This window comes from Scyliorhinus torazame, chromosome 12, assembly GCF_047496885.1.
Source record: "Scyliorhinus torazame isolate Kashiwa2021f chromosome 12, sScyTor2.1, whole genome shotgun sequence".
NCBI lineage: Eukaryota > Metazoa > Chordata > Chondrichthyes > Carcharhiniformes > Scyliorhinidae > Scyliorhinus > Scyliorhinus torazame.
This window is the reverse complement of record NC_092718.1, coordinates 57539470-58618341: the sequence shown is the minus strand read 5'-3', so window position 1 is coordinate 58618341 and position 1078872 is coordinate 57539470. Positions and strand designations below refer to the sequence as shown.

The following is a 1078872-nucleotide window of genomic DNA, read 5'->3' as shown; positions in this document are numbered from 1 at the left end:
GCTTAAGATCAAATGTGTATTCCCTAATGGTCGTGTTGGGAACACCTACCGGGTGCACACAAACCAGCACCGCATTGTATCATTGCTGCTCTTAATATTAATGCATAATAGTAGACCATATTCTTAACCCCATGTTATTATCATTTTCCCCCTGTGATTGGCTGCTGATGGGTTTATTTCCCGGAGGTGTTTTTTTTTTGACCAGCCCAAACAGGGCAAACCGAATCCAAGCAGAAACGTTTTGCACCAGCTTTGCGAAATGTGGATTGAGAACGACGAGGTGTTGTCCGGCCACTGTTTATCAGGGCGAAAGCTGGTGGTCCCAGTTTCTCCCGAAATCAGCGCAAAGGCGCTGCTCGCCCACTAGCTATTCCGCCCAGAGCAGCCTTTTCATTTCTGGGAGGCGGGCGGGCTCCTGAGGTTTGAGTCGCCGGTGTCCGCAGCTCTGAAACTGTTCAGCCTCTCAAAGAAAATGAAATCAATTCTTTTGTCCGCGGCCGGGAGAATTAGCTGTCTTATATTTGTGGGTAATTACGTCAGAACGGAGCTCTGTGAGTGAGAGAACTACAAATCAGAGCTACCTTCTCCCCGCCCCCCAACACACACACACACTAAAGATCACCCAGATCCTCTTCTATCTGAGACAATTGGGTGGCGGTTCGGAAATTGCGGTGCAAGTTCCATCGCAGTGCATTAAATTCCTGGGCAGCGTTACAACAGCTTGGTTTAGATAGACCGTATTGGACACATCACTCGAGCCTATTGTCATTCCGTTTGATACCAAGTTGCAGGGGGGGGGGGGGGGGGGGGTGAGAAAGGGCGGCGCCCTCTTCTCTCTCCGTTCGCTTCATGTGTGCGAGAAATCGCACCCAGGTGACAAAGGGTCGACTTGCTATCAAACAGCAGCCCGGTGCGGATGAGCAACCCAGGTGAACATATCCACCCCAGCGCCGTGTTTACTCAACCCTGTTAACCAGTATGTGCCATTTCCAGTGAGACCTTCTACAGCGGGTTATTCAATGACAATTGGGCATATAATAAATGTTCTTTTTTCTCTCCATTTAGTGGCTCAGAGTAAAGATTCTAACATCGCTTTGAACAGAATGAACTGGTGGAAATAATTAAGTGTCAGCATTTATTTGCACGCGATGAGATTGCAATTCAGTGTTATTAGGGGGGGGGTGGTTAGGGTTTCAGGTTTAAAATCCATTTGATGGTTAGAATTTTAACGAATTCCAAAAATGATGGAGCTTGAAATGTAATTTAGAGGATCATAAAAGGCCAATCACTGCCCCATCTTTCAGCATAACCAGAAATTAAATTAAAAAGCCACAGGTTTGCAATTCAACATTTTTCTTGTTTATTTTTTGAAAAAGGGGCATTTGCTCGGCGAATGGGAGTGAGGGGGGAGGGACACATGGGTTTGAGAATGGTAACAGCCACACACACACAAGAGAATACCATAATGCTGGGCTCTGCATTCAGATTTGAAGAAAAGGCTATTTGTGGACGTGAGCATCGGGAGGGAGATGGATCAGCTCCTCGATCACAAAAGACATTTTTTCAGCTCAGTTTGAAACCGCTGGGACGGAAAGTGACTGCCCTGCTCCCACAATGCTTATGTTAATAGACACGGCTCTAAAAAACCCTCTCAATGGGGAAGCATTTTTTTTGTCCATCGCTCTCTGCCTGTCTATTTAACATAATCACGTCGGGCTTATAACACATTAACTGTGTTTCTCTGCCCTCGGTTATTTCCTCCGAATTTCCCCTTTCAAAATTCGCAAAGAAGATCATTCCCAATCCCACACAGCCTCCCCGCCCCCCAATCTCTTACGTTTTAGCGAATTGTCCTCCTTGTTGCTATTATCTGCCGAAGTCTCTGACTGCAAAGATCACATTCCACTCAGATGTTCTGAGCTCCTCCAAATTGAGGGGTTATTGTCCGCCTCATGGTCACAGAGTCATCGAGTTTTACACAGCACAGCCTCACGTGAAAACAAGACACGACCGACAATGCGCCGCACTTCGCAAGCTTAGCTTGGACTCAAAAGTCAACAGTTGCCAAGGACATTTCTCATCGATGATATTCCCTTCCTGGAAATCAAGAGACGTTTACAAAAATAAAAGGAAATAAGTCCCTTTTTTTTGCATCTCAACATTAGAACCATAAAACCCCTACAGTGCAGAAGGAAGCCATTCGGCCCATCGGTTCTGCACCTGTCCTCAGAGAGAGCACCCTACTAAGGCCCACTCTGCCCTATCCCCCTCAACCCTGCACAGCTTTGGACTGTGGGATGAAACCAGAGCACCTGGAGGAAACCCACGCAGACATGGGGAGAACATGCAAAGTCCACACAGTCACCCAAGGCCAGAATTGAACAGGTCTCTGGCACTGCGACGCAGCAGTGCTAACCACTGTGCAGTCATCCTTTAAGCTGGATAGGGGAGGCTTCAGTGTTAACGTAGTCTGGTTTGATTTTAAAACACCGTGGGCCTTGTGTATTTTTTTCCAAAAATATAACTTTTCTAAAAGTATGTGACAAAACATTTCAAATTGAAAATCACCGTAAGTGCAATAAAATCCAACTTTGCACTGTACAGCATGTTCCACTCTGAGATGCCTCAGTACAATTGTAATGCACTTATGGACTTAATATTTCCAATACACACTACACGTCAGTCATAAGGTGCAAGAGCAAACATTCCAAATTGAATATTACACAAAGTGCAATAGAAGAATGGAAAATAAGAGCAGGAGTAGACTATTCAGCCCTTCGAGCCTGCTCCACCATTCAATATGATAATAGCTGATCCTCAAGCTCAACACCACACTCCCATGCTCTCCCCATATCCCTTGAAATCTTTCGAGTCTACAAATCTATTTATTTCCATCTTAAATACATTCAGTGTTGGCCTTCACAGCCTTTTGTGGTAGAGATTTCCACAGGCTCCCCACCCTCTGAATGAAGAAAGTTCTCATTTCAGATCTAAATGGCCTACCCCGTATCCTGAAATTCTTCGAGTGATTTATTCTGGACCAGTGATTGGCAACTTAGGCTAGTAAGTGGGGCGCCTGAGTGGGCCTCCTTCATCAAAGTGGGCTGCAAGATTGAAATTGGGCTTGTTCACAAACTACTGAATAAGATTACATTTAATACTCGCTGAATATTCCATAACGAGTTATAGAAAATGCTTAATCATTTATAGATTAATAGAACTCTCATCAACTTCAAATGGTGAAAACAAAATAAATATTTACAATTTGGATACAGGGATGGCTCTCACAGTCAATGTTGTGAGCAATCAGCATGTAACTCACTACATTTGCCATGGCTTACATGTGAATCACTTCAGTATTGAAAAAAACATGCAGTTGAGAATCGGTAGGATGTGGCAGCCTTGCGGGATGGCAACGGCAAAGAAATGTCTCGTGGGCAGCAGTCAGAACCCAGATCAGCCGCATGCAGTCCCCGGGCCGCAGGTTGCCCATAGAATCATAGAATTTACAGTGCTGAAGGAGACCATTCTGCCCATCGAATCTGCACCAGCCCTTCGAAAGAGCACACTATTTAAACCCATGCCTCCACCCCATCCACATAACCAAGTAACCTTTCAGACACAAAGGGGCAATTTAGCATGGTCAATCCATCTAACCTGCACATCTTTGGACTGTGGGAGGAAACCAGAGCACCAGGAGGAAACCCACGCAGACAGGGGTAGGAAGTGCAAACTCCACACAGACAGTCACCTGAGGTCGGAATCTGTAGCCACCTGGGTTGGCCACTTCCTGACTTAAAATGGAAATCCGCAAAGAATGCAGGGAAATTCAGTCAAGCCAGGAAAAACAAGCACGTGCAAAGTTTCCTGTGTATGAGAACTTGCAGAAACCCAGACAGCACTGAAACTAACAACCATCTGCATATTAATAGGCGATCCCCAGGAACAATTGGAAACATTTAAGGTAAACAAGGCCAAGCCAGACTCCTTGGTGCCAGCAGGAGCCAAGACAAAGGAAGGCCAACTGACACTTAGGAACCACCCAGCGATCAGGGAACAGCTCCAGTATTGGAGAAATCGATCCAAATGATCAGAATGTAGCCCAATCACTTGGAACCAGATACGGGGTCCACCCAAAAGGGCATGAAGCCCCTGGGGACTATAAAATACAGTCCCCAAGTTCAATTCGTCCTTCTTGGCAGGGTCACTCAGCAGCTCGAAACAACCCTTGACAGTGACCTGCCTAGCTGCTACATCAACCAATGTAAGTCTCCAGTCAACGCACGCAACGAGATAGGCACTCCCAGCAACCAGTCTATACCAGCTTTGAATCCTGCAGACTCAGAATCGAACAAAAGGCCATTTGTTCCCCTGACCAGGTGGGCCAGTTCCAAAGCTAAGTATAGGCCTTTTAATGTTAGAGATAGTCTAGTAAGTAGAGTTTTATGCATGAGTAGTGATTGACTGTGTATAATAAATGTGTTTTGATTTGAATCTTACTAACTGGTGTATTGAGTTATTGATCAGCACTTGAACTTGAACCTCGTGGTGGTATCAAAGATACCTGGCGACTCTGGAGCAAAGGTTACAGAAACAGAGCAAATTAAGTAAAGACACAACGAGCAACATTTAAGAGCCAACCAAAAGTTAGCAACATTTACTGGCGAACTCTGACGGGATCCGACTTAGAAGTGGCCGAACCACTCCGGGAGAACCCAAAATTTGAATTGAGAGTCCAATTGGGAACAGAAACATTCACAAGTGTTCAAGCTGTTCTGATCAATCCTCATAATTAGGAAGCGTGTTAATGCATGCGTAACTAACAGGTCTATAAGGTAAAACTGATGATTTTGTTGCGAAAAACTGTCGGGAGTTTGTGTTCCGGAAAATAGCGAATGCCGTACCAGTGTTTACAGCACCACCTTAGTACCCCTCATTCCAAATTTTAAAAGAGAGCATTCAGATCGGAAAAATGACAATGAAGGCAATGGAACGCCTCATGAACCCTCAAGAATTCGTGGTCGCAGCGACAAGCAGCAGAGTAGGTCAGTGTCCCGTTTGGGAAGTTGAGATTAGAAGGTACCTCAAAGGGAAGGGATAGCCCCTTTGGAGTGACTTTTGTTCAAATGAGGAAACAGGTCCCGGGAGTATAGGACATACTTGGTGGGAGAACCTGAGCAAAATCCATAAGAAGAGCTTAGGGAAAGCTCGCAAGCCGATGGCAATCGTGTCCTGTCTGGCACAATTGCGAGGCACAGAGGAGGTCGTTCGGATGCTCCGCAAAGAGATAGAAGAGAGACATCGAATGAACAAGGTCGATGTTAGTGAGATCGAGAGAGAGAATATAGAATTGAGAAGGAAGTTGGCAGCAAAGGACGGAGAGGTGGATGATGCCAAGTGGGGACACACCAGTCTTGTCTAACGCATCTGAGCAGGAGCCAAGACAAAGGAAGGCCAACTGACACTTAGGAACCACCCAGCGATCAGGGAACAGCTCCAAACCCAATACGATAAGGCCTATCAGGACACGCAATGTGCAGTCCTGGTAAGAGAAGAGACAGAGAAACAAGTAGAGGCATTGCAAAGGCAGTGCAGCGATCTAAAAGCAGCGTTAAGAGCACTCCATGCTGCCACCACGGAGCACAAAGCTCAGTGGATCATGCAAAATGCCGGAAGCAGATTGCGGAACTGCAGCCTTTGCTTTCAGTGCAAAATGGGTTTCAAAGCACCTTTGGATCCCAATTAGATGAAGAAGACGGCCCTGATTGGCAAGAACTAAACAAAACCGCACATAGATATGTACAGGGAACATGTGCGCAAGGAAAGCCCCAAGGAGAAAAGCACCCCAACCCCCCACAGAGCAGATAGATCAGGCACCCATGAATCCAGTAACTACCCACCGCACAGTCACATCGGATGGAGACGCAGAATTCCTTTACACCACCCCCTTAACCGTGACCCAATTACGGGACGTGTGCGAAAAGATCACACCGTTCCTCCCCACCTCAGACCCCCACCACTTCTTTGCTAGAGTGAAGCAGCAGGTGACCATGTATGGCCTGGATGAGCGTGAGCAAGTGAAGCTCACAGTTTTAAGCTTAGACCCTTCTGTTGTAGCAGCCCTTCCGACCCACAGAATGTAGGAGGAGGCACCCTTGCAGAGATGCACACGGCGATCCTAGACGCGATCGGTTATAACAGAGGTGGCCCAGTAGAAGGCCTGAATAAGTGCAGGCAGAAGAAAACAGAACACTCCACTGCGTTTGCTGGACGCCTGTGGATCCATTTTACAGCCGTTTTCGGAAACTTAGACCGTGCCCATTTGTCCCCAGACAACATAGCCAAATGGACCCGCACCCTTATCTCCCATGCCACAGAGGCAGGACAAAAAGCTTGTACTAATTATGACCCCTAGGAAGTCACGCACAACAAAAAGTGGGTTTTAAAAAGGTTGTCCCGCACCTGGGAGCAATCTGTCCACAACAAACCCGCGATTAGAAAACCCAAAGCAGGCAGAGGCAGATATTCAAGCAGTTAAAGCGCACCAGAACCCCACATGGGTGAATGAGGGCAGGAACAGCCCACCCCAGCCCAAAGACCAAGAATGTTCTAATTGCAGACAGTTAGGACATTACGCACAAGAGTGTCAAGCCCCCCTGAAACAGCAACGGAATCACCCCACAAATGCCACCCGAACCAGCAACGCCACCAACGGCCCCAACCCCCCACCCAGGAAACCATACCCAAGGGAACAATACCCCAGAGAGCCTGCTCCACCTTACGTGTCCCAGGGGTCATATTACAACTGTCGGCAGTCAGGACACTTCACCCGAGATTGCAGGAGACCCCCACCAGCTAGACTAGGCCCCAGATATGAAAGAGAGCACCACCCACAGCAGCTACAAGGTCCCAGCTGCCCCATGCAAACTGTGAGCGCTTACCCATCTCTTCTCATGGCAGCGATACCTCAGCAATGCCACTTCATTTTTGTTTCGCTCCTCCTTCCTCTTCTTCGGTCACACTACACTGCCTCCATATGCTAGTTACACCCCAGTCCAAATGTGATTTACGATGTCCTTTCTGATGGAACCTGCACCATGTTTGTTGAATGTTTGTCGTTAATGTTATCATTAAGTGTGGTGTGTAAACTCGAAAGTTTTCACGGCCCCACGTCACCACCCCCTTTGACGGCCAATGGCTGTTAGAGAGTCTAGTTTGTCCCAGACAACAGTTCAGAGGAACTAGTCTGGCGGCAGACAACAATCATAACTACTCTCCTGATTCGAAGGTAATCACGAAAGGCAGCCCCCACGACGACCACATTCTTACCCGTTCTTGCCGGTTGCTCAGGCAGTTGAGAAACGGCATTGGCCTCCGCCCTCCCTGGGGACCCCCCTCTGGTCAGCTACGCTCGGGTAGAGCACATACGGCATTGATCACCGTCCTACCTGGGGATTCCATCCAAATTTTACCCGCCGCGGCCCATGCGCACCCCATTCTGGCTCGATTACGTTCAAAATTCTTTTGTTTGGTTTTAGCAACCCTTAGGATTGCTTCCCTATGCTATTTATATCCTCAAACACTGGGATGGTAAATCACACAGGCTGCGAGATGGCTCGCAGTACGGCAGTATTTCCTTAGATGTCTAGTCCAAATATTTGGTTTTAAAAAAAATGAAAGAATCACACATGGTGACCAATTATATAGGGAAATTGACACTAAAAGACAGACATGCTAACATACAAGATATTAAACAAGATAGTAACAGAAACTATGCTTGATCCACAAAATTCCAGAAGCTCCAGGAAGAGAGAAGAGACAAAAAGGAAGAGAAAAGAAGAAAGAAGAGCACAATGAAGACATCATACGTGTTTTTCGTTATCATTATAATTTCTATTCGGTTATGCGCGAACGCGGTACTCCCTTTCATATGTCATTGAATCCCTTTTAGCATTGGTGATATTCTGCAGCATCGTGCAGACTATCCGCATTAGAAAATGACAAAGGAGAGCCTACCGCTCTCGCACCCCGGTATATAGGATAAGATCCCCTATCTTCGGTTTTCACCATGCCCCCGAACTTCTTGATCTACAATAAAGGACATTCGATCGGCGTCTTTTGTGAATAAAGACAACTGAGAGATTGTACAACTCTGAGCTTGACCGGCAAGCCAGAGGGAAATGTGAATGCTGCTATTATTTTTGTATTGTTAGGAAGTTAGTATGATTGGATGTTTAAGTGAGTGTAGTTTATGGAAGATAGTTAGAGGTACCGTTTTTTAAATATGTTGTACTGCATGTCCCTGTTGTGACATGGCGCCACTTAGAATTGTCAGTTAAAAATTTCTTACATATTTATGGTCAGTGTAGAGGCCATGGAAGAGTGCTCGCTGGGTCAGGGAGTGAAGACGACGCAGTTATGTGATCCTTCACGCTTCGCATTAGGGATCACAAGGAGGGAGTGTAGCTACCTGGGTTGGCCACTTCCCGACTTAAAATGGAGATCCGCAAAGAATGCAGGGAAATTCAGTCAAGCCAGGAAAAACAAGCACGTGCAAAGTTTGCTGTGTATCAGAACCTGCAGAAACCCAGACAGCACTGAAACTAACAACCACCTGCATATTAATAGGCGATCCCCGGGAACAATTGGAAACATTTAAGGTAAACAAGGCCAAGCCAGACTCCTCGGTGCCAGCAGGAGCCAAGACAAAGGAAGGCAAACTGACACTTAGGAACCACCCAGCGATCAGCGAACAGCTCCAGTATTGGAGAAATCGATCCAAGTGATCAGAACGTAGTCCAATCACTTGGAACCAGATACTGGGTCCGCCCAAAAGGGCGTGAAGCCCCTGGGGACTATAAAATACAGTCCCCAAGTTCAATTCACCCTTCTTGGCAGGGTCGCTCAGCAGCTCGAAACAACCCTTGACAATGACCTGCCTAGCCACTACATCAACCAAGTAAGTCTCCAGTCAACGCACGCTATGAGATAGGCGCTCCTAGCAACCAGTCTATACCAGCTTTGAATCCTGCAGACTCAGAATCGAACGAAAGGCCATATGTTCCCCTGCCCTGGTGGGCCAGTTCCAAAGCTACGTATAGGCCTTTTAGTGTTAGAGATAGTCTAGTAAGTAGAGTTTTATGCATGAGTAGTGATTGACTGTGTATAATAAATGTGTTTTGATTTGAATCTTACTAACTGGTGTATTGAGTTATTGATCAGCACTTGAACTTGAACCTCGTGGTGGTTACAGAAACAGAGCAAATTAAGTAAAGACACAACGAGCAACATTTAAGAGCCAACCAAAAGTTAGCAACAAATCAAACCCGGGACCCTGGAGCCATGAGGCAACAGTGCTATCCATGTCGCCACCACTGATCTAGACACCACCACCACCCCCCCCCCCCCCCCCCCCCCCCCGCACACCAACCGCAGCCAGAGAAAACAACATTCCTGCATCCAATCTGCCCAGTCCTGTAAGAATTTTATGTTTCAATGCGATCCCCTCTTGTTCTTTTAAGTTCCAGTGAATACAGGCCCAGTTTACCCAATCTAGCCTCATATGACCATCCTGCCACCCTAGGGATCGGCCTGGTGAACCTTCGCTGCAGTCCCTCGATGACAACAATATCCTTTCTTAAAACACAATACTCCAGGTGTGCTCTCACCAAGGGCCCTGTACAGCTGCAGTAAGACATCCTCACTCCTGTACACATATCTTCCTGCAATGAAGGCCAACATACCACTTGCCTTCCTAACTGTGTGCTGTATCTGCATGCTTGTTTTCAGTGACTAGTGTACTAGGACGCCCAGGTCCCTTTGTATGTCAACATTTCCCAATCTGTCACCATTTAAATAATACTCTGTCATTCTGTCGAATTCTACTTTTCTTCATACAGCTTTTACACCTCAAAACAAGTTTTTTTCAGCTATCATGATCATCCACATGCCTTTACCTTATTTAAGTGGTAAATCAGCATTCAAATGCATTGTCAATAAAAGTAAGAAAGACATACCACATCAATCGGATGAATAATGATACCAGTATTTGCACCATGCTTATGACGATGGTAAACTGCCTCATTCATGATTTCTAAATGTTTATGTTGAGTGGCCAATAAAATCTGATAAACACATATAATCATGCAAGTTATAGGAGAAATATAACAGGCTTTGGCCATTAGTCCAAGCCACATCTTGTTAAAAAACTTATTGTCCTTAAACCTCCCTCATGGTGTGCACCATTTTTCAAATGTATTTAGTTCCCCAGTTTTAATCTTTTTGAAAATAGACAGATTTAAGCGCCAATTTTAACAGCTTCCTGTTGGTAACTGTGCTACCATTGAAAATCATGAATCATTTACAGCACCAAAATATTTATGCATTTATTTCAAGAATGCACACTGTAAGTACAATGTCTATACAAGCACCGTGGCTGATTCTAAATGCATGTTTTGAATGGTGGATTACTCACTTTGGATTGATTTTTGTGGTGCTCAATGTAGCCAAGAGATGCATTTTTAGAAAAACAGTCTGTGGTAGCATGTATTGGGAAATTTCAACGAGCGGGTGTGCTGAAATTGTTGTAGGTGAATTTTAATACACACAGCTAGAGATCCTGGCTTGCATCATCCCCACCCCATAAAATACTGATTGTACCAGGAGTTCTTTCCTCTGTGGCCCTATAAACCAAGCTGTGATCTAATATTTCTCTGTCTGCTTGTTCCAATCAAATCTGCCAGTGCAGACATTTTAAATAAATTGATTTTTTTTTTGTTGAATTATGAATTGAGAACCTAAAGTAAAGACATACAGCAGGCTTGCAGCTGCACACAGAAGGTGTAAGCAGCTTGGATAATTGGTGTTCAGTGTGAGTACTGTTAGTTAGTAATCCACATGGGTGCAGAAAAAACATTGCGAGTTCATGAAAATAGAGGATGGAAACCATTTAAGCCTGATTAAGATTAAGAATTGTATATATCTAAGGAAGATAGAATGAATGCATATTATATATATATATTTATAATAACATATATATATTTATAATAACATATAAAACAGACATTTAGATTGTCTGTTTTTATATCATGCAGGGACATATAATCTATAATTCTGCATTGGCAAAAAACATCTGCCATATCACATGCCATTACCATGGTGCAGAAATCCCAGGAAAATATGCAATGAGTCACTCATACCATTAAATATGTTACTTAATATTTTCCAGGGCATTTTGTGCTACTCCTGTAAGGGTCCTTCCTGTTTGTTCCCTTATTTCCACTTTTATTTTGCCGTTGTCATTTTTGATCCATCGATGGTTAATGGGCATGTATCTTTAAGTCAAACAGCAGAGAGAATGAGGAATTCAGAAGTTACAGGAGAGAACACTGCTAGTTTTAACAGGAGTTTCAGACTTTTTGCCACCAGAGAGAGATGAGGTGGGACTCAGTTTGATTGATTGGCTGGTGGCCAACAAATTGGTCAAAAAGGCCGTACTCTGCCCTGTAACAGGTGGTGATTGGATCCTATCCCAGAGTCACATGGAGCTCAGTTTGACTCCTGGAATCACAGAGACAAGGACACTCTCTTCTGCGTTTTCTCCAGATACTGCAGTATTTCTGAAACTGCAGAGATGCTGGATGAATGAATCTACAGAAAAACCATTACAGGATGCAAGCAAAGACCAAAACCTTCTCTCTCTCTCCTCTCTCTCTCTCAACTTAGGAATATGATTATGGTTAACCAGTTGAATTTGGTGCATATTTCATTATGCCAATTGTTATTAATAAACAGTAATTGTGTTTACATTTACAAACCCGGTGACTGTAATTATTGGACAGCCAAGAGCCAAAGACGTTGAGTATTTTTCCTAGAACTGTTGGTTAATTCACTTATGTTGTGAGGCTGGGTCAAATGGGGCTGGAATTGATCGTGCAATAGCCCAGGATATTGTTACACTCTACAGAGATACTCACTAATTACTATAACTTTGCCACCCCATTACACATTAATGCTGGAGGGCTCAGAGACAGTAAAATATTCAATCACTGATCAAGTTGTCCTGATGGTAATATCTTCTCTGACTTACTCCAGAAACTTCAAAGCATGAACCAGATAATAGAGTAAATAAGTGGTTTGGCACGCAGGCATTTTCTCCAACTGACGTTGGTTTGGATCTTGCTCCATATTTTTTTTAAATGCGTACGATGATGCATGCCATGATTAATGTGAAAATTGACTCACAACTTCAGGGGAGAGTTACAAATTTCAGACTTTACTGGTCGATTTATGCTACTCCACCATCAGCTTTTCTCATACTTAAACATCCAATTAGTTCGAAGAGCCTGCTGGATTTCCACATTAATCACCCATTAAACTCTCCACAGAATGTAAAGTCTGGTAATTAAGAGGGTAAGGACCTTTTGGATGATAGCCGTCAACCCCTGGCCCAGGAATTTAACAATTTAGATGGTGGGTGGCATCCACTGTCCCTGTTTATCCCTTGCTACATTAATTGTTAGCAAATCTTGATGTAAATTTGCCACTGTAGATCAGGGAGCACCATATTCTAACTTTTATTGCCATTGCAGTGAATTCCAGGCCCACTATTCTACATTTGGTATGCAATGCAAATGTTCTATTGTAAACAATGATATACACCAGCTTTTATGGGGAACCTCATTACCAAAGTATACCGTTTTTGATCATCTCGAAGGTCTAATAGAGACTTCAGTGCCATATCTTGCCTATCACAAAAGACCAACTCTTTTATTGCACAAAATAATAATAATAATCTTTATTAGTGTCACAAGTAGGCTTATCTTAACACTACAAAGACGTAACAGTGAAAATCCCCTAGTCGCCACACTCTGTTGCCTGTTCGCGTACACTGAGGTAGAATTTAGAATGTCCAATTCACCTAACAAGAACGTCTTTCGGGAGTTGTGGGAGGAAACCGGAGCACCCAGAAAAAACCCACGCAGACACGGGGAGAACGTGCAGACTCTGCACAGACAGTGACCCAAGCTGGGAATCAAACCCGAGCCCCTGGCTGTGAAGCAACAGTGCTAACCGCTGTGCTACTGTGCCAATGTCATGAATACATTTTACAATAACTGCATTTAACTTGTCCACCCGTTTGCTCACGTGTCTTTTAATGTCTTTGTCAAAGAAAGAGTTTGGATTTATGCAGTGCCTTCCATGTCCTCGGGGCTTCCCAAAATGCTCCATGGATCTTTTGCCTTTGAAGTATAGTGACAGCAGTTATGTAACCGAACACAGCAGCCAATTTGTATACATCAAGTTCCCAAGAATAGCAATAACACTAATGACTGAATGATGGTGCTGTAGTTTGAGGAAGAAATATTAGTCAGGTCATTAGAGAACTCCAACAATGCTATGAATGAGGCCATGAAATCTTTTGCATTCACCATCTTGGTTCAAAATTTCACGCTGAAGAAAGTGCCTGGAAATGCACAGCACTTCAGTAATATTGTCATGAAATGTTGGATTAGATTATATGCCTCAGGACTGCATCAGGGTTGTTCATATGTCTGTAATTCTCCAGCAATTGGAGTTCTTTTTTTCCCACTGACAGCGGACACCCGCCCACGGGTTTCCTGCAGTGTGGAGTGGCTTCAACTGAAATCCCATTGGCAAGCAGTGGGAGGGGAGACTCCCACCACCAGCAGAAGGTGCGCTGCCGAGACACGCTGCTGTGGGACCATAGAAGCCATATCTTCTTTGGCGATCACTTGCTAACGAGTATGATTGTCCACCTAAGAAACTCCATGTCACTGGTCATGGGCTCTGTGGGCTCTTGCATGGCTGATGAGCCCGATCCTAGAGCCACATCTATGGGGGAGCGGGTGGGTGGGGGAGGGGGGGTCCCCTAGATAAATTCCTGGTGCGGGACACCTTTTGCGTGGATACGCTGTTGCATATCAACAGAGGATAGGTCCAGTTACAGTAGCAAGGGAACCACGACGACTGGGGATCGCTCTTCTGCTGCAGCCTTCATCCGCCATCACAGCCGGTGATACCATATGGTTGATACCATACGCGTATCTTCCGTCTGATCTGCCGTTGAGGGCTTGTTTTGGATTGAGTTTTGTCTGGTTCCTCCCCTTCAACTTTACCATCATGGGTGACCTTGCCAGGAGCTTAAGACTCCCAACGGCATTGCTCTCGGGATTAACAGAACATTCAAGTCTCTCCACCATGGCAAAGTGGCAATCCTAGGAAAGATGTGAACATATACTTTCTAGCAATAAGACTGATATTATTGAGTCAAGTTGAAACTTTTACTTAAAGGCATAGTCTTCCTGTGAACTTGGTATTTTTCCCCCAGAGCTGATATAGTCTGAGATTGTACGATGCACAACCTTTTGAAAGTTACATCCAAATCATCCGGTAGTTGCCAATGCTGGAGCATCTTTCTTTATCTTCCAACGGTTAACTCAGTTGTTTTCCAAAATTATTTACAGCAAAGTTGGAGGACACATTTCAAATGCTTTACTCAGATCTAAGTTTTGTATTGGACTGGATTCATACTCCTCTTGTTACACCCGCACTTTGCCTTTTGATGGGCTTTTGCAATGAATGTTCCTGTGGGCCAAATATCAAAACAGCCCCCTCTCCAGGGCATCTGGGAGCTTTGTGAATGAACATGGCAAGCAATTCTGTGTCTGAGAAACAAAGAGATGAAAAAATGGATTGGACTCGGACAGAGAGAGAGAGATAAATAAGACAACAGAAAGTTTAAAAAAATTTACTTTAAAAAAAAACTCCAACAATAATTGAAATCAGAAGGAATGGGATGCCACATGTGTGAAAGTTAATTTTCAATGCCAGGGAGGTCATTTGTAAGTGTACGGTGAGGAGAGATTGAGTAGAATGAGGCTGTAATCTCTGGTGTATAGGAAATGAGAGGTGAGATGAGATTAAAACGTACAAGATTCTGAGAGAATAAAAATCAGAAAATGCTGGAAAAACACAGCAGGTTTGGTAGCACCTGTGGAGAGAGAAATAGAGTTAACATTTCAAGTTCCTATGACTCTTCTTCAGAGTTAAAGAGAGAGAAATGCAATAATTTTATACTATTTAACAGGGCATGGAGCAAGTGGAGTAAAGTAGAAGGGCAGTGATTGGTGGGAGCTAGGACAGAATTGACAATGATGTTATGGATACAAGACAAAATAAATGTTAATGACAGTGTCGAAGACTGATGAAGGTACTGGTACTGGCATAAGGTAAAATAGTAGAATGTATTAATGGCACAAAAGAGGTCAGCACTTTGTGAAAGCAAAACTTATTAAAAAAGTGACAGATGGTCCTGTAGAGGAGGAAGGGAGATATTGGGACAAAAAACTTGGATTAAAAGATGGGCCAAGATGGAGGTCTTAGTTCATAGTCTGAAGTTGTTGAACTCAATGGTAAGTCCAGAAGGCTGTGAAGTGCCTAATCATAGAATCACAGAATTTACAGTGCAGAAGGAGGCCATTCGGCCCATCGAGTCTGCACCGGCTCTTGGAAAGAGCACACTACCCAAGTCCACAACTCCACCCTATCCCCATAACCCAGTAACCCCACCCAACACTAAGGGCAAATTTGGACACTAAGGGCAATTTAGCATGTCCAATCCACCTAACCTGCACATCTTTGGACTGTGGGAGGAAACCAGAGCACCCAGAGGAAACCCACGCACACACGGGGAGGATGTGCAGACTCTGCACAGACAGTGACCCAAGCCGGGAATCGAACCTGGGACCCTGGAGCTGTGACGCAATTGTGCCAACCACTATGCTACCGTGCTGCCCATGGAAGAGGAGGTGCTGTTCCTCCAGCTTGTGTTGGTTTCACTAGATCATTGCAGCAGGCCAAGGATGTTCATGTGGGCACGAGAGCAGAACTGAAATGGCAAGTAACCGGAAGGTCAAGGATATATATGTTTGCAAACTGAGCAAACTTGTTCTGCAAATAGGTTACTCAGGCTTCCTCGAGGTGGTCACTACCTTCTCTGAGGTCGTCCGTTGCTTATAGACCTCCTTTTTAATGTTGCCCTCTGTCTGGGGTCTTCTTTGAATTTCTTGTCCCTTGTACTTTGTTCCGTCTGGTGGTTGCTGTATTAATATTGTGCAATTTTAATTGTATTACCAGTTTAAGACTGTCAACACTTTCTTTTCACTCACAGTTGCTCTTTCTCTCTCTTGTGCTTTCCCGCGCTTCTGAACTTTAGGCAGGAACTTGCACCTCCTCCTTATGGACATCCTTCTAAACTGTTTCACCTCTCTTCTTTTATTTTAGGTGGGAAAACATTCTCAACGATTTCCACAGCTCTCCTCTTAGCCTCTCAGCTACCAAAAAACATCTCAGTTTTATCCAGATGTGCCGTTGTTTTTGTCCGATTCACCAATGGATCCAGCGCACTCAAAATCCACAGGGCTGTATTTAAAACACTTTGGGCGGGATTCTCCATCCATCGAGAAATGTGATTGGGCGGAGAATTGCACATGAGGCGAAAATCGTGGGCGCAGCTGGGTGCCCGACAGAATGCCATGCTCCAGTGCCTCGACAGTGGCGTGAATGCTTTCTACTCTGCACGTAGAGTAAGCGCTGTTGCCATATCATTAAAAGACCGACCCGGGATTCTCCGGGGCTCGCACGATGCTCTGCCTCCACCAGGAGGAGTTACCGACGGCGAGTTTCACTTGTGGTTTTAAAAATCAGGAAACAGGTGCCGTGGCTGCTGAGGGAGAGAGAGGGGGCATGAAATGTGTCTGACATTGCTGTAGTGTGCTGACATTTGTGCCGATGGCCGGGGGATTTTGCCAGTGCCATGGGGTGTAGCGGGGGGCAGCCAGGAGGTGGGCCGTGGGGTAGGGGTGGATGGATACAGAACACCATTGCCACAGCCTGCACGGCAGCCAAGCAGTTGCACACACCCCTGACAGCCCACTGTAAACTTAGTGCCAAAGTCATATGGATGTCCCTCAGGCCACCCCTCTAGGTACCCTTTGGTCCCAGCCGACCCATCAGCGGGATGGTTGCAGTCCAGCGCAACCAGTACCATCTTGTTGGTTGGGATGAGTGTGTGTGGGGAGTAGATTGCTAATATGCGGCTGCAGCTTGTCAGCCTCTCGAGTGCCAATCCCGACCCCGGCGAATCCAGCACCGCTTTTCAGTGGAGTCGATCATGTTGCACATGGCGTCAGTGTTAGCCCATTAACAGACCTTGAATTGCTCCAGGACCGGCACCAGTTTGGTTGTCATAGAAGTCCACCGATTCAGTCCCGGCGTCAACACTTAGTTTCTGAAACGGAGAATCCCACCCTTTGTCTTTTTGTCATGAACAGATGGAGGTCTTCTCTCCCAAGAATACTTAGACCCTTGTTGTCTGCGGTCGACCAGTGCAGGGATCCCTACTCAGCCCCCACCTGCAGGCTCTGCTCAAATCGGGCGTCTAGAGCTTCAGCCTCTTCACTTTCCCGCTCTTCTGGGACAGGTTCTGCAGTTCCCTGGAGGCATTTCCCCCATCTTTCTTTAGAAACTGTTCCCTGTGCCCTCCTTTCTTTGTGATTTTTATCATCAGTTCCCTTTTTCTGAACTCAGGACCACAGCTCTTGCTTCTGAGGGTTATTTTCTACATTTTTCCCAAACTTCTGACTGCATTAGCCAATTGAAGTTTGCTCTGCATCTGTCCCTCAGAGTCTGACACTATATATTCGCCAAGCAGGCATTCGGGTGACTCTTTCCTTCCTTAAGAGTTCAATTTAACTGAATACTCGCAGGGTGGCTGTGTCCTCATAATCCATCCCATCCTCATCGCCAAAGTGGTAGCCTAGCAATGACAAGGTCGGAGCTCTTCATGTGAACAAACAGAGTTTATTGGTAACTAAAAGCAATGGTGCAGAGGCCAGTGGCCTTGCTGCCCTGGAACAGCATGGAGCTCCCATGGAGACATGTGGTAAAGATGTAAAGACTGGTGCAGTAGCTCCTTGCTACTCCAGGACAGTGAGGCCAGTGGTCTCTGTACCATTGTTTTTATTTTAGTACAAGGCTCTGAGGGGCCTTGACAGAGCAGATGATAAAAGGTTGTTTCCCCTTTTCCCCTGGCTAGAAGTCTAAAGCTTGGGGGGGGGGAAGGAGCTAGCCATTTCGGACGGAAATGAGGAGAAATGTATTTATTTAGAGGATTAGGAATTTAAAAAATGTTCTACCCCAAAGGGATGTGGATGGTCAATTGTTGAGAACATTCAGAACTGGGATCGATAAATTTTTGGATTCTAAAGGAATCAAGGGACGTGGTGATTGGGCGGGAAAGTGGAGTTGAGGTCGAAAGTCAGTCAGGATCCAATGGAATGGAGGAGCAGGCTCAATGGGCCTGCTCGTGATCTGATTCCTCATGTTCTTATATAATTGAGGCTTATCAGACTATTAAAAGAGCACTTACACTGGAATGGAAAAACTTTCCATTTTAGCAGATTTCGTGTGCAAATCAGCTAAGAATTACTTCTCATCATTGCACAGATATTAATGGTGAATCTCTTGTTAAGATTGTCATGCAGAGGAGCGAGACACTTGTAACTGTGCATGTCCGATAACAGTCAGCACTGTTAGCCTCATCATTTCTTCTACGGCAGACTTTGGCGCATTTAAATAAAAAAAGCAGAGAGGTCAATTTTCAACTTGCCATAATCGTGAAAAATAACCATTGGAAATAAATATTTGGCCTTTTCTATTATAGTAAGAAGTATTACAACACCAGGTTAAAGTCCAACAGGTTTGTTTCAAATCACTAGTTTTCGGAGCTTCTTACTGTGCTCACCCCAGTCCAACGCCGGCATCTCCACATCATTTCCTATTGTAGGCAGTTTTACACCCAGATTGAAAAGAAGAGGCCTTGCCTCTTATTCAGAAAATTGCTTTGTCTGTGCTTTGAAATTAGTTATGTGCTTGCTGCAGCTTTTGCATTTTATAAAATGCAAAAGTCAATAAAGTAATTTAATTTCTGTAAACAGAATACTGAGACTCAGTGTCATGCCTATATTTTTTAACCACCCCACATTTCAAAAAGTGGCAAAACATAAGATTGCCATTATTTAAGGAATGCTCACTTCATAGAATCCCTATAGTGCAGAAGGAGGCCATTCGGTCCATCAAGTTTGTACCGACCCTCCGAAAGAGCACTCTGGCCAGGTCCACTCCACTGCCCTATCCCCGTAATCTAACTTGCACATCCCTGGACACGAGGGCCAAACCACCTTACCTGCATATCTTTGGACATTCGGAGGAAACTGGAGCACCCAGAGGAAACCCATGCAGACACGGGGAGTGCAAACTCCACACAGACTGTCACCCGAGGCCGAAATTGAACCCAGATCCCTGATAATGTGAGGTAGCAGTGCTATCCACTGTGTCACTGTGCCGCCCTTTTAAACTAATTGTCCCTAAGTTAACTTGCACATCTCTGTACAGTACCTGAGTCCGGAGTAAGTTTCCCTCTCGCAAACTGATTCATGTTACCTCGTGAATATGACAGAAAGAAATAAAGTCATATTGGCAAACCTCTCGCCTAGTCCTCAACGTTTTGTGTTAAGGTGGCCTACTGAGCTGGCGATCAAATTTGCCACTTTAAATGATGTGGGAAATTACAACATGCTTATACATACATTCAGCTAAACCCATTGCCAGAGACATTGTGTAAAAGACATGGGCTGGGATTCTGCAATACGGCGGTTATGTGTTGACGCCGGCGTAAACACCGGAGTGTTTCCCGCTGGCGTCAACGGGCCTCCTGGCCCAGTGATTCCGTGGCCCACAGTGGGCCAGCACTGCCGGCCATAGGTCCGCGTCCGCGCCGGGCCCGCACAACATGGTGGAGCCACACAATGGGTCGGCGCGGTAGAAGGTAGGTCCCCTCGGATCGCGCACACCCACCAATCAGTGGCCCCCAATCGCGGGCCTGGCCGTCGTGGTGGTGCCCCCCCCCCCGGAGTCTCATCCCCCTGCCCCTCAACCAGGACAGCCACCGCTGCCGCGGGTCCGAGCTCCCGCCGGATGGAACCATGTTAGAACCACGCTGGTGGGAACTCGGCCGGTCGACCGCGCAGAATCGTTGCGGGGGCTCTTTCAACAGCCCCCAACCGACTCCCCGTCGATCGCGCGCGCGCAGCTGGTCACGGGCTCGGAGAATCCCGGCCATGGGGTGGGAATTTCAACTCAACTGGCCGCATGTTTTCGGTGGCAGGAGACGACCTGCCATTGGCTGGTGGCGGGGCCTTCTGGTCCCGCTTCCCGTTGAATGCACCTCGCGTCGCCAGAAAACCCACGGGTGGTGTGCCGTCGGCAGGATCAGAAGATACCATCGGCGGAAACAGCTTGAGAATTACAGCCATTGGCTGGGATTTTACGACGGCAAAGTCAGCTTGCCATTGACTTCTTATAGGATCTTCCGGTCCGGCCGATGGGTATGGATTTTTTTGTGGCGCTCCTGTCCTGCTGTTGGGGAACCGGCCGCGGAGGGGTGGGGGTGGGAGGATTAGGGGGTGGGGAGGTGGTGAAGTGGGTGAGGGCGGCCTTTCGTGACTCTGGAAGATCCCATCGACGGAAAGGGCCTGAAAATAGCAAACTTCATTATGACAGAAGAAGAAGTAAGACTTGCATTTATATAACATCTTATATGACTACTGGATGTCCCAAAGCATTTTACAGCCAATGAAGAACATTTAAAGTGCAGTTGTCATGTTGGCAGCCAATTTGCGCACAGCAAACTCCACGAACAGCAATGTGATAATGACAAGATAATCTTTTGTTTTTGTGACATTGATTGAGGGATAAATGTTGACCAGGGCACAAGGGATAGCTGAACTGCTCTCTTCCAAATAGTGCCCTGTGATCTTTTATGCCTATTTGAGAGGGAGGATGAGTCCTTGCTTCGACATCTCATGACATAATGAACAGTTTGACAGAGATCTCTGTGAGAAAACTCATTGATGCTACCATCACTCAGACCTCCACCTAGAATTTCCGAAGTAATATTTCAAGTAGCTTTTGATGTCCAGTTAAAAAAATGTTTTATGCCAAGAAGTTATCATTTTTGTCCCGACAATATCAGAACATTAAGTAAACCAAACCCATTCCAAACCAGAGTTAAAAGTCCAGAGTCAGCCTGTGTGGGAATGAGAGAGCAGCTTAGGCCAGGTCAATGCTATAACCGTATCCTATGGAACAATGGTGGGCAATCTGCGGCCCAGGAGCCACATGATGTTCTGAGTGTTGCCCACAAGACATTTTGTTGACCATGGTCCACACGCAGCATTGCCATACTCCACTGATTTCCATCCCTGTAGTATTTTTTCCGACCGGTATGACAGAAAGGTAGAACGATGGTACAATGATTAACACCAATGTCTCACAGCGCCAGGAACCCGGGTTTGATTCCGACCTCAGGTGACTGTGTGGAATTTGCACTTTCTCCCCGTGTCTGCGTGGGTTCCCTCCTGGTGCTCTGGTTTCCTCCAACAGTGCAAAGATGTGCAGGTTAGGTGGATTAGCCATGATATATTGCTCCTTAGTGTTCAAAGGGTAGGATAGGTGGGGTTACGGGGTCGGAGGGTCGGTGCAGACTTAATGGACTGAATGGCCTTCTTCTGTAGGGATTCTAAGATTCTAAGTGATACACTTGTAAAACGATGGCAAGTGCAGTGAGGTGCGTGCTGATTGCTCACAACATTGACTGTGAGAGCCGTGCGCTCCCTCTGTGTCCAAAGTGTAAATATTTATTTTGTTTTTACTGTTTCAGGTTGATGAAAGTTCTATTAATATATAAATGATGAAGCATGTTCTATAACTCGTTATGAAATGTTCAGCGTGTATTGAATTTATTTAATCTAATTCATGGGGTCATGGTTAGTGAACAAGCCCAATTTCAATCTTGCGGCCCACTGAGATGAAGGAGGACCACTCATGCGGCCCTCGCACCAGCCTAGGTTACCCATCACTGTCACAGAATATGACAGAAAGTCAGGGTTTAAGAAGGTCATGTAAACAGAAGCTCGCCTTCAGCCTCTAACCATATAATAATACAGAAATTGACCACAAGAAGTTAACGCCTTCACAACAGCACAAGAAGCCATCACAGAACAGTTCAGCCTGTGTAATATGAAGAAGTTAAAACCAGAAATATTTGCTTGTGATCCATAGCAGCTGAGCTAATATGCAAGTATGGCCTGAGATGAGCATTGGAAAACATTACCCACTATCATGCCTGCGTTATCAAGAGATGATTATCTACATTGGTGGCTTCTACACCTGGACTACGCCATATAAACTCCTCTGTATTATATTAATATCTCCTGTATTATATTAATATATGTCCTCTCTTTTCGTTCAGAACAAGGTGGGTAATCTGAGGCAGATATAATAACCTGTTTTCAAGCTGAGAGAGGAGATAGAAAACAGAATCAGCCATGAGGGCGCATTCCTGTACCCTTAGAGCTAAAGATAGTTGTGCACACAGACAGAGCACCAGCAACTACAAGGAAATGTTAACTACCATTGACGGAAGTAGGCTGGTGCAGAGGTGGGAGATTGAAAGCTACAACTGTAGCCCGTCCAGATGTCAGATAATGCAGGCCATATTTATTCTGTTGCTTTTTTGAAGTCAGTGGATCCTGCATTGCAATATTTCAAGATAGCGTTCACTCTAACCAACCAGTAATGATGGTTGCTGAATTCTTCACAACCTGAAAGCTTCAGTAATATAAGCCACTAATGGTATGGTTATCAAAAAACGGGGCAAAGAGCACAGCAAAAATGATGCAGAGCTACAGGAGAAAAATGTTCAATTTTCAAAGAGGACGAGAACTAATGATTGGCTTGTCGCCGTTACGCCACATTAGCAAGACATAATACATGTTTTTAAATCACATCTTTTTGCTTCTCTTCATTACATGCACCTTTGACTAGACATAGTACAATAGAAATATATGACAACGGGAATGCTTATTGTTTAACAATAGGATGGACTAAGTCCAAGACAAGCCATACAACAACAGATTTCAGCTTATTGCATTTGGTAATCTTGATGTACAAGTCTCGATAATGTTTCTTAGAGCTGTCAGATTGTTATATACCTGCACCTGGATCAGCCAGATTGGTGGATGAAGCTTCTTGCTTTGTCAGTGAGGAATCCTTTGAGTGTTATGAATGTTGATCAGATTGGACTGAAACCCGTTCCCGCTGATATGGAATTTGGGATGGTCTGTGGGTGTTGCAATCTCTTTGAGTGCGCAGTCAACAATGTTCAAGGTTATGTGCAAGCTACCAGTGACAGAATTGTTGCTGTCTTTGCAACTAACCCTTGCAGATGGATGAGCCGGTTGTATCTATACACGTCTCATTGTCCTTCCTGACCCTCATGCTTGCTGACATTGTAAACGGTTCCCTCCTCTCAGGTATTATTTCATTCCCATTCAAATCTGCCATAATTGAGGCCCATTAATGATCCATACTTCTTTTTCCCCTTTTGTTTTAAAAATTTACCCAATTCTTTTTTTTCCAATTAAGGAACAATTTAGCGTGGCCAAATCACCTACCCTGCACTTTTTATGGGTTGTGGGGTGAAACCCACGCGACACAGGGAGAATGTGCAAACTCCACACTGATAGTGACCTGGGGCCGGGATCGAACCTGGGTCCTCGACGCCGTGCTGCCCCATTAAAGATCCATACTAAACCCCTCTTTTCTTTCAAACTACTGTTCACCCCCAACTATCTTTTCCTCTCTAAGTTGGTAAATTTGTTGCCACCTCTCAAATGTGTGTTCATCACTCCTGCAATCCACTGCTCAACTCTTTCCGACCTTCTGCCACAGCAGCGAAGAGGCCCTAAACAAAACTACGGACAATAGGAGCACATATCCCTATTCATAAGACCACAAGATATAGGAACAGGAGTAGGCCATTGGGCCCATCAAGTCTGCTCCACCATTCAATCATGACTGATATGTTTCTCATCCCCATTCTCCTGCCTTCTCCCCATAACCCCTGATCCCTTTAAAAAAAAAATATTGCTTTATTCTCCTCCTTTTTCACATCTTCTCCCAAATTTACATCCACTAACAATAAACAATAATCAGTAACAAATATGTCAATACCCATATCAATAATAACGATCCCATCCTCCCACCAAACCCCAAACAGTAGCCCGCATGTTCACAGAAGCAAGTAACAAAAAGGAATCAGGAATCACCCATTGTCACCATCAACACACACAGTCCCCTCCTCCCAACCCTCCCACCGCCCCCCCCAACTAATGTTCAATGTTATCCAGTTCTTGAAAGTGCATGATGAATAATGCCCACTGTAGCCACCTAAAATGGCCGATTCCCGATTAATTTGGCCAAAACCCGATGTAAAATGGCTAACCGAAAAGGCTGATGGGAAAAGCAGCCAACAGGGCACAAACGGACAGCTGCAGACAGGACAGCGTATCCGGCTCTGGGGAAGTCGGCCCAGATCGATACCTGCGACCATTAGCAACACATCAACCCAGACATCTGCAGTTTAATCGGCTATCCCCGGGAACAATTGCAACATATTAGCAATTGACTGCCGATCCAGACCTCTCGGCGCCAGCAGTGGCCGAGACAAAGAAAGGTGAACGACCACCCCCCGATCAAGGAATCGCCCCATTATTGGAGCATATCGAACCCAGTGATTGGGAACAAGTCTAATCACTTGGGACCAGAGTCAAGGTCCGCCCCGAGAGGCGGGAAGCCCCTGGGACCTATAAAAGATAGGGGCCAAGTTCAGATCGACCCTTCTCTCCCTTCTTCTCCTGCTCGCAACCTTCGCAAGAACCATCGACCAGCAACTGTAAGTCTGACTCCAGCGATCGGTACCCGATAGAGACTTCTAGCCATCGACCTGTATCAGCTTTTTGAATCCCGCAGGCCAGACCCAATTCGATAAGCCATTCGTTATCCCTGACCTGGTGGGCCATTCCCAAAAGTTAAGTATTGGCCAGTAGTGGTAGGTAGTGATATAGAAAGTAGGATTATTGTGTAAGTATTTATTGCTGTACATAATAAATGACCGTTGATTTAATCTTACTAAGCGGTGTGCTGTCTTATTAATCATAACTACAGCTTGAACCACGTGGCGGAATCAGAAAGATGCCTGGCGACTCGTGAGCAAAGGTGACATAATTAGAGCTAATAAAACTAAGGCTAATAAGAGCAACACCACGAATTGTAGAACCCCTCCATCCTTCCCCTCAGTTCAAACTTAACCTTCTCAAGAGTCAAGAATTCCAATAAGTCCCCCCGCCACGCCAGGGCACAGGGTGGAGAGGTTGCTCTCCATCCCATCAGGACCCACCTTCAGGTGATCATCGAGGCGAAGGCTACAACATCTGCCTCCCCACCCGTTTCCAACCCTGGCTGGTCCGACACCCCAAATATGGCCACCCGGGGGTCCGCTTCCAGTTTCACGTGCACTACTTTAGAAATTACCCTAAAAACCTCCTTCCAGTAATCCTCTAACTTTGGACAGGACCAAAACATATGAACGTGATTAGCCCCCCCCCTCCCCCGCGCAACGTTCACACACATCTTCTACTCCTTCAAAGAATCGGCTCATCCTCGCCCTCATGAGGTGTGCTCTGTATACCACCTTCAGCTGTATCAGCCCCATCCTCGCACGAGGTGGAGGCATTCACTCTCCGGAGCACCTCACACCAGAACCCCTCCTCCATATCCTCTCCCAACTCTTCCTCCCACTTTGCTTTGATCCCTTCCAGTGGTGCCTTCTCCTCTTCCAAAATAGATCCGTAAACCGCTGACACTGCCCCCTTCTCCAGTCCCCCTGACGTCAGCACCTCCTCCAACAATGTGGAGGCCAGCTCCTCCGGAAAGTTCTGTATCTCCTTTCTGGCAAAATCTCGAACCTGCATGTATCTAAACATTTCCCCCTGCTCCAGCCCATACTTCGCTTCCAGCTCCTTCAATCCTGCAAACCGACCCTTAAGAAACAAATCTTTCAGTGTCTTAATCCCCTTCTCCCATTTCCGAAAATTTCCATCCCACCTCCCTGGCTCAAATCTGTGGTTCCCCTGAATCGGCATTTCACTTGGCCCTGCCCCCAACTCGAAGTGTTGGCAAAACTGTCTCCAAATTCTCAATGAAGCTATTATTACCGGACTCCCTGAGTACTTCCCCGGGGCTATCGGGAGCGGCACTGTTGCTAGTGCTTTCAATCCCGACCCCCTGCATAAACTCTCCTCCGTTCTGACCCACTGGGAATCAACCCCTCTGACCCAGCTCCGCACCTTCTCCACATTTGCCGCCCAGTAGGTTCGGAACACATAAGGTTCAGAAGACCTAAACCCCCTGCCTGTCTTTCCCTCTGTAGTAGCACCTTTCTAACTCTGGTCACCTTCCTTCACCATATGAACAATGTAATCCTTCCCTCAATCTCTGTGAAAAAAGCCTTTGGCAGGAAAATCGGCAGGCATTGAACAATAAACAGAAATCGTGGCAACACATTCATTTTAACCGCCTGTACCCGACCCGCCAGTGACAGAGGAAGACTGTCCAACCTTGTCAGATCAGCTTTCACTCTCCCCACCAGACTAGAAATGTTGTACCTGCGGAGCCCCCCCCCCACTCCCGGGCAACCTGCACCCCCAGGTACCTAAAGTGAGTCCCTGCCCTACGGAATGGCGGCCGCTGACGGCATTTCCGCGCATGCGCAGTGGAGGGAGTCTCTTCCGCCTCCGCCATGGTGGAGACCGTGGCGAAGGCGGAAGGGAAAGAGTGCCCCCACGGCACAGGCCCGCCCGCGGATCGGTGGGCCCCGATCGCGGGCCAGGCCACCGTGGGGGCACCCCCCGGGGCCAGATCACCCCGCGCCCCCCCCCCATGACCCCAGAGCCCGCCCGCGCCGCCTTGTCCCGCCGGTAAGGTAGGTGGTTTAATCTACGCCGGCGGGACAGGCATTTTAGCGGCCCGACTTCGGCCCATTCGGGCCGGAGAATCGCGGGGGGGGGCCCCCGCCAACCGGCGTGGCGCAATTCCCGCCCCCGCCGAATAGCCGGTGGTGGAGAATTCGGCAACCGGTGGGGGCCGGATTCACGCCAGCCCCCGGCGATTCTCCGACCCAGCGGGGGGTCGGAGAATCTCGCCCAGAATCCTCAACCACCCATCCTTGCAAATTTTGACATGGTCAGTCACACATGCGTCACAAGTGTCTCTACTTCATTGACCAACAAGGCAAAGATATCCTTGCTTGGTTCCATTCTTGCTGATCAGAAGCATCTCCAGCAATGGATTCTTTTCCCAATTCATATCATTACCTCTGAAGATCACTTAGGCTATGTCCTTGGCTCTCTTCTCTTGCAAATATTCATTATGCAGACATCACTTGCAGATAAGGGAGCAACTACTATGTGTATGCTGATGACACACAGCCCTGTCTCGCCACCTTCACTATACTACCAGGTGCTGGTTTAGCACAGTGGGCTAAATAGCTGGCTTGCAAAGCAGACCAAGGCCAGCAGCGCAGGTTCAATTCCCGTACCAGCCTCCCTGAACAGGCACCGGAATGTGGCGACTTGGGGTTTTCACAGTAACTTCATTGAAGCCTACTTGTGACAATAAGCGATTTTCATTTCATTTCATTTTCATCTGTGTTGTGAATTTTCTTGCTTGACATCCAGTCTTGGATAGGTCCTAATTTCCAGCTAATGACTTGAAGCTTTCACCTTCAGTCTTCAGAATCCACTCCAGTGAGAGTCTCTACACCGAACCTCAGTCCACCATTAAACCACAAGTTGAGCATTTGCACAAATATACATTTTCTAACACTCTGATCTCCATTCCTACTCTCAGTTCAAACCCTTGCCCATGGCCTGATCATTCCCCAGATTCAATTAAACCAATGGCTGGCTTCCTATCCTCACCCTTCCAAAAATTTCATCTCATTAACATTCTGCTGCCTGTATCCACAGCCTCAACCAATCCCTCCTCTTTCCTTGTTAACCTACTTGGATGTCAGACACTTATGCTTCAAATTAAAAGTTCTAAATACTCACATTTAAATCTCCTTATGGCTTCCCCTCTAGGGGTGGAATGCTCCTAATTTGAAACTAACTGCAGTGGTGGGCAGCTCCGCGAGCGTATTTCCCGCTGGCCAGAATGGTGGGATCCTGCGCCAGATTCTGGATTTGGAACTTCATTAATCATTTTTTTAAAAAACGCATTTTATTCAAACTGGTATCAAAGTAGGTTACAGCAAATAAACACCCCGGGAAACATTCTTCCCAACAATCAACTATACAGTTTGCACAGATTTTTCTCCTTTTTCACCGCCCCCCCCCCCCCCCCCCCCCCCACCCCCTATCACCCACCCCACAACCCCCTGCGACGAACAGCTCCTCAAAAATATCGCCACCAAAGGGTCCGGGTCCACTCCCTCCTCCACTATCCTGGCTAAGACCGCGACCTCTCCCGCCCAGAATCTTCTCACTATTTCACAACCCCAAAACATGTGCACATGATTCGCTGGCCCCCGCCCACACCTCTCACACTCATCTGCTACCCCCTGAAAGAACCCATCTCATTCTCGTCCGAGTCATATGCACCCTGTGCACCACCTTAAACTGTATCAGGCTCACCCTTGCACAAGAGGAGGTCCCGTTTACCCTTTGCGGTGCCTCACTCCATACTCCCCAATTGATCTCCATTCCCAACTCCGCTTCCCATTTCTCCTTGATCTTCGCCATCCGCTCACCTCGCTGCTCCCCCAGCCACTTATATATATCACCAATTCTTCCCTCCCCTTCCACATCCGGAAGCAGCAGCCGCTCCAGCAGGGTGTATCCGGGCAATCTAGGGAACCCCTCCCAGATCATTCGTGCAAATTCCCTAACCAACCTGTAGATACCTGAACTCACTACCTCTCGGCAGCTCTACCCTCTTCCTTAGCTCCTCCAGACTGGAGAACCCTTCCTCCAAATACAAATCCCTCACCTTGACCAGCCCCACTTCCCTCCACCTCCTGTATACACTATCCACCCCCCCACCACCCCACCCCCTCCCCGCCGGCTCAAACCCATGATTCTCGGACAGCGGCGTTAGCACCGACATCCCTTCCACTCTAAAATGCCTCCTCAGCTGATTCCATATCTTCACCGTGGACTGCACCACTGGGCTCCCTGAATAACTACTCGGAGCCATTGGCAATGCTGCTGTCAAACCCTCAAACTAGATCCCTTACAAGATTCCTCCTCCATCCTAACGCACTCTACCCCTTCTCCTTCCCACCACCGCCGCACCTTGTCCACATTCGCTGCCCAATAATAATGAAGCAAGTTTGGCAACGCCTGCTGCCCTGCTGCCTCTGCCTCTGTAGCAGGGTCCTCCCCACTCTCGGCACCTTCCCCACCCATACAAAGTCAGAGATGATTGTGTCCACTTTCCCAAAAAAGACCTTTGGTATAAAAATCGGGAGAGCCTGAAAGATAAACAAGAACCTCGGCAGAATATTCATTTTCACCACTTGGACCCTCCCCGCCAACGTTAAGTGCAGTGTATCCCACCTCTTAAGATCCTCCCTGGCCTCCTCCACCAGCTTCACTAAGTTCCACTTATGGAGCCCTGTCCATTCCCTCGCTACCTGATTCCCCAAGTACCTAAACCTATCCCTCACTACCGTAAATGGCACCCCCCCTAAATTAGCCCGCTGTGCCAGCTCATTCACCGGGAATACCTCGCTTTTCTCTACATTCAGCTTGTATCCCGAGAACCCTCCAAATCTCCGCAACAGGCCCATAATCCTTCCCATACTCTCCAACGGATCCAAAACATACAGCAAGAAGTCATCAGCATAGAGCGACACCCGATGCTCCCTCTGTCCTCTCATTATCCCCTGCCACTCTGCCGACCCCCTGAGAGCCATCGCCAATGGCTCTACGGCCAGCTCAAACAGCAGCAGCGACAGCGGGCACCCCTGCCTCGTACCCCTGTGTAAGTCAAAGCTTCATGTGCTCATATCATTCATCCTCACCCTGGCTCTTGGCGCCACATACAGCAACCGCACCCATGCCACAAATCTCGACCCAAACCCAAACCTTCCCAAAACTTTGAACAAGTACCGCCGCTCCACCCGATCAAATGCTTTCTCCGCGTCCATGGACACCACCACCTCCGGTACCAGAACTCTCGACGGATTCATCACCACAGTCACAGCCGTCTTATATTACTCCCGAGCTGCCTGCCCTTCACGAAGCCTGTTTGATCTTCTACAACCACCCCCGGGACACAATCCTCCATCCTCCCCGCCAACAACTTAGCCAATACTTTCACATCCGTGTTACATAGTGATATGGGTGTTTACGACCCACATTCCACCGGATCCTTCCCTTTTTGGGGGATTAGTGTGATTACTGCCTGCTTCATCGTCTCCGGCAACTCCCCCTTCTCCAGTGCTTCATTAAACGCCCCCAACAGATGTGGTGCCTGGTCCGCCGCAAATTCATTATAAAATTCTGCCGGGTACCCATCCGGCCCAGGGGTCTTCCCCGACTTCATACCCCTGGTACTATCCAGCACCTCCCTCAGCTCCAGGGGCTCCTCCAACGCCTGCCTCTTTGCTTCCTCCACCTGGGGAAATTCCAGCTCGTCCAGAAACCACCCCATGTCCCCCTCCTCTCCTCCTGGGTCTGCCTCATAAAGTCCCTGGTAATACTCTCTGAATGCCTCATTTATCTTCCCTGGCTCTGACATCACATCCCCAATCCCAGTCCGGGTCTTCAATATTTCCCTGGACGCAGCCTGCCTCCGCAACTGGTGCGCCAGCATGCGGCTCACCTTCTCCCCATACTCGTATTGCACCCCTCTTGCCCTAGGCAATTGCCCTACCGCTCTCCCCGTTGACAGCCTGTCAAATTGCCCCTGCAACATTTTCCTCCTTGCCAATCCCTCCACGGTGCACACTCTCGAATATTCCCTGTCCACCTCCACTATCTCGCTCACTAGACGGTCATGTTCCACCCTCCTTTCCTTATTCGCATGAACCGTAAATGAGATAATTTCTCCCCGGACCACTGCTTTCAGTGCTTCACAAAAAATGCCCGCCGCCACCTCCGCATTCTGATTGAACTTCACATAACCTCTAATCGCCTACCGCACCTTGTCACAAAAACCTCCATCCGCCAACAACCCCGCGTCAAACCTCCAACCCGGCCTCTGCTCTCGTCCCGTACTGAACTGAATCTCCAGCCAGTGGGGTGCATGGTCCGAGATAACTATCCCCGCATACTCTGCCCCCTCCACCCCAACCAAAATCTCCCGACTCACTACAAAGTAATCAATCCTCGAATACACCTTATAGACGTGTGAAAAGAAAGAATACTCCCTTCCCCCTGGGTTCTGAAAGCGCCATGGATCCACCATACCCATCCTCTCCATAAACCCCCCCAGCTCCCTTGCCATTCGTACCCTACCCATCGACCTGGGGCTCGATCTATCCACCCTCGGCTCCAGGGCAGTTAAAATCTCCTCCCATGATCAACTGGTGAGTGGCCAAATCCGGGATTGCTGCCAGCAACCCCCTCATAAAACCCACGTCATCCCAATTTGGGGCATACACATTTACCAACACTACCGGTGCCCCTTCCAATACCCCACTCACAATCACATATCTCCCACCTGGATCCCTCACCTCCTTTGCACTCACGGATTCCATTTGTTTGCTCATTAAAATCGCCACACCCCTCGATTTCAAATCAAACCCCGAGTGAAAAACCTGCCCCACCCACCCCTTGGGGCAGCACAGTAGCATTGTGGATAGCACAATTGCTTCACATCTCCAGGGTCCCAGGTTCGATTCCAGCTTGGGTCACTGTCTGTGCGGAGTCTGCACATCCTCCCCGTGTGTGCGTGGGTTTCCTCCGGGTGCTCCGGTTTCCTCCCACAGTCCAAAGATGCGCAGGTTAGGTGGATTGGCCATGATAAATTGCCCTTAGTGTCCAAAATTGCCCTTAGTATTGGGTGGGGTTACTGGGTTATGGGGATAGGGTGGAGGTGTTGACCTTGGGTAGGGTGCTCTTTCCAAGAGCTGGTGCAGACTCGATGGGCCGAATGGCCTCCTTCTTCACTGTAAATTCTATGAAATTCTATGAAATGAAATTCCTTAACCTAACCTGGTCCTTCACACGGAGGTGTGTCTCCTGCAAAAAGACAACCCCCGCTTTCAAGCTCCTGAGGTGCACGAACACCCGCGACCTTTTAACCGACCCATTCAGTCCCCGGACGTTCCACGTTACCAGCCTTACCGGAGGCTTGCGCCTCCAATCCCCTCTACCGTCCGTCATCTTCCCCACTTAACTCCTGCCCCTTTAATTCCACTCTGTACCTAACCCATCCCAGATGACCCCTTTCTTCGCCCTTGACCATGTCATCTCTCACCCCCTTCCGTGTCGCAGAACCCCCCCCCCGCTTTTCCTCTTCCCCTTCTTGAACCTCATTAATCATTCATGCACATTAATTATGCTCCCAATCACCTGGGAGCTGATTCGTCTGCCTGCCGTCACCCAACGTGTTCAAAGATCCCAGCGCCATATTTAAATACCGGTCCAGCACACTCATATCACCCTCTCCAGCTAACCTATCTTCACCAGACAGGGCAGGATGTCAGCAACCTAGAGGAAATCTGTTCCTCGATTCAATCCCCTACCTCCCGAGCCCATCAGCTGCGAGGCGCCCATGCCCCATTTTGACCTCAACACCCCACATCTGGAATCCTCTTCCATCCCCTTCCAGTAAACGATGTGTAATCCCTTTGATCGCCTTGCTTGTGAGCAGCCTTTTCAGATTCCCCTCGGTCTTCCCTCTGGCTTCCATTGTTCACCTTCTTCATCCACTTCTTTGCCCCTCTATGTGCCAATGTGAGCCGTCCCCCTCATCTCCTGCCTCTTGCACAACCCTCCTTCCACATTGCTCCCCCCCCACCCCAGCCTCACCTCGCAGTCCACCCCTTGGCTGAACTTTGAAACTTTGCTGCAATGGCTGCTTGCAAGCAGTGTAGCACGATGGTCGGTAGGCTTTGTTGCACTCAACCTGAAATCTTTTGTGAACTGAGAACCGCCATGTGCATGCCATTCTTTAGCAATCGTGTTTTAGACTGACGTAATTTCTGGTGATGCCTGACAGGATACTGGTGGGCAGCTGTTTTGATTAGTATTCATGAGGTTAGAATGGTGTTCACGCCACAAGCTCCAGGGAAGACCGACCCACTAATGTCCCGCCATTGGGAAAATGGCTACATGATTTTACGCCAGCGGGTCTATGCATTTTTTTGGCTCTCACTACCTTACCTGCTGCGGGCAGCAGGGGAGTACTCCGCCCTAGCTATCTCTGGAAACTCCTGCAGCATTATAACCCCCAACCCTAACTCACCATTCCTTCGGCACTGGCCTTTTCCGTGTCCCCCCCCCTTTCATCTTTATTACCATGAGATCACAAAGGGATTTAAAACCCATCTGGTTGAGAGCTTTTAATTAGGGATGATGAGGGCCTGGCAGCAAATGCAAATCAACGAGGACTGAGGAGATAGTGGAATAGGTCAGAGGCGGCAGAGATTTGGATGAGCTGAAGTTTGTTGCAAGGCATTCACCCCTCGAGCAGTTCTGGTTGAACAGTGCTTTGTGCCTGTATACGAGGTGGAGTGTGGGTAAGACGTGGATACTGGAGCAGGAGATGTATGCCTGGCCATCACTCTCAGACAGCAGCAGTGAAAAGGCCCAAAGACATTTTGTCATCATGGAATCATCACAGACAGGTCAGGTCGGAGATTGAACCGTTTAGGCCTATACACTCTGAGAGATTGAACAGTTTAGGCCTATATGCTCTAGAGTTTAGAAGAATGAGGGGAGAAACAATTAAGTTAGACAAGATGCTAAAAGGTATGGATAAAGTAGACGTGGATCTGATGCTTCCTCTTGTGGAGCATTCTAAAATGAGAGATCATGGGCGGGATTCTCCACTCCCGCGCCGAAGTGCCCACGCCGTCGTGAACGCCGTCGACGTTCACGACGGCGCGAAACGGCCCCTATCCCGACCGATTCAGGGCCCGATAATGGGCTAGGAGTGGGGCCGCGTCATCTACACGCGCCACGCCTTGTCGCCGCGTAAAGGCGGTGCCGCATACATGACGCGGCCGGCGCCGCATAACTGCCGTCACCCGCGCATGCATGGTTGCCGTCCTCTCCGAGTCCGCCCCGCAAGAAGATGGCGGACGGATCTTGCGAGGCCGCGGAAGGAAGGAGGTCCTCCTTCAGAGAGGACGGCCCGACGATCGGTGGGCACCGATCACGGGCCATCCCACATTTGAGGTACCCCCCGGTGCAGGATCCCCCCTCCCCCCCGCCGCAGGCCGCCCCCCCTGCGTTCCCGCGCTGTTCCCGACAGCAGCGACCAGGTGTGGACGGCGGGGCCGGGGGGAACCCGCCGTTTTGGCCGGGCCGCTCGGCCCATCCGGGCCTGAGAACAGCGGGGGTGCCGGAGAATCGCCATTTTGGGTGTCTCTGGCGATTCTCCGGTCTGCGGCCCGCGGAACTCGACGGGGCCGTTCCCACCGCTTGGGAGAATCGCGTCGGACCGGCGTCGCGGGAAATTTTGGCGGCCCAGGCGATTCTCCCAACTGGCGCCGGAGTGGAGAATCTCGCCCAGTAATCGTAGAATAAGGGGCAGAATTCTCCGTTATCGGCGCAAAGTCCGCCGATCAAGCAAAAAACGGCGCAAATCTGACTTGCGTCACGTCGGAAAAATGGTCCAAAAGTCTCCTGCCCGAAATGGGCTAGCAGCGACGTGACGGGATCCGCACTTGCGCACGTGCTTCACGCCGTGCAGCGTCATACACGCAGCACGGCGTGACGGCACATAAGGCCGGGCTGCTCCCCCCCACCCGACCGGAACACCCGACCGGAACACCCAACTGGATGGCTGGCCGCCGCTCAGCCCCGAGGTTCCAGTCACGGGATGTGGAGGCGCTCCTGGACGCAGTGGAGCAGAGGAGGGACGCCCTGTATCCCGGGCACGACTGCAGAGTTGCCCCACGCCACAGCCGGCGTCTGTGGAGGGAGGTGGCAGAGGCCGTCACCGCTGCGGCCCTGACACCACGGACAGGCACCCAGTGCCACAAGAAGGTGAACGAGCTTGTCAGAGCAGCCAGGGTGAGCCTCCCCCCCCCCACCCGATATCCATAACCCCCATATCCCCCTTCCCCCATATCCCCCCCTCCCCCATATCCCCCCTCCCCCATATCACCTGATCACTGCCTGCGTGTCTAACCATGCATGCTTCATTGTGTATCGCAGGAGCAAACGTCGAGGCACCCATCCCCGCAGATGCAGACCGCCCGCAGGATGCTCCTCGCACACCACGGGAGACGGAGAGACCCGGACCCTCCGGCATGCGACGCACGCAGGATGCCCCTCGCACACCACGGGAAACGGAGAGACCCGGACCCTCCAGCATGCGACGCCCGCAGGATGCCCCTCGCACACCACGGGAGACGGAGAGACCCGGACCCTCCGGCATGCGACGCCCGCAGGATGCCCCTCGCACACCATGGGAGACGGAGAGACCCGGACCCTCCGGCATGCGATGCCCGCAGGATGCCCCTCGCACACCACGGGAGACGGAGAGACCTGGAGCAACAGGGAGACGACACCCCCGTCACGTGCGGGAGCGACGACGCAGGCGTGTGCCACCCAGCGACGAGGGGGGCAGCCATAGGCCCCCGTCACATCCGAGCCAGGACACCACTACCCAGGACACCACTACCCAGGACATCACTACCCAGGTCACCACTACCCAGGACACCACTACCCAGGACACCACTACCCAGGACACCCCTACCCGGGACAGCACTACCCAGGACACCCCTACCCGGGACAGCACTACCCAGGAAGACGAAATACCGGACAGTGACTCAGAGTGGATGGGTGGAGACGAACCCCCACCCCAAAGTGCCATGGACTCAGAGTTTGACGAAGAGCACGACACAACGCCACTGCTGTCACCAACACCCTCCACCATCGCAGAAACACTCACCTCGGTTGGGCACTTTAGTGATGAGGCGTCTGGTACACTCACTGGTGCGCACAACACAGCCATCCCGGTACAGCAGGTGGAGGTAGGAGCAGCAGAGGGGCCGGGCGGTCGGAGGGCAGCCCAGCCCAAGCGAACATCTGCCGCCCAGATGGATCCCGGGTTCCTGGAGTTTCCACACCCACCCATAGATCCGATGCAACCACCGACCCGGAGACGAGCGAAGAGGGCGACGGCCGGCTTGCGGCGGCTGCAGTCGCAGGTGGAGGAGTCCACCCGCGTCCAGGAGCTGGAAGTGGTGCCGATCATGCGTGCCGCCCAGGCCGACACCGCACGGGTGGCGTCCGCGGTGGAGGCAATGGGTGCGACGGTGTCAGACATGGGGAACGGTTTGCGAGGCCTGGGACTTTTCGTGCAGGCGGCGTCTGTGGCCCAGGACATGGCTGCCCTCTCACAGGAGGCCATGAGCCAGTGCCAGCGCCAGATGGCAGAGGCGCTCAATGCCATAGCCCAGTCTCTGCAGGCCATGGCCCAGTCTCAGCAGGCCATGGCCCAGTCTCTGCAGGCCATGGCCCAGTCTCAGCAGCCCATCGCTGAGGGCATCGGAGCCAGTGGCCATGTGCGAGCCGGCGTCGCACTGTCACAGACAGGGTTTGCCAACCCCCTGGGCTCCATGGCTGCAAACCTGCCGACCCCTGTCGATACCAGCACAGGCCTCCAGGACTGGCAGCACCAGATGCCGGGGGGGTGTCGGATGGCCAGTCCGTTCGCATCCCCCACCCATGTAGAGGCCTGGGGGCCATCGGACACCCCGAGGGAGGAGGAGGTGGTGTGGTCTGTCCCAGGTCCCCCTGTAGGGGAGGTCCGGGAACACCGTGACACCTCGGACGCCCCCCCCTTCCGTCCCAGGTGCATCGGGTGGGCAACGGGCAGGACAGGCTGGCAGCTCGCCATCCCAGTCGCCCGGGCCGCAGCCTGGCCCATCTAGGCCAGGACGCCCCAGGAAACGGCCGCCAAAGGGATCCAGTGTCAGAGGGCAGGAATCACAGGAGTCCACCTCCAGTTCTGCTTACCGTCTGGGGAACCACGTAGACGTAGTCAAAGGGCCCGTAAGGCCAAACAATTAGACACTGAGTAAGTTGGCACGGGTGCAGGGCACAGATGTGTTTTAGGGGCTAGGGCACGTGCATGAACTCGTTTGGTTATTAAAGTCAATGTTACACCTACAGAAGCTGCCTTTGTGCTCTGTCCAAAGCGTGCGGGGGTGTCATGTACGTTGAGCGCAAGTGTGTGTGTGAGGGGTGGTCTTACCTCAGCCCCAGGTGAGTCTGCCCCCTTCCCCCTGGGCCGCCATCAACATCCCCCCGGGCAGAGGACGGGACCGTGCGCTGCAGTGTCACAGCCGCATGCAGGGATGGTCCGGGTGGATGGTGGTACTGTGGCCATGGGTCAGACATAGTCCAACGATGTGGAGCCAGGAGCTCACCGCAGGGCGGGTTGTCATCATCCTCCATGGCCTGCAATAGACACGCGTCCACCCGCAACTGTGTGAGCCCGGCCGTTGTGCCGCAGGTGGATCGGCAATGGGGGGGGGGGTGGTGTGCATGCGGGTGGGGTGGGTGGGGTTGGGGAGGGGGGTGAGGGTGCTGGGTGGGTGGATGGGTGGGGGGTGTGGGTGGTCGGCTGTTGCCATAGTGTGCGGTCTGTGGCCATACTACCCGATTCCCACGCCCATCTAGTCAGTGAAGCGGGCGGCTATCAGTCTGTCCCGTGCCCGCTGGGCCAGCCGGTAACGGTGGACAGCCACCCGCCTGTGTCTAGCCCGTCTGCCCTGACCATTGCCCCCATCCCCCTCATCTGGAGAGGACTGCGCCTCTTCCTGCTGCTCCTCCACTCCGCCCTCCTCTGCCTGCGGCACATCGCCCCTCTGTTGGGCTATGTTGTGCAGGACGCAGCACACCACAATGATGCGGCCGACCCTATCTGACCGATACTGGAGGGCGCCCCCAGAGAGGTCCAGGCACCTGAAACGCATCTTCAGCACGCCAAAGCACCTCTCGATCACTCCCCTTGTCGCTACATGGGCATCATTGTAGCGGTTCTCCGCCTCCTTGCGTGGCCTCCGTACAGGAGTCAACAGCCACGATCGCAATGGGTAGCCCCTGTCGCCCAGCAACCAGCCCCTCAGCCGGGGATGGCGTCCCTCGTACATGCCGGTGATGGATGACCGCGACAACACATATGAGTCGTGTACACTGCCTGGGTAACGGGCGCAGACTTGCATGATCATCATGCGGTGGTCGCAGACCACCTGTATGTTCATCGAATAGGTCCCCTTCCTATTGGTGAACACGGCCCTGTTATCTGCAGGTGGCCGCACGGCGACGTGCATCCCATCGATCGCGCCCTGGACCATGGGGAACCCGGCCACGAGAGAGAAGTCCACGGCCCGGGCATCTTGGCTGGCCCGGTCCACAGGGAAGCGGATGTAGCGGTGCGCCATGGCATATAGGGCATCTGACACTGCCCGGATGCACCGATGCACCGATGTCTGCGATATGCCGGACAGGTCACCACTCGGTGCCTGGAATGACCCCGTTGCATAAAAGTTGAGGGCCACCGTAACCTTGACGGACACGGGGAGAGGGTGTCCCCCGCCAGTGCCACGCGGTGACAGGTGTGCCAGCAGGTGGCAGATGTGTGCCACGGTTTCCCGCCTCATCCGGAGTCTCCTCCTGCATTCCCGGTCCGTGAGGTCCTGGTATGACTGTCGGGGCTGGTACACACGGGGCGCCCTCGGGTGCCTCCGTTGCCGTGGGGCCGCGACGTCCTCCTCCCCTTCCTCGTCCAGTCGGTCAGGTGTCCCTCCAGCCTGGGCGGCTGCCGCCTGCCCCTCTGCGGCAGCCTGCGCCGCCTCTTTGGCACGCTCCTCCTCCTCCTCCTCATCCAGGGCAACATGGACATAAGCGGCTGCCGCCACGGCGGCCAACATCGCTGAATCATCGGAAAACATGACGGCCTGGTTGGGGGGGGGGGGGTGAACGACGACATGTCATCATTGCCCATATCCCCTCCTTCCCCCCAGCCAGGTGGCATGGACCGCATGGGTCCAACTGTTGGACGCTGGCACCTGACCAGGTGGACCAACTCACTTGCCCCCCCATCCCCCTCCCCGTCATGGACCCCCCCATCCTCCTCCCCGGCACGGAACCCAACCTCCTCCCCGGCACGGACCCCAACATCCTCCCCGGCACGGACCCCCCATCGCCACCCCGGCACAGACCCCCCATCGCCACCGCGGCTCGGACCCCCCATCCCCCTCCCCGGCACGGAACCCAACCTCCTCCCCGGCACGGACCCCAACATCCTCCCCGGCACGGACCCCCCATCGCCACCCCGGCACAGACCCCCCATCCCCCTCCCCGGCACGGACCCCCCATCCCCCTCCCTGGCACGGACCCCCCCATCCTCCTCCCCGGCACGGACCCCCCCCCCCCCCATCCCCCTCCCCGGCACGGACCCCAACCTCCTCCCCGGCACGGACCCCCCATCCTCCTCCCCGGCACGGACCCCCCTCCCGGCACTCCCCCGGAGCCCAGCCCACTCTAACCACCCCCCCCCCCCGCCGCACACACACACACACAACCCGACACACACCTCTCCCCACACATTCAGACTGCAGCCACGCCATCGCCTGCCCAGCGGCCAACCCCCCAGGCCGTCACTCACCTCCACGCTGGTCGTCGTGAACCTGGAGCACAGGTTCACGCCGATGAAAAGGAGGTTTGATTTACGTCGACGTGAACGGTCATCACGTCGACGGGACTTCGGCCCATCCGGAAGGGAGAATATCGGCAGGCCCAAACTCGGCTGCCTTGCGCAGACCCGTGCCATTCTCCGACGTCAGCGGCGCCATTAACGCCCCGCCGACTTTTCTCCCTTCGGAGACTTCGGCAACCGGCGGGGGCGGGATTCACGGCGGCCAACGGCAATTCTCCGGCCCTCTGGGGGGTCGGAGAATGACGCCCCAGAGGTAGCAAATTTAAAACAGATTTGAGGGAAAACTATTTCTCCCAAAGGGTTGTGAATCTGTGGAAATCACTAGCCCACAGTGCGGTGGATGCAGACAGTGAGTAAATTTAAGGAGGAGTTAGACAGATTTTTAATTGGTAATGGGTTGAAGGGTTATGGAGAATGGGCAGGACGGTGGAGTTGAGGCCAGGATGGGATCAACCATGATCACATTGAGGGTGTTCGGCTTGGGAGGCTATATTGCCGACTCCCACTCCTAGGTCATGTGTTCTAGGGAGGAGATGCTCTGGCTAATTTTGCAGTGCAGCTCTTGGTCTGTAACATTGTAGGTAGCAGATGAAGAACATATCAGCCATGATAGAATGGCGCAGCAGGCCTGATGGGCCGAATGGCCTAATTCTGCTCCTAGAACTTATGAATTTATGAAGGCTCATCCTGGAGCTGAGGTTTAGTTGTCTTTTCATAATTTTAAATTTGAAGGGGTCTGAGATCCACTACCAGATCTTTGGGCAATGGTCACAAGAAGAACAGTTGTGATGGAATGCCTCTTATTCTTACGTTTCCATTGTTAGACCTGGTCTATGCCCACTATAGAGTCAGGCACAGGAAATCCTCACATGATATCAAAGGTGTTAAAACCCGACATGAGTGTTTACCTCTCACCATACTGCTTCGTAAATGAATACTCCCCAGAGTTTACAGAACATAGAACACAGAACATTACAGCGCAATGTAGGCCCTTCGGCCCTCGATGTTGCGCCGACCTGTGAAACCACTCTAAAGCCCATCTACACTATTCCCTTATCGTCCATATGTCTATCCAATGACCATTTGAATGCCCTTAGTGTTGGCGAGTCCACTACTGTTGCAGGCAGGGCATTCCACACCCTAGCTACTCTCTGATTAAAGAACCTACCTCTGACATCTGTCCCATATCTATCTCCCCTCAAATTAAAGCTATGTCCCCTCATGCTAGACATCACCATCCGAGGAAAAAGGCTCTCACTGTCCACCCTATCCAATCCTCTGATCATCTTGTATGCCTCAATTAAGTCACCTCTTAACCTTCTTCTCTCTATCGAAAACAGCCTCAAGTCCCTCAGCCTTTCCTCATAAGATCTTCCCTCCATACCAGGCAACATTCTGGTAAATCTCCTCTGCACCCTTTCCAATGCTTCCACATCCTTCCTATAATGCTGCGGCCAGAATTGCACGCAATACTCCAAATGCGGCCGCACCAGAGTTTTGTACAGCTGCAACATGACCTCATGGCTCCGAAACACAATCCCTCTACCAATAAAAGCTAACACACCATACGCCTTCTTAACAACCCTCTCAACCTGGGTGGCAACTTTCAGGGATCTATGTACATGGACACCGAGATCTCTCTGCTCATCCACACTGCCAAGAATCTTATCATTAGCCCAGTACTCTGTCTTCCTGTTATTCCTTCCAAAATGAATCACCTCACACTTTTCTGCATTAAGCTCCATTTGCCACCTCTCAGCCCAGCGCTGCAGCTTATCTATGTCCCTCTGTAACTTGTAATATCCTTCCGCACTGTCCACAACTCCACCGACTTTAGTGTCATCTGCAAATTTACTCACCCATCCTTCTACGCCCTCCTCCAGGTCATTTATAAAAATGACAAACAGCAGTGGCCCCAAAACAGATCCTTGTGGTACACCACTAGTAACTGGACTCCAGTCTGAACATTTCCCATCAACCACCACCCTTTGTCTTTTTCCAGCTAGCCAATTTCTGATCCAAACTGCTAAATCACCCTGAATCCCATGCCTCCGTATTTTCTGCAGTAGCCTTCCGTGGGGAACCTTATCAAACGCTTTACTGAAATCCATATACACCACATCAACTGCTTTACCCTCATCCACCTGTTTGGTCACCTTCTCAAAGAACTCAATAAGGTTTGTGAGGCACGACCTACCCTTCACAAAACCGTGTTGACTATCTCTAATCAAATTATTCCTTTCCAGATGATTATATATCCTATCTCCTATAAACCTTTCCAAGATTTTGCCCACAACAGAAGTAAGGCTCACTGGTCTATCGTTACCGGGGTTATCTCTACTCCCCTTCTTGAACAAGGGGACAACATTTGCTATCCTCCAGTCTTCTGGCACTATTCCTGTAGACAAAGATGACTTAAAGATCAAAGCCAAAGGCTCAGCAATCTCCTCCTTGGCTTCCCAGAGAATCCTAGGATAAATCCCATCCGGCCCAGGGGACTTATCTATTTTCACACTTTCCAGAATTGCTAACACCTCCTCATTATGAACCTCAAGCCCTTCTAGTCTAGTAGCCTGAATCTCAGTATTCTCCTCGACAACATTGTCTTTTTCCTGTGTGAATACTGACAAAAAATATTCATTTAGCACCTCTCCTATCTCCTCGGACACCACACACAACTTCCCACTACTGTCGTTGACTGGCCCTACTCTTACCCTAGTCATTCTTTTATTCCTGACATATCTATAGAAAGCTTTAGGGTTATCCTTGATCCTACCTGCCAAAGACTTCTCATGTCCCCTCCTGGCTCTTCTTAGCTCTCTCTTTAGGTCCTTCCTAGCTAACTATAACTCTCGAGCGCCCTAACTGAACCTTCATGTCTCATCTTTACATAAGCCTCCTTCTTCCTCTTGACAAGTGTTTTGACTGCTTTAGTAAACCACGGTTCCCTTGCTCGACCACTTCCTCCCTGCCTGACAGGTACATACTTATCAAGGACACACAGTAGCTGTTCCTTGAACAAGCTCCACATTTCCATTGTGCCCATTCCTTGCAGTCTTTCCTCTCCATCCGATGCATCCTAAGTCTTGCCTCATCGCATCATAATTGCCTTTCCCCCAGATATAACTCTTGCCCTGCGGTATATACCTATCTCTTTCCATCACTAAAGTAAACGTAATCGAATTGTGGTCACTATCACCAAAGTGCTCACCTACCTCCAAATCTAACACCAGTCCTGGTTCATTACCCAGTACCAAATCCAATATGGCCTCGCTTCTCATTGGCCTATCTACATACTGTGATAGGAAACCCTCCTGCACACATTGGACAAAAACGGACCCATCTAAAGTACTCGAACTATAGTGTTTCCAGTCAATATTTGGAAAGTTAAAGCTCCTATCCAGAATCATCTTTGCAATCTTATCCTCTACATCTCTGGAACTTTTCGGAGGCCTATAGAAAACCCCTAACAGGGTGACCTCTTCTTTCCTGTTTCTAACCTCAGCCCATACTACCTCAGTAGACGGGTCCTCATCAAACGTCCTTTCTGCCACCGTAATACTGTCCTTGACTAACAATGCCACCCCTCCCCCTCTTTTACCACCTTCCCTGAGCTTACTGAAATATCTAAACCCCGGCACCTGCAACAACCATTCCTGTCCCTGCTCTATCCATGTCTCCGAAATGGCCACAACATCGAAGTCCCAGGTACCAACCCATGCCGCAAGTTCACCCACCTTATTCCGGATGCTCCTTGCATTGAAAAAGACACACTTTAAACCACCTTCCTGCCTGCCGGTACACTCCTGCAACTTTGAAACCTTACTCATGACCTCACTACTCTCAACCTCCTGTATACTGGAGCTACAATTCAGGTTCCCAAGCCCCTGATGAACTAGTTTAAACCCTCTTATGGAAGGGAATATTGTAATCCCAGTCCCGTTAAGAGCTTCACCGCTTCCACTTCCTATTTGTTCTGTTCCATCTGTGGCTCGATGCCAGCAGCCATGAAATATTCATGTTGTTGCCCTCTTTTGGAGTCTCACAGAGCGTCCATCCTGTCAGCACCAGCAGTGTGTTGGATGTCTGAATGACAAGTCCACAGGGCTCTGATGTTTGTGAGAGCTGCAGCATAATCTGCATTCATAAACGTTAATTTACATTTCACAATACCTTTGCCATCCCTTTCCCAATACCACTAATTGATACTGAAACTCAGTAGTCTTCACACTGCCTCTCCATCCCACCGACATGGAAATAGATTTACATGAGATATACAACACAGAAACAGGCCATGCAGCCCAACTGGTGTGGACCAGCATTTATGCTCCACACTCATCTTCTCTCACGCCTCAACATTTAACCCTATAAACAGGACCTCATCTTTTTTACCTCTTGCTTTTTTCTCTAGTTCTCTATTTAAATGCATCATTGCTCCATGGACTGCTACTTTTCAGACTGTTATGACCAGCCCCAGATTCTCCAATAGTTGTTGATCCTGGACGAGCCCCCAATTTGTTACGACCAGCCTCAGGTGAGGTTCTTAGCAGTTGTTGATCCGAGCGAGACCCCTTGATTTGTCAACATCCTGCTGGGATACCCCTCCCCCCAAAAGAATTGTGGTGAACCCAGATGAGGAGGGATGACTGACTCTGTGTCTTTATTCAACCCACCCTCTGCTGGTAGCAACAAAGTTTTAATCTAACAAGGTTCCTTTTCCCTTGTATATCTTTTCCAGACCCAATAGCTATGTTTACAAAGGTGCCAATTTAACCAGACATTCTTGAGTTAAGAGACAGGAGGTTTATCAACTACAAAAAAGGTAAGGAAAAATGGTGAAGTGCATGTATCTACAGTTATACAGATTAGGAATGAGAACTGAGTCCAATAGTAAATAAATAGAAATAAAAGGTTATTCTAAACAGTCTTTCAGTTGCAAGAAGGAAAGGATGATGCATTGTGGCCGATACAGATTGATTCTTTGGTTCATGTGTTCTTCTTTCCAGCTGCAATCTTTTTGATGGTTGATAAATTTTCACAGCCAGAGAGAGAATTTTAGATGTTCCTGCAAAATATGGCAGTGTGGCAAACTTCCAGCTGCTATTATCAGAGCACACAGATGTAGACTGACACACAGACACTGGGCAGCTCTCTCAGCTAGTTTCTAACCCCCAACTCTGTACATTTAAACTGGAGTCCACAAGTCGGTCTAGGCAATTATACCCAGGATCTTCGAATGAGACCGCCATTATGTCCCTTTGTCTTCACAAGAGATGGTAATCAGTCTTTGGATTTTTTTAAAATTACCCTGTCTGGAATCACAGGGAAGGATTCCATTGTTCCTTAGAGAAAACCCCTGCAGCCTTTCCTGCCAGTGACTAGCAGTACATTCTCAGCTATCTTCCAGGTGTGTGCCCTTTTAAAAAACATGGGGCTGGGTTCTCCGACCCGCCGCGCTACCTTTCTGTCCTGATCCGCCGACGGGATTCTCCGTTACGCCGGCCGATCAATGGGGTTTTCCATTGTGGGGCAGCCCCACGCCGTCGGGAAACCCCCGGGCGCCGGCAAAACGGGGAATCCTGCCGGTGGAGAATCCCACCCATGAAACTTGGGTCTTTTTAAAATCCAATATTTTAGTCTTTAATTCCAGGGGGTTTTCTCCATCATCATAACAGATCCAGCCCCAAACTTCAAATGATATGATGATTGGCTGAATTCTAATCCGAACACCTCTGGAGAAATAGTAACTGCTGCGCTAATGAACAAAAATCTATGCTCCAATCGGATCACTGAAAGAATGTTGTGTTTCGGAACCATTTCTGGAGAACCAATGAAGTTACTGATGATCAGAATGCTGGTCAGGAATAGAAAGGGGCCATGATTGGAACCTCGAGGAACCACGATTGGAACCTTATATTCTGTACCTGAGCTGCTGGGGGAAACACCTAGCTTATTAAATTGATGCACGATCAATGACCACTAAAGCGAGGTTGTAGTCCAACTGAAGACTTTAATAAGCTAGATGTTTCCCCAGCAGCTCAGGTACAGAATGAAGGCTGCTGGGGCGGCATGGGTTCTTATACCCCGCCTAGCAGGGCGGAGCTATCATACATTCTAACCAATAGAAAGCATACAGTTTCCACCAATGGTTCTTTAGCCTATCAGGTACCGTAATACCTATAATACCACAGTGATCAAATAGGATGAGGGGGTGGTGGTGGTGGGGGAGAGGTGGTGGCAATGATGGGAGCTGGGGGCAGGGGGGGGGGAAGAGAAATTATTGCTGGAGATGCTCACGTTGCAATTGGATAGTTGGAAGTAGAAATAAGAGAGGGCACCCTCATAAAGATTGTCAATAAGAGCAGAGACATTATAGAAGGATGATGTGGTCAATTGTGTTGAGAACTGCAGAGAGATCAAGGATGTTCGGGAGAGATGGTACACCATATTCAGAGACATAGAGGAAGTCACGGGCAACTTTGTTTCAGGGCTGCTTCAATGCGGTGGAAGATACAGGAAACTGACCAGAGAAGTTCAAATAAAGAGTAGCAGGAGAGCTGGCTATGGACCTGGCGGGGAGCGAGACAAAGTACTCAAATAGAGGAAAGACAGGTTGGAGGAGGTGGTAGTTTGCCAGAACAAAGGATTACAATGTCAGCTGACATGGAAACAGGAGAAGGGTATTTGATTGGCTTAGCAGATAGTTTATGAAACTACACTGGAAATTTCTGTTATGTCCAACATTCATCAAATTGTTCACCTCTGCTCCCTGGGTGTTGTTTAAAATCAACACTGTTAACTTCACACCATTCCAATTACATACAAAAACAGACTCAGTATTGCATCTTTACCAGTTGAGATATAAATTGTATGACCTCCAGCACCAGGCCAATATATCCTCATGCTCTGACAGCACATCTTTAAACTAGAACTTACAGCACAGGTTAGAAGATCAATTATGTTGAGAATGTAAGTCATGGTTATTCATAGCAGAGTGCCACACAACACTCCCTTTTTGTTGGACTATTAAAAGGTGTGAAATTTCTTAGTGTGCACGCATGACGTTAAATGGGATTGAAAAATCTTTTGCTTTTTCTGAAACACACTTGTACAGCGTTGCTCTGTATTTCCTGGAGTCTCTGGTGCATTAAAAAATACTTATGACTGAGGGTCTGCTGAATTAGCTGTTTAAGCAACTGAATCAGTGAGACGGGCATGCCATGGATCAATCTAGCTTCAGAGTCTACGGTTTCTCCAAGAAATGAAAAGAGAGAATGGGAGAGGGCCCGTGGCCAAGTGTTGTCTGCCGACGAAGGGGAAAGCAGGCAAAGAGGAAGCTGGTCTTTGTGCAACGGACTGGATCTTCCTCTATTCTGCCCACATTTAAACAGGAAATGGTGGAACTGGGGAAATTTGTGCATTTTGGCCTAGGCATCACCTCAGCATCCCGGAATAAAGTTCGCTCTCCCCTTGCCCTGCATTACCAAGGAAACGAGGCCCCTGATGGATTCTCCTGGAGTGCGGCTGTGTTAACGCTGCTTTCCATAGCCGTAAGCGGAAGGTTGAAGTAGGTCATACGTGTGATAATCGTAGTTCAGAGGCTTTCAGTGGAGGGAGACAGCTTCATAGCAGCCTTCTCTCCTTCGAGTCTGCACCCCCCACACCAGTAACATGCTCATCCAAGGCTATAAGGCTCCTGAGTCCCCGTCCCATATGTGGCAGGCCTTCTCTTCTAGACACGCAATCAATTGCACAAAGATGCAGATTGGGTACAATTGTGGCTTTATTGCAGTCAGATGCGTGGCCTCCTGCTGCAACTGGTGAAATGGCAGAGCAATGGATGTCACGCATATTTATACAGATCTTAGTGGGCAGAGCCAGCCTGTAGGGGCTACCGGCGAACCTGTAGTGCAGGTCCTACCTTACAAACCATAATACAGTGGTTCACCACATTCACCTCCTGTTAAAAATGAGTGCGGCGTGGGTGATGTGAAACTATATACACATAGTGCAATTATGTACACTGTTAAGAATGGGGAAAACAAGGAAGAAAAAAAAGAAAAGTCCATGTTGACGGTCCGTCAAAGGTTCAGCCGATCCGGTGCTTTGGTGCTTTGTTGGGAGCGGCATATCAGTGGCAGCGAAGTCGGTGCTGGCGGTGGTGGAGGTGGCACCGATGGCGGTGGTGGCAGTGCTGATGCTGGCCAGTCATTGGGGAACTCTGGGAGCGTGCTAAAATCCTCTTTGTCCTCTTGTGCGGGGAGGGGGGGTTGGTCTGGTGGGGTCAATGTTGGCGGCGCGGTGGGAGGGGGGGCACGCATGGGTGGGGGAGTGTGTTGGGGTGGAACCTGACGGTGCCAGGTCCCTGAGTGAGACAGTATCTTGGCGGCCGTCGGGGAATTCCACATAGGCATATTGAGGGTCGGCATGGAGCAGGTGAACCCTGTCCACCAAGGTGTCCGCCTTGTGGAGTCGGACGTGCCTACGGAGAAGGACCGGTCCTGGAGCTGCGAGCCAAGTCGGGAGCGACACCCCAGATGTGGACTTCCTGGGGAAGGTAAAAACACGTTCATGGGGTGTGGTATTAGTGGCGGTGCACAATAGTGACCGGATGTAGTGTAGAGCGTCAGGGAGGACCTCCTGCCAGCGAGAGGCTGGGAGGTTCCTAGACCGTAGGGCCAACTGGACGGCCTTCCAAACTGTCCCATTCTCCCGTTCTACTTGCCCGTTTCCTCGGGGGTTGTAGCTGGTCGTCCTGCTGGAGGCGTTACCCCTGCTGAGCAGGAACTGACACAGCTCATCGCTCATGAATGAGGATCCCCTGTCACTGTGGATGTAGGCGGGGAAACCGAACAGAGCGAAGGTGGTGCTGAGGGCCTTGATGACGGTGGCAGACGTCATATCGGGGCATGGGATGGCGAAGGGGAATCTGGAGTACTCATCGATCGCACTGAGAATGTACGTGTTACGGTCGGTGGAGGGGAGGGGCCCTTTGAAATGCACGCTGAGGCATTCAAAGGGGCGGGAAACCTTCACCAGGCGCGCACGGTCCGGCCGGTAGAAGTGCGGCTTGCACTCCACACAGACCTGGCAGTCCCTGGTGACTGTCCTTACTTCCTCGACGGAGTAGGGCAGATTGCGAGCTTTGACCAGATGGTACAATTGAGTGACCCCCGGGTGACAAAGGCTGTCGTGTAGGGCCCGGAGTTGGTCTCCTTGTGCGCTGACACATGTACCTCGGGAGAGGGCATCTGGGGGCTCGTTGAGTTTACCGGGGCGATACAAAATCTCGTAATTATAGGTGGAGAGCTCGATTGTCCACCGCAAGATTTTATCATTTTTGATCTTGCCCCGCTGTGTGTTATTGAACATGAAGGCTACCGACTGTTGGTCAGTGAGGAGAGTGAATCTCTTACCGGCCAGGTAATGCCTCCAATGCCTCACAGCTTCAACGATAGCTTGGGTCTCCTTTTCGACGGATGAGTGTCGAATTTCAGAGGCATGAAGGGTGCGGGAAAAGAATGCCACGGGTCTGCCTGCCTGGTTTAGAGTGTCGGCAAGGGCGACGTCTGAAGCGTCGCTTTTTACTTGGAAAGGCAGTGAGTCGTCCACTGCACGCATCCCGGCCTTGGCGATGTCTGTTCTGATGCGTGTTGTGCCTCGGCCGCGTGAGGGAATTGGGTGGATTGAATGAGTGGGCGGGCCTTGTCCGCATAGTTTGGGACCCACTGGGCGTAGTAGGAAAAGAACCCAAGGTAGCTTTTGAGGGCCTTGGGGCAGTGGGGGAGGGGGTGCTCCATGAGGGGGCGCATGCGGTCGGGGTCGGGCCCGAGTAGTCCGTTTTGGACTACATAGCCGAGAATGGCTAACCGGGTCGTGCTGAACACACACTTCTCTTTGTTATAGGTCAGGTTGAAAAGAGTGTCAGTGCGGAGGAATTTATCGAGGTTGGCATCGTGGTCCTGCTGGTCATGGCTGCAGGTGGTGACATTATCTAAGTACGGAAAGGTGGCCCGCAAACCGTACTGGTCGACCATTCGGTCCACCTCTCTTTGGAAGACCGAGACCCCATTTGTGACGCCGAAAGGGAACATAAGGAAGTGGTAGAGGCGACCGTCCGCCTCGAAGGCAGTGTATGGACGGTCTGACTTCCGGATGGGGAGCTGGTGGTAGGCGGATTTCAGGTCAATTGTTGAGAAGACCCGGTACTGCATAATCTGATTGACCATATCAGATATGTGTGAGAGGGGGTACGCGTCGAGCTGCGTGTACCGATCGATGGTCTGGCTGTAGTCCACGACCATCCTGTGTTTCTCCCCAGTTTTAACCACTACCACTTGGGCTCTCCAGGGGCTGTTGCTGGCCTCGATAATACCCTCCTTAAGCAGCCGCTGGACTTCGGACCTGATGAATGTCTTGTCCTGGGTGCTGTACCGTCTGCTCCTGGTGGTGACGGGCTTGCAATCCACAGTTAGATTGGCAAAGTGGGAGGGGGGGGTCGACCTTGAGGGTCGCGAGGCCGCAAATGGTAAGGGGGGGTCAGGGCCCGCCGAATTTGAGGGTGGGGCTCTGGAGATTGCACTGGAAGTCCAGACCCAACAGGAGTGCAGCGCAGAGATTAGGAAGGACATAAAGGCGGAAGTTACTAAATTCTACACCCTGGACCGTGAGGGTGACTGTACAGAAGCCTCGGATCAGGACGGAGTGGGATCCGGAGGCTAGGAGATCCTTTGATTGGCAGGATGGAGCACGAGGGAGCAGCGCCTTACCATATCTGGGTGTACAAAACTTTTGGTGCTCCCGGAGTCCAGCAGGCACGAGGTCACGTGGCCGTTGATTTTCACCATCGTCGACGCGGTGGCCAGGTTGTGCAAGCGAGATTGGTCCAGCGTCATCGAAGAGAGCTGTGGGTAGTCGTCGGATGCTTTGGATGGCGAGCGTGTGCGATTCCGATCTCGGGATGTCCGGAGACCCTGTGGGGAACAAAATGGCGGCGCCCATGGTGCGCACATTGCGGGGTCGGGACAAGATGACGGCGCCCATGGGGCGCACGTGGCCGAAGGGGGACAAGATGACGGCGCCCATTGAATCATAGAATTTACAGAATCGTAGAATTTACAGTACAGAAGGAGGCCATTCGGCCCATCGAGTGCACCGGCCCTTGGAAAGAGTACCCCACCTATGCCCACACCTCCACCCTATCCTAACCTTTTTATTTGGACACTAAGGGCAATTTAGCACAGCCAATCTACCTACCCTGCACATCTTTGGACTGTGGGAGGAAACCGGAGCACCTGGAGGAAACCCACACAGACACAGGGAGAATGTGCAGACTCCGCACAGACAGTTACCCAAGCCGGGAAACGAACATGGGACCCTGGAGCTGTGAAGCAACAGTGCTAACCACTGTGCTACTGTGCTGCCCATTGGTCGCACATGGCCCCAGGAGGAGAAGATGGCGGCTCCCATTGTGCGTTTGGCAGTGCGGGCCGGGCAGTGTTGGCTGTTGCTAACTTTTGGTTGGTTCAATTGGCTCTGTTTTATAACCTTTGCTCTAGAGTCGCCAGGTATCTTTATGATACCGCCACGAGGTTCAAGTTCAAGTAATGATCAATAATTCAACACACCAATTAGTAAGATTCAAATCAATACACATTTAGTATACACAGTAAATCGCTACTCATGCATAAACTCTACTTTCGAGGCTATTTCTATAACTGGCCCACCAGATCAGGGGAACAAATGGCCTTTCGTTCAGATCCTGAGTCTGCAGGATTCAAAAGCTGATATGGACTGGTAGCTAGGAGCGCCTATCTCGTAGCGAGCGTTGACTTGAGACTTACTTGTTTGGAGGCCGCTGGACAGTTCACTCTCAGGGGTTGCTTCGCGTTGCTGAGTGACCCTGTCAAGAAGGATGATTTGAACTTTGGGTGCATTGCTTTATACTCCCCAGGGGCTTTCCGCCCTTTGGGGTGGACCCCGTACCTGGTTTCAGGTGATTGGACTTTGTGGCAATCACTTGGTTCGATTTCTCCAATGCTGGAGTGGTTCCCTGATCGTTGGCCGTTCTTTAAGTGTCCATTAACCTCTTTTGTGTTGGCTCCTGCTGGCGCCGAGGAGTCTGGCTTGGCCTTGTTTACCTTAAAATGTTTCGATTGTTCCCGGGGATCGGTCATTAATATGTAGATGGCTGCTACATTACTATGCAGATGGATGCTGGTTTCGGTGCTGTCTGGTTGTTTTGCAGGTTCCAATATACATAGAACATAGAAAATACAGCACAGAACAGGCCCTTCAGCCCACGATGTTGTGCCGAACCTTTGTCCTAGATTAATCATAGATTATCATTGAATCTACAGTGCAGAAGGAGGCCATTCGGCCCTTTGAGTCTGCACCGGCTCTTGGAAAGAGCACCCTACCCAAACTCAACACCTCCACCCAACACCAAGGGCAATTTTGGACATTAAGGGCAATTTATCATTGGCCAATACATGATTTTTGTATTTGCTAGTCTTTGCCTGTGTTGGCTGAATTTCCCTTCAGCCTTTGCGGTTCTCCATTTTAAGTCGGGAAGTGGCCAACTCAGGTGGCTACACTCCCTCCTTGTGATCCTAACGCGAAGCGTGAAGGATCACATAACTGCGTTGTCTTTATTCCCTGACCTGGCGAGCACTCTTCTATGGCCTCTACACTGACCATACCTATGCAAGAAAAATTTTAACTAACGTTCTAAGTGGCGCTATGTCAAAACAGGGACATGAATTACAAAATAAGAAAAATGGTTCCTCTAACTGTCCTCAATAAACTACACTCACTCAAACATTCAATCATACTAATTTTGTTAATGATACAAACAAAATCGTAGCAGCATTATTCACATTTTTTCTGGCTTGGCAGTCAAGCTCAGGATTGTACAATCACTCATGAAACACATTTCTTTATTCACAAAAAGAACGCAAACGAATGTCCTTTATTATAGATCGCGGGGGTCGGGGGTCTGGTCATAACCAAAAATAGGGGATCTTATCCTATTTCCCGGGGTGCGAGCGCGGTAGGCTCTCCTTCGCCATTTCCACAGGTGAATAGTCTGCACGATGCAGCAGAGTATCGCCAATACTAGTAGGGATTCTATTAAGTAGGACAGGGAGTACCAGGTTATAAACCTGTCACACCAAGATGGTGTGGTGTCGCTTGTGACTGGGCTCTGGGTGCTATGGGGAAGTGAATCATTGACAGCTGAGGGTGGGGGGGTGGGGGGGGGGGGGGTTGGGGTCAGGGGGTTCGCGTTCACGCGCAACCAAATGTTCATTAGGGTGATGAGCAACACAGAGGATGTCCTCATGGTTCTTCTTTCTCTTCTCGTCTCTTCGTCTCTTTTCCTGGAGCTTCTGGAGTTCTGTGGGATCAAGCATAGTGTCTGTTACTATCTTGGTTTAATATCTCGTGCGTTAGTATGTCTGTCCTTCAGTGCCAATTCTCCCTTTACAATTTGTCACCATGTGTGACTCCCTCATTTTATTTTTAAACCAAATGTTCAGGACAAGACACACTTAAAAATACTGAAACAGTGCGAGCCGTCTCGCAGGCTGTGCGATTTACCATCCAAATATTTGAGGATGTAAATAGCATAGGGTTGGCGACTGAAAACGAAACAAAACTTTATTTAAAAAAAAAAAAAATTTTTTTGAACCAAAAGTGCCGAAATGAGGTGCATATGGGCCGCGATGGGTAAGATTTGGTTGGAGTCGCCGGGTAGGACGGCGACCAATGCCGTGTGTGCCCTACTCGAGCGTAGCTGACCAGAGGGGGGTTCCCAGGCAGGGCGGATCCCAATGCCGTTTCTCCACTGCCTGAGCAACCGACAAGAACGGGCAAAAATGTAGTCATCGTGGGGGGGCTGCCGTATTGGTTCTACCTTTAAACCAGAAGAGCAGTTACGATCGGGGGTCTGGCAAGCTCTCAGCGGTTTCTGCTGATGAGTGTGCGGGCAAGTTCTCAGAGGTTGCGGCTGATGAGTGTGCTGGCACGTTCTCAAAGGTTTCTGCAGACAAATAAGGTGTGGGGCGGTGGAAAAAATTTCCGACCTTACAAACAACATTTAACAATACCACTACAAACAACATTAAACAACATGCTGCAGGTTCCATCAGAAAGGACACCGTTTTCTCCCAAGCGGGTCCTTTTTAAAACATCATCTGGACACCTCAGTTATCAGTTGCGAACAGGGTCGCAAAGGGGTTCTCGCTTTGGGAGCCAGACTCAAAGTCGTCATCTTCTCCCGGATGCCAAACTTTCGAGTGTATAAGGGCGGATAGGGTTGCATTGTGCGACTTGGGATCCATCTCGTCGTTCCGGACGAGCCTGAATGAGTTGTCGCGGTGCCAAAAGGTGGTGCCTAGGTCTGTGGGGACGGAATCGGGGTCGTGATCATAGGGTGGTGGTCTTTGGTGGGGTTTATTGAGGAACGTGATGAGGAAGGGATCACGCGAATCGTGGTCAGATTCGCTGGATGTGGGTCTTGATGTATGGGGATAGTAGGGTGGTGTGCTGTGGCTATTGTCAGTGTCACGGTCGCTTTCGCTACTGCTGCAGCCTGTAGGCGTTCCGGGGTGGAGTGTATCGCTCGGCTGTGGAGTCGGAGTTGAGTCCATTGTCATGATATCCACATCAGCATATCATGGTGCAATCACACACACACACTGATGGACAGGTAGTTGGACCAACCAACACACACACAACATCGCAGCCAATCACCAGTGAGAGCACACGCACTATAAAACAAGGAACACCACAGTTCCCGTTCATTCTACCAGGAGATACTCAGAGCACAGAGCTCACAGCGTGCCACCCAGACATAGACCATGTGCTGAGTGCCTCACCAAGATAGTGATAGGGCTGGGTCCACAGGTTAGCTGGTGAAGCACGAACCTCAGCTAGCAGTTAGTACTTGTTATTGTTGAAGACAATATAACAGAGTTGTACCATCTACAGCCTTGTTGGATCATTTGTGCATCGGAACACCCAACATGACATGATACCAGTAGTGGAAGCTAACCAGCGACTGTGAGACCTACCTGCACCCTTTCAGAAATCCGCCATCCTGCTCCATGGACAACATCAGCCCGCCCCAGCCGCTCCGAATCGCTGGAAATCTTGGCGTCAACTGGAAGCTGTTTAAACAGCGCTTCCAGCTCTTCCCAGAAACCACAGTCAGGGAGAATGCATCAGACACCAGGAAGGTCGCCCTCCTCCTCTCCACGGCGGGGCAACACGCCATCCACATCTACAACTCCCTGGCATTCGCGGAAGGCGAGGACAAGACAAAATACAAGACGGTGCTTCTAAAATTCAAGGAACACTTCAGCGTGGAAGTCAATGAGAGCTTCGAGAGGTACCTCTTCCAGCAGCGCCTGCAGGGTAAGGATGAGCCTTTTCAATCTTACTTGACGCACCTCCGTATCCTCGCGCAGTCCTGAGTCTATGAGGCCACCTCCGACTCCATGATACGGGATCAGATAGTTTTTGGGGTTATCTCAGACACCCTGCGCCAGCAGCTCCTCAAAATTAAGCGCCTCACCCTAGCGACTGCCATCGAGACCTGCGTCCTCCACGAGAATGCGACCAGCCGGTACTCCCAAATCCAGGCGGCCGAAACGGCACGGCCGGGGTCCTACGAGGCGGAGCGGGTCCAGGCGATTGAGTTCGTCCCGGCCCGTCGCCCGGACGAGGGCGGCCATTTTGCGCGCTTTCCGAGGCCTCCCGCGCTTGTACACACCAAAAGAGGGGACGTTGACGCAGAGGGACGCAATGCGCAGGTGCGCTCTATGCAGGACTGAACTGCGCATGCGCGGTGGCGCAACGAACGCCATGACGTCACGACGTGCGGCAACTGTGACTCCGCCCACTTAAAGCGGCAATGTCTGGCCAAAACGCGACAATGCCTCCGCTGTGGCAGGATGGGCCACTACGCTGCCTGCTGTCGAGCAGCTCAACCTGCCAAGTCTCAACAATTCCGCCAGCCTCGCAGGGACGTGAGGGCTATTCAGCCCCCATACATTGAGTCATATCCTGACAACATGCAGACCAGTGATACCGAAGACAGGGAACCCTTCCGCGTTGCGGTAATCCACAAGAACCAGATGTCCCCAAGTCAGAACCACCAGCCGCTGCCAGTGCACAGCATTGATCCGGGCGATGAGTGGTGTGCCACCTTAACGGTCAACCCGAATTCGTCGCCCACCTGATAGACTTGACTTATGAGCCTGATAGCACATTGGACTCACTGAATTGTTACAGTACTGTTAACGTGTTTCTTTCTTGTCGTTCCAGAAGTTCTCTCTCGTCGTTTGCTGATTGCAATTGTTTTGTTATTGGTACAACCTCGTTGCTCTGTTGCACCTGACACCTTCCTCTGTATATAGTTTAGCTTTATGTACATGTTGTAAATATTGCACACACATACTCAGATGCACTCAGTACACACTTCTATTTATTAGCATGTCGGCACATATCCTTGTGAAAAGGGGGGATGTCATGATATCCATATCAGCATATCATGGTGCAATCACACACACACTGATGGACAGGTAGTTGGACCAACCAACACTCACACAACATCGCAGCCAATCACCAGTGAGAACACACGCACTATAAAACAGGGAACACCACAGTTCCCGCTCATTCTACAAGGAGATAGCTCAGAGCACAGAGCTCACAGCGTGCAACTCAGACATCGACCTTGTGCTGAGTGCCTCACCAAGATAGTGATAGGGCTGGGTCCACAGGTTAGCTGGTGAAGCACGAACTCAGCCAGCAGTTAGCACTTGTTATTGTTTAAGACAATAAAACAGAGTTGTACCATCTTCAGCCGTGTTGGATCATTTGTGCATCGGAACACCCAACACAACATCCGTGGCTGGGCTGGACGTGTTGGGGGAGGGTAGGGTTACGTTGGCTGTGGGTGGGGCGTGGTCTGCTGCGTCGAGCATGACGTGGTGTGTGTGGTTTGACTGTGGTCCATATGCCTTAAGCTGGTTAATATGAAACCACGCAGTCTTTCCGTTGGGGTACTTAATTTTGTAGACAGAGGGGCTTACTTTGTCCGCAATGGAGTACGGACCCGAATATTTAGGTGACGGGAATGTGCTGGGGTTGTATACGGAGAGCATGACTTGCTGTCCTACACTGAACTCAGTCGCATGGACTGTCTTATCGAAACAGGCCTTGCACTGTTTCTTTTGTGTGCCTAATCGTACCGTGGCTGCTAGCTGAGCCGTTTTAACATTCTCTACCAGTTGCTCTACTGCTTTCTCATGTGTGAGGGCCGTCACTTCGGGGCTGGTCAAATCTAATCCCAATAAAAATTCTGTGCCTTTCATGGGGCGTCCGGTCATGAGGGTGTGTGGGGTATAACCTGTAGATGTTGAAACGGTATTTCACAAAAACATCAGCGCAAAAGGGAGGACTGAATCCCAAGTGGTGTTGTTTTGCTGGACCATTTTTCGGAGGGTAGCTTTTAGGGTCCGATTCATGCGCTCCACGATACCACTTGACTGGGGGTGGTATGCGATGTGGAATTTTTGGGTAATGCCAAATATCGTGAGGACGTTTTTCTGACACGTCCCATAAAATGGGAACCTTGGTCGGATTCAATGCTGCGGGGGAGTCCCCATCTCGTAAAGATGTGGTGGGTTAAGATCTTGGTTGTGGTCTTTGCCGTGTACGTTCTGGATGGGAATGCCTCTACCCATTTTGTGAACGTGTCTATCACAATGAGTACATACTTATAACCATTCCTGCAAGGGGGCAATGGTCCTATAAAATCAATCTGGAGGTTATTCCAGGGGCCATTAACGGGGCGGGTGTGACTAAGTTGAGCTTTCTTTGCGTATCTGTCCGGATTGTTCTGGGCACAGATAAGGCAATTCTGGGGAAGGGGCAATTTGGCAATCGAGTCAATCCTTTTATGCCCGATCTCGCGTTTACCATGTGTGATAATTGTACCCAAATATATCACCTTGTTTTCCAAAATCTGGGCCTTTTTGGGGTTTACTTTACAACCAATTTTGTGTAGGAGTTCCAGGAGTTCGGCCAGTAGCTCGATGTGCCTTGGTGTCTGTCTGCAGTAATAGGTCGTCCACATACTGGACCAGACATTCGGGGCGAGAAAATTTTGACAAACCATTTGCCAGCTGTCGGTGAAAAATGGAGGGGGAGTTGTGGAATCCTGTGGAAGGCATGTCCACGTGTACTGCTGACGACCTTTAAAAGTGAAGGCAAATTTGTATTGGCATGCTTTTGCCAATGGAATGGACCAGAATCCATTACTGACGTCCAAAACCGTAAAGTATCGTGAGTTGAGTCCCTGTTTGAGCATGGTCTCGGGACTTGTGGCAACCGTGGGGGCTGCTGCGGGGGTGACTTTGTTGAGTTCCCGATAAAGCTCACAGTTTTGAGTTTAGACCCTTCGGTCATAGCTGCCCTTCCCGATCCACAGAATGTAGGAGGACGCACCCTTGCAGAAATGCATACCGCGGTCCTAGATGCGATCGGGTATGACATTTCTGCAAGGGTGCCTCCTCCTACATTCTGTGGGTTGGGAAAGGCTGCTACGACCGAAGGGTCTAAACTCAAACTGTGAGCTTCACGTGCTCTCGCTCATCAGACCGTACATGGTAGCCTGCTGTTTTACACTGGCAAAGAAGTGGTGGGGGTCTGAGGTGGGGAGGAACGGTTTGATTTTATCGCACGCGTCCCGTAATTGGGTCACTGTTAAGGGGGTGATGTACAGAAATTCTGTGTCGTCCGATGTGGCTGTGCGGTGGGTGGTGACTGGGTTCATTGGAACCTGAACTATCTGCTCTGTGGGGGGGTTGGGGTGCTGTTCTCTTCTGGGCCTTTCCCTGCGCACATGTTCCCTGAACATATCGCTGCGCTGTCTCACTCAATTCTTCCCAATCAGGGCCTCATCTAACTGTGATCCAAAGGTTTCCTGGAATCCTTTCTGAACTGAAAGCAGAGATTGCAGTTCTGCAATCTGCTTCCAGCACTTTGCGTGATCTAGTGAGCTTTGTCTGTGCTCCGTGGTGGTAGTATGGAGTGCTCTTAATGCTGCCTTCAGGTCACTACACTGCCTCTGCAATGCCACTACCTGCTTCTCTGTTTCCTCTCGTACCAGGACTGCATGTTACGTGTCCTGATAGGCCTTTTCATACTGGGATTGGAAGCTGCTTAAGTGCGCCAGACAAGACTGGTGTGCCCGCTTGGCATCATCCACCTCTCCGTCCTTTGCTGCTAACGTCCTTCTTAATTCTAGGTTCTCTTTCTCTATCTGAGTGCTGAATTTGGTGCATTTGGGTGCGATGGTGAGTGTTTGGTGACTGAGGGAGTATAAGGCTTCATTTTTATCTGAAGTCTACTCTTTCTTTTATTCAGTTAATTAACTTAAAAGTTGCTGTTGGGTTTAGAAGAAGGTGAATTTTCAATCAGCTTTAAACAACGGTTCTACTTGTAGGTACTTGCAGCTGGAGCTTGTTAATTAGTTAATTGGATTAGGCTGGTTTTCAGAGGCTAGATTCACAGTATAAAAGTGATCCCCCACAGTGCAGACTTTGTTTGCACTGAGTGCTGAATTTGGTGCATTTGAGTGCTATAGTGAGAGTTTGGTGACTGAGGGAGTGCTGAATTTGGTGCATTTGAGTGCAAAAGTGAGAGTTTGGTGACTGAGGGAGTTAGCTGAGGAGTGAGTAAGGTACTCCTTTAATTTTGTTTTCTACATTTCCGCAAAGAGTGAGAAGAGAGCCAGGAGTTTACAGAGAGTGCAGCTGACTGGGAGCAGAGTCGGAGGGCAGAGGTCCAGTTGGTCCACAGGGCAGCTATATTCTGTAAGGTAAGAGGGGATGGAGGCTAGGCCAGTTGCATGCTCCTCCTGTAGGATGTGGGTGGTGAGGGATACCACCGGTGTCCCCGCTGACTATACCTGCGGGAAGTGCACCTAAATCCAGCTCCTCAAAGACCGTGTTAGGGAACTGGAGCTGAAGCTGGATGAACTTCGGATCATCCGGGAGGCAGAGGGGGTGATAGAGAAGAGTTACAGGGAGGTAACCACACCCAAGGTACAGGACAAGAATAGCTGGGTTACAGTCAGGGGAAAGAAAACAAACAGGCCGACAGTGCAGGAATCCCTCGTGGCCATTCCCCTTCAAAACAAGTATACCGTTTTGGATGCTGTTGGGGGTGATGACCTACCGGGAGAAGGCCCTAGCGGCCAGGTCTCTGGCACTGAGTCTGGCTCTGGGGCTCAGAAGGGAAGGGAGGAGAATAGAAAAGCAATAGTAGTAGGAGATTCAATGGTTAGGGGAATAGATAGGAGATTTTGTGGTTGCGAGCGAGACTCCCGGAAGGTATGTTGCACCCCGGGTGCCAGGGCCAGGGATGTCTCGGATCGTGTCTTCAGGATCCTTAAGGGGGAGGGGGAGCAGCCAGAAGTTGTGGTGCACATTGGTACCAACGACGTAGGTAGGAAAAGGGGTGTGGAGGTAATGAACCAATTTAGGGATTTGGCTGGAAGTTAAAAGCCAGGACAGACAGAGTTGTCATCTCTGGTTTGTTGCCAGTGCCGCGTGATAGCGAGGCTAGGAATAGGGAGAGAGTGCAGCTAAACACATGGCTGCAGGAATGGTGTAGGAGGGAGGGCTTCAGGTATTTGGATAATTGGAGCGCATTCTGGGGAAGGTGGGACCTGTACAAGCAGGACGGGTTGCATCTGAACCAGAGGGGCACCAATATCCTGGGAGGGAGGTTTTCTAGTACTCTTCGGGAGGGTTTAAACTAATTTGGCTGGGGAATGGGAACCGGATTTGTAGTCCAGCAACTAAGGTACCCGATATTCAGGACGCCAAAGCATGTAGTGAGGCAGTGGGGAAGGGAACACTGACAAAGGAGAGTACCTGTAGGCACAGAGATGGGTTGAAGTGTGTATACTTCAACGCAAGAAGCATCAGGAATAAGGTAGGTGAACGTAAGGCATGGATCGGTACTTGGGACTACGATGTGGTGGCCATCACGGAAACTTGCATAGAAGAGGGGCAGAAATGGTTGTTGGAGGTCCCTGGTTATAGATGTTTTAATAAGATTAGGGAGGGTGGTAAAAGAGGTGGGGGGTGGCATTGTTAATTAGAGATAGTATAACAGCTGTAGAAAGGCAGTTCGAGGAGTATCTGCCGACTGAGGTAGAATGGGTTGAAGTCAGAAATAGGAAAGGAGCAGTCACCTTGTTAGGAGTTTTCTATAGGCCCCCCCAATAGTAGCAGAGATGTGGAGGAACAGATTGGGAAACAGATTTTGGAAAGGTGCAGGAGTCACAGGATAGTAGTAATGGGTGACTTTAACTTCCCAAATATTGAGTGGAAACTCTTTAGATCAAATAGTTTGGATGGGGTGGTGTTTGTGCTATGTGTCCAGGAAGCTTTTCTAACACAGTATGTAGATTGGCCGACCAGAGGAGTGGCAATATTGGATTTGGTACTTGGTAATGAACCAGGGCTAGTGATAGATTTGTTAGTGGGGGAGCATTTTGGAGATAGTGACCACAATTCTGTGACTTTCACTTTAGTAATGGAGAGGGATAGGTGCGTGCAACAGGGCAAGGTTTACAATTGGGGGAAGGGTAAATACGATGTTGTCAGACAAGAATTGAAGTGCATAAGTTGGGAACATAGGCTGTCAGGGAAGGACACAAGTGAAATGTGGAACTTGTTCAAGGAACAGGTACTACGTGTCCTTGATATGTATGTCCCTGTCAGGCAGGGAAGAGATGGTTGAGTGAGGGAACCATGGTTGACAAGAGAGGTTGAATGTCTTGTTAAGAGGAAAAAGGAGACTTATGTAAGGCTGAGGTAACAAGGTTCAGACAGGGCGTTGGAGGGATACAGGATAGCCAGGAGGGAACTGAAGAAAGGGATTAGGAGAGCTAAGAGAGGGCATGAACAATCTTTGGCGGGTAGGATCAAGGAAAATCCCAAGGCCTTTTACACATATGTGAGAAATATGAGAATGACCAGAGTGAGGGTAGGTCCGATCAAGGACAGTAGCGGGAGATTGTGTATTGAGTCTGAAGAGATAGGAGAGGTCTTGAACGAGTACTTTTCTTCTGTATTTACAAATGAGAGGGGCCATATTGTTGGAGAGGACAGTGTGAAACAGACTGGTAAGCTTGAGGAAATACTTGTTAGGAAGGAAGATGTGTTGGGCATTTTGAAAAACTTGAGGATAGACAAGTCCCACGGGCCTGACGGGATATATCCAAGGATTCTATGGGAAGCAAAAGATGAAATTGCAGAGCCATCGGCAATGATCTTTTTGTCCTGACTGTCAACAGGGGTGGTACCAGGGGATTGGAGAGTGACGAATGTTATGCCCCTGTTCAAAAAAGGGACTAGGGATAACCCTGGGAATTACAGGCCAGTTAGTCTTACTTCGGTGGTAGGCAAAGTAATGGAAAGTGTACTGAAGGATAGGATTTCTGAGCATCTGGAAAGACACTGCTTGATTAGGGATAGTCAGCATGGATTTGTGAGGGGTTTGTCTTGCCTTATAAGTCTTATTGAATTCTTTGAGGAGGTGACCAAGCATGTGGATGAAGGTAAAGCAGTGGATGTAGTGTACATGGATTTTAGTAAGGCATTTGATAAGGTTCCCCATGGTAGGCTTCTGCAGAAAGTAAGGAGGCATGGGATAGTGGGAAATTTGGCCAGTTGGATAACGAACTGGCTAACCGATAGAAGTCAGAGAGTGGTGGTGGATGGCAAATATTCAGCCTGGATCCCGGTTACAAGTGGCGTACCGCAGGGATCAGTTCTGGGTCCTCTGCTGTTTATGATTTTCATTAATGACTTGGATGAGGGAGTTGAAGGGTGGGTCAGTAAATTTGCCGACGATACGAAGATTGGTGGAGTTGTGGTTAGTAGATGCAGAGCTGGGCTGAGAAGTAACAGATGGAGTTTAATCCTGAACAGTGTGAGGTTGTCCATTTTGGAAGGACAAATATGAATGCGGAATACAGGGTTAACGGTAGAGTTCTTGGAAATGTGGAGGAGCAGAGAGATCTTGGGGCCTATGTTCATACATCTTTGAAATTGCCACTCAAGTGGATAGAGCTGTGAAAAAGGCCTATGGTGTGCTCGCGTTCATTAACAGAGGGATTGAATTTAAGAGCTGTGAGGTGATGATGCAACTGTACAAAACTTTGGTAAGGCCACATTTGGAGTACTGTGTACAGTTCTGGTCGCCTCATTTTAGGAAGGATGTGGAAGCTTTGGAAAAGGTGCAAAGGAGATTTACCAGGATGTTGCCTGGAATGGAGAGTAGGTCTTACGAGGAAAGGTGGAGGGTGCTAGGCCTTTTCTCATTAGAACGGAGAAGGATGAGGGGTGACTTGATAGAGGTTCATAAGATGATCAGGGGAATAGATAGAGTAGACAGTCAGAGACTTTTTCCCGGGGTGGAACAAACCATTACAAGGGGACATAAATTTAAGGTGAATGGTGGAAGATATCGGGGGATGTCAGAGGTAGGTTCTTTACCCAGAGAGTAGTGGGGGCATGGAATGCACTGCCTGTGGAAGTAGTTGAGTCGGAAACATTCGAGAGCTTCAAGCAACTTTATGATAGGTACATGGATTACGGTAAAATGATATAGTGTAGATTTATTTGTTCTTAAGAGCAGCACGGTAGCATTGTGGATAGCACAATTGCTTCACAGCTCCAGGGTCCTAGGTTCGATTCCGGCTTGGGTCATTGTCTGTGCGGAGTCTGCACATCCTCCCCGTGTGTGCGTGGGTTTCCTCCGGGTGCTCCGGTTTCCTCCCACAGTCCAAAGATGTGCAGGTTAGGTGGATTGGCCATGATAAATTGCCCTTAGTGTCCAAAATTGCCCTAAGTGTTGGGTGGAGGTGTTGACCTTGGGTAGGGTGCTCTTTCCAAGAGCCAGTGCAGATTCAGTGGGCCGAATGGCCTCCTTCTACAATGTAAATTCAATGATAATCTATGATTAATCTAGAACAAAGGTTCGGCAAAACATCGTGGGCTGAAGTGCCTGTACTGTGCTGTATTTTTCTATGTTCTATGTTCTATCTCGCCCACATCGACCTTACTCATTCAATGTGCCTCCTCTATCTCTCTACGGAGTGTCCGAGCGCTGTCCTCTGTGCCTCGCAATTGTGCCAAACAGGACACGATTGCCATCGGCTTGCGAGCTTTTCCCAAGCTTTTCTTATGGATTTCGCTCAGGTTCTCCCACCAAGTATGTCCTATACTCCCGGGACCTGTTTCCTCATTTTCACAGAATTCACTCCAAAGGGGCCATCCTTTCCCTTTGAGATACTTTCTGATTTCCTCTTCCCAAATGGGACACTGTCCTACTCTACTGCTGGTCGCTGCGACCACAAATTCTTCGGGGTTCATGAGGCGTTGCATTGCCTGCATTGCCATCGTTCCTCTCTAAATGCTTCTCTTGAAATTTGGAACAAGGGGTATTAAGGCGGTGCTGTAATTACAGGTACGGCTTTCGCTATTTTCCGGAATACAAACTCTCGACAGTTTTGTCGCAACAAAAATCTATCAGTTTACCTTATCGCTCTGTTAGTTACACATGCATTAACACACTTCCGAATTACGAGGATTGATCAAAACTGCTTGAACACTTGTGGTTTTTCTGTTCCCAATTGGATTTCTAATTCAAATTTTGGGTTCTCCCGGAGTGGTTAAGCCACTTTTAGATCGGGTCCCACCAGAGTCGCCAGTAATATATTGCTAACTTTTGTTTGGTTCACTTGGCTCTGTTTTATAACCTTTGCTCTAGAGTCGCCAGGTATCTTTATGATACCGCCACGAGGTTCAAGTTCAAGTAATGATCAATAACTCAACACACCAATTAGTAAAATTCAAATCAATACACATTTATTATACACAGTAAATCGCTACTCGTGCATAAACTCTACTTTCTAGGCTATTTCTATAACTAACAGGCCTATACTTAGCTTCGTACTGGCCCACCAGGTCAGGGGAACAAATGGCCTTTCGTTCAGGTCCTGAGTGTGCAGGATTCAAAAGCTGATATGCACTGGTAGCTAAGAGCGCCTATCTCGTAGCGAGCATTGATTTGAGACTTACTTGTTTGGAGGCCGCTGGACAGTTCACTCTCAGGGGTTGATTCGCGTTGCTGAGTGACCCTGTCAAGAAGGACGATTTGATTTTGGGGCCATTGCTTTTTCGTCCCCAGGGGCTTCCCGCCCTTCAGGGCGGACCCCGTACCTGGTTTCAGGTGATTGGACTTCGTTCTAATCACTTGGTTCGATTTCTCCAATGCTGGAGCGGTTCCCTGATCATTGGGCGGTCTTTAAGTGTCCGTTAACCTCTTTTGTGTTGGCTCCTGCTGGCGCCGAGGAGTCTGGCTTGGCCTTGTTTACCTTAAAATGTTTTGATTGTTCCCGGGGATCGCTCATTAATATGTAGATGGCTGCTACATTACTATGCAGCTGGCTGCTGGTTTCGGTGCTGTCTGGTTGTTTTGCAGGTTCCAATATACATGATTTTTGTATTTGCTAGTCTTTGCCTGTGTTGGCTGAATTTCCCTTCAGCCTTTGCGGTTCTCCATTTTAAGTTGGGAAGTGGCCAACTCAGGTGGCTACATGGCGGGAGTTCTTCTGCTGACTGCAGAAGTAGCAGCGGGGACCCCCGGGGTGCACGGATCGGCGTACGGCGCAGGCGTTTAGGGAAGGCAGGGCCGCAGCTGAGGAGGCCGTCGGCGGGGTTCAGGAGGGGTAGGAAGGGGTAGAAAGGTGGGCAGCGCGGCGGGAGGGGTAAGACTGTACATTACGGGATGCGACCATCATGGAGAGCGCCAAGGTTTTCGTCTCCGCTATTTCGAGCGTAGCCCCTTCCAGTAATCGTTCTGGGATGCGATCCGACGCAATCCTCATCAGGAAAGCATCGTGCATGCGGATATTAGCGTGTTCAGCGGTCGTAACGGCCTGACAGTCACAGTCCCGGACGAGTGGAATTAGGGCACGCCAGAAGTCTTTGATGGACTCACCAGGTAGTTGCGAGCGGGTGGCGAGTACATGCCTGGCGAAGAGATTGTTCGTCTTTTGAGCATAGTGTTCTTTAAGGAGTGCCATTGCTTTCGCGTAATTCGAGGCATCTTGGATCAACGGGAACACGCCGGAGCTCAATCTGGATTACAGGAAGTTTATCTCCTGAGCCTCCGTTGGCGCGGGCTCCGCATAGTTGATGTCGGCCTCAAAACATGCTAGCCAGTGAGTAAAGTATTTTCTGACGTCGGGGGAGTACGGATCCAGCTGCAGGCGATCTGGTTTGATTCTGATATCCATTCTGTGGAAAAATCTGACTGCAATAAATTGATGCGCAATCAATTGCACAAAGTCGCAGATTGGGTACAACTGTGGCTTTATTGCAGTCAGGTGCATGGCCTCCTACTGCAGCTGGCGAAATGGCAGGGCAATGGAGGTCACGCATATTTATACAGATCTTAGTGGGCAGAGTCAGCCGGCAGGGGCTACCGGCGAACCTGTAGTGCATGTCCTACCTTACTTCCCATAATACAGCGGTTCACCAACAGTGGTATCATTTTACAGCAAGGCCCGGTGTTTTCTGTCTTTGTGGAAGGGAACTTACCAGGAACCACATTGCTCCCCCCCCCCCCCCCCCCCCCCCCACCCCCCAAATATGAGACTAAGTTGACAGTGGCACAGTGATAAACATTCAGGAGCAAGTGGCCCTGGGCCCCTCAGTATTGAATCTGGACAGCATGAAATCTCATGGCAACATGTCAATCATTGACAAGGAAACCTCCAGCTCATTATCACCTACTGCGTTCCCTCATTGCTGTATCAATGCTCCTCCGTGTCGAACACCACATGGAGGAAACACTGAGGGAAGGAAGGGTAGAGTGTACTCTTGATGGGAGTCTCCAATATCCATCATCAAGAGCAGGTCGGTAGTACTGGATGGAGCTAGTTGAGTCCTGAAGGACATAGTTACCATACTGATCCTGCGCCGGTGGTAAAAGAACCAACATGAGGGAAACACCCACTTGGAAGAACTTACTTGATATTTTCACCAGTTTACCTGTCATAAATACATATGTCTATGACAGTGTTAGTAGCCGTGACTACTGCACTGTCCTTAATGAGATCAAATCCTTTGTTCATACTAAGGACAACCTCAATCGTATGGTATGGCATTACCAAGGTGGGACAGATTCAGAACAGATCTAGCAGCTTAAATCTATGGGGACTGTGGGCCATCAGCAGTAGCAGAATTGTATTCCACTATAATTTGTAACCTCAAAGCCCAGCATATTCCTCACACCATCATTATTATCAAAACAGGTGATCAACCTGGTTCAATGAAGATTGCAGAAAGCACGCCAGGGGCAATAGCGGGTATTAAGTAACATACTCTAGACAGAGTTAAGTGATCCCATAATCAATGGGACAGGTCAATGCTCTGCAGTCCTGCCTCAGGATGGTGAATGGTGGTGAACAAGTAAATAACTAACAGGAGGAGGAGGTTTCACAAACACCCCCAATCCTCAATAAAGGTGAAGCCCAGCACTTGAAATCAAAGGTCAAGATTTAAGTTTCTGTAACCAGCTGAAGTCATATGTGCCAAGTGGATGATCCATCTCAGTCTCTTCCTAAGTCCACACCATTACCGATGCCAGTCCTCAGCAAATTCAATTCACACCACTTGATGTCCAGAAACACCACATTGGGCACAGCAAGGGCTTTGGACTCTGGCATGGTTGTAATGTTGAGGACTTACTGTACTCAGCAGCTAGCTGCAGTACAAGCCATGCTTTTCCACCACAGCTGCAACAATGGCATCCACCCAGCAGAGTGAAAAACTACCCAGGTGGCCCCTGTCCACGAAGCAGGATGTATTGTCAGCAAACTGATGGAAGGGGTCATCAACAGCGCTAACCAGTGGCACATACACTGCAATAACCTGCTCGCCGACTCTCAGTTTGGGTTCCACCAGGGTCACTCAGCTCCTGATCTCATTGCAGCCTTGGTCCAAACATGGACTAAATAGCTGAATTCTAGAGCTGAGTTGAGAATTACTGTCCCTGATATCACGGCAGCATTTGACCCAGTGTGGCATCAAGGAAATTGAAGTCCATGGAAATCAGGGGGGAACTCTCCACTGGTGGGAACTATACTTAGCACAAAGGAAGATGATCGTCATCAGTGGAGGCCAATTATCTCAGTTCCAAAACATTGCTGCAGGAATTCCTCAGGGTAGTGTCCTTGGTCCAACCATCTTCAGCTGCTTCAGTGACCTTCCGTCCATCATCAGGTCAGATGTGGGAGGTTTGCTGATGATTACATAAGGTTCAGCACCATTTGTGACTCCTCAGGTAATGAAACAGTCCGTGTCCAAATGCAGCAAGAGCTTTTTAAAAACATGTTTAATTCACTTATACAATGTGGGCGTTGCTGGTTAGGCCAGCATTTATTGCCCATCCCTAGTTGCCCTTCAGAGGACGGTGGTGAGTTGCCTTCTTGAACCGTTGCAGTCTTTGAGGTGTAGGTACAACATTCAGACTTGGGCTGCTAAGTGGCAAATAACATTCACTCCACACAAGTGCAAGGCAAAGACAATCTCCAGCAAAAAGAACTTCCAACCACCTTCCCTTGTCATGCTGTGACATTACCGTCATCAAATTTCCCACAGTCAACATCTTTGAGATCACTATTGACTAGAAACATAACTGGACCAGCTGCAAAAATATTCTGGCTACCAATGCAGGCCACAGAGGTTAAGAATTTTGTCATAAGTGGATCACCTCTTACCTCGCTAAAGCCTTTCACTTATTTCCAAGGCACAAGTCAGGGGTGTGATGGAACAGACTCCACTTAATAATAATAATAATAATAATCTTTATTAGTGTCACAAGTACGCTTACATTAACACTGCAATGAAGTTACTGTGAAAAGCCCCTAGTCGCCGCACTCTGGCGCCTGTTCGGGTACACAGAGGGAGAATTCAGAATGTCCAATTCACCTAACAGCACGTCTTTCGGGACTTGTGGGAGGAAACTGGAGTACCCGGAGGAATCCCATGCAGACATGGGGAGAACGTGCAGACTCCGCACAGACAGTGACCCAAGCCGGGAATCGAACCTGGGTCCCTGGTGCTGTGAAGCAACGGTGCTAACCACTGTGCTACCATGTCGCCTTAATTTTCATTACTGACCATCTTCTTGTTAGAAATGCATCAAGTGTCACGTTGTTAAACTCAGCTCAGGGGAGAGTGGAGCTGGGCAGAGGCTGAGGCTGTGGACGTGCTGACTACTGTAGAGCATGAGCTCTGTGATCCCAATCACAAGTAGCCAGTTATGAAATGGAGAATACTTCAGGAGGTTTGCACCTTCTTGCAGGCTCAGTTTGGGTTTGCTACAACTGAGGGTGCTGCTACCCAGTTGGATTGTGGAACAAATTACCTGCTCTGCGAGCTGGCATTGACCATAGTGGGGTATCATCAATGGAGGGCCTCAGGGGCACGTGCAATGAGCACAGCTGGATGTCCCAACTGATGATATGGAACTTTCCGGCACAGGTTGAGTGATGATGCAAAAAGTGGCCCATTTCAATGTATTTGGAGGCAGAAAGCAGATAACCATGAATGAGGGACTAAACCATCTGGTGCTAAATGCAGCTGTAAAGCTCAGTTAGTAATGCAAAGAATGAATCTCAAACAGGGAGAGTGCACCCTGAAGATTCCTGGGATGAAGGGATTGGCTTATGAGGAGAGATTGAGCAGGTAGGGCCGATGTCCATTGGAGTTTAGTAGAATTTGAGGTAAACTTACTGAAACCGCTGTCGAAGATTCTGAGGAGGCTTGACGGGGTAGAAACTGAGAGGTATTTTCCCTCATGGGGAAAATCTAGAACTAGGGGGTACAATTTGAAATCAGGCGTCTCCCATTTAAGATGGAGATTTGGAAGAATTTCTTCCCTCACAGACTCATTGGCGTTTGCAATTCTCTCCCGCAGAGAGCATTGGAGTCTGATCGTAGACTATATTAGAGGCTAAGTTAAACAGGGCCAGAATTCTCGGGCTGTTGGGATTCTCTGTTCCCGCCAGCAGCGCACCCCCATGTGCGGCTTTCCCAGTTCCATAGGGTGTCTTCAATGGGAAATCCCATTGACAAGCGGCGGGAGTAGCGAACGATGCGCTGCCAAGAAACATGCGGCTCCCAGATTTTTGATTGACAAGGGAACCAACTGTAATAGGGAACAGGCGGAAAAGTAAAGTTAAGGCCACAGTAAATGAGCCATGATCTTATTGCCGGACAGAGCAGGCCCGAGGACCTGTAAGGCCTATGCCTGCCCCTATTTCTTCTGTTCTTATGTAAGTGGCGGATCAAGCAGATGAAGCCTGCCTGCAGCTGTTTCTGGACATGTGGCAGGCTCAGACTCCAAATAAAAGCCAAGCTCCACAGCTGGAATGGGACAGACTATTCCTGGGACAGAGGAAAGACTGTCTAGATCTACCACCTGTCAAGGCAAGTGGCTGGATAAATCAGAAGCAAGTCTACAGCATACCCCCCAGGAAGCTTGCACAACTATTCCTTCCAGTCGCACATCATAGGCAAGTAATACAGTGGATGGTTCACTAGTGAACACAGTTCTTATTTTCATTGCAAAGATGCAATGTATACCTTAATTGTTACAATTATATTCAAGTAGATGCTTCGTACAAAAGCAGCATTCCTAAGGAATACATTTGTTTAAAAGAAAGATGGTTCATGTAAACATGAAAGTTCAGCCAGAACTATGGCCACCCTAATACTTTCTGGAAAGGCTGCTGGTCTTGTACTAACCCTTCATCTTCATTAACTACATCCCCCACTTTTAGGTCTTGGCTTGTTCTTGTTCATCTTATACTTGATACAACATAATGATATGTTCCTGCCAATGGTTTCTGGGGCACCCCGGCAAGGTTCAATTACTGAAACCACAGTTTCACACCAGTGCCTGGGGCTTGCTCAGGGGCACTTGACGATCAACCCTCCACAACTTTGGTGGAAGGTCACTCAACCCACATTTATGCATGATCTGAGGTTACGGCCAAAAGTACAGCAGCCAATCAGGAAAAAGCTGCAAGAAAATATCTGGTGGAAGTTCCGAGATTTGAACAACCATGGCTGATACGTCCCACTATAGTACTGCGGGAGTGCTGTTCTGTTGGAGTTTCAATCTTTCAAATCAAACATTAAATCGTCAGGGTGGCACAGTGGTTAGCACTGCTGCTGCACAGTGAGTGACTGTCTGTGCGGAGTCTGCACTTTCTCCTCATTTCTGCGGGGGTTTCCTCCGGGTGCTCCGGTTTCCTCCCTCAGTCCAAAGATGTGCAGGTTAGGCGGATTGGTCATGCTAGATTGCCCCTTAGTGTGCCGGTTTTGTGGGTTATGGGGGTAGGGCAGGGAATGGGTCTAGTTAGGGTGCTCTTTCAGAGGGTCGGTGCAGACTCGATGGGCCATATGGCCTTCTTCTGCACTGTAGGAATTCTGTGATTCTATTCTCTGTCTCAAGTGAGTGTAATAATTCCATATCACTATTCATGGAAGAGCATGGGAGTTCTCCCCATTGACTGGGTCAACATTTGTTCCTCAACTATTTTCATAAAAACAGATGATCTGATCATTTGTTTCATTACTGTTTGTGGCACTTTGCTATGCACAGATTTTTCCGACACTGCACCAATAACCAACCTTCATACCTTCTTCATTCGTTGTGAGCCAATAATTCACATGGATAAGTCTTTGGGTTGTAGTCATGCTCAGTCAGCATGTCCACTGACTGGTATCCCCTTCAATTGACAAATGCCAAGGAATGCCGCCCAAGGATTCGAATAGATATACTCAACAGGAATGGCACATCTTTTAAAAAGACGCGGTCAAAATCTCCAGGCACTTTTCCTGCAGGACGGTATGCATCTGAACAGATTTACCAGTGCGTCTGTGCAGAGGGTACAATCAATTACAAAAAACGGAAGGGGGTAGGGGAGGGAAATGAGGGCCAATTCAACATTGTTGCCTTACACCTCTTCCATTTTCCACACCTGTGATCAGGGTGATGGACCTTCACACTGGTTTAACCGCCAAGTCTGCTGTTTTGATAATAGCGGTGCACCAGATTATTTGTACATTAATGCACAAATTGAGGAAGGATGGCAGGAGAGCCAAGTGGAGCATAAATGCTGGCAATGGTTGGTTGGGCTGAAAGGGCAAGTCCAGTGCTTTATGTTCTGTATAATTCTGTACAAATCGCTTGTTCACTTTCCCTCCTGCACAGCAAATGTCAGCATCGAACATATTAAACATCCTGGAGTTGATGTTAGCTGAATTTAAGGGGGAGACGTTGGTGCAGTGGTAATGTGACAGGGCTAGTGATCTCAGTGCCCAGGTTAATGCTCTGAGGCTGTGAGTTCAAATTCCACTGGGGCAGCCCGTGGGATTTGAATTCAATAAATAAATAGGGGTTGGTTTAGCACAGTGGGCTAAACAGCTGGCTTGTAATGCAGAACATGGCCAGCAGCGCAGGTTCAATTCCCGTACTGGCCTCCCCGAACAGGCGCCGGAATGTGGTGACTAGGGGCTTTTCACAGTAACTTCATTGAAGCCTATTGGTGACAATAAGTGATTATTATTCAATTTGAACCATGAAATTGCTGGTGACCATGACAACTAACATTGATTGTCATAAAAACCCATCTGGTTCACTTTAAGGAAGGAAATCTGCCGTTCTTACCCGGACTGGCATACAAGTAACTCCAGACCCACAGCAATGTGGTTGGCTCTTAAATGCCCTCTGAAATCGCCGAGCAAGTCAAGGACGATTAGGGGTGGGCAACAAATGCTGGTGTTGCCATTGACACCCACATCACCTTCAGGAATAAAGGAAGCCCAGTTTCTCTCTGCTGGGCCACATACTCAGGGTCACAGAGTTCACAGTCTCACTCATTTCTTTCAGGGAAGGGTCAAGCAGAGGTTGTTCTCTGCACAGCAGGAGTCAAAATGGTATTTTTCTTTTCCCTTGGTGACAGGGAGTTACCTTGAAACCCCTTCCCATAAATTCCAGGCAAGGAGTACGGAAGTGTTAAACTCAGCTCATGTTGGTACACAATGCATTCATTGCCTGCCTGTTAGGTAGAACTCAACGTTCCTTAAAACATTCAAAAATTCTTGGACCTAGTCTGGGGAGGCTTTTGATTGAGCAACTATGTGGCCAAATGATTTCCAGATGCGCCAAATAGACCCCAATGCAAACAGTAACAGCTTCAGAAAGCAAAGAGTTTAACCTTTAAATCAAAAGCAAAAACTGTGGATGCTGGAAACCATGGCCAGGACTTTTAGGATGACGCTGTTTCCTGTCCCACCATTCAAAGAGGGGGGGGGGGGGGCGGGGGAGGATAACACATCCCCGCCGGCACTGCCTGCCCAGCAGTTATTTTGTGGTCCAATGAGGGTCAGTTGGCCTGCTGGCAGCTCTCTAGTGCCAGCCATGGATAGGGCTAGCACTGCATGCAGTCCCCCGAGCCAAAGTCGTGTTCCAGGAAGAAGCGAGCTGAGCCTCAGCTCACAAAAACAGGTTGTGTCGAAGATCACACAACTGCAGAACACCTGGAACCTGACCAAACCACCCCCTCCCCGCCCTCCTCAAACCTGCCCATTTCTGATTTGAATGGAGGGTAGATCTGCGGATGGCCATCCAGCTTGTTGTTAATTTAAGTAATTTATTGAGGTTCCCTGTCTTCACTTTAAGATTCCTGAGGTGACTGAGTTTTCCAGGCTTCAGGAAACCAGGCTGATGAAAGCGGATGAGAAAGGCTGAATCTATAAGGTGGGCCAGGAAGAGCCCAACAAGGTACCCAATAAAGCCCACCCCGGTGGTCTGACTCCTCCCCTTCCCATCATCTACTCTTTTTCCCTGATTGGACACCCCCGACCGTGATCCGAACCCCCCACAACAATAAGGGCCTACTCATGATGTCTCTCTTACTCCCCCAATGCAGCGACCTACTCTTCTAAGCCTTAGCCGAGTGAAGAGGTTACTCTCCTGAAAGGCCTCCTCTCTGTCCATCAGGCTACACATGGGTGGATGGAGGAGCCAGGCAGTTCAATTCTGCAAGGGCATTTGGGAAACTGTTCTTCCAGGTTTCTCGACAGGGCCCCAACCCACCCTCACCGCCACACCCCCACCTTCAACTGCAGGACAAAACTCAGCTGCAGGCTAAAATTCTGACCACTGACTCAATTAATGTTTCATAATGAGAGCCGTCTCCAGGATGCCACCTTTGAACTCACCATTGCAGGGAAGCAAAGTCGCATGCCGGTGTGGAAAGAGAATTGGGAAGTTGCATGCTGCTTGGATCGATGAGGAGCAATCTTGGGCTAGATTCTCCGGTCCACCAGCCATGTGTTTCCGGACGGTGTGCCGTTCCCTGGTGACGGGATTCTCTACTCCCTCCGCTTGTCAATGGGATTTCCCATAAAGCCTCCCCACGCCACCGAAAAACCCGTGGGCAGGAGAGCACTGCCTGCGAGAACAAAGAATCCCAATGGCCGGAGATTTCCGGCCCTTATCTTCAATCATACGGTTCTGGCTGCAGGTCTCACCACAAACTGGAGCTTTTAATTTGACTGATACTTTAATGCATTCTTGAAGGAGTACCACATTGTCAAACATGTTGTCTTACAGTTAAGACATTAATCAAGGACCTAAAAGATCTCATGGCACCGTTCAAAGAATATAAATGAAATTCTCACAGCGCCCTGGCCAACATTCTTCCCTCAATTATCACTGATAAAAATAGATTCACTGACTTCAGAACTTAATTCTTTGGTTGTGAATTCCTCGATGGCACCTTGGGGACTTGACAAGATACTTTATGAAAGTGTTTTTCCACTTCCTTTAAAGGATTATGGAATCTTAAAGCGGAAAACAACGCCAGAAATGGAAAGTTGCTGCAGCTCTGAAAACTCATGATCAACCAATGGTGGATTGATTGGTAATACGGCAGTGACTCCTGGGACTCTGAAGATTCACTCTGTAAGCTTGTCGCTCTCAGACATACTGTTGTCAGTCCAGGACTGGAATAAACTAGCTTATTTTAGAAAACAATGTACCTTGTTCTGTGCATCTTTACAACTGGTTGATCAATGTAATTGAGGTCCCCTGTGACAGTCTCGAATGACACCACAATAGAAATGTTGCCTTGTCCTTTGGAGCAATTAGTGTTGCAGTAAATGTGGTCGTGCTTATGTGGGTTGCAATGGAGACAGAAGTCATTAATGGCTTCCGTCTTGAAGCAGTGAGCTGGATTCTCCGTCTGGGAGATAGGGGGCGGGATTCACCATTCCCTAACGCCAATTTTGTAATCGGCGATCGGGCGGAGAATCCCTTCTGACTCCGAAATTGGGGACAGTGCCTGTTTCGCGCAGGTTTTGTATCCTCCGCCCTCTCCGAAATGGCGTCATCGCATCGCGAGCCGCACGCCGTTGGAACGGCATTAACGCGTCACATGTCACTTCCTGTCATGTGGGGAGGTTGCCAGCTTAATGGAGGCTCAATGGCCCAAAGAAGGGACTGCATGCATGGAAAACAGCCCCCGTGGCCCCAACAATCTCCCCGAAGAGATTTCTCCTCGGACCCTTGCCCCCCCGAATTATATTTCTTTGGCCTTACCTGTTGGTTCGAGATTTCTTTTTTAAATTTAGAGTACTCAATTCATTTTTCCAATTAAGGGGCAATTTAGCATGCCCAAGCCACCTACCCTGCACATCTTTGAATTGTGGGGGTAAAACCCATGCAGACATCGGGAGAATGTACAAACTCCACACAGCCAGTGACCCGGGGTCGGGATCGAACCTGGGACCTCAACGCCGTAGGCAACAGTGCTAACCACTGCGTCACTGTGCTGCCCTGATTCGAGATTTCCTTCTTGTCTCCACCTCTACCCATGTGGCGCCTGCTGATGCTTCAGAGCTGCTGACCACCTGACTTGGCCGACTGATGTACCATCAATTACCACGAGACGAGAAATATGAAACAATCGAGGCTTTATTGCACAAGATATTGTGCCTCCTGCAGCTGGAACCAGAATGGGAGCAGCGCAGGAGAGCATACACTTTTATACGCCACCTGCTGGGAGGAGCCAGCAGGCAGGGATTTACCGTAGTACCTTTAATACACTTGCAGTGCCGTAATACATACAATATATCGCTCGTGGTGTTTACCACATTCACCCCCTGTTTAAAAAAGAGTCCGGCGGGGGTGAAGAACAACATTACAGATTAAGTCTGTTGGGGGCTTTGACACTCCACTGCGATCGCCTCAGTCCTGGTGGTGATGTGGGCGCCAACGTGATCACCTGCGACTCCGGGAGCGTGTTGTCCTCTCCTTCGTCACCCCTGAGTGGATCCAGTGGGAGGACGGATCCTGCTGGGGTGGGGGCTGCGGTGAGTTGCGCTGGAGGGAGGGTGGGTGGTGCAGGGGTGAATGAGGTAACCGGGGGGAGGGAGGAGCGGTGTCAGGTCGGGGGTCGTGGATGGGGACCTAGCGGGTGCCAGGGCCCGGAGGGAGACTGTGTCCTTGCGCCCATCAGCATGTGCCATATAGGCGTACTATGGGTTGGCATAGAGGAGGTGGACATTCTCGACCAAGGGGTCCGATTTCTGGCTCCGCACATGCTTCCGGAGGACGGGTCCAGGAACTGTCAGCCATGTTGGGAGCGAGACCCCGGAGGTGGACTTCCTGGGGAAGGCAAACACACGTTCGTGAGGGGTCTCATTAGTGGCGGTGCAGAGGAGCTACCAGATGGAGTGGTGCTCGTCGGGGAGGACCTCCTGCCAGCGGGAAAGCGGGAGATTTTTAGACAGCAGGGCCAGCAGGACGGCCTTCCAGATCGTCCCGTTCTCCCTCTCCACCTGCCCGTTTCCCCGGGGGTTGTAGCTGGTCGTCCTGCTCAAGGCGATGCCCATGCTGAGCAGGAACTGACACAGCTCATCGCTCATGAAAAAGGATCCCCGGTCACTGTGGATGTAAGTGGGGAAACCAAACAGAGTGAAGATGCTGTGGAGGGCTTTAATGACCGTGGCAGAAGTCATATCTTTGGGGCAGCACGGTAGCATTGTGGATAGCACAATTGCTTCACAGCTCCAGGGTCCCAGGTTCGATTCCGGCTTGGGTCACTGTCTGTGCGGAGTCTGCACATCCTCCCCGTGTCTGCGTGGGTTTCCTCCGGGTGCTCCGGTTTCCTCCCACAGTCCAAAGATGTGCAGGTTAGGTGGATTGGCCATGATAAATTGCCCTTAGTGTCCAAAATTGCCCTTGGTGTTGGGTGGGGTTACTGGGTTATGGGGATAGGGTGGAGATGTTGACCTTGGGTAGGGTGCTCTTTCCAAGAGCCGGTGCAGACTCGATGGGCCGAATGGCCTCCTTCTGCACTGTAAATTCTCTCTCTGAAAATATCGGGGCATGGAATGGCGAAGGGGAACCGGGAGTACTTATCAGTAACGTTGAGGAAGTATACGTTGCGGTCGGTGGAGGGAAGGGGCCCTTTGAAGTCCATGCTGAGGCGCTGAAAGGGGCGGGAGGCCTTCACCAGGTGCACTCTATCTGGCCGGTAGAAGTGCGGCCTGCACTCTGCGCAGACTTGGCAGTCTCTGGTTACGGTCCTGACCTCCTCAATGGAGTAGGCAGCGAACGGCCAGACGAGCAGGGGTCCTGAAGCGCAGTCCAAAGTGGCTCCGAAGATGACGGCGCCCACGGGGCGCACATGGCGGGTGGCATCAAAGATGGCTGCGCCCACGGGCCGCACGTGGCTTGCGGTGGAGAAGATGGTGGCGCCCCTGGATCGCACGTTGCAGGTCGCGCTCCGCGTCGGGCAGCGCTGCCTGGGGTGTTAACTCTGTCCACAAAAATAACACTTGGGCCGCCCGGAGTTGGCTCGCTGCCGCGCAGGTTTGCGGTGAGCTGGTGTTGGCAGCTGGTGGGGCCCACGATGCCCACGAGGGTGCCGCACGGTCGGGGGTGTAGGCCTCCAGATTATGGGAGGCCACTTCTTGTGAATTGGCAAGCTGCCTAGTGTGGTAGTCACCACTAGCTGTATTATATATATTACGGTAAGACACATATACTAGAGGTACACGGGTAAATCCCTGCCTGCTGGCTCCGCCCAGTAGGCAGCGTATAAATGTATGTGCTCGCCGGTGCTGCAGCCATACTGGTAGCAGCTACAGGAGGCACAACATCTTTGCTCTAAAAAGCCTCGATTATTCCACTACTCTCGTCTTTGTGGTAATTGGTAGTGCATCAATTTATTGAGCAAAGATTTTAAAATGATGGATCTTCGCATCAAGACTGATCGCCTGCAGCTGAGCCCTCAAGCAGCCAATGCTACGTCTGCTTTTGACCACTGGCTAACCTGCTTCGAAAGCTACCTCCGAACAGCCGCTGAGGAACCCTCGAGCGCACAGAAGGTCCAAGTCCTTTATTCACGGGTGAGCCCTGACATTTTTCCTCTCATCCGGGATGCGCCCACTTACTCTGAAGCAATGGTGCTCCTGAAGGGACATTGCGTTTGGCCAGTCAATCAAGTATACGCCAAGCACCTCCTGTCCACGAGATAGCAACTCTATAGTGAGTCCCTAAACGATTTCTGCCGTGCCCGGCACATCCTGGGAAGGAACTGTGACTGCCAGGCAGTTTCGGCAGTCGAGCATACAGAACTTTTAATCTGAGACGCCTTCTTTACGGGAATGAGGTCTGCGTACATCCGCCAGCGCCTATTGGAAGGGGGTACGCTTGATCTTGCTGGAGCCAGGCAGCTCGCGAACCCGTTAACAGTGGCCTCCCGTAACGTCCAGTTGTATGCCCCCGAGCGCACGGCACCCTCATGGGCATCGTGGGCCCCAACAGCTACCGACTCCAGCTCACCGCAAGCCTACGTCGCGCAGCAGCCAGCCAATCCCGGTGTGTCCAAATGCTATTTTTGCGGGCAGAACAAACACCCCCGGCAGCGCTGCCCAGGGAGTGCAACCTACAACGGATGCGGAAAGAAGGGACACTTTGTTTCTGTGTGCCAGGCCCGGTCGGTCGCCGCTGTTTCTAGGCCCAGCGTTCCTACACCCCCCACGTGCGACCCAGGGGCGCAGCCATTTTTGTCCTCACAAGCCAAGTACGGCCCGTGGGTGCCGCCTCTTCTTCTCCGCAGGCCACATGCGGCCCATGAGCGCCGCCATCTTTAATGCCGCCCGCCATGTGCGCCCACGTGGGCGCCACCATCTTCGGCACCATTTTGGACGGCGCCTCAGGACCCCTGCTCGCCTGGAAGCTCGTCTGGCCATTCATCGCCTGCCGCTACACCCACCACCGCTGACCAGCCCGGGGCCTCCCAGCATTTGCCACAGATCGCCTCGATCATCCTGGACCAGTTCTGGCCCCGCAACCTCGCGACCGCAACGAAAACGGTGAAAATCGATGGGCACAAGATGTCCCGCCTTTTTGACTCCAGGAGCACAGAGAGCTTCATCCACCCCACGACGGTAAGGCGCTGCTCCCTCGCGGTACAACCCGTTACCCAGAAAATCTCCCTGGCTTCCGGATCCCATTCTGTGGAAATCTGGGGGTACTGCATCACGACCCTCACCATCCAAGGCATATAGTTTAGCAACTTCAGGATCTACGTCCTCCCCCACCTCTGCACTGCCCTGTTACTCGGCCTGGACTTCCAGTGCCACCTCCAAAAGCTTAACCTTAAAATTTGACGGTCCCTACCCCCCCTCACCATATGTGGCCTCACGACCCTTAAGGTCAATCCACGTTCCTTGTTTGCGAACCTCATCCCGGATTGCAAACCCATCGCCACCAGGAGCAGACGGTACAGTGTCCAGGACAGGACCTTCATCAGGTCGGAGGTCCAACGGCTCATTGAGGCCAGCAACAGCCCCTGGAGAGCCCAAGTAAAGACTGGGGAGAAGCACAGGATGGTCATTGACTACAGTCAGACCATTAATCGGTACATGCAGCTCGACGCGTTATCCCTCCCACGCATATCTGACATGGTCAATCAGATTGCACAGTATCGGGTCTTTTCCACAGTGGACCTGAAGTCCACCTACCACCAGCTCCCCAACCACCCGGAGGACCGCGAATACACTGCGTTCGTAGCAGATGGCCGCCCCTATCACTTCCTTAGGGTTCCCTTCGGCGTCACTAATGGGGTCTCAGTCTTCCAATGTGAGATGGACCGAATGGTTGACCGGTACGGACTGCAGGCCACCTTCCCGTACCGAGACAAGGTCACCAGCTGTGGCCACGATCAGCAGGACCACGACGCTAACCTCCTAAAATTTCTCCAAACCGCCAAGCTCCTTAATCTCACGTACAATAAGGAGAAATGCTGTTCCGCACCAACCGTTTAGCCATCCTTGGCTATGTCGTGGAAAATGGGGTTCGAGGGCCCGACCCCGACCGTATGCACCACCTCATGGAACTCCCCCTCCCCCACTGCCCCAAGGCCCTGAAACGATGCCTATTCAGTCCACAGTTTTTCCCCTGACGGCTGAGGCCCGCCAGGCCTTCAGCCGCATCAAGGCAGACATCGCCAAGGCCAAGATGCACGTGGTCAATGAGTCCCTTCCCTTCCAGGTCGAGAGTGATGCATCGGACGTAGCTCTGGCCGCCACCCTCAACCAGGCGGGCAGGCCCGTGGCCTTCTTTTTCCGCACCCTCCATGCCTCCGAAATTCGGCACTCCACTGTCGAAAAGGAGGCCCAAGCCATTGTGGAAGCTGTGCGGTATTGGAGGCATTACCTGGCCGGCAGGAGATTCACTCTCCTCACTGACAAATGGTCGGTTGCCTTCATGTTCAATAATACACAGCGGGGCAAGATCAAAAACGATAAGATCTTGAGGTGGAGGATCGAGCTCTCCACCTACAATTACGAGATTTTGTATCGCCCCGGGATGCTCAACGAGCCCTCTGACGCCCTATCCCGCGGTACATGTGCCAGCGCACAAGTGGACCAACTCCGGGCTCTCCACGATGGCCTCTCCCACCCGGGGTCACCTGGTTCTTCCATTTCATCAAGGCCCGCAACCTGCCCTACTCCATTGAAGACTGTCACCAGGGACTGCCAGGTCTGCGCAGAGTGCAAGCCGCACTTCTACCGGCCAGATCGAGCGCACCTGGTGAAGGCCTCCCGCCCCTTTGAATGCCTCAGCATGGACATCAAAGGGCCCCTCCGCTCCACCGACCGCAACACGCACTTTCTGAAGAGAGAATTTATGCGTGGAGCCAGAGGAAATGGATGAGATTCTTAATAAGTACTTTGCATCGATATTCACCAAGGAGAGGGACATTGTTGCTAATTTTGCCTTAGTTCAATTGCTCTGTTTTATTACCTTTGCTCTTGAGTCGCCAGGTATCTTTATGATACCGCCACGTGGTTCAAGTCCGAGGAATGATCAATAATCCAATACACCGATTAGTAAGGTTTAAATCAAAGCACATTTATTATACACAGTAATCGCTACTCATGCACAAATTCTACGTCTAAGCTACTTCTACAACTAACAGGCCTATACTTAACTTGTAACTGGCCCACCAGGTCAGGGAAACAAATGGCCTTTCGTTCGGGTTCTGAGCCTGCGGGATTCGAAGTTGGTACAGAGTGGTAGCTAGGAGCGCCTATCTCGTAGCGAGCGTTGAATTAAACTTATGATTCGATCTTCACTGCTCCAGTCACGGTCAATCTTGGTTCGTTGTTGCTGAGTGACCCGGGCAGGGCGAAGAGCTTGAAGAGATGAAATGAAATGAAATGAAAATCGCTTATTGTCACAAGTAGGCTTCAAATGAAGTTACTGTGAAAAGCCCCTAGTCGCCACATTCCGGCGCCTGTTCGGGGAGGCTGGTATGGGAATTGAACCATGTTGCTGGCCTGCCTTGGTCTGCTTTCAAAGCCACCAATTTAGCCTTGTGCTAAACAGCCCCATGGAGAGGAAGAGAAGAGTGAAGAGAGCGATTTGAACTTGGGGCTCAATTCTTATAGTCCCCAGGGGCTTCCCGCCTTTTGGGGCGGCCCCTGTACCTGGTCCCAAGTGATTGGACTTTGTCCCAATCACTTGGTTCGATTTTCTCCAATGCTGTAGCGGTTCCCTGATCGATGGGCGGTCCTGAGGTGGTCGTTCACCTCCCATTGTGTCGGCTTCTGCTGGTGCCGAAGAGTCTGGTTTTGCTTTGTGTGTCTAAATGTTGCTCATTGTTCCCGGGGATTGCTCATTAGTATGCAGATGGCTGTTGTTTTGTTATGCTGATGGTTGCTGGTATCGATAGTGTCTGGCCTTTCCAGAGGTAAATACACAGCCAACCTGCAGCTGCTCATTTGTGTCTTGTTGGCTGACTTTCACATCAGCCTTTGCCATTCGCCATTTTGAATCGGGAGTTGGCCATTTTAAGTGGCTACAACATGACAGATGTTGAGGCTAAGGATGGATGTTTAAATACTCTAGGTCAAGTCTGCATAAGGAAGGGGGATGTTTTGGGTATTCTAAAAGGCATTAAGGTGGACAGGTCCCCGAGATGGGATCTATCCCAGGTTACTGAGGGAAGCGAGGGAAGAAATAGCTGGGGCCTTAACAGATATCTTTGCAGCATCCTTGAGCATGGGTGAGGTCCCGGAGGACTGGAGAATTGCTAATGTTGTCCCTTTGTTTAAGAAGAGTAGCAGGGATAATCCAAGGAATTATAGACCTGTGAGCTTGACGTCAGTGGTAGGCAAACTGTTGGAGAAGATACTGAGGGATAGGATCTATTCACATTTGGAAGAAAATAGATTTATCAGTGATAGGCAGCATGGTTTTGTGCAGGGAAGGTCATGTCTTACAAACCTAATAGAATTATTTGAGGAAGTGACAACGTTAATTGATGAGGGAAGGGCTGTTGATGTCATATACATGGACTTCAGTAAGGCATTTGATAAAGTTTCCCATGGCAGGTTGATGGAAAAAGTGAAGTCGTATGGGGTTCAGGGTGTACTAGCTAGATGGATAAAGAACTGGCTGGGCAACAGGAGACAGAGAGTAGTGGTGGAAGGGAGTGTCTCAAAATGGAGAAAGGTGACTAGTGGTGTTCCACAAGGATCTGTGCTCGGACCACTGTTGTTTGTGATATACATAAATGATCTGGACGAAGGTATAGGTGGCCTGATTACCAAGTTTGCAGATGATACTAAGATTGGTGGAGTTGCAGATAGCGAGGAGGACTGTCAGAGAATACAGCAAAATATAAATAGATTGGAGAGTTGGGCAGAGAAATGGCAGATGGAGTTCAATCCAGGCAAATGCGAGGTGATGCATTTTGGAAGATCTTCAAGAGCGGACTATACGGGCCATGGAAGAGTCCTGGGGAAAATTGATGTACAGAGAGATCTGGGAGTTCAGGTCCATTGTACCCTGGTCGATAGAGTGGTCAAGAAGGCATACAGTATGCTTGCCTTCATTGGACGGGGTATTGAGTACAAGAGTCGGCAGGTCATGTTACAGTTGTATAGGACTTTGGTTAAGCCACATTTGGAATACTGCGTGCAGTTCTGGTCGCCACATTACCAGAAGGATGTGGATGCTTTAGAGAGGGTGCAAAGGAGGTTCGCCAGGATGTTGCCTGGTATGGAGGGTGCTAGCTATGAAGAAAGGTTGAGTTGATTAGGATTGTTTTCATTGGAAAGACGGAGGTTGAGGGGGGACCTGATTGAGGTCTACAAAATTATGAGAGGTATGGACAGAGTGGATCGCAACAAGCTTTTTCCAAGAGTGGGGGTGTCAATTACAAGGGGTCACGATTTCAAGGTGAGAGGGGGAAATTTTAAGGGAGATGTGCGTGGAAAGTTTTTTACGCAGAGGGTGGTGGGTGCCTGGAACGCTTTGCCAGCGGAGGTGGTAGAGGCGGGCACAATAGCATTATTTAAGATGCATCTGGACAGATATATGAACGGGCGGGGAACAGAGGGAAGCAGATCCTTGGAAAATAGGTGACAGGTTTAGATAAAGGATCTGGATCTGCGCAGGCTGGGAGGGCCGAAAGGCCTGTTCCTGTGCTATAATTTTCTTTGTTCTTTGTTCTTTGTTCTGAACGTGGTCGATGAGTACTCCCGGTTCTCTTTCACTATCCCATGCCCCGATATGACTTCTGCCACGGTCATTAAAGCCCTCGACAGTATCTTCACTCTGTTCGGTTTCCCCACCTATGTCCACAGCGATCGGGGATCCTCCTTTATGAGTGATGAGCTGCGTCAGTTCCTGCTCAGCAAGGGCATTGCCTCGAGCAGGACGACGGGCTACAACCTCCGGGGAAATGGGCAGGTGGAGATGGAGAATGGGACGGCCTGGAAAGCCGACCTGCTGGCCCTGCGGTCTAAAAATCTCCCGGTCTCCCGCTGGCAGGAGGTCCTCCCCGACGCGCTCAACTCCATCCGATCACTCCTCTGCACCGCGACTAACGAAACCCCCCATGAACATCTCTTTGCCTTCCCCAGGAAGTCCACCTCCGAGGTCTTGCTCCCAACATGGCTGACAGTTCCTGGACCCACCCTCCTTCGCAATCATGTGTGGACCCATAAGTCGGACCCTTTGGTCGAAAGGTTCCACCTCCTACACACAAACCCGTAGTACGCTTACGTGGCGTACCCCGACGGGTGCCAGGGCACTGTCACCCTCCGGGACCTGCCACCCGCTGGATCCCCACCCACGGCCCCCGACCCGACACCCCCCCACCCCACCCCCTCCGGTTGCCTCATTCACCCCTGCGCCACTCCCCCTCCCCCCAGCGATACCTCATCACAGCCCGCGCCCCAGGAGGATCCGTCCTCCCACTGGTTCCACTCAGGGGTGACGAAGACGAGGACAACACGCTCCCGGAGTCACAGGTGACCAAGCCGGCACCCACATCACCACCAGGACTGAGGAGATCACAGAGGAGGATCAAGGCCCCTGACAGACTGAACTTGTAAAAAAAAATTTCCACCATCCCAGCCGGACTCTTTTTCAACAGGGGGTGAATGTGGTAGTCACCACTAGCTATATTATATGTATTACGGTAAGACACATATACTAGAGGTACATGGGTAAATCCCTGCCTGCTGGCTCCGCCCAGTAGGCGGCGTATAAATGTGTGTGCTCGCCGGTGCTGCAGCCATACTGGTTCCAGCTACAGGAGGCACAACACCTTTGCTCAATAAAGCCTCGATTATTCCATTACTCTTGTCTTTGTGGTAATTGATAGTGCATCACCTAATCTCCGCAAGATCGAGCTTACCCCCTTCCAATAGTCGCTTGGGGAACGTCCGTAGACTTCATGCCCGTGACATAAGCATCTCTGATTAAAAGTTCGGTGTGTTGGACTGCCGAAACTGCCTGGCAGTCACAGTTCCTACCGAGAACCTGTAGGGCCCGCAAGAAATCGGGAGTTGCCGTCTCGTGGCCAGGATGTGCCTGGCGTACACTTGATTCACTGACTTAACGTAATGTCCTTACAGGAGCGTCATCGCTTCTGCGTAGGTAGGCGCATCCCGGATGAGGGGGAAAATTTCAGGGCTCATCCGTGAATAGAGGACTTGGTGCTTCTGTGGGTCTGAGAGTTCTTCAGTGGCTGCTCTGAGGTAGCCTTCGAAGCAGGCTAGCCAGTGCTCGAAGGCGGACGTGGCGTTGGCTGCGTGAGGGCTCAGCTGCCGGCGATCAGGCTTGATTAGGAAGTCCATCTTTTAAAATCTTGTGCAATAAATTGATGTGCCATCAATTACCATGAGACGAGAATGGTGAAGCAATTGAGACTTTATTGCACAAGATGTTGTGCCTCCTGCAGCTGGAACCAGAAAGGGAGCAGCGCAGGAGAGCTTGCACTTTTATATGCCGTCTACTGGAAGGAGCCAGCGGGCAAGGATTTACCGTAGTACCTTTAATACACAGGCAGTGCCGTAATACATACAATATATCACTGGTGGTGTTTACCACACCGACAACATCAGAAGCCTGCCCACCTACCCTAATTGGACAGCTGGCCCTCAGGTGGCCAACTAGGAAGCCCCCTATGGTAAAATTACTGAAGTGGTCCCGCTAATGGCAAGTGCAGGCTGGTGATCTGCTTTTTGCCTCGGCATCGGGGTGCCAACCCCAGCAGTAAAATCCAGGCCAATGTTTCAGTGAGACAGTGACCAATCTATGCACCAGACTCCCGCTGGAAACAGTTAGTATTGATTCAAATGAAAATTAAGTAGACTTCTTTCAGAATTAACATTTTGGGTTACTGTATGCGATAAGATTTTGGATACCTGTTTGTTCAGGTAGGATTTACTGTGATCAGAGACACAAAGTGCCCACATCATTACCGCCTCACTTGAATATGCCCGTCCACCGCACAGTGGGTGCTTGCAATGTTGGGCATTGAATAATCAGCCAAATGGTAAATCCTGCCTCTTGTGTTTGCACATATGAGTGAGACATAACATATAGACTCGGCAGATGAAAAGTGGGGAACCAATTTTCACCTTAGTTGCAACCAAGTTTTTTGAATGCATAATGTGGCACCAAGAGTTTAGAAATGCCCATTTATAAAGCATCTGAAAATCGCTTATTGTCACAAGTAGGCTTCAATGAAGTTGCTGTGAAAAGCCCCTAGTCGCCACATTCCGGCGCCTGTTCGGGGAGGCTGGTACGGGAATTGAACCGTGCTGCTGGCCTGCCTTGGTCTGCTTTAAAAGCCAGATGTTGGCCGAGAGGGTATCGCCGGGACAGCTCAATCCCTTTCCTTGTACCAGAACAGTCAGCTCACCGAAACAGCAAGGCCTGAGGAGACCGCAGAAAGAGAGAGGGGGGGGAAAATGACAGTTTATTTTTCTTTGTCAACCTGACTGAAAAAATATCAACTGCCAATAATGATCCTTTAACAACCTCTCGAGCAGCTAACGAGCCACTTCGACATTGTAAATGTCAGGAAGCTCGCTAATCCAGCTGTAGGAAGATCATTTTGATGTGGGATTATAAGTATAAGCAACTCCCTATTTATCCAGGAGGCTCTGAATTTCCAGTCACACATCTGCTGTCTCGTAAAGAGAATCAGCAGTGAGCGCTGGAAGCTTCCTTTTTGAAAACAATGCACATTTGCTATTTCCCCAGCGACCCCCCCCCCCCCCCCCCCAACCCCCTCCACTTTCACAGATTTTCTGTAACTGTGATTTGCAGAGCCTCCAATTTACTTGTGGAGTCGCTTCATTTCAACTAGAGAATCGTTAAAACTTCTCTTTTCGTCTCTGAGTTGGAAGCAGTTCAAAAAGTGGAAATTAAATGAAAAGTTGCCACAGTCCTATAGGCTGCTCTCCACCCTGGGTGGCTACCTCCCGTTCCTCTGGGGCACGCTCCGCTGCTGCACGCTCCACTGCTGCTCGCTCCGCTGCTGCAGCTTCCTCCTCTTCGAGCAGCGTCAGCTCGTGCAGCCGCAGGGCATCCCCCAGGGCTGCAGCGATTAGCAGGAGGGCCACCATGGCTGGTTGAATTCCAATATCCATTATCTTCAGGGGGTGAAAGGCTGACATGTTAGCATGGTGCGCATCCCTGTGCCCAACCAGGTCCACCAGGCTGCACGGTGGCCCCAGTTGGCACTGCGGGCTCTGCCACCGCATGTTCCCCCCCCATCTCCGCGCCCCTGGTCTTATCAGTGCCTGGCAACGTGGGGGCCTCTGGCCCTGGCGCCCGTCCCTCATGACAGGGGTACCATCGGCTGATGCGGCCCTTGCCAATGGTATGCTCCACCCGGCTCCCCCGTCTGGACTACAGTGGCCGTTTCCTTTGAGTGGGCTGTGTAATGCCCTGCCGGCAGGTGCTGGCCGGCTGGGTGGGAGGTGTGGTTGGTGGAGGTTAGGTGCGGAGATGGGAGCTGTGGTGTGGGGGTGGACGCACCCATCCGACCGGTGTCACTCTACATAACCAGGGTCCAAGGTGGATGGTCAATGGGGTGCGCAGCAATATGGCTGCCTTGCAGGCTACGGCAATGGCGGTCCATGCCTGGACACCGACCCACTCCCGTGGAAGGGGGAGTCACCCCGGCCACTCGGGCCATACCCCATTACCCTGGCCCTGTCAGGGCCCCCCCCCCTCACCCCAGCAATCTCGGCCAGTGTCCACAGTTGCGCCTCTCTGTGTCCAACCTCCACAATCTCCCTCATCGTGATTAATAAGGGTGATGCACTATCAAATACGACGAGACGAGAGTAGAGAGTAATCAAGGCTTTATTACGCAGAGATGTGTGGCCTCCTACAGCTGCTGCCGAAATGGCCGCAGATCGGTGAGCACACACATTTATACTCCGCCTACTGGGCGGAGCCAGCAGGCAGGGAACTACCCCCATACCTGTAGTACAGGAGCCTTGCTGTATTACATTTTATACGTGCACTATATACAACAGTGGTGACTACCACATTCACCCCCTGATAAAAAGGAGTCCGGCGGGGGTGGTGGAAAACTATTTACATGTAATCGAGCATTTTAAAAAAACATTTTTTAAGAGTACAGTTCTTGAAAAGTTCACAAATTCAGCCGGTCGGGCGCCTTGATCCTCCGTTGTGAGCGCCGCAGTCCCGGTGGCGATGCAGGCGCCGGCATGGTCGCCGGTGACTCCGGGAGCATGTAGTCCTCATCTTCATTCCCGGGTGGAACCAATGGGAGGATGGACCGTCCTGGAGCGGGGGCTGTGGTGAGGTGCGCTGGGGGAAGGATGGGTGGCGCCGGGGCAGTTGGGGTTGGGGTGGGGACCCAGCTGGTGCCAGGTCCCTGAGGGAGACTGTGTCTTGGCGGCCATCGGGGTACGCCAGGCGTACTGCGGGTTTGCATGACGTAGCTGTACCCTCTCGACCAACGGGTCCGCCTTGTGGAACCGCACGTGCTTGCGGAGGAGGCCGGGTCCTGGAGCTGCCAGCCACGTTGGGAGCGAAACCCCGGAGGTGGACTTCCTGGGGAAGGCAAGGAGACGTTCATTGGGGGTTGCATTAGTCGCAGTGCAAAGTAGCGACCTGATGGAGTGAAGGGCGTCGGGGAGGACCTCCTGCCAGTGGGAGACCGGGAGATTTTTAGACCGTAGGGCCAGCAGGGCGGCCTTCCAAACCGTCCCGTTCTCCCTCTCCACCTGCCCGTTTCCCTGGGGGTTGTAGCCCATCGCCCTGCTCGAGGCAATGCCCTTGCTGAGCAGGAATTGACGCAGCTCGTCACTCATAAAGGAGGATCCCCAGTTGCTGTGAACGTAAGCGGGGAAGCCAAACAGAGTGAAGATGCTATTGAGGGCCTTGATGACTGTGGCAGACATCATATCGGGGTATGGAATGGCGAAGGGGAATCTGGAGTATTCGTCGACCACGTTAAGGAAGTATGTGTTTCGGTCGGAGGTTTTATCATTTTTGATTTTATCATTTTTGATCTTGCCCCGCTGTGTGTTGTTGAACATGAAGGCAACCGACTATTGGTCAGTGAGGAGAGTGAATTTCCTGCCGGCCAGGTAATGCCTCCAATGCCGCACAGCTTGAACAATGGCTTGGGCCTCCTTTTCGACGGAGGAGTGCCAAATTTCGGAGGCATGGAGGGTGCGGGAAAAGAATGCCACGGGTCTGCCTGCTTGGTTGAGAGTGAAGGCCAGAGCGACGTCTGATGCATCGCTCTCAACTTGAAAGGGGAGGGTCTCGTCGACCGCGTGCATCGCGGCCTTGGCGATGGCGGCCTTGATACGGTTGAAGGACTGGTGAGCCTCGCCCATCAGCGGGAAAACTATGGAGTGAATGAGTGGGCGGGCCTTGTCTGTATAGTTAGGGACCCACTGGGCATAGTATGAGAAGAACCCCGGGCACCGTTTCAGGGCCTTGGGGAAGTAGGGGAGGGCGAATGCAATCAGGGTCGGGCCCTAGGACTCCATTTTGCACCACATAGCCAAGGATGGCTAAGTGGTTGGTGCTGAACACGCACTTCTCCTTATTATACGTTAGGTTCAGGAGTTTGGCGGTGTGGAGAAATTTGAAAAGGTTAGCGTTGTGGTCCTGCTGGTCGTGGCCGCAGATGGTGACATTATCCAGGTATGGGAAGGTGGCCCGCAGTCCGTACCGGTCAACCATTCGGTCCATCTCCCGTTGGAAGACCGATACCCATTAGTGACGCCGAAGGGAACCCTAAGGAAGTGGTAAAGGCGGCCGTCAGCTTCGAACACCGTATATTGGCGGTCCGCCTTGCAGATGGGGAGCTGGTGATAGGCAGATTTTAGGTCCACTGTAGAGAAGACCCAGTACTGTGCAATCTGATTGACCATATCAGATACGCGTGGGAGGGGGTACGGGTCGAGCTGCGTGTACCGATTGATGGAGGTCCTTTCCTGGGCACTGGACCATCTGCTCCTGGTGGCGACGGGTTTGCAATCCGGGGTGAGGTTCGCAAACAGGGAAGGTGGGTCGACCTAAAGGGTCGTGAGGCCGCATACAGTAAGGGGTGGTAGGGGCCCGCCGAATTCCAGGGTCAGAATTTGGAGGTTGCACTGGAGGTCCAGGCCGAGTGACAAGGCAGCGCAGAGGTTGGGGAGGATGTAGAACCGGAAGTTGCTGAACTCTACGCCCTGGACAGTGAGGGTGGCGGCGCAATACCCCCGGATCTCCACGGAGTGTAATCCAGAAGCCAGGGAGATGCGTTGGGTAATGGGGTGTACCGCGAGGGAGCAGCACCTTACCGTATCGGGGTGGATGAAGCTCTCCGTGCTCCCGGAGTCGAGAAGGCAAGGTGTCTTGGGGCCATCGACTTTCACCGTCGTTGTCGCGGTTGCGAGGTTGCGTGTCCGGGTCTGGTCGAGAGTGATGGAGGCGAGCTGCGGCTGGTGTTGGTGGGCCTCGGGCTGGTCGGCAGCGGTTGCGGGCAATGAGTGGCCCGATGAGGTGCCCGATGAGCAGGGGTCCTGAGGCGCCATCCAAAATGGCGCCGAAGATGGTGGCGTTAAAGATGGCGGCGCCCACGGGCCGCACGAGGTCTGATGGGGGGAAGATGGCGGCGCCCACGGGCCGCACGTGGGTTGCGGGGGAGAAAATGGCGGTGCCCACGGGTCGCACGTGCAGGAACAATGGGGCTGGTGACAGTGGCGATCAACCGGGACTGGCACACCGCAGCGAAATGTCCTTTATTCCCGCAGGCCTTGCAGAGTGCGCTCCGCGCTGGCCAGCGCTGGCGGGGGTGTTTTGTCTGCCCTCAGAAGTAGCACTTGGGCCCCCCGGGGTTGGCTGACAGCTGCGCAGCGCAGGCTTGGGGTTGGCTGGGGGCGGTCGCTGGTGGGGTCCACGATGTCCAGGAGGGGGTCGCCGTGCGGTCGGGGGCATACGCTTGCACATTACGGGAGGCGACCGTTAGCGTGGTCGCGAGTTTCTTGATCGCCGCGAGGTCGAGCGTACCCCCTTCTAAGAGTACGCCGACCCTATGCCCGTAAAGCGCCCCTGATTAAGAGTTCGGAATGCTGAACGGCCGAAACTGCCTGGCAATGGCAATTCCTCGCCAGGGCGTGCAGGGCACGCCAGAAATCTTCCAATGACTCACCGGGGAGTTGGTGTCACGTGGACAGGAGGTGCCTGGCGTAGAGGTTGTTGATTAGCCGTGTGTAGTTCTCTTTCAGAAGTGCCATGGCCTCAGTGTAGTTGGGCGCGTCCCGGATAAGAGGAAAAATATCCGAGCTCAACCGTGTGTACAGGATCTGTAGTTTCTGTGCCTCTGAGGGTGGTTCTATGGCTGATCCCATGTAGGCTTCAAAGCAAGCTAGCCAGTGGTCGAAGGCCGACGTGGCATTGTCTGCTTGAGGGTGCAGCTGCAGGCGATCTGGCTTGATGTGAAGGTCCATCGCTGTAAAATTTCTGCGTAATAAATTGATGCACTATCAATTACGACGGGACGAGAGTAGAGAGTAATCGAGGCTTTATTACTCAGAGATGTGTGGCCTCCTACAGCTGCTGCCGAAATGGCCGCAGCTCAGTGAGCACGCACATTTATACTCCACCTACTGGGCAGAGCCAGCAGGCAGGGAACTACCCCCGTACCTGTAGTATAGGGGCCTTACCGTATTACATCTCATACGTGCACGAAATACAACAGTGGTGACTACCACAAAGGGGATCAGAGGTTATGGGGAGAAGGCAGGAGAATGCGGATGAGAAAATATCAGCCATGATTGAATGGCGGAGCAGACTCGATGGGCCGAGTGGCCTAATTCTGCTCCTACGTCTTATGGTCTTTTCAGCCACGATGCCGGTTTCACAATTTTTGAAAGCACAAGTGAACCACGCCGTCGGGAACGCGACCCATCGGAGGCAGAGAATTGCTAAGGCCTCGGAGAATACCGGGTTGGGTCACTAATGATATGCAAACGGTGTCTACTGTACTTGCGGAGTGAAACACATTGACGCCTGTGCGATTTTGCCGTCGGAAGCTGTTCTCCACCCAATTGCATTTCCCGATTTCGCCGTCGGCCAAATCCCACCCTATATGCTAATTAGTTATCCTGTGACTCTGCTCATCCACGTTTTGTAAAAAAAGTAGAAGTTACTGAGCCAGCGTTCCATTCTGGGATCTTCCCGTCCAGTTATAACATCAATTGGGATCATAACAATAGGGCTTGCCAGCTGGAGGTGCAACCACCAATGGTGAAGTGAAAGAAATCGAGGATGCACAAGTGGTCAGAATTGGAGATCTGAAAGGGTTATCATGCTACGGAGGTGACAGTGATAGAGAGGGGCAAGGCTATTTGGGGCAGCACAATGGCACTGTGGTTAGCACCGCTGCTTCACAGCGTCAGGGACCCGGGTTCAATTCCGGGCTTGAGTGACTGTGTGGAGTTTGCGTGGGTTTCGTCTGGGTGCTCCGGTTTCATCCCACAGTCCAAAGAGGAAGGAGCAGTGCTCCGAAAGCTAGTGTTTGAAACAAACCTGTTGGGCTTTAACCTGGTGTTGTAAGACTTCTTACTGTGCTCACCCCAGTCCAACGCTGGCATCCCCACATCAGTCCAAAGGTGTGCAGGTTAGGTGGATGCGCCATGCTAATTTGCCCCTTAGTGTCCAAAGGTTAAGTTGGGTTACGGGGATAGGGCAGGGGAGTGGGCCTGGGGAAGGAGTTCTTTTGGAGGGTCAGTGCAGACTCGTTGGGCCAAATGGCTTCCTTCTGAACTGTAGAGATTCTATGAGACTCTATGAAATGCCTTTGTGCACTGTTGCCTGTTGTGTGCTGTGTCTTACCATAGTCATGTGATCGCTCATGTCATTCATTTGTGAGTAAAGGATTCAGGCAGAATTTTTCCCACCTCATGAAACAATGGCCACAGAAGAAACTGAACACAGAGATGAGAATTCCTAATTTTGTGGCATTACCGGAGCCAGTGTAGGTCAAAGAGCACAGAGGTGATGGGCAAGCTGGACTTTCGATGAGCTCCTGGAAATAATTTGTTGAACATGCAGGTCTGTATTTTCCTGCCCCCGCATGGGGGTCCTGCCGTAGGGAGATGGCCAAAGTCCCATTGTCTTTAGCGGGACCAGAAGGTTCCGCTGGTGGGAGAAACCGGAAAATCCCACCCTCAGTCTCACTCCAAACCCAGAGTGGAACTGATACCTCGAGCTGAATTTTTTGTAGCCTGCCGTTTTGGTCAACGCGGGTTTGGGGCCTAGGAAGGCTGCCCAAACCTATGGGGGCCGGACTTTCCAGTCAGCCAACAGTTATCTCAGTGAACCTCAATATTAGAAATATTCTCCACACTTTTCTCTTGATTCTTTCAGTGACGATTTTAAATTGGTGCCCTTTGTTTTCAGAGCAATTTATTTCCCCAACGTCTCTCATTATTTTGAATATCTTCAACATATCTTCTCTTAACCTCAAATGAAAAGGGCTTTAGGTTTTTCCATGGCTTCACATAACCGGAACCTCTCAAATAGTTATATACATGTATTTGGCTGATTTCAACAATGGAGGGGGTAGGTTTATAGCAGCTAAAGGCACAGCTATAGACAAACCTCACCCCTTTTTGAACATTCTACTAACTATGTACAGTACAAAATTGATGAGGCTTTACATAGAACTATCTCTCACCATATGCTATCTTGGTGGCATGGTGATACAGCGGTTAGCACTGCTGCCTCACAGCACCAGGTACCCGGGTGTGATTCTGGCCTGGGGTCACTGTCTGTGTGGAGTTTGCACATTCTCCCCGTGTCTCTGTGGGTTTCCTCCTAGTTCTCCCGTTTACCCCCACAGTCCAAAGATGTGCAAGCTAGCTGTATTTGGCACGTTAAATTGCCCCTCAATGCCGAAAAGGCTCGGTGGGGTTACCGGGTTGGAGGGATAGGGTGGATGCATGGGCCGAGGTAAGGTGCTCTTTTGGAGGGTTGGTGCAGACTCAATGGACAAAGGGCCACCTTCTGCACTGTAGGGATTCTTTGTGGGCTTACATCATTGATAATGTATGTAGACTGTCCATTTACAGATGTAACTCCAGCACTTTACACTAAAAATAATTCTTGTACTTTTAAGTTAGGCTTTTACAAAGTAGCTGAAAGGGCTCCTTCATGGTGAATTGCTCCCCCCAGTTGTTAACATACTTTTTACTGCAGCCAGGTCCTCCCTGCCGATGGGAGGTCTCTGATTGACTCTCCCGCTTCGAGAGCCCACCCTCTGCTCTTACCTGGATAGGGAACCTGTCCCCATGCCAACTAAAGGGGTGGCCTGGTCTTTCATCCATAACACAACGAGGGGAGGAGAATTGTATCAAACCCCCTCGGCCTGTATGACTCATAGCGAATGTAGACAGTGAATATTACATGTATCACAATTGTATGGGAGCACCTCAGAGTGCAATTTGACCAATGTGGACAACTTAAATCCCATTGCACCATTTATAATAATCATTTTGAAATGTCTGCAACTTTTTTTTTACTGCATTGAAGCTGCTCTAGGTAGAAAACCTAAATGTTATTGCACTTTGTGTGATGGACCTTTTGAAATGTTCTTTCAGGTATTTTACAAAGAAAGCATATTTTGCAAAGAATATTCAGGGGGTGGCCCGGTTGAAATCCTACCAGAAATCCTACTCCCAGAGGTGGTTTCAGGAACTGGAAACAATCCTGTCTCTCCTTTCCTGCCCTGAGGTTAAATTTCAGTCCCTAACATCACAGAAATCGACTCTCTGGACGCATTAATAGCACTTAAGACAGGAATGCAGGTAACCCTCCTCACTGCTGCCTCAATGTAACTGGAAAGAGGAGGAAAAGATCTATCACGCACATTCTCATTTAAAACTGGAAACATGGCTCATCTGATTCCAGCGCCATTTTCTGACCACAACAACCTTGCTACAGGGAGTATCTGGAACAGCGCTGGGAGCAATAGCAAACTACAGGATCTTTTCAAAAGGTAGTACACCAATGACCGATCCTGAAATTTCAAACATTTTTGCATTTTTACTACTTTTTGTCAAGGTTCAATTTCCTTTCCTCTTCTTTTTGTTTCTCTTTCTTCATGGAAGCGATAGTTACAGGGGACTCTATAGTAAGGGGCACAGATAGGCGCTTCTGTGGACGTGAAAGAGATTCCAGGATGGTATGTTGCCTCCCTGGTGCCAGGGTCAAGGATGTCTCTGAACGAACACAGGACATCCTGAAGGGGGAGGGTGAACAGCCAGAGGTCGTAGTTCACATAGGTACTAACGACATAGGCAGGAAGAGTGATGAGGTCCTGCAGAAGGAGTCAGGACCTCTGGGGTTGTAATCTCAAGATTACTCCCTGTGCTACGTGCCTGTGAGGCTAGAAATAGGAGGATAGTGCAGCTAAACAGGTGGCTAAGATGGTGGTGTAGGAGGGAGGGTTTCAGATTTCTGGACCATTGGGATCTTTTCCAGGGCAGATGGGACCTGTACAAGAAGGACAGGTTGAATCTAAACTGGAGGGCCACCATTATCCTGGATGGGAGGTTTGAGAGAGTCACCCAGAAGGATTTAAACTAGCATGGCAGGGGGGTGGGAAACAGAATGTGAGCATAGAAGGTGTAATAACTGAAGGGGAAATAGAGAACCAAAATAAAAGAACAACATCACCCTCAGGCAGAGCAAAAAAGGTGTCAAGTGTGAGAAGGGAGATGATCAATGCAGGATTGAGGGTGGTGTACCTAAATGCGCGCAGTATACGGAACAAGGTAAATGAGCTTGTTGCCCACATTGAAATTTGCCGGTACGATGTTGTGGGCATCACAGAGACGTGGTTGTAAGGGGATCAGGGCTGGGATCTAAATATCCAAGGATATGTGTCCTATCGAAAGGACGGGCAGATGGGCAAAGGTGGCGGGTTACATTGTGAGTAAGGAATGATGTTAAATCGATAGCAAGGAGCGATATAAGATCAGAAGGCACAGAATCTTTGTGGGTAGAGTTGAGGAATCACAAAGGTAAAAAGGTCTTGATGGGAGTTATATCCAGACCTCCAGGCAATAGTCAGGATTTGGGGCAGAAAATAAATCAGGAGATAGAAAAGGCATGTAAAAAAGGCAATATTACAATAACCATGGGGGATTCAATATGCAGGTGGACTGGGAAGATCAGGTTGGTAGTGGATCCCAAGGAAAGGAATTTGTGGAATGTCTAAGAGATGTTTTTTTGGAGCTGCTTGTGACAGAGCCTACCAGGGACAGGCAATTCTGGATTTGATGATGTGTAATGAGGCAGACTTGATTGGGGAACTTAACATAGAACATACAGTGCAGAAGGAGGCCATTCAGCCCATCGAGTCTGCACCGACCCACTTAAGCCCTCACTTCCACCCTATTCCCGTAACCTAATAACCCCTCCTAACCTTTTTTGGTCACTCAGGGCAATTTATCATGGCCAGTCCACTTAACCTGCACGTCTTTTGACTGTGGGAGGAAACCGGAGCATGCGGAGGAAACCCCATGCAGACACGGGGAGAACGTGCAGACTCCGCACAGACAGTGACCCAGCGGGGAATCGAATCTGGGACCCTGGCGCTGTGAAGCAACAGTGCTATCCACTTGTGCTACTGTGCTGCCCATAAGGTGACTAAACGGACGATCCTTTAAAGTGAAGGAACCCTTAGGAGCAGTGACCACAATATGATAGAATTTACACTGCAGTTTGAGAGGGAGAAGCTGCAATCAGATGTAACAGTATTACAATTAAATAAGGGTAACTACAAAGACATGAGGGAGCTGCTGGCCAGAGTTGATTGGAAAAGGAGCCGAGCAGGGAAGACTGTGGAACATCAATGGCAGGCATTTTGGGAGGTTATTCGGGAGGCACAACAGAAATTCATCCCAAAGAGGAGGAAACATGCTAAGGGGAGGACAAGACATCCATGGCTAATGAGGGAAGTCAAGGACAACATAAAAGCAAAAGAAAAAGCATCCAAAGTGGTGAGGATTAGTGGGAAGCCAGAGGATTGAAAAGCCCTTAAAAACGAGCATAGGACAACTAAAAATGCAATAAGTGGGGGAGGAGATGAAATATGAGTGCAAGCTAGCTAGTAATATAAACAAAGATAGGAAGAGATTTTATCAATACATAAAAAGTAAGAGAGAGACAAAAATAGACATTGAACCACTGGAAAACATGGCTAGAGAAGTAATAATAGGAAACAAAGAAATGGCAGAGGACTTTACATCAATCTTCACAGTGGAAGACATCAGTGGGATGCCAGAGCTCCAGGAGAATCAGGGGGCAGAGGGGAGTTCAGTGGCCATCACTGAGGAGAAGGTTCTGGGGAAACTGAAAGGTCTGAAGGTGGATAAATCACCTGGACAGGATGGACTACACCCCAGGGTTCTAAAAGAGATAGCGGAGGGGATTGTGGGGGCATTGGTGGTGATCTTTCAGGAATCACTGGAGGCAGGAAGGGTCCCAGAGGACTGGAAGGTGGCGAATGTAACCCCACTGTTTAAGAAGGGAGGGAGGCAGAAGACGGGAAATTATAAGCCGGTTAGCCTGACATCGGTCATTGGTAAGATTTTAGAGTCCATTATTAAAGATGAGATCACGGAGTACTTGGAAGTCCCTGATTAAATGGAACTGAGTCAACACCGCTTCATCAAGGGGAGGTCATGTCTGACAAATATTTTAGAGTTCTTTGAGGAAGTAACAAGGAAGTTAGACAAAGGAAAACCAGTGGACGTGATTTATTTAGATTTCCAGAAGGCCTTTGACAAGGTGCCGCATAGGAGACTGTAAAATAAGTTAAGAGCCCATGGTGTTCAGGGAAAGATCCTGGCATGAATAGAGGATTGGCTGACTGGCAGAAGGCAGAGAGTGGGGATAAAGGGGTCTTTTTCAGGATGGCAGTTGGTGACTAGTGATGTGCCTCAGGGGTCTGTGCTGGCACCACAACTTTTCAAAATATACATTAATGATCTGGAAGAAGGAACTGAAGGTACTGTTGCTAAATTTGCAAATCATAGACAGATCTGTAGAGGGGCAGGTAGTATTGAGGAAGCAAGCGGGCTGCAGAAGGACTTAGGAGAGTGGGCAAAGAAGTGACAGATGGAATACAATGTGGAAAAGTGTGAGGTTACACTTTGGAAGGAGAAATGGAGGCATAGACGATTTTCTAAATGGGAAGATGCTTAGGAAATCAGAAGCACAAAGGGACTTGGGATTCCTTGTTCACGATTCTCTTCAGGTTAACGTGCAGGTTCAGTCGGAGGTTAGGAAGATAAATGCAGTGTTAGCATTCATGCCGAGAGGGATAGAAAGCTATATAAGGCTCTGGACATACCCCATTTGGAGTATTGTGAGCAGTTTTGGGCCCCGTATCTAAGGAAGGATGTGCTGGCCTTGGAAAGGGTCCAGAGGAGGTTCACAAGAATGATCCCTGAAAAGAGAAGCTTGTCGTATGAGAAACGGTTGAGGACTCTGGGTCTGTACTCGTTGGAATTTAGAAGGATGAGGGGGGATCTCATTGAAATTTATAGGGTACTGCGAGGCCTGGATAGAGTGGACATGGAGAGGATGTTTCCACTTGTAGGAAAACTAGAAGCGTAGGTCACAATTTCAGACTAAAGGCTCGATCTTTTAAAACAGAGATGAGGAGGAATTTCTTCAGCCAGAGGGTGGTGAATCTGTGGAACTCTGCCGCAGAAGGCTGTGGAGATGAAATCTGAGTGTCACCTGAGGAAGGAGCAGCGCTCCGAAAGCTAGTGACATCGAAACAAACCTGTTGGACTTTAACCTGGTGTTGTAAGACTTCTTACTGCCTTTTGAGGAAGACAGTTCCAAAGGTTATCAATCCTCTGAGAGAAAACATTTCTCCTCGCCTCTCTTAAATGAGGAATTCCTTTTATTTTTAAACAGTGACCAACCCCACCCCCCACTCCCACCACTCGTTCTAAATTCTCCCACAAGAGGAAACATCCCTCAGGATCCTCTGTGTTTCAATCAAGTTGCCTCTTACTCTTCTAAACTCCAGTGGATAAAGCCTAGTCTGTTCATCCTTTCCTCATAAGACAACCCGCCCATTCCTGGTAATAGTCTAATAAATCTTCTCTGAACTGCTGCTAATACATTTACATCCTTCCTTAAATAAGGAGACCAATACTATACACAGTACTCCAGATGTGGCCTCACCAATATTCAGTAGAACTGAAGAATAACCTCCTTACTTTTATATTCAGTTCTCCTCATGGTAACCAATAACATTCTATTTGCTTTCCTAATTACTGGTTGTATCTGTGTGCTAGCTTTTTGTGATTCATGCACAAGTACACCCAGATCCCTCTGCAGCTCTCTGCTCTGCAATCTCTCACCATTTAGAAAATGTGCTTCTTTTTTATTCTTTCAGCGAATGGACAATTTTACATTTACCCACATTTTACTCCATTTGCCACTCAACTGCACAGTGGAGGGCAGCACGGTAGCACAGTGGTTAGCATGGTTGCTTCACAGCGCCAGGGTCCCAGGTTCGATTCCCAGCTTGGGTCACTGTCTGTGCGGAGTCTGCACGTTCTCCCTGTGTCTGCGTGGGTTTAGCAACAGTGCTAACCACTGTACTACCACGCTGCCCAATGCACGTCAATATGTTACCCCTACACCATGAGCTTATTTTCCACAATAACCTTTGATACGGCACTTTATCAAATACCTTCTGGAAATCTAAATACATTATATCTACTTGTTCTCCTTTATCCACAGCACACGTGACTCCCTCAAAGAATTCCAATAAATTGGTTAAGCATGATTTCTCTTTCACAAAACCTGAAAGCCTTGATTTTTTTCTAAATATGCCTTTAATAATGTATTCCCACATTTTCCCGATAACAGATGTTGAGCTAATTGACCTGTAGTTTCCTGCTTTCTGCCTCCCTTTGGTTCTGAATGAAGGAGTTACATTTTGCTATTTTACAATCTAATGGCTCCTTTTCCGAGTCTAGACAATTCACTAGCCACTTATTTTAAGACCCGAGGATGAAGTCAATCGGGATCTGGGAATCTTACAGCCTGCAGCTCCAACAATTTTCTCAGTACCACTCTCCTGGTGATTGCAATTTTCCTGAGCTCCTCCCTCCCTTCCAATTCCTGATTTACAGCTGTTTCTGGGATATTACTTGTATCCTCCATAGTGAAGGCTGATGCAAAATACCTGCTCAATTCATCTGCCATTTATTTATCCATTTGTTCCCTCTCTATATGCCTCCCATGATATCATCCTCCTCAAAGAATCTGACAGCTAATAGGGAGGAAGGAAAAGCCAGCCCACAATTCTTTCACTAAAATTAGAACCTTGCCATCACCCTCATAGCTCCGGACTACAGCGTTCACGTAAAAGTGCACATTGCCATTAATAGCTTAAACTGCTTGGAAGCTGGTTGGCTCAGCTGGTTGGTCGGCTGGTGTGGATCAGATTGATGCCATTGCCATGCCCTGTTCCAGTTGGGGTGGAATTGAGACTTGCCCCCTTGCTCTCCCCATGTTGGGGTTTTAGGTCTGACCCGTCTTTCGGAGAGAGCTGAAAACATTTCTTCACTGTGGTTTCACTTTAACCGAGGTTTGATATTTCAAGTATCAAGATTCTTTTATACTTAACTGAGCTTAAAAATTCCAGCTTCTTGACACTTAACCATTGGGCGGCACGGCGACAGAGTGGTTAGCACAGCTGCATCACAGCCCCAGGGGCCAGGGTTTGATTCCAGCCTTGGGTGACTTTGTGGAGTTTGTACCTTCCCCGTGCCTGTGTGGGTTTCCTCGGGGTGTTCCAGTCTCCTCCTACAGTCCAAAGATGTGCAGGTTGGCCACGCTAAATTGCTCCTTCGTGTCCAAAGGTTAGGTAGGGTTGCAAGGATAAGGTGGGGGTGAGGTCCTAGGTAGGGTGCTCTTTCAGAGGGTGGGTGCAGACTCGATGGGTCGAATGGCCTCTTTCTGCACTGTAGTGATTCTATGGGATTATCCCTGAAAATGTAAGGTGAACGTGAGTGTTTGAAGGACAGAAGGCGAAGTGAGGAAACACAATACAGCGCTGGACACATAAACAAGAAAATCTTAATAGGTTTCACACCCTTGAGCCATCCTATGGGACTTTACAGCCAATTAAGTACTTTAGAGGTTGTGGTGAATGTATAATTACTGATAATTCACCAGTGCACTGTGTTATGTTATTAACCCTGTGGGCTCCACCTATGGGCCATTGTGTGGCTTCACCCACAGGGGGATATGTTGGGGCATGTACGGGCTCTGCCCATGGCTCCACCCCTTTAGAGGAAGTATAAGAGCAGCTGACCTGCGGGGCCGTCTTCAGTATTGTACCGGTCGCAGGCAGGCACAGTTCTAAGCTGATTAAAACCACGGTTTAATTCTCCACGTGTCTTCGAGTGAATTGATGGTCGCATCAATTTAATCAGCTTAAAATACTACTATGGAATCAGCCCTCAAACCTGACAGACTGGAACTCAATCCACAGGCCGCGGAGGCGAAAGAAATGGTTTCACATTGGCTTCGATGCTTCAAGGCCTATCTCGCCGTGTCATCTACGCCATCCGTCACTGACGAACAGAAGCTGAGCCTCCTCCACGCACGGGTGAGCCATCGCATTTCTGTCCAGCTCGACGAAGCCGCTTCCTATAAATAGGCCCTCGCACTACTCGAACGGGTACGAGACACCTTGCCTCTTCGACTCCGGGAGCACAGAGAGCACATAAGACGCTGCTCGCTCCCAATATTCCCAACGCAACAAACCATCTCCCTCGCCTCTGGGTCGCACTCGGTGCAAATCCAAGGGTGCACTACTGCAAGCCTAGCGATACAGGGCACTGAGTACGCTAATTTTCAACTATATGTGCTCCCAGACCTCTGCGCTCTGCTCCTTTTGGGACTCGACTTCCAGTGCAACCTCAGGAGCCTAACTCTTAAGTTCGGGGGCCCCTGCCCCTGCTCACCATATGCAGCCTCGTGACCCTAAAAATCGACACCCCCCCTTCGCAAACCTCACCACGGATTGCAAGCCTGTAGCCACCAGAAGCAGGCGGTATAGCATGCAGGACAGGACATTCATTAGGTCCGAGGTCCACCGTCTCTTGTGGGAGGGGGTCATAGAGGCCAGCAATAGCCCCTGGAGGGCTCAGGTGGTGGTCGTCAAGACCGGGGAGAAGCTCCGGATGGTGGTTGATTACAGCCAGATCATTAACCGGTTTACGCAACTCGATGCGTACCCCCTTCCCCGGATTGCAGACATGGTAAATCAGATCGCGCACTACTGCCTGTTCTCCACGGTGGATCTGAAGTCTGCATACCACCCGCTCTCAATCTGCCTGGAGGACTGCCACTACATGGCGTTTGAGGCAGACGGCCGCCTTTTTCATTTCCTCTGGGTCCCCTTTGGCGTCACGAACGGGGTTTCGGTGTTCCAACGAGCGATGGACCGAATGGTGGACCAGTACGGCCTGCGGGCCACGTTTCCGTACTTGGACAATGTCACCATCTGTGGCCATGATCAGCAGGACGACAACGCCAACCTCCACCGATTTCTCCAAACCGCCCAAAAACTCAACCTCACCTACAACAAGGAGAAATGCGTTTTCCGCACAACCAGGCTAGCCATCCTCGGCTACGTCGTGGAAAACGGGGTCCTAGGGCCTGATCCTGACCGTATGCGCCCCCTTCTACAACTCCCTCTCCCTCACTGTCCAAAGGCCCTGAAGAGGTCCCTTGGATTTTTCTCCTATTACGCCCAGTGGGTCCCCCAGTATGCGGACAAAGCCCGCCCACTATTTAAGGCCACCCTCTTTCCACTGGCAGCCGAGGCCCGCCAGGCCTTCAACTGCATCAAGGCAGACATCTCCAAAGCTGCAATGCGCGCGGTGGACCAGTCCGCCCCCTTCCAGGTGGAGAGCGACGCCTCAGAGGTCGCTCTCGCCGCCACCCTCAACCAAGCAGGCAGAACGGTAGCTTTTTTTTCACACATCCTCACCACCCCTGAAATTCAACACTCCTCGGTCGAAAATGAAGCCCAAGCTATCGTGGAAACCGTGCGGCACTGGAGGCACTACCTCGCTGGTAGGAGGTTTACCCTCGTCACCGACCAACGATCGGTTGCCTTCATGTTTGACAATACGCAGCGGGGCAAGATCAAGAATGAAATGATCTTGAGGTGGAGGATCGAACTCGCCACCTATAATTACGATATAGTATATCGTCCTGGGAAGCTCAACGAGCCCCCAGATGCCCTGTCCTGCAGCACATGCGCCAGCGCGCAAGATGACCGTCTACGGGCTATCCACGATGATCTCTGCCACCCGGGGGTCACCCGGCTCGCCCATTACATCAAGGCCCGCAACCTGCCCTACTCCACTGAGGAGGTCAGAGCAATAACCAGAGACTGCCAAATCTGGCGGAGTGTAAACCGCACTTCTATCGACCGGATAAGGCCCACCTGGTAAAGGCATCCCGGCCCTTTGAACGCCTCAGTATCGATTTCAAAGGGCCCGTCCCCTCAAATAACCGCAACACGTACTTCCTTAACATCGTAGATGAGTTCTCCCGCTTACCGTTTGTAGTAGTATGTATTGGGGGTCATGTGGGACTGGAAGCCCTAATGTCATTGGCTGACAGATCCCGGGTCCTGGTTGGCCGTTGACCTCAAGCTCCGCCCTGAAGGCGGAGTATAAGAAGCCGGAGTCTTCCCCCGCAGGCCAGTTTACTATCGAGCTGCGGGGGAACAGACACGCTTAATAAAGCCTCATCGACTTCACTCTATTCGTCCCATGGAGTCTTTGTGCGCTACAATTTATTAAGCGTGCCTAAAAAGGACTATGGAGCTCAGGATCATTCCAGAATGCCTGAGGATCAGCCCCCACGCAGTGAACGCGGCAGCAGCCTTCAAACACTGGCAGACTTGCTTCGAGGCCTACCTCAGAATGACCACCGGCCGAGTCTCAGACGAACAGAAACTGCAGGTCCTGCACTCGAGGGTGAGCACGGAGATTTTCACCCTCATTGAAGACACCGACGATTTCCAGACGGTGTTCGCAGCACTCAGAAGTCTCTACGTTCGCCCAGTTAACGAAATCTACGCTCGCTACCAGCTCGCGACGAGACGGCAAGCTCCCGGAGAATCGATGGATGAGTTCTACGCCACGCTGCTGATTTTGGGACGAGCCTGCAGCTGCCCGTCGGTGAACGCAAACGAACACACGGACATGTTAATGCGCGATGCTTTTGTGGCAGGTATGCAATCCTCCCAAATCCGCCAAAGACTTCTAGAAAAAGAGACGCTCGGACGCTCAGAGGCACGGGCCCTAGCAGCCTCCCTAGACGTGGCCGCGCGTAATACCCGCGCCTACGGCCCCGACCGCGCGGCAGGCCATTGGGCCCCGTACGTACCCATCGCGGCAAACCCCCTACCCCCCCCCCGGACACCCCACAGGCTTGCGCGGTCCAAACACCGAGTCGCACCGGGGGCGCCCGCTGTTATTTCTGCGGCCAGGCGAAACACCCCCGACAGCGCTGCCCGGCCCGCGCAGCTATCTGCAAAAGCTGCGGGAAAAAGGGCCATTATGCGGTTGTGTGCCGGTCCCGCGAGGTCGCCGCCGTCCCGGGAGCACAGGGAGCCCTGCAAGCAGTTTACGCGCCCCAACCCCCCTCCCCGCAGCCCATGTATGACCCGCCGCCGGCGCTACCGCTTTGGGTCCCGGCCAACACTCTCCACGGAGAGGAGGGAGTTTTTCGCGTCCCTAACGCTACCCTAACCCCCATCCCGCGCCCCACGCCTGACCCGCCGGCGCCACCTACTTGGACCCCGACCACCGCTGTCCCCGGTGAGGGAGCTCCGCGCGGTCCTTGCGCTCGCGGCCCCACGCCTGACCCGCCGGCGCCGCCGACTTGGGCCCCGACCACCGCTGTCCCCGGTGAGGGAGCTCCGCGCAGTCCTAGCGCTCGCGGTCCTAGCGCTCGCGACGAGGGAGCTCCGCGCGGTCCTAGCGCTCCCCAGCCCCCCCAGCACACCATGTGCGACCCGCAGACGCCGCCATTTTGGGTCCCGACCACCACGAGGGGAGGAAGGGCGCCGATGTGCGACCCGCAGATGCCGCCATTTTGGGTCCCGATCACCACGAGGGGAGGAGGGGCGCCGCCATCTTGGACCGCCCCAGACCTGTGCGACGCATGGGGGCGGCCATTTTGTCCACCCCCGCCGCCATCTTGTGACCCCCCAGCCACGTGCGATGTATGGGGGCGGCCATTTTGCTCATCCCCGACGCCATCTGGGACGGCAACAACGGACCCCACTCCACTACTACAACCACGGCTCGCTTCGATTACGCTCGATCAGGCTCGGCCCCGGACACTCCAGGCGACGACGACAACGGTCCTAATAAACGGCCACGAGACGCCATGCCTAGTCGACTCCGGGAGCACGGAAAGCTTTATACACCCCCACACGGTAAGACGCTGTTCCTTGACCACCTATCCCAGCGCACAAAAGATTTGCCTAGCTGCAGGATCCCACTCCGTACAGATCCAGGGATTCTGCATAGTTACCCTTACGGTGCAGGGGAGGGAGTTCAAAAACTACAAACTTAACGTCCTTCCCCAACTCTGTGCCCCCACCTTGCTGGGATTAGATTTCCAATGTAATCTACAGAGCCTTACGTTCAAATTCGGCGGCCCCATGCCCCCACTCACTATCTGCGGCCTCGCAACCCTCAAAGTGCAACCCCCGTCCTTGTTTGCGAACCTCACCCCGGATTGCAAACCCATCGCCACTAGGAGCAGACGGTACAGCGCCCAGGACCGGACCTTCATTAGGTCCGAAGTCCAGCGGCTACTAAAGGAGGGCATAATCCAGGCCAGCAATAGTCCCTGGAGAGCGCAGGTGGTAGTAGTGAAGACAGGGGAGAAACAAAGGATGGTCATTGACTATAGCCAGACCATCAACAGGTACACACAACTAGACGCGTCCCCTCTCCCCCGCATATCCGACATGGTCAATCGGATTGCCCAATATAAAGTCTTCTCCACCGTGGACCTCAAGTCCGCCTACCATCAGCTCCCCATCCGCCCAAGTGACCGCAAGTACACAGCCTTCGAGGCAGACGGGCGATTATACCATTTCCTACGGGTCCCTTTTGGCGTCACAAACGGGGTCTCGGTCTTCCAACGGGAGATGGACCGAATGGTTGATCAACATGGGTTGCGGGCCACGTTCCCGTGCCTCGACAATGTAACCATCTGCGGCCACGATCAGCAGGACCACGACGCCAACCTCCAGAAATTCCTCCAGACCGCCAAAGCCTTGAACCTCACGTACAACGAGGACAAGTGCGTTTTTAGCACCGACCGGCTAGCCATTCTGGGCTACATAGTACGCAATGGGATAATAGGCCCCGACCCCGAACGTATGCGCGCACTCATGGAATTTTCCCTCCCGCACTGCCCAAAAGCCCTGAAACGCTGCTTGGGGTTCTTTTCGTACTACGCCCAGTGGGTCCCCCAGTACGCAGACAAGGCCCGCCCCCTAATACAGACCACGACCTTCCCTCTGTCGACAGAGGCTTGCCAGGCCTTCAGCCGCATCAAAGCGGATATCGCAAAGGCCACGATGCGCGCCATCGACGAGTCCCTCCCCTTCCAGGTCGAGAGCGACGCCTCCGACGTAGCGCTAGCGGCCACCCTTAACCAAGCGGGCAGACCCGTGGCCTTTTTCTCCCGGACCCTCCACGCCTCAGAAATCCGCCACTCTTCAGTAGAAAAGGAAGCCCAAGCCATAGTGGAAGCTGTGCGACATTGGAGGCATTACCTGGCCGGCAGGAGATTCACTCTCCTCACGGACCAACGGTCGGTAGCCTTCATGTTTGATAATGCACAGCGGGGCAAAATCAAAAACGACAAGATCTTAAGGTGGAGGATCGAGCTCTCCACCTTCAACTTCGAGATCTTGTATCGTCCCGGAAAGCTGAACGAGCCGTCCGATTCCCTATCCCGCGGCACATGTGCCAACGCACAAATTAACCGCCTCCAAACCCTCGACGAGGACCTCTGCCACCCGGGGGTCACTCGGTTTTACCACTTCATCAAGTCCCGCAATCTCCCATACTCCTTAGAGGAGGTCCGTACAGTCACAAGGGACTGCCACATCTGCGCGGAATGCAAGCCGCATTTTTTCAGGCCAGATGGAGCGCACCTGATTAAGGCTTCCCGCCCCTTCGAGCGCCTCAGTCTCGATTTCAAAGGGCCCCTCCCCTCCACCGACCGCAACGCATATTTTCTTAATGTGGTGGACGAATACTCCCGCTTCCCTTTTGCCATTCCCTGCTCTGACATGACCGCGGCCACAGTCATTAAAGCCCTGAACGGCATCTTCACACTGTTCGGTTACCCCGCATACGTCCACAGCGACAGGGGGTCCTCTTTCATGAGTGACGAGCTGCGCCAGTTCCTGCTCAGCAAGGGCATAGCCTCAAGCAGGACGACCAGCTACAACCCCCGGGGGAACGGGCAAGTAGAAAGGGAGAACGGCACGGTCTGGAAGGCCGTCCTACTGGCCCTACGGTCCAGGGATCTCCCAGTTTCACGGTGGCAGGAGGTCCTCCCGGACGCTCTCCATTCCATCCGGTCGTTATTATGTACGAGCACTAATCAAACGCCTCACGAGCGTCTCCTTGTCTTCCCTAGGAGGTCCTCCTCTGGAACGTCGCTGCCGACCTGGCTGGCGGCCCCAGGACCCATCCTGCTCCGAAAGCATGTGCGGGCACATAAGGCGGACCCGTTGGTCGAAAGGGTTCACCTCGTCCACGCAAACCCCCAGTACGCCTACGTGGAGTACCCCGACGGCCGGCAGGATACGGTCTCCCTGCGGGATCTGGCGCCCGCCGGCAACACGCACACCCCCCCGACACCATCAACCCAACCCCCTCTCTTCCTGCCACCGCCGCACCCCGCGACCGCCCCCTTCCCAGGAGGATCGGTCCCCCTCCCCTTTGCACCGACAGCTGAAACCGTACGGCTCCTGGAGGCGACAACACTGGTACAAGCACCACCACCACCGCCGGGGCCGAGGCGATCGACACGGACGACCAGACCGCCCGACCGACTCGTGGCGTCGATGTAAAACAAATATGGACTGTTCACAAGAACATTTTGCTTTTCTTCCTATACCCTCTGTAAATAGTTGCAACAGGACGAAATTGTCCAATACTGTGTTGCCATGTGAATGTTTTATCCTCCCAGGACCAGCCCTGTAAATCCTTACCACCATACGAAGCATCACCCCGCCGGGTTCATTTTGACAAGGGGTGAATGTGGTAGTATGTATTGGGGGTCATGTGGGACTGGAAGCCCTAATGTCATTGGCTGACAGATCCCGGGTCCTGGTTGGCCGTTGATCTCAAGCTCCGCCCTGAAGGCGGAGTATAAGAAGCCGGAGTCTTCCCCCGCAGGCCAGTTTACTATCGAGCTGCGGGGGAACAGACACGCTTAATAAAGCCTCATCGACTTCACTCTATTCGTCTCATGGAGTCTTTGTGCGCTACACCGTTTGCCATCCCCTGTCCCGATATGACCACCCCCACTGTCATTAAAGCCCTGCATAGTGTCTTCACCCTGTTTGGTTTCTCCAGTTGTGTCCACAGCGACAGGGGCTCGTCGTACTGACGAACTGCGTCAGTACCTGCTCAGTAAAGGCATCGCCTCGAGTAGGTTTACCAGTTATAACCCCAGGGGGAACGGGCAGGTGGAGAGGGAGAACGCGATGGTCTGGAAGACCGTCCTACTGACCCTACAGCCCAGGAATCTCCTAGTTTCTCACTGGCAGGAGGTCCTCCCCGATGCGCTCCACTCTATCAGGTCCCTCCTTTGCAAGGCCACAAACCAGACTCCTCATGACCGCTTGTTTGTTTTCCCTAGGGGAGCTACCTCAGGGGCTTCGCTTCCGCCCTGGCTGATGACACCGGGTCCAGTCCTCCTCCGAAAACACGTTCGGAGCCATAAGACCGACCCCCTGGTAGAGTGGGTCCAGCTCCTGCACTCCAACCCACACTATGCGTACATCGAACACCCCGATGGCCGGCAAGATACCGTCTCCCTCCGGGACCTGGCGCCCGCAGGCTCCACCACCACTACCACTACTGCATCCCCCACACTATTTCCCGTCCAACCTCCCATGTTCAGCGCCCCCACCCCTATATGGTTCCCGCGCTCCCTCCCACCCGCCGCACCGGTCCACAGGAATGAAACTCCAGAAGAGCCACTCCCGGAGTCCACGCCTGTGCCTGCTCCGGACCCACTTCACAGCCACCTGAAGCGGCTGCAACACCAGTGCTTCGACGGCCACAATGTACGATCCGGGCACCGGACCGACTGAATCCATGAGCCCGTCACCCCCGCCGGACTTCATTTTTTTATACAGGGGGTGAATGTGGTGAATGTATAATTACTGATAATTCACCAGTGCACTGTATTATGTTATGTTATGTTATTAACCCTGTGGGCTCCACCTAAGGGCCATTGTGTGGCTTCACCCACAGGGGGATATGTTGGGGCATGTATGGGCTCCGCCCATGGCTCCACCCCTTTAGAGGAAGTATAAGAGCAGCTGACCTGCGGGGCCATCTTCAGTATTGCACCGGTCGCAGGCAGGCACAGTTCTAAGCTGATTAAAACCACGGTTTAATTCTCCACGTGTCTTCGAGTGAATTGATGGTCGCATCAGAGGTTCAGGAAAATGCAGCCACCAATTTGAGAACAGCAAGATCCCACAGACAACAGCAATATAAGTGACCAAATACTCTTGTTTTAGATTTTGGTCGAAAGGGTAAATGTTAGCCTGGACACTGGGGAGAAGGCCCTGCTCTGCGTTGAATCATTTCATGGGATCTTTTACATCCACCTGAGAGAGTTGGGGCATTTGCTTACTGTTATAACCTGCCTACTGACGATTGGCTGGGGACTAGTGACTATCCCACAATCCTATGGGAGTATGAACTTCCCCAATGAGGGGGGCGGAGAAACTCCTACTATAAATAAGCTGGCCAGTCCAGGGACCAGGAGGAAGGAGAAGGTAGCAAGGGAAGTTACTGCTATGTATATATTGTTATAGTAAATAAACGTTATTATTTTGTATCCTTAAAACTCGTGCTGGATTCTTCGGGCCCTTACAAAACTGGCGACGAAGGTAAAAGTGAATAGCTGTCTACACTGCTGAAGCCACCTCCCTGGATTTTTGTTGGATACAGGTTGGAAGTTGTTTTCTATTATACCATGCCTCTGTACGGACGTTTGGATGTTTTTGATGCTGCGCTGGAAAGCTGGAACCAGTACACACAACGGATGCGTTACTATTTCCGGGCAAACAATATCACTGAAAACGAGAGCCAGGTGGTCATATTGCTCACCGCCTGCGGGCCGCATACGTTTGGGGTGATTAGGAGCCTTACGTACCCAGCTGCGCCGGACACCAAAACGTTTGACGAACTTGTGAATATAGTGGGGCAACACTTTAACCCAACCCCGTCCACGATAGTCCAGCGTTACCGGTTTAATACCGCTGAGAGGACCCCTGGAGAATCCCTTGCCGATTTTTTTATCCAGGCTACGCGGGATTGCGGAATACTGTGACTATGGTGAGACCTTGTCAGAAATGTTACGCGACCGTTTGGTTTGCGGTATTAACAATGCGGCTACCCAGAGAAAGTTGTTAGCGGAGCCAACATTTACTTTTCAACAGGCAATACAAATAGTCTTGTCCCAAGAGAGCGCAGAGCGAGGAGTACAGGAGCTACAGGGAATGGAAGTGCATGCCTTGGGGCGAAACCCTTTCCGCCCAAAAACGTCCCCCCGCACTCCTGCGGTACCTTGGGCGAGGCAACGACCAGACCGACGCCAGTGGCCATCGGACATTCCTCCCCGAAGGGAGCCTTCTCCAGAGCCAATGGATGAGGAGCCATGTCCGTGTCAGACTTGTAGGCGCCGACCCCGTCGTGGACGGCGGTCCTGGGGACGCCAGAGGCGCCGTCGTTCCGACCGAAACTGGGACCAGCCCAGGGGCCGTAACTGGGACCAGCCCAGAGGCCGTACCTTCCATGTGGATGAACCTGCGGCGACCACTCCTGAGGACGTGGAGACGGAGGACGACTGCCTGCAGCTGCATTGTGTGGCAGCTCCCCGTGTGGCCCCCATTAAGGTGCCAGTACGGGTCAATGGCCACCCACTGGAGATGGAGTTGGATACTGGCGCAGCGGTCTCTGTGATCGCCCAGAGGACATTCGACCGCATCAAGCAGGGTATACAGACCCTAACATTAACTGACTCACAGGCCAGGTTGGCCACCTACACGGGGGAACCACTGGACATTGCAGGAACTACAATGACCCCTGTTGTCTATGGACGCCAGGAGGGGCGTTTCCCACTTATCGTAGTGCGTGGCCATGGGCCCAGCCTGTTGGGTCGGGACTGGTTGCGCCATTTGCGGTTGCAATGGCAGCACATCCTCCAAACAGTTTCTGGAGGGTTGACTGAGGTGCTAGGACGATACCCAGAGGTATTCCAGCCTGGTTTGGGGAAAATAAAAGGGGCCGTGGCCCGTATCCAAGTTGAACCAGGAGCCACGCCGCGCTATTTCCGGGCGCGCCCAGTGCCTTGCACTTTGCGCGAGAAGGTAGAAGGGGAGCTCACTCGTTTGGAGAGTTTGGGTATTATCAGGCCCGTCCGTTTTGCTGACTGGGCAGCACCAATTGTACCAGTAATGAAGCCAGATGCCACAGTTCGCTTGTGTGGCGACTATAAACTTACAGTGAATACAGTTTCCCGACTCGACCAATACCCAATGCCTCGCATAGAGGATCTCTACGCGAAACTTGCAGGCGGACTCTCATTCACAAAATTAGATATGAGTCACGCCTACCTGCAGTTGGAGCTGGACCCTGCCTCCCGACCATATGTAACAATTAACACACACCGGGGCCTGTATGAATATACACGGTTGCCCTTTGGACTATCCTCTGCCTGCGCAATTTTTCAACAAGTTATGGAGGGCATTTTGAGAGGTTTACCACGTGTGGCTGTCTACCTAGATGACGTGTTGATTACAGGGACATCGGAGCAAGAGCATTTGGAAAATCTGGAGGCTGTCCTTGAACGCCTTTCGGAGGCTGGAGTCCGTTTACGTCACACAAAGTGCGTATTTCAGGCAAAAGAAGTAGTCTACCTAGGTTATCGGGTGGACCGCGAGGGTCTGCACCCCGTCGCAGAGAAGGTGCGTGCAATTCAACATGCCCCCACCCCGACTGACACTTCGCATCTTCGTTCTATTCTCGGTCTCGTAAACTATAACGGGAAGTTCCTCCCCAATCTGGCAACTACGCTGGCCCCTTTGCACCTGCTGCTAAAGAAAAATCACACCTGGGTTTGGGGTCAGCCGCAAGAAACCGCTTTCCGGCGGGTAAAGCAACAATTGTCGTCGTCTGGGTTACTAACCCACTATGATCCGGGAAAGCCTTTGCTCGTCACATGTGATGCATCCCCGTATGGTATTGAGGCTGTCCTGTCCCACAAGATGGAGAACGGGGCCGAGCGACCGATAGCTTTCGCCTCCCGCACATTGACTGCAGCGGAGAAAAAGTACGCGCAGATCGAGAAGGAGGGCCTGGCAGTGGTTTTCGCGGTGAAACGCTTCCACCAGTATGTGTACGGCCGCCATTTCACTATCGTGACTGATCATAAGCCCCTGCTGGGACTCTTCAGAGAGGATAAGCCAATACCGCCCATTGCTTCTGCACGGATCCAGCGCTGGGCTTTGTTGCTTGCTGCATATGAGTATTCTCTGGAGCACAAACCAGGTATGCAGATAGCAAATGCCGACGCACTGAGCCGATTGCCTTTATCGACCGGCCCCATGTCGACCCCCACGACCGGTGAGGTGGTCGCAACCCTAAATTTTATGGACTCCTTGCCTGTCACGGCATCACAGATCCGTGAGTGGACCCAGATGAAGCCAGTCCTGTCAAAGGTTCGGCACATAGTCCTGTATGGTGGACAGCATAGACAGCTCCCAGGCGAGTTGCGGGTATTTTCCTCCAAGCTGTCAGAGTTCAGCGTGGAAGACGGCATCCTCTTGTGGGGGACGCGTGTGATTGTCCCAGAAAAAGGCCAGGAGCTGATATTATCAGACTTGCACAATGGGCATCCGGGCATGACCAAGATGAAAATGTTGGCCCGGAGTTATGTCTGGTGGCCAGGCCTCGACACCGACATTGAGAAGATGGCCCAAAACTGCTCCATTTGCCAGGAGCATCAGAAGTTTCCGCCGGCCGCGCCCCTACATCACTGGGAATGGCCAGGGCGGCCTTGGGAACGCTTACATGCAGATTTCGCAGGCCCTTTTCAGGGATCCATGTTCCTGCTACTAATTGACGCCCAGTCCAAATGGCTGGAGGTGCATAAGATGCAGGGGACAACGTCCTGCGCAACAATTGAAAAAATGCGTTTATCATTTAGCACGCATGGCCTCCCCGAGGTGCTGGTCACGGATAATGGCACTCCATTCACGAGTGAGGAGTTTGCTAGGTTTACAAAGATGAACGGCATCCGCCATATCCGCACTGCCCCTTACCACCCGGCTTCAAATGGGTTGGCAGATCGTGCAGTGCAAACATTCAAAAGAGGCCTAAAGAAGCAGTCTTCCGGATCAATGGACACGAGACTGGCTCGGTTTTTGTTTACGTATAGGACCACCCCCCATACAGTGACTGGGGTAGCTCCCGCAGAACACCTAATGGGCCGGAGACTTCGCACCCGCCTAAGTATGGTCTTCCCGCACATTGGCGCAAAAGTACGCCGCACACCAGAACGGCAGGGACCGGGATCGTCTTGGCATCGTCCGATTCGGCAGTTTGCGCCCGGTGACCCAGTATTCGTGCGGAATTTTGCTGGTGATGCCCAATGGGTTCCTGGTGTAATCTTTCGCCAAACGGGCCCTATATCGTACCAAGTGCAAGCCCAGGGTCGTCTCCAGCGAAAACATGTAGACCACGTCCGGTCCAGAAGATCATCCCCGCAAAAGATTCCCCGCCCCCGGAGCTCAGTTCAACAGCGGCAAAGACCAGAAACAAGGCAAGGTAGTCCTCCAAATCTTCCACTGGTGCCTCACTCGAAGCCTGCGCAGGTCGTGACGGGACCGAATGGGGATAGAGACGCTGACATGACGGAGGCAGCAGACTCTGACTCCGAGATGGAGACACAGGATGAATCAGAGGGGGAATCCTCGGGTCCACAGGCCGTGGATGTACAACCGCGCCGTTCATCACGGAAGCGCCGGTCTCCGTCTCGTTATATGCCGCCTGATCCAGCGCCGCGTGCAAATGGCGTCCGGCCTGCGGCCAAACGAGTTCGGCGCCTTCCTTCGCCAGGGCCTACGGTGGATTCCTTGGACTTTGGGGGGGGAGGGATGTTATAACCTGCCTACTGACGATTGGCTGGGGACTAATGACTATCCCACAATACTTATGGGAGTATGAACTTCCCCAATGAGGGGGGCGGAGAAACTCCTACTATAAATAAGCTGGCCAGTCCAGGGACCAGGAGGAAGGAGAAGGTAGCAAGGGAAGTTACTGCTACTGTTATGTATATATTGTTATAGTAAATAAATGTTATTATTTTGTATCCTTAAAACTCGTGCTGGATTCTTCGGGGCCCTTACAAAACTTACCTTTTTCTCCAAATGGCAACAACTCTGACAGCACAGCACTCCCTCAGTACTGCACTGAAATGTCCAAGATTCTGTGCTCAGGCATCTGTGGAATGGGAATTGGATTCATAACCACTAAAATAAGAGGAGACAGTTCTACTTCATGGCTAACAAAATAATTGAAGCAAAGTGACTCAGCCAGTAGAGAAGGGGAATGACATGTTATGATATATACATGAAAGTAAGGGATAACCACTAATCAATTTAAATGGTGTCATATAGGATATATGGCACAGAAACACACTTTTAAGTTCCACCTATAATGCCGGTGTTAATGATCCACCCAATCCTCGTCCCACCTTTCTTCATCCGACTTTATCAGCATAACCTGCGATTCTCCTCTCTCTCTCATCTCCTGATCTAGTTTTCCCTCAGATACATCTATGTTATTCGCTTGTAACAGCAACAGTCTCCAACAGTCACTTTGGTGAAACCAGCAACTCATATTGAACAAGTTCACAATGTCCTTGAACAACCTTGCACTGAAGTGGTTGCATTTTGCACTGTGGCTACACTTTTAACTGGCAGTGCCTGATGTGAATGGGGAGGTAATGGTCCCGGAAAAGCCTCACCACCACATAAACACCAACAATTTGGCCAGCACCATTTTAGAAGGGCACTAACGACCATTGGATGGCCAAAGTGCTTCCTGTCTCATGTGATGGTCACTCTCTGTTATAACCCCCATGGGCCCCACAGGGACGACCCAATTGATTTCTCCGTGGGGCTCATGGAGTATGAGCTCCCCCGCTGAGGTGGAGCCCACAGCAGGCTCTTTAATTCCCCGAGATAAAAGCCCGCCCAGAAAGCAGCAGGCATCTCAGGATCGTCCCGGCTCGGACTTGGACTGTTGCTTAGTTTCTGTATTTCCTAATCATGAGTAGGAAATAAACTGCTTTTGACTCACCTTTTCGGGACTGCTCATTGACTATAATACTCTCCAATATACAAATTGGACTTCTAGAACCCCACTGTCATTTTAGATTGGAAATGTTCAGAGTGCAACATCTAGTCTCTACTAATTTACATGATGGAATGATTGCCCTCTTTCTGTGCTGCAATGTTCCTATGGTCCTACAGAGGCTCTACCCAGAAAAATGTAATCTTACATCGCTGGGCTCGGAGGCGTGGGAACACTTTCTTTGATGCTATCCACAGCTATCCAATCTTGGCCTGCCTATGTTTAGGAAGCTGCAATCAATGCATTCAATGTGAATGAATGGTTAAGTCTGATCTTCCCTACCCCCTTTACCCACCCAAAATTCAAAACTGACACCATGCTGTCTGCCTCTGATGTCAATGATCCAAAACATACAGTGCAGAAGGAGGCCATTCGGCCCATCAAGTCTGCACCGAGCCACTTAAGCCCTCACTTCCACCCTATCCCCGCAACCCAACAACCCTTCCTAACTGTTTTGGTTTAGCATGTCCAATCCACCTAACCCACACATCTTTGGACTGTGGGAGGAAACCAGACCACCCGGAGGGAACCCACGCAGACACAGGAGAATGTGCAGACTCCGCACAGACAGTGACCCAGCAGGGAATCGAACCTGGGACCCTGGCACTGTGAAGCCACAGTGCTATCCACTTGTGCTACCATGCTGCCCTGAAACTGGAACAAAGTGACACTGGAACAAAGTGGAGTGAGTCCCCACAGAGCAACGATGCTCATCCCTCTTTACTTCACAATCAGCTGTGTTGATTAAAGCTTGGATTTGTGCAATAGTGTCAATCAGTTGCCAATGGGAACTTCAATGAAAATGTAATGTCAGGTGCAAGATGTCAGACAGGTTGCTGATTAGCTTTCATCTGTTTCCAACAAGGTCAAAATTAACCTCCAAGTTTCAGGTGGATGCAAACTCAAACCACTTTTTGTCCATGCTTACGCCAGAGATGCAATTACCCTCTGAGAGGTATCATCCGGAAAGGAAGTACGACCGAAAAGCAAACAGGGCGTAATATGAAGAATATGATAACATATTTAAATATAGTCCCTAAGCTACTCGCTCAAGGCCAAATTCAATTAGTGCATGGTATCACCTTGACAACACCGAAACAGACCACTTAGCCAACTGGTGGAGATTGATGTTTATGCTCCACTGAAGCCTTCCCCCACCTCACTTCAACTCAATATATCAGTTTACCCTGTTTCTCTCTCATGAAATTATCTAGCTTCCCCTGAATGCATCTATGTTATTTGTCTATTCTTCTCTGACACTATTAAACTCCTTCATAGTTTCAAAGATGGTTCCCCTTCAATACAATGGTGCAATGGCATATTCCCTAACACCATTAAATGAGTTGGGAAGCAGTCAGGCTGTCACTGGAAATGTTCTGTCTGATGTCCTGGCAAGATTTAAGATTTATTAATGATCCAAGGTTCGGAGCACTGGAGTATCAGTTTGTCCTGCCAGACAACTGGGGGAGATTCAGTCCCATCAGATTCCTGATGCTCCTGGCCACGTCACTGAAGGTCATCGTTTGAAAGTAATTATAAAAGCTCAGAAGGAAGAAACACAAACTTCCAGCAGATAGGTGAATCAACAGGCAAGTTTGGGGCTTCTGTAAATCCTCATCACCAATATAAAAGCTCATAAGGAAGGTGTCAATAACAAAGATGAATTTATTTACAATTACATGCTCAGCACAGCATCTCGCTCCCAGTGCAACCTTGCTGGGAGGATCGGTCTGATCAGGCTTTGATTGGGCCTGCTTTTCTCCCCTGCCTTAACGAGCCCCACGTGGGTGGTCTCCGCCCTTTACCTGGGCAGCCCGTACTCCACGGTTCCCATGGGGAGATCAATGGTTGTTTCCCCGTGGGGGTTATAACAGTAATGAACGGCAGCTTAGGAGCAATGCCTCGGGAATGACTGCAATACAGACCCAGGAAATGCAAAGGCACACAATGTGACACATCAATTGGAGTGGAGGGAGGTGTAATTACTCTGAGATGATGGGGTATTATTGTAGGGGTCTGTGGGACAGCCATCCCCGGAAACTGTCTGAAGTGGCAACATCTATGGAGGGAGAAACAGAGAGTGGAATTTTCCTGAATATCAACAAGGGCCGATCGCAGGTGAGAAAAGAAGAGTTGAAGTTGCGAGCACCGGCAGCAGCTTTCTCCATCGTATCATCCTGGGCTTAATGAAAATAAAGGCAGGCGGTGGGTCTCATGTCATTATGCCGGCGGTGTGGCTCTGATTGAGCCTGCAGTGTTAGAAATTTCGCTTTTCGGAGATTGGCGCCATTTTCAAAGGTCGCCCCCAGTGCACAAAAGTTAACCAGAACTCCCTCTCCAGGGGTCAGTGCCCTGGCAGTGCCACCATGGCAGTGGTGCATTGTCAGGGTGCCAGGCTGGCAATCCCAAGGTGCCCGGTTGGCAGGTTGCCCACTGCAGGCACCGAGAACCACCCTGTTATACGTGCCCAAAACAGCACCCTGGTCTTCTTCAAAACGGAGCCAGGGGATATTTTATACCCATCTGAGAGGGTAGACCTCCGATAGCGAAGTGTTCGGTCAGCATTCCACCCGAGTGTCAGCTTAGATGATGTGATCTGTGCGGGACTTGAACCCATTACCTTTTGATTCAGAGACTTCCAATAAAGATATTGGATGGTGAATTTCACTAAGGATTCCATTCAGCATTATTTAAATTGTGCTTCCACTGTATTTACACTGACGTGTTGGTGATCGTCCTTGGCAAAAGAACATTTAAAAATTATGAGGTTTTTCTTTTAATAAGGCTCATCTCCTATTGGAATCACAACACTAAGCCACAGCAAGGTTCATACCACAAAGAAGCTGCCCAGCAGGAAAAACACTGGCTAGCTAGTGCCTGGGCATGACCCTCTCCCTGCTGAGCAATGCACTCACCTGAGCTCCTCTGGGATGCCTGGCCGCCAGGCGCATGCCTTGGGAAACTAATAATAAGAATAATCTTTATTGGTGTCACAAGTAAGCTTACATGAACACCGCAATGAAGTTACTGTGAAAAGCCCCTAGTCGCCACATTCCGGCACCTGTTCGGGTACACGGAGGAAGAATTCAGAATGTCCAATTCGCCTAACAAGCACGTCTTTCGGGACTTGTGGGAGGAAACCGGAGCACCCAAAGGAAACCCACGCCGACACGGGAAGAACGTGCACAGACAACAACCCAAGCCGGGAATTGAACTCAGGTCCATGGCGCTGTGAAGCAACAGTGCTAACCACTGTGCTACTGTGCCGCCCTCTTGTGATTCATGCCATTCTCTCCTCACGCAAATGTGATGACTTTTTTATGGGGGGGGGGGGGGGGGGAATGGGAGGACGATTCGGTGGAGAGTGCTGATAATGAAATATTAATGTATGGAAATGATGATTCCAATGAACGGGAGTCGCGTGACATCACTGGTGGGGGTGGGGGGGACAATCGTGTTATATTTTTACAGCAGCGTGAAACGCGATTTGGTTCCCCGTGAGATTTTCCATTCCCGTCGTTGTATGCGCCCGACCGAAACAGGAGCAGGAACTTCCCCCCCCAGAGTTAACGTTTTGAGTCCAATATGACGCTTTAGAAGAAGAACAGCTGAGATTTTCCTGCTGGAACAAAGTGGAGTAACACCCATGAAGCAACAATTCTCATTCCTCTTTGTCTCAGAGGCAGTTCAAGCTTTCACACCCAGTTCACACTCTGACGTGATACGATAGGCCTGCTGAGCTTTTCCAGAACTTTCTGTTTTTATTTCAGATTTGTGGCATCTGCAGTATGTCATTTTTAGATGTCCAGCGTGGTTAGAACTGAGCAGCCAGCTTTGCGGGTCATATTTCACCTGGAGCAAAGAAGATTATTGTTAAGCCTGTATGACAAAGCCCAGACTCATTGATTTGACTGACACTAGAATGCCTGACTCCATCTTGGGATCCAATTCTCGTCGTAGAATCTGGGAATTAATGGCCTCATTAGGAAAATGTACAGATTGTGCATAGTCTTGTGCAGGTACCCAGGAAATGCACTGATTGATGTTCAGGATTTTCTTTCGTTACATAATATTTGGTTTGATTCGGGTAAAAATGTGCATTAAAGGCAACATTTTATTTCTGATGACTTTTGGGATTTTTAAATTTATTTCCTGAATTTTTAGTTAGTCTTTCTCAACTCAGAGCATCCTGGCTACATGCACAACATTATATATAATCAGTACATTGTCCTAATGTGACCATTGAATTCACAAATTCTGCAGCAAGAATTGGAGCCCAAGATTGTGTCAGGCATTCTGGTGTCAGTGTAACAAGACACTTTCAGCCAGTGAGCAACAAGGTATTTGTCAACAAGTCATGTAGAGCAGCGGCATGTTTGCAGCTATTTCGAAATTACCTCTGCCGAGGAGAACTCCTCCCACTAGGGTGTTTGCCCACTCTGAGCCCCGATTGGTCACCAGTCAAAATCATTTTCAAACATGGACCAGGCATAACGGCAGCTTTTTGTTTATTGGTTCACGGGTCATGGGCATCGCAGGCTGTGCCAGCAATTATTGCCCATCCCTAATTGCCCTTTAGTGGCAGTTAAGAGTCATATACATAGACGTAGAAATAGAGAGCTGGATTCTCCGCTCCCCGATGCCGAAATCGCGGCCGGCGACAGGCGTAGAATCCCCGATGACGCCGAAATCGCGGGTGGCGCCGCTTTCACGGTGCTCCGCCCCCTGAAAAGCGGATTACTCAGAGAGTACGCCGCGCCGCATATCGCCTACCTGCAGCCATTGCTGGAGGCCTGCCCCGCCATTCTCCGCCCCCGACCGGCCGAAGTCCCAACGGCGTGGATCTAATTTAGTCTGCCGGTCGGGATACCGAGTCCGCAGCCGCCATGGTCGGGGGCAGTCCGATCGACGGACGGACAGGGCCTTATACGGCATCAGGCTTATTTTGGACGGGCGGTCCAATTTGGGCACGCTGCCGATTGGGGGCACTATTTGGAGGGTCGAGCTCCGCGGTCTGAGACCACCATGGAGCATGGCGCCGCCGCTGGAGACCTCTGACCCGGACCCCATGGGGTCTTTTATACCCATCTGAGAGGGTAGATCTCCGATAGTGAAGTGTTCGGTCAGCATTCCACCGGAGTGTCAGCTTAGATGATGTGATCTGGTGCGGGACTTGAACCCACAGCCTTTTGATTCAGCGACTTCCAATAAAGATATTGGAGTGTGAATTTCACTGGGGCCTCTTCCATTCAGCATTATTTAAATTGTGCTTCCACTGGATTTACGCTAACGTGTTGGTGATCGTCCTTGGCAAAGGAATATTGAAAAGTGATGAGTTTTTTTCTTTTAATAATAAGGCTCATCTATTGGAATCATATCGCTAAGCCACAGCAAGGTTCATACTACAAAGAAGCTGCCCAGCAGGAAAAACGCGCAGCTGACTGCACAAATAAATATTTTCAGAAAATGGTGACAGGGCACCCAAAAGAGGAAGGAACAATTGCAAAAAAAAAGCCATTTTAAATCTGCATTGGTGGAAATTCGATTGAACAGCACTTGCAAATTCTCAGGCAATCAATCATTCATTACTCTCCAAAAGAGGAAAGCCCCAAACGAACAGAGGAATTTTACCAGGTCCTATTCTGGGCCACAGCCAACTCAATAGACCCTTTCTCTTCCCTTCTCTATAGAGGTAACCCCTGCAGTTAGCCAATGCTCTGTAACTACTTGCAAAAAAGCCTTTGATTTCCATTTACAACTTGACTTGCCTATGTTTTGAACTGACTCCCAAATTCCCATTTGCTCATTTTACTTGCTGGCTGTTGCAGGAACCCACTGACAACTAACTGCTTTTATGACTCAAAAACCTAACTGCAAATGATCAAAAGGTTTATTTTTCATCCATGTGAATCATCTGTTCCAATGTGGAGTTCATGGAGAGCCCATAACAAGGCTTTCAACCCTTCATTGGCCAATCACAGCATTGGCCTCCACCTCACTGTGAGCTGATGAATATTTCAACTGCGTTGGTATGCTCAAATTAATGGACAATAACTGATGCTTTCTCTCCAATTTCCATTAATATTTTACACTTCTATTCTTGGCCTTATTTACTGTGAGATTCATACTAAGGGATTTGTCATATTTTTATGCATTGCTGCCTGTAACAAGTCTTTTAATAAAAAATGATGGATGTGTGATTCTCACTATCTATTTAGTATATATAAATATACATTATGCACTTTAAATTTCAGACTATACTGATAGATTGCTTTTGTCTCGTACTTGCCTCAAATCTACTTACAACGATTATTTCATGGGGCTTTAACGTGAAGTGATTATAGGTTGAACTAGCAAGCTGGACGTCAGGGGGCTGTAATGTCACTATCACCAATTTCTAACTAAAATTCAGATACAGCAAGATGATTCATCTGTTCCCCCCCTCGCAACCCCCCCCCCCCCCCCCCACACACCACAGTACAGTGATTTAGGCAACCAAACCTCACTCAGGGAACACATTCTCCCATTCTTAATTCTCCCTCTGTGTACCTGAACAGGTGCTGGAATGTGGTGATCAGAGGCTTTTCACAGTAACTTCATTGCAGTGTTAATGTAAGCCTACTTGTGACAATAAAGATTATTATTATTACATGGAGAACTTTTATCTTTTATTGTCAGCTCCCTTCCTTCTTTCAGAAAGCAAATGAAATTTTGGCCTTTATAGCTAAAGGAATAGAGTATAAGAGCAGGGAAGTGTTGCTGCAGCTGTACAAGGCACTGGTGAGAGCGCACCTGGAGTATTGTGTACAGTTTTGATTGCCTTATTTGAGAAGGGTTGTTGATGCATTCGAGGCATTTCAGAGGAGGTTCACTAAATTTGATTCCAGAGAGAGGGGTTTGTCTTATGAAGCGAGATTGAGCAGTTTAGGCCTATGTTCTTTCAAGTTTAGAAGCATAAGAGGAGATCTAATTGAGGTTTATAAGGTGATAAAAGGTATTGACAAAATAGACAAGGAACGGATGCTTCCTCTTGTGGGGCAATCTGTGATGAGAGATCATAGTTTTAGGGGCAGTAGATTTAAAACAGAGATGAGGAGAAATTACTTCTCTCAAAGGGTTGTGAATCTGTGGAATTCACTGCCCCAGAGTGCGGTGAATTCCGGGATATTGAGTAAATTTAAGGCGGAGATAGATTTTTAATTAGTGATGGGCTGTTGGGTTATGGAGAACTGGGCAGGAAAGTGGAGTTGAGACCGAGACGAGATCAGCCATGATCGTATTGAACGGCGGACCGGGCTCAAGGGGCTGAATTGCCTACACCTATTCCGCGTTCTTATGTTCTTAGCTTGTGGGCAGCACGGTGGCGCAGTGGTTAGCACTACTGCCTCATGGCGCCGAGGACCCAGGTTCGATCCTGACCCCAGGGGCGTCATTCTCCGACCCCCAGCTAGTCGGAGAATGGCCGTTGGCCGCCGTGAATCCCGCCCCCGCCGGTTGCCGAAGTCTCCGAAGGGAGAAAAGTCGGCGGGGCGTTAATGGCGCCGCTGACGTCGGAGAATGGCACGGGTCTGCACAAGGCAGCCGATTTTCGGCCTGCCGATATTCTCCCTTCCGGATGGGCCGAAGCCCACGTCGACGTAAATCAAACCTCCTTTTCATCGGCGTGACCCTGTGCTCCAGGTTCACGCCGACCAGCGTGGAGGTGAGTGACGGCCTGGGGGGTTGGCCGCTGGGCAGGCGATGGCGTGGCCGCAGTCTGAATGTGTGGGGAAAGGTGTGTCTCAGGTTGTGTGTGTGTGTGTGCGGCGGTGGGGGTGGTTAGAGTGGGCTGGGCTCCGGGGGAGTGCCGGGAGGGGGGTCCGTGCCGGGGAGGAGGATGGGGGGTCCGTGCCGGGGAGGAGGTTGGGGTCCGTGCCGGGGAGGAGGATGGGGGGGGTCCGTGCCGGGGAGGGGGATGGGGGGGTCCATGCTGGGGAGGGGGATGGGGGGTTCGTGCCGGGGAGGAGGTTGGGGTCCGTGCCGGGGAGGAGGATGGGTGGGGTCCGTGCCGGGGAGGGGGATGGGGGGGGGCCGTGCTGGGGAGGGGGATGGGGGGTCCGTGCTGGGGAGGAGGTTGGGGTCCGTGCCGGGAAGGAGGATGGGTGGGGTCCGTGCCGGGGAGGGGGATAGGGGGTCCGTGCCGGGGAGGGGGATGGGGGATGGGTGGGGGATGGGGGGTCTGTGCCGGGGTGGGGGATGGAGGGGGATGGAGGGGGATGGGGGGTCTGTGCCGGGGAGGGGGATGGAGGGGGATGGAGGGGGATGGAGGGGGATGGGGGGTCCGTGCCGGGGAGGAGGTTGGGGTCCGTGCCGGGGAGGGGGATGGGGGGTCCGTGCTGGGGAGGGGGATGGGGGGTCCGTGCTGGGGAGGGGGATGGGGGGGGGGTCCGTGCCGGGGAGGAGGTTGGGGTCCGTGCCGGGGAGGAGGATGGGGGGGTCCGTGCCGGGGAGGGGGATGGGGTCCGTGCCGGGGAGGAGGATGGGGTGGTCCGTGCCGGGGAGGGGGATGGGGGATGGGGGGTCCGTGCCGGGGAGGGGGATGGGGGGTCCGTGCCGGGGAGGAGGTTGGGGTCCGTGCCGGGGAGGAGGATGGGGGGTCCGTGCCGGGGAGGGGGATGGGGGGTCCGTGCCGGGGAGGAGGTTGGGGTCCGTGCCGGGGAGGAGGATGGGGGGTCCGTGCCGGGGAGGGGGATGGGGTCCGTGCCGGGGGGGGGGGGTCCGTGCCGGGGAGGAGGTTGGGGTCCGTGCCGGGGAGGAGGATGGGGGGGTCCGTGCCGGGGAGGAGGATGGGAGGTCGGGGTCCGTGCCGGGGAGGAGGATGGGGGGGTCCGTGCCGGGGAGGAGGATGGGAGGTTGGGGTCCGTGCCGGAGAGGGAGATGGGGGGGGGGGATCCGTGCCGGGGAGGGGGATGGGGGGTCTGTGCCGGGGAGGAGGTTGGGGTCCGTGCCAGGGAGGGGGAGGGGGGGTCCGTGCCGGGGAGGAGGTTGGGGTCCGTGCCGGGGAGGAGGATGGGGGGGACAAGTGACTTGGTCCACCTGGCCAGGTGCCAGCCTCCAACAGTAGGACCCATGCGGTCCATGCCACCTGGCTGGAAGGAAGGAGGGGATATGGGCAATGATGACATGTCGTTGTTCCCCGCCCCCCCCCACCACCACCACCACCACCACCACCACCACCACCACCAGGCCGTCATGTTTTCCGATCATCCAGCGATGTTGGCCGCCGTGGCGGCAGCCGCTAATGTCCATGTTGCCCTGGATGAGGAAGAGGAGGAGGAGCGTGCCAGAGAGGCGGCGCAGCCTGCCGCAGAGGGGCAGGCGGCAGCCGCCCAGGCTGGAGGGACACCTGACCGACAGGACGAAGAGGGGGAGGAGGACGTCGCGGCCCCACGGCAACGGAGGCACCCGAGGGCGCCCCGTGTGTACCGGCCCCGGCAGTCATACCAGGACCTCACGGACCGGGAATGCAGGAGGAGACTCCAGATGAGGCGGGAACACACATCTGCCACCTGCTGGCACACCTGTCACCGCTTGGCACTGGCGGGGGACACCCCCTCCCCGTGTCCGTCAAGGTTACGGTTGCCCTCAACTTTTATGCAACGGGGTCATTCCAGGCACCGAGTGGGGACCTGTCCGGCATATCGCAGACATCGGTGCACCGGTGCATCCGGGCAGTGACAGATGCCCTATATGCCATGGCGCACCGCTACATCCGCTTCCCTGTCGACCGGGCCAGCCAAGATGCCCGGGCCGTGGGCTTTTCTGCAGTGGCCGGGTTCCCCATGGTCCATGGCGCGATCGTTGGGATACACGTCGCCGTGCGGCCACCTGCAGATAACAGGGCCGTGTTCACCAATAGGAAGGGGACCTATTCGATGAACATACAGGTGGTCTGCGACCACCGCATGATGATCCTGCACGTCTGCGCCCGTTACCCAGGCAGTGTACAGGACTCATACGTGTTGTCGCGATCATCCATCCCCGGCATGTACGAGGGACGCCATCCCCGGCTGAGGGGCTGGTTGCTGGGCGACAGGGACTACCCATTGCGATCGTGGCTGATGACGCCTGTACGGAGGCCACGCAATGAGGCGGAGAACCGCTACAATGATGCCCATGTAGCGACAAGGGGAGTGATAGAGAGGTGCTTTGGCATGCTGAAGATGCGTTTCAGTTGCCTGGACCTCTCTGGGGGCGCCCTCCAGTATCGGTCAGATAGGGTCGGCCGCATCATTGTGGTGTGCTGCGTCCTGCACAACATAGCCCAACAGAGGGGTGATGTGCCGCAGGCAGAGGAGGGCGGAGTGGAGGAGCAGCAGGAAGAGGCGCAGTCCTCCCCAGATGAGGGGGATGGGGGCAATGGTCAGGGCAGACGGGCTAGACACAGGCGGGTGGCTGTCCACCGTTACCGGCTGGCCCAGCGGATACGTGACAGACTGATAGCCGCCCGCTTCACTGACTAGATGGGCGTGGGAATCGGGTAGTATGGCCACAGACCGCACACCATGGCAACAGCCGACCACCCACACCCCCCACCCACCCACCCACCCAGCACCCTCACCCCTCTCCCCAACCCCACCCACCCCACCCGCATGCACACCACCGCCCCCCCCCATTGCCGATCCACCTGCGGCACAACGGCCGGGCTCACACAGTTGCGGGTGGACGCGTGTCTATTGCAGGCCATGGAGGATGATGACAACCCGCCCCGCGGTGAGCCCCTGGCCCCACATCGTTGGACTATGTCTGACCCATGGCCACAGTACCACCATCCACCCGGACCATCCCTGCATGCGGCTGTGACACTGCAGCGCATGGTCCCGTCCTCTGCCCGGGGGGATGTTGATGGCGGCCCAGGGGGAAGGGGACAGACTCACCTGGGGCTGAGGTAAGATCACCCCTCACACACACACTTGCGCTCAACGTACATGACACCCCCGCACGCTTTGGACAGAGCACAAAGGCAGCTTCTGTAAGTGTAACATTGACTTTAATAACCAAACGAGTTCATGCACGTGCCCTAGCCCCTAAAACTCATCTGTGCCCTGCACCCGTGCCAACTTACTCAGTGTCTAATTGTTTGGCCTTACGGGCCCTTTGACCACGTCTACGTGGTTCCCCAGACGGTACAGCAGAACTGGAGGTGGACTCCTGTGATTCCTGCCCTCTGACACTGGATCCCTTTGGCGGCCGTTTCCTGGGGCGTCCTGGCCTAGATGGGCCAGGCTGCGGCCCGGGCAACTGGGATGGCGAGCTGCCAGCCTGTCCTGCCCGTTGCCCACCCGATGCACCTGGGACGGAAGTGGGGAGTCCGAGGTGTCGCGGTGTTCCGGGACCTCCCCTACAGGGGGAGCCGGGACGGACCACACCACCTCCTCCTCCCTCGGGGTGCCCGATGGCCCCCAGGCCTCTACATGGGTGGGGGATGCGAACGGACTGGCCATGCGACGCCCCCCCCGACCTCTGGCGCTGCCAGTCCTGGAGGCCCGTGCTGGTATCGACAGGGGTCTGCAGGTTTGCAGCCATGGAGCCCAGGGGGTTGACAAACCCTGTCTGTGACAGTGCGACGCCGGCTCGCACATGGCCACTGGCGCCGATGCCCTCAACGATGGCCTGCAGAGACTGGGCCATGGCCTGCTGAGACTGGGCCATGGCCTGCAGAGACTGGGCTATGGACTGCTGAGACTGGGCCATGGCGTTGAGCACCTCTGCCATCTGGCACTGGCACTGGCTCATGGCTTCCTGTGAGAGGGCAGCCATGTCCTGGGCCACAGACGCCGCCTGCACGGAAAGCCCCAGGCCTCGCAAACCGTTCCCCATGTCTGACACCGTCGCACCCATTGCCTCCACCGTGGACGCCACCCGTGCGGTGTCGGTCTGGGTGGCACGCATGACCGGCACCACTTCCAGCTCCTGGACGCGGGTGGACTCCTCCACCTGCGACTGCAGCCGCCGCAAGCCGGCCGTCACCCTCTTCGCTTGTCTCCGGGTCGGTGGTTGCATCGGATCTATGGGTGGGTGTGGTAACTCCAGGAACCCGGGATCCATCTGGGCGGCAGATTTTCGCTTGGGCTGGGTTGCCCTCCGACCGCCCGGCCCCTCTGCTGCTCCTACCTCCACCTGCTGTACCGGGACGGCTGTGTTGTGCGCACCAGTGAGTGTACCAGACGCCTCATCACTAAAGTGCCCAACCGAGGTGAGTGTTTCTGCGATGGTGGAGGGTGTTGGTGACAGCAGTGGCGTTGTGTCGTGCTCTTCGTCCCACTCTGAGTCCATGGCACTTTGGGGCGGGGGTTCGTCTCCACCCATCCACTCTGAGTCACTGTCCAGTATTTCGTCTTCCTGGGTAGTGCTGTCCCGGGTAGGGGTGTCCTGGGCAGTGCTGTCCCGGGTAGGGGTGTCCTGGGTAGTGGTGTCCTGGGTAGTGGTGTCCTGGGTAGTGGTGTCCTGGCTCGGATGTGACGGGGGCCTGTGGCTGCCCCCCTCGTCGCTGGGTGGCACACGCCTGCCTCGTCGCTCCCGCACGTGATGGGGGTGTCGTCTCCCTGTTGCTCCAGGTCTCTCCGTCTCCCGTGGTGTGCGAGGGGCATCCAGCGGGCATCGCATGCCGGAGGGTCCGGGTCTCTCCATCTCCCGTGGCCTCCGAGGGGCATCCTGCGGGCGTCGCATGCTGGAGGGTGCGGGTCTCTCCGTCTCCCGTGGTCTCCGAGGGGCATCCTGCGGGCGGTCTGCATCTGCGGGGATGGGTGCCTCGACGTTTGCTCCTGCGATACACAATGAAGCATGCATGGTTAGACACGCAGGCAGTGATCAGGTGATATGGGGGAGGGGGGATATGGGGGAGGGGGGGTATGGGGACGAGCTGTCGGTGGCTCACTTGCTAGTACGCCCCCGACGTCTGCATCAGCAACCTCCCGGTCCTCAGGTCCGCCAGCCAGTTCCAGGGCCCTTTCCTCGTGTTCTGTCAGTGGCCTCTCATCAGCGGGGCCTCCTCCAGTCCTCAAATGCTCCCTATTGTTGTGTGCGCGCTTCTCCTGTGGCGGGGGGGGGTGGGTGGGGGTGGTGGCAGGGGTAAAAGGCAACGGTGTTAGGCAGGTATATGCATGCACGCCATCGGTTGCGCGTGTATTGCAGAGGTTAAGGTTAGGGCTGGATTCATTTGGGGATATGGGGGATATGGGGGAGGGGTGATATGGGGAGGGGGATATGGGGGAGGGGGGATATGGGGGAGGGGGGATATGGGAGATATGGGGGAGGGGGGATATGGGGAGGGGGATATGGGGGAGGGGGGATATGGGGGATATGGGGAGGGGGATATGGGGGAGGGGGGATATGGGGGAGGGGGGATATGGGGGAAGGGGGATATGGGGGAAGGGGGATATGGGGGAGGGGGATATGGGGGAGGGGGGATATGGGGGAGGAGGGATATGGGGGGTATGGGGGAGGGGGGTATGGGGGAGGGGGTGTATGGGGGAGGGGGGGTATGGGGGAGGGGGTGTATGGGGGAGGGGGGATATGGGGGAGGGGGGATATGGGGATATGGGGAGGGGGGATATGGGGGATATGGGGGATATGGGGGAGGGGGTATGGGGGAGGGGGTGTATGGGGGAGGGGGTATATGGGGGAGGGGGGATATGGGGGAGGGGGGATATGGGGAGGGGGGATATGGGGGAGGGGGATATGGGGATATGGGGAGGGGGGATATGGGGGAGGGGGGGTATGGGGGAGGGGGGATATGGGGGAGGGGGGATATGGGGAGGGGGATATGGGGGAGGGGGATATGGGGGAGGGGGGATATGGGGGAGGGGGGATATGGGGGGATATGGGGGGATATGGGGAGGGGGGTTGTGGGGGAGGGGGGATGTGGGGGAGGGGGGATATGGGGGAGGGGGGATCTGGGGGATATGGGGGAGGGGGGATATGGGGGAGGGGGGATATGGGGAGGGGGGATATGGGGGAGGGGGATATGGGGGAGGGGGATATGGGGGAGGGGGGATATGGGGGATATGGGGGATATGGGGGAGGGGGCATATGGGGGATATGGGGGAGGGGGCATATGGGGGAGGGGGGATATGGGGGATATGGGGGAGGGGGCATATGGGGGATATGGGGGGGGGCATATGGGGGAGGGGGGATATGGGGGAGGCTCACCCTGCCTGCTCTGACGAGGTCGCTCACCTACTTGTGGCACTGGGTGCCTGTCCGTGGTGTCAGGGCCGCAGCGGTGACGACCTCTGCCACCTCCCTCCACAGACGCCGGCTGTGGCGTGGGGCAACTCTGCGGCCGTGCCCGGGATACAGGGCGTCCCTCCTCTCCTCCACTGCATCCAGGAGCGCCTCCACATCACGTGACTTGAACCTCGGGGCTGAGCGGCGGCCAGCCATCCAGTCGGGTGTTCCGGTCAGGTGTTCCAGTCGGGTGGGGGGGAGCAGCGCGGCCTTATGAGCCGTCACGCCGTGCGGCGTGTATGACGCTGCATGGCGTGAACCACGTGCGCAAGCGCGGATCCCGTCACGTCGCTGCTAGCCCATTTCGGGCCGGAGACTTTTGACCCATTTTTCCGACGTGACGCAAGTCGGATTTGCGCCGTTTTTTGTGCCGATCGGCGGACTTTGCGCCGATAACGGAGAATTTCGCCCCAGGTCACTGTCCGTGTTGAGTTTGCAAATTCTCCCCGTGTCTCCAAGATGTGCAGGGTAGGTGAATTGGCCACGCTAAATTGCCCCTTCGATTGGCACAAAATAATTGGGGACTCTCAATTGTACAAACAAAAATGTTCTTCGCTTGCATTTATCCATGTAGTATGGATCCCCTAATTAAAATAATTTGGGTTCATTTTTCCATTTTAGAAAGATATGATGGGGACATGATGATGCAGGGCAGGTATCAGAAATATTTGTCTGAATTTCTCTGACATGTCAGGACCATTTCTCAATCCCGACCTTACACGGGTCTGAGGTCTTTGACAAATGGAATGTTCTGGAAGGTGGCCAATTAAGAGATCACCTCAGTTATTGGCCGCCCAATAAAGAACAATGGATGGGTTCACTAGGCAGGAGGCCCAGAATGAGACCAGCAGGAATGGATAAAAGGCAGCCCCGCTGGTCGAGTTGGGTACTTCTCATGTCGGTAGGAAAGCATGAGGCGACCTCAAAGTAGAGGTCATTGTTGGAAACCTTATTAAAATTTTAAAATGTGGAGGGTCACAACTCATAGGGCCATCAATGGAGACGGAAAACTCCTCACAGGAAGGATTATAGCTAAGCTTGTGGCCCACACTTTTGTCGCCTCGTGTTGGGCACAATGAAATATGGCCCTATCCCTCGACACATTACTACTGGAAGATGAACAGCAAGGAATTAAGGGTTATGGTGAGCAAGCGGGTAAGTGGAGCTGAGTACACAGAAAGATCAGTCATCATCTTATTGAATGGCAAAGCAGGCTCAAGGGGCCAGATGGCCTTCTCCTGTTCCTAGTTCTTATGTTTTTATGTTCTCCCGATTCACATGGGGTTGGCCTGACGCTGGGAAAGTCCTAACAGTTTCCCTAAAGTGTCCTATTAATTGAGCTAATTGCCCAGTCACCCTTACCACACTGGTGACTGCCCATCCACAGAAGCCAACTCCCCACTGATCACAGGGACGCAGTTCGTACATATCTAGGACTGCAGTGGTTCAGGAAGGTGGCTCACAACCATCTTCTCAAGGGCAATTAAGGATGGGCAATAAATATCAGCTGAACCAGCGAAGCTCACATCGTGTAATTGAATAAAGAAAACAAACGCATGGGATAAGAATCGTGCCGCACTGCAGTCGTTGACTTCTAACCCACCTCTGTCTCTGTGACAAAATCTCGCTCATTGTAAACCAGTCTCTGATCTAAGCCCCTTTTGGTAGGAGCTTCCTTGTGTGAGCATTGGATCCTTGAACAACCTGTTACATGTCCATCGTGTTATATACCTTCATCCACACACACATTTCAAGCTCCACTGGCTAATTTACGGTGCCAATTAGCCATCACCATTCAACGGCACAGTCACACTGTCACACGCCAACCACTAGATGGGGCTTCAGAAGTTTAAGATGCATTGATCCCCCTGACCACACACTCTTTGCTTCACCTTTACGTTTAGAGTCTGTTTAGAGTCATAGGCCGCGATTTAGCGGCTGTGTTAGCAAATCCCGTAATGGCCGTTAAGTCTCACGAGGCCAAAATAGGGATTTGCGCTGGAGAGATTTGTGAATGCAATTCTCCCAGGCCCTCCCCAATGATGCAATCAGGTTCATGCCCAGGAAAGACACAAGTATATAATCATATATTATAATATATTTTAATATCATTGAAATCACCTTTTTATCATCATATGCACAATTCCACTGTATGATACCTTGACAGCAGTAGATAACAATAATTTATTATTCTCTATTGCAAGTCCGTCCCGCTACCATTGCCAGCGAAGACGGAGAATTTGGCGCTCAGTCGAATCTCCTATTCACTGCAGTGGGATTGCAGAATCCTGCTGACGTGAACGGATCGAGAATCCTACCCAACTTTGTTAATGTTAAAATTCAACATCATTCATAAAAGATAGAATAAGTGCCTCAGTGCCAACTATCTCCTATGGCTATTGGGTGTCCAGGAGCCCCTTGCTCATAAAACATCTCAGTCACTGCTATAGTGCTCGGAACAGACGAGATAAAAACTACAGCTGCCTCTGCTCACTGCTGGAGCCATCAATCTGTCACAATTGGGTGCTTTGTAATATCCCTGTCCATTGAACATCAACATTAGTTTGAGTTGCCAATAACCAATTTGTTTTTGTATTTTAACGTGTTCATTTTTGAATATGATTACAAAGCAGCAGCACTCACCCTCTCCCAACTGAAGTGGACAATGTCTGGGGCAAACGGAGTGAACAGCCACATTTGTCATGGAGCAAGAAGAAATGGTCATTAAGACATTATTCATGCTTAAACATTGGAAATATATGAGCCATTAACATACACCAAAAGCAGCAAGTTATATTTTCAAGGTACTCTCACTGTACTAAAATATCTCCAGATGCTCGACATGAGTGGCTATCAAATAATATTTAACACTGAGCTACAAAAGGAGATATTTGGATGGATAACCAAAAACCTGGACAAGGAGATAAGTCTAAAGGAGGATCTGGGAAGGAGGAACGATAATAGGTTCAGAGAGGTTCAGGGAGGGAATTCCTGAGCTTACAGTCTGGAAGTTGAAGGAACGCTGTAAAAGATGGACTGACTGAAATGGGTGATGCACAAGAAGCCAAAATTGCAGGAGCACAGGCATGACAAAGGCTTGTAGAGTGAGAGGAGTTTACAGACAGAGTGCGGAAATCTCCCATCCCACCACAGCGGGTTTGGGGGTGAACAGGAGTGGAAAATCCAACGGGAGCCGAAAGGTCATAAACCTGCCAACAGAAAAGTAGTTTGAAATTCTCCCAGTGGCACCCGGTGGCCTGAGGGGCATTTGTGATCATTTGCATCGCATGAATGCTCATTAAAACAGCTCATTGCCGAAATCTCGTCAGGCCTTCCAATCCCGCTTCCCGCCAATGGGAAATCACGTCAGCGTCGAACCTGTTTGGAGAAGAGCGACGTGCACAAGGCAGACCTCAGCTCACTCGAGACATCGAGGTGAGTGCAACACAGCCTACCTGCCACAGCGCTGCACCACACACCTGTTGTGCTGAACGCCACTCTGCTGGGGCAGACTGGTTCTCTGTCTTCTAGCTCCATGCTGAACTGGTCTTTATGGACATCACTGTGCTACTGGGTTCACAGACCCTCCACTCCAACCATCTGAAGCTCGACCGGGGGTTGGGGTATGAGGCGAGGTGGGTGGAAGGCAGCGGGGTGGGGTGTGGGCTGATGAAGACAAGGAGGGGGGCTATATGGATGGTGGGCTGCGCAAGGGTGGGGGGTGGAAGGGCGTGAGGATAAAATGGCAGGCAGAAGTGCAAGGAGATGGACGAAGAAGGTGAACAATGGAAGGCGGAGGGAAGACGAAGTGGGGGAAGCTGGACCCTGACGAGGCTGCATCAAAAGCTCACAAACAAGGGGTCAAAGTGCTACTATATGGTTTACTGGAAAGACTACAGAGACTCCAGATGCAGTGGATAGAGGTCCATGTACGGCATGGATACCTCGAAATGATGTGCTCAGTGGGAGTGTGGTTGAATCGAGGAACAGGCTTCGTCTTGAGGCTGCTAGACATTTTCCCCCAGATTGATGACATGCTGCACGCCCTGGAGAAGGCAGGGGGGCTGGAGAGAGTGATATGTGTGTGCTGGCCTGGCATTTATGGATGGCGCTGGGACATTCAAAACCACTAGCTGATGGTGGGCAGGTGAGTCGGTTGCCGACCCACCAGGTGACTCAGAGGGGAACTCGCCTGTGCATCATTAATGAGGTTCCAAGTGCAGGATCTGGCAGGGGATCCCACCAGCGGGAACGGTGCTGCCACAACCGCCCATCACCGTACTTAGTCTCAAAAATTAAGAATTCCTCCATGAGAACATGGAGGGATTTGAAAACAAGGATGAGAATTTTAAGTTCAAGGTGTTTGTAGATAAGTGACTAGGAGCCAAGGTAGTTCCGTGAGCACAGGCAGGGCTGATGGGTGATTGGAACTTGGTACGAGTTAAAATACAGGCAGCAAATTTGTAATGATGTTCAGCCTTTCTACCGATCCTTACCATCATCAACTGCATCCTCTGCATAATTCTCTGCCCCTTCAAACTGTGATGATTCTGAGGAAAAGGAGCAAGAGGTAACTCCATATTCTTCAACTCCAACAGCTTGAGTCATCTGCCTCCTGAATTGGCTCAGAAACGTGCACGCAGAGGAAGCAGACGGTGTAAGTGAGGATTTGGCGCTGGATGTTATACAGGCCACAAGATGGCTGGGGTGGGTGTGGGGTGGGGGTGAGGTTCTGTGTGGAGAGAATGTGTCACCTCAGCAACAGAATCTGCAGAGAAAACTGCCCCAGCTTCAGAGTCAGGGGACCTCATCTCATGGGGACCCACTTGAAGAGAATGAAGCTTGAAGAACATATGTGGAGGCAGTGAGGTTAGCCTCTGTTGATAGGCAATGGGTAAAAATCCCGGCTGCCACACCAAAAACGGCTGGATAATGGCCGAGTGTGTGGCTGCGCGTGTGCACGGCAGAAGCCGCACCGTGCAACATGACACCGGCTGTGCGTGGACCCGGCCTGCCAAGTAGTGAGCCCCAGTCCCCCCTCGCCACCCCTGGACCACCCCCCACCAGTCACCAATCACCCCAGCCACCGCTGAAGCCCCACCCCCCGGCCAGCGGCACGGCACCCCACTCCCCTCCGACTGTGGCGGTACTGGACACATTCCACAGCCGCCACGCGGGGTCCACGAAAAGAAATGCCATAAGTGTTCCGTGCCGTCGGAAGCTCGGGACATCGCTGGTGGAGTATCAGGGAAGGGCCTCAGGTGACGTCCTGAGGCCACCCCGATGGCATGCAGCGTTTTTGAGGGGGCGGAGCAGCGCAAATGCAGCGCCGCCCCTGACTTTGGCGCAAACGGGGATTCTCTGGCCGATCGGCGAACGCGATTTCGGCTTCGCATTTCAGATAATCCCGCCCAAAGTCTCTCCTTGTTCTCCCACCAAATAACCTGATCCAGCTGCTTTTTCTCGACAATTTCTTTTGCCTTGGGTGGTTTTAGCAAATCAAACGCTGTGAGTAGCTGACGTTTAACCATTAGCAACGCTGGAGGAACTTGGATTGTTGAGTGTGCAGTATTCCTGTACGTGAGCAGTAATTGACTCAATCGTTTAGACAATGAACCTTGTTCTCTGGTTACCTTTAACGAATGTTTCATCGTCTGGACAAAAAGTTCTGCCAGCCCACTTGTGGTAGGGTTATAAGGAGCGGACGGAATGTGTTACATTCCATTCTCCTTCAAGCAGTTTATGAACTCTTGAGGTATGAACTACGGTTCATTCTCACCCACCAGTTGTTCAGGATAACCAAATCTGCTGAAGATTTCACCTAATTTCTCAATTGTTTCCTCCGACAACATTGACTTCATGAAGGAGATAGCTGAAGAAATAGTGGAGGCGTTAGTTATGATCTTTCAAAAGTCACTGGAGTCAGGGAAAGTCCCAGAGGATTGGAAAATCGCTGTTGTAACCCCCCTGTTCAAGAAGGGAACAAGGAAAAAGATGGAAAATTATAGGCCAATTAGCCTAACCTCGGTTGTTGGCAAGATTCTAGAATCCATTGTTAAGGATGAGATTTCTAAATTCTTGGAAGTGCAGGGTCGGATTAGGACAAGTCAGCATGGATTTAGTAAGGGGAGGTCGTGCTTGACAAACCTGTTAGAGTTCTTTGAAGAGACATCAAATAGGTTAGACCAAGGAGAGCCAATGGATGTTATCTATCTTGACTTCCAAAAGGCCTTTGATAAGGTGCCTCACGGGAGACTGCTGAGTAAAATAAGGGCCCATGGTATTCGAGGCAAGGTACTAACATGGATTGACGATTGGCTGTCAGGCAGAAGGCAGAGAGTTGGGATAAAAGGTTCTTTTTCGGAATGGCAACCGGTGACGAGTGGTGTCCTGCAGGGTTCAGTGTTAGGGCCACAGCTGTTCTCTTTATATATTAACGATCTAGATGACGGGACTGGGGGCATTCTGGCTAAGTTTGCCGATGATACAAAGATAGGTGGAGGGGCAGGTAGTATGGAGGAGGTGGGGAGGCTGCAGAAAGATTTAGACAGTTTAGGAGAGTAGTCCAAGAAATGGCTGATGAAATTCAACGTGGGCAAGTGCGAGGTCTTGCACTTTGGAAAAAAGAATAGCGGCATGGACTATTTTCTAAACGGTGACAAAATTCATAATGCTGAAGTGCAAAGGGACTTGGGAGTCCTAGTCCAGGATTCTCTAAAGGTAAACTTGCAGGTTGAGTCCGTAATTAAGAAAGCAAATGCAATGTTGTCATTTATCTCAAGAGGCTTGGAATATAAAAGCAGGGATGTACTTCTGAAGCTTTATAAAGCATTAGTTAGGCCCCATTTAGAATACTGTGAGCAATTTTGGGCCCCACACCTCAGGAAGGACATACTGGCACTGGAGCGGGTCCAGCGGAGATTCACACGGATGATCCCAGGAATGGTAGGCCTAACATACGATGAACGTCTGAGGATCCTGTGATGATATTCATTGGAGTTTAGGAGGTTGAGGGGAGATCTAATAGAAACTTACAAGATAATGAATGGCTTAGACAGGGTGGACATAGGGAAGTTGTTTCCATTAGCAGGGGAGACTAGGACCCGGGTGCACAGCCTTAGAATAAAAGGGAGTCACTTTAGAACAGAGATGAGGAGAAATTTCTTCAGCCAGAGAGTGGTGGGTCTGTGGAATTCATTGCCACAGAGGGCGGTGGAGGCCGGGACGTTGAGTGTCTTTAAGACAGAAGTTGATAAATTCTTGAATTCTCGAGGAATTAAGGACTATGGAGAGAGAGCGGGTAAATGGAGTTGAAATCAGCCATGATTGAATGGTGGAGTGGACTCGATGGGCCGAATGGCCTTACTTCCGCTCCTATGTCTTATGGTTTTATGGTCTTATGGAAACTTCAGGCTATTTCGAGTGACAATCGACTAGAACGAGAAACATGCGCCCTTCAAACAATCCGGCAGAATCAACTTTGTTGCCAGGCCTCATCTGGCCATTCCCACGGGTGCAGCAGAGCTAATGGTGACAGGTTCTGCACTTTTGCACAAAACAAGCACATTCTCCTCAATTTTGGCATCTACCCAGGCCACCATAGCATTGTGGATAGCACAATTGCTTCACAGTTCCAGGGTCCCAGGTTCGATTCCGGCTTGGGTCTCTGTCTGTGTGGAGTCTGTACATCCTCCCCGTGTGTGCGTGGGTTTCCTCCGGGTGCTCCGGTTTCCTCCCACAGTCCAAAGATGTGCAGGTTAGGTGGATTGGTCATGATAAATTGCCCTTAGTGTCCAAAATTGCCCTTAGTGTTGGGTGGGGTGACTGGGTTGTGGGGATAGGGTGGAGGTGTTGACCTTGGGTAGGGTGCTCTGTCCAAGAGCCGGTGCAGACTCGATGGGCCGAATGGCCTCCTTCTGCACTGTAAATTCTATGATGATGATAATCTAATAGCTCCTGGCTACCTCCTTCACCCTTACAATACCACAATTGCCCTTGTGTAATTGGTTTAACACATGTTTTCTTTCTAATGGTGGAATGATGACTCTCATTCCGCAGAGGAGACAACCTGCCTGTACAGATAACTCAAGTCTTTGGGTGGATTATGGCTTTAACTCAGGGTTTGCTCCTGAAGTCTTGCCTCGAAGCACGATGCCCATAACTCTTCCAACTTCTTCCATGGGGCAGGAGATACAAAAGTCTGAGAACACGCACATACAGACTCAAAAACAGCTTCTTCCCCGCTGTTACCATACTATTAAACAACCCTCTTATGGACAGACCTCATTAACATTACACCCCTGTATGCTTCACCCGATGCCGGTGTTTATGTAGTTACATTGTGTACCTTGTGTTGCCCTATTATGTATTTCTTTTATTTTAATTTCATGTACTTAATGAACTGTTGAGGGGCTCGCAGAAAAATACTTTTCACTATACCTCGGTACATGCGACAATAAACAAAATCCAAAATCCAAATCCAGTACTCGATCATTTCTGGTATGCTTCTTTACCTGCCTTGCGGTTACAGAAGTGTTATCTACTTGCTCGAAGTAGAAAATGTTTCCACATTTCGACAAACTATTTGGTAAGGCTAGACGGGAAAGTCTACCTGCATTCCCATGAAGGTTTGACTGACGATACTTGATCATGTATGTAATGAATGTGCTGACTAGAGCAATGCCCACCTCTGCATACTGCTCGCTGCCATTGACAGAATCCCAGAATGAGGTCCAAGAATCGTTGTTAGTGGGCGATGGTCCGGCAAGAAAGTGAATTTCCCCACATACAGGAATTGGCAGAAGCGTTTCATTCCAAAAATGATTCCGAGGGCTTCTTTCTGTATCTGTGTATAATGGTGCTAGTGATTCGAAACAAACCTGTTGGATTTTAATCTGGTGTAAGACTTCTTACTGTGCATAATTGGTTTCTGATTTATTCAAGGTTTTCGACGCAAAAGCTATTGTCCTCTCTTCACCTCTGGGCATTATGTGGGAAACCACCGTCCCAACCACATAAGGTGATGCATCACACGCCAGTTGTTAATTTGAATCAAAATATGTCAGGACTGCTAACTTGAGTAACGCCTCTTTGGCTTGCATGAATGCTCTCTCACATTGATACACCCATTTCCACTTTTTAATTTGACACAGTAGGTTGTGCAACTTGATGCGACCATCAATTCACTCAAGGACTCGTGTCGGAGTAAAACAGTGGTTTTAATTAACTACCAACTTTGCCTGCCTGCGATTGGTACATACTGAGGACAGTCCCACAGGCCAGCTACTCTTATACTCCTTCAAAGGGGCGGAGCCATGGGCGGAGCCCATACATGCTCCAACATCCTCCAATATCTCCCCCTATGGGTGAAGCCATACAATGGCCCACAGATAAAACCCACAGGGTTAATAACATAGAACATAACTGGTGAATTAACTGTATTTACATTCACCACACAACTAGAATAGTTGCCATATTTGGGACAAATCTTCCATAGTAATTTAGTATGCCTAAGAAAGATCGAAATTGGTTCACATTCTGAAGTGGGTGATTCGGTAATGGCTTTGACTTTCGAAGGCGACATATGCAGTCTCTTGGCGCAAATGACATGACCCAGATGTTCAATTGAAGATTGGAAAAATTCACATATGTCTTTTTGGGCTCTTAATCCATAATCCTCTAATCTCTGGAGTGTGGCATCTATGTTGTGGAGATGTTCTTCCTTATTCTTCCCAGTAACCAAGATGCCATCCAGGTGACACTGGACGCCATATAATCCGCTCTTGGTTTGGGTCCGTAGCTCATTGGAACAATGCGGGTACTGAAGTGATGCCAAATGTAAATTCTTTGTGTCAGAATAACACTGTGTAACACAATTGCTAGTAAGTGTTGTGAATCCTGATCCATATTCATTTGAAGTTATGCTTGGCTGAGGTTGATTTTACTGAAGTGTTGGCCTCCAGTGAACCCAGCAAATAGGTCATCAACCTCGGGTAGTGAGTACTGCTCTGCACACAGTCCAAGATTAATAGAGACTTTAAAACACCACAAATGTGTGCAGATCTGACTTTTTTCATCACAAGTATGATTGGTGTAGCCCAATCATTCATGTTAACAGATTCAAGGACTCCCATTCTAACCAGCCATTCTATTCTGCCTCAACCTTAGATCTGATTACGTACGGCATCTCGCCTGACTTTCTTCCTTAACCTTCAGCTTTCCTGAGATATCCTTCATGTTTCCCAGCTCACCATCAAAGACAATATGGGCAACACAGTGGCACACTAGTCAGCACTGCTGCCTCCCAGCGCCAGGGAAACGGGGTCAAATCCAATCTTGGGTGACTGTCTGTGTGGAGTTTGCATGTTCCCCCCCCCTGTCTGTGTGGGTATCCTCTGGGTGCTCTGGTTTTCTGCCACAGTCCAAAGGGCAAATTAAGTTGCCCTTTAGTGTCCAAAGGTTAGATGGGGTTGCAGGGATAGGGCGGGGGAGTGGTCCCATATAGGGTTACCTCTCGGAGGGTCGGTGCAGACTTGATGGGCCAACTGGTCTCCTCTCACACTGTCAGAATTCTATGATCATTCTATGAATAGCATGTTTCTTCAAGATTTTGGGTAGTCCTGATGCAGAACCTGTTATGAGATTTACCTCGGTTCAATTTAATCTAATCGTTTCCAGCCAAGTTCTTCCCATTAGTGCCGGATAATTTCCTTTGAATTTGTGCAAGGAGAAATCTGTTGTCTGCCCATTTAATTGCACTGTTACATCAATACGGCATCTCAACGGAACCACTTCTCCAGTATAGGTTTTTAACATGATCTTCAAGCATTGCAGAGCAATATGTTGGAACTTTACTTGATAAACATTCTCTGGCACCAACGAGATGGCTGCCCCAGTGTCCACCTCTATAATAATAATAGTTCTTATTGTCACAAGTAGGCTTACACTGCAATAAAGTTACTGTGAAAATTCCCTAGTCGCCACACTCCGGCGCCTGTTTGGGTACACTGAGGGAGAATTCAGAATGTCAAATTCACCGAACAAGCATGTCTTTGGGGACTTGTGGGAGGATACCGGAGCACCTGGAGGAAACCCACGCAGACACGGGGAGAACGTGCAGACTCCGCACAGACAGTGACCCAAGCCAGAAATCAAACGTGCATCCCTGGCACTGCGAAGCAACAGTGCCACCCAATGTACTGCCGGGCTGCCCCATCTTCACTGGCTGACCCTTCCAGTCATGGAGTGATTTAATATCAGTTTGTTGCTTCAGCAGTAGCTAGTGTATTTAATTACAGTTTGTCTTCGAATAGACTGTGAATAGAATTCCTTCTCACGTCTTTTTGAACCACGCAAACACCTCTTCCTTAATTCAGCTTGCCATTTGATTTATTTTGCTCTTGTTTCTTTTTCCAGCAAGTGTGTGCAATGTGGCCCTTTCTGCCAAAATTTCTGCACATGGTATCTTTGCACCAACAATGTGCTGCTAAGTGCCAGTTTTGCACATCAAGAGCAAGTGCAAGTCTGTGTTTGTGTTCGAGTTTCAGCTGACAAGATGTGAATTCTTGCTGTTGAACTCAATTGTTGAGCTTCTTTGGCTGCTTATTCCATGAATGATGCAACTTCCAAAGCTTTATTCAAGGTCAGGTTGCTTTTGGTTAACAGCCGCATTTGAACAGCATCACCCCTTAAAAACGCAGACCAGTCTATCTCTGATGGTATCATTTAACACATCCCGAATTCGCAGTGTTCTGACAGTTTTTTCAGGGTAGCTACAAACTGCGATGACTAAAGCTTTTGGTGAATAGTAGTCCTGCAAAATTTCCACATTTTATTTGTACATTTTTGTGCCTGTTTTCGCTGGCTGCACCACACCCCTCAGGAGGTTGAATGTCCCTCCTCCCCACCTTCCCCCGTGCTCAGGAATATTGCGACTTTTATATCTGCTGTTGTAATGTTATTTTGAACAAAATAGTTGAATCATTCTACATATGAGTTCCATCACTCTGCATTCTCATCAAACAGTTCCATGGCGCCAACAACGACTGCCATTTTCCTTTATGGAAGGACTTGTGTGTGCACAATGTGCCACGAGCTTTTAGTACTACCTTGCTTCCATTCTCCCCAAAACAAGGCACAACCTGAGTTCAACCTGTTTCCCTTCGTGTTTTGCATCACCCCCAGCTCTAAATTTGTTTTTGCAGGCTATTTGCTACTCACGACTACCAAATTTGTTTTGGGCGGAGCACACGGCAGGCTTCTCTCCAAGATTTTATCCTTCGGATTTTTGACTGCGTTTTCAGTTCTTCCGGTGCTGCAACTGTTGTTTGGCTCCCCAGTTGCCAGCTTTCACGTAGTAACGATTTAAACTATTATTATTTCTTCGGGTGCCGACAAACGCTGTCCGCCACCACATCGCCAGTTTTCATACAGTGGATTCAAGATTGAGTCTGCAGGCTTTGAAGTTCAACCAAAATGTTGAGCCTTATTTAGCAGATGTTAGCACGACAGGCGAGCATTTAAAATTCATCGAGTGGCTGTCCAGGAGTCTTAAGGGGTCAAGGCAATGATGGGGCTAGTTCATGCGAGGGAACACCAGTTGCCAGATAAGGTATAGGAATGGCTGCTTCCAGGACCGGGAGGACAAAGGATGAGTGCATGGTCTGCAGGTTAATGGCTGGGACACCGACCTGACTGTGTTTCTCTCTCTCTCTCTCTTTGACATCCTTCGCAGATTTATGAGAGAACTTGGGATGGAGTCAGTGGAGCTGGCACTTCAGCTTATAAAAGTGCTGGAAGGGCACAGACTCCAACAGCATCGAGCAGGCCACTCTCAGGGAGAACTCAGAGCTAAGGAGCCAGGTCAGGCTCAAGGGCCGGTCGGCAGCACAAGCCAAACAGGGGCTCGAAGGCAAAGAAGGAGACCTAGAGTTTACAGAATCTAGGCGTCCTTCATGGAGCTGATGGGAAACATGTGCCTTAGGACATTCCATACCAACAGGGAGATAGTGTGGTATCTGTGTGAGGTTCTTGCCAACTTGACGCAATGAGGAGGAGGAGGGCACCCACTCCCTGTGGCCATGAAGGTCATGGAAGTCTTAAACATCTATGCCATAGGATCGTTCCAGGGCTCAGTGGGTGACCTCTGTGGCATCTCGCAGTCATCCACTCACAAATGAATCCATGAGGTCATGGATGCACTCTATGCCACCGCATACTCGGACTACATCAATTCAAACTGGACCAGGCCATCAGGACGATATGGTTGTGGGATTTGGGACCGTAGTGGAAATACCACAGGCGAAGGGGCCATCGATGGCACTTCTGTAGCTCTACGTGCCCTGTGACATCACAGAGTCCTGTTTATTAACAGGAATGAGTTCCACTCCCCTAATGTCCAGATGGCCTGTGACAACCAGATGAGGGTCATACACATGTTTCCAGACAGCGCACATGCTAGCTTCATCCTTGGGCAATCTCAAATCCCTGGGCTATTCGGGGGTCACTCCAAACTGTAGGGATGGCTTGTTAAGGACAAGGGAACGAAACCCCCTGAGGTCTTGGCTGATGACGCCAATGAGGAGACCTGATATCGAAGCAGAGGCCCATATAAAAGGAGACTCACAGTGCCACTACATCTGTGATTGAACGGTGCAACAGGCTAGGCTGCTTAAGATGTGCTTCTGCTGCCTCGAAAGATGCAGTACAGTCATCAGAGGGTTTCTTGCGTCATCGGGGTCTGCTGTTCCCTACATATCTTGGCGCAGCAGCGGGCCGATGTCCTTGATGTTGATGATCAGGAGGAATGGAGTGACACCTCTGCTGAGGAGCAAGTCCGCGAGGAAGTGGGGGAAAAAGTCGAACAAGAGCAAGAGGATGGATGCCAGGCCGGGGCGAGGATTCGCATGGGCAGAAGGACCAGGGATGCCCTCAACATTGTTTACTGCACACAATAGCATGACCATGTTGTCCGACTGCTCTACAACCCCCTCCAAAGAGCCTTGTGATGCTTCCACGACCAAGGGAGGAGGTCTGCAAGAAAAACAATTCTTTAGGGTGCCGGGCCTAGAGAGTCCTTATGGAATCATAGAATCATAGAATTTACAGTGCAGAAGGAGGCCATTCGGCCCATCGAATCTGCACCGGCTCTTGGAAAGAGCCCCCTACTCAAGCCCACACCTCCACCCTATCCCCGTAACCCAGTAACCCCCTACTTGTGCCTGCTTAACCAGTCAATGCAGGATGGTGATGACGACTCGCAGTGAGGAAAGCTCTAATGTTCCTCAGCTTTTGGTTCTTGTCTGTCTGCTGCCCCCGCAGATTCCCCGGTTCATGTGTGAATGAGGTTTGGGCCTACATACTTTTACCCCGTAGTGCGAGAGGGGGATTAGGAGTGAGGGTGTAAGGTTCACTGATTAATGCCAGAGGCCTTCCAGGATGTATGTTGCAGTCGTTTTGAGTGGGCTGAACCGTTTCCCTTACATTGAGAGCCAGTGAGAAAAGCTGTGTCCAGATGGGGTGAAGACCTATCCCAGTGGGAGGAAGGTCAGAGTGCAGCCTGAAGGTTGTGACAACAAGAGGTTTTAATAAGGTGACAAGCGCAATGATGACATTGCATTATAACCCCAACTATCTGTGCTAACTTACCCACGTCCACTCTGTGTCCCTACAATTCCTTAGACTTGCAAACCTTCCCATTTCATCTCGGTATGTCCCCAGGATGCACATCGGAGATGGAGGCGGCTGATTGCCTTCCACACCCTGTTGCCTAAGATGACCTTGGCGAGCGTCCTCTGGAGCACTGTGCCCTAGAGGACCCGGCCTACTTTCAGTGGCATTGATGTTGCCATGCCACCTGTTCTGACCACTGTGCCTGAGATGTGCCGGTATCAGGAAGGGGGGATTCAGAAGGGCTGGTCACTCCCAGACTCTCCTGGTTGGAAGGTCCCGGGAGGAAATCCAGCCGTTCCTTCTCCTTCCAGGTGTTTATGGGCCTATGAGTAACTCCATAGGACAGAGGAGTAGCTGGAGTGAATTCCAGAAGCCTACATGTCATCTGACGCTGCCAGTCCTGGAGATCCAGCACTGTCTGCACCATGATATTGAATCCCTCAGCCACGGTCCTCAGGGCATTAACCGTGCTTCGGAGTTCTTCTGTCAAGGATCTGTCCACTTGCCCCAGGCTTTTCACGGCAGATACCACCATTGCAGTGTTGGCCCGGTGCCATGCAATGCCAGAGACATCCCATGCGACTGAAGGCATTGGGAGTCCTCCATTCGGCCTTGCAGTCACAGGAGTGCCGCCGACAATCTACCCTGGTATTCCTGGCTCTGCCTTTGCACCTCAAGAAGCTGAGGGGGGAACATGTCCGGACACACAGCACCTGGCTGGGGCACAGCTGCGTCCTGCGATCCAGCAGACCTCCGACTGCCCGATCCCTGGAGTGCCCCTACCTCCATCTCATGGGCATCAGAAGCAGTGTGGTGTTCACCAGATAGTGACTCAGAAGCCTGTCTGCTAAGTTTGCTCACTGAGGTCTGTGTCTCTGCGACAGTGGATGGTGCGGGTGATAGCTCTAACGTCATCAGTGTCCTCTTTGAAGATCTTTTCCGATTTTTAAAATGCATTTTATTCAAACTTGTATCAAAGTAGGTTACAGCAAATAAACACCCCGGAAAACATTCTTCCCAACAATCAACAGTTTGTACAGATTTTTCTCCTTTTTCACCCCCCCCCCCCCTCCCCCCCCCCCCCCCCCCCCCCCCCCCCCCACCCCCGGCCACCCCCCGCTCCCCTGCGACGAACAGCTCCTCAAACACAATCACAAACATCCCCCACCTTTTCTCAAACTCCCCTGCTGAGCCCCTTAACTCGTACTTTATCTTCTCTAACCGCAGGAAGTCATACAGGTCACCCAACCATGCTGCTACCCCCGGTGGCGATGCCGACTGCCACTCCAGCAAAATTTGTCACCGTGCAATCAGAGAGGAGAAGGCCAAGACATCGGCCTTCTTCCTCTCCATGAGCTCTGGCTTCTCTGAAACCCCAAATATCGCCACCAAAGGGTCCGGGTCCACTCCCTCCTCCACTATCCTGGCTAAGACCGCGAACACCCCCGCCCAGAATCTTCCCAATTTTTCACAACCCCAAAACATGTGCGCATGATTCGCTGGCCCCTGCCCACACCTCTCACACTCATCTGCTACCCCCTGAAAGAACCCACTCATTCTCGCCCGAGTCATATGCACCCTGTGCACCACCTTAAACTGTATCAGGCTCATCCTTGCACAAGAGGAGGTCCCGTTTACCCTTCGCAGTGCCTCACTCCATACTCCCCAATTCATCTCCATTTCCAACTCCGCTTCCCATTTCTCCTTGATCTTCACCACCCGCTCGCTTCCCTGCTCCCCCAGCCACTTATATATATCCCCAGGATGAAAGCAAATTACTGCGGATCCTGGAATCTGAAACGAAAGAGAAAATGCTGGAAAATCTCAGCAAGTCTGGCAGCATCTGTAGGGAGAGAAAAGAGCTAACGTTTCGAGTCCGATGACTCTTAGTCAAAGAGTTATACACATCCCCAATTCTTCCCTCCCCTTCCACATCCAGAAGCAGCAGTCGCTCCAGCAGGGTGTACCCCGGCAATCTAGGGAACCCCCTCCAGACCTTTTGTGCGAAGTCCCTAACCTGTAGATACCTGAACTCACTACCCCTCGGCAGCTCTACCCTCTCCCTTAGATCCTCCAGACTGGTGAACCCTTCCTCCAAATACAAATCCCTCACCTTGACCAGCCCCACTTCCCTCCACCTCCTGTACACACTATTCATCCCCCCGGCTCAAACCCATGATTCTCGCACAGCGGTGTTAGCACCGACATCCTTTCCACCCTAAAATGCCTCCTCAGCTGATTCCATATCTTCACCATGGGCTGCACCACTGGGCTCCCTGAATAGCTACTCTGAACCATTGGCAATGCTGCCGTCACCATAGCCCTCAATCTAGACCCCTTACAAGATTCCTCCTCTATCCTAACCCAGTCTACTCCTTCTCCTTCCCTCCACCGCCGCTCCTTGTCCATATTCGCCGCCCAATAATAATGAAGAAAGTTTGGCAACGTCAACCCCCCCTGCTGCCTTTGCCTCCATAGCAGGGTCCTCCCCACCCTCAGCACCTTCCCCGCCCATACAAAGTCAGGGATGATTGTGTCCACTTTCCGAAAAAAGGCCTTTGGTATAAAGATCAAGGGCGGGATTCTCCGCAATCGGCGCGATGTCTGCCGTCCAGCGCCAAAAACGGCGCGTATCAGTCCGGCATCGTGCCGCCCCAAAGGTGCAGAATTCTCCGCAATTTGAGGGGCCGAGCCCTCACCTTGAGGGGCTAGGCCCGCGCCGGACTGATTTCCACCCCGCCAGCTGGCGGGAAAGGCCTTTGGTGCCCCGCCAGCTGGCGCGGAAATGACCTTGCCGTGCGGCGCATGAGTGGGAGCGTCAGCGGCCGCTCATGGCATCCCCGCGTATGCGCAGTGGAGGGGGCCTCTTCCGCCTCCGCCATAGCGGGGACCATGGCGAAGGCGGAAGGAAAAGAGTGCCCCCACGGCACAGGCCCGCCTGTGGATCGGTGGGCCCCGATCGCAGGCCAGGCCACCGTGGGGGCACCCAGATCGCCCCGCACCCGCCCCCCCCCCCCGGGACCCCGGAGCCTGCCCGCGCCGCCTTGTCCCGCCAATAAGAAAGGTGGTTTGATTCTCGCCGGCGGGACGGGCATTCCAGCAGCGGGACTTCGACCCATCACGGGCCGGAGAATCGCCGGGGGGGGGGGGGGGGGGGGGGGCGCCAACCGGCGCGCCGTGATTCCCGCCCCCGCCGAATATCCAGTGCCAGAAAATTCGGCAACTGGCAGGGCCGGGATTCACGCCAGCCCCCGGCGATTCTCCGACTCGGCGGGGGGTCGGAGAATCCCGTCCCAGGAGAGCCAGAAAAATATACAAGAAACTCGGCAGAATATTTATTTTCACCACTTGGACCCTCCCCACCAACGTTAAGTGCAGTGTGTCCCACCTCTTAAGATCCTTCCTGGCCTCCTCCACCAGCTTCGTTAAGTTCCACTTATGGAGCCCCGTCCATTCCCTCGCTACCTGAATCCCCAAGTACCTAAACATTTCCCTCGCTACCGTAAATGGCATCTCCCCTAAATTAGCCCGCTGTGCCAGCTCATTCGCTGGGAATACCTTGCTTTTCCCTACATTCAGCTTGTATCCCGAGAACCCTCTAAACCTCCCCAACAGACCCATAATCCTTCCCATACTCTCCAACGGATCCGAAACATACAGCAAGAGGTCATCGGCATAGAGCGACACCCGATGCTCCCTCTGTCCCCTCATTATCGCCTGCCACTCTGCCGACCCCCTGAGAGCCATTGCCAATGGCTCTACGGCCAGCGCAAACAGCAGCGGCCACAGCGGGCACCCCTGCCTCGTACCCCTGTGTAAGTCAAAGCTTCGTGAGCTCATATCATTCGTCCTCACCCTCGCTCTTGGCGCCACATACAGCAACTGCACCCATGCCACAAATCTCGGCCCAAAATTTCAAACAAGTACCGCCACTCCAACCGATCAAATGCTTTCTCCACGTCCATGGACACCACCACCTCCGGTACCAGTGCTCGCGACAGATTCATCACCACATTCAACAGCCGTCTTATATTACTCGCAAGCTGCCTGCCCTTCACGAAGCTTGTTTGACCTTCTACAAACATCCCCGGAACACAATTCTCCATCCTCCCCGCCAACAACTCAGCCAATACTTTCACATCCGTGTTCAATAGTGATATGGGTCTATACGACCCACATTCCATCGGATCCTTCCCTTTTTTAGGGATTAGTGTGATTACTGCCGGCTTCATCGTCTCCGGCAACTCCCCCTTCTCCAGTGTTTCATTAAACGCCCGCAACAAATGTGGTGCCTGGTCCGCCGCAAATTCCTTATAAAATTCTGCCGGGTACCCATTCGGCCCAGGGGCCTTCCCCGACTTCATACCCCTGATACTATCCAGCACCTCCCTCAGCCCCAGGGGCTCCTCCAACGCCTGCCTCTTTGCTTCCTACACCTGGGGAAATTCCAGCTCGTCCAGAAACCACCCCATGTCCCCCTCCTCTCCTCCTGGGTATGCCTCATAAAGTCCCTGGTAATACTCTCTGAATGCCTCATTTATCTTCCCTGGTTCTGACACCACATCCCCAGCCCCAGTCCGGATCTTCACTATTTCCCTGGACGCAACCTGCCTCCGCAGCTGGTGCGCCAGCATGCGGCTCGCCTTCTCCCCATACTCGTATTGCACCCCTCTTGCCCTACGCAGTTGCCCTACCGTCCTCCCCGTTGTCAGCCTGTCAAATTGCCCCTGCAACTTTTTCCTCCTCGCCAATCCCTCCACGGTGCACACTCTTGAATATTCCCTGTCCACCTCCACTATCTCGCTCATTAGATGGTCATGTTCCACCCTCCTTTCCTTATTCGCATGAACCGTAAATGAGATAATTTCTCCCGCGACCACTGCTTTCAGTGCTTCCCAAAAAATGCCCGCCGCCACCTCCACTTTCTGATTGAACTCCACATAATCCCTAATCACCAACCGCACCTTATCACAAAAACCTCCATCCGCCAACAACCCCGAGTTAAACCTCCACCCCGGCCTCTGCTCTCGTCCCGTACTGAACTGAATATCCAGCCAGTTGGGTGCATGGTCCGAGATAACTATCCCCGCATACTCTGCCCCCTCCACCCCAACCAAAATCTCCCGACTCACTACAAAGTAATCAATCCTCGAATACACCTTGTAGACGTGTGAAAAGAAGGAATACTCCCTTCTCCCTGGGTTCTGAAAGCGCCATGGATCCACCATACCCATCCTCTCCATAAACCCCCCCAGCTCCCTTGCCATTCGTACCCTACCCAACGACCTGGGACTCGATCTATCCACCCTCGGCTCCAGGACACTGTTAAAATCTCCTCCCATGATCAACGGGTACGTGGCCAAATCCAGGTTGCTACCAACAACCCCCTCATAAAACCCACAAGATCCCAATTTGGGGCATACACATTTACCAGCACTACCGGTGCCCCTTCAACTACCCCACTCTCAATTACATATCTCCCACCTGGATCCCTCACCTCCTTCGCACTCACGAATCCCATTTTTTTGCTCATTAAAATCGCCACACACCTCGTTTTCAAATCACACCCCGAGTGACAAACCTGCCCGACCCACCCCTTCCTTAATCTAACCTGGTCCTTCACACGGAGGTGTGTCTCCTGCAGAAAGACCACCCCTGCATTCAAGCTCCTAAGGTGCGTGAACACCCGCAACCTTTCAACCAGCCCTTTCAGTCCCCGGACGTTCCACGTTACCAACCTTACCGGAGGCTTGCGCCTCCAATCCCCTCTTCCCCACTTAACTCCTGCCCCTTTAATTTCACTCTGTACCTAGCCCATCCCAGATGGCCCCTTTCTTCGCCCTTGGCCATGTCATCTCTCACCCCCTGCCGCGTCGCAGAAATCCCTCCCCCCGCTTTTCCCCTCCCCCTTCTTCCCCCCCCTACTTTCACTTTCCCCCGGCCACCCATCTTGGCCTTCTCCCCCACCACCTCACTTCCGTTCACCAGCATAACCTGCTAGCGCGGATGCCTCTGCCCAAAGGCACATCCTAATGGCCTCCCCCTCCCTCTCCCCCCCACTCCTCAGCTCAAAGAAGAAGGCCTCCGCTGGCCTTACCCTCCCCCATCCAAACAAGGACTTCTCCTGAACTCCAGGTAGCCTTCTCCAAAAGCAAACAAACAGATGTTAAACACAAACTGTCCCATAAAACAGGAGGGGGGGATGGGAACATCCATCCCCACATAAACTTTTCACCCCTACAACTCCTTACAATCTCAACATTGAACAGAACCCCCCCCTCCCCCCACCTCCCACAAAAAAAGGCGAAAGTCCCCCAATCTCTACACCCACTTCAAACATGCTCCCGACCATTACATAGTGCCAGCACCCCGGTTCCCAAACATTGTCCACTCAGTTCTCCCCCAGTTCATGCTCCTTAATGAAGTCTTCGGCCGCTTCTGGGGTCTCGAAATAATACTCCCGGCCTCTGAACGTCACCCATAATTTCGCCGGGTAGACCACCCCAAACCTGATCTGCCGCTGTTACAGCACCGCCTTGGCCTTGTTGAAACCTGCCCGCTGTTTTGCCAATTCGGCTCCGATGTCCTGATAAATCCAGACGTTATTTCCCTCCCAGTCGCAGCTAAGCTTCTCCCTGGCCCACTGTAGAATTTTCTCTTTCTCCACAAATTTATGGAGTCTCACGATCACCGCCCGCGGAGGCTCCCCAGCTCTAGGCTTTTGCCTCAGAGACCTATGCGCTCGGTCCACTTCAGGTGCCTTATCCAGCACCCCTTCTGCCACCAGCCCCGCCAGCATCTTCAAGACGTTCCTTGTGGCGCTCACACCTGCCACTCCTTCAGGCAGGCCCACTATTCGCAGGTTCTGTCTTCTCGAGGTATTCTCCTGCTCTTCAACCTTTGCCCTCAGCGTTTTACAAAGGTCTCCTGGGAGCCCCACCTCCGCCTCCAGAGCCACCACACGATCGCTGTGGTCCGAGATCACTCCTTCAATCTCCCGAATCTGTGACCCCTACACCTCCAAACACCTCTCCATCTGCTCCAAAGTACTCTTCAGGGGTGCCACAGCTTCTGCAATGGCCTTTGCATGAACCTCATGCATTTCATTCCTCTGTTTATGGAATTCCTCCTTGATAAAAGTCATCAGTTCCTGTATCTGTGGCCTTACAGCTGTGAAGCACAAGACTGTATCAACTTTCCAGCCAGAATAATGCAGAATCTCTGGCTATATATCTTCAGAAACCTTCTCAGCTCCCCTTCCAGCCAAAAACTAATTGAACTATTTGGAAAGAAACTGCTAGTCTGCCTACAGATAGATCTTTAACTGAACTGTATTGAGAGCACCTCAGCATCTGATTGCTTCAGCCCCTGGCTCCGCCTATTAACCACATCATCTTAATAAACTGAACACAATTTCTCTAATTACTCCGCAGGGAACCTTCTCAATATAAAATAACTGTTAACTCACTCAAACTTTTACGATGCTTTAATTGCACCTCTGGCTCCAAACAGCCTAACTGTCTTGTAAACCAGGACTTTTATAAACACTGTTACAGCAGTCATACACACACTAACCCAGGTTTTTAATGTTTACTGCACCAAATACTTATAATACTATCTGAGGTTCCTACATTCATCACAAGGGTGGCCAGGGGGCACTGTTGGTTGATGACCGAGGCTCATTGGCTGATGTTCCTGCAAGGCATGTGACATGGTTTTAGTAAATGGCCTTGTCAAGGGTTTGGACAACAAAAATCTCACTTGAAACTGGTCACCTGGATGAAAGTGCAGTGGCTCCTCTCTTTTCTGTTGCAGGCCAACCTCAATATCTGTGCAGACCTGCTCCTGGCCCTCTCCTACAATCTCCACGGGCCTCTTCTCGAAAGGAGTCAAGATCCTTAGTTTGGGCACTTCACCACCCATCTCTCTCTCTGCAGCTGTGGGAAATGCCCAGGAAGTACCAGGGGTCAGTGCCTGGGCAGTGTCAGGTATAGGTATTAGGGCAGTGCCAGAAGGGTGCTAAGAGGCAGAGGCAGTGTTGGGGGACAGTGAGGGTGTTTCAGGGTAGTAACATTATTAAATCCTAAGTACTCAGTGATGCACGATCAATGACTGCTAAAGCGAGGTTGTAGTCCAACTGAAGGCTTTAATAAGCTAGATGTTTCCCCCAGCAGCTCAGGTACAGAAAGAAGGCTGCTGGGGTGGCATGGGCTCTTATACCCTGCCTTGCAGGGCGGAGCTACCATACAGCTTGACCAATGGGAAACATACAATATCTACCAATCGTGTTCCAGCATTACTAGGTACCGCAATACCTCTACACAGACTACCACATTCACCCCCTGTTAAAAAAAGAGTCCGGCGGGGGTGGTGGCTTGGTATTACAACATGGTAACGTGGTAGAAGTTATAGTTATGGAAGTACCGTAATACCTCCGTACAGTGTTTTGTCTTATTGTCGTAACTATTTACAATTTCACAGTTAACTATATACACTTTAAAATTAAGTAATCAGTCGATCGGGGGCCCTGGTCGTCCTCTGTGATCGTTAAAGCTTTAGTGGTGATGCCGGTGGAGGCTCGGGCATCTGTGACTCTGGGAGCATGGCCTCGATCTCTGTGGCAGCTTCAACACCCCTATACGGCGCTGGTGGGGAAGCCTGGGAAGGGAGCATCTGCGGGGTGCATCGGTGGGCGGGGGGGCCTAGACGGGGCCTGTGGAAGAACCGATCCTCCTGGGAAGGGGGCGGCTGTAAGGTGCACCGGTGGGAGGGAGGGTGGGACTGGTGGCTGGGGTGTGCATGGGGATCCGGCGGGCGCCAGGTCTCGTAGGGAAACCGTATCTTGTCGGCCACCGGGGTACGCCATGTAGGCATACTGGGGGTTAGCGTGGAAAAGATGGACCCTCTCGACCAACGGGTCCGACTTGTGCGCCCGCACGTGTTTTCGGAGCAGGATGGGTCCGGGAGCAGCCAGCCAGATCGGGAGCGAGGTCCCAGAGGAGAACTTCCTGGGGAAGACAAGGGGACGTTCGTGACGTGTTTGGTTGGTGGTGGTACAAAGCAGTGACCGGATGGAGTGGAGGGCATCCAGGAGGACTTCCTGCCAGCGGGAGACTGGGAGATTCCTGGACCGTAGGGCCAGTAGGACGGTCTTCCAGACCGTTCCGTTCTCCCTCTCCACCTGTCCGTTACCCCGGGGGTTGTAACTGGTCGTCCTGCTCGAGGCAATGTCCTTGCTGAGCAGGAATTGACGCAGTTCGTCGCTCATAAAGGCAGACCCCCTATTACCATGTATGTAAGCGGGGAACCCGAACAGTGCAAAGATGCTATGGGGGCCTTGATGACGGTGGTTGCAGTCATGTCGGGGCAGGGGAGGGCGAATGGGAACTAGGAGTACTCGTCAATCATGTTCAGGAAGTACGTGTTGCGGTCGCTGGAGGGGAGAGGGCCTTTGAAGTCCAGACTGAGGCGTTCAAAGGGACGGAAAGCCTTTATCAGGTGCGCTTTCTCTGGCCTGTAGAAGTGCGGTTTGCACTCCGCGCAGATTTGGCAATTCCTGGTGGCTGTCCTGACCTCCTCGGTGGAGTAGGGCAGGTTGCGGGTCTTGATAAAGTGGAAAAGGCAAGTGACCCCCGGGTAGCAGAGATCCTCGTGGAGGGCTCGGAGGCGGTCCTCTTGTGCATTGGCACTTGTGCCGCGGGACAGGGCATCAGGGGGCTCATTTAGCTTCCCGGGACGATACAAGATCTCATAGTTGTAGGTGGAGAGTTCGATCCTCCACCGTAAGATCTTATCGTTTTTATCTTGCCCCGCTGTGCATTATTGAACATGAAGGCGACCGACCATTGGTCAGTGAGGAGAGTGAATCGCCTGCCGGCCAGGTAATGCCTCCAATGTCGCACAGCTTCTACTATGGCCTGGGCCTCCTTTTCGACTGAGGAGTGGCGGATTTCGGAAGCATGAAGGGTACGTGAAAAGAAGGCCACGGGCCTGCCCGCTTGGTTGAGGGTGGCCACCAGAGCTACGTCGGACGCGTCGCTCTCGACCTGGAAGGGGAGGGACTCGTCAATGGCGTGCATCGTGGCCTTTGCAATGTCTCCTTTGATGCGGCTGCAGGCCTAACGGGCCTCTATCGACAGGGGAAAAACTGTGGATTGGATCAGGGGACGGCCTTGTTCGCATAGTTGGGGACCCACTGGGCATAGTAGCTAAAAAATCCGCGGCAGCGTTTTAGGGCCTTAGAGCAGTGAGGGAGGGGGAACTCCATAAGGGGGCGCATGCGTTCAGGGTCAGGGCCTATAACTCCATTTCGCACTACGTAGCCGAGGATGGCTAGGCGGTCAGTGCTAAACACGCATTTATCCTTGTTATACGTAAGGTTAAGGATCTTTCAGGTCTGGAGGAATTTTCGGAGGTTGGTGTCGTGGTCCTGCTGGTCGTGGCCGCAGATGGTGACATTATCAAGATACGGGAATGTTGCCCGTAAACCGTACCGGTCAACCATTCGGCCCATCTCGCGCTGGAAGACCGAGACCCCGTTAGTGACACTGAAGGGAACCCTTAAGAAGTGGTAGAGCCGCCCATCTGCCTCGAAGGCAGTGTATTTGCGGTCACTAGTGCGGATGGGGAGCTGGTGGTAGGCGGACTTAAGATCCACCGTGGAGAAGATCTTGTAATGCGTGACCCTGTTTACCAGGTCGGATATGCGGGGGAGAGGGTACGCGTCCAGCTGCGTAAACCTGTTGATGGTCTGACTGTAGTCGATGACCATCCTATGATTCTCCCCGGTCTTTACCACCACTACCTGAGCTCCCCAGAGACTGTTGCTAGCTTCAATGACTCCTTCCCTCAGTAGCCGTTCGACCTCTGACCTAATAAAGATCCGATCCTGGGCACTGTACCATCTGCTCCTGCTGGCGACGGGTTTGCAATCCGGGGTGAGGTTCGCAAACAGGGAAGGCGGATCGACCTTGAGGGTCGCGAGGCTGCAGACAATGAGAGGGGGTATAGGGTCGCCGAATTTGAAAGTTAGACTTTGGAGGTTGCACTGGAAGTCTAACTGGAGTGTGGCCGCGCAGAGGTGGTGAAGGACGTAGAGCCGCTGCCGGGGGTGCTTGGCCTGCCAGCAAAAATAGCAGCGGGGCCCCTCGGGGTTGCCAGGCCGTCTTGCAGCACAAGCTTGTGGGGGGATGGGAGGTGTCTCGGGGTCGGCCGCGGGGGGGCGGGGGGGGGGGGGGGGGGGCGGTCGGGGACGTAAGTGTGGGCATTTCGGGAGGCCACATCCAGGGAGCCGGCAAGAGCCCATGCCTCCTTGAGGCCTAGGGTGTCTTTCTCCAGCAATCACTGGCGGATTTGGGAGCACAGCATACCTGCAACGAAAGCATACCTGCAACGAAAGCACCCTGGATCAAAAGTTCTGTGTGGTCGCTCGCTGATTCTTGCGGGCAGCTGCAGTTTCTCCCCAACACCAGGAGCACACGGTAGAATTCTTCCAGCGATTCCCCAGGGATTTGTCGCCTTGTCGCTAGCAGATGTCGGGCGTAGACGTGGTTTACCGGGCGAATATAATGTCCTTTTAGCAGCTCCATTGCTGCTTTGAAGTCGTCCGCGTCCTCGATGAGGGTGTAAATTTCTGGGCTCTCCCTCGAGTGCAGGACTTGCAATTTCTGTTCTCCCGTGGGTGTGTTTTCGGCCGTTCCGAGATATCCGTTAAAACACGCCAGCCAGTGCTTGAAGGTTGCCGCTGAGTTTGCCGCGTGGGGACTGAGTTGCAGACACTCCGGCTTGATTCGGAGCTCCATCCTTTTAAATCTAGCTTATTAAATTGATGCACGATCAATGACTACTAAAGCGAGGTTGTAGTCCAACTGAAGGCTTTAAGAAGCTAGATGTTTCCCCCAAGCTAGATGTTTTTCCCAAAGTGCAGAACTATACTTCGGAAAAAGCTGTCATTCCGTTTTCAGAGGGAAGTTAAGAGTCAACCACATTGCTGCGGGTCTGGAGTCACACGTAGGCCAGACCGGGTAAGGACAGCAGATTTCCTTCCCCAAAGGACATTAGTGAACCCGATGAGTTTTGACAGCAAATTGATGATTGTTTCATGGTCACTGTTATTGAGACTAATTTTACCATTCAGATTTATTAATTGAATTAGAATCCACTGGCTGCTGCGGTGGGATTTGAACCCATGCCCCCAGAACATTAGTCTGAGCCTCTGCATTACGAGTCCAGTGACATTTCGTCTCACAGTGCAGGGAGAGTTCTTCTGTTTTCACTCGTTCTCAGTTCTGTTGCACAGTGTGGGTGGCGTCCATTTGAACAGCTTGTCAGACTGTCGGGGTCATTCCCCAAGCCAATAAGCAGGTACATACTGCAAAGCTCGATCTGTGAGCCCAGCACTTCCCAAAATCCACTGCTCCTCGGACCGGGAGTGTCAGACCACTCCTTACAAAGCCAGTTTATCTGGTATTTTAAAGAGTCCAAGTTTTCCTGTCAAGTACAGAGTGTATGCAAATACACATTAAGCACCACCACCCCGATTTAATCTTAATGAAGGAAAAGCTCCATTAATGTGCATGAATTCAAGAATAATGCTGCAAGGCCTGTACCTATTTCAAATGAGCCTTGCAAGAAAATGAATTTCGTGATCTTTATTCCAGGCTTCATAAAGTGGGATTTTTAAAGTCAAAGCCATTTTATTCATGTTATTTTTCATCATCTTATATTGGTTCTTTGCTGCAGAACAGAACAGTTGTGTTTATTGCAGCACTTAAAATCAAAGGGGTAGCTAAAATCCATCTTGGACAGTAGCAAAATGAACAATAGCTTTTTCTTTGAAATTGTACCATGTGAACCCTGGGCATACAATTTACTGCTGCCCATTTCACGCTGCCATCCAGATAGGTTTTACTACCAAGATTCTTGAATCTCGACAGCCATCCTTTTGAAGTTATATTGCACTGGTTTGGCTAAATGGCCTGTTTCTGTGCGACACTTGTGAAACTTGACCACCAAATCTCGGCTGACACTCAGTACAGTGCTGAAGGAGTGCTGCACAGTCAGGGCTGGTATCTTTAGCTTGGAATGTTAAACTGAGACCCTAGCTGTCATCTCAGATTGGCATAAAATGTACACATGATTTTGGAAAAAGCCGTCAAGGGATTACCACATGACATCATGAAAAAGGAAGTGTGCCATGCGATCCTGTTTTGGTTTAATTTTTGCTGATGTCTCTCTTGCTGATGTCTTCAAGACGGATACCCACTCTCCCATGTGTACCTGTTCCCAGGTGCCTAGTCTGAATGAATAAGCACGCAACCTGCTTACCCAATCCCTCATGAGTGATTAGTTCGTTTATATCGGTTTCCTCCCATAAGTCCCAAAAGACGTGCTTGTTCGGCAATCTGGACATTTTGAATTCTCCCTCAGTGTACCCGAACAGGCGCCGTAGTGTGGTGACTAGGGGAATTTCACAGTAACTTCATTGCCGAGTTAACGTAAACCTAGTTGTGACACTAGTAAAGATTATTATTATATTATCAAAACAATGACACTTGCGACTAAAGTAGAGCAGAAAGTTCTCTCTGCAGTTGGATGAGATTTATCACTGGAATAGATTAGCTGGTCATTGGTTGCACTGCTGCCTCACAGCGCCAGGGGCCTGGGTTCAATTCCGGCCTTGGGTGATTGTCTGTGTGGGGTTTGCACATTCTTACCGTGTCTGCGTGGGTTTCCTCCGGGTGTCCCGGTTTCCTCCCACAGTCCAAAGATGTGCAGGTTAGGTGGGGTTCCGGGGACAAGGCGGGGGAAGTGGACCTCGGTAGGGTGCTCCTTCAGAGGGTTGGTGCAGACTCGATGGGCCAACTGGCCTCTTTCTGCTCTGTAGGGATTCTGTGGGTGATCAAATTGCCATTTGCGTGAACACTGATAATATGCTTTCTATATTAAACTGTGCCTAACTTTAAAAGCCCATCATTAGCTGTAAAGGTCAAGACATTTCAAAATCTACAAAGGTGTTATTTAAGTGCATTTTTTACTTTTTAGTGTCCACAGCTTTACACCTGCGGCAGGATTTCCCAGACAACCCGACGCAGGGTTTCCCATTGAATGTACGCCTCACCACTGGGAAACCTGTGGTAGGGGTGTGCCATCGTCAGGACCGGAAGATCCCGCTGGTGTAAACGGCCAGAAAATTCCAGCCCAAGAGTATGCCACAGATTATTGGCCCTAATTGAGCACTAGGGGGTAGATTGGAGACATATATGGGTGTTTGGGGGAGCAGGGGGCTGCGTAAGTGGTGAGGATTAAGAGCAAGTTGGAGGAGGAGTTGGGGGCTGAAATAGACTGGGGTCTGTGGTGTGAGACGATGCGCAGGCTGAATTCAACCTCTTCTTGCACGAGGATGAGCTTGATTCAGTTCAAGGTGTTACATAGGGTACTTTTGACTCTGGCGAGGGTGAGTGGGTCCTTTCAAGGGATGGCCGATGAGTGCAAGAAGTGTGGGCGAGGGCCGGCGAATCATTCACACAATGTTCTGGGGATGCGTGAAGCTGGAGAGGTACTGGGAAGCGGTGTTTGGGACTAAAATTGTGGGGGTGGAGGTCCGGCCGGACACAATGGTGGCGATCTTTGGAGTTTCGGAAATGCCGGAGCTGATGGAAAGGGGCCAATGTTGTGGCCTTCGACTCTCTAATTGCCCGCCAAAGTGTCTTGCTGATTTGGAGGTCGGATACACCGCAGGGGATGGCGGCCGAGCTGGGGACTTGTATGACTTTCTCCGGTTGGAAAAGATCACATTTGAGGGTCGAAGGAGGACTTTGAAACATTGTGGGGGCTATTCATGACAACGTTTGAGGACGTGTTTGTCCGGGGAGACAGGGAGGAGAGGAGGGAAAGGGGTGAACAAGGGGAAAAAATGTACAAACTGCGGATTGTGAGGTTGTGGAGTGTGTTGTTGTATATGTCACTATTTTTACACATGTTTGTAAATACCTTTTTAAAACATCGCACGGTGTGGATCTGTTCAGTTTAACCCTCTCACTCTCCCTTTGTGAGAGTGTTTCTCCGGTGAGGTGAGGCAGAGCACTGGGTAATGGCCTCTGTCAGCACATGTTCAGAGTCAATGGCCTAGAACCAACAAAGCTACTGGGTGGCAACCAGAGAATAATAGGAACAGCAGGAGGCCATTCGGCCCTTCAGGCCTGCTCCACCATTCATTATGATCTTTAGCTGATCATCCAACTCAGCAACCTTTTCCCGCTTTCCCCCTATATCCTTTGATCCCTTGAGCCCCAAGAGCTAAATCTAACTCCTTCTTGAAAACATACAATGTTTTGGCCTCAACTGCTTTCTGTAGTAGCACATTCCACAGGCTGACCACTCTCTGGGTGAAGAAATGTCTCCTCATCTCAGTCCTAAATGGTTGACCTTAGACTGTGACCTCTGGTTCTGGACTCCCCCCAGTGGGAACATCCTTCCTCTATCTGCCCTGTCTAATCCTGTTACATCTATTTGCATGAATAATTCATTCACTTTATTGCAAAAGCTCCGTGCATTAAAGCACACGGTTTGTCTTTTTAACTTATCCTCTTCCCATTATTATTCACTACGGCCCTGTTTGATCCTGGCCCTTGATTTCCCTGCCTTTCACTTTTCTTAGTCCTCTTTCTGCCTTTTTGTTCTTGTCCATGTTTCCCTCTCCTTTGATTCCTTGCATAGGTTCCACACCCCTGCCATTTTAGTTTAAACCATCCCCAACGACTCGAGCAAATGCTCCTCCTTAAGACATCAGTCCCAGTACCAGCCAGGTGTAACCGGTCCAGTTTATACTGGTCCCACCAAGCTCACAACTGATTCCAAAGTCCCAGGAATCTGAAGCCCTCCCCCTCAGACCATCTCTTCAGCCAGGTATTCACCTGATATATCCTACTATTTCTACTCAGACTAGCATATGGCACAGGTATTAATCCTGAGATCACTACCTTTGAGGTCCTACTTTTCAAGTTACGTCTTAACTCCCTATATCATCAATTTTTTTAACCTGTGTCGTTTGTACCAATGTGTACAAGAACAAAGAACAAAGAACAACCACAACCATTGGCTGTTCCCCCTTCCCCTCCAGAATGTCATGTCGGTGCTTTGAAACATCTTTGAGCCTAGCACACGGGAGGCAACATACAATCCTGGTATCTCCTTTGCAGCCACGGAAATGCCTATCTATTCCCCTGACAATTGACTCCCCGAGAACTGTTGTATTCCCACGCTTTTTGCTCCACCATCCGCAGCAGAGACAACCGTGATGCAACAAATTTGGCTGCTGCTGCTTTCCCCACAGAGGTCATACCATCACCAGTATCCAAAACGGTGTATCTGTTTTGCAGGAGTTTGGCCACAAGAGATTCCTGCACTGCATGCCTAGTCCTCTTGCTCTGCCTGGCGGTCACCTATTTCCTTCCTGCCTGTGGAATCTGAGCCTGCTGTGTGACCACCTCTCTATACATGGTATCCACGATTCTCTTCACCTCGTGGATGCTCCACAGGGCTCCCAGCAGCTGCTCCATCTCTGAAACATGAGCTCCCAGGAGTTTCTGGAACTTCCTGCACACATGCTGACCTTGGGCACTGGAGATATTCCTGGCTTCCCACATAGAGCAGGAGGAGCACAGCATGGCATTGAGCTTCCCTGCCATGATTTACCCCTTAAAAATAAACCTTTTGGAAGATACTTAAAATCAAATAATATCAATTACTCTAGGACTGTTCTTCTCTGTTCCTCATTGCTCCGGAATATAGCCCTTGCAAACTATAGACCACAAAATATATACCTTACATAATATAAGCGATAAATAGTAAATACTAACCCAACCATACTCACCCAAACAGCTACTTCCATTTGCTGCATGTCACTTTTGAATCCTGATGTCCCCTCAGGAGCTCCAAACTACAAAGTCGCACTCTGCTCTCAGTCTTGCCCTTTCCCACTAACTTTAATCCTCCCTGCTCCGCTCTCAGTCTCGCTCTTTCTCACGCTCCTTTATCCTCCCTGCTCCTCTCTCAGTCTCGCTCTTTCTCATACTCCTTTATCCACCCAGCACCACTCTCATAGAATCATTGAATCTCTGATGTGTAGAAGGAAGTTATTCGGCCCATCAAGTCTGCACCAACTCTCTGAAAGAGCACCCTACTTAGTCCCAATCCCTTGCTCTATCCCCACAACCCCTCCAAACCTACACATCTTTGGACACTAAGGGCCAATTTAGCATAGCCAATCCACCTAACCTGCGCATAATTGGACTGTGGGAGGAAACTGGAGCACCCGGAGGAAAGCCATGCAGACACAGTGAGAACGGGCAATCTCCACACAGACAGTCACCCAAGGCCGGAATTGAACCCGATCTTTGGTGCTGTGAGGCAGCAGTGCTAACCACTGTGCTACAGTGCCATCTCAGTCTCACTCTTTCCACCACTTTTATTCTCCCGGCTCCACTCTCCGTCGCGCATTTTCTCGTGCTCTTTTTTATCCAGACCTCTGTTCTCTAACCTTATCTGACTTTGTTTACTAAATTGCCTTATTTTATTTTGACTTGAGTTAACTTTACTTCCCTATTGTTAGTGTTTCTTACTGAAATTCAAAGAGCTACTTCTTTATAAATTATCCATTTTTCTAGTTAGTTATTTAAACAAAATTAATAATAGCAGCTTCTCACCAACCAATGAATTTACCATTTTCCTGAGATGTCACTCCTGGATTGTTTTTCAAACTTCCCCAGTCCCCAGTCGAGATGTCGCTCACAAGTCCGACTTTCTCCACCCCCAGAATGTGAGTGAAGGCCCCGGAGCCTCGCTCTGTATTTATCAGCTGCCCTAGAAGAGGCGTCGCTCACACGTCCGGCTCTCCATGCTCCTGGATGGTGAGTGAAGGCCCCAAGCCTCCCTCTGTATTTATCAGCTGCCCTGATGAGGGTGTCCTTCGCAGGTCCAGCTATCTTCACTCCCGGAATGTGAGTGAAGGCCCCGAGCCTTGCTCTGTATTTATCAGCTGTCCCAGTAGAGGTATCCCTCGCTGATCTGGCTGTCTCTGCTCCCAGACTGTAGGTAAAGCTATAAATGATTTATTAACATTAACCGTGGGTTAACTATATACAGAACAACAGATGAATAACAGTAGGATCAAGCACACGCAACCTCTCTCCAGCTTCCTCCAGCCAGTGAGAGGTCACCTGACTCTAACATTCACATATATATACTAATAAGACTCCTAGTGGTCAGTCGGTGAATTACAACACAACCATGATATCACAACATCCCCTTTCCTTTGAAGGAATGCATTAATACATTAGCATCAGTGTATTTACAGGTGATATCATGAGTCTAACAGTATTAATTTTTAAAATTTTTTTAAACTGCTTGAACAAATATATATATTTTACATATATACAAGAAAAGCAAGTATAGTATGTACAAATAGTCCTAATCTAAAATTTAGTCGATTAGGTTTTCTTCTGACTCTGGTTGGTCTTCTCAAAGCTTGACCTTGCTGCTCAGAACTTGAAGATTTAATGTCCTCCATGACTTTCTCATGCTCAGGAACTGCTGAACTATCGGACACTGCAGCTTGATGCACAATCAATTGCACAAAGACTAAAGTTGGGTACAACTGTGGCTTTATTACAGTCAGATGCGAGGCCTCCTGCTGCAGCTGGCGAAATGGCAGGGCACGGGAGGTCATGCATATTTACACAGTTCTCCGTGGGGGGAGCCAGCCGGCAGGAGCTACCGGCGAACCTGTAGTGCTGGTCCTACCTTACATCTCCTATTACAGTGGTTCACCACACAGCTGACATTGATTCTGTCGTAGATTTGTCATTCATCACGAAATCTTCTCTGGTTTTCAAGAGTGCGCGATGATCTCTTCTTAAAACCACCCCATCCTCTGTCTGTGCATTGTAGGAACGAGGTGCTACTTCTTCAAGTACAATGGCTTTTCTCGACCAATTGCCTGAATCTTCTATTCTCACAATGTCATCACTACTCAGATGGTAAAGTTCTGGACACTCTATCATAGAACTGCTTTTCTTTTGCTTTAATGTTTTGCATTTCCTGCAGTACCACTGCATTCTCCTCCTTCTTTGCCAAGTATGGAAGTGTGGTACGCAACCTTCTATTCATGAGTAACTCTGCTGCCGATCTATCATGAGACAATGGTGATGCTGTGTAACTCAATATTGTGAGATATGGATCAGATTGGCTGTCCATCTTCAACAATGACTTAACAATATGTACACCTTTTTCGGCTTTTCCATTGGCTTGAGGGTACAACAGACTTGGCGTGACATGATTGAAATCATGCGTGACTGTGAAGTGGCTGTTTAGCACAGGGCTAAATCGCTGGCTCTGAAAGCAGACCAATGCAGGCCAGCAGCACGGTTCAATTCCCATAACAGCCGCCCCGAACAGGCGCTGGAATGTGGCGACTAGGGGCTTTTCGCAGTAACTTCATTTGAAGTCTACTTGTGACAATAAGCAATTTTCATTTTTTTCATTTCCAGTGTTGCCTGCCACTCTTTCCAGCTAAAATAAGGACCGTTGTTACTTACGACGACTTGCGGAATTCCGGGTCTAGTAAAAATTGACTTGGTAGGCAGTATTACACTGCTTGCCATTATGCTTGACAGTAGAGCCATTTCGGCATAGCTTAAAAAATAGTGTATGATCATTAAATAATCTTTCCCTCGTAGGTGAAAGAGATCAATAGCTACTTTCTGCTATGGTGCTATAGGTAAATCAGATATTTGCATAGGTTCTCTTGTTTGCTTGCAACAATGTGTCTGGCATGTGTCACAACAACTGACCATCCTGTCAATATCCTGTGCCTGGCCTGTAAATGAGTCATGAGCTCTCCATTTACATTTTTGAATCGCTCGATGTCCTTTGTGTGTATTTAGTACATCCTTACTGAGAGATTGAGGTATGACAATAGCGTTCAAACAAAGTACCACTCCATTAATGATACTGAGTTCAGATCTTATTTTGTAGAGCTCCATACATTGACCTCTGGGTCAGTGTGAGTCGATGTTCCTCATCACTTTTTGAAGAGTTTGATCCTTCCTGGTCTCTTCTTGGACCTCACGTAGTTTTGTATCTGATATTGGTAGCAGTGTGGAAATAAGATTGACATGCAGATCGACATCTTCAGCAATTTCAGTACTGATACTTTGGGCTGGATTCTCCGTTTGGGAGACTAGGTCCCCACGCCGACTTGAAAACGGTGATGTTTTACACCAGGAAAACTGGCGCAAAATGGCCACCGATTCCCTGCTCCGATGGGAGCTAGCAACCAGGCAGCGTAGAGCTCCCAGCTCTAGCTGTCGATATGGCCCGGAGCATTGCCAGGTCCGTGGGCACGCAAGCGCACGGCGGCAGCCTGCAGCAGCCGTGCCATGCTTCATGGCGGACGCAGTCCACGGACCTGGATTGCAATAATAGTCCTCGCTCGCACACCCCAAACCGCCCCCACCACAGTGCCCCCAGCCCTGAATGAAGCCCCCTGCCCGTGGATCAGCCCTCTCCCGACTGTTGCGGCGCTGAACTGAGTCCGCAACCTCCATGCTCAGTTCACGACAGGTGAGACCACACGCGTCCCACGCTGTCGGGAACCCAACTGGCTGCGTTCCCTACCGCGTGGGACATGTACTTCTAGAGTACGTGCTTTTTCATATGGCGGAGCATCGCGAAAGCGGCGCTGCCCACGATTCTGGCACCATCGGGGATTCTCAGCCCCCTCACCGCCGCGATTTGCCGTCGGGATCTGAGAATCCAGCCCTTTGTATCAGCATTCTCAATAATGCATCTGCAAAGAACAAATATTTGTGTAGATGAGAGTGAAGTCAGCGTTGTAACTTCATCATCAACCTCTGAACGCGGGGAGTCACAGCGTTGTAACTTCATCATCAACCTCTGAACGCGCGGAGACATCTTGTTGAGATTTTTATTTATGATGTTAACCAAAGGACGGTGATCTGTCTCTGAAAGTTGTAAGCCCCTAGACATAGTCGTGGAATTTCTCCAAGCCTACAACTAAACCTAAGCATTCTTTTTCGATTTGAGCGTACCTCTGCTCTGTTGTCGTCATGGATCGTGATGCATATTCGACTGGTTTCCAATCGTCATGCTCAAAAGAACTGCTCCGAGACCATCTTTGGACACGTCTGTTGACAGTTTAATCTGCTTAGACGGGTCAAAAAATGTGAGAACTGGCACGCTGTTTCGTGAAGTCTTGAGCTTCTTCTACTCTCACTCATGTTGTTCAGTCCAAGTGAAATCCGTTGTCTTGTGCAGGTGATCATGCAGATGTGTCGTTTTTGCTGACAGGTTTTGAATGAATTTCCCTATAAAATTGATCATACCCATCATTCTTAAGATGACTTTCTTGCTGTGTGGTTTTGGCATGTTGAGAATTTCTTGGATTTTTTCCTTGTCAGGTTCAATGCCATGCGATGAGAGCTTGTCACCTGGGAATGTGACCTCAGTTACGCCAAATTGACACTTATGCTCGTTGAGCTTCAGCCCATTTCTCCAGACACCCATTAGAACTTTAAGCAACCTCATATTGTGCTACTCTATGGTTGAGCCCCAAACAATGATATCATCCACGTACACATGGACACATTTGATGCCTTCGTTTATGTGCTCCATGGCACGGGGAAAAATTTCTGATGCAAAAATTATGCAAATGGCATTATCAGAAATCAGTACCGTCCAAATGCCAAATTAAAAGTGCCGTATTTTGTACTTTGTTCCTCTAGCTTTAGTTGTCAGAAACCCTGAGACTTGTAAAGAATTATGCACTAGCCATCTCAGATGTGATTTCCTCACGCTTTGGTATTTGGTAATGTTCTCTTTTGATATTCTCGTTAAGATCTTTAGGATCCATGCATGTGCGAATATCGCCACTCTTTTTCTTTCCACAAATCATGGAGTTTACCCAGGTGGTAGGTTCTTCTATCTTTCTGATTACTTTTAAATTTGTCATTCTGTCTAGCTCCTTTTTGAGGCGATCCCGAAGAGGTGCAGGTACTCTTCTTGGTGCCTGTATCACAGGTTTTCCATCCTCTTTGAGGTGCATCTTGTAGGTGAATCGCTGAATTTGCTGATAATGTTCTCAGAATCGTTGGAGTGTTGATCCAATCCATTGCGGATGCTACATAGCACCTGCACTAGACCTAATCCTAATCCTGCACTAGACCTATACCTAAAAGTGACTTGCCCTTGGATACAATATAGCATGGGACGGAATAAACTGTGTTCTTCACCACCACACTCCGGTTACAAGCACCATAAAATGTAATGCTTGAACCATTGTAATCTCTCAGGGATATTTTGTGATCTCTTCAAATCGGTTGAATTTTTAGATTTTTCAAATCACTCATGCTAATTAAATTGGCTTTGGCGCCAGTGTCTAACGTCAATTGGACAACTGTACTGTTCACTTCAAGTGGTAGCAGCCAATTGTCCTCATCAACCACATTTATTTTAAATGTTTACTTAAGTGCTGGAGAATTTTTTGATGTCTCCAAAAAATGTTCTTCTCTGTTATTACTCCAACAAACAATGGTGTTTCATCACTGAAGACTGCGTCTTCCACTGTGCTGACTGATCTGGGGTTGAGTTCAGAGCAACAATTCTGAGCAAAGTGATATTTTCCTTTGCATCGGGAACAAAACTTTCCAAACGCTGGACACTGCCTGAATTTGTGCCTTTGACCACATCTTTTACACAGAAATACTTTGTCCTGATCTTTAACCTGTTTGTTGGTGTGCGAGGAGCTGCAGGAGCACACCCGCCTTTTCTTTTAGGTTTCCCGCCTTTTTGGAAAAAGGACAGCAACCGGAGTGTTGTCCTCCAAGAAGACACCGCCATTACTGAGAAACATTTCAGAATGCTGTGCTGCTAGCTCGTGAGCCTGAAAATTCTTAACTGTTTGTTCCAAAGATAGCTCTGATTCCCTCAGCAACCGTTCCCTCCGCTTATTTTCATTCACACCAAACACAATCTGGTCCCGAATCATGGAAGATTCTACCGCAGAAAACTTACAGGTTTTAGCTTTTAACTTTCAATGAGTGATGAAATGATCTATGGACTCTCCAGTCTTCTGTAAATGTAATCTGAACACATAGCGTTCATAAATTTAATTCTTTTTGGGGCTGCAATGTGCATCAAATCTTTGAATTATTTTATTAAACATTTTGCTATCTTCATCGTTTGCAAATTTAAATGTATTAAACAGAGCGATTGCTTTGGGCCCTGGTGCTGTTATGAATATCTCTATTTTATGCAAATCTGGTTGATCTTCAAAATTTACTGCACTAAGAAACAGATTAAATTGTTGTTTAATCACACGGCAGTTGCTGACCACATTACCATGAAATCTGAGACTCATTGGTGGCTTCAAGGACTCCATGTAGTTAATTCCTGCAGTCTGCAAAATCTTCAAATCTCTGTGGACCTCGTGACATGCTCAGTGTTTAGTACCATCCACCCTGGTACCATGTAATGTTCTTGTCGGATGGTCTGATTTATATTACAAGGACAGTTATAGCTAGAGCTATAAATGATTTATAGAACATAGAACATAGAAAATACAGCACAGAACAGGCCCTTCGGCCCATGATGTTGTGCTGAACCTTTGTCCTAGATTAATCATAGATTATCATTGAATTTACAGTGCAGAAGGAGGCCATTCGGCCCCCTGAGTCTGCACCGGCTCTTGGAAAGAGCACCCCACCCAAACGCAACACCTCCACCCAACACCAAGGGCAATTTTGGACACTAAGGGCAATTTATCATGGCCAATCCACCTACCCTGCACATCTTTGGACTGTGGGAGGAAACCGGAGCACCCGGAGGAAACCCACGCAGACACGGGGAGGACGTGCAGACTCCGCAAAGACAGTGACCCAAGCCGGAATCGAACCTGGGACCCTGGAGCTGTGAAGCAATTGTGCTATCCACAATGCTACCGTGCTGCCCTTAAGAACAAATAAATCTACACTATATCATTTTACCGTAATCCATGTACCTATCCAATAGCTGCTTGAAGGTCCCTAATGTTTCCGACTCAACTATTTCCACAGGCAGTGCATTCCATGCCCCCACTACTCTCTGGGTAAAGAACCTACCTCTGATATCCCTCCTATATCTTCCACCTTTCACCTTAAATTTATGTCCCCTTGTAATGGTTTGTTCCACCCGGGGAAAAAGTCTCTGACTGTCTACTCTATCTATTCCCCTGATCATCTTATAAACCTCTATCAAGTCGCCCCTCATCCTTCTCCGTTCTAATGAGAAAAGGCCTAGCACCCTCAACCTTTCCTCGTAAGACCTACTCTCCATTCCAGGTAACATCCTGGTAAATCTTCTTTGCACCTTTTCCAAAGCTTCCACATCCTTCCTAAAATTAGGTGACCAGAACTGTACACAGTACTCCAAATGTGGCCTTACCAAAGTTTTGTACAGCTGCATCATCACCTCACGGCTCTTAAATTCAATCCCTCTGTTAATGAACGCGAGCACACCATAGGCCTTCTTCACAGCTCTATCCACTTGAGTGGCAACTTTCAAAGATGTATGAACATAGACCCCAAGATCTCTCTGCTCCTCCACATTGCCAAGAAATCTACCGTTAACCCTGTATTCCGCATTCATATTTGTCCTTCCAAAATGGACAACCTCATACTTTTCAGGGTTAAACTCCATCTGCCACTTCTCAGCCCAGCTCTGCATCCTATCTATGTCTCTTTACAGCCGACAACAGCCCTCCTTACTATCCACAACTCCACCAATCTTCGTATCGTCTGCAAATTTACTGACCCACCCTTCAACTCCCTCATCCAAGTCATTAATGAAAATCACAAACAGCAGAGGACCCAGAACTGATCCCTGCGGTACACCACTGGTAACTGGGATCCAGGCTGAATATTTGCCATCCACCACCACTCTCTGACTTCTATCGGTTAGCCAGTTTGTTATCCAACTGGCCAAATTTCCCACTATCCCATGCCTCCTTACTTTCTGCAGAAGCCTACCATGGGGAACCTTATCAAATGCCTTACTAAAATCCATGTACACTACATCCACTGCTTTACCTTCATCCACATGCTTGGTCACCTCCTCAAAGAATTCAATAAGATTTGTAAGGCAAGACCTCCCCCTCACAAATCCGTGCTGACTATCCCTAATCAAGCAGTGTCTTTCCAGATGCTCAGAAATCCTATCCTTCAGTACCCTTTCCATTACTTTGCCTACCACCGAAGTAAGACTAACTGGCCTGTAATTCCCAGGGTTATCCCTAGTCCCTTTTTTGAACAGGGGCACGACATTCGCCACTCTCCAATCCCCTGGTACCACCCCTGTTGACAGTGAGGACGAAAAGATCATTGCCAACGGCTCTGCAATTTCATCTCTTGCTTCCCATAGAATCCTTGGATATATCCCGTCAGGCCCGGGGGACTTGCCTATCCTCAAGTTTTTCAAAATGCCCAACACATCTTCCTTCCTAACAAGTATTTCCTCGAGCTTACCAGTCTGTTTCAGACTGTCCTCTCCAACAATATGGCCCCTCTCATTTGTAAATACAGAAGAAAAGTACTCGTTCAAGACCTCTCCTATCTCTTCAGATTCAATACACAATCTCCCGCTACTGTCCTTGATTGGACCTACCCTCGCTCTAGTCATTCTTATATTTCTCACATATGTGTAAAAGGGCTTGGGGTTTTCCTTGATCCTACCCGCCAAAGATTGTTCATGCCCTCTCTTAGCTCTCCTAATCCCTTTCTTCAGTTCCCTCCTGGCTATCTTGTATCCCTCCAATGCCCTGTCTGAACCTTGTTTCCTCAGCCTTACATAAGTCTCCTTTTTCCTCTTAACAAGACATTCAACCTCTCTTGTCAACCATGGTTCACTCACTCGACCATCTCTTCCCTGCCTGACAGGGACATACATATCAAGGACACGTAGTACCTGTTCCTTGAATAAGTTCCACATTTCACTTATGTCCTTCCCTGACAGCCTATGTTCCCAACTTATGCACTTCAATTCTTGTCTGACAACATCGTATTTACCCTTCCCCCAATTGTAAACCTTGCCCTGTTGCACGCACCTATCCCTCTCCATTACTAAAGTGAAAGTCACAGAATTGTGGTCACTATCTCCAAAATGCTCCCCCACTAACAAATCTATCACTTGCCCTGGTTCATTACCAAGTACTAAATCCAATATTGCCCCTCCTCTGGTCGGACAATCTACATACTGTGTTAGAAAAGCTTCCTGGACACACTGCACAAACACCACCCCATCCAAACTATTTGATCTAATGAGTTTCCACTCAATATTTGGGAAGTTAAAGTCACCCATGACCTGTGACTTCTGCACCTTTCCAAAATCTGTTTCCCAATCTGTTCCTCCACATCTCTGCTACTATTGGGGGGCCTATAGAAAACTCCTAACAAGGTGACTGCTCCTTTCCTATTTCTGACTTCAACCCATACTACCTCATTAGGGTGATACTCCTCGAACTGCCTTTCTGCAGCTGTTATACTATCTCTAATTAACAATGCCACGCCCCCACCTCTTTTACCACCCTCCCTAATCTTATTGAAACATCTATAACCAGGGACCTCCAACAACCATTTCTGCCCCTCTTCTATCCAAGTTTCCGTGATGGCCACCGCATCGTAGTCCCAAGTACCGATCCATGCCTTAAGTTCACCCACCTTATTCTTGATGCTTCTTGCGTTGAAGTATACACACTTCAACTCATCTCCGTGCCTGCAAGTACTCTCCTTTGTCAGTGTTCCCTTCCCCACTGCCTCATTACACACTTTGGCGTCCTGAATATCGGCTACCTTAGAACAAAGAACAAAGAAAAGTACAGCACAGGAACAGGCCCTTCGGCCCTCCAAGCCCGTGCCGACCATACTGCCCGACTAAACTACAATCTTCTACACTTCCTGGGTCCGTATCCTTCTATTCCCATCCTATTCATATATTTGTCAAGATGCCCCTTAAATGTCCCTATCGTCCCTGCCTCCACTACCTCCTCCGGTAGTGAGTTCCAGGCACCCACTACCCTCTGCGTAAAAAACTTGCCTCGTACATCTACTCTAAACTTTGCCCCTCTCACCTTAAACCTATGCCCCCTAGTAATTGACCCCTCTACCCTGGGGAAAAGCCTCTGACTATCCACTCTGTCTATGCCCCTCATAATTTTGTATACCTCTATCAGGTCGCCCCTCAACCTCCTTCGTTCCAGTGAGAACAAACCGAGTTTATTCAATCGCTCCTCATAGCTTATGCCCTCCATACCAGGCAACATTCTGGTAAATCTCTTCTGCACCCTCTCTAAAGCCTCCACATCCTTCTGGTAGTGTGGCGACCAGAATTGAACACTATACTCCAAGTGTGGCCTAACTAAGGTTCTATACAGCTGCAACATGACTTGCCAATTCTTATACTCAATGCCCCGGCCAATGAAGGCAAGCATGCCGTATGCCTTCTTGACTACCTTCTCCACCTGTGTAGCCCCTTTCAGTTGCTGGACTACAAATCTGGTTCCCATTCCCCTGCCAAATTAGTTTAAACCCTCCCGAAGAGTACTAGAAAACCTCCCTCCCAGGATATTGGTGCCCCTCTGGTTCAGATGCAACCCGTCCTGCTTGTACAGGTCCCACCTTCCCCAGAATGCGCTCCAATTATCCAAATACCTGAAGCCCTCCCTCCTACACCATTCCTGCAGCCACGTGTTCAACTGCACTCTCTCCCTATTCCTAGCCTCGCTATCACGTGGCACCGGCAACAAACCAGAGATGACAACTCTGTCTGTCCTGGCTTTTAACTTCCAGCCTAACTCCCTAACTTGTTTATTACCTCCACACCCCTTTTCCTACCTATGTCGCTGGTACCAATGTGCACCACGACTTCTGGCTGCTCGCCCTCCCCCTTAAGGATCCTGAAGACACGATCCGAGACATCCCTGACCCTGGCACCCGGCAGGCAACATACCTTGCGGAGTCTCGCTCGCGACCACAGAATCTCCTATCTATTCCCCTAACCATTGAATCTCCTACAACTATTGCTTTTCTATTCTCCCCCCTTCCCTTCTGAGCCCCAGAGCCAGACTCAGTGCCAGAGACCTGGCCGCTAGGGCCTTCCCCCGGTAGGTCAACCCCCCCAACAGCATCCAAAACGGCACACTTGTTTTGAAGGGGAATGGCCACGAGGGATCCCTGCACTGTCTGCCTGTTTGGTTTTTTTCCCCCTGACGGTCACCCAGCTATTCTTGTCCTGTACCTTGGGTGTGGTTACCTCCCTGTAACTCTTCTCAATCACCCCCTCTGCCTCCCGGATGATCCGAAGTTCATCCATCTTCAGCTCCAGTTCCCTAACACGGTCTTTGAGGAGCTGAGGTTGGGTGCACTTCCCGCAGGTATAGTCAGCGGGGACATATAGCTGGGGAATATAGCTGATTTATTAACATTAACTGTGGGTAAATTATATACAACACAACATATGAAAAGCAGTAAAAGCAGTAAAACAAGAAACCTCTCTCCAGCTTCCTCCAGCCAGTCTGAGGGGTTACCTGAATCTAACATTCACTTATATACTAATGAATCTCCTAGTGGTCAGTTGGTGAATTACAACACAGCCATGATATCACTACAATATCACTGATGAGAATCTTTGAAACTTGAGATCTAGTGTGCAATGGCATGGGTCCAATTAATTTATCTGGTTTTACTTTCGATTTTAGCCAGGGATGTAAGAGACATAAGCTTAATTCAGAAATCAGCAGGCACTACCTTAGAATTACTGTATATTTGTAACTACAGATAATTGCAATTCAAGAATCATGCTTCACTAACAAAAGCTTAAAGCGATTACATGTTGCCTTCACTATTATTCAGCCCAAATGCATCCTTCGAACTTCAAAATGTGACCAATAACCCACTCAGAACCGAAAGATAAAAACGATGCGGTGCCAGGAGTCAGAGGATACACATCAGAGATGCCAAGTTTAGATCGCAACAATGGCTCCAACAGACTTACAGATGACTCAGTCTCATCATTTATTCAGCATGTAGGAGCTATTTATTGTTTCCAGAGCTCAGCAATACCGGCATGTTTTGTTCATGCAATGTTCACCCTGTAATTCTGCAGCTCCCTCCCTAACAGCACTGTGAGTGCACCTACACGACACGACTTCACGGAGGCAGCACACCACCCTCATTTCTCAAGGGCAATTAAAGATGGGTAATAAATGTTGTCCTAGGCCACATCCTCCGAATAAAAAAAATACACTTTGTTAAGCAGGTTCATCTGCATGTTATGTGAGTTTATTGTAGTGAATTGGTTGTTTGATTCGGACAACAAATTGTACAAAGGAATCTATCTAGTCTTGAGGTTTATCTCATTGTTTGAAGATTTGGAAACTATGCATTGAGTAAATTCAAACCACCAAAGTGGTGTAAAATAATTAAAATGTGACGACCAATTCTTTATTAAAAATTGTGATGGAGGTGAAAAGATCAGCTTGATTCGAAGGCAAGGACATAAATCTTAGCAATGGTTTTGCTTTGTAACTTCATATTCTTCCCTTTGAGCAGTGTGAAGTATGGCATGATTCAGGGCGGGGTTTACCGAGTAACCTGCCACATGTCTCGCGGGGGCAGGCGGCAGCCCGCCATTGGCCAGCGGCCGGATTTTCGGGTCCTGCCGTTGCCAATCAAGCTTCCTGTTGAATGCACCACCTGGCGCAGGGAAATGGGGGGGTGCTGCTGGCGGGGCATGAATGGTGCAGACGGCATGAATGGTCGGAAAATCTCTTCAGAACCTGAAGAACAGTCCGACAGGCTGCAATGGGAATGGTTCTTCCAGGTGATAACAACCTTTATGCCAGTTGATAGGATCGGTCATGTTATTCCTATAAAATGGGTACATTTTCTGTGCTCTCACAGCCCATTGAATGATGGAAAGCCACCCAGACCCAATGGACATGTTGGGGGCCGGAACCCCGTCTGATCTGACTCAATGGTGTGGCAATTTTGAGCCAAGGGCACACTCCATTGTATAAAAAGTATAACCAAATCATATAGAGCGAGGATTTACGCTCCACCCCAATGAAAACTCAGGAAAATACAATTAAACCAGAATGACATTGTATTGCGGTCAGAATTTACTCAGCTAGATTGACTGGTGCTGATTTAAACCTCTTACTTGAATATAAGTAGAGATTTCCAATTCTCTTGCACGAAGGGAGCTTTTTGTCCATTTCTGTAGCCAGTTATTCCTGTGACAGGTCACTAGTCTGTCGCCAGGGACTTATAGCTTGAGCGGAATCACTCCACATCATGTGTGGCTGATCAGGAGTCTCTCCTGCTCTTACCACCAGCCATTGGTGTGTTTGGAAGGATTTTGCAGGTTGACACTCAACCTGTTTGGCCGCATTACGAACACACCTTCCTTGGCCTAGGGTGGGACAGAACCCGGAGCTTCTGGCTCAGAGGCAGGGATGTTACCCACTGCACCACCAGAAGCAACGATGGCTTATATGATATTGTGATGTACATGCATCTTTAAGGAGCATATCTTAAACTGCTGTCAATCACTGTCCACTACAAGCTATGGTGTCTAATCCCAGAACTCTGCAGACAGAACACGGTGGACTTGACGGGTCAGATGGGTACGTAGCCTACCATTGTCTGTATATCTTCAAAATAATGAAGCCACATTATGTTTTACCAATCATTGGTGTATGATCGGTATGCTTGTGATAAACAGAAGAATGCAACATAAAAGAGCCGTAGCAGGAACAGGCTAGATGGGTCAAAGGCTACCCTTGCTCCTATTGATTTGAAGCAATGCTGTTATGTGCAAACACAGCTTACCACCGAAACATTGAGTGGTGATGTCAGATACGGTATCTAAACATAGATTTGTCCACAATAAAGATTTGGTTTAAAATCATCACGACTGCAGTGCATCCACATTGTATCACTTACCTGTCGCCGTATCCAGCCAGACCAATTGATATAGGAGCACGATGAAGAGCCCAATCTGTTATGTGTGAGAGGATTCTTAGGAAAGTTTCTGAGGGGAAAATAGGTTTCACAGAATCAGAGCCTGGAGGGACCCAACGTAGGGGACTTTCGGCAGGACTGGAAGATCCTGGGCAGTTTTACGAATCAGAGGCAAAATGGAGAATTGACAATGACTTACATGTAGTGGTCTACTGTTCTAGAGGCTGCAGAGTCAATCAAACCAGGATAGGTGTGCCCTGCGTTAACAGATTGGTACCTGAGGATCAGTTTCCTGGGATGCCTGTGCGGAGCTCCCAGCCCTAATCACTGTCCAGTGGTTTGCGTATGTGTGTGTATGTACACATGTTAGATTCAACAACTTGCAATACCTTTGTGTCATAACTCCCACGAGGCCCACAGGGAGATCGATAATGGTGGAGTGCGAGCTTCCCAGGTAGGAGGCCCACCCAGCTAGGGCTTGTTGGAAACAACCATCAAAGCCGGCCTGAGTGGGGACTGGCATGTTTGTTGTCCCAATGGGGGCTGTGATTGTAGATATTTACTACCCTGGGCAGATTATCGTTAAAAGTAAATAAATATTTTCTTTCCTACCACTGGCTTCCTTGATCATTAAATCTAGCTTCACAATGGTTAATCCAACAAAAATAGATCCAGGGACAAAAAATTGAGCTGTCAGGAAAATTAACAAAGATCCTAAAGAGTCGAAATGAATTAGATTTTGGAGTGATGTTGCAAACTTGATTGTAATCCTCTGGAAAGCATTTGTTTGGATGATATATTAAACCAAGGTCTCATCAATCAGATGCAAAAGATTCCTTAAGTACTATTCAAAGAAGAGAAGAGGATTTCCCCCCAGAACCCTGGCCAATAGTTAACCCTCAGCCAGATTATCTGACCATTATCTCAGTAATGTAAGTGGGACCTCACCATGTGCAAATTAAATGTTGAATTTCCAATAGCAGTGCCTCTCAAATTGGGTTCCGCGGAACCCTAAAGTTCTGTGGGACTCAACCATGGTGGGTCCTTCCAGCTTGTCCAATTTTTTTAAAATTTAGAGTACCAAACTCATTTTTTCCAATTAACGGGCAATTTAGTGTGTTCAATCCACCTACCCTGCACATCTTTGGTTTGTGGGGGCAAAACTCACGCAAACACGGGGAGAATGTGCAAAATCTACATAGACAGTGACCCAGAGCCAGGATCGAACCTAGGACCTCGGCGCCGTGAGACTGCAGTGCTAACCAGTGAGCCACCGTGCTGCCCCTTAGATTGTCCAATTGAAGGTGTTTTTGTCCCCACTCTATTGGCCTCTGATAGTCAGCCTATCAGCAGCCAATGCACTGAGAAGCAAGACATAGAGTTCCTTTAATAGGTAATAGGCTCAAACAGGTTGATATTAAGAAGGAGGATGTGCTGGAAATTTTGAAAAGCGTCAGGATAGATAAGTCCCCTGGGCCAGATGGGATATACCCAAGGTTTCTATGGGAAGCAAGGGAGGAGATTGCTGCACGGTTGGCAATGATCTTTGCGTCCTCACTCTCCACTGGAGTAGTATCGGATGATTGGAGGGAGGCGAATGTTGTTCGCCTGTTCAAGAAAGGAATAGGGAAATCCCTGGGAATTACAGACCAGTCAGTCTTACATCTGTGGTGAGCAAAATACTGGAAAGGATTCTGAGAGATAGGATTTATGATTATTTTGAGAAACATTGTTTGATTAAAGGTAGTCAGCATGGCTTTGTGAGGGGCAGGTCATGCCTCACAAGCCTTGTTGAATTCTTTGCGGATGTGACGAGACACATTAAAGGAGGTATAGGGTAGATATCAGAGGTCGGTTTGTTACACAGAGAGTGGTGGATGCATGGAATGCACTGCCCGCGGAGGTGGTGGAGTCAGAGTCATTAGGGAAATTTAAACAACTCTTGGACAGGCACATGGACAGCAGTAAATTGAAAGGGTGTAGGTTAGGTTGATTAGGATAACTACGGAGCGGCATGTGGTGCAGTGGTTAGCACTGGGACTACGGCGCTGAGGACCCGGTTCGAATCCCGGCCCTGGGTCACTGTCCGTGTGGAGTTTGCACATTCTCCCCATGTCTGTGTGGGTTGCACCCCCACAACCCAAAGATGTACATGTTAGGTGGATTGGCCATTCTAAATTGCCCCTTAATTGGAAAACAAAATTGGATACTCTAAATTTATTTTTAAAAGGATTAGGATAACTGGTCGACACAACATCGTGGGCTGAAGGGCCTGTACTGTGCTGTACTGTTCTATATTCTATGTTTAATGGCTGCCCAAATTTCACCCCACTTAACTGTAGTTCTACACCTCATCTCCCGACACCCCCCCCCCCCCACCCCCCACCCCCCCCACCCCCCCCCCCCCCCGCCCTCCCCCCCCTCCAGAAAAGTCACTATTGACTGTTCATTTACAAATATTAAGTTGCACCCAAATGAGTGGTCCTGGCTCTCTGTATCCCTGGCCATGCAACTGCGCATGCCGCTAACAGCCCACTCTGAACTTAGGGCCACTGGTCATATAGGTGTCCCCCCAGGCCACCCCCTAATTGTCTTCTGGCCCCAGCCAACCCATGAGCTGTATGGGCACGCCTCAGCACACCCAGTGCCATCTTGTTGGCTGGGATGAGTGTGTGTGGGGATTGTAATGTGTATATACGGTGCAACTTGTCAACCTCCCCATTGTCAATCACAGACCCGGCGAATCCCACACCTTTTTTCATTGGAATCGATTGTGTTCCATGTGGCGTAGCTGAATCGACCCAGGTTCGGCACCAGTTTTGCTGTTGTGGAAGTTTAAGATTTTAGTTTAGACGAGCAGCATGGTCGGCACAGGCTTGGAGGGCTGAAGGGCCTGTTCCTGTGCTATACTTTTCTTTGCTCTTTGTTCTTTGAATCCTGCCCCAGCGTCAACACTTAGTCTCAGGAATGGAGAATCGAGCCCTGTAGGTTTTCAAGAAAGAGTTAGATATAACACTTGGGGCTAAAGGGGTCAAAGCATATGGGGGAAAAGCAGGAACAGGTTACTGAGTTAGCTGATCAGCCATGATCATAATGAATGGCAGAGCAGGCTCAAAGGATTAAATGGCCTCCTCCTGCTCTTCTTTCCTATGTTTCTATATAACAGCATTGGTTGGTGAACATTTTAATCCACTACCTTATATTGGAAAAGATAAGACCTTCATTGCAAGACCACAAATACAACCTTTAAATATTTAAGAAATTATCCTTTGAGCTAATTAATGGTGAATCTGTGTCTTTTTTTGGAATATTTTCAAACAAGAGAAGCAAAATACATTTGTCACTGAAGATCTGTAAATATGCACTTTCACAGACTTCATTAATGAATACCAAAGGTATTTGTTAATAAGATTTGTACAGCAGCCTCATGGCTGTAGCTAGCTCCCAAAATGTCTCTGTCCAAAGAGTCTCTCTCACCATGGGGTGATTCCACACTCTGAGTCCTGATTGGTCAGACAGGCTACGTGACTCTTCCTCTGCTGTGTTGCCTTTAAAGGAACAATCACCATATTCCTCCCCCTTTAACTTCTTTGTACAATCTTCAATGACCATATTTACTCAGTCTTAAATACTAACTAAGCATTATGTACATGAGCTGGACAATTATAAGTCGGGTCTTTGAGGGGGATTTCCGTTTCTCGTAAAGTGGTGTAATTCTGTTGTCTGAGACTCTTCTGCGGGATCTACATTAACAGGAACTGCAATGATATCTTCTGGCACAGGCTATTTAGTTCCACAGAAACATCAGTTATGTTGCTAACAGGTTGATCAGTTACTTCAATACTTACGGGTTAGAAAAGCTTTCTTGATGGCAACACTGACTGCTGGAGCGTCCCACTACTCCTCAAGTGGTCCACATGTTTATGAATGATCCGTCCTCCCATGTCCATTTGAGTCATAATTCCAGGATCCGACTTGACCGAAGTTTCTCATGTATACAGCTTCATTTACCAGGAATGATCGTGCTGTACTGTGTGAATCATGGCTTGCTTTCTGATTACTTTGGCTGGCTTCTACCCTCCTTGGCAAATTTGGAAACACAAGTATCAGTCTCGTTCTGAGACGACGTTTTATTCACAGTTCTGCTGGTGGAAGTCCCGTTGTTGCATGGGGAGTAGTGCGAAAGCTGAGGAGGATTCGTGAGATTTTGTTCTCCAAGGTTCTTCCTGACAGTTTCTTTTTGCCAGACTTAACAGTTTGGATGGCTCTCTCGGCTAGCCCACCATTATGTCAAGGAATGGACCTACATAATCGTAATGGATTTATACCTGTGTCCTGCCAGGCCATCCCGAAGGGTGCAGTGGGGCTGCAGCAGGCAACCTTTGTTGCATTTGGCAGTGTTGACAGTGCTTGACTAGCTTCTCAATATTAACATCAACATCAGGCCGCCACACATAACTCAGGCAAGTATCTTTAGCTTAGAGATACCAGGATGAGTGCTGTGTAATTCAGTTAGGAGCAGCTCTCTGGTACAGGAATGATCCCCAGAGTATGATGCCATCCTAACAACTCAATTCATTCTTATGGGTAAAGAATGGTTTCATTTCCTCGGAAACTGGCTCATTTACTCATCCTATAAGTATTTTGTCTCTCACGTTGGACAGAAGCCGGTCACGATTGGTCCAGTTGCGGATCTGCTTCGCCGAGACGGCAATGTGTCTCAAAAAATTTAACGCTGTGATGATTTCTTGTGGTACTGGAGTACATGTGATACTTTCCTGCAGGGGGTAGGTGACTAAGAGCATCCATTATGTGTGTTCCAGGTCGTTACCTGAAAGTATATACATAGGGGGCAGAATTAATGCTGATCGTTGAATACTTGCCGAGGTGATCGGTAGGATAGTCTTGTCCTCTTTGAAGGAACCCAAGCGTAGTTTGTGTAACAATATGTATATTGTAAGGAATACAAAGGGTTAACAATTTGATGTTCTTACTTCTCACCAGCAGATGGAGACAAATATCATGTGATTCCTGGGATTCTGGGAGAAGGTGTTTATGCGTGAGAGAGATTAGTTGCATAGTTGAGAGATCTGTTGTTAGAACATAGAGCATACAGTGCAGAAGAAGGCCATTCAGCCCATCAAGTCTGCACTGACCCACTTAAGCCCTCTCTTCCACCCTATCCCCATAAGCCAAAAACCCCTCCTAACCTTTTTGGACACTAAGAGCAATTTAGCATGGCCAATCCACCTAACCTGCACGTCTTTGGACTGTGGAAGGAAACCGGAGCACCCGGAGGAAACCCACGCAGACACGGGGCGAATGTGCAGACTCTGCACAGACAGTGACCCAGCGGGGAATCGAACCTGGGACCTTGGCGCTGTGAAGCCACAGTGCTAGCCACGTGTGCTACCGTGCTACTTGTGTTAGAGATATTGTATAGTTTTATTTAATAACTTTTACCTTGGTAACTTATTCAAATCTTATTTAAGTAGTGTAAATAAATCAGATTTGTTCATTTATTTATCTTGATGTTCTTTAGCCTTGTGCTAAACAGGGGCTAAATCGCTGGCTTTGAAAGCAGACCAAGGCAGGCCAGCAGCACGGTTCAATTCCCGTAACAGCCTCCCTGAACAGGCGCCGGAATGTGGCGACTAGGGGCTTTTCACAGTAACTTCATTTGAAGCCTACTTGTGACAATAAGCCATTTCATTTCATTTTTTTTTCTACACTACGCTCTCAAGACATCCTGATTTACAAAACAGAGAACATCACAGTTGGTGGTCAGAAACAATGGTATAGTGTCTTCCATGTAAGTGCTGGTGAAATTTCTTGGCATCAAGGACTATTGATAGTCCTTCCTTCTCGATTTGGGAGTAGCCTTTTTCGCCTTGAGAAGGTTGTTGACACATACCCTATCGGCCTTTCAGAACCATTGTCCATCTCATGGGACAACACCGGCACCAACACCATATGGAGAGGCATCACAGGTCAATATCAGTTTTTTAGATGGATCAAAGTGCACTAACAGGTTTGAGAAATGCAACAATTGCTTTATTCTGTTGAAGGCCTTTGTCCTGGAGAACCTACCAAGACCAACAATGGGCTTCTTTTGCAGAATATGCAAAAGGGAGAATACCATCAATAAGTTGAGTAAAAAACATCCATTGTAGTTAATCATCCCCAACATGATTTGAGTACAGTTGAGTTTGTGGAGACAGGCGTCTCCTTTTTTGCCTTGACCTTGTCTCCCATGGATGTAATCCTTGCGCAACTACTTTGAAATGAAATGAAAATCACTTATTGTCACAAGTAGGCTTCAAATGAAGTTACTGTGAAAAGCCCCTAGTAGCCACATTCTGGCACCTGTTCGGGGAGCCTGGTACGGGAATTGAACCGTGCTGCTGGCCTGCCTTGGTCTGCTTTCAAAGCCAGCAATTTAGCCCTGTGCTAAACAGCCCCAGATAACCACCTGAAAGGTAAAGTCTTTGATCTTTGGTGTCAAGAAAGATGCAATTCTCTTTCTTGAGGTGAACTCCAATCTCCTGAAATCTATTTAGTACCTGCTCTACGTTTTCTAAATGCTTGGCCTTTATTGATCCAGTTATAAGGACATCATCAAGTGATACTTCAACCTGCGGTAGCCCCTGTGGCGGATTCTCCATTTTCCTTTGAAATACTGCACACGCTGAAGACACGCCAAAAGGCAGGTGCGTGTGCTGAAATAGTCCTTTCTGTGTGTTTATCGTGACATACCCGCAGGAAGCATCATCTAATTCAAGTTGCTGGTGCATGTGACTCAGATCCAGCTTTGTGAAAAGATTGTCCTCCTGCCAGCTTTGCATACAGATCTTCAATTCTCGGGATTGAATATTTATCCAGCTTGGCAGCCTGCTGAACTGTTAATTTATAATCGCCACAAATACAGATGGTCTTGTCAAGTTTTAACTCAGGGTCTATAGGTGCTGCCCATTCCGAGAACTGAACTGACTGGATAATGCCATCTGTTTAACTCAGTATCCACTTTCTTTCATTAGGCATATGGTAGGAGTCTTGCCCTAAAGAATTGGGTTGGCACCTTTAGATCCACATAAAACATAGCTTGTTGCCCTTTGATCTTGTCTAATTCATCACAGAAGATGCTCTCATATTTTTTATCAGTTCAGGCAGTCCCCCTTCCCTCACTTGAAAAATATTGGCTCAATTCAACTTGATTTCATTCAATCAATCGCGGCAGAGAAGAGTTACTCCTTCACCCTTCATTATTATCACCAGGAGCTGGGTAGACTGTTGTCCATAGCTTATAGGCACCATTGTGGTGTCTTTTAGTTTTATTACTTCTCCCAATTAAGTCTTCAACTTGGCAGAAGTACTCTTCAAGTTCAATGGTTGGAATCCCTCTCTTAGGTACTGAAATGTATACTCACCCATCACAGTGGCTGATGGTCCTGTATCCACTTCCATCTTAAGAGGCTTCCCATTTACCCGGATCATTACAGTAATAGGGTCTATCTTGCCTGTTTTTAAATTAAACAGACGGTGAATACCAGATTCACTGGTGCTAAGCTCTTCCACATTGTATACTTGTAACATCTTGATTTATTGATTAGCCAGTGATCGTTACTTAGCTCTGCACTGGTTTATCAAATGGCTCCTATTGTGATAATAAAAACACTCAGCCTCCTTAAACAGACATGACTCATCCACATCAGCAACATTCCACTTTAAGCATTACTGATTGATTGCCTATTCTGTATCTTTTTGTTTTGTTGGTGGCTGAATTGTTCCCTGCTTCACAAAATGCTTTGACTATTTTGGTGCCATGGCTGGCTGCAGGTTCCTGCCCTAAATGATGAACAGCACCATTTTGTGAGCTCTACAGCTCTTGTGTACCTTTTCTTTCAGCACTTTCCATGGCCAGTGCTATCTTCATTGCTTGTTTAAAATTTGTGTCGACCTCCGCAAGCAATCTGCGTTCAATAACATTGTTCTTCACGCCACAGACTAACCTATTCCATAACATGTCATTTAGGGTGGCTCCATAATCACAATGTCTGATAATTGCTTCAGTTTATCAATGTAAGTTGTGATTGATTCGCCTGGTGCTCTCACACTTGAGTTAAATTTGAATCACAGGAATATGACTGATGGTTGAGTTTGCAATTGAGCCTTCACTAAATCCACAAACTCACTAAATGATTTGGAGTCGGTTACCCTTGAGGCTGTAAGGCTGTGAATAAAGCCAAAGGTCTGAGTTTCAAAAACAATTAGGAGAATTGCTTTGCGTTGCGCCTCCTCCCCTATTTTGTTTGCTAGGAAATAATACTCAAGGCACTCTATGTATTGTCTCCAGTCCTCTGTGGAGGAGTCAAATGTGTCTATTTGCCCAAAGAGAAACATTCTGTGAGGACTTATTTTTCAGACTTCCTTTAAAACAGGATACTCACAGGTATCGGGGCAGAGACAGTGTCAGGATAATTTATCCTCATCGCCAGATGTAAAGATGTGCTTCCACAGCCTTCATTCATGAACACAAAAGGTATTTATGAATAAGAATTGTACAGCAGCCTCATGGTTGTAGCTTGCTCCCAAAATGTCTCAGCCTAGGAGTCTTTTTCACCATGGAATGATTCCACACTCGGAGTCCTGATTGGTCACACAGACCATGTGACCCTTACTCTGCTATGTTGCCCTTAATCACCACAGGATCACAGGAGGAATAAGGTTTTTCTTTAGCTTCCATTTACAGATGTTGTGAGGCAAGTTTGGTTTTACACTAATACCAAACTTCAAAATCAAAAATGCGTGATGAGGCCCAATTGGGGATTGGTGTCGGTGGGGTTAGATCCTCTCTTCCAGGGAATATCATCCTGTTTCGTGTCAGGTCTCCACCTAATCCAGATTCAGACTGCATTTTCATTGTTTACAATGCCACATACACCCAGCTCCTCTGAGTTCTAAGTGTGGCCTGCGAGACCTTTTGTTGACCATTGCCCACCCGCAGGGCCACTATTGTGTAGTTGTTTTCCCTCGCGGTATGACTAAAGTACCGTGCAGGTAAAGCAAGGGCAAGTGAAGTGAGGTGCGTGCTGACTGCTCACAACACCGACTATGAGAGCCGTGCGCTCCCTCGGAATTCTAAGCGTAAATATTTGTTTAGTTTTTCGCATTTGACGTTGATGAGAGTTCTATACTCAGTTGGCTGGACAGCTAGTTCATGATGCAGAGCAAAGGCCGACAGCACGGGTTCAATCCCCGTACCGGCTGAAGTTATTCATGAAGGCCCTCCGCCTTCTCAATCTTGCATTTCGCCTGAGGTGTGGTGATCCTCCTGTTAAATCACCACCAGTAAGCTGTCCCCCTCAGAGGGGGAAGCAGTCCATCGTCATCTGGGACACTGACCACTTTATTAATATATAAATGATTGCACATTTTCTACGACTCGTTATGAAATATTCGCCGTGTATTAAATGTATTTAATCTTATTCACGGGGTCACGGTTAGTGAACAAGCCGAATTTCAATCTCACGGCCCACTGAGATGAAGGGGGCCACTCATGCGGCCCACTCACTAGCCTAGGTTGCCCGTCACTGGTTATGCTGTGCCAGTCGAACGTGAATCCTATTCGTTCTGACGTTACAGAATGAGTTCTTGATTATGTTTGCATATTAAAAATAAAAATCTGAAATCATAGTCATTTTTATTTTCCTGTGTTGTTAACATTTTACGAACTTGAATCTGACTGAAAACTGCTCCAGATGGGTCGGAATTTAAAACATTCAGCGCAGATGCCACAATTTGTTTTGATTATACCTGAGGCAGCCATTAAATTCTGTCATGTGGAAAGTCTCTGTTGACTTATACTGGTCATAATTATGGATTTATGAGTGATCACCTCTAAACCATTAAACATCATTGCTGCTAATTTACACACTTTCAGTGAAACTCTTTCCAACATAATTACGTTTGATTTGTTTACCTTAGAATGAAATCTAACAGGACTGACTATTGGGGATAGATTACGAGGACGAAATGCTGGTGCACGAGAGGGTCTCTGGTTCAGAGTCTCGCATGGAGCTCTGTGCAAGATTAATTGACAGAAAACTGTAAGTTTGCCGACCGTCACGTTATTTGAAAAGTGATCTGTTCGATAGCCTGAGAGGAAGTTTCCCCAATCACTTTCCTCCACCAGCTTCTTTCTCAAAGTTGAGAAGTTACAGAAGGATGTCGGCAGCTCACTGAGGTTCAGCCTATTTAGCTTGTCATTGGCTTTGGGTGGTGCTGCGGTAAACTGGGAAACTGTCACCTCCAGACTGAACTATTTCCAGTGTTTTCCTGGCCGGCCCACCTTTTCCATTAATGTCAGATCATGCAACACCAGAATCCTAACATTGTTCAAATTCAGCTCTTCTATTTCTCTTGTCCTCACTGATCTACATTGGCTCCCAGTCCCCCAGTACCTCCAACTTAAAATTCCCATCCTTGGGTCCAAATCCTTTCATGGCCTCATCCTCCTCCCCCCCCCCACACCCCCATCACCACCTCCTCCAATGGATTTTTCTGCTCCTGCTCATGCACGATGCACAGAACCCATGCTCTGACCCGGGGTCCTCTCCTGCAGAGTTCTGCACCTGGAGCCTCTATGTAATTTTATAGAAGCGAATTACTGCAGATGCTGGAATCTGAAATAGAAAATGCTGCACAATCTCAGCAGGTCTGACAGCATCTGTAGAGAGAGAACAGAGCTAACGTTTCGAGTCTGGATGACTCTTTGTCACAAAGAGTCATCCAGACTCGAGACGTTATCTCCGTTCTCTCTGCACCAATGTAATTTTGTTGCGGTGTGCACAATTCTCCTGACTCTGCTGTGTTTTGACAGACATCTAGATTCCATTGATTACCTCTCTCAACACTTCCAGTTCATCTCCTCTCACAGCTCCTTCAAGATAAAAACCTACCTCTTTGGTCAAGAAAGCCAAGGATATTCTCTCTCACAAACTACCGCCCTGTAGCCTTTTGAGTGCATTGGTGGACTGAAATCTGGCTAGCTTGGCAAATGTCACTAATGGGGCCTCAAAAAGATTCAGCGGGATTAAGATTCAATGCTGCTGTGATTTTCACTGGACGTGGTTGGCAGCCCGGATGAGAGGGAGGTCGCTGACACAGAGGTCGGCGGCGCGCGACAAAGTGAGACCCCCTGCCTGGCTGCAGGTCCTCACGGCAAATGTGTGCCCACCAAATGTGTACCCAAGCCCCCACACCCCAACCCCCCTCACCCCAACGCTCTGTCATAATATACACCAATATATCATGGTGCAGACACACACTGATGGACACACAGTGGGACCAATCAACATACATAACACCGCAGCCAATCACCAGTGAGAGCACATGCACTATAAAGACAGGGGACATCAGAGTTCCCGCTCATTCGAGTAGCAGCTAGCTCGGAGCACAGAGAGCTCACAACCTGCAACACAGACATTCACCATGTGCTGAGTGCATCAACTGGTTCGGTCAAGGCAAAGGTCTTTAGTTAAAGCTGGTATCATATTTACCCACAGTTTAAGTATGTTTAAATAGTTAACCTTTTAATAAAATAGTGTTGCACTACTTCAAGTGTTGGTGACCTGTATGTGATCCAGAACACCCAACACATCATGATACCAGGAGTGGTTGCATACTAGCACTTCTTAGACCAACTGCAAGTGATCTGTCTTCCGCCAGCATTCCGTCATTCTGCAACATGGACAACATCAGCCCGCCGACACTGCTCCGCATCGCCGGCAACCTCAGGACCAACTGGAAGATTTTCAAACAGCGCTTCCAGCTCTACCTCGAAACCACGGACAGGTGCCTTGGACACCAGCAAGATTGCTCTTCTCCTCTCCACGGCCGGGGACCACGCCATCTATATTTTCAACTCTCTCACCTTTGCAGATGACGAAGACAAGACGAAGTTCAAGACGGTTCTCATCAAATTTGACACTCACTGCAGCGTAGAGGTGAATGAAAGTTTTGAACGCTACGTGTTCCAGCAGCATTTGCAGGGTAAGGACGAACCTTTCCAATCCTTTTTAATGCACCTCTGCATCCTTGCGCAATCTTGCAACCACGGGCCCACCTCCGACTCCATGATACGCGACCAGATCGTTTTTGGTGTTCAGTCGGACCCCCTACGTCAACAGCTCCTCAAAGTAAAGCAACTCACCCTAGAGACCGCCATCGAGACCTGTGTCCTACTTGAAAATGCCACCAGTCGGTACTCCCATATACAAGCGGCTGAAACGGCGCAGCAAGGTCCCCACGAGGCGGAACGGGTCCAAGTGATTGAACACCTCCAGGGCCTCAGCCTGGACGAGGGCGGCCATTTCGCACGCTTTTCGCGGACTCTCGCGCTTGTACGCACCAAACGAGGGGATGGCGTCATGGAGGAACGTAATGTGCAGGCGCGCACCACGCAGGACCGCACCGCGCATGCGCGGTGGCACAGCGAACGTGCTGACGTCACGACGTGCGGCAACTGTGGCTCTGCCCATTTAAAACGGCAATGCCCCGCAAAATCTCGACAATGCCTACGATGTGGCAGACTTGGCCACTATGCTGCCTGCTGTCGAGCAGCTCTGCCTGCCAACTCATATCGCTTCAGCCAGCCTCGCAGGAATGATCGGGCAATTCAACCCACGGTCACCGAGTCCGATTCCGACCTCCCACACAGCAGTGACACCGAGAACCCGAAGGCGTCTTTTCGATTCGGTGTTGTAACGAAAAACAGGCTGTCCCCGAAGCAAACACACCAGCCGCTGTCGGTATACAGCAGTGATCCAGACGATGAGTGGTGTGCCACCCTGACGGTCAACCGGTCCCAAATACGATTCGGCCTGGACACTGGTGCCTCCGCCAATCTCATGGCGTGGTCTGCTTTCCAAAGCCTTTGTGTCAAACCAACCATTCTCCCATCGGCCTGCCAGCTATTGGACTACAATGGCAACATCATTCCTGCTACCGGCTCATGCCAACTTGAAGTGACGCACAAGTCACGAAAAGCCATCCTTCCTTTCGAGATCGTGGGCTCCTCAAAGGACTCTCTGCTTGGCGCACAGGCGTACAAATTGCTAAACCTCGTTCAAAGAGTTCACTCTCTCTCTCCTGATGACATGTCTGCCTTCCAGGATGCTGACTTCAGGGCGCAACTCAACGCCATCATCGACCAGCACCGCAAAGTCTTGGAAGGCATGGGCACGCTCCCATATACGTACAAGATCATACTCAAACAGAACGCCACGCCTGTGGTGCATGCACCTCGCAGAGTCCCAGCACCCCTCAAGGACCGCCTCAAACAGCAGCTGCAGGACCTCCAAGACCAAGGAGTGATCTCCAGAGTTACGGAACCAACCGACTGGGTCAGTTCCATGGTGTGCGTAAAGAAACCTACCGGCGAGCTCAGAATCTGCATTGATCCAAAGGATCTGAATCGCAACATAATGAGGGAGCATCACCCAATCCCCAAGTGCGAAGAGATCACATGCGAGATGGCTAAGGCCAAGCTCTTCACCAAACTTGACGCCTCGAAAAGATTCTGGCAAATTCAACTAGACAGATCCAGCAGGAAACTGTGTACCTTTAACACCCCTTTTGGCAGATATTGTTACAACAGGATGCCGTTTGGGGTCATATCAGCGTCAGAAGTATCCCACAGGATCATGGAACAAATGATGGAAGGCATTGAAGGTGTTCGCGTCTATGTTGACGACATAATCATTTGGTCCACCACCCCGCAGGAGCATATCAGTCGCCTCCAGCGCGTGTTCAAATGCATACGGGAGCAGGGCCTACGCCTCAACAGAGCCAAATGCTCCTTCGGCCAGAAGGAACTCAAGTTCCTAGGGGACCACATCTCCCAGTTGGGTGTGCGGCCAGATGCAGACAAGGTGGCTGCCATCACAGCCATGAAAAAGCCAGAGGACAAGAAGGTGGTCCTCCGATTTCTGGACATGGTCAACTTCCTAGGGAAGTTCATCCCTAACCTCGCCTCTCATACCACAGCTCTCAGGAACCTGGTCAGGAAGACGACAGACTTCCAATGTTTTGCTGCCCATGAGCGCGAATGGAGAGAACTGAAAACCAAACTTACCACGGCCCCGGTATTGGCCTTTTTTGATCCAGCGTAAGAGACAAAAATTTTGACCGATGCCAGACAATCTGGCATTGGGGCAGTGCTCCTGCAATGCGATGAGGCCTCATCATGGGCCCCCGTTGCATATGCGTCACGCACCATGACCCCCACGTAACAGCGCTACGTGCAGATAGAAAAGGAGTGCCTGGGCCTGTTGACCAGTGTGTCAAATTTCATGATTATGTGTACGGCCTTCCCCAATTCACCGTCAAGACCGACCATCGCCCGCTGGTCAATATAATACAAAAAGTCTTGAACGACATGATGCCTCGCCTCCAGCGCATTCTGCTCAAACTCCGGCGATACGACTTTCAGCTCGTGTACACCCCGGGCAAAGACCTGATCATAGCCGACGCTCTGTCCAGGGCAGTCAACACCCCGTGTGACCCAGCGGGATTCGTCTGCCAGGTTGACGCCCATGTGGCCTTCGTGGCCTCCAATCTACCGGCCACGGATGAACGCTTCGTCCAAATTCGGTGCGAGACTGCGGCTGACCCCCTGCTACAGCGTGTCATGCGCCACCTAACAGACGGGTGGCTCAAGGGCCAATGCCCGCAGTTCTACAACATCAGAGATGATCTGGCGGCAGTCGATGGTGTCCTCCAGAAGCTGGACCACATTGTTATCCTGCACAGCATGCACCAGCTCGTCTTGGAACAGCTATACGAGGGCCACCTTGGCGTGGAGAAGTACCGCCGATAGGCCCAAGAGGCAGTGTATTGGCCCGGCATCAATGACAACATCGCCAACACAGTGCTCAACGGCCCATCGAGTCTGCTCCGCCATTCAATCATGGCTGATATTTTCTCATCCATATTCTCCTGTCTTCTCCCAAAATCCCTGATCCCCTTATCAATCAAGAACCTATCTATCTCTGTCTTAAAGATACTCAGTGAATTGGCCTCCACAGCCTTCTGCGGCAAAGAGTTCCACAGATTCACCACCCTCTGTCTGAAGAAATTCCTCCTCATCTCTGTTTGAAAGGATCGTCCCTTTAGTCTGAGATGGTGTCCTCTGGTTCTAGTTTTTCCTACAAGTGGAAACATCCTCTCCACGTCCACTCTATCCACGCCTCACAGTATCTTGTAAGTTTCAATAAGATCCCCCCTCATCCTTCTAAACTCCAATGAGTACCGACCCAGAGTCCTCAAAACGTTCCTCATACGACAAGTTGTTCATTCCAGGGATGATTCTTGTGAACCTCCTCTGGACCCTTTCCAAGGCCAGCACATCCTTCCTTAGGTATGGGACTCAAAACTGCTCAAATACTCCAAATGGGGTCTGACCAGAGCCTCATATAGCCTCAGACGTACATCCCTGGTCTTGTATTCTAGCTCCCTTGACATGAATGCTAACATTGCATTTGCCTTCTTAACTGTCGACTGAACCTGTAGGTTAACCTTCAGAGAATTGTGAACAAGGACACCCAAGTCCCTTTGTGCTTCTGATTTCCTGAGCATTTCCCCATTTAGAAAATAGTCTATGCCTAAATTCCTCCTTCCAAAATGCATAACCTCGGCACGGACCCCCCCCCCCCCCCCATCCCCCTCCCCGGCACGGACCCCCCCCCATCCTCCTCCCTGGTGTTTTCCACATTGTATTTCATTTGCCACCTCATTGCCCACTCTCCTAGCTTGTCCAAATCCTTCTGCAGCCCCCTTGCTTCCTCAATAGAATCTGTCCCTCTTCAGGGGCGCCATTCTCCGACCCCCCAGAGGGTCGGAGAATGGCCGTTGGCCGCCGTGAATCCCGCCCCCGCCGGTTGCCGAAGTCTTCGAAGGGAGAAAAGTCGGCGGGGCGTTAATGGCGCCGCTGACGTCGGAGAATGGCACGGGTCTGCGCAAGGCAGCCGATTTTGGGCCTGCCGATATTCTCCCTTCCGGATGGGCCAAAGTCCCGTCGACGTGATGACCGTTCACGTCGACGTAAATCAAACCTCCTTTTCATCGGCGTGAACCTGTGCTCCAGGTTCACGCCGACCAGCGTGAAGGTGAGTGACAACCTCCCGGTCCTCAGGTCCGCCAGCCAGTTCCAGGGCCCTTTCCTCGTGTTTGGTCAGTGGCCTCTCATCAGCGGGGCCTCCTCCAGTCCTCACATGCTCCCTATTGTTGTGTGCGCGCTTCTCCTGTGGTGGGGGGGGGCGTGGGTGGGGGTGGTGGCAGGGGTAAAAGGCAACAGTGTTAGGCAGGTATATGAATGCACGCCATCGGTTGCGCGTGCATTGCAGAGGTTAAGGTTAGGGCTGGATTCACTTGGGGATATGGTGGATATGGGGGAGGGGGGATATGGGGGAGTGGGGGTATGGGGAGGGGGGATATGGAGGAGGGGGGATATAGGGGAGGGGGGTTATGGGGAGGGGGGATATGGGGGATATGGGGAGGGGGGATATGGGGGATATGGGGAGGGGGGATATGGGGAGGGGGGATATGGGGGAGGGGGTGATATGGGGAGGGGGGATATGGGGGAGGGGGGATATGGGGGAGGGGGATATGGGGGAGGGGGATATGGGGGAGGGGGGATATGGGGGAGGGGGGATGTGGGGGATACGGGGAGGGGGATATGGGGAGGGGGGTATGGGGAGGGGGGATATGGGGGAGGGGGGATATGGGGGAGGGGGGATATGGGGGAGTGGGGATATGTGGAGGGGGGATATGGAGGAGGGGGGATATAGGGGAGGGGGGATATGGGGTGGGGGGATATGGGGGATATGGGGAGCGGGGATATGGGAAGGGGGATATGGGGAGGGGGATATGGGGGAGGGGGGATATGGGGGAGGGGGGATATGGGGAGGGGGGATATGGGGGATATGGGGGAGGGGGGATATGGGGGATACGAGGGAGGGGGATATGGGGAGGGGGGTATGGGGGAGGGGGGATATGGGGGAGGGGGGATATGGGGGATATGGGGGAGGGGGGATATGGGGGATATGTATATCGGGCAGGGGGGGAGGCTCACCCTGGCTGCTCTGGCGAGGTCGTTCACCTTCTTGTGGCACTGGGTGCCTGTCCGTGGTGTCAGGGCCGCAGCGGTGACAGCCTCTGCCACCTCCCTCCACAGACGCCGGCTGTGGCGTGGGGCAACTCTGCGGCCGTGCCCGGGATACAGGGCGTCCCTCCTCTCCTCCACTGCATCCAGGAGCGCCTCCACATCCCGTGACTGGAACCTCGGGGCTGAGCGGCGGCCAGCCATCCAGTCGGGTGTTCCGGTCGGGTGTTCCGGTCGGGTGGGGGGGAGCAGCGCGGCCTCATGAGCCGTCATGCCGTGCGGCGTGTATGACGCTGCACGGCGTGAACCACGTGCGCAGGCACGGATCCCGTCACGTCGCTGCTAGCCCATTTCGGGCCGGAGACTTTTCAACCTTTTTCCGACGTGACGCAAGTCAGAGTTGCGCTGTTTTTTGCGCCGATCGGCGGACTTTGCGCCGATAACGGAGAATTTCGCCCCAGATCTCTGTATCATCTGCAAACTTAGCAACAGAGCCTTCAGCTCCTTCTTACAGATCATTAATGTATATTGTGAAAAGTTGTGGTCCCAGCACAGACCCCTGAGGCACACCACTAGTTACCGACTGCCATCCCGAAAATGACCCCTTTATCCCCACTCTCTGCCTTCCGCCAGTCAGCCAATCCTCTATCCATGCCAGGATCTTACCCTTAACACCATGGGCTCTTAACTTATTTAACAGTCTCCTGTGCGGCACCTTGTCAAAGGCCTTCTGGAAATCTAAATAAATCACACCCACTGGTTTTTCTTTGTCTAACTTCCATGTTACCTCCTTAAAGAACTCTAACAGATTTGTCAGACATAACCTCCCTTTGACAAAGTCGTGCTGACTCAATCCTATTTAACCATGCACTTCCAAGTACTTTGCGAGCTCATCTTTAATAACAGACTCTAAAATCTTACCAATGACCGAAGTCAGGCTAACCGGCCTATAATTTCCCGTCTTCTGCCTTCCTCCCTGCTTAAACAGTGGTGTTACATTAGCCACTTTCCAGTCCTCTGGGACCCTTCCTGCCTCCAGTGATTCCTGAAAGGTCACCACCAATACTTCCACAATTTCCTCAGCTATCTCTTTTAGGACCCTGGGGTGTAGTCCATCTGGTCCAGGTGACTTATCCACCTTCAGACCTTTCAGTTTCCCTAGAACCTTCTCCTTAGTGATGGCCGCTGCACTCCCATCTGCCCCTCGTTCTCCTGGAGCTCTGGCATCCCACTGGTGTCTTCCACCGTGAAGACTGATGCAAAGTAACTATTCAGTTTGTCTGCCATTTAATAGAATTTTATAAGCCTCTATGAGATCCCTCCTCATTTGTCTGCACTCCAGTGAAAACAATCCTAACCTAGTCAATCTCTCCTCATACGTCAGTCCCGCCATCCCCGGAATCAGCCTGGTGAACCTTCGCTGCACACCCTCAAGAGCAAGAATATCCTTCCTCAGAAAACAAGACCAAAATTGCAAACAATATTCTAGGTGTGGCCTCACCAAGGCCCTGTATAATTTCAACAACACATCCCTGCTCCTGTACCACTAGTTACTTCCTGCCAATTTGAAAAGGACATATCAGTTCCTACTCTTTGTTTCCTTTCTGCCAACCAGTTTTCTATCCATCTCCATACACTTCCCTCAATCCCATGCGACTTAATTTTGCACAATAATCTCTCATGCGGCACTTTGTCAAACGCTTTCTGAAAGTTGAAATATACCACATTGACTGGCTCTCCCATGTCTACTCTACTAGTTATATCTTAAAAGAATTACAATAGATTTGTCAAGTATGATTTCCCCTTCATAAATCCATGCTGTATCTGTTTGATCCTGCCAGTTTTCTAAATGCTCCTCTATAAGGTCCTTGATGATGGATTCGAGAATTTTCCCCAATACCGACGTTAGGTTTACTGGTCTATAATTCCCTGTTTTCTCGTTACCTCCCTTTTTGAATATTGGAGTGACATTAACTACCCTCCAATCTGCGGAGATTGTTCCAGAGTCTATAGAATCCTGGAAGGTGACCACCATTGCATCCACTGTTTCTAGAGACACTTCCTTAAGTACTCTGGGATGTAGATTACCTGGCCCTGGGGATTTATCAGCCTTTGATCCCATCAATTTCCCCAGCACCATTTCTCTTCTAATATTGATCTCCCTCAATTCTTCCCTCTCACTACATCTTGCATTCTCCAACATTTTTGATTTGTATCCTCTTTTGTGAAGACTGAACCAAAGAATGTATTCAGTTGTTCAGCCATTCCTTTGTCCCCTATTATACATTCCTCCTTTTCTGTCTGTAGGGGACCTACATTCATCTTCACCAATCTCTTTCTCTTCACGTACTTAGAAACCCTTAGTATCAGTCTTTATGCTCCCTGCAAGATTACTTTCATACTGTTAATCAATCTGTTGGTCCTTTTTTTGCTGAATTCTACTACTACCGACCCCCAGACCTATTATTTTTCTTGGCCAATCTGTTTGCTTCTTCCTTGGATCAGACACTATTTCTAATTTCCTTTGTAAGCCATGAATTGGCCCTCTTACCCATTTTGCTTTTGTGTCAGACAGAAATAAACAGTTGCTGCAGTTCCCCCATGCGTTCCTTGAATGTTTGCCTTTAAGTAACTCTCCCCAATCAATCAAGGTCAACTCACGCCTCATAACTTCATAGTTTCCTGCATTAAGATTCAGCACTCTAGTCTCTGAATCAACTACTTCACTCTCCACCTTGCTAAAAAATTCCATCATGTTATGGTCGCTCATCCCCAAAAGGGTCTCGCACAGCTAGATTGGTAATAATTCCGTTCTCATTAACAGTACCCAGTCTAAGAGGCCTGCTCTCGAGTTGGTTCCTCCACATATTGGTCAAGAAAATCATCCCATATACATTCCAGAAATTCCTCCTCTGCGTTACAGTGGCTAATTTGATTTGCCCAAATAATGTGCAGATTAAAATCACCCATGATCACCCTTATCACATGCATCTCTAATTTCCTGTTTAATGCCATTCCCAACATCACCACTGCAGTTTGGGAGTCTATATATGACACCCACTAGTGATTTTTGCCCTTTGGTATTTCTCAACTCTACCCATACAGACTCCACATTGTCAGAGCTAATATCCTTTCTCACTATTGTGTTAATTTCCTCTTTATCCAGCAGTACCACTCCACCACCTTTTCCTTTTTGGCTGTCCTTCCTAAATATTGAATACCCTGGGACATTCAGTCACCATCCCTGGTCACACTGCAGCCATGTCTCCGTAATCCCAATTATATCGTACCTGTTTACATCTATCTGTGCGATTAGTTCATCCATTTTATTGCAAATGCTCCACGCATTAAGGCACAGAGCCTTTAAGCTTATCTTTTTAACATTGTTTGTCTTTCTCCCAATATATTTTGCTACAGCCCTGTTTGAATTTTGTCCTTGGTTTCGCTGCCGATCACTTTTCATATTCCCGTTTCTACCTTTCATTTATGTCCTTGCTCCTGCCTTCTCTGACTCCTTACATAGGTTCCCATCCCCTTGGCACATTAGTTTAAACCCTCCCCAACCACTCGAGCAAACATTCCTCCGAGGACATCTGTCCGAGTCCTGCCCACGTGTAACCCATCCACTTTGTACAGGTCCCCCCCCCCCCCCCAGAACTGGTCCCAATGCACCAGGAATCCGAAACCCTCCCCCTGACACCATCTCTTCAGCCACGTATTCATCTGATAGATCTTGTAATTTCTACTCTGACTAGCATGTGGCACCAGTAGTAATCCTGTAGTAATTTGCTTTTTGCTCTTATCTTTATTAATGTGTAAATCATCCATGTGTTTGTAGTGATTTCAAATTCACAGATATCTCTTCCTCACCACAAGTTGCAGAATGACTTACTCTGTTCCAACAATTGTCTCACAGATACAGCAGCACACCCTAAACCTCCCTGGGATTTTGTTAATTTGCCGCTTTTGCACATTAACAGCTAATTAAACCCACCACGGAAAGTTAGGGCTGACATTTCTAAACCTGACTATTCCAAAGCTCACTTCGCCGACATACCACATTCCACCCTTCAGACACTGAAGATAATCCAAAACTCTTGTTATGGGCCAGGGCGTATCATGGAGTTCACCTGACCCACAACTTTTACTAGATTGTGGAATGGGGCGCACACGGCCCACTCTACAGGTTTGGTACAGCAGAAATCGAAAAGTATTTTTTCAAGGAAAACAATGTTTATTCTATGAACTCAAGTTAACCTTTTTAAAAACATACAGTGAACATCTTAGCAACCATCAATTCAAATACAACCCCCAAAGAATACAACACTGCGTAATCCTTAAACTTTCCTTTTAACATCCATTAGACATTAAAAAAAACTTTTAACAGAAACACTTCAGATTTAAATTCACTACTGAGAACAATTATCACTCTGAATTCACCAAATGATCAAGAGATCGACTTTACATGTCAGAGAGAACAACATTACACATTCTCTGACTGGCTGAAGCTCCAACACTAACACGAAACCAGAAAAATACAGACTCACCCAAGCTTTTCTCCAAGTGAAACTGAAAAACAGAGCCAGGGCTCAGCCCCACCCACACTCTGACATCACTGCAGTAACTTGAGCAGACAAACATTTCTTAAAGTGACATTCTCATAACACTCTGTTACCTGTCACTCACACGAAGGCTGGGAATTTCCTCTCCCCTCCCACTGGCGGGATCTTCTGGTTCCGCTGAAGTGAAGGGCATTTGGATGACTTGCTGTGGGGCCAGAAGATTCACTCTGTTGTCTCCTGGTTAAGCAATCCATTGATTTTAAAATCCTCATCCTTGTTTTCAGATCCCAAGGGCTCTCTGGTCCACCATCGCGTGTTTTTCAGCAGTGTGCCATTCGCTGACTGCGAGATTCTACCTTCCTGCCTATTGTCAATGGGATTTCCCATTATAACCACTCCACACCACCGTAAAACCCACTGGCAGGGCTGCGCTGCCCGTGACAAAATTGAATTGTGAAGATAGAAGAATTCCATCCAAGATATAAATATTGCCTCCTTCCACTGGTTGGTACATCAGTGATTAGGGGCCACAATTTCAAGATGGTCAGCAAGAGAGCTTTGAGTGAGATGATGTGAAACTCCTTTACTCAGATAATTGTTGGGGTTTGGAATGCACTGCCTGAGAGACTGGTGGAGGTGGATCCATAGGAGGTTTCAAAAGAGTGCTGAATGTACATTTGAAAACGCTTAATTTAGAGGGCTACGGAGATAGGGCTGGGGAATGGGACCAGCTAGGGTGTTCTTTTGGAGCCAGTGCAGATTGATAAGTAATGGGCGAGGTCACTAAGTATTTACCACTGTAGTCTGTAAGGTCTTTGGTGGGTTATCATTTCATAGGGCTATTCTCTATTGTAGCAAGGACCAAGGAAGAAGGGTTTTTTAAGGGTTAATTTAAAAGTGTAAGTCATGGCAGGAGGGCTCCAAGTCACGGTGTGCTCCTCCTGCTCCATGTGGGAAGCCAGGAACATTTTCAGTGCGCAGGGCCAGTATATGTGCAGGAAGTGTCCTCAGCTGCAGCTCCTGGAAGGCCGGGCTTTTGGAGCTGGAGTCGCGGATGTGGACACTATGGAGCATCCGCAAGGTGGAGAGTATTGTGGATAGCATATATAGAGAGGTGGTCACACCACAGGATAAGACTCCACAGGCATGAAGGGAATGGGTGACCACCAAGCAGCGGAAGAAGACTAGGCAAGCAGTGCAAGAATGGCAGGTGCATGGGAACCTAAGCAGGGTGACAAGGGAATGAGAACCTAGGGTAGTAAAAGACAAACAGTAAAATGCAAAAACGATAGGCAGGGTAATCAAGGCCACAGAGCAAAGAAAAGTTATGATGATTAAAAATGGCAAAAAGGCAAGTCTAAAGGATTTGTATCTTAATGCATGAAACATTCGGGATAAGATAGCCGACCTGACTGATAAATAGATATGATCTCATATTACAGAGGCATGGTTACAACAAGATCAAAATGGGGAACTTAACATTCAAGGATATTTGACCTTTTGGAAGGACAGGAGGGAAGGAAAAGGTGGGGGGTAGCCTCTTAATAAGATATGAAATGAGCTCAGTTCGGAGAGATGATCTAATCTCAGATGACTTAGTGTCCATTGAATGAAGGTAAAAAGCAAGGGATTGGATTGGATTGGATTTGTTTATTGTCACGTGTGCAGAGGTACAGTGAAAAGTATTTTTCTGCGAGCAGCTCAACAGATCATTAAGCACATGAAAAGAAAAGGAAATAAAAGAAAATACATAAAGAAAATACATAATAGGGCAACACAAGGTACACAATGTAACTACGTAAGCATCGGATGAAGCATACAGGGGTGTAGTGTTAATGAGGTCAGTCCATAAGAGGGTCATTTAGGAGTCTGGTGACAGTGGGGAAGAAGCTGTTTTTGAGTCTGTTCGTGCGAGTTCTCAGACTTCTGTATCTCCTACCCGATGGAAGAAGTTGGGAGAGTGAGTAAGCCGGGTGGGAGGAGTCTTTGATTATGCTGCCCGCTTTCCCCAGGCAGCGGGAGGTGTAGATGGAGTCAATGGATGGGAGGCAGGTTTGTGTGATGGACTGGGCTGTGTTTACGACTCTCTGAAGTTTCTTGCGGGAAAGGGAAAGAACGTATTTATTGGAGTAGTGTATAGACCCCCAAACAATAGCCACACTGCAGTGTTTCAACACCCTAGGCTTGTGTATGTTGATTTCCCACCCTACTTGGGTGGCACGGTGGAGCAGTGGTTCGCACTGCTGCCTCACAACGCCGAGGGATCGGGTTCGATCCTTGCCCAGGGTCACTGTCCGTGTGGAGTATGCACATTCTCCTCGTGCCTGCGTGGGTCTCACTCGCACAACCCAAAGAAGAGCAGGGAGGTGGATTGGCCACGCTACATTGTCCCTTAATTGGAAAAAAAAGAATTGGGTACTCTCGATATAAAAAAAGAAAATTCCCACCCATTTGACCCAGGGTCACAACACAAGTGAATTATTCAATAATTCTTAGAAGAATACCCAAAGTCGTTTGCTCTTGGCTGTCCAATAATTACAGTCACCAGGGGCGGGATTCTCCGACCCCCCCGCTGGGTCGGAGAATCGCCGGGGGTCGGCGTGAATCCCGCCCTCCAAATTCTCCGGCCCCCAGAAAATCGGCCTGGCGTGAATCGCGCCGCCCGCCTCGGAGAATGGCGGGGACCGGCACGACTCAATGGGCCCCAGGGCTGCCCGAATTCTCCGGCCCGCGATGGCCCAAAGTCCCGCCTGTTTTTTGCCAGTCCCACCAGAGTAAATTGGAGTAGGTCTTTATCGGCGGGACCTGACGGCGCGCGTGGCCTCTGGGGGTCTTGGGTGGGAGCGGAGAGATCTGGCCCCGGGAGGTGCCCCCATGGTGGCCTGGCCCGCGATCGGGGCCCAATGATCCGCGGGCGGGCCTGTGCCGTGGGGGCACTCTATTGTTCCGCACCGGCGGCTGTAGCAGTCTGCCATTGCCGGTGCAGAAACGAAGCCCTCTGCGTATGCGCGGGGATGACGCCAGCACACCCTGGCACTCCCACGAATGCGCCAACTCGTGCCGGCTGGTGGAGGCCCTTCAGTGCCGGTTGGCATGGTGCCAAGCCCCTTTCCCGCCTGCCGGCGGGGCGCAAACCACTCTGGGGCGGGCCTAGCCCCTGAAAGTGCGGAGGATTCCGCACCTTTGGGGCGCCCGATGCCGGAGTGGTTCACGCCACTCATCCCGCCAGAGTTGCCCGCCCACCGATTATGGTAGAATCCCACCCCAGGTTTCTATTTATAACAAGAACGATAATGAAATCTACAGCAAATATAACTGGTTACCTATCTAATTCCTAATCCCTCATTTTAACTTGCATCCCCCCCCCCCCCCCCCCGCCAACCCCCCCCCCCCCCCCGACCTCTACACACACATACACAAGACAGACAAACACAGAGGTGAGGGGTATAAAAAAATAAGTAAAAGGAAAAAGAGTCTTTGTATCAGATGGTGTTTTTTTAGTACCTTACTCCTGTTTTAAACTTTGTTTTCAGTTTGAGATTTTACTGTAGATTACTCCAGGCCTCTGAATTTTCAAGAATATAGCACTCACAGCCTTTCTGGAGAGAGAGAGAGAGTCCTGGTCTTTGTTTGCAGCCTGTGACGATTTCCCTGTAGATTCATTAATTCAGGTTCTCTGCAGTTTCAGGAACACAGCACTCACAGCCTTTATGGAGTGGATTCGAAAGTAGGCCCTTGTCTTTCTGTGTCCAGGGGTCCAACTCAAACTCCTTGGGACTCTGAAACTCCACTGGAACATGATCCAATCACTACCTGTTACCGGGCAGAATATGGCCCTTTGGGCCAATTCATGGCTCCGCAGCTAATCAATCAAATTGAGTCCCACCCCATCTCTCTCTTGTGCTGGAAAATCTGAAACTCCTGTTGAAACTAGCAGAAACTAGAAGAATGTTTTCTCCTGGGGTGTGGCATGGTAGCTCAGTGGTTAGCACTGTTGCTTCACAGCACCTGGGACCCGGATTCGATTCCCAGCTTGGGTCATTGGCTGTGCACAGTCTGCACATACCCCCCTATGTGGGTGTCCTCCAGGTGCTCTGGTTTCTTCCAATATACCTGCTTGTTAGGTGAATTAGACATTCTGAATTCTTCTTCAGTGTACCCAAACTGCCGTGGTGACAAGGGGATTTTCACAGTAACTTATTTGCAGTGTTAATTTAAGCCTACTTGTATATAACTTCTGGCTTCTTCATTCTCTCTGCTGCTTGACAGAAAGATACATGTCCATTAATAACCATGGATCAAAAATAATAACGGCAAAATAAAAGGAGGAAATAAAGGAATAAACGGGAAGGATCTGACAGTAGGAAAGGGTATAAATCAACAAATAATAGGAGCATTTAAAAAGAATAGAGCAATAATTATATTAATAATCTGTATTAGTGTCACAAGTAGGCTTACATTAGCACTGCAATGAAGTTATTGTGAAAATTCCCTAGTTGCCACACTCCGGCGCCTGTTCAGGTACACTGGGTGACTTTAATTTTAATTTTGATTGAGTTAATCAAGTTGGAAAGGATAGCTACAACAACAAATTCATGGAGTGAATTACGGATAGTTTCCTAGAGAAATATGTCATGGAGCCAACCAGGGAACAGTTTATCTTGGATTTGGTAATGGGTAATGAGGCAGGTTTAATAAATGACCTCAGAGTTAAAGATCCCCTAGGAAGTAATATCATAACATGATAGAACTTAGTATTCAATTTGAGAGTGAGAAACTCTAGTCATAAACAACTGTGTTTAACTTAAAAGGAATTACAATAAAATGAGGATAGAGTAGATGCTAAATGAATTGGGCAAACAGATTAGCAGGAAAGACAGTAAACAAACAGTGGCAGACATTTAAGGAGGTAATTCATGACTCTCAGCAAAAGTATATCCCAGTAAGGAGGAAAAATTTGAAGAGAGGAATAAACCAACCCTGGCTAACCAAGGAAGCTAAGGAGAGTATTAAGTTGAATGAAAAAACATATAAGGAGGGAAAAGTCAATGATAGCCTGAATATTGGGGTAAATTCAGAATCCAATGAAGGAGGACTAAAGAAAGAGAGAAATTTGTACTTTGCTTCTGCCTTCACAAATGAAGATATGAGTAAAGTACTGGAAGTTCTGAGAAACACAAGTTTTAGTGAGGAGCTGAAGCAAATTAGTATTACTAAAGAAATGGTTTTGGGGAAATTAATAGGATTGAAGGTGGACAAACCTCCAGGGCCTGATAATCTTCATCCCAGAATACTTAAGGATGTGGCCCTAGAAATAGTAGATACATTGGTGGTCTTTCTCGAAAGTTTTTGGACTCTGGAATGATTCCTACAAGTTGGAGGGTAGCAAATGTAACCCACTATTCAAAAAGGGAGGTCGAGAGAAAACAGGGAGCTATAGACCAGTGACCCAAATATCGATAGAAGGGAATTTGTTGGATTCCGTTATCAAAGATTTCATAGCACAGCATTTGGAAAGCAATGGTGTAATCAGACAAAGTCGGCATGGATTTAAGAAAGGAAAATCATGCTTGACAAATCTATTTGAATTCTTTGAAGATGTAACTAGTAGAGTTGACTAGGCAGAACCGGTGGAAGTGGTTTATTTAGGCTTTCAGAAGGCTTTTGGCAAGGTTTCACATAACAGATTACTTTGTAAAGTTAAACTGCATGGGATTACGGGTAGTGACTCGAGATGGATAGAAAGATGGTCAACAGACAGGAAGCAAAAAGGTGGAATAAATGGGTCGTTTTCCGATTGGCAGGCAGTGATGAGTGGGGTATCGCAGTGATCTGTGCTAGGACCCCAACTGTTAATGTATACTGTTAATGATTTGGACGAGGGAACTAAATGCATTAACTCCAAATTTGCAGGTGACAAAGTTGGGTGGGAGGGTGAACAGTGAGAAGAATGCAGAGATGCTTCAGCAGGATTTGCACAGGCTGAGTGAGTGGGCACAAGCATGGCAGATGCAGTATAATGTGGATAAATGTGGGGTTATCCGCTTCGGTTGCCAAAATAGGAAGGCAGATTATTATTTGAATGGGTGTAAATTGAGAGAGATGTATACTCAGTGAGACCTTATTGTCCTCATGCACCAGTTGCTGAAAGGAAGCGTGCAGACACAGCAGACAATAAAGAAGTCAAATGGTATGTTTGCCTTCATAGTGAGAGGATTTGAGTATGGGAATAGAGATGTTTTAGTGCAATTATATAGGGCATTGGTTAGGCCACACCTGGAGTATTGTGTGCAGTTTTGCTGTCCTTATCTGAGGGAGGATGTTCTTGCTATGGAGGGATTGCAGCGAAGGTTTACCAGGCTGATTCCTGGGACTGTCATCTGAGGAGACACCAAGTCGGATTATATTCATTGGAGTTTAGAAGAGCGAGAGGGGATCTCATAAAAACTTACAAAATTCTAACTGGATTAGACTGGGTAATTTCAGAAAGAATGTTCCCAATGGTGGGGAGTCCAGAACTAGGGTCATAGTTTGAAAATAAGGGGTAAACCTTTTCGGAACGAGGTGAGAAGAAATTTCTTCACCCAGAGAGTGGTGAATCTGTGGAATTCGCTACAACAGAAAGTACTTGAGGTCAAAACATAGTGTTATTTCAAGAAGGAATTGATTTAACTCTTGGGGTTAAAGGGATCGTAGAGTCATAAAGGGTTAGAGCATGGAAACAGGCCCTTCGGCCCAACTTGTCCATTCTGCCCAGTAATTATCACTAAGGTATTCCCAATTGCCTGCATTTGGCCCATATCCGTCTATACCTATCTTTCCCATATAACTGTCTAAATGCTTTTTAAAAGACACAATTGTACCACCTCTCCTACTGCCTCTGGCAGCTCCTTCCAGACACTCACCACCCTCTGTGTGAAGAAAATGCCCCTCTGGACCCTTTTGTATCTCTCCCCTCTCACCTTAAACCTATGCCCTCTAGTTTTAGATTCCTCTACCTTTGGGATTTGATGTTGATTATCTACCTTATCTATGCCCCTCATTACTTTACAGCCCTCTATAAATTCACCCCTAAGCCTCCTAGGTTCCAGTAAAAAAGTCCCAGTCTATCCAGCCTCTCCTTATAACTCAAACCATCAAGTCCTGGTAGCTTCCTAGTTAATCCTTTCTGCGCTTGTTGTAGTTAATAATATCCTTTCTATAATAGGGTGATCAGAACTGTACACATTATTCCAAGTGTGGCCTTACTTATGTCTTGTACAACTTCAGCAAGATGTCCCAACTCCTGTATTCAATGTTCTGACCAATGAAACCAAGTATGCCGAATGCTGTCCACTTATGACTCCACTTTAAAGAAGCTATGAACCTGCACTCCTAGATATGTTTGTTCTATAATTCTCCCCAACACCCTACCATTAACTGAGTAGGTGCTGCCCCGATTCGATCTACCAAATGCATCACCTCACATTTATCTAAATTAATCTGCATCTGCCACTCATTGGCCCACTGGCCTAATTGATCAAAATCCCGATCCTAGATAACCTTCTTCACTGTCCACTATGCCACCAATCGTAGTGTCATCTGCAAACTAATTAACCATACCTCCTAAATTCTAATCCAAATCATTAATATAAATAACAAATAACAGTGGACCCAGCATTGATCCCTGAGGCACACCGCTGGTCACAGGCCTCCAGTTTGAAAAACAACCCTCAAGGGATAGGGGGGGGAAGGTAGGATCAGGTTATTAAACTTAGTGATCAGCCATGATCATAATGAATAGTGGAGCAGGCTCAAAGGGCCAAATGGCCTCCTCCTGCTTCTATTTTCTATGTATCTATGTAAGAAGTCTTACAACACCAGGTTAAAGTCCAACAGGTTTGTTTCGATGTCACTAGACATAAGCAGAAACTTATAGCCAAGTTCCGCACACATGAGTGCGGCCTCAACCGGGACCTGGGATTCATGTCACATTACATTCATCCCCCACCATCTGGCCTGCGAAATCCTACCAACTGTCCTGGCTTGATGTAATTCACACCTCTTTAACCTGGGGTTACCCCATCTCTGGATCTGTAAAGATTTAATCACCTGCTAATGGTCGCATTCCAAGCATTGTTTGGCATCTTTGAATTTGTCTATATATGTGTTTCTGGAACATACCTCTTCATTCACCTGAGGAAGGAGCAGTGCTCCGAAAGCTAGTGACATCGAAACAAACCTGTTGGACTTTAACCTGGTGTTGTAAGACTTCTTACTGTGCTCACCCCAGTCCAACGCCGGCATCTCCACACTATGTATCTATGTTACACGAGTGCAAACAAGTGAGGAATGAATTTAGAAACCGATGATTGCCGCTTCTTTAAATATAGAAAAAGGAAGAGAGAAATCAAAGTGGATACAGGCCCCTTCGAAAATTTATCTGGGGGTATAGTTATGGGGAACAAGGAAATGGTGGAGGACTTAAACAGATATTTTGCATCAGCCTTTACAATGGAATATACTTCGAACACCCCATAAATACTAAAGAATATGGGGCGGAATTAAAGACCATCACCATCACTAGAGAAGTGGTATGAGACAAACTAATGGGGCTAACGACAGATAAGTCCCCTGGCCCTGATATCTTGCAGCCTAGGATCATAAAAGACACAATTATAGAGATAATGGATGCATTAGTGGTCATTTTCCAAAAATCCTTGCATCCTGGAGAAGAAGGATTGGAAAACTGCCAAAGTGACATCCCTTTCAAAAAGGGAGGAAGACAAAAAACGGGTAACTATAGGCCGATCAGCCGAACATCTATTGTTGGAAAAATATTGGAATCAATTGTTAAGGAACTAACAGCAGCACATGAGGAACATCATAATCTAATCAAGCAGTCAGCACAGCTTCGTGAAAGGGAATCCGTGTCTGTAAAATTTATTAGAGGTGTTTTAATAGAGGGCAGTGGGGACAGAGCCCTTGCTCGGGATTCTCCACCGGCAGGATGCTCTGTTTTGCCGGCAGTCCGGGGGGTTTCCCGATGACGTGGAGCAGCCCCACAATGGGAAACCCCACTGACCGGCCAGCGTAATGGAGAATCCCGCCAGCGTGTTGAGGCAGAAATGTGGTGCAGCAGGGTGGAGCATCCCGCTGCTTGAGTATATTTAAGGCTGAGATAAATGGATTCTTGATCAGTAGGGGAATCAGCGGTTACAGGGAAAGGGCGGGAAAGTGGACGCAAGGAATGACGTCAGATCAAGCACAATCCTATTGAATGGCAGTGTAGGCCCAAGAAGCCAAACGGCCTACTCCAATGCCTATCTCTGATAGCCTTACGGTATAATTGGTTGGATTCAGCCCCTCGCTCAGGAAAGTGTCCTGCCTTGATCTGATTGGTCAGCAGCTCTCTTGACCCTGCAGCCCTAGAATCTGTAGTGGACAGCAGTCCCTGGGGTCAAAGTCTTGGGATTCCAGGACTAGGTACGTTTCGGGATCTTAGCGTGAGGAGAGTAGTTGATAATGGCAGACGAAGGGGGGGGGGGGTGATCGGGCCTTATGGGGCAGCACCCTACATTGAGAGGGGGGTGCTGTTGGAGGCAATCCCCCCTCCCTACCCCCCTTTCTGCCCAAACCCCAAACCAGCTTATTTTTGGGCTCTCCCAATACTCCGGGATTCCTCCTGCCAGCCTGAATATTAAGGCTGGGTGGGAAGCAGTCCTTAATTGGTCAATAATTGTCCACTTAACGGCCTGGATTGAGACAAGGCGTGCCAGAATGCTAGCCCTCAACTGCCCCAGTGTGAAATTGTGAAGGGGTCAGGGGTGGCGGGACCCAGTGGAAAGCCCATCCAAGATATTTGGAAAATCCCACCCCATGTATCATTGGTTGCAATTGTATTTTGGGACAATGTGAAAAATGCTCCATAAATTCTTTATTCAAAATTCTATAAGTGCTGATGAGTGTCCCCTCCAACTTCTTCCTTTAATTTCCCATATGCGTTTCCAATTAAAATATCTGGTTCTTGCGAATCAAGCACTAGTCTGTGTGTGAAAGGGATCGAGGAAAATTTATACTTTGCTGTGTATTTGGGCGATATGGGTGGGACATGCAATAAAACCTAGCAGAGCTTCCCATCATCACGTTTTGCAATTTATTATTGACAGTAAAGGAGCTGGAGGACAACATAAAACAACAAGAATTGAAAAGGACCAGGTTATTTATGACATCAGTATTCAAGGAGCATTTCCGCGTGACAAATACAAAATGACAAGATAATTTAACACTACATAAACGTGCAGTAAAATTTAATGCAGCTAAATGTAGGTGACAATATTTTTGAAGTATGCATCTGAGTGCTCATCAGTAATTCGATTTCATAAGTGAAAACTATCATGGCCCTTGGCAATCTGCACGATGTAGATTGGCTACAAGGCGATGAAGCAGAATTACATCCCTCTGTCAGCTCTCCTTGAAATATAACAAAATATGGACCAGCAAAGCAGAACAAGAATGGAACAACTATTACAGCAGCAAATAAAAGGGAATTAAAATACTGAGTGATTATGCAAAGCGTCTATTTATTGACAACATGCTTGATGCATTTAAGGGGGAGCTTTTGATAAACACACAAGGGAGAAAGAAAGTGAAAATGATGTTGCTGGGCTTAAATGGAAAGAGTTATTTAATATATCTGTCACAGTCTTTTAGTACATCCCAAAGCACCTCACAGCCAATAGAATACCTTTTGGAGTGCAGTCACTGTTGTGATCATAGAGTGCTGACGGTGCAGAAGAAAACGTAGCAGCCAATTTGCACACAGCAAGATCCTACAGACAGCGATGTAACAATGCCCTGATAATCTGTATTTTCTGCAGGATTCTCCATCAGGGGGATCCTCTGATCCGCCGGCAGTGCACCCCCGCCTGCAGGTTTCCCGATGCCATGTTGCTTGAGGGATATACATATTTCAGGACACCAAGGATAACACCTCTGATATTTTTTGAACTAGTGCATGGGATCTTTGGCACTCACCTGAGAGGGCAGAAGTTTACATGAAGAGGTGTAGGAGGAGACTCAAGCAGAGATTAAACAGACACACAGATCACCTTGCTTGCCACATAGAACCATAGAGTTATACAGTACAGAAGAGGCCCTTCGGCCCATCGACCCTGCGGCGACAGAACTACACTAAATCTACATTATCCCACTTTCCAGCACTTGGCCCATAGCCTTGAATGTTATGACATTTCAAGTGCTCATCCATGTACTTTTTGAAGGTTGTGAGGTTTCCCGCCTCTACTACCTTCCCAGGGCGTGCATTCCAGACTCCCACCATCCTCTGGGTGAAAAAAGAATTCCTCAAAGCCCTTATAAACCTCCTGCCCTTCACCTTAAAATTATGAACGGCACTCTGACAGCTTAATAGCATGCTATGTTTGAGATAATTCTTCAACAAAGCAATTGATGCTGTATTGCAGAAGGTTTTCTTGCAATCACTCAAAATTACTTTTCACCGGAGCATCAGAAATGATAGCTCAAAGGATGAAACATCTTTAGATTCTGAATGCCACTCAGCACAGTGCTGAGATCAGCGCACTTTGGGAAGTGAGGAATTTGTTTCAATATGACCTCAGAGCTCAGGTGACATTCACAAATCCCTTGGGCGTTTATCCTGCCGTTCCTTCCGAACTCCTTGATTAGCTTTTAGTCCCGTAGCTCCAATCCGTTAGCTCACTCCCAAGCCCACAGCTCACTCCCGGGTATTCATTCTCCTGTTTTAACATGTGCTTAAAATTAAATTACAGTGCTTGAATGCCCTTTCAAGATGACCTCATATCACTGTAAACATTAAGCCCAAGCTGGGCTGTTTTAAAATCCTCCCGCCACTTCTTTCCTATCTCATCTACTACATGAAGTTAAAAGTCAAAGAATTAAGCGTCGTGGGATGAAATTTTCCAGCCCATCTTGCCAACAGAATCTTCCAGGGTGGGATCAACGGCGGGTCCGGAGGATCCCACCACAGATTTTCTGCTTAATGTCAGGTCTATTATTGCAACAACCTCTTTAACATATTAATATTGTCATATCACATACGGGACTTACGGGGTGGGAATGATCACCTTACCCGTGGTTCTCACGGAGCACGAGCTCCCCATGCCGAGGGGTAGGGCATCTCCATTAAGCTATGCATAAAAGATCAGCCAGTAAGGCACCAACTGAGGAAAGACCCGATAGGGGTCTATCAGAGTTGTATATAACTTGAATTTGACCTCGGGCCATTGAAGGATATGTGGGGCAAATGATACCTGCACTACAGGGGTTAAGTTACGAGGAGAGATTACACAATTTAGGCCTGATTTCGCTGGAATTTAGAAAGCTAAGGGGCGATCTGATCGAAGTATTCAAGATAATAACAGGGAAAGCCAGGGTAGATGAAGATGAACTGTTTCCACTGGTTGGAGATTCTAAAACTATGGGGTACAGTCTAAGAGTTAGGGCGAGACCGTTCAGGAGAAATGTTAGGAAGCACTTCTTCACTCAAAGGGTGGTCGAGGTTTGGAACTCTCTCCCACAAACAGCAGTTGAAGCTAGAACATTTGATACTTTGAAATCTGAGACAGATAGATTTTTGTTACGCAAAAATATGAAGCGATACGGGCCCAAGGCAGGTATATGGAGCCAGGCCAGGGCAGTACCCTTTCAGTGCCCAGGCCAAAGAGTCACCCAGACTGAAAACATTCACTCCCTTCCCTCTCCACAGATGCTGTCAGACCTACTGAGATTGTCAAGTATTTTCTGTTTTTCTTTCGGTTTGTGCATCCGCAGTAATTTGCTTTTATTTAACTGCAGCCTGGGGGCTCCCCGCAGTGCGAACGTGTCACCCCTCCAGAACGGCAGCCAGATTGATGCTCGTGCCCTGCAGGGAATGAATCCCTGACTGGGTACCCTTTAGAGGTGGTGCCTGGACCTTTTGACTCCTTGAGAAAACGATGGGGTTGCCGACTTCCTTCCCACCCCCACCTTATGATTCACCGCACGCTTTGCACATGTATGGCTAATTGACTGGCCCCCGCGTAATCTGACGTGACCAGCCACCCAGACACAAAGCAAAAGTGTTTCTCATTTCCAACCCCACCACTAAGCCTCTCCTCCAGAACGGAAGATACGGCCCATAGTCTCTGACCCAATGGTAGGCGGCCTGCGGTCCGGGAACAACGTGCGACCTATCTGGGTTTTGAGTGCAGCTCACAAGACATTTTGTTTACCGTTGCCCATGCACAGGGTTGCCACATTCCATAAGACCATAAGACATAGGAGCAGAATTGGGCCATTCGGCCCATCGGGTCTGCTCCGCAGATTTCCATTCACAAGGTTTTTTTCCTACCGGTATGACTGAAGTGATTCGCACTTAAAGTAAGGGCAAGTGAAGTGAGGTGTATGCTGATTGCTCACAACATTGACTGTGGGAGCCGTGCTCTCCCTCTGTGTCCAACGTGTAAATATTTATTTTGTTTTTACAATTTGAAGTTGATGAGAGCTCTAGTATTATACCGTGAGCGGCACTGTGGCAGAGCTCCAGAGTCCCGGGTTCAATCGCGGCCTCGGATGACTGTCTATGTGACGTTTGCATTTTCTCCCCATATCTGTGTGGATTTCCTCCGGACTCTCTGATTTCCTCCCACAGTCCAAAGATATACAGGTTAGGTGGATTGACCATGCTAAAAAAATTGCCCCTTCGTGTCCAAAAAGGTTAGGTGGGGTTACTGGGCAATGGGGATAGGGCTTAAGTGGGTTGCTCGTTCCAAGGGCCGACGCAGGCTCGACGGGCTGAATGGCCTCCTTCTGCACTGTAAATTCTATGATTCTATGAAACGATTAAGCATTTTCTATAACTCGTTATGAACTATGCAACGTGCATCAAAAGTATTTAATCTTATTCAGGGGGTCATGGATAGTAAACAAGCCTGACTTCAATCTTGCAGCCCACTGAGATGAAACAGAGCCACTCATGCAGCTCACTCGCTCGCCTAGGTTCTCCATCACTGACAACTGATGCTATCTCGACATGTGTACCATTCAATAGGAAGAGAATCGTACATTGTTTTTGGACTCCATTCACTAGTTAGAGACTGAAGAAGCATTCTCTTGGAGAACAGGAACATTGGTTCTCCTGTTAAGAGGTCATTGAGTGTTTGGTTAACAAAATTCAAGCACCATGCAAGAAGAGCAAGGGGTGTCCTGGCTGAAATGTATTGCCCAGCTAACATCACTAAAACCAATTATCCGCTCATTTAATTCACTGCTGTTTGTGGTACCTTGCTATGCATGAATTGATTGCAGCGTTTTCTGTATTACAGCATGACTACACTGCAGGAGTACATCATTGGCTGCAATATGCTTTGGAATGTCCTGAGATTAAGATGGGGGAATGATACAAATGCAAGTTCTTTCCTTGGTTTACCATTGCTCTGTTTGGCATTGCGTGTCGAACATGCCTAATTAAATCAAAACATATACTCCTTAAAGCACAGAATATGCTGCACATGGAGACACGTAAGAGAGGACAGAAAATGAGCTCCTCATACATATAATTCCAAAACGCACCATAATTTTGAATTATTTCAACATATCGATCCACTGAATAGGGACAATCATTTGCACGCACTGTAGTCGTTTCCAACCACAAACAACAGAAGTAGGTTTGAAAATAAAACTGCTTTGGGCTCCTCCTGAATTGTTTATCTGGTGTGTAACAAACAGAAATGTTTTTGCTACCAAATGCAATTGTCAAACTGGGGAGTCGCTTCAGCGTTTTTAGGAAGGATCAATAGCATTACGATGCCGAGCAGAGAGTATTAACGGAGACGTCACTACGGAATCAATTACCATGGTTACGGCCTGCCTGAAACGCCGAGTGGCAATTAATCAATTCTAAATCCCCTCATCAGCTGCTGGTGGTAAATATTTCCAATGTTCCGTCTGGAATTTTTAATGCCGAGTCAGTAAATATTCTAGACCTGACTGTATTTAATACAGCTGAAGCACATACGAAATACGATCAAGAGGAACCCTTGTGGCCCATCGAGCCTGCTTCACCATTTGATCACAGTTGACCTTCTACTTCAACTCTCCTTTCATGTCTGTTCTCCACATGGGGTGGTTCGGTAGCACAGTGGTTAGCACTGTCGCTTCGCAGCGCCAGGGTCCTGTGTTTGATTCCAGGCTTGGGTCACTGCGGGTGCGGAGTCTGCACGCTCTCCCCGTGTCTGCGTGGGTTTCCTCCGGGCGCTCCGGTTTCCTCCCACAGTCCCGAAAGGCATGCTGTTAGGTGAATTGGACATTCTGAATTCTCCCTCAGTGTACCCGAACAAGCGCCCGGAATGTGGCGACTGGGGGATTTTCACAGTAACTTCATTGCATTGTTAATGTAAGCCTACTAATGGCACTAATGTGGTAGTCACCACTGTTGTATTATATTGTATATATGGGTATTACGGTAAGGCCCCTGTAATACAGGTACGGGGGTAGATCCCTGCCTGCTGGCTCCCCCCAGGAGGCGGAGTATAAATGTGTGTGCTCCCCGAACAGCAGCCATTTCGCAAGCTGCTGTAGGAGGCCACACATCTCTGTGTAATAAAGCCTTGATTACATTCTACTCTCGTCTCGTCATAATTGATAGTGCATCAACTAATGAAGATTATTATTATTATTATCCCTCGATTCCCTGAGCGATTACAAAAAGAACCATAGAATAGAACCAGAGAAGTGCTACAGTGCAGAAGGATGCCATTCAGCCCATTGAGTCTGTACTGACCCTCTGAAAGAGTACCCTATCAAGGCCAACTCCCCTGCCCTATCCCCGTAACCCCACCTAACCTGTACACACATCCCTGGACATGAAGGGGAAATTTAGGATGGCCAACCCACATAACCTGCACATCTTTGGACCATGGGAAGAAATCAGAGCACCCGGAAGAAACCCACACAGACACTGAGAAAGTGCAAATTCCACACAGACAGTTACTCAAGTCTGGAATTGAACCGGGTCCATGGCGTTGTGAGGCAGCAGTGCTCCGTGCCATCCCACTGCTACCATGCTGCTCCACGTTGTCTGTCCATGCCTTAAATATATTAATCGATGGAGTATCTACAACCCTCTGGGGTAGAGAATTCCAAAGATTCACAACCCTTTGAGTGAAGTAATTTCTCTTTATCTCAGCCTTAAATGATAAGACTCTTAACCTGAAATTGTGCCCCTTTTTCTTGATTCCCCAGCTGGGGAAAACAATCTCTCAATGTCTACTCTGTAAAGCTCCTTCTCAGAATATAGATCCAGTTTATCATTTAGCATAGGGCATCAGTCTCGTCCCATGGACCAATTTCGTAAACCTTTGCTTCACCGTCCTCAATGCAAGCGCATCCATCCTTAAATATGGAGAGCAAAATTGCACACATTATTCCAGATGTGTTCTCACCAATGTCCCATACCATTGTAACAAGAATGATTTTTTTTTTGCACTCCAAGCTCCTTGCAACATGCCATTTGCTTTCTTAGCTGTAAGCTGCACCTGCATGTTAACTTATTGTCTTCCTTGCATGAGTACACCCATGTCTCTCTGAACATTAACATTCATAAAGTTTAATGACTTTAAAAAATATTTTGCTGTACTATTCTTACAACCAAATTGACTATCGTCACACTTTTCTCCCATTAAACTCTACCTGCCACCCTGTTGCCTCCTCAATTAACCTGACTAGATCCCTTTGCAGCTTATCTGTGTCCTCCTCACAGCTTGCATTCCTACCTGGCTTTGTATAATCAGCAAAACATAGAAACATTACTGTTATAACCTGCCTGCTTACCATTGGCTGGGGACTAATGACAATCCCACAATCCTGTGGGAGTATGAGCTTCCCCAACGAGGGGGGTGGAGAAATCATTAGCAGACTCCCTGTATAAATAAAGCTGGCCAGTTTGGAACCAGCAGGAAGGAGTAAGCAGCAAGCGAGGTTGTTGCTGTTGTGTATATATATGTTATTGTAAATAAATGTTATTTCTTTGTATCCTTGAAACTCGTGCTGGATTCTTCGTGGCCCTCACAAAACTGGCGGCGAGGGTAAAAGTGAATAGCTGTCTACACTGCTGAAGCCACCTCCCTGGATTTTTGTTGGATACAGGTTGGAAGTTGTTTTCTATTACACCATGCCTCTGTACGGACGTTTGGATGTTTTTGATGCTGCGCTGGAAAGCTGGAACCAGTATGCACAACGGATGCGTTACTATTTCCGGGCAAACAATATCACCGAAAACGAGCGCCAGGTGTTCATATTGCTCACCGCCTGCGGCCCGCATACATTTGGGGTGATTAGGAGCCTTACGTACCCAGCTGCACCGGACACCAAAACGTTTGATGAACTTGTGAATTTAGTGGGGCAGCATTTTAACCCAACCCCGTCCACGATAGTCCAACGTTACTGGTTTAACACTGCTGAGAGGACACCAGGAGAATCCCTTGCCAACTTTCGATCCAGGCTACGCAGGATTGCGGAGTACTGTGACTATGGTGAGACCTTGTCAGAAATGTTACGCAACCGTTTGGTTTGCGGTATTAACAATACAGCCACCCAGAGAAAGTTGTTAGCTCAGCCAACATTGACATTTCAACAGGCCATTCAAATAGTATTGTCTCGAGAGAGCGCAGAACGAGGAGTGCAGGAGCTACAGGGAATGGAGGTGCTTGCCTTGGGGCGCAACCCCTTCCGTCCGAAAACATCCCCCCGCACTCCTGCGGTACCTTGGGCGAGACAACGTCCGGATTGACGCCAGTGGCCGTCGGACATTCCTCCACGAAGGGAGCCTTCTCCAGAACCAATGGATGAGGAGCCATGTCCGTGTCAGACTTGTAGGCGCCGACCCCGTCGCGGACGCCGGTCCTGTGGGCGCCAGAGGCACCGTCGTTCCGACCGAAACTGGGACCAGCCCAGGGGCCGTACCTTCCATGTGGGTGAACCTGCGGCAACTACTCCTGAGGACGTGGAGACAGAGGATGACTGCCTGCAGCTGCATTGTGTGGCAGCTCCCCGTGTGGCCCCCATTAAGGTGACAGTAAGGGTCAATGGTCACCCGCTTGAGATGGAGCTGGACACTGGCGCAGCGGTCTCCGTGATCGCCCAGAGGACATTCGACCGCATCAAGCAGGGTATACAGACCCTTACATTAACCGACACACAGGCCAGGTTGGCCACCTACACGGGGGAATCATTGGACATTGCAGGAACTACGATGACCCCTATTGTTTATGGACGCCAGGAGGGGCGTTTCCCACTTATCGAGGTGCGCGGCCATGGGCCCAGCCTGTTGGGTCGGGACTGGTTGCGCCATTTGCACTTGCAGTGGCAGCACATCCTCCAAACAGTTTCTGGAGGGTTGACTGAGGTGCTAGGACGATACCCAGATGTATTCCAACCCGGTTTGGGGAAAATAAAAGGGGCCGTAGCCCGGATCCAAGTTGAACCAGGAGCCATGCCGTGCTATTTCCGGGCCCGGTGCCTTACGCCTTGCTCGAGAAGGTAGAAGGGGAGCTCACTCATTTGGAGAGTTTGGGTATTATCAGGCCCGTCCGTTTCGCTGACTGGGCAGCACCAATTGTACCTGTAATGAAGCCAGATGCCACAGTTCGCTTGTGCGGCGACTGTAAACTTACAGTGAATGCGGCTTCCCGACTCGACCGATATCCAATGCCTCACATAGAGGATCTCTACGCAAAGCTTGCAGGTGGACTCTCGTTCACAAAATTAGATATGAGTCACTCCAACCTACAGTTGGAACTGGACCCTGCCTCCCGACCATATGTAACGATTAATACATACCGGGGCCTGTATGAATATACACGTTTGCCCTTTGGAGTATCTTCTGCCTGCACTATTTTTCAACGCGTTATGGAGGGCATTTTGAGAGGTTTACTGCGTGTCGCTGTCTACTTAGATGACATTTTGATCACAGGGATGTCGGAGCAGGAACATTTGGAAAATTTGGAGGCTGTCCTTAGACGCTTTTCAGAGGCTGGAGTCCGTTTACGTTGCACAAAGTGCGTCTTTCAGGCGAAGGAAGTAGTCTACCTGGGTTATCGGGTGGACCGCGAAGGTATGCACCCCGTCGCAGAGAAGATGCGCGCGATTCAACAGGCCCCCACCCCGACTGACACTTCGCATCTTCGTTCTTTTCTCGGCCTCGTAAACTATTAGGGAAGTTCCTCCGCAATCTGGCAACTACGCTGGTCCCGTTGCATCTTCTGCTAAAGAAAAATCACACCTGGGTTTGGGGTCAGCTGCAAGAAACCGCTTTCTGGTGGGTAGAACAACAATTGTCGTCGTCTGGGTTACTAACCCACTATGATCCTGGAAAGCCTTTGCTCGTCACATGTGAAGCATCCCCGTATGGTATTGGGGCCGTCCTGTCCCACAAGATGGAGAACGGGGCCAAGCGGCCGATAGCTTTCGCCTCCCGCACATTGACTGCGGCGGAAACAAAATACGCGCAGATCGAGAAGGAGGGCCTGGCAGTGGTCTTTGCGGTGAAACGTTTCCACCAGTACGTGTATGGCCGCCACTTCAGTATCGTGACTGATCATAAGCCTCTGCTGGGCCTTTTCAGAGAGGATAAGCCAATGCCGCCCATTGCTTCTGCACGGATCCAGCGCTGGGCTTTGTTGCTCGCTGCATACGAGTATTCTCTGGCGCACAAACCAGGAACGCAGATAGCGAATGCCGACGCACTGAGCCGATTGCCTTTATCGACCGGCCCCATGTCGACCCCCACGACTGGTGAGGGGTTGCAACCCTAAATTTTATGGACACCTTGCCTGTCACGGCATCAGAGATCCGTGAGTGGACCCAGACGGAGCCAGTCCTGTCAAAGGTTTCGACACATAGTCCTGTATGGTGGGCAGCATAGACAGCTCCCAGGCGAGTTGTGGGCATTTTCCTACAAGCTGTCAGAATTCAGCGTGGAAGACGGCATCCTCTTGTGGGGGACGTGTGTGTTTGTCACGGAAAAAGCCCAGGAGCTGATACTAAGAGACTTTCACAATGGGCATCCAGGCGTGATCAAAATGAAAATGTTGGCCCGGAGTTATGTTTGGTGGCCAGGCCTCGACGCCGACATTGAGAAGGTGGCCCAAAACTGCTCCATTTGTCAGGAGCATCAGAAGCTTCCGTCGGCCGCGCACTTCCATCACTGGGAATTGCCAGGGCAGCCTTGGGCGCGCTTGCATGCGGATTCCGCCGGCCTTTTTCAAGGATCCATGTTCCTTTTATTAATCAACGCCCAGTCTAAATGGCTAGAGGTGCATAAGATGCTAGGCACAACATCCTGCGCAACAATTGAGAAGATGCATTTGTCTTTTAGTACACATGGCCTCCCCGAGGTGCTGATCACGGATAACGGCACTCCATTCACCAGTGAGGAGTTTGCGAGGTTCATGAAGATGAACCCATACGCCATATCCGCACTGCCCCTTGCCACCCGGCTTCAAATGGGTGGGCGGAGCGCGCATTGCAGACATTCAAACGAGGCCTAAAGAAGCAGTCTTCCGGGTCAATGGACACGAGACTGGCTCGCGTTTTGTTTTTGTAGCGGACCACCCCCCATGCGGTGACTGGGGTAGCTCCCGCAGAACTCCTAATGGGCCGGAGACTTCGCACCCGCCTTAGTATGGTTTTCCCGGACATTGGCGCAAAAATACGCCGCACACAAGAACGGCAGGGACAGGGTTTTTCTCGGCATCGGCCGATTCGGCAGTTTGCGCCCGGTGACCCAGTGTTCGTTCGCAATTTTGCTGGTGGTGCCCAGTGGGTCCCTGGTGTAATCTTTCGCCAAGTGGGCCCTATATCTTACCAGGTGCAAGCCCAGGGTTGTCTCCAGCACAAACATGTAGACCATGTTCGGTCCAGAAGACTATCCCTTCCAAAGATTCCCCGCCCCCGGAGCTCATTTCGACAGCCGCAGAGACCAGAGACAATGGAAAGTAGTCCTCACAATCTTCCTCTGGTGCCTCACTCAAAGCCTGCGCAGGTCATTACAGAACCGAGTGGAGATAGAGACGCCGAGATGACAGAGGCAGCAGACTCTGACTCCGAGATGGAGACACAGGACGCATCAGAGTGATCTGATGAATGGTTAATGCCTTATCATCATGTCAGGTGATGTCCCCTTTAAGACCGGGCTTGGAACCCTGGGGACTCCGCCTCTGGCTCCGCCCATCTGTGAGCCATATATAAAGGGCTGCCTTGTGGGCTGTACAGCAGTTAGCACATGTCTCAGCTATCGCATAGTTCTTAGTCTAATAAAGCCTTCTTCACCGTTTACACTCTAAGCGTCGTTATTGAGGGTACCTCAAGGGGGAATCCTCGGGCCCACGGACCGTGGATGTACCACCATTACGCCGTTCATCACGGAAGTGCCGGTCTCCGTCTCGTTACACACCGCCCGATCCAGCGCCTCGTGAAAATGGTGTCCGGCCTGCGGCAAAACGAGTCCGACGCCCTCCTTCGCCAGGATCTTCGGTGGATTCCTTGGACTTTGGGGGGGGAGTGATGTTATAACCTGCCTGCTTACCATTGGCTGGGGACTAATGACAATCCCACAATCCTGTGGGAGTATGAACTTCCCCAATGAGGGGGGCGGAGAAATCATTAGCAGACTCCCTATATAAATAAACCTGGCCAGTTTGGAACCAGCAGGAAGGAGTAAGCAGCAAGCGAGGTTGCTGCTGTTGTGTATATGTATGTTATTGTAAATAAATGTCATTTCTTTGTATCCTTGAAACTCGTGCTGGATTCTTCGTGGCCCTCACAAAAATTACTCTCTGCCTCTTCATTTAAGTTGTCAATATAGGTTGTAAATAAGCTGAGGCCCTAACACTGACCCACGCCTGCCAACTTGAAAATGTCTCATTTATTTCCTATTCTCTGCTTATCCGTTAACCAATCTCAATCCATGTTACTCCCAGCTCCATGTGCCCTTATCCTGTGTGTTAACCTTTTGTGAGGCACCTCATCAAATGACTTTTGGAAATCCAAGTGTGCAACTTATACTGGGTCCCCGTTATCAACACTGATGGTTATATCCTGGAAAAACTTTAAGGTGCTTACCAAACAAAATTTTCCTTTCTTAAAATCACATTAACTTGTTCTTATCATACAATGCTCTTTTTAGTGTATTGTCAAGACTTCCTTAATAATAGATTCCAGCACTTTCCTAACTAAGTGAAGTCACCCAAGTATTCAAAATATCCAAGTCCAGTAAATAAAACAACAGTTAATAAGCAAAAAAGTGAAATGGAAATTGCTTATTGTCGCAAGTAGGCTTCAAATGAAGTTACTGTGAAAAGCCCCTAGTCGCCACATTCAGGCGCCTGTTTGGGGAGGCTGGTACAGGAATTGAACCGTGCTGCTGGCCTGCCTTGGTCTGCTTTAAAAGCCAGCTATTTAGCCCTGTGCTAAACCAGCCCCTGTATAATAAATATATTGCATTTGTAAAGCATCTTTCATGACTATAGGCTAACCTAATGTGCTTTACCATCAATTATGTATCTTTGAAGTACAGTCACTGTTGTAATGTAGGAAACAAGGCTGCTGATTTGCAGATAGTAAGATCCCATGGACAAGGATGTGAAAATGAGCAGATAATCTGCATTTATGGTATTAGAATCATAGAATCATAGAATTTACAGTGCAGAAAAAGGCCATTCAGCCCATCAAGTCTGCACCGGCACTTGCAAAGACCACCCCACTTAAGTCCCACACCTCCACCTGTAACTCCCCTTTACCCCTGTAACCCATTAACCCCACCTAACCTTTTTGGACACTAAGGGCAATTTAGCATGGCCAATCCACCTAACCCACACATCTTTGGACTGTGGGAGAAAACTGGAGCACCCGGAGAAAACCCACGCAGACACGGGGAAACGTGCAGACTCCACACAGTGACCCAAGCCAGGAATCGAACCTGGGACCCTGGAACTGTGAAGCAACTGTGCTAATCATTCTGCTACTGTGCTGCCCACACTATGCTACCGTGCTGCCCGTTCCATTCCAATTCTCTTTCCGTATCTAGTGGTGCATGAAGACAGAATTTTGGTTGTTCCCATCGTTAATAATTCCCAGAACAGGTCGCTACTCTGCCGCCAGGGGCTTATAGTGTCTCTGCTGCTATTACCGTCAGCCATTGGAGTGTTAGAAGGATTTTGCAGGTTGACACTCAACCTGTTTTACTGCGTTACGAACGCACCTGCCTTGGCCATCAAATCCCGGGGTGTGAATCGAACGCAGAGCTTCTAGCTCAGAGGCAGGGACACTACCCACTGCGCCACAAAACCTCCTATGATGTTAGTTGGGTGATAAATATTGGCCAGAATACCAGAGAGAACACCTGTACACTTCTTTGAAATAGTGCTGTGGGATCCTTCGCATCTTTCTGAGAGGTTAGAAAGGACGTCTGTTTAATGTCTCATCCGAAACATGGGACCTCTGATAGTATCACCCTGCCATTTTCCATGGACACCAGAGACCCCTTACCTGAAATTGTGATCCTAATAAAACTATGGCCTGAATTTTATTGGGTAAGCCTGAACATGATCGGTCTTGGGGGGAAGGTTGCTCGTTTTAGCATTTGTTTACTTTATTCTTATTCTGTCACCTTTGCTCATGAGTCGCCAGGTATGTTTCTGATACCGCCACGTGGTTCAAGTCCAAGTAATGATTAATAATGCAGCACACCGCTTAGTAAGAGTTAAATCAACGATCATTTATTATATACAGCAATAAATACTTATACAATAATCCTACTTCTGGACTACTACCTACCACTAAAGGCCAATACTTAACTTTGAAGATGGCCCACCAGGTCAGGGAAACAAATGGTCTATCGAATTGGGCCTGGGCCTGCGGGATTCAAAGCTGGTACAAGTCGATAGTCAGGAGCGCCTATCTGGTAGCGATCGCTGGAGTAAGATTTACTGTTTTCTTTGTCAAAGGGTCTCGAAGGTTGTGAGCAGGAAAAGAAGGGTCGATCTGAACTTGGCCCCTATTCTTATAGTTCCCAGGGGCTTCCCGCCTCTCGGGACGGACCTCGTACCTGGTTCCAAGTGATTGGACTTGGTCCCAATCACTTGGTTCGATATGCTCCAATAATCGGGCGATTCCTTGATCGGGGGTGGTCGTCTACCTTCATTTGTGTCAGCCCCTGCTGGTGCCGAAAGGTCTGGATCGGCTTTATGTTGCTAATGTGTAGCAATTGTTCCCGGGGATGGCTGCTTAATATGCAGATGGCTGGGTTGTTGTGATGTTGATGGCTGCAGGTATCGGTCTGGGCTGACTTCCCCAGAGGCGAATACACTGTTTTGCCTGCAGCTGTCCGTTTGAGTCCTGTTGGCTGATTTTCCCATCAGCCTCTTTCGTTCGCCATTTTATGGATGGTGGGAAGGGAACCCTGCCATCCGAAATATCCTGACTGCCATCCGAAATATCCTGACCTATATATTTTTTAGTTCATTCCATTGATGTGGGCTCCTTTGGCTAGGCCAGCATTTATTACCCTTGCGGAGTTGGTGGTGAGCCCCCTTCTTGAACCGCTGCAGTCCATGTCGTGTAGCCTATACCCACAGTGTTCTTGGAAAGAGAGTTCCAGGATTTTGATCTCATATTGATGAAAGAATGATGATATATTTCCAACTCAGGATGGTGCGAGACTTGGTGGGGACTTTCATTTTGTGGTATTCACATGCTCTTGCTGCCCTTGTCCTTGTGGATTTGGGAGCTGCAGTCAAATAATCTTTGGTGAGTTGCTGCGGCGCACCTTGTAGATGGTAAAACCTGTCATCATGGTGGAGGAAGTGAAAATTAAACGTGCTGAATGGGGTGTCAATCAAGTGAATTGCTTTGTCCAGTATGGTTTTGAGCTTCTTCAGTATTATTGCAGCTGATGTTATCCAGGTAAGTAAAGAATATTTCATTACACTCCTGAATTGTCTGTAGATGCTGCAGACTTTGGAGAATCATAAAGTGGGTTTCTCTCTGCAGAACATCCAGCCTATGACCTGGTCTTGTAACCAGAATATTTATCTGGCCATTAGTTAAGCTCCTGGTTAATGGTGATCCCCAGGGTATTAATGGTACAGTTTTCAATGATGGCAATGCCATTGAATGCCAATCAGAGGTTGGTAGAATTTCCCTTTACTGGAGATGGTTATTGCATTCGTGCCCTGTGAATTTTATTTGCCAGTTACCAGTCCAATCCCGGGTGTTATCTTAATCTTAGTGCCTGCAGGCATGGACTGCTTCATTATTTGAGGAACTACAAATGGAAGTAAACACTGCAATCATCCATGAACATCTCCATTTCTGATCAGATAATGAAGAGAAGGTCATTGATGAAGCAACAACAACAACTTGTATTTACATGGTGCCGTTAATAGAATAAAAGGCAATGTTAGGGAAAATGACCAAATGCTTCGTCAAAGAGGTAGGTTTTAAGGAGTGCCATAAAGGAGATGAGGGAGACAGAGAGGCAAAGAGGCTTAGGGAGGGCATTCCAGAGTTTTGGGCCTTGCCAGCTGAAGGCACATCCATTAATGGTAAAGCAAGTAAAAATGGGGATGCTCAAGAGGACAGAATTCGATGAGCAAATATATCATGGAAGGCTACAGGGCTGAAGGAGAGTACAGAGATAGGGAGATACATAGTCATGGCAGGATTTGAAAACAGTGCTGAAGATGGCTGGGCCTAGGATAATGCCCAAAGGAATTCCTGGTGCTCAGGCGATTGGCTTCCAACAACCACAACCATTTTCCCCCTGACTACCTTTGACTTCAGTTTTCCTCGGGCACCTCAATGCCACACTCTGTCAAATGCTGCCAAGATGTCAAGAACACTCATTCTTGTCTCATCTCTAGAATTCTGCTCTTCTGGCCACGTTTAAGCCAAGGCAGGCACAATCCAAACTGAGTATTAGTGAGCAGATTATTAATGAATAAGTTCCACTTGATAGCACCAACAAGGGTACCTTATGTCAATTTTTGATGATTGAGAGTGGACTGATAAGAGGCGGTAATTGTTAGGATTGGTTTTGTCCTGCTCTTTGTAGGCAGATCATATCTGGGCAGTATGTCAATGCATTTAGTATTAAAATCAAATTTTAATATATAATATACTCCATCTGTTTTTATCTATTTAACACATGATAAATCCTACACTTAAGTGCACCTCTCGCCCATTTACTCAATTCTGAATCCTTGTGTGTACATTTATAATGGAAATTCCCCATGTAAACATGTCACACAGTAATCACAAAAATCCTGCCTGAATATAATAAAGTTACTCAAAGAATTTGATGGTTTACGAGCACCACTTTCTTCACTGATGGTGATCTGACAGAGGAAGTCAGTTGAGGAGTTCCACGGGGAATAATATTTGGGAGCAATTACATATCACAGGGGGCAGCAGTTGGGGTGCTGAGTGAATAGAAAATAGATTGTGAGTGAGCTGTAAAACTTGAGCGACACGAAGAGCTGCCACATTTGAGAAGGAACGTTAGGGGTTCAAGAGAGACTGAAATTGTGGCAAGTGGAGAAGAGGCAGATGGGATAATTTACGAACGCACACGATGATTTTGATGAAGAGCGTAGGGAGGAAAGCTTAAATGACTAATATGATAATGAAGGGAATCTTAGGAGGATTTATGGTGGGTGGACTTTTAATAAAGGAATAAACGGAAGCCTTAATTTCAACCGCAGGTGAGGTTTGCGTGGAGGGCAAGTGAAGTGACTGGGTATCTTGGAGAAATGAAGTCCAGGCTGCTTTACCTGCCTGTGACCTCAGCTGAATTTTGATAGCGGACTCCCCGCCCAGATTGGGAACTGTTAGAAAATTGACTATTAAACCAAGGTAGGTGGCAGTAACAGGTCAAATTTGATGAATGAGGGGCCTGGAGGTTGGGGAGTGGGGGATGGGGGGGGGGTTGCAGTTCTTGGCAGGCAAGGCCTCATCGTTCTTGGTTGGACCTGGAGGAGAAATCCTCCCCCCGCCCCCCCCCCCCACCTAAGGAAATAAATAACCAAACCTTTTCTGGGTTCTTATGCTTTCCTGACAAATGCTGAGCAGCCTTCACGTCGTCCCATAGCGCAGTGGGCTAAACAGCTGGCTTGTAATACGGAACAAGACCAGCAGCACGGGTTCAATTCCCGTGCCGGTCTCCCCGAACAGGCGCCGGATTGTGGCGACTAGGGGTTTTCACAGTAACTTCATTGAAGCCTGCTTGTGACAATAAGCTATTATTATTACCTGGTAGGGGAGCTGCTGTGCCTTTTCCAATTAGATCTCCTCTAAAACTGCACTCGGGCTCCAATGACATCATTGAGACCTGACATGTATATCTAAAGAATGCCCCCTGGTCAGATTACTGTTGCGCTATTTTGCGGTAACTGGTTACTCTGAAAATATGTAAGAGGGTATAGAATGGCAACTGGCCTCAAAAGCTGACAGTTCTGAAAGTATAAAGAAGCTAGACAATCGGGAAGAAAACAGTTGAATCGTTTTGTAAAGGAAGTCACGTTTACCTTGATCTGGCTTCTGACCTGTTAAGTGGAAAAAGCACAGAGAACCTGACCATGGGAAAAACAAAATCATTGTTCAAACCCCAGTGGAGAAACAGAGTTGACTCAAAATTATTACTTGAATCTCATGTTTAAAGAAAATGACAAAGGACTGCCTGGCATGCGTTCTGACGCTGAATGTTACAATAATAAACCTCAAAATCACTGTAGTCATAACAAGACAATCTCCCATCCATGAAGAACTCCATTAAATATTAAAAATCTACTTTTAAGAGTCAAGCACCCATTTACTGTGAACAGTTCCCTGCGCCTGTTTGGAAGCATTGATTTGCAATGACCACTTAAATCTGCTGCAGTTTGGACAAAAATGTGACAACGATTCTCCAAGGCTTGAAGACTGTGACTGGGATTTGCTCCGAAAGGGGGAAAACTCCTGTGGTCATGGCCATATGCGGGTTGCAAGCCCGCGTGTTTGAGCAGTGGGACTGTGGTGACAACCTTCCCGATACTGAGCTGCCTCTTAATTGGATGCCAATGGACCCCTCATCCAATTAACAATGGAAGACTCTCACCATGCAACCAGCCCAACCAGAGGGCCAGCAGCTCTGCAGTCTCAGGAAGCCCCACCCTGAGAGTTGGCCACTTCAGACACTGCAGGGAGAACAAGGGGGTATCTCAATTTTGAGGCATTTTCGCAGAGTACTTATAAAAGATTTTTCAACTGTCAGGGCCAGGGTGGCAGACTTCAAAGGTCGGAGGGATAACCCCTGCAGTGCTGAAATATACCTTTAGGGGATGGTATCATGGCATCACTGGAAGGGAAATGTGTCATGTGATTCAGTCTTAGTTTCACTTTTGCTTTGAGCAGAGCGCACACACACAGCTCTGATATCTTCAAGCTTGCTACTCATGTATAACTGCACTCGTGTGCCTGGTCTTAATAAATGAACCCACAACATGTTTACCCCATCTCTTATGAGAGATCAGTTTATGTCTTGTACTGTGAATGAGCCCAAGGTATTATATCAATATAATAACACAACATGCAGCAGCAGTAGTGGGATCAGAGAATGGCCTTTGTCGGTGGTGACCCACTCTTGGTACCAAAGAGCCTCCATCTCTTTTCAACTGGCAACCTTGCCACTTAGTGGGCAGGAAGGGAAATGTTCTTCTGACAAAAAAATACTAAGATGGCACTCAATTAGATCGCTGATTGGTTAAATTTCTCAGCTGCCTCGGGCCGGTGGGGGGAAAGAGTCACTGCCGTTCCCCTCGATGGTAAAATGGCCCACCAGGGAGGCTGTGTTGAGGACCCTTCCCATCACAGCTCCCTGGTTATTTACCAGTCCCTGCACGTCCTAGCCTGCTACCCAGGTGCTGGTAAAATTTCATCCTTTGTCTTTCTATTCTATCACATGATGTGGAGATGCCGGTGTTGGACTGGGGTGAGCACAGTACGAAGTCTTACAACACCAGGTTAAAGTCCAACAGGTTTGTTTCGATGTCACTAGCTTTCGGAGCGCTGCTCCTTCCTCAGGTGAATGAAGAGGTCTGTTCCAGAAACACATATATAGACAAATTCAAAGATGCCAATGCTAGGAATGCGAGCATTAGCAGGTGATTAAATCTTTACAGATCCAGAGATGGGGTAACCCCAGGTTAAAGAGGTGTGAATTGTATCAAGCCAGGACAGTTGGTAGGATTTTGCAGGCCAGATGGTGGGGGATGAATGTAATGCGACATGAATCCCAGGTCCCGGTTGAGGCCGCACTCATGTGTGCGGAACTTGGCTATAAGTTTCTGCTCGGCGAATCTACGTTGTCGCGGGTCCTGAAGGCCGCCTTGGAGAACGCTTACCCGGAGATCAGAGGCTGAATGCCCTTGACTGCTGAAGTGTTCCCTAACTGGAAGGGAACATTCCTGCCTGGTGATTGTTGCGCGATGTCCGTTCATTCGTTGTCGCAGCGTCTGCATGGTCTCGCCAATGTACCACACATCGGGACATCCTTTCCTGCAGCGCATGAGGTAGACAACATTGGCCGAGTCGCACGAGTATGTACTGCATACCTGGTGGGTGGTGTTCTCACGTGTAATAGTGGTATCCATGTCGATGATCTGGCACGTCTTGCAGAGATTGCCATGACAGGGTTGTGTGGTGTCGTGGTCACTGTTCTGAAGACTGGGTAGTTTGCTGCAAACAATGGCTCGTTTGAGGTTGCGCGGTTGTTTGAAGGCAAGTAGTGGGGGTGTGGGGATGACCTTGGCAAGATGTTCATCGTCATCAATGACATGTTGAAGGCTGTGAAGAAGATGACGTAGTTTCTCCACTCCGGGGAAGTACTGGACGACGAAGGGTATTCTGTCGGTTGTGTCCCATGTTTGTCTTCTGAGGAGGTCGGTCCGGTTTTTCGCTGTGGCGCGTTGGAACTGTCGATCGATGAGTCGAGTGCCATATCCCGTTCGTACGAGGGCATCTTTCAACGTCTGTAGATGTCTGTTACGCTCCTCCTCGTCTGAGCAGATCCTGTGCATACGGAGCGCTTGTCCAGAGGGGATGGCTTCTTTAATGTGTTTAGGGTGGAAGCTGGAGAAGTGGAGCATCATGAGGTTATCCGTGGGTTTGCGGTAAAGCGAAGTGCTGAGGTGACCGTCCTTGATGGAGATGAGTGTGTCCAAGAATGCAACTGATTTTGGAGAGTAGTCCATGGTGAGTCTGATGGTTGGATGGAACTTATTAATGTCATTGTGTAGTCGTTTCAGTGATTCTTCGCCGTGGGTCCAAAGGAAAAAAATGTCATCGATGTATCTGGTGTATAACGTCGGTTGAAGGTCCTGTGCGGTGAGTAGGTCCTGTTCAAACTTGTGCATGACGATGTTGGCGTATTGGGGTGCGAATTTGGTCCCCATGGCTGTTCCGTGCGTCTGGATGAAGAACTTGTTGTCGATGGTGAAGACGTTGTGATCCAGAATGAAGCGGATGAGTTGCAGAATTGCGTCTGGAGATTGGCAGTTGTCGGTGTTGAATACTGAGGCTGTTGCAGCAATGCCATCGTCATGGGGGATGCTGGTGTAGAGTGCCGAGACGTCCATTGTGACGAGGAATGTTCCTGGTTCAACTTGTCCATGGGTGCTGAGTTTCTGTAGGAAGTCCGTCGTGTCGCGACAGAAACTGGGTGTACCTTGTACGATGAGTTTCAAGATGCCCTCGATGTAGCCAGAGAGGTTCTCACACAGGGTCCCATTGCCTGAAACAATAGGGCGGCCTGGTGTGTTGGCCTTTTGTATTTTTGGGAGGCAGTAGAGATCTCCAATGCGGGGAGTACGTGGGATGAGAGCATGTAGGGTGCTCTGAAGATCTGGATCCAAGGTCTTGATCAGTCTGTTAAATTGGCGGATGTGTTCCTTGGTCGGATCTGCGGGTAACTGTCTGTAGAGTTCTTGGTTGTTCAGTTGTTGGTATACTTCTTTGCAGTAGTCCGTTCTGTTCAGTACGACAGTAGCCCCCCCTTTGTCTGCTGGTTTGATGACGATGCTGCGGTTGGTCTTGAGAGCACGGATGGCATTGCGTTGTCCTTGGGTGACGTTCGGGGCTGTCTTGTGAATGCGACTGATGAATCTGGCATCTGTTCCCTTCCAGTCGGGTTACACTTCAGCAGTCAAGGGCATTCAGCCTCTGATCTCCGGGTAAGCGTTCTCCAAGGCGGCCTTCAGGACCCGCGACAACGCAGAATCGCCGAGCAGAAACGTATAGCCAAGTTCCGCACACATGAGTGCGGCCTTAACCGGGACCTGGGATTCATGTTGCATTACATTTATCCCCCACCATCTGGCCTGCAAAATCCTACCAACTGTCCTGGCTTGATACAATTCACACCTCTTTAACCTGGGGTTACCCCATCTCTGGATCTGTAAGGATTTTATCACCTGCTAATGGTCGCATTCCTAGCATTGTTTGGCATCTTTGAATTTGTCTATACATGTGTTTCTGGAACAGACCTCTTCATTCACCTGAGGAAGGAGCAGCGCTCCGAAAGCTAGTGACATCGAAACAAACCTGTTGGACTTTAACCTGGTGTTGTAAGACTTCGTACTGTATTCTATCACAATCATTGTGTCTTTTATCAATGTTGCAACTCCCCCCCTTTCCCACTTTCCCTGCTTTTTGCGATGTTCCTGGAGCTTTACTTTGTCGTGATACACAGGGCGGAATTCTCCAACGTCGGGATTCTCTGTTCCCGCCAGCAATCCCCACTCCCCCCCCCCCCCCCCCCCCCCCCCCAGCCCACAGGTTTCCCGGCTGCGTGGGGCGGCTTCAATGGGAAATCCCATCGACAAGGGGCGGGTAGAGAGAATTCCAGTGGATGGCTCCCCGCCGTGAAACACGCAGCAGGGGTATCGGAGAATCCCGCCCACAACATGATTCCCTAAACTGTTAGGTCAGTGTCCTTCTAACAGACTTAAAAGCATCCAACTTGCTTTTCAAACCTGAACTCAACGACTTGACTAAAGGAAAGGGTTACGTCCCTATGTGCTTCTGCTGTTTCCGCTGGCCTGACTTTGAGATGAAAACACTTTGCAAAAGTTCTCCTTGTCAGAACACCTACTGGCCTCAGTATTTTGGTCGCTAGCCAATAATAACAGTTTAAAAATAGCGAGAAGCCATTTTGATGATGACATAATGTAAAGCAGCCTTACTTATATCCTTCTTGAGTGTAAGGGGATAGTCCATTACATTGTTCGAGTAATGCATCCCCAGAAATTTCAAATGATGTTATCAACATTATTTATCATATATTAACCTTTTTCATTTCTAATACTGCAAAGGGGTCAAAGACTAAGTACACAATAAACCTGTTGCATGCAGTCTTTTCATATCCTCGTTTCTACATTAAATGTCATAAACAGGAACAAACCTAGGTATCAATTTCAGTTGGTGCTTTAACCCACTTTGTCCGAAGGGTTCAGTTTATTATTTAAGCTTTCCTACCCTGTTGCTTACTGGCCTCAGCCATTACAGGGGATGACGAGGGCCAATGAAGGTGGAGAGGCAATCCTAAGCTGAACTCTGAACCACTTTCGTGGAGTCTGGTTACAGAGTACACCTGGCATTAGCTTATGAGCAGGCTGCTAAATCTTGCCTGGGGGTAGCCGAGAATGGGTAATCGGAGAAGAGAAAATAATAAGGATATCGCGCCAGAAAAAAAAAACAAGATTTAACTCTGGCTTCACCATTTCTTCAAACATCACGTGGGAGGAACAGCAGCAAAAGTATTTATTCAGACAAGCTGGAGTTAGAGGTCTAGTGTGTTACAGTAATGTGAGAGGCTGGACAGCTGAACACCAAGGCATGAAGAGTGCCAGACTCCGTCTCAAAGACTGTTTACTCTAAGAAACTGTAAATCCCTAGAAAAACATTGCCTACTGTGCACAAGTCTACGTAGCTGCAATATTTTTAGACATGCTAAGCTTGTAAGACAAGTTTGCAGATGGCAAATTGAAACTGAGCCGAAGAGAGGAGCTATCTCATAGAAGGAGTCAAGATCCTAGAGAGGCTAAATAAATCTCAATCGATTTAACTTAGCGATAATACACATGGCCCATTCCGATTCTCTTCCCGCTCCCAGTGGTGTGGCACAACAGACTTTTGGCTGTTGCCATAGAATCCATAGAGTGGAAGGAGGCCTTGGCCCATCGAGTCTGCACCGAGCCCCTAAAAGAGTATCCTACCTAATCCCACACCCCATCCCATCCCTGTAACCCCACCTAACCAGCACATCTTTGGGCTGCGGGAGGAAACCGGAGCAGCTGGAGAAAACCCACGCAGACACTGGAATAATGTGCATACTCCACATAGATAGTCACACAAGGCCGGAGTTGAACTCTGTCCCTGGCGCTGTGAGACAGCAGTGCTAACCACTGTCCACCATGTCACCCACAGCTAATAATTCCTGGAACAGGTCACTAGTCTGTCGCCCGAGGCTTATAGCTTGAGGGGCGCCACTCCACATCAGACGTGGTTGGCCAGGTGTCTCTCCCGCTCTTACCGCCAGCCATTGGCATAGTTGGAAGGATTTATTTGCTAACACTCAACGCACCTTCCATTGAGGTCCAGACAAGATATCTTCTAACTGAATGGTGGAACAGGCTCAAAGGACTGAACGGCCTCTTCCAGTTCCTATGCTCAGCCCTCGAAATGAAAATGTTTTTTAAAATTCTGTTAAATCTATTTTCCATAACATTCTTTCACAATTATTGGAAACTGTGGTTGTAGCCATGCCTCAAGCCATCTGGCTTTCACTCCCAATTAGCTAGCGTTATAGATGGTGGCTCTATTGTGTCTGTCATCTGGGGATCAAGTAAAGGGAATACTGACCATCTTATAAACCCGAAAGGGACGATTTTGAGAAAGCAGTGTGATAAAGTTCAAGCACAAGCTCAAAATCTAAAGACCGATTTAATGAATTGCATTACTAATTGGGTTCACATATTATGTCATCGCGGATGGGCTGTTTTGCAATTTGTGTCTATAAATGGTGACAATGATGTGGAGATGCCAGCGTTGATTGGGGTGGGCACAGTAAGAAGTCTTACAATGCCAGGTTAAACTCCAACAGGTTTGTTTGGAATCACTAGCTTTGGGAGCGCAGCTCCTTCCTCATTCACCTGAGGAAGGAGCTGCGCTCCGAAAGCTAGTGATTCCAAACAAACCTGTTGGACTTTAAACTGGTGTTGTAATACTTCTTACTGTATAAATGGTAAAGTGGAGAGGAGAACCAAGTGCTTCAGTTTAAAGCAGCGAGAGGAGAGAGAAGGGAGCATGTACGAGAAGGGGTGAATTAATAATCTTGTTCTGCATGGTCCTTTCGGGAGCAGTGACCATAACATGATAGAATTCTTCATTAGGATGAAAAATGAAGTAGTCAAATCCGAAACTAGGGTCCCATGTCTGAAGAAAGGAAAGCACAAAAGTATGAAGAGTGAATTTGTTGAAATAGATTGGACAACTTCATTCAAAAACATGACCATAGATAAGCAATGGCTAATATTTAAGGAACAAATGTATGCATTGCAACAATTATACATTCCTTGGATTATGTATTTTCTTTTCTTTTCTTTTCATGTACTTAATGATCTGTTGAGCTCCTCGCAGAATTTTTTTTTTTTAATTTAGAGTACCCAATTCATTTTTCCCAATTAAGGGGCAATTTAACGTGGCCAATCCACCTAGCCTGCACATCTTTTGGATTGTGGAGGCAAAACCCACGTAGACCCGGGGAGAATGTGCAAACTCCACACGGACAGTGACCCAAAGCCGGGATCAAACCTGGGACCTCAGCGCCGTGAGGCAGCAGGGATAACCCACTGCGCCACCGTGCTGCCTGCTCCTCACAGAAAAATACTTTTCTGTACGTTGTGGTACGTGTCACATGGTACGTTGGTTTTGACTGTAAGGGAACTTGAGTCTAAGAACTTTAGTAACCTGACAGGGCCTAGTTTTGAGCCCAATTGGGGCTGGTTTAGCACAGTGGGCTAAATAGCCGGCTTGTAATGCAGAACAATGCCAGCAGTGCGGGTTCATTTCCCGTACCGGCCTCCCCGAACAGGCTCTGGAATGTGGCGACTGGGGGCTTTTACTGCAGCCTACTCGTGACAATAAGCGATTACTATTATTATTAAATTGGAGATATTAAATTAAAGAATTGGGCACTTTAAATCAAACTCAGGCAGGCTGTTGGGAATTCAGACTTGACCAAAGCCAAATACAAAACCGATAGACAACTGCCCGAAACATGGCTGGAACACCCGTCAGTCACCCATCAAGAGATAATCGCACTCTATTTTGGATTTGGATTTTGTTTATTGTCACGTATACCGAGGTACAGTGAAAAGTATTTTTCTGCGAGCAGCTCAACAGATCATTAAGTACATGAAAAAAAAAGAAAAGAAAATTCATAATAGGGTAACACAGGGTACACCTACATAAACACCAGCATTGGGTGAAGCATACAGGAGTGTAGTGTTAATGAGGTCGGTCCATAAGAGGGTCGTTTAGGAGTCTGATAACAGCGGGGAAGAAGCTGTTTTTGAGACTGTTCATGCATGTTCTCAGACTTCTGTATCTTGTTGCTAACGTTTGGTTGCTTCAATTGGCTCTGTTTAATAACCTTTGCTCTCGAGTCGCCAGGTATCTTAATGATACCGCCACAAGGTTCAAGTTCAAGTAATGATCAATGACTCAATACACCAATTAGTAAGATTCAAATCAAAGCACATTTATTATACACAGTAATCGCTACTCATGCATAAATTCTACTTCTAAGCTACTTCTACAACTAACAGGCCTATACTTAGCTTCGGACTGGCCCACCAGGTCAGGGGAACAAATGGCCTTTCGTTCGGGTTCTGAATCTGTGGGATTCGAAGTTGGTACGGACTGGTAGCTAGGAGCGCCTATCTTGTAGCGAGCATTGACTTAAGACATACTGGATCTCGGCGGCAGCTGCACCGGTCACTGTCAAGGGTTGGTTCGCGTTGATGAGTGACCCGGTCAAGAAGAACAATTTGAACTTGGGGGCTTAACTTTATAGTCCCCAGGGGCTTACCGCCTTTCGGGGCGGACCATGTACCTGGTTCCAAGTGATTGGACTTCGTTCCAATCGCTTGCTTCGATTTCTCCAATACTGGAGCGGTTCTCTGATCGATGGGCGGCCTTGAGGTGTCCGTTAACCTCTTTTGTGTTGGCTCCTGCTGGCGCCGAGGAGTCTGACTTGGCTTTGTTTATCTCAAATGTTGCGATTGTTCCAGGGGATCGCTCATTAGTATGTAGATGGCTGCTATATTATTATGCCGATGGTCGCTGGTATCGATGCTGTCTGGGCTTTTGCAGAGTTTAATACACAGTAACTTGCACCTGCTAGTTTCTGCCTGTGTTGGCTGAATTTCCCTTCAGCCTTTGCTGTTCTCCATTTTAAATCGGGACTTGGCCAACCCAGGTGGCTGCACTCCCTCCTTGTGATCCTAACGCGAAGCGTGAAGGATCACATAACTGTGTTGTCTTCATTCCCTGACCCAGCGAGCACTCTTCTATGGCCTCTACACTGACCATAACTATGCAAAAAATGTTTAACTGACAATTCTGAGGGGCGCTATGTCAAACAGGGACATGCATTGCAAAACAAGAAAATCGGTACCTCTAACTACCCTTAATAAACTACACTCACTCAAACATCTCATCACACTAACTTCCTAAACCATACAAACAAAATCATAGCAGTATTATACACATTTTTCTGGCTTGGCAGTCAAGCTCAGGATTGTACAATTGCTCATGAACATTTCTTTATTTACAACAAATCGCAAACGAATGTTCTTTATTATAGATCGCGGGGGTCGGGGGTCTGGTCATATCCGAAAATAGGGGATCTTATCCTATATATCGGAGTGCGAGTGCAGTAGGCTCTCCTTCTCCATTTTCTCAGATGAATAGTCTGCACAATGCAGCAGAGTATCGCCAATATCAATAGGGATTCTATCAAGTTGGACAGGGAGTACCAGGTTATAAACCTGTCATACCAAGATGGTGTGGTGTCGCTTGTGACTGGGCTCTGGGTACTGTGGGGAAGTGAATCATTAACGGCTGGGGGGGGGGTGGTTGAGGTCAGGGGGTTCACGTTCACGCGCAACCAAATGTTCATTAGGGTGATGAGCAACACGGAGGATGTTCTCATGGTTCTTCTTCTCTCTTTTCTCTCCTCTTCTCTTCTTTGGTCCTGGAGCTTCTGGGGTCCTGTGGAATCAAGCATAGTGTCTGTTACTATCTTGGTTTAATATCTCGTATGATAGCCTGTCTGTCCTTTTGTGCCAATTACTCCCTTTATAATTGGTCACTATGTGTGACTCCCTCATTTTTTTTCAAAAACCGAATTCCAGGACAAGACACACTTACAAATGCTGAACCAGTGCGAGCCGTCTCGCAGACTGGGCGATTTACCGACAAAATGTTTGAGGATATAAATAGCATAAGGTCGGCAACCTAAGGGTCACCTGAAAACAAAACAAAATTTTTTGAACAAATCTTGCCGAAATGAAGTGTGGGCCGTGACGGGTAAGAGTTGGATGGAGTCCCCGGGTAGGACGGCAACCAATGCCGTGTGTTCCCTACCCGAGTGTAGCTGAACAGAGGGGGGATTCCCAGGCAGAGTGGGTCCCAAGCCGTTTCTCCACTGCCTGAGCAACCGACAAGAACGGGCAAGAAATGTAGTCATTGTGGGGGGGGGGCTGCCGTAGTGGTTCTACCTTCGAACCAGAAGGGCAGTTACGAACGGGCGTCTGGCAAGCTCTCAGCGGTTTCTGCCGATGAGCGTGTGGACAAGTTCTCAGAGGTTTCTGCCGAAAAATAATGCGTGGGGCGGTGGAAAAAAAATTCCGATCTTACGTACAACATTTAACAATACTAGGCCAAACAACATTAAACATGCTGCAGGTTCCATCAGAAAGGACACCATTTTCTCCCAAGCGGTTCCTTTTAAAACATCATCTGGACACCTCAGTTACCGGTTGCGAACAGGGCCGCAAAGGGGTTCTTGGTTTGGGAGTCAGACTCAAAGTCGTCATCTTCTCCCGGATGCCAAACTCTCGAGTGTATCAGGGCTGATAGGGCTGCATGGTGTGATTTGGGATCGCTCTCGTCATTCCGGACGAGTCTGTACGAATTATCTCGGTGCCAAAAGGTGGTGTCTAGTTCTATGGGGATGGAATCGGGGTTGTCATTGTAGGTCGGTGGTCCGTGGTGGTGTTTGTTTAGGAAAGTGATCATGAAGGGATCACTCGAATCGTGGTCAGATTCGCTGGGTATGGGTCCTGTTGCATGGGGATATTAGGGAGGCGTATTGTGGCTATTGTCCGAGTCATAGTCGCTGTCTCTGCTGCTGCAGTCTGTGGGCGTTCCGGGGCGGAGTCTATAGTTCGGGGGTGGAGTCGGGGTTGAGTCCGTGGCTGGGCTGGATGTGTTGGGGGGGGGTAGGGTTACATTGGCTGTGGGCGGGGCATGGTCTGCTACGTCGAGCATGACGTGGTGTGCGTGGTTAGACTGTGTTCCATATGCCTTAAGCTGGTTGATATGGAACCACGCAGTCTTTCCATTGGGGTACTTTATTTTGTAGACGGAAGGGCTTACTTTGTCCGCAATGGAGTACGGACCCGAATACTTAGGTGACAGGAATGTACTGGGGTTGTATACGGAGAGCATGACTTGCTGTCCTACACTGAACTCAGTCGCATGCACTGTCTTATCGAAACAGGCCTTGATCTGTTTCTTTCTTGTGCCCAATCTCACTGCGGCTTCCAGCTGAGCCGTTTTTATGTTTTCCACTAATTGCTCTACTGTTTTCTCGTGTGTGAGGGCCGTCATTTTGGGGCTGGTCAAATCTAATCCTAATAAAAATTCTGTGCCTTTCATGGGGCGTCCGGTCATGAGAGTGTGTGGGGTGTAACCTGTGGAAGTTGAAACTGTATTTCGCAAAAACATCAGCGCAAAAGGGAGGACTGAATCCCAAGTGGTGTTGTTTTGCTGGACCATTTTTCTGAGGGTTGATTTTAGGGTCCGATTCATGCGCTCCACAATACCACTCGACTGGGGGTGGTATGCAACGTGGAATTTTTGGGTAATGCCAAATATCGTGAGGACGTTCTTCATGACACGTCCCGTAAAATGGGAACCTTGGTCGGATTCAATGCTACGGGGGAGTCGCCATCTTGTAAAGATGTGGTGGGTTAAAATCTTGGCTGTGGTCTTTGCCGTGTTAGTTCTGGATGGGAATGCTTCCACTCATTTGGTGAACATGTCCAGGGGTCATTAACGGGTCGGGTGTGACTGAGTTGAGCTTTCTTGGCATATCTGTCCGGGTTGTTCTGGGCACAGATACGACAATTCTCAACGTAGTGAGTAACATCTTCTTTTAAAATCGGCCACCAACAGAGCTGCCTGAGGTGGGCTGTAGTGGGATCGATTCTCTGATGTCCATGACTGTCATGGAACAAACAAATCAGTGATTCCTGTCCTGTTCAGGAACCACATAAAGGGTGTTTTTTAACACCACACCGTCATATGTGGTCAGTGTATTCTTAAACCTATCATAAGGTACCATAAAGTTTCCTTTTAAAATCTCCCTGAGATTGCTATCCTGCTTCTGGGCCTGCACTAAATCCTCAATATTAGTCTGCGAGACCTGAACTGCATTCACTGGGGCGCTTTCGGGGGGTGTCCAAAAATATCCATGCCTGGAACCTGCTTTAGCCAGTGCGTTGGCTTTTACATTTCCAGGGGGGGGAGGAACGATGGTGACTACAAACGTTGATGATTCCAAAGGTCCTGTTCTGTGCTTGCTCTAAAATGTGATGGAGCAATGGGGCTGAGGGGAGGGGTTTTCCGTCTGCAGAAACAAATCCTCTTGCTTTCCACAGGGGTAGGAATTCCATAAGACTGTTGCAGACATAGAGACTGTCCGAATATATGTCTGCTAGGCTGGGGAAGGAATCTGGGTGTTCCACTATGTATGCGATGGCCGCAAGTTCTGCCGCCTGCGCCCCTAAGTGTCCTGGAAGTTTTATTGCTATTTCTTCTAGGGCGCGTCCCTGCGCGTCCTCGGCGTAAATGCCGCATCCTGTTACGCGCTTCCCTTCTAATATTGTGGAAGATCCATCCACATATATCCTAATGGGTTCGCACATGTCTGTGTGCTTGGGGCTCTGGGTTGAACTATCTATCTTTCTGGGGGTGTTTTCACAATAAAGAGGCCTGTGTTGTGGTGTGGAGAGATAATTTCACATTCATGGGGGGTTCCGGGGTACTGAAGGTTATCGGCTAAAAAGGTGTGGGTCTTTGTCCTTTTAACAGTGATGTCCCGTCCCTGCAAAAGAAGGATCCATCTAGCTGCTCTAATCTGACTAACTGTACCGTCCTAGAGTCGTCCGTCCAGTAAAAGTTGGGTGGGGGGTGTTCTGTGAGGATTGTGATGGGGTTTAGTCCGGTTACGTAAGAGAAATGCTGTACTGCCCCAAAAACTGTGAGCAGCTGCCTCTCACAGGCTGAAAATCCCTGCTCCACAGCACGTAAAACTCTGGAGGCATAAGCCACGGCCCTTAACTGGTCGTGCCATTCCAGGAGGAGCACGGCCGAAAGGGTGCGGTCTGTGCTTGCTACCTCTATGGCGTAAGGGGGAAGCGGGTCTGGAACTTGTAGTGCGGGGGCTGCTATGAGTGCTCTTTTCAACGAGTCCACAGCATCCGTATGCTGCGGAAGCCATTCCCAGGGGGCTCCTTTCTTTAGGAGGTCTGAGAGGGGCGCTGCCTTGCTGGCGAAACCGTCAATGTGGTTTCGGCAGTAGCCAACCAGTCCTAAAAACAACCGGAGGGCTGAAACGTTCTGGGGAAGGGGCAATTTAGCAATCGAGTTAATCCTTTTATGCTCGATCTCGCGTTTACCGTGTGTGATAATTGTACCCAAATATGTCACCTTGTTTTCCAGATTCTGGGCCATTTTGGGGTTTACTTTACATCCAATTGTTTGTAGGAGTTCCAGGAGTTCAGACAGAAGCTCGATGTGCTCTTCCTTCGTGTCTGTCTGCAGTAGTAGGTCATCTACGTACTGGACCAGACATTCGAGGCGAGAGAATTTGGCTAAACCATTTGCCAGCTGTCGGTGGAAAATGGAGGGGGAGTTGTGGAATCCTTGTGGAAGGCATGTCCAAGTGTATTGTTGGTTTTTAAAGGTGAATGCAAATTAGTACTTGCACGCCTTTGCCAATGGAATGGACCAGAATCCATTACTGACATCCAAAACCGTAAAGTATTGGGAATTGAGTCCCTGCTTGAGCATGGTCTCGGGATTTGTTGCCACTGTGGGGGCTGCTGCTGGGGTGATTTTGTTGAGTTCCCGGTAATCGATAGTCAGTTGCCATGATCCATCGGGCTTTCTCACTGGCCAAATCGGGGCATTATTAGTGGAGGCTACTGATCTAAGTACGCCCTGCTCTAATAAGCTGTCAATTACCTTTGAGATTTCTCCCTCTGCCTCTTGGGGAAATCCATATTGTTTTTGGGGACTAGGGTCAGGTCCTGTGATTTGTACTGAACCAGTCATGTTTGAGGGTCGCGAATGCTGTCCTGTTCTTTTGCAGAACTGCCCTAACCTGCTTGTCCGTGCTAAGCGTGGTCGGGTTCAACCAAAATTCGCCTACTGCGCTAATTTTGTTGGCGTATTCTCCTATTGTAAGCGTTGCGGGGGCTCTTGCAGATTTTGCCATTTTCCAGACTGGATCGAAGGATAGGTTGTGGGAATTCATAAAATCTATGCCCAAAATGTGTTCTGCTGTGTGAGGGAGGTCGACTAAGACTACGGGGTGCTTGGTGGTGATGTTGCCGATTTGAATGGGTACAGGGGCTGTGATGTGTCCCTGCTGTGAGTGGTCTGTAAAGCCGCTGAGGGTGATGGTGGCTGTAGTGGGCCACGTGTCCTTTTGAAACATGGTGGAGGAATTCATTGTGGTGCGGGTCCCTCCTGTGTCCCAGAGAAATTCGATGGGCTGTCCCCGAATTTTTGCTGCAACTACCGGTCGACCGGACCTATCCCAAAGGGTGTCGCAGACCCAACTGAGGGAGTCCGAACACCGTCAGTCCGTTCTGTTCAGGTCCGTCTGATCTGAACGGGTGCTCACACTATGTATGGGTTCTGTCTTATTCTTATTCAAGGTGCCTGCCTGCTGTGCTCTCTGTGGCTTTCGTGGGGCATTGCATTCTCTTGCAAAGTGTCCTAAATGGCCACAGTTGGAACACTCTGTGACTTTTGTGGGGGGCTGTTCTTGCCTTTATTTACCCATGCGGGGTTCTGGTGTGTTTTAAAGGCTTGTATGTCTGCTTCTGCCTGCTTCTCTTCGGGATTTTTAACTGCGGGTTTGTTTTGTACAGACTGCTCCCAGGTGCGGGACAATCTTTTTACGACCCATTTCTCATTATGAGCCTCCTCTGAGGGATCATAATTGGCGCAAGCTTTTTGTCCTGTTTTGGTGGCATGGGAGATAAGGGTGCGGGTCCATTTGGCCATGTTGTCTGGGGACAAATGGGCGCGGTCTAAGTCTCCAAAAACGGCTGCAAAATGGATCCACAGGCGTCCAGCAAACGCTGTGGGGTGCTCGGTTTACTTTTGCCTGCATTTATTGAGGCCATCTACAGGGTCACCCCTGTTATACCCGATCGCGTCCAGGATCGCGGTATGCATTTCTGCAAGGGTGCCTCCTCCTACATTCTGTGGGTTGGGAAGGGCTGCTACGACTCAAAACTGTGAGCTTCACGTGCTCTCGCTCATCAGGCCGTACATGGTCGCCTGCTGCTTTACTCTGGCAAAGAAGTGGTGGGGGTCTGAGGTGGGGAGGAACGGTTTGATTTTCTCGCACGCATCCCATAATTGGGTCACTGTTAAGGGGGCGGTGTACAGAAATTCCGTGTCGTCCGATGTGGCTCATCGGTGGGTGGTGACTGGGTTAATTGGAGCCTGAACTATCTGCCCTGTGGGGGGTTGGGGCGCTTTTCTCTTCTGGGGATTTCCCTGCGCACATGTTCCCTGAACATATCTCTGCGCTGTCTCATTTATCTCTTCCCAATCAGGGTCGTCTTCCTCATCTAGCTGTGATCCAAAGGTTTCCTGGAATCCTTTTTGAACTGAAAGCAGAGATTGCAGTTCTGCAATCTGCTCCCGGCACTTTGCGTGATCTAGTGAGCTTTGTCTTTGCTCTGTGGTGGCAACATGGAGTGCTCTTAACGCTGCCTTCAGGTCACTACACTGCCTCTGCAATGCCTCTACCTGCTTCTCAGTTTCTTCTCGTACCAGGACTGCACGTTGCATGTCCTGATAGGCCTTTTCATACTGGGACTGGAAGCTGCTTAAGTGTGCCAGGCAAGACTGGTGTGCCCGCTTGGCATCATCCACCTCCCCGTCTTTTGCTGCCAACTTCCTTCTTAACTCTATGTTCTCTCTTTCTACCTCACTGACCTCGACCTTGCTCATTCGATGTATGCTTTCTATCTGTTTCCGGAGCATCCTAATGACCTCCTCTGTGCCTCGCAATTGTGCCAAGCAGGACAGGATTGCCATTGGCTTGCGAGCTTTTCCTAAGCTCTTCTTGTGAATCTCGCTCAGGTTTTCCCACCAAGTATGTCCTATACTCCCGGGACCTGTTTCCTCGTTGTTACAGAATTCGCTCCAAAGGGACAATCCTTTTCCTTTGAGGTACTTCCTGATTTCTTCTTCCCATAGGGGACATTGTCCTACTCTACTGCTGCTGGTCGCTGCGACCACAAATTCTTCTGGGATCATGAGGCGTTGCATTGCCTGCATTGCCACCTTTCCTCTCTGAATGCTTCTTAATTTGGAACAAGGGGTATTAAGGCGGTGCTGTAATTACGGGTACGGCTTTCGCTAATTTCTGAAATAAAAACTCCCGACAGTTTTGTCGCAACAAAAAATCTATCAGTATTACCTTATCGCCCTGTTAGTTATGCATGCATACACACACTTCCGAATTATGAGGATTGATCAGAACTGCTTGAACACTTGTGGTTTTCTGTTCCCAATTGAATCTCTAATTCAAATTTTGGGGTTCTCCCGGAGTGGTTAAGCCACTTCTAGTTTGGGTCCCATCAGATGTCGCCAGTAATATGTTGCTAACTTTTGGTTGCTTCAATTGGCTCTGTTTTATAATCTTTGCTCTCGAGTCGCCAGGTATCTTTATGATACCGCCACAAGGTTCAAGTTCAAGTAATGATCAATGACTCAATACACCAATTAGTAAGATTCAAATCAAAGCACATTTATTATACACAGTAATCGCTACTCATGCATAAATTCTACTTCTAAGCTACTCCTACAACTAACAGGCCTATACCTAGCTTCGGACTGGCCCACCAGGTCAGGGGAACAAATGGCCTTTTGTTCGGGTTCTGAGTCTGCGGGATTCGAAGTTGGTACGGACTGGTAGCTAGGAGCGCCTATCTCATAGCGAGCATTGACTTAAGACTTACTGGATCTCGGAGGCAGCTGCACTGGTCACTGTCAAGGGTTGGTTCGCGTTGATGAGTGACCCGGTCAAGAAGAACGATTTGAACTCGGGGGCTTAACGTTATAGTCCACAGGGGCTTCCCGCCTTTCGGGGCAGACTCTGTACCTGGTTCCAAGTGATTGGACATTGTTCCAATCGCTTGCTTCGATTTCTCCAATACTGGAGCGGTTCTCTGATCGATGGGCGGCCTTGAGGTGTCCGTTAACCTCTTTTGTGTTAGCTCCTGCTGGTGCCGAGGAGTCTGACTTGGCTTTGTTTATCTCAAATGTTGCGATTGTTCCCGGGGATCGCTCATTGGTATGTAAATGGCTGCTACATTATTATTCCGATGGTCGCTGGTATCGATGCTGTCTGGGCTTTTACAGAGTTTAATACACAGTAACTTGCACCTGCTAGTTTCTGCCTGTGTTGGCTGAATTTCCCTTCAGCCTTTGCTGTTCTCCATTTTAAATCGGGACTGGCCAACCCAGGTGGCTACAATCTCCTGCCCAATGGAAGAAATTGGAAGAATGAGGAAGACGGGTGGGATGGGTCTTTGATTATGCTGCCCACTTTCCCCTGGCAGTGGGAGGTGCAGATGGAGTCAATGGATGGGAGACTAGTTTGTGTGATGGACTGGACTGTGTTCACGGCTCTCTGAAGTTTCTTGCGGTCTTGGGCTGAGCTGTTGCCATACCATTGATGTGCACCGGTCTATTGTCAGTAGCCCAGATCGAGCAAGACTCTCAGGCACCCAGAGTTTCTGTTGTTACCCTATATCATAACAGGTTATGTGCAGACCACACCACCAGAGATGGACACGTGCGATGGGCTCAGGTGTCCTGTCAAATTGGCATCGACCGTACCATTGGGTGCTGAGAACCTTTCCCGAGGTCTGATTGGCAGAAAGCCAGAGGAAAAGGCAAAAGGGCGTGAAGGGAGGGAGGATAAAAATAGGCACCGAGGCACTTCAGGAGCGAAGATTACAGGCAGAGGAAATCAAGACATCTAACCAGAGGCAGAAGGAAGCAGTGTGTGAGATGCACCTTGGCAACGACGGACCTAAAAAACTCAGAGAATCGGACCCACAACTCAACCAAAGTCACCTTTATGGGTAATATAACGAATCTTGGGAATCTTTAGTTGGAGAACCACCTCAACTACTTTAATTAAGTTGAAGGGTTAATTTAAGGGTAAATATTGTTTTGAAATCAAGTTGGTTTGATTTTATATTTGCGTTGTCCTTTGTTCTCCTCATTATTAAATACAGCTGGGCAAAAACTTTGATTAAAATACTGGTCCAAGTATCTGAGATTTTACAGATACAACAGAACAGGGATGTCTTACAACTGCAATACAGGGCCTTGGTGAGACCACACCAGGAGTATTGTGTGCAATTGTGGTCTTCTTAATTGAGAAATTATATACTTGACGTTGAGGGAATGCAGTAAAGGTTTACCAGAATGATTCCTGGGATGGCGGAATTGTCGTATGAGGAGAGATTGGGTCGACTAAGTCTGCATTCACTAAAAGAATGAGAGGAGCTCTCATTGAAATGTATAAAATTCTAACAGGGCTGGACAGGATAGATGTTTTCTTTGGCTTGGGGGAGTCTGGAAAAAAGTGTCACAGTCTCAGGATATGGGTCTGATGTGGAGACGCCGGCGTTGGACTGGGGTGGGCACAGTAAGAGGTCTTACAACACCAGGTTAAAGTCCAACAGGTTTGTTTGGAAATCACTAGCTTTCGGAGCACAGCTCCTTCATCACTCACCTGAGGGAGGAGCTGCACTCCGAAAGCTAGTGATTCCAAACAAACCTGTTGGACTTTAACCTGGTGTTGTAAGACTTCTTACTCAGGATGTGGGATAACCCATTTGGGATTGAGATGAGGAGACAGTTCTTCACTCAGAGGGTGGTGAACCTGTGGAATTCTCTCTGTGGAGGCCAAGTCACTGAATATATTTAAGGACAGACTCTTAAGGCTTTCAGGGATATCAGGAGAGGAGGAGCATATAGCATTAAGATTAAGGTTCAGGTCTAATCACATTGCATAGTGGAGCAAGCTCGAAGGGCCGAATGACCTCTCCTGGAAGAGGAGAGGGAGCCTTACCAAACAGATTTAGCTGAAGGTAGCAGACAAGGTGAACAGCTAGAGTGAGATGCAGAGGATCTGAATTCAGTGCAGGAAACATTTCAATGACTTCATGATATCCAGGAAGGTGAGTGGAATACAAGCGTTAGATGTTAGCCATCACACTCTCACCTCCTTTTCCACCTCCAGTACACATATCATTTGAAGCTCTCTCTTTACAGCCACACCGGAGAATGTCAGACAAGGTTACAGATTGACTGCCGCATATCTCCAGAGACAGCAATGACACTCTCTTTCAGTTTGTTCACCTTGCTTTCCGACATATGTTGTGCTGATGTCCTAAGCAAAGACTGATTTAATAATTGTCCTCACTCTCTGTCTTTTCTCACTGCAGGAGGAGAAAACATACAATTCCTTGCAATCATGCTGTGTGGCACTACCACCATGTTAACTGGAACAGATTTTGAACAGATGTAGCAACTCAAAACTGGGCACCCATGAGACGCTGTGGGCCATCAGCAGCAGCAGAATTGTACTCACCCGCAATCTGCAACCCCATGGCCCGGCATATTGCCCATTCCATCAATCCCATCGAGTCGGGAAATCAATCCTGGTTCATGAAGAATGCAGGAGGATATGCCAGGGGCAGGCAGCACCAGGCATAAGTAAATGAGTTTCAATCTGGTGAGGTTACAGCACAGGCCCACTTGAATGGCAAACAGCAGAGGCACCGTGCAATAGACAAAGCTAAACAATCCAACGGCCAATGGATCAGACTGAAGCTCTGCAGTCCTGTGAATTGTGGTGACAATTAAACAACTAACAGGCAGAGGAGCCTCCACAAATTTCCCCATCCTCAATGATGGGGGCACCCATCATATCAGTGCAAAAAATAAGGTTGAAGCATTCGCAACAATCTTCAGCCAGAAGTGCTGAATGGATGATCCATCTCGACCTGCTCCAGAAGACCGAATATTCATAAATACCAGTTTTCAGCCAATTTGATTTATTCTACATGATATCAAGAAATGGCTGAAGGTGGCAGAGACAGCAGGGGGGGTTGGCGTTGCCAAACATGCTTCATTATTATTGGGCAGCGAATATGGACAAGGTGCGGCGGTGGTGGGAAGGAGAAGGGGTAGAGTGGGTTAGGATGGAGGAGGAATCTTGAAAGGGGTCTAGTTTGAGGGCTATGGTGACAGCAGCATTGCCAATGGCTCCTAGTAGGTGTTCAGGGAGCCCAGTAGTGCAGTCCACGGTGAAAATATGGGGCGGAATTCTCCTCCTCCCCATGCCGTGTGGGAGAATCGCCCGGGCGCCGCGCGATTCCCGCCACGCCGTCCCGACGCCCGCACGCGATACTCCCACCCCCCCAAACCGGCGCGGCGCAAATCATGGCTGGCCGCTGGGAGAATCGCCGCTTGCCGTTGGTAATGGGCGAGCGGCGATTCTCCGGCCCAGATGGGCAGAGCAGCCTGCCCAACACGACAGGTTCTTGCCGGCGCCATCCACACCTGGTCGCTGCCGGCGGGAACAGCGCGGGAACACTGGGGGGGAGCTTGTGGGGGGGGCGAGGGGGGTTCCTGCACCGGGTGGAGGGGGGGGCTCAAAAGGGGTCTGGCCCGCGATCGGTGCCCACCGATCAGCGGGCCAGCCTCTCTGAAGGAGGACCTCCTTTCCTCCGCTGCCCCGCAAGATCGATCCACCATCTTCTTGCGGGGTGGCCGTGGGGAGGACGTGGGTGACGTCATTTACGCAGCGCCTGTCGCGTCATTTATGCGGCGGCGCTTTTACGCGGCACCAAGGCCCGGCGCGCATAAATGATGCGACGCCGCTCCTAGCCCCCCGGGGGCGGGGGAATAGGGGGCTGGGAACGGCCTCCGACGCCGGAGTGAAACACTCTGGTTTTCACTCCGGAGTCGGGATTTGGTCTCCCGATGGGAGAATTGCGGGCATGGAATCAGCTGAGGAGGCATTTTAGGGTGGAAGGGATGTCTGTGCTAACGCCGCTGTGCGAGAATCATGGGTTTGAGCCGGGGAGGATGGATAGTGTATACAGGAGGTGGAGGGATGTGGGGCTGGTCAAGGTGAGGGATTTGTATTTGGAGGAAGGGTTCGCCAGTCTGGAGGAGCTGAGGGAGAGGGTAGAGCAGCCGAGGGGTAGTGAGTTCAGGTATATACAGGTTAGGGACTTTGCACGGAAGGTCTGGAAGGGGTTCCCTAGATTGCTAGGTTATACCCTGCTGGAGCGACTGCTGTGTCCAGATGTGGAAGGGGACGGAAGAATTAGCGATATATATAAGTGGCTGGGAGGGCGGGGAGGCGAGCTGGTGGTGAAGATCAAGGAGAAATGGGAAGCGGAGTTGGGAATGGAGATGAATTGGGGGGTATGGAGTGAGGCACTGCAAAGGATAAACGGGATGTCCTCTTGTGCAAGGATGAGCCTGATACAGTTAAGGTGGTGCACAGGGTGCATATGACTTGGGCAAGAATGAGATGGGTTCTTTCAGGCGGTAGAAGATGAGTGTGAGAGGTGTGGGTGGGGGGTCAGTGAATCATTCGCACATGTTTTGGGGTTGTAAAAAATTGGGAAGATTCTGGGCAGGAGTGTTTGTGGTCTTAGCCAGGATAGTGGAGGAGGGAGTGGACCCGGACCCTTTGGTGGCGATATTTGGGGTTTCAGAGAAGCCAGAGGTCATGGAGAGGAGGAAGGCACGGTGACGAATATTGCTGGAGTGGCAGTCGGCATCGCCACCGGGGGTAGCAGCATGGTTGGTGACCTGTATGACTTCCTGTGGTTGGAGAAGATAAAGTATGAGTTAAGGGGATCAGCAAGGGAGTTTGAGAAAAGGTGGGGGATGTTTGTGACCGTGTTTGAGGAGCTGTTCGTCGCAGGATGGTTAGGGGGGGGAGGGGGGGAATGATGGAGAGGGGGGTGAAAAAGGAGAAAAATCTGTACAAACTGTTGATTGTTGGGAAGAATGTTTTCCGGGGTGTTTATTTGCTGTCACCTACTTTGATACAAGTTTGAATAAAATGCGTTTTAAAAAAAGAAATGGCTCAAGACACTGGATACTGCAAAGGCTATGGGACCTGATAACATTCCAGCAATAGTACTGAAGACTTATGCTCCAGAACTTGCTGCATCCCTAGCCAAGCTGTTCCAGTACAGCTACAATGCCGTCATCTACCCGGCAATGGGAAAAATTGACCAGGTGTGGCTGTGTAAAAAAAACAGAACAATTCCAACCCGGCCAATTACCACCCCATCAGTCTACTCTCACAATAGTTGGAGTTTTAAAAGGACAAATGAGCTCTTGTCTATCCCTACTGGTGACTGTTATTCCAATAATAAAACACAAAAGCTGATATAGCCCAACCTCCAATAGCTCACCATCCACTTCCTAAGGAAAATTTGGGATGGGCAGTAAATTCAGTTCCAACCAGCAACACCCACAAGCCATGCATGAATTAAAGTAAAATAAAGACATTTGGGTTTCTTGTTGAGCTAGCCACTAATCAAGTCTCATAGTCTCTCTTTGTCCACTTCAATCCCCTTTTCCCATTTTCTTCAGTAAATTTCTGTATTCATCTTGGCTCTCAACTATATTCCAATTGTCATATGCTTCCTTTTTCTGCACAGCTTAATCTTTATTCTTTCGCTCTTCCCGGAGATTGAGCATCGGATGCCCTTCTTTCCCTTTCATGGGAATGTGTCCACTTTGCAGCCAAAGCATTTGTTTTTGATGGCCTCTCATTGTTGAATTGCTGTTTTTTCTCTCAGTGTTTGATTCCAATTCAGCTGGAAAAAATCCCGGGCTGGATTCTCGTTTCCGCAGTTAAGTGACGACGCCGGCGTAGGAACTGTGATGTTTTACAACACCAAAACCGGCGCCGAATCCTCACTGATTGCAGGACCAGTGAGGGGCTAGCAGCGGCGCCGGGTAAAACTCCCGGCTCCAGCACCAAAAATGGCCAGAGAATGGCCGAGTCCGTAGCTGCTCCTGCGCACGGCAACGATTTGCAGCGGTCACGCCATACAAATTTGCGCCGCCCACACGCGGACTTGACCTTCCAAATACGGCACCACAGGACAAACCCTGGCCAACCGCTGGCCAACCCCTGGCCACTCCCCACCAGTACCCCCAGCCCTCGTGGAAGAATCCCCGGCCAGCACATGGCTCCCAGCCGACTGTGCTGGACACAGTCCGCAGCCGCCATGCCGGGTTCCCGACTGCTCAGACCACATGTCAACCACGTGGTCAGGAACTCGACCCATTGGGGGCGGAGCATCAGGAAGGGCCTTCCAATGATGTGCCAATGCTGTTCCAAAGGCGTGCGGCACGCGGCACGATGCTGCCATTTTGGAGGAGGCGGAGACTTGAAAACCGGCATTGATATCAGCGTCAGGCAATGGAGAATCCCGCCCCCCTTTTCAACGGGCTGATGCTAGAGACCCTTTCCATTTATGCTCGATTGCATTTTTTTCACAACTACTCGAAACTTAATGATATTCTGATCGCCATTCCCCAGATTCTCCCCCAGTGAAACATACTCCATTTGTTCCATTTCATTTCCCTGAACTAGATCCAGGATTACTTCCTTCCTCATTGAGATTCAAGTCCTTTCCATTCTCAGAGTGGATTCTGAAAATGTTCAATGTTGGCCTGGGAGATGACTTTCCAGTAATAGGCTTGTACGAAGAAAAGTTCCAACTCTTTAAATTCCCAACCCACTTTACGAATTGGGGAAGCATTACTTCTATAATCATTAAGACCTAATTATACCAACAATTAAAAACCAGAACAGTGGAGAAACTGCCCAGCCATATTTCTTAGATAATTGTGCCAAGGTTAAAGATTGGTAAACCTCCAGGTCAAGATAAAAATGCACTCTGACACACCCACTGGCCTGGTTACAATACAGCACTGGCTCTTGACGTGGCATTAGATTGGGATAAGCACTTGGAATATTAATTCATCTGAATCAACAGCTGCTTCACGCAGCACAGGACCAGAATGGCAAGAAATGTCACAGAATTTACTGATGAACAACTAATTACCTGCATCATTTTTGAAAGGCTGTGCCTGAGGAGAGTGAGGTTCAGTAGACAATTGCCAAGTGATTGTGTAAACCGGTCTGTAATTTCTGACATTATTAATCTGTAGTGCCACCTGCATTAGTTGGAGTTGTAAAAGGACCAATGAGCTCTTGTAGGTCTCCAAAGTTGACCCTGTTCTCCGAATAACAAAGAACAAACAAAGAACAAAGAAATGTACAGCACAGGAACAGGCCCTTCGGCCATCCAAGCCCGTGCCGACCATGCTGCCCGACTAAACTACAATCTTCTACACTTCCTGGGTCCGTATCCCTCTATTCCCATCCTATTCATGTATTTGTCAAGATGCCCCTTAAATGTCACTATCGTCCCTGCTTCCACCACCTCCTCCGGTAGCGAGTTCCAGGCACACACTACCCTCTACGTAAAAAACTTGCTTCGTACATCTATTCTAAACCTTGCCCCTCTCACCTTAAACCTATGCCCCCTAGTAATTGACCCCTCTACCCTGGGGAAAAGCCTCTGACTATCCATTCTGTCTATGCCCCTCATAATTTTGTAGACCTCTATCAGGTCGCCCCTCAACCTCCTTCGTTCCAGTGAGAACAAAAAAGGAGAATGTCAGGAGTGGGATAAGAAAATATAAAAAAGCAAATATTCCCAGTCTCCAAATAGCAGGCATTCTTGGAAGGTTTTGACGTTGATGGCAACCGGTACAGATATAGGTGCCGAAAGAAAATAACTTGCATTTATATATCACCTTTCACCACCTTAGCACATCCCAAAGCATCTTACGATCAGTAAAGCATTCTTCGAGTGCAGTCATTGTTCCAATGCAGGATGCATGGTAGCCACTTTGTGCACAGAAGTCTGTTCTTCAGAGATGTTAGTTGAGGGGGAGGTAATGTCCAGGACAGAAGGAAAAACTCCTCTATTTTTTAACCTCCACCGTGGGATCTTTTGCACCTCCTGAGAGGGAAACAAGGGCCTGAGCATCTCACCTAAGAGCATTAGCTTGGATTCTGTACTGACCTGGAGGGGAGATTGAACCTGCAATCTTCAGCATCAGAGGTAAGAATGTCACTGCTGAGCCAGTGGTATTGAGTGATGATTGAGTGAGCGAGAAAGCTGTACATTTATTATTGAGACCATGGAGATTGCATGTGCCGATCTCATTATTTATGATAATGACTTTTTAAAAGTTCCCAAAATAAATTCCCCGCGGCCTCCAGAACAACAGGTATGCTGCATGGATGTTTAAAATGGGCCTTTAAAGGTTTAGGTAATTGTGCCAAGGTTAAAGATTGGTAAACCTCCAGATCAAGATAAAAATGCACTCTGACACACCCATTGGCCTGGTTACAATACAACACTGGCTCTTGAGGTGGCATTAGATTGTGAGAATGTCTGTTTTTAACGTTGGAACTGACGATCATTTGGAACGAGATTGTTTTGCTGCTTGTGCTTGACTTCTCAAGCTAGCAGCCGTAATTTTGTTGGTAGCACTCTTGGTGTTTAGAGGGTTTATGGGTTCAGGTCTTATGTACTCCATTAACAAGAGTACAAAAAAAATCTAGGCGAAGAGTGCAGAAGAGCAGCGATGGTTTGATGAGACATTTAACTGAGGTCCCGCCTGCCCTCCCAATTGAAGGTAAATGAACTGAGACACAACTGGAACGAGAGAAGGGGTATTTTCCCTGGTGTCTTGTGTAATGTGTGATTTAAGCACAGGGACTACACAAAGATTATAAAACAAGGTTTATTTATTCCACTGGCATCAAAGCAATGTCAAGCCTGAAGGGGGGAAAAATAGCAAAATACCGCGGATGCTGGAAATCCGAAATAAAAACAGAAAATGCTGGATAAGCTCAGCATGTTTGGCAACACATGTGGAAAGGGAAAGAACGTTAACATTTTGAGTCCCTTGACCCTTCTGGAGAACTGAAAATCGATAGAAATGTGATGAATTATATACTTGGGGAGGAGGATGGGATGGAATGCAAGGTCATTGATACATCGGAGCTGAGAAGAGATTGCCAAAGATGTCATGAACATGAGACACAGTGGCTATTAATAATGCAGTTAGGTACTGAACAGTGTTTTGTTCGGTTTTTAAAATAAATTTAGATTACCCTTAATTTACCAATTAAGGGGCAATTTAGTGTGGACAATTCACCTACCCTGCACATCTTTTGGGTTGTGGGGGTGAAACCCACGCAAACACTGGTAGAATATGCAAACTGCACACGGACAGTGACCCAGAGCCGGGATCGAACCTAGGACCTCGGCGCCGTGAGACAGCAGTGCTAACCACTATGCCTCCTTGCTGCCCTCTGAAGTGTTAATAGTGACAAAGGTGACAGCAGGGTACGTTAATAGGAGGTCAGAGGTCAGTGTTCAGTGGGGGAAAAAAACTAAGCAACAAAGGACAGTAACCATGTAGGGGAGAGGTGGGAAATGTTGGGGCAAGCCAGGGGACAAAGTGGGGGAGTCAAGATGGAGGGGCAATTTCAAAGTCTGAAGTTGTTGAAATCAATGTCGAGTCCCGAGGGCTGTGACATGCCTAATGGGAAGATGAGGTGCTGCTTCTTCAGCTTGTGTTGGGCTTTACTAGAGCATTGTAGAAGGTTGAGGGAAGACATGTGGGCATGAGAGCAAAATGCTGAGTTGAAATGTCAACCAACCAGAAGGTTTGGGCCATGCTTTCAGATGGAGCGACGATGTTCTGCCAAGCGGTGACCCAGTCTGCCTTTAGTCCCCTTTAGGGGGTGGCACAGTGGCACAGGAGGTGGCACAGTGGTTAATTCTGCTTTCTCACAGCGCCAGAGACCCGGGTTCAATTCCAGCCTTGGCTGTCTGTGCGGAGTTTGCACTTTCTCCCCGTGTCTGTGGCGATTCCCTCCGATGCTCCGGTTTCCTCCCATAGTCCAAAGACGTGCAGGTTAGGTGGATTGGTCATGATAAAATTGACCCGTAGGTTAGATGGGAGTATGGGGATAAGGTGGGGGAGTGGGCATAGGTAGGGTGCTCTTTTGAAGGGTTGGTGCTGACTCGATGGGCCGAGTGGCATCCTTTTGCACTGTACGAATTCTATTCTATTCATTCTATTCTATTCTCCCCAATGTAGAGGAGGCCACATTGGGAGCAACGAATACAGTAGACCAGATTGAAGGAGGTGCAAGTGAAACATTGCTTCACCTGAAAAGGGGTGTTTGGGGCCTTGGACAGTGAGAAGGTAAAGAGATGGGAGTTGCACCTTCTGCGATTGCGAGTGAAGATACCGTGGGAAGGGGATGAGGGATTGGGACGATGAAGAAGAAAACCAAGGTGTCGCGGAGGGAGCGTCCCCTGCAGAATGCTGACAGTGCAGCTGAGGGGAAGATGTGTTTAGTGCTGGCATCATGATGGAGTTGGTGGAAATAGGGAGGATGATTCTTTGAATGTGGAGGCTGGTGGAGTGAAAAGTGAGAACAAGAGGGATCCTGTCCTGGCTCTGGGAGGGAGAGGAAGGGGTGAGGGCAGAGGTGCGGGTGATAGGTTGGACATGGCTGAGTGCCCAGTCAACCACAGCGGGGGGATTGAGGAAAAAGGCAGGCATGTCTGTAGCGCAGTTTTCAAAGCCTTAAAGGAAAGCGTAACTCCAAGAAATACACCATTTTGAGAGAATATTCACTGCCAATGCTAGAGATCCGTGTTCTGTACAGGGCTTCAGCTCCTCAATGCCACCACTCATCAGGCTTTTACACTGCTGCTCAGCTGCTGGCTGCGGTCCTGTTCTCTCACTGTCTCTCTCTCATGAGACTCTCAGATTCAGGGGTGCTGCAGGTAGTTTGACTTCCTGGTTCTCTAGCCACCCTCCAGGGTATTAAACAGCCCTGGGCTCCTGCCAAATTGCCACTCACAAGCCCTGGATTCGCATTTGCTGCTTTCGGCTGGCATCTAGGCCCACCCCTCAGCTTGTTAAAGATGCTGCTCCCCTGATGCGACCATCAATTCACACGAGACAGAGAGTTGAAGCGAACAGTGGCTTTAATCAACTAGAACAGTGCCTGCCTGCGACTGCTCTGCAATGAGAGCCGCCTATAGGGCAGCTGCTCTTCATACCTCCCCTCAAGGGGGCAGGCCAGGGGCAGAGCCCACAAGGGCACCAACATGATACAATCAGTGTAGTACAGTACAATGGTCCATAGGTGGAGCCCACATGGGCAACAGCGTGGTACAATGTAGCACAGTGGTGAATGGTTACTATAATACGTTCACCACATTCACCCACTGTTAAAAAATTGAAGTCCGGCGGGGGTGAAGGGCTCACAGGTTCAGTCTGTCTGGCGCCCTGATCGTGCGCTGCGATCGCTGGAGCTCTGGTTTCGCAGCGGGCAAGGGTGTCGAACTCGTCGATGCAGGCATGGGTGGTGAACACGTCGATGCGGGCACAGGTGTGGACTCCGGGAGGGTGTCTTCAGGAGCTTCATTCCTGTAGGTCGGCGAAGGGGGGAGGGGTATAGGAGGGGTGTGGAGGCCATGTAGGGACAGAGCGGTGTTTGGTGTAGGTTGGGGGGGGGGGGCAGGTTGGGGTGATGATAGGGAATCCTGCTGGTGCCAGGACCCGGAGGGAGACCGTATCCTGTCGGCCGTCGGGGTGCTCAACATATGGGTACTGGGGGTTGGTGTGAAAGAGCTGGACCCTCTCGACCAGTGGGTCAGACTTATGGCTCCTTACATGTTTGCGGAGTAGGACGGGCCCTGGTGGTTTCAGCCAGGCTGGAAGCGAGACCCCGGAGGTGGATTTCCTAGGGAAAGCAAACAGGCGGTCATTAGGGGCCTCGTTCGTGGCTGTGCAAAGGAGTGACCTAATAGAGTGGAGCGGGTCGAGGAGGGCCTCCTGCCAGTGGGAAACTGGGAAATTCCTAGACCGTAGGGTCAGAAGGATGGCCTTCCATACCGTCGCGTTCTCCCTCTCCACCTGTCCGTTTCCCCGGGGGGTGTAACTGGTAGTCCTGCTCGAGGCGATGCCCTTACCGAGCAGGTACTGATGCAGTTCGTCACTCATAAACGAGGAGCCCCGGTCACTGTGGACGTAAGTGGGGAAACCGAACAAGCTGAAGATACTATGCAGGGCCTTAATGACGGTGGCCGCGGTCATGTCGGTGTCATGATATTCAAACACATACATCATGATAGACACACCAACAGACAAATCAGAACACACAACACCACAACCAATGACAGAAAGATATAAAAGCACAGACACGACCCCCGGTGGTCAGTATTAGCTGCAGAGGAGGACCAGGACACATCTGCTACCAAACACACTCAGGGAGACAGCACGTGCAGAGTATCCAGAACGAACTGTATTATAAGAGTTAAAATAAAATAGAGTTGTACCACATACAACTGTGTTGGCTCATCTGTGCACCAGAGCACCCAACACCACATGGTACAGGAGTGGATCGATACCTGCCGGCATACCTCAGTGTACAGAGACAACCAGCAGTGCCCAGGCAAAATGATAGAGCTCCCGGTTCCGCAGCCGCTCCAGTGCCACGGCGACCTCCGCGAAAACTGGCGGCGATTCCGGCAATGGTTCGAATTGTTCCTGGTGGCAGCTGAACTCCAAGACCTGGATGATAGCGAAAAAATTGAATTTCTCCTCACCATCGCCGGTGCAAGGGCAAGAGAAATATTCACAAGGTTCAGGTTCTTCAGGAGGCAGCAAAGGTACGATTACCAGGCAGTCCTGGACAAATTCTCCAAGTACTGTGAAGAAAACGCAATCCAATCGGCAAGTAAAGGTAAGAAAAGCTGCAGTACTCACCTCGTGGCTGGGATCCCGGAGCCCGAATTCCCAGAGGCCGAAATCCCGGGCCTGAGAGAGGGCTGGGTCGAGGTCGGCGGCCATCTTGCTAAAGGTATCACGCTAGCACAGTTGCGCGAGCAGTGCGCAGAACCGGAAGTATCGTTTGCGCATGCGCGAGATGCTGCGCATGCGCAGTCAAGAAAACGGCCATCGGTAAAGGAACAGCGATTTGAGCATGCGCAGTCGCTTCCTACGTGCTACATACCGAGCGTCAGGATGTCAGAGGCCCCAGACTGCACCAATTTAAAGGGGAAGCGTCCCAAATCCAATTTAAAAGGGAAACGTCCCAAATCAAAAAAACAAAAATCTGTTAAAGCTGTAAAACAACCTTCCCTCACCTGGAATGACAGCACAGTGCTGCAAATTGATCCAGGAGATGAATTTGACCTCCGAAGAACCCTCCGACAAGCAGTTACCTACGCACAAGCCGATGATTCCGACCTCGAATACTTCGATGACGATCTTTACAGTGTTTCCGGACCTCGCGAGCCCAATGATAGCTCCGTGGTCCTATACGACTATGACTCGGACGAACCTTTCGTGTTGCACATTGGCGGCCCCCACATTGAATCCGACGCAGATGCGGATTCATTTTTCGGATTTGAGGATCTTCAATCCAGCAGATATGACGTTCCAACTTATCAGTACCGGATGATGCTGCAGCCTGACATTAACAGACAGGGAGCGGTGCAAGCACACGGAGAGCGCCCTGCTGCCACACAGAGCGTGGTCCACGTCCCGCTCAACGTTCCCGACTCTATGAAAGAAGACATGCAAGACTCCAGAGCGCAGTCCTCGCATGAACCAGAAGTGATTCCAGTGTCACAAGCTTCCACAGCAAGCTCGTGGACAGAATCCACAATTGCAGAAATGCAAGACTCCAGAGCGCAGTCCTTGCACGGACAAGAAGTGACTCCAGTATCACAAGCCTCCACAGAGAGCTCGTGGACAGCCTCCACGATAGAAGCAACGCAAGACTCCAGAGCGCAGTCCTTGCACGAACAAGAAGTGACTCCAGTGTCACAAGCCTCCACAGAGAGCTCGTGGACAGCCTCCACGATAGAAGCAACGCAAGACTCCAGAACGCAGTCCTTGCACGAACAAGAAGTGACTCCAGTGTCACACGCCTCCACAGAGAGCTCGTGGACAGCCTCCACGATAGAAGCAACGCAAGACTCCAATGTGCAGTCCTTGCAGGAACAAGACCATGAGGGTCTAGCAACCTCTCCTGACCAACCAGCGGCAGACGATGCAAGTCTGCCATGCTCACGTGAACAGCAAGAAGGCTATAACAGCCTACCATGCTCCACTACACAGCAGCATGACCATGACGGTCTCTCATGCTACAATGAAGGGCACAGCGCTGAAGACTGTTCAAGCCCAACTGAAGACAAGCCACAGGAATCGCCTCGTCCAAGCCCGAAGAAAAAAGGTTTATGCGCTGACCTTCAGGATCATTATAGCCGAACAGAGATTAATAATGCTGCATGGCCACAGAAGGATGCTGAGGATTTGCTAACAAAATTAATTGAATGTTTAACTTGCAAGAAGCAGACTGAGAATTGCCAGTGTTTTAGTACGGATCGAAAAAATGGACAAGACATTGATCCTCAGGTAATGGAAATAACACAACCTGAATCATATCTACAGCAGGGACAAATGTCTCCCTTCAACACAACGCCGCAAAATCCCAACTTCGGAGACCAGCAGTTAGTCAGTAATGACTCTTCAAACCTTGAGGGGAACATTAATTGCATTGAACCTATACACACTCCACTGATAAATGAGCAGAACATTGGAGCAAGAATCCTGAGGACACCGACATCGAGTAGCCAGATAACGAATTTAAAACCCGCAGCAGTTTCAAGTGAACCAAGTGTGCTTTCCACTAATGGTGAAGATGCAGATAAGGTCGATCCGATTATCCATTGTACCACACTAACCCCAGTGATTAAGCAGTTATGTATGGGGAGTATAATGTGGGCAATTGAGCACAGTAAAAGAGAGACTGTGACCATGCCAGTCCCAGCAAAATCAGACCCAGAGACCATGAAGGCATGTACATTAGACAAAGATACATATGAGGTACCTGAGAAGAAAAGTGAAACGGAATGTTCTTTGGAAAATAGTACAATGTCGATAGAAACATTGGATCCTATATTCGAGACCATACATATGGGAGAATTTGGGGGTAATAAACAAGGTTCTGCAATGTCTGGGGGAAGATTTAAAATTCCAAAGAAGAAAAGCCCAAATGAAGGACAACGGCAAGACAATGACAGTCCACCGACATGGTGTGCACCACCAGATGAAAACTCTGACAATTTACCCAACCCTAGTGAACAGCAAGCTGCTAATGAGGATCTATCCACGGGATGTGAGACGAGTGACGACAGCATCCCACTTCCCATGCAAAAGGTGCAAGGTGACAGACCTCGCCTAGTGCGTACCGAGGCACTCGACGATCACGGTGGGACCACTGACGACTGCGGTGGTGGCGCACCGCTTCCTCCCTCGATGGCTCGACCCTCTCCACTGGTTGGTGCATTCCTGCATGTTGCGACTCCAGAAGTGCAGCTTCAGGGAATCTCGGCTGCCTCCAGTGAACCTGTTGGGACTCCGGACGGGGGGCATCGACGGAAGGCAGACCGGACTCCAGATGGGGAGCAGCCAAGCGCCGACTCTGATTTGCGCACGCCAGACCTTGCTCCGGACGGGCGGTGTCGCGGCCTCGGTGATGGCACGCTCAGGGTGACGGCGGATGCCACGGCGACAGGGAATGGATCGCGTGGCAGTCCCACTGGGTCGGCAGTGGCAACCAGCACCGGCGGTCCAAGATGGACACACCAATTCGCGCCATCGCCAGACGTTGATGCGAGCAACAATTCTCTCTCCAAGGCGACATGCTTCGATGTTTCTCTGTGGAGTCGCCCTTCCGGCACAGCAGGTGGCCGGAACCAGCGTGCACGGTCTCGGCCAACTTCCACATCTGGCACAGTCATCGCCTTGCATGATATTTGTGATGGTGCTACTTCGATAGCAACGACCCATCAGTTACAAGATGCCGTCCACCACAAACATAAAAAGAAAAAAGACTCCACCTTGTTCCTGGCATGCAGGGCGGATGGATTGGTGCGTAGGCGCAATCAGCGAGCTTTGCGCCGCCTTCCACGCTCGCAACTGAACCGTGCGCACATGCCGGATCCTCCACTGGTTCCCAAGGATGACTTTGTGGAGATGCCACGGATCATGCCCCTTCCATCGCCACCAGAACCAAACCACAGCCAAGGCACCACTAACAAAGATGTTGAATGTTATATTTGCACGAATGAAAAAACCAAGCACTGCACGAAGTACAACAAATGGTAAAATAGAGACTTCGGCAACAGCATCACCTCCAACAGTCCAAGGTGAACCAGTGTGACCCCAAATCTCCACAGCTGAACCGGCTTGAGGACCAGCCCATTCTTGAGGCGGTCACCCATTAGACTGGACTTATAACGCTGTTCATACGTTCAAAAAGTCAAACACTTCTGTATTATAACCTGTTGTTGTTTATTGTTCCAGATATCGTCTGACCGGACCAATGTTCAAGTTTTTTTTTTCTCTCGCATCCAAGTTTTGTTATGGTACAACCTTGTTAGTGTGACGCACCCGACATCGCCCCATGTAAATAGTTACGTCATATACACACGCTGTACACAACACACACACACACTCTTAGATGCACTCACGACACAATTATATTTATCACCACGTAGGCACATATCTTTGTAAAAAGGGGGGATGTCATGATATTCAAACACATACATCATGATAGACACACCAACAGACAAATCAGAACACACAACACCACAACCAATGACAGAAAGATATAAAAGCACAGACACGACCCCCGGTGGTCAGTATTAGCTGCAGAGGAGGACCAGGACACATCTGCTACCAAACACACTCAGGGAGACAGCACGTGCAGAGTATCCAGAACGAACTGTATTATAAGAGTTAAAATAAAATAGAGTTGTACCACATACAACTGTGTTGGCTCATCTGTGCACCAGAGCACCCAACACCACAGTCGGGGCAAGGGATTGCAAAGGGGAAGTGGGAGAACTCGTCAACGACATTGAGGAAATATGTGTTGTGGTTGGCAGAGGGGAGGGGCCCTTTGAAGTCGATATTGAGGCTCTCAAAGGACCGGGTTGCCTTCACCAGGTGGGCCTTATCCGGTCGATAGAAGTGCGGTTTACACTCCACATAGATTTGGCAGTCCCTGGTCATGGCCCTGACCTCCTCGGTGGAGTAGGGCAGGTTGTAGGCCTTGATGTAGTGGAGAAGCCGGGTGACCCCCGGGTGGCAGAGGTCATCGTGGATGACCCGGAGTCGGTCATCTTGCGCACTGGCGCATGTGCCGCGGGACAGGATATCTGGGGCTCCTTGAGCTTCCCAGGATGATACACTATATCGTAATTATAGGTGGAGAGTTCGATCCTCCACCTCAAGATCTTATCGTTCTTGATCTTGCCCCGCTGTGTATTGTCGAACATGAAGGCTACCGACTGTTGGTCGGTGACGAGGGTAAACCTCCGACCAGTGAAGTAGTGCCTCCAGTGCCGTACGGCTTCCACGATGGCTTGAGCTTCTTTTTTAACTGAGGAGTGTCGAATTTCGGAGACGTTGAGGGTACGGGAGAAAAATGCTACTGGCCTGCCCGCCTGGTTAAGGGTGGTGGCGAGGGCGACCTCTGACATGTCGCTCTCCACCTGGAAGCGGATGGACTCGTCCACCACGCGCATCGTGGCTTTGGCAATATCTGCCTTGATGCGGCTGAAGGCCTGGCGGGCCACAACCGCCAGTGGGAAGATTGTAGCTTTGATCAGTGGGCGGGCTTTGTCCGCATAGTTGGGGACCCGCTGGGCATAATAGGAAAAGAGCCTGAGGCACCTTTTCAGGGCCTTGGGGCAGTGGGGAAGGGGGAGTTGCAGGAGGGCGCGCATACGGTCGGGGTTGGGCCCTAGAACTCCGTTTTCCACGACATAGCTGAGGATGGCTAGTCTGGGTGTGCCGAAAATACATTTCTCTTTGTTATTAGGGAGGTTGAGGGCTTGGGCGGTTTGGAGGAACTTCTGGAGGTTGGCGTCGTGGTGCTGCTGGTCATGGCCGCAGATGGTGATGTTGTCCAGATACGGAAATGTGGTCCGCAGCCCGTACTGGTCCACCATTCGGTCCATCGTTCTTTGAACGACCGAGACCCCTTTGGTGACGCCGAAGGAGACCCAGAGGAAGTGGAAGAGGCGGCCGTCTGCCTCAAAGGCCGTGTAGTGGCGGTCCTCCGGGCGGATTGGGAGTTGGTGGTATGCGGACTTCAGATCCACCGTGTGCGATCTGATTAACCATGTCCGCTATCCGGGGAAGGGGGTACGCATCGAGGTTCGTGTACCGGTTTATGGTTTGGCTGTAGTCTACAACCATCCGGTTCTTTTCCCTGGTCCTGACGACCACCACCTGAGCTCTCCAGGGACTATTGCTGGCCTCGAGGATTCCCTCTCGCAAGAGTCGCTGGACCTCGGACCTGATAAAAGCCCTGTCCTGGATACTGTACCGCCTGCTCCTGGTGGCGACGGGTTTACAGTCGGCGGTGAGATTTGCGAAGAGCGAGGGAGGGTTGACCTTCAGGGTCGCGAGGCTACATACGGTGAGAGGGGGTAGGGGCCCGCCGAACTTCAGGGTCAGGCTCCTGAGGCTGCACTGGAAGTCCAGTCCCAACAGAAGAGGAGCGCAGAGGTCGGGGAGTACATATAGCTTAAAATTTGCATATTCGACGCCTTGTATCGCAAGGTTCGCAACAGTGTACCCTCGGATCTGCACTGAGTGTGATCCAAAAGCGAGGGAGATTGTTTGAAGTGCAGGGGAGATTTGGAGCGAACAGCGCCTTACCGTGTCTGGGTGAACGAAACTCTCTGTGCTCCCAGAGTCAAACAGGGAAGGTGTTTCATGTCCATTGACCCGGACGGTCATCATGGAGTTCCGGAGGTGCTTTGGGCATGACTGGTCGAGTGTGACCGCGCTGAGTTGCGGGTAGCCGGCGTGGTCAGAGGTGGTGGTGTGGTCCCAAGATGGCGGCCCCCGTCAGTCGCAAGTGTCGGGCGGCATTGTAGATGGCGGCCAAGATGGCGGCCCCCGTCGGTCACACGTGTCGGGCGGCGAGGACGATGGCGTTCAAGATGGCGTCCCCCATGAGTCGCACATGGCGGGCCCCGTGGGAGACGGTGGCCAAGATGGCGGCCCCTGTGAGTCGCACGTGTTGTGCGGAGTCGAAGATGGCTGCTCCCACAAACAGCACGAGGCAGATGACGCGTCCGAGGGGGGCAGAGCCGGCAGACACGCAGCCACGCTGCGGGGTCTGCGGGCCTGTGAATCTGAGAGTTGGGCCTGTGGTTTGGAGGACTTGGACGTGGCCAGGTAAACTTTGGCATAGTGTCCTTTCTTGCCGCAGTCGCTACAGTTCGCGTTTCGAGCCAGGCAACGCTGCCTGGGGTGCTGGTGTTGGCCGCAGAAATAGCAGGGTGGCCCCCCGGGTTAGGCGGGCAACCGCGCAGCATAGGCCTGGGGTACCCTCTGGTTGGGAGTCCACGAGGGGGTCGCGTGATCGGAAGGGAAAGCGTTGAGACTTTGAAACGCTACTTCTAGGGAGGTGGCTAGTTTTACCGTCTCTTCCTGGTCGAGGGCGCCCTTCTCGAGCAGGCGCTGTCTGACGTAGTTTGACCTGACTCCAGCCACGTAGGCGGCACGGACGGCGAGTTCCAAGTGTTGGGAGGCCGTGATGGCCAAGTAGTTGCAGCTTCGCGCGAGGACTTTGAGGTCGCGTAGGTACTCCTCCGGCAATTCCCCGGGGCATTGGCGGCGAGTAGTGAGGAGATGCTGCGCGTACACTTTGTTCACCGGCCTCACGTATAGGCGCTTCAGCATCGCAAGGGCATCTGCGTATGTGGTCGCTTCCTCAAATTGCACGGAGATTCGATGGCTCACCCGGGCATGGAGGAAGCTCAGCTTCTGTTCGCCGGTGATGGAGGGCGAGGAGGAAGCAACGAGGTAGGCCTCGAGACTTCGGAGCCAGTGTGAAAATAATCCCTTTGGCCTGTGGGTCGAGTTCCATTCGGTCAGCTTTGAGGGCTGCTTCCATCGCAATGTTCTGGTTGATTAATTTGATGCGACCATCAATTCACACGAGACAGAGAGTTGAAGTGAACAGTGGCTTTTAAAAAAAAAAAATTTAGAGTACACAATTTGTTTTTTCCAATTAAGGGGCAATTTAGTGTGGCCAATCCACCTAGCCTGCACATCTTTTGGGTTGTGGGGACGAAACCCTCGCAAACACGGAAAGAATGTGCAAACTCCACACAGACAGTGACGCAGAGCCGGGATCAAACCTGGGACCTCGGCGCCGTGAGGCAGCAGGGCTAACCCACTGCACAACCGTGCTGCCCGTGAACAGTGGCTTTAATCAACTAGAGCAGTGCCTGCCTGTGACTGCTCTGTAATGAGAGCCGCCTACAGGGCAGCTGCTCTTTATACCTCCCCTCAAGGGGGCGGAGCCAGGGGCGGAGCCCACAAGGCTATCAACATGATACAATCAGTGTAGTACAGTACAATGGTCCATAGGTGAAGCCCAAATGGCAACAGCATGGTACAATGTAGTACAGTTGTGAATGGTTACTATACTACGTTCACCACATCCCCTCAGGGGCTGCTCACTTCCCTCTCCCAACATCGCCACCTGCCGCTGGAGGACCTGTTCTCTACACCTGCATGTTTATCCCTCAACCGGAATTGTTCAAAACAACCTGGACATTATCGCATTGCTGTTCCTGGGAGCTTGCTGTGCACAAATTGGTTGTGGTGTTTCCCACATTACCACTGTGGATACATTTCAAAAGTACTGCGCTGGTTGTGATGTGCTTTGCGACACCATGAGGCTGTGAAAGTCATGGCATGTGTCAGTCTTTATTTCTAATTTTTGGCTCTTGTTGCATTAATATCTGTCTGCAGTTTGCTGCTGATTTTTGCAGTTCAGAATGCCTTTCAACTGTTGCTGCCTCCAGCTCCTGAACTCAGCTCAAATGTGCTGATGGATGGCCTGGATTTGGAAGCGGAACAGCAGTTTCTGCAGGAGCATTGGTGCATTTCTTGCTGACGCATATGTGACCTGTTCAGAATCGGCCCAGAAGTCTTGATTTCAGACCCTTGGCCAGCACACAAAACTTGACCATGTTTGAGGAAATCTGCCTTTGTCGCCTCTGTCGGCCGTTGGAGGATGTGACAGAGTTCGGCCATCTGCTGGATCTGGGAGTACACAAGAGATTGAACTCAGGGACAGCTCTGCCCATTGTTGTGAAAGTCATTACGGCACTACAACCTTTACACACAGTCATATCCTTCGAAGGAATCCCCTGGTGACATTTGCCACATTAGTCAGGCTTCATTCCCCTGATGAATCCAGAAGGAGACAGGAAGTTTGTCTGTCACTTTTCCATTTTCCCCATGGAGAGGAGGCAACAGCATGAAAGTGTGAACACGTTTCCCAGCTGCTGGCAGGCTTTTCCAAAGTGCAGGCCTCATTAGCAACAAATGTGCCGCCAGTAATATCTTGGCTCACAAAAACAAGGACGTTATGCTAAATGTTGGGCTTCAGCTGGAGGAGCATGATCAAGTCTGAGCATCCACACTCTAAGATGGATGACAAATCCTTGGAGAGGGTGCAGGGCAGATTTACCTGAATGATACAAGGAATGAAGGACCTCAGTTACATAAGGAGATGGGAGAAGCTGGGATTATACTCCATAGGGCCGAGAAGATCAAGCAGATTTTAATTAAAGTTCAGAGAGATTTTGTTGAAGTCCTTGATCATCTTGATTGTCAATTGAAAACAACCCGCTGAGCACTTCAATGTCAGATGATGTTGCCTCCGCTTTATTCCATAGCAGTTAGTCACCAATGATGTCAGTTGAAAGGTTCTAACCACTTTTAAGGAAAATAAATATTTGCAATTGATATAGTTTGAGCACTGTGTGATCTCAACTTGATCGCTTTTAGTTGTCAAGTGATGACTGAATGATTGCTTCAGGACATAGACCATCCCAAATTGCTGCAAATGAACACTGTTGATTGCAGAATGATATAATAATCTTCATTATTGTCACAAGTAGGCTTACATTAACACTGCAATGAAGTTACTGTGAAGTTCCCCTGGTCACTACATTCCGGCGCCTGTTCGGGTTACACTGAGGGAGAATTCAGAATGTCCAATTCACCTAACAAGCACGTCTTTCGGGACTTGTGGGAGGAAACCGGTGCATCCGGAGGAAACCCACGCAGACACGGGGAGAACGTGCAGACTCCGCACAGACAGTGACCCAAGCCGGGAATCGAACCTGGGACCCTGGGGCTGTGAAGCATCAGTGCTAACCACTGTGCTACTGTATCAACATTTCCTGGTAGATATGTAAAGATAAATTGGGCAGAACCTTGTGGTAATGACAGGATCTCAGTAACCTGCTGGTCAGCCACTGACCCCACTCGTGGAATTGACCCTCGAAGGTGTGTAAGCAAATTCTTACAATTCAAATATATAGAATTTGATCGATGCTTTGGAAATGCACAAGGGGTAAGTGGTTCAGGGTCATTCCATCGAACTGCATTCCTTTTGGGATCAATATTAGCAAGAGCTGGGCTGAGAGGGAATCCTGCAACAATGCCATCTATTTGGGCATACATGGTCTCAATAAAAAAAGATTGAAGCATTTGCTTCAACAATATCCAGCCAGAAGTGGCAAGTAGATGATCCAACCTTGCCTCCTCTAGAGAGTGCCAACATGACAGATGCCAGTGTTCAGCCAATCCAATTCACTCCATGTGACATCAAGCAACGGCTAAAGACACTGGCTATTGCAAAGGCAATGGCTGTGAGAATATTCTGGTAATTGTACCAAAGACTTGTGCTCTAGAACTTGCCGCGTACCAAGCCAAGGTGTTCCAGTATACCTTGTGTGAACTGGCATCTACCCGGCAATATGGAAAGTTGCCCAGGTATGCCCTGTACACAAAAAGCAGGACAAAACCAACCTGGCCAATTACTGCCCCATCAGTCTACTATTGATCACCAGTAAAGTGATGGAATGGGTCACCAACATGTTCTATCAGGCATCATTTGCTCAGCAATAACATGCTCACGGACATTGAGTTTGGGTTCTGCTAAGGTCATGCAGCTCCTGACCTCATTTTGGCCTTGGTTCAAACATGGCAAAAAGAGCCGAACTCCAGAGGTGAGATGAGAGTGACTACCCTTGGCATCAAGACAGTATTTGGCCGAGTATGGCATTACGGAACTGAGCAAAATTAGTCAATGGGCAAAGAGGGGAAACCCACAACTGGTTGGAGTCACACAAAGGAAAATGGTTGTGTTGGTTGGAGGTCAATCATCTCAGTCCCAGGACTTCACTGCAGGATTTCTTCAGCATCTTGTCCTCGGCTCAACCATCTTCAACTTCATCAATGGCCTTCCTTCCATCATAAGATCAGAATAGGGGATGATTGCATGTGTTTAGCACCATTTGTGGCTCCTCAGACACTGAAGCAGTCTATGTCTAAATGCAGCTAGACCTGCACAATATCCAGGCTTGGGCTGACAAGTTCCAAGTAACATTCGGGCCACACCAGTTCCAGGCAATAATCATTTCCAACATGAGGGATCTAACCATCACCCTGTGCCATTCAATGGCATTACCATTGTTGAATCCCCCACTTTTAATATATTGGGTGTTACCATTGACCAGAAACCGAACTGGACTAGCCATATAAATATTGTGGTTACAAGAGTAGGTCAGAGGGAAGAATCCTGCAGCAAATAACTCACCTCCCGACTCCTCAAAAACCTGCCCACCATTACAAGACACAAGTCAGGCGTATCTTGGAATACTCTCCACTGGTTTGGATGAGTGCAGCTCCAACAACACTCAAAGAAACTCAGCACTATCCAGGATACGTTTTCGGATGATACGACTATGGTGGGTCGTATCTCAAACAACAACGAATCAGACTACAGAAGGGAGATAAATCACTTAGGTGCATGGTGTACCGAAAGCATCCTCTCTCTAAATGTCAGCAAGACCAAGGAACTGATCATTGACTTCAAGAAACATAGTTCAAGATCCACCGCTCCATCTACATCAATGACTCCAAAATGGAGATGGTCGATAGCTTTAGTTTCCTGGGGGCCACCATAACCAACAGTCTGTCCTGGTCCACTCACGTTGATGCAACAGTCAATGTCTCTACTTCCTACGGAAGCTAAAGAAATTCGGCATGTCTGCATCGACACTCACAAACTTCTACAGTTGTGCCATAGAGAGCATCCTCTCCAGCAGCAGAACAGCTTGGTATAGGAACTGCTTGACCCAAGATTGCAAGAAAATGTGTGGTGAACTCAGCCCAACGTATCACACAAGCTTGCCACCCTCACATTGATTCTATATACACCCCCCGCTGCCTCAGGAAGGCGGACAGCATTATCAGAGACCCCTCCCACCCAGGCTTTGCCTTCTTCCAGACCCTTTAGTGTCTGAAATTAAAGTTATTAAAATTATTTAATTTAATTAACTAGTCGAATATGGCTGGACAGGTGATGTGCTGTTGCTGTATGATGATGGAACTGGTGGATCCCATTGAGACCGTCAGTGACCACATCTGCAGCAAGTGTTGGCTGCTCGAGGAACTTCGGCTCAGAATTGATGAGCTGGAGACCGAGCTGCACACACAGCGGCACATCAGGGCGGGGGAAAATTACCTGGACACTTTGCTTCAGGAGGCAGTCACACCCGGTAGAATAAGTACTGTTAATTCGGACAGTGGTCAGGGACAGAGTGGTGTGACTGCAAGGGAGGCAGGTAGGGGGATCCTGAGTTTAGGAGTTGAGGAGCCTCAGCCCTTGACCTTGTCCAACAGGTATGAGGTACTTGCTCCCTGTGTGGACGAGGAAGAGGGCTGTAGGGAGGATGCGTTGACTGAACACTGCACCGTGGTACAGGAAGCCATTCAAGAGGGGGGAGCAAAAAGACAAGTGGTAGTTGTAGGGGATTCTATAATTAGGGGTATTGATGGCATCCTTTGTAAGCCAGATCGAGAGTCCCGCATGGTATGTTGCCTGCCCGGTGCCAGGGTGAGGGACATCTCTGATCGGCTTGAAAGGATTTTGGAGAGGGAGGGGGAGGATCCAGTTGTTGTGGTCCACGTTGGGACTAACAACATAGGTAAGACTAGGAAAGAGGACCTGTTTGGGGATTATCAAACACTAGGGACTAAATTAAAGAACAGGTCCCCCAGGGTTATAATCTCTGGATTACTACCCGAGCCACGTGCCAATTGGCATAGGGTTGAGAAAATTAGGGAAGTTAACACGTGGCTAAAGGAGTGGTGCGGGAAAGAGGGATTCCATTTCATGGGTCATTCGCATCAGTACTGGGGCAGGAGGGACCTGTACCATTGGGACGGTCTTCACCTGAACCATTCTCGGACCAGTGTTCTAGCGAATAGGATAAATAGGTTGGTCACAAGGACTTTAAACTAGCAAGTTGGGGGGAAGGGAAGTGTAAAGCTATGGACAGTATAATGGTTAATGGAGATCAAGGCAGCAGGTTACGTGACAGGTTATTATGTAGAGATATGGGTTCAAAGACAAGGAAAATTAGGAGAAAGGGTAAGAGGAAAAATAAATTGCGAAAAGTTACTGATCAAGGTGTTAGGATTTATAACAAAGACATAAAAAACAGCATAAATGTACTTTACCTGAATGCTCGTAGTATACGAAATAAGGTAAATGAGTTGATGGCGCAAATCATCGTGAATGACTATGATTTAGTGGCCATTACTGAAACATGGTTAAAAGATGGTCACGACTGGGAGTTAAATATCCAAGGGTATCAGACTATACGAAAGGATAGAATGGACGGTCAGGGCGGTGGTGTAGATTTGTTGTTTAAGGATGGCATCCGGGCAATAGTAAGGGATGATATTGGTGCCATGGAGGACAAGGTTGAATCAATTTGGGTGGAAATCAGGAATAGTAAGGCGAAAAGGTCACTGATAGGAGTAGTCTATAGGCTACTAAATAGTAACAGGATGGTAGGGCAGGCAATAAGCAAAGAAACAACGGATGCATGTAGAAATGGTTATCATGGGAGATTTTAATCTGCATATCGATTGGTTTAACCAGGTTGGTAAAGGCAGCCTTGAGGTGGAGTTTATAGAATGTGCCCGGGATAATTTTGTGGAACAGTATGTAATGGAACCTACAAGGGAACAAGCGGTCCTAGATCTGGTCCTGTGTAATAAGGCAGGATTGATTAATGATCTCATAGTTCGGGATCCTCTTGGAAGGAGCGACCACAATATGGTGGAATTTAAAATACAGTTGGAGGATGACAAGGTAAAATCAAACACTAGTGTTTTGTGCTTAAACAAAGGTGATTACAATGGGATGAGAGAAGAACTAGCTAAGGTAGACTGGGAGCAAAGACTTCACGGTGAAGCAGTTGAGGAACAGTGGAGAACCTTCCGAGCGATCTTTCACAGTGTTCAGAAAAGGTTCATACCGACAAAAAAGAAAGATGGTAGAAAGGGGAAAAATCGACCGTGGATATCTAAGGAGGTGAGGGAGAGTATCAAATTGAAGGAAAAAACATACAAAGTGGCAAAAATTAGTGGGAGACTAGAGGACTGGGAAGTCTTTAGGGGACAACAGAAAGCTACTAAAAAAGCCATAAAGAAGAGTAAGGTAGACTATGAAAGTAAACAGGCTCAGAACATAAAAGCAGATAGTAAAAGCTTCTACAAATATATAAGACAAAAAAGAGTGGCGAAGGTAAATATTGGTCCTTTGGAAGATGAGAAGGGAGATTTAATAATAGGAGACGGGGAAATGGCTGAGGAGCTGAACAGGTTTTTTGGGTTAGTCTTCACAGTGGAGGACACAAATAACATGCCAGTGACTGATGGAAATAAAGATAGGTGAGGACCTTGAGATGATTGTAATCACTAAGGAGGCAGTATTGGGCAAGCTAATGGGGCTAAAGGTAGACAAGTCTCCTGGCCCTGATGGGATGCATCCCAGAGTGTTAAAAGAGATGGCTAGGGAAATTGTAAGCGCACTAGTGATAATTTATCAAAATTCACTAGACTCTGGGGTGGTCCCAGAGGATTGGAAAGTAGCAAACGTGACACCACTGTTTAAAAAAGGAGGTCGGCAGAAAGCGGGTAATTATAGGCCGGTAAGCTTAACTTCGGTTGTCGGGAAAATGCTGGAACCTATCATTAAGGAGGAAATAGCGGGGCACCTGAAGGGAAATTGTCCCATTGGGCAGACACAGCATGGATTCACAAAGGGTAGGTCATGTCTGACTAATTTGGTAGAATTTTTTGAGGACGTTACCAGTGCAGTAGATAACGGGGAGCCAATGGATGTGGTATATCTGGATTTCCAGAAAGCTTTTGACAAGGTGCCACACAAAAGGTTGCTGCATAAACTAAAGATGCATGGCATTGAGGGTAAAGTGGTAGCATGGGTAGAGGATTGGTTAACTAACAGAAAGCAGAGAGTGGGGATAAATGGGCGTTTCTCTGGTTGGCAACCTGTAACTAGTGGGATCCCTCAAGGATCAGTGTTGGGACCGCAGTTGTTCACAATTTACATAGACTATTTGGAGTTGGGGACCAAGTGCAATGTGTCAAAGTTTGCAGACGACACTAAGGTGAGTGGTAAAGCAAAAAGTACAGAGGATACCAGAAGTCTGCGGAAGGATTTGGATAGGTTAGGTGAATGGGCTAGGGTCTGGCAGATGGAATTCAATGTTGCCAAGTGTGAGGCTATCCATTTTGGGAGGAATAACAGCAGAATGGATTATTATTTAAACGGTAAGATGTTAAAACATGCTGCTGTGCAGAGGGACCTGGGTGTGCTGGTGCACGAGTCGCAAAAAGTTGGTGTGCAGGTGCAACAGGTGATTAAGAAGGCTAATCGAGTTTTGTCTTTCATTGCTAGAGGGATGGAGTTCAAGACTAGGGAGGTTATGCTGCAATTGTATAGGGTGTTGGTGAGGCCGCATCTGGAGTATTGTGTTCAGTTTTGGTCTCCTTACCTGAGAATGGACATATTGGCACTGGAGGGAGTGCAGAGGAGATTCACTAGGTTGATCCCAGAGTTGAGGGGATTAGATTATGACGAGAGGTTGAGTAGACTGGGACAGTACTCATTGGAGTTTAGAAGGATGCGGGGGGATCTTATTGAAACATATAAAATTATGAAGGGAATAGATAGGATAGATGCGGGCAGGTTGTTTCCACTGGTCGGGGAAAGCAGAACTAGGGGGCATAGCCTCAAAATAAGGGGAAGTAGATTTAGGATGGAGTGTGGGAGGAACTTCTTCACCCAAAGGCTTGTGAATCTCTGGAATTCCTTGCCCAGTGAAGCAGTTGAGGCTCCTTCTTTAAACATTTTTAAGAAAAAGATAGATACCTTTCTAAAGAATAAAGGGATTCGGGGATATGGTGTACGGGCCGGAGAGTGGAGCTGAGTCCACAAAGATCAGCCATGATCTCATTAAATGGCGGAGCAGGCTCAAGGGGCCAGATGAAGACCCGCACATCCAGCCATAGGAACAGCTTCTTCCCCACAGCTGCTAGACTCCTCAACGACTCTCCCTCGGACTGATCTGTTCCCTGTAAGAACACTATTCACGACGCCCTATGCTGCTCTTGCACATGTATTTGCTTTATTTAGACCATGTTCCACACTGTAACCAATCACTATTTGTCGATGTACTATTTGTCAATGTACTCACTCGATTATTCTTTTTGTCTACTATGTACATACAGTGTACGTTCCCTTGGCCGCAGAAAAATACTTTTCACTGTACTTCAGTACATGTTACAATAAATCAATCAATCAATTGAGACAAAGCAGCCCGCTTGATTGGTACCCACCCATAAACATTCACTCCCTCCATCACTAATGGACAGTGGCAGCCCTGTGTGCCATCTACAAGATGCTCTGTGGGAACTCAGCAAGCCTCCTAGTCAGCACCATCCAAATCCATGGGGCTGGATTCCCCGCAGCCCCGCACCAAAATCGTGTTCGGCGCGGGAGCGGAGAATCCACTTTCACGCCGAAATTGGGCCCAGCGATTCTCCGGGAACCGAAAATCGGCGTGATCGCTGAGTACGCCGCGCGGCTGGTGGCCCATTGACAGAGGCCCACCCAGTGATCCTCAGCTCCCGACTGGCCGGGTTCCCGGCGGTGTGGAACTAACCACCTGTTGCCGGTCGGGATGCTGGCGTGCCGGCTGCGGACTCAGTCCGCGGCCGCCCTGGTGGGGGGGGGGGGGGGCGGGGAGATCAGACACCGGGTGGGGGGGGGCCTTATAGGCGGCCGGGGGTTAGATCCGCGCGGTTAGATGATCGGGCGAACAGCCTTTCCAGAAGGGATCTAATTTTTGCGTCTGCCTCCACAGTTTGAGTCCGCCATGGAGCTCGGCCCGGCCGCTGGAGGTTGCCACCGTACGTGGACTCCCAACCGGAAGTGTGGTGGCCCATATCTGCAACTAAAGCGGCGAGAATCACTCCCGGTCCTTGCTACCCCTCTTCAGAACATTGAATTAGTTCATCTTTTTTACAGGAATCTCTGGACTAAAACTTCAGAGTTTTTACGCCAGCGTGGGGACATAGGTCCCATTTTGGGAGAATCCAGCCCATGATCACTACCATCTAGAGGGACAAGGGCAGCAGATCCCTGAGAACACCACCACCTGAAAGTTCCCCTCCAAAACATTGGTGTTACAAATGCCTATGGCATCCTTGAATGCCACATTAATGAACAGGCTAGCAATATCGAACGAGCACATGGACACTGCATTTCTATTAATAGGCATGTCTTTTATAGTCTTCGCAAAAGTGAAGGAGTCCTTCACCATGTATGTAGAAAATTTAAAGTTCCTAGTCTACCTGTTTTATGCTTCTACCATGCAATGGAGCATGTCCATGCATTGCACCTTTTTCTGATTAAACGAAAGCATTGTTGACAGTTCGCCAAGGCAACACCTGATCCACTTAGAGTTGATTTGCTAACCAATCAGCACCCTACAATGAAAATTCAACAGCAGCATGTCTCTTTTTGCAGAGATAATCAGATTTTAGAATTTACAATTGAGTTAGCATCAATTGTCATGTGTAGATGAAAGTTCCAAAGAGATAGGGAACTCCAGAGCAAAGGGTCAGGACAGCTGAAGGCACGGTCAGCAAAGGGAGTGGAAGATGTGTAAAAGACCAGGATTGGAGGGGCACAGAGCTCTCGGAGGATTTGAGGGTTGGAAGAGGTTACATAAAAAGGTAACAGTGAGATGGTTGACCAAAGGAATGAGCACTCTTCACTGGAGGCATTTGGACTTGGAGCCAACTCATCAGTTTATGTGGATGATGGTAAATGTAGCATAAGAATCTGCCACACAGGTTAATGTGGGACTGAGTACAGTACTGCCCACACAGTGTTATAAGAGAGCACATGACCCACAATCAGTTGGACAGGGCAGTTTGTACCAGCAAGCACGGAGACAGCTGCTAGCTTTTACCATTTACTGTGTATTTTTAAATAGCTCTAAGAGTCCATAGAGACTTAGAGTTAACCTACGTACATTTACGAAGACTTCTTCAGACCTACCAAACTGTAACCAACATTCTACAACATGGTGGTAGCTTGTGGAAAAATCCCAAGCCTCGCAGGAAATGGAGAGAAAAACTAAAATGCTAGAAGACTAAATAAATTCCAGCAAAGCAGCCTGACCTGAAAAGAAGCTCCAGAAGCAGAGATGAATAAGAAACATTGCCAGGAGAAAGCTCAAAAAAAGGCTTGGAAGCTGGAGGCAGAAACAAAAACTCTTAATGCAGCAGAAGAATACATTGAATCTGCTTTGAAAGTCTAGCTTCTTATCCCAGACTGCAGAGACAGAAAACCTAGCAATGGTAAGGTAAATATTTTAAATTCCGGGCTACAGCAGACCCAGAGAAATCTTTAAGTAATTCAGTGTCAGAAATGCAGTTTGAAAAAGCCCGTTGCTCGAAGCCAATCCCTGAGTCGGTGAAATGGAAAAGATAATTAATCAAATAATCTGGGAGAATCGTGGCTTCTTAACTCAGCTGAGGGAAAGCAAAAGCCAGTATTCAACAAATTTGCTTCCTAAAGTAAAATGCTGAGCAAGAGAACTCCGCAGGCAGTCTATCCAAGCAGCCATTGGTGAAAATGTTTTTGCAAGCTGAGCACGATCACCATTGTAGGGGAGCCCACCAAAACCAGCAAGCGCAGGAAATCTCTCAATCACCAAGCGAACAGCAACTTTGTCTTGAAATTCAAAAGGTCTGAAAACAGAATCTACACTTTTAAACATTTAAACATGGATCAGAATTCTACCTTTCCAGATCAATTTGGACTAATCCCAGATCAACTGCAAAACTGGAGACTTTGGAGGAAAAGATTCTGAAGATATAGCATCGCTTCAGGTTTAGACAAAAAAAAATACAAAGTAGAATAGGTTAACGCACTGCTTTTCTCAGTCGGCCCAATTGAGGACCACATTATTGTAAGACGGGGAATCAGTGAATCATCTGCTAAATTAGAACAAGTACCAAAATCTTTCAATATTTATTTTAATTTAAGAAGTAATAAGAAACTCAAAAGAGCTGAATTTAAGAAGCGGGTCCAGCAGCATTCATCAACGATTGGTACAGAATGGGAAAAGGCAGAGAATATGGAGACTTAAAATCTGAACTCATTAGAGACAGAACAGTGGGGGGAGAAGTGGATGATGCACTCTATAACCCCATGTAAGCAAAGGAGATCTAACCCTTTAAAAGGCAACCAGTTAGTTAGGCAGTCAGACCTCAGTGAGCTTTTTACAGGGGGAGAAAATGTGGTGCACAGGCCAATCCACAGTTCAGGTAGTTAAACGACAAAGACACAGGTGCACTCCAAACCAGGGAAAACAATGTCCAAAGTAGCCAATCAAGCAACTATACCAATGCTGTGGGGTGATATGTGCCCAATTGTCAGATCAGTGTCCTGCAATTTCAGCCCAGCGATTCCAGTGCATCGGAATTGGACAGTACAGCAAACTGTACAGGGCGAAAACACTAAAATGCACTGAAGGCCGAAAGATCATCCACTAGGTTGAGACTGCAAGCCGGGAAGACACACAGCCAGGCTTAGAAAAGCAAAATACACCGGATGCTGGAAATCTGAAAGAAAAACAGAAAATGCTGGAAAACCCCCCAACAGGTCCAACAGCATCCGTTGAAAGACAAATAGAGTTAATTTTTCGAGTGCGTGTGATTCTTCTACAGAGCTCTAAAGAAGAATTATACAGACTCAAAACGTCAACTATTTCTCTTTCCACAGATTTTGCCAGACCTGCTGGGCTTATCCAGCGTCTTCTGCTATTATTACGCAGCCTTGCTTCTTGGGTGAGGTCAGAATCCTGGATTCTCGTTCCAGAATCATAGAATTTACAGTGCAGGAGGAGGCCATTCGGCCCATAGAGTCTGCACCGGCCCTTGCAAAGAGCATCCTACTCAAGCCCACACTTCCACCTTATCCCCGTAACCCTGTAACCCCACCTAACCTTTTTGGACACTAAGGAGCAATTTATCATGGCCAATCCACCTAACCTGCACATCTTTGGACTGCAGCCAGCTCGGTGAACGGCTATCTCACTGGGAAGCCAGTGTTATGGTCCAATTGGACAAAGAATGGTGGTTGAAGGACCTTTGGCCTCCCACAACAGACACTGCTCTATGGACCCAGAAGACTCCAACTTCCTGTCACAGGCTTGATACTGGCGCCACTAAGGCAGAGCAGGAAACATACCTTGGAGTTGAAGTTTGTCATTCATAATCAGTTTTCTTTCTCTTTTCAGCAGAAATGCCTGTGTAACCCTGTGTTGCGGAGGAAAGTACAGCTATTTGACTTTAGTATGCTTCATGCTCCCACTCAGGAGAACCCAGATGAACACTCTTGGAGTTATAAACTAGGCATTTATTACAATGCTGTAGCACGGGCTAATGGTATTCCACATTGGGGTGCCAGAGAGCTCAGATTTAAGACTTTTACAGACAGTTATAATTGAGATTCGGTTGCAAGAAATTAGCATATACTGATCATTTGTTACTAGTTATATATGCCCAATCATGACTATTGATTAAGGTTACATAACTCTTAGTATATAAGGACTACTGACCAATTATCACCGGTGCATGCCTATTTAATTATAATATCTAATCAGTCCAAAGACACGTACCCGCTGTCTCCTAATATTTATAACCAGCTCTCATTTTCAAGAATGTGGTTATCAGTCACCTATCCTAACTAAGCATAATGTTATTTCCAAGGTAAATGGCCTGCTGCAGTAACAATTCTGGATAATTATGTCATCTCCTCAGACAACAGGACACCATTGAAAAGATCCTATATTGTTCCTTGTTATTTTTCATAAAGACCATCTGAGACTTTGCTTCTTCCTGGGCCCATCACCAGCAAGAAGTGTCCTTGGGCATGTTTCCAGCAGCGAACAACTTCAGCTAAACAGCTTGTGTGCTTAATACAGAGCAATACAGAAGAGGTTTAACCCTTTCAGCACTTACTGGTTAACTAAAGTTTTTTAAAAAGTAATTTCAATAAAAGGTCTAAAAACTTTACTCTTTCACCTGAATCTCCTCAAAATGGCAGAAGATGTCAAGAAAACCACAGTCGTTCACTTGAGTTCCCAAGTACTCGAATACTATTATTATTAGTATTTACTTCAGCTATGAACTGTCTTCTCTCTTTGTGGAGCAGATTTGAATTTGGATTGGTTTATTGTCACGTGTGCTGCAGTACAGTGAAAAGTATTGTTCTGCGAGCAGCTCAAACAGATCATTCGTACATGAAAAGAAAATACATATTAGGGCAAACAAAATACACAATGTAAATACATAGACACAGGCATCGGGTGAAGCATACAGGAGTGTAGTACTACTCAGGAGAGATCATCAGTCCATCAGTCCATAAGAGGTCCGTTTAGGAGTCTGGTAACAGCGGGGAAGAAGCTGTTTTTGAGTCTGTTCGTGCGTGTTCTCAGACATTTGTATCACCTGCTCGATGGAAGAAGTTGGAAGAGTGAGTAAGCCGGGTGGAAGGGGTCTTTGATTATGCTACCCTCTTTCCCAAGGAAGCGGGCGGTGTAGACAGAGCTAATGGATAGGAGGAGTGTTTGTGTGATGGACTGGGCGGTGTTCATGACTCTCTGTACTTTCTTACGGTCTTGGGCCGAGCAGTTGCCATACCAGGCTGTGATGCAGCCCGATAGGATGCTTTCTATGGTGCACGTGTAAAAGTTGGTAGGAGTTAGCATGGATATGCCGAATTTCCTTAGTTCCCTGAGGAAGTATAGGCACTGTTGTGCTTTCTTGGTCGTAGCATCGACGTAGGTGGACCAGGACAGGCTGTTGGTGAGGTGCACATCTGATGTGCCTCGTTGATGCTGACAGGGGTGTGCACAATGCTTTGCTTCCTGAAATCAATGACCAGCTCTTTAGTTTTGCTGACATTGAAGGATAGATTGTTGTCACACCACTCCACTAGGTTCTCCTATCTTCCTCCTGTATTCTGACTCATTGTTGTTCGAGATCCAACCCACAACAGTCGTGTCATCAGCAAACTTGTGGATGGAGTTGGAACCAAATGTTGCCACGCAGTCGTGTGCGTACAGGGAGTATAGTAGGGGGCAAAGTACACAGCCTTGCGGGGCCCCGGCATTGAGGACTATTGTGGAAGAAGTCTTGTTGTTTATCCTTACTGATTGTGGTCTGTGGGTCAGAAAGCGAAGGACCCAGTTGCAGAGGGAGGAGCCAAGTCCTAGGTTTTGGAGCTTTGATATGAGCTTGGCTGGGATTATGGTGTTGAAGGCGGAGAGGTAGTCAATGTAGTTTGTCCATTTTCTTTACAGATGCTGGGAAGCCTTCAGTGTCAGACCAGCCAGCAACCCAGGAGTTAACAATGTTTCCTAGAGAGCGAGGAGTCTGATGAGCCTCAACCTCCAGCTCCAATGACAGTGCAGCAGGTCAACATTGCAACCTCGCTGCAGCTCCCAGCCACGAGGTGAAAGCCACAAAACCTGACAGCAGCCATCCATCACCGACAGTGAAAGACCATGGTGAGCATACCATTAAATCTCACTCCAGTCACGGGACTTGCCCAGATAGGACATCGCCATGACCCACACGAAGTTGGAGGAAGCACAGGGGATTAGGTTGGGGGAGGGGGGGGGGGGGGGTGGCCACGAGGTGGGCTGTGGGGTTGGGGTGGACAGGCATGGAACACCATTGCCTATTGTGGCTATGCAGCTGCACACACCGCCAACAGCCCTTTGAACTTGGTGCCATGGGTCATATAGGTCCCCCCCCCAAGGCACACCCCTCGGTGCCCTCTATCCCCAGTCGACCCATCAGCTGTTTGGGCACGCTCCAGCACAACCAGTGCCATCTGGTTGGCTGGGATGAACGTGTGTGGGGATTGTAACGTGCATGTGCAGCTTGTCAGCCTCCCGAGTCAATCACGGACCCGGCGTATCCGCCACCATTTCCATCAGAATTGACTGTTAATTTACTACAATAACCCTCATGAGACCCATGGGGACACATCGATCAATCTCCCCATGGGTAGAATACAAGCTCCCCCGCGAGTGGGCAGAGTCCCTCCCAGCTGGGGCTCATAAATTTACCATTTAAAAGCCAGCCTGGACTGGGAACGACACTGCTACTGGTCCCGACTGGGACTGGCACTTCTGCTGTTCCCGACTGGGACTGGCACTTCTGCTGTTCCCGACTGGGACTGGAACTTCTGCTGTTCCCGACTGGGACTGGCACTTCTGCTGTTCCTGACTGGGACTGGCACTTCTGCTGTTCCCGACTGGGACTGGCACTTCTGCTGTTCCCGACTGGGACTGGCACTTCTGCTGCTGTTCCCGACTGGGACTGGAACTTCTGCTGTTCCTGACTGGGACTGGCACTTCTGCTGTTCCCGACTGGGACTGGCACTTCTGCTGTTCCCGACTGGGACTGGCACTTCTGCTGCTGTTCCCGACTGGGACTGGAACTTCTGCTGTTCCTGACTGGGACTGGGACTTCTGCAGTTCCTGACTGGGATTGGCACTTCTGGTGGTCCAGACTGGGACTGGGACTTCTGCTGTTCCCGACTGGGACTGGCACTTCTGCTGCTGTTCCCGACTGGGACTGGAACTTCTGCTGTTCCTGACTGGGACTGGGACTTCTGCTGATCCTGACTGGGATTGGCACTTCTGGTGGTCCAGACTGGGACTGGGACTTCTGCTGTTCCCGACTGGGACTGGCACTTCTGGTGGTCCCGACTGGGACTGGCACTTCTGCTGTTCCCGACTGGGACTGGAACTTCTGCTGTTCCTGACTGGGACTGGCACTTCTGGTGGTCCCGACTGGGACTGGGACTTCTGCTGTTCCCGACTGGGACTGGGACTTCTGGTGGTCCCGTCTGGGACTGGAACTTCTGCTGTTCCTGACTGGGACTGGCACTTCTGCTGTTCCCGACTGGGACTGGCACTTCTGCTGTTCCTGACTGGGACTGGCACTTCTGCTGCTGTTCCCGACTGGGACTGGCACTTCTGCTGTTCCTGACTAGGACTGGGACTTCTGGTGGTCCCGACTGGGACTGGCATTTCTGGTGGTCCCGACTGGGACTGGAACTTCTGCTGTTCCTGACTGGGACTGGCACTTCTGCTGTTCCCGACTGGGACTGGAACTTCTGCTGTTCCTGACTGGGCCTGGCACTTCTGCTGTTCCCGACTGGGATTGGCACTTCTGCTGTTCCCGACTGGGACTGGAACTTCTGCTGTTCCCGACTGGGACTGGCACTTCTGCTGTTCCCGACTGGGACTGGCACTTCTGCTGTTCCCGACTGGGACTGGCACTTCTGCTGTTCCTGACTGGGACTGGCACTTCTGCTGTTCCCGACTGGGATTGGCACTTCTGCTGTTCCCGACTGGGACTGGAACTTCTGCTGTTCCCGACTGGGACTGGCACTTCTGCTGTTCCCGACTGGGACTGGCACTTCTGCTGTTCCCGACTGGGACTGGGACTTCTGCTGTTCCCGACTGGGACTGGGACTTCTGCTGTTCCTGACTGGGACTGGCACTTCTGCTGTTCCCGACTGAGACTGGCACTTCTGCTGTTCCCGACTGGGACTGGCACTTCTGCTGTTCCCGACTGGGACTGGGACTTCTGCTGTTCCCGACTGGGACTGGAACTTCTGCTGTTCCCGACTGGGACTGGCACTTCTGCTGATGTTCCCGACTGGGACTGGCATTTCTGGTGGTCCCGACTGGGACTGGGACTTCTGCTTTTCCCGACTGGGACTGGGACTTCTGGTGGTCCCGACTGGGACTGGCACTTCTGCTGTTCACGACTGGGACTGGCACTTCTGCTGTTCCCGACTGGGACTGGAACTTCTGCTGTTCCTGACTGGGACTGGGACTTCTGGTGGGCCCGACTGGGACTGGGACTTCTGCTGTTCCCGACTGGGACTGGGACTTCTGCTGTTCCCGACTGGGACTGGGACTTCTGGTGTTCCTGACTGGGACTGGGACTTCTGGTGGTCCCGACTGGGACTGGGACTTCTGCTGTTCCCGACTGGGACTGGGACTTCTGCTGTTCCTGACTGGGACTGGCACCTCTGCTGTTCCTGACTGGGACTGGCACTTCTGCTGTTCCCGACTGGGACTGGAACTTCTGCTGTTCCCGACTGGGACTGGGACTTCTGGTGGTCCCGACTGGGACTGGGACTTCTGCTGTTCCCGACTGGGACTGGCACTTCTGCTGTTCCCGACTGGGACTGGCACTTCTGCTGTTCCCGACTGGGACTGGCACTTCTGCTGTTCCCGACTGGGACTGGAACTTCTGCTGTTCCCGACTGGGACTGGAACTTCTGCTGTTCCGGACTGGGACTGGCACTTCTGGAGGTCCCGACTGGGACTGGAACTTCTGCTGTTCCTGACTGGGACTGGAACTTCTGCTGTTCCCGACTGGGACTGGCACTTCTGGTAGTCCAGACTGGGACTGGAACTTCTGCTGTTCCTGACTGGGACTGGCACTTCTGCTGTTCCCGACTGGGACTGGCACTTCTGCTGTTCCTGACTGGGACTGGCACTTCTGGTGGTCCCGACTGGGACTGGAACTTCTGGTGTTCCCGACTGGGACTGGGACTTCTGGTGGTCCCGACTGGGACTGGCACTTCTGCTGTTCCCGACTGGGACTGGCACTTCTGCTGTTCCTGACTGGGACTGGGACTTCTGCTGTTCCCGGCTGGGACTGGCACTTCTGATGTTCCTGACTGGGACTGGGACTTCTGCTGTTCCCGACTGGGACTGGCACTTCTGGTGGTCCCGACTGGGACTGGCACTTCTGCTGTTCCTGACTGGGACTGGCACTTCTGCTGTTCCTGACTGGGACTGGCACTTCTGGTGGTCCCGACTGGGACTGGGACTTCTGCTGTTCCCGACTGGGACTGGCACTTCTGCTGTTCCTGACTGGGACTCGCACTTCTAGTGGTCCAGACTGGGACTGGCACTTCTGCTGTTCCCGACTGGGACTGGCATTTCTGGTGGTCCCGACTGGGACTGGCATTTCTGGTGGTCCCGACTGGGACTGGCACTTCTGCTGTTCCCGACTGGGACTGGCACTTCTGCTGTTCCCGACTGGGACTGGAACTTCTGCTGTTCCTGACTGGGACTGGGACTTCTGCTGTTCCCGACTGGGACTGGCACTTCTGGTGGTCCCGACTGGGACTGGCACTTCTGCTGTTCCCGACTGGGACTGGAACTTCTGCTGTTCCTGACTGGGACTGGCACTTCTGCTGTTCCCGACTGGGACTGGCACTTCTGGTGGTCCCGACTGGGACTGGCACTTCTGCTGTTCCTGACTGGGACTGGCACTTCTGGTGGTCCCGACTGGGACTGGCACTTCTGCTGTTCCTGACTGGGACTGGCACTTCTGCTGTTCCCGACTGGGACTGGAACTTCTGCTGTTCCCGACTGGGACTGGAACTTCTGCTGTTCCTGACTGGGACTGGCACTTCTGGTGGTCCCGACTGGGACTGGAACTTCTGCTGTTCCCGACTGTGACTGGAACTTCTGCTGTTCCTGACTGGGACTGGAACTTCTGCTGTTCCTGACTGGGACTGGGACTTCTGCTGTTCCCGACTGGGACTGGCACTTCTGCTGTTCCCGACTGGGACTGGCACTTCTGCTGTTCCCGACTGGGACTGGCACTTCTGCTGTTCCTGACTGGGACTGGGACTTCTGGTGGTCCCGACTGGGACTGGCACTTCTGCTGTTCCTGACTGGGACTGGCACTTCTGCTGTTCCCGACTGGGACTGGAACTTCTGCTGTTCCTGACTGGGACTGGGACTTCTGGTGGTCCCGACTGGGACTGGGACTTCTGCTGTTCCCGACTGGGACTGGCACTTCTGCTGTTCCCGACTGGGACTGGCATTTCTGGTGGTCCCGACTGGGACTGGCACTTCTGGTGGTCCCGACTGGGACTGGCACTTCTGCTGTTCCCGACTGGGACTGGCATTTCTGGTGGTCCCGACTGGGACTGGCACTTCTGGTGGTCCCGACTGGGACTGGCACTTCTGGTGGTCCCGACTGGGACTGGCACTTCTGCTGTTCCCGACTGGGACTGGCATTTCTGGTGGTCCCGACTGGGACTGGAACTTCTGGTGGTCCCGACTGGAACTGGCACTTCTGGTGGTCCCGACTGGGACTGGAACTTCTGCTGTTCCCGACTGGGACTGGCACTTCTGCTGTTCCCGACTGGGACTGGCATTTCTGGTGGTCCCGACTGGGACTGGCACTTCTGCTGTTCCCGACTGGGACTGGGACTTCTGCTGTTCCCGACTGTAACTGGCACTTCTGGTGGTCCCGACTGGGACTGGAACTTCTGCTGTTCCCGACTGGGACTGGCACTTCTGCTGTTCCCGACTGGGACTGGCACTTCTGGTGGTCCCGACTGGGACTGGCACTTCTGCTGTTCCCGACTGGGACTGGCACTTCTGCTGTTCCCGACTGGGACTGGAACTTCTGCTGTTCCCGACTGGGACTGGCACTTCTGCTGTTCCCGACTGGGACTGGCACTTCTGCTGTTCCTGACTGGGACTGGGACTTCTGGTGGTCCCGACTGGGACTGGCACTTCTGCTGTTCCTGACTGGGACTGGGACTTCTGGTGGTCCCGACTGGGACTGGGACTTCTGCTGTTCCCGACTGGGACTGGCACTTCTGCTGTTCCCGACTGGGACTGGCATTTCTGGTGGTCCCGACTGGGACTGGCACTTCTGGTGGTCCCGACTGGGACTGGCACTTCTGCTGTTCCCGACTGGGACTGGCATTTCTGGTGGTCCCGACTGGGACTGGCACTTCTGGTGGTCCCGACTGGGACTGGCACTTCTGGTGGTCCCGACTGGGACTGGCACTTCTGCTGTTCCTGACTGGGACTGGCATTTCTGGTGGTCCCGACTGGGACTGGGACTTCTGGTGGTCCCGACTGGAACTGGCACTTCTGGTGGTCCCGACTGGGACTGGAACTTCTGCTGTTCCCGACTGGGACTGGCACTTCTGCTGTTCCCGACTGGGACTGGCATTTCTGGTGGTCCCGACTGGGACTGGCACTTCTGCTGTTCCCGACTGGGACTGGGACTTCTGCTGTTCCCGACTGTAACTGGCACTTCTGGTGGTCCCGACTGGGACTGGAACTTCTGCTGTTCCCGACTGGGACTGGCACTTCTGCTGTTCCCGACTGGGACTGGCACTTCTGGTGGTCCCGACTGGGACTGGCACTTCTGCTGTTCCCGACTGGGACTGGCATTTCTGGTGGTCCCGACTGGGACTGGGACTTCTGGTGGTCCCGACTGGAACTGGCACTTCTGGTGGTCCCGACTGGGACTGGAACTTCTGCTGTTCCCGACTGGGACTGGCACTTCTGCTGTTCCCGACTGGGACTGGCATTTCTGGTGGTCCCGACTGGGACTGGCACTTCTGCTGTTCCCGACTGGGACTGGGACTTCTGCTGTTCCCGACTGTAACTGGCACTTCTGCTGTTCCCGACTGGGACTGGCACTTCTGCTGTTCCTGACTGGGACTGGCACTTCTGGTGGTCCCGACTGGGACTGGAACTTCTGGAACGCAGGGCAAGAGTTATAGCTGGGGGAAGGGCAATTATGATGCCATTAGACGTGACTTGGGGGGGATAAGGTGGAGAAGTAGGCTGCAAGTGTTGGGCACACTGGATAAGTGGGGCTTGTTCAAGGATCAGCTACTGCGTGTTCTTGATAAGTATGTACCGGTCAGACAGGGAGGAAGGCGTCTAGTGAGGGAACCGTGGTTTACCAGGGAAGTGGAATCTCTTGTTAAGAGGAAGAAGGAGGCCTATGTGAAGATGAAGTGTGAAGTTTCGGTTGGGGCGATGGATAGTTACAAGGTAGCGAGGAAGGATCTAAAGAGAGAGCTAAGACGAGCAAGGAGGGGACATGAGAAGTATTTGGCAGGAAGGATCAAGGAAAACCCAAAAGCTTTCTATAGGTATGTCAGGAATAAGCGAATGACTAGGGAAAGAGTAGGACCAGTCAAGGACAGGGATGGGAAATTGTGTGTGGAGTCTGAAGAGATAGGCGAGATACTAAATGAATATTTTTCGTCAGTATTCACTCAGGAAAAAGATAATGTTGTGGAGGAGAATGCTGAGCCCCAGGCTAATAGAATAGATGGCATTGAGGTACGTAGGGAAGAGGTGTTGGCAATTCTGGACAGGCTGAAAATAGATAAGTCGCCGGGACCTGATGGGATTTATCCTAGGATTCTATGGGAGGCCAGGGAAGAGATTGCTGGACCTTTGGCTTTGATTTTTATGTCATCATTGGCTACAGGAATAGTGCCAGAGGACTGGAGGACAGCAAATGTGGTCCCTTTGTTCAAAAAGGGGAGCAGAGACAACCCCGGCAACTATAGACCGGTGAGCCTCACGTCTGTAGTGGGTAAAGTCTTGGAGGGGATTATAAGGGACAAGATTTATAATCATCTAGATAGGAATGATATGATCAGGGATAGTCAGCATGGCTTTGTGAAGGGTAGGTCATGCCTCACAAACCTTATTGAGTTCTTTGAGAAGGTGACTGAACAGGTAGACGAGGGTAGAGCAGTTGATGTGGTGTATATGGATTTCAGCAAAGCGTTTGATAAGGTTCCCCACGGTAGGCTATTGCAAAAAATACGGAGGCTGGGGATTAAGTGTGATTTAGAGATGTGGATCAGAAATTGGCTAGCTGAAAGAAGACAGAGGGTGGTGGTTGATGGGAAATGTTCAGAATGGAGTACAGTCACAAGTGGAGTACCACAAGGATCTGTTCTGGGGCCGTTGCTGTTTGTCATTTTTATCAATGACCTAGAGGAAGGCACAGAAGGGTGGGTGAGTAAATTTGCAGATGATACTAAAGTCGGTGGTGTTGTCGATAGTGTGGAAGGGTGTAGCAGGTTACAGAGGGATATAGATAAGCTGCAGAGCTGGGCTGAGAGGTGGCAAATGGAGTTTAATGTAGAGAAGTGTGAGGTGATTCACTTTGGAAGGAATAACAGGAATGCGGAATATTTGGCTAATGGTAAAGTTCTTGAAAGTGTGGCTGAGCAGAGGGATCTAGGTGTCCATGTACATAGATCCCTGAAAGTTGCCACCCAGGTTGATAGGGTTGTGAAGAAGGCCTATGGAGTGTTGGCCTTTATTGATAGAGGGATTGAGTTCCGGAGTCGGGAGGTCATGTTGCAGCTGTACAGAACTCTGGTCCGGCCGCATTTGGAGTATTGCGTACAGTTCTGGTCACCGCATTATAGGAAGGACGTGGAGGCTTTGGAGCGGGTGCAGAGGAGATTTACCAGGATGTTGCCTGGTATGGAGGGAAAATCTTATGAGGAAAGGCTGACGGACTTGAGGTTGTTTTCGTTGGAAAGAAGAAGGTTAAGAGGAGACTTAATAGAGGCATACAAAATGATCAGGGGGTTGGATAGGGTGGACAGTGAGAGCCTTCTCCCGCGGATGGATATGGCTGGCACGAGGGGACATAACTTTAAACTGAGGGGTAATAGATATAGGACAGAGGTCAGAGGTAGGTTCTTTACGCAAAGAGTAGTGAGGCCGTGGAATGCCCTACCTGCTACAGTAGTGAACTCGCCAACATTGAGGGCATTTAAAAGTTTATTGGATAAACATATGGATGATAATGGCATAGTGTAGGTTAGATGGCTTTTGTTTCGGTGCAACATCGTGGGCCGAAGGGCCTGTACTGCGCTGTATTGTTCTATGTTCTATGTTCTATGTTCTGCTGTTCCCGACTGGGACTGGCACTTCTGCTGTTCCCGACTGGGACTGGCATTTCTGGTGGTCCCGACTGGGACTGGCACTTCTGGTGGTCCCGACTGGGACTGGCACTTCTGCTGTTCCCGACTGGGACTGGCACTTCTGCTGTTCCCGACTGGGACTGGCATTTCTGGTGGTCCCGACTGGGACTGGCATTTCTGGTGGTCTTGACTGGGACTAGCATTTCTGGTGGTCCGGATTGGGACTGGCACTTCTACTGGCTCCGACTGGGAGTGGCTCTTCTACTGGTCCCGATTGGGGCCTGTGAGTTGTAAACTGCATTGTGGCCTTTACTTTATGTTAACAAATTAAATGTTGTTTAATTTACCTTCTTGGGAATCCTGAGCTTTTATACAAGCGCCGAGAAAAAAACCACAGTTCTGATTCTGGACATCCTGACCACACCGGAATACCCCAGCGCGGGAACGAGTTCAGCAGGAGATTAGAGGCCATTGTGTGGGAGATTAGAGGCCATTGGTGCAGACGTAGAAGATTGTGTTCTGTACACCAAACAAATGTGGTGTTTCTTCCAGACAAATGGTATTGTTGGAGATGACCAACAGAAGGCAATACTCCTGACCGCCTGCGGGGACCTGACATTCAGAGTAATCAAGAGTCTGACCAACCTGGCGGCCCCGGACCAGAAATTGTTCAACGAGCTTGTGGAACTTGTCGCGTATGATTACCACCCCAAGTCGACGATAATAACGCGCAGGTACCAGTTCCAAACAGCTGGATGAACCCCTGGAGAATCGGCGACTGATTTTCTTACGTGCCTTCGGATCATTGTGACTTTGGTCCAACCCTCCGCGAGACGTTAAGAGATCGTTTGTTATGCGGAATCAACAACCCGCCGAGCAGGACTTGGACCTGAAAAGGGCCATAGAAACTGTCCCTCTCCCGCGAGAATGCAGGTAAGGGGGTCCAGGAGCTCCAGCATCGCAGTCAGACCCGATGGACAAGGGCCACAACTGTCCGATGGGGCGTCTCCACAGAGGACAATAAGGAGTACCGACAACAGTGCTGTACTCAGCAGGATACCTGGCGGTCGAGACTACCAGAATTGACAGAGAACGTGTCGCCCTGGCTAGGTGACACAAATACCGCGAAACTGTGCCTTGCATAATGCCCCCCCCCCCTCCCCCCCCCCGAGAAGGAAGATAGCAGCTGAATTACATCACGGCCCCAAAAAAAGCCCCAATTAAGGTACAGCTTCAGGTCAACGCTGATCCCCTGGTCGTGGAAATTGACACAGGGGCTGTTGTCTTTTATAGATAACAGAATTCCCGTAAGCTCCGTATGGGCCGTCTTCTAGGCCGCAACTGGTTACAAAGGCTCCGCATGGACTGGGTAATCATCCGGATGGGTAATGGTGGCCTGTGCGCAGTCCTCAAAAAAGTCCGGACGTTTCCTAGGTGTACAGGTCCACAGGTCACTGAAAGGGGCAACACAGGTGGAGAAGGTAGTCAAGAAGGCATACGGCATGCTTGCCTTCATTGGCCGGGGCATTGAGTATAAGAATTGGCAAGTCATGTTGCAGCTGTATAGAACCTTAGTTAGGCCACACTTAGAGTATAGTGTTCAATTCTGGTCGCCACACTACCAGAAGGATGTGGAGGCTTTAGAGAGGGTGCAGAAGAGATTTACCAGGATGTGACCTGGTATGGAGGGCATTAGCTATGAGGAGCGGTTGAATAAACTCAGTTTGTTCTCACTGGAACGACGGAGGTTGAGGGGCGACCTGATAGAGGTCTACAAAATTATGAGGGGCATAGACAGAGTGGATAGTCAGAGGCTTTTTCCCAGGGTGGAGGGGTCAATTACTAGGGGGCATAGGTTTAAGGTGAGAGGGGCAAGGTTTAGAGTAGATGTACGAGGCACGTTTTTTACACAGAGTGTAGTGGGTGCCTGGAACTACCGGAGGAGGTGGTGGAAGCAGGGACGATAGTGACATTTAAGGTGCATCTTGACAAATACATGAATAGGATGGGAATAGAGGGATACGGACCCAGGAAGTGTAGAAGATTGTAGTTTAGTCGGGCAGCATGGTCGGCACAGGCTTGGAGGGCCAAAGGGCCTTTTCCTGTGCTGTACATTTCTTTGTTCTTTGTTTTGTTTGTTTGTTTTCCAGGAGGGCAAATAAAGGGAAAAATAAAGGGAGCAAAAATTTATGTTGACCTAGAGGCCCAGCCTAAATACTTCAGGCCCGACCAGTCCAATACGCCCTGTTTACAAAAATAGACAACAAATTGAGACGGCTAGAGAGCTTGGGCATCATTCGCCCAGTCCAGTTTGCAGAGTGGGCAGTGCCAGTGGTCCCGGAGCTGAAACCAGATAAGTCCGTCCCCCTGTGTGGCGATTATAAAATGACAGTAAACAAAGGCTCCCACTTGGTCAGGTACCCATGCGTACCACCAGTTGGAGTTAGAGGCGGCATCTCGGCAGTATGCCATAATCAACACCACAGAAGGTTGTACGAATACATCCGGCTTCCCTTCGAGGTATCATCCTCCACAGGCTTCCCAGGGTGGCTGTCTCCCTGGACAATGTGCTCATTACAGGGGCCACCGAGAAGTGTCACCTTGAGCAACTTGGAAGATATCCTCCAACGGTTCTCCGATACGGGTGTTTTGCCCGAATCCAACGCTGGGCTCTGCTGTTGGCGACTTAGAGTATATCTTTGATCATCGTCGAGAGGCACACATCACGCATATAGATGTCCTAAGCCGACTCCTAATGCCTGTACTCTCCCGTTCCCACCAGTGGCAGACAAAGTTGTATTGACATTCATAGAATCATAGAATTTACAGTGGTCATATGGGCAGCACGGTCGCATAGTGGTTAGCACAGTTGCTCCACAGCTCCCGGGTCCCAAGTTCGATTCCTGACTGGGTCACTGTCTCTGCAGAATCTGCACATTCTCCCCGTGTCTGCATGGGTTTTCTCCGGGTGATGTGTGGGTTAAGATGTGTGGGTTAGGTGGATTGGCCATGTTAAATTGCCCTTAGTATCCAAAAAGGTTAAGTGGGGGTTACTGGGTTACGGGGATAGGGTAAGTACGTGGGCTTGAGTCGGGTGTTCTTTGTAAGGGCTGGTGCAGACTCGATGGGCCGAATGGTCTCCTTCTGCACTGTAAATTCTATGATCTATGATCTACAGTGCAGAAGGAGGCCACCTGGCCCATCGGGTCTGCACTGGCCCCTGGAAAGAGCACCCCACTTAAGCCCACACTTCCAACCTATCCCCGTTACCCAGCAACCCCCCCTAACCTTTTTGGACACGAAGGGAAACTTAGCATGGCCAATCCACCTAATATGCACATCTTTGGACTGGGGGAGGAAACTGGAGCACCCGGAGGAAACCCACGCAAACACGGGGAGAATGTGCAAACTCCACACGGACAGTGACCCAGAGCCGGGATCGAACCTGGGACCTCGGCGCCGTGAGGCAGCAGGGCTAACTCACTGCGCCACCATGCTGCCGCCGTGCTGCCCACATTGAACTTCATGGATACCCCAAGTCTTGTCGGGAAGGTACAAATGAAGCAGGATCTCCAGAAGAGGTACCCCAATCATGACAGAAGTTTTAAACCAGGGGAGGTTGTTGATGTTCGGAATTTTGAAGACGGTGCCCAGTGGGTCGCAGGGACTGTAGTGGAAAAACTGGAGACAGTTTCATAGAATGGTCAGGATTAGAGAGCAGACCATGCAGAAACAGGTAGACTATCTGTAGGCCCTGGTGGAAGCCATGCTGGATGAATCCATGCCTCAACCACCCTGTTTGCCGTCCTTCAGTCAGGAAGCACTTCTTACCAGGGATCTATGCCCGGACCATCAGCACATGGAGGATCAGCCTGGGATACGGGCACGAAACCCTCAGTACTCTGGGAGGCCGTTGCAATCGGAGACAGGGCCCAAACATTGCCCAATCATCGTTCTGCATGAAAAAGGTGCTCCCCAACATGATATACGCTCCCTGACCTGGTCCACAGCTGATGGAAACACAGCTCTGGGTGAAACGGAGCCGGGGACCCCATAAACAACCTATTGCAGGGAAATCTTCAGACTTGGTGGCGGAAAGTTAGAGGGCATGATCCACCGGCCTCTTTGCATTCTTGCTCAAACATGGTGGGACCTGTGGATCGCGCAAAGGCTGCCAGGTGAGACCTACCGCTAGTTTCCCGGCAGCTTCCACGCCTCGCGGAGTTAGAAGCACACCCAAAAGGGGAGTGACCAAATGGCTCAAGCCAAAGTCGATTTTAAACTGATTTCGGCGAACTTACCTGGTATCCACCAGGCTCCCGGGATCTACAGGCCTTTCCAGCGAGGCTGCAGCCAGGCGGCATTCAGCACTGGTCCAGGTGGAACGGCATCCAGGGGTGGATCTTCCAGGCTATCGGAGACCTGTGGGTGGTCTCCCCTACAACCCTGGCACCTTGGCACTGCCCAGATGACACCTTGGCACGGCCACGCTGGCACTGCCTATGTGCCCAAGTGGCACTGCCAAGCTGGCAGGAGCACTGCCCAGGTGCCAGAGTGACACTACCAAGGTTCAGAGGCCGAGGGGGCTAAGCCCATGAAAGGAGGGTGGAGTGGGGGTAAGACGGGTGGGGGTTCTGCATGGAAAGTAAGTAGGGGCCTCTGGGAGGTTGGGGGGGGCGAGGGGGGGGGGTTCCTGGAAGTGGGCCCTATAAGGATGGTGACCCACAAGCTTACTTAGAGATCAGGGCATCTTTTCAAAATGGCAGTCCGATCTCTGAGTTCAACTCCCACTGCTGAACAAAATTCTAAGGGCACGGTCCTCCAGCCACGCTGTGCTGGAAAAGCATCTCGCCGCGACGCAGCATGGCTGTTGAAAGCCAGGAGACCCCACTCTCGGGCTCTACCAGGCTCGCACCACCTCGCGAGATTCAACACAATCTCATGATGTTGCAAGGTCAATCCGATCCACAATGGGCGGGATCACTTTTAAGCAAATCTGTATATTAGAACGAAGCAGTAAGCCTTACTCTAATATTCAGGTTCTCGAGGTACCTGATGTCATAATATACACATCAGTATATGATGGTGCAGAGACACACACTGACTGACACACTGCAAGACCAATCAACACACACAACACAGCAGCCAATCACCAGTTAGGGCACGGTCACTATAAAGACAGAGGGCACCAGTTTTCCCGTTCATTCGGGATGCAGCCTCTGAGATAGACAGAGCCCGCAGTCAGTAGCACAAACATCCACCATGTGCTAGCAGTATAGGCTGGTCAGGTTAGGCATAGGTCTTCAGTCAATCTAACATAGTGTCGACCCACAGTGCAAGTATGTTTAACAGCTCTTAGTTAAATAAAATAGAGTTGAATGATTACAAATGTTGGTAGCCTGTCTATGTTACTGCGAAGGTAAATGCAGTCTCCACAGATCCAGAGTACCCAAGACATCACCTGAGGCTTTGGGATTCAATCCCTTCACTTCAGGGTCCTCGGGTGAGTGCCTTTAACACTGGTTTAAACGGGGTCCAGACAGAATGACACTCATGTGGCTCTCCAAGGGGATCGAAGGTCCCCAACTGCATGCCCTTTGGGCCGGGTGGTGCCCTGGCACTGATGGTGACACTTGGGCACCCTGGCAGTGCCAGCATGGCAATCTCACAGTGCCATCTGTGCTGGCACTGCCAAAGTACCCAGGTGGCACTGCCAAGTTGGCACTGCCAAAATGGCTTTTTTTTGCACGAATGCGATCGGGCTGAGGTTGCGGCGGGGACCCTCCCATATTGCGTTCGGGCCATGTAGTGATATGCATCACTGTATATACACAAGGGGTTAATGTAAATACACTACAACTAAATAACCACTAGAGGGATGACCAGAGATGGCATGACATGCAGACACGCAACCAATGGGTCATTAGAACAGGACACAACCAATGGGCAATCAGGACACCCAGAAGTGGTATTACCACAAGGGGGCACTACACGACCCATATAAAAAGGACAAGGCACACAGGCTCTCGCTCTTCCACCGGCAGAAGGCAAGAGAGCAGGACAGGGTTGATTATCAGCAACATCACACCCTAGCACATGGTCGAGAGCAAGCTTGTATCGTTAGCAGAATAGACTGAGTTACTAGAGGCAGATTAGTAGAGTGTCGAACTCATTTAAGAGCATTGTTGATCGTTCAATAAATACGTTAAACTTATCTCCGAGTCTGGAGCATCTTTCAGCAGAGCCTACATCAAGTGGCAGTTACTCGCAATAACAGAACACAACATGGTACAGGAGTGACTGCTCAATCTCCCTAGTTGAACTCAGCAAGGTTAGAGACAACCAGCAACCGAATCCAGGCACGATGAACAAAATTCAGATTCCTCATCAACTCAGGACCACCGGTAATCTTAGTGTTGGCTGGCACTCGTTCAAACAAAAATTCCAACTATACATGGAAGCATCCGATCTAAATGACGCGACCGATGCTCGGAAGATAGTTCTTCTACTCACCATTGCGGGTGAACATGCGATAGAGATCCTCAACTCGTTTCAATTCACAGAAGGGCAGGACAAAACAAAATACCAGACCATCCTGGAGAAATTCGACAGCCACTGCGAGGTGGACACGAACTAAATCAGTAAAAATGGCACGAATACTCACCACGAGGCAGAGGTCGGGTTGAAACAGAAGAAGATGGCAGTTTTGAATGGCAGCCATCTTGCGCGTGTGCAGTCTGACCAGTCCGCACATGCGCACTTTGCGCATGCGCGAGAAGCCGCGCATGCGCAGTTGCGGAAAGAGCGCACAGTAAAGGAACCTTGGGGTGCGCATGCGCAATTGAGTCCTACGCATGACGTCACGAGCGTCATGACATCAGAGGCCCCGGACCGCGCCCACTTAAAGGGGAAATGTCCGAAAATTAAAAAGAAGAGTTTTAAAGCCACAAAACACAATTCTTTCACCTCGAAAGACAGAATGCCTGAACTTCTACCAGACGTTGAAAATAACCTCCGCAGCACCCTGGAACAGGCAGCTTGCACCACCCGAAGTGAAGAGCACAATGACAAATCCGAAACCAAAGAAGATGATTTGTTCATTGAACAAGAAGAAAACGATGCCACGCAGCGAGTACTGAACGACTCCGTTGGCATCAGGAGTGTGTGACACCAAACGCATGACTCTGATCAAGGCAGTGCTACAGATCCAGACGATGACTACCTGGATAACGCATACCGAGTAGGCATCATCACGAAGTGCGAATACTCACACCGGGCACATTGCAAGTCCCGTCAATCCTTGCCGTGGATTTCGAGGATGAATGGAATGCAGTGATGGATGTCAGTCAATGCCCCACCCAGTTCAAACTGCACACAGGTGCCTCCGCTAACCTGATCTCGCAGTCGGACTTCACGAGAATCAAGAAGGCTCCCAAGCTCCTTCCAGCTGCCTGCAAACTCCAGGACTACACTGGCAATGCAATTAAGGCACTGGGGTCCTGCTACCTGACAGTGTCCACCCGATACATACAGACAAGCCTACGCTTTGAGATTGTTCAGCCAAAAAGGGCGTCCCTGCTAGGTGCGCACGCCTGCAAGCAACTGAACCTCATCCGACAGGTCTACACCATGACGCCGTCTCATCCGGATCCTCAGGCCAGCATCGACGACATCCTGACCCAGTACCCAGATGTCTTCAGCGGGATGGGCACACATCCATACGCGTACAGGATTCTACTGCGGCCTGACGCCAAACCAGTGGTCCACGCACCACGAAGAGTCCCCGACTCCACACAGACAGCAAGACCACTGCACGACTCCACACAGAGAGCGATGAAAGACTCTGGTGAGAGAGCGATACAAGCCTCCACAGAGAGCTCATTGACAAAATCCACAATGGAAGCAGCTCAAGACTCCATAGCGAAGTCCATGCATGAACAAGACCATGAAGGTCTATCAACCTTACCTGAGCAACCAGCAGCAGGCTATGAAAGTCTACCAAGCTCATTTAACCAACAAGAAGACACTGAATGTCTACCCACTGTATGTGAGACAAGTGACGAACAAATCACAATTCCCATACAAGATGTGCAAGATCACAGCGAGACTGACAGATCTCAGCTCGTATGTACAGAGGCACTCAACAATCAAAGTGAAACTATTCTTGAGTCCAGTGAGGCCACGTCAATTAAAACCTCATCTACTCTAATCTATCCACAAGAAATGACTCCGGAAGAGGAGCACCAAGGAATCAAAGAGGACTCACATCAACCACAAAGGATTGATGTCACCAAGATCAATGCAACATCCAGTCATTCTCACAATCCTCAAGAAGAAACGCTCAATGAAGCATCAGATACCACAAGGACACTGACACAAGTAACTTTGAGAATGACTCGAATTATCCACACGGAACAGTCATTGAGCGCGACAAGCACGACAAAAATAACAATAAAACAACAACTTGTACGACATGGTACAACTCTGCACATGAAGGACAATGTAACAATACAGCTCAAAACAATGTCAAGCGTACAAACATACCACGGCATGACAACGAATCTCACAAATTCACGTTTACTCCACTACAAACAAGCAAACCAGCTTTCAAGAAAGATGACATACAGAATCGCTACCACAAGCATAGAAAAAAAAAAGTCTACAAAGTGACTCGACCATTCAAACACCTCATGATGACTTCTTGGTTACTTAACCACAAGAACATTGACGACGTTCACAAAGAAATGACAACATCAATATCACCACTTCAACAACAGAAGAAGAAAGCAACTCAACTGTACAAATTCATAAGATTGGACTCACAAATATTAATTGGTATTGTATAATCATCAATATCATCACAACTTGTACATGTCATCATTCATCTACCTGTTTTCTACAATTTTCTTCAACAAAGTACAGAAAATATGTAACACGAAAAAAGGGGGATGTAGTGATATGCATCACTGTATATACACAAGGGGTTAATGTAAATACACTACAACTAAGTAACCACTAGAGGGAGCACCAGAGATGTCACGACATGCAGGCACACAACCAATGGGTTATTAGAACAGGACACAACCAATGAGCAATCTGGACACCCAGAGGTGGCATTACCACAAGGGGGCACTATACGACCCATATAAAAAGGACAAGGCACACAGGCTCTAGCTCTTCCACTGGCAGAAACCAAGAGAGAAGGACAGGATTGATTATCAGCAACATCACACCCTAGCACATGGTCGAGAGCAAGCTTGTATAGTTAGCAGAATAGACTGAGTTACTAGAGGCAGATTAGTAGAATGTTGAACTCATTTAAGAGCATTGTTAATTGTTCAATAAATACGTTAAACTTATCTCCGAGTCTGGAGCATCTTTCAGCAGAGCCTACACCAAGTGGCAGCTTACGTTACTAGCAATAACATAACACAACAGGCCAGGGGGACATTGTTTTTTTTTTCCGGGCCTCGGAGATTGGGATACTGGGGCTCGGCGGCAGCACAGTGGCGCAGTAGATAGCGCCGAGGTCCCAGGTTCGATCCTGGCTCTGGGTCACTATCCGTCTGGAGTTTGCACATTCTCCCCGTGTTTGCGTGGGTTTCGCCCCCACAACCCAAAAGATGTGCAGGGTAGGTGGATTGGCCAAGATAAATTGCTCCTTAATTGGAGAAAATGAATTTGGTACTCTAAATTGATTAAAAAAAAAAAAAAACGGGGCTATGTGCTGCCTCGGCCACGCGTTCCCTCTTCAGGTCCCTTCCAGGCGCGGTGAATAGCCATGTGTTTCTCGGCACTGCAAATGTCGGGACAGACGTGGCGAAATGGGCTCACTCGGGGACTTTGATCCCTTGTGTGGGCGAAACCAGTGAGAAATTCTCCAGGGCCCCAAAAAGTGACGAAGTGCGTGACTCATTGGCTGGGTTGCGCGACCTCTCGCGCGGGCTTCCCGGTTGTTTTCGCGCCTTGCAGGATTCTCCCAGGTCCCGCGAGGCACTGGAATCAGAATCCCGCCCACATGCGGCAGGTTAAACAGCGCACGCCAAAACCGGTTTTAAACCAGCTTCCGCGAATTTACCCGGTATCCACCGGCATTGCGGGATCCACCGGCCTCCCCAGGGAGGCTGCAGCTGAGCACCGTTCAGCACCCCAGGAAGGGCGGCTGGCTCTTAGCGGATAAGGGGCTCCGCTGAGGACCTGGCTAATGATGCCAGTACGGGCACCGGTGACCGAAGAGGAGACCCGGTACAACGAGGCCCAAGTGGCCACCTGGGCTGTGACTGAGCCGTGCATCGGACTCCTCAAGATGCGGTTCTGACACCTCGACCACTCTGGTGGTGCCCTGCAGTTCACCACCCGGAGGGTCGCCGGCTTTGTGGTGGTCTGCTGTGCCCTCCACAACCTCGCACAGCAGCGGGGCGAGGTGCTGGAGGTTGATGATGAGGAACATGTAGCAACCTCGAGGAGGAGGAGGAGGAGAAGAACGAGTATGATGAGGTTCCGCCGGACCAGGCCAGGGAGGAACCTGAGGACCAGCCGGAGGCTGCAGGACAGGCAGTAGCAACATGAGTCGGGCAGGGCTAGAGAGGCCCTCATACTCGCCCGATTCACTTAGGACGTGGCCTGGCCCATCACCGCCCCACTCCCATTTCCCACCCTCCCAAAATATGTGTCACATTACTCCAGGGTGCTGGGACTGTGCCGGCACTGTCAGCTGGTCACTGTCATGGGCAGAAGGGTGATAATAACCCACAGTTATCATATTCCTCAATCTATACCATAGCCTGTCTGCTGAGAGCTTGATTATACCCATCATCTACACACAGTTTGCCCAGATGTCAGCCAACAAAGTGACAGAGTCATCATACTGGTTGTGCACAAGTGTGTTTAATTCCCCACTCTCCTGATGGTGCTACCCCCTGTTGCTCGTTTTAGCCTTAGTTTAATTGCTCTTGTTCTTTCACCTTTGCTCTTGAGTCGCCAGGTATCTTTCTGATACCACCACGTGGTTCAAGTCCGAGTAATGATCAATAATCCAACACACCGCTTAGTAAGAGTTAAATCAACGCATATTTATTACATACAGTAATCAATACTTATACATTAATTTTACTTCTAAGCTACTTCCTACAACTAACAGGTCAATACTTAACTTTGGAAATGGCTCAACAGGTCAGGGAAACGAATGGCCTTTCGTATGGGTTCTGAGCCTGCGGGATTCAAAGCGGGTACAGGTCGATAGTCAGGAGTGCCTATCTCGTAGCGAGCGTTGGAGTAAGACTTACAGTTCTTGCGGCTGTTGTAGGTCAGCAGAAGGTTCTCGAAGGGTGCGGAGAGGAGAAGAGAGAACGATTTGAACTTGGCCCCTATTCTTATAGTCCTCAGGGGCTTCCCGCCTTTCGGGGCGGACCCTGTACCTGGTTCCAAGTGATTGGACTTCGTCCCAATCACTTGGTTCGATATGCTCCAATAATCGGGCGATTCCTTGATCGATAGGGGGTTTTGGGGTGGTCGTTCACCTCTCTTTTGTGTAGGCTCCTGCTGGCGCCGAAAGGTCTGGGTTGGCTTTGTGTGTCTAATTTGTAGCGTATTGTTCCCGGGGATTCCTAATTAGTATTCAGATGGCTGGTGTGTTGTTATGTTGATGGCTGCAGGTATTGATTCTGTCTGGCCTCCCCAGAGGCAAATACACAGTTTTGCCTGCAGCTGCCTGTTTGAGTCCTGTTGGCTGATTTTCCCATCAGCCTCTTCCGTTTGCCATTTTAAATCAGGGTTTGGCCATTCTAATCGGGAGTTAGCTATTTTAACTGGCTACACCCCCCCCCCGCCTACTCCCACCCCACCCCCCTCCACACCCCCCTCACCTCCTTCAGACCTGGCATTTCCCCATGGTCCACACCATGGTGTTGACACCCTCTGCTATGCTCCTCAGTGACCGGGACATGCTCTGCAGCACCTCAGCATTGCCCACCTGTGTCTGGGGCAAGCTCCGCGGTGTCTTGGCCATCCCCATCTGGGAGCGGGCCATGTCCCACAGAACCCCATCAAGGTCAGCCTGGTACTGGGTGACATCCCCCAGCGAGTGGGACATTCTGCCGAGGCCCTGAGCCATGGCTGTCACCGACTGCGCGACGCCTTCGACACCTTCACTAATGGTGCCGACGTGTGCACCAGGCTCTCCACTGCGGTTGCCACCCGAGCAGTGTTGACTTCAGTGCCACGCATTGTCGGCAAATTCCCCTGCGCCTATTGCCTCTGGGACTCCTCCAAGCAGCTATCGATCTGCTGGTGTGACACTGACATCTCCCTCTGAATGTCCGGCCGTTCCCTAACATCTCCATCAGCTCCTGGTAACCCTCTTCCACAGGTTCAGCATCAGGCTGGGACCCAGCTGGGTCCTGGGATCCAGCAGATCTCCGACTGCTGTCTTGCCTGGGGATTCCTGCCTCCACCTGATGTGACCTCCAAGGTAGTCTCCTGGGATGTGCCGGTGCCATCGGCTGCAGGACCTGTGGGAGAATGGACATGTGGTCAGTGGGAGGGATGGGTCAGTCAGTCAGTAAGGCAATAAGAACTCATGTTTGCCAGGTCCCCCAGGTGGAGCCCGATGATTCCTCACCTCTGCGGTGTCCGCCAGCCTCCGCATGGGTGACTGCCCTGTCCTCGGCCACACTGGCCACCTCCAGGGCATGCTCCTCGAAGGTGGTGAGGATTCTGATATCTGGCACCCCTCTGCCAGTCAGGGCCCTCTCCCGGCGATTATGGGGGAGCTTTTCCTGAGGAGACACAGAGAGGGCATCGTTAGCCACACACTTGGTTCACAGTGGTGGGAGGGGAGGTGTGAAGGGAGGGTTAGAGGTGAATTGAAGGGTGAGGGGATGGAGGGAGGTTTGGGGGTCACATGGAGAGTTGGGGAGGTGGATGCTCCCGTGGAGGCAGACAGGTATCGGGAGGTGGGGGCGTGCTGTTGGTGTTTACTCACTCATGCTGCCTGATGTAGGGCATTGGCCTTCTTCCTGCACTGGAGGCCAGTCCTCATGTCCTCCCACCGTTCATAGTCACCACCACCTCATCCCAGGCAGCACCGACTGTCCTATGGCTGGCCCTCCTGGACCCTCGGGTGAACAGGACATCCCTCCGGCCTGCACGGCATCCAGCAGCTTCCCCAGGTCAGCGTCCCCGAATCTTGGGGCTCTTGGCGCCATTGTTGTGAGTTGGCTGGGGATGGCCGAGCAGGTGCAGCATAAGTGCTGCTCAACCTTGTTTGCAGGGGGCTGGCAAGCGTGGTGCCGGTGAATCAGCTAGCGAGCCTTCATTTGCAGTGAGAAGCCTCATTAAGTGGACCAATAAACATTGAATAGCGTTGCTAGCCTCGCTGGGCTGAGTACCAGGAAGCTCACGGCAATTCCCGCTCGCTACAACACTTAGAAATTTTTCTGGAGATTTGCGCCCCAAGTGTGGACGAAACCAGTGAGAAACACCCCAGGGCCCCAAAAAATGACTAAGTGTCATTGAATAGCGGTGGGGAACTCACCGGCTGAGCTGGCGAAAACTCCCCGAAATACCCACCACAAATGAACTTAGAAATTTGTCCGGAGAATCGCGCCCTAAGTGTCCGCCACAAATGACCATTAGAAATGTTTCCGTTGAATAGCTCCTATAATACCCCTCACGGGGCCCACAGGGACACATCGATCGATCCCCCCATGTGTCTCATGGAATACAAACTCCCCTGCTAGAGGGCAGTGTCCCTCCCAGCTGGGGCTCATCAATTTTCCCTTTAACAGCTGGCCCGGGGGCAGCAGGGTTATGCAGGGGTTAGCACTGCTGCCTCACGGCGTCGAAGACCCCGGTTCGATCCCAGCCCTGGGTCACTGTCCGTGTGGAGTTTGCACATTCTCCCCGTGTCTGCGTGGGTCTCACCCCCACAACCCAAAGATGTGCAGGGTAGGTGGATTGGCCACGCTAAATTGCTCCTTAATTGGAAAAAATTAATTGGGTGCTCTAAATTGCTTTTAAAAAGCCGGCGTGGATGGGACTGGCACGTCCAGTGGTCCCAGTTGCAGCCTGTGAGCTGTAAGCTGCATTGTGGACTTTACTGTATGTTTACAAATTAAGTAGTTAATTTACCTTCTTGGGCCTCCTGACCTTTAAAACCTACGTATAACAATGCAGGCTTCTACAGACTGACCAAACAGTAACCAACACCCTCCAACAGTAATTGGTGTAGGTCGGATTGAGCACAGAGATTGACAGAGTGGAAATGAAGGAATGGGCAATTCAGAGGGTTTTATGTTTTGGGACCGGCCAGATGTGCTAAAGAGAATTTGATGGTCTTGTCTGCTCCTATTTGATGTCAAATTCTATGGTTGATCGGATACAATAGTGCAGCCTTGACGTAACTCTCCAGTTTGTTGGATTCTGCAGCAATCATAATCCTTGTTCTACTGACCTTCAACATGACTTGGAAAGCTGTCACGTTTCTGGTGCCTGCTGCTGCGAGATCTCTATCCTGATCACTGCAGGGTCTATGTTGTCCTGTGGAAGCTCCTGGGCCCGCTCACCCACCTGCTGTGTGAGCATAACATCTGGTGGGAAGGATGTTGCATCTGGCAACCATTTCCCTGCTTGATGGTGCTTTCTGTATTAATTATCATCGTCTGTCTGACTACAAATGGTCTGGCAACGTTGTATAGAAGAGAGGGGAAAGATATTTCCTGCATCATGTATGGTGGTCTACTGGCTGTTGAACAGGACTAGCATCACATGAGGTGGTCAGTTTGAATCTCTTCCACAGCAAGTTATGAAATTCAGTCCAATAAATACCCTAATTTCTAGGTTGCCTGCTAACCAGTCTGGGCCTCTGGACAGTAGGTTGGCAATTTAAATATTTTACTGAGACCCCCAGCCTCTATTTTACAGAGATCCCCATCATCAACGAACAACCGGAAAATTCCGGTCACTGCTTCTTGGTGGTGTATTTTTGTTTGGAATAATGTGAGGAACCAGACGAGTCGCTCTGTGAACAATTAATAAAGAATATTTTTTCAAGTATAAAATCACAATGCAAAAGACTATTATACACTGAAGTATAGGAATAACTAAACACTGTTTTATCCAAAGTTACTTAATGTTCCAAAAATATACCCATGTTCCCTATACTCACTGAGACGCCCTTTTCCCAAGTAACACCCAATTTTAGTAACTCTATAGGTCAAATCCAGTTGATAGTTACCACACAATAAAGCTTAGATGACCAAGCCTGGGACAGCATCTCTTTCTGGTTCAGCGAAGGCACATAACTGTGTTTTTTAGGGGAGAATATCTGCAATCTGCTCTAAATGTTAAATGGAACAGGCCTCCATGGTTCAGATAATAGATGGAACTGGCCTGTCTGACTGTTGGATGGAGAACTAGCCTCCTTCCCCAGTGACGGTGCTGACAGTTATACTGTTCAGTCTCTTTTATATCCTGCCCTGTGGATCCGACTGTCCACATCTCTCAAATTCCTTGCCGTTAGAAGTTACAATTTGTGTAGCCCCACTGATCTCTGGTAAATAATGTTTCTGATATGGCTATTCACACCCCTATGTCTCCAGACACCTGCTAATCTTCTCACTTGGCAAATCACATCTCATTATTCCTCTAGATGCCTGCTAATCTTGTTACTTGTCTGTTATTTACTTTTTATCACAAGTTCAGTTATCCTTGATAATTTCCCAAATTCCTAACTGTAGCATAAATGAACTATGTTTCAAATAGCCACCCTGATGTACCTGAGGCTTTTCCTTGCAAGCACCCTGAGCTAGGACATTCTACTTGAGCCAGGAGGAGCAGGAGCAATTCCACCACAGGCTTCACAAGATCCCCCCCCACCTCCCCCCCACCCTCCCCCATGCCCCCAACAAACCAGGATTGGGCCCACCCCCAATATAGAGGAATGGGCCGCCCCCAGTCGTTGTGGGTCAGACCTATCTACTCCTGCGGCCTGAGCTGGAAGCTGAGCCTGTCAATCAGGCGGCTTTCCAGGGGAATGGAACCTGTCAAGGAGAAACTCCAGACCACTGCCCCCAGTTAACTCACCCCTATCAATACCATGGTATAAGTCTATGGGACTTGAATCCTATCCAGTTTACCGTTTTAAAACTGGATGTGAAACCCCAGAACAACCTTTTATTCTCAAGGAATTATGGGGTTTGGTCTGGTCCCAAACATCATTTCAGGATCTCATCTGTTTATGGGTTCAAATCCATCTCATGGAATCTGGGCTCCTGTGTTGTTTAGCAGGCTGCCTGCTCCAGTTACCGGTCACCACTCAAGCCATCCATAATGGGAAAGAGTTTTACTTCCAGCTCATTAATCTAACTAATTTTCAGTGTGATTTAATGGAAAGGTTTCTAAGTGTGGTAGCGAACGGGAACTGTGTGAGCTTCCCGACGCTTGACCCGGCGAAGTCGTCATCGGTATCAAATGTTAATTGGGCCACATAACAAGGCCCTATGGGCTTCACGCCGCAAATGATGGTCCCGCCAGCTGATTCACTGGGACCACACCCACAAGCTCCCCAACAACAAATTGGAGCGGCACTTAAACCGATCCTGCAGAGCAAACGCCACACAGCTCGCAAACATGCCACCAAGGCGATCAGCCCCACAATTCAGAGATGCCTGGCCAGAGTGTTGGACGCGGTCAAGTGCAGACGGGTTGCCCTGTTCCCCCAAGCGGCTCACAGGCTCAGCCGCAAGGCAGCCAGTGTCGCCTGGGAAGAGGTGGTAGTGGGGCGTCAGCTTGGGGAACGTCGCCAGGAGGACCGGCATCCAGTGCTGTAAGAAGATCAACGACCTCCAACGGCCTCATGGCGGGTTGGCACCTTTTCCCCATTGCTTCTCTTCTCCCCCCACCCTCCCCTCCACCACATACCCTGCCATTCAGCACGCCCTGCCTAGGCACCCTTGGCCGTAACGGGAGGCCCTGGTCACCAGACCCTCTACTCTGGACACCCAAAGGTTACGTTACCTGCACCAGGCGCTGGTCCTCTTCCCGGTGCACACACCCGTCCTCTGGTCATGGAAATGTGCCCGGTGCTGAAGCCCTTCTCCTGGGTGTTCGGATGTTGGCTGCTGTGTCCATGGTGTTGCTTCCTGCAGTGTTCAGGCACAGTGTCCAGGCATGACGGTCTGATTGGGATGCGAGGCAATAGCTCCCACATGCTAGATAGCCCACCCACACACTGGAATCCACTTAGGAACAGTGAAGTGCTCACTTAACTACGATTGCCAATTGCCGATGAGCAATAGCCTTCAACCGCGTGACCAGAGGCCTCTACAGTCAGTGGGAGTTATGGGTGGTCGGTGGGGCACACAGGCAGGGGCTGGGGGTGCCTATGACCAAGGGGTGGCATGACGGACCTGCAGGCACTGAAACACCCGCCCCTCCCCCCAGCTCAGGATAGACCCCCCCACTGATGGCCCCACCCTGACCGTGGTTGTTCCCCACAGGAGCTTCCCCACCACCCGCTGAGTAGAGACAACCCTGGTAACTATAGACCAGTGAGCCTGACTTCTGTTGTGGGCAAAATCGTGGAAAGGTTTATAAGAGATAGGATGTATAATCATCTGGAAAGGAATAATTTGATTAGACATAGTCAACACGGTTTCGTGAAGGGTAGGTCGTGCCTCACAAACCTTATTGAGTTCTTTGAGAAGGTGACCAAACAGGTGGATGAGGGTAAAGCAGTTGATGTGGTGTATCTGGATTTCAGTAAAGCGTTTGATAAGGTTCCCCATGGTAGGCTACTGCAGAAAATACGGAAGCATGGGATTCAGGGAGATTTAGCAGTTTGGATCAGAAATTGGCTAGCTGGAAGAAGACAAAGGGTGGTGGTTGATGGGAAGTGTTCAGACTGGAGTCCAGTTCCTAGTGGTGTACCACAAGGATCTGTTTTGGGGCCATTGCTGTTTGTCATTTTTATAAATGACCTGGAGGAGGGCGTAGAAGGATGGATGAGTAAATTTGCAGATGACACTAAAGTCGGTGGAGTTGTGGACAGTGCGGAAGGATGTTACAAGTTACAGAGGGTCATAGATAGGCTGCAGCGCTGGGCTGACAGGTGGCAAATGGAGTTTAATGCAGAAAAGTGTGAGGTGATTCATTTTGGAAGGAATAACAGGAAGACAGAGTACTGGGCTAATGGTAAGGTTCTTGGCAGTGTGGATGAGCAGAGAGATCTCGGTGTCCATGTACATAGATCCCTGAATGTTGCCACTCAGGTTGAGAGGGTTGTTAAGAAGGCGTACGGTGTGTTAGCTTTTATTGGTAGAGGGATTGAGTTTCGGAGCCATGAGGTCGTGTTGCACCTGTACAAAACTATGGTGCGGCCGCATTTAGAGTATTGCGTGCAATTCTGGTCACCGCATTATAGGAAGGTTAAGAGGTGACTTAATTGAGGCATACAAGATGATCAGAGGATTGGATAGGGTGGACATTGAGAGCCTTTTTCCTCGGATGGTGATGTCTAGCATGAGGGGACATAGCTTTAAATTGAGGGGGGATAGATATAAGACAGAAGTCAGAGGTAGGTTCTTTACTCAGAGAGTAGTAAGGGTGTGGAATGCCCTGCCTGCAACAGTAGTGGACTCGCCAACACTAAGGGTGTTCAAATGGTCATTGGATAGACATATGGATGATAAGGGAATAGTGTAAATGGGCTTTAGAGTGATTTCACAGGTTGGCGCAACATCGAGGGCTGAAGGGCCTGTACTGCGCTGTAATGTTCTATGTTCTATATTGGGGCAGTAACCAGGGAATTTAAAACACGAGGACACAATCTCAGTCTGATTTAATGGAAAGGTTTCTAAGTGCGGTAGCGAACGGGAACTGCGTGAGCTTCCCGACCCTCGACCCGGCAAAGCTATCACTGATCATTTTGGACGGAGATGAGGAGAAATTTCTTCAGTCAAAGGGTTGTGAATCTTTGGAATTCTCTACCCCAGACACTCCAGCATTGTGTACACTTAAGGCTGGGATGGACAGATTGTTGGTCTCTCAGGGAATTATGGGGTATGGAGAACAGGCACGAGAGCGGAGCTGAAGTCCAAGGTCAGCCATGATCGTATTTAATGGCAGAGCACACTCGACAGGCCATCTGGTCTACACCTGCTCCTACAGTGTGTGAGTATGATTCCATCATTCCCACTCGCGAATCCTGCGTCTTCTGAGATCAGTTGACGAAGCATAAATCAACATTGAAACCTTGGACCTCTGGTCTGCACTGAATCCCACAGATTCTGCACCAGGTCATATTTTCCCCATTCCCTTGACCTTGTGATGGTAATTCAGCACACTGACTGCCAAACTGCTTTCGATGCCCGCTCAGAACAGTTACAAAACCAATGGTGGAATTGCCAATCTCCGTTAAGCCATGAAGATAACAGCAATACTTTTGTGTGATGCCCATATTTAAAGTGGATTCCGTTTTAAGGAGCTGACTGTCCGTAGAGGCCTTTGCATATTTCTTTTCCTGAGTAACCGTTTGCCCTAAAGCTATTTTAGAGACCCCTTGTGCTGTGTTCCCTATCACACATGCTGAAAGTGGCTCATTTACACTGTGAACAATTTGACTGCAACTGGGAGTCTACAATTTTTTGATTTCCCAGTCTAGCAAGTGGGTTTATGGGGGTCAGAAGGTTAGACATAACGTCAACTTTCCATAAAATAAATCCAATTCAAAAGCACATTTGGAAAATTACTTACGCCCAGGACTGTAACTTTATTCATGCTGAAATTCTCACTTGATTTCATCCTTTTAAAAAAAAAAGAGCAGAATGATATTGGAATGGGTTTTTAAGGAAAGCGTGTGACACTGTCTTTAAACACGCCATTACTGCGCCATGTCGGTGCTGCTCTTTAAATGCCAAAGTAGATTTCCAGTCCGAGCTGAAAAACAAAATAATTCTGGAGTTAAGCAGTGGCAACAAAACATGCGTGTGTTTGAAAGATTATCTGATTACACTGCTGCCAAAGCCCAGGATTTGTTTTAAGAAATGTCAAAAATGTTTTGCCAGTAATTTGCGAGAATGCGGTGCCGGTATTGATCATCACGCTCATCTTTTATTGCTCATGGATTTATGTTTATGGAAGCAGCACTCAGTCACTTTCCAGTGTCAGCAGAAAGGAGGATTATTGAATGGGGGGAGGGGGGGGGGGGGGCGGGGTAGTGATGCTAATGGACAGGCTAATTGTTTATACAATCCCCAATCTTGGGCATTAAGTTAAAACTCCGTTCTGATCACAAGGAACAATTCTTTTTCTGGTCTTTTTGATTCATTAGAGCTTGCTTTCAGAAGGGAATTGGATAGATACTGGAGAGGACTATAGGGAAAATACAAGTAAGTGAGACTAATTCACGAGCCCTTACAAAGGGCCAAATAGCCTCCTTCGGCGGTGAAAGATTTCATGAGCAATGCCACCAACAGCATTGCTTCTGTGGCACAGTGGTTAGCACTGTTGCCTCACATCGCCAGGGGACCCGGGTTCAGTTCCTGCCTTGGGTGATTGTCTGTGTGGAGTTTTCACGTTCTCCCCATGTCTGTGTGGATGATCCGGTTTCCTCCCACAGTCCAAAGATGTGCAGGTTAGGTGGATTAGCCATGATAAATTGCCCCTTAGTGTCCAAAGCTGTGCAGGTTAGGTGGGGTTATGCTGTTACAGGGATAGGGTGGAGGAGTGGGCCTAGGTAGGGTGCGCTTTCAATGGGTCGGTGCAAACTCAATGGGCCGATGGCCTCCTTCTGCACTGTAGGAATTCTATGAAAGTCAGAATCATGTTCAATCCTTGGACATGTGTACGGCACAGAATCTTGATGTTCTTGCGATCTCAGTCATTAACCAGTCATCATGTTCGAGTGAATGTGTTTGCAGTTTATGAACACGGTGTTAAGAGGGAAATCAGATTGAAACACTCGATAATGCAATTAGCACATGGCTTCATTGCATTGAAAACAGCAGCGAGATTGGCTCAGTAAAGTTACTGAACCAGCTGGGGGAAGACTCAAAATATTCACCCCCAAGTTTCCCTCTAAACCACACAGCTGGTGGAGAGCTGTCACAGTAACCAGATGAAAGGAAATGAGGATCAGATAGTTCCTACAATATTTTATTGCTCTAAAAATATTGAATTGTCCTATCGTTTGAGTGCAGCATTGTTAACACCGGAATTTAGAGATAAAGTAAAGTTGCATGATTGCATATTTTGAATAAGGCAGCTTTTCAAATAGAAAGCAGGAAATGAAGCACCTAGGGATATATTCCCCAAAATGCATTTTATTCAAGGATGTGTAATTTCTGCAAAATTCAGGGTCTAATTTTACATTCCAGGGCTAAGTCCCGTGGTGGGGGTAGAAACCGGGGGGTGTTTCTGCCGCAGAGGCCAATGGGAATTTTCATCCAATCTCGCAATGCTGGCCTAATTAAATATGCAGTTGAGGGTTTCCCAACATTTCGCGCAGCAGCGCAGGCTGGATGGCGCAAACGCCACCTTCATATCTGGATGCCACATTTAAAAGGCACCCAGACATTTATTTACTCATCGTTTAAGGAGGAGATGGCCCACCGATCAAAGTGACCTTCGGCCCCCAGATTGGGGGTTGTGGAAGCAGATTCATTAACGGCGTTCAAAAGGCATCTTGACAAGCACATGGATAGGATGGGTATAGAGGGATTATGGCACAAGGAAGCGCTGAGGGTTTTGGCAAAGGTTGGTACCATGACCGGTACAGGCTTGGAGGGTCGAAGGGCCTGTTCCTGTGCTGTATTGTTATTTGTTCTTTGTTCTTATTCACTGATGCCTCCCTGGAAGTCCTCCTCAAAGGAGTGGGGGCCTCGATCCAGAGGATGGAAGGAGGAGACCGGGCGGTCAGACCAACCCAGCTTGGGAGGAAGTCTCCCGGTTGGTCAGTGCCCAGGACCTCCAGCAGAGGACTGCCCTGCAATGCCGGAAATGGACGAATGACCTCATCCACTCCGCCAGGATAAGTAAACCCTCAACTGCTCACACACACCTCACCGAATGGTACACGTGAATTGGGCACCAGTGGAAAGGGCACCATCCATGGGGTCAATCATAAAAGAGCTACTGCCTCATAGTCCCATCCAGTCTGCAGGTGGGGGGACCACTATGGATCCCTGACCTTTCCACACACAGAGCTCAGATCTATCTGGAAGGAAGGGTGGGTGGGGGGGTTAAAGGGGGTAGGCATTGAGAACACCAGCAAGCACCACTAAAGACATGCCTCTGCGAGCCTTATCCCTCTACCTGTATGGGCTCACCGCTCTGGAGGGTGCTGCGCCAGAGCCTTCGTGGACAACCTGTGATGAACCAATCACATGGGCCAGAATGCAATACATTATTTGTAAGACTAGAATAATGAGAAAGATACAGGAAAACCAATTACTCTAAACCTCATCTTCTCTCTTTGTGCAGGAAAAGATGAGGAACAATAGGGGGGCTGAGAGGAAATTGGGGTGGGCACAGAATGACCTCAAGAATCTCACTGACTTTGAGCAGCGGCAGCCCAGTTGGCAGGGGAGGAGTCAGACTGAGCCTCTGGTGATGGAGACGTCGACGGGCGGCCTTCATCCAGTCAGGATCCTGCATAATGTAGTCACATCGGAACCCAAGGGGCATGAGTTCCTCGATGTTGGAGGCAGCTCATGCAGTCACTCACTCTCTCCTCTCTCATTTACAGGTGCCAGAAGGAAGAGGGTAAGGCAACCAGAGGAGACACTGGCCAGCAGTTCACCAGCCCACAGAGGACCGAGAACATTGGAGCAGGGGAATAAAGTGAACCTGTAGAGGCATCACAACAGTCATCAGCATCCTCCAGCAGTGCAGACACAGACACCTTGGTGGTATTGGATATAGCTCCGGTCAGGTCTCATAGTCTGATCGTCATCGCACGGACACATGTCCGCAGCAGGATGGACCAGGGTGAGCCATGCTCACTGGCATTCGAAGGACTGCTGGGGAAGAGGCATTTTGGACATTGAGCCACTGGGATGGGCCCTGCACAAGATGCTAGGGAAGATACAAGAGGTGGGGAAATATCAGGCAAAGAGGTGTTGGAAGCCCTCAACAGAGTAGCATCTGTGGCCACTGAGTCCATCCGCCTGCTCTCTGATGAATTGGTGCTGACATGTGCGTGTACCAAGATCTCCATGGAGATGATGGTGGACCCCATGGAGATCCTGATCCAGAGAAACACCCAGCTTGTGCTGGAGATAAGCATGGGCCTGGGCTTAATTTTTGTAGGGGCCTACAAGAGGGCCTCAGGGTGCCTTGACCTCCTTTGACATGCCCCTTCCCCTCAAAGAGTCTAATCTCCACCCTAGTATCGACCTTCACCGTCCAACAGTATATCCTGCAGCTGTCCACCTGCAGCCAGAAGATTCGCCTCCTGAAAATAGCTCCAGCTTGTAGAGGATTCACATGGTTGATGATCCACCCACTACCTCACACGGTGTTCCATGGCCCACCATTGCTGCCTCCATCTTCCCACCTCCGCAGACAATCCCAGGCCTCCTTCAGGTAAGTGCTGACGTTTTCACGCCACGTTAGTCCAGATGCATTCTGGACCAACGTGAAAACCTGCTGGCGACGTCCTATTTTTCAGCTCACACTGCTTTGTTTCCCCAAGCCCTGAGCCCACCATTAAACCTGGTTTTGGGGGGGGGGGGATCTGGAAAATTCCACCTTCCGCGACTCTGCCACCTTCAGCAAGGTTGGACTGGTTTGGAGAAATATTAAATCATCCACCTCAGCCATAGTGGTTATCTGTTGGTTACTGGAGGTGCAGGCAAATGGGCCGTGGCGACAAATTTAATGTTTGAACACCCTAGTCACCTTTTATGTCACATTAAGGTCATTCAATCATCAACGATGAGAACTTGGACAATCATAATAGAGCTCAGGCTGGCACTCACTGTCGGGTGCCATCCAAAATCTCCCAACTGGGGAATAAAGACATTTTCTCAGGACAAATAATTGTCTAAATTGGTAGTTGTAAATGGCAAACAGAAAAAAGCTAAGTGCAGGTAACAGCAGCCTTTTCCTCAAAAAGCAATCGACGTGTTCTTAAAGTGCATTCAAATATCAAAGATCAAAAATCTGTTCAAGCACCAAAGTGTGGCTGAAGCGGAAAGGAAAAATCTGCAAGACCGTTGTGGTACCGGCTTTGTTACTGAGTACCGGGAACTTGTGCAGGATTAAGAAGTGAGGAATGACGGCTGGGTACTGATCAGATGCAGATGCTGAGGTGGCACAGTTATTAGCAGTGCTGCCTCACAACGCCAGGGACTCGCGTCCGATCCTGGACTTGAGTGCCTGACTTTTTGGAGTTTGCACCTTTTACCCGTGTCTGCGTGGGTTTCCTCCGGGTGCTCCGGTTTCCTCCCACAGTCCAAAGATATGCAGGTCAGGCAGGCGGATTGGCCATGCCAAATTGCCCTTAGTGTCCAAAAGTTAGATGGAGTTACAGGGATGGGGGCGGGGAATTGGGTGGGTTGCTCTTTTGGAGGGTCAGTGCAGGCTCAATGGGCCGAATGGCCTCTTTCTGCACTGTCGGGATTCTATGATATGTTGCAGAGAGAGAGAGAAAGAGAAACCATGGTGAAAGTGATGGAGGTGGGAATTCCGGACAGATGGAAAAGAGGATGCCCTAAGACCAGATGGAAAGTTGGTGGTGGCGAGAGACTTGAAGACAGTGGGATTGGAATAGGAATGGGTGGCTGACAGGAGGAGATAGAGAAGGGAGATTAACCAGCAAAGAGGTGACCCCATGTCAAATGGAGGAAGCTGAAAGGGGAAGATATTTAAAAAGACCCTAACTCATTCCCCTCCCCCTGCCCTGCCCAAGTATTGAACATAGAATTTACAGTGCAGAAGGAGGCCATTCGGCCCATCGAGTCTGCACCGACTCATGGAAAGAGCACCCTACCCAAGGTCCACACCTCCACCCTATCCCCATAACCCAACCCAACACTAAGGGCAATTTTGGACACTGAGGGTAATTTAGCATGGCCAATCCACCTAACCCGCACATCTTTGGACTGTGGGAGGAAACCGGAGCACCCGGAGGAAACCCACGCACACACGGGGAGAACGTGCAGACTCCACACAGACAGTGACCCAAGCCGGGAATCGAACCTGGGACCCTGGAGCTGTGAAGCAATTGTGCTAACCACTGTGCTATCGTGCTGCCTAAGTATGCTCGATTTCAGTTTCAAGCTGGGAAAATGCTTTCACCTTGCCTTTTTTATTATTAAGGACTGTTTCAGGACTGGGATTGGGACAGTCCCGCAAGGTTTTGGTGTCCTGAAATGCTTTTGCTGACAGTGTGCAATGGTGAGCACTGCTGTCTCACAGTTCCAGAGACCCGGGTTCGATTCCTGCTTTGGATGATTGTCGGTGTCGAGTTTGTACATTCTTCCCGTGTCGATGTGGATTTCCTTCAGGTGCTACGGTTTTCTCCCACTGTCCAAATACGTGCAGGTCAGGTGGATTGGCCATGCTAAATTGCCCTTAGTGTCCTGAGATGTGCAGGTTAGGTGAGTTTGTGGGGATAGTGTAGCCACCTAAATTGGCCAACTCCCGATTTAAAATGGTGAACGGCAAAGGCTGATGGGAAAGTCAGCCAACATAGACAGAAACCAGCAGCTGCAGGTTTGCTGTGTATTTACCTCTGCAAAGGCCAGACAACATCAATACCAGCGACCATCAGCATAACAAAGTAACAGTCATCTGCATACTGATAAGCAATCCCCGGGAACAATAAGTAACATTTTGGACACACAAAGCAAAGCCAGACTCCTCGGCGCCAGCAGGAGCCAACACAAAGGAGGTGAACGAGCACCTCAAGACCGTCCATCGATCAGGGAACCGCTCCAGTATTGGAGAAAATCGAACCAAGCGATTGGGACAAAGTCCAATCACTTGGGATCAGGTACAGGGTCCGCCCCGAAAGGTGGGAAGCCCCTGGGGACTATAAGAGTTAAGCCCCAAGTTCAAATCGCTCTCTTCACCTCTGCGTCCTGCCTGGGTCACCCAGCAACACGAACCAACATTGACCGTGACCGGTGCAGTGACTCCCGACAGACGTAAGTCTTAATTTAACGCTCGCTACGAGATAGACGCTCCTAGCTACCAATCCGTACCAACTTCGTACCCCGCAGACTCAGAACCCGAACGAAAGGCCATTTGTTCCCCTGACCTGGTGGGCCAGTCCGAAGTTAAGTATAGGCCTGTTAGTTGTAGAAGTAGCTTAGACGTAGAATTTGTGCATGAGTAGCGATTACTGTGTATAATAAATGTGCTTTGATTTGAATCTTACTAATTGGTGTACTGGGTTATTGATCATTACTCGGATTTGAACCTCGTGGCGGTATCATAAGGATACCTGGCGACTCGAGAGCAAAGGTAATAAAACAGAGCAATTGAACCACGGAGAAAGTTAGCAACAATAGGAAGGAACAATGGGTAGGAAGCACTTTCGGAGGGTTGGTGCAGACTCGATGGGTTGAATGGCCTCCATCCGCACTGTAGGGATTCTATGTATTCTATGTGCTCAACTTAGTGACCGCAACCTAAGGGCGAAAATTAAGTTCAAAAGATCATCTGAAGCAGAGATTGAAGATCAGGACTTAGTACATAGAACATACAGTGCAGAAGGAGGCCATTCGGCCCATCGTGTCTGCACCAACCCACTTAAGTCCTTACTTCCACCCTATCCCCGTAACCCAATAACCCCTCCTAACCTTTTTTGGTCACTAAGGGCACTTTTATCATGGCCAATCCACCCAACCTGCACGTCTTTGGACTGTGGGAGGAAACTGGAGCACCCGGAGTAAACCCACGCAGACACGGGGAGAAGGTGCAGACTCCGCACAGACAGTGACCCAGCAGGGAATCGAACCTGGGACCCTGGCGCTGTGAAGCCGCAATGCTAATCACTTGTGCCACCGTGCTGCCCAACTTCTGGGTTTTATGTTGAATCTGCCTGGTGTTGATCACTGCTGGCACTTTAACTGAGACTAGGGTAACTTTGACACCTGAACTCCTTGCAATAAATAGGCTGGAAATAGCACTTTTTTTTAAAAAAGGTTTCGCATTGCCAATGTAACACAGAACCTTCCCTACTTTGTGATTTCAGGCCGTCAATTTGGGGGAAACTATAACATCTTGTACTAAATTTTCAATGCCTTCAGTGTTCAGTGGAAGCTGATTGGTCTGAGAGGGATCTTGCAGTTCATTTCTGTGCATCATGGAGTCAGGTCAATTGCTAAAATTAACCACTCACAATTTCTCTCGGATTTTTTTTTTTAAGTTTAGTCAGTGCTGCTAACTAGGATAGGAGCACCAGAATGGAATCATTTATGTGCAGCCTCATTCGTGATTATTTTTGTGGGTGTGTGCCTTAAAGCAACAGCACGACACTGCACAGGTCGTATCATTTGGAAGGAGTGCTGATCATCTGCCTTCGACAGTGAGGCCTGACACTCTAACCCAGACAGAAATAAAGGGATCAGATTTTCAGTTCCTTTGACTCTGGTCTGCATTGATTGGCTGCTTGGCAGACAGCCAAAAGCCTACTCTGACTCCAGTCTCTGCCAGTAATAAACTGCTTCAGCCCAACCTGCAAACCCTGAATGCAAGTCCTGTCTTCTTTGTACTGAGGTCAGCTCGCCTGCACATTAATATGTGATAATCTGGACACAATGCCATTCTGGTGCCACACAACAAATCGACAGGAGAGGGGAAGAAGGGGGTTTTAAACTAACTTGGCAGGGGGATGGGAAACTGATTTGTAGTCCAGGAAATATCGTTGCTGGAGTTCAGGAAGTTGAGGGTAGTGCAGTACTGAGGAAGGTACCAAGGTCACAAGAGTGGACCTGCAGGTACCTGGGACTACGAGTTCAGGAAGTTGAGGGTAGTGCAGTACTGAGGAAGGTACCAAGGTCACAAGAGTGGACCTGCAGGTACCTGGGACTACGATGTGGCCATTACGGAGACGTGGATAGAACAGGGGCAGGAATGGTTGTTGGAGGTTCCAGGGTTTAGATGTTTCAGTAAGATTAGGGAAGGTGGTAAAAGAGGTGGAGGAGTAGCATTGTTAATCAAGGATCGTATAATGGCTGCAGAAAGGCAGTTTGAGGAGGATCTGTCTACTGAGATAGTGTGGGTTGAAGTTAGAAATAGGTAAGGAGCGGTCACTTGGTTAGGAGTTTTCTATAGGCCCCCAAACAGTAACAGAGATGTGGAGGAAAAGATTGCAATACAGATTTTGGATAGGTGCGGTAGTCACAGGGTAGTTGTCATGGGTGACTTTAACTTTCCAAATATTGATTGAAATCACGAAAAATTCAAATAGTTTGGATGGGGCTGTTTTTATCCAGTGTGTGCAGGAGGGTTTCCTCACACAATATGTGGATAGACCGACAAGAGGCGGGGCCACGTTGGATTTGGTACTGGGTAATGAACCGGGCCAAGTGTTAGATTTGGTTGTGGGAGAGCACTTTGGAGATAGTGACCACAATTTGGTGATTTTCACTGTAGCAATGGAGGGGGATAGGAACATATGACAGGGCAAGGTTTATAACTGGGGGAAGGGTAATTACGATGCGATTAGGCAAGAATTGGGGAGCATAAGATGGAAACAGGAACTGTCAGGGATAGGCACAATTGAGATGTGGAGCTTGTTCAAGGAGCAAATACTGTCTGTCCTTGATATTAATGTCCCTGTCAGGCAGGGAGGAAATGGTCGAGTGAGGGAACCATGGTTTACCAAAGAGGTTGAATGTCTTGTCAAGAGGAAGAAGGGGGCTTATGTAAGGATGAGAAAACAAGGTTCAGTTAGGGCACTTGAGAGATACAAGATAGCTAGGAAGGAGCTCAAGAAAGGGCTTAGGAGAGCTAGGAGGGGACATGAGAAGTCCTTGGTGGGTAGGATCAAGGAAAACCCCATGGCTTTTTACACTTATGTGAGGAATAAAAAAATGACCAAGGTGAAGTTAGGGCCGGTCAAGGACAGTAGTGGGAACTTGTGCATGGAGTCTGAAGATATAGGAGAGGCCCTAAATGAATATTTTTCTTCAGTGTTCACAAAGGAGAGGGGCCATGGTGTTGAGGAGGATAGTGCAAAACAGGCTGGTAGGCTGGAGAAGGTAGATATTCGGAAGGAAGATGTGTTAGAAATTTTGAGAAGCCTGAGGATAGATAAGTCCCCTGGGCCTGATGGGATATATCCTAGGATTCTTTGGGAGGCGAGGGATGAGATTGCAGAGCCTTTGGCTTTGATCTGTATGTCCTCACTGTCTACAGGAATAGTGCCAGAAGATAGGAGAGAGGCCAATGTTGTCCCCTTGTTCAAGAAAGGGAATAGGTATAACCCAGGGAATTATAGGCCGGTTAGTCTCACTTCGGTCATAGGTAAATTATTGGAAAGGGTCCTGAGGGATAGGATTTATGATAATTTGGAATGATACAGCTTAATCCAGGATAGTCAGCACGGATTTGTGAGGAGTAAGTCTTGCTTCACAAGTTTGATTGTATTCTTTGAGGAGGTAACTAAGTACATAGATGAAGGTAGAGCAGTTGATGTCGTTTACATGGATTTTGGAAAGGCGTTTGATAAAGGTGCCCCATGATCGGCTCATGCAGAAAGCAAGGAGGCATGGCATAGAGGGAAATTTGGCCGATTGGATCAGTAACTGGCTATCACATAGAAGACAGAGGGTGGTGGTAGATGGTAAATTTTCATCCTGGAGCCCAGTCACCAGCGGTGTACCACAGGGATCAGTGCTGGGTCCTCTGCTACTTGTGATTTTGATCAATGACTTAGATGATGGAGTTGAAGGTTGGGTTAGTAAATTTGCTGATGACACCAAGATTGGTGGAGTAGTGGATAATGTGGAGGGCTGTTGTAGGCTGCAAAGAGACATTGATAGGATGCAGAGCTGGGCTGAAAAGTGGCAGATTGAGTTTAACCCTGATAAGTGTGAGGTGATTCATTTTGGTAGGAAAAATTTGAATGTGGATTACAGGGTTAACGGCAGGGTTCTGAAGAATGTGGAGGAGGAGAGAGATCTCTGAGTCCATGTCCATAGATCCCTGAAAGTTGCCACCCAAGTGGATGGAGCTGTGAAGAAGGCCGATAATGTGTTAGCATTTATTAACAGGGGGATTGAGTTTAAGAGCCGTCAGGTTATGCTGCAAATGTACAAGACCTTGGTTAGACCATATTTGGAGTATTGTGTGCAGTTCTGGTCACCTTCTTATAGGAAGAATGTGGAAGCATTGGTAAGGGTGCAACGAAGATTTACCAGGATGCTGCCTGGATTGGAGGGTAGGTCTTATGAGGAAAGGTTCAGGGAGCTAAGGCTTTTCTCATTGGAGCGAATGAGGATGAGAGGTGACTTAATTGAGGTGTATAAGATGATGAGAGGGATAAATAGAGTGGGCGTTCAGCGACTTTTTCCTAGGGTGGATGTAGCTGTTACAAGGAGGCATAACTATAAGGTTCATGATGGAAGATATAGGAGGGATGTCCGAGGTAGGTTCTTTACTCAGAGAGTGGTTGGGGCATGGAACGCACTCCCAGCTGTGGTAGTGGAGTCGGACACTTTAGGAACTTTCAAGCGGTTATTGGATAGGCACATGGAGTGCACTAGAATGATTGGGATTAGGTTGATTTGATTTTAGTTTCAGACTAGCTCGGCACAACATCGTGGGCCGAAGGGCCTGTACTGTGCTGTACAGTTCTATGTTCTATGTTTTATGTTCCTGCATTTTCAATCGAGCTTATTTCCTGGCGATTTAAGGTGCCAAAGTAATTCTGCAAAAGGGAACAGTGTAACTATTTCATTTGAGAGCAATTCAGGGCGTTATTATTGTTGTGTTATTCACCCTGGGGTAACACGGACTGCAACAGGATGCAGATGAACGGTAAAGCATACACCAAACGTAGGCGTTGGTTCAATACGATTTATTGAACTTCTGTAACAATGCACACAGCTGACTGTGGGTTGACACTCTACTACTCTAAGTGTACTAACTCTAGCTTACTAGACCAAGCTAGCTCTGATCCACGTGTAGAAGCTGTGACTGATATATACACCCTGACTGTCACTACAGTTGTCACCAGTGGAAAGAGGCGGAGTGCTGATGCCTCGTGTGTTTTATAGTTGGAAGCCCCCTTCTGGTGTTCTGTCTGATGATTGGTTGTGTTCTTTCCTGTATGTTGATTGGCTAACCTGGGTGTCTGTCACTGCCTGTTTCTACCTCCTGATGTGCATGGGTGCATATTATGACATCCCCCTTTTTAAAAAAAATTTTTGTCGGTTGCTTAGAGCATATACGACATATTTACAGATATAACTATTTACAGCAAATGGTGAGTGAATGCATATGTACATGTAAGGTGTCTAGCGTGCAGATACAGAACAATATGTACAAAGGAAATATTTATAAGACCAATCTCTGGGGCTGGCGTCGGATCCTTGTTGACCGCCTGAGAGGTGGAGGTGGGGACGATGGCGCCTTGACAGGCGGGATTGCAGTCAGATTGGTGGCCTCGTGGAGCGAGGTGTCCGGAAAAGGCATAACGACAGCTGGGGACATGAGATCCGGTGGTGGGCAGGAAAGTTTGCGTAGTGCCCTTCTGTTGCACCTGACAATGGATCCATCAGCCATGCAAACCATGAATGACCTGGGAGCAGCCTGTCGAACAACATTGCGCAGGTCAAGGACACACAGCCTGAGTGAGAGAGATACAGATCGAGTGAGAATTTGGTAATTTGGTGCAGTGAGGTAACCAGGAAAGGTAAGTGGTTCATCTAATTTTGCTGTTTTTCAGTTAATAGTGCAGTGTAGATTAGTGTCTGATTGGCTGAAGCTGCCCCCACCCTAATTGCTGAGAGGCAGTTATCTGGCAGTCACCTGAGGCCTGTTTAGGGGCACAAAGGTACACATTGTTTTCTTCTCTTTGAAGTTTTAGTGTAAGTCATCCTAAAGTCTGTATAAAAGACAGACAGAAAGCACACATTAGTAAGCATTGCGCAGGTCTAGGACACACAGCCTGAGTGAGAGAGATACAGACCGAGTGAGAATTTGGTAATTTGGTGCAGTGAGGTAATTCGGTGAAGAGTGGGAGAAGGTGCTTTTTCCCTACTGTTTTGTTCTCTCTCTTTCTTCGGGCCTAATTTTGGGAGCCGTTTGGAGGAGGAGGAGCAGTCTCTGTGAGTATAAAAACCTAACGGTAACTTCCTGTTTTCCAGTTTTTTCCCCAAAAGTGACGTCAGAGGGAAGCTGTGATCTGAGTGGTTGATAGCAAATCTGCCCCAAATTTAAAAAAAAAACACAGCTAAACTCATAAACTTAAATTAAACTAATTAATTAATTAGTGATGGCTGGTCAGGTGATGTGCTTGAGCTGCTTGATGTGGGAGCTGGCAGATCCCATTGCGAGCTGCACCGACCACATCTGCAGTAAGTGTTGGCTGCTCGAAGAGCTCCAGCTCAGAGTTGATGAGCTGGAGTCTGAGCTTCAAACACTGAGGCACATCCTGGAGGGGGAGACTTACCTGGACACTGTGTTTCAGGAGGCAGTCACACCTGTCAGAGTAAGTAGTTTAAATCCTGCCAGTGGCCAGGGACAGCAGGGTGTGACTGCAAGTCAGGCAGGTAAAGGGAACCAGCAGTCAGGAACTCAGGAGCCTCAGCCCTTGACTCTGTCCAACAGGTATGAGGCACTTGCTCCCTGTGTGGATGGCGAACAGGGCTGCAGGAAGGATGAGTCAGCTGACCAAGGCACCATGGTTCAGCAGGCCATTCAAGGGGAGGGAGTAAATAGGCAAATTGTAGTTGTAGGGGATTCTATTATCAGGGGGATAGATAGTATCCTTTGTGAGCAGGATAAAGAGTCCTGCATGGTATGTTGCCTGCCCGGTGCTAGGGTGCGGGACATCTCTGATCGGCTTGAAAGGATACTGGAGAGGGAGGGGGAGGATCCAGTTGTTGTGGTCCATGTCGGTACCAACAACATAGGCAAGTCTAGGAAAGAGGACCTGTTTAGAGATTATAAAGAGCTAGGATTCAAATTAAAAAACAGGTCCTCAAGGGTCATAATCTCCGGATTACTGCCCGAGCCACGTGCAAATTGGCATCGGGAGGCAAGAATAAGGGAAGTTAACACGTGGCTGAAAGAGTGGTGTGGGAAAGAGGGGTTCCTTTTCATGGGACACTGGCATCAGTTTTGGGACAGGGGGGACCGATACCGTTGGGATGGTCTCCACCTGAACCGAGCTGGGACCAGTGTTCTGGCGAAAAGAATAAATAGGGTGGTCAATAGGACTTTAAACTAAAGATTGGGGGGGGAAGGGAAAGTCAGGGAACCAAGAGGTGAAGTAATCAGTGGGAAGCGTAGCTGCTTAGGAATACAAAAAAGCACGAAAAGACAGAACTCAGGAGAGGTTACGATAGTCCCCATCCCACAAAATATGACACAGTGTATGGAAAGGCTCAGTAAACCAAGGTCCACCACACTAAGAAAACAAAAAGGGACGGTCAATAGAGAATTAAAGGTGCTATATTTAAATGCGCACAGTGTACGGAACAAGGTAGATGAGCTTGTGGCCCAGATTGTGACTGGCAGGTATGATGTGGTAGGCATCACAGAGACATGGTTGCAGGGGGTTCAGGACTGGCATTTAAACATCCAGGGATTCACAACCTATCGAAAAGACAGGGAGGTGGGCAGAGGGGGCGGGGTTGCCTTGTTAATTAGGAATGAAATTAAATCAATAGCACTAAATGACATAGGGTCAGATGATGTGGAGTCTGTGTGGGTAGAGTTGAGGAACCACAAAGGCAAAAACACCATAATGGGAGTTATGTACAGGCCTCCTAACAGTGGTCAGGACCGGGGGCACAAAATGCACCACGAAATAGAAAGTGCATGTCAGAAAGGCAAGGTCACAGTGATCATGGGGGACTTCAATATGCAGGTGGACTGGGTAAATAATGCTGCCAGTGGACCCAAGGAAAGGGAATTCATTGAATGTTTACAGGAGGGCTTTTTGGAATAGCTTGTGATGGAGCCCACGAGGGAACAGGCCATTCTGGACTTAGTGTTATGTAATGAGCCAGACTTGATTAAAAATCTTAAAGTAAGGTAGCACTTAGGAGGCAGTGATCATAATATGGTAGAATTCAATCTCCAATTTGAAAGAAAGAAGGCAGAATCAGATGTAAAGGTGTAACAGTTAAATAAAGGTAACTACAGGGGCATGAGGGAGGAACTGACGAAAATCGACTGGGAGCAGAGCCTAGTGGGAAAGACAGTAGAACAGCAATGGCAGGAGTTTCTGGGAGTAATTGAGGACACAGTGCAGAGGTTCATCCCAAAGAAAAGAAAGGTTATCAGAGGGGGGGATTCGGCAGCCATGGCTGACAAAGGAAGTTAGGGAATGCATCAAAGCAAAAGAGAAAGCCTATAATGTGGCAAAGAGTAGTGGGAAGTCAGAAGATTGGGAAGGCTACAAAAACAAACAGAGGATAACAAAGAGAGAAATAAGGAAAGAGAGGATCAAATATGAAGGTAGGCTAGCCAGTAACATTAGGAATGATAGTAAAAGTTTCTTTAAATACATTAAAAACAAACGGGAGGCAAAAGTTGACATTGGGCCGCTCCAAAATGACGCTGATAATTTTGTGATGGGAGTCAAGGAAATAGCTGAGGAACTAAATAAGTACTTTGCGTCAGTCTTCACAGTAGCAGACATGAGTAATATCCCACCAATTCCGGAGAGTCAGGGGGCAGAGTTGAATATGGTAGCCATCACAAAGGAGAAAGTGCTAGAGAAACTAAGAGGTCTAAAAATTGATAAATCTCCGGGCCCAGATGGACTACATCCTAGAGTTCTAAAGGAGATAGCTGAAGAAATAGTGGAGGCGTTAGTTATGATCTTTCAAAAGTCACTGGAGTCCGGGAAAGTCCCAGAGGATTGGAAAATCGCTGTTGTAACCGCCCTGTTCAAGAAGAGAACAAGGAAAAAGATGGAAAATTATAGGCCAATTAGCCTAACCTCGGTTGTTGGCAAGATTCTAGAATCCATTGTTAAGGATGAGATTTCTAAATTCTTGGAAGTGCAGGGTCAGATTAGGACAAGTCAGCATGGATTTAGTAAGGGAAGGTCATGCCTGACAAACCTGTTAGAGTTCTTTGAAGAGATAACAAATAGGTTAGACCAAGGAGAGCCAATGGATGTTATCTATCTTGACTTCCAAAAGGCCTTTGATAAGGTGCCTCACGGGAGACTGCTGAGTAAAATAAGGGCCCATGGTATTCGAGGCAAGGTACTAACATGGATTGATGATTGGCTGTCAGGCAGAAGGCAGAGAGTTGGGATAAAAGGTTCTTTTTCGGAATGGCAACCGGTGACGAGTGGTGTCCCGCAGGGTTCAGTGTTGGGGCCACAGCTGTTCTCTTTATATATTAACGATCTAGATGACGGGACTGGGGGCATTCTGGCTAAGTTTGCCGATGATACAAAGATAGGTGGAGGGGCAGGTAGTATGGAGGAGGTGGGGAGGCTGCAGAAAGATTTAGACAGTTTAGGAGAGTGGTCCAAGAAATGGCTGATGAAATTCAACGTGGGCAAGTGCGAGGTCTTGCACTTTGGAAAAAAGAATAGAGGCATGGACTATTTTCTAAACGGTGACAAAATTCATAATGCTGAAGTGCAAAGGGACTTGGGAGTCCTAGTCCAGGTTTCTCTTAAGGTAAACTTGCAGGTTGAGTCCGTAATTAAGAAAGCAAATGCAATGTTGTCATTCATCTCAAGAGGCTTGGAATATAAAAGCAGGGATGTACTTCTGAAGCTTTATAAAGCATTAGTTAGGCCCCATTTAGAATACTGTGAGCAATTTTGGGCCCCACACCTCCGGAAGGACATACTGGCACTGGAGCGGGTCCAGCGGAGATTCACATGGATGATCCCAGGAATGGTAGGCCTAACATACGATGAACGTCTGAGGATCCTGGGATTATATTCATTGGAGTTTAGGAGGTTGAGGGGAGATCTAATAGAAACTTACAAGATAATGAATGGCTTAGATAGGGTGGATGTTGGGAAGTTGTTTCCATTAGCAGGGGAGACTAGGACCCGGGGGCACAGCCTTAGAATAAAAGGGAGTCACTTTAGAACAGAGATGAGGAGCAATTTCTTCAGCCAGAGAGTGTTGGGTCTGTGGAATTCATTGCCACAGAGGGCGGTGGAGGCCGGGACGTTGAGTGTCTTTAAGACAGAAGTTGATAAATTCTTGATTTCTCGAGGAATTAAGGGCTATGGAGAGAGAGCGGCTAAATGGAGTTGAAATCAGCCATGATTGAATGGCGGAGTGGACTCGATGGGCCGAATGGCCTTACTTCCGCTCCTATGTCTTATGGTCTTATGGTCTTAACAACAGCTTGAGCTGACCAGCCTCCACCAGGCAACTTGATGCGAACAACATCTTCCGGAGAGAGCACAGGCAAATCAGTAGCATGAGCATCGTATGTCAGCTTTTGCCAGTTTCTGAGTTGCTGCACCTTTTGCAGTACTGGGAGGTGATCCAGGTCAGGTAAATGAATGGCCGGAACGACTCGCTCGTCTGAGGCCGGGAGGTTGCCGGCACACAGTTGCACCTGTTTGGCGGATGAAGTCGACCTGTTCACAGGGCAAGGTGATGGCGCGAGACAGGGCATCCGCAATGATTAGCTCCTTGCCCGGTGTGTAAACCTATTCGAAATCATACCTGCGGAATCGAAGGAGAATGCGCTGAAGCCTGGGCGTCATGTCATTCAAGTCCTTGTGAATGATATGGACTAGGGGTCTGTGGTCAGTCTCTACTGTGAAGGTTGGCAGACCATAGACATAATTGATGCACGATCAATGACCACTAAAGCGAGGTTGTAGTCCAACTGAAGGCTTTAATAAGCTAGATGTTTCCCCCAGCAGCTCAGGTACAGAATGAAGGCTGCTGGGGCAACACGGGCTCTTATACTCCGCCTAGCAGGGCGGAGCTACCATACATCCTAACCAATAGAAAGCATACAATTTCCACCAATGGTGCTCCAGCCTATCAGGTACTGTAATACCTCGAAAACCACATTCACCCCCTGTGAGTCCGGCGGGGGTGGTGGTCTTATCCTACAAACATGGCAACGTGGTAGAATTAGTTATGGAGGTACCGTAATACCTCCGTACAGTGTTTTGTAACTATTTACAATTCTGATAGCTATTTACAATTGATGATTTAAATTTACAGTTTACAGTTGACCGTTTACAATTTAAAATGGAGCAATCAGTTTACAGTTTACAGTTTACAATTTAAAATGAAGCAATCAGTCGATCGGGGGCCCTGGTCGTCCTCTGTGATCGTCGGAGCTTTGGCGGTGACTCCGATGGAGGCTCGGGCGTCTGTGACTCCGGGAGCGTGGCTTCGATTTCCATGGCAGCTTCGGCACCCGAGATGGCGCTGGTGGGGAAAACGGTTGACCTGGGAAGGGAGCGCCTGCGGGGAGCGTCGGTGGGTGGGGGGGCCGAGACAGGGCCAGCGGAAGGACCGATCCTCCTGTAAGATACCCCGGTGGAGGGGAGGGTGGGACTGGTGGCTGGGGTGTGTGTGGGGCTCCGGCGGGCGCTAGGTCTCGTAGGGAGACCATATCTTGTCGGCCACCGGGGTATGCCACATAGGCGTACTGGGGGTTAGCATGGAGCAGATGGACCCTCTCGACCAAAGGGTCCGACTTGTGCGCCCGCACGTGTTTTCGGAGCAGGATGGGTCCGGGTGCTGCCAGCCAGGTCGGGAGCGAGGTCCCAGAGGAGGACTTCCTGGGGAAGACAAGGAGACGTTCGTGAGGTGTCTGGTTGGTTGTGGTACAAAGCAGTGACCGGATGGAGTGGAGGGCATCCGGGAAGACTTCCTGCCAGCGGGAGACTGGGAGGTTCCTGGACCGTAGGGCCAGTAGGACGGTCTTCCAGACCGTTCCGTTCTCCCTCTCTACCTGTCCGTTACACCGGGGGTTGTAACTGGTCGTCCTGCTCGAGGCAATGCTCTTGCTGAGCAGGAATTGACGCAGTTCGTCGCTCATAAAGGAGGACCCCCTATCACTATGTATGTACGCGGGGAAACCGAACAGTGCAAAGATGCTATGGGGGCCTTGATTACGGTGGTTGCGGTCATGTCTGGGCAGGGGATGGCAAATGGGAACCGGGAGTACTCATCAATCATGTTCAGGAAGTACGTGTTGCGGTCGATGGAGGGGAGGGGGCCTTTGCAGTCAATGCTGAGGCATTCAAAGGGACGGGAAGCCTTTTTCAGGTGCGCTTTCTCTGGCCGGTAGAAGTGCGGTTTGCACTCCGCGCAGATTTGGCAGTCCCTGGTGGCTGTCCTGACCTCCTCGATGGAGTAGGGCAGGTTGCGGGTCTTGACAAAATGGAAAAAGTGAGTGACCCTCGGGTGGCAGAGGTCCTCGTGGAGGGGTCGGAGGCGGTCCACTTGTGCGGTGGCACATGTGCCGCTTGACAGGGCATCAGGAGGCTCGTTTAGCTTCCCGGGACGATACAAGATCTCGTAGCTGTAGGTGGAGAGTTTGATCCTCCACCGCATGATCTTGTCGTTTTTTATCTTGCCCCGCTGTGCATTATCAAACATGAAAGCAACCGACCGTTGGTCAGTGAGGAGAGTGAATCTCCTGCTGGCCAGGTAATGCCTCCAATGTCGCACAGCTTCTACTATGGCCTGGGCCTCCTTTTCGACCGAGGAGTGGCGGATTTCGGAAGCATGGAGGGGACATGAGAAGAAGGCCACTGGTGTGCCCACTTGGTTGAGGGTGGCCGCCAGAGCTACGTCGGGCGCATCGCTCTCGACCTGGAAGGGGAGGGACTCGTCGATGGCGTGCATCGTGGCCTTTGCAATGTCTGCTTTGATGCGGCTGAAGGCCTGGCTGGCCTCTATCGACAGGGGAAAAGCTGTGGATTGGATCAGGGGACGTGCCTTGTCCGCATAGCTGGGGACCCACTGGGCATAGTAACTGAAAAACCCTAGGCAGCGCTCCAGCACCTTGGAGCAGTGAGGGAGGGGGAAATCCATAAGGGAGTGTTCAGGGTCGGGGCCTATAACTCCATTTCGCACTACATAGCCGAGGATGGCTAGGCGGTCGGTGCTAAACACGTATTTATCCTTGTTGTTTGTAAGGTTAAGGATTTTTGCGGTCTGGAGGAATTTTCGGAGGTTGGTGTCGTGGTCCTGCTGGTCGTGGCCGCAGATGGTGACATTATCGAGATACGGGAATGTTGCCTGTAAACCGTACCGGTCAACCATTCGGTCCATCTCGCGCTGGAAGACCGAGACCCCGTTGGTGACACCGAAGGGAACCCTTAAGAAGTGGTAGAGCCGCCCATCTGCCTCGAAGGCAGTGTATTTGCGGTCACTAGGGCGGGTGGGGAGCTGGTGGTAGGCGGACTTGAGATCCACCATGGAGAAGACCTTGTAATGCGCGATCCTGTTTACCAGGTCGGATATGCGGGGTGTCATGATATTCAAACACACACATCATGATGGACACACTAACAGGCAAATCAGAGTACACAACACCACAACCAATCACAGACAAGAACACCAACCACATAAAAAGCACGAGCACGACACCTGGTGGTCAGTAGGTCTGGGGAGAAGGGAACAAGAAAGAGCTGTTGAAACACCACAAGCAGGGAGCCCCCCACGTGCAGAGTGCAAAGACCAAACTGTAAATAGTGAGTTTAAATAAAGAAGCGTTGTACCATATGCAACTGTGTTGGCTCATCTGTGTGTCAGAACACCCAACACCACATGGTACAGGAGTGGATCGATACCTGCCTACTAACCTGCCATTCTGGACATGGACCACACCGGCAAACCGCAGCCGATGCAAGTCACGGGGAACCTAGGCACCAACTGGAAGCTCTACAGGCAGCGATTTGACCTGTACATCCGTGCCACCGAAAAACAGAATGTCTCGGATGACTCGAAGATTGCAATGCTCCTCTTCTACGCAGGCCCGCACGCAACCGATGTCTTTAACTCACTGGTGTTCGAAGAAGGCGAAAACCAGGCCAAATATGACACGGTCATCCTCAAACTGGACCAGCACTTTCAAGTTGAAGTAAATGAAAGTTTTGAAAGATACATCTTTCAGCAACGCCTGCAAGGTAAGGAGGAGCTTTTTCAACCCTTTTTGACGCACCTCCGGATTCTAGCGCAGTCCTGCGGTTACGGCACCACTACAGAGTCCATGATCAGGGACCAGATTGTTTTTGGCGTTGCCTCTAGTGGCCTACGCCAGCAGCTTCTTAAAATGAAAAGCCTCACCTTAGCGTCTGCTGTGGAAGCCTGTGTCCTCCATGAAAATGCTACCTGCCGTTTTGCCCGATTTCAGGCGTCCGAGTTGGCACGGAGGGGGTCCCCAGCCGTCGAATCGGCAAGCCAGGCCGCCCACGACGTCGAACGCATCCAGGCCGTCGATTACTTCCCGACCCACGGCCCGGACGACAGCGGCCGCTTCCCGCGCTTTTCGCGGTCTCCCGCGCAGGTGCGCGCCAAAAATAACGGCCACAACGAGGGACGCACTGCGCAGGCGCGCCCACCGCAAGATCGCACTGCGCATGCGCAGTGGCGCAACGAACGCCGTGACGTCATGACGTGCAGCAATTGTGGAGGTCTACACTTAAAAGGGCAATGTCCTGCAAAAAACCGACAGTGCCACAGATGTGCCATGATGGGCCACTACGCAGCCCGCTGTCGTGCGGCTCAACCCATGGATCCGGCGCATCCTCGACAACCTCGCACACGAGTCAGGACCGTCCAGCCCACGCATCAAGACTTCCAGTTAAGTGATGCAGATGACCAGGATGCCTTCCGAGTTTCCGTCATTGATGTCAACAAGGTCAATGCCATCAATCCAGCCGATGAGTGGTGTGCCACCCTGACGGTCAACCGATCGCGCGTCGCCTTCCGTCTGGACACCGGCGCATCCGCCAACCTGATTGCTTACTCTGCAGTCCAGGCCATGAAGGTCAAACCACCCATCACACCATCCCGGCTTAAGATGGTTGACTATAACGGGAACGTTATCCCGTCCATAGGATCTTGCCAGCTACAGGTGACTCACAAGAGGTACACGGCCACACTCCCCTTCGAAGTTGTTGGCTCATCAAAGGACTCGTTACTGGGCGCACAAGCGTGTAAGGTCCTTCACCTGGTACAGCGCATTATGTCTCTCTCTCCAGATGAGATATCCGACTTCCCGGATGCTGAGTTCCACGCGAATCTCCATTCCCTCCTCGCTCACAACCAGGAGGTTTTTGAAGGCATGGGGACATTGCCACACACGTACAAGATTCGACTCAGACCGGACGCCATCCCTGTCGTTCACGCACCTCGCAGGGTTCCTGCGCCTCTCAAAGACCGCCTCAAGGCACAACTGCAGATTCTTCAGGACCAAGGGGTCCTATCCAAGGTCACGGAGCCCACGCCATGGGTCAGCTCCATGGTCTGTGTAAAGAAGCCCTCTGGCGAGCTCCGTATATGTATAGATCCAAAAGATCTGAACAACAACATCATGCGGGAACACTATCCCATCCCGAAACGAGAAGACCTCACCAGCGAGATGGCGCGAGCCAAGATATTCACTAAATTGGATGCGTCCAAAGGATTCTGGCAGATCCAACTGGACCCGGCCAGCCGAAGACTATGCACATTCAACACCCCTTTTGGCAGATTCTGCTACAACCGGATGCCATTCGGCATCATTTCGGCATCTGAAGTATTCCACCGCATTATGGAGCAGATGATGGAAGGCATCGAAGGGGTACGTGTATATGTGGACGATATCATCATTTGGTCCACCACTCCGCAGGAACACATGCATCGTCTACGACGTGTCTTTACCCGCATACGACAAAATGGCCTGCGTCTCAACCGTGCGAAGTGTGCTTTCGGCCAGACGGAGCTGAAATTCCTCGGGGACCACATCTCAAGGTCCGGGGTCCGTCCCGATGCAGACAAGGTTAGCGCCATCACAGCCATGCCACGACCGGCTGACAAGAAGGCTGTCTTAAGATTCCTGGGCATGGTCAACTTCCTTGGGAAGTTCATTCCCAACCTGGCTTCTCATACAACAAATATGCGCCATCTCGTAAAAAAATCGACGGAATTCAACTGGCACCAATCGCATCAGCGGGAATGGGAGGAGCTCAAGCACAAACTGGTCACGACACCAGTGCTGGCCTTCTTTGACACGACTCGCCCTACAAAGATCTCAACAGACGCCAGCCAATCTGGTATTGGAGCGGTACTCCTGCAAAAAGACAGCACGTCATCATGGGCCCCGGTTGCGTATGCCTCACGAGCCATGACCCCTACCGAACAGCGCTACGCGCAAATCGAAAAAGAATGCCTGGGCTTGTTAACTGGACTGGACAAGTTCCACGACTATGTGTATGGCCTGCCACGATTCACGGTCGAAACTGACCACCGCCCCCTGGTCAACATCATTAACAAAGACCTGAACGACATGACTCCTCGCCTCCAGCGCATCTTACTTAAACTCAGGAGGTACGATTTTGAACTGATCTACACTCCGGGGAAGGAACTCATCGTGGTGGACACTCTTTCCCGAGCAGTGAGCACACCACCAGATGCAGAGGGGTTCGTGCGTCAAATTGAGGCACACGTGACTCTGACAGCAGCAAATCTGCCAGCTGATGATCCTAGTCTGGCCCACATACGCGCAGAGACGGCGACTGACCCCCTTCTGCAGCGAGTGATGCGCCACATGACGGAAGGGTGGCTAAAAGGGCAGTGCCCCCAGTTTTATAATGTGCGAGATGATCTCACCAATATAGACGGGGTCCTTATGAAATCGCACAGGATCGTTATTCCACACAGCGTGCGCCAGATGATTCTTCATCAACTACACGAAGGCCACTTGGGCGTCGAAAAATGCAGACGAAGGGCCCGGGAGGCGGTATATTGGCCGGGTATTAATGAAGACATAGCCAACATGGTGCTCAACTGCACAACCTGTCAGAGGTTTCAGCCGGCGCAACCTCCGGAAACACTCCTACCACACGAGATGGTGACGTCCCCCTGGGCGAAGGTGGGTGTTGACCTATTTCACGCGCTCGGCAGAGATTACATTGTTATTATAGACTACTTCTCAAACTACCCGGAAGTCATGCCTCTCCATGATCTGACGTCGTCCGCAGTCATTGGGGCCTGCAAGGAAACGTTTGCTCGCCATGGCATTCCAAGGACTGTCATGTCAGACAATGGACCTTGTTTTGCCAGCCGTGAATGGTCGTCCTTTGCCGCAGCATATGGTTTCACTCATGTGACATCCAGCCCTCTGCATCCACAATCGAACGGGAAGGCTGAAAAGGGTGTCCACATCGCAAAGCGGCTCCTGTGCAAGGCGGCTGATGCCGGATCGGACTTTAACCTTGCCTTGCTGGCCTATCGATCGGCCCCGTTATCCACGGGCCTCTCGCCAGCGCAGCTACTAATGGGTCGCTCCCTCAGGACGACGGTACCTTCCGTCCTGGCACCGACAACAGACCATGAGGCGGTTCTTCGGAACATGCAACTGCAGCGTGATCGCCAGAAAGGTCGGTACGACACACGAGCGACGGACCTGCCCCCCCTGTCCTCCGGAGACAAAGTACGCGTCCATCAACCGTATGGTGGCTGGTCAGCACCGGCCGAAGTCCTCCGACAAGTGGCTCCCCGCTCGTTCCTGGTTCGCATGCCGGATGGTTCCGTGCGTCGCCGCAATCGGCGCGCCCTTCGCCGACTTCCACGCTCACAGCCACACAGCACGCCAGATCCTCAACAGGCTTCCGAGGATGACTTTGTGGAGCTGCCGCACATCACGCCCTTTCCATCGCCACCTATGGCCATGCCTGCACAGCAGCCGGTGGTTCTTGATCCACCCTTGAGGCGGTCAACCCGAATTCGTCGCAAACCCATTAGACTGGACTTATAATACAGTTCATATGTTTAACAAGTTGCACAATTTTACATGATAACCTGTTGTTGTTTATCGTTCCAGATGTCGTCTGACTGGACAACTGTTCAAGTTTTTTTTTTCTTCTTCTCTCGTTCGCATTTCTGTTATGTTATGGTACAACTGGATTCATGTGACGCACTCGACATCGCCCCATGTACATAGTTCCGTCATAGACACATGCTGCACACGACACACACACACTCTTAGATGCACTCACGTCACGATCATATTTATTACCACGTAGGCACATATCTTTGTAAAAAGGGGGGGTGTCATGATATTCAAACACACACATCATGATGGACACACTAACAGGCAAATCAGAGTACACAACACCACAACCAATCACAGACAAGAACACCAACCACATAAAAAGCACGAGCACGACACCTGGTGGTCAGTAGGTCTGGGGAGAAGGGAACAAGAAAGAGCTGTTGAAACACCACAAGCAGGGAGCCCCCCACGTGCAGAGTGCAAAGACCAAACTGTAAATAGTGAGTTTAAATAAAGAAGCGTTGTACCATATGCAACTGTGTTGGCTCATCTGTGTGTCAGAACACCCAACACCACACGGGGGAGATGGTACGCTTCCAGCTGTGTAAACCTGTTGATGGTCTGACTGTAGTCGATGACCATCCTATGCTTCTCCCCGGTCTTTACCACCACTACTTGAGCTCACCAGGGGCTGTTACTGGCTTCAGTGACCACTTCCGTCAGTAGCCTTTGGACCTCTGACCTAATAAAGATCCGGTCCTGGGCACTGTACCGTCTGCTCCTGGTGGCGACGTGTTTGCAATCCGGGGTGAGGTTCGCAAACAGGGAAGGCGGATCGACCTTGAGGATTGCGAGGCCGCAAACAGTAAGGGGGGGTATAGGGCCGCCGAATTTGAAGGTTAGACTTTGGAGGTTACACTGGAAGTCTAAACCCAGGAATGTAGCCGCGCAGAGGTGGGGAAGGACGTAGAGTCGGAAATTTGTGAACTCCCTTCCCTGGACTGTGAGGTTTGCTACACAAAACCCCTTTACCTCCACTGAATGTGAACCGGTGTCCAGGGAGATTTTTTGATTAACGGGGTGGGTGAGGAGAGAACAGTGCCTTACCGTGTCGGGGTGTATGAAGCTCTCCGTGCTCCCAGAGTCGATTAGGCAGGACGTCCCGTGCCCGTTGATGAATACAGTCGTTGTAGCAGCTGAGAGTGTTCGAGGCCGGAACTGATCCAGGGTCACCGAGGCTAATCACAGCAGTTAAGAGTTCTCTTCAGGCAGTGCGTGGTCAGCCGAGCTGGGGTCCTGGGGGTTCATCCGAGATGGCAGCTCCCATTGATCGCATATGGCTGGGGGTGCACAAAATGGCGGCGCCCATCCCTCTAACGTGGCGTCCGTGGGACAAGATGGCGGCGCCCGGGGTCCGCATGTGGCCCTGGAATAGGAAGATGGCGGCGACCGCTGGCTGCACGGGGACCGTGGAGAGGTTTGTGGTGGCGGTCCGCATTCGCCGCCGGAGACCGCGGCAACCGCACGGGCCTGACATACCACCACAAAGTGGCCCTTTTTGCCGCATCCCTTGCAGGTGGATGCACGGGCCGGGCAGCATTGGCGGGGGTGCTTGGCCTGCCCGCAAAAGTAGCAGCGGGGCCCCCCGGGGTTGCCAGGCCGCCTTGCAAGCTTGTGGGGGGATGGGGGATGTCTCGGGGTCGGCTGCAGAGGGGTTCCACGTTGCCCACAGGGCTGCCGCACGGTCGGGAACATAAGCGCGGGCGGTCCTGGAGACCACGTCCAGGGAGCCGGCAAGGGCCCGTGCCTCCTTGAGACCCAGAGTGTCTTTTTCTAGCAGTCGCTGGCGAATTTGTGAGGATAGCATACCTGCCACGAAAGCATCCCAGACCAAGAGTTCAGTGTGTTCGCTCGCCGAAACTTGCGGGCAGCTGCAGTTTCTCCCCAACACCAGGAGTGCACGGTAGAATTCTTCCAGCTATTCCCCAGGGGTTTGTCGCCTTGTTGCAAGCAGGTGCCGGGCATAGACTTGGTTTACCGGGCGAATATAATGTCCTTTTGGCAGCTCTATTGCTGCATCGAAGTCTTCCGCTTCCTCGATGAGGGTGTAAATCTCCGGGCTCACCCTTGAGTGCAGGACTTGCATTTTCTGCTCTCCGGTGGGTGTGTTTTCGGCCGTCCCGAGATACCCTTTAAAGCACGCCAGCCAGTGCTTGAAGATGGCCGCTGAGTTCGCCGTGTGGGGGCTGAGTTGCAGACACTCCGGCTTGATTCGGAGCTTTTTAAAAAAAAACTAGCTTATTAAATTGATGCATGATCAATGACCACTAAGGCGAGGTTGTAGTCCAACTGAAGGCTTTAATAAGCTAGATGTTTCCCCCAGCAGCTCAGGTACAGAATTAAGTCTGCTGGGGCGGCACGGGCTCTTATACCCCGCCTAGCAGGGCGGAGCTACCATACATCCTAACCAATAGAAAGCATACAGTTTCCACCAATGGTGCTCCAGCCTATCAGGTACCGTAATACCTCTAATACCACAGTAATCATGGAACTTTACAATACCGGTGAGGAGGCCCAGGTACTCTTTTTCTATCTGAGCATACCTCTGCTCAGTGGGAGTCATGGCCCTGGACGCATAGCCCACTGGAGCCCAGGACGGGGAGTCATCCTTCTGGAGGAGCACTGTACCAATGCCATTCTGGCTGGTGTCCGTGGAGATTTTTCTCTCCCGCTCTGGGTCAAAAAACGCTAGTACCGGAGCAGTGGTGAGCTTTGCATTTAACTCGAGCCACTCTGCTTGATGTGTGGGTAGCCACTGAAAGGCAGTGGACTTCTTCACCAGATGCCTGAGAGCCGTGGTGTGTGATGCGAGGTTGGGAATGAACTTTCCCAAGAAGTTAACCATACTCAGGAAGCGGAGTACCGCCTGTTTGTCTTCCGGGGTCTTCATGGTGTTGATGGCCTTGACTTTGTCCGAGTCCGGTTGCACACCCTGCTGGGATATTTGATCACCGAAAAACTTGATTGATGACATGCCAAAGGAGCATTTGGCCTTGTTTAATTTGAGGCCATTGGCATGTAGGCGTCTAAAGACTTGTTGGAGACGAGATATGTGTTCCTCTTGGGTCGTGGACCATATAATGACGTCATCAACCTAATCCCGCACACTCTCAATGCCTTCCAGCATCTGTTCCATGATCCTGTGAAAGATTTCAGAGGCTGAAACAATACCAAACGGCATGTGGTTGTAACAGTACCTTCCGGAGAGAGGACGGAGAGGGAGTGGTTAGTGGGGGAGATATTAAGGGTGGATAGGAGGTGTGCGGATTCCCCTGAAGAGGGGCTGCTGAAGGAGCGACGGAGTCTCCAAACGGAATTTGATTTGTTGACCACAGGGAAAGCTGAGACCCAGTGGAGGAAGGTGCAGGGGGCAGTATACGAATATGGGGAGAAGATGAGCCGGATGCTGACGCATCAGCTACGCAAGAGGGAGGCGGCGAGGGAAATTGGAGGAATCAGGGACAGAGGGGGGAACACGGTGCAGAGTTCGGCTAAAATAAATGAGGTATTCAGGGATTTCTATGGGAACCTGTATAAGTCAGAACCCCCAGAGGGGAGGGGGAGGGGATGCGGTGGTTCCTGGACCAATTGAGGTTCCCGAGAGTGGAGGAGGGGCAAGTGGAAGGCCTGGTGGCCCTGATTGGGATAGAGGAGCTGGTTACGGGGTTGGGGAGCATGTAGGCGGGCAAGGCCCCGGGGCCTGATGGGTCCCCGGTCGAATTTTACAGGAAGTTTGTGGATCTGTTGGGTCCGCTGCTGGTGAGAACCTTCAACAAGGTGAGGGAGGAAGGGATTCTCCCCCCGACAATGTCTTGGGCACTGATCTCGCTGATCCTTAAGCGGGACAAGGACCCACTGCAGTGTGGCTCGTATAGGCCGATCTCGCTCTGGCAAAGGTCCTAGCCACAAGGATTAAGGATTGTGTCCCGGGAGTGATACACGAGGACCAGACGGGGTTCGTGAAGGGCAGGCAGTTAAATGCAAACGTGCGGAGGCTCCTGAATGTGACTATGATGCCCTCGGAGGGGGTGGAGGTGGAAGTGGTGGTGGCAATGGACGCGGAGAAGGCCTTTGACCGGGTGGAGTGGGAGTACCTGTGGGAAGTGCTTGCAGGTTTGGTTCGGGGAGGGGTTCATAGGATGGGTCAAATTGTTATACCAGGCCCCGGTGGCGAGCGTATCTACGAACCGGTGGAGATCAGAATATTTTAGGTTGTACCGGGGGACGAGACGGGGGTGCCCCCTGTCCCCTCTGCTGTTTGCTTTGGCAATTGAGCCGTGGCCATGGCGTTGAGGGAATCTAGAAACTGGAGGGGGTTGGTCCGGGGAGGGGAGGAACATCGGGTCTCGCTGTATGCTGATGACCTGCTTTTGTACATCGCAGGTCCAGTGGAGGGGATGGTGGTGGTCATGCGGATCCTTAGGGAGTTTGGGGACTTCTCAGGCTACAAGCTTAACGTGGGGAAGAGTGGGCTCTTTGGGTACATGCGAGGGGCCAGGAAAGGGGGCTGGAAGAGCTGCCACTTAAGAGGATGGAGAGGAGTTTCCGATATTTGGGTATCCAGGTGGCCAGGAGTTGGGGGGCCCTGCATAAGCTTAATTTGGCGCGGTTGGTAGACCAGATGGAGGAAGACTTTAGGAGATGGGACGTGTTGCCACTCTCCCTGGCGGGCAGGGTGCAGTCCGTTAAGATGACAGTCCTCCCTAGGTTCCTGTTTGTGTTCCAGTGCCTGCCCATCCTTGTCCCCAAGGCATTTTTTAAGCGAGTAAGCAGGAGCACAGTGGGGTTTGTATGGGCAAGTAAGACCCCAAGGGTCAAGAGGCTGTTTCTGGAGCGTAGTTGGGACAGGGGTGGGCTGGCGCTACCGAACCTGTGTAGTTATTACTGGGCAGCCAATGTGGCAATGATTCGGAAATGGGTAATGGAGGGAGAGGGGGTGGTGTGGAAAAGATTAGAGGCGGCGTCATGCATGGGCACTAGGTTGGGAGCGCTGGTGATGGCACCTTTGCCACTACCGCCGACGCGGTACACCACGAGCCCGGTGGTGGCGGCGACACTGAGGATCTGGGGGCAGTGGAAACGGCACAGGGGTGAGTTGGGGGCCTCAATTTGGTCCCCAATACGGAATAATCATAGGTTTGCACCAGGCAGGATAGATGGCGGATTCCTAAGCTGGCATCGGGCGGGAATTAAAAGGATGGGGGAGCTATTTATCGACGGGGCTTTTGCTAGCCTGGGGGCACTGGAGGAGAAATTTGGGTTACCCCCCGGAAACGCTTTTAGGCACATGCAGGTGAGGGCGTTTGTGAGAAGGCAAGTGAGGGAATTTCCGCTGCTTCCCGCACTGAGGATTCAGGATAGGGTGATTTCGGGCATGTGGTCGGAGAGGGCAAGGTCTCGGCGATCTATCAGGAGTTGCAGGAGGCGGAGGAACCCTCAGTGGAGGCGCTGAAGGGCAGGTGGGAGGAGGAGCTGGGTGAGGAACTGGATGAGGGCTTGTGGGCGGAGGCCCTGGGCAAGGTTAACTCCTCCTCGTCTTGCGCCAGACACCACCCACACCCCTGCTGTACCTTCTAAACCAGTGTGTCTTTACCCCAAATACGGTGGACAAATGACCACACAAGTTGTTTATTACAATAATAGTTTATTACACACACAAAGTTAACACACACATACAAGTTGCACTCTGAAATAACACACAAGAACGACCCTAACGTCACATCCAGGTGACTGGCAAGTGCGGAGCACATATGGCCTCATCTGGAATCCGTCATCTAGCAGTGCTGGATGTCTATTGCTGGTTGTCTGTGTCCCCGGCTCTGGTCCCTCCGTGGATGGCGTGAATGGTCCCCTCCTTGGCTGGTGAAGGTATCACCATTGCTGTCGACGGTGGTCGAGAGAGTGAATGGCAGATCCGACTCGAAGGGCCGAAGGGCCAAAGGGCCGAAGGGCCGAATGGCCTCCTCGTGCATCTGAATGGTGGTGGACTGCGCAGCACCTTTTATGCCTTACAGGTTTTGCGCACTTTTGGGCGGTCCCAGGTAGATGTCCAATAGCTCGATCAGGGCTCAATCACTCAGATCAATCTAAACCAATTGGTGGTTTTCACCATGATGGCGGGGCGGGTTCCAGTCGCTCTGGCCGTCAGTGTCCGAGGCACGTAGGCCTTCTCGATGCCACCAAGTCTGCCACATATTCTTACTTTGTACCTGGAGCCCATTGACCCGGGATGGCCTTTCAACTGCCTTTTCCCTGTGTCAGTTTCTGCAAGGTCCGGGCTGCAGCCCTTGTACATTTGCAAGCTGCAGCCTGTCTGCGTCTCTGTGTTGACCAATTTCCCATCGACCTTTGCAGGTGGCCATTCACACCCCTCACTCCTCACCCCCTTTACCCTCCTCACTCTTACCCCTCTCACCCCTGGTCTGTTAGCCGCTGGTGCCCGCAGGGCGACATGCATCCAGTCTATTGGCCCCCGGACCCGGGCATCCAGGCGATGGCAGTGAACCCCGCTGCCCGGGTATCCTGGTGGGCTCGGTCCACATGGCACTGGATGTACTGGTCCGCATGGGCATATAGGGCATCCGTGATGGTGCGGATGCACCTCTGCACCGAGGTCTGTGAGATCGCGGACAGGTCCCAACTCGCCGACTGGAAGGACCCAGTCGCGTAAACATTCATTCCTCCCTTATACCCCTGCAGTGCCAGGTGTGCCATCATCTGGCAGATGTCTCACACTGTCTCTCTGCTCATCCGCAGTCTCCGACAGCATGCCCGGTCCGGCAGGTCCTCGACTGACATGCGCCGCCAGTACACGCGAGATCTCATGTGGCGCCTCTATGGCACCTCCTCCTCCTCGACCTGTTGGGCGACCGGCCCTCCAGCCTGCATGGCCTCTACCTGCCCCTCTTCAGCCCATTCCTCTGTTGCAGCTTCCCCCTCCTCTCCAAGCAGCCCCCGCTCATGCGGCTACAGGGTATCTTGCAGGGCTGCGGCCATCGCCATAGCAGCCAGCATCGCAGGTTGATGTCCAAATGCCATTGTCTGCAGGGGGTGGAATGGCAACATGTTATCGTGGCGCATACACCCGTGCCCTGACACTTTCCATGCATTACACGGTGGCCCCGGTTGGCATTGCGGGCCCGCCCACACAAGTCCCCCTGCCCCAAACCCACACCCCAGCCCCATTGGTATCCGGCCCCGGAGGTGCCCCAGGTTAATAAGAACTAGAAGCAGGAGTAGGCCATCTGGCCCTTCGATCCTGCTCCGCCATTCAATGAGATCATGGCCGAATATCTTTCTTGACATGTGATTCTAGAACAGCTCATTGTATTCCAGGTGTGGTCCAAACAGGGTTCCGTCTTGATGTACCAGAATTTCTACCTCTTGCATTCCAACCCTCTCGAAATTAAAGGCAGCATTCCGTTCGCCTTTCTGATGATTTTCTGTACTTGTTCATGACATTTTAGTTCTCAATGTACCTGGACCTCCAAGCTTCTTTGTGTCTCCACTGTTTCTAGTTTTTCACCAGATCTGTCCTTTTCCAAAGTGGCCTCACACTTACTTGCATTGAAATCTCTTTGCCATGGTTTTGCTCATTAATTTAATTGATTAATATCCATTTGTAATTTTATGCTTCCATCTACTCTGCCCACAATACCTTTGTGTCATCAGCAAACCTGGGGATGTTGCTTTCGTTCCCATTATCCAAGTTGTTAGTAAATACAGTGAATAGTTAAAGAACAACCAAGGGTCACCTGGACTCGAAACGTGAGCTCTTTTCTCTCCTTACAGATGCTGCCAGACCTGCAGAGATTTTACAGCATTTTCTCTTTTGGTTAAAGAACAACACAATTCTTTGGAGGGTTCCACTAGTCCCATCTGGCTAATTTGAATACCATTATCCCTCTTCTCTGTCTCCTGCTGAGGCAACAGCTGTTCACAATCTATATAAATGATTTGGAATGTGGGGTCCAAATATAATGGGTGGGATTCTTTTTTTCCCAATAAAGGGACAATTTAGTGTGGTCAATCCATCTACCCTGCACATCTTTGGGTTGTGGGGGTGAGGCCCACACAGACACGGGGGAATGTGCAAACTCCACACAGACAGTGACCCGGGGCTGTACCATTGATCCACAAAGTGACCTACGGGATCGAACCATTACGCCACATAGCCACTCTGTGAGTGGGATTCTCTGCTCTTGCTGCTGTCAATGGGGTTTCTCTTTGAAGTCACCCCACGCTGCTGGGAAACCGGGGGGCAGGGATGCACTGCTGGCAGTACCACAGATTCCCAACGCCAGTAAACGGGCAGAGAATGCTGGCCAGTGTTGCCACGTTTGCTGTTGACACAAGATTAGGTGAGGATGGGTGTTGTGAGGATGCAAGGAAGCTTCAAAGGGATTTTGGCAGGCCAAGTGATTGGGAAGGAACATGGTGGATAGAATACAATGCAAATAAGTGTGAAATTATCCACTTTGATAAAGAAAATAGCAAAGGATGTTATGACATTTCAAGTGCTCATCCAAGTACTTTATAAAGATTGTGAGGTTTCCCGCCTCAACTACCCTCCCAGGCCATGCATTCCAGACCCCCACCACCTTCAAGGTGAAATTTATTTTCCTCAAAACCCCTCTAAACCTCCTACGTTTCACCTTAAAATTATGCCCCCCTTGTTATTGACCCTCCGACTAAGAGGAACTGCTGCTTTATATCCACCCTGTCCGTGCCTTTCATAGTCGTATACTCAGGTCCCCTCTCAGACTTCTCTGCTCCAAGGAAAACAACCCAAGCTTATCCAGCCTCTCCTCATAGCTAAAATGCTCCATCCCATCTCACTGCAATTGTATAGAACCTTGCTGAGGCCTAGAATATTGTGTACAGTTTTGGTCTAGTTATTTAAAGAAGGATGAAGTTGCCATGGAAGGAGTGTAATGGAGGGTCACCAGACTAATCTTTCGGATTGTATTATTGAGGAGAGATTGAAGAAACTGGGCAAGTATTCTCTGGGACTTCGAAGAATGAGAGCTGACCTAATTGAAACTGACTAAATTCTTACAGGGCGTGATAGTGTAGCTGTAGACAGGATTTTTCCTGTGGCTCGTGAGCCTACATCAAGGGGACACGGTCTCAGAATAAGGGGCAGGCTGTTTAGGACTGAGGTGAGGACAGATGCCTTCACTCAGATTATGCTGAATCTTTGGCCTTCGCTACCCCAGAGGGCTGTGGAGGCTCAATCTTCGAGTGTGTTCAAGAAATCGATACATTTCTGAACACTAATGACATCAAGCGATATTAGGGACAGTAATGAAAAATGGCTTTGAGGTAAATGATCAGCCATGATCTATTTGAATGGTGATAGAAGCTTGGTGGGCTCAATGGCATACTCCTGCTCCTATTTCTAATGCTCCTATTAAGCTTAGCCAATTGGTATACCAGATTATGAGGGGCATGGACAAGGTGGATAGGGAGCAGCTGTTCCACTTAGTTGAAAGATCAGTTATGAGGGGACACAAGTTTAAGGTGAGAGGAAGGAGGTTTAGGGGGGATTTGAGGAAAAACGCTTTTACTCAGAGGGTGGTGACGGTCTGGAATGAACTGCTTGGTAAGGTGGTAGAGGCAGGTTGCCTCACATCCTTTAAAATGGACCTGGGAGAGCACTTGGCACGTCATAACACTCAAGGCTATGGGCCAAGTGCTGGCAAATTGGATTAGGTAGGCAGGTCAGATGTCTTTTATGCATCGGTGCAGATTCAATGGGTCAAAGGGCCTCTTCTGCACTGTAGTATACTGTGATTCTGTGAATTTCCTAACCAGGTCAATAATTTCATGAGCATCAAATTTCGCGAACAGTCCCCGATGAGGAACTTTATTAAAGCCTCTTGAAAATCCATATAAATATTATCCATAGACCTCCCCACTACTTGAATCACCTCTTCAAAGATTTCAGTCAGCTCCATCAATGCTGGCTCTCTGGTTAGTTGAAAACTTTCAAGCTGTTCAGCCCCTCTATCATTACTGATAAACCTTAGTAGTTCCCCAACAACAGCTGGAAGGCTAATTGTTCTATAATTTCCTGGTTTACCTCTCCCACTTTTCTTAAATATGGTCCAATCTTTCAGAACTGAGATGAGGAGAAATTTCTTCACTCAAACGATTGCGTTTCTTTGGATTTCTCTACGGGTGCCGCACTGTCTCCCTGTTCAGATGCAGAGTTCTGCAGAACGTGGTGTCCGTCAGCTCATTCAATGACCAACGGCACCTGTACACTTGGCCCATCATTGCCCCCCGCCCCTTCTAGGTACCTCCTTAACCTGATGGGCAACCAGGTGTTCAGGATGTGCGACCGCCCCCTGAAAATGGGGTCCTGCCTCTGATCTGTGACATCGCTGCTGCCTTCTCCAGCGTATGCCCGCCTCGGCTGCTACAAGCACAGCGGCAGCAGCCTTCGCAGTATCAACTCCAGCAAGCATTGTTTTATCTGGAAAGAATTGGAGAAGGGGAGAGACCAACAATAAGTTAGGGCTTCCATTTCGGGACCCTCAACTCCCTCAAACTTCCCCTAACCTTACCATGACTGTCCTGCCTTCTCTCAGAGCACCATCTAGTGAGCCAGTTGTGCTGACAAACCTTGTTCTGCACACTCACCCCCGGCCACATCAGGAACCCCTAGACCCCAGACCTCTACCGGGAATATTAGGGAGACAGTGCTCAACTGCCCTCCCCTAATCTACAAACTTACCCTTTGGTCACAAGGGAATCCTCAGTGCTAAAGCCCTGCTCTTTAGTGTTTGATTGTTGGCAGCTGCCTCTTTGATGCTGGCGTTCCTCGCATTCAGGCACACTATTCATGCAATAAAAGTGTGGGTCACGCCCCACAGGTGGTTGCAGGCAGGTGTCGGTAAGGTTGCGGAGCAATCGGTCACAGTGTTCCCGAAGTGGTCCCAATCATGGGAGAAGCACCCAAGAGCCGTTCCAGGTTTTTACATGGAGAATGGCAGCCACTACCACCTTTAAATTAAAATAAATGAGGCTGTGTGCGGCCTTCTGGCCGGAAGTGGCAGCGGAGAGCCATGCACGTACACTTGACGTCAAGCGTCCTCCATGTACGTGCCTTCGGCGCCAAATCACGGAGTTTTCAGATTCTAGCTGCTGGCAAGAGGATTATGAAGATGGATCATTTTATCAAATGTAAGTGATGGGCAGAGACTCAAATAGGCAGTGTACTTACTGGACAGGATGTCACAACAGAATCTGCTGGAGAGAGCTGCGCAGGAGAGGCCAGGGCAGGACAGAGCAGTGCTAGTGTTAGCTCTGCACAGAGCTCCAAGGCCTCCAATTAACAGCCTACAAAGAAGAAACGTAATTGTCAATAGTGCCAATGCAAGTAAGGATGCAAAGCCCACGTGTGTTACGTGCAGAGAAGTACTGGCAAATGAAAGAAGTTTCAGATTTTGAAAGAGAAGCGATGGGTGGAATATTCCTTTTGAGGTTGAGACCCCAGAATCACTTATTAAATTACAGCTGACTCCAAATGAAAAGACAATGCTGGTGTAACTGACCTGTGATCCCACATTAAAAAAACACGACAATAGTCCTCATGAGGCTGTCAGCATTCTGGAGTAGCATTATCCAGGCGTATCCAGTGTTAAGTAAAACATGCATTTTGTTGCGATTGCCCTTCACGACCACCTTCGTGTGCGAGGTTGGATTTTCCGTTTTTTTCAGATGAAGATGGCACAGAGGAACTGGCTGAGTCTGCACTTGATATGCGCATTGCCTTCTCCTCCTGTGAACCTGATTCAAGTGAGGACCGAGCAGGATCCCCTTTCACATTAAAGGTAAGCACGTGATGTGAAGGTCGGCCGGTGTGGGTCGCGAAGGTCGGCCAATGTGGTTCGCAAAGCTCGACCAGTTCACAAAAGATTGTCCCAGGAAAAAAAGTTTGAAAAACACTGCTCTGAGTAATGGCATCTGTGCTCTCGAGGAGGCACTGGAGAGTTGAGGAGCATGAGTTATTCTCACAACTAACAAGGCTAATTTCTCAATTGAAATAGCCTTCATCTGAGAAGCTAGAGGCTGCTCACAGTCAAATGGAGTGAAATTGAATTTCAGGATCGAAGTCATTAGCAGGGCCCTGCTCTGGAAATCTTTGGTCGGACAAACAGGCTGCAGCTGGAGTTGCCACCTGTTATGGGTCTCCACAATATTTAAAGATGGCTGAAAAGCCTCACAGACACAAAGCTCCCCCCCCCCCCCCCCGAGCACTGGGGCAGCAGCTCCGCTGCCCTTCAGCTGCATGCCGGAAAATTCAAATGGGTACTCACCTCCTCACATCCCCTCAGTAAGCATTGCCGCAACTTCATGTTTTTGAAAAGGAGTACTAAACATCTCCCATGTGGTTTCTCGCAGGGGATTCAGGTAATCCCGGGAGGCTGCTGCATTCGACTTGAAATGAATGCAAATAAGGGTTACTGATATTTGTGCCATTTTTGGGCATCATTGGAACTCGCCATCGGGAGCGGGACGGGTGAATCGCAAAATGGTTTGTGCCTGCTGCGAATCTCGATTAATAATAATCATTATTGTCACAGGTAGGCTTACATTAACACTGCAATGAAGTTACTGTGAAAAGCCCCAAGTCGCCTGTTAGGGTACACCGAGGGAGAATTCAGAATGTCCAAATTACCTAACAGCACGTCTTTCGGGACTTGTGGGAGGAAACCGGAGCACCCGGAAATCAGACATGGGGAGAACGTGCAGACTCTACACAAACAGTGACCCAAGCCGGGAATCGAACCGGGGACCCGGGCACTGTGAAGCAACAGTGCTAACCACTATGCTACCGTGCTGCCCCGCTGTCCTCTCCCCCTATTCACCCAATGTATCTGTATCCAGGCCAGGCGCATCACGGTCGCTGAATCGCACCAATAATGTTTTTTAAAATTGACTTGCGTACACACAAACCCACCAAATAGGATTCCAATATCCTTCCTGTTGGGAACACTGAACCATTCTGCAAGCAGATTCTCAACTAGATTAAGCCATAATAAAGTTAATGAAATACTGTTTTTTATAAAAAATAAAATATGAAAACGAACCTGTATAAAACCACAATTCAACCACAGTTGGAACACTATGCAGAGTTTTGAGCTCCGGAATATAGGAAGAATGTTGAGGCTAGCATGCTGCAAATCCAAAGAAAGACTATAAAGATTTGAGCCATTGATGTTGGAACAAAGGGGATTGTTTAATGAGTCTGTTTAAAATTATGACGAGATTGGACAGAGTAAAGAGAAACAGACAGTGTCCTCTGATCAAAGACCTACGGGGAGGGACTGATAAGGCTCGTGGAATATGAGCTCCCTCGCCGAGGGGTGGGGGCCCATCAGCGGGGCACTTGATTCCGGACATAAAAGCCAGCCCATTTAGGAGCCTGGGCAGAGAAGTCCCAGCTGGGACCTGGATTGTGACCTGTAAATAGTTTTCTTTAACAATAAATCATTTTCGTTATACCCTCGTACCTGACTCCTCTGTGACCACTAAATAAGACATCCAGCGCAGAGAGTAGGTGAAACATTTCTGTGCAGAGAGTTGTCTGGCTGTGAAATGAACCACCAGAGTTAGTGATCGACACAGAGAGCATGTCAATGTTTGAGGTTAGGTTAGGTTTGTAGATGAAGAAAAGGGGGATAAAGGGAGATGGCAACAGGGGTGGGCATGTACAAGGTTTGTTGTGGAGCAGAAACACCAACATGGAGCCAATGGGCCAGAAACATGTTGCTGGAATGTAATTTCACCATAACATACTAACCACATATGAACATGACCTGTGTCGTCATGGAGCCATAGAGGTCCGCAGCACAGAAAAGGCCCTTCAACCCATCGCGTCCGGGCCAGTTGTGTGTGTCACATTTTGTCCTTGATTAGTTTAGTGAAGGTTTGATGTATTGATCTGATTTACCCAGAAAGCCCTGCAGGAAGGACAGGCCCACAATGTCATTCATTTGTTTTGTTTCCTCATAAAACAGAGTAATTTGAACCAATGTTGGGCGGGATGGGCAAACATGACCCATGCAAAAAAGCGTGTGACTGCCAGAGCTTTGGATAAACTCTAGTTTATATAGGTTCGAGGATGGACGTCGCGCCAACGTAAACAGGGGAGTAAGTGAATATGGAGATGCCGTTGGCAAGCCATGAGGTTTGAACCAAAAATGGACTGATGACAAAAGCAGGTGATGGTAAAGGGGTGCAATTAAGCATTATGTAGAATTATGTGATGGGTGTGAAGTTGGAAGCTCAGGCCAAGGTCCGATAAAATGGCAAAGAGGTTCAGTTTCAAACAGAAGCCTGGGAGTGGGACACTTTCCCATGGCTGCGAATTGCTACGATCAGATGAGGAAGGGTCAAATGGCTCCCCTCTTTTCCTTCTCCTTGTTTGACTGCAATAGGTTTTTATAAAGAAAAACAGATATACTTACAATTCTGTGAGTGCCAAACTGTTTATTTGCTGTTATGTGCTTTAACACACAAAGGATTTGCTTATCACGTGACATTCTCTCTTTCTCTCTCCTACTGGTCATTGACCTAAATATGGTTGTGGCCAGTGTATTCCAGTTACATTGATCAGATCATGACTGGGAATTCCTTTCTCAACCAGGATCCCATTATCCAAGTGATTATGTCCAATGGCTTGCCTCCACCCAGTTGTGCACCGAGGCACATATCTGGACACTTTGCTAATGGGTGAGGAGATAACCCTCATGTAGCTTCGCAGGCAGGGTGCCTCCATTTTAATAGTTTTGGAATAGAGAAAGTACTGTGATACAAATAAGAACAGAGGACTTTGGAGCAGGAGTTGGTCATTAAGCCCATTAAGCCTGCTCTGCCGTTCAATAAAACCATGCCTAATCTGGTTGTGGTCTCGACTCCATTTTGCCTTCTGCCGCCTCATAGCCCTCAACTCCATTGTTCATCGAAAATCTGTCTAACCCAGCTTGAATAAATTCAATGACCCAGCCTGCACTGCTCTCTGGGGAAGTGAATTCCACAGACTAACGACCCTCTGAGGCAAAAGATTTCTCTTCATCTCTGCCTTAAATAGTAGACCTCTTATTCTTAAACTATGCCTCATGGTCCGATTCTCTCCCACAAGTGCAGCCATCTTTGACAATGACCCCAAATGACTGGAATGTGACTTTTGTCTTTTTTTTAAATCAATGAAGGATTTCCAGTCAATAAATTCAAGAATCAGTTCCTGATATAAACGTAGTTTCACAACAGGATGATGATGTGAAGAGACATATATCAGGATGAGAAGTCCAACGATGGATATGTATTGACAGAACAGAGCACAGTTTTACTTGGAGCTGATGGACTTGGTCATCGCTCTTGTCCCCTCTGATATGGTGTGCTTGGCCAGTTCCGTGATCAGCAGTAGGTGCACGCGGTTTGGATCTACCAGGAGGTGATGGTGTATCGCAAGTTGTAATGGGCCAGGTGGGAAGTGTCACCTGAGCTCGAAGAAGTCGTTGACGACTGTGCTCATGCTGTCCATGGCCTTGGAGGAGATGTATTTTAAAAAAAAAAAATTTAGAGTACCCAATTCATTTTTCCCAATTAAGGGGCAATTTAGCTTGGTCAATCCACATACCCTGCACATCATTTTGGGTTGTGGGGGTGAAACCCATTCAAACACAGGGAGAATGTGCAAACTCCACACAATGACCCAGAGCCGGGATCGAAACTGGGACCTCAGCGCCGTGAGGAAGCAGTGCTAACCACTGTGTGACCATGCTGCCCTTCATCACTTTGTAGATGTAGATGGAGTAACTCTCCTTCCTGGATCACCTCCTAATCTTGCTGCCCTTAGCTGCTGCTCCCTTCAGAGCTTTCTTCCTGCTTTTCTTGTGAACTGTTGGCTTTGTTTTATCACCCATCCTCAGAGATGGTCTGACTATAATTGAATAGGCAAGAGTAGAGAAGACAATCCCAAGGTGGAGGAGGATCAAGTGATCAAGTATGTCAAAGGCTGCAGAGAGGTCAGGGAGGTAAAGCAGAGATAATCTAGCAGAGTCACAGAGGAACACTTGCGACCTTGGTTAGTTCTGCTTCAGTTATGTGGAGGCTGTGGAAAACATTTTGGAGGAATTTGCTCAGGAATTGCAGGGAGAGGTGGGAACGGCTCCAAGAGGCAACATGACCTACAAGAGCTGGAAAGGAGCTGGATGTTTAATTTGGGACAGGGTGATGGGGAAAGATACCATGAGTATGTGTTTTGAGGAGGAGATAACAATAGCAGTGTTGAAATCTTATCAGCAGCTAAAAGAATGACAGCCACAAATCTTGCAACAGTCAGTAAGCTTTCAGGACTATGAGGATAAGAGCAAGTAACAAACCAGTTGGGTGTCAAAGGAGTAAAACTTTGCTGGATCTTTCATGGATATCAGTGAGGTGCCGTGTATCATCTCGAGGACATTTTGTGGATGTGGGTGCATAATTGTGACATTTGTGAATTTATTATTTCACATTTTAAGTAGCAATGATGAATGCTGCAGATATCACAAACTATTCTGGATCAGGAAGAGGAATCAAATTCACATCACAAACAATGAATAAATCCGTGCTCATGGATTGAATATTAATAGGGAGAGTCATTTGTTACGAGTTGTGTAAATAAATGTGCTTAACCTGTGAATACAGTCATTCACAGCACATCTTGAATCTGTTTAGGAAATTGTGCAGTTCTACTCTTCAATATTCAGGAATAAAGAAACCTAACTTGACATTGTCGTTGGTGCTTTCCCATGGGCACCTCTGGGACTTACATTTAGGTCAAGTGGCCCAATATCCATCAATGGAAATGGGGTGAGTTTCCTGTAGAGACCCCGATGATCCCAACTTAAACAAATGAGGCTAATTATCGGCAGCCTTGGGCCTCCTGGCTGGGTGTCGACCATCATTAGTTGTGGACTCAAAATCGTCAATAATCCATTTCTGCCTCTATGACTCCCCATTGGAACTAAGATACAAATGACACACAATAGGGGTGAAATTCCTCTTCAGTAGAAAGGTAAAATGGTTAAAACATTGTTGGAAAGTAAATCAGATGGACTATAAAATGGCTGCCACTCATCATCATCGGCTTTGCGTCATGTCTCTCAAAGATATATATTTCTTAATTCATTCATGGGAGGTGGTCATCATTAGCCGGGCCAGCATTAATTGCCCATTCCCAATTGCCCCTGAACCAAGTGGCTTGCTGGGCCAGTTTAGATGGTATTTCAGGGTTAACACTCCTATGGACCTGGAATCACATGTATGCCAGATTGGGTAAGGACGACAGATTTCCTTTCCTCAGGGATATTAGTGAACCAGATGGGGTTTTTTTTATGACAAAGGGGTGGTCATCAATAGCCCTTTAATTCCAGATTTTCTACGGAATTCAAATTCCAGATTTTTTAATGGATGTCAAATTTCACCATCTGCCATGATGCGATTCAAACCCAGGTCCCCAGAACATTACTCTGTCTCTGGATTACTAGTCCAGTGCCAATCCCACTACGCCACCACCTTTATGTGCACAAAGTGTCTGCAGCCTTAATACAGAATCATTTTACCCCCCTCGCCTCTTAATTTAAATTTGAAAAGTGTTTGTGTTGGATACAGTTAAAAGAGGACTATATGGTTTGAGTTAGAGGCGTGTCCATGGCTGGACAGAGTCGATAAGGAGATACTATTCCCATTGACAGAAGGATTGAGAATCAAATGACACTCATTTAAGATGATTGTCAAAAGAAAGAAAAGCAAAATGTGAATTTTTGTTTATGCAGCAAGTATTTAGAGTCTGGAATGTGCTGCCTGAGAATGTGGCAGAGGCAGGGTCAGCCAAGGCATTCAAAAGAGAATGGGATAACTATCTGAAAAATGTGCAGAACTGTAGGGAAAAGGCAAGGTTGTGGGACCAGGTGAGTTGTTGGATACTATGGGCTGAATGGCCTCCTTCTGTGCTGTAACCAATCTATGACTTTGTTAGTGTTACTCCAGGGTCGCTTAGCACAACTTGATTGATACTTTGGCCAATGCTTTCTCCACACTCTCGGTGAACATATTCCAAATTATTTTGGTGGAATTCCACTCAGTGGGTTGGTGAGGAATGCATAACGTTCACCTAACGAACCCCAAAAGCCCATGCCGAAGGCAATCATGGACCTTAAAATCTGGTATTCAGATTGGCTGCTAGACGCTCATTCCTTCAGATTGGTTTATCTTTCAGAACAGGAAGGAGGGGCAGCAATTTCTGATAGCTGGTAATATATTAGGGGTGGCACGGTGGCACAGGGGTTTGCATTGCTGCCTCACAGCGCTAGGGACCCATGTCGATTCCGACCTCGGATGACTGTGTGTGTGTGGAGTTTGCACATTCTCCCTGTGTCTGCGTGTGTTTCCTTCGGGTACTCTGGTTTCCTCCCACAGTCCAAAGACGTGCCGGTTAGGTGGATTGGCCATGATAAATTGCCCCTTTGTGTCCAAAGACTAACTGGGGATACAGGGGGCGAGATTCTCCGACCCCCCGCCGTGTCGGAGAATCGCCGGGGGCTGGCGTGAATCCCGCCCCCGCCGGTTGCCGAATTCTCCACCACCGGATATTCGGCGGAGATGTGAGCCGCGCCGATTGGCGGGCCCCCCCCGCGATGCTCCGGCCCATCCCGCTAAAATGCCTGTCCCACCGGCGTAGATTAAACCACCTACCTTACCGGCGGGACAAGGCGGCGCGGGCGGGCTCCGGGGTCCTGGGGGGGGGGGCGCGGGGCGATCTGGCCCCGGGGGGTGCCCCCACGGTGGCCTGGCCCGCGATCGGGGCCCACCGATCCGCGGGCGGGCCTGTGCCGTGGGGGCACTCTTTTCCTTCCGCCTTCGCCACGGTCTCCACCATGGCGGAGGCGGAAGAGACTCCCTTCACTGCGCATGCGCGGGAATGCCGTCAGCGGCCACTGACGCTCCCGCGCATGCGCCGCCCGGAGATGTCATTTCCGCGCCAGCTGGCGGGGCACCAAAGGCCTTTTCCTCCTGCTGGCGGGGTGGAAATTCGTCCGGCGCGGGCCTAGCCCCTTAAGGTTGGGGCTCGGCCCCCCAAGATGTGGAGCATTCCGCACCTTTGGGGCGGCGCGATGCCCGACTGATTTGCGCCATTTTTGGCGCCAGTCGGCGGACATCGCGCCGATACCCGAGAATTTCGCCCAGGGTTGCAGAGGAGCAGGCCTGGGTAGGGTCCTCTTTAAGAGGATCGGTGCAGAATCAATGGGCCGAATGGCCTCCTTCTGCACTGTAGGGATTCTTTGATTCTATGTTTCCGACATGATCAAGGAAGATTGTTTTGGATGACATAACGTTTGTAATCATTGAGCAGAAAAATGAAGAGAAAAATGACATAATAGAAAAGGTACGTGGAGTTTGCCTCACAGGAAAGGCGAAGGCTCCTTAGTAACTTAAATATTTACAGTGTTGACAATTTATCTCTTCATTTATCAGTTGATGGAAGAAAGGTTAACGCTGTTCGGTTAGCTTTTGCACTAACAATAGTTGCATTGAGATTCTCAGAGAGGGTGAATGTGGCTACTTGGTGCAGGTGCACTTGTGGTGTGACCACAGGAAAAAGTCAGCAACTGACATCCTCTGCTTCCCAATTGAAGTCATAAAAGGCTTGTTGGTGATTGAGTAGCTGATTGGCTGTGTCTCAGCCCGCATGGTGGTTCTATGTGGCAGCCTGGGAAAGCAATCATCGTCCTTTGAATGTCAATAAGCAAAGCCCATTGTGAGCATGAACTCATACAGCACTGACAAGTTAAAGATGCTCACCTCACAGAACCCCTATTATTAATATCCCCTTTTAAAAAATTGAACATTAATGTGCAGCTGACATTCCTTCCTAATGCTGCTTTAATTAGCTTGTGCATTGCGGTGCAATTAGTTGTAAAGATTAAAAGGAGAGCTGAACCAGGATCAAATACATATCTTGAAGCAGATTGACTTTATCTGATGGTATGCATAGAATCAGTGACCAATATTGTTACATGAGTGTATGTGTGTGGGCAAACGCCCACCAAAAGGACTTGTGGTCATAAATAGGTAACATAAGTTCTTCCTTTCCTTAACTGCTTGAAGATGCAACTATTTTAATATTAGTGCAGCACTTATCAATCAGCAAATGCTGCACTTTATGGCGAAATAAATATCTTCAGCATTTTGGACAGTCTTTTGAAGTGGATATTGCTCCCTGTGAGTTGGTCTCAATTTTCCAGCTTTACCTTCAGTCCCACATTTGAGCAAAAGAGAGTCTTAAACCTGAAAGTTATCATTAGGTACCAATTGACATCTGGAACACTCTTCCCCCAAAGAACTGTTGAGGCTGGGGGTCAATTGAAACTTTTAAAACAGAGAACATTCAATTTTTTTTGCGGTAGATATTAAGAGGCGTGAGGTGTGATTCTCCGATCCCTCAGTCATGTATTTCTCGGGCGCATTCACTGGTGCCGTGATTCTCTCTCCCAGCCACTTGTCAATGAGATTTCCCATTGAAGCCACCCCATGCTGCTGGGAAATCGGGGGCGTGGTGCGCTGCCAGCGGGAAAAGCAAATCCCAAAAGCCGGAGAAGGCTGGTAAATGGACATCGGATACAGGTCAGCCGTGATCTAATTAAGGGAAAGCTGGAGGAACAGGTGGGAAGGAAAGGAATAGGCGATTTCGCCGATGCGGTTAGATCAATCAAAACACAGACAAATAACAATAATCCTCCAATGCTCCACGCAGCTAAAAGTGAGATTGTTATTCAACACATGTCCTCACAATCCACCATCATGACACAAGAGCAAATGGACAGGATATCCGAGAACATCCACATGGGCGAATGAAAAGCAAAACCTCTCCAATGTTGCACTTGCAACAGAGGATTGGGGAGGTACGAGAAGTTATATTTCTCAAATGATGTCCCTTCAGAGCCCTCAGACATTCTGAAGCAGCAGAGGAAATTAAAGCTTAGAGGGCACTAGCCAAGAAAGAGGCTAAGGCTACTATTCAGACCAGCTTGAGCTCCTGCTAATTATGCACCAGTCTGAAGAATACAACTGGAGACATGTGACTCAGGAATCTAGTCCATAGATTAAATCACTAATGAAATTTCCTGGGCGCGATTCTCCGCTCCCACAACTAAGTGCCCATACCGTCGTGAACACTGTCGAGTTTCACGATGGCGCGAACCGGCCCCGATCGCGATCGATTCAGGGCCCGAAAATGGGCCAGGAGCGGGGCCACGAGGAACTCGGGGGGCGTGGTGCGAAAGCAGCGTCGTAAGCGCGCGACACCCGAATGACGCGGCGCTGCGCCATAAATTGCGCGATCCGCGCACAGAAGGACCCAGGAGGAGGAGGAGAGATGGCTGAGGCCCGATGAGCCGCACCGAGGTTCCGGGACACGGACCTGGACACCCTCCTCGATGAGGTTGAAAACCGAAGGGCCACCCTCTGCCCAAGACGTGGGCATCGCCAACCGTCCAGCACGTGAGGCGCGGTTGGCGTGAAGTTGGCACCGCTGGAGTGCTATGGGGCACACTCCCCGGTCCGGGGAGCAGTGTCGGAAGAAGCTGCACGACCTCACTCGGGCTGCCAGGGTAAGTGCCATGAGAGTGCCCCCGGATCACAACCCACCCCCCCCCCCCGGGCACGAGGGGGGGAAGTGGTGTGGGGGGGTGGGGGGGGTTCAGTGTGCATAACGTTGTACTCGACCCACATGAGCACCGGGACCTCCCCTGGATAGATGCCATGGCGTGGCTCCAACTGTCTCCTCACCCAGCATTAATATAGCCTATATCTGCACGCCCTGCTGATACCCGCCTAATTGTGATGCTTTATCCAACCCCCCCCCCCCAGGACAAGTCAGCTCACAACCAACGTGAGTGTATGAGAACCGGAAGGGGTTCCCCTGTGCTGCACCCCCTAAATGTTCACGAGCAGAGGGCCCTGGACCTCGCTGGAGGATCCGCCACCCGGGAGGTCGCAACATGCCAGGTCGGAGGCGCAGAAGCAAGTGAGACAACACTGCATGTCCTCACCCCCCCCCCGACCCGTCATCGCCCCCTCACACTCTGGCCACTGCACCCGCGATCCCCTCCCCCCTCACACTCTGGCCACTGCACCCGCGATCCCCTCCCCCCTCACACTCTGGCCACTGCACCTCCGATGCTCTCCCCCCCTCACACACTGCCCCCACCACCACCATACACCCGGCCCAGCGTGTCTAACGAACCCCGTATCGTTGTGTTCCCCAGGGCCAGCCGCCGAACGCCCAGGGTCGTCTCGGCCAAGACACAGCCGACCATCTCCAACCTCAAGCGCACCCGGGGACACACGCCAGAGGGAGGCAGTCAGTCGGACAGGAGGGCCATCCTCTCAGTGTGGGACGCTGGACGGGGACACACAAACGACGGACAGAGACAATACTGAGGGGCACAGGACGGACAGTGACGATGACGCACAGAGAACGGCCACACAGTCCACGGAATCACCTGGAGGGCAACATGATATGGGCCGCATGCACCTAGCGTCGGGCCATGAGGGGGACCAGATTTCCTAACGGACGATGACCTCGAGCTAGCGGCACTGCTGTCTCCCACACCATCCATTATCGCAAAGACACTCACCTCGGTTGGGCAGATAAGTGATGAGGCTCCCGGGTCACGGTCTGGTGCGCACCACACAGCCGAGCCGGTACAGCAGGTGGAGTTTGGAGCAGCCGAGGGGCTGGATAGTCGGAGGGCAGCCCAGGCCCAGCAAACAGCTGCCGCCCAGACGGTTCCCGAGTTCCTGGATGTACTTGACCCACCCGGACAACCGATGCATGTGGACACCGAGGGACTGAATAACGGGATGAGGGTCATCTTCCAGGACCTGCACACGCAGTTGGAGGAGTCCATTCACATCCAGGAGCAGGGAGTGGTGCCGATCATCGCAGCCACCCAGGCCGACACCGCACGGGTGGCGTACGCGGTGGAGGCAATGGGTGAAACGGTTTCACCCATTGGTCAGGTTCTGCAAGGCGTTGGGCTTCACCTGCACGCGTCAGCCATGGCCCAGGAGAGGGCTGCCCTCTCACAGGTAGCCATGCACCAGAGCCAACACGACATTGCCGCCGCTCTCTGGGCCCTGGCCGAGTCTCACCATGCCATGGCCCGGTCCCAGCAGGCAATGGCACAGTCCCAGCAGTCAGTCGCGGAGAGCATAGACCACCTGGCGCACGTGATGGATGGCGTAGCGCACTCACAGGTTGAGATAGCACAGTCCCTGGCAGGAATGTCGCACTCCCTGGGCTCCGTCTCTGCGAACATTCAGACCGTGGTCGATACCGCTGCAGGCCTCCAGGACTGGCAGTGCCAGGTGTCGGTGGTGTGACGGGGCATGTCTCCGATCGCACCTCCGCCCCACAGTTTGGCCCGGGGGGCACCGGACTCCCCGAGGGAGGAGGAGGTTCTGGGGCCTTCCCGGTACCTCCAGCAAGGGACGTCCCGGTACACTCGGCCTCCCCCGTTCCGTCCCTGGCGCATCTGGTGGGCAGCGGGCAGGACAGGGTGACACCACACCATCCAGAACGCCCGCCGAGCAGCCTGGCCCATCGAAGGCGGGCCACCACAGGAAACGCGTGCCGACGGGGAGCCATGTCGCAGGGCGTGATTCTCAGCAGTCCGCGTCCACTCCTGCTGCACCATCTGGGGAGACACCTAGACGTAGTGGTAGGGCTCGTAAGGCAAAGAAGTTAGGCACATAATAAGTTGGCAGGGGTGCAGGGCACAGTTTAGTTGTAGGGGGTAGGGCTTCTGTATGTGAATGTCACAATTAAACTCACTGTTGCATTTAACTTGTAAGACTCTGCTATGTCCGGTGCCAGGGGGTGCGTGAGGGTGACCGAGTGGCGCTGTGGTTAACGAGCGGTTCAACGTCGGTGCCAGATGTGCTGTCCCTTTCCCCCCTGCCTCCCAAAATCGGACAGCGTAGTCCTCGGCACTCCGACGCCAGCCACCCCACACGGGCACATGATGAAATGTCCGTTATGAAGGCTGTGACCACCGGAGTGCATGGTTCAGCTATAGCCATGAGTCAGACCTCGGCTGGCGAATCTGAGCTCACAGCTCATCGCAGAGCGGGCTGTCATCATTCAACATGGCACTGATCACAACTGCTTACACAATCATCAATGTTGTGCCATCCCGTAGTGCCGCACTGGTAAGGTGATGTGGAATTGGTGCCGTGAACGTGGTGTGTGGGTGCGGGGGGGGGTGCTGTGAGGTGCCCGTGTGCAGGAATGACGGTGCAAGTGGCAGTGTTCAGTGAATCCCTCCCCCACGGTGCGTGAACCGTACAGCCACCAACGCGTCGCGTGCCCGTTGTCCTCGACGGTGCCGTCGCGCAGCCTCCTGGACGTAACCAGCACCCGGGCAGTGTACCAATGGCGTACAAGGCGTCGATCACGGCCTGATGCACCTGTGGACCGATGCCTGTGAGATCCCGGATAGGTCCCCACTCGGCGCCTGGAAGGAACCGGTTGCATACAAGTTTAGGGTCACCGTCACCTTGACGGAGACTGGTATAGCGTGTCCTCCACCCATTCCACGTGGTGTGAGGTGCGCCACGAGGTGGTATATATGAGCGACCGTCTCCCTGCAGGACCGTAGTCTCCTCCTGCATGTGATGTCCGGTAGGGCCTCGAACGACATTCTGTCACGGAACACCTTAGGCCTTGCTGGACGCCTGTGGCGCCCTGGCACCACCATCAGTAGCTCCTCCTCCTCCTCCTCCTCCCCCCCCATGCACTTCGATATCAGTGCCCGCCTCCTGTGCATTCCTCGCCGTCGGGGGGTCAATGTTCGCCTCGGCATCCCCCTGGACATTCCGGGCCTGAGCGCCTGCGGCCTGCGCGGTGACGATGGGCCACTCCGGCGGCCATCCCCTCTGCTGCAGCAGCAGCCGCTGCATCTGCAGCCACTGTGGGCCGTCGCAGTCCACGCTGCCGGATGGCCACCTGCAGTGCTGCAGCTCCAACCATGGCAGTGAACATCGCTGTCTGGTTGGCATGCATGGTGACCTGCAGGAGGGTGGTGGGGGGCAGAGAAACGACATGTTACACAGAGGTTCTTCCACACCTTGCCAGCCGGGTTGCATGGGATACCTGTGTGCCCCGGTGGCCTGGTCGCGCTGCAGACACGCAGCCAGCCTAACACCTGGTCACTGTCTGCGTCCAATGGTCAGTTCATACCGTCCGCCTCACTAGTGTGCCAGTCGCCTGTGCCCATCAGCCACACGACAACCTGCGGCCATGTCCTCGTCACAGTCCTGCCATATCAGGACGCTGACATGTGGCATCCGTGGATGGACGACACCCTCCACACACTCCCTCATCCCCCTCCCACCTCCACCCCCTCCCTCATCCCCCTCCGACCTCCACTCCCTCCCTCACCCCCCCTCCCACCTCCACTCCCTCCCTCACCCCCCCTCCCACCTCCACATTCTCCCTCACCCCCCTCCCACCTCCACACTCTCCCTCATCCCCCTCCCACCTCCACCCCCTCCCTCATCCCCCTCCCACCTCCACTCCCTCCCTCACCCCCCCTCCCACCTCCACTCCCTCCCTCACCCCCCCTCCCACCTCCACATTCTCCCTCACCCCCCTCCCACCTCCACTCCCTCCCTCAGCCCCCTCCCACCTCCACATTCTCCCTCACCCCCTCCCACCTCCACTCTCTCCCTCATCCCCCTCCCACCTCCAATCTCTCCCTCATCCCCCTCCCACCTCCACATTCTCCCTCACCCCCCTCCCACCTCCACTCTCTCCCTCATCCCCCTCCCACCTCCACATTCTCCCTCACCCCCCCTCCCACCTCCACTCCCTCCCTCATCCCCCTCCCACCTCCACTCCCTCCCTCATCCCCCTCCAACCTCCACACTCTCTCTCACCCCCCTCCCACCTCCACACTCTCCCTCATCCCCCTCCCACCTCCACACTCTCTCTCACCCCCCTCCCACCTCCACATTCTCCCTCACCCCCCTCCCACCTCCACATTCTACCTCACCCCCTCCCACCTCCACTCCCTCCCTCATCCCCCTCCCACCTCCACATTCTCCCTCACCCCCTCCCACCTCCACTCTCTCCCTCATCCCCCTCCCACCTCCACATTCTCCCTCACCCCCCTCCCACCTCCACTCCCTCCCTCATCCCCCTCCCACCTCCACTCCCTCCCTCATCCCCCTCCCACCTCCACACTCTCTCTCACCCCCTCCCACCTCCACACTCTCCCTCACCCCCCTCCCACCTCCACACTCTCTCTCACCCCCTCCCACCTCCACATTCTCCCTCACCCCCCTCCCACCTCCACATTCTCCCTCACCCCCCTCCCACCTCCACTCCCTCCCTCATCCCCCTCCCACCTCCACACTCTCTCTCACCCCCCTCCCACCTCCACACTCTCTCTCACCCCCCTCCCACCTCCACACTCTCTCTCACCCCCCTCCCACCTCCACATTCTCCCTCACCCCCCTCCCACCTCCACTCCCTCCCTCCTCCACACTCTCTCTCACCCCCCTCCCACCTCCACCCCCTCCCTCACCCCCCTCCCACCTCCACATTCTCTCTCATCCCCCTCCCACCTCCACACTCTCTCTCACCCCCCTCCCACCTCCACTCCCTCCCTCACCCCCCTCCCACCTCCACATTCTCCCTCACCCCCCTCCCACCTCCACTCCCTCCCTCACCCCCCTCCCACCTCCACTCCCTCTCTCACCCCCCTCCCACCTCCACACTCTCTCTCACCCCCTCCCACCTCCACTCCCTCCCTCACCCCCCTCCCACCTCCACTCCCTCCCTCACCCCCCTCCCACCTCCACTCCCTCCCTCACCCCCTCCCACCTCCACCCCCTCCCTCACCCCCCTCCCACCTCCACACTCTCCCTCATCCCCCTCCCACCTCCACACTCTCCCTCATCCCCCCTCCCACCTCCACTCCCTCCCTCACCCCCTCCCACCTCCACCCCCTCTCTCACCCCCCTCCCACCTCCACACTCTCTCTCACCCCCTCCCACCTCCACTCCCTCCCTCACCCCCCTCCCACCTCCACTCCCTCCCTCACCCCCTCCCACCTCCACTCCCTCCCTCACCCCCCTCCCACCTCCACCCCCTCCCTCACCCCCCTCCCACCTCCACACTCTCCCTCATCCCCCTCCCACCTCCACACTCTCCCTCATCCCCCCTCCCACCTCCACTCCCTCCCTCACCCCCCTCCCACCTCCACTCCCTCCCTCACCCCCCTCCCACCTCCACTCCCTCCCTCACCCCCCTCCCACCTCCACCCCCTCCCTCACCCCCCTCCCACCTCCACATTCTCTCTCATCCCCCTCCCACCTCCACTCCCTCCCTCACCCCCCCTCCCACCTCCACATTCTCCCTCACCCCCCTCCCACCTCCACTCCCTCCCTCATCCCCCTCCCACCTCCACACTCTCTCTCACCCCCCTCCCACCTCCACCCCCTCCCTCACCCCACTCCCACCTGCACATTCTCTCTCATCCCCCTCCCACCTCCACACTCTCTCTCACCCCCCTCCCACCTCCACTCCCTCCCTCACCCCCCCTCCCACCTCCACATTCTCCCTCACCCCCCTCCCACCTCCACTCCCTCCCTCACCCCCCTCCCACCTCCACTCCCTCCCTCACCCCCCTCCCACCTCCATTCCCTCCCTCACCCCCCTCCCACCTCCACTCCCTCCCTCACCCCCCTCCCACCTCCACACTCTCCCTCATCCCCCTCCCACCTCCACACTCTCTCTCACCCCCCTCCCACCTCCACTCCCTCCCTCATCCCCCTCCCACCTCCACTCCCTCCCTCACCCCCCTCCCACCTCCACACTCTCTCTCACCCCCCTCCCACCTCCGACTTAAGTTGCTCTCAAGTATTGTTTCTGAGTCAACTGAAGGTCGAAAGACTTGAGTCAGCGTATTCTGCTTTGGGGTAATGTGGTTGGATGTACAATATCTCCATTGCCAACTGAATAACCTGGCCAATGACTCTCTTGATTTTATCTCTTCCTCCACAGGATGAAGATATAGGGGAACACCCATTAGAAAATAAACTGTGCGCTTCTACGAATTAGGAGGGGGCATGTCTGTGTGTGAGTGTGGAGAGTGGGAGGAGACATAGAACTTAGAAGCACAGAAAGAGGCCCTTTAGCCTGTTGTATTTGCACCAGCCATCAAACACCTGGTCAGCACGGTGGCACAGTGGTTAGCACTGCTGTCTCACAGCTCCAGGGACCCGGGTTCAATTCCGGCCTCGGGGGACTGTCTGTGCGGAGTCTGCACTTTCTCCCCGTATCTGCGTGGGATTCCTCCGGGTGCTCCGGTTTCCTCCCACAGTCCAAAGATGTGCAGGTTAGGTGGATTGGCCGTGCTAAATTGCCCCTTAGTGTCCAAATGGTTAGGTCAGGTTATGAGGATAGGATGGAAATGCGGCCTTAAGTAGGTTGCTCTTTCCAAGGGCCAGTGCAGACACGATGGGCCAAATAGCCTCCTTCCGCACTGTAAATTCTACGATTCTATTCTAATCCCATTTTCCAGCGCCTGGTCCGTAGCCGTGTAAGTTACGGCATTTCAAGTGCTCACTTAAATGCTTCTTAAATGTTGTGAGGATTTCCCCCTCTATCAGCCTTTCAAACAGTGAGTTCCAGATTGCAACCACCCTCTGGGTGAAAAGGCTTTTCCTCAAATCCCCTCTAAACTTCGTGCCCCTGGCCTTAAATCGATGGCCCCTAGTTATTGACCTCTCTACTAAGGGGAAAAGTTTCTTCCTATTTACTTGTCTGTACACCTCATCGTGACAGAAGATAAAGCAGCTGTTGCCAGCACTATTCCTGCAAAAATAATGAACTATTTGCGAGTTCATGGAGTGTCTGTAAATTCATCCCCACCTTTTTCTGTTATGCTGAATGTCAACGAGGCAGGAATGACGTAACACACGACGTTGCCACGTCATTACCATCTCATTTGCATGCACCTGCACCTTTTAAGTCGGCTTCCACTCTCCACTGGAAAACAGAAAGACATTGGGAGGAGGCCTGAAGCAGCAAGAGACCGACAGCAGAGATCCCAACTCACAGCGAGAAAGAGCCACATTCAGGGGAAAGATCGGTTGCAAAACAGCAGCCAAGAGAGCAACAAAATAAAATAATAGATCAGAGTAACTTTGAAGAATAATTCCAAAAATAAACACCTGTATTTATAATTATTGCACATAATTCAATGTTAACTTTCACGTTTAACAAAATGTTCTTTTTGTAGTATGTTCATACCTATAAATGGGGCAGCACGGTAGCCTTGTGGATAGCACAATTGCCTCACAGCTCCAGGGTCCCAGGTTCGATTCCGGCTTGGGTCACTGTCTGTGCGGAGTCTGCACATCCTCCCCGTGTGTGCGTGGGTTTCCTCCGGGTGCTCCTGTTTCCTCCCACAGTCCAAAGATGTGCAGGTTAGGTGGATTGGCCATGATAAATTGCCCTTTGTGTCCAAAATTGCCCTTAGTGTTGGGTGGGGTTACTGGGTTATGGGGATAGGGTGGAGGTGTTGACCTTGGGTAGGGTGCTCTTTCCAAGAGCCGGGGCAGACTCGATGGGCTGAATGGCCTCCTTCTGCACTGTAAATTCTATGAGAAATGAACGAAGGGAACCACAGGAAGAGGAAAGATCTGTCCCACCCAGATGATTCTGATAATTCCTCCCTTCCCATCAACTGTTAAAGCTGGAATTTCAACAAGCTGAAATACTGAAATTTCTATCTGATCCGGAATTCAATAAAGCCTCTGAGATGGGCAACTGATGTTATATCTGAAACTCTTTGGGCCTGAACCAATCGCAGATCCTTACCCACTCCCTAATAATAATAGAATTACATTAATAGCTTAATGATAATTCCTTTGTTTCCACAGGTTATTCACATAAGCTGCTCATGGAAACAAGAATGACACCATATTGCAAACAACAACCCCACGATGTGTTATTCTAAAGAAGTATCAATGAAAGTTTGTCCTTTCTTAATTAGCATTTTGTCCTGATTCAGGCTGGAACTGAGATTGTCTTCAGCCAGAGTAGACCGAGGGGTTGGAACATTTTTAGAACTCATCGAGCCACATGCCTGATGCATGGAGTGCCCATTATAAATATCAAGAGTACAGGTTGACTATCCTTTATTCGTAAATCCAAAAGCAAACACACCCAAAACCATACTCTGTTGAACCTCATCAGTTTAGCACGGTTGGCTGAATGGCTGGTTTGTGATGTGGAGCGACGCCAACACGGCAGGTTCAATTCCTGTACAGCCTGAGGTTATTCATGAAGGCCTTGTTATATTACCTTTTGTGGTAACGTCGTTATTCTTTGCCTTTTGATCCAGAATGATCCGGTGATTTGATGATAAAGAAACCACCAATCTTTGTATTAAAGCAAAACTAATTTATTGAATAACGATTAATTAAATAGAGTTCAAACACTCTACTGAGCTATATCTATTAAGAAAGTAAGGTTGTATCTGATTAACAAGAATACATATATATAATGTAATATTTACTAATGATGTCCTTGTGCTAACTCTCTCTCTAATATAAACTACTCCTCGTGCTGGTTGCTACTAATCTTCCTCTACCCAGCAGTCCCTGAGTTCTGATATTTATATTGGGAATTAGTGGTGCCCTCTAGTGTTTAAATTACACCGAGATGTAATAATTAACCCTTCACTGGCGTACCTATACACATATCATTACAGGCCTCACCTTCTCAACCTTGCCCCTCACCTGAAGTGTGGCGATCCTCAGGTTAAATCGCTACCCGTCAGCTCTCTCGCAAAGTGGTGAGCAGACTGTAATGACATTTTTAAAATTGACTTTAGATTCCAGCCTCGGCTTCGGCTATTGTAATGTAAGTAGCCTGGTCCCAATGCAGTATCCCTAACCCAAAATGATCTGAAATCCGGAACACAATTGGCCCCAAGGATTTTTGATAACGGATACTCAACCGTAACTGTATAGAGGCACCTGAGGGTTGAACAGACTGTATGGAGACAAGAATTTTATTGCGTTTTCTGTAATATTTAGTAATGTATTTTTACAAATGTTATGAGTAAAATATACTTTTGGAAAAAAAGACAATCCATATTAACCAGATCAGACAAGAGAGAGGAACCCTTTTGTCCACTGTACCTACTTGCATGAACTCTGATTTTATGTACAGGTGAATAAACTTACATTTACATAGAACACCTCGTAGCCTCAGGCCATCGCAAAGGCTTCGCAACCAATTATTTATTCAACCATTTTTAGCTGCTTCATCAATGACCTTCCTGGTGATGTCTGCTGTTGATTGCATAATTTTCAGCACCATTCGCGACTCCTCAGATACTGAAACATCCCTTGTGCAAATGCACGAAGACTGGGACAACAATCAGGATTGGGCTGAGAAGTAATATTACACCACACAAATGCCAGGCAATGAACATCTCCAACAAGAGATAATCTAACCATCGCCCCTTGACATTCAATGGCATTATCATCGCTGAGACCCCCTCTATCAAGGGGAGGACGTGGCATAGTGGTATTGTCGCTGGACTAGTATTCCAGAGGCCAAGAATAATGATCTGGGGACCTGGGTTCGAATCTCACAAATTAAAAGTCTAATAATGACCATGAAATGATTGTCGTAAAAACCATCTGGTTTAGTTAAGGAAAATCGCCCATCCTTGCCTGGCCTGGCCTACATGTGACCCCAGACCTGCAGCAATGTGGTTGACTCTTTATTGCCCTCTGAATACACTCAGTTGTATTCAACCCCTACAAAATCACAAAAAAGGAACAAAACTGGACGAACCACTCAGCATCGAACCAGGGACCGGAAACGACAACAGCAAACCCAACCCTGTCAACCCTCCAAAATCCTCCTTACTGACATCTGGGGCTTGTGCCAAAGGTGGGTGAGCTGTCTCACAGACTAGTTAAGCAACAGCCTGACATAGTCATACACACGGAATCATACCTTACAGACAATGTCCCAGACAGCATTATCGCCATTCCTGTCTCACCGGCAGGACAGACCCAGCAGAAGTGACGGCACATTGGTATTTAGTTGAAAGGGAGTTGCCCTGGGAGTCCTCAACATCACTCTGGGTCCCATGAAGTCTCTTAGCTTCAGGTTAAACATGGGCAAAGAAACCATGTACCGGCCACCATCAGTTGATGAATCAGTACTCCTCCATATTGAACAACACTTAGAAGAAGCACTGAGGTGGCAAGGACGCAGAATATGCTCTGGGTGGGGGACTTGAATGTCCATCATTGGTAGTACCACCACAGACTGAGCTGGCCGTGTCCTAAAGGACATAGCTGCTAGACTGGGATTGCAGAGGGTTGTGAGGGAACCAACAAGAGGGAAATACATACTTGACCTCATCCTCACAAATCTGTCCATGACAGTATCAGTAGAAGTGACCACTGCACAGTCTGTGTGGAGACAAAGTCCCGCCTTCACATTGAGGATACCCTCCATCGTGTTGTGTGACAATACCACCGTGCTAAATGGAATAGATTTCGAACGGATCTCGCAACTCAAGACTGGGCATCCATGAGGTGCTGTGGGCCATCAGCAGCAGCAGAACTGTACTCAACCACAATCTGTAACCTCATGGCCTGGCATATCCCGCACTTCACCATCAGCACCAATCCAGGGGATCAACAGTGATTCAGTGAAGAGCATGCCCTCTGCAACATCAGGCATAATGAAAAATGAGGTGTCAACCTCATGAAGCTGCAACACAGGACTACTTGTGTGCCAAACAGCATAAGCAGCAAGTAATAGAGCTAAGCGATTCCACAATGAACGCATCAGATCTCAGCTCTGCAGTCCTGCCACATCCAGCTGTGAATGGTGGTGGACAATTAAACAACTCACTGGAGGAGAAGGCTCCACAAATATCCCCATCCTCAATGATGGAGGAGCACAGCACATATGTGGAAAAGACATGGCTGAGGCATTCACAACAATCTTCAGCCAGAAGTGCCGAGTGGATGATCCATCTCCGTCTCCTCTGGAGGTCCCCAACATCACAGATGTCGGTCTTCAGCCATGGCTGAAGGCACTGGATACTGCAAAGGCTATTGGCCCTGACAATATCCCGGCAATAGTACTGAAGACTTGTGCCCCAGAACCTGCCGCACCCCTAGCCAAGCTGTTCCAGTACAGCTACAACACTGGCATCTACCCGGCAATGTGGAAAATTGCCCAGGTGTGTCCTGCACACAAGAAACAGGAGAAATGCAACCCAATCAATTGCCAACCTATTAGTCTACTCTCCATCATCAGCAAAGTGATGGAAGGATTCATCAACAGTGTTATCAAGTACTTACTCAGCAATAACCAGCTCATGGACACTCCATTTGGGTTCCGTCCAATGGTCAATGACAAAGCTCCTTCACAGGGACAAAGTTATATTACTACATGTTTTCTCCTCAGGGGAATAAGATGAACCAACCGATTCTGTCCAACAAGCCAGCTGCATCTTCTTTGGAGGAAACTGCGCACTTTGAGGTTGGACAATATTGTTGATACCTCCTCCAGTAGTTGGTTTCACAGTTGGAGCTACTCCTCCTATCCACAACAGGTCTGGCTCAAAGGAACGGGAACTATTTTAATGATGGCCGATTATGCAGACATGCACAGGTATAATTGTCTGCCCAAGAGGCAGTATAAAGATGGATTGTAAATGATCCTCTAATGTACTAAAGTATGTGACTGGAATTCCTCCTGTGATTCTCCACAACCTGCAAGGGATGCCCTGAGGAATATCAATAGCTGTTTTATAGAAAGCAGACAATGCAATGTGCCTGGGGCATGGTGAACAAAGAGCGTCTGAATTTAAAAAGCTCTTGTAATTTTAATATTTGAAAAATAGGTGAGAATCTAAACACTGGAGAAACACAGAAACAAGAAGGTATCACCAAACAGAGTAGCTGTTGGAAGGAAGCAAATGCTTTTTGCAATAAAGAACCCAACACATGGGAAATGGCCCTCTGATGATAACCCATCTTCAGATGAGCATGTGCCATCTGGAGCACTGATTAGTCAACCAAAAATCACAATGATACCATCCTTTCATCTAATCAGTAGCCAAACCTGTCATGAGAATAGTGTTAGGTTGGTACACAGGCTTCCTGCCCCACAGGCCACTCATCATCACTCACCATGGCCAGACCTCAGGAGCCATGCTGAGCTGAATTAAAATTAAGTTCGAAGTATTTGTTACAGTTTTTACCGTAATAAAGTAAACTCTCATTCATGAAAGCCTATTCAATGCACTTAAATCCCCTCACATATTTAATCCATTCTAAAAACAAACATTTGTGTTCAAACCTCCAAATCGAAGACAGCCAATCATTTAATAACATCTCGGAGTTGGCAATCAAAGTGTGAACTCACCTGTGCCTGCCCTCCCCCTCCCGCACCTCCCACTATGATAATGAAAGGATTTGGAAGCAGTCAGGCAGCATGTTGCTCTCATGGTAGCCCTGCGGAAAACATCAATTAGGAAAACAACATGATGTGTTAACAAACATCAATTAAAACTTTTCGAAACAATAACTTCTTAATTTCAGCGGCACGGACAGGCAGTTTTTTTCTCCCAAATTTAAAGGACAGGGGATTTAAATAACTTGACAGCTTGACAGTTCTATATATCTTACCTGCTCCATGAACATTTTGTCTCCACCTTTAGGTCATGGGACACACACTGCGGGTTGAACCCTTACCAGGAACAAAAATCAGTTCTGCTTTAAATGGCCTAGCCAATTCATAATTTGTGCCTGTGTGCTTTATGTCCTGCTCCACCCTTTCTCCTCCCAGTGAAAATGGGATTTGCTGGAAATGGGACAGGACCTTTGAATCCAGGTGCTGTCCACCATTATCAAAGTTCTGTGGAGTCTCCATGACTATGTGGAAATCCAGACCCAAGTGTGTGCATATATCAATGGGAAACTATGGAAGGCTACAGTTAGCTGCACAGGCACACTGCAGTACATCTCTGCTTTTCATGAGTCTGATTTTGACATTAACTTTTGTCATAAATACCCATTAAAAATACAACTCACTAGAATCATGCTCTGCCTCCCAATTGCATACCTTACCAGTGGGAAATTAGGCCAGCCGGAATCACAATGTGATTTGGCGGTGAGCGCTACATTCACTGAGGTAGGGTTGCAATCTATAGAAGAGACCAGGGCAACTCGGGGGCATGGAGGGGGTGTGGGTGTGTGGGTGTGGGGGGGGGGAGGGGGGGGGATGGTGGGGGGGGCGGCGGTTGGCAAACGAGACATGAGAGTGAAGCAGGCTTGGTAGGGTTGGTGGTGGCAGAGGCGGGGGGGGGGGGGGTGGTTGGTGACAATAGGAGGCACATAAGGGTGAAGGAGATTTGGGAGGATTGAAGAGAGGGATGATGGCAGGCAGAGGGTGTTTGGGTGTGGGGAAGCTGAAGCCTGACATAGAGCAGTAGAATGCAGACACAAAGGGGATGGGTGGAATTTGATTTGTATGAAGGGGAGGTTTTCCTCACAGACTCTCGAGCCTGAAAAGGGAGGGGGTTACTGAGACACAAGCAGGAAGGCTTGTACGGAGACTCATGGAGCATGAGGGGTAAAGGAAACAGTTTTGTGGTCTTCATTAAGGAACTGAGTGAAAGTCATAGCCCCGGTACTGATGCCATGAGGTCAGGATGAGAGATTAAAGGCAGTCCTGGTGCAGCTGGAGGTGATGGGGATCACAGGGAGAGGGGTTTAGGATTGGCTGAACAGTCATGGAGTCATCTGAATGGATGGTTCCAGGGTGTTCAGCTGTGGGTCTTCCTCCTCGATGTGGGTGCCTGAGCGCCCCTTCCTGATGTGGGCAAGAGAAGGGACACCTGGAGGGGTCGTGGTGTCAGGTAGGCCCTCTGCCTCGCCTAACCAATGACGGATCCCACCAATACCTACAATGCGGGTCCGCGCATGCCCAGCAGAACCAAGGCAGCCGTCACCCTTCCCATGGAGACCTCGGGCCCTCACACGTTGAAGCCATGAAATTAGACAGAACGTGGATGGACTCCTCCATCTTTCAATGTAGTCTGTTGACTGCCTCTCTCAACCCTGCCTGGTGTTCCACCGCCTGTCTTTGCATCTCCGGCATGTTTATGATGGCCACGTCCAGAGGCTCATCATCAGACTCGGAGTCAGCAGGTGCCTGTTCTCCAGCAGTTCGCCGAGTGTCATAGACCCGGACTCCGACTTCTGAGGAGACATGTCGGTGAGGTGTCCACAGAAAGTGATGCCGAACCTAACCTAGATCTGTGATCCACCGGGGTGTGTGTCTTCATGCTGGTGGAGGGCGCAAGAGTACATTGCGACGTCTCTTCAGTGAATGGATCCTCAGTCTCCTCTGCTGAGATAAGCTGGGGCTCTGGTGCTCAGTCTGGACTGGCTGCTGCCTGTAAGAGCAGGCTGAATACAACATTGCATGTTCCCTACTGTGAATATCAAGATGTGATCAACTCATGGAGGGCCCAACAATACTGGCTTGCTGAGAGAAACGGCTCTCACCTTCCCTACAGGAATGAACTCTGTCCTCTCTTGTCAACCCAGCGACATACTCCTTGGATTTCATTAGCTCCAGGATTTCAGTGTGCCTCCTCCGGTCTGGAATCTTTCCCTCTTGTTGTGGGCAAGCTCGGACTTCAAAGGGACATAGACAAGTTGGTGGAGTGGGCAGGTAGATGGCAGATGAAGTTCAATATGGAGAAATCTGAAATGATTCATTCTGGTAGAAAAAACATGGAGACACAATAAAAAATAAAGGGTACAACTCCAAAGGGAGGGGGGGGGCGGAGGGAATGAGCAAAGGGGCCTGGGGGTAAATGTGCATAAGTCATTGAAGGTGGCAGGACAGGTTGAGAGAACAGTTAATAAAGCAAAGAGTATCCTGGGTTTTATTAATAGGGGCATAGAATACAAGAGCAAGGAGGTTGTGTTGACTTGTATAAGGCACTAGTTTGATCTCAGCTGGGGGAGTATTATAGGAAAGGTGTGGAGGCATTAGAGAGGGTGCAGGAAAGATTCATGAGAATGGTTCCAGGGATGAAGAACATCTTTTATGAAGACAGATTGGAGAAGTTGGGACTGTTTCCCTTGGAGAAGATTGAGTAGAGACTTGATAGAGATGTTCGAATTCAGGAAGGGCCTGGAGAGATTAGATAGGGGGCACCTCGAGAAAGGATCCAGGGCACAGATCGAATGTGATTTGCAAATGAAGCAAAAGCAACACAAGGAAGAAAACGTTTTCACACAGCGAGCAGTTAATGTCTGGCGTGCACTGCCTGACAATGTGGTGGAGCCAGGTTCAATCGAAAGGAAATGAGACTGCTAACTGAAAAGGATGAATGTGCGGGGTTACAGGGAGACGGCGGGAGAATGGCACCCGGCGAGTTGCTCGTTTGGAGAGCTGGTGCAGACACGATGGGCCGAATGGCCTCCATCTGCATGGCACAAATCCATGTGACAAGACCCTTTTCCAAGTGGAGGAAAGTCAGTTATTTGAAGCCACTGTTATACACCCCACTGATTCACTATAGAGTGACTTTTATGCAGGGTATGAACAAGCCAGCGGCTCCCTCTCAGCTAACAACTGAGACAAAAAAGAACAGCAGAGAAATATAATAGGAAATCCAAACCACATGCATGTCCTTAACTGGGATTTGAACCCACTATCTTCAAACTCAGATACAAGATCACAACCAACTGAGGCATTCTCCCACTTTGTAACTTTCACTTACTTAACTAAATAGTGTGGGAGGTGGAAGCCAGGCCTGTGGTGAAGGGTTGTATCAAATCCAATTGCATAACGGGAAATGTCTGAAGTCTCTTGATTTTAATCAACAGAATAACCAAAAGCAATTTTGAACTGGTCAAATATTCTCCTGCTAAGGGAATCAAGCTGTGTGTTAGCATCATCGCCTGTTTCTTTTGTACATCAATGATGAATCAGCACAAGTTGTAGCAAGATGTCCAGCAAAGGCTTTTCAATGCATTTATCAGGCCACACATACTTTCTCTCGGCACATTAGAAAAGAACATGAATTATATTAAGAGTACAAAAAGGAACCACAAGATCGCTCTCCAGAGGATGTAATGGGGATAAGCCATGAGGGAGGATTGGAGATGTTTAATCTGTGCAGGGTAAAAAAGCGATGATTAAGGTGAGACCACATCAAAGCATGCAAATACTAACTGATACCGGTAAATTTCCTGTGGTCAGTAAATGACTTTATCGGATGCATGAGGGCCTACAGAGTTTGGAGAGAGAAACTTTTAAATTAAAAACAGACAGTGCCAGCAAATACTCAGCAGGTCTGGCAGCATCTGTGGAGAGAGAAAGACAAGTTAACGTTTCGGGTTGAAGGCTTTTCAGAGACTCACTTAGCAGGTCCGCCTGCTGGTTAGAGTGTGCAACTGCATTATGTCAGGCAACTGTTTACATGCAAGATTCTCACTCACATAGACGGTGTCAATATAAATATGGACACAAAAGCCTAAAAAACGAGGCAGCAGGAAGTGTCGGACAATGTGTTTTTAAAAAATATATAAAGATAAAGTTTGACTGTAATGTAAACCAGAAAAATGAAAATATTAAATGAAAATTAGTGACCAAGTATATTTAGGCCAGAAATCACTCAGGCTAATGAACAGCTGGAATAATCTATTGAGTAATCAAGATTTAAATACCACAGGCACGCAAATTATAATACGAGTTAGACTAACATTGGGTAAAATTATAACTAGCATTGGATGAAGAGAAAAAGGAAGGCTTAAGGCAGATAATGAGGCTCAAAACAGCAGAATCCCTAGACAATTCTAGAATGTGTAAGAGGGAACTTAAAAAGGAAATTAGGAGAACAAAAAGGGGACATGAAAGGATACTGGCAGGTAAAACACAAGAAAATCCTAAATTGTTTTACAAGTACATTAAGGATAAATGGATAACTAGGGAAAGTATAGGGCCCTTTAAGGACCACAGTGGCAATTTGTGTGTGGAAGCAATTTGTGTGGGGAACTGGAGTACGTAGGTAGGGTTCTAAATGAATACTTTGTGTCTGTTTTCATTCGTGAGGGGGATGGTGTGAGTATAGAAATCGGTGAGATGGACTGTGATAAAAATTAAAGCGATTAACATCGACAGAGAGGAGGTTCTGAGTGGTGTGTCAGGCTTTAAAGTTGATAAATCTCTGGGGCCAGATGAAATGTATCCCAGGCTGTTGAGTGAGGTAAGGGAGGAAATAGCAGGGGCACTGGCAATAATTTTCAATTCCTCTCTGGCCACAGGAGAGGTGCCGGAGGACTGGAGGATAGACAATGTTAAGAAGCCATTAGTCAAGAAAGGAGGAAAGGATAAACCAGAAAACTACAGGCTAGTCAGTCTAACCTTAGTGGTGGGGAAACTATTGGAAGCAATTCTGAGAGACAGATTTAATCTGCATTTGGAGAGGTAGGGATTATTCAAGAACAGTCAACATGGTTTTGTGAAGGGGAGATCATGTCTGACCAACTTGATTGAATTTTATGAAGAGGTGACCAGGTGCGTAGATGAGGGATATACATTTACGTAGTCTACTTGGACTTCAGCAAGACTTTTGATAAGGTCCCACATGGGAGACTGATAGCGAAGGTAAGAGCCCATGGGGTCCAATGAAATTTGGCAAATTGGTCCAGAATTGACTGAGTGGCAGCAAGTGGGGCGGCATGTTCGCATAGTGGTTAGCACTGTTGCTTCACAGCACCAGTGTCCCGGGTTCCATTCCCGCTTGGGTCACTGTCTGTGCGGAGTCTGCACGTTCTCCCCGTGTCTGTGTGGGTTTCTTCCAGGCGCTCCAGTTTCCTCCCACAAGTCCCGAAAGACATGTTTGTTAGTTGATTTGGACATTCTGAATTCTCCCTCAGTGTATCCGAACAAGCGTCAGAGTGTGGCGACTGGGGGATTTTCACAGTAACTTCAGTGCAGTGTTAATATAAGCCTACTTGTGACAATAATAATATAATTATATATTATAGGTGATAGGGGAAGACCAGACGGGATTTGTAAAGGGCAGGCCACTCAAGGCCAATGTTCAAAGGCTTTTGAATGTTATTATGATGCCCTCAGAAGGAGAGGAGGTGGAGGTGGTGGTAGCGATGGATGCGGAGAAGGCTTTTGATTGGGTGGAGTGGAATTACCTGTGGGAGGCGCTGGGAAGGTTTGGATTTGGCGAGGGCTTTATTGACTGGGTGCGGTTGCTCTATCAGGCACCAGTAGCAAGTGTGCGTACGAACCGGCTGAAGTCGGGGTATTCAAAACTGCACCGAGGAACGAGGCAAGGGTGCATCCTCTCCCCGTTACTGTTTGCTCTGGCCATAGAGCCATTGGCCATGGCGTTAAGAGCCTCTAGAAACTGGAAAGGGATGGTTCAGGGGAGGGGGGCAGCTGGAACACCAGGTCTCACTTTACGCAGGTGACCTGCTCTTGTATATTTCAGACCCATTGGAGGGGTTGGGGGAGGTAATGCGAATCCTGGGGGAATTTGGTAATTTTTCAGGGTATAAATTGAACATGATGTTCGCGATCCAGGCAAGAGGACAGGAGAAGAGGCTGGGAGAGCTGCCGCTTAGAATGGTAGGAAAGAGCTTTGGGTATTTGGGAATCCAGGTGGCCGGGAATGGGAGGCACTGCACAAGTTAAACCTATCCCGGCTGGTAGAGCAAATGAAAGGGGACTTTAAGAGATAGGACATGCTCCCGCTATCACTGGCGGGGAGGGTACAGGCTGTGAAAATGATGGACCTCCCCAGATTTCTGTTTGTCTTTCAGTGCCTCCCCATCTTCATCCCAAAGGCCTTTTTCAAACGGGTGAATAAGATTATTGCGGGCTTTGTGTGGGCGAGTAAAATCTCGTGAGTGAAGAATGTGTTGCTGGAGCGCAGTCAGGGGTTGGATGAGTTGGTGCTGCCGAACTTCTGCAATTACTACTGGGCGGCTAATATAGCCATAATTAGGAAGTGGATAGTGGGGGAGGGGACGGTGTGGGAGTGGATGGAGGCGGCGTCATGTAGAGACACATGTTTGGGAGCGCTGGTTACGGCGCCTCTTCCTTTCTCGCCGGCCCGATACTCCACAAGCCCGGCGGTGGTGGCGGTTCTGAGAATCTGGGGGCAGTGGAAGAGATATAAGAGAGTGGAGGAAGCATCGGTATGGACCCCGATTTATAATAATCATCGGTTTGTACTGAGTAGGCTGGATGGTGGGTTCCGGAGTTGGCAAAGGTCAGGAATTAGAAGGATGGGGGATCTATTTATAGATGGGAGCTTTCCAAGTTTGAAAGCCTTAGAGGATAAATTTGAATTGCCAGCAGGGAACGGGTGTAGGTATCAGATATTTACCAGGAGCTTTTGGAGGCGGAGGAAACTCCGGTGGAGGAGCTTAAGGGCAAGTGGGAGGATGAGCTAGGAGTAGATATAGAGGCGGGTCTATGGACGGATGCCCTAAGCAGGGTTAATACCTCCTCATCATGTGCCACGCTTAGCCTGATACAATTTAAGGTAGTCCACCGGGCACACATGACAGTGGATAGGATGAGCAAGTTTTTCAGGGTAGAGGACAGGTGTGCGAGGTGCGCGGGAAACCCAGAAAATCATGTCCACATGTTTTGGGCATGCCCGAAGTTGAGGGTTTTGGCAGGGTTTTGCTAAGGCAATGTCCACGGTGCTAAAAACACGGGTGGTGCCGAGTCCGGAGGTAGCGATCTTTGGAGGGTCGGAAGAGCCGGGACTTCAGGGGGCGAAAGAGGCTGACGTCCTGGCCTTTTCCTCTCTGGTAGCCCGGAGACGGGTCTTATTAATGTGGAGGGACTTGAAGCCTCCGAATGTAGAGACCTGGGTTAGTGACATGGCTGGGTCGCTCAGTCTCGAGAAGATAAAGTTTGCCTTAAGATGGTCAATGTTAGGGTTCACCCGGAGGTGGCAGCCGTTCGTCAACTTTCTCGGGGAAAATTAAAATTTCAGCAAGTGCAGTATCCCAAGGGGGATGGGAAGAGGGCCGGATTGTTGTTTTATGGTTGGGGTGTCTGAAGATTGGGATGGGGGTGGAAATGTTTATTATACCATGTTGATGTCATTGTTATTGTTATAAAAATTGGGTGACTGTGCGCAGTTTGCACATTCTCCCCGTGTATGTGTGTTTCCTCCGGGTGCTTTGGTTTCCTCCCACAGTCCAAAGTTGTTCAACTTAGGCGGATTGGACATTAGATGTCCACAGGCGATATCGAAGGCATATAATGGTCTGGGCCAAGTTTAGGAAAATGGGATTACAATAGTTAGCGGTTAAGTTTTTGACCAGTGCAGCCACAATGGGCCGAAATGCCTTTTCTGGGCTGTAGACTTCTACGACTCTCTGGCTCTAACATTGCGAAGTTGGCTCAAGAGCCTATATCGTTCTCTGACTCTTCAGATGTTCTTACATGTTTAATATTAACTTCCAAAAGATAATTATATGTATACTTGAAAAGGGGAAAAAAAACTTGCAGGGCTTTGGGGATGGAGCAGAGGAGTGAGACAAATTGCAAAGTTCTTTCAAAGAGCCAGCACAGTAACTAGAGAGCTGAATTGCCTCCTGTTGTAGGCGTCCCGTGCTGGTGCCAATTTAATGGAATACTATAATAATGTTGCTCTTTAGAGTCGCCAATATGATACTGAGGCTCTTTTTATGATATGATGTTATGTCCCAACAGTGTCGCCAATACTGTGGGTGTTTCTATTTCTCTTACTGAATCACAAGGCTTTCCCGTATATGACCACACAACCAGTTAGTCAGTTCATGTTCAAAGATGGTTTATTTACACACAAGGGTTACTTCGACATGCAAGCACAATATACTACAAGTTAAACTACACCAATCAACTACAATAACCTATACTTAACTTCAGGCAACCGGCACTGTGCAAGTGGATAAGGTCTTTATCTGGATCACGTGGCTGGTTTGAAGAAGTGGCTCTGTCTCTGCTGGGCTCAACCGTCAGGTAGCGATTGGTGGTCTTGAACTTGGCTGTCTGGTCGTTATGCTGCAGTTGGGCTGGCACAGGCCGGATTCAAAAGAGGCTGGCACAGGCCGGGTCCAAAAGTAACTGAACACATGGCTGCGCCTCTTTTTATCCTTCTGAGTTTTGCGCTCTTTGGGGCGGTCCTTAATCTTGGACCCAATAGTTCGACAGGGCTTTAATCACTGCCTTCGATTTTGGCCAATAAAGGGGCGGGTGCCTTGGTGGCTGGGCTGGTCCTTAGCAGTCCTTGACCTTGGCAGTTGGGCTCTCTGAGTAAAGGGAGTGGCGCCGATCAGTCTGTGGCTGTATCAGTTTCTTGAGTGGAGTCCTATTGTTCTGGGGAAATGGGCCATTAGAATGCAAACGAGCGGGGGATACGATCAGGTTTGGCTACCTGCATTTCAAATACACAGAAGCTCTGTATCTGTCTGAGTCCTGGGTTGGCCATAAATCCCATGGTCCTTTGCACGTGGCCATCTCAGATGGCTACAGTGCATTATTCAAAGCTATTATGATCTCATGTGAGCAGAATGCGGGATGCTTTTCCTGCAGAGGGCGATCCGGAGGTTCTAACCCCAAGAGCATAGCTGTACATCAGCCACTGACCATGTTAAATTTGTTTGACACCAGCTGTTTGATTTGTTGACTCTGACACTCTTCCTAGGAAGTGTCCAATATATCATCAAGACTGTTATCAAGAATATTCGACGGTGCCCACCGTGGAGGGATTGGTGAGGAGGAAAAAGTTGCAGGGGCAATTTGACAGGCTGACAACGGGGAGGGCGGTAGGGCAACTGCGTAGTTAAGAGGGGTGCAGTACGAGTATGGGGAGAAGGCGAGCCGCATGCTGGCGCACCAGCTGCAGAGGCAGGTTGTGTCCAGGGAAATATTGAAGATCCGGACTGGGGCTGGGGATGTGATGTCAGAGCCAGGGAAGATAAATGAGGCATTTAGAGAGTATTACCAGGGACTCTATGAGGCAGACCCAGGAGGAGAGGAGGGGAACATGGGCTGGGTTCTGGACGAGCTGGAATTTCCCTAGGTGGAGGAAGCAAAGAGGCAGGCGTTGGAGGAGCCCCTGGGGCTGAGGGAGGTGCTGGATAATATCAGGGGTATGACGTCGGGGAAGGCCCCTGGGCCGGATGGGTACCCGGCAGAATTGTATAAGGAATTTGCGGCGGATCTGGGGGCGTTTAATGAAGTACTGGAGAAGGGGGAGTTGCCAGAGACAATGAAGCAGGCAGTAATCACACTAATCCCCAAAAAAGGGAAGGATCCGATGGAATGTGGGTCGTATAGACCCATATCACTATTGAACACGGATGTGAAAGTATTGGCTAAGTTGTTGGCGGGGAGGATGGAGGATCAAACAGGCTTCGTGAAGGGCAGGCAGCTCGGGAGTAATATAAGACGGCTGTTGGATGTGGTGATGAATCTGTCGAGAGCTCTGGTACCGGAGGTGGTGATGTCCATGGACGTGGAGAAAGCATTTGATCGGGTGGAGTGGCGGTACTTGTTCGAAGTTTTGGGAAGGTTTGGGTTTAGGCCGAGATTTGTGGCATGGGTGCAGTTACTGTATGTGGTGTCAAGAGCGAGGGTGAGGACGAATGGTATGAGGTCACAAAGCTTTGACTTACACAGGGGTACGAGGCAGGGGTGCCCGCTGTCGCCGCTGCTGTTTGCGCTGGCCATAGAGCCATTGGCGATGGCTCTCAGGGGGTCGGCAGAGTAACGGGGATAATGAGGCGACAGAGGGAGCATCGGGTGTCGCTCTATACCGATGACCTCTTGCTGTAAGTTTCGGATCCAGTGGAGAGTATCGGAAGGATTATGGGCCAGTTGGGGAGGTTTGGAGGGTTCTCGGGATACAAGCTGAATGTAGGGAAAAGCGAGGTATTCCCGGTGAATGAGCTGGCACAGCGGGCTAATTTAGGGGGGATGCCATTTACGGCAGCGAGGGATAGGTTTAGGTACTTGGGGATTCACGTAGTGAGGGAATGGACGGGGCTCCATAAGTGGAACTTAACAAAGCTGGTGGAGAAGGCTAGGGAGGATCTTAAGAGGTGGGATACACTGCACTGAACATTGGTGGGGAGGGTCCAAGTGGTGAAAATGAATATTCGGCTGAGGTTCTTGTTTATCTTTCTGGCTCTCCCGATCTTTATACCGAAGGCCTTTTTTCGGAAAGTGGACACAATCATCTCTGACTTTGTATGGGCGGGGAAGGCGCTGAGGGTGGGGAGGACCCTGCTACAGAGTCAGAATATCTGAGAGTGTGCATGGATGGCAAAGCTTGAAAGCACGTGGTGAACCAGGGGAGAGGAACATTGAAAGGAGAGATTAAAACCCTGGAGGTGGATCCTTGTTGAAGACATCTGAGAGAATGTGTTGTTCGGGAGGAGATTCCAAAGCAAGGTCTATGAGTTTGGAGTTTAGGAACATAAATTAATGGGCAGACATTCTGTGAGACCAGTTGGTTCACAGTGTGACAAACATCTGGGGGATTTGATGAGAAATCCGTAGAAGTTGTTTTAGGCGGTTTCGGCCACTTGGTTTCTAAGTGTGATGTGCCCAACCACAGATTGCTTATGGGTTTATATGGACTATACTTCTGCTAACATTCGAGTATAAGCTGGATTTTGCAACTTGTGAATCTGAATATATATGCAAATATTTAGTTATGGGTAAAGGGGTAGTGCAATATATTTATTTTTTCTTCTTTAATAAATGTGCATTCTCTTGTTAAAAGTTCATCAGCAAACTCTGTGCCACCCTCCACATATCTAACAGAAAAAGTAAAGGTTAGGATCTATCAAGACACGTTCCATCCTGGAATCTGGCTTGTCCAGTAGGAACATTAGCTGGGATCAAAAAACCTGACAAAGAATTGAGATCAGAATTCACAGAATGCTGAGGACATGTGACAATAGCAACCAACAGCACACAACATGCACCATGCACATCGACAAAGGCATTTGTGGGTGAAGCTGGCTGGGCCATCAATTATTGCCCATCTCTAATTGCCCTGAGAAGGTGATGGTGAGCTGCCTTCTTGAACCACCTCAGTCCATGTGGTGTAGGCACACCCACAGTGCTGTTAGGGAGGGAGTCCCAGGACCTTTGCCCAGTGATGGTGGAGGAACGTGGATATTTTTCCAAGTCAGGATGGTAAGTGCTTTGAAGACGAGCTTCCAGATGATGATGCTCCCATGTGTCCGCTGCCCATGTCCTTCCAGATGGTAGAGGTTGTGGCTTTGTAAGGTGCTGTCAAAAGACTCTTGGTGAGCTGTGGCCGCTTCCTTACGGTGCAAAAATTGTGTTTCTTACAACAGCGGCTGGAAATCAAGAAATCATTGGCTGCACAACACTTCAGGCGGGACTGTCCAGTGCCACCCACCGCAGGAATCATCTCAGGGGGACGCAAAATGTAACAGACCCGCAGGCAGGAATTTCCATTCCTCCGGCGAGTGAACAGGAACATTCCGCTCTTTGTATTTCCCTGAGGTTGGGAAAGCTGCAGTTTAAGCACAAGTGTTTTTTTAAATAAAATAAGCCAAGACAGATTTTAAGTTCGATTTATGAAATTACACACCAAAGATGGAATATCTCAGTACAACTTGTTTTCTTTTACCTGCTGGGTTCCTCTTTCTTTAACGCACGGATTCATTGGTCGAGGAAATTCTCCACGGTTCTGCATGTGAGCGGGGAAATGCAAGACTGAGGTGCCACAGCGCTACCACTGGCAAGGGAGTGTAAGTACAGAAGAACAGCTTTATTTGGACAATTTTCATCATAAATATGGACGCAGGAGTTTATGATGAAAAAGAATTGTCAGAGAACTATGACAAAAATGTCACAGGTGCAGTTAAGGGAAATCTCGATGAGCCCATGAGGAAGAAAGGAATAAGCGGATATGCTGATAGGGTTAGATGAAGCCGGGTGGGAGGCGGTTTGGTTACAGTATACACGCCAGCACGGATCTGTTGGGCTGAATGGTCTGTTTCTGCACCACACGTTCAATGCAATTATCTGTGTAAAATATTAAATCATAAAGTAAGCCTCAACAGGGCTACAATTGCATAATCACACCACATCAGGGCCGGGATTCTTCCTTCTAGGGACTACGTCCCCATGCCGGCGGGAGAACCGGCGCCAAGCACTCCGGCATCAACAGCCCCTGAAAGTGCGTAATTCTCCGCACTTTCGGGGGCAAGGTGGACGGCGACGGGACGGCACGAGTTCGCGCATGCGCCGAAGGGCCGGCGTGATATCGCGCATACGTGGAACCGCCGGCTTGATTCCACGCATGCGCAGACCGGCTGCCGTATTTTGCCGCATGCGTGGGGCGTTCTCTTCTCCGCACCGGCCATGGCAGAACCCTACAGGGGCCGGCATGGAAGAAAGGAGTGTCCCCATGGAACAAGCCCGCCCGCAGATCGGTGGGCCCCGATCGCGGGCCAGGCCATCGTGGGCCCCCCCCCCCCCCCCCCCGGGGTCAGATGCCCCCCCCCCCCCGAGGACTGCCCCCGCCGACCTACCTGCCAGGTCCCGCCAGTACAGCTGCTCGGCCCATTGGGGCCCGGAGAATAGCCGGGGGGCCGCTACCAATGGCCCCCGACCAGCATACCGGGAATCCCGCCCCAGCCCGAAAAATGGCGCTGGAGAATACGGCAGCCGGCGTATTCAGATCTCTGAAATTGCATGTTCTCACAGAGTTGAGGATTGTATAAGATTAAAAGAAAAGGCTTCTAAAGTTGTCAGAAGTTCATAAGATATAGGAGCAGAATTAGACCATTCATCCAATTGAGTCTGCTCCACCATTCTCTCATGGCTAACATGTTTTCATCTGCTGCCAACAATGTTATAGAACAACAGCGGAATTGCGGAATCAGTCAGAGCATCTCCTCCCTAGAACACATGACCGAGGAGCGGGAGTCGGCAATTTAGCCTCCCAAGCCTAACACCCTCAATGTGATCATGGCTGATCCCATCCTGGCCTGAACGCCACCGTCCTGCCCATTCTCCATAACCCTTCAACCCATTATGAATTAAAAATCTGTCTAACGCCTCCTTAAATTTACTCACTGTCTGCATCCACCGCACTCTGGGGCAGCAAATTCCACAGATTCACAACCCTTTGGGAGAAGTAGTTTCTCCTCAAATCTGTTTTAAATTTGCTACCTCTTAGTCTAAGATTATAACCTCTCATTTTTAGACTGCCCCACAAGAGGAAGCATCATCACCATGTCTACTTTATCCAGACCGTTTAGCAACCTGAGGATTGGAAGGTTTTTAGAATGCAGCAAAGGCCAAGAAACTGATAAATGGAGAATACAATATGAATGCAATCTAGCAAAAAACACAAAAACAGACTATACAAATTCTATGGGAAACGTTTGGCTAAATGTGGATCTATTACTGGCAGAATCAGGAGAATTTATAAATGGGGAATAAAGAAATGGCAGAGAAACTAAATGATTCTTTTGTGTCTGTTCTCACCAAGGAAGGTGCAGGAAATCTCCCAGATGTAGAGATCCAGGTGACTTGGGAAAATGCAGTGTTGAAAGAAATTAGTACAAGTAAGAAGGTTATATTGGAGAAATTAATGGGACTGAAAATTACTAAGTCCCAGGACCTGATATTATGTATGCATCCCAGAGTGTTGAACGTGGTTATAGTGATAGTGGATGTATTGGTGATCATCTTCCAAAATTCTATAGATTCTGGAATGGTTCCTGATGATTGGAATGTCACAAATGTCATCCCACTGTTTAAGAAGGTAGGAAGAGAGAAAAGGGAGAACTACAGACCTGTTAGCCTTACATCATTGGTAAGGAAAATGCTGGAATCTATTATAAAGGATGTGATAAATAGACACTCAACTGGATAATCATGATATTATTGGACATAGTTAGCATGGATTTACAAATGGTAAATCATGTTTAAGAAACTTGTTAGGATTTTTTGAGGATATTACTGACAAAATTGGGGCAGCATGGTAGCACAGTGGTTCGCACAGTTGCTTCAGAGCTCCAGGGTCACAGGTTCGATTCCTGGCTTGGGTCAGTGTCTGTGTGGAATCTACATGTTCCCCTGTGTCTGAGTGGGCTTCCTCCGGGTGCTCCCGTTTCCCCCCACAGTCCAAAGATATTCAGGTTAGGTGGATTGGTCATGCTAAATTGCCCTGCGTGTCCAAAAAGGTTAGGTGGGTTTACTAGGGTATGGGGATAGGGGGGTGGGTGCTGTATCCAAGGGCTGGTGCAGACTCGATGGGCTGAATGGCCTCCTTCTGCACTGTAAATTCTATGGTTAAAATTGATAAATAATAATAATCGCTTCTTGTCACAAGTAGGCTTCAATGAAGTTACTGTGAAAAGCCCCTAGTTGTTACATTACAAAGAAGAGTTGATGGACATAGTGTATTTGGAGGTTTTTGCTAAAGTCCCCAAAGCAGGTTAATTAACAAAAATGAAAGCACATGGGATAGGAGGTAATATACTGGCATGGATTAAGGATTGGTCAACAGGAAGAAAACAGAGAGTAGGAATAAATGGTTCATTCTCAGGTTGGCAGGCTGTAAGGATTGCAAGGATGCCACAAGGATCAGTTCTTGGGCCCCAGCTGTTCACAATATATATCAATGATTTGGACATGGGGATCAGGTGTAATGTTTCCAAGTTCACGGATGGCACAAAGCTGGGGGGGGAATGTGTGTTGTGAGGAAGATGCAAAGCGGCTCATGGGGATTTGGACAGACTTGGGGAGTGGGCAAGAACATGGCAGATGGAATATATTGTGGAAAAATGTGAGGTTATCCATTTTGATAGAAGGAATAGATGTGCAGAGTTTTTCTTAAATGGTAACAAATTAGAAAATGTAGAAGTATAAAAGGACCTGGGTATCCTTGTCTAAAAGTCACTAACATGCAGGAACAGCAAGGTATAAGGAAAGCTAATGGAATGTTAGCCTTTGTCACAAGAGGATTTCAGTATAGGTGTAGTGAACTCCTGCTTCAATTGTATAGAAGCTTGGTTAGACCACACTTGAAGTCTGTGTGCAGTTTTGATCCCCTTCCTCAGAAAGGATATTATTGCCATAGAGGGAGTGTAACAAAGATTCATTAGACTTGTTCAGGGGATGGTGGGGCTGTCCTATGAAGAGAAATTGGGCAAACTGGGCCTGTACTCTCCAGAGTTTTAAAGAATAAGAGGTGATCTTATTGCAACTTACAAAATAATTAATGGAATAGTTAGGGTAGATGCAGGTAAGATGTTTCCCTTGGTTGGCGAGTCTAAGACCAGGATGTACAATTTCAAAATAAGGGCGGAAGCCACTTAGGGCGAAGATGAGGAGAAATTTATTTACACAGAGGGTTGTGAATCTTTGGAATTCTCTACCCCTAGGGTTTTGGAAGCCCTGTCATTGAGTATGTTTAAAGCATAGATTGATGGATTTCTGATTAACAATAACATAAAGGGTTATGGCAATAGTGGGTGTAAAAGACATTGAAGTGTTCAATCAGCCATGATTGTATTAAATGACAGAGCAAGCTCTATGGGCTGAAAGGCCTCCTTCTATTACTATTCCTCGTATGAGCTAGCTTGCCCCTTGACCTTGCCACAACAATACTGCTATAAATAGGGAGAGATGGTAGCAACGTGGTTATAGCACTGAACTAGTAATCTAGAGGCCCACGTTAACGTTCTGGGGTCATGGGTTCAAACCCTGCCATGGTAGCTGGTGGAATATCAAATGTGGGGTCAAAAGCCTTCCCAGTAACAGTGAATGTGACTCCAGACCCACAGCAATGTGGTTGACTCGTAACTGTCCTCTGAAATGGCCGAGCAGGCCCCTCATTTCAAGGGCAATTAAGGAGGGGCAGTCATTTCTGGCCTCACCAGCGATAATGGGTAGGAAACTATTTGACGACTTCCAAAGTGTTCAGCAACCAGGTTATTTAACCTGTTTTAAATTAATATAGAAAAAGCAACTAATGCACTGCACTGGAAGTTTAATAGCAAATGATCGCCTTCTGAAACCTACTGGCCTCTGTCTAATTGAATAGAATTGCAATCCAAGGTGTGTCCTCGAATGCAATCGAGCACATTGCAGTTGATACTGACACTGATACTTCTGCTCAATAAAATGCTATAGCTGCATGAAATTAACATGGAAACATAGAAATAGAAAGAGGTCATTTAGCCCCTCCAGCCAGATCTGTCATTTAATGAGATCATAGCTGGTCTCTGACCTGACTCCATATACCCGCTTTTGTCCCAGAAAACCGAACACCGTTGGTCCATAAAACCTATTAGTCTCAGATTTAACAATAACACTTGACCGAGCCTCAACTTCCATTTGCACAATGAAGTTTCAAACTACACTCTTTGTGTAGAAGTGTTTCCCAACTTCATTCCTCATCCGCCTCGAGTTTTCGAGTATGTTCGCTAGTCTTAAATTCCCCAACCAACAGAAAGTTTCTTTCTATCTACCCTATCGGGTCCCCTTTAGATCTGAAAAATATATGTTTTTAACTCTTAACCTTCCAGGGACTACAACACCAGTTTGTGTAATCTCTCCTTGGAATTTCACATTTGGCAGTTCTGATATTATTCGGGTAAATTGATGTTGCACTTCCTCCAAAACAATCCTTCCTAAAGTGTAGTGATCAGATCTGAACGCTGTATCAAGGTGTAGTCTAACTAGGGTTTTGCATAGTTGTAGCATAACGTCCCCTTATAGTCGTTTGGTCATACAGAATTTGGATATGGCTGAAAAAAGCCGTTTTGTTGAAGCTTTTCATCTTTAACTCATCAGGCCAATCGCAAAAAATACCAACGTCAGGGGAAGCAACAACATTATATTCTATAAGAAGAGATTGTTGATTGGTTGGAAAGTGGACTCTGATTGGTAGAGGAATGGCCTTGGGGAATGCACCAGTTGATGATGACTGACAGTCAGTTAACTGACAAACATTGTTTGAAAATTTAAACCAGGCAGCTTGACACTGACTGGTCAAAGCGTTGCCATGAGGAATGAGCCAGTGAATGGCTGTCACATATTTTGTTTAACTGAAACAGGTGCATTGTGTGTGCATGTTCTTTCTGTCTGCAAAGAGCAGGGCCCTGTGTATTAATATATGTAGCTTCCAGTACATGCACTTGTGCCACACTGCCAGCTCGACTGACGATCCTAAATTGGTTGTCAGTGTAATTCCTAGCACACTGAAAATTATTGAGCAAATATTATCCAATCATGGGATCACATCTAATGTTGTACACTGTGTTTTGAATTGCAAGCATCGGCTGGTTGAGTATGGGCTGTGCCTTGCCCAATGCAAACAGTAGCTGCGAAATGCTATTTGATATCATCTGCCAGTTTTTGGCCAAATGGCCTACATACTTAGCATCACACTGGCACTGAAATTCATATACCACAATACTCATTTATGTGAAAAGGACATCTTTAAGGCTTATCGGTAGCATCCTGTTAGTGGCTAGATTCCCCTGCCAGTGGTAACCTTACGATTGTCCTGAGGAAGCTGGAGGTCCCCAGCATCACAGATATCAGTCTTCAGCCAATACGATTCACTCCACGTGATATCAAGAAACGGCTGAAGGCATTGGATACTGCAAAGGCTATGGGCCCTGACAATATTCCGGCAATTGTACTGAAGACCTGTGCTCCAGAACTTGCCGCACCCCTAGCCAAGCTGTTCCTGTACAGCTACAATACTGGCATCTACCCGGCAATGTGGAAAATTGGTACAAATCCAACCCAGTCAACCATCGCCCTGCCAGTCTACTCTCAATCATCAGCAAAATGATGGAAGGAGTCATCAACAGTGCTATCAAGTGGTACTTACTCAGCAATAAGGGGCAGCACGGTAGCACAGTGGTTAGCACTGTTGCTTCACAGCTCCAGGGTCCCAGGTTTGATTCCCGGCTTGGGACACTGCCTGTGCGGAGTCTGCACGTTCTCCCCGTGCAGATGTGCAGGTTAGGTGGATTGGCCATGATAAATTGCCCTCAGTGTCTAAAAAGGTTAGGTGGGGTTACTGGGTTACGGGAATAGAGTGGAGGCATGGGCTTAAGTGGGGTGCTCTTTCCAAGGGCTGGTGCAGACTCGAAGGGCCGAATGGCCTCCTTCTGCACTGTAAATTCTATGAATGACCTGCTGACAGACACTCAGTTTGGTTCTGCCAGGGCCATTCAGCTCCTGACCTCATTATTGCCTTGTTTCAAACATGGACAGAGAGCTGAATGCCAGAGGTAAGGTGAGAGTTACTGCCCTTGACATCAAGGCAGCATTTGACTGAGTATGACATCAAGGAACCCTAGCTACACTGGAGTCAATGGGAATCAGGGGGGAAACTCTCTGCTGGTTGGACGTCAATGATCTCAGCTCCAGGACATCACTGCAGGAGTTCTTCAGGCTAGTGTTCTAGGCCCAACCATCTTCAACTGCTTCATCAATTACCTCCCTTCCATCATAAGGTCAGAAATGGGGATGTTAGCGGATGACTGCACAATGTTCAGCACCATTCGCAATGAAAAGTTTTGACAAAATGTTTTTTGCAATACCCAAGTTCTAACTCCTTATTTATACTTGTAACCTGTCAATTATTCACTGTATTTTTGGAGTTTATCGCATTTGTCTTTTAACTCCTTCCCAGACAAAATAACTGGGATGATTTATAGTCCGTGCCCTGCCCACTTGTCAGCAATGCCTGCGTTAAAGAACGGTATGAATACTCATACACACCAAACTTTCCCTACTTTCTACAGTGCAGATTTGTTAAAGGGTTTGAAGGAAACCAAAACAGAACTCTGAGTCAGATGGCAATTATCAGTAAGTCCCTTTGTTGAACATTCTTGCGAGACTGCAGCATAGGCTGGTGAGTTTTAATCTCTAATTCCTCCTGTAGAAACTATGGTGAAAAAGGTCAAAGGCAGTCCCTTGCTATGGAATGCACTCGAGCTCTAAACAGAGTAACTGGAAAAACACAATCAAACTCATTAACGTTGACAACTTGTAGGTTAGCACAACCCAATGCAGAGCGTTAGTGAAAACAGGTTAGAACACATTGGGTGGTTTTGTGTAGGAACTGAAAGAGAAATTCTCGGTTAGTCTGCCACATGATGAATCCTGGACAAAACCAGCAATTATTTATAATCAGGAAGTGAAAGTAATTCCGTGGCTGCACCACGGTGACCTTTCCGCCCATATCTCCCAATATTGAAAAATGCAGCGACGGAGGAGTCTCATTTATTTTAGTGAGAAAAAATTAAATGGCATCTTGTTTGGGTGGGGAACATTGCAACTACCTTCTAGCGTTGACAGAAATGAAAGTAAATTAAATCCGATTTCAATATTGCATCACTGATAGGAAAAGCAAGATAACCGGCCAGACGTGTGCAGTGTTCTGATTTGTCAGTGTACAATAAATCCGGCAATTTAAAATAAATTGTCTAAAATGTATTATATATGGGAATAGCGAGTCGTGTAAGGTCATGAACTATGTCTGGAATACAGGAGGGTGCTTTGAATTTTATGATTATTCGCCCTTACACAGAATGACAATTTCCATACGATTTAATGAGGTTTGCCTGATAGCATTAATACAGCATTTGTTCATTACCACACATTTAAGAGTTACAAAGGCTAGTTGTGTAGAAAGATCTGCCTCTACACAGCACAGAGATCGCTGAGTATGTTGACTCTGACTTCCAAGATAAATGACCTCTGTAATATAACCAATGAACTAGAACAATAAGAGTCAAGACACCATTATACCCTGTTATCTTTTACAAGCCTAACCAAAATATTACTTATCTGTATTCAAGTGTTAAAGTTAGCTGCCTATGCAACAATAATTTATTCACTACTGTACAGCACCCAAATAACAGCAGCAGACTGGATAATTATTTACACAAGATGTGAGCCAATTTGCAGCCAAGTTATTGTGCTTGCAGTTAAAGTAAAATTTACTTCGTAATTTGCATTAATATTTTCAAAATGTAAGTGATGTGTGAAAACATGACACACTATTTTGTTTTGTTCATTAAATAGGGCTGGCATTTATTGTCCCTCCCTTGTTGTCTTTGAGCGGTGAGCTGCCTTCTTGAGCCGCTGCAGTCCATTTGATGTAGGTGCACCCACGGTGCAGTTAGGGAGGGAGTTCAGGGGTTTCGACCCAGCGACAGTGAAGGAACGGCTGACATATGTCTGCATCACGGGGCGGGACATGGAGGGAAGCTTACTCGGACTTTTACTCAAACTGCAAAGCGATGATAAATTATCAACAGAAAATAATAATTTTTATTGTCACAAGTAGGCTTACATTAACACTGGAATGAAGTTACTGGGAAAAGCCCCTAGTCGCCACATTCTGCCGCCTGTTCAGGCACACAGAGGGAGAATTCAGAATGTCCAATTCAGCTAACAGCACTTCTTTTGAAACTGTGGGAGGAAACAGGAGCACCCAGAGGGAACCCACGCAGATACGGGGAGAACGTGCAGACTCCACACAGTAACCTAAGCCGGAATCGAACCTGAAACCCTGGAGCTGTGAAGCAACAGTGCTAACCACTCTGCTACTATGCCGCCCACGCAGATATTAACCAATATGGTCTTTGAATAAAAACCTTTTTTTAAAAAACCTATGGGGCTGGATTCTCTGTCGGCGGGATCCTCCATTTTGCCGGCAGAGCACTCACACCCACGGATTTCCCGATGACTTGGGGCTGCCCACAATGGGAAACCCCATTGGACGGAGAATCCCACCCACGAATTTTGTAACTTCTGAAAGAATCTTTCCTTTCGGGTTTTGTTCTTGCTAATTTACCCCACGGTTACACACTTAAATCAGGGCCGAGAGAGTAATACAGTTCTGTCATTTCCACATCACTCACTAGGGGAAACCATAGCACTGCTTTATAAACCTGCCCCCTTATATTATATATACTTTCCCTTTGTGTTGGTGCTGATGAACGTAGACACTAATGATTCCAAATTTATCTTCCTTAGCAGTTCATATCTTCCAATTTATAGTATCCTATAGGAAAATTTATATCTTCCTTTTTCTTGTCATCTTACTTTCATCTTTTCCTACAGTTGCTGTGGCTTTTCCACCATTCCCTGTTCGCCAGATTTCTGACATTGTCACCTTGGATGGAATTGTTTGCTGTTCTCATACCCACATCGAAGGGGCTGTTTAGCACAGGGCTAAATCGATGGCTTTGAAAGCAGACCAAGGCAGGCTTCAATTCCCATAACAGCCTCCCCGAACAGGCGCCGGAATGTGGCGACTAGGGGCTTTTCACAGTAACTACATTTGAAGCCTACTTGTGACAATAAGCGATTTTCATATTTCATTGCTGCTAACGCTTCTTTTTCAATTGTGGTATGTCGTTGTTCTGTTTCCGTTGGTGACCTGGAAGTAAAGTCGACTGGTTTACACTTGCCGTCTCTCTCCATTTGAAATAAAACAGCCCCCAGACTCGTTGATGATGTACCTGCTGCTACCGGTGGCACGGTAGCACAGTGGTTAGCACTGTCGCTTCACAGTGCCTGGGACCCGGATTCGATTCCCGGTTTGGGTCACTGTCTGTGCAGAGTCTGCATGTTCTCCCCGTGTCTGCATGGGTTTCCTCTGGGTGCTCCGGTTTCCTCCCACAAAGTCCCAAAAGACATGCTTGTTAGGTGAATTGGACATTCTGAATTCTTCCTCAGTGTACCCGAACAAGCGCCGGAGTTTGGCGACTAGGGGCTTTTCACAGTAACTTCATTGCAGTGTTAATGTAAGCGTACTTGTGACACTAATAAAGATTATCATTATTACTGCAGTCATTAATTTTGAGTCATAATGTGCCAAGATTTCAGAAGAGATTATAAGTTATTTAAACCATTTAAAAACATTTTGTGGTCCACATTCCAACACCACTGTTAACCCTGGGCTAAAGTCTCCGCCCTTCGATGCCGGTAGCAGGGTTCCCGATGCAGCGGAGAATTGGGAGTTGTGAAGAAAATGGGATCGTGCCGGGCGCCGGTCCGTTTCCAATGCTCCAGCCTTCCGCTGGAGACGAGATCAAGGTTTGTGCCCACGTGCGAGCAGGAGAATGCAAATGGGTCATTAAGACACTTAGTAGGCTGGGCGCCGTATTTTCCAAGCCCTCGTGATTTTCCGGCCCTCTGGGCAAGAATCACTACAAGTATTTCCCAGCGTGGCCCTCTTATGGTGGACTTTCAGTGGGCTAAGGTGGTAACTCCTTCAGGGAGTTGTCCCTAAAGTCTATCCAAGGGCCAGCCTACCCCCGCAACAATACAAAATCTGCCCACCCCACTCCGACGCAACCCCCCCTCATCATCCCCCTCAGCGACCCCTTAAATGTTCAGAAACATCAACCACTTCAAAGGGAGTTAAGTGCTTTCACTTTCCAGCTGAGCACTTCAAAATCACTCAAGCGTGAAGGGGCTGATTGGAATGCAGTTAACTCTCTTTGATGTGGTTGATATTTGTAAACATTATGGTTTGAGCACTTAAGAGGTACTGAAAAATGAAGGAAGATGAATGAAGCAAGACTGATAACTGTGTGTGTGGAATTTGTCAATCACAGCTCAGTAAAGGAAATGAACGAATGGCTTGCAGCTCGAGGATCTGAGAGTTTTAAACACAGGTCACTGGTTTCTCTTTCCAGGAATTGACAGGTGCTGCTTCCTCTGTCTGAGCCAGCAGGTGTATTGCCCAGGTGAGAGTTACAACAGTAATTTTTTTCACTGCCTCTGTCTGGACTGTGTGTAGCTTCCAGACAAGGCTCTCTTTTCTGAGGGGCTTCTCACCAGGTTTCTCTTTTCTGGGGGGGCTTCCTGACAGGTTTCTCTTTTCTGGGGGGGCTTCCTGACAGGTTTCTCTTTTCTGGGGGGGGCTTCCTGACAGATTTCTCTTTTCTGGGGGGTGGGGGGGGGGCTTCCTAACACGGATCTCTTTTCCGGGGGATTTGTGGGGTGGGGGTTCCCCCTATTTAGGGGGTCTCTGTGGGGGCTCCCCTATTTAGGGGTATTGGGGTGGTGGGGCAGGTCACCCACGTAAGTGGAAGGAGGAAGGATTCTGAAAATCCAGGGGTGGGGGTCTGATTTGAGATGCGGGATGACCAACCATGGGACCTCACTATCGGGCTGCCCATTCAAAATGGCAGCCCGATAGCAGGATTCCCTCGGCAATCCCTCATCATCCTCACCATGCATAAATTTGCATGCTGAAGGATAGTGAATTGCTTCCTGATCTGTGCTCCCAGCAGGAGCACGAATCGGATGCAATTCACCTCCGGTAGAAGAACGTAGTCTCCCAAACAGAGAATTTTGCCCCCTGTCTCAACAGCTGCCTCATGGGCTCATTAACCTCTGCTAAATCCGTAGGAACTTACCCACTTGGTTGACCATCCCACGGAACCTTTGAACCTCAGTTATGTTCCTGGGTTGTGGAGATTGTTAGTGATTCCAGTGATTCCAGGTTCTTGCACTATGTAACCTAGAAACTTGATCATAGGTTTGGCAAACTCACATTTTTCATTCAATGTTAGGCCTGCACCCTGTAAGACAATCGGAGATGCCCCGACCCTCTGGTCATGCTCGTCTCATGGAACCGTGTATAAGTATATAGTCCACATGGCATATTACTCTTCCCATACCTTCTACAGTGAGAGACACCGTTCTGTGAAATATTTCTGCAGCAGTCACTATTCCAAAGGACAATCTATTGAAGCAATGAGAACTAAATGAGGCTACAAATGTGGTCAGCAAGCTGGATTCTTTGCCCAGGTGCAACTGCCAAACTCCACTGTTCACATCCAATTTGGTAAATAAAGTTCTCTTGACTAGTGCCTCTCTTGAGGGCAGCACGGTAGCATTGTGGATAGCACAATTGCTTCACAGCTCCAGGGTCCCAGGTTCGATTCCGGCTTGGGTCACTGTCTGTGCGGAGTCTGCACATCCTCCCCCTGTGTGCGTGGGTTTCCTCCGGGTGCTCCGGTTTCCTCCCACAGGCCAAAGATGTGCAGGTTAGGTGGATTGGCCATGATAAATTGCCCTTAGTGTCCAAAATTGCCCTTAGTGTTGGGTGGGGTTACTGGGATATGGGGATAGGGTGAGGGTGTTGACCTTGGGTAGGGTGCTCTTTCCAAGAGCCGGTGCAGACTCGACGGGCCGAATGGCCTCCTTCTGCACTGTAAATTTTATGATCTAGTCTCATCCACTGAACATATATCCCACATTCCACTATTTGTTTAGTTTTTTAAAATAAATTTCGAGTACCCAATTCATTTTTTCCAATTAAGGGGCAATTTAGAGTGGCCAATCCACCTAGCTTGCACATCTTTGGGTTGTAGGGCGAAACCCACTCAAACACGGGAAGAATGTGCAAACTCCACACGGACAGTGACCCAGAGCTGGAATCGAACCTGGGACCTCGGCGTCGTGAGGCTGCAGCGCTATTCACTGCGCGACCGTGCTGCCCTCTTATTTGTTTAGTTGAGTTAAGCCCACGCAGATTCTTATAGAGCAATTTGGTTTTGAGGCCATAACCATTCCTGTTGGTATGGTGACCGGTGAGATAACCCTTTGCTGTCACATCTTTTCAGTTTCACCCTTGACTTTGTCGAAGAATGGATGAGGGAATGGTAACCTACGGCCAGGGGGCCGATGGCATTGTGGTATTGTCACTGGATTAGTAATCGAGAATAATCTGGGGTCCCCGGTTCAAATCCCGCCATGACAGATGGTGAAATTTGAATTCAATAAAAATCTGGAATTAAAAGTCTAATGATGACCATGAAACCGTTGTCGCTTGTCATAAAGACCCATCTGGTTCACTAATGCGTGGAAATCTGTCATCCTTACCTGGACTGGCTTACATTTGACTCCAGGCCCACAGCAATGCGGTTGACTCTGTTCCCTCAAGAGCAACTAGGGATGGGGAATTAATGCTGGCACAGACGGCGATGCCCACGTCCCATGAACGAACAAAAAAAACCTCCAAGTCTTCTATCCCTGTCATATTTACATCGTCTAAAGTTTTCAGAATTCCACATTATTTGTAGAGGCATTTTGTTCCAACTTCACATTAGTTTTTATTTTTCCATTGCTTGTCAGTGTTTGACATCTCATTGCCGTTTTAAAAATGTATTATTTTACAGGTTGTGCGGGTGGCTCGGCCAGTACTTATTACCCATCCTTAATTGTCTTTGAGACCACAATGCACGGTAGCACAGTGGTGAGCAATGTTGCTTCACAGCACCAGCGTCCCAGGTTCGATTTCTGCTTGGGCACTGTCTGTGCGGAGTTTGCACGTTCACCCTGTGTCTGCGTGGCCTTGCCTCCTACAAGTCAGAAAAGCCATCAAACCTTCATCCCTCATCTTCAGGCATACAACTCATGCTCCATCCATGCTACATCATGCACCCATGCAACCCCACAACACATCATGCCCCCATGTCAAGATAAGGGCAGTAACCCACTGCCTATGGCCCCTCAAGCCTTCATGCTATGTTAATATAAGCCTACTTGTGACACTAATAATGATTATTATTATGTCCCCATGCTAAGGTAAGCCCTCTCCCCAAAAACAGCTCCTCTGACCCCCATATCAAACTATGGCACTTTCTTACCCATTCATCCACCATACATCTGATAGAACTAATTGACCCAATTAAAACAGTAGGATTATAAAAAAAGAATTGAAAGGTCACTGTTAATGTTTGCCTTGCTTAAAAACATATTTTTTAATACAGGGAAATAAAAGGGTCAATATTCATTGGCATCAGAGACCAGAGAGCCAGAACATACAATCAAGCAATGTTTTCTCTGGGGCTCAGCTGTTTCAACAGGCTAATGGATTTCTGGGGTTGCAGCCAACCTCTTTCCTGGTTGAGAGCCCAGACATCCAATAGAGTATTGAAGTATTAATTTGAGTCCCAGGGAAAACATTGCTTAATTGACGTCACCGGCTCTCCAATCTTTGCTGCCAATGTCACAATGTTTATTTGCACAGGATTAAGAGATTTCAAGTGCTTTCCATTTCAGCAACTGACATTTAAGGGATCTTGGATATCGATGATTTTTTGCCCTATAATAAAAATGAAGACTTTTTTTTATAGAACATGGAAACATTATCAATGAACTACTGTTTTTTTAAAACGGTTTTTACAAGCACATCCTACTGTTACAATAGGGCTTCTATTTAGCATATAGTAGGTGAATGGACATATAAGTGCCATAACCTGGTATGGGAATAAGAGGGGCCATAGAAGTTGTTTTGGGGGCATACCTTGGCATGGAAGGCACCTTTTTAACTTACGTTTTAAAAGGACCCCCTCATGTAGACTATAGTTCATGATACCTTTGAGAGGTCGTGAACCACGACTCTTTACAATTTGTGGGTGATTAGGATAAGCCTATCTACAGAATTTAGCTGCCAGTTCAGGAGTGCAAGGTATGGGCTTTTGACCTGAACTAGCCCATACCATTTACAAGCCCTGTTAAAAATAGGGAATGGGGTTGGGAACTCCTGGAAGCAAGTCCGAGCACTATTGTTAAAGGGCTCCCGAGTCGTCCCGACAAAGTGAAAACCCAGGTCTTAGGAAGGGAATCCCAAGTCTTGAGACCCAAGCGGCTGAGGTAGAGCCATAAATGATGGTTAACATCGGGGATGCTCAAGAGACCACAACAGAAAGATCTGGAGGACGTTACGGAGATAGGAGGGGGTGGGGGGGTGGGGGGGTGGGGGGGGGGGGGGGGGGGGGGCATGGCTGTGGAAGAATTGAAAACGAGGAAAGGTTTTTAAAAAATCAAGGTGTTGTCAGATTACGGCCCAATTTATGTTATCTTGCAGATGGGTGAACAGGAATTTATGCGAGACAGTTATGGTATATGCTGCAGAATTTTGTTTGAGCTCAAGTTTATGGACGGTGACAAGGTAGGAGGCTGGTTCAGAAAGCGCTGGAACAGTCAGGTCTAGAGGTAACAAATGCACGGCTGAGGTGATCAGCCGCAGATTCAATGAGGCAGGGTGGAGATGGAAGGAGGCAGTCTTGGTGATGGAGAGAATATGGTAGTGGAAGCTTACCTCAGGGGCAATTAGAATGCCAAAACCGTGCACTGCCTGGTTTAGCTTCAAATAGTTACCGTGGAGAGGGATGAAGTCAGGGCTAGAGAATGGCATTGGTGGTGGCAGTTAAAGATAATGACTTCATCTATCTGATATTTGCAGAAAATTCCTGCCCATCCTGTATTTGAAGTCAGACAAACATATGACATATCAGAGTGGAGGTTGAAGGGAAGTATTGGTGAGGTAGAGTTGGCTATTGCCAATGTACATGTGGAAACCGATTTCTTACTTTGACCTGATGTCAGAGAGAGACAACATGTGGTTGGGGCAGAAGAGAGGGTAAAGATACACATCGATTCCAGAGTTAATGGATTAAAATCAGGGAGAGAAGCCTTGGCAGGTGAATTTCTGGCAAGGAAAATAGAATGGAATCAGGCGGGGTCAGTCCCACCCAGCTAGGCAATAGAGGAGAGGCATTAAGTACGGTGGCGTTGTCAGTTGTGTCAAAGTCTGCAGTTTGAAAATGATGAGAAGTGACAGTTTCCCATGGTCACCACCACTCAGGATTTATCGCTTTGATGAGGAACGTTTCAGTGCTTTGGTCGGGATGAAATCCTTAATGGACAATTTCAAACATGGCGTTGGGGGAAAGATGGACTCAGATTTCGCCGGTGACAATAGGTCACTGTGAAATCTTCCCAATTCCAGTGAAAAAGATTTTAATCTTTAGTTCCCTCATTCTTGATGACAACTTGGTCAATCCATTCAGCACCGTCCCCATTGTTTTGTGTCTTGCCTCTAAAAGATGCCCAAACCTGCACACAAAACTTAATTCTCTACCACTCTGTGTTACATAATGTATCATGCACCGCTTTGCTCTTCTACAGCTGGTCAAACTTTACACTTTTGTATTCTGGTCAATATTGATCCCTGAACCAATATCACAAAATGAAATTCCTCCGCCTTCAAGTACCACTAAGGTCAATTGTTCAATGATTGTGTTAGGCAATGTACTGCAGTGGTTTACCATTGCTTCCTACAGTATGGCTGACCAGAGGAGGCGGTGTGTAGTGTTATTGTCACTAGACTAGTAATCCAGAGAATCGGCTAGAGTTCCTAAAGGTAGATGAGGAGCAGGTGGAGGTCTTGGGGTCCCAATTGGGCTCGGTGAAGTGATAGACGGATTGGGGGCAATGCAGTCAGGTAAGGACCCGGGACCTGACGGATTCCCAATGGAATTTTATAAAACGTTTTCGGGGCTAGTGGGACCGGTGTTAGTTAAGGCTTTCAATGAATCCAAGGCGTTGGGAGTGCTTCCCCCAACGCTATAACAGGCATCAATCGCTCTCATCCTGAAGCGAGACAAGGACCCGGTATTGCTAACTTTCTCCTTGGTTCAATTGCTCTGTTTTATTACCTTTGCTCTCGAGTCGCCAGGTATCTTTAGGATACCGCCACGAGGTTCAAGTCCGAGTAATGATCAATAACCCAATACACCGATTAGTAAGATCCAAATCAAAGCACATTTATTATACACAGTAATCGCTACTCATGCACAAATTCTACATCTAAGCTACTTCTACAACTAACAGGCCTATACTTAACTTCGGACTGGCCCACCAGGTCAGGGGAACAAATGGCCTTTCGGTCGGGTTCTGAGTCTGCGGGATTCGAAGTTGGTACGGATTGGTAGCTAGGAGCGCCTATCTCGTAGCGAGCGTTGAATTAAGACTTACTTTGTTCGGGGGTCACTGCACCGGTCACGGTCAATGTTGGTTTGTGTTGCTGGGTGACCCGGGCAGGACGCAGAGGTGAAGAGAGAGCGATTTAAACTTGGGGCTTAACTCTTATAGTCCCCAGGGGCTTCCCGCCTTTCGGGGCAGACTCTGTACCTGGTCCCAAGTGACTGGACTTTGTCCCAATCGCTTGGTTCGATTTCTCCAATGCTGGAGCGGTTCCCTGATCGATGGGCGGTCTTGAGGTGCTCGTTCACCTCCTTTGTGTTGGCTCCGGCTGGCGCCGAGGAGTCTGGCTTTGCTTTGTGTGTCAAAATGTTACTTATTGTTCCTGGGGATTGCTCATCAGTATGCAGATGGCTGCTACTTTGTTATGCTGATGGTTGCTGGTATCGATGTTGTCTGGCCTTTGCAGAGGTAAATACACAACAAACCTGCAGCTGCTGGTTTCTGTCTATGTTGGCTGACTTTCCCATCAGCCTTTGCCGTTCGCCATTTTAAATCGGGAGTTGGCCAATTTAGGTGGCTACACCGGAGAGCTGTGGACCGTACAGACCAATTTCTCTTTTAAATGTAGATGCTAAATTACTAGTAAAGATCTTGGCCACCAGAATAGAGGACTGTGACCCGGAGGTAATAGGTGAGGATCAGACGGGATTTGTGAAGGGCAGGCTTCTTAATGTTATAATGATGCCAGCTGAGGGGCGTGATGCTGAGGTGTAGTAGCCATGGGCGCGGAGAAGGCTTTCGACCGGGTGGAGTGGACATACTTAGGGATATTTTAGGCAGGTTTGGGTTTGGGCAGGGATTTGTGGACTGGGTCCGGCTGTTGTATCAGGCCCCGGTGGCAAATGTGAGAACCAACCGAACCCGGTCGGAATATTTTAATCTTGGGAGAGGGACAAGGCAGCGATGCCCGCTCTCCCCATTACTGTTTGACCTGTCCATAAAGCCTTTAGCAATGGCCCTTAGAGCATCGAGTGCGTGGCAGGGATAGTGAGGGGGGGGGGGGGGGGGGTGGTGGAGCACAGGTTTTCTTTCTGTGGATGACTTGCTGCTTTATGTTACAGACCCGGTGGGGGGGGGATGATCGAAATCATGGAGGTACTAGGAGAATTTGGGCGATTTTCAGGCTACAAGTTTTATATGGGAAAGAGTGAGATATTTGTGATCCAGGCAAGGGGGCAGGAAAGGCGACTGAGGGAATTACCTTTTAAAGTGGTGGTGGGGAGTTTTAGATATTTAGGGATTCAAGTGGCAAAAGTGTGGGGGCAGCTCCACAAGTTAAATCTGGGGCAAGCGGTCGACCAAATGAAAAGGGATTTTCATAGGTGGGACATGCCCCCGCTGACGCAGGCGGGAAGGGTCAGATGGAGAAGATGACCAAAACTGCTTTCCTTTTTTCAATGCCTTCCGATTTTTGTCCCAAAGGCTTTTTTTTACAAAAATAAACGTGGCGATTACAGGTTTTGTGCGGGCGGGGAAAACTCCGAGAGTTAAGAGGGCACTCCTGGAGCAGGGCTGCGGAGAGGGGAGCCTGGCCCTCCCGAGCTTTATTAATTATTACTGGGGTGCCAACATATAGGAAGTGGGTGGTGGGGGAGGGGTCGGCCTGGGAGCGAGTGGAATCCGGCAAGGGTACGAATTTGGAGGCTTTACTAACGGCGCCCCTGCCGTTCTCGCCGGCTCGGTACTCTACAAGCCCTGTGGTGGTGGCAGCCCTAAGGGTGTGGGGGCAATGGAGGCAGCACATGGGATTGGAGTGTGGTCTCCGATTTGTAGCAATCACCGGTTTGGCCCAGGGAGGCTGGATGGGGACTTCAGGAGGTGGCAGCAGGCAGGGATCGAGATTTGGGGATTTATTTATCCAGGAGAGTTTTCCGGAAGGCACTAGAGCAGGAGTTTGAGCTACCGGGCAGGAATGGGTTTCGATATCTTCAGGTCCGGGACTTTGTACGAAGGCAGGTTCCTAGCTTTCCTCGCCTCCTGCTGAGGGGACTACAGGATAAGTTGATGTCAAAAACTTGGGTTGGAGAGGGGAGGATTTCGGAGTTATACAAGGAGTTGATGGATTGGGAGGGGGCCCCGATGAGGGAGGTGAAGTGGAAGTGGGAAGAGAGCTGGAAATGGAAAGGCCTTGAAGAGAGTCAATTCGTCCTGTGCCAGACTTAGCCTGATCCAGTTCAAAGTGGTCCACAGAGCCCACATAACGGTAGCCCGGTTCTTTGACGAGGTGGCGGACAGATGTGGACAGTGTTGGGGTAGCCCGGCTTACCATGTAAATAAGTTCTGGGCATGTCCGAAGTTGAGGGGATTCTGGCAGGGATTTGCGGACGTTATGTCAGAAGTCCTGGAGGGGTGGGTAACTCCGAGTCCAGAACTGGCAATATTTGGGGTATCGGATGATCCGAGGGCCAAGGAGGGGAAGGGAGGTTGATGTCCTGGCCTTCTCCTCCCTGGTGGCCCGGAGACAGATTTTGCTGGGATGGAGGGACTCAGAGCCCCCAAATTCAGGTGTGTGGGTCAGCGATATGGCAGGGTTTCTCAGGGAGGCATGGCAGTGTTAGATAAGGACAGGGAACTCAGTATCTGGGTAGTTAGGGAATAGGGCGTGGGCAGTAGGGGACTTTTTTTTTAGGTATTTTGCATGTGTCGTCCCACGCGGTTGTTTAAGAAATGTTAATGTGTTAAACTGTGAAAATTACAAATGCTTCAAAAAAATATTTTCTAAAAAAATGTAATCCAGAGAACCAGGGTAATGCTCTAGGGCAGGGCTTTGCAAAGTGCAGGTCTCGGGCAGCTGTTGAGAGGGTCACGGAGTGATCAGTCGTGGTGTTCCCATTGTTGAAATGAAATGAAATGAAAATTGCTTATTGTCACAAGTAGGCTTCAAGGAAGTTACTGTGAAAAGCCCCTAGTCGCCACATTCAGGCGCCTGTTCGGGGAGGCTGGTACGGGAATTGAACCGTGCTGCTGGCCTGCCTTGGTCTGCTTTAAAAGCCAGTGATTTAGCCCAGTGTGCTAAGCCAGCCCCTTGTCCCGATCGCGGGAGAAGCGTCCAAAGGCTGCTATCGGCATTTAAATTGAGAATGGTGGCCGCTGCCAGCTTTTAAATGAGAACAAAATGAGGCTGTGTTCAGTCTTCTGCCAATAAGCGGCTGCCTAGTGGACAGGTCACGTGCCCTTCACATACACTTACTGTCAAGTGCCCTTCACGGTGGCACAATGGTTAGCACTACTGCCTCTCAGCTCCAGGGATTGGGATTCAATTCCAGCCTTGGGTGTCTGTGTGGAGTTTATATGTTTTCTCCGTGTGCTCTGGTTTCCTCCCACAGTCCAAAGATGTGCAGGTTAGATGGATTGGCCATGATAAATTGCCCCCTAGTTGTTCAAAGATGTGCAGGTTAGGTGGGGTTATTGGTTTAGGGCAGAGGAGGTGGGCCTAGGTAAGCTGCTCATTTGGAGGGCAAGTGCAGACTCGATGGGCCTCCTTCTGCACTGTAGGGCTTCTATGTAAGTATTTGCTTTTGGGCCAAATCATGGAGGACAGATTACTCCATTTTCTAGCTGCTACTGAGCAAAGCAAGAAGACTATTTAGATATATTGTTTTGTTAAAACGAAGAGACAGCCAGAGAATAAATAGACAGTGTACCTACTGGCAAGGTTCTCACATTTTAATCTGCTGGAGAAAGATGCTCAGGCCAATCCACAGCAGGATAGAGCAGTGCTAGTGTTAGCTCTTTACAGAGCTCCAGGGCCTCTGGTGAACAGCCTCCAAAGAAGAAAGTTAATTCAGGAACAAATATGATGTCTTCAGGTATGTTTTTTTTCCAATTGTGCCAATGTAAATACGGATGCAAAGCCCATGTGTGTTATGTGCAGGGAAGTACTCGCAAATGAGAGAAGTTTCAGATTTTGAAAGAGACGTGGTGGGTGAATTCCTTTTAAGGTTGAGACCCCAGAGTCAGCTATTAACTTACAGGTGACTCCAAATAAAAAGACTATGCTGCAGTAACTGACCTGTGACATTAAAAACACACTAAAAGCCCATGAGGCTGTCAGCATTCTGGAGTAGCATCTCCCAGAAGTACCCAGTGTTGATTAGAACAACATTTTGTTGCTATTTCCTTTCACAATGACCTACATGTGCGAGGTTGGATTTTCCATTCTCACAAAACTGAAGACGGCACGAAGGAACTGGTTGAAGTCTACACCTGATATGCGCATTGATCTCTCCTCCTGCAAACCTGATTGGAGTGAGATCACGAGGACTGAGTCGACTCCCTTTTTGCATTAAAGATAAGCAAAACGTGGCGTGGGTCGCGATGGCCGTCCATCATCGGTCGCAAAGGTCAGCCGGTTGGCAAAAAAGGGTCCTGGGACAAAAAGTTTGAAAAACACTGCTCTAGTGACCCAGGTTCAAATCCCACCATGGCAGACGATGAAATTTGAATTCAATAAAAGTCTGGAGTTAAAAGTCTAACGATGAGCATGGGTCCATCTGGCACACTAGTGCCCTTTAGAGAAGGAAATCTGCCACTCTTGCCTTGATTCTTAAACGTGTCCTTAAGTGGCCAAGCAAGCCACTCAGTTCAAAGGCAATTAGGGATGAGAAAGAAATGCTTGCGCAGCCCAGCGATGCCCACATTCTTTAATGACTTTCAAAAAAATCTCCTGCTCTTGCCATCAGACGTATTGGAAGGATTTACAGGCTGACAATCAACCACATTATGAAAGCACCTTCTGTGGCCATCGAGTCCTGAAGTGGGACTTGAAGTAGGAACTTCTAGCCTAGCATTGGGCACGACCCCACTACCCTAAGGCATTACCTTGAAAGAGACCATCTGGTCATTATTAGATTGCCTATTGTGGAACCTTTCTCTGTGAACATTGTCTGCTTGTTGCTCCCTGTAATACACAAAAAAATACCTTAATTGGCTGTAGAGCATTTTGGAACATCTTGAAGTCGGATGGCAGTTTCCTTTCTGACCATTCGAGGAGTCAACGGCAAACACATTGCTGCTGATATTGTTGCCCTGCAGCTATTTCACACAACAAAGACTATTAATTGGCTGCATTTGGGACGTCCGTCCCTCAGTCGGGAGGATGTTCTGCCTGAGCGAGCTGCCAGCCAATCTGATTGACAAGTGGCTCTTCAGTCCCAGGAGCTGCAGAGGACAGGATTGGGACATCAAATAGACCCCAGAGTGTAAAACCCCAGAGACCTGGACCGGGTATGTTTTGGGGGTCTAAGGGCAGGAAGGGTGGGGCATTGGTGGGGGCCATCTTCAGGCATCAGGCCTCGTGGGTTCGTGGAGGGGAGGGGGTGGAGGGGTGCTGATGTTAAAAAGAGGTTGCTGATGAGGGTGCCCTTCTCATCCCCGCCCCTGAACTCCTCCCTTTGGCCTGAAAATTGATGCTGGGTGGGAAACGGCCCTAAAATGGTCATTAATGGGCTGTACCGTGGCACAATGGTTAGCACTTCTGCATCACAGCACCAGGGACCCGGGTTCCATTCCAGCCTTGGGTGACATTCTGTGTGGTCTGTACATTCTCCCCGTGTCTGCGTGGGTTTCCTCCGGGTGCTCCGGTTTACTCACACAGTCCAAAGATGTGCAGGTTAGGTGGGTGGCCATGCTAGATTGTGCTTTAGTGTCCAAAGGTTTAGGTGAGGTTATCAGATTAGATTGGGTGCATGGGCCTAGTTACAGTGCTCTTTCAGAAGGTTGGTGCAGACTTGATGGGTCGAATGGCCTCCTTCTGCACTGTAGGGGTTCAATGATTTTAAGGGCCTCAATAGACCAAGACTAGAGTGGGGGTGGGGGGTGGCCTAGGCTGGTGGGAAGGCCATCCAAATCATTTTAGTCACTCCACTCCTGGCCTATAAACCTGCCAGCAGAGGAATATAAAATTCCGCCCTATATAAATGCAAGTTCTTAGTTTGAGAAAAGGTGGGGGATGTTTGTGACCGTGTTGGAGGAGCTGTTCGTCGCGCGGGGGTGGGGGTGGTGGTGGTGGGGTGGAGGGGGGGGGGGAGGGGGAAAATCTGTACAAACTGTATAGTTGATTGTTGGGAAGAATGTTTCCCGGGGTGTTTATTTGCTGTAACCTACTTTGATACAAGTTTGAATAAAATGTGTTTAAAAAAATAAAGTAAAGGCAAGTTCTTTCTTTATACTTGCAAACCAGAGTCAGATCAACATCAGTCCTAATTGTGCGTTATCCCCATGATTTATTGCACACCTGACTGAAACCATATATTTTCAGCATATTTTAGAGGCACTGCACGGTTAATAACAATAGCAATATAATTTTAACAGCAATTTGAAATTGTATTTTTATCGCTTAAACAAGACAATACATATTTAACAAACTACAGCAGGCTGAGGTTAAGGAAGGGAAAACAATTTAGAAAGAACAACTGAAGCCACATGCACAAAGTTTAAGCAAATACCGCCCCGGTAACAACCAATCAGGTCTAACCATCCGATGCAAACAATTTCCGAAATTCATGAATTATCATCTTCATTTAATAACTTACAAAACTAATAACACGGTAACAGAGATTAATAGCACTCCCCAAAATTAAGCCAGAAGGCAGGCAAGCTAAGACCGGGGTCAAAGGTCTGTTCCTCAGAGGGAAGAAAGCAACAGACAAAACAGGCAGCCTTTGTCTGAAAGCAGCATCTGCTTGCAGCAGTGATCCTTCTGCCAACAGCCCAGCGCGGTGTTTCACGGTGCCCATTATTGCATTCGTCCAAAAGATACTAGACTTCAGTCACTGAAGAATCAGATATTCCTCTTTCAGTATCGAAATTGAACCCAGTAAGGTCTGAAATACATATTTAACTAAAGAGCTGCAACCAAAACTCATTCATTGTTGGGGCTTTGAGCTGTTGACATCCTTTGCTTCACCTGACCAGGGTTTTAGAAGGTCCGCAATCTGATCATTTCCTATGAAGCTCAGTTGAAGGCTGCACTCAGCAGTTTCATAAATAACGTCAAGCTATCTGAGCAAGGCTAAGGTTTCAGCTCCCTGAATCACAGCCTTTCTGTCTCAGTCTCTGAGAGCTCAACTTCAGTTACAGCAGGCCTCGGGACACAATGCGAAAATGTCAATCATCCTTACTCAGCAGGTGGATTGAAGAGAGCAAGATATTCCTTCAAATTATAAGAAACACCTTCTCTGGCTATTTTCTCTTATTTAACACCTGCTGCAGGAATTAATGCCAAGTAGCATTTTGACAATCCACTGGTTAATTGGGGCAGCACGGTAGCATTGTGGATAGCACAATTGCTTCACAGCTCCAGGGTCCCAGGTTCGATTCCGGATTGGGTCACTGACTGTGCAGAGTCTGCTCATCCTCCCCGTGTGTGCGTGGGTTTCCTCCGGGTGCTCCGGTTTCCTCCCACAGCCCAAAGATGTGCAGGTTAGGTGGATTGGCCATGATAAATTGTCCTTAGTGTCCAAAATTGCCCTTAGTGTTGGGTATGGTTATTGGGTTATGGGGATAAGGTGGAGGTGTTGACCTAGGGTGGGGTGCTCTTTCCAAGAGCCGGTGCAGACTCGATGGGCCGAATGGCCTCCTTCTGCATTGTAAAATCTATGAATTGGCCACCTAACTCACGAGTGTAAACTATGATCATGCAAACTCAAATTCAAATCAAAACTGGGCTACAACATTTTAGAAAAGTTTCATATGCACAAGGATTATCTGTTTAATGAAAGAATTAGTGGATGAACCTATTCTGACCCACCATGCCAAAAGCAGATGTCTGTAACACAGCTGATGAGGAAACTCAAATGAGGCTTAGCATTATAGCTGCTGGGAGGTGTTCGATGGAGATTGGGCTTGAAACTGCTGACTCATATATCCATTGTTTGGAAGTGAAAGATTCGCCAATGCCATCTGCATCTATAACTGGAGGATGGTACCACTGAAGTCACACATATTCTGGTGAGTTATGGTACTGACTATACTTTCAGGAGTTGCTGGTACCTGCGATCTACTTGACTTGTCACATGGCTAATAACCAGCTGTAAACAGAAAATTCTGAAAATATTCAGGTCAGGCAGCATCTGTGGAGAGAGTAACAGAGTTAATGTTAACCACAATTGAACCTAGGTGATCTGCCTGTTAATTATTGAGCGGGTCCGGAGGGGAGGATCCAACAAACAGCTCAGCTCCTGGTAACCACTGGAGCTGATAGTATCGGCTGACCTTTCAAAGCAGTACTGAGGGAATGTTACATTGTCAGATATGTGCTCTTTTGGATGAGATGCTAAACAGAGACACTGCCTGTCTGTTCAGGTGGTTGTAAAATGCCCCTTTGCACTATAAAAAGTAAACAGGAGTTCTGCCAATGTCCCGGATCACCTTTAATCCTCAGTCATCGCTGGGATCTTGCATCGGTATGCATTCCAACAAAGAAGGCAATTCAAAAGTGATACACTTTGGAGCATCTGAAGGCATTATATGAAGTTTCCTTTCTAATTTAAGTGATTTTTAAAAAATCCCTTAAAGTTAAAGTACATATTCTTTTATTCATTTTTATGGGATGGTGGAGTTGCTGGCTAGGCTATCATTTATCACCCATCCTTAGTTGCACTTGACAAGGTGGTGGTGAGCCACTTTCTCAAGTCACTGAGGTGTAGGCACACTCTCAGTGTTGTTAGTCCAGCTTCCCTTTCAACCTCCAATTTGGCATGAACAATTGCCCTTTGTGACATTTGAACAGAAACAAATTGGTCCCTCTGTATGCAGAAACTGCACTACCATATTAAAAAAATACATGGCCTTTGAATACATAAAGGTAGACTCCAGCCTCCTAACCACCAATGGCCTCCAGAACAAGTCTGCTTAAATTTGACTCAGAGAATTTGTCTTTTCTGGGCATACTTAGAACATAGAACATAGAACATGGAACGATACAGCGCAGTACAGGCCCTTCGGCCCACGATGTTGCACCGAAACAAAAGCCATCTAACCTACACTATGCCATCATCATCCATATGTTTATCCAATAAACTTTTAAATGCCCTCAATGTTGGCGAGTTCACTACTGTTGCAGGTAGGGCATTCCACTTGTGCCAGAGATCTAATCTCGTCATTAAACTGATCTGTCTGGCTGCCTCTCTTTCGAGACTTATGGGCCAATATAGGACTGCTTTTGAGGCCCGAGTAACCGCCCCCACTACTTGAAATATAATCACTCTCAAGTACCATTTAATATCAGTGCATATTTAAATTGTCAACTAAATTCCAGGACGGAAGGTTGGCTCACCTTTGAAAACGGGTACGATCTTAATCTGGTTGCAATTGCTGCCCCAAAGGATACTGGGTGCAAGATCACTATTGCAACCAGCCAAGAATAATTTTCATGGCCTGTGAAATGAGTATGTAATGACGTGCTGAAGAATGCGTGTAAAAATGCACTTTAGCAGTAATTTTAGATGTTCCTTATAGATACAAATGGAACAAGTACATTAATAAAAAGGAAATGCTGGTGCTGAAATTAGCATTCATCTCTGCATATTAAATCAGTATTACAGATAAGTACACCATCCAATCTAAGATACCCTATGATAGAATCAAGTATCGGTTAACATCTAAATTTCAACCTGTATATTTTCACAAGAGTACACCAATTACTAAGCTATACACAATGTACAAAATCCTGTTGAATGGATTAAGGATTTTGCGAGAGATAAAGGGCGGGATTCTCCGCTCCCACGACTAAGTGCCTGCGCCGTCGTGAACACCGTCGAGTTTCACGACAGCACGAAACGGCCCCGATCGCGATCGATTCAGGGCCCAAAAATGGGCTAGGAGCGGGGCTGCGAGGAATGATGCGGCGCAGCGCCATAAGTGGCGCGATCCGCGCACGGAAGGACCCAGGAGGAGGAGAAGGAGGAGAGATGGCTGAGCCCCAACGAGCCGCACTGAGGTTCCGGGACATGGACCTGGACACCCTCCTCGATGAGGTTGAATAACGAAGGGCCACCCTCTGACCAAGACGTGGGCATCGCCAGCCGTCCAGCACGGTGAGGCGCGGTTGGCACCGCTGTGAGTGCTGTGGGGTACACCCCCCCCCCCCCCGGTCCGGGGAGCAGTGTCGGAAGAAGCTGCACGACCTCACTCGGGCTGCCATGAGGGTGCCCCCGGGTCACAACCAAACCCCCCCCCCCCCGGGCACGAGAGGGGGAAGTGGGGTGGGGGTCAGGGTGCACAACATTGTACTCGACCCACATGAGCACCGGGATCCCCCCTGGAGAGATGCCATGGCGTGGCTCCAACTGTCTCCCCACCCAGCATTAATATAGCCTATATCAGCACGCCCTGATGATACCCGCCTAATTGTGATGCTTTATCCAACCCCCCCCCCCCCCCCCCCCCCCCACAGGACAAGACAGCTCACAACCAACGTGAGTGTATGAGAACCGGAAGGGGTTCCCCTGTGCTGCACCCCCTAAATGTTCACGAGCAGAGGGCCCTGGACCTCGCTGGGGGATCTGCCACCCGGGAGGTCGCAACATGCCAGGTCGGAGGCGCAGAAGCAAGTGAGACAACCCTGCATGTCCTCAGCCCCCACCCCCCGACCCGTCATCGCCCCCTCACACTCTGGCCACTGCACCCTTGATCCCCTCCCCCCTCACGCCACTGCACCCGCGATCCCCTCCCCCCTCACACTCTAGTCACTGCACCCTTGATCCCCTCCCCCTCACACTCTGGCCACTGCACCCCCGCTCCCCTCCCCCCTCACACTCTGGCAACTGCACCCTCGATCCCCTCCCCCCTCACACTCTGGCCACTGCACCCTCCATCCTCTCCCCCCTCACACCCTGGCCACTGCACCCTCGATCCCCTCCCCCCTCACTCTGGCCACTGCACTCTCGATCCCCCTCCCCCTCACACTCTGGCCACTGCACCCCCGCTCCCCTCCCCCCTCACACTCTGGCAACTGCACCCTCGATCCCCTCCCCCCTCACACTCTGGCCACTGCACCCTCCATCCTCTCCCCCCTCACACCCTGGCCACTGCACCCTCGATCCCCTCCCCCCTCACTCTGGCCACTGCACTCTCGATCCCCTTCCCCCTCATACTCTGGCCACTACACCCTCGATCCTCTCCCCCCTCACACTCTGGCCACTGCACCCTCGATCCCCTCCCCCTCACACTCTGGCCACTGCACCCCCGATCCCCTCACACACTGCCCCCACCACCACCATACACCTGGCCCAGCGTGTCTAACGAACCCCGTATCGTTGTGTTCCCCAGGGCCATCTGCCGAACGCCCAGGGTCGTCTCGGCCAAGACACAGCCGACCATCTGCAACCTCAACTGCGCCCAGGGACGAACCCCAGAGTGTGGCAGTCGGTCGGACAGGAGGGCCATCCTCTCAATCTGGGACGCTGGAGGGGGACGCACAGAGGACGGCCAAAGACAATACTGAGGGGCACAGGACGGACAGTGACGAGAGTGATGGCCATGCATTGCCCGAAGGTAGGGCCATGATCCATGACAGTGACGGGGACAGTGGACGATGACGCACAGAAAACGGCCACACAGTCCACGGAATCACCTGGAGCGCAACATGACATGGGCCGCGTGCATCCTGCACCGGGACATGAGGGGGACCAGGACACACCAGACTTCTTAACGGACGATGACCTAGAGCTAGCGGTACTGTTGTCACCCACACCATCCACCATCGCAGAGACACACACCTCGGTTGGGCAGATAAGTGATGAGGCTCCCGGGTCACGGTCTGGTGTGCACCACACAGCTGAGCTGGTACAGCAGGTGGGGTTTGGAGCAGCCGAGGGGCTGAACAGTCGGAGGGCAGCCCAGGCCCAGCAACCAGCTGCCGCCCAGACAGTTCCCGGGTTCGTGGATGTACTTGACCCACCCGGACACCCGATGCATGTGGACACCCAGGGACTGAATAACAGGATGAGGGCCATCTTCTAGGACCATCACACACAGTTGGAGGAGTCCATTCACGTCCAGGAGCAGGGAGTGGTGCCAATCATCGCAGCCACCCAGGCCGACACCGCACAGGTGGTGTCCGAAGTGGAGGCAATGGGTGGAAAGGTTTCGGCCATTGGTCAGGTTCTGCAAGGCGTTGGGCTTCACGTGCACATGTCAGCCATGGCCCAGGAGAGGGCTGCCCTCTCACAGGTAGCCATGCGCCAGAGCCAACACGACATTGCCGCCGCGCTCCAGGCCCTGGCCGAGTCTCACCATGCCATGGCCCGGTCCCAGCAGGCTATGGCACAGTCCCACCAGTCAGCCGCGGAGAGCATAGACCGCCTGCTGCACGTGATGGATAGTGTAGCGCACTCACAGGTTGAGGTAGCACAGTCCCTGGCAGGAATGTCGCACTCCCTGGGCTCCGTCTCTGCGAACATTTGGACCATAGTCGATACTGCTGCAGGCCTCCAGGACTGGCAGCGCCAGGTGTCGGTGGTGCGACGGGGCGTGACTCCGATCGCATCTCCGTCCCACAGTGAGGCCCGGGGGCACCGGGCTCCCGGAGAGAGGAGGAGGTTCTGGGGCCCGTCCCGGTATCTCCAGCAAGGGGACATTCCATAACACTCGGCCTCACCCCGTTCCGTCCCTGGCGCATCTGGTGGGCAGGACAGGGTGGCACCATGCCATCCGGCATGCCCGCCGAGCAGCCACAGGAAACGCGTGCCGACGGGGAGCCATGTCGCAGGGCGTGATTCTCAGCAGTCCGCCTCCACTCGCTGACGACTTTATTTACCAGGTGTGAACGGCGACGGCGTGAACTGGGGTCACGCCGTCGGGACTTCGGCATATTCGGCCCGGGGAACAGCGGAGAATCGCCATTTTGGGTGTCGTGGGCGATTCTCCGGCCTGCCCCGCACAGAACTCGACGGGGCCGATCTCGCCGCTTGGGTGAATCGCGGGAGGGGTCGGACCGGTGTCGCATGGAAAACTGGCGCGGCATCGGAGAATCGCGCCCAAAGTTTTCAATAACATATTTACTTACTAATTGCTTTACTTAGGGAGCAGTTTGAGTGTGGAACTTGCTGCCACATGGGGTAGTTGGGGCGAATAGCATGAGCGCATATAGGAGCTGCTGGGTAGGCTTTGCTCAGTTGGCTGGAAGGCTAGGTTATGATGCGGCTTGAGGTCAACAACGCGGGGTCAATTCCCGCCCTGGCTGAGGCTATTCACAAAGGCCCCGCCTTCTCAACTTTGCCCCTTGCCTGAGGTGTGGTGAAACTCAGGTTAAATCACCACCAGCCAACTCTTCCCCTCAAAAGGGGAAAGCAGCCTATGGTCATCTGGGACTATGGCCACTTTACCATGCAGTTCATGCATGTTCCAAGGTCACCTTCATGCTTTCTGCCAAAGCACATTCGATAAACTTAACTCTTACTTTCTAGCTTTTTTGTGTAATTGCACCATGTCGTTCTCCTAGGAGCTCTTTATTGAGTTAAACATACCATTTTTCAGTAAATTTAAATGAAGTCAATCTTTGGCTGTGAACTTTGCTAAGGGTAGCATTTATCACCCATCCCCAATTGCCCTCGGGGTGATGGACGGTCTTCTGCCACAGTAGTCCATATGAGAAAGGCATTTCCAGTGTTGCTAGCTACTTATTTCTAGGATTTTGACTCAGCAACGATGCAGGAACAGCGATACAAGTCCAAGTCAGGGTGGTGTGTGACTTGAAGATGTATGTGCTTTCATGTGCCTCCCCTGCCGGCGGTTCGGAGTGGTGGAGGTCACTGATATGGTGCCACGGTGAAGCTTTGGCGAGTTTCTGCAGCGCATCCTGTGGAGAAGACATGCTGCAGCTATAGTGCATCAATGATGCAGAAAATGGATTTTTATGTCAATGGTTGGGATGCTGATAAAGAGTGCTGCTCTGCCCTGGATAGTGTCAAGCTCTTTGAATGTTGTTGCAGCTGTTTAGATATAATCAGCATAGTAACTGAAATCTCCATCCAGAATACACTGTTATAACTGCAAACTGATGACTGAAAAGATGAAACTAGCGCGGTTTTGAATGATAAGAAATACCAGAAACCCAATGAAAAATTCACAGGTTTTTTTTGCGACAAAAATCTCCAATAAAAAGTATATCTTTTTTTTTGCGACAAAAATCGCCAATAAAAAGTACATCTATTTTCTTTAATGTGGAGTTCACACAATTTCCATTATAATGTAGAGGAATTTTTAATGCAAAAAAGTGAGATAAAAATGTGGTAACAGGAAGTAACGTTTTGTAGACAGGAAATATATACGGATGTAAGATTTTTAGAAGATATTTTGATGCATTGTGATTGATGTAAAAAATAACTTTATCAATGTAGCATTTCACAAAAGATAAGCCAAGTCACTCTGTTTAACCCCTCATTCACAGCCAATTTTTTGTTTTGATTTGCAAGTATTTGGATTTCAAAAAATGCATCAGTACTATTTTTCTTCGGTTTTCACCTCCTTCTCCTCCTCCTTTTCCCCATGTTGGAGACCCATTCATTGCCAAGAGGGCAAGAAACCGGAATCAAGCTGGCTGACATTGGGTGCATGTAACTGTTAAGCTGGTTGTCTCTTGCCCAATTATTGATTGAGGGACATGCAAAAGCCCCTTTACACAAAACGATGGCCGTAAAAATGTGACCTTAAGCAGCATTTCACTTTAGAGAATCAATGTTTAATCAGATTTCACAATACAGGGAGAACTGAAACAGCTTTCTGCATCACAAATTATTGATCAGAGCTAATGTTACATGTCTGTTAATGGATACCAGGCCTGAGATCATTACAGAAAATGCTGGAAATGTTCAGAAGACCTGGCAGCATCTGTGGAGGGAAAAGGCGCCAATGTTTCAGGTAAATTCCGATTTTAAAAAGTCATCAACCTGTTTCTTTTTCTATAGATGCTGCCAGCTGGACCAGCTGAGTGTTTCTAGCATTTATGTTTTAATTTGATTTCCAGAATGTGCAGTAATTTGCTTTTGCGTTGAGGCAACCACAGTCTGCATTTAATTCAAATAATTGACAACTCAATTTTTTAGCACTGCATTCCTAATTTGCTGTTATCTGCCTTGCTCAATTTGGATAATTCTACCAGTTTTTGTGCAAAATCGCTCACTATCAGCAGTAGATTATACAACTGTCATGTGATGTTAAACAAAGGAAGTGGGGCAGCACGGTGGCGCAGTGGGTTAGCCCTGCTGCCTCACAGCGCCGAGGTTCAAGGTTCGATCCTGGCTCTGGGTCACTGTCTGTGTGGAGTTTGCACATTTTCCCTGTGTTTGCGTGGGTTTCGCCCCCACAACCGATAAGATGTGCAGGGTAGGTGGATTGGCCACGCTAAATTGCCCCTTAATTGGAAAAACTGAATTGGGTACTCTAAATTCATTTAAAAAAAATAAATAAATAAAGGAAGTGAAATCTTAAACCAATCAGGGCGCTCGTAAAAGGTTATAATTTTCATCATGTGCTTTGGGCTAAGGCAGAAAAATGTGACCAAAGAATCTTAGATTTGAACCTAATACATACAAAGCTGGAGTAAGTATGTATAATAATTCATTCCTTTCAAGGCTACTTTTCATATTCCCCTCCACTCACTATAAGCAAAATCAGTGATGGCACTAATAAGAATTAAAAATAAACACAATTAGATTACGATATTTACAGCAGGTAGACCCACCCATAAGGCCTTAAGGGGGTTAAAATTTTCTTGGAAATAACTAAATCTGTTGCAGCAATCAGAGTGATGCACTGCTATGCTCAAGAGCACATCAGCATCATCACAGTTTAACCTTTACTGACACCTCTAATATAGACCAATAGTGGTAGTGTGGCTAAACCACCTGTTCCATTTCTTCCTATCATATCGTTTTGAAATGCGCATTCATTAGTATTAATTTTAACTTGGTAAGACTGGACCACAGGAGGACTTTAGTAAGTGAAACATTCTTAAAATTTCAACCTTGATTGTCCGATTCAGAATTAGGGGTGCCTTTTTCCGCTTGCAACTCTTAGGCTCGTTGGAAGGAATTCAAAACAGGCCAGATCAATCTATAAACTGCAGAGGGTGCCACACAAATGCCTGAGTTCAGTTGCCGCAGCAGTTTCAGTTTCAAGTAACTGTGGCGTGTTTTCATTCATTAAGAAGTCTTATCACATAAATATCATATTTTAGTCTGTCTTTAACTTTGGCTGATGGCATTTTGTACTCAACCTGTACAGGGAATTAGAATACATAAGTTTTGATTTGAGTTTGAAGGTAATCATATTAAAGTAACATACTAATATTTCCTGCAAACTCAATTATGCAAGTTTTCAATGTCATCTTCAATTTTTGACTATTCTCCACACATGAACAAACATAGTTGAATAGTTTGTATTCTGAAGCAATTATTTATTTTTGCTGAGTGTTCTCTGCTTTTCAGCATGCTCGACAATCTTCTCTTCCACATACAGCCCTTTCCGTCTGCGCACAATATTCATGTACTTGTGTGCCTGGTTTACTGTATCAGCCTTCTCTCCAAAATGCAAGTACTCTTCTTCTGTTGTGGGAACCCAGTAGGGATCACTGGGCATTACCTGCATCACAAAAGGAACAGCAACCGTTACAATGCAGTTGAACCTAACCACTAAAAAGAATTCTGGGCTGGGGTACGGGGAAAAATACAGCTACGCACAGAAGAACAAAATTTTGTTTATTTAATCAAAATATTTCAGATCAGCATGTCCTTCTCCAATAATTCACTGTATAATCATCAGATGACCAGAATGGTAAGTATATAAAAGTAGAGCGATTTTTGAGCCATTAAGAGCCAAATACGAGTGTTGCAGAATGAAATACCTTCCACCCATGGGACACAGGCAGGGAAAAGATGGGCAGGGAAAATGGGCGGCATGGTAGCAGTGGTTAGTACTGCTGCTTCACAGCGCCAGGTCCCAGGTTTGATTCCCACTTGGTCACCGTCTGTGCAGAGTCTGCACGTTTTCCCTGTGTCTACGTGGGTTTCCTCTGGGTGCTCTGGTTTCCTCCCACAAGTCCCGAAAGACATACTTGTTAGGTGAATTGGATATTCTGAATTCGCCCTGTGTGTACCCGAACAGATGCCGGAGTGCGGCGACGGGGGGATTTTCACAGTAACTTCATTGCAGTGTTAAAATAAGCCTACTTGTGACAATAATAAAGATTATTATTAAAAGATGCAAAACTCCTCGTCTTCAACTACAAACTTTAATTCCAAATTCAGAGCAGTACACAGTACTGTGGATTAGTCTTGCTAAAATTGACCCTTGTGTCCAAAGATGTGCAGGTTAGGGTGGGATTGTGGGTTATGGGGATGGGGTGGGGGAGTGGACCTAGATAAGGTGCTCTTTCAGACGGCAGGTGCAGACTTGATGGGCCAAATGGCCTCCTTCTGCACTCCAGGGATTCTATGGATATCTGAAATTCTTAATTTCTCACACAAACTATCTTTGTGTCACCTCTGGGTAAACTGTCAATTTAATGATAAATCCTACTGGTCAAAGGAGTGGGGCTATGATGTTGAAGACATGTCCCTGACCTGCAGCTCCCTTCAAACGGGTTTCCTTGCTGGCTAAACTCACTTTAACCAGCTCAGAGGGGGGAGACTTTTATCCCAGCAGATCGCTGGATTCAGACTCTAGGCTTACAATTGCTGTCATTTGCAATACTTCAGCTGCTGGTGTCATATTCTAATCAGGTTCCATTCCCCTATCAACCCTATACTAGTTGAACTACATTGCGTCCTGGTCAAGCAATGTCTTGAGGGAAATAGATCTTTGGAAAGTAGAAGACAGGTTTAGATAAAGGATCTGGATCGGCGCAGGCTGGGAGGGCCGAAGGGCCTGTTCCTGTGCTGTAATTTCCTTTGTTTACCTGTTTGACCAAGCTTTTGTTCACCTGAACTAATATCTGCTAATGGGGCTTGGAGTCGTACTCTTGGACATTCCATTGAATTATAGGTTCCATTAGTTGTTGCTGTGTTGAGCTTCCTCCTAACTTCAGAACATAAACTTATAAGTTAGAGAAACTTACAGGTGATTAGCTCATCCGCTTATTTCATGATCATAGGAGGTAACTTAACAACACAGATTATTTTCTTGCAAGCTTCCTATGCATATAAGTGTCAGATAATATTTTGGGATATCAGTAAGATGAGATGGCAAAGTTTTCATAATGAATCTCGCAAAGCTTTTACTTGTGTATCTCACATTATTAGTGCTACAACTTTTGGTAAACTGTATTCATGTTTTACCCATCATTTGTATTGCAAATAATGAAACTGAATAATATAAATAATTCAAATGCAGGGACTGTCTCTTGATAACCTTGTCATTCAGCTATCAGCTACCTGCTAAGTGGGAAGAGGCAATTTTTGTTACACAGTTCATTAGGCTGTGCTGCGAAGAGCAGGAATTTGGGTCAAGGCCAGCCAGTCTCTCAACTGAGCTGGGTAATTGGAGAACGACTGAATGACAAAGTGCTTCCCCTCAATACAGTAGGGAGAGAAGAGTCAGTGTGGAGATGTTACAGGCTATCCCCATGCACTTCCTCGCTCCAGACAGAATTGGCAAACGCCTGGGAGCAGGTCTGCCAGCTAATCAATAGACCGGGGGTCAAGTATTGAAGCTCTGGACCTCACAAATAATTGGAATGTACCAAGCTCAAGAAATATAAAATATTCTAGGGCACATTTTCCAAGGGCCAATCCTTTTTTACGAAACAAGCAACAAGAATTGGGAAAACAGCAAGTGAAGACCTCTTGCAAGTTCCCCCAGTCTGTGCAGAATTCAGTCCTTTGGTTGTTGCATGTAAAGTTGTGCCAAAGCGAAGCTGCAATACTCAAATTAATTTAAACAAAGCATATGTAATTTTCTATTGGTTCTGGATGGGATTGCACCATGTGCTCTGATTGCCTGTCTGCAGTGGTTAATTAGGAAGCGTGGAAAAAGCTCTTAAAAGGCCAGGCATATTTTTTCTGCAACTTCAGTTCAATATTCTAATTTTCTAGCACCCTTTTTATTGGTGGCTTTTGTTCTTCTTATAATCACGGTCCTTTTTTGTCATTTTGTTTCAATAGGTTCTGTTTCGAAAGATATTCATTGAACATCCAGCAGGGATTCTGAACAGGGGGTTCACCCCCATCTAAGGTATGCAAGTCTTGAAACTATGCTGTGGAATAACCGATTAATGCATTTTGTCTGAAATTTGTCTTTTTTTTAAAGCGGAGTATTAACTCATTTAAAATAAATGCAGTCCCATCAAAATGTCCATCGAATATGATACTCTTTAGTACTTATCATTCTCCAGTGTGATTTACAGCCGCTGGGCGGATAGAGGTTACATTCCTAAACACCATTTCTATTCAGTCAATAGCTTGAAATTTTTCAAACAATGGGCGAGATTCTCTGGCCACCTTGTGGGAGACGGCCCGTCGTTGGATATTCTGGTCCCACCGCTGTCAATGGGATTTCCCATTGAATCCACTCTACGCTGTTGGGAAACCTGTGACGGGGGGTAGACCAGAAGATGTCGCCCAATATTATTTAAGCACAAAACTTAACGCCAACAACAACATTTGGAGGACTAATTGATTAAATGTGAGAGACTGATTTAATAACAGATATTGACCGTGACCCTATATCCTTCAGCACGAGTTTTGCAGAAGATAATTCAGTCGATTTATGCAATCAGGGATCATCAACTCCATCACACCATTCTCCTTATATCATCAGTGCTCATTGTTTGGAAGAAAAGACATGGGAAAGCATTTGTTATGATTAATTCTAATCCTTTTAAAACTGATTATTTTTTTAAAAAGGGGTACCAACAGTGAAACTCTCTTTCCAGAACCCAATAATAAAGATGATTGATAGATTTATAACCTGGGTTTCAACCAGCTAGTGGTAAATACTATGATCATATTAGTATGTAGGTCGCCGGCACAGAAACTAAGCAGTGCGGACTAATTGGAAAGTAGAACCACAGCTTGCTTTAAAATTTCTTGAAATACAAGCCATTCAGGCCATCAGGTCCACAATACTGCTTTTTTCCACATAAGCCATCCTACTCGATCTCACACTTTGGCTTCCTCACGGAACACCAAGGCAAAATTTTCAGCAACTGTCCAATTGTCTTTCAAAGAAAATCATGGACTCTGCTTCAATGACAGCTTACAACAGGGAATGACACATTCCAATCACCTTGGTGCAAATAGTTTTTTTCTAACTTCAACATAATTTTTAAATTTGAATGTCTTGTTATTGGCTGACTGATCAATGGAACCACACCATCCCTTTAAAGCCTTCATTAATAAGAAGGTAGGGAAGGAGTTCCCACTTGTGGACAAATGCAAAACGCATAATGCATAAATATAAGATAGTTACTAATATATTGGGATTCAGCAGAAATGATTTTGCAGCGTAGAGCGGTTGAGGTGAATAGGATCACAGAATCAAGATGTATTGAAGGGGGAGTTAAATGAGGAAGAAAGGAATAGCAGGATATTCCAGACGGTTAGATGAAGTAAGATGAGAAGAACACAGGGAAGAGCATAAATTCCAGCTTAAAGCCGTTGGGCCAAATGGCCTGTTTTAGTGCAGTGAACTTCTATGTAACAATCAGACCATTCTTTGACTAGCTCAGTCCCTGTGAAAATAAAACTCATAAATCCTCCTTTTCTCTTCACAACTGTAGCCCATCAGTGCTGGGAACATTCAGTGTTTATTACAGAACGGTCCCTAATTGCACTGCCAAGGATGAGAAATATACTCCAGAATTTACTGGGAATATCGACATTTCTCAGATATAAAATAAATATTTTAACTGTTTGGGAGTAAAAAGCACTACTTTAGCTGAGCTTTACAAAGTTAGACATTAGCTGCTTTGTTCACTAAACCCTTTGATAGAAGTATCCGTTCAACAACTAAGAAACCACACTGACAGGAAATCTTGATGACTTCTGTAGAACATAAAGGCAGCTTTTGCAGGAGTCAATTATGACAAGATTACTTTTTTTTATTAACTTTAGCCTTCAAGCCACTGGACTGGAATGCCACTTAGGATTTATGATGCTAATAGCATGACCCAACACTCATGCAACAGTCAAAAATCATAATTACTGCACCAGCACAGGCAAGCCCTTACACCTGGTTGGGAATCTAAGCTAGTGAGATGTCTAATTTAAAGAACACAGATGGCAGTGAAACCAACGGCAAGATTCACTGTAAAACAAAACCCTTTTCTGCCTCTGAGAACTCAGGGCAGTGCCGGAGGGGCATATGTCACCGTACATCTGCTTCTGTTTAGCAGTACAGAATTTGTGAAAGCATAGCAAGACTGAAAAAAAAATGCATTTATCCTGCCAGTCAAGGGCCCTGCTCTCCAAGATGAATTAGTTCCATGCGATGGTTCAGCTGTTGTTTTTGCCTCTCTTAATTTCTCCTTTCCTGAAGGTACTGGTGCCGACAATCCCCAGTATCACGTTTGTGTGGCCCATTCTTTACGAGAGAGAGGGGTTTAAGGGTTGGGCAACAATTCAGCTATGGGAGTCATCAAGACCCAACAAACCTTGCTTTTAGTCATGGTCCATAAAAGCACAATTTCTAGCAGAGAGTTCAATAGGCAGTGGCCAATATTAGGAAACTAGTTGATAGCCCCATATGCCTGCCTTGTTATTGATGGTCAATCGTATTCCTTCTGCTGCTTTGGTTGAGGTTATCTAACAGATCATAAACTAGAAATCAAAACTTTAGGCCTTCGCGTTCATGTGGCTCAGTCCTGCACTGCGTGATGGATTTAACTAGGTTTATTGTTTAAATAAGATTTGGTCCTCAGTCCTCACATAGATTTATTTCAAGAATGCAAACAAAATTCATTTATGATGAAATTATCCAGCCTTATTACTTTTCCACAATTGAGTTACATTCACAATGAAGTTTATTTCATTCACTCTGTGACGAGGAATCACTCATCATTCTCAGCATGCTTTCATTTTGTGATGACCAATATTATTTTGAAAAACGTTTATCCAGTTTTGGGCAGCACGGTAGCATGGTGGTTAGCACAATTGCTTCACAGCTCCAGGGTCCCAGGTTCAATTCCGGCTTGGGTCACTGTCTGTGTGGAGTCTGCACATCCTCCCTGTGTGTGCGTGGGTTTCCTCCGGGTGCTCCGGTTTCCTCCCACAGCCCAAAGATGTGCAGGTTAGGTGGATTGGCCATGATAAATTGCCCTTAGTGTCCAAAATTGCCCTTAGTGTTGGGTGGGGTTACTGGATTATGGGGATAGGGTGGAGGTGTTGATCTTGGGTCGGGTGCTCTTTCCAAGAGCCGGTGCAGACTCGATGGGCCAAATGGCCTCCTTCTGCACTGTAAATTCTATGATAATCTATTTCAGCACTTTTGGTCCCTGTGTTTTAAGCCATTCTTGTAGAGGAGTCCTCACTCATGTGTATGGACAGTATTTTCAATTGCCTTGATATTGAGATAAATTATCACATCATGCCTCAGATAATGAACATATTACTAAACCTACAAACTTGTTCTTTTCTTTGATAGAATAATTCCCTGCTCGGCTTTGTTTTAGAGTAAATAAAAATCTTACACCTGTACGTATTTCCTATCTACAAAGTTCCTGTCATTATATTGTCACAGTTTTGTGTCAACTTCTTTGATTATATATTTCTGCTTCTACACTGCATGTCTGCAAAAACTTGTCACACTAGGTCAGCCAGTGGTGCACTGGTTAGCACTGCCACCTCACGGCGCCAAAGACCCGGGTTCAATCTCGGCCTCGGGTCACTGTCAGTGTGGAGTTTGCACATTCTCCCCATGTGTACGTTGGTCTCACCTCCACAACCCAAAGATGTGCAAGGTAGGTAGATTGGCCACGCTAGATTGCCTCTTAATTGGAAAAAATATAATTGGGTACTCTAAATTTAAAAAAATTAATAAATAAACTTGTCACACTGCAATTGTAGCTTCCTGCCAATGGGGGCAGAGCAGCTCCTCAGTTTTGCATCTCCAACTCCTTAATCTGTAGTGCAGAACCAGCTTTACTTCCCATACTGAGATTGATTTGATAACCATAAATTATTATACAAAATAAGGACACAATCGATGATTTTAAACCCAGGCCCTAAAACTCTTTACACCTGATGGTTACATTTTCAATTCCAAAAACAACTAGTCAAACTTGGCTTTGTCTTTGGATAGTATATCTAATGCAATTAAAACAAACCTGCTTATTTCAAATCAGCCGATAATTCAATATTTTAAGGACCAAATTCCTACTTTGCTTTGCGATTATGTTGCTGAATTCAAATGATTGGATATTCCATATTTTTATTATACAATATTTTCTAAATTATTGTAGATTGTAGTAAAAAGTAACAATTTACAGCTGCTGTGCTAAACCATAATCAGTTTTATCTTCCCTGAAAAAAGCAAATTAACCTCAACTTAATCACTTTGGATGTCCCCGTCTTCAAAAGCTCAAGATTACAAAGGTTCGGCACAACATCGTGGGCCGAAGGGCCTGTTCTGTGCTGTATTTTCTATGTTCTATATGTTCTATTTATTACTGTATGCAACATACCTTAAGGCCCAAATTTTAGGAAAGCTACAGTTGCATCTTATCAGTTAAAATTTGAGTAAGCAGTCCCTCAACAATTAAATTCTACCTCTGTTATAGCCACCGACTGCCGAATCACATTTATTTCTACTGCAGATTAAATATTCATCATCAGGTTGTGGTTTTGCTGCCAAGGTTGGCATTTATTGTCCTTCCCCAACAGTTAAATGCAACTGAATGTCTTACTAGGCCACTTTAGAGAAGTTATATCGTTAGTGTGAACAAGAGCCATATATAGACCAGATTGGATAAGGATGAGAGATTATTTCCCAAAAAAATTAATGAACCATTTGGATCTTTACAACAATCTGACAACTGCATCAGCACTTTTAGCAACTCTCTATTTCCGTATTAATTTTTAAATCAAAATCCTAAATTACTATGGCGAGATTTGAACATATGCACACTGAAATATTTAGTCCAAGCATCTGGATGAAATGAAAAATGAAAATCGCTTATTGTCACAAGTAGGCTTCAAATGAAGTTACTATGAAAAGCCCCTAGTTGCCACATTCCGGCGCCTGTTCTGGGAGGCTGGTACGGGAATTGAACCCTGCTGCTGGCCTGCCTTGGTCTGCTTTAAAAGCCAGCTCTTTAGCCCTGTGCTTAACCAGCCCCTGGGACGAGTAAGCTGCAACATAACCACTTCACTACCATAAAATAATAAAAGTGTTTAATAGCATGGATAGTGAAGGAACCTCTCCTCTGTTTGAGAAGTCACTAACAGGAGGTCTATCACTAAAAGATTGGGCAGTGAGGTTAGGACTACCACTATTATTTCTAACTGCAAAAGAAGTGATCATTCAAATTCAAATAATGAAATCCAGAATGGCAAGTCAAGCTTTGCAAGTGGGTTCACGTGCATCTGAGGCACAGCTGACTCACTGATTTACAATGTGCTGTGCCACGCGACATTCTGAAACGTGCACCATTGCTTCCAGGACAGGTTGAAGTTTGAAAGTTCTCTTCTGACGATGGTGATCAGATGTTTGTCTGGGACATTATATCAGAAGTCATTCCAGTGTTGAATGAGGATTGAATGTGACCACTTGTGACAGTATTAGCGGCATCCTATTTTGTTTGGGGGGTATATAGGTGCCATAGTGGGCACTATTGAATGGGTGTTCATTTTAATGTTCCAGTTAGAATACTAATTGCAGAGTGAAGCTAACAATCTGGAGATGTACGTTGTAACACCCCACCCACCCCAGATTAGGGATGTACAATATTCAACAGCTGAGTATATCAGGCCGTGGGTGGAGTGGCGTAGTCCTGTTGGGCCGAATGACCCGTGTGCATGCAGTAAAATTCAATCTTGACTGGGTGCTTGAAGTTGAACTCATCAAGACCTTGTTACGCTCATCAGTTTTCAGATGAGGAAAATTCTTGGTTTTACCTTTTCTAGGTGACGTTTAAAATTCAAATTTCTGACCAAAATTATACTCACGCACTTGGGATAGGGCTCCATTGTACTTCATTAACAGCTAAAGACGACATTATGTGGTCTCTTGATGGCTTTGTTATGATATAGAGTTTTAGAGATGTTGGGTTGGAGTTTTCAGTTTCGATTCATGCCTTTGTTACAAATTTAATTCATAGAATTTACAGTGCAGAAGGAGGCCATTCGGCCCATCGAGTCTGCACCGGCTCTTGGAAAGAGCACCCCTACCCAAGGTCAACACCTCCACCCTATCCCCATAACCCAGCAACCCCACCCGACACTAAGGGCAATTTTGGATACTAAGGGCAATTTATCATGGCCAATCCACCTAACCTGCACATCTTTGGACTGTGGGAGGAAACCGGAGCACCCGGAGGAAACCCACGCACACACGGGGAGGATGTGCAGACTCCGCACAGACAGTGACCCAAGCCGGAATCGAACCTGGGACCCTGGAGCTGTGAAGCAATTGCGTTATCCATAATGCTACCGTGTTACCTCCAGACTTAACTACTCCCATCCAGTCCTGGCTGGTCTCCCACATTCTACCCTCTGTAACTGGAGGTCATCCAAACTCCACTGCTCATGTCTTAGCTCACTCCAAATCCCAGTCACTTATCACCTCTGTGCTCAGTGACCTACATTGGGTCCCAGACAAGTAACAATTAATTTTAAAATTTGTATCCGTGTGACAAAACTCCTCCATGACCTCACCCCTCTCTATCAATGCAATCTCCTCCAGCCCACAACCCTCCGAGATATTGTTAATCCTCTTAATTCCGGTTTCTTGAGCATCCGAATTTTAAACGCTCCACCATTGGTGGCCCTACCTTCAGCTGCCATGGCACTAAACTCTGGATTTCACTCACTGCACCTCTCTTTCTTCTAAGACGCTTCTTGAAACGCACCTCTTTTACCAAACTTTTAGCCATCCTTATACCAATATATGTAGTTCAGCACTATATTTTGTTTTATAATGTTCCTGTGAAGTACCTTGGAATATTTTATGACATTAAAGGTGCAATATAAAAAGAATTTGTTGTTTAATGTGTTTGCCATTATCTTTAGGAGAGTAGAAATGACAAATATTACTACACAAAGCTTTTGCAGCACACAAACCTTGTCACAGGGATTGGAAAGATTGGGGAGCATGACATCTTAAAGTGAAATCTGGATAAATATTTGAAACAGATATTGGGCTATAGCGAAGAGTGTAGGACAGTGGGATTAGTTTTGGATTGCCAGCACAGAGCCGCTGGACAATATGGGCGAATAGCCTCCTTCGGTGCTTTCAAATCCAATGCTTCAAATACAACTGCACTCCAAACACTTATTTCTTTTAACATCATGATATTGCTTTTTGCAAGTATGATATTTCTGCACTAAGTTTAACAAAGTTCATTAATGTTGATGTACCATTTCCACAGTGTTTCATTTATTTATCAGCTAATTTGCAGTCATTTCTTAATCATTTAGAATGCAAAATATATTTTGTATATAAGTTTGCAAAATAGCATGGATTCCTCTATTTTCCATTTCAAGGACAGTGCAATTACTGCAAGATTTGAGTGAACTACATTTATAAGAGCTCTTATTCATTCCCACATTAGAAATAAAAATAAAGTCAGGAGATAACAGCAGCTCCAGCAATGTCTGAAAAGAAACAGACAAGATAACATTTCAGATTTTCCCCTTGTTAGATATGCCGTGCATTTTCAGCATTTTGCTGTTAGTTTCAGTAGTTCCAGCTCCATCTGCCTCAAGGACGTATTTAGTTCACAAAAAATGAGACAGGCTATACTGCTGAGTCTGAACATGAAGCTGAGCAAGGTTAGTAATTTAGTAAAACCCGAGCTGCCCTCAAATTCATTGTTTTTAACGCTGACCTCAGTGAAAATTGCAGAACTCACTTTACACTGTAATAAGAAGCCAGCCAGTGATGTCCATATGTTCGAAAAACTATTTTGTGCGATCGAGTTTTTCAAGGAAAAGCCATTATTCAAGAGATTGAGTTACATGAAATACAATGTCACATCTTTTCTTAGCATTCATTACCGGCAGAGAATTTATGGTTGCTTTAATTCAAGATTGTGAGAAAACACCAAATCTGACAAGAAAATAATGCAAAATACTGTGTGCCCTGTTGATTTTTTTAAGAAAACAAACATTTGACTCTGAAGTTACATGGTAGGTAGGACACAGCACAGGAACACTGAAACATCTTTCAAAATTCTGTTCTTCGCTATTTTAGCAGAGATATTTCTGAAGCAGCATGAATAAGGGATTTCTAACAAAAGTGTCAAAGTGTTTATGTGTTACTGTCCTAGGGTGCTGGCTTCCACTTCTACAAGGTGTTATTGTGTGGAACTGGGAAGCAAATGCGTCATCAGCGATGTCTGCACAAGACATGCAAGCTGCTGGAGGGGAAAATGTGGCTTCCAGGTCACGTTAACTGTCTTGAGCTAATCTGCTGATCTGTGTGTTGTCAGAATAAATCTGTTACTTCTAAAAATAATGCAGTGACTTTTCTGGGACAAATTATGTCATCTTAGTAATATTCTTAAGAAAATATAAACTCAAACCCCGAATGGTTCAGTGGGTAAATTACATTGTTTGACACTGAACCACACTGATCAGAAAGACCCAAGGTTTGATCTAGGCTGAGTTAGTTGGCCTCAGCTGACAGTAGAAGCAGCGACCAATTTCAATCGTCCCTGACCTAGAGAGATGAAACAGCCACTAGACAGGCTTCCCCTTCTGCTTGTACAGAAAGCTGCTTTAATTGCCAGTATGGTGAATGCTGAGTGTGCATTAAAGCCTAGAAAATATTCATTGATACTCTCTCTTTCAACCCAGCACTGTGCTCCTTCACCTCACCATTAATCCTGACATCTCCTTCACCTCCCCATAGACTAAGTCCTTGTGCCCTCCTTCCTCTCCTTTAATTCTCATTTTATTTTCCCCATGCCTCAGACGATTTTGACATCCTCCTCCCTCCCATCAGTCTTTTTTGAACTCTCCTTCCACCCACCACGTTAATTCTACCACTCTGCTGAGGTGAGAGGAGAATCTGGAGTAGCACACAGGGAAAACAGAGAAGTTGGAAGCCGTTTTTTGGAGCTAGAGGGGAGAAACCAGATGCAGCACCGTGGGGCGGGGGAATAAAGTGTGAGCAATAACTGGGTGAGGGAGGGAGGACCTGTAGTCATTAACAAAAGAACTGGGGAGACACCGAGTATCAGGTTTTTCTGTGGCTGGATTTAGAATGCTAGTTAGAACTGGGGAGGAGAGTGCTAGTATTGGCTGGGAAGATGGGCAGGGAATGGGCAGGGAATGTGCAGGGGAAGGAAAATATAGAATTCAATGTTTGCTGCTTATGGACCACCTGTCCAATCCAGAGTCAATAGGGTCAGGTTCAAATGGTCCATATTGGATGAAACAATTAAAAAGACAATAATTAATAGCTTTTTCTACCATTTACGGGTTATTTGATACTATTGGGAAAAAGATTAAATTATTGAAAAAAGTAATTCATTCCCAAATGGCGTAAAATTAAAACCAAACCAATTCCCTGTATAAATTTAAAACTGTGATCCTCATTTTCATTTTAGATTCTATAATGCAACATATTGCATCAAATAAAATACCAGCATTTTCTATGTGCCCATGGCATCAACACCCATATCCCTCTTCTTGGACTGGCTATGTGCTTTTTCCAATATCAATTAAAATTTCTAAAAATAATTTTATTATCTTTTTCAAAATGTTTTACAAAATTTACATTACACATTTAACTAACATTCAAACAATCCCTCCCTCAACCCGAAAACAATTAATCAACTAACTAACTACTCCCCCTTTAGCTGCTAACCGACGATAATTCCTTGAGTGAGATATGTAGGGGTGACATCTCATGAAACCCCTCCTCATTACCTCTTAAACTAAATTTAACTTTCTCTCGGCTTAGAAACTCCATCAAGTCTCTCAGCCATGCTGATGCAGAGGGTGGAGAAACTGACTTCCAACCCAATAGGATCCGTCTCCTTGCCACTAGCGAGGCAAAGGCTAGAACATCTGCCCCTGTGCCTGTTTGGAGCTCTGTAAAATTTCACACCACAGCCCTTCATCCAAAGTCTCCCTCAATTCTTCCTCCCATTTGGCCTTCGCCCTATCCAGGGATTCTGATCCTGCTGCCATTATTTTCCTATTATAGCCGAAGTAACCCCCCCCCCCCCTTCTATCCTCAACACCATCAATGCCTGTTCTAGCAAAGAAAGTGGCAAATTAAAGTTTTCCATCAATTAAAATTTGACATGCCTAACCTAAACTGTAACCTTGTGCCCTACAGTAATTTTAATACTGGTAAGACTTGGCTCAGTGATAAACATTCTTACCACTAAATCAGGTTGAGGGCCCACTCCAGAGATTTAAGCATATAATCTAGGATGACATGCCACTGCAGTACTAAGGGAGAGCTGCACTGTTTTTCAGATGAGGCATTACACTGGAGGGCTTGTCAAACCACTCAGATGGACGCAATAGACTCCACACCATTTCAAGAATGACAGAGGCTCTTGGTGTTTGATCAATATCCATTCCTCAACTAGCATCGCTAAATCAGGTTATCTGGTCAATATCACGTTGCTGTTTCCAATGGAAATTGCGTGCATCATTGTTTTCTTTTGTTACTACAGAGGCTGCATTTGAAAAAGTAATTCATTGGCAGTGAAGCACTTTGGGATGTCCTGAGGTTTATAGAAACAGCACTGTATAAATGCATGCTCATTCTTTCTCATTCCTTATTAAAATTATAGGTTTATATTTAGGTTTGTCTCTTGTATTTAGTTGCCATGGCCCTTCAGTATCCTTTGAGCTGTACCCCAGTATAAATCACAGGGTGGGGGTGGAGAAGATACAGGGATGGGGTACGGGGGTGATACAGGGGATGTGAGTAAGTGGAGAACAAAAGGGGATTAAAGGGAGGCAGCAAGTGCAGCAGATTCTCAGTTATCATTAAAGGCAAAGATAAAAATATTTAAAAGCTGTATCTGCTTGAGTTTGAATGAACATAAATCAGGGTAAGTTCAGTGCTCCCATAGTGGGCCACACTTGAAGCTGGAATGGGTTGATGTATGGGCTGCAACATTTCAGTTCCAATTCTGCGACCATGCTCCATTTTGAGTGTGGGATCGCTGAATTTATCCAAGTGAAAATAGATGGGCTTTACAACAAAACAGATGCTCAAATATGCTGATCCATCCACTTAATGAAAACCATATGTTAAAGTTTTACAGCAGATCAAAGTTGAAGTTGCCCTCTTTGTAGGTCTACAGAGTTCCACTTTTGAGAATTTAAAAAATGTATATATGAACCCCTTTCTGAACATTATCCCAAGTTTTAAACTTCCTTGCAGTTTTTACATTTTCAACACCAATGAGAAGAGCTGCATTAAAAATGCTCCATGTTTCATTACAAACATCCGTGACACAAGAATAACATGTATGTAACAGAATCTCATGAGAATTACTCTATGATACTGTATCTAATTTTAGGGAGTAATGATTGTTTGCAGATCTGAAACTATGAATAAGTACGTAACTAGCCAGGAATTAACAGGAATATTGATTCATTACATACATTCACAAAAATGCACCCATAAAAGTATAAATACAAATGTACATGCCTAAGCATGCACACGTGTAAATATACTAAAAATATGCTGGAGCTGAAATATAAATGGTGGAATTCAGGTTGGTAAACAGCATTAAAGAGAAAAGAGAGGTTATAACTTGTCAGGCATGCGTCAAGAATGTAAAATGTATACCAGAATAAGGAAGTTGCACAGCTAGCTCAAAAAATAAACTTGCAGGGTTACAGGGACATTGTGGGGGAAAGGCACTGACTGGATTGTTTCGCAAAGACTCAATGGGCTGAATGGCCTACCCTCCCCGCTGTGGGTTCCCCAGCAGTGGTGCGGGTGCGCTAATGAAAACGCTGTAGACTTTGGTGGGACCAAAACATCCTGCCGGCAGCCAATGGCAAACCGCCTCCACCACCGGAAAAAATGTTGCGGGGGGAAAGAGAGGGAATTTTAGCCTCAATGACTTCTCTTTATAGTCAGGTGCTGCAAGACCTGACTGCTTTAATTCCAATTGGGACAAAGTTCCAGAAGACTGAGGCGGGCCTTTTAAACAATCCAACCCAGTCTTTGGTAGCTCATGGCCTGTCTTCACTCTGTTTCTGGCAGCAGTGGCCTGACCCAGCATGCACCCTTCCCCTTAGAATGAAAATCTGGCCATTCAGGTCTTATTATTTGAGGCGCGTAAGCCGAGCTCAGAATTTTCTTGATTCTGCCAACTCTGGAATCGAAAATCTGGGTCATTGTCCGGAATTCTGTGCCTGTGTTTGCCGGTGAGATCTCGCGGCCCAATTGTCCCTGCCCCACCATTGACGTAACAAAGTTCCAGAGCTTATTTAAGTAGATAACATTTAATTATAGGGCTTCCCCGGCGTATTGTTCCCTCGCTTTGGGATCTCCTCGCCGACTTGAGATTTAGAACAATTTTTAAAAACAGGAACCTGGCAAAGGAAACCCACTGGAGGCACGCAGTTACGTTCAGCCCGAGGGGGAGGGGGGGGGGGGGGCGGAGAGAGTGCTGTACCCTGGTATGGCCAGGGGACCCCTTCTGGGGTGCTCCATGGAAGGGGGGGGGGGCGGGAAGAGGCCGTTCCGCATGTGAATGGAGGGGGGGGTTTGCCCATCTGTGTGTAATGGGGGCAGGGCTTCCTCTTAAACAAAGGGCGTCCAGGTCTGGCTAGGCAGCTGGTTCGTGTTGCAGAGCAAGGACAGCAGCGTGGGTTTAATTCCCATATCAGCTGAGGTTATTCATGAAGGTCCTGCCTTCTCAACCTTGCCCCTCACCTAAGGTGTGGTGATCCTCAGGTTAAATCACCACCAGTCAGCTCTGCACCTCAAAGGGGAAATCAGCCCAAAGTCATACTGGACTATGACCACTTTACCTTATATTAATCCAAACTGATCTCAGAAGTCTTTCTGATATTGGTGATCATTTTCTTTTGTACTGCCAGGCCTCTTCATCATTAAAAAAAAGTGGCGGGAGGCCGGCAAATCCCGTCCAATATCTTAATTAGTTTAGCGAAAGAATATAATAGTATCAATTGTAGAAGTACTTTGCTGGTTTGGAAATATGGATCCACAACCCAAAGGCAGCAACAGAAGCAACCGACAACTGCTCAACTTGTCAAAAAGAATAAACATAAATAAAAACCTGAAATAAAACAAAAACATGCTGGAAACGCATAGCAAGTCGGTCAGCATCTGGGAAGTAAAAAGACAGGCAAATAGAAAATACTGGGAATATTCAGGTCAGCTAGCAACTGTGAAATGAACATTTAATGTGCATATTATTCTGATAAAGAGTCCACAGCAACCTGTTTCTTTATATCCTCCAGATGCTACCCAACCTTTTGAGTATTTCCATTGTTTCCTTTTTTACTTCTGAATTCTAGATTTTCCTTTTTATTTTAAAACTTGATTACCCATGTAAATAACTCAATGAAATATGCTTTCTTCTAGTTGAAGGGTGAGATCTTGCGGTCCCATTAGCTGCGTGCAAATCCTGTTATGGCTGCTAAATCACGCGAGAGGGCCAAAACAGGATTTGTGCCGCCCCACACCGGTGTTGTGATCAGGTTCATGGCCAGAATAAATTTTAATATAATTAAACGGCTTTATGTCGTGGAGTCTGCCCATGAAGTATCACCCACCCCCCCGGCAGCATGAAGCCACGCCTGCACGATGACTACTGATTTTCAAGATCGAAAACCAGCCGTGATGGCCATGCCAAGGATGGAGAGGAGCCTGGAAGCCCTACGGGTTGAGGGTCAAATGGATACTTGAAGGGGGAAGTGCCAAGGGGGTTCTGGCATGGTGGCAGCGTTCCCCTTCTGTGTCGTGTGGGAGGAGAGGTGAGAGTCCTGATGACAGTGCAGGGGAAGATTGCCCCCCTGATACCTCCGAGGTGGGGGGATCGCTCTAATGCTTGTGGGGGTGATCCTATGTGTCCATGGGGAGGGGGTGCTTTAAAGATGGCGCCTTGATCTCCGTGGAGCCGGATCTATCAGGCCCCGCTCCACCGTAAACTACGCTCCCAGATTCTGTGCACTAAGCGCCAGAAAATATGGTCTAAGAATTCAGCTGTGTTTCTGGTGAGAAATACGCCATTTTCAGTCAGAGCCTGACACTGATAAATTTTGGGAATATTCTGACGAGGAATGAATTGCTGCAGTCTAATTTTTATCAGCAACTTATGCACAATCTTTCGCAGGAGGCAACACCCACACCAATTAGAAATAAATAGTTTATTTTATTAAAAGTTTCTTAAAGGGCCAGATTTTAACTAATTCAAAATGCATTCACTTCAGAGAAGTAAAATTGGGACCTTACTTTCCAAGGGGCATGTGATGAATTCATTCTTTCTCTCAAAATTCACACTTATCTATGTGAAGTTCATGTTCCAAATACGCATTCATTCCGCATGTTTATTAATTTCTTCCTTTACTTTGTCGCCATCCTTAACCTACATCAACCACAAAACGTGAAATTGAACTTCCAGCCCCAAGTACAAATAGTTGATGTAAATGCTGAGTAGTGGTCTGAGTACTGATCCCTGTGCAACACTTCTTCTCACATTCTGCCAGTCTGAATAAGTACCCTTAAGTCCTGATCGCTGCTTTTATTTTGTTGCCTGTTTGCTATCCATTGTGCTCCTTGCTCCTCCATTCCACATGTTCTGACCTTTGTCATGAGTCTACTCTGCAGTACTTTATTGAACACCTTTTGGAAATACAAATTTATTAAGTCCTGCATTACCCACAGCTATTTCTTCTGCTACTTCTTTAAAGATTACAATATGATCGATCAAGCATGGTCTTCCCTATTGAAATCTGCGCTGACAACCTTATAATTTAGTTTCAGCTTCTATGTGCTTTTTTATTACATCTTTAAGTAAGAATTCCATTATCTTTCCTACAGTTGATGTTAAGCTAATTGGTCTACAGTTCCCTGGACTTGCTGCATATCCATCTTGAATACAGCAATCAAATTGCTGTCTGCTGGACATCTGGCACTATTCATCTTTCTAATGCATATGAAATGGCGCCTCTGCCACCTCTCCTCGAACTTTTTTTATGATGCATGGATGCAATCCATTCAGGCCAGGCGTTTTATCCTTTAGACGTTTAATTAGTTTATCAATCCCTCTTTCCATCAAACTAGTTTCCTGGGTAAATAACCAGACAAAGTAATTATTCACTATTTCTAGCAAACAGATAAAATCTGTACATGCAGAATGTTATATCTGCCCAATGTAGACCGTATACTCCCTCCCCATAGGGACACGTACCCATTTTTCTAAATATAAAAAGTATAAGCACAGGTTAGCAGAGCTGATATTTAAGGATCTCCAAGTGTCCTGAGGGGATGCTCAAGTTTAACCATTGTCCTGATAATCGCCCTGGTGTTTGACAAGCTTGGATCATCCTTCCCATTGGGAAACACTTTTGTGAATATTTTGGAGCTCATATAGGAAAAAAGCCCACAGTAAATCCACAGAACTGATTTGCAATCAACCTAAACTTAAGAGGCTGCAGAAAAATTGCTTTCTTTGGGTCACACAGTCAGAACTGCCAACACGATATTTAGCTACAGACAGTAGAAATAGCCAGGGGGTTATGAAAGGTGCAGTAGGGCTGGTTGGGAGTTTTAAATGTCATTGCTGCACAGTGAATACGGCTATGACTTCAAGGAGGCGCTTGCTTAGGCAGTGATGCCTGCAATAGGTAATGAGTAATCAGAAAGCTTTACAAGGCAATGCAACAAAATGGGACAAGCAGTGATATCATTCAGATTAAATATTAAAAACATTATCCCTCAAATATGCTGAGCTCAGGAATGTGTCATCACCACCATCTTCAAGAAAGGAGACAAAGGGGACTGTAGGAAATACCGAAGAATCTCCCTACTCTCCATCGCCGGGAAGATCATCGCCCGAATCCTTGCGAGCTGCCTTATCCCAGTCTTTGAAGAAATCCTTCCAAAAAGCCAGTGTGGCTTCCGACCAAACCCTGGAACAGTGGAAATAATTTTCTCTGCTCGGCAACTTCAAGAGAAATGCTAGGAGCAACATCAAACACTCTACACTGCATGGCCTTCATCAATCTGACCAAGGCTCATGACTCAGTCAATTGGGGAGTGCTATGGAAGATCCTGTCAAAGACCGGCTGTCCAGAGAAATTCATCAACATCCCCCGACTCCACCACAACAACATGTCGGTGACAGTCCTCACTGATGGAAAATAAGACAGAAACCTTTGAGGTCAGGATTGGGAGTCAAGCAGGAATATGTCATCACCCCTACCCTTTTCTCCATCTTCACTGCCACCATACTTCACCTTGTCACTACCAGTGGAATGGACATAGTCGGCAGGATGGACGGAGAACATTTCAACCTCAACCAGTTAAAATCCAAGAAGAAAACAACACTGCCATCACTGGTGGAACATAAGTATGCAGATGACATCGCCATTCTCCACTCTCTCAGAATAGAAGCTCCAAGTCATGCTCGACACCTTCGCGGAAGCTTCGGTCTCAGCCTCAACCTCAAGAAGACTCAAATCCTTTACCAACCCGCCCCAGGGCAAGATCCGGTCTCTACCTCCATCAAGATCAACAGAGAAACCCATTTCCCATACCTGGGAACCAACTCTCCCCTAAGGCTGACATCCATATGGAGATCCAACATCATATCTAATCCGCAAGCGCCTCCTTCAGACGCCCAAGGAAGAGAGTCTGTGATGACCGTGACATTCGTGCTGACACCAAGATCCTCGTGTACAAGGCAGTTGTCCTCGCATACGGCTGAGAAACTTGGACTACGTAAAGACACCACCCCAAGGTACTGGAGAGGTATCATCAAAGCTGATCAAGATGGATTTGCTGCATCAGCTAGGACGACAGGCATACTAACATCAGTGTCCTTGAAGGAGCCAAGAGCACAGCATCCGAGGCCATGATCATCAGAAACCAACTCCACTGGCTGGCAGCCATGTGCTTAGGATGTCAGAGTCCTGTCTGCCAAGCAAATCTTCTTTGCCCAGTTCAAGGAAGTCTCCCAAACAAGAGGTGGACAACGAACAAAAGAAACGCTTCAAAGACGCCCTGAAGGCTTACCTCAAGAAATGCAACACCAATGTCAATGCTTAGGACACCTTCACTCAGCAGACACCTACATGGAGGAACCTCCTGATTGAAGGAACACAATTCTTCGAGGACACCCAAAGCAAGGAGGAGGTCCGGATAAGGAGCCTGGAGAAAGGAATATCAGCAATCTAGAGGCCAAGGACTGATCCCACCTCCCGGAAATACATGGCAAGTGTGCGATCAGAGATGCGGCTCCAGGATCATGCAGGAACCCACAGAACCCATGATCAGTAATGCAGACTTTCTTAGGTGGACAATCATACTCATTAGCGAATGATCTCGGAAGAAGAAGGAAAAATCGTCCTGCTGCTTGACAAGCTTGGATCATCCTTCCCATTAGGAAACTCTTATGTGAATATTTTGGTGTTCATATAGGAAAAAAGCCCACAGTAAATCAACAGAACTGGTTTCTAATAAACCTAATCTTAAGAGGATGCAGTGAATTTGCTTTTTTTAAGATCACACAATCTGAAATGCCAATACAGTATTTAGCTACAGACACTGTAGAAATAGCCAGGGGGTTATGAAAGGTGCAGTAGGGCTGGTTGGGAGTTTTAAACGCCATTGCTACACAGTGAATACGGCTATGATTTCAGCACTTGCTTAGATAATGAGTAATCAGAAAGTTTTACAAGGCAATGCAACAAAATAGGACAAGCAGTGAAATTATTCAGATTAAATATTAAAAATGTTATCCCTCAGAAATGCTGTCTTTCTCTGCTCTTTACTAAATTGTGTGGATTTTCTTTGATTTTCAATAAGTGGTTCACCAACTTATGTATGAAAGCAATTTGGTTTCAAAGCACAGAAATGGCAGAAAGATAAATTCTCTTATAGAGTTATTAAGTAGTATGATGCCACAATGAAATAATGTAACAGAATAGGAAATGGTTTAAGCTATTGGATACCACAATCAAAGCATGTAACCGGATCTGAAATGGTTTTGAAACTGTGCCTCTTCCGAATTTTCACATCAATAAAACCGAACATCTGGAAAAAATCCCATTCTTGTACAGCATGGGTAATGTAGTCAATGCAAAGCACATTGCCATTTCAAAGTTTGAATCTAATACAGTCCTACATTACAGCCCAATGCTTATCATTGGTCTGCTGCGTTTAGGATAGTTTATTACTTTTAAAAAGGAGCATGTAACAGATATCAAATAGCAGAACAGCTGACAGGTTGAATGGGGTTTATATTGCACATTAAGCTAAGTCCATTAAACGGTCGCCACTAATTATAGTTCCTTCCATATGGCAAGTGGAAAGGTCAAAACCAAAGTGGCACGCTTTACAGTCACAAATGGAAATACAAATTTCTATTAAACTGTGAATTACATCTTATTTTTAAATATCTCTGATTTTTGTGGCCTTTTGATAGTTTCTATAAACAACATAACTATTTAAAAGTACATACATCTATTTAAGCACCGAGACCCTGGATTCAAGTTCAGCACATTAAATAAGTTTCCTCTTTCGCCTGACAGTGAAGTGAGTTTAGATGGTCTCTAAGCAATTTGAAGGAAAGCAGCAGAGAAGTGCCCTGGGCCTGATACTAAGTTGGTTATCAGATTCAGACAAGTAACATTTGAAGGATTCCTACAGAGCATCCTTCTGGTTTTGAAACAAAGGCATGCATTGAGTTGTGCTACCATGATCTGACAACATTTGATGCTGACACTGAGAGGGACAGTTCTGCCATCCCTCAGCACAGCCATCCTTCACTTGATCTGTGCCTGGCCTGCCCTGCTCTCAACACAAACTTTGGAGGTGTACATGCTGTCAAGCCTCTAATGAAGAAAATAAATGGAAAGTAAATTACTACACTGTGGGGCTAATAATATGCTGAGATACCCACTTTGAGCTGATGTGATCAGATGCGGTGGTCTGAGACCTATCCCATACTCTGTGTGTTATACACAAACTAATGTGAGCAAGCAGCACCTAATGTAGTAGAAACTTTTCAATCAACTGTGCGCAGGACTTGTAAAGATTGCATTTATGTAAATTAGGGATTCTTCCCATCATGCAGTGGGAGTGCCAGAAAAATGCTCCAAAGGTGAAGCAACCATTTCAATGGGCACTTCAGGCAAAGCTGCTAAAAATTAAAATGTCACTCCCTTTCATTCTAATAAATCACTTCTTCACCTCTGGTAGGGCTGAGGGCAGAATTGGACAACATACATTTGCTGGGGCCTAACCAGTGATTTTCAAGGGCTTAATGCAACTACCTTGTTTTTGAACTCTCAGCCTCCATTTATAAAATCAAGAGCCATGTACTATTTTAGTCATGTGTACTGGCTTGACTCAAGCAAATACCTCACTAAAATATGAATCTCACATCCTTTTGTTAAGGATAAACTGTAAGCAAAAAGGACTACCAGACAATTTGTCTTCTTGCCTCACTATAAACAATAGCGATGTTGAAACTCAATGGGTGTTGGGATAAATGTGAAATTGTATTGTGATGGTCCCTCACCTCAAACACGAAGACCCTTGCTGCCTCAAAACACTCAAAAGCGTGAAAGGCTACATCACAGGATGCATGTCGGTCAAAGCCACTCATATATTTCAGAATGATCTTTGGGCATGTATAAGTCACATGGTTAAGGCAGCCATGCTTATAAAAGGTACAGCAGGAGCTGTTCAGACCAGAGAAACATCATGAGATTCCATTTGAAAAACCATTAGACCAGCAGCAAGACAATGCAGCTAAGATAAAACAGATATACCTTGAAAGTGGGAGAAGGAATCTTCCCCAAACCTGTTCCAACCTCAAGTTCACCCGAGAATCGACCTCCTGGCAATTCAATTACAAGAAATCTTGCAGCTTATTGAAAATCCTCTGCTTTTACGTGACATCCACTCCAGCTAGAGAATCAATTCAGCTAAGCAAATATAGGCCTGCTAAGAGAGACTGAAATTATTTGAGCATTTAATTGTATTGTTTTCTCTCTCATTTGTACCAATTCTCTGCATGTGGGAAAGGATGTACAAGATATTGTGTTACCAACTCTGGGGAAAGAGCATAATAAATAATCTGCTTTATTTTTAAATTCACAAAAGCTTACTGCTGGAAATAATGTAAATTGGGACAAACACACACTAACCCCACACAATAAAAAACTCTGATCACAGAAAATAAGAAAGTACAATTAACACTGTCCGTGATACTGGTTTTAAATTATGAGATCAGCCAAATGGTTGGAATGGTCCTTGTTGGCCCCGAGTATTCCTACCCAACGTTATATCAAATGCATTTGTAGAGGGCAAGGGGATAGGTGGATATGATAAGATGATGGGTTGGTGGAATTACATCATGGGTATAAACTTAATTGAGTCGAGTAGTCTTTTTCTATATAAGAACATAAGAACTAGGAACAGGAGTAGGCCATCTGGCCCCTCGAGCCTGCTCCGCCATTTAATGAGATCATGGCTGACCTTTGTGGACTCAGCTCCACTCTCCGGCCCGTACACCATATCCCCGAATCCCTTTATTCTTTAGAAAGGCATCTATCTTTTTCTTAAAAACGTTTAAAGAAGGAGCCTCAACTGCTTCACTGGGCAAGGAATTCCAGAGATTCACAACCCTTTGGGTGAAGAAGTTCCTCCTACACTCCGTCCTAAATCTACCTCCCCTTATTTTGAGGCTATGCCCCTTAGATCTGCTTTCCCCAACCAGTGGAAACAACCTGCCCGCATCTATCCTATCTATTCCCTTCATGATTTTATATGTCTCAATAAGATCCCCCCGCATCCTTCTAAACTCCAGTGAGTACAGTCCCAGTCTACTCAACCTCTCGTCATAATCTAATCCCCTCAACTCTGGGATCAACCTAGTGAATCTCCTCTGCACTCCCTCCAGTGCCAATATGTCCTTTCTCAGGTAAGGAGACCAAAACTGAACATAATACTCCAGATGCGGCCTCACCAACACCCTATACAATTGCAGCATAACCTCACTAGTCTTGAACTCCATCCCTCTAGCAATGAAAGCCAAAACTCGATTAGCCTTCTTAATCACCTGTTGCACCTGCACACCAACTTTTTGCGACTCGTGCACCAGCACACCCAGGTCCCTCTGCACAGCAGCATGTTTTAACATCTTACCGTTTAAATAATAATCCATTCTGCTGTTATTCCTCCCAAAATGGATAGCCTCACACTTGGCAACATTGAATTCCATCTGCCAGACCCTAGCCCATTCACCTAACCTATCCAAATCCTTCTGCAGACTTCCGGTATCCTCTGCCCTTTTTGCTTTACCACTCATCTTAGTGTCGTCTGCAAACTTTGACACATTGCACTTGGTCCCCAACTCCAAATCGTCTATGTAAATTGTGAACAACTGCGGGCCCAACACTGATCCTTGAGGGACCCCACTCGTTACAGGTTGTCAACCAGAGAAACACCCATTTATCCCCACTCTCTGCTTTCTGTTAGTTAACCAATCCTCTACCCATGCTACCACTTTACCCTCAATGCCATGCATCTTTAGTTTATGCAGCAACCTTTTGTGTGGCACCTTGTCAAAAGCTTTCTGGAAATCCAGATATACCACATCCATTGGCTCCCCGTTATCTACTGCACTGGTAACGTCCTCAAAAAATGCTACCGAATTAGTCAGACACGACATACCCTTTGTGAACCCATGCTGCGTCAGCCCAATGGGACAATTTCCCTCCAGGTGCCCCGCTATTTCCTCCTTAATGATAGATTCCAGCATTTTCCCTACAACTGAAGTTAAGCTTACCGGCCTATAATTGCCCGCTTTCTGCCGACCTCCTTTTTTAAACAATGGTGTTTCTATTGCCTTGTGGCATTGTTGAGTGAATGTATAATTGCTTCAACTGTTTCTGGAACCCAAACCACCCTCGATAGCTGCATTGACAGATTACCGATATCTGCTGTCAATAAATATGTAACTAAGAATATATAAACACATTCTGGATTTCTATCCCATATTTTCATAATTATTACAGGAGATCACCTGGTTTAAGGTGGTTGAGAGTCAATATATTTTGATGTACAAGATATCACATTTACATGGATAAACTAGACATTTTTTCCTCTCAATGATTGTTTGCATATTTTCATCTTCACGAACAAGTTGTAATATATATAGGAAAAATAAACTGTTATACTGTTGGATAGTCAATATGTTATTTCTTCTATAAAAGCAAATTACTGCGGATGCTGGAATCTGAAACTAAAACTGAAAATACTGGACAATCTCAGCAGGTTTGACAGCACCTGTGGAGAGAAAAGAGAGCTGGCGGCAAGGTAGCACACAGTGGTTAGCACTGTCGCTTCACAGCGCCAGGGTTCCAGGTCCGATTCCTGGCTTGGGTCACTGTCTGTGCAGAGTCTGCACATTCTCCCTGTGTCTGCGTGGGTTTCCTCCCACAAGTCCCGAAAGACGTGCTGTTAGGTAATTTGGACATTCTGATTTCTGTCTCTGTGTACCCGAACAGGCGCCGGAATGTGGCGACTGGGGGATTTTCACAGTAACATCATTGCTGCGTTAATGTAAAAATAAAGATGATTATTATTATAACGTTTCGCGTCTAGATGACTTTGTCAAAGCTGTGACAAAAAGTCATCCAGACTTGAAACATTAGCTCCCTTTTCTCTCCACAGATGCTGTCAGACCTGCTGAGATTGTCCACTATTGTCTGTTTTTGTTATTCCTTCTCCCCCTTTGTAAAATGTTTTTTTATGTTAAAGATGAGTTTCAGCTGAACAAGGTTGGAATCAATGTCCTCACAAGGAGATTAACTGGTAATCGAGGAGAGGTTTTAAATTCATTCGGTTGGTAGTAGGGAACCAGAATGCAGCACCAAAAGGGAGAGAAACGTTGCATAGAAAACCAAGAGCAAAAATCAGTAATGGAAGAAGGAATACTATAGAAGGATCAGGAACTAGATAGAGGAAAAAAAGCAAAGCAGAATAGCAGAGTGTTAATGCACATGTTAATGTGAGATGAATTATAACTAAGGAACTACAGGTACCTGATGTTATAATTAGCGTGCCTGTAATGAAGACTCGGCTTAAAAATGGACAGGAATGGGAACAAAACAGGCCTGCTAAATGTATACATGGAGAATGTAAGGAAAAGAAAAAGACAGTGGTGGAGCAGGGACAATATTGATTAAGGGTAATTTTCCAAATCTACAGAGGGACAGAGGGTTTCACTGCAGACTAAATTTATTTGGTTCGAGTTCAGGAACAGAAGACATGCTAAATAGTTTACTGCAGGGCACAAAATAATGAGGTGATAGAGGAGCAAATATGCAGGCAAATGTAAAAATAAGACCAGTATTGGTAGACAATTTCAATTACTCCACATGGATCAGGAGAAGACAGAATAGAAAACAAGGACAGTGAAGAATTTCAAAAATGCGTGTAGGAGAACTTTCCTTCGCTCAATGAGGAATTAATCAGTGCTGCATTGAGTTTTGGGATTCAAGTGGAGCAGGCGGTGTGTATTTCAGTGAAAAATCATCTGGGCAAAAATGGATTATTACATCATTAAGCTTAAATTAACTAGGGAAAGGGACAAAGAAAGATGTAAAGTGAAAATACCCAACTTCAGAGGGAGCCAATTTCAATGATGTTCAAAGTAATCTGACACAGATCAACTGGAATCAAAGATTGGCCAGGAAAATAGTAAATGAGTAGTTCAGGTACAAACCAAGTATTTTCACATAAGGAAGAAAGATAGGGCACTCAAAGCTAGTGCTCGCTGGATGATAAAGGAAATATGAGATGAAAGGTTATGACCAACGGCAGGTACAGAGGGCAATAGAAAACTAGCAGAGCAGAGAGTTCACGGAGGAATTGAAAAAGAACATAAGAAAAGTAAAGAGAAAATATGAGAAAAGATAAGCGGATAATACAAAAGAAAGCACAAAATATTTTAGAAAAAATATAGGGTGTGATTGAACGGCCACACTGCCCCCGAAGCGCATCAGGGTTGATAAATCTCGCAAGACGGTGTGCTGTATACCCCGCACACATTTTAGCAAATCTGCATATTAAAGTGAGACAGCTAGTCTCATTTTAATGTGTCGATTCCTGAATCCCGTGGGATCAATCTCCTTCTCTCAGAGACCTCGGGCAAGCGCCGTTCAGTATTGGTCTCTAGAAACGGGGACCAGATGAAACAGCACTTGTGGAAGTCTCCCAAGGCTTCGGAGGCCCCCGGGTGCAGGCATTCTGGGCAGGGTGGTACCCTAGCACTGCTGGTGCCACCGGGGCACCCTGGATGTGCCACATTGGTGCCAGCCCGGCACTACCGAGGGTGCCAATCTGGCATTTTCTGTATACTGGCGATTGGGCCGTGGTGTTCTGCGTGGGTGTTGGGATGGGGGAGGGGGTGCTAGAAACCCTCCCCTAGTATTTAGGGGGTTGTGGGTTGTGTCGGGTCTCAGAGATCGGGACGGCATTTTCTCTCGCTATACTGAAGAGGTCCGGTGAGCGGAACACCAAGTGCATAAAACGGGGCTGTGTGTGGCCTTGGCTGCGTGTTCCCCAATGAGGCCTCTTGTCTAATATGAGTGGAGTTTTATAGCCATATTTCTCGTTACTGCGAGCGCCGAGAAACATGCAATTAAATGTGCTCGTTATGGGACTTTGTTCTCTTTTAGTAAAATCGCACCCAAAATCAGTAAAGGGATGATTTGGGCCAAAAAAGGAAATCTTCTTTTGAAGACTCAAGGTGCGATTGAGAAACAGAATGAAAACTTTAAATCAGAATTTCACAAAAGAAATGAGTGAAATTAATGTTAGAGTAGAGAGGTCGGAGGTCGGATGGAGAGATTCTAGAATCATAGATTTTACAGTGAAGGAGGCCATTCGGCCCATCGAGCCTGTACCGGCCCTTGGACAGAACACCCTTCCCAAGCCCACACCTCCCCCTCATCCCCGTAACGCAATAACCCCACCCAACTTTTCTGGACACAAAGGGCAATTTAGCATGGCCAACCCACCTAACCTGCACATCTTTGGACTGTGGGAGGAAACTGGAGCACCCAGAGGGAACTCACGCAGACATGGTGAGAACGTGCAGACTGCACAGTGACCCAAGCCGGGAATCAAACCTGGGGCCCTGGAGCTGTGAAACAACTGTGCTAACCACTGTGCTACGTGCCACCCGATTAGTCATGTTAGTCCCCGAACAGGCGGCGGAATGTGGCGACTAGGGGCTTTTCACAGTAACTTCATTGAAGCCTACTTGTGACAATAAGTGATTTTCATTCCATTTCATTTTCATGTTACATCAGATAAAAACAGAAGGCGGTGCTAATAAGCTGGCTCTACTCAAAGTTAACAAGTTATTTGGTTCGGGGGATGCAACCTAGGTCTCTGAAGGAATAAAGAGTGGAGGCAGTAGAGGCTCTCAATACAATCTTTCAATTCTGCTTGATTTGGGAATGGTGCCAGAGAATTGGAAGATTGCAAATGTTACAGCCCTGTTAAAAAAAAAGGGACAAGGATAGACATGGGAGTGGATTCTCCATTTCCCAATGCCGATCACAAGATTCCCGATTGGGCGGCGAATGGCAGGTCGCCCAAAAAACAGGTTTGGTGCCCTTGCTATATGCTCTGATCCCTCGCTAAGCAGGGCAGCTTGCTCCCACCCACGCCAGCGGAATATGTAAATCAACATTAAGCATGCATATGCGTGCAATTAACAGGCTTGAAGCCCAAATCTCCCCCCTGCCCCCAACCTCATCGGGAACACCAAGGGGTATGGTTTCTGCTATGAAAAAGAAGTGAAACCACTTTGCTACTTTTGATGTAGTCAGAAGCTATCAATCACAGCAAGAGTGTTTATAAACATTGTGGCTAGCATGAAAGTAGGATAATGGAGATGCATTCAAGCATGAAGGGAAAGATAAATAAACAGTCCACCAAACACCTGTGTCTGGAACAGTACAACTGTCAAACACTGGTTGGTGATATGCATTACTGTGTGAATTGAATGGGAATTTTGCATTTCAAAAGCTATCAGGGGTTTTGAAGTCATTTCAAGAGAACCGGGCTTTCCAGGAAGCTTCTGATACTTGTAACAGCTGCTTTAAAGACTTTTGTCTGGGACCGCAGATGTCAGGAAAGGAGAAGTGAAAATGCAGTGATTTTTCCACTCTACTGCCTGGACTGCTCTTCAGCTTTCAGGCAGGGGTGGTTGATGGGGGGGGGGGGGGGGGGTTGAATCAACCTCATGGGTGTGTGATGTGCGGAGGTGAACCATTAAACCCATGGTGGGGGGAGGGAGTCCTTCCATGTCAGCGGAGAGAAGGGGCAGGATTAGCATTAGCATTGTGGGAGGGGCTAAGACCTGACCTCGAGATTGGGCTGCCCACTCAAAATGGCAGCATGATACCAGAATTCCGACGGAATCCAGCACTCCACCATGCATATACATGCATGGTTAAGGGGTGAGACTCGCACCTGGGCCCCCCTCCCAGCATCAGCGGAGATTCTCCGTTGGTGGAAGCACTTACGCTCCAGAACGGAGAATCCCGGTCCTGATAACCAAAGGGCCATCATTCTAAAGTTAGAGGTGGGAAAAGTACTAGAGGCTGCTGTTAAAAATAAAATTAATTTTAACTTATTGAAGGATGGATTAATCAGGGACAGACAGGTTATTAATCTGTCTGTCTAACTTGGCTGAGTTCTTTGATGAAGTAAGAGGGGCATTTGCTAAAGTGACACAAAGAAATTAGAAGCACAATGGAATTAAACACAGTGATAACTTGAGTAGGTAATTGGCTAAGAGATAAGATACAGAGCACAATAGCAAATGGATATTTTACCTCCTGGAGGGAGGTACACTGTTGGGTCCTTTGGGAAAACATTTTGACCATTTAAAAAATATATATAAATGACCTGGACTTAGTAGAAAGGAACAGAATTTTGAAGTTTATCAATGTTGTAAAATTTGGAAACATAGTAAACATTGTGCAGGTTAGATGTAGAGTTCTAAAGACATCTGACGTGGGTGGATACATAGAAGTGCAATTCAATGTAAGTATGAACTATTGACAGACAGGATGAGTATTGGCTGAAATGTATTTTTTTGAGGGGGGGAGCAGTTCAACAACAGAGGGACCTATTACTCTTCATACACTGTCAGAATTAAAGCAGTATGTTAAAACCAAAATCTGTAATTATCCACCTTTCTTTTGAAACTTGATGCAAGTTAACCATCAATATAGTATTCTAATGGGCGGCACGGTGGCACAGTCATTAGCACTGCTGCCTACGGCGCTGAGGACCCAGATTCGAATCCCGGCCCCAAGTCACTGTCTGTGTGGAGTTTGCACATTCTCCCCGTGTCTGCGTGGGCTTCACCCCCACAACCCAAAGATGTGCAGGTTAGGTGGATTGGCCACACTAAATTTCCCCTTAATTGGAGAAAATAATAATTGGGTACTCTAAATTTAAGAAAAATATATAGTATTCTAACCCTATAAATCTTTGCACGGAGTGTCGTTAGAGTTTTTTGACCGAATTAATATTAGTTTCTGGTTTCTCATTGGTTACTTTTTAATTAATCCAATTTAAAAAAAAACATTTAGTGGATTTTACGTAGATAGTGCCTTGTTTGGCAGCTTGGTTTTAATGAATGACAGGTAATGGTATGTGTTAGTAAACCTTCAAGCTCAGAGCTTACATGTATCGTGTGGCGTAATGCTGAATCATACATACTAGGAAGACGTTTGAGTTATCAGATGCCAGCTGGGAATCCCACATCATGACAAATACTATTTATGGCAGGATCGTAGGAACAGCCAAATAAATTATGACATATCAATATTCTTCATTGAACGAGCGGATTTTCTTGTTCCTATAACCTTTTCTCTCAAGCTTTGCTAAAGATGGGCTGCAATAAACCCCTCCATACATTCTAAATCTTAAACTGATTTGCGTATTCTGAGTCCCTGGTGCAGAGACCGCTTCAAAACTATTCACATATAAAGAGTGGAGCAGGAAGATGGCTGTGACAATGCCTGTTTGTTTGTTTTCCTGACCGTGGCTTGAACAGTCTCTTTGATGCTGAATCGGATTTTTTCATTGATTTAATTAGCAACTAATTCTTTGATCTAAGGAAATTGTTTGTTCTTTTGTAAAATACAGGTTCAACTGAGGTGAGCAACTGCTCATATCTCATTTAACCTTAAAATGTATTTTGTGAAGCCTTCTCAGTTTACTTTTACTTATTGATCAATTAATTTTTTGCCTCTGCGCTTCTATGAAGTACCTTGAGATATTTTTCTGTGTTTATGGGTTTATATAATTTGCAGGCTGTTGTTTCGCTTTATGAAGTCTAGAAAACTCCTTTATGAATCAGAAAAGTTAATGTTGCTTAACTGGAGAAAAGGAAATATGTGGGGCGGGATTCTCCGCCGGCGGAATTCTCCGGTTTGCCATCGCCCGGGGCTTTCCCGACGGCATGGGGCTGCCCCACAATGGGAAACCCCATTGACTAGCTGGCGTAACGGAGAATCCCGCCGGCGGGTCAAGGTTGAAAAGTGGCGTGGCGGAGAATCCAGCCCGTGGAATCTGACATACATTGTCTCCTGGTCAAGCAATGCCTCGATTTTAAAAGTTTCACCATAGTTTTCAAGTCTCTTCATGGCCTCCTGCTCCTTCCATCTGTAATCTCCTCCACAATACTGCAGGGTATCTATGCTCATCTAATTCTGGTACCTTGAGCATACCCAATTTTAATTACTCCACCATTGGTGGCCATGTCTTTAGCTACCTGGGATCTAAGCTCTGATACTATCTACTCTTTCAGGAAGATAGTAGAATTATGTTGAACTCAGTAAGCAGGTTACTGCAAGGAAGTAACTGCTAGCATAAAAAAAAAGAGTTGTGCTTTCCCAAGACTGCCCATATGCTACTGAATAAGTTACTTTGCTATCAATACATTTTAGTACTGTGTGCTACTCTTAATTAACCACTTCAAATTACTCTCACATCATTGGCAAACCATCATCACATCAACTGTGTTCTTTACATCAAGGACATGAATCCAAACAAAACCTAGATGTTGAAAGAAAAACCATATCATCATAATGCTAGATATTTCTTGTTAGTCACAGCATTAAAAGTTGACACATCCATTATTACATGTCATTCAAATCCAAGAGGTAACACTGGGATACCCTCTCTTCTGCCTGCATGTGGCTAATGCCATGAGCTATGGATTATTTGACTGAGAACATGAAGTCTGACCATGAAATTGGCTGAATGGCTAAAATATCTTTGGAAAGGTAGGTAACATTAACATAATCAGGCTGTCCCAATGAATAGAACTACCACTGCTCATTGCATTCTCATAGGAATTGAGCTGTGTAGGGATATATCTTGAGTAATTTTTTAAAGCCAACTCCAAAGCCTGCTGTCTCATCCTTATGCTATGACAGATCTCACATTTATGACAATATTGCAGGATGAATTTTCTTTATACACTTGCAAATGAGAAGAATGCACAAGCATCCAATGTACTGATGAGTTTAATAACTGGTTTATTTTACTTTATACCTAAGGCCAAGACAGACCAGCTAAAGGATTTCATCCTCAAAATGCTTAAGCTTTGTTAAGTGTACTTGAAAAGCACCATCTAAGGCATGCACTAACAGCAAAGAATAATTGGTCCAACATGCTTAACTCAAAACAGGCTTCCTAGACATTTCTTGGTCAACTTCTCCATGTGGGAGACTGAATGCTGAAGGGAAGAGGAAATTGTGTATGCCAGAAGCGTAAAAACGTATTTATTAGACAACATTAATGGGACAATCTTCCGAAGAGATGGTAATGAGCCATTGTCCACAAAGGACCATAGGCATCGCTTTCCATTAGAGAAAGACAATCGGTTATATATAGCCTGAGGGGCACCACTCCGCAAGCTATGGGAAAAGCAAGGCGGCAGACTTCCATGAACTACGTCAATTGATACAGAGATTGAAACTACGCCATTGGCATCATTCTGCACTACACTCTAGCCAAAGCGATGAGTGAACTTATTTATTTATTCACTTGTAATAATTAGAGAATTCATACACCATCTTCCAATAAAAGGACAGACTTCATCTGTGACTGCCATTTTTGGAAAAGACTCGTGGAACAACTACTGTTACTGGTTTTAAGTTGAAAATATGGTTGATTAAATATTGAGATCAAACATGAAGCTAAAAAGTGGTTAACTAACACCCACTGGGCTGAGGAATTGAGGATGTAGCAATACATCAAAGAATGTTTGTTTAAAGTACAGTACAGCACATTGATAAGTGAGCAACTAAAATGAGTGAGAAAAAAAAGATTTGAGACAAATCAGGAGAAGCCATGTTGAAAAACTACAAGTGTTTATATTAGGACAGGTATCTCTGAGGTCACTTAAAAAATCATGAGGATACATAGTTGAAAAAAAAAGAAGCTAGATCTTTTGTGTCATTTGTACTGAGAATCCTAACAGAATTCATGCTGAGCATCTGGATACATTAAATTCTGTTGGTGAAACTAATCTATTTGAGGTCACAATGCCAATGAGAGGAAAATAAATCTTCAATGGACATGTCTTGTTGAGCTTGCTTTGGCGGCCTAAAAACATTTTTCTTTCCTTTTTTGACTTCTGCTTGACTATTCCGAGAAGAATTTGAACCAGCAATAGTAAAGGAGTATTGGTAACAGTCACATTGACCACTACTACATGTTTAACCATGGAGGCCATTAACATCTATGTTAATAGGAGGTCTGAATTGTAAAGACTCAAAAGGAATCACCAAAAAGAATTTATTGGGCCATAACCTCCTGGGGTTCCCCAGCACAGGGGTTGAGGGGGTGGGGATACCCGAAAGAAATGCTGGGCATTCCCTCTTGGAGGTTCCCACATAATGGTTTACCCGACAATTGTCCTGAAGGGCTAATTTCCCTTGGAAATTGCGATTAAAATCCAATAAAGCGATTTAAATCACTATCTTCAGATGGTTCTGCCAGTTTTACACTCATAGTTACTCTTGAAGAGTTAGTAGGAAAAAAGCATTTTTAAATTCAGAGTAACTATTTTAAACACCCAGACTGAGCACCGCATGTGACAACCCCCACAACCCTGAGTCCCCAGGGGACCCCCACACCCACCCCATCTCTGAAGATGCCCTCTAACCAAGCACCCCACCCCAAATGGGATCCCATCCCCCACCCCCACCCGACCAGGCTTGACCTCAGACTGGCCAGGCCACCCCTCCCAACCCGACTCCCTCCACCAACGCCTGGATTGGACCCGACCTGACACTACCACCTCCCCATCCCATTCATTTACCTTAGAAACTCTTACCTTTCCCTTTCAATAGTCCCTATAGCCTCACTTGCTTTACGGCAGCTAGTGCTGTAAAAATAGGGCATGTCCTTCTTCGCTCTGCTCCTTTTGTACTTCACAGCTGGAGCGACTGACCTGCTTCGCTTCTTAAGTCTAACCCAACCTGAGTCAGCAAGGTCGGGTGAGACAGGCGCTTTGGAATTAGAGTGCAGCTGTCGCTATGGAGTGGCAATCCACCATTGATAGGCCAATGTTACAAACAGGAGCTTTATTAACAGATTGCTTTGGTGATTCTATTTCCAATTCTCTCCATAAATAATATTTCTAATCACAGTCTTGAGGTCTTATGCTTTAAAGATGGGCAATACAGTATGCTAATTGTACTGATGCTAAAGTTATGAATATTTCAGAATTTTAATTATAGACCAATTCATTTTCTCTATCATGTTCCACTCTTCCCTGTCCAAGATTTAAATAAAAGTTAAAACACATTCCTATGCAACTGCCCCCACCTAGCAATTTAAAATATCAATTCTGAAATTCATTTTGTGCACTATAAATTAAACCCTATGGTATTCCGTTGGTTATTCATTTTGCTTCAGGTCTTACTCATTATTTTGACAGTAGATTTTCACACGGAATCAAAGTTAATTACTTGTTTAGTTTGAGAATTTAAAAGAGTTACCAATTATCTGAAAGGATAAAAAGTATTTTAATTCAGTGTGCATGGATCATAATGATAATAGAATATTCTGCATGGAGACTAACCAATGCTTGAATTTCCTTTTACTGAGTTATGATGCTCCGTCTCCGATGGCCTGAGTTCCCGACGGCCATGTGTGGTCCAAACAGTCGGGAACCTGGCGTGCTGGCTGTGGACAGTGTCCAGCGCCGCCACACTCGGCCGAGACCCGTACCGCTGGCCGGGTTGCTTCTGATAGGGCTGGGGGGAGTGTTGGGGGGGTGGCCAGGAGGTGAGCTGTGGGGTCGGGGTAGGCGGGTATGTGGTCTAGCATGGCCGCCACCATGTTTTCTGGCATGACCGATGCGGGTGCAGGTATGCGCGGCTGCAGCTTTTCAGCCCTGCGAATGAACGGCCCGGGAACCGACAATTCTCTGGCTGTTGCCAGCACGTTCCGTGGGTGTTCCACGCGGTGCCGTACTAGTCCCTCACCGGTACCGGAATTGGGAGGGTTGCGCACCGATTTTCCCATTGTGGAACACCACGCATTCTCCGTTGGCGTCGGCACTTAGCCTCAGAAACGAAGAATCCAGCCCATGGAATTTGATTTTGCTAACTCAATTGTTTTTGCAATTACATATTGAAAATAAATAATGTTTAAAATCTAGCAGTGCGTAGAGGTACGAGTAGTACTGGCTGGTTCTTCAGTTTTCTAACAGTGGAAATAGTGTGATCAGTGCTCGACAAAAATGTATATTTCAATCTGTTGGACCACATTTAGTTTTACTCAAACAATACCTTACTCCACAATCCCAGGTTTTCTCCTGAAAGCAGGATGGTACCAGTTACGAAGAGCAATTTGAGATACAGGGACTATTTGCACTGGATTAGAGAACACTCGGGTTCATTTCCAGAGGGATAGAATTAAAAATCAGAGAAATTATGTTGAGACAGCACAGAATTTAGTCTACTGTGACCAGCTCTGTTTTCCATATCCTAAGAAAAGGATTCAAAGGCAATAGAGAAGGTGGTAAAAACAAATCAAAAGACTGATACCAGAATTGAGAGATTATAGTCAGAATTCTCTGGTCGTTGGGATTCTCTGTTCCCGCCGGCAATGCATCCCTGCCCGCAGGTTTCCCGGCGCACGCACGGGTGTCTTCCATGGTAAATCCCATGGACAAGCGGCGACAACAGAGAATCCTGACGCTAGCGAACGGCATGCCGCCGAGAAACGCGTGGCTGGGGTTCTGGAGAATCCAGTCTTAGATCTGTTGAAAAAGATTGAAAAGACTGAGGGCCCCTTTCTCTCGACAAAAGAAGACCGAGTGGTGACTTTGTAGAGATCTTTCAGGTTATGAAAGGATTTGTTAAGACAGACATAGAGAAGATGTTTCCACTTGTGGAACTTGCTCATAGGAGGGACCACAAACAAAGATAACCACTAATAAATCCAATGGGGAATTCACAATATTCTCTCCTGCTCCAGGGACAGTGCTGACAGCAAAGAGCTCTGCTGCACACTGCCCTTATAAAGATGGTGATTGCTAACCTGGGTCAACCATCAGCATGCAACGGTACGTAAGGGGAAGCTGGATAGGTAAATGGGGGAGAAAGATATGAAACGATCGGTGCGATTGAATGACCTCATCGAGCCTGACTCTGTGACGGGACAAGGCCCTTAAATCTCACGAGGGGCCATTGGAGGCCCTGGGTGGTTGGGCTCTGGGCAGGGGGTACCAGGTTGGGCTCTGGGCGCCAGGTTGCCCTTGCCAGGGATCGGGCCCAAAGATGTCCTACCCTTATGAGGTGGTTTTGGGGGGGGGGGGTGTCAAGGAAACCCTAACAGGTAAATTGGGGTGTTGGAGGGATCCGGAGGCCGCGTGGGGTAGGGGGGAGAGATTGCGGCAGCATTTTAAAATGACGAGGTTTCACCATTTACCTCAACAAGTGAGGTAAGTGCAACCTCAGTGGGGTGTTCTCACCGAGGTAAAAAAAAAAAAGAGTCCCATTTGAGAGCAGGGTCATTCTTGGCGCTGCAGGCATCAAGAAACACCCCGCTATCCGTGCCCAAAATGGGATTCTATTTTTTGGGTGGTAAATTGTGCCCAATATGTTGATTTGTTAGGTGACGAGAGGTGAGAGGAGATATATATGGCGCCTAAAAGCTGACATGGGCTGTTTTTGTGTTGTTAATACATTGTAATAAAGGCTATAAAATTATGAATTTATTGAGCAAATTCCTCTGCTCTCAACATCTACGACTTCCACCACTGGTGTATCACAACCGAGAATGTATGATTTATAACATGCAGGGTTACTTCAACACCACTTTCCTTTCCTAGAACCGGTCCGCCAACAAAAACAGTAGTAATGTTGTAGGACTACTACCCCTTCCAAATTGTGCTCCAAGTCACACATCATCATGACCTGGTCAAAAATGAGGGCTGCTGGGTCAAAATCCATCTTGATTTAATGAATTTCACCTGACAAGGGAAACTAATTTCTTTCTTTAATTCTGCTGTACTTTCAATTAATTTTGTGACCACCCAGCACCTCTAAACTGCTGGGGGATGTCCAATCTGACTCATGCTAATTTTGACAAGTACTGAAAGGTGATCTGTTTGGTAACCTTCAGAAAGACTGGTCCAATTAATTGTAATTAATACAACTGATCTATTTAATAGGTCCTGCAGCCTTGCAGTGTTTCCAGACATGGAGCTGACACTTTCAGTACAGATCCATGATCTTGGGAATCTACGAGACCCACTTTCAGTGTGCAAAGACAACTGGGTCAGAGGTTGGTTTTTGAGGAGTGGGGTGATAATGGCAGATTTAAATGAAAGAGGGATAATACCCGAAGAGAGAAAACGGTTAACAATATCAGCTAACGACCACCAGGAAGGTGGAGGCGCAGTGGAGGAAGGCGCAGGGGGCGGTGTATGAATACGGAGAAAAGGCGAGCCGGATGCTGGCGCATCAGCTTCGGAAGCGAGAGGCAGCTAGGGAGGTTGGGGGAGTTAGGGATGGAGGAGGGAGTACGGTGCGAAGTGCGGTGGGCATCAATGGGGTCTTCAGGGACTTGTACCGATCTGAGCCCCCACTGGAAGAGGGAGGGATGGGTCGCTTCCTGGACCGGCTGAGGTTTCCGAGGGTGGAGGAGGGGCAGGTGGCGGGGTTGGGGGCGTCGGTTGGGTTTGAGGATTTGGTCAAAGGGAGAGGGAACATGCAGGAGGGGAAGGCACCCGTGCCGGATGAGTTCCCGGTTGGATTTTACAAGAAGTATGCGGATCTGCTGGGCCCGCTGTTGGTAAGGACCTTCAACGAGGCAAGGGAAGGGGGGGCTCTGCCCCCGACGATGTGTAGAGCGCTGATTTCCCTGATCCCAAAGCGGGACAAGGATCCCCTGCAGTGTGGGTCATATAGGCCAATCTCACTCTTAAATGTAGATACAAAGTTGCTGGCAAAGATTTTGGCCATGAGGATAGAGGACTGTGTGCCACAGGTCTTACACGAGGATCAGACGGGGTTCGTGAAAGGGAGGCAGTTGAATACTAATGTACGGAGGCTCTTGAATGTTATAATGATGCCGGCGATGGAAGGGGAGGAGGAGATAGTGGCGGCAATGGATGCGGAGAAGGCCTTTGATAGGGTGGAGTGGGGGTACCTGTGGGGGGTGTTGAAAAGGTTTGGGTTTGGGGCGGGGTTCGTCAGGTGGGTGAGGCTGCTGTATGAGGCCCCGGTGGTGAGAGTGGTCACGAACAGGAGGTCAGAGTATTTCCGGCTACACCGGGCGACGAGGCAGGGGTGTCCCCTGTCCCTCCTGCTCTTTGCACTGGCGATTGAACCCCTGACCATGGCGTTGAGGGAGTCAAGGAACTGGAGGGGGCTGGTGCGGGGTGGGGAGGAGCATCGGGTGTTGCTCTATGCGGATGATTTGCTGCTATATGTGGCAGACCCAGTGGGGGGAATGCCGAAGGTGATGAAGATCCTTAGGGAGTTTGGAGATTTCCCCGGGTACAAGCTTAACATGTGTAAGAGCGAGTAGTGCACCTGGAGGACCAGGAGAGGAGGATTGGTGAGCTCCCGCTAAAAAGGGCGGAGAGGAGTTTCAGGTACCTGGGGGTCCAGGTGGCTAGGAGCTGGGGGGCCCTACATAAGCTTAACTTCACGAGGCTGGTGGAGCAGATGGAGGAGGAGTTTAAGAGGTGGGACATGCTGCCACTCTCCCTGGCGGGTAGGGTGCAGTCAGTTAAAATGACGGTGCTCCCGAGGTTTTTGTTCCTGTTCCAATGCTGATCCCTAGGGCCAAATTCCCCATCCCGATCCCTAGGGCCTTCTTCAGGCGGGTTAGCAGGAGCGTTATGTGATTTGTGTGGGCGCAGAAGACCTCGAGGGTGAGAAGGGTGTTCCTGGAGCAGTACAGGGATGGGGGGGTTGGCGCTGCCCAACCTCTGTGGGTGTTATTGGGCCGCCAACGTGGCGATGGTGCGTAAGTGGGTGATGGAGGGGGATGAGGCGGCATGGAAGAGGCTGGAGATGGCATCCTGTGTGCGCACGAGCCTGGAGGCGCTGGTGACGGCGCCGCTGCCGCTTCCTCCAACGAGCCCGGTGGTGGCGGCTACCCTCGAAGGTTGGGGGCATGGAGACGTCACAGGGGCGGGGTCTCGGTGTGGTCCCCGATTCGGGGGAACCACCGGTTTGTCCCGGGGAGGATGGACGGAGGGTTTCTGAGCTGGCACAGGGTAGGTATTAGAAGGATGGGGGACCTGTTTGTGGACGGGAAGTTCGCAAGCCTGGGTGAGCTGGAGGAGAGGTTTGGGCTCCCCCCGGGGAACACCTTCAGATATATGCAGGTAAGGGCGTTTGTTCGGTGGCAGGTGGTGGAGTTCCCACTGTTGCCGCCACGCGGGGTCCAGGACAGGGTGCTGTCGGGGGGGTGGGTTGGAGAGGGGAGGACTCGGCAACGTATCAGGTGATGCAGGAGGAGGAGGAGGCCTTGGTGGAGTAGCTAAAGGTACTGCACAGGGCACACATGACCGGGACAAGGATAAGCCGTTTTTTTTGGGGTGAGGACAGGTGTGTTAGGTGCTCAGGGAGCCCAGCAAACCACACCCATATGTTCTGGACATGCCCAGCGCTGGAGGAATTTTGGAAGGGCGTAGCGAGGACGGTGTCGAGGGTACTAGGATCCAGGGTCATACCGGGCTGGGGGCTCGCAATATTTGGGGTTGCAGAGGAGCCGGGAGTGCAGGAGGCGAAAGAGGCCGGTATTCTGGCCTTTGCGTCCCTGGTAGCCCGGCGAAGGATTCTTTTTCAGTGGAAGGATGCGAGGCCCCCAAGCGTGGAATCCTGGATCAGCGATATGGCGGGGTTTATTAAATTGGAGAGGGTAAAATTTGCCTTAAGGGGATCGGTACAAGAGTTCTTCAGGCGGTGGTGACCGTTCCTAGACTTCCTGGCAGAACGTTAGAGGATGGTCAGCAGCAGCAGCAACCCGGGGGGGGGGGGGGGGGGGGGGGAAGTCCTCGGGTGGTGGTTGGTTCATTTTTCTTCAGCGGGCGTGTATTTTTGCCGTTGTGTTGGTGAAGGCTGTTAATTTATTATTTATGTATATGGGGGGGGGGGGGTGGGGGTTGTTCTTTTCTTTCTGTATTTTGTTGTTGATATGTTGTGAACATTTGAATAAAAATTATTTTTTAAAAACAAAACAATATCAGCTAACAAAGAGATGAGGAAAAGCTGGATGGCCAAGAAGTTCTCTGGGGATAGGGAGTGTTGAGGAATTAGGAGGTGGGTCTTGTGGACAAGATGAATTGGAGAAGGCATGAGATGAGATGGGGAAGAAACTAAAGAAAGATGCGAAAGAAACTAAAGAAAGATGCAAGTTCACAGATAGAGTTGGGAGTGGGGGGTAACATTAGAGGAAGTTTGGCTGATTGGATTAGGGGACTGGCTAGGGGCAACTGATCAGATCACAGAATAATAAAGCACAGACAAGGCCCTTTGGTTCATTGAGTCTGCATTGACGCATGAAAAACACCTGACCTGCCTACTTAATCCCTTTTGCCAGCACTTGGACCATAGCCTTGAATGTTATGACGTGCTCCCTGTCCACCCTGTCCATGTCCCTCATAATCATGTACACCTCGATCAGGTCGCCCCTCAATCTTCTCTGCTCCAGCGAAAGCAACCCAAGCCGATCCAAGCTCTCTTCATAACTTAAATGTTCCATCCCAGGCAGCACCCTGGTGAATCGCCTCTGCAACCCCTCCAGTGCAATTACATCCTTCCTATAATGTGGTGACCAGAATTGCACACAGTACTCCAGCTGTGGCCTCACCAAACTTTTATACAACTCCAACATGACCTTCACGCTTTTGTCATCCATGCCTCTCATGATAAAGGCAAGTGCCCCATATGCCTTTCTCACCACCCTATTAACCTGCCCTTCTACCTTCCTAGGTCATGTGCAAACACGCTAAGGTCCCTTTGTTCCTCGGAACTTCCCAGTATCATGCCATTCATTGAATACTTCCTTGTCACATTTTAAAGTGTATCACCTCACACTTTTCAAGGTTAAATTCCATCAGCCACCTTTCTGCCCATTTAACCATCCTGTCTATATCTTCCTGTAACCCAAGACACTATTGACCTCTATATTAATGACAAAGAGGTCCATGAGCTCCTCACATTTCTTGTTGGAAATGAGTTTGAAGGAAACAGGGCAGAGTGATTTAACAAGGTGGCTTGCACAGAGAGAAGAAGCAGGGATATCTTTGTAGTCCAGAGTGATCTTGCAGTCCAGGGTGATCCTAAACTAGTTAGCAGCTTTAACAAACAAGAGCAGGACCCAATCGTGATTGTATACGGTTGAATCAGATTTGATGGCAGGTGGCTAAACCAATTGTCTGTCATATCGTTTCAAGTCTGCATCTCTTGGAGTTAAGGGAATGGATACGAGAACCATACCTGGCGAATAGCTTGTGCGAGAGAGAATAGTTTGTTGCTCGGTGCAGGAAGAGGAAATGGTGGAAGATGTAATCATAATCTTTATTATAATCTTTATTATTGTCACAAGTAGGCTTACATTAACACTGCAATGAAATTACTGTGAAAATCCACTAGTCGCCACACTCTGGCGCCTGTTCGGGTACACAGAGGGAGAATTCAGAATGTCCAATTCACCGAACAAGTACATATTTCGAGACTTGTGGGAAGAAACTGGAGCACTCGGCGGAAACTCACGCAGACATGGGGAGAACGTGCAGAGTCCGCACAGACAGTGGCCCAAGTGGAAATCGAACCAGGGACCCTGGAGCTGTGAAGCAACAGTGCCACCGAGGTGTCATTGAGGGAAAAGATGTCATCATGAAGTTAATGCAGTCATCCACAATACGTTCATTGATGGCAAAGGCTTTGTTCACAAATGAACTAGAGGGAGATGTGCAAAAGGGCAATAAGACATGATCTGCTTGCAGAGTCTGCAAGGTTAGCAGCAGAAGGGGTAATTTGGACAGAAAAGAGATTGGCAAAATGAGCCCCAAGTGGGCGTACTGGGCAAGAACATTGATGAGAAAGTAAGATGGAGCAATTGGAATTACTGCTCGTAATGATCTAGTGCCTGGTATCACAATTAGAATGAAAGAAAATTCTGTTTAATCAATTTCTGTTTAACTCAGTTGTTATTCACTTGGAAGAATCTCTTTATTTGCTCCTGTTAAAAATAATGCATTAATAAACAAGCTGAATTTGAATATACGCTTTCTCTACTAATTCAAAAGTGGGAAACATATTTGTCTGCCTCTTGCTGGTTATGTCAGAATTTGCGGGGGTGTAAACGCCTTATATTAGACACTGTCATGTGCACAGTCTGCTAACATTGATTTTGCCCTGTGTTGCATAAGGCAATTTCAGAGCTCAAAGAATATTCATAGACTGATCCTTAATCAGACATGGAGACTCGGTGCTTGATTTCTGTTGTAAGATTTTTAAATATGGAAAATCAGGTGTTGTGGATGGGCCTGTAATCATCCAACTTTTACTTTTATTTATTTCTGCCTGTCTAGCTGCCGCCTAAGGAGGTGAGGAGTGGGTAAAAATCGAGAAGTAGCTCATTAGGCCACTTTGGAGAATACTGAAACACAAGTAAGAGCCCGGAGTCACAAAGTAGTGGCAGGCTTCTTTTCCTCAGGAAAACAGTGAACCAGTTAAGTTTTTACAACAGCCCAGAACTTGCCATGGTGGAATCCTAAATTGTCAATGTCTGGATTTCTAGCCCAGTACCATAGGACCAGGTTTCAGTTTCCCAAACAATGTACTCTGCGTGTTCTTATTTTCAAAGCCTGGGTATTGTTGTTGTATTAAACAACCAAGAGCAAAAATTGGGACTTCCGGATTGTCTCAAATTTTCATTATTTTCCATGACTGCGACAGCTTTTGTGAGAAAAGCATACTCTGACAGATCCCCTTAAACTGAGCGTTGGTGCTCTCAAGAGAAGTGGTTTTCAACAGTGTCTATACATAGCAAAATAAAATCATTAATTCCAAGGTGCTCTAACAACTTCAATTAACAATTCCAAATTTTGATTGCACATAAAAAGTCAGCTCCTTACATGGTTTGAATCTTTAACTCCTCAAAACTAGTTTCCCAAATTATGCCATTGACATTCACAGTTAAAGGAAAAGTACAAGTTGTCAAGATATCAGCCTAGACCCAGCGGTGGATGGCACAATCACCTCAGAGTCAGAAGGTCCTGGGGTCAAGTCCCACACCCAAAATAACAGATAGACTGAGTGAGTGCTGGACTGATGAAAGTGCTGTCTTTCAGATGAGGCTGTAAACCAACATCTGTGCTCTTGGGTATACATAAAAGATCCCACGGAACCACGTATGGAAGAGCAGTAGAGTTCTTCTTGGTGTTCTGGACAATACATATCCCCCATCTAAAAAACAGATTATATGCTCATAATCACACTGTTGCATATGGGACCTTTGCTGTGCGAAAATTGTTGCTGCAGGTCCTATATTGTAACGTGACAATAAAATATATATAATTGGCTGGAGAGTGCTTTGGGACATCTAGAGGACATGAAGGTGCTAATAAGTGAAAGTCTATTCCCCCCCCCCCCCCAAAACAAAGTCCTTGGTTTTAAAAGAGCATGTTAATGATGATCCATTCTTCAATTCTAGGAATTCTGTAAGACGTACTGCGCATCACCTCTGTCGGATATACATCTCTAAAACTCTCCAATCTCTGCAGAATATTCAGAGTCCACACCACATAGAATTTTACTTTACCTCCCAATGACTGAACACCAGCTGCGGGCTAGCTAGGCCACTTGTCCGTTTCCTGATTTCATCAGCAAAGCCAAAGCTCTCTGCGACTGGCAAAATGGCCTTTATAATGAACATTTCTGTCCCTTCCTTCATCTCTTCCTGTAACACTCGGCCTGCACGCTTCGAAAGGACTGCGTAGACCCGACCTATGAAAGCAAAAGAGGCTAATTAAAACACACATTTGTAAAATATGAAAGCAAAATACTACGGATGCTGGAAATTGGAAATAAAAATAGAAAGTGCCGGAAATACTCAGGTCAGGTAGCATCTGTAGAGTGAGGAACAGAGTTAACATTTCAGGTCGACAACCTTTCATCCCTACAGAAAGTTCAATATGACTTCACTTACAGTAAATAACAGCCACTATATAGGTTTGTGTGACATTATAAAGCAATGTCCATCAAAATAAACATACAAGTCTTGGGTATATCTGTTGTGTTTTTCAAGCTGGTCATTGCTATTTAGTCAGGAAATGCACTCTTGTGAGGTAGAGATGGTTCTGCCAATCATAGACTCCCTACAGTGCAGAAGGAGGCCATTCAGCCCATCGAGTCTGCACCGACTTTCCGAAATTACACCTTGCCTAACTTTGCAAACTTAGTGGCAATTTAGCATGGCCAATCCATCTAACCTGCACAACCTTGGACTGTGGGTGGAAACTGGAGCACCCAGAGGAAACCCATGCAAACAAGAGGAGAATGTGCAAACTCCACACAGTCACCAGAGGTTGGAACCTGACATTGTGAGGCAGCAGTGCTAAATACTGTGCCACCTTGCCACCCTATCTTTACTCTCTCTGAAATGGACAATCTACCTTGGATTAGCCTGGCTGAGAACTTCAATACTTGTTCAGCAAAGTTGAGAAAATTTACTTGACTGAAGTTGGTCTGCGGTTCCAACTTTAGAGCTGATTGTCATATTTAAATCATTGCGTGGCTTTCCCCCTCTCCAACTCTGTAACCTCCTCTAGACCACCTGCAACTCTAGACTTCTGTGCAATCCCCACTCTCTTTGCTCCACCATTGGCATTCACTCTTCTAGGCCCAAGCTCTGAATTGTCTTCCTAACCTTCTCCCCCTCTTTACTTCTCCCTAAAACCTGCGTCTTTAGCCAACCTTAGGTCACCTGTCCTTGGTGACAAAGTGACCATTTTTGCCTGATTACTACTAGGATGGTTGTCTGGTGTTAAAGGCACTATATAAAACCAGATTTCCCTATGACGCCATGGTGTTGTTAAAGCTGGTTGTTCATTTCTCCACCCTTAGATCATTTAGGGTGGCACAGTGATTATCACTGTTGCCTTACAGCACCAGGGGCATAGGTTCTATTCCGACCTTGGGTGACTGTGTGGAGGTTGCACATTCTCCCTGTGTTTGTGTGGGTTTCCTTCGGATGCTCCGGTTTCTTCTCTCAGTCCAAAGGTGTGCATGTTAGTTGGATTGGCTACGCTAAATTATCCCGAAGTGGGGTTAGGGGGGTAGGGCAGGGGATAGGGGTGTTCTTTTAGAGGGTCGATGGGCTGACTGGCCTCCTTCAGCACTGTAGGGATTCTATGATTTGACCAAGCTACTAAGCAGCTGTCCAGTAGTACACTCCCAAAGCTGTTGTTGCTTTGTTTGCAGAAGACGCAAGGGATATTTATCTTGCTGTTAACCAGACTCATTTGACAGTGTAAATGCAGTCTTAACTTGTAACAACATCAAAGTCCAGAGATTAGTCCATATTTTAACCCTACCCTTTTTGTCCCACTCCCCCAAACCCTCTCCGATGTCACCCTAACTGCTGACTGGAGAATTGAAACAAGTTATTCAAAATTATGGAAGTGTTTTCCAGAGGGTAATTCATTTAGAAAGTCAAAACACAATCCATCAGAGTCAGCATGAAGCGTAAGTCGTGTTTGACTAATTTGCCAGAGTTCTTCGAAGAATTAAGAAGATAAATGGATAGTGGTCATCCTGTAGATGTAATATATCTGGACTTAAGAAGGCATTTGATAAGGTGCCGCCCAAAGGTTAATACATAAGGTAAAATCACATGGAATTAGGGGTAATTTATTAGCTTGGATAGAAAACTGGCTAACCGACAGAAGGCAGAGAGTCAGGATAAATGGGTCTTTTTGTGGTTGGCAAGATGTAACTAGTGGGGTGCCACATGGTTCGGTCCTCGGGCCCCAACTATTTACAATATCAAGTTCCTACCAGGTTTAGCAGAGGTCAATAAATCCTCACTCTCCACTGGAGTAGTACCGGATGATTGGAGGGAGGCGAATGTTGTTCCCCTGTTCAAGAAAGGGAATAGGGAAATCTCTGGGAATTACAGCCCATTAGTCTTACATCTGTGATGAGAAAAATATTGGAACGGATTCTGAGAGATAGGATTTATGATTATTTAGAAAAGCAGAATTTGATTAAAGATAGTCAGCATGGCTTTGTGAGGGGCAAGTCATGCATCACAAGTCTCATTGAATTCTTTGAGGATGTGATGAGGCACATTGATGAAGGTCGGGCAGTGGATGTGGTGTATATGGATTTCAGTAAGGCATTTGATAAGGTTCCCCATGGTAGGCTCATTCAGAAAGTTAGGGGGCATGGGATACAGGAAATTTGGCTGTCTGGATACAGAATTGGCTGGCCAAAAGAAGACAGCGAGTAGTAGTGGATGGAAAGTATTCCGCCTGGAGGTCAGTGACCAGTGGTGTCCCGCAAGGATCTGTTCTGGGACCTCTGCTCTTTGTGGTTTTTATAAATGACTTGGATGAGGAAGTGGAAGGGTGGTTTGTAAGTTTGCCGATGACACGAAGGTTGGGGGAGTTGTAGCGAGTGTTGAGGGTTGTTTCAGGTTACAACAGGACACTGACAGGATGTAGAGCTGGGCTGAGAAGTGGCAGATGGAGTTCAACCTTGATAAATGTGAAGTGATTCATTTTGGAAGGTCAAATTTGAATGCTGAATACAGGGTTAAAGGCAGGATTCTTTGAAGTGTGGAGGAACAGAGGGATCTTGGGGTCCACGTACATAGATCCCTCAAAGTTGCCACCCAGGTTGAAAGGGTTGTTAAGAAGGCGTATGATGTGTTGGCTTTCATTAACAGGGGGATTGAGTTAAGAGCCGCGAGGTTTTGCTGCAGCTTTATAAAACTCTAGTTAGACCACACTTGGAATATTGTGTCCAGTTCTGGTCACCTCATTATAGGAAGGATAGGCTTTGGAGAGGGTGCAGAGGAAATTTACTAGAATGTTGCCTGGACTGGAGGGCATGTCTTACGAAGAAAGGTTGAGGGAGCTAGGGCTTTTCTCACTGGAGCGAAGTAGGCACAGAGGTGACTTGATAGAGTGTACAAGGTGATGAGAGGCATGGATACAGTGGATAGCCGGAGACGTTTCCCCTGGGTGGAAATGGCTGTCACGAGGGGACATAATTTTAAGGTGATTGGAGGAAGGTATTGGGGAGATGTCAGAGGTAGGTTCTTTACACAGAGAGTGGTGGGTGTGTGGAATGCACTGCGAGCAAAGGTGGTGGAGTCAGAGTCATTAGGGACATTTAAGCGACTCTTAGACAGGCACATGGACAGCAGTAAATTGAAGGGGTGGAGGTTAGGTTGATCTTAGATTAGGATAAAATGGTTGGCACAACATTGTGGGCTGAAGGGCCTGTACTGTGCTATACTGTTCTATGTTTTTGTCTTATCACATGGTTTCAGTGATGTCATTGTGTGGGTGGAGCTGGCCTGTGGCTCTGTGAGTTTTTACCAGTTTTGGACTGGTTTGAACTGCACAGATTGAACCAAGTGTCTCTCTATCTTCATTTTAAAAATTGTTTCCAGACTGCTTGATAACTTAAAAGAGATAATTGCTTTCTGGAAGGAATTCATATCTGCTGTTTGAAAAGGGGAGTACAAACCGGACGGTCTGCACCTGGGCAGGACTGGAACCGATGTCCTGGGGGGGGGGGGGGGGGGGGGGGCGTGTTTGCAAGAGTTGTTGGGGAGGGTTTAAACTAATGTGGCAGGGGGATGGGAACCGATGCAGGAAGTTGGAAGGTAGTAAAACAGGGACAGAAACAAAAGGCAGTAAGGGGGAACGTGTAAGGCAGAGAAGCCATAGTCAAAAATCAAAAAGGGCGACAGTACAAGGTACAGTGACTGAGGGGAGCTCAGTGAATAGGCCCAGTAATACTGAAAAGAATAAAACGGGAAGTAAAAACATTAATGGTAAGCGACGCGGCAGGTTGTTACATGAAGATATGGGTTCAACGACAGGGAAAATTAGGAGAAAAGTTAAGAGGAAATATAATTTAGCAGAGGTTACTGATCGAGGTGTTAAGATTCAAAACAAAGGTAAAAAAGCCAACATAAGTGTATTTTACCTAAATGCTCGTAGTATTCGGAATACGGTAAATGAGTTGATGGCGCAAATCTGAAACATGGCTAAAGGATGGTCACGACTGGGAGTTAAATATCCGAGGGTATCAAACTATTCGGAAGGACAGAGTGGATGGTAAGGGAGATGGTGTAGCTCTGTTATTTAAGGATGACATCCGGGCAATAGTAAGGGATGACATCCGGGCAACAGTAAGGGATGACATCGGTGCTATGGAGGATAAGGTTGAATCCATTTGGGTGGAAATCAGGAATAGTAAGGCGAAAAAGTCACTGATAGTAGTAGTCTATCGGCCACCAAATATAACATTATGGTGGGGCAGGCAATAAAAAGAAATAACGGATGTAGAAATGGTACAGCAGTTATCATGGGGGATTTTAATCTACATGTCGATTGGTTGAACCAGGTCAGTCAAGGCAGCCTTGAGGGGGAGTTTATAGAATGTATCCGCGATAGTTTCCTAGAACAGTATGTAATGGAACCTACGAGGGAACAAGCGGTCCTCGATATGGTCCTGTGTAATGAGACAGGATTGATTCATGATCTCATAGTTACGGATCCTCTCGGAAGGAGCGATCACGATATGGTGGAATTTAAAATACAGATGGAGGGTGAGAAGGTGAAATCAAACACTAGTGTTTTGTGCTTAAACAAAGGAGATTACAATGGGATGAGAGAAGAACTAGCTAAGGTAGACTGGGAGCAAAGATTTTATGGTGAAACAGTTGAGGAACAGTGGAGAAACTTCCAAGCGATTTTTCACAGTGCTCAGCAAAGGTTTATACCAACAAAAGTAAGGACGGTAGAAAGAGGGAAAATCGACCGTGGGTATCTAAGGAAATAAGGGAGAGTATCAAATTGAAGGAAAAAGCACACCAAGTGGCAAAGGTTAGTGGGAGACTAGAGGACTGGGAAATCTTTAGAGGGCAACAGAAAGCTACAAAAAAAGCTATAAAGAAGAGTAAAATAGATTATGAGCGTAAACTTGCTCAGAATATAAAAACAGATACTAAAAGTTTCCACAAATATATAAAACAAAAAAGAGTGGCTAAGGTAAATATTGGTCCTTTAGAGGATGAGAAGGGAGATTTAATAATGGGAGATGAGGAAATGGCTGAGGAACTGAACAGGTTTTTAGGGTCGGTCTTCACAGTGGAAGACACAAATAACATGCCAGTGACTGATAGAAATGAGGCTATGACAGGTGAGGACCTTGAGAGGATTGTTATCACTAAGGAGGTAGTGATGGGCAGGCTAATGGGGCTAAAGGTAGGCAAGTCTCCTGGCCCTGATGGAATGCATTCCAGAGTGCTAAAAGAGATGGCTAGGGAAATTGAAAATGCACTCGTGATAATTGACCAAAATTCACTAGACTCTGGGGTTGTCCCGGCGGATTGGAAATGAGCAAACGTGACACCACTGTTTAAAAAAGGAGGTAGGCAGAAAGCAGGTAATTATAGGCCAGTGAGCTTAACTTCGGTAGTAGGAAAGATGCTGGAATCTATCATCAAGGAAGAAATAGCGAGGCATCTGGATGGAAATTGTCCCATTGGGCAGACACAGCATGGGTTCATAAAGGGCAGGTCGTGCCTAACTAATTTAGTGGAATCTTTTGAGGACATTACCAGTGCGGTAGATAACGGGGAGCCAATGGATGTGATATATCTGGATTTCCAGAGAGCCTTTGACAAGGTGCCACACAAAAGGTTGCTGCATAAGATAAAGATGCATGGCATTAAGGGTAAAGTAGTAGCATGGATAGAGGATTGGTTAATTAATAGAAAGCAAAGAGTGGGGATTAATGGGTGTTTCTCTGGTTGGCAATCAGTAGCTAGTGGTGTCCCTCAGGGATCAGTGTTGGGCCCACAATTTACATAGATGATTTGGAGTTGGGGACCAAGGGCAATGTGTCCAAGTTTGCAGATGACACTAAGATGAGTGGTAAAGCAAAACGTGCAGAGGATACTGGAAGTCTGCAAAGGGGTTTGGATAGGCTAAGTGAATGGGCTAGGGTCTGACAGATGGAATACAATGTTGACACATGAGAGGTTATCCATTTTGGTAGGAATAACAGCAAAAGGGATTATTATTTAAATAATAAAATATTAAAACATGCTGCTGTGCAGAGAGACCTGGGTGTGCTCATGCATGAGTCGCAAAAAGTTGGTTTACAGGTGCAACAGGTGATTAAGAAGGTGAATGGAATTTTGTCCTTCATTGCTAGAGGGGTGGAGTTTAAGACTAGGGAGGTTATGCTGCAATTGTATACGGTGTTAGTGAGGCCACACCTAGAGTATTGGGTTCAGTTTTGGTCTCCTTACTTGAGAAAGGACGTACTGGCACTGGAGGTTGTGCAGAGGAGATTCACTAGGTTAATCCCAGAGCTGAAGGGGTTGGATTATGAGGAGAGGTTGAGCAGACTGGGACTGTACTCGTTGGAATTTAGAAGGACGAGGGGGGATCTTATAGAAACATATAAAATTATGAAGGGAACAGATAGAATAGATGCGGGCAGGTTGTTTCCACTGGTGGGTGAAAGCAGAACTAGGGGGCATAGCCTCAAAATAAGGGGAAGTAGATTTAGGGCTGAGTTTAGTGAATCTATGGAATTCCTTGCCCAGTGAAGCAGCAGAGGCTCCTTCATTAAATGTTTTAAAGATAAAGATAGATAGTTTTTTGCAGAATAAAGGGATTAAGGGTTATGGTGTTCGGGCCGGAAAGTGGAGCTGAGTCCACAAAAGATCAGCCATGATCTCATTGAATGGCGGAGCAGGCTCAAGGGGCCAGATGGCCTACTCCTGCTCCTAGTTCTTATGTATCAATAACAAGTCTTATCCCAGTAAGAATGCCGTGTGCTGGGCACACCTTTGAAAAGTTTTTTTAAAAAACTTGGATTTTGTTATTGAATTGGAATAGTTAAGGGGGAATTCATTAAGGGTTATACACAGATTACTGTAGCTTTGTGGGGTCTTTATGTTTGTACTTAATAAAAATTCTTGCTGTGTGTGTTTAGACAAATGTTGACTAAATTCTTTGAATAAAGCTTATTTTTTTTCCATTAAAAGCACCCAAGAAGTCCATTGAATAACACCTGAAAGGCAGGCTCTTGTGCTCACCTTAGCCAAATTCAACACAGTTATAGGTTAGGTGAACTCCATAACACACTTTGGAGTTTTCTAAACCCTGGCCCATAACAATATCCTCAATCACTCAGCACTTATCAGTTACTGTAAGGAAATGTTGTTGGAAATAAAACAAGCCCAGTAATGAGGTGAAGAAAGTCTCCAAATCTGAGAATAATGTATGGAAGGATGGCCAGACCATATCCGCACCAATCCAATACTAAGGCAGTACTTTGAACAGCAAAAGCACCTCACTGTCGCTGACGAATTTACGTCTGTAAAGGATTAAAAAAATAATAGTACGAGTGATTGGGCTGAATTTCATGTGGAGGGGGCAGGGCCCTCAGTCTCTGGCATGACAATCGGAAAAGCCACCTACGCTTGACCGGTTCACCCCATAGCCAGTTAACAGCCATCATGGCTTGAATAGTCCTACCAAGAACACCTCAGTTTGAAATTCTTGAAAAACTTCACCAAGGTCATATAAGTAGTAGCAAAATGTTGTGAGAGAGAGCACAGCAATTGGTTTGGTGGCCAAGCATTGATCGTTCTATAGAATATATTTTGTTTATTCATTAGATGTGACAACTGGCCCTAATTGTCCTTGAACTGAGTGGTTTGTGAGGCCATTTCAGAGGACATGTAAGAGTCAACCACATTGCTGTGGGTTTGGAGTCACATGTAGGCTAGACTCGGTAAGGAAGGCAGATTTCCTTCTCTTAAGGAGCATTAGTGAACCAGATGGGTTTTTGTAATAATCAACAAAGCTTTCAAGTTCCTCCAGACTTTTACTGAATTCTAATTTTACCATCTATCGTGGTAAGATTTGAACCCAGGATCCCAAAGCATTACCCCGGGTCTCTGGATTACTAGTCCAGCGATGATACCACTGCACTACCACCTCCCTCCCCTGCTGCTAATTGCCTTGTGCCCTCAAACAGCCAAGCACAGAAAGAACGACTATTACTCCTACTTTTCTATCAAGGCTGTGGGAGCGCCTGGGAATGAACTTACTTGAATTGAATTACAGTGGACTGAAGTAAATCGATTGCAAGGCATCACAGAAGTAAAGTAACTCAATCCCTCAAGAGAATTTATGAAACCTATGGCATCCTGGACATCGTAGTGTCCTACAATGGGCTGCAATTTGTGAATGAGATATTTCATAGTTTTGTGAATGAAAATGGCTTCATTCATGTAACCAGTTCACCTTGATGGAGAAGTTGAGAGTGATATGAACCATTAAAGATTTTTGACCTTAATCTAGCTCTTCTGAGTTATCAAACCTCACCATTACAAAACGGAGAGTTACAAATGAGTAGGAGATTGAAAATGCAGCTTTCATTTCAAACACAAAAACTCAAACCCAATATCACCATGAATGACCAGGAGAAGATAAAGAGCATAAGGAAGAACAGAGAAGCAATCAGACTCGGAACTTTAATCACAGCATGGAGGACGTGAATTATCAGTGCTGAAGCATGGGAGAGAGTATTAATTCAAGACCAACAGAAGGAAATTGCAATCCTTGAAAAGAAAACCTCCAACTAAGATTGTAAGGGATTGGAACAGACCAGGGGCATCAGAATGAGAAACAACAGAGCCTTGATATCCTTGAAGAGAAAGCCAATAGAAACTTGGGCTTACTACTCAGATCCTGAAGAAGAAGAAAAAAGACTTGCCACCTCGACAGCCACCCAGGAGATCATTCACACTGACAGAAGAGAGTACGGAATATCCTTGACAAGATCAGGGAAATTGGTCAAGTCACCTGAGAGACTAACTCTGGGAAATCTGAGACTTTGGAGGGTGGCATAGGAAGATGTAAATATGATAGGATGAGGGGGGGGGGCGGGGGGAGAAAGAGTAAAGGGTTAACATCAGAAGCATACATGATGCTGATGTAATAATGCTGTTAGATCACATGATTGAGATGAGAGCAGAGGAGAACCTCATGTAGAGTCAAAATATGTACATACTTTCTGTAAATAAAGAGAATAGACAATCCCCCAAAAGCCTGTCTAGATTCCTACCACACAACAAAACATTAAGTGGCCAATTAATGGCCTCCCCCCTCTGTCCGTGGGATTTACCCACGGCAGAGGAGGCCGCCGCCAAGTGTCTAGGCCACCTAGTAAAAGTTGGAGAGCCTTTTGACTATGTAAGAAAGGGATGTTTCCAGTTTGTGTCACCTTCCAAGGCGCTTCTCCAAGGTATTACACCCTACGTCAGGCATTGTCAAACTCGGGTGCGCGACCCGCGGGTGGGTCGCGGGCGGGTGTGGGGAGGGTCGCAGAGCCATCGGTCGCGGTGCTCCCGATCGCGCAAATCTGCGCGCAACAACCGGCTGTTAATAACGCCAGCTGCTTGCGGCCTTCAAAATGTCCACGAACATGCAAAAAAAATGCGGCCGCACTGCGCATGCGTGCCAGATCATCGTTGCGCATGCGTGCCAGATCATTGTCACGCATGCACGCCGTAATTGTCTGGCACGCATGCGCATTGCGGCCGCATTTTAAAAAAACGGTCCCAGCTTTTTGTTTTACAAGTTCGAAGGTTTTTTATTCATTTATTTTATTCATTTTATTTTTATTTTGTTCATTTATTTTATTCATTTTATTTTTATTTTGTTCATTTATTTTATTCATTTTATTTTTATTTTCATTTACAAGTTCGGGGGGGTTTTATTTGAGAAAAGTTTACAGGAAAAAAATGCAGAACTTTGGACAGATGGAGACTCCATACTTTCTGACACTGGTAGGCTTCACCTTCAACCAACAGGTTCCATTGGATGAGCGTGTACGAGGGCCAAAGGGACCCGAAACCATTTCCTCCATTTTTGTCAGCAGCAAGCAAGGTAAGAGAAAATGATGGGTCGTGCAGGTCAGCCGGCGTAGGCCGCGAAGGTCGGCTGGCGTGGGTTGCAAAGAATGGCCGGCATTGGCTGCGAAGGCCAGCCGGCGTGGGTCGCGAAGGTTGGCTGGCACGGGTCTCGAAGGTCGGCTGGGTTGGGTCCCGAAGTTTGGCCTGTTAGTAAAAATGGGTCCCCGGAAAAAGTTTGAAAAACACTGCCCTGTTTCCCCCCTTCCCTGGCCTGTCAATCCTGACCTCTAACTCCCCTTAAAAGGGACTATCTTCATCTCCATTCCATGACTTCTCTTCTTCAGCAGACTTCCTACCTTCCCACCAGTGAACACTGCTCCCATTTGATTGGCCGGCAGCTCTTTCGAGATGGGATTTCCTCTTGGGATGGGGCTGTAAGTTCTGCGTCAACCCATGATTGCTGTTAAATGACTGAGGTAAGCAGGTCAAGCTTAAGTGGGGTTTACTGATTTTTATGCTGGAGCTTGGAGACCCTGCCCCGTTCCTCCCCTCCGCATAAAGTTCAGCCCCACAGGCTCAATCACTCATGCTATTGTATTAACAATTCCTTTACAGGATGTTGACATCATTGGCAAGACATCCCTATTTTACTTGAAAAGGTGGTGGCGGGCTTTTGCTTGAACTGCTGCATTGTTTGCTCAGACACTTTAAAGGGCAGTTAAGGGTCAGTCATATTGGGGTGAGACTAGAGTCACATGTAGGCCATAACTCGTAAGGGCGATAGGTTTCCTTAACTAAAATTCATTACTGAACTGGTTGGGGTTGTACAATAACCCAACAACTTCATGGTCATTTTTACTTGTACCAGATTTTTATTTCCAAATTTCTGTCCTGCAAATATTTTGTTTTTGTACCCATGAGTTTGAACCACCCTGATCTAACTTTACACTGCCCATAGCCTCTGCAAACCAACTTTTAGAGTTGCAAAAAACGTATTGATTCACAAAAACAAGCACTCTCTTATTTCTCCAGAGGTTGTTCCTTGTCAAAGCTGTCTTGTTAATTCTGAGTGACTCTTATCCACCTCCTTTCTATCCTTTTGCAGCTCCTAGCTTGCCTGAAGAAACAAATTTAGTGTTCTTCACCAATGATCAGTTTCATGAATTTGGCAATGAATATTTCACTCATTGTTCCGTTTTATTCAATTAACATGACCAACATGTTGGCGGCAGGGTAGCCCAGTGGTTAGCACTGATGCTTCACAGCGCCAGGGTCCCAGGTTCGATTCCCGGCTTGGGTCACTGTCTGTGCGGAGTCTGCACACTCTCCCCGTGTCTGCGTGGGTTTCCTCCGGGTATTCCGGTTTCCTCCCACAGTCCAAAAATGTGTAGGTTAGGTGGATTGATCATTCTAAATTGTCCAAAATGGACAGTAGGCCAGTGGGGTAACTTGGTTACAGGGATAGAGTGAAGGTGTGGGATTAGATAGTGTGCTCTTTTAAGGGACGGTGCAGATTTGATAGGCTGAATGAAAATGAAATGAAATGAAAATCGCTTATTGTCACAAGTAGGCTTCAAATGAAGTTACTGTGAAAAGCCCCTAGTCGCCACATTCCGGCGCCGTTCGGGGAGGCTGGTACGGGAATTGAACCGTGCTGCTGGCCTGCCTTGGTCTGCTTTAAAAGCCAGCTATTTAGCCGTGCTCCTTCTGCACTGTAAATTTGATGCAAACATCAGATCTGCCTGAGTTTGTTGTTTTCTGGAAAGAAGGAAACCATCTGGGTTTGAGGTGTATGACCCCTGTCCTTAGTCTCTCAATCTCGTGTTCATCCTATCCCCCATAAACTACTGTCTTATTGCACATACATTTTTATTTTCTGAAGTTACTGTAACTGTTATCAACTCTCAAATTATCAATTACCTTGAAAGATCTGGATTAATCCAGGTGTGGACTACATGTTTATGGCATGACCATTCCACTAAAGATCTTACTGCTGTATATTTACATTATTATTTTTGAATCCATATCCAAGATCATAATCCAGACTAATATAATAGATTTCAGCACAATTACAAATTTAGATGAAGTGATCAAGTGAAGTTAAAATTTCAAATCAAAAACTCGCATTTTAACAAATTCGGACAAAAGGGCAGCACGGTGGCCTAGTGGTTAGCACAGCTGCCTCACGGCACTGAGGTCCCAGGTTCGATCCCGGCTCTGGGTCACTGTCCATGCGCAGTTTGCACATTCTCCCCGTGTCTGCGTGGGTTTCGCCCCCACAACTCAAAAATGTGCAGAGTAGGTGGATTGGTCACACTAAATTGCCCCTTAATTGGAAAAAATAATTGGGTAATCTAAATTTAAAAAAGAAAAAAAAAATCATATTCGGACAAATATTTACATTGAGCAAAAGAAAGAGACATTAAGATAGATGACCAAACACTTGGTCAGAGGCGGGTTTAAGCTGGTCTTAAGAAAGGTAAGAGAAGTTAAGGACCAAAGAAGTTCAGGGAGGGAATTGTAAGGCTTAGACGGCTGGAGACACAGTCGCCAATGATGGAAGTTGTAGAAGTTAGAATTGGAGAAACCCAGAGATTTGGGAGGGTTGTTATGCATTGTTATGAGGATATAAAGATGAAGATATTGGAGGGTTTTGAACACAAGGATAGGAATTTGAAATACGAGGCTTTGGTGCATGATCAATGGAAGGCCAGCTGACCAGTCGAATCTAGAAGCAGCAGAAGCACGGAGTGTGGGTTTCATCAGCGGATGGGCTGAGGCAGGGATGGAAGAAAAATAATTCTATAAATTGAACCTCTCAGTTGTTTGACATAATGGGTGAAAATTTAGATGAGAAATAATTCTGTTCCCTCATCATTGCGATAGAGAGCAGCTTCTACTTTTGCTTCCAATTAAATCAGTAAAGGACTATTTTGACAGGCATTCCTTATCCACTGTGCTCTTTCCAACTCAAAGGTCAGTTCAGTCTCACAAGTGGAGTTAAATCCATATAAATGGTGTAAATCTTGCTATTCAATCAGATAATTTCAGTAGGATGCCCAGGTACAATTAAAAGTAAGAAGCAGAAGAAAGTCATACACATCACACAACAAAAAGGTAACTCAAGCTTGGTACATGAGTGCCTCCAGTATAACTAGACATAACCGTAGGTGCTTTAAGTCATCAATACTTCGGATTGCTATTGATGGGGTTTAAAGCAAAAAGCGATATCAGCTATGATGCAAAAGCATCAAACTCTTGGTAAGGATTCACACATGCTATTTTCATCAGTGGACAAGTTTTCTTCAGAAAGAGTTACATTTAACAGAGAGATTACGGTTCACCACAATTCTTACCTAATACTTCCGCAGTTGCCATAATCTCACATGTATACATTGCTGCCATTAGCCGCTGAGGCCGTGCCTGGAATGCAAAACGACAAGTTTCCTTCATCGTGGCAATGAGCTGGCCTGAGAAAGGACCATAGCAATCTGTAAGTACCAACTCAGAGTTACAGTCGCCATCTGCCATGCTCTCAGCTGGAGTCAGATTGCCCTGAACCTGGCCACGTCGTCCTGCTGGGCTTTCGAATATAGGCTCCAATTCAGAAAGACTATTTTCATTTGAGGTTACCTGCTGCTGCAAATCCTGAGTCTTTGTTGTTTGTTCCTCAGTGGAAGATTGATTGTGTGTTTGAACAAGTTGCTGTACTTTATTCATGTCCCATTTTTCTAAAATGAAGCAAACACCCATAAGAGGTTCTTCACACACAGGACCTGAAAGGGTGGCCAACTGAAATCCACTAACTATACTGTTGTCAAAGTCTTTGTATGTGCTCAAGTCCTTACCGGTTTTGTCAAGACACTGCCACATGGATGGCCGAAGATAACTTTCTAATCTATTTAGTAAAATATTCGGACCACAACGGCGTGGTCCAAATGATGAAATTTGGTTCACTGCATTTCTCCATTTCCGGCCTACAAAATTCTCCTCCAACTTTTGCTTAAACTTTTGGACAGCCTCAAGAGTTGTCAGAGTGATCTTCAGAGCTTCCCGGCCCTCTTTTACAGATAGATTGAACTGTTCTATTGTACGGATCAGATCACTGTTTTCTTCAAGTAGCTGTGTCACTGCTTCAGGAAGTGGCATGGCTCTCACACTGAGAGTGGACAACTTATTGGGTGTATTCAAGGTCACAAGTCCATCTGAATCCACAATTACACTGTCAGGATATTTATTCTGGTCCTCCTTCTTTTGGTGAATGACAGCAATCTTTTGCTGTGTGCCTATGTCTTCATTTACCATGTCCACCTTTGGTGGTCGAATGATTGTTTCCCTGAATGGAACAATTGGTTCTGATGAACTGATTTCAACCTTCGCAAACCTGCAACAAGAAAGAAAATGCTCATATTATGTAATGTTGAACAAACTGACCATTGCTTTTGACAAGGTACTATGCAAGAGGTTTCTTTATGAGAAAAAACCTTCAGTTGTAACAATTGAGCTAGATTGAGAGCTGGCTGGAAGGGTGTGAAGGGAAAGCAGTTATAGAGGATTTTAGATTTGTATGGAAACGGGCCACCAGGGATTGGTGTTGACTCCGTTGCTTTTTACTACTTTTATTAATGACCTGGATGTAAGTATTGGGGCAAATTTGCAGATGATGTTAATATCCATGCACGTTTTAAGACTGTAGTTGATGAGATGGTGCTTGAATGCTTCAAATGGATTTAATGTATTGGAGGATTGAGCTTGTGATTGGCAAATTATGTTGATTTGAAAAAGTGCAGTTATGCATGTGGACAGGGTCAATACTCAACATACATCACCATTGAGGGACAAGAAAATTAAGAAGGTGCAGAGAGAGAAAATGATATGGGTATTCTAGTACATGGATCTTTAATGGTTCTTGACCATTGCTGTAAAGTGATATCCAGTGTGGATGGGGTGTTGGAGTACATTTATAGTACTGTGTAAGATTAAACAATTTAGTCTTTGTACAAGATCTTGGTCAGGCCATAGTCGGAATACGTTCAGTTTTGGTTTTCCCACATTGAGGGCTTGGAAAGGGTGCAGAGGAGGTCTATTAGCTTAATTTCCAGTTAAAGCATTTTAAAAGATAGTCCAAGAGAGCTGGAACTTCACTCTTTAGAGAAGTGTAAACTTAGAGGTATTTTTATTTGAAGTTTAAGATGATAAAGCCTCCCCTGTGTTGTGTGGCACTACCACTGTGCTAAATGTGATAGACTTCGAACAGATCTAGCAACTCAAAACTGGGCATCCATCAGGCGCTGTGGGCCTCAGCAGTAGCAGAACTGTACTCTGCAACCTCATGGCCCAGCATATACCCCACTCTACTATTACCACCAAGCCAGGGGATCAACCCTGGTTCAATGAAGAGTGCAGGAGGGCATGCCAGGAGCAACATCAGGCATACTGAAAAATGAGATGTCAACCCGGTGAAGCTACAACACAGGACTACTTGTGTGCCAAACAGCATAAGCAGCAAGTAATAGTCAGAGCTAAGCGATTTCACAACAAATGCAACAGTTCTAAGCTCTTGCCACATCCAGCCGTGAATGGTGGTGGACAATTGAACAACTCACTGGAGGAGTAGGCTCCACAAATATCCCCATCCTCAATGATGGAGGAGCTCAGCACATATGTACAAAAGACAAGGCTGAGGCATTTGCAACAATCTTCAACCAGAAGTGCAAAGTGGATGATCCATTTTGGTCTCCTCTAGAGGTCCCCAGCATCACAGATGCCAGTCGAGACTTCCAGTGGCGGCATGAAGGAGGAGGTCACATGTTGGATGGCTCCTGCTCGAGGCTTGATTTTTTAGAATTTAATGCCCGGTCCCAGGGGCAATTTTTTGTTAAATAAGTGCAGGAAGAAAGATGTCCAAAACTCAAAGGAAATCTGCCGTGAAGAAGGCGGCGAATGAAGGTTCGCCGTCGAGTGGAAGGGTCGGCTCGGCAACTGGAAGGATGGCGGAGGCAGGGTCGCTGGGTGGGGCCGCACTGTTCACGGCAGAAAAGATGACTGAGGTGATGGTTGTGGAACTTGAAAAACAGTTCGCAAAGCACATGGAAGTGGAGGTAGGAGATGATGGCAGCATTGAAGGTGCTGGTGGAGGAGGCGATTGCGACGTGGAAGGCGGTGGTGTCGAGGACATCGGTCGAGGTATGGGTCAGGGTGAGAAACTGAAGGGAGTGGAAGAGGCCTTGTCGCAACACAGTGATCAACTCCCCTCGATAGGTGAGGAGCCATCAAGAGGGCGGTGGAGGCCAACAAGGGTCTGCGAGCCAAAGTGGAGGACCTGGAAAAAAATCTGAGAATCGTGGGTCTGCCTGAAGGGTGGAGGCCCCGAGGCTGACGGAGTATTTTGCCAAGATGTTGGCGGTGCTGTTGGGGGAGGGGTAAGATCCTTCTCGGTATGAACTGGATCAGGCTCATTGGGCATGGAGGCCTAAACCAAAGATGAGTGAGCTGCCAAGAGCAGTGATTATTTGTTTCCGTAGGTACCACGTGAAGGAGAAGCTCCTGGAGTTGGGCGAAGCAGAAGCGGGAGGTGCAGTGGGTTGGAGCTGATATACATATATACCAGGACTTTACTGTGGAGTTGGTGAGGAGGAGGGCAGCCTTCGGCCGAGTGTAGACGGCACAGTGTGCGGTTTGGCATAGTGTACCCTGCTAAGTTGAGGGTAACCTACAACTCCAAGACTTTTATTTTGAGATAGTGGAAGCGGCGGAGGCGTTTATGAAGGCAGAAGGACTGGGGCAGAAGTGAGAAATGGGACTGAGGATTGGTCTTGGACTGAGGGGGGGGGGGGGTGTAGGAGTGTATGTAGCTCTATTTTTCACTGCATGTTATTATATGTGCTAAATGAGTTGAACTTGCCTATTTGAACAAGATGTGGAGATGCCGGCGTTGGACTGGGGTGAGCACAGTAAGAAGTCTTACAACACCAGGTTTGTTTCGATGACACTAGCTTTCGGCGCGCTGCTTCTTCCTCAGGTGAATGAAGAGGTATGTTCCAGACACATATATATATAGACAGATTCAAAGATGCCAGACATTAGCAGGTGATTAAATCTGTACAGATCCAGAGATGGGGTAACCCCAGGTTAAAGAGGTGTGAATTGTGTCAAGCCAGGACTGTTGGTAGGATTTTGCAGGCCAGATGGTGGGGGATGAATGTAATGCGACATGAATCCCAGGTCCCGGTTGAGGCTGCACTCACGTGTGCGGAACTTGGCTATAAGCTTCTGCTCGGCGATTCTGCGTTGTCGCGCGTCCTGTAGGCCGCCTTGGAGAACGCTTACCCGGAGATCAGAGGCTGAATGCCCTTGACTGCTGAAGTGTTCCCCGACTGGAAGGGAACATTCCTGCCTGGTGATTGTCACGCGATGTCCGTTCATTCGTTGTCGCAGCGTCTGCATGGTCTCGCCAATGTACCACACTTCGGGACATCCTTTCCTGCAGCGTATGAGGTAGACAACATTGGCTGAGTCGCACGAGTATGTACCGCGTACCTGGTGGGTGGTGTTCTCACCTGTAATGGTGGTATCCATGTTGATGATCTGGCATGTCTTGCAGAGATTGCCATGGCAGGGTCGCGGCAGACACGGAGGAATTCATCAGGCGAATGAGGCTCCGGGAATTCTTCCACAGACCCCAAGAGGCCGACAGCAAACCCAAGCAGACTATCAATGAACCGGAACAGCAGACCGAGAGATCTGCGGTGCGGCAACCGAGGAGGAAAGAGTCGAAATGGACCCCTCCGGAAGGCCGCTGCCCTAGACTCGACATGTATGCTCATGGCGCCAGGAGTCGCGTCAATGCCAGATTCATCAGTCGCATTCACAAGACAGCCCCGAACGTCACCCAAGCACAGCACAATGCCATCCGCGCTCTCAAGACCAACCGCAGCATGGTCATCAAACCAGCAGACAAAGGAGGGGCCACTGTCATACTGAACAGAACGGACTACTGCAAAGAAGTATACCGACAACTGAACAACCAAGAACACTACAGACAGTTACCCGCAGATCCGACCAAGGAACACATCCGCGAACTTAACAGACTGCTCAAGACCTTGGATCCAGATCTTCAGAGCACCCTATGTGCTCTCATCCCACGTACTCCCCGCATTGGAGATCTCTACTGTCTCCCGAAAATACACAAGGCCAACACACCAGGCCGTCCTATCGTTTCAGGCAATGGGACCCTGTGTGAGAACCTCTCTGGCTACATCGAGAGCATCTTGAAACCCATCGTACAAGGTACGCCCAGCTTCTGTCGCGACACGACGGACTTCCTACAGAAACTCAGCACCCATGGACCAGTTGAACCAGGAACATTCCTCGTCACAATGGACGTCTCGGCACTCTATACCAGCATCCCCCATGACGACGGCATTGCTGCAACAGCCTCAGTACTCAACACCGACAACTGCCAATCTCCAGACGCAATTCTGCAACTCATTCGCTTCATTCTGGATCACAACGTCTTCACCTTCGACAACAAGTTCTTCATCCAGACGCACGGAACAGCGATGGGGACCAAATTCGCACCCCAATACGCCAACATCTTCATGCACAAGTTTGAACAAAACCTACTCACCGCACAGGACCTTCAACCGACGTTATACACCAGATACATCAATGGCTTTTTTTTCCTTTGGACCCACGGCGAAGAATCACAAACGACTACACGATGACATCAATAAGTTCCATCCAACCATCAGACTCACCATGGACTGCTCTCCAAAATCAGTTGCATTCTTGGACACACTCGTCTCCATCAAGGACGGTCACCTCAGCACTTCGCTTTACCGCAAACCCACGGATAACCTCACGATGCTCCACTTCTCCAGCTTCCACCCTAAACACATTAAAGAAGCCATCCCCTATGGACAAGCTCTCCGTATACACAGGATCTGCTCAGACGAGGAGGAGCGTAACAGACGTTGAAAGATGCCCTCGTACGAACGGGATATGGCGCTCGACTCATCGATCGACAGTTCCAACGCGCCACAGCAAAAAACCGCACCGACCTCCTCAGAAGACAAACATGGGACACAACTGACAGAATACCCTTCATCGTCCAGTACTTTCCCGGCGCGGAGAAACTACGACATCTTCTTCACAGCCTTCAACACGTCATCGATGAAGATGAACATCTTGCCAAGGTCATCCCCACACCCCCACTACTTGCATTCAAACAACCGCGCAACCTCAAACAAACCATTGTTTGCAGCAAACTACCCAGCCTTCAGAACAGTGACCACGACACCACACACCTCTGCCATGGCAATCTCTGCAAGACGTGCCAGATCATCGACATGGATACCACCATTACGCGTGAGAACACCACCCACCGGGTACGCGGTACATACTCGTGCGACTTGGCCAACGTTGTCTACCTCATACGCTGCAGGAAAGGATGTCCCGAAGCGTGGTACATTGGCGAGACCATGCAGACGCTGCGACAATGAATGAACGGACATCGCGCGACAATCACCAGGCAGGAATGTTCCCTTCCAGGTGGGGGACACTTCAGCAGTCAAGGGCATTCAGCCTCTGATCTCCGGGTAAGCGTTCTCCAAGGCGGCCTACAGGACGCGCGACAACGCAGAATCGCCGACCAGAAGCTTATAGCCAAGTTCTGCACACATGAGTGCGGCCTCAACCGGGACCTGGGATTCATGTCGCATTACATTCATCCCCCACCATCTGGCCTGCGAAATCCTACCAACAGTCCTGGCTTGACACAATTCACACCTCTTTAACCTGGGGTTACCCCATCTCTGGATCTGTAAAGATTTAATCACCTGCTAATGGTCGCATTCCAAGCATTGTCTGGCATCTTTGAATTTGTCTATATATGTGTTTCTGGAACATACCTCTTCATTCTCCTGAGGAAGGAGCAGCGCTCCGAAAGCTAGTGACATCAAAACAAACCTGTTGGACTTTAACCTGGTGTTGTAAGACTTCTTACTATTTGAACAAGGTAAGAGTTGGGATTTTCCTTAGCAATGATGGTTCTTTGGGGTTTCTGTGTTTACACTGGGGTTGTGTGTTGAAGGGGGTTTCTTTGATTTCCTGGGACCAGGCTGGCTGAGGAAGGGGGGAGGGGGAAAGAGGGGATTGGAGGGGAGTGAGGCCTGGGCAGGGGCCTCCACACTGCTAGATCAATCAAGCTGGCTAGTGAACGGGGGTGTGGTGGAGAGAGGGGCTGCGGACAGCAGCGTCTGGTAGAACAGGTTTCGATGGTCCTAGGAGTTGTGAAAAACTGGGGGAGGGGACTGATACTGGGTGAGGTGTTTTCGAGAGGAAGTGGATGGGAGGATTCTGGGGAGGTGGGGGGGGGGTCTCGATGGTAACAATGGGACGGGGCGGACCAAGCCCAGTGGGCAGGGCCTGGAGTTATGCGGGTGGTGGAATGGGGGGGGGGGGGGTAAAAGACGCCCGGTAGGATAGTTACGTGGAATGTGAGGGATTTGAAGGGTTTCACAATTCATGGGGGCTGGTTATTATGCACTTCCGAGAATTGCTTCCCATTGATCATCGGAGGGTCGGCAACATTGTTGTCTTTGGTTACACGGTTTATGGATAGTTGTTAATGTGTGTTCTTTTTAACCTGGAATGTACAGGTGGATGTTTTGATCTGTATATTGAGCGGGGGCGGGGTGGGAGATTGTTCTTGTATTTGTTTTGGTTTGATTTTTCTTTGGTTGTTTATTGATGAAAATGTTGAAAATAAGGAGAATGAAATTTTTAAAACAAAATCACTGACGTCAGTCTTCAGTGAATACGATTCACTCCACGTGATACCAAGAAACGGCTGAAGGCACTGGATATTACAAAGTCTATGGGCACTGGTGATATTCTGGCAATAGTACTGAAGACTTGTGCTCCAGAACTTGCCGCACCCCAGCCAAGCTATTCTAGTACAGCTGTCACACTGGCATCTACCCGGCAATGTGGAAAATTGTCCAGGTGTGTCCTGTACACAAGAAACAGGACAAATCCAACCCAGCCAATTACCGCCCTATCAGTCTACTCTCCATCATCAGCAAAGTGATGGAAGGAGTCATCCTCAGTGCTATCAAACAGCACTTACTCAGCAATAACCTGCTCATGGACACTCAGTTTGGGTTTCGTCAGGGTCACTCAACTCCTGACCACATTACAGCCTTGGTTCAAACATGGACAAAAGAGCTGAATGCCAGAGGTGAGTGAGAGTGACTGCCCTTGATATCAGGGCATCATTTGACCAAGTATGGCATCAAGGAGCCCTAGCTAAACTAGAGTCAAACTGGTCAATGGAAATCATACCTGGCACAAAGGAAGATGATTGTGGTGATTGGAGGCCAATCAACTCAGCTCCAGGACCTCACTGCAAGAGTTCCTCAGGATAGTGTCCTTGGCCCAACCACCTTCAGCTGCTTCATCAATCACCTCCCTTCCAACATAAGATCAGAAGTGGGGATGTTTGCAGACGACTACACAATGTCCAACACCATTCAGGACTCCTCAGATAATGAAGCAGTCCATGTCCAAATGCAGCAAGACCTGGACAATATCCAGGCTTGGGCTGACAAGAGGCAAGTTACATTTGCACCATACAAGTGCCAGGCAATGACCATCTTCTGCAAGAGAGGTTCTAACCATCGCTGAATCCACCACAATCAACATCCTGGGGATTATTAATGATCAGAAACTGCACTGGACTAGCCATATTAATACTGTGGCTACCAGGGCAGGTCAAAGACTAGGAATTCTATGGTGAATAACTTACCTCCTGACCCCCCCAAAGCCTGTCCATCTACAAGGCACAAGTCAGGAGTGTAATGGAATACTTGCCACTTGCCTGGATGAGTGCAGCTCCAACAACACTCTAGACACTTGACACCATCCAGGACAAACCAGCCTGCTTGATTGCTTCCCCTTCCACAAACATTCAAACCCTCCACCACTGACGAACAGTGGCAGCCGTGTGTGCCAAGATTCACTGCAGTCCTTCACCGAAGTTCTTTACACACCACCTTCCAAACCCATGACCACTACCATCTAGAAGGACAAGAGCAGCAGATACCTGGGAACCCACCACCTGGAGGTACCCGTCCAAGTCACTCACCACACTTTAAAAAAAATGTTTTATTTAGGGTTTTTCATATTATACAGAGCAAAGTTGAGTGTGAACATATACCAAAAAAATATAGTTGGATCCCTGCTTACTCTCTTCCCCATTTTTCCAGACCCCCTTCCCCTTTTAGTTATCTGATGCACCCTCTGCCCTCGTCGGGTCTTTTACCCTGTTCCTGTTGGGTTGGCTGTGACGCCATGCATCTTGTTATGTGTTGGGCATAGTTGGATTCCATGTCTCTTTTATTCCACCCCCGCCCCCCTCCCACCCTTCTTTTGTTTGTGTCAGTTGTTGTACTGTGGCTTCCCCATCCCTCCCTCTGGCTTATTGTCTATAAACAGGTCTGGAACAACTGGGTGAATGGCTCCCACGTTTTGTGGATGCCCTCTTCCGACCCTCGGACAACAAATTTAATTTTCTCCATCTGGAGAAATTCCGACAGGGTGGACAGCCGGTCTGTAGCTTTGGATGGGCTGCTGATCACCAGCCGAGCAGGATTCTCTGACTGGATTAGGGAGGCAAAGGCAAGGGCGTTGGCCCTCCTCCCCATAAAGAGATCTGGCTGTTCTTATACCCCGAAGACCGCCACTCTCGGGCATGGCTCCAACCTCATCCCCACCACCTTGGACATTGCCTCAAAGAAGACTGTCCAGTGCCCGACTAGTCTGGGGCAAGACCAGAATATGTGGCCGTGGTTGGCTGGGCCTCCATGGCACTGTTCGCATTTGTCCTCCACCTCCGGAAGAAACTGCTCATTTGGGTTCTGGTTAAGTGAGCTCTGTGTATCACTTTCAGCTGCATTAGGCTAGCCTTGCACGTGTGGAGTGGAGTTGACCCTGTGCACTGCTTTGTTCCAGAGTCCCCACCCTATTTAAAACCCTAGGTCTTCCTCCCACTTTTTCCTAGTCTCGTCCAGTGGTATGTGTGCCCTTCCCAGTAGTCGCCCATATAGTTTGCCGCTGTTCCCCCTCCCTAAGAAGTCCACGTCCAGTAGGTCCTCGAACAGCGATTGTTACGGTGGTCATGGGTATGTTTTTGACTGGCATATATCTTAGCTCATATCCCCCTGTTAGCTGGAACTCTCTGTTACTTCCTCTAGTGTTGTCAGTCTGTTGTCTGTGTAGAAGTCCCTAACTGTCAACGTTCCCCCATCCTGTCTCCACCTTTGGAAGGTGGCATCCATTTTGGCTGGTGCGAACCTGTGGTTGTTACAGATGGGGGTCTTAATGGACATTTTGGTTAGTCCAAAGTGCTGTTGCAGTTGGTTCCATGACCGGATTGTGGTTATCACCACTGTTCTCGTTGTGTGTTTGGTCGGTGGGGATAGGAGCATTGCGTGATCAGTGCCCAGATGGAGGACCCCGTGCAGGAGCCCTCCTCCATTCAGCTTCCGACTCCATTCCATCCCTTTACCCTTTCCGCTGCTGTTGCCCTGTGTTTTGGGATGGCTAGGCCACCATGCTTCTTGTTCGCTGCAGGACTTTTTGGGAGATCCGAGGCTTCTAAACCCCCCCCCCCCCCCCCCCCCCTCCCGCCGCCAAACACCATGATCGCGTTTTGCACAGAGTTGAAGAAGGCCTTGGAATGCCGATTGGTGTGGATCTGAACGGAAAAGGAACCTGGGCAGTACGTGCATCTTGGATCGTCTGCACTCTCTCTGGCAGGGAGAGTGGGAGTGTGTCCCACCTCTGTAGGTCCTATATTACTTCCTCCACCAAGCTGGTCAGGTTCCACTTCTGGATGCTTGTCCAGTCATGGGAGATTTGGTCCCCAGGTAGTGTAAATTGTGTCCGGCCTGTTCGAATGGCAGCCCCTCCAGCTCTGCCCCTCCTTCTCGCTGGTTCACCGGGAAGATCTCACTTTTGCTCAAGTTGAGCTTGTAGCCCGAGAAGGTTTCAAACTCTTTCAAGTGCGCCATGATTCCCTCCATTTTGCTTTGCTGGTTCAAGATGTAGGGGTCACCGCATAGAGCGAGGTTCTGGGCTCTCTGTCTCTTCTCTGGATCCCGTTCCAATTCTTTGCCACCCTGAGCATGATTGCTAGTGGTTCGATCGCTAGGGCGAACAGCAGTGGGGACAGCGGGCATCCCTGCCTAATGCTTCTGGAAGAACTTAGAGCAAGGTGTTCGTCCCTACACTCGCTGAGGTAGCGTTGTACAGGTGTTTTACCCAGGCACTGACAGCTATTCCAAGCCCGAACCGCTCCAGTACCTCTATGAGGTACTTCCATTCGACTCTGTCGAAGGCCTTTTCTGCATCCAGGGTGATGATCACCTCTGGTGGTCTCTCCCTTGATGGGGTCATTGTCACGTTCAGCAGACGCCTGATGTTCGCCGTTAGCTGCCCACCTTTGACAAAGCCTGTTTGGCCCTCTGCTGCCACCTCTGGTACGCAGTCCTCCAGTCTCCTGGCTAGGATTTTGGCCAGTATTTTTGCATCGACGTTTAGCAGCGAAATGGGTCTGTGGTTCCCGCATTCTGTTGGGTCTTAGTCTTTCTTGGGTATCAGAGAGATTGAGGCTTGTGCTAGCATAGGTGGCAGGATGCCCCTCGCCAGCGTGTTTGTGAACATCTCCCGCAAGTGCGGGGCCAATGCTGTCACAAATATTTTGTAGAAGTTCGCCGGGAATCCATCTGGTCCTGGCGCCTTCCCCGCCTGCATGGAGTTGATGCTCTCCATGACTTCTCCCAGTTCCAATGGTGGTTCCAGCTCCCGTTTCCTATCTTCCCCCATGATCGGCATGTCCAGTCGATTGAGGAACTGTTTCATCCCCAAATCCCCTGCGGAGGGCTCGTAAGTGTACAGCCCCAGGTAGAAGGCCTCGAATGCCCCGTTGACCTTCTCTGGCTCCGCTACTAGTTTGCCTCTGCTGTTTCTAATCTGGGCTATTTCCCTCGTGGCTGCCTGCTTTCTCAGCTGGCGAGCCAGAAGGCAGCTGGCTTTGTCTCCGTGTTCGTACAGGGTCCCCCATGCCTGGCGGAGCTGGTGCACTGCTTTCCTTGTGGGGAGCAGGTCAAAGTCCATTTGTAGTTTTTCCTCTCTGCTAGGAGCTCTGCGGTCGGGGCCTTGGAGTATTGCCGGTCTACCTCCAATATGGGTTGACTAGCTGTTACCTAGCCACACTCTCTTCCCTATCTCTATATGCTTTGTAGGCAATAACTTCACCCCTGATCACAGCCTTCAGCACATCCCAGAATGTGGAGGGTGAGACCTCCCCATTCTTGTTATTCATAATATACTCGCCTGTGGCCTGTGATATTTTCTCACAGAGGGCCTTATCGGCCAAGAGGGCCGGTGTCCAACCTCCATGGGGGGCGTTGGGCAACGCCTATCTCCAACCTCATATCCACGTAATGTGGAGCATGGTCGGAGATTACTATCGCGGAGTATTGCGCTCTTACTATCCCTGGAAGCACCGATTTCCCCACTACTAAGAAGTCGATCTGTGCATATACATTGTGTAATTGGGAGAAGGAGGAGAACTCGTCCCCTGGGCAGATGAGCTGCCATGGGTCCACTGCCCCACCTGCGCCATGAATATGCCGAATTTTTTCGCCACGTTATAGGTCTCCCCCGTTTTGGGATTTGACCTATCTGTCCGTGGATCCTGCGCGTGGCGAAGTCGGGGATTTCCGGCATGGTCTTATTTATAAACTCCGTGTCATCCCAGTTGGGAGCATGTACGTTGACCAGGACCACCGATGCGTCTAAGACACTGCTGACCAGGGCGTAACGTCCCCGTGGGTCTGTAACCATCCTCGTTGCAGTAAACATCGTCCTCTTATTTAACAGTATGACTGCTCCCCTGGCCGTCATCCCGTGGCAGGAATGGTAGGTCTGCACCACCCAGCCCTTCCTTACCTGCAGTTGGTCTTTTTCCCTCTGGTCTCTTGGAGGACGACCATATCGGCTTTCATACTTTTCAGGTGGGCGAAGGCTCTGCATATTTTCACTTGAATTTTTATGTTCCAGATGACTATTCTGATGGGGGAGGGGTTTATTCGCCCCCCCGCCCCAAGCTGGATCGACCATACTTACCTTGTGGATGCGACCCTGCACCCCGGGGTTTCCCTTTGTTAGGGGGCCGTCCAAAATGGCCACACTCACTGAACTCCCAATGAGTCCGCAGCCCTGCGCTCCATGGTTTCTCTTTGTCCAGGGGCTACCCAACATGGCTACCAACTATGTGTACGCCACGTGGGTGAGCCCCTGCACTCCAGGGTTTCCCTTTGTTCAGGGACCCTCCAAAGTGGTTGCTTACATGCCTTTCTGTTCCAATTCACCACATATGGCCTGTTGTACCCAGTCTAATGCCCTGACTACCCTTATTCCTATGTTTCCCTTATGGTTCTTTCTCCCCTCCCTCTTCCTGTTGCTGTCCCACTCCAGTGTTCCCTTCCCCCCATTTGTTCCCCTAGTTGTTAATGATGCATACCACCCCGTTGCTAGGCGCTCTCTTTCCCTTGTGAGAGATGCGCTGCGGCCCCTTTCTTGCTCGTGCTTCCTGATGCTAGCTTTCCCACTAGTTTGGTGCCCCCCCCCCCCAATCAAGGGCAGCACGGCAGCATTGTGGTTAGCATAATTGCTTCACAGCTCCAGAGGCCCAGGTTCGATTCACAGCTTGGGTCACTGTCTGTGCTGAGTCTGCACGTTCTCCCCGTGCCTACGTGGGTTTCCTCAGGGTGCCCCGGTTTCCTTCCACAGTCCAAAGACATGCAGGTTAGGTGGATAGGCCATGCTAAATTGCCCTTAGTGTCCAAAATCTCCCTTAGTGTTGGGTGGGGTTACTGGATTATGGGGATAAGGTAGAGCTGTGGACCTTGGGTAGGGTGCTCTTTCAAAGAACCGGTGCTGACTCAATGGGCCGAATGACCTCCTTCTACACTGTAAATTCTATGATCCCAGGTCGGCTATATACTTACTCTTCGTCCGCTATCGGTTCTCCCATCCTGCCGTTCTCCTCACCCTTTCCTGCACTCTGCTGCCCTCGCCCTTTCCTTCCTACGCTGTAACTCCCGTCTTCAAAACATGGCAATGCAGTCCTGCGCAAAGTGTCTTTGAGTTGGTTAAGTAAATAAAGTGCTCTTTTCACCGCTGTCCCTGCTACTGTTTTTCAAGCCCGTTCTCCAGGACAAATTTGTCTGCGCCCGCAGTGGGCATGAAGAAGTGCTCCCTGCTCTGGACTGTGACCCAGAGTTTGGCCGGGAACAGGATCCCAAATTTGTACAGAGCTGTCTTTGCCCTGTTGAACTCTGTATGGCGTTTGGCCAGGTCAGCCCCAATGTCCTGGTAGATCCTAATCTGGTGACCTTCCCAGTTACAGTTTCTTGTCTGTCTTGCCCAGCGCAGGATTTTTTCCCGGTCCTGGTATCAGTGCATTTTGGCGATTATTGCCCTTGGCTGCTCTCCCACAACCTGGATACCTGTCTTTGTCTCCTCTCCATGTTCTCTTCGTTCCCTGGAGAGGAACATCCTTCATCCACCCTCTGGTTGCGGGGACCCCGTGTGTGGTAAGCCGGTCCTTCTCGTTCTGGCACGGCCAGTGCTTCATCACCTCATGCGTTCGCCAGCTCGGCCACTTGCTTCTCTTGGCTTTTCGCATTTCTGGTCTCTTTGCGGCCTCTGGAGTTGCTGGTGTTCGGTATCTTCATTCACATTGTTGTAAGTTAGGGTGCGCTGAAACTTTTACCCTGTATTCGTGGGCTATTTTGAGTAAAAGAGCCTATTTTCAGGTTCTTAGGGGGAGAGCCACCTGATGTGCGACTACTCAGCACATCCCCATCACCACGCGGACTTGAAATATATTGCTGTTCCTTCACTGTCACTGGGGCAAATTCACAGCACTAGGGTGCCGGGTTCGACTCCCGCTTGAGTCAATTTCTGTGCGGAGTCTGTACATTCTCCCTGTGTCTGCGTGGGTTTCCTCCGGATGTTCCGATTTCCTTTCACAAGTCTCGAAAGATGTGCTGTTAGGTGAATTGGACATTGTGAATTCTCCCTCAGTGCACCCGAACAGGTGCCAGAGTGTGGTGACCTGGGGATTTTTCGCAGCAACTTCATCGCAGTGTTAATGTAAGCCTACTTGTGACACGAATATAGATTATATATAAAATCCCGAAACTCCCTCCCTGACAGCACACTGGGTGTACCTACACCTCCGAGACTTCAGCGGTTCAAGAAGGTAACTCACCATCACCTTCTGAAGGGCAATTAGGGATGGACAATAAATGCTAGCCTAACCAGCGACAGCCACATCCCGTAAATTAATTAAAAACTAGATTTTCCCTGAATTGAGTTTGCTCCAATTAGGTTAGGGAGAATCAGGGATCACAATTTTAAGTTCTGCAAAGCCAAACACAGGTTAGATGGAAGGTGCTTTGTTTCCCAGAGAATAGCAAATCTTTGGAACTGGCTGATGGCTTGTGCACTGGATGGTAATTCACAGAATTCCCTCAAGCAGGAGCTGGACTTCCGTTTCTAGCTCAGTAGATCACCTCATTAAAAAAGGTTAGGCACTCCAAGGAATCCCAGGCCAAGGTGACCAGCTGGGCTAGTTTTCATTGTCTGGGGGAGAGAGGAAGAACAACTTCCTTCATTATTTCCCCAAAATTGGGCTGGATTTTTAATTCGCATTTTTACTGTGAAATCTGAAGGAATCGTGTGGAGTCTGTATGTCGTGATGCACAAAGCATCACAATTGCATGGAATGGGCTGGTTGGACCAGGGCATCTTTCCCAGTTCATCACTGTCTGCATGTTCATAAATGTAGTAGAATGGCCAAATTACTACAAAATTACCAAGGCTGTGTTAAAGAAATGAAAAGTATAACGACGTTGACAGTGAAAATAAGCAGAAATTGTTTCCTGCAACACAAAATCTGTAACTGGGAGACAAAGATTTAAGGTGATTGTTAAAAGAACCAGAGACCACAGGAGAAACCTTTTGTTTTAAAAACACAGCCATTTTTTGAGATTTAGAATGATGCCTGAAAGGTAAGGTAGGGTAAAGTCACCATAGTCCCAGATGACAATAGGCTGCTTTCCCCCTTGATCTGATGATTACCACATCTCAGGCGAGGGGCAAGGTTGAGAAGGCGGGGCCTTCATGAATAACCTCAGCTGGTACAGTAATTGAACCCACGCTGCTGGCCTCACTCTGCATCACGAACCAGCCATCCAGCCAACTGAGTTAAACCCAGATGGTAGAAGCAGATTTACCAGTAACTTAAAAAAATAGGATAGCTTAAAGGAACAACACATTATTGGACTATGGGAAAATAATAATCTTTATTGTCACAAGTAGGCTTACATTAACACTGCAATGAAGTTACTGTGAAAAGCCCCTAGTCACCACATTCCACGTCTGTTCGGGTACACAGAGGGAGAATTCAGAGTGTCCAATTTACCTAACAGTACACCTTTTGAGGCTTGTGGGGGGGAAGCTGGAGCACCCGGAGGAAACCCACGCAGACACTGGAGAACGTGCAGATTCCGCATAGACAGTGTGCCAAGATGGGAATCAAACCTGGGACCCTGGCGCTGTGAAACAACAGTGCTAACCACTGTGATATCATGCTGCCCACAAGTGGGTAAGTGAGATTAGCTGAAACAGCTCTATCAAACAGCCTACACACATATAATGGGCTAAATGGCCTGCTTCTGTGCTGTATCATTCTATAATCCTATGAAGAGCGGTGGCCCAATGGTACAACATGTGACTGCATTGAGGAATATTATTTTGGACTCGGGTCTTTGTCTTGATTTCAAACATGGGGTCTGGATTTCAGGACAGTCTGTGGACATGAACAGGAAAGGATCATTCCCTGCAGGAGTGAAACAAATATGCGTGTGGCAAACCCACAGACTTCTAAATTGTTCTTATACAACGGCAGTGCTAAAACACCACAATCATCAGTGAAGCAGTACTTAAACCACCACACCCCATGTGTTGCACTTGAAATGCTTTGAGCTCCAGCCAAAACTCAGTGCCACTAATCGTAGGTTTCTGCAGTGATGCTCCACGTTTCAAGCTGCAAATATGTTGGGCTCTATTATTTGGCCTCAGATGCATATCACCTGATTATTGCCTCAAATCAATGGGATCCAGTTGGTGTGGGGAGGAGTGGGAAAGCAATCTGCTCTTCAGCACTTGAGCAGCCATACAAAGCATTTTTTAAAAATCTCACCCCATAAAGAAGTGCTCGCGTATGCAACTTCCATCCGGATAGCTTTAGATTCTGGCAGCTTTGCTGCAGACAGTGCCAGCTGAGGCTCAGCTCCCAAATCCTTCAGTTCCACAGCTGAAAGAAAGTTGGGCGAGGGCTGCATCTCCAGCATTAACAGCAATCACAGCTGAGACAAACTTTACACTATCCAGCTAATCCATCTCTTTTAGTTCAAGGCACCAGACAATGACAAATGGGTCACATAGGCAAACATGGGAATATTTAAATCAAAAACATTGTAAAAGGCTGCATATTGGACGAACTCTATAGTTCATCAGCCTCTCCAGAATATATATGAATTGTGAGAGGAGAAAAAGACAGTTGCAGCTAACTTGTTCTCGAACTGCATACGATAATGGAGTTGTTGATTAATCATAGCAGTCAATCTCCATTGATTAATCTATAAAGAGGCAATAAAAGTGTCGTGGAAAGCTTTGGAAACTATAGATCCAAAATCACCTGCTGCTCGTTAGTATGCCACACTTGCCATATCCCAAAATATTTTCTGAAGGAAATAAAATGTTCATTTGAATGATCAACACAATCTGCTCCCTCGAGAGTCTGTTCCATAGATTTACTGGCTCATTTAAATTAAGGTTCTGCAGATTGACTTGAAAGTATGTGCCATTTCCTCTAGTTTTGTACCTCTGGTCAAAATTAAACAGCTCATCATGATTTATGTTATTTAGTCCCTTTAGGATTGTGAAAATGTCAGTCATGTCACCTCTCAATCTTCCGATTTCTGGTAAGAGAAGCCTAATTTCCATAATCCAATACTTGATTTTGTACCCTTTCAATTGCCACAATATCCTTTTTGTGGTAACTAGAACTGTATACAATATTCCAAGTGTGTGTAGGAAAAGCCATGTTTAATAATTAGCCCATAGTTCAGTTGTGTGTTATGATCAAGTAATCAAAGTATATCAATTAACCCAATATGATAATTTGCTTAAATGTAGTCAATGTAAGACACTAATATTGCACCATGTGAGCCTTTGTATGTAGCTGCATCCTTACTTGACAAGTGAAATACACCACATGGCCCTAATCCTGTGCAAAGTGCTGTGAAGTCAGTCATGGTTGAGTGTATCCATGTATGGAATCATTATACCCCTTAGCCATTAACATATCAGTTATACTGGAGTTAGCAGGTCCTATTGTGTCAAGTAAAACAGTTTTAGATCTCAAGGTATAGTTCTACATCTTGAATTGTTTTAGCCTTTTAACTTAAAGTGCCTTAAAGAGAAACAGTCACTTTCTTTTAAAGTATGTAGTAGACCTTAACATTACTTTGTTCATTTGGAATTGGGGATATGATCAGTTTTTATCATCCTGTAGTTCTTGTGACTCTCATCTCTTATGAACATGTATAATTCTGTATCTTATACATGTACCTCGTTACCTCAGTTTTACCACACGGATTGTCTCTATGGGCTGATTTTTATAAACATTTTGTATAGATTTCATGCTGAAGCAACTTTGTAATTGAGGCTGCATGCTTTTTGGTACTCTTTTGTTATTTTTTACATAACTTGTTCTAGGCATCAGCAGTCACTAGGGAGTCACATAATTAGTCCATAGTTCAGTTATAAGGTATATGAACTCTCCAGAACAGCCAAAATTTATCAGTTACGTATTTTGGGATGTGGAGGCCAAAGTATTAATCATTTGGAAGTGAAAACACAAATCCCCTTATCTTAAATAAGCAGAAACACAAATTATCTTTTGGTGCCTCACTATCTCAGTGGGAAGCTATAAATTTAATAAAATGACAGGGAAAAGCTGTATTGAGAAGGATGATCCCATAAGTGACTGACATCTCAGGGAACTGGTCAGGAGTCAACAGGAACTGACATCAATAAGATGACCATCACCCTTAAGACACCAATTGGACAATAATCATTCACCACCTAACCAATCAGGGACTGACCATGCATTGCCTGGATCAATCATAACTCAGGGATACTACTGACCATACAGAGAGGTGGCTAGCAAGGATTAATAGGCAGCAACTAGCAGCAAGGTGCACAGCATGTGGAGGCAAGAAAAAATATTTCAGTCAACAGAACAAGAACGAGAACCACAGTCAACAGGATGTTGGGGGACCAGTGTTCACATTTTAGTACTGACAACATACTCATACCCAGACTTGTCTGTAGCTAGTTGGAACTGCAATTTCGCTTTAGCTCTCCCAACTCAGTCGTATAATTGTAATCGACTTAAGTCCTTAAAATTAGAGTGAACCCCAGGTCTTGCATGTGGTTGCCAATAATTTATAAAATAGTAGGATTGCATCACCGTTTCATTTCAATATGACCATTTAAATACATCCCCAAAGCTTATTTTTTTGCCTATGCCCAATGAGTATTGTTGCTATAGCTTCCATCTATTGTCAATCAGGTCCCCTGGATCTCTTATTTTCCATTCGCATTATTTTTTTCTATTTAATTGATACCTGGCTTCCTAATGGGCAATTAGCTAATCCGTTGGAGCTAAAATTTTTTGAAAGAGTTTAATTATTACTCGTGATCATGAGTAGAGTTACGTTCCTGTGTATGCTTAGTCCAATTTGTAGTTGCGTTCATTGCTCTGATAGTGCCAGATTAAGCAGAGTTTTGTAAATTTGATCTTCTTTGTAAACAGGTGCGATAGGTAGGGTTAAATATCTGGAAATAATCGAGCAGCAATTCATTGTGCTACCTTGTGGAATTAAGGTACCTTTATGCCTTATTATGCTGCTTGGATGGCAGTGCCTTTTTGTTGGTTTAATTTAATGCAAATTAAGTACTTCTGCTGCTTCTTCAGCAGGGCAGGCACACCACACCCGATGCTCCTCCACAAGTAACATGTAAATAACCATAGTTGATAAAGGAACATAGGCATCTCTCTCCATTAGAGAGAGACAATTGATTTTTCATAGACAAATCCGGGAGTGAACTGAAACCTCTGTACATTTTCCCTTTCCATCCATAACCAGTGTGTGTGTGTGTATGTGTGTGTGTTTCTTAGCCCCTGGGGTGTGTGATCAATTTTAGTAACAGCAGCAAGCTTTTGTGGGCTAAAATAGAATTATTATTCCTGCATTCACTCTGAAAGTCTAAATGCTACATCAATCACTCAGCAATCTCACATATGCAAGAAAAATTACAGTTGGAAAAAATAATGTATTTTTCAAGTTGTAAACAAAAGAATAGTTCATGTGTCTGGCTCATTATAGACCAACCATTGTAGGCTGGGTAAAGAAATGAGTCGTTTCCACTCTTGAATTGAAGTTTACATGAGTTCAAATAGTTGAAGTTGGATATCAGGCTTATTGTAGGATTCCTTCAGAGTTAAATGTTCAGTAGGACAGACACTTGTTTGTGCCAGGATGTTAAATTTCAATCAGGAGGTGGACTTGGATTTAGGAATCAGGCTGGGAGGTTTTTTATTAAAAAGACGCAGCAGCCCTTAGGCTGAAGAAGGCTTCGGTGTTACTGCCTTGGTCTGCAGCTGATATTCTGCAGTAGCGTTGTTAGCAGATTGCCCAAGTCTCTCTGCATCTTCAGATAATAAAACTCTTATCTCAAGCTGGTTGAGGTCACACAAGACCAAGGCTGGAATTGCCCAACCAGAATTGTTTGGAAGTTGAAACTAATCCTACAAGAGATGGATGGAGGTCTTTCACATTTACTTGAGGATGACTGGTATTTTCAGCTCTTTTTGTCAAACATTGATCTTGGAGTTGTGAAGACTGTAGGTCGATTTGAAGTCTGTAGGCCGACTGAATTAAAGTTTTGCACAAATCACAGACAGCAGCAAATGTAAATTCCACAGATAGGTTCGGACTAGGTATGTCCATGCACGGTGGGATGGCACCTGGGTTTGTCCTTTCACGGTGGGGTGGCGGGGAGAGGGTTTGGGGGCGAAGAGAAGATGGCCTTACCCAGGTTGATTCAATTAGGAACTTGCCAGAAACTTGAGGTAATTGGTGGTGGTATTTGCAAAGGTCACCTGATCCTTGGGAGCTATCTTAGCCACCCTGTCAATGCCCATTTAAAAAGAAAATGACAGTTCCAGAAGCTTCTATAAGAAACACTTCATGTTTGAAGTTATGAATAGGACATGCCTTCACTGGGCATAACAAGTTCTAAATGGCTTGAGGCATTCCGCAAGAGTGGGGCAAGATGTGGAGGCAGACCTCCATGAATTACTGGAGGTACTGGGATTGAACTCAGTATTGACAATGTTAGCCAATCGGGCTAACTGACGCACAAAGGCAAAAAAATCCAAACCAAAGACTGTCACGAGCAGTCTTGGCTGCCCGTATTCTGCTGTGAGTGAACAGACTATCCTTAAGTGTGACGGTCAAAATTTTCACAGCAGTGAATGCAAAATAGCAAAACAGAAAATACTAGAAAAACTCAGCAGGTCTGGCAGCAACTGTGGAGAGAGAGTTTTCGTCCAATAAGACATTGGATTTGAAAATCCTGGAACTTCCTCCCTGACAGCACTGTGGGTGTACCTACACCACATGGAGTGCAGCGGTTCAAGACAATGGTTCACCATCACATTCCCAAGGGCAATTAGGGATGGACAATAAATGCTGAATAAATGCTTGGAGTCAGCGGACAGGTCTATATTCAAGAACTCAGTGGCCAACCTGGACGAGTATGCCACTACCGTTACAGACTTCATCAGTAAGTGCTTCGAAAACTGCGTGCCAAAGAAAGTATAGCACGTGTATTCCCCATCCGGAAAACATGGTTGAACATCCAGGGGATCTATTCCCTGCTGAAATCCAGGTCTGAGGCGTTCAAGACAGGTGACCCTGACCTATACAAGAAATCTAGGTATGACTTCCGCAAAGCCATCAAGGACGCCAAGAGACAATACCAGGCTAAGCTAGAGTCCCAGACTAACAATACGAATTCTGGCCGGTTGTGGCAAGGCTTAAACAATATAACAGGGTACAAAGCAAAGCCGAGTAGAATCTCTGATATCTCCCTGATAAACTCAATGCATTCTACTCTTATTTCGAGCAGGAAGCCAACAAACCGTTGTCAACTGCCCAACAGCCTGAGACACACCCATACCTACCGTCACAGCCTCCAAAGTCAGGTCGGCTTTCTTAAAGTGAACCCTCGGAAAGCAACGGGTCCTGACTGAGTCCCTAGTCATGTACTAAGGTCCTTCATCCTCTCCCTACTCTGTTCCGAGGTTCCCACCTGCTTCAAGAAGACCGCTTTGGGCAGCACGATAGCACAGTGATTAATACAGTTGCTTCACAGTTCCAGGGATCCAGGTTCGATTCCTGGCTAGGTCACTGTCTGATTGGAGTCTGCTCCCTGTGTCTGCATGGGTTTCCTCCGGGTGTTGCGGTTTCCTCCCAAAGTCCAAAGATGTGCAGGTTAGGTGGATTAGCCATGCTAAATTGCCCTTAGTGTCCAAAAAAAAAAGGTTAGGTGGAGTTATGGGGATAGGGTGGAGCCGTGGGCTTAAGTGGGGTGCTCTTTCCAAGGGCCAGTGCAGACTTGATGGGCCGAATGGCCTCCTTCTGTACTGTAAATTCTATGATTCTATCATACCGGTGCCAAAGAATAACCAGGCTACGTGCCTTAACGACTACCATCCGGTGGCCCTGACATCTATCATTATGAAGTGGTTAGTCACCCTTCCAGATTGCCTTGGTCCACTGCAATTTGCCTTTCGACTCAACTGGTCCACAGCAGATGCTATCTCCCTGGCCCTACACTCAGCCCTGGAGCATCTCGACAACAAGAACTGCTACGTCAGATTCCTGTTCATCGACTACAGCTCTGCCTTCAACACCATAATCCCAGCCAAGCTCATATCCAAACTCCAAAACCTAGGACTCGGCTCCTCCCTCTGCAACTGGATCCTCGACTTCCTGACCCACAGACCACAATCAGTAAGGATAAACAATGACACCTCCTCCATGAGTCCTCAATACTGGGGCCCTGCAAGGCTGCGTACTTAGCCCCCTACTATACTCCTTATACACATGCGGTCGTGCGGTAAATTTGGGCTACAGCTCCACCTACAAGTGTGCAGATGACATGACCATAGTGGGTCGGATCTCAAACAATGATGAGCCAGGGTACAGGAGGTAGATAGAGAACCTACTGGCATGGTGTAATGACAACAATCTCTCCCTCAATGTCAGCAAAACTAAGGATATGGTCATTGACCTCAGGAAGCAAAGTGTCGTACACGCCCCTGTCTGCATCGATGATGCCATGGTTGGGATGGTTGACAACTTCAAAATCACCAAGAATGTATCCTTCCACCCACATCGACGCTACAACCAAGAAAGCACAACATATAACTTCTCAGGAAATTCGGCATATTTGCAATAACTCTTACCAATTTTTATATATGCACCATAGAAAGCATTGTATCTGGTTGCATCACAGTTTGGTATGGCAACTGTTCAGCCAAAGACCGCAAGAAACTACAGAGAGTTGTGAACACAGCCCAGTCCATCACACAAACCGTCATCCAATCCATTGACTCTGTCTACACTTCCCTCTGCCTTGGGAAAGCTAGCAGCATAATCAAAGACCCCTCTGCCACGTGAGTCATTCTCTCTTCCAACCTCTTCCGTCAGGCAGAAGATATAAAAGTTTGAGAACACGCATGAACAGATTAAAAAACAGCTTCTTCCCCGCTGTTACCAGATTTCCGAATAGCCCTCTTATGGACTGAACTGATCTTTCTAAGCATCCTCTCTACACTTATAGCACTATATTCCATATGCTTCACCCGATGTCTATGTCTAATCACTTATTTCGTTTATCTATCATATGTCCTATGTTTCTCATCTATGAAGCGATCTGCCTGGACTGTACGTAGAACAATATTTTTCACTGTATCTCAGTTCATGTGACTATAAATCTAAATCTAAACCTAGACCTAGCCAGCGATTTTCATATCCCATGACTGAGTAAAATATGCGTGGGGAGAAAGCAAGTCCAAATGACTTTTAGGATCATAATGCTTATGAAATAATGTTTAGTGTTGCCGCGGCATAAGTTAAGGCAACAAGGGAGGACTATATGAATATGGAGGCAGTAATAAATAATGCCTAGCATTAGACAGTAAACTAAAAAGACATTCTAGCTAAAGAGCTTTAATTAATGACAAATTATTGCACAGATATAAAACAGGCAGATTAGCATTCCTTCTTTGCTCAAGTCTTGAAAGATAAAGGAACTATCAATGAAAATCAAGGAGAGTAACAAGTTAAGAGTAGCAGATCTGTGCATTGCTGGATGGGACAATCAAACCAGTGTTGAATGATAGCTGTTTGTTATGTAATGTTCTTGTACATGCAACTTGCCATTTACAGGTGCTGGAAAAGGATATAAAGAGTGGGTGTTGAAACGGACACTTTGAACTTTGAAGGTCTGACTCACCAAGTACAGAAGACTTCAGAACTCTCAGGTGCTTTGAGTCTCCCAGCTAAAACTGTATATTAAAGTATACTAAACATATACTTAGCAACGTTTAGTCAGACAATACTTATGTAAAACCTTATATGTTTAATTATTGTCAATAAAAATGATTGTGTGCTTAATAATTCTGTGCAGTTTTGACAATCAGAATTCCCCTCATTGAGGCAGAGTGTTGAGTGGGCAGGAAATGCAGCTTCGGCCCAAATGGTGGCGTTCTCTGCCTTATTGCTAGGAACGTAGAAAAAAAATTCAAAGGGCAGGCCCCATGACATCATGGTGGCTGATTGAGTGTGTCCTGCCAGCAACTTAAATTGGGGCACTGTTTTAAAGGCCGCCCCCCCAGTATACAAAAGTAAAAATAGAACCCCAGGCATTGCCTGGTCATGGCCCTCTCCCCTGAGTGATGCAATCACCTGAGCTCCTCTGGCGAGTCTGCCCACTAGGTGCCTGCCACGGTAGACTAGTCATAATTCACCTTGACGTGCTATGTAACGTGGAGGGATTATCAACCATGGAGGTCTAATCATTCAATTTAAATTGACTCCAATGGGGTTTCCAAAGTTGAACATCGTGAATCCCGTTATGTCACTGGCAAGGGGAGGATAATCACAATGGGACTTGCTGCCGATGTATAACATGGTTTGGGCTTCTCGTGAGATTTTGCGCTCTCGACGCCATTCATGCCTAATGCGAAAATTAAAATCCCGGCTAATGTTGTGAGCTGTATTATTTTGAGGAGTAACTTGCAGTGAGTATATCAATACTCAAATAACTTAAAAACAAATAAAAAAATTTAGAGTACCGAATTCATTTTTTCCAATTAAGGGGCAATTTAGCGTGGCCAATTCACCTACCTTGCACATCTTTGGGTTGTGGGGGCAAAACCCACACAAACACAGGGAGAAAGTATATCCTCAAATAATTTGATGGGTGTTGTAAGTGCAGATGCATGATCTGTTGGGGCACTCTTTTTCTGTCACATTTGACTGCCAATTTCTGACTTCCCTATAGAGTTACCTATTTGAAGTTTTCATGAATTATTTGGCAAAGCAAGAAATGGTGGAAATACTTTGCAACAGGCACAGGATGGGTTATCCGACAGAACCCAGTTGATGATGGCACAGATGTTGTCATCAGTCTGAGAGAATGTTAACAATACCATCTTGCAGCGGTGTGTGTTGGGAAACAATTTCTTTAAGTTATAAATTATATGCGGCTAGGACAAGAACAATAATTAATGACAGATGCAAAGCTAATGAAGATGGCATCCCTCAAAGTTGAACAAGTTACCGAATGACTTAAATATACTTGGGTTTGGGCAGACAAGTGATAAATGAAGTTCAATGTAGATAAATACAAAGTACTTCACATGGAAACAAAACCTGGGAAGGAACTATTGCTTAAAATGAAAACAAAATGATGTGCATGGAAATTGGAAGGAAACTGCTGGTTCTGATTGACAATAAATAGAAGCTAGCACAACAATACTCAGTGGGAGTGTATAAAGCAAATCAGATGTTGGAATGTATTGAAAAGGTCAAATATTGAGCCAAAACAGTGAGATAATCCTGACATGTTATAAATCATTGGTGTGACCACATTTAGAATCCTACATACAGTTCTGTTTTTTTTTAATGGAACAGGCACCTAAGGTGGAAATAGTGAGTACAGATAGATTTATATAGATTTTGTTCAGAAAATATTTTGGTACATGCACAATTTGAGACATGATATATGACAAATGTAGCATGTTTAAAAGGAACAGGTTAGTTTAGACCTATAATTCCCAACATTTTTAACCACTCATCTCATATCTAGATCTGTGGTAGATTAATTCATTGAGATGATTGTCTTGATTAGTCAGCAACTCCATTATTGTTGCATCATACAACTACTTGGATGGTAGAAGGTGAACTATTAGTGAAAGTTGCAAACCCCCCAGTGGTTCAAACAAGAGAAAGTTGACTCATCTTTTATACATTGTTCGTAATATAAAAACGATGAAATGAAATTGTGTAAATTAGCTGTTTGCGAGGTCTTCTTTGAATTAATTTGATTCCCAACATTTTTCCTTTGGTTAAAATTAGTTGCTGTCCTAATTTACACGCATCTTTTAAGAAGTCCATTAATGGTTGTGATCAGCAGCACATGGGTGGGACTAAAAGGGATTAAAAATGTAATTAAGCTGCAAACTATTTTAGCACAGAGCTACATCATGCTGTGCGATGTCTGTAATACATTCATTTTTCCAGATTAAATTCTTCTTTCTTCTATTTTAATGGAGGTGATGACCCTGAATTTTCCACAGTACAATTTTCACCCCACACAAATAAAATTAAACTTGGTGCATTCTCCGACAGGCACTCCTCATTAGTGGCTTACTAGAATTCCTCCGCCAGAGAGCTGTGGTGGCACATGCACACTGTGGCCCAGGGAACACTGATGAATAAACGTAACATTTTCTTACTGGGAAAAGGGGAGGGTGTTCCTGGAGTTAAGGATATTCAGAGCTCTGGCTACATGTATCATAGCTGCTAATACAAGCAGGGAGAACCTTTCTGGAGCAAAGATTATGTGCTCCTGTGTTCTTTCCTGTGTATTTGAAATGTGATTATTTTTAGCCATTTATAATGGGGTGGCAGAGGGACTGTCAGGGTGACAGTTTCTTTTGGTTGAATGTGAGGCAAAATCTTTTTCTCTTTGGTGGTTTGTTTTGGGAGAGAAGTGAATTGGGGAAAAATATGATTGGTGAATAACAACAATAAAGATTTACTGGTCTCAATATAGGCAGTAATTAAAAGACAAGAAATTCTAAGATCTAAATAATAAAAGCAATATTGAAACTGTACATATTCATCTTCTAATGCAACGATAATCAATACACCCCCATCCTGATTGTAAGGGTGCATTGACATATTGTGAAGTGATTTTGGTTTCATATCAACACTAATCTTATGCAGGTTCAATAAAGCGCAAATATCTGAAACTCCAGTGAATTTGGATCTTTGTACGCAAACTTTTAAGCATATAGTTATTTATATTCTGCTTTGATCCAGGTTCCGCCTCACAGGGGTATTTGAGCCAGTCTCTTTCCTACCAATGAGCCTGATGAAGGACCTTGGTTGAGAAGTTGTTTGGCCTGAACCTCTGAAAAGCAAGGTAAACCACACTTCTTCCATTGTTGGCAATGGAAAGAATTCAAAAAGAAAATTACCCAACAAATTTCTGCCATTACACATTTGTTCTACAATAAATCTGTGTTTTAGGTTACCCCGTTTTAAGTCAACCTCTGCCTGACTTTCCCTCTCTCCGACCATCCTGGGCACCGCTGACTTTCTCGCTCACCAACCCTCCTGCTGACCTTCCTGCTTGCCGCCCTTCTTCCTGCCAACCCTTGTGGTCACCACCAGCCTGCGACTTGTCTCTAAAAACCAAAACTGCTCCCTGCTGCCTCTCACCACTCATCTTGCTCACAGTGAGGTGTCGGCGAGGGGGAGAGTCAGGGAGTGGGAGAGGCAGCCAGTCCAAGGGTAGGGGAGTGGGAGAAGGGACAAACTAGGGAGTGGAAGAAGCAGAGAGCCGGACAGTTGGAAAGCAAGAGAGGCGGCAATCCAAAGAGTCAGGGAGTGGGAGAGACAGAAAACCAGTGTTGGGAACAAGAGAGGTGGGGAACTGGAGAAGCAGAGTGCCAGAGGGTTGTGGAGAGGGGCAAACCAGGGAGTGGAAGAGGCAGAGAGCCGGAGGGTTGGAAAGCGAGAAAGTCAGCAAGCCGGAGGCAAGTAGAAGGGGTCAGCATATTTCTTTTATACTTCTAAATGTTTTTTTAAAGTAATTTAATGTATGAACATAGAAATTTAGCAAGAAAGTTAACAAAAAAATTCTGATGAGAAAGATCCTACAGAATGTAACTAGAGCTTTCACATGAGTTATAATGGGAAAATGTAACTTGTTTAATGTTGCACTTTACAAAATGTAACCAAAACATTAAACGCGGACTTGCAGTATTCCTGCTTTGTTTGTAATAATCAAAGCTTAAAATACTTCTCCCTCCATGCATTGATCTTCTAACTGGCTTCTCTCTTCCTCTTACTACCATTTATTATTGTCGATAAAAGACTTTTGAATTCCCTTTAATGTAGATGTCATTCTCATCTCATAACCTCTTTCCGCTTTTAATTTCCCCTTGGAATTTTCTATATTCAGCCTGGTTCTGACTTGTATTATCAATCTGTCACAAATAGCCCTTTACATCTTACTCTTTATCGCTTTCTTTAGCCAGAGAGCTCTCGCTTTGCCTGACATACCTTTGCCCCCTCATGGAAATATACCTTGATTGGACGCGAACCATCTCTTTAAAGGCAGCCCATTGCTCCACTGCAGTTTTTCCTTCTAAACCTTAAATCCAATTTACAAGGGACACACCCATCCTTAACCTCATTTTGAGAAAATATCGAATTCAAACATTGACAAATATTTACATCTGGGTGTATTTTATGAATAAATACTCAGGGATAATTTAGAGACACAGCCTTAAGATATTGGTCATTCTGGTGCTCTGTGCTCATCATTAAAGGAACTGCACTGATGCTGTGATACTCTGATCACTCTCTAACCTTTCACGGAGGTCATCCAAGCAACGCTGCAGGTGGACCTCTCCAACAGTTATTAATACGTGCTCTCCTGTCTCCTGGACGAGCACCTCCACACATGGATCAGCCTGATTAAGCAGCTTCATTCCTCTCACCAGCTGTGGCATTTCACCTGTATGAGCAAATAAAACAAATCCAAAAATGAAGAAGGCAAAAGGTATAAACTATATTCTGAATCAACAGATCACTAACTTACACCATTTGTTCATATACCAGATATGTGACTTATGGCTCAACTTATGATCCTCACTAGTCTCTGTGGAGACTATCAGCAGGAACTGATTCCATCCAAAAATCTACTAATTCCCCTCAGTGGAAATCCCCATTTTATGCAACTATCATTCTTTATCGGCACTAAGTTATTAATTCGAAAGTAAAATGTAAATGTTGCCACTGTTCATGAGGACCATAGGCTGCTCTTCCCTTTGAGAGAAAGCTGACTGATGGTGATTTAACCTGAGGATCATCACACCTTGGGCGGTCCTCTTACCTCATGACCAAAAATTAGTTCAAAAGGACTGAATTTGGTTGACTCATTAGGTGCATCCCTAATTGCAAACAGTATGAATGGAATTCCTTTGTCCCAATCCTCAGGATAATCTTGACAATAAGCGCTCAACATTGTCTTTAATGTCTAATTCCACCTTTCTAATGCTCCCTGCAATTCTGGATGATACGCAGTTGATTTAAATTGTTTTATTCCTAAGCTATCCAGAACTTCTTTGAATAACCTTGATGTAAAATTTGATCCTTGATCCGATTGTATTTCTGTGGGTAGTCCATATCTAGTAAAGAATGAAGTAACTCCTCCACAATACTTTTAGCTGAAATATTGCGTACTGGAATGATCTCTGGAAACCTAGTAGACACATCCATTATAGTAAAAAGATATTGGCTCCCACTTTTCGTTTTAGGAAGCGGTCCTATGCAATCAATTAAGACCCTTGTAAAAGGTTCCTCAAATGCTGTAATGGGTATTAAGGGCGCTGGTTTTATCACCGCATGAGGTTTCCCTATCACTTCACAGGTGTGACATGATCAACAAATTTAATGACATCTTTATGTAGTCCAGGCCAATAAAAATGTTTTTTTATTTTAGCTTGACTTTTCCTTATTCCCAAATGACCTCACACTGGTACCTCATGTGCTACTCGAAACACCTCCTTTCTATACCCTACTGGCAATACCACTTGATAAACTTCTGCCATCTAAACTTTTCATCCGCCTGCATATGTAAATATCTCCATTTTCTCATCATTTTTACAGTAATAACGTTCTGGTATACACTCAGATACCTCTTCCGTGTATGCTTTCTGATATAGCCATTTTATTTCTATATCTTTCTGTTGTAACTCCGCCAATTTTCCTGAACTAAAAATATCCGCCTCATCCCCAACCTGTTCTTGTACTTTTCCAACCATCTGATCAAAAATCCTTTCTGATAATTGAACTTCAATTTTATCTTCACTCTTTGATTTCTCCTCTTGTCTTAACCTGTGACTTTGTGACCCGAGGCGTCATTCTCCGACCCCCCGCCGGGTTGGAGAATCTCCGGGGGCTGCTGTGAATCCCGCCCCCGCCGGTTGCCGAAGTCTCTGGCACCAGATATTCGGCAGGAGGCAGGACTCGGGCCTCGCCGGTTGGCGGGCCCCCCTGCTCGATTCTCCGGCCCGGATGGGCCGAAGTCCCGCCGATAAATTGCCTGTCCCGTCGGCGTGGATTAAACCACCTTTTGAATGGCGGGACAAGGCGGCGTGGGCGGGCTCCGGGGTCCTGGGGGGGCGCGGGGTGATCTGGCCCCGGAGGGTGCCCCCACGGTGGCCTGGCCCGCGATCGGGGCCCACCGATCCGCGGGCGGGCCTGTGCTGTGGGGGCACTCTTTCCCTTCCGCCTCCGCCACCGTCTCCACCACGGCGGAGCGGAAGAGACTCCCTCCACTGCGCATGCATGGGAAACTGTCAGCGGCCGCTGACGCTCCCGCGCATGCGCCGCCCGGGGATGTCATTTCCGTGCCAGCTCGCGGGGCAACAAAGGCCGTTTCCGCCAGCTGGCGGGGCGGAAATTCCTCCGGCGTCGGCCTAGCCCCTCAATGTTGGGGCTCGGCCCCCCAAAGATACGGAGCATTCCGCACCTTTGGGGCGGCGCGATGCCTGTCTGATTGGCGCCGTTTTGGGCGCCAGTCGGCGGACATCGCGCCGTTTCGGGAGAATTTCGCCCCTTGTTACTACACAATCCGGAAAAATCCCAGGATATTCGACTTCAACACTTCAGTTGTCTGATTTTCCCCTGGCTTATCAACCACATTAAGCATCACTCCCACCTGCGATCCAGCTATGTCATTACCCAAGATAAACTGTATTCCTGGACAAGATAGTTTCTCTATTACTCCTACTACCACTTCACCACTCTTCACTGGACTTTCCAAACTCACCTTATATAATGGAACACTACTCTTCTCACCCTTACTTCCACATATTACTACCTTTTCTGGCAATATTCCTCTCAAACTGCATAACTCCTCATCTCTTACCATCAAAGATTGACTAGTTCCCGTATCTCTTAAAATTGTGACTTCTTTATCTATTCCTCCTGAGTAAATGTTACCCACACAAGTAAATTCTTTAAAGAGATCTGGCACCTTCTTATCAATCACCTCTTGATCAAGCTGTACAATCTTTTGCACCTCCTTCGCTTCACTTGGGCTTTCCTTTACCACTTTAACAAATCCCACTGGCTTATCCTGTTTTATTACATCAGCCTTCCCAGTGCTTTTCTTCAACCACCAACACTGTGACTTTACATGGCCTAGTTTATTACAGTGAAAACATTTTAAACTTTTCATTTCTCTTCCACCCTCCTGGATTTCTTTTTTAATCTGAGGTACACTCTCCTTATTATCTCCTATCAGATCCCCTTTACCTTTACCACTTGAGTATTTCACTTTTCCACAATTTCTATCCCTCACAGGCTGAAACTGATGTCGGAAACCAAACTTTGAATTATGAACTAATTCATAATCACCTGCCATTTCTGCTGCTAATCTCGCAGTTTTAATCCTCTGCTCTTCCACATGAGTTCTCACTACATCAGGAATTGAATTTTTAAACTCCTCCAAAGGTATAATTTCTCCGAGAGCGTCATACGTTTGGTCTATTTTCAAAGCCCTTATCCACCTATCAAAATTACTCTGTTTGATCCTTTCAAACTCCATGTCTGTTTGACCAGGTTCTTTCCTTATATTTCTAAACCTTTGTCTGTAGGCTTCAGGCACTAGTTCATATGCACGTAAGATGGATTTTTTCACCTCCTCATGCGACCCAGATACCTCCTCTGATAGTCATGCAAACACTTCACTCGCCCTACCTACCAGTTTTGTTTGAATCAGTAATACCCACATGTCCTGTGGCCATTTAATTTGTTTAGCTACCTTCTCAAATGAAATGAAAAACGCTTCTACCTCCTTCTCATGAAACCTTGGCAATATTTGGACATATTTAAATAAACCCCCACCAAACCTTCAACTATGACGCTCATGATCATTACCCTCATCACTCTCCTCAGGCCGTACGTTTTTCTTTACATCCGCCAATTTCAACTGACTGTCATGCTTCATGGCCATTTTCTGATGTTCAAACTCTCTCTCTTTTTCCCTTTCCTCCCTTTCTTTTTCCTCTATATCCCTTTCTCTCTCTTTTTCTTCTCTATCTCTCTCTCTTTTTCTCTGATCGGTACCTCCCTTTCTCTTTTGTTTTGTTCTGCTAGGGCTATTCCTTCTTTTTTTCTTCCTTCTCTCTCCTTTTCTTTTTCCCTGATCTTTATCTCCCTTTTTCACTCATTTTGTATTCAAGCTGCTTGAATTATTTTTCATTTTCAAGTTGCTTGATCTGTAACTGAATTTTTGCCATTTCCAATGAGTCTGACTGTATCTGAGGCAATTTTAAATGCTCAGCTACCGCCGTAAGTACCTCTTCTTTTCATATTCTGTCAGGTAATGTTAATTGCAATCTTTTTGCCATATCTAAAAGCCTGTTTTTAGTCTCTGTTCGTAAGATATTGCGTGTGACCTTCTCCACCCCCAAAAACTTCTGAGCCTCTGAAAGAGCCATTGTCCACAACACACTCCCTACTTAAACTGGAATACCAAACCTGAAAAGCAAACACAAATATGCTCACCCCTCACTGTCTTTAAGTTCACTAAGCCAACCCAATCACGAAAGATTGACTTTTATCCCATAAATCCCCAATGTGTTATGGGCCAGGGTTTAGAGAACCCCAAAGTGTATCATGAAGTTTACCTGACCTACAACTTTTAATAGATTTTGGTTATGAGGAGCACAAGGGCCTACTTTCCAGGTGTCATGCAACAGAGACCGTAAGTATTTTAAAACAAAACAATGCTTATTCTATGAAATCAGTTAACATTTTATAAACACACAGTGAACATTTTATCAACCACCAACACAACTACCCCCCACAGATACTCTATATGTAACCCTTAATAACTTTCCTAAAAACATCCATAAGCCAAACACCCTTTTTAACAAAGCAGTAGGTATAAATTCTTTACACAAGACAGTTATCAAGTGATCTGGACATCTTTTAACATACAGAGAGAGACAAAATGAACCTTCCTTGTCTGAATTGAGCTTTCAATTGCCTAAAACGAAAGTAAAACACAAAGGCACAAACAGCTTCCAGCTCAAAACGAAAGTAGAAGCCAGAGACACAACCCAGCTCCACCCACACAATGGCATAATTGCAGCTATTTGATAAACACCCATTTCTTAAAGGTACACTCCCATGACAGTGCGTAACTCACTTCCTGACTCCCCAAAGTCTGTCCACCATCTACAAGGCACAAGTCAGGAGTGTGATGGAATACTCACCACTTGCCTGGATGCGTGCAGCATCAAGAGGCTTGACACCACCATCCAAGAAAAAGCAGCTGGATTGGCTTTCCCTGCTAAAACTTACTCTTTGCTATTCAGTCCTTCTGTAACTCTTTGCTATTCAGTCTTCCTGTCTTGGTTGGCTGGCTGGGGACATGTGTAAATAAGTGATTTCTTACAATTGCTAAATGGCCAATTCTGCTTTTGTAGTCTTCTATTTTTTCTGTTTTTTATCCAATTTTTAAAAACTTATTTAAATGATTTGTTCTCTTTGCACTTGATTCTCTTCTTTTCTTCCTAAATTTTACTTTCCATCATCCTTCATCCTATGTTCCTTCAGGTTTCCATTGTGGAATCAATAATTAACAATGCACCTACACCAGCCTTAAAAGAGGCCCCTAATAAGTGAAATTATGTCATTCAGTAAGTTACAATAGTTCCAATTTAGCTAGCCTGCTCTGAATTTGTGTACATGCTGGACAATTCACCAATCTGTTATCAACCGAAGTACACAATGATTCTCTCTTGCATTCTAAAACATACAACAACTTTCACCAATAAAGTTCCGTAAACAGCTTACGACATTGTTCATTGTGCAGACCACAAAAACGGATTAGGCATGTTTCCCAAGTTTTTGTATGCAATAAAAAGTGACCAAAATTCCTTGGTTCGGCCTCAGTTAGAATAATGGATCTAGTTTTGGTCTCCTCACATGGTGGGAGATATGGCTTTAGAACGAGTGCACTGGAATGTCACTCAGCTAATTTCTAGTTTGAAGCGTCTTAGGTTTCAAGATCGGCGAAAAGATCAGAGTTTCAACTTTAAAGAAGCACAGACTTAGCAGCGATCTCACTGAGGTTTAGAAGATGATGAAGGGAATAGATTGTGCTGAAATTGACAGTTTGATCCAATTAAATAGTTTGGGGAATACCAGGATCACAATTTTAAATTGCATACAGCCAAATTGAATTAGGTATCAGGAGGAGGTTCTTTTCCCAGAGAATAGCTAATCTCTGGATTCAGCCGCCGGCTTGTGCAGTGGATGCCACTTTTGCTGCATTTCTGCAAGTGAGAGGTGGACTTGTTTCTGGCACAAGCAGAAATCACCTCCTCCAAAAAGAATGGCATTATCCCGACAATACGATCTTCTATCTTTGGTTGTTGGGGTTGGAAGGGAAGGGTTGGGGGTCGAAAGACGAATTTCCCAGGATCCCCCCTCAAATTGGCTCGGGTTTTTAATTTGTTTTTTTGCCTTCCCAAGAAGATCACTTGACTTTAGGATGGGGTGGTGAATATGTGACATAAAGTATCACAATTCTGAAAGACAGGCTGGGTGGAACAGTGGACCTTTTCTCGTTTGTCACTGTTCTTATGCAATAATTAGGTCAAGGATTCTGATCCCCATATTGGTATTGGATTTGGGTGGATAAAGAAGAACACACAAAAGTTTAAACAGAAAAGGTTTAAAGATGAGGTAATGATCCAGGTGAACCAATTCCTTTTCATGGGTGCTATAGCTGGAGATGGAGTGTTGAACAGATTCTGTAATCAAGCAGGCACTGGGCACTTTTGTTGTGACTTGTCCCACTGGGGTTTTATAGAGACACTCCACATGCTGATCAGGGAAACATCTTGAACACTGGGTTATTCTGAAGTCGTGCCTTGATATATAGAACTTCTAAAATAAAGTGCAAAACAAACTTCCACTTTGAAGGAAACCTGCTAAACTGATTAGAAGCTAAAAATAGATACTTGGGAATGACTTCCAAATGATAATTCACACGAGGGACCCAGTTTATGTCATTAACCACAACAACAAAGCTCAGGCAGTTTGTAAAATTCACCAGGAACCCTTGATAGTTTCAGAACTCTTCCAGGTTTGATTAAAAATGTGAATGGCTAATTTCTTTACCATTTTCAAAAACCTCCCACCCTGCCAGCTTGCTATGTTACAGCATAAAACTAAGGGCATTTGCTGTTAGTGACAGCTGAACAAAAGAATGGACACACTGAAATGCAGGCATGGCACCCGTACGTGTTGCAAATTTCTGATCAAATAAGTCCACGCTTGTACAATTTTGCTCAGGTGATATAACTACAAGGACCTAATTATTTATTTAAAAGGGACTATTTCATTACAGATTAAAATAAAAACACATTAAGTGCTAAAATATGCACTTTCACAATGGCTTATCCAGTGAATAACAGACCACAACTGTCCCAAATTTGATTTCTGACCAGCGTTTTGGGGTGAAAATAGGGTCTATTGCAATTAGCCACATTCCTTTTTGGTTAGGGAGGGAAAAACCAACCAGTCTGATGGCTAATCATAGATTTCAGATAGACTCTGGAAAATGATAGTATTGAACACTGCTGTGATGGCCCTTTGGGATTGAATATTATGTCTGTGCTCACAACCAAATATTTCCATGCATAATACCCACTCTGGCAAGATAATCTCCTATGAATGATGCCTATTTGGCAACCAGTAACTGTGGAACTGAACCAGCAATTCCTGCAGGAGGAATGGGCAGTTGAAAATAAAATAAGGAATATATTATGTTTTATAGTAAAGGACAGAATTATAAAGAAAAAGACAGAAATACAACTCAGCTCAGCTGGGTGACTAAATTGCTCCGGCTTTCTTTCCCGTTCATAGTAAAACCTAAATTGCTTTGTGTGCTGTCACTTGATAGCCCTTTTTTAGCTTTCCCTCACTTTTTGTGGCGAATAAATGCTTTATATGCTTTATACACTGTTCAGCACATTTCATCAGCCAAATTCAAATGGTTATCTGCTGCACTTCATCGTCGGTTAATGAAAGATGCTATCTTCTGTCTATGGGCTCTACATTGCATTACATTATCATAGAGAAAGTAGCTCTATAGTATTCCTGAATGCCCATTCCCAAGATACCCAAGCAAGCATGTTCTGGGACACACAGTTAATGCAAGGGTAACCAAGTATCCTTGGAATGTTTATGCAAATATTGTGTTATAGAGCCGCAGAGACAGAACTGCACAGGAGACCATTCAGCCCATTAAGCCTATATTGTTTCTCTGTAGGGCAATCCAATGAGTCCCTTCCCTTTGCTCTATCCCCCTTGTCCTGCAAGTATATTTCCTTCAAGTGACTATCCAATTTCCTTTTGAAGTAATTGATTCTCTCCCCTCTACTACCCTGGTGGACAGCAGGTTCCATGATACTGTCACTTGCTGCTAAAAATCTTCCTTCATATCTCCCCGTATCTCTTGCCCAAAGCCTTAAACCTGTGTCCCATAGTTCTTGTACAATCAGCTAACAGGAACAGCTTTGATTCCTTGGTCTTATCTAAACCTATCATTTAGCACCATAACAACAACTTGCACTTATATAGCATTTTTAATGTAGCAAACCTCCCGAGGTGCTTCATAGGAGTTCCAAAACAAAATGTGACAGTCACGGGAAAGATATTGGGGCAGGTTACCAAAAGCTTGGTCACAGAGTGAGGCTTTAAGGAGAGTCTTGAAGGAAGAAAGAGAGGTTGTGAGGCGGGCAGGTTTAGGGAGGGAATTCAGAGCTTAGGGCCCAGGCAGCTGAAAGCATGTCTGCAAATAGTGAAGCGAAGAAAATTTGGGTTGCTCAAGAGACCAGAGTTGGAGGAGTGCAGAAGTCTTGGGAGGGTTGTAAGACAAGAGGAGATTACAGGAATACGTGGGTAGCACAGTGGGTAGCACTGTTGCTTCACTGCTCCAGGATCCCAGGTTCAATTCCTGGCTAACATCACTGTCTGTGTGGAGTCGGCACGTTCTCCCCATGTCTGCGTGGGTTTCCTTCGGGTGCTCCGCGGAGTTTCCTCCCACAAGTCCTGAAAGACGTGCTGTTAGGTGAATTGGACATTCTGAATTCTCCCTCCGTGTACCCTAATAGGCGCCGGAATGTGGCGACGAGGGGCTTTTCACAGTAACTTCATTGCAGTGGTAATGTATGCCTACTTGTGACAATAAAGATTATTATTATTATTATTAGGAATAGCAAGAGGTGAGACCATGGAGGGATTTGGAAACAATTACCAGAATTTTATAAATTGAGCCGTTGCTGGTCCAGGAGTCAATGTGAGTCAGCGCGACTCTTGGAGCAGGATCTGGTGAGTGTTACAGTAAGACCAGTAACTCCAGCAGTATTTTATTAAACAATATATTTAAACTAGTAGTACTAGCAAATGTCATTACTATCTGCATTTGTTATAATACATAATGTCACTGACATACTTGGATGTTTGGGCTCCACGGCCACCCGTACTATAGGCGTTGCCTCGAAGTTCAAAGGTGTAAAAGGTGGACATACAGGGGAAGTCGACAATGTAGCAGATTTTAGGACGTAGTCTTCTAAGCCTCCAATACCTAGTTGGAAAATAAAATCAGAAACAATGTCAAACAGGAAAAGTTATACAAACCAATTAAAATCAAATATTCCGATTACTGTGATACAACTTTATTTGCACTGCATTGATTGAAATCACCTCAGTACAGATTACAGAGGTATACTGGTTGGGCAGGGAACCTGAATAAGTGGTTTCACCCCAGCAGATAAGAAGAGTGAGAAATGCTAACGAGTTGAAAGTAGATGATTACAATTTTATGATTTTGAAGCTTTATGATGAATGATTCATCACACGCCATCGAGTTTAAAAAAAAGTTGCAAATGGATCTTTTAAAAACAGTTTAAAAACTTTAAATAGCACTAAGTGAGAGTGCCTTCATTCTTCAAATGTAACTAAACATTACGTCTTAAGACTACTCTGTAATAAAGCATCAGCCAATATTTTTACAGGCACGAAGTACATCCTTTTCTCTGCAGGATTTAAAGCAGAACATCCGCAGTCATGCAGAAAATTGACATTTTCAATCTAAAAGCAGCAGCATCGTGCCAATTTCAGAACTCAACTTTGGGCTTCAATAAACTTATTTTTTAAAATGTGTACAGATTGCACATTCCTTCTCAGCAGCATATGAATCTTCACACAATGTTACTCCTCCCTAAACTGATGGATTACATCTCTTCCCAAGTGTTTACTTCGATGTAACCTGTGCATGAAGAGGATGTCTAACTACAAAGTCAAAAGAGGTTATACATATCTGGATAAAGATCATTTGAAAATAAATGTGTGGGGGTAGCAGGGGAGTAAAGTAAAATGATGACAGCCTTTTCATTATTGGATCGGTAATGGTGATTTGGAAAGCCAGAGTAGAAGTGTTGCATGCCAGGTCGAGAGTGGAGACTCCCAACTTGCAGACATATTGGACCCTGCCAGGAAAGATGGTTGTAATTGTTCAGGGTGGTGTTGGTGGTGGGATGGGGAGACATTCGATGGATCACATTGATGGAAGAACCAGGCCTGGTGCAGCATGCTTCAATAACTGGAAGTGACTGTACTCCATGAGTGTTCCCAGCAATTTTGTTGTTACATATTTGCCAGAAAGAGGCTTGCTGAGAGATAAAGCATGGACTGTGTATAGGGCAAAGACAAAAGCAGGCAGTCTAAGGCACAGACTAAAGGGAGGCAGCAATCCAACACTCGGAGAACTTGAAAATGAAATGAGTAAGGAAGAGTATGCACGTTCCTGCCACAACCCGGAAAACAGGCAGAAAAAGCCTAAGATGCAGGAAGGCAGAAGTGTGCAGCAGAGATCCCTGAATGCCAGAAAGCTTTAAGTGCCGGTATAAGCAGCCCGACTGCACCCGGACAGGGTAAGTTCAGAGCATAGTTGAGGGTGGCAGAGAGCCCTGACTGGATACTGGGAAGGACCAAACTCCTAAGGGCAACACCGAAAGGGCAAGGAGCTAAAGAGAGGGGGAAGAGACTGCGACTGAGACAGCCATGACTTGTTTGTATTATGAAGTACTGGCAACAAAAGCAGTTACCATGTTGAATGGGATCAGGCTGGGTACTTGGATATAAAAAGTGAGTTAGAAAAAGGTTGATACTGAGAGGCCAGATGGTAAAGTGCAAAGATAGATAATATACTGTGAAATAAATTGACTGGACAAAGAGGTCAAACTGTAACTTTGAATAAAATGACTTGAATGTTCTTTTGGGTTACCTGTACACACAGTAATCGGTCAACATTATCTCACTTTGACAAGTAGTTACTTAAGGATAATAAGACAGGTTAGACAGGTGACTGCATCACCGTGACAACCCAACCAACAGGTTATCAAGGTGGAATAAAAGTAGGTATGCAGCTTTGGAATAAAACACAAAAACCCGCAGTTTGTAAAGAACCAAACTGACTGCAAATCCTCTGGACCTTGCAGCCTCACTCGGGGATTCAAGCTATTTTTCAATTATAATCTTAATTTAATGATAAGAAAGAGGACTGTACAAAATTATTCAGAGCAGTGTGTCTCTACATTTATATTATTAACCTTTAGATCACTGAAATACTGGGAGAAATTCCCTACCCACAAGGCCAATTAATATTTTTCTGGTTTCTGACCCGCGCTGTGATATTTAAAATACCAACATTCTAGCTACTCAAATATCACAAGTAATATTATTGTGCAATACTGGCCATTCTCAAACCAAAATGTACTATTAAAGCAACATTTTAACTGTACAAGTTAAACAACATACACATTAGAATTACATTGGTCTCTATTTCTCCTGATCCATTCTTTATGATACTGTAATATTTTAAATCTACTTTTTCAAACATTTTCCCTTTAAAAAAAGACCAAAAACCAGTTAACAAGATCTTAAATTGAAGGTCTTTGACAAAGAGTTATCCAGACTTGAAACATTAGCTCCCTTTTCTCTCCATAAATGCTGTCAGAACGGAGATTGCCCAGTATTTTCTGTTGCCTAAAATTGAAGTATTACCCTAGTTACGTCACAGATGGCATCAGATCAACATTTAATGTTTTTTCACACATCACAATCAGAAAGGGGTACAATTAAATGTGAATGGGCCAAATGTTGCGTTTCTGTGCCATAAATCCCAACAGGGAGTGACTGGATTGCTAATCTCAACGGCACTCTGGAAGAGTTTGGGCCCAGAGCTATCCAAATAGGTAGGTGTTTTCGAGCAACATACTGCCCCCCATAGAACTGATGCAAGACGGTCCTCCAAATACTGCTCAATGCGTTTGTAATGTCACATATATTTACTCCTGAAAATAGAAACAATCCTCTTTTAAAGGTCATTCAAATAAGAAATTATTTGTTGTAAACAACATAGGTAACAACAGTCAATTGCAAACAGAATTGGAAACACACTACTATGAATGCGTAAACATCATAGCCTGTTGTCTCCAGGAAATGGTCTGCTGTGATGTTCACTTTAGCAAAGTTGTAAAATTATGTTCACTATCCAGTTAGATACGGAAATATATTATCAAATCAGAGAACGCAATCCAACCACAACACTGCGCCAGAAAAGCAGTTCGCTGTGGTGCAGCATGGCTGATTAAAGCCGAGAGACCCACTCCCGGGATCTACCTGGCTTGCCACGCGTTGCGATGTAAATCCCACCCACAATGGGCAGGATCACTTTTTGGCAAATCTGCATAATAGAGCAAGGCACTCAAATGTGCAGATTCCCGAGGTACCTGAGGCTTTGGGATTCAACCCCTTTGCCTCAAAGACTTCAGGCGAGCGCCGTTCAGCACTGGTCCCCACAATCGTGGACCAGACGAAAGGGGCATGGGGGTCTCCAGGGGATCGGAGGCCCCTTGCTGCATGTCCATAGATGGTGCGCTGGCATTGCCAAGGTGCCAAGCTGGCATTTTTTGCACGAGCACGATCGGGTTGGGGTTGCAAGATGTGGGTGTGGGTGGGGCAGGGATCCTACCATAGTGTGTACGGGGAGGTGGGGTGAGGGGAGTCGTAGATTGTTTTGGGGGCCTCGGAGATCGGGACACCCTTTAAAAATAGTGCCCTGATCTCTCACTACAATGTGGAGTTCCGGCGAGTGGAGCTCCCCACTGTACAAAACGGGGCTATGTGCGGCTTCAGCCGCACGTTCCCCATTCAGGCCCCTTATTCAATGCAAGTCATGTTGAATAGCCAGGTGTTTCTCGGCACTGCAAGCGCCGGGAAACACATGGCTAAACTCGCTCGCTAGGGGACTTTGTTCCCTTTTGGGAGAATCGTGTCCATTGTGTATGGGGTGATAAAAGGCCATCCACTCTACAAAATCGGCACAAAGTCTATGGAATGAAATGCAGTAATGGGAATCTACATTTCTCCATCCTCAGTCCATTTAACCTGACCAAAAACTGGGAACAAAAATTGACATTTGTCTATATAACACTCACTGCACTTCCAAGTAGTCCACTGTCTCTGAAGCACTTTGCGATATTGGAGTGCCAGGAAAAAGGTACTGTATGAATGTCTTTTCGTCACAAATGCAAACAAAAAAATATCCAGAATACCTGGCAACAACCACAACTCCACTTTTCTGTTTGTCCAGTTGCTGTGCAGGGGCTGGTTTAGCTCAGTGTGCTAGACAGCTGGTTTGTGATGCAGAACAAGGCCAGCAGCGTGGGTTCAATTCCCGTACCAACTTAACCGAACAGGCGCCGGAATGTGGCGACTAGGAGCTTTTCACAGTAACTTCATACTTGTGACAATAAAAAGTTATTATTATATTAGGAAGGGATGCTTCATTTGTACAAAGTTTTGTCAAGACCCTGTCTGCAATACTTTGTTCAGTTATGGACCCTGAACATCAGGAAAGATATATTGACCATGAAGGGAGTAAAGAGCAGGTTCAGCAGAAGGATACCGTGGCTTCAAATTGTGAGGGTGGGTTGCTCAAACTGTTTCCTCAGGTGAGCAATATAAATTCAGACTTCATCTTAAAATTAGAGGTAGGCCATTTAGGAGTGAAATCAGGAAGTTTTTTCATATAAAGGGTAGTGGGAATTTGGATTTCCCTGCCACATAGTGATTGCTGGGCCAATGAAAAATTTTCAAGACCAATGGCAGGATTCTCCAGCCTCCCAGCGGTGGGATTCTCTGCGGTGGGATTCTCTACACATAATACTACAGTGCAGAAGAGGTCCTTCGGCCCATCGAGTTTGCACTGGCAAGGGCAGCACGGTGGCGCAGTGGATAGCACTGCTGCCTCATGGCGCCGAGGTGCCAGGTTCAATCCCGGCTCTGGGTCACTGTCTGTGTGCAGTTTGCACATTTTCCCCGTGTTTGCGTGGGTTTCGCCCCCACAACCCAAAGATGTGCAGGGTAGGTGGATTGGCCTCGCTAAATTGCCCCCTAATTGGAAAAAATGAATTGGACACTCTAAATTAAAAACAAAGAGTTTGCACCGGCATATGAAATTCCCTGACCTGCCCACCTAATCCTACTTGCCAGCACTTGGCCCATAGCCTTGTACGTTATGATGTGCCAAGTATGCATCCAGATACTTTTTAAAGGATATGAAGCACCTCGCCTCTACCACCCTCCCAGGCAGTGCCCTTCAACTAAGTGGACCCCGATAATCTCGCACACTTCAATCAAGTCACCCCCTCAGTCTTCTCTGCTCCAGAGAAAACAACCGAAGCCTATCCAACCTCTCTTTATAACTTATATGTTCCATCCCAGGCAACATTCTGGTGAATCTTCTCTGCACCCTCTCCGGTACAGTAACATCCTTCCTATAATGTGGCGACCAGAATTGCACACAGCACTTCCACTGTAGCCTCACCAAAGTTCTATACAGCTCCATCATGACCTCCCTGCATTTGTAATCTATGCCCCGATTGATAAAACCGAGTGTCCCATATGTCTTTTTCACCACCCTATTAACCTGCGCTTCAGACTTCAGAGATCAATGGACAAACACACCACGGTCGCTTTGTTCTTCGGAACTTCCCAGTGTCAGACCTTTCATAGTATACCTCCTTGTTAAATTACTCCTTCCAAAGTGCATCACCTCACACTTTTCAGGGTTAAATTCCATCTGCCATTTGACCATTCCGTCTATATCTTCCTGTAACCCAAGGCACTCAACCTCACTGTTAACCACCCAATCAAACTTTGTGTCACCTGTGGGTACTGTTCCCCCCCGCCACCCACATAGTCATCTATATAAATGACAAAACAATAGGGAGCCCAGCACTGATCCCTGTGGTATGCCACTGGTTACTGGCTTCCAGACACTAAAGCAGCTGTCTATCATCACCCTCTGTCTCGTACCGCTAAGTCAATTATGAATCCACCTCATCGAACCATCCTACATCCCATGTGCTTTTGCCTTCTTAATAAGTCTCCCATGTCGGACCATGTCAAAGGCTTTGCTGAAAGCCATGTAAACTACATCAACTGCACTACCCTCATCTGTATACTTGGTTACAGGCTCAGAAAATTAAATCAAATTTGTTAGGCATGACCGCCCTCTGACAAAGCCATGCTGATTATTCCTGATCAAAGTTTGCCTCACCAAGTGGAAATAGATTCTCTCCTTCAAAACTTCTCCAGTAGTTTCCGAACCACTGACGTGAGACTCATTGGTCTGTAGTTCTCTGGTTTGTGTCTACAACCTTTCTTAAATAGTGGGACCACATTAGCTGTTCTCCGGTCCCCTGGCACCTCCCCTGTGGTCAGAGCAGAATTAAAAATCTCCTTCCTTGCCTCCCACAGCAGCCTGGGACACAATTGGATTGGAGTTTGTTTATTGTCACATGTACCGAGATACAGTGAAAAGTATTTTTCTGCAAGCAGCTCAACAGATCATTAAGTACATGAAAATAAAATAAAATAAAATACATAATAGGGCAACACAAGGTACAAAATGTAACTACATAACACCGACATCGGGTGAAGCATACAGGGGTGTAGTGTTAATCAGGTTAGTCCATAAGAGGGTCTTTTAGGAGTCTGGTAACAGCGGGGAACAAGCTGTTTTTGAGTCTGTTTGTGCGTGTTCTCAGACTTTTGTATCTCCTGCCTGATGGAAGAAGTTGGAAGAGAGAGTAAGCCTGGGGGGAGGAGTCTTTGATTATGCTGCCCGCTTTCCCCAGGCAGCGGGAGGTGTAGATGGAGTCAATGGATGGGAGGCAGGTTTGTGTGATGGACTGGGCGGTGCTCACGACTCTGAAGTTTCTTGCGGTCTTGGGTCGAGTAGTTACCATACCAGGCTGTGATGCAGCCAGATAGGATGCTTTCTATGGTGCATCTGTAAAAGTTAATGTTGACATGCCGAATTTCCTTAGTTTCTTGAGGAAGTATAGGCACTGTTGTGTTTTCTTGGTGGTAGCGTCGACGTGGGTGGACCAGGACAGATTTTTGGAGATGTGCACCCCTCGGAATTTGAAGCTGCTAACAATCTCCACCTCGGCCCCGTTGATGCTGACGGGGTGTGCACAGTATTTTGCTTCCTGAAGTCAATGACCAGCTCTTTAGTTTTGATAGCATTGAGGGATAGATTTTTGTCGCTGCACCACTCCACTAGGTTCTCAATCTTTCTCCTGCATTCTGACTGTTGTTATTCGAAATCCGGCCCATTATGGTCGTATTGTCAGCAAACTCGTAGATGGAGTTGGAACCAAATTTTGCCACGCAGTCGTACGTGTACAGGGAGTATAAGGGGGTTCTAAGTACATAGTCTTGCGGAACCCCGGTATTGAGGACTATTGTGGAGGAGGTGTTGTTGTTTATTCTTACTGATTGTAGTCTGTGGGTCAGAAAGTCGAGGATCCAGTTGCAGAGTGAGGAGCCACGTCCTAGGTTTTGGAGCTTTGATATGAACTTGGCTGGGATTATGGTGTTGAAGCTGGAGTTATAGTCAATAAATAGGAGTCTGATGTAGGAGTCTTTGTTGTCGAGATGCTCTAGGGATGAGTGCAGGGTCAGGGAGATGGCATTTGCTATGGACCGGTTGCGGCGGTATGTGAATTGCAGTGGGTCAAGGCGTTCTGGGAGTATGGAGGTGAAGCGCTTCATGACCAACCTCCCAAAGCACTTCATTACGAATGAAGTCAGGGCCACCGGACGGTAGTGATTGAGGTACATTGCCTGGTTCTTCTTTGGCACCGGTATTATAGTGGTCTTCTTGAAGCAAGTGGGGGCCTCGGAGCGGGGTAGGGATAGATTAAAGATGTCCGCGAACATATCTGCCAGCTGGTCCGCGCAGGCTCTAAATGTATGACCAGGGATCTCGTTGTAGCGCACAAAGACTCCATGAGACGAATAGAGTGAAGTCGATGAGGCTTTATTAAGCGTGTCTGTTCCCCAGCAACCCGATAGTAAACTGGCCTGCGGGGGAAGGCACCGGCTTCTTATACTTCGCCTTCAGGGCGGAGTATGAGGTCAACGGCCAACCAGGACCCGGGATCTGTCAGCCAATGACATTAGGGCTTCCAGTCCCACATGACCCCCAATACATACTACCACATTCACCCGTTGTCAAAAATAAACCCGGCGGGGTGATGCTTCGTATGGTGGTAAGGGTTTACAGGGCTGGTCCTGGGAGGATAGAACAGTTACATGGTAGTACAGTATTGGACAGTATCGTCCTGTTACAACTATTTACAGAGGGTATAGGAAAAACAAAATGTTCATTGGACAGTCCATCTTTGTTTTACATCGACGCCACGAGTCGGTCGGGCGGTCTGGTCGTCCGTGTCGATCGCCTCGGCTCCGGCGGTGGTGGTGGTGCTTGTACCAGCGTTGTCGCCTCCGGGAGCCGCACGGCACAGCTGTCGGTGCAAAGGGGAGGGGGACTGATCCTCCTGGGAAGGGGGCAGTCGCGGGGTGCGGCGGTGGCAGGAAGGGGGGCGGTTGGGTTGATGGTGTCGGGGGGGTGTGCGTGGTGCCGGCGGGCGCCAGATCCCGCAGGGAGACCGTGTCCTGTCGGCCGTTGGGGTACTCCACGTAGGCGTACTGGGGGTTTGCGTGGAGGAGGTGAACCCTTTCGACCAACGGGTCCGCCTTATGTGCCCGCACATGCTTTCGGAGCAGGATGGGTCCTGGGGCCGCCAGCCAGGTCGGCAGCGACGTTCCAGAGGAGGACCTCCGAGGGAAGACAAGGAGACGCTCGTGCGGCGTTTGATTAGTGCTTGTACATAATAACGACCGGATGGAATGGAGAGCGTCGGGGAGGACCTCCTGTCACCGTGAAACTGGGAGATCCCTGGACCGTAGGGCCAGTAGGACGGCCTTCCAGACCGTGCCGTTCTCCCTTTCTACTTGCCCGTTCCCCCGGGGGTTGTAGCTGGTCGTCCTGCTTGAGGCTATGCCCTTGCTGAGCAGGAACTGGCGCAGCTCGTCACTCATGAAAGAGGACCCCCTGTCGCTGTGGACGTATGCGGGGTAACCGAACAGCGTGAAGATGCTGTTCAGGGCTTTAATGACTGTGGCCGCGGTCATGTCGGAGCAGGGAATGGCAAAAGGGAAGCGGGAGTATTCGTCCACTACATTAAGGAAATATGCGTTGCGGTCGGTGGAGGGGAGGGGCCCTTTGAAATCGAGACTGAGGCGTTCAAAGGGGCGGGAAGCCTTAATCAGGTGCGCTCCATCTGGCCTGAAAAAATGCGGCTTGCATTCCGCGCAGATGTGGCAGTCCCTTGTGACTGTACGGACCTCTTCTAAAGAGTATGGGAGATTGCGGGACTTGATGAAGTGGTAAAACCGAGTGACCCCCGGGTGGCAGAGGTCCTCGTGGAGGGTTTGGAGGCGGTTAATTTGTGCGTTGGCACATGTGCCGCGGGATAGGGCATCGGACGGCTCGTTCAGCTTTCCGGGCCGGTACAAGATCTCATAGTTAAAGGTGGAGAGCTCGATCCTCCACCTTAAGATCTTGTCATTTTTAGTTTTGCCCCGCTGTGCATTATCGAACATGAAGGCTACCGACCGTTGGTCAGTGAGGAGAGTGAATCTCCTGCCGGCCAGGTAATGCCTCCAATGTCGCACAGCTTCCACTATGGCTTGGGCTTCCTTTTCCACTGAGGAGTGGCGGATTTCTGAGGCGTGGAGGGTTCGGGAGAAAAAGGCCACGGGTCTGCCCGCTTGGTTCAGGGTAGCCGCTAGAGCTACGTCGGAGGCGTCGCTCTCGACCTGGAAGGGGAGGGACTCGTCGATGGCGCGCATCGTGGCCTTTGCGATGTCCGCTTTGATGCGGCTGAAGGCCTGGCAAGCCTCTGTCGACAGAGGGAAGGTCGTGGTCTGTATTAGGGGGCGGGCCTTGTCTGCGTACTGGGGGACCCACTGGGCGTAGTACGAAAAGAACCCCAGGCAGCGTTTCAGGGCTTTTGGGCAGTGCGGGAGGGGAAATTCCATGAGTGCGCGCATACGTTCGGGATCGGGGCCTATTATCCCATTGCGCACTATGTAGCCCAGAATGGCTAGCCGATCGGTGCTAAAAACGCACTTGTCCTCGTTGTACGTGAGGTTCAAGGCTTTGGCGGTCTGGAGGAATTTTTGGAGGTTGGCGTCGTGGTCCTGCTGATCGTGGCCGCAGATGGTTACATTGTCAAGGTACGGGAACGTGGCCCGTAACCCATGTTGATCAACCATTCGGTCCATCTCCCGTTGGAAGACCGAGACCCCGTTTGTGACGCCAAAAGGGACCCGTAGGAAATGGTATAATCGCCCGTCTGCCTCGAAGGCTGTGTACTTGCGGTCACTTGGGCGGATGGGGAGCTGATGGTAGGCGGACTTGAGGTCCACGGTGGAGAAGACTTTATACTGGGCAATCCGATTGACCATGTCGGATATGCGGGGGAGAGGGTACGCGTCTAGTTGTGTGTACCTGTTGATGGTCTGGCTATAGTCAATGACCATCCTTTGTTTCTCCCCTGTCTTCACTACTACCACCTGCGCTCTCCAGGGACTATTGCTGGCCTGGATTATGCCCTCCTTTAGTAGACGCTGGACTTCGGACCGAATGAAGGTCCGGTCCTGGGCGCTGTACCGTCTGCTCCTAGTGGCGACGGGTTTGCAATCCGGGGTGAGGTTCGCAAACAAGGACGGGGGTTGCACCTTGAGGGTAGCGAGGCCGCAGATAGTGAGTGGGGGTATGGGGCCGCCGAATTTAAACGTAAGGCTCTGTAGGTTACATTGGAAGTCTAAGCCCAGCAAGGTGGGGGCACAGAGTTGGGGAAGGACGTTAAGTTTGTAGTTTTTGAATTCCCTCCCCTGTACCGTTAGGGTAACTATGCAGAATCCCTGGATCTGTACGGAGTGGGATCCTGCAGCTAGGCAAATCTTTTGTGCGCTGGGGTAGGTAGTTAAGGAACAGCGTCTTACCGTGTCGGGGTGTATAAAACTTTCCGTGCTCCCGGAGTCGACTAGGCATGGCGTCTCGTGGCCGTTAATTAGGACCGTTGTCGTCGTCGTCTGGAGAGTCCGGGGCCGAGCCTGATCGAGCGTAACCGAAGCGAGCCGTGGTTGTAGTAGTGGGGTGTGGTCGGTTGTTGCCGTCCAAGATGACGTCGGGGATGGACAAAATGGCTGCCCCCATACATCGTACGTGGCTGAGGGGTCACAAGATGGCGTCGGGGGTGGACAAAATGGCCGCCCCATGCGTCGTACAGGTCGGGGGCGGTCCAAGATGGCGGCGCCCCATCTCCCCTCGTGGTGGTCGGGACCCAAAATGGCGGCGCCTGCGGGTCGCACATGGTGTGCTGGGGGGTCTGGGGAGCGCTAGGACCGCGCGGAGTTCCTTCACTGTGAGCGCCAGGGCCGCGGGCGCTAGGACCGCGCGGAGCTCCCTCTCTGCGAGCGCCAGGGCCGCGGGCGCTAGGACCGCGCGGAGCTCCCTCGCCGGGGACAGCGGTGGTCGGGGCCCAGGTAAGTTGCGCTGGCGGGTCAGGCGTGGGGCGCGGGACGGGGGTGAGGGCCCAGGTCGGCGGCGCCGGTGGGACAGGCGTGGGGCTGCGAGCGCAAGGAGCGCGAGGAGCCCCCTCACCGGGGACAGCGGCGGTCGGGGCCCAGGTCGGCGGCGCCGGCGGGTCAGGCATGGGGCGCGGGAGGGGGGTGAGGGTGGCGTTCGGGGCGCGAAAGACCCATTCCTCTCCGTGGAGAGTGTTGGCCGGCACCCAAATCGGGAGCGCCGGCGGCGGGTCGTACATGGACTGCGGGGAGGGGGGTTGGGGAGCGTAGGCGGCAAGCAGGGCTCCCAGTTCTCCCGGGACCGCGGTGGTCGGGACCCAAAATGGCGGCGCCTGCGGGTCGCACGTGGCGTGCTGGGGGGGTTGGGAGGCATAGACTGCCTGTAGGGCTCCCTGTGGCCCCGGGACGGCGGCGACCACACGGGATCGGCACACCACCGCATAGTGGCCCTTTTTCCCGCAGCTTTTGCAGATGGCTGCGCGGGCCGGACAGCCTTGTCGGGGGTGCTTCGCCTGGCCGCAGAAATAACAGCGGGCGCCCCCGGTGCGACTCGGCGTTTGGAGTGCGCAAGCCTGTGGGGTGTCCGGGGGGGGGTTGCCGCGAAGGGTACGTACGGGGCCCAATGGCCTGCCGCGCGGTCGGGGCCGTAGGCGCGGGTAGCGCGGCGTAGAACTCGTCCATCGATTCTTCGGGAGCTTGCCGTCTCGTCGCGAGCTGGTAGCGAGCGTAGATTTGGTTAACTGGGCGAACATAGAGACTTTTCAGTGCTGCGAACGCCGTCTAGAAATCGTCGGTGTCTTCAATGAGGGTGAAAATCTCCGTGCTCACCCTCGAGTGCAGGACCTGCAGTTTTTGTTCGTCTGAGACCCGGCCGGTGGTCGGTCTGAGGTAGGCCTCGAAGCAAGTCTGCCAGTGTGTTTGAAGGCTGCTGCCGCATTCACTGCGTGGGGGCTGATCCTCAGGCATTCTGGAATGATCCTGAGCTCCATAGTCCTTTTTAGGCACGCTTAATAAATTGTAGCGCACAAAGACTCCATGAGACGAATAGAGTGAAGTCGATGAGGCTTTATTAAGCGTGTCTGTTCCCCAGCAGCCCGATAGTAAACTGGCCTGCGGGGGAAGGCACCGGCTTCTTATACTTCGCCTTCAGGGCGGAGTATGAGGTCAACGGCCAACCAGGACCCGGGATCTGTCAGCCAATGACATTAGGGCTTCCAGTCCCACATGACCCCCAATACATACTACCACACTCGTCCGGGCCCGTCGCCTTCCGAGGGTTCACTTGCAGGAAGGCCGATCTGACTCCGGAAGCTGTGATGATGGGTATGGGTGTGTTATGGGCTGTTGGGACACTCGACAGCGGATTGTTGGTTTTGTGCTCGAACCGAGCATAGAATGCATTGAGTTCATCGGGGAGGGGTGCGCTGCTACTGGAGATGCTGCTCGGCTTCGCTTTGTAGTCTATGATGTTGTTTAGGCCTTGCCACAACCGCCGAGAGTCTGTAACGCTAGTCTGTGACTCTAGCTAGGTCTGGTATCCTCTCTTGGCATCTCGGATGGCTTTTCGGAGGTCGTACCTGGATTTCTTGTATAGGCCAGGGTTGCCTGACTTTAACGCCTCAGACCTGTCTTTCAGTAGGGAGTCAATCTAGCGATTGAGTCATGGTTTCCGGTTGGGGAATGTACGTACTGCTTTCTTTAGCACGCAGTCGTCCATACATTTGCTAATGAAGTCTGTGACGGTGGTGGCATACTCATTTAAGGTGGTCACTGAGATCTTGAATATGGACAAGTCCACTGTCTCTCAGCAGTCTTGTAGGAGCTCTTATGTTTCCTCGGACCACCACTGCACAACCTTCTCAGCTGGATTCTCCCGCTTGAGTTTCTGCTTGTTTTCCGGGAGACGGAGCACCATCTTATGGTTTGATATTCCAAAGTGCAGTCGGGGGGTGGAACGGTAGGCGCCTTGATTTTTGAGTAGCAGTGGTCAAGTGTTGTCGCCCCTGGGGGACAGCAGATGTATTGGTGGAATTTTGGCAGTACACTCTTGAGATTGGCCTTGCTGAAGGTCCCAATTCATCCGGACCTGCAGATTTGTCCACTTTTAAGCCCACCAATACCTCCAATCCCTTGTCACTCCCTATGACAATTTGCTCAAGAACCTCACAATCTCTCTACCAGAGTTCCATAACTACCTCCTCATTCTCTTGGGTGAAGTACAGATGTGAAATATTCGTTCAACACCCTGTCGATGTCCTCTGGCTTCACCCACAGATTTCCCCTTTGGTCCTTAGTGGGCCCTACTCTTTACCTGGTTATTGTCTTTCCATTGATATACTTGTAGAATATCTTGGGATTTTCCCTACTTTTACCAGCCAGAGCTTTCTCATATTCCCTCTTTGCCCTCCTAATTGATTTCTTAAGCTCCATCCTGCACTATCTGTACTCGACTAATGCCTCTGCAGACTTGCTCCCCTTATGCTTGTTAAAAGCCTCTCTTTTCCTTCTCATTGTATCCTGAATGTCTCTGGTCATCCATGGTTCTCTGGGTTTGTTACACCTTCCTATTACCCGAGAGTGAACATATTGGGCCTGTACTCTCCCCATTTCATTTTTGAATGCCTCCCCCACTGCTTTTCTATAGGTTTCCCCACAAGTAATTCTTTCCAGTCTACCTTGGCCAGATCCTGCTTTATTTTCTTAAAATCTACTCCTACCCCAATCCTAAACCTTTTTTTGCAACTTTCTTTGCAACTATTTCTTTGTCCATAACAAATTTAAATTGAACCATTATGTGGTTGCTACCACTAAAATGCTCCCCTACCAACACATCAACCCCCTGTCTGGTTTCATTCCCCAGAATTAGGTCCAGCACTGCATCACCCCTTGTTGGATCCTCTACATATTAAGCTAAAGCGTTCTCCTGTATAATAAGCCTTATTAGTGTCACAAGTAGGCTTACATTAACACTGCAATGAAGTTACTGTGAAAATCGCCTAGTCGTCACACTCCGGCGCCAGTTCGGGTACACTGAGGGAGAATTCAGAATGTCCAATTTACCCAACAAGCACATCTTTCGCGACTTGTGGGAGGAAACCGGAGCATCTGGAGGAAACCCAAGCAGACACAGGGATAACGTGCAGACTCCGCACAGACAGTGAATCAAGCCGGGAATCGAACCCGGGTCACTGCCGCTGTGAAGCAACAGTGCAAACCACTGTGCTACCTTGCCACCCTGCATTTTAAGAAGTCTACTCCATCTAAGCCTTTAACATTTTGGGTATCCCAATTAATTTTGGGAAAGTTGAAATCACCGAATATAATTACCCTCATTGTCTGTGTGGGTAGAGCTGAGGAACCACAAAGGCAAAAAAAACCATAATGGGAGTTATGTACAGGCCTCCTAACAGTGGTCAGGACCAGGGGCACAAAATGCACCGCGAAATAGAAAGTGCATGTCAGAAAGGCAAGGTCACAGTGATCATGGGGGACTTCAATATGCAGGTGGACTGGGTAAATAATGCTGCCAGTGGACCCAAGGAAAGGAAATTCATTGAATGTTTACAGGAGGGCTTTTTGGAACAGCTTGTGATGGAGCCCACGAGGGAACAGGCCATTCTGGACTTAGTGTTATGTAATGAGCCAGACTTGATTAAAGATCTTAAAGTAAGGGAGCACTTAGGACGCAGTGATCATAATATGGTAGAATTCAATCTCCAATTTGAAAGAAAGAAGGTAGAATCAGATGTAAAGGTGTTACAGTTAAATAAAGGTAACTACAGGGGCATGAGGGAGGAACTGACGAAAATCGACTGGGAGCAGAGCCTAGTGGGAAAGACAGTAGAACAGCAATGGCAGGAGTTTCTGGGAGTAATTGAGGACACAGTGCAGAGGTTCATCCCAAAGAAAAGAAAGGTTATCAGAGGGGGGATTAGGCAGCCATGGCTGACAAAGGAAGTTAGGGAATGCATCCAAGCAAAAGAGAAAGCCTATAATGTGGCAAAGAGTAGTGGGAAGTCAGAAGATTGGGAAGGCTACAAAAACAAACAGAGGATAACAAAGAGAGAAATAAGGAAAGAGAGGATCAAATATGAAGGTAGGCTAGCCAGTAACATTAGGAATGATAGTAAAAGTTTCTTTAAATACATTAAAAACAAACGGGAGGCAAAAGTTGACATTGGGCCGCTCCAAAATGACGCTGGTAATTTTGTGATGGGAGACAAGGAAATAGCTGAGGAACTAAATAAGTACTTTGCGTCAGTCTTCACAGTAGAAGACATGAGTAATATCCCACCAATTCCGGAGAGTCAGGGGGCAGAGTTGAATATGGTAGCCATCACAAAGGAGAAAGTGCTAGAGAAACTAAGAGGTCTAAAAATTGATAAATCTCCGGGCCCAGATTGACTACATCCTAGAGTTCTAAAGGAGATAGCTGAAGAAATAGTGGAGGTGTTAGTTATGATCTTTCAAAAGTCACTGGAGTCCGGGAAAGTCCCAGAGGATTGGAAAATCGCTGTTGTAACCCCCCTGTTCAAGAAGGGAACAAGGAAAAAGATGGAAAATTATAGGCCAATTAGCCTAACCTCGGTTGTTGGCAAGATTCTAGAATCCATTGTTAAGGATGAGATTTCTAAATTCTTGGAAGTGCAGGGTCAGATTAGGACAAGTCAGCATGGATTTAGTAAGGGGAGGTCGTGCCTGACAAACCTGTTAGAGTTCTTTGAAGAGATAACAAATAGGTTAGACCAAGGAGAGCCAATGGATGTTATCTATCTTGACTTCCAAAAGGCCTTTGATAAGGTGCCTCACGGGAGACTGCTGAGTAAAATAAGGGCCCATGGTATTCGAGGCAAGGTACTAACATGGATTGACGATTGGCTGTCAGGCAGAAGGCAGAGAGTTGGGATAAAAGGTTCTTTTTCGGAATGGCAACCGGTGACGAGTGGTGTCCCGCAGGGTTCAGTGTTGGGGCCACAGCTGTTCTCTTTATATATTAACGATCTAGATGACGGGACTGGGGGCATTCTGGCTAAGTTTGCCGATGATACAAAGATAGGTGGAGGGGCAGGTAGTATGGAGGAGGTGGGGAGGCTGCAGAAAGATTTAGACAGTTTAGGAGAGTGGTCCAAGAAATGGCTGATGAAATTCAACGTGGGCAAGTGCGAGGTCTTGCACTTTGGAAAAAAGAATAGAGGCATGGACTATTTTCTAAACGGTGACAAAATTCATAATGCTGAAGTGCAAAGGGACTTGGGAGTCCTAGTCCAGGTTTCTCTAAAGGTAAACTTGCAGGTTGAGTCCGTAATTAAGAAAGCAAATGCAATGTTGTCATTCATCTCAAGAGGCTTGGAATATAAAAGCAGGGATGTACTTCTGAAGCTTTATAAAGCATTAGTTAGGCCCCATTTAGAATACTGTGAGCAATTTTGGGCCCCACACCTCAGGAAGGACATACTGGCACTGGAGCGGGTCCAGCGGAGATTCACACGTATGATCCCAGGAATGGTAGGCCTAACATACGATGAACGTCTGAGGATCCTGGGATTATATTCATTGGAGTTTAGGAGGTTGAGGGGAGATCTAATAGAAACTTACAAGATAATGAATGGCTTAGATAGAGTGGATGTAGGGAAGTTGTTTCCATTAGCAGGGGAGACTAGGACCCGGGGGCACAGCCTTAGAATAAAAGGGAGTCACTTTAGAACAGAGATGAGGAGAAATTTCTTCAGCCAGAGAGTGGTGGGTCTGTGGAATTCATTGCCACAGAGGGCGGTGGAGGCCGGGACGTTGAGTGTCTTTAAGACAGAAGTTGATAAATTCTTGATTTCTCGAGGAATTAAGGGCTACGGAGAGCGGGTAAATGGAGTTGAAATCAGCCATGATTGAATGGCGGAGTGGACTCGATGGGCCGAATGGCCTTACTTCCGCTCCTATGTCTTATGGTCCCTTTTTTCCCCCGAAGCTCTACCCACAAAGCTTCATTTGATGCCTCCTCTAAGATAGCATCTCTCCTTACTGCAGTAATTGCCTCCTTAACTAATAATGCAATGACTCCTCCTCTTTTACCCCCTCTCTATCTTGCCTGAAGATTCTATATCCCAGGATGTTGAGCTGCCAATCCTGCCCTCACTCAACCATGTCCCTGTGATAGCTATTATATCATAATTACATGTGCCAAACATCGGCCTTAACTCAGCAGCGGGGGGTAAATTGGAGGATCTGTGCTCCCGCCGCTGTTGATGGGATTTCCCATTGAAGACACCCCACGCTGCCAAGCAAACCACGGGCAGGGGTGCACTGGAGGCAAGACCAGAGAATCCCGCCGCCAGCGAACGGCTGGAGAAATCTGGCCCAAGTTCAATAGATATTTAGAAAACATAGATATTTAGTGATGGAAATTTAAAGGTGTATGGTATAAAAGGGTAAATGGATGGGGTTTATGCACAGACCAGCCATGAAATAAATGACTGGAGGAACACACTTAAATGGCTGAACGGCCTATTCCTGTTCCTATGTTCTCTTTCACCAGTCGCCCTGTAGCAGAGATCATTATTTCGCACATGGATCACTTGATGAATAAAGTATATACTTACCTCCTACAGATTTAATTCAGTTCTCGATCAAATATTCATGCAGCTCTTTAGCAAAGATCAGCTGCTTTCGTCAAAAGTTTATTAGTTATTAGGCTATAATCAGTGGGGCAAAAGAAATGCTAGTCTTGCTCGAGAAACTTTGATGCCTACTTTTTTAAATTTTATGTACAGCCCAACTCAACACAGTTATTTTGATTCTATGCTTTAGTTTTCTAACTTGAAAACAATTCTGAAATTCCCTTATCATACCCAAGATCTAAAGCATCATCGATTGTTCCTCCCTGTATCAGTTTCTGTGTATCTTGATTCTTTCATGTTTGGGTGTTCTCCCCCAGGTTCTTCTTCAGTTCAGTGAGCTTAAACCATGAGTACTGAAGTGGGTGATTACTGAAGTTTCCTGATTTGACCATCGGTATCTGGGGGGTTAACTGATCTCAGCAGTGGTAAAGTTGCAACAACTAGTCTCAGCTACCCTCGCATGAAAATAAAGGACAAAAGAAATAATCCCCAATGCTGATCATTATCTAGCAATCACTGATGGAAGTGTGTAAAAAAAAAATGATTGGTACAGCTATCATTTTCCCATTGCAAAGTAACCTGACAACATTCAGTTAATGCCTATTCAGGCCAGGTACCCGAGTGTGCTTGGTATTTGTGGAACGATCTCAGCAAATAATCAATACCTTCAGGAAAAATGAGGAGGGACTTGATGGGAAAATAATTGGTTAAGCACAAGTCCACCATTTTAACTCACCAATTACGAGGTCACAATAACCTCACTTAATTTAGCCAAAATGCATCATATTGTTTGATTAGCATTTGTAATGATTTAGGCCAGGCCTTTGAGATTGGCCAATTGGAATACGGGTTCCCTGATTCGTGGCCCAATCAGGGAACTTTTTGGCTATGTTGAGCGCGAGGTCAGGTGCAATGCCTGGATCTGGCATATCTCTCTTGTGGGGATCATGAATTGGATTCAATTTGAATTGCTTTTTGGAGCAGGCAAGGAGCTGGATTAGGAGTTTGCCCCTGCCCACACTCCGAGCTCTGGCTTTGTAACTCTGATAAAGTAATATAATAGGGAGTGTTAGATCATCTGCACTCCCCAGTGTAGACAGCAAGCTGAATGCACATGGTTGTACTGCTGTTGGTTTTGTAAATAAACGGGATTCTGGTAGAAGGGGCTTCTAACTCCGTGGACTTATTACAGTGGCAACAAGGAAAAGGGAACGACCCGAAGAAACCTGCTCATTATCAGCCGCCAAATATTGAGGGTAAGCCACTGACAGGCAAAATGTCTTTATTTGGGAAGTTGCATTCTTTTGACCCTGCAGTGGAAGACTGGGCCCAATATGTAGAGTGGATGAAGTCCTGTTTCAGAGCGAACGATATAGTTCTGGATGAAAAGCACCGGGTCATTCTGCTGACCCCGTGTAGGCCGATGCCTTTGCCATTATGCGCAGTCTCACTTTTCCAGAGGCACCGGGCACAAAAACCTTCCAGGAATTGAAGGACTTAGTAAAAGAGTACGATGACCCGAAGCCACCTCTGATCCTGCAAAGGTACCGGTTTTACTCAGCATTCCAAGACACAGGGGAGTCAGTCACTAATTTTTTAACAAGACTAAGGCGATTAGCAGCGGCTTGCGAATTTGGCCCAACACTAAATGAGATGCTCCGAGACCGGTTGTTGTGCGGAATAAATAATTTAGCAATACAAAAACATCTGAGTGTCGGCAGAGGTCGAGCTGGATTGCAAACAAGCATTGCAGCTGGCTTTGTCCTTGGAAAAAGCGGCGAGCGGAGCACATGAATTACAGGGTACTCCAATGGAGGTAGACGCCCACACCAGTGCAACTGAGTTAAGGGACTACCACTAGGGGATAGGCAACTGCATAGCCACCCTCAGGAACGACTCGGATACAAAGAAAAACAGGCCCACTCGCAGAACCGCTCCCACGCAACTGAAAATTAGGACCAGACAGGCAGTAGCCCCTGCAGCCTTCGGCCCACCAAGATATTGTAGTTGTTGCCAGAGCTCGGAGCCAGAGAGGAGAAATAGAAGTCCAAAATCAACATTTCGGAGAAGGACACGCAGGCCAGGGTACATGAAAATTGAAGCCCCTCCTATCTCCGCCAAGGAACAATTAAATTGTGTAACGATAGTTAAATCAAAACCCATTAAATTAACCATATGGCTGAACGGATGTCCAGCATTACTGGAGGTTGACACGGTAGCAGCCATATCAGTGATAGGAGAAAGAGTATTTAATAAAATTCGCACTGGACTCGAACCTTTATCCCGAACCAGGACCTTGGCAAAACTGACGACGGACACAGGGGAACCACAGAGAGTGTTGGGCATAACACATGTACCTGTGGCTTATGGAGAGCAACTGGTCAGGCTGCCTTTAATGGTAGTGGAAGGTTTGGGACCAAACTTATTGGGACAAAACTGGCTAAAAGAGATCCCTAGCTGGATTGGGTAAATATTTCCCAGTTGCAAAATGGTCGTCTGAGTGAAGTCCTGTGCAGATATCCAGAATTTTTCCGAGAAGGGCTCGGATCAATAAAGGGAGCAACGTCGACATTACACGCAGATCCAGAGGCAGTCCAAAATTCTACAAGGCCCGGCCAGCACCCTTCACGTTAAGGGAAAAATCGATACAGAAATCAAGGGATTAGAGTGTGAAGGAATAATAAAATCGGTCCAGTTTGCAGAATGGGCAGCACCCATGGTGCCGATTCTTAAGCTGGCTGCCTCCGCTTTTGTGGAGACTTCAAACAAACGCTACTCACAGCTGGACAAACAGGGGCTGGTTTAGCACAGTGGGCTAAACAAAGAACAAAGAAAAGTACAGCACAGGAACAGGCCCTTCGGACCTCCAAGCCTGTGCAGACCATGCTGCTTGTCTAAACTACACTTCCGGGGTCCGTATCCCTCTATTCCCATCCTATTCATGTATTTGTCAAGATGCCCCTTAAATGCCACGATCGTCCGTGCTTCCACTACCTCCTCCGGCAGCATGTTTCAGGCACCCACTACCCTCTGTGTAAAAAAACTTGCCTCGTACAGCTCCTCTAAACCTTGCCCCTCGCACCTTAAACCTATGCCCCCTAGTAATTCACCCCTCTACCCTGGGAAAAAGTCTCTGACTATCCACCCTACCTATGCCCCTCATAATTATGTAGACCTCTATCAGGTCGCCCTTCAACCTCAACAGCTGGCTTGTAATAATAATGCCAGCAGCGCGGGTTCAATTCCCGGACCAGCCTCCCCGAACAGGCGCCGGAATGTGGCAACGAGGGGCTATTCACAGTAACTTCATTGAAGCCTACATGTGACAATAAGCTATTATTATTGTCAAATACCCAATTCCTCGGATTGAGGATTTGTATGCAAAGCTGGCAGGAAGACTCTTATTTTCAAAGCTGGACATGAGTCACGCATATCTGCAGCTGAAGCTGGACGAAGAGTCACAAAAATTCTCAACGATCAACACCCTGAAGGGCCTTTTTCAGTACACAAGATTACCCTTCTGGGTATCATCAGCCTGTGCGATATTCCAGAGGACAATGTGTCATGTGAGGGTACCTTTAAGAAATGGGTGTTTATAAATGGGTGTGTATATAAGTATCTGTAGTGAGTGTACCTTTAACAAATGGGTGTTTATTACTGCAGTGATGTCAGAGAGTGAGTGGAGCTGGGCTGTCTGTCAGCTTTTTACTTTCGTTTTATGCTGTTTGCTGCAGGGCGTGTTTTAGTTTAGTTTTCAGTGTTGGAGCTTGAGCCAGACAGAGCAGGTGTACTATTGATCTCTCTGCCATAAAAAGATTATCTCTTGGTCAGTTGGTGAATTCAGAATTCTAAATGTTTTCAGTTGTGAATGCAAACCTAATGTGCTTCTGGTGAAAGGTGTTTTAAGTCTTATGGATGTGAAAAGGAAAGCTTAAAGGATTACTTAGTGATGTATTCTTTGGGGGTTGTATTTGAATTAATGGTTGCTAAGATGTTCCCTGTATGTTTTAAAAAGGTTAACTTGAGTTCATAGAATAAATAGTGTTTTGCTTTAAAAAATACTTTCCCATTTCTGCTGTGCCACACCTGTAGAGTGGGCCGTGTGCTCCCCATACCACAATCTATTAAAAGTTGAGGGTCAGGTGAACTCCATGATACACTTTGGGGTTCTCTGAACACTGGCCCATAACAAATTGGGGGCTCGTCCGGGATTAAAGTCTATCTATTGGATTGGCTTTGTGAGCTTAAAGACAGTGAGGGGTGAGTATATTGTGGGTGCTTTTCAGGTTGGTATTTTAGTTTAAGTAGGGAGTGTGTTGTAGACAATGGCACTTTCAGAGGCTCTGAAGTTTTTGGGGGTGAAGACGGTCACACGCAGTACCTTACGGACAGAGACTAAAAGCAGACTGTTAAATTTGGCAAAAACATTGCAGTTAACATTACCTGGCAAAATGCGAAAAGGTGAGGTCATTATGGCGGTGGCTAAGCATTTAAAGTTGCCTGAGATACAGTTTGACTATTTGGAAATGGCAAAAATTCAGTTACAAATTAAACAAATGGAATATGAGATAGAACTAAAGCAGCTTGAATACGAAAGAGAGAGAGAGGAAAAAGAAAAAGAGAGAGAGGAAAAAGAGAGAGAAGAAAGGAAAACAGAAAGAATAGCCCTAGCAGAACAAAAAGAAAGAGAAAGGGAGATACAGATCAGGGAAAAAGATAAAGAGAGAGAGTTTGAACTTCAGAAAATGGCCATGAAACATGACAGTCATTTAAAATTGGTAGGCGTAAAGGGAAACATACAGTTGGATGATAGTGATGAGGATAGTGAGAAAGAGCGTCAAAGTCGAAGGCTTGGTGGGAATCTATTTAAATATGACCAAACATTGCCAAGGTTTGATGAGAAGGAGGTGGAAGCCTTTTTCGTTTCTTTTAAGAAGGTGGCGAAACAAATGGAATGGCCACAGGACATGTGGGTATTACTGATTCAAACAAAGCTGGTAGGTAGGGCTAGTGAAGTGTTTGCATCACTATCGGAAGAGGTATCTGCATGAGGAGGTGAAAAAATCCATCTTACGTGCATATGAACTCGTGCCTGAAGCCTACAGACAAAGGTTTAGAAATTTAAGGAAAGAACCTGGTCAAACATACATGGAGTTTGAAAGGATCAAACAGAGTAATTTTGATAGGTGGATAAGGGCTTTGAAAATAGACCAAACATATAAAACTCTCAGAGAAATTATACTTTTGGAGGAGTTTAAAAATTCAATTCCTGATGTATTGCGAACTCATGTGGAAGAGCAGGTTAAAACTGTGAGATTAGCAGCAGGAATGGCAGATGATTATGAATTAGTTCAGAAATCAAAGCTTGGTTTCCGACATCAGTTTCAGCCTGTGAGGGATAGAAACTGGGGACATGAGAAATACTCAAGTGGTAAAGGTAAAGGTGATCTGATGGGAGATAATAAGGAGAGTGTACCTCAGATTAAGAAAGAAATCCAGGAGGGTGGAAAAGAAATGAAAAGTTACAATTTTTTTTCACTGTAATAAACTAGGCCATGTAAAGTCAGTGTTGGTGGTTGAAGAAAAGCACTGGGAAGGCCGACGTGGTAAAACCGGGTAAGACAGTGGGGTTTGTTAAAGTGGTAAAGGAAAGCCGAAGCGAAGCGAAGGAGGTGCAAAAGATTGTACAGCCTGATCAAGAGGTGATTGATAAGAAGGTGCCAGATCTCTTTAAAGAATTTACTTGTGTGGGTAAAGTTTACTCATGTGTATCAGGAGGAGCAGGTAAAGAAGTCACAATTTTGAGAGATATGGGAGCTAGTCAATCTTTAATGGTGTTTTTGAAAATATGGAAAGATGTGTCATTTGAAACATGGAAGTCTGGCAATATCTGGTCTGAGAGAAACATGAGAGGATACAGGGAAAGATCCCACAAAGGGTTAACAGCAGCTGCAATGAGCAGGATTGTAAAATGCAGATATCCTTGGTCAAGCAGGCTTAGCAAACAAGACAAACAGGATTTTGAATGAAGCCAAAAACAATGGCTCACACCTTCATTGAAAGTAACTATCTTAGTAAGCAGCTGGAAAAGAAAGGACGAGGTTCCGTTGAATTTGGTGATAATTCTAGGTGTGAAATTTTGCTAATACCAGGTAAATTAAAGAAAACTGGAGACTATCAGTCTACGAGAAACATAAATCAAAGTCAAAATTATGAGCTGAGGACACAATTGGAAAATAAAACTATAGAAATGACGGGAACCAAACCAAAATTCACAGCTCTTGAAACCAAAGCATTTTTGAATATCACAAAGGAACTTTGAACATCACAAAGGAAACAATGTAATCAGAGACCTGAGAGGTGAGGTTATGTCAAAATGAATACTTATTTGGATTAGAATGTTTAGATCAAAGATACTTTTTACAATCAAAGAAAATAAGAATTACTTTACAATAAAGTCATAAAAACTAGATAACTGTTAGAAAAATATATAAACCCGAAGAAAGGGGACAGCCAGCAGAGCCAGCTCTCACAGCTCGGTACATGGGAAAGATAGGACACAACAACCGAGCTCATCAGCGAATATATCTAAAGAATACCAGATTTTAAAAAGAAGATTGACTGTCAAGTTGGGCCTGTAGGTCCCTTCAACCAACCAGAAGGATCCAGAAGCAAGATCTTTTTACTTTTCTGTAAAGACAGTGATTGCATCTTTTAAAAAGAAAAAATAAATAAATGAAATAACTTAAAAGTATTAACCTGAAACAGTGGTTATTAGCCTACTTTACTTACTTAGCAACGCAGGACCCAGGATATCAATGCTACTGAGGGGTAAGTAGGTAAAATTCTTTGGTGAAGGTATGGGTTATACCGGGGGATAACTTGAAAATATAGTTTGACCTGAATAGCACCCACTGAAGCCTGCATCGGAGTCGGGGAGTGAGAATCCCTGTTCACCATTTAGAATATCGACCCTTTTTAGTATAGGGGGAATTCTAAGAATAGTGGTGAGTTTTTAACTTCATGGTGAGAGATGAGGAGTTATGTAGTTTGGGAAGAATGTTGCCAGAAAAGGTGGTAATATGTGGAATTCAGGGTGAGAGGAGTAGTGTTCCATTATTGGATTGGATTTGTTTATTGTCACGTGTACCGAGGTACAGTGAAAAGTATTTTTCTGCGAGCAGCTCAACAGATCATTAAGTACATGAAAATAAAATAAAATAAAATACATAATAGGGCAACACAAGGTACAAAATGTAACTATATAACACCGGCATTGGGTGAAGCATACAGGGGTGTAGTGTTAATCAGGTTAGTCCATAAGAGGGTCTTTTAGGAATCTGGTGACAGTGGGGAAGAAGCTATTTTTGAGTCTGTTCGTGCGTGTTCTCAGACTTCTGTATCACCTGCCCGATGGAAGAAGTTGGAAGAGTGAGTAAGCCGGGTGGGAGGGATCTTTGATTATGCTGCCCGCATTCCCCAGGCAGCGGGAGGTGTAGATGGAGTCAATGGATGGAAGGCAGGTTCGTGTGATGGACTGGGCGGTGTTCACGACTCTCTGAAGTTTCTTGCGGTCTTGGGCCAAGCAGTTGCCATTCCAGGCTGTGATGCAGCCCGATAGGATGCTTTCTATGGTGCACCTGTAAATGTTGGTAAGTGTTAATGTGGACATGCCGAATTTCCTTAGTTTCCTGAGGAAGGAAAGGCGCTGTTGTGCTTTCTTGGTGGTAGCGTCGACGTGGGTGGACCAGGACAGATTTTTGGAGATGTGCACCCCATGGAATTTGAAACTGCTAACCATCTCCACCTCGGCCCCGTTGATGCTGACAGGGGTGTGTACAGTACTTTGCTTCCTGAAGTCAATGACCAGCTCTTTAGTTTTGCTGGCATTGAGGGAGAGATTGTTGTCGCTACACCACTCCACTAGGTTCTCGATCTCCCTCCTGTATTCTGACTCGTCGTTATTCGAGATCCGGCCCACTATGGTCGTATTGTCAGCAAACTTGCAGATGGGGTTGGAAGCAAGTTTTGCCACACAGTCGTGTGTGCACAGGGAGTAGAGTAGGGGGCTAAGTACGCAGCCTTGCGGGGCTCTCGTGTTGAGGACTATTATGGAGGAGGTGTTGTTGTTCATTCTTACTGATTGTGGTCTGTTGGTCAGGAAATCAAGGATCCAGTTGCAGAGTGGGGAGCCAAGTCCTAGATTTTGGAGCTTTGATATGAGCTTGGCTGGGATTATGGTGTTGAAGGCGGAGCTGTAGTCAATAAATAGGAGTCTGATGTAGGAGTCCTTGTTTTCGAGATGCTCTCGGGATGTGTAGGGCCAGGGAAATGGCGCCTGATGTGGACCGGTTGCGACGGTATGCGAATTGCAGTGGATCAAGGCGTTCTGGGAGTATGGAGGTGATGCGCTTCATGATCAACCTCTCGAATCACTTCATTACGACTGAAGTCAGGGCCACTGGACGGTAGTCATTGAGGCACGTTGCCTGGTTCTTCCTTGGTATTGGTATGATGGTGGTCTTCTTGAAGCAGGTGGGGACCTTGGAGTGGAGTAGGGACAGGTTAAAGACGCCAGCGTAACCTCTGCCAGCTGGTCCGCCCAGGCTCTGAGTGCACGACCAGGGATCCCGGCTGGGCCCGTCGCCTTCCGAGGGTTCACTTTCAAGAAGGCCGATCTGACTACGGAAGCTGTGATGGTGGGTATGGGTGAATTATGGGCTGCTGGAGCATTCGATAGCTGATTGTTGGTTACCTGCTCGAACCGAGCATAAAATGTATGGAGTTCATCTGGGAGGGGTGCGCTGCTGCCAGCGATACTGTTCGGCTTAGCTTTGTAGCCCGTTATGTTGTTTAGTCCTTGCCACAACCTTATATAAGGTAAGGTTGGAAAGTCCAGTGAAGAATGGTGAAGTGGGTGTAGGAGTAATAGAGAAACTATCTTGTCCAGGAATACAGTTTATCTTGGATAATGATATAGCTGGATCACAGGTGGGAGTGATGCCTACTGTGGTTGATAAGCCAGTGGAAAATCAGACAACTGAAGGGTTGAAGGACAAATATCCTGGGATTATTCCGGATTGTGTAGTAACAAGGTCGTAAAGTCACAGGTTAAGATAAGAGAAGAAATCAAAGAGCGAAGATGACGTTGAAGTGCAATTATCAGAAATGATTTTTGATCAGATAGTTGAAAAAAACAAGAACAGGTGAAGGATGAGGCGGATATTTTTAGTTCTGGAAAATTGGCAGAGTTACAACAAAAAGATATAGAAATAAAATGGATGTATCAGAAAGCATACACGGAAGAGGAATCTGAGTGTATACCAGAGTGTTATTACCGTAAAAGTGATGTCTTGATGAGAAAATGGAGACCTTTACAAATGCAGGCGGATGAAAAGTGGGCAGAAGTTCATCAAGTAGTATTGCCGGTAGGGTATAGAAAGGAGGTGTTGCGAGTTGCACATGAGGTACCAGTGGGAGGTCATTTGGGAATAAGGAAAACTCAAGCTAAAATCCCAAAACATTTTTATTGTCCTGGACTGCATGAAGATGTAGTTAAATGTTGTCAATCATGTCACACATGTCAAGTGATCGGAAAACCTCAAGCAGTGATAATACCAGCGCCCTTAATACCCATTCCAGCATTTGAGGAACCTTTTACAAGGGTCCTAATTGATTGCGTTGGGCCGCTTTCTGAAACGAAAAGTGGGAATCAATATCTTTTGACGATATTGGATGTGTCTACTAGGTTTCCAGAGGCCATTCCAGTATGTAATATTACAGCTAAAAAGATTGTGCAGGAGTTACTTAAATTCTTTATTAGATATGGACTACCCACAGAAATACAATCGAATCAAAGATGAAATTTTACCTCAAGGTAATTCAAAGAAGTTATGGATAGCTTAGGAATAAAACAATTTTAATCAACTGCATACCATCCAGAATCGCAGGGAGCGTTAGAAAGGTGGCATCAGCCATTGAAGACAATGTTGAGGGCTTATTGTCAAGATTATCCAGAGGATTGGGATAAAGGAATTCCATTCGTACTGTTTGCAATTAGGGATGCACCTAATGAGTCAACCAAATTTAGTCCTTTTGAACTAATTTTTGGTCATGAGGTAAGAGGACCACTTAAATTGATTAAGGAAAAATTGGTCAGTGAGAAATCAGAAATTACATTATTGGATTACGTGTTAAATTTTAGGGAACGATTAAATAGAGCAGGTGAATTGGCTAGACAACATTTAAAGGTTGCGAAAATGTGATGAAACGGGTAGCGGACAAGAAATCCAAAGTTCGTAGTTTTGCCAGTGGAGATAAAGTTTTAGTGTTGTTACCAGTTGTAGGTGAACCTTTAAAAGCAAGGTTTTGTGGACCTTATCAGATTGAAAGGAAATTAAGTGAGGTGAATTATGTGGTAAAAACGCCGGATAGAAGGAAAACTCACCGAGTGTGTCATGTGAATATGCTTAAAAGGTACTTTGGAAGGGAAGCAGAGAAAAAGGAGGAGGTTTTAATGATTCTAACTCAAAGTGACAAACCAAATCCAGATGACTGTGAATTTGGCACACATCAAATTAAATTGGAAAATGAGGATGTTCTTAAAAATTGGAATAAATTGTTGAGTTACCTTCCAGAGGAAAAACAGACTGACCTGAAAGAGTTATTGATATTACGTGGGCAAGTTTGTAGAGATAAATTGGAAAGTACTAAAATGGCTATACATGACATAGATGTGGGAAATGCTGTTCCAATCAAACTACATCCATACAGACTTAATCCTTTAAAATTGGCACAGGTTAACAAAGAGATTGAGAATATGCTTAAAAATGGCATAATTGAAGTGGGTTGCAGCCAATGGAGCTCACCCATAGTGATGGTACCTAAACCAGACGGTACCCAACGGTTGTGTGTGGGCTACAGAAAGGTTAATGCAGTTACAAGAACGGACTCTTATCCTATCCCACGTTTGGAGGATTGCATTGAGAAAGTGGGACAATCAGTTTGTATTTCCAAATTGGATTTACTTAAAGGTTACTGCCAGGTACCTTTATCCGAAAGGGCAAAGGAGATTTCAGCTTTTGTGACTCCAGATGGTATATACCAATTCAAAGGGGCTGGCTTAGCACACTGAGCTAAAGAGCTGGCTTTTAAAGCAGACCAAGGCAGGCCAGCAGCACGGTTCAATTGCCGTACCAGCCTCCCCGGACAGGCGCTGGAATGTGGCGACTAGGGGCTTTTCACAGTAACTTCATTGAAGCCTACTCATGACAATAAGCATATTTCATTTCATTTCAAAGTTATGCCATTTGGCATGAAAATTGTCGCAGCCACATTTCACCGGTTAACTAACAAAGCCGTTTCGGAATTTCTCAATTGTGCGGCATACATCGACTATCTGGTAATTTTCAGCCAGGCATGGACAGAACATTTGAAATATCTGATGGAGTTATTCTATCGACTTAAGGAGGTGGGTTTGGTGATAAACCTAGCCAAAAGTGAATTTGGAAAAGCCCAAGTCATTTTCCTTGGCCATACAATCGGACAGGGTCGAATGGTCACACGGGATGTCAAACCAACAGTTATTGAGGAGTTTCCGATACCCTCACGATGAAGGGAAGTAATGTGATTTCTTGTCATGAGTGGATTTGATCGAACATTTGTGAAAACGTTGTAGCGTGGTTGCTCCACTGATGGAGAACATTTCAGTCGACAGCGGATTTTCAACAGGCATTTGACTGCCTGAAAGCTGTGATAACCAATGCTCCTGTATTGGAGAATTACAAGGGACTCTGTGATCAGATTGAACTAAAGTATCTGACTTTAAAGAGAAATGCTGAGGAGGAGTAGAGAAATGGACCGATCGTGCAAGGACCTTCTTGTTCAAAGAAACTGTCAATCGAGAAGGATTTCAGTTGGAGGAAGAACAAAAAAAAATGGACATTATTATACCTGTTTGCGTGTTGCTTTTTTAAAACAATAAAGTATATTTACTGTGTGCATTTCTTAAAGGATGGTGAAAAGGTGAAAATGAAACCATCTTGAAGTTGATGGTTTATTTTTATTTTCTTGGGGGGAGGTGTCATGTGAGAGTACCTTTAAGAAATGGGTGTTTATAAATGGGTGTGTATATAAGTATCTGTAGCGAGTGTACCTTTGAGAAATGGGTGTTTATTACTGCAGTGATGTCAGAGAGTGAGTGGAGCTGGGCTGTCTGTCAGCTTTTTACTTTCATTTTAGGCTGTTTGCTGCAGGGTGTGTTTTAGTTTTGGTTTCAATGTTGGAGCTGAAGCCAGGCAGAGGTGTACTGTTGATCTCTCTGCCATGAAAAGACTATCTCTTGATCATTTGGTGAATTCAGAATTCTAAATGTTCTCGTAGTGAATGTTTCATAGAATTTATTCATAGAATTTACAGTGCAGAAGGAGGCCATTCGGCCCATCGAGTCTGCACCGGCTCTTGGAAAGAGCGCCCTTCCCAAGGTCAACACCTCCACCCTATCCCCATAACCCAGTAAACCCCACCCAACACTAGGGGCAATTTTGGACACTAAGGGCAATTTACCATGGCCAATCCACCTAACCTGCACATCTTTGGATTGTGGGAGGAAACCGGAGCACCCGGAGGAAACCCACGAACACATGGCTGATCTTTGTGGACTCAGCTCCACTCTCCGGCCCGTACACCATATCCCCGAATCCCTTTATTCTTTAGAAAGGTATCTATCTTTTTCTTAAAAATGTTTAAAGAAGGAGCCTCAACTGCTTCACTGGGCAAGGAATTCCAGAGATTCACAACCCTTTGGGTGAAGAAGTTCCTCCTACACTCCGTCCTAAATCTACTTCCCCTTATTTTGAGGCTATGCCCCCCAGTTCTGCTTTCCCCGACCAGTGGAAACAACCTGCCCGCATCTATCCTATCTATTCCCTTCATAATTTTATACGTTTCAATAAGATCCCCCCGCATCCTTCTAAACTCCAATGAGTACAGTCCCAGTCTACTCAACCTCTCGTCATAATCTAATCCCCTCAACTCTGGGATCAACCTAGTGAATCTCCTCTGCACTCCCTCCAGTGCCAATATGTCCTTTCTCAGGTAAGGAGACCAAAATGTTATCTGAAGATACATTACAGGATGGCTCAGGCAGATCACCAACCGTTACTCACAGGGACAGCACAGTTGCAATTCCTACAAAACCGATTAGCCCCTGGTCACACGCTGCTTTCGATTCTGATTTTCTCATTTGCATATTCCCTTAAAGGGAAATCACAACACAAATAATATTGTCTGGTCCAGTGTTTTACATGGCAATTTCTCAATTCATTAAATAGAGGGTGAAAAATATCAATCATCATGCCGACCAATATCAAAATAATATAGAAATGGTAGCTCCTAAGAGGAGGAATTTGTGATTAAATATGCCACCGATACAGTTCTGAACGTATGACTAGAGAAGTCCTAGATTCAAGTGTTATTTAGTCTCACACTGATGGTTGAGAAGAACATTCTTTGTGTTTTTTAGCGAGAATGGGGGATAGGGGTGGGGGGACAAAACTAACCAAGATTTCCACATCTATTCAGTCACCCAGACTGGAAACGTTATGTGGACAAGGGGTAGGGCTAGAGCACGATCAGAAATAACTGTGATGCTTCCCCATCATCATACCGACTTCCCTTAATTAAAAATGGCTACTTAACCAACATATTGTCCACTTCCATAAACTTGAGCTCACCCAAACTTCTGTTATCTTCATTGTACATCGTACCAAGTCCCGTTCATCAATCACTCCTGTGCTTGCTGACTTGCAGTGGACTTCAGTTCAACACCTCAATTTTAAAATTCTCCTCCAAGATCTCTGCTTTATACTATATTAGGTTAAGTGTGCCCACTGAAACATACACAAGTACAAGTCATTGCTTCATTGATTAGTTTCTTCTGCACAATAAGCTAATGGCCTCACTCACACTGTGCTCAGGAGTATCAACTAATTTCTCTCTTCCAGCACAATTTATACTTCCTTGAAAACCACTTTTGACATTGCTAATCATTCCATATTCAACAATATCCATTTTTGGTATCCACTGCTAGGGCACTGTTCTCTTCTAACTCCACTCTTAACTAATACATTGCTCCCAACTGTTTCTTTGCTTGCACTCCTTCACAATCTCTTTTTCACCACCTACAACTCTGGATAATCTTATTCAGAGAATCTGGGGAAATTGAGGGGGGGCCTGCAATCTGGGGAAAAGGGGTTCTACAGTGTGGAAGCACTTGGTAATGTTGGAGGGAGAGAATGTTGTTTTATTATCTGTGTCAGAGAGTATTAAGGGGAATGGATGAGTGTTTTTTCTCAATACTGCCCCACATTAAATAGGTGACTGACGAACAGGTGTGACACTGTAGCACAACAGAAAGCTGTTGTAAGAGTATCATTAAAGGAAGTGTGCACTACACCCAGGATTTTGTAATATAATTTATATATATTATCCTGATGGATCTGTTGTGGCATTGCACAGCTGAATTAAGATTTCTGCTGGGGTTCTAAGAGGAGGAATTTAAAAGAGTCAGGTGTTTGGTAGCTTGAGTTACATGTGAAAAAATTTAACCCAACTCTGTGGCTCTATTTACATGAGGTAAATACAGTACTAAAATCAATGTCAGAGATGTCTCAAAATCTCCCTGGGAAGTTCCACGGAAGGTAGAAATTGGGTGAGGATGCTGATGGAAGCTTGTCCCTCAAGCTGCTCGATAATTGCGGGCAGAAAACTGGCTGCAGGTCATGGCTGCAGAAAGATCCAGATGACATGAAATTAAAGATGGGCCAGGCGGAGACAGCCCAGACTGCTAAGAGTGGGTGGCAACAAAATATTACTTACTCTCTATTGCTCCCTCTTTTTTCCTCTCTTGATCAGTCTTAATGTCTGTATTTCCTTTTGGCTTACAATCTTTCACACATCAAATATTATAATCAGACACATTCTCTCATCCTCTTTCTCATTTGCTTTCCTGCTTTTGGTTTTCACTTTATGAGTGCGCTCTCCCTCTCGGCTTTTGTGCTTCCCATCTCCTCTCCAACTGGTTTGGCGAGTGGGGAAGAGAGTTGCAGAAACTGGTGCACACAACACCCTGGTGAAAGTACCACCGCCAGGTTTGTTTGGACTCTCATCCACCGTGGTAGCCAACGGGAAAAACTATGAGGATATTGAGGTTATGAAAAGAAAGAATTTGCACTCGTATGGCACCGTTCACATACTAAGGGTGTCCTAAAGTGCTTCACAGCCAATGAGTTACTTCCGAGGTACATTCACTGTTGTAAGATAGAGAAAATTCGCTGCCAGTTTACGCAGGCAAACTCTCACAAAAGCACCAAAATTAATGACAAAATCGTTTTAGAGGTGTTGGTTGAGTCATAAAATCTATCCAGGATATTGGGAGAACCCGCCTGCTAATCTGTGCTTAGGATATTTTCTGTTCATGTGAGGGAATCTTAGTTAATGCAAAGGACAACATTGCCAAGAGCAGAGCACATCCCTCAGCACTGTGTTAAATGGATACAAGCCAGATAGTGAAGTTTGAAACGAGGCATAGACCTTGTCTTTTTTGTAGCGCTATTTACAGAACACAGCCTTACATATCTCTGCCTCCTACTTAATACCAACCCGGTGTCCCAGCAATCTCTTTTTATATGTGTGCAAGATATCTCACCAACCAATACACTCCACCGGTTAACCTTTAATGTTAACAATACAATTAACATAAAGTTTACATGCTGATCTGGGTGTTAGACGAGATTGTGTATTGAAGTCCAGGAGTGGATCTTGAACCCATGATCCTCTGACTCAGGTGCAAAAGCTATCACTGAGTCAAGGTTGAGGTTATGTCCTCGAGAACCATTGCCTGTCTACTTGGGATAAGTATGCTGGACACATGCCCGCCGCAGATGCAAGTCCACTCTCACACACTTCAGGAAACCTCAGAATTCATGGGACAGCACTGTTAGGGCAAAGGCCTGATACAATGGATCCCTCCATCCAATTTTTTCTCCTCTGCCTATCTGGAACTGAGTGCTCCCTGAGCGCAACAAAAATTAATTTGTTTTATTTAATTTATTTATCTTTTTGGTGCTGCTGCTATTCCCTAATAGATGGGAGGTGCTTTATGGAAAGGTTTCAGCAGAGAGAAACATTTAATTCCACTGTAATTAAGAAAATTCTTCAAGCATTTAATGGATAGAATTATTTTCAGCAACATTTTACATTATCATATTCAGATGAAATTCCTCTGTGGAATTTCATGATGTATTCATTAACTCAGTTAAATAAATGTATTAAATAGTGCATGGAACGATCTTGTATGAAAGCATTTCACAGTTATCGCGAGATTAATTTAGTTCCCTTCTTTTCTTGACAAAGCTGAGGAACAACTACACAAGACAATTATTATTTTTCTCATCTTCTCATTAAACGCCTGATACCGGCTGAATGGCTACTTTTGTTATCACATGATTGTTACATGTTTTTAACCTGATTACTCAGTCTCAATATGAATTTTTTTGTTGCAAGCTGCACTGCATTTCAGCTTTTGGGCTGTGCTTGTGTTTCTTGAATAAAATACGATCATTTTTATTCTCAGTGGGTAACACTAGGAAAAATCAACTCGTACAAGAAAAAAACTGAAATACAGTTGTGTCTTGAGGAAGAAAAGCTTCTCAAAAACCACCTGCGAAGAGAACAGGCTCCGTTCATTATCAGAAATGAAAGACGAACGAGAACTGCAATTAAATCAGAACAAAGGGGTGGGGGAGGGAGAACAAAGGGGAAGGGAAGTAACGGTGCAGTGATCTGTATCCAGATTAAAAGAAACACCTATTTTATTAGGTGATCAACAAGTTCTTAATATGGGACAAGGGAAAGAAACGGGAAAAGAAAATTCTAGAAATAAAGAAAATGTAAAAAGCTATGGTAGGAGGAGATGAAAAGACTGGAGACATTGAGAATAAATAAGCTCAGCAGGTCAGGTCTGAAATTAAAAAACATTGGCAAAATACAAGTGAGACACAAAAGCTCCAAAGGTGACATAAGAAGTAGGTCAACTCCAAGGATGTGATACTAAGTTGAATCAAACCAAGTAGTAGCTAGGACTAAGATGTCATATCTAAAATACTCAGTGGATTAAATCAAAATTGCCCTTCTTTCACTTGCATGGTAATTCAATAAGCTTTACATATTATTGCTGAACTGTGCATCCTGAGGTGGATAGTTTTTAAGCTCTAACAATCAGCTTACAGAATGGAAACAGAAGCAAAAGTCACAGGCCTGAAACATCAGGCCATATCTCAGTGGAGGAATAATCGGGATGCGAAACACAAAACTTGGTTTACTTCGGCTAAAAATACAATTTTCCTCCACCTTCACAACCCCACGCCATCTTGTGAAATCTTCTCATGGGTCGGGAAGGTCTTCTGTGCAAAACAAATTGTGAGGACCACAGGAAAATTGTATTTCCTTCCACACACTATTTTTGTGTTGGTGCGGATTGGAGAGTTTGTGATATTAGGGGAAGCATTCCGAGACGTCAGGAACATTCTGAAAGCGAAGTACAAAGGGCTGTATTCTCCGTCGGCGGGATACTCCGTTTCTTCGGCAGCGGATTTCCCCACGGCGTGGGGGTGCCCACCAAGGGAAATCCCATTGGCCAGCTGCCGGGATGGAGAATCCCGTTGTTGGCGGGGGGGGGGGGGGGCGCCGCATGGCAGGACGGAGGATCGTGACCAAAATATTTCCACATCTTAAAAAGTCACCATTAGATGCAGTTCTGCAATATAGATACGTTTTTAATGCAGTGATTCATTATCAGGATCTGACTTGCAAAGGTAAGGTAACCCACTACATTGACCATCATTGTGTAAGTGTTGACATGTTATAATGTTTTTTTCCAAGTACCATGATGCTTTCAAAAATGTAGACAAATGTATTAATAAACCAAACTTGTCACTTTTGGCTCTGGGATTTTAATGTACAGATAACTGACAATGGAAAAACATCCACTGCTTTGGAAAGGTTGAAAGAAAATCTGATCACCTGCTGCCCTCCATTATTTGACAGGGAATCAAATTTGAAAGACACCATCTGTTCTTTCAATTTCAGGCTCTGGGAGTTGCAATAGTTGTGATAATTGTGGCTATTATGAATGTTGGCGAGGGCTGCACGGTGGTGCAGTGGGTAGCACTGCGGCCTCACGGCGCCGAGGTCCCAGGTTCGATCCCGGCTCTGGGTCACTGTCCGTGTGGAGTTTGCACATTCTCCTCGTGTTTGCGTGGGTTTCGCCCCCACAACCCAAAGATGTTCAGGGTAGGGGGATTTGCCATGCTAAATTGCCCCTTAATTGGAAAAAAGGAATTGGGTACTCTAAATTTATTTTTTTTTATTTTGAAAATGAATGTTTGGTTGAATTCCAAAAGTTACAGGACTGTTGACTTGATTGTTCAAGGGAATGACAAGACAGTTTTACAGAAGTTCTAATAACATACTCAGCATTTGATATGGTTTCAGAATACATGGTTGTTTGCTAACATAACTCAATGGTCACTTAAAAACTAAACTTTTTTTCAAATAAGAAATTTTTTTTGCACTTATCATTGAAAAGTCCTTGAATAAGTGTTTTATTACATTGTCATAGGTTTAATTCATTTACACCTACATTAAAATAATTCCCATTGTTATTTCATGGCTATAGATGATACAAGGGGGTGTGATGAAACACAAAATACTTAACATAATCTGCAGTCATAGGTCAGGAACCCCAATTCCCAGCAGGCCTCTGCATTCTTCACATGTTCTGGCGGGGAAATGGCTTTGTGGCTGCGCTGAAGCTCCATTTCAGAGCAGGACATAGGGAGAGGGACAGGGAGAGGTCAGAGAAGAAAGTCCCAGGCAGAGACAAAGACAGGGATCAGCAAGAGGTCACAGAAGAAAGTCCCAGGCAGGGATAAAAAAAAGGGATCAGAAAGAATAAAGTTAACGGTAAGGGGCAGAGAGATTGGTTCCAAATTCAAGACAGAGAAGGCTTGAAACAAAGGGAGCTCGAGAGAAGCCCAGAGGGCAGCCTAAGTGTGGTGACTCTGTGCTGCGGGCGACAGGGACAAAACTCTTTGGATCAGTGTTCCGTTCTGTTGGCATGGCTGAAAATCTGAAAGTGTGCTTGGAAAGAGGAGCGTCAGTGTACTCGGAGAACCAGGAAATAGGAGTCTCAGAAGATGAGACTGAAACCTTGGAGATGGATTCTTATTAAATCCATCCGCGTGGGAGCGTGATTTGGAGAGAATTCCAAGGCAAGTTTTTCGAAGGTAGAGATAGGAAGCCCTTGTAAGAAAGACAAGAGTTACAGTGAAACAGATTGCCTGATGGTGTGACAAGAATTTGCGTGGGTCGTTGAGAGACCCATGGAATCAACTGTGGTCGCATCTGTCATTTACTTTAGTGTGTTGTGTGTCTGACCATAGTTCACCTGTTAATTCACATGCACTGCATACTTACCCTGAATATTAGAGCATAAGATAGAGGAGGTAAATTGTTTTAGCTTTTCTAAATTGTATGTGTCAGTACAGATATAGCTGGGGTGAAAGAATAGTGAATATTTGAATCATATTCTTGTATTTGTATTGAGATCTTTCCAACCTTTTTGGCTGATGTAACATAGTTAATTTTTCATGTATAATACATGTTTTATTCTTTGTGTCAGAAGTTCATCAGTAGACTCCGGTGATATTTTTCATGAACTTTCCTGCAGTTTCTAAAACAAAACAAAGGTTAATTAAAGAGGCTCCTTAATTAAATGTTTTCAAGATAAAGATTGATAGTGTTTTGAAGAATAAAGGAATAAAGGGTTATGGTGTTCAGGCGGGAAAGTGGAGCCGGGTCCACAAAAGATCAGCCATGGTCTCACTGAATGGCGGAGCAGGCTCGAAGTGCCAGATGGCCTACTCCTGCTCCTAATTCTTATGTTATGATCTATCAAGCCAGGTTTCACTCTGGGTTCTGACTCATCCAGTATTAACATCAGGTGGGATCACAACAGAGGGAACGAAGGACGCACAGGGTTGTCTGAGGGAGCCTATTGGGAACGAGAGGTGCATGAGAGGTGCAGGGTGAAGTTTAGGGGATCTTTGATGTACTCTTTAGGATGATGAAAGCTGTGTTAGTGAACAGAGGGGGCCTTCTAACCCGCCAGCCTCTGGCACTTGCACTCTTCCTGCATTCTAATGTGGCTCGAAAACTGCAATGCGAACCCAAATTCTGTGCGGAAAAGCAAAACTCTAAGGCAATGTCACGCATCGGTTGGGTGTGCAGTTCAGCAGTCACAAAAATGCACAAGTTAAGTTTTCCTGAACCTACATGAAGATCTGGGCAGCTAACTCAGTTTATCTCTCCCTAGATACTGCTCAGCATTTCCAGCCTTTAAAAAAAAATTCAGATTAAGGAATGATTTTGCTGTTTTCTGTACATGGCTCCATTGAATTAAGGAATTGTTCCACTTCATCAAAGGCTAATTTTGCATTCCACCACCAGTGGGATAGTAGAAATGATTTTGGCAGCAGAGAACCACCAAATTGTTTGTTAAACTTGAGAATTACTAATGTGAGAATTACTTGCAAACTGCACAGAACAGCTCAAAACATTAGAATTAAGGAAAGACATGGACAAATCAGCTCCCTTGATCCTCATATATCATTAGTATAATGGACATAAAATCCTATGATTGGAACAAAAGAGTTTTTGTCTCCTGCCACTATACATATTCCTAGACAGCAAACAAAATTGAAAATGGACCTGACAAGTTAATACTCAGCAATGAACACATTTTACATAAATCTTTCAGGCATGGGAATTCATAATTGATTAAAAAGACAAAATGGATGTTTGAAAAAGGAGGATTTTATGCAAAAGCTTTAACACGGTTTTCCTCATTCTAAATACTATGCACAAAATAGCTTTGTTTTAAAGAAAAAAACATGCTATGAATGAACATGGAGTACATGAGCTTCTAAGCTGATGACTTAATGTATTGAGCATATTTGACTCAAGATGACCACTCTGTTAGTTGCAGTACCTCCTAACTTACTGGGTATTTTTAAGATGAACTACATGAAAGTCTGTTGCAAATTGGCCCCCTCCGGTATCACTACAACCAACCATTTTAACACAGACTTTATTGTGATGCAATATTTACATCTAATGCTGCAAGGATGTGAGTTCTCATTGAATACCGGCATCTAATATTTGAGAGACCACATGCCACATGGCTTTAAAAGAATATAACGTTAAGATAGACCCTGCACTGATTGTAACTTGGACTTCGTCAGGTTAACTATCCACAGAACCCCTACAGTACTGAAGGAGCCCATTTACTGGGCAGCATGGAAGCACAGTGGTTAGCACAGTTGCTTCAGAGCTCCAGGGTCCCAGGTTTGATTCTTGGCTTGGGTCACTGTCTGTGCGGCTTCTGCACGTTCTCTCCGTGTCTGCATGGGTTTCCTCCGGGTGGTCTGGTTTCCTCCCACAGTCCAAAGATGAGCAGGTTAGGTGGATTGGCCGTGCTAAATTGCCCTTAGTGTCCAAAAAGGTTAGGGTGGGTTACAGGGATAGGGTGGAGGCATGGGCTTAAGTGGGGGCTTTTTCCAAGGGCTGGTGCAGACTCGATGGGCCAAATGGCCTCCTTCTGCCCTGTAAATTCTATTTTGGCACATCGAGTCTGCACTGACCTCCGAATGAGCACTCTTCTTAGGCCCACTCCCTCGCCCTATCCTCCTCACTCCACGCATTGATCATGATCATGGCTAACCCACCTAACCTGCACATCCTTGGACACTAAGGGGCTATTTAGCATGGCCAATCCACCTAAATCTTAGGGTCTATTATGTTAAAGGTCTTTGAAAGTGCACCTTATGGGTGTTTATTTGCCAGTCCACTAGAAGTAATATAAAGATGGTGACTGTGATGAAATCCTGGGGTTGCAGTGGTTGAACAATCTATGGGTATATCAATATGCTGGGAATGGTGCTATGTTACAATATGGGATCACTGCTTTAAGACTCCATAAGTTGTATGGAGGGAATGGAATTATTCACAAGGGATTCACTGGAGAGGTAGAAGTCACTGGTAGGGCTTTGCAGGTCAAGGTTACCAACCTGTGTCTCATTTATGGAAGTCCTGAAAACACCAGTGAGCCACCTACTTGCATTTATATACCCCCATGAAATAAAACTTCAAAAGGCGCTTCACAGTGTCAAATCCCAAATTTCTTTACCCGTCAGTCTGGCCTCAATAAAAGTCGAGATGGATTTGCAGGTACAGCATTAGTTATTTTATTTAGCTTGCAAGCTTTACTCAGTTCACAGCGGCACAAAGCACATCTTGCTTCGTACACCTCTGGAATCAAGTGAGTCTGTAGAACAAAGAAGTCTCTACTGATACATTCAAATGGCATCAAGTTTCACATACACGATTCCCATAGGTCATCCTATACCCCTCCTGACCTGGTAATACATTCTGATTGGCTCACTTCCAATCCCTTCCTCTGGCCCCTATTACCCAGCATCCTTTTCTCCTCCTTTGGTGGACACACCTCTTCCTTTGCTTTGCCATGCGGTCTGAAATCCTTTGTCTGTGAACTCACCAGAATGAGACTGGCCTATCTCTACATTACAGTAACTAATATCTCTAAAGTAACTATTTTATATCAAATTCCCCTCAATATTGTGCTATGTTAATGCATTGCCTACCACCTTCTGTGGCTACTGCTGTGAAATGTAATAACATCAATTGGACAGAGAACGACCCTTCCCAGATGGCAAGGGCAGTCAGATTTTATTGGAAGGAGGGTGTAGGCCAGGAAGGAGGCTCAGTTACAAAGGTTAAGACTGAGTATGTAATGAAAAAGGATGATCTGCGACCCCAACAAGCGGCAGAAATGGTAGTTTACCAGCAGGAGCCCCAATATTGTGACTTTGGGTGGGTGGATCAGCGAGGGGGAGGATATCAAACCCACCCAAAGGGACCCTCAGCTCCTTTTTATGGCCCACCGTATGCATCAACAGCTTTACAACCGCCGCCCCCTCTGAGGGACCATTGGTCTACTGGGAGACGAGGACGGGGCAGATATAGAGGGAGCAATGCATGTTTTAATTGCGGCCGTGCAGATCACTGGCAACAGGAATGCCCCTTTAAAAGACAGGCAGCAGAAGGAGATTATCCGACCCAAAGGAGGGGGTACCCACCAAGGGGAGGACAGACGAGATACACTGACTTCTCCCAGGCAAACCCTTTCCCAACACAGGATTGACTAGCTAATTTAGTCATAAGGACTCTCCAATCGGACAGGGAACCTATTATCTCTCTGCAGATAGATTAACATCACTCATTTGTAATCGACACTGGAGCAGCCATGTCTTCTGTGCAATCAGAACTACCATTATCCGACCACATGCAGCAATTGTCGGGGTTCCATGGACAGGTGTGTGAGTATCCTATGTCTGAACCTGTGACAGTCGCTTACGAGAATAAGTCTGCAGATCATCAGTTTGTAGTGACTACTGGATTGGACTGTAACTTGTTGGCCCGAGATTTACTGTGTATCTTCCAGCTACAGCTAGAGTACGGAGACAAAGGGGTAACGGTCCAATCATGGAGGATTGGACGGGCCTATCTCTACATTACAGTAACTAATATCTCTAAAGTAACTATTTTATATCACATTCGTCAACAGGAGTGTTAGCAAACTAGATCTGACAAAGAAAAGTACAGCACAGGAACAGGCCCTTCGGACCTCCAAGCCTGCGCCGACCATGCTGCCCGTGTAAACTAAAATCTTCTACACTTCCTGGGTCCATATCCCTCTATTCCCATCCTATTCATGTATTTGTCAAGATGCGTCTTAAACGTCACTATCGTCCCTGCTTCCGCCACCTCCTCCGGTAGCGAGTTCCAGGCATCCACTACCCACTGTGTAAAAAACTTGCTTCATACATCTTCTTTAAACTTTGCCCCTTGCACCTTAAACCTATGCCCCCTAGTAATTGACCCCTATAGCCTGGGAAAAAGTCTCTGACCATCCACTCTTGTCTATGCCCCTCATAATTTTGTAGTCCTCTTTTAGGTCACCCCTCAATCTTTTTCGTTCCAGTGAGAACAAACCGAGTTTATTCAACCTCTCCTCATAGCTTATGCCCTCCATACCAGGCAATATCCTGATGAATCTCTTCTGTACCCTCTCTAAAGCCTCCACACATCCTTCTGGTAGTGTGGCGACCAGAATTAAACACGATACTCCAAGTGTGGCCTAACTAAGGTTCTATACAGTTGCAACATGACTTGCCAATTATTATACTCAATGCCCTGGCCAATGAAGGCAAGCATGTGTATGCCTTCTTGACTACCTTCTCCACCTGTGTTGCCCCTTTCAGTGACCAGCGGACTTGTGCACCTAGATCTCTCTGACTGTCAATACTCTTGAGGGTTCTACCATTCACTGTATATTCCCTACCTGAATTAGACCTTCCAAAATGCATTACTTCGCATTTGTCTGGATTAAACTCCATCTGCCATCTTGCCGCCCAAGTCTCCAAACAATCTAAATCCTGCTGTATCCTCTGACAGTCCTCAGCGTTATCCGCAATTCCACCAACCTTTGTGTCGTCCGCAAACTTACTAATCAAACCAGTTACATTTTTCTCCAAATCGTTTATATATACTACCAACAGCAAAGGTCCCAGCACTGATCCCTGCGGAACTAGTCACAGCCCTCCAATCAGAAAAGTACCCTTCCATTGCTACTCTCTGCCTTCTATGACCTAGCCAGTTCTGTATCCATCTTGCCAGCTCACCTCTGATCCCGTGTGACTTCACCTTTTGTACCAGTCTGCCATGAGGGACCTTGTCAAAGGCCTGACTGAAGTCCATATAGACAACATGCACAGCCCTACCTGCATCAATCATCTTTGTGACCTCCTCGAAAAACTCTATCAAGTTAGTGAGACACGACCTCCCATTCACAAAACCGTGCTGCCTCACGCTAATATGACCACTTGTTTCCAAATGGGAGTAGATCCTGTCTCGAGGAATTCTCTCCAGTAATTTCCCTACCACTGAGGTAAGGCTCAGCGGCCTGTAGTTCCCTGGATTATCCTTGCTACCCTTCTTAAACAAAGGAACAACTGGCTATTCTCCAGTCCTCCGGGACATCACCTGAAGACAGTGAGGATCCAAAGATTTCTGTCAAGGCCTCAGCAATTTCCTCTCTTGCCTCCTTCAGTATTCTGGGGTAGATCCCATCAGGCCCTGGGGACTTATCCACCGTAATATTTTTCAAGATGCCAAACACCTCGTCTTTTTGGATCTCAATGTGACCCAGGCTATCTACACACCCTTCTCCAGACTCAACATCCACCAATTCCTTCTCTTTGGTGAATACTGATGCAAAGTATTCATTTAGTACCTCACCCATTTCCTCTGTCTCCACACACAGATTCCCTCCCCTGTCCTTCAGTGGGCCAACCCTTTCCCTGTCTACCCTCTTGCTTTTTATGTACGTGTAAAAAGCCGTGGGAATTTCCTTAACCCTATTTGCCAATGACTTTTCGTGACCCCTTTTAGCCCTCCTGACTCCTTGCTTAAGTTCCTTCCTACTTTCCTTATATTCCACACAGGCTTTATCTGTTCCCAGCCTTCTAGCCCTGACAAATGCCTCCTTTTTCTTTTTGACGAGGCCTATAATATCTCTCGTTATCCAAGGATCGCGAAATTTGCCATATTTATCCTTCTTCCTCACAGGAACATTCCGGTCCTGAATTCCTTTCAACTGACATTTGAAAGCGTCCCTCATGTCAGATGTTGATTTACCCTCAAACATCCGCTGTATCTATGTTCTTCAGTTCCCGCCTAATATTGTTATAATTAGCCTTCCCCCAATTTAGCACATTCACCCTCGGTCCACTCTTATCCTTGTCCACCAGCACTTTAAAACTTACTGAATTGTGGTCACTGTTCCTGAAATGCTCCCGTACTGAAACTTCTACCACCTGGCCGGGCTCATTCCCCAATACCAGGTCCAGTACAGCCCCTTCCCTAGTTGGACTATCTACATATTGTTTTAAAAAGCCCTCCTGAATGCTCCTTACAAACTCTGCCCTGTCCAAATCCCTAGCACTAAGTGTGTCCCAGTCAATATTGGGGAAGTTAAGGTCTCCCATCACAACAACCCTTTTGCTTTTGCTCCTTTCCAAAATCTGTCTACCTATCTGCTCCTCTATCTCCCGCTGGCTGTTGGGAGGCCTGTAGTAAACCCCCAACATTGTGACTGCACCCTTCTTATTCCTGATCTCTACCCGTATAGCCTCGCTGCCCTCTGAGGTGTCCAATCGCAGTACAGCTGTGATATTCTCCCTAATCAGTAGCGCAACTCCTCCCTCCTCCACTGAGCCATGAGAAACTTTTGGGCAGGCAACTAAAAAAGTTTGGTCAAAGTGGTAAGCCTTAAAGAGCTTCTTAAAGGAGGAAAAGGATGAGAGTAGTGAGAGATTGAGAAGCCTGAAGACATGTCCGTCAATGTAGGAATGAAAATCGGTATTATTGCGACACCTTGGGCTAGTGCACGGTTAAATCCAGCCGCATTTGACCTGAACTCACAACACAAGTGAATCAACCAATCATTCTTAGAAAAAAATACCCAAAGTTTTTGGCACTTGGCTGCCCAATAATTACAGTCACAAGGTTTCTAAAAATAAACACAATTATCTTTTATTAATAACAAGAAGTATAATGAAATATGCAGCAAATACAACTGGTTAACCATTATTTAATTCATAACTCCCCACTTTGACTTGCCTCCCTCTCTCTACATACACACAAGACAGAAACTCAGAGGGGAGGAGAGGGGTGAAAATCATAAGGAAAAGGGAAAAATAGATTTTAGGTCTCTACTTTCAGAAATACAGCTTGCACAGCCTTTCTGGGGGCTGGAGGGGAAGAAGAGAGAGCGAGTGCGAGAGAGAGAGAGTTGCCAAAAAGGTCTGAGGTCTCCTGTCCAAAGTAGCAGAGTGTTCTCTTCTGGAACATCTGAATTCCTCATTCCTCTCCGCTACTTGACTTAAAGATACATGTCCATTAATTATCCATGGATCAAAAATGATAACGCCAAAATAAAAGGGGAAATAAGGGAATAAACAGGAAGGATCCTTACAGAATGCAAAAAAGCCAGAATTGGGAGAACACAGGACTCTTGGAATGTTGTAAGGCAGGAGAAGGTTAAGGAGGTGACGTTATTGTGGTGTTTGTTGTGTTGCTTATTTCAGGATGGTTGTCGTAGTGTTCACAAAGACCACAAAATAGCTTTAACTTAAACAAAGCTATAAATTTATTTACACTACTAACTTGGATTCGACACATACTCCTCAAGAACATACAGTTGATTAATAACATCTAAACTACACTCATCTACAGCTAATCTCACTACTGGTTTAAACTATGATCTGCACTCACTTACACAATCTGCTCTTCTGACCTTCACTAGCTAACTCCTGCCTACACGCATCCCTAAGGTCTAGCATCACTGCCTTATATAATTGTAACTGTAGCTCCCTCTAGTGTCTACTCTCGACACTACATTAACCCTTGCAATGCTGATAGTTATGGTAATACCACAGTTATGGAGGAATCTGAAAATAGGGATGAGTGAGTGCTTTAAAACGGAGACCTTAGTGGAGTAGGAGCCAATATAGTTCAACAGGTTGATGGGGTGAAAGGTATTTGGTGTAAGATGAGAGGTGAGCTCAAATTTATGGAGGGTGAAAGATGGGAGGTGAGCCAGAAAAGCATTGGAATGTGTTATTTTTTGGTTTTGGATACCTTTCAAGAACAATCAGTACACAAATAGACACAGGAGGTGATTAACACTAACTTCTCTATATTGATGTTGCAGTCCAACTAATAAGTAAACATGGATCCTGCGATCTCACAATGCACTGGCTTGCAAAGTGTAGTAAGATAGTCAAAACATACAATGCATAAGAGAATGATTAAGTTTAGAGGTAACAAAGACATGAATGAGTGTTTCAGCAGACGACCTTAGGCAGGGCAGAGTCAGATAATGTTACAGAGGTGAAGGTAGGCAGTATTGATGAGGAAAGGATATGCTATTGGGAGCTTAGCTCAAGGAGACAGGATGCTAAATGATGTGTAACAGTCTGATTCAGCCTCAGAGTGGTCAGGGAGAGGGTGGAGTACATGCCCTGGGAATGGCTTTGTGTGTGGGAACAAACGACAACTGTTTCCGTTCTGAGAAAAAGATTCTAAGGTTTAAGGCACTCCTTACCCTAATATGAAAACACCAGGCTGTGGCATAGTTTCCTCTAATATTCCTTCAGAACAAAACGTTGGATGAAGCACCATCTCTCAGTGATGTCCTCCCAGAATGGGAGCATTAATTTCACCACAAATACATAACGACAGACTGTGCAGTTATACCATGACAAATAAATGTATAAAATAAGCCTATTCGTGTCACACAAAGGACAATCATTAAAAGTAAATCTTCATCCCCTCAATTAAGTTTACGTCATGGGAATCATTCTTGGTGTGATATTAAGGTTCAGCTTTTATTAATGATTTACCACATTTGCAATAATTTATATTGGTATCAGCTTGTGGCAAAGGATTGAAGCATGTAATCTGTTATAGAGTAAGATCCCTGTGTGGCATTCATCATTTGAAATGAAAAAATGAAAACCGCTTACTGTCGCAAGTAGGCTTCAAATGAAGTTATTGTGAAAAGCCTCTAGTCGCCACATTCCGGTGCCTGTTCAGGGAGGCTGGTACAGGAATTGAACCCGCGCTGCTGGCCTGCCTTGGTCTGCTTTAAAAGCCAGCTATTTAGCCATGTGCTAAACCAACCCCTGTGACTCCAGAGGTTCTTCATTGCCAATCCTTGGTAAACGGATAACCCGATAAACACCTGTTTATCCCATTCACGGTGTCATGTCCAAAGACATGAGCGATCATAAACTGAGTAAATCAAACAAAAATCTGACAAGGAGAGTGCCATCAAAGTGTGTTATACCTGCGAAGGTGCTAATAGCCACCATTTATCTCAAGGTGAACAATGGATTTTGACCAGGGACATAGAAGCTGATTGTTAACCTGAAACTGACTCATCAATAGGCAGCACAACATGACCTAAGCTCCTTTCACCTTTCGAAAGTTTATCTGGTCATTTAAAAATGGTCTTTGCTGGACCAAAAACATGGCTGCCACAGGTCACATGATTTTTAAGTTGGCTACAGTTCTGGAAACCTCCAAAACTAACTACAGGTTCAATCCTCATCTTTGTGAAATCTCACACCTACTAGGGTCTGTCTCTCCAATCTGGAATTATAACAAGGAGAAAGCCAACAAAGCTTGCTATACCTGCACTGGTGCTAATAGCCACCATTTATTTCTTCAAGTGAACAATGGATTTTGATCAGAGATATATAAACTGATTGTTAACCTGAAACTGAGTCAGCAATGGACAACACAACATGATCTAGCTCCTTTTGTATTTGGAAAGTTTTAATGCTACATTCTTGGACTTCCAAGGCAGTCTTGTTGTTAACATCCAGGCTGACAATAAAGCCTGCCTCAAGTCTAAACATCCTCTAAATCTGGTTCTCTGGAATATTCCTGCCATTGCCTGTCGAGTGATCTCAGTCTCCGGATACAATCCACATTTTGCTGCTTCTTCACCAACTTTGAAGGAATTCGGCAACTCCTGCTTTCAGCTAGCTGAGCTTGCCTGAACGTCTTTAACTCCTAAATGAAGGAACTGTCTCTGGACTCTGACATTCTGATCTCTGACATTCGGGTGATTAATATTCATATATTTTTTTGTTTGTTTTCAGTTATTTCTACTTGTAAAGCTATTTTCTTTGCTATCTTCTTCTCATGTGTGTGTCTATGTGGTTGCTATGACCATCCTCTGGGTTTCAATGTATGAATAAACAATACTTCTGATTTAACCCTATAGAGAGTTTACTGTACGCCACTTTGAAGTTCTCTTCACTAACAGAAGATTTGGGGAAACCCACCACGTCCTATTAAAAAAATTAAAACATCTATACTTGTGGATAGTTGGTGGGAAAATTAAGGAATTCAATTTGCCTCTCTCCCCTATCTGTTACACACAGAAAGAAAAACATTCTAAAGTGCTTTACTGCCAATTAAGAGCTTTTCAAGTGTAGTCATTATTTTAATGTAAGGAAACCCAGCATACAATTTGCACACAGTAAGGTCCTGCATATAAATTACTTAAACAAATAGCCATACAAGTTGCTTTAGTGATGTTATGATGTGAAGATGCCAGCGTTGGACTGGGGTGGGCACAGTAAGACAACACCAGGTTAAAGCCCAACAGGTTTGTTTGGAAACACTAGCTTTCGGAGCGTCAGGTCATCACTCACCCGATGGAAGAGCTGCACTCTGAAAGTTTGTGATTCCAAACAAACCTGTTGGACTTTAACCTGGTGTTGTAAGACTCTTTAGTGATGTTGGTTGAGGGATAAATGCTGGTTGAGGGATAAATGTTGGTTGAGGGATAAATATTGACCTCCTCTGCTCTTCATATAACATTGCACTGGAATCTTTTAAATCACCCGAGAGAGTTTCAGTTCAACATTTCTTTTGAAAAACAGCACCTGACAGTGTAGCACTTTCTCAGTACTGCACTGAAGTGTCAACCCGGATTGAATACTCAAGTCTCTTGAACGTACAATCTCTGACCAAAAGAGGAGAATGTTATCACGAGCCAGCACTGACACACATCATTCAAATGAATGAAATCTGAAGTTATCACCTTGATGGGTTTGGCTCATTATACCTGAGCTTGACTCCGATGACACATTTGTGGGCCCTTTCACTGATCGAAAACTATAAAGTGATCATGTTAATTTAATCCCTCTCTCATTAATGAGCTTAATTGGTGCTTTTGCAGCAGGTTTGTAATCCCATTTTCAACATAATAAAGCTGTAATGACCATCCACTATGGATAACTGATTCAATGTGCACTGCACAGCTGTTTCCAGGTAGTATCATTAGACCATCAGGAAGATCGACCCTGTGTTCCTTGCTGACTATTTCCTCCACCGGATGACAGTAATTCACAACCATATGTTGAGGCAAAATAAAATGAGGAAAAATTCTTCTAATTTTATTGACCTAAATTGTCATAAATTAGATCAATCTCTTCCTTCCACTTTCAATATGGTCTAAAATACTTCCTTAAACACAAAAAAATGGCTAACAGGTAGCACACTACAAAGATAGCTCACTTTTAACTCATACATCAAACACATATGTTGAGGTTGTAGGAGTGAAACTTAACTAATGTATTAACCAAAGCAGCTCTGGAACAAATAGACCCCTCCAGACTACAAGACGATCATTAAGAGCACAGCAGCATAGTTTTTAAGGTAGTGGACCATCAGTGTTGTGAATGAGTTTAAATCCGAGCAAAACAAGCTGTGAATGTGGTTATTGGCTGGCAGCAGAAAAAAATGGTCAAATGTCTGATTGTTGCAAATTCCAACTAACTAACTAACCTTTCATTGAAGGGAACTGGTCATTCCTATCCCATGTGTTCATCCTACCCAGTTTCATATTAAGCCAATTCAGAGTACAAAATAAAATATTCAAAGGTTAATGAATTTTATGCACTATAATTTAAGATTTTGTGATTTCCATCAGTTTGGGTGTATTCTAAATAAAGTAAATTGCTGAACATCAGCTTGAACTGATTCAAAAGGTAGCTAGAGATTTGAATTGTGTTAAATTAAAAAAGCAAAAATATCAATTTTTGATTTCAAGCAGAAACAAAATAAGGACATCTGGTGGAACTTAACAGTCCAAGTTGTCATGCAGCTAGTTGTGGCCTAGGAGATGCTTAATTACTGTTGTAATGGGCATTTTGGAGACCATATGTCTCAGGATCTGGTACTAGAGCTCTTCTAACTGCAAAGAATGAAATTTGTTTGAACCCACAAGTAATGTAAGGGCATGTAATCCATTTTTCATACTCGGCACTATTCTGTACTAGTGGTGATACAAGCTCAGAACTATTCCTTCAAACCACCAACAAATTTGGCTTTTATACAAATTGTATCAACTACATTTTTTCCTCTATGTGTTTGACAGCTGTTTCTCCCTCTCCACTGTGGTTTTTGGTAATTTCTCTTTTGGCATCTAAAACTTAGGACAATCAATAAACCATATCTACTGTTCTTCTTGCCATAAACAATTTATATTTATTTTTGTAGCATTATTAACCCCCAAAATTAAACATATTACAATGAAGGACAAATGTTTTAATTGCTTAAATACAACTGTGTGTACACCATATAACAGTAGATTTTGTTGGGACACATTTCTTGGTTGATTAGAACTGTCCTGTTGTTCAGTGGTAATACTCTCATCACTGAGAAGATTTGGTGTTCTGTCCAGTAACTTGAGCATATAATCTAATATGACAAAGATTGAGGAAGTGCCACACTTTCAGAGTGCTATCTTTCAGATGAGATGTTAGACCAGCATTTGCCCCCTCAAAAGGAGGTAAAATATCCCATAAAAGAACAAAGGGTCTCCTCACTGATTTAGTAAATATCTATCCTTCAGTCAAAGTGGCTACAACAGATTATTTGGTCATTTGCCTCAGTCATGTTTGCAGAACATGGCTTTGCTCAATTAGTTGCTCCTTTTCCGACATGAAAAACAGTAACTACACTTCAAAAATTCTGTCAACTTTAAGGCGCTTTGAAACACCAGCGGATGTGAACGCTGCATCAATGCAAGTATTTTTCTAAACCTACCGCATAAATAAATGCCCAGGGCGATGTTGCTGCAACAAATGCTACTGAAAACAAAAAACACTGAGACACAGGCAGGCCATACAGCATCAGACAGGAATAAATTGTTTCCTATTAGCCGCAGCATGTGCTCTACAAGTATAGGATTGGACCACGAGGGCATACATGGTGGCACAGCACTTCGGAGTAAATGTTCTAATCTACAGGATCTGTTGCTATTTAAATGTAAGTTTAGCTCCGAGTTATTTAAGCCAAGATCTATTTGGGAAGGTTTAAAAAGTAATGTTAACTGTGTCAAGGTGTTCTTGTGTTTAAGTGTACTTTTAAAAATTTCTTCATTTTAGACTGTGACGTTACTGTGGTATTATCATAACTGTAAGAACTGCAAGGGTTAATGAAGTGTCTAGTGTAGCCACTAGAGGGAGCTACAGTTACAAGTATAGAAGGCAGTGATGCTAAGCCTTGTGGGAGTGTGTGTGCAGGAGTTAGCTGGAGAGAGTCAGAAGTACAAAATGTGTGAGTGAGAGCAGATCATAGTTTATATCAGTTTTAAGATTAGCTGTAGATGACTGTAGTTCAAATGTTAATAATCAACTGTGTATTCTTTAGGAGTATGTGTCGAATCCAAATTAGCGTTAATAAATTTATAGCTTTGTTCAAGTTCAAGCTTTTTTGTGGTCTTTGTGAACACTACGCCAACCATCCTGTATTAAGCAAAACAAAAAACATCACATGGTAGCAGGAGTCTATTTCTATTAGTAAGCAACAGTTAGATTAGCATCAGGAGATTGAAGAAACAATTCAGAAGCTCCAAAACTTAGAAAATCTACGACGAAGTCTAGTCGGAAGATGAAGGACCTCAAGAAGCCTGATCACTTTAGGACAAACGGTAAACTATGCCAAAACTCGGCATTCTTTAAACAGCAGTTTGAGGTTTTCCTTTCTGCCTCCGCGCTTGAAAGTGCCTCCCACCAAAGTAAAATAGCACTCCCATTAAATTTGGCTGGACCACAAGCATTAGGACTTTATAACTTGTTTGAATTCTGTGATGAGGATAAAACTTAATACAACATGGTGCTACAAAAGTTTGATACACACTGTAAGAAGGCGAATGAGACCTATGAGCGCTACATGTTCAGAAAAAGGCTGCAGTTAAGAGGGGAGTTGGTAGATTCTTTCCGAACAGCTTTAAAGTTGATAGCGCAGTCCTGTAACCTTTCCTCAGCATCTGATTCAATGCTGCGTGATCAAGTTGTTTTGGGGATAAATGACGAACATTTGCGCGAGTAAATGCTAAGAGGAACGGTTTTACCACATGAAGACGGATGCGGAGGAAAGGTTTGTTAGAGGTGAAAATATTCACATGAAGGTCTGAGTATAAGTAAAAAGGCACTTTATTGTATCAGAATTCTGGGAGAAAAGGCCTGAGGCTCCGCAGCCTATTGAGAGCGCCCTTTCTCACTTGAGCTAAGGTTCACACGGGTTAATATACAGATTCAAGGGGCGGAATTAGTTCTATTCTCATTTACATACAATCAATCAACTTTATTCGCGTCACACTTCATTACATGCAGTCAATCAACTTTCCTAGCATCCCAGTTATCACATATATTGTTAAAGTGGGTGTTGTCTTACCCACCCCTAACTTCATACAGAAGTCATTCAAAACTAACATAATGATGTCCTGTCTACAGCTGGATCTTTGGGCTTATCAAGAACACATAGCATTTCCTGTTCTCTGAAGCTGTTATCAGTGGCTGTTAAAATACTCCCTCGGTTCTCATGAGGTAGTTTACACAGTTTGTAACTTATTGTTCAGGAATGTGGCTAGTTCAGCCATTTTGTGTCCTTTCTGATATTACCAAGCATTGTGTATACATGATCTATTTCTACAAATTGCTTCTTCCAAACAGGCATCTAAGCCAATGAGTACCTTTTGTCTCATCAGAACTATTCAAAAGTAATATAGGAGCACAAATCTAGTTACAGGGCCACCTATAATTTATATCATAATCCAGTATCAGAAAATGCCCTCCAACAATTCCCCCTTTTGGTTATGGAAGATGTTTACAGAACTCCAACTGACCACAATGAAATGATATGAGGGCTGCAGGGTGTGAAGAAAATATATACGGCCTTTGGTGTATGTAACCTCCCACATGTTCCGTATGTACACCGTGCATGTGATTCAAAGCTCACCCCTCAAACAAACCCATGTATGTCACATTTAATGTCTTGATATCAATCATTCCTACCTCCCTGACTAACTCTGCTGTCCGTCATTAAATGATGTTATTCATAACAGTTTTCAAGTAAGCTCATCTAACAGTCTCACACTCTCTGCCACCAACGTTCACTCTGAAGTAGTTCCTCTGTGTTTTTTTTCCAAAGCATGAATTTTTTTCGTTAACTGGTGGTAAAGCTTAACTGATTGACCGATCTTGAGTCTTCGTTCCCTCAGAGTTTCTGCAAGATGTGGGACCATCTCTGGCTCTTTATAATCCCAACTCAAATGATCCTTGCTAGGCCTATAGTGGTGGGCCTAGTGTGTCCAAAAGTTATAGCGATAGGAGGTTACGGTGGCGGAGACGCAATATTTCCTTTTCCTCCATAAACTTCAAATGCATGAGGGCAGATGTAATCTCTGACACAACCATGAGTTCTAATTAACCCACATTCGTCCAACTCTCCCTGTCCCACCGGGTGGGAGCAATGTGAGGGAGATCCCATATATTATCCCTGCGTATAGCAGAGGTCTCGATGAGATACACCACCTGAGGGAGGTGTTAGCCCGTACGATTCCAATGTCCTCCAGTTGGTTGTGTGGGTATGGCCCTGAGTCCGGTGTGATGATGGGGATCATCAGGACCACCTCTACCCCCGTTATCTCGTCCATTTTGCAGTCGGGGATCGCTGAGTATACTCTGGTTACTCCCTTCAGAATACAGTTGTCCAGCGTCCCTTGTCATTTGGCTAGCTTAGCCAGTTGCGCGCTGTCTATTCAATCAGGTTCCCCCTTTAGATCAGATCAAGGTTGTGGCTTAGCTGCCCCTGTCAGAGCCTTCCGGCTGTCTTCCTTTCTCGGTCGATGAGTTTGTTAATTAATGTTGAATGTCTTAGTGTGTTTACCTAACACTGTTGTCCTATTCAATTATATATCCAAGCCCTCTTCCCCCAAGCTGGCTAGGCCTTTCTCTGCTTTCTCTAATATTCTCTTCCTTATTCCTGTAAGTTGTTCCACCTTCGCATTTAACCTTCGTATGTCTAGTGACTTTACTATAGAAGTTTCTGTGTTAAGTCATGTCACTGCATCATTGATTATGCCTCTTCTAACCCTGTGTGGGTGTCATGCCCTCAAAATCTAGTGGCACCCGAGTCATTGGCAGCCTGCTTCATAACAACCTTACTTAAAACACTATACATATTTATTTCATATTTTAAATAATACCGGAACGCGCGAGAAGTACAGACACAATTTGTATACGCATCTGCTGTCTTTCCCCGAATGTAGCTGCAGCCATGCATTAAAATAAGTTATATAATTGTTCCAGTATCAGCAAATGCCCTCCAACAAGGTTACAGGACTGCTTTATCAACTTTAAAGCTGTTATGAAAGAATCTACCGACTCCCCTCTTAACTGCAGCCTTTTTCTGAACATGTAGCGATTAATATGTGCAAGGCCAGTGAACAGGCATCGACTGAACATGCAGAGTTTGTGGCAAAAGAAAAGAGTGCGAAATGGGGAAACGTGGCTGACGCCATTAATGCTGTGTCGCAGCAAAGAAAACTGCGTACAATGGCTGGCAGCCATTTTGAATGTGACATCGTGAGCGATGACGTACACATGCTGTGGCCACGCCCACAGTAAAAAAAATTATCCGGCAAAAGGCAAACAATGTTCCAATTGTTGCAAGTTGAACCACCTTTCAGCACAGTGTCATTTCTCAGCAACTTCTCCATAACCAAATTAAAAAAGTCCTACAGTGATTTCAGACGGATCCAAAGTGTCAAGAGTGAAGGTAAAAAAATCCAATAACTTAACTGACAGAGGATTGCTCACCACACACATTTAGGGATAATTTCATGATTGAAGCAGTGACTCGGATTAATTTGCTGGATCACAATGATAGACCAGTACAAGAGCTCTCAAAGCATGTCTAACTGTGGATAGAGGGTTCCTACCAGGGATTGCAACTGGAGCGCTGGCCCTGGATTCTAGGTAAACATCCAACAAGCTATTCAGCTTTAGGAGCATTCCCTTTCTCACCGGCTGTTGAAACCCAAAGCAATCCTCTCACGATACAGTAGCAGCCATTATTAACATTTAAAATAATTGGCAAAAAATCTAGAAGGGAGACGAGAAGCTATTTTGTTTCTCAGTGTTGCAAGGCTCTGGGACGTTCTACCTTAAAACAAGGTAGATTTGTAATGTTCTTTGATTATGCTGATGTTGAATCTTGATGTGGTTGTGTTAACAAAGAACATTAGATGTTGTTTTACAACAAATCTATTTATTACTAACACTACTCGAAAGGATTATTATAATGTTTAAGATTAATATAGTTGGAAATAATGGTCTAACACTAACTTACACTAAGCTACTCTCATATGCGACTGCTATCAACTCCTTCCTTACACCTTGTGCCGGAACACACGGTGCCTGCATACTCACACCATCTGCTGGTCAGATGGTAGAACTACAACAGTAAAACATATAACTTGTAATACACATACAGATGATGATGATCTACTCATATTATATGCAGATGATAGTCTATCTATTATCACATCTTCCTTTCTTTCGAAATGATTTTGAATCATAATCATATACATTCAAACTATCCATCTATACATTGATTTTAATCTTGCAAAACTGCATGCATGGAAATGAGACTGTTCATCAGTTCAATCGATCAGGCTTCCGACTGATTCTGCTGCTGAATCGCCTTTGTTGCCTGAAGTCTTTTTCCTGTGTTTGTTGTATTGCAATATGTGTTGACGTCAGTTTTCTTTGCTCCATGTTTGAATAACTATTGACTTCTTGAAAGATTTGTTGCGAAGGTATCAAGAACTCTTTTCTGTTTTCTCTCTCAAGGCAGGCTTGGTATATATACGCACCTTGATCTATATTTTTCTTGAGCGTGAACTGGTCTAGTTGCGTGATCTGACTTGCTCAGGTTTCACGGAGTTTGGTTAGGTTTGCCTGCAACCTCTGTACATCCTCAACTAATTGTATTATCTCACCGTTGTTGTGTTATTCACCCTGGGGTAACACGGACTGCAACTGGATGCAGTTGTACTTGAAAGTAGACACCAAACTTTGATGTTAGTTCAATGTGCTTTATTGAACTTCTTGAGCTGTGCACACAGTTTTCCTGTGGGTTGACACTCTACTAATCTAAGCGTGCGAACTATAACTAACTAGACCAGACTAGCTCTGAGCCATGTGTAGAAGGTGCTGACTGATATATACACCGTGACTGGCACTACAGTTGTCACCAGTGGAAAGAGGCAGAGTGCTGATGCCTCGTGTATTCTGCCTGGTGATTGGTTGTATGTTGTGCCCTGTGTGTTGATTGGCTGTACTGGGTGTCTGTCACTGCCTGTCTGTATCTCATTATGTGCATGAGTGCATATCATGACAACCGTCTTTTGCTGCCAGTTCAACTTCCTGACTTGATCGTGTTAACACTTCGGTAGCTTGTTCCACACCAGGAGCTTTCTGTTGCCAGCTGCAGGGATTTGTTAGCTGAGGAAAGTTTCTCACGTAAGGTCTCCGTCTCTCTTTGAACCACCTCTGCCCTCTGATTGGCTCTTTCCAGATCTGTCCTGATAACTTCAACTTCATCCACTTTGGCAGTTGATTATGCATCATACTTTGCTTTCAAATCACATAGCTCAGTCTGAGTTGACTCTAGGGCTGTCTGTAACACTTGAATCTTGTGACCAGCCTCCTCAAATTTGGAGGCCAAACATGTTTTGAGTCTCCTACAACTTCCTTTCCTGTTCCGTGAAGTCATTCTGTAATTTCTGATCTTTCCCAAGAGCAAGGCTTTCTGCTTTGCTGCTTCAAGGTCTGCTCATCCTTGTTGATTTTTTTCTTTAAGTGCTTTTATTGTTACTTCCTGATTCTTGACTTCTGCAAACTCCTTGTTGTATTCCTCAAGTGTGCTCCGCAGTTTCTGATTCTCGGTTTCTATACCTTGCATACGCTGGACTTTGAGCTGGAGCTGTTGTCCTAGATCTAATGCTGGAACAGGATCACTGCAGTCACTGTTGGTGATACACAAAGTTGCATTTACAGATTGCAATTGGTTCTTCTTCTCCAGCAGAAGTAACTCTAGGTTTTTGGATGTGTCCTGTGATCCAGATCCATCTGACGCTACACCTCCCATCGACCAGGATACTCAGCTCTTTTTTAACGTCTTCATAGTCAGACTGCCCTTTCAGCTTTTCTCTAGTTGCTTGAGTGTGCTGTTCATTGCATTCAACTGCTGTTCTGTGGTATCTCTGAGATTATCCGCCACCACTTGCAGCTCTGCCTTTTTCTCTTGCAGGCAGGTTTCCATATCTCCTGCCTTTCGAGTTAGCTCTTTCTTCTGGATGTTCAGTTGCTTGATTTCCTGATGCAATTCACCTATCTCAGTTTGGAGCTTCTGCAGTTTAAACACAGCAATTCTGTTGTTCTGTTCACTTGCTTCAAGTGCTCTTTTTGACTGAGTAAGTTTGTTTTCCAATTCAAGGCAATTTCCTCTCTCTCTCTCTCTCTCTCTCTCTCGAGAGAGACTCAATACTGGGCTGAAAGGAATTCATCTTTGTGTTCAGCTGGTTTATGACTTGCTGATCCTTCTCAATAGGCTGTTTCTGGTGCACTATTTCTGCTTGTTGAAGCTGAGAGGCAAGTTGCAGGGTTTTTAGTTCCCTCTTCTCCTCCCGCAGCACAGCTTGTGTCCTCTCCTGTTCCTTCATTTCTAGCTCATGGTGCTGTTTCAATTCCAAAAGGTCACCATTTTATTTTGTGAGGCAATGATATGCTACACTGTGCCAGTTGTTTTTGGGTTGTCGCTCAAGATCAGTGCTTTTTGGCTTATTTGATTTCTTTCTGTGCTTTTCAAACTCTTGTTTGTCCAGCTCTTCAGACCGTTCGTTCGTGTTTTCTATTGTTCTGCCACAACATTTTTATTCGCTGTTTGACGAGCAGCCATTGATATCACCTCGTGTTTGTTTTCAAGAGACATTTGCCCCCAGAACCCAGAGAGTCATCTTCTGAAGCAGCCTTGGCTTCGCTTTGAAGACTTTGTCTCTGTCGACTTCCAACTTGGTATTTATGCATTGTTTCACACTCTCGAGGGCACCCGCATCTTCTCTTTCAGTAGAACCCTTTCAGTAGAACCTTTTTTGTAATTCGCTTTGTGTGGAGCTGTGGCCTGAGTCTTGGATTGTTCCTCTGGAGTCTGTACTGACTTTGTATCGATGGTTGCTGTGTGCGCCATTGGTATATAGTCAGTGTCTGTATCTTCGGTGTCAGTATAGTTGGTGTCTGTATCGTCGGTGTCTGTATCGTATAATCCCTGCACTAGATGCAGTGACTCGCGTGCTGCTGCGCCTAGCAGTGATCGCTTGTCTGCTTCAACCATTGCAAATCAAACTGTAAATAATTGTGCATACACTTCGACTTGCAGATTACACGTTCCCAACGTCGATGAGATTGCAATCATTATCCTCTGTTCGTGGTTGAATCCACATCATCAGCAGGTCTGCTTCGTTGAATAAATTCGCTCTGGCACCTCTGTGTCCAGTTTGATGGTTGTGCTGGCTTGATTAATTATGAGCGAAATCGTCCAATTATCCAAGTGGTTTGCTATTTCTTCTTCTATTTTTGTGTTTCATTGACCAGCGCCTTCATTGATCATGTCCATGAAAAAAGAACCTTCCAGGCCATCGGTTGCAGCATTAAACTCAGCTTGCCTGTTCAGGGCTGCACTTTGAATAATTGACGAATCACTCATTTTTTCAGCCTCGGTTATTACATTAACACTCTTAGATTGCTGTGTTCTTGCAATCGACAGGTATTGCTGGGCAAAATGGTTTCTCTTGGTGGATCTGGCGCACATTTTGCCATATGCAGGGCATTTTCTCGGACCGTGCGTTCTGCTGCACCTCCGACATAAAATGGTGTTCTCTGAACATTTCTCAAAATGCCCACCGGCTGGACCACATTTCTGATCCCACTGCGACACAGCTAAGATGGCGTCGGTCACGCCCTCTTTTTCCCCACTACTTTCTTGTGTCTGGATCTCAGTGATTTGCTTTTGGGGAATCTCACTGTCCTTGCATATTTTTATGGCATCTGCTAGTTTTAAATCATTTCCCCTCAGCAATCGCTGGCGTAATTTATCACATTGCAGATTGTATACAATTTGGTCTTTTATCAATGAATCATGGAGGTCTGCAAAATTGCAGAATTGCGCTTTGAGACATAGATCTGTGACAAAACAGTCAAAGATTTTGTCCGATTTTTGCAGTCTCATCCTGAATACATAGCGCTCGAAAGTTTAGTTTCTTTGCGGATGGCAATAGTTATCGAATTGCTTGAATATTTTTGAGTAGCTCTTCTTGCCTTCCTCCGAAGCGAATTGAAAAGTATTAATGAAAAATGAAATGAAAATCGCTTATTGTCACAAGTAGGCTTCAAGTGAAGTTACTGTGAAAACCTCCTAGTCGTCACATTCCGGTGCCTGTTTGCCGCCTATACAGATCAATTGCTTGAGGACCGGCTACTGTCATGAAGGATGCAATTTTTCTCACGTCTGAAGCTTCTTGGAGACCAAGAGCTTGCACGTAAAAAGTGAACAATTGCTCGAAAGCACGCCAGTTCGCATCTGCATTACCAGTCATGAGCAGTTGGCTGGGAATCTTCAATACTTCCATCTTGCTTCGGTAGTTCCTGGTAGTATGTTGTTTTGCAGCCGATTTTCTCCGAGTCTCCGATTGTTTTCTTGTGTCTTCTCACCGCACCTAACTTTCCCTAACTGTTCCCTTTCGACATCCACTCCCAGGTACCATATAATGTTATTTGATTATGCTGATGTTGAATCTTGATGTGGTAGTGTTAACAAAGAACATTAGACTTTGTATTACAACAAAACTATATTACTAACACTACTCTACAGTATTGCTATAATTTCTAAGATTAATACCCATGATGTGGATCCCATACCATGGATTCAGATCACATTACATTCACCCCCCACCATCTGGCCTGGGCTTGCGAAATCCTACCAACTGTCCTGCCTTGAGACAATTCACACCTCTTTAACCTGGGATTACCCCTCTCTCTGGATCTGTAAAGACTTAATTACCTGCAAATGCTCGCATTCAAAGCATTGTCTTGCATCTTTGACTTTGTCTAATATATATGTTTCTGGAGTCTACCTCTTCATTCACCTGAGGAAGGAGCAGTGCTCCGAAAGCTAGTGATTTGAAACAAACCTGTTGGACTTTAACCTGGTGTTGTAAGACTTCTTACTCAGATTAATACAGTTGGAATTAATAGTCTAACATTAACTTACACTAAGATACTACAGAGCTACTCTAATATGCGACTTCTATCAACTCCTTATTAACACCTTCTTCTGGAACACATGGTGTGTTCGGGTCATGTGCCGGCATATTCGCACCACCTACTGGTCGGATGCTAGAACTACAACAGTAAAACATATAACTTATAATACACATACAAATGATGATGATCTGCTCATATTATACACAGATGACAATCTACCTATCATCACAGTAGATTATCCCATACCATAAATAATTTTAAATGGGACAAAATGCAGGGAGTGTGGATACAAAAAGAACCAGCACCTGCATATAGGTGAGGTGAGAGCGATTGTCCTTGACATCAAGGCAGAATTTGACCAAGAGTGGCAACAAAACACCGAGCAAACATGAAGTCAAAGGGAATGGGAGGAAACTCTCCACTGGTTGGAGTCATGGCTAGCACAAAGGAAGATGGCTGTGGTTCTTGGAGACCATACATCTCAGCCCCAGGACATCACTGCAGACGTTCCTCAGGGTAGTGACCTAGGCTCAACGGCAGCACGCTAGCATAGTGGTTAGCACAGTTTATTCACAGCTTCAGGGTCCCAGGTTCGATTCCCGGCTTGGGTCACTGTCTGTGCGGAGTCTGCACGCTCTCCCCGTGTCTGCTTGGGTTTCCTCCGGGTGCTCTGATTTCCTCCCATAGTCCAAAGATGTGCAGGTTAGGTGGATTGGCCACGCTAAATTGCCCTTAGCTAAGGTGGGGTTTCTGGTTTACAGGGATAGGGAGGTGTGGGCTTAAGTGGGGTGTTCTTTCCAAGAGCCGGTGCAGACTCGATAGGCTGAATGGCCTCCTTCTGCACTGTAAATTCTACAATGTCAGATATTTCAGCCTTTCTTCATCATAAGGAGATGCGGGGGGATAATCACTGATGATTGGACAGTGTTCACTACCATTTGCGATGCCTTGCATACTGAAGCAATGTGTCCACACGCAGCAAGACCTGAACAACATTATGGCTTGGGGTGATCATTGGTAAGTGACATTCGTGCAAAACAAGGGCCAGGCAATGACCATCTCCAACAAGACAGAACTTACCCATCTCTCCTGAATCCCCAACCATCAACATTCGGAGTTGCCATTGACAAGAACTTTAATTGGACCAGCCATACGAACCCTGGCTTTGAGCACAGGTCAAAGTTTATGAATTCTTCAGCAAATAGTTCAAGTCCTAACTCCCCAAAGCCTGCCCACCCATCTGTAAGGTATAAGTCAGGAGTGTGATGTAATACTCTTCATTTGCCTATATGCAGGTGCAACAACACTCAGGAGGCTCAACTCCATCCAGTTCAAAGCAGTCCACTTAACTTAACTGGTATCCCATCCACCATCCTAACCATTCACTCCCTCTGCCACTGGCACACAGTGGCAACAAAGTGCACCATATACAAGATGGACTGCAGCAGCTCGCCAAATCTCCTCCTCCAGCACCTTCCAAACCCATAGTATCTTCTATCTAAAAGGACAAGGGCAGCAGATGCATGGAAACACCACCACCTGCAAGTTCCTCTCTAAGCCACACACCATCCTGACTTGGAACTTTATCTTCATCTGTCGGAGGTCAAAATTCCTGGAACTCCCTTCCTCACAGAACTGTATGCACCCAATACAAGATGGATTCTAGCACTTTAAGAAGGTAACTCGCCACCACCTTCTCAGGGACAAATACTGATGGATAACAAATGCTGGCCTTGTCAGTGACCCTCATATCCCATGATTTGTTTTTTAAAAGCCTCTTCTGTGCTGGAAGTTTGATTTTTTGCATTGTCACCCATTTGCATTGTTCCCTCAACCTCCCTACTGTTGAAGTCCTCATCCATTCCATTATTATTTCGAAACACAACTATTCCAATGCTATTTTGGATGGCCTCCCACCGCCCACCCTCCATAAACTCCAACCCATTCAAAACTCTCTTCCTTGTACCCTAATCCTCACCATATCCTGTTTACCCATTAGAATCCCTGAGCTTATTGACCAAGATCGGTTTCTGGTTAATGAAGGCTTACATTGAAAATTTTCATACTCATGTTAAAATCCTTTCATGGTCTCACATCACCCTATATCTATAACCTCTTCCAGCTCCACAACCCCTTTGAGAGCTTGGTGTTAATCCAACTGTAGCTTCCTAACTAAGTTCCCACACCCTTTTGACAAGGCCCCCTGCCTCATCCACTGCTAGTCATGTCTTCAGCAGCCGGGTCCCTCAGCACTGGAATTTCCTCCTGAAATAAACCTCCCCCCTCATTGTTCAAGCTTTTAGTCACCCTTTTAATATCTCTGTCTTTGGTTCAGTGTAAGATTTTGTCTGGTTACGCTGCTGTGAAGTGCCTTGGAGAGTTTCCCTAAAGTTAAAGACAGTATATAAATGAAAGTTGTTCTTAAAATGCTCACAACATAATACCTGTAAGAAAGGCATAGTACTCACATGCACTACTTTATCTAAATTGAAAGAAATGTCAGTAAATTCAGCATCAGTTCATACATGGCACAGCATACACAATCTCCTCTCTCATATTATCTATAATTATTTGAAACCTTAAATAAATAAAGAGCATGAATTAAATTATATCTTCTATCTCCGCCAACAGATTCTGTGCAAAAACTGTTTCTGCTGTTGTCTTATCAAAATAAAAACCAGCCAGTAGAAAATGGACTAGCTGACAGAAATTGTTTTTTGATTTTTCTTCACTACTCAACCATTGCCCTTTAATCAAATGTAGTCTTTCTGGGCAGTAATTATGCAACGGAAACACAAAAACATCACAATATCAGTATCAAAATCCAGTCAATTTGAGCTTTTAAATAGCCAGCTCCTTTCCAAAGCAATGCAATATTTATCACAACATGTCATTCTTAGTGGGTATTGCCGCTATTGGGAAGTAGATGGATAGGTTTGAAACCGACTAGAACTATCTTTTAGGTTTATATTTCTTTCTTTAAAAATACATTTAGAGTATCCAATTCATTTTTTCCAATTTAGGAGCAATTTAGCGTGGCCAATCCACCTACCCTGCATATCTTTGGGTTGTGGGGGCGAAACCCACGCAAACACGGGGAAAATGTGCAAACTCCACACGGACAGTGACCCAGAGCCGGGATCGAACCTGGGACCTCGGCGCCGTGAGGCAGCAATGCTAACCACTGCGCCACCGTGCTGCCCTTTTAGTTTATATTTCATCAACAATAACTTCCATTCATATGGCATAATTAACAGGGAGTGATAAAACAAAATTTGACACTAAGTCACTTATTAAGGTAGATTGCAATAAACCTGGTCAGAGGTAGTTTTTTGAGCGACTTTGTCTTTCTTTAAATATTTTAAACATTTGTTTTTCTTTTGTCTATACTCTCTCCATCTCACTACAGATTTTTATTCCTGTAAAGAACTGGCCAGAAAGAAAGAAAAAGTAAAGCAAGTAAAAAGCAAAAGCAGTAACAATAAAGTACCATGATTTAAATTGCTTGTATCATGTAACTGGATTCTGCCCCAAAATAAAAGCTGAAAACCTTGGACACATAAATCAGGTCCATCAGGATCTGAAAAGAAAGGTTAACATTGCTGCTGATGACCCTGCTGTGTGGATTGCCAACATTCCTTTGAAATTTCCAGCATTTGTAGCTTCTTTTTTGTCCTTCTAGTCAGACTTACTCCATAAAGGACTTGCTGGTCATTGTTTGGGAGGGGGGGGGGGGATAATTTTCTCCAAGCAGAAAATATCACCACAAAATGAATCTATGAGATCAAAAACTGTACAGAGTTTCTGCTCCCGCAGGTCGAAAGTTCCCTTAGGTCAGGAAAACACCAGATTTTATGTGCCAATTAGCTCACAGTTGCATTGACATGTCTTTGGCTCAGGACCACTAGAATGTGACACTCCTGTCCCACAAGGGAAGCATCACATTGTTGTACCTCCTGCTCTTCTACTGCAGGTACAGATTTGACAATGAGCTCCGATGAAAGACGCTATATGAAACACAAAGCTTTTGTTTTCATACTGTGCATTGACCGCATTTTCTGTCTTTATTTCTACTTCAACTGTCGTCCTGTGAAAGAGTTCATTGCTAGCCAATTAGCATATATTCCAGTGTCCAGTCGATAATTATATACGGAAAGTGCAAGTAATTAATGTTAACTGGAAGCAGATGTTTGCTAGTTAAAGATATGATGCATGATGATGAAAGGACTATTTGTCAGGCAGCAGATATTTTCTAGTCTTCATCTTCGACATGAACACTCCCTTTCCATCACCTTAGTCAAAATCTATTTCAAATATATTTACAAAGTTGTTTTCATGCTGCTTTTCTTGTCTTGTCTGCTCAACTCAATTAAAATTATTTGATTTCTGAATTTTTTTCAGCATTAAATTCCCACATATCTGCATTATTGTATTGCTTAATTCAAATTATTCGGCAAGACACTTTAAAAAAAAGTATAGAACCCAATTGAACCATCACTAGGACTAGACTCTATTCCAGTCATAAGGAGAAAAAAATACATAAACCTGTTTTCATGGACTCAGTGGATGCAATAAACAGTATGGCACGTTAGAGTGCTTAAGCTTGCAAATGACCCTCCTTTAGAACAAAAGTCGGCCATAGATGATCAAACAGTCATAGCCATAACAATGCTGTCAATACAGTTGGTTAAATTAGTCCACTAAATGTATGCACAGAGGCGGGGTGGTGGTGGGGGGAGGGGGTGTTAAGCCTCCACAGGGAGGAGATATTGTCACTATTTGGTGGTGATGTTGGGGAACTATTCTGGTCAGCCTTTAAATAGCCCAAGCACTCAGCTACTTTTTTTTGCACAGTGCATCAACTCCTGAACAAAAGTTCCAAACCATTACAAAGATATTTAGGGCAAAGAACTTCTTTAATATCTTCCAATAATTTTAGCCTTAATATTGCATATAAATGAAAATGGTTCGTCAGTCCAAGTACAACCCAACTTCAAGATAATACTTCTCCAAGTAGGCAACTGTAATATTGGTTCTCTGATATCTTGCCAAAATTAAATGGGCATTCAACGAAGAACAAAAAAAGTACAGCACAGGAACAGGCCCTTTGGCACTCCAAGCCTGGTCCGATCATGATGCCCTAACTAAAAACAAAATCTTCTGCCCTTACTCTGTCCATATTCCTCTATTCCCTCCCTATTCATGTATCCATCCAGATGCCTCTTAAATGTTGCTAAAGAACAAAGAAAAGTACAGCACATGAACATTCATTAAGACAAAGATGACAATCAGGTGGGGAATAATGTTCTGGGTACCTTGCTTTTATATTGAGCTAATACCTATGTTAATAGTGCCAGTTGGGTCTCGCATGGAACCAAATTCACTAAGGCCTCTAACTAGGGGTACCTGTTTGTACGATAACCATGGAAAACTATGATGCTTCAGTTACGTGATCGGTTCATTAGTTGGACAGGGGGCATAACTATCAAACGGTCCGTCTTCCATTATTTGTTTAAACATGTTATTTAATAAAAATATGTACAATGTTTTAATCTTTTGGGAATTGCTGGGCTTTTCAGCATCTTCCAGTGAATATTGTTGCTCTCCGCGCTTTATTAATACATCGAATAGATACTTAACCTAAATCTAACTCTCACCTGGCAATAAACCTTAATTTAAGGCTTGAATTAAATATCTGGTACAGTTAAAAAAGCATACAAAGTGGGGAGAATTATTGGGAAGCCTTTAAAAGCGAGCAGAGGGCAATTAAAAAAGTAATAAGGGGGAGAAGATGAAATATGAGTGCAAGCTAGTTAGTAATATAAAGGAAGATAGGAAGAGTTTTTTTTCAGTATATTAAAGGTAAGAGAGAGGCAAAAATAGACATTGGACACTGGAACATGTGGCTGGAGAAGTAATACTAGGAAACAAAGAAATGGCAGACAAACTGGAATAGTTACTTTGCATCAGACTTCACGGTGGAAGACACCAGTGGGATGCCGGAGAACCAGGGGCCAGAGATGAGTGCAGTGGCCATCACGAAGGAGAAGGTTTTGGGGAAACTGAAAGGTCTGAAGGTGGATAGGTCACCTGGACCAGATGGACTACATCCCAGGGTTCTAAAAGAGATAGCAGAAGAGATTGTGGAGGCATTGGTGACAATCTTTCAGGAATTACTGGAGGCAGGAAGGGTCCCAAAGGACTGGAAATGGCTAATGTAACACCACTGTTTAAGAAGGGAGGGAGGCAGAAGACGGGAAATTATAGACCGGTCAGCCTGGCATTGGTCATTGGTAAGATTTGAGAGTTCATTATTAAAGATGAAATCGCAGAGTACTTCTAAGTGCATGATAAAATAGGACTGATTCAGCACGGCTTCGTCAAGGGGAGGTCATGTCTGATAAATCTGTTAGAGTTCTTTGAGGAACTAACAAGGAAATTAGACAAAGGAGAACCAGTGGATGTGATTTATTTAGATTTCCAGAAGGCCTTTGACAAGGTGCCGCATAGCAGACTGTTAAATAAGTTAAGAGCCCATGGTGTTAAGGGTCAGACCCTGGCATGGATAGAGGATTGGCCGACTGGCAGAAAGCAGAGAGTGGAGATAAAGGGGTCTTTTTCAGAATGGAGCTGGTGACTAGTGGTACACCTCAGGGGTCTGTGCTGGGACCACAACGTTTCACAATATACATTAATAATCTGGAGGCCATTCTGTGGCCATTAGCACCCGGTTTCCCTGGGTTTCTGTGGCTATGACTCATCTTTCATTCTCACGCCGCAGTATAAATATTTCCCACTTTCTCTGTCTGTTAGCTTTGACAAAGAATCATCTGACTCAAAACCTTAGCTCTTTTCTCTCCCTACAGATGCTGCCAGACCTGCTGAGATTTTCCAGCATTTTCTCTTTCGTTTCAGATTCCAGCATCCGCAGTAATTTGCTTTTATCCAGTGTTTAACTCACTGCCATCTCTCTTCCAGAAATGCCTACCCTGAAGAAGTACTGCTCTTCTCTCCGACAGGATTTCCCTATGTCCCTCCCCCACTATCCACCTTCACTGCTTTCCATTTGTCTCTTAATGTTGGACAAGGTATTTACCAAGACTCGCTTCCACAGCCATATTTCCTTCCTCAGTCTTCATCTCCGAATTACCCCATGGGATTTCAACTTAAATTCCACCCTGCATGTAACCTCCAGGATTACAGGTACCTCCAGGATATACAACATTCTTCCAACTGCTGCTGTCGCAACATCCTGAAAGACACACTCAGTGCCATGCGCTGTCACATGAAGACATTCACCATCTCTCTCCAGCAGCACCTTCTTACTCTCTCTCAAAGCTGTCCCTGTCCCCAGTTTCATTTCATCCTTCGCATCATTCAACGCCTTATCAAGTATCTTTTCCTGTTTCTTACAGATGTTAAGGAACGCAAAAAGGACTGTCCCGGCAGGCCCATTGCTCCTGCCCCACCGAACCTATTTCCTCTATCTTGACTCCATCCTTACTCCTCTGGTCCATTCCCTCCCCACCTACATCCAGGATTCCTCTGATGCCCTGGTCTCATATTGACAGTTTCCAGTTCGCGGGCCCTAACCGCATTCTATTCACCATGGATGTGCAATCTCTCTACACCTCCACCCCACACCAGGATGGCCCGAGAGCTCTTCGCTTCTTTCTCGAAGAGAGTCCCGGACAATTCTCATTCACCACCACTCTCCTCCGCCTGGCTGAACTAGTTCTATCTCTCAACAACTTCTCCCACTTTCTCCAAATCAAAGGTGTAGCAATGGATACCCGCATGGTCCTAGCTACGCTTGCCTTTTTATGGGGTATGTGGAACATTCCTTGTTCCAGGCCTACCCGGGTCCCCTCCCACAACTCCTTTACCGATACATTGATGACTATTTTGGTGCCGCGTCATGCTCTCATCCAGACCTGAAAAAATTTGTCAACTTCCCTTCCAGTTTCCACTCCTCCATCACTTTCACCTGGTCCATCTCAGACACTTCCCTTCTCTTCCTTGATCTTTCTGTCTCCATTTCCGGCAATAGACTATCCACTACAAGCCCACTGATTCCCACAGATATCTGGACTACAGCTCTTCGCACCCTACACCCTGTAAGAACTCCATCTCTTCCTCTCAATTCCTTTGCCTCAGTCGCATTTGTTCCGATGATGCCACTTTCCAAAATGGTGCTTCGAAAATGTGTTCCTTCTTCCTCAACCGTGATTTCCCACCTACAGTTGTTGACAGGGTCCTCAACAGTGTGCGGTCCATCCCCCGCGCCACTACCCTCGCCCCCTCCCAGAACAAGGATAGAGTCTTCCGCTTTCTCACATTTCACACCACCAGCCTCCGTATGCAAAGCGTAATCGTCCACCATTTTCGCCAACTCCAGCGTAATGCCACCACCAAACATATCTTCCCTTCACTCCCTCTGTCAGCATTCCGAAGAGACCGTTCCCTCCGAGATAATCTAGTCTACTCCTCCACCATACCCAGTACTTCTCCCATCACCCATGGCACCATTCCATGCAATCGCAGGTATAACACCCGCCCCTTTACCTCTTCCATGCTTAACATCCCAGGCCCAAAACACTCATTCCAGGTTAAGCAGCGTTACACTTGCACCTCTTTCAATTTGGTCTATTGCATTCGCTGCTCCCAATGTAGTCTCCTCTATATCTGAGAGATCAAATGCAGACTGGGTGATTGCTTTGCTGAGCATCTTCGGTCTGTGCGCATTCAGGATCCTGACCTTCCCGTTGCTTGCCATTTTAACAATAGACCCTGCTCCCATGCCCACATGTCTGTCCTTGGCCTGCTGCAATGTTCCAGTGAAGCTCATCGCAAACTGGAGGAACAACATCTCATCTTCCGGTTAGGCACACTACAGCCTTCCGGTCTCAACATCAAATTCAACAACTTCAGATGATTAGCTCTACCCCACCTCGATCCATTTGTTTTCATCCCATTTCATTTTAACTGTCTTTTACCATTTCTTTCTTTCTTGTCTTTCTTAATATATGTTTAACCCCCCCCCCCCCACCTTATCCAACTTTCCTTACCCTTTCTCCTCTTTGCTTTCTCCTTCCCCTCCCCCCACATCTACAGTTCACTCTCTGATGTTAGTTTCTCTGCTGTTTGGCCTTTCACATCTTTTGTTCCCTCTGGGGACTGCCATTAGCACTCTTTCCCCTTGCTTTCTGTGGCCATTAGCACCCAGTTTCCCTGGATTTCTGTGGCTATGACTCATCTTTCATTCTCACTCCACCGTATAAGTATTTCCCACTTTCTCTGTCTGTTAGCTTTGACAAAGAGTCAGTGGACTCGAAACATTACCTCTTTTGTCTAGTACAGATGCTGCCAGACATGCTGAGATTTTCCAGCATTTTCTCTTTCATTAATGATCTGGTGGAAGGAAGTGAAGATACTGTTGCTAAGTTTGCAGATGATGCAAAGATCTGTAGAGGGGCAGGTAGTATTGAGGAAGCAGGCGGGCTGCAGAAGGACTTGGCCAGGCTAGGAGAGTGGGCAAAGAAGTGTCAGATGGACTACAATGTGGAAAAGTGTGAGGTGATGCACTTTGAAAGGAGAAATGGAGGCATAGACTATTTTCTAAATGGGAAGATGCTTAGGAAATCAGAAGCACAAAGGGACTTGGCAGTCCTTGTTCACGATTCTCTTAAGGTTAACGTGCAGGTTCAGTCGGCAGTTAGGAAGGCAAGTGCAATGTTAGCATTCATGTTGAGAGGGCTAGAATACAAGACCAGGGATGTACTTCTGAGGCTATATAAGCCTCTGGTCAGACCCTATTTGGAATATTGTGAGCAGTTTTGGACTCTGGGTCTGTACCCGTTGGAGTTTAGAAGGATGAGGGGGGGGGATCTTATTGAAACTTACAGGATACTGCGTGGCCTGGATAGCGTGGACATGGAGAAGATGTTTCCACTTGTTGGAAAAACTAGAGGACACAATCTCAGACTAAAGGGATGATCCTTTAAAACAGAGATGAGGAGGAATTTCTTCAGCCAGAGGGTGGTGAATCTGTGGAACTCTTTGCCGCAGAAGGCTGTGGAGGCCAAATCACTGAATGTCTTGAAGACAGAGATAGATAGGTTTTTGATCAATAAGGGGATCAGGGGTGATGGGGAGAAGGCAGGAGAATGGGGATGAAAAAGATATCAACCATGATTGAATGGCGGAGCAGACGCGATGGGCCGAGTGGCCTAATTCTGCTCCTATGTCCTATGGTCTTAATGTGGCTGATGATTAATCATGGCATTGTCACACCTAACCACAGCCGCACAACAGTCAAAGCCATATTTGACTATAAATAATGCTTACTCTCTTTCTGTAATAAGACTTATTAATAGGGATATCATTAGAGATTTATGCTGACAAGAGTTAAAATATTACTTTCAAATAAAAACAAAGTGCTGGAAATATTCAGCAGGTCAGGCAGCATCTATGGAGACCAGCTAATGTTTTGGGTTGATTACCTTTTCTCAGTATATACAAATGTATGTTTTATTTCAGTATTCCAACTTCTGCTGTCTTATGCTTTTGTAAAATATGATTCTATTTGGGGCTGGTTTAGCTCAGTGGGCTAGCAGCTGGTTTGTGATGCAAAACAAGGCCAGCAGCGCGGGTTCAATTCCCGTACCCGCTTAGCCGAACAGGTGCCGGAGATGTGGCGACTTGGGGTTTTTCACAGTAACTTCATACTTGTGACAATAAAAGGTTACTATTATTATTATTTCTTTCAATGTTAGAACAAGTCTAAGTTTAAGAAATGTGTCTTCACTATCTGCTTGCAAGAGTAAATATATTTACAATGAAATTATAAATCAGCACAAAATTAAAAACTTAAAAGGCTCCAAGGTAAGGTCTCAGAGTGGGTTTAACTTGAGTTCATCATGCTGATTATATTTAAAAGCTTGCACAGGGTGGCTGGATTTCTCAGTCAGATTATCATCATGGTCTTGTTTCTTAGGCTGAGTGTATAACGTGATGGGACATGACTTGCCTTGCCAAACTACAACTCTTCCCAGCTGCAGGCATGCTAGAACATTTGAAAGTGTGGCATTTGTCACATTGCCACATTTTGGCTCGGAAACGTGGACAAAATTGTTGCCTCCGAACTTATCTCACAAGAAATGTCCACCCAGGATACCAAGAAAGGAGTGCTGTTAGAGGTTGTTTTTTTACTTCATTGCTCATGTAGGTCCAAAAAACATCTAGAGATAGATTTGAGTAAAGGATTGGAAATCTGGGAAGTCCAACAAGATTCCAACAATAGTTACTCAACATTTGCAATGAAGCCATTTGAAAGCAATGCCTGAGAGGATAACAGTGCTGAGAGCAGTAGGGGCTGTTTAGCACAGGGCTAAGTCGCTGGCTTTGAAAGCAGACCAAGGCAGGCCAGCAGCACGGTTCAAATCCTGTACCAGCCTCCCCGAACAGGTGCCGGAATGTGGCGACTAGGGGCTTTTCACAGTAACTTCATTTGAAGCCTACTTGTGACAATAAGCAATTTTCATTTCATTTTCAAATAGAATATGTTGCAGGGGTGTTCCACGATTATTTTTCACAAACTTGACTTTTTTTGTAATACATTTGAGCTTTTAGGTGTTCTACTGGGAAAGATGGAGAAGCTGTGATCTGGCAAAAAGCCTCAATTAAAGAATTTAATTAAACTGCTCGATTTCCCAGATGTGGTCAGCTCCATTTCATGGAATTAAACAAAAAGTCAGACAGTGAAGTGCATGGTATGCTTACTTCCCCCCAAAATAAGAACCATGAGTTGCATTTTAAAAGTTGTGTAAATCATATGATAATTTATGAATCAGACCACAGGAGGTTTTCTGCAATACAGGTAGAGGAAGCGGAAGGCGTAAAGTTGGAGGGGAATGGCGCCACCATTTTGGTAGTAAATTGCTTGTAAATTTCTGGCCTTGTGATCTCGGCAGGTGCTTGGTATTCCACTGAGGAAAATGAACAGCATCCCAGGTCTAGTAATCGATTTCAGCCTCACCCTGATGCCAAGGTAAAGGACATAAGCTGTGCAGATCCTTTCTCAGAGTAAAGGAAAAAGCCAGAAGTTGTGAAATATGTTGGGGCCAATAAGTAAAGAAAACAATTGCGGTACTACAGATAAAGTTTCAGGAGTGAAGCTCCAGAACAGAATCTTTAAGTATTAATCCCTGGATTATTCCCAATGCCAGTGAGTATTACAGCAGTAAAATAGATTGACATTTAGCTGGAGGGGGGGGGGGGCATGAAGATGATCAGGATAGGCATATGTATAAATTCCCAGAACCTAGTAAAGAAGGTTAACGAACTTCAGACACAGGTAGCCATACGGGATCACGATATTGTGGCAATAACAAAGAGCTGACTCAAACAAGGGATGAATTAGACACTTGAAGTTTTTCTGGAGAATCGCGTTTTAAGTGTGGTAGCGAGCAGGAACTGCCGCGAGCCTCCTGGCGCTTGGCCCGGTGAGGCTGGCAATGCAACACAACGTGAATTGGTCCACCTAACTAGGCCCCACTGGCTTTTTGACGCAAATGAAGGCTCGTCAGCCGATTTGCCAGGACCATGCTCGCCAGCCTCCCGCTGACAATGTCAAGAAGCACTTGCACAGCCAATCCCACTCAGCTCGCGGCCATGGCGCCGAGACGACCGGCCCCAAGGTTTGGAAACACTGACCTGGGAAGACTCCTAGATGCGGTTGAGGCCAGGAGGGTGTCCTGTTCTCCAGGGGGTCCCGGAGGGTGAGCCACAGGGCAGTCACTGCCGCCTGTGATGAGATGGCAGGGGCCATCGGCTCGGGAAGCATGCCTAGGAGGTCTAGCCTGCAGTGCCGCAAGAAGGTCAACGACTTACACCGGGGCACACGCGAGTTGACACCCCCTCTCCCGAAATCTTCCCACCCCCACACGACCAGCCTCCAACCATCCATTTGCCCACCAACCCACCCTCCCTCTCCTGCCTTCACCCCCCTTAAACCTTCTGTAGTGATTTGCATATCTGCATGTACACAAGGGGTTAATGTAAAGACACTACAACAAAGCAATCACTAGAGGGCAGCACTAGAGATGTATAAATAGACAGACGGAAGCAAGGATCACCATCTTCACAGGAACAGTAGCTAATGACCAGACACAGACCGACAGCTCAGCACAGGTGCAGATAATCATAAGTACTTCTTAATCAATCATGTTCATGTAACATCTAGTTTAAGCATTGGAGAGAGAACGAACTCACAGTTAAGTCATCAACGTTACTCAATAAAGCATTTGCTCCAATTGGAAGACTACGAGTATTATTCAACATTGTGAGTAAGGAATGAAGTTGTCCTGAAGGGATCTAGCAGGGAAGACAGTAGAACAGCAATGACAGGGGTTTTTGGGGGTTATTCAGGAGGCACAGCAGAAATTCATCCCAAGGATATGTGTCCCATCGAAAGGACAGGCAGATGGGCAACGGGGGCAGGGTTGCATTGTGAGTAAGGAATGAAGTTGTCCTGAAGAAATTCATCACTTTGCCCTGCTAAGGGCAAGACAAAGCATCTTTGGTTGACGAGGGAAGTCAAGCACAGCCTAAAAGCAAAAGAAAAAGCATACAAAGTGGCAAGGATTAGTGGGAAGCCAGAGGCTTGGGAATCCTTTAAGAGCGAGCAGAGGACAACTAAAAAAGCAATAAGGGGGAGAGGAGATGAAATATGGGTGCAAGCTAGCTAGTAATATAAAAGAAGATAGGAAGAGTTTCTTTCAATATATAAAAGGTAAGAGAGAGGCAAAAATAGACATTGGATCACTGGAAAACTTGGCTAGAGAAGTAATAATAAGAAACAAAGAAATGGCAGACGAACTGAATAGTTACTTTGCATCAGTCTTCACAGTGGAAGACACCAGTGGGATGCCAAAGCTCCAGGAGAATCAAGGGGCAGAGGGGAGTTCAGTGGCCATCACTAAGGAGAAGGTTCTGGGGAAACTGAAAGGTCTGAAGGTGGATAAGTCACCTGGACTGGATGGACTACACCCCAGGGTCCTAAAAGAGATAGCAGAGGCGATTGTGGAAGCATTAGTGATGATCTTTCAGGAATCACTGGAGGCAGGAAGGGTTCCAGATGGCTGGAAGGTGGCGAATGTAACACCACTGTTTAAGAAGGGAGGGAGGCAGAAGATGGGAAATTATAGGCCGGTTAGCCTGACTTCGGTCATTGGTAAGATTTTAGAGTCTGTTATTAAAGATGAGATCGCGAAGCACTTGGAAGTGCCTGGTAAAATAGGACTGAGTCAGCAGGGCTTTGTCAAAGGGAGGTCTTGTCTGACAAATCTGTTAGAGTTCTTTGGGGAGGTAACAAGCAAGTTAGACAAAGGAGAACCAGTGGACGTGATTTATTTAGATTTACAGAAGGCCTTTGACAAAGTGCCGCATAGGAGACTGTTAAATAAGTTAAGAGCCCATGGTGTTCAGCGTAAGATCCTGACATGAATAGAGGATTGGCTGACTGGCAGAAGGCAAAGAGTGGGGATAAAGGGGTCTTTTTCAGGATGGCAGCCGGTGACTAGTGGTGTGCCTCAGGGGTCTGTGCTGGGACCACAACTTTTCACAATATACATTAATGATCTGGAAGAAGGAACTGAAGGCACAGTTGCTAAGTTTGCAGATGATACAAAGATCTGTAGAGGGACAGGCAGTATTGAGGAAGCAAGGGGGCTGCAGAAGGATTTGGACAGGCTAGGAGAGTGGGCAATGAAGTGGCAAATGAAATACAATGTGGAAAGGTATGAGGTATGCACTTTGGAAGGAGGAATCTAGGCATAGACTATTTTCTAAATGGGGAAATGCTTTGGAAATCAGAAGCACAAAGGGACTTGGGAGTCCTTGTTCACAATTCTCTTAAGGTTAATGTGGAAGTTCAGTCAGCATTTAAAAAGGCAAATGCAATGTTAGCATTCATGTCAAGAGGGCTAGAATACAAGACCAAGGATGTAATTCGGAGGCTGTATAAGCCTCTGGTCAGACCCCATTTGGAGTACTGTGAGCAGTTTTGGCCCCGTATCTAAGGATGTGCTGGCCTTGGAAAGGGTCCAGAGGAGATTCACAAGAACAATCCCTGGAATGAATTGCTTGTCATATGAGGAACGGTTGAGGACTCTGGGTCTGGACTCGTTGGAGTTTAGAAGGACGAGGGGGATCTTATTGAACCTTATAGGATACTGCGATGCCTTGGACAGAGTGGACATGGAGAGGATGTTTCCACCTGTAAGAAAAACTAGAACCAGAGGACACCATCTCAGACTAAAGGGACGATCCTTCAAAACAGAGATGAGGAGGAATTTCTTCAGCCAGATGGTGGTGAATCTGTGGAACACTTTGCCGCAGAAGGCTGTGGAGGCCAAATCACCGAGTGTCTTTAAGACAGTGATTATCATAGAATTTACAGAGCAGAAGGAGGTCATTCAGCCCATCGAGTCTGCACCGGCTCTTGGAAAGAGCACCCTACCCAAGGTCAACGCCGCCACCCTATCCCCATAACTCAGTAACCCCACCCAACACTAAGGGCAATTTTGGACGCTAAGGGCAATTTTGGACACTAAGGGCAATTTATCATGGCCAATCCACCTAACCCGCACATCTTTGGACTGTGGGAGGAAACCGGAGCACCCGGAGGAAACCCACGCACACACGGGGAGGATGTGCAGACTCCGCACAGACAGTGACCCAAGTCAGAATCGAACCTGGGACCCTGGAGCTGTGAAGCAATTGTGCTATCCACAAGGCTACCGTGCTGCCCATGGTCCTTGATTGATAAGGGGATCAGGGGTTATGGGGAGAAGGCAGGAAAATGGGGATGAGAAAATTATTAGCCATGATTAAATGGCAGAGCAGGCTCGATGGGCAGAGTGGCCTAATTCTGCTCCTATGTCTTATGGTTACTGTGAAAATCACAGTCGCCATATTCCGGCACTTGTTCCGGTACACTGAAGAAAAATTCAGAATGTCCAATTCACGTAACAGCATGGCTTTCGGGACTTGAAGGCCAAGCACGTCGAGGATTATGGAGAGGGCACCCAGAGGGCACTGGGCAGGGGGGGGGGGGGGAAGATAGGGGTAAGGAGGAGAGTGTGCATGAGGGGGGGGGTTGGGGAAATGAGTGGGGGGGTTGGGGAAATGAGTGGGGAGGGTGGGGTTCGTGAGCTGGTAACATTGGGATAGTTGGACAGTGATGTACACTTGGACAAGGAACATTAAAATACCCTCAACACAACCAGTATGATGCCTCTGGCTCTTTGTTCTGGGATGCGGGCCGACCACCAATCCCATGCCCCATCCTGCCAGACATTCCCCAGCGCTCCCCAAACGTCTCTCCCTGCCCACACACACCCGACCACAGACACATGCCTGGGCCTGGAGCCCCACCCCTGACTGATTGAAGGTTGGCCGCTGCGTCTGTGGTGTTGCTTCCCGCAGTGTTCAAGCACAGTGTCGATGCATCAAGGTGTGAGTGGTATGCCCGCCTGCACACATGGATCCACTTAGGATGTGTGAAGTGCTTATTTAACCACGATTAGCAATTCCCTACGAGCAATAGCCTTCAGCCCACGGCCAGAGGCCTCCGTGGTCAGTGCGAGTTATGGATGATCGTTGGGCAAACAGGCAGGGACTAGCGTTGCCCCCGGAATGGGAACACACAGTCCAGGAGTTGGCATGGAGGACCCGCGCATTGTCGACCCCCTCCCCAGCCCCAATACACCCAGCCACACATGGCGGCTCATCCCCAACCGGAGCAGCTCATCCCCAACTGGGGCTGCACCTCCCCAACTGGGGCTGCACCTCCCCAACTGGGGCTGCACCTCCCCAACTGGGGCTGCACCTCCCCGTTACCCCCACCCCTCAAGCACAGGGGAAGCATGCCCAGTGCCCCAGGCTCACCGTCTGTGAGCGAAGGTGGCTGCTCATCTCCTCGGCTCCCTGCAGCAGCCCATTCGCCAGCTTCATGTTTTTTTAAAGGGGTACTAATCGCCGCCAGCGTGACCACTTGCTGGGGGGCGCTGGATCGCGGGAGGCCGTTGGATATGGGGTGGCTCCTGTTAATTGTATGGAAGTAGGGCTTAAATGGTGATAATTGGTTTCTTGCCACGCTACGGCAGCATCCCGATTTTGCCTCTGGGTGAGTGGGCCAGTTGCATCGCAAACGGTTTGGCGCCAGGCGCGTTTCTGGCCTCTCCCTCTATTGACCGACCTCGTTGCGCTCTCAGTCGAGCGAAACAATGCCAGAGAATCGCCCCCTTAATACTCCTGAGTGCAGCATATTTGTAAAGAAAGTGAAGGAAAAAAGGGAGGGGTAGAGGGTGGCAATATTGAACAAATATACTGTTACAGTACTAGGAAGAGATGGTGTACTTGAGAGTTCAAAGACAGAGTGCTATCTACTGCCCGCGTTGCACCTGAACGTTGGCACAGCGGGTCCGATAGATGCCGGGAGATACCTCTTCTTCGATCTACCCGGCTCTCCATGCCTCATGCGATTAATGCAATCTTGCGAGACATCGTGATCTGAATCCCGCTAATTGTGGGCGGGATCACTATTTCGCAAATCTGCATATTAGAGTGAGACAGCTGCCCTGATCTACCCGAGGCGTTGGGATCTAACCCCTTCATCTCAGGGATCTCGTTCAGTGCTGGTCCCCACAAATGGGGACCAGAAAGAACAGTATTTGTGGGGGATTCCCAGGGGACCGGAGGTCCCCAGGTACTTGCCCTCTGGGCATGGTGACACCCTGGTATTGCTGATGCCACTCAGACACCTTGGCACTGTCAGCCTGGCACTCTGGCAGTGCCACCTCTGTGCCCATCAGGGTGCCCCGTGCAAGTGAGGTGGGGTTCAGGGAGCCTGAGGACCGCCTTATTGGTGAGTTGGGGCTTTGGGGGTCGAGAGATCGTGATACCATCTCTTCCTGCACTGAGGATTTCCGGCGAGTGGAGGTCCTCGGTGCAGGAAACGGGACTAAGTGCAGCCTTGGCGGGGTGTTCCCCACTGAGGCCCCAAATTGAAACAGAGTCCCGATAGATAATGTGGTGTTTCACCTCGCTGCGAGTGCCAGAAAACACCCGGCGAAACGCGCTCGTCATGGGACTCTGTTCCAATTTGATTAGTTAACAACAAAGGAATATGATGCATCTGTAACCATAGACCATCATAAACCAGCAATTTGCAGGAAAATTTCAGAAAGATAATTTGTGTGGTGAGAGTGAGGGACTTCAGGTATCCTAATAGATGTATGAGTGATAGATTTAGTTCTCGGGGTGAATTGGGCCAAGTAAACATGTTTCAGTGGGACAGCTTTTGAGAAACAATTATAATGTAATTTGTTATGGAAAATATTAAGATTGCCGTAGGGATTGATAAAGATATTTGGATTCCAATGACCGACTGAAAAGATCACACAAGATTTCAAGTTTTAAGACTGTTACCGCAATAAACAAACCAAAAGCAATGTTGACTAAACAGGTTTTGAAAGCAGTTTTTAATTGAAACGACAGAAATATTTCCCCATTAACTTTTTAAATGACCAAAAAAGTTCCACCCAGTTATACTTTACTCGGTCACCTTAAATGGATACTTCATTCTCTTAGAACCATTTCAAAACAATCCTCTCCTCCTTTGGCCTGCTTCCGTTTTCCTTTCCAGCTGGATAACTTCCCAGGACTGGCATTCACAGTTCAGATTACAGGAGAGATCTCATTCCACCTAGCCCAAGCTAGGTGAATCTTTCAGCCTTCTTTAAATTCTTGCAAACCTGGTGTTTGAGTATGAGCTCCCACCCTTGTTATGCGTGATGAACAACAAATGGAAATTTTCTCTGCTTCAGGTGCAGGATATCCTAGAAACTATGTAATCTGATACTGGAATGTCTTGGACGCTGTCTTCGTAAAGCTCATCTCCATAACGTGTATCATATGGGCCTCGTATTCAGGTAGAAATGCTAATTAGCTATCTATGAGACCACAACCCCAACTCCATTCTATCTTGGAATTAAACAGACTATATAAAATATAACCATTTGAAATGAAAATCGCTTATTGTCACAAGTAGGCTTCAATGAAGTTACTGTGAAAAGCCCCTAATCGCCACATTCCGGCGCCTGTTCGGGGAGGCTGTTACGGGAATTGAACCGTGCTGCTGGCCTGCCTTGGTCTGCTTTCAAAGCCAGCGATTTAGCCCGGTGCTAAACAGCCCCTGGCCAGAGACTTGGCATTCCAAACACTATCCTCTGAGACTTGGGAGACGAACAGCCTATCCACAATAGGTATGACTGCTTTTAACATTGTCTACAGATGTCTGCAGATGTGAACATCTTCCACCTTCTTCCCAGTAAATCAATCTGGCACCCCCATCCCACCCTTTAACCACCAAGTCATTTAGGCTTGTTGTCCGCCAGAGGAGATTACATGACTTCCCCCTTCTTTCCTCCATTTTACCTCAAATTAAAGAGAGGGCTCCAAAATATAGCAATCTTAAAATCTTTATATTTGTAGCAAGAAGGACAACGAAATAGCAAACGTGAAAATATTCAACTCGAGAAGGATTAATTTCAGTGACTTGAAAAGGGCTCTAAAGTAAGTGGATTTGAATCAAAGATTGGCAGGAAAAACAGTAAATGGGCAACAGGAAGCCTTCAAGGAGACAATTCAGGTAATTACTAGACACGGTACACAAAGGATATTGAGGGCACCCAAAAGATGTGAAGGCTAACGGTACAGAATTAAAATGTAAAAGAAAGAGAAACATCTTGACTAATGTCGGGTTCATAATTAGTGGAGAACAAAAAGTACAGGGAAGAAGTGAAAAAGGAACAAAGACAGATTGAAAATAGAACAGTTCGAAATACAAAAGGGAGCCTAAAAGTTTTTCGTAGATAGCAAAAAGGTAGTCAAAGGAAGGGTGAAAAGTAAAAATTGTCTAATGCAGAGTAAAAAATAGATTTTATGGAGACAGAGGACATGGACAAGATACTAAATGAGTACTAACTGGGCGGGATTTTCAGGTCGCGCCCGCCTGGGACCGGAAATTCCCACCAGAGGTCAATGGATCTTTCAGTAATCTGTGAACTTGCCTGTGATGATTCCCGCGGCGGGTAGGACCGCAAGATTTACCCCACCATCTACATACGCGAAAGAAGATGCTGCCAATGTCACAGTAAAGGAGCAGGACAAGGTCGACAGTCCTTAAATGTCATAAAATTCATCCAGTTTCGATGGGATTCACCCTAGGTTGTAAAGCCAAGTTAAGGATGGAAATTGGGTAGGCTCTGAGCATCATTTTCCAATCCGCTTAAGACACTGGGAGTGGAGATAGAGGACTGCAGGATGTAAATATTACCGCCTCTGACCAAAATAGGGGAAATGAATAAGCCCTGCAATTATCAATCAATAATCAGGGAGGGGGGAACATTTAGGGACATGAAGTGGAGATAAAATTCTTGAAAATTGGAAAAGCATTAGTTAATAAATGAAAGCCGGCTTCTTTGATGAAGTAACAGAGAGGGTGATAAGAATAGTATGGTTGATGTATATAGTCTTGCAAAATAAACTTGATCGCAAAATTGAAATCCTGGGATTAAAGAGGCAATGTCTGTGTGGGTACAAGTTGGTAAGGGACAGAAACAGATAGTATTGGTGAACAGCTGTTTTTCCCCAATTCGAAAGAAGTGCGCAGTGATGTTCCCCAAAGGTCAATGTTTGAACAACTTCCCTTTTTCATACATCTTAATGATGTGAACTTGAATTTACAGGGCGTACTTTTAAAGGTTGCAGATGACACAAAACTTAAAAAAGAGATCTACGGGGCGGCACGAGGCGCAGTGGTTAGCACTGGGACTGCGGCACTGAGGTTAGCACTGGGACTGCGGCGCTGAGGACCCGGGTTCGAATCCCGGCCCTGGGTCACTGTCCGTGTGGAGTTTGCAGTCTTCCCATGTCTGCATGGGTTTCACCCCCACAAACCAAAGATGTGCTGGTTAGGTGGATTGGCCTCGCTAAATTGCCCCTTAACTGTAAAAGAAAAAATAAATAATTGGCTACTCTAAAATTTAAGAAAAAAGAGATCTAGTGAGGAGGATAGTAACAGACTTCAGATAGATTGTTAAAACGGGCAGACACATGGTGCGTGAAATTTAGTGCAGAGTAGCACAAAATGATTGATTCTGGAAAGCAGAATGAGGAGAGGTAACACAAACTAAATGGTAAATTTTAAAGAGCATGCAGCAACTGAGTGACCTGGGGTTTACCTACACAGATTGTTGTTATAAAGACATACAGAATCCTTGGTGCTTTCTAAATAGAGGCATTGAGCACAAATGTTTAACCTGAAAAAATATTGGCTACAGACCAGAGGTGCATTATTGTGATCAACTGCACCACACTCTGGAAAGATGTCAGACCCTCAGAGAGGGCGCAGAGGAGTTTCACGAGATCTGTACCAGTTACATGAACGGACTCATGAGGTTGTTTTCCTTAGAGCGGGGATGATAAAGTGGGAATCTGATAGATATTTTCAAAGCCTTGTAGAGTTTTAGTGGAGTAAATAGATGAAACTATTTCTAGTGGTAGAATGGTTGGTAACCGAAGGACACAAATTTAAAGTAATTGGCAAAGAAACCAGTGTGAAATGCAGAAATACCTTTGTTTACATGCAGCGAGTTTGATAATCTGGGATGCATTGCCTGATAGGGTGCGAAGGCAGATTCAATATCAAATTTCAAAAGGATATTGGATAAATACCCAAGAAGGAAATATGCTGTGCAATGGGGAAGTAGCAAGAACTTGGGATTGACTGCATAGCTCTTTCAAAGAGCCAGCGCAGGCAAGATGGGCTGAATTGTCTCCTTTTGAGCTATATCATTCTATGATTGGATTTATACTTTTCTTCCAGAACGTTTCACTTCAAGTGTCGAAGTATCAAACGTTTACAATGCCACACGGATGTATTTTACAAATGACAACTGACCCACAATGGCTGAATATACTTATTAACAGCAAACATCCATCCATTTTCTCAAATGAGTAAATAAAAATATAAATTCTAAGAACTGCATTATACTCAAAACTTGAAGCAATCAAACAGCACAGTTTCAACTTGACTTTGTTCTTCACGCCAAGCTGAAACCAACAAAATCTTGCAACACCTAACCCTGGACCTTGCGCTCAGTGGTAGTGACTATGGTCGCTGCCAACGATAAGAAAGCTGTCCACAAGGATCTGTGGCAGGGATTTCATCAAGGTTGTTGTTAATTTTATTCAGGTTTCAGCTAAAGATCTCTGGCACCCAGAAATGCTGCAATTAAACAGAATAAACGGCTAATCACATTGACGAATTCTCACAGACAGCAAACCAAGAGGAACACCGATTGTCCCTTCAATTTCTAACTGCACAGAGCACAAAACAAAGATGGAATATAAATATAGGATTCGGGTTGAAACTGGAGTATTAGCTTTATTTTTAAAAAATTATATGGAATATAATGGAGAAATCTGACATTTCACGGTTTCCAGGGTCAGAGTGTTATAGAGCACTAATATGCCTGAGCACCCAGTTAAACTTCAATCAACAAAGCAGAACATTTTCAAGGGTTTTACAATAAGATAAATAGCTTAGAAAGTGGAAGCATGCATCAAACCTAGTGATCGCTAAGATTTCCCTATGGAGGAGCAGCAAGCTGTTGGCAGCAACCCCTTGATTGCTGCATTTAATTGTTGGTAGAAGTTGCTGTCAGTCTCACAGTTGTAATGACGGAGAACACTGACAGTTATGTCGTCACTACAACCGCAAAATTTGGAGTTTAGCATACTGTCCTTAGTTCTGATCACTTTGTGTTTAAAAACTTATAGAGGGCCCCCCCCCCCCCCCCTCCTGATATGAGTGCAGGAACGGTTATACTTACACGAGCTCTGGCTCTACTTGTCTTTTAATCCTAGGTGGGGTTACTGGGTTACAGGGATAGGGTGGAGGTTTGGGCTTTGGTGGGGTGCTCTTTCCAAGGGCCGGTGCAGACTCGATGGGCCGAATGGCCTACTGTACTGTAAATTCTATGACTCTTTATTTTATATTAATGCACATCCCACAATGATTTATTTTTGGATTGCAAGCAGATGCATGTCTTGACTATGTTCTTGGGTGATCCTGCCTGGATTTCGGTGATAAGGAGCCAAGTTAAATCAGAGATAATCCTCATTTGAATGAGGCAGATGGAGGTGGCTAGGGTGGGGCCCAGCTTGCAGTGGACTTTGGTGAGTGGGCCTATGCCTCAGTGGTGCTGTCGGCATCGAAATGATGGCTGCCATTGCAAAAGGGGTTTTGGATGATGATCTTGGCTCTGTGGTGCAGGTTTTTGATGCACCCTTTGATGAACTGAGAAATATCCTTGAGAAAATAGGGGAGCTCAGAGAATCCTGGTATTTGACAGAGAAATTTCTCTGATGGGGTCTTGCCTTGGGTCCTTGGGAGATCCAGCTGCATGGTTTGTTGTTATTCCTGACCAACCTGGGGAGAACAGGCTAGACAAGTAGTGTCCTTGAGCTGGGTCTCCTGCAAGGTGCGGCTGATGAATTCTTCTTTTTAAAACAAATTTAGGGTACACAATTATTGTTTCCAATTAAGGGGCAATTTAGCGTAGCCAATTCACCTACCCTGCACATCTTTGAGTTGTGGGGGTGAAACTCACGCAGACACGGGGAGAATGTGCAAACTCCACACGGACAGTGACCCAGGGCCGAGATTCGAACCCGGGTCCTCAGCGCCGTAGGCAGCAATGCTAACCACTGTGCCACCGTGCTGCCCCGGCTGACGAATTCTTGACTGTTTCGGAGAATCCGCTGTCATGCTTTCGTAATATCTATTTAAAGACTGGCCATTTTGGGTTTAACGGAGAACCTAGGCCCGGTCCTCGAGATCTGGGGGTTGGTTGGAGGCCTTGACCAATGGCCCTGTGCTGTCCTCTCCTCAATGCTCGTCATGAGGGTTTGGAGGAGGCTTGTCATGTCTAGTCATTCCCCCCCCGGCTGGGTCCTAGGTTCCTTGTTGCGACAACATGGCGGATGTGGAGGCAGTTCGTTTGATGGAACTTTTTGAAAGATCCTGAGGGTTGTTGGACAATCCTATCATGGCTTTGGCCTTTAGAAGCGACATGGATGGTGTTATTATTGTGCAGTTTGTAAGTCATCCTGGACTTTATTCCCTTGTGATTATGCTGCTGATTTCATGTTATTGTATTTTCTCCTGACAAGACTGTGCGATATTTGAGCATGAGGGTTGCTTATTGTCCTGTTTTTGGCAAAAACCATATTGCGTCGGTAAAGTGATATCTGGTTGGGCATAGTTTTGCCCTTTTAAAAAAAAAGTGCTGTAATCCTTGCAATTATGGGGACAGAGTGCATTTTGGACACCCTTTGCCTGGTTTATAGTGAAGACTAGTAAAGCCACGGCAGGATGATGGGTGGATGGTTGGTGTGGTGGTGAGTGATAGAGTTAGATAAGTCTTCACTTGGGCGGAGAAAAGCCTCCATTGAGAGCTAATTGTATCGGGTTCTAATTTTACGTTTTTTATTGCTTTCATAGATTTCGTAGACTTTACAGTGCAGAAGGACGCCATTCGGCCCATCGAGTCTGCACCGGCTCTTGGAAAGAGCACCCTACCCAAGTCCACACCTCCACCCTATCCTTATAACCCAGTAACCCCACCCAACACTAAGGGCAATTTTGGACACTAAGGGCAATTTAGCATGGCCAATCCACCTAACCTGCACATCTTTGGTCTGTGGGAGGAAACCGGAGGAAACCCACGCACACACGGGGAGAACATGCAGCATCCGCACAGACAGTGGCCCAAGCTGGGAATCGAACCTGGGACCTGGACACGTGAAGCAATTGTGCTAACCACTATGCTACTGTGCTGCCCATACTTTGAATCCTGAGAATCCGTGCTTATCTCCTATGAAGGCCTGGAGAGATCATGCATCCAGGTGAGGACTGGGTTCCTTATGATTCTTCCTTGTATTTGGCATTTTGGGAGGTGTTGGGAATCGGGGGAAATTAATGATGATGTGCACCTGGGTGTGTCAGTTAATCCTTTTTGAGTTGCTGAAGTGAGAGTCTGTATGTCATGCTTCTGCTTGTTTGAAGTCCTTTTTCAGGTTCCTCCTCCAAGTGGTTTTCTGAGTGCCCTCCGCTTTGTCGTTGGGTCTGGCAGTGTCCTTGTCTCTGTTAAGGCAGCGTTATTCTGTCCCCTAGTATCCTCCTTGCAATGATGTTGTGTTCAATGCTCTTTGCTTAATTAGGGCATTCCTCCCTGGGGGGGCTTATTTTCTTTATCTGGGTGAGCAGCGTGCCATTACGGGTCCTGTTTCAGTTTGCTGGGTTAAGGGGAGGGTTACCTTATTTAATGGGGGGGGAAGAGATAGAGAGAGAGAGAGAGGAGGAGGAGGGAAAATCGGGTCCCCCCCTCTCCCAAGACGCCCAAATAATGGGTGTCTTGATGGTGGGTCTTCTCATTGGTGGTTGGCCCACCTTGGTTGAGGTCAGCGTGATTTTTCTGGTGTCGTTGGGGCTGGTGCAATGCACCAGGTGTGATTAGTGAGGAGTGGGACCAGCTGAGTGATAAGTTTTGGGGGTATTGACTCTTATATGAAAGGAATGTGCTGGGCTAGGCCTGGACCGGTACTGTGACTGATATCCGTTGCCACCTTATGCTTGGGATGTCCTTTCTCTACTTACTGGGGACGTCTTGAGAGAATGAGTCTTGATGCATTTTGAGTACAAGCTGAATCTATTGTGTGAATATTTGCTGGTCCTCTGTATAAATATGTGGATTGATGGTCGTTCTGTACTGTGTCGGAGATTGGGTTTTTGTTGCATCTTGTGGTATATGCAAATAGTAATGCTTTTGTATTTTTCTATTTTAGTCGTGGCATCGTTAAAGAATCTGTGATTGGCTCATGCAAGGATATAGATGGGTCTGATGTCCGAGGAGCGGATGTTACAGTGTGTTATTGGTGCCTTTGGTGTTGCTGGAGTTGGGGATATGTTCTGGTGTGCCCGAACACCTTATTCTGAATTCTCGTGGTCTATGCGAGCAAACACCACGTGGGAAGGTGCACACCATTTTATCATGTTTTTATGGCCTTATCCTTCTCTCTCTGGTTCCCTGGTAGTGTGTACAAGAGCACCAAGTTGAGTCTAATGATTGTGCTGAGCCAGCCATACTGTTGCCCTCCTGTCCCCTTCTGTGTCTATGTATTTATCTATGGAATCGGAATAAGTGAAATGAAGAGAACAACCAAGAAATGATAATTAACGAGAGTGCCACTTTTATGTCACATTTACCATCATAAAATTTGATCGCCTCAGATGCAAGTGTGACACAGAAATGTACATGTGCTCCCTCCCCTTATGGGGGCTGAAACAGGCATGAGGCACAAGATTTCTACAGGTATGAATTACATGTCACACAAGATGATCGGAGTAGCCTTCTAACCTTAGTTGTGCCCCTTCCTGGAAATTACAAAGCATACTGTTCACGCAATACCACTTGCCCTGCTCATGAAACCTTGGCCTTGAATGTCAGAGTTGTGTAAATTAATAGAACAGCCTCAACTACCACCTACATTAAACCAATATTGAGGCTGTGCGCACATTTATTTATTTCTTCCATTCACATCTAGCTTCAAAAAGTCAACGCTAAGGGACATCACACTCACATACAAACCAAGATAATGTCCCTCACCTCATCTTTATGCTCTGCTTCAAGTTACAATCTCATTCAACACTTAGGTTAGGAGGAGTTACTGGGTTACGGGGATAAGGTGGAAGTGAGGGCTTAAGTGGGTCGGTGCAGACTTGATGGGCCGAATGGCCTCCTTCTGCACTGCATGTTCTATGTTCACCTTAATTTTAGGAAATAGTTGATCCTGAATTCAACCATTTGATGATGTGGTGGTTATTTATCTTAGACAAGCAAGTTTCTAGTCGCCTCCAAAGACAGCGCATTTCAATCGTCATGAAGACGTGTTTCATGTAAAATATAGATTTTTAATCCACTGGAAACCTTAATTGAACTTTTACAAACAGACCTTTTAAGAACACAGGGACTAATGTGATTTGAACTCTCAGCCTAAGATGGCTAACCTCAATTTGCATTACAATACATTCCACATTCCAATTAATTGGAGTAGTCAATCTGTCTGCAAAACCTATCAAAGACATTCACTTCAGGGAGTTGGAAGGACTTGCATCTCCTGTCTTATTAGCAGGGCATCTATGGCAATCATCTGAGGTGTTCAACTGTTTGAGCCGGGCCATTAAGACTATCACTTGGACAATGGGACCCTTGCTCTTAGCTGCCAGACATGGGCTAATCAAGTCACCTTACCTTGGCAGTTGGAGACGGAATGTCACATGGCAAGCCAACCATTTGTATGCTTTAAGCATATAGAACATACAGTGCAGAAGGAGGCCATTCGGCCCATCGAGTCTGCACCGACCCACTCAAGCCCTCACTTCCACCGCATCCCCGTAACCCAATAACCCCTCCTATATTTTTTGGTCACTAAGGGCAATTTATCATGGCCAATCCACCTAACCTGCACGTCTTTGGACTGTGGGAGGAAACCAGAGCACCCAGAGGAAACCTACGCAGACACGGGGAGAACGTGCAGACTCCACACAGACAGTGACCCAGCGGGGAATCAACCCTGGCGCTGTGAAGCCACAGTGCTATCCACTTGTGCTACCGTGCTGCCCCATATGATTTCTCAAGAGAATGGAGGGCTAGCATCTCAGAGAAAAAGTTGCCTCCTTTTTTCTCCAATCTACCTGTTAAGGTTCGAGCCCTGTTTGTTGCCTGTGATCATCCAGGGACACCCTGTTGTAGGCAGAAATTTCTTAAAAGAATCCAAACCAGTATTGCCGTCTCCTGAAGAACAACTGACTCCGTCACCTACATCATTAATTGGAAGCATCCGGACTGAATTCAGCCCGAAGCCAGCCAATTCACCAAACTGCAGACTATTCTGACTTTTTTTCCTATTCCTAACCCTCACCCTTTCTGTGATTTGTATTTGTGTGTGAACTTCGAGTGTGAGAGTCTGTGTGTGTTGTGTGCATGCTAAAGGCAGTGCATGTTGTATTATTTTTCTTAGATTAAGTATAATAAAGCTAACCACTATCTGTTAAACACAAGTGAACCTGTTCTATTGGTTCTTTTGTGATCTCACCATGCAAATGGTTAAGTATTCACTGAATTGGCATGCATCTCCTTTTCAAACAAAATAAACCTGTTGCAATCAAACGAGGGGGCAAAGTGGGCCATTCATCGACTCCTCATGTGGTCATAACAGTCCAAGGATATTCATGCCATGATCTACAACTTTAAGAACTTTTCATTTAATCATCAAGAATATTTGTACAATGTACTGCTGGATGAAGTTATGATTTACATCATTTAATTGGTAATTAAAGTGCTGAAATTATAGGTAAACTCTGTTGTCAATTTGCACTGATTAATACAAATAAATTAACATTGTATGGAAGCAAAATGGTGATCTTCACTCATTATGTTCTACAGAATAAGGGTCATTAGTATTCTATAATTGTAAAAAAACAAATATACTCTTATGTCCTTACATACTTTATTTTATTATTCATAAATTTAGAGTACTCAATTTTTTTTTTAACCAATTAAGGGGCAACTTAGCATGGCCAATCCACCTATCCTGCGCATCTTTAGGTGTGGGGGTGAGACCCACACAGATACATACTGTATTTCTATTAGACCTGTAATCTCAGAGGCCAAAGGCAACATTTCACATTCCGTTTAATCCCCAAGGTTTAAATATCAATGATGGCTCAGTGCAAGGCTGAAGGAACGTTGCAGCGGCAGAGGTGAGATGCTGAACTCACCTGATGATCGCCTGGCTGCAGCACCCCCCCAGCCCCCCTCCCCCCAACCCCAAACACAATCCATCCTCTCGGGTAGATGTAAAAGATCCCATGGAGTAATTACTCAAATAGCAAAGCAGTTCTTGCCATGTTTTTGCCAGTGTTTATCCCTTAATCAAGAGAACACTACAGCAGACTTAGTGGTCATTATTGTGGCACCTTGCTGCTTCACAAATTTGCTGCATATTTCTGTACATTACAACAGTGGCTACACATGTAAATTATTTAACTTCCTTACGAAGCACTTTGGGACATTAAGTAAATGATGAAACACAAATCAATGTTTTTCTTCCTTTGTGATATTGACATTACTGTTTTGCCTTGGAATCATAAGTGATCCATCTACTACAAATCCTCGGTGGCTACCTCAAGGAACATTTACTTGGAAGCAGGCAAGACACTTATAACTGCTATCCATCATCCACGGTTTATTCAAAAATGCATTTGTTCACAACATTGTTATCACTGGCTCGACCAGCATTTATTGTCCATCCCTAATTACCCTTGAGCCATCTATTGGACTGCTGTTGACGATACAGTGTATTAACAGTTAGGGAGTTTCAGGATTGTGACCCAGCAACAGTAAAGGAATAGTTTCAAGTCAGGATGTAGTGTGGCTTGGAGGGGAGCTTTGGCATGGTGGTGCTCCCATGCATCTACTGCCCTGGTACTTCTAGATGAAAGTAGTTATAGGTTTGGAAGGTTCTGTTCAGTGTTGTTGGAGCTGTACTCATCTAAGCAAGTGGAGAATACCCCATCACACTCTTGATTAATGCCTTGTATTTAATAGGCAGGCTTTGGAGAGTCAGGAGCGGAGTTATTTGCTGCAGATTTCCCAGTATTTGACCTGCTCTTGTAGCCACAGTACTTAAATGGCTGGTCCGGCTCCATTTCTGATCACTGGTAACCCCAGAATACTGATAGTGGGGGATTCAGCAACGGTAATGCCACTCAATGTCATGGGGCGATGGCACTTGTGTGGTGCAAATATTACTTGGCATTTATCATTGGACTGCTGCACTAATTGAAGAAGCCACCCATAATGCTGGGTATTCTGTAATCAGCAGCAAACATCCCAGTTCTGGATTTATGATGGAGGGATGGTAACGGATGAAGCAGCTGAAGATGGTTGGGCCTGAGGAACCCCTGCAGCGATGTCCCAGGTTTGAGATGATTGACCTCCAACAACTACAATAATCTTATTTTGTGCTAGGCATACCTCCAGACACTGGCGACTTTTCTCCCTTATTCCCATTGACTCCAGTGATGCTACACTTGGTCAAATGCTGCTCTGATGTCAAGGATGGTCACACTCACCTCATCGCTTTAGTTCAGCTCTTTTATCCATGTTTGGACCAAGGCCAAAATGAGGTCAGGAGCTGAGTGGAACCCAAACTAAACATCGGTCAGGAGATTATTGCTGATTAAGCGTGGCTTGATAGCACTGTTGACTATCCACTTTGCTGATGATTGAGAGTAGACTGATTGGCTGATAATTGGTTGGGGAGGATTTGTCCTGCTTTTTGAGGACAGGGCACATCTGGGCAACTTTCCACATTGCTGGATAAAAGATGCCCGTGTATTAGCCATACTGGAACAGCTTGGCTAGGGGCATGGCTAGTTCTGGAGCACAAGACTTCAGTACTATTGTCGGAATGTTGTCAGAGCCTTTAGCATTTGCAGTTCCAATGACTTCAACCGTTTCTTGATATCACTTGGAGTGAATGGAATTGGTTGGAGGCTGGCATCTGTTATGCTCAAGAGGAGGCCAAGATAGATCATCCACTTGGCACTTCTGACTGAAGATAGCAGCAAATGCAATGAACTTTTGGGTTCCCTCATAATTGAAGATGGGGATATTGGTGTAGCATCCTCCTGTTGGTTGTTTAATGTCTACCACCATTCAGGACTAGATGTGGCAGGTCTGCATTGCTTAGATGTAATCTGTTAGTTGTAGGATCACTTAGCTCTGTCTATTGCATGCTGCTTATGCTGTTTGGCATACAAGTAGCCTTGTGTTGTAGTTTCATTTTTAGCTATGCCTGGTGCTGCTTCCGGCATTCCCTACTGCACTCTTCATTGAACCAAGGTTGACCCCCTGGCTTGTTGGTAATGATGGAGAGTGGGGGCACATGCCAGGCCAAGAGGTTATAGATTATAGTTGAGTACATTTCTGTTGCTGCTGAGGGCCACAGCATTTTGAGTTGCTGAATCTGTTCTAAATCAATCCCATTTAGCATGGTGGTATTGCCATACAATACGATGGAGAGTATCCCCAGTGTGAAGATAGGACTTCGTCTCTACAAAGACTGTGCAGTGGTCACTGCTACCATTACTGTCGTGGACAGATGCAACAACAGGTAGATGTTTAAGTAGCAACCAGCAATTATTCAGTAACGAACAGAATAACAAACCCTTAACTCAAGATTAATTGTAATAACTTAAATAGGGACTAGAAGGAAGGATATTAACTTCTTGAGCTCAACCCTCGCGGATCAACGAAAGATTAATGTTCATGCTTTCCTTAATATTTGTACTTGAGCATATGGCCTGCCATAATCTGTTAGCTGTATATTTGGTTTGACTGCTTGTATGCAGGCCGTCTTGAAAGGAATTGACCAAGACTTAAATCATGGTTTACCAAATTCAGGGCCAGTAACTGGCTAATATGTGGAGCAGCTGCAGCTGGTTTACGCTGTCTGTGTGTATCGTAAGAAAAAAAAATGAATGCAAGGAAAGTCTTAAGAATTTCTTTTTTAACATGGTGACAAAACTTTCACAAAGAACCATCGTAATCACAAACATTACCATATGAATAGAGGCTGCAAGTCAAACTCAGGCCTCTCTTCACACAGTAAGATGAATGCACTCCAACAACAGGTCTCCCAGGTAACCTGTTTTCACTGAAAATGGTCGAGCATTTTCATGAATGGTGCCATGGGCTAGGAGAATCACATTTGAGTCCGTCTTCGCTGATATATGTACTTAGATTCCTCCCTGGGTTTGAAATTATAGTTGGTTGGGTTATCAGATGTTGGGACTAAAAGGAGGAAAGTGCAATTTCTATGGATGACATTACAGCACCTCCTAGTGACCAAACTTGGCGAATGTCCCACAAAACCAAAGCAAATTTGTTCAATTCTCCGAATGAAAAAGCAAAACATAATGACAAAAAACCCCAGGAATATGAACATAGTATGTTCTATTGTGAAAGAGCAAGATGATAAATTAACTTGCTTCTTCAGACAAGATCAAACTGAGCCAATCTTCACTAGCCTATGATGCGAATGTCACAGGAAATTGAGACGAGACAAAATGGTTTAATTGAAGAGCTGGCACTGGCATGATTGGCTGAGTTGCTTTCTTTTCTGCTGCAATTTCCACGATTCAATTACATATTTAAGTAGAAGATCTATAAATTGTGATTTAAATATTAATATAGATGACCATATTTTAAAATTCTGTTAATTTAAAATAAATTATTTAAAAGGTAATAGATATATTTTATTCTATGAAATTTTGGTATGCAGCTTGCTTACACATGAGAAAACTGCTTGCAGGAACATTAAAAAGTCAACAGTTAAGCTGAATTTGAAAGCCAAAGTCATTGAATACGGTCATTTGAAAGATTGCTTTCAATGTGAATATGTACTTAGGAATTTTATTACTTTCAATTCAGCAAAGAAAAAAAGATAGCACTTCGAATGGCCACTATCTCAAAGTGCTTTATAGCGAACAAAGTACTTTTGGGAATACAGTCAGTGTTGTAATGCAGAAAATCAGGCAGCCACTTTGTGCACAGCAAGCTCCCACAAACAGCATCCTGATAATGGCCAGAGAAGTTTTCTTTGTGATGTCGACTGAGGCATAAATATTGTCCAAGACACTGGGGATAACTCCCCTCTTGGGCGACACGGTAACACAGTGGTTAGCACTGTTGCTTCACAGCGCCAGGGTCCCAGGTTCGATTCCCAGCTTGGGTCATTGTCTGTGCGAAGAATGCACGTCCTCCCCACGTCTGCGTGGGTTTTCTCCGGGTGCTCCGGTTTCCTCCCACAAGTCTCAAAAGACGTGCTTGTTAGGTGAATTGGACATTCTGAATTCTCCCTCTGTGTACCCGAACAGGCACTGGAGTGTGGCGACTAGGGGATTTTCACAGTAACTTCATTGCAGTGTTAATGTAAGCCTACTTGGGACAATAAAGATGTTCTTCTTCCTCGAAATAGTGCTATTTGATCTTTTATAGCCTGCTGAGACGTCAAACAGGGTCTCAGTTTCATGTCTCATCTGAAATATAGCACCTACCCTGTACTGAAAAGGAGTGTCAGCCTTGATTTTTGGGCTCAGGTCCTGAAGTGGGGCTTGAACCCCGAACTTGACGACTCACAGGCGAGAGTGCTTCCAATGAGTTGTTGCGACACAAAAACACAAAAGGAGCAACTGGATGATATGCAATAGCAAAACACCACCGCTGTCAAGAAAAATTGACAAAAAGAAAATGAGCCGACTTCCAGTGGTGGCCATGAAATGAGCGGTTGCACATAAGGTGGCTCCAAGCTAGGGATTTGTTTTTTGCACTTTTGCCCATTTAACAGGTGCTGTGCCAGTTGATATAGATCAAGAGTGTGGAGTCTTCCTCCGGTCCGAGATGTCTGCAGGCTACCACATGAGGAATGTGTCGAATAAAGGGCCCTCATCGGACTGCGTGGCACATATATGGAAAAAATGGCGGATGGTATTGAGTTGGCGTCGTCTGCTCAGTGGACGACTGGGAGGTTGGTGGAGTTTTTATTAAAATTTAGAGTCCCCAATTCATTTTTTCCAATTAAGGGGAAATTTAGTGTGTTCAATTCACCTACCCTGCACATCTTTATGTTGTGGGGGCGAAACCCACGCAAACACAGGGAGAATGAGCAAACTCCACATGGATAGTGACCCAGAGCCGGGATCGAACCTGGGACCTCGGCGCCGTGAGACTGCGTTGGTGGAGTTTTTGGCGGATGAGTTTAGAAGGCAGAGACAGGCGGTTACAGACGCCCTGGAAAAAGTGACTGAGTCAATACGGGCAGCTCTAGACAGCAGTTGAAGGCGCAGAAGTCGATGATCCAGAGGATGGAGGAGACAATCTCGATCGCGATGATCAGATCGCCTCCTTGGAGGCAGAGGTGACGCTGTTGGCAGAGGGGCAAAAAACAATAAAGGCCAACATTGGTGGCCTTGAGAATTCCTCGAGATGCTAAAATTTGAGGATCGTCGTGTTGTCGCAGGGCAAAGAAGGTGCGAAAGCCACAAACTATGTGGCAAAGATGTTCGGGCAGCTGGTGGGGAGGGGGTCTTTGCAAGCCCTCCCGAAGTGGACCGTTGTAAAAATATCCCTGATCTGGGATGGGTGATCACAGTTTGATTCCACAGGTACTTAGACAAAGAAAGGATTCTGAGGTGGGCGAATGAAACACGAGAGTGCAGATGTGAAGGCCATATCATCTTACTTTACCAGGACTTGGGAGTGGAACTGGTGAAAAGGCGAGTGGGGTTTAATAAGGCCAAGGGGGCACTTCACAAGAGCAAAGTGAGATTTGGAGTGGTGTACCTGGCTCACCTGTGGGCCATGTTTGGGGACAAAGATCATTATTTTGACACGCCTGAGGAGGCAAATAACTTTGTTACGGAGCATAAACTGGAGGACATTTGAATGTAATGGTTGGTTTCATCTGTGTGGAGTTTCGGGGTTTTTTTTTCTTGTTTTACCCATTATATTTTTCATGTCTCTGTTATATCTGTAATCCTACATTTTGGATATGGGCTTTATGGCGTCTTGAAGCATCGTTGGGAATGGTCGGAAATATGTGTGTGTGTGTGGGGGGGGGGGGGGGGGGGGTGATGAGGTGGAGAAGTGGTGTATGATGTTCAATATCAAACTTGGGTTCGGGTAGGGGGGCTGTGTATGGAATTATTGAATTTATAATTTGCATTTTTCCCCAGGTGGGGGTCGCCTTGCTAGCAGAGATGCTAGTTAAGGGGAGCAAAGTGGGGGAAGAGAGCCATGGCTGGTTATATTGGGGCCCAATATGTTGTTTTCTTTGTCTGTTGGGGTCACAAGCCCGTATAAATTCTATGATATGTGGGAGCAGTGGGAGCATTGGTCTAGTCCCCAATCTGCGATAATCACCGGTTTGCCCTGGGGAGGATGGACGGGGGGGTTCCGAATGTGATGGAGAGCGGGGATTGAGAGGATGGGAGACTTGTTTATAGAGGGGGGCTTTCCGAATACAAGGGCACTGGAGGAGAAGTTTGCATTGGCGGGGGGAAACAAATGTTGATAACTACAGGTGCGGGACTTTCTGCGTAGACAGGTACCAACCTTCCCACTCCTGCCGCTAAGGGGGATTCAGGACAGGGTAGTTTCTAGAGGATGGATAGGAGAGGGGAGCGTTTCTGACATTTACAAGAAACTTATGGGATCAGAGGAGATGCAGACTGTGGAGCTGAAGCACAAGTGGGAGGAAGAGCTGGGGGAGAGATAGAGGAGGGCCTTTAGGCGGACGCGTTGAGTAGAGTCAACACGACCGCAACTTGTGCCAGACTCAGCCTTATTCAATTCAAGGTCATTCACCAGGCTCACATGACAGCGGCCCAGATGAGCAGATTCTTTTGGGTGGAAGATAGGTACGCAAAATGTGCGGGAGGACCAGCGAACCATGTCCACATGTTCTGGGCATGTCCAAAGCTGAGGGGATTTTAGCAGGGGTTTGCTGACGTCATGTCCAAGGTATTAAAAACAAGGGTGGCATTGAGTCCAGAGGTGGCGATTTTCGGGGTGTCGCAGGATCCGGGAATCCAGGAGGAGAAAGAGCCAGACGTTCTGGCCTTTGCTTCCCTGGTAGCCCGGAGGCGGATATTTCTCGCATGGAGGGACTCAAAGCCCCCGAAGTCGGAGACCTGGCTATCGGACATGGCGAGCTTTCTCGGTCTGGAGAAAATTAAGTTTGCTTTGAGAGGGTCACTGTTAGGGTTCGCCCGGAGGTGGCAACCGTTCATCGAATTCTTCGCGGAGAATTAATCGTCAGCAGAGGGGGGGGGGGGGGGGGGGGGGGGGGGTGGTTTAGGTTAGCGTAGATTAGGGGGTTAATTAATGGTGGGACCTGTTGGGGAGGGAGGTGGTATTTGCACCATGTTTATATTTTCATGTACATTGTTTATATTGTGCTGTTACAATGCCAGAAAATACCTCAATAAAATGTTTATTAAAAAAAAAGAAGGCATACGGCATGCTGGCCTTCATCAGTCAGGGCATTGAATATAAAAATTGGCTAGTCATGTTGCCGTTGTACAGGACCTTAGTTAGGTCTTATTTGGAATATTGTGTACAATTCTGGCCGCCACACTACCAGAACGATGTGGATGCTTTGGAGATGGTACAGAAGCGGGTTACTAGGATGTTGCCTGGTATGGTGGGCATTAGCTATGAGGAGAGGTTAGATAAACTCGGTCTGTTCTCACTGGAACAACGGAGGTTGAGGGGCGACCTGATAGAGATCTACAGGATTAAGAGTGGTATGGACAGAGTGCATCATCAGATGCTCTTTCCTGGGATGGGAGAATCAATTACTAGGACACATAGGTTTAAAGTCTGTGGGGAAAAGTTAAGAACAGATGTGCGAGGCAAGTCTTTTTTACTCAGAGGGTGGTAAATATATGGAATGTGCTGCCGGGAGAGATGGTGGGAGCAGTGACGATAGCGGAATTTAAGGGGCATCTAGCCAAATCTATGAATAGGATGGGAATAGAAGGATCCAAACTCCTAAGTGCATTCGGTTTTAGTTTAGGCAGGTATCATGGTCAGCGCAGGCTTGGAGGGCTGAAGGGCCTGTTCCTGTGCTGCATTATTCTTTGTACTTGGGAATACAGATGGCCCATGATTGGGCCTTGTTGCACAAGTTGAATCTGGCCAGTCTGGTAGGAGGGGTGAAGGCGGATTTGAAAAGATGGGATGCTCTCCTGTTATCGTTGGTGGGGAGGGCCCAGGTGGTGAAAATGGATGTCCTTTCAAGCGTCTTGTTTGTATTTCAGACTGTTACAATCTTTCTGGTGAAGTCTTTTTTTGGTAGCATTAACAAGCTGGTCTCAACCTTTGTTTGGGCGGGTTAGACACCTCGGGTTCGGAGGGTGTTTTTACAGAAAGTTCGGGGGCGGGAGGGGGTTGGAATACACAGATTTATTCCAGCGGGAATGGACTTGTCTTACAGGGTCTGGGAATGGGTGGCGGTAGAGGGGTGAAGGGATCTGTTAGTGGAGGGTTGGTTTGCGGGGCTAAATGCACAGGTGGAAAAGTTTCTGCTTCCGGGGGGGGGGGGGGGGGGATGGGGTGGATGGATTCAGATATCTACAGGTTCAGAACTTTGTTTGGAAGGAACGTTCTACGTTTCCTTGGTTGCTGCCCCCTTACAGTAGTGAACTCGCCAACATTGAGGGCATTTAAAAGTTTATTGGATAAACATATGGATGATAATGGCATAGTGTAGGTTAGATGGCTTTTGTTTCGGTGCAACATCGTGGGCCGAAGGGCCTGTACTGCGCTGTATTGTTCTATGTTCTATGTTCTCTGGTGGATAACGTAGAGTCTTTAGATAAGATAGGGGACGGGAGGATTTCTGATATCTATGGGCAGTTGATGAAGATGGAGAGGGCTTCGCTGGAGGAGATAAAGAGAAAATGGGAGAATGAGTTGGGTTGCGCATTTGAGGAAGGGGGATGTGGAGTGAGGCTTTGCATAGGGTAAATTCTACCTCCTTGTGTGTAAGATTGAGTTTAATTTAGTTTAAAGTGGTGCACAGAGCACACATGACTAGGGTATGAGTGGGTTCTTTCCGGGGATGGAGGGTTAATGCAAACGTTGTTCAAGGGGGCCAGCAAACCACTTGCATATGTTTTCGTCCTGCCCTCAGTTGGAGGGGTTTTGGGCTTCCTTTTTCAAAATTATTTCAGAGATTTTGGGAGTAACGGGGGTGTCGTGCCCTTGGATGACGGCGATCTGTGGGGTATTTGATGAGTCGGGGCTGCAGGAGGGGAAGAAAGTTGATGTCTTGGCCTCTCTGATAGTCGGAGGAAGGTTCTGCTTGTGTTGGATAGCAGAGCCGCCTAAATTGACGACTTGGTTGGGGGAACCTTTCTGAGTTTTTGCACCTGGGAAAAAAAATCAAGTATGCCGTTAGGGGGTCACAGGAGGAATTCTATTAGAGGAGGAGGCTGTTTATTTCATTCTTTAAGAATTGATAATCGTCAGCAAGTTGGGGGATGTGGAATGGGATGGGGGGGTTTTGATTAAAAGAGGGAAATATGGGACTGGTTGGTGGGGATATTTTGATAAAAATTGTATAAAGTTGATTGTTTTTTTTGTGTATGTTGTAAAATTTCTTGAATAAAAGTATTGAAAAAAAAGAAAACTTAGTTAATAGGGATCTGCATAATGACAGATTACTAATTAATTGTATATTTTGCCGATTAACACTTTAGAAGATGCAAACATACAGAATGACTTGCAGGAAAAGACCAGCTGCTTTGCCCCATCCACGATGGCTAGCGCATCATGCCTAAACACATCCTCTGACCCTGATAACTCCCCTGTCCCCACCCAACTCCTCTCCTGGTAGGTAAGGCCTTGCATTTATTCAATCAGCTATGAGTCCCCGTTTGTCTGTTTTTAACCTTCAAAACATTCTGACAATTCTATGATCTACCTTACAACAGATTTTTAAGACCAACTGTTTTCAAAATGAACATATGAAGACAAGAGCCATCAGGTTTGGTCCGACTAGTCATCCCTAACCAATCTGACACTTGGGCAAAGCATTCAAAACCTGCAGCCAATTCGGGAAAAACTCTGAGAAAATTCTATGGTTGAGTAAAAGACTAGGGTGACACCAATATCAGTGCATCTTGTCCTTTGAAAGATAATGTTAATTATATCATAAATTAAACAAAGATTTAGTATAGATTTTCAGAAAATGATCAACTAATGGTGACACAGTGGTTAGCACCGCTGCATCACAGCACCAGGCACCCAGGTTCAGTTCCGGCCTTGGGCAGCTGTGTGGAGTTTGCACGTTCTCCCCAGGTCTCTGTGGGTTTCCTCTAGGTGCTCTGCTATCCTACAGAGTCCAGATCTGTGCAGTTTAGGTGGATTGGCCATGCTAAATTGCCCCTTGGTTTCCAAAGATGTGTAGGTTAGGTGGGGTTATGGGGATATGGCAGGAGAGTGGGCCTGAGTGGGGTGCCTTCTCGGAGGGTCAGTGCAGACCTGATGGGCTGAATGGCCTCCTCCTGCACTGTAGGGATTCTATGGAAATTAATGATGTAGTATGTAATGGTTATGTAACTGGATATATAACCCAGAAGCCTAGGCTAATAATCCAGAGAATGGGGGTCATATTGCACCATGGTAATTAAAAATTGGAACATAAAAGTTGGTATCAGCTAAAGTGATAACAAAACTGTTGGATTGTTCTAAAAACCCAACTGTTCGTCCATTTCCATTAGGAAAGGAAACTGTCCACCTCATTCTGTCTGGCTTATATTCGACTCCAGTTTAATGCCAGCCACTCAATTGTATCAAGTAGCTACAAAATGGATGACAGCAGTTCAAAAGGCCGACGTTCCCACATTCTCAGAAGTTATAGCTATGAGCCCACCTTGCAAGTGATGGCCATATTCCAAGGATAAATAAAAACAGATAAGTTGGTGCGAACTACAACGCAAGTGTAAATGGCAATACAATGAAGCAACAGTACAGTGAAACCAGCATCATTTATGAACATAATCCCAAAGTGAAATGGGATTATGGCTTTCCAATTTCTTGCACCGTCTTATAAAACACATGAATTGATTTTCCTTTTTGTTTCTCATACCAACATATAAAACAGGAGCAGAAGTAGGTATCCCGAACCATTCAATAAGATCATGGCTGATCTGTTTGTATTTCAAGTTCACATTGCTATCTGCCCCCGATAACCTTTGATTCCCTTGCCTACCAAATGTTTATCTACCTGTGCCTTAAAAATATCAATAACTCTGATTCCACCGCCTTTGAGGTCGAGTTCCAAGGTCACACAATCCTCGGAAAAAAAAAATCTCCTCATCTCTGTCTTATAATGGTGACCCCTAATTCTAAAACAGTGGCCCCTAGTTCTGGACTCACTTGAGGAAATAGCCTTTCCACATCCACCTTGTCAGGACCATTCAGGATCTTATATTCTTCAATCAAGTCACCCCTCACTCTTTGAAACTCCAGTGAAAACAAGCCGAGCCTGTCCAACCTTTCCTCATAAAGCCACCTGCTCATTCCAGTATCAAGTAAACTTTCTCTGAACCGCTTTCAACTTATTTACATCCTTCCTTAAAAAAGAAGTTTAAAAACTGCACACGACATTCGACATGTGGTCTTAATAGCGCCATGTCTAACTGAAGCATAACATCCTTACTTTTATGTTCAATTCCTCTTGTAATAAAGGATAGCATTCCATTAACCTTCTTGATTACATGATGCATACTAACATGTTGTGACTCATGCACTAGGACACCTGGATCACTCTACACTTTGGAATTCTGCAGTCATTCTTTGTTTAAATAATACTCTGCTTTTTTATTCTTCCTGCCAAAGTGAACAACTTCACATTTTCCCACATTAGACTCCATCTGCCAGATTTTTGCCCACTTACTCAACCATTTGCAAACTCCTCATGCACTCTTCACAATATATGTTGCTACCTATCCTTGTGTCATTTGCAAATTTAGCTACCATGCCTTCGCTCGCCTCAACTAAGTCATTGATGTAAATTATAAAAAGTTGAGGCCTCAGCACAGACCCCTGCGGGACTCCACTCGTCACATCCTGCCAATTAGACAAAGAGCTATTCATGTGTACTTCTGCCAGTCGGACAATCTTCCATCCAGGTTTATATGTTACCCCCTACAGCATGAGCTTTTATTTCCTGCAATAATATGGCACCTTATCATATGTCTTCTGGAAATCCAAGTACAGTACATCTACAGGCTTCCCTTTATTCACAGCACATGTTACTTCTTCAAAAGAACTCTAATAAATTGGTTAAACATGATTTCCCTTTCACAAAACCATTCAGACTCTTCCTTGAGGTTTTCTAACTGCCCAGTTATAATCTCTTTAATGATCGATTCTAATACCTTCCCATGAAGGAAGTCAAGCCAACTGGCCTGTAGTTTCCGATTTTCGTACTCACTCCCTTCTTGATTACTGAGGTTATATTCACTACTTCCCAGTCTGATGGGACGTTTCCAGAATCTAAAGAATTTCCAGTTTGAAAAGGAGAAGAGTGGGCCTAAGACTAGCATTTTAGATTTCTATAAGGACAGGTATGTGAGCATGAAAGCTGAGCTAGTTGAAGTGCACTGGGATACTCGGCATGGGGATAGATCAGTAGAGAAGCAGTGGCAGACATTGAAAGGAATATTGAAAGACATATTGTGGTCAGTGTTACCTCGGGCTGCCTTCGCTCTGAGGTCACTAATTAATCCTGTCGCATTACACACACTAAGTCTAATATAATCTGCTCTCTGGTTGGTTCCAGAATGTGCTGCTCTCAGGAACCATATGAAAAGCATTCTATGAACTCCTTGTCCAGGCTAATCCTGCCAATCTAATTTTTCCAGTTTATATGTGGATTAAAGTCATGTGTGATTATTACTGTCCCTTTATCATAAGCACCCAATATTTATTCTTGAATACCTTTCAAGACCTTAGGATGAAGACCACCTGGACCCAGAGACTTTCCAGCACACAGCTCCAAATGTGCTCAGTATTGCTTTCTTAGTGATTGTAATTTCACTAAGTTCCTCTGTCCCTTCCACCTCCTGATTTACAGCTATTACTGGAGTGTTTTCTGTACCCTCTAAACTGAAGACAGAAGCAAAATATTTGTTCATTTCACCTGCCATTTCCATACTATCTACTATTACTTCCTCATTCTCACTCTATAAAGGAACCAACACTCACTTCACTCTCTCTTTTCATAGTAACTTAATTTGAAGCCTACTTGTGACAATAAGCGATTTTCATTTTCATTTTCTTTTTAAATACCTGCTATCTGCTTTTACATTTATAGCTAGCTTCCTCTCATACTCTAATTTCTTTCTCCTGATTAATCTTTTAGTCATTCTTTATAATTCGACCAATCATCTGACCTGCCACTCACTCTTGCATAGTTAAATGCATTTTCCTTTAGTCTGATGCTTTCCCTAATTTCTTTGGTTAACCATAAATAATGGGTCGCTCCCTTAGAATTTTTATTTATTGTAGGAATATATTTCGAGTATTCTGAAATATTCCTTTCAATGTCTGCCACTGCTTCTCTACTGATCTATCCCCATGCCGAGTATCCCAGTGCACTTCAACTAGCTCAGCTTTCATGCTCACATACCTGTCCTTATAGAAATCTAAAATGCTAGTCTTAGGCCCACTCTTCTCCTTTTCAAACTGGAAAAAAATTCAGTCATATTGTGGTCAGTGTTACCTCGGGCTGCCTTCGCTCTGAGGTCACTAATTAATCCTGTCGCATTACACACACTAAGTCTAATATAATCTGCTCTCTGGTTGGTTCCAGAATGTGCTGCTCTCAGAAACCATATGAAAAGCATTCTATGAACTCCTCGTCCAGGCTAATCCTGCCAATCTAATTTTTCCAGTTTATATGTGGATTAAAGTCATGTGTGATTATTACTGTCCCTTTATCATAAGCACCCAATATTTATTCTTGAATACTTTGACCTACATTGTGGTTACTGTTAGGGATCCTGTCAACCACTCCCACTAGTGTGACTTCTTTCCCCGATGATTCTTCATCTCCACCCAGACTGATTTTACATCCTTATGTCCTGAACCAATACATTTGGAGTGGGATATTCATAATTGGAAAATTATTTGTAAAGACTGATTAAAATCTAATGAAATGTGACATTAACTATGACCAACTATCCACATGTGAAAGATGAAGGACATGTCTATAATCTCATATATTATATGGCAAGTATCAAAAGATAGATTAGAAGAGTTACACTAGGAACACACAGAATCATAGAATCCCTACAGTGCCGAAGTAGGCCATTCGGCCCATCACATTTGCACCGATCCTTGAAAGAGCACCCTACCTAACCTTTGGACATTAAGAGGCAATTTAGCATGGTCCATCCACCTAACCTGAACATCGTTGGTCTGTGGGAGGAATTCGGAGCACTGAAGAAACCCACGCAGATGTCGGGAGAATGTACAAACTCCACAGACAATCACTCAAGGTCGGAATTTAACCCGGATCCCTGGCTCTGTGAGGCAGCAGTGCTAACCACTGTGCCTCCGTATTCAGTTAAAATATTCCAAATAAAAAAATCTTGCAGTATGATTGCCTCTGCACATGGCAGGGTGCCTTTTGCCAATGATAATATGTCCCTAGATTTCCACATTCTTAAAAGGATAAATGTAAATCTGTATAAAATCATTGTTTTCCATGACATAAATTATTTTACATTAAATACCAGATTAAGTAACACAAATTCAGTAAGATACATTTTCAACAGTATTTCCACCTAAAAGTCCTGTTAATTTATCTAGTCAGCACCAAAACACAGCTTGCAGTTAACTTTCCCAGCAACGAAAAGTCATGAGCATGACACTTTTCTACAGCACATTGATAGGCAGTATATAATGAGACAGCCAAACTTAAAACTGTGCCAATTCATCTGCACATGAATTGATTCCTGGCCAACAGCAGTGTGATAACATTATTCCTGTCTGCTAACTCATGCTGGTTAAGTTGAATTATCCCAAAATGTAAATATTTTAAACAAGAAAATTGGCATTTTAACCCATGCATCCATCTAAATTTGCAAGGTTTGAAAAGAGTTCCATGGCAGTGTCTTAGTAAACGTCCACTGCAATGATTCAATGTTTAATGGATGCATCAATGACATGCAGACACAACAGAACAGCTGAGCTTTGATTCTAGACAGAACAACATAGACTGCAAGTGTGAGAATTTAGAATCAAACACAAGGAGCATTAAGAGAAAGAGCATTATTAAATTAGATCCATTTAAATTCTAAATTAACGATACTTCTTGACATAATAAGGAAAATTAACATCGGTGAGAGTGCAAATAAGTTACGGGAGCCAATAACATCCATCTATTCAGATTTTTAAAAGTAAATTGTTCCTGTGAAGTTTATTTACACAAGAAATTACCTCAGAATGGCAGCTACATATACACTTCTAATTGCACTTTTATAAAGTTAGTCACGGTTAAATTTGAAATAGTTCAGTTTTCACAATGGTAATAGCTGTAGATATATTTTAGTAGATTGAATATAATTATGATTACTTCATTTATTAGACAATTGTGCAGTGCCAATCAAATCATCTAACGTGTGGCAATTTGTATTTACTTTGTCAACAATGGCTCACTTATTATGGCATCTTGCTATTTCAATTAACAATTGGTTATCAAATCCCTATCTCACCAACTAGGTGTTTCCTCATTCACACATCTGAAAAAACTGTATATGATATCCTAATTGAATAGAGAGTTAGGAAATGAAAAACACATTTATCATGGCTGCATTATTCATTGTACAGAAACTGCTGGTAAATGGTTCAGCATGGAGAATTACATTCTACTACCACACAATAATTTGTGTTAACTATACATTTAGTTACCATGATAAGTCATCTGTCCAAATCATATAATATATGCATCTTAACAGCAAAACATTGAGAGCAGATAGAAACAGCAGTGGCAGAAATTTAGGAGTACATAATATACCATCTCCCATATCCAGAGTCCAGGTGGATAACCCAATAGAATAGGCATCAATAATGTGCATAAACATTTTATTTTGCCAGCAATTCAGTGGATGAAATCGTACTGATCCATACCAAAGTCATAAAACCCAGGTTTAACCTCTGAGGTGCCCTAAGTTACTTCATCTCAAGAGGACAATAAAATGTGAAGGTGGGGAGAGGAGAATGGAATCAATTAGCACTCTGCTTCCAATTTCCATCCTGTGCTCATCAACGGACACCAGTTGAAGTCAAGATCAAATCTGGCTGTGATATCTATGATCCCCGCCACACCCCACGGGGTATGAACAGTCTGACACTAATTATCCAAACTTAATAAAGAACGACCTTGTAGGTGGATAAACTTGAAAGTTGCTGCATTTAAGAATCGATGTTCCATTGTGATTTCAAGAGGAGTGAAAAAAGTTTGAAGCCAATTTATCACACCTCAGTCATCTATAATAAAGTGAAATTAGGACAACAGATGACATGGATTTTGTACAGTGCAGACTATGCTCAATTAATTGAAGAATTTGAGGAAATCGCAAAACATTAATAAAGCTAATGCAATGAGTATCATTGATGTAAATTTTTAAACTTTGCTTCTTTTTCTGTGCTATGAAACTTGGATGTTGGCACATCTGCTGTAGATCTTCAATTCGGGGCATTACATTTAAACAAAACTGAGGTACTAAGGTTCAAGGAGAGAACTGGCTGAGGTAGATTGGGAAATTTGATTAAAAGAAATGACTGTGGGTAAGCAATGGCAAACAGTTAAATAAATAATTCTTAATTTTCAATTATTATACATTCTCTAGAGGATTACACGCCCTACTGGAAACATCGCATCGCCAACTACTGAAGTTAAAGGGAGTACTAAATTAAAAGAGGTTTACAATGTCGCCAAAAAAGTAATAAAACTAAGGATTGGGAGAGTTTTAAAAACCAGCAAAAGATGACCAAATCACTGATATACACAGGGAGAAAACAGAATGAGAGTAAACTAGCACAAAGTAGAAAAACAGGTTGTAGAACTTTAGCAAGTATGTAAAAATGAAGAGATTAGCAAAAGTAAATGTGGGTCACTTAGAGACAGGGTCAGGAGAAGCTATAATGAAGAATAAGAAAGTGTCAGAAATGTTTATCAAGTACTTGTCAAATTTGAAAAATGAGGCATTGCTTGATCAGGAGCCAACATAGAATAGCAAGCACAGGGATGATAGGGGAATGGTGAAGTAAGGGGCATAGACAGCAGAGCTTTGGATGAGACAAAGTTCATTCAGGGTTGAATTTGAAATATATATATTTCTTGGGATGGGAGCATAGTTGGCAGACAAGTGTTTGTTGCTCATCCCAAATTATCCACAAGAAGGTGCTGCTCAACCATCTTCTTGAACCACTCTAGTCAAAAGGGAATTAGACTGTTATTCAAAAAGGGAGTGGAGAGTATTTCATCACACCCCTGACTTGTGCCTAATAGGTAGAGGATAGGGTTTGGGTAATCAGGAGGTGAGTTACCTACTGCAGAATTCCACACCTCTGGCCTGCTCTTGCATAGAAACATAGGAATTAGGAGCAGAAGCAATTCTGTCCCTCGAGCGTGCTCCACCATTTAATCAGATCATGGCTGATCTCTTCCTAGTCTCAAATCCAACTCCCTACCTGTTCCCCATATCCCTTTAACCTGTTTCTTTAAAATCAGAAATATATCTATCGCTTTCTTGAAACCATTTAATGATTCAGATTCCACCGCGCTATGGGGCAGCAAGTTCCACAAATTCACCATGCTCTGTGAAAAGTAGTTCCTCATCGCAGTTCAAAAATCTACCGCCTCGCAACCTATATCTGTAACCTCTCGTTGTAGATTGCCCTACAAGTGTGAATATTTGGTCTATGTTTACGTTATCAATCCCTTTTAGTATTTTAATACCTCGATCAGATCCCCTTCTCATCCTTCTAAACTCCCAACGAATATAAGCCCAAGCGGTTTAATCTCCCCTCATAGGTCAACCCTTTCATCGCCAGAAACAATCTGGTAAACCTCCTCTGAACTGTCTCCAAATGCCAACACATCCTTCCTCAAATAAGGAGACCAAAACTGGACACAATACTCAAGATGTGGTCCCACCAACACCCTATACAATTGCAACAACACTGCTCTACTTTTTTTTGAATTTTAGAGTATCCAATTATTTTTTTTCCCAATTAAGGGTCAATTTAGCACGGCCAATCCACCTACTCTGCACATCTTTGGGTTGTGGGGTGGGATCCACGCAGACACTGGGAGAATGTGCAAACTCCACACGGACAGTGACCCAGGGCCGGGATCGAACATGGGACCTGGGCGCTGTGAGGCAGCAGTGCTAACCACTGCGCCACCGTGCCGCCACTCACACTGCTCTACTTTTCGACTCCAGCCCTTTTGCAATAAACGCGAACATTCCATTTGTCTTTTTAATTACATTCTGTACCTGCATACCCACTTTCTGTGATTCACGAACAAAGACACCAACATCCCTCTGCCCAGCCGCATTTTGAGTCTGCTTTCCATTTAGATAATAATTTGCCTTTCTATTTTTTCGGCCAAAATGGATAACCTCACACTTATCTACATTAAACTTCATCTGCCAAATTTTGGCCCATTCTCCCAGCCTACCTATATCCGTCTGTAATACCTTTATCGCCCCTCCACTGCCTTCTTTCCCTCCTATTTCAGTATCATCAACAGATCATTTATATAGAATGTAAACAGCTAATGTCTGAGGACTGACCCCTGAGGCACCCCACGAGTCACAGTTAGTCAGCCAGAGAAGTGCCCATTTATCCCAAACCTCTGCTTTCTCTGTCAGTTAGCCAATCCTCAATCCAATCTAGTACTCTACCCCCAATCCCCTGCGGTCTCACCTTCTGGATCAGCCTTTGATGCGACACCTTGTCAAACCTTGTCTGGTAGCCACAGTATTTATATGGCTAAGTTACTGGTCAATGGTTGCTCCCAGGTGGGAGATTCAGCAATTGGAATTTTGTTGAATGTCATGGGGGAATGGTTGGATACTTGCTTTTTAAGAGATGGTCATTGCCTGACATTTCTATGACATAAATATTACTTGCCATTTATCAGCCCAAGCCTGTGGGTTATCCAGGTCTTGTCACACATGGACATGGATTGCTTCAGTATCTCAGTCATTGCAAATGATACTATGCAACCATCAGAGAATATCCCTATTCAGAATTTATGATTGAAAGAGTTAGTTGAAGATGGTTGGGCCTAGTACACTACCCTGAGGAACTACTGCAGCTATTTCCTGGGACTGAGATGTTTAGCCTTCAACAACAACAATTATTTTCCTTTGTGCTAGGTATGAATCCAGCCAGTGGAAATTTCCCCATGATCCCTATTACTTATATTTCGCTGAAGTTCCTTGACGCTACACTTGGTCAAGGGCAGCCACTTTCATTTCACTTCTTGAGTCCAGCTCTTTTGTCCATGTTTGGACCAAAGCTGTAATGAGGTTCAGAACCATGTGGCCCTGGAGGAGCCAAACTGAGCATTGCTGAGCAAGGTTATTATTGTGCCACTTGATAGTATTGGTAATGGTAACTTCTACCACCTTGCTGATGACCCAAGATAGACTGATGGGTTGTTAATTGACTGGATTGGTTTGTCCTGCCTTTTGTGGATAGGGAATAACTGAGCAATTCTTCACAATATGGGAGGCTGCAACAGGAATGCATTGGAATACTCAAGTCTTCAGATAACAAAGTCATGTTTATGGATGAGCTGAGACAAGGGCATAACCTGCAATGTTATAGAGGTGAAAATAGGTGGGTTTAGTGTTGGAATAGATGAGGGCAGAAGCTTATCTGAAGTGGAAAGACCTTACTCAGAATATTCAAAAAAACATGCTGCACCATTGTCTTACAGTGCTTTGAGGTGAAGCCATAATAGCCCAATCATTTAGGTAAAGCGCTGTGAAACTTAACAGAACTGTTGTCGAGACAAGACGGCCATCACTGATTAATATTTTCAAGGAAACATTTTTACACAGTAACGCATAAAATGAACAGCTCAGAAATAGGCCATTGGTCCAACAGTCCATACCAGCATTCATGCTCCACACGAACCTCCTCCTAATCTTCTTTATTCAACCCCATTGACATATTATTCTATTCCTTCTTCACTCATCTAATTTCTCCTAATCTAGACACCTCGACCACTCACTGTGGTAGCACATTCCACATTTTAACCACTCTCTGGGTGAAGGTGTTTCTTCTGAATTCCCTATTGGATTTATTTTTGACTGTCTTATATTTATAGTCCTTAGTTCCGGTTTCTTCCAGAAGTGGAACCATCGTCTCCCCGTCTCCTCAATCAAACCCTTTCACGATCCAAGCCTTCTTCTCCTTTCTAGAGAAAAGAGCTGCAATCTCTTTAATGTGTCCTAACAGGTATAAAAGCTCTGTTTTACTAGTCTTGTAAATCTTTGTTACAGCTTCTCCAGTGACACTGTATCCTTTCTATGATATAGAGACCAGAACTGCGCTCAGTTCTATCCCTCTAGAAATTAACCCCGATTCATTTTTGCTTTATCAATGGCTTTATTAACCTCCATCACCACTTTTAGTGACCTGTTTATCAGCAGACTGAGATCCCCTTGCTCCTATCCTATTTGGATACATTTCCAAGAAGTATGAAGCCTCCTTCTTCTTCCTACCAAAATGTTTCACCTTACACTTACCTATATTGAAGCTCATTCACTAATTACATCCTCATTCTGCAAGTTTATTAATATCTTCCTTGGCACCTATTCCACTCACTTACTCAGCCAGTGTTTCAGGTGGAACTAGACCACATGCAACCTTGGTTCTCCAGTCAATTCTGGTCCCATGATTCTTTCATAAATAGCACTTCATTCTACTTCTACATTGTTAGCCACTTGCATCTCTATCTCAACCCTTCTGTTCCTGATGACTTCAAACATGTCTTTGTTACCTCTGGGCCCAACCATTCCAATATTCTTCTTGCAGTTCTGCATTCTACTGGTCTTAAAACAATAATAATGTGGCCAGCACCCAATATTGCATGCATCTTGTTCCGGTTCCCCCATTACACAGATCTTCACTGTCAAATTGGCTACCTGCTCTCCTCCTCCAGCATAACATTGTAAATTCTGGTCCTAGTCTTGAGATGTCCTAACTTTCTCTGAAACCTTATCAGGTCCTACATTCCAATGACTCTGCCTATTTTGGTACATTTTTTCTCTCATTAGCCACTAATCGGCAGTTATGTCTTCGAGTGCCTAAGTCTCACTGTCAGGGATTCCCTTCCTAAACCTCATCGAAGAAGGAAAAAAATAAATACGAGAGGTGACCTGCTCCTGCAATTATTAATTTGTCTTATTGTTACCAATTATTACATGTTTTCATGGTATATAACTGTTAGGAAGAGTTCGAAGATCCTTTTAACCAGTTCTTACCTGAGCCTCACAAAAATAATGTTATGCCAACTAATCTGCCATGTACTTAGTTGTGACTACTGAAATAACTTAACATATGATCTCTAGAGTTCAAAGGAAGAGGAGACTTTTATCAAACAGTCCAAACTGGATTCAAATCCAGACAATGAAGATTAGTGCTATATCCACCGCAAAGCCTATTTATTTTCCCTCCCCTTGTCCCATATTCTAACTTTGCCTGGATGTATAACCTGTCGGAATGTTGCTTTAAAAAAAAAAAAAGAGGCATGATGAAGCTTTTTGTCTTGTACTCATCAGGACACTTTGCAAGAATGCCAGTATAAGGCAAAACAACAATTTATACTGTATGAGAAGAGAGTACTGATTGGTTCGCAAGTGGACTCTGATTGGTAGAGCATCACAATGGAGAATGCACCAGTTGATGGTGACTGACAGTTAACTACCAAGCACTGTTTTAAATTTAAACAAGGCAACTTGACCCTGATTGGTCAAGGCATTGCCATGTGGAATGAATCAGGGAACGGCTGTCACTTTTTGTGTCCAGCTGAAACAGGCACCAGATGTGTAAATGTTCATTTTGTCTGCAAGGAACAGGGCCCTGTATAATAATATATGTAGCTTTCAGTAAATGTAAATGCGCCACATTGCAAATCTTAAAATTGGTTGTCAGCGTAATTCTTGGCATGGTGGGGACCAATTAGCAAATGTTGTCCAATTGCAGAATCAAATCTAATGTTGGACACTGTATTTTGAGTTTTGCAGGTACAGGCTGGTTGGGAATGGCCTAATACACGTCGCCTGCCTTTGGGGTGTACAACCTATGCACCGAGCATCACCATGCCACTTAACCTCAGACCCACATTAAGATATTTATCAAACACCATGTCTCAATTGCTGTTTGCAATGGGCAAAGTACAGACCGCATCTAACCAGCCTGTGCTTGCAAAACTCAAAATACGGCGTATAATATTTGACGTGATTCCATGATGGGCAACATTTGCTAAATAATCCTCAGTGTGCTAAAAATTATGTTGATAACTAATTTGAGATTGGTGGTAGGGTTCGCAGTGTGGTGTATTTGTATGTACTGTACACTACTTACATGTGTACACAGGGCCCTGTTCTTTGCAGACAGAAAGAACATGTGCACACATTGTGCCTGTTTCAGCTAAAGAAAGGAAGTAACAGCCATTGGTTGATTTATTCCCTCGGACAATGCCTTGCCTAATCAGGGTCATGCTGCCTGGTTTAAATTTCAAACAATGTTTGAAACTGTGAGTCACCATCAACTGCGTGCATTCTACATGGCAATCAGAGTCCACTTGCCAACCAATCACCATTCTCTTCTCAAACAATATAAACTGCTGTTTTTCCCTTACATTCTTGCAAAATGTCCTGATGAATGTAAGATTCTAACATGTCTCTTTTATCAGCAATATTCAAGTTATGTTCTCCCAAACCACTGGTTTCTCCGAGTCTCCACGCCAAAATCGCGATCGGCGCGGGGGTGGAGAATGGGCGTCAACGACGAAATCCGGTCCGAAGCTGCTCCCGCGATTCTCTGGGGACCAGAAAATCGTGGGTGCGTGGTCAATGTGGCACGGGTAGGGAGCCATTGAGAGGTCCCCACGGCGATTCTCCCAGGAAAACTGGCCGAGTTCCCGACGGCGTGGTTCTAACCACGTTTTGCCTGTCGGGAACGGTCAGTGGCGGCTGCGGACTCAGTCGGGGCGGGGGGATCCTTTATCGGGGTGGCTCATAGATGGCCAGGTAAGCGGTCGGGCGGCACCGATCCGCGGGCGCCTGCGATCTCTGAGGGACGTACTTCGTTCATCATGGTCAGTGGTGTGAGTCCGCCATGTCACATGGGGCGGCGGCCGCCGTGCGTATACTCCCGACCGAAAGTGCAGGGCCCCGTATCCGCAGCCAGAGCTGCCAGGAGCACTCCTGGGCCCTGCTCGCCCCCTGCAGGTAGGAGAATCTCTCTTAAGGAAAGTCCAGAGTGAAACGCCCGCATTTTGACGCTGGCGTGGGGACATAGCCTCATTATTGGAGAATCTCGCCCCATGTCGGAATATGTACCATCTACTCCTTGAATTATTTCCCTTAATTTGAATTATCCATTAATTTAAGGCTACTATGTCCTATGTTTTTCATGTATGGAACGATCTGCCTGGACTGTACACGGAACAATACTTTTCACTGCATCTCGGTACACGTGACAATAAATCTAAATCATCTCCATTATCCAAAATAATAGAATATGCAACAATGTTCCAAGTAAATATTCACTCAATTTCCAGTTTAGTTGCATCGACCTTGCTGCTTTCTCAGTTTGAACAGAGAGCAGTGCGTAGTCAGCTCTCTGTACAATATAGTTCATGACAAAACTAAATATTGTAAATGCAACAGCCATTCACCCAACACTGGATACAGGAAATTTACTATAGCCATATATCAGGCTACTGATGTGGTAAAGCTATTACATGCCTTGCAGATTCTGAAAAATGCAGAGCCTCACAGATATATTACCATCTCTCCTGCCTCACAGATATATTATCATCTCTCCCGTCATCCATGTCTTAGTCACCTTCAGACTCGAATATTCCGGCGATTTTCTGGTCAGACACCCTTCCTCTATCAACTTTAATTTACCCAAAATTCTACTGCTTGTATTTCACCCCAGATGAAGTCCCTGTTCTCACTGATCTGTGGTAGCTCTCAATCTTAACATCTCCAATTTAATATTTTCATTCGTAAGTTTTAATCTCTTTATATCCATACACCTCCCTTTCTCTATGACCTCCTTCTGGCCTTCAACAGTTCCCCCAAGTTCTGTGCTTCTGGTCTCTTGTGCATTAAACTCTCTGAACAACCTACCCCCACCCACAGTGTTCGGCTAGGATGTATGTGGGCTGTCCAATAATCTATGCTCACTAGAATATGGGAAAGGGGAGGAATGAAATAATAGCTTTCATAATTTTATAGTGTACTTCCAAGTTAAATATCTATCAGGTTTTTTTTTGTAAGATAGAGGTGGTGTTTTACACTGAAAAGGATGCCATCACCCATTCCATCTGTACATTTTCTAAGAAGACCTACAAAGTTATGACCAAAAACTCTTACCTAGCACATTGCCAACAGGTACCTCTTGTACACTCTCTAATTCTTTTCCCATTAACAGGAACAAGTCCTCCACTGTGCAATGAGCCAGGTGTGGGATCGACAGGTCATCACCAGGTGAACAGCTTTCCGACAACTGAATAAATAAATATGAATTAGTACAAGTGCCAAAATCTGGGTTTTTAAAAAATATATATTTTATTACAAACATGTATCAAAACAGGTTAGAGCGAATAAACAGCCTGGGAAACATACTTCTCAACAATCAACTATACAGTCTGTACAGATCTGTCACTTTTTTCACCTCCCCTCCCCCGTGACGAACAGCCCGTCAAACACAGTCACAAGCACCCCCCCCACCTTTCTGCAAAGCCTCCAGAAGAGCCCCTTAACTCATACTTTATCTTCTCCAGCAAAATTCGCGGCCGTGCAATCAGAGAGGCGAAGGCCAAGACATCGGCCTTCCTCCTCTCCATGAGCTCCGGCTTCTCTGAAACACCAAATATCGCACCAAAGGGTCCGGGTCCACCTCCTCCTCCACTATCCTGGCTAAGACCATAAACACTCCAGCCCAGAATCTTCCCAATTTTTCACAACCCCAAAACATATGTGCGTGATTTGCTGGCCCCAGCCCACACCTCTCACACTCATCTGCTACCCCTTGAAAGAACCCACTCATTCTCGCCCGAGTCAGATGCACCCTGTGCACCACCTTAAACTGTATCAGGCTCAACCTTGCACAAGAGGATGTCCCGTTTACCCTTCGCAGTGCCTCACTCCATACTCCCCAATTGATCTCCGCTTCCCATTTCTCCTTGATCTTCACCACCCGCTCGCCTCCCTGCTCCCCCAGCCACTTGTATATATCCCCAATTCTTCCCTCCCCTTCCACACCCAGAAGCAGAGTCACTCCAGCAGGGTGTATCCCAGCAACCTAGGGAACTCCCTCCAGACCTTTCGCACAAAGTCCCTAACCTGCAGATACCCGAACTCACTCCCCCTCGGCAGTTCTACCCTCTTCCTTAGCTCCTCGAGACTGATGAACCCTTCCTCCAAATACAGATTACTCATCTTGACCAGCCCCACTTCCCTCCAACTCCTGTACACACTATCCATCACCCCCGGCTCAAACCCATGATTCTCTCACAGCGGCGTTAGAACCAACATCACTTTCACCCTAAAAAGCCTCTTCAACTGATTCCATATCTTCACCGTGGACTGCACCACCGGGCTCCCTGAATACCTACTCGGAGCCATTGGCAATGCTGCTGTCACCTTAACCCTCAAACTAGACCCCTTACAAGATTCCTCCTCCAATCTAACCCACTTTACCCCTTCTCCTTCCCACCACGGCGCAAAATCTGTTTCTGGTAAGCTCACTGTATATATTCTTATCTTGATCAATAACCGAAGGATAACAGAAATCTACAAAGATGTGTCAAATCGATAGAAGTTACATTTCTCTGCATCAGCCAACAAGATAAATTCTTAAGTCATCAGAAATCATGTCATACTGTATTGCTGCTGATCAAATAATGAATTTTAAATCAGGAGTCTGAGTATCCATTACTGTCTATTTGAGCACCTTTACTATCCTTCTGAGCATTACCCAAACTTCTAGAAGCTGGAACATGTTCAAACAAAACAGCATATCAAGAGACTGAGGTCACATTAACAGGCCATTCAAACTTGGCTGCTGAAGTTTACGGCACAATCTCAATGTCTTCAGCATGCTGTCATACATTTAGCAATCAATGATGACATCAGATAAACGTGGGAGACAAAACCTGCTACAATGTCTAATATTATGAAACGGTTTGCATTCATTTTAGAATTGTTCCCCCAAGCACTTTTATAAATAGTAGAACTTAATGTAGATCGCCATTTCCTTTGTGGCACAGAGGTGTGGACTGGTAAAATTACATACATGCTATCGTCAACAAGTATGATGCTGCACCACACTAGGTGCGCTATAAATACGTCAGATTCCTTTCAGTAATTTAAAGTCAAATGCTCAGAATTTTGCTAAAACTTAAATGAGCATGCATTTTGAAGTTATCAACTTTAGTGTTTCTATAAGTATCTTGCTGTAATTGATTTTCCATTGCTTTAGGGGATATTTTTGATTTCACTGCAGCGACGTTGACATGAATCTCTAACGATTTGGATTTGTGTAGTGCCTCTCATGTAGAAAAACCTTTCCTGAGGATATGGGTTTCGAAAAAAGTACTGTTTTTAGAGGGCTGAGGTTTGGAAGCATTGCAATAGTTGAGTATCAAGCATCAAAGGTATTGATTTGAGCAACAGATGAGCTGAGGCAGGTGATGTTACAGAAGTGGAAGCAGCTAGTCTTTGTAATGGAGAGGAAACTCAGCTCAGATTTGAATAGATCACCAAGCTGTATGCGTTCTGAGCAGCCTGCGACAGTGACTGTGAAGGCGATCAAATTCAAGGCAAAGGTATGCGGTTGGAGATGACAATACCAAAGGGCAGTGTTGCTCTTATTAGCCTTAGTTTTATTAGCTCTGATTATGTCACCTTTGCTCAGGAGTCGCCAGGTATCTTTCTGATACCGCCACGTGGTTCAAGCTCGAGTTATGATTAATAAGTCAACACACCGCTTAGTAAGATTGAAATCAACGGTCATTTATTATGTACAACAATAAATGCTTACACAATAATCCTACTGTCTATATCGAAACCTACCACTACTGGCCAATACTTAACTTTAGGAGATGGCCCACCAGGTCAGGGAAACGAATGGTTTATCGAATTGGATCTGGCCTGCGGGATTCAAAAGGCTGATACGGGTCGATGGCTAGGAATCTCTATCGGGTAGCGATCGCTGGAGTCAGACTTACTGTTTCTGGTCGATGTTCTTGCGAAGGTTGCGAGCAGGTGAAGAAGGGAGAGAGAGAGAGAGATCTGAACTTGGCCCCTCACTTTATAGGGCCCAGGGGCTTCCTGCCTCTCGGGGCGGCCCTTGACACTGAGTCCAAAATGATTGGACTTGTTCACACTGACTGGGTTCGATATGCTCCAATAATGGGGCGATTCCTCGATCGGGGGGGGGGGTGGTCGTTCACCTGTCTTTGTTTCGGCCACTGCAGGCGCCGACAGGTCTGGCCCGGCATTCAATTGCTAATATGTTGCAATTGTTCCCGGGGATAGCCGATTAAACTGCAGATGTCTGGGTTGATGTGCTGCTAATAGTCTTGAGTATCGATCTGGGCCGACTTCCCCAGAGCCAAATACACTATTCTGTCTGCAGCTGTCCGTTTGTGTCCTGTTGGCTGCTTTTCCCATCAGCCTTTTCGGTTAGCCGTTTTAACATCGGGTTTTGGCCAAATTAATAGGAAATCAGCCATTTTAGGTGGCTACAGTCCCTCCTTGTGATCCTAACGCGAAGCGTGAAAGATCACATAAATTTTGTCCTTTCCGTTCCCTGACTGGACTGGGGGGGTGGGGGGGGGGGGGCACCACCTACATGGCCACTATTCTGACCCTAGCTATGCACAAAAATTTACCTAAACAATTCTTGAGGGCGCTATATCTAAAAAAATAAAAACTTGGAACCTCTAATTTTACCTAAATACACTCATCAAGCATTGCATCATCCTATCTCTCTAAAACATACAACAATCATGACATTCAACATATTCTTTCCTGGCTTGGCAGTCAAGCTCAGGATCATACATTTTTCTTTTCTTGTTACAGGTAGTTTTGTACATCTTTTATTTACAGGAAAAAGTGCTTGTTCTTCATTTTTGTATTATAGGTCGCGGGGGGGTCTGGGGTCTGGTCATAGCCGAACATAGGGGATTGGATCCGATATACCGGGGTTCGAGCGCGGTACGCTCTCCTTCTCCACTTGCGGAGGCACATAGTCTGCACTGCACAGCAGAGTATTGCCAACGCTAATAGTGCTTCAATAACGTACGACAGGGAGTACCAAGTTATGAACTTGGCACACCAGGATAGTGCAGCGTGGCTGGTGACTGGGCCCTCGGTACTGTGGGGCAGTGAAACATTAACGGTAGGGGGGTTTGGAGTAATGGGGTCCGCGTTCCCGCGCAACCAAATGTCCAAATAAAAGATGTTGAGCACGATGAAATAAGTCCTCATGGCTGTCCTCCTTTTTCTTTCTTTGTGTTCTCTGTTTTCACCGGTCCTGGAGCTTCTGGAGTTCTGTAAAAGAAGCATAGTATCTGTAACTACCTTGGTATAATATCCGGTATGTTGGTGTGTCTGTCCTTCAAGGCCAATTATTCCCTTATAATTGGTCACTCTATGTGACTCCCTCATTTTTTTTTTTTCCAAAACAAATGTTAGGACACGGCACACTTCCCAATGGTGGACCAGTGCTAAGTTTATGATCGAAATGTTCCTGGATGTAAATAGCATTTGGCAGCAACCCAAAGGTTGCCTAAATAAATAAAACTGTTTTTGAAAGGAAAAGGTCGAATGAGGTGCGTATGGGCTGCGACAGGTAAGATTTGGATGGAGTCCCCGGGTGGGTCGGCTAGCAATACCGTATCTCCCCTACCCGAGCGTTTTTGACCAACGGGGGGGTCCCCAGGCAGGGCAGGTCTCACGTCGTTTCTCCACTGCCAGAGCAACCGACAAGAACGGGCAAAAATGTAGTCATCATGGTGGGGTTGCTGCTGTGATTCTCCCGTCAAATCAGATCGGGCATCTGGCACTTGAACCAGTACCAGCTGAAAAGCTAGTGCTGTGCTTCTACCATCGAATCAGAACGGGCGTCCGGTCTGCTGACCAGGTATCTGCAGATAAGCTAGTTCCGCTGAACAAGCGTCTGGTCTGTTGACCAGGTATCTGTGGACAAGTTAGTACAATTGTGGTATCTGTGGACAAGTTGTACCGCTGAAGAAGCGTCTGGCTGCGGTGGGGGTGTTGGAAAGAGCTAAAAAGTTTCAGGTGAATGGGTGTGTGACGGTGAGAAAAAATTCTCCTGTCGGACGAACAACACTTAAACAAACATACAAACAACGTAAAACATCCTGCGGGTTCCATCAGGAAGGACAACACTTTTCCCCAAGTGTCTCCTTTAAATCATCATGTGGACACCTCAGTTTTCTGTTGCAAACAGGGTCGCAAAGGGGTTGGCGGATTGGGGGTCTGACTCGAGGTCGTCCCCTTCTCCCGGGTGCCAGACTCTGGAGTGAAGTAGGGTGGAAGGGGCGGCTTGGTGTGAGTTGGGGTCGCTCTCGTCGTTGCGGACGAGTCCATAGGTGTTGTCGCGGTGCCAATGCGTATTGTCGAGTTGGGTGGGGACAAAGTCGGGGTCGTCCATGTGGTTCGGTGGTCGGTGGTGTGGTTTATTTAAGAAAGTGATGAGGAAGGGATCACTGGAGTCGAACTCTGAGTCGCTGGGTGTGGGACCAGGGTAGTAGGGAGGCATGCTGTGGCTGTCGTCAAGAGTCACAGTCGCTGTCTGTGCTGCTGCAGTCTGTGGGCGTTCCGGGGCGGAGTGTAGAATTTGGGGGTGGAGTCGAGGGCGAGTCCGTGTCTGGGCTGGACGTGGTGGGGGTTGGTCTGGCTACGTGGGCTGTGGGCGGGGTGTGGTCTGCTGCGTCAAGCATGACGTGGTGGGCGTGGTTTGACTGAGCCCCATAAACCTTCAACTGGTTAATATGAAACCAGGCAGTCTTACCATTTGGGTATTTGATTTTATATACCGATGGGCTTACTTTATCCGTAATGGAGTACGGACCCGAGTATTTCGGAGACAGAAATGTGCTGGGGTTATACACAGACAACATTACTTGTTGTCCTATATTATACTCCGTTGCATATACTGCCTTATCAAAACAGGCCTTGCTCGGTTTCCTTTTAGTGCCCAATTTAACAGCGGCTGCTAACTGAGCCGTTTTTACATTCGCAAGTAATTGCTCGATGGCTTTCTCATGGGTGAGGGCCGTAACTTCAGGGCTGGTCAGGTCTAAACCCAACAAGTACTCTGTCCCTTTCATGGGGCGTCCGGTCATGAGGGTGTGTGGGGTGTAACCTGTGGAGGTGCAAACAGTGTTACGCAAAAACATCAGCGCAAAGGGTAGGACAGAATCCCAAGTGGTGTTGTTCTGCTGGACCATTTTTCTAAGGATGGTTTTTAGGGTCCGATTCATGCACTCCACTATACCACTCGATTGTGGGTGGTACGCAATGTGAAATTTTTGGGTTATGCCAAATATCGTGAGGACGTTCTGCATGACCCGTCCCGTAAAGTGAGAACCTTGGTCCGACTCAATACTGCGGGGGAGTCCCCATCTTGTAAAGATGTGGTGGGTTAGGATTTTGGCTGTGGTTTTTGCGGTGTTGGTGCGGGCTGGAAATGCTTCCACCCACTTTGTAAAAGTGTCTATGACCACCAGAACATATTTATAGCCATTCCTGCAAGGGGGCAATGGACCTATAAAATCGATCTGGAGGTTAGTCCAGGGGCCGTTAACGGGTCGGGTGTGGCTGAGGTGTGCCTTTTTGGCATACCTATCTGGGTTGTTCTGAGCGCAGATGAGGCAATTCTCAATGTAATGGGATACATACTCTTTGAGATTTGGCCACCAACAAAGCTGTTTGCGGTGGGCTGCGGTGGGTTCGATCCCCTGGTGTCCATGGCCATCATGGAATAAACAGATTATTTGGTTCCTATCCTGCTCAGGGACTACATAAAGGGTGTCCTTTAGCACCACACTGTCATGTGGTTATTGCATTTCTGTACCTCTTGTATGAGGCTGGAAACGTCCCTTTCACGATTTCAGTGAGAGCGCTATCCTGCTTCTGGGCCTCTACTAGATCTTCGATCCTAGTCTGCGCGACCTGAACTGCACTCACTGGCGCACTCACTGGGGCGCTTTCGGGGGGCTTCCAAAAGTACCCATGCCTGGATCCTGCCTTAGCCAGTGCGTCGGCGTTTACATTTCCAGGGGGGGAGGAACGATGGTGGCTGCGGACTTTTATAATGCCAAAGGTCCGGTTCTTGGCTTTTTGCAAAATATGGCGGAGTAATGGGGCTGAGGGGAGGGGTTTCCCATCCGCGGAAACAAATCCTCTTGTTTCCCAGACGGGCAGAAATTCAGTGAGGCTGTTGCACACGTATAGACTGTCTGAATATATGTCTGCTGGGCTGGGGAAGGAATCTGGGTGCTCTACAATGTAAGCGATGGCCGCAAGCTCTGCTGCCTGCGCGCCTAAGTGCCCGGGTAATTTTAATGCGATTTCCTCGAGGGAGCGTCCTTGCACGTCCTCCACATAAATCCCACAATCTGTTATGCGTTGCCCATCCAGGACTGTGGAAGATCCATCCACATAGATCCTAATGGGATCACACGTGTCCGGGTGAGGGGGGCTTTGAGATGGAGTGGCTAGTTTCCTGGGGGGTGTTTTCGCGATAAAGGGGCCTGTATTATGGTGGGGCGAGATGATTTCACACTCATGGGGGGTTCCGGGGTACTGTAGATTGTCCGCAAAGTATGTGTGTGTCTTGGTCCGTTTGACTGTGATGTCCCGTCCTTGTAAGAGAAGAGTCCATTTAGCAGTGCGGATTTGGCTGACGGTACCGTCTTTAAGTCGTCCGTCTAGTAAAGGTTGCGTGGGGGTGTGCTCGGTCAAAATGGAGATGGGGTTCAGTCCGGTAATGTATGAGAAGTACTGGACTGCCCAGAAAACTGCGAGCAGGTGCCTCTCACAGGCTGAGAATCCCTGCTCCACAGCATCTAAAATTCGGGAGGCATAAGCCGCGGGTCTTAGCTGGTCGTGCCGTTCCTGCAGGACACGGCTGAAAGGGTGCGGTCGGTGGTCGCTACCTCTATTGCGTAAGGGGAAAGCGGGTCGGGAACTTGTAGTGCGGGGGCGGCTATGAGTGCCTGTTTTAATGATTCCACAGCATCCGTATGCTGCAGACGCCATTCCCAGGGGGCTCCTTTCTTTAGGAGGTCTGAGAGGGGCGCTGCCTTGCTGGCGAAACCGTCAATGTGGTTTCGGCAGTAGCCAACCAGTCCTAAAAACGACCGAAGGGCTGAAACGTGTTGGGGCAGGGGCAATTTAGCAATCAAGGCAATTCTTTTGTGCTCGATCTCGCGTTTGCAGTGTGTGATAACAGTACCCAAAAATACCACTTTCTCTTCCAATATCTGGGCCTTTTTGGGGTTTACTTTACAGCCAATGGAATGTAGTAATTCCAGGAGTTCGGACAGAAGCTCAATGTGCTCTTCCTTTGTGTCTGTCTGCAGTAGTAGATCGTCTACATACTGTACCAGACATTCGGGGCGAGAAAATTTCGCTAGTCCATTTGCCAGCTGTCGGTGGAAAATGGAGGGGGAGTTGTGGAAGCCTTGTGGCAGGCATGTCCACGTGTATTGCTGCGCTCGGAAAGTGAAGGCAAATTGTATACTGGCACGCCTTTGCCAATGGAATGGACCAGAACCCATTACTGACGTCCAAAACCGTGAAATATCGGGCATGGAGTCCCTGTTTGAGCATGGTCTCGGGACTTGTTGCAACGCTGGGGGCTGCTACGGGGGTGACTTTATTGAGTTCCCGATAATCTATGGTCAAGTGCCATGATCCGTCGGGCTTCCTTACTGGCCAAATCGGGGCATTATTAGTTGAGGCTACCGATCTTAGGACGCCCTGCTCTAATAAACTTTCTATAACCTTTAGGATTTCTCCCTCTGCTTCTAGGGGGAATCCGTACTGCTTTTGGGGTCTAGGGTCCGGTCCTGTTATTTGTACGGAGCCAGTCATCCGTCCACAGTCGTGTTTGTGGGTCGCGAATGCTGCCCTGTTTTTTTGCAGGACTGCCCTAACCTGTCGGTCCGTGCTGAGTGTGCTGGGGTTGAACAAAAACTCGACCACTGCACTAGTTTTGTTCATATAGTCCCCTATGGTGAGCGTTGCGGGGGCTCTAGCGGACTTCGCCATCTTCCAGACACACTGGTTGACTGGGTCGGAAGATAGGTGGTGGGAATTCATGAAGTCGATCCCTAAAATGTGCTCTGCTGTTGGGGGCAGGTTGACTAAAACAACGGGGTGTTTTGTGTTAATGGTTCCGAGTTGGATGGGTACAGGGGTTGTGATGTGTCCCTGCTGTGAGTGGCCTGTAAAGCCGCTGAGGGTGATAGTGGCTGTGGTGGGCCACGTGTCCTTACCAAGGGTGGAGGAATTTAAGGTGATGCGGGACCCTCCTGTGTCCCAGAGAAGCTCGATCGGCTGTCCCCTAACTTTTGCTGCGACTACGGGTCGTCCTGACCTATCCCAAAGGGTATCTCAGACCCAACTGGGGGAGCCTGTACACCGTCAGTCCGTTCCGGTCAAGTCTGTCTGATCCGACTGGGCGCTAACACTATGTATGGGTTCTGCCTTTTTCTTATTGATAGTGACTGTCTGTTGAGCTCTCTGTGGTTTTTTAGGGGCCTTGCATTCTTTGGCAGAAACCTATCCCAAAGGGTATCTCAGACCCAACTGGGGGAGCCTGTACACCGTCAGTCCGTTCCGGTCAAGTCTGTCTGATCCGACTGGGCGCTAACACTATGTATGGGTTCTGCCTTTTTCTTATTGATAGTGACTGTCTGTTGAGCTCTCTGTGGTTTTTTAGGGGCCTTGCATTCTTTGGCAAAATATCCCAACTGTCCGCAATTGTAGCATTCTTGCGGTTTTGCTGGGGGGGCTGCTCTTTCCCTCGTTTACCCAGTCAGGGTTGTGAAGGGTGGTTCTCACTGCCTGCACGTCTGCGGCGGCTTGTTTTTCCTCGGGGGTTCTAGCGGCGGGTTTATTGTGAGCCGACTGTTCCCAAACGCGGGACAATCTTTTGACCACCCACTTCTCATTTTGAGCCTCCTCCGAGGGGTCATAATTACTACAGGCATTCTGTCCTGCTTCCGTGGCATGGGAGATAAGGGCGCGGGTCCATTTGGCCATATTGTCTGCGGACAAATGGGCACGGTCTAAGTTTCCGAAAACGGCTTCAAAGTGAATCCACAAGCGTCCTGCGAACGCTGTGGGGTGTTCAGACATTTTCTGTCTGCACTTATTTAGGCCATCTACGCCCCGGTTATACCCGATCGCATCCAGGATTGCGGTATGCATTTCTGCAAGGGTGCCTCCTCCTACATTCTGTGGGTCGGGAAGGGCTGCTGCGACCGATGGGTCTAAGCTGAGGACTGTGAGCTTAACCTGCTCTTCCTCATCCAGGCCGTACAAGGTCGCCTGGTGTTTGACGGTGGCAAAGAAATGGTGGGGGTCTGAGGCGGGAAGGAACGGTGTGATTTTAGTACACGCGTCCTGTAATTGGGTCACTGTGAGGGGGGTGGAATATAGGACTTCCCCCTCGTCTGCTGTGGCTGTGCAGTGGGTTGTTACAGAGTTCATGGGAGCCTGTACTACCTGCTGTGTGGGGGGTTGGGGTGCTTTCCTCCTTTGGGGCTTTCCTTGCGCACATGTCCCCTGAACATATCTCTGCGCTGTCTCCTGCAATTCTTCCCAATCAGGGCCGTCTTCCTGTTCTAAACTTTCCCCAAAGGTTTCTTGGAATCCCTTTTGGACAGAAAGCATTGATTGCAGGTGTGCAATTTGCTTTCGGCACTTCACGTGGTCTAAGGTGCTCTGCCTTTGTTCCGTGGTTGCAGCGTGGAGCGCTCTCAAGGCTGCCTTGAGATCACTACATTGCTTCTGTAGCGTCTCCACCTGCTTCTCTGTCTCTTTCTTAACCAGGACTGCACGCTGCGTGTCCTGATAAGCCTTCTCATACTGGGATTGAAAACTGCTTAAATGCGCCAGACAAGGCTGGTGACCCCGTTTGGCGTCAGCCACCTCTTCGTCCTTGGCTTCTAACAGCCTTTTCAGTTCCAGGTTCTCTTTTTCCATCTCGCATACATCGATTTTACTCATACGATGTATGCCTTCTATTTCTTTTCGGAGCGTCCTGACGACCTCCTCTGTGCCTCGCAATTGTGCCATACAGGACACGATTGCCACCGGCTTGCGCGCTTTTGCTAAGCTTTTCTTATGAATTTCACTCATGTTCTCCCACCAAGTATGCCCTATACTTCCGGGACCTGAGTCGTCATTATTACAGAAACCGCTCCACACGGGCCATCCTTTGCCCTGTAGAAATTTCCGAATTTCCACTTCCCAAATGGGACACTGTCCCACTTTAATCTTGCTAATCGGTGCGACAGCAAATTCTTCGGGGTTCATGAGGCGTTGCATTGCCTGCATGGCCAGCTCTCTTATCTGCTCACTACGTTCAAATTTGGAACAGGGGGCTAAGGTGGTGTCGTAGATGCGGGTACGGCTTGCGCTAATTTCCGAAAATACAGACTTCCGACAGTTTTGACGCAACACAATCTATCAGTTTTACCTTATAACACTGTTAGTTACGCATGCATACACACACTTCCGAATTGTGAATTATTAACCAGAACCGTTTGAACACTTGTGGTTTTTTTTTTTTGCTTCCAATTGGATTCTATTCAAATTTCTGGGGTTTTCCCGGAGTGGTTTTCCACTTCTATGTCGGGTCCCGGCGGAGTCGCCAATTATGTTGCTCTTATTAGCCTTCGTTTTATTAGCTCTGATTATGTCACCTTTGCTCACGAGTCGCCAGGTATCTTTCTGATACCGCCATGTGGTTCAAGCTCGAGTTATGATTAATAAGTCAACACACCTCTTAGTAAGATTGAAATCAACGGTCATTTATTATGTACAACAATAAATGCTTTCACAATAATCCTACTGTCTATATCGAAACCTACCACTACTGGCCAATACTTAACTTGAGGAGATGGCCCACCAGGTCAGGTAAACAAATGGTTTATCGAATTGGATCTGGCCTGCGGGATTCAAAAGGCTGATACGAGTCGATGGCTAGGAATCTCTATCGGGTAGCGATTGCTGGAGTCAGACTTACTGTTTCTGGTTGATGTTCTTGCGAAGGTTGCTAGCAGGTGAAGAAGGGAGAGAGAGAGAGAGAGATCTGAACTTGGCCCCTCACTTTATAGGGCCCAGGGGCTTCCCACCTCTCGGGGCGGCCCTTGACCCTGAGTCCCAAATGATTGGACTTGTTCCCACTCACTGGGTTCGATATGCTCCAATAATGGGGCGATTCCTCGATCGGGGGGTGGCCGTTCACCTGTCTTTGTTTCGGCCACTGCAGGCGCCGACAGGTCTGGCCCGGCATTCAATTGCTAATATGTTGCAATTGTTCCTGGGGATAGCCGATTAAACTGCAGACGTCTGGGTTGATGTGCTGCTAATAGTCTTGAGTATCGATCTGGGCCGACTTCCCCAGAGCCGAATACGCTATTCTGTCTGCAGCTGTCCGTTTGTGTCCTGTTGGCTGCTTTTCCCATCAGCCTTTTCGGTTAGCCGTTTTAAATCGGGTTTTGGCCAAATTAATAGGGAATCAGCCATTTTAGGTGGCTACAGCAGTGTACAGATAACGTAGAGGAGGGGACCAAGACTAGATCCTTTGTAACGCTGGAAGCATGGAGCAGCATGGCAGCACAGTGGATAGCCCTGTTGCTTCACAGCTTCAGGGTCCCAGGTTTGATTCCCGGCTTGGGTCACGGTCTGTGCAGAGTCTGCACGTTCTCCCTGTGTCTGTGTAGGTTTCCTCTGGGTGCTCCGGTTTCCTCCCACAAGTCATGGAAGACGTGCTGTTCGGTCATTTGGACATTCTGAATTCTCCCTCTGTGTACCCGAACAGGCGCCGGAATGTGGCGACTAGTGGCTTTTCACAGTAACTTCATTGCAGTGTAAATGTAAGCCTACTTGTGATACTAATAAAGATTATTATTATAAGTAACAACAGAAGAGCAACATGAAATTTCAATGCTTTGGCTAAAATCAGATAGATAAGTGGGGCTTGTTCAAGGATCAGCTACTGCGTGTTCTTGATAAGTATGTACCGGTCAGGCAGGGAGGAAGGCATCGAGCGAGGGAACCGTGGTTTATCAAGGAAGTGGAATCTCTTGTTAAGAGGAAGAAGGAGGCCTATGTGAAGATGAGGTGTGAAGTTTCAGTTGGGGCGATGGATAGTTACAAGGTAGCGAGGAAGGATCTAAAGAGAGAGCTAAGACGAGCAAGGAGGGGACATGAGAAGTATTTGGCAGGAAGGATCAAGGAAAACCCAAAAGCTTTCTATAGGTATGTCAGGAATAAGCGAATGACTAGGGAAGGAGTAGGACCAGTCAAGGACAGGGATGGGAAATTGTGTGTGGAGTCTGAAGAGATAGGCAAGATACTAAATGAATATTTTTCGTCAGTATTCACTCAGGAAAAAGATAATGTTGTGGAGGAGAATGCTGAGCCCCAGGCTAATAGAATAGATGGCATTGAGGTACGTAGGGAAGAGGTGTTGGCAATTCTGGACAGGCTGAAAATAGATAAGTCCCCGGGACCTGATGGGATTTATCCTAGGATTCTCTGGGAGGCCAGGGAAGAGATTGCTGGACCTTTGGCTTTGATTTTTATGTCATCATTGGCTACAGGAATAGTGCCAGAGGACTGGAGGACAGCAAATGTGGTCCCTTTGTTCAAAAAGGGGAGCAGAGACAACCCCGGCAACTATAGACCGGTGAGCCTCACGTCTGTAGTGGGTAAAGTCTTGGAGGGGATTATAAGAGACAAGATTTATAATCATCTAGATAGGAATAATATGATCAGGGATAGTCAGCATGGCTTTGTGAAGGGTAGGTCATGCCTCACAAACCTTATTGAGTTCTTTGAGAAGGTGACTGAACAGGTAGATGAGGGTAGAGCAGTTGATGTGGTGTATATGGATTTCAGCAAAGCGTTTGATAAGGTTCCCCACGGTAGGCTATTGCAGAAAATACGGAGGCTGGGGATTGAGGGTGATTTAGAGATGTGGATCAGAAATTGGCTAGCTGAAAGAAGACAGAGGGTGGTGGTTGATGGGAAATGTTCAGAATGGAGTACAGTCACAAGTGGAGTACCACAAGGATCTGTTCTGGGGCCGTTGCTGTTTGTCATTTTTATCAATGACCTAGAGGAAGGCGCAGAAGGGTGGGTGAGTAAATTTGCAGACGATACTAAAGTCGGTGGTGTTGTCGATAGTGTGGAAGGATGTAGCAGGTTACAGAGGGATATAGATAAGCTGCAGAGCTGGGCTGAGAGGTGGCAAATGGAGTTTAATGTAGAGAAGTGTGAGGTGATTCACTTTGGAAGGAATAACAGGAATGCGGAATATTTGGCTAATGGTAAAGTTCTTGAAAGTGTGGATGAGCAGAGGGATCTAGGTGTCCATGTACATAGATCCCTGAAAGTTGCCACCCAGGTTGATAGGGTTGTGAAGAAGGCCTATGGAGTGTTGGCCTTTATTGGTAGAGGGATTGAGTTCCGGAGTCGGGAGGTCATGTTGCAGCTGTACAGAACTCTGGTACGGCCGCATTTGGAGTATTGCGTACAGTTCTGGTCACCGCATTATAGGAAGGACGTGGAGGCTTTGGAGCGGGTGCAGAGGATATTTACCAGGATGTTGCCTGGTATGGAGGGAAAATCTTATGAGGAAAGGCTGATGGACTTGAGGTTGTTTTCGTTGGAGAGAAGAAGGTTAAGAGGAGACTTAATAGAGGCATACAAAATGATCAGGGGGTTGGATAGGGTGGACAGTGAGAGCCTTCTCCCGCGGATGGAAATGGCTGGCACGAGGGGACATAACTTTAAACTGAGGGGTAATAGATATAGGACAGAGGTCAGAGGTCGGTTCTTTACGCAAAGAGTAGTGAGGCCGTGGAATGCCCTACCTGCTACAGTAGTGAACTCGCCAACATTGAGGGCATTTAAAAGTTTATTGGATAAACATATGGATGATAATGGCATAGTGTAGGTTAGATGGCTTTTGTTTCGGTGCAACATCGTGGGCCGAAGGGCCTGTACTGCGCTGTATTGTTCTATGTTCTATGTTCTAAGAGTAAATGAATATAAGAAGGATCACTGATTTAGACAATGCAGAAGAGGGATTGAAGCAGAATGGTGTGATCAACCATGTCAGAGATCTAGGAGGACATTGAAAGATAATTCACCACATTCACAGAGGATGGCACTTATGGTTTTGGTACTGATGCTAAGCTAACCTGATTGGAGAAATTCAACATATTCAACAAGTTTGAAGATAAGGTGGTCGTTTGTAAGGACAGAGGGATTAAGGGTGGGTGTTCTGAGTTGTGGGGGTTGGATAAGTGCTTTGAAAGAACATAAGAACTAGAAGCAGGAGTACGCCATCTGGCCCCTCGAGCCTGCTCCACTATTCAATGAGATCATGGCTGATCTTTTGTGGACTCAGCTCCACTTTCCGGCTCGAACACCATAACCCTGAATCCCTTTATTCTTCAAAAATCTATCTATCTTTATCTTAAAAACATTCAATGAAGGAGCCTCTCCTGCTTCACTGGGCAAGGAATTCCATAGATTCACAACCCTTTGGGTGAAGAAGTTCCTCCTAAACTCAGTCCTAAATCTACTTCCCCTTATTTTGAGGCTATGCCCCCTCGTTCTGCTTTCACCCGCCAGTGGAAACAAACTGCCCGCATCTATCCCATCTATTCCCTTCATAATTTTATATGTTTCTATAAGATTCCCCCTGCATCCTTCTAAATTCCAACGAGTACAGTCCCAGTCTACTCAACCCCTCCTCGTAATCCAACCCCTTCAGCTCTGGGATTAACCTAGTGAATCTCCTCTGCACACCCTCCAGTGCCTGTACGTCCTTTCTCAAGTAAGGAGACGAAAACTGAACACAATACTCCAGGTGTGGCCTCACTAACACCGTATACAATTGCAGCATAATCTCCCTAGTCTTAAACTCCACCCCTCTAGCAATGAAGGACAAAATTCCATTTGCCTTCTTAATCACCTGTTGCACCTGTAAACCAACTTTTTGCGACTCATGCACTAGCACATCCAGGTCTCTCTGCACAGCAGCAAGTTTTAATATTTTATCATTTAAATAATAATCCCTTTTGGTGTTATTCCTACCATTTCCTACCATAACCTCACATTTGTCAACATTGTATTCCATCTGCCAGACCCTAGCCCATTCACTTAGCCTATCCAAATCCCTCTGCAGACTTCCAGTATCCTCTGCACTTCTTGCTTTACCACTCATCTTAGTGTCGTCTGCAAACTGGACACATTGCCCTTGGTCCCCAGCTCCAAATCATCTATGTAAATTGTGAACAATTGTGGGCCCAATACTGATCCCTGAGGGACACCACTAGCTACTGATTGCCAACCAGAGAAACACTCATTAATCCCCACTCTTTGCTTTCTATTAATTAACCAATCCTCTATCCATGCTACTACTTTCCCCTTAATGCCATGCATCTTTATCTTATGCAGCAACCTTTTGTGTGGCACCATGTCAAAGGCTTTCTGGAAATCCAGATATGCCACATCCATTGGCTCCCCGTTATCTACCGCACTGGTAATGTCCTCAAAAAATTCCACTAAATTAGTTAGGCACAACCTGCCCTTTATGAACCCATGCTGCGTCTGCCCAATGGGACAATTTCCATCCAGATGCCTCGCTATTTCTTCCTTGATGATAGATTCCAGCATCTTCCCTACTACCGAAGTTAAGCTCACTGGCCTATAATTACCTGCTTTCTGCCTATCTCTTTTTTTAAACAGTGGTGTCACGTTTGCTAATTTCCAATCTGCCGGGACTACCCCAGAGTTTAGTGAATTTTGGTAAATTATCACTAGTGCATTTGCAATTTCCCTAGCCATCTCTTTTAGCACTCTGGGATGCATTCCATCAGGGCTAGGAGACTTGTTTACCTTTAGCCCCATTAGCTTGCCCATCATTACCTCCTTGGTGATAACAATCCTCTCAAGGTCCTCACCTGTCGTTGCCTCATTTCCATCAGTCACTGGCATGTTATTTGTGTCTTCCACTGTGAAGACCGACCCACAAAACCTGTTCAGTTCCTCAGCCATTTCCTCATCCCCCATTATTAAATCTCCCTTCTCATCCTCTAAAGGACCAATATTTACCTTAGCCGCTCTTTTTTGTTTTATATATTTGTAAAAACTTTTACTATCTTTTTATATTCTGAGCAAGTTTACTCTCATAATCTATCTTACTCTTCTTTATAGCTTTTTAGTAGCTTCTTGTTGCCCCCTAAAGATTTCCCAGTCCTCTAGTCTCCCACTAATCTTTGCTACTTTGTTGCTTTTTCCTTCAATTTGATACTCTCCCTTATTTCCTTAGTTATCCACGGTCGATTTTCCCTCTTTCTACCGTCCTTCCTTTTTGTTGGTATAAACCTTTGCTGAGCAATGTGAAAAATCGCTTGGAAGGTTCTCCACTGTTCCTCAACTGTTTCACCATAAAGTCTTTTTTGCTCCCAGTCTACCTTAGCTAGTTCTTCTCTCATCCCATTGTAATCTCCTTTGTTTAAGCACAAAACACTAGTGCTTGATTCTACCTTCTCACCCTCTATCTGTATTTTAAATACCACCATATTGTGATCGCTCCTTCCGAGGGGATCCCTAACTATGAGATCCTGAATCAATCCCGTCTCATTACACAGGACCAGATCTAGGACCGCCTGTTCCCTCGTATGTTCCATTACATACTGTTCTAGTAAACTATCGCGGATACATTCTATCAACTCCTCTTCAAGGCTGCCTTGACCGACCTGGTTAAACCAATCGACATGTAGATTAAAATCCCCCATGATAACTGCTGTACCATTTGTACATGCATCAGTTATTTCTTTGTTTATTGCCTGCCCCACCATAATGTTACTATTTGGTGACCTATAGGCTACTCCTATCAGTGACTTTTTCGCCTTACTATTCCTGATTTCCACCCAAATGGATTCAACCTTATCCTCCATAGCACCGATGTCATCCCTTAGTGTTGCCCGGATGTCATCCTTAAATAACAGAGCTACACCACCTCCCTTACCATCCACTCTGTCCTTCCGAATAGTTTGATACCCTCGGATATTTAACTCCCAGTCGTGACCATCCTTTAACCATGTTTCAGTAATGGCCACTAAATCATAGTCATTCACGATGATTTGCGCCATCAACTCATTTACCTTATTCCGAATACTACGAGCATTCAGGTAAAGTACACTTATGTTGGCTTTTTTACATCTGTTCTGAATCTTAACACCTCGATCAGTAACCTCTCCTAAGTTATATTTCCTCTTAACCTTTCTCCTAATTTTCCTTGTCGTTGAACCCATATCTTCATGTAGCAACCTGCTGCGTCGCTTACCATTAATGTTTTCACTTCCCGTTTTATTCTTTTCAGTATTACTGGGCCTATTCACTGAGCTCCCTTCAGTCACTGTACCTTGTACTGTCGCCCTTTTTGATTTTTGACTGTGGCTTCTCTGCCTTACACTTTTCCCCTTACTACCTTTTGTTTCTGTCCCTGTTTTACTACCTTCCAACTTCCTGCATCGGTTCCCATCCCCCTGCCACATTAGTTTAAACTCTCCCCAACAGCTCTAGCACCCCTCCCCCCCCCAGGACATTGGTTCCAGTCCTGCCGAGGTGCAGACCGTACGGTTTGTACTGGTCCCACCTCCCCCAGAACCGGTTCCAATGGCCCAGGAATTTGAATCCCTCCCTCTTGCGCCATCTCTCGAGCCACGCATTCATCCTATCTATTCTGACATTCCTACTCTGACTGGCTTGTGGCACTGGTAGCAATCCTGAGATACTACCTTTGAGGTCCTACTTTTTAGTTTAACTCCTAACTCCCTGAATTCAGCTTGTAGGACCTCTTATAGGGAGGGCATACTAAAGGTAGTAACACTTATAGGGAGTGCACCATTTACAATAGCAGCTTGCAAGGGGGGCAGGAAGGAAGCGTGGTCAGCAGTTTAGTGAGCATTGGGTCAAGGGAGCAGGACTTGAGACTCATCGAGATGATAAGATCAATAGAGGCAAAGAAGGAAAGCTTGAGAAAGACAGGTCCAGGACTAGTGGCGCAGAGGAGCACGGACAGTGACAGTGGGGTGGTGCCTGGGGAGGGGAGGAAGAAGCAAAAAAAGGCAGCAATATCAATTGCAGAGTATATGGAAACAGTTGGCTTTAGAGAAAATAAGTCAGATATGGTTTTCTCTCTCCAAAATGATCCAGGGTAGTTTGGGCAGAGCAGACTGAGGCCCTATCGGATTAGAAGAGGCCCGGATCTGGAAAATAATGGTAAAACTATTGTGCATAAAATATGCTCATGGATTTGTTCCTTGAGTGTAATGGAGCAAATGAAGGACCATTATGAGGGGAAATAGCTAGGTTTTGCTGCGAACAAGGCTCTCAAAGGCAGAAGTGAGGCAGCGATTAAGCAAATCAACACTTTTGTGATGACTGGACAGCCAAAAGTTAGGCAGTTAGGAGATTCGAAGTGCAGATGTAAATAACCAAGGGAGGAAAGAGACAGTAGTGAGATTGGATGTTGGTCAGGAAGGATGCGAGTGACGAGGGACAAAAGCAAGCGGTCAGTGATGGCCCTGTCAGCAATCAAAAGGACAAGAGCAGAGAGGCAATAGAAAATGGTGTTTTTGTATTTGACGTGGGAGTGTTCATATGAAGGAGGTATTGAGGTTAAGGTTAGGCCATTGGGCACTTCAAGCCTGTTCTGTCATTCAACAAAAATCATGGCTGATCGTGATCTCAGGTGGGATTTTCCGCTCCCATTTTTTGGGGCGGGTTTGGTGTCAGGAGTGAAAAGTCACACGAGAGAGGCACAAATCCTGTTTCACGCAGACGTAAAGGCGTGACACAATTGTCCCGTTTGCAACCCCCCCCTCCACCCATCCCCAACCAGTAATTTAACAGGATTCTTGACATTCAACAATGAGAACATAATTTTCATGCGTTAACATCTCTATGCCTGAAATCATTCTCCTCCTCTGAGCCTACAAGCAAGTCCATTCACGTCATGCCGAATGGTCTCCTGAGGAGTGCACCCAACAAGCAAATCTCCCTGAGGAGTTCAGGTGAGTGCATCACTCAGAGGGGAGAGGGTCATGCCCAGGTGCTGCACGGTCACTGCATTGCTTGGCAGTGGTGGGGTTCCTTGTTATGCATAGCTGATGGGCTCAGGGGGAGGGTCATTGAATCAAAGAACAGACTTCCTCTTGTTCGCCTTTTTCCTCTGGCTTGCTGACATCCTGCACAGCTTGGTGAAGACAAGTGTGCTGGCAAGAGTGATGCGCTGGACTGGTATTTAAATGTGGCGAAGGGACCTTCAAACCAGTCAGTGGAGGGTAGGCGGACGAATCAGCTGCCGGCCTGCCAGGAGAGTTGGACAGGAACTTGCCCATGCATAATTAAAGAGATTTCAAGCACTGAATCTGGCGCAGTGGGCCCAGTTAAATGATCCTGGATGTTCGTGCACTTGAAGAGTTTGAGAGCAGAGGTGATTTTCTTGCAGGAGATGCTTTTCCGAGTGAAAGATCAGATGAGGTTGAGTAAGGGGTGGGTGGGGCAAGTCTTCCACTTGGGGCTTGAAGTCGAGGGGGTGTTCCAATATTGTTGAGCAAGATAACAGGGTTTACGGGGGTGAGGCAAGTACAGGGCCTGGGGGGAGGGTGGGGGGGGGGGGTTGTGATAGTGAGTGGGGTGCTGGTCGGGACTTGGACTCTCACCAGCTGATTATGGGGGGTGGGGGAATTTCAATTGTTTATTGGAGCCAATGGTGCATAGGTCGAGCCCTAAGTCGATGGGGAGTCGAGAATGGCGCGAGAGCTGGAGAGTATATGGAGAGGGTGGGGATGGTGAATCCATGGAAGTTTGGGCACCTGGGAGAGAGGGAGTATTCCTTCTTCTCACATGTGTATAGGGTTTATTCCAGGATTTACTTTTTTGTGGTGAGCCGGGTGGTGTCGATGGGGGTGGAAGCCGCAGACTTTGGGGGAAATAATGATTTCGGATTATGCTCCGCACTTTCTAGACGTGAGACTTCAGTCGGGTCAGGCAGAGGCCAGGGTGGAGTTTGAATTCAGGGCTTTTGGCCGTAAAGGCACTCTGTGCAAAGGTGACGGTGGCAATTAAAAATTATGCTGAGCTCAATCAGAATGGGAAGGTAACGGCAGCCACATTTTGGGAGGCCCTGGTGGTTTTGGGAGGGGGAAATTATTTTGTTCAAGGCCCATAAAGATAGGATGAGGAGGGGGGGCGTATCGGCGACTGTTGGACGAGATAGTGAAAGCAGATATTCTGTGGCCCGCACGAAGGAGTTGTTGGCAGAAAGAAAGAAGTTGCAGGAGCAGTTTGACCGGTTGACGATGGGTTGGGTGGTGGGTCAGCTAAGGCAGAGGAGGGGGGTGCAGTAGGAGTATGGGGAGAAGGCTGTTGCACGCTGGTCCAGGAGGTGATGGAGTGTATTGGTATGATGCAGTCAGGGAAGGTGCCAGTGCCTGATAACTTTCTGGCGGAATTTTATAAGCAGTTCGCAGTGGATTTGGCCCCCCACATTTATCATTATTATTATTTTGGGTATGTTCAGTGAAGTGGTGGAAAAGGGGGAGTTACTGGCTACATTGGCGCAGGCGCCGATTTCGCGGATCCCAAAAAAGGGTTAGGATCCAATGGAGTGCGGTCCTTTAGGCCTATCTCGCTGCTAAACACGGACATGAAAGTCCAGGCAAAGGTACGAGCAGAAGGTTGGAGGGATGTGTACCGGAGGTGGGTTTGGAGGACCAAATGGGATTTGTGAAGGAGAGGCAGCTCTCTAGTAATATTAGGAGGTCGCTGAATGTAATTCTGACCCCGACAGGGGAACAGGTGCGGAGGTGATAGTGTCCATGGGCATGGAGAAGGCCACTGATTTAGAAGAGTGGAGGTTTCTGTTTGAGATTTTGGGGAGGTTTGCGTTTGGGCCGAGGTTTGTGGCGTGGGTCCGGTTGTTGTATGTGCACCCCATGGCAAGTGTGTGAACGAATGAGATGAACTCGGGGGATTTCTGGTTGCGTGGGGGGGGGGGGGGGGCGATGCAGGTGAGCCTGCTGTCGCCGCTGTTGCGTTGGCGATTGAGCACTTGGTGATAGTACTTCGGGCCTCGGTTGAGTAGCAGTGTATTGTGAAGGGGGGCAGGGAGTACAGGGTGTCGTTCGCCGATGACTCGTTATTGTGTGTTGGACCTTTTGGAAAGTTAGGGCAGAATAATGGGCTTACTGGAGTGGTATGGGGTTTTCAGACTATAAAATGAATGTAGGGAAAAGTGAGGTGTTTCCGGTGAATGCTGCGCGCGGGGGGGCGAACCTGGGGGCTCTGCCATTTAAGGTGGCAAGGGAGAGGTTTCTGTACCTGGGTATTCAGGTAACGCATGAGTGGGCCACAATGCATAGGTGGAACCTGATGGGGTTGGAGGAAGAGATCAAGGGGTACCTTAAACGGTGTAATACGCTGCACCTGACACTGACGGGAAGGGTGCAAGTGGCAAAGATGAATGTGCCGCCAAGATTTTTGTTTCTGTTCGAGTCCCTCTCGATTTTCTCCAAGGCCTTTATTCGGAGGGTGGATGTGCCAATTTTTGAATTTGTGTGGGCGGGGAAGCTGCCCAGGGTGAAGAGGGTTTTGTTGCAAAGGCAGAGGCGGGAAATGGGTTGGCACCCCTGAATTTGTTGCACTACTGTCGGGCGGTGAATGTGGAGGTGAGATAGTGGGAGGGGGTGGACTGCATCAGGTTGGAGGAGGAGTCTTGTAAGGGTATGAGCCCAAGGGTTCTGGTGACGGCCCTGTTGCCGCTCGCTCCAAGGAAGTATACGAGGAGCACGGGGTTGGAGTCGTCTATAAAATTCTGGAACCAGATGAAGAGGCTGCACAGTGGCAAGCATTGCTGCCTAAACAGCTCCTGGAACTTGAGTTCAATTCCAGCCTCGGGTGACTGTCTGTGTGGAGTTTGCACTTTCTCCCCGTGTCTGCGTGGGTTTCCTCCGGATGCTCCGGTTTCCTACTGCAGTCCAAAGATGTGAAGTTTAGGGGGATTAGCTACGTTAAAATTGCCCCTTAGTGTCCAAAGGTTAGGTGGGGTTACTGGGTTACAGGTTTACAGTGGAGGCGTGGGCTTAAGTCGGATGCGTTTTCAAGGACTGGTGTAGACTTGATGGGCCTCCTACTACACTGTGAATTCTATGAGGCATTTTCAACTGGGTCACACGTCGGTGTTGATTCCAATTGTCTGGTTCGGGGGGGGGGGAAGAATGGGTGGTGGAGGGAGAAGGAGTTGAGGGGGGGGGGGGGGGGGGGTCAAGAACATGTTTTCGGAGGGGAGGTTCGCTGGGTTAGAGGAACTGCGGATGAGGTTTTAGCTACCATGGGGTAGTGAGCTTAGGTACTGGCAGATGCGAGATTTCACACGCAAGGAGCCGCCTTCGTTTCCTCAGGTACCGGAGTATACGCTTCTGGAGAAATTACTGCTCCTGGGGGGTTGGCAGGATTGGGGATATACATGGGTGGTTAGGAGAGCAGGGCAAGACAGTAGTGAAAAGGATCAAGCGGAGGTTGAAGGAGGAGTTGGAGAGCCAGATAGGATGGGGGCTTTGGTGTGATGTAATGCGGCGAGTGAACTCAAGCTCCTCTTGCACAAGAATGAGTTTGATACACTTTAATGTGGTGCACCAGGTCTACAGGACTTGGGCTCGGATGAGTTGGTCTTTTTCGGGGTAGCAGACGGGCGTGAGAAGTATGGGAGGGGGCCGGCGAATCATGCTCATAGGTTCTGGGGGTGTGATTTGGAGAATTTTTGGGAGGCGGTATTTGGGATCCTATCAAGGATTGTAGGGGTTGAGATGAAGCCGGACCCTATGGTGGCGATCGTTGGGGTGTCAGAGGTGCCAGAGCTGCTGGAGAGGGAGGGCCGATGTCATCGCCTTCGCCTCTGATTGCCCGATGATGGATACTTTTGAATTGGAGGTTAGCTATTGCACTGGGGGTCTTGGCATGGCTGGGTGGGGTGGGGGGGTGGGGGGGGGATCTGTACGAATTTCTCAGGTTGGAGAAAACAAATTTGCCTTAAGGGGGTCACAGGAGGGTGTCAACGTATGGCGGAGGCCGTTCACGGCTATATTTGAGGAGCTGTTTGTCATTAAAAGGGGGAAAATGGGGGTTTAAAAGGGAGAAAATGTACAAATTGTATACTTTGATTAGATGCTAAGCTGGTGTTATTTTGTTATATGTGTTTGGAATAAAATATCGTTTTTTTAAAATCTGGCAAGGCATCCCACCATTCTGGTCAGTGGGCGAAGTGCCACCGGAGGCAACCGTCATCGCACTTAGTCTAAAAATGGGAGAATTCCACCCCACATCTATAATAAGGAATTTGCGACTCAATTATCAAGGTTATAGCAGAATACTCAGAAAATCATAATGTGATCAGGCAGAGTCAATATTGCTGTGCGCAAGGAAAATTATGTTTAACTAATTTGTTACAGATTTTTGAGGGAGTCACAAGCAAGGCGGTTAAAGGCGAACATATAGATGTGGTAAATTTGCATTTCAAAGAGACATTTGATAAGGTGCCACATCAAATGTTACTACATAAGAGCACATGGTGCCTGGATAACCTATTAGTATGGATAAAGGATTGGTCAGCTAACAGGAAGTAGACAAACTATAATAAGTGGAGTGTCACAGGGATCAGTGTTGGGGCCTCAACTATTTACAATGAGTTTAATGAAGGGGCAAAGATACGGATGCTAAATTTGCATATGACACCAAGATAGGTCGGAAAGTATGTCATGAGGAGGTAGAGAGTGTAAAGGGATATAGATAGGATATATAGGATATAAATAGGATAAGATAGATAGGATATAGATAGGATTGGCAGTACGGTGGCACAGTGGTTAGTACTGCTGCCACAGAGAGCCAGGGACCCAGGTTCGATTCTGACCTTTGTAGCCACCTGGGTTGGCCACTTCCCGACTTAAAATGGAGAACCGCAAAGACTACAGGGAAATTCAGCCAACACAGGCAAAAACTAGCAAGTGCAGAAATCCTGTGTATTAGAACTTGCAAAAGCCCAGACAGCACTGAAACCAGCAGCCATCTGCATATTAATGAGCGATCCCCGGGCACAATTGAAACACTTAAGGTGAATAAGGCCAAGCCAGACTCCTCGGCGCCAGCAGGAGCCAAGACAAAGGAAGGCCAACGGACACTTAGGGACCGCCCAACGATCAGGGAACCACTCCAGTATTGGAGAAATCGATCCCAGTGATCGGAACGCAGTCCAATCACTTGGAACCAGGTACGGGGTCCGCCCCGAAGGACGGGAAGCCCCAGGGGACTATAAAGTAGAGTCCCCAAGTTCAAATCGTTCTTGGCAGGGTCACTCAGCAACGCGAATCAACCCTTGAGAGTGAACTGTCTAAGCTGCCGCATCAACCAAGTAAGTCTCCAGTCAACGCACGCTATGAGATAGGCGCTCCTAGCTACCAGTCCATACCAGCTTTTGAATCCTGCAGACTCAGATCGAACGAAAGGCCATTTGTTCCCCTGACCTGGTGGGCCAATTCCGAAGCTAAGTATAGGCCTTTTAGTGATAGAGAATAGTCTAGAAAGTAGAGTTTATGCATGAGCAGTGATTTACTGTGTATAATAAATGTGTTTTGATTTGATTCTTACTAATTGGTGTGTTGAGTTATTGATCAGTACTTGAACTTGAATCTCGTGGCGGTATCATAAAGATGCCTGGCGACTCTAGAGCAAAGGTTATAGAAATAGAGCAAATTCAGTAAAGACCCAACGGGCAACGAATTAAGAGCCAACCAAAGGTAGCAACACCTTGGGTGTATTTCTGTGTGCAGTATGCATATTCTCCCTGTATCTGCGAGGGTTTCCTCCGGGTGCTACGGTTTCCTCCCACAATCCAAAGATGTGCAGGTTAGGTGGATTGACCATGCTAAATTTGCCCCTTAGGGTGGGTTGCAGGAGTAGGGTGGGGGATTTTGAAAGGTCGGTGCAGATCGATGGGCCGAATGGCCTCTTTCTGCACTGTAGACATTCTATGCTAAGTAAGTGGGCAAAATGTAAGCAGAATAACCGTAATGTGGGAAAATATGAACTTGCCCAAGATTGGCAGGAACAAAGAACAAAGAAAAGTACAGCACAGGAACAGGCTCTTTGTCCCTCCAAGCCTGCACTGACCATGCTGCCCGTCTAAACTAAAATCTTCTCCACTTCCAGGGTCCGTATCCCTCTATTCCCATGCTATTCATGGATTTGTCAAGTTGCTCCTTAAACGTCACTATCGTCCCTGCTTCCAGCACCTCCTCCGGTAGCGAGTTCCAGGCACCCACTACCCTCTGTGTAAAAAAACTTGCCTCGTACATCTTCTCTAAACCTTGCCCCTCGCACCTTAAACCTATGCCCCCTAGTAATTGACCCCTCCACCCTGGGAAAAAGTATTTGACCATCCACTCTATCTATGCCCCTAATAATATTGTAGACCTCTATCAGGGCGCCCCTCAACCTCCGTTGTTCCAGTGAGAACAAACTGAGTTTATTCAACCTCTCCTCATAGCTTATGCCCTCCATACCAGGCAACATCCTGGTAAATCTCTTCAGCACCCTCTCTAAAGCCTCCACATCCTTCTAGTAGTGTGGCAACCAGAATTGAACACTATACCCAAAGTGTGGCCGAACTAAGGTTCTATACAGCTGCAACATGACGTGCCAATTTCTATACTCAATGCCCCGGCCAATGAAGGCAATCATGCCATATGCCTTCTTGACTACCTTCTCCACCTGTGTTGCCCTTTCAGTGAACTGTGGACCTGTACACCTAGATCTCTCTGACTGTCAATACTCTTGAGGGTTCTACCATTCACTGTATATTCCCTACCTGTATTAGACCTTCCAAAATGCATTACCTCACATTTGTCCGGATTAAACTCCATCTGCCTTGTCTCTGCCCAAGTCTCCAAACAATCTAAATCCTGCTGTATCCTCTGACAGTCCTCATCGCTATCCGCAATTCCACCAACCTTTGTGTCGTCCGCAAACTTATTAATCAGACCAGTTACATTTTCCTCCAAATCATTTTATATACTACCAACAGCAAAGGTCCCAGCACTGATCCCTGCGGAACAACACTAGTCACAGCCCTCCAATCAGAAAAGCACCCTTCCATTGCTACTCTCTGCCTTCTATGGCCTAGCCAGTTCTGTATCCATCTTGCCAGCTCACCTCTGATCCCGTGTGACTTCATCTTTTGTACCAGTCTGCCACGAGGGACCTTGTCAAAGGCCTTACTAAAGTCCATATAGACAACATCCACTGCCCTACCTGCATCAACCATCTTTATGACCTCCACGAAAAACTCTGACAAGTTAGTGAGGCACGACCTGCCCTTCACAAAACCATGCTGCCTCTTGCTAATACGTCCACTTGCTTCCAAATGGGAGTAGATCCTGTCTCGACAAATTCTCTCCAGTAATTTCCCTACCACTGACGTATGGCTCACCGGCCTGTAGTTCCCTGGATTATCCTTGCTACCCTTTTTAAACAAAGGAACAACATTGGCTATTCTCCAGTCCTCCGGGACATCACCTGAAGACAGTGAGGCTCCAAAAATTTCTGTTAAGGCCTCAGCAATTTCCTCTCTTGCCCCCTTCAGTATTCTGGGGTAGATCCCATCAGGTCCTGGGGACTTATCCACCTTAATATTTTTCAAGACGCCCAACATCTCGTCTTTTTGGATCTCAATGTGACCCAGGCTATCTACACACCCTTCTCCAGACTCAACATCCACCAATTCCCTCTCTTTGGTGAATATTGATGCAAAGTATTCATTTAGTACCTCGCCCATTTCCTCTGGTTCCACACATAGATTCCCTTGCCTATCCTTCAGTGGGCCAACCCTTTCCCTGGCTACCCTCTTGCTTTTCATGTACGTGTAAAAAGCCTTGGGATTTTCCTTAACCCTATTTGCCAATGACTTTTCGTGGCCCCTTTTAGCCCTCCTGACTCCTTGCTTAAGTACCTTCCTACTTTCCTTATATTCCACACAGGCTTCGTCAATTCCTAGCCTTCTAGCCCTGAAAAATGCCTCCTTTTTCTTTTTGACGAGACCTACAATTTCTTCCATTATCCAAGGATCCTGAAATTTGCCATATTTATCCTTCTTCTGCACAGGAACATGCCGGTCCTGAATTCCTTTCAACTGACATTTGAAAGCCTCCCACATGCCAGTTGTTGATTTACCCTCAAACATCCGCCCCCAATCTATGTTCTTCAGTTTCCGCCTAATATTACTGAATTGTGGTCACTGTTCCCGAAATGCTCCCCTACTGAAACCTCTACCATCCGTCCAGGCTCATTTGCCAATATCAGGTCCAGTGTAGCCCCGTCCCTAGTTGAACTATCTACTGTTATCTGTCTGTTAACTATTTCTCTATCTATGCCAGTATATTTCTACCAATTCCATCTGCTCTACTTTTGTTTGGCAACCTCCTTTGTGGAACCTATTCTTTCTAAAAGGTGCACATCCATTGGTTCCCCTTTATTTATGTTATAAGTAGCATCCTCAAAAACACTCCCAACAGGTTTGTCAAACATGATTTTCCCTTTTCATTAGGTGTCCAGTTATCACGTCCTTTACAAAAGACTCTAGTATTTCCCTGACAACTGACATCAAACTAACAGGCCTGTCCAGAGTACCATAGAATTCCTACAGTGGAGAAGGAGGCCATTCAGCCCATCGAGTCTGCACTGACCCTCTGAAAGAGCACCTTACCCAGGCCCACTGCCCCACCCTATTCCCGTAACCCTATAACCCCACCTAACCTGCGCATCCCTGGACACTAAGGGGCAATTTAGCATGGCCAATCCACCTAACCTGCACATCTTTGGACTGTGGAAGGAAACTCACAGAGACATGTGAAGAAAATGAAAACGCCACTCATATAGTCACTCAAGGCTGGAACTGAACCTGGGTCTTTGATGCTGTGAGACAGAAGTGCTAACCACTGTGCCATCTGCTGCCCCTCATTCTCAAGTTTTCATCCTCCCACCTTTCTTAAGTAGTGGGATTACAGTTATTACTTTTCCAGCCTGCAAGACTCTTTCCAGAATCTATCGAATTTACCATTGCCCCTCATACCTTCATAGTTTCCATTGTTCAGATTTAAGACCCTAGTTTTGGAATGAACTATGTCACTTTCACTATGGTCACTAAAGGCTCCTTCACAATGAAATTATTAATTAGCTCGTTTCATTATGCAGTACAAAATCAAAATCCGATCCTTAGTTGGGCATTCAGCATGCTGCTTCAGAAACCCATCTCATACACACTGCAGACATTCATCCTCCACAGCGTTAGTGCTGTTTACCCAGTCTATATGTAGATTGAAGTCACCGATGATTACCTATGTTACGTGCACCTATAATTTCTTGATTTATATCCTGTCCAACATTGCCACTACAGTACAGTGGCCTATAAAAAACTCCCCCCCCCCCCGCCCCCCAATGTTTGCTGCCCCTTGCTGGTTCTTGGCTACAGCCAAATTGATTCTACAACTCGATCATTCAATCTAAAATCCCCTCATCTAATGTATTGATTTTATCCTTTATTAACAATGCTACCCCACCTCCTTTTCCTTTTCGCCTATCCTCCTTAAATATTGAATACCCTTGAATATTCAGTCCCCAGCCTTGGTCACCCTGTAGCCACATCTCTGTAATGGCAATTAAACCATACTTGGATTGGATTGGATTTGTTTATTGAGGATTGTGTTTATTTCTATTTGTGCCTTAAAATGATCTACCTTGTTGTGAATGTAGCGTGCATTCAGATAGAGTGCCCTTAACTTTGTCTTTTTAACATTATTTTGTTTTTTGATCCAACTGATGCTCGTCTTTGCTTTGTCTGCCTTCCAATTTCACACTTCTATAACCTGTTATCAGTTTTGCTTCCCTCCAAACTGTGCTCCTCTCAGGTTCCCATCCCCTGCCAATTCAGTTCAAACTCTCTTCAACAGCCCGAGGAACCCTCCCAGACCTTCTAAGATACAACTCTCCATCTTGTACAGGTTCACATATTCCAAAACTGGTCCCAATGCCCTGGAAACCTTATGACCTCTCCCCTACTCCAATTCTCCAGTCCCATGTTCATTCATTCAATACTCCTATTCAGATGTTCACTTACGCAAGGCACTGGAAATAATCCTGAGATTACTGTCTTGCTCTTTCCTTGTACAGCACAGGAACAGGCCCTTCAACCCTCCAAGCCTACACCGATCATGAAGTCTGACTAAAGGAAAAACTTCTGCAATTCTGGGGTCCGTATCCCTCTATTCCCATCCTATTCATGTATTTGTCAAGATGCCTTTTTAAAAAAACGTTTTTCTTTTTAAATTGTTCTGATTAAGGGGCAATTTAATAATAATAATAAGCGCTTATTGTCACAAGTAGGCTTCAATGAAGTTACTGTGAAAAGTCCCTAATCGCCACATTCCGGCACCTGTTCAGGGAGGCTGGTACGTGAATTGAACCCGCACTGATGGCCTTGTTCTGCATTACAAGCCAGCTGTATAGCTCACTGTGCTAAACCAGCCCCTTGGTGTGGCCAATCCACGTACTCTGCACATCTTTGGGTTGTGGGGGTGAAACCCAGGCAGACACGTGCAGTGTGCAAACTCCACATGGACAGTGACCCAGGGTCGGGAACGAACCTATGACATCAGCGTTGTGATGCAGCAGTGCTAACCACTGTGCCGCCCCAAGATGCCTATTAAACGCTGCTATTGTATCTGCTTCCACCACCTCCCTTGGCAGCGCGTTCCAGGAACTCACACCCTTTGTGTATAAATATTGTCAACACATCACCTCTAAACTTTCCCCCTTGCACCTTAAAGCTATGTCCCCTAGTAGCTGACTTTTCCACCTTGGAAAATATCATCTATCAACTCTGTCCATGCCACTCATAATTTTGCAAACCTCTATCAGATCTCCCCTCAACCTCCGTCGTTCCAGTGAAAACAATCCAAGTTTATCCCGCCTCTCCTCATAGCTAATACCCTCCAGACCAGGCAGCATCCTCGTAAACCTCTTTTATACCCTCTCCAAAGCATGCACATCCTTCTGGTAGTGTGGCGACCAGAATTGTAAGCAATATTCCAAATGTGGCCTAACCAAGGTTCTGTACAGCTGCCGCATGGCTTGCCAATTTTTATACTCAATGTCCCGACTGATGAAGGCAAGGATGCCGTATATGCCTTCTGGACTGCCTTATCCGCCTGCGTTGCCACTTTCAGTGATCTGTGGACCTGCCTGTCAATACTGCTATGGGTTTTGCCATCTGTCAAATAAAACATCCACAGGGAAGAAAAAAAAAACTATCAAAATGTCAAGAGATAAAAGTGCGCAATTATGTAAATATCGTAAAAGGGTATAATTTTCAGAACCTAACTATATGTTGTAAAATAGGATTGTCCTTTTATGGTGGTTGACTGCTATTTTAGGTTAATCTGCACTAGTTGAGAACGCTTGGTCGTTCTTAGCATCTTGCTGAACTCAAAATTTTCAAAACATGCAAGTTTATTTAAAAAAAAATCTAGTTTATAATGAAACACCAAAATGTACGAGCATAAGCCAACTTTCAAAACATTAATAATATCCGCAAAACTAAAGTAGAAAATTCCACTTTTATGGAAAGATGGGATTTTAGGCTTTATTTGTAATTACTGCAATAAAAAATGGCTTCTCAAAAACAGCACATTTAAAAGTAATTTAGTTGGTAGATTGCAAATTACAATCGAGCAGATATTACGATTTTTGTTACAAGAAGAGGTTTGGTCTGATAAGAGATTTTCTTCTTTGCATATGCATTTAAATAATTTGCCAAAGCTTTGTTTCCACCTGCCAGCCTTTGGTAAGCAACCCCTTAATGACGCCTACCGACCTAAATTATTTTCAATCATTACACCACAATCTTATGGAGCAATGCTTTTGCAACTCAAAATTACTCGCTGGCGTTAATTAACAAAGAACATTCTCACTTAGTAAGTTGGAAAGGAACTGTAATGTGTCACACAATCTATAGCTCAAAGAACAAAAAGAAACAAAATGATTAAGTTGGCTTGACTCTTGTTAAGTCTACCCAAGCACCTCGGTACAGCAGATAATACATTAATTTACAAAATGACAGAATCCAATAAAATGCAGTGAACCCATTAAATTACAGATACCTCAAGGACTGGTATCAGCTGTTTCTTTTTTGCAGAAGTTCTTATTTTCAAAATGGTCATTGTACATACTGACAGCCTCTAGAGGGAGATTCATCCCCGATAGTTAATGGAGACAGAGATAGCAAAAAGTGCAGAGGATACTGGAAGTCTGCAGTGGGATTTGGATAGTTAATGTGAATGGGCTGGGGTCTGGCAGATGGAATACAATGTTGACAAATGTAAGGTTATCCATTTTGATAGGAATAACAACAAAAGGGATTATCTAAATAATAAAATATTAAAACATGCTGTTGTGCAGAAGGACCTGGGTGTCCTAGTGCAAGAGTCGCAAAAAGTTGGTTTACAGGCGCAACAGGTGATTAAGAAGGCAAAAGGAGTTTTGTACTTCATTGCTAGAGGGATGGAATTTAAGACTAGGGAGGTTATGCTGCAACTGTATAAGGTGTTAGTGAGGCCATACCTGGAGCAGTGTGTTCAGTTTTGGTCTCCTTACCTGAGAAAGGATGGCGCTGGAGGGTGTTCAGAGGAGATTCACTAGGTTAAACCCAGAGTTGAGGGGGTTGGATTACGAGGAGAGGTTGAGTAGACTGGAACCTTACTCATTGGAATTTAGAAGGATGCAGGGGGATCTTATAGAAACATAAAAAATTATGAAGGGAATAGATAGGATAGATGCGGGGAGGTTGTTTCCATTGGCGGGTGAAAGCAGAACTAGGGGGCATAACCTCAAAATAAGGAGAAGTAGATTTAGGACTGAGCTCAAGAGGAACTTCTTCACCCAAAGGGATGTGAATCTATGGAATTCCCCACCCAGTGAAGCAGTTGAGGCTCCTTCATTGAATGTTTTCAAGATAAAGATAGATAAACAGATAGTTTTTTGAAGAATAAAGGAATAAAAGGTTATGGTGTTCGGGCGGGAAAGTGGAGCACAAAAGATCAGCCATGATCTCATTGAATGGCGGAGCAGGCTCAAAGGGCCAGATGGCCTCCTCCTGCTCCTAGTTCTTATGTTATGTTCTTATGTGACTACTGGGGAGGTGGACAACGAGATATTTCAAACCCTGATACAAGCAGAGACAGCACCTGCAGTGGGGAGATTCAGACCCCAATTCAGGCAGAGATAGTAACTGAAAGGGGGAGGAGGTGTGTGTGGAATTCAAATGTCATTACTGACAGAGATAGCCACAGCTCGGAGGATGAGATTTCCAACCTCGAGTTTCTCAGGGCCTCAGTTTGCAAGTGTCAATCCTTTCAAAGTGCCTCTTGTATATTTTTAAAGTTATTTGGGACTGTTAACAAGTGTTTGTTTTTTTGCAGGTGTCTTTTTTTTTTGCAAAGGAGTGCACATTTATTCAGGGCTCTTGCAGTGAGAGTATCACGTATTGTGGGTTACTGGACCACTAATCTTCCTTCATCCATCAGTAATTTCACTATTAAGCAGCTTCCAGCCGAAGTTAGACAAGAGATTTATTTAAATTTCCAGAAGGCCTTTGACAAGGTGCCGCATAGGAGATTGTGAAATAAATTAAGAGCCCATGGTGTTAAGGGTAAGATCATGGCATGGATAGAGGATGGGCTGACTGGAAGAAGGCAGAGAGTGGGGATAAAGGGGTCATTTTCAGGATGGCAGCCGGTGACTAGTGGTGTGCCTCAGGAGTCTGTGCTGGCACCACAACCTTTTACAATATACATTAATAATCTAGAAGAAGGTACTGAAGGCACTGTTGCTAAGTTTGCAGATGATACAAAGATCTGTAGAGGGACAGGGAGAGTGGGCAATGAAGTGGCAAATGAAATACAATGTGGAAATGTGGAAGGAGGAATTTAGGCACAGACTATTTTATAAATGGGGAAATGCTTAGAAAATCAAAAGCACAAAGGGACTTGGGAGTCCTTGTTCATGATTCTCTTAAGGTTAACGTGCTGGTTCAGTCGGCAGTTAAGAAGGCAAATGCAATGTTAGCATTCATGTCAAGAGGGCTAGAATACAAGGGCAGGGATGCACTTCTGAGGCTGTATAAGGTTCTGGTCAGACCCCATTTGGAGTACTGTGAGCAGTTTAGGGCCCCGTATCTAAGGAAGGATGTGCTGACCTTGGAAAGGGTCCAGAGGAGGTTCACAAGAATGATCCCTTGAATGAACAGCTTGCCGCATTAGGAACGGTTGTGGACTCTGGGTCTGAACTCACTGGAGTTTAGAAGGATGACGGGGGATCTTATTGAAACTTACAGGATTCTGTGAGGCCTGGATAGAGTGGACATGGAGCGGATGTTTCCACTTGTAGAAAAAACTAGAACCAGAGGACACCATCTCAGATTACATGGACGATCCTTTAAAACAGAGATGAGGAGGAATTTCTTCAGATGATGAATCTGTGGAACTCCTGACCGCAGAAGGCTGTGGAGGCCAATTCAGAGTGTCTTTAAGACAGAGATAGGTAGGTTCTTGATTAATAAGGGGATCTGGGGTTATGGGGAGAAGGCAGGAGAATGGGGATGAGAAAAATATCAGCCATGATTGAATGGTGGAGCAGACTCGATGACCAAGTGGCCTAATTCTGCTCCTATGTCTTATGGTCTAAGTGCCATCTGTGGCAGCAGCTTCTCCCAGAACACTACTTTTTATGCTGGGGAAAGAAAGAAATTTATTTGTCTTTCACAAGCTCAGGAATTCCCAAAATGTTTTACAACCAACAAAGTACTTTCGAAGAGTAATCACCTTTGCAAGATAGAGAACCATCAATCACGACTCCACAGAAAATTCTTCATTGGCTGTAAATGTTTTAGGATATTCTGAAGTAGTGAGAAGCCCTACAGAATTGTTTCTTTATAACAGCTATTTTGCGCAGCAGGCTGCCACAATCCGCAATGAAATAACTGTTCAATGGAACATGGAATGAACTCTTCTTCAAACAACGCTATGGGATTTTTTTTAAACTTGAGAAGGTTGTTATAGCCATGATTTAATGTCTCATCTGGCACCTCTGACAATGCAGCATGCCCTGAGTACTGCACTGAAATGTAATAAAAGTGTTTAAATCTCTGGAGTGAAACTTGAAGCACCACTCTGACTCAGAGATGTGAATGCTGCCTAGCACTGAGTAAGTTTCTCAGCATTAGCTCTGGCACTTCAGAATTTGTTTACTTTATTTCAAGTTACAAAATACGAGTTTGATACAAAATCAAATTCAAGATTATAAGATTTGTTTGCCTTCGGTATTACAAACGAATCAAAAGTGTTGGAATTATTTGAACAACAGGTTACCAAACTCCCTTGTCTACTCTTAAATAGAAACCATTAACCTTACCGTTTTGGATGCTGTTGGGGGGGATGACCTACCGGGGGAAGGCCCTAGCGGCCAGGTCTCTGGCACTGAGTCTGGCTCCGGGGCTCAGAAGGGAAGGAGGGAGAATAGAAAAGCAATAGTTGTAGGAGATTCAATGGTTAGGGGAATAGATAGGGAGATTCTGTGGTCGCGAACGAGACTCCCGGAAGGTATGTTGCCTCCCGGGTGCCAGGGCCAGGGATGTCTCGGATCGTGTCTTCAGGATCCTTAAGGGGGAGGGCGAGCAGCCAGAAGTCGTGGTGCACATTGGTACCAACGACATAGGTAGGAAAAGGGGTGTGGAGGTAATAAACAAGTTTAGGGAGTTAGGCTGGAAGTTAAAAGCCAGGACAGACAGAGTTGTCATCTCTGGTTTGTTGCCGGTGCCACGTGATAGCGAGGCTAGGAATAGGGAGAGAGTGCAGTTGAACACGTGGCTGCAGGAATGGTGTAGGAGGGAGGGCTTCAGGTATTTGGATAATTGGAGCGCATTCTGGGGAAGGTGGGACCTGTACAAGCAGGACGGGTTGCATCTGAACCAGAGGGGCACCAATATCCTGGGAGGGAGGTTTTCTAGTACTCTTCGGGAGGGTTTAAACTAATTTGGCAGGGGAATGGGAACCGGATTTGTAGTCCAGCAACTAAGGTAGCCGATATTCAGGACGCCAAAGCGTGTAATGAGGCAGTGGGGAAAGGAACACTGACAAAGGACAGTACTTGCAGGCACGGAGATGGGTTGAAGTGTGTATACTTCAACGCAAGAAGCATCAGGAATAAGGTGGGTGAACTTAAGGCATGGATCGGTACTTGGGACTACGATGTGGTGGCCATCACGGAAACTTGGATAGAAGAGGGGCAGAAATGGTTGTTGGAGGTCCCTGGTTATAGATGTTTCAATAAGATTAGGGAGGGTGGTAAAAGAGGTGGGGGGGGGGTGGCATTATTAATTAGAGATAGTATAACAGCTGCAGAAAGGCAGTTCGAGGAGTATCAGCCTACTGAGGTAGTATGGGTTGAAGTCAGAAATAGGAAAGGAGCAGTCACCTTGTTAGGAGTTTTCTATAGGCCCCCCAATAGTAGCAGAGATGTGGAGGAACAGATTGGGAAACAGATTTTGGAAAGGTGCAGAAGTCATAGGGTAGTAGTCATGGGCGACTTTAACTTCCCAAATATTGAGTGGAAACTCTTTAGATCAAATAGTTTGGATGGGGTGGTGTTTGTGCAGTGTGTCCAGGAAGCTTTTCTAACACAGTATGTAGATTGTCCGACCAGAGGAGGGGCAATATTGGATTTAGTACTGGGTAATGAGCCAGGGCAAGTGATAGATTTGTTAGTGGGGGAGCATTTTGGAGATAGTGACCACAATTCTGTGACTTTCACTTTAGTAATGTAGAGGGATAGGTACGTGCAACAGGGCAAGGTTTACAATTGGGGGAAGGGTAAATACGATGTTGTCAGACAAGAATTGAAGTGCATAAGTTGGGAACATAGGCTGGCAGGGAAGGACACAAGTGAAATGTGGAACTTGTTCAAGGAACAGGTGCTACGTGTCCTTGATATGTATGTCAGTCAGGCAGGGAAGAGATGGTCGAGTGAGGGAACCATGGTTGACAAGAGAGGTTGAATGTCTTGTTAAGAGGAAAAAGGTGACTTATGTAAGGCTGAGGAAACAAGGTTCAGACAGGGCACTGGAGGGATACAAGATAGCCAGGAGGGAACTGAAGAAAGGGATTAGGAGAGCTAAGAGAGGGCATGAACATTCTTTGGCGGGTAGGATCAAGGAAAACCCCAAGGCCTTTTACACATGTGAGAAATATGAGAATGACTAGAGCGAGGGTAGGTCCGATCAAGGACAGTAGCAGGAGATTGTGTATTGAGTCTGAAGAGATAGGAGAGGTCTTGAACGAGTACTTTTCTTCTGTATTTACAAATGAGAGGGGCGATATTGTTGGAGAGGACAGTGTGAAACAGATTGGTAAGCTCGAGGAAATACTTGTTAGGAAGGAAGATGTGTTGGGCATTTTGAAAAACTTGAGGATAGACAAGTCCCCCGGGCCTGACGGGATATATCCAAGGATTCTATGGGAAGCAAGAGATGAAATTGCAGAGCCGTTGGCAATGATCTTTTCGTCCTCACTGTCAACAGGGGTGGTACCAGGGGATTGGAGAGTGGCGAATGTCGTGCCCCTGTTCAAAAAAGGGACTAGGGATAACCCTGGGAATTACAGGCCAGTTAGTCTTACTTCGGTGGTAGGCAAAGTAATGGAAAGGGTACTGAAGGATAGGATTTCTGAGCATCTGGAAAGACACTGCTTGATTAGGGATAGTCAGCACGGATTTGTGAGGGGTAGGTCTTGCCTTACAAATCTTATTGAATTCTTTGAGGTGACCAAGCATGTGGATGAAGGTAAAGCAGTGGATGTAGTGTACATGGATTTTAGCAAGGCATTTGATAAAGTTCCCCATGGTAGGCTTATGCAGAAAGTAAGGAGGCATGGGATAGTGGGAAATTTGGCCAGTTGGATAACGAACTGGCTAACCGATAGAAGTCAGAGAGTGGTGGTGGATGGCAAATATTCAGCCTGGATCCCAGTTACCAGTGGCGTACCGCAGGGATGAGTTCTGGGTCCTCTGCTGTTTGTGATTTTCATTAATGACTTGGATGAGGGAGTTGAAGGGTGGGTCAGTAAATTTGCAGACGATACGAAGATTGGTGGAGTTGTGGATAGTAAGGAGGGCTGTTGTCGGCTGCAAAGAGACATAGATAGGATGCAGAGCTGGGCTGAGAAGTGGCAGATGGAGTTTAACCCTGAAAAGTGTGAGGTTGTCCATTTTGGAAGGACAAATATGAATGCGGAATACAGGGTTAACGGTACAGTTCTTGGCAATGTGGAGGAGCAGCGAGATCTTGGGGTCTATGTTCATACATCTTTGAAAGTTGCCACTCAAGTGGATAGAGCTGTGAAGAAGGCCTATGGTGTACTCGCGTTAATTAACAGAGGGATTGAATTTAAGAGCCGTGAGGTGATGATGCAGCTGTACAAAACTTTGGTAAGGCCACATTTGGAGTACTGTGTACAGTTCTGGTTGCCTCATTTTAGGAAGGATGTGGAAGCTTTGGAAAAGGTGCAAAGAAGATTTACCAGGATGTTGCCTGGAATGGAGAGGAGGTCTTACGAGGAAAGGTTGAGGGTGCTAGGCCTTTTCTCATTAGAACGGAGAAGGATGAGGGGCGACTTGATAGAGGTTTATAAGATGATCAGGGGAATAGATAGAGTAGACAGTCAGAGACTTTTTCCCCGGGTGGAAAAAACCATTACAAGGGGACATAAATTTAAGGTGAAAGGTGGAAGATATAGGAGGGATATCAGACGTAGGTTCTTTACCCAGAGAGTAGTGGGGGCATGGAATGCACTGCCTGTTGAAGTAGTTGAGTCGGAAACATTAGGGACCTTCAAGCAGCTATTGGATAGGTACATGGATTACGGTAAAATGATATGGTGTAGATTTATTTGTTCTCAAGGGCAGCACGGTAGCATTGTGGATAGCACAATTGCTTCACAGGTCCAGGGTCCCAGGTTCGATTCCGGCTTGGGTCACTGTCTGTGCGGAGTCTGCACGTCCTCCCCGTGTCTGCGTGGGTTTCCTCCGGGTGCTCCGGTTTCCTCCCACAGTCCAAAGATGTGTGGGTTAGGTGAATTGGCCAATGATAAATTGCCCTTAATGTCCAAATTGCCCTTGGTGTTGGGTGGAGGTGTTGAGTTTGGGTAGGGTGCTCTTTCCAAGAGCCGGTGCAGACTCAAAGGGCCGAATGGCCTCCTTCTACACTGTAAATTCAATGATAATCTATGATTAATCTAGGACAAAGGTTCGGCACAACATCGTGGGCCGAAGGGCCTGTTCTGTGCTGTATTTTCTATGTTCTATGTTCTTACCAAATCAAGGCAAATAAATAACATTCATGCATAATAGGCTGCATTTGACAAAGCGTGTTGGTACCCCAACGTCAGGATACATGGCGTATCCCGAGACCGCACTTGCCGGCTGCGGGACCTGCTCGGCAATTTCAGCACAGGTGGCTTCATAATTGATCACCTTTGGGGCCCAATATCCAATGAGATGGATGACAGCTCTGAAGCCTCAGCAGCATCCATCCCCGGCACTGTTGAGGTCTGCAGGTGATCTCAGCAGCTGGGAAACATCACAGAATTGTTACAGTGCAAAGGAGGCCATTCAGCCCATCGGGTCTGCTCCAGCTCTGAATCAGCAATTCACTTAGAGCTATATCCCGCCTTCTCTCCATAACAATGCACATTATTCCTTTTCAGATAACAGTCTAACTCCCTTTCAATGCTTCAATTCAACCTGCCTCCACTATACTCTGACGCAATGTTTTCTGGACTTTAACCACTCGCTGCATGAAGGAAAGGTTTTCTCTTATCTCTTTTACCGATTACTTTAAATCTGTACCCCATCCTTCTCGATTCTTTCAATAGTGGGAACAGTTTCTATTGCTCTGCTCTGTCCAGATACCTCAAGATTTTGAATACCTCCATCACATCTCTGTGTAGCTTTCTTTTTTCCAAAGAATAGTCTTGTGAACTTATAAGTACAGGTGAGGATGTATTTTTACCAAAACCTCAACCATAAAACAGTCCTTCAAATTAAACATTTCTCACATTATATTTTACTGCAATGTTGCCCCATTATTCTCTTTAGAGCTCATGTAGATCTAACATTTGTTTTCCGACAGACTTATGCTTTAAGTTTTGGCCTTAGCTGATGGTGCAATGTACAAGAAAGCATATTTACATAGTGCTTTTAATGTAATGCAACATCCCAAGGCATTTCACAGAAGCATTATAAAACAAAATATGACACCAAGTCACAGGTTAAGGAGACATGAAGGCAGATGATCAAATGTTTAGTGAAAGAGGCAAGTTTTAAAAAATGTCTTAAAGGAGAAAAGTGAGTAACCTAAGAAAGGTTGAGGGAGGGAAGTCCAGAGCGCAAGGCCGAGGCAGCTGAAGGCATGGCCATCAAAGGTGGAGCAATTAAAATCAGGAATGCTCAAGAAATCCAAATTAGTGCGCAGATATTTTGCCAGGTCACAGAGGGATTTGAAAACAAATTTAGAATCAAAGTGTTGTCTAACGGGGAGCCAAGGGAGGTCAGCAAGTACAGGAGTGATGGGTGAACCGAATTTAGTGCGCAAGTCAGGACCTGGGAGTCAGCGTTTTAGATGACCTATGGTTTATGGAGAGTAGAATGTGAGAGGATGGCCTGGAGAACGTTAGAATAGGCAAGTCTGGAGGTAACATGGACATGATTGAGGGCTTCAACCATGTTGGAAAAAAATATATGAAAATTGCTTATTGTCACAAGTAGGCTTCAAATGAAGTTACTGTGAAAAGCCCCTAGTCGCCACATTCCGGCGCCTGTTCGGGGAGGCTGGTACGGGAATTGAACCATGCTGCTGGCCTGCCTTGGTCTGCTTTCAAAGCCAGCGATTGAGCCCTGTGCTAGACCAGTGCCTAGTCAGACAATTTTATGGAGATGAGAATAACTTAGTCACGGCATATGTGATTGAAAGCTCATCTCAGGGTCAAATGTAATACTAAGGTTGCAAACAATTTGGTTCAGACTCAACACAATAGCCACGGGGACATGGAGTCAGTAGCTGGAGAACAATATTTGCGGGGGTTGAAAATAATGGTTTCACTCTTCCCAATATATAGTTGAAAGGAAATTTCCAGTCTGGCGATTGAGAGAGTGTTGAGAGATTTGGTTTCCTCATCACATCCTTCAGGACTCTGCCAGTTGGGTCAGTCGTGGTGCTTCCCAAAGGTGTGGGAATGCAGAGAAGCCATTGCAACTGAAACTGTGCTTATAATTAGATATATAAAATAGAACCAGGTGAGTGCTGGCCACCCCAACTGGAGTGCAGAGGCACTCTGGGTGTGTATGTGTGGACGGCGGGGGGTGATCGACTGCATCAAATGCTGCAGGAAGGTTGAGGTTTTTTTAAAATCCATTCCCGGGATGTGGGCATTACTGGCTAGGCCACCATTTATTGTCCATCCCTAATTGCCCTGAGGTTTTGCCATGGTTTCCTGGTGCCACTCTCAGTCAAATGCTGCCTTTAGGCTAAGGGCACTCACTCTCACCTCACCTCTGGAGTTCAGCTCTTCTGGCCCATGTTTTAACCAGGTTGTTATGAGGTCAGGAGCTGACTGGTCCTGCCAGAACCCAAGCTGAGCATCCATGAGCAGGTTATTACTGAGTAAGTGTTGCTTCCAAAAGGCTGAAGAAAAGACACATTGACAGAAGCATGTAATTCTGGAAAGGAGAAGATGGCAATTGCAGTACTGATAGAAAATAATAATGAGCAGTGAAATACTCCAGGTAGATAGAGAGCTACATAGGAAAGCAGGAGTGATTCTAATCACCACAGCTTTCACAATCCCAGTGGTGTTAAATGAGCACTCAACAGCTAACTAGAAGGGCGATGTGAAAGTACAAGTGGTTTCAGTGGTAATTGCTGACTGTTTTTAACACAAAATGTGACAGAGTCGATTAGTAGATGATCCATTAAATCTAATCTCGCAGGACTGAAAATAACCACTACCTGAGCATTGGGATTCCACTATATTTCTCAAAGGCACAAATGATATCCTGTGTGATGGTGAGAAAGGCAAATTATTCCCCATCTCCATTTCCACATGTGGAGGCAGTGGTATAATGGTATTGTCACTGGACTAATAATCCAGAGATCCAGGCTTGAGCTGGTGAAATTTGAATTCAATAAATAAATTGTTGATTGTCATAAAAGCCCTTCTGGTTCATTGATGTCCTTTCAGCTGTCTTTACCTGTGACTCCAGATTTACAGCAATCCGGTTGTTTCTTAAATGTCCTTTGAAATGGTCTCGCAAGCCACTCAATTGTTTCAAAAAACGTTAAAATGTCAAAAAGGAATTAAACCAGATAGACCATCTGCCATCAATCTGGGCACCAGAAATAATGATGGCACCCAGACAATGGCACACCCAGCCCTGTCGACCCTGCTTAGTCCTGTGTACCAAATCTGGGGATTAGCCCCCAAATTGGGAGACCGTCTCTCATCAAGAAACAGCCTGACATAGTCATCCTCATGAAATCATACCTTACAGGTAATTTCCCGACACCACCATCCCTGTCCCTGGATATGTCCTGTCTCACTGGCAGGACAGGCCCAGCAGAGGTGGTGGCACAGTGGTATATAGTCGAGAGGGAGTTCCCGGCAGTCCACAATATTGATTCTGGACGCCATGAAGTTCAAACATGGGCAAGGAAACCTCGTGCACCTTCCCTCCTTAGCTGATAAATCAGTAGACCTCCATGTTGAACATGGTGGCATGGGTGCAGAATGTTCTCTGGGTGGGGGTCTTCAATGCCCATCATCAAGAGTGGCTCAGTAGCACCACGACTGACCCAACTGGCAGAGTCCTGAAGGATGTGATGAGGAAACCAAAAATCTGCCAGTTGTGGATGCGTCGTCCATGACAGCATCAGTAGGAGTGACCATGTCTTTTTGCAGATGATACTTTCCATTGTGTTAAATGGGATAAATTTCGAACAAACCTAACAACCCAAGAATGGCAACCTATGGGCCATCAACTGCAGAACAGTACTCAAGTCACAATCTGTACCCTCATGGCCTGGTATGTCTACCACATTCTCACATTACCACCAAGCCAGGGGATCAACCCTGGTTCAAAGAAGAGTGCAGAAGGGCATGCCAGGAGCAACAAATGTTGGCCCAGTCAGAGATGCCCACATCCCATAAAAACAAATGTAAAAAAAGTCAACAGCACCTACTAAAAATCCAAACAAGCAGACTCCCCTTGCCCGACATTTTGTAGACTTCTTGTGTAGACACTGGGTATCAGCTATGTATCCCAAACATTGACTGCAATCATTCCTTACCAATGATCTCTATGCTTCACCAAGCTTAAAATGTATATTTTTGCTAAAGGTCCTCTGCCCTTCATCCAACTTATTCTTGAAAAAGTATTCAAACTTGCAATGTGAGCATTGCTGGCTAGACCAACATTTATTTTGCATCCCTAATTGCCCTTGAGAAGATGGTGGTGAGCAGTCTTCTTGAACTGCAGTAGTCCATATGGTGTTGGTACATCCACAGTGCTGTGGGCACTTAAAATAATTTTAGCTGCATATATCTATAATACAGAAGTTGGAAGCAAATTCTGTTTGAATTAGTACAAATAAAAAGTAAGCTTAGCCTCCAATACCTGTTCCATTTGAATTTCTTTTAACGTGTGATAAAGGAACATCTGTGATTCCGGGTGACATTATTCTGCATATAGATTGGGTGACTCAAATTAGTCACAGTACAATAGAGAAGGAATTTCTGGAGTGTATATGGGATGGTTTTCTGGAACAGTATGTGGACGAACCAACACGGGAACAGGCCATCTTGGGCTGGGTGTTGTGCAGTGCGAAAGAATTAGTTGGCAATCTAGTTGTGATAGAACCCTTGGGATGAGTGACCATAATATGGTAGAATTCTTTATCAAGGTACATGGGCGGCACGGTAGCTCCAGGGTCCAGGTTCGATTCCCGGCTTGGGTCACTGTCTGTGCGGAGTCTGCACATTCTCCTAGTGTCTGCGTTTGTTTCCTCCGGGTGCTCCAATTTCCTCCCACAGTCCAAAGATGTGCAGGTTAGATGGATTGGCCATGCTAAATTGCCCTTAGTGTCCAAAAGGTGAGGTGGGGTTACTGGGTTACGGGGATAGGGTGGAGGTGTGGGCTTGGGTAGGGTGCTCTTTTCAGGGGCCGGTGCAGACTTGATGGGCCGAATGGCCTCCTTCTGCACTGTAAATTCTATGATTCTACGAATAATAAGGTAGTTGATTCTGAGATCAGGGTCCTGAACCTCAATAAAGGTAACTATGATGCTATGAGGCATGAGCAGGCTATGACAGACCGGGAAATATTAACATAGAGGGATCTGGGCGTGCAGGTCCACAGTTTCCTAAAAATGACAACACAGGTGGCCAAGGTGATTAAGAGGGCATATGGCATGCTTGCCTTCATCAGCTGGGGCATTGTATGTAGGAGTTTGGAAATCATGTTGCAGCTGCATAAAACCTTGGTTAGGCCGCATTTAGAATAATGCATGCTGTTCTAGCCACCACATTATCAGAAGGACTTGGAAGCTTTGGAGAGAGTGCAAAGAAGGCTCATCAGAATGTTGCCTGGTCCCGAGGGTGTTGGCTATGAGGAGAGATTGAGTAGACTAGGATCATTTTCACTGGAAAGATGGAGGTGGAGGGGAGAGCTGATAGAGATCTACAAAATTATGTGAGGCATAGACAGGATGGATAGTTAGAGGCTTTTTCCAAGGATGGAAGTGTCAATTATAAGGGGGCACAGGTTCAAGGTGAGAAGGGGAAAGTTTAAGGGAGATGTGCGAGGCAGGCTTTTCACACAGAGTGGTGGATGCCTGGAACGAGCTGATGGAAGCAGGCACATTAGCAACATTTAAGAGGAATCTGGATGGATACATGAATAGGGAGGAAATAAAGGGATATGGACCGAGGAAGGGCAGTTTTTTTTAGTAAAGGCACATGATCGGCACAGGCTTGGAGGGCCGAAGGGTCTGTTCCAGTGCTGTACTTTTCTTTGTTCCTTATTACTGAAAGGAAGGACAGCGAACAGACAACGGGAGGCAGTAAAGGAATGAATAGGTGAACTCCAAAAGTTGTTTATTCCTATTTGGTGCAAGAGTAGAAAGGTAACTGTGGCCAAACCATGGCTTAGAAGGGAAATTAGAGATAGTATTAGTTTCAAAGAAGAGGCATACATATTAGCTAGAAAAAGTAATAGACCGGAGGATTGGGAACAGTTCAAAATTCAGCAAAGGCAGACCTAGGAATTGATTAAGAAAGGGCAAATACAATATGAAAGTCAGCTAGTGGGGAGCATAAAAACTGACTGTAAAAGTTTCCAAAGGTATGTAAAGAGACAAAGATGGATAAAAACGAATTTAGGCCCTTTACAGAGTGAAACCGGGAAATTCATAAAAGGGAACAAAGAAATGGCTGAGGAATTAAATTCATACTTTGCTTCTGTCTTCACAAAAGGAGACATGAGTAATGTACCGGAAGTTCTGAGAAATACAAGTTTTAGTGAGGAGCTAAAGGAAATTAGTATTAGTAAAGAAATCCTTTTGGGGGAATTATGGGATTGAAGGCAGACAAATTTCCAGGGCCTGATAATCTTCATCCCAGAGTACTTAAGGAAGTGGCCCTAGAAATAGTAGATCCATTGGTGGTCATTTTCCAAAATGTTTTGGTCTCTGGAATGGTTCCTACAGGTTGGAGGGTAGCGAATGTAACCCCGCTATTCAAAAGGGAGGTAGAGAGAAAACAAGGAACTATAGACCAGTGAGCCTAATATCGGTAGTAGGGAAGTTGCTGGAGTCCATTATCAAGGATTTCATAGCACAGCATTTGGAAAGCAGTGGTGTAATCAGACAAAGTCAACTTGGAGTTACGAAAGGAAAATCATGCTCGACAAATCAAATTCTTTGAAGGTGTAACTAGTAGAGTTGACCAGGGAGAACCGGTGGATGTGGTTTATTTAGACTTTCAGAAGGCTTTCGACAAGGTCTCATATAGCAGATTAATATGTAAAGTTAAAATGCATGGGATTACGGGTAGTGTCTTGAGATGGATAGAAAGCTGATTAGCAGTCAGGAAGCAGAAAGTTGGAATAAATGGGTCTTTTTCTGATTGGCAGGCAGTGACTAGTGGGGTAGCACAGGGACCTGTGCTAGGGCCTCAACTGTACAGGGCATTGGTGAGGCCACACGTGGAGTATTGTGTTCAGTTTTGGTGGCCTTATCTGAAGAAGGACGTTCTTGCTATGGAGGGAGTGCAGTGAATGTTTACCAGGCTGATTCCTGGGATGGCGGGGCTGTCATATGAGGAGAGACTAAGTCAGTTAAGATTATATTCATTGGAGTTTAGAAGAGAGAGAGGGGATGTTATAGAAATTAACAAAATTCTAACAGGATTAGATAGGGTAGATTCAAAAAGAATGTTCCCGAAGTTGGCGGTGTCCAGAACTAGGGGTCATAGTTTGAGGATAATGGATAAACCTTTTATGACTGAAGTGAGGAGAATTTCACTCAGAGAGTGGTGAATCTGTGGAATTCTCTACCACAGAAAGTAGTTGAGGCCAAAACATTATGTAATTTCAAGAAGAAATTAGATATAGATCTTCGTACTAAAGGGATCAAGGGATTTGGGGGGGGGGGGGGGGGGGGCGGAAGGCGGAATCAGGGTATTGAACTTGATAATCAGCCATGATCATAATGAATGGCGGAGCAGGCTCGAAGGGCCGAATGGCCTCCTCCTGCTTCTATTTTTCTATGTTTCTATTCACATTTTTTTACATTGTAATCCCTTACAAATATTTGTTTCTCCGTCTGTCAGACCCCCTTTCTAAATCTAGATTAAGGATTCCCCAATTCTGTGAATGCCAAGCACAAAAAGCATTGCTATCATCTTATTAAGGCAGATCATCCTTCCTGTATGCATGCTTTCCACCCAAAAAACTCCCGCAGCTTCTGACAGTCAATTCTCTTCTATATGCACAATTATTTACCCACTTATTGGAATAGGTTATCAGCTCTTCCTTTCCGTCTTCCCAAATAACAACCCTAGGCACTGCTGTATCCTTTGCCAGATGTTTACAGAGATGCTATTGGTGCATAACATAAACAGTACTTGTGAATCTTTTGATCTAGATTCAGAGAGGAGGCATGAAAATGATAGCCACAGAATTGCATCATGTGTTATATTTTTGTATTCTCTTGGCAGACCCTCAGAGCTACCCATAATGTTATGTATTTTTATTTCTGCGACTTTCTGTTTTATGTTAACTTTCTGTTTTCTGGTTCTGTTAAATTGGTTTTCCTCTCCTTACATCTCTCTTTTAGAAAACAATATGAATAGTTTCAACATCACCTGCTCTGAACATGATTTTAATGGTTTGTTCAGGTCAGTCCAGTCGTTCCATTCTCTGAACCACATCACCTCTCCCCAAAATCATCTATTTTGCTTCATTTACATATGTTGCGTGTTCATGAGGGAACATTATTGAAGTTGCCATCAAAAAATATTCTATATTTCTATTAATTATTTAGCTCTCGACGGTGAGTATTCCAAGTTCAATTCTCTGCTCAAATAGTTCACTCTGAAGAAATACCTTTGTATCACCAAAAAAACCACTACTTCTAAGACACTAGTCATACAGAATATTTGGAAGAAAAGCCCCATAATATCCAAACACTGAAATGCATATGTGCGCACCTTGGTTAAAGCTTCTGAAGGATCGTACTTTGGTCCAAGCACAAACAATTTCTGCCCTTTGCGGATTGTTCCACTGTACACTCTGGCAAATGCAATGAAGCGTTCTTTGTGTTGACTGGCCTGTCTGCAAGTGCTGAGATCCATCTGCTCCAATACCTGAATGTCTTCAGTGGAATGAAAAATAAAGACATGTAAATCTGTTTTCTGACATACTAAATGCAAATGTTATGAAATATAAGCTGGAGTATTGGCAGGGCCGTTGCAAGAGTAACAGATGTCTACACAACCTTCAGCTTTGCACCCTACCACCATTAACTTTTGAAATTGAATATTGTGCATTACTATGAATAGAAATTCTGCATTTATGCTGCAGACAGGAGTCAATACATTCAAGGTTCAGTTTGTACAGCACTGTAGGAATGAGGGTTGCCATATTCCAACAGTATATTATCCCTCATTTACAAATTTAAATATCACAAGGCCAATTATGACCCTGTGTTCTAAAGACTGTGCCCGGGATCCTCTTAAACAGAGAGGAGGGTTCCGGATGTTGCCGTGTCAATCTTGGGTTCCTCCTCTCGAACACAGAGCCCTGCGGATCCAGAGTAATGGTGAGCCTGGTACAGACCCCCCACCCCGCTCTGGTTTGGTCCGCCTCTTGTATTGTTTTTCTTATTCAAGCCTTTTGTCTTTGGCATTATGAAGAATGTTGAAGGGGTTAGATTGGTTGTCGAGCATCTGGTCAAATTGATAGATGACAGTGCAGTCAAAAGTCTCCTGCAACAGTAGGAACAGCTCGAATAACTGCTCATTAACCTCCATTAAGAGGTCCCCTTCCCCCCCCCAACTTGTTGTTCCTTCAATCATAGAGTCTACCTCTGGAGGTGCAATAAAACCTGTGATTGGAGAACCTGGAGCAGCCAGCGTGTGAGAGAGAGAATCTGTGATTGGAAACAGCTCTGCCTTTCCCATGCTCACTGCTCCTCCAATCACTGTACGACATTCAATTCCCATTCTCAGTACTTGTCAGTTTAACAGATTTTTTTAACAAAGCTGACAGTTGCTGAGTGCAGCGTAGACCTGACAATCCCAATTGTTTTTAAAGTTCATCAAAAGAACTTTAAAGTGAAGCTGTCCCAAAGATCAGATGAGCAGTTCCTACTGAGCAACCATCAGAAAAACTGGTCTTTTCAGGTCTGAAGGTCAGAAAGGAAGATATCAATAGTGGATTTCGAAACACCAATGTTGGAAATGTGCCATTTGGCAGAAATTCCAGATCCCCGAGATGCATGAACAGTTCATTCAGTTTTCTGATGTCCCTCCAATGGCCTCTACCTCACCACCAGCCCCAGCCTTTCCATAGAATCCCTACAGTGCAGAAGCAGGCTATTTGACCTATCGAGTTTGCACCGACCCTACGAAAGGGCGCACTCCCTAGGCCCACGCCCCCGCCCTATCCCTGTAACCTCGTGAATTGGTCATGGCCAATCCACCTAACCTGCACATTTTTGGACTATGGAGGAAACTGGAGCACCCGGAGAAAACCGACACAGGCACGGAGAGAACATGCAGACTCCATGCAGATCGTCACCCAATGCTGGAAACGAAACCTGGTCCCGTGAGGTAGCAATGCTAACCACTGCGTCACCATGCCGCTAAACGGAAAGTTTCACTGGACTGACAAAAATGACTAATAATGTAAAATGTTTTGTTCAAAAAGTTCTGCAAACGTTTTTTAATAATGAGTGCAGACACATGAAAATGTGGCATTAGTTAATGCTACAGTGGCTCTGTAAATATGTTTTGATAATCATTTACCATTAAATTTTATGTCAACAATTATGTTGCAGTGGCCACCCCCACCATGGGTGGAGCTGTTATGTTCTCATTGGCCAACCACCACCAGTGCTACTGTAATGCTTTCACATCAAATCCCAACCAGAGCGAAGCTGGTAATCAGATAAGATACATGATAGTTATATGTACTGTCATGAACATGTAATTATATTATAGATGTTAAGGACAACTGGTTTAAAGGTACACTTTTGCTATCTAAGCTTTTAAATCGAGTTCAAAAGCCTTTTTCAAAATGGTGGTATGGACAGACATTTTAGCACCTTTCTGTGTTTGTTCACACCTTGTCAGACTCTATTTCCAGAGCTGATCACTGTAATGAAATGTACATAAGCACGCCAGTGAAGGGTTAATTGTTACATCACAGTGTAATTCAAATACTAGAGGGCACCACCGGTTTCTAGTATAAATATCATACCTCAGGGAATGCTGGGTAGTTAGTAAGAGTTTGCAAAGGAGATAGACTGATCACAGCATGAGGAGTAGTTTAGATTAGAGAGAGTTAACACGAGGAAATCATTAGTGACTACTAGATTATAGATTACTGCTAGACAGATTCAATATTGCTAGTTATAGTTCAGTAGCGTGTGCGAACTTCATTTAATTTAATCGTTATCCAATAAATTAGTTTTGATTCAATCTAATGATTGGTGGTTTCTTTGTTATCAACTCAACAGACCATTCTGGAACAAAAGGCAAAGAACAACAACATATTACCACCAAAGGTAATATAACAATCACAGAGTCATTAAAATGCAAGCGCTGTCAACTGAATCTTTTAAAGATATGAAGACTCCCTAGCTTCTCAGAGAACAGAAAACAGGAAGGGTCTTCAAAGGACCGCAACATAATTCTTTGCCTGGTGGAACAATAGCTCATTTGAAACTGACATTAGCACTATTTCCCTTTTGCTGTGATAAAGATAGGCTGCAAAAACCATCTGTACAGAACCCCCAAAAGAACTAAGAGGCATCAGAGAAGGTTCTCAGCCTAGGGAGAACAAAGAGGAAGGTACCCTGAAATCAACTGTTGCTCTGTTGAAAAGAATCTAAGCAATCAACACGTGCTGCAAGTGCAGAATTATTGAGGAACAAGACACCTCCCACCCTCCCTCTCTCCCAGAACCTGCTGCATCTACCTGAAAAGGCAAAAACTTGAGTAATCGACTACGGAGGCTTTGCAGCTGCTGAACACAAATCTTCAACTTAACCCTTCACTCCAGATAACCAACAATTCTACTGCAAGCTGCAGAGCTGCAATGTCGTCTTGAAGGACTGAACTGAATTCCACCTTTATAAGTATCTTTTAGCCTTATCTGCATTTAATCTTTGCATGTATTCAGTTAGTAACTTCACTACTTTTACTTAAGTAACAAACAGCAGTGTTTTTTTGCAATAAACTAACCTTTTCTGGTTCAAGACTAAAGTGTTGCTGCTGGTTAACTTTAAGCTGAATCACTTGCAAATTAAAAGGGGGCTACATACACATACACTCACACAAATTGTTAGCATATGGACCACTTTGAGAAAACACCTTTTACCTGGTCGTGACAGGACATAATTAAATATGTATGTTAAAAAATAGTAACTGACTCAAATTATAGACAAACGTGTCAGATACAATCACATTTTGCAGACATGTAAACTGACAGCTAAATTAAACGTAATCCCCAAGTCTATTTTTATATTGCTCGACAATGAGAGCTGCTAGACTATGGATGGAATTCACGGTCAACGGTCACTCATAAGTTATTACAGTGTAAAATCTGGTGAGTTCAGTTGTTCTATTCTTGAAGACAGACTGTCAATGCATAATCAGTCCAGCACCAACCTATGAGCTTTGGAGCCAGCTCGCCACTACAAATGGAACTGAATCAATAAATCTGCTGCCAACAACTGTGCTAAATGCATAAATTGGGTTTCAGCAGCACCCAGCCTGCCAGGAACGAATAAACTGGCCCGTAAAACATTTCATGGCGAACTTGGTGCTGCTCAATAAATAATCAAATAATTGAACATGGAATGCTTCCTTATAAAACACTACTTCCTCTGACGTCGTCAGCAACATGACAGATCTACTAAATAATTATTAAAACATTGCAACTGGTATCATTATTGCTTCTGACATCCTGATACATACATAGATACATAGAACATACAGTGCAGAAGGAGGCCATTCGGCCCATCGAGTCTGCACCGACCCACTTAAGCCCTCACTTCCAGCCTATCCCCATAACCCAATAACCCCATCTAACCTTTTTGGACACGAAGGGCAATTTAGCATGGCCAATCCACCTAACCTGCACGCCTTTGAACTGTGGGAGGAAACCGGAGTACCTGGAGGAAACCCACGCAGACACGGGGAGAATGTACAGACTCTGAACAGACAGTGACCCAGCGGGGAATCGAACCTGGGACCCTGGCGCTGTGAAGCCACAGTGCTAGCCACGTGTGTTACCATGCTGATCAATAGATTAAAAACCTTGAGGGATTGCTTTCACTTTACTAAATTATTTGATGCTATTATACAATATTAGAGAAAAGATGCTAAACAACTTCATCTAAAGAACCTCTACTCAAATTAAAAAGAATATACTTTGAGAAAATATACTTCGCTCCAGAATTAATACCAATTACAACAATAAGAATTTTCACCTCTTGTACTTGTGTTAGCCGAGGAGATCTCAAGGGTCTGCTCAGGTGGGCTTTGTTCCAACTTCTGCATCTGATTTGCAAGTTTTTCTGCATGTCTTTTCCTGGCCTGCTCCCGTCGCTGAGCTATCTCTTCTTGACTCAAGGGTCTCCAAGAAAAAGTAGAGAAAGCAAACACATTGACAAATCGTCATCATAGACCTTTTACTAAATAAGAATTACTCAACATCTGGTGTTAGTAAAATCAAGACAGGAGAACAAAGACTTTCAGATGCAGAACAGCTTCTAGATCCTTGGGATGTTCCAAAGCACTTCACAGCTAAAGAAGTGCAGTTGTTATGAAGGTAAATGTGACAGCCAATTTTTGTAAAGCAAGGTTCCACAGATGTCCATGAGATAAATTATCTGTTGATCTGTTTTTGCTCAAGTTGGCTAAGGAATAAATACTGGAGAGGACTCAGGGAGAAACCCCCTGTATCTTTCAAATAGTGCCACGGGAGAGCTTGTATCTGCCTGAAATGGACAGGGCCTTAATTTAGCAGACTGAAAGACAGCACCTGTAACAATGCAGCATTCTCAGTTATAACACTTGAGCATCACCAAGTGTTCTGGTCTGAGTGTGGGGTTTGACCACAACCTTCTAAATCAAAGAGGCAGTGTATACCTGCCTAGGGTTGACACCTTGGGTGATGTGAAAGCTGGACTGTACACTTTAAACAAACATATGTCTATAATCAAATGCAATTTTTCTGAAATTATATTGAGACAGGATTAGAAATAAGGTAACTATCATTGTACAATGTTTCCTATTTTACCAAGAGCTTTATTCAAATGTTTGCCGAATGAATACATGCTGAAAGATAATTCCTTCAAAAACAGTTTCATACATGATTAAATTAGGATATATTCATGTCCACCAAGTACCTCGGCACTTTACAGAAATGCAGATTAAATAAACAGTCACGGAGCTCAACTGGGCAAAATAGATTAAGCACTCGGTTGAAAGCCTGACCTTTTAAGCAATCTCTGAGTGCTGATTCAATGTAGCTGGAGTTCAGGCCCTCAGAGGTTCCAGTTATGACCAGTTTAAAAAGAAGCTTCAGTTGGAATAAACATCTAGATTTATAATATGAAAATTCTGATCATACAATGGCATTCAGCACACTGAATAATACTAACCTGGAACTGGGCATTTGGGAACATTCGGGACTTGAGCTCCAAGACTGGTGTGATGTGAACCAGAGTTTTCCTAAATGGCTATTCATCCCCTACAAGTTTAATAACTAGAACGTCCTAAAGTGGAGTTGAGTTTTTTTAATCCCCCACAGGGGAGTTGTGAATGCAAGGTAACGCTTATGGGCTTATTTTTCCTTCCAATTTTCTCAGCTTTCCTTTTGTGCATGTATTCATTTGGCAAACATTTGAATAAAGTTCTTTGCAAAATAGGAAACATCGTACAATGATAGTATTAAACTACTTGCTGACATGTAGTTCCACATACATCAAGTACAATGTGTCAGACTAGTTTTCCAACCAAAAGGAAAATACTTAACTTCAATCCCATCCCCAAACTATTTCTACATGTACACATTTCCAGCAAAAGTGGCTGCATAGCAATCAGGAATGATTACCTCTCTTCCTAATTTGTGAGCACTAAGATTAACGGTACAGTTACAACCACTGTCCTGTAACAGCCACACATTTTTCTTATCTGCATAACTTAGCTGCTCACTTAACAAATTCACTGAGAGGCATGGTGGTGAAGTTGATGGGGAGAGTTACAGTACATGCTGACACATTTACTCATAATTCACCACAAGATAGGAATATCCAGTTGAAATATATATCTATAAATATGCATTCTTAGTGTACTAAATTTGAAGAATTGGTGAAGCAAAACCTCAATGACTGTAAGTAAAACTGAGCAATTTTAAAGATTTCAAACTTAGCTAATTTGTTGGTGTAAACACTACCAGGAAGATGTCAAATGGCACTGAAACACAGATCACACTATCACATGATCATACCATCATAATGGTAGCCCCTTCACAAGATCGCTCTGGTTACTATTACGACCCAAGACCAGACCCCAACAGTGGCTCAGATACTAGACAGAAACCCTAATATTTTATTTTAATTTTGTAAGACTGAGGGAAGGATATCTTGTTCCAGGAGTGATTGCACGAAGAAATAGGGATAATGGTATATTAAAACAAACTTTATTATTAACACAGTATTAAAATATCTTTAACATCACACAAGAAAATAGCTTATATTACCCCCTGAAACATTGCTACTCAATACAGTGTATACAATACCCGTAACTGCTACCTTTATTCCAACATAAATAACAAGAAAAACATCTCAGCTCTCAATGTACTGTTAAAATATCATTAGAACTCAGGAACACTTGCTTTACAGAGGTGTTCTTTAAGAAAGAGAGATCTTGTGCCACTCCTTTAGAGAAAAGCCCTGAATCCTGTCAGAACCATGCAGAAACTCTGGCTGTATTTCTTTAGAAGATGCTTCTCAGTTTGTTCCAGCTCCCCTTGTTCTCAGACAAGTTTGCATTGCTTGGGAAGACTGTTAAATCTTCTTTAACTGAAGTGCAATGAGAACAAACTGTTGGACTTCTGTTCACAGCTTCATCCAGAACTCCACTGACCTGCTTTTCTGGCAAAATGCCTGCTCCATGAGCTCCACCCAGTAACGACATCATCTTACGGCCATGCAGTAGCAGTGAAGCTGTTGCTTCACTGCACCAGGGATCAGGGTTCCATTCCCAGCTTGGGTTGCTGTCTGTGCGAAGTCTGCACGTTCTCTCCATGTCTGCGTGAGTTTTCTCTGGGTGCTCCGGTCTCTTCCCACAAGTCCCGAAAGATGTGCTTGTTAGGTGAATTGGACATTCTGAATTCTCCCTCAGTGTACCAGAATAGGCGCCGGAGTGTGGCGACTAGGCGATTTTCACAGTAACTTCATTGCAGTAATAAAGCAAGCCTACTTGTGACACTAATAAAGATTATTATATGATTACCAAGCTGAAATCTAATTAACTCCACTTGCTTAATCCAAATAAAACTGCATTGTCCAAGTTTTTAACGATGGCTGAATTGCACACATGGCTCCCAAACCCTTGTTGTCTTTCAAACTAGGATTTATTTTAAAACATGACTGCAGTAGTCAAAGACTAACACAGGCTTTTAACCCTTACTACACCAAATACCTATAATGCAATACATCTGAAATTCCTACATTCATCTCATAACCATAATTTATGCACCCACTTTCAGGCAATAATGCCAAACTTTTTTACCGATATTTCAGGATGCATTTCGCCCTTTTCGGCATTGCCTCTTCAATTGCCAGCCTGTGCTGAGTTAGTTGTTTGCATCCTTTCATACAACATTGGCTCTATTCCTCAGATAGATCTTAGTTAAACTTCATAGCAGATATAAAATTACAGCTTATTACCTGTTGCTTTAAAGCAGCAAGTCAAGTAATTAAATGCTTGCCAATTACAAATTAATGGATTATAGAAAATTGCTATTTAACAGAACATAAATAACATTATTATGGGAACTTTTTAAAGTGAAGAGTTACTCTGATTGGTTCATTTTAGAATCACTTATGTAATCAGCTGCCACAAATGTCCAGTAAGGATTGATTCCTATGTGCTTTGATGTACAAACAGGACTGAGTTCCTCAGTAAATGTCATCTCACAATTTACCAATATAGGTCAAACAGTTTTCAGAGTGAAAAATAAATGCTGTTTTTCATTTCATTTACAGCTGACAAGGTCCAAATGGTTTCTGAACAATAAATGCCTCAAATTCATTCTGGTTTCTGTCTATCATTTGTCTTATTTCCCATCAATAGGAGCTGTAAAAATTCCAATAAAGGACTGGCTATGCATTAAATCTAATGTCTGTTCTGCTATCTGCACCTTGTAAAAAGTGACTTTACAATGTGAAATTCATTGGTAGAGACTTAATTCATAATCATCCAAAGTAACTTATTTCCATAAATTATTAACTTGGATCTATTATTTGCCTAGAAAAACATAAATCAGCCTTGTATATTGCCAATTTCCGTGGCAAATCTTCATTCAAAAGGGCAGAAATCAAACAATAAGAAGCCGAGGACCATAGATGTTTATAGCATAAGAGGCCATTAAACCTATCATATCTGTGTCAGTCCTTCATCAAAGCAATCCAAAACAAATCACAATATGTAATGGCCTCTCTTTCAACTGCTTTCTGCTGTAAAAGCATTCCATGTTTCAACAGTACTCCGAACATGTTTGCCCGATCTCTTTCCACACTCTCATTAAAATGAATGATCTCTTGACCTTGTCATTGGCTCCAGCACCACAGCGTTTTAAAATCCTCTTACTAAATATTCTCTTGGTCTTCTTTGCTCTGGTGGAAATAGTCCGAGTTTTTTTCATATCTGGTTTTTCCATTTCTCACATCATCCAAATGGATCTGCACCACCCCTACAATTTCAGCATTACTTTCTATAATGGTGGTGGAGGAGCGGGGGGGGGGGGGGGCGAAAAGTGACACACACTTGTTGTATTCTCTATTCGGCTCGGATGCATAGTGTTGAATAAAGAACACAAAGCTTTGTTAATGAACAAAACTATAAATTTATTACACTACTAAGATTCGTTCACATTCCTAAAGTAGAAGGTTATTGTATAAGACTATGCTATCTCTAACTTACAGAACTCTCAAGTATACAAATGCTCTCTATGCCTGACACTCTTCCAGCTCTCTCCTAACTCTCAACTCGTAATCATCTTCTAATCCCAGAATCACCAGGTCACATGATATTTATACGACTGATCTGTGGTTCCCTCTAGTGGTAAAAAGCGTGATCAATAACTTGTTAACTCTTTACATCCCAGTAAATATACATATCATTACAACACTGTCCTCAACTGTGGGCATGATTCTCCCAAAACATTTCTAAGTTAACTTGTGGTGCATTGTTCAGGGACTTTCCTGCTGGTCTGCCGGTGAGTTCCCCACTGCTATTCAATGATATTTAGTCATTTTTTAGGGCCCTGGGGAGTTTCTCACCGGTTTAGTCCACACTTAAAAAATTTTTTAGCACTGGGGTGCTGAACTCAGAGATCGGGCCGCCATTTTGAAAAGATGGCCCGATCTTTAAGTGAGCTTGCGGGCCCTCCACATCCGCCACCCATGGGCAATGTCACCCCTCCACGCACACATGGATACTGCCCCACACCCCCTAAGTGAGGGACACCCTGCTATGGGTCCCTGGGCGTCCCCCCAAGCACTCTTCCAGCATCCTCTTCCTTCTAGGACCTCCACCCATCACCCAACCAACCAACCTCCCAGCGGCCCCTACTTACCTGCTCTGCACTCCCTCAACCTTTAAAGCCCCCCCCCCATCACCCTCATTCTATGGGCATGGCCCCCCTCGCCCCCGACCTTTGGCAGTACCACCCTGGCATGGGCACCTTTGGCAGGGTGGCAGTGCTCCTGCTGGCTTGGCAGTGCCATCCAGGCACCTTGGCAATGCCAGAGTGACAGTGACAAGGTGCCAGCTGGGCAGTGCCAAGGTGCCCATGTTGCAAGGGGAGGGCTAGGGAGCCAACCTGGCACTTATCCTGACCACCCAGGGGTCTCCGGTCGCCCTGGAGACTGCCCAGGTACCGTTCCGCGTGGTCCCCGTTAGTGTGGACCATCACTGATTGGCGCCAGGCTGCAGCCTCCCTGGGGAGGTTGGTGAATCGAAGGAGGCCGGTGGATGCCGTGTAGGTAAGTCGTAATTAGGTTTACAACCTACTTCTGTGAGCATCATTCAGTCCCACCCATTTGAGGTGGGGTTCAGACGTCGAGACTTTGCAGGTCTTCGGAAAATCTCGGGAGGCTCGCTGCAAGCCTCTCCTGGCATTCACTGGCCGCGTTGCGCTCAAGCGAGAGCACAATGGGGCCCGAGAATCGCGTACTACATCTTAATTATTACCGTACACAAATTTATCATCTCTGATTTTCATAATGCCCCATTTTAAAACTCAAATTATTTATTGCCCTTGTTATGCTTTATCTACCTCTCACTTTCAAGGAATTAATTATTTGTAGCCCCCAGGTTACTGCACACTGCCATTGTTTCATTAGCTTCATATTCCTCTCGTTTGTGCTTGCTCCCAAAATGCATTACTCACCCCCTGCAATCCATTCAACCTAACCTGTTTATGCTCTCTTGAAGTTATCTTGCTTCCTGTTTTCGTACCATCAGCAAATTTTGATTTTGTGATCCTTACATGCATTGCAAATAATCAATCTTTCCCTTATACATGCTGATCCATTTGGTACACTATCTTCAACCATTCTTCAATCCACTAATTCAAACACTTGGGGCCTGAATCTTCCAAAATATTTCCGAGTTAATTTGTGGCCGGTTTTTCAGGGAGTTTCCCGCCGGCTCTGCCGCCGAGTTACCCACCGCTATTCAATGACACTCAAGTCACTTTTTTGGGCCCTGGGGAGTTTCTCAACGGTTTAGTCCACATTTAGAATTTTTTTAGCACTGGGGAGCTGAACAAGATCGGGCTGCCATTTTGAAAGGGCGCCCCGATCTCTAAGTGAGCTTGTGGGTCCCCCACACCTCCCACCCATGGGTAATGTCACTTCCCCACACATATGGACACTACTCCACACTCCCAAGTGAGGACACCCCACTATGGGGTTTCCCCCCTCTTCAGGCTCTCCCCAAGCCACCTTACAGCAGCCCCTCCCTTCCAGGACCCACAAGTGAGGGCACCCGACTATGAGGTCCTCCCACTTCAGGCCCACCCAAGCCCCCTTACAGAACCCCCTCCATCCAGTACTCTCACCCATCACCCCCCCCCCCAAACCTCCTGGAGGTCTTTACTTACCTGCCCTGCACTCTCCCACCCTTCAAACCCCCTTCCACTCATTTTATGAGCATGGCCCCCCTCGCCCACTGGCAGTGCCACCTTGGCATCCAGGCACCCTTGCACTGCCACTGTGGTACCCAGACAGTGCTCCTGCTGGCTTGGCAGTGCCATTCGGGCACTTTGGCATGCCAGGATGGCAATGTCAAGGTGCCAGCTGGGCAGTGTCAAGGTGTCCATGTTCCAGAGGGAGGGCCAAGGGGCCACCCTGCACTTACCCTGACCACCCTGCAGTCTCTGATGGCCCGGGAGACCTCTCCAGGTGCCGTTCCGCCTGGTCCACGTTTGTGTGGACCAGCACTGATCAGCGCCCAGCTGCAGCCTCCGCGAGGGAGGCTGGTGAATCCCGCGCATGTAGGTCATGAGTAGGCATACAACCTACTTCCGTGAGGTTATTCGGTCACGCCCATTTGGGCGGGGATCCGACTCCGACGTCTCACGACACTCCGGAGAATCTAGCAAGGCACGGAGCCTGTCGGGAGGCTCGCTGGAGGGCTTTCCCAGCATTCTTCGGCCGTGTTTCGCTCAAGCGAGAGCCCAATGCGGCCGGAGATTCATGCCCATAATTTCTCGTCTTCAACCAGCCTTTTGTGTCGGCTCTGATATCATAAGCTTTGAATTTTCGGAACAAGCCTCTCTGTAAGACATCGTACCAAGTGCCATAAACACAGTCACAACACTTCCTTTACCAATCGAATCAATCACTTCTTTAAAATAATAGAAACAAACAGTCGTCAGGGGCTGGTTTAGCACAGGGCTAAATCGCTGGCTTTGAAATCAGACCAAGGCAGGCCAGCAGCACGGTTCAATTCCCGTACCGGCCTCCCCGAACAGGCACCGGAATGTGGCGACTAGGGGCTTTTCACAGTAACTTCATTTGAAGCCTACTTGTGACAATAAGCAATTTTCATTTCTTCATTTAAATAGCACCGTTAATGTCTCGCACTGTTTCACAGGTGCTAATAAGACAAAAAAAACAACCTCCGAATAAATAATTTTGAATGAAACATAGTGCTTCTGCCTTATCTATCCTCCTATGTATATACCAGAGAAAATCAATGTTTTAAAAAAAAAAAGTAGAATCTATACTCGCCTCCAAAGATAAACAGTCCCGTGTACTTTAACATTAAATAAAAATGTTTTTTTTTTTTAATTAGTTCAGGGGATTGTGGGCATCCCCAGCTGGACCAGCATTTATTGCCCATCCCTTGGGCATGTCCTTGAACTGAGTGGTCTGCCATTTCAGGGGCACTCAATAGTCAACCACATATCTGTGCATTTGGAGTCACATGTAGGCCAGACCAGGTCAGGACAGCAGATTTCCTTCCCTAAAAGGACATTAGTGAACCAGTTTGTTTTTACAACAATCGACAATGGTTTTCATTCAATTCAAATTTCACCATCTGCCATGGTGGGATTCGAACCCAGGTCTCCAAAGCATTACCCTGGGCCTCTGGATTACTAATCCAATGACAATACCATTGCACCATCGCCTCCCCAGAAAATAAAGCGGCACAGTAGCACAGTGGTTAGCACTGTTGCTTCACAGCACCAGGGACCCTGGTTCAATTCCCGGCTTGCGACACTGACTGTGCGGAGTTTGTACGTTCTCCGTGTCTGCATGGGCTTCCTCCGGGTGCTCCAGTTTCCTCCCATAAGTCCCAAAAGTCGTGCTTGTTAGGTGAACTGGACACTCTGAATTTTCCCTCAGTGTACCCAAACAGGTGCCAGAGTGTGGTGACTGGGGGATTGTCACAGTAAGCTCATTGCAGTGTTAATGTAAACCACTTGTGACACTAATAAAGATTATTATAAGGCCACTTTCAAGAGAAAATCACCAATCATTTTTAATTTCACTACCAATTGGATCAATAATTAGACTGACACAATAAAATCATCAGATCATAGAATCCCGACAGTGCAGAAAGAGGCCATTCAGTCCTTCGAGTCCGTACCCATCCCCTGAAAGAGCACCCTAACCAATCCCTCATCTTGCAACCCCTTATAGGGACAATTTAGCATATCCAATCCACCTAACCGGCATATCTTTGAACTGTGGGAGGAAACTGGAGCGCCTGGAGTAAACCCAGGCAGACACGGGGAGAATGTGCAAACTCCACACTGTCGCCCGACGTCGGAATCGAAACCGGGTCCCTGGTCCAGTGATGCAGCAGTGCTAACCATTGTGCCACCGTGTCGCCCAAGATAGCTAATGCACTTATGGAAGAATGACAAAGATAACTTTTGAAGTGTAATCACTCGCAACAGTAGAATAACTGGTGCCATGGCTAAATAAAAATGATGAAAAACTGTCTCTTTCCTGATATTTCAATTTACTAATTCAAAGTTTATACTCTACCCTGCAAAAACTGGAATTTGAAATTTCAATCCCTCTCAATAGATTCATAGAATTTACAGTGCAGAAGGAGGCCATTCAGCCCATCGAGTCTGCATCGGCCCTTGGAAAGAGCACCCCATTTAAGTCCACACTTCCAACCTATCCCCGTGTTCCAGTAACCAAACCTTTTTGGACACTAAGGGCAATTTAGCATGGCCAATCCACTAACCTGCACATCTTTGGACTGTGGGAGGAAACCGGAGCACCCGGAGGAAACCCACGCAGATACGAGGAGAACGTGCAGACTCCGCACAGACAGTGACCCAAGACGGGAATCAAACCTGGGACCCTGGAGCTGTGAAGCAACTGTGCTAACCACTGTGCTACCGTGCTGCCCTTATGCAACATCAGAACATTTGTCAACCATTTCCCTCATAAAATAATAATCAACAATGCCGCTTCCTTCAACAACGGTTCAGTTTATGGGAAAGCAAATGCATTCAGATTTTCATGTGGATTTTGGTGGTTAATTTTCCCAATCAAAGATAAGAGTTAAGATCACAATGTAATCTTAACAAGGTTTATACAAACAAAAGTAGTATTTTAAATCCATATCATGTTAACTTGTATTAATAGCTGCCATAAGCTCAATGATAAAAAATATTGGTAGTGAGATTAGTTTGAAAGATTTTCTTTGTCAAACTAAGTTAAAGAGCTAGGATCTTATTTTTGTCCCCTATTTTAGTGAGGTTTTGTGTCTTCAGAATCAAATTTAGAGCAACTTACAACAATCTATTTGTTCAACATCTGAGCTATATATACTGCTAATAGACTTGATAATGCTCTATTAAGAATAATTGTACAATTGTATTTAAGACAGAATTCTGCCCATCATTCAAGGTACATTTGTAACATTTCTACCCTTCAATGAAGGTCCATGAACTATTTTTGTTCACTACACATATTAACAAATGATCAGAACATATGCTCTACTTTCTTTTCCAGTTAGTTGTATGGACATAATTTTTGCTACAATCTGGTTAGCGACTGTTAACATTTAAAGAAGAAATTGAATACCCAGCAATTAACCGACAGAACTGTGCTTCAAGATTTCACATTTATAAACAAAAACAAACTTTATTGCATAACAGAAATAATTAAACAAAGTAAACTCCATTAACTTAACACTATGGCTTATGCTGTAAACTCTGTTCTACTTTCTATTTCCCTGCAAGAGTTTCCTAATCTCCTACATGGGGATCATTCTATTAGCTTTTGGCAAAGCAACTCTCCCAAGAAAACGCTAATCCTTTACTGAAATTACTGCAGATGTTATGGCTCCAGTTCTTTAGCTAAGATTAGGTAAGATCACTTTTATGACTCTCAGTCTTTTTCTCTGACTTTACCCAGTAAACACAAATTACCTGTTGAATTGTTATTATTTTAAGTATGTGTGGTTTGCCAGCCTCCAGATGTCGACCATGGATTTTCCCACTGAATTTACATTTAAATATACAATTTATAAAACTAAAAGTCTATACCCTTAAAACATATGAACTATGACATTAGGCACGGTTAGTTTCATAGTTTATAACAGAGGTGGATGTGGGCATTAACATTTTAAAATTATGAGCCACTAAAGTAATAGCTGCATTCTTCCACAAATCTGACAGATGTCGCTATGTGCCATTGGCATCAAATCCATTAAAAAATCATTAGTGGAACGTGGAAATTGCATTATTTAAATACTGATGCCATACTCTCACAGCAAGCAATTTCTGCTTTGCATCAATTATGCGACTATTATGCCTCGTCATAACATTCTATATTGAATCATGGATTTTCTTTTCCATTGGTGAATAGAAATGAAGGAACAGATCACATTATGTTGGATCTAATTTATTGCTAATCTAGTACTCCAGGAAGAATCACTGAGCCATAGTTCCCTCTGGCTTCTCCCATTTTACTTGGGGTCGTCACAATGTTGGTTGGTTGCCCTTCGCCACCTCCTCACACAGATAGAACTATGCTATGAAATAATACACAATTTTTTGCTTTCAATGTATTCCAAGATATTATACATCAGAAAGTTCCTGAGGACTGCCAATACATTAGCCCTCGCTACATAGAAAATCATGTTCACATATCTTTCTCCCTGGCATTAGTTAAATGTTCTAGCTGAAATTCAATCCAGTTCACAAAGTATATATTCAAAAGACAATGTTACTGAATTTGACAAGTATAAATTGATTTAAAAAAAAATCAAAATAGAGTACACAGTCCATTAAACACTATCCGGAGTAAGTGTGTGGTGTGTGTAGGGTTGGGGGGGGGGGAGGGAGCGGGTGTTGTAGATTTCTATTATATTATCTGAGCAGACTTAAGCTGAAAGGTGAACTCCTCAGTTGTGTTGAATTCTTATGTATTTCCCAGCTAGGAATCAGACTCGTGCCACCAAGAGAACACTCTACGCGCACAAGCTAATGTGTGGGCAGATTCCCAAATGGTATTTTTAATATTTTCACAGCAGGAGTGGGAACGCTTACTTTCTCAGAACAATTTTGAAAAGCTTGGTTAGGGCTTGCAATACAGTTTGCTCGATCCTTTGCCAACAAAACTTGACCGGCACTGTGCTTGCACTCCACATGGCATTATGCTCAAGCAGTCTGAGAGTCTCCCAAGAGTATCTCATATTGCTGCATTCCAGTCAGTTGGAACTGGTCTACAGAGCAATGCTGCCATATTCACATCAAAACAGAAAAGGTTGCACTTGTGACATGAGGCTGGCAATATAGCTGCACCCCTAAAAATGTGTATTCTAGTTAATTTATCCTGTAGCTTGTTTCCTGGAATAATTGGTGATATTCTACTTTAGTCTAAATCTAAGGATAAGTGGAAGCACATTTTTAGCTCAAAATGCTAGATATTAAATTACAGCAATAATGGACAAGGAAAGAAAAACATACAAAAAAGGAACATTTGCAATTACACATTGGAACAAGGCTTTTCTTTATGCATTTAACCACGTTTTAACAAACTTTTATGGTGAATTGCAGTTTCATTGAGTAGACTTCGAAAAACAGACAAAATAGAAGATGTCAATAGCAGCTGACATGTTTTCTACAAGAGATTTGGCTGATGTCATAGAATTGCTAATAATTTACATTCAACAAAAAAAAAATCACTGCAACACAAAACGTTCATGGCAAATGTTTGTGCATAAAATGCAGCCTATTTTGCTACGTTGTGACAGGAATTGAATAATCAAATTTCAAGACTCCTTCAAGGGGGAAAAAATGTCAAAGCTAATGCTAAACTTTGCTGAACAACTGTTTTAAAGTCAGTTGCTTGCTTGGCTTTATGAACAAAAGGTATCCACATTAGGATGAAAAAAGTTAGAATAGGTTACTGCTGAATGTTTAATAAGTACAATGTGACACTTGGCACTGGATCAAGTCCTACAGACTTGCTGCTGTGCACTGCCAAGTATGCTGTTCACCACCATTTGTTTTGACTGTGGTTTCCATTGTCTAACTTTCACGATGATGGATACAATCTGAAACAACAATGTCCTATATTTAGGCAACTCACCATGTTCCAAAACAAGCTTCTCTTTATCTGGGAAAGCACAGTAACATTATGCAGAAATTAATGAGAATGTAAATGTGAGTTGGGGGAAAGGTTTAAAGTCTAATTTCTGAAAACCATTTTGTGGACTGCACATTGCTTGCAGTTTTTTCCTCCAAAACAAATCAATAAAAACACCAGATTTCTTTGTCTTCATGGGTTTCTAATTTTGTTTTCAAGGATTTCTAACTAAAAGTAGAAATGATTAAAAAGATCTTTCCTTGATTGATTTTACTACCTGGCAGATTTTATTCTGGAAAATTAACACAAGGCTGTGTATGACCTAAATGACGGGTTATTTGTTGTCGTCAGGGTTGACATGGTTTTAAAATATTATTTGGGTCAAAACACAGATTGTCTGGAACCTTTTCCAAATAATGCACAGTCCAGCAATAAAGTTTAGCACTGGGTGAGGCGAGAACTAATTTGCAGTTTCATCAAGTATACTGATAAAGGTCAGCATACAAGGTCCAAATTAATGCAGCAAAAAGACTCCGATCCAAACGCAGTTGGTAAATGACTAGCGTACACGGTTACATCGTCAAGACTCCCTGCACCTAATAAGCTCCTTTTGTCACAATAACCCATGGTTGGTGCCTTAATAAGACACCACCCCCCATGATTATCGGCCTGTGGTCAAAACGATGATCCCTTGCAGAACAACTCTCCTTTGACAGAGTATAACCCCCTTCAGAAGCATAATGAGTCACATCCCTGCCACAACTCCACCCCCTATCCTCCCCACATCACGAAAACCTCCTCCTTCACAACAGGGTCACACCCCTTAAAAAACTTCAACTTGTCGTCGCCGTCCCCCCCAACCCCTCCTCGTCAATAATTCCTGGGGACCACCACCAGTCCAGGGCTATAACAGCCATAGCCTCAGTATTAGAGGAGGCTAATATTAATTCCTATGTTAGCACTGTGTCAGTTTGGCTCAGTGGTAGAGGTGAGAGGCTACCATTTGCAAGTTCAAGTCCTCTTCTCTATTTCACCACATACTGTTGGCTGACATAACAGTGAAACACTGAGCACTGAAGTAGTGCTACTTTATCAAAGATGTGGAGATGCCGGCGTTGGACTGGGGTGAGCACAATAAGAAGTCTTACAACACCAGGTTAAAGTCCAACAGGTTTGTTTCAAATCACTAGCTTTTGGAGCGCTGCTCCTTCCTCAGGTGAATTCACCTGAGGAAGGAGCAGCGCTCCGAAAGCTAGTGATTCAAAACAAACCTGTTGGACTTTAACCTGGTGTTGTAAGACTTCTTACTGTACTTTATCAAAGGTTTCACCTTTTGGTTGAAACATTATATGGCTGTATGTTCAGGTGGATGCAAACAATCCCAGGACAATATTTTCAGAGGGATGGGAGTACTCTCCCAGCACTTCAGTCGATATTCATCTCTCAACCCAAACCAGAAAAATGGATGAATTAATAATTTATTTCCCTTTGGGAGAAAGTAATATATGAGTAGTGAAGCACTTTAGGGAATCCAAGGAGAAGCAAACTTCTTTGTTTAACTGGTCTATCTCTTCAAGAGAATGCTCAGATACTCATGTGGAGGAAGTAATCAAAATAAGCAATACTGGAGATTAACTGCAAGCTGAGGGCTGCAGATTTGCAGTGACTTGCAGATACCCAGCTCCTACTGTTGGGGAGTGGCCAGTTTACCAAGGTCACAAAAAAACTACACAGAACAATTGGCTTTTCATTCTATTTTCCAACATTTTTCACCTCCTGCAATGTATGACACTGGGAACTCCTAAAATGATCTCTGAAAGGCAGACTGGTACTGTGCGCACAATGTCTACTGGTATATTAGACACAATACAGGAGAAGAATCAAGTTATGATTTTGCAACATAAAGAGAAAAATTCCATCCAATCCTTGTAGCGTCAGTGCATTTATGCCCGCAACTACCCACCAAGACTGGCAATTACACATGTCAGAATTAAAATCTTAGGACACATCTGAATTTGGAAAGAAAAGAAAAGCAAAAGTCTAAAAAGTCACAGCATTTTATTAATTAATTTAATTCAACCCAACTAACACACTGTCAGTAAATTACAAAGTAAATTAGTGTGTTTCAATCTCAACAAAATAGGATTAAATAAATCCCTAGAAACAAAACCATCACCTCCATACACAGAGGGCGCGATTTTATGACCACGTCACGCTTAAGTGAGAGCACGACGAGGCTGTTAAATAGTGGGAAAGGACACAAACGAGAACCGTGCTGGCGCCGATCTGTTTGCGATCTAACCAGCCCGCTCCTGTTGGCGAAATCCGAATCTCGCCCTAGCGTGGCAAGAAATCAATAATCACCACTAAAGACCAATCTCCATGCAATTAACGGGAGCCACCCCAGATCTAACAGCTCCCCTGCAAGTGGTCACTCGGGCACCGATTAATATGGGGGGGGGGGGGGTGGAGGCAGTGGTGGGAGATCAATGGGGAGACTGGAGTGTCCCGGGGTGGAAGATATTGTGAACCCAATGGAATTTGCCCTGGTAGCAGGGCAGACATCGGAGAAGGCGGCGGCAGCAGCAGGGTTGACAGGAGTTCGAAGCAGTGGCCCATGCGCTGAGCTCCACCCCACACCCTGCAGACCCAGCCGTCCAACAGGCCAGGGAGTGACGCAGAGGGGGAGGCCCGCGGTGTACAAGCGCCACTAGTCCTTCAAGCAGATGACAGACAGCACATGCCGCAGGAGGCTCCGCCTCAACAAGGAGACAGTGCGGCACTTGTGCCAAGTCCTCGCAGACTTGGCACAACGTGGAGGAGGAGGAGGAGGATACCCGCTCCCAGCGGCTGTGAAGGTCACCGCAGCCCTGAACGTCTATGCCTCAGGGTCATTCCAGGACTTGAGCGGGAACTTGTGTGACATCTCACAAGCTGCAGCCCACAAGAGTAACCGTGAGGTCACAGATGCCCTTTTTTCCCGGATAGCAAACTGTATAAACTTTGACATGGACCAGGCCCAACAAGATGCCTGGGCAGCTGAATTCTCCGCCATCGAGGGGATGCTCAGGTCCAGGGACTAATAGATGGCATGTCGCCATCCGCTCACCGGGCCGTCTGGGAGTGCCCTTCATTCACAGAAAGGGGTTCCACTCTTTGACCATCCAGCTCGTGTGCGACCACCAGATCATGCAGTTGTGTGCACACTTCCCAGCCTCTTCGAGGACAACCCCAGGATAGCCGGTTGGCTGTTGGGAGATAAGGGTTAGCCGCTGAGGACATGGCTAATGACGCCATTATGGAGGCTGGTGACCAATGCGGACACCCAAAACAAGGAGGCCCATGCAGCCACACGGGCTGTCATTGAGCGGTGCATCAGACTCTTCAAAATGCGGCTCCGATGTCTCGACCATTCTGGTGGTGTTCTCCAGTACACCTCCCAGAGGGTCGCTAGCTTTGTGGTGATCTGCTGTGCCCTCCACAACTTGGGACAGTATCGGGGCGACTTCCTGGAGATGGAGGGGGAGGAGGAGTATGTGGCCACCTCCGAGGAGGAGTATATGGCCACCTCCAAGGAGGAGGAGGACATGGAGGCGCTGGATCAGGAGGGGCTGGAGAACGAGCTCGGGAAGGAACCCACAAGACAAGCTTGAGGCTGGAGGACAGGTGGTATCGCCGAAGGTCCGGCAAGCCCGATGGCCAGGGAAGCCCTCATCCACATCACCTAGGATGTGGTCTCGTCCGTCATTCCCCCTCTCAGATGCGGTCCCAGGTGAATCTATCGGCATGAGTCCCGTGGGACCTTGTTAAATGGGCCAATTGATGTTTTATTGCGGTAACAGCCTCACCAGGCTGAGCATCAGGGAGCTCGCGGCATTTCCCGCTCGCTACCACACTTAGAAACATTTGAATTAAAACGCGCCCAGAATATTTGTTCTTCCTTTACTGCAGATCAATATATGGAATCAATTAGCTATAGGCACAAAAGCAGTTTGCAAACAAATACTAGCTGCAAAAGATTATGCTATTTCTTCACAAAAATATGAACACAAAACCTCATTCAGGAGAAACACTGTAATCTTCTGTATTGCAAGTTTCAAATTTAGTGTTTCTTAAGTTTCTCCAAACCGCTGTTTCAGCATTTGTGGGATTGTGCTCTACACAAATTGGCTGCTATGTTTGCTCGCACAATACTGTCTGAACTTCAAAAGCAATGTAGTGAAGCAATTTGGGCCATCTTACGGACAAGCAAAGTTCTTCCTTTGACCTGGTCTATCTCTTTAAGAGAATGCTCACGTACTCCACGTGGAGGGAGTAATCAAATTAGGTAGTACTGGAGATTAAGTGCAAAATTCCTGCTGAGAGCTGTAGATCTGCAGCAAACTTGCAGATATCCAGTTTCATTAAATGCTATTTTTCCAGGCATACTGCATTCACGCTTAACATGTTTCACTCAATATAATTTAGAGGTAAACATTTTACTGGGAAAATAAATTTATTATTCATTAGCTTTTTTAATAATGTAAAATTTACCGTTAAAAGCACTTGTGTCTGGAATACAAATGATAGATTATAGTTCTTGGCAGGATCGTCTTCATTCTTTGTAAAAGCATGCTCCAAAATAAGAGACTATCTCTCGTCTGTTTGGTCCCTAAAGAACACTGTAGGGACATGTAAATCTGTCATATTTTCACCTGTTGAGATGCTCCTTATATCAGACATCATACAAGCTAGTTCATTTTGACCTGGATGGCAGCAACTTAGCTTCATGATACTGCCCTAAGGCTGGATAATTTAATACTCAGTGAAGATTATGTGGTAGAAAGGCCAGAACATGGTGTACGAAGAATATTTTCATTCAAGAAATGAAGGCGACCGTACCAAGATAGACAATCTGTCTTTCTTTGTACAGTATGTGCACACTAAAGCAATGCATTTTCGGAAAAGGGAGGTTTTCTGAATTTACCATCAGTGCTAGGGCACCTTTGTCAACATGTTGTACAGATGCAAGATCCAAACATCATGATTTATGAATGTTAGCAAAAAGAGTTCACTGAGAATTTTCCAGGAACGGGTGAGATGATTATTAATTTATCCACTAGGCTGTTAGTTGCAAGACAGCGGGAATCAAAAATGTACTGAGCCACCTATTCAATGTTGAGCGCTGTCACTGACCTCAACTTCCCTGGAGAGGGTAGATGCAGGGAAGATGTTACCAATGATGGGTGTGTCCAGAACCAGGGGTCACAGTCTGAGGATTCAGGGTAAACCATTTCGGAGAGAGATAAGGAGACATTTCTTCACACAAAGAGTGGTGAGCCTGTGGAATTCATTACCACAGGAAGTAGTTGATGCTAAAACTTTGAGTATATTCAAGAGGCGGCTGGATATAGCACTTGGGGAGAATGGGATCAAAGGCTATGGGGAGAAAGCAGGATGAGGCTATTGAGTTGGATGATCAGCCATGATCGTGATGAATGGTGGAGAAGGCTCGAAGGGCCAAAAGGCCTCCTCCTGCTGATATCTTCTATGTATCTATGTATTTTCGCTCCACAGCTTCCAACCTCAATCTCCCAATCCCAGACAGCCCGCTTCTGCCTCCTCCCCAAAATCCAAACAGGACTGTCCCGGTAGGCCCATCGTGTCAGCCTGTTCCTGCCCCACCTAACTAATTTCTTCCTATTTTGACACCATACACTCTCCTCTTGTGTTGTCCCTTTCCACCTACATTCGCGATTCCTCCGATGCTCTACATCATGTCAACAACTTCCAGTCTCCCGGCCCTAATCGCCTCCACTTTACCATGGATGTCCAATCCCTTTATACCTCCATTCCCCACCAGGATGGCCTTTGTTCTCTCCGCTTCTTCCTCGAACAGAGGCCTGAACAATCCCCATCCACCGCCACTCTCCTCTGTCTGGCTGAACTTGTCCTCTCACTGAACAATTTCTCCTTTAACATGTCTCATTTCCTCCAAACCAAAGGTGTGGCTATTGTTATGGACCAGGGTTTAGATAACTCCAAAGTATATCATGGAGTTCACCTGACCTACAACTGTTCATCGATTTTCGTTACTATGAGCACAAGGGCCTGCCTTTCAAGTGTTATTCAACAGAGGCTTAAGCACTTTTAATCAAAAACCAGCTTTATTCTACGAATTTAGCTAACATTTTTATAAACACACACAGTAAGCATTTTTATCAACTACAAACATAAATACCCCACAAAGCTACAGTAATCTATGTATCACCCTCCATAAATTCTCCCCTTTAACTGTTCCAATTTAATAACAAGATCCCATAAACCAGAAACCCCTTTTCAAAGGTGTGGCCCCAACACACGGCACTCTTACTGTCTTTAAGACTTGGTAAGGATACACCTGTTCCCTTTCCAAAACAACAGGTTTGGATTCCTTCCAGAAAACAGTTATCACTTTTAAGTTATCAAGTAATCTGGAAACAGCTTTTAAACTGAAGATATAGAGACACTTCTTTCCAACCTGTGCAATACAAAACCAGATCAAACTCAAAGCAAAAGTTAAATCAGAGCCACAGCCCAGCTCCACCCACACAATGACATAATTGAAGCCATGTGATAAGACAAAAAGTGTCACTCCCATGACACAATGGATACCCTTATGCGTCTCAGTTTTGCCTATCTCTTTATGGAGTATGTGGAACATTCCTTGTCCCAGTCCTACTCCAGCCCCATTCCACAACTCTTTTGGGTGCCACTTCATGTTCCTGTCTGGACCTGAAAAAATGTATTAATTTTGATTCCAATTTCCACCACTCTATCCCCCTCACTTGGCCCATCTTCAACACTTCCCTTCCCTTCCTTGACCTTTCTATTTCAATTTCTGAGGATAGGCCATCCATTAGTATCCAATACAAACCCGCCGATTCCCACAGCAACCTCGATTACAGCTCTTCACACCCCACATCCTGTAAAGACTCCATCCCATTCTCGCAGTTCCTTCGCCTCCGTCGCATCTGTTCCGATAATGCCACTTTCCAAAACGATGCTGCTGACATGTCGTCATTCTTCTTTAATCGTGGTTTCCCACGTCTCTGCTCTCATCCCTTCCCCTCCCTCCTAGAACCAGGATAGGGTATCCTTTGTCCTCACTTTTCACCTCACCAGCTTCCGCATTCAAAGAATAATCATCCGTCAGTTCTGCTAACTCTAGCATGATGCCACCACCAAACACATATTGCTCCCCCTGTCAGCTTGTCGCAGGGACCATTCCCTTCGGGATACCCTGGTCCACTCCTCTCCTCACCCTAACACCTCTCCCTCTTCCCATGCAATGGCAGGAGATGCAACACCCAACCCTTTATCTTCTCCCAGCTCACCATCCAAGGCTCTAAACACTCTTTTCAAGAGAGACAGCACTTCATGTGCACCACCTTCAATCTGGTCTATTGCATTTGCTGCTCCCAATACTCTACATTGGGGAGACTAAGCACAGACTAGTTGACCGCTTTGCAGAACACCTTCGGTCCATCCACAAGCAGGACCTAGACCTTCCTGTTGCTTTCCATTACAACTCACCATCCTGCTCTCATGTCCACATGTCCTTCCTTGGCCTGCTGCAATGTTCCAGTGAAGCCGAGCGCAAAACAGTATCTCATCTTCCGATCAGGTACATTACAGCCTTCTGGACTTAATATTGAATTCAACAGCTTCAGACTGTGAACTCTCTCCTCCACCTTCAACCCATTTTTATTTCTATCAATTTATTTAAATTTCTTCCATCAATCTGTTTTTTCCTTACCATTGCCCCCCTCCCCCCACCCCACCCGACTTGGGCCATCTGTTCCTTTTTCCTTGTTGTCCTTTGGTTCACTGCTTATATTTGTTCTCTGATTAACACATTCTAATATCTTTATGTGCCACGAACTGCATCCTTCTTAGCTTTGATCAACTGCCTGACCAGCTATTGACCTATTACAGATTCTGATGGCCTCTTTGACTGTCAATGGGAGGTTAGTTGCATATCAATAGCGTGGCTGTTTTCTTTGTCTAAACGGGAAATCAAACAGCCAAGATAACGCTGATGGGTTCAAGTCTGGGCACCCCAGGAGAGAGAGACTTTGTTTTAGAGGCAGTGCGGAGCTCAGAGAGAGAGAGAGAGAAGGAATTCTGGTATGAATAAGTACTGAAAAATGATCTGGGCAGCCACTGAGAGAGGTCATGAAAGTTATAGAGGAGAAGGCTTTGGAAATCAACCGAGAGAGGTTATGAAAGTTGCCACTGAGGCAGGCTTTGAAAAAGGGATCTGAACGAATATCCCTAACAGAACAAAATTGCTTCGTAAATGCAGGTGTTACTTTTCTCTGCCGGTGTAAGTGGCATGAGAGCTGCATGTTCTGCAAAGTATTGTTTCATGGGAACAACTGTGTTAGGGTTAAGAAACTACATATAATCTGTTAGTATTAGAGTTGAAGTTTAAATATTGTTTTCTTTTCTTTCGTTTTGATAACATTTGTTTATAAAATAACCAAGCCCTATTTCTTGCATTATCATTTCTGGAATGAATCGGTCTTTCCGCGCCATCTAAAAACTTAAAAAAATTATGAATGTAGAATCACTACAGTGCAGGAGGTCATTCAGCCTATTGAGTCTGCTCTGGCCCTCTGAAAGAGCACCCAACATAGGCCCATTCCTTCACCTAAACCCTGCAAACCCACCCAACCTGCATATCCCTGGACTCAAAGGGACAATAGCATGGCGAATTGACTTAACCTGCACATCTTTGGGCTGTAGGAGGAAACCAGAGCACCCGGAGGACACACACACTCCACACACACAATCACCCAAGGCCGGAATTGAACCCGGAACCCTGGCACTGTGAGGCAGCAGTGCTAACCACTGTGCCACCATACCGCCCTGTATCTGTTCCAGTCTCGTAGCCACTGTTGAGAGCTGACTGGGTGTCCGTAACATTGTACATAATAAAAATGAGAAATTGGAAATAATATTGAAAACAAGCTAATGAAACAACTTATTTTAACTTGTGAAAGGTGTTTTACAATTTTTAAAAATTCAAGCAGCATTTAATCTAAATCCGAAGTCATTGGACGAAATTTTTTGACTATTCCCCTTGGCGGTATTTTCTGGTCTCACCGATGGCGATCCCAACCATGGGTTCCCCAGCAGTGGAGACTGTACAACGGGAAACCCTGTTGACTGCAGAATGACTAGAAAAACTCAGCCACTGTGTTGTTCAGGTAAACCGAAGTTTGGCAAACTATCATTACAATTAGCCATGAAATCACTGGGTATTAGGACCGGGAATAAAATATAGATTTAATATTTACCAGTTGGTTTAGTGGCTGTCACATCCGACTTCAAACTGTGAACTCTCTCCTCCACATTCACCCCATTTTTATTTCTATCAATTCATTTTAATTTCTTTCATCGATTTGTTTTTCCTTCACCAACGTCCCCCCTTCCCCCACCCCGTCCACTTGGGCCATCTGTTCCCTGTTCCTAGTTGCCCTTTGACACACTGTTCTGCCATTATCACATTCTAATCTCTTTATGTGCCACTATCAGCACCCTTCTTAGCCTTAATCACCCCTATTTACATTCCCTTTGTCTTTCTGTTCACAACAGGTTTGTCAATCTCCACCTATCGCTGACCCTCTATCCAGCCTCAGGGCTCCCCCCGCATCCTCCAAACAATAGTGTAAATCTGATCCTATTTCCAGTTCTCTCCAGCTTTGGCAAAGAGTCACCGAGACTCGAAACGCTAGCTCCCTTTTCACTCCACAGACGGTGTCAGACCTGCTGAGATTGTCCAGGATTTTCTGTTTTTGTTTCAGATCCTGCAGTAATTTGCTTTTTATCAATGTTGGCCACAACCTGATAGGAAGCAAATAATGAACCTGTTCTGCAGGTTTAACATAAAACACAATAAATCAACACACCAATTCAAACAGTGAAGAACGGGACAATAATCTTTTATTCTAACTGCCATCATACAAAAACTTTAGGTATATATTCTTGATTAATTATAAGGACAAAGGAATTAGAATGCCAAAAATAGAACTGTTGCTCTATACTGACCTGGTTGGCTAGTACAGTATTAAAGGAATAAAAGTTTGACTGAAGTAATTTTCAGGAAAACATTTGCTATGGTACCTTCACATCAGCTCAGAGATACCATTATTCTTGTAACACTAAAATAAAATTCTAGTTTGGGGCAATAAAGAACATAGCATCCTGGTTATTGCAGAACATCTGGAAATTAAGTTAGAGGGATTCTATGCTTCGCTCAGCATGGGTTCCTAAATGAGATGTCATCTATAAGGGGCTGGTTTAGCACAGGGCTAAATAGCTGGCTTTTAAAGCAGACCAAGGTAGGCCAGCAGCACGGATTCAATTCCCGTACCAGCCTCGGAATGTGGCGACTAGGGGCTTTTCACAGTAACTTCATTTGAAGCCTACTTGTGACAATAAGCGATTTTCATTTCATTAAAAAAAATGTCATACTCAACTAACCAGCCAGCCTTTTTCCAAAGAATAGCTTGAACAGGAATAAAACTGGTCTTGCATTTTGAGAGGAAGAATAAGGAGACGAAATATGAACTAAACTGTACAATTTTAAAGCGGGTGTATCACAGGGAGAACTTAGGGTTTACATTCACTATTCTTTAAAGTGGCAGCACATAGAATCCTAGGTGTTATAAATAGAGGCACAGATACAAAAGTAAGGAAGTCACTTGTGGTATTAGCCCTCAGCTGAACTATTGTGTTCAATTCTGGGCACCACAGACTAACAGAGGGCAGATCATTCAAGGTCAGCCGGATGTGCGTTGGAATATTCAGGTATAGAGTAACAAAGGCATGGATGAAGCTTTCAGTAAGATGAACTGAGGTAGGAAAAGATTTGGGCAATGTAACAGAGGTGAAAATGGGCATGTAGATTTGTGGTTAGAAACACATCTAGGAGTCAATATGGCACCAAGTTTGCAAACAATTTGGTTCAGCCCTGAGATAGTTCTCAGGGAGGGGGATGGAGTCTGTAACTACGGAGCAGAGTTTGGGTAAAGAGTGGGACCCTGACTTCAGTATTCCCTGCTCACCCAGTACTGGATAGCAGCTGGGCAGAGGAGTCGAGAGAGGTGGCGGTGAGGTAGAGCTGGGTGCCATCATGTGGAACCTGATGCTGTGTTTCAGATGATGTCACTGAGGAGCAGCATTTTTTAAAAATGGATTTAAGGGATGTGGGTGTCGCTGGGTAGGCCAGCATTTATTGCCCATCCTAGTTGCCCAGGGCAGCATGGAAGCATAGCAGTTAGCACTATGACTTTACAGCGCCAGGGTCGCAGGTTCGATTCCCAGCTTGGGTCACTGTCTGTGCGGAGTCTGCACATTCTCCCCGTGTCTGCGTGGGTTTCCTCCGGGTACTCCGGTTTCCTTCCACAAAGACATGCTGTAAGTGAATTGGACACTCTGAATTCTCCCTCCGTGTACCCGAACAGGCACTGGAATGTGGTGCTTAGGGGCTTTTCACAGTAACTTCATTGCGGTGTTAATGTAAGCCTACTTTTGATAATAAAGATTATTATTATAGAAGGTGGTAGTGAGCTGCCTTCTTGAACCACTGCAGTCCGAGGTGTGGGTAGACCCACAGTGCTGTTAGGGAGGAAATTTCAGGATTTTGACACAGCGACAGTGTGTCATATATTCCCGAGCCAGAATGATGAGTGACTTGGAGAGGAACCTCCAAGTGGTGGTGTTCCCATGTATCTGCTGCCCTTGCCTTTTACATGGTAGTTGAAGTGGTTTGGAAGTGGTCTATGGAACCTTGGTGAGTTCCTGCAGTGCATCTTGTAGAAGGTCCACACTATTGCTATTTTTTGGCGGTAGTGGACGAAGTGAATGTTTGTGGAAGGGGTAGCAATAACGCGGACTGCTTTGTCCTGGATGGTGTTGAGCCTCATGAGTTGTTGGAGCTGCACTCATCCAGGCAAGTGGTGAGTATTCCAATCACACTCCTGACTCCCTTGTAGATGGTGGACGGGCTTTGCGGAGTCAGGAGGTGAGCAAGGGCTTTGACCTGCTCTGGTAGCCACAGTATTAATGCGGCTAGTTCAGTTCAGTTTCTGGTCAGTGGTAACCCCCCTGGATGTTGATAGTGATGGATTTAGCACTGGTGATGCCTTCTTCAGTGTTTCCCTCCCTACCTCCTCCTCTAACCAAAAGAAAACAATCACTGTAAGGATCCCAGCCGAGTAAAGATCAAGAGGGAGACTCGAGGGCAGGTAGAAGTAGAAAGAAGTTGAACCGTGATGTCACAGCCTGCAGGTAAATGATTGGCTGGTGACTGGTAAGTAGTCTTTCTTTTCCCGGAGGTGTTCTCGTGCAGTGGTTGCTGAGTGAGTGCTTGCTGAGAAGGGGAGTACATTTAAAAAAAAACTTACTGTTGAGAGTTTCCAGCTGAATCCGGTTGGAGTGAGGACAGAGTGACTGCTGGGTAAGTAGTAAAGATTTAAAATTGTTTGCACGGGCCCATAACAGCTGATTGCTGTTCTCGTGCGGGGCGCAGTGGTTGCTGAGTGAGTGCTTGCTGAGAAGGGAATACATTTTTAAAAAACTTACTGTTGGGAGTTTCCAGCTAAATCCGGTCGGAGTGAGGACAGAGTGACTGCTAGTTAAGTAGTAAAGATTTAAATTGTTTGCGTGGGCCCATAACAGCTGATTGTTGTCCTCATGCGGGGCACAGTGGTTGCTGGTTAAGTGTTTTATTTTTACCTGTATTTAAGTTGGGCGGTTCCTAAACCCAAGACACTACACTTGTCATGTCCCCCACCCTTCCACCTCCTCTAACCTAAGGGGTAGAGTGAATAACAGGTAAGCTCTTTCTTTCTTTTTCTTGTTTTATCTAGAGGGGATGGTAGGGAAGGCAGTGCAATGTTCCTCCTGCAGAACGTTTGAGGTGAGGGACGCCGTCAGTGCCCCTTGCTGATTTCACCTGTGGGAAGTGCACCCATCTTCAGCTCCTCAGAAACCGCGTTAGGGAACTGGAGCTGGAGCTGGATGAACATCGGATCATTCGGGAGGCAGAGGTGGTCATAGATAGTAGCTTCAGGGTTGTAGTTACTCCGAAGAATCAAGATAGATGGGCGACGGTGAGAGGGGCTGGGAGGAAGCAGTCAGTGCAGGGATCCTCTGTGGTCGTTCCCCATAGTAACAAGTATACCGCTTTGGATACTGTTGAGGGGGACGACCTACCAGGGGTAAGCCACGGTGAACGGATCTCCAGCACGGAGCCCATCCCTGTGGCTCAGAAGGGAAGGAGGGAGAGCAGGAGAGCAATAGTTATTGGGGACTCGATAGTTAGAGGGACAGATAGACGGTTCTGCGGCAACGAACGAGACTCACGGATGGTATGTTGCCTCCCGGGTGCCAGGGTCAGTGACGTCTCGGACCATGTTTTCAGAATCCTTAAGGGGGAGGGGGAACAGTCAAGTCGTGGTACACATCGGTACCAACGACATAGGTAAGAGAAGGGACGAGGATTTAAAGCAGGAATTTAGGGAGCTCGGGTAGAAACTGAGAGCCAGGACAAACCATGTTGTCACCTCTGGTTTGTTGCCAGTGCCACGTGCTAGTGAGGTGAAGAACAGGGAGAGAGTGCAGATAAACACGTGGCTGCAGGGATGGTGTAAGGGGGGAGGGTTTCAGTTACGTGGATAATTGGAGCACATTCTGGGGAAGGTGGGACCTGTACAGCCAGGACGGTTTGCACCTGAACCAGAGGGGCACCAATATCTTGGGAGGGAAATTTGCTGCGTCTCTTCGGGGGGAGTTTAAACTAATTTGTCAGGGTAGTCCAGAAGCCAGTGTTGAGAGTAGTGAGGTACTGAGGAGGGTATCAAGGTCGCAGGAGTGTACCGGCATACAGAAAGGTGGGTTGAAGTGTGTCTACTTCAATGCAAGGAGCATCCGGAATAAGGTAGGTGAACTTGGAGCGTGGATTGGTACTGGGACTACGATGTTGTGGCCATTACGGAGACATGGTTAGAACAGGGACAAGAATGTTCGAAGTTCCGGGGTATAGGTGTTTCAGTAAGAGTAGGGAAGGTGGTAAAAGAGGTGGAGGAGTAGCATTGTTAATCAAGGATAGTTTAACGGCTGCAGAAAGGCAGCTCGAAGGGGATCTGCCTACTGAGGTAATATGGGCTGAAGTTAGAAATAGGAAAAGAGCAGTCACGTTGTTAGGAGCTTTTTATAGGCCCCCAAATCGTAATAGAGATGTGGAGGAAGAAATTGCAAAACAGATTATGGATAGGTGTGGAGGTCTCAGGGTAGTTGTCATGGGCGACTTTAACGTTCCAAATATTGATTGGACCTCTATAGGTCGAACAGTTCGGATGGGGGCAGTTTTTGTACAGTTTGTGCAGAAGAATATGTGGATAGGCCGACAAGAGGGGGGGCCACATTGGATTTGGTACTGGGTAATGAACCGGGCCAAGTGTTAGATTTGTTTGTGGGAGAGCACTTTGGAGATAGTGACAATTCGGTGTCTTTCACTATTGCAATGGAGAGGGATAGGGCCATACAGCAGGGCAAGGTTTATAATTGGGGGAGGGGTAATTATGATGCAATTAGGCAAGAATTAGGGAGCATAAGATGGGGACAGAAACTGGCAGGGAAAGGCACAAATGAAAAGTGGAGCTTGTTCAAGGAACAAATACCGCGTGTCCTTGATAGGTATGTCCCCGTCAGGCAGGGAGGAAATGGCCGTGTGAGGGAACCATGGTTCACAAAAGAGGTTGAATGTCTTGTCAAGAGGAAAAAGGAAGCGTACGTAAGGATGAGAAAACAAGGTTCTGTTGGGTCGCTTGTGGGTTACACGGTAGCAAGGAATGAGCTTAAAAAAAGGGCTTAGGAGAGCTTGGAGGGGGCATGAGAAGTCCTTGGCGGGTCGGATCAAGGAAAACCCCAAGGCTTTTTACTCTTATGTGAGAAATAAAAGAATGACCAGGGTGAGGTTAGGGCCGGTCAAGGACAGTAGTGGGAACTTGTGCATGGAGTCAGAAAAAATAGGAGAGGCGTTGAATGAATACTTTTCTTCAGTGTTCACCAAGGAGAGGGGCCATGTTTTTGAGGATGAGAGTGTGATACAGGCGGGAAGGCTGGAGGAGGTAGATGTTCTGAGTAAGGATGTATTAGCAATTTTGAAAAACCTTAGGGTCGACAAGTCCCCTGGGCCAGATGGGATATATCTAAGGATTCTTTGGTAGGCAAGGGATGAGATTGCAGAGCCTTTGGCTTTGATCTTTGGGTCCTCACTGTCCACGGGGATAGTGCCAGACGACGGGAGAGTGGCGAATGTTGTTCCTCTGTTCAAGAAAGGGAATAGGAATGACCCTGGTAATTATAGGCCGGTTAGTCTTACTTCGGTGGTCGTTAAGTTAATGGAAAAGGTCCTGAAGGATAGGATTTATGACCATTTGGAAAGATGCAGCTCAATCGGGATAGTCAACACGGATTCGTGAAGGGTAAGTCTTGCCTCACAAGTTTGATTGAATTCTTTGAGGAGGTAACTAAGTGTGTAGATGAAGGTAGAGCAGTGGATGTCATATACATGGATTTTAGTAAGGCGTTTGATAAGGTTCCCCATGGTCGGCTTATGAAGAAAGTAAGGAGGTGTGGGATAGAGGGAAATTTGGCCAATTGGATAAGTAACTGGCTATCGCATATTAGACAGAGGGTGGGGGTGGATGGAAAATTTTCAGACTGGAGACCAGTTACCAGCGGTGTACCACAGGGATCAGTGCTGGGTCCTCTGCTATTTGTGATTTTTATCAATGACTTGGAGGAGGGGGCTGAAGGGTGGGTCAGTAAATTTGCTGGTGACACCAAGATTGGTGGAGTAGTGGATGAGGTGGAGGGCTGCAGTAGGCTGCAAAGAGATATTGATAGGATGCAGAGCTGGGCCGAAAAATGGCAGATGGAGTTTAACCCTGATAAGCGCGATTCATTTTGGTAGAGAAAATTTGAATGCGGATTTCGGGGTCAACGGCAGGGTTCTGAGGAATGTGGAGGAACAGAGAGATCTTGGGGTTCATGTCCACAGATCTCTGAAGATTGCCACTCAAGTGGATAGAGCCGTGAAGAAGGCCTATAGTATGTTAGCGTTTATTAACAGGGGGCTTGATTTTAAGAGCCGCGGGGTTATGATGCAACTGTACATGACCCTGGTGAGACCACATTTTGACCCTGGTGAGACCACATTTGGAGAATTGTGTGCAGTTCTGGTGACCTCACTATAGGAAGGATGTGGAAGCATTGGAAAGGGTGCAAAGGAGATTGACCAGGATGCTGCCTAGTTTGCAGGATAGGTCTTATGAGGAAAGGTTGAGGGAGCTAGGGCTTTTCTCTTTGGAGCGGAGGAGGATGACAGGTGACTTAATAGAGGTTTATAAGATGATGAGGGGGATAGATAAGAGTAGACATTCAGATACTATTTTCTCGGGTGGATGTAGCTGTTACAAGGGGGCATAACTATAAGGTTCAGGGTGGGAGATATAAGAGCGATGTCCGAGGTAGGTTCTTTACTCAGAGTGGTTAGCGTGTGGAATGGACTGCCTGCTGTGATCGTGGAGTCGGACACTTTAGGAACTTTCAAGCGTTTATTGGATAGGCACATGGAGCACACTAGAATGACAGAGGGTGGGATAGCTTGATCTTGGTTTCGGACAATGCTCGGCGCATCATTGAGGGCAGAAGGGCCTGTTCTGTGCTGAACTGTTCTATGTTCTATGTAATGCCATTGCGTGTCAAAACATGATGGTGACATCCTCTCTTGTTGGAGATGGTCATTGCCTGGCACTTGTGTGGCACAAATGTATATTGCGACTCGTCAGCCTTGGGTATTGTCCAGGCCCTGCTGCATTTGGACATGGCCTGCTTCAGTATCTAAGGAATCGCAAATGGTGAACATTGTGCAGTCATCGGGGAACATCCCCACTTCTCACCTTATGATGGAAGGAAGGTCATTGATGAAGCAGCTGAAGATGGTTGGACTTTGGACCCTCAGCTGAGGAACTCTTGCAGTGGTGTCCTGGAGCTGCTATGATTGACCTCCAACCACCACAGCGATCTTCCATTGTGCTAGGTATGACTCCAACCAGAGTGTCTAATTGACTCCAGTTTGCTAGGGCTCCTTGATGCCATACTTGGTCAAATGCTGCCCTGATGTCAAGGGCAGATACTCCCACCTCACCTCTGGAGTTCATCTCTTTTGTCCATGTTTGAGCCAAGGATGTAATGTCAGGGGCTGAGTGACCCTGGAATCCAAATTAAGCATGTTATTGCTGAGTAGGTGCATTGTTGATGACCATCACTCTACTAATGATTGAGAGGATTCTGATGGGGCAGTAACTGGTCAGGTTGGATTTATCCTGTTTCTTGTCACAGGACATAGCTGGGCAATTTTCCACATTGCAGGCATGATGCCACTGTTGTAGTTGTGCTGGAACAGCTTGGCCATATACATGGCAAGTTCTGGAGCACAAGTTTCAGTACTGTTGTTGGAATATTGTCAGGGCCTATGGCCTTTACAGTATCCAGTGCCTTCACCCATTTTTTGATCTCACGTGGAATGAATCAAATTGGGTGAAGACTGCTATTTTGTGATGCTGGGGACCTCCGGAGAATGCCAACATGGATCATCCACTCCAGTTCAAGTGTACAGGGCTCATCTGACCAAGGCGACGAGTGGTTATTTTTCAAGAGTGGACGACAGATTTGTGCGGTTTCCCCAGGAGTCGGCTAATCATACCCATATGTCCTGGTCGTGTTCCAAGTTGATAATCTTTTGGGTCTCTTTCTTAACACCATGTCAGAGATTCTGAATGTCGAGCTGGCGCTTGTCTGCTGGTGGCCATTTTCGGGGTCTCGGATTCACTGGTGTTGCAGACGGGGGTGAAGGCAGCTGTCCGTGCCTTTGCCTCTTTGATAGCCTGGAGGCAAGTTCGGCTTGGGTTGAGGTCTCCTACTCCACCCAGAGCCTAGGCCTGATTGGGCGATCTCATGGAGTTTTTACATTAATGATAGTCAAGTGCATCGTTAGAAGGCCGGTAGAAGGGTTCTATCGAAGATGGCAGCCATTCATTCCCTTTTTGAGGAGTTAGTCACCATCAATTGATAAGGGTTTTTTTGTTTAATGTGAGGGGGGTAAGATTAGGTGTGTTCTTGATTGCGTGCTGTGTCCTTTTTACATCGTAGCTTGAGGCATCTGTTTTGCATTATATTGTTATACAACTTGTTCTGAAAAAAAAAAGTTTTTGAAAAAAATTTTTTTTGAAAACAAGGAACTTTATCTGTGTCCTTGATTTTGGTACGGTAGTAAAATGGAAATCTGATTGGAAGGATTCAGACATGGGAGTCTCGTGAATCCAAACGGAACTAGCCTTCTGGAAACAATGATGATGTACCAGCACAAACCCCAATTATGTTTCTGCATTTATCTCCCCCACCTGCCAAAGAAATGAGAAGGGAGGAGGTGGAATGTTTAAGCCCACAAAGGTTTTGCAACGTGCTTCATTGTTATTCATTGTCAGAGTAAAAACACAATTCATTCAATCTTCATATATTTCTTTTAAACTTCACATGAAAACTTACCAAATCATTCACTGGTGTAGTAAACAAGCAGATAGATAAGGAAACGGAATATATCAACTGCAGAAATCATACAAGGCTATTAACATCTCTCACCTCAACTTATTCTGGGGCAAAAGCTTGGAATCAACAGCAAACATCTTGCAAATAAACACGATGACTGGGGCAGTCTCATCACTCTTGCATTCAAGGAATGCTGAATATATGAAAGAGAAAAAAAAAGTTGTTACTGTTTCAATAAATTAATGGGGTAACAAAATCAAAGGCTGAGGAAGAATATGCAAGTAAAACAGCTTTTCATCCCTATGACACAAGATTGCAATTTGAAGAATGGGATGTGATTTTCGTCCCTGTAATTGTAAATCGCAGTTTCTGACAAGTTGCTATCAGAAAATTGCTTTATCCAATCATTGTGTTACATTTTTTGCTGATTTTCTCTTTTAAATGACATGTACTAAGAAAAAATCTGCAGTTTTAAAATAGATTTTAATATCTTGCAAATCAGTTCTCACTGGAAGTATAAGAACAATCTAATTACTGTCTTAATCCACAATCCACAAGAGCACAGTTGTCCAAATAAATGAAATAGAGATAAAACAGAACGTCTGTGTTACATCAAGAACTGTAGCCTATTTTAAAATCAAGCATGAAACAGCCGGTCAATTGCTGAACTCAGCAAGACTGGCTCACTCATTAAAAACAGGCCAGCTCCCCTGTGCAATATTGGTCATCCTCCAGTGCACAATCAGACCAAGGAAGAAATGCACACAGGGCCTTTCTAAGAAATAATACAGTTCAGAGGTGGTTACTCAGTAATGCAAAAGCTACCAATCATTTGTATGTTACTTAGATGAAAATTTAGGAGTTCACATAAACATTTTGGCTTGGCCTTTGCAGCCGCCTTGACCTCATATACATTCCTCTTTCTAACTTTTTAAAGTCTTGGGAAATAAAAACTTGCGGGGGGGGGGGGGGGGGGGGGGGGAGGAGGAACATTGGGGGATGAGATAAATCAGCTCGAAGAATAATTTTCACCTAAGTACTAAGCTTGGACAAAAAGGAGGAACAAAGACGACAATTTCTTTTTTTTGCAATGCATTAAGTTGTAGAAAAAAAATGGAAGTATCAAAGATTTCCCGTTTTGGTTCATCTTATCTCATCTTAAGGTTTTGAAATTTGGAATGATTTTAATCGGAGAGGACAAAGTAATAGTAAGGGTCTATTCAAAACCTTTGTCATTTGTTTCTTTTAAAAATAGTTTTATTGTTATTTTCAATTTATACACAGTAGCACTTTACATTTAATATTTACAGCACATGTGGTTCGTATATACATATTGATATTGCCTGTCTTGGTGTGTCTTCCTTCCCCCCTCTCCCCCACACCCGCCCACCCCCTCCTTGGTATCACCCTTTTTTGTTCAGGATGTACTGTCCCCTGGCTCCTATTCTCCCTTTTTTGTTCAGGGTGTACTGTCCTCTGGCTCCTATTCCCCCTTTCCCCTCCCCTTCCCTTCTTGTTTTCTTCTGCCTGCCTTGCAGGTTTGGGCGGGGGGGGGCTTCTGCTTCCACCCCCTCCCTCCATGCTTCTCTCTACAGCTCCCTTGAGTTCCCTCCTCTCTTCATTTGTTTTTTTAACCTGATGTATAATAAAATTAATGAGGGGCCCGCCTTATCTGGAGCCCTAACGAACAAGACCACTTTCCATAAACTACGCAACACACACCTGCAGATCAAGCGATGCCTTGATGCCAATGAGTACACAAGTCACCACTGATCTCCTGTTGAATAGAAATCCAAGCCAGTTAATCCCACAGCACCGATGCGACCCCACCTCCCACTGGGAACCTGGAGTGTGTTAAAAGTGCACCACTATGGCAGTGATATACCCACAACACTGACAATAATCTGTATTAATATGATGCTTTACGACAGAAAAATTTATTTCTTTACTTCACAAAAAAGCTAAAAGCAGCAAAACAATAGAGAGAAGATCCAACTGTCAATAGTGAAGTACCAGATAGGGGAATGCACAAGGGGTCAGAATGAAAGGAATGGAGTGTTTGGAGAAATGGGGAATTCAAAGTTTGAGATGGTTATGTCAGGGGTTCAGAGAAGCTGGCGGCCGCCAAGTCGCTGGCAAATGCTGGTTCGATCGTGCACATTTAAAAAAGAATTAGAAAAATCAAATAGGCCAATCAGAGCAAGGCCTATTGGAGAGCTAGATGCTGAAAGGCTGACTAAGTAAAATGTTCAAATTAACTTTCAAACCATAACTACTTTTGTTTCAATAAATTTATTTTCCAACTGGGATTCCAGTGGGCAGTGACAGTTTGGGAACCCTGACTTGATTTCCAGCCCGAGCCAAACTGGGCAATCAGCTAACAGTACAAAGACCAAGGGACTAAACTAGAGAACGTCTCCGGTTGCATGCTTTACTGATCAATGAGGTTTAAGAAACAATTTTTTAAAAATTACATTAGTGGAATGTGGGCATCGCCAGCTAGGCCATGATTTATTGCCCATCTCTAGTTGCCCCTCAGATGGTGGTGAGCTTCCTCCTTGTTCTGTTGCCGCCAATGTGGCATAGACACACCCACAATGCTGCTTGGGACCTCTTAAAGACTGAGACAGGTGACACTGTAATCGTAAATCAGGAAATTGCAGACTGGTTAAAAAAACTTACTTCGTACCAGTCTTCACAACAAAAGGTAGGACAAAGTATCAGACAGGAGAAAAGGTAAAAATAAATCAAGGAGAGGGATTTAAGAAGCAAAAGGATGGTAATGGACGCAGACACATCTCAGGACCTGGGCTGCCACCCAAGGGTATTAAAGAAAACTGGGTGAGGAAATTGTCGATGTTTTAGTCATGATTTTCCACAGTTCACTTAATCCAGGAAATGTTCCCTTAGGTTAGAAAACTGTCAAACTCACTCCACTATTTAAGAAGGGTAAGAGAGATAAACTAGGAAATTATCAGCCTATTAGTCTGTTGTGCAGAAGTTCTACAATCTACTATTAGGGATAGAGTGACTGAGCACTTCAAAAAATAAACTGATCAGAGTAAGCCAGCGTGAATTTGTAAAGGGTAAATTATAGAGCCTTGTTAATTCTTTGAGGTAACTAACATGGCAGTTAAGGGAATGTTTCTCGCATTATTTATATGTAGTTCCAGAAGGCATTTGATTAGAGGCCCTGAACAAAAATTAATCCTGCAAAGAATTGGAGGAAACCTTTTAACATGGGTAGAAAACTAGCTGGGAAGTAGGAGACAGAGTTGGAATAATGGATACATATTCCTACTGGATGATTGGTGGTGTCCCCAGGGATCTGTACTGGTGCCTCAGCTTTTCACCATATTATAAATGACTTATATGAAAGAATACAGAGACATAGATCCAAATTAACAAATGGCACCAACTTAGGCGGCGCACAAAATAGTGAGAGCAGATAATTGCAAAGGGGCATTGACATACTATGTGAGTGGGAAAAATTGTGGCAGATGGAGTTCATCAACTTTGGACCTACTCTTTCAAAGTGGTGAAAATATAGGAACTGTGGCACAGCAAAGATATTTACTGATCCAAGTACAGAATCACTAAAACCAAGTGGACAGGTAGAGAAAGATAATAATTAAAGAGGTTATTGGAATGTTGGCCTTTATCTGATGGGGCCAGAATATAAAGGGATGGAAGTTATGTTATAGTTGCATAACAGTCTTGTTGAACCTAATTTAGCACACTGTGCTAAGTTCTGAACACCTTTACCATTGCTGCCTCACGCCGCTGAGGTTCCAGGTTCGATCCCGGCCCTGGGTTATTGTCCCTGTGGAGTTTGCACATTCTCCTCGTGTTTGCGTGGGTTTCACCCCCACAACCTAAAGATGTGCAGGGTAGATGGATTGGCCATGCTAAATTGCCCCTTAATTGGAAAAAATGAATTGGGTACTCTAAATTTATTTTTTAAAAGTTCTGGACACCAGAGTCGGAATAATTTGGCCTGGGGTGGGGTGATAGGGCTTGGAGAATATTGAACATTAGAGATTGATTTAATTGACGTGATTAAGGTTATTAAACTCTTGGTACAGTAGATGGATATATACAAATATTGAAATACAATTACATTTGGTGAGGTCCAGAACAAGGTGACCATAAAACTATAGAATTCCTACAGTGCAGAAAGAACCCATTCAGCCATTGTGTCTGCAAGACCATCTGAATGAGCACCCAATCTAAGCCCAATCCCTCCCCTATCCTCACAACCTTACCTAACCTAAACATCTTTGGATACGAAGGGGCAATTTTAGCATGGCCAATCCACCTAACCTACACACCTTTGCACTGTGGGAGGAAAGCGGAGCACCCGGAGGAAACTCACGCAGACATGGGGAGAAAGTGCAAACTTCACGCAGTCACCCAAGGATGGAAGTGAGCCTGGGTCCCTCGTGCTGTGAGACAGCAGTGCTAACCACTGTTCCACCTTGCCAACGTAACCTAAAAAAACAGAAATAAGACTTTCAGGAGTGCTATCCTCACATAACTGGCAGTAGAAATCTGAAACTCTCTCCCACAGAAAGCTGGTGTGGCTCGAAGAACTGAAAATTTCAAAATGGAGATCAGTAGGCAATGTGGTTAAGGGTTATGGAAGCAAAAAAGGTAAATGGAGTTAAGATACAGATACGATTTATCCGTGTGACAAAATAGGCTTGACATACTGAATGGCCTACTCTTGTGACTATGTCCTCAAGAGGTGGACAGGACCAGGTCTACCAGATTGCTGATTCCAACTTACAGGCATGGGTGTACAGATATGCAATAATAAGGGCAAGGTACATTTGTCTCATCTGCATTTAGCATTTTGATTATTCAATAAAGTCACAACCAGGATTGCACCATTCATGAGCAGGATAAGACACAGGAGCGAGGATTCTAAGTTTCAGAGACTAAGTGTTGACACTGGGGACAGAATCGCGCGAGTTCGACGGCTCCGAAAGCGGCACCAGTCCCGGAGCGAATCAGGGCACCCTATTGGGCTAGCACAGGCGCCATGTGGAACTAGCGCAATTCCAACAAATGCTGGCCTGTGATTCACCAGGGTCAGGTTTGGCACTCGAGAGCCTGGCAAGCAGGAGCTGCAGTTAAGGCACTCCACTCACCATATATCCTCATCCCAGTCAGGAAGATGGCACTGGTTGCGCAGGAGCACACCCATCCCACTGATGGGTCGGCTGACGCCAGAGGGTACCTAGAGGGGCGGCTCCATGGCGCAAAGTTCACAGTGGGCAGTCGTATGGCTGCATTGCTGGCTGCGACAATTGTGGTCCGTGCCGTCCACCCCAACCCCAAGGCCCACTCCTGGCTACTCCCCGCTACTTCCTCCAGCCATGGCCGAAGCCCCCCAGCCAGCAGTACAACTGTCAGCACACTATAGTGACGTTTGACACTTTTAGTAGCCCCTCTCTCTCCCTCAGCCGCCATGACACACATGTCCCGATTTTAAATACCACAAGTGAACCTCGCTGTTGGTAATTCCTCCAGAAATTTCCAGGTCGGGCCCATTAGTGACGTGCCAATGCCGTTTATTGTACAATTTGTATGCCCACGCCGGCATGCAGCATGGAAAGCACAGATCACTGAAAACGGCAATGCAAGTAGATAAAGTGGTCAAGAAGACATACGGCATGCTGGCCTTCATCGGTCGGGGCATTGAATATAAAAATTGGCAAGTCATGTTGCAGCTGTACTGGACCTTAGTTAGGCCTCATTTGGAATATTGTGTACATTTCTGGTTGCCACACTACCAGAAGGATGTGGATGCTTTGGGGAGGGTACAGAAGCGGTTTACTAGGATGTTGCCTGGTATGGAGGCCAATAGCTATGAGGAGAGGTTAGATAAACTCCGGTCTGCTCTCACTGGAACGGCAGAGGTAGAGAGGTGTCCTGATGGAGGTCTACAAGATTACGAGTGGCATGGACAGAGTGAATAGTCAGATGCTCTTTCCTAGGGTTGGAGAGTCAAGCACTATAGGTTTAAAGTGCACGGGGAAAAGTTTAAAACAGATGTGTGAGGTAATGTTTTTACACAGAGGGTGGTAAATATATGGAACACGCTGCCTGGGGAGGTGGTGGGAGCAGGTATGAGAGGCATTTAAGGGGCGTCTAGACAAATATATGAATAGGCTGGGAATGGAAGGATACGGACTCCGTAAGTGCATACGGTTTTAGTTTAGACAGGAACAATGGTCAGCGCAGGCTTGGAGGGCTGAAGGGCCTGTTCCTCTGCTGTACTGTTCTTTGTTCATTCATGCCACTGTCGAGGCACCAGAGCATGGCTATCCATCGGGTGCCCAGCAGCAGCCTTGATTTTCGGCTGACAGGCGATTCTCCGCCTGATTGCGTGACCCAATTCCGGCATCGTTGGACGGAGAATCCCGCCCAGGCTTTTCGGAGTTCCCACTGTTGAAGATATGCCAGCACGGTAACACAGTGGTTAGCATAGTTGCTTCACAGCTCCAGAGTCCCAGGTTCGATTCCCAGCTAGGGTCACAGTCTGTGTGGAGTCTGCACATTCTCCCCGTGTCTGCATGGGTTTACTCCTGGTGCTCTGGTTTCCTACCACAGTCCAAAGATGTGGTTAGGTAGATTGGTCATGCTAAATTGCCCTTAGTGTCTAAAAAGGTTGGGTGGGGTTACTGGGATAGGGTGGAGGTGTGGGCTTAGGTAGGGTGCTCTTTCCGAGGACCGGCGCCCTTGGTCTCTTTCTGCACTGTAAATTCTATGATGAAATTTATAAGTTGTTCATTGCATGCAGTTTGATATTTCACCAACAGATGGCAGCAGTTAAGCATATTTCTCAGCTCTGGTGGAAATACCCCATTAAAGGAGTGAACTCCATTGCGTCCTGCTTTATCTTCTGGACATTGTTCTTTGGCATGAGTGTGAAAACCAGCTATTGCTGGGTTACAACTGGACTTAAACGGAAGCGAAAGCATCTAATTTTCTTTGGTCAGCTCATCAGCATTAATTCCAGGTACAGAATGCAAAGAATCTAAGAAACATGTTAAGAGTGAGAAATTACAAATAAAGCACAAGAATAAACAGAATTAATAAGACTGTTTTACAATGGGGGGGGGGGGGGGGGAATATCCGAAAGCATTGCTATTAGTAGCCTTTGAAGCCTAAAGGTGTCAGCCATGTCTCTGGGTAACACATGCACTTTTGAATCCGAAGACTGTGGATTCAAGAGACACAAGGTCATATCTAGGCTGATACACCAACACCAGTGCAATACTGAGGAAGTGCTGTAGAGTTTGAAGTAATGTCTTTCAGATAAGAACTAAACAAGGCTGGCATAGAAGATCCCAAGGTTCTGGGAATTTGCCCAGTGGCCTGGCTAATATTTAGCCCTCAATCAGCAACTCAACCAAATCAGATGATCTCTTGGTATCTTGCTGCGCTTAAACTGGCTGCTGCATTATCCTATAATAACTGTGCTGCAAAAGGACTTCACTAGTGGAGTGCTTTGGAAAGTCCCGAGGCTTTGCAAGGCACACGACCAGGTAAGATTTTCTGTCCTAAACAGAATGGATTTAGAAAGGTAAAAATGAAGGAAAAGATGCAGGGAAATAGAGCAGACTTGAATCGATAGGCAAGTTACAAAGCAGCTCAGTAACTGGTTTCACTTTTAGACATCTGCGAAAGTGGAGGCAGTGCCGCTCAGTTGCAGGAAGGGCTCCCTTTATGCCAGTCATTTTAAACGTCAGGGTCATGACCTGTGGGTGGGTCGCGGGCGGGTGTCAGGAGGCCATTGGCTATGGTGTTCCCGATCACGGGAAGTGGTTCCCAACACGCTACCAGCTTTAAAAAATGCCGGGCGCGAGCAGAGTTCACAATGCTAGCCGTCTGCCGCAGGTGTGCCCCCTCAGCAATGCGCAGGCCTGGTGACGTCAGTGCGCTGACTCAGGAGCAGATTTTCTTTCAAATCGATTGAGCAGGTCACGCTGACGTTACATGTTCTAGGTGTGAGAGAGATTGCTCAATTTTGTAGCTGCCAGCAGTGCTTTTAAAAAATATATATATTTATTCAAATCTTTCAACAAATTTTCAACAAAACGAAAGAGACAAGAACACAATAATCAGAAATTATACATTGGATTTCCCCCATATACAATAACTCCCCATACAACATTTAAAAACGCAAATAGGGAAAACCCCCTCACCTTCACCCAAACGCCACCCCAAAAGAACCCTCCCCTCCCTTGGGCTGCTGCTGACCTCCTCCTAACGCTCCGCGAGATAGTCTAGGAACGGTTGCCACCGCCTGAGGAACCCTTGCAGACCCTCGCAAGGCAAACTTTATCCTCTCCAGCTTGTCATTGATCCAAGCTTCCATACTAGGGGGCTTCGCATCTTTCCATAGTAGCAAAATCCTCCGCCGGGCTACCAGGGACGCAAAGGCCAGAACACTGGCCTCTTTCGCCTCCTGCGCTCGTCCGATACCCCAAATAATGCCAATCCCCAGCTCGGCTTGACCCGGGCGTTCACCACCTTGGACATAGCCTGGTACAAGAGGAGGAAGAATTAACCCGACTCAGGGCATCAGCCCACAGACCCACATCTATCTCCTCCCCAAGCTCCTCCTCCCACTTGCCCTTTAACTCCTCCACCGAGGCCTCTTCCTCTTCCTTCAGCTCCTGGGAAATCGCCGAAACCTTGCCTTCTCCAACCCATACACCCGAAATCACCCTGCCCTGAATCCCACGTGCCGGAAGCAGCGGGAATTCCCTCACCTGCCTCCTCACAAACGCCCTCACTTGCATGTACCTGTAAGTGTTTCCCGGGGGTAGCCCAAACTTCTCCTCCAGCACCCCTAGGCTCGCAAACGTCCCATCGATGAACAGGTCCCCCATTCTTCTAATCCCTGCCCGATGCCAGCTCCGAAACCCCCATCCATCCATCCTTCCCGGGACGAACCGATGATTCTCCCGAATCGGGGACCAAACCGAGGCTCCCACCTCACCTGTGTCGCCTCCACTGTCCCCAGATCTTCAGCGTCGCCGCCACCACCGGACACGTGGTGTACCTTGTCGGCGAGAGCGGCAGCGGTGCAGTCACCAGCGCCCTCAGGCTCGTGCCCACACAGGATGCCATCTCTAGCCTCTTCCACGCCACCGCCTCTCCCTCCATTACCCATTTACAGATCATCGCCACATTAGCTGCCCAATAATAGCCACACAAATTCGGCAGCGCCAGCCCCCCCCGTCCCTGCTACACTCCAGAAACACTCTCTTCACCCTCGGGGTCTTATTCGCCTACACAAATCCCATGATGCTCCTGCTTACCCGTTTGAAAAAGGCCTTGGGGATCATAATGGGAACGCAAAGAGAAACCTTGGGAGGGCCGTCATTTTGACCGACTGCACCCGACCCGCTAGTGAGAGTGGCAGCATATCCCATCTTTTAAAATCCTCCTCCATCTGCTCCACCAACCGCATCAAATTGAGCTTGTGCAGGACCCCCCAACTCCTAGCTACTTGGATCCCTAGGTACCGAAAGCTCCTTTCCGCCCTCTTCAGCGGTAGCTCGTCTATCCCCCCTTCCCTTGTCCCCTGAATGCACCACAAAGAGCTCACTCTTCCCTACGTTGAGTTGCTACCCCGAAAAGTCCCCAAACTCCCTAAGGATCCGCATGTCCTCCACCATCCCCTCCACTGAATCCGCCACATACAACAACAGGTTGTCTGCATACAACGACACCCGGTGTTCCTCTCCCCCCCATTTCCTGGAGTCCCTCAGTGCTATGGCCAGCGGTTTAATTGCCAGTGGAAACAACAAGGGGGATAAGGGGCACCCCTGCCTTGTCCCCCGGTACAGCCGAAAATACTCCGACCTCCACCGGTTCGTAGCCACACTCGCCACTGGGGCTCTCAGCAGCCTGACCCAACTGATGAACCCCTCCCCGAACCCAAACCTCCGCAACACTTCCCAAAGATACTCCCACTCCACCCGATCAAAGGCCTTCTTCGTGTTCATAGCTGCCACTACTACCTCCGCTTCCCCCTCCACCGAGGGCATCATAATCACATTGAGGAGCCTCCGCACATTTGTGTTTAGCTGCCTAACCTTCACAAATCCCATCTGGTCCTCATGAATCACCCCCAGGACACAGTCCTCAATTCTCATAGCCAGCACCTTCGTGCTGCCAGCAGTGCTGATGGGAGCTCCAGGGTCTCTGGTGAGCAACCCATGAAGAAGGAACTGAAAACAGGAACAAAGCAGTCCCAAATAGATTTCTTGAGGTATGGGTTTATTAATTGTGGCACAGGAAATCAGGATGCAAAGCTCATGGGTACATTATATGCAGGGAGTTCTGACAAATTAAGGGTTAAAACCCTCAAATGTTCAAACGGATTTCAAGACTAAGCATGGCAAGTTTGAGGGCAAATTGCTTGCTTTTTGTCAACGGATGCAGTGAGATTTTAAATTATCAGCTGAAGTCCTTTTCAGAAATGTAACATTGAACAGCAAAGCAAGTGAGGCCATGAGGACGAAGCAGGCTCATCTGTCACATTAAAGGTAAGCGGAACTGGTGCGTCGTGATGTTCAGGTGGCGAAGGTCAGCCGGCATGGGTCCCAGAGGATGGCTGCTTGGTAAAAATGGGTCCCAGGAAAAAATGTTTGAAGAACACTGCTTTATGCCACTCCCACTGCATCATCCTCACAATTCAGCAGCGCATCAGGCCTACAAGGAGGGGAAGCTGAGTGCAATGAACACTACAAATGTGAGCTGTAATTGATAGTGTAGTGAAGCATCTCAGAGGCCCACAAACTGTACTGAAAAAACGGATTGTTTGCTCTTTATGTAGTCATCTTTGAAATGTGTAATGTAAAGTACATATAAATGTTATGAATGAAGTGCATTTTAAAAAAATTTGAAAGTGCTGTTGACAACCAAAAGTTGCAGACTGGCATATTCCAAGTTCCAAGGACTACGTGCTAGGCAACCACTAAAGCTTGGGGCAACAGCCACAAAGGCTCAATGGAGAAAGAGCACTGTCTAAGGCTCACCTGCCATAGTACACTGAGGGGATGGAAACCGTTTAAAATCCCTGGGACTGTACACACCAGAGAACATTTGTAAGGGAATGCAAATGTACACTATAAATATAACCTGTAAGCGCAAATGTAATGAGGCACCTCATGCACTGTAGTGAAAGAAACAGATCTGTACTGCACTTTATGTAATATCAAGTTTGAACTACAGTGTACTTTTACAAATTTTATGAAGGGTAAATTCTTGGGGGGGGGGGGGGGGGGGGGGGGGCGGAAGCAAAACAATGAGACATTCTGTACATGAGTGATGTGGGTCACGTGGAATTGGGACGAATATTTCTGCGAGTCAGGATTTAAAACATAGTCCATTTCCATTTTCTGCATCTGACCACTCAGAGACCAAGAAGGAAAATCTAGGGTCAAGTGCACAGAGATTTCCCATGACTGTTTTGTCTCATTCCTTCCGGGTCTACAGTTGGTCCCATAATCGGAAAAGGGGCCACCTGTAAAGAGTTGGAGAGGAACTGAAGATACCTGAAGGGTTTGAAGCAAAGTAGGATTGGGGTGTTTGGGGGTGGGCCTTAATCCATTCCAAATCTCTTTGTGGTTTGTGAGTGGGGAAAACATCACATATCCAACATAATGTTCTCCCCCACCCTACAAATTGGAACTGTATCAGTAATCTCACATCGTTGCATACTATATTCACCGTTAACAATGTGGTCCCTCTGCACTGGGGAGACCAAATGGTGATTAGGTGACCTCTTTATAGAACACCTCCATTCAGTTCGCAAGCATGACCCCAAGCTTCTGGTGGTGTGTCATTTCATTTTACCACCTTGTCCTTATGCTGACCTCTCTGTCCTTGGCCTGCTGCACTGTTCCAATTAACTCAACATAAGCTTGAAGAGGAGCATCTTATCTTTCAGTTCGATACTTTACAGCCTTCCGGACACGACGCGGAGCTCAACAATTTCAGACTGTAAGCAGCGCCTCTATTTTATTTCCTTTTCTTTGCTTGTTTCAGTTTTTACCTTTATTTTGCTTTCATACAGTAGCACTACTTCTAAGTACATGCTTTGTTTCTTTTCTTGACCCATCATTATTCCTTTTGATCATGTTGCAAGAGTAACTCTTCTATCATTCAGAGCAGTGGTCAGCACTGTTGCTTCACGGGCAGCACGGTAGCACAAGTGGATAGCACTGTGGCTTCACAGCGCCAGGGTCCCAGGTTCGATTCCCCGCTGGGTCACTGTCTGTGCGGAGTCTGCACGTTCTCCCCGTGTCTGCGTGGGTTTCCTCCGGGTGCTCCGGTTTCCTCCCACAGTCCAAAGACGTGCAGGTTAGGTGGATTGGCCATGCTAAAAATTGCCCGTAGTGTCCATAAGGGTTGGGAGGGGTTATTGGGTTGCGGGGATAGGGTGGAAGTGAGGGATTAATGTGGGTCGGTGCAGACTCGATGGGCCGAATGGCCTCCTTCTGCACTGTATGTTCTATGTAATCTATGTTCACAATGCCAGGGCTCCATGTTCGATTCGTGGCTGGGTCACTGTCTGTGCGGATGGAGTCTGCAGGTTCTCCCTGTGTCTGCGTGGGTTTCCTCTGGGTGCTCCGGTTTCCTCCCACAAGTCTCGAAAGATGTGCTGTTAGGTAATTTGGATATTCTGAATTCTCCCTGTGTACCCGAATTAGGGGCTTTCCACAGTAACTTCATTGCAGTGTTAATGTAAGCCTACTTGCGACAATAAAGATAATTATAATCTTTGTTCCACCCTATCTCAGACCTTCCTTTGTGCCTAATCCACCTACCTCTTACTCAAATCCTATCACATTGCTACTTTTTCCCAGTTCTGGGGCAAGTCCTTGATCTGAAGTGTTAACTCAGGTTTCTCCCTCCACAGATGCTGCCTGACTTGCTGAATGCTCTTCCTGCTTTTATTTCAGACTTCCAGTGTCTGCAATAGTTTGCTTTTTGAACACCTAGCATTTTGCCCAACATTTCCTCTTGAATGAAATGAAAATTTGAAAATCGCTTATTGTCACAAGTAGCCTTCAAATGAAGTTACTGTGAAAAGCCCCTAGTTGCCACATTCTGGCGCCTGTTCGGGGAGGCTGTTACGGGAATCGAACCGTGCTGCTGGCCTGCCTGGGTCTGCTTTCAAAGCCAGCAATTTAGCCAAGCTAAATGTAGTAGCACTGGATACAGTTGTGATGCTGTCAAATCTGAAGCATTAAGCTGATTACACAGTAATTACCACCATTACTTGGATTAAAGTGAAAAGCCACATCTTCTTTCAGGCTCTTGACATACAAGCAGCAGCGTTCACAATGCTGTCTGACTTGCTGAGAGTTCCCAGCATGTTCTACTGATATTTTCCAATTTCCAGCATCTTTGTATTTTCTTCCATTTTCGCATTCATGCAGTGTTTTACAACAACTCGACAATTGTGCCTGTGATTCAGGCGTGAAAATTCAAGCAAAAAAGCATTATAGCTGCTCAACAGGAATTGGATATAGTGTAATAAATAAAAGCACACCCCGTGATGATAAAATAGTGCACCCTTTGTGGAACAGGAAGGAAGCTAAAATTGTACTAGTCCTTTCACACATCCTTTAAGTGAAAAACAGTTACAGATGGCGAGAGGTCTGATCTAATAGTTAATGCAAAACAGTCCAGGAAACGAGCTTGATTTTACTGTCTCCTCATATGTTGCATCTTTCAGCAATGAGAATGGGATTGAGGTAGAAGTTAAGATTCCTGAATTAGGCTTGCATTTCGATAGCCCCTTTCGCGACCTCACAATGTTCCAAAGTGTTCTACAGCCAGTTAAGTGTTTTTTTGAACTTTTGTCACTGCTGTAATGTCAGGAAACAAGATAACTAATTAAATATTCGGAAAACTAATCTTAGTTTCAGAAACAAACAAGGATGTGGAGATTAGGCCCGATCTAACCGAATAGGAACAGAATCTCAGAGTGGGCGAGTTTAGCTGCGTGTTTCCCGGCGCACGCAGCGCCGAGAAAAACAAACGCTACCTAACGTAACTCCGCTGCCAAGGCCGCACATGTCGTTTCGTGCACTGAGGAGCCCCGCCTGCCAGAACTCCGTAGTGCAGGGAGAGAAAATGGCTGCTGATGGCCCCCCCCACCCCCCCCCCCCCCCCCCCTCTCCCCCACCCCGACTCCCCCCAAAGCTCCAACTCAACTGTAAGGGGGTCCTCCCGGCCTTCCCTCATCCCACGTCATGTAAACATGGCACCCCCGGGCCTGATCCCAGTCAGTAAAAAAAGAAATACCAGCTCGGCACCTTGGCAGTGCCTTTGCCAGCTGCCAGTGCCACTTGAGCACCTTAGCAGAGCCAGGCTGGCACCCAGGTGGCACTTCCAGAGTGTCAGGCTGGCAGTGCCAGAGTGCCATCTTGCCCAGAGGGCAAGCACCTGTGGGCCTCCGATCCCCTGGGAGACCCCCACGAATGCCATTCCGTCTGGTCCCCCGCCGCTCACTCAAGATCTCCGAGGCGAATGGGGTAGATTCCACCTATCTGTCTCACTCTAATATGCAGATTTGCCAAAAGGTGATTGCGATGTCTTGCAAGAGCGCGATAGATCTCACAAGGCGCAGTGAGCCAGGTGTCTCCTGGCATTTACTGGCTATGTTGCGCCGCGGCCATGACTTTCAGGCACAACGTGGACGGTAGATCACTTCCGTAGTTTTTCCCACCATGTGGTCAGTGCTTAGTAAGGCAAGAAAGATAGAAGAGAAATTTCAATTTCACATAGATAAGGTTAAAGCATTTGCAACAACCTTCACCCAGAAGTGCCGAGTGGATTACCCATCCTAGCCTTCTCCGGAGGTCCTCAGTTTCACAAATGCCAGTCTTCAGCAAATTTGATTCATTCCACGTGATGTCAAGAAACTGCATAAGGCATTGGGATATTGCAAGGCTATGGGCCCTGACAATATTCTGGCAATAGTACTGAGGTCTTGTGCTCAAGAACGTACCATGCCCCTCGCCAAGCTGTTCCAGTACAGCTACAGCAGTGGCATCTACCCAACAATGGGGAAAATTGTTAAGGTGTTTTGTACACACAAAGTAGGACAAATCCAAACTGGCCAATTACCGCCCTATCAGTCTATGCTCAGTCATCAGTAATGGAAGGGATCATCAACAGTACTATCTATCAAGTTGCAATTGCTTCGCAATAACCTGTTCACTTAGTTTGGGTTACACCACAATCATTCAACTCCTGACCTCATTGCAGCTTAGGTCAAGCATGGACAAAAGAGCTGAGCTCCAGGGATGAGGTGAGTCAAGGGCAATGGTTAGATTTTCTCTTGCTGGAGATGGTCATTGCCTGGCACTTGTGTGGTGAGAATGCTATTTGCAACCTGTCAGCCAAAGTCACTGTCCTTGATATCAAGGCAGCATTTGACCGAATGTGGCATTAAGGAACCAGAGTAAAACTGGAGTAAATGGGAATCAGGGAAAACTCTCCACTGGTTGGAGCCATACCGAGCACAAAGAAAGATGGCTGTTGTGGTTGGAGGCCAATCATCTCAGTTCCAGGACATACTGCAGGTGTTCCTCAGGGTAGTGTCCTAGTCCCAATCATCTTCACTGCTTTATCAATGACCTTCTTTCCATCATAAGATCAGAAGTGGGGATGTTTGCTGATTATTGCACAATGTTCAGTGACATTTGCTTCTCCTCAGATACTGAAGCGGTTGTTCAATTCAGCAAGACCTGAATATCCAGGCTTGAGATCACGTGGCAAGTAACATTCGCACCACATAAGAGCATAAGATATAAGAGCAGAATTAGGCCATACGGCCCAATTCGATCATGGCTGAAATGTTCCTCAACCCCATTCTCCTGCCTTTTCCCTAGAACCCCTGTTCCCCTTGTTAATCAAGAATTCCCATTATTAATAAGAATACTAGATTTGTGTTCAAGGCGCTGTTACCTACAGTGCTACAGACCATGAGCTGGAAGGTGGAATTAGACAGAATAGTTCTTTCTTGGAACACAAGAACTAGGAGCAGGAGTAGGCAATTTAGCCCCTCGAGCCTGCTCCATCATTCAATACAACCATGGCTGATCTCATTATGGCCTGTTCTCTGTAATCCTTCAATCCATTATTAACTAAATATCTATCTAATTCCTCCTTAAATTGACTCACTGTCACAGCATCCACCGCACTCTGGGATAGCAAATTCCACAGATTAACGACCCTTTGGGAGAAGTAGTTTCTCCTCATCGGTTTTAATTTTGCTACCCCTTATCCTGAGACTATGACCTCCCGTTCTAGAATGCCCCACAAGAGGAAGCATCCACTCCACATCTACTTTATCCATACTTTTTATCATCTTGTATACCTCAATTTGATCTTCCCTCATTCTTCTAAACTCTAGAGAGCAGAGGCCTAAGTTGCTCAATCTCTCTTCATAAGCCAAACTTCTCATCGCTGGAATCAATCTAGTGAACCTCCTCTGAACTGCCTCCAATGCCACTACATCTATCCTCAAATAAGCGGGCCAGAACCATTTTGCTCTCCATGTACGGTCTCACCAATGCCTTCTACAGTTCCACAACACTTGGGCAGCACGGTAGCATTGTGGATAGCACAATTGCTTCACAGCTCCAGGGTCCCAGGTTCGATTCCGGCTTGGGTCACTGTCTGTGTGGAGTCTGCACATCCTCCCCGTGTGTGCGTGGGTTTCCTCCCACAGTCCAAAGATGTGCAGGTTAGGTGGATTGGCCATGATAAATTGCCCTTAGTGTCCAAAATTGCCCTTAGTGTTGGGTGGGGTTATGGGGATAGGGTGGAGGTGTTGACCTTGGGTAGGGTGCTCTTTCTAAGAGCCGGTGCAGACTCGATGGGCCGAATGGCCTCCTTCTGCACTGTAAATTCTATGATAATCTATGACTTCCTTACCGTTATACTCTATTCCTTTAGCTATAAATGCCACCATTCCATTTGTCAATGCGCATAAGTGCGAGGCAGTGACCATCTCCAACAAGGGAAAGTCTAACCATCATCATTTGACATTCAATGGCATTATCATTGTTGAATCTCCTACTATTAACTTCCTGAGGGCTCATCATTGGCCAGAAACTGAACTGGACTAACCATATAAATACTGTGGTTAAAGAGAAGATCAGAGGCTAGGAATCCTGTGGCGATTAACTCATCTCCTGACTCCCCAAAGCCTGTCCACCATCTACAACGTACAAGTCAGGAGAGTGATGGAATACTCTCTCCTAGCCTGGATGACTACGGCTCCGTCCGCACTACAGAGGCTTCACACCATCCAGGATAAAGCTGCCTGCTTGATTCGCACCCCACCCACAAACATTCACTCACCACCACCAATGCATAGTGTAATATCTACAAGATGCACTGCAGGAACTCACCAAGGGTCCTTAGGCAGCACCTTCCAACCCCAGAATCTCTACCGGCTAGAAAGACAAAGGCACCAGACACACGGGAAAACCAGCTGGAAATTCCCCTCTATGCCGTTCACCATCCTGACTTGGAAATATGTCGCCATTCCTTCACTGTAGTTGGGTCAAAATCCTGGAATTCCCTCCCGACACAGCACTTTGGTGTACCTACATCGCATAGACTGCAGAGGTTCAAGAAGGCAGCTCACCACCATCTTCTCAAGGGCAATTAGGGATGGGCAATAAATGCTGACCTCGTCAGCGGCATCCACATCCCATGAATAAAAACAAAATACATCAAATGTTTGTTTCTATATTAAAGGTTCAATGACAGTCATTGGAAGCTGTGATTCAGTGACATATGTATAGCATGTCAAACTTTGAAAAAGTCAATACAGGGAATAATCACTGTGAATACACAATAATTCCAACTTGCTAAATTTTCCTCCACTAGTTGCTTCCGTTTTCCTTACCATTTGCGCCAGCCGTCTCTATCCCTTACACATTAACAGCTTCCCAAAGGAAGGTGAAGTGTGTGCAGTTGCTGACACCTGACTATGACCGCAGCGTATTTATTTCCTCTTTGTAGTAAAACATCCTGCTTTAATTCCCTACATACTATACATTCTTTCATACCAGTAAAACATTGACTAACCTTTGTGTGTCAGCTAGTCTATCTCAGCGCAAAAGGATAAAAAGCCTTTCTTACATGTTCACATGAGAAAATCTTCATACCTTCACCTCATTTTTATATATTTCTTTAGGTACAACATCATCTTCCTTACATCCTTTGCGGTTCTGTCACTTTGGAAAATGTTTGCTCTTCGTGTTACTATCTCCCACACTGGTAGCACCAGCGGTTTGCTGGAGGTCAGAGGATTGGCCCACCTCCCCATCACTGCCTCAAGAAGTGTTGTCTCCTCCGCAATTCTACCTTTCCAGTGCCTTGAAGCTACACTGTACAGGAAAACTGTCAATTTCGCAGTTCTGTTGCAATGCTGCAGGGGATTAAATAGGTTCCTGGCAAGTGCCAACATCACCGATTGACCCTCCCATTCCACTAGATGGTCCACTGCAAGTGGGAAGCAGCAAATAATACATCACCATTCCTGGAATCCTACATGCTTAAAAATGATGGGAACGTTTAACCAAGTTACATTAACCTTTTAAATGATGCATTAATACGAATTTCTAAGCTAATACAGCTTGAGAATGAGCGCGAGAAATTTGTATTTATAAGGCATGACCTGGGGACATCCAAATGCACTTCACAGCCAATGAATTACATAAATTAGTGTAGGATTTGTTTGATTGCTTTTACAAATATGGAATGCTTTATTTGTAATTGTAATGAGACTATCAGAACAGCCCATTGTGCAATGAACGGTACCATTGGGAAAATTAGCTTGTTTGTGTTCAGTAGTATTTGCTCCATCAAACAATGATGACTGAATTTTGCATGTATAAACTGGAGGCAGCATTAACTGACAAGCTGGAGATTGGAAAGAACATATCACCTTGGTGCTACTGGTAGGAAGCCTCACCTCCTGGATGCAGACATTACAAATCTGTGAGCATTCTCTACAGGATTCTCAGGAAACTAATTTAAAATGGATGCAAAATTGTGCACACTACTAGACAAAACCTCATCCTGACCTTCCAGTCGACAAGTTTCCCCCACTGGAATATAATCCCTTATGTCTGCGTCAAAGAGCGTGGGGTAAATCAGGAGAGTACATTCTTCCAGCAAACAGCATAATATAAAAATAATTTGCATTTATGTGGCATCTTTTACAACCCCAGGATGTCTAACATGTTTTATAGCCAATTATGCAGTTTTGAGGTATATTCACATTTGTAACGTAGGAAATGTGCCAACTACCTTGCACAACAAAGTCTTACAAATAGCAATTTGATCATGGCCAGATAATCTATTTTAGTGAAGATGGTTGAGAAAATGGTCAAGACACCAGGGAAAATTACCTTGCTTCGAATAGCATTGTGGCATCTTAAACAAGCTACCTGAAGGTCCAGACAGAATCTCCATTTAACATCTCATCTGAAAGACGGAACCTCCAACAGCAGAGAACTTCCTTACAGTTGCACTTAAGTGACAGCCTAGAGAATATACTCAGAATTCTGGAATGGGATGAACTCATTTACGGACTCAGAGACAAGAGTGCTACCACTGAGCCATAGCTGACCATCATGGATGCACAGATCAGGAGTTCAGGTGAGTGCCTCAGTACGATTTTCCATCCATTTTATTTAATGGGCAAACATGAGAGAGAGACATAATTTGCATTATTTTGTTCTGTATTGAGAACACATAGTCATAAAAGCATGCCCCTGCGATCACAGGAGAAGGATCCATGCTGGGAGGTCAAAGTAGCCATTGTTCTGATCTTGATTAAGAAGTACAGACTGAATGTCTGACGAAAATAATGTGGCCATAAGAGTAGTGTTTTAAATACATCACCACCGTCATGTAATGTTCCTTTGTGTTTTTTAAAAAAAACCTTGATACGCGCTATTCAGATAAATATACATTGAATACTCAAACAAGACATGCAACTAAAATTCTGAGCTTATTTATCTTCAAATTAATGAAGTTGGAAGATTGAAGAAAATCGCGAAGTGATGCATCAGCAAGGTGAATGCTGAAAGGATTTTTGAGGAATTGCACATAACTATTGTGTATGTTTAATTAAACTCTATTCCCAAATTCTACAGTGGACTTTAAATCATAAAAAGAAACACACACAATTTCTAAAGTCTACTCTTCAGGTAAATGGTAAAGATGCCATGTTTGAAGGAGAGCAGAAATTCTCAGGCATCCTGGTCAACGTTCATGACTCCATGAAATCAGTGAAAATTGCTGTTTCTGGGGAAGTTGCAGGGAGAGTTGCTACTGGTCTTTGCCTGCTTATCAAAAGCGACTGCACTTCAAAGCTATTTTCTGTGAAGTATCTTGTGACCTTTCCCAGAGACGTGATAAGGCGTGACACAAAGTGCAAATCTTCCTTTCTTTCAGTACCATGATCAAAGGTCAACCAGACAACTAATATTTGTTCCAACAGTAACATAAATAGCTAATGGAAACTAAGCCGTTACTTGGGAGGAATGAAAAAAACAGAAGAATTTTTATCCCTCGCAGTCCAATTAACAATTTTGTGTCACAAGATGGGAATGTTGACTTTTGAACAGAATAATATTCCACATTTTATTACATCCCAGAATTTGCACCAGCTCTCACTGATAGATTGCTTAGCAAAACAAAGAGCTTATTTTATCAAACATTTATTCATATTTTCATCAATTTACTCTTGTCAGATTGTGATACAATTTCTGCACCACAACAAATTTAAAATTAGGGAACTTCATTACTCAAGACTCTACTGAAATTATAGGCACGTATTTCAATTACTTGTCTGTGGAAGTAATCCATTCAACTGCATATTTTCATTTCAGCTTTTTCTTTATGTTAAAGTGACTTCATAGATACAATTCTTTTAAGCCTGTTTGTGGCCAACGAAACTGATCAGCATGCACACAAAATGCTTCATCACACTCTAGGTTCATTTTTAAAATAACATTTCTCTGGAAAATTATATGTAGCCGCAATAGAGAAGTGTATTAAAAGGGGTACAAAGTGACAAAAGTAGTGGCCATTTCTAACATTACTGATGTCAAAATCTTTCCACCCACTATAACTAATGTACCTGTCATTCACAAGATTAGAGTACTTGCTTATTAGGGTCTTACTGATAACTTCCATTAAAAAAGTTGCAGATTTCAGCAGATAAACAAAGTTATGTGCTTGCATGCAGCACTAATTCATACAACTGAATGACTACTAGCTTTGAAATGTCAGCAGAATACGTCACAGGTGGATTATTTGGGCCTCCAAAGAATAAGCAATGGATCTTAGCAGCTATTTCATGGTATACTAGCCATCTCAGCAGATGGCGGACTGAGAATACAAGCTTGACATAAGACTTCCCGCTGCCTGAACAGACCACTCCAGGGGACAGCTGTGCATGAACAGAAATTATTTAGACTTCATGGAACTGCAATGCTTAAGCTGAGTTAGTTGTGGTTCACGATGCAAGATGCTCAGGGACAACAACCATCTGTGCTGAACTACCAGATGTAGGGAAGCTCATCTTACCCTTCACTACATACAGTATTAGGTATCCAAAGGAGTCACTGCAATGGTTAGTCATCATGTCAACCAGCAGTTTATTACTGCAAAATTAAGCCTCATGTTTTTCTACCTGTTTCAGTAACCATCAGGAACAATGGAGACAGCCATTAATTTAATCTTTATTATTGTCACAAGTAGGTTTACATTAACACTGCAATGAAGTTAGTGTGAAAATCCCCTAGTCGCCACACTCTGGCGCCTGTTCAGGTACACAGTGGGAGAATTCAGGACGTCAATTCACCTAACAAGCACGTCTTTCGGGACTTGTGGGAAGAAACCAGAGCACCCGGAGGAAACCCATGCAGACACGAGGAGAACGTGCAGACTCCATACAGTGACCAAGCAGGAATCAAACCCAGGACCCTGCCGCTGTGTTACCGTGCCACCCATTACCATATTCCTTGCTTTTTTAAGACATAGGCATCATTGATTTCATGCATAGCCATTTATATCCCTACTATCTAACTAACTAATCCAGGAAAGGTCTCGCGTCCATCACTGCACTTAGAGGTTAAACACGGAAACAGGACATTCAGCGCAACTTGTCCATGTCAGTGTTTATCCTTCACACAAGTAAATTCCTAAGATTCAGTTTTTTGCACCTTACACTCAAAAATTGACTTAATCTGAGAAAATTATTTTGCTGCTGCATTGGCATGAATAATTTATTGCTGCAAAGTTAAAAACTCAATATATCAACATTACTGAGTAAGATAGAGCCTGAATAAAACTCTCAACACATGTAGGTTTGCTTAAGTTTTGGCATGCAAGTTCTTGAAATTTCTGAAATGCAGCCACTGAAATTCCAAACTGTTTTCCTATAATTTTCTTTTTCTGTTGTCAGATGAATGCAGTTTGTTATAAACCACAAAACCAGTACTTTCTGGCATGCAATTGTTGTAGAACTACATGCCAATGTAAGAAGTGCATCATATTACTTTAAAATATAAATGTTACTAGTCAAACCTTCCTTGTTCACATGTATCAAAATCTTTGCTATGTGAGTGTATAATAATTGCTGAACATACGGCAATTCCTTCATTGGGACCACAATATTCTTCAAACCTCAACATCCAATGGCAGTTGCTATGATGTGGCATATACGCAGCTCACAGATATAATTTGTACAGGAGTTGCTACTCTAGAATCATTAAAGCCAGGTTTTGAAGGTACAATCCCATTAACAGTAACAAGGGAGTGTTGCACTATTGCAAGTGCCAACTTTTGGATGAAGTGTTAAACTGAAGCCCCTGTCTGCCCTCTCGGATAATAAAAACTCCCATGGCACTATTTCAATGAACACGGGAGTTATCCCGTGGCCTGGCCAATATTTATCCCTCAACTGGCACGCAAAAAGAACACACAGCCCAAATACAGTTTAGCTAGTCATTGTCACACTGCTGTTTGAGGGTGCATACTGTGCACAAATTGGCTGCTATGTTTTCTACATTAAACGGTAACTATACTTCTAAAATATTGCATTGACTGTAAAACGTTTTTGGACGTCCTATGGTCATGAAGGTTGCTACATAAATGTCTTGTCTTTTCTTTAAAATTTGCCCAATAGTAATTTATTCCACTGTTATGGGCCAGGGTTTAGAGAACCCCAAAGTGTATCATGGAGTTCACCTGACCCACAACTTTGAATAGATTGTGGTATGGGGAGCACACGGCCCACTCTAGAGGTGTGGTACAGCAGAAATGGAAAAGTATTTTATAAAACAAAACAGTGTTTATTCTATGAACTCAAGTTAACCTTTTTAAACCAAACAGTGAATATCTTAGCAGCCATTAATTCAAAGATAACCCCCAAAGAATACAACACTAAGTAATCCTTTAAGCTGTCCTTTTAACATCCAAAAGACTTAACAACCTTTAAACAGAAGCACATCAGGGTTTACATTCAATACTGAAAACATTTACATTTCTGAATTCACCAAATGATCAAGAGATAGTCCTTCATGCCAGAGAGATCAACAGTACAGCTGCTTTGGCTGACTTCAGCTGCAACACACTGCAAAACGAAACCAATAAGACACCCAAGCTTTTCTCAGTGAAACTAAAAAGTAGAACCAGAGCTCAGCTCCACCCACACTCTGACATCACTGCAGTAACATGAGCAGCTAACCATTTCTTAAAGTGACATTCTCATGACACCACTTAGATGCCATTGGAGCCATGTTCAAGCAAGTCTAAAACTCCAGCTCCTGTTCAACAATTATGTTCTGAAAGTACTTCTCCAGATTTTCCTGCTCCTTTAATTGTCAAAGCACATTAAAATATTGTGCACATGCACATTTCCTGTCCATAAACTTCACTTCCTGTGGTAACACTCTAATCAACATTTAAAATGCCTACATATTCAGTCATAATGGAAATTCCCAATGTAAACATGTCCCAATGATGCTGCAGCCAGTGTGGCGTGACGACTATTGTATCCAGGAACATTAAATCCTCTGACACACCATGAGTAACGTCACACAGATACTAGTGTAACAGAATATTTTTTTAGATCAAGTATGTCCAACACGTGGTCCGTTGGCACTATCGGCCCGCGACGCCTATCTATTCAGCCCATGGACCTGGTGGTCAAAATGCTGGTAAGCGAAGTCAAAGATTCTGTGAGGTGCTACTCATTCAATCACAGGCCGTTTCCCTCCAGTGTTTACTGTTGATAGGCTCATTGTCTATCAGCAGCAAATGAGGGACAGAAACAGTTTCTGACTGGAGTAGACTACTTCAGCCTGAGACCGGACACCAGTGCCACAGCAGTAGAGAGTCTGCTGGAGAGACCAGGATGTTTGCAGGAATCAGCAAAGATAAAAAGTGGCCCCTAAGCCGGGGCAGGGCAGGGAGAGAGAGTGACAGCCGAGCAGGGGGAAGAGTGACTGGCGAGAGAGTGGTTGCTGGTGGGGGATGTGTGCGTGAGAGACAGAGTGAGATTGCGTGAGAGAGACGGAATGAGTGTGTAAGACAGAACTGGTGTTTGTGCATGTGTGTGTATGAGGGAGAAAAAGTGTGTGTCTGCTAGATTGCGCATGAGATTGAGAGAGACTGTATGAGAGGAAGAGTCAGAGTATACGTGTGTGAGAGATAGAGAGAGAAATAGAATGTATGCATCTGGCTCACTCCCAGTCTCAAGGTTCACCCTCACACATCAACGCATTCACACCCACTCACAGTGGATGGAGGTGAAGATGAATGGGTGAGAAACCGGAGACTGGGAGTGAGCCGGAAACATAATCTGACTCTCTCACACGCTAAATATCATCTTTATTAATTGCTCCTTTATAAAATTGTCAATTTATTGCTCTGGCATTGCTTTTTTGCTCAACAAGTAGTTTCTTTTCTTCATTCCTCAACATTTTATTGAAATTTTTGTTTAATGTTGTGCCAAACCTCATCTTTCCTTAAATGCTTTTCTGTCCAAGTGAGAAAATATGGCCCCTCGCCCGAAAAGATTGGACAAGCCTGTTTTAGATGATTCTGAACCAAATGGATTTCAAAGAAATCAAACCTAAATTTCAACAGGTGATGCCATATAATATCCCAAAATCCATTAAAATCAGCAACATGATCATGCAGATTACTCACTCACACAAGTCGACTGGAGTAGTATACATGGTTCTGGTTCCTTTACCTAAGAAACTGTATACTGGCCTTAGAGGGAATCCAGGATGATGTAACTGCCCTACGGGGAGATACTGAGGAAACAAATCCTATATTTCTGATAGTTCAGAAGACTGAGAAGTGATCTCACTGAAACATATAAAAGTCTCAAGACGTTTGTCAGGGCAGGTGCTGAGAGGATGATTTCCCCTGCTGGAAAGTCGAGAATGAGAGGTTGCAATTTCAGATTAAGAGGTTGGCCATTTAGGACTGAGTGAGGAGAAATTTCTTCAAAGGCTTGCAAACCTATGGATTTCTCCACCAGCGTTTTGGGTGCTCTATCATTAAGTAAGTTCAAGTTAGAGAATGAAAGATTCTTAGATGCTAAGGGTATCAAGGGACATGGGATAGTGTGATAAGGTATAACTAAGGCAGAAGATCAACTATGAACTTGTTGAATGGTGGAACTGGCTCCTATTTCTTATATTCTTATGTTCTTTCTGACTCTCAGGTTGAGAGACAATCCTCTGGTAGCTAAATCAACATAATATCAGTCAAATTAAACAGGCCACAAACCTCTTTCATGCATTCTTGTAAGTTCCTGCACAGAAGCAGTATGGTTTTGGATCATGTTGAACATTGGAACACCAACTGTGATAATATATCCTAGACAAACTGAAATACATCTCACAACAGCGCCAACACTTTGCCAGGGAAGTGTATCACCAGCAGGAGAAACATTTGCACTTTATGTAAATTAATTTAAAACATGAACCTGACCAAACAAGTGTACAAAAATAGAGAGAAAACCATGTAAACAGAGCAGTTGTTCCTTCACAAACTTTTACTTAAATTCTCAAAATACACAGAACCATTTACCTTGTTTGAGGGCTTGGGTTTGGGCAGGTAGTGAATCAAATCTTCTGCTTCGAACACACATGAGCCTTTCAACTCGCTCCGCAGCAATATCCAAAGGGCTGGGCAGCTTGTTACATATCATTGCTGTTGTGGTCTGTCAAGGAATTCTAAGGTGTACAAATGGATTCATTTGGATGGTTCCCCATCATTTTACATTCGATCATAATCCAGAGCAACTGATTTAGGTTGGCAGGACAGATGATCATCATACAGTTCCACTTTATTTTCAATGGCACTTCATTTGTTACAAGCAATTCAGTATCTGGGGTTATGTACAAAGATGAAAATTGTCTGCGATGGTTACCTACACATTTGTTTATGTAACTATTATAAAACACTTTATTAGCATAAATACAAAACTTCCTGTGGTTTAATGGATCCTTTAAATTAAGTCATCACTGTCTCCTGCTGTTTCTTGCCCACGCACATTTCCCTGTATCAGAGGGGAGGCATACTTCATGTTGTTGGAACAAAATCTTGTAGATCTTGAAGTAAAATAATGCTTTTTGTATTTTTTAAGTTGCTTGTTTTAGCCCACATTTCAAAGCATAAATTATACAGTAAAACTACTCTCACAAAATTCAATGTGCCCATTTATTTATGGTAGTCTCTATAGCTTAGCGTCACATCATACCATTCATTTTACTCTTTTCTTGTCTTTTGACAGCCTAACTGGCAGTTTAATCGGATAATGCTCAAGCATTTGACTTATACAATGTGAAAGATGCAACTTGTGAACAACTCCCATTCTGCTGGAAAGGTGTGACAACTTGGTGGCATGGTGGTGAGCACTGCTGTCTCAACACCGGAGACCCAAGTTCAATACCGGCCGTGGGTGACTGTCTGTGTGGGGTTTGCACGTTCTCCTTGGGTCTGCGTGGGTTTCATCTGGTTTCCTCCCACAGTCCAAAAATGTGTAGGTTAGGTGGATTGGCCATGATAAAATTGCCCCTTAATAAGCAGGGATGTACAGGTTAGGTGGGGTTATGGGGACAGAGCAGGGGAGTGGGCCTCGGCAGGGTGCTCTTTCAGAGGGTCAGTGCTTGATGGGTCAAATGGCCTCCTCCCACACTATAGGGATTCTATGGTTCTAACTGTCCAGAGTTTTCTCATGTTCACACAGTACAATGAGGTATCTGATTGCAGTCTTTGCACATTCCTATTTTAACAGACCCTATATGATACCAAATTACTTTTTTCCATGTGCTTCTCCCATCCTTCAACCTGATTGTTTTGAATCAGGTTGGGCACTCGGAGCTATGATGTAACAAAATCCGGAAACTCGGAGGCAATATCATGTTTTCAATGATGCCGTGCCTAGCTCAGCACTCAGACTCAAAATAATCCAATTTATTGCTTCCGCCTTTTAAAAGCAGTTATGGATTCTGCTTCCGCCACTGTTCTCATTGTGTTGTTAGAATATTAAATGCCCTATGATAATTCTCCCAACCAACCGCCTCAACTTTCATTCCTCTGGCTATTATAACCATCAGTTACAGAATCACCGGTCAATGGAAAATGTTTATTCTAGATTTATTTTATTGAAATCTTTCATAGCTTTGAGGAATTCCATGATACCGATTTAGCACTACTTCAATGAAAAGAGTCCTACCAGCCGGTCCTTGGAACTAAAAGCCCTTAACCCTGGTATCAGGTTTGAATCTCCCTTAGTGAATCTCCTCTGCACTCTTCCTTGCCATTATCTTGTAAGGACTGGCTATAGGCTAACTGTTGCCAAATAAACAAATTGTACAAGGTTTAACACTACCTCTTTATTTTTGTATGCTTCTAAAACCGAAGATCAATTTTTTTATCCCCAGCTTTATCAACAAGACCCATTTTAAATTGTAAATGAATAACAAAGTCTCTTTATCCCTCTACTGCTTTCAAAGTTTTACCATTTCATATTGCTCCTTATTTAAATTAACCTGACATCAATATTCTCAATATGGTAACTTCATTGAGATGCACAATGCCCTCCTGAGGTCACTCATCACAGTTAGTTGCAGCTCCACACTTTTGTCTCATCTGCAATTTTCATATGGGATCGCAATTCAGAATTTTAGCGCAAATCATTTACATACCTCATGAGCAACAATGGTCTGAACACAGGCTCCTGGGGGCACAACTCGACCTTTCATCCATGTCCTAAAATATCAATTTGTTCCTATGTTGGCTTCTTCAAGGAGCTTCATATGCGTGGTGGAACATTCCCTTTAATATCATGGGGCGGAATGCTTGCACAGTGGTTAGCACTGCTGCCTCACAGCACCAGGGACCTGGGTTCAATTCTGGCCTCAGGTCTTTGTGGAGTTTGCACTTTCTCTTCGTGTCTGCGTGGGTTTCCTTTGGGTGCTCCGGTTTCCTCCCAGTCCAAAGATGTGCAGGTTAGGTGGATTGGCCATGGTAAAGTTGTCCCCTAGTGCTCAAAGCTTAGGTGGGGTTACGGGTTTACAGGAGAGTGGGCCTGGGTAGGGTGCTCCTTCGGATGGTTTGTGTAGACTCGATGGGCCGAATGGCCTCCTGCACTGTAGGGATTCTATGACTAATTTGATCAACAAGCCTTTTATCCAGCGCCCTTTGAAAATCTGTACACACATCATCCACTGCATTTCCTCTTTCAATAAGGTAAATTATTTCTATGGATATCACTGGCCAGGCCAGCATTTGTTGTCCATCCCTATTTACCCTTGAGAAGGTGGTGGTGAGCTGCCTTCTTGAACCCCAGTAAGTCCATGTGGTGTAGGTACATCACAGTGGTGTGAGGGAAAAGTTCCAGGATTTTGACCAAGTGACAGTGAAGAAACGGTCGATATATTTCCACGTCAGGATGTTGAATAGCTTGGAGGGCAACCAGGTGATGGTGTTTGCATGTGTCTGCTTACTTGCCCTTCGATATGGCAGTGATCGTCGATTTCAAAGGTGCTATTTCAGGAGGGTTGGTGAATTCCTGCAGTGCATCTTGTAGATGGTACACACTGCTGCCATATGCATCAGTGGAGGGAGTGAATGTTTGTGGGTGGGGTGTCAATCAAGTGGGCTGTTTTGTCCTGAATGGAGTAAAGCCTCTTGAAGCTCCTTGAAGAAGGGCAGCACGGTAGCATTGTGGATAGCACAATTGCTTCACAGCTCCAGGGTTCCAGGTTCGATTCCCGTTGGGTCGCTGTCTGTGCGGAGTTTGCACATCCTCCCCGTGTGTGCGTGGGTTTCCTCCGGGTGCTCCGGTTTCCTCCCACAGTCCAAAGATGTGCAGGCTAGGTGGATTGGCCATGATAAATTGCCCTTAGTGTTCAAAATTGCCCTTAGTGTTGGGTGGGGTTATTGGGTTATGGGGATCGGGTGGAGGTGTTGACCTTGGGTAGGGTGCTCTTTCCAAGAGCCGGTGCAGTCTCGACGGGCTGAATGGCCTCCTTCTGCACTGTAAATTCTATGTTTAATCTATGAACACTATTGGAGCTGCACTCATCCAGGCAAGTGGAGAACATTCCACTACACTCCTGACATGTGCCTTGTGGATTGTGGCCAGGCTGTGAGGAGTCAGGAGGGCAAGTTGCTCACCGTAGGATTCCTAGCCTCTGACCTGCTCTTGCTGCCACAATATTTATGTAGCTAGTCCAGTTTCTAGTCATTAGTAACTATACAACGCTGATAGTGGGGAATTCAGTGATTGTATGCCATTGAATGTCAAGGGGCGAAAGGTAGATTCTTTCTTGTTGGAGATGGTCATTGTCTGCCATTTGTGTGGTATACAAATTTTACTTGTGAACCCAATCCTGGATATTGTCCAGGCCGTGGTACATTTGGACATGGACAGCGTCAGTATCTGAATTGTGATGAAAATCGCGCAATCATACAAACATACAAATTAGGAGCAGGAGTAGGCCACTTGGCCCCCCTCGTGCCTGCTCTGCCATTCAATATGATAGTAAGAAGTCTTACAACACCAGGTTAAAGTCCAACAGGTTTGTTTCGATGTCACTAGCTTTCGGAGCGCTGCTCCTTCCTCAGGTGAATGAAGAGGTATGCTGGATCTGTAAAGATTTAATCACCTGCTAATGCTCGCATTCCAAGCATTGTCTGGCATCTTTGAATCTGTCTATATATATGTTTATGGAGCATACCTCTTCATTCACCTGAGGAATGAGCAGCGCTCCGAAAGCTAGTGACATCGAAACAAACCTGTTGGGCTTTAACCTGGTGTTGTAAGACTTCTTACTGTGCTCACCCCAGTCCAACGCCAGCATCTCCACATCATTCAATATGATGGCGGACCTCATTTTAACCTCAACTTCACATTCGTGCCGACCCCTGACTTCATCCCCTTGGTTATCAAGAATCTATCTACTTCTACCTTAAAGAATTTTTAAAACTCTGCCAATCACTGAAGATAATTCCAAAATCTTACAACCCTCAGAGAAAAGAGTTTTCCTCATCTGTCTTAAATGGGTGATCCCTTAGCTTTAAGTAGTGACCCTAGTTCTAGATTCTTCCACATGAGGAAACATCCTTTTCACATCCTGTCAATACTCCTCAGGATCTTATATTTCAATCAGATCATCTCTTACTCTTCTAAGCTCCAGTGGATATAAGCCTCGCCTTGTCTAGCCGTTTCTCATAAGACAACCCACCCATTCCAGGTATTAATCGAGTAAATCTTCTCTGAAATGCTTCCAATGCATTTACGTCTTTGCTTAAATAAGGAGACCAGTGCTGCATACAGTACTCCAGATGTAGTCTCATCACTGCCATGTATAACTGAAGCATAACCTCACTACTTTTGTATTAAATTTCCCTTGCAATAAACGGTAACATTCTATTAGCTTTGCTAATTATTTGCTGCACTTGCAAACTAACCTTTCGCAATTCATGCACTAGATCGCCCTATATCTCAGAGCTCTGCAACCTCTCATCATTCCGATAACATTGCTTTCTTTACTCGTCCTGCCAAAATGGACTACCTCACATTTTCCCACAACATACTCAATTTGCCAGATCTTTGCCCATTCACCTATATCCATTTGTAGTCTCTTCCTGTCCAGTGGATAGCTCCAGTGGATACAAGCCTAGCCTTGTCTAGCCTTTCCAAAAAGACAACCCACCCATTCCAGGTATTAATCGAGTAAACCTTCTCTGAACTGCTTCCAATGCATTTACGTCTTTGCTTAAATAAGGAGAGCAGTACTGCATACAGTACTCCAGATGCAGTCTCATCACTGTCAAGTATAACTGAGAGGTAATAGGGTAGAAAATGGAGAATCAGTATATGTACTATACTTATATTTCCAAAAAACATTCCATAAAGTATAAACCAACTCATGGAGTTGGAGATAATGTATTAGCATGGATAGAGGATTGGTTAATTGACAGAAAGTGGACAGCAGGGATAAATAGCACATTTTCAAGTTGGCTGGCTGTGACTGATAGGATTGTCTGTGAATGATAGAGTACTGGGAGGGCCTCGGCTGTTTATAATCTATATTACAATCTAATTTAGAATCTATATTAATTACTTCGATGAAGATACAGAAATGCATCTACGATTGCTGATGATGCAAAAGGACACAAAGAGGCTGGAAAGAAGTATAGACAGGTTAAGTGAATGGACAGACAACAAGCTGGCAGATGAAATATGTGGGCAAGTGTCAGGCTACTCACTTTGTTACTAAGAATTGAAAAAGAGAATACAGTGAAATCTCCAAGAGTCAAACCTGGGTGATGTAATATTCTCCTTCTGTCAAAGTCACTATCCATTCCCACCGGCGCAAGAGCAATGGAGCATTGCCCACTATTACCCAGAATTCAATAGCAGTTGATCCAGTTTTACCAAGTTTCACCAAGAGAATCATAGAATCCTACAGCGCAGAAGGAGACCATTTGGCCTATCGGGTCTGCACCGACCCTCTGAAAGAGTATTCCATCCAAGCTCACTTCCCCACCCTATCCCAATAGCCCTTTAACTATTTAGTGATACAATTGGATTACTCGGTGTAGTTTTGATCTCCATATTGAAGGAAGGAAATGCTTGCATTTAAAGTGCAAAAGCACTAAAGGTTCAATTGCTCGATCCTTGGGATAAAAAGCTATTTCATAATGAGAGATTGAGTAAATTAGACCTATCTTCTCTGGAGTTCAGAAGAATGAGAGTCCGTCTAATTGAAATATACAAGATTCTGAAGGGGCTTTGATCGGGTTTGCAACAAGAGATTGTTTCCCCTAGCTGTGGAAATTTATAACAAGGGGCACAGTTCTAGGATAAGGGGTCGATCATTTCAGACAGTGATAAGAAAAATGTCTCCACTGTGAATCTTTGCAATTCGTTACCCAAGAAAGTTGCTGATGCTGCATCATTGAATATATTATATATATATTATAAATAAAATATACATACAAGGCTGAAAATTTTGGTCACTCAGGGAATCAAGGGATATGGAGAGCAGTCAGGAAAATGGAGTTAAGGTTGATGATCAGCCATGATCATATTAAATAGTGGTGCAGATTCAAGGCTCTATGGTCTATTCCTTCTCATGTTCTAGAACTATTGATAGGATTAACAATTTCCTTGTCTGAATCCATCACAGAGAAATTCCAGACCATATAAGGCGCTATTGACCAATCAAGTTATACAATAAACCATTTCACCTTTCTAGACTGATACCCAGCTAAAATGATCACATCATCGAATATCAAGGGTGTTTTTGCATCACGAGTCTGACGGATGGTTGCCCTCACATTCCAAAGCTGAAAATGGCCATCACACATCATGCTGTATTACTACCTATTCTATTTCCCTATCTTACCTGGCAGTACCAATTGTGCCAGGGTACAAGTAATACAAAGTTACCTCAGAATCCAAAATGTCCAGAAGGCAGCAACACATTTTTTACAAAGCAAGTATGAGTTGGCATAAACCAAATCTAACAATTAATCCAGATATGTTAACCCAGACATTTTGTAGCCATATTATCCAAGGAAGGCACTTTTTGAAACATCCTGGGGGCATCTGAAGGCCATTGTTTGATCATTTGCATCCTGAAACCCAAAGGACTTTGAGTCAACTGCCAGACCACAGCACACGAATGATATGAGGAAGGATAATCAACCTCAGTTTTAGTTGCCTTGAGGTTGATTTTATTTCTGATCTATGAAATATGATGGGAGTTCTCCCAATTTCTTTGGCACAGTGAAGTAATGGAAGTAGAAACCGTAAGGATCCTCTACAGCTGGAACAAAGCCAGTGAAGTGGAAGAGCAAAAGCAATAACACATGTTAGATAGCTCAATATTCTACAAGTTTCAGACCCCAGACAGCTTGTGATTATGAATGTTCCTGGTGGTTACTTTCAGAATGGATGCCGCTTATAATATTCATTTTCTGTAAATATAAGCATGAACGTAATACACATGTACGAGGCTAGGTTCAAGTAGACATTAGCTATTTTTAACATGTCAAGGTTCATTCACCTTTTATGTGTGTTTTGGAAGTGATGTATTTTCTTCTTCACAGCCTTTTACCAAACCGTATCCAAGAGGTGGTCAAGGAATCAGACAACTTACTGCAAGGCTTCTTATAATTTCATTCTATAAATGTATCTTAGAAGTCTGAACTCAATAGCTCAAAGCAACAAATCAGAGGCATGAATTCAATGGAGTTTCAATGGACTATACCAAGGGTTCGCATCCTTTTTACTTCTGAGGCCCCTTTCCAGTATTATAAAACTTCCATTGCTCCCCTGTAACACAAGTATTTTTTCCATGTCAAAGATAGTGATATGATTAAACATACTTACTATCTTTGTTTTACTAACAAAATGTAAAAATTGTTGCTGGTATTTGGCACCAGAGCAAGGCTTAGTTGAGGAGCATAGCCACATATCGCAGCTGCGAGTCTTCTTGAGCCTTCATGAGCAAAGCTCAGTTATTGGCTGGTGGTGGAATCGAATGGCCATGGCGCTAAAGTGCAGGTTTAAATAATCATCAGAAAGATTAGAATTGAGCATGGCCCACATTCTACACATTTACAGATTATTTTTGATCTACTCCACACTCTCCTTTCCCTACTTTTAAAACTGACGCTTAACAGTTTGTAGTTCATGGAAAGGTCACACTTTGATTAACTTACCATGAATTCACCAGTCGTTATAATCACAATCACTAATAATTTGGTCAATCAGGAATTAGTTAATTAATAAAATCCAAAAAAATTAAATCACATAATTAAAGGATACACAACACAGCATGGGAGATGGGAAGCCATTGAGTACAAATGGCATTAAGGTGTACTTTAGGATCCATGTGCCGTGAATCACGAGGTAGAATGGTTAGACCCAATGAATTTACTATCTTATCAATCTTCTCTTTGTCCCTGGAAACCAAGACAAAAGATTACTATTTCTCACGCATAAACAAGACAGCGTTCCTTAAAAGAACATAGGTCAAAGGGAGGCTCATAAAAATTCTCATCTTGAGGCATGCGAGCCTGTTCAGAGGGCAGTGTGCACTTACAAAAAAAGATTCTGTTTACATTTCATATTTAGCTCGGTGAAGTCACGATTTTGCTAGTTTGGGCATCCAGTAGTGCCATATCAGTACGCAAATGAGTACAGTGCACTGCCATGGTCACTGGAGAATTAAATAACTTCAGGTAAGTTTAGATTCGAATGCTGCCCTTCGCAAATGTCAAGCTGTAGGAAAAGGCTATGAAATATAATTCCTCCTAAGTACAGTCTGGAATATATTCATTTAATGATCACATAAGCCAGCACTGCAGTGTCATTGCCAAACAAAAAAAAACACCAGATTTGACTCCACACTCAAAGATTTCTCATGGCACTGCTCATGGGTTGTCTGGAATGTGTGTTTTGAAGTTTACTGCAGTCCTGCTGCAGTATAATTGACAAGACATATCCCCTCACTGTAACACGGAAAATTTACTGACGCAGTGTTCTGCATGATTGGCTAAAGTTAAAAATATCATTTACTGTACTAACATTGAAAGTTATAAGCATCACAGAAACATCAGTAATAATATTTATCTACCACTTTCCAAACTTGCATGTAACTTACCTCTAACCTCCAGAAAAACCTTTCATTTCTAGTTATTTACATTACAGAGTATGCACTTTCTTCACCCTTTTCCTCTTGTGATGGATTTGCAGTATCAGTTCGACATTTGATCAGTTCCCTCCCTTAAACATGTTTTCAACCACCACTGGAGGTCAGCTCAAATCTTCCCAAACATTCCCTTCTGGGAAATTATATTAGTTTTCCTCAGCAACTCAAAAGTAATCACCCTCCATCATTGTCCCAGGAATGTAAGTATTCCAGTTTGTACCTCCAAAATTAAAATTCACCAATCCAAACAACATTTTACTCAAAGAAACTGCCATGAATAGAGAGGAATGCACCTTACGAAGCTCTGAACAACCGTTATCCTTTGTCATCATTGAAGCTGAAGATACATAGCAAGATGATAATCTAGATAAACCAATTACAGAAAGGTACATGGCATTTGATAGAGTTGTTGGGAGGGTTTGAAAGCCTGGGCCTGAGAAGTGTTGCGACAATGTATCACTGTGGAGGGAGAACCGGGAGATGAAACATGGGGTCTGGTTCACAGGTTTGCACCTGGGCAGCGTCAGTGTGGAAGGAGGTAAGTTTGTCAATAGTCCACGATTGTCCTGGATTCTTCAGAATCCAGTCCTGGACATTGCTCTGAGCTCGGGATCCTTAAGGGGGAGGGGGAGCAGCCCCAAGTCGTGGTCCACATAGGCACCAACGACATAGGTAGGAAAAGGGATAGGAATGTAAGGCAGGAATTCGGGGAGCTAGGGTGGAATCTTAAAGCTAGAACAATCAGAATTATTATCTCTGGGTTGTTACCCGTGCCACGTGCTAGCGAGACGAGGAATAGGGAGAGAGAGCAGTTGAGCACGTGGCTACAGGGATGGTGCAGGAGGGAGGGTTTCAGATAATTGGATAATTGGGGCTCATTCTGGGGTAGGTGGGACGTCTACAAAGGGGATGTCTGCACCTGGATCAAAGGGGTACCAATATCCTGGGGGGGGAAATTTGCTCATGCTCTTCGGGAGGGTTTAAACTAGTTCGGCTGGGGGTTGGGAACCTGACTTGTAGCTCCAGTATACAGGAGGTTGAGAGTAGTGAGGTCATGAGTAAGGTTTCAAGGTCGCAGGAGTGTACCGGCAGGCAGGAAGGTGGTTTAAAGTGTGTCTACTTCAACGCCAGGAGCATCTGGAATAAGGTGGGTGAACCTGCAGCATGGGTTGGTTCCTGGGACTTCGATGCTGTGGCCATTTCGGAGACATGTATAGAGCAGGGATAGGAATGGTTGTTGCAGATTCCGGCGTTTAGATATTTCAGTAAGCTCAGGGAAGCTGGTAAAAGAGGGGGAGGGGTGGCATTGTTAGTCAAGGACAGTATTACGGTGGCAGAAAGGACGTTTGATGAGGACTAGTCTACTGAGGTAGTATGGGCTGAGGTTAGAAACAGGAAAGGAGTTGGGAGTTTTCTATAGGCCTCTGAAAAGTTCCAGAGATGTAGAGGAAAGGATTGCAAAGATGATTCTTGATAGGAGCGAAAGTAACAGGGTAGTTGTTATGGGGGACTTTAACTTTCCAAATATTGACTGGAAACGCTATAGTTCAAGTACTTTAGATGGGTCCGTTTTTGTCCAATGTGTGGAGGGTTTCCTGACATAGTATGTAGATAGGCCAACAAGAGGCGAGGCCTCATTGGATTTGGTACTGGGTAATGAACCAGGACAGGTGTTAGATTTGGAGGTAGGTGAGTACTTTGGTGATAGTGACCACAATTCGGTTACGTTTACTTTAGCAATGGAAAGGGATAGGTATACACCACAGGGCAAGAGTAAGAGCTGGAGGAAAGGCAATTATGATGCAATGAGGCAAGACTTAGGATGCATAGGATGGGGAAGGAAACTGCAGGGGATAGGCACAATTGAAATGTGGAGCTTGTTCAAGGAACAGCTACTGCGTGTCTTTGATAAGTACCTACTTGTCAGGCAGGGAGGAAGTGGTCAAGCGAGGGAACCGTGGTTTACTAAAGTAGTTGAATCACTTGTCAAGAGGAAGAAGGAGGCTTATGTAAAGATGAGACGTGGAGGTTCAGTTAGGGCGCTCGAGAGTTACAAGTCAGCTAAGAAGGACCTAAAGAGAGAGCTAAGAAGAGCCAGGAAGGGACATGAGAAGTCTTTGGCAGGTAGGATCAAGGATAACCCTAAAGCTTTATATCGGTATGTCAGGAATAAAAGAATGACTAGGGTAAGAGTAGGGCCAGTCAAGGACAGATGAGATTGCTGAGCCTTTGGCTTTGATCTTTATGTCGTCAATGTCTACAGGAATAGTGCCAGAAGACTGGAGGATAGCAAATGTTGTCCCCTTGTTCAAGAAAGGGAGTCGAGACAACTGCGGTAACTATAGACCAGTGAGCCTTACTTCTGTTGTGGGCAAAATCTTGGAAAGGTTTATACAGTGAATGGTAGAACCCTCAAGAGTATTGAAAGTCAGAGAGATCTAGGAGTACAGGTCCACAGGTCACTGAAAGGGGCAACACAGGTAGAGAAGGTAGTCAAGAAGGCATACGGCATGCTTGCCTTCATTGGCCGGAGCATTGAGTATAAGAATTGGCAAGTCATGTTGCAGTTGTATAGAACCTTAGTTAGGCCACACTTGGAGTATAGTGTTCAATTCATACTACCAGAAGGATGTGGAGGCTTTAGAGAGGGTGCAGAAGAGATTTACCAGAATGTTGCCTGGTATGGAGGGCATGAGCTATGAGGAGCGGTTGAATAAACTTGGTTTGTTCTCACTGGAACGAAGGAGGTTGAGGGGCGACCTGATAGAGGTCTACAAAATTATGAGGGGCATAGACAGAGTGGATAGTCAGAGGCTTTTCCCCAGGGTAGAGGGGTCAATTACTAGGGGGCATAGGTTTAAGGTGAGAGGCGCAAGGTTTAGAGTAGATGTACGAGGCATGTTTTTTTACACAGAGGGTAGTGGGTGCCTGGAACTCGCTACCGGAGGAGGTGGTGGAAGCAGGGACGATAGTGACATTTAAGGGGCATCTTGACAAATACATGAATAGGATGGGAATAGAGGGATACGGACCCAGGAAGTGTAGAAGATTGTAGTTTAGTCGGGCAGCATGGCTTGGAGGGCCGAAGGACCTGTTCCTGTGCTGTACATTTCTTTGTTCTTCGAGATAGGATTTATAATCATCTAGAAAGGAATAATTTGATTAGGGATAGTCAACAAGGGTTTGTGAAGGATAGGTCGTGCCTCACAAACTTTATTGAGTTCTTTGAGAAGGTGACCAAACAGGTGGACGAGGGTAAAGCAGTTGATGTGGTGTATATGGATTTCAGTAAAGTGTTTGATAAGGTTCCCCACGGTAGGCTATTGCAGAAAATACGGAGGCATGGGATTCAGGGTGATTTAGTGGGTTGGATCAGAAATTGGCTAGCTGTAAGAAGACAGAGGATGGTGGTTGATGGGAAATGTTCAGCCTGGAGTTCAGTTACTAGTGGTGTACCACAAGGATCCGTTTTGGGGCTACTGCTGTTTGTCATTTTTATAAACGAACTGGAGAAGGGCGTAGAAGGATGGGTGAGTAAATTTGCAGATGACACGAAAGTCGGTGGAGTTGTGGACAGTGCGGAAGGATGTTGCAGGTTACAGAGGGACATAGATAAGCTGCAGAGCTGGGCTGTGAGGTGGCAAATGGAGTTTAATGCAGAAAAGTGTGAGGTGATTCATTCTGGAAGGAGTAACAGGAATACAGAGTACTGGGCTAATGGTAAGCTTCTTGGTCGTGTGGATGAGCAGAGATCTCGGTGTCCATGTACATAGACCCCTGAAAGTTGCCACCCAGGTTGATAGGGTTGTTAAGAAGGCGTACGGTGTGTTAGCTTTTATTGGTAGAGGGATTGAGTTTCGGAGCCATGAGGTCATGTTGCAGCTGTACAAAACTCTGGTGCGGCTGCATTTGGAGTATTGCGTGCAGTTCGGATGGTGATGGCTAGCACGAGGGGACATAGCTTTAAATTGAGGGGAGATAGATATAGCACAGATGTCAGAGGTAGGTTCTTTACTCAGAGAGTAGTAAGGGCGTGGAATGCCCTGCCTGCAACAGTAGTGGACTCGCCAACATTAAGGGCATTTAAACGGTCATTGAATAAACATATGGATGATAAGGGAATAGTGTAGATGGGCTTTATCTTGGTTTCATAGGCCGGCGCAACATCGAGGGTCGAAGTGCCTGTACTGCACTGTAATGTTCTATGTACCCAAAAGAAAGCACCAAAATTTGTTTAATTGAACACTTTAATTTATTAGTTGACAAAATATTGTCTCTGAACAAAAATTGCTGTTTGCCTCACAGCTTAAGCGATGAAACCTTTAAGGATATGTACAATCAGAGTTGGCAACCGTAGGGAGGGGGAGGGCATACGCCAAATTGTGGGGAAAGGAAGGAGTTGATGGGAGGAAGAGGGGCTAGCAGGACAGGGGAAGGAAAAAAATGAGGGGGAAGGTGAGGAAGGAGATAGAGTGGAAGTGGGGAAAAGGAGAGGGAGACGAGGAAGAGATGAAAGGGGCAGCTGAAAGAGGGTAAAGTCAGACCCGATCAGAGGGGGACCTGGGCAAAGGAAAGTTGGAGAGGGGAAAATGGGGAGAGGTTGGAAGAGGATAAAGTGGCAAAGTGGGAAAGAGGGAAAGATCCAGCAAAACTGGTAACAATATATTTTTTAAAATATCTACACAATAATTAGATTTAATGCTTCACTAACACAAATCCACTTGATGCAAGACAAGTGTTCACACTGCACATCTCAGAATTGCCTTCAGTTGTGTCATAGGTATTGGCCAAAAAAAACTGAAGTTCAAGCTGCAGGTCAGGCTTTCAAGTGAAAACCTTAAGGATAGATAAAACACATGTGGCTACACTGTCTAATCACTAAAACTGTTTGGGGTGGGAAGCATCATTCCAAGCACACATACCATGAACTCTCTCTTGGACAGTTCAACCAGGTAGTGTAAGCTTGGGTCAAATCAGAACTCTAAACACAGCCAAGTGCATTTTATGTTCCAGCAGTTGGCAGCTTTTTTCAAACTCAACCCAAAAATAGGAATCGCTTGAATGGGTCACAAAATCCTGCAAGTAAAAGAATGCACAGACGTTCACGGTCATGGTCATTCACTTTGGATTAGTCTGGGAAATGATTCAAAGACACTTGAACCAGAACAAAATCACCAGCCAGCAATAACTTTTTCTGACTTGGCATTCTGTGTCAACCACTTGGCCCATCCAAAGTGCTAATGTCATACAAACAAATTGAGCTGCTTGGCAATGCGTGAAGGCAAGCCACAATGCCAGTTTTCAATATTGACTTCAATATTGAAATTCTCTATTTCATTGGAGAATTAATAATGATCCAAATGCTCAAGGATAAATATACTACTTCCTATCAACAGCAGCAATAAAACATTCATATTCTCTAGTCCAATATGAGGCATCCAACTCTCTTGAATCTATCTACCAGGGAACCTCTAATTAATTCACTTCAACTTATTCCCATGGAAGGCTTAGGTGCTTGATTAATTTACTCATTTGAATAAATCTCCAATCACACTGTGATTGTGGCCAGTGGGGTTGGGGTCAAGGAGAGGTGGGGAGAGCTACCTCTGATACTGACAAGAGGAAGTACCAAATTTCCGCTCTGCATTTTTTATGGGCATAGGCATGTAATCCTGTGGTATGTATCTAACAACCTGCCATGACATCGTCTTCCTCACTACTTCCCAATGACCCATCAAAATCAGTAAGAACTGACAAGAACAAGTCCATGTTCAGCCACTACACAGCGCTCAAACATTCTGTGCCTCTACAACACTTCTGGACGTTATACCTATCATTAAGACTGGTTATTACACACAAATCGGCAGAAATGACCCAAGACATTGCATTGCAAATTTGGTTATCTACATTACAGCAATGAATTTTATCTATAGAAAATCATGGCAAAAAATAGTATGCTTATAGCTGTGCAAGCTTTTAACAAAAGAAGCTTTTGTTTGCATTAAGCATTTAGAAAGTGGCTGCCAGTCTTCATTACATAGTTGTTACTGAAGCAGAACAGTTCACTGTTATGAGTATGAGCCACAAAAATTTCTGCTGTCAGACTAGACTATTATTCATAATGAGCATATATGATAGCACACAAATATTTCATTATTTTTAGCATCATGTGCAGCAGTACAAAAATGTCACAGCCAGAATATATATTCTTTTCCCTATTATAAAACGTTACATAAAATCATCGCTAAGCTCCAACATGAAATGTGAATCCTATTCAACCTTTTCTTTTTAATAAATCAATAATTTAGTTTGGTCTGTGCATACTTGTATTAAGAGCATTCCTTTGAACTAGCCACATACATGAGTCAATGTGTAATAATTAATGAATTGTGAGGATACAGGTCATGTGTTGGCTACCAATTTCTCCATGCTGCAAATCTGAACATTTACTTCCAAGAAAATCAACACAAAATTGTAGTCAATAAGTAGGTGCCGTCATTTACGGCATGGGGGTCATTCGACAGGCCAGCGTTTATTGCCCATCTCTAGTTGCTCTCGAGAAGGTGGTGTGAGCTGCCTTCTTGAACTGCTGCAGTCCCCACAGTGCTGTTGGGGAGGGAATTCCAGAGGTTTGACCCAGCAACAATAAAGGAAGGCCAAATAATCCCAAGTCAGGATAGTGTGAGGCTTGCTGCTCTTGTCCTTCTAGATTGTAGTGGTCATAGGTTTAGAAGGTGTTGCCTAAGGAGCCTTGGTGAGTTCCTGCAGTGCATCTTGTAGACAGCTGTCACCGTTCGTCGGTGGTGGTGGAGGTCGTGAATGTTTGTGGAACAGGTACAAATCAAGCGGACCATTGCTGAATCCCCCATTATCAATATCCTGAGGTTTATTGACCAGAAACTGATCTGGACTAGCTGTATAACTACTGTGGGTACAAGAGCAAGTGAGAGGATAGGAACATTGAGGGAGTAACTTACCACCTGACTCCCTGGATGGTGCGGAGTCGCTTGAGTGTGTTGGGAGCTGCACTCATCCAGGCAAGTGGAGAGTATTCCATCACACTCCTGACTTGTGCCTTGTAGATGGGCTTTGGGGAGTCAGGAGGTAAGTTACTCCCTCAAGGTTCCCAGCCTTTGGCCTGCTCTTGTACCCACAGTAGTTATACAGCTAGTCCAGTTCCGTTTCAGGTCAATAAACCTCACGATATTGATAATGGGGGATTCAGCAATGGTAACGCCATTGAATGTCATGGGGCGATGGTTAGATCCTTTCATTGCAGATGGTCATTGCTTGGCACTTGTGTGGTGTGAATGTTATTTGCCTCTTGTCAGGCCAAATGTGGATATTGTACAAGTCTTGCTGCATTTGGACATGAACTGCTTCAGTATCTGAGTTGATAATGCTGCTGAACATTGTATAGTGTTGGTGCCTCTGCTGACATCAACTGATGAAAGCAGACAAATTGAATACTCATTGCCAATTGAATTAATACAATTTTACTATTTCTCTAAGACTTTTCTCTAAGACTTTAGCTATGTGTATATTTAAACAGTTACAAAAGGTTCAAGACTCAGTCTGAATCAAAAACCTATTACACACTTAAGAGCGAACTTGGCCAGGCCCGCTCTGGAGAGTGCCCATTGTAAGCTTTCAAACTCAAGTCTGATTGTATTGATGAAATCTGCTTGGTTTTATAAGGTTTTAGTTCTTAGTTTATAGTTCATTCATATAAACAATCCGAGAGAGAGAGAGAGAGAGAGAGAGAGAGGAGAGGAGAGGAGAGAAGAGAGGAGAGGAGAGGAAAGAAGAGAGAAGAGAGGAGGAGGAGAGAGAGAGAGAGAGAGAGAGAGAGAGAGAACCTTGTTCTCGATATTCCAAAACAAAGTGTTAACAATGAAATGTCCAGTTGCAAGTCGTCTGTCTGCTTCCAAGCAATTCATTTTGAAGAAAGCTAATTTTTCACACAGACAAATATGTTGTTCTCTTTACCACCATGCCTCATGGTACAATGCTAGCCATTGTCCACTTTTACCATTGTGCCTCATGGCACAATTGTGGCCATCTTTTCCACTTAGCAGCAGTCATCAGCGAGCAACCCCACTTTTGAGCTTATGATGGAAGTTCATTGATGTAACAGATGAAGATTGTTGGATCTAGGACACTATCCTGAGGAACTTCTGAATTTATGTCCTGGAACCGAGATGATTGACGTCCAACCACCACAACCATCTTCCTTTGTGCTAGCTATGGCTCCAACCAGCGGAGGAATTTCCCCGATTCCCATTTATTCCAGTTTTGCTAGTGTTCCTTGATGATATAGTCAGTCAAATGCTGCCTTGATGTCAAGGGCAGTCACTCTTACCTCACCTCTGGAATTCAGGTATTTTGTCCAAGTCTGAACCAAGGCTGGAATAAGATCAGAAGCTGAGTAACCCTGGCAGAATCCAAACTTAGTGTCAGTGAGCAGGTTATTGCTGGGTAGGTACCATTTGAGTGATGATCATCACTTTATTGATGATCGAGAGTAGACTGACTACTCTCAGGTGAAGGCCTGGGTTGGATTTATCCTGTTCCTTGTGTACATGACATGTCTGGGCAATTTTCCACATTGCTGGCTAGATGCTAGTGTTGCATCTATATTGGAACAGCTTAGCTAGAGGTGTGGCAAGGTCTGGAGTAATCATCTTCATTACTACTGCTGGAGCTGAGTGACCCTGGCAGAACCCAAAATGTGTGTCAGTGAGCAGCTTATTGCTAAAAAAAAGTGCCACTTCATAGCGCTGTTGATGACCTCTCCTATCACTTTACTGATGATCAAGAGTAGACTGATGGGGCATTTGTCCTGCTTCTTGTGTACACGACTCGCTGGACAATTCTCCACATTGCCGGGTAGATGCTAGTATTGTAGTTGTACTGGAAAAACTTAGGTAGGGACACGGCAAGTTCTGGAATACTCGTCTTCAGGCTTATTGCCGGAATATTGTCAGGACCCATAGAATTTGCAGTGCCTTCAGCCGTTTCTTGATATTACGTGGGGTGAATTGAATTTGTTGAAGTCTAACATCTGTGATGCTTGGGAACCTCTGGAAGAGCCCGAGATGGATCATCCACTTCTGGCTGAAGACTGTTGTGAATGCTTTAACCTTATCTTTAGCACTGATGTGTTGGGATCCTCCATCATTGAAGGATGGGGATATTTGTGGAGCCTCCTGTTCCAGTGAGTTGTTTAATTCGCTCTGTGTATTACTTGTTGCTACCACTGTTTGGCACACAAGTAGTCCTCTGTTGTAGCTTTACCAGGTTCACACCTCACTTTTAGGTATACCTGGTCCTGTTCCAGGCATGCCCTTTTGCACTCTTCACTGATTCTGGGTTGATCCCCCAATGGTAGAGTGGAGGATATTTGGACGATGTGGGTACAGATTGTGGTTGAGTGCAATATGCTGCTGATGGCCCAAGGCGTCTCGTTAATGCCCAGTCTTGAGTTGCTTGATCTGTTTGAAATCTATCCCATTTAGCAAGGTGGTAGTGCCACACAACACAATGGAGGATATCCTTAATGTGAAGACGGGGCATGGCCTCCACAAGGACAGTGGGGTGGTCACTCCTACCGACACTGTCATGGACAGATGCATCCACGGCTGGTAGATGCATCTGTCCATACTTCTTGTGTACATCCTCTAATAGTCATATGTACTCCTCAGGTACTTTGCAAATTCTAGCGCCTCTCCAGGCTTCCTCCCTGGGCATCTGAGCAAAAGCCTTCTCTCGATCAATGAACTCAATTTTCCTGTTGCATCGGTCATCACTTATCTCAAAACCAAAAAAGTAGGTACTTCTTCCGGATACGAATACATATTGACCTTAGATTTCCAGAAATGATGGTCGATATGAATCTACAGGCTGCTCATTCAAGTTAAACTGGTGCTGGCAGTAAACACATGAAACACCATTTTGCACTAACACTGCACTATGGCTTTGTTCAAGTAGCAATTGAAGGGTTTGTCCTGAAGTTCCAAATGCATAACTTTAATAGAACAGGCACGGAAAGCTACAGTCACGACAATGGATACATTGAACAGTGCACAAAGCAACCAGAAAGTGATTCAAGCAAAAGTTAGTGGGCAACAAATGCATAGTAATGCATGTTAAAATTGATGGCAAGAATGTTGATTATATTGCTGTATCACAACATTACTGAACTTTAGAAGACAAATCAACATGCAAGCTTCAGCTGAGTGCAGATTTTGCACAGTGGTTGATTACATATGCAGGAATAGGAATATCATACTGATGATATTCAGCCTGTTATTAGCAAGATAAGATTGAAATTTGACCTCGACCTTGCAATTTAAAACGTGGGAGTTCGAGACCTCAAAAAGTGGGATTTTTAAATGACTTTTTTTTTATAATGGAGCATAGGATTTTGACAGTGATACAGTAACAAGCAGGTACAATAAAATGTAAAGTGAGAAGAAGTCTCAATCCCTGCATCCAATACCACAAACTCACAACATGTAATATTTCGAGGCTGCATCATAGGTTTTCAAGGCTGTTATAGATAGCAATCATCCTTTTTCATGTGTATGAAAGCTACATAATGGCATAAGAAACATTCTTACCTTCTGATAACTACAGCCTCGTATAGACTCCACATGTTTTCCAGCACTAACTGGACAAAGAGAGGTTTCTTCCCTTTTGCCTGCAATGGTGGAGAAAACAATCTGTTAATCAAAAAATGTAACTAATTGACAAATAAATTAAAATTGCTCTGAAAGCTGCCAAAGTAATATTTGTTTCAAATAGATTTGAGTATTTTTTATGCCACAGACGAGGGAGAACATTCCCAGGATTCTCAGGATCTACCGCCATGGAAGACCAGAGAAAACCTTGAAAACAACACAAACAGCTGTATTTAGTTGATTTTGTCTATCCTCTGCCAAAAATCATGGGAGAAGAAAGGGAGAATTCCAGATGTCAATATATATTATGAACATACAAATTAGGAGTAGGCCACTCAGCCTCTCCAGTCTGCTCTGGCATTCAATAAGATCATGGCTGTTCTGTTTGTAACCTCAAGTCCACATTCCTGCCTATTCCCAATAACCTTTCACCCCCTTGCTTATCAAGAAGCTCAAGCTGTGCCTTAAAAATATTCAGACTCTGCTACCACTGCCTTTTGAGGAAGTTGCAAAGACTCACAGCCCTCCAAAGATAACATTTATTTCCTCATCTGTCTTAAATGGCTGTCTTTTATGTTAAACAGTGACACCTAGTTCGATATTTTCCCATAAGAGGAAACATCCTTTCCACATCCACTTTGTCTAGACCCCTCAGGATCTTATAGGTTTAAATCAAGCCACCTCTTACTCTTCTAAAGTCCAGCAGATACAAGCCTGCCCTGCCCCACCTTTCCTCTCAAGACCCTCCCATTCCAGATTGGTCTAGTAAACCTTCTCTGAACTGCTTACAACAATCCTTCCTTATATAAGGAGGCCAATGTTTGTACACAGTACTCCAGATGTGGCCTCACTAATGCTCCTTATAACTGAAGCATAACCTCTGGAACTCTTGTATTCAAATCCTCTTACAATAAATGGTAACATTCGATTTCCTTTACTAATTACTTGCTATATCTGCAAACTAACCTTCTGCGATTAATGCATTCAGACACCCAGAAGCTTCTGCATCTCAGAGCTCTGCAATCTCCTTTGTGGCCTCCTTATGACCTCTTCACAACACACTTTCCTAACTATCTTGTCATCAGCAAATTTAGAGACCATACCTTCAGTCTTTTCATTCGAGTAATTTATATAAAAGTATAAAAGCCAAGGCCCCAGCACTGATCCTTATGACACACTGACTGTTATATCTTGAACAATCAGAAAATGACCCATTTATGCTTACTCTTTGTTTTCTGTTAGCTAGCCAATCTTCTATCCATGCCAATATGTGATGTGAAGGGTTGGTTTAGCTCAGTGGGCTAGACAGCTGGTTTGTGATGCAGAACAAAGCCAGCAGCGCGGGTCCCGTACCAGCTTACCCGAACAGGCGCCGGAATGTGGCGTCTCGGGGCTTTTCACGGTAACTTCATGCTTGTGACAATAAAAGGTTATTATTATTATTATGTCACACCATGAGCTTTTATTTTCCGCAAAAACATTTGATGTGGCACCTTATCAAATGCCGCCTGGAAATCCAACACCACTGGTTCCCCTTCATCCTCAAGACGTTACTTCTTTAAACCACTCCAATAAATTGGTTAAATGTAATTTCCTTTGTACAAAATCATGATGACACTGCCTAATTACCTTGAATTTATCTAAGTGCCTTGTTATAATGTCTTTAATAATAGATTTTAGAAGTTTCCATATGACAGAGAAGCAAACTGGCCTGTAATTTGCTGCTTTCTATCTTCTTCTTTTTGAATTACAGCAATAACTTAAACAATATCCAGACATACTTGAGAGTTGCACAACCTTTTTTTTTTAAACTAATGTTTGAAGTATTTTTGGAAACTGTATGTGTGTGTCATGGGGTATATTAAGGAGATACGTTTTATTACCAGTGAACAAATTTATTTGTATATGGATGTGTGCATTTTCTTACTGACGGAGCGACTGATTCAATTTAAATAACGCAGCAGCAAGCTTTTGTATTTTGAATTTGAAGGCGGTTCCTTTATCTTTCATAGATTAATGAAAACTTGACATCTCACTCATATGATTCACCCACACCTAACATACACACAAAAGTTATATACATTTACAGTTGAAGGTAAAAGAGTAATTGTAAAAATGAAATTTAACTCGGTGTCTATTTTGGTGAAATATCATACTCTGATTGTTACTTTAGCCAGTGAAGATCTGATTCTAAGAGTTGATTGGCCCGGAGTTTGTTTTTACAGGTAGGCTTGAAGATGGGACAAGGTAAGATATCTCTTTCTAGATAGTGTGGGTAGTTCCTTTGCTATGAACTGGCTATAGCAGTTGATGGCTTTGCCGTTGGATCCTCTCGCTCTCTGTTGCAAGCTTGTCTATATCTCTGGATATGTCTCTGAAAAGCAGATTGAATTTTCTTCTCCATCATCTGGAAGAGACAGGAGAGAGCTGACCTGTAAGGAACATACCGAAGAGGAGTTAAATACAGGGCGCAGCTCGGTGCCTACAGTTACTTGGGAGAGAGGAGTCAGCGGATCTGTAAGGGACAAGCCAGAGAGGGAGAGTATAACTAAGGCAGCTGCTAGAGAACACTAGGTTTGGAAAAAGAAAATCAAACCGTGACATCTTAGGATGTTCATAAGGTGACTGGCTGGCAAGTATTGCTGTTTCAGGACTGACTCTAAACAACTGGAAGCTTAAAAATAATTTAAAATATTAGCTCTTAATAACAAGTGAGTAGTCGCTGAGTCTCATCTTTATTCTGAAGTAAGATTTATTACCACTAGTAAGGTTTAGTAACTGTACATTTTATTAATAGTAGGATTAGCAAATCTATTAATATTGGTAAGGGTTATTAGCAGTACAAGTAAACGCAGCAACAAGATTATCAGTGAATAAATAGAGAAATAGTAGGGCTGCTCCAATGTAAGAGTATCCATCCTGTGCTATGTGGGGACTCAGGGATGTTTCCTATGTCCTAGATAACCATATGTGCAGCTAGCTAGTGTTGTCAATTGCAGCAGCTTGAACTCCAGGTTTTGGAAGTTGAGCAGCAGCTGGCATCATTGCGGTGCATCCGTGATGTTGAGGGGTACATGAATAACACATTTATAGAGGTGCAGCAAAGAATATTCAGGAAGAGCGGGAAGAGGTGACTACCAGACAGTCAAAAAGGAAACAGGCAGGTGTCCCAGTGCATCACACTCACCAACTAGTATTCTGAATACTGATGAGTGATTGTTCATTTGGGGAGTGCAGCCAGAACCAAGTCTATGCATCACAGGTGGCTCAGCTGTACATGAGGTACAACAAAGTCTGTAAGAGCAACGGTGATAGGTGATTCGACAGTTATAATAGATGGGCGTTTCTGTGGCTGCAGATGCAAATTCAAGATGATGCGTTGCCTCCCTGGTGCCAGGGTCAAGGATGTCACAGAGCGGCTGCACGGCACCCTGAGGTTGAAGGGTGAACAGGCAGTCCTTGTCCACATCAGCAGAAAGAGGAATGTGGTCTTCCAGACTGAATTTAGGAAGCTCGGTTGAAAATTAGCAATCTTTATCAAAAATAGTAATCTTTATTTGTTCATGGGATGTGGACATCGTTGGTTGGGCATTTAAGAGTGAATCACATTGCTGTGGTTCTGGAGTCACATGTAGGCCAGACCAGGTAAGAATGACAAATTTCCTTCCCCAAAGGACATTAGTGAACCAGATGAGTTTTTACAACAATCGACAATGGTTTCCTGATCACCACTGGACTTTTAATTCCAGATTTTTTTATTGAATTCAGTACAGAAATAGAAGATGAATGCGTGACTGGAAAGATGAAAGAGGATTTTAAACTCTTGGGACGGCACTGGGGAAGATGGGGCTTATACAGACCGGATGGCTTGCAATTGAACAGAGCCGGGGCAAAGCTCCTTAATCTGTCCCAGAGTTTAACGAGTGTTGTTGGGGAGGTTTTAAGCTAACTCGGCAGGGATGTGGGAACCAGGGGGTAATATTAAGAGAGGAGTACCAAGCACAGAATACTGGGGGAGGTAGCACTAGAGTAGGGAATAGCAAATTAATAGCTGGAGCCAGAGTAAAAGAGAAAGTAATAGAATCAATATCAGAAAGAGTGTGCTTAAATAAGACTGATAAGCTACAGATGCAGATTACCATGTGGAATTATGATGGCAGGGCTACAACAGGCAGTCCAGGGAGGGTGTAAAAGAGGAGGTGGCGTTGTATTATTACTCAAGGAGTCTGTTACTGCAGTAAGGAGGGACAATATCGTGGAAGGGTCTTCTGATGAGGCATTGTGGGTAGAGTTTAGGATTTAAAAGGGGGCAGTCACACTTCTGGGAGTGTATTATAGACCACAAAATAGACAGCGATCAATAGAGGAGCAGAAAGTAGACAATTCATTGAGGTGTGTCAAAACAATAATAGAGTAATTATATTGGGGTATTTCAACTTCCCCAACATTAATTTGGATAGTCATGTTGTAAAGAGATTAGAGGGAGCCAAAGTAGACTGGGAACAGCTACTTCTGGGTAAATCTACAGCAGAACATTTTGGGGGGGGGGGGGAAGAGAAATATTCAAAATGGAATTGGCGAGAGTACAGGTCCAACATGTATCTTTTTGGGTGAAATGTAGAAGCAACAAGTCAAGAGTACCCTGGATGTCTAGGAATATTCAGGACTAGATAGGAAGGAAAAAAGAGGCTTTTAACAGGTACAAAGGGAGCTAATGTATAGAGTCCCTCGTGGAGTATAGAAAGTGCAGGGGGGACTCAAAAAAGCAATTAGGAGAGCAAAGACAGGGAATAAAAAAACACTGGTGGATAAGATTAGGGGAAATCCCAAGATATTCCTATATTAAGAGAATAACCAGGGAAGGAGTAGAACCCATTAGGGACCATGGGGGGAATCTGTGCTTCGAGCCGGATGACATTGGTAGTGTTAAACAAGTACTTCACGTCTGTCTTCACCTTGGAGAAGGAGGGTGTTGATGCAGAATTCAGACAAAGGGACTGTGAGGTTCTTGAGCAGTATGACATAAGGAGTGAGGTGGTAGTGGAAGTTTCGGCAGGCTTAAAAGTGTACAAATCGCGGCAAGGGAGGAAATTTCAGAGGCTCTGACCCAATTTTTAAATTCCTCTCTGCCCACAGGGGAGGTATCAGAGGACTGGAGGACAGCTAATGTGGTTCCACTTTTCAAGAGATAAACCAGGGAATTAGAGTTCAGCGAGTCTCACATCAGTGTTAGAGAAACTATTTGTGAAAATTCTGAAGGACAGAATCAATCTCACCTTGGACAGGCAAGGTTTGATCAGGGACAGTCAGCATAGCTTTGTCAGAGTGAGGTCAGGCCAAACAAATTTGATTGAATCTTTTGAGGAGGTGACCATGTGTGTAGATGAGGGTAATGCAGTTGATGTAGTTTATGTGGATTTCAGCAAAGCCTTTGACAAGATCCCACATGGGAGAGTGATAAAGGAAAAAGCACATAGGATCCATGATAATGTGGCAACTTAGATCCAAATTTGGCTTAGTGATAGGAGACAGAGAGGGTGGTGGTAGGCAGTTTGTGTGAACAAAAACATATAATTTTGGCCAGGTGGTTGACAGTGAAGAAGACAGTCTTGGGTTATAGGAGGATATAGACGGATTGGTCAGATGGGCAGATCAGTGGCAGATGGAATTCAACCCTGAAACGTGGGAGTTGATGCATTTTGGAAGGCGTAACAAGACAAGGGAGTACTCAATGAGTAGCAGGATACTAGGAAGTTCAGAGGAATACAGGGATCTTGGGAGGATTGTCCACAGATCCCTGAAGGCGGCAGGACAGGTGAATGGGGTAGTTAAGCCATTTGCCTTTATCAGTTGTGGCATAGATTATAAGAGCAGGGTGGTTATGTTGGACCTGTACAGGACTTTGGTTAGGCCACAGTTGGAGTACTGTGTTCAGTTCTGGTCACTTCACTATAGGAAGGATGTAATTGCACTAGGGAAGGTACAGAGGAGATTCACTAGGATGTTGCCTGGGATGAATGGGCAGCACGGTAGCACAAGTGGATAGCACTGTGGCTTCACAGCGCCAGGGTCCCAGGTTCGATTCCCTGCTGGGTCATTGTCTGTACGGAATCTGCACGTTCTCCCCGTGTCTGATGGGATTATTGGGTTACAGGGATAGGGTGGAAGTGAGGGCTTAAGTGGGTCGGTGCAGACTCGATGGGCCGAATGGCCTCCTTCTGCACTGTATGTTCTATGAAGCTTTTTAGCTATGAGGAGAGGCTGGTGAGGGGGGACTTGACAGATGTATAAGATTATGAGGAGCATGGACAGGGGGATATAAAGCAGCTGTTTCCCTTAGTTGAAGGGTTAATAACAAGGGGGCATAATTTTATGGTGAAAGGCAGGAGGTGGAGAGTGGGTTTGAGGAAAATCATTTTTCAGCCGGAGGGTGGTGGGAATCTGGAATGCGTGCCTGGTAGGCAAGAAACCCCACAATCTTTAAAAAGTACTTGGGTGAGCACTTAAAATGTCATGTCATATAGCATTCAAGGCTATCGGCCAAGTGCTGGGAAGTGGGGTTAGTGTAGATTTAGGTTAGTTTTCGTTGGTGCAGGCTTGATGGGTTGAAAGGGCCTATTCTGTACTGTACGATTCTGAGGCCACGACTGGATGCTAAATATCCCTGGATAAAAGATGTTCAGGAAAGATAGGAAAGAAAGAAAAGTGGAAGAGTGGCATATTGATAAAGGAGAGCATTGCAATGCTGGAAAACAAGGATATCCCACAGGGATCATTTACAAAGTCTATTTGGCTTGAGCTCAGGAACAAAAAAAGTACAATCACATTATTCAGCATAGTCTATAGGACACCAACTAGTGCGCAAGATGTAGAGTAACAAATATGCAAGGGAATTGCAGAAAGTTGCAAAAATTAGAGTACTGATAATGCCAGACTTTAATTATCCAAATAAGGACTGGAGTAGTGGCAGTGTAAAGGGCAGGGAGGCGGAAGAGTTCCCAGAATGTGTTCAGGTAAATATTTGCCATCAGTACGTGTCCAGTTCAACAAGGGAGGAGGTCCTGCTGGACCAGATTCTTGGAAATGAAGCAGGTCAAGTAGATCAAGTATCAGTATGTGACTATTTGCACGTTCTCCCAGTATCGGCGTGGGTTTCCTCCGAGTGCTTCAGTTTCCTCCCACAAGTCCCAAAAGATGAGTTTGTTAGGTGAATTGGACATTCTGAATTCTCCCTCAGTGCATCCGAACAGACGCCGGAGTGTGGTGACTAGGGGATTTTCACCATAACTTCACTGCAATGTCAATGTAGCCTACTTATGACACTAATAAAGATTATTATTATTTAGGGGACATTGAATATCGTTACATATGTTTCAGACTGACCATGGAAAATGACTAAGAACAGTCCAGTGTAAGAAAAATTAACTAGTGGAAAGCCAACTTCAATAGGGTAAGAACACATTTGAGCCCAATAAATTGGAAAAATGGTAGCTGAATGGGTTACCTTCAAAGAAGAGATGATTAGCACTGGTTAGATATAGCACTTGCAGCAAAGGGGATTGAAAGGATATGGGGGAGAGGGAAGGTGGGGTCAGTCTATTGAGTTGGATGATCAGCCATGATCATGATGAATGGCGGAGCAGGCTTGAAGGGTCAATGGATTCCTCATGCTCCTATTTTATACATTTCTATGATTCAGGCATAGTCAAGGTATAGTCCAACAAAAGAGAAAGGTAGGGCAAACAAATCCAGAGCATCCAAGATGACAAAGGAGAAGAAATTAAGATAAAGAAGATAAAGTGTGTCCGTGACAGGTGTCAGGTAGAAAATACAACTGAAAACCAAGTTGAATATAAAAGCTTCAGTGGACAGAGGGGAGAAGTAAATAAGAGAAACAAAGGGAGAGTATGAAAAGAACTGAGAGCGAACATAAAAGGGAATCCCAAAGTCTTCTATTGGTATATAAATAGTAAAAGAAGGGATTAGGGACCAAAAAGGAGCTTTCCATATGGGGACAGGGCATAGCTGAAAAATAAATACTTGCATCTGTATTCACGAAGGAAGATGATGTTATCCATGCTATTGCAAAAGATGAGGTAATACAGACACCAGATGGGTTTCAAATTGAAAAAAAGGTGGTAGTGGATAGCTCATCCCTACCTAAAGTTGGTAATGCACTGAGATCGGAGGAAATGCATCCAAAGATACAGAGAGTGGAAATTGCAGAGAACTGGACATAATTTTTCAGTCTTCCTTTACTCAGGGATGGTGCCGGAGGGCTAGAGAATTGCAAACAACACATCCTTGTTCAAAACACGGTGTAAAGATAAACCCTGCTTTTACAAAAGCCAGCCAGTTTAACTTTGGTGGGGAAACTTCAGAATCAACCATTTGAGACAAAACTAATAATAATATTGACAAAGGTGGTTAATTCAGCAAAGCCAGCATGGATATATAAATAAATAATCTTTATTATTGTCACAAGTAGGCTGACATTAACATTGCAATGAAATTACTGTGAAAATCCCCAGTCGCCACACTCCAGTGCCTGTTCGGGTACACTGAGGGAGAATTCAGAATGTCTAATTCACGTAATAGCACGTCGTTCAGGACTTTGTGGGAGGAAACCGGAGCGCCCGGAGGAAACCCACGCAGACACTGGGAGAACGTGCAGACTCCTCATAGACAGTGACCCAAGCAGGAATCGAACCTGGGACCCTGGTGCTGTGAAGCAACAGTGCTAACCACTGTGCTAACGTGCTTAAGGAAGCAACATGGATATGGAATTGGCTGAGTGACAGGCAGGTGTGTAGTGGTCAATTGATTTCGGTTTCGTGGTTTATAATCTGTAAGGGCTACTGGTTATGAATTGCTTTCAGATGATGGTAATTAGGAGAGATACATAAAAAAAGGTTATCAAAAAAATTTAATTTAAAAACGAAATTAAAAACAAATTAAATAAAATAGAGATGGAGGGTAAAGCGATGTGTTGTTCCTGCATGATGAAGGAGCTGGTGAACCCCATTGTGGTTCACAGTGACCACATCTGTAGTAAACGTTGGTTGCTTGATGAGCTGGATTCTGAGCTTTGAACGCTGCGACGCATCAGGGAGTCTCCCTTTACTCAGGAATGGTGCCAGTGGGCTAGAGAATTGCAAACATCACATCGTTGTTTAAAACACGGTGTAATGATAAACACAGTCAGTCAGTTTAACTTTGGCGGGGAAACTTCAGAAACAATCATTGGAGACAAAATTAATAATCATATGGACAAAGATGGTTAATTAAGGAAAGCCAGCATGGATTTCGAAATAAATAATTTTTAAGAAATTATTAAAACACACTGTGTTCCAGGAGGCTGTCACACCACTTAGAATAACTAACTTAAATTCATCCCGTGGTCAGGGACAAGAGGGTGTGGCTGCATGTGAGGCAGGTAGAGGGGTCCAGGAAGTAGCGTTGCCCCAGGGGCATCAGCCCTTGTCCCTGTCCAACAAGTTTGAGATTCTTGCTCCTAGTGTGGCCGGGAACGGGGACTGCAGGGAGGATGAGCAAACTGACCACAGCACCGTGGTACAGGGAACCGTTCAAGTGGTGGGAGAGAAAATAAAATGTGGTTGGAATTGGGGGTAGGAAAGTTAGAGGCATTGACACTGTTCTCTGTGACCAGGGTCAAGAATCCCGAAGGTTGTGTTGCCTGCCTGGGGCTTTGGTTCGGAATATCTCATTTGGGCTGCAGAGGAACTTGGATTGGAAGGGTAAAAATCCAGTTGTCGTGGTCCATGTAGGTACCAACAATATAGGTAGAACAAGGACAGAGGTTCGGTGAAGAGAGCATGAACAGTTAGGAGCTAAATTAAAAAGCAGTAATCTCTGGATTACTACCTGAGCCACGAGCTAATTGGCACAGGGTCAATAAGATTAAGGAGGTAAATGCATGCCTCAAAGATTGGTGTGGGAGAAATGGGTTTGAATTCATGGGACATTGGCAACAGTAGTGGGGAAGAGGGGACCTGTTCCGATGCGACGGTCTTCATCTGATTCATGCTGGGACCAGAATCCTGGCGAATCACATAACTAGAACTGTAGATAGGGCTTTAAACTAATAGTGGGAAGGGGGGGATTCATTTGTATGGAGAATTATAAAATCAAAGTTAAAGGAGAAGGCAGAAGTGCAGGTTAATGACGAGGACTTTCAACTGGTTAAAGGGGGCGAGGGCTCAGGAGTGGTTAGTAAAGTTTCCAGAACAAAATGAACAGAGTATAGTCGGTGACAGGGAGAGCAAAAAAGGGGATAAATATGAGACGGTCAATGTAGGACTGAGGGTGTTGTATTTGTTGCGCAGTATACAACACAAGGTAAATGAGCTTGTTGCGCACACTGAAATTGGTCGGTATGACGTTGTGGGCATCACATCTACCTTGTTTCGTATACTGACTGCAAGGGGATTTGGGCTGAGATCTAAATATCCAAGGATATGTGTCCTATCAAAAGGACAGGCAGATACGCAGAGGGGGCAGAGTTGCATTGTTAGTAAGGAATTAAATTAAATTAATAGCAAGAAGCGATATAGGATTGGAAGGTATAGAATCTGTGTGAGTAGAGTTGAGGAATTGCAAAGGAAAAAAGATCCCGATGGGAGTTATGTGCAGGCCAGCTAGCAGTAGTCAGGATGTGGGGCAGAAAATAAATCAGGAGATAGAAAAGGCATACAAGAAAGGCAATATTATAATAATCATGGGGGACTTCAATATGCAGGTGGACTGGGAAAATCAGGTTGGTAGTGGATCCCAAGAAAAATAATTTGTGGAATGTCTACCAGATGAGATTTTTGAGCAGCTTATGGTAAAGCCCACCAGGGAACAGGCAATTCTGGGTTTGGTGGTGTGTAATGAGGCAGACCTGATTAGGGAACTTAAGGTGAAGGAGCCCTTAGGGGGCAGTGACCACAATATGATAGAATTTAACCTGCAGTTTGAGAGGAGAAGCTAGAATCAGATGCAACAGTATTACAATTGAATAATGGTAACTAGAGAGACATGAGGGAGGACATAGTCAGAGTTGATTGGAAGGGGAGTCTAGCAGGGAAGACAGTAGAACAGCAACGACAGTTTTTTGAGGTTATTCGAGAGGCACAACAGAAATTCATCCCAAGGAGGAGGAAACATGCAAATGAGCAGATGAGGCATCCATGGTTGACAAGGGAAGTCAGGGACAGCATAAAGGCAAAAGAAAAAGCATACAAAGTGATGAGGATGAGTGGCAAGTCAGAGGATTGGAAAGCCTGTAAAAGCAAGCAGAGGACAACTAAAAAAAGCAATAAGGGGGGAGAAGATGAAATAGGAGTGTAAGCTGCCTAGCAATACAAAAGAAGACCGCAAGAGTTTTTTTTCAATATATAAAAGGAAAGAGGGAGGCAAGAATAGAAATTGGACCACAGGATAATGAGGCTGGAGAAGTAGTAATAGGAAACAAAGAAATGGCAGAGAAACTGAAGAGTTATTTTGCATCAGTCTTCATGGTGGAAGACACCAGTGGGATACCAGAACTTCAGGAGAATCAGGAGGCAGAGGTGAGTGTAGTGGCCATCACTAAGGAGAAAGCTCTGGGGAAACTGAAAGGTCTGAAGGTGGATAAATCACCTGGACCGGATGGGCTAGACCGCAGGGTTCTGAAGGAGATAGCTGAGGACATTGAGGAGGCATTGGTGGTGATCTTTCAGGAATCACTGGAGGCAGGGAGAGTCCCAGAGGACTGGAAAATGTTTAAGAAGGGAGGAGGCAGAAGACTGAAAATTATAGGCCAGTCAGCCTGACTTCAGGCATTGGTAAGATTTGAGAGTCCATTATTAAAGATGGGATTGCGTGGGGAAGTCCATGATAAAATATGACCGAGTCAGCACGGCTTTATCAAGGGGAGGTCATGTCTGACAAATCTGTTAGAATTCTTTGAGGATGTAACAAGAAAGTTAGACAAAGGAGCACCAGTGGTTGTGATCTATTTAGATTTCTAGAAGGCCTTTAACCAGGCGCTTTATAGGCGGCTGTTAAGGGTAAGATCCTGGCATGGATAGAGGATTGGCTGACTGGCGGAAGGCAGAGAGTGGGGATAAAGGGGTCTTTTTCAGGATGGCAGCCAGTGACTAGTGGTGTGCCTCAGGGGTCTGTGCTGGGACAGTATACATTAATGGTCTGGAAGAAGGAGCTGAAGGCACTGTTGCTAAGTTTGCAGATGATACAAATATATGCAGGGGGTTAGATAGTATTGAGGAAGCAGGGAGACTACAGAAGGACTTGGACAGGCTAGGAGAGAGGGCAAAGAAGTGGCAGATGGAATACAATGTGGAAAAGTGTGAGGTTATGCACATTGGTAGAAAGAATGGAGGCATAGACTATTTTCTGAATGGGAAAAGGCTTATGAAAGCAGAAGCACAAAGGGACTTAGGAGTCCGAGTTGAAGATTCTCTTAAGGTTAACGTCCAGGTTCAGTCAGCAGTTAGGAAGGCGAATGTAATGTTAGCATTCATGTCAAGAGGGCTAGAATACAAGAGCAGGAATGTACTTCCGAGGCTGTATAAGGCTCTGGTCAGACCCCATTTGGAGTATTGAGAGCAGAATGGAGTCCCCGATCTAAGGAAGGATGTTCTGGCCTCCAGAGAAGGTTCGCAAGAATGATCCCTGGAATGAAGAGCTTGTCATACAAGGAGTGGTTGAGGACCCTGGGTCTGTACTCATTGGAGTTTAGAAGGATGAGGGGGATCTTACTGAAACTTACAGAATACTGAGAGGCCGAGACAGTGGACCCATAGAGGATGTTTCCACGAGTAAGAAAAACTAGAACCAGAGGTCACAGCCTCAGACTGAAGGGGCAATCCTTTAAAACTGCGATGAGGAGGAATTTCTTCAGCCAGAGGGTGGTGAATCTGTGGAACTCATTGCTGCAGAAGGCTGAGGAGGCCAAATCATTGAGTGTCTTTAGGACAGAAATAGATAGGCTTTTGAGTCATAAGGGGATCAGGGGTTATGGGGAGAAGGCAGGAGAATGGGGATGAGAAACATAAAGCCATGATTGAATGCCGGAGCAGACCGATGGGCCACATGGTCTAATTCTGCTCCTATGGTTTTATGGATGTGTTTCGGGCTGGTGGAAAATTTGTTGGGAGTTCTGCGGGATCGACTCTTAATCTTCCTGATTTATATTAATGACCCAGGCCTTGGTGTACAGGGCACAATTTCAAAATTTGTGAATAATATGAAACTTGGAAGCATTGTCAGCTGTGAGGAGAATCGTGTAGAACTTCAAAAATACTTTGGCAAGTTGGTGGAATGGACAGACAAGCGACAAATGAAGTTCAATGCGGAGAAATATGAAATGATTTATTTTGGCGGGAAGAACATAGAAATACAATATAAAATAATGGGTACATCTCTAAAGGGGGCACTGGAGCAGAGGGACGTGCATATATGTATGCATAAGTCATTAAAGGTAACAGGACATGTTGATGGAGCAGTTAATAAATCAAAAGTATCTTAAGCATTATTAATAGGGCATATAGTACATGAGCAAGGAGGTTATGTTGATATTGAATCAGACACTAGTTCAGCCTGAGCTGGACTACTGTGTCCAGCTCCTTATGCTACACTTTAGGAAAGATGGATAGTGTATAGAAAGATTCACAAGAATGGTTGCGGGGATGAGGAGCTTCAGTTTTCAAGATAGATTGGAGAAGTTGGGACTGTTTCCCTTGGAGAAGAGAAGGCTGAGAGGAAATCTGACAGAGGTATTCAAAATCATGAGGCATCTGGACACAGTGGGCGGGATTCTCCACCCCCACGCCGAAGTGGCCGCGCCGTCGTGAACGCCGTCGAGGTTCATGACGGCGCGGAACGGCCCCGGTCCCGACCGATTCAGGCCCTGACAATGGGCCAGTATCGGGGGCCGCGTCATCTACCCGCGCCAGGCCTCGTCGCCCGCGTAAAAGCGGCGTCGAATAGATGACGCGGCCGGCGCCGCATAACGGACGTCATCCGCGCATGCGCGGGTTGGCCGGCGCCAACCTGCGCATGCGTGGTTGCCGTCCTGTCCAAATCCGCCCCGCAAGAAGATGGGGGACGGATCTTGCGGGGCCGCGGAAGGAAGGAGGTCCTCCTGCAGAGAGGACGGCCCAACGATCGGTGGGCACCGATCGCGGCCACCCCACATTCAAGGTGAAGCCCGGTGCAGGATCCCCCCTCGCCCCCCCACAGGCCGCCCCCCCAGCGTTCATGCACCGCCCACGACTGCAGTGATCAGGTGTGGACGGCGCCGGGGGGAACCCGCCGTTTTGACCTGGCCGCTCGGCCCATCCGGGCCTCAGAATAGCGGGGGTGCCGGAGAATCGCCATTTTCGGTGTTTCCGGCGATTCTCCGGCCTGCGAAACTCGACCGGGCCATTCCCGCCGCTTGGGAGAATCACGGGAGGGCGTCGGACCGGCGTCCCCGGAAATTTCAGCCGCCCAGGCGATTCTCCCAACCGGCGTGGGAGTGGAGAATCGCGCCCAGTATATATGGAAAAACGGTTCCCACTAAGGATATGAGAATGGCACTGTGAATTGCTAATTCGGAGTGTTGGTGCAGGCACCACTGGCTGAATGACTTGCTTCTGCTCTAAAACGATTCTGTGATAAAAAAATGTGCTTTTAATTTAATATTTAATTTGCTGCCACTTCTCTTGCAGTGATAGAACTAAGTTTTGATACTCGAGGGATTTGTTGAAAGCCTCCAATCAAGAATCATGTTTTAATCAGGAAAGCTGCAGTTACCTTAGTAAAGGAACTAAGTGCGAGAACAAAGTCTCAGTAAGTTTCTGAACTGGGAAAATGCAGTCTTCAAAACTGAGCAGTGTGTATTCAGTCTGATTTGTTCTTAAAAAGGTATGCACCCAATATTAGAATGGCGTTGATAGTCATAGAAACAGCCAGAGAAGGGAAGCCATGCTAGACAAGATTAGTCAAGTTTCAACCTCCTGAGACAAAACCATTAAAGAGATCAAGTTCCAATACCTTAAAAGATGCACACCAAAAGGTACAAACTTGAATAAAATGAGGTCATACTGCAGCAAATTCCATCCAATCTATACAAATAACCTCATCAGCTTATTGACGGACATCTAACTGGGCAAACCAAAGACAGGGTCCTCCGGGCAAAGAGTCAATTAGAGACAAAGCAAGGGTTAACCCAAAGATAAGCATCTCCCTAAAAGAGAGGTACCTAGCAGCTAACCACTTCTAACCACCTCTCTCTCGAAGCCTGTCCTTGACCTATGCTCCTTTACTCTGCCATGTGCTTTCTTATTTAAATCACCTCTAAGTATCTTCTAAGTTTATTATGTTTTCTACTGGCCAGTTGTCCGAATTGTTTTATCAAAGTATAAGAAGACTTACTGCCTAACATGAAAGTCAAAAGTGAACTTTTACCATTGCACGGAATCAGTCCTTTTATTGAGAGAAAGCACAAGAATTCATCACCATCAGGATTCCACAACAATTCTGCGATGACATACATTTTGCTTTTATTTTAATATTTAATTTACTGTCACTTCTCTTCCCGGAATAAATTCTTCTCTCTGATGGGATTTCTGAATGTCTCTTTACCTTTATTGCTTTCCATTTCCCTGCCGGTGTTAAATAAATCATCTACCAAAACTTGCTATCACAGCCATATCTCGTTCTTCAGTGACTTTCGCCGGCTCCGACCTATTCCGCGTGGAATCCATCATTCAGGTTTTGAATCCACACGAGATAACAGGCATCAGCGAGACAGCCAGCATTCCTTGCAATATCGCTCCTGCTGCACCCCGAGATTCACCCTCAGTGCCACACGTCCCACATGAATACCCTCGACCACAGTCTCCTGCAGCACCCATCTCAAAGCTGTCCTGGTGCTGTTTCATTTCATTTTCGGCTGATCCAACACTACCACAAAACATTTTCTCTCTCCCTTTCAGATGCGAAGGAACACAGCTCCACTGATTCATGAATACCAAGGACCTTCCAGATCTTCCTTCCTCTTCACGTACCTTCTTCTAATCCCACCTCTTGCCATGTATTCACAATACTGTCTGACCGTCCCCTCTCTGACACTGAACGATCTGTGCTTAGTGGAGGACTACGCTTGATTCCCCTTATGCCTCCACCTCAATGAATTTTGAGCACCATGTGAAGCTCTTTTCTGTTAATTTATTCTTTCATGGGATGTAAGAAGCAATTGTTCCCTAATCCTTGAACTGAGTGGCCTGCTCGGCTTTCGTCTCCACGGCTTTCTTTGGCCAGGAGTCCTCCCCTTGACCATCAGAGCATTTCACCCACCTTCAGTATTCTCCGTCCACCTGGATCCCCTTCCTCTGGCCTCTTATCTGTTCTTGATCTTTTATTAAGAACTGTAGGCTGTCTTGGTATCTCTGCTCCCCTCACTCACTCTAGCCAGTCTCCGTGAACTTGCTGCACTCTGTTCTCTCAGGTCCATCCCCAACATGGTCATCAAACCTGCTAACAAGGATGTGTTATTGTTGTTTTCCGGCTCATCAATCTCTACCTTGCAGATGCTGATTGCCAATTCTCAAATCACTTCTTCCTACCTTCTTTTGACCCCACCACTGAACATCAAGCCACTGTTTCCAGGACTGTCATTGACCTCATTTCCTATGGGGATCTTTCCCCTCTAACTTCTCACCTCTCAGCTCCCAAAGCTATACAGCCCTCTTCTATCTCCTTCCCAAAAATCCACAAACAGGTCTGTCCTGGCAGACCCACTGAATCATGCCCCACAAAACGTATTTCTTCCTATCTCAACTCCATTTTCCTCCCCTTGTCCATGGCTGTTCTGAAGTCCTAAGTCATTTCAACAATTTTCAGTTTCCCAGTCGGAAACATTTCATCTTCACTTCAAATCCCTCTACACTTTCATCCCCCACAAGGACAGTATGAGGACCACAAGGGTCCTCTTGTAAATCCTCGTCTGGTCTGGGTTTCTTTTTAATGTCTGTCCTGCTGGCTGTTTTTAAAACTTTTGGTTTTGAACTGAAACTCTCCCGCTACAAGCTACTATTTGAACTGGCCCAGGCAGTTCCCTTGATTCAGTATGCTCTCTGGCATAGTCCGTGATGTCGTTTTGATGGACTTGGCTAGCAGCCAATCCCCTCTGCTTAAATTCCGGGACATCTTCTATTCTCAATTGCAATTAGTAGACCCTATCAGAAAATTCTGGAACAGAATGCAGGTTCCATTTTGGCTTTCGGTTTTCGTTCTGGACAGGAACTGAGCTGAAGCCTGTTAAAGGTCTCCCCAGAAAGGCTGGAATGCGCAGGTCTGGACAGTTCTGTGAAGGTTTAACTTCTGATTGAAAGACTGCAATCAGTTGCCAGATCTGTGAAAGTTTAAATCTCTGTTTGGAAGGCTGGCAATATAAAACACTCTTTCTATCAGCTTAGGCTGGTGAATGTTCCGTTTCTGATTAAAATGCTGGGAAACTGAATCGGAGTTATCTCAACTGATGGCCTGTGTTTAAAGACCTTCCTCTCTCCAGTCAGTTCACCTTTCGGGAGGGTGCAGTACAAGGCCACCTGGAGGAAGAAGGGGTTGGTTAAAAACCTAGTGAAATCCTCAAGTGCAGAATTCTAATATCATCTCAGTGGGTGTGAGAGCCAGTCTGGTGGAAGTCATTCAAATGAAAGTGATTCGCTGGAGAAAATTCGACCACCTCCATGTTCTAATTGAAGGGAACCAACAGAAGTTCCAAACCAACCAATGATTTCAACACTTGCCATCCTTGGAAGATCGCCAGCTACAAAGACAACAACCTCAGCAGCAAAGTTTCATCTCACATTCCCAGTATAATCCCTGTTATTTTTAACCTTTCCTGTCCCTCCCATGTGTCTGTCTTCTGTGTTTCTGGGACGGGGTTAGGGAAATAATTAGATTAGCAGATCGTTGTTTTATCTTTGCCATTACATTGCATATCTTTCTCTTGTTATAGTTTTTAAAAAAGATTTTACTTCCAAATCTGGTGCCTGTAACTCGTTGAAGCAGTGAAGGGCCCATGATCTCAAGAAACTACATCTATTATTGGTCAATTAGGGGGCTGCACGGTAGCACAGTGGTTAGCACTGTTGCTTCAGAGCGCCAGGGTCCCAGGTTCAATTCCGGCTTGGGTCACTGTCTGTGTGGAGTCTGCATGTTCTTCCTGTGTCTGCGTGGGCTTTCTCAGGGTGCTTCAGTTTCCTCCCACAAATCCTGAAAGACGTGCTTGTTAGGTGAATTGGATATTCTGAATTTCCCAGTGTACCCGAACAGGTGCCAGAATGTGGTGACTAGGGGATTTTCACGGTAACTTTATTGCAGTGTTAATATAAGCCTACTTGCGACAGAGAATAAAGATTATTATTATTAATTCACTTAATTTGGGACTCCGGGGTCTGGAACTGACCCGGATGTCATAATAGGACTCTCCACTTTTTCCAAAAACAGAGAACCAACCAGTTCCCTTGCAACCACCATCCTCCTTCGCCTGGCTGTGCTCGTTCCCTTGTTGAACAGTTTCTCTTTCAAGTTGTCTCACTTCCTCCAAATAAAAGGCATTGCTATAGGTATTTGCCTGGGTCCTAATTATTCCCGTCCTTTTGTAAGGTATGTGGAAGATTCTTTGTTTCATTGCATACCCACCCCAACTTCTTTTCCAGTGCATTGATGACTGAATCAGTGTTCTTTCCTTCTCTCATCACGTCCCTTTTCCACAGCACCTTACCATGTAATCACAGGAGGCGTAACACCTGACTTTTTACCCCCCACTTTCCTCACCATCCAAGGTGCCAAACACACTTTCCAACTGAATCTGCAATTTAGTTGATGTACTTTCAAGTTAATGTACTGTATTCACTCCTCACAATGCAATGTCCTCTATATTGCGGAGACCAAACATGATTGGGGTGGCCTCTTTGCGAACACCTCCGTTCAGTCCACAAGCATAACCCTGAGCTTCCCAGTGCTCGTCAGTTTAATTCACCACTTTGCTCTCATACTCACATTTCTGTCGTCAACCTGCTGAAATGTTCCAAAGATGCTTAATGCGGAACAGCACTCATCTTTTGATGTGACACTGTACTACCTTCTGGACTCAACACTGTTCAACAAATTCAGGCCATGAACTCTGTCCCCTAGTTTGGGTCTTTTTTTTTGCCATACACTGGCTTGAAACTTGTTTTCAGGTTTTTGCTTTCGGACAGGCTGTTCATCATTCTGGCATTTACACTTACTCTCGACAAATGTTGTGTCTCTTTACTACAACTGTCTTTGTATCACTGTCTTTGCCCTTTCTTCCATAACCTCTTTGTCATTTAACTTCTCCTGTCCTCTAGCTGATCCCAGGCCTTCCATTTTGTTCTTCCCATCTCAGTTTTCGACTGCATATAACCTATCACATTTCCATCCTCAAGAGTCATATTCAACTCGAAACATTAACTGTTTTTCTCTCCACGGATGCTGCCACCACACCTGCTGAGTATTTCCAGCACTTTCTGTTTTTACTCTGACAAATGAATCTGTGACAAGGAACAAGGATTGAGTCCACAGAGGGAAAACAGATTGGAAGCAGATGAGGTAAGCAAGTCATGGTATTGTCAGTTCCAATGCAGGGAATGGCACCTGCCAGCATTACAGCAGAGAGGCAACAGCCCATGCACATCAATGCACAAAAGCAATGTCACTTGAAATCAGCAAGTACCATGAAGAGTGTAGAGAAGTAAGATGGTTGAGAATGAATGTAAGGCTGTAATACCAGGCCCTCTGTCATCAACTCAGGCTTGCATGCAAAAGATGCCTGATCAGAAAATAACAAGTGCACAATTTTGCACCCATTGACATTGAACGGCAGAAAGGTCCTGGCAACGCACCTCCAAGTTTGCAATGAGCTGTTACTGACACTGTCACTATGGGCTCAACCATTCCACACAGAATTACAGCCTTACACTTACCCTCCATTAACTTAAATTTCGATCATCTATGGCATAGAAAGTTCCACCCAAAGTCTTGTCCAATTGACATCAAACTGAACACATTATCAAACATGTATTAAAAAACTCTAAATAGTATTGGCAACATTTTTTCTTTGTCAAGTAAAGTTTTAGAGGTAAACCATTGCACCCCATTAAACATTTCTGAATGCTGCAACGAAATGCGTCCTCTGTTTATTATGGGATTCTCCCTCCGGTTGGTCATCTCCAATCAGCCCCCTCCTGATGATGATGGGTCTTCCATGGGTGCCTTGAAATACCCAGCCAATCTCCAAGTATGGAGCCTGACCGTGAATGCTGGCAGGCCAATGTCACAGCTAAGCTAATATCATCCTAATCGAAACACACAATTTGTGGCAGGAGCCACCAGATCATATGGAAGCAAGGGAACTCTGTCCACTTGCTCACAGCCTGGAATCACTGAGTCTAACTGCTTAACTGCCACATGAGCAGAATTTGGCCAACAACAATAATACACATTCAAACCCGAGATCATCATCAGCACAAGAGGAATACTTATCCAGACCCAGTGAGGAGTTCACACAGCCTTTTTACACTTCTGATAAGTAGAACTTTAAAAGAAAATACTACCAGGTATTCCTTGTTATTTTGTCTTAAATGTCTGTTCACATTTAGTGGAAGTGTCCGTGCTTTAAGTCAACGTACCTGTGCTCCTTTCATTATCTTCTTTGCCTTTGTGTTTAGATAGTAATCACCCCAGAGAGTCTTCAGTAACACTTCAGCATTAATACCCATTTTCTGGCTGTACATCTGGACAAACTGTTCAATTCTGCAAATAAAACAAAAAAATGTCCTCATCTAACATCATGATTGATCAATTTCTACTGAGGAGTCCACCAATTGTGGGTCAGGTAATGTATTAACACCAGGTTGCAGAAAACAAAATGTTGTTGATTCCAGGGTATAGCAGTTAATATCGCATCATCCTCTAAAATATGTCACTGCACCACTGATTTCCACCATTCAAGTCTTCATTGGTCATGGCCCTAAATTCTGTATTTCCCTTCTTAAACCTCTCCGTCTCACTCTCTATTTCTGAACCCTTCTTTTGATATTTCCTGAGGCTTAGCTCTTTGATCAAGTTTTTGGTCACCTTTCCCAGAATCTCACTATGCGGCATAGTATCAAATTTTGTTCAATATCAGTTCTATGAAATTCTTGCACAAGATCCAATTTGCCCTACGAAAAAATGGCATGACGGGGTAGGCTGTGCAATTTTACTTTCATGTAATTGAAAACAAAGCCAGGTTGAGTGCATAGATATCCCCAGGGATAAAAGATGCTGCGAAGGTGAGCTAATCGAAACACACAATTTCACCTTCTCAATCGCTCTGCAGCAGCAACCAACAACGGTGACCTTTACCGGCCAACGAGAAGACCATCCACGCCACCAGCAGAAGGAAGACCAGAGTCAGGAACACGCCAGACCAAAGACCAACCATCGAGGACTGCAAGACTGTGGGTCACAGATGAAGGCCAATATCTGTCCGGTACTTGTCAGTCACTTCAAAGTTAAGTCAAGGTCTTGTATGAACTTGCTTGCAGTTTAACTTATGTTGTACGTGTGCGTGATTGAATAATTCTAACAATTGTATGCAAGTAAATAAATACAGAATTGTTTCATGAAATAAATTTGTAGTAATTTGTCCACCGCATACGGGTTAATACACAGTGGTTTAGGCACAACAGGATAGGATGGCTGGACAAGGTTCCGGAAATAGGGAGGGACAAAGCCATGGAGGAATTTGAACACAAAGATGAGATTTTAAAATTAGAGGAGTTTCTGGACCAAAAAACGAAATTAACCTGCAAATAACAGTAACACTAAAGCAAAACACTACTGATGATGGAAATCTGAAATTACAAAAATGCTTAGTAAATCACGCAGTAATTGTGGAAGGAGAAACCGAGTTAGTGCTTCAGATTGCTGACCTTTCTTCAGAACTAGGAAATGTGGAAGATGAAAAATATTTGAAGTACAGAGGCAGGGAAAAGAGGGCTGGAGAGAAAGAACAAAAGGGAAGGTCTGTGATGGGGGTAAGGTAAGGCAGAAGGGATTCAATAACAAAAAGTATGATGGTGCAAGGAAAAAGGAGATGGTAATGGAACAGGTGAAGAAACAAAAGGCAAGGTTAGAGAATGTGTAAATGGGAGTCATGGAAACATCAACAGCTGCTCACTGAAAGAAATGGGCCAAGGTTCTGATGTAAAATTGTTGAGTTCAGTCTCAAGTTCAGAAGACTTTAAAGTGCTGAATCGAAAGGAGAGTTGCTGTCCCACGAGTTTACATTTAGCTTCATTGGAACAGTATAGAAGATTGAAGATAGAGAGGTTCTCAAGTGAGTGGGGCAGCAACTTTAAATGACGGGCAACCAGAAGCTTGGGGTTGCATTTGCGAAGTGAACAGAGGTGTTCTGGAAAATTAACACCTGATCTGAATTTGGCCATCCCAATTGTTAGCAAATTGAAGAAGCATCAATTTTACTTCCGTTCAAGGAGCAGATGGATTCAGAATAAACTGGTCAACTTTGTGGGGTTTCATGAGAATTGAAAAACTTTGTTGAAAGGAGCACCCAGATAGGAATTGGAACCTTGGGCCCTCAGATTAGAAGCCAGCCTGATGCTCAACCGTCTGAGCTACCGAGGCCCCTATATGGCACCGCATTTCCAGAGGACCATAGGCTGAACTGCCCTTTGAGAACTGACTGGTCGGGATTTAACCGGAGGATCACCACACCCAAGCAAGGGCCAAGGTTGAGAAGGTGGGGCCTTCATGAATAACCTCAAGTCTGTATTGGAATTGAACTTGTATTGTTGGCATCGTTCCGCATCATGAACTAGCCGTCCAGCCAACTGAGCTAACTGATCGCCCACTAACCTACTGCACCTGATATTACCAGGCAGACTCCCATCCAACTACGAACTACACCCGAATCTGCTTAGCTTCAAGATCAGGCATTTCCAGACTAGTATGGCTGTAGGCATCCGCTAAATGTAATGTAAATGTCACCACATTTCTTGTGGGTGAAAATGAGAAGTGTTGTCCCTTGGCCTGGGAAGCTAAGAAAATAAGGAGAGTAGCAAAAAGCACCCTGGCTGCAGAGACTCTTGCATTAGGAGAGGCGGTTGACATGGCATTCCTTTTATTTAAAACATTCCAGGAAGTACTACATGGGCGAAATGATGAAGGAGATGTCCCAGTAGAGTGTTATATTGACAATCGATCCCTTCGGGATAATGTGTTCAGGATAAAAGTGAGTGAAAAAAGATTACGAATTGATATTACAAGTCTAAAACGAAGCGTGGAGAAAAAGGATATCTCGAAGTTCCAGTGAGTTGACACAAGCTATCAGTTACCAGACTTACACTAAAAAGAATGCTTGCAGTGCAAAATTATTGGGGATATTAGAAGAATGATGACTCGGGATGGGAGGTTTTTTTTTCTTGAAAAGGAAATGCACTTGTATTTTTTTTTTGCTTTTAAATAAAGGGGATCTATTAATGTTGAAATTGTGCTGCAATAGAATACAGGCTTCTTTAAAATGGTACTTAAGCACAACTGTCCCTGGATGGCCGAGAGGAACAGGGAACGTCTGTGACTTTGCTTCGCTGCCTTGGAAATAAAGCTGTTTTGAGGTACAGACGGCTCCAAACTCACTTATTCCTCAACATACTGTTATTGGAATTTATACCAATGCAGAGGAGATTGCATCTCGAACAGGGAATATATATATATATATATATATATATACTAAACTGAAAGAAGGACAAGTAAAACATTGTTTCAGTAGGGAAAAGTGTTTAAGGTTCTAGATGTTGGGAAGGGAGGAGATGAAAGGGCAGGTGTAGCATCACATACACATCTGCCACCTCTAGATGGACACCACACAAAATGCATCTGGCCCTCCCCTTTCAGCATTCCAAAGAGACCATTCCCATCATGACACCTTGGTCCACTCCACAATCACCCCGATCCCACTCTTCCCTTTCCTGCAACATCTTCTTGTATGAGTGCAATTCCTGCCTTTTTAAACTTCTCCCTTCCCACCATCTATGCCCTAACGATTTATTACATTTCATTTATTACACTGTTCACTGCTCTAGACATGAACTCCTCTATACTGGTGAAACAAAACTCAATTTGGGTGATCATTTTGGAATACTTTTGTAGCATGCAAGCCTTGCTCTGTTCTTCCAGTCACCTTTTTCCACCCTACTTTTGGCCTACTACGTTGTTCCAAGGAAACTCAAAGTAGGCTTGAGTAATGGCATTTTTTAATTGGCACGTTCCAGTATTCCAGAACCAATATTTGAGTTCAACAATTCCAGACCATAAACAATACTTATATTTTTTTCCAAATAGTAGCAGTTGATAATGATTTGACTAGTCCCACATGCACCCTCTTTTGACTCATCTTTTATCTCTTGTTCCACTACCATTTCATGTTGCCTTGCACCACATCATCATTCATCATGTAATCTCTCTTGCCTTTCACCCTGTCACACATCTTTTCTACCTATCACTGCCTCAGTGCTTGCTTAAAACGTATTACATCTCATAGAATCATAAATCCTTACAGTGCAGAAGGAGACCATTTAGCCCATCGGGTCTGCACCAACCCTCTGAAAGAGCACCCTACCTAAGCCAACTCCCCCACACTTTCCCAGACCCTACAATCCAGTAAACTCTCCCTAACCTTTTGGACACTTAGGGGCAGTTTAGAATGGTCAATCCACCTAACTTGCACATCTTTGCACTGTGGGAGGAAACTGGAGCACCTGGAGGAAACCCACGCAGACATGGGGAGAACATGCAGACTCCACACATGCTGTCACCCGAGGCTGGAATTGAACCTGGGTCCCTGGTGCTGCGAGGCAGCAGTGCTAACCACTGTGCCACCCCTAATCCTTTAACTTTTTCAATTCTGGCAAAACATCATCAACCTGACATAGTAACAGGTGATGTCTGACCTGCTGAGTACTTGCAGCATTTTCTGTATTTAATTACAAATAATACAGATGTTTTTCGACATACTCACGTTAATATATTGTCATTGAAAAGGAAATTAATCAGAGTGGGAGCAACAAGCCTGCTTGCTCGCTCAGTATTGAGACTGGCACATAAGCGGATTTCAAAAGTGCTGATTCTACTCTCATAAAAAGGTGGAGAGCAGAGAAACAGCAAAATAAACACGAGGGAAATCAGTTATCTGCCAGTCGATTATTCCAATGGTCTCCTTGCTAACAAACCTCACTCTATAAACTCCCAAATTGTAACTTAATCTAACAATAATTTAAGTATTTATTTTAAATTAATTAACTAGTGCTTAAATGTCATTCAGCGGGGTGCAGTGCTCCAACTGTGAGATGTGGCAGATCTGTGACACTTCCAGTGTTCCGGTCGACTACGTCAGCAGCAAGTGTAACCTATGGCAGCTCCTCACAGACTGCGTGGTTCGGTTGGAGCAGCAGTTGGATGCACTTAGGAGCATACAGGTGGCGGAAAGCGTCATAGATAGAAGTCATAGAGACATGGTCACACCTAAGGTGCAGGCAGACAGATGGGGGACCGATAGAAAGGGCAGGCAGTCAATGCAGGAATTCCCTGTGGCTGTCCCTCTCTCTAACAAATATACCGTTTTGGATACTGTTGAGGGGGATAGCCTTTCAGAGGAAAAGAACAGCAGCCAGAACAGTGGCACCACAACTGGTTCTGTTGCTCAAGAGAGGAGGGCAAAGTGCAGGAGAGCAATAGTTATGGGGAACTCTATGGTAAGGAGCACAGATAGGTGCTTCTGTGGACCCGAAGAGACTCCAGGATGATATGTTGCCTCCCTGGTGCCAGGGTTAAGGATGTCTCTGAACGAGGGCAGCACGGTGGCACAGTGGTTAGCACTGGGACTGTGGCGCTGAAGACCCAGGTTCGAATCCCGGCCCTGGATCACTGTCCATGTGGAGTTTGCATATTCTCCCCGTGTCTGCGTGGGTTTCACCCCCACAACCCAAAGATGTGCAGGTTAGGTGGATGGCCAAGCTAAATTGTTCCTTAATTGGAAAAAAAAAATTAGGTACTCTAAATTTATTTTAAAAAAGGATGTCTCTGAATGAACACAGGACATCTAAAGGGCAAAGGTGAACAGCCAGAGGTCGTAGTACACATAGGTACCAACGACATACGCAGGAAGAGTGATGAGATCCTGTAGAAGGAGTTCAGGGAGTTAGGCAGTAAGCTAAAAAGCGGACCTCTAGGGTTGTAATCTCAAGATTACTCCCTGTGCCACATGCCAGTGAGGCTAGAAATAGGAGGATAACAGCTAAACACATGGCTAAACCAGTGGTGTAGAAAGGAGGGTTTCAGATTTCTGGACCATTGGGATCTCTTCCGGGGAGGTGTGACCTGTATAAGAAGGACAGGGTGCATCTCACCTGGAGAGACACCGATATCCTGGCTGGGAGGTTTGCTAGAGTTACTCAGGAGGATTTAAACTAGTATGGCAGGGGGGTGGGAACCAGCGCTTTAGCTTAGAAGGTGTAATAACTGAAGGGGAAATAGAGAAAAAAAATAAGAGATCATCCTCAGGCAGAGCAAAAAAGCTGTCAAGTGTGAGAAGGGAGGTGGTCAATGCAGGATTGAGGGTGTTGTACCTAAATGCACGCAGTATACGGAACAAGGTAAATGAGCTTGTTGCGCACATTGAAATTAGCCGGAACGATGTTGTGGGCATCACAGAGACGTGGCTGCAAGGGGATCAGGGCTGGGATCTAAGTATCCAAGGATATGTGTCCTATCAAAAGGACAAGCAGATGGGCAAAGGGGGCAGGGTTGTATTGTTAGTAAGGAATGAAGTTAAATCGATAGCAAGGAGCGATATAGAATCAGAAGGCGCAGGATCTCTGTGGGTAGAGTTGAAGAATCGCAAAGGTAAAAAGACCCTGATGGGAGTTATGTACAGGCCCCCTAGCAGTAGTCAGGATGTGGGGCAGAAAATAAATCAGGAGATAGAAAAGGCATGTAAAAAAGGCAATACTACAATAATCATGGGGGACTTCAGGCGGACTGGGAAAATCAAGTTGGTCGTGGATCCCAAGAAAAGGAATTTGTGGAATGTCTAAGATTTGGTATTTTGGAGCAGCTTGTGACAGAGTCTAATAGGGAACAGGCAATTCTAAATTTGGTGATGTGTAATGAGGCCGACTTGATTAGGGAACTTCTGGTGAAGGAACCCTGAGGGAGCAGTGACCACAATATGATAGAATTTTCCCTGCAGTTTGAGGGGGAGAAGCTGCAATCAGATGTAACGGTATTACAATTAAATAAGGGTAACTACAAAGACATGAGGGCTGAGCTGGCTTGAGTTGGTTGGAAAAGGAGCCTAGCAGGGAAGACGGTGGAACAGCAATGGCAGGAGTTTTGGGGGGGTTATTCGGGAGGCACAACAGAAATTCATCCGAAGGAGGAGGAAACATGCTAAGGGGAGGACAAGGCATCCATGGCTGACGAGGGAAGTCAAAGACAGCATAGAACCAAAAGAAAAAGTATACAAATAGGTGAGGATTGAGAAGCCTTCAAAAGCGAGCAGAGGACAATTAAAAAAGTAATAAGGGGGGAGAAAATGAAATAGGAGTGCAAGCTAGCTAGTAATATAGAGGAATATAGGAAGAGTTTTTTCCAATATATAAAAGGGAAGAAAGGCAAAAATAGACATTGGACCATTGGAAAATGTGGCTGGATAAATAGTAATAGGAAACAAAGAAATGGCAGAGGAACTGAATAGTTACTTTACATCAGACTTCACAATGGAAGACACGAGTGGAATGCCAGAGCTCCAGGGGTATAAGGGGGCAGAGGTGAGTGCAGTGGCCATCACTACAGAGAAGGTTCAGGGGAAACTGAAAGGTCTGAAGGTGGATATATCACCTGGACCGGATGGACTACACCCCAGGGTTCTAGAAGAAATAGCTGAGGAAATTGTGGAGGCATTGGTGGTGATCAATCAGGAATCACTGGAGGCAGGAAGTGTCCCAGAGGTCTGGAAAGTGGCGAATGTAACTCTGCTGTTTAAACGGAAAGGAGGCAGAAGACAGGAAATTATTGGCCGGTTAGCCCAACTTCAGTCATTAGTAAGATTTTAGAGTCCATTATTAAAGATGTAATGCGGAGTACTTGGAATGCATGATGAAATAGGACTGAGTCAGCAGGGCTTTGTCAAAGGGAGGTCTTGTCTGACAAATCTGTTAGAGGTCTTTGAAGAAGTAACAAGGAAGTTAGAGAAAGGAGAACCAATGGACGTGATTTATTTAGATTTCCAGAAGGACTTTGACAAGGTGCCGCATCGGAGACTGGTAAATAAGTTAAGAGCCCATGGTGTTGAGGGTAAGATCCTGGCATGGATAGAGGATTGGCTGACTGGCAGAAGGCAGGGTGTGGGGATAAAGGAGTCTTTTTCAGGATGGCAGCCAGTGGTGTGCCTCAGGGGTCGGTGCTGGGATTACAACTTTTCCCAATATACATTAATGATCTGGAAGAAGGAACTGAAGGCACTGCTGCTAAGCTTGCAGATGATACTGTTATGGGCCAGGGTTCAGAGAACCCCAAAGTGTATCATGGAGTTCACCTGACCCACAACTTTTAATAGATTGTGGTATGGGGAGCACACGGCCCACTCTACAGGTGTGGTACAGCAGAAATGGAAAAGTATTTTTTTAAAGCAAAACAATGTTTATTCTATGAACTCAAGTTAACCTTTTTAAAACATACAGTGAACATCTTAGCAACCATCAATACAAAGACAATCCCCAAAGAATACAACACTAAGTAATCCTTAATAACTTCCCAAACAACATCCAGAAGACAAAAGAAACACCTTTTAACAGAACACATTAGGTTTACCTTCACTACTGAGAACATTTATAATTCTGAATTCACCAAATGTTCAAGAGATAGTCTTTTCATGGCAGAGAGATCAACAGTACACCTGCTAAGTCTGGCTTCAGCTCCAACACTGAAAACGAAACTAAAACTAGCAAACAGCCTAAAATGAAAGTAAAAAGCTGACAGACAGCCCAGCTCGCCCACTCTGACATCACTGCAGTAGTAAACACCCTTTTCTTAAAGGTACTCTCCATGACAATACAAAGATCTGTAGAGGGACAGGTAGTATTGAGGAGGCAGGCGGGTTGCAGAAGGAATTGGACAGGCTAGGAGAGTGGGCAAAGAAGTGGCAGATGGAATACAATGTGGAAAAGTGTGAGGCTATGCACTTTGGAAGGAGAAATGGAGGCATAGACTATTTTCTAAATGGGGAAATGCTTAGGAAATCAGCACAAAAAGACTTGGGAGTCCTTGTTCACGATTCTCTTAAGGTTAACGTGCAGGTTCAGTCGGCAGTTAGGAAGGCAAATGCAATGTATGCATTCATGTCGAGAGGGCGAGAATACAAGCCCAGGGATGTACTTCTGTGGCTATACAAGGCTCTGGTCAGACCCCATTTGGAGTACTGTGGGCAGTTTTGGACCCTGTATCTAAGGAAGGATGTGCTGGCCTTGGAAAGGGTCCAGAGGAGATTCACAAGAATGATCCCTGGAATGAAGAGTTTGTTGTATGAGGAACAGTTATGGACTCTGGGTCTGTACCGGTTGGAGTTTAGAAGGATGAGGGGGATCTTATTGAAACTTACAGGATACTGTGAGGCCTGGATAGAGTGGACGTGGCGAGGATGTTTCCACTTGTAGGAAAAACTAGAAACAGAGAACACAATCTCAGACTAAAGGGATGATCCTTCAAAACAGACATTAAGAGGAGTGTCTTCAGCCAGAGGGTGGTGAATCTATGGAGCACATTGCCGCAGAAGGCTGCGGAGGTCAAATCACTGAGTGTCTTTACGGCAGAGATAGATAAGTTCTTGATTAATATGGGGATCAGGGGTTATCAGAAGGCAGGCAAATGGGGATGAGAAAAATATCAACCATGATTGAATGGCGGAGCAAACTCGATGGGCCGAGTGGGCCAATTCTGCTCCTGTTTCTTATGGTCTTATCGTGTAACCACAGATTCCCTCCAGCCATGCTGGACACAACCTTTAGAAAATGGAGACAGGACGGGGTAACGCGGACTTCTACATAGGAAATAGACAAGTGACGCTGAACGAGCTGACAGAGGAATGGGAACTACCGACAGGGCAGAAAATGAAGCACCTACAAATAAAACACTTCCTCCGCAAAGAGACAGTAGGATACTCCTCGGCCCTGGAGACCACAATATTAGAGGAGCTGATGAACACGAACAGTAAAGAAGAGGGACTCTGCAGGAAAATATACGGACAGCTACTGGACAGAGCCTGAACACCAGTGGACGAGACCAGATGGAAATGGGAGGATGAACTGGGGACAGAAGTGGGGTGGGGACTCTGGAGCGAAGCACTGAGCAGGGCCAACTCCACCTCCTACTGTGCAAGGTTCAGACTCATGCAGTTCAAAGAGCACACATGACCAAAACCTGAATGAGCAGGTTCTTCCCGGAGGTAGAGAACAAATGTGAACAGTGCCAGAGGGGCCCGGCCAACCACACTTACATATTCTGGGCTTGTCCCAAAGTTGTTGGGTTCTGGACAGCCTCCTCCGAGGCAATGTCCAAGGTAGTGGGGATGAGGGTGAAGCCATGCTCAAATGTGGCAATCTTCAGGGTATCAGAGTAGCCAGAGCTACACATGGGGATGAGGGCCGACACCCTAGCTTTCGCTTCCGTAATCACACGCCGGAGAATCCTGCTCGGCTGGCGATCAGTAGCACCACCCACAGCTGCAGATTGGCTAGCAGACCTATCGGAATTTCTCCACCTGGAGAAGATCAAATATGCCATTCGAGGGTCGAAGGAATGCTTCCTTACTGCATGGGGGGCAATTTGTCGACCTGATCCAAAATCAGTTCGAGGCCAGCAAAAGCCAGTAGAAAGGGAAACAAGAAAGTTTAAAAAGAAAAAGAGAAAGACAAGGAGGAACGTCAGGGACACGCAACCCAGGGGAGAGGGGGAAAGGAACGTCAGGGACGCACAACCCCCCACCCCCAAGATGGACACGGCCGAAGCCGATGGGGGGGGGGAGAAAAGAAAGGGGGGGGGGAAGGGGAGAAACGAGGAGAAGGGGAACAACCCCCCCAGATCAGGGAGAGCATCAGGGGGGCGGGCGGGGAGTGGTAGGGAGGATTGTACGCCAAATCAGACGGCGAGACTGTAAAGATAAACCCAAGAAAATGCCCTTTTGTACTGTACAATAAATAAAAATGAACGGCAATGTATATAATTTTGAAAATACCAATAGAAAGATTTTTAAAAACAAAATCCAAACCAAACCTGCTGCAAAATGCTCCAGTTAAAGAAACAATGGAACAAATGGAGTCAATTGGCACAATGGATAACCCATTAAATTGCAACAGGGTTCAAGAATGGGCAGAAGAGGTTGTGGCTAGTTGTGGGGAGTGACTACTCTGTCACTGTTAATGATCGACTTCATCTCACTCAGGGATAATTTGGGCTGAGGGATGGCCAGCTGCCTACCTGCCAGCATTCATGCGTACAGTTAAACCAGCGGATTAAAATTTTCCACAGCACAGGGTGTTACCCCATCAATCAGCACAGGAAATCTGAACTGAGCAACGTAGCAGCAACACAAATATGAATAAGGAGTCAGCTAGCAGGTTTTGGCAGAACGCCCTCTCTGAAACCCAATCGGACCCGTTGCAATGGGAAAAGCAATGCAGCCACCAGTGAAGAGCCAAGGATCCATAAATTGTTTATGCTGCAGTGTAAGCGAAACATTTTGGATTCTACCCATCCAGATAAAATATTGTGTTGTAAGCACAGAAGAGTAAAACTACAACAAGTCATGAAAGGTAACATCCTTGTTTGTGACTCGAAAAGTGACTGCTTCATCGTTGGACTTAATCGTATGCAAAAACTCCTTTCAGACAAACTCTCAACAGTTAATTTACCCGAATAAAGTTGCTGCAATTTATCCTCAAGCTGTTCTTTACCCAGTTAGGACCAAACAGCAAAAAATATACAATCGAAGCCTAAAGTGAAGACTGTTCCAGTTTGGTGAACAAAGTCCTACCAATAGATCTAGGAAGCTCCACACACTGCACAAGTTCAGACTGTGGAACTTCCCTGCAAATAAAAACGCTAGCACTGTAGAAAACATAAGAAAATTACAAGTTGAACTTTGAGAGAATAGGCACGTGAAACATTAACTAAAGTCCTCAAAGGGATGGAAGAAAATTGATAGTCAAGGTTTGTCACGTTACTGTGAAATATTTCATTATTTCATATTTTGATTAAGGTGCACACTATCAGCAGGAGAAAAATCATTTGCAAAATGTGGTTTGCATTTGTACAGACCACAAATAAATTAATTGGAACAATAGAATATCAGCCAATTTTCAATCCAAGAATTTGAATAAATTGCTTGCCAGACATAATAATTTTAGAATATTAGCTGATCTGTGGTAATTCTCAGTGAGTTGCATAATATAATATTATCAGTTCTACTGATTTATAATAACTGAGAAAGGGAAATTATATTTTTACTGCTTATATTCTTCAATCTTAAATGCGTTCTGGGAACTAAATGTTCTGATTCTGTCATTTTTTCCTGTGAATACTACAAATCAGACACCTTGATAATTAAGTGCTTAACATCTGAACTCAACTTTTATTTCTTAGCTTTTTTTCTAAATTTCATGATAAACATCAGGATGGTAAGAAATGTGCCGGTTTAGCTCAGTTGGCTGGACAGCTAGTTTGTGAAGCAGAGCAAGGCCAACAACGCGGGTTCAATTCCCGTACCAGTTGAGGTTATTCATGAAGGCCCCGCCTTCTCAACCTTGCCTGAGGTGTGGTGATCCTCAGGTTAAATCACCACCATTCAGCTCTCCCCCTCAAAAGGGGAAAGCAGCCTACGGTCATCTCGGACTATTGTGACGTAACGTTTTTTAAGCAATGTGCACCGGGATGGTCACAGGTAGCTGGTGTTTAGCAATACTGCAAAGGATTGTTGTGAAGCTAATCCTAGCCTTCCTTTATAGAGATATGAAGAATTCATTAATGAGGCCTTGGTGATATTAATGATAATAACTATGGCATCAGCAGTCAGATGGCCGAGAGGTTCCAAGAGAGCTGGAAGCAGAAAAGTCTATCTCCCATATACCACAAGATTACTCGGAAGTGAATAGTGTTCTTAATCAGATTTTCTTTCATCTAGCATTCGAATCTCGAAAGGTCTCCTAAGTTCATCTGCTTTCCGTTTGGAAAGCCGAACAAATAGTTACATATGGAAGAAAGACATAATTTGCCATTTTTATTGAAAGTATGAATACATTTCCAAACAGGAACAGAAAGCACAGCTAGTGTGCCCACTCCCTTACTGAAGAAAATGTCTAAAATTAATTTTTCAGTTTGTTCCTGGCATACTCTGGACAGTCAGTCTTGAAGTCGATCACAAAAAGGTAATTTGCTTTCTCCTATTAAGTTAGAATACAGTCCTGGAGTTAATGGGTTATTTGTCAAGTTTTTACAGAAAAACCACAAATAGTGAATGCTTTGCCACTATACTCCAAATGCTAGCAGGTTAAGTGAAAAAAAAGAGATTTAATTGTTTGAATACAAACCTTCATCAGAATAGAACCTATTTGCAAATAATTTGGAAAAGGAACTCAGACATCCTATTACAGCACGAGGGATGATTGCATTCATGCATGCTGGAATATTCTACACCAGAGGCTTGGTACTGTCTGTGGGGAGTTTGCATGTTCGCCCCGTGTCTGCGTGGGTTTCCTCCGGGGGCTCTGGTTTCCTCCACAAGTTCCAAAAGACATGCTTGTTAGGTGAATTCGACATTCTGAATTCTCCCTCAGTGTACCCGAACAGGCGCCGGAGTGTGGCAGTGTTAATGTAAGCCTACTTGTGACACTAATAAAGATTATAATTATAATAATTATAAACTGTTTCCAGGGGTCTGCGAAGGGTCTCCAGGGGGTTCACAGAACTTGCGGTTGCAAACACCGGTTCGAGAAGCGCAACTGACCAATTTAAAAAATAATTACAACAATGAAATAGCCAAATCAGAGCAAGTCCTCTTGGAGCACTGGATGCTGATAGGCTGGCTGGTCCATGACCCGAGAGACCTTTCCCTGAATATCCCATTAGATTTATTCCATCCTGCTGTTGCTAGGCAGAAAAGCCCAAGGCCAACAGTGAGGATTGATCCTGAGAACGCAGCCAGTGGCAAAAATAGCCAGTGAGAAGCGATGAGAGGCCTCAGTGAGACTTGTGGGAGATTGCAGGAGGTTTTGGGCCTCGGAAAGGCGAGTGAGAGAGAGCCATAGATGGGGGGTGAGGGGGGGGGGGGGGGGGGGGGGGGAGAAGAGAGAGAGAGAGGAGAGAGAATTGGGGAGACATGTGTGAGAGAGCAGGACAGTTTGGGCCTCATGTATGCGTGTGTGGGGTGGGAGGGTTCAGACTGTTGAGATTGCGGTTGGGGGTGGGGGGAAGGTTTGGGCCTCGGAGATGCATGTGTGAGAGGGAGTTGAGGATGTGCGAGTGAGTGTGTGAGAATGAGTGCATGTGCAAGGAAGGGGGTATGAGTGTGCGCGAGAGAGAGGAGTGCATGTGTGTGAGAGGATATGTGCATGTGTATGTGTGAGACACTCGAGTGCATCGAGGGACAGCGGCGAGTGCATGTGTGTGGGAGAGAGATGTGCGTGTGTCTGTTATCAGAGTCAACTTTCCAACAGGTGGGTAGGGAAGGGGAGGAGGCCACACTCTGAGGTTGGGGAGGGCGGAGATTCTGCAGTGAGCTGGAGGTTAAGAAAACAGGATCCTCAGCAAGCAGGAAGTACTATATATAAAACAAACACATTTTTCTTCAAATTTTTAAACTTATTTTAATATTTATTTCATGTGAGAAATTAGCAATGTAAAAAATTTCAACTTAAAGGATGTAATGGTTTAATATTTGTGATCAGTAATTCCCATGGAGAAAAAAAGCAACTTACTCTGAATGCTGGAATCTGAAACAAAAACAGAAAATGTTGGAAAATCTCAGCAGGTCTGACTGCATCGTTTAGAGTCTGGATGAGCTGTGTTAGGCTCTGAGAATGAGTTATTCAGACACAAAACATTAGCTCTGTTCTCTCTCCACAAATGCCATCAGACCTGCTGAGGTTTGGCAGCATTTTCTGTTCTTGATTCCAATGGCAACCAATGTTTCACTTAAAGTTGTGATTTTCAGGAACACAGCCACAATTTAAGTGACAACTTACTGTACACCCTATGCATAAATGCTGACATCAACTCCTGATCACTGTAAAGTAACCTCTAATAATCTGTTTGGGAATGCGCTGCAGAAGTGTTAGGCTTATCTGTAATGCTCTCCCGAGCATGTTGGACTCATGGTGCAGACTCAAACATTAAAAAAATAGCTACAAGAATAAACACGGAAGGGTCATCAATGACCACAATCCCAAGCCCAACAAGAGTCAGTACGTCCAAGAATATTTTCCTGACTCAAGTACTAGATAAAATGTGACAAAATGTCATCACCCTGACACTTACGTTTCTCTCTCTGCATATGTTGCTTGACCTACTGAGTGCTGGTTCCAGCATTTTGTTTTTTATTAGGTGAGGTCACTCCCAATTGAATTATTCCCAGGAGATGGTGCTTATCCCATTTTCTACCTAAAAGGTTATTTTCTTCCAAATTTAAGTTGGTTTCAAAAACAAGTTCCTTCCTTCCTATTTTGATCCCCCATCCTGCCCATCGTTCCTTATCCAAAATCAGGACTTTTTCGGGCTGTTGCCAATTTCAGCCAGACAAGAGTCATCTGGGATAACAGTGTGAGAGAGTGTCTTTGTATGTGTGGAACCTCCCTGGCAGTCAGAAGACTTGATAGAGATTCAAGGCCATATCCTCGCTTTCTAAAGCATATGCTGTACCACAGAACAATCTTATCTGCCTAAACATTATCAGTTTTCCATTCATAACCAAATAACGTGTGTAAGGAATTTTAAATTAAACTGGAAAAGATAAAATAAAACTCAAGCTGTCCGTAAACCTCCCCAACTCTCAACACCTAATTTTCTTCTTTTAAGACTCTCTTTAAAACTTGCCTCTTTCACTAAGTCTTTGGACATCTGCCCTAATGTCACCTTATGTGACTTATGTGGTATCTAATTATGCTTTATAATGCTCCTGTCAAGCACCTTTGTATGCAAGGACGATTAAGGTACTATATAAGTTGTTGTTTTGCTCGATTGAAAATAAAGTTATCACGATAAACTATGCAATAAAAACATATGTACTATATTTGTGATCAATTCCAATTGAGCACAAATTATGAATAAATTATAGGCTGCTCCCTAAGTTATGCGGTTTCTAATATTCTATTTGAATTTGTTTTTTGTCTCCTTTATCAATGAAGTGTGCTGGGAAATGAAAGGGATACACCTACAGGAAGTGCACACCATATGCAGACTTTACATAGATGGATACAGCTCACACTAAAATGCTGGAGGGATGTGGATGGGGGTGTAAATCACACAGGGTTGCCACTTTGGTCCTATTGTAACGTTCAAAGTCAGTTGATGAATTCATGAACAAGATGGCAACAGAGTTTGATGAAAGAATTCAACAACTCACTCCACAGCCCCACCTATTGACTAATTCCTGTAATTACATAATTTTGATTCCTAACCCTGAAGAATTTCCATTCCACCTGCCCTCAGGAGTAAAATAACAGATGCTCTTTGGCATTTATGAGTTAGGGAATAAAGCAACTTTGCCAGAATGTTGTTTTGATTGCAGTAATAGATTATCAGAGACCCAGCCAAATTTCAGACATAAGCACAGACACACACATTTAATTCCAATATATTTAAGTATAATGACAGAAGTATAATAGACAAGAAAGCAAGATTTTAGCAATTGGACTTATCTTCTAAAATGCTCAGGGTTAACTCAGCAGGGATAGAAATACTCTCACTAAACCTACACCTGGCTGTTCAAGCAATATAAACAAACCAGGTTTGGCTACATTTTTTAAGATAAACGGAATCATAGAATCCTTACAGTGCAGAAGGAGGCGTTCGACCTATTGAGTCTGCACCAACCACTGAAAGAGCACTCCATCCAAGCCCGCTCCCCCGCCTTATCCCAATAACTGCTTAATCTAACCTACACATCGTTTGGACATTAAGGGGCAATTTAGCATGGCCGATCCACCTAACCTACACATCTTTGGTCTGTGGAAGGAAACCGGAGCACCCAGAGGAAACCCACGCAGACACAGGGAAACAGTGCAAACTCCACACAGACAGTGACACATGGCCGGAATTGAACCCAGATCCCTGGCACTGTGAGGCAGCAATGCTATCCACTGTGCCGCCCACATCTTGAAAGCAACAATAAAAAAGGAGCTGTACAGCTTAAAGGTGTAAGAGAAAGTCTTCTAGAATTAATCTGGTAAATGACTCAAACTGAGAAGATAATTACCGCTGCAGTAGGAGTAACTTTTGATCTGAACTGAGGAACTCTGCAGGCATGTAGCCAAACCATACCATACATGTTTTGGCAGGCAGCTCTCAGAGTTATGAAGGCCAAGTTCAGTAATGGAGAATGAAGGCACTGCTCCAGAATCAGTCAGCCAAGGATAAATGAACATCCTTTACAAACATTATGGAGGATTAATTTGAAAATTATGCATCCGAGTACAAAGAAGAAAGACAAATTAAAGATATTCTGGAGAAAGATTTATAAAGAAGGGCAATGAAGACCTCTAAGCAAAATACAAGATTATACAGAGAAAGGTCAGAAAATACGTGTGGGACATCTAGTCTGTATAGAAGAAGTAGCTGCTTAATATTTAGAAATTAAAATCAGCTTAACATTTGGCAATTAAAATCAGCTGCCTCATTGCAACATTCTAACTGCACTCCGACAGGGGAAAACTCTTATGAATCCTCTTGGCTATATAGCCCATCAACACCATTCCCTGACCCCCCCCCCCCCCCCCCCCCCCCCCCCCCCCGCCCCCCCACCCAACCACCATTGTAGATTGAGAATAGCTCCAGTCTATGAAAATCATGGCCTCCATCAGGCTGTACAGGCATGAGTATTTGTAATATCAAATCTTCTTCTAGCCATTATGACTGGCATGCCAACAGCATGTTCTAATGAGTAGATTTAGTGATGTTGGTTGAAGGATAAATATTGGCCAGGATTGTGGAGAAGGGAACATTACTCGTAACACCAACACCTCACTTCCGGTGACAGTGATGTGCTGAGCGGACGCTCTCCTCTGAACCAGGACAAAAAAGTCACTTTTAGTTGAACTTTGTCCAAATTTCAAAGAAAAAGATTCCTCAACAATCAAAGGAAGGTAACCAAGAAAAGATGCCAGCGAACGGGAGTTCGAGGGGCCGAGGAGATGGCAGAAATGGCAGAAAGCGACATGACCAGCAGGCGGACAAAACAGCAGACCCACAAGGGGAAGGGGCCCTGACCACCCAGGAGAAAGGGCAGCCAATGACCCGAGCATCAGCCTCTCTGACTCTCTCCCCCCCCCCCCAAACGACGGATGGAAGAGTTTCCGGATGAAGGGACTAACCGCCATGAAGGGCGATCAGGATAGAGATCCAGGTGTCGGTCAAGGTGGCGGTAGCGGAGGCTATGCCCACCGCGCAGAAGGCAATCGACGGGCTGGGGGAAAAGTGGCAATTCAGGAGAGGACAGTCCTCGGCCTGGAAAAGGCCTTGAAGGACCAGAGCGACAGAATTGTCGCCCTGAAGCAGAGGTAAAGAGGTTGGTGGCGGCCAAGGGGAACCCAAGGGGAAAGGTCGAGGACCAGGAGAACAGGTCCCGATGTCAAAACATCAGGAGCTGGATTCTCTGCAGCCCCGCACCAAAATCGCGTTTGGCGCAGGGGCGGAGAATCGACGTTCACCCGAGAATCGTGCCAGACGCTGCTCCTGCGATTCTCCGGTACCCGGAAAATTGCTCGCACGCGGATTACGCGGCGCGGCTGGGGAGCCATTGACAAAGGCCCTCCCAGCGATTCTCCGGGCAAAATTGGCCGAATTCCCAACGGCGTGCTTCTAACCACTTATTGCCAGTCGGGAGCCTCGGGTGGCAGCTGCGGACTCAGTTCACAGCCGCCCTGGTGGGGGGCAGGGGGGATTGAGCACCGAGGGGGGCCTCATGTCCAGCCGGGGCAGCGATCGGGTGGCTCGGATTCGCGAACGCTCGTCATCTCTGGGGGGGGGGGCGCCTACATTGTCGATGTCGTTCCGCGGTCCGAGTCCGCCATGGTGCACAGGGGGGCCACTGCAGGCCGCCGCCGTGCACATGCGTGGACTCCCGACCACAGGTGCGGCGGCCAGTATCCGCAGCCAGAGCTGCGAGAAGCACTCGGGGCCCCTGCAGGTAGGAGAAGCGCTCTTGACTTTTTTTAAGGAACGCTGGCGTGGGGACATAGCCCCATTTTGGAGAATACATTTTGGAGAATCCAGCCCCAGGATCGTTGGCCTGCCCGAAGGCATTGAGGGCAATGACCCGACGGACTATGTCGCCCAAATGCTGGGCAACCTAGTCAGGAGAGACAGCTTGTCCAAACCCCCAGAGCTCGACAGGGTGCACAGGTTGCTTAGAACAAGGCCAGGAATCAGCTGAGGGTGATTAGCTCAAAACTCCACTGATACCAGTACTGTGAGGGGATCCTGCGGTGGGCACGGCAGACAAGAGCAAGCATCGGGGAAGGACATAGAATCAGAATCTTCCAGAACATTGGGGCAGAGCTAGCAAAACGCAGGGCCGAGTTTAATCAGACAAAATCTGTCCGGTAAAAGAACGGGGTAAATTTTGGTATGCTGTTCCCGGCCAGACTGTGGGTCATGTGCAAAAAAAGGGGCATTACTTCAACTCCACAGAAGAAGTGAATGTGTTTGTCAGAACCAACGGCTGGGACAAGCAACAGGCACGGCAACGAAGAGAGATGTACAGGGAAAGACTCTGCAAGAGCAAAAGACTAATTGGACAATGAGCATGTTTGCGTGAGACCGTGCTGCCTCGTTTTGATTATAAAGGGAAGACTGGATCTTAGAAAGGAGCGGGAACTGGAGAAGGCAGGTGAGAGGTGAAATAGGCAGAATGGGCAGTCAGCGGACAGAAGAAAGGGGCTAGCCCAGCCCGGGGAGGAGGGCCACCACACAAGCAGAAATAGCTAGCACGGGTAGAAATAGCTAGGGTAGACAGCAAGCAAGGGGACCGCGGTGCACCTCCCGATACAGAGGAAGTGCCTGCTCGGGGGGACGGGGAGGGAAATGGGGGGAGGGGGGACACACAAAAGGACCAGAGAAGAAAAAATGAGCTGGGTATCGTACAGGCCTCGGCAGGGAGGAACAGCCGGAGGATACAAGAAGGCGCCACAAGCAGCAACTTTGGGAGGGTCCCTAAACAAAGGGAGACCCCTGAGTGCAGGGCGCACCCACGTGGTTACACACAGTTGGCGGCCATGTTGGGTGCCCCCTGGACAAAGGGAAACCCCAGGGCGCAGGGGCATGTCCAACAGATAAGTATGGTTGATACCGCAGGAGCGGAGGGACAAAAACCCCCCACCAGGATTATCACTTGGAATGTCAGGGGACATAATGGCCCGGTGAAAAGATCCAGTGTCTTCACCCACCTGAGAAGTCTGAAAGCCGACATAGTCTTCCTGCAGGAAACACACTTGAGGGAGAAGGACCGACTGCAGGTAAGAAAGGGGGTGGGACAGATGTACCATTCATGCTACTGGACGAGGGCTAGGGGAGTAGCCACATTGATCAGTAAAAGGACGAGGTTCACAAGGCGACAAGGACGGTTACGGACGAAGGGGGACGGTACGTCATGCTTAGAGGTGTCCTAGACGGGTCACCGATAGTCCTGGTAAATGAGTACGCGCCCAACTGGGAGTCACAGACTTCATAAAAAAGACCATGGCGAAAATCTCCAACATTGACACGCACCGACTGATCATGGAGAGTGAATTCAACTATAGGACCCACTGATCGAACCCCAGATCGGGGGAAAGGATGGGCATGGCTAGGGAGCTGGCAACATTCATGGAGCAGATAGGGGCGGTGGATCCATGGTGGTTCCTACATCCCGGTGAGAAGGAAGTCTTGTTCTTTTCGCCGGACCACAAGGCATACTTGAGAATCAACTTCTTTGCATTGGGGAAAGCGGTGCTTCCAGGTATAGTAAGAGCAGAATATTCCATGATAGTTATCTCCGGCCGCGCTCCACATGACATGGATGTGAAGTTGGAGATGGGTCATGCCCAGCACCTCACATGGAAGTTGAACATGGGCCTACTGGCCGATGAGGTCTTCTGCCAAAAAATGTCACAAGCCATAGGCGAGTCAGTTATAAATAACCGGAACGGGGAAGTCTCACATTCCATGTTCTGGGAGGCACTGAAGGTGATGATTAGGGGAGAGATTATAGCCTCGAAGGCACGAAGAGATAGGGAAGAGAGGGTGGTCAGGCAACAATTGATCGACTCCATCCTGAAGGTTGACAGAAAGTACTCCGAGGCCCCGACTGTAGAGCTTCTGGCGGAGAGGAAAAAGCTACAAATGGACTTTAACCTGCTATCCACCAGGAAAGCAGTGCACCAACTCCGCCAGACACGGAGGACCTTCTCTGAGCATGGGGAAAAGGCTGACTGCCTACAGGCAGTCATGTGGGAGACAGCTAAAGGATAGCAGAGGCAGACTGGTAACCGAACAAAAAGAGGTCAACCGAACGTTTGAGACCTTCTAACGAGGGCTGTACACCTCCGAACACCACCCCACCACCCTTCCCCACCCCCTCAATAGGGATGCGGAGATTAAACGGTTCCTTGATGGACTGGACATGCCAGCCATGGGGGACAATCGGCAGGGGGACCTGGAATCACCAGTAGGACTGGGGGAGATCATATAGAATATCAGCTCCATGCAGGCGGGGAAGACGGAATGTGGATCACATAGTTCCATTTCACTGCTGAATGTAAACGCGAAGATACTGGCAAAAGTCCTGGCCAAGAGACTGGAGAACTGCGTACCAGAGGTGGTCGCAGAGGACCAGGTGAACTTTGTCAAGGGTAGGAAGCTAACTACGTACATCAGGTAGCTGTTGAATGTAATAATGGCCCCTCCGGGGAGAGAACACCAGAGGTGATCGTCTCTCTGGACGCAGAAAAGGCCTTCAACCGAGTCAAATGGAAGTACCTCATCGAGGCGCTGGAACGGTTTGAGCTCGGGACAGGATTCACCTCATGGGTGAAGCTCTTGTACAACGCCTCCAGGGTGAGCGTTCGGACCAACACCACCAGCTCTGAATACTTCCAGCTACACAGAGGCACAAGGCAGGGATGCCCACCGCCCCTAGCTCTTGTTCGCCCTGGTAACTGAACCCCTGCCGATCACTCTGCAAGACGCAAAAAGTTGGAAGGATATACCAAAAGGGGGCAGAGAGCACAGAGTGTCGCTCTATACAGATGACCTGCTCCTCTACGTCTTGGACCCACAGAACGACCTGAAAGCAATTATGCAGCTTCTGAGAGAGTTTGGAGTCTTCACGGGCTACAAACTCAACGGGGGAAAGAGTGAGGCATTCGCGGGGGAGGGACAGGGCTGGAGGGACTACCATTCAAACTAGCCCCCAAAAAATTCCATTACGTGTGGATCCAGATAGCCCATGACTGGACACAGATCCACAAGTGGAACCTGACTCGTCTGGCGGAGGAAGTAAAAAGGGACCTGCAGAGATTGGATGCACTCCCGCTTTCCCTGGCGGGGAGAGCGCAGATGATCAAAATGAACGTACTGCTGAGGTTCCTCTTCCTGTGGAAATCCATATCGATCTTCATCCCCAAGGTCTATTTCCACAAAGTGGACAAAGTGATTATGGCGTTTGTGTGCGAGGGTGGGGGCGGTAAGAACCAGAGAATCGCCAAGTCAACACTGCAAAGGAGAAAAAACATGGGCTGTCTAGCCTTGCCAAACTTAACAGCACTACCACTGAGTGGCATACAAGAGGGTGAGATACAAGAGCCATAAATGGAATGGGGGAGGCTGGAAGATCCCTCCTGCAAGGAAACGACCCTCCGAGCACTCGCCACAGCAGTGCTCCCATCACCCCCATCAAGGCACACATCCAGTCCAGTGGTGGTAGCCACATTGAAGACGTGGAATCAACCGAGATGTCCTCCATGGCCCCCAGCTGCTGAAACCACAAATTCCCGCCAGCCATGCTCAACGCCACTTTTAGAAAATGGAGCCAGGACAGGGAGTCACTAGCGGTTAGGGACCGCTACATACAGGACAGATTCACGACCTTAGACGAACTAACACAGGACCTAGACCTACCAACGGGACAGGAGCTCAGGCACCTTCAAATTAAACACTACCTCCGTAAGGAGCCGGCAAGATATCCCAGGGCCCCGAGAGACATTCTCCTGGAGGAGCTAATCAGCACAGACAATGGGCGGGGGGCCACCTGACTAGAACCCAAATGAGCCGGTTCTTCCTGGAGGTGGAGGATAAATGTGAACGGTACCAGGGAGGCCCGGGCAACCACGCCCACATGGTCTGAGCCTGCCCCAGACTTGATGGATGTTGGATTCTGGACAACCTTCTTCAAGGCGAAGACCAAGGTTGTTAGGATGACTGTGGAGCCATGCCTGAGAGTGGCAATCTTCGGGGTATCAGACCAGCCAGAGCTTCATGTGGGGAAAAGGGCAATGCCCTGGCTTTTGCATCCCTAACGCCCGGCGGTAAATCCTGCTCGGCTGGCTATCGGCAGCACCGCCGCCCACAGCTGCAGACTGACTGGCAGACTTGGCGGAATTTCTCCACCTGGAGAAGATCAAGTACACCATCCGAGGGCTTCCACAAAGCGTGGGGGCCATTCACCAGCCTATTCCAAGACCTGTTCGAGGCAAACAATGACTAGGAAGGGGGGGGTGGGGGGGAGATGACAGTGAGAAAAAGACAATAGATGGCACACAGAAGAGACAGGGGCAGAGGTGGGGGGGAGGGGAGGGAAAGGACCCCAAAGAAGGCACAAAACGAAGCATGGGGGGCTAGGGGAAGGGCCAGGGGAAGGGCCATACAGGCCCCACCCCCATCAAACAACAAAGAATAAAAACCCCGTGGGGGGAAAAAGCAGAACATGCCTCCAACAGGGTGGGGGGGGGGGGGCACTTGTAAAAACCGTTGTACATAAGACACGAACTAGCTTGTAAATATCAGACACACTTGCGCTGTTACGTTGTAAATATCATGAGCTTTATATGTTAAACTGTTGTGTTGTTAATGTTGGAAAATGCCAATAAAAATATTTTTGAAAAATAACACCAACACCTGGCGACAGCCAAAACAAGTTGTCAAATTAGTGTTGGCACAACCAAAACCCATTAGCATTGCAACAACATACAAGTACAGTGATATAAATTTGCACCCACTGTCCCTAACCCTCAGAAAAAAGGTGGATTTGTACTGTACCATCATGTCCTCCAATATCCCAAATACTTCAAGCCACTCTAGTTATTTTGGCCAATGAGCATAACTAGGCTTCGCAACCAGCAATGAGATCATGACCAATTAATATGTTTTGTCAGTATTGGCCAAGGCTACTCCACTTTAGAATACTAAGGGATGCTTTAAGTTTGCCTGAATAGACAGCATTGTTTAATGTCTTGCCTGAAAGACAGCACCTCTAGCAATACAACACTCTGTCGATACTGGGTCCTAGTGCCAGCTTGTACTCAAGTCCTTCAGTGGAGTTTGCACCAATATTTCTGAATCATAAATGCGAGTGCCATCAACTGGGCCAAATTGGCATCTATACATGTGCTAGACTATACACGATGCATACTATGAACATATCAATCCATTGCAATCAAAATACAATTGCAATTCAAGCAAGATCAGGGCTTCAGAGAAAATTACAAAGGATAACTGGGCAGATAACAGTCAAAAAATTGTACACTATAAAATGGAAGGGTGGAAATTAAAACTTCTTAAAGGAGCTACACATATGATGTTAGAAATGAATAGACATTGATAACAGTCTTATCCACAAGTATATATAATATACACTTAATTATGAATGTCTTGTAATGTGGAGGGAAAGTGGATTGAAGTCTAGCTTGGGCTGAAGTTTCATGAACTTGGTTAGTTTGATGCGGATAACTTGGCCATCGTGTGGAAATTGCAAGTTTCTAAGCCAGTGGACAAAGTACAGAAAGAGAACTGCATGGGCAGCACGGTAGCATAGTAGTTAGCACAGTTGCTTCACAGCTCCAGGGTCCCAGGTTTGATTCCTGGCTGGGTCATTGTCTGTGCGGAGTCTGCACGTTCTCCCAGTGTGCGTGGGTTTCCTCCGGGTGCTCCGGTTTCCTCCCACAGTCCAAAGATGTGCGGGTTAGGTGGATTGGCCATGCTAAATTGCCTTAAAGTGTCCAAAATACGTTAAGTGGGGGTTACGGGGATAGAGTAGATATGTGGGCTTCAGTAGTGTGCTCTTTGTAAGGGCCGCTGCAGACTCGATGGGCCGAATGGCCTCCCTCTGCACTGTAAATTCTATGATTCTATGATATCTCCTTCAAGAACATTTCCCCCCCCCCCCCCCAAAAAAAAAGCCACAAAATGTCACTGTCGTTACTAAATAAAATCCGTGCATTCTGCATTTAAATATACATTGGTGTTGTGCCAGCATTTCTCAATTCAGATCATATTCTACTCTGCCCCATTTGTAAATGTGATGTTCCTCTATTTAGTCACACACCAGGAGAAAATAAAGAACAGCAACTTGGGGCAACAGCAACGGACAGAGTTTCAACAAAACGGTGCAACACAAGGAAGTGCCATATGGTTTATGCCAGCTGCTGAAATCTGACTTCAATGATCAGACAAGCAAAACAGCAGTTGCTGTATAGATGAGAATGACTTGGGTTTTAATGAGATTAGCATTTCCAAGCTCCAAACCACCTTTATCAAGTCAAAGGAATTCATGCTGATATTTGCATTCGGACATGGATTTGATTAGCAAAAAATGATAAACCTACCAATTGCTGCAGTTGAAAGAACATTCAATCACTTAAACAGGAAAAAGTACAGGCTGCTCGGCTCACAATTTGAAGGTTTGGAAAAATACCTTCAAAGTAGCACTAGAAAATTCCACTTGCCAATTAGCCATGGCTGAGTAAGTTACATCGCAAAAGCTGAAACGTAAAATAACTCAGCAGCTTGAAACTATCAGTGTGTTCATTCTTACATCTCTTTCTGTTTTCCTACTATGTCTGAGTCTTTGTGGCCTTTTGCAGCTCTTCTCCATCACTGGTGATGAGCTCCATCTGTAGCAACACACTGAGCCTTTTAGTATTCTGGGTAAACCCTAACAGTCACAGTTTTTAGTAACTGAAAAGTCTGATAAAATGCTCGTTAAGACAATAAATGAAGGTTTATAGATCTCATTCATAAGAAAAAGAAGCAACTCTAATGCCAGAACGCAGCAGATGGTTTGAGAGATACGGAATTCAGAAGCAAAGTGGAAGAACGATCACTGCCAGCTGCCTTAGTGACAGGATTAGCAACTTATTAGACTGTTGCTCCACCTTATGGCTTCATGCAGTACTGCACCCAAACAATACATTTTTCTCCTTAACATTTTGAAAAAAAAAAATCACATATGTACAACTACATTAGCTGTGGCTCTCTTGCTGAGCAGAACATGACAGCCATGGGGCTGGTTTAGCACAGCGCACTAAATAGCTGGCTTGTAATGCAGAACAATGCCAGCAGCGCGGGTTCAATTCCCGTTCCGGCCTCCCCGAACAGGCGCCGGACTGTGGCGACTAGGGGCTTTTCACAGTAACTTCATTGAAGCCTACTCGTGGCAATAAGCTATTATTATTATATTATGTTTGCATATAAAACAAAAGCCAAGTGATTCAATGGATGTAAACAGCTTTTAAACTGTAAAACATTTAGTGATATCCTGAATGCACCAAAGTCAATACTTGCAGAAGAGTATGAGAAATTTGTTACTCATTAACAATCAAAATAGTCTTATTAGGGGGCAGTACGGTGGCATAGTGGTTAGCACTTCTGCCACAAGGCACCAAGGACCCGGGTTCAATCCTGGCCCTGGGTGACTGTGCGTGTGGAGTTTGCATATTCTCCCCGTGTTTGTGCGGTTCTCACCCCCACAACCCAAAGATGTCCAGGGTAGGCGGATTGGCAACGTTAAATTGCCCCTCAATTGGAAAAAAAAGAATTGAGTACCCTAAAAGAGTATGGTTCGTAAACTTACTGGGTTGACACACACGTCCTCAAAAGATGGCTATTTTAGTATTATACTATTACACTTTATTATTCATGAAATATTGCACCCACCTAAAATGGCTGATTCCCGATTAGAATGGTCAAACCCCGATCTAAAATGGTGAATGAAAGAGGCTGATGGGAAAATCAGCCAACAGGACTCAAACGGACAGCTGCAGGTAAAACAGTGGAGAAGTCAGCCCAGACCGATACCTGCAGCCATCAACATCACAACAACCCAGCCATCTGCATAGTAATCAGCCATCCCCGGGAACAATTGCTACAAATTAGCAATTGAAAGCCGACCCAGACCCTTTGGCGCCAGCAGGGGCTAACACAAAGAAAGGTAAACGACCACCCCCCGATCAAGGAATCGCCCATTATTGGAGCATATCGAACCAAGTGATTGGGACCAAGTCCAATCACTTGGAACCAGGTACGAGGTCCGCCCCGGGAGGCGGGAAGCCCCTGGGGACTATAAGAATAGGGGCCAAGTTCAACTCGACCCTTCTCTTCCTGCTCGCAACCTTCGAGACCCTTCGACAAAGAAAACCGTAAGTCTTACTCCAGCGATCGCTACCAGATAGGCGCTCCTGACTATCGACTTGTACCAGCCTTTGAATGCCGCAGGCTCAGAACCAATACGAAAGACCATTCGTTTCCCTGACCTGGTGGGCCATTTCCAAAGTTAAGTATTGGCCTTTAGTGGTAGGTAGTAGTCTAGAAGTAGGATTATTGTATAAGTATTAATTGCTGTATATAATAAATGAGCATTGATTTAATTCTTACTAAGCGGTGTGTTGCATTATTAATCATTACTTGGACTTGAACCACGTGGCGGTATCAGAAAGATACCTGGCAACTCATGAGCAAAGGTGACAGAATAAGAATAAAGTAAACGAAGGCTAAAACGAGCAACAATATCTATCTATGGCAAATATGAAGTTACGTGCGACCAATCCAATCAATTGCTGTAACGACCAATTCAAACTATGTATAATAAGCTTGAAATTCTTCTGGGTTTGAGCCAACCTTGTCTCAGTTGGGCAGCACTGAAGCAGAAGGTTGATGATTCAAGCCCCATCTCAGATATTTTTGTACTTTGTAGGCTGACACTCCAGTGCAGCACTGAAGGAGTTTGCATCTTTCAAATAATCCTCTCAGGGGATGTGAAAGTTTCGGTGGCACTATTTCAAGGAAGAGCAGGAGTTCTCCACGATCCTGGACAATATTATACTTCAGCCAACATCGCTAAAAAAAGGATGAACTGCTCATTAGAACATGTGAGATCTTGCTGCATCAAACTCGCTGCCATGTTTCCTACTTCTCAACAGTGACGACATTTGAAAAATTACTTAATTGCCTGTAAAGCACTTTGGGACATCTCGAGATTGCGATAGATGCCATCTCATGGTGGGGTGGGGGGCTGTGTGAGATAAAGATGAAGAAGAATCGGGAAGAGGTTGTGTCCTTTCTGGCTCCAGTGCAGAATCTTAATGGAAAGAAGTAAGGCTGCTTTTCTTAACCTGGAATCATTTCAAAAGTTTGAATGGGCAGAACACCCATTCCCACAAACATGCAAATGGTTCCATCTATTCCATGGCCAATGGTAGGCACACATGCTGTACAAGTGTTAGTTTAGCTCACACAGCCATAACCCCAAAGATAAGTTCAATTTTCGGTACTCAACTTTGAGTTCGGCTTTAGATTGTGACCTTTTTCCTCCACCTTCAAACCCTTTTTTAAAATATCCCATACATGCATTCCCTCAATGCAACTCCCCTCCCTTTCCCCACATGCGCGCACATACACGCCAGGCCATTTGTATTTTATTCTTCCCTTTTTGTTGCAATCTCTCACAGCTACATGTTATAATCCATCACATTCTCCCTCCTTTCAGTTATGGTGAAGTGCCAAAGGACTCAAAATATTAATTCTGTTTTCTCTCCTTACTGGCGCTGCCAGACCTGCTGAGTTGTTCCAGAATTCTCTGTTCCTGTTTCAGATTCCAGGATTCGTAGTATTTCGCTTATTTAAGGCTCATTTGTTTGGGAAGCAACAATGGGGAAAGATGATATCCAGAAAAAAAAGCCTGCCAGACTGTCTCATCACCCAGCCCATCATTCCCATTGGAGGCAATTAAAAGTACATGGACTGCCTGAAAGCTCCCCAGGTACATGAAAAGGGGTCAGCAGCATAGCAGATATGCACTTGCAAGTGCTACAGATAAGTATGTGGAAGTGTTCCAATGTGGCAGCAGTGTGTAACGCATACAGGTTGCAAAATGTCAAGCCTCTTGCGAAAGCACCTCCCAAACCTGTGACCTCTACCATCTAAGAAGGACAAGGGCAACAAACGCATTGGAACAACACCATCTGCAAGTTTCCCTTCAAGGTTGGAACTATAATCACTGTTCATTCGCTGTCACTGGCTCAATAATCTGGAACTCTCTTCCTAACAGTACTGTGGGTGTACAAACACGAAATAGACTTGTGATGAATGTAAGCAATAGATGAATGTAAGCAATTATATATACATATTATATGTATAGCATTTTAGATTTTTGGCATGACTGTTATTAAAAGCCTGGGTTAAGATATATATTTGTTTCAGTCATATTATTAAAGAATCTAGGTCATGGTATCCAGACTGTATGTCTGCTACAGCTGTAATTAAGAGGTTGCAAAAGGTGAGGTCATGACTGATTCTAACCACTAAGTTGTTTACCTACAGGGGGCCTAATGTAACATTGTTATGAATGCTGGAGATTAGGGTGCCACATGGCACAGTGGTTAGCACTGGGAATGCAGCACTGAGAATCCGGGTTTGAATCCCGACCCTGGGTCACTGTGTGTGTGGAATTTGCACATTCTACCCGTGTCTGCATGGGTTTCATCCTCCCAATCCAAAGATGTACAGGTTAGGTGGATTGGCTACGCTAAATTTCCCCTTAATTAGAAAGAAAAATAATTGGGTACTCTAAATTTATTTTTAAATTTAAAAAAAAATGATTGCTGGAGATTCCCTAGACTGTAGGTAATATAATTTTTATTCGTTCATGGGATATGGGCCTCGCAGGTTGTGCCAGCACTTATTGCCCATCCCTAATTGCCCTTGAGGGGGCAGTTAAGAGTCAACCACATTGTTCTGGATCTGAAGTCACATGTCGGCCAGACCAGGTAAGGATGGCAGTTTTCCTTCCCTAAAAGACATTAGTGAACCAGATGGGTTTTTATGACAATCTTCATGGTTTCATGGTCATCATTAAATTTTCTAATTCCAGATATTTTCTGGACTTTAAATTCCATCACCTGCTGTGGTGGGATCCTAACCCAGGTCCCTAGATCATTAACCCGAGTCTCTGGATTACTAGTCCAGTGACAATATCACTATGCCACCGAGGGAGTGGTGCTTAGTCCTAGCTAAGTAGGTCCTGGAACTTAGTGGGATACAGATGATGTACTTAATGGGAGGAGTCAGGTCTGTCTACAGTTTTGCAGTCTGATATAAGATTTTAAGTTGAACAGCAGCTTTGCCAAATGCCGTCAGGTTGAGGAAGAACTCCTGACAAGACAGAGGATTTTCAGGTTGCTCTTGAAAGGTTCCCTCTCCAAAATGTCGCTACACAGATAAGCAAACAAACTTGTTCTGTTAACTTTATTTATAAGTGCCATTTGATTTGTATTGGGGTTGCTTGGTTGGAAGATTCATAGTGAAGGTGTACGGTGCAAGTTTACGTTTTTCCTGTGTTTAAGAATTGTTGCATTGATAACTGCAAAGCTATTTTCTTAATGTTAACGTGGTTAATTCTGTGTTTCAATTAAATTAATGTTTTAACACAAAAGATACCTATTGGTCAGAGTCATTATTCTTGGGGAGAAGTATCCTTTCCTCACAGTTTTACAAATTTAAAAAATGTGTTGGGGTTCTTTAGAGGGGAACGGTAGCATAGTGGTTAGCACTGTTGCTTCACTGTTGCTTCACAGTGCCAGGGACCCAGGTTTGATTTCCGGCTTGGGTTGCTGCCTGTGAGGAGTCTGCACGTTCTCCCCATGTCTGCGTTGGTTTCCTCTGGGTGCTCCGGTTTCCTCCCACAAGTCCCGAAAGACGTGCTTGTTCGGTGAATTGGACGTTCTGAATTCTCCCTCTGTACCCGAACAGGTGCCGGAGTGTGGCGACTAGGGGGTTTTCACAGTAATTTTATTGCAGTGTTAATGTAAGCTTACCTGTGACACTAATAAAGAATATTATTATAATATTGTCTGGTATCCCAACAAATGTTGGGGTCTGATCCAGGATCTTAACAAGATGGACTCTCCAAGAAAACTGCTCACTACCAAAGGCAACAAATGTTGGCCTTGGCAGCAACTCTCAGACCCCAAGAACAAATTCAAGTCTGACCCCCATCGAACTTCATGTGATACAGCTCTCCATCTGAATTACTCAGCCAATCCCTTTAAACTAATCTGATCAAGCAAAGTGTGTGTAATATTAGTTATTCAAGCTTGCAGTGCATATTTTTAATTGATTAGCTACATAAATACAGCCCATTGAAGGATGAACAAATAAAAGGAAAGCATATTGCTAGCCCTGCTTCACCTCAACCTGCCACACTCGCCATTCAAGGATCCCTGAATGTGGCAATCTGACCCTGCTGCAGGATGCCCAATGATGGTCCGTGATGAGAGTTCTTTAACTTTGGAAAAGCGTGCTAAAAATCTACATATCTTCAGGTTATTTAGAAGAGGTAACAATATAAAAACTGATATAGGTAGTGCAAAACTTCACCATTGCTGGAAAAGAGAGACATGTGATCAAGGTTTTTTATCTTACACACACCAGGGCAGGACAGACCGCAAGATAAACTGACAGCAAAGGGAACACTTTATACTGCATGAGAAGAGCGTGCTGATTGGTTGACAAGTGGAGTCTGGTTGGTAGAGGCATTTCCATGGAGAATGCAGCAGAGAAACAATTATCTGCGGTGCTTTTGCTCAAATTCAAACCAGGGAGGGCAGGTCAACTCTGATTGGCAACGCATTGCTTGGGCTTGAAATGAGCCAGGGAATGGGTGTTCCCCAAGTTTTTGTTTAGTTCGAAAAGATGCAATGCGAGGACATGCTCCTTCGGTCTGCAATGGAGTGTGAGTATATATTGCTTCCGGCATGGTAATTGTAATTTATTAGCTCAATCAGGACTGCTAAGCAGGTGTTGTCCAATTGCAGAATCACATCTAATACTGGACACGTTTCGGGACCGAAAGTAGCAATTTTAGGCCCATTCATGAGTTTGCACAAGATACAATGAGCATTGATCCAATCAGGGTACCATTATTCCACAGGATGGCTTTCCTTTGCCTATCACTCACGCAGGTTAGAAACCACATAGGGCTCTATCCTTTGCAGACAGTAGAAGCATGTCCACACACGCCCCGAACAGGCGCCGGAATGTGGCGACTAGGGGCTTTTCACAGTAACTTCATTTGAAGCCTACTTGTGACAATAAGAGATTTTCATTTCATTTCATTTCATTTTGTCATTGTGTAATTTTCAACTGAACAGAAGTTTAGAGGACAGCCATACCCTGGTTCATTGCCCCCCCAGCAAAGTATTGACCAGAAGTGGCCAGCCCTGCCTGGTTTAAATTTGAACAAAGGCCCCGCAGATAATTGTTTCTCTGCCACATTCTCCGTGGCAATGCCTCTACCAATCAGAATCTATTTGCCAACCAATTGGCACTATTCTCGTACAGTAAAAATTGTTGTTTCCTTACTGTTGGTTTATCATGCCAGCTGGCCTGATGAATGCAAGACGAAAAGCTTCAACAGCATGTCTTTTTTCACCAATATCAAAACTGCTTCAATTAGTTTCCTCTGCATCACCATTTTCAGCTAATTAGAGTTGCGAAGCTCCAGTTTGTAAAATATTTTGCAGCTTTACAAGAAAAATTCTCACAATTACATTTCTTAAATTCAGAGCGCCTCTGATGACTCGTTTCTCTGACATTCCAGCTTAATAGATGGCTGTCAGCTTCCCTATTTTGGAATAAATTCCAGTGCCTAATGATGGGAAGTTATTTAAAAGTTTAATTAATTTACTTCAGGATTTCAGAGTTTACCAGACATTCCCCTAATTTTCTAGTCATTCCTCACGACACTCCACCCACCAGTCCCGATTTTCCACACATATTCTTACTTTTTCTCAGCTGGAAAGTGAGGCACCATCGATGTTGTTCCTCATTTGTGCACATATTGCTGTTGGAAACACCAGGGGAAGTTAATTTTCTCGTTTCTCCACATATGTAGAGCACACAACTGGAAAACATTTGGTGCAATTTGCCATGCAAAGATGTGCAAAATTGCACAAAGTGCAATTTGGGGCAGCACGGAGGTGCAGTGATTTGTACTGCTGCCTAACAGCGCCAGGTTTGATTCCCATCTTGGGTGACGGTCTGTGTGGAGTTTGCACTTTCCCCCCTATGTGGGTTTCCTCCGGGTGCTCCGGCTTCCTCCCACGGTCCAAGGATGTGCAATGAGGTGGATTGGACAAACTAAATTGCCCCTTAGGGTGAGATTACAGGGGGGGGGGTATTGGGCCTAGGTAGGATTGTCCTTCAAAGGGTCGGTGCAGACTCGATGGGCTGAATGACCTCTTTCTTTACTGTAGGGATTCTATGAATTCAAACCTGGTGCTAGTTCACCAATTTGGGGGGGGTTGCATGTGACGATCTCAGCTCTCTTAATTCTCATAGAAAGAAAGAAATTAATGCTAACTTATATATAGCAACTTTCACAACCTTAGGATATCCCAAAGCATTTCACAGCCAATTAAATACTTCTGAAGTGGTAACTGTTGTAATTTAGGAAACACAGCAAGCAATTTGTGTTCAGCACAAATAGCAATAAGACAAATGACCCAATCATTTTATACACCCCCACCACTCCACTAAGTGATGCTAGTCGATGAATCAATATTGGGCAGGACACAGAGAACTTTCCTGTTCCTCGTTTGAGCGTATTAGCTCATTTTTCATCCACCCGAGTCATCTGGAATGGGGTTCAAGAAGACAACCATCTGACCCAAAGTGCTACCACTGAGCTAGGGCTGATCTAGAGCAGTCAAATACCACAACTCCCTCTGTTTCACAAGCTCCATCATTTCCAATACATATTACCCTCTTCCTTTTTTCCCTTCTCACCGAATGTCCTATACCCAGGTACTATCTTTCTCAGCACTCTTTTGGGAAATGACAGATCATTCTTGCTATTGAAAAACAATGATGTTATTGAAATTTGAATGTACATGTACCAACTCATTACAAAAACACTTGTGTAATCAAAGAAACCGAGCTAACTATTGACCTAACAGATTAAAATTGATTGGCAAAGTTAATTAGGCCAGCTGCAAGCACTTCATCACGCATAATTCCAGACAGCTGCACAGCTGATGCTCCAGAATTATTCAAATTTGTTATATCATGCACAATTAACATTAACATATCCAATTCACCAAGTTCAAGCACAAGTTTTGAATTTTGACATGGCCTAATTATTTTTAAGTTCACTGTAAAAATACAATTTAGTACATATATTTAATCTTTCCCTGCCCAGCATCATTCCAGTTCGGAAGCCCTTGCACGTCATATTCAAAGCAAATTTTCTGTACAGATCAGCTGAATTCACCCGGCAGTAAAACCAGTAAGTACAATGCCATAGAACATTGGCTATTGAATAAACAAAGAGAAAAAAGAAAGGCGTTTTTATAAAGTGCCTCATCACATCCTTGGGCATCACACAAGGGTTTAACATTGAAACACGTTTGTGTTTTGAAGCACAGTCATTGTTAAGTGAAACCATAAATCAATCTGGCAAAAGTGCCCAACGAATACAAAAGCATGACTAAAAATCATAAACATGCTCAGTAAAGAGGAACTTTTTTTACTGCATCGACAACAGACAAGAAGGAATTGAGATGCATTTCCAAAACAAGGACTACTAACAATGCAGTTTAATTGAAAACCTCTGCAGCACCAAGGTCCCATTCTCTAATGGTACCATGGTTTCTATCTCCTCTTCTGAAGAATGTTATACACAAATAAGGAATAATAAGGATTGTCATAGGGCGAAATTCTCCACCTCGCGATGCCGCGAATGTGAACAGTGATCGGGCAGAGAATCAGGCATCCAGCCAAAATAGAGGTCCGCCTCCAGTGCCCATTCGGGCGCCATTCTCCAGTCCATGGCTGGTGGCGATAACCAATGGTTTGCATTCCATACCAGCAGCGGCATGCAAAACCAGCATTTACATGCATTTAAATGTGATTAAAGAATTGGACACAGTATGCTCCATACTTCCGTGGTGCTCCTCTCCTCTCAGGCAGAAGTTTCATGGGTGTGAATTATAACAAGTATTTACAAACATGAACTGGGCGCCATGACTGTGGAGGGGGAGTGGGAGGCCAAGCAAAACATTGAAAAACCTTTGAAAACTCTGGGGCTTACTGCAGGATGGCTACCTGGGCCTGGAGCAGCAGCAGGTACCGACTTGGGTGCCAATTCCGGGATCGAGATGGCATAGCTCAGACAGCCATTGCTGCAGTCTGTCTTATAAACACATCCCTTTGGTGCAACTTACAGGCTGTACTGACTGTATTGTAAGTGGAGTGCTTAAAAATAGCTCCAGCTGCCAGGCACTTTGGCGCTAACGCCGGCCCCAACGGTCAGAACACCCGCAGGACTGCAAATTCGCGCCAGCAGAGTGCTGGCCCATTAGCATGTCCATCATTAAGATGATCATTTCTAAAATTGTTTACCAAGGGATTGTTGAGACTAAATCTCTTCAATATCGAAACTAGACCAGCATCTTGGCACAGCAGTTAGGACAACACAGATGGACATTCACACAGTTTTTCTGTCTGAGTTATAGCAGGAGTCTGGTGGTAATCCCACAGAATTTTGCGACCCTTTTTTTCAGTCAAGTGTTTTGCCAGTTAAAAGACTTCCATACCTGAAGCCCCAGCCATCAATAGCACTTCCAAAAACCACATTTCCCTGTTCGGGGGCAAAGTAAAGATGTGAATCATCTGTTTCTTCCAGGCCAGCACTCCAGTCATAGATGTGTTCACTGCTCTTGGAGTCTGAACATGGCTTTTCTGTGACTTCCATCTCTGCTCTATCTTCCAATACTTTTGAAGTAAACAGGCTCCCAGTCACAGCATTTACCTAAAGGTTTGCACAGTAAAATTAATCTGTCAAATGTATTATTTCTCACGCTCAACAATACATTTTAAAGACAAAAGGATTTTTGACAATGGTGCAAATGTCAGTTATTATTCTTGGGCTTTTGGGATGACACGCGGCGCAGTGGTTAACACTGGGACTACGGCGTGGAGGACCTGGGTTCGAATCCCGGCCCTGGTTCACTGTCCGTGTGGATTTTGCACATTCTCCCCGTGTGTGCGTGGGTTTCACCCCCACAACCCAAAGATGTGCAGGTTAGGTGGATTGGCCACGTTAAATTGGAAAAACAAATAATTGGGTATTCTAAATTAATTTTTTTTTTTTTTAATTATTCTTTGGCTTTTGATAATACTGTGGTCAAACAACTAGCACAGGATCATGAATTTACATGTCCAATTGTGCTCCTCATTCCTGTTCCCTGGCACCGTGAAGAAATCAGAGTGGGCACTTCTTGGGTAAGGGGCTGAATTCTCCGCCATCGGGATTATCGCGGCAGCCTGACAGCGTTGGGCTGCCTCACAATGGGAAAACACAATAATACTTCTTGAAACCCCAGCTGGCAAAATGGGAAATCCCGACGGCATGGCGGGCCGGAGAAACCCGCCCATGGTCTCTGACCCCTGCTACATCGCCATTGCATTTCCTAGATTTCTCCTTTGACCTTCAAGATCATTTTCATATATGCTTCCCCTGTGCCACAAAAGGTAATTTTAATCCTATGATGTGGAAGATCCTTAAATGAAAACTTGATCTACAAAGTAACAGTACAACCTGACTTTCTATGGAAAAGTACAGGAAAAGCTTCCAAAAACAGTCATTCTAAACTTTAACAGTATTATCAATTAGCAGAATTTTCTAATATCCCATGTCGAAAAGTGTACTGATTTGTTAAGTACATAAAAAAACATGGCCTTTTCATTCTCCTAACTTTGCTCTTGCGCCATTCTGAAAGGACCCATTTTCCAAGCAAATTCATTTATACTTTCACCAATGGGACTAGACAGTTAAACACACCATTCTCCCCAAACACCCAGTTCATCAAAGCACCAATCTGAGTATCCTCAGCATAAATTAATTTTAGGGGAAAAATTCTATCCTTGCTCAACTATTTCAACTTTTTTCTCTATTTCTTTAATAAAACTAGCAGCCTTTTCTTTGAGTTCTTCTCCACTTTAGACCCCCTATTTATCCTGCAAATTGAAAAAAGCTGTTCTAAACTGATGGCAACTCAATTGGCGAACTCCCTTAACACTACCGTTGGATGTCAGCCAGGATCTAAGTGAAGTATTGAATAGACAGGTCTTGAATGGAAGCTAAATGGGACCAGAGTGGGAGCACTCACGGTGTGGCTCAATTAGGTTGGAAAGCAAAAGCAATTTGGATGTAAACAGTTGGTTGACTGAGAAAACAATATGGCCAAAGAAAATCAGATAAAACCATTCAAGTGATTTGACTGGCTTTTTGAATTAAGATGGCTCCTATTAATAACTTTGGGACAAAAAAATCTACCATTTTGTTGATTTACACAAGTTAATATTTTCTGACTGGTAGTTCTACATTTGAAGGAACAATATGATTAGCTTAATAAATAATGATGTCTGACCCAAACAGATATAAGTGCAATGATTAATTTTTCCCATGAACTATAGGCACCCATTAAATGATAGACAGGCAGATGGGTCAGGATTCAAACCCAATTACAGACATGAGAAAATCTAGGCTGCTGCTTCACTGAGGGAGGGATGCATTGTTAGAAGTTCCCCCCCTTGAAATGAAACATTAAACCAACCCTGTCAACTCAATGTGGATATAAATGTTTCCATGGCGTTATTCATATAAGAGCAAAAGTGCTGGCCAACATTATTAACAACAGATTACCCAGTCACTCATTAATTTTCTGTCCCTGGAACTTGGTGGAATCTGGCTGCTGCATTTTCCCAAATAACAATAACTGCATCACCAAAATAGCAATCATTAGGTGTGAAACACTATCGGACATCCTGGGGATGTGACAGTTGTTATTCAAATGTAAATTTGTTCCGCTTTTAGATAGACAGATAGTAAACTGTCCACAGGTAACCATAAATCTAGAACAATTAGAATTTGAGCACAGCAAGCAACTTTCCATTTGTAACCACTGAACATAATTTATGACCCAAGTGCAAAATACCCTTATGTTGTCCAAATCAGAGATAAAATGAATGCCATCTGTGGTCAAATTACACTAAATACACAGCACATCATTACATTTTAGCAATTTAATTTCTCGTTTTATAAAAATATAGATTGGAAAAGACAAATTGCTGAATTAATGATTAATTAGTGTCCGAAACAACATTTCTTTCTATGCTTTTTTAAGATATTATAAATGCATTTCTAGGCCAAACCAGTTAGCTTACCATGATTCAACATTATGATTTGTTAAAGGCGACACATTGCTGGGTGCGGAACCAGTTCCATAACCCCAGAGGACACCAGTACCAAATCAGCAAATTCGTACTGGGTTGTGCAAGAGTTCACCTCCTACACAGATCAAAGGTTGTCAGGCAAACTGCACAACTCAAATTTTGTTGTCATCTGTAAGCTACCTGTCGAAATATTTTTTTTAATGCTTCTTTCATCACTTAAAATGAGGAGAGAAATAAATATATTATACAGCAGGTGGTTTTCGTTTTCAAGCCTGCGTTCAATCTAATTAATGTCTGCGCTGCAGAACCACTTGCTCCACACAACTCCTCAGACAGTTGAGTCCACGAGTGAGTGCCAATTACTAGAATTTTATGAAAAGGATGCTTGATGATGAAAATAGCTGAACTAATACCAATTCACGGGCATGTTCACCTCGAGCTTGCATTTATGGCTTTTCCCTGCAGTGGCAAAAAAAATTAAAGCCTTCATTCCTCGGTTTCTCAGCCTTTTATTCCATACTTTGGCTTATTTAAAAGGTTTGTCAGCAAACTCCCCTTTAATTTTGCTGTACTCTTCTTACTCGCTTAATTTAACCTTCAATCTTTAGTAGTCTCATTGATTGAATGTTCCCCCAATTCCTTTGCTTTCCTAGTTCTATCCCTTTAACATCTAAGTTTTGATTCAGTCCAAATACTACCAAATGACAGCTGCTGTTTTCATTATTATTTATATATAATTGCAGTTGCGCCTTTGGCTCTTGTCTGTAAAATACAAAAGTATGCAAATTGTTTTAATTCGCATAAATTCACAAGATAATTGGAGGCAAAGAAGATCATTCAGCCCATATTAATTCATCCCTTCACAAGCATCCAAAAGCACACTCTCCCAATACAGCATCCTTAAATGGTTGCAGGATTTTTGATTCCACAACCCTCTCTGACAGACTATTTCACATCTTGACCATTCTTTATGTGAAGAAATTGGTGACACGAATGATAAACATGCCTTTCAATAGTTTGAATCAATGCCTCTTGTCTTACCATTGCAACTTGATTAAAAATTATAATGCAGATTTAACCTTTCCATTTCCTTAAAAATGTTGTATACTTTGCAATTCTGCTGGCTCAACCCATATCTCTTAGCCAATGCCACCCAAAACAGATTAAGTAGCCATTCATCTCAGAACAATTTGTGGGAGCTTGATGTACACAATTTGTTGCACCTGTTATGTGCCAGGGTTCAGAGAACCCCAAAATATATCATGGAGTTCACCTGACCCACAACTTTTACTAGATTGTGGTATGGGGAGCACACGGCCCACTCTACAGGTGTGGTACAGCAGAAATGGAAAAGTATTTTTTAAAGCAAAACAACGTTTATTCTATGAACTCAAGTTAATCTTTTTAAAACATAGTGAACATCTTAGCAACCATCAATTCAAATACAACCCCCAAAGAATACAACACTAAGTAATCCTTACTTTCCTTTTAACATTCATAAGACTTAAAAAAACCTTTTAACAGAAGTACATCAGGTTTAAATTCACTACTGAGAACAGTTATCCCTCTGAATTCGCCAAATGATCAAGAGATAGTCTTTACATGGCAGAGAGAACAACAGTACACCTGCTTTGGCTGGCTTCAGCTCCAATACTGAAACAAAACCAAAAAAACACAGACACACGCAAGCTTTTCTCAAAGTGTAACTAAAAGCTGACAGACAGCCCAGCTCCACCCACACTCTGACAACACTGCAGTAATAAACACCCATTCCTTAAAGGTACACCCACTACAGTTATTCTATGAAAAACACCCATTTCTTAAAGGTACTCTCACATGACACTTCCCAAGAAAAAAAAATAAACCATAAACTTCAAGATGGTTTCATTTTTCACCTTTCCCCTATCCTTTAAGAAATGCACCCAGTAAATATACATTTTTGTTTCAGAAAACCAACACAGGCATATTAATATTGTCCATTTTCTTTTGTTCTTCTTCCTCCAACTGAACCTGCTTCCGTTCATCACATTTGTGACACAGCATCGGATACCACGTTTTCTCATCCTGCCACAGGTACTATTTTTAAATGAAATGGCTATAACAATAAACTCCAGCGAAACAGCCTGGCATTGTTATTCCGGAATCACTCCAAAAACATCAAAGGATTATGATCAGTATATATAATGGTGTCAGACAGATTGTTGGTCACATAAATGTGAAAATGTTGCAAAGCCAGCACCAAACTCAAAATCTCCTTCTCTTTTTAAAAAAAAAAAATATTTTATTGAAAATGTTTGGTCAACCATCACAGTACATTGTGTATCCTTTACACAATAATATAACAGTATAAATAACAATGACCTGTTTTATAAACAAAGAGTAAATAATATATAACAAAAACGAAAACTAAATGGCAACTGCCTTGTCTCAGATAAACACTCTCCAAAAATATGATTTAACAGTCCAATATACAATTATTTATAGCAACGACCTATACATATTATACATATATATTAACAACCCTGAGAGTCCTTCTGGTTCCTCCCCCCATCTCACCCCCCTCCCCCCCTGGGCTGCTGCTGCTACCTTCTTCATTTCCATTCCCTCTATCTTTCTGTGAGGTATTCGACGAACGGTTGCCACCGCCTGGTGAACCCTTGAGCCGATCCCCTTAGGACGAACTTAATCCGTTCCAGCTTTATAAACCCTGCCATGTCATTTATCCAGGTCTCCACACCCGGGGGCTTGGCTTCCTTCCACATCAACAGTATCCTGCGCCGGGCTACTAGGGACGCAAAGGCCAAAACATCGGCCTCTCTCGCCTCCTGTACTCCCGGCTCTTGTGCAACCCCAATATAGCCAACCCCCAGCTTGGTTCGACCTGGACCCCCACTACATTCGAAAGCACCTTTGTCACCCCCACCCAGAACCCCTGTAGTGCCGGACATGACCAGAACATGTGGGTGTGATTCGCTGGGCTTCTCGAGCATCTCGCACACCTATCCTCTACCCCCAAAAATTTACTGAGCCGTGCTCCAGTCATATGCACCCTGTGTAACACCTTAACTTGAATCAGGCTTAGCCTGGCACACGAGGACGATGAGTTTACCCTACTTAGGGCATCCGCCCACAGCCCCTCCTCAATCTTCTCCCCCAGCTCTTCTTCCCATTTCCCTTCCAGCTCATCTACCATAATCTCCCCCTCGTCCCTCATTTCCCTATATATATCCGACACCTTACCGTCCCCCACCCATGTCTTTGAGATCACTCTGTCCTGCACCTCATTCGTCGGGAGCTGCGGGAATTCCCTCACCTGTTGCCTCGCAAAAGCCGTCAGTTGCATATACCGGAATGCATTCCCTTGGGGCAACCCATATTTCTCGGTCAGCGCTCCCAGACTTGCGAACTTCCCATCCACAAACAGATCTTTCAGTTGCGTTACTCCTGCTCTTTGCCATATTCCAAATCCCCCATCCATTCTTCCCGGGGAAAACCTATGGTTATTTCTTATCGGGGACCCCACCAAGGCTCCCGTCTTTCCCCTATGCCGTCTCCACTGTCCCCAAATTTTCAAAGTCGCCACCACCACCGGGCTTGTGGTGTATTTCTTCGGTGAGATCGGCAATGGGGCCGTCACCATAGCTTGTAGGCTAGTCCCCCTACAGGACGCTCTCTCCAATCTCTTCCACGCCGCTCCCTCCTCTTCTCCCATCCACTTACTCACCATTGAGATATTGGCGGCCCAGTAGTACTCATTTAGGCTCGGTAGTGCCAGCCCCCCCCTATCCCTACTACGCTGTAAGAATCCCTTCCTCACTCTCGGGGTCTTCCCGGCCCACACAAAACTCATGATACTCTTTTCGATCCTTTTGAAAAAAGCCTTCGTGATCACCACCGGGAGACACTGAAACACAAAGAGAAATCTCGGGAGGACTACCATTTTAACCGCCTGCACCCTCCCTGCCAGTGACAGGGATACCATGTCCCATCTCTTGAAGTCCTCCTCCATTTGTTCCACCAATCGCGTTAAATTTAACCTATGCAATGTACCCCAATTCTTGGCTATCTGGATCCCCAAGTAACAAAAGTCCCTTGTTACCTTCCTCAGCGGAAAGTCCTCTATTTCTCTGCTCTGTTCCCCTGGATGCACCACAAACAACTCACTTTTTCCCATGTTCAGTTTATATCCTGAGAATTCTCCAAACTCCCGAAGTGTCCGCATTATCTCTGGCATCCCCTCCGCCGGGTCCGCTACATATAACAACAAATCATCCGCATACAGAGATACCCGGTGTTCTTCTCCTCCTCAAAGTACTCCCCTCCACTTCTTGGAACCCCTCAATGCTATTGCCAGGGGCTCAATCGCCAGTGCAAACAATAATGGGGACAGAGGGCATCCCTGCCTTGTCCCTCTATGGAGCCGAAAGTATGCAGATCCCCGTCCATTCGTGACCACACTCGCCACTGGGGCCCTATACAACAGCTGCACCCATCCAACATATTCATCTCCAAAACCAAATCTCCTCAGCACCTCCCGCAGATAATCCCACTCCACTCTATCAAATGCTTTCTCGGCATCCATCGCCACCACTATCTCCGCTTCCCCCTCTGGTGGGGGCATCATCATTACCCCTAGCAGCCTCCGTATATTCGTATTCAGCTGTCTCCCCTTCACAAACCCAGTTTGGTCCTCATGGACCACCCTCGGGACACAATCCTCTATCCTCATTGCCATTACCTTGGCCAGAATCTTAGCGTCTACATTTAGGAGGGAAATAGGTCTATAGGACCCGCATTGCAGCAGGTCCTTTTCCTTCTTTAGGAGAAGCGATATCGTTGCCTCAGACATAGTCGGGGGCAGCTGTCCCCTTTCCTTTGCCTCATTAAAGGTCCTCATCAGTAGCGGGGCGAGCAAGTCCACATATTTCCTGTAAAATTCAACTGGGAATCCATCCGGTCCCGGAGCCTTCCCCGCCTGCATGCTCCTAATTCCTTTCACTACTTCCTCTATTTCAATCTGTGCTCCCAGTCCCACCCTTTCCTGCTCCTCCACCTTGGGAAATTCCAGCCGGTCCAGAAAGCCCATCATTCTCTCCCTCCCATCCGGGGGTTGAGCTTCGTATAATTTTTTATAAAATGCCTTGAACACTCCATTCACTCTCTCCGCTCCCCGCTCCATCTCTCCTTCCTCATCCCTCACTCCCCCTATTTCCCTCGCTGCTCCCCTTTTCCTCAATTGGTGGGCCAGCAACCTGCTCGCCTTCTCCCCATATTCGTACTGTACACCCTGTGCCTTCCTCCACTGTGCCTCTGCAGTACCCGTTGTCAGCAGGTCAAATTCTACGTGTAGCCTTTGCCTTTCCCTGTACAGTCTCTCCTCCGGTGCCTCCGCATATGACCTGTCCACCCTCAGAAGTTCTTGCAGCAACCGCTCCCGTTCCCTACTCTCCTGCTTTCCTTTATGTGCCCTTATTGATATCAGCTCCCCTCTAACCACTGCCTTCAGCGCCTCCCAGACCACTCCCACCTGGACCTCCCCATTATCATTGAGTTCCAAGTACTTTTCAATGCACCCCCTCACCCTTAGACACAGCCCCTCATATGCCATTAGTCCCATGTCCATTCTCCAGGGTGGGCGCCCTTCTGTTTCCTCCCCTATCTCCAAGTCCACCCAATGTGGAGCGTGATCCGAAATGGCTATAGCCGTATACTCCCTTCCCCTCACCTTCGGGATCAACGCCCATCCCAAAACAAAAAAGTCTATTCGCGAATAGACTTTGTGGACATAGGAGAAAAACGAGAACTCCTTACTCCTAGGTCTGCTAAATCTCCACGGGTCTACTCCTCCAATCTGCTCCATAAAATCTTCAAGCACCTTGGCTGCTGCCGGCCTCCTTCCAGTCCTAGACCTCGACCTGCCCAGCCCTGGTTCCAACACCGTATTGAAATCTCCCCCCATTACCAACTTTCCCACCTCTAGGTCCGGGATGGGTCCTAGCATACGCCTCATAAAATTGGCATCATCCCAGTTCGGGGCATATACGTTTACCAAAACCACCGTCTCCCCCTGTAATTTGCCACTCACCATCACGTATCTGCCCCCGCTATCCGCCACTATAGTCTTTGCCTCAAACATTACCCGCTTCCCCACTAATATAGCCACCCCCCTGTTTTTTGCATCTAGCCCCGAATGAAACACCTGCCCCACCCATCCTTTGCGTAGTCTCACCTGGTCTATCAGTTTCAAGTGCGTTTCCTGTAACATAACCACGTCTGCCTTAAGTTTCTTCAGGTGTGCGAGTACCCGTGCCCTCTTTATCGGCCCGTTCAGCCCTCTCACATTCCATGTGATCAGCCGGGTTGGGGGGCTTTTTACCACCCCCCCCTTGTCGATTAGCCATCCCCTTTTTCCAGCTCCTCACCCGGTTCCCACGCAGCTGTGTCCCCCCCCAGGTGGTGCCCCCCCGCCCATCCCACCCCATACCAGCTCCCCCCTCTCCCCAGCAGCAGCAGCCCAATAGTTCCCCCCTCCCACCTCCCCCGCTAGATCCCCCACTAGCGTAGTTACAACCCCCATGTTGCTCCCAGAAGTCAGCAAACTCTGGCCGACCTCGGCTTCCCCCCGTGACCTCGGCTCGCACCGTGCGACGCCCCCTCCTTCCTGCTTCCCTATTCCCGCCATGATTATCATAGCGCGGGAACCGAGCCCGCGCTTCCCCCTTGGCCCCGCCCCCAATGGTCAACGCCCCATCTCCTCCACCTCCTTTCCTCCCCCCACCACCTCCTGTGGAAGAGAGAAAGGTTACCACATCGCAGGATTAATAACATAAAACTCCTCTTTCCCCCCTTTTTACCCCCCTCTTCGCCCCCCCATACTCGCCCCACCACTTTGTTTCAAACGTTCTTTTTTTTAAAATAACCCGCTCATTCCAATTTTTCGTCCACGATAAAAGTCCACGCCTCATCCGCTGTCTCAAAGTAGTGGTGCCTCCCTTGATATGTGACCCACAGTCTTGCCGGTTGCAGCATTCCGAATTTTATCTTCTTTTTGTGAAGCACCGCCTTGGCCCGATTAAAGCTCGCCCTCCTTCTCGCCACCTCCGCACTCCAGTCTTGGTATACGCGGATCACCGCGTTCTCCCACTTACTGCTCCGAGTTTTCTTTGCCCATCTAAGGACCATCTCTTTGTCCTTAAAACGGAGGAATCTCACCACTATGGCTCTAGGAATTTCTCCTGCTCTTGGTCCTCGCGCCATCACTCGGTATGCTCCCTCCACCTCCAGCGGACCCGCCGGGGCCTCCGCTCCCATTAACGAGTGCAGCATCGTGCTCACATATGCCCCGACGTCCGCTCCCTCCGCACCTTCAGGAAGACCAAGAATCCTTAGGTTGTTCCTCCTCGCGCTGTTCTCCAGCGCCTCCAGCCTTTCCACACATCGTTTATGGTGTGCCTTGTGCATCTCCGTCTTCACCACCAGGCCCTGTATGTCGTCCTCATTCTCGGCAGCCTTTGCCTTCACGACCCGAAGCTCTCGCTCCTGGGTCTTTTGCTCCTCCTTTAGCCCTTCGATCGCCTGTAATATCGGGGCCAACAGCTCCTTCTTCATTTCCTTTTTGAGTTCTTCCACGCAGCGTTTCAAAAACTCGTGTTGTTCAGGGCCCCATATTAAACTGCCACCTTCCGACGCCATCTTGGTTTTTGCTTGCCTTCCTTGCCGCTGCTCTAAAGGATCCACCGCAATCCGGCCACCTTCCTCTCCTTTTTTCATCCGTATCCAGGGGGGATTCCCTTCTGGTTCATGCACAGTACTTTTAGCCGTTAAAATTGGCGTTGGGGCTCTTATTAAAGAGCCCAAAGGTCCGTTCCACCGGGAGCTGCCGAAACGTGCGACTCAGCTGGTCCCAAAATCTCCTTCTCAATCGTTGAATACCTTTTCTGGTGAGAATTCAATTTCTTTGAAAAATAACCAATAGACCACTCTAGCCCTTCGCTGTCGTCTTGTAGAAGCACCGCACCTACACCCACATCATTCGCATCAACCGCCACTTTAAATGGTTTCGTAGAATTTGGGATAGCTAACACAGGAGCAGTGGTTAACACAACCTTCAGGCCGTCAAATGCCTGTTGATACTCTGCTGTCCACTGTAATTTGTTACGCTTCTTGAGCAAGTCAGTCAGTGGAGCGACAACGCTGCTAAAACTCGATACAAATTTCCGGTAAAATCCACTCATACCAATACCAAGAAATCGCATTATTTCCCGTTGTGTCGAGGGTATCGGGAACTCCCCAATAACGTTTGTTTTCACATCCCGTGGGACCATTCGACCCTGTCCGATTGTATGGCCAAGGAAAGTGACTTGGGCTTATTCAAATTCACTTTTGGCTAAGTTTATCACCAAACCCGCCTCCTGAAGTCGATCGAATAACTCCATCGGATATTTTAAATGTTCTTTCCATGTCTGGCTGAAAATTACCAAATTGTCGATGTATACCGCACAATTGGGTAATTCTGAAACAACTTTGTTAGTTAACCGTTGAAATGTGGCTGGGGCATTTTTCATGCCAAATGGCGTAGCTTTGAATTGGTATATACCATCTGGAGTCACAAAAGCTTAAATCTCCTTCACCCTTTCGGAAAAAGGTACCTGCCAGTAACCTTTAAGTAAATCCAGTTTGGAAATAAAAGCTGATTGTCCCACTTCCTCAATGCAACCTCCAAACTTGGAATAGGATAAGAGTCTGTTCTTGTAACTGCATTAACCTTTCTATAGTCCACACACAACCGTTCGATAACGTCCAGGTTTGGTACCATCACAATGGGTGAGCTCCATTGGCTGCAACCCACTTCAATTATGCCATTTTTAAGCATACTTTCAATCTCTTTGTTAACCTACGCCAATTTTAAAGGGTTAAGTCTATATGGATGTTCTTTGATTGGAACAGCATTTCTCACATCTACATCATGTATAGACATTTTAGTACTTACCAATTTATCTCTACAAACTTGCCCACGTGCTATCAATAACTCTTTCAGGTCATTTGTTTTTCCTCTGGAAGATAATTCAACAATTTATCCCAATTTCTAAGAACACTCGTTTTCCAATTTAATTTGAGGTATGTGAAATTCACAAGTCATCTGGATTTGGTTCGTCACTTTTCCTCTCCGTCCCTTTCAAAGTACCTTTTACACATATTCCCATGACACACTCGGTGAGTCTTCCTTCTATCTGTCGTATTTACCACATAATTCACCTCACTTAATTTCCTTTCAATCTGATAAGGTCCACAAAACCTTGCTTTTAAAGGTTCACCTACCACTGGTAACAATACTAAAACTCTATCTCCACTGGCAAAACTACGAACTTTGGATGTCTTGTCCGCTACCCGTTTCATCACATTTTGTGCAACTTTTAAATGCTGTCCAGCCAATTCACCTGCTCTACTTAATCGTTCCCTAAAGTTTGACACGTAATCCAATCATGTAATTTCCGATTTCTCACTCGCCAATTTTTCCTAAATCAATTTAAGTGGTCCGCTTACCTCATGACCAAAAATTAGTTCAAAAGGACTGAATTTGGTTGATTCATTAGGTGCATCCCTAATTGCAAACAGAACAAATGGAATTCCTTTATCCCAATCCTCTGGATAATCTTGACAATAAGCCCTCAACATAGTCTTTAATGTCTGATGCCACCTTTCTAACGCTCCCAGTGATTCTGGATGGTACGCAGTTGATGTAAATTGTTTTATTCTTAAACTATCCATAGCCTCTTTGAATAACCTTGAGGTAAAATTCGATCCTTGATCCAATTGTATTTCTGTGGGTAGTCCATATCTGGTAAACAATTTAAGTAACTCCTCCACAATCTTTTTAGCTGTAATATTACATACTGGAATGGCCTCTGGAAACCTAGTAGACACATCCATTATAGTCAAAAGATATTGATTCCCACTTTTCGTTTTAGGACGCGGTCCGACGCAATCAATTAAGACCCTTGTAAAAGGTTCCTCAAATGCTGGAATGGGTATTAAGGGCGCTGGTTTTATCACTGCTTGAGGTTTCCCTATCACTGGACACGTGTGACATGATTGACAAAATTTAACTACATCTTTATGTCATCCAGGCCAAAAAAATGTTTCTGGATTTTAGCTTGAGTTTTCCTTATTCCCAAATGACCTCCCACTGGTATCTCATGTGCAACTCGCAACACCTCCTTTCTATACCCTACCTGCAATACCACTTGATGAACTTCTGCCCACTTTTCATCCGTCTGCATATGTACAGGTCGCCATTTTCTCATCAAGGCATCACTTTTACGGTAATAACACTCTGGTATACACTCAGATTCCTCTTCCGTATATGCTTTCTGATACATCCGTTTTATTTCTACATCTTTATGTTGTACCTCCGCCAATTTTCCTGAACTAAAAATATCCGCCTCATCCTCCACCTGTTCTTGTTCTTTTTCAACCATCTGATCAAAAATCGTTTCTGATAATTGCACTTCAACTTCATCTTTGATTTCTCTTGTCTTAACCTGTGACTTTGCGACCTTGTTACTACACAATCTGGAAAAATCCCAGGATATTCATCCTTCAACACTTCAGTTGTCTGATTTTCCACTGGCTTATCAAACACAGTATTGTGTTTCCACAGGCATCACTCCCATCTGCGAACCAGCAGTATCATTACCCAAGATAAACTGTATTCCTGGACAAAATAGTTTCTCTATTACTCCTACTACCACTTCACCACTCTTCACTGGACTTTCCAATCTTACCTTAAATAATGGAACACGACTCCTGAATTCACCCCGAATTCCACATATACCACCTGTTCTGGCAATATTCTTCCCAAACGACATAACCCCTCCTCTCTTACCTTTAAAGATTGACTAGCTCCCTGATCTCTTAAAATTGTGACTTCTTTACCTACTCCTCCTGATACACATGAGTAAACTTTACCCACACAAGTAAATTCTTTAAAGAGATCTGGCACCTTCTTATCAACCACCTCTTGATCAGGCTGTACAATCTTCTGCACCTCCTTCGCATCACTTTGGCTTTCCTTTACCACTCTAACAAACCCCACTGTCTTATCCTGTTTTACCATATCAGCCTTCCCCGTGCTTTTCTTCAACCACCAACACTGTGACTTTACATGGCCTAGTTTATTACAGTGAAAACATTTGAAACTTTTCCATTCTTTTCCACCCTCCTGGATTTCTTTTTAATCGGAGGTACACTCTCCTTATTATCCCCATCAGATCACCTTTGCCTCAACCTCGAGTATTTTTCATGGCCCCAGTTTCTATCCCTCACAGGCTGAAACTGATGTCGGAAACCAAGCTTTGATTTATGAACTAATTCATAATCATCTGCCATTTCTGCTGCTAATCTCTCAGTTTTAACTCTCTGTTCTTCCACATGAATTCTCACTACATCAGGAATTGATTTTTTAAACTCCTCCAAAAGTATAATTTCTCTGAGAGCTTCATACGTTTGGTCTATTTTCAAAGCCTTTATCCCCCTATCAAAATTACTCTGTTTGATCCTTTCAAACTCCACGTATGTTTGACCAAATTCTTTCCTTAAATTTCTAAACGTTTGTCTGTAAGCTTCAGGCACTAGTTCATATGCACCTAAGATGGAATTTTTCACTTCCTCATATGTCCCAGATACCTCCTCCAATAATGATGCAAACACTTCACTCGCCCTACCTACCAGCTTTGTTTGAATCAGTAATGTCCTGTGGCCATTTCATTTGTTTAGCCACCTTCTCGAATGAAATGAAAAAGGCTTCTGCCTCCTTCTTGTCAAACTTTGGCAATGCTTGGACATATTTAAATAGATCCCCACCAAGCCTTCGACTTTGACACTCTTTTTCACTATCCTCAGCACTATCCTCAAACTGTACATTTCCCTTTAAATTCGACAATTTTAACTGACTGTCATGTTTCATGGCCATTTTCCAAAGTTCAAACTCTCTCTCTCTCTCTTTCTTTTTCCTCTCTCTCTCTCTTTCTTTTTCCTCTCTCTCTCTTTCGTATTCAAGCTGCTTTACTTCTTTCTCATGTTCCATTTGTTTAATTTGTAACTGAATTTTTGCCATTTCCAATGAGTCAAAATGTATCTCAGGCAACTTTAAATGCTTAGCCACCGCCATAATTATCTCATCTTTTCGCATTTTGTCAGGTAAAGTTAAATCAAACAGATTGCTTTTAGTCTGTGCCCGTAAGGTACTGCGCGTGACCGTCTCCACCCACAAAAACTTCAGAGCCTCTGAAAGAGCCATTGTCCACAACACACTCATCACTTAACCTGGAATACCATACCTGAAAAGCAACCACAATATGCTCACCCCTCACTGTCTTTAAGTTCACTAAGCCAATCCAATAGATAGGCTTTTATCCCCCTCGGGCCCCCAATTTGTTATGTGCCAGGGTTTAGAGAACCCCAAAATGTATCACGGAGTTCACCTGACCCACAACTTTTACTAGATTGTGGTATGGGGAGCACACGGCTCACTCTACAGGTGTGGTACAGCAGAAATCATGGGAGGCTTTGAAGGTTTGATCATCATCTGAACAGATCGTTGCCGATCCTCTCTGAATAATAGTATGGGATGATGTTGGTTCTGCATTGAGCCTGGATTTGGGGTCAAGTTGTGTTTTCTGGTATATATATGTAACTTCCCTTCAAACTGGTGCTTTTGCGTATTTTCTTCGAAGAAGGGGTATGAATAATCCTTGCTTGGCACCTACATGGGTGCTGATGGATCTGGTACCGGAGCAGAGGAGTCTGTGGTGGGTTGTTGGTGCCTGTGGTGGGTTGTTGGTGTCACTAGAGTTGAGTGAGATGGATGTTGGTCCGCACTCGAACATGGCGCAGAAAATGTATCCTGATTTCTCACAGCAATTGCGGGCTGATGCGGCGTGGAGGGTGTGCACCATTTTACCACGTTTTTCATGACCTCATCCTGTTTCGCCCTCAAGTCTCTGCTGGGGCTGTACAGGAACCTAGTTATGTCTAATGATTGTTTCGAGCCTGTTGAAATGCTGTTCTCCCGTCTCTCTATGTCCTCATGTACGCAGAGCCATTTTTGACTTCTTTGCTTATGTACTACTTTGTAATTTTGTTGCGTCATTGTCCAAAATGTAAAAGTTTAATAAATATACTTTTAAAAAAAGAAATAACAATACATGGATGAAGCTCAGCAGCAGATGTGCCTAGACAGTAGCAGCATCTGGTGATGCCTCCACGGTGGAAATACGTGGTCTTTAAGAGTTGCAACACAGGTGAAATTAGATTTTATTCAAAATACTGGAGGACCCTGGTTGAACACAATAAACTACAGTCACCAGGTTCGTAACTTTAAAACACAAGTAACCCTTTATTATGTACAGCTTAATTAAATGGACAGAGTATGTAACTGACGATCTACTACCCCTTTCTGAAACCCTCCTTTCTAACTCGCCCCAATCTCCTCACACAGACACAGACAAACAACAAAACACAAAACCTAGGAACCACAGTACCCTGGCACTGCTTAATGGCACACTCCTATTATGGGTCCACATACCATAAATAATAAAATAAAATAAAATGGGAACAAAGGAAATAAAAAGATGGATTTTTACACTGGATAGAGAAGAATGGTCCCAAACCCAAGTCTCCATCTTCTACCTCAATACTGAAGTTTGTCAACATAATTACGATTACTGCCCTGCACCTCAAATCTCCCTCCATCCCAAGTGCTCTCACCCTTTCTTTTACTCTGGACAACAGTCTTCTCAGAAGTCAGTAAAGAAATGGAAAGTTTTCAGTGAGACAGTTAAAAATGTTTTTACAAAAACAAAGGCAGATAAAAGCAAATTACTGTGGATGCTGGAATCTGAAACAAAAACAGAAAATACTGGACAATCTCAGCAGGTCTGACAGCATCTGTGAAGAGAGAAAAGGGAGCTAACGTTTCGAGTCTGGACGACACTTTATCATCCAGACTCAAAATGTTACCTCCCTTTTCTCTCCACAGCTGCTATCAAACCTGCTGTGATTGTCCAGTATTTTCTGTTTTTGTGTGAAAAAAGGCAGAGTTTTTATCTTCAGTTTCATCTACAGTAAATACCTTATTCAAAGCATATTTTTGGAGTCAATTGTTTTGAAATCTGTGTGAGATACATTAATACAAAGCAAATTATTCCTTCTCCATAGTACTACAGCAAGAACAGAATGAAGAATAAAAATAATTATTGCTGGGAATGGAGATACAAATTATGCAAAAATAATTTTTCAACAAAATATCAGCGACTGTTTTTTTACCTGCTCCAGAATCTTCTGCAAGTGAATATAGGCTTCAAGTGGAGTCAACTTTAGCTCAATTATTAGTCGATCTATTTTGTTAATGACCAAGACTGGACGAATGTTTTCCAACCAGGCCTGGCGTAACACTGCCTGTGTCTGAAAATGAAACAACAGTTCTGCTAATTGTCATCTCGGAAGTGTCAATGCAGCATTCACAGTACAGCAAATTAAATTGTTGCTATTTCTGCATTAAAATCATGGTGATATATTCTTGTTGCTCTACTCCGCTGTAAAATCTGCTAAAATCTTAACATTAATAATGCCTTTGGAAATAAAGAATTAATTTGGGCAAATAAAATATTTGATACTACTGTATTAAGAAATGTCCCCAGCCAAATGTCCTCCACAATGAAGACACTGATGCCTCAATAATTATTTACTGTAAGTTTGAAATTGCCACCAGTTAAGGTCTATTTATTCCTTTTGATCACCTGAGGACAAACTCCTTCAACAACATCGACCACTACAACAGCACCGTCACACACACGTACAGCAGTTGAAACTTCAGAGGAAAAATCCACGTGTCCAGGAGAATCTATCATATTGATGAGGTATTCTTGATCATCTGTGAAACAAATATCAGGTTATCAAAATGTGAACAAATAACATTGCTATTCATCATATTCAGGGTAAAACTCAGTAGTCATTCATCTTAATTTAAGCTTCCATGTTCTGAAGTTTAAAATCATGATTTCCCACCTTAAGTCTGGATTCCAACCATCCATGACATCAGTAAAACAATTGCCAGGACTTATGCAATTGCTCATTCTTAGATAATCTGATTTGTCTTTTTTTTTTTTTTGAGAGTTCCTCTTCAGTCTCAACCACCTCAGGTTATCATCGGATGTACTGATGAACATGGGTGAACTCATCAGAAGTATTTTACCCAGGATAATGACCTTAACTGCAAGGAAGGGCGACACGGTAGCACAGTGGTTAGCGCTGTTGCTTCACAGTGCTAGGGGCCCAGGTTCAATTCCCGGCTTGGGTCACTGTCTGTGCGGAGTCTGTACATTCTCTCCGTGTCTGCGTGGGTTTCCTCCGGGAGCTCCAGTTTCCTCCAAGTCCCGAAAGAAGTGTTCATTAGGTGAACTGGACATTGAATTCTTCCTCCATGTACCCGAACTGGTGCCGGAGTGTGGCAACTAGGGGATTTTCACAGTAACATCACTGCAGTATTAATGTAAGCTTACATATGACAATAATAAAGATTGTTATTAAATTGGGGGAGCTGTCTCACAGACTAGTCAAGCAACAGCCTGACATAGTCATGCTCACGGAATCATACCTTAGAGATAACGTCCTAGACACCACTATCACCATTCCTGGGTATGTCCTGTCCCACTGACAGGACAGATCCAGCAGAGGTGACAGCAAAGTTGTGTACAGTTGGAAGGGAGTTGTTCTGGGAATCCTCAACATTGTCTCCTGACCACATGAAATCTCATGAGATGTCAACCTGGTGAAGCTACAACACAGGACTACTTGCATGGCAAACAATATTAGAAGTAAGTGATACAGAGCTAAGCAATCACACAACCACCGGATCAGATCTAAGCTCTGCAGTCCTGCCACATCCAATTGTGAATGGTAACGAACAATTAAAAACTCACTGGAAGAGGAGGTTGCACAAATAACCTCGACGCTGGAGGAGCCCCACGCATCAGTGAAAAGGGCTGAAGCATTCACAACAATCTTCAGCCAAAAGTGCCGAGTAGATGACCCATCTCGGTCTCCTCCAGGAGGTCCCCAGCATCACAGATATCAGTCTTTAGCCGAGTCGATTCACCATGCGTTATATCAAGAAACAGCTAAAGGCACTGGATACTGCAACAGCTAAGGGTCGACAATTTTACGACAATAGTACTGAAGACCTGTGCACCAGACCCTGCCGTGTTCATGGCCAAGTTGTTCCAGTACAGCGACAACACTGGCAACTACCCAGCAATGTGGAAAATTGCCCAGTTATGTCCTGTACACAAAAACAAGATAAATACAACCCAGCCAATTACCACCCTGTCAGTCACCTCTCAATCATCAGCAAAGTGATGAAGGGGTCATCAACAGTTCTATCAAGCAGAATTACTTAGCAATAACCTGCTCACATATGTGCAGTTTGCATTCCACCATGGTCACTCAGCTCCTGGCCTCATTGCAGCCTTGGTTCAAACATGGACAAAAGAATAGAACGCCAGATATTTGGCGTGAGAAGCTAGAGTGGCTGTCCTTGACATTAAGGCAGCATTTGACTGACTATAGCTTCAAGGGGCACTAGCAAAATTGGAGTCAACAGGAATCAGGGGGGAAACTCTCCACTGGTTGGAATATTATTTAGTACACAGGAAGATGGTTGTGGTTGTTGGAGTTCAGTCATTTCAGTTCCGTGACATCACTGCAGGAGTTCCTCAAGCTAGTGTCCAAGGTCCAACCATCTTCAGCTGCTTCATCAATGACCTTCCTTCCAACCCAAGGTCAGATACAGGGATAATCAGTAATGATTGCATAATGTTCATTCAGCACCATTCGCAACTCCTCAGACACGAAGCATTCCACGTAAAAATGCAGCAAGAGGGAATCAAACCACCGCTTCTTGACATTCACTGGCATTGCCATCACTAAATACCCCACAATCAACATCCGGGAGTTACCAGTGACCAGAAATTGAACTGGACTAGCCACATAAATACTGTGGCTACAGGAGCAGGTCAAAGGGTAGGAATCCTGTGGCGAATAACTCATCTCCGGACTCCCCAAAGCCTGTCCAGCACCTACAGAGCACAAGTCAGGAGTTTGACGGAATACTCCTCATTTGCCTGGATGAGTGCAACTCCGATAACACTAAAGAAGTTTGACACCATTGAGGACAAAGCAGCCCGCTTGATTAGCACCCCTTTCACAAATATTCACTCCCTACACATAGTAGCAGCAATACGTACCATCTACAAGATGCACTGCATCCTCAACAGTTTCTCAGCAGTAAATACCAATGAGACATATTCATTTAGGATCTCATACGTCTCTTGTGGACCCGCACAAAGATGACCTTGTAGATCCTTACTCCCTCCCTCGTGACTCATTTGCCTTTTATGTATTTTTTTTTTAATAAATATTTTATTGAAAAATTTTGGTCAACCAACACAGTACATTGTGCATCCTTTACACAACATTATAACAATACAGATAATAATGACCTTTTTTATATAAACAAAAAAAACAACAACAAGTAAATAAATATTAAATAACAAAAATAAAAACTAGCCCTAATTGGCAACTGCCTTGTCTCAGGCCACACCCCCCCCACCCCATCCCCCCCCCCCCACCCCCCACCCCCCACCCCATCCCCCCCCCCACCCCCCCCCCCACCCCATTTCCCCCCCCCACCCCATCCCCCCCCCCCACCCCATCCCCCCCCCCAAGTCCTGGGCTGCTGCTGCTGCCTTCTTTTTTCCCCCATCTATCTTTCCGCAAGATATTCGACGAACGGTTGCCACCGCCTGGTGAACCCTTGAGCCGACCCCCTTAGGACGAACTTAATCCGCTCTAACTTTATGAACCCCGCCATATCATTTATCCAGGTCTCCACCCCCGGGGGCTTGGCTTCTTTCCACATTAGCAATATCCTGCGCCGGGCTACTAGGGACGCAAAGGCCAAAACATCGGCCTCTCTCGCCTCCTGCACTCCCGGCTCTTGTGCAACCCCAAATATAGCCAACCCCCAGCTTGGTTCGACCCGGACTCCTACTACTTTTGAAAGCGCCTTTGTCACCCCCACCCAAAACCCCTGTAGTGTCGGGCATGCCCAAAACATATGGGTATGATTCGCTGGGCTTCTCGAGCACCTCGCACACCTATCCTCCACCCCAAAAAATTTACTGAGCCGTGTTCCAGTCATATGTGCCCTGTGTAATACCTTAAACTGAATCAGGCTTAGCCTGGCGCACGAGGACGACGAGTTTACCCTGTTTAGGGCATCTGCCCACAGCCCCTCCTCGATCTCCTCCCCTAGCTCTTCTTCCCATTTCCCTTTTAGTTCGTCCACCATAGTCTCCCCTTCTTCCCTCATTTCCCTATATATATCCGACACCTTACCATCCCCCACCCATTTCTTTGAGATGACTCTGTCCTGCACCTCTTGTGTCGGGAGCTGCGGGAATTCCCTCACCTGTTGCCTCGCAAAAGCCCTCAATTGCATGTACCTGAATGCATTCCCTTGGGGCAACCCATATTTCTCGGTCAGCGCTCCCAGACTCGCGAACTTCCCATCCACAAATAGATCTTTCAGTTGCGTTATTCCTGCTCTTTGCCACATTCCATATCCCCATCCATTCCCCCCGGGGCAAACCTATGGTTGTTTCTTATCGGGGATCCCCCCAATGCTCCGGTCTTTCCCCTATGTCGTCTCCACTGTCCCCAAATCTTCAGTGTAGCTACCACCACCGGACTCGTGGTGTAGTTCCTCGGTGAGAACGGCAATGGGGCTGTCACCATAGCCTGCAGGCTGGTCCCCCTACAGGACGCTCTCTCTAATCTCTTCCACGCCGCTCCTTCCTCCTCTCCCATCCACTTACTCACCATTGAAATATTAGCGGCCCAATAATACTCACTTAGGCTCGGTAGTGCCAGCCCCCCCTATCCCTACTACGCTGTAAGAATCCCTTCCTCACTCTCGGAGTCTTCCCGGCCCAAACAAAACCCATGATACTCTTTTCTATCCTTTTAAAAAAAGCCTTCGTGATCACCACCGGGAGGCACTGAAACACAAAGAGGAATCTCGGGAGGACCACCATCTTAACCGCCTGCACCCTCCCTGCCATTGACAGTGCTACCATATCCCATCTCTTGAAATCTTCCTCCATCTGTTCCACCAACCGCGTTAAATTTAGCCTGTGCAATGTGCCCCAATTCTTAGCTATCTGGATCCCCAGGTAACGAAAGTCTCTTGTTACCTTCCTCAACGGTAGGTCTTCTATTTCTCTACTCTGCTCCCCTGGATGCACCACAAACAGCTCACTCTTCCCCATGTTCAATTTATACCCTGAAAAATCCCCAAACTCCCCAAGTATCCGCATTATTTCAGGCATCCCCTCCGCCGGATCCGCCACATATAGTAGCAGATCATCCGCATATAAAGATACCCGGTGTTCTTCTCCTCCCCTAAGTATTCCCCTCCATCTCTTGGAACCTCTCAGTGCTATCGCCAGTGTAAACAGTAATGGGGACAGAGGACATCCCTGCCTTGTCCCTCTATGGAGCCAAAAATATGCCGATCCCCGTCCATTCGTGACCACACTCGCCACTGGGGCCCTATACAACAGCTGCACCCATCTAACATACCCCTCTCCAAAACCAAATCTCCTCAACACCTCCCACAGATAATCCCATTCCACTCTATCAAATGCTTTCTCGGCATCCATCGCCACTACTATCTCCGTTTCACCCTCTGGTGTGGCCATCATCATTACCCCTAACAGCCTCCGTATATTTGTGTTCAGCTGTCTCCCCTTCACAAACCCAGTTTGGTCCTCATGAACCACCCCCGGGACACATTCCTCTATTCTCATTGCCATTACCTTGGCCAGGACCTTGGCATCCACATTTAGGAGGGAAATTGGTCTGTAGGACCCGCATTGTAGCGGATCCTTTTCCTTCTTTAAGAGAAGCGATATCGTTGCTTCAGACATAGTCGGGGGCAGTTGTCCCCTTTCCTTTGCCTCGTTAAAGGTCCTCGTCAGTAGCGGGGCGAGCAAGTCCAAATATTTTCTGTAAAATTCAACTGGGAATCCGTCCGGTCCCGGGGCCTTTCCCGTCTGCATGTTCCTAATTCCTTTCACCACTTCTTCTACCGTGATCTGTGCTCCCAGTCCCACCCTTTCCTGCTCTTCCACCTTGGGAATTTCCAGCCGATCCAAAAAATCCATCATTCTCTCCCTCCCATCCGGGGGTTGAGCTTCATACAATTTTTTATAAAATGTCTTGAACACTTCATTCACTCTCTCCGCTCCCCGCTCCGTCTCTCCTTCCTCGTCCCTCACTCCCCCTATTTCCCTCGCTGCTCCCCTTTTCCTCAATTGGTGTGCCAGCAATCTGCTCGCCTTCTCTCCATATTCATACTGTACACCCTGCGCCTTCCTCCATTGTGCCTCTGCAGTGCCTGTAGTCAGCAAGTCAAATTCCACATGTAGCCTTTGCCTTTCCCTGTACAGTCCCTCCTCCGGTGCTTCCGCATATTGTCTGTCCACCCTCAAAAGTTCTTGCAGCAACCGCTCCCGTTCCTTACTCTCCTGCTTCCCTTTATGTGCCCTTATTGATATCAGTTCCCCCCTAACCACCGCCTTCAACGCCTCCCAGACCACTCCCACCTGAACCTCCCCATTGTCATTGAGTTCCAAGTACTTTTCAATACATCCCCTCACCCTGAGGCACACCCCCTCATCCGCCATTAGTCCCATGTCCATTCTCCAGGGTGGGCGCCCTCCTGTTTCCTCCCCTATCTCCAAGTCTACCCAGTGTGGGGCATGATCCGAAATGGCTATAGCCGTATATTCCGTTCCCCTCACCCTCGGGATCAATGCCCTACACAACACAAAAAAGTCTATGCGCGAATAGACTTTATGGACATAGGAGAAAAACGAGAACTCCTTACTCCTAGGTCTACTGAATCTCCACGGGTCCACACCTCCCATCTGCTCCATAAAATCCTTAAGCACCTTGGCTGCTGCCGGCCTCCTACCAGTCCTGGACTTCGATCTATCCAGCCTTGGTTCCAACACCGTGTTAAAGTCTCCCCCCATTATCAGCTTTCCCGTCTCTAGGTCCAGGATGCGTCCTAGCATTCGCCTCATAAAGTTGGCATCATCCCAGTTCGGGGCATACACGTTTACCAAAACCACCGTCTCTCCCTGTAATTTGCCACTCACCATCACGTATCTGCCCCCGTTATCCGCCACTATAGTCTTTGCCTCGAACATTACCCGCTTCCCCACTAATATAGCCACCCCCCTGTTTTTCGCATCCAGCCCCGAATGGAACACCTGCCCCACCCATCCTTTGCGCAGCCTAACCTGGTCTATCAGTTTCAGGTGCGTTTCCTGTAACATAACCACATCTGCTTTAAGTTTCTTAAGATGTGCGAGTACTCGTTCCCTCTTTATCGGCCCGTTGAGCCCTCTCACGTTCCACGTGATCAGCCGAGTTGGGGGGCTTCCCACCCCCCCCCCCTTGCCGGTTAGCCATCATCTTTTTCCAGCTTCTCACCCAGTTCCCACGCAGCTGTATCTCCCCCCGGCGGTGCCCCCCCCCGCCCATCCTCTCCCGTACCCACTCCCCCCTCTCCCCAGCAGCAGCAACCCAGTAATTCCCCCCTCCCACCCCCCCCGCTAGACCCCCCGCTAGCGTAATTACTCCCCCCATGTTGCTCCCAGAAGTCAGCAAACTCTGGCTGACCTCGGCTTCCCCCCCGTGACCACGGCTCGCACCGTGCGACGCCCCCTCCTTCCTGCTTCTCTATTCCCGCCATAATTATCATAGCGCGGGAACCAAGCCCGCGCCTCTCCCTCGGCCCCGCCTCCCATGGCCAACGCCCCATCTCCTCTCCCTCCCCACCTCCCCCCATCACCACCTGTGGGAGAAAGAAAAGTTACCATACCGCAGGATTAGAACATAAAACCCCTCTTCGCCCCCCCCCCCCCCATTCGCCCCACCACTTTGTCCAAACGTTCTTTTTTTTTTCATAATCCACTCATTCCAATTTTTCTTCTACAATAAAAGTCCACGCTTCATCCGCCGTCCCAAAGTAGTGGTGCCTCCCTTGATATGTGACCCACAGTCTTGCCGGTTGCAGCATTCCAAATTTTATCTTCCTTTTGTGAAGTACCGCCTTGGCCCGATTAAAGCTCGCCCTCCTTCTCGCCACCTCCGCACTCCAGTCTTGATAAACGCGGATCACCGCGTTCTCCCATTTACTGCACCGAGTTTTCTTCGCCCATCTAAGGACCATTTCTCTATCCTTAAAACGGAGGAATCTCACCACTATGGCTCTGGGAGTTTCTCCTGCTCTCGATCCTCGCACCATAACTCGGTATGCTCCCTCCACCTCCAACGGACCCGTCGGGGCCTCCGCTCCCATTAACGAGTGCAGCATCGTGCTCACATATGCCCCGACGTCCGCCCCCTCCACACCTTCAGGAAGGCCAAGAATCCTCAAGTTGTTCCTCCTTGCGTTGTTTTCCAGTGCCTCCAACCTCTCCACACATCGTTTCTGGTGTGCCTCCTGTATCTCCGACTTCACCACCAGGCCCTGTATATCGTTCTCATTCTCGGCTGCTTTCGCCTTCACGACCCGAAGCTCCTGCTCCTGGGTCTTTTGTTCCTCTTTCAGCCCTTCGATCGCCTGTAGTATCGGGGCCAACAACTCTTTCTTCATTTCCTTTTTTATCTCCTCCACGCAGCATTTCAAGAACTCTTGTTGTTCAGGGCCCCATATGAAACTGCCACCTTCCGACGCCATCTTGGTTTCTGCTTGCCTTCCTTGCCGTTGTTCCAAAGGATCCGCTGCAATCCGGCCACTTTCCTCTCCTTTTTCCATCCGTGTCCAGGGGGAACACCCTTCTGGTTTACCGCACGGTGTTTTTAGCCGTTAAAATTGCCGTTGGGGCTCCTATCAAGAGCCCAAAAGTCCGTTCCACCGGGAGCTGCCGAAACGTGCGACTTAGCTGGTCATCGCCGCACCCGGAAGTCTGCCTTTTATGTATTTGTAGAAGCTCTTTGGATTCTCCTTTGCCTTATCTGCCAAAGCAATCTCATGTCCCCTTTTTGCCCTCCTGATTTCTTGCTTAACTCTACTCTGCCAACCTCTATACTCTTCAAGGGGTCCACTTGATCCCAGCTGCCGATGCATGTCATATGCTTCCTTCTTCTTTTTGACCAGGGTTCAATATCCCAAGTCATCCAGGGTTGCCTACTTTTACTAGCCTTGCCCTTCACTCTAAAAGGAATGTGCTTCCCCTGAACCCTGGTTAACACACTTTTGAAAGCCTCCCACTCCCCAGCCGTCCCTTTGCCTGCCAACAGACTCCCGCAATTAACTTTTTGAAAGTTCCTGTCCAATACCATCAAAATTAGCCTTGCCCCAATTTAGAATTTAACTTTTGGACCAGACCTATCATTCTCCATAGCTATCTTAAAACCAATGGAATGATGGTCACTGGTCCCAAAGTGATCGCTCACTAACACTTCTGTCACCTGCCCTTCCTTATTTCCCAAGAGGAGGTCAGGTTTTGCGCCCTCTCTAGTTGGGCCGTTCACATACTGAATGAGAAATTCCTCCTGAATACACTCAATAGATTTCTCTCCATCCAAGCCTCTAATGCTATGGCTGTCCCAGTCAAATGTTTGGAAAGTTAAAGTTCCCAACTGTCCTATTTTTCTTGCAGCTATCTGTAATTTCATTACATTTTTGCTCCTCAATTTCCCGCTGACTATTTGGGGCCTGTAGTACAATCCTATCAAAGTGATTTCTCCCTTCCTATTTTTCAGCTCTACCCATATAGACTCAGTGGGAGAACCCTCGGATATATCCTCTCTCAGTTCTGCTGTGATATTCTCCCTAATCAAAAACGCAACTCCACCGCCTGTTCTATCTTTCCTATAGCATCTGTACCCTGGAACATTGAGCTCCCCTCCTGCCCCTCCCTTAGCCATGTTTCAGTAATAGCTATAATATCCCAGTCCCATTTACCCATCCACACCTCGAGTTCATCTGCCTTGCCCTTCAGGCCTCTTGCATTTAAATAAATGCAATTTAATTGATTTTTCTTGCGCTCTGCCCTGCTTTCTCAGACCCTCTCCCTGTGTTTTATTTCTCTTAGCCTTACTGGACCCATTCACTGAGTTCTCCAGTCTCTGTACTCTGTGTCTTTTTGATTTTGGTTTCTCAGACATTCACTTCTCCCTTTTTGTTTTGGTCCCCACTTTAATTCCCTCAGACGTCCAGCATTGATTCCCATCCCCCTGCCACATTAGTTTAAACCCTCCCAACATCACCACAAACACTCCCCAGAGGATTGGTTCCAGTCTTGCCCAGGTGCAGACCTTCCGATTTGTACTGGTCCCACCTCCCCGAGAACTGGTTCCAATGTCCCAGGAAATGAATGCATCCCTCTTGCGCCATCTCTCAAGCCACGTATTCATCTTATCAATATTGACATTCCTACTCTGACTAGCACGTGGCACTGGTGGCAATCCAGAGATTACTACCTTTGAGGTCCTACTTTTTAGTTTAATTCCTAACTTCCTAAATTCAGCTTGTAGGATCTCATCATTTTTTTAACCTATATTGTTGGTGCCTATATGCACCATGACAGCTGGCATGTCACCCTCACCCTCCAGAATGTCCTGCAGCCGCCTAGAGTCATCCTTGACCTTGGAACCAGGGAGGCAACATACATCCTGGAGTCTCATTTGCGTCTGCAAAAAACGCCCGTCTATTCCCCTTACCATCAAGTCCCCTACCACTGTAGCTCGCAATTCTTTTTCCTGCCCCCGTGCAGCAGAGCAGGCCACGGTGCCATGAACCTGGCTGCTGCCACCTTTCCCTGGTGAGCCATCTGCCCCAAAGCACGGTAGCCTAGTGGTTAGCACTATGGCTTCACTATGGATTCTCTAGCAAGAAGGTTCAATTCCCGGCTTGGGTCACTGTCTGTGCAGAGTCTGCATGCTCTCCCCGTGTCTGCGTAGATTTCCTCCGGGTGCTCTAGTTTCCTCCCACAAGTCCCGAAAGAAGTGCTACTAGGTAATTTGGACATTTTGAATTCTCCCTCTGTATACCCGAACAGGCGCCGGAATGTGGCGGCTAGGGGCTTTTTACAGTAACTTCATTGCCGTGTTAATGTAAGCCTACTTGTGACAATAAAGATTATTAAAAAAAGATTAAAGTATCCAAAATGGTATATCAGTTTTTGGGGGAGATGACTGCAGGGGACCCCTGCACTGCCTTCCTACTCTTCCTCTGTCTGGTGGTCACCCATTTCCTATCTCCCTCAGTAATTTTTAACTGCTGTGTAACCAACTGCGGTATTACTTGGACTCTTGTTTGTGCCGGCCATCTCTTCATTACTTTTTGACTCTTGACAATGGTTCTGTCCCAGGCCTGGTTGGGAGTTTGGTTGCATTTTAGATACACTTGTGATTTCTACTTAGAGCTGGGTTTCCGTGGACTTTTTCTTGATTCTTTTCATATACTAAATAGTCTGTTTGAGCCGCTGGCAGAAAAAACAAACAAACATTCTTGGCTTTTGCATGGGTGCAGTTAGGTCTGATATCCGACAGAGATGGTTGGGTTGCTGATGCCTATGGTGCTTCTGGAGCCGAAAGGGTTGCGTGCTGGTGTCCGCCAGATGTGGCTACGAGTAAGGCAATGTGGGAGGGTGCGTTCAACCTTGCCATGTCATGTTTTTATGCTTTAATCCTGTTCATCCCCTGATTTATGGTGAGCTTGCAAGAATATTCAGTTTTGCCAGTGATGTATTAAGCCAGTTTTATTGCCGTTCTCCTGTTCCATTTTGTGCCCATGCTTTTTGAGTCTTTTTTGTCTGCTATCCTTATGTATGGCATTATTCTGTAACTTTGTTGCATCTGTTTCAAAAGTGTAAAAATTCCAATAAATGTATTTTTTTTAAATGACCAGGACATAACCCACAGAAAATATTACAATTTCTTGGATTCCAAGATCTATTTTTGTGACACCGTGAATTATTCCAATATTTCACAATACTCGCTCCAAAGAAAGAGTGTTGAGACATGAAAACAGCTACAACATATTTCAATTCACTGACCCAACTGATTCTCTAGCAATCAAAACAGCATTTTTAAAGAAATTTACTACAGGGCAAATAAGTATTCAAGAAGGACAAATGTGTAGAGAAAAAGGAAACGGAGTGGGATTAAGTGGATAATCTTTCAAATGTTCCGGCACAATGGGCCAAATTGCGTCCTTCTGTGATATACGATTTTGTGATCCGATGCTGTCAAGTCTTTGAAATTACTTACCCATACTGAAGTGCAATGATATGGAACTGGATTTCATTGTAATTCCTCGGAGCTGCTCATCCTCCCGGCTGTCCATGTACCGCAACTACAAAGAAATATACAGGGAAAGCACACACAGAGTACTATCAATGCATTTCATACAACAAATATACAATTTAAACTGGTAGTTTCCTCCTTCCACGAGATACCACTGCAATTGCTACAGAACCGTTGTATTACTTTACAATACATGGCCAATCCTGCCTGTTTGGATGTTTTGAGGGTATGCTTCACTATCTAGATATCACATTTTGAATAGAACACTAACAAATCACAATTTAAAAAACTTACAGAAGAGAATTCAAAAAAAGAAAACAATTATATATTTTCCTGCTGTTTTTATGATAATTTACGAGTTTGTTGCAATAATAAAGAGGGGGAAGCAGCCACAAATTTAAAAAAAAGCTTCTGGGAATAATAATCAGCCTCAAACTGACCTCAAGACATGGATTTGCAACTTCCCCAAAGGAAGTAACAGAAGCTGATGGAGTGAGAGGAGCTCTTCTAGTATGAGTTGGACAGGGCCCGCCAGTCACTCTGACCGAAACGGAGGATGAATGTGCCACTGAGGGCGGTGATCGTCTGTTTCCATAATTTTCCGGTGAAGGAGCGAGTGCTGAGGTGGGCGAAGCAGAGGCACGAGGTGGAGTGGGAAGGGCACGGTAGCATTGTGGATAGCACAATTGCTTCACAGCTCCAGGGTCCCAGGTTCGATTCCGGCTTGGGTCACTGTCTGTGCGGAGTCTGCACATCCTCCCCGTGTGTGCGTGGGTTTCCTCCGGGTGCTCCGGTTTCCTCCCACAGTCCAAAGATGTGCAGGTTAGGTGGATTGGCCATGCTAAATTGCCCTTAGTGTCCAAAATTGCCCTTAGTATTGGGTGGGGTTACTGGGTTATGGGGATAGGGTGGAGGTGTTGACCTTGGGTAGGGTGCTCTTTCCAAGAGCCAGTGCAGACTCGCTGGGCCGAATGGCCTCCTTCTGCACTGTAAATTCTATGATAAACCTTATAAGGACAGATTTGATTAACGTTTTGACAATTGGCACCATTCTGGGAGATTATGTCTTGTGAAGGTTTTCCTTTGTGCGGAATTAGCTAGTCGACTCCTCGCCACCGTGGCCATTGTTGCCTTGAAACTGCTGCAAGGCATCAGGTGACTGGCTGAACCATTTGGTAATTCAGTAATTCTCGATTTTTAAACAGCAGAGAACAAAAAATGTAATATTCCAGATGGTGAATAAATGAATATATATATTTTTTCCGTCATATCTCGACCGCGGCACAATGTAAACCGCGAGTACAAAATTGGAGCTAAAGATCCAGTGCAGTACTGAAGGAGTGCTTCAATATCAAAGCTGCTTTCTTTAAGAGAAAAATTAAACTGAGGTCGTGTCTGCTCTCTCAGTAAGCATAAAAAAATCTCATGGCACACTATTTGAAGAGATAAGAAATTCACCCCGCTGCCCTGGTCAAATTGTCCCTCAACCAACATCATTCAAACAGATTATCTGGTCATTTTAACAGTGCTCTTAGTGGGAGTTTGGGGTGTATAAATTTGCTGTTGATTTCCTACATTATAACACCTCAAAGGTACTTCATTGGCTTCAAAGTGCTTGAGAAATGAAAGATGTTTTTCAAATGTTAAGCTTTTTTTTAATTGGTATAAATGGACCCAAGTTCCTGAATTGCTATCGCCTGTTCGGTTGGGCACACAGATTCCTGATCAGTTTTCAATAGTGGAACAGGTCAAAATTAATTGGGGGCAGGTGGGGGGGGGGGGGGGCGCGGCTGCATTTCCGCAAGCTTCGGCTCTGCTCATCTTTTAAACCCTTTATTTTTATCCTTGTGCACTTTTCATAATTAATATTTTTGGGGACATATGTTTAGAAATATATCCCCACACGATCCTGGCTGGAGTTTTGCAATGAGGATACAAGTGAAATCGTGAAGATTCGTTGTGTAATTGAAGCGGTCAGAGTTGGCTGGATAGAGCCGAGTTTTCAGTGTAGTTGTTGCTGATGAGCGGGCTTGAACCTCAACGGTGCAGTGGACATCGGGATGACCACCTTAGATACTGTTGTTCTGGATTGTGGCCTCAGCTCCAGCATCCGTGGCAGAATGATGGAAGCGCAGGAGAGAATCTGTGCATTTGATAGAGCACATTCTCTGGTTGAGGCCTGCCTTTGGTTTGTTGAGATCTTGCTGCATGGTGTGTCACATATTCTGATGGTCCATGTGTCCGGTTTCTGGCAGAAGTGAGAGATGAGTTCCCGACAAAATTTGAATATTGGCTCCATGCTTCAGTAATCCTGATAGAGGCTGGGTGGATCTGGTTCAATGGAGCATGATGTATCAATTAAGGTGCTTCATTCGTTAGAAATCCTGAGAAATGTTCGATGATCCTGTCATGGTTTTAACCTTTTCAAGCAACATAAATGGTGTTATTATCCTGAGGTTCTTCAATAATCCTGGGTGTCCTCCCTTATGATGTTGCTGCTGATTACTTTGTTGTTGTCTTTTCTCCTGCAAGGGCCTGCGGAATGTGAGCACAAGGACTAAAGTCGTCTATTAGTCTGTTCTAGCCAAACCATATTAAGTTGATTGATGTGATATGAGGTCTGTGTACAGTTTTACTCCTTTCTTTTCAAGTTCAGTTCTCCTTGCGGCTATGGGAGAGAAGTGTATTTTGGACACCCCTTGTCTTGTTGATTGTGAAGATGAGTGGAGCCATGGCAGGGTGATGAGTGGGTGGTTGGTGTGGAGTTCGACGGTAAGGTTATTTAAGTCATCAATTCAGAGCGTCCAAATCACCTAACAGCACATCTTTCGGAACTTGTGGAAGGAAACCGGAGCACCCGGAGGAAACCCATGCAGATACGAGGAGAACGTAGACTCCGCGCACACAGTGGCCCAGGCCAGGAATCGAACCTGGGAACCTGGCGCTGTGAAGTAATGGTGCTAACCACTGTGCTACCGTGCAGCCCATAAATGAGACTGAGTAGAGGCCTCAGTTAGAGCTAAATGTATCAGGTGTTTAATTAGCTTTTTGTTATTTTGAATTTAAGAATCATTGTCTATCTCTGTCGATGGCCTGGGTGGATTATGTATCCTGGGGAGGACTGGATTCCTTCTGACTTTTGTTTGAGATTGGTGTTCTTTGGAATGAGAAGTGACGCATGCCGAGATGGGATCGGTTAATCCTCGATGTCGATTTCTGTCGATGGCCTGGGCGGATTATGTATCCTGGGGAGGACTGGATTCCTCCTGACTTTTCTTTGAGATTGGTGTTCTTTGGAAATGAGAAGTGACGCCCGGCGAGATGGGATCGGTTAATCCTCGATTGATTTGTTGATTCTTCCTAGACCAACCCGGTGCTTTTCCCGCAAGGTTTTTTTTTCTTTTCTTCTTCGCTTCATCTGGGTGAGCAGTGTGATGTTCAGTGTTGTGGTGCGCTGCCCTAGGTGTGGTTGAGGAGGTGCAGGACTAGCTGGCATAGATTTTGGGGAGGTGATTTCTGTGTCTGACGGTGCCGGGCTGGGCCAGGTCTGGTGCTGTGGTTGGCATCCTGTTGTCCCCTTCTCGCAGGCTTATTGGGGGCATTCTGAGAGGACTCTTCATGCACGGGGACCGGGGGTTGAACCGAGTCCTGCACTTTGGATAACCTGTTGCCACCCTTGTCGTTGGGATGCTTCTTATTGATTGGTTGATTTGATTTATTGTCACATGTACCAAAGTACAGTGAAAAGTATTTTTATGCGGCCAAGGGAACGTACACAGTAGACAAAAAGAATAATCAACAGAGTACATTGACAAATGGTACATCGACAAACAGTGATTGGTTACAGTGGGGCAAACAAAGCAAATACATGAGCAAGAGCAGCAGAGGGCGTCGTGAATAGTGTTCTTACAGGGAACAGATCAGTCCGAGGGGGAGTCGTTGAGGAGTCTTGTGTCAGGTCATTGGGTCCGGTCCTCAAGGTTCGGAGGATCCTTATTGGACTCAACAGCTTTTGCTCTTTGTCATAAGGGCATTTGCCCTTGAGGGGGATTTTCTCCTTTTATTCATCTGGGTGAGCAGTGTGCTGTTATAAATCCTGGTTTGGTTCGGTAGTTCACGGGGGGATTCCCCTTATTGTGCTGGTATGATAGAGGGTCCCGCCCTCCCAGGACACCCAATTATAGAGTGTCTTGCCGATTCTTCTGCTCTTTGGTGACGAGGTCTCCCCAGTTGGGTCTGGCATAATACTTACTTTTTGTAACAATGGGGGAGATGTACTGCCCGGGCGGTGGTCGAGGAGGTGCAGGACCGGCTGGGATATAGGTCATGGGGTCTGCTGTTAAAATGTAAAATCTCAATAAATATAATTCAGTGCGCCGAAGTGTGCTGGGCTAGACCAGGTCTGGTGCTGTGGTTGGTATTCTTTTGCCCCCTGGAGCAAACTGAGCCTCCTGCATCCAAACATGGTGTGAAAGATTTATCCTGAACATGATAATTATGAGCAATCGCCATGCGAGAAGGTGAGCACCATTTTATCAAGGTTTCACTTGATAAACTTGATAACATTTTATCCTGTTTCTCCCTTCTTCTCTGGTGGGATTTTTAAAGGTATCAGGTTATGTCTAATGATTGTATTGACCCAGTTGAACTGCAGCTCTACTGTTCTCGTGTATGTTCTCCTCTGTATTTGTGTATGTTGGGCCTTTACTTTTTCTTGCAGTGCTGGACCATTCCTGTGACTTTGTTGCGTTGCTTGTGAAAATGTAAAATCTCAATCTAATTTTTTTAAATTAATTAAATGTTGGTGTATATAGCAAAATCAAATTAACTTTTCAAAAGCAGGATATAAGATTTCACTAGGTGTAGAATTTCCCAATCAATCCTTTCTGCTGATACATAAAGAAAAATCATAGGAGCATCATTAGGAATTTCAAAATCTGGTATTCCATGTGAACCGACATTCACCTACAGCACATGCACCAAAAATAAATTAGTCTACACAACAGTGCGGGAATGGGGAGATGCTGGAGTAGTGATAATTACATTGAACTAGCTTCCAGGGGCCCAGGCAACTTAAATTCAATTCATTAATAAATTCAAATAATTAATAAATCTGGAATTGAAAACTAACCTCAGTAACAGTGACCATGAAACGATCAAGAGACAAGGGCAGTAGATATATGGGAATACCATCATCTACAAGTTCACCTCCAAGCCATACACTATCTTGACTTGGAACTATAATTGGCATTTCTTCACTGCCACTCAGTTAAAATCCTTCCCAACAACACTGTAGGTGCACTTAGACAAGTTCGAGGCAAGTTTTTTACGCAGAGGGTAGTGGGTGCCTGGAACTCACTACCGGAGGAGGTAGTGGAGGCAGGGACGATAGGGACATTTAAGGGGCATCTTGACAAATATATGAATAGGATGGGAATAGAAGGATACGGACCCAGGAAGTGTAGAAGATTGTAGTTTAGTCGGGCAGTATGGTCGGCACGGGCTTGGAGGGCCGAAGGGCCTGTTCCTGTGCTGTACATTTCTTTGTTCTTTGTTTGTTCTAGACCACGTGGACTACAGCTGTTCATGAAGATTGCTCACACCACCTTCTCAAGGGTAATTAGGGATGGGCAATAAATGCTGGCCTTGCCAGCGACTTCCATATCCCAGGAAGGGACACATTTTTAAAAATGAACGACTGTCTTAAAAACCCATCTGCTTCACTAATGGACTTTAGGGAAGAAAAGCGAGCTTACATGTGACGCCTGACCCACTGCAATGTGGCTGAGTCTTAACTGCTCTCTGAAATAGTTCAGCAAGCCACTTAGTTCTAACATACCACGACAGAAAGGCTGAGAAGGAATAAAAAGGGATGGACCACCAGACATCAGCCTAGGCATCAGAAACCACAATGATATACCCAGCCAGTTGACTGTGCAAAATCCTCCATCCTAACGTCTAGGGGCTGTGCCAAAATTGGGAGCTGTACCATAGATTAATCAACCAACAGCCTGACGTGATCATGCTCCCCGAATCATGGGCTGGATTCTCCCAAAATGAGACTATAACCCACGCCGGCGTAAAAATGGTGGAGTTTTACTCCCGAATTCCTATTAAAAAATTGAATTAATTCAATGCCCTGCAAGGAGCTAGCAGGGACCCGGAGTAAATCTCACGGCTATAGCTACGGATACGAGCCCCCGCACTTCCGGTTCGGAGTCCGCGCATGCGCATGACGGCGGCCTCCAGCGGCCGCGCCGAGCTCCATGACGGACTCGAACCGCGGAGCCACACAGAGAATGGAGACCCCCCACCCCCAATCGGCCACGCGCCCGGCCACCTATAGAGCCCACCCTGGCCTCCAATCCCCTCGCTCCCAATCAGGGCAGCCACGGACTGAATCCGCAGCCGCCATGCCAGCATCCCGACCGGCAATAGGTGGTTAGTTCCACGCCGTCGGGAAGTCGGCCGGTCGGGAGCGGAGGATTGCTGGGCGGGTCTCTGGCAATGGCCCCCCGGCAGTGCGGCGTACTCCACAGTCACGCCGATTTTCGGGGCCCAGAGAATCGTCGGACCGGCGCCGGGCCCGATTATGGCGTGAAAGTGGATTCTCAACCCCGGGCCGGCCGCAATTTCGGTGCAAGGTTGCAGAAAATCCAGCCCCATACCTTTCATTCAATGGGGATTTTCACAGTAACTTCATTGCAGTGTTAATGTAAACCTACTTGTGACACTAATAAAGATTATGATCTCCAGACTCCACTATACAGGATAGATTCACTAGAGGCACTTGCGCAGAGGCATACAGTCAGGAGAAAGCTGCCGTGGGAGTCGTCAACATTGACTCTGGACCCCATGAGGTTAATCATAGACAAGGAAACCCCCTGATTTCCAGCGTCTACACTCCCTCAACAGATGAATCAGTACCTCCCCAGGAAGAAGCATTGAGGGTGGCAAGGGCACTGAATGTGACTGGGTGGTGACTTCAATGTCCACCACCAAAAGTGGCACAGTAGCACCACAACCAATCGAGCTGGTAATCTCATACAGGACATATCTGCTAGACTGGGTCTGCGCCAGATGGTGGATGAACCATTAAACCATTAAAACCAGACCTTGTCCTCACTAACCTCTGTCACAGATTCATCTGTCGATGACAGTAAAGGTAAGAGTGCGCACTGCTCAGTCCTTCTAGAAACAAAGCCCAATCTTTACACTCAGGAACTCTCCATCCAGCTCTGTGAACCTTACCATCATGCTAGATCAGATAGATTTGGAACTAATTTAGCAACTCAAAATTGGGCTTCTGTGATGCACTGTGGGCGATCAGCACCAGCAGAATTGTATTCAACCACAATCTGCAATCTCATGGTCCCTCATTCTACAATTACCAACAAACCTGGGGTTCAGGAGAACATGCCAGGAATAGCAGCATGCACACATAAAAATAAAGTGTCAACTTCGTGGAGCTATTACACTGGATTACATGCATGCTAAACAGCAGAAGCAGCATGTGATTCCACAACCAATGGATCAGATCAGAGCACTGCAGTCCTGCCACATCAAGTTGAGAGTGGTGTTGGACAATTTAACAGCTAAAATGTTCCACAAATATCCCCATCCTCAATGACAGTGGAGCCCAGCGTGTCAGTTCAAAAGAAGCCAAAGTGCTGCATGGATGATCCATCCTATGCCTAAAGAATCAGAGGTGATCTCATTGAAATCTACAAAATTCTGAAGAGGTTGATAGGATGATGCGGAGAGATTGTTTCTGCTGGTGGGAGAATCTAAAACATTAAGGAAAAGTCTCAGGGTAAGGGCTGATCATTTAGGACTGAGTTGAGAAGAATTTATTTCATTCAAAGGGTTATGAACATTTGGCCTCTCAGGGAATCAAATGATATGGGGAGTAAGCAGGAAAATGGGGTTGCAGCCCAAGTTCAACCATGTTCATATTGAATGACAGAGCAGGATCAATGGGCCATGTTGTCCATTCCTGCTCTTAGGCCCTTGTGCCTCCTCCCGAGGCAACCAGCACCAAAGATGCCAATCTTCATGGAATTTGTTTGATTCCAAATTGCATCAAGACTTTAATTTTGCTAGCTCTGTGCTAAGAATGGCACAATGACCTAGTGGTTAGCATTGCTGCCTCATAGCGCCAGGGACCCAGTTTCAATTCCAGCCTTCGGTGACTGTGGCGGTTTCACATTCTCCCGAGTCTGTGTTGGTTTGCCCCCACAGTCCAAAGATGTGTGCAAGTTGACCATGCTAAATTGCCCCTTAGTGTCCAAGACGTGCAGGTTAGGTGGGGTTACGAGGATAAGGCGGGGAGTGGGCCCAGGTAGGGTGCTCTTTCAAGGGTCAGTGCAGACGATGAGCCGAATGGCCTTCTTCTGCGCTGCAGGGATTCTTTAGTTAGTGTTCCTTAATGCCAAACTCGATTCAATGCTGCCTTGGTGTCAAGGGCAATCATTCTCACCTTTTGTCTATGTTTGGACCAAGGCTTTAAAGACATCAAGAGCTAAGTGGCCCTGGCAGAACACAAACTGAGCATCACTGAGCAAGTTATTGATGAGTAAATATCACTTGATAGCACTATCAGCAGGTCATAGACTTGGAATTCACAAGGAATAAACCACCTCCTGCCTCCCTAAAGCACATCAACCATTTACAAGGCGCAACTCAGGCATGTGATGGAATACTCTCCATTTGCCTGGCTGAGTGCAGCTCCGACAATACTCAAGGAGCTTGACTCCACCCAAGACAAAGGGGGTAGCTTGCTTGATTGGTATCTCATTACATTAAACACTCCCTCCCTCCATCACGAACACACTAGCTGCAGTGTGTACCATCTACAGATGCACTGCAGCAACTCACCAAGTCTTCTTCGACGCCTTAAAAACCCATGGCCTCTACCTAGAAGGACAAGGGCAGCAGGTGCATGGGAGCTCTAGCAGATGCCAGCTCCTCTCCAAGTCATACACCACCCTGACATGGAACTATATCACCATCCCTTCATTGTCAATGGTCAACATCCTGGAACTCCCTTCTTAATAACGCTGCAGGTGTACCTGTACCAGATCGGACGCAGTGATTCGAGGCAGTGGCTCACTGTCACCTTCTAAAGGGCAATTAGGGATTGGCAACTAATGCTGGCCTTGACATCCTCAACCACATTCCATGAAAACAATAGACTTCAGAAGTGCTCCATCGTAAAGCAAAAATATCAGAAAGCATTTTGTTAAATTCCATTAATTGCAAAGTAATTGTTTAGAAGAATAAGAAGTCTAATTTGTTCGCAGCTTACCTTTCCTGCAAGTCGATTAGAAATGATCCCATTGTTAGCAATAAGGCTGTCAGCTAAGGTGGTTTTTCCTAAGGATATGTAATACAATTCATATTAGGTGCAAAAGCTTCACATGTCAAACAATATAAAATGAATAATTTTGGAATTTAGCAATGTGTCTGGACATTCTAACTACAATAATCACTTATTTAAATGATGACAAAGTGCATTCACACAGTGCCTTTAATAACATAAAATGTCCTAAGGCAGTTCACAGGAGCATAATAAAACAGAATTGAAAAATGAGAGTGTGAAAGAGGAACCATTAGGATAGGTAATCAAAATCTGATTCAAGGAAGCCAATTTTAAAGAGAGTTTTATTAAGGAGAGGTGGAAAGTTTAGGGAATTAATTCCAGAACTTGCTTAGGCATCTAAAGGTGCAGTTGCCAATGGGGGCAAATACATTTGGTGATGCACAATAGACTAGAATTAGAAGACCCACCAAGCTCTGAAAAGGCTGGAGGAAGTTACAGTGTTAGGGAGGAGAGAGGTCTTAGAGAGTTTTGACAATGAAGCCGAGAACATTCCAATCAAGGTATTTAGGGACTGGCAGTAATTGTACACTGATAAACACAAGAGTGACGGGTGAACAGGAATTGGTGTAAGTTAGAATATGGAAGCAGAGTTTTGGATAAGCAGGGTGGAAGGTGAAAAATCGGCCTTCAGAGCAGTTGAATAATTGAGTCTGGAGGTAACAAGGCATAGCTGAACATTTCAGTAGCAGAATGAGCTGATTGATGGGTAATGAAGGTAGAAATGGATTATCTTGAGAAAGTACACAAGAGATTGTGGAAAACCTTAAGACACAGTCTACCTCGACTTGTATTTCTAATAGGCTGACGGTAGAAATCAGACTATTCATTTATTGATTGTTTTATGTGGGGGACGTGGGAGAGCAGGAAGACATGTTAACACAGAATACAGAGTCAATGATATCATTTACCGACAATGCAAGCATGAAAACAATTCTATTTCCACAACTGTTGAGGTACTATAAAATGAGAAATGTTCCACACACTATTGAACAAATGGTTTCACTATTGTATCCGATACATCTCTTATGGTTAAGATTTGCTTTAGTGGTGCATTTATCACTAAAAATTATTACATGGATGAAATTCTTCAAACATTGTGACTTAATAATCTAAAGAATCAAACCTACAATCTAGAGCAGAGATTCTCAACCAGGGGCATCAATGTAATTATCACAATGACAATTTAAAGTAAATTTAATGCCATTCCCCAAAGATTAATGTCCACAACAAAGAGTTTTACCTTCTAGCCCCAAATCACCTATTGCCACAAGCACAGTATCACTTAAGGCCTCAAGTCACCAATTGCTGCAAGTACAGTATCACTTTAGGCCAGTATTGTCCAATATGTTAGTCACTAACTGCATGTAGTGAATTGAGAATGTAGATCTGGCCCATTTCATTTCTCATGGTAAATAAAAGAGACACTGGTTTTGAGACTGTGATCTCAATATTCACATTAGAACTCCAAAGACAGGTTAACTTCAACCGTTTTATGTGTTGATAAAATAACTTATTGATAAAATAAGTGTTTCCTAATCTCACTCTTGAAAGGCCTGGCTCTAATTTTTAGACTATACTCCAGTCCTGGTCTCCCCAGTCAACGGCAATAGTTTCTCTCTATCTACCATATCTGTTTCCCTTAGTATCTTGAAAATATTGGTCAACTTACCCCTAACCCTTTTAAATTGAAGAAAATCCTTGTTTGTGAAATTTCTCCTCATGATTTTACCGAGAGTCTGGGTATCATTCTAGTAAATCCACATCCTCTCTCTTAAGCAGTCCCGAGATTAAGGATCACTTACTTCCACTCAGATTTGATGGGTTTTGAGAGGGCTGAAGTCCAATGTGTAATTTGCCACAGTTGAGTGCTTGAAGGGTTGGATAGATACATTGTTTGAAGGTTTGTGCACTCTCTCCAGTGCCCCTACCTCATCTCTGCATTTCCCTGATGAAGTCTCTTGACGTGTTCGGTGCTTTCCCGAATGATCACTTGCCTTCCCTATGCTGTTAGTTCTAAATGGACCACAATGACTAAATCCTCCCTCCCCAACATCAAGTTCTACATGTCTCTCACCCTGGATTTGATTGGATTTGTATATTGTCACATGTACCGAGGTACAGTGAAAAGTATTTTTCTGCGAGCAGCTCAACAGATCATTAAGTACATGGGAAGAAAAGGGAATAAAAGAAAATACATAACAGGGCAACACAAGGTATATAATGTAACTACATAAGCACCGGCATCGGATAAAGCATACAGGGTGTAGTGTTAATGAGGTCAGTCCATAGGAGGGTCATTTAGGAGTCTGGTAACAGCGGGAAAGAAGCTGTTTTTGAGTCTGTTCATCCGTGTTCTCAGACTTCTGTATCTCCTGCCCGATGGAAGAAGTTGGAAGAGCGAGTAAGCCAGGTGGGAGGGGTCTTTGATTATGCTGCCCGCTTTCCCCAGGCAGTGGGAGGTGTAAATGGAGTCAATGGATAGGAGGCAGGTTCGTGTGATGGACTGGGCAGTGTTCACGACTCTCTGAAGTTTCTTGCGGTCCTGGGCCGAGCAGTTGCCATACCAGGCTGTGATGCAGCTAGATAGGATGCTTTCTATGGTGCATCTGCAAAAGTTGGTAAGAGTTAATGTGGACATGCTGAATTTCCTCAGTTTGGCGCTGTTGTGCTTTCTTGGTGGTAGCGTCGACGTGGGCGGACCAGGACAGATTTTTGGAGATGTGCACCCCTAGGAATTTGAATCTGCTAACCATCTCCACCTCGGCCCCGTTGATGCTGACAGGGGTGTGTACAGTACTTTGCTTCCTGAAGCCAATGACCAGCTCTTTAATTTTGCTGGCATTGAGGGAGAGATTGGTGTCGCTGCATCACTCCACTAGGTTCTCTACCTCCCTCCTATATTCTGACTCGTCGTTATTCGAGATCCGGCCCACTATGGTCGTACCGTCAGCAAACTTGTAGATGGAGTTGGAACCAAATTTTGCCACGCAGTCGTGTGTGTACAGGAAGTAGAGTAGGGGGACTAAGTACGCAGTCTTGCGGGGCCCCGGTATTGAGGACTGTTGTGGAGAAGGTGTTGTTGTTCATTCTTATTGATTGTGGTCTGTTGGTCAGAAAATTGAGAATCCAGTTGCAGAGTGGGAGCCAAGTCCTAGGTTTTGGAGCTTTGATATGAGCTTGGCTAGGATTATGGTGTTGAAGGCGGAGCTGTAGTCAATAAATAGGAGTCTGATGTAGGAGTCCTTGTTGTTGAGATGTTCTTGGGATGAGTGTAGGACCAGGGAATTGGCGTCTGCTGTGGACTGGTTGCGACGGTATGCGAATTGCAGTGGATCAAGGTGTTCTGGGAATATGGAGGTGATCCGCTTCATGATAAACCTCTTGAAGCACTTCATTACGACTGAAGTCAGGGCCACCGGACGGTAGTCATTGAGGCACATTGTCTGGTTCTTCTTTGGCACCGGTATAATGGTGGTCTTCTTGAAGCAGGTGGGGACCTCAGAACGGAGTAGGAACAGGTTAAAGATGTCCGCGAATACCTCTGCCAGCTGGTCCACGCAGGCTCTGAGTGCACGACCAGGGATCCCGTCCAGGCCCGTCGCCTTCCGAGGGTTCACTTTCAGGAAGGCCGATCTGACTTCGGAAGCTGTGATGGTGGGTATGGGTGAGTTATGGGCTGCTGGGGCACTCGACAGCGGATTGTTGGTTACCTGCTCGAACCGAGCATAGAATGCATTGAGTTCATCGGGGAGGGGTGCGTTGCTGCCGGAGATACGGCTCGGCTTCGCTTTGTAGCCCGTTATGTTGTTTAGTCCTTGCCACAATCGCCAAGAGTCTGTCTGTGACTCTAGCTTGGTTTGATATTCTCTCTTGGCATCTCGGGTGGCTTTGCGGAGGTAGTACCTGGATTTCTTGTATAGGTCAGGGTCGTCTGACTTGAACATTTCAGATCTGTTCTTCAGTAGGGAGTCAATCTCGTGATTTAGCCATGGTTTCCGGTTGGGGAACATACATACTGCTTTCTTTGGCACGCAGTCGTCCACACATTTGCTGATGAAGTCTGTGATGGTGGTGGCATACCCTGGTACCAGGCAGGCAAATACCATGTGGGACTCGAGGTCATGTTCACAAAGGATGCTGTCTAGTGCCCCACAGCTATCACACTAAGCTTCCGCTCATCCCTGCTTTGGATGGCATCCTGGTCCAAAGGTGCCACAGTCTGCATTCTGCCTTTCCTTCTGACAACCTTTATCTTTATTCACACAGGTAGCACACTGTACCTGTTAAATAGGATCAATTTCTGTACATCCTCAGTCTTTATTTTACCTGGATTCCACTTTCTCTCCACACCCTTTATTCACTCCAATCTTAATCCAAGCCCTGCATCTCCTTACAAGATGTGACCAAAGTCTGCAGCAACCTTTCCTGATATTTTTCCCTATTCCTTTACGTCGGAATATCACCAACTTGCATTACAGCTCAATGGCTTGGGCCAAAGAGATTTAAGATGGAGATATCTACTGCACTGTTTGCTCAAGACAGTCTCACTGTCCACAAACATCAGTCCAGTTACACATTCTGCACTTCCATATCTTTAAGTCTAGATTATTCATAGCTAACTTTTAGTTCATGAATCTACTCTGCACTAACCTAAGCATAACCACGACAGGATGAACATCAAGCATGTCATTAAAATATGCTTTTTAAAGATACCCCAATGTCTTGACAGAACATTTGTGCAGCATTAGTTTCACATTAAAAATTAAATCAAAAATAATGTATAATTGTAGAATTAATATTTACTGAGGTAAAGATATTTGTGTTGTGTTACATTTGTCTGTGGAATCTTTTATGACATCAGGTGGTGGTTTCAAAAGGAAACACGTTGAGAACCCTCGATCTGAAGTATCAAACCCACAATTTATATTAAACCCTCATCCTAAAGTGTTAACACACAATCAAAAACATTAAATCCACAATTTCAACCGTCAAGCCTGATGTTCAAGATGCTCAGTTAGTTTAATGACAAAGATGTTTAATCTAAAATAAAGTTTATCACAGCAATAATAATAATCTTTATTGTCACAAGTAGCCTTACATTAACAGTGCAATGAAGTTACCGTGAAAAGCACATTCCGGCGCCTGTTCGGGTACCTCGAGGGAGAATTTTTAGAATGTCCAAATTACCTAATAGCAAGTCTTTCGGGACTTGTAGGAGGAAACCAGAGCACCCGGAGCAAATCCACAGACACAGGGAGAACGTGCAGATTCCGCAGACATTCACCCAAGTTGGGAATCGAACCTGGGACCCTGGCGCTGTGAAGCAACAGTGCTTCTCACTGTGCTACCGTGCCGCCCAAATCTGTTCCTACATTAATTTATAGCTATTGTGGCTATTTATCAACATGTACAAATATACCTTGAAATGTCTCCTAGAAATGTTATATCATTTCTATCCTTTCAGTGAGTTTAACATTGACCCACTAAATTGAAGTAAGTTTCCACTGTTTCTCAGCTCATGAAACCAAACAAGGAGGAAATTATCTAAAACCTACTGTCATAGAATCATAGAATTTACAGGGCAGAAGGAGGCCATTCAGCCCATCGAGTCTGCACCGGCTCTTGGAAAGAGCACCCTACTCAAGCCCACACCACCCTAGCCCCATAACCCAGTAACCCCACTCAACCAACACTAAGGGCAATTTTGGACACTAAGGGCAATTTATCATGGCCAATCCACCTAACCTGCACATCTTTGGACTGTGGTAGGAAACCGGAGCACCCGGAGGAAACCAACACACACACGGGGAGAACATGCAGACTCCGCACAGACAGTGACCCAGCCGGGAATCGAACTTGGGACCCTGGAGCTGTGAAGCAACTGTGTTAACCACTATGCTACTGTGCTGTCCACATGTTACAAGTGTAGCAAGGAGTTAGACCTAAGCAACATAAAAACTAATCATGTCAGGGAATTAGTGCCCTCTCCACTATATTTACAGCTACTCAAATTCTGGAGAATATAAATTAACAAGTCCTTAGTTTTAATACTAAAGACAAATCCTACCATGGTCCACATGAGCTACGATACAGATATTCCGGATGTTGGCAGTATTCTTTTGCAGATCAACAATGTTTTCCAAACGAGTATGACCCATTATGAATTGGATTCTGTAGCAAAATGCAAATTAAATTATACCACTGCATATTCTATTAATAATACAAGCTAAATATACCAAAGTGTCAAATTTACATTCAAAACACAAATACCAGGGAATACTGTAAATGCATAGCACTGTTCAGGAATCCAGGCTAGGTCATAATATGGCTTTTAGTAATGTGTAAAACCTATATTTTAAAATGATGAAGAATCCGAGGCTGAAGGAAGCTAACAGGTAGCAATTAAATGTTGACATAGCTAAAATCAGTAAGATGAGCTCACAAGGACAGGTGTGCTTTATCTATCAATTTATTGTGACATACTAACTGAAGTGATTTGATACCATGTAACTCATTAAAGGATATTTGATGCATTATTCAAGGTTTCAATGGAACGATAATGTATCTTTCACAGAAATATTGGCAGGTCCTTGGAGCTAAAGTAATCACCTACATCAATATTTGAAAATATTTGGATTAATAGTGCATCTACCACAGCAATGCATCGAAGTCCCACGGCAATGTGCCCAGAGTCTATGGAGTATTAATGCATTTCCCACAGTAATGTTTGCAGGTCCTTAAAGAAATAGTAATATATTCATAGAAACTTCATAGAATCCCTACAGTGCAGATGGAGGCCATTTTGCCCATTGAGTCTGCAGCAACCTCTGAAAGAGCACTCTACCTAGGCCCACCTCCTTCTCCGCCCCATCCCCGTAACCCCACCCAACCCACACAAGTCCTTGCAGTAAGATGCATCACATGGAGGTCCAAGGCGAAATAAACTCAGTTTGTACTAGCTACCAAGCTCTATGTGAAGAGCAAGGAGGTCTCAATGTCATGGGCAGCACTTAGACCTCAATCAGCACTACTTGGCATCTTGGATGCATTATTGCTGCTGCGTTTTCTACGTTAATTAATTTTGAAGTGTGGTCATTGTTGTAATTGGCTGTAAAGTACTTTGGGATGCCCAAGGATGCAAAAAATGTCAAAATTTAAGTGATTCTTCATCCTCCTCTCTGTGCCATATCTCGCTTCCTCTCGGACTGCCCGAGTCTGTTGCTGCAACTTTCCCTGCTCCATCTGCCTCTATGCATTATTATTCCTGTATATAATGTGTCCTCACACCCCATTTCTTTCCTGCAGTACTCATCAGGCTACATTTTACCTGAGTTTACTGCATTCGGCACTTAATTATATTTAATTTCAAAGATGAAATAGCAATATATTTGGAGAGAATACCAAAACTAATTGGTTCTTGTGTCTTGAATGTGCTAGCAGTACAGCATAGACTAGAGCAAATATTGGAGCAAATCCAGTGAGAAACATTTAGAATGTCTTGCAGTTAGCAAGAGGTGGTATAATCAGTAAGTGCATCAGGTAAACGATGAGCAGAAAGATCTCGCTTTGTTTCCAGTACCAGAAAAAGTGAGAGAGGAGGGAGGAGTCATGACCACAAAAATGTATTTTCATTTGAATTGTTCTCACAGTAATCTTCCTCATTAAAACAAATAGTTTTGATTGACAAGAATTGAGAAAACTGCATTCCTCCATTGAGACATATTTAAAGCCTCATTTGACCATGTACAAAGACAAAGGGGTTAGTTTTGATTTTTTGTAACATAGAAGTCAAGGTAAACAATAATTTGAGATTGATGGAAAACTATTACAAAATATCTTAAATGCAAAAAATATAACCACTAAAACCAGGACAGTATATTTGGATTTTTCACTATATTTTGGAGTACCCTTCTCTCTCTATATCCCATGCACCTGAAGACCTTGTAGCCCACACAACCCAAAATACATGCACGACTCTATATTTACAGTTAGCTGCCTTCTCTTCACGATGGAAACTAGCTACAGAGTCTGCCTAAAACAATAGACCAGTGGTTCTCAAACTAGTGTCCAGAGACTCTTGTGCCCACAAAATAATTGAGCAGCAGCAAAAGATGGGCTTCGTGTGAACCAAGAGATGGGAGCAGAGTGTGGCCACCACGTAGGTTGAGCAGTGTGGCCGCCACGTGGGTGAAGCAGAGTGGGCTGGCTGTGCCTCTTAGGAAGGAAACATGTGTGGAATAGTGCCGAGGGTAAGACAAGGATTACCAATTAGGCTCGCACTTACAAAGGTAGGTGGTGCACACCAAGTGAGCTCAGCCTTGCTCAAGAGAGGGGAGATATAAATATTCAACAGTGCACTATGGGAAATAGCCACATCCACCTCAATGTGGTCCAAGGAATACCATTTTTGATATTAAAAGCATTTTTTACATCCAGCATTAACTATATGCCTATTCCAAAGTACTGTAACTTAGATGAAGGAGTCCATGATTCCAAATCAATTTGAAAAGATTTTCTGTAATACGTCCACAGAGGCAGAAGTCCCTTCATCAGAATCCCTTTTATTAACAAAACCAACAGCAGTACAACCATTCAGCTTGCTGTCTACACTGGGAGTGCAGAGGATCTGACACTTCCTGTTATATACAAAGAAGAGGTTCCCTGATTGGCCCAATAATCAGGGAGCTCGTATTCCAATTGGCCAATCTCAAAGGCCTGGTCTAAGTCATTACATATTCCTTCACCAAAACAGCTGGAGAACCGTTGGTATAGGACTGCTCCCAGTGGGCCAAAGCCTTCACAGTCAATGATTTTCATTAACTGACACCAGCTTACGTGACAGCTTTTCTCAGTCAATAAAATGTGAATGTAGAGGCACCCGGTGAAGCAGTGGACTAGATACTTGTACTTCACTACTGGTATCAAAGCACTTTGGGCTGATGCTCTCCTATGTGTAAGAGTGCTTAGCAAGGTTCCCAAACCTCCAAGACTCTCCTAGAGTCTCTAAAGAACTGAATAGGCTCCTGGGCACTGCAGTGAACAAAAGCCAAAAAAGGTCATGGGCTCATTAAAAATAATTAAATACTTTTCTTTTCATTTTCTGTGAACATTTCTGATTATCAGTTATAAAAATATATGGTGGTGGGAACAAAGGCCACTTGACAGTCAAGAAGAAGTCAACCAGGTATTGAAGAGTTTGTTCAGTTTCCAATTATGCTAGGATGCAGTGCAACACAAGAGTAGTGCAACACAAGAGTAGATGTGTGAGGCAACCACTGGGAGTGTGGGGCAGGGGGATGCTGCAAGATGAGAAGAGGAACCTTAAATAGGAGGTCATGCGAGGAAGATGCCAAATCAGAGTTAGCAACCTGAGCTGTGTGCAATAAGTCGAGCAGAAGGAGACTTGCTCGCAAAAATGAAAGCTGAATTTGGGATCTACCACCTGCGCATGAAGAACTGTGCACAGGGTAGCTGGTGCAAAAAATGAATCATAGAAGAATCATTGAACCTGTTAAACTAGTAACATCTATGCTGAAGACCTGAAATAAAGAAAATATTACAAATATCCAACAGCACTCATGTAAAGAAAGGCTGGCATTGATATTGCATTTTTCACAACGCCAGGATGACCCAAAGCACTTTAGAGCCAACAAGTACTTTTGAAGTATCATCGTTGTTGGATTTGGAAAAACAGCACTGCGATAACATGTTTCCTAATCAAGGATAAATTTTAGCCAGGATACTGGGGAGAACTCTGCTTTTCCTCTGGATACTGTCGCTAAATCTTTTTAATAAACCTGCCCGGGCAAACGGGCACAATTTAACCCTCATTCGAAAGACAGCCCCTCTGATAGTGATTGATTGATTGATTTGAATTGTCACATGTACCAAATTACAGTGAAAAGTATTTTTCTGCGGTCGAGGGAACGTACACAGTACGTACATAGTAGACAAAAAGAATAATCAACAATTGTACAACGACAAACAAAGCAAATACATGAGCAAGAGCAGCATAGGACGTCGTGAATAGTATTCTTACAGGAAACAGATCAGTCTGAGGGAGAGTCGTTGAGGAGGTTTGTAGCTGTGGGGAAGAAGCTGTTCCTATGTCTGGATGTGCAGATCTTCAGACCTCTGTACCTTCTGCCTGACAGAAGGGTCTGGAAGAAGGCAATGCCTGGGTGGGAGGAGTCTCTGATAATGCTGATGCCTTCCTGAGGCAGCGGGAGGTGTATACAAAGTCAATTTGAGGGTGGCAAGCTTGTTATGCGTTGGGTTGAGTTCACCATACTCTGCAGTTTCTTGCGATCTTGGACCGAGCTGTTGACATACTGTGATGCAGCAGGATAGGATGCGCTCTATCGCACATCTGTAGAAGTCTGAGAGTCGATGCAGACATGCCAAATTTCTTTAGCTTCCGAAGGAAGTAGAGACGTTGTTAGGCTTTCTTGACTGTTGCATCAACGCGAGTGGACCAGGACAGACTGTTGGTAATGGTGACCTCAAGGAACTTAAAGCTATCAACCATCTCCACTTCAGAGCCATTGATGTAGACGGGAGTGTGTGTCGTGCTCGCTTCCTGAAGTCGATGATCAGTTCCTTGGTCTTTCCGACATTTAGAGAGAGGTTGTTTTTGGTACACCATGCAACCAAGTGATTTATCTCCCTTCTGTAGTCTGATTCGTCGTTGTTTGAGTTACGGCCCACCACAGTCCGATCATCCGCAAATTTTTAGATGGAATTGGAGTTGAATCTCGCCACACAGTCGTGTGTGTATAGGGAGTACATTAGCGGACTGAGCACACATCCTTGGTGGCCCCGGTGTTGAGGACTATTGTGGAGGAGGTGCTGTTGCCTATCCTGACAGATTGTGGTCTGTTGGTGAGGAAGTCAAGAATCCAGCTGCACAGGGAAGGGTCAAGTCCAAGATTGTAGAATTTGGTTATTAGTCTTGTCGGGATAATGGTGTTGAAGGCGGTGCTGTAGTCTACGAACAGCAGTCTTACGTAGGTATCCTTGTTGTCGAGGTATTCGAGTGTTGATTGGAGAGCCAGGGAGATAGCATCTGCTGTGGACCATTTGCGGTGCTAGACAAACTGCAGTGGATCGAGCCCGTCTGGGAGGCTGGCATTGATCTGTCTCATGACTAGCCGCTTGAAACATTTCATGATAACGGACATCAGGGCCACCGGTCGGTGGTCGTTGACGCAGGCTACCATGTTCTTCTTTGGTACTGGTATTATGGTGGTCTTCTTGAACGAGGTGGGGACCTCAGAGCGGAGGAGTGAGGTGTTGAAGGTATCTGCGAATACACTCGCCAGCTGGTCTGCGCAGGCTCTGAGTGCTTGTCCAGAGGCTCCATTGGGGCCCATCGCTTTCCGCGGATTCACTTTCAAGAAGGCAGCGCTTACCTCTGATGCTATAATAATGGGTATGTCCAGGGCTGTTGGGGCAGGTGGCACTGATGCATTGGCTGACTGCTCAAAGCAGGCATAGGACATGTTCAGATCATCGAGTAGGGATGCTCCAGTCCCAGATATTCCACCTGGTCTTGTAGCCTGTAATCTTGTTTAGGCCCTGCCATAGTCGTCATGGGTTATTGTCGTTGGCCTGGGCAGCACGGCAGCATTGTGGATAGCACAATTGCTTCACAGCTCCAGGGTCTCAAGTTCAATTCCGGCTTGGGTCACTGTCTGTGCGGAGTCTGCACATCCTCCCCGTGTCTGCGTGGGTTTCCTCCGGGTGCTCCGGTTTCCTCCCAGTCCAAAGATGTGCAGGTTAGGTGGATTGGCCGTGATAAATTGCCCTTAGTGTCCAAAATTGCCCTAAGTGTTGGGTGGGGTTACTGACTGAGTTATGGGGATAGGGTGGAGGTGTTGACCTTGGGTAGGGTGCTCTTTCCAAGAGCCGGTGCAGACTCGATGGGCCGAATGGCCTCCTTCTGCACTGTAAATTCTATGACTCTAGTTTGATGCGGTATTGTCTTTTTGCATCCCTGATGCTTTCCGTACGTCGTACCTGGATTTCTTATATAGGTCAGGGTCGTCAGACTTGAACTCCTCCGTCCGGAACTTCAGCAGGGAGTGAACCTTTTGGTTGAGCCAGGGTTTCCAATTGGGGAACACCCGTATTGTCTTCTTTGGTACACAATCCTCGACACACTTACCGATGAAGTCTGTGACAGTGGTTGCGTACTCGTCCAGGTTAGCTGCCGCGGCTTGAAAATGGACCAGTCGTAGTCGCAGAGAATGTCCTCAGATGCCTCGGACCAGCACTGCACGGTTTTCTTGACTGGCTCAGCACGCTTGAGTTGCTGTTTGTAAGCCAGAAGTAGGAATACCGACTTGTGGTCGGATTGCCAAAGTGTGGTCGGGGAATGGAGCGGAAGGCACCTTTGATGCTCGTGTGGCAGTGGTCCAAAGTGTTTGCACCTCTGATGGGCAGGAGCTATATTGATGGAGTTTGGGTAGAACCTTCCTACGGTTGGCCTGGTTGAAGTCTCCAGCCACGATTGTCAGGGCTTCGGGGTGATTTGTTTCTTGGTTGTTGATGGTGGAATGTAGTTCATCAAGTGCTTTCTTCACTTCTGCATGGGGTGGAATGTAGACTGCTGTGATGAGTGTAGAGTGAATTCACATGGGAGGTAGAAGGCGGCGACACTTCACGGTTAGGTATTCTAGGTCTGGATAGTAGTGGCACGCTAGGGACACCACATCCGTGCAGCAATTTCCTCAGTTCTGTACTGGGAGTGTCAGGCTGCATTACATGCCCAAGTCCCTGGATTGGGATTTCAACCAGAGTCAAAGGTAAGACCATCCCCCTGCAAGACCCAAGGTTCAGTGAGGAGGTACAGCTCCTGTACCCTTGCAGGTTCTGAAACTGGGGCTGGAACTGACAGGCACACAATCAGAGATAGGTTGAGGAAAGCATCAGGCAGTGGCCAACTTTGTTGCAGGCTGGCACTGGCTCTCACAATCGCCACATGAGAGAGAGAGAGAGTTAGGCTCCAGCACTGTCTGACTGGGCGAGCAACATGTAAGAAATAGGGGCAGGGACAGGCTAGTCAACCCCTCGAGCTTGATCGACAATTCAACGAGATCACAACCTATCAATCATTTTACCCCAACACCAATTTTCCATCCACCTCTGCGCTGAATACATCTGGTGACTGATCCTCCCCTCCAAACCCCAACCCAACTCCTCCACAGTCGTCTAAGTTAGACAACTGCAAAAAAGATTCGGTAACCTGAAGAAACCCCTTCTCATCTCAGCCCTAAATGGGCCCTAATCCTGGTTCTAGAACGCACGCCCACCCTGCATCTGTCCAGCCCGGAATGGTGCATGTTTCAATGGGATCGCCTCTCATTTTTCTAAAATCTGGGGCCTCCAGACCCAGTCTCCTCACGGGGCGGGGGGCTTAGCCGCCCTCCTCATGTTCAGGGCACTGAGCCTCCCAGAGTTTCAATAGGTGGACTGAGTGAGTGATTGGGACTCTGAAGCTGAGCCCAACCCCACACCCGGGATAAATGAAGCCCACCGGACCTCCCACCGCCGCGGCGTTAAAGAACGAGTTCCCGCTTACCCACACGGTGGAAACCGTCTCAGAGGAACGAAGAAAGCACGAGCCCCAGCTCGAGTCAGCCCAGGCCCAACACCCTCTGACCTCTGACGGCACCTCCGGCGCTGCGCCGTTGCTAGGACGCGGCGGTCGTCCGGGCGACGGTTGCTGGCCTGGAGACCGGGAGCCTTCCCGCCCACCAACACAATAAAGGCCACAGAGCCGAGCCGGAGAAGCTGCTCGCTCGCTTGCCGACCGGCTTAAACGCAGACAAGTTATCACTCGCACTGTTTTATATAAACCATATAGATTGAGGGGGGGAAAGACAGCGGCAAAGATGACCCGAAAATGCATCTGCGAGATTTGTGACTGTGGGTAAGTTGAAAATCTTGCCGAGTTGACAGAGCTTTTCGTTGAATAGCAAGCTCACATCTGCTGCAGGAGGTTGTCAGTTCGAGAGCCCCTCCAGAGACTCGATATCTAGGGTGGCAGCACAGTACCGTGGTAGTGCTGCACTGTCAGAGGCGCGATAAGAGTTTTAAAACGCATAAGGAGGCCATTCGGCCCATCGTGCCTGCTCCAGCCCTCAAACACCTATCTATTCTATTGCTGTTTTCCAGCACTTGGTCTATCGCTTCAATTTCTCATCTAAATGCTTCTTAAATGTTGAGGTATACCGCCTCCACCACCCTCTCAAGGCAGGGAGCTCCAGATTCCCACCACCCTCTGAGCGCAAAAGCTTTTCCTCAAATCCTCTCTGGATCTTTTAGATGAGATGTTATATCCTCGAAATTAAAGACCCCACTTCACTCGGAGGAAGAGCAGGGGGAAGTGAGTTCTGTGGTGTCCTGGCCAAAGTTTTAACCTTCAATCAACGTCACCAGATTGATGCTTCTCTCTACCGCGGCTTGCTTTGCCCCAGTTGGCTGCCACGTTTCCGACCTTACAATACACACTACACTTCAAAAGTAGTCCATTGACTGGAAAGCACTTTGGGAGATCCCAAGACCATGAAAGGTGCTATTTCAATGCAAATCTTTCTTTCAAAACTGATGTTCAAGTCAGTGGCAGATGAATCTCTACTTTTGTGCTGAGACACCTCGGCATCACACCATCATAATCCCTACAAGCTTATGAACCTATTTATTTTCTCCACAAAACTATTTTTGCCATTCCTATTGCAATTTTTAGGAGGTACTCTATTTGAAGCAACTGGCCAGGAAAAATTGGAGAATTTGGATCTGTGCTGTTTGTTGCAATTCATACTGCTGTTGTAATGATTTTGATCGTGGAAAAGGTTTGGCTTGCAGCTAAAATTATTTTGCACTTATTGCACATTAAATTATATATTAATAATGTTATGATCAAATTAAATAACACTTGCAATTATATAGCGCCTGATTGAAATGTCTCAAAATGCTTCACCTAACTTTGAAAAACAGTGACAGTATACAGATAGCAAAATTGATCGTTGGAATTGGTTGGCTACACCCTACACTATTTAAAACGCAGTCTTCTGTTAAGTGCTTTAGAGCTTTAACTGTTAGTTTGGCCAGAGTTGATTTTTATGCTTTTGACTATAATGAAAAAGACTGAGCGTAGATGTCCATTGATGCTTGTATTGCATCATACAGGCTGTCCTCCATTACAAGCAAGAATCATTTTATGTCTCATCCTTTGCAACAAGTGTTCTTTTTTCTCACTTGGTGTGAGGTACAGCCTCCAACAAATGTCCTCTTTGTCCTGGAGCTAGTTTAAAATTTTGTCTTGCTGATTACAAGGCTACATGATTTTTTTCCAAATATATATATTCTCCCCCTCCATCACGGGAATAACGGGTCACCCACACAGCACGCATGTATGAGGGTGATCTGAGACCCCTCTCCACCCATCAGAGACCTGCACCCCATGTGTCACCCCTGTCTGAAAGCAGAATAGTTCAGGCAATACTGTAAAATTTCACTGCATTTTCACTTCCCTAACATCTGTGGCCTCAGACAAAGGTGTTTAAAGCAGCAACTGAGTGGCAGAGGCTTCCTCGAAAGCCAAGTACACCTGAAAAGGCTTGAAATCCCCTGACAGCTTTTGAAATACAAAACTTCCATTCAATTCAATTTCACACAGCAATATATTGCACTAGCCAGAAATTGACAGTTTTATTAGCCCAGAGATAGCTGCTTGGTGGATTGTATATCTGTCTTTCCCTTCACGCTTCTCCAGTATCCTCCTTAGATACTAACCACAGTGTTTATAAATGCTCTTGCTATGATTGACAGCTCCTCACAACATCAAAAACAGCGAAGTGCTTTCTGCTGTGATTAAGAAAAAGTGAAGGTCGGCTGGATTTACATTGTGGCGGGGAGGGGAGCCCACCGCCGGAACATGGGATGGCGGTGGCCTGATACTGGGATTCCAAAGGAGTCCGGCGGGCTCTCCCCAATGCATATATTTGGATGGTCAAGGAGAGAGACTCGCACCTGGGTGCCACTCCTAGCGCCAGCAGAGACCAGTCCCGATTCTCCGCTGGCGTGGGCATTTAGTTTCCAGAAGGGAGAATCCAGGCCAGGTTGAAGAGAAGATTTTTCGAAGGCTTTGAAAGCAATGAGATTACAGTGGAAGTTGCAGTGCCTGCAAAATCAGCCATTTGAGGTCAAATTAAAGAATTGGCCAAGAAGAGTAAATTGTAGGTGCAGAGGAGTGTGCATGCAGGAGTATTTAGTTGGAAGAGATTGCTAAAGGATGGAGAAGTGAGACAACAGTTTTGAAAACCAGGATGAGAATCCTAAAAATCGTTCACTGAAATACGTGCAGCCATTGGAAATTTGTAAGGATGTGACTGTAGGTGAGAACGAGAGCTGTGATATTCTGAAAGAGGTGAGAAGTTATATTCCATGGCACATTGCCCAATGAAACGCGGTTCATGTTCTCACAGTAAATTTTCCGATGTCACAACAACTTCCTTGTGAGGTCATAAATCTGCTTCCAATATAGTAAAATCGGCATAGTCCCAGTGACCATCGGCTGCTTTTCTCTTTTGAGACAGCTGACAGCTGGTGATTTATTCAGAATATATAGGGTTAATGTCATATTATAAATAACCACTAGATGGAGCTAGATGCAGAACTATATAAAGCACTGCCTCTCAGACTTCTGTGAGAAGGCTAGAGAGGAGAGCATAGGAGTAGTGAGAGAGATCAGATTCCAGTTACAGATAGAGTGTAGAGATGAGTGGTAGTTGAGTGTAGATTGTAGATTACTAGGTTATTGATCACTGTAGGAGTAAGTGGTCAAGGTTTAATAAGTAGTGGAAATAAATGTTAGCTTTGTTAATGAACTTAGCTTCTGTGGTCTTTGTGAACACTACAACATCCATCCTGATAACAAGACTCACAAAGAACACCACACGGTACCAGGCGTTTGTTTTTAAAAGGTAAATTTACAAAGTGAGTTAGCTTCTAGAAAGAAAAGAACAATCAAGCCGCGACTGATCTCGAGGACAGCACCAAGTTACTGATCATAAGATGAAAGGTCTGAAAAAAACAGAACACTTCAGGATGACCGGCAAACTTAAGTTTTTAAATTGGAAAAAATTCAAATAGCAATTTGACGTTTTATTATCTGCCTCTGCGTTAGAATCAGCTCCTGATCATAGAAGAATCACGCTCCTCCTCAATTTGTCAGGACGCAGACATTAGAATTGTTTAATTCATTTGAATTCACAGACGGTGAGGATAAGAAAAAATTTGAACGGGTCGTGGAGAAATTTGATGTGCATTGCAAAGCGCAGGTGAATGAAACATACAAACGATACATGTTCAGAAAAAGGCTGTGCGCACGCTGGGGCAACGGCCACTATAGAAAACGTCCTGCGAAAGGGGAACAAATGCTCGCGATGCAACAAGTTCAATCATTTTGCCTCACAATGCCATTTCACTTCAGTGATACCAGCAAACAACTCTATAAAATCATTCTATACAAATAAAATGATCCAGAGTATACAAAATGAAGGACATGAAGAACAAATTTTTTATTTAAAAAAAAATATATTTTATTAAAATTTTTCAAACAAATATTTTTCCGTTTTTACAACTCAACAAGGGATTATACATTGACTGGTAAATAACATTATTTAAATAATATAGTGAACTACCAACAACAACAATAAAAAAAAATTTTTTTAAATAGCAAAAACACAAAATAGTGCTCCCCCTCCCCCCTGGGTTGCTGCTGCTGTCATTTCTATCTTTTCATTATCGTTCCGCGAGATAGTCAAGGAACGGTTGCCACCGCCTGAAGAACACCTGAGCTGATCCTCTCAACGCAAATTTTATTCGTTCCAATCATATGAACCCTGCCATGTCGTTTATCCAGGCCTACGCCTGGGGGTTTCGCTTCCTTCCATATGAGTAGAATCCTACGCCGGGCTACTAGGGACGCAAAGGCCAAAATATCGGCCTCTTTCGCCTCCTGCACTCCTGGCTCTTCCGCAACCCCAAATATAGCTAACCCCCAGCCTGGCTTGACCCGGACCTTCACCACCTTTGAAATTACCCTTGCCACGACCCCCCAGAACTCATGCAGTGCCGGACACGACCAGAACATGTGTGTGTGGTTCGCCGAGCTTCCCGAGCACCTCCCACACCTGTCCTCCACCCCGAAAAACCTGCTCAGTCTTGCTCCCGTCATATGTGCTCTATGTAGAACCTTAAATTGAACCAGGCTAAGCCTGGCACACGAGGACGAGGAATTTACCCTACTTAGAGCATCAGCCCATAGCCCCTCCTCAATCTCTTCCCCCAGCTCTTCTTCCCATTTTCCCTTCAGCTCCTGTATCATCGCCTCCCCCTCGTCCCTCATCTCCCGGTATATTTCGGACACTTTGCCCTCTCCGACCCATACCCCAGAAATCACTATCTTGGATCCCCTGCGTCGGGAGCTGCGGAAATTCCCTCACCTGTTGCCTCGCAAATGCCCTCACTTGCATATACCGGAAGGCGTTCCCCGGGGGCAACTTATATTTTTCTTCTAGCGCTCCCAGACTTGCAAACGTCCTATCTCTAAACAGGTCCCTCAGCTTCCTAATTCCTGCTCGTTGCCAACACTGGAACTCCCCATCCATCCTCCCTGGGACAAACCTGTGGTTATTCCTTATCGGGGACCACACTGAGGCACCCGTCACTCCCCTGTGTTGCCTCCACTGCCCCCAGATCCTCAAGGTTGCCACCACCACTGGGTTTGTGGTGTACCTTTTCGGGGAGAACGGCAGCGGCGCTGTCACCAGCGCTTTTAGGCTCGTTCCCTTACAGGACGCCATCTCCAGCTTCTTCCACGCTGCCCCCTCTTCCTCCCTCATCCACTTACAGACCATCGACACATTGGCGGCGCAGTAGTAGTCGCTCAAACTCGGCAGCGCCAGTCCCCCTCTGTCCCTACTGCGCTGCAGGAAACCCCTCTTTACTCTCAGGGTCTTTCCTGCCTACACAAAGCTCGTAATGCTCCTGTCTATTTTTTTTTTAAAAGGCCTTTGTGATCAGAATGGGGAGGCACTGAAACACGAAAAGAAACCTCGGGAGGACCACCATTTTAACTGCCTGCACTCTGCCCGCCAGCGATAGCGGCACCATATCCCACCTCTTAAAGTCCTCCTCCATCTGCTCCACCAGTCGCGTCAGGTTAAGTCTATGCAGGGTTTCCCAGTTCCTGGCCACCTGGATCCCCAGGTATCGGAAGTTCCTTTCCACTCTCCTCAGCGGCAGAGCATCTATCCCACTTACCTGTTCCCCGGGGTGCATTACAAAAAGCTCGCTCTTCCCCATATTTAGTTTGTATCCCGAGAACTCTCCAAACTCCCTAAGTATCTGCATTACTTCTGGCATCTCCTCTACCGGGTCGGCAACGTATAGCAGTAGATCATCTGTGTAGAGCGACACTCGGTGCTCCTCTCCCCCTCTAAGCACCCCCCTCCACTTCTTAGAATCCCTCAGCGCTATGGCCAGTGGTTCAATTGCCAACGCGAACAGTAACGGGGACAGGGGACACCCTTGTCTTGTACCCCTATGTAGCTGAAAATACCCCGATCTTTGCCGGTTTGTGACTACACTTGCCACCGGGGCCCTATATAAGAGTCTGACCCATCTAATAAACCCCTCACCGAACCCAAACCTCTTCAGCACCTCCCACAGATAGTCCCACTCCACCCTATCGAATGCCTTCTCTGCATCCATCACCGCCACTATCTCTGCCTCCCCCTCCGGTGGGGGCGTCATCATCACCCCCAGCAACCTTCGTACATTAACATTCAGTTGTCTCCCCTTTACAAACCCTGTATGGTCGTCATGCACCACCCCTGGGACGAAATCCTCTATCCTTGTCGCCATCGCTTTTCCCAGCAGTTTGGCATCTACATTTTGGAGTGAGATAGGCCTGTATGACCCGCATTGCAGCGGGTCTTTATCTCGTTTCAGGATTAGCGATATCGTCGCCTCCGACATTGTCGGGGGTAGCATCCCCCTTTCCTTAGCCTCATTAAAGGTTCTCGCCAAGAGCGGGGCCAACAGATCCATATACTTCCTGTAAAATTCCACCGGAAACCCGTCTGGTCCCAGGGCCTTCCCTGCCTGCATGTTCCCCAGTCCTTTAATCACCTCATCCACCTCGATTGGCGCCCCCAGGCCTGCCACCTCCTGCCCCTTCACCTTCGGGAACCTTAGCTGGTCCAGAAAGTGTAACATTCCTTCTTTTCCCCCCGGGGTTTGGGACTTAAATAGCCTCTCATAAAAGCTCATGAACACCTCGTTCACTTTCCCTACTCTCTGCTCCATATTTCCCGTTTCGTCCCTAACTCCCCTGATCTCTCTCGCCGCCATCCTCTTCCGAAGTTGGTGGGCCAACTGCCGGCTCGCCTTTTCCCCATACTCATATTGCATCCCCTGTGCCTTCCTCCACTGTGCCTCTGCCTTTCCCGTGGTCAGCAGGTCAAACTCCGTCTGTAGTCTTTGTCTTTCTCTGTATAGCCCTTCGTCTGGGGCCTCCGCATATTTTTTATCCACCCTCAAAATTTCCCCCACTAATCTCTCTCCTTCTTTGCCCTCTTGTTTCCCCTTGTGGGCTCTGATGGAGATCAGCTCTCCTCTAACCACCGCCTTCAACGCTTCCCATACTACCCCCACCTGAACCTCCCCATCGTCGTTGACCTCCAGGTATCGCTCAATACACCCCCTCACCCTTCCGCAGACCCCCTCGTCCGCCAGTAGTCCCATATCTAGTCGCCAGAGTGGGCGCTGCTCCCTTTCCTCTCCTAGTTCCAAATCCACCCAATGCGGGGAGTGGTCTGAAATGGCTATGGCCGAGTACTCCGTTCCTGCCACTTTCGGGATCAGTGCCCTTCCCAAAACGAAAAAGTCTATCCGGGAGTATACCTTATGGACGTGGGAGAGGAAAGAGAACTCTTTAGCCATCGGCCTGGCGAATATCCACGGATCCACTCCCCCCATTTGTTCCATAAATCCCTTAAGTACCTTGGCCTGGATCTGGACCGGTCTAGCCCTGGATCCAGCACTGTGTTAAAATCCCCCCCCCCCATTACCAAGTTTCCCACCTCCACGTCCCAGCATTCGCTTCATGAATCCTGCGTCATCCCAGTTCGGGGCATATACATTCACCAGCACAACCGCCTCTCCCTGCAGTCTGCCACTCGCCATCACATATCTGCCCCCACTGTCCACCACTATATTCTTAACCTCGAATGATACACGTTTCCCCACCAATATTGCCACCCCTCTGTTTTTCGCGTCCAACCCTGAGTGGAATACCTGTCCCACCCATCCTTTTCTTAATCTAACCTGATCCGCCACCTTCAGGTGCGTCTCCTGGAGCATGACTACGTCCGCCTTCAGTCTCTTTAAGTGCGCAAACACCCGTGCCCTCTTAATCAGCCCATTTAAGCCTCTCACATTCCATATGATCAGCCGGATTGGAGGGCCATTCATCCCCCCCCCCCCCCCCTCCCCCCCTCGTCGACTAGCCATCCCTTTTTTTAGGCTATCTCCCCATCCAGGTCCCGCGCACCCGTCTGTCCCCCGGGCAGCGCCTTCCCGCCCCGATCACCTCATCTCTTACCAGCTCCCCCTTGCACTCAGTAGCAGCAACCCAGTTAATTCCCCCTGCTAGATCCCCCTCTAGCGTTCCGGGTGCGGCTATGCAGAGCTAGGTCGCATATTCGGCAGCTCCTGCTTGGAACGGACTTTTGGGCTCTTTTACAGGGCCCCCACGGCATTTGTTTGACATTTCCCGGTGTGGGAAGAAGGCTGCAATATTCCCCCGACAGTGTCCCCCAGGAAGGGTATGTCTCTTGGTTGCCAGACACACGCAGAAACAGTAAAAGATTTGGCTGCAACTGCAGGATAAACAGGGCCTCTTCCAGCATGCAGGCGGGGGAAGGGCAAGCTTAAAGCTGCAAGCTGACCTGAGGGCCTGTATCAAAAGTGAATTCTAGCAGCAGAGGGAACAACTGTGAAAAGACCTCATCAAGGCCACTGAAGGGACTTCCGGTTGCGGTGATGCCTAGCTAGCCGCACGCTTCGGCGGCTCCAGCTCCGACGGACCTTCGGGCTCTTTTAAGAGCCCCAACGGGGAATTTTTCGACGACGCAACCCGGTGTGGGGCGTGTGAGAAGGGAGTCCCCCCCCAAACGAAGGAGGAAAAAACCGGCGGCGGCGGCTGCAGCGCGAGGAATCGTCGACCAAAGGGTCAGAAAGAGAGAAGTACAAGATGGCGGCGGAGAAAGCGCAGGCGACATGGGGGCCTGAGCATGAAATTGTGAGACGGTGCGTGGAGCTGCTGAAGAGGGAGGTGCTGACCCCGTTGCTACAGGCAATTGAGGGGCTCAAGGAGACATTAAAGACCCAGGAGACAGAGCTCTGTGTGGTGGAGCAGAAGGTGACAGATATTGAGGACGAGATCCTGGGCCTGGCGGTTAAGACACAGACGCACGAGGCACTTCATAAAAAGTGTACTGCAAGGATCGAAGCCCTAGAAAATGGAGCGCGAAGGAAGAACCTTCGGATACTGGGTCTCCCTGAGGGTGTGGAAGGAGTGGACTGTGGAGCGTACGCAAGTACGATGCTGAGCTCACTGATGGGTGCTGAGGCCCCTACGGGCCCCTTGGAGGTGGAGTGGGCAAATCGGATTCCGGCGAGAAGACCAAAAGCGGGAGAACCACCCAGGGCGATAATCGTGCGATTTTACCGCCTTAAGGATAGAGAAGAGGTCCTGAGATGGGCTAAAAAGGTGCGGAGTAGCAGATGGGAGAATGCAGTGGTACGGGTATACCAGGATTGGAGTGCGGAGGTGGCGAGAAGGAGGGCGAGCTTCAACCGAGCCAAAGAGGTGTTGCATAAAAGGAAGGTGAAGTTCGGGATGCTGCAGCCGGCAAGACTATGGGTCATGTATCAGGAGAGACACCATTATTTCGAGACGGCGGAGGAAGCATGGACCTTCATCAAAGAAGAGAAATTGGATCGGAACTGAGGGACTGATGCTGCAGGAAATGTTATTGTTAATGTTACGGTGGAAGTTAATTGAGAAGTAAACAGGGAAGGGGGGAGACATTGGGGAAATGTGGGCGCCGGTGAGGGGGGAAAGACGGGACATAGTTGGAGAATGGGGAAGGGGAGGGGGAGGGGAAAGGGAGCTGCGCCATAAGAGGCGGGTCAGGTAAAGGGATGTTCCCACACCAGAAAGAATAAGGCGGGAAGACAGGCGCAAGGCGGATGGGAGTTCCCCACATGGGGGGGGTCGAGGAGTGAGCAGGAGTAGCCGGGGTCAGTTGAAGTCAGCTGACTTACGGAAGTAATATGGGGGGAGCAATCTTGCTAGAAAGAGATCTAGCGGGGAGGGGGGGAGGGGGGGGAACAACTGGGTTGCTGCTGCGGAAATCCAAAAGCAAATGGCTAAAGAGTGGGTGGGCGGGGATGGTGTGCGACGCTGGGGGAGCAAGCGGGAGCGCGGAGGCGGGATATGGGACTGGCCTAGAGAAGGTAATGGCTAGTCGACACGGGAGGGGGGCAGGTAGCCCCCTAGTGAGGCTGATCACGTGGAACGTGAGAGGCCTGAACGGACCGATAAAAAGGGCCAGAGTGCTCGCGCATTTGAAAGGACTAAGGGCAGACGTGGTTATGCTCCAAGAGACGCACCTAAAGGTGGCGGACCAAGTTAGGCTAAGGAAAGGATGGGTGGGACAGGTGTTCCACTCAGGACTGGACGCAAAGAATAGAGGGGTGGCCATTTTGGTGGGGAAACAGGTCGCATTTGAAGCAAAGAACATCGTAGCAGATAGCGGAGGTAGATATGTAATGGTGAGTGGCAGGCTGGAGGGAATGGAGGTCGTGTTGGTTAACGTGTATGCCCCAAACTGGGACGATGCGGGATTTATGAGACGGATGCTGGGGCGTATACCGGACCTGGAGGTAGGAAACTTGATTTTAGGAGGGGACTTTAATACGGTGCTGGACCCGGGGCTAGATAGATCCAGCTCAAGGACCGGAAGAAGGCCGGCAGCGGCCAAGGTACTTAAGGGGTTTATGGACCAAATGGGGGGAGTGGATCCATGGCGATTTCTTAGACCTAGGGCTAGGGAGTTTTCCTTCTTCTCCCATGTCCATAAAGTGTACTCCCGGATAGATTTTTTTGTTTTGGGAAGGTCGTTGATCTCTAGGGTGGAAGAAGCTGAGTACTCAGCCATAGCGGTTTCGGATCATGCCCCACATTGGGTGGACCTGGAATTAGGAGAGGAAAGGGAGCAGAGAACACTCTGGCGATTAGATGTGGGACTGATGGCGGATGAGGGAGTGTGTGCAAGAGTGCGGGGGTGTATTGAGAGATATCTGGAGGTCAATGACGACGGCGAGGTCCCTGTGGGAGTGGTATGGGAAGCACTAAAAGCGGTGGTCAGAGGAGAGCTGATCTCCATTGGGGCCCACAAAAGGAAAACAGAGGCCAAGGAAAGGGAAAGATTACTGGGGGAGATTTTAAGGGTGGATAGGGAATTTGCAGAGACCCCGGAGGAGGAATTGTACAGGGAGAGGAGACGACTCCAGACGGAATTTGACCTTCTGACCACCAGAAAGGCGGAGGTACTGTGGAGGAAGGCACAGGGGAGGAGGTATGAATATGGGGACAAGGCGAGTCGCCTGTTGGCTCATCAATTGCGAAAGAGGGCAGCAGCGAGGGAGATAGGAGGAATTAGAGACGAAAGGGGAGACACGGTGCGAAGGGCAGGAAAGATAAATGAGGTGTTCAAGACCTTCTATGAGGAACTGTATAGGTCTCAACCCCCAGAGGGAGAGGAGGGGATGTGGCAGTTCCTGGACCAATTGAGGTTCCCGAAAGTGGAGGAGCGGGGGGTGGTAGGCCTGGGGGCACCGATTGGGGTGGACGAGGTTATTAAGGGACTGGGAAGCATGCAAGCAGGGAAGGCCCCAGGACCAGACGGGTTCCCGGTGGAGTATTACAGAAAATATGTGGACTTGTTGGCCCCGTTGATGGTGAGGACGTTCAATGAGGCCAGGAAAGGGGGGACTCTACCCCCGACTATGTCGGAGGCGACGATATCGTTAATTTTGAAGAGGGATAAAGATCCGTTGCAGTGCGGGTCCTATAGACCCATTTCATTGTTGAACGTGGACGCCAAATTGTTGGCAAAGGTACTGGCATCGAGGATAGAGGACTGTGTCCCGGGGGTGGTGCACGAAGACCAGACAGGGTTCGTAAAAGGGAGACAACTGAATGTTAACGTGCGACGACTATTAGGGGTGATAATGATGCCCCCAGTGGAGGGGGAGGCAGAGATAGTGGCGGCAATGGACGCAGAGAAGGCATTTAATAGGGTGGAGTGGGAGTATTTATGGGAAGTGTTAAGGAGGTTTGGGTTTGGGAACGGGTTTATTAGCTGGGTTAGACTTCTTTATGGGGCTCCAACGGCAAGCGTAGTTACAGGTCGACATAGATCGGAGTATTTCCGACTATATAGGGGAACAAGACAGGGATGCCCGCTGTCTCCATTGTTGTTCGCGTTGGCAATTGAACCTCTGGCCATGGCGTTGAGAGACTCCAGGAAATGGAGAGGGGTGATTAGAGGGGGAGAAGAACACCGAGTCTCGTTATATGCGGATGACCTATTGTTATACGTGTCGGACCCAGCGGGGGGAATGATAGAGGTTATGCGAATTTTGAGGGGGTTCGGGGATTTCTCGGGGTATAGGCTAAACATGGGGAAGAGTGAATTATTTGTGATACATCCAGGGGACCAGAGTAGAGAGATAGAAGGCTTGCCTCTAAGGAAAGTGGAAAGAAACTTCCGATACCTGGGGATTCAGATCGCTAGGAGCTGGGGAACCTTGCACAGACTTAATCTGACACGGTTGGTAGAACAAATGGAGGAGGACTTCAAGAGGTGGGACATGCAGCCTCTATCGCTGGCGGGCAGGGTGCAAGCAATTAAGATGATGGTCCTCCCGAGGTTCTTATTTGTATTTCAATGTCTCCCTATACTAATCACTAAGACCTTTATTAATAAAATAGACAGGAGCATCACGAGCTTCGTGTGGGCAGGGAAAGTTCCGAGAGTAAGGAGGGGGTTCCTTCAGCGTAGTAGGGACAGAGGAGGATTGGCACTACCGAACTTGGGCGATTACTATTGGGCCGCCAATGTGGCAATGATACGTAAATGGATGATGGAGGGTGAGGGAGCGGCGTGGGAAAGACTGGAGAGAAAGTCCTGTAAAGGGACGAGTTTAGAGGCGCTGGTGACGGCGCCGCTACCGATCTCACCTAAAAAGTTTACCACGAACCCGGTGGTGGCGGCAACATTGAATATCTGGGGACAGTGGAGGCGACAGAGAGGGGTGCGGGGAGCCCTGGTGGGGTCCCCAATCAGGAACAACCATAGGTTCGCCCCAGGAAGAATGGATGGAGGATTTCAGAGCTGGTTCCAGTTGGGAATTAGGAGGGTGGGAGATTTATTTATAGATGGGACTTTTGCGAGCTTGGGAGCATTGGAGGAAAAGTATAAGTTGCCCCGGGGAAATTTCTTGAGATATATGCAGGTGAGGGCATTTACTAGACAACAGGTGAGGGAATTTCCGTTGCTCCCGACACAGGGGATACAGGACAGGGTGCTTTCAGGGGTGTGGGTCGGAGAGGGCAAGGTGTCAGAGATTTACCGAGAGATGAGGGAAGAGGGTGAGGAGTCGGTGGGCGAACTAAAAGGAAAGTGGGAAGAAGAACTAGGGGAGGAGATAGAGGAGGGTATGTGGGCTGATGCCCTAAGCAGGGTAAATTCCTCTTCCTCATGCGCCAGGCTTAGCCTGATTCAATTTAAGGTGCTACATAGAGCACACATAACGGGAGCAAGATTGAGCAGGTTCTTTGGAGTGGAGGACAAATGTGGGAGGTGTGGCGGGAGCCCGGCAAACCACGCACATATGTTTTGGGCATGCCCGGCACTGGAAGGGTATTGGAAGGGAGTGACGGGAGTGATTTCGCGGGTGGTGAAGGCCCGGGTCAAACCAGGCTGGGGGTTAGCTCTATTTGGAGTTGCGGAAGAGCCGGGAGTGCAGGAGGCGAAAGAGGCCGACGTTGTGGCCTTTGCGTCCCTAGTAGCCCGGCGCAGGATCCTACTCATGTGGAAGGAGGCGAAACCCCCCGGACTGGAGGCCTGGGTAAATGATATGGCGGGGTTCATTAAACTGGAGCAGATAAAGTTTGCCCTGAGAGGATCGGCTCAAGGGTTCACCAGGCGGTGGCAGCCATTTCTCGACTACCTAGGGGAACGTTAGAGGGAAGACAGATGACCAGCAGCAGCAACCCAGGGGGAGGGGGGGGAGGGGGGGGGTTTAGTTTAGGTCAAAGATAAAGGGGTTTTGTTACTTGTGTATTGTTTAAAATTTCTGTATTGTTATTGTTGGGTTTGCTTTGTAAGAGGGGAAAAATTGTTGTTTGGGAAAAAATTTTTAATAAAACATTTATAAAAAAAAAAAGATCCCCCTCTAGCTTGGTTACTCCCCCCATATTGCTTCCGGAAGTCAGCTAACTCTAGCTGACCTCGGCTTCCCCGTTCACTGTTTGACCTCCCTGCGTGTGGGGCTCCCTTCCTTCCTGCGCCCGTTTTCCCGCTATAATTTCCATAGCGCGGGAAAATACCCGCGCTTTCCTCTCGGCCCCGCCCCCTATGGCGCAGTTCCCTCATTCCCCTTCCCTGTGCCTTTTTCCACCGGCGCACACATTTCTTCGTGTCCCCCCCATCGGGGGGAGAGAAATTCCCCGTCCAACATTGCTGTACAATAGCCCTCCCCTTTCCCCACTTTACATTCCTGTACCACCACCTCGCTGCTTCGCTACAAACATCAAACTCTCAAATCTAGTCCAGTTTCTCTTCTTGGATGAATGTCCATGCCTCATCTGCCGTCTCAAAGTAGTGCTGCTTGCCCTGATGCGTGACCCACAATCGCGCCGGCTGCAGCATCCCAAATTTTATTTTCTTCCTATGGAGCACCGCCTTGGCCCGGTTAAAGCTCGCCCTCCTTCTCGCCACCTCCGCACTCCAGTCCTGATACACCCGTATCACCGCATTCTCCCATTTGCTACTCCGTGCCTTCTTGGCCCAGCTCAGGACCATCTCTCTGTCCATGTAGCGATGGAACTTCACCACTATTGCTCTTGGTGTTTCACCTGCCTTTGGTCTTCTCACGGGGACCAGGTACGCTCCCTCCACTTCCAGGGGGACCCGTTGGGGCCTCAGCTCCCATTAGCGTGTGGAGCATCGTGCTCACATAAGCCCCAACATCAGCTCCCTCTGCTCCTTCGGGGAGACCTAGAATCCGTAGGTTTTTCCTCCTCGAGCTGTTCTCCAGAGCTTCCAGCCTTTCTATGCACCTCTTGTGTAGTGCCTTGTGTGTCACCGTTTTTACCACCAGGCCCTGTATCTCATCTTCATTCTCGGCTGCCTTTGCCTTCACTCCACGGAGCTCCATCGCCTGGACCTTTTGTGTTTCCTTCAGTCCCTCGATTGCCAGTAGCATCGGCGCCAGCACCTCTTTCTTAAGCTCCTCCACACATCGTCGGAGAAACTCCTGCTGGTCCGTGCCCCATACCATCTGGGCTCCATCCGCCACCATCTTGCTTCTTCCTTCTCTTTGCCGCTGCTCCAAAGGATCGTTCGCAATCTGGCCACTACCGTCGCTCCTTTCCATACACACCCGGGGGGACTCCTTCCTTCGTCACCCCACACTGGGTTAGGTCGGAAAAACTTTTCCGTTGGGGCTCCCGATAAGAGCCCAAAAGTCCGTTAGAACGGGAGCTGCCGAAACGTGCGGCTTAGCAGTGCATCACCGCAACCGGAAGTCATGAAGAACAAATTTTAACTTCACATAATGCTTATTCTACAGGATAACTTCATGGTAGAAGCGATAACTAGAGTTAATGCACTGGACATTGATGATAAGAAAAATATTTCAAATCTCCAATTTAATTAAAGATTGGACTATAACACAAAATATTAATGGGTCTGATGTTCCATTCAAGCTGGATACACGTGCACGTGCAAATTTAATCACAGAGGCAGATCTGAAACAAGTGCACAAAATTCCAATAATTAAAAAATCAACTGTAGGTTGACAGACTACAGTGGGAACGCAATTGTGATGAAAGGTTCCTGCTGCCTCACGGTACAGAATGGTAACATCTGCATGCCATTGGACTTTGAAATTGTGGATGATACGAAGTCATCATTAATTGGGGTAGATGCATGCATTAATTAAATTTGGTACAAAGAATACACACAGCCAGAAGATTAAATGGATCACTCAATGATCGAATTGAGGACATTTTGAGCAATTTCAAGCATGTCTTTCGTGGAATGGGCACCTTACCATTCACATACAGCATAAAACTAAAAATGCTAAGCCAGTAATACGTGCGTCCAGAAGAGTGCCAGCGCCATTAAGAGACCGTTTCAAGGACGAGTTAGATAGAGTGCAACAATGCGATATCATATCAAAGATGACTGAGCCGACAGACTGGGTAAGCTCTATGGTGTGTATGTGTAAACCAAATGGGGGCTTGTATGTATCGATCTGAAAGATTTAAACAATAACATAAGAAGACAACATACCTAAAAGAGAAGAGATAACAGCAGAAATGGCGAATGCCAAATATTTCACTAAATTGGATGCTATCAAGGGATTCTAGCAACTACGTGCCGATAGTAGAAGCAGAAAATTGTGTACCTTAACACTCCCTTTGGCCGATATTGTTTTAACCGATTACCTTTTGGCATAATATCAGCTTCCGAGATCTTCTACCGTGTGATGGAGACTATTATTGAAGGAATACTAGGTGTTTATGTGTATGTACATGATGTGATAATATGGTCCAACACTCCGGAAGAACACTGTGAAAGGCTTCTGAAAGTGCTAACAAGGGTTAATTCCTGTGGGTTAAAGTTGAACAGAGAAAAGTGCCAATTTGGCATCCAGAAACTAAACTTTCTTGGAGGTGTTATATCAAAAGAAGGTGTTCAACCAGACCAAGCTAAGATTCCTGCCATTGGTCAGATGCCAATACCGACTGATAAGAAGGCAATTCTAGGGATGCTGGGTGTAGTTAATTTTATGGGCAAGTTTATTCCCAATCTGTCCAGCAGAACAGCAGCTTTAAGGAATCTGATTAAAAAGGTTGAATTTCTGTGGACACTTCAGCATGCAGCTGAGTGGCAAGACATGAAATCATCACTGGCTACAGCTCCAGTGCTCGCATTCTTTGATTCCACGAAGGAAACAAAAACGAATGCCAGCCAAAATGGCATTGGTGCAGTTTTGTTCCAGAAAGCAGATGCTGATCAATGGAAGCCAGTTGAGTATGCATCTCGCGCTATGACTCAGACAGAGTAGAGGTATGCACAATAGAAAAAGAATGCCTAGGTATGTCAATGGGCATAAGTAAATTATGGCCTACCACACTTCGTTGTGGAAACAGATCATCGTCCGCTGGTCAACATCATAAAGAAAGATCTCAATGACATGTCGCCAAAACTTCAGCGTAGGAGGATGAAACTAGGAAGACACATTATTCTCTATTCCGGGCAAAGAACTAGTTGTAGGAGATGCATTGTCAAGAGCCACAAGCTACAATGATGAGAAAGCATCAGAAGTAGTACTCCATGTGGATGCACATGCTACATTTGTCACAGACATATTACCTGCATCTGACGCAAAGCTAAAGTTAATACGGGATGAAACTGAAAGAGACACATTACTTCAACGGGTGATCAAAAACATAAGGGAAGGATGGCCAAATGGCAGTTGTAACAGTTTTTAAAGCATCAAGGATGACCTGACTGTTATAAACGGATTCCTGTTTAAAGGAGACAGAACTGTAATACCTTCCTGTCTAGGAAGAAGTATTCTGGAAAAGATACATGAAGGGCAACAAGGGATAGAGAAGTGTCGAAGACATGACAATCAGTGTACTGGCCTGACATCAATACGGATGTTGACAACTACGTGCAAGAGTGTAGTGTCTGTCAAACACATCAACCATCCCAATGTAAAGAAACCTTTGTAGAAAGTGAGATCATCACAAACGCATGGTCAAAATTTGGGTGGACCTGTTCTATTTCAGAGGGCATGATTATTTAATCATTATTGATTACTATTCTAATTATCCTGATGTCCTAACATTGTCAGATACAACTGCTCACTCAGTTATGAGCGGCGGAGTCTATATTTGCTCAACACGGAATTCCAATAAAAGTCGTGCCGGATAATGGACTCTGTTTCAATAGTTGGGAATGGTTGTCATTTGCAGAAGGATACAACTTCCAACACGTTGCCTCTAGTCCATTATATCCTCAATCTAATGGGAAAGCCGAGAAAGGAGTGGGAATAGTAAAACAACTGTTCAAAAAGGCTTTTGATGATGAAAAGGATTTATAGCTGGTGCTGTTAAGCTGTAGAGCTATTCCTTTATCATCAGGATTGTCGCCTGTCCAGATGCTCATGGGAAGGAAAATTCATACACCATTGCCTGCTGTAACAATTCCGAACATGGATGAGCAGTTAATTCATGACTTGTAACATTGACTTACCAGCAGCATTGTTATCCACTGCACAAACGGAACAGACAACTTCAATGACACTGCAAGTGCATTGAGACAATCAAAAAGAACAAGAAAACCGCCTAATAGACTGAATTTGTACAAACACAAAGAACTGTAACTCTGAAATTGCAATTATGAAATGTTGCATAACTTTTAAGCATTAACTGTCTGAAAACATTCTCAAATATGTAATATAAAAAGCACTTCAACCATTTTCTCAAAGAAAGGTGGATGTGACATTATGGAAAATGATCAGAATACAAAGGGTTAATGTCATATCATTAACCAATAGATGGAGCTAACTGCAGAACTATATAAAGCACTGACTCTTCGACTTCTGGGAGAAAGCTAGAGAGGAGAGCATAGGAGTACAATCATAGAATTTACAATGCAGAAGGAGGCCACTCGCCATCGATTCTACACTCACTGAGTAGTGAGAGAGATCAGAGTACAGTAGAGTGTAGAGACAAACGTTAGTTGATTGTAGATTACTAGATTATTGTTTACTATAGGAGTAAGTGGTCGAGCTTTAAATAATGCAAATAAATCTTGGCTTTGTGGTCTTTGTGAACACTACATCATCCATCCTGAGAACAAGAATCACAAAGAACACCACAAGGATCACTGCCCCTTAGGTGAGGAGCACGGTTGAGAAGGCAGGCCTTCATGAATAACCTCAGCCAGTATAGGAATTGAAACCATGGTGTTGGCAACTGTGGCGTTGGCGTCGCTCTGCATCACAAACTAGCTGTCCAGCCAACTAAGCTAAACCGGCCCCCAACTGAGCTAAACTGGCTTCAGATATAACGGACATGGTAAATCTCCTTTATCAAACAAAATCACTAAAAACGGATTGACTGACCTTTCAGCTCATTTATTGCTTTTGAGTCATTGATTTAACTCACATGTTCATTAATTGATCTTGAAATGTTTGGGGGTGTCCTTGTACTCTCTTTCTCTATACACATATATAACACGTCTGTTCTTTATCTGTATGTAAAACATAGTTACACCTAATTAGGCCAAGCTTATTCATTTAGACTCCATGAAGGGAATTTTTGCTTTCTGAGACACCGGGTCCAGTAGAATGCAGAATGCCCAGAAGCCTAAAGTTTCCCCACATGCTCTTTAGTTTTAACTCCATAGTGTACAACTTTTGACCCTGACAGCTATCTCATACAGCAGTCAGCTTTCAGCTGGGTGGGGAGTACTTCAGAGGGGGTTTCGGGAGCAGACAGGTCTGAAACCTGATCCTGTGGGGGAAATGTGGGGTCCAATCACCAATTCCAGGATTTCTGAATCCGAGGTGGTGAGTGGTGCTAGCATGGGGGCTGGAAGGAGACAGGCTCCTGCCCTCTCCCCAAGGCTGTCTCCTCCTCGTTACAGCTGCTGGGTCTTTAGGGGCCTGGGAAACCGGTCCACTGTAACAAAAATGGTTGAATCAAAGTAATCTAGTCTTTTAAACTTATCTCAAATGGCAGCAGCCCCTGGCGGGTTGAAGCCATCTACCTAACATATTGATAAATTTTGCCCATATCACCCCCAGCACCCAATTCCACCTGCTCACCCACGTTAAAATTCCAACCCCCCCCGCCCGGATGGTTCCATGAATTCATTACAATCTAAACAACTGGCACCAAAATTTAATAAATAGTTTATGGGCTGCTAATTAATAAAAACTTTTCCATCACAATAAAGTACCCAGTTTTTACATGGAGATCATGGGCACGATTCTCCGATGCCGTGCCGTTTGGGAGAATCGCCTGGGGCGCCATTTTTTCACGCGACGCCGGTCCGACGCCCTCCCGGGATTCACCCAAGCGGCGAGATCGGCACTATCGAGTTCTGCGCGGCGCAGGCCGGAGAATCGACCGAGACACCCAAAGTGGCGATTCACCGCTATCCTCTCTATTCTCCGGCCTGGATGGGCCAAGGGGCCTGCCCAATATGACGGGTTCCCACCGGCGCCATACACACCTGGTCGCTGCCGGCGGGAACAGCGCGGGAACGCTGGGGGGAACGGCCTGTGGGGGGGGAAGGGGGTTCCTGCACCGGGGGGGGCCTCAAATGGGGTCTGGCCCGCGATCGGTGCCCACCGATCGGCGGGCAGGCCTCTCAGAAGGAGGACCTCCTTTCCTCCGCGCCCCGCAAGATCCATCCGACATCTTCTTGCGGGGCGGCCTCGGGGAAGACGGCAACTACGCATGCAGGGTTGGCGCTGACCAACCCGCGCATGCGCGGGTGACGGCAGTTACATGCCGCCGGCTTTAAGGCGGCTCCAATGCCCGGCGCCCGCTGACGACGCTGCTTTCGCGACACGCCCCCTGAGTTCCTCGCTGCCCCGCTCCTAGCCCATTTTCGGGCCTTGAATCGATCGCGATCGGGGCCGTTTCGCGCCGTCGTGAATCTCGACGGCGTGGGCACTTAGTCACGGGAGTGGAGAATCGCGCCCCATATTTCAGAGACAACATAAACTGAATGGGAAAGAGTAAACTTTTCAACATTTTAAAACAGCTTAACTAAATTACTGGAGGTTGATTTTTCTGTGCAGAGGTGCCTGAATACATCGTTCTGCTATAGATAGCAATATTATTAGGATCTAAAATCTTAACAAACCTGCCTTAAATAATCAGACATAAACACTGTCCTTTACACCCCTAATATCTTTTTCCTTTGCTTCTTATAATACAAAGTGATTTATTCATAAGTTTAACCCTTTAGAGACACTTGGCTTCGTGTTCAGAGTACATTTTAAAAAAATTATCCCATGGGCATAACCACTCGACTTGCAGGCTGGAATGTACAGAACGCAATTGTCAGAAGCCATGCTCAACATGGAGATGAGTATGTTCTATAAAATGTTATGACCTTGCATAAATATACTTATATTAATATTTTGCATCGAATGTATTGTCAATCACAGCTTGTATGTAATTTCAAAGTGTAAAATTAGAATAAGAAATATAGTTATTTCCTTCTGCCTTTTTCTCTTGGAAATCTTGGGAAAAGCCACCATTTTCTAAGCAATAACCAAACTACATAATATATTCCTTCTTGTAATTAATTTTAATATGTGACTTCCTGCAGTAATGTGACCAAATAGCTTTCAAGTGGTGTATTCTGTAGTGAGCACCTCCAAGTTAGCAGAACAACATATTGCATAATGCATGATCGTAATGATGCTCTCCTTATAAAACGATGTGATTGAGTTCAACCTTCACAATCTGAGGGATAATATGCTGGAACAGGTCATCCATTATTTGTTGAACCTGCCAATTAATTGGCAAAGCAATGAAGACAAAATTCTACCCCAATGTGTGCACCACCATTGTTCAGTAATATTATGAGTCAGTAGTATCCTGTTTGCAAACCTGAAGCCCATTTCCTCTCCTTAATAAATGTTCTAAATATCAAAAACAAGCCTGGGGAAGTACACTACTTTCCTTTGATGGTTTGTTTCATTAAACTCTCTCAGTCAAGTCTTTAATCAATTTACTATTGTTTTGGATCAAATTATTCTTGTACATGGCACTTTGATAAACAATCAAATATTTTATTGGTCAAGTGTTTCCACGTTTGGTGCAATTGGCAATTAAAGTGCAAGATATACCCTATTATTTTGAGTTTTCTTACTCAAATTTGCACTCAAACTCATTTGCATATTGCAAACATCATTGTCATCGTTTAGAAGAATGTTTTTATTAAAATTATGCCTGGATATATTTAAGTGTGGTAATCAAGTACAGGTTTATTAATACAGCTGGAAATGGATTATCACAAGAAATAAGCATTTTTAATCGGCGCCAAGCCTAAGGCCGAGGTGTAACCTGATTTAAATGAGCTGAAGATGATTTGAAAATCTATGTACAGAGCTAGAGAAAGCATTTACTAGTTGCGTAGTTAAGGAGAGAGGCTCACACCGGGTGGATAGTCAGTTTCTTGGAAAATTTAAAAACATTATACGTGGAGACTTTTATAACCTGCCTCTTAGTGCTCCTGAACCTAAAAAAATAAGCAATTTTGAGATCTCCTTGAAGGACCCCAAGCAGGCACAAGTAGCGGAAACTCAATGCAGTGATTAATTCTATCTGAGGTGTGTGGCAGTTTTAACAGCAACTTGGGCATCCACCAATGTTTATTTAACTAACATGTAATTTGCACTTCTTTTGTGATAATGTGGCCAATTTCAAGTAAATTGTAAGAAAAAGGAAACTGCACAACCTTTCAGAAACAGCTTACCTTTATACCAAAGGGAGTGATTTCAAAAATTTTATTTTGGAAAGCGATGTAAAGTAACTAGACATTGTACACAAATGTATCCATTGTTCCCAAAGGTTTAACCAATGAGGAAAGTATTTATATAGCAGTAATTTGAAGGTGTTGTTTATCGTGTTGTTAAGACAGTGTTGTTAGGGTGTAACAAAACAGATAAGATGCAACAACAGTAAATGCTAAATAATGGCAGTGATAAGATTGGGGCAATAATTGATCTATCACACGGAGTGGAATAAGTAGAAGACAGAGGGCAAGAAACAGAGGGGTACAGAGAGGAAAATCTTTGCAATCATTGTCACATGAATACCAAATATTCCACACCATGTAAGAGCATTCACTGGGCAAGCATCAGATATTCTACTGATATATTCAAAGTGCATAATCCTTAGCAGTATTGTAACTTTGGGCTGGGTTCTCTGATTTTTGCGGCTAAGTGCCCACGCTGGCGTGGGAACTATGTTGTTTTATGATGCCAATATCGGTGGCGAATCCTCACCGAACGGAGACCAGCCGGGTAGATCCTGGGAGCGTGGACTCCCAGCTTTCACCGGCCATGCTGTGCCACGCAAACTGCTTTTCCAGCGCCGGAGGATCGTGCCCTAGTTGATCGTTTTGCAGAACCTCTTCACTCAGTCAGCAAACATGACGCCCAACTCTCCTTTCAGTTGACATTTCAACTCCACGACTTGCTCTCGTGCCCACATATCCGTCCTTGGCCTGTTGCAATGCTCAAGTGAAGCCCACGCAAACTGGAAGAGCAGTATCTCATCTTCCGATTAGACATGTTACAGTCTTCGGGACTTAACAATCAAACAAACAAACAAAGAACAAAGAAATGTACAGCACAGGAACAGGCCCTTCGGCCCTCCAAGCCCGTGCCGACCATACTGCCCGACTAAACTACAATCTTCTACACTTCCTGGGTCCGTATCCTTCTATTCCCATCCTATTCATATATTTGTCAAGATGCCGCTTAAATGTCCCTATCGTCCCTGCTTCCACTACCTCCTCCGGTAGTGAGTTCCAGGCACCCACTACCCTCTGCGTAAAAAACTTGCCTCGTACATCTACTCTAAACTTTGCCCCTCTCACCTTAAACCTATGCCCCCTAGTAATTGACCCCTCTACCCTGGGGAAAAGCCTCTGACTATCCACTCTGTCTATGCCCCTCATAATTTTGTATACCTCTATCAGGTCGCCCCTCAACCTCCTTCGTTCCAGTGAGAACAAACCGAGTTTATTCAATCGCTCCTCATAGCTTATGCCCTCCATACCAGGCAACATTCTGGTAAATCTCTTCTGCACCCTCTCTAAAGCCTCCACATCCTTCTGGTAGTGTGGCGACCAGAATTGAACACTATACTCCAAGTGTGGCCTAACTAAGGTTCTATACAGCTGCAACATGACTTGCCAATTCTTATACTCAATGCCCCGGCCAATGAAGGCAAGCATGCCGTATGCCTTCTTGACTACCTTCTCCACCTGTGTTGCCCCTTTCAATGACCTGTGGACCTGTACTCCTAGATCTCTTTGACTTTCAATACTCTTGAGGGTTCTACCATTCATTGTATATTCCCTACCTGCATTCGCCCTTCCAAAATGCATTACCTCACATTTGTCCGGATTAAACTCCATCTGCCATCTCTCCTCCCAAGTCTCCAGACAATCTAAATCCTGCTGTATCCTCCGACAGTCCTCATCGCTATCCGCAATTCCACCAACCTTTGTGTCGTCTGCAAACTTACTAATCAGACCAGTTACATTTTCCTCCAAATCATTTATATATACTACAAAGAGCAAAGGTCCCAGCACTGATCCCTGTGGAACACCACTGGTCACAGCCCTCCAATTAGAAAAGCATCCCTCCATTGCTACCCTCTGCCTTCTATGGCCTAGCCAGTTCAGTATCCACCTTGCCAGTTCACCCCTGATCCCGTGTGACTTCACCTTTTGTACTAGTCTACCATGAGGGACCTTGTCAAAGGCCTTACTGAAGTCCATATAGACAACATCTACTGCCCTACCTGCATCAATCATCTTAGTGACCTCCTCGAAAAACTCTATCAAGTTAGTGAGACACGACCTCCCCTTCACAAAACCGTGCTGCCTCTCACTAATACGTCCATTTGCTTCCAAATGGGAGTAGATCCTGTCTCGAAGAATTCTCTCCAGTAATTTCCCTACCACTGAAGTAAGGCTCATCGGCCTGTAGTTCCCGGGATTATCCTTGCTACCCTTCTTAAACAGAGGAACAACATTGGCTATTCTCCAGTCCTCCGGGACATCCCCTGAAGACAGCGAGGATCCAAAGATTTCTGTCAAGGCCTCAGCAATTTCCTCTCCAGCCTCCTTCAGTATTCTGGGGTAGATCCCATCCGGCCCTGGGGACTTATCTACCTTAATATTTTTTAAGACACCCAACACCTCGTCTTTTTGGATCACAATGTGACCCAGGCTATCTACACCCCCTTCTCCAGACTCAACATCTACCAATTCCTTCTCTTTGGTGAATACTGATGCAAAGTATTCATTTAGTACCTCGCCCATTTCCTCTGGCTCCACACATAGATTCCCTTGCCTATCCTTCAGTGGGCCAACCCTTTCCCTGGCTACCCTCTTGCTTTTTATGTACGTGTAAAAAGCCTTGGGATTTTCCTTAACCCTATTTGCCAATGACTTTTCATGACCCCTTCTAGCCCTCCTGACTCCTTGCTTAAGTTCCTTCCTACTTTCCTTATATGCCACACAGGCTTCGTCTGTTCCCAGCCTTTTAGCCCTGACAAATGCCTCCTTTTTCTTTTTGACGAGGCCTACAATATCACTCGTCATCCAAGGTTCCCGAAAATTGCCGTATTTATCTTTCTTCCTCACAGGAACATGCCTGTCCTGTATTCCTTTCAACTGACACTTGAAAGCCTCCCACATGTCAGATGTTGATTTGCCCTCAAACATCCGCCCCCAATCTATGTTCTTCAGTTCCCGCCTAATATTGTTATAATTAGCCTTCCCCCAATTTAGCACATTCATCCTTGGACCACTCTTATCCTTGTCCACCAGTACTTTAAAACTTACTGAATTGTGGTCACTGTTACCGAAATGCTCCCCTACTGAAACATCTACCACCTGGCCGGGCTCATTCCCCAATACCAGGTCCAGTACCGCCCCTTCCCTAGTTGGACTGTTTACATATTGTTTTAAGAAGCCCTCCTGGATGCTCCTTACAAACTCCGCCCCGTCTAAGCCCCTGGCACTAAGTGAGTCCCAGTCAATATTGGGGAAGTTGAAGTCTCCCATCACCACAACCCTGTTGTTTTTACTCTTTTCCAAAATCTGTCTACCTATCTGCTCCTCTATCTCCCGCTGGCTGTTGGGAGGCCTGTAGTATACCCCCAACATTGTGACTGCACCCTTCTTATTCCTGATCTCTACCCATATAGCCTCACTGCCCTCTGAGGTGTCCTCTCGCAGTATAGCTGTGATATTCTCCCGAACAAGTAGCGCAACTCCGCCTCCCCTTTTACATCCCCCTCTATCCCGCCTGAAACATCTAAATCCTGGAACGTTTAGCTGCCAATCCTGCCCTTCCCTCAACCAGGTCTCTGTAATGGCAACAACATCATAGTTCCAAGTAGTAATCCAAGCTCTAAGTTCATCTGCCTTACCCGTAATGCTCCTTGCATTAAAACATATGCACTTCAGGCCACCAGACCCACTGTGTTCAGCAACTTCTCCCCGTCTGCTCTGCCTCAGAGCCACACTGTCCCTATTCCCTAGTTCTCCCTCAATGCTCTCACCTTCTGACCTATTGCTCCTGTGCCCACCCCCCTGCCATACTAGTTTAAACCCTCCCGTGTGACACTAGCAAACCTCGCAGCCAGGATATTTATGCCTCTCCGGTTTAGATGCAACCCGTCCATCTTATACAGGTCACACCTGCCCCGGAAGAGCTCCCAGTGGTCCAGATAACGGAAACCCTCCCTCCTACACCAGCTGTTTAGCCACGTGTTTGTCTGCTCTATCTTCCTATTTCTAGCCTCACTGGCACGTGGCACAGGGAGTAATCCCGAGATTACAACCCTCGAGGTCCTGTCTTTTAACTTTCTGCCTAGCTCCCTGAACTCCTGCTGCAGGACCTCATGCCCCTTCCTGCCTATGTCGTTAGTACCAATATGTACAACGACCTCTGCCTGTTTGCCCTCCCCCTTCAGGATTCCCTCTACCCTTTCGGAGACATCCTGGACCCTGGCACCAGGGAGGCAACATACCATCCTGGAGTCTCTTTCACGTCCACAGAAGCGCCTATCTGTGCCCCTGACTATAGAGTCCCCTATTACTATTACTCTTCTGCGCTTTGACCCTCCCTTCTGAACATCAGAGCCAGCCGTGGTGCCACTGCTCTGGCTGCTGCTGTTTTCCCCTGATAGGCTATCCCCCCCGACAGTATCCAAAGGGGTATATCTGTTCGAGAGGGGGACAACCACAGGGGATTCCTGCACTGACTGCCTGCCCTTTCTGGTGGTCACCCATTTCTCTGCCTGCACCTTGGGTGTGACCACATTTACATAACTGCGATCTATGACGCTTTCCGCCACCTGCATGCTCCTAAGTGCATCCAATTGCTGCTCCAACCGAACCATGCGGTCTGTGAGGAGCTGCAGTTGGGTGCACTTTCTGCAGATGAAGCCATCCGGGACGATGTATAACAACTTTATACTGTGACCTTCCTCCTCCATCTTTACCTTATTTTTGATATCCAAAACCGTTTTTGACTCTGCAAACCTCCCACCCATCACATGTTCTTTAGTTTTGCTTTCGCTGAGCAATGACATTTGTTCTCCCATTAACACATCTTGGGCGCCATCCACAGGCTGCTTCTCGCTCTTGCTCAAGTGCGCTGCTGCCGGTAGATGCCGGGAGTGGCTTCCCGTGGGTTTCCACACAAATGTGGACCAAGCGGAATGGCACCTGGGGGGTCTCCAAGGTTATCGGAGACTCCTGGGTGGTCAGGGTCAGTGAAGGGTGTCCCCCTGTTTCTCCTCCTGGAATGCAGGCACCTTGGCACTGCCCAGCTGAACTTGGCACTGCCACCCTGGCATTTCAAGGTGTCTGGGTGGCACTGGCAGGAGCACTGCCTGGGTGCCAGGTTGGCAGTGCAGGGATGCCTGTGCCAGGGTGGCACTGCCAAGCGTCAGGGGCCGTGCCATTAAACAAGGGTGGAGGGGATGTTTGAAGATGGGGGTATGCGTGACAGGTAAGCTGGGACTTCTGGGAAGTGGGGGGGATGACAAGTGGGGGTCCTGGAAGGGGGCGTGAAGGGGCCTGGAGAGGGGGGACCCCCAGGGAGCCCATAGTGGGTGGACCCCCAGGGAGCCTATAGTGGGTGACCTCACTTAGGGGAGGGGGGTAGTGCCCATGTGTGTGGGGGTGGCATTGCGCATATGTGGGGACTGTGGGGGACTCAAGCTCACTTCAAGATTGGGGCATCCTTTCAAAATGGCGGCCCAATTCAGAGTTCCGCTCTGCAGTGCTCAAAAAATTCTAAGTCTGGGTTAAACTGGTGAGAAAATCCCCAGGGCCTAAAAAAGTGACTAAGTGTCTTTGGATAGGTGTGGGGAACTTGCTGGTAGAGCCTGGAAACTCCTTGAAAAACCTGCCTCAAAAGAACTTAGAAATGTTTCCATTGAATTTCACCCCTTACCTTTTATGTCATTACCAGCACCTTCTACAGCCATTCACACTGCCATTAACACCACCTGTTCTCATCACCTACACATCTTTGTTGCAATCTCTCCTGGCTCCCACCTATCACTGACCTTTGATTCTGCTCCAGCTGCTCCATCTCCTCTGGTATAGTACATAAAGCATCACATTTCTCCCTCTCTTTAGCTCTGATGAAGAGTGATATGAATTCTAAACATTAACTGTATTTCTCTCCACAGATGCTGCAGGACCTGCTGAGGTTTTCCAGTATTTTCTGTTTTTGTTTCAGTCAATTGCAATACCTTGATTACAAGAGCAGGGCAAAAGCTGGTGCCTGTTCCTGACCCTTTGAAGCCACGCCATCATTTGTCTACAATATGTAACAAGCAACATAGAGAGCTAAGCAATCCCACAACCAATGGATTGGATCTAAGCTCTGCATTCTGCCACATTCAGTCATGGATGACAGTGGAGAATTAAGCAACTAATAACAGGAAGAGGCTGCACAAATACCCCATTCCTTAATAATAGGGTAGCCCAGCATATTAGTGCAAAATACAAGCTGAAGCATTTGCAACCACCTTCAACTGTAAGTCGCAAGTGAATGACCCAACTCCGGACGCCCCAAGCATCACACATGCCAATGTTTGGTCAATTTGACTCACTCCACATGATATCACGAAATGGCTGAAGACACTGGATACTACAAAGGCTATGGGCCTGACAACATTCTAGCAATAGTACTCCAGAGCTAGCTGGACCCAAGCTGTTCCAATACATCTAAAACATTGGCATCTTCCCAGCAATGTGGAAAATTGCTCCGACATGTCCAGTACACAAAAACACAAAACAAATCCAATCTAGGAAATTACTGCACCATCAGTCCACTCTTAGTCATCAGCTAAGTGATGCAAGGGCTCCTCAACAGTGCAATCAAGTGACACTTACAGCAATAACTTGCTAACTGATGTTCAGTTTGGGTTCCACCAGTGGCATTCAGCACCTGACATCATTACAGCCTTAATCCAAACAGAGCGGAACTCAAAAGGTGAGTTCAAGAGTGACTGCCCTTGACATCAAGGCAGCATTTAACTGTGTGGCATAATGGAGCCCTAGCAAAACTGGCGTCAATGGGAATCAGGGAGAAAACTCTCCACTTATTGGAGGCATACCTGGCACAAATGAAGATGGTTGCAGTTATTGAATCATATCAGTCCCTGTCAATGCTGCAGGAATTTGTCAGTAGTTAAAAGGCCTAACCTTCTTTAGCTGCTTCATCAATGATCTTCCCTCCATCATAAGGTCAGAATTATGGATGGTTACTGATGTTCAACTCCTCAGATACTGAAGCAATCTGTTTCCATATGCAACAAAAACTGAACGATATTCAGGATTGGGCTGATAAGTGGCAAGTAACATTCATGCCACTCAAGTGACAGGCAATGATTACCTCCAATAAGAAGGAGTCTAACTATCTTCACATGTCAATCAATGGCATTGCAATCACTGAACCCTAGTATTGGTAATGTAAGGGTCGGTCCTGTAAATTTCCATATTTCCCTTTTCTTTTATTTTGCTGTTGATATTTGATCTATGGATGATCAATGGACATCCTGGGGATTACCACTGATCAGAAACTGAATTGGTCTAGCCATATTAATTCTGTGGCTAAGTCTACAGCGAATAGCACACCTCCTGACCCCCCAAAGCTTGTCCGCCATCTACAAGGTACAATAATGGAATACTCTCCACTTACCTGGATGAGTGCAGCTCCAATAACACTCAAGAAGCTCAACACCATCCAGGACATAGCAGCCCGCTTGATTGCTCCCCCTTCCACAAACATTCAAACCCTCCATCATTGTCGAACAGAGGCAGCACTGTGTACCATCTACAAGATACACTGCAGTAACTCACCAAGATTCCTTGGACAGCACCTTCCAAATCCACAACCAGTACCATCTAGAAGAACAAGAGCAGCGGGTACCTGGGAACCCCACCACCTGGAGGTTCCCCTCCAAGTCACTCACCATCCTGACTTGAAAATATATCGTCGTTCCTTCACTGTTGCTGGGGCAACTACCTTGAACTCCCTCCCTAACAAAACAGTGGATGTATCTACACCTCAAGGACTGCATCAGTTCAAGAAGACAACTCACCACCACCTGAAGGGCAACTAGGGATGGGCAATAAATGCGGGCGTAACCAGTGATGCCTACATCCTGTAAATTAATTTTAAAAAATCATGCCACTTTAAGACAAGTAACCTGTACCTTTAATTCGAACAGAAGAATCTCTCCCTCTCTCCCACTCCTTCTCTCCAGCAAGTCCGGGTGTTGTTTTCTTGAGGCTGCAGAGGTCTGAAGTCAAACCACAAGCTGAAAGCGAAGTTTGATGTGAAATAAAGTGCCTCTCCAGAAAGATAGTACCCGGAATGCGAACCTCGAGCTGAAGGCCCAGTTTGTTGAGAAATAAGGTGTGTCTCCAGACCCTGCTGCCTGAGTACGGCATCTTCTAAAATACACAAACCCTGAATGAATGACTCTACAAAGAAGACTATCATCAACCACAAACTAAAAGTATTAATTAGCAAGCTTCCTGTGAAGAAGTGCACTAAAAAAATCACCGTGTGACGCAATCGCTCTTATCCTTTGACATTCATCCTTTATTATTATTTTACCCCTTTCCACCCCGCTGTGTTTATATGTCTTGTGTGTGGGTACAGGGTGGGACATTTAAAGTGATAGTAGGTACTAGCTTGTTGTTAGCCAATTTGATTGACTGCATATTTCATACTTTATGCATCCTGCATAGTCCTTGTTATAAATAAACAGTAATCATGTTTACCTTTACAAACCTGAGCCAAGGGCCAATTTGGGGCTCGTCTGGGTCCTTTGGAATGGTAGACTGCGAAGTTTGGAACACCAGGTTTGTCATGATTTAACAGGGAGCTGCTAAGGGTTTTCTTCAGGTGGTAGACTTGTCTGTGATTTATTTAAAAGAGCTTTGAAAAGACAAGCTAGTCGAATTAGAAATAAAGGTATCAGCTATAGCTAAGAAGGTGGAGATAATTGAAGCGATTGCTCAACATTTAGATTTGAAAGAAATGCAACAAACACAGCTTGGGTCATGGTGTCAATCAGTTGAACTTGCTAAAATCCAGTTACAAATGAAATAATTGGAAATGCAGCTAAAATAAAAAAATAAATGGAGATGCAGCAAAAACAAAGAGGAATGGAGCTGAAGGAGAAAGAAAGAGCAAAAGAAATGGAGCTGACGCAAAAACAACAAGAAAAGAAATGGAGATGAAGCAAAATGAAAAGGAGATGGAAATGAGATTGGAATTAGAGAGCGAGGAAAAGGCAAAAGAGAGAGACTTCCACCTTAAGGTACTGGAAATGAGCGAGGAGCTGTAATAAAGTAGGGGGGAGTTTAATTTTAAAACGAAACCCAGTAGCGATGTTTAAATTTATACTGACCCTTCCAAAATTTGAAGAGAAAGAAGCAGAACAATTTTAATAGGTGGGTATGAGCTTTGGGAGTTGAAACTACCTACTATGAGGCTCTTAGAGGAATTTAAGAATTCCTTATCTTCTATGATAAGGACCCATGTTCAAGACCAAAGGGTGGCAACTGCTAGATTGGCAGCAATTACATCCGTAGATTGTGAGCAACCTTTGTTCAATCACCCACATAACTTTGAAACTGTTAGGAAGTGGGAGAGTGAAAGGATGGCAGGTAACCAAACCTATAACTATTTTAAGGAATACAGGGGCTACTCAAACTCTCTTAGTGGAGAACAATCTGGTTTTCCCTCCAGAGAGTTGAATGAAAGCTGAAGTATTAGCGAATGGGATAGGGGGAAATTGTATCGCAGTTCCATTATATAAAGTGCAATTGGAGTGTGATTTAGTGTCCGATCCTGTGGTTGTTGGACCGGTTAAGAATTTCCAGTGCACAGATTAGACCTTCTGGGGAGTGATTTGGCAGGAGTGAAGGTTGTAACTTCATCCATGATTACAGAAAGTCTGAGAAAAGTGCTGCAGATAGCACATGAGATGCAACAGTAGGGCATGTGAGAGTTAGGGAAACTCAATGGGTATTAAATGGCTCCGCGAAAGAATTGTTGACCGACATTGATCACACATCAAATGACAGTGGTGGTGAACTAGATTCTGAGAATTCTAAGGCCGGAGGTGATCATAAGAAAGAGGAGTTCAAATTTAATATTAATGACCGTGATGAAGAGCTAGACCTCCGGCTTAGAATAACGAACCATGTAGTGATTCTGTCATTGCATCTGAATAAAAAGCAGACCGTGCTTGGAACCAATAATGTGTTATCCCCTGATTCTGAAAGTAAAGAAGAAAAGTTGAAAGCTTGAAAGTTCGAATTATTTCAGTCCATATTACTAATTGGAGGCAAGAGCTCTGATTACGAAAACACCAATGAGGACGTAAATGCTGTAAACAAAGAATGGTGCATATACAACCGATCAGCTCTACGGAGATTGAACACTCAGCCTTACTTGGCACTGAAAGTAACCATGTGAAGATCAAGAGAGCATGTAAAGAGGGAGGGGTTGAGGAGTATTTATTGGTTAAAAATTAACCAAATATTTCCCTCCACATTGAAAACACTAATGGTTTGGTTACAGAAATCCTCAAAATTTGGATAAATGTTCATTGGACAATCAGAAAAGACTGACTGCATTATATGAAAAGACAAAGAGACAGCTGTAATAAAGATACCAAAGGAGTATAGACGGAGTTATAGGGAAACCCCGGGTAGACATCGGAAACTCTGAAGCAACCAAACCACAACCATCTCTTCTAAAACCATGGACACTGGCTCAGCTAGAGACTGAAATACAGTGCATTTTGGACATTATACAGAAACAAGCAAACACTGATCCACAGAATGCCAAGTAGAGTTTGGGAGATTGAAGGCCAGGTTAGCGAGCTGGTGCTGAGAACCCCGGATTTTTCCAGACCAGTTGAAATGGCCACAGATGCCAGCGACCTGGGGGGTAGGGACAGTGCTAGTACAAGATGATGATGCAGGAATAGAGAGGCCAGTAGAATATTTTTTTGAAGAAATTAAGTCCATGCCAAAAAAGGTATTCCACTATGGAAAATGAAGCTTTAGCCTTGCTACTAGCCCTTGCACTTTGAAGATGTCCATCGTGCCAATCAACAGAGCTTGGTTTACACAGATCATAATCCACTTGCGTTTATAGAGAGGTTTAAAACCCAGAACGCAAGATTCTTCCATTGGAGTTTATTATTACAACAGTTCAATGTTAAAGTTCTACACATGCCTGGAAAGGATAATGTAATTGCGGATGCTTTGTCACTCATTTAAGGGTTGACTAGTTATTAATGTGGTGACTGGGAAAGGATCTTGTTTAATAGGGATGGTTTGGATAGATATGTGTAGTTGTTATTTATGTCTTGCACATCTCATAATGAAGTGCCTGTGCCCTGAAGTTTCATTCTTGGGGTTGGGGGGGGGGGGGGGAAAGAGAGAGAAGTATGTAAGGGACCTTCCTGTGTATTGCCTTATTTCCCCTTTTATTTTGCTTTGCATTTTTGATCTATAGATAATTGATGGACATGCCACTTTAAGACAAGCAGCCTGTAAGAGGCCTGTACATTTAATGCAAAGCTGTGGTGATTTAAACTAGTGATTGTAGACTGGCCAGCATCAGTGCGGACTCTGTTTGACTGGTGGCTCTGCCAGGTAACAGGTGGTAATTGGACCTGATCCCACTGTTTTTTTGATTCGAAAAAGATGCAGTTAATTCTATCCAGAAGGCCACGGTGAGGACTCTCACTCTCTCCAACAAGTCTGGTGCTGTTCTCTTGAGACTGCACATTCAAATCTTGAGCTGAAGGCCCAGTTTGATAAGAAATCTGGGGCGGGATTCTCCAACCCCCCGCCGGGTCGGAGAATTCACGGGGGCTGGCGTGAATCCCGCCCCCGCGTGTCCCGAAGACTCCGCCACCAGAGATTCGGCGGGGGCGGGAATCGCGCCGCGCCGGTCGGCCGGGGCAGGAAACGCGCCAGTCGGCGGGCCCACCCCCACCAATTCTCCGGCCCGCAATGGGCCGAAGTCCCGCTGCTGGAATGCCTGTTCCGCCAGCATGGATTAAATCACCTTTTGAACGGCAGGACAAGGCGGCGCGGGCGGGCTCTGGGGTCCTGGGGGGGGGGGAGGGGGGTGGGGGCGAGCGATCCGGCCCCGGGGGGTGCCCCCCCGGTGGCCTGGCCCACGATCGGGGCCCACCGATCCGCGGGCAGGCCTGTGCCATGGGGGCACTCTTTTTCTTCCGCCTTCGCCATGGTCTTCACTATGGCGGAGGCGGAAGAGACCCCCTCCCCTGCGCATGCGCGGGGATGACGTCAGCAGCCGCTGATGCTCCCGCGCATGCGCGGACCCGCTTCTCCCGGCAAAGACCTTTCGGCCTCGGCTGGCATGGCGCCAAAGGCCTTTCCCGCCAGCCGGTGGAGCGGAAAACGCTCCGGCGCGGGCCTAGCCCCTCAAGAAGACTTCCGCACCTTTGGGGCGGCCCGGCGCCAGAGTGGTTCCCGCCACTCCATCACGCCGGGACCCCCCGCCCCGCCAGGTAGGGGAGAATCCCGCCCAAGGTGTCTCGAGCAAAGCCTGCTGCCTCTGAGTACTACATCTTCTAAACTACAGGGCTCCTGAATAAACAACTCTACAAAGGAGAGCATTACCGGCTGCAAACCAAAGGCTTTAATCAGCAAGCTTGTCGTGAATAAAGTGTGCTAAATAAACCACCATCTGAAGCAAAGACACTGCATATCTTTAGACATTCATCATTATTATTATTTTACCCCTTTCCACTCCTCTGTGTTTATCTGTCTTGTATGTGTGGATCAAAGGTGGGACAATTTAAAGTGGGTAGTAAGTATTAGCTTGCCATTAACCAGTTGACTGTAATGCAAATTTCATGTAGCCTTGGTTATAAATAAACAGTAATCATGCTTTACATTTACAAACCTGGTGACTGTAATTATTGGGAAGCCAAGGGCCAAAGACTTTGGGTATTTTTTTTATAAATTAAGAATACCTAATTCATGTTTACAAATTAAGGGGCAATTTAGCGTGGCCAATCCACCGAGCCTGCACATCTTTTGGGATGTAGGTGCGAAACCCACGCAAACACATGAAGAATGTGCAAAGTCCATACGGACAGTGACCCAGAGCTGGAATCGAACCTGGGACCTCGGCGCCGTGAGGCAGCAGGGCTAACCCACTGCGCCACCGTTCTGCTGTTTTGGGTATTTTTATAATAATTATTGGTTAATTCACTTGCGTTGTGACTCCGGGGCATGTGGGGCTGGAATTGACTGCTCACTAGCCCAGGATGTCATCAGAGTACTGCTGATATCTGCCATTGAACTACTGGCTGGTGAATTAAGCATGTGACATTTTAAAACCAGTAGGATCTAACTTATGTTGAAAAAGTGTAAGTGGGCCATGGGTATGCCTGTGTCATAGGCATTGCAGTTTTCATTTTGGCACATGTTGAACTACCAATGAAGTACAATGTTTATAAATAGCAACTATGAGATGCAAGAGATGGAGACGTTATTTTAAAAACAAAATGGTTTAATTTTTGCATGTGTGTATGAGAGAGAGAGCTGCACACATAATGAGCATTGCAGTCACTCTTCCAATGAAACAATATCCAGAATGCACCACCAGAACCAACATTACATGACTCTGGTGGACAATTGGTAAAGAACAAAAAACAGAAAGACGTTATTATTTTGTTGGGTTTCACACGTCTAAACAATCAAAACTGAGATGAGGAACTGGACAGAAATGTTTTAGATGCTTGGGCTATTTTAATTTGTTCAATACCCATTCACTTGCACAAAGTTAAAATTAGGCCCAGTTGAGTTTAGGTATTGTGACCAAAGTCAGTCAATCAGGTCCAGAACATGGTAAATGACCACCAGATCAGTGGAGATTAGAGGAAGATATTACCCCACTGTCACATATAGTAGCAAAAGCAACTTTTTTAGAACTACAACTTTACCATGTAGGGGATTAAAGGATGTTTTATAATCAGGTAAATATAAAAGGAGGGAAGAATAAATAAATAAATCTTTGGACCATATTGCATGTGATTGGTGGTAATATTTCAAAATTTCCTGGATAAGGGAAAGGTTCCAGTGTATTGGAAAAATGCTAATGTAACGCTCTTCTTCAAAAAGAGAGGGTGGCAGAATGTGGGAAAGTACAGACCAGTTAGTTTAACATCTGTTGTTGGAAAATTGTTAGAATCAATCATCAAAGATTTAAATCGGGATACTATCCATCAGAGTCGGCATGGTTTTATGAAGGATAAATCATGTTTGACTAATTTGCTAGAGTTCTTCGAAGATGTAACGAGCAAAGCGGATAATGGGGATCCTGTAGATGTAGTATATCTGGACTTCTGGTAGGCATTCACAAGGTTAGATCACATGGAATCAGGGGTAATTTATTAGCCTGGATAGAAGACTGGCTGATGGACAGAAGACAGAGTCTGGATAAATGGGTCTTTCTCTGGATGGCAAGATGTAACTAGTGGGGTGCCACAGGGTTCGGTCCTTGGGGCCCCCCAGCTATTTACAATCTATATAAACAACTTGGATTCAGGGATAGAAGGTTCTATAGCCAAATTTGCAGACAACACAAAAGTTGCAACAAGGTAATAAGAACCTTACAAATGAATATAGATAGGTTAGGAGAGAGGGACAAAATGTGGTGGATGGAGTTTAACGTGGATAAGTTTAAGGTCATACATTTTGGTCGGAAAAATGGGAAGGCAACTTAATATCTAAATGGGGAGAGACTTTGGGGTGCTTCTTTGCAGAGGGATCTGGGGGTCCTCGTTCACGAGTCACAGAAAACTAACATGCAGGTACAGCAGATAATAAAGAAAACAAATAGAATGTTGGCATTTATAGCTAAAGGAATAGAGTACAAGGTAAGGACGTGTTGTTGCAACCATATAAGGCATTGGTGAGACCACACCTGTAGTATGCACAGTTTTGGTCCCCTTATTTGAAGAAAGATCTAGTGGCATTGGAGGCAGTTCAGAGGAGGTTCACTAGGTTGACTCCAGAGAAGAAAGGTTTGTCGTATGAAGAGAGATTGAACAGCTTAGGTCTATGCTCTCTAGAGTTTTGAAGAATGAGGGGGCGATCAAATGGAGGTATACAGGATCATAATCTTTGCTAGTGTCACAACTAGGCTTACATTAACACTGCAATGAAGTACTGTGAAAATCCCCTAGTTGCCACACTCCGGCACCTGTTCAGGTACAGAGGGAGAATTCAGAATGTCCAATTCACATAACTTTTGTGGGAGGAAATTGGAGCACCCGGAGGAAACCCACGCAGACACTGGGAGAACATGCAGACTCCGCACAGACAGTGACCCAAGCCAGGAATCGAATCCGGGTCCCTGGTGCTATGAAGCAAAAGTGCTGACCACTGTGAAGTATGGATAAAGTAAACATGGAGCAGATGTTTCCTCTTGTGGGGTATTCTAGAATGAGAGGTCATAGTCTTAGGATAAGAGGTAGTTAATTCAAAACAGAGTCAAGGAGAAACTGCTCCCAAAAGATTGTGAATCTGTGGATTTCGCCAGCCCATAGTGCAGTGGATGCTGGGACAGTGTGTAAACTTGAGGAGTTAGACAAATTTTTAATTGGTAATGGGTTGAAGGGTTATGGAGAGTGGGCAGGATGGTGGAGTTAAGGCCAAGATGAGACCAACCATGATCATATTGAACAGTGGAGTGGTTCCACTGAAATGCTAAATTGCCTACTCCTGCTCCTAGTTCACGTGTTCTAAGAAAGAACTACTCTGGCTGATTTCACCATCCAGCTCAAGGTCTGTAGCGCTGTAGATAACAGCACCCCAAGCACAAATATGTGGCGGAATTCTCCAGTTCGCCATCCTTGTTTTCCGGCACGACATGCCCCACCAGCAGCGGGAATCTCGGTTCCTGCAGCCGGACAATGGGGCTCCCATTGTGGACACCTCTCGCTGTCGGGAAACCCACGGGCATGGGTGCGCTGCCAGCGGACCACAGGATCCCGTCGATGTCGACTTCCGTTAATGGTGCTCATGATCAATAAGGGGATTTCTTGATTAACATGAAGATCAGGTGTCAGTCACCTTAAGCTACTTTGATCTAAAAGCAGGTAGGGGGGGGAGGGGAGTCAACACAGGCCAATTTAAAAAGAGCAACTTTAACTCACTCCCAGTGAGTTCTCCCAGTGAGCCAGAGAAGACACAGCCATAGTGAGACACAGTGAAGAGTGAGTTTGGGAATTTGAAGCTAGGTGGGAATTCGAAAGTGGGGAGGAGGTGCTTTTCATCACTGGTAAGTGACTGGTAAGTAGTTTTTCTTTTCATTTGTCCATTTATTTATTTTTTCTTTCATTTTTGGAATTGTAGTTGTATAAGTTAACCTAAGGTTTAAGACATGGCAGGAGATCCCAGACCCGTGTCATGCTCCTTCACATGCAAAAAGTGCGTCCAGCTGCAGCTCCTGTTAGACCGTTTGATGGCTCTGGAGCTGCGGGTAGACTCGATTTGGAGCATCCGCGATGCTGAGGATTTTGTGGCTAGCACGTTTAGCGAGTTGGTTACACCGCAGGTGAAAGTTACTGAGAGAGATAGAAAATGGGTGACCAAAAGACAGAGCAAGAGTAGGAAGGCAGTGCAGGTGTCCCGTGCGGTCATCTCCCTTCAAAACAGATATACCGCTTTGGATACTGTTGAGGGAGATGGCTCACCAGGGGAAGGCAGCAGCAGCCAGGTTCATGGCACCGTGGCTGGCTCTGCTGCGCAGCAGGGCAGGAAGAAGAATGGCAGGGTTATATTGAAAGGGGATTCAATCGTAAGGGGAATAGACAGGCAGTTCTGCGGACGCAATCGAGACTCCAGGATGGTATGTTGCCTCCCTGGTGCAAGGATCAAGGATGTCTCTGAGCGGCTGCAGGATATTCTGCGGGGGGGGTGGGGTGAACAGCCAGCTGTCGTGGTGCACATAGGCACCAACAATATAGGTAAAAAGCGGGATGAGGTCCAACAAGCTGAATTCAGGGAGTCGAGTTAAACTAAAAAGTAGGCCCTCAAAGGTAGTAATCTCACGATTGCTACCAGTGCCACGAACTAGTAAGAGTAGGAATTTCAGGATAGATGGGATGAATGCATGGCTCGAGAGATGGTGCAAGAGGGAGGATTCAAATTCCTGGGGCATTGGAACCGGTTCTGGGGGAGGTGGGACCAGTCCAAACCGGATGGTCTGCACCTTGGACAGGACTGGAACCGATGTCCATGGGGAGGTGTTTGCTAGAGCTGTTGGGGAGGGTTTAAACTAATGTGGCAGGGGGGTGGGATCCAATGTAGGAAGTCAGAGGGAAATAAAACGGGGCCAGAAACAAAAAGCAGTAAGGGGGAAAGTGTAAGGCAGAGAGACCATAGTCAAAAATCAAAAAGGGCCACAGTACAGGGTACAGTGACTGAGGAGAGCGTGAAAAGGGAGGTGGCCAATGCAGGATTGAGGGTGTTGTACCTAAATGCGCGCAGTATACGGAACAAGGTAAATGAGCTTGTTGCGCACATTGAAATTGGCCGGTACGATGTTGTGGGCATCATAGAGACGTGGCTGCAAGGGGATCAGGGCTGGGATCTAAATATCCAAGGATATATGTCCTATCGAAAGGACAGGCAGATGGGCAAAGGGGCAGGGTTGCATTGTTAGTAAGGAATGAAGTTAAATTGATAGCAAGGAGTGATATAGGATCAGAAGGCATAGATCTCTGTGGGTAGAGGTGAGGAATCGCAAAAGTAAAAAGACCCTGATGGGGGTTATGTACAGGCCCCCTAGCAGTAGTCAGGACGTGGGGCAGAAAATAAATCAGGAGATAGAAAAGGCATTCAATAAAGGCAATATTACAATAATCATGGGGGACTTCAATATGCAGGTGGACTGGGAAATTCAGGTTGGTAGTGGATCCCAAGAAATGGAATTTGTGGAATGTCTAAGAGATGTTTTTTTTGGAGCAGCTTGTGACAGAGCCTACTAGGGAACAAGCAATTCTGGATTTGGTGATGTGTAATGAGGCCGACTTGGTTAGGGAACGTAAGGTGAAGGAACCCTTAGGGAGCAGTGACCACAATATGATAGAATTTGCCCTGCAGTTTGAGAGGGAGAAGCTGCAATCAGATATAACAGTATTTAAAATTAAATAAGGTTAACTACAAAGACATGAGGGAGGAGCTGGCCAGAGGTGATTGGAGAAGGAGCCTAGCAGGGAAGACAGTGGAACAGCAATGGCAGGAGTTTTGGGGAGTTATTAAGGAGGCACAACAGACATTCATCCCAAGGAGGAGGAAACATGCTTAGGGGAGGACAAGGCATCCATGGCTGATGAGGGATGTCAAGGACAGCATAAAGGTTAAGGAAAAAGCATACAAAGTGGCGAGTATTAGTGGGAAACCAGAGGATTGGGAAGCCTTTAAAAGCGCGCAGAGGACAACTAAAAAAGCAATAAGGGGGGAGAAGATGAAGTACGAGTGCAAGCTAGCTAGTAATATAAAGGAAGATAGGGAGAGATTTTTTCAACATATAAAAGGTAAGAGAGAGGCAAAAATAGACAATGGACCACTAGAAAATGTGGCTGGAGAAGTAATAATAGGAAACAGAAATGACAGACAAACTGAATAGTTACTTTGCATCAGTCTTCATCGTGGAAGACACCAGTGGGGTGCCAGAGCTCCAGGAGAACCAGGGGCAGAGGTGAGTGCAGTGACTGTTACTAAGGAGAAGGTTCTGGGGAAACTGAAAGGTCTGAAGGTGGATAAGTCACCTGGACCGGATGGACTACACCCCAGGGTTCTGAAAGAGATAGCTGAGGAAATTGTGGAGGCATTAGTGATGATCTTTCAGGAATCGCTGGAGGCAGGAAGGGTCCCAGAGGACTGGAAGGTGGCTAATGTAACACCACTGTTTAAGAAGGGAGGGAGGCAGAAAACAGGAAATTATAGACCGGTTAGCCTGCCTTCGGTCATTGGTAAGATTTTAGAGTCTGTTATTAAAGACGAGATGGCGAAGCACTTGGAAGTGCATGGTAAAATAGGACTGAGTCAGCACGGCTTTGTCAAAGAGAGGTCGAGTCTGACAAATCTGTTAGAGTTCTTTGAGGAGGTAACAAACAAGTTAGACAAAGGAGAATCAGTGGACGTGATTTGTTTAGATTTCCAGAAGGCCTATGACAAGGTGCTGCATGGGAGACTGTTAAATAAGTTAAAAGCCCATGGTGTTAAGGGTAAGATCCTGGCATGGATAGAGGATTGGCTGACTGGCAGAAGGCAAAGAGTGGGGATAAAGGGGTCTTTTTCAGGATGGCACACGGTGACTGATGGTCTTGGACAAGCTAGGAGAGTGGGCAATGAAGTGACAAATGAAATACAATGTGGAAAAGTGTGAGGTTACGCACTTTGGAAGGAGGAATCTAGGCATAGATTATTTTCTAAATGGGGAAATGCTTCAGAAAGCAGAAGCACAAAGGGACTTAGGAGTCCTTGTTCACAATTCTCTTAAGGTTAATGTGCAGGTTCAGTTGGCAGTTAAGAAGGCAAATGCAATGTTAGCATTCATGTCAAGAGGACTAGAATATAAGACCAGGGATGTACTTCTGAGGCTGTAAAAGGCTCTGGTCAGACCCCATTTGGAGCACTGTGAGCAGTTTTGGGCCCCATGTCTAAGGAAGGATGTGCTGGCCTTGGAAAGGGTCCAGAGGAGATTCACAAGAATGATCCCTGGAATTAAGAATTTGTCGTATGAAGAACGTTTGAGGACTCTGCGTCTGTACTCGGAGCTTAGAAGGATGAGAGGGGATCTTATTGAAACGTACAAGGTACTGCGAGGCCTGGATAGAGTGGACGTGGAGAGGATATTTCCACTTGTAGGAAAAACTAGAACCAGAGGACACCATCTCAGATCAAAGGGACGATCCTTTCAAACAGATGACGAGGAATTTTTTCATCCAGAGGGTGGTGAATCTCTGGAACTCTTTGCCACAGAAGGCTGTGGAGGCCAATTCACTGAGTGTCTTTAAGACAGTGATAGATAGGTTCTTGATTAATAAGGGGATCAGGGGTTATGGGGAGAAGGCAGGAGAATGGGGATGAGGAATATATCAGCCATGGTCGAATGGCAGAGCAGACTCGATGGGCAAAATGGCCTAATTCTGCCCCTATGTCTTAAGAACTTAGGCACATACATTGTACAGTTCTGGTCTACATATTACAGAAAGGATATGGAAGCACAAAAGAAAGTACAATGCAAGTTTTCAAGGATGTTACCAGAACCAGCCTTCAGGAAATCTGAACAGGCTGGTGCTCTATTCTAAAAAGGAAAAAGATGAGAGGACCTTTGGAATTATGAAGAGGTTTGATAAGGTAGATGAATGAAGAATGATTCCGCTTGTTGGGAGTCCAAAAGCAGGGAGCATAAATATAATATTGTTCACCTATAAATCCAATGAGGACTTAAGGAGAAACTTCATTCCTCAGACATGGAGTAGCTGGGATGAATAATATACACACTTCTGAGGGGAATCTAGATAAGAATACGAGGAGGAAACACGCAAGGTTGAATTTTTTTGTCTCCTGACTTGAGGCATAGCCAATACAGGAGGGCCAAAGTGAAGGCATGTGGGGCTGCAAATTTGCCTTCCCACTGATGTTTCCCTAGGTTGGTAATCCTGGCCAGTTGCAATTGATGTTTACTTCAAGTGATGTCATGTTCACAATTTAAATTCCTGCTAGAAATTCAAATGTTCCTGCTTTTGGTATTTTTATGTGGGCGAGTGGGTTAATGAAGGCCGGGTAAGTGAGTTGGTGAACTTTTGTGAAATCCTGCTGAGGAGTTGGGAACCTTTTGACAGGTACGTTTAAAAGCTGTTACCAATATTCTTCCTATTCCCCATGTCCCCTCCATGCCCCTTCATTTCCTTCCATATCCTTTCCATTATACCAATGGCCTTTTCATGCCCCCCACTCTCCCAGTATCCACTATGTAAATAACCAGAGAGCAGTTGGCAAGTCTTTGAAATGACCTAGAACATATGTAGAGGCTTTGAAAACCTGGTGTGGAAAAAATGCTCAGATTGCAACCTTTTGAAAGTACCAATAAATGACAGCCATTCATAGTATCAATGTCAAAAGCTTTCATCTACTTCACTCCACTCCTCCTAATCTTGTGTAAAAAAAACAGAGGCAATGCAAAACCATATCAAAGAAAGACCAACTTATTCCAAGGTAAAAAAGCTGCCAATCAAACAATGATTGTACTTGTCTGTATGCCATGTTAATATTGCATGGTGAGAGGAATAAATTAGCCATTCTTGGAGCTCAGCCAAACATTCATAATGAGGCCATCTGGCAACTGTATCCACAGAAGCATTCAGAACAGATGGCTAGATATTTATTTTTACAGATGGCCTCCTTATGAAGAGTGAGGGGGCCTGAAAACCATGTGTAGGACTGGGCTAAATTCCAAGAGTATCAAGGCAGCTTTCTAATCAGCCTACCTCGGCACACACCCAGCCACGTCGCTATTTGGAGACCTTGCTCACCCGACATGAAAATGAAATGAAATGAAAATCGCTTATTGTCACAAGTAGGCTTTAATGAAGTTGCTGTGAAAAGCCCCTAGTTGCCACATTCCGGCGCCTATTTTGGGAGGCCGGTCCGGGAATTGAACCTGCACTGCTGGCCTTGTTCTGCATTACAAGCTAGCTGTTTAGCCCACTGTGCTAAACCAGTCCCAACATCTCACAGAAACAAACATTCTGTGGCAGTGGAAGATAGCAGGCCTGTTAGGATTGCACAGTTGCAGGAGGCACGGTGGTACAGTAGTTAGCATTGCTGCCTCATTGCACTGAGGTCCCGGGTTCGATGCTGTCCCCAGGTCACTGTCCATGCGGAGTTTGCATATTCTCCCCATGTCTGCGTGGGTCTCACCCCCATAACCCAAAGATGTGCAGGGTAGGTTGATTGGCCATGCTAAATTGCCCCTAATTGGAAAAAAAATAATTGGGTACTCTAAATTTATTTTTATAAAAGGATTGCAAAGTTGGGAAACAGACCGACTCGCGATTCCCAAATCAGAAGTTAAGATCTAGCCCAACAACAAAAACAGAAAATACTGGACAATCTCAGCAGGTCTGACAGCATCTGTGGAGACAGAGCTAATGTTTTGAGTCTGGATAACTCTTTGTCAAAATTAGAGAACTGGTAATAGGGTCAGATTTATACTTGAGGGGTGGTGGTGGTGGTGGTATAGGGGTGAACCTGTGGGGCTGGATAGGGAGCCAGCGATAGGTGGAAATTGACAAAGGTGTTGTGGATAAACAGACACAAGGAATGTAAGTGAGGGTGATTAAGGCTAAGAAGCATGCTAATAGTGGCCCATAAAGAGAGTCAAATATGCGAATGGCAGAATAAAGATGTGAAGTGTGTCAAAGAACAACTAGGAACAGGGAACAACAGATGGCCCAAGTGAGGTGGGGGGAGGGGAGGGGGGGTGCAATGGTGAGGGAAAAACAGGTCCATGGAGGAAATGAAAATAAATTGCTAGAAATTAAAATGGGGTGAAGTTGGAGAGGAGAGTCGACAGTCTGAAGTTGTTGAGTTCAATATTAAGTCCAGAAGGCTCTAACATGCCTAGTCGGTGCTATTCCTCCAGTTTGTACTGGGCTTCACTGGAACATTGCAGCGACCGAGGGCAGACATGCAGACGTGAGAGCAGGACTGTGAGTTGAAATGACAAGCGACCGGAAGGTCTGGATCCTGCTTGTGGATGGACCAAATGTGTTGTGCAAAGCAGTCCCCAATCAGCGTTTAGTCTCTTCAATGTAGAGTAGACCGTACTGGGAGCAGCAATGCAATAGGCCTGATTGAAGGAAGTGCATGTGAAGCGCTGCATCATTGAAAAGAGTGTTTCGACCCTCAGATGTCCAGTATTTTCTGGTTTTGTTTTAGATTCCAGCTTCCGCGGTAATTTTCTTCTATTAAGACCTAGCCCATTAGGTTACATGAGGTTATGTGGGAGGGGCATGTCTGGAGCATAAACACCAATACAGGTACTAAATAAATTATATGTGATTCTCAGTTAATTTCTTGAATCTCGGTCAAATGCAGCAAATACCCACATCAAAAATATATTTTTAATGCGATGTTAATGATGTAACATTGATGCCACAATAGTCCTGATGAATAAAATAAGTAATACCTAGCAATATAAATAAAAATGTATTAATTTGGCTGCAAAGTACTTCAAGGCATCCTGCATTTGCGAAAGGTACTGTATAAATGAAATTTCTTTGGGTAGTTATTTTCCAATCCCATCTGCAATGGGAATCTTCATGAGTGGAATGGACCAGCCTAAGGTCCGTTGACTTTAGATTGGGAGCGAGACCGGAAAATCCTGGGCTTTCTTTCTTTAAATAGCTGGCAGTAGAAGATTTGGGGGAGGGAGTAAGAACAAAATTATTAGTATCTTGAACAAATTTTGTAAGACAGTCGGTAATTGGTGCTGCAATTATTATATCTATGAGTCCCTGTATCTTTGGTATCAGTGAGATCTATATGTTTACCTTGCCTGTTATGTATTGTTTCATTATATTAGCTGCATTGCATGAGGAATAAGCTGCTCGTGTTTGGGTTGCAATTAAACTGTTGAAAGTATTAGAAATATGTTCCAGCCCTGAATTATCCAGCCGAGGGAGATGACACATATTTTTGTTGAAGAAAGTTTTAAAGTTGGGGTTGACCACTTTTGCTTTGGAAAATGGAACAATAGTCATCCAGGGTCGAATTAGGAGGTAGTAATTCTATCGGCCCGTTCAGATATCATCGTGAAGCTTGACAGAAATGCTCAGAAGGTTTATGTATGTAATATGAAGCCAAAGATAGAATTACTACCTTCAATTCACTTCCTGGTATTTGTGGGCCAATGTAATGTATGCATCGTTTTATTTTCGTCAGATGTATTTTCAACAGTTAACAGATGTGATATTGCTGGGATAATTGGTGATTTGTAACACTGTCAACAGATGGATTAGACAGCTTTTCAGTGCAGGCTCAAATACTCATGTCCTAATAACTGATTAATTCAGCCACAGAAGCCCGAGATGTTTTGTGCCCTGATGCCATAATATTCCTGATGAATGTTAATAAGCAGGACCTAGCACAATACAAAATCTAAAAACAAACTCAGTGGTACCCTGTTCATTTAACTTACAATAAAATTAGAAGTCAATAAAAAGTTCAGTATTGAGCTATTTGCATTGGTATCAGAACAGCATTAAGAGTTCATATTGGCAGTCCCCAATAAATATTCCAATGTTTATTCAAGAAGTTTAACACTGCCTTGAGCACGAGCATGTTGGGCAGAATCGGATGAGAAAACCGGTGAAAAATCTCACAGAATATGGAGTCTATTTAACAATTTATTTTGACCATTTGAATCATCCCTTGCTCGTGGCAACCACCCACTGATTCGCTTGCCCCGGGGCAACTTACGTTTTGCAATCAGTGGGGAGATCTATATAAATGCCTCCCTAGCACTTGTGCCAGATCTATTCGGGGGGGGGGGCAGACACTGCGTTTATCAGAGGAAACCCTGATCAGATTCCTGGATATAATGCAGCGGGGGGGGGGACAGACACTGCGTTTATCAGAGGAAACCCTGATCAGATTCCTGGATGGAATGCAGCAGAGACGGGATGCCCTCTATCCCCGATCGCGCAAATGTCCATCCGGCAAGGTGACTACTCCTGCTTGGAAGGCAGTGACAGCCCTAGTCACTGAAGAGAATGGGGCAGCTGTGGCGCAAAAAGATGAATGACCTTCATGCAGCCAGGGTAAGTCTGCCACCTCCTGTCTCTCACTGCACCCTGCCACACACCACTCGCACCTCAGATGTGCTGCACCCAGTCACAGACACTTCGCACCTCCAAGGTGCACCATCTAACCACCTTGCGACACCCTTCATGATAGGCTGATATGTAGACTCTGCAGTGAAGCTATTCAGACAAAGTTGCTGAGTGTAAGCGATTTAACTTTCAAAACTGCTGTTGACATTTCCACATCTATGGAGCTAGCAACAAAAGAAACTTCATAAAAAGAGGCTGAAGTGAAGATCCACAAAATGGAGACCATCAGAAACAAGGCTGCAAGGGAAAACCATGTCACTGATATACATAGGTTGGACACTCAGTGGGGGAATGCTGGAGTAGAGAAAAGAAGTGCAATAACTGTGACAAAAGGGCCATATTGCTACAGCATGCTGAACTCAGAAAGTTTCACCAAAACCAAAGATGTGCAAGAAAAAAAACATCTATGCAGACCAGTCGTGTCTATAAGTTCACAGACAAAGTTTGAGACAACGCAGGAGACGACGCACCCAACAACTTCAGGAGCTGAAACTAGGTGTTTTGTTGGTGTGGGGTGATCAATAACATTTCTGGGCATTAAAATTTGTTGGTAACTAAATCAAAATGAAAGTGGATATGGGTGCAGCTGCATCCAGACGATTTACAACCAGAAGTTGAAGCATCTGCCTTTAAAACCCTCAAATGTTACCCTAAGGACATACCCAGAAGAGGTCATACCATTAAAAGTATACGTTATGGTAAAAGTAGCAGTGGTTAGCACTGCTGCTTCACAGCACCAGATACCTGGGTTCGATTCCAACCTTGGGTCACTGGCTGTGTGGTTTCCTCCGAATGCTCTGGTTTCCTCCCACAGTCCAAAGATGTGCAGGTTAGGTGGATTGGGGATGATAAATTTCCCTCAGTGTCCACAAGATTAAATGTGGGTTACAGAGCTAGTTTGGGGTTGTGGGCCTGGGTAGGAGGGTTGGTGCAGACTCGATGGGCCGTATGGCCTCCTGCACTGTAGCATTTCTATGATTTTAAGCGATTCTGTGATTCTAAATGGACATGACGTGGAGCTGCCGGCATTGGACTGGGGTGAGCACAGTAAGAAGTCTTACAACACCAGGTTAAAATCCTACAGGTTTGTTTCAAATCACCAGCTTTCGGAGCACTGCTCCTTCCTCAGGTGAATGAAGAGGTAGTTCCAGAAACATATATAGACAAAGTCAAAGATGCAAGACGATACTTTGAATGCGAGCATTTGCAGGTAATTAAGTCTTTACAGATCCAGAGAGAGGGGTAACCCCAGGTTAAAGAGGTGAGAATTGTCTCAAGCCAGGACAGTAGGTAGGATTTCGCAAGCCCAGGCCAGATGGTGGGGAGTGAATGTACTGCGACATCCAAGGTCCCGGTTGAGGCCGTATTCATGTGTGTGGAACTTGGCTACAGGTTTTTGTTTGGTGATTCTGCGTTGTCGCGCGTCCTGAAGGCTGCCTTGGAGACCGCCTACCCGAAGATCCGAGGCTGAATGCCCTTGACTGCTGAAGTGTTCACCGACTGGAAGGCAATATTCCTGCCTGGAGATTGTCGCGTGATGTCCGTTCATCTGTTGTCATGGCGTCTGCATATTCTCGACAATGTACAACGCTTCAGGACATCCTTTCCTGCAGCGTATGAGGTAGACAAGGTTGGCCGAGTCGCACGAGTATGTACCGCGTACCTGGTCGGTGGTGTTCTCATGTGTAATGGTGGTACCCATGTTGATGATCTGGCACGTCTTGCAGAGATTGTCATGGTCGTTGTTCTGAAGGCTGGGTAGTTTGCTGCAAACTCGACTCATCGATCGACAGTTCCAACGTGCCACAGCAAAAAACCGCAACAACCTCCTCAGAAGACAACCACGGGACACAACCCCGGAGCGGAGAAACTACGACATCTTCTTCGCAGCCTTCAACACGTCATCAATGAAGATGAACATCTTGCCAAGGTCATCCCCACACCCCCACTACTTGCCTTCAAGCAACCGCGCAACCTGAAAGAAACCATTGTTTGCAGCAAACTACCCAGCCTTCAGAACAGCGACCACGACACCACACAACCCTGCCATGGCAATCTCTGTGAGACGTGCCAGATCATCGACATGGGTACCATGTCTAAATAGACAATCAGCGGAGTTGCCTTTTTACATCGAGGGAAATTTTCCTGCTTTATTTGGTGGAGCATGTTTGGCAAAAATCAAACTCAACCTGGGGAGCAATTAGCTTGTGGATTCAAAGAATGACCAACAACTTCTGCAAAAGTATGAAAAGGTGTTTGAAGATTCACTGCTTTCAATGACTGGAGTTGAAATGGAACTTAAAATCAGGCAAAACAGTACACCAAAATGTCTCAAAGCTGGAACCATACCATACACCATCAGGCCTAAGGTTGAAGAATAACCTGAAAGACCCCAAACAGGAGTAATTGAACCAGTTGCTAAAAGTGAGTGAGCAACACCAATAGTTCTGCTATTGAAACACAATGGCTCAGAGAGAATATGTGGAGATTTTAAAATAACTCTTAACTCGGTATTGTGTGCAAATATATATATATATATATATATATATATATATATATTTTAAAATAAAAATTTAGAGTACCCAATTCATTTTTTTCAACAAGGGGCAATTTAGCGTGTTCAATCCACCTACCTTGCACATCTTCGGGGTTGTGGGGGTGAAACCCACGCAAACACGGAGAGTATGTGCAAACTCCACATGGACAGTGATCCAGAGCCAGGATCGAACCTGGGACCTCGGCGCCGTGAGACTGCCACCGTGCTGCTCTTTGTGTGCAAATATAAGGTGGCACAGTGGTTAACACTGCTGCCTCACAGCTCCAGGGTTCCTAGTTCAATTCTGATCTCGGGTGACTTTGTGAACTTTGAACATTCTCCCCGTGTCTGCACGGGTTTCCTACCGGTGCTCCGGTTTCCTCCCATAGTCTAAAGATGGTTGATTGGCCATGCTAAATTTACCCTTAGTGTCCAAAAAAAAAGATTAAGTGGAGTTACTAGGTTACGGGGATGGGGTGGAGGCATGGCCTTAAGTAGGTTGTCCTTTCCAAGGGCCAGTGCAGACTCGATGGGCCGAATGGCCTCCTTCTGCACTGTACATTCTATGATTCTATGATCACTATCCACTGCTGCTGATTGAAGACATGTTTGCTGGACTTTCTGGAGACCAGAAATGCAGCAATGTTGATCTGTCACAGGTGTAATTACAAATGAATGTGGCTGCAAAATCACAGACATTGCTTACTATTATGACGCACAGAGGTCTGTTTCGTTACAAAAGACTCCCTTTTTGAATAACATTTGCTCCTGCTCTTTTCCATGGATCAAATTCTGAGTGGGCTAAATGGGGTGCAATTTTATTAAGATGATATTCTCATCACAGATTCAAGTGAACAAGAACACTTGAAGAACTTGGAAGCTACTCTGAAATGTCTCCAAAATGATAATATCCGAGCTAAAAAGGGAAACATGGCGCCGGCTGTGCGCGACCCGACCTGCCAAATAATGTTCCCCTGGCCACCTTCTGGCCATCCCACCAGTCCCCCCAGCCCTTGCGGAAGACCCGCCAGCCAGCAGCATGGCTCCCGCCCAACTATGGCAACGCTAGACACAGTCTGAAGCTGCCACGCCGGGTTCCTGACCGCTGAGACCACATGTCAACTGTGCGGTCGGGAACTCGACCCATTAGGGGCGGACCATCAGGGAGGGCCTTCAGGCAACGCGCTAAGGCCGTCTCAATGGCGCACAATGCGATGATATCATTTCCGAGGGAACAGAGCATACAAAATCTGCGTCAAACAGGTGCCACCTCCAATTTCGGAGTCAAAAGGGATTCCCCGCCCCATCGCCAATTACAAAATCGGCGTCGGGGAATGATGAATCCCGCTCATTGTCTCATGTTGAGGTAGGCTGAATGTCGACCGATAATTGATTAACATAGCTGATGTGTTGGGTGTTCTGGATCACAAACAGGTCACCAACACTGGAAGTGGTGCAACTCTATTTTATTATAAGGTTAACTATATTAACATACTTGAACTGTGGGTAAATGCAATACCAGCTTTAACTGTTGACCCTTGCCTAGTCCTAACCAGGTGATGCACTCAGCACATGGTGAATGTCTGTGTTGCAGGCTGTGAGCTCTGTGCTCCGAGCTAGCTGCTACTAGAATGAGCGGGAACTCTCCTGTCCCCTGTCTTTATAGTGTGTGTGCTCTCACTGGTAATTAGCTGCGGTGTTATGTATGCTGATTGGTCCCACTGCATGTCCATTAGTGTGTGTGTATCTGCACCATAATAAACTGGTGTATATTATGACATCTCTCCCTTTTTTATATAAAGAACATGAGCCTGCGTGACAATAACTATCGTGTAGTGAATGTACCTGACTATGCGTGTGCGTGTTATTTACATGACTATGTACATGAGGCTAATCTATTTACTCGGGAATGTGCCTCGTGCAGAGAAATAGGGTGTCACACCAACAACAAAATGAACATTATATACAAACTACTGGAACGATGAAACAGGATAACAGAATAGATCAAAGAGTCCAATATTGTAAAACTCATAAGTCAAGTCTCTGAGGTGGGCGACGAATTCTGGTTGACCGTCAGGGTGGCACACCACTCGTCCTCTGGATCAGTGCTGTGCACCGACAGCGGCTGGTGGTTTTCATTCGGGGACGGCCTATTCTTTGTTATAACAGCGACTCGAAAAGGCTCCCTCGGTGTCACTGATCTGCGGGAAGTCGGAATCGGACTCGGTGAACGTGGGTTGAATTGCCTGAATGTTCCTGCGAGGCTGGCTGAAGCGATGCGAATTGGCAGGCTGAGCTGCTCGATAGCAGGCAGCATAGTGGCCAAGTCTGCCACATCGTAGGCATTGTCGCGATTTTGCAGGACATTGCCGCTTTAAATGGGCGGAGCCACAGTTGCCACACGTCGTGACGTCAGTACGCTCGTTGCACCACCGCGCATGCGCAGTGCGGTCCTGCGTGGTGCGCGCCTGCGCATCACGTTCCTCCACGTCACCGTCTCCTCGTTTGCCGCGTACAAGCACGGGAGGCCGCAAAAAGCACGCGAAATGGCCGCCCTCATCCAGGCTGCAGCCTTGGAGGTATTCAATTGTTTGGACTCGTTCTGCCTCGTGGGGACCGTTTCAGCCGCCTGTATGTGGGAGTACCGGCTGGTGGCATTTTCATGCAGGACACAGGTCTCGATGGCAGTCGCTAGGGTGAGTTGCTTAATTTTGAGGCGCTGCTGACGCAGGGGGTCCGACAGAACACCAAATACGATCTGGTCACGTATCATGGAGTCGGAGGTGGGCCTGTAGCCACAGGACTGCGCAAGGATGGTAGGGGTGTTGGGTAGTGCGGTGGGGGTGGTATGGGAGGCGCAGGTTAATTGTGGCTTTGTCTGATCCTCAAGTGGAGCCTCTGCATCAACTAGTCTCAGATCCAAGGCAAATGAGTGCTTCAAGACCCTACCCACATTCTCAACTCTTAATCATGTGATTACGGATTCTGCACCACCTCTAAATGCTTGAAATTCCGATTTTTACCTTCCATTAGTACTCTCAGACCTGCAGTGTTTTCCAACTCCCATTTAAGACAACAGTCCATTAGTTTCTTCCCATTTGCTCCGCCAGCTCCAGCGTCTTGCCAATGCACTTTCCACCACACCTCTCAATCACAACAGTTCATGTTGGCTACTATCTTGTAGTATGCTTCAAACAAAAAGATATAAATTGAGTAATATTGCTAATATATCAGTTTAAAATCATGTGGACAGAATTAACAGACAAACAGGAGAGTGGGGGAAAGTACAAGCTTCACTGAATGTTAACGAAGACCATTCGGCCATGTTTGTTCACCCACACATAATCACTTCTGCATTACTGTATTTAGTCGTTTAAATGCATCTAGGGTTTTCACTTTCACCACTCTACCTAGAAGTCCATTATAAGTGTTGCTCATTCTCTGACTGAAGAAAAACCTTATCGCATTGGTCTTAAAGTTACTTTATTTTGAAATTATACTACCTTGTCCCAACCTTACAATGTAATTTGAAGTAATATTCTGGATTTACTATTTCCATAGCATTTACCATTTCTCAGGTGCCTCTATTTCAAACTGGAAAGCCCGAGTCTATCCTTTCTTTCATTGTATCTTACTGCAAGAATCAGACTCGAGTCTCTTCTCATGAAATATAAGAATGTCAAAAGATTGCAAAGGACACTGGCAAATGTAATGAGAAATAGTCGTTGAAGTATGTTGTTAGCATCTGTCATGTCTAAGGATTTCCGACATTTTTCACAAGACGATCTGACAATTTATATTGAGATTAAATTAAATTTGCAAGGGATTAAATTATCTCACAGAAATGTTGCAAAATTGAATTAGAACTCGTCAACCCAGGACATTCACTTTTCGGCCGCACTTCCCTTCTGTCAACCTCCAGCACAACATGGGAGCAGCTTATGCAGCTTCACCTTCCACCTCTGCTGAGGGGGAGTAGCAGAAACCACATATCACCGCTGATAGCACCAGCTGCATTCCCCTCAGCTACATGCCCCTCCATAGGGGAGATAGGAAGGAAACCAAGATCTAGCCAGAGGGAGAGGAAGCCCCCAACACCGGATATACAGGCACATATACGCTCTCATTTCATGTTTGAGCACCAGTACCTCAGGAGATTCAGGCTCGAAGGGCAGGTCACTGTTGACACCACCAGTCTCCTGAAACAGGACCTCTTTCTCAGCAGGCATGCATTGCCACTGATTATCTGCCACTGGAGGGGCACCTCAATCCTACACTTTCTCACCTCCCCAGGTCTCTTTTCTCTTGCAAGTAGAGAAAGCAGAGAGGAGCAAGTGTTCAAAATGATGGCTTGAGTGGGAGGAGGGAAGGATACCATTTGTGAAGGGTGACAGCAAAACCTGTGTGTGAGCGAGCAATAGGCTAAGGGTGAATGCTCAGAAAAGGATGTGAGTGGCTTGTCGGGAGCGGAAAGATGTATGGGTCTGAGGAGTGCTGTGCAGGAGAATGCTGGACAAATCAGAGCTTGGAGGTTAGCACCTGAAAGTGTTAAGTCACTCACCTGACCATGCCCTCCTGAGGTGCATTGTCTTGAGGGAATATATTTCTTGGCTTACTTCCTTGGCCACTTGCATCCATTCCTGATTGGTTGGAGAGGTTACCCTCTCGCTTTCGCCCTTGGGAGAGCTCACTTTACACCGCTCGGGACTTCTCGGTAAGAGTTGGAGACCCAGGAGGTAACCATCCAAAGTCTCTTCTCCATTCCTGTGGTTGCTTTGGCCTCAAAATCAAAGTGCTGCTGAGTCCCCCTAACTCATGCCCTGATCATTTCAATTAGATATCCTTCCTTTGACAAAATGTGTGTGTAACCTGACTAGAAACCAAGAACTTAGCAGGATCAGCTGTATAAATACTTTGGTCAGAGGCTGGAAATTTATTGTGAGTAGCTCATCTCTTGCTTCCACAAAATCTGCCTACCATCTGTAAGGCATAAGTCAGGAGTGTGATGGAAAATATTCTCCCCTTGCTTGAATGAGTCCGAGAAGGACAAGGGCAGAAGATGCATGGGAATAACACCTCCTGCCCTTCCAAACTGGTCTGTAAACCCAGAGGTGGGATTCTAATGTTGTTGCCCTGGGAAAGAGCCTCATGAAGACCACTCATTAGGAAGTTGGGTTCCTGTCCAGAAAATGGTTCCATAGATTGAGCAGCTTTTAAGTCCATAGTATTCCTCCAATGTTTCTGATTGACCTGAAACATTTATTCTGCTTTTCTCCATAAATGCTTTCTGACCTGCGGGGCTGAACTTTACACTCTCCCGACAGCGGGTCTGAAGGCGGGAGAGGAATGTAAAATCCAGCGGGTGGCCTTCCTGCCAACTACCTGTCAGCCCCAATCTGCCTAAAGGGCGCGATTTAACAGGAAAGGTTCTGAGTGTCGTATCGGATGCGATTTCCCGGTTGCTTCCCGAAGGCTGACCTGGCGAGACCACGGCCCGTATCTAACGGCACTTAGGGTCAGAAATGATCCCTCAAGAGCTTCATGGCAGAACTGGCTGTTCCGCCAGATGATTTGCAGCTCCCGCTAAGAAGGGGGAGCTACACATAAACAGCTCCCTCCGAAGGCACTTCAGTCAACGTGCAGCATGCCACTGTGCAGACCTACTCCATGATTCGGAGATGCTGACCTGGCCAGGCTGCTGGACGCCGTAGATGTAAGATGGGGAATCATGTACCCTGAGGGGGTCAGAGGACCAGCCACAAGACTGCCAATGGTACCTGGAAGGCACTGGCAGTGGCTGTCAGTGCGCGCTCCCATTCCTGGGTATGCGTGGGTTGCGCTGATGGATGAAAGGGTGTGTTGGGGCACAAGCACAGTAAAGCTGGAGGACCACTGTACAATGTCAGAAGACCAACGACCTCCACTGGGCCACATGGGTAAGTTGACACCGGCCTCCTGGCACAAGACCCGCCTGCAACCACCCTGATAACCCCCTCCCCCCCCAAACCTCTGAACGAGTTGGCAGCTGGCACCTTACACCCCTCCCTCCAAGCACAATACCGCGCTAGTGAGGAACAATCATTGCCTTAAAGCCGGACTAACATTGTACACAGCAGAAGAGTTGAAATAGCATCCTTCCCCTTCTTCAGACTGGTAAGAGGCCCTTGCCTCATTGCAGGCCACAGAAGCAGAAATGAAATGAAATGAAAAATGAAAGGAAAAGCACTTATTGTCACAAGTAGGCTTCAAATGAAGTTACTGTGAAAAGCCCCTAGTCACCACATTCCGGCGCCTGTTCGGGAAGGCTGGTACGGGAATTGAACCGTGCTGTTTACCTGCCTTGGTCTGCTTTCAAAGCCAGCGATTTAGCATGTGAAAATTAGGTGGATTGGCCATGAGAAATTGCCCCTTAGTGTCCAAAAGCGTAGGTGGGGTTACTGGATTACAGGGATGGGACAGGGGCAGGTGCATGGGCCAGTGTGGGGTGCTCTTTCGGAGAGTCAGTGCAGACTTGATGGGTCGAATGGCCTCCTTTTGCAGTGTAGTGATTCTGCAATTCAACCTCGACCTTCGCAACACTTGGTACCAGGAATACAACAGCATTCCTGACACGAGAGGATATTTTTTAAACATGCTTTCCATGTCGGGCTGAAAGTTATCAGATCGTTGATGTATACTGCACAATTGGGTAATCCTGAAACAACTTTGTTCGGTAATCGTTGAAATGTGGCTGGGGCGTTGTCCATGCCAAATGGCATAACTTTGAATTGGTATATACCATCTGGAGTCACAAAAGCTGAAATCTCCTTCGCCCTTTCAGATAAAGATACCTGCCAGTAACCTTTAAGTAAATCCAATTTGGAAATAGAAACTGATTGTCCCACTTTCTCAATGCAATCCTAAAACGTGGGATAGAATAAGAATAATCTTGTAACTGCATTAACCTTTCTATAGTCCACACACAACCGTTGGGTACCGTCTGGTTTAGGTACTATCACTATGGGTGAGCTCCATTGGCTGCAACCCACTTCAATTATGCCATTTTTAAGCGTACTCTCAATCTCTCTGTTAACCTCTGCCAATTCTAAAGGATTAAGTCTATATGGATGTTGTTTGATTGGAACAGCATTGCCCACATCTACATCATGTATAGCCATTTTAGCACTTCCCAATTTATCTCTCCAAACTTGCCAATGTGATATCAATAACTCTTTCAGGTCAGTTCGTTTTTCTTCTGGAAGGTAACTCACCAATTTAGCCCAATTTTTAAGAACATCCTCATTTTCCAATGTAATTTGAGGTATGTCAAATTCACAGTCATCTGGATTTGGTCCGTCACTTTGAGTTAGAACCATTAAAGCCTCCTTTTTCTCTCCTTCCCTTTCAAAGTACCTTTTAAGCATATTCACATGACACACTCGGTGATTCTTCCTTCTATCTGGTGTTTTTACCACATAATTCACCTCACTTAATTTCCTTTCCATCTGATAAGGTCTGCAAAACCTTGCTTTTAAAGGTTCACCTACCACTGGTAACAATACTAATACTTTATCTCCACTGGCAAAAACTACGAACTTTGGATTTCTTGTCCGCTACCCGTTTCATCACATTTTGTGCAACTTTCAAATGTTGTCTAGCCAATTCACCTACTCTATTTAATCGTTCCCTAAAATTTGACAAGTAATCCAATAATGTAATTTCCGATTTCTCACCCACCAATTTTTCCTTAATCAATTTAAATGGTCCTCTTACCTCATAACCAGAAATTAGTTCAAAAGGACTAAATTTGATTGATTCATTAGGTGGCATCCCTAATTGCAAACAGTACGAATGGAATTCCTTTATCCCAATCCTCTGTAATCTTGAAAATAAGCCCTCAACATTGTCTTTAATGTCTGATGCCACCTTTCTAACGCTCCCTGTGATTCTGGATGGTACGCAGTTGATTTAAATTGTTTTATTCCTAAGCTATCCAGAACTTCTTTGAATAACTTTGAGGTCAAATTTGATCCTTGATCCAATTGTATTTCTGTGGGTAGTCCATATCTCGTAAAAAATTTAAGTAACTCCTCCACAATCTTTTTAGCTGTAATATTACGTACTGGAATGGCCTCTGGAAACCTAGTAGACACATCCATTATAGTCAAAAGATATTGATTCCCACTTTTTGTTTTAGGAAGCGGTCCTACACAATCAATTAGGACCCTTGTAAAAGGTTCTTCAAATTCTGGAATGGGTATTAAGGGCGCTGGTTTTATCACTGCTTGAGGTTTCCCTATCACTTGACATGTGTGACATGATTGACAAAACTTAGCTATATCTTTATGTAGTCCAGACCAATAAAAATGTTTCTGGATTTTAGCTTGAGTTTTCCTTATCCCCAAATGACCTCCCACTGGTACCTCATGTGCTACTCGCAACACCTCCTTTCTATACCCTACCGGCAATACTACTTGATGAACGTCTGCCCACTTTTCATCTGCCTGCATATGTAAAGGTCTCCATTTTCTCATCAAGACATTACTTTTACGGTAATAACACCCTGGTATACACGCAGATTCCTCTTCCGCATATGTTTTCTGATATATCCGTTTTATTTCTATATCTTTCTGTTGCAACTCCGCCAATTTTCCTGAACTAAAAATACCCGCCTCATCCTCCACTTGTTCTTGTTCTTTTTCAACCATCTGATCAAAAATCGTTTCTGATAATTGCACTTCAACTTCCTCTTCACTCTTTGATTTCTCCTCTTGTCTTAACCTGTGACTTTGTGACCTTGTTACTCCACAATCCAGAGAAATCTCAGGATATTCGCCCTTCAACACTTCAGTTGTCTGATTTTCCACTGGCTTATCAACCACAGTAGGCATCACTCCCGCTTGCGATCCAGCTATATCATGACCTATGATAGACTGTATTCCTGGACAAGATAGTTTCTCTATTACTCCTACTACCACTCCACCACTCTTCACTGGACTTTCCAACCTTAGCTTATTTAATGGAACGCTATTCCTCTCACCCTGAATTCCACATATTACCACCTTTTCTGGCAACATTCTTCCCAAACTACATAACTCCTCATCTCTTACCATTAAAGATTGACTAGCTCCCATATCTCTTAAAAGTGTGACTTCTTTACCTGCTCCTCCTGATACACATGAGTAAACTTTACCCACACAAGTAAATCCTTTAAAGACATCTGGCACCTTCTTATCAATCACCTCTTGATCAGGCTGTACAATCTTTTGCACCTCCTTCGCTTCCCTTGGGCTTTCCTTTACCACTCTAACAAACCCCACTGTCTTATCCTGTTTTACCACATCAGCCTTCCCAGTGCTTTTCTTCAACCACCAACACTGACTTTACATGGCCTAGTTTATTACAGTGAAAACATTTGAAACTTTTCATTTATTTTCCACCCTCCTGGATCTCTTTTTTAATCTGAGGTACACTCTCCTTATTATCTCCCATCAGATCACCTTTACCTTTACCATTTGAGTATTTCTCATGTCCCCAGTTTCTATCCCTCACAGGCTGAAACTGATGTCGGAAACCAAGCTTTGATTTATGAACTAATTCATAATCATCTGCCATTTCTGCTGCTAACCTCACAGTTTTAACCCTCTGCTCTTCCACATGAGTTCTCACTACATCACGAATTGAATTTTTTAACTCCTCCAAAATTATAATTTACCTGAGAGCTTCATACGTTTGATCTATTTTCAAAGCCCTTATCCACCTATCAAAATTACTCTGTTTGATCCTTTCAAACCCCAAGTATGTTTGACCAAATTATTTCCTTAAATTTCTAAAACTTTGTCTGTAAGCTTCAGGCACTAGTTCATATGCACCTGAGATGGATTTTGTCACTTCCTCATATGTCCCAGATACCTCCTCCGGTAGTGATGCAAACACTTCACTAGCTTTACCTACCAGCTTTGTTTGAATCAGTAATACCCACATGTCCTGTGGCCATTCCATTTGTTTAGCTACCTTCTCAAATGAAATGAAAATGGTTTCTACCTCCTTCTTGTCAAACCTTGGCAATGCTTGGACATATTAAAATAGATCCCCACCACGCCTTCGACTGTGCCGCTCTTTCTCACTATCCTCATCACTATCATCCAACTGTACGTTTCCCTTTACGTCTGCCAATTTTAACTGACTGTCATGTTTCATGGCCATTTTCTGAAGTTCAAACTTTCTTTATCTTTTTCCCTGATCTGTATCTCCCTCTCTCTTTCTTTTTCTTCTGCTTGGGCTATTCTTTCTTTTCTCATTTCTTCTCCTTTTCTTTTTCCTCTCTCTCTCTTTCGCATTCAAGCTGCTTTAATTCTTTATCATGTTCCATTTCTTTAATTTGCAACTGAATTTTTGCCATTTCCACTGACTCAAACTCTATCTCAGGCAACTTTAAATGCTCATCCACCGCCATAATTACCTCACCTTTTCGCATTTTGTCAGGTAATGTTAACTGCAATGTTTTTGCTAAATCTAACAGTCTGTTTTTAGTCTCTGTCCGTAAGTACTGCGTGTGACCATCTCCACCCCCAAAAACGTCTGAGCCTCTGAAAGAGCCATTGTCCACAACACACACCCCACTTAAACTAAAATACCACACGGGCAAAGCAACCACAATATGCTCACTCCTCACTGTCTTTAAGTTAACTAAGCCAATTCAATAGATAGACTATTATCCCGGACGAGCCCCCAATTGTTATGGGCCAGGGTTTAGAGAATCCCAAAGTGTATCATGGAGTTCACCTGACCCACAACTTTTAATAGATTGTGGTATGTGGAGCACACGGCTTACTCTACAGGTATGATACAGCAGAAAATGGACCAGTGGTTTTTAAAACATTACAATGTTTATTCTATGAACTCAAGTTAACCTTTCTAAAACAAACAGTGAACATCTTAGCAACCAGTAAATCAAATACACCCCCCCAAAGAATACAACACTAAGTAATCTGTATGCTGTCCTTTTAACATCCAAAAACTTAACAAACCTCTAAACAGGAGCACATTAGAGGTTACATTCAATACTGAAATCATTTATAATTCTGAATTCACCAAATGATTAAGATAGTCTTTCGATGGCAGACTTCAGATGCAGCTCCCTGAAAACACAGACACACCCAAGCTCGTCTCAAACTGAAACTCAAAAAGCAGAAGTCGAGCTCAGCTCCACCCACATTCTGACATCACTCAAGTAACATGAGCAGCTCCATTTCTTAAAGATACATTTCTTAAACACCCATTTCTTAAAGGGTACTCTCACATGACATATGTCCTCCTGTGCCCAGTGTTCCAGGACCCATGTATCTCAGAAGAATTTGTCCTTCTTTCCAGCTACAGAAAAGGAAGGAAACAGGAACAGCAACCTCCAAGCATTTGCAGCTACCAGCAGGAGCAAGCAGCAACTCATCCTGCAGCTGTGAAGTGCCCACATAAATAACAATGCCAATGTCTTATTAATAATAGCCTTTAGCTATGCAGCTAGAGGCTGCTCACAGTTAGAGGGAGTTACAGTGATCTTCAGCATATAACCACGAACAGGGCTCAGTCCTGGAATTGTATGGTGGGACAGACAGACGGCAGCTGTAGTCGCCCTGTTATGGGTATACATAATTTGGGGAAGGCCTGTAGGACCCACGGATGCTGAGCCCCTGACACACATGCCCTCAGCCCAGGGATGACCTCCTACCAATGGTACCCTGTCTCCTCCCCAACCAGGCCCCCATTCAGGATTTCCTCCCCCCAAGCACAGAAGCAGCTGCCCCAGTGCCCCTGGGCTGCATGCTCAAAAACTAAAATGGCTACTCACTTCCCAGCTTCCCTCAGCAGCCATTGCGCTATGTTCCCATTTTTAAAAAGCAGTGCTAACAAGCGTGCACGTGACCTCTTGCTGGCCAGCCAATTAGATCCAGGAAGGCTGTTAAATAGGGCGCTACCTCGTTAGAGATGGCACTGTAGCACAGTGGATAGCACAGTTGCTTTACAGTTCTAGGGTCCCAGGTTCGATTCCCGCTTGTGTCACTGTCTGTGCAAAGTCTGCACGTTCTCCCCGTGTCTGCATGGGTTTCCTCCCACAAGTCCCGAAAGACGTGCTGTTAGGTGAATTGGACATTCTGAATTCTTTCTGTGTACCCGAACAGGCGTCGAAATGTGGTGACTAGGGACTTTTCACAGTAAACTTCATTGCAGTGTTAATATAAACCTACTTGTGACAATAAAGATTATTAAATTGTCCTCAATTGGTGCCTCACCATGTCCAAGCGGGATCCGGAACCCGCCAACGGGAGCAGGCAGGTTAGATCGCAAACTGATCGGCACCCGGCGTGGATCCTGATTTCGGACTCTTCTGAAATCTAACCGGCACGCACGGATCCATGCCAGGCGCAGATCGACTGTTAAATCATGCCCAAATTTATATGGGGATGGTGGGAGGTGTTGGGTAGCGCACCACCCATAGGCCTATTGAGACCTTAAACGACCAATTAATGGCCATGTGAGGGCTTCATCCCACCATTACCGATATTTTATCCACGGTAGGGGGCGGACCACACCAAGCAGGAAGATCCTTACATTTTTAGCTGCTAAAGCAGGTGTTGGGAAAGTGGGGGGTATGCTTCCCCAATGGCCATCTTCTGCTTTAACCCTCCCCCACCTGGCCTCAGGAACCTATTTCTCCCTCCCCCTTCCACAACCCTGAACCCTCACCAACTCATTGAGGCTCCTGATCTGGGATTTACCTGGGATCCTCAGCTTGATGGGATTGCCTGTAATCCCAGTCGTGATTACCACTCCCACTGGGGCTGGTGGAACTGCTGGACTTTGGATCTGTTAGCTAATCGTAAAACCAAACTGTTTACTCCTAGCACTTTTGTAGTTTGAGAGCTGTTTCAACTAACACTATTTATTAGCTATTTAGACAAATATTGCAATTAAATTAGTGAATTAATCAAACCATTTTTACAGGAATTTAAGTGTTAGCAATATCAATCAATACATCAATTCCGCAATGGGGGATGCTAATCTCACTGTTATTACAGAGCTTATGGTTTGTTTTTTGTTTTTATAAATTACTTTTATTCAGATTTTTATCAAAACATAATTTTTGCATAACCATTAACAACATTTAACAAAACAAGGTGAACGTTAACATTATATAAAGAAAAAAGAACAAGAATACGCAACATTTCACCCCCCCCCCCCCCGGATTGTTGCTGCTGCTGACATTTTAGTGCTCTCCTAGAAAGTCGAGGAATGGCTGCCACCTCTGAGAGAACCCCGTCATGGACCCTCTCAAGGCAAACTTTATTTTCTCGAGACTGAGAAACCCAGCCACGTCACCAATCCAGGTCCCCACACCCGGGAGTTTTGAGTCCCTCCACATTAAAAGGACCCGTCTCCGGGCTACCAGGGATGCAAAGGCCAAGACCTTGTCCTCTTTCGTTTCCTGAACTCCCGGATTGTCTGACACACCAAAGATCGCTATCTCTGGACTCGGCACCACCCGCGTGTCTAGGATCTTGGACAGTGCCTTAGCGAATCCCTGCCAGAATCTTTTCAGAGCCGGACATGCCCAGAACATATGGACATGGTTCGCTGGGCTTCCCACACACCTCGCACATCTATCCTCAACCCCAAAGAAATTGCTCATTCTCGTTGCCGTCATGTGTGTCTGGTGGACCACCTTAAACTGGATTAAGCTAAGCCTGGCACATGATGAAGAGGAATTAACCCTGTTTAGGGCATCCGCCCACAGGCCTGCATCCAGCTCCCCACCTAGCTCCTCCTTCCACTTGAACTTAGGTTCCACCACTGGGGCTTCCTCTGTCTCCTGTAGTTCTTGGCAGATGTCCGACACCTTCCCCTCCCCTACCCAGGTGCCGGAGACCACCCTATCTTGTATCCTACGCGGGGGTAGCAACGGAAATATCACCACCTGTTTTTTAAGAAAGGCGCGTACCTGAAGGCAACTGAAGGCATTTCCAGGGAGCAAATTCAATTTCTCCTCCAGCGCTTTCAAGTTGGGAAAAGTCCCATCTATGAACATGTCCCCCATCCTTTTAATACTTGCCCTATGCCAGCTTTGAAACCCTCCGTCTATCTTGCCCGGGACAAATTGTGATTGTTGCGTATCGGGGTCCAAACTGAGGTTCCCTCCACCTCCCTCTGACTTCTCCACTGACCCCAGATCCTTAGTACCGCCGCCACCGCCGGTCTTGAGGAGTAGTGCGCCGGCGAGAACGGCAGAGGTGCCGTTACAAGTGCCCCTAAGCTGGTGCCTTTGCATGAGGCCACCTATAACCGCTCCCACGTCGACCCCTCCCCCAATACCCATTTCCTGATCATGGCTATATTAGCCGCCCAATAGTAGCTGCAAAAATCTGGCAGCGCCAGACCCCCCGACTGCACTATAGATACAGTCCCTTTATTTCGCGGGGTCTTATTTGCCCATACAAAGCCCAAAATGATCTTGTTCACCCGCTTAAAGAAGGACATAGGGATGAAGATGGGAAGGCACTGGAAGATAAACAAAAATCTGGGGAGGACCGTCATCTTAATGGTCTGCACCCTCCCCGCAAGAGAAAGCAGGAGCATGTCCCACCTTTTAAAGTCCCCTCCATCTGCTCTACCAGCCGGGATAAGTTAAGCTTGTGGAGGGCATCCCAATTCCGAGCCACCTGTATACCTAGGCACCGAAAGTGGAAGCTCTCCCAGCCTCTTCTCCTGCCCTTTAACTTGGATCACAAACATCTCGCTATTCTTCTCGTTGAATTTGTCCCCCGAAAAATTGCCGAAGTCCCTCAAAATCTGCATAACCTCCCATCCCCTCTAGTGGGTCCAAAATATACAGGAGCAGATCATCCGCACAGAGCGAGACCCGATGCTCCTCCACCCCCCCGAACCAACCCCTGCCAGTTCTTTGAAGCCTGCAGCGCTATGGCCAACGGCTCTATTGCAAGGGCGAATAGTAACGGGGAGATGGGGCACCCCTGCCTCGTCCCTCAGTGAAGTCTAAAATATTCCGACCTCACCCTGTTCATGCATACACTTGCTACGGGGGCCTGATAAAGTAGTTGGACCCACCCTATGAATCCCTCACCGAATCCAAACTTTCTTATCATTTCCCACAGGTACTCCCATTCCACCTGGTCAAAGGCTTTCTCTGCATCCATGGCAGCCACTACTTCTGCCTTCCCTTCTTCTGAGGGCATAATAATAATGTTTAGGAGCCTCTGTGATGCGACCATCAATTCACACGAGACAATGAGTAGAAGTGAACAGTGGTTTTAATACACAAGATCTGTGCCTGCCTGCGACTGCTCTGTGCTAAGTGCCGCCTACAGGCTTACAGGTTTATATACCAACCCCGAGGGGGCGGAGACACAGGCAGAGCCCACAAGGTCATCAACATAATACAACACAGTACAGTGGTGAATTGTAATAGCATACGTTCACCACATTCACCCCCTATTATAAAATTGAAGTCCAGCGGGGGTGAAGTGGGCTCACAGATCGAGTCTGTCCAGTGCCTTGTTCGTTCGCTGTGATCGCCTCAGCTCCGGCTTCGCTGTGGGCACGGGTGTTGAACTTGTCTCTGCGAGCACGGGTGTTGAGCTCGTTGACTCCAGGAGCGTGTCATCTGGAGCTTCATCATATATGGGCGGGGCCGGTGTTTGGTGGTGTCGGCCATGTAGGGGCAGGGGCGGTGTTCGGTGTAGGGTGGGGGGGTAGGTGATGGTCGCAGGGGAACCGGCGGGTGCCAGATACCGGAGGGAGACTGCATCTTGTCGGCCGTCGTGGTGTACCACGTAGGCATACTGAGGGTTGGCATGAAGGAGCTGGACCCTCTCGACCAGGGGGTCAGACGTATGGCTCCTCACGTGCTTTCGGAGGAGGACAGGCCCCGGTGTTGTCAGCCAGGACGGAAGCGAGACCCCGGAGGTGGATTTCCTGGGGAAGACAAATAGGCGGTCATAAGGGGTCTCGTTCGTGGCTGTGCAGAGGAGCAACCTAATGGAGTGGACCGTGTCGGGGAGGACCTCCTGCCAGCAAGAAACTAGGAGACTTCTAGACCGTAGGGCCAGAAGGATGGCCTTCCATACCGTCGCGTTCTCCCTCTCCACCTGTCAGTTTCCCCGGGGATTGTAGCTGGTAGTCCTGCTCGAGGCAATGCCCTTACCAAGCAGGTACTGACACAGCTCGTTGCTCATAAACGAGGAGCCCCGGTCACTGTGGACGTAAGTGGGGAAACCGAACAGGGTGAAGATGCTATGCAGGGTCTTAATGACAGTGGCCGCGGTCATGTCGGGGCATGGGATGGCAAAGGGGAAATGGGAGTACTCGTCAATGACGTTAAGAAAATACACGTTGCAGTCAATGGAGGGGAGGGGCTCTTTGAAATCGACGCTGAGGCGCTGAAAGGGGCGGGATGCCTTCACCAGGTGGGCCTTGTCTGGACGAAAGAAGTGCGGCTTGCACTCCGCGCAGACTTGGCAGTCCCTGGTCATGGCCCTGACCTCCTCGGTGGAGTAGGGCAGGTTGCAGGCCTTGATGAAGTGGAGAAGCCAGGTGATCTCCCGGGTGACAGAGGTCATTATGGATGGCCCGGAGTCAGTCATCTTGCACGCAGGCACATGTGCCGCGGGACAGGGCATCTGCGGACTCGTTGAGCTTCCCCGGACGATACACAATATCATAATCATAGGTGGAGAGTTTGATTCTCCACCTCAAGATTTTATCATTCTTGATCTTGCCCCGCTGTGTGTTGTTGAACAGAAAGGCTACCGACCGTTGGCCGGTGACGAGGGTGAACCTCCTACCAGCCAGGTAGTGCCTGCAATGCCGCACAGCTTCCACAATGGCTTGAGCTTCCTTTTCGACCGAGGAGTGTCGAATCTCGGAGGCGGTGAGGGTACGGGAAAAAAAGCCATGGGCCTGCCTGCCTGGTTAAGGGTAGCGGCCAGGGCGACATCTGACACGTCGCTCTCCTGGAAGGGGATGGACTCGTCCACCGCATGCATCGCGGCTTTGGTAATGTCTGCCTTGATGCGGCTGAAGGCCAGGCGGGCCTCAGTCGTCAGGGGGAAGATGGTGGCTTTGTCCGCATAGTTGGGGACCCACTGGGCATAATATGAAAAGAACTGGAGGCATCTTTTCAGGCCCTTGGGGTAGTGGGGAAGGGGGAGTTGCAGGAGGGGGCGCATGCGGTCGGGGTCAGGCCTAGGATTCCGTTTTCCATGACATAGCCGAGGATGGCTAGTCGGGTTGTGGGGAAAACGCATTTCTCCTTGTTGTAGGTGAGATTGAGGGCTTGGGTGGTTTGGAGGAACTTCTGAAGGTTAGCGTCGTGGTCCTGTTGATCATGGCCGCAGATGGTGACGTTATCCAAGTACGGGAACATGGCCCGCAACCCGTACTGGTCCACCATTCGGTCCATCGTTCTTTGGAAGACTGAGACCCCGTTGGTGACGCCAACATGAGGTCATGTTGCAGCTGTAAAAAACTCTGGTGCGGCCACATTTGGAGTGTTGCGCGCAATTCTGGTCGCCACATTATAGGAAGGATGTGGAAGCATTGGAAAGGGTGCAGAGGAGATTTACTAGAATGTTGCCTGGTATGGAGGAAAGATCTTATGAGGAAAGGCTGAGGGACTTGAGGCTGTTTTCGTTAGAGAGAAGAAGGTTAAGAGGTACCTTAATTGAGGCATACAAGATGATCAGAGGATTGGATAGGGTGGACAGTGAGAGCCTTTTTCCTCAGATGGTGATGTCTAGCACGAGGGGACATAGCTTTAAATTGAGGGGAGATAGATATAGGACAGATGTCAGAGGTAAGTTCTTTACTCAGAGAGTAGTAAGGGTGTGGAATGCCCTGCCTGCAACAGTAGTGGACTCGCCAACATTAAGGGCATTCAAATGGTCATTGGATAGACATATGGACGCTAAGGGAATAGTGTAGATGGGCTTTAGAGTGGTTTCACAGGTCGGCGCAACATCGAGGGGCGAAGGGCCTGTACTGCGCTGTAATGTTCTATGTTATAAAGGAAGTGGAAGAGGCGGCCGTCTGCCTCAAAGGACATGTAGTGGCGGTCTTCCGGGCGGATTGGAAGCTGGTGGTATGCGGACTTCAGATCTACCGTGGAGAAAACCCAGCAGTGTGCAATCTGATTCACCATGTCCGCTATACTGGGAAGGGGGTACGCATCGAGTTGCGTGTACCGATTTATGGTTTGGCTGTAGTCTACAACCATCCGGTTCTTTTCCCCGGTCCTAACGACCACCACTTGGGCTCTCCAGGGGCTATTACTGGCCTCGATGATCCCCTCCCTCAAGAGCCGCTGGACCTCTGACTTGATAAAAGTCCTGTCCTGGACACTGTACCGCCTGCTCCTGGTGGCGATGGGTTTACAGTCGGCGGTGAGGTTCGCGAAGAGCGAGGGAGGGGCAACCTTAAGGGTCGCGAGGCTACATATGCTGAGAGGGGGTATGGGCCCGCCGAACTTCAGGGTCAGGCTCCTGAGGTTGCACTGGAAGTCCAGCCCTAACAGAAGAGGAGCGCAGAGATGGGGGAGGACATAGAGTTTAAAATTGGCGTACTCGGCGCCCTGTATCGCGAGGTTCGCGACACAGCACCCCCGGATCTGCACTGAATATGATCCGGAAGCAAGGGAGATTGTTTGGGATGCGGGGGAAATCTGGAGAGAACAGCGCCTTACCGTGTCTGGATGTATGAAGCTCTCCGTGCTCCCAGAGTCAAACAGACAGTGCGTTCGTGCACATTAACTCGGACGGTCATCATCGACGTCTTGAGGTGCTTGCGCCATGACTGGTCGAGGGTGACCGCCGCGCTGCGGGTTGCCGGCGTGGTCGGAGATAGCGGGGTGATCAAACGATGGCGGTCGCAAGTGTCGGGCAGCGTTGAAGATGGCGGCCAAGATGGTGGCCCTCATGTGTTGCACGTGCCGGGTTGGGTTAAAGATGGCGGCCCCCACGGATAGCACGAGGCGGATGATGTGTCAGAAGGGGGCGGTACCGGCAGGCCCGCAGCCACGCTGCGGGGTCTACGGGCCTGTGAGTCTGTGATTCAGGACTGCGATTTAGGCGCTTTGGGTCGGGCCAAGCAGACTTTGGCAAAATGTCCTTTCTTGCCGCAGTCGGTGCAGGTCGTGTTCCAAGCCGGGCAACCCTGCCAGAGGTGCTGGTTCTGACCGCAGAAATAGCAGGGCGGCCCCCCGGGTTGGGCGGGCAGCCACGCGGCACAGGCCTGGGACACCCTCAGGTCGGGTGACCACGAGGGAATCACGTGCTCGAATGGGAAAGCATTTAGGCTCTGGAAAGCTATTTCCAAGGAGGTGGATAGTTTTACAGTCTCTTCTAGGTCGAGGGTGCCCTTTTCGACCAGACGGTGCCTGACATAGTTGGACCGGACCCCAGCCACATAGGTGTCCTGGATGGCGATTTCCATATGCTGCGAGGCGGTGACGTCCTTGTAATTGCAGTTTCGAGTGAGTACCCTCAGGTCGCGTAGGTATTCCTCCAGCGATTCCCCGGGGCATTGACGACAAGTGGTGAGGAGATGCCGCGTGAACACTTGCAGCCCAAGTGGTGGACGTAATGTCTTTTCAGGATCGCGACCGCGTCTGCGTACGTGGTTGCTTCCTCGATTAGTATGGAGATTCTGTGGCTCACCCGAGCGTGGAGGAGACTCAGCTTCTGTGCCTCGGTGAATGCGGGCGAGGAGGAGGCGGCGAAGTAGGCCTCAAAGCAGCGGAGCCAGTGCGAAAAGATTCCCTTGGCTTCAGCTGCCAGTGGGTCGAGTTCCAGTCAGTCAGGTTTGAGGGCGGCTTCCATTGCGATATCTTAGCATATTAAATTGATGCGACCATCAAATCACACGAGACGATGAGTAGAAGTGAACAGTGGTTTTAATACGCTAGATCTGTGCCTGCCTGCGACTGCTCTGTACTGAGTGCCGCCTACAGGGTTACAAGTTTATATACCACCCCCGAGGGGGCGGAGCCACAGGCGGAGCCCACAAGGGCATCAACATAATACAACACAGTACAGTGGTGAATTGTAATAGCATACGTTCACCACACTCCGTACATTGGAGTTCAGTTGCCTGCCCTTAATGAAGCCTGTCTGATCCTCCCCTATCACCCCTGGGACACAGTCCTCAAATCTAGCGGTCAAAGTCTTGGCCAGCAATTTGGCATCTACGTTCAAGAGCGATATCGGTCTGTAGGACCCACATTGTAGCGGAACTTTCTCCTGTTTGAGAATGAGTGAAATCAAAGCCTGTGACATTGTTGGGGGGGGGGGGGGGGTCCCTCTTTCTTTAGCTTTGAGCTTATGGTTTGTTATACTGTCATGTGAGAGTACCTTTAAGAAATGGGTGTTTTTTATAGAACAACTCTATTGGGTGTCCCTTTAAGAAATGGGTATTTATTACTGCAGCGATGTCAGAGCTGGGCTGTCTGTCAGCTTTTACTTTCGCTTTGGGCTTGCAGCTATAGGGTGTGTTTAGTTTAGTTTTAGTTTTGGAGATGGTGCAGTCACAGCAAGATGTGTATGAATCTCTGAAAGCTTATGAATGTCCATTTGGTGATTTCAACGTGGTAACTGTTCTCAGTAGTGAAGTTAAACCTGATGTTTTTCTGTACAAAGGGTTCTTTTTGTCTTATGGATGTTAAAAGGAAAGTTTAAGGATTACTTAGAGTGTTGTATTCTTTGGGGGTTGTATTTGAATTAATGGTTGCTAAGATGTTTACTGTTTGTTAAAAAAATGTTAACTTAGTTCATAGAATAAACATTGTTTTGCTTAAAAAAATACTTTTAGATTTCTGCTGCACCACACCTGTAGAGTGGGCCGTGTGCTCCCCATAACCACAAATTATTAAACGTTGTGGGTCAGGTGAACTCCATGATACACTTTGGGGTTCTCTTGTTGCTAACTTTCCGGTTGGTTCAATTGCGCTGTTTTATTACCTTTGCTCTCGAGTCGCCAGGTATCTTTATCATACCGCCACGAGGTTCAAGTCCAAGTAATGATCAATAACTCAAGACACGGATTAGTAAGATTCAAATCAAAGCATATTTATTGTACACAGTAATCGCTACTCATGCACAAATTCTACGACTAAGCTACTTCTACAACTAACAGGCCTGTACTTAACTTCGGACTGGCCCACCAGGTCAGGGGAACAAATGGCCTTTCATTCGGGTTCTGAGTCTGCGGGATTCGAAGTTGGTACGGATTGGTAGCTAGGAGCGCCTATCTCGTAGCGAGCGTTGAATTAAGACTTACTTCTGTCCGTGGTCACTGCACCGGTCTCGGTCAATGTTGGTTCGTGTTGCTGGGTGACCCGGACAGCACAAAGAGAGAGAGCTGAAGAGAGACCGATTTGAACTTGGGGCTTAACTCTTATAGTCCCCAGGGGCTTCCCACCTTTCGGGGCGGACCCTGTACCTGGTCCCAAGTGATTGGACTTTGTCCCAATCACTTGGTTCGATTTCTCCAATACTGGAGCGGTTCCCTGATCGATGGGCGGTCTTGAGGTGCTCGTTCACCTCCTTTGTGTTGGCTCCTGCTGGCGCCGGGGAGTCTGGCGTTGCTTTGTGTGTCTCAAATGTTACTTATTGTTCCCGGGGATTGCTCATCAGTATGTAGATGGCTGCTACATTGTTATGCTGATGGTCGCTGGTATCGATGCTGTCTGGGCTTTTGCAGAGTTAAATACACAGCAAACCTGCACCTGCTGGTTTCTGTCTATTTTGGCTGACTTTCCCATCAGCCTTTGCCGTTCGCCATTTTAAATCGGGAGTTGGCCAATTTAGGTGGCTACACTCTAAACCCTGGCCCATAACAATACTGATGCTGACATGTTCTCTTGTTGCCTGTTTATTGTGAAGAGCCTGAAGAGACAAAGAAAAATCCATTGCAGATTGAAAAGAAATTTTATAACTAACCAAGAGGGCCCATAGAAGGCCACCACACAAAAGCCAACACTGCCTCCAGATGCACTGTGCTTGGAACATTGTGCAGGTGGTGGAGTATCAGTGTCAATTATTTGATATGCTGAAACATATTCCGTTATTGAACATTAGGGCCGATGGAGCACGGTGGTTTATAGATGTCCTTACCTTAGTTTCTCTATTGGAATTCTGTAGTATTGCTTCTACTTTTAAACAGAGTCATAGTTTTGTGCTTTTGCAGAGTTTTGGTTGAGCTCAGGTTTATGGGGTGTGGAAGATGGGACACTATCGAGGGGAGGATTGGAATAGTCAGGTCTAGAGGTCACAAAAACATGGATGAGGGTTTCAGCAACTGATGCATGGTATAAGGGAGGTAGGTGTGAGTGATCATGGAGATGATTATGGTGTCAGAAGTTCAGCTCAGGGTCAAATAGGATCCTGAGGTTGTCAAACATCTACTTTAGTATCACAACTGACCAGGGACGGTGATGGAATCGATGTGTAGGGAATGGAGTTTGCTGGGCTGAAGGCAATGTTCTGCCCAATATTTAGTTGGAGGAAATTTCTGCTCAACCCGGACTGAATGTCAGGCAATTAAGCAGCCTTAACCTGGAGGCATTGAAGGGGATACCATCAGCATCATGCAAAATCCGGCATTGAGTTTTTGGATGCTGTCAGTCAAGAGAGCACCAGGATACATTTTAGGATGACAGGGATAACAGTGTTGGAACAGGAACATAAGAACTAGGAGCAGGAGTAGGCCACCTGGCCCCTCGAGCCTGCTCAGCCATTCAATGAGATCATGGCTGATCTTTTGTGGACTCAGCTCCACTTTCCAGCCCAAACACCATAACCCTTAATCCCTTTATTCTTCAAAAAACGATGTATCTTTATCTTAAAAACATTTAATGAAGGAGCCTCTACTGCTTCACTGGGCAAGGGATTCCATTGATTCGCAACCCTTTGGGTGAAGAAGTTCCTCCTAAACTCAGTCCTAAATCTACTTCCCCTTATTTTGAGGCTATGCCCCCTAGTTCTGCTTTCACCCGCCAGTGGAAACAACCTGCCTGCATCTATCCTATCTATTCCCTTCATAATCTTATATGTTTCTATAAGATCCCCCCTCATCCTTCTAAATTCCAACGCGTACAGTCCCAGTCTACTCAACCTCTCCTCGTAATCCAACCCCTTCAGCTCTGGGATTAACCTAGTGAATCTCCTCTGCACACCCTCCAGCGCCAGTATGCCCTTTCTCAAGTAAGGAGACCAAAACTGAACACAATAGTCCAGGTGTGGCCTCACTAACACCTTATACAATTGCAGCATAACCTCCCTAGTCTTAAACTCCATTTCTCGAGCAATGAAGGACAAAATTCCATTTGCCTTCTTAATCACCTGTTGCACCTGTAAACCAACTTTTTGCGACTCATGCACTAGCACACCCAGGTCTCTCTGCACAGCAGCAAGTTTTAATATTTTATCATTTAAATAATAATCCCTTTTGCTGTTATTCCTACCATTTCCTACCATAACCTCACATTTGTCAACATTGTATTCCATCTGCCAGACCCTAGCCCATTCACTTAGCCTATCCAAATCCCTCTGCAGACTTCCAGTATCCTCTGCACTTCTTGCTTTACCACTCATCTTAGTGTCGTCTGCAAACTGGACACATTGCCCTTGGTCCCCAGCTCCAAATCATCTATGTAAATTGTGAACAATTGTGGGCCTAACACTGATCCCTGAGGGACACCACTAGCTACTGATTGCCAACCAGAGAAACACCCATTAATCCCCACTCTTTGCTTTCTATTAATTAACCAATCCTCTATCCATGCTACTACTTTCCCCTGAATGCCATGCATCTTTATCTTATGCAGCAACCTTTTGTGTGGCACCTTGTCAAAGGCTTTCTGGAAATCCAGATATACCACATCCATTGGCTCTCCGTTATCTACTGCACTGGTAATGTCCTCAAAAAATTCCACTAAATTAGTTCGGCACGACCTGCGCTTTATGAACCCAATTTCCATCCAGATGCCTCGCTATTTCTTCCTTGATGATAGATTCCAGCATCTTCCCTACTACCGAAGTTAAGCTCACTGGCCTATAATTACCCGCTTTCTCCCTACCTCCTTTTTTAAACAGTGGTGTCACGTTTGCTAATTTCCAATCCGCCAGGACCACCCCAGAGTCTAGTGAATTTTGGTAAATTATCACTTGTGTATTTGCAATTTCCCTAGCCATCTCTTTTAGCACTCTGGGATGCATTCCATCAGGGCCAGGAGACTTGTCTACCTTTAGCCCCAATAGCTTGCCCATCACTACCTCCTTAGTGATAACAATCCTCTCAAGGTCCTCACCTGTCATAGCCTCATTTCCATTAGTCACTGGCATGTTATTTGTGTCTTCCACTATGAAGACCGACCCAAAAAACCTGTTCAGTTCCTCCGCCTTCCTCATCTTCCATTATTAAATCTCCTTTCTCATCCTCTAAAGGACCAATATTTACCTTAGCCACTCTTTTTTGTTTTATATATTTGTAGAAACTTTTACTATCTGTTTTTATATTCTGAGCAAGTTTACTCTCAAATCTATCTTACTCTTCTTTATCACTTTTTTTGTAGCTTTCTGTTGCCCCCTAAAGATTTCCCAGTCCTCCAGACTGCCACTAATCTTTGCTACTTTGTATGCTTTTTCCTTCAATTTGATACTGTCCCTTATTTCCTTAGATATCCACGGTCGATTTTCCCTCTTTCTACCGTCCTTCCTTTTTGTTGGTATAAATCTTTTGCTGAGCACTGTGAAAAATCGCTTGGAAGGTTCTCCACTGTTCCTCAACTGTTTCACCATAAAGTCTTTGCTCCCAGTCTACCTTAGCTAGTTCTTCTCTCATCCCATTGTAATCTCCTTTGTTTAAGCACAAAACACTAGTGTTTGATTTTACCTTCTCACCCTTCATCTGTATTTTAAATTCCGCCATATTGTGATCGCTCCTTCCGAGAGGATCCCTAACTATGAGATCCTGAATCAACCCTGTCTCATTACACAGGACCAGATCTAGGACTGCTTGTTCCCTCGTAGGTTCCATTACATACTGTTCTAGGAAACTATCGCGGATACATTCTATAAACTCCTCCTCAAGGCTGCCTTGACCGACCTGGTTAAATCAATCGACATGTAGATTAAAATCCCCCATGATAACTGCTGTACCATTTCTACATTCATCAGTTATTTCTTTGTTTATTGCCTGCCCCACCATAATGTTACTATTTAGTGGCCTATAGGCTACTCTTATCAGTGACTTTTTCGCCTTACTATTCCTGATTTCCACCCAAATGGATTCAACCTTATCCTCCATAGCACCGATGTCATCCCTTACTATTGCCCGGATGTCATCCTTAAATAACAGAGCTACACCACCTCCCTTACCATCCACTCTGTCCTTCCGAATAGTTTGATACCCTCGGATATTTAACCATCCTTTAACCATGTTTCAGTAATGGCCACTAAATCATAGATTATCATAGAATTTACAGTGTAGAAGGAGGCCATTCGGCCCATCGAGTCTGCACCGACTCTTGGAAAGAGCACCCTACCCAAGGTCAACACCTCCACCCTATCCCCATAACCCAGTAACCCCACCCTACACTAAGGACAATTTTGGACACGAACGGCAATTTATCATGGCCAATCCACCTAACCTGCACATCTTTGGACTGTGGGAGGAAACCGGAGCACCCGGAGAAAACCCACGCACACACGGGGAGGATGTGCAGACTCCACACAGACAGATCATAGTCATTCACAATGACTTGCGCCACCAACTCATTTACCTTATTCCGAATACTACGAGCATTCAGGTAAAGTACACTTATGTTGGCTTTTTTACCTCTGTTCTGAATCTTAACACCTCGATCAGTAACCTCTCCTAAGTTATATTTCCTCTTCACGTTTCTCCTAATTTTCCTTGTCATTGAACCCACATCTTCATGTAACAAACTGCCGAGTCGCTTACCATTAATGTTTTCACTTCCCGTTTTATTTCTTTTAGTATTCCTGGTCCTATTCACTGAGCTCCCCTCAGTCACTGTACCTTGTACTGTCGCCCTTATTGATTTTTGACTATGGCTTCTCTGCCTTACACTTTCCCCCTTACTGCCTTTTGTTTCTGTCCCTGTTTTATTACCTTCCAACTTCCTGCATCGGTTCCCATCCCCCTGCCACATTAGTTTAAATTCTCCCCAACAGCTCTAGCAAACACCCCCCCCAGGACATCGGTTCCAGTCCTGCCCAGGTGCAGACCGTCCAGTTTGTACTGGTCCCACTTCCCCCAGAACCGGTTCCAATGCACAGGAATTTGAATCCCTCCCACTTGCACCATCTCTTGAGCCACGCATTCATCCTATCTATCCTGACATTCCTACTCTGACTAGCTCGTGGCACTGGTAGCAATCCTGAGATTACTACCTTTGAGGTCCTACTTTTTAGTTTAACTCCTAACTCCCTGAATTCAGCATGTAGGACCTCGTCCCGTTTTTTACCTATATTGTTGGTGTGTATGTGCACCACGACAGCTGGCTGTTCACCCCCCCCCCCCCACCCCCCAGAATGTCCTGCAGCCGCTCCGAGACATCCTTGACCCTTGCAGGGAGGCAACATACCATCCCGGAGTCTCGATTGCGCCCGCAGAACCGCCTGTCTATTCCCCTTATGATTGAGTCCCCTATCACTATAGCTCTGCCATTCTTCTTCCTGCCCAGCTGCGCAGCAGAGCCAGCCATGGTTCCATGAACCTGGCTGCTGCTGCCTTCCCCTGGTGAGCCATCTCCCTCAACAGTACCCAAGGCGGTATATCTGTTTTGCAGGGAGATGACCGCAGGGGACACCTGCACTGCCTTCCTACTCTTGCTCTGTCTTTTGGTCACCATTTTCTATCTCCCTCAGTACCTTTCACCTGCGGTGTGACCAACTCGCTAAACGTGCTATCCACGACGTCCTCAGCATCGCAAATACTCCAAAGTGAGTCCATCCGCAGCTCCAGAGCCGTCAAGCGGTCTAACAGGAGCTGCAACTGGACACCCCTCTTGCATGTGAAGGAGCCAGGGACAGTAGACGTCTCCCTGAGCTCCCACATCGCACACGAGGAGCATGACATGGGTCTGAGATCTCCTGCCATGTCTTAAACCTTCGGTTAACTTCAACAATCACAATTTCCAAAAATAAATAAATATATAAATAAATAAACAAATAAACAACGAAGAAAAAATAAATAAATATACCAATGAAAAGAAAAAGAAAACAGAAAAACTACTTACCAGTCACTTACCAGGGATAAAAAACACTTCCTCCCCACCCAGCTTCGAATTCCCATCTAGATTCAAATTCCCAAACTCACTCTGATGTCTCACTCTGGCTGTGTCTCTCTGGCTCACTGGGAGAACTCACTGGGAGTGAGTTTACAAGTTGCTCTTTTTAAATTGGCCTGAGTTGACTCCCCTCCCCCACCTGCTTTTAGATCAAGGTAGATTTAAAGTGACTGACACTTAACTGCTAGCCAGTTATGTGAGTGGGTGGGACAGCCCTTGTTAACCTACACAGCACAATTCTAACTTAATTTAAATTAATTTAAACTCTTGAAATTTAAAAGGAGCTGCCTTACTGATTTGGTTTGATTCAATTCCCACCTAGATTCAAATTCCCAAACTCACTCTTGGTTCTGTCTCAATCTGGCTGTGTCTTCTCTGGCTCACTGGGAGAAACCATAGCTGGTGATCCTCTGACTATGGCTGAATTGATAAGAATGGGAACAGGCAGTCCCACTCAGCTGGACAACTGATCATTATATGTTAGAGTGGGAAAAGTTAGAAGGTATTGTGAATATTCTGTTTCTCTCTCCACAGATGGTTCCAGTCTTGCTGAGTATTTCCAGCACTTTCTGTTCCTATTTCAGATTTCCAGCATCTGCAGTATATTGCGATTATTTTAGAGTAAAATTTGAAATGCTCATGAGAAAGACAAACAGCCATTAAACATTCACTTGGAAAATCATTGCCCCTCTTACCTTCTCATAATACTGTCACAGGCATCAAGATACACATAGTGGGAACATTTCATTTCTCTTAATCTTGTCCAAATATACACACAGGCATTGAAAAATCTCTTCAAAGGAATATCTAGATTATAACAAGGTAATAACGATGGCAATCACACAAAGATAAAACTCCCATTTGCAACTGAGTGAACAGATCCCTGCTGAACTGAATCCATTAGCAATTCTTGCAGTTCAGCCAAGCATTCATAATGAGACCATCTGACAAATGTATCAATAAAAGCAGGTTGAACAGATAACCACACTTCTGCTTTTCCACATGGTCTTATTATGAATGCTTGGTTGAGCAGCTCATACAACTGAACAGCCTGTTAGTCCATTTCAGAGCACAGTAAGTATCAGGCACAAAACATGGACCAACCATGGATAGGATGGGTGTGTCAGCTTCCCTTTACTTGGTCCCACAGTCAAGACTCTGGCCCACTGCTTGCTTATGCAAGGCAGCTGCTGGATGGCCCCTCCAATCCTTGGCCTAACCTACAGGACTTCTCGCTGTGGGAACTCCCACAGCGGCGCAGCCATTTTGCAACATGTAACTCAGGACCAGGCCTCAAAATGGCTCAGACTTCGCAGCAGTATTAACCAGAAGTCACTCAGAATTTTGTGCCTCCAGTTAAAATTGACCCAGGATATTTGTTCAAAGAGACCATAAAACATGATTATTTAAATGTTGTAAATGATACTTTAAGCTCTCTTTAGACAGGCCAATGAGATCTCCATGTGGCTATTTTTTAAAGATAAATGTTTTCCCACAATTGCTGACTAATTTATGCACATTCAAAGAGTTAGTCCAGACATGTTGAACAGAATAGTTTCCTTTTACACTGTAAAAATTCTGTGATTCTGTAAACGTAGTTCGATTTGCTAGCTAATTGGGTCCTACGTTTCTGTCCCTTGTCACCTCTTCGTCCTCCATTTAAAATCATTAATATCTTTCACAAAACTTTTTGGCTTCTCCTTTCTTGGCTCAGCATTCGGTTCTAATTGCTGATTATTTAAGTGTCGCAGGATATTTTTGCATTTAAAGTGCAAAATATAAGGAATTTGTCATTATGGTTGTCAATAACAAAATTTCCAGTATCGACCACCCTGTAGATGAGGTCATTGTACAATGAATTTATCACAAATATGCAAAGATTATTATTATTGCAATGATTAAATACATGGAAGCTACTACTTTATACATTTTAACCAATATTACATTTGTTCTATTGTATACAAACACCTATTATCAGCCCAAATAACTTCAGGACTCAGTAAAACAAATAAAGCTGAAGTCATGATTGGCAAGAAACAGCAAGATCATTTAATTTCAACTGATATGACCACACATGCAAGTGCAAAATTAATCTATTTCTGTTTTGTATTATGATTAATTACTGTACATGATTTTCGGTTCACTTGCTGCCAAATACTCTTTGTCAGCTCAATTATACTCAACAGTTTGGAAATATGTTTCCATGGGTACTGTGTTTATTTAATTTAACATTGAATTTGTAATGCAATTCAACTATTTTGCTAATCTGCTGTAATTATTCATAGTATCCTCATCGAGTCTATGAAATTGATTTTCAAAGTTAACATTTTTTTCCAATGAACTGGATAGCACAGTGGGTTAGACGACTGTCTCGGTTGAAATCTAGCCCAGATGGAAAATTCCCTTCCTTTGCCGGTTGTGTTGGTAATAAGGTTACTACAGTCCTCCAAATCTGACCTCTTTGACTTTCCTTCGCTCCACCATTTGTTGTCGTGCTTTCAGTTGCCTAAGCTCTAAGTTCTGGAATTCCCTCACTAAACGTCACTGACCGACTCTCTATGTGGCTCGGTGTCAAATTCCTGTGAAATGTCCATGGACAGTTTATTACATCAAAGGCAAAATATAAAACCAAGTTATTGGAAAGAGTAAACATTCCAATGTGCTGTACTTTGGCACATATCGCATTTCCTTGTCTGGAAGACCACAATTTTGCTACTTACATTTCCAGCATTCACTAAGGAAAGGTGTATTGGAATTTTTATTCCCAAATAAAATGGGTTTCTAAACTCAATCACAAAACTGCCCAAACACAATGTGAAATATGGTTTGAAAATGGAAGATGTCAGGACATATCCACCAACAGTAGCAGCACAATTGAATATGGTCAGGAGGGAGATGCCCTGGAAGTCCTCAACATTGTCTCTGGACCCCATGAAGTCTCGTGACATCAAATCAAATATGAGATGAGCAAGGAAACCTCCTGCTGATTACACATACTGCACATACCTCTTGAACTGATGAATCAGTATTCCTCAAGTTGAACATCACTTGGAGAAGAACCGAGGGTGACAAGGGAACAGAATGTACTCCGGGTGGGGAAAACTTCAAAATTCTTCACCAGGAGTGACTTGCTAGCAACAATACTGACAAAACTGGTGAGTCCTGAAATGCATATCTGACTGGGCCTACATAATAATAATAATCTTTATTGTCACAGGTAGGCTTACATTAATACTGCAATGAAGTTACAGTGATAGCCACATTTCAATGCCTGTTTGGGTACACAGAGGGAGAATTTAGAATGTCCAAATCGCCTAACAAGCACATCTTTCGGGACTTGTGGGAGGAAACCCACGCAGACACAGGGAGAACATGCAGACTCCGCACAGACTGACCCAAGCTGGGAATCGAACCAGGGACCTGGCGCTGTGAAGCAACAGTGCTACCCACTGTGCTACCGTGCTGCCCTGAGAGGTAAACAAGAGAAAAAACTTACAAGCAATCCCACAACCAATTAATTTGATTAAACCTCTGTGGTCCTGTCATATCAAAATGAATGGAACAATGTACAGGAAGGAGCTCCATACATATCCCAATCCTCAATGATGGGGGACCCCAGCACATTGGTGCAAACGATAAGGGTAAAACATTTGCAACCATTTTCAGCCAGAAGTAAAGAATGGATAATCCATCTTGGTTACCCCGTGAGTCACAGATGCCAGCCTTCATCCAATTCAGTCCACTCCATGTGTTATCAAGAGACAGCTGAAGACACTGGATATTGGAAATGCAGTTACAACATTGGCATCTGACAATGTGGAAAATTGTCCTGGAATTACGTGTCCTCAAAAAGAAATACAAATCCAAACTGATCAATTACCACACCATCAGCAACCTCTTGATCATCAGCAAAGTGACAGAGGGTGTCATCAACAATGTTATCAAGTGGCAATTACACATCAATAACTGATGCCCATTTCGGGTTCCACCAAGGCTGCTCAGCTCCTGAACTAATTGCATCCTTGGTCCAAACACAGACAAAGAGCTGAATGGAAGAGGGGAAGTGAGAGTGACTCCCTTTGAAATTAAAGCAGCATTTGACCAAGTGTGGCATCAGGATACCCCAGCAAAATTGAAGTGAAATGGAATCAAAGGTAACTTTTCACTGCTTGGAATCATACTAGAAGAAAAGAAGATTGATATGGTTACTGAAGGCCAATCATCTCTATCCTAGGACATGGGCAGCGTGGTAGCACAGTGGTTAGCACAGTTGCTTCACAGCTCCAGGTTCCCAGGTTTGATTCCTGGCTTGGGTCACTGTCTGTGCGGAGTCTGCAAGTTCTCCCCATGTCTATATGGGTTTCCTCCAGGTGCTCCGGTTTCCTCCCACAGTCCAAAGATGTACAGGTTAGGTGGATTGGCCCTGCTAAATTACCCCTTAGTGTCCAAAAAGGTTAAGTGGGGTTAATGGGTTACGGGGATAGGGTGGTGGTGTGGGCTTGGGTAGGGGCTCTTTCCAAGGGCCGGTGCAGACTCGATGGGCCAAATGGCCTCCTGCACTGTAAATTCTATGATTCTATAAAAATAATTCTATGACATCGCTGCAGGTGTTTCTGAAGGTAGTGTTCTGAACCCAACTATGTTCAGCTGCTTCATCATGACCATACGTCTATCATTAAGTCAGAAATGGGGATATTTGCTGATGATTGCATCATGTTCAGTACCATTTTCAACTCCTCATATGCTGCCGCAGCGCATTTCATACGCAGCAAGACCTGGACAACTTGGGCTCATAAGTGGCAATTAACAATCGTGCTGCTCAAGTGCCAGGCAACAGAGAATCTAACATCTGCCCAACACATTCAATGGCATTACCATTGTTAAATTCCACCATCATCAACATCCTGGGGATTACTATTGACCAGAAACTGGGGCGGGAATCTCCGACCCCCCCGCCGGGTCGGAGAATCGCCGGGGGCTGGCATGAATCCCGCCCCTGCCGGTTGCCGAATTCTCCGGCACCGGATATTCGGCGGGGGCGGGAATCGCGGCGCGCCAGTTGGCGGGCGCCCCCCGGCGATTCTCCGGCCCGCGATGGGCCGAAGTCCCGCCACTGTCAACCCACGCCAGGCGGCGTGGATTGAACCACCTTTGGGACGGCGGGACACGGCGGCGCGGGCGGGCTCCGGGGTCCTGGGGGGGGGGCGATCTGGCCCCGGGGGGGTGCCCCCACGTTGGCCTGGCCCGCGATCGGGACCCACCGATCCGCAGGCGGGCCTGTGCCGTGGGGGCACTCCTTTCCTTCCGCCTTCGCCATGGTCTCCACTATGGCGGAGCCGGAAGAGACCCCCTCCACTTCGCATGCGCAGGGATGCCGTGAGCGGCCGCTAACGCTCCCGCGCATGCGCCGCCCGGCAAAGTCAGTTTTGCGCCAGCTGGCGGGGCACCAAAGGCCTTTCCCGCCAGCTGGCGGGGCGGAAATCAGTCCGGCGCGGGCCTAGCCCCTCAAGGGGCGGCGCGATGCCGGACTGATTCGCGCCGTTTTTGGCGCCGGTCGGCGGACATCGCACCGATATCGGAGAATCCTGCCCCTGAACTTTACCAGCCATATATTTACTGTGGCTATAGAAGCAGGTCAGTATGTATATTACATACAAGCTGCACCGCAGCAACTCACCAGTGCTCCTTTGATTGCACCTTCCAACCAGTGACCTCTAACACCTAGAAGAACAAAGGCAGCAGACATTTGGGAATACTGCCACGTACAATTTACCTTCCATTCTGGTTTGGAACTCTATTGCTGTCCCTATACTCCCTTGACCAAAATCCTGGAACTTCCTTCCTAATAGCACCTGCACCAGACTGATTGCAGCGATCCAAGAAGGCAGTTTACCACCACCTTCTCAAGGACAATTAGGGATGGGGAACAATCCTGGCCTTGGCATACCGACATCCCATGAAAGAATTTTAAAAATCTTTCTGATGCATTAGCAAATGTGATTACAATATTTTATTTATCAGTTCAAAATGAAGCATAATAATATTGACAAAATGATCTGATACAGCAAAATCTGTGGGAAACCTACACTATTAAATCCAACCCAATATTGATCATTTACTTATTTTACCATTTCCATTCACTTCCTAATATTTACAAATTATGAAGATTATATTGCAGCATTGCTTTGCCATTCAATTTAATGATATGAGCATAGAAAACATATTTTTTTTAACATTTAACACATTTCTCAATGCTCTTAAAAGAAGCCTTGCCCCATTCATTTAAATTGGGTCATTTCTCTGTTATGTGTGGGTCAATTAATTCCACAAAATAAGTAATTTCTAGGTTGCACTCTGGACCACTATGTGACGTATTGAAAATCATTTAAGCACACTGAAGGCATTTGGTTTATTTTTGCTGCTGCTTGTGATAAAAAAACATCTGTCAAAAAGCTAACCCTATTTCCTTTTCATTTAACAGGCGGCATCACTGTCCACATATGTCAACAGGATTCTTTGACAAGACTCTGCAGCCTTGTCTGCTGACTGAATACCATGATAAATACCTTTCCTATGGAGATATCAAACCCCGGGAAAATTATAAACCAAAACCTGAAATTCTGTCTAAACGTGGCAAAATGGATGGAACCTCAACATTTAGGTAAATGTCTGAAGACAAAGGTATATGAAATGGGACAAGGCAATTGTTTAGTCAGTTGTATTAAATGCACAAATTATATTGATCCTGTTGATCTATATGACTATAATTGTAGCACTTCATGCTTTATCCCTAGCATTGTGATATTCACTTACAATTAATATTATTGAGCCTTTTTTAAATATAAGACAAAATATTTCCCTAAAGATTACCATTTTCTGGGCACTGCTTAAGCATAACTTCAGAAAATGTTTTGGGCATTCATGTAATCCACAACACCTATTTGTTGTCTTGTCTGTCTAAATGTATTGCTTCTCACAAATTTGAATTTAGATGGGTACAACATTAACTTCCACAATATGTTTTGTAAATTTTAATCAAGACCCTTATTTTTCTTAGTTTAATACTATTGGAAGTATGCATTAATTTTTAACAGGTGAAAAGCGTCTAAAGTGCAAGCAGACATCACCCATCTTTCATGCTGCTCTGAACATTTATACCCTCTCAAAATGGATAGGTAAACATTGGCAAATGCTACAAGAGGCACATTCTGCTAAAACCTCATTGAAAGTCATTAATGATAAACTTGTGCAGCATTCTGTAATTATGCAGTCATCGCAAAGGATATATTTTATGTTTAATTCGGTGATGGGGTCAGGAATTATGAAAATGTGGAATTCTTTGCTCTAATTTCAAATTTGCTATGCCTTCGAAGGTGCTACCCTATAGTGTGGTCTTCCAGTGGGTCCAGAAGGTCTTGGGGTACAACACCAAACGTACTTCTTCTGAGGTTAGGGTTGTCATTGTGACCCTATAAGAAATCCTCTTGCCCCCCCCCCACCCCAACTCCCCAACACACATACACACACACACCACTATTTCTGTGTGCTGTCCTCATTTTGGAAGCCCTAACTTAAATCTTGTGACCACTGCAGGATGGCTGGTGGGGAATCAGGAACATTTTGACAGGTAAGTGTTAAAACTTTGACAGCTTCTAATTGTTAGACTCTGTACTGTAACATAGATGTGTTTTAACTGCTGTGGTTCATCAGAGGGCTCTGACATTACATTGACTAGCATTGGGGGCGGCACGGTAGCACAGTAGTTAGCACAGTTGCTTCACAGCTCCAGGGCCCCAAGTTCGAATCCTGGCTTGGGTCACTGTCTGTGCGAAGTCTGCATGTTCTCCCTATGTCTGCGTGAGTTTCCGTCGGCTGCTTCGGTTTTCTTCCACAGTCCAAAGAATTGCAGGTTAGGTGGATTGGCCACGCTAAATTGCCCTTAGTGGTCAAAAAGGTTAGGTTGGGTTACGGGGATAGGGGAGGTGTGGTCGGGTGATCTTTCCAAGGGCCGGTGCAGATTCGATGGGCCGAATGGTCTCCTTCTACACTGTAAATTCTATTATTATTTATGTTTTGATACGCTCCCACAATTGTAGAAAACACTGCTTGGAGTCTCTGGTGCAATAATCTGAAGTGACTTGTGTTGTAGACGCAGGTAAAGATTCCATAAGAGGACAGAATGACAAGATACAACCCACATTATTCACAATAATCACTTCTCTCCACTCCCCGCAGGGTCTCCTTCCCTGAACTACTTCCAGGTCGGGGTTTATATTCTGTGCGGAGCTCCTCCAATTGGGAGGAAGCTCCGACCCAGTAGCCCAGAATCTGAGGTGTAGGAGTGGAAGTGGATGCTATATAAGCTCTGTCCCAGTGAGGGGTTGTAACAACCTAAATGCAGAGAGATAGACCATAAGACATAGGAGCAGAATTAGGCCACTCGGCCCATCGAGTCTGCACCGCCATTCAATCATAGCTGATATTTTTCTCATCCCCATTCTCCTGCCTTCTCCGCATAACCCCTGATCCTCTTATTAATCAAGAACGTATCTATCCCTGTCTTAAAGATACTGAGTGATTTGGCCTCCACAGCCTTCTACGACAGAGTTCCACAGATACACCACTCTTTGCTGAAGAAATTCCTCCTCATCTCTGTTTTAAAGGATCGTCCCTTTAGTCTGAGATTGTGTCCTCTGTTTTTTTCCGACAAGTGGAAACATCCTCGCCAAGTCCTCTATAGGCCTTGCTGTATCCTGTAAGTTTCAATAAGATCCCCCCTCATCCTTCTAAACTCCAACGAGTACAAACCCAGAGTCCTTGGACTGTTCTTCATGCGACAAACTCCTCATTAGGGATCATTCTTGTGAACTTCCTCGGGACCCTTTCCAAGGCCAGCACATCCTACCTCAGAAATGGGGCCCTAACCTCCAAATGGCATCTGCCCAGAGCCTTATACAGTCTCAGAAGTACATCCCTGGCATTGCAAATGTGGTATTATCAGGTATTGGGGTACCTAAGAGGCTGATGACCATTGGTTAAACCTAGGAGTTTACCATTGGCTGTTGATACGTAGCTCCGCCCTGACAGGCGGAGTATAAGAACCGGTGCCATCCCAGCAGCCTTCACTTTCTGTACCAAAGCTGCTGCGGAACAAGTTCTAGTCGATTAAAGCCTTCAGTTATGAAATCACTTCGTCTTGAGTGTAATTGATAGTTCATCAGCATTCTAGCCCTCTCGACATAAATGTTAACTTTGTAATTTGCCTTCCAAACTACCAACTGAACCTGCACGTTAACCTTAAGAGAATCTTGAACAAGGACTCCCAAGTCCCTTTGTGCTTCTGATTTCCTAAGCATTTACCCATTTCGAAAATAGTCTATGCCTCCATTTCTCCTTCCAAAGTGAATAACTTCACAGTTTTCCACATTGTATTCCATCTGCCACTTCTTTGCCCACTCTCTCATCCTGTCCACGTCTTTCTGCAGCCTGCCTGCTTCCTCAATACTACCTGTCCCTCTACAGATATTTGTATCATCTGCAAACTTAGCAACAGTTCCTTCTTCCAGATCGTTAATGTATATTGTGAAAGGTTGTGGTCCCAGCACAGACCCCTGAGGCACACCACTAGTTACCGGCTGCCACCATGAAAAAAATCCTCTTTATCCCTACTCGCTGCCTTCTGCCAGTCAGCCAATCCTCTATCCTACCCTTAACACCATGGACTCTTAGTCTCCTATGCGGCACCTCGTCAAAGGCCTTCTGAATTGAAATGAAATGAAAATCGCTTATTGTCACAAGTAGGCTTCAATGAAGTTACTGTGAAAAGCCCCTAGTCGCCACATTCCGGCGCCTGTTCGGGGAGGCTGGTGCGGGAATTGAACCGTGCTGCTGGCCTGCTTGGTCTGCTTTAAAAGCCAGCGATTTAGCCCAGTGTGCTAATCCAGCCCCTGGATTCTGGAAATCTAAATAAATCATGTGCACTGGCTCTCCTTTGTCTAACTTCCTTGTTACTTCCTCAAAGAAGTCTAACAGATTTATCAGACATAACCTCCCCTTGATGAAGCCGTGCTTACTCAGTCCTATTTTATCATGCACTTCCAAGTACTCCGCGATCTCATCTTTAATAATGGACTCTAAAATCTTACCAATGACCAAAGTCAGGCTAACTGGCCTATAATTTCCCGTCTTCTGCCTCCCTCCCTTCTTAAATAGCGGTGTTATATCAGCCACTTTCCAGTCCTCTGGGACCCTTCCTGCCTCCAGTAATTCCTGAAAGATCACCACCATTGCCTCCACAATCTCCCCAGCTATCTCTTTTAGAACCCTGGGATGTGGTCCATCCGGTCCAGGTTATTTATCCACCTTCAGACCTTTCAGATTCCCCAGAACCTTCTCCTCAGTGCTGGTCTCTGCACTCACCTCTGCCCCCAGATTCTCCTGGAGCTCTGGCATCCCACTGGTGTCTTCCGCCGTGAAGACTGATGTAAAGTAACTATTCAGTTCCTGTGCCATTTCTTTGTTTTCTATTATTACCTCTCCAGCCACATTTTCCAGTGGTCCAATGTCTATTTTTGCCTCTCTCTTACCTTTTATATATTGAAAAAACTCTTCCTATCTTCCTTTATATTACTAGCTAGCTTGCATTCATATTTCATCTTCTCCCCCCTTATTGCTTTTTTAGTTTTCCTTTGCTCGCTTTTAAAGGCTTCCCAATCCTCTGGCTTCCCACTAATCCTCACCTCAATATGAAAAGCTGTTGATTGGAACAGGGTAGGAGGCCAAAACCAGAAATCGGCATGAGAGTGAGAGGGAAGTTTAAATCGCAAACCATAGAGAAGTCAGGATCACTGCAAAAGTGCAAATTTCCAGAAAAGTGCTTTCATTATCTGCATTTGGCTTCTCCAGAGGATGCTGCCCAAGTAGCAGATTGATCGAGCACAAGCAGATTCCTGTCTTGCAAGAATCGAATGCTTGAGACAGTATGCAAAATTGTCGAGTGAAGTGAAAATTACAGGTGCATGTGAAAGCTGGCAGGAGGGCAGCCATAAGTAGGGATGATGGAAGGTGGAGAGAAATAAAGCTGACTTCCTCAAACTGCTCTGACCAGGGCCCGGGAGAGAGGGGGTGCAGGTGGTGCCAAATGCTGGGACCTAGGGCCTGTGAAGGCCCGGACCCGCCCTCAATGTTTCAAACCCTTTCTCGTCATCTATGCTGAGCAGCCAGAGCTGCAGACCTGAAAGACCAGCTTTAAAAAATGGATCTGTGGTGCTGAGAGTTCCACTATTTTTTCAGTAAGAAGTTTTACCACACCAGGTTAAAGTCCAACAGGTTTGTTTTGATGTCACTAGCTTTCGGAGCACTGCTCCTTCCTCAGGTGAATGAAGAGGTATGCTCCAGAAACATATTTATCGACAAATTCAAAGACGCCAGACAATGCTTGGAATGTGAGCATTAGCAGGTGATTAAATCTTTACAGATCCAGAGATGGGGTAACCCCAGGTTAAAGAGGTGTGAATTGTGTCAAGCCAGGACAGTTGGTAGGATTTCGCAGGCCAGATGGTGGGAGATGAATGTAATGCGACATGAATCCCAGGTCCCGGTTGAGGCCGCACTCATGTGTGCGGAACTTGGCTATAAGCTTCTGCTCGGCGATTCTGCGTTGTTGTGCGTCCTGAAGGCCGCCTTGGAGAACGCTTATCAGGAGATCAGAGGCTGAATGCCCTTGACTGCTGAAGTGTTCCCCGACTGGAAGGGAACATTCCTGCCTGGTGATTGTCGCACAATGTCCGTTCATTCGTTGTCGCAGCGTCTGCATGGTCTCACCAATGTACCACGCTTCGGGGCATCCTTTCCTGCAGCGTATGAGGTAGACAACATTGGCCGAGTCGCACGAGTATGTACCGTGGACCTGGTGGGTGGTGTTCTCACGTGTAATGGTGGTATCCATGTCGATGATCTGGCACGTCTTGCAGAGATTGCCATGGCAGGGTTGTGTGGTGTCGTGGTCACTGTTCTGAAGGCTGAGGAGTTTGCTGCAAACAATGGTTTGTTTGAGGTTGCGCGGTTGTTTGAAGGCAAGTAGTGGGGGTGTGGGGATGACCTTGGCAAGATGTTCATCTTCATCGATGACGTGTTGAAGGCTGTGAAGAAGATGTCGTAGTTTCTCCGCTCCGGGAAAGTACTGCACGACGAAGGGTATTCTGTCAGTTGTGTCCCATGTTTGTCTTCTGAGGAGGTTTTTTCAGCCAGTGTGTCGCCGTCAAGTAAACGTCACTAGTTGCTGCTACCTGCTTCCGACCTTCAGGCAGCTTCATGATTCTGATTTTTTGAAAAGTCCGTACACAAACTTTCCAGAAGGTGAGAAGCAGCATCAGCAGCGACAAAGTGTTCCTGCTTGAAGAATGGCAAGTGAAATCCCTGTTGGTTTAGAACCAGTTGAATGTTGTGTGTATGCAGGGGGAGAGTTGATGGTTGGAGGGAGGTTTTGGAGGTGAAACAGTTGGTTGACGTTGGGGTTAGAGGAAGTTGGGAGAGTTAGAGGAAGGTTAGAAGGGATAGTCGGAGAAGGTTAGATACAGATTTGAATTGTTTTTGTACATGTGATTTCTTTGTAACCACTTTCCTAACTGTCGTATTGGGTGTTCTGATGTACAAACGATCCAACATGGCTGGAGATGGTGTAACTCAATTTTATTAATTGGTTAACTGTAACAACACACTGCTAACTTGTGTACGTGCATTACCAGCTAATCTGTGGACCCTGTCCTATTACTATCTGGGTGAGGCACTCAGCACACGGTGAATGTCTGAGTGGCAGGCTCTGAGCTCGGTGCTCTGAATGGCTGCTGCTGGAATCCACGGGCACTGTACTGTCCCCTGTTTTTATAGTGCGTGTGCTCTCACTGGTGATTGGCTGCGATGTTGTGTGTGTGTTGGTTGATCCTACTGCATGTCCATCAGTGTGTGTTTGATTGCGCCATGATATGCTGATCTGAATATCATGACACTAACATCAGTTGATTGCTCTGTGATTGATTATCATAAGGCATTGGGCCTCTAATTTCACCATTTCTACAGTCACACTGCCTACTGCATGCAGGTGTAATGAAAGAAAGGCAAAACCTACATTCATCCAGCACCTTTCACAATGTCCCAGATCGGTTAAAGCCAATGAAGTACTTTTGCATTCGTCACCGGTATAATGTGGGCAATGTTATGAAATGGTGGAGTATGCAGGCTCAAGCTGCTGAATGGCCTACACCTGATACCTAGGTTCATATGTCATTCTGGGATAGATGAGATAATCTGGGCCGGATGGCCTTTGTCATCCAGAATTATCTTGTCAACAGAGGTTGGAATCATGCCTGGAGTTTTGTTTATTTTGTTGTTATTAAATGTTTACTGTGAGTAGGTTTGTGGGGTGAGGTAGCCAGGACAGATCTGTGTAATGCACTCATAGAGAATCAGTTACCTGTTTTACACTGCACATGACTCTCAATAATATTTTCCATTGACTTCAATCGTGTCCTTTTGTCTACTTACCTCCAATTCAACGCTATCTTGGTGCTTTTTTTATCAGTCTGTTGAGGTGTTGAAATATTGTGAGAAAGTAGATATTGAAAATATATTGTCGTGAGAATTAGCAGAGTCTTCGGTCTTGCTGATCACAAAACTGATACAATTTAGGAGTGCATTGATTGACAAACCTTCTGGTGTAGCTCAGGAAAAAAAGAACATTGGCCATTTGCTTCTGCAATTTCTCTTTTTATTGAAGTGTTTTTATTGGGTTTTCACATTTCGTATTTCACAAGGGGCTGTTTAGCACAGGGCCAAAAGGGGCTGTTTAGCACAGGGCTAAAAGGGGCTGTTTAGCACAGGGCTAAGTCGCTGGCTTTGAAAGCACCAAGGCAGGCCAGCAGCACGGTTCAATTCCCGTAACAGCCTTCCCGAACAGGCGCTGGAATGTGGTGACTAGGGGCTTTTCACAGTACTTCATTTGAAGCCTACTTGTGACAATAAGCAATTTTCATTTCATTTCATTTCATTTTCAAGTCATATGATGACTTTACATAGAACATTACAGCGCAGTACAGGCCCTTCAGCCCTCGATGAAGCGCCGACCAGAGGAGAAAAAAACAAAAGCGAGCAAGAAATAAAAGGAGGTAAAAAGACAGGCAGAAGTCAGTACAGATATTTACATACAATTGCTTTTCCTCCTTCTGTATCCGTGATCCCCTTTGACCGATGTAATCATAATTATTATTATTATCGCTTATTGTCACAAGTAGGCTTCAATTAAGTTACTGTGAAAAGCCCCTAGGTTTCTTTGTAAGGATGGCAACCAGTGGTGTGCCTCAGAGGGTGGCGAATCTGTGGAACTCTTTGCCGCAGAAGGCTGTGGAGGCCAAATCACTGAGTGTCTTTAAGATGTGCCATTCTAGCAGTTCCAAGTTTGGTCTGGACACGTAGTTACAGATGTCTATCTATAGTCCCTTGTCCCTTCATTTTCCTTGCGTGTCCTCTCCTCCCCCCCCTCTCCCCGACCACGTCTTTCCTTTTCATCTTTATTCCATGACTTGTGTCTCCCTAACACGTCCCTTACTCTATTGGTTGCTGGCTATGGACAGATCTTGGAACCTCTTCCGACCTTGGAATGGCGAACTTATTTTCTCCAGTTTGAGAAATTCCACCAGGTTGGCAGCCAGTCTGCAACCTTGGGTGATCGGCGCCAATTTGTTATGGTCTAGGGTTTAGAGAACCCCAAAGTGTATCATGGAGTTCACATGACCCACAACTTTAAATAGATTTTGGTTATGGGGAACACAAGGGCCCACTTTACAGGTGTGATGCAACAGAGAACTAAGTATTTTTAAACAAAATCAATGTTTATTCTATGAAACCAGTTCACATTTTATAAACATACAGTGAACATCTTGCAACCATCAATTCAGATACACCCCCTCCCCCCAAAGAATGCAGTACTTTATAAGACATCCATAAGACAAAACCCCTTTTTTCAGAAGGACAGCAGGTTTAAATTCTCTACTGAGAGCAGTTACCACTTTGAAATCACCAAATGAACATTCTTTAGCTTGCAGAAATTCATACACATTTGCTGTGACTGCAGCTTCTCCAAATCTAAAACGAAACTAAACAGAGCCACAAAGCAGCTTTTCAGCTCAAAATGAAAGTGAAAGTCAGCCCAGCTCCACCCACACTCTGACAACACTGCTGCCATTTGAGAAACACACATTTCTTAAAGGGACTCTTAACATGACAGTGGCGAGGAGCCCGTGAGGCCTCGTTAAGTGGACCAATTAATGTTGAATAGTGTTGCCGGGTCGAACGCCGGGAAACCCGCGGCAATTTCCACTCGCTACAGCACTTGGAAATTTTTTCGGAGGATCGCGTCTGATGACTAAGTGTCATTTGATAGCGGTGGGGAACTCACCGACAAAACTGGTGGGGAACTCCCTACAAAACCCGCCACAAATTAACAGAGAAATGTTTCCGTTGAATTCCACCCATAGTTTTTAAATCATGTAGATCTCTTAATGGTATGCGTGCACTTTGACATTGGCAGTTCATCTGGGTGATGCTCCTTATCTGGAGAGTATAATTCCTGTGTCTCTTGTTGCCTTGATGAATATTGATGTTCCATTGTGGTTGTCGGAGACATATAGGCGCTGTGAAGGGTCAGCTTCTCTGGTTGTTTGCCGATGTCTACAGTTGGGCTGGTGTGTTTAGTCATTCATTCCACTGCATACAATCCAGGTGACAATTTATCAACATGTGTCAAGTTTCCACGTTGGCTGACTCGTGTTGAGAACTTTAAAAGTTTGTAGCTTTACTGGCTCACCTTGCTCAGCTCTGGTAATGATTTGGCAGTCTTGTCAAACTGAATTTTGGCTTTTTATTGTTTCACCTTGAACTTTTCACTCAAGTCTGTTGTTACTTCTGGTTTCAGCAACTTTTTTGCCATTGGAAGAGTAGTCTGTGTACTGCAAGACATTCGTCTCTGAACAGGACTGCTTTCCATATCTTCAGTTGGTGTGTTTCTCCACTCAAGGATTGCCTTGTATGTGCTGGATTTGCGCAATTTCTTGACGAGTCCTTCAGTGATTTTTGTTGCTGCCTCAGCCTTTCTGTTCAACTGCCGATAGTGTGGAGATGATGTGTACTGCTGAAATTCTCAATCTTTTGCGAATCGGCTGAATTCTTAATTTATGAACTGAGGGCCATTATCACTCATCACAATGTCTGGAATGCCATACCAACTGAAGCGTGATTTCACATACCCTACTATTTTTTCCGTCTTTGTTGATGTCACCTGGTATAACTCTCTCAGAATAGTATTCTCCAGTGACAAGATAATCAGTTCCTGCCAAAACGAAAATGTCTACACCCAGCTTCATCCGTACTCTGACTGTGATGCAATGCATCATCAATGGCTCTCTAGCTTGTTTTGTTTTTTAAAATATTTTTTTATTCTACATTTTCACATTTTCCTTCAAAAATTTACACCCCACCCACAAACAGTAAATGGTAACAAATACGAAATCAATCCCCTTAACAATACCAATGATCCCATCCTCCCACCACCCCAAACAACGGCCCACCTGTCAATATATGCATCCAATAAACCAAACCCTCCCATTGTGGAAACAAAAAACAAAGGAGAAAAAGAAAAAGGAGTCCGGGACCGCCCATGGTCACCATTGACCTATGGAGTCCACTCCCCTTCCCCTCAACGCCCTCCAACCTCTGAAAGAATACCATCATGATACCCAAGAGTTGTACCCCCCCCCCAAGTCTCCAGCTCCTCCCGTCCACTGCCTCTTGTAAAACTCCTCCTCCCAACCTCGGTTCCTTCCCCCCAACTTTCCACCCCAGCTAGACCACTCGGACCCTGTTCTGCCAGGCTCCGATGGCCGCAGCCCCTCCCCCTACCTCACTCCCGTTCACTGGCCGGCTTAAACCGGCCAGCGTGGAGGCCCCCGCCCAGGTCCCTTTCCCCCTTGCCCGGCCCTAGGAAAGCCCAGAGATCCCCTTTTAGCACACACACCCCGCATATCCGCCTACACCCCAAAGAGCCCTCATTTCGAGTGAAAGTCCCATCCATTCCCGTGTCCAAATATATACAACATTGGCTCCTTTAGCCCCTACACCCGCACGCAGTGAAACAAAAAAGAAGAAAATACAGTCATGAAGTTACATCGGCACATGGCCATTTCTCAATTTGTCAGTTCTGCCACAGTCCTTCTGCCTTCGCAAACTCCTCCGCTGCTTCCGCCGTTCCAAAATAAAAGTCCCTGAGCTTGTAAGTCACCCTCAGCTTCGCTGGATATACAATGCCGCACTGCACCTTGCTAATGTACAGTGCCCTCTTCACCCGGTTGAAGACAGCCCGCCTCCTCGCCAACTCCACCGTAAAGCCCTGGTATGACGTATACCAGCTCCAGCCCACTGCACCACCCGCTTCTGCTTGGCCCAGCTCAGGACCTTCTCCTTCACACTGCACCTACGGAAGCACAGAGTCACTGCCCTTGGTGGCTCACTCGCCTTTGGTACAGGCCTCCACTCCCGATGAGCCCGATCCAGTTCATATCGGGAGGGATCCTCCCCCTCCCCAAATAGTTTTGCCAGCAGCACGGCAAAATACTCAGTCGGCTTCGGTCCTTCAACTCCTTCGGGCAGCCCCACAATCCTCAAATTCTGTCGCCTGGATCTGTTTTCCAGGTCTTCCATTTTTCCTTGCAGATCCTTGTTAATGTCCATCACCTTCCGCATCTCCTTCCCCATCGAGGCAAGTTGATCACCGTGCTGCAATAACGTCTCCTCCACTTCCTTCAGCGCCTCCCCTTGCTCTCGCACCTCCGCCACTGCGCTCACCACCGCCGTCATCACCGGGGAAACCGCCTCCTCCACCAGCGCACTCAAAACCTCCCTCATCTCCTTCCTCATTGTCTCCATGTATTTTGTAAACTGCCTTTCGAATTCCGCAGCCATCACCTTAGTTATTTCTTCAGCCGTAAGCAATGTGGCCTCCCCTGGTGCTCCAGCCTCCATTTTCTTTACTGACTCCGCGGTGACCTTCCCACTCCCCGACGGACTTTCAGCTGCTTTTTTCACGGCCGTTTTTTTGCTGGTCTTCGACATTCCCCTCCTCTGTGCTGTATCCCGACTTTTACTGCCTTTGCTGGCCCTAGGACCGGGCGTTAACCCCCGACAATGCCATTCCCGAACGGGAGCCCTCCAACGCGCGGCTGCCTCCCGCCCGCCGTCACCGGAAGTCCCGCTCTCTAGCTTGTTTAGCGTAGTATTTGTCACATGCATTACACTGACAAATGTGTTTTTTAATTTTAGTGGCCATGTTTGACCAGTAGAACACTTCTCCTCCCTTTCTCAGAATCAATGCAATTCCTTGATAACTCGCATGGATGCGTTCAACATCTCTCCTCAGTTGATTAGAGATGGTGACTTTATTTTCTTTATACATGATGCCATCTTGGGTTGTTCATTCATCTCCGTATGCCTAATAGGCTCTTATGACCACAGATGTGTGTTTAATGTTCGCAGGCACTACTTCTCAGAGTGAGTTGCAAATTGTTGGGTAGTTCGCTTGATTTGAGCTAGGTGCTTGTTTGCCAGATTCAATGTCTCTGCTCAATTGATGACTTCCAGATCAGCTGCTGCTTCACATTAATTCTGGAAAATATTGCATTCTGTTATCACATTCTCAATATTCTTCATAGGAAGTGCTGCTCTCGGTAGCATGTCTGCAATGTATATCTGTTTCCCGTGCTTGTAAGTCATGGCCAGGTGATATCTTTATAAATTAAGTAATGTTCTTTGCAGACACTTTGGAGAAGATAGCGGTAGTTTGTCAAAAATGCTTTGAAGGGTCTTGTGGTTGGACTCCACTGTTCCTTTGTCTCTCCCAAGCAGGTACTGATGAAAATGTTCACAATTCAAACAATAGCCAAGTGCTCTTTTTCAATCTGAACATAGCATCATTCCATTCGCAAATTCGACCGGTTGCCTTTACTGATATGACACTGTAAGGTGACTTTCTCATCGACCTCTTCAGCATTTCATTGTCATCACAAGTTGCTTGATTTTAGTGAATGCTACTTCTTGTCCTGTTCCCCAATTCCACAACATCTCCTTGGCAGTGAGCTTTCATAATGGTTCATACTCTGCTGACAAATTAGGTCAATTTTGCTAAATAGTTCACAAATCCAACAAATCATCGCACAACTTTCATGTTTGTTGGTCGCTGCAATGCTGCTACAGCTCCCACCCTGTCAGGATCCGGCTACAGACCGTTTTCCGTCAATACATGACCTAAGTACATCTTCAGTTGCAGTTTTCTTTTGTTCAACTTCAGTTTCACTGGTGAGTTCTCTCCAGCAGCTGTATTAAATTCTGATCATTGTCTATGACTCCTTCCATTGTGACTCCACATTCATAGATTAATAGATAATCCACTATGGCTTCCACTCTGGGAAGATCACTAACTATCTAATAAATAAAAGCAAATTACTGCGGATGCTGGAATCTGAAACCAAAAGAGAAAATGCCGGAAAATCTCAGCAGGTCTGGCAGCATCTATAAGGAGAGAAAAGATCTAATGTTTCGAGTCCAGATGACCCTTTGTCAAATCTTTGACAAAGGGTCAGCTCGGTTCGAAACGTTAGCTCTTTTCTCTACTATCTATCTCATGTTGTCTATGCTAATACTCTTCTGGAGTTGTGGACATGCCAAACAGATATACAGTTATCTCTCAAACGACATCCAGAATTTCGTTCAAAAGCTGCTGCTTTCATCCAACTTCATTTGCCAATAAGCATCCTTTGCACCTGGGGTAGTGAATATCTTTGCCTTGGCAACTTGTGGCAAAAATTAATTCGATAGTTGGCATGGAATATTGAAATCTCATTAGCACTTTATTTAGATCTTTTGGGTCCAGGTGCAGCTTTCCAGATGGTTTCAGTGCTACCATGCTGCTAATCCAGTCTGTAGGGGTCTTCACTGTCTTGATCCAGATGGGCTACATCCTGGAGTTCTAAAGGAGATAGCTGAAGAAATAGTGGAGGCGTTAGTTATGATCTTTCAAAAGTCACTGGAGTCAGGGAAAGTCCCAGAGGATTGGAAAATCGCTGTTGTAACCCCACTGTTCAAGAAGGGAACAAGAAAAAAGATGGAAAATTATAGGCCAATTAGCCTAACCTCGGTTGTTGGCAAGATTCTAGAATCCATCGTTAAGATGAGATTTCTAAATTCTTGGAAGTGCAAGGTCGGATTAGGACAAGTCAGCATGGATTTAGTAAGGGGAGGTCGTGCCTGACAAACCTGTTAGAGTTCTTTGAAGAGATAACAAATAGGTTAGACCAAGGAGAGCCAATGGATGTTATCGATCTTGACTTCCAAAAGGCCTTTGATAAGGTGCCTCACGGGAGACTGCTGAGTAAAGTAAGGGCCCATGGTATTCGAGGCAAGGTACTAACATGGATTGACGATTGGCTGTCAGGCAGAAGGCAGAGAGTTGGGATAAAAGGTTCTTTTTCAGAATGGCAACCGGTGACGAGTGGTGTCCGTAGGGTTCAGTGTTGGGGCCACAGCTGTTCTCTTTATATATTAACGATCTAGATGACGGGACTGGGGGCATTCTGGCTAAGTTTGCCGATGATACAAAGATAGGTGGAGGGGCAGGTAGTATTGAGGAGGTGGGGAGGCTGCAGAAAGATTTAGACAGTTTAGGAGAGTGGCCCAAGAAATGGCTGATGAAATTCAACATGGGAAAGTGCGAGGTCTTGCACTTTGGAAAAAAGAATAGAGGCATGGACTATTTTCTAAACGGTGACAAAATTTATAATGCTAAAGTGCAAAGGGACTTGGGAGTCCTAGTCCAAGATTCTCTAAAGGTTAACTTGCAGGTTGAAATGAAATGAAATGAAAATCGCTTATTGTCACAAGTAGGCTTCAAATGAAGTTACTGTGAAAAGCCCCTAGTCGCCACATTCCGGCGCCTGGTCGGGGAGGCTGTTACGGAAACACAGGTTGTCCGTAACTAAGAAAGCAAATGCAATGTTGTCATTTATCTCAAGAGGCTTGGAATATAAAAGCAGGGATGTACTTCTGAAGCTTTATAAAGCACTAGTTAGGCCCCATTTAGAATACTGTGAGCAATCTTGGGCCCCACACCTCAGGAAGGACATACTGGCCCTGGAGCGGGTCCAGCGGAGATTCACACAGATGATCCCAGGAATGGTAGGCCTAACATATGATGAACATCTGAGGATCCTGGGATTATATTCATTGGAGTTTAGGAGGTTGAGGGGAGATCTAATAGAAACTTACAAGATAATGAATGGCTTAGATAGGGTGGACGCAGGGAAGTTGTTTCCATTAGCAGGGGGGACTAGGACCCGGGGGCACAGCCTTAGAATAAAAGGGAGTCACTTTAGAACAGAGATGAGGAGAAATTTCTTCAGCCAGAGAGCTGTGGGTCTGTGGAATTCATTGCCACAGAAGGCGGTGGAGTGTCTTTAAGACAGAAGTTGATAAATTCTTGATTTCTCAAGGAATTAAGGGCTATGGAGAGAGAGCGGGTAAATGGAGTTGAAATCAGCCATGATTGAATGGTGGAGTGGACTCAATGGGCCGAATGGCCTTACTTCCGCTCCTATGTTTTATGGTCTTCGCTTTCCCAGCTCTTCTATCTTGTTTTGGCTTGACTTGAGACCTGCAACTCTTCTCGACAGATGTTGAATTTGTTTTACACTCTCATCTACTTCTCAATGATATTCTCGTGGTCCACATCCCAACCCTGTAAACACATCATTGTATTGCTCTAGAATCTGCTTTGCTATCAATGGTTTTGTGTGCTGTTACACATTGTACAATAATAATCTTTATTGTCACAAGTAGGCTTACATTAACACTGCAATGAAGTTACTGTGAAAAGCCCCTCGTCCAGCACTTGTTCGGGTACACGGAGGGAGAATTCAAAATGTTTAAATTATCTAACAGCACGTCTTTCAGGACTTGTGGGAGGAAACCGGAGCACCCAAAGGAAATCCAGGCCGACACAGGGAGAACGTGCAGACTCCACACAGACAGTGTCCCAAGCCGTGAATCGAATCTGGGAGCCTGGTGCTGTGCAGCAACAGTGCTAACCACTGTGCTACCGTGCCAGAGATTGTGAATCTCTGTTGGAACATTCAGGGTTACCAGTCCAAGCTTTAGACTTGCTTCCATTGAAATTAGTGGCTGTTGTGTCCCATCTGTGGTCTAGAGCTCTTGATCTTCCTTCTTGCCATTGCATTGGGCTCGGTATGAGTATTGTGACATCTCTAGCCTCAACCTCACTTTTGAGGGTTTTCTATTTTGATCGCCATGTTAAGGTACATTGCAGACGTGTGTGAAGGTTATTATTTTGCATGATGCACCAGTGTCTATCGGACATTTCCTGTTTGCTTGATAATCTCCTTCTGGGATCATCATTGTAACAGTCATAAATCATTTATCTCCTGAAGACTTGACTAAACCAACCTGTTATACGGTGTAATAATTCTTCATCAGACTTTGCTGCTGGTATCTCTCCAGCAGCCATCTGGATGGGCTTATGTTGCTTCATTTTAGCCAAATGCTTTTGTGCAAAATGATTTTGTATCTTGTAGTTAAAACACTGCTTTCCCCATGCTGGGCAATCCTTCTTTTTCTTTGTGTGCTGTCCTCCGCAGTATTTTCGATTGTTCTGCTCTCTTTGCCTGGAATATCTCTCAACATAATGTATCACCTGGTCTGCTCTGCCATAAATATGTTCTAACCAGTGTTCCATCTTTCACTTTTTTTGGCGTCAATTCCTCATCTTTCAGTAGACTTGCTTTCACTAAGGTGTCCCGCACACTTAATACTAATCCATCTTTAATCAGATCGTCTTTTTGCTGTCTAAATTCACATGATTCCGCAAGTGTTAATGACATCACATACTGTTCAATGGTTTCTTTGCTCTAGCCCTGAAGGTATAGCATTCATACATAAAATTCACTCAGGCAGTCTTTGCAAGCTCAACAATGTAAACAAATGTACTTTTTCTCTCAGCACTCCTCCCAATCAAGCCCTAAGTGCCTAATGTTATTCTGGCACATACTCCGTATTCATCATGGCGCTGAGGATTCTACACCCTGCGACCTACCCATAGTCATGTACCTGAATGCAACTTGTTCCCCCCAGTACCCCCTAGCCCTGTAGCCCTGTCGCAACAACCCATCTGGTTTATTCTTGTCCTGGCTTAGCAAGCCATTCAGATACATCAAACCATTAAAAAGACTAAAAGTAATAAAACCAGACCGACCACTCAGCATAGACCTACACACCAGAAACGATAATGAGAAACTGTTGACCGTGCAAAGTCCTCCTCACTAACATCTTGGGGCTTGTGTGAAAATTAGCAGAGCTGTTTCACAGACTAGCCTGACATAGTCATGCTCACAGAATCATACCTTACATACCTAGACACCACTATCAGCATTACTGGGTATGCCCTGTCCCACTGGCTGGATAGACCTAGCAGAGGTGTTAACACAGTGGTATACAGTCAGGAGAAGGCTGCCATGGGGAGTCTTCAACATTGACTCTGACTCTGGACCCCATAAAGTCTCTTGGTAACATAATTAAAATGTACAGCAGCCACCCCCCCCCCCCTCCCCCCTCCTCACTTCAGCAGATGGATCAGTACTCCTCCATGTTTTTTTTAAATTTAGAGTACCCAATTCATTTTTCCAATTAAGGGGCAATTTAGCATGGTCAATCCACCTACCCTGCAGATCTTTGGGTTGTGGGGGTGAAACCCACGCAAATACAAGGAGAATGTGCAAACTCCACATGGACAGTGACCCAGGGCCGTGATTGAACCTTGGACCTCGGCGACTTCAGGCAGCAGTGCTAACCACTGCGCCACCATGCTGCCCGTACTCCTCCATGTTGAACAACACTTGGAGGAAGCACTGAGGGTAGAACCACACAGAATATACTCTGGCTGATGGACTTCAAAATCGCAGCACCTATACTGAGTCCAAAAGGACATATCTGCTAGATTGGGCCTGTGGCAGATGTTGAGGGAGCCAACAAGAAGAAAAAACATTCTTGACACCCATCCTCACCAACCTGTCTGCCGCAGATACATCTGTCCATGACAGTATCAGTAGGAGTAACCCCACACATTCCTTGTGGAGACAAAGCCCTGACTTCACATTCAGGATACCTGTCATAGAATCATCATAGAATTTACAGTGCAGAAGGAGGCCATTTGGCCCATCGAGGCTGCACCGGCTCTTGGAAAGAGCACCCTACCCAAGGTCCACACCTCCACCCTATCCCCATAACCCAGTAACCCCACCCAATACTAAGGGCAATTTTGGACACTAAGGGCAATTTATCATGGCCAATCCACCTAACCTGCACATCTTTGGACTGTGGGAGGAAACTGGAGCACCCGGAGGAAACCCACGCACACACGGGGAGGATGTGCAGACTCCGCACAGACAGTGACCCAAGCCGGAATCGAACCTGGGACCCTGGAGCTGTGAAGCAATTGTGCTATCCACAATGCTACCGTGCTGTCATCATGCTGTGCGGCACCACCATTGCAATAAATGGGATAGTCTTTGATCAGAATAGCATCTGGGCACCCATGAGGTAGTGTGGACCATTGGCAGCACGGTAGCATAGTGGATAGCACAATTGCTTCACAGCTCCAGGGTCCCAGGTTCGATTCCAGCGTCTCTGTGATGCCTACCACATCATACCTGCCAGTCACAATCTGGGCCACAAGCTCATCTACGTTGTTCCGTACACTGCGCACATTTAAATATAGCACCTTTAATTCTCTATTGACCATCCCTTTTTGTTTTCTTAGTGTGGTGGACCTTGGTTTACTGAGCCTTTCCATACACTGTGTCATATTTTGTGAGATTGGGACTATCGTAACCTCTCCTGAGTTCTGTCTTTTCGTGCTTTTTTGTATTCCTAAGCAGCTACGCTTCCCACTGATTACTTCACCTCTTGGTTCCCTGACTTTCCCTTCCCCCCCAATCTCTAGTTTAAAGTCCTGTTGACCACCCTATTTACTCATTTCGCCAGAACACTGGTCCCAGCTCGGTTCAGGTGGAGACCATCCCAACGGTATAGGTCCCCCCTGTCCCAAAACTGATGCCAGTGTCCCATGAAAAGGAACCCCTCTTTCCCACACCACTCTTTCAGCCACGTGTTAACTTCCCTTATTCTTGCCTCCCTATGCCAATTTGCACGTGGCTCGGGCAGTAATCCGGAGATTATGACCCTTGAGGACCTGTTTTTTAATTTGAATCCTAGCTCTTTATAATCTCTAAACAGGTCCTCTTTCCTAGACTTGCCTATGTTGTTGGTACCGACATGGACCACAACAACTGGATCCTCCCCCTCCCTCTCCAGTATCCTTTCAAGCCGATCAGAGATGTCCCGCACCCTAGCACCGGGCAGGCAACATACCATGCAGGACTCTTTATCCTGCTCACAAAGGATACTATCTATCCCCCTGATAATAGAATCCCCTACAACTACAACTTGCCTATTTACTCCCTCCCCTTGAATGGCCTGCTGAACCATGGTGCCTTGGTCAGCTGACTCATCCTTCCTGCAGCCCTGTTCGCCATCCACACAGGGAGCAAGTGCCTCATACCTGTCAGATAGGGTCAAGGGCTGAGGCTCCTGAGTTCCTGACTGCTGGTTCCCTTTACCTGCCTGACTTGCAGTCACACCCTGCTGTCCCTGGCCACTGGCAGGATTTAAACTACTTACTCTGACAGATGTGACTGCCTCCTGAAACACAGTGTCCTGGTAAGTCTCCCCCTCCTGGATGTGCCTCAGTGTTTGAAGCTCAGACTCCAGCTCATCAACTCTGAGCCGGAGCTCTTCGAGCAGCCAACGCTTACTGCAGATGTGGTCGCTGCAGCTCGCAATGAGATCTGTCAGCTCCCACATCAAGCAGCTCAAGCACATCACCTGACCAGCCATCACTAATTAATTAATTAGTTTAATTTAAGTTTACGAGTTTAGCTGTGTTTTTTAAAAAATTTGGGGCAGATTTGCTATCAACCAATCAGATCACAGCTTCCCTCTGAAAAAAAAAGTGGAAAACAGGCAGTTACCGTTAGGTCTTTATACTCACACAGAGACTGCTCCTCCTCCTCCGAACGGCTCCCGAAACTGGGCCCGAAGAAAGAGAGAACAAAACAGTAGGGAAAAAGCACCTTCTCCCACTCTGCACCGAATTACCTCACTGCACCAAATTACCCAGTTTCAAATTCCCCACTGTGGTTGTGTCTCACTCACTCAGGCTGTGTCTCTTTGACCTGCGCAACGCCTACTGTGTGCGCTTTCTGTCTGTCTTTTATACATACTTCAGGATGACTCACACTAAAACTTCAAGGAGAAGAATACAATGTGTACCTTTGTGCCCCTAAACAGGCCTCAGGTGACTGCCAGATAACTGCCTCTCAGCAATTCCGGTGGGGGCAGCTTCAGCCAATCAGACACTAATCTACACTGCACTTTTAACTGAAAAGCAGCAGAATTAGATTAACCACTGACCTTTCCTGGTTACCTCACTGCACCAAATTACCAAGTTTCAAATTCCCCACTCTGGATGTGCCTCACTCACTCAGGCTGTGTCTCTTTGACCTGCGCAACGCTTACTGAGTGCGCTTTCTGTCTGTCTTTTATACATACTTCTGGATGACTCACGCTAAAACTTCAAGGAGAAGAATACAATGTGTACCTTTGTGCCCCTAAACAGGCCTCAGGTGACTGCCAGATAACTGCCTCTCAGCAATTCGGGTGGGGGCAGCTTCAGCCGATCAGACACTAATCTACACTGCACTTTTAACTGAAAAACAGCAGAATTAGGTTAACCACTGATATTTCCTGGTTACCTCACTGCACCAAATTACCAAGTTTCAAATTCCCCACTGGATGTGTCTCACTCACTCAGGCTGCGTCTCTTTGACCTGCGCAACGCTTACTGAGTGCGCTTTCTGTCTGTCTTTTATACATACTTCTGGATGACTCACACTAAAACTTCAAGGAGAAGAATACAATGTGTACCTTTGTTCCCCTAAACAGGCCTCAGATAACTGCCAGATAACTGCCTCTCAGCAATTCGGGTGGGGGCAGCTTCAGCCAATCAGACACTAATCTACACCACTTTTAACTGAAAAACAGCAGAATTAGATTAACCACTTACCTTTCCTGATTACCTCACTGCACCAAATTACCAAGTTTCAAATTCCCCACTCTGGATGTGTCTCACTCACTCAGGCTGTGTCTCTTTGACCTGCCAGAAGCATATCAGGTTAAAGTCACCACTGTTAGTAGTTTTAAATCACCAGGATCGATTTACAGTCTTTAGATTACAGAGAGAGACTCTAATACACCTTCTGGCTGTGACTGCAGCTATCCAGCTCTGAAAATGAAACTAAAACACGCCCTGCAGCAAGCAGCCTAAAACAAAAAGTAAAAAACTGATGGACAGCCCAGCTCCACCCACTCTCTGACATCACTGCAGTAATAAACACTCATTTCTTAAAGGTACCCTCTCTACAGATACTTTTATACACACCCATTTATAAACACCCATTTCTTAAAGGTACTCTCACATGACACAAGGGATAGATAGAGTTAAGCGATTCCACAACTAACGGATCAAATATAAGTTTTGCTGTACTGCCACATCCAGCTGTGAACGGTAGTGGACAATTAAATAACTCACTTGAGGTAGAGGCTCCACTAATTCCCATTGACAGGAGAGCCCTGCACACCAATGCAGAAGACAAGGCTAAAGCATTTGCTATCATCTTCAATCAGAAGTGCCGAGTGGATGTACTATCTCTACCTCATCCGCAGTCCCCAGCATCACAAATACCAGTCTTCAGCCAATTCAATTCACTCCGCATGATATCAAGAAATGGCTGAAGGCACTGGATACTGTCAAGGCTATGAGCCATGACAATTATTCAGCGATAGAACTGAAGGTCTTGCTCCAGAACTTCCCGTGCCCCTATCAGTTTCTGGGTCCAACTGTGCTGAATTCTAAAATGCTGGCAGTGCTCAGACTTAGTACTTTTTGTGGTGACTTAATAAGCCTCTTCCTTTGATCTAATACAATCTTCAAATTCTTTTGTTACCTATGGTTAGATCACTTTTCCTGCTGTTTTTTTGTTGCCTTGAAGGAATTTATTATTTGTTGTAAATCATGTATTAACTATATCAATGCTAGCTATTGCCATATATTTTGATGTAATTTTCCAATCTATCTCAGCCACTTTCCCTCCATAGCTTCATGGTGTCCTTTGTTTAGATTTAAGACCCTAGTTTTGAATTCTTTCAAACTTAATGTAATATTCTATCATATTATGGTGACTCCTGAGTTTCCTTTACAATGAGATTATTAGTGATGGATCTTTGTGAATTAGTTAGCCCTTTGTCATTGCACAATGTTAGATCTGAAATAGTCTGTTTTCTAGTTGGTTCCTCAACTTACTGTTCTCGAAAAGCATCTTGTATACATTCCAGGAATTCGCCCGGCACAGAATTAGTGTTAGTTAAGTTTACCCAGTCTGTTTTTAGATTGAAATTCACCATGGTTACAGTGTTACCCTTGCTGCATGCACCTCTGATTTCCTGATTTAAACATGTCCCACATTACCATTACTATATCCCACTGGCCTATAAACAACTCGTACCAATGTTTGCTGCCTCTTGCCATTTCTCAGCTACTGCATCTCAATAGTCCAATGTAAGATCCTGTACTAATCTCATCCTTTATTAACAGTGCCTCTTTTCCTTTTTGCCCATCCCTTTGGGTATTCAATTCCAGCCTTGGTCACTCTGCAGCCTCTTCTCCCTAAAGGAAATTAGATCATACCTGTCTACTTCAATTTGTGCCATCAGTTCATCTATCTTGTTGCAAATGCTATATGCTTTCAGATACAGTGCCTTTAATTCTATATTTCTGTATTTTTATTATTTTTGCAACCTCCAGCCTTATCCGCTGGCACACTCTGTCCCTTCCTGCCATACTCTAATTATCAATTCCTTTATTGCTCTCATGCGTCATCCTCTTTCTTCAATTTATCACATCTTCCCTCACCTAATTTTTCACCTTCCCTCACCCTCCACTGTTTAATTTCAAGCCTTTTCTACTGCTCTAGTTATGCGAGTCGCCAAAACACTGGTCCCAGCATGGTTCCGGTGAAGACTATCCCAACCATACAACTCCCACTTTCCAAAGTGCTGGTGTCAGTGCCCCATGAATCAAACCCATTTCTCCCAACCTTTGAGCCATGCATTTAACTCTCTAATGTTATTTTCCCGACTCCAATTTACTCATGGCTCAGGTAATAATAATAATCTTTATTAGTGTCACAAGTAGGCTTACATTAACACTGCAATGAAGTTACTGTGAAAATCGCCTAGTCGCCACACTCCGGCGCCTGTTCGGGTGCACTGAGGGAGAATTCAGAATGTCCAATTCACCAACAAGCACGTCTTTTGGTACTTGTGGGTCCGGAGACCATGTAATTTAGCCCCTAGCTGCTTATACTTTCCATGTCCTACCTCTGTCATTGTATCTATGTGTACCATGGCAACTAGATCCTCACCCTCCCACTGCAAGTTCCTGTCCAGCTCAGACAGATGGCCCAAACCCTGACACTGGACAGGCAACACAGCCTTCTTTCTGCATTTACATTTGAAGCCACAGAGAACTGTGTCTAACCCCTGACTACCACCACTATAAGACGATAAGACCATAAGACATAGGAGTGGAAGTAAGGCCATTCGGCCCATCGAGTCCACTCCACCATTCAATCATGGCTGATTTCAACTCCATTTACCCGCTCTCTCTCCATAGCCCTTAATTCCTCGAGAAATCAAGAATTTATCAACTTCTGTCTTAAAGACACTCAACGTCCCGGCCTCCACCGCCCTCTGTGGCAATGAATTCCACATACCCACCACTCTTTGGCTGAAGACATTTCTCCTCATCTCTGTTCTAAAGTGACTCCCTTTTATTCTAAGGCTGTGCCCCCGGGTCCTAGTCTCCCCTGCTAATGGAAACAACTTCCCTACATCCACCCTATCTAAGCCATTCATTATCTTGTAAGTTTCTATTAGATCTCCCCTCAACCTCCTAAACTCCAATGAATATAATCCCAGGATCCTCAGATGTTCATCGTATGTTAGGCCTACCATTCCTGGGATCATCCGTGTGAATCTCCGCTGGCCCCCGCTCCAGTGCCAGTATGTCCTTCCTGAGGTGTGGGGCCCAAAATTGCTCACAGTATTCTAAATGGGGCCTAACTAATGCTTTATAAAGCTTCAGAAGTACATCCCTGCTTTTATATTCCAAGACTCTTGAGATGAATGACAACATTGCATTTGCTTTCTTAATTACGGACTCAACCTGCAAGTTTACCTTTAGAGAATCCTGGACTAGGACTCCCAAGTCCCTTTGCACTTCAGCATTATGAATTTTGTCACCGTTTAGAAAATAGTCCACGCCTCTATTCTTTTTTCCAAAGTGCACGACCTCGCACTTGCCCACGTTGAATTTCATCAGCCATTTCTTGGACCACTCTCCTAAACTGTCTAAATCTTTCTGAAGCCTCCCCACCTCCTCCATACTACCTGCCCCTCCACCTATCTTCGTATCATCGGCAAACCTAGCCAGAATGCCCTCAGTCCCGTTATCTAGATCGTTAATATATGAGGAGAACAGCTGTGGTCCCAACACTGAACCCTGCGGGACACCACTCGTCACCGGTTGCCATTCCGAAAAAGAACCTTTTATCCCAACTCTCTGCCTTCTGCCTGACAGCCAATCGTCAATCCATGTTAGTACCTTGCCTCGAATACCATGGGCCCTTACTTTACTCAGCAGTCTCCCGTGAGGCACCTTATCAAAGACCTTTTGGAAGTCAAGATAGATAACATCCATTGGCTCTCCTTGGTCTAACCTATTTGTTATCTCTTCAAAGAACTCTAACAGGTTTGTCAGGCACGACCTCCCCTTACTAAATCCATGCTGACTTGTCCTAATCCGACCCTGCACTTCCAAGAATTTAGAAATCTCATCCTTAACGATGGATTCTAGAATCTTGCCAACAACCGAGGTTAGGCTAATTGGCCTATAATTTTCCATCTTTTTCCTTGTTCCCTTCTTGAACAGTGGGGTTACAACAGCGATTTTCCAATCCTCTGGTACTTTCCCTGACTCCAGTGACTGTTGAAACATCATCACCAACGCCTCCACTATTTCTTCAGCTATCTCCTTTAGAACTCTAGGATGTAGCCCATCTGGGCCCGAAGATTTGTCAATTTTTAGACCTCTTAGTTTCTCGAGCACTTTCTCCTTTGTGATGGTTACCATATTCAACTCTGTCCCCTGACTCTCCGGAATTGTTGGGATATTACTCATGTCTTCTACTGTGAAGACTGACGCAAAGTACTTATTCAGTTCCTCGGCTATTTCCTTGTCTCCCATCATTAGATTACCAGCGTCATTTTGGAGCGGCCCAATGTCTACTTTTGCCTCCCGTTTGTTTTTAATGTATTTAAAGAAATGTTTACTATCATTCCTAATGTTACTGGCTAGCCTACCTTCAAATTTGATCCTCTCTTTCCTTATCTCTCTCTTTGTTATCCTCTGATTGTTTTTGTAGCCTTCCCAATCTTCTGACTTCCCACTACTCTTTGCCACATTATAGGCTTTCTCTTTTGCTTTGATGCATTCCCTAACTTCCTTTGTCAGCCATGGCTACCTAATCCCCCCTCTGATAACCTTTCTTTTCTTTGGGGTGAACCTCTGCACTGTGTCCTCAATTACACCCAGAAACTCCTGCCATTGCTGTTCTACTGTCTTTCCCACTAGGGTCTGCTCTCAGTCGATTTTCGTCAGTTCCTCCATCATGCCCCTGTAGTTACCTTTATTTAACTGTAACACCTTTACATCTGATTCTACCTTCTTTCTTTCAAATTGGAGATTGAATTCGACCATATTATGATCACTGCCTCCTAAGTGCACCCTTACTTTAAGATCTTTAATCAAGTTTGACTCATTACATAACACTAAGTCCAGAATGGCCTGTTCCCTCGTGGGCTCCATCACAAGCTGTTCCAAAAAGCCCTCCTGTAAACATTCAATGAATTCCCTTTCTTTGGGTCCGCTGGCAACATTATTTACCCAGCCCACCTGCATATTGAAGTCCCCCATGATCACTTTGACCTTGCCTTTCTGACACGCTCTTTCTATTTCATGGTGCATTTTGTGCCCCTGGTCCTGACCACTGTTAGGAGGCCTGTACATAACTCCCATTATGGTTTTTTTGCCTTTGTGGTTCCTCAACTCTACCCACACAGACTCCACATCATCTGACCCTATGTCGTTTAGTGCTATTGATTTAATTTCATTCCTAATTAACAAGGCAACCCTGCCCCCTCTGCCCATCTCTCTGTCTTTTCGATAGGTTGTGAATCCCTGGATGTTTAAATGCCAGTCATGAACCCCCTGCAACCATGTCTCTGTGATGCCTACCACATCATACCTGCCAATCACAATCTGGGCCACAAGCTCATCTACCCTGTTCCGTACACTGCGCGCATTTAAATATAGCACCTTTAATTCTCTATTGACCGTCCCTTTTTGTTTTCTTAGTGTGGTGGACCTTGGTTTACTGAGCCTTTCCATACGCTGTGCCATATTTTGTGGGATGGGGACTATTGTAACCTTTCCTGAGTTCTGCCTTTTCGTGCTTTTTTGTATTCCTAAGCAGCTACGTTTCCCACTGATTACTTCACCTCTTGGTTCCCTGACTTTCCCTTCCCCCCCAATCTTTAGTTTAAAGTCCTATTGACCACCCTATTTACTCTTTTCGCCAGAACACTGGTCCCAGCTCGGTTCAGGTGGAGACCATCCCAACGGTATAGGTCCCCCCTGTCCCAAAACTGATGCCAGTGTCCCATGAAAAGGAACTCCTCATTCCCACACCACTCTTTCAGCCACGTGTTAACTTCCCTTATTCTTGCCTCCCTATGCCAATTTGCACGTGGCTCGGGCAGTAATCCGGAGATTATGACCCTTGAGGACCTGTTTTTTAATTTGAATCCTAGCTCTTTATAATCTCTAAACAGGTCCTCTTTCCTAGACTTGCCTATGTTGTTGGCACCAACATGGACCACAACAACTGGATCCTCCCCCTCCCTCTCCAGTATCCTTTCAAGCCGGTCAGAGATGTCCCGCACCCTAGCACCGGGCAGGCAACACACCATGCGGGACTCTTTATCCTGCTCACAAAGGATACTATCTATCCCCCTGATAATAGAATCCCCTACAACTACAACTTGCCTATTTACTCCCTCCCCTTGAATGGCCTGCTGAACCATGGTGCCTTGGTCAGCTGACTCATCCTTCCTGCAACCCTGTTCGCCATCCACACAGGGAGCAAGTGCCTCATACCTGTTGGACAGAGTCAAGGGCTGAGGCTCCTGAGTTCCTGACTGCTGGTTCCCTTTACCTGCCTGACTTGCAGTCACACCCTGCTGTCCCTGGCCACTAGCAGGATTTAAACTACTTACTCTGACAGGTGTGACTGCCTCCTGAAACACAGTGTCCAGGTAAGTCTCCCCCTCCCGGATGTGCCTCAGTGTTTGAAGCTCAGACTCCAGCTCATCAACTCTGAGCCGGAGCTCTTCGAGCAGCCAACACTTACTGCAGATGTGGTCGCTGCAGCTCGCAATCGGATCTGCCAGCTCCCACATCAAGCAGCTCAAGCACATCACCTGACCAGCCATCACTAATTAATTAATTAGTTTAATTTAAGTTTATGGTGGGGGCAGCTTCAGCCAATCAGACACTACCCTGCACTTTTAACTGAAAAACAGCACAATTAGATTAACCACTTACCTGGGTACCTTACTGCACCAAACTAACAAATTCTCACTGTCTGTATCTCTCTCACTCTGGCTGTGTCTCCTTGACCTGCGCAATGCTAATAATATAATATAATAATGCTGATAATAATAATATAATATGGCACTTACCTCACAACAATGGGTCTTATTATTAGGTTAGAGGAGGAGGGCGGGTGGGAGACACTACACGTGTAGTGTCTCGGGTTTCCTCTCCACCAGAATTTATTGGTTGGGGGGGTGGGGGTGGGGGGGGGGGGTCTTCCCAGAAGTCCGCGGGTCGAAAAAAAATAAAACAGAAAATAAGTGTTTTTGTTTAAGGAGAAACTTACCTCCCAGAAATCACTTGCGCACTGCTCCCGCTGAAATTGACTAGCCTGCTCCTGTGAAGGTCTCCCAGAAATCACTTGCGCACCGCTCCCGCTGAAATCGACTGGCCTGCTCCTGTGAAGGTAAGTGTTTTTAAAGGAGAAACTTACCTCCCAGAAATCACTTGCGCACTGCTCCCGCTGAAATTGACTAGCCTGCTCCTGTGACGGTCTCCCAGAAATCACTTGCGCACCGCTCCCGCTGAAATCGACTGGCCTGCTCCTGTGAAGGTAAGTATTTTTAAAGGAGAAACTTACCTCCCAGAAATCACTTGCGCACTGCTCCCGCTGAAATTGACTAGCCTGCTCCTTTGAAGGTCTCCCAGAAATCACTTGCGCACCGCTCCCGCTGAAATCGACTGGCCTGCTCCTGTGAAGGTAAGTGTTTTTAAAGGAGAAACTTACCTCCCAGAAATCACTTGCGCACTGCTCCCGCTGAAATTGACTAGCCTGCTCCTGTGAAGGTCTCCCAGAAATCACTTGCGCACCGCTCCCGCTGAAATCGACTGGCCTGCTCCTGTGAAGGTAAGTATTTTTAAAGGAGAAACTTACCTCCCAGAAATCACTTGCGCACTGCTCCCGCTGAAATTGACTAGCCTGCTCCTGTGACGGTCTCCCAGAAATCACTTGCACACCGCTCCCGCTGAAATCGACTGGCCTGCTCCTGTGATACATTCCTATTATAACTCCCCCGATTGAATGAGGTCCTGTATCATTGTCAGTTTGCTTATCCACCCTGTAACCCCTACTTTCTTCCATGCAGGCTGCAAGAACCAAACGCCAATTGAACAATTGCGAGGGCTGTGGCTCCTACACTTCTACCTTCTTGATCCCTATACCTGCCTAACTCACAGTTACATCCTCGTGTTCCTGACCATGGACCAAATCAAACAACCCTACCTAAGGGGTGTGACTGCTTCCTGGAACAGAGTATTCAAGTAACTTGTCCCTCCCTGAGGTGTCCCAGTGTCTACTTACTGCAGATGTGTTTGTTTTAGGTCACACAGCTGTCCAGGAGCAGCCACATTCCACATTATCTTCCCTACCATCTTAATAACAATTAATTAATTACAATTTAATCAGTAAAATAATTAATTAATGTCTCTAGTTCTGCCTGTGCTTATATTCATATTATTACAATAAATGTTCTACGTCCCAATTGAAATGTTCTAGTTAAGATAAACAGGAAATACTCACCGATAATCTAATAAGCTTTACTACTATTTATAAGCCTTGCTGTTATTAATAAAACCTTACAATTGCTAGAAGTACCCACATTTTGACAGATAAATTAGAAAAATATTCTCCAACTAATCAAATACCATTTCTGGTACCATCACAATTTGAATTTTGTCAGAACCCAGTCAGTCGTCTCTGGAGTCACGGATTGGATAGCTCTTTTAGGTCTTTCAGTCTGTCTCCAGGTCTTCCTCTCCCCCTCATTTTTATCTACTGCTCTCTCTGGTGCTCCTCTCTCCCACTCTTTTAGATGCTGTTGTCTCTCACTGGTGTTCCTCCCCCCACTCTTTTAGATGCTGGTGTCCATCTCCAAATCCTCCTCTCTCCCACTCTTTAGGAGATTAGCCAGGAGAGTACTCAGCCTCTGGCTTGCTTTTGTAGCCAAAGTATTTATATTTTGATCCAGTTAAATTCCTGGTCAGGATGTTGATGGTGGGGATTCGGTGATGATAATGCCATTGAATGTCAAAGATAGGTGGTTAGACTCATGCACTTTGGAAATGGACATTGCTTGGTACATGTGTTGCACGATTGTCACTTGCCACTTATCAGCCCAGTCTGAATATTGTCAGCTATGCCCTTCAGGACTTGGCCAGCTTCGTCAGTAGCAGTATTACCAAGTCATTATTGGTAATGGACACCAAGAATGCATTCTGTGTCCTCCATGCTACTTCCAAGTGTTGTTTAATATGGAGGGTACTGATTCATCCGTTGAGAGACAGGTAACTGATAATCAGGAGGACATTTCCTTGTCCATATTGACCTGATACCATGAGAATTCCCAAGGCCACATCCTCATGATGATATACCACAGTGGTGCCTTCTCTGGTTGGTGTGTAAATCCTTCCAACATTTGTCAATGGCAGGAAGAAGAGGGAGATCTCTGGCCAATCAAGTGGTGGAAAGAATGTTGGAGCCTCGACCTTCACTATACATAACTTCAGGCTGCAACAAGTATGTAAAAGTGTATGGGTCGGATTCTCCGTTGCCTGAAGCCAATATCGTAATCGGCGATCGGGTAGAGAATCGACTCCGACACCCAAATGAGGGCTGGCGCCGGATTGACACCGGTCAGCCATGCTCCGTCCCCTTGGAAATGGCATAATTGCATTGCGCACTGTTGCAACGGCATTGCTGCGTCATCGACTGGCCCTCCTGCGATGCTCTGCTCTTAATGGGCCGAGTTCACGATGACGCAGGACATGTGTGGTCTCAGCGGTCGGGAACCTGGCGTGGCAGCTGCGGACTGTGTCCAACGCCGTCACTTAACAGCAGGGAGATGAAAGTCTGTCCCAAAGTTTGTGGTAGCACTTTCTTCCCTTTCGCCTCCTCAAGCATCCCCACCATCAGCGGCAGCAATTTGTCTTTGAACTTCTTGTAATACTCCACTGGGAACCCATCTGGCCCTGTCCCCTTCCCGATTGCACCTTCCCAATTGCCTCATTTATCTCTTGTTCCCTCACTGACCCTTCCAATATGGCCCTATCTTCCTCCTCCAGCCTCGGATACTCCAACCTGTTCAGGAACACCCTCATCCCTCGTTCCTCTCCTGGTGGCTCCGACCTATAGAGTTTTTCATAAAACTCAAACAGCCTATTAATCTGCTCCGGAGCCAACACCAATTTCCCCGTCTTATCCCGCACCTGCACTATCTCCCTCGCCTCTCTCTGAAGTTGGCCTGCCAGCACACGCCCAGCCTTCTCCCCATATCCAAAAACCACTCCCCTAGCCCACGTCAGTTGCCGCACCACCTTCCCCGTAGCCAACCGGTCAAAACTAGCCAGGATCTCCTTCCTCCTGTCCAGAAGGGTCAGATCTGCATCCCCCATGCACCTCCTGTCTGCCTCCAACATATTACGATTATGCCACTATTAACACGTGAGTCAATGTCCAGGATGCCCCCTCCCCCCACCCCCAAGCCCTATTGTCGAACCCTGAATGAAATACTTGGCTCACCCAGCCCTTCCTGAGCCTCACCTGGTCCTTCACCTTCAGGTGGATCTCTTATAACATGGCAACATCTGCCTTTAAACTTTTTAGGTGCGCAAGCACCCTTGATGTCTTCACTGCCCCCCCCCCCCCAACTCCTCATGTTCCACGTTACTATTCTGACCAGGGGTCTCTTTGCCCCCCCCCCCCCCCCCGCCCCTCCTATCTGCCATCATCATAACTCTGGGCCTTGCCCTCTGGACCTGACCCGTCCCGTCCCTTTGTTGCTATCGAACCTCTCCCCCCTCCCAGAATCCCCCCCCCCCCCCCATCCAAATCCTCTTGAAAACATTTCTCCCAGTATTGATCCCCTGCCCCCACTTTTCACACCTCCAGGTCCACCAATACCTGTTCAACCAGGCTTCGATGACTGTGGCCCCTTCCCCCACCAAACTCCCATTCACTAGCAAACTTAGGCTTGCTAGTGTGGAGGCACCTGCCCAGGGCCCCCACCCCCACTCACCCAATCTCCTTCCCCACACCAATCCCCAAATCAAAGAAATTACCTTCAAACAAGCAACCCAGTGCAAACACACAAACCCCAGAAAACTGCCATCGCAAAAAATGGTACCTGTGAAAACAAATTATTACCTTCCTTGGTAGCTCATTCACCTTTGGTTTCGGCCTCAATATCCGATGAGCCCAATCCAGTTCATACCAGGAGGGATCTTTCCCCTCCCCCAGCAGCTCCGTCAACATCTTGGCAAGGTACTCAGTCGGCTTCGGGTCCTCCACCCCTTCGGATAGACCCACAATTCTTAAGTTCTGCTGCCTAGATCTATTTTCCAGGTCCTTTGCCTTCGCTCTCAGACCTTTGTTGGCCTCCACCACCCTATGCAGGTCCTCACCTATCGAGGTGAGCTGATCACTGTGTTGCAACAAGGCCTCCTCCATTCCCTTCAGCTTCTCATCCTGCTTCCGCACTCGGCCGATGTCGTTGACACCGTTGCCTTCACCGGGGCAATCACCTCCTCCACCACTACCTTCATTGCCGCCACAATTTCTTTCCTCGTCACCTCCATGTGTTTAGTAAACCATTAAAAAAATTCCATGGCCAACACCTCAGTCGTCCTTTCTGCCATGAAGGGGGCCTTTCTTCCCGGCGGCCTGCTTCTGAATTTTAGACATCCTCCTCCTTCCTTATGTCTCCCTGCACCTGTTCGTTTAAAAATTGCCCCTGGGACCAGGCATTAAGTTCCAAAATAATCGAGCCTCGAGCAGGAGCTACCCATCGTACGACTTCCTCCTACACGCTGCCACCGGAAGTCGTAAATTATTTACGTACTGGTAAACAATAATGTCCCACCATGAGAGCTGTGAGGCATCATGTCTAATTTCTGCCAGGCTGCAAAAAGCTCTCTTAACAGAAAATGGTGATTAATAAGCTGGTTAACTGCTCGAGACGTGTGAAACTAATCGTAAGTGCAAATGCAGTTACAGCATCTTTGTTCCACAGGAGTGAGATCATAGAATCCGAGGAGCATGGATCTGATCAGATGGGCCTTAGATAGCGTACTTTGATTTGCACAATCTATTCATAACGATAAATGGATAAAGTTTTAACAGTTAGTTTTAAATGAGGAAATATACTTCATGGTGATTCCATGTGCATTTGGACAGTATATTCTCTCCCTATCGTGATCATTTGTATAACCTGCTTAATTTCACTTTTAATCCACTATTAACATTGTGTAAGTACAAAGCCTTGGCATATGTACCTCTTATTGATACAACTTATTCTCATGGAAATATTTAAAATAATTATGCTGACATTTGTCATAATTTATTTAGTAGTTTGTGCCCTTGCCTTTGTACTTCTTATTCAAGTCCCCTTTTTCGGAGTCTTCTACCATATCCTCTGTGTAGCAGAAAAGTGTTGCTGCTGTCTCTCATGCGTTGCCATGTGAAATAATTTCTTCTGCATGCCAGGGAACTGCCTTACCCACAAATTATATGTGTGCATCATTCCATTGCTGTGCCAACCAGGGCCTCATGGGTAAAACTGTCTGTTTTCTGCTGGTGTTCATACATTGTCTCCAACATTTGAAAATCCTGTAGCTGAATTTCTCAACATTATTACATTCTTACTGGTTGATTGGCTCATTGGCCATTTGAGAAGCATGAAAGGGTCATTAGTACGCGTGGGTTATGTCTGGATGCAAATATTTCTTTGGTGCTAAAAAGACTGAATTCTCACAGAATGGACGTTTGAAAGCCTTTGTGATTTTTTTAAGCGTTTGTTTTGGAAATTTTCTCCCATTTTTAACATTGATAGCCGTTTCTATTCTTCTGTTAAGTAAATGATTAAGAGGTTAAAGCAATAAATTAACTACTTTTCAGAAACATTTGATTCTTATTTTCCCATCTGCAGAACAGATTATATACCTTATGAAATTACACATCGGCCAGAGCCTTTTCATCCTGAGTACAGACCACAATCTGGTGATATGGATCATCATACAACCTACAAGACAGACTTCAGCCCACACAAAATAAAGCCAGTCGCAAGTATGCGTCCTCCACCAACAAAGCCTGGGAAAGGAGCAAAAATAGACACTGTACCAACGTACAAAGGTAAATTATAAAATTATTGAAAATGTTCATTTCTAATCTCAGTCTTCATAAAGTCTGCACACTAGAACTGTACTAAGTAATAGGATGTCTTTACATAAATGTATATATAAATAGTCATTTGGTGGCACAGAACTTGAGTATTGTTGAAAAAAGACACGTGTTGAAATGACAAAAAGCTTTAACAATGTGTCTTTTTTAAGCAATAAACAAATACGTATAATAATGGATCTTCAAATGGCTAGCAACCTTGAAATGGTGATTTCAAATACTACCATGGCCTGTTGTGAAAGTGAATTCATGGCATCTGGTATTTTGTGGCTGGCATCAAAAGAATGAACATGAAGCTGTCATGTTGACACAAAAACCCAATGGCGTCAAGGAAGGGAACTTATACTACTTGTATCAGGTTTGGTCTACACATAGCTCATCACTATGTGATTGACTTCTAATGCCCTTTGAAGACATTTAGCAAGCCAACCAGCTGTGAAAAACCGTTTTAGCACTGGGATGGGCAGGAAGTGCAGTTTTGCCAGCCACTCCAAGATAACAAATTAAGCATGTATTCCTGTAAATTCTCTTCGAAGGTAACCTGATTGAAGTGCACATTCCGCAAAAGAATGTTTAAAAATATTCACCTTGGCCCTTCTACTCCCATTGCTACTACTGCTTAGCCCTGAGTAGTAATGGCAAATGCACTTTCAAAAGCAGGGCAGCAGTGAGATTAATATCATTCTCAATGTATCTTTAAATCATGTTACGTGCATTGTACAATATACAATGTCTGTTTCGCATGATTTTATGTACCTTTTCAAATTTAATATTTAGGCGTTATTTGCTTCAGACTGCTCCATGTGAGAGTGTAAAGTATTCAATAATTCACCTTTGTAACTGATAAGCATAGTCACCTCCCCTCTCCCATTTTCTACAATGTTGGTGCAAAAATGTTGGGATGTGATATGGTAACAAACATTTTAATTTGCTCAGACTTTTGTGAAATAACAATAAGTCCCATATCCATTTGCTTAAAAGTATTAGCTAATACATTTATGAAGCCGTAAGCTAATATACTAGCACTTTTTATTTTTAAAAAGATGATTACCGACTATGGGACATTCCCAAAAGGAAGCCTAAAGCTCCAGATGCTTACTGCCCTCCTAAATCACGGTTTGGAAATCCATCTACATTTCAAGATGACTATGGTCCCAAGCCCTATGCACTGAGGGAGAGTTTCAAACCGCCCGATACACAAAGGGCATCTGATGTCCCCTTTGATGGTCTGACAAATCACAAAATTGCTTATGTTCCTCATCCGCTGGGGGAGAGATATGTTAGACCACCAGATGAATACAAACCAAGTGATATACCTTTTGACAACATCACCACTCACCGTCGTGACTTCAGAGGGCTGCATGGAGACCCTACTAAAAGCTTCAAACCTGATCCTGGCAAGCTAGGATCAGACGCACCCTTTGATGGCAACTCAGAATTTCGTGATCGTTTTCAGGCATGGCCTATGACCTTGCCATATGTCCACAAGCATCCAGAGTATGTGCAACCAGATGGTCCAATGGATTTGAATAGCACTTCCCATCTTGATTATGTTGGACATAAAGTCAAGCCACCTTCTCCATTTAAACCTGCAAGTACAAGAAAGGTCCATGCTCCATTTCAAGGGAGCACTACAATGAAAGATGACTTCAAAGCATGGGATCTGAAGAAACCAGAAATATTCAAACGGGTTGAAGAAATTGGAATACCAGATGCAAAATTTGATGGTTTAACAACCTTTAAAGCCAATTTTGTCCCTCACCCAATTAAGCTAACTCAGAGCTTCAAACCATCACATGCTCTCCCACATAGTGGAGTACCATTTGATGCTGGAACTTTGTATCGTACTGAGTATACACCAAAGAGGCTGGAAATCTGCCCTGCAAGCTATCCAACTCCACCAGGCTATATCTATGAAAACACTGATTCACGTGGTCATAAATTCTTCCACAAGATGACCTCATCAGAGGAAAAGCTGGCAGTGCCAAATGAAATGCTTATTCCAAAAGAAGTGGCCGTAGCATCCTAAAGTCTGCAGGTGCAACATCTAATGTTAATTATGTACCAAATACAAAACATTTCCTGATTGTGTAATACAAATTACAATTCCTTTGTCTTACTCTGAAAAAAGCATTGACATTGAATTTCTTCTCCCCCTAATCACAATTAATTTAGACTCTTCTTATATTTAGCATCTTCTGAAGGAAATAAGTATATCCTTAAAAATATCAGAAGCAACATATTTTTTCAATCTGAATTCAGACGTTTACTTCAAAACAATGAATTATTGGTATATTTAAAACAGGCACAGCAAGGTGCCTTGAACCTGGCTGATTTCTTACAACCTATGAGTATATATATCATTCCTACTATCCATTTAATGTCAGACCATTCAAGTACTTATTTCAGAATTCTGAAAATTGTCCTGTTTGTAATTTAGCTATTTTGTAACTTTACAACGAACAAAACAAGGCTTCTAGTGTATTAATCACAATGAAAAATATGATCTAAATATATTATCTCCAGAATGCTCTATGCAGTAATCATCTACTTAATATTTTCAGACACCACATAATTATCAAAATAAGCCCTTTTGAATTGAGTAGGTATAATTATCATCAACTAAAATGACGTTGCGCCTTTCTATGCAAAATCAAAGTGAAATTTTTTTTCCCACTCTTTCAGATAATTATTGGGAAACATTCTGATTGATCCACCTCTTTATTGTTGCGCAACAAGTCTGATTTTTAATTTTGTACCGCACCAAGTAATTTTCTAGCCACGAGCATATTAAAAATGTTATGTTGGTACTTACACTGAAAAATGCACTGACATGAAAATAAGTTAGCAAATGACAGTAGTGATTCTGTATCATCTTCAAAATTGATTTGTTTTTTTTTGTTCATTAAAGTTTTGCTGGCATATTGTATGTGTTTCTTTTTAAGAGGCATTAATTTTAAATTTCAAAGTGTCGCGTTAGATGTAGTGAGCAGGGATTGTAATTTGGTTGGCTATTTCACAGGCATCTGGACTCATTGATGATAATACTCCCATCTCTCCTCTCACTACCACCACCACCTTCCCTCTGGAGGGAATTTATTAAGCTTGTGAATGGGTTCTTTCCATATACATCTCGAGAAGGAGAGTTTAGGATAAAAGCAAATTACTGCGGATGTTGGAACTGAAACAAAACAGAAAATACTGGACAATCTCAGCAAGTCTGGCAGCATCTGAGGAGAGAGAACATAGAACATACAGTGCAGAAGGAGGCCATTCGGCAAATCGAGTCTGCACCAACCCACTTAAGCCCTCACTTCCACCCTATCCCCATAACCCAATAACCCCTCCTAACCATTTTTTGGACACTAAGGGCAATTTAGCATGGCCAATGACCTAACCTGCACGTCTTTGGACTGTGGGAGGAACCCAGAGCACCCGGAGAAAACCCACGCAGACACGGGGAGATCGTGCAGACTCCTCAGACAGTGACCCAGCGGGGAATCGAACCTGGGACCCTGGCGCTATGAAGCCACAGTGCTAGCCACTTGTGCCACCGAGAAGGGAGCTAACGTTTCAAGTCTGGATGGCTCTTTGTCAAAGCTTTAACAACGTTAGCTTGGATTGTACCACCTTTCTCTCTCCACAGATGCTGTCAGATCTGCTGAGGTTGGAGAGTTTTGGATGTTTGCTACCTTCCCACTCTAGTAGTCACCCTTCCCACAGAGTGAGAATATTTTCTCTGTGCTTGAAATCACATGGAAAAGTGATGGCACATAACAAATGCCAAAGTTCAGAGATCCTATTTATTCTCATTAAAAGCAAAATTGCTATATTGATTCACAAAACTATAAATTGCATGTGGCTGAACTATATGTTGAAGACAACTGGAGTACATTCGGCTGCGCAAGCCCGTGTCACAAACAGCTCATTCACAAATGTGGCCAATTTGTCTGCCCTGGATAAACTAGTCCAGTTTTCACCCGAGGGATTTTAATTGTCACTGGTATCTGCAAAGGCACAGGGAAGTTTCTGGCCATAGCTGATGGTACAACTTGCAAATGGCCATTCATTATTCTTCATAACAATACTTAAGAAAATGTAATGAACTCCATAATCATTCCTGAACTTGTTCATCAACAGAGTGAGTGCACAAGAGGGATTAGTAACGATCAGGTTGTCTCCACTGATAAAATAAATTGGTCACTCCACTGGCCTTGATTATGTACTCTGTGTTCTAATTGTGCTTAATCAATAGAAAATTTGGGATAATTATCAACTCCATACAAATTGGTTGAATTATTCAGGTAGTTTCATATAATCACTTGCTTGTATTGCTGAACATTCTTATTTAAACATAATCCCGGAATGCCAATGAAAACCCCCCCAGCCATTTGGTTTTAGCAGACTTTATGGAAACTAGAAATCTTAAACGTGCACTCAATAGGCTCTTTATCAACGTACCAGATCTTTCTGAACATGAGGCACAATCAAACGGCCTCATCGCACCCGACTCGGTGATGCGACAAGGCCGTTAAATCTCGCGAGATTTGCGACGATCGGAACGCCTCGTGGTCTGGATCTCGCCCAGCAACATATTTACATTTGCCTTTAGCCTGAGTTAAATATGTCTGCACCCAATTATCCTGAGGCCCGGGACCGAACGGCCGCATCTGGGAGACCTTGCCATGGTGCGATTTAGCACTGGTCCACAAAAATGTGGGCCAGGCATAATGACAGCTGAGGGAGTCTTCCAGGTCATCGGAGGACCCCGGGTGGTTGGGCTCTGGCCAGGGTGGTACCCTGGCACTCCCGCTCCTTGCAACCTTACACCTTGGCAGTGCTAACATGACCGGGTGCCAGGTTTCCCATGCCAGGGATTGGGCCCGGGGTGGCCTCCCCCTAAGAGGTGGGGTGGGAGGGGGTCCGCAGGTCGCGGTGGGATGGCTGAAGGGGTTGAAAGATCGGGGTAGCATTTAAAAACATTGCCCGATCCCGTCCTGCACTGAACTGAGCTCTTCAGTACATGAAATAAGGTAAGTGCAGCGTGGGCGAAACGTTCCTCAGCGAGGCTTAAGAACCAGTCCCGATTGATGGCGGGGTCGTTCTCAGCACTGCAGGCTCTGAGAAATACCCTGTTATTCGCGCCCAAAGTAGGACTCTTTTTTTTTGTTAAATTGCGCCCTTCAGTTTAGCATTTTCTTCCTGTAATTTGCTGGATGGATGAGTTGCTTACCTTGGTAATAAGGTTTAAGAATTGAGGAAGAAACAAGAGGGAATGAATAGGGAATCAGGTATGGAAGTAGAAATACAGAAAAGGAAAGAAAGATTGGATTAAGAGAGAGAAAAGAGACAGAGTAATAAAAGGGGAAAAAAAATAATGATTTCATGTGTCCCCAGTGGACATGTTTCCCACAGGGTGGGGGGTAAAATGGAATTAATGCCCATCCCACCACCTTCCCATGCAGCCTGAGGAGCAGGTGGGCAGGGGCCAAACTAGGCAGCCTACCTGGCTTATGTGAATGAACAATTAAGGGTCAATTAGTCTTATTATTAAGCCAACTCGTGTTTTGTGTTGGCAGCAGAGCGGGAGAAAGAAGCCTGATTTTTTTAACCTCAAATGCTTAAAGGGATGGTGGGGGTTGCGCTTTGGGGGCTCCCTTGTCGATCACGAGGCAACTTCCCCTTAGGTCAAAGGGTCCAGCCCTTATAAGGGTCCGGACCATATAATCTCAAACTGTCCCCTAACTACTGGACTGAGATAGTTTAAATTGTTCCTTTCATGAGCCAGAAAAAATTGATTGCCATTTAAGTGACAATTATCGTGTTGGTAAAATTAATTGCCATTGTCCATTGTGAATAACACCTGTTATTCAAGGAATATTTTGCCCATTTGAAAGAAAGGCAATAAGATGCTTTGCTCACATCCTGAGAAAAAGTTAGCCATTCTGTGCTCACACAAACACTTACACACACATTGGTATTTACCTTACACCTGAAATCAAGTTTAATATCCTCATTCTACTCCTCGGCATATTAGGATATGACAATGTCCTGACCCGCCCGCAGGGTGCATAGAATCTTGCAGCATTGAAAGGCATCGTACTGTTTTTTTGTACAAATAGTCTTACTCTATTCTTTACACCTACTTATTTTTTTCAGGCATTTATCCAATTCCCTTTACAAACTCACCACTGAATTTGCTTCCACCACTCTTTGGGGCAGCACATTTCAGATGATAACAACTCACTTCATAAGAATAATTCTATTAATCTTCCCACATGTTTTTCTACCAGTTACCTGCAATCTGTGTCTGCTTATCAATCATGCTGCCAAAAGAAACAATTTCTTCCTAGGTCCTCGATCCAAACCCCTGGGATACTTCTGAAACTTTCCACTTTTCACATGGGTATTGCAAAAGCGAAAAGTCCTGAACTTTCGGAGAAAACCTAAGACTTTTTATAAAATTCACTATTTTACGGGATGTTGGCTTCGCTGGCGAGGCCAGAGATTGTTGCCCATCCCTACATTGGATATTGGTATCAAGGTTGACATCTTTGATGCTGGGCATTTACCTATGTGTGGTTTTCTCGGCCTCTCCAGAGGAAAGTTACAACTCATCCATGTTGGTGTGGGTCTGAAGGAACATTCAGGCAAGATCACGGAAAAATGTCAGTCCTCTTTCCCAAAAGGAACCACATGGTTTTTTTTATGACACTTCAACACCTTCATGGTTATTTCCGCAAAGAGCGCGAAGAGAGCCAGGAGTTTACAGAAAGTGTAGCTGACTGGGAGCAGGGTCGGTGGGCGGAGATCTAGTTAGTCCACAGGGCAGCTATATTCTGTCAGGTAAGAGGGGATGGAGGCTAGGCCAGTTACATGCTCCTCCTGTAGGATGTGGGTGGTGAGGGATACCACCGGTGTCCCCGCTGACTATACCTGCGGGAAGTGCACCCAACTTCAGCTCCTCAAAGACCGTGTTAGGGAACTGGAGCTGAAGCTGGATGAACTTCGGATCATCCGGGAGGCAGAGGGGGTGATTGAGAAGAGTTACAAGGAGGTAACCACACCCAAGGTACAGGACAAGAATAGCTGGGTTACAGTCAGGGGGAAAAAAACAAACAGGCAGAAAGTGCAGGGATCCCTCGTGGCCGTTCCCCTTCAAAACAAGTATACCGTTTTGGATGCTGTTGGGGGGGATGACCTACCGGGGGAAGGCCCTAGCGGCCAGGTCTCTGGCACTGAGTCTGGCTCTGGGGCTCAGAAGGGAAGGGGGGAGAATAGTAAAGCAATAGTTGTAGGAGATTCAATGGTTAGGGGAATAGATAGGAGATTCTGTGGTCGCGAGCGAGACTCCCGGAAGGTATGTTGCCTCCCGGGTGCCAGGGCCAGGGATGTCTCGGATCGTGTCTTCAGGATCCTTAAGGGGGAGGGTGAGCAGCCAGAAGTCGTGGTGCACATTGGTACCAACGACATAGGTAGGAAAAGGGGTGTGGAGGTAATAAACAAGTTTAGGGAGTTAGGCTGGAAGTTAAAAGCCAGGACAGACAGAGTTGTCATCTCTGGTTTGTTGCCGGTGCCACGTGATAGCGAGGCTAGGAATAGGGAGAGAGTGCAGTTGAACACGTGGCTGCAGGAATGGTGTAGGAGGGATTTCTTCAGGTATTTGGATAATTGGAGCGCATTCTGGGGAAGGTGGGACCTGTACAAGCAGGACGGGTTGCATCTGAACCAGAGGGGCACCAATATCCTGGGAGGGAGGTTTTCTAGTACTCTTCGGGAGGGTTTAAACTAATTTGGCAGGGGAATGGGAACCGGATTTGTAGTCCAGCAACTAAGGTAGCCGATATTCAGGACGCGAAAGCATGTAATGAGGCAGTGGGGAAGAGAACACTGACAAAGGAGAGTACTTGCAGGCACGGAGAGGGGTTGAAGTGTGTATACTTCAACGCAAGAAGCATCAGGAATAAGGTGGGTGAACTTAAGGCATGGATCGGTACTTGGGACTACGATGTGGTGGCCATCACGGAAACTTGGATAGAAGAGGGGCAGAAATGGTTGTTGGAGGTCCCTGGTTATAGATGTTTCAATAAGATTAGGGAGGGTGGTAAAAGAAGTGGGGGGGTGGCATTATTAATTAGAGATAGTATAACAGCTGCAGAAAGGCAGTTCGAGGAGTATCAGCCTACTGAGGTAGTATGGGTTGAAGTCAGAAATAGGAAAGGAGCAGTCACCTTGTTAGGAGTTTTCTATAGGCCCCCCAATAGTAGCAGAGATGTGGAGGAACAGATTGGGAAACAGATTTTGGAAAGGTGCAGAAGTCATAGGGTAGTAGTCATGGGCGACTTTAACTTCCCAAATATTGAGTGGAAACTCTTTAGATCAAATAGTTTGGATGGGGTGGTGTTTGTGCAGTGTGTCCAGGAAGCTTTTCTAACGCAGTATGTAGACTGTCCGACCAGAGGAGGGGCAATATTGGATTTAGTACTGGGTAATGAGCCAGGGCAAGTGATAGATTTGTTAGTGGGGGAGCATTTTGGAGATAGTGACCACAATTCTGTGACTTTCACTTTAGTAATGGAGAGGGATAGGTACGTGCAACAGGGCAAGGTTTACAATTGGGGGAAGGGTAAATACGATGTTGTCAGACAAGAATTGAAGTGCATAAGTTGGGAACATAGGCTGGCAGGGAAGGACACAAATGAAATGTGGAACTTGTTCAAGGAACAGGTGCTACGTGTCCTTGATATGTATGTCCCTGTCAGGCAGGGAAGAGATGGTCGAGTGAGGGAACCATGGTTGACAAGAGAGGTTGAATGTCTTGTTAAGAGGAAAAAGGTGACTTATGTAAGGCTGAGGAAACAAGGTTCAGACAGGGCATTGGAGGGATACAAGATAGCCAGGAGGGAACTGAAGAAAGGGATTAGGAGAGCTAAGAGAGGGCATGAACAATCTTTGGCGGGTAGGATCAAGGAAAACCCCAAGGCCTTTTACACATATGTGAGAAATATGAGAATGACTAGAGCGAGGGTAGGTCCGATCAAGGACAGTAGCGGGAGATTGTGTATTGAGTCTGAAGAGATAGGAGAGGTCTTGAACGAGTACTTTTCTTCTGTATTTACAAATGAGAGGGGCGATATTGTTGGAGAGGACAGTGTGAAACAGATTGGTAAGCTCGAGGAAATACTTGTTAGGAAGGAAGATGTGTTGGGCATTTTGAAAAACTTGAGGATAGACAAGTCCCCCGGGCCTGACGGGATATATCCAAGGATTCTATGGGAAGCAAGAGATGAAATTGCAGAGCCGTTGGCAATGATCTTTTCGTCCTCACTGTCAACAGGGGTGGTACCAGGGGATTGGAGAGTGGCGAATGTCGTGCCCCTGTTCAAAAAAGGGACTAGGGATAACCCTGGGAATTACAGGCCAGTTAGTCTTACTTCGGTGGTAGGCAAAGTAATGGAAAGGGTACTGAAGGATAGGATTTCTGAGCATCTGGAAAGACACTGCTTGATTAGGGATAGTCAGCACGGATTTGTGAGGGGTAGGTCTTGCCTTACAAATCTTATTGAATTCTTTGAGGAGGTGACCAAGCATGTGGATGAAGGTAAAGCAGTGGATGTAGTGTACATGGATTTTAGTAAGGCATTTGATAAAGTTCCCCATGGTAGGCTTATGCAGAAAGTAAGGAGGCATGGGATAGTGGGAAATTTGGCCAGTTGGATAACGAACTGGCTAACCGATAGAAGTCAGAGAGTGGTGGTGGATGGCAAATATTCAGCCTGGATCCCAGTTACCAGTGGCGTACCGCAGGGATCAGTTCTGGGTCCTCTGCTGTTTGTGATTTTCATTAATGACTTGGATGAGGGAGTTGAAGGGTGGGTCAGTAAATTTGCAGATGATACGAAGATTGGTGGAGTTGTGGATAGTAAGGAGGGCTGTTGTCGGCTGCAAAGAGACATAGATAGGATGCAGAGCTGGGCTGAGAAGTGGCAGATGGAGTTTAACCCTGAAAAGTGTGAGGTTGTCCATTTTGGAAGGACAAATATGAATGCGGAATACAGGGTTAACGGTAGAGTTCTTGGCAATGTGGAGGAGCAGAGAGATCTTGGGGTCTATGTTCATACATCTTTGAAAGTTGCCACTCAAGTGGATAGAGCTGTGAAGAAGGCCTATGGTGTGCTCGCGTTCATTAACAGAGGGATTGAATTTAAGAGCCGTGAGGTGATGATGCAGCTGTACAAAACTTTGGTAAGGCCACATTTGGAGTACTGTGTACAGTTCTGGTCGCCTCATTTTAGGAAGGATGTGGAAGCTTTGGAAAAGGTGCAAAGAAGATTTACCAGGATGTTGCCTGGAATGGAGAGTAGGTCTTACGAGGAAAGGTTGAGGGTGCTAGGCCTTTTCTCATTAGAACGGAGAAGGATGAGGGGCGACTTGATAGAGGTTTATAAGATGATCAGGGGAATAGATAGAGTAGACAGTCAGAGACTTTTTCCCCGGGTGGAACAAACCATTACAAGGGGACATAAATTTAAGGTGAAAGGTGGAAGATATAGGAGGGATATCAGAGGTAGGTTCTTTACCCAGAGAGTAGTGGGGGCATGGAATGCACTGCCTGTGGAAGTAGTTGAGTCGGAAACATTAGGGACCTTCAAGCAGCTATTGGATAGGTACATGGATTACGGTTAAATGATATAGTGTAGATTTATTTGTTCTCAAGGGCAGCACGGTAGCATTGTGGATAGCACAATTGCTTCACAGCTCCAGGGTCCCAGGTTCGATTCCGGCTTGGGTCACTGACTGTGCGGAGTCTGCACGTCCTCCCCGTGTCTGCGTGGGTTTCCTCCGGGTGCTCCGGTTTCCTCCCACAATCCAAAGATGTGCAGGTTAGGTGAATTGGCCAATGATAAATTGCCCTTAATGTCCAAATTGCCCTTGGTGTTGGGTGAAGGTGTTGAGTTTGGGTAGGGTGCTCTTTCCAAGAGCCGGTGCAGACTCAAACGGCCGGGTGGCCTCCTTCTGCACTGTAGATTCAATGATAATCTATGATTAATCTAGGACAAAGGTTCGGCACAACATCGTGGGCCGAAGGGCCTGTTCTGTGCTGTATTTTCTATGTTCTATGTTCTATGTTACTTCTACTGATAGCAACATTTTTCAATTCTCAGCTGCCATGGTGTGATTTGAACTGGAATTCTGGCTTTAACATCTTACAGAACTAAGCAAACTAGTGTCCGAAGCTGATGGCCCACTGGAATTACAGGGGTTTAAAGCGCATTGACCTGTTTTGCAAAACATTGTTCAAACCTCCGCTGGCCGGAGCTGCTTGGGGCCCTCAGCGAAAGAATTACTGCATGCCCCAATGTAGCCCAGCTCCAGGAAACTCAGAGAGGCAATACTCTCTTTTTTACTGCACTGTCAGGAAACAGGTGTTGTGTTCTGTTGTCTTGCCATCGCAATGATGCATAAAGAACTGCTGGTGACTTAATTAGGATGATAATTTATTGCTGAACATGTGGAAGAATAACATACAGAATGTGAGACAGACTAGGTTACTCTGGAACTACCCGATGTGCGACTGTCCTGTTGTACGCCTTACTACCAATTGATGAGTCTCCAACGTCACATGACCAAGGTCCGACGCCACCAGCTGGTTGGAGGTCACATTGTTAACTATGTACAATACTATTCACAGGCGTATCACCACAGTAGGTTTAAAGGGCCCAGTGAAATTGACAGGGAGAAGGGATCTGAGTGGTCAGGTGTGTGTGTGTGGGGGGGGGGGGGGGGGGTGAGAAATCGGGAGAGTCAGGAGGGAGGGAAGGCGGTATTGGATTGGGAGGGAGTTGGGGAGGGCTTTGCTCAGGAGGGGGGAGTCAGGTCAGTCGGGAGGAGGGGCTTGGGTTGGAAAGCGGGGTGGTGGGTCGGGTTGTGTTGAGGTGATGTGTCAGGTCAGGGAGGGTGGGTTTGGTCGTGGAGGGGTTTGACAGGTTGTGTCGGCGGGGGGGGGGGGGGGGAGGAGATGGTGTCCCATGTAGCTTTGGATCTGGGGGTGGGGAAATATTGTAAGGAGAATTCTCTTTCAGAGTAACCATTAGCGTAAAACTGGCAGAACCATCTGATGTTCAGGATGGCACAGTGGTTAGCACTGCTGCCTCACAGCTCCAGGGACCCGGGTTCAATCCCGGACTCTGGTGACTGTCTGTGTGGAGTTTGCACTTTCTCCCCGTGTCTGCTTGGGTCTCCTCCGGGTGCTCCGGTTTCCTCTCACAGTCCAAAGATGTGCAGGTTAGGTGGATTGGCCATGCTAAATTGCAGCTTAGTGTCCAAAAGGTCAGCTGTGTTTACCGGGATCCGGGGATAAAGTGGAGGTGTGGGCTTGGGTGGGGTGCTCTTTCCAGGGGCTGGTGCAGACTCAATGGGCTGAGTGGCCTCCTTCTGCACTGTAAATTCAATGAATCTATGATTTAAATTGCTTTGTCTGATTGTTTGCAGCCCAATTGTCCAGGGGAAGTAAGCACTTGTTGTCAATTAACATGTAAACCTTTACCAACATCCGAGAGAGATTCCCCAGTGCAATTATAATGTAACCCCCAATCCCCCGAATCCGACGCTGCAGAACCAGGAAGTTACAGGATATATACATGTTTGCAAGGGCAGGGTCAGCGTAAGTCTGGCTCATTCCCAGTATCAGGATTCTTATTCACCCTCCTCAGCTCCACACACCAACTTAACCTCTCATCCACTCTCACAGTGGGTGAGGGTGACTGAGTGAGTACCCGGAAACTGGGCCAGGGTTGGGCACACACACTCTCACTCTATTACACTCTAATACTCATCTTTATTTATTATTTATGATATTTTCACTCAGCAGGATGTTTCTTTTCTTTGTGCCAAGCTATCTTTCCTAAATTTATTCATTGGCGCCTTTGGTGAGAAAAATTATGAAATATGGCAAAAGGTTGTACAAGCCTGATCTATCCCTATGTACTCTGTATCATAACACTTTGACTATTTCAACAATATATAAATATCATATATAAAAAGTTTCCTCCTCTTTCAAGTAAAAAATGGTGAAAATCATTTAGCTTTAAGTAAAAATTACTTCTGATCACTTCTGAGAGTGAGCTCGACTCAACCAGAAGTACTGACTTTGCATTTCCATCCCTGTTTCTCAATCGTCGTGGGGTTCCGGATGGAGGTTTCATTGGTTGATTTTTCACCTCCACCCCCCCCTGTCCAGCTACACAGCCATTTTCCCTCACTTCAAAATGTTTATGATGAGAAATGAAAGTGAAGAATGTTTTGTGAAAAACATACGCACAGGCAAAATTTATTTTAAAGCACTAATGATTTATTTGCCCTGGTATTCTCACAGCAAGATCCAGGAATCACAGAACTGTTAGGGCGCAGAAGGAGGCCATTTGGCTCACCGTGCCTGCACCGTCTCTCCGAATGAGCAATTCACTGAGAGCCATTCGCCCCAGAACCCTGCACATTCTTTCCTTTCACATGATAATCTAACTCCCAGTCGAATGCTTCAATTGGACCTGCCTCCACCACTTTCGGGCGGTGCATTCCAGACCTCTCCAGGCTACCTGGAAATGCATTTCCTTGTGTCACTTTTACTTCTTTTGCCCGATTACTCTTTAATTTACAGGAGATTAAGTCTTTATTTAAAAGAGACGCAAAGACAATTCCGAACGTTTGGTGACCTTGCATGGCCAAACTCTGGACCTCACACCTTTGTTTTAGGCTTCTCAGTGAATAAAAAATGGACCAAAGAATAGTTGCATATCTTTGTGAAGTACCATCAGACACATTTTATAATACTGAAATGAATCAAGTGTAGAGATATGGCATACATTACCATGAGTGCTGCACAACTTCATTCACTGCTAAACTATTGTGGCTGGATGTTTTTTTGTTTAATTATTTGAAGAAAGGTTGATTAAGTAATTTAGCAAAATCCCATGATTGCTTGATTTCTGGTCTGAAATCAATATTCTTTATTTAGCAGTTTCTAATCTCTAGAAGGGATTTACTTGCTTACTTCAAATTTGGCCCATACCTTCCTCGGAGTGGCAATCACCAAGGGATTGTCACGCTGGAAGGATTTACCCTCATTGAAATTTCAAAGGGATTCTCCGAGCATCCGTGCCGAAATCACGATCGGCGTGGGGGCAGAGAATACGCGTTGACCCCGAAATCCGTCGCGACGCCAGTCCTGCGATTAGAACATAGAACATAGAACAATACAGCGCAGTACAGGCCCTTCGGCCCACGATGTTGCACCGAAACAAAAAGCCATCTAACCTACACTATGCCATTATCATCCATATGTTTATCCAATAAACTTTTAAATGCCCTCAATGTTGGCGAGTTCACTACTGTAGCAGGTAGGGCATTCCACGGCCTCACTACTCTTTGCGTAAAGAACCTACCTCTGACCTCTGTCCTATATCTATTACCCCTCAGTTTAAAGTTATGTCCCCTCGTGCTAGCCACTTCCATCTGCGGGAGAAGGCTCTGGTGAATCGCCGCGAATCGTGCATGTGCGGTCTACGCGGCACGGGTAGGAGGCCGTTGACAGACGCCCCGCAGTGATTTAGAGAGGACAATTGGCTGAGTTCACGAAGACGTGGTTCTAACCACATTTTGCCTGTCGGGAATGGCCGGCGGCCGCTGCAGACTCAGTCTGCGGCCACCCTGGTGGGGGAGGGGGGGATTCTTCACCGTGGGGGGGGGGGCTCACAGACGGCCAGGCAAGCGATCAGGTGGCACTGATCTGCGGGCACGTGCAATCTCAGGGGGACCTACATTCCTGGTGCCACTCCGCGGGCTAAGTCCGCCATGTCGCACAGAGCGGCCGCTGCAGGCCACCGCCATGCGCATGCATGGAATCCCGACCGGAAGTGCAGAGCCCTGTATCCGCAGCCAGAGCTGCGAGAAGCATTCCGGGCCCTGCTAGCCCCCTGCAAATTGGAGAATCACTCTGGACTTAAGGAAAGTTCAGAATGGAATGCCCGTGTTTGGACGCTGGCATGGGGTCATAGCTCCATTATTGGAGAATCCCACCCCCTGTCTCGACCAACCTTCCTCTCAATGGCCAGGTGGGAGAGGAGCAACGAAGCGCGCCCCCGGCTTCATCAACGAGGAGTAAGTGGAGCACAGACATGAGACATACACACTCTTTTTACGGCATTGGCTATTGTAGAGCAAGTGTTTAAAGGAACAATTTAAAGGGAGAGGGTAAGTTTGAAAGGTAATTGGGAATGCAGACAGCGGATGGTGTGGGGGTGGGGAACGATAGGGAAGGCCCGGGGGATGACCTGAGGAGGAGGAGGGTGCAGAGTTAGAAAGGGAGGGGAAACCAGGAGGTGTGGATTATGGAGGGTGCTCCAAGTACCAGGAGGTAGACCTGTGAGAATGGGGAGACCAGGGGAGGTGGATATGGGAAGGGGGTGTGAAAGGTGCCAACGGTTCGACCAGGAAGGAGGGAGTTGGGTCATACTGGTGGGGTCGGATTGGGAGTGAGATGGCGTTTGGGGGTGGGGAGTGTCCATTGACGGGTTCGATCTGGCCGGGGGTTGCTTTGTTGGGGAGTGTCTTGGGGGTCTCTAGGGGGTCTGGGTTGTTGGGGGTGTTTTGTAAGGGGCTTGGTCTGAGTGTTTGAAATAGTTACTCCAAAGTTAGAAGTGATTTTTTTTTTCCTTTTAACTCTTTCATTAAAACTTACAGAACCATCTGAAGTTAACGATTTAAACCGCTTTGTCAGATGGTTCCAGCCCAATGCAATTGTCCAAGTTGAAGTTAGCACTTCTGGACAATTGCCGGGTAAACCCTTAATTGGGAGCTCCCTGGAGGGCCTCCCCAGCACATCATTGGATTACCCCCCAAATGCGACACTGAGGAACCATGACGTTAAGGACCTATTAGGATGGTGCACAGTTGGTGGGACCGGAACATTCCACCAATGGGAATGGCAGAGAAATCTCGCCAGTAGTCACCTTGCATTCTATCCTCTACCCCCAATCCCCAACACTCCTCTTCCCCCTCATGTGCTCTTCCTCTCACACTTTCTCCCTGCTTCCCACACTGACTATCCACCACAACAACTATGGGATCCAATGTCATTGAGCAAGGCTGGAGAACATCAGGAGGAAGCTCTATCATCACATTGTGAGTTTCCAGGGGTGTGATCTACCGGCCTTGTCGCGCCTGACTGGGATCGCAACGTTGCCGAGTGAGGCCACCCCATGCGCTTCCTGGCAAACCACTACGCCTCGCGGAATCGACCCAAGTCCTGCGAGGCGGCACAACCAGAATCGCACCCACAATGGGCGGGACCAAACTGCGTGCACCTAAATAAGTTTTAAACCTACTAAGGCATACTCACCCGGGATCTACCGGCCTCCTGGCACCTAACGGCCTCCCCAAGGAGTCCTCAGCTGGGTGCCATTCGGTACTGGTCCACACAAACATGGACCAGGCAGACCAGCACCTGAGGGGTCTTCTAGGCCATCAGAGGCCCCTGGGTGGCCAGGGGCAGGGAAGGGTGACCCCCTGACCCTCTCCCTGGAATGTGGACATCTTGGCGCTGCCACCCTCGCGCTGCCACCCTGGCGGTGCCAAGGTGTTGGGGTGGCACCGAAAAGCCAGAAGGAGCACTGCCAGGGTGGAAGTGCCAGGGTCCCCAGGTTCCAGGGTGGCATTGCCAAGGGTCAGGGCCTGAGGGAGGCCATGCCCATGAAAGGAGGGTGGAGGGAGGTTATAAAGGAAGGAGGGTATGACGAGGCCTCTGGAAGATTGAGGGGTTGAAGGAGGTTCTGGAAGGTGAGGTGTCCAAAAGGGGGCGTGGGAAGACCTGAAAAGGGGGGGCCACTTAGTGACCCCAAAGCAGGGTGTCCTCACTTGGTCAGGTGTGGGGTATTGCCCATATGTGTGGAGGGTGGCATTGCCCCTGGTTGGGGGGCAAACTCACTTCCAAATTAGGGCACCCTTTTAAACTGGCAGCTCAATCTGAGGAGCCAGTCTGACCAGTGATGTCAGCTCCCCAGTGATTAAACTAATTCTAACGGCGCAATTGAACATAATGGGAACTATGTCCCACGTCGAGCGCGTACGACTGTGTATTTTCCAGCACTCGAAGTGCCCAGAAACACAATGGTATCTAACGCGACTCCAGTTAGATAGGGGGCTCAGTGGGGAATAAGACTGTACTTAGGACCGTTTCCTGCACTGAGGAGCCCCGCACGCTGAAACTCCTCAGTGCAGGGATTTTTGTGGGTACCAGTACTGAACGACACTCGCCCGAGGTCTCTAAGGTAAAGGGGATAAATCCCAATGCCTTGGTTACCTCAGAGACTGGCTGTTTTGCCCTAATATGCAGATTTGCAAAAAAGTGAGCCCGCCCACAATGGGTGGGTTTCACATCGCGACGTCTCGTGAGATCACGATAGATCTCCTGGGCATGGCGAGACAGATAGATCCCGGGAGTGGGGTCTCCCTGCATTTACCGGGCACGTTGCTCTGCGGTGCTCTGCTTTTTGGGCGCAGCGTGGTCAGTAGATTGCACCCTTAATGTGGGCTAAACTGGTGAGAAATTCCCCAGGGCCCAAAAAAGTGACAAAGTGTGTTTAGATAGCGGTGGGGAACCCGCCAACAGAGTCAGCAGGAAACTCCAGCAAAACCCGCCACAAATGACAGTTAGAGGGGGCAACTTAATTCAATGGGGACAAAGTCCCATAGCAAGCGCGTTTAGCCCCGTGTTACCAGGCACTCGCAGCACCGAGAAACACATTATAAAATGGCACCCGGGTTAGATATAGGGCCTCAGCGGGGAACACGCAGTTGAGGCTGCCCATAACCCCGTTTTGTGCACTTGAGGAACTCCGCTCTCCGGAACTCTTCAGTGTAGAGGGGTCAATTACTAGGGGGCATAGGTTTAAGGTGAGAGGGGCAAAGTTTAGAGTAGATGTACGAGGCAAGTTTTTTACGCAGAGGGTAGTGGGTGCCTGGAACTCACTACCGGAGGAGGTAGTGGAGGCAGGGACGATAGGGACATTTAAGGGGCATCTTGACAAATATATGAATAGGATGGGAATAGAAGGATACGGACCCAGGAAGTGTAGGAGATTGTAGTTTAGTCGGGCAGTATGGTCGGCACGGGCTTGGAGGGCCGAAGGGCCTGTTCCTGTGCTGTACATTTCTTTGTTCTTTGTTTGTTCTTTGTGTAGCGAAAGATCGGGATGCCAGGTGGCACCAGCAGTTCCAGCGTACCACCATGCCCAAAGGGCATACACCTGAGGTCCTCCGATCCCCTTGGAGATCTCCATGAATGTCGTTCCATCTGGTCCCCGTTTGTGGAGACAAGTACTGAACTGCACTCGCCCAAGGTCTGTGAGGTGAAGGGGATAGATCCAATTGCCTCGGACACCTCTGGAATCTGCTATCTCGCTTTAATATGCAGATTTACCAAAACGCGGTCCTGCCCAACATCTCGCAAGGTCACATTAGCTCTCGCGAGGCGTTGCAAGCCAAATAGATCCCGGGAGCGCTGCTTTTCATTTAAAAATAAATACATTTAGAGTACCCAATTCATTTTTTCAAATTAAGTGGCAATTTTACATGGCCAATCCACCTACCCTGCTCATCTTTGGGTTGTGGGGGCAAAACCCACGCAAACACGGGGAGAATGGGTAAATTTCACACGGACAGTGATCCAGAGCCGGGATCGAACCTGGGACTTTGGCGCCATGAGGCAGTAGTTCTTGCCACTGTGCTGCCCTTCCGTGCACTGCTTTTCAGGCGCAGTTTAGCCTTTCGATCATGCCCGGAAACTTGTCTGATCGATCATGCCCCAGGTATATTTCAGGCACACGGATAGTGAGAGAGAGAGTGTTGAATTGAATTTTGACGTAATATTGGAAAACCAGCACGCTGCTATATCGCAGTAATGGTGCAGTCTTAAAGTGAAAGTACCAGCAAATCTGATCAGGGTGGCTCTGAAGCAGTGTGGGAGGAGCACACTGCTGGGCTAAGGGACCCTTCTGGGACCGTCCTCTAACTTGTTGAAGAATTTGGGAATGCAGGCAATAGCGAAGGTGGCACAGTTGCATCATATTTTGCATCTCATCAATGAAGGCCAGTCACGTGTTTGCCAGAATTGGCTAAAGGGCATTCACTCATTGACTATGAGTAACTGACTGGTTATTAAAATGCATCATCAGAGATTGGAGCACACAGCTAATTTGGGTCACTCATCTCATTTACACATTATAATCCCATGTACGGATCCATATTGTTGCACATTCTGAATGCCAGTTGGGACCGCATCGATGTGTGTGTTCAGGGACAAGGCTGCATCAGCTACCATGCAAGTAGGGCAGGAAAAAAACTATAGACACACAATTGCATTTCATATTCTAAGTTTCACTCTCTTGACCCTTTAATCACTAACGTCTTCAATATTTTATTTCAGAAAGAAGGCAAATGCACAAATGGATCGACCACTCAATGCTGTTTTTGTCAGCGTCCTAATGCAATGGAGGAGGTAAAGGAGGGCGAGGTAATGCCGAGCACAGCTCCAGCAGGAGGGACATGGTCAAGGGGAGCCGGAGTATGAATAGAAGGGTCAGGAGGAGACCCAGACATCAGAAATGAATCGCCAGACCTAGGGTTTACTGTAGAAGAGTCCTATTTACAAATGAGTGAGAGGCAATGCTGGCACATCTGCACTTATCCCAAGCTCTGGTACATCACACATGCCATGTTCTTCAGGAAGACCTGACACCACATGGGGTTGGAGGCTGTCCCCTGCCAGTGGCTTTGAAGGTGACCGCAACACTCAATTTCTTTGCCTCTGGGTCTTTCCAGGGTTCAAAGGGACCTGTGCAGCATCTCTCAGTCTGCAACACATCGATGCATAAAGGAGGTAACAGGTACCCCTTTACAGCAAGGCTTATTGTTATGCCAGGTTTGCTCTGGACAGAGATAGCCAGATTCTGAGATTCACTGGCTTTGCTGCAATCTCAAGCTACCCAAGAGTGCAGTGTGCAATAGACTGCACTCATGTGGCTTTACAGGCTCCATAGCAGCAGCACCTAAGTGTACATAAATCGCAAAAGCTACTATTCCATCGATGTACAACTGGTGTGTGATCATCGGAAGCCCATACTGCATACCAAGTACCCTGTGAGTTGCTAGACTCCTACATCCTGACTTGCTCCCAGATGCCTAATATTTTGGGGGGACCAGTACATCTGCAGGGAGTAAGAGATACCCAGTGAAACACTGATTGATGACACTGTCGTTGGGTCAAAATCCTGGAATTCTTTTCCTGACAATGGTGTGGGTGCACTGCAGTGGTTGAAGAAGGCAGCTCACCACCACCTTATCATAGAATTTACAGTGCAGAAGTAGGCCATTCAGCCCATCGAGTCTGCACTGGCTCTTGGAAAGAGCACCCTACCCGAGGTCAACACCTCCACCCTATCCCCATAACCCAGTAACCCCACCCAACACTAAGGGCAATTTTGGACACTAAGGGCAATTTATCATGGCCAATCCACCTAACCTGCACATCTTTGGACTGTGGGAGGAAACCCACGCACACACGGGGAGGATGTGCAGACTCCGCACAGACAGTGACCCAAGCCGGAATCGAACCTGGGACCCTGGAGCTGTGAAGCAATTGTGCTATCCACAATGCTACCGTGCTGCCACCTTCTCATGGGTAATTAGGATGGGCAATAAATACTTGCTTAGCCAGTGAAGCCCTTATCCCATGAATGAATAAAAATAATTCCACTGCAGTAACCATGGGGAAGCTGTTGCAGTTGGCATGCAAGAGCGGGGGTTGCAGTGCAGGACATCTCCTCAAAGGAGTCAGGCACCATCATGGAGGAGGAGCAGCAACTGGTCAACCGGTCATCTACTCGGGGATCTCAGCGTGTTTTGCATGAGCAAGCACTCTCCCGTGCATATTGACCATTCCCCCTGTCTGCTCTGGAGTCTGCTTGGGCTTGGACAATGAATTTGAGCCTGGAAACCTTTTGTCCACAATGGAAACTCATGCGTTAGGATTGGATCTAGATATGTACACTTAAATTTGAGTAAAATGGTGCTTAATTTCCTCAAGAGTTCTTCGGTAACTTGAGCAGAAGAACTGCATGCCCAAGAGTCATTTATATCATCCAATACAAGGCTCTTCTTACTTTCAATTTGTTGGGCATAGTGGTTATTAGCTTTTTTCTTCGATCCGTCACTATTTTCCCTCTCCCAGTTGCCCACATCCTTTCTCCCATCACATCTCCCATTGACCCCCCGACAGCATTATATTTAACCCGTCCACTGTCAACCTCCAACCAAATCCTTTTCCTTTGATAATGTCCAGCTGAAAAATCACGTTCCGTTCCTGCTCAAAAATTCTGGCCTGTGAACATTGACCTGCTCGACCTCTTCCTATCCACCCCTGTGAGCCTGTGTCTACTGCGGAGTCTAGTGTACGACCCATTCTGCCCCTTCACACCCTCCCAATCTACCAGCTCCCCCTGTAACCTTGAACCTTGGCTCTCCCACCCATGCCCAGTGCTGCCTTGCTACTTATCTGTAAAACCATTTCCTGCACCCCCAACCACCAACGTCCATCTCTCGGTCCCACCCCCCCACTACATGTGCATACATCTAGCCTTTTTTAACCACTAAACCCCACAACACTCCATCACTGTCCAACAGTACCTCCTGCTGCCTTTCATCTGCAGCTCCAGGATCCGATTCCATGGCAATGTCCCTGGAAGAAGTTGGGAACCCATAGCGAAATATCTGGAAGAAGGTGCAAACCCATAGCAAAGTCCCTGGAAGATAGCCTAAACCCATGGCAAAGTTTCTGGAAGAAGGTCTGAGGCGAGAAGGATGTTGATGGGTACACCTGCTTCACGGAGAAGCCACATGGATGAGGCTCCATTCATCCTGTGCTGCATCGGGTCCCCTAGGGTTCAGAAGCTGGAGGCCTGTATCTTCTTGATGGATATTCACAAGCTGACCAAGGCCCCAAGGTAAGCCCAGGTTTTTGCATGCTGCATTGGTCCAGGTGTGTTCCAGACCAGCAGGTCTTGCTGCTGGTATCACAAAGAATCAGGCATGGGGAATATTCCAGTCTGGTCTTCATTTGCATTGCATTAGTGGGATGCAAATCGATTTCATGGTCGCCTCCAGCAGAAATCCAATCAGCAGTATTGGAAGGTCCTGCTGTCATTTCACATTGGCGAATTCTCCTCCATGTCCACCATTAATTCCGCCAACAGGCGCAGGGGAGAATTTCACCCATTAACTGCTGTTGATGTCTCATCTGCTGAGTATTTCCATTTTTTCCTGCTTTTATTTCAAATTTCCAGTGTTCAGAACATGTTTCTTTTGTTATTGAGGCACAGATTAGTGGCCCAATGGCCAAGGTTGGCTTTACGATCATGGCCTACATCGTAAGGAACTTTGGGGCTGGGTAGGTGGGGACATGAGTTGGCATTGAGCTGGGTGCATGGGAAGTGGGTAGAAGTGTGATGGGGTGTGAGCAGTGAGGGCTAGATGGCCTAAAAGGTAACCAAAGAACTAGGATCAATTTCCAGAGAGCCAAAGTGGGCTTTTTAAACCAACCCATCTCGACACTTGGCTGCTCATGTGGCTGCCTCTGATTTGCTTCTGTGGACACCGGGCCAGATTTCAACCTTCCCCCATCTCCCGGATCCAATAATGGCATGTGAAGGGACACTTAACACCGAGGTGGGTCTGCTGAGTAGCGCAATTTCCCGACTCGAGCTACCCACCTCAGAAGTAAAAATGCAGCCCACTAATTCACGCAGTGCATAGAAGCACTATTGGAACGGAGTCTCATTAACACTACTTCTCCTCCACTTGTTGCCTGACCTGACGTGGCAAGTGGCTCATTATTTTAACTTATTTTTTGATCTGGCCACTTTTGCAACACACAACATTTTGCCCCAGTCCCGAAATGCTGGTTGACACCGGCTGTGCAGTCGCATGAATTGGAGCCTCCTTCTGTGAGCAGCATTAACTAGCTTAAGGCAAGACATAAGGCCTGACCAATTAGCCAACTGGATGGCTGGCAGCTCTGAAGATGGACCAGCACCAGGTGGCGACAGTGCCAATGCTGGGACTACAGGCATTCCTAAAAGGAGGAGTGTTGCAGTGAAGCCGGAACTTGGGGTGAAGGGTATGAAAAGTTATGGGGGGAAGGTGGGATCAGGCTATGGAGTTGGATGATCAGCCATGATGATATTGAATGGCAGAGCAGGCTCAAAGTGCTGAATGGCCTCCTCCTGCGCCTATTTTCTATGGGTGTGAGGGGAAATGGAGGGCTGGATTTGAAAGGCGAGTGGTCGCGGTGGTAGTGCGGGGGGGGGCACAGGGTTAAGGGGGATGTGCAACCTTGGTGGAGGTGCCTCCAATGGACACAGAGGATTGCCATAGGATCCCTGCCCCCCCTCCCCCTCAGCTTGCACAATACCAGCCCACATAGCTAAAGCTGCCAGGCTTCCTGACTGGCATGAGTCTCCCCGTGCCGTGGGTAAAATGGTGGCTGGTGGGGATGGAGCCCTTAAATGGCCATTACCTTGTGCAGGGTCAAGCAGGCCACCTCCATTGCCGCTTGTGAAATTTGAGATTGGTCAGGTATGTGCAGGCCGGCCATCCAGTGCATTTAATACGAGCACCCACATCTTCAAACCTGCCGCAGAGGGGGATAAACCCCAGCCTTCACCAGCTGGGAATTTGTCAAGAACAGATACAGAAAATAATCAAAAAGGCTAAATGCAATGCTGGCCTTTCTGTCCAGAAGGCTAGAATGCAGGGAGGTAGAAGTCTTGCAGTAACTGCACTTCAAAAGTACTTCATTGGGTGTACAGTGTTTCGAGATCTCCCAGTGATTGTGGAAAGCATTGAATAAATGCCAGCCTTCCTTTTTTTATTCTCTGGAATGTAAAAGTTAAGGGATGATTTGTTTTAAAGATATTCAGGGGGATAGGTTAGAGCGAGTGGAAAACAACTTCCACTGGAGGGCAGTCCAGGACTAGAGAGCATAGTTTAAAAATTAAAACAGGCCTTTCAAGAGTGGATCTCAGAAACACTACTACTTGCGAAAAGTGGTGGTAGTTTCGAACTTGCTCCCACAAATGGCAGTTACTACTGGATCGGGCGGCACGGTAGCACAGTGGTTAGCACTGTTGCTTCACATTCCAGGGTCCCAAGTTCGATTCCTGCGTGGGTTTGCTCCGGGTGCTCCGGTTTCCTCCCACAAGTCCCGAAAGATGTGCTGTTAGGTAATTTGGACATTCTAAATTCTTTTCACAGTAACTTCATTGCCATGTTCATGTAAGCCTGCTAGTGACAATAAAGATTATTGTTATTATTGTTAAATTTAAAACTGAGATTGATAGATTTGTGTTTAACAAATGTTATAAGAGGATATTGAGCTAGGCCATAGAACAGCCATGTTCTCATTTGACAGCAGAACAGGACAAAGGGGCTAAATGGTCACTTTGTGTCCCTGTACATCTACGTCTGGTTCATTTCATATTTTTTGCATGGTATCCCGAATATCACAAATATTTCTGTTGCATAAATCTAACGTTTTCACCACAGCATTTGAAGTCAATTTGTTTTTAACAATTGAAAATCTGGCACTATTCTCTCCCAGTCTCTTTCTTCCCATCTCCGGCTGTTATTATGAGTTTGTTGAAGAATTAAATAAAGCTCTTGCCTGTTTGTTTTAATGAATTTGAATTCTTTGTCACATTATGGTATACCAGTATTGTGAAAGTACTCCTGTGCAGGTTTTGTGGGATAATATGCTACAATTACCAATTTCCTCTTAATTATAATTTAGTACACAAAAGATTATGTGGGACAGGCATCATGTTTTCTTGTCTGTTAAACAAGTAGAAAGTTACTGCATCATTACGCTATTATGTTCAGGCTCAAAATAAGATTCAGATTTATTACAAATAAGATGATTACACAGAAACAAAGATACATGAAACAGATTGTAACATGTTTGATTTGCATAATGTGTACCTGTTTTAACACACAAGGCGGTTCAAATGCCTTGTAGTTCATTTTGGTTAATTTTGACTGAATTTCTCATTGATTCTTTATGACACAGCATTGTTGTTAGTTCTTTTCCTTGGGTGATGCAGTGTAAAGAAGGGAACTGGGAAAGATTGGACTGTTCCATAATTAGATGTCTACAATACATTTAATTTTGTTAAAACTAGGTAATTTATTGTTCATAAACATTTTAAATTAAGAAATTACTAATTTTGACAGTAAAGCAACATTCTTCTGGGAAAGTAACAGATCACTTACTTATCAAATTAGGCACAATTAAATCACAACTGCACACTTATGGCATATCTTTTATTTCCTTTGTACAATTTGAATTTATTCTGTAAAAAAATCAGCTCTCTTGATGGTTTGAAATGTGTATATTTTGATCATTCACTGAGACATTGGAGTGAATTGGAGTCATACAAATTAAATGCTTATTATCTTTCAAAGGACCATTAATTTGCATTGTGGCTAATCTACAGATCAAATAACTTGCTGCTACTTTTGTGCCAGCTGGACTCCATCATTAAGACCATAAGGCATAGGAACAGAATTAGGCTACTCGGCCAATCGAGTCTGCTCCGCCATTCAATCATGGCTGATATGTTTCTCATCCCCATTCTCCTGCCTTCTCCCCATAACCCCTGATCCCCTTATTAATCAAGAACCTATCTATCTCTGTCTTAATGACACTCTGTGACTTGGCCTCCACATCCTTGTTGGAAAGGAGTTCCACAGATTAACCACCCTTTGGCTGAAGAAATTCCTCATCTCTGTTTTAAAGGATCATCCCTTCAGTCTGAGGCTGTACCTTTGGGTTCTAGTTTCTCCTATTAGTGGAAACATTCTCTCCACGTCCACTCTACCTTGGCCTCTCAGTATTCTGTATGCTTCAATAAGATTTCCCCATCCTTCTAAACTCCATTGAATACAGACCCAGAGTCCTAAACCGTTCCTCATATGACAAGTCCTTCAATCCGGGGATCATTCTTGTGCACCTCCTCTGGACACCCTCCATCACGTGATAAGACAATACAACTTTTGTTTATTTCTTTAAAAAATAGTAAAGATAGAAAGTGGTGATCTGTGATCTGGCTTGCTGTCGTAACCGAATCGGCGCCTACCGATCCATCCCCCGACCACACTTTGGAAAATTGGACCACAAGACAGTGCTTCTTCCCCCGGCATACAAGCAGAAACGCATGCGTGAGAATCCAGCCGTAGGATTCCTAGCCTTTGACCTGCCCTGGTAGCCACAGTATTAATGTGACTAGTCCAGTTCAGTTTCTGATCAATGGTAACCCCCAGGATGTTGATTGTGGGTGATTCAGTGATGGCAATGCCATTGAATGTCAAAGGCGGTGGTTAGATCCTCTCTTATAGGAGATGGTCATTGCCTGGCACTTGTGTAGTGTGAATGTAACTTGCCACTTGTCAGACCAAGCCTGGATATTGTCCAGGTCTTGCTGCATTTGGACATGGACTGCTTTGATATCTGAGGAGACGCGAATAGTGCTGAGCATTGTGGAGTCATCCGCAAACATCCCCACTTCTGACCTTATGATAGAAGGCAGGTCATTGATGAAGCAGCTGAAGATGGTTGGGCTTAGGACACCACCCTGAGGAGCGATCTATCTGGACTGTACGCAAAACAATACTTTTCACTGTACCTCGATACAGATGATAACAAATCAAAATCAAAATCCAACTCTTTGCCTTGCAGTACCTGTAAACAATTTCCCACAGGGATTGTGGAATCACAGCTTTAATACGCAAATTGTCAAATTGGATAAGTATCGATCAGTTCGTCTGACATCTGGAACTTGGGAATCTCTGGAAAGTATCTTACATGATTCCATTAAAGAGTTTTTGAGGTTGCACGGGGAAGCAGTAAGCCATGCATCGCAAGTATGCTTGAATTATTTTGAGACACTGATTTACGTAGATGAGTAAGATTCAGTAGGTGTAATCTCTATGTGGAATTTCAAAAGCTTTTCATGATGTCTTACAAAATAAGCCGGAAGTGCATTGCATCACTGATGAAAGGACTGCATAGTCAGGAAGCTGACGGAGCATCAAAAGCAGAATGTGATGAAAAACAGAGACAGCTTTGTATGGAGCACAGCGACAATTGAAGTTTTTCAAGGTTCTGTTTTCAGTCTTCTATTGTTTTTACTGTTCAGACATTATAAGGTGATGGTGCTCCCAGAAATGCTACAAAATAGTGGCCAGGTGTCTGCAGAATATGGAAAACATTGGCTCATAATTGCTGGGTGGGTGAATAATGAGTTTAATATACAGCCTGTCATTAATCTTTAACTACCTCCAGCAATTGGTGACGAGGGGGAGATATGTTATGAGTTTTAAATTGCCACAAGTTGCTGGATGAGTTGCCTTACAAAAGAAAAGCTGATCCTCAACTTCCCCAATGACTGGATTCTCCGTTCCCTCAGCCGCGTGTTTCTCGGCAGCACACTGTTAGCTGGTGGCGGGATTCTCTCTTCCTGTCGCTTGTCAATGTGATTTCCCATCAAAGCCATCCCATGGGCGCGGGCACGCTGCCGGCAAGAAAAGAGAATCCCAACGACTGGTGAATACCGGCCCATAAGTTTCAAGAAATTGATGCATATTTCCAGAATGAAAAGCGAAAATGCTGGAAAACTTCAGCTTGTCTGGCAGCATCTGCAGAGAGAGAAACAGAGGGTGGGATTTTCCTCCCCCTCCGCGGTGGATTCCAGTAGTTGGTGATGGGATCTTCTAATCCCGCTGTTGTCAATGGGGTTTCCCATTGAACACACCCCTTGCCAGCACAAAACCTGCAGCGTTGGTGTGCCTTCGGTGGGGCCGCCAGTGTGAATGGCCAGAAAATCCCACCCAGAGGTAATGTTTCAAATCCGTATGAGCTAAAGAGAGGAAGAAACGTGATGGAGACGGGGTGGACCAGGTGGAGCAAAATAAAAGGTCCGGTATAGTCCTGATTACTGTACGCCAACATAACTTAGCAAATGGTTCTGTATATGTTTTTATAAACATTTTCAGTCCACATCAGTTGACTGATGACTGACAGTTGACCTTCTCCATGGCAACACCTCTACCAATCTGAGTCCACTTCCCAACCAATCAGGAATCTCATCTTATGAAGTATAAATTGTTGTTCCCTTTACTTGTGTTCTTGTGAATTATGAGTGCGAAAGAACGAATGACTAGAACGAAACAGAAATATTGAAATAAAATTCAAGTTTAATTGTCTGCAGAAGAAAATCATAACAAAGGCTTTGGATAGAACAATTTAAAATAAGGAAATAATCTCTATACTCTGTTAATACTTAACATCTGGAAATAAAATATTGAATACATCTTACACTTTCTCATCAATAACTACTGCAAGTTTCAGGCTGTACATTTTATAAATCATATCCACATTGTTTTCCCGTTATGAATTTGATTAGTTCAATATTTTGTTACTCATCTTTTGGTTACCAGATCCATAAAAACTAACAAAGCTAAAAATCGAATAGCTCTAAAATAAAATCTAACAAAAATATGTGTAACTATGCTCAAAAATATTATGTGGTTTTCTACATTAGTGAATTAATAGTATAATTTCACAGTTATGTCTCTTCTTTGTACTTGATGTTATTTTATTGTTCTTGCTCTCTGCAAGACTGGTGGGCTGGATTCTCCGCACTCCCCCTATAACCACGTGTTTCTCAGCGGTATACCATTCATTGGCAATGGGATTCTCTATTCCCGCCGCTTGTCAATGGGGTTTCCCATTGAAACCACCCCACACCACCGGGAAACCTACAGGCGGGCTGTGCTGCCAGCGGGAAAAGTGAATCACAACAACCAGAGAATTTGGCTGGTGCCTATGTTTACTTACAAACAACAGAGACAATGGACTACATTTTTCTGCCCTCAAAAAGTTTCCCAACCCGACATGGCTGCCCTTTATTTCTGGAACCTTCCAATCCCAGCTGGCAGAGAAATGGGAAATGCAGCATCTTCTGTCCAACTCAAGCGAGCGGAGTAGAGTTGGCGAAATGAGAGGACAGGACCCTTTTTTACAGCCGTATATGCTGTACTTGGGTACATTTTAAAAGGTATGTTGAATGAGACTGGGTTAGTGAATGACACAGCTAATGTGAAGCATTACTTTTAAGGAGTCTCGCCATGTTTCCAGATTGGTGAGAGTTACAATTTTAACTCCGGTGTGTGGGCCTACAGATTGAATTTATCCCTGCGGTGGCTCCTTTCTCATTGAGCTACAGGCATCTGCCGGGCATCCTCTAGGTAGCTTGTGAGCAAAGAGGATTATAGTTTCAGATCATTGCATTGCTAGCCCTCAGGTAGGTCCTGGCTGGAAGGGGGTGGTGTGGAGCTGAGAGCAACAGGGGAGAAAATGTAGTGATCAGGAAGAGGTCATTCAAAAACTGCCTGCCACGTTCAGAGTCCTAGTGTGGTGAAGAGATCCATTCCTTCTTCTCCTGATTCCACATTCCAGCATCGATTTTTTTTTTTTGGTAGGTTAGGCTGTATGTAGACTCTGGGCAGTAAGATATAATATATGGGACATCAAACAGGTGTCAGGTGGCACAGGGAAAGGGTATTTACCGCATATCTACGTGGACACACCATGTAAGAACAGCCAGTGGATGCTCTGTGAGTATTGATGTAACTGGCCCTGCGTGAGTCAACTCCATGAGAGAGCAATGGAGGCAAATAATAGAAAAATAAAACATAAACTGGCTCAGTTACCCCTATGAATTGTGTGAGGTTCAAAGTTCTGTTGTGGTTTTCACCACAGGCTATTGATTTTGACTGTAATTGGATACCAGAAGATTCATATTAAGAACTATAATAAAGAACATTTTTCAAAAAATGCTTCCATGTGTGTCAAATATGAATGTGAAAACTGGGAGCACCATCACCTCCAAGTCCTCTTGTATCTTGACTTAGATATGTATCGCCAGTCCTTTATTGTCACTGGGACAAATTCAATGTTTCTCTTACCTAACACAATTGTTAAAACACTCACCAGATAGACAGCACTAGGTCGAGAATTTTTTTTTGAAAAAACAGAATATATTTTGAGTGGTGAGAGACTGAGAAATGTTTGAATACAGAAAACAATTCAGAAGGCAAATGATATGTTAGTTTTCGTTACAGAGGGTTGCTATAAAAAAGAGACATGGCCTGCCTTGCCCCACTCTACTCTGCTCCAACAGAATTCCCCGACGGGTGCTGGGCTGTGCATATATGTCTGTGCATGCTGGACACAGAAGATCTGGTAGAAATGTGCAGCAGCATCAAGTTAGAATTTTCAAACGCAACAGCAGTCCGACGATCATTGCCACTGCTTGGAAGATCTTTGGCTCGTCGCCAAAGTGTAAACAATAAACTTGAGCATTCAACTTATTGTATATTATGCACTCAGTTATATACAATGAAATGAAAGATTTTTTCAGCGACTAAAAATAGTTCACTTTGTAATGCATCAAGTACATGTGGTGGATGTCTTCTGTCAAGATTTGGATGTCATCTAACCTCAGACATTCTAATCTAATTTGTTCTTCATCTGAGATGTTGATGTCAGAATCAGTTTCAGCGCTCATGAACAGTGTTTTCAGCACCTTAAAGAATAACGCATTGCATGGGATGGAAGGTGAATTGCACTTTGCAGTTATCATTGATTCTTTTGTGTTTGTCAGCAAACAGCTGGATGTTTTTAGGGGTTGTTTGCATCCCAACATGACCATCACATTTCTATAACACTTTATCTCCTGTCTTTAGCAGTGGTCATGTTTCACTGTGCATTACTGTCATTTGATCCTTCTCAATCGTACTCGCGTACATGCTGATCATTAGCTCTGCAGAGTAGTTCAGGAAGATGCTTGAGCATAGGATGCAGGTGAGGGGGCAGGTGGGTAGTCAGGCCAGGTTATTGTTGGGTCAGATTATGAGGGTTGTTGGATGGTTGGTGCGGGGGAAAGAGCGTGGTAGTCAGGTCAGGTTGAAAGGTAGCTGGGTAGTTGTAGCTGAAGGCTTTCTAGTAATCGGGTGAGGTGTTGCCCTGTAATTGCCAAAAAAGGGATACAGCTCTCGCTGCCTTAGCTTGCTCTCAGCTGGAGCTGTACGTATCACTTTTTTCAAGGTACTCATAAATCCCCAAACTTTTCCATCAGCTCTTGTCCAAAAGATATTTTTCAATTAGTAAAACCAGTTGCAAAAACTTAACTCATTGCTGTTGAATGGGGTCCTTTTTATTTTTCTTGTTGCAAACTCCCTCTGCTGGTACAAATGTGTATGATAGCTCCAAGTTAACAAAATGCACATTGCAATTTTCAATACACGACACAGAACAGGCTCAAAAGGCCAAATAACCTACTCATGCTGCTGGTTCTTATGTTCTTTCACTGGGAAATTTATCACTGACACACTGTGGAGTTAAAACTTTCAGATTAATTCATTTGTTGAGGGTCAGGTAAGTAAAATGTCCACCCACGGGTAAATAGATTATTGATCTGTTCTGAAAAGATACATCGGCAGAATAGCACATACATACAGTGCTGAAGGAGCCATTCGGCCCATCGAGTCTGCACCGACCCACTCAAGCCCTCACCTCCACCCTATCCCCGCAACCCAATAACCCCTCCTAACCTTTTTGGACACTAAGGGCAATTTAGCATGGCCAATCCACCTATCCTGCCAGTCTTTGGACTGTGGGAGGAAACCGGAGCACCCGGAGGAAACCCACACAGACACGGGGAGAACGTGCAGACTCCGCACAGACAGTGACCCAGCGGGGAATCGAACCTGGGACCCTGGCGTTGTGAAGCCACAGTGCTATCCAATTGAGCTACCGTGCTGGGTACATAATTGGCAATTATGTACATAGGGTACACAATTGGCAAATTAATTTTAATATAGATAAGTGAGGTGGTGCATTTCGGTGAGAAGCACAAGACAGCCAGGCTCTGCTTGGATAATAAGTCTAAATGCAATAGTGCATCAAAGGATCTAGGGGTGCAGAATCTTGGTTATACCACATTTATAGAGTGCTGTGCATATTCTGGGCTTCATTTCATGAAAATTCAATGGTCCAGTTGCAGCCTAAAGATAATGCTGGTTTGTCCATCGTGGTAATAATGCATAGAGCTTTCCACAACAAAACAGGCAACAGAAGCCTCAACAAGGATTTACAAAAATTGAGTCAGGGATCAGGAACAGCTGAACAGCTTGGGGCTCTTTTCTCCAGAAAAGAGAGGGCCGAGAGTGACCTCAGAAGTCGTTAAGGTTATGAAAGAGTTTGAAAGATTAATTGTGGAAAAAATGATTCCATTTGTCCAAAACTAGGAGCCATAAACATAGACAGTTACTAATAAAACCAGGGTATCTCTGTGTTTGTAACACTCCAATTTCTGAGCCTGAAGTTCCAGGTTCAAGTCCTACTCTAGGCCTTGTTGGCCATGGGATAAACATTCAAGCACTTTGTCATGTGAGAGTACCTTTAAGAAATGGGTGTTTAAGAAAGGTACCTTTAAGAAATGTTTGGCTGCTCATGTTACTGCAGTGATGTCAGAGTGTGGGTGGAGCTGAGCTCTGGTTCTGCTTTTTAGTTTCACTTTGAGAAAAGCTTGGGTGTGTCTGTCTTTTTGGTTTCGCTTTTCAGGGTGTTGCAGCTGAAGTCAGCCAAAGCAGCTGTATTGTTGAGCTCTCTGCCATGAAGGACTATCTCTTAATCATTTGGTGAATTCAGAATTATGAATGTTTTCAGTATTGAATGTAAACCCTGATGTGCTTCTGTTTAGAGGTTTGTTAAGTCTTCTGGGTGTTGAAAGGACAGCAGACAGATTACTTAGTGTTGTATTCTTTGGGGGGTGTATTTGATTTACTGGTTGCTAAGATGTTCACTGTTTGTTTTAGAAAGGTTAACTTGAGTTCATAGAATAAACATTGTTTTGCTTTAAAAACACTTTTCCATTTCTGTTGTACTATACCTGTAGAGTGAGCCATGTGCTCCCCATACCAGAATCTTAAAAGTTGTGGGTCAGGTGAACTCCATGATACACTTTGGGATTCTCTAAACCCTGGCCCATAACAACTTCAAAGCAGGTTGTTAATTAGCCTGCATAATTCTTCCAATACTTCACATCACCCACCAAGGGAGAAGACAAGACTGAAGATATGCAAAACAGGCAAACTAATAAAGCTAATAAACTAATAAAGAGAGTTGAGGAGGAATTATTTACACACAGATCATGCCTTCACAAGGAGTTGTTGAAGTGAACAGCGTGGATTTGTGAAAGCGGAAGTTACACAAGCACAGAAGGGAGAATGTGATAAACACACCAACATAGTTTGATAAAGAAGATTAGGGTGAGGCTTATATGGAGCAGAAATGCTGAGAAAGGCCAAATTGCCTGTTTCGGTGTGGAATGCTCTATGCATTATTACCACAATGGACAAACTACCATTATTTTTCGGCTGCAGTGGGACCATAGAATCTTCATTTCAGACCCCAGGCTAACCATCGGCACAGCCACAGTACATCAACTCATCTCCAGTAACTTGACAAAAATTGGGAAGAAAACGGTGAACCACCCTCTTTCGGTTCATGGCACTGGAAAGACATTCCGGGAGGGAACTTAACTCGCCCAAAGAAAGTTGGAAGTGCCCCTTAATGTCGCTTTCTCCTTGATGCAGCCATATGTTTACAGGAACCCATGAGGGGCAACTCCCATGAATGCATGGCAGGCGAGATTTTGTAGTCACATGGTTCTCAGGGACAACGGACAATTCTCTCCAAGCAAATTCCTGCTGAATCTCATGATGATGTCAGGTAAACATGGTACCGCATGGCCGTCTGAGCAATGAGTGTGCTGGAAAGGCTTTTTAAGACTTTGACAGTCATGTATTATTGGACAATGAAATTGCATGAAGGAGCATGCATTTTTTCTAATTTATTTAAATAAATTGTAAAATAAACAATGTTAATTAAAGTGGGTAGTGAATCTGGAATTCTTTTCAAGAGAGAGCTGCAGAAGTTGAGTTGTTAAGTATGTTCAAGGCTGAGATAAACAGATTTTTATTCAGCACGGTAATTGAGGGTTATGGGGATAAGGCGGGAGAGTGGAGTTGAGGATTATCACATCAGATCAGTCATGATCTCATTGAATGGCGGAGCATACTCGATGGGCCAAATGGCCTACTTCCGCCCCCTATGCCTTATGGCCTTAAGTGTTCTTACACCCTAATTTAGTATAAATTCCTATCAGTCAAAATTTGTTAACCTTGCTAGTTTTTAAAAAAAAAGGTGTGTCAAAATAGTTAGTCTAAACGTTGTTGTTCACTGAGGAGTGAACATATTTGCTGATTGATGTTTATTTAAGGAAGTGGCCAAGCTATGTTACAATGCAGCATTTGAAATGAGGTCCTTTAGTGGATGCACTAACAGGACATGTTGGTGGTCCCCAGCATTGTACTTTAAAGCGATAGGACCTCCTTGAGACAAAGAAGATTAAGAGGAGTTTTGATACAGGTGATTAAATTCATGAATGGTTTTGATAGAGTAAATAAGGAGAAACGGTTTCAAGTGGCAGAAGGGTCAGTAATCAAATTGATGTACCGTCAATTACCACGAGACGAGAATCGTGGAACAAACGAGGCTTTATTGAACAAGATGTTGTGCCTCCTGTAGCTGGAACCTGAATGGCTGCAGCGCAGGAGAGCACACCCTTTTATATGCCGCCTGCTGGGCGGAGCCAGCAGGCAGGGATTTACCATCGTACCTCTAATATTCGGGCAGTGCCGTAATACATGCAATATACCACTAGTGGTGTTCACCACACAAAGAACCAGAGGAATAATTTATTACAAACCGGTTTGCTACAATCTGGGATGCATTGCCTGAAAAGAATACTGGAAGTGGAATCAACGGTAGCATTCACAAGGAAATTAGGTAAATATTTGAAGGGATTTTTTAAAAAAGGCAGGGCTATGGGGAAGGAACATAGTCATGAGATTAGTCGGATAACGTGGGCAGCACGGTAGCACACATGGCTCGCACTGTGGCTTCACAGCGCCAAGGGTCCCAGGTTCGATTCCCCGCTGGGTCACGGTCTGTGTGGCGTCTACATGTTCTCCCCATGTCTGCGCGGGTTTCCTCCAGGTGCTCCGGTTTCCTCCCACAGTCTAAAGACGTGCAGGTTAGGTGGATTGGCCATGGTAAATTGTCCTTAGTGTCCATAAAGGTTAGGAGGGGTAATTGGGTTATGGGGATAGGGCGGTAGTGAGGGCTTAAGTGGGTCGATGTAGACTCGATAGGCCCAATGGCCTCCTTCTGCACTGTATGTTCTATGTTCTATAACATTACCAAAGAACAGGCAGAGCCATGATGGGCTGAATGATTCCATGATAGAAGAGGCATGTGTGACCTGCCACCAGATGGGGCTGTTGTGCAGTGATTAACCTTGGATCTTGTTCAGGAAGTTTAGGGAAGGCAAAAAGGTGTCTAAGGGGTGCCTCCTGTATCAGCAACAGTAAGGGATGTGAAACAGAGACTATGTTGGAAAAAGGACACAGTCAATTCAGTATTTTGAGAAATATTCATTAATTCTGACGGTATAAACAGTGAATCTAAATGACTGATAATTAAACCAACATAGATTAGAGTGGTGAGCGATGATTAGATTTATTGTTGGAGACTCAATCACTGACATGAAGTCATGTGACAATGTCCAGATTCTCGAATGAAGAATAAACACTTGGGCAGCTGGTACCTGCAAAAATCATTCCCAAGTCATAGCTTGTGCCAGGGAACATAATTCAGTAAGTCAGTGTGACGTTACCCCAGTCAGAAGTCAATGGCAGGGAACGTTACCAAATGAGAAAATGCCAGGTAACTGCACCTCAGCGAGGATCAGTGTCAGGGATCTATACCCCAGTGAGGATCAGTGCCAGGTAACTACCCCAGTGAGGATCAGTGTCAGGATCTGTACTGCATTCAGAATCAGTGTCAGGATCTGTACCCCAGTGAGAATCAGTGTCAGGGACCTGCACCCCAGCTAGGATCAGTGTCAGGGATCTGTACCCCAGCGAGGATCACTGGTCTAATACTGGCTGCAACTGGATGCAGCTTAGATCAGAAAGATACTCCAGACCTTGAAGTTAGTTCAATCAGGTTTATTAAACTAATAGCACAGTTAACACAGTTCTCTGTGAGTTCGACTCTCTGCTAACTTAAGTGTGGTTACTCTGTCTGACTGAACCAGACTAGTTCTTAGCCACGTGGAGGAGGTGTGAGATTGTAACAACACCCTTGATTGACTCTCTAGATGGCCATCAGTGGAAAGAGGAGGATTGTGAGTGCCTTGTGTCTTTTACAGTCAGATCCCAACCCTGAGTGTCCTGCCTGCTTATTGGTCATGTCCTGTTCTCTGTGTCCATTAGCTGCTAGTCTGTACATCATTATGTGTGTGTCTGCATATCATGACAGGAACTGTACCCCAGCGAGGATCAATGTCAAGGAACTGTACCCCAGCGAGGATCAATGTCAAGGAACTGTACCCCAGTGAGAATTAGTGTCAGGAACAGTACCCCAGCGAGGATCGGTGTCAAGGAACTGCACCCCAGCGAGGATCAATGTCAAGGAACTGTACCCCAGTGAGAATTAGTGTCAGGAACAGTACCCCAGCGAGGATCGGTGTCAAGGAACTGCACCCCAGCGAGGATCAATGTCAAGGAACTGTACCCCAGTGAGGATCAATGTCAAGGAACTGTACCCCAGTGAGAATTAGTGTCAGGAACAGCACCCCAGCGAGGATCGGTGTCAAGGAACTGCACCCCAGCGAGGATCAATGTCAAGGAACTGTGCCCCAGTGAGAATGAGTGTCAAAAACTATACCTCAGTGAGGATCAGTGCCAGAGATCAGCACCCCACCGAGGATCAGTATCAAGGAACTGTAACCCAGCGAGGATCCATGTCAAGGAACTGTATCCCAGCGAGGATCAGTTTCAAGGAACTGTACACCAGCGAGCATCAGTTTCAGGGAACTGTACCCCAGCGAGGACAAATGTCAAGGAACTGTACCACAGCAAGGATCAATGTCAAAGAACTGTACCCCAGTGAGAATCAGTGTCAGGAACGGTACCCCAGCGAGGATCAGTATCAAGGAACTGTACCCCAGCGAGGATCAATGTCAAAGAACTGTATCACAGTGAGGATCAGTGTCAAAAACTAGACCTCAGTGAGAATCAGTGTCAGAAAATGTACCCCAGCGTGCATCAGTATCAAGGAACTGTATCCGAGCGAGGATCAATGTCAAGGAATTGTACCCCAGCGAGGATCAATGTCAAGGAACTGTACCCCAGCAAGAATCAGTATCAAGGAACTGTACCCCAGCGAGGCTCAGTATCAAGAAACTGTATCTCAGCGGCGATCAATGTCAAGGAACTGTCCCCAGCGAGGATCAGTCAAGGAACTGTACCCCAGCGAGGATCAGTATCAAGGAACTGTATCCCAGCGAGGATCAGTGTCAAGGAACTGTATCTCAGCGGCGATCAATGTCAAGGAACTGTACCCCAGCGAGGATCAGTCACGGAACTGTACCCCAGCGAGGATCAATGTGAAGGAACTGTACCCCTGCGAGGCTCATTGTCAAGGAACTGTATCTCAGCGAGGATCAATGTCAAGGAAATGTACCCCTGCGAGGATCAGTGTCAGGGATCTGTACCCTAGCTAGGATCAGTGTCAGGGACCTGTAGCCCAGTTAGGATCAGTGCCAGGGATCTGTACCCCAGCGAGGATCAGTGCCAGGGATCTGTACCCAGTGAGGATCAGTGCCAGGGATCTGTAACCCAGCGAGGATCAGTACCAGGGATCTGCACCCCAGCAAGGATCAGTGTCAGGGATCTGTATCCTAGCGAGGATCAGTGTCAGGGATCTGTACCCCAGCGAGGATCAGTGTCAGGGTTCTGTACCCCTGCGGGGATCAGTGCCAGGGAGCTGTACCCCAGCAAGGATCAGTGTCAGGGAACTGTACCCAGCGAGGATGAGTGTCAGGGCTCTGTAACCCAGCTATGATCAGTGTCAGGGATCTGTACCCCAGCGAGGATCAGTGCCAGGGATCTGTATCCTAGCGAGGATCAGTGTCAGGGAACTGTATCCTAGCGAGGATCAGTGTCAGGGATCTGTACTCCAGTGAGGATCAGTGTCAGGGATCTGTACCCCAGCGAGGATCAGTGTCAGGGATCTGAATCCTAGCGAGGATCAGTGTCAGGGATCTGTACCCCAGCGAGGATCAGTGTCAGGGATCTGTACCCCAGCGAGGATCAGTTCCAGGGATCTGTACCCCAGTGAGGATGAGTGCCATGGATCTGTACCCCAGTGAGGATGAGTGCCAGGGATCGGTACCCCAGCGAGGATAAGTGCCAGGGATCAACACCCCAGTGAGGATCAGTGCCAGGGATCTGTACCCCAGTGAGGATCAGTGCCAGTGATCTGTACCCCAGTGAGGATCAGTGCCAGGGATCTGTACCCCAGCGAGGATCAGTTCCAGGCATCTGCACCCCAGCAAGGATCAGTGCCAGGGATCTGTATCCTAGCGAAGATCAGTGTCAGGGATCTGTACCCCAGCGATGGTCAGTGTCGAGGCAATGTACCCCAGCGAGAATCAGTATCAGGGACCTGTACCCCAGCGAGGATCAGTGTCAGGGATCTGTACCCCAGCGAGGATCAGTGTCAGGGATCTGCACCGCAGCGAGGATCAGTTTCTGGGATCTGTACCCCAGCGAGGATCAGTGTCAGGGATCTGTACCCCAGCGAGGATCAGTGTCAAGCATCTGTACCCCAGCGAGGATCAGTGTCACGGATCTGTACCCCAGCGAGGATCAGTGCCTGGGATCTGTACCCCAGCGAGGATCAGTGTCAGGGATCTGTACCCCACCGAGGATCAGTCTCAGGGATCTGTATCCTAGCGAGGATCAGTGTCAGGGACCTGTACCCCAGTGAGGATCAGTGTCAGGGATCTGTACTCCAGTGAGGATCAGTGTCAGGGAGCTGTACCCCAGCGAGGATCAGTGTCAGGGATCTGTATCCTAGCGAGGGTCAGTGCCAGGGATCTGTATCCTAGCGAGGATCTCTGTCAGGGATCTGTACCCCAGCGAGAGTCAGTGTCAAGGAACTGCACTCCAGCGAGGATCAGTGTCAAGGAATTGTACCCCAGCAAGATTCAATGTCAAGGAACTGCACCCCAGCGAGGATCAATGTCAAGGAACTGTACCCAAGCGAGGATCAATGTCAAGGAACTGCACCCCAGCAAGGAGCAGTGTCAAGGAACTGCACCCCAGCGAGGATCAGTGTCAAGGAATTGTACCCCAGCGTGGATCAGTATCAAGGAACTGTCCCCCAGCGAGCATCAATGTCAAGGAAATATACCCCAGCGTGCATCAGTATCAAGGAACTGTATCCGAGCGAGGATCAATGTCAAGGAATTGAACCCCAGCGATGATCAATGTCAAGGAACTGTACCCCAGCAAGAATCAGTATCAAGGAACTGTACCCCAGCGAGGCTCAGTGTCAAGAAACCGTATCTCAGCGGCGATCAATGTCAAGGAACTGTACCCCAGCGAGGATCAGTATCAAGGAACTGTATCCCAGCGAGGATCAGTGTCAAGGAACTGTATCTCAGCGGCGATCAATGTCAAGGAACTGTACCCCAGCGAGGATCAGTCACGGAACTGTACCCCAGCGAGGATCAATGTGAAGGAACTGTACCCCTGCGAGGCTCATTGTCAAGGAACTGTATCTCAGCGAGGATCAATGTCAAGGAAATGTACCCCTGCGAGGATCAGTGTCAGGGATCTGTACCCTAGCTAGGATCAGTGTCAGGGATCTGTAGCCTAGTTAGGATCAGTGCCAGAGATCTGTACCCCAGTGAGGATCAGTGCCAGGGATCTGTAACCCAGCGAGGATCAGTGCCAGGGATCTGAACCCCAGCAAGGATCAGTGTCAGGGATCTGTACCCTAGCTAGGATCAGTGTCAGGGATCTGTAGCCCAGTTAGGATCAGTGCCAGGGATCGGTACCCCAGCGAGGATCAGTGCCAGGGATCTGTACCCAGTGAGGATCAGTGCCAGGGATCTGTAACCCAGTGAGGATCAGTGCCAGGGATCTGAACCCCAGCAAGGATCAGTGTCAGGGATCTGCACCCCAGCGAGGGTCAGTTTCAGCGATCTGTACCCCAGTGATGGCCAGTGTCAGGGAACTGTACCCCAGCGAGGGTCATTGTCAGGGATCTGCACCCCAGCGAGGATCAGTGTCAGTGTTCTGTTCCCCAGCGAGGATCAGTGTCAGGGATCTGCACCCCAGCAAGGATCAGTGTCAGGGTTCTGTTCCCCAGCGAGGGTCAGTGTCAGGGATTTGCACCCCAGCGAGGATCAGTGTCAGGGTTCTGTTCCCCAGCGAGGATCAGTGTCAGGGATCTGTCCCCCAGTGAGGATCAATGCCAGGGATCTGTTCCCCAGCGAGGATCAGTGTCAGGGATCTGTACCCTGGCGAGGATCAGTGTGAGGGATCTGTCCCCCAGCGGGGGTCAGTGACAGGGATTTGTTCCCCAGCGGGGATCATTGTCAGGGATCTGTACCCGAGCGAGGATCAGTGTCAGGAACTGTAGTATTAGGTACACTGGTCTAATACTGGCTGCAACTGGATGCAGCTTAGATCAGAAAGATACTCCAGGCCTTGAAGTTAGTTCAATCAGGTTTATTGAACTAATAGCACAGTTAACACAGTTCTCTGTGAGTTCGACTCTCTGCTAACTTAAGTGTGGTTACTCTGTCTGACTGAACCAGACTAGTTCTTAGCCACGTGGAGGAGGTGTGAGATTGTAACAACACCCTTGATTGGCTCTCTAGATGGCCATCAGTGGAAAGAGGAGGATTGTGAGTGCCTTGTGTCTTTTACAGTCAGATCCCAACCCTGAGTGTCCTGCCTGCTTATTGGTCATGTCCTGTTCTCTGTGTCCATTAGCTGCTTGTCTGTATATCATTATGTGTGTGTCTGCATATCATGACATCTCCCCCTTTTTTTTAATGTTTGGATGACATATGTGAACATATTGACAAGAATAGGCCAATATTAACATATATACATGCAGTGGATGTGAACATATGTACACGTGAAAAGAGCTGTCTAATGCGAGAACACAGAACATAGCAAACAGAACAAATGTTGATAAGTCCAGTCTCTGTGGCTTGCATCTGATCTTGGTCGTCCGCCGGAGAGGTGGTGGTGGGGACGACAGCACCTTGATGGGCGGGATTGAAGCCTGACTGGTGGCCTTGTGAGTCGAGGTATCAGGAGGTGGCAAAACAACAGAAGGAAACGGAGAAGAATGTGGTTGCGGGCAGGCAACTTTGCACAGGGCCCTTCTGTTTCGTCGCACAACAGAACCATCTGCCAGACACACAACATAAGAGTGGGGGGCAGCCTGTCGAACATCGACAGCTGGAGCTGACCAACCTCCATCAGGGACCTTGACCCGAATAGTGTCTGACGGGGATAACACGGGCAAATCGGTGGCATGAGTATCATAGCCCTGTTTCAGCCGGTCTTGGAGTTGCTGCACCTTCTGCAGCACCGGGAGGTTATCCAGGTTGGGCACATATATGGCTGGAAGTGTCGTTCGCAGGTCCCTGTTCATCAGGAGTTGAGCTGGCGACATGCCAGTGCTCAGTGGGGTCGCCCTGGACGCAAGCAGCGCAAGGTGAATGTGAGACGCAGAATCTGCGGCCTTGCGGATGAGCTGCTTCACTATGTGCACCCCTTTCTCAACTTCTCACTCATGACAGTGAGTGGGATACCATGCCTGGAGAACGTCTCCTTACAGGCCTTGATGACGGTCCGAGATGTGAGGTCTGAGAGCTTCACGACTTCAGGGTAATTGGGAAAGTAATCAATGATTAACACTTAATCACGACCCTTTGCATAAAAGAGGTCGATGCCAACCTTGGACCATGGAGAGGTTTCGAATTCATGCTGCTGAAGTGTCTCCTTACTCTGCGCTGGCTGGAAGCGTTGACAGGTCGCACAGTTAAGGACCATGTTCGCGATGTCCTGGCTGATCCCGGGCCAGTAGACAGCCTGCCTGGCTCTGCGTCTACACTTTTCCACACCCAGGTGACCCTCATGGATTTGACAGAGCACCAAGCTTTGGAGACTGTGTGGAATTACAATCCAGTCCAGTTTGAGGAGGATACCATCACCACCGTCAGGTCGTCCTTGACATTGAAAAATTGAGGGCACTGACCTTTTTTCCAGCCATTGGCTAGGTGTTGCATTAGAGGGGGTCTTTGGCTGTCTCCTCACGGATACGAATCACCTTCTCATCAGATGCCAGGAGGGTGCTAGCACACAGCTGCACCTGTGACTCAACCTGTGATTCAATTTGCCGGATGACGTTCAGTGGTTCACTAGGCACGGTGATGGAGCAGGACAGTGTATCGGCAATGATGAGCTCCTTGCCAGGCATGTAGACCAGGTCAAAGTCTTACCTTCTGAGTTTGGGGAGGATGCGCTGCAACCGAGGCGTCATGTCATTCAGGTCCTTGTGGATAATGTGTACCAGGGGCCTGTGATCCGTCTCGACTGTGAATGTCGGCAGGCCGTAGACATAGTCGTGAAACTTGAGAATGCCATTGAGGAGGCCGAGGCATTCCTTCTCGATTTGTGCTTACCTTTGTTCAGTGGGCGTAATGGCCCTTGATGCGTAGGCAATCGGTGCCCAGGATGAACTGTCATCGCGTTGCAGCAGGACCGCACCGATGCCATCCTGGCTCGCATCTGTCGAGACTTTCCTTTCCCTGTCTGGGTCGAAAAATGCCAATACGGGTGCAGTGATGAGCTTGGCTTTCAGCTCCCACCACTCTGCCTGATGGACCGCCTTCCACTCGAAGGCAGTGAACTTTTTCACTAGGTTTCCTAGGGCCGTGGTGTGTGAGGCCATGTTTGGGATGAACTTGCCCAGAAAATTGACCATGCCCAGGAAGCGCAATACCGCCTTCTTGTCTTCCGGGACCTTCATGGCTGCGGTGGCCTTCACCTTGTCTGTGTCGGGGCTGAGAGATCTGGTCTCGTCAGAACTTGAGTGTCGACATGCCAAAGCAACATTTGGCCCTGTTCAGCTTCAGGCCATTGGCGTGAACACAGCGGAATACCTGTTGGAGACGGGAAACATGCTCCTCAGGGATCGTGGACCATATGATGACGTCGTCCACGTACACACATACCCATTCGATGCCCTCCATCATCTGCTCCATGATGCGATGAAATATCTCCGATGCCGAGACGATGCCGAACGGCATACGGTTATAGCAGTACCTGCCAAAGGATGTGTTGAAGGTGCAGAGCCTTCTGCTGGACTCATCTAGCTGGATTTGCCAGAATCCATGAGACGCATCTAACTTTGTGAAAAACCGTGCATGTGCCATCTCACTGGTGAGTTCCTCCCGCTTCGGGATGGGGTAGTGTTCACGCATTATATTCTGGTTGAGATCCTTGGGATCAATGCAGATGCGCAGGTCTCCAGAGGGTTTTTTAACCACCACCATCGAGCTGACCCAGTCAGTCGGTTCGGTTATCCTGGAAATTATCCCCTGCTGCTGCAGCTCCGTGAGCTGTTCCTTCAGGCGCTCCTTCAGCGGAGCCGGGACCTGGTGTGGTGCATGGACCACTGGCTTGGCATCAGGTCGCAGTAAGATCTTGTACCGATATGGCAAAGTGCCCATCCCGTCAAACACATCTGGATACTGAGCGAGGATGTCATCAATCCCAGCTTGAAGATCCATGTTGGAGGATGTTGTTGAATAAACCCACTGCACCAGGTTTAGCTTTTTGCAGGCATGCATGCCCAATAGGGATGCCCTGTCCGGCTTGACAATTTCAAACCTCAACCGTGCGTGGGTACTCCGGTTGGAGGTGTGTAGATGGCAGGACCCCAGTGCCGTGATGGCATTACCGTTATAGTCCAGGAGCTGGCAGACTGCTGGAAGGACCTTGTGGGCTTCTTGATGCGTTTGAATTCTGCCTGTGAGAGGAGGTTGACAGAAGCACCTGTGTCCAGCTTGAACTGGATGGAGCAGCAGTTGACCTGCATCACCGCATGCCATTCGTCCTCCGAATCCACAGCGAGGATGGACTGAATGCGAGATGAGTTAGGTGTGGCATGTTCACGTGTGGTAATGATGCCCACTCTATAGGCGGACTCCAGGCACTCGTCCTCTGGATCCGTTGTACTGCCAGGATCAGAATGCTGCAATCGTCGTTGCACATTCTGGACGCGCCGCCGTCGGAATTGGGAGCGCTGGCCCCTGACTGGTGGTGCAGACCTGCACAAGGCTGCATAGTGTCCATGCTTCCGGCAGTTTAAACATCGCCTGCCTCTTGCAGGGCAGTGTCCCTTTAAGTGGGCGTTGCCACAGTTCGGGCATGACGTCGGTGTCGTGACGCGGTGTACGTCATTGCACATACGCAGAGCGGTCGGCTGACGTCTGCACCTGCGCAGTGTCGGTGTTGGCCGCTTTGTTATCCCGTTCGCATCGCGCATGCGTGGGGCTCTGGGAAAAGCACGCGAGATGGCCGCTGTCTTCAATGCTGAGGCGCTGCATCCGGGAGATGGTCTGGACACTCATTGCCTCGTGGGGGGCAAGTTTCTCATTTTCAGCCGATTTGTATTGGGAATACCAATTTTTTTGCGTGCTCATGCACTGTACATGTTTCAATTACAACTGGCAGGGTCATATGCTTGATTTTTAAGAGCTGCTCTCTCAGAGGATCAGAGTGAACTCCAAACACGATTTGGTCTCTGATCACGGAGTCAGCAATATCACCAAAGTTGCAGGACAGCACAAGCAGGCGGAGGCTAGTTAAGAAGGCATTGAAAGATTCATCTTTACCTTGAAGACGTTGTTTGAATATATAGCGCTCGAAGATTTCATTGGTGTCCACTTCACAGTGACTATCGAACTTGTCCAGGATGGTCTGAAACTTTGTCTTGTCCCGGCCTTCGGTGAAGTTAAACGAGTTGAAGAGTTTGATGGCTTGATCACCCGCTGTTGAGAGGAGAAGCGCGATCTTTCTTGCATCAGACGCACCCTCGAGGTCTGAGGCTGCGATGTACAGCAGAAACTTTTGCTTGATTGTCCGCCAGTTGGCACTGAGATTGCCGGTGGTCCTGAGCTGGTGAGGAGCCTGAATCTTCTCCATGGTGCCGGGATACATTTGCTGGTCATCACGGAACGGACTGAGGTAAGCCTCCTTAAATTAGTAGTCTCCTGGTATCATGTCGTGTCAGGTACACTGGTCTAAGACTAGCTGCAACTGCATACAGCTTAGATCAGAAAGATACTCCAGACCGTGAAGTTAGTTTAATCAGGTTTATTGAACTAATAGCAATAAACCTGATGAAACTAACTTCACGGTCTGGAGTATCTTTCTGATCTAAGCTGTATACAGTTGCAATTCTCTGTGAATTCGACTCTCTGCTAACTTAAGTGTGGCTACTCTGTCTGACTGAACCAGACTAGTTCTTAGCCACGTGGTGGAGGTGTGAGATTGTAACAACACCCTTGACTGACCTCTAGATGTTCATCAAGGAAAGAGGCGGAGTGTGAGTGCCTCGTGTCTTTTATAGTCAGATCCCACCCCTGAGTGTCCTGCCTGCTTATTGGTCATGTCCTGTTCTCTGTGTCCATTAGCTGCTAGTCTGTACATCATTATGTGTGTGTCTACATATCATGACAGGAACTGTACCCCAGCGAGGATCAATGTCAAGGAACTGTACCCCAGCGAGGATCAATGTCAAGGAACTGTACCCCAGTGAGAATTAGTGTCAGGAACAGTACCCCAGCGAGGATCGGTGTCAAGGAACTGCACCCCAGCGAGGATCAATGTCAAGGAACTGTACCCCAGTGAGAATTAGTGTCAGGAACAGTATCCCAGCGAGGATCGGTGTCAAGGAACTGCACCCCAGCGAGGATCAATGTCAAGGAACTGTACCCCAGCGAGGATCAATGTCAAGGAACTGTACCCCAGTGAGAATTAGTGTCAGGAACAGTAACCCAGCGAGGATCGGTGTCAAGGAACTGCACCCCAGCGAGGATCAATGTCAAGGAACTGTGCCCCAGTGAGAATGAGTGTCAAAAACTATACCTCAGTGAGGATCAGTGCCAGAGATCTGCACCCCAGCGAGGATCAGTATCAAGGAACTGTAACCCAGCGAGGATCCATGTCAAGGAACTGTATCCCAGCGAGGATCAGTTTCAAGGAACTGTACACCAGCGAGCATCAGTTTCAGGGAACTGTACCCCAGCGAGGACAAATGTCAAGGAACTGTACCACAGCAAGGATCAATGTCAAGGAACTGTACCCCAGTGAGAATCAGTGTCAGGAACGGTACCCCAGCGAGGATCAGTATCAAGGAACTGTACCCCAGCGAGGATCAATGTCAAAGAACTGTATCACAGTGAGGATCAGTGTCAAAAACTAGACCTCAGTGAGAATCAGTGTCAGGAAATGTACCCCAGCATGCATCAGTATCAAGGAACTGTATCCGAGTGAGGATCAATGTCAAGGAACTGTACCCCAGCAAGGATCAATGTCAAGAAACTGTATCTCAGCGGCGATCAATGTCAAGGAACTGTCCCCAGCGAGGATCAGTCAAGGAACTGTACCCCAGCAAGGATCAGTATCAAGGAACTGTACCCCAGCGAGGCTCAGTGTCAAGAAACTGTATCTCAGCGGCGATCAATGTCAAGGAACTGTCCCCAGCGAGGATCAGTCAAGGAACTGTACCCCAGCGAGGATCAGTATCAAGGAACTGTATCCCAGCGAGGATCAGTGTCAAGGAACTGTATCTCAGCGGCGATCAATGTCAAGGAACTGTACCCCAGCGAGGATCAGTCACGGAACTGTACCCCAGCGAGGATCAATGTGAAGGAACTGTACCCCTGCGAGGCTCATTGTCAAGGAACTGTATCTCAGCGAGGATCAATGTCAAGGAAATGTAGAGTCGATTTCGGCGGCGTGAGAGCAGCTGGTTAGTCAGTTTCAGCGGGAGCATTGCGGAAGGAGGTTGCTGGGAGGTAAGTCAACCTTTAAAAGCACTTCTCTTTGCAGGGGCAGGCCAGTCGATTTCGGCGGCGTGAGAGCAGCTGGTTAGTCAGTTTCAGCGGGAGCATTGCGGAAGGAGGTTGCTGGGAGGTAAGTCAACCTTTAAAAGCACTTCTCTTTGCAGGGGCAGGCCAGTCGATTTCGGCGGGAGTGGAGCTGGCTGGTTAGTCAATTTCAGCAGGAGCTGAGAATTTTTCTTTTTTTTTTAAATTAGTTTTTTAGGCGGGATCAGGAAGTCGACCCGCGGACGTCTGGGAAGACCCTCACCAATAAATTCTGGTGGAGAGGAAACCCGAGACACTACACGTGTAGTGTCTCCCACCCGCCCTCCTCCTCTAACCTAATAATAAAACCCATTGGTCTGAGGTAAGTACCATATTTTTATTATATTATTATTATTTTTTATAAAAATTTAATTTAGTTGTTAGCCAGATCTTGGTAGAAAGTTAGAGGAATGGCAGGGAAGGGAGTGCAATGTTCCTCCTGCAGGATGTTTGAGGTGAGGGATGCAGTTAGTGTCCCTGCTGATTTTACCTGCAGGAAGTGCTGCCATCTCCAGCTCCTCCAAGACCGAGTTAGGGAACTGGAGCTGGAGTTGGAAGAACTTCGGATCATTCGGGAGGCAGAAGGGGTCATAGATAGCAGCTTCAGGGAATTAGTTACACCAAAGATTGGAGATAGGTGGGTAACTGTAAGAGGGACTGGGAAAAAACAGTCAGTGCAGGGATCCCCTGCGGTCGTTCCCCTGAGAAACAAGTATACCGCTTTGGATACTTGTGGGGGGGATGACTTACCAGGGGTAAGCCATGGGGTACGGGCCTCTGGCACGGAGTCTGTCCCTGTTGCTCAGAAGGGAAGGGGGGAGAGGAGCAGAGCATTAGTAATTGGGGACTCTATAGTCAGGGGCACAGATAGGAGATTTTGTGGGAGCGTGAGAGACTCACGTTTGGTATGTTGCCTCCCAGGTGCAAGGGTACGTGATGTCTCGGATCGTGTTTTCCGGGTCCTTAGGGGGGAGGGGGAGCAGCCCCAAGTCGTGGTCCACATTGGCACCAACGACATAGGTAGGAAAGGGGACAAGGATGTCAGGCAGGCTTTCAGGGAGCTAGGATGGAAGCTCAGAACTAGAACAAACAGAGTTGTTATCTCTGGGTTGTTGCCCGTGCCACGTGATAGTGAGATGAGGAATAGGGAGAGAGAGCATTTAAACACGTGGCTACAGGGATGGTGCAGGCGGGAGGGTTTCAGATTTTTGGATAACTGGGGCTCTTTCTGGGGAAGGTGGGACCTCTACAGACAGGATGGTCTACATCTGAACCTGAGGGGCACAAATATCCTGGGGGGGAGATTTGTCAGTGCTCTTTGGGGGGGTTTAAACTAATGCAGCAGGGGCATGGGAACCTGGATTGTAGTTTTAGGGTAAGGGAGAATGAGAGTATAGAGGTCAGGAGCACAGATTTGACATCGCAGGAGGGGGCCAGCGTTCAGGTAGGTGGTTTGAAGTGTGTCTACTTCAATGCCAGGAGTATACGAAACAAGGTAGGGGAACTGGCAGCGTGGGTTGGTACCTGGGACTTCGATGTTGTGGCCATTTCGGAGACATGGATAGAGCAGGGACAGGAATGGATGTTGCAGGTTCCGGGGTTTAGGTGTTTTAGTAAGCTCAGAGAAGGAGGCAAAAGAGGGGGAGGTGTGGCGCTGCTAGTCAAGAGCAGTATTACGGTGGCGGAGAGGATGCTAGATGGGGACTCTTCTTCCGAGGTAGTATTGGCTGAAGTTAGAAACAGGAAAGGAGAGGTCACCCTGTTGGGAGTTTTTTATAGGCCTCCTAATAGTTCTAGGGATGTAGAGGAAAGGATGGCGAAGATGATTCTGGATATGAGCGAAAGTAACAGGGTAGTTATTATGGGAGACTTTAACTTTCCAAATATTGACTGGAAAATATATAGTTCGAGTACAATAGATGGGTCATTTTTTGTACAGTGTGTGCAGGAGGGTTTCCTGAAACAATATGTTGACAGGCCAACAAGAGGCGAGGCCACGTTGGATTTGGTTTTGGGTAATGAACCAGGCCAGGTGTTGGATTTGGAGGTAGGAGAGCACTTTGGGGACAGTGACCACAATTCGGTGACGTTTACGTTAATGATGGAAAGGGATAAGTATACACCGCAGGGCAAGAGTTATAGCTGGGGGAAGGGCAATTATGATGCCATTAGACGTGACTTGGGGGGGATAAGGTGGAGAAGTAGGCTGCAAGTGTTGGGCACACTGGATAAGTGGGGCTTGTTCAAGGATCAGCTACTGCGTGTTCTTGATAAGTATGTACCGGTCAGACAGGGAGGAAGGCGTCGAGCGAGGGAACCGTGGTTTACCAAGGAAGTGGAATCTCTTGTTAAGAGGAAGAAGAAGGCCTATGTGAAGATGAAGTGTGAAGTTTCGGTTGGGGCGATGGATAGTTACAAGGTAGCGAGGAAGGATCTAAAGAGAGAGCTAAGACGAGCAAGGAGGGGACATGAGAAGTATTTGGCAGGAAGGATCAAGGAAAACCCAAAAGCTTTCTATAGGTATGTCAGGAATAAGCGAATGACTAGGGAAAGAGTAGGACCAGTCAAGGACAGGGATGGGAAATTGTGTGTGGAGTCTGAAGAGATAGGCGAGATACTAAATGAATATTTTTCGTCAGTATTCACTCAGGAAAAAGATAATGTTGTGGAGGAGAATGCTGAGCCCCAGGCTAATAGAATAGATGGCATTGAGGTACGTAGGGAAGAGGTGTTGGCAATTCTGGACAGGCTGAAAATAGATAAGTCCCCTGGACCTGATGGGATTTATCCTAGGATTCTATGGGAGGCCAGGGAAGAGATTGCTGGACCTTTGGCTTTGATTTTTATGTCATCATTGGCTACAGGAATAGTGCCAGAGGACTGGAGGACAGCAAATGTGGTCCCTTTGTTCAAAAAGGGGAGCAGAGACAACCCCGGCAACTATAGACCGGTGAGCCTCACGTCTGTAGTGGGTAAAGTCTTGGAGGGGATTATAAGGGACAAGATTTATAATCATCTAGATAGGAATAATATGATCAGGGATAGTCAGCATGGCTTTGTGAAGGGTAGGTCATGCCTCACAAACCTTATTGAGTTCTTTGAGAAGGTGACTGAACAGGTAGATGAGGGTAGAGCAGTTGATGTGGTGTATATGGATTTCAGCAAAGCGTTTGATAAGGTTCCCCACGGTAGGCTATTGCAAAAAATACGGAGGCTGGGGATTGAGGGTGATTTAGAGATGTGGATCAGAAATTGGCTAGCTGAAAGAAGACAGAGGGTGGTGGTTGATGGGAAATGTTCAGAATGGAGTACAGTCACAGGTGGAGTACCACAAGGATCTGTTCTGGGGCCGTTGCTGTTTGTCATTTTTATCAATGACCTAGAGGAAGGCGCAGAAGGGTGGGTGAGTAAATTTGCAGACGATACTAAAGTCGGTGGTGTTGTCGATAGTGTGGAAGGATGTAGCAGGTTACAGAGGGATATAGATAAGCTGCAGAGCTGGGCTGAGAGGTGGCAAATGGAGTTTAATGTAGAGAAGTGTGAGGTGATTCACTTTGGAAGGAATAACAGGAATGCGGAATATTTGGCTAATGGTAAAGTTCTTGAAAGTGTGGCTGAGCAGAGGGATCTAGGTGTCCATGTACATAGATCCCTGAAAGTTGCTACCCAGGTTGATAGGTTGTGAAGAAGGCCTATGGAGTGTTGGCCTTTATTGGTAGAGGGATTGAGTTCCGGAGTCGAGAGGTCATGTTGCAGCTGTACAGAACTCTGGTCCGGCCGCATTTGGAGTATTGCGTACAGTTCTGGTCACCGCATTATAGGAGGGACGTGGAGGCTTTGGAGCGGGTGCAGAGGAGATTTACCAGGATGTTGCCTGGTATGGAGGGAAAATCTTATGAGGAAAGGCTGACGGACTTGAGGTTGTTTTCGTTGGAGAGAAGAAGGTTAAGAGGAGACTTAATAGAGGCATACAAAATGATCAGGGGGTTGGATAGGGTGGACAGTGAGAGCCTTCTCCCGCGGATGGATATGGCTGGCACGAGGGGACATAACTTTAAACTGAGGGGTAATAGATATAGGACAGAGGTCAGAGGTAGGTTCTTTACGCAAAGAGTAGTGAGGCCGTGGAATGCCCTACCTGCTACAGTAGTGAACTCGCCAACATTGAGGGCATTTAAAAGTTTATTGGATAAACATATGGATGATAATGGCATAGTGTAGGTTAGATGGCTTTTGTTTCGGTGCAACATCGTGGGCCGAAGGGCCTGTACTGCGCTGTATTGTTCTATGTTCTATGTTCTATGAAATGTACCCCTGCGAGGATCAGTGTCAGGGATCTGTACCCTAGCTAGGATCAGTGTCAGGGATCTGTAGCCCAGTTAGGATCAGTGCCAGGGATCTGTACCCCAGCGAGGATCAGTGCCAGGGATCTGTACCCAGTGAGGATCAGTGCCAGGGATCTGTAACCCAGCGAGGATCAGTGCCAGGGATCTGCACCCCAGCAAGGATCAGTATCAGGGATCTGTATCCTAGCGAGGATCAGTGTCAGGGATCTGTACCCCAGCGAGGATCAGTGCCAGGGTTCTGTACCCCTGCGGGGATCAGTGCCAGGGAGCTGTACCCCAGCAAGGATCAGTGTCAGGGAACTGTACCCAGCGAGGATGAGTGTCAGGGCTCTGTAACCCAGCTATGATCAGTGTCAGGGATCTGTACCCCAGCGAGGATCAGTGCCAGGGATCTGTATCCTAGCGAGGATCAGTGTCAGGGAACTGTATCCTAGCGAGGATCAGTGTCAGGGATCTGTACTCCAGTGAGGATCAGTGTCAGGGATCTGTACCCCAGCGGGGATCAGTGTCACGGATCTGAATCCTAGCGAGGATCAGTGTCAGGGATCTGTACCCCAGCGAGGATCAGTGTCAGGGATCTGTACCCCAGCGAGGATCAGTTCCAGGGATCTGTACCCCAGTGAGGATGAGTGCCATGGATCTGTACCCCAGTGAGGATGAGTGCCAGGGATCGGTACCCCAGCGAGGATCAGTGTCAAGGCACTGTACCCCAGCGAGGATCAGTGTCAGGGATCTGTACCCCAGCGAGGATCAGTGTCCGGGATCTGTACCCCAGCGAGGATCAGTGTCAGGGATCTGCACCCCAGCGAGGATCAGTTTCTGGGATCTGTACCGCAGCGAGGATCAGTGTCAGGGATCTGTACCCCAGCGGGGACCAGTGTCAAGCATCTGTACCCCAGCGAGGATCAGTGTCACGGATCTGTACCCCAGCGAGGATCAGTGCCTGGGATCTGTACCCCAGCGAGGATCAGTGCCTGGGATCTGTACCCCAGCGAGGATCAGTGTCAGGGATCTGTACCCCACCGAGGATCAGTCTCAGGGATCAGTATCTTAGCGAGGATCAGTGTCAGGGACCTGTACCCCAGTGAGGATCAGTGTCAGGGATCTGTACTCCAGTGAGGATCAGTGTCAGGGAGCTGCACCCCAGCGAGGATCAGTGTCAGGGATCTGTATCCTAGCGAGGATCAGTGCCAGGGATCTGTATCCTAGCGAGGATCAGTATCAAGGAACTGTACCCCAGCGAGGTTCAGTGTCAAGGAGCTGTATCTCAGCGGCGATCAATGTCAAGGAACTGTACCCCAGCGAGGATCAGTCACGGAACTGTACCCCAGTGAGGATCAATGTGAAGGAACTGTACCCCTGCGAGGCTCTGTGTCAAGGAACTGTATGTCAGCGAGGATCATTGTCAAGGAAATGTACCCCTGCGAGGATCAGTGTCAGGGGTCTGTACCCCAGTTAGGATCAGTGCCAGGGATCTGTACCCCAGCGAGGATCAGTGCCAGGGATCTGTACCCAGTGAGGATCAGTGCCAGGGATCTGTAACCCAGCGAGGATCAGTGACAGGGATCTGCACCCCAGCAAGGATCAGTGTCAGGGATCTGCATCCTAGCTAGGATCAGTGTCAGGGATCAGTACCCCAGCGAGGATCAGTGTCAGGGATCTGTACCCCTGCGGGGATTAGTGCCAGGGAGCTGTACCCCAGCAAGGATCAGTGTCAGGGAACTGTACCCAGTGAGGATGAGTGTCGGGGATCTGTACCCAGCGAGGATCAGTGCCAGGGATCTGTACCCCAGTGTGGATCAGTGGCAGGGATCTATACTCCAGTGAGGATCAGTACCAGTGATCTGTACCCCAGTGAGGATCAGTGCCAGGGATCTGTACCCCAGCCAGGATCAGTGCCAGGGATCTGCACCCCAGCGAGGATCAGTGCCAGGGATCTGTATCCTAGCGAGGATCAGTGTCAGGGATCTGTACCCCAGCGAGGGTCAGTGTCAAGGCACTGTACCCCAGCGAGGGTCAGTGTCAGGGATCTGTACCCCAGCGAGGATCAGTGTCAGGGATCTGTACCCCAGCGAGGATCAGTGTCAGGGATCTGCACTCCAGCGAGGATCATTTTCTGGGATCTGTACCCCAGCGAGGATCAGTGTCAGGGATCTGTACCTCAGCGAGGATCAGTGTCAAGCATCTGTACCCCAGCGAGGATCAGTGTCACGGATCTGGCCCCCAGCGAGGATCAGTGCCTGTGATCTGTACCCCAGCGAGGATCATTGTCAGGGATCTGTACCCCACCGAGGATCAGTGCCAGGGATCTGTATCCTAGCGAGGGTCAATGTCAAGGCTCTGTACCCCAGCGAGGATCAGTGTCAGGGATCTGTACCCCAGCGAGGATCAGAGCCAGGGATCTGTAACCCAGCGAGGATCAGTGCCAGGGATCTGCACCCCAGCAAGGATCAGTGTCCTAGCTAGGATCAGTGTCAGGGATCTGCACCCCAGCGAGGATCAGTGCCAGGGATCTGTATCCTAGCGAGGATCAGTGTCAGGGAACTGTATCCTAGCGAAGATCAGTGTCAGGGATCTGTACTCCAGTGAGGATCAGTGTCAGGGAGCTGTACCCCAGCGAGGATCAGTGTCAGGGATCTGTACCCCAGCGAGGATCAGTGCCAGGGATCTGTATCCTAGCGAGGATCAGTGCCAGGGATCTGTACCCCTGCGGGGAGCAGTGCCAGGGAGCTGTACCCCAGCATTGATCAGTGTCAGGAAACTGTACCCAACGAGAATGAGTGTCAGGGATCTGTACCCCAGCGAGGATCAGTGTCAGGGATCTGTACCCCTGCGGGGAGCAGTGCCAGGGAGCTGTACCCCAGCAAGGATCAGTGTCAGGGAACTGTACCCAACGAGGATGAGTGTCAGGGATCTGTACCCCAGCTATGATCAGTGTCAGGGAACTGTATCCTTGCGAGGATCAGTGTCAGGGATCTGTACTCCAGTGAGGATCAGTGTCAGGGATCTGTACCCCAGCGAGGACCAGTGTCAAGCATCTGTACCCCAGCGATGATCAGTGTCACGGATCTGTACCCCAGCGAGGATCAGTGCCTGGGATCTGTACCCCAGCGAGGATCAGTGTCAGGGATCTGTACCCCAGCGAGGATCAGTGTCATGGATCTGCACTCCAGCGAGGATCATTTTCTGGGATCTGTACCCCAGCGAGGATCAGTGTCAGGGATCTGTACCTCAGCGAGGATCAGTGTCAAGCATCTGTACCCCAGCGAGGATCAGTGTCACGGATCTAGACCCCAGCGAGGATCAGTGCCTGGGATCTGTACCCCAGCGAGGATCAGTGTCAGGGATCTGCACCCCAGCAAGGACCAGTGTCAGGGATCTGTATCCTAGCTAGGATCAGTGTCAGGGATCTGTACCCCAGCGAGGATCAGTGTCAGGGATCTGTACCCCAGCGAGGATCAGTGTCAGGGATCTGTACCCCTGCGGGGAGCAGTGCCAGGGAGCTGTACCCCAGCAAGGATCAGTGTCAGGGAACTGTACCCAACGAGGATGAGTGTCAGGGATCTGTACCCCAGCTAGGATCAGTGTCAGGGATCTGTACCCCAGCGAGGATCAGTGCCAGAGATCTGTATCCTTGCGAGGATCAGTGTCAGGGAACTGTATCCTAGCGAGGATCAGTGTCAGGGATCTGTACTCCATTGAGGATCAGTGTCAGGGAGCTGTACCCCAGCGAGGATCAGTGTCAGGGGTCTATATCCTAGCGAGAATCAGTGCCAGTGATCTGCACCCCAGCAAGGATCAGTGTCCTAGCTAGGATCAGTGTCAGGGATCTGTACCCCAGCGAGGATCAGTGCCAGGGATCTGTATCCAGTGAGGATCAGTGTCAGGGATCTGTACTCCAGTGAGGATCAGTGTCAGCGAGCTGTACCCCAGCGAGGATCAGTGTCAGGGATCTGTACCCCAGCGAGGATCAGTGCCAGGGATCTGTATCCTAGCGAGGATCAGTGCCAAGGATCTGTACCCCTGCGGGGAGCAGTGCCAGGGAGCTGTACCCCAGCATTGATCAGTGTCAGGAAACAGTACCCAACGAGAATGAGTGTCAGGGATCTGTACCCCAGCGAGGATCAGTGACAGGGATCTGTACCCCAGCGGGGAGCAGTGCCAGGGAGCTGTACCCCAGCAAGGATCAGTGTCAGGGAACTGTACCCAACGAGGATGAGTGTCAGGGATCTGTACCCCAGCTATGATCAGTGTCAGGGAACTGTATCCTAGCGAGGATCAGTGTCAGGGATCTGTACTCCAGTGAGGATCAGTGTCAGGGATCTGTACCCCAGCGAGGACCAGTGTCAAGCATCTGTACCCCAGCGATGATCAGTGTCACGGATCTGTACCCCAGCGAGGATCAGTGCCTGGGATCTGTACCCCAGCGAGGATCAGTGTCAGGGATCTGTACCCCAGCGAGGATCAGTGTCATGGATCTGCACTCCAGCGAGGATCATTTTCTGGGATCTGTACCCCAGCGAGGATCAGTGTCAGGGATCTGTACCTCAGCGAGGATCAGTGTCAAGCATCTGTACCCCAGCGAGGATCAGTGCCAGGGATCTGTATCCTAGCGAGGATCAGTGTCAGGGAACTGTATCCTAGCGAGGATCAGTGTCAGGGATCTGTACTCCAGTGAGGATCAGTGTCAGGGAGCTGTACCCCAGCGAGGATCAGTGTCAGGGATCTGTACCCCAGCGAGGATCAGTGCCAGGGATCTGTATACTAGCGAGGATCAGTGCCAGGGATCTGTACCCCTGCGGGGAGCAGTGCCAGGGATCTGTACCCCAGCGAGGATCAGTGCCAGGGATCTGTATACTAGCGAGGATCAGTGCCAGGGATCTGTACCCCTGCGGGGAGCAGTGCCAGGGAGCTGTACCCCAGCATTGATCAGTGTCAGGAAACTGTACCCAACGAGAATGAGTGTCAGGGATCTGTACCCCAGCGAGGATCAGTGTCAGGGATCTGTACCCCTGCGGGGAGCAGTGCCAGGGAGCTGTACCCCAGCAAGGATCAGTGTCAGGGAACTGTACCCAACGAGGATGAGTGTCAGGGATCTGTACCCCAGCTATGATCAGTGTCAGGGAACTGTATCCTTGCGAGGATCAGTGTCAGGGATCTGTACTCCAGTGAGGATCAGTGTCAGGGATCTGTACCCCAGCGAGGACCAGTGTCAAGCATCTGTACCCCAGCGATGATCAGTGTCACGGATCTGTACCCCAGCGAGGATCAGTGCCTGGGATCTGTACCCCAGCGAGGATCAGTGTCAGGGATCTGTACCCCAGCGAGGATCAGTGTCATGGATCTGCACTCCAGCGAGGATCATTTTCTGGGATCTGTACCCCAGCGAGGATCAGTGTCAGGGATCTGTACCTCAGCGAGGATCAGTGTCAAGCATCTGTACCCCAGCGAGGATCAGTGTCACGGATCTAGACCCCAGCGAGGATCAGTGCCTGGGATCTGTACCCCAGCGAGGATCAGTGTCAGGGATCTGCACCCCAGCAAGGACCAGTGTCAGGGATCTGTATCCTAGCTAGGATCAGTGTCAGGGATCTGTACCCCAGCGAGGATCAGTGTCAGGGATCTGTACCCCTGCGGGGAGCAGTGCCAGGGAGCTGTACCCCAGCAAGGATCAGTGTCAGGGAACTGTACCCAACGAGGATGAGTGTCAGGGATCTGTACCCCAGCTAGGATCAGTGTCAGGGATCTGTACCCCAGCGAGGATCAGTGCCAGAGATCTGTATCCTTGCGAGGATCAGTGTCAGGGAACTGTATCCTAGCGAGGATCAGTGTCAGGGATCTGTACTCCATTGAGGATCAGTGTCAGGGAGCTGTACCCCAGCGAGGATCAGTGTCAGGGGTCTATATCCTAGCGAGAATCAGTGCCAGTGATCTGCACCCCAGCAAGGATCAGTGTCCTAGCTAGGATCAGTGTCAGGGATCTGTACCCCAGCGAGGATCAGTGCCAGGGATCTGTATCCAGTGAGGATCAGTGTCAGGGATCTGTACTCCAGTGAGGATCAGTGTCAGCGAGCTGTACCCCAGCGAGGATCAGTGTCAGGGATCTGTACCCCAGCGAGGATCAGTGCCAGGGATCTGTATCCTAGCGAGGATCAGTGCCAAGGATCTGTACCCCTGCGGGGAGCAGTGCCAGGGAGCTGTACCCCAGCATTGATCAGTGTCAGGAAACAGTACCCAACGAGAATGAGTGTCAGGGATCTGTACCCCAGCGAGGATCAGTGACAGGGATCTGTACCCCTGCGGGGAGCAGTGCCAGGGAGCTGTACCCCAGCAAGGATCAGTGTCAGGGAACTGTACCCAACGAGGATGAGTGTCAGGGATCTGTACCCCAGCTATGATCAGTGTCAGGGAACTGTATCCTAGCGAGGATCAGTGTCAGGGATCTGTACTCCAGTGAGGATCAGTGTCAGGGATCTGTACCCCAGCGAGGACCAGTGTCAAGCATCTGTACCCCAGCGATGATCAGTGTCACGGATCTGTACCCCAGCGAGGATCAGTGCCTGGGATCTGTACCCCAGCGAGGATCAGTGTCAGGGATCTGTACCCCAGCGAGGATCAGTGTCATGGATCTGCACTCCAGCGAGGATCATTTTCTGGGATCTGTACCCCAGCGAGGATCAGTGTCAGGGATCTGTACCTCAGCGAGGATCAGTGTCAAGCATCTGTACCCCAGCGAGGATCAGTGCCAGGGATCTGTATCCTAGCGAGGATCAGTGTTGTGGTGTTGGGTGTTCTGACACACAGATGAGCCAACACAGTTGCATGTGGTACAACGCTTCTTTATTTAAACTCACTATTTACAACTTGGTCTTTGCACTCTGCACGTGGGGGGCTCCCTGCTTGTGGTGTTTCAACAGCTCTTTCTTGTTTCCTTCTCCCCAGACCTACTGACCTCCAGGTGTCGTGCTCGTGCTTTTTATGTGGTTGGTGTTCTTGTCTGTGATTGGTTGTGGTGTTGTGTACTCTGATTTGCCTGTTAGTGTGTCCATCATGATGTGTGTGTTTGAATATCATGACATCCCCCCTTTTTACAAAGATATGTGCCTACGTGGTAATAAATATGATCGTGACGTGAGTGCATCTAAGAGTGTGTGTGTGTCGTGTGCAGCATGTGTCTATGACAGAACTATGTACATGGGGCGATGTCGAGTGCGTCACATGAATCCAGTTGTACCATAACATAACAGAAATGCGAACGAGAGAAGAAGAAAAAAAAATTTGAACAGTTGTCCAGTCAGACATCTGGAACGATAAACAACAACAGGTTATCATGTAAAATTGTCCAACTTATTTAACATATGAACTGTATTATAAGTCCATTCTAATGGGTTTGCGACGAATTCGGGTTGACCGCCTCAAGGGTGGATCAAGAACCACCGGCTGCTGTGCAGGCATGGCCATGGGTGGCGATGGAAAGGGCGTGATGTGCGGCAGCTCCACAAAGTCATCCTCGGAAGCCTGTTGAGGATCTGGCGTGTTGTGTGGCTGTGAGCGTGGAAGTCGGCGAAGGGCGCGCCGATTGCGGCGACGCACGGAACCATCCGGCATGCGAACCAGGAACGAGCGGGGAGCCACTTGTCGGAGGACTTCGGCCGGTGCTGACCAGCCACCATACGGTTGATGGACGCGTACTTTGTCTCCGGAGGACAGGGGGGGCAGGTCCGTCGCTCGTGTGTCGTACCGACCTTTCTGGCGATCACGCTGCAGTTGCATGTTCCGAAGAACCGCCTCATGGTCTGTTGTCGGTGCCAGGACGGAAGGTACCGTCGTCCTGAGGGAGCGACCCATTAGTAGCTGCGCTGGCGAGAGGCCCGTGGATAACGGGGCCGATCGATAGGCCAGCAAGGCAAGGTTAAAGTCCGATCCGGCATCAGCCGCCTTGCACAGGAGCCGCTTTGCGATGTGGACACCCTTTTCAGCCTTCCCGTTCGATTGTGGATGCAGAGGGCTGGATGTCACATGAGTGAAACCATATGCTGCGGCAAAGGACGACCATTCACGGCTGGCAAAACAAGGTCCATTGTCTGACATGACAGTCCTTGGAATGCCATGGCGAGCAAACGTTTCCTTGCAGGCCCCAATGACTGCGGACGACGTCAGATCATGGAGAGGCATGACTTCCGGGTAGTTTGAGAAGTAGTCTATAATAACAATGTAATCTCTGCCGAGCGCGTGAAATAGGTCAACACCCACCTTCGCCCAGGGGGACGTCACCATCTCGTGTGGTAGAAGTGTTTCCGGAGGTTGCGCTGGCTGAAACCTCTGACAGGTTGTGCAGTTGAGCACCATGTTGGCTATGTCTTCATTAATACCCGGCCAATATACCGCCTCCCGGGCCCTTCGTCTGCATTTTTCGACGCCCAAGTGGCCTTCGTGTAGTTGACGAAGAATCATCTGGCGCACACTGTGTGGAATGACGATCCTATGCGATTTCATAAGGACCCCGTCTATATTGGTGAGATCATCTCGCACATTATAAAACTGGGGGCACTGCCCTTTTAGCCACCCTTCCGTCATGTGGCGCATCACTCGCTGCAGCAGAGGGTCAGTCGCCGTCTCTGCGCGTATGTGGGCCAGACAAGGATCATCAGCTGGCATATTTGCTGCTGTCAGAGTCACGTGTGCCTCAATTTGACGCACGAACCCCTCCGCATCTGGTGGTGTGCTCACTGCTCGGGAAAGAGTGTCCGCCACTATGAGTTCCTTCCCCGGAGTGTAGATCAGTTCAAAATCGTACCTCCTGAGTTTAAGTAAGATGCGCTGGAGGCGAGGAGTCATGTCGTTCAGGTCTTTGTTAATGATGTTGACCAGGGGGCGGTGGTCAGTTTCGACCGTGAATCGTGGCAGGCCATACACATAGTCGTGGAACTTGTCCAGTCCAGTTAACAAGCCCAGGCATTCTTTTTCGATTTGCGCGTAGCGCTGTTCGGTAGGGGTCATGGCTCGTGAGGCATACGCAACCGGGGCCCATGATGACGTGCTGTCTTTTTGCAGGAGTACCGCTCCAATACCAGATTGGCTGGCGTCTGTTGAGATCTTTGTAGGGCGAGTCGTGTAAAAGAAGGCCAGCACTGGTGCCGTGACCAGTTTGTGCTTGAGCTCCTCCCATTCCCGCTGATGCGACTGGTGCCAGTTGAATTCCGTCGATTTTTTTACGAGATGGCGCATGTTTGTTGTATGAGAAGCCAGGTTGGGAATGAACTTCCCAAGGAAGTTGACCATGCCCAGGAATCTTAAGACAGCCTTCTTGTCAGCCGGTCGTGGCATGGCTGTGATGGCGCTAACCTTGTCTGCATCGGGACGGACCCCGGACCTTGAGATGTGGTCCCCGAGGAATTTCAGCTCCGTCTGGCCGAAAGCACACTTCGCACGGTTGAGACGCAGGCCATTTTGCCGTATGCGGGTGAAGACACGTCGAAGACGATGCATGTGTTCCTGCGGAGTGGTGGACCAAATGATGATATCGTCCACATATACACGTACCCCTTCGATGCCTTCCATCATCTGCTCCATAATGCGGTGGAATACTTCAGATGCCGAAATGATGCCGAATGGCATCCGGTTGTAGCAGAATCTGCCAAAAGGGGTGTTGAATGTGCATAGTCTTCGGCTGGCCGGGTCCAGTTTGATCTGCCAGAATCCTTTGGACGCATCCAATTTAGTGAATATGTTGGCTCGCGCCATCTCGCTGGTGAGGTCTTCTCGTTTCGGGATGGGATAGTGTTCCCGCATGATGTTGTTGTTCAGATCTTTTGGATCTATACATATACGGAGCTCGCCAGAGGGCTTCTTTACACAGACCATGGAGCTGACCCATGGCGTGGGCTCCGTGACCTTGGATAGGACCCCTTGGTCCTGAAGAATCTGCAGTTGTGCCTTGAGGCGGTCTTTGAGAGGCGCAGGAACCCTGCGAGGTGCGTGAACGACAGGGATGGCGTCCGGTCTGAGTCGAATCTTGTACGTGTGTGGCAATGTCCCCATGCCTTCAAAAACCTCCTGGTTGTGAGCGAGGAGGGAATGGAGATTCGCGTGGAACTCAGCATCCGGGAAGTCGGATATCTCATCTGGAGAGAGAGACATGATGCGCTGTACCAGGTGAAGGACCTTACACGCTTGTGCGCCCAGTAACGAGTCCTTTGATGAGCCCACAACTTCGAAGGGGAGTGTGGCCGTGTACCTCTTGTGAGTCACCTGTAGCTGGCAAGATCCTACGGACGGGATAACGTTCCCGTTATAGTCAACCATCTTAAGCCGGGTTGGTGTGATGGGTGGTTTGACCTTCATGGCCTGGACTGCAGAGTAAGCAATCAGGTTGGCGGATGCGCCGGTGTCCAGACGGAAGGCGACGCGCGATCGGTTGACCGTCAGGGTGGCACACCACTCATCGTCTGGATTGATGGCATTGACCTTGTTGACATCAATGACGGCAACTCGGAAGTCATCCTGGTCATCTGCATCACTTAACTGGAAGTCTTGATGCGTGGGCTGGACGGTCCTGACTCGTGTGCGAGGTTGTCGAGGATGCGCCGGATCCATGGGTTGAGCCGCACGACAGCGGGCTGCGCAGTGGCCTATCATGGCACATCTGTTGCACTGTCGGTATTTTGCAGGACATTGCCCTTTTAAGTGTAGACCTCCACAATTGCTGCACGTCATGACGTCACGACGTTCGTTGCGCCACTGCGCATGCGCAGTGCGATCTTGCGGTGGGCGCGCCTGCGCAGTGCGTCCCTCGTTGTGGCCGTTATTTTTGGCGCGCACCTGCGCGGGAGACCGCGAAAAGCGCGGGAAGCGGCCGCTGTCGTCCGGGCCGTGGGGCGGGAAGAAATCGACGGCCTGGATGCGTTCAACGTCGTGGGCGGCCTGGCTTGCCGATTCGACGGCTGGGGACCCCCTCCGTGCCAACTCGGACGCCTGAAATCGGGCAAAACGGCAGGTAGCATTTTCATGGAGGACACAGGCTTCCACAGCAGACGCTAAGGTGAGGCTCTTTATTTTAAGAAGCTGCTGGCGTAGGCCACTAGAGGCAACGCCAAAAACAATCTGGTCCCTGATCATGGACTCTGTAGTGGTGCCGTAACCGCAGGACTGCGCTAGAATCCGGAGGTGCGTCAAAAAGGGTTGAAAAAGCTCCTCCTTACCTTGCAGGCGTTGCTGAAAGATGTATCTTTCGAAAGTTTCGTTTACTTCAGTTTGAAAGTGCTGGTCCAGTTTGAGGATGACCGTGTCATATTTGGCCTGGTTTTCGCCTTCTTCGAACACCAGTGAATTAAAGACATCGTTTGGGTGGGGGCCTGCGTAGAAGAGGAGCATTGCAATCTTCGAATCATCCGAGGCATTCTGTTTTTTGGTGGCACGGATGTACAGGTCAAATCGCTGCCTGTAGAGCTTCCAGTTGGTGCCTAGGTTCCCCGTGACTTGCATCGGCTGCGGTTTGCCGGTGTGGTCCATGTCCAGAATGGCAGGTTGGTAGGCAGGTATCGATCCACTCCTGTACCATGTGGTGTTGGGTGTTCTGACACACAGATGAGCCAACACAGTTGCATGTGGTACAACGCTTCTTTATTTAAACTCACTATTTACAACTTGGTCTTTGCACTCTGCACGTGGGGGGCTCCCTGCTTGTGGTGTTTCAACAGCTCTTTCTTGTTTCCTTCTCCCCAGACCTACTGACCTCCAGGTGTCGTGCTCGTGCTTTTTATGTGGTTGGTGTTCTTGTCTGTGATTGGTTGTGGTGTTGTGTACTCTGATTTGCCTGTTAGTGTGTCCATCATGATGTGTGTGTTTGAATATCATGACAAGTGTCAGGGAACTGTATCCTAGCGAGGATCAGTGTCAGGGATCTGTACTCCAGTGAGGATCAGTGTCAGGGAGCTGTACCCCAGCGAGGATCAGTGTCAGGGATCTGTACCCCAGCGAGGATCAGTGCCAGGGATCTGTATCCTAGCGAGGATCAGTGCCAGGGATCTGTACCCCTGCGGGGAGCAGTGCCAGGGAGCTGTACCCCAGCATTGATCAGTGTCAGGAAACTGTACCCAACGAGAATGAGTGTCAGGGATCTGTACCCCAGCGAGGATCAGTGTCAGGGATCTGTACCCCTGCGGGGAGCAGTGCCAGGGAGCTGTACCCCAGCAAGGATCAGTGTCAGGGAACTGTACCCAACGAGGATGAGTGTCAGGGATCTGTACCCCAGCTATGATCAGTGTCAGGGAACTGTATCCTTGCGAGGATCAGTGTCAGGGATCTGTACTCCAGTGAGGATCAGTGTCAGGGATCTGTACCCCAGCGAGGACCAGTGTCAAGCATCTGTACCCCAGCGATGATCAGTGTCACGGATCTGTACCCCAGCGAGGATCAGTGCCTGGGATCTGTACCCCAGCGAGGATCAGTGTCAGGGATCTGTACCCCAGCGAGGATCAGTGTCATGGATCTGCACTCCAGCGAGGATCATTTTCTGGGATCTGTACCCCAGCGAGGATCAGTGTCAGGGATCTGTACCTCAGCGAGGATCAGTGTCAAGCATCTGTACCCCAGCGAGGATCAGTGTCACGGATCTAGACCCCAGCGAGGATCAGTGCCTGGGATCTGTACCCCAGCGAGGATCAGTGTCAGGGATCTGCACCCCAGCAAGGACCAGTGTCAGGGATCTGTATCCTAGCTAGGATCAGTGTCAGGGATCTGTACCCCAGCGAGGATCAGTGTCAGGGATCTGTACCCCTGCGGGGAGCAGTGCCAGGGAGCTGTACCCCAGCAAGGATCAGTGTCAGGGAACTGTACCCAACGAGGATGAGTGTCAGGGATCTGTACCCCAGCTAGGATCAGTGTCAGGGATCTGTACCCCAGCGAGGATCAGTGCCAGAGATCTGTATCCTTGCGAGGATCAGTGTCAGGGAACTGTATCCTAGCGAGGATCAGTGTCAGGGATCTGTACTCCATTGAGGATCAGTGTCAGGGAGCTGTACCCCAGCGAGGATCAGTGTCAGGGGTCTATATCCTAGCGAGAATCAGTGCCAGTGATCTGCACCCCAGCAAGGATCAGTGTCCTAGCTAGGATCAGTGTCAGGGATCTGTACCCCAGCGAGGATCAGTGCCAGGGATCTGTATCCAGTGAGGATCAGTGTCAGGGATCTGTACTCCAGTGAGGATCAGTGTCAGCGAGCTGTACCCCAGCGAGGATCAGTGTCAGGGATCTGTACCCCAGCGAGGATCAGTGCCAGGGATCTGTATCCTAGCGAGGATCAGTGCCAAGGATCTGTACCCCTGCGGGGAGCAGTGCCAGGGAGCTGTACCCCAGCATTGATCAGTGTCAGGAAACAGTACCCAACGAGAATGAGTGTCAGGGATCTGTACCCCAGCGAGGATCAGTGACAGGGATCTGTACCCCTGCGGGGAGCAGTGCCAGGGAGCTGTACCCCAGCAAGGATCAGTGTCAGGGAACTGTACCCAACGAGGATGAGTGTCAGGGATCTGTACCCCAGCTATGATCAGTGTCAGGGAACTGTATCCTAGCGAGGATCAGTGTCAGGGATCTGTACTCCAGTGAGGATCAGTGTCAGGGATCTGTACCCCAGCGAGGACCAGTGTCAAGCATCTGTACCCCAGCGATGATCAGTGTCACGGATCTGTACCCCAGCGAGGATCAGTGCCTGGGATCTGTACCCCAGCGAGGATCAGTGTCAGGGATCTGTACCCCAGCGAGGATCAGTGTCATGGATCTGCACTCCAGCGAGGATCATTTTCTGGGATCTGTACCCCAGCGAGGATCAGTGTCAGGGATCTGTACCTCAGCGAGGATCAGTGTCAAGCATCTGTACCCCAGCGAGGATCAGTGTCACGGATCTAGACACCAGCGAGGATCAGTGCCTGGGATCTGTACCCCAGCGAGGATCAGTGTCAGGGATCTGTACCCCACCGAGGATCAGTGCCAGGGATCTGTATCCTAGCGAGGGTCAGTGTCAAGGCACTGTACCCCAGCGAGGGTCAGTGTCAGGGATCTGTACCCCAGCGAGGATCAGTGCCAGGGATCTGCACTCCAGCAAGGACCAGTGTCAGGGATCTGTAGCCTAGCTAGGATCAGTGTCAGGGATCTGTACCCCAGCGAGGATCAGTGTCAGGGATCTGTACCCCTGCGGGGAGCAGTGCCAGGGAGCTGTACCCCAGCAAGGATCAGTGTCAGGGAACTGTACCCAACGAGGATGAGTGTCAGGGATCTGTACCCCAGCTAGGATCAGTGTCAGGGATCTGTACCCCAGCGAGGATCAGTGCCAGAGATCTGTATCCTTGCGAGGATCAGTGTCAGGGAACTGTATCCTAGCGAGGATCAGTGTCAGGGATCTGTACTCCATTGAGGATCAGTGTCAGGGAGCTGTACCCCAGCGAGGATCAGTGTCAGGGGTCTATATCCTAGCGAGGATCAGTGCCAGTGATCTGCACCCCAGCAAGGATCAGTGTCCTACCTAGGATATGTGTCAGGGATCTGTACCCCAGCGAGGATCAGTGCCAGGGATCTGTATCCAGTGAGGATCAGTGTCAGGGATCTGTACTCCAGTGAGGATCAGTGTCAGGGAGCTGTACCCCAGCGAGGATCAGTGTCAGGGATCTGTACCCCAGCGAGGATCAGTGCCAGGGATCTGTATCCTAGCGAGGATCAGTGCCAAGGATCTGTACCCCTGCGGGGAGCAGTGCCAGGGAGCTGTACCCCAGCATTGATCAGTGTCAGGAAACAGTACCCAACGAGAATGAGTGTCAGGGATCTGTACCCCAGCGAGGATCAGTGTCAGGGATCTGTACCCCTGCGGGGAGCAGTGCCAGGGAGCAGTACCCCAGCAAGGATCAGTGTCAGGGAACTGTACCCAAAGAGGATGAGTGTCAGGGATCTGTACCCCAGCGAGGACCAGTGTCAAGCATCTGTACCCCAGCGATGATCAGTGTCACGGATCTGTACCCCAGCGAGGATCAGTGCCTGGGATCTGTACCCCAGCGAGGATCAGTGTCAGGAATCTGTACCCCAGCGAGGATCAGTGTCATGGATCTGCACTCCAGCGAGGATCATTTTCTGGGATCTGTACCCCAGCGAGGATCAGTGTCAGGGATCTGTACCTCAGCGAGGATCAGTGTCAAGCATCTGTACCCCAGCGAGGATCAGTGTCACGGATCTAGACCCCAGCGAGGATCAGTGCCTGGGATCTGTACCCTAGCGATGATCAGTGTCAGGGATCTGTACCCCACCGAGGATCAGTGCCAGGGATCTGTATCCTAGCGTGGGTCAGTGTCAAGGCACTGTACCCCAGCGAGGATCAGTGTCAGGGATCTGTACCCCAGCGAGGATCAGTGCCAGGGATCTGTAACCCAGCGAGGATCAGTGCCAGGGATCTGCACCCCAGCAAGGATCAGTGTCAGGGATCTGTATCCTAGCTAGGATAAGTGTCAGGGATCTGTACCCCAGCGAGGATCAGTGTCAGGGATCTGTACCCCTGCGGGGAGCAGTGCCAGGGAGCTGTACCCCAGCAAGGATCAGTGTCAGGGAACTGTACCCAACGAGGATGAGTGTCAGGGATCTGTACCCCAGCTAGGATCAGTGTCAGGGATCTGTACCCCAGCGAGGATCAGTGCCAGAGATCTGTATCCTTGCGAGGATCAGTGTCAGGGAACTGTATCCTAGCGAGGATCAGTGTCAGGGATCTGTACTCCATTGAGGATCAGTGTCAGGGAGCTGTACCCCAGCGAGGATCAGTGTCAGGGGTCTGTATCCTAGCGAGGATCAGTGCCACGGATCTGTATCCTAGCGAGGATCACTGTCAGGGATCTGTACCGCAGCGGGGGTCAATGTCAAGGAACTGCACCCCAGCGAGGATCAGTGTCAAGGACCTGCACCCCAGCGAGGATCAGTGTCAAGCATCTGTACCCCAGCGAGGATCAGTGCCTGGGATCTGTACCCCAGCGAAGATCAGTGTCAGGGATCTGTACCCCAGCGAGGGTCAGTGTCAGGGATCTGTACCCCAGCGAGGATCAGTGCCAGGGATCTGCACTCCAGCAAGGACCAGTGTCAGGGATCTGTATCCTAGCTAGGATCAGTGTCAGGGATCTGTACCCCAGCGAGGATCAGTGTCAGGGATCTGTACCCCTGCGGGGAGCAGTGCCAGGGAGCTGTACCCCAGCAAGGATCAGTGTCAGGGAACTGTACCCAACGAGGATGAGTGTCAGGGATCTGTACCCCAGCTAGGATCAGTGTCAGGGATCTGTACCCCAGCGAGGATCAGTGCCAGAGATCTGTATCCTTGCGAGGATCAGTGTCAGGGAACTGTATCCTAGCGAGGATCAGTGTCAGGGATCTGTACTCCATTGAGGATCAGTGTCAGGGATCTGTACCCCAGCTATGATCAGTGTCAGGGAACTGTATCCTAGCGAGGATCAGTGTCAGGGATCTGTACTCCAGTGAGGATCAGTGTCTGGGATCTGTACCCCAGCGAGGACCAGTGTCAAGCATCTGTACTCCATTGAGGATCAGTGTCAGGGAGCTGTACCCCAGCGAGGATCAGTGGCTGGGATCTGTACCCCAGCGAGGATCAGTGTCAGGAATCTGTACCCCAGCGAGGATCAGTGTCATGGATCTGCACTCCAGCGAGGATCATTTTCTGGGATCTGTACCCCAGCGAGGATCAGTGTCAGGGATCTGTACCTCAGCGAGGATCAGTGTCAAGCATCTGTACCCCAGCGAGGATCAGTGTCACGGATCTAGACCCCAGCGAGGATCAGTGCCTGGGATCTGTACCCCAGCGATGATCAGTGTCAGGGATCTGTACCCCACCGAGGATCAGTGCCAGGGATCTGTATCCTAGCGTGGGTCAGTGTCAAGGCACTGTACCCCAGCGAGGATCAGTGTCAGGGATCTGTACCCCAGCGAGGATCAGTGCCAGGGATCTGTAACCCAGCGAGGATCAGTGCCAGGGATCTGCACCCCAGCAAGGATCAGTGTCAGGGATCTGTATCCTAGCTAGGATAAGTGTCAGGGATCTGTACCCCAGCGAGGATCAGTGTCAGGGATCTGTACCCCTGCGGGGAGCAGTGCCAGGGAGCTGTACCCCAGCAAGGATCAGTGTCAGGGAACTGTACCCAACGAGGATGAGTGTCAGGGATCTGTACCCCAGCTAGGATCAGTGTCAGGGATCTGTACCCCAGCGAGGATCAGTGCCAGAGATCTGTATCCTTGCGAGGATCAGTGTCAGGGAACTGTATCCTAGCGAGGATCAGTGTCAGGGATCTGTACTCCATTGAGGATCAGTGTCAGGGAGCTGTACCCCAGCGAGGATCAGTGTCAGGGGTCTGTATCCTAGCGAGGATCAGTGCCACGGATCTGTATCCTAGCGAGGATCACTGTCAGGGATCTGTACCGCAGCGGGGGTCAATGTCAAGGAACTGCACCCCAGCGAGGATCAGTGTCAAGGACCTGTACCCCAGCGAGGATCAGTGTCAAGCATCTGTACCCCAGCGATGATCAGTGTCATGGATCTGTACCCCATCGAGGATCAGTGCCTGGGATCTGTACCCCAGCGAGGATCAGTGTCAGGGATCTGTACCCCACCGAGGATCAGTGTCAAGCATCTGTACCCCAGCGAGGATCAGTGACACAGATCTGTACCCCAGCGAGGATCAGTGCCTGGGATCTGTACCCCAGCGAGGATCAGTGTCAGGGATCTGTACCCCACCGAGGATCAGTGCCTGGGATCTGTACCCCAGCGAGGATCAGTGTCAGGGATCTGTACCCCAGCGAGGACCAGTGTCAAGCATCTGTACCCCAGCGAGGATCAGTATCACGGATCTGTACCCCAGCGAGGATCAGTGCCTGGGATCTGTACCCCAGCGAGGATCAGTGTCAGGGATCTGTACCCCACCGAGGATCAGTGCCTGGGATCTGTACCCCAGCGAGGATCAGTGTCAGGGATCTGTACCCCACCGAGGATCAGTCTCAGGGATCAGTATCTTAGCGAGGATCAGTGTCAGGGACCTGTACCCCAGTGAGGATCAGTGTCAGGGATCTGTACTCCAGTGAGGATCAGTGTCAGGGAGCTGTACCCCAGCGAGGATCAGTGTCAGGGATCTGTACCCCAGCGAGGATCAGTGCCAGGGATCTGTATCCTAGCGAGGATCAGTGCCAAGGATCTGTACCCCTGCGGGGAGCAGTGCCAGGGAGCTGTACCCCAGCATTGATCTGTGTCAGGAAACAGTACCCAACGAGAATGAGTGTCAGGGATCTGTACCCCAGCGAGGATCAGTGTCAGGGATCTGTACCCCTGCAGGGAGCAGTGCCAGGGATCTGTACCCCAGCGAGGATCAGTGTCAGGGATCTGTACCCCAGCGAGGATCAGTGTCAGGGATCTGTACCCCTGCGGGGAGCAGTGCCAGGGAGCTGTACCCCAGCAAGGATCAGTGTCAGGGAACTGTACCCAACGAGGATGAGTGTCAGGGATCTGTACCCCAGCTATGATCAGTGTCAGGGAACTGTATCCTAGCGAGGATCAGTGTCAGGGATCTGTACTCCAGTGAGGATCAGTGTCAGGGATCTGTACCCCAGCGAGGACCAGTGTCAAGCATCTGTACCCCAGCGATGATCAGTGTCACGGATCTGTACCCCAGCGAGGATCAGTGCCTGGGATCTGTACCCCAGCGAGGATCAGTGTCAGGGATCTGTACCCCAGCGAGGATCAGTGTCATGGATCTGTACTCCAGCGAGGATCATTTTCTGGGATCTGTACCCCAGCGAGGATCAGTGTCAGGGATCTGTACCCCAGCGAGGATCAGTGTCAAGCATCTGTACCCCAGCTAGGATCAGTGTCACGGATCTAGACCCCAGCGAGGATCAGTGCCTGGGATCTGTACCCCAGCGATGATCAGTGTCAGGGATCTGTACCCCACCGAGGATCAGTGCCAGGGATCTGTATCCTAGCGAGGGTCAGTGTCAAGGCACTGTACCCCAGCGAGGATCAGTGTCAGGGATCTGTACCCCAGCGAGGATCAGTGCCAGGGATCTGTAACCCAGCGAGGATCAGTGCCAGGGATCTGCACCCCAGCAAGGATCAGTGTCAGGGATCTGTATCCTAGCTAGGATCAGTGTCAGGGATCTGTACCCCAGCGAGGATCAGTGTCAGGGATCTGTACCCCTGCGGGGAGCAGTGCCAGGGAGCTGTACCCCAGCAAGGATCAGTGTCAGGGAACTGTACCCAACGAGGATGAGTGTCAGGGATCTGTACCCCAGCTAGGATCAGTGTCAGGGAACTGTATCTTTGCGAGGATCAGTGTCAGGGAACTGTATCCTAGCGAGGATCAGTGTCAGGGATCTGTACTCCATTGAGGATCAGTGTCAGGGAGCTGTACCCCAGCGAGGATCAGTGTCAGGGGTCTGTATCCTAGCGAGGATCAGTGCCACGGATCTGTATCCTAGCGAGGATCACTGTCAGGGATCTGTACCCCAGCGGGGGTCAATGTCAAGGAACTGCACCCCAGCGAGGATCAGTGTCAAGGCCCTGTACCCCAGCGAGGATCAGTGTCAAGCATCTGTACCCCAGCGAGGATCAGTGTCATGGATCTGTACCCCATCGAGGATCAGTGCCTGGGATCTGTACCCCAGCGAGGATCAGTGTCAGGGATCTGTACCCCACCGAGGATCAGTGTCAAGCATCTGTACCCCAGCGAGGATCAGTGTCACGGATCTGTACCCCAGCGAGGATCAGTGCCTGGGATCTGTACCCCAGCGAGGATCAGTGTCAGGGATCTGTACCCCACCGAGGATCAGTGCCTGGGATCTGTACCCCAGCGAGGATCAGTGTCAGGGATCTGTACCCCAGCGAGGACCAGTGTCAAGCATCTGTACCCCAGCGAGGATCAGTGTCAGGGACCTGTACCCCAGTGAGGATCCGTGTCAGGGACCTGTACTCCAGTGAGGATCAGTGTCAGGGAGCTGCACCCCAGCGAGGATCAGTGTCAGGGATCTGTATCCTAGCGAGGATCAGTGCCAGGGATCTGTATCCTAGCGAGGATCACTGTCAGGGATCTGTACCCCAGCGAGGTTCAGTGTCAAGGAACTGCACCCCAGCGAGGATCAGTGTCAAGGAACTGTGCCCCACCGAGGATCAATATCAAGGTACTGCACCCCAGCGAGGATCAGTGTCAAGGAACTCTACACCAGCGAGGATCAGTGTCAGAACGGTACCCCAGCGAGGATCAATGTCAAGTAACTGCACCCCAGCGAGGATCAGTGTCAAGGAATTGTACCCCAGCGAGTTTCAATGTCAAGGAACTGCACCCCAGCAAGGATCAATGTCAAGGAACTGTACCCCAGCGAGGATCAGTCAAGGAACTGTACCCCGGCGAGGATCAGTGTCAAGGAAATGTACCCCAGCGAGGATCAATGTCAAGGAACTGTATCCCCGCGAGGATCAATGTCAAGGAACTGCACCCCAGCAAGAATCAGTGTCACGGAACTGCACCTCAGCGAGGATCAGTATCAAGGAACTGTACCCCAGCGAGCATCAATGTCAAGGAATCAGTGAGGATCAGTGCCAGGGATATGTACCCAGTGAGGATCAGTGCCAGGGATCTGTAACCCAGCGAGGATCAGTGCCAGGGATCTGCACCCCAGCAAGGATCAGTGTCAGGGATCTGTACCCCAGCGAGGTTCAGTGTCAGGGATCTGTACCCCAGCGAGGATCAGTGTCAGGGATCTGTACCCCAGAGAGGATCAGTGTCAGGGATCTGTACCCCAGCGAGGATCAGTGTCGGGGATCTGTATCCTAGTGAGGATCAGTGTCAGGGATCTGTACTCCAGTGAGGATCAGTGTCAGGGATCTGTACCCCAGCGAGGATCAGTTTCACGGAACTGCACCTCAGCGAGGATCAGTATCAAGGAACTGTACCCCAGCGAGCATCAATGTCAAGGAATCAGTGAGGATCAGTGCCAGGGATATGTACCCAGTGAGGATCAGTGCCAGGGATCTGTAACCCAGCGAGGATCAGTGTCAGGGAGCTGTACCCCAGCGAGGATCAGTGGCTGGGATCTGTACCCCAGCGAGGATCAGTGTCAGGAATCTGTACCCCAGCGAGGATCAGTGTCATGGATCTGCACTCCAGCGAGGATCATTTTCTGGGATCTGTACCCCAGCGAGGATCAGTGTCAGGGATCTGTACCTCAGCGAGGATCAGTGTCAAGCATCTGTACCCCAGCGAGGATCAGTGTCACGGATCTAGACCCCAGCGAGGATCAGTGCCTGGGATCTGTACCCCAGCGATGATCAGTGTCAGGGATCTGTACCCCACCGAGGATCAGTGCCAGGGATCTGTATCCTAGCGTGGGTCAGTGTCAAGGCACTGTACCCCAGCGAGGATCAGTGTCAGGGATCTGTACCCCAGCGAGGATCAGTGCCAGGGATCTGTAAACCAGCGAGGATCAGTGCCAGGGATCTGCACCCCAGCAAGGATCAGTGTCAGGGATCTGTATCCTAGCTAGGATAAGTGTCAGGGATCTGTACCCCAGCGAGGATCAGTGTCAGGGATCTGTACCCCTGCGGGGAGCAGTGCCAGGGAGCTGTACCCCAGCAAGGATCAGTGTCAGGGAACTGTACCCAACGAGGATGAGTGTCAGGGATCTGTACCCCAGCTAGGATCAGTGTCAGGGATCTGTACCCCAGCGAGGATCAGTGCCAGAGATCTGTATCCTTGCGAGGATCAGTGTCAGGGAACTGTATCCTAGCGAGGATCAGTGTCAGGGATCTGTACTCCATTGAGGATCAGTGTCAGGGAGCTGTACCCCAGCGAGGATCAGTGTCAGGGGTCTGTATCCTAGCGAGGATCAGTGCCACGGATCTGTATCCTAGCGAGGATCACTGTCAGGGATCTGTACCGCAGCGGGGGTCAATGTCAAGGAACTGCACCCCAGCGAGGATCAGTGTCAAGGACCTGTACCCCAGCGAGGATCAGTGTCAAGCATCTGTACCCCAGCGAGGATCAGTGTCATGGATCTGTACCCCATCGAGGATCAGTGCCTGGGATCTGTACCCCAGCGAGGATCAGTGTCAGGGATCTGTACCCCACCGAGGATCAGTGTCAAGCATCTGTACCCCAGCGAGGATCAGTGTCACAGATCTGTACCCCAGCGAGGATCAGTGCCTGGGATCTGTACCCCAGCGAGGATCAGTGTCAGGGATCTGTACCCCACCGAGGATCAGTGCCTGGGATCTGTACCCCAGCGAGGATCAGTGTCAGGGATCTGTACCCCAGCGAGGACCAGTGTCAAGCATCTGTACCCCAGCGAGGATCAGTATCACGGATCTGTACCCCAGCGAGGATCAGTGCCTGGGATCTGTACCCCAGCGAGGATCAGTGTCAGGGATCTGTACCCCACCGAGGATCAGTGCCTGGGATCTGTACCCCAGCGAGGATCAGTGTCAGGGATCTGTACCCCACCGAGGATCAGTCTCAGGGATCAGTATCTTAGCGAGGATCAGTGTCAGGGACCTGTACCCCAGTGAGGATCAGTGTCAGGGATCTGTACTCCAGTGAGGATCAGTGTCAGGGAGCTGTACCCCAGCGAGGATCAGTGTCAGGGATCTGTATCCTAGCGAGGATCAGTGCCAAGGATCTGTACCCCTGCGGGGAGCAGTGCCAGGGAGCTGTACCCCAGCATTGATCTGTGTCAGGAAACAGTACCCAACGAGAATGAGTGTCAGGGATCTGTACCCCAGCGAGGATCAGTGTCAGGGATCTGTACCCCTGCAGGGAGCAGTGCCAGGGAGCTGTACCCCAGCAAGGATCAGTGTCAGGGAACTGTACCCAACGAGGATGAGTGTCAGGGATCTGTACCCCAGCTATGATCAGTGTCAGGGAACTGTATCCTAGCGAGGATCAGTGTCAGGGATCTGTACTCCAGTGAGGATCAGTGTCAGGGATCTGTACCCCAGCGAGGACCAGTGTCAAGCATCTGTACCCCAGCGATGATCAGTGTCACGGATCTGTACCCCAGCGAGGATCAGTGCCTGGGATCTGTACCCCAGCGAGGATCAGTGTCAGGGATCTGTACCCCAGCGAGGATCAGTGTCATGGATCTGTACTCCAGCGAGGATCATTTTCTGGGATCTGTACCCCAGCGAGGATCAGTGTCAGGGATCTGTACCCCAGCGAGGATCAGTGTCAAGCATCTGTACCCCAGCTAGGATCAGTGTCACGGATCTAGACCCCAGCGAGGATCAGTGCCTGGGATCTGTACCCCAGCGATGATCAGTGTCAGGGATCTGTTCCCCACCGAGGATCAGTGCCAGGGATCTGTATCCTAGCGAGGGTCAGTGTCAAGGCACTGTACCCCAGCGAGGATCAGTGTCAGGGATCTGTACCCCAGCGAGGATCAGTGCCAGGGATCTGTAACCCAGCGAGGATCAGTGCCAGGGATCTGCACCCCAGCAAGGATCAGTGTCAGGGATCTGTATCCTAGCTAGGATCAGTGTCAGGGATCTGTACCCCAGCGAGGATCAGTGTCAGGGATCTGTACCCCTGCGGGGAGCAGTGCCAGGGAGCTGTACCCCAGCAAGGATCAGTGTCAGGGAACTGTACCCAACGAGGATGAGTGTCAGGGATCTGTAACCCAGCTAGGATCAGTGTCAGGGAACTGTATCTTTGCGAGGATCAGTGTCAGGGAACTGTATCCTAGCGAGGATCAGTGTCAGGGATCTGTACTCCATTGAGGATCAGTGTCAGGGAGCTGTACCCCAGCGAGGATCAGTGTCAGGGGTCTGTATCCTAGCGAGGATCAGTGCCACGGATCTGTATCCTAGCGAGGATCACTGTCAGGGATCTGTACCCCAGCGGGGGTCAATGTCAAGGAACTGCACCCCAGCGAGGATCAGTGTCAAGGCCCTGTACCCCAGCGAGGATCAGTGTCAAGCATCTGTACCCCAGCGAGGATCAGTGTCATGGATCTGTACCCCATCGAGGATCAGTGCCTGGGATCTGTACCCCAGCGAGGATCAGTGTCAGGGATCTGTACCCCACCGAGGATCAGTGTCAAGCATCTGTACCCCAGCGAGGATCAGTGTCACGGATCTGTACCCCAGCGAGGATCAGTGCCTGGGATCTGTACCCCAGCGAGGATCAGTGTCAGGGATCTGTACCCCACCGAGGATCAGTGCCTGGGATCTGTACCCCAGCGAGGATCAGTGTCAGGGATCTGTACCCCAGCGAGGACCAGTGTCAAGCATCTGTACCCCAGCGAGGATCAGTGTCAGGGACCTGTACCCCAGTGAGGATCCGTGTCAGGGACCTGTACTCCAGTGAGGATCAGTGTCAGGGAGCTGCACCCCAGCGAGGATCAGTGTCAGGGATCTGTATCCTAGCGAGGATCAGTGCCAGGGATCTGTATCCTAGCGAGGATCACTGTCAGGGATCTGTACCCCAGCGAGGTTCAGTGTCAAGGAACTGCACCCCAGCGAGGATCAGTGTCAAGGAACTGTGCCCCACCGAGGATCAATATCATGGTACTGCACCCCAGCGAGGATCAGTGTCAAGGAACTCTACACCAGCGAGGATCAGTGTCAGAACGGTACCCCAGCGAGGATCAATGTCAAGTAACTGCACCCCAGCGAGGATCAGTGTCAAGGAATTGTACCCCAGCGAGTTTCAATGTCAAGGAACTGCACCCCAGCAAGGATCAATGTCAAGGAACTGTACCCCAGCGAGGATCAGTCAAGGAACTGTACCCCGGCGAGGATCAGTGTCAAGGAAATGTACCCCAGCGAGGATCAATGTCAAGGAACTGTATCCCCGCGAGGATCAATGTCAAGGAACTGCACCCCAGCAAGAATCAGTGTCACGGAACTGCACCTCAGCGAGGATCAGTATCAAGGAACTGTACCCCAGCGAGCATCAATGTCAAGGAATCAGTGAGGATCAGTGCCAGGGATATGTACCCAGTGAGGATCAGTGCCAGGGATCTGTAACCCAGCGAGGATCAGTGCCAGGGATCTGCACCCCAGCAAGGATCAGTGTCAGGGATCTGTACCCCAGCGAGGTTCAGTGTCAGGGATCTGTACCCCAGCGAGGATCAGTGTCAGGGATCTGTACCCCAGAGAGGATCAGTGTCAGGGATCTGTACCCCAGCGAGGATCAGTGTCGGGGATCTGTATCCTAGTGAGGATCAGTGTCAGGGATCTGTACTCCAGTGAGGATCAGTGTCAGGGATCTGTACCCCAGCGAGGATCAGTTTCACGGAACTGCACCTCAGCGAGGATCAGTATCAAGGAATTGTACCCCAGCGAGCATCAATGTCAAGGAATCAGTGAGGATCAGTGCCAGGGATCTGTACCCAGTGAGGATCAGTGCCAGGGATCTCTAACCCAGCGAGTATCAGTGCCAGGGATCTGCACCCCAGCAAGTATCAGTGTCAGGGATCTGTACCCCAGCGAGGATCAGTGTCAGGGATCTGTATCCTAGCGAGGATCTGTGTCAGGGAACTGTATCCTAGCGAGGATCAGTGCCAGGGATCTGTACCCCAGCGAGGATCAGTGTCAGGGATCTGTATCCTAGCGAGGATCAATGTCTGGGCTCTGTACCCCAGCGAGGATCAGTGTCAGGGATCTGTACCCCAGCGAGGATCAGTGTCAGGGATCTGTATCCTAGCGAGGATCTGTGTCAGGGAACTGTATCCTAGCGAGGATCAGTGCCAGGGATCTGTACCCCAGCGAGGATCAGTGTCAGGGATCTGTATCCTAGCGAGGATCAATGTCTGGGCTCTGTACCCCAGCGAGGATCAGTGTCAGGGATCTGTACCCCAGCGAGGATCAGTGTCAGGGATCTGTACCCCAGCGAGGATCAGTGTCAGGGATCTGTACCCCAGCGAGGATCAGTGTCAGGGATCTGTACCCCAGCGAGGATCATTGTCAGGGATCTGTATCCTAGCGAGGATCAATATCTGGGCTCTGTACCCCAGCGGGATCAGTGTCAAGGATCTGTACCCCAGTAATAATAATCTGTTTTGTCACAAGCAGACTTACATTGACACTGCAATGAAGTTCATGTGAAATGCCCCTCGTCACCACGTTCCAGCACCTGTTCAGGTACACAGAGGGAGAATTCAGAATGTCCAAATCACCTAACAGCACGTGTTTCGGGACTGTGTGAGGAAACCGGTGCACCCGGAGGAAACCCACGCAGACACGGGGAGAATGTGCATACTCCACACAGACAGTGACCCAAGCCAGGAATCAAAACTGGGACCCTGGCGCTGTGAAGCATCAGTGCTAACCACTGTGCTACCGAGCCCATGTTTTTCCTCTTTCAAAGGTCTGTGGATCTGCACGTCCAGATCTCTCTGACTTTCTGTATTCCTGAGAGTTTTCCATTTCCCGTATATTTCCCCTCCATGTTAGACCTACTAACATACATTACCTCACATTTGTCTGGATTAAACTCCATTTGCCATTTCTCTGCTCAAGTCTCCAACCTATCTCTGGCCTGCTGTATCGTCTGAAAACTTTCAACACTATCTGCCCCTCCACCAACCTTGGTGTCATCCGCGAATTTACTAATCGGACCAGCTACATTTCCCTCCAACTTGTTTATGTATACTACAAACAACAGAGGCCCCAGCACAGATCCCTGTGGAACACCACTAGTCACAACTTTCCGTTCAGAAAAACACCCTTCTACTGTTGCCCTTTGCCTTCTGTGACCGAACCAGTTCTGTATCCATCTTGCCACCTCACCTTTGATCCCGTGTGACTTCATCTTTTGTACAAGTCTGCCAGGAGGCACCTTGGCAAAGGCTTTACTGAAGTCCATGTAAACAACGTCCACTGCCCTCTCCTCAACAATTATCTTTGTCACCTCCTCAAAACACTCGATCTAGCACAACCTCCCCTTCACAAAACCATGCTGTCTATTGTTAATGAGTCCATTTGTTTCCAAATGGGTATAAATCCTGTCACTGAGAATTCTCTCCAATAATTTATCTACTACCGACGTGAGGCTCTCCGGCTTGATTATCCCTGCTACCTTTCTTAAACAGCGGTACCACATTAGCTATTCTCCAGTGCTCTGGGATTTCACCTGTAGCCAATGAGGATACAAAGATGTACGTTAAGGCCCCAGCAATTTCTTCCCTTGCTTCTATTATGGGCCAGGGTTTAGAGAACACCAAAGTATAACATGGAGCTCACCTGACTCACAACTTTTAATAGATTTTGGTTATGGAGAGCACAAGGGCCCACTTTATAGGTATGATGCAACAAAGAACTAAAAGTATTTTTTTTTTAAACAATGTTTATTCTATGAATCCAGTTAACATTTTATAAACACACAGTATACAGTTTATCAACTACCAACCCTGATAACCCCACAGATACAATACTCTATAGATAACCCTTAATAACTTCCCAAACAACATCCATAAGTTAAACCCTTTTTAAATAAAGATAACAGGTTTAAATTCTCTACAGAAGCAGGTATTACTTTGAAATCATCAAGTGATCTTTAGATTGCAGAGAGGAGATCAGTACACATTTGCTTGGTTTGAATGCAGCTCTCCAACTCTGAAAACGAAACCAAAAACACATTGCAGCTGCCAGCTCAAAACGAAAGTAAAAAGTAGAGCAGAGCCCAGCTCCACCCACACAATGACATCACTGCAGTCATTTGATGAAACACACTTTTCTTAAAGGGACTCTCACATGATACATCCCTCAGTATTCTGGGGTAAATCCCATCTAGCCCAGGAGACTTATCTACCTTAATGCCTTTTAAAAGACCCAATACCTCCTCCTTTTCGATGTCAACAGACTCAGACTGTCCACATCCCCTATCCAAGAATCATCTTCCACAAAGTCCTTTTCTTTGGTGAACACTGATGCAAAGTGCTCATTTCCTCTGGCTCAACACATAGATCCCCCCAACTGTCCTTAAGTGGTCCAATCATTTCCCTGGCCACCCACTTGCTTTTTACATATGAATTAAAAAGCATTGGGATTCACCATAATCCTACTTGCCAAGGACTTTTCATTACCCTTTTTTAGCTCTCCTAATTTCCCACTTAAGTACCTTCCCACTTTCTTTATACTCCTGAAGGGATTTGACTGTCCCCACCCTTCTAGACCATGCAAAAGGTTCACAATATTCCTCGTTATCCAAGGCTCCCTAAACTTCCCATACTTATCCTTCGTTCTCTCAGGAATGTGACTTTCCTGAATTCTAATCAACTGTCGTTTGAAAGACTCCCACCTGGCCGATGTTGATTTACCCCTCAACAGCCGCACCCAATCCAAATTCTTCAATTCCTATCTAATGTTGTTGTGCAATCCTGCAAATGAATGGAAGACCCTTGAAGATGGAGGTCGAGACCGGCGTGTCGGTCACAGTTATGGGGGAGCAGACATTCAACTACATTAGAGAAGGGATTCAGTCCCTGAATTTGTGCCAAGTTGTCAACCTATGCGGTGGAAACCCTGAAAATGTTGGGGGCCACCAACACATCGATGTCTTACAAGGAACAAGACGTCTGAGTGCCTTTGATCATAGAATTCCATAGAATCCCTGTAGTGCAGAAAGAGAGCTGTCGGCCCATCAGGTCTGCACCGATCCTTCGAATGCGCACTCTACCCATTTACACTCCCAAGTCCACCCTGCCCTATCCCCGCAACCCAGAATTTGGACATTAAGGGGCGATTTTTCATGGCCAATCCACCTAACCTGCACATCTTCAGAATGTGGGAGGAAACCGGATCACCCAGAGGAAACCCACGCAGACACGGGGAGAACGTACTAACTCCTCACAGCCAGAGGCCGTAATTGAACCCAGGCCCCTGGTGCTATGAGGCCGCAGTGCTAACCACTATGCCACCATGCTGCCCCTAAAAGTCAACCACATTACTGTGGGTCATGTAGGTCAGACCAGGTAAAGATAGCAGATTGCCTTCCCTAAAGGGACATTAGTGAACCAGATGGTTTTTAAGACCATCGGCAATGGTTTCATGGTCAAAACTGAATTTTTTAAACAGATCTTTATCAAATGTCACCATCCGTCGTGGTGTGATTCGAACCCCAGTCCCCAGACCATTATCCTGCGTCTCTGGATTACTAGTCCAGTGTTAATACCACTATGCCGCCACCACCATGTTAGAGGGGTACAGACCAAGCCTAATGAGACGGGGCTGGTTGCAGTGGATTAATTTAAACTGGCTGGAAGTCTTTAAGATTTCAAGCAGCGTTTTCTGGGACATCTTGTTGACAACCAATCAAGCAGCCCAGGTAGACAAATACCCAAGTCCCAGAATTAAGGACCTCTACACTCAGCTGGCAGGAAGCCTTTGTTACGACACCCTGGGCTAGTGCGGGGTCAATTCCAGCCCCACTTGATCTGGAGTCACAACACAGATGAAATTAGATTTTATATTCATAGCCATGGCTTTGGTTGAGTTAAATTGACTACAGTTACCAGGTTTATAAATTTAAGCACAAGTAATCTTTTATTATTAACAGTAATTATAATTAAACTGACAGAAAAATGTAACATTATCTAATAGCCCTTCACACCACCCTCTTCCTAACTACCTCCAATCTCTACATATACACACACATGGACAAATAACAGAGGGGAAAGGGTGGTTGAAAGGTAAAGTAAATATCAATACAATAAAAGGAGATAGGGGGCGAAATTCTCCCACAACGGCGCGATGTCCGCCGACTGGCGCCCAAATCGGCGCCAATCAGACAGGCATCGCGTCGCCCCAAAGGTGCGGAATGCTCAATGTCGGGGCTAGGCCGGCACCGGAGGGATTTCCGCCCCGCCAGCTGGCGGAAATGGCGTTTGTTGCTCCGCCAGCTGGCGCGGAAATGCGGCGCATGCGCGGGAGCGTCAGCGGCCGCTGACAGTTTCCCGGCGCATGCGTGGGAGCGTCAGCGGCCGCTGAAAGTTTCCCGCGCATGCGCAGTGGGGAGAGTCTCTTCCGCCTCCGCCATGGTGGAGGCCGTGGCGGAGGCAGAAGGGAAAGAGTGCCCCCATGGCACAGGCCCGCCCGCGGATCGGTGGGCCCCGATCGCGGGCCAGGCCACCGTGGGGGCACCCCCCCGGGGTCAGATCGCCCCGCCCCCCCCCCAGGACCCAGGAGCCCGCCCACGCCGCCTGGTCCCGCCGGTAAATACCAGGTTTAATTTACGCCGGCGGGACAGGCAATTTCTGGGCGGGACTTCGGCCCATCCGGGCTGGAGAATTGAGCGGGGGGTCCCGCCAACCGGCGCGGCCCGATTCCCGCCCCTGCCCAATCTCCGGTGCTGGAAACTTTGGCGGGTGCGGGGGCGGGATTCACGGCGGCCATCGGCCATTCTCCGACCCGGCGGGGGGTCGGCGAATGACGCCCAGGATCTTTGATTCAGATGGATGTCTACCAGTTAAAGTCTTTTTGAAGGTGAGGCCTTTAGTTGGGTACTTCTTTTTCTTTAGCTTGTAATGATCTTCACTGCAGACTCACAAAGACAGCAGACATCCGGCAGCAGAAAGAGGGAGAAAACACAGCTCCTCTTCCTTTGAGGGTCTAGAGGCTTCCGGCAGCTTCTCTCTGAAAAAAACACCCGGCAGGGACCAATTGCTGACTTGTCAGGCAGAACACTGTTCCTGGCCAACCCACCTGTTTCCAGTTAGACTGACTTTCTTTAACCGCCTTTCTACAAAACCGGTTCCTAAGATACACTCGGTATTGACAAGTCTGGTTTCTCCTCTCCAAAAAACAAAACCTAGGAACACACTGTCCTGGCAAACACTCTTCCGCTTAAAGCCACATCCCGTTTATGGATCCATGGACCAAAAATAATGAAATAGAGAAATTGGAACAAAGGAAATAAACAGGAAGGGCTCTTACATCTTACGTACTGCAAATCTAACCTTAGCCACACGTACCTGCAGTTGGAACTTAATGAAGAGCCACAAAGGTTTGCCATAATCAGCACACATAATTATTCCGATACACGAGGCTATCTTTCGGCATTTCCCCAGCCTATTGTTAATAAATGTCTTTTGCAGTTACTGGAAGTCTCCAGTGTATTGTCTCGAGCCACCACAACTTCTAACACATTTCCATCTTTCCTTAAATAAAAAGACCAATACAGTACATAATACTCCAGATGTTGACTCACAAATGTCCTCTGTACTCGCCTTTTGTGATTCATGCATCAGGACACCCAGATCCCTCTGAATCTCAGATCCTTGCTGTCCATTTAGATAATAAGCCACTTTTTTATTCTACCTACCAAAATGGATCATTTCACATTTGCCCACATTATACTCCATTTGCCAGAATTCTGTCCCCTCACTTAACCTAACTATGTCCCTTGTAGCCTCCTTACGCCCTCTTCATAATTTTATTCCCTAACTATCTTTGTGTCAACAGCAAATTTAACAACCTTACCTTAAGTTCCTTCATCCAAGTAATTTATATAAATGGTAAAACGTTGAGGGCCCAGCACTGATCCCTGTGGCACACCATCCATCACATTCTATCAACCAGAAAAATACCAATTTATGCCAACTCTGTTTCCTGTTGCTAGTCAATTTTCAATCCATGTCAATATGTGACCCGCCAAACCATGAGCTTTTATTTTCCACAATAACCATTGATGTGGCACCTTATCGATTGATTTCAGGAATTCTAAATACAGTACTGAATGAGGTGTTATTCACCCTCCCCAGGGCTTTACAACACACCCCCTCCCCCACTCACATCCCTCCCAGCTCTCACTTGGCCCTAATCCTCTCCAGCATCACTCTGTCCTCTGCCAGAATCCTTCCATAAATTCCTGAAGTACTCCTCTCCTCCGCCCCCGCCAATGACAGTACCAACGACAATGGTGGTAACACCAGTGGGTTGGATAAATCCTCCAAGCAAAATTTTGAACCTGCAAGTATCTGAACTCCACCATGTCCGACTCATCCTCTGGCGGCTCCGAACTATACAGCTCATTATAAAATGACTTCAAACACCCCCGTCTCCGGAGCTGACACCAGCTTCACTGCCACCCATACCGCCCCCCCCCCCCCACCCTCCATGGTGATATACATCACTGTAAGTACATAAAGGGTTAATTTTTTAAAAAAAATATGTTTATTCAAATCTTTCCAACAACATTTTTTAACAAACAAACCCCCCCCCCCATAACAAAAAGAAGAAAGAACACAAACACCACAATCAAAAATAATAAACTACTTATACATTGGGTTTCTCCCGCATCGATTAACCCCCCCATATGACATTCAAAAGTACCCTTGGGGAAACCCCCCCCCCCCACCTGCCCAAATAACCCCCCGACAGAGACCCCCCCCCCGGGTTGCTGCTGCTGACCTCCTCCTAGCGCTCCGCGAGATAGTCTAGGAACGGTTGCCACCGCCTGAAGAACCCCTGCACAGACCCTCTCAAGGCAAACTTTATCCTCTCCAACTTAATGAACCCTGCCATGTCATTTATCCAAGCTTCCACACTGGGGGGCTTCGCGTCTTTCCATAATAGCAAGATCCTCCACCGGGCTACCAGGGACGCAAAGGCCAGAATACCGGCCTCTTTCACCTCCTGCACTCTCGGTTCGTCCGTTACCCCAAATAATGCCAACCCCCAACTCGGCTTGACCTGGAATTTCACCACCTTGGACATAGTCCTCGTGAAACCCCTCCAGAACCCATCCAGTGCCGGGCACGACCAGAACATGTGGACGTGATTCGCCGGGCTTCCCGAGCACCTCCCACACCTGTCCTCCATCCCAAAGAACCTACTCAACCTCGCCCCTGCCATATGTGCTCTGTGAGTAACCTTAAATTGTATTAAGCTGAGCCTGGCGCAAGAGGAAGAGGAGTTAACCCTACTCAGGGCATTAGCCCACAGACCCTCATCAATCTCCTCCCCAAGCTCCTCCTCCCACTTGCCCTTTAGCTCCTCTACCGAAACCTCCTCCTCTTCTTTCATCACTTGATAGATCGCCGAAACCTTGCCTTCTCCGACCCATACACCCGAAATCACCCTGTCCTGAATCCTCTGCGCCGGGAGCAATGGGAATTCCCTCACCTGCCGCCTCACAAACGCCCTCACTTGCATATACCTGAACGCATTTCCCGGGGGTAACCCAAACTTCTCCTCCAGCGCCCCTATGCTCGCAAACGTCCTATCTATAAACAGGTCCCCCATTCTTCTGATCCCTGCCCGATGCCAGCTCCGAAACCGCCCATCCATCCCTCCCGGGACGAACCGATGGTTCTCCCGAATCGGGGACCAAACCGAGGCTCCCATCTCGCCTCTATGCCGTCTCCACTGCCCCCAGATCTTCAACGTTGCCGCCACCACCGGACTCGTGGTGTACCTTGTCGGCGAGAGCGGCAGCGGTGCCGTTACCAGCGCCCTCAGGCTCGTGCCCCTGCATGACGCCATCTCCAACCTCTTCCACGCCGCCCCCTCTCCCTCTATTACCCACTTACGGATCATGGCCACGTTGGCTGCCCAATAGTAGCCGCACAGATTCGGCAGCGCCAACCCTGTCCCTGCTACGCTCCAGAAACACCCTCTTTACCCTCGGGGTCTTATTTGCCCACACGAAACCCATGATACTCCTACCTACCCGTTTGAAAAAGGCCTTGGGAATCATAATGGGAAGGCACTGGAACACAAAGAGAAACCTCGGGAGGACCATCATTTTAACCGACTGTACCCTGCCCGCAAGCGAGAGTGGCAGCACATCCCATCTTTTGAAATCCTCCTCCATCTGCTCCACCAACCATGTCAAATTGAGTTTGTGCAGGGCCCCCCAGCTCCCAGCCACCTAAATCCCCAAGTACCAAAAGTTCCTTTCCGCCCTCTTCAATGGTAGGTTGTCTATCCCCCTTCCCTGGTCCCCTGGATGCACCACAAAGAGCTCACTTTTCCCTACGTTGAGCTGATAGCCCGATAAGTCCCCAAACTCCCTTAGGATCCACATGACCTCCACCATCCCCTCCACTGGATCTGCCACATACAGCAACAGGTCGTCCGCATACAGCGACACCCGATGTTCCTCTCCCCCTCGGACCAACCCCCTCCATTTCCTGGACTCCCTTATTGCCATGGCCAAAGGCTCAATTGCCAATGCAAACAACAAGGGGGACAGAGGGCACCCCTGCCTCATCCCTCGGTACAGCCGAAAGTACTCCGACCTCCGCCGATTCGTAGCCACACTCGCCACCGGGGCTCTAGATAGGAGCCTGACCCAACTGATAAACCCCTCCCCGAACCCAAACCTCCACAACACTGCCCACAGATACTCCCACTCCACCCGGTCGAAGGACTTCTCCGCGTCCATAGCTGCCACTACCTCCCCCTCTCCCTCCACCGATGGCATCATAATCACGTTGAGGAGCCTCCGCACATTAGTGTTTAGCTGCCTGCCCTTTACAAATCCCGTCTGGTCCTCATGAATCACCCCAGGGACACAGTCCTCAATTCTCGTAGCCAGCACTTTTGCCAGCAACTTAGCATCCACATTGAGGAGTGAGATTGGTCTATACGACCCACATTGCAGTGGGTCCTTCTCCCGCTTCAGAATCAGCGAGATCAGCGCCCCGGACATTGTCGGGGGCAGGGTCCCCCTCTCCCTTGCCTCATTGAAAGTCCTCACTAACAACGGGCCTAGCAGGTCCACATATTTCCTATAAAACTCGACCGGGAACCCATCTGGCCCCGGGGCCTTCCCCGCCTGCATGTTCCCCAATCCTTTAACCAGCTCCTCCAACCCAATTGGTGCCCCTAAACCAGCCACCTCCTGCTCCTCCACCCTCGGGAACCTCAGTTAATTCAAAAATCGTCGCATCCCCTCTTCCCCCGCTGGGGGGTCAGATCTGTACAGCTCCTCATAGAAGTCCTTAAATAACTCATTTACCCTCACCGCACTCTGCACCGTATTCCCCCTGCTATCCTTAACTCCACCTATCTCCCTCGCTGCCACCCTCTTACGGAGCTGGTGTGCCAGCATCCGGCTCGCCTTCTCCCCATACTCGTACATCGCCCCCTGTGCTTTCCTCCACTGTGCCTCTGCTTTCCCTGTGGTCAACAGATTAAACTCCGTCTGGAGGCTTCGCCGCTCCCTAAGTAGTCCCTCCTCGGGGGCCTCTGCATATCTCCTGTCCACTCTTAAGATCTCCCCCACCAACCTCTCCCTCTCCCTCCCCTCTCTCTTCTCCCTGTTGGCCCTAATGGAGATGAACTCTCCCCTGACCACCGCCTTCAACGCCTCCCAGACAACCCCCACCTGCACCTCTCCGTTGTGATTGGCCTCCAAGTATCTCTCAATGCACCCCCACACCCTCCCGCACACCTCCTCATCCACCAGTAATCCCTCATCAAGATGCCACAGCGGGCGCTGGTCCCTCTCCTCTCCTAACTCCAGCTCCACCCAGTGCGGGGCGTGGTCTGAGATGGTTATGGCCGAATACTCCGTTCCTTCCACTTTCGGGATTAGCGCCCTACTCAAAACAAAAAAATCTATCCGGGAGTAGGCTCTATGTACATGGGAAAAGAATGAGAATTCCCTGGCCAGAGGCCTAGCAAACCTCCATGGATCCACTCCCCCCATCTGGTCCATAAACCCCCTAAGCACCTTGGCCGCAGCCGGCCTCTTCCCCGTCTTGGATCTGGAGCGATCTAATGCTGGATCCAGCACCGTGTTGAAATCCCCCCCATTATCAAGCTTCCTGCCTCCAGGTCCGGAATCTGACCCAGCATGCGCTCCATAAATCCGGCATCATCCCAATTTTACCACGTTTCCCAGTACCACCCACACCCCCTGCAACCTACCGCTCACCATCACGTATCGACCTCCATTATCCACTACAATATTCTTCGCTTCAAACGACACCCGCTTCCCCACCGTTATTGCAACCCCTCTGTTCTTCGCATCCAGCCCCGAATGGAATACCTGTCCTACCCATCCCTTTCTCAACCTGACCTGGTCTGCCACCTTCAAATGTGTCTCCTGAAGCATGACCACGTCTGCCTTCAGTACCTTTAAGTGCGCGAACACTCAGGCCCTCTTAACCGGCCCATTCAGGCCCCTCACATTCCAAGTTATCAGCCGGATTGGGGGGCTTCTCACCCCCCCCCCTGCCGACTAGCCATCTCCTTTTCTAGGCCAGTCACGTGCCCGCGCCTCCCGCACCCTCCAGTCCCCCAGACGGCGGACCCCCGCCCCGACCACCTCTCCTATTTCCAGTTCCCCATTGGCCAATGCAGCAGCAAACCTATACCGCCCCCCCCCCCCGCTAGATCCATATCTAGCTCTTTTGCTCCCCCCATAACACTCCCGTAAGTCAGCTGACTCCTGATGACCCCGGCCTCTCCCGCCTTCCCATCGACCCCCCCAGTGTGGGAATCCCCCCTCCCCCTCCTCCCTAGCAGTCAGTGTGCGCTCCTCCGACCCCCACCGCTGTCCTTCCCTAGCGCGGGAAAAAGCCCGTGCTTTCCTGTGCCGGCCCCGCCCCCTCTGGCGCAGCTCCTTTTGCGGCCTTATCTCAATTCCCCCATCCCCGGGCCTCCCCTCCCTCCAACACCGGCGCCCACACTCTCCCACAGTCTCCCCATCAAATCCCTTCACCCATCCCCATCCAGCACCCAACCAAGGGAACATTCCCTACACGTAGTTAAAACCATATATACAGCATACATCCCCCCACAACCACAGACGCTCAATTTGAGTCCAACTTTTCAGTCTGTATGAAGCTCCAAGCCTCCTCAGGCGTTTCGAAATAGTGGTGCCGATCTTGGAATGTGACCAACAATCGCGCTGGCTGCAGCATACCGAACTTCACCCCCTTCCGATGAAGCACCGCCTTGGCCCGATTAAAGCCAGCTCTCTTCTTGGCCACCTCTGCACTCCAGTCTTGGTATATTCGGATTTCCGTGTTATCCCACCTGCTGCTCCGTTCTTTCTTGGCCCATCTCAAGACACACTCTCTAGCCATAAAGCGGTGAAACCTCACCACTACAGCCCTTGGCGGCTTGTTGGCCTTGGGTCTCCTTGCCAGGACCCGATGAGCCCCATCTAGCTCCAGGGGGCTCGGGAAGGCTCCCGTGCCCATCAGCAAATTGAGCATCATGCTCACATATGCCCCGATATCGGGCCCCTCAACTCCTTCAGGGAGACCCAGAATCCGAAGATTCTTCCTCCTCGACCTATTCTCAAGGTCCTCAAATCTTTCCGCCCACCTCTTGTGCAGCGCCTCGTGTGCCTCCACCTTCACCGCCAGGCCCAAGATCTCATCCTCGTTCTCCGAGGCTTTCTGCCGCACCTCCCGAATCGCCGCCCCCTGGGCCCTCTGGGTCTCCACTAGCTTCTCAATCGCCGCCTTCATTGGCGCCAGCATTTCTGTCTTCAGCTCCTCAAAGCAGCGTTTAAGAAACTCCTGCTGCTCCTGCGACCACTGCGCCCATGCTGCTTGGTCTCCACCCGCCGCCATCTTGCTTTTTCTCCCTCTCACTTTTCGCTGCTCCAAGATCCCTTTTTTCACCGCTCCACTCCTGGTCCAATCCATACACTGTCGGCGGGACCTTGCTGTCACCTCCCCACACTGGAAGCCGTCGAACAAGTGCCGTTGGGGCCCCTCTAGAGAGCCCTAAAGTCCGTTCCGGGCGGGAGCTGCCGAACGTGCGACCTATTCAGGCATGGCCGCAACCGGAAGTCCACAAAGGGTTAATGTACATACACTACACCTAGCTAGACACTAGAGGGAACACCAGAGACATGACACACAGGCAGCCAACCAATAGGTCAGTAAGATACGACACGACCAATGGGCATTCACGATACACACAGAGGTGACACTACCACAGAGGGGCATTACACCAACCCATATAAAAGGACACATCACACATGCTCAGTCTCTTTCCAGTGGAGACTCTCAGTGGGCACAGACACAGGGTTGATTGAAACACATCTCTCCCACCACATGGATTGTAGCAAACTGGTTAGTCAATCTGAGTAGCTATAGCAGGATTAACAGTAGCGTTGAATCCAAGTAGGAGATTTGTTAATAGTTTAATAAACGTGTTAAAGCTATCTCCAAGTCTGAACCTTCCTTTGTCAGAGTGCACATCAAGGAAGCAGCTTATGCTACGACAAGAGCATAACAAAACACCCCCCACCGCCCCCACCCCTTGCTCTCACACCTAGAAAATGTCCCAGGAAGCCGCTTGCTGCCTCAACTGGCTTGCCAACAGAGAGCTGGCTTCACCCCGTGCTCTTAAAATGTCCCCTTCGCCCATCTGAACTGCCGCACTGCTTTATCCATGGAAACCAAATCAAACTGTGTTGCAACAAATTCCTGCTTGTTAAAAGCTTTGGAGTAGGGTCCCCCAAATATTTCCCATCCATCTCCAATATCTTATTCACCAACCACTCACCTTCCTCCCTTGCTTCTCTGTCCAACTGTGCCTTGTATGGAATCGGTTCCCCCCTCACCACCGCCTTCAGAGCCTCCCATACTACCGAGGGCGAAACCTCCCTATTCTTCTTAAATCCTATGTGCCCATCTACCATCTGGGCCATCCTTACACAAAAAACCCAGATCCACTAGCAGCCCCACATCCAAACTCCACGGCGGCCCACTCTCCAGAACCACATCCACCAGGTACGGAGCATGCCGGGAAACCACAATCACGGAATACTCTGCTTTCCTCAACCCCCGACAACAATGGCCTCCCTATTATAAAATAATCGCTACCGGAGGAGGTGGTGGAAGCTGCTTGGTCTCCAATAAGGGGCATCTTGACAAATACACGAATAGGTTGGGAATAGAGGGATACGGACCCCAGAAGTGTGAAAGATTTTAGTTTAGACGGGCAGCACGTTCGGCGCAGGCTTGGAGGGCCGAAGGGCCTGTTCCTGTGCTGTACTTTTCTTTGTTCTTTGCTCTCTGTTCTAATCAATCCAAGAGTAGACCTTGTGCATCAACGAGAAAAAGGATAACTCCACCGCACCCCCCCCCCCCCCGCATGCAATAATCGGCATGGATGCACTCCCCCATCTCTTTCATAAATGCCACCAATACTGTTACACCCCCCCCCCCCAACCCCTCGGGGGTCCAAGACCGTATTCAGGTCCACCCCCCAAGATCAATTGATGTGTGAGTGTATCCATGCTCAGGATTGCTGCCACCATCCTCTTTATAAAATCCACATTATCCCAATTTGGGGCATAAATGGTCGGCAACAGCACCGATTTGCCCTCCAACAGCCCCTCAACCAAAGCATACCGCCCCTTGGTCTGCCACCACCTTCTCCATCTGGAATAAAATCGTTTATTGATCAAGACTGCCACCCTGCCCACCCCCACCTTCGGTCCTATTACTAAATTTACAAAGCTTTACCTGGTGCTTCACTCGCAAATGGGTCTCCTGTAACAGCACCACATTGGCCCTCAGATTCTTTAAATGCGCGAAAACCCTCACCCGTTTCACTGGGCCTCTCAACCCATGGAGATTCCATGTCACCAGCCAGATCAGGGGTCTCTCACCTTCCCCCTACCCCCCCCCCCCCCCCACCCACCTGCCCTCAGCCATGCCGCCCCTCCAGGGATGTTCCCATTCCCCTCTCCCCCGAATTCCACAGGCCAAAATGCAATCAAGATGGTGCCGAGCCCCATCCAATGGGTGGACCCATCCCTCGCCCCCAGTCACCGTCAGCCACTGCCCCCTCCCCCACCCCCTTCCCAGAAACCTTGCAGCCACTTCCTCCTGAAACCACCTCATTGCCCACAATCCCCCTCCTCCCACCATTCACACGCCAAAACCTGTCTGAACAGTATCCGCGACCCCCAGCCCTTCCCTCCAGCTTGCTCCCGTTTACCAGTGAACTGCAGCTTGCTAGAGTGGCAACCCCTCCACCAGTGTCCCCTCCCCCACTCAAACAAAAGAGTCAAAACCTCTCCGCCCCAACCAACCGCCCTGCCGCCTCGAAGCACCCCACCAAAACACAGCATCCCCTACTCTTCCACCCCACCAAGTACCCATATTCAAAATAAGGGCATCAAAACACCCAGACTAACGATAAAAAAACACAGGAAAACAAAGGTTTATACAACATTTGTCCCCAACCAACCCCAAACCCCCAACAGCAACAAACTCTCTCTTCCACCAGACTCAATCCAGTTCCAGTTCTTCTGCCTTTACGAATGCCTCTGCCTCCTCCACTGCCTCAAATAAATGATCTCTTGAATTGTGCGTGACCCTCAATTTTGTCGGGTAGAGCACTCCAAAGCGCACTCCGCTCTTGTACAATGCCGCCTTTGCCCTGTTAAAGGCTGCCCACCTCTTCGCCAGGTACACCACGAGATTCTGGTATTTTCTTCTTCAGTAAAATAAATTTAGAGTACCCAATTCTTTTTTTCCAAATAATGGGCAATTTAGTGTGGCCAATTAATCCAGCCTGCACATCTTAGGGTGGTGGGGAGTGTGACGCACGCAGACACGTGGAGAATGTGCAAACACCACAAGGACAGTGACCCAGGGCCGGGATCGAATCCTGGTCCTCAGCGCCGTGAGGCAGCAATGCTAACCACTGCACCACTGAGCTGCCTGAAATCCTGGTATACATGAATATTGGTGCCTTCCCACATCTCCTCTCATGTCTACTTGGCCCACCTAAGCACCTTCTGCTTTGACTGATTGCTATGGAAGCAAATTATCACCGCCCTCTAAAACTCCTTCACAGCACCTTCCAAATCTGTGACCTCTGCCACATAGAAGGAAAGAGCAGTAGATTCATAGAAACACCACACCTGAAAGGTTCCTCTTGAAGCCACTCACCATCCCGAATCGCCATTCATTCACTGTCACTGAGTCAATATCCTGGAACTCCTTTCCTAACAGCCCCTGTTTACTCATCCACTGTGTCGAGTATCTGATCACCAAGATCAAGGAGATTTGTACCGTGAGGCCCACATGCCTGCATCAGTCCTTCCCATCCCTCCTCCAAGTCCCCACTGCCCTCTACTACCCATCCCTCCTCTAAACCTCCCCATCCCCCTTCCTTCAGCCTCTCCCCTCTAACACTCCCACCATTCCATCCGCAACTTCCCCCTCCCTGTTCCAGCCCCTACCACTCCAAATCCCTGCCTTCTCATCCCTCCCTCCTCCAGGCCCTCCCCTCCAGCCTTCCCACCCTCCCCTTCCCTACTCAAGCCCCCCCTCCTCCCAGATAAAGCACCTTCCACTCCAAATCACAGTTCTTTTCTACCCCTTCCTCCCTCCTCCAACCCCTCCCCCTTCCAACCCTCCTGCTCTCCCCTCAAACCCTCCTGCTCTCCCCCTCCTCTTCCGACCCCCATCCTCCCCTCACTCCCTCCTCCCCCTCAAACCCCAACTCTTCTCTCCACTACCCCTTGCTCTCCAACCCTCCGCCCTCACTTCCATCCTCGACCCCCTCCAGGCCGAAAGAGAATGGATGACTACCAGGCAACCTAAGAGAACCAAACAGGTCTTGCTGGAACTCCATTGATCTATCTTGGTATGTAATCGGTTTTCTACTTTGGATACGACTGAGGGTAATAGTCCCTTCGGGGAGTATAGCCAAAGCTAAGTCTGTAGCTCCATGGGTGACTCAGCTGCACAGGAGGGGAGGAAGAAGAGTAGAAGCACAATAGTGATAGGAGAATAGTGATAGTATGGTACATGGTATTAGAGAAGCATGTAGGGTGGCACGGTGGCACAGTGGTTAGCACTGCTGCCTCACAGCGGCAGGGATCTGGGTTCAATTCCGGCTTCGGGTGACTGTCTGAGTGGAGTCTGCACGTTCTCCCTGTGCCTGCGTAGGTTTCCTTTGGGTGCTCCGGTTTCGTCCCACAGTCCAAAGATGTGCAGGTTAGGTGGGTTGGCCATGCTAAATTGCCCTTAGTGCCCAAAAAGATTAGGTGGGGTTACTGGGTTACAGGGATAGGGTGGAGACATGGTCTTAAGTAGGGTGCTATTTACAAGGGCCGGTGCAGACTCGATGGGTCGAATGGCCTCCTTCTGCACTATAAATTCTGTGTTACCATGTAGACGGATAATACAATAAACACAGGTGACTTCAGTCTGCATATGGACTGGGTAAATCTAATGAGCTCTCATGCTGTGGAAGGTATGTTTCCGGAGTGTATTAGGGATGGATTTCCAGAGCAGTACATTGAGGAACTGACCAGAACAGGCTATTGTAGATTCAATATTCTGTATCTATGAAGGACTAATTAATAATCTTGTTGCAAAAGAACCTTTAAGCGAGTGGCCATAATATGGTAGAATGGGTACGTTATGTTTGAAAGTGTGGTAGGTCAATCTGAAGCCAGGATATTAAACCTGAACAAAGGAAATTATGAAAATATGTGGGGCAAATTAGCTGGGGAGGATTGGGAAAATACATTTCAAGATATGACAATACACAGGCCCTGAATAGTCTTTAAATAATTGTTACATAGTTTACAGCAACTATACATTCCTTTCAGGCAAAAGAACCCAAAAAGAAATGTCAGTCAACAGTAGCTAACAAACAAACTTAAGGATTGTATAAGTTTTTAAAAATGCTTTTAAAGATGCTTAAAATAGTAGTAAACCTGAGGTTAGGGAGCATTTGAGAAGGCAGCAAAGGAGGACCAAGAAACTGATTTTAAAAAAGGGAAGCATAGGATAGGACTGTAAACTTGCAAAAAACAAAAAAACAGATTGGAAAAGCTTCTACAGGTAGAAAGACAGGCTGTTGTTGCAGTATCAGACCAGGCCCCAACTTATTAGGAAACTGGACAAGAAACCCCAACAATTTTTCAATTTGTAAACTGTGAGGAAAGGAAACTTCACCCCCAGAAGTGAATCCACTGACAACCAGGGATCTTTTTCTTAAATCAAACTTTATTATTAACACAGGATTAACCCTATTAACATCCAGGGAAAAAAACAACTTTTTAATTCACAGTTAAACAGTTCCAAAATATAATAAAAAAAGGTCTTTGAACTTACTTTCCCATCTGCTTCTAAACTTTCAATTAAGCAAAAACCACACACAGGTCAAATGCCACTTATTAATACAGTTAACACACAGAGGCTTATAGATTTATTCACAAAGTCCTTGTGAGGGAAGCTTTCAGAAGTCAGTCTGCAAAACACAATTCCTTTCCTCAGAAGTCAGAGCAGAACTCTGAAAATTAAACTAAAAATAGAGGCAGGGCAGGGCTGAAAAAGAAACTAAAAACAGATCCAGCCCTCCCAAGAGTGACATCACAGCCTTCTTAGCTGTTAATCTCTTAATACCAGCTTCAGCAGACATAATCTGGATACCTTAACCTCAGCTATTTTAATAACATTACTGCAACAAACATATAATACAATATATATATAAATTCCCTAAATTCAGCACAGGGTCCACTGCAGGCAGAGTCAGCAGAATTAATAATGTAGAATAGAGAAATAGGGGAGGAGCTGAATGAATACTTTGTGTCTGTCTTCACTGAGAAAGATACAAGTAATCTGCCAGAATTAGAGATCCAAGGGACAAGGAAGAATTGAGGAATTGAAAGAAATTTGTATTAGGAAGCAGGTTGTATTGAATACATTATGGAGCTGAAGATTTATAAGTCCCCAGAACCTGATATTCCACATCCCAGAGAGTTGATAGATATAGCTGTGGAGATCGCGGGTGCTATAGATTGTGAAATGGTTCCTGAAGAATGGAAGATAGCAAATGTCATCTTACTATTTAAGAGAGGGAGAGAGAAAACAGACCCTGTTAGCCTTACATCAGTAATAGGGAAAATATTGGAATCTATTATGGAACATGCCAACCCATGCCACCCCTTAATGTCTCCTCATAACCGCCATGCCAACTCATAGCACTTCCATCCCCTTTCACCTGGTATGCACTCTGTACAAAACTAATAAACCCTATATAACAATGGTGTGTGTGTGGAAAAGCTTACATCACAGCTGTTAATAACTTTTTAAAAACCTGTTGTTACCTCAACCCCATAAAAAAGTCAACCAACCAGATAGTTGAAGTGTCAATGGCAGAAACTACAAGCACTTGACATCTCTTTATCTAATGTAAATAAAGCTGAGGAAAAAAGTTGTCAATCAAGCAATGTTTTCCCTGTGACACCTTGATCCACTGCAATTCGCATACCGCCGCATCTGGTCCACAGCAGATGCCATTTCCCTGACCCTACACTCATCCCTAGAGCATCTCGACAACCAGGACTCCTACATCAGACTCCTATTATTGACTACAGCTCCGCCTTCAACATCATAATCCCAGCCAAGCTCATATCAAAGCTCCAAAACCTAGGACTTGCCTCCCCACTCTGCAACTGGATCCTCGACTTTCTGACCCACAGACCACAATCAGTAAGAATGAACAACAACACCGCCTCCACAATAGTCCTCAATACCGGGGGCCCGCAAGGCTGCGTACTTAGCCCCCTACTCTACTCCCTGTACACACACGACTGCGTGGCAAAATTTGGTTCCAACTCCATCTACGGGTTTGCTGATGATACAACTATAGTGGGCCGGATCTCGAGTAACGAGAAGTCAGAATACAGGAGGGAGATAGAGAACCTAGTGGAGTGATGCAACGACAACAATCTCTCCCTCAATGCCAGCAAAACTAAAGAGCTGGTCATTGACTTCAGGAAGCAAAGTACTGTACATACCCCTGTCAGCATCAACGGGGCCGAGGTGGAGATGGTTGGCAGTTTCAAATTCCTAGGGGTGCACATCTCCAAAGATCTGTCCTGGTCCACCCACGTCGACCCTACCACCAAGAAAGCACAAAAGCGCCTATACTTCCTCAGGAAACTAAGGAAATTCGGCATGTCCACATTAACTCTTACCACTTTTACAGATGCACCATGGAAAGCATCCTATCTGGCTGCATCACGGCCTGGTATGGTGACTGCTTGGACCAGGACCGCAAGAAACTTCAGAGAGTCGTGAACACAGCCCAGTCCATCACACAAACCTGCCTCCCATCCACTGACCCCATCTACACCTCCCATTGCCTGGGGAAAGCGGGCAGCATAATCAAAGGCCCCTCCCACCCGGCTTACTCACTCTTTCAACTTCTTCCATCGGGCAGGAGATACAGAAGTCTGAGAACACGCACGAACAGACTCAAAAACAGCTTCTTCCCTGCTGTTACCAGACTGCTTATGTAGTTACATTGTATACCTTGTGTTGCCCTATTATGTATTTTCTTTTATTCCCTTTTCTTCCCATGTACTTAATGATCTGTTGAGCTGCTCGCAGAAAAATACTTTTCACTGTACCTCGGTACACGTGACAATAATCAAATCCAATCCAATCCAAATCCAATCCAATCTAATTGTATACTTTGGGCTGAATTCTCCATTATGTTCTTCTGCTGGAGCACATGCTGGGAGTACAAATCAGGAAGCAATTCCCAACGCTTCGCCTTCGAGGATTGTGAGGGATTCTCAAGCAATCTCGCTGCCGGGCCGCCATTTTGAGCAGGCGGCAGATAGCGAGGTCCAGAGACTAGGTCCCCTGCCCCGCAGTGCAAATCAGCCCCCCCGCAATTAAGTTCAGCCACCTCCCCCCCGCCCCCTGGGATTTCTGAGTCACCTGCACCCCTCCCCCTGTATGGGGATGACCCAACCCCCCCCCCCCCCCCCCACTGCCCCTCCCACCAGAAACCACCTGAATAAAAAGACCACCCACAGAGGCAGCATGGTAGCATAGTGGTTAGCAGTGTTGCTTCACAGCGCCAGGGTCCCAAGTTCGACTCCCAGCTTGGGTCACTGTCTGTGCGAGGTCTGCACGTTCTCCCTGTGTTTGCGTGGGTTTCCTCCGGGTGCTCCAGTTTCCTCCCACAAGTCCCAAAAGACGTGCTGTTAGGTGAATTGGACATTCTGAATTCTCCCTCGGTGTACCCCAACAGGCGCCGGAACGTGGCAATTAGGGGATTTTCACAGTAATTTCATTGCAAAGTTAACGTAAGCCTACTTATGACAATAAAGATTATTATTATATTTATTATTATAAAGAGATCCCCCCATAGAGACCCCCCTGAATAAACAGAACACCCAAAGATCCCCTAAATAAAGAGACCCCTAGAAGAGAGTCCGCTGTCAGGAAGCTCCCCAGAAGTGAGACCCCTGTCTGTAGGTAGAGAGCTGTCCAAACAGAGGCAGTGAAAAAAAATCACTGTTTGAAAACTCACCTGGACAATGCACATTCTGGCTCAAGCAGTGGAAGCAACATCTGTCAATTCCTTGAAAGAGCATACTAATCAGAACACCCCACAGGTCTTTGATTCATTTCTCTTTGATATTGATTTTACTAGGCTGCGATTGCCAGCTTCCACACACACCTCGCTGTCAGCATTGTTCCATTCATCTCCCTTCACAATTGAGTAATGTTGAAGTGGTCAGCTGTGAAACTAACCGTAATGTTTATAAATATCAAGCTTTGATTGACAGCTCCCGGACCACTTCAAGCAGAGTTAAGTGCTTTTTGTTAATTGCACTTAACTCAAAGGGGGGTTCTGGTGGGGTTGGGGTGGGCAGGTCTTGCATTGTGCGACTGTAACAGTCAGCCCGGTTAGGGAGTGGCATTCTGGCAGTCCTGATGGGGATGGATTATGTGTACGCCACAATAGTGGCTGTTTTCTATGTCTACAATAAACTTGTGTTTATTCACTTACAAGGGCCTCCTGGATCTTCATACTGGCGATGAGGCAAAAACAACAATTACAATTCTGGATGTTCCAGCTGCACCAGAATATTGCTGTGCAGGAATGAGATTAGGGTAATTTTGAAAATGCCGCACTTCGCGAAATTAGAGGCCTTTGATGCAGGTCTGGAGGATTGGGTCTAATATGCCTAGTGAATGCAGTATTTCTTCCAAGTGAATGGCATCAGTGGAGAGGACCAACGGAAGGTAATCCTCCTGACCACCTGCAGGGCCCAATCTTCAACATAATCAAGAGCCTCACATACCCGGCAGCCTCAGGCTGAAATCCTAGTGTAGTTAGTTGCGAATCATTATGGCCCAAAACCGCCCGTGATAATATAAAGGTATTGGTTTAACAGGACTTTGGTGTGGACTCCGGGGATGTTGGTAATGGACTTTCTGACACGACTCTGAAGGTTGGCAGAACATAGTGAGTTCAATCCATCATCTCCGAGATCTTAAGAGACTGTTTGATGTGTGGGATTAACAATGTGGCAACTCAGAAGAAGATGTTGGCAGAACCAACATTGGACCTGAAAAGAGTCATTGAGCTAGCCCTGTCACATGAGAATGCTGAGAAGGGGGTTCAGGATCTCCAGGGTTCCACTGACTACAGCGTTGGATGACCCCCGTACAGGAGTGCAAGGTCCTCTCAGCGTTGTGCTCGCATCACCAGATCACCAACAAAGCAGCAACCAAGTACAGCATCGCGTCTGGACTCGGTGGTCATGGGTCAACAAGACCAGCATGACACCTCGCTGGAGGATGACAGGGAGTGCGAACAACGTTGCCATGCTTGAAGTCGCAAAAAACGTGGTAACCAAGGCCACCAGAATCGACAAAGGACAGGCTATCCTGGGCAGATGACAAGGTCGCTCTGAGCCAGGGCCTTGCAGCTGAATTGCATCAAGGCTCCTAAAGTGGCACCGATTCAGATTGGATCTCATGTCAACGGTTACCCATGGTGATGGAGGTCGGCACGGGGCTGCTGTCTCCATTCTCAGTCAACAAACCTTCCACCGGCTTTACATAGGAATCCTGCCCTTGGGCTTGCGTGATACCAAGGCCCGGCTGCCTTTAAACATCACAAGGACCTCCGTGACCCCAGTTACCCATGGACAGCAGATAGTTAGCCTTCCACTAATAGTGGCATAGCAGCCAGGACAAAATCTGTTGGGGCCATAATTGGTTGCGGACACCTGGACTGGCAATAAATCTTCCGGATGGGCACCGGCAGCCTGTCCTCGGTCCTCGGGAAATATCTGAAAGTTTTACAGGAGGGCCGAGGACAAATAAAAGAGGCCAGGGCAAGAATTTATGTCAACCCAGAGGCCCAGCCCAAATACTTCAGAGCGCGACCGGTCCCCTAGCTCGCGAAGTGGAAACCGAATTACAGCGCTTGGAAAGTTTGGGTATCATATGCACGGTTCGATTTACAGAATGGGCTGCACCAGTGGTCCTGGTGTTGAAACTGGATAAGTCGGTTTGTCTCTGCGGTGATTATAAATTGACAGTGAACAGGATCTCCTGCCCGGACTGATATCCCATGCCGCGAGTAAAGGATCTGTACGAGAAGCTAGCCGGGGGCTATTCATTCACAAAACTGGACATTCATAGAATTTACAGTGCAGAAGGAGGCCATTGCACCGGCTCTTGGAAAGAGCACCCTACCCAAGGTCAACACCTCCACCCTATCCCCACAACCTAGCAACCCCACCCAACACTAAGGGCAATTGTGGACACTAAGGGCAATTTATCACGGCCAATCCACCTAACCTGCACATCTTTGGACTGTGGGAGGAAACCGGAGCACCCGGAAGAAACCCACGCACACACGGGGAGGACGTGCAGACTCCGCACAGACAGTAACCCAAGCCGGATTCGAACCGGGGACCCTGGAGCTGTGAAGCAATTGTGCTATCCACAATGCTACCGTGCTGCAACATAAGCCACGAGTACCTCCAACTAGAGCTAGACACAGCATCATGGAAGTACATGACCATCAGTACCCACAGGGGTCTGTACGAGTATACTCGGTTCCCCTTCGTGGTCTCATCTGCATGTGCGATATTCCAGAGGGTAATGGAAGGCATCCTCTAGGGTCCACTCAAAGTGGAGGTATACCTGGATGACATGCTCTTTTCATTGGCCACCAAGAATGAACACTTGGACATCTTGGCAGAGGTCCTCAGGCGGTTCTCCCAAGGGGGTGTCCACCTGAAGAGAGGCAAGTATGTGTTTGAGGTGAATGCGGTTATATACCTGAGACAGCACATTGACAAGGATGGCTTGCACCCAGTAGAAGAAAAGGTACAGGCCATAAAGGGAGCCCCAACACCAGAAAATATGAATGAACTGAGATTATTTGGGGGGTTTGTGAACTATTATGGGAAATTTATCCCGAACGTAGCCAGTCTGTTGGCACCACGACACATGCTGCTGAAGAAGAACCAAAGATGGGCATGGGGAGTGCCACAAGAGGAAGCGTTGACAAGGGTGAAGAGGCAGTTACTATTCTCCCAGCTGTTGACACATTACAATCCTTCAAAGCCGCTCATCCTTACATGTGATGCCTCCCCGTACGGCATTGTATCCGAGTTTACCCAGCAGAGGGACAACGGCAAGGAACACCCAATAGCATACTCATCCTGGCCGATGCGGAATATCACTATGCCTAGATAGAGAAAGAAGGGTTGGCCGTGATACATGTGGTGAAAAGATTCCATCAACATGTCTACAGGCGCTACTTCTTTATCATCCGTGACCGTAAGCCCCTGCTAGGCCTCTTTGATGAGTACAGGGGGATTCTTCCCATAACATCAGCCTGGATCCAGCGCTGGCCTTTTTTAGTGGCTTATGAGTACACATTTGAGCATCGCCCGGGTGTACAGATAGCCAACGCTGCTGCCCTTGGTTGATTCCTGCTGCTTATGAGCCCCCCTTTCCACCAGTAATGGGCGAGGTCGTGGCAATGCTTTTTTTTTTAATTTAGAGTAGCCAATTATTTTTTTTTTAATTAAGGGGCAACTTAGCGTGGCCAATCCACCTAACCAGCACATCTTTGGGTTGTGGGGTGAAACCCACGCAGACATGGGGAGAATGTGCAAATTCCACATGGACAGTGACCCAGGGCCAGGATTCGAACCCGGTCCTCAGCACCGTAGTCCCAGTGCTATCCACTGTGCCACATGCTGCCCTGGTCGTGGCAATGCTGAACTTCGTGGACACTCTGCCCATGACACAGATCCATACATGGACCCAGAGGGATCCCATGTTGGCAAAACTATGCCACATCATCCTCCAAGGTGAGTTACAGGGAAACTCCCCTGGGAGAACTACAGTCCTACATCATGAAGCAGCAGGAGCTCAGTGTGGAGGATGCTATCCTCCTATGGGGAGCTTGCATGATCGTCCTGAGGCCAGGTCGATAGACAGTCCTACAGGACTTGCATAGTGGATACCATGGGAACTC

General features: G+C 47.0%; 2 protein-coding genes and 1 long non-coding RNA gene across 6 annotated transcripts; 2 read left to right on the top strand and 1 right to left on the bottom strand.

The window, feature by feature from the left end:
• Positions 1–409071: 409071 nt before the first annotated feature.
• efl1 (elongation factor like GTPase 1) lies at positions 409072–859739 on the bottom strand. Of its 3 annotated transcripts, none has more exons than XM_072468746.1 (20): positions 859653–859739; positions 852138–852241; positions 845996–846063; positions 836653–836737; positions 825039–825172; positions 824566–824703; positions 807600–807814; positions 771843–771966; positions 751072–751151; positions 739564–739700; positions 731301–731423; positions 705207–705306; positions 673596–673741; positions 669088–669251; positions 621188–621320; positions 507088–507219; positions 497913–498060; positions 468819–469846; positions 455101–455285; positions 409072–410994 (listed from the first exon to the last, which is right to left on the bottom strand). In XM_072468746.1, exons 2-20 carry the CDS (start codon positions 852226–852228, stop codon positions 410806–410808), a joined length of 3420 nt encoding a protein of 1139 aa, XP_072324847.1. In that variant the 5' UTR covers positions 852229–852241; positions 859653–859739; the 3' UTR covers positions 409072–410805. The 3 variants fall into 3 exon arrangements, with proteins under 3 accessions (XP_072324847.1, XP_072324850.1, XP_072324849.1); XM_072468749.1 differs by having other exon boundaries at positions 825099–825172; XM_072468748.1 differs by lacking the exon at positions 859653–859739 and adding an exon at positions 852341–852360.
• On the top strand, positions 670507–672366 carry LOC140386417 (uncharacterized). The gene is made up of 2 exons (XR_011933610.1): positions 670507–670710; positions 671619–672366. It is a non-coding gene; the product is annotated as an uncharacterized lncRNA (long non-coding RNA).
• A 102-nt stretch (positions 859740–859841) lies between the features above and the next one.
• Positions 859842–979845, top strand: saxo2 (stabilizer of axonemal microtubules 2). Of its 2 annotated transcripts, XM_072468745.1 has the most exons (5): positions 859842–860003; positions 943176–943355; positions 944288–944321; positions 976673–976875; positions 977967–979845. In XM_072468745.1, exons 2-5 carry the CDS (start codon positions 943250–943252, stop codon positions 978950–978952), a joined length of 1329 nt encoding a protein of 442 aa, XP_072324846.1. In that variant the 5' UTR covers positions 859842–860003; positions 943176–943249; the 3' UTR covers positions 978953–979845. The 2 variants fall into 2 exon arrangements, with proteins under 2 accessions (XP_072324846.1, XP_072324845.1); XM_072468744.1 differs by lacking the exon at positions 944288–944321.
• The last annotated feature ends 99027 nt before the right edge of the window (positions 979846–1078872 follow it).

Coding starts and splice junctions, on each gene's coding strand:
- saxo2 (XM_072468744.1), top strand. CDS start 859,966: ATGACCCGAAAATGCATCTGCGAGATTTGTGACTGTGG. Junction 943,356..976,672: donor GATGGAACCTCAACATTTAG/GTAAATGTCTGA, acceptor TCCCATCTGCAG/AACAGATTATATACCTTATG. Junction 976,876..977,966: donor CACTGTACCAACGTACAAAG/GTAAATTATAAA, acceptor ATTTTTAAAAAG/ATGATTACCGACTATGGGAC.
- efl1 (XM_072468746.1), bottom strand. CDS start 852,228: ATGGGTCATACTCGTTTGGAAAACATTGTTGATCTGCAAAAGAATACT. Junction 751,152..771,842: donor AGATAATGAAAGGAGCACAG/GTACGTTGACTT, acceptor CCACCATTGCAG/GCAAAAGGGAAGAAACCTCT. Junction 731,424..739,563: donor CATCTCCCATGCTGTGTTGT/GTATCCTTTAAT, acceptor AGACCACAACAG/CAATGATATGTAACAAGCTG.